This window comes from Vulpes lagopus, chromosome 11, assembly GCF_018345385.1.
Source record: "Vulpes lagopus strain Blue_001 chromosome 11, ASM1834538v1, whole genome shotgun sequence".
Lineage (NCBI taxonomy): Eukaryota > Metazoa > Chordata > Mammalia > Carnivora > Canidae > Vulpes > Vulpes lagopus.
The window spans coordinates 8,962,073-10,115,505 of NC_054834.1; the positions used below are offsets into that span (position 1 = coordinate 8,962,073).

Genomic DNA, 1,153,433 nt, shown 5'->3' on the forward strand with positions numbered 1-1,153,433 from the left:
GCTCCCCGCAGGGAGCCTGCTTCTCCCTCTGCCTATGCTCCTGCCTCTCTTTGTGTGTCTCTCATGAAAAAAATAAATAAAAATCTTAAAAAAACAAAAATAATGTTTCATCATAATCCAAGAGAACTATATTAGTTATCTAATGCTGTGTAGTAAATAGCCCCAAATTGAAGCTAACCTAACCTATTAAAAATAAAGCCAAGACAGCTACCTGTTATTTCACACACTTTCTGAGGGGCAGGAATCTGAGTAGCTTAGCTGCACGGCTCTGAGATGTCAATACGCTGTTGGCCAGAACTACAGACATCTCCAGGCTATACTAAGCCTGGAGACTCTGCCCCCAAACTTACTCATGTGGGTCTTGGAACGCTGGCAGACCTCAGCTCCTCACTGGCTGTTGGCCACAGGCTTCAGTTCCTTGCCATGTGGGCCTCTCCGCAGAGCTGCTCGCTCCATGGCAGTTGGCTTCCCCCAGAATGAGGAATGAGAGAGAGAGACAGAGGCGAGGGGAGGGGGGAGAGAAAAGGAGTTTCAGGTTTCACCTCTTCTATATGTTATTTTTCCACAGACCAGCCTTGGTACAATGTGAGAAGGGACAGCACAAAGATCGGAAGCAGAGGTGAGGCCCACAGAGGGCCATTTTGGAAGCTGCCTACTATGGAAACCCCTCATCTGAGGATGGAAAGGGATTTGTATCTCATCAGAACAATGACCCTGAGGCACCACATAATCAAAATAACTCAACCTACCTCATTCCTTAAGTGACAACAATAAACCAATTCAGTTTAGAAGAACTTTCAACAAAGCAGGTTTTCAGTTGCGCCTTTTCAATAGAAAAAAAATAATTAAGCGAGAACATATTACTTGTTTCAATTAGCCATGATTTCATGAAAGCTATTCATCAAGCTCTATTTATCAAATATTTTTTTGAGAACCTTCTTTGAGTTAGACATATGCTTGTGTATTGCTAAACAACAAATCACCTCAAAACAATGTCAGTTTATGTGGGTCACAAGTTGGGGTAAGGTTCAGCTGGGCAGTTCTGCTCCAGGTGGCACTGGCTGGGGTCATTTACTCGGTTGTATTCATGTGGTTGCAGACATGGGCAGGAGGTCCACAGAAGCTTCACTCATGTGTCTGGTGTCCTTGTGCTCTTCTAAGTGGCCCCTCTCTTTCTGAGGATAATGGCCATGGGCTTCCTCAGGGAATAATGGTAGGACTTCATTCATTGTGGTTGATTTCCAAGAGCAAAAGATGAAGATGCTACACGTTTTCAAGTCTTTGCCTAGAATCGGCATCGTATCACTTCCACCTCATTTCATTGGTCAAAGTGAGTCACTTTCGGAAAGTATCCCCTTTTGGAAAGTTCTCTCATGTCTTCAAACATTCGGCCTAATGCCTTTGACTTCTAGACTTAGAGTCAAAGGAATTATGTGATTAGGTCAGGCCCACCCAGATCATCTTCCTATCTTAAGGTCAACTGATTTTGGGCCTCAGTTATCACTGCAGTACCTTTCCATAGCAGCACTTAGATTAGTGCTTGAATGAATAACTGGGAGAGAGTGTATACAACAGGGACTACAAATCTTAGGGACTGTTTTAGAATTCTGTCTGCCAAAGTGAGACAGCTGGTAAAATTTGAGCATTTGTAGATTAATTAATAGTATCATATCAATGCTAATTTTCTGCCTTAGATATTGTACACTGGTTATATAAAATGTTAACATTAGCAGAAGCTGGGTGAATAGTATGTGGGAACGCGATGTACTATTTTTGGAAGTTTTCGTAAATCTACCATTATTTAAAATAAAAAGTTTGACAAAAAAAAAGGCAGGTCACCAGCCCAGGCCGGTTTCCAGGAAAAGGGAAATCAAGTTCATCTCTTGGTAGGAACAGAGGCAAGTGCATATAGGGAAGGAGGAATTGATGATGACCATCTTTGAAGATCACCTATTACAGGCACCATGAGTAATAAAAATAATGAATACGACCAGTTCCTTTCTCAGAGAACGTGTAATCTGGGTGGGTGAGAGAATGTCTATCCAACAGATATTTACTGTGGATCTCCCACAGAGTAAGCATCGTGATAATCCCTGGAGACACAAGGGTGATGAAGGTACCCGCAAGGATATTATAGTTTAATGGGAGAGAGTAATTGGTGACCAGTAATTATAACTCAGAAGTGATAACTGTTATGGTCAGATAAATACAGCGGACTGAGATGCAAATAAAATGCAAGGATCACTTCCAACTGTGGAAATCAGAACAAATACCAAGATGTTCTTTCCTCTCCCCTCTACTCTAATATTTTGAAAATGCCCCAAACCAAAATAAGTTATCTTTATGGTTCACTGCTGTATCTTCGCATTTGGGGGATTACAGTTTTCACAGAATTTGCTGATTGAGTAGGTTTCTATACAAATGAATATTCTCTTACTAAGAGAATTTTAACTCCTGCTAGAGTTATCGATATCATCCAAGACATCTCCCATACGTCTTTCACGTGTCCCAGGAGAATCTGAAATGCAACTGGAAATGGCTGTCACTCATTTTCCAGTCATCTCTGATAGGCCACAGCTTATTTACACTGGAATGTCTCTTTAGGTTTCAACAGTGTGCTGGCTGTTGTCTAGCACAAGTGACGCTCCTCCAAGGGGTTAGATCCAAGAGCTCCACCTTCTCATTGTTCTCACCAAAGGTCCTTAGGAGAGCTGCTTTGACCTACTTCATCAGCCAACTTTATGACTCCATTTAACCTCTAAAAAAGAACTAGAAATGACAGCTTATATCTGTAAATTTACGCCCAGAAAAATCTGCTGGGGTGGGGAAAAACATCTTAAGCCCTGTTTTGCAGAAGTATATCTTCTTGGGACTTTACACATGTGAGAAACTGTCATACCTCCCTGAGGTGGCAACCTGAGAAGACTTTCCTGAAGGTTTTGCCGACAGTGTTTGAGCTCAGCTGATCCTCTTGGGAACCTTATTATCTTTAGATCATTTGCAGGTTGGAAAGATTTGGACTAGGGTCTTTTTGCTGCTGATGTGTTTCTTCTTCACCCCTTTGAAGATCCCCAAAGTCCTGGGCCCATGAGCTTTAGGGACATGATCCAAGGGTAGCATTGTGGTAATAACAGCAGGTATCACTTAGTCCCACTGTATATGGTGGACCAGAAGATATGTGAGTGGTGCACACTCAAAGTGATGCCCTCTTCAGGAGCACCCATCACGCCCTCCCAGACATGTTTGTTAAGTAAGTTAGTACATGTAAGTCTACCTAGAATAGTGCTTTACATGCAATACTTATTGATGTTACTAGCATCAAATTTAACCCCCATCACAGGACTCATGAAAAGATCTACCAGCATTGCTAGACTATAGCTGGTGTGTACAAGAGAGAAAAAAAGAATACAATAAGAGTTCTTATTTTACAGGGATGAATAGAGTAAATCTACTTCCATTTTGTCTGGGAAATTAAAAGGTAAAACTGACTAGTGGCAGAGTCTTCTTCCTCCCCCAACCGAGCCTATTCTAGATCTGAGTGCATGCTGCTGAGTTAATAAACCTTCCCCCAGAAGCGCACCTACGCAGAGACCCACCATACTCATTTCACCTCATGTCACCGAGGTCATACCAGAGTAGCTGTACAAAACACTGAGTTCCCATTCCTGTCATCTCTCCATGGTTTTGTCGGTGAGTTCAGCTAATTGAGCACCACCTCGGCTTGCACAGTGAGCCCACAACCCCTCGCTTGAGTTCTCCCCCCAGAAAGTAAAGCCGGAGAACCAGACATAATGTTGGAGACTCTGAAGGTAGGAAACATGGGCCCAGAAGTGGAAGTGTCAGTGATTGGATATTTCCAACTCTGTCATGTTTTTAAGACTGGGACACTAGTTTGCTCTCGTCTCAGACCTTTCTCATTGCACAGTTCAGCAAATCAGGCTGAAGATTCTAAGTCACTGAGCACTGTTTCCAGAGGTGACCTGTGGGCCATTGCACTTCTGTCCTGCTCTCTGCCGATGCCTCTGCAAGCATGCTTGGCTGTATATACGAGCAATCCTCACTGGGGAATATACTTCTTTTTTCTACCCCCAGAAAGAGTGGTTCTTTAATAGTTTCCCCAAAATGGACTCTACAGTTTTCTTGACCCTCTCCAAAGGAAGAACACAATAATGTTCATTAATAGTATATTTCAGGGCAGCCCGGGGTGGCTCAGCGGTTTAGCGCCACCTTTGGCCCAGGGCGTGATCCTGGACACCCGGGATCGAGTCCCACGTTGGGCTCCCTCTCCTTCCCTCTCTCTCTCTCTCTCTGTCTCTCATGAATGAATAAATAAAATCTTTAAAAAATTAGTATATTTCAAAGCTTCTACAGGAATAGCCAGGAAGTTCTTTGTAAAAATCTAAAAACATTATAAATCTAAGACTCTTAGGGTGAATGTGTGTTACACATGTCGCCATGTCTCATATCAAGAGAGGCTATGGAAATCTCAGTTTTTCTCTAGGGGTCACAAAGAGGTAAAGGGGTGGAAAGAAGGATATTTTCCTATGGCAGTTTCACATCAATTTCTTTCAACATCCCAGTTGTGTTCTGAAGCTAAGTGTCTTGCTTCATGGTGAGCACGTGTGCAGTTCTGGGCAAGAGGAAAAAGTGCCGGTAATGGGATGAGGAGCAGGAAAACATTGTTGTTCCCATCTGTGTGGTCAGGAGGCAAAGAAACCAACTTGAGTTGAACAGACTGCAGTGTGGTTAATTTGCAAAGAAAAAGAACGAGCAGGAGGGGGTAAGGGATGGAGAAGAGATATGTCAAAGTGTTTTTCATCCTGTTGAAAGAATAAAGCAAAGGTTGCTATGAGGATCCAGGCACCCTGTTTAACAGATGGCAAAACTAAGGTAGGGACAAAGGCACCATTCCTCTGGAGGCCATTTGAGTAAAATAGTAAGGTACCAACTATTCATCACTCCCTGACTTTTTCTAAGAAAAAGCAAGAAACAAAGCCTAATTGTGGGAGTAGATCCACTGACCATCATGCCCTCCCTCCCCTTCCTTTGATGAAGTCTCAGTAACTATGACAGTAGGACCCTGGGTGTCACAAAGTCTAAACTCCACTGTATATAATTTTTTTTTTGTTTTTTGTTTTTCTTAGGACTGAGGATATGGGACAGAGAGGTAGTAAGCCTGAGGTCTCTGCCACAACCCAGAGTAGCATTTGGATTATTCCTTCATTTTCTTTCCTGAGTTTCAGGGGAAAAGGGGGGCAGCCAGTTATTTGAGAACCAACCCATCCAGAGATTAATTCAAGATTGCTAGTGGAGGTAAAGTCACGGCCAGAATTACCACAAACTACCTTCTAAATTACTGAGGTAGTCCTATTTTTCTGAAGGTCAGTTGCAGATTTGGAGATCTATGTTTGTGTAACAGGGATGTATTACTCTGTGCAGAAAGAGGGAGAAAGGATATTATTATCACTGAGAAAGAAAGGAAGGACAGGAAGTTCAAAGAATGAGGAAAAAAGAAACGTAGGAAAGGTGGTAAGTAGGGGGAAAAAAGAAAAAATGAAGTTACAAAGTGTCAGTTGATCATTTTGCAAAATAGTATTTTTCTGTCACTTTAGATGTACAAGCAAAGGCAAAACAGCCTCTGTATTAGTTTCCTCCTGCTGCTATTAACAAAATATCACATATTTCGTGGTTTCAAACAATACAAATGTATTGCCTTGTGGTTCTGGAGATCAGAAGTCTAAAATGAGTTGAAAATGAGTCTCCCTGAGCTAAGGATCAGGTGGGACTGAGTTCCTTCTGGAAGCTCAAAGGGAAAGTCCCTTTCTCTTGCCCTTTTTCATCTTAAATACTTATTTTCCTTCATTCATTTCGATTTCAAATCTAGCAATGGTTTTTTAAATTCTTTCTTAGATCACATCTCCCTGACATTGACTCTTCCACGTTTGAAGGACCACAGTGACTAACCAGAACCCACCAGAATAATCTAGGATAAGCTCCCCATTTCAAGGTCAACTGATTAGCCATCTTTATGCCCTCTTGCCAAGCACAGTGGTATATTCACCGGTTCTGGGAGTTAGGACATTGGCATCTTTGGTGGGCCATTGTTCTGCCTACCACAGTCCCTTTCTAAGAATGTTGCAAAAAGACAGAAGACTGGGCAGGCCCTTTAATGTTAAGGTCTTAAGGAACAGGGAGGAAAAAAGCTATTTCTCAGGAAAAATTTTGAGGTGGATGACATCTATGTCCCAGGTGGTGTTTGAGCACCTTCTATTTTTTTTTAAGATTTTATTCATTTATTCATCACACACACACACACACACACACACACACACACACACACAGAGGGGCAGAGACACAGGCAGAGGGAGAAGCAGACTCCATGCAGGGAGCCCAACGTGGGACTCGATCCCGGGACCCCAGGATCATGCCCTGGGTGGAAGGCAGCACTAAACTGCTGAGCCACCCAGGGATCCCCGTGTTTGAGCTCCTTCTAGAGCTTGCCCTTCCCTCTTGGCATCTACATGCCTGGCCGGATTCATACTGCTATGGGTTCACCAGAGTCTTTAGAACAAATATGCCCCTGGGTCTGTCTGACTTGTGCATGTTTTCTCTTTTCCCTTCCTGGTAATCGAACTGACATATTCCAACTTTCATTTTTTTCCCCAAACTCTCTTTTGTTTTGTGCTTTCCCCCGTGTGTGGGATAAATAGATGACTGCAAAGTATTTGCATTCATTTGTCGGTAATTCTTCTAGAGTGATGCTAGAAGACTTGATTTTGAATGAGTGTTGGGGGAAATGTGTCTGCTGTTGGAGTTGCTTATATCCCACTAATCCCACCACATAAACGTGTCCTGTGTATAGCCAGCCTGGTTTAAAAGTTCAGGCCATTTGTGCTCAGAAGATAGCTTGGTATGTCTATATAGAGAAGCTATTTAAGTATCTTACGAGAGTAGCAATTTATAAAACATTCAACCCTGGTATTGCTATACTAAGATTATAAGAAAAAATATAATTTTGTCCTGATGTCTGAGAAAACTTCTAGACACCAATAGGAGAGCCTCTGTGATGTTTTTTTATTTCCTTTTCCTAACTGCTGTTTGGAACGGAAATACCTTTTTAAAAATTTTTTTCTCATCTCCCTTATCAAATGATGAACATACCAGTCCTAATGCCACAAAATCAAAAAGGAAAAGAAATTAGCTAGATATTCTGGGTCTCCTAAAGATCATAATACTACAGTGTGCAAGGCTGGCATTCTTTCTTAGAAGCTTCAAGCCCATTATTTGGGAGAGCAAAGCCTATGAATGAAGACAGCACTTAAGCTACAAAGCTTTTCAAGTTGTCAACATGCTAATGTCATGGGATGAAAAAGTCAGTGGTGAAATAGCAAATTTAGGTGAGATGTGAGTGGGGTGAATTTCTCTGAAAAAGTCTGAAAGTAGAGGTCATGAAGTCTTCACGCAGAAGCCCCATGATATGGGCCTGTGTGGGTGAGGCAGCCTAGTAACCTCATATGAAATAGCCTGTGTGAGATCTCCTGCGATTTTTAAAATCAAGACTATACTTCCAACTCTTAGGAGATGGATCAAAGACTTGGACAAATCATACACAACTGGTCATTGTTCATTTCTCTTCTAGGGGACATTCAGAATACCAGAGTGCATGTGGAAAATATCATGCTCGATTAACCAGAAAACCATGGCAGCAAAAAGTTTAAGAAAAAATTAAGAAGGAAGACCAGTTGGCTGTGGACACACCCTTGGCTCCATAATGATTAACCCAACTAAGTTTTGAAGAATTTTCTAAGTCAACCTCAGACACAAAGCTGCCAGAAGGCAGGCCTTGACATACACTGAACTTGAGCATATGGTCTCTTGGTAGTGTGCTCAGCTTTGGGAATGTGTAAGAAAATAGGCCCTGATAATTAAAACGGCACATTTGTTTATAAGCATAACTTGATCTGGGCATATTGCTAGCAATTTTAGCCAGCGCAATGTTTCTTTCAGGACTAATTATCGATCTGAACTTGAAATCATTTCTAAATGATTTCTCTCATGGAGTCAGTAGAGTCCATGCTTTCTGTAGGGTGAGAGGTTCAAAGTTCTCTGGGATCATCCTGAATTGTGTAGATGGAAATCTGGATACACGATTACACTGGAGATAGTCTCTGGCAGTTACTCTTCTTCAGTCTTGGTGGATTTCAAGGTTTTAAAGGCATTTTGTGACCCTGTCTGAGTGATCAGTATCCTCCCACGCGAGGCTACCCAGATAGATATTTAGGGTTACTGCTCACTAATCAAGTGATTTGCATTTCAAGATATTTACTTGGACCAGTAGCAGAAACGATGAATCTGTTTTCTAAGATCACGGGGTTTTGCCAATTCTCAGTCATCTTGTCTTTTACTATTTTTTTATTACTAATTGTACATACATGGGAGGATTTCATTTAGATGTCTGGCCTGATGTGAATGTACCCAAATGTAGATCTAGGAGTTAGCCATTGGAGAAAAAGCGCTGCAGAAGGCATTACCCTTGTATGATGAAATTCTAACTTGTGGAATGACAGCAGGGGTGCCTCAGAGTAAAATGTTCACAAACAGCAAGGCAGGGAGGACAGTAAGTCTTCCAGGAATTAGTAGGCAGTCTTCTAAGACACCCCACGGGGCCTTGTGAGAGGACACATTTCCTATTTACTTGGAATCCTTGATTCTGGAAACATATTGGGGCTTATAGCATGGGTAAATGGCTCAAATCATCCCAATAAAAAAGAAAAAAAAACACGAAAGGAAAACCAGCTATAAATCACAGTTTGAAAGATGAGCATCTCTAACTTAACTTTCAATTACCACTTGGTATGTCATGACACGTATCAAATACGTGTGCCTAATGGTCATGAATTTAGATCGTGTCAGGATATCGATCATGAGGCCATTCGGTTCCTCGGTCTGTACCTGGGTTTGGGTGACTGGCAGTCTGAGTGACAATCTATCCCGGGACATAGAGTCAAATCAGGTGCCACCTTCTGCACAGAAAGTACTTTCTATACTTTAAGTTCTTTGACAAATACTTAAATACAAATACTTAATATTAAGGCATGATTTATTCTTCTACAGTGAGCATTCAGATTACAAAGGAATGTTTTCCTTTTATTCTATTATTTAAACATTTTTAATAGCTAGATAGTCATTTGACACTCATTTAAAAACCTATTGCATTTGTACTTGGCTCAAAATAAGGTACTGATTAAAGAGCCACTCTTCATCCCCTAATGCAGATAGATACATACCCTCCAAAATGCATCGATGGAAATTGATTTTCTGCCATGTATCATGAAATAATCAGAGAAATACAACATAAAGCCAATATTTACCCCCATGGGGAGAATGAAGCTCAGTTTTATAATGGACATCAGCAAAGCCCATGGTTTAAATTACAGATTAACAAAGGGTTCATGAGCTCAAAATTAAGTTATTCTGTTTAAAATCAATCACTAAAACTGTCATTCTGCTTATTGCTTTGACTTCCTAACAAAGGTTTAAATGAAGACTTTATGTGCAAGTAGAGAACGTCAAGAGATCTGCTCTTTTTCAGACCTGCGTGGGCTGGAGGGGCAAACGTTTAGGCTATTAATGTAATTAGAATGAGCAATGTATTTTTCCAGGAAAAAAAAAAAAGTCTTCACAAAAAAATCCCACAAATCCACAATTAATCTATTATCTGTGGTGGTGTGTGTGGGGGGAGAATGGTAAGGAGTAAAAGGTGGGATACGGTTAGAAAACGCTAGATGCATCGATACCAGGGCTATTCTGGAGGCGCCAGGCAGGAAATCTGGAATTACTCTAACTTTTCTTTGCAGAGGCAGGCACCAGAACTGGGGAGCCAGGGTCCAGAAAGACTATTGCCTTTGCTAGCAAAGTACATTCAGATTATGGTTTTTGAGAAAGAGCATTTTTCATCATTCAGTTTCATGTTGGGTCACCACTCTGGCGCTGAGCAGCTCCCCAATGGCCTTGTCGTCGTATCTGAGGACCTCCTTCAGGATGTGTGTCGTGTGCTGCCCAAGCAGGGGAGGCGGCCTGGCTTCTGACATCTTGAACTTACTGTATCTCACAGCTGGGCCTGTCAAGAGAGGAGAAAAGCAGGAAGCCTGTTAATGACTAACCTTAGGAAATTAATTACCCAAGCAGCCTGGGGTGTTTTCAGTGAATGCCAAGAATGTCACTGCCAGTTACAAAATCGTGGTGCATTTTGGAATGAAATGTATTTTCACGTGAGGTTTTCTTGACTCGATTTCATCCACCTGTGCAGGGGTCACCTGACCTGCCTATGCAGGTGGCATGTATGTGCCTGGCATGAGCCAGCCTGTTTCAGGAGTTGCCAGTCCTGTCGCAAAGACTCTCGGGGGTTGGTCACCTGGCTAGGTAGATTCTCTGGATCCAAAGGAACAATGACCACAGGTACATAGCATCTCTCTGGAGTTGTCCCTTCACCTGGGGCCATATTGCCAGCCTCAGGTAATCCAGAAGTTTATCATTCAGTGGCAACTATATAAACATAAAGTTTAATTCAACAGACTGCAGATCAATTAAGCCTCTGAGATTTTGCTGAAGTCTTGTGGCAGTGGAAGCAGTTATGTGCCAAGTTTCATTGTCAGGGAGATGTAGGTTTGCACATCTGCTCTGACACGTTGTAGCAGAGCCATCTTGGACAAGTTGCTTAACTTCTCCGAGCCTCAGGTTCTGCAACTAAACTGATGATGATAATGTAAGGATTTAAATGAAATAATGGACAGGAAGCACTCAGGAAGCATCCCTTAACCTACAACAATGCACGAAACTTGGCCTCTATGATGACAAAAGCTGCCATAGACTCTGTCTTGACATGGGCAGTGCAAGGGGGGGAGGATATTTATTGCCAGCTGTTTGCGGAGCACTGAGCCACTGTTCACAGGGCAACTCAAGCAATACTTTCAACAACTGCTGGAAACAGATTTTATCATCCTTGTTTTCCACATAAGGACACAAAAGCCCAAAAAGCTCAAGTTTTGTTCAAGGTCGCATGACTAATAACCAGGACTCAAATCTACGTCCAGTTGAACCGTCTTGCACGGAGGGCCATGCACTTTGTGTAACCTTAGCAGCCTGCTCTTCCTTTTCCACTTTTCCATGGAGAAGCTGGACGGGTGCCGGGGAGCATGTTGTTTCAGCAGATTTTTACCTTTGCTGCTCACTCAATAAATGGTATTTATGTTGGCTGTTCTTCACATCTCATTTGATTAGGCTTCGGGAAAACAAATTAGATAGTCACAAGAAGACTACAAAACAGTGCATTTCTATCTCATAAAAATTTTTCCAGCCTGCTCTTGATGTGGGGAGCGCATGGGAAGACCACACAAAACCAAAGCACGTGTGGGCAACACAATGTCAGTAAAGCAGCAAATGTGCTTCAAGCTCTTTGGAGAATTCCATTAATAAAGGGCCTTGTTGTAGAAGCCATTGTTGACGATAGAGAGACAGGACACAGACCGCTGCAGACTATCAAGCCACACTTGTGAAACACACACCACCCACTAGGGGCAAATGGCAACTTCCAACTGATGGCCAAAGTGTTTGCTTCTCTGAAGCTCCCTGAAATTCATTTCTTCTCCTCACACTTCTTTTTATTGTTTTAAATTGGATTTTTTTTTTTAAATTGAAGTGTAGTTGACATGCAACATTACATTAGTTTCAGGTGTACAACACAGTGATTCAGCTAGTCAATCCATTATGCTGTGCTCGCCACAAATGTAGCTACCATCCGCCACCACACACGCCGTATGGTAACCACTGGCTATGTTCTCTGTGCTGTGCCTTTTACCCTCATGACTCATTCATTCCATAACAAGAAGCCCATACCTCCCACCCCTTCACCCATTTTGCCCCTCCCCCCCAACCCCTGAAAAACCACCAGTTTATTCTCTGTATTTATGGGTCTGTTTCTGCTTTTTGTTTGTTTATTCATTTGTTTCATTTTTAGATTCATTTTAGAAGCTCACACTTCCTTTTCTTTTCTTTTTTTTTTTTTTAAGGATTTTATTTATTCATTCATGAGAGACACAGAGAGAGGGGCAGAGACATAGTCAGAGGGAGAAGTAGGCTCCCTGCAGGGAGCCCAATGCAGGACTGGATCCCCAGGCCCTGAGGGTTAGAGTTAGGGTTCAGGTTAGGGAATGAGAATAACCTGCCCAACATCACACAGGTAGGAAGTGAGAGTCAGTTCCTACTGACTGGATTTGTTGGGTTCAAGAACTTTGGTTTTTAAACAGAATAATAATTTGTTGATGTGAAATTCACGTAACAGAAAATGAAGCATTTGAAAGCGAACAATTCAGTGGCACTTCGTATACTGCTGTGCAATGACCGCCTCTATTTAAAAGTTGCAGGACATTTTCATCACTCCAAAGTCAGACTCTCTATCCCTGAAGCACTTTCCTTCAGCTTGGCCCTCCACTGAACCCCTGGCAACAACCACTAACCTACTTTCTGTCCCTAGAGTGGTCTATTTTGGATATTCCATATAAATAGAATAACACAATATGTGACCTTTTGTCAAAAAGGTGACCTTTCACAAGCATAATGTCTGAGATGCATCCACCTCGCAGCATGGATCAGTACTAAGGACCTGGACCTTGAACCTCCATGCAGTGGGTATGAGGGAATCTTCAGGTCCAGCCATACTACAGAGCAGTTCAGTTTGTGTTACTCCCATGCTTTCATGGCAGCTTCCAGAACTACCCTGAAGACTCTGCTACCAGTTTGGGGTGAGGGGTATTTAACATTTTGCACAAAAATGTCCTAAAGAATTTAGAATGGCATTACCAAATACCATTTACTAGAATGGTATATTAAAGAACTAGAATGGTATTGCTTGGTTTTTAGACTTGCCAGTATTAAAGGCCCTTGGAAAATACTGCATATTTGGAAAACTTATGCTTTCCTAAATAATTGTATGTTATTAAGGAAGCCATATCACAGTTGAATAAATTGTATATAATTTTTCATAAATTCTTCAGAAACCAGGTCTTTTGACTATGGTTGAGTTCAGAAAGATTCTGAAGCTGGGGTTCGTTCATGTAATTTAAGATCAAGGTATAGTGTATATACATGTACAGTACTGGCAATTTTCAAATCGTAATCTTTATACATTCTTAAAATATTATTTTTGCCATATGGTTTATTAAAAAATTTATACTCTCTCTCTCTCTCTCTATACACACACACACATATATACATATACATGCAATAGGACAAATACAATTTATATCTGGATCTCAGAGAGAGCTAAGTTCTCAAGAGTCCATTGAAATCTCCTGTTCTCACAGTCCTGTGCAATAATCCCAGGTACCAAGGACATCCCTCCCAGTCTAGGCTTTGCACAAAGGGAATAAATGGCTTTTAAAATACATTTGTCTCAAGAAGTACAAAATGTCTGACATAATTATTTACATCTAAGGTCCAGAAAGAATGAATAATTTGATCTTCCATTAAAAAAAGATGAGCAGATAAGTCACATGTTCTTAAATTACTTTTTGGCAAAGGAACATCTATATTCACATATGCTTTCAAACACTTGCAAGCTGTGTGATCTTGAGAATTCTTAAAGTCCCTGAGCCTCAGTCTACACATTTCTAAAATGAGGTTGATAATAACTACCAAGGGTTGGTCTGAGCATTTCAGTAGTGTAATATGGGTAATATTCAATATCTGTAATTAAGGAATACATATGAAGATAATATAAGGTACAATTTTGTTTATAAAATGAGCAAATCTGGTGACTGTTTGGGTTTTTCTTCTTTTTTTTTTTTTTTGGTTCATTTTTAAGAGGTCAGTGACTAGTAGGAGTAGAAGTTGGTAAAATCCTTCTGGTGGGAATTTTGTCAACTAAATATGAAGAGTTTGAAAAGTGTTCCCATACTTTTCATACTTACAGAAATCCTCTTTAAAAATGTTCTATAGGGATCCCTGGGTGGCGCAGCGGTTTGGCACCTGCCTTTGGCCCAGGGCGCGATCCTGGAGACCCAGGATCGAATCCCACATCGGGCTCCCGGTGCATGGAGCCTGCTTCTCCCTCTGCCTGTGTCTCTGCCTCTCTCTCTCTCTCTGTGACTATCATAAATAAAAATTAAAAAAAAAAAGAACTTTTAAAAAATGTTCTATAGGGGATCCCTGGGTGGCTCAGCAGTTTGGCGCCTGCCTTTGGTCCAGGGCATGATCCTGGAGACCCGGGATCGAGTCCCACATCAGGCTCCCTGCGTGGAGCCTGCTTCTCCCTCTGCTTGTGTCTCTGCCTCTCTCTCTCTCTCTCTCTCTCTCTCTGTCTCTCATGAATAAATAAATAAAAATTAAAAAAATAAAATAAAAATGTTCTATATATGTAATTAAAAATGTTGACAAATTCCATAGGTAGGGATCTATACAAGTTTTCAAATATACTTAATATTCTTAATATCTAACTTCTTCTTACACAACTTTCTAACTTATAGCCTATAAGGGTTCTTCGTGTATAATTCTGTACATTAAAAAAAAAAAAACTTTTAGCTTCCAAAAGTTACCTTGTTAGGACAGGTGTTTACCAACCATTCCCTCACATACTGTGCTCAAGTCTAGCTCCTTCCTCTCTTTCCCGATGAAGAAGTCACATAGCTACAGTGTTGAAAAATATTTGGAAAATATGTCCAAAACTTGAGTACTGGTTAAATAAATTACAGAGCATTTAAATGATGGCAACCTGGGCAGTAATTTCAAGTTGTATTTTGGGGGACTTTGAACACAGATATTCTCTCCTGAAATAACACTGACATAAAGGCTTAGAAGTTAAACAGACAAATATAAAACTTCACGAGTGAAGAGAATGGGTGGTAGCATCACCAATGAATGAGATATTCAACAAATTTAAGAATGACATGGGTAAGATAATGTTGATGTGTCTTTTAAGGGGTAGAGAAAGCTGAAGCCCCAAATATTCTATAAGAAGACTGAGAGTAAGTAGGTATTAATTGGCCCATTTCACCCCTCAAGAGATTCTGATCTTAAAATCAGTGGTTATGAGAGAGATAGGTCTTAGAAGAGAAATAGGACTAAAGCAGAAGTATTGAATGGGTCAGTTTAGACTAACTTATTAGTTTGTACTACCAACTAGAAGGAAAATTAAGCTTGCTTTCAAGTTTCTAAATGAATATAATATTAAAACTAGAATTTCATATCCAAACAATGTATCAAATATGAAGACATTTTCAAACTTTCAAAGATAAGTATGTTTACTAAGTAAGTTTCTTGATCCAGTAAAGCATGGGAGTAAATAATAGAACGATAAAATTTTGGTACCCAGTGGAAACCAACCAGGGAGTACAGGGAAGGAAGACCCCAGGATGACAGCTCAGACTTGGACCCAGTCAATAAGGTAGAAATGGAAGAGGATAGAGGCCTTTGAAAAGGGTGACTGAGAGAGCAAAAGAGCCTTAATTGTATAACTAAGGATACTTAAAGACTGGGGAAATATAATAATAAGATAAAATTACATTATGCAAGAAAAAAAAATTAGAAATTCTAGAAAAACTTGCATATGAAAAAAAAGATCCAAATATGAAGCAGATTATAATGTGGCAAGATTTTAAGTTACTGATGGAATATAAACATAGAAAATCCAGTTGACCTTGATACCAAGAACACTGGAGTAGTACATAATACCTGCGCATCCTCTGTAATAGTACTAAGCATAACTCTCGTTTTATGGATCAGAAGACCAAGGTCCTTTAAAGGGTCAGTTTGTCTAAGGTTACCCAGCTAAATAAATAAGAGAACCAGGACAAGATCTGAATGTCAGACTCCATGGTAAGTGCTCTGTCATTCAACAGGAATCTGTTGAACTAAGGGTTGCCAACAATTAAAGATATTTGAACAAATACAATTTATAGGGATTTTTATTAAATAATTTATCCACTAACTAATTCTACATAAAATTTTTTCATATCTATCTCTGTGTCAAGTTCTTGGCTGCAGGATCTGGATATATATTAGCAAACAAATAGTTAAAATTTTAGGAATTATAAAACTGTCTAAAATTTAGCTGGAAAGAGGAGAATATTATAGGCAAGTGGGGAGAGGCCAGAGTGCTAGGAAAGGACTGTTCTAGGTGGGATGTATGATAAGGCCAAACTGATTAGATGATCTTTAAGCTGAGTCCTAAACTGATTGAGTTTACTGTACAACTAGTGGAGGAAAGAAGAGTCCAGGCAGCATGAACAGGTTTGATGTTCAAGAAATTACAAAAAGATCCAGTGGGGCCAGAACAGAATTTGGTAGAAGGGAGGTTCTCAATGAAGTTGGAGGGAGAGGCAGGGCAGAGAACACACAGGGATTTAAGAGCTACAGTAGTGATGGGGCATCGGGGTGGCTCAGTTGGTTAAGTGTCTGACTCTTGGTTTCAGCTCAGGTCATGATCTCAGGGTGGTGAGATCTACTCCGAGTCAGGCTCCGCACTCACCATGGGGTCTGTTTGGGATTCTCTCTCTCCCTCTCCCTCTGCCCCTACCCCCACTTGTGTGTGCACATGCTTGCACGCTCAGGCATGTGCGCTCTCTCTCCCTAAAACAGATAAATAAAAGCTAAAAAAAAAAAAGAGAGAGAGAGAGAGAGAGACATTACAGTAGTGAAGTTGGATCTTATTCTGGGTTCCACGGAGCTTTGAGAGCAGTGACGGAACTCTTGTGTTGCGAGGCAGAGAACGAGATGAGGTGTTTGGAGGGCTGTTGTGGGTAGATCAGAAAAGACGCTGGTGGCCCAGACGATGATGGTGCCTGTAGAGTTTGAGGAAAGTGGGTATGTTTGGGAGCTGTGTCAGTGACAGAATGACAGACAGGGATTGCTGGTGGATTACATGGGCCAGCTGTGGAGAGAAAGAAAAGGATCAAGGGAGAATCCTGTGTTTCTGGGTTGAGAGACTGGTGGGGCCATTTGCCAGAATTCAGGGAAGACGGAATGAATTGTTGAAGCCCAGGTTTGGGTGGAAGCAGAAGCAAGATTCTCTTTTGGACACGCTGTTTGAGGGCCTGTGAGATATCCAAGGAGACAGGTCAGTGGGCCTTTAGCTATGCAAGCCTGGAATTCAGGGAAGATTTGGGGCCAGGATATATAAATTTAGAAGTCACTTACCATCTAAATGTCCACATTCCAATACATATATTTTCATGGCAACTGTATTTATTCCAACATCCTTGATGCTGAGGATTTTAATAAGTTGCTTAGGGAGCCTTTTCTCTACTCTCCAAGCTCTCTATCAATTTCTACTGCATCAAAAATACTTTGTGTCCATAGGAAGCAAATTAAAGGAATAAAAAAAATCTCTATAGCTGACAAGTTTAGAGAGAAATGCATTTCTTTAAAAGAGATTCCAAAAATAAATAAATAAAAGAGATTCCATATCCTTGGCCTTAAACAGATTCCCATTGACTTGACAGCCAAAAATAGGGCGTTTTTACTTCTGCAAGAATTGTGAACATTGTGCCGCCACAGAGAGAGGCAGGGAGGGAAACTGAGTCAGATCCGCTTAGGGACAAACTAAGGTGGAGAAGTTTTTTCTTTGCCTTAATAAAGGCAATCAATCTGGAAAACACTGAAATAAATGCCCACCATAGCTATTCTGAGCACATAACTTGGGACCAAATCTGGAATCCCAGGTGTCATCCTTTCGAGGAGACCACCCAGTCTAATAACCGGTTTCAAGGCTCTGGGTCTACCTACATCCCTCACCAGGAAGGGGGCTGGGGTGGCACAGCTTGTAGGCTGCACCCACCTCCAAGGGAGGACTGCGTGTAATATGCTGGGATTGTCTATAGGATTCTAGGAAACTAGAGTTCAAGAGTTGAAAGCCAACACAATGCCAAGGCAGGTGAGGAGGAGTCCAGTCCTAGTTTGTAAGTCATACAAGGGAAGGTCTGGAACTACTACTGAGTCTTTGCTGTCAACGAGGCCCGGGGCCGACTGCTTTCTGGCTGTTATCTAATTCGATCCTCACAATGATTTCAGGCACTTTTTTTAATATTTATGAATGCATTGTATTCCATATCACAGAAGAGCAGCACAGAGCTCCTAGGGGTTATGAAATGCATGTAAGAGCATATAGCAGATGCACAGATAGGTCTGCTGACTTCGTAGCCACTGCTTTTGAGAAGTGATATAGCAAGGTGATTAAGAGTGTGGGGTCTGCATTCAGTTTCCCCTCCTCTTCTGGTTCCTTGCACTATTTCTTAGGTTCCACACGAGTGAAACCATATGATAAGCGTCTTTCTCCTATTGACTTATTTCACTTAGCATAATATCTTCTAGTGGGGGGGGGGGAATCAGAGAGGAAGACAAACCATGAGAGACTCTTAACCCTGGGAAACACACTGAGGGTCGCTGGAGGGGAGGTGGGTGGGGGGATGGGGTAACTGGGTGACAGGCATGAAGGAAGCCATGTGATGTGATGAGCACTGGGTGTTATATGCAAGTGATAAATTATTGAAAACTACATCTGAGGGAAGTGGGGGTGAATGGGTGACGGGCACTGAGGGGGGCACTTGACGGGATGAGCACTGGGTGTTATTCTGTATGTTGGCAAATTGAACACCAATAAAAAATAAATATATTATTTAAAAAAAAAGAAAACTGCATCTGAAACTAATGATGGATATGTTGGCAAATTGAATTTAAATTGAAAAAAAAAAGTGTGGGTTCTGGAACCAGAGTGCCTAGCTTCCCATCTCGGCTGTATCTCCTTGAATATTTACCTAGTCAACCAGTACCTCAGTATCTTTCTCTGTAAAATAGGGATAATACGGGTACCTATTCCATCAAGTTGTGAGAATTTAGAAAAAAGATCTTAGAAGAGTACCAGGCACACAAGAGGCAGTTAATACACACTAGATGCTACCATTTTCTCTCCTTCTGCTGTGGTGCCTCCCTTAGCAACCTATATTCCTCAGCAGAGCCCAGGTCACCTGCCGACTTCAGACCTCAATGACCTCCCAGGACACTGACCACCTGGCTGCTTTTCAGATTCATAACAGCAAGTTAGGGATAAAAATTTTAACTTTTAAAAATCCTTCACAGTCAAGGATCCAAGTATTTAAAGGAAAAGGAAAAGAGAGAAAGGAATCAACCATTCCTCAAGCACATATTACATAATGGCCACTTTTCAAATGTTTATTTTGTTGATTCTGCATTACAACCCTTTGGGAGTTTTTTTTGTTTGTTTGTTTTTGTTTTATTTTTTATTAATTTTTAAAGATTCTATTTATTCATTCATGAGAAACACAGAAAGAGGCAGAGACATAGGCAGAGGGAGAAGCAGGCTTCCTGCGGGGAGCCTGATGCAGGACTCGATCCTAGGACCCCAGGATCATACTCTGAGCCAAAGGCAGATGCTCAGCCACTGAGCCACCCAGGTGCCCCTGCATTACAACCCTTTGATATAGGTATTTTTCTCTATCTTCCTACTATAGCAAAAGGCAGGGTAAGGGAGGTTAGAGTACTCACGTCACGCATCTGATAAGTACACTTACTGTTTTCAACAGCTTCAGAACCTACACCAGAAACCAATGTTATACTCCCTTGCATTTTAACTAGTTCTATTAGAGGGAATGTTGAAAACATGGAATTTATTTTACTTATTTAACAAACGCTATGTGCCAAACACTACTTTCTGGGCTTTACACATTTGATTCATTCAGCCCTGCAGATAATGCCAGAATCTACAATTATCGTCACTCTTTTACATATGGGGAAACTGAGAGGCGTGGGGAGGGGGGAGTCATTTGCTCAGGGTCACAGAATTACTAAGAAGAGCCAGGATTCATACCCAGTCTCACCCCAAATCTCTGGTCCTTGCCAATGGGGCGCACTGCTTCCCAGGGAAAAGCAAAGAGGGAAAGAAAGAGGGGATGGTATAAGTTTGAAGCTGAACTCAGGCACCTTGGAGTAGAACATGCCAAGGACAACTTATAGTTCATCTTCTGACCAGTCTGTCCTCTCCGTCCTTCTAGATTACAGTTCTACCAGATATCTTAGGCCATGTGTATTCATTACTACCTCATCTTTTCAAATTAGTTTGTCATATGCCACTTATTTCCTTGTAGCGAGCCCTGGAATCAAACCCCACCAATACCTTCCCGATCTCCCCTGATCCTGAGTCGGGCAGTGTGCTCCGAAGCCTTCCCCTCTAACCGCCCCAAAAGGAATGAAGCCTTCCCTGTGCTTGCTGTGGAAAGTTATCTGGTTCAAGGCACAGGGAGGGCCCAGTTCCTGGTGTGCCAGAGAATTCCTCAGACAAGCCCTGTGGTGTTTTCCATCTGTGGTTTGAGGCCCTTTGAGTAATAAGACCCTGACTATTTTGTCTCATCTCCTTTTAGAAAACTTCCATGATTCTCTTAGGCTAAAATGGGAATCTACCCAATCTATGCAAACATCCCAAGCTCCTCTAACTATATACAGAATTCAAGCTACATTTCTATCATCCAGACCAACTTAATAATGTAAACAGTTGCAGGAAACAGAGGTAGCCAAAAACATGTGGGAAACCATAATGAATATTCAAGTAATGGGAACATAATATCACATCATCATGAGGGAAGGGACCTAAACAGTCCTTTTTTCCAGAACTCCATGCACCTCCCGTCTTGATGATGCATTTCTAAAGCAATGAAACGATCCATTGCTCAACCTCACAGCAAACTGGCAACTGGTCAACACTAAGGGTTAAGTTAATTAACATAGCCGGCCTGTCTGATCATAATGGAAGCAGGAATAAAGAAAATCAAAACTAAGCCTCTGCATCTTTTCTTTTCTTTTTCGATGTCTGATATGGGTGTCAACTTTTAAAAATATCAAGAATACTTAAAAGCAAACATCTGTTTTATAATATATGAAATGCTATATCAAACATTTTTATTTTGACTTCTTTGGCCCATCGCTAAGATACATGCTGTAGATACCATTTAATCTTCAAGGCTTACTAGTGTAATAAGAAGCCAAACTTCATTTTGCTGAAAATAATGATAGCTCCAGTACCAAGTTATTTCACAATTTCCCCTCCAGTGCTTGAACTCATCATCATAACAATAACAATATTTTTTATATGGCGCCTCTCAGCCATAGCATCCAAGGCGCCAAATGGAGCCACACAGTTAGAACACATTAAGCCCATTAGATGTGAGATAAAAACAGATAAAGCCATTTAAACTCACATGGGTGGTGGGAAAAAGCCACAGAGAATCAGAATGGCTTTGGACTTCTTTAACAGAAGAACTCAATCTGTGGCACAACTTTTGTGGTCAGGCATCCCAGAAACTCCAGGCAAACATTTGGTATGTACCACCAGCTTGGATGGATCACTGTAGTCTCATCCAGAGTTCACCAGCACCATTTGTCATTACTGCTGTAACAAATTTTAACGCATTATTTTGTAACTCAATAAAGAAGTCTTCAAGAGCCACTACTTGTAAGGTAAGAGGATATTTTCAATGATGTCTATGGCCTAGTGGTAGTCATCAGTGTGGTTCCTCAACTCTCCAGTTCCCACCTTCCAGGAGCATGCTGGTATGTCCTAACCCCTTTGATGTTGGGTGAGGCCACATGACCAGCCAATGCACTGTGAACAGAAGGGCTGTGTATGCTACCTCTAGGCCAGACCACTCAATTGTTGATTTAAGACCCTCGAGGTCTCTCTGGTGTGGTGACTTGTTAGCATGTGAGATGGTGACTGCTCCACCAGTCTGGGGTCCTTTAAACCCATGAAGCACATATACCATGAGCAAGAGATACGTTCGTTTGTCATCGTAAGCCAATGTTTTGGGGGGATTGTTTGTTACTACAGCATAACCTAACCTATGAAGACTGATTATATGCCTCAACTATAATACATAGATCTATTTGCTGGGACCAAAGGAGGGACTCCTTAATCCAGCCCCTTAACATTCCTTTAAAAAGCATTCAGTTCAGATGTTCCAAATACTTTGAAACTCTCATTTTGTGCAGAGCCAATTTTGACCAGTGGAATGATGATAACAGCTATTATATACTGAGTACTTACATGTGTTGGGCATTTGCTGGAATGCTTTCCATATATTACTTTGTTTGATAGACTAAATGACTTTAAAAAGTAAGATTATCATTACACTATTTTATCAACAAGGGAAGTGGGGGTTAAGTAACGTTATCAAAATTACACAGCCAGTCAACTAAAGAATTTCATTACTACTTGGGCTGGCTAAATACAAAGTGCATGCTCGTTAACACTAGGATGTATTTCCTCCCTGCATAATGTGGAAGAAAATCTGTTCTCATATCAGTGGCTGAATAAATACCATTCTTTGGCAGATGGTGTTATAAAGCAGTACTGTATTATAAATACTTATATATTTCATGATTGCTAATCCATTAAGGCATTTATCTTTCACTTGAAAAAGAAACAGGGCAACTTGCATTTGATTTATCTATCTTGTTCCAACCCACTGAAATGTCATAGTAGATTATCCATTTCCTGCTGGAAAAATATATGGCCCATAAGGAAATCCTATTCATATTCATTAGCGAACATGCCATCTCCCCTCAGAGTGTGCTACCCAAACTTGAGGCTGAGGTCTCCGAAAAACGTTGGACGGAGGAAGGGCTCCCCTGAATGCTTCTTTCCAACATTTGTGTTTGCTTCTAATTATTTTCAACACTTATGAAAATGCTAAAAAAAGGGTGAAGAAACACCTTGCTGACAATGTGTTCTTTGCCAAAATAATCAATTCTCCCACTTCTTTGCCTTATAAAATTCAAGTATCCAATACAAGCTCTTTGGGCGCATTCCCAGGATTTTGTTTGGTTAGACTTCACCATGGAAAACAAAATTGGTTCAGCTGCGATCTGTAGCCAGAACATTTTAAGCTTCATAGACCTTCAAAGTAGTGACCTTCTCCTCACCTCCTCTGCCTCTGTGCTCCATTAAGGAAAATACCGGAAGAAGTTTCCAGTCAGAGAAGCCAGATTGCATTTCGATTCAGTTTGGAGGGGAGGAACTGAACAGAGCTGGAGCAGGTGGTTATTTGCAGTTTTTACTACAAATAAGCTTTGAAAAGTTCTTCTGTAAACCTCTGAAGGTATTTTATAATTTAATAAAATTTTTCTATGCTTCTTAATCTTTATCTTAAAGGAATCAACCTTATATTTACTGTTTTCTTCTCTGCCTTCCCAATAGTGTCTGAGATCACACAAACCACAATCATAGCCCAAGCAAATAGAGGATCAAGAAAAATAGGTCCCTAAAGTTGCTGCTGGGAAAACAGAGATGTGTTAACTATTTGTCGCGAGACTTGATGTTAGTTTTTTTCCCTTTCAGTTTACTTCTGAGGTCCAGATGGAAAGATTTTAGAAAATGCCTTTGCTTCATGCCCCTGTATCTATTTTGGCATGATCATACTCTCAATGACAGTGTCTTCATCCCCAGCCTTGCCTCTCATCTCACTACCCCAGTGGTGCTACCTCTTCCCACACTTCTCATCTTTCCTGCCACTTCCTTGGGCCAAAGCACTCTGAAATAGGAAGATGGCCTGTCTAATCTTTATTCCCAGCTGTTCCGTCCAGCTAACCTGACCTCATTCTTCCCTGGACCTGACACGGTGCCGATCCCTTTGTCCACCTGGAATGCATGTCAGCATGGCAATGCTCAAGCCCATGTTATTCTTGACACTCTGCTCAAGCTAACTTGATGTTGAGCCATCTTTCCTCTCACATTTCTAAGGAACATCTCTCTTGTCTGATCCCCTATAACATTTGATCTGTTTTTCCTCAATGGTGTATCTCAATCTCTAATTGTATTACCTCTTGAGATCTTTTGAGACCAGAATTAATGTTCCACTCGTTTTGCATCCCCCATTGCACCTACCACATGATGAGTGTTCAGTAAATAACTGAAGGATTAGACAAACAAAAAGAAAAGAAAGAAAGAAAGAAAGAAAGAAAGAAAGAAAGAAAGAAAGAAAGAAAGAACAAACCCCATCCAACTAGATTCTTAGATTAGGAAACAAGGACACTAGAAATCTATGATACACAGAAGTAAAGAAACATTAAACCTTGTTTATATGGTGTATAAATGGAGTCAGGTGTATAAACGGAGTCATCCTGACTCCTCTTTGTCTTACACCCCATATCCAACTCATTAGCAAATCCTATTGGCTCTACTTCTAAATATATACAGAATCCAAATTCTTTTTACAAACATCCTGGTCCTAGCCACCATCACCTCTTGCCTGGATTTCTGTGGGAGCCTCTCATCATGACCCTTTGTCTGCATGCTTCCCTTGCAATATATTCTCAATAAGGCAGCTGGAGTCACCTTTTAAAAACTTACCACATCGTATCACTCCTCTGCTCAAAACTCTGCAAGGCTTTCCTTGTTTTACTCTTGACAGTGGGCTCTGAGGTTCTACATAATCCACCTGCCTCCCCACTAAGCTGCCCTTGACTTCCCTTCCTACCTTCCCCAATCCTACTCACCTGGCTCAAGGAATGCTGGCCTTGTTCTTCACCATACATGCTCATCCTTAGGGGCTTTTTTCAGCCAATCTCCCTGCTTGGAACATTTTTCTTTCTGATATCTACACTAATTATTTCCTTAAATCCTTCAACTTCTTTGACCATGTGGTCTACCCTACCTACCACATTTAACATTTCAACCTGCCACTCTGACCCTGCCACTTCCAATCTCCCTTATTCTGTTTTACTTTCTCTTTTGTTCCATAGTACTTTTCATATATGTCTACTCTTCTTTGTCTAGAATTTAAACTTCTAGAATGTTTAGAATGTAAACTTGACAATGACAGGGAACATTGTCTGTTTTCCTCAACAAGTATCTGCCAAATGTGAGTGAGTGAGTGAGTGAGTGAATGAATGATTTCATTCAACTAAGCTTGGAATTCAGTTCCCAGAGTTTCAAAACAATGAAACTCAAAAATGTTCATAGCCTCAGACCAAGATTCTAGCAAAATAAATCCTGTCAAACAGACCCCAAATCAAGGTAAAACCCTAGTGTTGACTATAAGCCAAAATAGTTACAAACAGAAAAGAGTTAAATGCAATGTGTTTGTTCTCACTACATCTGGTTTGTCCAATTGTGCAACTTAAACTATCCATGAGGATGGACACCTGAAACATTCCAAAGACAAAATATTGCAACAGCTGTGCAGAATTTTTGAGTATCAAGATACATTTCATAGGCTGGATAAAAACAGGTGTTTGGGAGGGTTTTTAAGTTCCATGAGGGCAGGAACCATATCTGTTTTGTTTGCACTGTATGTCCAGAATCCAGCAAATTGAGATGCTCAACACATATTTGTTGAACGAATGTATGCATGAAGAAAAAGGACTCCTATATTTTCAGAAATAAACAAGGCGATGAAAGGTAATTTTGCTGTTCGCACAAAGAAGGATTGACCATCTGGATGTTAGTACAATGATACCAAATTTTATCTTAATTTAATTTGTTTAAAAGTTAGTTTTTAATTTTGACAACAATAAGTAGGGCCCAATGAACAATGTAAAAAAACTCAGGAAAACATTGTCAGACTTAAAAAATGTTTATTCCTTCTTGGAAGAACATAGGTCTTTGGATTTTTAATGACTATTTGCTTTTCTTTTTGGAAAACATAAGACTTGGTTTTATTTATATGACACTATAATTTTTACAATTGTAAAATTTTGTTCCCCATGTTTCTTTGTGAGTGGGTGTTGTAAATTTCACGTAATAATAATAATACATGCCTGTTGTGATATACAAACATTTTCCTACTTATTGATTTGTCCCCTTTTTCACATTCTCCTTGTTAGCTATTTAGATTGGTGCTTACAAAATGCCCCGCTGACTCTCTTGTTCATTAAATCTGTGGTTATTCTTCCCTAGTACCTTTTGAATTATTTAAATGTATTTAACACATAAAGTAAAAAGAGCTATTAAATATCTGAAGTGTTGTTTTCATTTTCACCGTCACGTTGTAAATTTGAAGATGGTCATTTACTTTTTTTATATGTTAATTAAATGCATGGGTGATATTATCTTCCCACATAAAGCTCCTTGCACTGCTTATTAGAACACAGACTTGGTTCTCTTCTTCCGCTAAGGGTAGAGTTGGCTGTTGTCTCTGAAATGTGTGAGGATATCCTCAATCCATGCTGAGTGGGAAGACATTCTTTCCACATTGGAATTTCATTAATTTTGCCTGAGTAATAATCCAGCTTAAGCAAATGAAAAATATGAAACATCATTTTTTACAAATAAATAAAACTAGACCAGAGATGTCTTGTAAATCCATAAGAAAACTTAATAATATACACAAGTGGATTTTAAATAGTAAATCAGTTCTTTGCCTACAAAGGGTACTCTTTCTGTGTTTCAGTATGCTTATTTTTAGGAACATTTGAAACATTTCCTGTGTAATCATAATTAAGCCAATAATTTGTTCAGAGATTTGTCTTTAACAAGATAGCACAAAGATAAACCTCAAAATGATCATCTAAACATGTAAATGATCATACATTCTAAGATAATGAAAACCAAATTTAAAATGTTACTATTCTTAGGTCTTTAAATTCACAAGGTCCATCAAACCAGAAGACCTGGTCCCTGATTAAAGATTATCCTGAGTTAGAAAGTCTTTGATGAGCAGTGATTCAGGGATAATTTGTCAAATGTCAATTTCTTAACAAAAATAAGTAAATAAGGAAAACTCTAAGTAGAAAGTTTCTACATGACATTTTGAATCATGTGAAAGAAAAAGGGTAAGTATTATAATAATAATGTGTTGTGAATTAAGAGTCCTCTCTGGATTAAACTTTCTCTGAAAGTTTTTGTACCTTAAAATTACATGACAATGTATAAAACAGTTTATGTGAGGAAAGTGACTATTTTTATACACTATAAAAGGATCTGGTAGTTGGCACACTATAAAAAGAGTGTTATAAAGTCAAAAACATCCAAACACATGATATATATTTTAAGGATAACCACAATTTTGTTTCCTATGAAACAGAGCATTCAAGAAACATCCAAATGACCACTCTGGTATGACAGTGAATGTGCAGTAAACCCCATAGAGCATATTAGAAAGTACTGGACATATTCTTGGGCAAAACCCAGAAGAGAGGAGCATCCCCAAATTCTTGTTTTCTTTAGAAAGGGCAAGTTTGCTTATTTTCTTCAACCTTTTTTTTTTTTTTTTTTTTTTTTTTTGATGAAAGCCATCATACCACAAAGATGGAGCACATGCCTCAGTGCCTTAGATGTTTGTCAAAGTGTGAGTAGAGGGCTTCCTACCTCAGCTTTCTAGCCTGCCAAGTCAATTTTACATATTGCTGGGCCTGGCCTTATACCCACCAAATCAGGATCTTTGGGAGTAGGGCTTGTTACCTGTATTTGAATATGAACATCAGAAGATTTTTGAATCACTAAGTTGGAAAAGTCTTGCCACTCTCAAGCTATGTGGCTTTGAAGTCAAATATTTTAGTCTCTTTTAGCATCAGTGGCTTCATCTAGAACATGAGGGTGATAATCATATCTAGTTCATGTACTACTTTAGAAAATTAAATTTAAAAATTTCTGCCAAGTACTTAACCCAGAACCTAGCATATATTAAGCCCTTGAGAATTTAAGTTCTTCTCCTTATTATTATTATAATTAACACTTCAGGGTTTTAGGGGCAGGAGCTAAGAGAATTGCTTCACAATGACCAGCAATGATTCAAATTCACGTTGAGGTTCTAGCCTGAAATCTGTGCATAGAGACTGTTTCTGAAGGGAGGCTATTTATTTTACCATTAGAAAAGATGAAATCTTTTTTTAAAGATTTTATTATTTATTTATTCATGAGATACAGAGAGAGAGAGAGAGAGAGAGAGAGAGAGGCAGAGACACAGGCAGAGGAAGAAGTAGGCTCCCTCCAAGGAGCCCGATCTGGGACTTGATCCCAGATTCCAGGATCACGCCCTGAGCCAAAAGCAGATGCTCAACCACTGAACCACACAGGCATCCCAAAGATGAAGTCTTAATAAAGTATTACATAAAAGCAATACCATGGACTTCCAGTTCTGGCCAAGATGAAGTAGCCCCATTCTCCCAAGTCCTCCCTGTTCCAACTAAAAACTTTGGACATAAAGCAACAAAAATCATAGGAAAATTCTAAGAGCTTGAAACAAAAAGATGACTGCCAAGGCATCTTGGGACTTGAGGAATTGCACTGAGGAGAGTTTTCTGGGTTTCCTTGTTGCCTTCTATACATCCTGGACAGGGTACTACAGACGCCTCCAACCTGAGACAAAATAAATGGCAAGAAAAGCCCATTTCTCCAAGCCAAAGAACCAGGAAAAGATGGCCTAACTGAACCACAAACCAGTTTTTCAATATCTGCCTTATTCTGGGCAAACACCAATGTAAGACCTCTCTACCACTATTGCCTGGTGGTTCCAGTGGAAACCAAGAGCTGATCTTCTAGTCTATCACTCCAACCCCACTCGCACAGAAGCAGGCAGTGGCACTCTGATTTTCCAGCCCTGTGGAGGTCAGCAGGACCAAAATGGGAAACAGACACCTCACCTTACCAATGGAAAACATGGTACTCTAATGACCCTGCCATGATAGTGTCATGGTCATCCAGCAGAGAGTTGGGTGGGCTTGGGGAGCTCAGTAGGAAGCTAACCATAAAGACCCATCTAGCCTTCATGCTACATTCTAAGCGGAGGGTTGTTTGCTCAAAAGACAGAGAGAGAGAGAGAGATTGAAAAGGATATAGAGGCCCATAACGTAATATCCAAAATGTCCTTGATACAACTGAAATTCATTCATCATAGTAATAACCAGGAAAATCACAACTTAAATGAGAAAACCAATCAACATATGCCAACGTCAAGATAAATCAGTTGTTGGAAGTATCTGACAAGAGTTATAAAGCAAACATTCAAATACTTCATGAATAAATGAAACAAATGAAAAAATATGAAATCTGAACATAAATTAGAAGAAACATATTATTTTTAAAAATGGAAATTTTAGAACCAAAAAATACAATAACAAAAATTTTAAAAACTACTGATGTGTTCAACAACATAGTAGAGATGTAAAGAACAAAGTCAATAAACATGAGGATGAATGAATAGAATTTAGCAGTCTAGCAACAGAGAGAAAATAGACTGAAAAAAAATAATTGCACAGAGAATCGGGGCAATAAGAAAAGAGCTAACATTTCTATCACTGGAGTCTCACATGAAGAAAGGGAGAAAGTGGGACTTTCTGAAAAAACATTTGAACAAATAATGGCCCAAAACTTCAGAAAAGTTGATGAAAGACTAAAATGTACTGTTGTAAGAATGTGAACAAACTCCAAATAGGATGACCCCCATGGAAATTTATGCCAAGACACATCATAATTAAACTTCTGAAAACAAAAGACAAATAAAAAATCTTGCAAGCAGTCAGACAAAAACATCAGCTTACTCATAGCAAAAAAACAGTTCAAGTGACAAGAGATTTCTCGTCAGAAATCATGTATGACAGAAAGAAGTGGAACTTTTTTAAACCAAAAGAAAAGAGCGGTCATTTCTGAATTCTGTATCTTGCAAAAATACCCTTCAGGAATGAAGAAGAAATCAAGTATTTCAGAAAAGGAAATCAATAAGAATTTGTTGATTACAAACCTACCCTTATAAACAGAAAATTCTCTAAACAGAAAAGAAATGATAAAACAAGAAGACTCTGAACTTCAGAAAGAAAAGAACATCATAATGGGTAAAAATAAAGGCAGATATAATAGACTATCTTTCTTGTGAGTTTTAAAATTATATTTGATGATTGAAGGAAAAATTATAACATCATCTGACATGGTGCTCAATGTGTGTAGAAGAAGGCAGTTCAAGATGGTTGCATAGGAAGATCTTGAATTCACTTCTTCCCATGGACACAACAAACCTACTACATATGGAATAATTTCTTCTAAAAAAATCCTGAAAACTAAAAGAACAGCACATCCACAACAAATTTGGATGTCTCACTGTGATAGGTAGGAAAGGCAGAGACATTCTCACCGAAAATCCTACCCCAGGCATGTACAACCCATAATCAGGAGGGATTTCAAAAATATGGAAGTTTTCCTTGAGGAACAAGGGGTTTGACCCCATGTAAGGCACCCCCAGCTCTTGGGTCCTCCACTGAAGAGATGAGCCCCCAAAATGTTTGGTTTCTAAAACAATGGGGAGTGCATACCGGAGAACCATATAATTGTAAGGAGTGGAGAATCCACTCTTCTAGGGCTCAGGGCTCACACACAGACCCATTCGCTTTGGGACCCAGTGCAAAAGTAGTAATTTTGAAAATGTGTAGACCATATGGAAATACCTACTTTCTAATTTTAAATTGACTGCTGAAGAGACAGGAACTCATTAGGACTCTCACTGGGGATTCTCACCATTTTTGTTACCTTATTCTACTTTGCTAATGTGTGCACAGGCAAATGCCATATTGGCAAGATCCCTCTAATCTGTTAGCACTGCTGGGCATGCCTCATACCCCATTCTGTAGCCAGGCAAGTGCCCTAGCCTCCCAACCCATGCCACAGGTACACCAGAGTTAGCCAGGTAAGCACCTGGCCCACCCCTCCTTGCTGCAGTTGCAGACCTGTTGTGGCCAGTAGACATATGCAGCCTATGCAAGACAATACACCTTGACCATTTGGCTTTAGTGGCAAGGGAGGATTGCACTTCTGGCCCTTACAAGTCTCCTATACATAGCCATTTCTATAAAACTGGAAGAAGTACACCTAGTTCATCTATTACATAGAAACAAACATGGAGAATCAGGAAAAATAAGTAGACAAAAGAATATTTTCCCAATGAAAAAAATAAGACAAACCTTTAGAAAAAGCCATTAAGGAAATGGAGATAAGTAATCTACTGACAAAAAGTTCAAAATAATGGTTATATAAATGTCCCCTGTGGGTGCCTGGGTGGCTCACTTGATTGGGCATCCAACTCTTGGTTTCAGATCAGGTCGTGATCTCCTGGGTCATGAGACTGAGCCCCACTCGGTTGGGCTCCACACCCAGCAGAGAGTCTGTGGGGATTCTCTCTCAACTTCCCTTTCTGCCCTTTCCCACCACTCTCTCTCAAATAAATCTTTTTTAAAAAATAGTTGCTGAACTTAGGGGAAGAACGGTTAAACACAGTGATAATTACAACAAAGAGATAGAAAACATAAGAAATACCAAACACAGAATCCAAAAACAATAACTGAACTGAAAACTACACTAGAGAAGTTACACAGCAGACTGGATGAAGAAGAATGGATCAGTGAGCAGGAAGACAAAGGAAGAAATCAAAGTGGAAATGTAAAAAATATGTGTAAACAAATTAAACAAAATGGAAATAAGATATACCAAAATCTATGGGACACAGCAAAAGTGATTATAACAGGCCGACCTCTTTTTTGAGAAACAAAAAAAAAAAAATCTTAAACAATCCAACTTTGGACTTATAGGAACAAGAAAAAGGAGAAGAAATAAAACCCAAAGTTAATAGAAGGAAGAAAATAATAAAGATTGGAGCAGAAATAAGTGAGTTAAAGACTAAAATGACAATAGAGAAGATCAATGAAATTCAGAGCTGTTTGTTTGAAAAGATAAACAAAAATGATATAACTTAAGCTAGGTTCACCAAGAGTAAAAAAGAGAAGACTCAAATAAAATCAGAAATTAAAGAGAAGTTATCAATATATTCATGAATTATAGGTCAGGAGTACCTGGGCGACCCAGTAGGTTAAGTGTTTGCCTTTAGACAGATCATGATCCGGAGTCCTGGGATGGAGCCTTGCATTGGGCTCCCTACTCAGCAGAGTCTGCTTCTTCCTCTGCTCCTCCCCCTGCTCACACACTTTCTCTCTCAAGGAAATAAATAAGTAAAAATCTTAAAAAATAAAAAGAAAAATATAGGCCAATATTCCTGACAAACATTGATGTAAAAATCCTCAACAAAATATATTAGGAAACCAAATTTAACAATACTTTAAAAGGATCATACACCATGTTCAAGTGGGATTTACTCCACAGATGCAAGAATGGATTGACATCTGCAATTTAATCATTGTGATACAGTACATAAACAAAATGAGGTATAAAAATCATATGATCATTTCAATACATGCAAAAAAAAGTCCACATGGTTTCACTGGAAAATTTTACCACTTAAAGAGTTAACACCAAGTTTACACAATTATTTCCAGAATATAGAAAATTAAAGTTCATTTCCAAACTTACTTTATGAGATCTGTATTACCCTGAGCTCAAAACTAGACAAATGATTAGTGCAAAAAAGGAAAACTAGAGATCAAAGCCTCATGAACTTTAATCTAAAAAATTTTCATTATATATTAGCAAATTAAATGTGATAAAAAAAAGTATATATCATGGCCAAATGGGATATATTCCATTTATGCAAAGCTGGTTTAACATTTGAAAATAAATTAGCACAATTCACTATATCAATAGGTTGAAAAATAAAAATCATATGATCATACCAATTGATGTAGAAAAAATGCTAGGCAAAAATCCAACATCCATTTGTGAAAAATATTCTCAGCAAAGAAAGAATAAAGGGCATTTCCTTAACTTGATAAAAAGCATTTACAAAACCCAATAGCTGCCATCATACCTAATGCTAAAAGATTAAATACTTTTCTTTAAGATTAGGAACAAAGCAAGGATATCTACTCTTACCGTTCCTATTCGAAAGTAAGTAAATAAATTATAGCCCCATAGTAAGACAAGAAAAATAAATGAAAGGCATATGAGTTAGAGAGAAATTAAAATGTCCCTCTGCAGATGACATAACTATGTAAAAAAAAATCCCAAATAATCTACAAACAAAAAACTAAACACCTTTTGTTAAGGTTGACTTGCTAGAAGTGACTTCCACAAGGTTGCAGGATACAAGATAAAATTACAAAAAGTAATCACATTTCTATATACTAACAAGGAAAATGTGAAAACTGAATACAAACAACACTATTTTCAATTCCTATAAAGAAGATGAACAAACCTTATACAAAATAAGTATGCTGAAAATGATGATATGCAGATGAAAGAAATCATTGAAGAACTAAGTAAATGGAGAGATATACTGTGTTAATGATTGGAAGACTCAATATGTTTGGCAAAGTTGAAAAATCAGTTAAAAAAGAGGAAAGATAGACCTTCAACAAATGGTCTTAGAGCAAATGACTATCCACAGACAACCTAACCTCACACTAATAAAAACCTTACTCAAAATGGATCACAGAAATAAATGTAAGATGTAAAACTATAGAGCTCAGAAAAGAAAACTTGGAGAAAAATCTTTGAGACCTAGGACTAAGTGAACAGTTCCTAGACTGGACACTAAAAGGAGGATCCATAAAAGGAAAAATTGATAAATTGGGTTTTATTAAAATTAAAAACTTTTTTTTTTAGTGAAAGACCATGTTAAGAGAGTTTAAAAAACAAATTGGAGACCTAGCAAAAATGTTTGTAGACCACATGTTCAACAAAGTAAATAAAAAGCATGAAATATCAAAAATCCAATTAGAAATTAGCAAAAGACACATTTCATTGAATGTAATATACACTTGGCTAGTAACTACATATGAATAATGTTCAATAGTACTGGCTACCATGGAGATGTAAATTAAGACATCAAAATAACTAAAATAAACAATAGTGATAGCACCAAATCCTGGTTACGATGCAGAGAAATTCAATCACTCATACGTTGCTGGTGGGAATGTAATTTACAGTCCAACTGGAACAGAATATGGCAGTTCCTTTCACAACTGTATGTGCATTTACCACATGAGCCAGCTATTGTACTCCTGGATATTTATCCCAGGGAAACGAAACCTGATGTTCACCCAGAAATCCCTTCACAAATGTTCATAGCAGCCTTATTTGTAATAGCGAAAGGTAGAAGCAACCCAAATGTCCCTAATTAGGTGAATGGTTAAACATTGTTATATGGACTACTATTCAGCAATAAAATGAACTATTTTTTAATTAATTTATTTATTTACGATAGACACAGAGAGAGAGAGAGAGAGGCAGAGACACAGGAGGAGGGAGAAACAGGCTCCATGCTGGGAACCCGATGTGGGACTCGATCCTGGGACTCCAGGATCGCGCCCTGGGCCAAAGGCAGGCACCAAACCACTGAGCCAACCAGGGATCCCTAAAATGAACTATTGATGCAAGCAACATTTTGGATGTATTTCGACACAATCATGTTAAGTCAAAAAAGCCAAAATGAAAGAGTTACCTATTAGACGAATTTATGTATACAGCATTTATGAAGTGACAAAATTACAGACATGGAGAACATTAGTATTAGTGATTGATAAGGATTATGGAAGTTGGAGTGGTGGGAATTAATGTTGCCTTATATAAAGGGTAGTGAGGGATCCTTGTGATGGAACTGTTCTGTACATGGACTACTGTGGTATTTACATGAATCCACATGTGTTGGTAAAACTGCATAGAACTAAGTACACACACATACACATATAAATGAGTCCCATAAAACTAGAGAAATCTGAATAAGTGGATTGCATTAATGTCAATTTCCTGTCTGTGATACTGTATTACAATCATGCAAGGTATTACCATTGGAGAAAACTGGATGAAGGAATTATTTCTTATAATTGCATATAAATCTGCAGCTATCTCAAAATAAAAAGTTGTTAAAAACCTAAAAAAGACCAAGAGCAAACAAAAGCAATACCTCACATTTGATTAGTGCTTTTCTGTTTTCACTACAAATCATTCCATACCTAACAACACATCTCAAGTAAATGAACGATATTCAGGATTTCCCCCATATAGAAAATACTCAGTATTTTCCTAAATTAACTGGATGGATCTTGATTTGGGGTATTGATGGTATTGATTTGGGGAAGTGATTTTCCTTAATCACGAGGCTTAATAATGGGTTAAGAAGATTTGCATCAAACCAAGAATAAACTGCCTCAAATCCAAAACGATGTTTATATTTTTTTAAAGTTTTGAAACCAAGTGAAAAAATACAATACAACCATCAAATATATTTTCCTTCCAAACTGTTGGCAAGCCTTAGGGGATTGCCTACCATGTCATACAAATCAGTTTACACTGGGGTGCGTGCAGCAAATTCAAGTCCTTTTGAAAAACACCGTTTCTGGAGAACTCACAAGAGAATATGAGTGCTGCCAAAAGGAAGGTACTAGCAGAACTTAATTTCTGCAATCAATATTTCAACATGCAAGGAACGGGGGGACAGTGCCCTGAAGCAGACATCAGTTGATAAGAAAAAATGTGATGAACTTGAATATGGAACTTGGGAAGTAGCTAGAAGGAATTTTGAAAAGAAAGAGTTCACATTTAGTAATCTGGATATTAGATTTTAATTCTTCAAAGCATTTAGATGAACCTGGAAGAGGCAAAAGACCAAATGCCAAAGCTGTTAGCAAGGTGAAATGGAAAAGAAAGGCAATATGTTGACCTGCGCTGCCCAGGACCATAACCACCAGTCCCATGTGGGTGTTCAAATTAAAATTAAAGTTAACTAAAATTAAAATCCAGCTCCTCAACTGGAGTAGCAAATTTCCAGTGCTTGTTAACTACATGTGGCCAGTGGCTATCATCCTGGGCAGTGCAGAAAACATTTCCATCATCTCAACAAAGTATTGGGCAGCCCCAATCCAGGTGATTGAGGAAAATACTACAAAGTTTCAAAAAAATTTTTTTTTCATTTAGAAAGGACACAATTTTATAAAATGGCATCTCCATAGGAGCTGTACCCACAGCTGCCCGGAAGGGCAGGGTTGGAAAGGATCCTAACATCATCATGTCAAAAGAGCGGTCGTCTGCTGGAATCTTTCTGGTGGTCCAAGTTTATGTTTAAACACATCCTCTCCTACAGCAAGTAATTATTATCTTCTTAATTCTTTTTCAGGGCAAAAGAAATATTTCTGTACTCTGAAGCGGTTCTATGGCTTTAGGTCTTTCATTATTCTGGCTGTTTACTTCTGGATACAAGTCTGCATTCCAATTTATCCACTGCTCTAATGAAATAACTGCGTATGTCATCAAGATGATCAGGGATAAAAGTGCCAAAAATAAGTGCATGTTTCAGGCTTGGAGAATAAAAGATTTATCTAGGGGCGTCTGGGTTGCTCAGTGGTTGACCATCTGCCTTAGGCACAGGGTGTGATCCCGGGGTCCTGGGATCGAGTCCCACATGGAGCTCCCTGCATGGAGCCTGCTTCTCCCTCTGCCTGTGTCTCTGACTCTCTCTCTCTCTGTGTCTCTCATGAATAAATAAATGAAATCTTAAAAAAAAATAAAAAATTTATCTTTTGTTATATATTATATCTCTATTTTATCTCTATAATTATATATTATATTATATCTCTATTTTTACAGATTAAAATCACAAGGTTTCTTTTTAGTAACCCCTCCAATCAGTTTATTTGCAATGAGTTTTCTGTCAAATAAAACCCTGGTTAATGTGTCCCATTGCTCCAGCGAATTGACATGTTCTGTGTCTTATTTCTAATAACGTGTCTATGAAGTGGATCACCAGTGTGCTTTTTTCAGTATTTCAGGTGGCAAATTCATTAACATTGTCTGTTTTATGTCAGATGCAAATGCATGACCTCTACATCTTTCCCAGTAGAAGTATAAAAATGTTGATGATAGAAATCAAGGATGCTTTCTTTCCAAGTGTTTGGGAAACTCTCAAGACCATTCACCTCCAGCCCAATAATCATAAAGGCATGGATAAAACCATTCTCAAGTCAGCCCAGCCATAAGCTATATTCTGTTCTACCCATGAAGACATACCTGATAATCTAGATTTTATTGAATTTCCTACAACATTCTTCATGTTCCCTAGATAACTAAAAGCAGATACTGAATTTTTTTTAAGTTTAAGATGATGATAGGGGATCCCTGGGTGGCACAGCGGTTTGGTGCCTGCCTTTGGCCCAGGGCGCGATCCTGGAGACCCGGGATCGAATCCCATGTCGGGCTCCCAGTGCATGGAGCCTGCTTCTCTCTCTGCCTGTGTCTCTGCCTCTCTCTTCTCTCTCTCTCTCTCTCTGTGACTATCATAAATAAATTTAAAAAAATTTAAAAAAAGGTTAAGATGATGATAGAAGGAGGCCTTTACAATTAAAAAAAAAAAAAAAAAAGAACTTATCAGCTCCGGAGAATTAAAGATGTGCTGAGTCGTGGCACAGCACAATGGACAATTCTAGAATTTTATTTTAAAGCAACGCTGAGAATACTTTCTAATGATTCTGCTGATTTTCAAACAATAATAAAAGTGAGGTTCTGCTTACCTGCATTCTAATGAGTTTGGCATTTCCCACAGTCTCGCACCTCATGTACAAAACTATCAGAACTAGCTCTGGGAGAGAAGCACTCAGCATTCTAAGTTCTGCCTACACCACTGTCCAGCTGTAATATTTTAGAACCAAATTTTACATTGACTCATCAGTCCAGAGACAAATAGAGGAAAACTTGTGGCATCTGATCTCAAAGCTGGTGGCTATACAGTAATGATGTAGCAGGTGCCAAGCTCTTGAAAGGTGAGGTTCTAGAGAAACACTGTAGGACATCATCATTTTTTTTTTAATTTTTATTTATTTATGATAGTCACAGAGAGAGAGAGAGAGGCAGAGACACAGGCGGAGGGAGAAGCAGGCTCCATGCACCGGGAGCCTGATGTGGGATTCGATCCCGGGTCTCCAGGATCGCGCCCTGGGCCAAAGGCAGGCGCCAAACCGCTGCGCCACCCAGGGATCCCGACATCATCATTTTTAATGTCTCACCAACTTGAAAATGGCTTGTGTCTATGGCTTCAATTTTCAAAGATACAATACAGTCTGGGACTTTAGAACAGAGAATGTGACACATTGACTAATAAGTTTACAAACACATGTTGAAATGGCAAAGCACTAAATAGGTTGAATTTCACCTACAAAAAAAATAGGCATTTAAAAGGAGTCAGTCAAGTCAATGTTTACTTTTCACATAGAAACATTATGTCCCCAAACTGGGGAGAAATAATTCAGCAGGTGGGGAAAAAATGCTTTCCAAGACACTCTCCTTGGCTTATTAATGTCCCCTTACTACATGCAACTCGTGGAATACAACCGGTCTCATCTCGACATTCCTACATGTGGGGGTTTGGATAAGGATTTTTTTCCTCCAGAAATCTACATCTACAATGTGATCTATTCAATTTTTATTGGTTAAAAAAAAAAAAGGATTATTGATTAGATTCCTCTCCAGCAGGACAGCAAACAAAAAATAAGGGGAGGGGGATGCTGCTGGAAAGGTCAGCTCTTCTAAAGGGAAGAATGCTAGGTTGCATGATCTGAGTGGATGGAGGTGAACAGACATGGAGGACAAGGAGTGAGAGTGGCCAGTTCTTGGCCTGGAACAACATGGGTGTTTGGGTTGAAATCTCCCTCTTTAGATAATTCTCAGTTGCTAGGAGTGTTTAAAAAAAAAAAAAAGGCAAATCATAGTGGATAGATCAAAGTTTTTTATATGTCCCCTCTTAGTTGTTTTGTACCAAAAAATATTAATTTTTGGAGAGCATGTGGCCCATTGTGTAGTGCTAAGCATACTACTAACATAGCATCGAATGGGCTAGAAAGCAGTTTCGCAATCGTATCGTAATAGATGTTCATCGTGACGCTGAGATGGGATTTTTCCACTTAACAACAAAGGAAAATGAGGCTCTGAGAGGCTACATGTTGCTTAGAGCTCTCAGCTAAGGGAGTGGTGCAAGGACTGGGGCCTGCCGGTGCCAGTTCTGGGTGCTTTTCACGAGTGGGCACTGCCACCTATTCATCTGTATTCTCCGAGGACATCAGGATACACACGGGGAGCAGCGCACATGTGCACTTGTTGCCCTCTGAATGGAGACGGCCTCCCTGCTGCTAACATCCTGTCACTACTCTGGCCCTGGTCATTGTGCCACACGACAGTAGACTCCCCAACATGCACGGGGCCCTGACACTGGTGCCACCACCATGTCCAGGTTCTAAGCACAGGTTCTGGCCAAAGGAGCCCTCCATCACTCTGCCCTCCTTCCAATGCCCAGCACCTTCTACTACCTGAGGCCAACAGCCATCCTTGCTGAATTTCAGCTGGGGTAGGGGGCATGGCAAGGAGAATCTCACACAGAGACAGGCATGAGATGAATAATGTGAACAGAAGTATTCTTGGTGTCCCCAGCTGGAACTCAAATCCTATTTTTCGACAGAATACATGTGACTGATGTTGACTTGCTAGTGAGGTTCAATAATTCTAGGAGGATCTAAGAGGATCTTGATTAGACATTTACATTATTCAGGGCCTCGTGGATGACCCCAAGGCCCTACTCATCATCGATAATATTGTTTCTATGGGAAAATGTGCTTCAAGTCGCTTAGGACTGTCCTCCAAAGAAATTCTAGCAAACAAACCCATTTGCAAGCTGGGCACCATCTGCCTTCTAGCACTGGATGTTCTCCCACTCGCTCCCTTCGACCTAACCTGTTTTCTCATGGCCAACTTCTGGGTGGCCCGTGAGAACAATTGCTCCTCTGAGACTACAGCAGGCGTAAGCAATGAGAAGAGGGTGAAAGTTCTAGGGAAAGGTCCCCGCAGCAGAGGGAGGGAGTGAGGAGAGGGAAGGAGACAGAGCTGGACTCATTCACCAGAAGGCAGGGATGGGGAAGCCTGTGCTATTGAGAGGCTCCAAGGAAGGAAGCCTTTTACGGGAATGGGAATGGACCTCTGAGGCAAGCAGGATGGATGTCTTGAAGAAAGCACAAGCTGTGGAAGAGGCAGACATGGGCACGTCTTGTCATTGAGTGGAAGTGGTGATTTTTTAAGCTAATGCCTTAAGCTCTCAGAAAGTTCAGTTTTCTGATCTCTAGAATGGAGATATTGTTAATTTCCGAGGGTATTTGTGAAGATGAGAATCACTTTGTCAATGTGACCCACGCCATCCCCGGCAGCACAGGGCAGACAGTTGAATGTCGCTTCTGCTTGCTTTCCTCCTTTGAGAGCTGCAGTGTGGTCCAGGGGAAAGAGCAAAAAGAAAGGGGCTTGGGTTCCAGCACAGAATTGGCACCGGGGAGTGCCTTTGCACACTGCCCCAGGGTGGGTCACCTGTGCTGTTCCAGTAGGATGCCCTCAGAGACCTTTGGTGGGTCCAAAATGAATTAATGTATGCGTGAATGCCTGTGACCAGCTGGTGCTTGAGAAGTGTTATTATTAATTCAGGATTTCAACAAAGGTGTGTTGAGTGCCCACTCTGGGTCAGGCACTGTTCTAGAAGAATGAATCCCGGCAAGGAGAAGGAGAGCAACAGGGCTGTTATGCAACTTGGGGGTGATGAGATGTGACCAGAGACCTGAGTGGAGAGAAGAAGGAGGAGAGCCATAAAGCTAGGTAAAGAGGGGCCCGGGCAGAGGGAAGAGCACAACGAAAGGCGGGGCTATTGGAGCCTGCCTGGGCCTCTTTGGGAACCAGGGAGAAGTCCCTTGGATGGCTGTTGGGACTGTAGAGGGAGCAGGGACAGGATAGGTAGGGGAGAAACTGGTGGCCCACTGGTGTGCACTCTACAGCCCACAGAGAGGCCTTTCTACTTACTTCTGGAATGTGGGGAAGCCCTGGAAAGGGCTTAAGGAATCCATATGGAGAAGAGACCATACATAGTGCACGAATGGTGGGTGGTGGGAGTCGGCAAGCCTGGGAGGCTCAGTGGTACAAGCCGACGGTGCTGGGGCCCGGGGGACAGTGCTGAGGCTTGGATACATGCTGATGGAATGTGTATTTTGAAATTAAAGCCAATAAGATTTGCTGATGGGTGTGGGTTGTGGAGAGAGCGACAGAAAGAGGGGAGCTGAGAAGAAATCAGTGTTGCTGCTTTTACTCTAAAGGAGACTGGGAATTCACAGTGGGAGAAATAGTTTTGGGGAGTTGTGTTTGCTTCAGGGCATATTGGGTTTGATGTGTCCTCGGGTGTCTGTGGGATGGAAGGCAGGCCCTGGGGTGCAGAAGGACACAGGCCTGGGACACATGCTGCGGAGGCCTCAGCAGGGCCCACTGATTAAGAACGCTTCTTACAGGATGGACCAAGGAGCTACTTGTAAGACACATCACAGTGTCCGAGAGGTGTGGCACCAGATTCATCGTCTGGGGAATGCGAGTAGAGAAGGATGGAACCTCCACCCGACCTGGGCGGCATTGCGAAGGTCAGTGGGGACACACTCCAAGGGCGGAGGCTGACAAGGCATGTCCTTATGCAGAAGAGCCACTTTCTGACCCAAATTCTGCATGTTTCCCTTCGTTATGGCTTGTGCTTTATTCTTCTAATTTAAAAAATTAGGAAATGTTTCAGACATACTGAATACCAAAAATCAAAGAACGCACACTCCACCCAGATTTGTAATTTGTGAACATTTTGCCACTTTGCTTTATTCACTTTGACTCCAACTAACGTCTTGCCCCCACCCCCCTCTTTCCCTCCCAGCAGCTTTAGCAAGCTAATGAGAACAGCACCCAGCAAATGGAAAGTTCTCAATGAAGTCGGGCACTGTGGTCCTGGTGGACGTGGCTGTTATTGTTATTATCACGCTGACGCATATCCTCATGCCTTTTCTAGCTTTTCTTCCCTAAATGGATCTTCATGACAGTGGACAGTACAATTTTCTACCTTCTCAAAAAAAAAAAAAAATAGCATAGGTGGTTAATTTTCATGCTGTATTTTTATTTGTGCCTGGCTGTTTTCACTCAACCTTGTGTTTCTGAAGTGTCGGGTTTTGTTCTCTGTCGAGGCAGAAATAGCTTAGAAAGTAAGAGTAACGGGGGGAGCAAATAAATTCTGTGCAAAGAGAGAACAGTCGGGGTGCTTGGAAGTCCCAGCCCCCTCTGTCCTGTCACCCTTTACCTGGCTGCTTGCTTGCACTGCTAGGGCAGAGGAAGGCCAGGCTCGCTCAGGGTGCAGCGATATTTAACGCTAGCTTCACAGACCATCTGGTCTGATAGCCCCCAGCTCGTTCCACTGCTTGATCTCCAACAAGGAGCTGGAAGTGGGTGACAGTCCTCACCCCCAAGGAGTTTAGAACTCTGGGGCAGCCTCATTTTATTAACGAACTGACAATCACATTCACTTCTACAAGCAAAGTGAAAGTTATGGCACATGGATGCAACACTGCCCGTTACTGTTACTTTCCTGCTCTCTCCTATTCCAATTCCCTGTGTTATTTTTATTTCAGAGTCTTAACAGGAGAAGCAGTGTTTAGATTTAAGCTCCAAAGAGGTGAGGCGAGGCAGAGGGCACATTCCATGTAAGGATTTTTCAGGCATGGGTTTCAAAGTGGCCATTTGACCAACACCATCATGGAGCTTAAGCTGGAGGTCAGGACTGGTTTTCAAGACCCCGCTGCCAGGCTGTGGCCCAATGGCAACCTCTGGGCTGGAGGTTTCAAAGCAACGTCACCGTGAGACCACCTATGTGGCGGGTGGGTGTCCATGGGGTCAGATGGAGGGAGGCCTGTGGCTCCTGCTCTTGCAAAGTTTAAGTTCTGTGGCTTTTTTCTTTTGTTTTTTCCCTTGCTCGGGACCGAAGGAGAGATGTATGATGAACTGCCCAGGGTGGGCTTTGCCGCTCAGGTCTGCTGGCCCATGCGAGGAGGGGGGATCGGGCCCAAAGTTTCCGACCTGACCACACTCTGGAGGGGGAGTGGTCCTCGAGGTGATGAGGGAGCCAAGCTTCCTCTGCCTAACCTTTCACTGGAATGAAGAGCTTTTCACGTTCCAGGTGATGATAGAACAGCAGGGGGAGGGGGGCACATGAGAATCAGCTTGAAGCGGGTAAGCAGAGAAGCGACACTGTGGCCCCTTAGGTGGGGCAGCTCAGGGTGTCCCCTGCAGCCTCTCTGCTCCCACTGCCCCCTGCACCCCTCAGGCTTCTCCCCACTGTCCTGACGCTCTGAATTTACAGCAGCAGGTGCCTGAGTCCTGAGGAATTTCTGCACCTTGGAATGTCTCCTCTGAGCATGGCAACACCTCCCACCCACAAACCCTTTCACCTTTGATCCCTTGCCATGTGCATTCGTGGGTTTCCATTTGATCCTATGCTCCCAGTTCGCTCCAGAATCTGCTTTTGTGTTTCCTTTCCTCTGCTTCCCTTCCCCTGCCCAACCCTCCTTTCTTCTGTGGCCCCAGCTCACGGGCATCCTCCCTCCTTTGAAGGAGATTGGGGAGGGGGGGGATTCCTTTTAGTTCATCTGTTTTGTTTCGTTTTTTTAACTATGCAGTACACAAAGAATTCAGGGAAAAAGGGTTGAAGAAAAATAAGAGAGGAAAACCTAGTGGATTTGGAGGTGAAGGAAAGTAAACTTGCATCCCACTTCCCCTAACCTCAGATATATTTCTTTTCTTGGCCAAGTTCTCGGTTACTCACCACAGTGCTCTTATTTTGGGCCCTAAGGGACAGGCGAAGGCTCTTTCCTGCTCAGCACATACTTAATACTTAAAAGAAATACCCTTCCTTTGTCTAGCGGTGCACTTGTTGCGAAGCAGTGCAAAGACAGGGCACCCAAGAGGCCACGTGCTAGAAACCCAGGGCCAGTTCTGCCGAAGGCTGACGCCTTGTGAGTGGTTCAAAAACGACCTGAGTCAGAAAACCAACAAACAACCACAACGTGGTGGCTCTTTGTCTTGGGCTGTGTACTTTCTGGAAACCGTTTCTCTAGCCCGCAGCGAGCCTGGGCTTTGGTTGGGAGGCCCAGAGGTGTAGCTTCTTCACCCAATGCTTGCAAAATGTTTATAGGGAACTCAAATACCTTCCACAGATTACTCTGATTCTCCATCTGATTTCTCCACCAGCTGTTCGCTGCCTGATTCATTGTGCAGATTTCTTTCTGGTGTAGTGGCTATTCCCCAGTTACCCACCAGAATGCTAGGTCTTACAGGTGTATAGCATGTTTGTAATGCTTGTTCATATGCTCCCGGGGAAAAAAAAATCATAAAATACAATCTTATGTGTAATTTTCCTGAATACTAAATGCTTTGCCCTAAACTTTTAAGATAGTGTATCAGCTGAAGGATGCCAGGAATTACTTCACCTCTTGTATATGTACCTGCTATAGATTATGTTCGTTTTCAAATTAATTTCAAAGCCAGCTGTGACTTTTTTGCTAAAAGTAATCCTTGGTGGTACGCGTTAGCAACTGCCATTTACAACTTAAAGAGACAACTAGCTGCACAACCTGAGGAATTAAAAATACGTGGCGTCTGGATTGTTTATTGTGGTTTTACATTTTGAGTTTAAGTCTTCTTAATCATATTGTCTGTAACACTTAATAAAGTTTTAGGGGAAGAGGAACATAATGTTGGAACTTCGCGGTGATTTATTTCTCCTTACTTTTTCTACTACAGTCATTTAGCTGTCTCTATAATGATGCCAAAATAGATAGATAGGTTCCTGTGCCACGGGGACTTATGGGAAGTTCAAGCTGAGAATGAAAGTACCTATGTAATCTGAATCCAAGAGGACAGCCCTCTAGCTGCCACAGTTGTCTATTCTGACCCATAGGACAGTGGGATGGATGGTCACCTGCCCAGCTACTTAATGAGCTGAGTCAACTCTGACAGAGCTGGGAGGAAGTCTCTCCTTCAGAGTGGACAGTTCTGAGGCCACCCTCCATTGTCTCTTATTTATGTGGAGTGTTAGTACTTTAAAACAGCTGGGTTTTTCTTTTTCTCTTTTCCTGTTTTTTGTATAGAATTGACACAGTGATTATATCTAATATGAGAAAGAGGAAAAGAAAGAGAAAAAGAAAGAAAAGAAAAGAAAAGAAAAGAAAAGAAAAGAAAAGAAAAGAAAAGAAAAGAAGAAAAGAAAAGAAAAGAAAAAAGAAAGCAAGAAACCTCTAGCCTATGCCATGCACTTCAAGTTAGGTTTCCTCAGAAAATTTGAAACCTTAGAAATGTTTTTCATTCAAGCCATACAGAGATGTAAATAATAAGTATATAGATTCAAACTCTTCTAAGTAATGCTGGAAACAAGGCAGCCAGTGTTCCAACAAGGGCAAGACCTCACTTGTTGTATGCTTTTTAGGGCTCTTATCACTGTCAATTTTAGCTTGATGAAAGTACTACCACATGTCAGAGACAATGCCATATGTTCACCAAAAACAATTTATTTTCCTTCTGGGCATACAGGAAGACTACATTTCCCAGTTTCTTTTGCAATTAGTTTTGGGCCGTGAGTCCTGGATTCCATCCAGTGCGAGGCAAGCAAGGCTTTGTATGCCACTTCCAGGCCTGGCCACAGCCTCCCCGCTCCTGCCCCGTCTGTAACACCTCTCTGCTCCTGATTCAGGAGCCCTGAGACCACATAGTGGTGGCACTGCAGCAGAAAGCTTCTGAGTGCCTGAAGGGCCGCACGAGATGATGTCCTCTTCGCCGTGACCCTTTGGGCTGTGACAGGGGGCAGACAATGATTAATTATTTGAGATTCAGGGGCTGCTTGTTATAGCAGCTAGCATCACTGACCACAGCCAATGTTCACCATATTAAATCACAGACGTTCTCTCTGTTGATTATTTCTTGCCTCACCCATGCCTGTCATTTCAGGTAAAAATTAGGAAAATAGTTCATCTACACAAGTGCTTCTACTGTCTCCGTATCTGCTGTTTCTCCCCTTCGTCCCTGCTCCCCCAACACACACACACACACACACACACACACACACACACCGCTTCCCCTTTGCAAGCCCCTTTTTTGGCTTTGAAATGGCAAGCAGGCCTGTCAGTGAAGACCCCTTGGGCTTCAAGGACATCAATCAGCTTCATAGCTACAGGTAAAGTTCTTTCCTTCGGGAACCTTTTTTTGAGCATGGAATATATTTTGCTCCCTCCAGTCACAGAGTGAAGTCAAGGATAGAGCTAGCTGCTTGTCATAAGCCTGAATGAATAAGAGGGAGAAATTTTATATTCACTGCTATCTGTTACTTTCTCTTTTTTGAGTAATTCACTCCACCCTGCCTGAATTACTGCATTAATCTAGCGACTACTCGGTGGTCACTACTAAAGCATGAGCTCTTAGGAAAGGGACTCCTGCTTATTCCCTTTCCATCCTCAGTATTTGGCACCTCCTAGGTGCTCAAAAAAATGTTGGCTATTGTTTAGCGATAAGATTATACACCAGGAAACGAATTGGCTTTGACTCTGTCAAGAGGAATTAGGGCAATTTCATGGGACTGGGACAGCTGTCTGGCCCCTCTCTTCATCCACGGTTATTTGAATCCCAGATCTGATACTTAAAGGAAATGAAATGTTAAATATAAATACCACCTTTTAATTCACCTTCCAATAACTTCTTTTTCCCTTGCCTCAAAAGAAGTAGGAGGACGAGAAGAAAGAGGAAAAAGAAAAGAGAAGAGAAAGCTTGTAAGAGGCCCGTTTTCCTTTCAAAGCAGAAAACAGAGATCTCAAGTGCTTACAAAATCTGCCCGTTACAACTCATATTTATAGTAAGCAGGGTAGCAGAGTTCGGTAGAGGAAATGGAAAAAGTACGGGAGCAGACATTGCATTTGCTAAGTACAAATGTAAAACTACAGTTTCCACCTTCACTCTCCAGTGTTAATTTTTGAAATCCCCATAGTAGGAAATCCACTTGAATTTTGTTTGCCTTTGGATCTATTTTTAAATGAACAAATCTTAGTGCTTCTGGTATATGTATGTACTAGAGACAGTCTTAACCTAAGACGTTAAGAGAGGAGCCTGGGGGCAATTTATCAATGACAGAGCCCAACACCAGAAGAGAAATTGTAATGGCTTTTTAACAAAGGTTCTATTTTTAAGACCTAATTGGCTTATCCACTGGGATTATTTCTGGTATTAAAATTTTTTTAAAGGGATTGTTCCAAGAAATTCAGACAGGATGTATGGTAAAAATCATCACTGAGGTGATACAACAGCAGTAAATATTTATTGTTGCAAAATAAGAAGTTCTAGAATATCTGGGGACTTGCCTGCAATGGTAGTGAGTTATGAGAGGCATCACAACCAAGGCCTGCTTTTGTCTTTCTCCTCGCAGCCGGAGAAATAAATGCAACCCCTAGACTCATCGGAACATCCAAGAGGACCCAAAATCTGTCCCTTGGGGATTTGGTCAAACTCCTGCCTACTGATTCTTCACTTTCCCTGACCTTCCCACTCTTCTTTCCTTATCCCTGTTGGTCTTTCTAGCTGCCCCCACACACAGGTATTTCTTCATTTTCTTCATGCTTTATCATGCTCTCACTTCTCCATCTCTCTCTCAGAATTTTTCCACGCCCAAAAAAATCAAATATGGAAGCCCAATGAGGAGTGTGGATATGGATAAAGCCAACGGTAATGCTCCACCAGATTTCTTCCAGCTTTTAGGGACCCCAGTCTATCAATCACCCTCTCCTGTGCCTGTACACCCTATGTCTCTCTCTCTCTCTCTCTCTCTCTCTCTCTCTCCTATTACTATATATAGGCAGAAGGGTCTTCTATCTTACAAGACAATCTTTTCTTGGAAGCAAATGTCCTGTTAGCACAGGTACTCTACCTCCTACCTGTGTTCCCTCAAAGACTCATCTATATTTCTTGTCTCTATTGGCTTGTTTCCCATTTATCCTCAGGCTACTAAAATTCAAACCCTGGCTTCCATCTCTATCCCTCCAGTGAAACTGCTTTTCCTGGTATGCCAAGATTTCTGGTGACCCATGTCCATGGTAATAAATAAGAAGCTTTAAAACATGAAGCATCTTTTAGGGCTACTGCCCCCTGTGGAGGAAAGAAGTCCTTGGTGGTTCTTTATGAAGAGGTAATCATGGTCTAGTGCCATATTGCCTTGCCTTCCTGACTACAGCTGATGCCACCCCAGGGAGTAGGAATATACAAGTGACCCAAGGCCTCTAAAAACCTATGGACTATGAGGTCCTTCTCCATTTATAAAAATGGGGATGAACTAGGCCAGTTGGATTTTCTCCTTAAAAGGCCAGTAGAGATGGAATCTGGTTGTGGAGCCAAATCTCTATGTAGATTTTCATAGAGAAACAAAGAGTTAGAGTTGATAGCAGGCAGCCTGACTAGAGAGCTTCCCATGTGTTCTTAAAGCACCTTCAGAAGGCAACACAATATCCTGATTGCAAGAGTTGTGTTATAACTTGAACAAACTGATTTCTAAAATGTATTCCATACTCTACAAGGCCTGACTTTTCTATAGTTCCTATTTTCCCCAAACCTGGTTGCATGAATAAGGTTCCTGTGCACTTCATTTTCTTTTCTTTTCTTTTCTTTTTTTTTTTTTTTTTTGCACTTCATTTTCTGAGTGTGTACTTGCCATAAATTCACCACTGCTTAAGAAAACTTGAATGAACATATTCTTTGCTAGCAAAAAGCCTGCATGGGTAATAGAGGCACCCCAAAATCATCTTATTTCTGTGATATATCACTCTGCTGATCACTATCTCCTTCCAGAAGTTCTGTCTCTTGGCTTAGGTGATACAAGTCTTCTCGGTATTCCTCCTATTTATGTGCCTATTCCTTTTCTTCCTTTCCCATCGTCTCTATTTCCTTATCTTAACCATTAAAAATAGGCACTCCCCAGGTATACCATGATCTACTTTTCTTAAACCTGTATACCCTTTCTTTGTAGAAGTAAATACACACTCATGGCTTCAACCTCCATAAATGACAGTTATTTTCTGGACACCTTATCTTCGTGGCATGTTCCACAACATCCTCAAATTCCACATAGTTAAGAACAAAGTCACAGACTTTTATTTTTTTTACAGAAAGAGAGCATGAGCAGGGTGGGGCAGAGGGAGAATCTTAAGCAGGCTTCATGCCTGATGTACAGAGCCCGATGTGTGGCTTGATCTCACAACTCTGAGACCATACCTGAGCCAAAATCAAGAGTCAGACACTTAGCCGACTGAGCCACTCAGGCACCCCTCAAAGTCATCATTATTTCACACAAGTCAGCTGTCTTGTATCCTTCCAGGAGTGGATAGCAGCATTGTTAGCTTAATATCACCTACCCAAATTACTCCATGCTCTAAGGTCTCTCTAATATATCTTCACCCTACCCTCCTCCATTGCTACCTTCTTTAGGTCCTCCCTCACTTCTCAATGATTGTGATGTTCCTCCTTTGTGCTCATATGGTATCTTCTGTGTACCTCTGTCATAGTGCCAACCCGCCATGCTGAGAGTGCTGAGTTCCTCTGTCTCCTCCTAGACTGTGAGTTTTTGTGGGTAGAGATCCAGTTGTAGTCATATTCTGGTACTTCTACCAGTTAGCGCAGTAATGGCCAATTGCAGATATATATTGATTTTTTTAGTAGATAATAAGTAAATGAATAAATCAATAAAATTTAAACATGCCTGAACCATACATAAAAATGAAGACACTCCAGATACCTAATTGCATCAAAACCCACTCCACTAAAAATGGGAAATGTAATATTGAACAACAGAGGTGTTGGTTCATAATCTCCAAACGTCACCCCTCAAAAGAACCTCTCTTCTGAAAAGATGCTAGAATCAAACATTTTTCACTTGCTCTACTCCCATCGCCTTCTCAGGCTCCTTCTTTACAAGACCTTCATGCAGCTCTTATTTGACTTTTGTGACTCAGTCTGTGTGTATGTCTGTGTGTGTGTGTGTATGTGTGTGTGTGTGTATTTATACCAAGCCAGGCCCTGGCTCTCAGGTTAATAGACATACCTAATACTACAGAGTTGTAATGAACTCACTCATCAGGATTCTGTTCATTCCATATGAGAGAGGACCTTCTGTACTCAATGGGACTGCTGAAGAACGCCTTTTAACAACCTCTTCAGCTTTATTTTTTTAAAATATTTTATTTATTTGAGAGAGTGAGGAAGAGAGAAAGCATATGAGCAGGGTAGAGGGAGAGGGAGAAGCAGACTTCCCGCCAAGCGGAGAGCCCGATGTAGAGCCTGATGTAGGGCTCGATCTCAGAACCCTGGAATCATGATCTGAGCTGAAGGCAGATGCTTAACTGACTGAGCCACCCGGTGCCCCACCTCTTCAGCTTTAAAATGCATAAGCCGTTGACTCAAAGGGAAGAATCTGTGCAAGAGCCTGAAGAACCAAATGCTGGTATGATACCTCTTAATTGAGTTTATCCTAGATTTTGCTGATGACAGGAAAATCTTTTTATTTTGTCTGTGTGTGTGTGTGTGTATGTGTGTGTGAGAGAGAGAATGCATGTACACACACTCAAATGTACTTATATAAATATATATAATAAAATATGGTGTCATCATTGCTTATTTTAATTTGCCCAAACTAAGGGAAAGAAATATTAGCATATACAGTATAGAATAATAAATTTATGTGTAACATTTACACCTAAAAAGAAAATTGAAGATGGAAAAAAATAATAATATGAGCTAAAATGTATTTAACACTCAAAATATTCAGGCACTAGTAAGTGCTTTATAAGCATCATCTTTTAAAAATCCTTATACCTTGTTTATAGGTAAGAAAACTGAGGTTCTGGGTAGTTGAGTCACACTTGCAAAATGACAGGACCAGGATTTAAAATCAGGTATATTCATTTTTGAAATCAGGCTTTTAACAGTAATAACACTCTGCTTATCTAATTTACCTCAGAAAGTCCAATGTGCTTAGTTTCCAAATAAGGAAGCTAAGGCCCAGGGGTGTGAAATAGCCTTTCCAAGGGCACACAGTTGGTCAGGAACAGTCAGGACTAGGCAGGAATTAGGGCATCTTGCCTCACTATTGAAATACATGACTCCTAAAGACAGATATCATGGGGCATCTTGCCTCACTATTGGAATACATGACTCCTAAAGACAGATATCAATGAATAACAAAGACAAGTCTAGGAGGTGAGCAAAGTCAAGTGATATGCCTTCCTCTTCTGCTTAACTTTGGGATGACCTGCATTCAGTCTATTATGAAATCTCCAAGAGACAACAATTACATTCATGGGAAGGAAAATAGTCTGTTTGAATGACACATACAAGAGATATTTTTGCATAAAAGCAGGGGATTGAGCCACTTATGGACTCTTAAAGATCAAAAGGCCCTTGGAGGAATGTTATTCCTCATCACCAGCTTCTTATCCCAACTCACAGCTGACTGACTTCCTTATTAGGCTTGGACAATGGAAGGGCAAAGAATTTAAATGAAGGAGGCTTTGTGAAACTGCAGAAGAGTAAGGCTCGGGGAATGGAGGCGATGTCTCTAGGGAGCATGGCTGGAAGTAGACCATTTGGGCTGTGAGGGAGGAGACATGCCCAAGCATTGAGACGCCTCTGTGCAGATAATCTAGACTTGGCCAAACACAGTTTTTACAAATCTAAGTCTTCTTAGTTTTCCAGATGGCCACTCCCACTTGTTCAGATTGCCTGGGCCTCTGCCGCTGGATATCTGATGTCCTCTAGCTGCAGGTGATGCCAGGAGCCAGTCTGTAGATGCACCTGGGAATCAACCAGCTCTCTTGGGCCTGGAATGTCTCTAGGAATTGAGCCCCTGTGTTGCCCTCACCTACTCCTGCGCTTCCCTTGCTGGCAAACAGAGTAAGGTTGGGGTGTCCTAGGGACATGTAGCCAGACGGCCCTTCCAAACTACTTCCAAGTTAGCCTCATCAGATTACTGAGCTTCCATCTGCCTGTCCAGCTTCCTCCTGTAGATGCTTCCTCAAGAGCCATAGTGTTTTCCTAAATTTTTCTGTATTGACTATGTTTTCATTATATGGCCTGGTCCTTGGGCAATCTGCTGGTTTCTGCTATGAAACAGAGTAATTTCCTCCAGATTCCACCTGCTTTGGCAAACTGCCCTTTCCTTCCTCACTAATCTTGGTGTATTGAAGATCTATCAATGTGAGGCCTCACATCAAGATCTCCAATTCTAGAGCATTGAGCATCAAATCATATACTTATTCCTCGAAGATGTAAGTAAGATTGGCCTATATGTGGCCTGTCAATGATCCTTTCCAACTCATGAGATTACACGGAAACAGTTACCATAACTGCGGATAAGCTACTGCTACTTCTTCTCTCACCATTACTGATTAGGATCTTGTGGGTGATGGGCATTGTGCTGAATGCTTCACATGTATGAACTCGTTTAATTTTTACAACTGTAAGAGGTGGTAGATATCCTTCTTACTTCCTTTTTATACTTCAGGAAATTGATATTTACAGAATTGAAGTCGGAGATTGCCAACTGCTATGCCATGGCACCACATGGGGAAGAGGTTATGAGTCTTCTGATAATCTCACTCTTTATGGCAGCTGCACCAGACCCTCTGGCCCCTGCCTCAGTTGGCCCCATTTCTTTGGGTTCTTATCCCAGCGTTTGTGCAAATATTATCAATTTTCCCTGATTCCATGACATTAAAAATGTTGTGAAGCCATTTGGTTAAGTGGTGGAACCACTCTGAATTCAAATCTGTGGAAATCAGAACCCGATCTGAAGGTAAACATCATAATGATGTTTTCCCTAACAAAACAAATCAAAGGGGAGGGAGCGACAAAACTAGGTTAAAATTCCTCAAGGGTGGTCATTAAAGAGCAGCATTAATCAGAACCACCAGAGTTTCTCTAATTCTATAAGATTTAGAGAAAAGCGTGACAGTGAGGAGCAAAGAGGAAAATCAGATTGAAGAGGAAGTTACAATGGTGATGGTTTAGAAGAGAAGGCTGGGACTGTCTTGAATGGAATCTCAGTCTTCAAAGAATCCCCCAGGAGGAAATTATTCTCAACGTTCATAGAAGCATGGACAGGATAAAGTAGATTTAAAGCAGGATGGATTTGGGGTTGAACATCTGCAACTTTGACCATAAGTTTGATGAAATGAACTGACTACTCAGGACCACCTGGAACCCTCTGAGAACAAAACCTCAGCAGTGTTGTAGGGGTTTGACATCCTACTTCTTAAAAGCTGGAATTTGGTTCAAAATATCTAGCCACAGGTACTTGTAGACTTGAAATTTTTTTAGCCTTTTAGTTTTCTTTTACAGGCAAAAGATCTCATTAAACTTAATGATTTTCACTTGGATGCTTGGTTACTTAAGGGTTTGGAAGTATATCTATCCATCACTCCTAAAAGTTTCTCCAAGTGCTTTCCAAGATGCACACAGTACTTAAGGAGCCCTTTTGTCTCACTGCTGTGCATTTGTGGTGTTTTCTCTGAGGCTCCTTAGATGACCTGTCTCACACACACAATGATCTTAGACTGAGGCATAGCAACACTCTCATTTCATGCTCCGCCTATAGCTTGATAATACACATGGAATCATTTAATATGTTTGAAAGCAAAGCACTAGCATTTTTATATTAAAAAGCACCCCAAAGGAATACGTGTTCTTTTCATAAGGACATAAAACAAATGACAACTGCCATTACATCAACTGTATAGAAGAAATATTGATGTCTGACATTGGAGGGATTAACAGGTTCCTAGGCTGGGTTCACATTTGGATGATACCAAAGTGATGGCTCCCTAAATGGTTTACAAGAACTTGAACTTTGGAGGGAAGCTTTAAGAAGGCTCAAGTCCATCTCAGAGTATTTTTTATATGCTGCTGGCCACAACTGCTTGCACACACACCTCTCCACATGAAAGCAAGTCATCTTGCTTGAAGGTGTTATCAGCTTGCGGGCTGTCAGCTTGGGCTGAGGCAGAGAACCCCAAACATATTTTGGCTTCCAGACAGTGAACCAGCAAAATGATTTTCTTTCTAACTGAACCCAAGGAAGAAAACCTCTCATGTCTGGTTTGATGAATGAGTTATTCAGAAGCAATGAGTTCATCTCTTTTGGCATCCAGGGATCGGTGAAGGCCCATATAAATAGTAAACAATGCTTTTTTGGCGTTGCGTCCCAACTCAAACAGTATGTTACATGCAGCCAGCCAGACTCTGCCCTTGGACACACCCAGATGAGTCCCACTGTAGTCAACGAAAACTATGGGGGAATTTCAGGAGAGTAAAATTCAGCTGGAGGGCGATGCTTGAAGGTCTGAGGGCTGGGTTTGAGGCCAGGGCCTGGCTCAACTGGTTGGATTCACGTGCCTTTAAAGACTATGCCTTTTTTTCTTTGCAGTATGTTAACTAGCATGCTTCAAGCAGGCATGGGAAAACTGATCCAGGAGCCAGTGAGTCCTAAACTGTCCAACTGTCTGAAGTCATACTATAAAAAGACACAGTCATTTTACTTCTGATGTGTGCTTTCGTGTAGACATATCAAGCTGACCACAAATAAAAGTGAAAACAGATCCAGAATAAGTACGGCAAACAATGGAAAACAAATGGGTCCTGGAGTACAGATGAAAAAGACTGGTTTTGCATGCCCCCATATTCCGCTGCTTTTTTCCCTAAAAATGTCTTCTTAACATTAAATTATGCACGTGGGTGCAAAATCAGTCCCATGGTGCCAACATTTTTTTTTTTTCTGCACTCAAGCTGGGAGAAACGGAGTGCTCTTCTATGACAATGGCTCTGATCTTTTATTAAGGCAAATTAGGATGCACTGTTTGCCCAGTGGAAGTTGGGTATCATTCAGAACATATACATGACAGGGACTTTGTCTTGAGTGCCTTATCATGGTTTCTAACAGATGCCTTTACTTAAGATATCCAGTCCTTGTCACCCCCAACAGCAATATTGATTACACGGAAAAAATGTTTTTTTTCTGACAAGAACAATGGCCCAGACAGTGATATTCTTAAGAGGAAAGTGAACAATCCCACTATTCCCTGCTCCTGGATGTAGAAAGGGATGCAGGGGGAGGTGCAGTATCCTCTTGATTCCTTCTCTTATAGCTCACATGGTTGGAAAAGTCCTTATTAAACATCTAGTATGTGCCAAGCATCTTTCTAGGTGCTGCAGAGATAGCATTCAATTAAGAACTCCAAGTGTCTGCTCTCAGGAGTAGAGAAAATCAACACATCAGTATTGTCTTGTTCATTTATGCAGTTGCTTAATTTTTGGTAAACCCCTGCTCTCTAGTTTTATGTCCAGTGTTCTATTTATGCACAAGGAGTGTGACACTGCCAACATTCGTAAGTGTTTGGAAGACAGGAAGAAATCTACTCGCTTTTCTCTCTGGGGCAGTCATCAATTCCTAGGTGATCACGATCAGCATCCTGGAAACAATGAATGAAATACCATTGACTCAAAATCCCATGTGCCATTCAGTCACCCTACTATGATGGACTGCTTTTCATGTGGGAAGTGAATAAGCCTCATGTAGTGTAGCTGATCTTTCTAGATGATACATAGAAAAAGTAATATAAATCACTCTTTTCTTCTTCCAAAAGCAAATGTAGTCAGCGTACCACCCTTCCCACTATGGATTGTAACAATATATTTTGAATAAAACTAGCATTTGAAAATGTACCAAATGCAATAGCACAAACGTCCTAGGAATGGTTTTTAATTTACGTTATGATTTTCTTCAGAACTGCTGCTTGGTTTCTGTAGCTTACCCAAAGGACCTGTCCCTAGTTGTATGATCACATTATTTGTGTAACTCTTTTAATAGCTGTCAAAATTAATGAGTGTCTATGATTTCTAATGGTTCAAAAATGTCATTTTGGAAGATGGACTCTTGTTTACTTCTGGAGGAAGAACTAAGAAGACAGCATGAGGGAAGAGAGGACCACAGGAAATACAATGATTTTCTGAAGATTGAAATGAAAATGTGTCTTTCTGAGGCTTATAAGCAGAAAAAGACACAGGCTTTGGAGTCAGAAAAAAAAAAACTGGCTTGATTCCTGCTACACACTAGTTGTATGATTTTATTTATCTTATTTTTAAAAAATATTTTATTTATTTATTCATGAGACACACAGAGAGAAAGGCAGAGACACAGGCAGAAAGAAGAGAAGCAGGCTCCATGCAGGTAGCCCGACTCGGGACTCGATCCCGGGACTCCAGGATCATACCCTGGGCCAAAGGCAGACGCTCAGCCACTAGGCCACCCAGGCATCCCTACTCATCTTATTTTTTTAAAAAAATTTATTTATTCATTCATGAGAGACACACTGAGAGAGGCAGAGACATAGGCAGAGGGAGGAGTAGGCTTCCTGCAAGGAGCCCGATGTGGGACTCAATCCCACCACCGTGGGATCACAACCTGAGCCAAAGGCAGACACTCAACCACTGAGCCACCCAGGCGCTCCTAGTTGTATGATTTTAAACATAGATAAAACTGTCTAAGATCCATCTTCCCATCAATAAAATGGGAGCATTATACTTATAGAGCTGTTGTGAGGATAAAATGGAACAATACCTCTGAATGTCTTAATGTAAGGTCTTGGCACATCTGTGAGTACTCTACAAGTGGTTGCTGCTTTATATTATTACTATCATTGTAATTTTATCTTACTGTTACATGTCATGAAGCCAGATGGAGAATCTTGCTTGATCTTGACCATGAGTAGCAAGGAGAAGAAGAAAAGGAGTGAATAATAATAATAATAATAATAATAATAAGGCTTTGTTTTCCAAAAAAATTACAATGAAAAATAAAAGTCAGTATTTTATTTTATTTCATGATGACTAACTACTTGGAATAGGTAAAAATAATTTTTTTAAAGAAACATAACCGATTCCCAATTTCCCATAATCAGGGAATAAATGTTAGTATAATGGAATCATAAGTACTCTTTAAATTTTGTTTAAATTTCTTATTTTAGCAAACCCAAAGTGGAACCAAAAAAGTAAATAAAATCTAGTCATTTATGTATGTATCTTCTGGTGCAAAACAGGCTAAAATCTGAAGAATAGGAAAGAGGAGGGGATGGTTATGCTGAGTACCCCCACTTTCAGTTCCAAATTTGCAGTAAGTCGGCTTTTCAATGTTGTCATTTCTACCAGATGTCCATGAAAAGTGTGTGTGTGTGTTACACAAGGGACGGAAGAAATGGTCATGGATTTCTGGTTGGGTACCTTACACGAGCCTGGTGAAATGTGCAGCCTCTGGATATCCCCATTTGATGGGAACTGGGTGATCCTTTTTGTTCTCCATCGAGTCTCCAAGAGGAAGTTCACTGCTCACTACTTGTAATCACCAGGACCCACTGGGAAAGGTGTTTACAAGGCTTTAAAGATGACAAAGGGGAACTTGCAAGGATTTTATAGTCGGAACAGAAAAGCTCATCCATAATGAAGGGAAAAGGGAGATCAGAACACATAGTAAATGTAGACCCGGCAATAGAAGGCTTTTGAGGTTTTAAAATGCTGTTTTGGTGATGATCAAATTGAAAAGTCAGAAAGGAGACAATGTGAAAGTAAGCAACTGGGTGTGTGAGTGTGTGTGTGTGTGTGTGTGTGTGTGTGTGAGAGAGAGAGAGAGAGAGAGAGAGAGAGAGAACGCCAGCTGACACCACTGACCAAATTTCCATAGGGGATAGAAAAAAAAAAAACCCTTCATCCATTCTCCCTAACCCTGCCTCTTGCAGCATATCTTCAAGTCATTTGTCTGGTCTAGTTTGAAATGACTAAGTGATGGGGCTTCCAAAATGTTCCCAGTGAGACCATTCCACAGTCTACAAAATTTCACTGTTTCCTCTTATTTAGCTTAATTTTACTCCACTTCAATTCACTGTTTCTATTCAATGGGGTGGGAGGGGCGAGTCCGTCTGTTCTTTAAATTCATGTCATAGGAAACAGTTTCTGTTTTCTTTTCACTTTAATGATTGGGTTAAATCATCTGTAGCCATGCCTAACATTTGCTTGAAGGGACACAAGACTATACGCGGATTGTTTTCTTGTTCAAAAGAGCTACACTGGCCGGTCTGTGGGGTCAAATCCTCATCCAGGAAAATTGCGAGGGCAGTTTTAGTTGTATCCATCCTGGCCAGGAGCGGAGGGGTGGTGGGGGGGGGGCTACACATCTGATAAGCCACATATGACATAATATCTTTAGGGTTGTTTTTTCCCAATCCTACATCTAAGATACCTAAATATGAGTTTAAAGTCCAGCCCTATTTGAAATGTCCCACAAGCTTTCATTTCTAAACTTACTTCCTCAGAGGAGTACACTGCCATCTGCTACACCTTCCAGAAGAAGGGGCATTCTCTCCTTAAAAAAAACTCAAGTCTTCATGTTTAAGGTTAAGATTTTAGTCTATCTCACTATTGCCAGCTTCTCCACACCCCTTCTTCATTGCCTCGGTGAAACCTGCCTGTGAAGGTGAATTTGAGTTCTGCAGAGTTTCTTACCTGGGACGCACCCACAAGATAGAAGAGATGTCCAGGAGAAAATTCTAGTATCTTTCTATCCTCTTTGAAATAACCCCAAGTCTGTGGGAGCAAGGCACAGATCTAATGAAATATCTCTCCGATACCCTCAAGATGCTTCGAATTATTGGGGAGTGCTTACGTTAATAATAGGCCCAAAGCTCCAAGGCTTGGCAGATCAGAAATTTCTGTAGGTGAGGGCAAAATTAATAAATGCCTCAGGTGATCTGTATGCATGATAAAGTAAGAGCACCAAAGGTCTTGATGGCTTTGTCTCTAGCCAGGAGAGTGTTCGCAGATTTTTACTCTGTTTCCCCTTTCTTCTATGCATTGTCTTCCCCTTCCAGCAATTTCTACTTAAAATGGAACCGTCATCATTCCATATGGACAAGCCGATCTGGCTCATAGGAACCCCACTGTCTGCCCCCACACTGAGGGACCACTCTAGATCCACATAGAATCTGGAGCCAGGTGCCACATACTGGGTTTTGTGCCCCCCACCCAGCTTCCCATCTCTGTCTCAGTTTTCTCAAACCTCAAATGGTAGTAATCACAGTACCCACCTCACAGGCTAGTGTGAGGACTATGAGATTCTATTAATTAATATCTGGGTGCTTAAAATAAAGCCTGAAATACAGTAAACAACACTAGAATTGTGGACACAGTACATTTAGGACACTGAAGCTTCAACTGTGGTAGTCAATACAGAAGCCTCTGTATACCCTGAACACCTTCCTGGGTAGAAAAAAAAGAAATCGAGAAACTTAGGTGGATGGTGAAGAGTGTCAGAAAAAAAAAATAGGAAAATTGGTCTCTGTGGTATCCATCACCATCAGCAAAGACCTTAGAAGGCCACAGTACAACTCCCCCTTGCACCCCGGGGCCTGCCCCAGACCACAGCCTCTCTCATCTCATCGCCAAGAGCAGGGAACCTCAGCTGGAGGATCCCAGAGCCCCTGGTGCCCAGTGTTTTTCTGTAAAGAGAAAGGAGTAAGTCCTGCCTTTTGGCTGCGTTGGCAAGCTTGAATCTGGACGTTCATGACAATGCGTCTTGAATGTCAGAAATGAAAACAAACGTCTGCCCGGAGCACAATGTCATTTTCCAGGCGCATGGTGCCAGGAGCCACCGTAGCACTCGTGCTATGAAAGGATTCTCCTTGCCACAAAAAGATTCTGAATAAAATCTTGCTGATTTTCGGGAAGGTAGCCCTTCCAAAATTTGTTACCTGGCTCCGTCTGTGACAGGTTTGTTCTGGTAATGACTTTCTCACGGCAGGTATTGAGCATTGTGCTTGTTTCACAAACTCCCTTCACCGCATTTTCCAGCCTAGTGCCAACCCTAAGACTTCTCCATGCCAAGTTTTCTGAAAATTAATAAATCTACTGCCATAATCCTTACTGCTTCAGCTGACAAATTTAATAATGGACAGGATGCAAAGTGCAGGTTCCCTAATGGGATTGCTTTTTGTTTTTTGGTTGTTGTTGGATTTTCTTTTTTTTTAGTTTGTTTTGTTTTGTTTGTCTTTGACAAGTTTTAAAGAGTACCGCTTCTGAGATGTGGTCAAGGGCTATAAACCTAATCCTTAGCAATTTCTTCCTCAGCTCAAATAACCTAAATATTTTATGAACAGCAAAGGGTTTCGCATGTCAAGCATCAACCAACCAATCCTTGTTGATCCCTTGCTCTCTCTTTTCCTCTAGTTGTTTGGGTAATTTTCTTAAAAAACAAACAAACAACAAACTTCTATCAAATTTTCAAAGAAAATGCCCAGGGTGTTTTTAATATGCTTTCCTTAGAAGATTTCCAAAGTAGTATGCTATTCCTAACTAAAGCTGTCAACATTTTTCAATAACCCTGATGTTCATTTTTTGGTTTTTGTTTTTGTTTTGTTTTTTTAAAAGGCTTGATTTGAGTGGTTAGATAATAAAAGGACCAATTCTAGGCGATTCAAAGGGCCTCATGGTGCACAAGAGGAAGGTTAGCCCAAGATGTGCTTCACAGAAGAGGCAGTTCTGGTGGACTTCGAGGCCTTTTAAATGTGATCAAAGATGTGTTTGGGCCCAGGACACTCTGCCTTGAAGTAGTCCCTTTGCCCACCACAGCTGTGGGCTTCCTCAGCCCAAACTATTGACCACCAGCAAAGGAAAGACATTCATCCATGAAGTGTAGTGGAATCTTCCTAAAGCAATGATCTATAGGGATTTATAATGGTGCAATGTAGCGTAACTCATAATTAGGAATGACAAGTTATTATGTATTTGTGAACCTAATATTCTGGGGTAGAGCTCAACTAACAAAAATGACTTAAAAAACATAAAGAAATCAATATTTATTAATAAGTAGTAACGATGTCAGCCAGCATTTTAGGATCTTAGGTATTTTACCTTCTTGGACCATTATGATAATTATGTGAGATAGGCATCATTTTCTATGCTTTAAGGTAAGGATTATGTTGCTCAGAAAAGTTAAGTAGCATGCACAAGGCATCAAGAATACAGAGAAAACATAGCACTAAAGAAAATATGATATTTTTATTCAAAATACAAGACACCAATATACTTTGAAATACTACCCACTAGCATGAGGATATATTATATGCTAAAACCAGTTAAAACTTTACTTCTTATTTTGATTAAAGCTATGTCAGCAAGTTATGAATCTTGAGTTTATCTCTTATTACTGTTAACTTATAAACATTTCCTATGTCTTTTCCATATCATGATGTTCTAACTCAGCAATCCTAAAGAGATCTTTTTCTTTTATTTATATTTAAGCAGGTATATAGTGTTCGAAGTATCTCACAAAAAGGAGTGCACCCAGAAAACAACAGGATTCATCAGAAGGGCCAGCATAATTTCTTTGTCATAATTCATTAGTCTTAGCACAATCATTCATTCAACATATGCATTTATTGGTCCAGGTCTTACGCAAGGGACTGGGGATAAAAGATAAGTAAAATATGGGTCTACACTCAAGAAGGTCCCTGGGTAAAAGGGGAGCTATAGTAGCAAATTATTATTATAACACATTTTGATAGATGCTAGAAAATGTACCTGTATTGGAGTGTAAAGCAGCCTGGAGGACGTGTGTGTAGCTGAGGATTCCATCCGAGTGACTGATGCCTGAATTCTGAAGGAGGGATTAGAGCTCTCCTGGTGGACATGGTGGGGGTACATGCATCAAGCACAGGGACATAACACAGCAATATATCTAAGTGCCTTAAACATACGGTGTGAGTTTAGGAGTGGGGCAAGATAGAGAACATTGTTGGGGTCCCAGTTGTGAAGTCTTGGTAGTCCAGGCTATGGAGTTTAAATTCTGACCTTTATGCAAAGGCCATCCAGGGTACAAATCTAATATTGAGAGGCCCAGAACTTTAAAAATGCCCATCACACGCATTACCCCTTCTAAGCAAAACAACCCCTGGTTATTCCTTCTGGATTCCATGCCTTTGATTGGGAGACTGCAAGCTTGACAATGAGAAACAACAAGAACTGGTGTCTGACCCAAATATTGGACATGAGAAAGCCCACTGGCCTATAAGGTAGATAAGATGGAGAATTTAGAAATGGAGGAAGGAATACATTTAAGAGGCATATATGACTTGGAATGGAGGGCTCTGTTGACCAGATGGATGTGGATGAGGAAGAAGAAGCACCTTAGGGATGACTGCTAAGTTTCCAGCTGCAGTGGCTGATGAGGCAGATAATTCAAGGAGTAAACACAAGAAGAGGAAGAGATGTCAGAAGAGATAGACAGAGAGGCCTTGAGTTAAGAAATGGAAATGAAAGAGCTGTGTGTTGTGAAGAGAGTAGTCATATTTTCCAAATGAAAGATTGGTTTATGACTGCCCAGTGTGCAGGGGGGTTTTGTGTGTGTGAGAAAATAAGGCAAGTATTTCAACTTGGGTTATTACTACAGCTATGAAGTGCTGTGTTCTTTAAGTTAAATACCAAGATCAAAGGTCAGTTTTATGGTTAAAAATATCAATTCATGATGTGCTATTTCATACATACTAACTTAAAATGCATGAGATTAAACCATATATCACCTATTCTCCTCTCCATCCTATTAGATGTGTGAAAAGTTATCACAAAACTTAACTTAAAAGAGCCCCTTCAGATACCCTGAGTCTACAGATTGAGGAAAGTTGGCCATACCTACTAGAAAATGCTTTTTTGAAATATCCTGATCCTCTTACTATTTTGTTCACATCCCCGTTAACCCTGGCTCTACCTTGCCTTGCGCCTTGGACATTTGGCTTCTAGGCTATACCTGGCTTGTCTCCAGGGACCAGCCATAGGCTCATCTATTGCTGATGTCCACTCACTGCTACCCTCTTGATTAGCACTTGCATTGTGCCCAAACCACTGGGGTTACCAGTTGGCTCCAGATTTCCACTGGTTTAGATTCGCTGTGTAAAGTCAAACCCTTTCTCCAAAAAGGCAAACATATAAAAAAGGGATATAATCTTGGTGATATGATGACAGACAGTGACCATACTGAAAGGGGTGAGCACTGAATAATGTATAGAATTGTCAAATCACAATGTCATACACCAGAGACTAATATAACATTGTATGTCACCCACGGTTCCATAATAAAAGAAAATATTTTAAAGATATAACCTGTAGCTACACCTCCTGTAGGAGGCAATATAGCTTAGCAATTCAAGCCAGGGGTATAATGTCAGAAAAAAACTGGGTTCAAATTCCTGATCTGCTATTTCTGATGTTAAGATCTTGAACAGATGACCTTAATTGTTCCCTCCCTATGCTTTGTCTATAACAGGGATAATAGATGCTAGCCTCAAAGCCTCCTAGCTTTGAGGTACAAATATAATAATACAATATGTGTACAGTAATGAGCTTGGTATCTGACAGAGGGCAAAAGCTCAGTTTCTTCTCTTTCTCTTCTGCTTTCTCATTATTATGAATTCTCCATAACATTCTTATTGCCAGTGCAAATTCTGTCCATCTGCCATCTTACAAAGCACCATTTCAGAAATGAGATCCTTAGCCTTCAATTAGAAGTTCTTGCCTTAAAAAAAAAAAAAAAAAAGAAGTTCTTGCCTTAAAATATCTGTAATGTTCTCATCCTCTTTGAATATCTTTTTATATATTCATTTGTTTTCAGGGATTAATAACTAAATGGGACACCAATACTTGGATTCCAAACTCACTAGTCACCTTTGCTGTCCTATTTCAATGTTAGTAGATGTTGTGAACTATTTAGAGCAGTCAGGGAACTGAGTTTTTTTCTCTAAAAGGTATTTGTTGCACACAGAAAGAGAAAAGGAAATTCTAAAAGAAAAGAACTTTGAGATCTAAGATCCAGTTTATTATAAACAACTGAGAGTGTTAAAAAAATAATAAAAGAAACATTTAAAAGAGGTCAAAAAAGTATCTCGACAGAACTCTTTTCATTTATATTCTTTCAAGTAAAATATCACATATTCAAAATGTTCCTATTAATTTTCATATGCTGCCCTCGCTCAGCATGTTTGACTATTTCCCTTCATAATGTTTTGGCACAAAAATGTAAATAACATTGTGCTTCACCTTCCCAAGTCCTCACAGTCCGTTTTCTGGGCAATGGCAGGAAGACTACACTAACAGTCAGAAATGGTGCACATTCTGCTGGTTGAAATCCAAAAGTAGTTTTTAAAAAAGTTTTCTGTCACAACTTGTTCTGGGGAGTTTGTTCCCTGCCAACTAAAAACTATGATTTTCAGGAGAGTACAAACCCTCTTAAAAATCAGACATGATGACTGTGTCTCTGCACTGATTTGGATGGAAGCCCTACGAAAACTTCGATTTTGTACATCAGGTCAAGATCTGGAACCCTTGCTTTTCTACTTCAGATTTTATTTTCCTTGAAGAACTTCTGGAGCATTCCTATTTAACTGCTTTTGGGAGAGAAGCCAACTTCCCTTTCATCTAGTGAAAGAAGACCAGCTCCAAACGCATTTCAATTTGAGGATGGGGTACTACTGGAAATAGTTTCACAAGGAGCTATTTACAAAATGTTTCAATGTGATGATAAAGAGGAAGAGAGAGAACGATATTCTAGTCTTGGCCCTGCTGTTAACTACCTCTATGGTGTTCAGGAAGTCATTTTTACCTCTGTGCCTGCTTTCCTCAAGTGCACCTCAGGGAAGGGCCCCAGTCATGTAATATCCCACTCTTAGAGACATACAACATACTACATACCACATAAGTTCTTCAGTGAGGAAATCTGTAACTTTGTTTAAACAAGTGTTTCCCAAGCTTATTTGACCACGTAACTACAAATTAGGGTCCTATGAAATTCACTTTGGGAAACACTACTCCAGGTATACATTTACTCATCAGGAAAAAAAGATGAGGGTATTAGAAAAACATATATTAAGATTCCTGTAAAATTTTGTATTCCTTGATTGCTATAAATGTCTGTGGCATGAAATGAGAATTGGAGAATGAAAAAAAATTTTCAATTACATTTTAAAGAGAACATGAAACCTCTGTTTATGGAAATATGGTGGATTAACTATCATGGAAAAATCTTCTTGATCTAAGACATTTTTAAAAGTTAGGGTATATTTTGCAAATGTTTTAAATGTATGGCTGAGGTAAAATAAATCGTTGGGTGGTGGTGGGCTGTTGGGGGAGGTGGGGAGGACCCAACAGAGAGAGAAAATCATAAAAAGTTAATTTAGTAAGTTCTGAAGTGAGCAGGTGCCCCAAGACCATCTACAAAAGCTTACCGACCTACAGCTATGGAAAACAGAAGACATAGCCTATGGATTTATACAAGATGAGAAGCCATATTTGAGACTCCCATGTGAAGCTGAGCTCCCTCCCCCAAATGTGATACCTCCATGACATAGTAAGCTAGAAGTAAAATCCACCTTGCATGACACAGTGGCAAGAAAAATTCTGTCTCACTCTGATTCTGATGAAGATTGACAAAATAATTTCCTTCAGAATGTATAACCACATATACAGTGGATACAGATTTGAAGCTTGAATTCATACAATTTTGGTAGTCACAAAAACTATAAGGAGGACTGTACTTTAAAGAGCCATCAGGGGACACCTGGGTGGCTCAGTGGTTGAGCATCTGCCTTTGGCTCAAGTTGTGATCCCAGGGCCCTGGGATCGAGTCCCATCAGGCTCCTGCAAGGAGCCTACTTTTCCCTCTGCCTATGTCTCTGACTCTCTCTGTGTGTCTCTCATGAATAAATAAAATCTTTAAAGAAAATTTAAAAAAAAGAGGCATCAGAGTAGAAGTGTCATAGATGTCTACAAGAAGGCAACACAAAGGAATATGCTTTCAATCTAGGCCATGAAGAATTTTGACAAAGTTCCAATGAGTGTAACACACAAAACATATAATGTACCTGGCAATAAGCAACATAAACTAGATAGGGTAAAACAAATTAAGAAAGAACCAGATATTCACGTATTTCAGATATTAGATTATCAGATATAGTATAAAATACGTTTAAAGCAATAAAAGGAGGGATAAAACTTATAAGGAAAAAATAAAATCATTAAATTTAAAACTCATTGGAAAGATTATACATCATATAAGACACAGCTGAAGAGGCATTTAGTCAATTGCAAAACAGAACTGACAATACTACTCAGCATGCAATACAAGGAATAAAGAATTGAAAAATGTGAAAGAGAAGCTAAAAGACATGAAAGATAAAGCAGCAAGGTTTAACACCACACATCCAACTGGCATTCCAGAAGGAGTAAATAGAGTTCGCATTTGCGGAATTTTCTACTGTGGATGAAAGACATAACTTCTCAGATTCAGGAAGTCCAACAAATTCCAAGTAAGATAATAAAAAGATCAATAAGTCAATTAACTGGACACATCTCAGTAAATTGGGAAAAAAGATAAAAGTCCAGGAGAAAACTTTCAATTGAGCAACAGAGAGAGAAAGGAAAAATATTGCCCACAAAGGAACATAATCAGATAGCAAACAGGAAGCCAGAAGTATGGATGTGACTAGTGTGGGCAAATGGCCTCCTTAATATTCTGTATTTATGAGAACAAAGTAAAAGGAATCAAAATCTGACCAATTCAATGAATAACGAGGAAAAGGATACCATATGGTGAGAAGAGAGCCATCACTAAACATTTCTGAACTGAAGTCTGCAGGGAAGGGAGCAGTGAGCCCCGCTGCCTATTTACCACATCTAAGATGCCACTGCCCCTTCTCATGTTGGTTTATTTCCCCTCCCTCCATCTCTCCTACAAATTCAGAAATGTGTGTTATGGTTGCTCAACCAGGAATTCCAACTAGGGCCAAATTTATGAGTGTAGTGCAGGCAAATCTAGCAACTCACTAAATCTAATTATGGCTTTTCAAAAATCAGTTAAAAGAAAGCACATCTGAACATCGTATGGAAATAGAGTCTGAAACAGTGGTTCCCAAACAAGGCTATGCATTAGAACCATCTGGGGAGTAGTTCTTAAAATGTGAATAGCTGTACTCTATCTCTACTGAATCAGCATCTCAAACACAGGAATCTATACTTTAAAAAAAAAAAAAAAACCTCCCTAGGTGATTTTGGTACACTGACAAGTTTGGGAGCCTATTGGTCTAAGAGAATTCCAGCTAGATCCAACCTTGTGCTTCAAAGACCCAGAACCTGGTTCTTATCAACTCTCAGTCCCATGAAAGCCGATACACTCAAAATCAAACTGCCTTTAAGACTGAAATAGATACCAGAATGCCACTCCTTATGTATATAACTGTCCTGTGAAGCACAAATATCCATGTTTGCATGATTGGCCCATCTCCACCTATTGTCAACTACATGAAAACATAATTACAAGAAGAGACTTCAACAATTTACATCAGCAATCATTATCACATGATAATGATACAGATAGCTACATTAAGTCTAGTATAATCCATCAGCATATTTTCTTCTTGGAAATTAGTATGTTGCTGATGAATATGGAATCAGAACAAGGGGCACCAGATAAATTAAAGATCCCTTGAAATATCCTTCCCACCAAAGGGATGGTTTTCAACAAGACTGGAATATGCAAGTGTGTTGACAACAACCAGCCCTGTGGATGAGGTCGTCTGCCTCAGGAGCCTCCTGATGATGGGGCTGACAGTACTTGGAAGGAATTGGGATGTGCACAGATGACACTGCCTCTGTAAAACTCTTTAGCTAACCACCCTAGCCCTGCTTCAGATTAAAGCTTTTTTAAATATATACTGTTCCTTTCTATTCTAAGACACAAGCACATGTTCATATTTCTAAAGTCAAGATGTGTCTTAAGACAGATGTATAGATTTAATATGACTTGAAAAAAATTAATTCAGAGCAGCTCCAGCCATCAGATACAAAAACTCTTTATTCCCTTATAATTGCAAAATTTCTGTGGTGATGCCTTGTATTTACCCAGTTTATCCTAGGTCAGCTCCCAAATAATCAAGTATGGCCAGAGGGGCAGGATCAAAATGGTCATGATCTCCATGTGTTTGGGAGGAGTTTGCCCAGAAAAAAAAGAGGGGGGAAAAAAAGGGAAAGGCCAGGAAAACAAAAGAGGGAAATAAGATAGAAATTTGTAAGGCCAAACAGTTGCTGCATTCATAGTATTCTTGATTAATCTCAAAGGGAGCGTCTGTCAGAAACAAACCAATTCATTAAAGTAGCATGTTTATAAGAGCAGGGTGGCAGCCCAGGTGAGATCTTAAATATATTTTTGGATTGTTTTAACAGTAAGAATTTGGACGGGAGGTAAGGCAAAATGTAAATCCAGGAATAATATTTCCATTTTTTATTCATTCCTGCCTTTATTAAACATTGGCCTTGATTGCAAAAACTTGCCAACCTTTTACTGTTTGTTTACATGGGACCTATGGAAACAGCATTAAGCAATTTATTCCTTCAAACTACCATCTTGCTCTTAAAATTCTAACGTGCAACACCATGGTTGTTCTTTTAAGTCGACCAAGCTGACCTTGTCAAAACTCTGATCCCTGAGGTAAATCCTGGAAACTCAGATCAGTTAGAAGGCTGGTTAAGCCAAATAGTGAGTTCAAACAGCCTCTGATTTTTAATTATTTTGTTTGCATCTTTAAGCAAACTTATTTGCCTGTATCATATAGACAGTAAAGAGTTACAGAGATACAGTTTACAGTAAATGGTTATTTGATGAAGACAAACTTATGTTTTGCTAATTTTAATCCAGGGGTCTTACCTTGATCATAACAACCTTTATTTTCTTAATTGAAAAGGAAAAAGATACGTTTTAGGTAAACAGCAAATGCATTTTATGTCAAATATAATTAATGTCTGATAAATAAAGTTTATGAATTTTGCAAAAGAAAAGGTTTTTGTTTGGCTTTTGAGCAGCCTTTAGTAAAATAGCTTTCTCTGCTCTTTTGACATCTGTTAGCTCCTCCATATCCTGGAAACATTAAGTGTATTATGCTTTCAGCTGGAAGCAAATAAGAACAAATCTCAGCCACCTCATTTTATAAATCCTTTCAATCATTCGTAATATTCTTTGACTAGCAAATAAAAGGACTGCATCAAAAAAGCAATTTAACTCATTGCTTACAGATGGAAATAATGAACATCGGTCATTGTCTAAGGACAGGGTATAATACTATATCCAAAACAGATCACATTCAAATATTTATTCACCCCTCTATAATTTAAAATGTCTCTAAAAGACTCACCAGTAATACCTCAAATTTCTATTTTCCTCAGGTAAAGGGATCAGAGTTTAAAGATTACGTGCACACAAGGAAACATGTGGTGGCATGGTATTCTTGAATTATTTCATTATTTCATTGAAATTAACTTTATTTGCCTGCAAATAATTTCAACAGACCATTTTATTATTCTTTTATCCATTGGAATTGTTCTCTAAATCTGAATTAGGCCTTCGGAGAAGAGATATTTTGATAAAATATCTTTGTATATTGGCTCACTACCAAGTGTTTGGTTTCTCATATTAAGTATATATCTAGGTGTTGTACCACAGCAGTGACAATCCAGTGATGGAGAAATTATTATCTACGTCTATATTCTATCTGCCTCATCTATGTACAGATAAATCTTATAATTCAAAGGCAATCTTTGAGATCAGCCTTTTCAGACCTTGAAGCTTACCTCTGGCATTTACTAGTCAAGGGAACTTGGACACATTTCCTAATCTTCCTCACTCACTTGTTAAATGTGGCCATCACACTCACAGCATCGGGTTTTACGAGGATCAGATGGGTTGATGATTATAGCACCTAGTACGGTGGTTTGAAAACAAAATAAGGACACAATAAAGATTAAGTTTTTTCTCTATTTTAATCCATAGAATTATAATATAAAATAGACATTTTCTCAGGGTGCCTGGGCGGTGTGGTCTGTTGAACATCTGACTCTTGGTTTCAGCTCAGGTCATGATCTCAGGGTCCTGGGATTGAGCCCTGACTCCAGCTCTGTGCTCATCAGGGAGTCTGCTTGAGGATTCTCTCCCTCTGCACCCACCCCCCGACTCTCTCTCTCTCTCTCTCTCTCTCTCTCTCTCTCGAATAAATCTTTTTAAAAAATAGAATTTTTTCTCTTTAGGATTCTCTATTTCTTGGGGCCTTTACAAAGCAAGTGATCTAATGCAAAAACTAACTCCACAAAGGCCAGGTCTTCCTTCCAGTCTGTTGGCTCACTCCAAGCAGGTTGCTACCAAATGGTAGCAAATATGACATCGAAGAGCCTGTGCTTCTATTCTAACAGTTGAGGTCTCTTTTCCAATACTTCCAGCAAGAACTCCAGAATTTTATCTGAATTATCTTGGTCTGGTTATGTGCCTAACCCTGAACTAAACTCTAACTAAGGCTGAGAGAATGTGATAAAGAGGAATGCATGCTTCCTCACGAATGTTATGGCAGCGGTAGCATCCCTACTCGAGCTGTCATGAGCAGGAGGAGATGTGAGAGGGCCAAGTGGAAAGTAAAAGCTGAGATGGACTTGGAGAATGTCTGAACTATAAATGTATGCCCCGCCTTCACCATGATCTAGCTAAAGAGAATGGAAACTTTATAGGCTGAACATGTTCTATTATTTCCATTTGGTCTTTCATTATACGTTCCATTTCTTTGCAGAGACATTCTACGTAATTACTAACATTTTCTACTTTTTTCCTTTATTTCGAGTGTGTTTATAAATTCTTGTTGAAGCATTTTTATAATCACTGCTTTAAAATCTTTGTCATGGGACGCCTTGGGTGGCTCAGTGCTTGAGCATCTGCCTTCAGCTCAGGGTGTGATCCTGGAGCCCCGGGATCAAGTCCCGCATCAGGCTCCTTGCATGGGGCCTGCTTCTCTCTCTCTGTTTTTGCTTCACTCTCTGTGTGTCTCTCATGATTAAATAAATAAAATCTTAAAAAAAAAATCTTTGTCATATAATTCCAAGATCTATGCATTATTCTCAGTGTTGAAAACTGTTGATTGCATTTTCTCATTCAAGTTGAGATTTTCCTTGTTCTTGGGATAAAGAGTGATTTTCAGTTATATCCTAGATCTTGGGCATATTATGTATCTCTATCTTTTTTTTTTTTTTTGGTCTTTTTAAAAATTTAAATTCAATAGCCACATACAGTACAGTAACATACTTAGTTTCAGATCCAATGTTCAATGATCTATCAGTTGCGTGTAATACCCAGTGTTCATCTATCTTGTATTTAAATCTGTTTTAGCAGGACTCCTCTGACTGTGTGTGGCAGGGGGAAGAGGGAGCTATTTCATTGCTGCAAGGTAGTGGTAGAAACCCAGTTTTTCCATTCTGTCCCCAGTGATACCCTATGCTGGTGAGGTGTGGGTGGGTCCTCCTCAATATTGCCAGGCAAGGTAGGAGTTCAGGTTCCCCACTAAGCCTCTGCTGATACTTTCTCAGCTCACAGGGAGAGGAGGGCCTGGTTACTCTTGGTCACATGGCTTCCGCTGACACAGCATGTGGTGTGGGTGGCTTGCCATTAGTGAAAGATGACAAAAGTCCAGGCTTTCCACTCAGCCTTCCCTGATACTACCCAGCCTGGATGAGGACAAGTGCCTCATTACCACTGGGTGGGAGTCAGAGCAGAAGTCCATTCTCCCCAAGGGTCTCCACTTTCACCATGGGGGTTGCTAGGGGGAAATGGAAGTCCAGGCTCCCTACTTGGCTTTCTCTGACAGCACCCTAGCATGGGTGAGGGTTGAGTGGCGCTCTCAGCTCAGCGAGGCAGGGCCAAAAGGCTAGACTCCTTACTTTGTCTTTGCTGACAGAAGTGGAGTGGGCTGCAATTGTTTTCGTCTGGTGTTTGACTAAAGTAGAGAGGTTATTGTCTCAAAGCCTTCTTCCGTCTTTGTAGCCTGCATATTTCCTGGTCCTTTGGCAAGAAAGAACAGGCATTTCCTAGAGCTTTTTTGTATGTTTTTTGGTATTTTTTTGTATGTTTTTTGGTATTCCAAGACCAATGTCTTGGAATATTTGGTCGCTTGCTTCTCCAATACCCAACTGTGATATATTGTGATATGTGAGAGAAAAAACAAACCCAAACCAACCCAAGGAACTCAGTGCACGTCAGTCCCTGGGTGCCATGACCCAGGTTTGCCTTATTCTCTCCATCTCTCAGAGTCTTTTTAGGTTTCTCTTTAATATCTATTTTTTCCTCTCAGATCTTGGCCCATTAAGTGCTTTGGCTGCCTTAGTAACCCGAAACCAAAACCCAAACCTAGCAAAATTGTGCATGCTCAAAGTCACTCCTGATGCTGTGAGTCAAAAAATGGTACTGTTCAAAGTCAGGGAAGGTGAAGGAGTGTATTGGTCTTACTTCTGTATCTCAGTGTGTTTCTCTTCTCTTTGGTATTTGGCCCCTAAAGTCCTAGCTTTCTTGGTAGTTTTTCAGTGTTTTCAAAGAGATCTTTAAAAATTATCCTGCTTTTCTTATTGTTCTCACTGGGGAGGAGGGGGGGATTGGGTTTGGTGTGCTAAAAGCTAGTCTTCCCATTACCAGAAATGGAACTCTTGGATCTTTCCTATAGGTGTTTAGACAGCATTGTCCCTGGCATTCCTGATTTTGTACCTGCCCCAGGCTTTAAAAAAATTCCAACAGTGAAGGCCAAAGAGTCAGGATAGATTCTAGTTGTAAAATTTAACGTGAAATGAATCAAGAGTTTATTAGTGGGCTATTAAAGATTCCCATGGCTGATATTCAGCTTGTGTGCACTGGTATATCCATACTGGTTACTAAAGTATTGAATTATTGATTACTAAATAATTGTCCTCCATCCCCTGTACCCACCAAGGGATCCCACTGAAATTTCTAATGATCCAAAATATAAAGGGCTAATCCCTGGACAGGATACACCTTCAATAGCACAGCTCTGATGTCATGGCTAGCATCCTATCATTTTGGGTGAGGGCCCAAGCTTCAGTGTTGTTAAATATTTTGAATAACATCCCTGGGGACACTTGAGCTACATATATCCCAGTTTGTTTTTTCTTTTATTATAGGAATTAACTATATTTTCCTGTTAGTTATTTCCATAGCAAAATGTTTGGCATAGTTCTTTCATTTATTTGGATAATAGGCAACAATATAATTAGCAAAAATATTCAGAATTGTTTCTGCTAATGAGCCCTGTTTTAATTTCTAGTCTATGAATATCTTTACCTTTTATTAACATAATTAAAATCAGGCATAATTGCCAGGCTAAGCCAAATAACTTCTGATAAGGCTAACCTCACTGCTGAGATAATTTTCTCTTACTAATCAAAAACGTTATGCTGAATAGATGAAACTAAGAACACATCTTACAGAAAATAATCATCGCAAAGTCATTAATAGTGGCCATCTTTATTTTTCCATTATTCACTGTAATCATTTACTCCTTGAACTGTGGTCTCAGTATATTATTGCCATTATGCCTGTCTGAGATAATGTGTTCAAATTTCACAAGAACACATGAGAATATTATGTTTTATGTTTACTACCAGCCTTAATCACTTATTCACTTATAATTCACTTATTTACTTCTACAGGGAGATTCAAGGCATTAATTAAGCTAGCTTATTTTTCTTTGAACTAAATTACAAACTGAAACCTAATTAATGATTTTGCTAAATTGTCATGCAGTGGCAAAATCTCTGCTTCCTTGTTTTTTTTTCACTCTGAAACCGACCAATTGAGAGCATATTGCATTTAATTTTTGTATGCCTTAACTCGTTTTTTCTTCATATGTTACTTTGGAAATGGTGCTGTGTGCTGTAAGGGAAAGGCAAAGCATTACAGATACATTCTTAATTCCCAGCCATTGTGACCAAGCCTTCAGAGGCTGTTTTGGGATCTATGTCAAGGGTCTGGTGAACAACTTAGTCCAAAGAAATCTATCTCCCCAACTTATGCTGTTTAACTAGGACTAAGCTTTTCTTTTCTTTTTTTCTTTTCTTTTCTTTTCTTTTCTTTTCTTTTCTTTTCTTTTCTTTTAAGATTTTATTTATTTTTTCATGAGAGACAGAGAGAGAGAGAGAGAGAGAGGCAGAGACACAGGCAGAGGGAGAAGCAGGCTTCATGCAGGGAGCCTGATGTGGGACTTGATCCCGGGTCCCCAGGATCTTGCCTGGGGCTGAAGGTGGCACTAAACCGCTGAGCCACCCAGGCCACCCAAGACTAAGCTTCTTTTAAAGGGATATGTGAACTGCAGAAATAGCCGAGATGTCCACCAACAGATGAATGGATAAAGAAGATGTGGCATATATATATACATATACAATGGAATATTACTCAGCCATCAGAAAGGACAAATACTTACCATTTACACTAATGTGGATAGAACTGGAGGGTATTATGGCTGAGTGAAATAAGTCAATCAAAGAAAGACAACTGTGTGGTTTCACTCATATGTAGAATATAAGAAACAGTACCAAGGATCATATGGAAGGGAAGGAAAACTGAATGGGAAGAAATCAGAGAGGGAGACAAACCATGAGAATCTCTTAGCCATAGGAAGCAAACTGAGGGGTTGCTGGAGGGGAGGTGGAGGAAGAGATAGAGTAAATGGGTGATGGGCATCTGAAACTAAGTTTGTACTATATTTTGGCTAATTGAATTTAAATGTAAAAAAATAAAGGGAAATGTGAGGCTGACATATCTGAAGCAACTGTGAAGAAGGGGGTTACGAGATACAGGAAACCTACCAGATGGTCAGAATTTATTTAATATTGAGCTAATTTAATCATGGTTCCCATCCCCTAAAGAATTGGTGAAAAATAGGTAGTCAGACCAACTCAGTCTAAGAACAGCTTTCTTCAAGAATGGACAATCCAGCAGTTTATGTTTCCTTTGACAAAAATAATTGATTTCAATTTTGTATACATTTTTGTTCATTGTATGTATGTATGTATGTATTATTATTATTATTATTTTAAAGTAGGCTCCATGCCCAACATGGGGTTTGAACTCACAAGCCTTGAGAGTAAGAGTTGCACCTCTACCAACTGAGCCAGCCAGGTTCCCCTGGATCACTTTAAAAGCAATTTTCCTGTGAAAATTTACCAAAAAAATGCAAAATTTATGAATTTTAGAGTGTCCAAGGGAGAATAGTGGTGGCAGGGATTAAGAGACTACAACCATCTAGCTATTGGCCATGATCAGAAATGTGAATGTCCCCTTATAAGTGGTCTCTACAAGGATATTGGCTATAAAGGTATTGTAAGCAGTAGTACCTTGCATTTATGTATTCTTTATATAGATATATGTTATTATTTCTTTCTGATGGTAAGCAAAATTTCATTTATTTTGAAATGAGGATATGGAAGCTCAGTGTGATTAAGTGACTTGCTCAAGGTAAAAAAAGACCAAAGGAGAAAAGTTGGATTCTAACTTTTAGTTCAATGTCTTTTGCATTTGGCCACCATCTGAGCAGTACCTGCATACACTCTATGTCTAACACTGGCATATCTCAGAGATATTATGGCTTCAGCTTCAGATCATCACAACAAAGAGGGTCAAATGAATTTTTTGGTTTTCCAGTACATGTAAAAGTTAGGTTTACACTATTCTGTAGTCTATTAAGAGTGCAGTAGCATTATGTCTAAAAAGAAGTATATACCTTCATTAAAAACACTTTATTGCTAGCAAATGCTAACCAACATCTGAACTTTCAGTGAGTTGTGATCACTGATCACCATAACAAATAAGATAATAATGGAAAAGTTTGAAATATTGAGAGAATCATCAAAATGTGACAGAGATAAGAAATGAGAAATGCTGTTGGAAAAATGGTGCTGACAGATTTGTTGAGGCAGGGTTGCTACAACCGTTCAATTTGTAAAAAGTACAGAAGCGTAGTAATGCAAAGCCCAGTAAAAAACAAGGTACGCCTATAATGCTGTACAAACAATTACCAAGGAACTTTGGAGTCATTTTAGCACTGTGCTTATAATTATTTTAAATTTACTTTCTTCCCCACTCCTCACAGAAAAGATATAATAGAGGTCAAAGAAGGGGCATTCTCCGGCCCGAGAGAATCAGGAATTAATAGGGTGTAAATAAGGGATTAGTCTTTAAAAGTTCCTCCCAGAAGCAAATGAATCTCATCTTCTGCATGTAATCCCAGTAATGTTAGATTTTAATGATATAAAAGTGTTAGAAATGGTTATGAGAGGACAATGGCCAGGGCAGTTCTAAATGGCCCACTTGAAACACTGGAAATGAGAATGAAAAGAATGTTGTCAGCCCTGCCCAAGGGAGACGCCAGCAGAGGAGCTCAAGTCTCTGATAGCCCGGAAGACTTGCTGATGAGTGGAACAGAAATAATCTTTCACAAAGTTTTGTGATCACCCAACTCCTATGACTGCTCTAACCCACCTGCTTCTACGCGCCCTCAAACCAGGCTGAAAACATCTGGCAAATACCAGCTTGCCGTCAGGTGCTTTTAAATTGAGAAGGTACCATTGGCAACGACAGAAATATCTAGACATTGTAAAAGGTTTTTTCCCACACACACTGACTTAGTACAGATTCATTCAACAAGCATTGATTGAGTCACACATCCATGCTCAGTACTCAGGAATCAAAAATGATAAAGATAGCCTTGCCCTTTATGAGCTCAGAATCTAATTGGCTTTCTGGTGCAAATTAGTTTTATGTGAATTGAAAGGACAGGAATCAATTATGCGAAGGCCTAAAACCTCCTGGGTGAGTAAATCACAGGGATCCAGATGGAAAAACTGAGAAATCTCTGAGAAGTTCCAAGGTGAGAGCAAGTCTAGCACCCCAGCTGAAAGAAACCAGCACTGAGTCAAACCCACATCAACACTGGTACATTTTCTCAATATTTCACCAATGTCCTTTCAGCAGGCATAGTTAGGGATCTTCAGTTTAGCACCAGAGAATCTACTGCTGGGAAGGGACATCTAGACAATGCTCTTTAGTCTTTCCTCTTGTATTTATCTCCCTCTTTGAGTTCCCGACTCTGAGTCTTACTCCCTGGCATGTGACCCCTACCGCCTCTCCCCTTAGAGTCTTGAAACAAACACAAACCAGTTGGTCTTGTTCATTCGTTTCAGCTGAAAGTGGCCTGACACTTTGAGAAGTTTTTCTGCTAAATATTCAAGAACAGAAGGGCAATGAGGAGAATATTACATCTACAGGCAAGCTAATTAGGAAAAATTTTCCGACCCATCAAAGCGAGTTAGCTTATGGGGATATCTCGTTCTCTATGGGATTCCCTGAAAAAGGGGGCAGCTACCCTCTAGATCCCAAGGACTCAAGGAACCCCACCAGCAGGGCAGGCTATTGTCCCCTTCCTAGCCCCAGCTGGCCCCCACATGGCAAGCTTCAGAATGCTGTCCCCACCCAGCCCTGTTAACCAAAGACACAAGGGACATTTCAATTTCTGGCTGGGAGTCTCTGACCCGTGGTTGATACCAGGAAGAAAACCATGCTCAGGATGAATTTTCCTCGGCATGGGGTCAGCTGAAGCCTGACATCTTACTACAACATTATATCCACACAGCACTCACAGGACAGAGTTCCATGTGCGAAGTCAGCCCTTCACTCATTCCCGGTGACTCAGATCCCCCTTCCCGCAAATGTAGACGAGGGAAGGCCAAGACAATCAGAGGCCAGAAAAGTTACAGAAGGAGCAGGGAAATCTCCTGCATTTGTTGGGCAGCCCTATGATCAAAAGAATCTTCAGGGTCAGTAACGACGCTCTTCCATTCTCCTGTTGCTTTTGCTAAACAAAAACGCTGGCAATTCGTGAGTTGGATTTAATCCAAAAAGGGGCAAGGAATGAGGCCCATGGCATTACTTTCAATCTTAACAGCCAGGACCTTTTTTTCCGGATTCTCCTGGCTTTTTTTTTTTTTTTTTTTTTTAAAGACTCAGTGAATCTGTGTGCCAATCCAAATGCATGTGGCCCTCAGACTTTTCTAGTCGGTCCTTCAGCTTGAAATTAAAGGCAATGATCTAAATTTAGTGGCTGCGGGAGTAATTCTGCCAAAAGTTTTGCTTGAAATCTTTGGTTAGGAAGAAAAGCAAACTGACAAAGCCCCTGTACTTACCAACTAACTTCCTCATAGGATAGGCCACAGGTAATAATTGAAACAAACTGGTGACCAGATCTCAAATGTTTGCATACAGTTGTCTTGATAGACAGTCTAAAAGTAACAAGAAAGGAAATAGCAAAAAGACTTATTTGGCAATGTGAGGATGAGAAAATTGGAGAATTTGGAAGCTACTGATGCGTTGTCAGGCACCTTTAAAAAGTGTGGAGATAAAAAAGTAAGGATGTATAGGATTCAGTGTGACCTGTGAGGTGCTGGCATTGCATATTGAGAAAAAAATAATAAACATATTTTAAACTTTCTAGGGAAAACAATATTCTATGTATACTGCATATAATATACTGTACTCCTAAAAAAATAAGGTTCATGCCTTTTCTCATTTTTCTGTAAATATACTTTTTAAAATACTAGAGTAATGCTGTAAAAAAATTTAGAAAAACACTAGATTAAATAAAGAAAGTAAAACTTACCCATAATCTTACCACCCAGAAAGGCTTTTTTTTTTAAAGATTTTATTTTATTATTCATGAGGGACACAAAGAGAGAGAGAGAGAGGCCCAGACACAGGCAGAGAAGCAGGCTCCATGCAGAGAGCCTGATGCAGAACTCGATCCCAGGACCCCAGAGTTAGGCCTTGAGCCAAAGGCAGACTTTCAACTACTGAGCCACCCAGGTGTCCCCCCAGAAAGATATTCTTAACATCATAATGTCATTATTAATATTTTGATGTGTTTCCTTCCAGACATTTTTTTTCAGGAGGCACAAACCTCATTATATCAGTTATGCAAAAGTTTGAATATAACAAAACAATGTAAAGGTTGAGTTTTAAACAAATAGCCAGCTCTGACATCATGATAGGAGAGAGGATGGGAACAAAATAGCTACCCCTTGACGTTAAAAAGTCAGCCAAGGAGATTGTCTTGCCCAAGAAGCTGGTAGAGTTGCTAATTCAACGGTGGATAACAATTGCTAACCCTTTACTGAAAGTTCCATTGGGCCCGCATTATCCTTTTCAGTTTGCTGAGTGAAATAAGTCAATCGGAGAAGGACAAACATTATATGTTCTCATTCATTTGGGGAATATAAATAATAATGAAAGAGAATAGAGAGGAAGGGAGAAGAAATGGGTAGGAAATATCAGAAAGGGAGACAGAAGACTCCTAACTCTGGGAAATGAACTAGGGGTGGTGGAAGGGGAGGAGGGCAGGGGGTGGGAGTGACTGGGTGGCGGGCACTGGGGGGGCACTTGCCGGGATGAGCACTGGGTGTTACTCTGTATGTTGGCAAATTGAACACCAATAAAAAATAAATTTATTATCCTTTTCAGTTTGATTCGATCATCAATGGACCCCTGAGCTTTCTAAGAACTCCACTCATTCTCAGAAACAACATTTATTCTTTCTGTTTTGATCGGAGGTCACACAATCTGCCTCTCAACCCATGATGTAACTTCCACACTCCATTATTTAATAGCATATACGCACGTGTGTGTATACACATGTGTGTGTATGGTCAAGTATATCATGTTATATGTCTACGTCTATGTATTTCTATGTAATGTGGATGTGTACATGCATAGATATGTGTATATTATCTCCTGTAGTGGGGCATTTTTTCAGAGTTTGGCTCTCAGACCTTGCTCATCCCCAGTGCTGGTAGGAAAGCTGAAGCATTTTTTTTTTTTTCCCTGAGCCTGAAGATTCCATCGTTACTTATGTTTTATTATGATTTACATGGCTATCATTTTATTCAGGAGAAAAGGTTATCAATCCAGCTGATGTCCTTTTAATTCTAAGGGAATGCAAGATGGAAAGTATTGTCAGAGGCCCAAGGCTAAGAATATGCAGATAATCAGAAAGCCCTGAGGCTAACTATCTTGGGTATATATAAACAACACTGAGACATCACGTGCATAACCAAAGAGAAACAGCTCGCTGATACCGACTTCAAGGAGAGGGAGTCTATAACCGTACAGGAGAAGAAAAAGTCAAAGGAGCTCTCTTCAAAAGCCTGTGAGATACCAAGAATAAGTAACAAAGTCATCAACAGGAGGCATCAACCCAATGCCTGAAGAATGCAGAAAGATAAAATCAGTGACATTGTCTTTATTCTCTCTGTTGCTGAACTTGGTCATGGGAAATATTTCCTCTCCTCCATTTTGAAGATTTATGATGCAATTCTTTATGTTTTCAGAGACTTCAAGCTGACCCCTAAAAACTGTATCCTCACAATGTCTAAGACTTTTCAAGGTTGGTGTTTTTAAATTTTTTAAAGACAAGAAAATAAAAAAAAAAAAAAATAAAGGAAAGAAAGAAAAAGAAAAAACCCACACTAGGAACTCCAAGTCCTGCCAATTTTTCCTTCCTGCCAAGTCCTATTAGTATAAATGAACGGTTTATTTTAAGAAATGCCTGATAAATTACTCTACACAATCTAATGAGGGTACTGTCAGCAGAGGAGAATCATTTCCAAAATTTACTTGGCATTAAGGAACTAGCGCCTTCTAAGCTCAAACTGGGTTATGTGGCCCTAGCCTCTGCGGATTCCATAAATCTCTCCCTTCTCAGAGGACACAGGCCGATATGTGTAGCTGCCGAGGTTTCTCTGTGTGAGCTTACGGTTTTTGAGAATGCAACAAAACATGGTCACTTTCAAACTTTCCTGGTCCACAGTTTGTACTTCTCTGCACAGATGTCCTTTGCTTCTTGGGCTTTGCCCCAAAGGAAAATATTAAAGACCACAGGTTGTTGCAGTAAAACCAGAAAATCCTGGGCCAGGACAAAACAGAAAACAGCAGGATATAAAAAGAGAAAGGTCAAAGAGCTTCACATTTCTCATTGCCACATAAACATTCACTCGGAGACTGATGCATATCCAACGCATCTTTGGAGAAATACAATGCATACAACTGGAGCGATGTAGAGGCTGCAAGTCCCTCCCCGAACAGCAAAAGCAAAGGAAGGCGACAGATTACTGCTTTTTCTGGGGAAAAAAAGGCAGAAGGAAAAAAAAAAGGCAGAAGGAAAAATGCCCAATTTAAAGAATCTGTGGGTTACAAAAACCATTACAGCTGCATTTGAACCATAGAAGATGAGAATCTTCTCTCACTGGCTTCTCTATGGTCCTCCCCGTGACAGCATGCACCTACTGACAAATCTCTTGTATTTTTTTTTCTAAACATTTTATTTATTTATTAATGAGATAGAGAGAGAGAGAGAGAGAAAGAGAGAGAGAGAGAGAGGCAGAGACACATGCAGAGGGAAAAGCAGGCTCCCTATGGGGAGCCTGATGCGAGACTCGATCCCAGGACCCGGGATCACGCCCCGAGCCAAAGGCAGACGTTCAACCACTGAGCCACCCAGCTGCCCCGAAATCCCTTCTATTTTTATTAATGAAAATCTGGAACCGAGATCTCAGCAATAAAAGACCTGAGGTGGTATCCTCTATCCTGAACAGCTAGTGGAAAAACAACCTTGTCTTCCAGTTTTACTTTTCTAAAGGCAGAAATAGGTGGATGTTCCATTTGATTAATTAATCGTGGCAGCAAACCCCTGCAAAGCTCTTGGGGGGTGAGGGGATGAAGAGTTTAAAATTTGGAGCCTGTTATATGTAAAGCTTTTCTGTGCCCTTTAGAGCAACAACATTATAAAAGTTAATGTGCAAATAAAATAAACAAATACCGCTGGTCCTTGCCTACCCATGAGCAGGGCAGACTGGTTCCCCTTAGTTTTCCTGCGCCCACTTATAAATCCCCAGTGATGGGCTTCTAGGGCTTTTGCCCATAAGACTTTTTCAGCCACCTCGTCTAAAAGACTTCCACTTACTCTTACTTAGCGGTGTCTGTATAATGTTTGTGGTGACCCTGCACTGAAATCTTGTTAGGCCTCCAAGTAGGAGACCAAAGTGTTTCACACAATTTATACTACTCATATTTTGTATTTAATATGTTTAAACACTAGGATCGGAGTTCAGCGTTTAATGCAATGCAGTCTGTACACAAGCTGACTAAGTTACAGATGAGCAGAAGAGACGCCGCATACTTCCTCCAATCTTATAGCAAGGGGAAAGATACCAGCTCTTGTTAGGAAATATTTATAAGTTCCAAGCGTTCTTAGCATCACTAACAAGCAAGCTCCACAATGGTCATCAGTGGTCCTCGAGGGGAACGGATTCCCATTTTGCAGATGAGAAAAAAAGACCTGGAAAGAGATCGGGTGAGTTTCTCCAGGTGGAGGACAAAGACAGAACAGGAACAGGAAGACCCAGGAGGATCTCAGACCGCTGAGCCATCCTGCCTGATATTTTTCTCCAAGGTCACTGCTCAGAATGCAACCTGCCTCTTTACAAGACCTGGGTGGGGAGGGGTTGTTGGTCAGGGTCCATGCTAACATTCCTTGAGTGGCTGGAAGGATAGGGCTGGATGCAATGGCCTCTAATCGTGGCTGGATTTGCACTTGGGGAAAGCCGTGCAGGAAGTTAACAATAGAGTGGAAAATCTTATCCTAAAGATCTCAGCCTCATCTTATCTATCGACAGGAAATCCGGTCCTAAAAAATACTTCATTTCAAGGCTCTCAGGTCTGATCCTAAGTTAGTGCTGACATCATATTTCACTAATTGGAAATGTCAGGGTGAGAACAGTATAAGCTTTCTATCAGGTGGGTCCACATTAGTGACCCAGCTTCCTCAGCCTCCAAGTCTCTGGTGCACTCTGATTATTTTCTGATCACTTGCAGAGTGAAGAGCACAAAAGTAAGAACCCTTTCTTGGTAGCCTCGCCTCACCTTTGGGTGACAGAGCATTCCTAGATCATTAAATTGTGAAGTAAGCTGATGGCAATAAGTTACAGGAAAAAGGCGTGCTTCTGAAATGAATCTATTAGCCAGAAAAAGAAAATGTGAAGAGGGATATGAATTTCATGTGGGGTGAATGTCATAGTTGACTTTCTAAATGTAAATGCTACACCTATTGTCGACTCTCTGAAGCCAGCTTCGGAGGCGTCTACCGCCCTGTCCCTGGGTACGGCCAGCTGATTCTGGCAATTCCAATGCCAGGCTTGGTCACTGGATCCCCAGACCTGCCACCAAGGCTGGAAGCACACATATCCTGGAGGACAGAAGGGTCTATGATGCGTAGCCTGACTCTGCAACCTCTGGCCATAGCTGATCAAGCCAATAGGGCCCAGACTCGAGGACAGATAACCTCTGGATTCCCACCTATATGACATGATGGAGAGGTTGACTTGGAAAAATAAGCTGTGCCCAGGTGTCCTTGGGGGAACTGATAACTGGGAATTCAAGCCACTGGGCTGATGGGCTGGAGCCCTGGCAGCTAACAAGTAGAGAGAGGTTGGCAGAGCTGGGGTGGCCACGGCAGGCCAGTCCCCCATTGGGTTCATGAGGAGGGAGTGACTGCGAGTGCTCTGAGGAAGCCAGGTGGCCAACCAGGAGCGGGAGGCGAGGGGCACCCAGACTGGGAGCCTCTGAGCTACTGAGGGCAAGGAGGGTTAGCTCCTTCCCTTCTGAAGCTGGTCATTCAGCTTCTCCCACGCACATACTTCCAATAAATCCTCCCTCACATGGGGCAACTTAAGTGCATGCCTGTTTCTTGTAACCAAAAGAGCCTTGAGAAGAACAAAGGCCCCCAAGGAAATGATTAAAGACCTTGGAGGGGAGTCCAACCATTGCAAAGTGCAGCCCCACGAACACAGGGCTCTCCCTAAACCCTGGGCAATGCCAGGGCTCCTGCAAGAGAGCACCCTCTAGCGCAGCTCCCGGTCCACGAGAGTACTTGAAGTCATTTGGTCATCCTTGTGGCACAGTAAATAAGGAGCATCACCATAATTTTATATGATGTGCAACAAAAAAGTGGCCAGCTGGTTAAAAAAAGAAGAAAGAAGAAGAAGAAGAAGAAGAAGAAGAAGAAGAAGAAGAAGAAGAAGAAGAAGAAGAAGAAGAAGGAGAAGAAGGAGAAGAAGAAGAAACCCCACCAAGGAAACACAACAGGAAATATGGCTCTTCGCTGTGGCGTCTTTTTATATATATATATATATATATATATATATATATATATATATATATAAATATTTTATTTATTTATTCATGAGAGACACAGACAGAGAGGCAGAGACACACAGGCAGAGGGAGAAGCAGGCTCCATGCAGGGAGCCTGATGTGGGACTTGATCCCGGATCCCAAGATCACGCCCTGAGCCAAAGGCAGATGCTCAACCACTGAGCCACCCAGGCGTCCCGTTGTGATGTCTTTTTGCTCTGACATTTCATGAACAGGAATGTGTTAGCTTACTACTTAACTGCAAGGAGTTCCTCCTGATGTTCACAGAAAAGATGAGTGCTCATCTGATGCAAGTAAGTAGGAGTCATCCCTAGAGACTAATACCCCAGGCACATCAGTGTTTGGTGAACATGAATCTGAACAATCTCTCCAGATTCAGTATAGTGTTTTTACTGTCTACAGAAGTGGAGCAAATTCTTCCCCCGTCTAGTAGTGGGGCTTTTGATTCAAGATTTCATTTCGTCACAAAATATTTTTCATAGAAGGGGCCCATTACACTCTTAGAGAGCTTGTAAGAATTTTAGGGCTTTCTCTCTGGTTCAGGACTCCACTACAAAATATCTTTTCATTAAGTTTTCAAAGTGCTCCCTGAGGAAAAAAATCTTTGTTTGCCTTGGTGTTTATTACATGGGGCATCGTTCCATGGATGGTAAATTGATTTTGTCCTGCAGGCCAACTTCAAATGATTGTTTGAGCCCTCTGCCAAGATGGGTTCTTTAAAGCCAAGTGGCCCCTATGCTTGGTGGTTAAGAGCCCAGAATTGATTAGCAATGTCTGCCACAGGCGTGGGAGGGAAGAGAGCCAGTATGCTAGGTACTGGCCAACTTCAGTTTACAGCTTTAATGTATAAGCAAGTGTTTGACTTAGCACACTGCATTTTTAAGCCTAGCACAAAACTTTTCAGCCTTAAATATCCCTTATAGATAAAGGTGTTGACACTGAAATTGAAAATAAGATATAGATAATAACACCGATACACAATTTGTTGCCTGTAGGCTTTGAAAAAGTAACTAATTGATAAGCGGAACTTTCAGAAGAATATGAAAACTCAAATCTCAGAAGGAGAATTTTTCGCATGATGTGAAAGAACCCTATGCCAGTCAAAAAGAAAAGTATAAAAATGAAAAAAAAAAAAAGTGGGATCCCTGGGTGGCTCAGCAGTTTAGTGCCTGCCTTTGGCCCAGGGCGCGATCCTGGAGTCCCAGGATTGAGTCCCGCGTTGGGCTCCCAGCATGGAGCCTGCCTGGGTCTCTGCCTCTCTCTCTCTCTCTCTCTCTCTCTCTGTCTATCATGAACAAATAAATAAATAGCTCTTTAAAAAAATGAAAAAAAAAAGTTGTGATATAACAAACTGGGGCTCATATCCTTAAGAAAAAACTCAAAAGCCCTTCTAATCTAAATAAGGCTGGATTCTCCATCTAGAACATGGCTTTTTTGTTTTTCCTTATTTTGATAGTTGAGACACTAAGAGTGAAAAGGAAAAACTGATTCAAAGGCCTCAATGTGAATCAATAGCAGATTCTGGCCATAGAAAATAAAAAGGCTGTGTCACGGCTGACTTGTTGTAGCTGTCAGACACTGGGATTCCCCGATTTGCTTTCCCAATGACAGGATGGAGGTGACCTCTGGGCATCCCCCTGCAAACTGCAATATGGACCAGCAGGAGATTAGCAAAGGTTCATGGCAGGTAGAGCTCAGGTGAGTGGTCAGGAGATTACCTGACATGGAACGGTAATATATCTCAACTGGATAGATTCTTTAGAAACTTTGGAAACAGGAAAGGAAATGCTCTAATTCCAGAAACTGAACCACTTCTGAGAGCCTCATCTGTGTTCCAAATACATATGGAGCTCCTCCCTCTGATTCCATATGCAGACTTGATTTTGTGTTGCTGTTTCTTTAAAGGAATTTGGAAACTCTTCCATCTACATTGCCTTATTTATACTTCCATGAGTGAAATAAAGTGCAGAAATAATCCACTTGCTTTACACTTAAGCCAGAGACAGTTTAATATCTTAGGTTTGCCCTCCAAAAGGCATAAGATGCATCTGTCTAAAATCAGACTAGATTCTCCTCTTTAGTGAAGTAAAGAAAATGAAAGCACAATGATTTTAGACTCAGACTCATATCAGTTGGAGCACCGATCCTGCCTCTCACAGCTGTGTGACCTTAAACGTATCCTTGATCTATCTGAACTCTGGTTTTCCAAAGCAGAGAAAATAATATCCACCTTGCAAGATGAAAGAATATTTTTAGAATAGTGTGTGTTAGGCACCTAGTCCAGTGTCTGACAGAGAGTTAGCACTCAATGCGTAGCAACTATTAGCTTATAGATATATCTCCTAGTATTGTTAACTGAGGGTGCATGTGGATGCTTACTTTTCCAAAAAAGAGAAAGTGGCTCCACGTTGTGCCAAAGACCTTGGGTATAAGTCAGTGGCTGAGTCCAGAAATAAAATTGCATCTACTTGTAAGTCAGGGAATGTACTTGCACCAAAGACACCCTGCCCGTTATGAGCAGAGCTCACTAGGATACGCTGGTCCTTGAGACCACCTCCTTTTAGTACAAACTGCATTAATGGTTGCAGATGATAAAGTGGGTTTATCTTTCAAAAGCTTCAGAAATATTCAGGCAACACTTATATAAGTTTTTTTGTTGTTGTTATTTGGTTTGTTTCTTTGCTTTTTTTTTTTTTTTGGTTATCTCTTCTGTGCAGAAATAAACCCCAGTGATACCACAGTTGAAGCTGCATGGTATAGTAAGCAGTTACCAAAAATAAGCATTAAATACTACTGCAAAATATACAATTTCCAATAATAAGAATTTGGCCCACTTACAGGTTTTTTGTTATTCACATTTTTTTTTAAAATGTGAATCCTTTTAACAACTTTTCCCTCTTTTTCCCTACATGTTGCTAATGGAAGAGTGTTAATGGGCACAAAAATTAATTATGTCTTGATGTTCAGGACAAATTTGTGGGTTTTGCCAAAATGCCTCAGTTATTATATTTCACAATTGCAGTATTTGAGGGGTAGATTGAAAATATGTAACTTTTGGACAAAGCCAGCGTAAAATCAAAACCCAGAAGTGTTTCCAAATCTTTATAATAATCTGTAGACAAGCATCATCAGCACCAGAAATAACTCTGTTGGGAAATATAACTGTATTCAGGCAAGATATAGTGTCTCTGGCTCCCAGGTTCTACTTGAGCTTCTAAAAACAAAAATGCAGCAAAGAATTCCACAGGACCAACTGTCTTCCCATCTCTACAACGGATAACAAGAAAGTGACTGATTAATTTCTTGGGACACTGGTGTCTGGGAACTTTTCAGGGTCAATTTTTACTATCTATCCCTAAAAGGGAAGCAACAGACACATAAATATTATTGTAGTTGTTGAGCTCCCTTTATGTAAATTAGAGCAAATCTTATTTTTAGGGTTCTGGGTAGCTCAGCAGTTTAGTGACTGCCTCCGGCCCAGGGCATAATCCTGGAGTCCCAGGATCAAGTCCCACATCGGGCTCCCTGCATGGAGCCTGCTTCTCCCTCTGCCTGTGTCTCTGCCTCTTTCTCTCTCTGTGTCTCTTATGAATAAATAAATTCTTTAAAAAATAAATAAACCAGAACTTAAAAAAAATCTTAGTTTTAGTTTTTGAAGTCACTCTTTTGACAATAATAACTTCAGCCTCTCACTAAATAAGTGAAACCTACTTCATAGAATTATTTTATAACCCTTGATAAAAGGGAAGGAAGAGTGACTTCTAAAACTCTGAAATAATCGCAGGCTTTACACAATTTTGGTGAATCTCAAATTAGGGGAAAAAAAGAAGTGTCATAAAAGAAAGATTCAGTTTCCCAGATGAATTAGGCAGTATTGTGGAATCCTAAAATCTGATATAGTACATTTGCCCTCCCTAAAAGTTGTTCAACACATTTTTGTACAAAACAGATTTATAGCATCCATTTTCACTCTGATTTCCTGTTTCTCTGTCCATTCACCAAGCAAGTATTTGGAAGCCTAAAATGGCTATGTGGAGTGTTTTAAGAGTTGACCTAGGAAGTGAGCACCCCTTGGGGAGCAATTTGATTGGTTAATACTAGTTCTGAGCCCAGTATGTGAATCTTTATGACTGCACAGCTTCAGCAATGAATTACTTGACCTCAACTTTCTCCATAGGGGTGCACACCTTAATTTTCCACACTAATTTTCAAATAGAATTACAAAAACACTTTACTTATCTAGAGGTCAACTATTCGACAAACCCCACTACTTGGAATGCAGACAAAAAGCAAGCAAAAAAGTATCTGTGCAGCCAAAAATGATGTCATAAAAAACCATAGATTTTCCCCATTGGAGAGTGGCTATTCATTGACAGCAAAGTTACCTTGATTTCATTACCAATTCTGATCACTATACTGATGTTTTTGAGCCTACAGCCGATGAGAAGAAACACATCATGAGGGAGAAAGAGGGACGAAGAGAGAAAATAAGCCTAGAACAATATGACATAAAAAAAGATACTAATTCAAAAATCACAGGAAAAGGACAAACCACTCTGTATTCCTCCACAGGCCATGAGGATATCACTTATTATATAAAAGAAACAATAATTAACATGTCTAATGATTATGGAAACAGACAATGTTTCATTTTCTTCAGTCCACATAAATGAAGAAACCCAGATAGGTCTTTAAGTCATTTTATAAAGTTCCATGAAATAAAGAAAACATTTCTAAAGGATTAGCACTTAGAAGGGTAAGCTCTGGTCACCTACCTACCGTCTATCTACTGATCAATTGATCAATCTATATACCACAGTCGCCTTTATGAAATAGCTCATTCCCTCTGAAGAAAATATTTTCAGATGCCAAAAGCCAAACTAATTGCAGAAGATCCAATTATTCAATTTCAGAAAGGGTATATATGCAGCACTGGATGATCTTACGGACAAGTAACGAAATGCTTTGGAGCTCAAAGTTGGAAATCTGCCTTTAAAAAAAAAAAATTAAACCGGAAGCATATATTCCTCCAAAGAAGAAGGCCTTTTATCCATGAACCACAGGAACTTGACACAATCTGCAGGAGTTGATGATAGGCTGATATTCAGCAGGTGGGAACAGGAATATGGAACCAGAGCCAAGCTGAGCTTTCCAGGAGGAGAAGGTGCCCTCTTTTGATGCTCTTCCATGCTTGGCTGTGGAAAGCAAAGCAAAGCAAGCAAGCAAGCAAGCAAGAAGTATGGGAGAGAGAGCACATGCTGCTGGCATTGGAGCAGTAGGCTCCAAGCTGGCCCACCCAGGATGTGAAAGCGGCACTCTGAGTATCCATGCAGGCATGGCAGGCATGGAGGAGGACAATCCCAGGCACACTGGAAGCCATGGTCACCCTAGTTTTAAGGAGGAGGGTGAAAATCACCGTCTTAATTAATTGTCCACGAAACCATTCTTGAGCTAGAGGGTAATGTGAAAATATGAGCAGGTGGGTTTTCCTTAGAATACTCGGAAGAAATGCTCTCCTCAGTTCCTATGGCCTTTTATTCACTCTCTCTGGTCCCCTCAGTTGTAGCTACTACAACACATTACAACTCTTAGTACAGCCTCTCTTCCCTGTTGGATTATACACTTGTAAGAGCAGGGTAATCTCCCTCACTTGAGATCTTTAATTCTTGCCTCTTGCCATAGAAGGTAACATTCCCATGTTCCAGGGACTATTGCTCGGCCTATCACAGCAAGGTATCAGGTAAAAAAAAAATCCAGATTACAAAATGGGAAATTAGAATTTTGATTCTCGCTCAGTCACTCACTCTAAAAGCCACATGGGCCAATCCCCTAGCCTACACTTAAACACAGCATTCCTGCTAAGTGCCCACCCGTTGTCTACTTCCACTGAACACTTGTGAGGCTTGCCATCCTGCCAGGAAGATCAACGCTCTCCCTGCCTCTGTCTCTTTCCTCTGCTGATCCACGTGTAAGAAAATTTGGCCTTGTTTCGAGCCCAGTCCCCTTCCCATAACATCTATGGACCTACGAGGGCATATCCTTCTGTAAGTAACTACCGTATCTGAGACTTCTCATGAGCATGCCCAGCGCAGGACACGATTTCAAGATTCTCATTCTGCTGGTTGATCTCTCCTTGTAAGTCGTCAACCACAACACGACGGCATCTGGGTTGCAATATTGTGAATACACTATGGGAAAGTAAATCCAGCACGGTGTCCATAGGCAGTATTTTTTGAAAAACACCATTTGGTGTTGATACCTTGAATATATCCGCTTCCTAGAAACGGTGATAGGAAGATGGGTGGGTGGGTCTGCAAGGTCTTTAAAACGTGTCGGTAGTGGTCATCCAGCCATCCCAATAAACTGAACAGATTCTCGGGTGCCTTTTCCCACTGGTCAAAAGGTAACTGTCACAAAGTGGCCTAGAGAAATTGAAACATCCTGATGGCGTTCATAGAGATTGAGAGTCTGTGGGGCCATTGGGGATCCTAGGAAGTTCCTAAAGGGTTGTCCGGGAAGAGGAGCAGTCTAGATTCCTGCAGACTGACAGCCACGATCCCTCCAGGAGCAGCTGTGCAAAATTCTGAGAAATAGGCTGTTAAGCAGCTTGGGGCCATTGCCTCTGGGCTCTCATCTGCTGAACAGAAAGAAAAAAGCCCAAACTTGAGCTGGAAAGCACTCCCTGGGTAATATTCAGCTTGGCTCTCTGCCCCTTGATACTCCTTCTTCACTTCCTCGGAGCTTGGGAGCCTGGGATCCTCCTGCACAGAATGGGACTCAGAAGACACAGGGCCGGCCCAGCGCTCACTGCGTGCCTCAGGCCCACTCACACGCTCTGTGTTGCCCTGCAACCTATTTTTGCCTAGCAGTCAAGTTTTTTGAGAAGTAGCCTCTACCTTCTTCCCTGAGACTCAGTTCTGCCCTTAAAACCATCCTGGCAGCCTTGTCCTTCCAGGATATGGAAAAATCAATGAGGCCGTCTTGCTCTTGCCTTTTTCTTCCTTATGCCAGGAGCTGAGTTCTAAATACCAACCCTTGCTAAGCAGGATTTATCTGAGGTCCACTGGGTACTGTCTGCTAGGATTCTGTGATGTTCCCTGAGCCCACAATCTCAGCGTGTGTTTTGTCTGCACCTTGCCATCTCTTGGGAAACAGGGCACCATGTTTACCAGTTATCACGCCCCACCTGACGTGTCGGCATTCTCTCCATGGCCAGCAGGCAGGTTGTCCCCTGCCATCCCTCTGGCCCACACCAGCATGTCTCTTCAGTTCTGAGTCCTCACATAACTGGGCTGGTCCTTCCTGCTAGGTGAACAACTCTGCCTCTCCCAGGATTATAACACCCAAAGGGTCCCACAAGTGATTTTTGAAAAATACCCCACTGAGATAGTTTTTGGAGAGCCAAGGCTTCGAAATACCATCCAGTTTTCTTTTATATCACATGATTTCATTCTGTAGCATACCTTTTGCGTATGAAAGCATATGAGGAGGGTTTTTTTTTTCCAAGTACAGGAATTAATATTAGAGAAGTCTATGAAGAGACCACCTATGTTATTAGGGAGAAAAACAAATTAGGACATTAATTCCTACTAGTCTATTTGGTTTTAGTCCTGTAGTTTAGGTAAGCTTTTATCTTTTTTTTGTAAAATAGAGATTTAAAGGTCGTAAGTCACTGGAACATTTTCAAAAGCTCCTAATTAATAATATATGTCTAAACATTTCTTACATTAGATGTAGAAATATTGCTGTTGTGTAATCATCATCATTAGAACAAGATCTCCTTATGAATGGACTCCAGTTTTTCTACTGACACTACTACCTATAATCCATCGCCTCCGTCCCACATTATAAAATTTCCCACGGCACGTATATAGCAATAGCAATAACTGACACTTATAATATTTGTCAGGACATTTGAAAATATGTCACACAAACACAGAAACCCATCAAGGTTCATAGAAGGCCAGATAGGATTGGGCTGCTTATGTTAAACATACACGTATCCAGTAAAGACTAAAACTGGTTCCTTTTCAAATTATCCAGAAGTTCTTTAAATTTACCTTAATAGGGTATTGTAGGGAAAAATTGATTCAAAGGTTTGATTATTACTAACATACTGAGATTCATATTTTTTATTAGAAAACAAAAATAAATTGCCATTGGGGTTTGCAGGAATTTGGATTTGGGTGAGAAAGAAACAAGCATAAGACACATATGTAAAAAGATAAAGTTGCATTTTCTTGCAACATCAGATTTGACACCAGGATCTGTGTACAGATGATATGTATTGCTTCTTTCTATGCTTTTCCTGGGGTCATGGTTTCAACCTAATCAAGAATGCAAGAATAAAAAGTTACGTTATAACAGAATTCTGTTGCCTTTAAAAAGAAGAGAGATGGAATATACATTTTCCTTTTCCCAGTTCACATGAAATGTTACGTGTCGACATTTCTTTTTGAATAGTGAAGAGCTTAATAAGGGTAAAGAAGAATAGTCCAAAGAAAATAATATCCACCCCTGAAAACGAAGGGGGCTGATGTGACATTCAAGGAAAGCACAGAAGGCCGCCATGCTGTTGAGGAGATGTGCTGGTTAACCAGAGTGGAAGGTTTAGGCCATTTCAAAACTGTTTAAATATGAGTATTCCCTCTATTTTCATCACTCACAAATTCCATTCTCCCCCCTTGGCTTGCCTTTCTTTGGTCTTCTTGGTCATGACCTCCAATGCTCTTTTAAATAAATGCAAAGGATACAAATGATAAAGAGGGGTCCAATTTCTTTTTTGGATTGGTTTGGAAACCTTGGATTGTCTGATTTTACTTTTGGCTCAAATGCTCAAATAGATGACGTGAGGGTCTGAAAGTAAGTTAGTTACTTTCTATTTCGAGGGAAGCACACGATTTTTGCTTTATTTGTTAAAACAACATGCCCCTAACAACATTCGTCTCGGACTCTGTAGGTCCCAGGCAGGGTGTCTGGGGATGACTGAATGAAGAGCCCAAGAAACTGCTTCCAGCAAACTTTGTTTCTGTTTTGTTTTGTTTTAAGGAGAAGAATCTATTTCCACAGAAAATATCGTGGTATTTCAACTGGAATGACAACCTCTGGTTTGGAATTCCTATAATTTTCATTTGACTTAAGACCAAATGTGTTTAAGTGACAGCTCTTTTTTTTTTTTTTCTTCCTTGTCTTACTGGAAATTTTCACAATTCAAGATGCAGAAAAATAAACCAGAAAGAAAAGTATCTGTAATTCACTGCAAATGAACTGCTGAATCTAAAAGGCCAAGCGTGGAAGAAGCTGTCACTTTTGCTCTCTGAGGCTTTAGGGACCCCATGGCTACACAGAGAGCTGAGAAACACCATTCTGATGATAACTTGAGCTGCCAGGCACACCAAGGACCTTAAAATGGTAGTAACAGAAAAAGATGAGCCTCCAGCACCGCCAGGGAGAAGTTCTCTCCTTGGAAAGAGCATGTTGCCCCAAACGCGCTAATGTCCAGAAAATGGATGGTTCATCTAGGACACTAAGTGGCAGAGGCAGGAAACAGGCCAGGCGTTACCTTGATTGGGAATGGAAACAGGGAAGATGCCTTGGCCAGTTCAATAGGGTAAAACAGCTCCAATGAAGCTTCATTTAAAAAAAAGAAAAAGTAATCTTTAGGATTATATTGTTTTGTTTCTAGAGTCTACTCCACCCTGTCTTGACTGAGTCCACAAGAATTGTTTAAGTAACTTATTTTTTTTTCAACCTTTCCTGTCATATCTGGTTTTCCCATCAGTACTAATATACTGTTTATGGGTTGTTGTTTTTTCAAGAAAGGAAGAGAGCATTACAAAGATAGCCAAACAAGATGCTATAGATCATCTCTGCTGAGGTCCTGCTATGGAACCGAATTCCTGAGATTTGAAATGCGTTGCATGAATGTAAAAGACCTAAGTGGCCATTCCTGATGGTGAAAAGAGGCGAACGAGGGAGCAGTCACATGGAGGGGCTGTTGGTCTCTGATGTCCTATAAATAGGAAGGTGAAATAATTTTTTTTCCAATCTATGTTCCATCTAGTCAAGGAAAACACTAAGTCTTCAGTGGTAAGATGAGATAAGGTATTTGGGAGAATGGTTAGAATTTGAGTTGTCACTTCCATGCTTATAATTGGGAATTTCCTACTGAAATTAAGTGTACCGAAGTGCGGACTTCCTAAAGTTGCTGTAAAACTCATGAATGCAGGATGCCTTTGAGGGGAGCCTTTTTTCCGTCCTCTGTGGAGTCTACTAGAATGCTCTCCCCCTGCTGTGTGTATGCTGTAGGGCAGTTGGGAAAGAAGGCTTTACCGAGGCCCGCTATGGCAACAGCTGGTGGCTTTGGCATTCTCATATAAACATGCAAGCCAAAGAGGAATTTCTTCTTTATAATTGGCCCCCTTTTCCCCCTTCCTGGGACATTCCACAATGCCACCAACAATGAAGTGCTCAGAAAGGAGGAATCGTTTTTGTTTATGTGAAAATAGATCTGAACTCCATGAGGCAAGGGAAGAAATAACAAAAATCTTCAAAGACCACAAAGAGAAGTTATAATCAAATCTGGATGCCTTTTCCAAGATCCAACAGGATTGCGTACACCAGCTCTGATGGCAGGGGAGGGAGGGAGGGGTGGGGTAGGGCGGGGCGGGGGCGGGTAGCTGGGGCCAACTGTCCTCTTCTCCGGCCTGGCTGAGTCCATTCCTGTTTGCCAGCACTCTGCTCCAGCTGTGCCACCGTATTCCGTACCCAGAGTGTGGGCAAGGCCCTTGTGTCCACAGGGTGTCGAACAGGAGCAGCCCATTTGCTCTCAGCTCTCAGGAGTGCTCCCTATACACCCAGCCATTGGCCTAACGTGTATAAAAGCGATGATCAAAAATGCCTTCAGGAGGCAGCATGACATTGCAATAAAAGGGCAGGATTTTTTTTTTTTTTAAATAACTCAGCCCAGAAGGCAAATTTCTGAGTCTATAATTTACTGGTGATGTGACTTTGGCCAAATTATTTAATTTCTCTGAGGCTCAGTTTGTTCATCTGTAAAATGGGGATACTGACGGCTCCCCTCAGTGTTGATGTGATAGAGACTGTGTGCTACACCTAGTGCGCCACCATACTCACTGTTGGCTTGTTTTGTCAGGTGTCCCCTAAAGTAACTGTTTTTACGCTGTATGTTACAAGCTGTATCTCCCCACACAGTGCAATACGAGGCACACATTTTCTATGATTCCTACCGCCCAGAATATTCCTATATAATGCAACTTAAGGGAAAACATGTCTAGAGGGTGGGAGAGACCCTGTGTGTTGCTACTGGCTCGGAAGACCCTGCTGCCAGTGAAATAGGCTTCTCTATTTTTCAATTTCTGCTCCTAAGAAACATGGAGATGTATGTTTTAAAGAAAGAAACTTTGCTGGCATCGGGATATTATAAAAGAGAAAACTATCATCCCGACCCTCTTTCCAGATAATTCCACCGGCTTCCTTCCCGTGTGATGGCAGTCAAATCACCCTTACTGGTAAATACTGTTTCCCTAACAGATTTCAAAATTCAAGCCTCCCTTTTGTGCTCAAAGCCTGTTTCTTCTCATTTGCCACATTAGGCAATTAATTGGGTATTTATAGGCAGCTATCATATACCCCACTGTCATCGCTACTCACTCATACATCTTAAATTCTCCACATCTTGCTACTTCAAGTCTACCCCTTAATCACCTCATCATCTTTGTCACATTTGAAATTTTTCCTTCCACTTAATCAACTCCATTTTCCAAGCTAGCGTACGAACAATTGTGCAAAATCTTCTAATGCAGCTTTACCGAGGAGCAATGAAGAGAAAGTGTTTCTCCTTAAGTGATTTCTTTCGATCCCAGGATAGTTTCTGCTCCTGGTGCAAGAGCATCACCGTGTGAGCTATTCCTGATCTGCACTTCAGCATTGCCCTCTCTCCGTGCCCGGTGCCTTTCATTGCCAAATGTGGCTCTCTCTGGTGGGGGGTGAGCCAGCTTGGAGGGCAGGTGTCCCCCCCACTTCCACATCACAGCCTCCTGGCCACCCTGAAACCCCCATGGCTCTGCTCCTGGCTGACCCCCTCCCAGTGTTTCTGGGCATTCAACCCTCACAAAAGGAAAAAAAAAAAAAACCTTCAGATATTCCTCAGGACCCTTGTTCCCTTGAGCTAAGAAACAAGAGAAAATTCTAGCCCTCAGAGGATGGTCAGTTTTCTTATCTGGCTTCTCCTCCTTTGTTAGGATAAACTGGCTGATTTCTCCAGTAAAGGACCATTACAAGCTGTCCCATGTGGCTGCCAAGGGACACATGTTCCTAGCGAGGGGACACACGAAATGCTTTTCCATGGGATCTTACTAGGGACTTTGGGGAAAAAGGGGGTCTTACCCTGTCAAATAATGTACAGAAACATGGCACTCAGTGTCTCCCTCTTAGAGACTTCAAACATATCTCAGAATATTAACGGTTCTGAGAAACATCAAGGTAAAGGACAGTCATTGACCTTTGTTTAACATAACATTTTCCAAAGGTGTTGGCCAAGAGGCCTTTCTTGGTGGGACAATTATTAGGACTTCAAGAAACCACGGGTCTGCTGAGTCTATTTTGGAAATGCTACATGGTGTCTCTAGTTTCCCCTCAACAAACTGTGACATTCTCATCTGTGATCCCTGATTTATTATTTTCACCTGCACGTTCTGTCAGAGAACAAGGCTGTTTGGCGAAGATGCTTTCACACCACGTGGTCTCCGCTGACGCTATACCCAACACACATATCCGAGAGCTCCTAGTTGGAAGATGAATAAAGAGGCTGTTTTTGGCTGAACACACACATCTGGCGGCGACAGTCCCAGGGCTTCCCTGTCCTCACTGCATGTCCTTTGATTGGTCACTGTCAAATGCCCTATTAGACTGAGTTCCTTGTCAGCCCGCACTTGGCACAGAGGAGATACTAGATAACTGTTCGGTAAGCAGGAGAATGACCTGTGTTACTGTATATCCTAGAGAAATATCTGTGACTATTTCCATTTTTAATGTCTGACAAATAACTGATCATGTGGCAAGTTTTATTTCCCCCCAAGAGCCGCTGCTACTGCAGACACTGTTAGGAGTGTTATTAATTACCTACAACGTGTTTCGACTCACTCCTTGTATGTACTGAGCCTTGGCACACGTTATTACTTAATGATTATAAGTCACAGGGTTCGATTTTGTGTAATAGATAAGACAGGTCACTGAGGCAGATGCGGAAGGCTCAGGTGTATGATCTCCAGCTATGACCTACAGAGCCAGGTTAGCTACACTTTTTTTTAGTAATCATATTTTTATTGTGACAAAAATATCCGTTACGTAAAATTTACCGAACAGCTCTGTGGCATTAAGGACATTCACACTGTCGTCCAACCATTCCCACTACCCATTTCCAGAACGTTTGCGTCTTCCCTGGCTGAGGCTTTAGACCAGTTCAACACTAACCCCCCAACTCTCCCTCCCCCAGCTCCCAGCAACCATCCTTCCATTTTCTAGTCTTATGAATTTAACTACTCTGCACTTCATGTAAGTACTTCATATAAGGGGAATCTTACAGGAATTGTCAATTCATTTTTATTTTTTAAATTCTTGCTCTAGATATAGTATCAACCACTCACCACAACAATAATAAAAATCATCTTAACTTTCTTATACCAACACCACACTGTTTTGCAGTTTAATTAGTGGTACTCAAAGGGAATCGGGCTCTAACTTTAAAACAAAATCAGTCCCCCTTGAGCAAGAGGAAATTTGTCCACACAGGGCCATGGTCAGATCATGGGAAAGATGAGAAATCCGGGTGAGTCTGGGTGGCAGCTAAACATCTTGTGTCTTTTGATGATCGAAATCTGCATATACATCCCAAACATTTCTCTTTTTCCCCCTTTCAAGCTGCTTTTCTGTTAATGTGTGAAAACAGTACAACTTGAGGGAAATGCAATCCACATGTTTTGGTGCATTTACACTTAAATGCTCTTGAGAATATCAAAATGGCCTAACAATATATTTCCCGATAGCTTTTTTGTCTTTTATAGAAATGTAATTATAGACTTGGTTAAAAAAAAAAAAAAAAAAAGCCAACTTTAAAAAAAAATTGTTTTAAAAAGCTAACTTAATCCCCAAAGGACATAGACTCAATCTAAGTTCAAATTCTTGAAATTTAAACATTCTTTAAATAAATGGCCAATTTGATCTTTAAATGAAACACGAAAGATGCATTAAGTGGCCTTCATATTACAACTTAAGTTGTGTCTTAAGGTAAGGTAAGGTAAGGTAAGGTAAGGTAAGGTAAGGTAAGGTAAGGTAAGGTGAAAACTCCATGGTTGGCTCAACTTTAGGAGTAGCTAGTAATCAGGGAAAAGAGGACAGAGTTCAGGGATACCCAGACTTGGGTGCCCACTGGCCCCCGTGACACTCAGCGAGTGTCAATTTTCCCATCTGTAAAAATGGACATCATAACGAATGGCTTACTGAACTGTCCTGGAGATTAAACAAATTATGTCTTTAAAGTGCTCACATAGACATCATATATAGAGAAGGACTCAGCAAATGTTCATTGTTCATCACTCCTTCCTTTCATATTTGAATGTTCCACAGCAATGAGGCCATTAGAATCTATTCACAAAACATATTTGCACTTAAGTACAGTGAGCTGCTTTCTTCCTTTAAATTGAAAGAATGAAAAGATTAATCCCATTAGGACAAGAAGACAAGGCACCAAAAGGCAAAGTGAGTTACTTAAGGCCACAGGCAGACTTGAGGGCCCAGCAAAAAAGAAAAAGTAGATTGGGTCTTTGAGGGGTTTATGGTGGTGCTGAGGACATTCTTCAAATCTCTGTGGGGTAGTGCTTCTCTAGCTTGTTGGTGCTTTACCATACACTCGCCTCAAATGCCTAAAATAGCTTGTATTACCTTTCTCTTGCATTTTTAATGTAATTAAAATTCAGTTTTTGAAAAAAAAAAAAATTCAGTTTTTGCTTAATTATTTGAAAGCATGTGGCTTCTTGCAATAATTGGAGGACAAGGTTCATAGAAACACCTTCCACAGACACAGGGTTCTGAGCTGGTTGGGCCAATGGGCCAGCCACTCCAACAGTCACATGGCCACTGTGCCTAACTTGATGCTCTGATGAAGGACCAGCTGGGGAAGCATTTCAAGGTCTCTCATTCCTTCCCCCTCTGTGCAGGATCCCGATCTTACTCAGGGGATGAGCCCAGAGATACAAGTACTGCTAATGCCATGGCGGATAAAGATATGACACATGGAATTATGGTTCCAGAGAAGCTGATACATAATGACACATACCTCACAACCCTGAGATCATGACCTGAGCCAAAATTAAGAGTCAGACACTTAACCGACTAAACCACCCAGGCACCCTTGGGAAGCATATTCAAAGAAAACAATGTTCCTGTGGGGATGCAGCCCAACTGTCATCTCTTCATGGACCAAAGAGTTTCTACCTGCTATAAGGCTAGAAGAGAGCAAAGCCATTCCTCTTTCAGAGAGGACTAGCTCTCTGAATAAACTCAGAAATGAAGGCAAGCAACTAACTTATTCTCGGCAGAAGCCCACTTGGAGGCAAAATAATGATTATCTTGATTATCCATAACATGGAAGTCCAAACTGAAAGGTCATTTCAGCCCTTTTGTGCCTAGTTATTAACATGGCATCTGATTTTACTTCTCCAGCCAGTTTGCATGCCTAATTATATTTAATTAATTTATTCTCTAAAGACTTATCATAAAGTCAGTATTTCAATTTGATCCAGAAAAAAGACTTCTCTGGGTGCCCAATGAAAGTTGGCTGCAGCTAAGATGGCAAGGACTCAAGCACTGATCCCAGAAATTGTCTTATCTGCCTTTTGGGACAAAATAACAACAAAAAAAATGTTTTACCATCACTGAGCCTTCTACTCTTCCTTTGGCTTTTTTTTTTTAATATTTTATTTATTTATTCATGAGAGACACAGAGAGAGGCAGAGACGTAGGGAGAGGGAGAAGCAGGCTTCCTGCAGAGAGCCCAGTGTGGGACCCCATCCCAGGATCCCAGGAGCATGACCTGAGCCAAAGTCAGATGCTCAACCACTGAGCCACCGAGGTGCCCCTTCCTGTGGCTTTTTATTTTTGTTTTTATTTTGTTTTGTTTTGATTCCTAGATTTGGTTCAACATTCAATGGTCTTCTCAGAGGATTTCAAACACCTCTAATCTCCAGATCATCCTGCCTAGTGATACTTGGAGAAAGCCCATCAATGTATAAATCCAATGAAATATTCACCCAGAAAAAATTTTAGGCCTACATATCACTTTCTAATAGTGAAAACGACTCTGCACCCCAGAACTTTATTGATAACTCAGGGCTGCCTTGCAACAAGAGTTTCTCATCTAGACAGATTCACTTATCTTTGGGTCGAGATTGATGAGGACACGCTGAAGAGGAACAACTGAGATCTTGGCCATTTTCCCAGTCCCAACGAATGGGAACATGAATTCCCTGAGCATGAAAGCCCAGCTCTCACGAAATATTTCTTCCTCATGGCACAGATAAGCATAGTTGATGGAGATCCCTAAGTCATATCAGCGACAGTAACTTGGCTCTTAGGGCTTCTCCAGTTCCTGATGGAAAGACATTCCTGGAGATGCGATTCACTCCTCCCCTGCTTCCTCCCTGCTCTCCTAGGAAGGGAAGTCACTGTGCTATTCATTTCTCACTGAAGGATAACAATGTCTATGACCCTGCCTCATTGAAATGGGACTGCCAGAGAAGGCTGCAGGCACTCAATGTCAAATCATCTGGGAATACACTGATTTATTTAACTCTCAGTACATTGCCATGGGTTAAGGGTTTAATAAAGTTAAACATAATTGAGGACTTTGGGAAGTACCATGGCTAGTCTATTTGAAAATTCATTTCCCTGCCAGCTTTCTCTCATTCTGTTGACAGACTGTAGAACCTTGCTTTCATCTCTTTCCTCTCTTTACAGCTTAACCTGGTCCCTGAAGGAGTATGCTCTTTCGAGAAGATAGATTGAGCACGACACACAACATGAAAACTTTACACACTCTTCCTGTTGTCATCTGAAAGATTTTTCTACCTGGAAGGAATAACTTATCTCACCTTTCACTCCCAGATTGGCTCTACACAGAATTCCTTTCGAGGACCAACATTTTTAAACTTTATGGAGGGATATAAGCTGAAACTTTGGTTCCTCTTAATTTTTCTTTCTCCCCGGTGAGATCTGTGACACCTTTCCACATTGCTGTTAACCATTATAGAAATTTAACTGCACTTGGAGAATATGTGATTTCAGAGACACTGTCTAAGTTTCTATCTAAAGGAGAAAAGAGCTAGAAGTATCAGGGCAGCATGAAGGCTTAGCAGAGGGAGACTGGGGACCATACGAGAGACTAGGTGGTCACTCCATGTAATGTATATACTTCAAACTGGAAACAAACTAAAAAGTAAAATAAATCGCTTTCAGATAACTTCCATAGGTAGCCAATCTATTCATAAAAAAAATGCATACTGCTTAAAATTGTCACAAATCATGTTTTTAATTATTTTTCACCTAGTCATTTTTATTCTAATCATCATCCAGAAAATGTCTATGAAGTACTTAGTTGCTATAGAGGGTGCTGGTTTGACTTAAAATGATAGTATCTTTGTTTTCCAGAAGCTTAAAAAGAAAGATGTTCATCATTTATAAAAAGTCTTGCAAAATATTCAGAAATAAAAAATATGTCAGGCAACCAAATAAAGAAGTACTTTTGACTTTTTAAAAAAATCACTATAAAATCCAGACGTCCATGTCCAGTAAGTTGGTTTAGGTTACATTCATTCATAGGGGAAACTGTCCTTCCTGCGCCCAACAACGACTAGCTAAAAATTGTTGCAAGTTCCAAACAAGAATATTAAAATATTATGAGGGAAAGACCTAACAAAAGTTTTTTTTTTTTTTTTAAGATTTTATTTATTTATTCATGAAAGACACAGACAGAGAAGCAGAGACACAGGCAAAGGGAGAAGCAGGCTCCCTGCTGAGCAATGTGGGACTCAATCCCAGGGCTAAAGGCAGACGCTTAACCACTGAGCCACCCAGGCACCTCTGACAAAAGTTTTATTGAAAAGAACTTAGAGGGGTGTCTGGGTGGCTCAGTTGATGAAGCATCTGCGTTCAGCTCAGGGCATGATTCCGGGGTCCTGGGATTGAGCACGGCTCAGCGGGGAGTCTGCTTCTCCCTCTCCATCTGCTGGCATCTCACCCTGCTTGTGCTCTCTCACTCTCTCTCGAGTAAATAAATGAAATCTTAAAAAACAAAACAAACAAAACAAAACCAAAAAACCTTACAGTTGCTTGCCGAAAAACACAGATCAGGGTACCAGCAGGCAAGGGTTACTCAACTTCAAGCCATTTCACATGCACAGGAGACCGCTTCCCTTTCATGGCATTGACACACTCACCACTAAAATAATTCCCCCAAGTGCTGCCAGAATCGAACAACTGCAACGCACATTCACAGAGAAGTAGCTGAGAAAAGGTTATGGTAAGAAACTTTAGAGTAACACATCAAACTCTATTTCAGTGATATCCTTTGAAGTTTGGAACTCAAAACCAAGGCGGTTTGGCACCTACAGAGTACACAGGACGGCATGTTCCACTCTGGCTAAATGACCAGTGGGCAGCGGAATTACAAGAAGAAGATGGAAATGGCGAATGGCTCTGCGGAAACTCACAGTCCTTTGGAATATAACAACTAATGGAAGGTCTTTCCGCTGACGTCACAAGTAAGGCGGTGTTTATATAATGGCCAAGCTCTAGCTGATGAAAGGTTGTGGTATAAACCTTGGTGTACCTTTTAATTTCATAATGAGTGAACACAAATTGTTATCACGTGCACAGTTTAGACTTCAGGACACTATGAGCTTCACAAAAATCTTCAACTGAGTGAGAAGGCTTTTAGAAATTACACCTGAAAGTAGTGAGTGAGAGCATCTGCCGAACCAGGTCGAGGCTCCTACCCAAACTCTTCTTCCAAGTCCCTTCTCCTCCAGATGGTGGGGACCTCAGAGAGCTCAGCATACATCTCCTTTACAGTTTGATTTGTTTTTAGTTTGGTCATTAGCTCTGCCTTTCCAGGGTGACTGGGAAACCTGCCCCTCCCACTTCCTCCCTGTGAGCCCTTCTCACTGCCCCCACAGCCCACACCAGATCGGCCCAATCGACAGCTGGCCATGGCTTGTGTGTCTGTCTCCATTTCACTTCTCAGGGTAGACTTCCCTGGTGCCATGCACTGGGTGAGGGCTCCCTGGCGTAGCCTCTGGTTCTCCATGGAAATGCTCAGCCCCTTTCCCATATTTATTGCTCACGCTGTCTTCCCTGATGAAGTGTAGCCCCATGAGCAACCGGGCCTGCCCTAGTCACAGCTCTATCACCAGGGCTCCAACTAGCATAGGGAAGAGAATAGTTGATGTTATCTGTTTGAATTTTACTACTCAACTCAGTACTCAAGTTACTTATTAGTTAATTATGAGCAAATTAGGACACTGTGCTCACTGTGCTGATAACTCTGTCATTAAACTGGTGGTGACCTGCGGCCCTTCTGGGAACTCTTAGAATGCTAGAATCTTTAAGCCTAGCAAAGAGGGATATGATACATTTTCTCATTTACACCCCCACTAATAATTAATTTCTCTTAGTCTCTTTCCACCTTTAATTGTCAAATAGGCTTTAAAGTTCAATCAGAGAGTAGTTTAATGAACAGTATATGGAATAAAGAACAATAGTATTAGCCTAACAACAACTCATAGAGATAATTCATGAGCATTAACTAGTTTGCATGCTTCATCAAAGACATGCATATACACAAATGAAATCTCTTCCCTAATTATTTCCTAATAGATTGGAGGTGGTGGGAAATGATATGAAAAGGGAAGATGTTGCAATAGATACAATTAATAAAGCAAATAGTTTAGGTCTACTACTTGCTTTACTTTGATAGTGGCAATGATTATAAATGTTGGGACAATGTGTTAAGTACTCACAATAATTATTAAGTAGTCAAAAAGACTTTTGAAGAGGTTAATAATTTCCCATCTTTGTTCAAAGTATATTAAACATTAATTGACTAGCCTCTTTAAGGCATTAATCAATTAGCAGCCTCCTATGTGGGAGCTCTTCAACTGAAAATCTGAGGGAATGGTATGGATTTATACATCTCTGAAAACGGTGCAATAAGTACTGTATAAGAATTATTGTTGTAAAAAAAAGAATTATTGTTGTTCTTCATGAGACGAGTTTCTAGAAATGACTAAGTTAGAATATGCTCAGGCAAATTAGTGCAATGTATGGAAAATTCAGGAAAAGGTCACAAGACTTTCATTAATGACAAAGGAAATATAAATAAGTAGTTTTAAGTAACATTAACAAGGATTTTTACTATAAATGTAATGATGTAGATATATATATATGTGTGTAATATACATATATATAGAACTGCATTTAATGAATTCAAAAATATGTCTCCACTAGCTAACTAGAACACAATGTAGCATAATATCACTTTAGCTCCACTCTGGGTTGCCTGTTTTGGCAGATTCACCTCATTGAGGCATTGTGGGAGAATCAGTCATTTCTACAGCATTCAGGAGGTCTCCAATGGGAACAGCCCTTACAAAGAAAGGCAGCGCGATCATAGGTAAATATAATCAGTGAAAGGGGAAATCCACAGGAAAAAAATTATTTACTGATAAATTCCCTTTGCATTTAGTATCTCTCACCCTATGTGAGTGGCCTCTCAGTAAGATACAGAGAATTAGGAGATACAATATAGCAACTTCTTTGATGTCCATAAGCAGAATTGTCTCTCCCCTTTCATGTGCTAGCAGCTCTCAAGAGATGCTCAGATGCTAATTCCAAAAATAACCTAAACATATCCATTTCACCTGAAAGCTGGCACTTCCTCTATTGACAATTCTAACAGAATATAAGGTAAGTCAATAAAGTAGATACACCAAAAATATGCCAAAGCTCAATAGAAATTAAAGAAACAAAAATAGAATTTTCCAAAGGGAAATGAAGATAAAAAATGATGAGTAAAAAAGAGACAGCTGTAGATCTGAGAATTTTGTTGTGGTAAATTGAATTTGGGGCCCCAGTTATTTGCACCCTCCCCCCGAATGCCCATGCTTTCACCGTATAGCTTTGCTCTTTCTTTTAAAAAGAGAGAAATATTTCTCCACTCCTTGGGACACAGCCTAAAACTCGTTTTGGCCAATGGAATGTGAACAAAAGGGTTTCTTGTGGTTTCTGTTTGCCTTTTTGCTCTTTTGCCATTGCCACGAGAGGACGTGGGAGGCACATGTGGGCAGAGCTGACTGAGGCCATCTCACAGAGATGCCTGGCCAGATTCGCACCTAGAGGCAAAGCCACTTAGGCAAGTCTGGCCTAGGTTATCTATCTCCCACCTGGTGTACATAGATGGAATAAATTAATGCTTCCATTTGAATGGCACTGAGATTTTGTGGTTATTTGTTACACAGCATTATTCTGACAATACCTAAGTGATATAACTTAAAATGAGAAAAGCGATATACTTTTCCCTTAGGAATCGGAAAAAAAAATTTCTCTCTTCCCAAGATTGATTTTCCATTCATTTACCAGGAAAGCTGCCAATTTCACCTCTGATAGATCTAGAGAGCATTACAACGAATGAGTTCCTTCTAGATGGGCTGCTGACTTACTTTTCTCTTTACTATACTAACAATTGTATCAACTTTTAAATGTTTACCTTTTCCTCTCTATATTGGGGATAGTAATGATTATGACCTCATCTGTAAACTTGTAGAATTAAATTACACCAGTGGTTCTCGAATGTTCTTTAAGTCCCATGGTTCCAAGCAGGTGTTTGGAGGAGACAGCATGACGGAAGTGGAGAAGGAAAGCCAAACGGTTGGAGCGCTAACCTCTGCTTTAATCTTAGATATTGAGAATATTGAGATTTCACTTGGAAACTCGGTTCCCCTGTTTAAAAATTTAAAGTAGGGCAGCCTGGGTGGCTCAGCGGTTCAGTGCAGCCATCAGCCCAGGGCCTGATCCCGGAGCCTGCTTCTCCCTCTGCCTGTGTCTCTTCCCCACCGCCCCGCCCCCCCTCAGTCTCTCATGGATAAATAAATAAAATCTTAAAAAAAATAAAAAATAAAAATTTAAACTAAAAACTACTAGACAAGATGTTTTTAAATGTCTCCTCACACTGAAAACACTGTGCTTAAGTTTTTTATTTTGGCCATTCTCATCTCTTCATCACTATTGCCATGAACCCTAACTTAAGATATAATCACCTCAACTCCCATCACAACTTTCTAATGTGACTCCCTGCTTTAAGTTATAAATTATGCTATTTAACTTCCCTGCATCAAATTAGAGTAAAAGCACATCTGGTGGGGCCTCCAGGCTCTGCCTCTCGGCAGTCTGATTTCCTGCTCCTTACTTCACCTGCCATATTGGCTTAAAACACACCTGGCTCTTTCCCACCTCAAAGTCTTCTCACATGCTAGTGGCTTTGCTGGGAATGCTCTTTTACTCTTCACATGTCATTTACTCTTCTTATTATCCTACAATTTTCCATTGATAAGTTCCCAGGCTTTCTCTGATCATTCAAATTAATGTAGGTCCCATTTGCCTCTATTATTCTCCATGACAACACATGTTCTGTACTCTTCTTTGCACTCATCATGAGTTACACTTATAGGAACATTTGCTGGCTACTGTTATTATTTGACTTTCCATTGAATATGAGCTCCATTATTTTTGCATTCCCAGGACCCAAAGCATTGCCTGGCACATGGTATATGCTCAATAATATGAGTAATGAACAAGCGACTTTGTTAGCTTTTATCAACATGCCGTTTTTTCACTACCACCCATCTACACTATATAGCATTTCCCTGTTAACACATGTCTCTGACATGCTCACACCTGCTCACTTAGTTATCCTCCTTAATTCATGTACAGTGTTCCTTATACCCCTCTACATCTTGAGTTTTCTCTTTCAACTTGCTTTATTCATCATACTTCCCTCCTCTTATCCTTTTTGGACCAGTGGCCATGATCTGATCTGTTCCGGGACATTATTATCAAGCTGATCCTGAATCTTAAAATCAGATTATACCAATAATCTGAATACCAATAATGAATTTAACAATAACAGTTATTCAATAAATGTGATCCTATATCTAGAGAAATAAATGCCCTATGCTGTTTGACTGAGGGGAGTGAGGAGTTTGGGTAATTTCCAAATTTCAAGGAAGGTAACCAGCACACCTTCAAGTAAACAATGACCAAAGTCCTAACTAATTTCATTATCCTTTTTCAGAAGAAGAGACAGAAAGAAGTGTCTGGTTTGTGGATAGTCAAGGAAATAGAGACCCAATGAACAAGAATGTGGCAAGTTTTCCCAGTAGTGCCCTGAGCAGAGACAACAGATCTGAGGAATGGTAACATTATGATCAATAGAGAAGTGAAGTCTGTGGGGGGGTAGTCGGTTGGTTATGAGCTCTCATGACAGTCCGGATGCTCTCAGAGTAGGCATGAGGCTTCTGGCTTCTGGAAAGAGAACTCTCCCAGAAGTGAAAAAGTTGGCATTTTGGCTGAGACCAAAATGTCTTAGTGAGTTTGTTTGGTATGAGTCAAGTTAGAAAAATTCAATGTATTCTAAGTTAAGTGAAAACATTTAGTTTCCTTATCTACAAAGCTGAGATCTGTACTGTAAACCATAGTTCAGAAAGAAAATGCCCTGGCCTGAGCCATCAGTAGCATTCCCCAGACACCACCTCCATGGTGCCTCGCTTCTGCTCTCATTCGTGTACTGGCAATGTGTCATTTCCTAATAGGGGCCATATCCATTGTCCTTTGTTTTTGGTAGTTATATTATGTGCTTTTGTGAGCATATGATTACACAAAATGGAGTCAGATAATAAGAGCATTTTGGGTCACTGAGGCAATCGGACATTTGCTGGAGCGAAGACACAATTCTGTAGCCTCAGCATATGTGTGATCCTAGAGTTGCCCTTTTATCCAAATGAAGAAGTTGGATAATGTCTTGACAAATTGTTTGGGGGGAATCACCAATTAGCTGCAGTGGTCAGCACAGGGAACAATTAGTGAAGGAAAAGATCAAAGGAAATGACAAAAATTTTCAAACCTGGGACTGCTATCTTCCCCACGGTTGGATGCTTCATCTCCATAATGAGGTCATTGTGTAACACCTTTAAATGTAAAAACAGACAGAAAACAAATTACAAAATAAAACTATTTAATCTCACGAAGTTTGAAAAGCCACCTATTTCGCTGACTGAGGAAAGATATTGCAAAACACAGAGATGTTTAGAATTTTAATTTGAAAGTAAATATTTTAAATAAAAATATTTCCATCTTATATTAAAACCAAGTGAAACCAAAAAGAATTAGAAGGTTCCAGGACTAGCACACTACATTTTTTATAAAGTCTCACCACTCTTAAAAATGTTATTTGCTCCTAAATATAGGGTATGATTTTCCCCCTTTCATCTATGTTTGATCCTCTGAATACTAAAGCTCAGCCTCTTTCTGCATTACCTCATTACAGGACATGGCCAAAGTCAACTGGAGAAGGAGAGAATGGGAGAAGAACCAGGACCTGGAACACAGCAGCCCACGGGGGTGGTACACGTGTTCCCGGCAATTTATTCAGTGGAAGGTGTGGGGAGTCAGTCCAGTTTGAAAAGTGAATCAGAGTAACCAGAAGGCCCAGTGACTGCTGGAAGAGGACAGATTCAGGGCTGCTGTGACTAGCAATAAGCAGAGCCAGGAGCCCAAAGTGGACTTGAGTCAGAGGCTTGAGCACAAGATTGAAACCAAACATGTTTTCAATGGTAATAAGACCATAATTATAAGACTAGATCTCAGAACTAGGAATCGATGGGGAACTGGCAAGGAGAAAACTGGAAAAACAAAAACAACAGAGACCCTATCCTAGAGGGCTGGTGAGGTTCCCATGCACTGGGACCAATATAGTTATTTGGTGTCCCTTCAAGAGCACGAGGTGGATTTGACCTTGGGGTTAAGACTCAAGGCCAGTTACTAGGACAGGGACATGTTATCAGGGACCTGAGCAGCAGAAATGTGACTTGATGTCGAATTGCTTGACTACTGGAACAGAACTACCTAAATTCTTGACTTTCATTTTTCCTATAGGGTAGGCGGGAACACGGAATCTGCCAGGGATCAAGAGCCCTTCAAGCTAAAGGCAAGAGGATGAGACCAGGGCATGGAATTAGATTCCAGAACATGAAGTTTGAATTATGGGAGGCAAACATTTGGTGAAACACAAATGAAAATGCTACAGAGTTGTTTTCCTTTGTTTATGTGTTTTTTGACAACTGGAGGCTCCTGGCTATTCTGTCTCAAAGAACCCCCAAATTCAATTTACTATTACTGATTGTTCAGTGAAACATATATGGGCAACGTATGTATGAACTTACTTCAGCCGTACTGCCTACCAAATGGAGAGCCTCTCTCTTCCTGCTCTGAACAGGGATCTTAGGGGCAAAAGTGTTTCAGTGGGCACAGGAAACTTATGGACCAGGATTTTATGCTTAATATTTCAAAGAGCAGCGTTTGTAATGGTTCTACAGCATTTTGAGCTTCAGGTAAAAACAAGATTTGCACATCCACGCCCTTATCATAGTCTTTTTTTTCACACAGAGTTAAAAGAGCTTGGAATAAAAAAGCCTAATAGAAATGTTCTCTCCCTTGGAAAACTCAGGGAAAGAGGTCAAATTTCTTGGGCTCTATCCATTTCCAGTGAGCTTTTTGGTCACATTATGGAGTAAGCCAATGAGACAACCTCACAAGTGACGTTTTCGGGCTACAAGTGTAACTCTGCTCTGTCTCAATAATTCTGGCTTCTACTGTTTTCTTTGGGAATGGTCACCACCTTTGGGGTGATGTTCTTTAAGCAACTGTGTCAACCCCCCTCAGTGAGGGCGATGCCACACCATATGGAGATCCTTTCTAGGGATGCCTTGCCTCTCTTTCGGAATCACCAGCTTTGCACCCAGGAGCTGGCCAGAGAAAATTCTTGCCAGTGTTAGAACTGAGCTATAATTTAACTCTGGTGTGGCTCGTTCTCAGCACCCGCCCAGCACAGCCTCCTCCTATGTGGGGGTGGGGGCTAAATGCCAAGGCGAGGTGCTAAATCTCAGTTCTACTGAGGACAGGAACAAAAATACCAAGCTAAATTTCACTCGAAACAATTATCTGCACACTGAATCATTCTTCTCTTCTCGTATCTGTTGCCCTCCTGACTACCTCTTTGTAATAACACTGCAGTGCTACTCACAGAAGACAAAAGTGAGTGTTCTTAGCTAAATATAACTTCACTGATACTGTTGAAATTAATTAACGCTGAATTTTAATCGTGGAGGAAACGTTAAGTGTCAAACGTGAAAGGGTAGTCGGTAAAGGTCAAGGGCCAGATGTCAAAGTTTTGGGAAGCAAGAGCTCGCAGTAGATGCAGGTTTTTCACAGATGCAGCTTAGAGACTGTACTTCCTTCGGCCCTACCCTCATTACTGTCGGTCTATGATATTCCCAACGCGAAACTTTTTAATCTTAGCCTCATCAGTTCCTTTGCATCGAAAATCATTCTGTTTCAAGCAGAAACATAAAGTGTTCTCATGCTTGGCACAGGAAGTTAACTGCACTTTTTCATTTGCCACAGCATTTGTACAATCATGGAATAAACGGGCTGGTCTGCGCCCTCCCCTCCACAAAGGATGGATGCATTCCCCTGCTTGGTCGCTGCCCACCTGTTTCTGTAAAGTCCGAGGTCAAGACAATTCCATAGGCTGTCTTCGAGAATCAGGTCAGGTTACCTCCGCCAACAATTGGGGCTGTGGCACTGCTGTCCCTGGAAACCCTGCCTAATGACTCGGAATCTTGGAAAACTCTCCAGCCTTGTTTGTGGGGCGAGTCCTGCTCTGCTTAGTAACATATTCGAGAATCTCAGAACCCAGGCAGTCTGACTGAATTTTAGCATAAATCTCTCCTGCTGCACTTCAGGCGTATTGTCTCCCCCAAACTTCACTGGAAACGGAGGACCTGGTGCTCACCAACATTTGTATAACATCTTTTGGGGAACGGTTACTAAATGTTCCCTGTTCCCTTTTTGCACCCGGGCTCAACACCCCAATCTCTGTTACCGTAACCTAGAAATTCAGATTTAAAGTGTTTCATTTTCAGGGCACCTGGGTGGCTCAGTGGTTGAGCATCTGCCTTTGGCTCAGGGTGTGATTCCTGGGTCCTGGGATCGAGTCCCCGCATTGGGCTCCCTGCAGGGAGCCTGCTTCCCCCTCTGCCTGAGTCTTCCTCCCTCTCTCTGTCTCTCATGAATAAATAAAATATTTTAAAAAAATAAAGTGTTTTATTTTTCTGACCACTAACAATGGAATGGGGACCTCAGCATTAGGGACCTCCAATACCATTTTCTCTTAAGGAAATGTCATGCCTGGAACCTCTCTGCCTGGCCATTCAGGGCATTTGGGGTACGCATTTAGTTATTTTTAAATGAAGCAAGGAACCGTCCCTAGAACTTTGTAGTGGGCTTTGTCCTTCTTTTACTGATTTCTGTCCTCCCTAGATCTTTCACGGTTGCGTAGCTCTTCTAAATTTCATTTCTTCTCCTTATTTCAAAAGCCTAGTCCCGACAAGAATAGAAATGTAGAGTGCAGCAACCTCTTTAGCAAAGCATCAGGCCTATTTAAAATAAGGTCTTTCTTCTTCAAGAGTTTCACAGATTGACAGCCTAATGACGGAGTCAAATGGTAATGTATTAATGATGGGGGGTGGGGAACAGTAAAATGTATACCTTAAAGTGATGTGGGAAATAAAAAGTTTAAGTGAAAGTAAGAACGTCTTTTGATAAAGTCCTATGGCAGGAATGGCAGAAAAAGTCTGTAATACAGCACTAACAAGAAAAAGAAATGTAAAAAAAATTAAAAAATCGATACCCGCTCTATAGGTGGTGAAAATCTCTAAGGAAATCAAGAGCTCTGGGTCAAGATTAGAGGCAGCAAAGCATATTCAAGTGAAAAGAGACAGACTACCGGCATTAAGTGACATAGACAAACGATATGTGTAAAGATCATATTAAAAATCAATATAATACCGCCAATGACACTAACAATGATGCATAACAGAGAAGTGACCTCGCCACTAACCATGAATAGAGACATGACCTATTCATTCCATTGAACAAACATCATAGAGCACCTATATACTGGATGTTGGAAGGGGCTGGCAGGAAAAAGATGAATGAACTTGCATTCAAAGTGCCTATAATTAGAAGGGAGGGTTGGGAATAAGAGACCTGAGCCAATTTTTACAACAGTTTAAACTCCACGGTGAAGGAGGAAAATCCAATAAGCAACAAGTAATTAACTTTGTCTACCTCGGAAGGAAGCAGCAGGACGTACATAGGTCAAGGAGTTCAGTAAAAGGCAGAGCACAAAGATAGTATTGAGATAAAACATTAGGTTAACAATTGCAAGGATAAATATAATACCAGCAGTTACTACCCAACAAAACTCCTGAGGGGTCAGGCTTTGTGTTGGAAGGGAAAGAGCTGTTCTCCATTGAATCCTCTCATTAAGTAGCCCCTGCAGGAATTACTCTCATTTGCATTTCTACTGATAAGGTGATGGAAGCCTAAAGAGGTTGAGAATTTACCCAAGGTTCACAGTTAATAAATGGTTGAGTTTGGATTATAATTAAGGCATGCCTGACCCTAACTCTTAGCCAGTTGGAGGCTCAGTAAAAGAAAAAAAAAAAAAGTCAGGCATAATTTGATTTACCATTAAAATAACTAGCTGATGTGGTCAAGTTCTGTGAAACAAATTAGTCCATTCACTGGGGAAAGAAAACTAGCCCAAGGATTGCTTGGCATCATGTAGCCCAATTAGTTAATAAACTGAACTGCTCCTTCGTAGGGAGCCAAGGTTACTACAGATACAAAGGCTATGAAGAAAGGAAGGACTTAGGCACCAGCCTAGCTCAGATTTTGAAGGGGACAGACCCAGCAGGTGACCTTGGGCAAGGCACTTAAGTACTCTAAGGCTCAGAACCCTCCCCAGTAAAAAGGTGGCAATAATATCTTTGTCTCAGGAGTTTTTAAGGACTAAGTAAGATATAAGTATAAAGGGGTGAGCACAGTGCCTTGGACAGAGTAAACTCAAAATTAATGGCAACTATTTATCATTATCAGTAGACTGGTTTTAAACGTTGGCTCTAACAAGGACAAGCTGTAGGGCTTTCGGGTATAAATATATATTAAACATAATAATACAATGATTAATAATCAGTGGTAATTAGATGCATATTGGTGTGCCAGGCATTATTAAGTGCTGAGGAAAAAATAGGTCGCAGAACAAGCAAGGTCCTTGCCCTCAAGAAGCTTACAGTCCTAGAAGGTAGACTTTCAAATTAAATGGTATCCACCAGACTGTTATTATTTAAAAATATTTGTTTAGCCCTCTGCTATATCCTCAGCACCTGGAACTTTATCTGGCACTATCTGATAGATGCTGAATATTTTATTGAGTTTATTGAACTACATTTTTAAAATTAATTGACTAATTTATTTAAATGTAATTACCTAGCAAAAGGTGCCTTTTGGTTTCATTACTTAACGGGGGGGGGGGGGGGAGCGCATGATTCGAGGGTGTTGTCTCTTTTAAGCTTTTAATACACCCCTAGATTTCTCTAGACACGAAAATGTTTTACTGGCTTCCCAAAATATGTTCATTTCTAGAAACTTAGTTATCGAGGTCCAGCGTTGCCTTGCTGCAATTCCCTCAGTTTCCTAAAGCTTTCCAAGTGTCTGGAATCCTCCCTACACATGGTGCACAGGGCAGAAGACACTGCAGAGGCCATGCAGAGAAGCTCTGCAAGACCATGGTCATTAAGAGTGAAGAAAAGGCAGAAAGGGTGACCGGGAATTCAGGGGAAACAATGAGCATACACATTATATGTGTCATGTGAAGCTACCACACTTGAATTATCATAGCTTTCTTCCTCATTGGGAAAACGCAGAAAACCATTTCCAAAACATGCAGTAATACCTTGGAAAGCAACAAAGCATTGGAGTGATCTCATTTATGGCATCGTCCTTTACCACTGTGTCAATCCTACAGCTTGACAGAATTCATAATGGAAAAGTTACATAACTAAAGGCATAACATACAACTAATGTGTTAAAAGTAAATTTAACTATCCTGAAAACAAAACAAAACAAAAAAGCAAAAATAACACAAAATTCATGAAAAAAAATGAACAAGTAAACTCCTAACTTTACTTAGATCATGGAGATCAGATTTAAGTGCTGATATTTTTGTTTTTCTTATTTCTTTTGAAACAATTGCTATAATTAAGCTTACTCTGGTGCTATTGCCCATGACACAGCCTTTTCCTTCCTTTTTATAATTAAAAAATACAAATATTAGTCATTCAAATAGATATTATAACATATATGCATAGATTAATAAGTACTCATAAAAACTTAAGCAGTAGAACATTCTCCAAGTGTTTATAGCACCAAGTTTATCCCAATTCCGCCCTCTTCTATGCCCAAGTAATCACTCTCCTGAATTTTATTATTCCCTTCTCTTCTTTTCATCCTTGTATCCTCTATGTTTATGTCTCTAAGAATTTACTGCCTGTTTTCACCATTTATAAGATTTCTATCAATGAAATCATGAATATGTAGTCTTCTCTGATTTGCTTTTTCTCTTTAACATTGTTTTTGAGACTTATCCATTTTGAAATATGTGGCCATGAGCCAATTGTGGCCCTTCATGTAAGTTATGCCATTATATAGATATATCATAACTTATTAACTCTGCTTTTGCATTGTTTCCAGTTATTTTACTACAACAAACACTACTGTCATACTAAACATCTCTTCATGCAACAATTACTCTAGGGCACATATCGAGAGCTACTATGGCTGACACTGGGTACATATATCTTTAATATTAGGTAATAGCATTCCCTCCAGTATTGAGTGTCACTTTCAGTTGTTTTACAACGGTAGCAAAACTTGTTATTATCAAAGTTTTTAAGGGTTTGCCAATCTAATCACTTTGCATGGATATCTTACTGAAGCTCTAACTTGCTTGCATTTCCTTGAGTACTAATGAGACTGAATATGTTTTCCCTGCCTTTTATTTTCTGCTCAATGAAATGTTTGTTCAAGTCATTTGCATTTCTTCTATTTGTGTAATTATCTTTTCTTACTGGTCCATGAGTCTTTATATATTCTGGTTATGAATCCGTCATTGGAACATAAATTGAAAATATTATGGATTTATTTCTCACTCATTTTGTGGTGTTCTGATGAACAGAAGTTTTTAATTTCAGCATTCTGAAATTTATTGAATTTTTCCCTTCATGTTCTATATCTTTTATGACATATTTATAAAATTCTTCCCTACTCTGGATGACACAGTCTCCTAAATTTTCCTATTAAAAATTTTAAACATTGGCCTATTTATAATAAAAGCTCACAGCAAGTCAAGGATTGAGAGAAATTATCTTAGCTTAATTAATGTGTTTCTACAAAACCCCTAAAGATAAAATGATACTTAATGGTAAGAAACTGAAAGCTTTTGCTCTAATACTGAGAACAAGGCAAAGATGTCTACATTCACCACTCTTATTCAACATATTACTAGGAGTTCTAGCCATGGAAATAAATCCAGAAAAAAAGGCATAATCTGCTTAAGGCACACAGATTGTAAGGGAAAAAATAATAGAATAAATAAGTAAATGTACAAGGGAGAAATATAAAAAGAAATATAAGAAAAGGAAGAGGTCACACAGATTACATGATTGTCCACATAGAAATCCCAGCAGATATGCAAAAATACCCCTGGAACTAGTAAATGAGGTCATAGTATGCAAGATCAACACAAAAATCAATCACATTTCTGTATACCAACAATCAACATAAGGAAATCTAAATGAAAAACACAGTGCCATTAACAATTGCTAAACATAAATGAAATGCTTAGATACAAACTTAACTAACAATAAGTAAGACTCTGTATGCTGGAAATTATAAAATGCTGATAAGAGAAATCAAAGGGCTACCTAAATAAATGAAGAAGCATAGCATGATCTTGGATTTGAAGACTCAACATAGGGGATCCCTGGGTGGCTCAGCTGTTTGGCGCCTGCCTTCAGCCCAGGGTGTGATCTTGGAGTCCCGGGATCGAGTCCCAAATCAGGCTTCCTGAATGGAGCCTGCTTCTCCTCGGCCTGTGTCTCTGCCTCTCTCTCTCTCTCTGTCTCTCTCTCTCTCTCTCTGTCTCTCATGAATAAACAAATAAAATCTTTTTTAAAAAATGAAGACTCAACATAGTAAAGATGTCAATTCTCCTCAAACTTATCTATGGATTTAAGGCAATTCTTACCAAAATCCAAGCAGAGTTTTTTGCAAAAAGGTTTATGCTAAAATCTATACGGAAAGACATAGACTTTAGAATAAATAGTCTTGAAAATAAGAATAAAATGAAAGAGAATCAGTCCACCTCATATTAAGGTATACTAGATAGATACTATATATTTATAGATACTTAAAGAGTATGGTAATGTAATAGAATAGAGAACTCAGAAATATATCCACACAAAACATGCCTAAATAATTCTGGCAAAGGTGCAAGTGCAGTGGAGGAAGAAGGACAGCCTCTCAAACAAATGGTACTGGAACAATCAAAAGAAAAAAAAAGAAATATCTCAACCTAAATCTCATTCCTTATACAAAAATTAACTTAAATGGATCATGGACTTCCATGTATAATTTAAAGCTCTAAAATCCTAGGAAAAACCTTTAATATTCCTCTGCAAAGATCATGTTAATGGAATGGGAAAAAAAGCTACAAAATGGGAGAAATATTTGCAAGCAACATACCTGATAAAGGACTGGTATCTTGTGTGTATGTGGGTGTATGTGTGTGTGTGTGTGTGTGTGTGTGTGTGTGTGTGTAACCCTCATAACTTAGCAGTAAAAAAATCCAATTAGAAAATAGGCAAGGACATAAACAGATATTTCACCAAAGAAGATATCTTCTATACAGATGGCAAATAAGCACATGAGAAGATGCTCAATATCACTAACTGTGAAGGAGATATAAACTAAAAGCATAATGACACAATACTAATGGCTAAAGTTTTCAAAACTAACATCGAATATTAGCAAATCAGAAACTGGATCCCTCACAAATTTCCAGGAAGGATGTCAAATGGTACAGCCACTTTAGAAAACAGTTTGGCAGTTTCTTAAAAACAAAAGCCAAAAAAACAAAAAAACTAAACTAAACTTGCAGTTGCATATGACCCAGCTGCTGTACTCCTGAGCCTTTATCCCAGATAAGTGAAAAGTTATGTTCATAGAAAAATCTGCACATGAATGCTCATAGCACCTTTCTTTGTAATAGTCCAACATTGAGAACAACACAGATGTTCTTCAATCAGTGGGTCTTGAAGCCAACTGTGGTACATCCATAGTATAGAATACTTCTAGGCAATAAAAAGGAACAAGGTACTGATTCACACAACAGCCTTGATTAATCTTTTTTTTTTTAAGATTTTATCTATTTACTCATGGGAGACACAGAGAGAGGCAGAGACAGGAAGAGGGAGGAGAAGCCGGCTCCATGCAGGGAGCCCAACATGAGACTCGATCCCAGAACTCCAGGATCACGCTGTGAGCCAAAGGCAGACACCCAACTGCTGAGCCACCCAGGCGTCCCAGCCTGGATGAATCTTTTTTTTTTTTTTTTTTAGCCTGGATGAATCTTGATGGAATTGTGTTGAAAGCTTCTGGGTGGCTCGGTCAGTTAAGCACCTGCCTTCATTTCAGATTCTGAACGTGAGGTCCTGGGATGGAGCCCCACCATGAGCTCCCTGCTCAGTGTGGAGACTGCTCCTCTTTCTCCCTTTGCCCCTCCATCCAACTCGTGCTCTCTCTCTCTCTCTCTCTTGCTCTGTTCTCTCTCTCTCTCACTCTGCTCTCTCGCAAAGAAATAAACAAAATCTTTTTTTTAAAGAATTGTTCTGAGTGTAAAAAGCCAATCCCTGAAGATTACATAGTGTATGCCACTTACAAAGCATTCTCAAAGTGATGAAATTCCAGAGACAGACAACAGATTTGAGGTAGAAGGTCCAGGAAAGATGGCAGTTGTACAGCTTTCAAGGGCAGTACAAGGGATTTTGTGATGGGGCTGTCAGTATCTTGACTGTATCAAGGTTACTACCTTGGTTGTTAATGATGCGAGATAGTTTGGCAAGACGTTACCACTGGGGACCTGGGTAATGGGTACCCGGCATCTCTGTACTATTTCTTACAATTGCGTGAAGACTTATAATTATCTCAAAATAAAGTTTTATAATTTTTTTTTGAATTTTGGTCTTCTATGTTTTGCTTTTGGAAAGATTGGAATTGAGTTTTGTGCATGATGTGAAAAGGGTTTCAATTTTCCTTTTCCCCCAGAATGATTTTGTGCAGTCCTTCCTTTCCTCATGAATCTGTAATAGCAGCTCTGCTGTAGATCGTTTCTGCACATGTTGGGATTGTTCCTGGGCTCTCTAGTCTGTCCAGTGGGTACATTTGTCTACCCCATGGCCAATAACACACTGACCAAATCCCTCTTTTTCATCATAAGTATCACTGTTTCATTTGGCAAGATCCCCACCACACCTCTGCCTTGTTCCTGGTCTTCAGGGGTTCTTGGCCCTTTACTTTTCTCTATAAATTTTAAAGTCAGCCTGTCAGGTTCCAGGAAAATTCTACTGGGCAGAAATAACATCATTACAATATTATCTTACTACCCATTAAACATTTACTTTAATAATTTCAATTTATTTAAGTCATTTTTAATATGTTTTATAAAGTGTTAGCATTTTTCATAAAGGTTTTGCACATTTTTCATTACATTTATCCCTTACAAAAGCAGTCCCCATTTTAGCTGTCAAGGTAAAACAGATCTTTTTTAAAAATAAAACTTGATGTTTATTGCTAGCATATAGAAATGAAATTTACTTTAAAATTATATCTGCCAAATACCTTATTAATAACTCATTTGTAGATTCTGCTGGTTTTCCTAAAGTTAATGATATCATCTCTGAATAAGTACAGTTTTGTTTTTCCTTTCCGAATCTTATACCATTTATTTTGTTTTCTTATATTATATCATTGGCTAGGATGTCCAATATATTGAAAGTGTTAGCAGAAAGCATTTTTATCTTGTTCTTAATTTTATACTTAATGTTTCATCATTATTTTTGCACCCAAGCATTATAGGCATACTGTGTTAGGCTAAAGAATCTATCCCTAGTTTATTGAGAACTTTTACCAAAGATGTTGGCTTTTATCAAATTCTTTTCATCCATTTATTAAGAGGATCACATATTTTTTTCTCCATTAATCTGTTAACATGAGGAATGAACTAATTTTCTAATATTGAATCAATCTTACATTTCAAGAAAAAAAACAATTTTTGAGTTTTGTTTGCTCATGCTTTAATATTTTCTTGAATCTATTTCATGAATGAGAATGGCCTGCACTTTTCCTTTCTTGTATTGCTCTTGTTGAGTTCTCTTAACAAGAGTAATTTCTGCTTTGTAAAGTGAGCTAGAGTAAACCTTCTTTTCCTATTTCCTGAAAGCATTTGGAATATCTGGTCCTTCACATCTCTTGGAATCTCACCTGCAAACTCTCTGGGACGGGTGCTTTGTTAGTGAGAAGACTCTGCATTATTGATTTGTTCTTTTAGTCAATATAGGGCATTTTAGATTTTCCTTTTTTTTTTTCTTAAGTTTCAATAACGCATACTTTCTAGGAGTTCAATCACTTCACTAACTTTTCAAATTTATTACCTTAAAACTGTTTATGATTTATTATACAATTCTAGAATCATTATATCTTTTCAGTGAATTGAAATGTTTATTATTATGGGGTGACTTCTATAGTAATGAATTTTGTTTTAAAGTCTGAACTAACATTAATAAAGCTACATTAGCTTCATGTTGGTTTGTTTTGCCTTCATGTATCATTTTGTGCCTTTACAACCAACCTTTCTAAGTTTTATCTTCTAGGCGTGTCTCTTGAAAATAGAAAATCACAGGACTTAGCCAGTCTTTTAACTGGAGGACTTAGTGTATTTATATGAATCAGGATTATTAAATTTCTATCGAATACCCATCCAGTTGTCCCCAAACTAATTTACATTCCATATGTTCCCAAACTTTGTCTGCTCCCCCTATTCATAATGTCTCACAGTGTCCCTAGGCGGAAAAAATCTTTTGTTTCATTTATTAACTAATTCTGTTTTGTTTTGTTTATTAAATAATTAGGTCAAAACAACTTTCCATGTATTTATATCCCAATAACTTAGAAATTATGTGAAAAAAAGTAATAGATAAATTGAAAGAAGAAGTAATAATTTTGTTTCATTCCTAAATAACTACCATTATTTTCTCATAGGACATGTGTGCTTATTAGGCACTGCACAACATCTCAAATCTTGGAATAAAATTATGTACTTCTGCCCTTATTTCTTGTTAAGTATGTATTTTTCTCTTGGTATTTGCTTTTTTTTTTTTTCATAGAAACAACCATCGGAAAACTCAGTTTAATACAGATAAGATGTAATCGAAAGGAACATAGTGAATTCAATATTGAAACCGTGAACTGCCTTGGGCTAGCATTCCATGCTGTGTCCAACAGATGCTGCTGTGTCTCCCTAGAAACTTTTAGTAACTTCTGGTCCCCCTGTGTGTTCACTAGGATGCTGTGAGTATCCTAGATACTAGGATATCTTCCCAGTAGATAGCTTGGGAACAACAGTTCTATGTTCTTGTTGCTCAATAGTTGGGTTCTCTTTATTTAAATAAAAAATGAGACAATACCAATATTGTTTTTTTTCAGTCAATGGTTTTTAGCTTACTACATGTTTACCCTATTTTTGGCTTACATTTTTTTTAATCATAGACCTTCTTTCAGCAGTTGTATTCCCTCTTCCAATGAGATGTTCTTGAGAATTTCCCTAGTCATCTGTTCAGAGTAAATCCTCTTTGTTTTTATCTTCTTAGAAGTTATTTCATTTTGCCCCATTCTGAATAATGGCTCTACTGGATATACACTCCTAAGCTGATGGTTATTTCCTGTTGGCACATTGATGATATGCTTCCACAGTTTAGTGATCATCGTTGTTTGCTTTTAAGAATTGAGCTGCGGGCTTCATGGTCATTTCTGTGTAGGTAACCTGACTGATTAAACATCCTCTCTATGTTTTTGGTTTTCTACCATCAGTCTCAGCCACACTTGGTTTTTATGTAAGCTTTGCAATTTTTATGTCATCTATCTTGTCTCTAATAAATACTTCATGACTCTGAGAAATTAGGTCTTCACAAGCTCCGGGAAAGTTCCCAACCACGTTCAAAAGCTCACCTCTACCAATTCTCTCTAGCTTCTTCTGGAGCTCAATTAGATATATATTAGACATTATTAGCTATGCTTTGGACTTGATCACTCTCTAGGTCTCTGCATCGCTTACATTTGCTCTCTGGTGAATTCTAATTAATTTATTCACATCTATGTTAGCAGATCACAAATCCTCTCTTATGCTATGTCTAATCTCCTCTTTAATTTGTCTGTTGTGCAGGTGTTTATCCAAAGATGACTTGCATTTGCTTCTTCCCAGTGCTCAGGGGCACCACCAAAATGGGACCACATTAAATTTTATGCTTGTATATTTTGGGTCCCCCGGTGGAATTAATTCTTGCCCTATATGCAGAAGAGTAGGTTTGTGGCTAAGACATTCATGAGAGATTTTTCTCTTTATAGCTTTCCTGTAAGAGCCAAAGTCAAGACAGGTTAGACTCCCAACTCTTTCCTTCTTCATTCAGTGAAGGGTTTGAAATTTTTTTGTTTTGTTTTGTGTTTCACCTAGTTCACCCACTGAGAATGCTGACTTTTGGATGTCCAAGTTTTTTTCAGAAGTCCAACCTCCCATCTGGTGTGTGCTGAGGATTTTTGTTCTATCCCCATTTGTTAAGGCCCATCAAGTCCAAATTCTAAGCCAGTAGATGTTAGCCAGCATTGGTCCAGTGCATGCTTCTCTGCATGCATGTTTTCTAGTGACTTTTGTACCAGCAGGATTTCTCAGGTCACACAGTCCTCCACACTGACAGAAACAGAGGTCCTCTGTTGTCATCCATCCTCTGGATGTCATTGTGTGACATTCCTCTGGATGTCTTCCCTAAGCTACATTTTTCAGGCTTAATTTGGTGCTCCAACTTTCCCAAGATTAATTAGCCCAGGGGATAAGAAAAATAACGACTATTAAAAGAAAGAGGAAATACAATAGAATCCAGTGAAATAGGAAGGTGATTTATGAACTCTAAAGTCAGGATATTAGAAGTCCGGACTTACATTTTTAACTCAATCCTCCTTGGCAGTGGGGCTTTTAAGATATTATCCCAGAACTAGTTGCTACAAACTTTGGTGGAGTTTGAGAAAGCATTTTTTCCCCTCTAGCCCTGTGAAAGGAGCCACTCCCAGAGGTTGTCAGCAGGGCAATTGTGTAGCAAGAACCAAATTAATTCTTTCGTTAAGAACCTCCCAATTTTCCAGTGGGAAAACTGAGTTCTGATTAGTTCTAAGGATGAGTCAGGAGGTTTTAAAAATTAAAAAAAAAAAATTGAGATAGTACACGGGAGCAGGTAGTGGGGGCTGGGGACAGAGGAGAGGGAGAAGGGGACTCCTTGCTGAACAAGACAGTCTGACACAGATCCTAGGACCCTCAGGTCAGGACCTGAGCCAAAGGCAGATGCTTAACCGACTGAGCCACCCAGGAACCCCAGGTCAGGAGGTTTTAAACGTGTCATCTTTCTTACTGGATATAGTCCTCTTCTTCCTGGACACTCTGAAGATATTAGCAAAGATTTGGGTGCTCAGCTTAAGATGCCTAACCTTATCTAATTCATTTAATGAATGGCTCTTGATTGTTTTCAGAAGCCATGGAAATAATCACATTTCTTATTAACATTCATTTGCTGGTCAAGAAATCATCACTTAAATGTGAATCACTGCCAACCACTCTACTCTTTCAGGGACAAAAGAAATAAATGAGTGTGACGAGGAAAAAAGTCAGTTGGATAAAAATATAGCAGAGCAACAAAAAAGCCAGCGTGAATGTAAAGAAAGGTCAGGGGTGAGTGTGGGAGCTGCAGACCATCCACGGGTGGATGGCAATTTGCACCCCTTGGCCCAGGGAAGTGGGTGATATTATTTCCATGTTATAGATGAAGCCTCAGGCTTGGAGAGGTAAAATAACTTTAATATCATTAACAGAGGGAAAGGGCAGCCCGGGTGGCTCAGTGGTTTAGCACCACCTTCAGCCCAGGGTGTGATCCTGGAGCCCGGGATCGAGTCGCGCGTCGGGCTCCCTGCATGGAGCCTGCTTCTCCCTCTGCCTGTGTCTCTGCCTCTCTCTCTCTCTCTCTCTCTCTCTCTCTCTCTGTGTTTCTCATGAATAAATAAATAAAATATATATATTTAAAAAAAAACAGAGGGAAAAAGTGGCATCTTCTTGCTTCTCTGACAGCAGAGCATATTTTTTTTTCCACCACATTATACCATCTCTTAAGTGTTCAGTACCTTTTCCCACTATAATAAGATTCTAGTGTTCCTGACCTGAGTGCAACACAGATATAGGAAGAAAGGATCACTGGGGACAGCAAATATTCCAAATGAGTGCCACTAGCAATTTGTCATTTCGTCTGTTGGTTCGAGTGCTGCCTGGAAGCTCAGATGTAGAAAGACACAAGCAATATTTTATGGAGGGCTTCCTTTCAGTCCCTTTGATGGTAGTGTATTGTAAACTCTATTGAGATCAAATCTCCTTTGGGAGCTAATTACAATAAGACATCTCTTTATTTGGTATAGTCAAGCTTTTCCTTACTAAGTCCACAGGACTATGAAGGACAGCGGGACGTAACAAAGCATCAGCATCTGCTTCCTTAACAATTTCTTCTTTAATAAAGTCACGCATGCCAAATATGTTTGTCTCATTATCACTCTCGATACAGTATGATATCAGTTTACCCAGGAAAGACTTTCAGCATCAGGAAACCACAGAGGAAATGATGTCGTGGCACACACACGATATCCGAACAGCCACAAAGCAGAACAGCAGTTGATAAATGTGATGATTACTCAGTCCTCCACCATGAGGAAGCAATATCATTTGTTTGCTTTATGTCAGCCACTCTAGAGAACCATAACCACCCAAGAGGCAATCCAGTGATGGTCCTGTGACCACGGACAGATCACGGCCATGGCGCACCATTATCCTCTTGCACCTGATTCATCATTCACAGCATTTGCTCCGATTCAGAAACAAACAGAACCATTATGGCAGTTAGCATGTTTCTAACGCAAAAGCACTGAGGTGGTAGTTGTAAAAAATTTAATAAATTCTGTGTTTTCATTTTACACGTTGGTCTGGCTTTCAGGGGAATGTGTGCTGGTGGGGGAAATAGTTTGCTTGTTGGAGGCAGATGCGTGTTTGCTCTGAGGCAAGAGATAAAGAGAAGTATTTTAGGAAGGAGTCTGTATGACTAGCAGTGGGGGAGATAATATTGATAAGTATGAGCAGGGTCACTGATAACTTTGTGGCAAGTGACCCTTTGGATATGCCAAGAGATTTTATCAGCCAGAAAGGCTGAGTCATGTATATATAATTTTGGCTTGAATTCATTGGATATGGGGTGGCGGGTAGGGGCGGTGATACATAGAAACCAAAAGAGAGAGACGTGAACCCAGTTGAGAGTTTGGCCTGAGCCCCTTTCAGACACATGCATTTTCCCAGCTGACTTTTTGCATCCAGTGGCTCATAATCACAATCACATGTTATCAACTTGCCTCATAGACCCATTTTTCAGCCTAGATAGTCATGGCAGTGTCACATCTCAATACAGTGGCCAGAAAAGTGGTTCTTGTCCCTGGTTTGCTTAACCTGAGTATCATGGGGAACACTGTCTTCTGAATTCTAGCTGTGTGATCTGTGTTCCTATTTATAACCATGTTTTATCTTTCAGACCTGACACAACTAGTCTGATTTGGACATTTTGCTCTTATTCACAATGAAGATTTTCCTTTAGACCTAAGCCCCATGGTCAGCCCTGTGGTCAAACACACATCTTGTGTAGCTTAGTCCTTGAATCAACCATTATACTGTGTATGTAGTAAAGTTGAATAATGGTCTCCCAATGATACCAAGCCCTAATGCCTGGAATTTATAAACATCACCTTATTGCCTTATTTGGGAAAGAAAAAAAAAAAGGAATCATTGCAGATGTGATTCAGTTAAGGATTTTAAAATGCCAAGATGACCCTGGATTATCTGGGTGGGCCCCAAATGCCATCACAAGTGTCTTTATAAAAGACAGACAAGAGAAGATAAAACCAACACTCCAAATGGGGAGGAGGCAGCGTGAGTGGAAAAGTTGAGGATGGAGTGAAGTGGCCACAAACCAAGGAACATTGGGAACCACCAGAAGCTGGGAGAGGCAAGGAAAGTTCTCCCCTAGAGCTGTCAGAGGGAGTAGCGTCCTGCTAACACCTTGATTTTGGACTGCTGGCATCCAGAACTGTCAGAGAATGTACAGAGGCCATTTCAAGCCTCCTAGTTTGTGGTCATCTGTAACAGAAGTCCTGGGGTACACTGTGTCTAGCTCCTCAGTTACATTAAGATGGATCCTCATGCACCCCTATCTAAGCAACACACCTTCCACCCTTCCTCCCAAAGGCTTGCCTAATCTTATAAATCCAACTGAGATTCAGGGTCCTATATAATGGGGACAGGAATGTTTTGAGCAGCCTCCAGACTTCTATCAAATAGCTGGCATTTTATTGAAAGTATTTTCATGAAGGAATATTCTTTTTTAAGCCTGTTTTGCACCTTTTGGAGCTTTGCCATTTGCAATAATACCCTTAAAACCAAAATACTGTTTTCACATCAAATTTTTCTTTCTTCTATTTCAGCGATTTGTTGATGCAGGTGACGTGAGCTCAGGTTCAGGGGCTGCTTTATGGAGGTATACAGCACGTAAATGAAGATGCATATCATCTTAGCTATTTTGGTTCATTGGTGGCAGCACATGGTTATTTTCTGGAGACTCCCAACTCTTGACTTTCCCAAGTTTTTCCTTACTGAATGAAAGCATGCTTTGTGAATGATCTGTATTTCCCTATAATGTAAGAGTACTCAGAGACTACAATAAGGAAATGATGAACATTTGACAGGTATTTCAGAAGATCTCGATCTTGTCTAAAAGCTATGGTGATGAGTGGCAGGAACACTTACCCATCTTGGCTCTGCCACTAACCAGGCTGAGGACTTGAACAAAGTTTTTTCACCTCTCTGGACTTCAACCTCTGCACTGTTAAAAACTAGGCTAATGTGACCTACCTCATAGCCTTGTTAAGAGAACTGGAATGGCTTCAACTAGTTTTACCTGAATAGCCTGAAAGGCTCTCAAGTTCACTAGAATCCAAATATAACTCATTGTCACCATACATCAAAGCTGTTCCTCCGAGTCCACACTCCCTCAGCCCCATGCCTTCTAAGATGTATTCCTGACTTTTGCTCCTATTTTATACCCAGCCACCTTTCCCAGAGTCGAGTTAAATTCATGACCAAGTTCTATTACTTCTCAACTATGCCCCTTTGCCTCTTTTATTTTTTTGAAGATAGCCATAAGTCAAGACTTCAGAACCGCCTGCCTGGACCACTAAAGAGTCTCTGAGTGGGTCTCCTCATGGGCATCATCTATCACCAACAACACCAACCATCTGAACTGTCTCTCTAGAGTTCAGATCTGACCATGCCTTCCCCCTGGCCTATCTTCTTCCACAGCCCCTCTGCGTTACCAGAGGATGCACCCAAGCAGTGTTCTCTGGCTTGCACAATACATCATCATTTTCAATCTTACTGGCCGAGATGAAAAATGTGGAGATTTTACATATACATCTGGATTTCTGCATTTTCACGAAAGACGAGAGGGTCTGCAAAGCCTGGATAACCTACATGAGCTGAGAGGCTGCTATGGTCTTTAGCTGTGGCATATCCTTTCCTGTTTTCCCTATCCTGGTTACCTGGTCTGATTCACTCATTGGCCTTATCTGCCTGGCACCTGTAGGTGGACCCATAGGATAAAGCCTAAAAACCTGCATGCCCCTTCCTTGGACTACTTTTACAGTCACATCTCACCAAAATATGGCATCAAACACTTCCAGATTCTTGAACACTGCACTCTTTCAAACCATGTTGGCTTTTAACACACTTCCACTTCCAACACAAACACAACCCAAAGTTTTCTTCTTTGCAAACATGTATCCTATAAAACTACTTAAATGGCACTACTTTTGTCATCTTATTTTGCCAGCCCAGAACAACGTGTGCTTCCTCTTCTAATCCTACACTAATAAATCATTTATCACATTCGTTTCCAATCATCTGTGGACATACAATAGAGTCCCCGAGAAAAGAGAGCATACCTACTTCTCTTATATCTCTACCCCCTAGCACAGCATCTCGTATAGATAGGTGTTCCTAAGTGTTGGTTAAAAACAAACAACAATGTATTGAGGTGCTTATCCACTATTTGGTACACAGCAAGCGCTCAACAAATTTTATTTGAATTGGAGTAAACAGTATCAGGCATCACAGACTAAAGTTCCATAAGAATAAACTCCACTTTGGATCCTAGCAAGAAAATCATAGGGTAGCAGCTAAGCGTATAGGTTCTAAAATAGACTTTTTAGGTTAAAATTCTAGTTCTTCTGCTAGGTGTTTAGTTAGTATCTTTTTGTGTCAGTTTGATAACCTGCAAATGGGAATTCTAATAGTCCCTGCTTCAAAGGTTACTGAGATTATTAGATAAGATATTCATAAAGCCCTGAACAGCTTTTGGCACACAGCATTAATACATCTAGCTGTAATTATTGTTATTATTTTGTTATATAAAGCCTTCTTTATATTAGGAAATCTCCCTTGTTACACAGCATGCACAAACTGGACCTCTGGAACAGCATTCCAGTGAGACAGCTGTATCCCAAATCTTACCTTCTACTAACATGAGATAAAAATTATATATATATTCAAAGAAGTTGTGAAGTCCCTCTTTTTCATAGGCAGGGCCTTCAGGAAACTTCTTTCCTAAAGCTCCAGTTTAGTCCTAAACAAGTATACTTCTTTGGAAAAAAGCCATCCTAGTTAAAGAAAGTCAAGCAATAAGATACTCTATGCCTCAGACAACAATTAAATACCAGATTTTAACCACAATATTTCTAAATGTGTATATTCTTAAATAAGGTATACTTTTCAAGAGTGAAAGAAGACACATAATTTTTACCTGAAAGGTAAGGCTCCAAATTTATATAACTTTTTGAGAACGATATATACATATACATCCAGCCATATAACTTTATAAATAAAATATTAATATATATAATTATGTATTATTTATAATTATACCACATATATAAAACTTTATTTTCTTAAGATTTTATTTTTTTATTTGAGAGAGAGCACAAACAGGTAGAGGGACAGAGGGAGAAGCAGGTTCTCAACATGGGGCTCTATCCCAGGACCCTGGGATCATGACCTGAGCTGAGTGCAGTCACTTAACCAACTGAGCCACCCAGCCACCCCCTATATATAACTTTAAATATGTACCTTTGGCCAAGTAATTCTAAAGATACCACTTTTAAAAAGGAAAAAGACTCATACATAACAAGGTTCATCTCCACATATTTGTAGCATTTACAAATTGGTAGTAGCTTAAATGTTCAAAAGTAGAATAATAAATAAATAATGAAACAAATGCATGACTGGACACTGAAAAACTATTAAAAATTATGTTTACAAAGTTCTTTGACAATGCAGGAAAGTTACTAAATAAGAATTCAAGATACAAGGGCGCCTGGGTGGTTCAGTCAGTTAAGCATCCAAATCATGATTTCAGCTCTGGACATGATTTCACGGGTTGTGTGATCAAACCCCATGCTGAACGGGGAATCTGCTTGAGATTCTCTGCCCCTTCCCCTACTCATACACATCTCTCTCTCTCTCTCTGTTTCTCAAATAAATAAATCTTTAAAAAATATTCAAGACACAAATTTGTATGAATAAGATAATCCCAAATACGAAAAAAAAAAGATGAAAGAAATACACATCACTTATTTTGGTACATAGGTATCGAGAACCACAACATTTCTATGGTAGGCAAAATTCTCTCTGCCTAGAGTAATTAAGAACTTCATCCTTGGGCTGCGTGCACTCAGAGCTAGCCAAAACATTTCTATTAAAAAGCTAGGGATGTTGTCGAGAATCAAAAGTTTGAAAAGCTAAGTTCTAATCTGAACAGGATGATTCATCTGGAAGAAACCAAACCTCAGCAGCACCATCAGACATGAAGGCATAAGTGAGTGTCTTTGATGGAATGGCCTACATTTGTCAGGAAGTATGAGCCTGTGATGAGACAGGATGATAGCGGCCCTTGGGACTCACCTAATGCAAAATGCTTATGAGAGAGGAGAACTTCCAGTGGGTTGGATTCTATTGCTGAGGACGAGGAAGGGTTCTTGGAGGACAGTTCACCAAATGCTGCGGCTTTCCTAGCCTCTGACACTGGGGAGCCAACCACTGTGAGTGGGAAATGCAGACATGAATTCACATCTCTTGGATAAGCTAAAGAATAACTTCCAGGGGACACTGATAATGGATTTTCTCCTAAAGAAATCATGACATCTTTGTATAAAGCTTGGAAAAGTACACTTGTGGAAGGCAAAAAAAGAAATCCCTAAGGTCACGAAATCCTTGCGTAAAGAAAAAGTTACTGCCTTAGCTAACAGTGAGCAAGGAGTCACTAACAATAACGTGATACCATTCCTACCAATATATTACTCGGCATCTGACAGCCCACAGGGGCCTCACCTGTTTCTCCAAACACAATATACATAGTCAGTGCAGCCTTTCAATCACACACACTGCTCTGTCTCGAGAGCCCTGCGTAAGGACCTCATTCATCTTTCACCTGCCATGCAAGTGTTGTGCCTTGTTTATATATCATCCTTTGTTTTCTTAGTACACAGCCCTCTGGCTATAAGCACTGATCCCTCCCTTGATAATTAAGCTTGTTCCTTGCATGGAAATGCCTGCTCCAAAAAAGCACCTGTATTGTCAGTTAGAGAGTGTGCCTCCACGGTGGAGGGGAGCCCACCCATCTGAGGTCACACCCGGGCAACTTGGCTGCCAGATTACTGCAGTGCTACGAAGCCTCCCCTTTTCTTTCACTGTACCCCACGTGTAATCTCTCTCTGGGAGTTACTATGCTGGAATAGAAGATAAAACATCTTAGGTGCCTTTATGGGCGTCTGCCAGTTAAGTGCCTTGAGCATACCGAGTAGTAGACACTAGGTTATAACTGCGATATTTAAGGAATGTTTACTGTGTGCCAAGCATTTTCTATGGATTATTTCCTTTCATTGTATATTAGCCCCATTTTACAAACAAAGAAACTGAGGCATAGAGTCTATGTAATTTGCCACGGTCACCCCACTAGTTTAAATGGCAGGGCTGGCATCCCAATTGGGACTGCCTGGTGCCAGGGCAACACTCATTCTACATGGTCTTCTAATTGCTGTTTTCCTGATTATAAAGTTAGCTCTTCTTCTTCTTCTTCTTTTTATTTTTAAGATTTATTTATTTATTTGAGAGAGAGAAAGAGTGCACAAGCACTCCCTCAGGGTCAGAGGGAGAGGGAGAGAAAGAATCCCAAGCAGACTCTACTCTGCGTGTGGAGCCCGATGCTGGGCTTGATTCCATGACCCTGAGATCATGACCTGAGCTGAAACCAAGAGTTGGACGCTTCACCAACTGGGTCACCCAGGCGCTCCATGAAATTAGGTATTATTCTTCACGAATTGCTTGCTGCCCCTCTCTATAAAGTTCCACATTCTCTTCACTCCCTCTGAAGGATTCCTTGTCAAAAAAATATATCCTCCCAAATCAAGGCTGTCAAAGGATTTAAAGCAGTACAAATAGGGCAATATTCAATTTCTACATCAAAAGAATTTGGGACTTGCTAGAGCATAACAATTCTGGGAACTAGAAACTTGGATTAAGTCTACTGAGAAAATTTTAAGGTAGGTATAAGCAATTAATATCGATTTAGGAGATTATCTCTAGAAGGGTGCATATAAACCAAGCATAAAAACAGAAAGTTTTAGTGAATTCCAATAGTTAAAGGACAGCACAAAGAAAAAAAAAAAAAGGGAAGTCATGGAAAGGCTGCAGGGAAGAAAGTAGAGGTCTCTGCTACCCAACTCCCTGACAACCCTCAGTGTATCACAACAGCCACCTATTTTAGCAGCCAAAGTCCCCTTCTGTGGTGGCTCAGTAGATGCGTAAAAGGATTTTCCTTCTGGGCACCTGGATGGCTCAGTCACTTAAGTGTGTTTGCCTTTGGCTCAGGTCATGATCTCGGGGTCATGAGATCTAGCCCTGCATCGGGCTCCTTATTCAATGGGGAGTCTGCTTCTCCCTCTGCCCCTCCCCCTGCTCGTGCTTTCTCTCTCTCCCCCAAATAAATAAACAAAATCTTTTAAAAAAGGATTTTCCTTTTGTTTTCTCAAACCTTAAATAAAACAAGTTTGTTAAAGTTTTATCAGCCTCTAATTTGTCTTCTCTTTAAAAAAAAATAAAGGATCTAGGGTTGATTCCAATAGAAATCTGGCTTTCATGTATATGAGATAAACACCTGTATATAAGTCATATTATAAATGTGTATATATATATATATATTTCCATATAATATATCACATATGTAATAAGCACATATATTGCATACATAAGACATATTTAAGCAGCCTTGAACTGACTTCAGAGGAGAGGTCAGTAAACCACTTGTTGCACTTGGATCTCAGATTCCAGGCCACTTCCTTCAGCCAGTCCCAGATCTTTTTAAACAGGAGAGAGGAGAGACCAGCTACGCCAGACAGACACGATGAGGGTCGGATGTGGCAACAGTCCTCAGCAATGTCCTTGCACTTGCTGGTGCCCCCATGTGAAGAAATCCCCCTTGTGTTTTGTGGTCTCAGAATAAGAAAACAATGCATTTAATCAGGAGTTTGTTCCTTGCTTCAATTTAGAGTTATAGAGTCTAGCGCTTCAGTGATCTCATGCCAGTCACCGGCCCTCGTCATAAATATCTTGCCATTTTCTTCACATAATGTCTGGTCTTTTTCTTATCTTAATTTTATTGTTCCACGTCATGTATGTTTTGTTACAAAGTGCCTAGAATCCTGGTAGGAAATAGACAGGAAATATATAAATATTGATAACATTTGCTGATTCGGCACCAGCTGCCAAGTGTCTCCTAAGTGGTAGGACCTGGGGATGGAAGGGAATAAAGTCCTCCCTCATGAACATGGAAACAGCGAATACAGACAGCTATGGTGAGTCGTGTGTTACGAGCTCAACATCCTCAATATGTGTCTAATTATGTACAAATGGGATGTAGTACGTAAGATAAGTAAGTCTATTCCCTGGAAAGTCATAGTTGTTGTTTTTTTTCTTTCCGCCAAGAACTTCCTCTTAAAAACCAAATTAGTCAGAGATTTCCTGTGGTTTTATAATTTAACTGGAAGTCAGAATCAGAAGTAGGAGCCCATTACCAGGAATGAGTACTCAGAAACTGCCCTTGTTCATCAAAACAAACTTCATTCTTTCAGCAAACTATGACTGCAAGGAAATAGGACATCCCAGAGGGTAAATGCTCAGCTGTCCAATGATCAGTTGAGGCATCTGTGCTTTTATTACCTTTCTGCAAATAGAAGCAAAAGGAAAAGGAAAAGCAGCAGCTCCTCTGCCTGCTGGGAAGGAGAGAAGCAAAACCCAGACCATCTACCTCCGGCTAAATTCCGAAATCTTAGGAATGGTGAGGGTCCGAGGTCCGGTCTCACAGAAATGGACCTGATGTGCTTATGAAGTGGCACGACTCCAGTTTTTCTGTCATACTTCAGAAGCATTTCATTATTTTAGTTAGCTAGAAGTTTCACTAGCCCTATAGGAAGTTCGTAGAAAACTCTGGCCAGTTCACTTTCTGTATTTGGATCCCAAGCTAGCTGATCCAGGAAGCAAATCACTTACACAGCACTATTGGTAGATTCATTTCAGATGGTAAACATTACTCGAAAGTACAGATGTGGTTTATGATGTATACAGCTTATAAATAACTTTATCAGATTGAAGGATGTCACCCTAATGTGCCACATGGATATTTTACTGACCAAAAAAAAAAATGTGTGTGTGGGCCGGCGGGGGTGGGGGGGTGGGTAGATACTTTACTTCAAAGGGGCACAATAAAAAGAGCTAGGAAAAGCAAAGTAGGAACACAGGAATTTATATGTATTGAACACTATATGGAATTGCATTATACTCCACACATGCAAGAGGCATTTACTAATTGCTTCTGTGTTCAAACTAAGAGAAAATCTCTTCCACACAGTGTGATGTTTAATAATGTATCAGTCATGTCTTTTGGATGAGTGCCTGAAGTGGCTTTACCAGTCCATGGTTCCAAGTAATGTGCTTCTAAACCTATTGATTCATTTATATATACCGTATATCCTTCCAAAAAGTCTAAACCCTTAAGAATAAGACTCATGGAAGGTAGTCTGGGGCTCACCCTCCTCAAAAACTACCTTTGGGGGGCACCTGGGTGGCTCAGTCGGTTAAGTGTCTGACTCTTGTTGCGGCTCAGGTCATGACCTCAGGTGGTGAGATGGGAGCCCAGCGTCAGGCTCCACGCTCAGTGGGGAGTCTGCTGGAGACTCTCTCCCATTCCTTCCCTCTCTGCTTTTCTCCCTGACTCGCTCTCTTTTTCTCTCTCTCTAAAATAAACAAACAAAAAAATAATAAATGAAATCGTTAAAAAAAAAAAAACAAAAAACAAAAGAAAAACTACCTCTGGACAAGATTTACATTACAAAGTAACCTAGGGGGAGTTCTTCATTTATTCTCTTTAATCTTTCTAATCTCAAATACGGGGGGGGGGGGGCGCTCAACGGACTAGAATTTTGCTAAAATACATGGTCTTCCATACAAGGGAAATTAGTTACCATATTATTTGTCTGCACAGATACAATCAAATTAATGCAGACTCCCACAGTGTGAGCTTTTTGGAACTACAAGCCATGCATCTTCCGGGAATGCCTGTTTTTCTGTATCTTCATTGGCACGAGAGATCACGGATGAGCAATGGTTTCGTAAAGCGTGCAAGACTGTTAAAATGCACATTACTTTGATTTTTGTAGCTTCTTTCTTCTCTGAGCCAGTACACTTCAAAATGTGGACTCTCTAAGAAAGAAGATTAAGTTACTGGTTTGACCGGTTTCCCAAATGATAGATGTAAAGAGGCTCCTTTCAGGGATTTGTGATCTGCTTTAGGTTGTCTCGAAGAGGCTTTTGCAACACTGGGAGGATTGGGGGTGGTTTGTTTTGCCTTGGGTTTTGAGTGCCAACCTAAGGACCACTGGTTTAAGTAAGGCTAACACCCAAACCCCTCAGAAACAGACCCTAGCTGTCTGTGTCTACACTCTGCCTGGAGTCTCATACACTCGATTCAGACTTGAACTCTGGTGGGTTGTTCCCACCTCTATGCGCACAAGTTCTGGAAGGCTGAAAACAGTGTGAAGCCTTGGATTTGATTTTTCCTTAATCTTCTATTCATCTCATGATCTGGGTAAAGGAATCAGTGAATAAATCAGTAAATTTTGCCAGCAACCTTTGATGGCCACTTCAGGAAGCAGCAGGTCTACGTGGTGAGTCACAGACAGTGACATCCTGTGCACGGTTGTCTTCTCAAGTGCTACTTGCTGAAACAGAGCTGTCATTAAGGGTTAGGGACAAAATAAAGGGTTAGCCCCGGAATCTGACTTAATTTCCTCATGAAGTTAATTCCTTGTAAGGAGAAACTTTTGCCTTGGCAAGAGAATTGCACATAGCCTACGTTCCAGACTCATCAGCTGCATACAAGGGGTGAAAATTCTGTGCAAAGGGTTGTGGGGAAGAGAACACTCTCTGGCCCTTTGCCACCACCCCAGCCCAGGATCCTCACAGCATCTCTACTTCAACTGAACAGATCTAGAGAGCAGCCTCTTGAAGCCCTCCCCTGGAAGGTCCTGCTTGGAGGACCACAAGCATCTTTAGAAAATGCAGATTCATCCGACCTCCTTGAGGCCCACTATATCTCGAGTGGATAAACAATGTGGTTTTAGAATGTTCATTCCATCTTCTTGCCTATGCCAATGTGATTCCAAAACAACCAGTGGAGAAGCGAAAAATTCATTTTCATGCTACTGGTTTGAGTGCTTTTTGGAATTGACTATATTTGGTCTAAAACTGACTGTTTTCTCATTGAACGAGCCAACATTCCCAAGGAGCATTTAAATGAGCTGTAGCGTCACAGCATGGGAATGGCTGAGCACTGCACCAAGCTCTATTTTCACTTGATTATATGTGTATTTATTATACAAAAATAGAGCAAAAATATGACTCTGCCAAGAGACTCTCCTACATTGTAGTATAAGAGCGAGCTAGGATTTCTTTAAATTGAAGAGCTGCCTGCTTGTTTTGTTTTCACAGCTGTCAGCCTTTTTTATGTCAAAAATTTCCCCCCAATTGGTTGTTATTCATCGTGCTTATTATTTAGGAGAATTTACTGGTAGCAAAGTGTGCTTGCTGGTAGTGCAGAAAGAGGCAGTTCTCTGCTCTGTCAATTTATGGTAGATTGAACTGTTCAGATAAAATAAAAACTGGGAAAATGGCCCTGAACATGGCCAGCTTGCCTCCGATTTAAACAGATAGGTTTTCTTCACTGTCACAGCCTTCTGGAAGACCTGCTTTGCATCTGGGACCAGAATAGAGATGCGGCACTAAGAGCCCTTGCCAAAGGGCAGTCTTGAAGTGCTTCCAACTCTAGAGGGAAGTCTCTTGGGGGAAGCCTGTTTTCTACCTTGGGCAACGTAACCTGAAATTCCCAAACCAACCAATTCTCCACAGATTGTGTTCATGTGCACGAACAGGGAGAGAAGAAACTCTCTCCCCACTGTAGCAACTGCACCCCAGAGGACACTCCTCAGAGGCCGAGAACGTCCAGGTTATAGGAATGGAATGGAGCCACTGAAGAAAATGGTCCATTATGGAATATTCTGTGTGTAAGAACGTCAGTTAATTAAGAAGCGAGCCGAAATTACTAATGGACTTCAGAATGGCCGCCAACCAGCTGCCAGTTGGCCATAGCTTGGTGACAGATGGTAGTGACTGATGTGCACTAGATCTGACCTAGAGATAGCCCATCATTTATTAAATCGCAGGCCCAAATAAAATTCCATGCATTGCAGCAGTTCACCCTTATGTCTCCCAGTGAGGTGCACTGAGAACATTCCTGACCTGCCACCCCTGTTGCAGACGGCAAAGTATTCAAAGGTCTGAAATATAGCACACAGGGAAGAAAGCCCCCAGAAAAACAAAAAGCTTGAAGGAGAGCCACTTGAGTGAGGAGTAGTGTAAAATGGGAGCTGTGTTGGTGCTAATCCGGTTTGTTACCTCCCAGCACCACGATGCACCCCGCCCCTCGGCCTTTTCAAAATCCAGGGATGCTCACTCCCCACAGCATGTGTCAGGTCGTGACTGTCTGGGCTCTGCTTTAATCCGTCATCACGTCCTCAGAGGGAAGAGAGCCGCCCCAGACCGGCCCCAGAACCTGCCTACTGCGGGCTCTCGCAGAAACAAGTCACCAAAGTGGGCACAATGAAAGGCCCAATTACTGTCACCGGACTCACTGTCTAAGTATTTGGGAAAATTAACCTTAGCTGTGCTTTCAAGACACTAGGCTCAAAAAGATCAGGGGGAAGAAATCCTACTGCTGTAAAGGCAGGTAGATCTAGAAAGGCATTTTGTAGAGGAAAGATAGCTCTGTTTTAAAATCTTTTATGTAACATGTGCTAGAACTTCCTTCGTGTTGTCAAAATGTCATGTAGCTTCCTGTCCTATTTCAAAAATGATATGTAAAAGATGTGCTGGAATACAAGATACGTGCGTTCAAGAAGCAAAAATGGGACAGAGATGGGTGGCATTGGGTCGGATTAAGGTTATCCTTTTATTTATGTCAAAGAGGCAGAGCACTGCTCTTGACAAAGTTCACATTTAACATGTTACACTAATCTTTTTTATTTTGTTAAAAAAAAAAAGCAACTTCTTGTTTTAGCTGGAAGGAGCCTGGGTTATGACTATACTATAGTCTTCTCACACACGCCCACGGGAAGGCCCCAAATAGTAGAGAGGCTCTTAGAGATTTGAGGGGAAGCCCACAGAGGCCATGAATAAAATTTCTTCGTAATCTCATGCTTATCTTAAAACTGTATTTAAATTTTGCATTTGACTCCACTGACATATCCATTTTTCTATATATTAAAAAAAAATGATGTTTGATGTTGCTCCCTTATAGAAAAAGAATGTTCCAAGAAGGTGTGCCATTTTTTTATCCTAGGGCTTTATGAATCTCTGTCATAGCTCCCTGCACCTCTGCATCTTTCTGCACCAACTTTGGCAAATACAGACCTCATCCAAATTGCTCTGTTGATGGATTAGAAGACTCAGCCCCAGAGAGTTTGTGACTTCACCAAGCCACATGACTTTAAAATCACATGAGGCTAGGTGACTTGCCCAAGGTCATGGGTAGCAGGAGAGAGACTGGAATTTAAGTGTCTGGTGGTCCCGTGGGAGTCATGTGTGTCTTGTGCCACCTTGGACATTGTGTCTGAGCTTGCGTGTCCTTGAGCTGGTTCTCCACGCCTTTCCATCTCAAACTACATTGCTGCCTCTGGCCTCACGGTGCCCACCAGGTTCACTTATTCCTCCCAGGTCTCCCTCCATATACACCCAACTCTCAACCTCATTCTGCTTTGGAATTCTCTGTCATGGGCTTTGGTAACTCTTTGCCTGACCCAGTTCTGGTGGCCTTGAGCTGCTCTTGAGGGCTGGCTACAGCTGTGCATGTGGCCCAAGGGATCAAAGTGGGAAGAACAAGTGGAACCAGAAGATTATGAGGGAAATGAGAGTCAAGAGGAAATTAATTGGGACATGGAGGACTGAAGAGCAGGCGAGGGAAACAATGGCCAGATAGCTTCAGAAAGGACAGTGTGAGCGAGGGCCCATGGGCCAGAAGGCAGAGTAGAGACCATGCCCTAAAGGAAGCACTGCCTGGAGCAAGGTAGAGCGGGAAGTAGTTGTTGGGAAAGATGAAGTATGAGACTGGCAAGCGCCAGACCACATGTGGCCTTGTAAGTGGGGTTGGGAGGTTAAGGCTTTATCCTAAGAACAATGAAGAGATGCTAAAAAGTTTAAGCATGCAATGACCTGATGAAATCCCCACTGTAGGAATGATGCATAGGAAATCTCCAGAGCAATCTTAATAGCTGAAGGAGCTGTATTCATTCACCTTTTCAAAGTGATCTCCTTTCCTATCTGTGGGTTTTTAGAAAATTTTATAATATGTAGTCTTTGGGAAGAAAGACTATAAATAAATATTTCTGTAGTCTCTAATATTATAAGAACTTGTTCCCAGAATTTGCGGCAATAGTGTGGACACTGGCTCAGACGCAAGTATGTGGAATCCATTTCAATAAGTATTATATAAAATACTCAAAGTTCCTTCCCTGAAGAAAAAAAAAAATGCCACTGCAGAATCACTTAAAAATGTTTACGTATATACCTAAATCTCCAAACTGCCGATGGCAATTTTAAATGGAAAGCCAAAGGCTGTTTCTCTTCCTTTTTATTGGACTATTATTAACCAGTCATAAAGCCTAGCAGTTCATTTATCAGAGGAAAAAAATGTATAAATGCTTGACGGATGAAGACTGTAGCCATAATGTTATGACTTTATTTGAATTATATTATATAGACAAAGCATGCCAATCCATCCACCTCCAGTTACTGCCCTGTTACCTCTGGTAACAGATATTTTCCTCATTATTTAACAATACCAGATCCCAAATAAGTATCACAACATGAAAAACAGATGTTAAAACGTGACACTCCAGGTCAGGTTACACTGAATACCTGTTAATTTTTAAGTGCCTGGTTCCGTCTCAAGAATCATTTCTAAAATTTTTCACAAGGTTTGTTGAATTCGGTTGCAGGGGTTAGGGTCTTAATACACACGTGAGACACAAACAGAAACTTGACTTGTTATGAATCAAAGTACCAATAAAACAGAGAGAAACCAGTTTTTATACGAAACGCTCATTACTTGACATGAAATATGATTTTACACGAATGACTAATATCAAGGGCACAGTTTATGTTTTTCAGTAATTTCCATTTGTTTTCTCCCCTTAATGCATCAAGAAGTCTTTTAAATCTATTAAAGGCAGACTTTCATTTTAAATAGCAAATAATTTTTCATTATTGTGCTAGTTTAGACTATATTTTTAAAAACCTAAATACATGAATAAAAAAAATCGTCATTGGAGCACCACCCTCAGCAACCACTTCTCATCTAAATTTAGTTCCAGCTTTTTTCTCTGGATATTCATATCTACATAACTACATCTATAGATATTTTCTTGGAGAAATAGAATCAAAACATGCAGAGAGGATCTTTTTGTGCCAATTAATCTTCTACAGCATCATTTTTAAATATGACTGAAGACGCTGCCTTGATATGGATATGCTGTAATGTGTTGCAGAAACTAATCACTGATTTCTGAACATTTAAGTGATTCCGATGTCTGGCTTTTATAAATATTATGGCAGTGAACAAATATGTAGCTTAATCTTTCTACACATTCTTGATGATTTCCTCAGCACAAATTCCAAGAAGTTAAATTTGTGGGTCAAAAGGATGCATATTTCAAAAATCTTGGTACATCACTGCTAAATTACATCCAGAAAGATTGTACTAAATTATATTTCCACTGGAGGTGAGTAGATGACATTTTCCTATCATGTTTTTTTATTTTTAATTTTTTAAATTTTTAAAATTTTTTTACTAGTTTGCTACCATACTTCTTTAATCCCTAGAGGCACATCCCCCTCCCATTTTAACATCCTTAAAATCAATTAACCGTTCCCAGTTGATGACATATAATATTTTAACTGGTGATTTGTTATTTTTCCCATTCTTGGTGACGTTGATAATATAGTGACGTATCATATAATCAACGTCTTAAATGCCATAAAATATGGTATTTGCCTTTATATATGTGGCTGTGTTTGTAGACACACAGAAGATTTTGGTTTCTATAGAGTCAAAAGGTTTCTTTATTTGCTGTCATGCTCATGATTTCTCTAATTTTATATAATAAACATTCACCTATGTTTCCTCCCATTATTATATTTTACACTTAATTCTCTTTAATAAACTTATAAATACTTTGTAACAAATGAATACACCAATTACCCTCATATTTATTGAGCAATTCTTTTTGCTCATATATCATGCTTACAGCTTATTCTGTTTAAACATCATTAATCCCAATCATTTCAGTGTCCACAGAACAAGCATTTAATAGATTTTCATTGATCGATTATTTAAATCTGTAGGAACAATCTGCAGACTTTGGCCTAAGTTAAGGTTTTGACATCACAGTTTAGGGCTTCTGAAAGGATTCTAGTTGTAGGTGTGAAAGGCCATTCTGGGCTTCCTGGTGTATCACTGCTTTGACCACGTAACATATAATAGGACCCAGAGAACTGAAAAACAGTGTTTCTCATCACTGGTGACCATCCTTCCGGCCTGCTGGAAGCAGGGAGGTGGGATGACTAGGGAGGCGGGCTGGGAAGTCTCTGGTTTCAGTACTCAACAAAACTCCACAGGAATTTATTGAGAGCCCACCGGGGCTCAAGTCAGGAATACGTCCTCTGCCCAGCTCAGCAACTGAGTTCACAAGTTCATCTTTTATAATGCCCACATCCAGAGTGAGCAGTGCGCTTATCTCACGCTCGCAGAGTATCACTAACGACAGGCCAATGGGCACAAAAATGTGTCTGCCCTCAAAGAACCAGGTAGGGGAGCAAAAAGGTAAGTCGATTACGGAGCGCCATAAGATCCAATCCTCTCTTTAGCATGTGCAGCAAGAGAGCAATAAGGGAACGAAGAAGAAGACCGCGGTCCAAGAGGAGAGGAGGAGGACAGAGAACCACATGGAAGAGGTAAGCTGAAGAACCCAAGGGACCCGAAGATGCAGGGTGGGGTACGGTGTGTGCCGTAGCCTACCTGCCAGGTTGAGGAAATGGTACCCATAGGGTTGGGCACTGAAATGAAGGTGAGAGCGTCCAATAACAGGGCTGGGGGAAGTAGCAGGTGGAATGAGGAGTTGACAGGTGGAATGCGGAGTTGACAACTGGTTGACTGTGGAAGGTAGGGACAAAAAGATCATGGGGAGAGCCTCCATCAGGGGCTTGTATGCCTCGTAACATGCTTGTGCCCAGCCATGGGACAGAGAACACAGGAGGAGGGCCAGGCGGAGAGTCCGTTCACACTCGTAGAGTGTGAGCTGCTGTCAGTGGCTCTATCCCGGTGGGCGTGCCAGCCCACAGCTGGATATGCACAAATCTGGAGAGTCAGCCACATGCAACTGCAAATCACCTTCGTTCATGTGGTTTCCTGGGTGACAGCAATCTCTCTGGGAATGAGAGTCGAGCTCTCTCGCTTGTTAGTTTTGTGGGAAATAAGGAGATTTCATCACTGGAGCCTACTATGAGGTGGCTTTCCTTCCATCTTGCAGTCAGACACTGGTTCTCCCAGAAGGCAGGAGCCCGGGATGCCAGGAAATAAGGGAAGAGCCTTGAAGAAGGCAAAATGTTGTCTGCAATTGCACGGATTAGGGCCCAATGGCAAAATTTCCCCATCCGACCCCCATCAGCACTTGTGTTGCATTTGCTGCACAAGAATGACACTCAAGAATGCCCTATCTGGTCTGCCCTCTGGGTCTGCTTTCAATACAATGACAAAAAAACGAATTAAAAAAAAATACTGTTTCAGTAGAACGAGAAGCTTGATTTTCTACCATCCAAGTCATACCCTTGCGATTCTTCGTTTCCAGACAATCTCAGCCACGGGCAGGTGGAAGGAGGAGACATCATCACAGCTCACTCGCTGTACAGACCTGTGATCTGCATTCCGACTTCTGGGATATGATAAATCTCCAGTGTGAATTAGATTTTTCTAGGATCAGAAGTAACACTACCCAGGACAGGAGTTTGGATTGATAAATTGCCTTCCTGAATGGAGGAGAGGTTGGGTCGGGGCTGGGCAAGAGTGAGTATTTCATACACATAGTATTTTTATGTATTGCCCCGTGTAGTCTGAGTTGTAAAAATTCAAAGAGTTTCTCGCCTCCTCCAACGGTGCTACAATCGGCTTTAAACATGTCCAGAGCTAAATTTGCTCCTGAGAACAAGTGTTTGTGTTAATGTGACTTAATTGATAACAGCCCATGTGAACCCTATTATTTAAGACCTATGCATTACTAAATAGTTTCATTAAATAATGGGGAAGAACTTTAAAAAGAAAAACAAAGCGAGCACATGGTTTTCATTTTGGCAGTAAGGGCTGGAGAGAGGCTCTGCTCTTGAGGTCGACTTCATGGCTTCAGGCAAAACTGGGAGATTAAGCAGAAACTCCAGCAAAACCATAGCTCTCAGTTTTAGAGACACTTAACTCAGTATATGACAAATCTCAGGAAATCTTTTGACTTTATTGGCTGGGGGGGCGGGGGAGCAGTAGTTGTATTCCTTTTGTTTTCTCTCTCTTTTTTTTTTTAAGATTTTATTTATTGGTTTGACAGAGGAGAGGAGAGAGAGTTTTGTTTTGTTTTTGATAATTAATGTTAGCTAAATAGTGTTACCATCGAAAGTGACATGAAGTTTAAAATAGTTCCTAACAACTTCGGATAGTTTGCTGCCTGGCAAAAGGGAGGGAGATACCAAATGATCTCCCCGGATCAAAAAGCCTCCTTTCAAGGGGGGAAGAGAATATGAGGGGAGATGTAAACCATGGTGTATGGGGGTGGGGGCAGGGGTGAACTGAAAGAATGATTCAATAATTATTGAATTCACACAATTCTCTATGCAAGTGATATTTCCCAGACACTCAGAGTGACCCCTTGCTACATGCCTAGGTCCAGAGTAGGAGTTACAAGAGCTACAGGATATTAAAATAGAATCTTTGCCACCTCTGTTTCGGTTAAACACAGAAGGCCCAAAGGTTAAACCTAGGGTAACAGGTGGCTGGGGTTCTAGACCACCTATGCTCTCCCGGATCAAAAAGCCTCCTTTCAAGGGGGGAAGAGAATATGAGGGGAGATGTAAAACCATGGTGTATGGGGGGTGGGGGCAGGGGTGAACTGAAAGAATGATTCAATAATTATTGAATTCACACAATTCTCTATGCAAGTGATATTTCCCAGACACTCAGAGTGACCCCTTGCTACATGCCTAGGTCCAGAGTAGGAGTTACAAGAGCTACAGGATATTAAAATAGAATCTTTGCCACCTCTGTTTCGGTTAAACACAGAAGGCCCAAAGGTTAAACCTAGGGTAACAGGTGGCTGGGGTTCTAGACCACCTTTGTAGGACTTGCAAGGAGGTGGGAAAAATTGGTTTTGTAACCCTTCTCCCCTCCTTCCTTCTGTCTGCTGCTCCCTCTGCTTGTGCTCTGTCAAGTAAATAAATAAAATCTTAAAAAAAAAAATTTAAAAAAAAGAAAAGGAAAAGAAAAGAAAGAAAGGACCTGAGGAGGTTACCATACCCTCAGGGTTCAGAGGCTGGGCCAGGGCAGGTGCGGGGGGGGGGGGGGGGGGCACTGCAGGGTGGCCAGGGGTCTGCAGTCAGAGTTTCTGAGTGGGAAACCCATGAAAGCACATCCTGAGAGGGGAAGCTTCGAGGAGGCTCCAAGCACAAAGAGTCACCCAACTCCAGGCACCAGATCACCCAACACCAGTCAGGTGAGGCTTTTTGGGCCCTGCTCCCTTTGGGTCCTCTTCCAGCAGGAACTTGGAATGGCAGGGGTGGGTGGGGGAGCCTGGGGAGGGGAGGGAGACAAATGAAAAGACGGATGGATAGGAAACCAGCTGTGTCCCCCTCCTCCGCTCCTCCGCACCCCTGCAGACTTCTGATTTGAAGTAGGCCCTGGGCTACAGGAGCTACATTTTAGAAGAAGTTCAGATGCTGGGTTATTCCGCTCCGACAGCTGAACTACATTTGAGATGGATCTTGCCTTTGAAAGTGATGCAGGAGCATTCTGTTATCAGGTCCCTGAAAAAGTTACCAGACCTTCCCCAGACCCAGCAGCAAGAAAATCCACGAAAATGAGCAAAGGATTGCGGAACCCTCTAAGATCCCCTCCGAAGTTTAAGGAGAGGGGAGGCCTGCTGATGCCACAGGCCCCACAGGGGACCCCCGCTCTCAGGCTCAGAGACTCGATCCTTCTCTGAGGCTCGGTGTTGAGACATTTGGCCCAACGTCCTTCTCTGCAAGGAGAGCATATAACTGGCAGTTCTAACAAATATAGGAAAAGAAACCAATATACTTCCACTTCCTATGGTCAGTGTTTCTTTACCAGTAAGGGTTGCATACTCAAACCGAGTTTTATACGATCCTAAACTCGCTTTCTCTCTACAGAGGCAATTGGCAGTTTCCCTTCTGCACCGCATTATGCTCTGGGAGGGTTTGTGCAACATCTTACAGCAAATTACGGGGCGGAATCAAGCTACTTACACCATATAATGTGACATATACACTGCTTTCCAGCTCCGCCTGATGAAACACAATATGCTTTATTTGGCTAGAAAATACAGCTGATCTGTTCTTATAAAACTCCTCGCGGCTAAAAGGAGGTCGGTTATATTTTTGATCAGACCTCACTAACCTCCTTCTCTGTTACTACTTCCCCTCAAACAAATAGCATATCCTAAAAGTTGTACGATGATTGTCATCTGGCAACCAGTATGAAAAATAATGGGAAGACTCACGGGTGCATTGTCGCAAATGCCAATTTACCAGGCAAGTAGCCATAGTCCATATAATCGTGATGGATTGACTGTCTGTGTGTCCCCTACCCCCCCCCCTCCCCCACTGCTCCGAGATTCATAGGTTGAAATCCTAACCCCTGATGTGATGGTCTTTGGAGGTGGGGACTTGGGGAGGGAATTAGGTCATTGAGGGTGGAGCTCTCTTGAGTGGAATTCGTGCCTCTGTAGGAAGAGCGCAGCTTCCTGGCTCAGCTCCCTCTGCCAGGTGAGGACATCATGAGAACATGGGCATCTGCAGACCTGAAGAGGGGACACCAGATTTGCCAACACCTTCACCTTAGACTTCCAGCCTCCAAGACTATGACGAATACATGTCTGTTGTTCAGGTCCCCCACTCTGTGCTATTTCTGTTGATGGCAGCACAAACTGACCAAGCCGGTAAAGTAATGGGCAGCGAAGTCAAGGCAATTTTTAAGTGCCAGCTCCTCTCTTTGTGACTGGGCCAGGTCGGGTGGGCTCGCTAGGCCTTTTTCCTTGTTTTGGATGTGGGCCTCGCTTACAGGGCCACGGTCAGGACTGAACGAGTAAGGATGCAGAGCCTCTGCCGGGGGGTGAGCTGGTCTACCTATGTGCAGACCAGCTGTCCTGTTCCATACGTGTCAGGGGATGAGTCACCCCAGGGAAGAGAAGGACATGAGACTGGACGTTGTGCTCAGAGACTTCACAAGCTTACAATCTAGTTGGGGACACCCAGGCACACCCACCCTGGGTGGCTCAGTGGTTGAGCATCTGCCTTCAGCTCAGGGCATGATCACGGGGTCCTGAGATCAAGTCCTACATCAGGCTACCTGCATGGAGCCTGCTTCTCCCTCTGCCTGTGTCTCTGCCTCTCTCTGTGTGTCTCTCATGAATAAATTGTTGGGGACGCCCGAAGACATTTTAACAGTGATTCAAATGCTCGAATAAAAACAGACTTCACAAACAGTATCAAGTCAAATGAGTTGGATCCACAGGAGGTAGTTAAAGACAGGGGCAATAGTGTTTGGGTTTCCAAAGGATGGGGGGCATGGGGCTTGGGGAGGACGAGAGGAATCGGTACGGCTCCATCAGAAGATTTCACAACAAAATCCAGATGCAGCTTCTCTTCCAAGCACGGAAACTGACTTGGTGTTTCCCCCAGAAGAGGGAGCATGCCCCGCTTTCCAGATCAACAGCACAGGGCTCTCTCTGCATTTTTGATCTACTCTGGCTTTCACTGACCAGTGTTCCCTGACCGGCCCTAGTAGATGTTTGGGATCCTAATCTCTGAAATAGAAGTTTCACCAACCTTGTAGCCTAAGTGGACATCAGCCGCCTTGGGCAACCACAAATTATGCCCTATTCCTTTCCTTCCACCATTCCCCTGGCAAGAACCCTTCTTCTAACATCTGGGGGGCTGCATTCCACACTCTAAACACAGAGAAACGACAGGCAAACCTGGAGTTTATTTTAGATGGCATCTTGTCAAGTTAAAACTCTTAAAGGAAATTTCCTTGAATTAAGATCCCGGGCAGGGGTAGGAATAATCAAATGATAATAAAACCTCTGATGCACATTTAGGCTGATCTTTTAATAGATTGATGATTATTTGCTAAACTTGTCCACTCAAATGAAATTATCTAGTTTTAGCACCTTCTTTTTTTCTTTTTTTTTTCCTGAATTCGTTTTTAATGTCAATAGAGAGGTGTGTGTGTGTGTGTGTGTGTGTGTGTGTGTGTGTGTGTTTTCCTCTCCTTTTTCTTAGGCATTAGAAATCTCTCTCAAACACACACACACACATACACTCTAATCTCTAAAACTTTTAAGCAAGATCTAGAAAACTGAGAATGGAGGAGGAACAGGGTAGAAGAGAAATTCCAAAGAGAAAGACTCTGCAGGTTCAACATTCCAGGTCTCACCCCTCAGAGCCTCTCACTCATCCACTACAAAACAGAGGCTGGGACATATCTCTCCTTCCCACAAATGTGAGGTTCGTAAGACCTGAAGAATAAAAAATGCACAAATATCTTGTTTCCATGTAAATAAAAGCAAAATGAAGGCTATGCCTGAAGTAATGTATTTCCATCCTGCATCCTATGACACTTTCTGGAATGAGAAAGAAGTGGCACATCTTATAGCTAACAGGCAGAGAATGTTTTATAACCCTGGGGTGGGGTGGGGGGGATAGTTAGGGTAAGGAATGAAAATCTGAACAGAGGAAGACCATCTAAAATTTATCTCTTAGGAAGTTTGCTGAGTGTGGCGTAGTGTATGCGTACGCCCACCCCTCCTTCAAGAGTATTTCAATAAAGACCTCTATTACTTCCAGTGCTTTCTGGCATAATATTTATGTTTCTTTTGTCTGACAGTGACTTTAAGAGAATCTTTAATATGATACGAGCCGATTTTCAAAGCTGTTCACCCGACGCCTGACGAGTATTCGCACCACCTGGGAACTTGTTAGGATAAATTTTTAGGCCCCACCGCAGACCTGTGTCAGAAATTCTGGGACTGGAGCCCAGCGGCATGGATTTCCAGTAGCCCTCCAAGTGATTCAGATGCACCCTGAGTGTAAGAACTATCCCCTATGGGGAGCAGTCACTACTGAAAAACCTTGTGTGGTAGAGGTTGCTGGTGTCTGCCCCTGCCGACCCTGGACCAGCTAGCACACCCATCCATTGGTTGCTTCCAATAAGACAGCTGAGGATTTACTTCCATGGCCTTCTCCAGACTTACCCCTGACTGACAGAGATGCCTGGGAAGCCACCCACCCGCCACCCCAGGCCTGGGAATCCGATGACTGATTGGCATAAAGTTGTTAAGTTTAGATCCTTTGAAGGGAAGGACAGCCTCACCCTGTGAGCCTTGTGTGTCCAGCCAAGGTTAGGCTTTACCTAAGACCACATTCCTGGGGAGTCCCTTCCTTCCCTATCTTGCTCTCCTCACTCTCCTTCCAGATTTTTTCTAAAGTCTATTCGCCCATTAAATCAGTGCACCCAATCCCTTTCTCACATTCTCCTTCTAAGGAACGAGGCTGTGACATTGTTAATAGTTGGGACATATCTGGAGAAATGACTGCAAAGATATTCTTAGAGCAATGACGGGTGGGAATAGCTACTGCTTGGTGAGGAAAAGAGTCCCCAATTGTGGGAATTCCCACAGGAGTCTTCTCCAAAGGATATCAGACTCTACTCTGTTTCCGGAAGGTGAAAATCAAGGTTGAAAACTGACAGGCCAGATGACGTCTATTGACCATTCAAATTCTGAAATGTATATATCACGACAATTCCTAGTAGTGACTATTACCCAATTTTATTTCTGTTGGATGTATGAAGAGAAAGGGCAAGGAGTCCCAAGAGGGGAAGATACTGACGTTCGCTGACATAAAACAATTCATTCAACACATGTTTGCTGAGCTCCTAAGTGCCAGGCTCGGGGGCTTCCATAGTAAACTCTATAAGCAAAGTCTCTATCCTCAGGGAGCTTCCATCCTGATGAGGGAAACAGGCAAGAAACACATGAATATGTGTAATCCGATATGAAAGAGTGAGAAATATTTTGAAGAGAAAAGGAAAACAGGGGAAGGGGATGGAGAGTGATAATGGGATGAGGGCAGGGAGCTCACTGAGGAGGGGATACCTGAGCAGATGATTAAAAGCAGCGAGCAAAATCATGAGACTATCTAGTGTTCTAGACAGAAGAAACAGCAAGTATAAAGCCTCTGGGCTAGGACTTGGTAAATGAGTCAGGGGCAGGAGATGAGGCCAGAAGGTCGCCAGGGCCCCGATCACGTAGGGGCTGGTAGGTCATAGTGCAAACAGGACATGAGGGGAAGCCCTTGGGGCTTCTGAGCAGGCAGTGGCATGACTGGATTTATGTATCCTTATAGAGAAGAGACTGTAGGTGGGGCAAGAGAATCAGAGACACAGATAAGAGGATATTGCCATAGACTAGGCTAGAATGAGATGAAGCTAATTAAGGGCTTCCTGGAAAGCTTATTTATCTAGTCATTGACTTCAATCCAGTGAGAGCTCCAAGGGCTCCGTGAGACGTGCACACTCTATGCACTTCTCCTTCCCTCTTGGCTTTATCACAACCTGGAATGGGAAAGAAGGATTTATGAAAGGGTTGAGTCGCAGACATCCAGACCGACTGAGGTATGGACATCATTACTGCACAGAGTACCAAGGAAGCCTTTCAATCCTGGATCCCCACTTTGACACTAGTACTATTATGTTTCATGAAACAGCTCCCTGCTTCCTGTTGTTTTATAAGATACTGTGCAGATCTGGGAAGTTTTACTGAGAACAAACTCTGTTCTCTAAAGCCGCAGTGTAAGGAATATATTTTTTTTCCCATTTCATTTTTTTTCGAAGTGTATAAATAACGCTGTTAAACAATACCATAAAAGAAGACATTCGATATCATCTATGCTAACAACTCAAAATGTCTACTTTGTTTTTTGCTCCCAATAAAGTCTATTCTTTGCTAAATTTTTATTGTCGGCAAGTTTTTAAATGCATGGAAAAAAGATTTCAATTCCAATTTATAACCCAAGCAAGTTTTAACATAGGAAGCCAATTCTTTCAAAAGAAACAAAAACCCACCAGAGCTTACTTTGAAACAATATTTAAAGCTTCAATCCACGGAGATTTCGAATACTCCTTTTCTCAGGTGGAATTCAATTTTCCCATTTATAAGCTTGCCGATGTTGGTGGCTGCAGAGTATGTGCCTGTGGTCAGGCGGTTTAGGGAAAATGGGAAGAATGAAGGTGCTGGTTTTAAAATTAAACCTGAATCTTTCACGTGCCTGAAGGATCATATCCAAAAGAAATTGCTTTCCTGGGGACCAAAGGTACTATCTCACCATTCAAAATACAAAGGGCCAGAAGTTTATTTATACCGTCTCCATGATTTGTTTCCCAGATCTGGCTTTCTACAAGCATTTCCTTCAGGAAAACACACACTTTTCCTCCCTCGCAGCCCAATTTCCTGTAGGAGTGCCTCTTTCAAAAATGGTAATCACAGCATCGTTCCTCTGTTTTCTAGTGACACGCGCAACACTCCCATTCACACATGCAAAACACCTTTCAAAACAAAATGAGGATAAAGCAGAGAAAAGAAAGTAAAAAATTTTTCTTTTTCCCCAAACTGCCCCTCCTTATTAAAAAAAAAAAAAAAGTAGCTGTTGTTGTATTTTCATAGCTGATACTGGGATTTCCCATCTACACTCCTCATTTAAAAGCTGATTCTTCCTAGTGATAGATGTAGACTTAAGTAATCTGAGTCACTGGTGGAGTTTAACTCTACCCAAGGTGATTATAGGATACTCAGGGCTGCTGTTGGAACATGCCAGCGCTCTTGTGTTCCAAGGTGAAGGTGGCAATGAGGGTGGGGAGTGCTTCAGTTGTCAGACCTGTGAGACGACCGCAGTCTCTGTGATGACTCCTTTAAGGAAAGGATCTGCTCTTTTGCCCTAAGTGAGGGTCTTTGGGGTTGTGTCCACAAAAGGAAGAAGGCGGTGGGGGGTGGGCGGGCGGGGGCAGCTGAGTTACACAGTCTTGCTTCCTGAACACAAAATTATCATACAAAACTATCTTGTAAACTCCTGGCAATGCTGTGATTTCCTCTAGATTAAGACTTAGGAAGGTCCCTAGAGACAGCTACCCCAATGGAGGTGGTCTTGGGAGGAAGGCTAGTTGACCCTATCCCAGAGCAGCCTCTAGAAAGCCGCTGAGTGGACGTTATTGCCAGCAGAAGCCACTGCCGTGACAATACCACTCATGAAGGAAAGAGGATGTTCCCACTTCTTGATTGCTATGCATTGAATATTTGTGTCTTCCCCAAATTCATATGTCAAAACCAACCTCCATTGTGATGGCATTTGCAGATGTGGCCTTTGGGAGGTGACTTTGGGAGGTGATTCATGGTCTTACAAAAGGCGCCAGAGAGCTCCTTTTCCTTTCTGCCCTGGGAGGACACAGCAAGAAGATGGCAGTTTGTGAACCAAGAAGTGGGTTCTCACCAGACACTGAATCTGCTGGCACTTTGGTGTTGGACTTCTTAGCTGCCAGAATTGTGGAAAATTTATCTTGTTTATGAGCCACCTAGTTTATGGTATTTTTTTTTTTTTAATAGCAGCCTCAACAGAATGAGACACTGGTCATCAGCTTTGTACTCAAATCTTATAATGATGCCATTTTCTCAATTCTAAGAGTCTATCACACTGACTTTTCTTTTTTTTTTTTTTTAAGATTGATTGATTGATTGATTGATTTATGACAGACAGAGAGATATAAAGAGGCAGGGACACAGGCAGAGGGAGAAGCAGGCTCCAAGCTGGGAGCCTGACGTGGGACTCGATCCCGGAACTCCAGGATCGCGCCCTGGGCCAAAGGCAGGCGCTAAACCGCTGTGCCACCCGGGGATCCCCACACTGACTTTTCAAGAGGGGATAAGAAATACCATCATGATTGAAGGCACACACTAATATAAATAAAGATAATATATTTTCCATAGAATAAAGGATATGTTATATAATTAGAAATGATAATGATCATAAAAATACTACACTATGTTGAGCCTTTCCTAGGCTGTACATTTAAATGTATTATTTCATTTATTCTCATAAAAAGTCACAGCCCTCTGAGATAGATATAATTTTCCTCATTTTCAGATGAGGAAACTAAGGCTGAAGACAAATAAAGAAAATTAAGGAAAATGATGGAACCTGGAGTTTTAGGACTCTGATCTCACATCCAAGGCCCTCTGATTTTCTGAGCGGTAGTGCGGTGAAAGGGAGCTACCAATGAGTACAGCCTTCCCCATTGTCCCAGAAGGACCCAGGGATAAATTTTAAGGGAAAAGGCAATAATTTCACACCAAGACCCTGCTGTAGGCTCTGTTGTTTCTGATGGCATAACAATCCAATCCACTGCTGCTGAGACCCAAGTTTCAGTAGGTAATGTGGTGAACCAGAGGGAACTAGTGGCTCTGGGGCCTAAAAGATGTAGGCTTTGTAATCACGTAGTACAGGAACCGAAGGGTGAAATTTCTCATCAGTGTCAACGCGGTGACTTGTCAAATAGATGGTGCCGGGAAAATTGGAAATTAGAAAATAGATCCTTTCCCTCTCAAACATCAAACTAAATTCCAGATAAACCGAAAGTTGGAATAAAAATGAAAATGTAAAGATCTTCATGGGGATAGAATAGTGCTGTATCTTGATCACGGTGATCATCACATGCATCTATATATGTGATAAAATGGCTTAGAATGAGGCATACCCATTGCACTGCTGTCAATTTCCTGATTTTGATAGTGTGCTATAATTATCTAAGACATAGTCACTGGGGGAAACTGGGTGAAGGGTACATAAGACTTCTCTACTATTTCTGCAACTTCCTGCGAATCTATAATTACATCAAAATAAAAAGTAAAAATAAAATTTGGGCACCTGGGTGACTCAGTTGGTTAAGCATCTGCCTTCAGCTCAAGTCATGATCCCAGGGTCCTGAAATCAAGTCTGGCATCTGTCTCGCTGCTCAACAGGGAGTCTACTCCTCCCTCTACCCCTCCCCCTGCTTGTGCTCTTTCTCTCTTTCTCAAATAAGTGAAGTTTTTTTTTTTTTAAAGAAAACTTTCCTTAAAAAAAAAGTAAAAATAAAATTTAAATATAATCATAAAAGAAATAGAATATAGTAAAACTGAATAGCTGAACATGGCATGGCTAAAGAGGTATCCAATTTTTGAAAAATGATAAATTTAACCACCCATAAGTGAAACATTTCTAATGTCCAAAAATACAAAATTGAAAGGCGGACACTCAGATGTTTTCCACATATATGACAAATGAGGGTTAGTTAATTCAGTATCCTTTATATACTGGTTAAATTGTGGACTCTGGTTGAAAGAGCCCAAGTCCTGGGATTAAAAATCATGACTCTATCACTTGATAGCATGTGACTCAGAAAGTTACCTTCACTGAGCTTCAACTTTACCATCTGCAAGATAAGGATGGTGCTTCCTCAATGAGCTGGTGTGAAGATTAAAAGAGTCACTAAGGAAATAGTATCTGGAGCATAGTAACACATGCAGTATTAGCTAAGTTAGTTGTCGTTTCTGATAATTGATACCATTCAATACAAAAAAAAAAAAAAAAAAAAGATAAATCCCTCTGTGATTCCAGACTCTCAGCTATTCAGGATCTGGCTGGGAAAAACTCATTCTTGAGAACTCTGGACAGATCGGCCTGATATAATGATATCCTCATGCTAAGTCAGGCCGGAACATTCATCCTGACAGCTGACGAGCTGCGGTAAAGCAGGCCTTTACCCTTGTGGTCACCTTTGAGTGAGCTAGAATTCCCTGCTCTCTTCAACACGTCTACCTCTGTGGTTATCCATCCTGCTTCCCATCTAAGGGAGCTTCGAGTCCACTGTAACTAGGTAATGGGATGTTGGTAAGAGCCCCTCATGCTGGTAACCAGTGTTGTCATCTGTGCTCTCCCATGCAATATCTCTGTTAATCCTCACGGCGTCCTTGTTGGGTAGGTATGACTATCTCCATTTAGTGAAGAGAAGTCAGTGAGTGCCCAAGATCACACAGCTGGCAAGTAGTAGCACCTCATGGAAAAACCAGTTCTTCTGAATCAAAAGCCTGGTCATTTCCTGACTGGTGGGATCCCCTTGGACCCACATTATAAGCACCAAGCCCAAGCTGAGACTTCCAATAAGGATCTATAGGGCTCCACATTTTTCTAATGTGGAGTTTTGGACAACTTTGTTGACTCTTGATGGGCTTGACTGTTTTCTTCCTGATTGTTGTCAGTGTTCCAAATAGAAGTAGTTGCCATGCAAGTCTCGCCTGGGCAAGTCAACTGCTGCTATAGTTAGACCACACTCTAGTGCTTTCTGTGTTCTATAAGATGCTTTAGAGCTCTGTCTCTCCCAGTAGATTGGAGGCTCATGGAATACAGGGACCACATGTTGTCATTAGTTTGTATCCACTGAAAACAACTAGTACAGTGGACTATAACTGTAGATTGTTGGCCTCCTGATCTGGAACAATGCTTGAAAAGGCAGACTTGGTCCATATTTCTGTTTGAGAAGCTTTTGTGTAGATGAATGACCTCCTGGATTTATGAGTATAGAGACCTGAATTGACAGTTACCTGGGTACCAAGGAGGAGAAAGAGTATTTGCTCTGTTGCTAGCTCTTGGAGCTAAGAGTGGAATTCTCATCATCCTCATAAAATCATTATCCAGGGTGATCTTGGGCAAGTGATTAAACTATACTAGGGTCTCTTTCCCCACATTATGGAAGGAACTTACCCATTTTTCAGGAAATCTACTCTGCAAGATGGCACCTCCAATCCTTCCGACCTCCAAAGACACTTGAGTATTTACAGAGAGTTAGGGCTCAGATTTGGTGTGGGCAACTGCCAGCACTCATGGAGAGCATAGATACAGATAGGCATACATGTTCATTCTCTCTCTTTCTCTTTTTCTCTCTATGCCCCCCTCTTGCATATTTCTCTTTTTTATAATACTCTATGTAGATATTACTTTGATGTTTTCCCTTGGAGTCACAAAAGGGGGCAGGAATGATAGAATGGCTTTGTTAGGTGTATGGAAAAAACAAATTGCCTCTAGCCAGAATCTTTTTGCACACCGTATGGGCTGGCTTGAGAGCAGCATGGTCTTTGACTGTAACACGTTCCATGTTTAGCTCTGGTTTACAGGTCAGGGCCCCACAGGATAAGGAATTGGCCCAGGTAAAGCCATTTCAGTGATCTTTTACGGAGCTGGGAACCCCACGTGGGTGCTTGTAGGGCATTAATAAAAACACCTTGCTCGACAGTCGTCTTGACCCTGAAAACATGGAGTCCTCATGTTGATAGATGACCGTGAAACTGCAAGTAGCTTTACAGTAGGTTGACCCCCAAAGCAAAGAAGGTTAAAGTGAGGTGGACTCAGTGCCTTTAAAAATACACATAAATCTAACGTACCAACAGCATGTGCTCCAGACGGCAATGCTGAGCACACGGGGGAGGAAAAGCAGACAGATGCCTACAGCCCAAAAAGCTGAGAAGGTAATTTGTGGCTTTTGGAGGTAGTGAATAATGATTTAACGTGGTTTTCTCCACTTTGATGGTTTTACAGAAAAGTCACATGAAAACGTGTTTTCCACTCTATTATTTCCCTCACCTGAAACAGTGCCAAGTCTCTTGCATGTTGGGAAAAATATCTCAACAGAATCAACAGTCGGAAGCTGGATTTTAAATTTCTTCTAAACTTGCTCTGCAGCCTGCCTGCCCATCCAGGGAAACAGTAAAGGTGCGAGAGCAATCGGGTCATTGATAATTCTCTCTCTACTGCCACCTAGACAATCCGAGGGAGACCTCCCCGCTGCCTTCAGAGGGCCCTGCCTCCCGCAGAAGGCTCGGGCTTCTGGTGGCGGTGAGGGCTATTTTGGGAAGCCAGTGCTTGGCTGGGTTTACATAAAGGGCTGATGACAAAGTGAGAATCACATCCTGTGATGATGTAACCCAGGTGGGTCTCACAGTCGTCTGAGTCTCTGAGGCATTTCCAGCGCTTCGCCTTGACAAGCGTGGGTCAGCGAGGGGTCCTAAGAGTGGCCCAGAGGGGTACCGGGGCCTCCAGGCCTGAGGCTGAGCTTTTAGAACCTGCCTCTCTTTAACTTGCTGTGTGGCTCCAGCCAGTACTTGAACTCCTACTTAAACTCCTACAAGTCCATTTCCTCCCCTGAAAGGCAGCGGGGAGCCCCCCACTCGCCCACAACACAGAACTTGGTGGAGCTGTGGCAAGATGGCACAGCACGGTCCCCTTCCCCAACTGGGCTGGGCCTTCTCAACAGTGAAGAGGAAAATCACTTGCCACCCAATGCAGCTGGTGGGATGAAATCCGGTCGAAAGGAGATCTGAGATGCACCTTCCCTCTGTGCCCAAATGGTTTGGGGGCTCTGAGCAATCCATCCTGTATATATAACTCGGTTTCCTCAAAAAACATCCTGTCATCTTCCAGATAATCATCTGGCAAATACCATGCCCTGGGCCAACGTACAATGACCTCTCCGGACACCTGCCTTTCAAGAGGCAGGCAGCAGGCAGGGCCCGCGAGCAGCACAGTGGTGCCGTGGGAGCCGCCGGCTGCCCTGCCCAGGCCGCCGGGGCCTCGGGGTGCTGCCGCGGTGGGTGAGCTCAGTCTTCCGAGGGGCCGGCCTGGCCGAGACTGGGGTGCCCCGCCACACTCGCTTCCTAGAGCACAAGTTCAGCCAAAGCCACATTAAAAGATGGTTGCTTCACGTTGGCAGAACTTTTCAGGAGGCACCAAATGAGGGTGCGTGGGAGGGGGAGTGGGCAACAGTGTCAGAACATGACGAAGCCGAACAAACGTTTCCTGTCCTCACATTTAAAATCTCCGATGGGGGTGGAAGGCAGCCTCAGAGGCCCGGGGCTTTCCTGAAGCAACTATAAAAGGAAGGAATGATAAAAGGAGCCAGGGCTGGAGCAGGCTACTACCAGCCAGACCAGAGGTGGGGCAGGGGGGTGTTGGGGAGAAGTTTCCCTCCCAGGCCCGACCCTTGCTTGCAATCTTCAGGCCGGGGTTGCTGCAGGAAGCTTTTTCGAGGGGATGTGAGCTTTGGTTTGGTTTCTCTGGTGGCTCTCTTCTCAGTGACTGGCTGCAGGTGACCAGACCTGGTCTTCACAAGTTCCCACTGTAGATACACTGCAGAAGTCGGGCAGCAAACAGAGGCATCTTTGCGCATCCCCCCACCTCCTGGGTGGTATCCCACAAGATGTATTACCTGCCCAGGAAGTAGCCCCTACTACCCGATGCCTTGCCCTTGAAGTCAGGAAAAGCATCTACTGGGACCGGGGCCATAACTCAGATATAAGACCATCGACACAGACGGTACCTAGGTTTCTTTCGTGTGATTTCTGAGACAAGGCAAAGTCTTAGAGCCTTCCCTCTGACATCTGCCCATTTCCAGCTGCAACAAAAATAGGGACTCACTGATCTGAAGCAGAACAAATGGAAAACTCTTCAAAATACCCAGATAGCATGATTGGCCTATTTCCATCAGCCTTCCAAGTTACTCAAACTGCAATAGGCTACTGGGGATGCTTCCCATGATGGATTCTCCCTGAGTAGACTCAATGCTTAGGTCTCACATTTCTTGACCACTTAACTCCTTCAATGTCAGATCCTGTGCAGCCAAGGCCTGAAAGACCCATCTCCTAAGGAAAAGAGAGGTTCTCCTGAATGTGTCCAGAGTCCCCAGGCCAAAGATGGGACCGGCGATGTGAGAGCAGAGCCGTGTAGCTGATGACCATGCACTGTGCCATTTAAGACGCAGAGCGTAAGTCAGGCTTTCAAGAGGTTCACGCATCTCAGAGGCCCAGGGATTGTGTTTGACTCACATAGTTTAGAATTCTTGCACCCACACTTATCAGTGGCATCATCTGCTTTGTCCTTGTTCTACCCTCCCCTAGAAATTGAGAGACACATGCAGCTGCCTACAGAAACCACAGAGATTTCTCCAATAAAGGAAAGTCCACTGAAAAGGGGGAAAAAATGTTTCAGAGAGGCTCCAAGGGATGCCTGGGGGGCTCAGTGGTTGAGCATCTGCCTTTGGCTCAGATCGTGATCCCAGGGTTCTGGATCGAGTCCCGTGTCGGGCTCCCTGCATGGAGCCTGCTTCTCCCTCTGCCTGTGTCTCTGCCTCTCTCTGTGTGTCTCATGAATAATTAAACAAAACCTTAAAAAGAAAGAAAGAAAGAAAGAAAGAAAGAAAGAAAGAAAGAAAGAAAGAAAGAGAGAGAGAGAGAGAAAGAAGAAAAAACGTTCTGAGTTTCATTGGCTTGGAGGTTAAATCAAATAATCCAGGTTCCAATTCTGATTCTGCTAACAATTAAATAATGAGGGATCCCTGGGTGGCGCAGCGGTTTGGCGCCTGCCTTTGACCCAGGGCGCGATCCTGGAGACCCGGGATCGAATCCCACGTCGGGCTCCCGGTGCATGGAGCCTGTTTCTCCCTCTGCCTGTGTCTCTGCCTCTCTCTCTCTCTCTGTGACTATCATAAATAAATAAAAATTAAAAAAAAATTAAAAAAAAAACAATTAAATAATGAAATACGCACTTTACAGATTTCAAGCTCTTTAACATTAGGTAATTTGTTTGACCTTCATAACAAACCTTGAGTGAGGAGGAGAAACTTTGTCATCCCTAATGTGCAGATGAGCCAGTCAAGTCTGAGGTCTGCATAACCTGCCAAAGGTCCCATTTCTATATCGGCTGAGCTGTTGTCACGGTACATGGCCTGAGCTCCTTGTCTCCCCAAGTCATGACCTCTCTTACCTGAACACACATGGCTACTCACTCTCCCCCCCCCGCCGTGCTCCCCTTAACAGCTGCTCTTAGCACAAGATAAGCTCCTCCCTGTAACTTGTCACTCATCTTACTGACCCTCAAGGCCAGAAACTTCCTGGAGGACAAGGAGCATGTAAAGCCCATCTTGGATGGCTTGAGGACACGGCACTGCATCCATCTTGCATACAGCACGTGCTCTGTAAATATTTGGCAAGTTAAACCAAACTGAATCAATCTGGGCACCTGGGTGGCTCATGGGTGGAGCATCTGCCTTCAGCTCAGGGAGTGATCTAGGGTCCTGGGATCTAGTCCCACATCAGGCTTCCTGCAGGGAGTCTGCTTCTCCCTCTGCCTGTGTCTCTGCCTCTCTCTGTGTCTCTCATGAATAAATAAATAAAATCTTTAAAAAAAAAAAACCTGAATCAATCTGATAAAATTGCAAAATAGGTAAATCTTAGCATTGCCCTTCATTCCATAACCCCTGGTTCTCAACCTCAACTCCTGCCTGTCAAAACCTATACTCCAAGATCACTCAAACACATAAACTGTGTGATTGATAGGAACTTAAAATGTTTTATGTCACTGCAGGTAATACTTGAACCCAGTAGATGTGGCTCTAATTAATTTCAGGCACAGCCAGAAAGTCTGGGATGACTTGGGAGTGTCAGGGCCTTCCCAGCAGGCCAGAAATCACATTTAGAACTTCCTGGAACTTCAGCCTGTACAGAAATCACAGGCATTCACAGTCACCCACCTTGGTTTTCCTCATCTATGAGTTGAAAAGCATGAGTCATAAACTGTTGGAAGTATTTTTAACTCACCAATTATTTGGATAGTAAAATGTAATGCTTCAACCCTAACTGAATGCTAGGGACAATCTTAGCAACCAGTTAGACAAAGTTGACTTTGAAACCAAAGAACAAGTCCAAGAGAAAAAGAGTAAGCTATTTAAAAAGATAATGTTGATATCCTGATAGGTATAACTCCAAGCACCTGTGAACGTGCCGTGCAAACAATCAGGTGCCATTGCTTCTTCCTCTTCCTTGCGGACCGTGTGAGGAGGCCTGCCCCGGTGGAGGCTGCAGCCCGAGTACCTCTTGGCCCTGAGCCTGCACTCTGCTTACAGGTGGACCCGTGCTAAGGCTTCTATACTCTGGAAGATTCTGGAGCCTCACATCAGGGGTGAGCGCAACCCCTGGCCTTTGCTGTTTGCACTCTGAGCCACTAAGCTGCCCCTGCCATCTCCCCCTCCCTGGCAGCTCGAACAGCCTCAGCTCAGGCCACCTGAACCCGCAGGACTCACTCAACAGACATGGCCTCTCCCTCTCCCGTGGCCTCTAGGCCCTGATGTCACCCTGCCCCGGCTATGCCTGACCACTGGTTCCCCATCATGCTCTCTGCCCATCCTCAAAACTTGCTCATGCTGCGCTTTGCCTCGAATGCCCACCCCAGGAACTCCCACCTGCCCTTCAAGACTCAGCTCACGTGACCTGGGAAGTCTCGCCTGAGTGCCAGGTTGAGTCTTAGAATCCCTTCCTCAAGCACAACGTTAATGACTGCATAGTAATTCGTGTTCACATCTCTACTTGTGGCCTCAGAGTTCTGACAAATGCCTGGCACTTGTGAGAACCGAGGAAAGAGCGTGCTGACTGGCTAAACGAATGGATCTACTGCAATGAGGTGCAGTCTTACCCATCACCTCAGACCCCTGGGAAAAAAAGGCCAAAAGTGCTTTGAGATGTTCCTCAGAGCCTAGCACAGTGCCCGGTGCAGGTTACCAGTTATTAAGTAACACTGGACCACATCATTCTTCCCTTGACCAATCTCTGAATTTAGCCATCATGTCTTGACTGTCTACTACATACACGCATCCACCAGGCATTATGGAAGAAACAATCAGCTAAACTGAGGGGCCAGAGGGGTCTAGAGTCAAGAGGAGTAATAGATTCATAAACAGGGGAGAGTCGTCCGGGTCTGAGTGCGCGGCCAGCTGCTCTTTGTAGGGGAAACAGGGAAGACTTAGCCACGGAGATGAGTGTTGACGCAGATCTTAACTGATGAGCACACGGATATACTTTTCTTGAGCTTGTTTAGCTGTGTATGTGTGCCCGTGTGTGTGTTTTGGTTCTGTGCTACTACCATCCACAGAATACCCTGGTATGGATATTTATGCAAATGCTAATTACACACTAATTACACACTATAATCTAAAACTCCCCTTGGTTATTTTCTGCCAACACAACATCCTCTTGCACATCTCTAACTTTTTAGCTGTTCCTTGGATGACAGTGGTTTTAACATTCCGCAGACCCTGGTTTACCATCCCTGAACTGCTTCCTCTCCTGAGTCCTGTTAATCTCTCATGTTTATTACCAGTTATTCAGCTGCAGTCATCGTGAACAGTAGCGTGTTCTCCCCCACAGTAATAAATATTCATGTGTTTATGAAGTAACAAAGACAATGTAGCTGAGCATGAAGAGCTGATGTCAACAGCCAGGACTGAATGAAACACAACATTCAGTCGATTAGCAATCCCACATCTTCCTGGAGGCTTAATTGTTTCAGACAGGAGGCTGGAGCTCGGAGGTTGGAAGTTTTGATAATGACTACAGGATGGGAAGGAAAACAAAAGATACAATTGGCTAGTCATGGCTCTGGGTGTCATTTCTGTTTCACAACAGCGTGTGGGGAAGAAACCTTTTCACGTTGTTTAATTTATCCCTTGGAGATTGGGATGGTCCACGAGTCCAAACAGGAGATACAGCCTGGACGGTGAGAAGCGGAGCCCCGCTAGGAATTGAGGGGCTGTCTGCAATGGGGACTCCTAGTCTGAATTTGTATTCAAATGCACTCAATGCACCTATTGGCTCAGGGACAGCTACTGTAATGACACAAATATATATTTCTTTTTCCACGATTCCTGTCTGGTGGTGTCTAAGAAGCAATGCAAAGTTACTCTAGGAGTGCTTTGAAATAGTATTTGCTTCAGCGGTACGTATACTAAAATTGGAACAGTTCAGAGATTAGTGTGGCCCCTGGGCAAGAATGGCATGCAAATGTGAAAACAATCTCGGGGTTCTTTTTTTTTTTAAGAGTGCTTTGAAATATTAAAAGGTATTTGCTGGACATGGGCTCCAGTACACTAAGTACTGGATACAGTACACTAAGCAAATGCCCATGAAGATGTATGATGTCAGACAGAAAAGAGAGAAGAAAGAGGATGGCTGCGTGGAGTCGTGGATGAGCACTTTGTACTCGGAAGAGCGCTTAGAGACCCAGCTCTGCCACTCACCAGCCAGGAGACCTTAGAAAGCTGCTTAACCTCTCCAGGTCTGTCTCAGCATCTCCTTGAGGCAGGGCTTCTTAACTGGGGGTGATTTTGTGTGGCCTGCTCAAGTGCAGATGGCAATTTCGACCCCCACCTCCACCCCCAGCAACACCTCCCAAGTACTCATCTCATGTCCAATGCCGACTTTAATCTTTCCTGAAACCGAGGCTTCTGTCATAAAACAAAGGAGGTGGTCAGCACAAAGGTATCTGACTTTCTGACCAAAGCCACCAAATGACCAGGTGACCCAGTTGTATCAGACTTGTCTAATTTCCCCCCCAAATGTCTCCAGGCATGCTGTCCTGATTCACCCTGCTACTTCTTGAGGCAAGGTGCTAATTTTATCTTAGAAAAGGGCAGCACCATTTCTGAGGCAGTGACACTTTCTAAAAAGAGAAATCTGGCCACTGATGGCAAAAATCGTTTTATGTCCTTTTTGTCTTGTTTGCTCAGCAAGACCAAAAGAGGACAGATTCCCATCTTTTCTCGTTGACTTCACCAAGGGCAGGGTTCCGTTTAGAAGTCAGGAAGAACAATGTGGAAATTGTTCACTAACAATGTGGATCATTTTCAGACAATCCCCAGAAAATCTGGGATAAGTTAGGTGGGAGAGAGATAGATGACAGTATGTGGAAAACTTTATTTATGAATGTTAATAAAATTTCTATTGCAAAGGAAATACTAGAGACAAAACCGAAAAGCCCTACATTGAGAATGAAGCTTATTCCAGCCCGACTCTGAGAAGCAAACAAGCCAAAGACCGATTCATTAAGTGCCAAGTTCAAGGGAGGGATGGCAGGCTAGAGCTACAGCTGGAGAAGTTCCCCTCCTCAGGGTTTTGCCAAGAGCCTGCTCATATGCTTTGCAAACCATGATAGATATGGGAGGGCAGACCTGACATCCTTGCTGAGCTTTCTCCGCGTCAGCGCTCTGCAGCATGGAAAGAAGTTGGTAGGTTTGAGATGAAAGGTAATCTTCCTCATTCACACTTGGGACCTTTGACAGAAATTTTCAAAATGGAAAACAAAAATGGCAGCCGGTCAACATCAAGATTCCAATTTTTACAACATCTGGAGGTGGCTGTTGAAGACAATGGCTGATACAACCCGGATGGACGGGTGCTTATGGGAGTATGCACCCCCAAGAAACATCCAGGTATGTGTCGGTTATGCCGTGGAAAATGACATCTTTAATTTGTTTGAGCTGTGGGAATGTTTTCAAAAAGTGTGGTGAGAACAAGGCAGACCCAAGTTTTTGTGGCGGCTTGATATGCTGACTCCCATTTTCCACAGGTCGGAATGATATTGTCCTAAAACAGCAATTGAAAAGTATACCAACTCCTTAGATCCTTCCAGATCGTGGGAAGAGTAAATATTTTAACCGCATATAGTAACTAGGATTTTAGAGGAAGTGAGTTTCCGTTAAAGTGTCATCGAGGTAAGATGAAATTTTCAAAATTGTAATACCAAGGACTATGCTGGACATCAGGCTCCAGAAGAAAGCCAGGCTCTCTAAAAAGTTGGCTAATCTTTATTCCAGGATTATATCTTCCAGAACATGTGCCCAAACGCTTTAAACTCAATGAGAGTCAGTATAGCATGGGAGCCAAACAGTGTGACCTTTGCGGTCCAAAGGTCTGGGTTCAGATCTCAGCTCTGATAATTGTGTGACTTTGGGAAACGTATTCCTCAGCTTCCTCCTCTGTTACATGGACATAATTATGGTAACTCATGGTATCAAACGGTGAATGAGTGAGTGCTTGTGAAGCAACGTGAAAGAACAGTGCCTGAAATATTTTAAGCCTACCCTCAATCTGGCTCTCCTCTGATCGCATCCTCACACAGACCTTGTGAGGCGAGCGCTATCCATCATTTTCAGCTCGCACATGGGAAGGTGAGGATTTAATAGGTAAGTGAACTTGCTCAAGAATGGACAGCTCATCAAGGGTGGAGACAGTACTTGGAATCACCTGTTCTCAGGCCAAAGCCCAAGCTCCACTATGTAATGTATTTGAGAATATGACTGTGGGGAGGAAGAGTTGGTCTTTCCTAATGAAGAAAATAAAATATTTGCGAGGGCAGGAGTTAAAAAACTCTCCATGACCCCCTAAGGTGCATCTGCAATTCCATTCCTCTCCCCAGAGCACTTAGAAGAGGGGTGATTGGGTGTGATTACAAAGATGACCACTATCAAAACTCTCCTGACCTCAGCTTTTTCAGGTCACTTCCTTAACACTTGGCCCCAAAGCATGACTATTTGAAAGCCTTCCTCCTTCCTCTTTCCCAACAGCCTTCCCAAGGATGTGCACTTATCGCCACCTAGTCTGTGACTGGTAGCATTTTACCCAATGAGTCAACTCATCCGTTGACTTCTGGGTGAAGGCAAAGAGGCCTGGCAAGTTCTCTCAGGATTTTTTTTAATAAAGATTTTATTTATTTATTTGAAAGATAGAGAGAGAGAGAGAGAGAGAGAGAGAGAGAGAAAGCATGGGTCGGGGGGAGGAACAGAGGGAGGAGAAGCAGACTCCCTGCTGAGCAGGGAGCCGGACTTGGAGCTCCATTCCAGGACCCTGGGATCACAACCCGAGCCTAAGGCAGATGCTTAACCACCTGGGTCACCCAGGTGCCCCTCTCTCAAGATTTCAAAAGGAAGGTTATTGTTGGTGCCTGAGCCCTATCCGTACCCATCTTTCTCCTGGGACCCTCCCTCCTGTGCCACTACCCCTGCCAGTAATCGAGGCTCTGAATTGTTCTTGGGTCAGTAAAAGTGTCTGCAACATCCGCCGATTTCATGGCTCTGTTTTGTTGTTGTTGTTGTTGTTGTTCTGTTTGTTTGTTTGTTTGTTTTTTGTCCAGTATCCCCTCATTCAAAGATACCTCTTGCATTCTCAGTAGCTGTACCATGGAAGCCTGGAAAACCAGGACCTTCAAGCTCTCCAATGCATTCTGTTGCTGTTCTTTCTAGACCTGGAATACCTTCTTCTTTTCCCTATCCCGCTCCCCAGCTGTTTGCTCTGTTAACCCAAAAAACTCCTACCCCTCCTTTTAGGGGAAGACAGATGTCACACTTCATTGCAGCTCTCCTAGCCCACAGGAACATCTGTGTCCCCTTGCAAGGCAACACTGTTACCTTCTTTGCATTCTTCGATCTCTCCTAATCCTATTGCATTTAGCACACTGAATCATAATCTTTCTCTGTTCAGTGCCTAATATACTCTTGAGATGTAATAGCCACTCAACAGGGCTTATTGAGAAAAACCATTGGGCGAATTGCCACGGGCAAAGCAGAGCTGGTGTAGTAAGAATGAGTATAGTTTTTGATATCAGAGATCTAGGTTCAAATTCTGGTTTGGTCACCTCCTAGCTATGTGACCATATGCAAGACCCTTATAAACCTCTGTTTCTTCATCTATGAAACAGACAGTATTGTTAGAAGAAGCAAATGAGAAAGGAGTATAAACATCTTTGCTACATGGTGCACATCTGACAAATTTTTGTGTCGCTCTTAAATTTTTTTTTAAATTTTTTTTTTGTATTTATTTATGATAGTCACACACACAGAGAGAGAGAGAGAGAGGCAGAGACACAGGCAGAGGGAGAAGCAGGCTCCATGCACCGGGAGCCCGACGTGGGATTCGATCCCGGGTCTCCAGGATCGTGCCCTGGGCCAAAGGCAGGCGCCAAACCGCTGCGCCACCCAGGGATCCCTCGCTCTTAAATTTTGCACACATTTTCTTCTCTTTATATTCCTCCTCTCCTCTTCGACCCACACACTATTTCTTCTTAGAGCAGAGGAATGTAGCTGTTGAAAGTTTGGATAAAAGTGAATTATAATGACAGGTTTTAGGAGAATCCCTTCAAGCAAAGTCTAGAGGGAGATAACCATTTGACTTGAATGCCACAAACCTGATACCAAATGTGGCCTTAGTGTGGAGATGGCCGTAGGATTTTTTTTTTTTAAGATTTTATTGATTTCTTAGAGAGAGAGAGAGAGACCGAGCACAAAAGTGGGGAGGGGCAGAGGGAGATGGAGAAGCAGACTTCCCACTCAGCAGGGAGCCCAGTGCAGGGCTCCATCCCAGGACCCCAGGATCATGACCTGAGCCAAAGACAGACACTTAACCGACTGAGCCACCCAGGCGGCCCTGGGTGTAGGATCTTAAGCCAATGGACTTTAATATTACTGGGCCCACGGAAAAAGTCATCACCATTATGGTGTAGATATAGCAGGCTATCTTGGTTTGGCTCCATTAACATTTTAATATGTCTAACATGATTGTTCTGATTCTACTCTCACCAGAAAGCTGGGCCTGCCTTCTGGGGAGAATTATGGATGATGTTGATTTTGACTCTTTCCAGACCCCTATGGCTGTGATATTTCACAATCAGGAAACAGCATGGCTTCTGATTATGATCTGGCTGTCAGAAGAAAACTTCTGGTCTTATTTCAGTAAGTCGCTCAAGTAAATTAATCAGTTTTTTGGAGTCTACCACAAACTCACATTCATTTTATCTTACATGAGGCAATGCCAATCGACCTAAACATAAACGTGATTTCTGGCATCCTCAAGGACAGGTCCAGGTCACCCCAAGACTTCATTTAGCTTTGTTTCCTGACCCCCACATTCCTACAGATTTCATCAGTATTCTTTGAGATCCTCAGTTCTCTAATAATAGGCAGTTCCAATCTCAGTTTTTCCTAGGTCCTCCTCTTCGACCTCCAAGAAAAAAATCAGAGAGCCAAATGCAAAAGGCCTAAGTATATTCCATCTTGATGGACTATTGTCTTTGCCGTTGGAGGAGAAACAGGCCTTGTCAGTGACTTTTGGTCACAATCTTAGGTCCTCCTAAAGATTCCAGCTTAAACGTGTGTATGGATGAATCTCTCTTAGTTCATTGATGTGACTTACAGTAAGACCTATAAAAATGTAGCATTTCAATAATTAATGTGTAACTTAATTAGTCAGGGGGAAGAAATCAGCACTTAAGAACAATAATATTTGATTTATGGAGCATATTGAAAGGGGACTGAATAGAAAAGCTAAAGTCTGCAACATTTTCTTGTTTTAAACTCTCTTTTGAACAGAAGTCAGCTCACATCACAAAAATGGTCTTGTTCATACATATAATGATACTGTAAATACAAGTTTTAAAAAGAGCTTTAAGGTAACAGTCGCAGACAACCAAATTGTAACCATTATGTTTACCATCTTGGCCCATGTCCCAAGCTCCACATGTTTTTGGCATAGTTGTTTTTTTTTTTTTTTTTAACTCAACAGTAAGGGCTCAAATATGAAGATCCCCTTTTGTTGCTATTTCAAATGCATAAGAGAACAAATCCATTTATCTAAATATGAATTTGAAACTCTTTGGAGTATGGTGACCATATGCATCAATCCTCAGAAAGTAAAAGCAAAATATTAACTTCCCTTTCTGTTGGAACACTTTAGATTTCTGACATGAGGAACTGATCCTATTAAGTGGTAATTTACAGTGGCTACTTATTGCTTAAATGTGGAAAATCCACAGGGGTAGACCACGGGAATTAAGGAGGAGAGGACCCTGAGTAAAATAATATGCGCAGCTAATCCTCATCATTCACTCTGTATCATTCTCTTCCATCCAATTCCCTACCCACTTCCTTACCTTCCAGCCCATCCTCTGAACCCCAGCTAGTCAGTTAAATGAGAAATGTCTGGCAGAGTTTGCTACAAGAATGTGAGTTGCAGCAAACAGATTGGTCTATTTATAAGAAATGATCCTTCTGCCATGGTTTCATATCATGCCATGATTCCAATTCCAAGAAGTTCCCCTGCCTTTACTATATGATGCCTTTCACTCAGTGAGAAGGAACAAACTATGGAGCAAGGGAAAGTGTTGTCTTTATGGAGGGCCAGCAAGTCAACAGCAGAGAGGCTCCATCTAAAATCAGAGAGGATAGTTACTCCATTAAGGTTGCTAAATTATTTCATTGGTCAGTTCCTCATAATGATCTTTCTTATCCGTTGAGAGTGACATTCTAAATAAACTATATTGCTCTTTCTTTGCTTGAAAATCTATGATTTTTTTTTTTAGTGAATTCAGACATAAAAAGATTAAAAACAAACAAACCCTGCCTTCCCATTATTGTTATTTTCTCCAGAATTTGGAGACCCATTACTGGCCATGAACTGGACATTCAAATCTTCTCTAGAACAGTGAGATGTGTGCTCCAGCAGAGTCTGCTTTTTCAATTACTTGATAGGCTTAAAATGAGTAAACACAGAGAGAAAAATGCAGGGTGTGGGAACTGGAAGACATGACGATCAGTCTGTGGCTTTCTGAGAAAGTCTTGCTTATAGTAAGTTTTTAAAGAAATGTAAAGTTAGGTCTTTTGCCTCAAAGTAAATTTCTTCCTTTCCTTCCTTCAGTGACAAACTATACAAGGAGGAGACAATGTATAAAACTCCCACTCTGGCCCCAAAGTCCCATAAATTAGCCTTTAGGTAAATCCATTCCATTTCAGAATTCCACAGTGGAACCTTAGAATGTTTACTCCCCCCAAAGTTTCCTGAAAATATGAATATAGAATTTAAACACTTAATCTCATCCACAAATATGCCAATTTTAAGGTAAATGCATTTTATCATATAAATTACTATGTGATAAGTTACATTATATATTATATGCAAATTATTTACTTGTAAATTCTTTTCTAACTAAAAAAAATAAAATTTTATTATAGTAAATTTGGAACATGCAGAAAAAATTTTTAAAAGCGGAAAAGTTACCCATAATCTCATTCCCAAAAACAATTAATATTAGCATTTGAGTATATTTTTCCCTTCCACAATTTTTTTATCTTGTATGTTACTTTTACTACAATTGTGATTAAAGTACACTCAAAATTTCACATCTTGCTATTGTCTCTGAAATATATACATTTTAATGATTTGATGATAATCTATTGTTTAGCAATAACTGCTTTGGGGCTTTGGAAGTTGTTTTTAATTTTTTATTATTAATGGTATCTTGGGACAAACATAAATTCAAAATAAATAAAAGTGCCATAGCAACTATTGTGATAATTGGGAATAATACCTAGTTTTTAATGTATTGGGACAAACTGGAACTCAGAAGCACAACGGCTAGTAGATCTTGAAGCATCTCACTTTAGATCTCTAGTGACAGAGACCTCTTTGGACTCTGCAGATCCAGCTGGAATTTTGGTAAGAGAGGGAGATGGAGTCTCTAATGGGATCCATTGCCACATGGACATGAACAAGAAGGTTCAGTCTATTGGACCAAGATTCATTGTACCATGGAAGGCAAAGGTCGTTACTTACACAACACTAATATTTACTCACTATAAGCACTAAAAATACTACCAAGATTTTTTACATTTCTATAACACCTGCCAGGTAGGTCTTAACATCTTGAATGTCCAATAAATTTTATGGAAGGATGAATAGCTCCATATTATCAAATGACTTCCTTGGTAAATAAGTTCATGGGCAAAACATATCTGAGCCTAGAATTCCAAATACACGCACATAAAATGAACAAGAATAATTTATCCTCACTATTCACAAGGATAGCCACCTCTACTTTGCTTGAGACCTGCTGGCTTATAGAAGCTAGAAGATTCCCTGAAGATGCCCTTAAAAGGCTCCCCATGACAGAGTTCCTAAGGAGTTCAACATAATCTTGTGAGGTATAGGTGGGGAAAACAATCAAAAGTAGAGGCTAGTGCTTGCTTCTCCCTCCTGAAGGAGGGAAATCTGCTGCAGCACCTCATGCCAACAGAGCATCAAGTGGTTGTAACATAACATAGTGTTCATTGGAAGAAAAAAGCATGGGCGTCCCCATTCCAGTTCCCCATGGATCTCTGAGGGTGTGAAAGAGGAATGTGGTTGCTCCTGAGCTCCTCAAGAAGGAACATAGAAGTTAGAAGAGGTGCATGAGCTGCGAGGCTGCAAAGAAGCTACCGGACAAAGCTAGGAGGCACTGCAGGCAGAAAAGCGACTGGCATCAACTACAGATAGAGCTAAAAGAAATTTTACCTGCAACTCTGTGAGGGGGCTGGAGTAAAGCTGGAAGTCGACATAGGTTGATGATGAAGGGAAGCATCAAAAAGTCATTTGAACAAAACAAATAGAGAATTAATCCAAAGTACAGCAATGGGATAAAGAGCTCCAGGATGGATGCCTTTCAGTAAATACTAGCTGATAAATAACCTAGTCTGTCATTGTTTCTCTTATCATAAACATTACATCAGCAGAGTCTACCAATATCAGAGAAAATAAGACAGAACCAGAGATAGCTGCTCATAATCAAGGGTCCCCTGGTGTCAGATCTCTGCTTCCCCGTCCTTCATCCTCCAACAATGGAGCCACGCCTTGCTTGGAAAAGGGCAATTAGATGTGATAGGTTGAACACAAATATTTATTATCACTCCCTTCCAATTCTCCATGAAAATGATAGGGGAAGGAGTTTTCTAATGAATAAACCTAAAAGGACTAAGAGATGAAGGAAGGACAGAAGATGAGAGATGGTAGCAACATTTTGTAGGCTGAAAATGCAGTGGATGGGTGGTCATTAACTTAGAGATGGGGAAAAGTTGCACCTATGGAGTGGAGGTGGAACAGTGAGGAACAAGCATGTTTAAGCTGCAAAACCCTGGAACCAGAGGCACCAGCAATCTGGAAAAGGTGGAGGAGCAGGGTAAAGGTGTAAACCAAGGACTTGCAGATAATTGATGTTGACTGCCTCTCCCCACACTTTCTGGAGAGGCGGAACACGATCCACAGCTGAGCACAAAAGTGATATTCCATGCAGGAAACCAGACAATTAAGTAAACTCTGCATGGCAATCATGAGATTCCCTAGCGTCCTTCCTCAACTTGGCTCAGGCTTAAAACCCACAGGCAGAGATTTGTAGGATTGCTCTCCCAAGTACTGAATGGACCAAGAGAATAGATCTGTAGATGCTGATATTTGGGGTCCTCCAGGGAAAGAGTCTTCATATCAGCCGGCATTCAAAAAGCAATCAGTCCACAAGACCTGCCCTCAGCCACAAGATTCCTGTCAGCCTTTTAGTGTCATCTTCTTTAATATGAATAGATACTCATGACTTTATTTCTATGTTCTAAGCATCATTCAAAGCACATTTTCTTTTTTTACACAATGAAAATTGTGTTGCTTCACTTTATCCTTTACATGTAGTATTCATGTTTTACACACATACATATAAATTTATTTTAATCATCATAACAACCCTATAAGGTAAGTACCATTATCATTCTCATTTTTTCAAAAGGAAACAGGTACCTAAAGACTACGTAACTTGGTCAAGGTCAAAAGCTGTAAAGTGGTGTGGCCAGTTTTACAATCTTTCAATTTGGAACCAGAGCCCAATGCTTCTAATCTCTACATTATATCGCCTCAAAATAACAGTAGAGACAAAATTAGGCAAACAAGGAAAAAGGGAAACAGTGGAAATAGGCAACCAAGGGCCAAAAGAAAAATGTAAATAACTATAACACATTTATTCAATTAACTCATTGCATCCATTTAAAGCAAAACGAAACAAAACACCAAGATGCTCTCTTACTGAGGGAACAAGACGATTCAATAGGTGAGTTGAAGGTAGAATTATAGAAGGAAGAGACAAAGACAGAAACTAGGAGAGAAAACTGAGATGATCTATCTAGAGAAGAAAGAGTAGGGATCCCTGGGTGGCACAGCGGTTTAGCGCCTGCCTTTGGCCCAGGGCGCGATCCTGGAGACCCTGGATCGAGTCCCACATCGGGCTCCCGGTGCATGGAGCCTGCTTCTCCCTCTCCCTTTGCCTGTGTCTCTGCCTCTCTCTCTCTCTGTGACTATCATAAATAAATAAATTTTAAAAAAAAGAAAGAAAGAGTAAGCTGTGACTATGAAATCAGCAAAGAAATAATACAAGAAAACCTCCAGATTAATGAGCCTGTGAATGTTCACTCAACAGAATAAATGATGAGTCACACTAGGACACCACCACTGATAAATATTCAGCCACCAAATATAAAAAAGAGTATTCTGGAAGTTTCTAGGGAGGAAAGTAAACACAAGGAGGGTAAAGATGTGTTATGGCATTAGGCATCTCAACAGCAATTCTGAGACAGAAGACAGTGAGTAGCACATAACCAAGTAACAACAAAAGGTGAAAATAAAATAAAAAGCTTTTCCAACAGGCAAAGTTTCAACAATATTATGTCCCTTTTGTCTTTTTTACTGATAGGAAGACAGTGTTCTAGAAAATAGCACCAAACTGATGATGCAGAGAAGCTTTAAGAAGTCATTTGAACAGCAGCACTAGAGAGAATCAATCCAAAAATCAGAGCAATAGGATGCATGTTGTTAGGTAAATACTCACTGATAGATCAACTGTTTTGTTGTTATTGTTGTTCATCTTACAATGGAGTTTTACAACTCCAGTGAGAATTTAGGTGTGAATTACTACTACAAACACAGAAAACCAAGAAATGGATAAATAGGTCAGCTGTTAAATTCAGAAAAATGTAGGTGTGCCTGGGTGGCTCAGGTCAGTCAGGTAAACGGCCAGCGCTTGATTTTGGCCTAGGTCATGATCTCAGGGCCTGTTTGAGATTCTCTCTTTCCTTCTCCCTCTGTCCCTCCCCCTACTCACACTCACTCTCTCTCTCTCTTTCTCTTTCTCACAAATGATCTTTGAAAAAAAGTATAAAAAGTAAAATATGTTTATAGAACAGTATGTGTCTTAGTTGTGAGAAATATTTATCTACTCTTAATAATGTAAACACTGACTACTGATTTAGGCAAAAACAGTCACCAATTATGGTGGAACGGGATGAGGGGAAAAACAGGTTGTGAGCTGTGTGGGAGATGATCCCAGACAGCTAAATCCTCACTGTCTATAGGACAGAATAAATATATGGCTACAATTCCAAGACGCTAGAAGATAGCAGAACTATGTTATTTAGAAATGTGAGGTAATTAGTGGAAGAAACAACTTTATGAGTCTTCAGAAAACAAGAATCAGAAGAGGAGATGCGGGGGGAGCAAAAGGATGCTGCTTTTCACTATAAACCTATGAGTTCTGCTTGTTTCTTCAAACCATGTATATGTATTATTTTGATAAAATGACTTTTTAAAATTACACGGAAAAATTTTTAAAGGTTGGATTAGGGGATCCCTGGGTGGCTCAGTGGGTTAGCACCTGCCTTCAGCCCAGGGTGTGATCCTGGGGTCCCAGGATCGAGTCCCATGTCAGGCTTCCTGCATGGAGCCTCCTTCTCCCTCTGGCTGTGTCTCTGCCTCTCTCTCTGTGTCTCTCAAGAATAAATAAATAAAATATTTTTTTTAAAAAAAAAGGTTGGATTAGCATCTCAGAACTGAACTTCAAGTAAAATCTCACACTGCTTTGCATCTCTATCCCATAGCCACACACAGACTATTAGGTCCCCAAACATATCATGTCCTTATATCCTATGATCCATCTCCGGCTACTAACATCTTGGTTTTAGCTTGGTGAGACCCAAGCCAGACTTCCGACCTACACCGTTATTAGATAATATACTTGTGTTGTTTTAAGCCACTATATGCGGCAATCTGTCACGGTAACAATAGAAAGCTACCAGACTGCCAGTTCCTAAACCAACTCATGTAATTACTACTAATGGGAGAACCTTGAGTGACCAACTGAGGATGTGTATGGACACTCAATAGGCTTAATAAATCCATAAACTTAAAATTCATTAGAAAGATCATCTTATCTTCTCAAGTGACCAGGGTCAACTGTGAGTCAAGCGATGGAGGCACCCACCTACCCATCAAACACTGATCAATATTTTTGAGCATGGCCAAGAGGTCTGAAGCTTCCCACCATGGTAAAGGAAGCTTCAAACAACCCAAATTTCTTCCACACTTTCCTATTATAGCCATTCCTATCAAATGCATCCGAGCCAGTGGGATGGGTTTATGATGGAGTATGAATATTTGTAAACACCCAAGATAGAAGCATAGGCTCTGACTTCACAAGGAAGCCCTACAAAAAGAGGTAGTTTTGAGCACAGGTGAGCATGTGGAAAAACCAACCTGCTCAAACAGCTGTGTGTGTGTGTAGCAACATCAGCGAAAGTGTCAGGGCTAACTCAAGTTTAACAACAGGTGCAAACTGTCCCTTACTTCAACCTGAGAGCCAGCACATGAAGAAAATAGCTCTGATTTTCTTTTCTTGTTGTAAACTTCTTTTAAAATCGAGATGTAATTATCATATAACACTGTGTATATTAAGGTGTGCAACACGCTGCCTTCATACATTTATATACTGCAAAACTGTAGTGTTAGCTAAAACCTCCATCATGTCACATAATTATCACTTCTTTTTTGTGGTAAAAACTTTGATCCATGAGCCACCCAGGTGCCCCAAAACTTGTTTAAACATTGATATTAAAAACAAATAAACAAAAAATTCACGATGTTTAAGTATATAATATAGTATTGTTGATGCAATGCTGTACATTAGATTTTCAAAACAGACTCATTTTCTCACTGTAAGTTTATACCCTTTGATGCACGACTCCTCGATTCTGCTCCCCCCAGAGTCCTTAGTAAATCGCCATTCTATTCTACTATTTCTGTGAGTTCAGCATTTTTAGATTCCACATATATGTGAGATCGTACGGTATTTGTCTTTCTCTGTCTGTCTTCTCACTTAGCATAATGCCCTCATGGTCTGTCCATGTGGTCACAAGTGACAGGATTTTCCTTTTTCTCATGGCTACATACTATTCCATTATATATATAAACTATAATATATATCATATATATTATATAATATTCCATTATATATTATATATGATATATATTCCATTATATGTATATATGTATATACTATATGTATATATATATAATGGACTATTATGCAGCCATTTTATATATGAGAAAAAAGGAATAAATGGATATATGTGTATATATCACATATCAATTATTGCAAATAGTGCTGTAATAAACATAATGCAGATATCCTTTTGATACCCTCTTTTCATTTCCTTTGGATAAACACCCAGAAGTAGAATTGCTGGATCATATGGTTGCTCTGTTTTTAACTTGTTGAGGAACTTCCATACTGTTTTCCATAGTGGCTGCACCAATTTACATTCCTGCCAATAGTATAGTAGGATTCCCTTTTCTCCACATCCTTGCCAACACGCGTTGTTTCTTGTCTTCTCCGTGATAGCCATCCTAACAGGTGTAAGGTAATATCATTGTGGTTTGATTTGCATTTCCCTGATGATTGTGATGTTGGGAACTTTTCCATGATCTTTTCTTACAGCAACATTAAAGCCTTATGAAATTTACACAGAATGACTGGGAAATTGTTTTTATTAAAAATTTCTACTCACAGAGAAGTCTAGGGTTTATTTCAAGCAAAAAAGACATCTAATTTTAAATTTTAGAAGAATAAGTTACTGATAACAAAGCAAGGAAAATAAGCTGACAAACTACAATATACAAAGGGAATCGTATTTCCACTACAGACATGCAACAAGGCCCAAAACCTTTTGAAGAATAGCAATAATGCAAATGGAATTGATCCTTTCAATTTTTGCACTACAGATATTTTTTAGCTCCTTTACTTTTGGAGACACCAAATAATTAGAATAGAAGAACATAACTTATGACCATGTTCACAAAATGAACAAAGAATAAAGACTACTTTAAGCTGGGTAAAAACAAATAAAATATGAAATTATCTCCTTCCTCCCAGGGAGAGTAAGGGGATTTATTTTTCTCTTTCCCCCCAGCTTTCCATGTAATCTCCTTATGGTCTCCAGTACTTAAGATGTATTTACAAAGGGGGATCAGGATGTTTTGAGATTAATGTCCCAAAGGAAGTCTTCAGTTGACTTGTGCTAGTGGAAAGTGTAAGTTTTGCTTAAGTTTAAAGAAAATTTATGGGCTCTGATGTTGAAATGGGTCATGGTAATTAGCTGGACATACTGCTTCATTTCATTGCTCATTACAGTCCCTAGAGTCTCACTTACTATACTACTTAATAGATCGCCATCCCCAGGTAGAATGACCATGGCTACACTGGCCACACATCCCATATTTGGACCTCGGAACAATAGTCACCATAACCAAAGAGAGCATAGAAAACGCAGAGTTATGTGATTTCCAATCATAAATGATGTCAAAATTCCCTCCAGATTTGAACTTAACAAATATGAAATAAAGATTTTTTTTTTCCCTATAAAACTTCAGGAAACAAGGAACATCCCTGGTGGGGGATGGGGAATATAATTACCTTTGACAATAGAATGCACCCTGGGACTTTCAAGGCAAAACTGTTAGGCCTTTTATTTTTCTTTTACTTCTTTTGTGGGTGTGCAATCCTTTCTTAAACATTTGGTCTACATATGGATAGACCTGTGATTTTAAATGGCCTAATGAGCTTCAGACAGACTTCTAAGTAACACTCATGAATAAGCCAGAGAGAGAATCTCAGATGCTAACATTTACTGTACTAAGAATTTTTTTGTTTGCTGATTTTTTTCCCCTTTTAAAAAGTTAACACTTATTGAACATAATATGTCCTGAATCTTTTGCAGGTGTTAAACAGCTGACTTTAATTTTTAAAAAAACCAAATCCATCTATTACCAAACAAAAAAAAATTAGTGGTATTTATTTAAGTTATTTTGACAGTAAATCCTTCCTCTCTATTCTGTCCCAGAAAAAAAAAAGATTGTATTTCTCTGTAAAAATAAACTTTCTGTGAAGATTAAGACATGACCTCATGAGGACTTGGTTCTTAAAGAGCTGAAGGATCCAAAATGTGGCATTGCATTTTTTTCCCCTAACCCTTTAATTTAGGATGGAGGGACACATATAAGCAATACTGGCTTAAAAATGAAATAGTATATCTTTCTATCATGTTATAAAATGCTATGGTATGACAAGTGGCTCTAAGTTAAGGCATTGTCTAGACTGGATATGAAATTCCCATCATGGGAGGATACTGGAGTAAAAGGGGATCGATCATAAGATAGCAAATGAGATTGGAAAAAAGGAGGGAAAATTTAACAAAAGCAAACAAACTTAATTCATGAGGGGTTTGTCCCTGGATTCAGGACTCTACCCTAACATCTGGGCTTTTTTCTCGTGAATTTTCCAGTGTTATCACTATTTTATCAACTAGTTATTTTCTGTTGTCTATGCCAGACAGAATGGTCTCTGCTTCCAGCCACCAAAACAAGGGCCAGAGCAACAAAACAGGAGCAAAGTAGGAACAGTTACCTACAGTAAAACTCATTGTTGTTAGTAAAAGACCTTGATTTCATTGGAAGACTGAGATAGTACAGATGTGTGCGGTGGGATGCAACCTTGTCCAGATTTCCAAGGAGTGGTTGTTATGAAATTGTAGGTTTCTTTAAAATATCTATCCAGGATAGACAGGGATACATACATGCATGTTAGTTTTCATCAGTACTCTTTGGCTGGTCATCAGCACTAATCAGGAGTACATACTTCAGGGGTGGTAAGCGAGCACAGGAAAATCTTAATCAAAGAGCCAATTTGAGACACAGCTACAACATAGTCTTCAGCTATCTTTAAACCTGATAAACACCAAGGGCTTTGTTCATTAGCAGAGTGAGTATTAGAAATATTCTTTTGTTTTTGGAGAGAGACAGCATGAGTGTGGTATGTATCGATAGGTAGTTCCCGGAGAGGGGAGAGAGAGAATCCCAAGCAGGATCCACACCCCATGTGGAGCCTAACGTGGGACTTGATCTTATGACCCTCAGATCATAACCTGAGTGGAAACCAAGAGTCAGGTGTTTAACCAACTGAGCCACCAAGGTGCCCCTAGAAATATTCTTTAATCATGATACCAGTAGCAAAATATGTGATAGAAACATCGTAGGGGCATTTCTATCTTCACATAAATAACATTAAGGACTCCAGTAAGCCCAATATCCCGTACCCTTCAGAATGGTGGCCTGGGCTCCCTGAAGAACTTATATCTAGGCTCTGACTTGAAGAATTTTTGGTCACTACTACCTGGAACTCTAGGCAACTACCAAAACCAACCATAAAGGACCTAAAAGTTGTGAACAGGCAAACTGACAAAGGTTCCTTTGTAGTCAAGGGACTTTCCTAAAAACTTGGGGCAAGTAAACCAAACTGGTTATAATCTGGGGTTAACTGAATCAAAAATTACCTATATTTTCTTCAAGTAAGAGAACAGTATCTGTCTTAAAAGTCCAAACTTACATTCAAAATTTCATAGTTCCTTGCCCTTGCGTCTCATATACCATGTGAACTAACCACCTCTGGGAAAAGCAATTTGTATCACCCATTCTATGTTACTGTAGTGGAATTTTTTTCAGTGAATTTACTCAGAAAGGGAAAGCAAGAGTTGCCATGCATGCCTTATTTGTGGATTGTTTTCCTTCTTTTGATGACTGGCAGTTCAGAAGGATTTTTCTGGTGAAGTGAGGAGGTATGGATAATTATCTCTTGACAGCTAAATGTAACTCTAGATCAAGCCTCTTTACTTCACACATTCATTCACTCCTGCTCACAGATCAGGAGGAGAGAAAACTGTAAAAATGTCACCATGGTTGCCAAGAAAACAGTGTGAGGCAAAAGATAAAATAGGAGCAATAGCTTAGATCTTTGCTGCTGTGGTAGCCAGTTTCCAAATGGCAATCAATTATCCCTGCTTTCTAGTACCCCTGCATTTGTGTAGACTCCTCCTATACGGTTCAGGGCCGACTTGTGTGATCAATAGAATACGACAGAAGTAATGGTGTACGGATTCTGGAATACATCATAAGAAAGTATTGGAGAAGATGCTTTGATCTCTTGAACTCTTTGCTCTGTGGGAAGCCAGGTGCCATGCCCTGTGCAGAGGCTTCCTGGAGAGGAATGAAAGTCTACCATCAATAGCCAGCACCAACCCGATAGCCGTGGTGGTGCGCCATGTTGGAATAGAACTTGCAGCCCCAGTCAAGCCTTCAGATGACTGCCAACAAGGCCAACATGTGACTATAAACTCATAAGAGACAACAAGGTGAAACCACCCAGCTAAGTTGCTCCTGAATTCTTGACCTACAGGGACTGTGAAAGAAAATAAGCCACTTACTTTGTTTAAAGTCAATGTATGTGGGGGTGATTTGTTATATAGCAATAGGTAACTAACCACCCACCCATTTTTAGCTCCATTCTCTTATTGAAAATCTCTTTTCATAGAGATTTTCAAAAGCAAAATACTGATTTTCCTATTAGCCTCTCTTGTAGCTAGACATGGCCCTGGAAGCTGTTCTGACCAATGAGAACAAAGGGATCCTCTATAAGGGAGCTGTCTTGGAAAAGGAACAGGTACAGAGTTTCCCTACACAGCTCCTTCCCCTCAAGTCTCTGCTTTGAAAATAATGATGCCTGGAGCTGGGGCAGCTATCTTACAGCTGGGATGCAGCAAAGGAGTCTGGAGTAAACAGGAGAGAGGCTAGGACCCTGACAACACTGCTGGCTAGGTAAACTAGCACCGGGGGCATCCCACCACCTTGGAAAATGACTAAAATAAACCCAATTGTTATACTACTGGTAGTTGGGGGTTCTATTATTTGTAGCTGACAGCATTCTTCACTGATGCTGATTATGGAACCAAGAGGGGGTGCTTTACATTAAAGACCCTAAAAGGTAGAATTGGCTGAGGGGAAGAGATAGGACATCAGGCTATGAGGTTTAACCATCTCTAGAAAGAAGATGAGCTTGGTTGTGCAAGGAGGAAGCATCTGTTTCAATTGTTGCCTGTAGGGACACACACTATGTATTGAAACAAAAAGATGTAGTGTTAGGGGAAAATGCAGAAAAACTGGTTGTGACAGCCTTTTCTCCACACAGCTTTTTTGGATGTTTCCGAATATTCAGGAAAGGGGAGGCAAAGGACTTCAGCGGGCACCTCCAGGCATGGCAGAGGGCACATACACACTCAGTAGTCATTCTGAAGGCTTTGGGTCCATATGTTTGGTTTCCCATAACAATTGTGTGAAACTAAGCAGGCAACTTCAAAGCATAAAAGATTTTTCTCCCTTTGTCTCTCCTCTACTCTGATAAATAACGATCAAGCAAACCTCTTGTAGATTCAGATATGCATGTTTCCCATTTGGCCCATGAATGGGAAATAGAAGTTGGCAGGTCTAAGGTCTCATGAAACATTTATTTCACCTTTTGTCCTATGATAGGCTAGAAAGGTAGTTGGAACCATGTATCACGGCTGCATGAGGTTTTAAGGCACATTATATGCATTATTTTACGTAATCTTCACACCACCAGCCTCTTTGCCAAAGGAGAAAACTGAGAATGCCTACAGAGGAAGCCCAGCCTCGTTCAGCTCCAGAGCCTTTGCTCATATCATTATGTTGCAACGCTTCCGAATGTTTCTGTTAATTATTTATTTAGAACACTCCTCAATGTTGTCTGCTTTCCTGATGGGACTGGCCCCCACCTCCTCACTGCTCTCCCTGGCTCTCCTCCAATCCAGCTGCAGCCACAGACATCTTTCTCAAGTCTATACTTGTGTGTGTTTATACATTGTTGTTTAAAGACTTAAGTCAAAACTCCCTGCCATGACACCTCTGAGTTCTGTGTCACTCACCCATTCCCTGCCCTCCTGCCTCAGCTCCCGGCATTTCTCCCAGTCTTGACACCTCTTTCCATCTCCTAGATCTCACTGCTCATCCTGTGTCCTCTTCTGACTTGATTTATCCCACTTCCTAATGCTTGCAGTCCCACCTTGGCTTTGCATCCCAGACTTCCCCCTCTGCCTGGGCACTTCCTCCAACTCTTTCGGCCCGGTGTCCTCCCACACGTCCTTCATCTCAGACACCACTTCTCAAGCACCTTGTGCTTCCATAAAGTTCAGCCCTTGATGTCTTGTCTTTGTCTCTCTCTTGGCTTGACTCCGTAAGTAATTTTCATCACCGTGCTCCCTGTGTTCAATATATGTTCAGTTCATTCATTCTTTAAAAAATGTCAGCATGCTGATTTAAATCAAAATTGGTCAAGATACAACCAATTCTCAAGAGCTGACAACTTCTAGGGAACAAAAGTGAAACTGCGTTCTGTCCATTAATTTATATCACAACTAGCACCAAATTATCACAGTAAAACGTTGTTGGCACACTGTATGCTACCCACATTTATGTAATTATAGACAATATTCTGCTAGTTTCACAGACATAACAAAGAACCCAAGTGCCTGGTCTAACTAAACTTGCACATTTAATTACTCATTCTCCTCATAAAATGCACTCATTTTCTACTCATGTGGATGATGTGTATTTTATACACATATTATATGACATGTAATTATATATTAGAACATTCTATATATACATCTATAATTAAATATAATTATTTAACAAAACAGATTCCCTTTCCACTTTAGAGTGTTGTCAGTCTTTTACCGCCACCCTTCACTCTCTAAGTAAATTAGATTCACTAATTTCCTAGTTCATTTTTTATTTTAATTTTTTAAAAATCTCTAATTGCATGAATCTGCCCTTTTCCAGAAGTGAAAGCATGCCTGCAGAGGCCACAGATTTGGGTCTCCATCTAATTTCTTTCCATCTATGGTTGATGAAGTTCCTCTGTGGCTATCAAATGGCTCACTATTGTCATTCTTTTCATAACTGGGAGTTCCTTCATCTTCATAGGTCTTTCAATAGAAAGTTAAGAAAGGGCACATTATGAAATGTGAGTATGATGCCATTCTGAACCAAAGGCCCTGCCTGCCCTTCAAAGGACTTCTTCTGTCTCATCTGGCACAAACCAGCCAAATTTCTTGGAAGTGAAGTGTCAGATTAAGCAATAGGCTGTAATGGGGAGGTTGCACTACAAGGTACATGAAGTTTCCATAGACTATATCCTGTGGTAAAAGTCTCTGTTCCATGCAGTTATTCCCTACAGAAAATTCATTCTTTCCAGAAAGAAATACCATTTAGTAGCGTAATGACAAACTTGTTCATCCAAAAAAAGAACGGTCTCGTATTTTAAGACTTTTAAATTTTATTTCTTTAATAATTCAATTTAATTTTTAATCTACTCTTTCCCTCCACCTTAATTTTAGAACTTTTGAATGTTTAAAATCTGGGCCTGGTTTTCATGGTTGTTATTGTTGTTGTGGTTATGTGCTGTTTTAAGTGACTTTGGCAAGAAAGGAGTTTGGGGAGTAGAAGAGGCCTCTAGGTATCCGCAGGATCTTTGATGGTAGCAAAAACTACTTGTAAATTTGCAGGAGGAACTATTTCTCTTCCATGAGATAAGCAAATTCACAATGCATACAAATTTTGGCCATGAAACATAAAATTGGCTCCAAAGGACAAGTAATTTGGTCTCAAAGACCGATTATACAAAAAGAACATGAAAAATGTGCTACATATAATTCTTTTATATTTATTAAGTGATAGGTGACTATAAAAGAAGTTTATGAATCATATATCCTCCATTTGTATGTTTTATTTCAATCACAGACATTTTATGGGTGGTTATATAATATTCTTCGGCTTTACATAGTGCCCTTAAATAGAATCACAAAATTCCTCACTGAGAGTTTCATTCATAAATAAAAAAGGAAAAAAAGAAAGAGCTTTGATGCAAGGTTTAAATAGAGGAAGTGACTCAGTGATTCAGGAGGAGTGTTGGCAGAAATGGAATACCATCCAAGAAGAAAAAACTAAATTGTAAAAGGGCATGGGAGGTTAGAATTTGAACAGCAATGTGAACAGCAGGACCCACAGGTAGAAAAAATTCAAGAAATATGTAAGCATGTAGCAGTATCCAAATCTATATTTATAGTTGAAAAACATGCCACTCCACAGGAAATCAAATCAGTGATTTAGGGGACGGAGATAAAAAGTCCTCTCATCACAGAGGAAAGAAAAAAGAAACAAAAATGATGTAAGAAAGAAAACTGCAGATATGGAGGACAGAGATTCCAAAGTGTTCATAATGGTGGTTACATAGTTATAAAACGCATCAAATGGTACACATTAAAAAATTCATTTTAGGAGTGCCTGACTGGTTCAGGCATTAGAGAATGTAACTCTTGATCTCAGGGTCATGAGTTTGAGCCTCATGTTGGGCATGGAGGTTACTTTATAAAGTTTATAATACTTTATAAAAAATAAAAATTTCCTTTTATTAAAATTTTGAGATAACTGTTGATTTGCATGCAGTTGTAAGAAATAATACAGAGACGCCCTAGCTATTTCTTACCCAATTTCGCCCAATGGTAACATCTTGTAAAATATAGCACAGCATCATAACCAGGATACTGACATTGATACAGTCAAGATACATTGCCACACCACATTTCCATAAACATGAAGATCCCTGTCTGTGGTTGCCCTTTGGTCCCCACACCCCCTTCATTCCTGTCCTTACCTTCTCCTTAGACCAAGGGAGTCATGGATCTGGTGTCTCTACAATTTTGTCATTTTAAGAATGTACATTTAAAAGGAATGATACGTAAATTTCTGGGTCTGGCTTTTTCACTCAGCATAATTCCCTGGCAATCAATGAAAGTTATTGTATCTATCCATAGTTTATTGCTTTTTTAAAAATTGTGATAGAAACACGTAACATGAAATTTAACATCTTAACCATTTTAAGGGTACAGTATAGTAGTGTTAACTCTATGTACATTGTTGTGCAACAGATCTCTAGTAGAATTTTTTCATCTTGTATGACTAAAATCCTATATCCATTGAACAACAGCTCCACATTCCCCATCCCCAACCCAGCTCCTAGTAACCACAACTCTACCCTCTCCACATTCTCACCAAAACTTATTGGCTGGCTGGCGGGGTTCCTTCCTTCCTTCCTTCCTTCTTTCCTTCCTTCCTTCCTTCCTGCCTGCCTTCCTTCCTTCCCTCTTTTGTTTTTGATAGTAGCCATTCTAAAGGGTGAGATGATATCTGATTATGGTTTTGATTTGCATGCCCCTGATGACTACCTATGTTGAGCATCTTTTCGTATGCATTTGTATATGTACATGTATACATGGCCATTTGCATTATCTTCTTTGAAGAAATGTCCACTCAAGTCCATTGCACATTTAATCAGGCAATTTTTGTTGTTGTTGTTGGGTTGCAGGAGTTGTTTTTACATTGTGGATACTACCCCCTTATCAGATACATGATTTGCAAATATTTTCTCCTATTCCATTGGTTGCTTTTCCACAGTATTTATTGTTTCCTTTGTCGTGCAGAAGTTCTCAAGTTCTACGTAGTCTTATTTGTCTACTTTTGCTTTTGTTGATTGAGCTTTTGGCTTCATATCCAAGAAATCATTGCCAAGTCCAACATCATGAAATTTTCTCCCTATGCTTTAATAGGTCATTCCTTTTTATTGCTGGCTAATATTTCATGGTATGGGTGTTCCAGTTTGTTTATTCACTCATCCTTGGGTTGTTTCCAGTTTGGGGCTATTGAGAATAAAGCTGCTATAAACATGAATATACAGATTTTTATATGAACATAACTTTTCATTTACCTGGGATAAATGCCCACAAGTACAATTACTAGGTCACGTGGTGGCTGAATATTTAGTTTTTAAGAAACTGACAAACTGTTTTCCAGAGTGGCTATGCCATTTTTATTCTCATCAGTAAGGTACAAGTGGTCCTCCACCAGCATTTGGCATTGTTACTCTGTCTCAACCTGATATGTGGGTAGTGATAGTTCACTGTGGTTTTAATTTGCATTCCTCTAATGGTTAAAGATGTTGAACGTCCATGTCATTTGTACACCACCTTAGATGAAATATCTGTTCATGTCTTTTGCCTATTTTCTAATGAGATATTATTTTCGTTACTGTGGTGTTAAGTTTGTTTTGCTTTTAAACTAGGAGTGCTAGTCCTTTGCAGGATAATGTGGGTTACAAATATTTTCTCCCCCTGTGTGGCTCGTCTTTTATCTTCCTAACGGGGTACTCATGGAGGAAAGTTCTCAATTTTAATGAAATTCAATTTATCATTTTCTTCTTTTGTGAACTGTGCTTTTGCATTAAGTTTAATAATTCTTTACCAAGTCCTAGATCCCAAAGATTTTTTTCCTGTTTTTTTGAAAGTTTTATAGCATCATATTTTAGATTTAAGTTTGTGATACATTTTAAGTTAATTTTTGTGTAAGGTGTGAGTCTTAGATTTATTTTGTTTGTTTTTCACCCATGGGTGTCCAGTTTCTCCAATGCAATTTATTGAAAAGGTTATCTTTCTCCTGTTGAATTGCTTCTTGCACCTTTGTCAAAATCAATTGGGCATATGTGTGGGAGTCTATTTCTGGGTTCTGTCTTCCCTCCCATGGATCCATATGTTTAGTTGCCCTCGTATTTCACAGTCTTTATTACTGTAGCTATATAAGTCTTGGAACTGGGTCAATAATTAGTACACTAATTATTCTCATTTTATTCTTCTTTAACCTTTTTTCTAGCTAGTCTAGATCTTATGCCTAGAATCTAGGTATAGGATAAAATTTGGAATAAGCTTGTCTATATCTTGCTGGGATTTTGCTTTCTATTAAAACTGTATTATCAGTATGACAAGTGATATCTTTTCTATGTTGAGTTCTTCCAACCTACAGACATGGCATTTCTCTCCATTTATTTAAATCTTTTATTTTCTTTCATCAGCATTTTGTGTTTTAGCACACCAGTCCTGTACATGTAATTATTTCATTTTTATTTTCCAGAGAATATAAATGAAATTATATTTTAAATCTGTTGTCCACATGTTCATTCTCAGTATATGGAAATGAAATTGATTTTGGTATGTTTAACATGCATCCCACTACCTTGCTGAACTCACCTATTAGTTCTAAGCATTTTCTGTAGATTTCTGAGGATTTTCTACATAGTTAACTATGTCATCTGCAAATAAAGAACTTTTTAATTTCCTCCTTCCCAATTTGTATGCCTTTTATTTATTTTTGTTGTCTTTTTGCAGTGGCCAGAACTTCCAGAATTTTGCAAATGCTCATTATGAAGTTGGTGAAATTCTCTTCTATTCCTATTTTTCTGAAATTTTTTCCTTAAGTGTGTTTTAAATATTTCTCAAGTGCTCTTCCTTCATTGGTTGATATGATAATGTTATTGGTCTTCTTTACCTACTAATATAGGGAATCCATAGTAATCCATTGATTGGAAGACTCAACATTAGAAACATGTCAATTCCAAATACCCACCATTTGCTTCAACGTGGATGGAACTGGAGGGTATTATGCTGAGTGAAATAAGTCAATCGGAGAAGGACAAACAGTGTATGTTCTCATTCGTTTGGGGAATATGAATAATAGTGAAAGGGAATATAAAGGAAGGGAAAAGAAATGTTGGGAAATATCAGGAAGGGAGACAGAACATAAAGACTCCTAACTCGGGGAAACGAACTAGGGGTGGTGGAAGGGGAGGAGGGCGGGTGTTGGAGGGGAATGGGTGACGGGCACTGAGGTGGACACTTGACGGGATGAGCACTGGGTGTTTTTCTGTATGTTGGTAAATTAAACACCAATAAAAGTTAATTAAAAAAAAAAAAAAAGAAACATGTCAATTCTCCCCATATTGATAAAGGATTTCACACAATTTGTATTATAATCCCAGCCAGACATAGACAAGCTATGATTTCCAAATATTGTACCTTGCATCTCTGCAATAAACTCCACTTTGTCATAACGTATAATTCTTTTTACATATTTCAGAATTCTGTTTACTAATTTTTATTTAGGATTTTTGCTTCTATATTCATGAAGGATATTGGTCTGTGGTTTTCTTTTCTGTATTGTTTTCTCTGGTTTTGATATCATGGTAATAGTATCTTCATAAAATGAACAAAATAAAATGGGCTCTAATCTCTTAATTTCTGGAAGAGATTTTGTAGCATTGAAGTCGATTCTTTTTAAAATATTTCTTTGGGGAAGTTTTAAAATTATGACTTCAATTTCCTTAATAGTTATAGGGCCATTCAAAGTATTTATTTGATTATTTAAATATTTTATATTGGGTGAGTTGTGGTTGTTAGTGTTTTCCAGAGAAGTGATGCATTCCATCTAAATTGTTGAATTTATGTGCTCACAGTGACTCATAATATTCCTTATTACCCTTTGGGTATTTGCAGATTCTTGGTAAGACTCCCTGTTTCATCACTTACCTTAGTCATTTGTCTTCTTTGTCATTGTCATCTTCTTCTTCTTATCTTTGTTAGTCTTTTTGTACAGGTTTGTTAATTTTTTTAATTTAAATTCAATTAATTAACATATAGTGTATTATTAGTTTCAGAGGTAAAGTTCAGTGATTCATCAGTCTTATTTAACACCCAATGTTCATTACATCCCATGCCCTCTTTGATATCCATCATCCAGTTACCCTATTAATTTTATTGATCTTTTCAAATAACCAGTTTTTTTTTTGTTTCATTGATTTTCTCTATTGGCTTTTCTATTTTTAGTTTAATTGATTTCTTTTGTTTAAGATTTTTAAAAAATATTTTATTTTTATTTATTCATGAGAGACACACAGAGAGAGGCAGAGACATAGGCAGAGGGAAAACCAGGCTCCCTGCAGAGAGCCCAATGCGGGACTCAATCCCAGGACTCTGGGATCACACACTGAGCAGAAGGCAGATGCTCAACCACTGAGCCACCCAGGCGTCCCTGCTCTTACCTTTATTAATTCCTTCCTTCTGTTTGCATCTGTTTTATTTTGCACTTTTTCTAGGTTCTTGTGGTGGGAGGGTAGCTTTATTGACCTGAGACTTCCTCTTTTCTGATGTTTGCATTTAATGCTAAAAATTTCCCTCTCCTTGCTACTTTAGCTGTGTCCTGCAAAATTTAATATACTGTATTTTCATTTTCATTCTGTTCAGTTAGTTTTGTTTCTTTATGTGTTTGACTTACTTTAAGATTTCCTCTTTTACCCATGATTTATAAGTGTGTTGGTTAGTTTCCCAGTTTTTGGAGATTTTTCTATTACCTTTCTGCTATTGATTTCTAGCTTAATTCCAGTGTGGCCAGAATACACTCAATGATTTTTACTCTTTTAAATTTGTTGAGGTTTTTCTTGTGGCCCAGGGAATGGTCTATATCAGTGTATGTTCTGTAGACACATGGAAAAAATATGTATTCTGCTGTTTTTGGATGTCAGCTGATGGTTATTGACTTCTTCTATTTCCTTGCTGATGTTCTCTCCAGTTGTTCTCTTTGGTTGTTGAGAAAGGGGTGTTGAAATCTCCAACTGTAATTATGAACTTGAGAATTTCCCTTTGAGTCTATTGGTTTTGATTCACACATTTTTCACTGTTGCCTGCTGCATATCCATGTAGAAATTTCCATCTCTTCTTGATATATTTACACTCCCACCATTATATAATATCCACCTTTGTTCTGATAATTGGCTTAGCTCTGAAGTCTATCTTATCAGATATTAATATAGTCAATCCCATTGTCTTTTGATTAATATTCCATGATCTTTTTCCATCCTTTTACTTTAAACCTACCAATTCCATTATGTTTGAAGTAAGTTTCTTGTAGAAAGTACACAGGGGAGTCATATTCTTTAATTTACTCTGCTAATCTTTCTCTTGCAATTGGTATATATAGATCATTTCCTTATACTGTAGTTTTATATATTTTAGAACTCATGTCTGCCATTTTGTGTTTTCTATTTCTCTTGCTTTTTTTTTTTCTTTTGCCTACCGTCTGTGGGTTACTCAAATACTTTTAAAAATTCCATTGTAGGGGATCCCTGGGTGGCGCAGCGGTTTGGCGCCTGCCTTTGGCCCAGGGCGCGATCCTGGAGACCCGGGATCGAATCCCACGTCAGGCTCCCGGTGCATGGAGCCTGCTTCTCCCTCTGCCTGTGTCTCTGCCTCTCTCTCTATCTCTCTGTGACTATCATAAATAAATAAAAATTAAAAAAAAAAATTCCATTGTGGTTTAGGTATCGTATTTTCAAACTGTGTACCTTTGTACAGCTTTTTAGATATTATATTATATATACATCTTTTATAACTGTCCACTGCTATCATCATTTTGCATTTACTTTTTTATCAGTTTAAATGGAGTGTAGAAACCTTACCTCCTTTTATATGTGTTTATCCTCCCTTGTTTATAATTGTCTTAAATAGTTCCCCTATATACATTTGGAACTACATCAGTGTCTGACTTTCTTCAATCTTCAAATATGATTTTAAAAAATTCAAGAGGAGAAGGAAAGTCTATTGTAATTATCCATATTTTTACTCATCATGTTCTTTCTTCCTCCCTTATGTTCCAAAATTCCTTCTTTTATCCTTTTCTTTCTATTTAGAGTTTCCTTTAGCCATTCTTTTAGTCTGCTAGTGACAAATCCTCTTCACTTTCTTTCATCTGAGAATGTCTTCATTTTTCCCTTCATTCCTGAAGCATATTTTTGCCATTTATAGGGTTCTGGGTTGACAATTCCTTTCTTTCAGCACTTGAATCATATTGTGCTACTTTTTTCTTGGCTTCCATAATGTCTGATGAGAAATCTGCTGGTATTTGAATTGTTTTTCCTCTATAGGTAAAGTGTCATTTTTCTCTGGCTGCTTTAAAGATTTTTTTCTGTCTTTAGGAGTTCTCAGAATTATGATGTGCATTGGCATGGATTTTTTTGTTTGTTTGTTTCTCTTTAGGATTTGCTCAGCTTCCTGAATCTCTACATTCATGTCTCTTGCCAAATTCGGGAAGTTTTTAGTCATTATTTCTTCCAGTACTTTTTCAGCCCCGCCCTTGTGATTTTGTCTCTCTGGGACACCAGTAACAGGATCCCACAAGTCCCAGAGGCTCTGTTCTTTATTTCCTAGGCTATTTTCTCTCTGTTGTTGTTATAAGGGAATTTCTATTGTTCTATATTGAAGTGTACTGATTCTTTTCTCTGTCCCCTCTGCTCTGCTATTGAATCCAGTTGTTGAGTTTTGGGTTTTTGAGGGTTTTAAAAAATTATATATTTTTCATTTGGTTCTTTTTTTAATCATCTATTACTTTGCTGAGACATCCTATTTCTTTACTTAGACTTTCCTTTGTTCTCATTTGTTTCAAGCATATTTATAATTGTTAATTTAAGTATTTTAATTATTACTGCTTCAGAGTATTTGTTAGCTAATTCTAGCATTTCTATCATTTCAATTTTGGCATCCATTTGTTGTCATTTTTCATTACATTTGAGGTATTTCTAGTTCTTAGTATGACGAGTGATTGAAACCTGCAGTTTTAGTATTGTTATGAGACTCTGGATCTCATTTAAACCTTCTGTTTTAGCTGGCTTTATTTAACTCTGATTCAGCAGAGTCACTTTCCTTCCTTCCTACCTATTTATTGTATTTATGTATTTATTGGCACATGGAGAATTAAAATGGACAATTAAAACAAAGAGATTTCATATAATGTTCCCCCACTCTGTGAAAGCCCAGCAGTTTGGAGGGGAATGATCCCACCTTTAGCTTCAGAGTTAGTTTCATTTGGTCTAAGCCACTGAGAGTGGCCCCTCTGCTTTCATCATCATTATTGATTTGGGAATGGGCACAAAACCAGGCTCAAACCTTTCATCTCCTAGTGTTCCCTGGGCCTTAGCTATAGTTCAAGGAAAAGCAATGTCACAAGTAGGCCCAGTCAAGCTAAAGCAAAGCATCCTCCATCTCCTCTGGAGATGACTGAAGAAGCATGCAGCCATGATTGTTGCCAGCAGAAGCTCTTAACTTTGAAGGAAATTATCTGAGGATAAATCAAACATGGAGAGCACAGAATCAAAATCAAAACCTGATTCATCATACTCACAGCCCACACTGTTTGGGACTTCTCAGTTACTTAAGTCAATAAGTTCTTATCTCTGGCTGCCCTTTAGATTCTTCTGGGAAGGTTACCAATACTTGAAACTCATCCCATAGAGTCTTACTTAAGTGTTCTGAATTGGGCCCCTGGCTTTCGTATTTTTTAAAAGATCCCCAGGTGATTCTAATGTGCCTTCAGCATTCTGAATCACTTAAATCAATCTTCTTTATCATTGATGACTATTTAAGTTAGAGTTTTCAAACTTGCTCTTGAGAGCATTTTAACTCCATATTTCCAATGTACATAAAACTCCATGTTTTTTTTTAAGATTTTATTTATTTATTCATGAGAGACACACAGAGAGAGGCAGAGACATAGGCAGAGGGAGAAGTAGGCTCCCTGCAGGGAAGCCCAATGTAGGACTCTACCCCAGAACCCCAGGACCATGCCCTGAGCCAAAGGCAGATGCTCAACCACTGAGCTAGCCAGGTGCCCCAAAACTCCATGTTTATTTATTTATTTTTTAAGATTTTATTTATTTATTCATGAGAGAGAGAGAGAGAGAGAGAGGCAGAGACAAAGGCAGAGGGAGAAGCAGGCTCCATGCAGGAAGCCTGATGTGGGATTCGATCCTAGGGCTCCATGATCATGCCCTGGGCCAAAGGCAGGTGCTAAACCACTGAGCCACCCAGGGATCCCCATCCATGTTTAAATATGTAAAAAATTACTTGCTGATTTTGTTAAAATGCAGATTCTGTTTCATAGCTCTATAGTGGGAGTTAGTTTGCTAAGGCTACTGTAACAAAGTACCACAGCTGGATGGCTTAAGCAAAAGAAATGTATTCAAAATCCTGAAGTCAAGAAGTCCAAGATCAAGGTGTTGGCACTGCTGGTTTCTTCTGAAGGCTCTGAGACAAGGGTCTGTCCCAAGCCTCTCTCCCTAGTTTATGGATGGCCACTTCCATCAATGAAAATTTCCAAATTCCTGTCCAAATTTCCCTTTTAGCACCAATCATATGGGATTAGAGCCTACCATGATGACCTCATTTTAACTTGATTTCTTCTGTAAAGACTGTATTTCCAAAGCATATATTACTGGGGATTAGGCCTTCATACATAAATTTTGGTGAGACACAATTCAGCCCAAACCGGGGTGGATTAATAATGTGTATTTCTAATAAACCTCTAGGTGACACTGGTACTGCTGGTCCATAGATCACACTTTGAATAGCAAGGTTCTACTGATATATTTCCTATGCACAAGACTGAGTGGAATTGAAGCCCTCCTAGATGAATGGTCTTAAAACTACCTAAGGAATAACTAACTGGTGGGTAGAGTGCTAGGAATGGGTTACTGGTCATTGCCATGGTATGGATTAATTTAAGAATATGTGTACAAGAGACCACCATGCTCACAGAGGACCTCCAAGAGAGACTAAGGGGAAGGGTACTTTAAATAACTAAACACACATATGCATTACACCAAAAAGTCATAAATAATTTTCTCTTGATGGCTTTAAAAGAAAGTAACACTTTTACATAATTTTCTTTTTTCTATAAATTTTCTAAATTAAAAAATACATATGTATTACATTAATAAGCAGAAAAAAGGGAAAATGTTATTTTTAAAAGAATCATCCTTAATTAAAAAGTAAACAAACAAAAGCAATAAAATTAACCAGTCTTTATTTACCTTCATAACAGAGGGCAGGAATTCTTTACTGCAAAATAGAGATATACCAGTATGCTAGTGTTTTGCTACTATTTGGACATTAAGCTGAGATTTTTATTAATGTCATTTAAAGTAGTAAAATCTTCCTGTGTTCTATATATGGAAAGCAAGACCACTGTCCATTTGAGATTTTTGGTCATAAATTTTAAATGAGTCCAGTCAGTAAAGTTGTAGCTTTTTTTTTTTTTTTCCACTAGCAATGTTCAGCTGCACAGATACATGTGTGGCATAAGCAGATAGTTGGATTTAACTAGACTTGGGGTTTTGCCAGTTAAGTATGACAAAAAGACGGAGGAACAAGGAATGTGAGTTTGCAAGTGCTGAGCAGTGGAATCCAGGCCAGTAGGCAGAGAAATAAGGGCACCCAGAGAATGATGAATAGTTGGAAAGAGACAAAGCTAAATATTAGTGGGAGAACTCTTGGAAAGGCAGAACCAGAAGAAGCAAGTTAGAAATATAGGAGGTGATAGTCATTCTGGGTTGCTTTTATCAAATCAAACTTTCTGAAGTGGCACAAGTATCAGTGATTAAACATCTCAGATTAAACATCTCAGATATTACTGCCTAAAGAAGCTGCCAACATGTGGTGATAGAGAAGATCATGGAAGGGATCAGAGAACCACTGTACCAGGGTATTGTTTGAATTATCTGTTTGGATGTGGAAATTGCCAAGAATGAGAGGAAAAGTGGTCAAAACTGAAATAATCACCCAGATGCTGACATTGTCATCAGATAAGAGGCCAGGAGGCCAAGAGATGACAAGAAGAAGGGCTAAGAGTATCAAAGTCTGATGAAGAGCAAAGAAGACAAGACTGTTCAGAAGCAGAAAATAGAGAAAGGGATTCCCACTTGGCCTTCTAGCCCTGAGATCTGTCCAATAGAAGTCCACAGGCTGCCATGGGAGAGAGCTGCAGGAGAGGCAGTACGCTCAGGAGAGAGCCACGTTGGGTTAGAGTTAGAGCAAGAAAGTGATCGGAACTTTCCAGGAAAGCAGGGAGGGTACAGGGAAGTTGAGGAGAGATCACAATGGGGAGGTCTGGAGAGTGAGAGAGTCAGGGGTGGCAAATGGGATACGACTGGAGCGGTCACAAACCAGGAAGGCAAGTGGCTCTGAAATGAACTAGGATGTGAGGACTGCTGAGACTGGCCCTGAGTTTGCACAGGGCAAGCTAGGGGAGGTCCTGTGGCTGCTAGGCATTAAAGCCAGGCAATGTGGTGCAACCCCTACCCGGAGGGCTCACTCCCAGAGCACGTGTCCTGCGTGTCACACTTCACACATGCATCATGTTACATTTGTAATGCCATCCTAAGCATTACAGCGATGACTGGCTAAAGTTTCAAACTATCCCTTTTCAGTGTAAGGAGACAGCTTCACAAACAAGGGCTACATTTTCCTGCCATCTCCTCCACCCTCACCCTGTGATGTCAGGTGGAGGCGTGAATTAGGTGTAACTAATTTCTGGCCAATGAGATATGAACAGGAATGATGAGTGTTGCTTCAGGCCTGGCCTGCACACACTTTCCATGCTTTCTGTCTTGGCTCTTTCACTGGCTGAAAGTCAAAGTCAGGTGACGTGGCAGGCCTCCTATTGAACATGGAAGAGGCTCTCCCAACCTGAATGACTATACAGAGCAACTCTCCTGGTTTGGAGGTTTTATGTGAGAAAAATTTAAATTACATTGAATAAGCCACTGAAATTTCAGGGTTTTTTTTTTTTTTAAGATGTATTTATTTATTCATGAGAGACATACACAGAGAGAGAAGCAGAGAAACAGGAAGAGAGAGAAGCAGGCTCCTTGCAGGGAGCTCGATGTGGGACTCGATCCCAGATCCTGGGATCATGCCCCAAGCCAAAGGCAGACGCTCAACTGCTGAGCCACCCAGGCATCCCTGAAATTTCAGGGTTTATAATATTACCCAGATAATACTACTTTAACCAATATATATCTATTGTGTGCCTAATAATTAGAGCCAGAGACCTCCTCCAAAAGTTACTAAGGTGTAATTTAGCAGTTATGCCCACCAACCATTATCCTACATCCCTCCTCCCCAGTTTACATAAAGAGAGGACTAAGAGGAGGTGAGAGGTGCGTTGCTGGCTTCATGAGTACTACAGTGTGTCTATGGAGAAGGACAGAGTGATGGGGCCCCTCACCCAAAGCCAAGAGGAAAAAAGGTAAATAATGTGAAGTGATGGCTGTGTTAATTACCTTGATGGTGGGTATCTTTTCACAACATAGATGTATAGTAAATCATCACGTGGTGCCCTTCAAATACATTGCAATTTCATTTGTCAATTATACCTCAATAGAAAAGTCTAGGAAAAAGAAGTATTAAGTATTAGGGGAGAGGGGGAAGGAAAACAAGCTATCTCCCTGTGCTATTCCTCCTGCCTGACCCCAACAGATGAGGATCTAAGTCTGGAAGAGTTTTTGAAAGATGAAGCAGAGCCAGAACATGTACCCCTCCACTCTGAGAGGGATATCTAGCCTTTGGTAGGTAAAAGAGACGACTTAAAAACGAGTGTGGGATTAGACTAATATTTGACCTAATATTAAAGTAACGGGGAACTTATGGAGTCATACCAATGTTTTAGTATATGGGAAAGTGAGGGAAGGGTTCAACATTGACAGAGTTGAAAACAGTCATCGGTGAACATCAAGACCATTTCATGTCTCTATCCCAAGGAGTTGAGATCCCTGATTATAGAGGTTATACATCATATCATCATTCTAATGTGTAAATATTTAGAGGTTGATCATTGAAATGCCATATATAAAGAATACCAAGAAGTCGTAGGCAGAAACGTATGGGTTAACAGAAGGTCTGACACATATTAATAGAGGGACAAGGTATTTGAGTATCATTTGCGGTTTCAGTTTTTAATAGTGGCACTGTTGGGTAGTAGATCACTATACTTGGTGTCCACAGACCAAGTATTTCAACCCAGCTCTATCACTTAGGAGCTACAAGAGCTTCACGGGTCACTATTCTTCTTTGACCTTAGATTCTTCATCTGGAGAGTGAGGATCATGAAATCCTCTTCATGAGATTACAATGAAATGTAGCAGCGTCCACTGGACACTTGTTATAGAATGTGTTCTCCTGGGGCACCTGGGTAGCTCAGTGGTTGAGCATCTGCCCCTGGCTCAGGTTATGACCCCGGGGTCCTGGGATGGAGTCCCGCATCGGGTTCCCCACAGGGAGCCTGCCTCTCCCTCTGCCTATGTCACTGCCTCTCCCTCTGTGTGTCTCTCATGTATAAATAAAATATTTTTTAAAAATAATGTGTTCTCCGAAAGACACTAAAAGCAGAATCTGATAACTGTAGATTTATAAGGATTGGTAGGCTAGTTTCTATTCTGACCTCATTGTCAACGTCAGATTCAACACAGTTATGGCACTGACGACACGCCAGTGCCATGAGCAAATCATGCCCGGGCTGACGACCACAAAGGAAATTACTCCTTCCTGACTCACCAAAGGGGAAAAAAGGTATAACGCATATATACATACATACACAAAATCTCTAACAGTTATATACATGTAACTATTTTCATGGAATTTTGATTTATAGCTTTAAAGAAAAAAATAGCCTTAAAACCATGTAACCCCTCATGTATCCTTTCCCTAAAGCCATAAACACACCTCCAGTTATCCTGTCCAACAAAAATATACCACAGCAGGTGGAGTCACAAAAAAAAAGTAAATGGTTTCAATATTTTCATTCATTTCAGCCCTATTCCCTCAACAAAAACTTCAAACTGCAGGTGCGTGCAGCATACTTCTGCTATGACAAGAGCAGTGTATCTTTGTAACTGGGGCTTCACCTAATGATGTGTGAACTAAATGCTAACTGCAGCAAAATGACTCCAAGCCAAGAAAGCCCCAGTCGAGGGTCTCGCCTGGAAGAGGGCTACACCACAGGAACACACCAGACTGGGGTTGGATCTTTGGTCCTGGGGAGATCATCATTCCTTCCTTCCCTTCAACTTCTAATGTTTCGAGAACAGTGTGTGAATGAGATTGGAATTTTCAGTTTGCAGACATTCCTCACGTGAGGGTCCAAATTTGATTTCAGTCTGGAAACCAGAATCTAAATGAGTTTGAGAGAGGAGTAGGTTTCAAGAAAGGTCAGGCCAGTCAAAGTAAAATGCTAACCAATTATTGTAGGGAAGCAGTTTCACATCTGGAATTGGTTATATGTGGAACAGAAGGAAGAGTTTTCTTAGGACAGTCGGTTTAATTACATTTTTAAAACAAGAAAGAGTAACCTAGGATCTCCAGCTAATCTCAAATGCAAACAGGCCACCTCTAGATAATCAATATATTTGCCTCTTATTTCAACCAGAATCGTTAGTACTATATCCATAAGTGGTTTCTATCAGTTGTTGGTCAACTAGGGGAAAATCTTTGGGGTGTACATTTTGCTTGGGAGTTTGTGTGTTAGGGTCAAATCTAGGTGTCCAGACATCTTGTCTCTTTAAAAGAAAAGATGCTGAGAGAGAAGCATAATTTTGGCATCAGGCTGACCTAGGTTTTAATTTAGTAGCTGTGTGACTTTGGGAATGTTACTTAATCTTTCTTTATCTTTTTCTTATCTGGGAAATGGGAATAATTCTTATCTGGAAGAGATCTGTGTTCTGATTATCATATTAAATTACACAGCATATGTAAAAGAACCATAATAAGACTGTGTGGCTACACAAAGTAACCCACAAATGTTGACTCTCTTGACTCTCTTCTTTGTTAGCTTATTTTTCTGAGAGCAATAGATTTTTGGCAAATACAATGAGACGGAAAGCTGTACGCACCCTACAACCTGAACTGTCGGTAGGATAGCACAAGGGAGGATAAGAAATTAAACGTACTGATGGATTTGTAAAGTATTCACCTTTGGAGCTCAGAAAAGTTCATCATCCGTAAAATGTATGCCCTGACATCTATTTTTGTGATTGTAGCAAATTGTACCTTGATTTCACGACTGCCCCCGCCACTCCCCCCACCAAAATAGTCAATAGTGGCATATTATAATTATCTCAATTCACCAAAATCAGGACAACCACAAGCCCCGGGGTCAGAGGACCTCCTGGGCCAGAGCGTGTCATTCCCTTTGTAACCAGTGTCATTGCCCATGGACAAGTTTGTCGATTGACACTCCGTCCGGAGTGTAAGAGACAATTCTTTTTTTTTTTTTTTTTTTGTAAGAGACAATTCTGCTTTGCAATGAAGAAGTTTAGTGTAGCTAAGAACGATGCTGAAAGCAACATTTTACTCCCGAGGAGCAGGTTATGACCTTTCAAATGAAACTCAGCCAGAACATTTATATCACATTAACACCGGTAAATGGAAAAGAGAGAGAGGGAGGATATAATTATGTTTGCGAAGGCACCGTGGCACTGGTGGTTTTTACTGCCTTTCCCCTAAGTTTTTCTGAGGTCTGTAATATATTTCATCAAATTAATAGCATTATTGAATCCGTCTCCTTTCCCCACGTGAGTCCCGGTGCGGGAGTCCACCTACGAGGGACTGGGAGGGCCTAGTGCTGTTGCTAGAACCACACAGATCAGGGTGACAAGGAAAGACGGTTTCAAAAACACCAGATGCCACGGACCCAAAGTGGCGGAACAATGCATCGGAATTATCGAAAGAAAAGAGAGTTGTTTGTCCACATTTTTAAACCCTTAAGGACAGTTTTCGGGCACTTAGTGTGGGTCTTTGTGTGCGCGAAGCACAAAATGCAGGACAAGATAGAGTCGATGTTTAAATGGCATGCAAGGCGAGGGAGCCGCTTGATGGAGCTGAGCATTTGCTCTCGTTACACTCTGCTCTGTTTATAAACATTCCAGCGATGTGAATAATAAGAAGCCAAGCACAGGCCTTTGTCATCCCTCCATGATCTTTCTGGTACTGGAGGGTTCAGGAGGAGGTGTTGAGTTTCTGTGTGCTAAAGCTTGTCAAGGGCACATCAAAATGCAATAATGAAATCAACTACCAGACAGATTGGATGGCAGATTTTGGCAGCTAACAAGGAGCTTTCTTGTTATAGGATGTGCAAACTTGTGGATTGCACTGCAATTAGAATTTTTTTTTTTTTTTGCCTGAGCTCTTCTTGTACTTTAATTCTCATAAGTGACAACAGCAAAAGACTACTTCTCACTCCCTAACGTACTCTATCCATCTCCTTGTTGCTAAAGTAACTCGTATCTTAATTTAACCTCAATTTTTCAAAAATCAGATCAATGCTATTCAGTGTTTATGAGATACTGATACTTCAAGGAAAAGTCGGTGATAGATGACTTAGAACTAATTCTCTTGCATTTTTTTTTCAGTGTGTGCAAAATATCCTTTTGGTACTTTTTGTAATTGTTGTTGTTGTGGTTTTAACCATATGTCTCCAGTAGGAAAGCAAGATCTTTGTTTCTTAACAGCTGATGTGTACTTGCTACTGTGTCACACAGGAGTCCGTAATACTGTTAGCGACAGCTAAATCATTTCCACAAAAACTAATTTTAGCATCCAGGAAGGGAAAAACAACACTATTTCTGTGCTACTTAATAGAGGGATTTCATGTGAAACAACTCGGTGAACCAGGTCAACTTGTTTTTCAAAGGTTAAAGGTGACACGCCTACAGGGGTAAATGGTCTCCTCAGGGATTTATGGCCTAACTGCACCAACGTGAGGACTCCATGTAGCTGATGAGGCAACTCCCAGAATATTCTGGTTCTTTAAACTATAAACAATCCTGGAAAGGAGTAAAGTGGGAACTGAAAGGGAGGGGAAAGGAGATAGAGGGATTGAATTCAGATTTTTAAATACACTTAGGGAATGTCCATTTCAGATTTTTAAATACTTAGGGAATGTTGGCTACCATCCCAACGCCATTGCTTCCAGTAGGAGGGTGGATACACCCAACCATCATAGAGTGGGTATCACAAGTACTAAAATCACAGTACATTTTATGATTTTTTTATTTTACAGGATAAGAGGGTTTCATTTTAGTGAACAACAACAACGAAACTTCAAAAATTGAATTGCAAATCCTTAAGAGGTAAGAAGACCTAGAGAGGAACTAGCCCCTATATTTATCACTCTTTATTTTACTGAGAATGAAGAAAAATTGTTTATATATCCAAAAATACATATTTGGTTTTGAATCCAAAACCAGGGGCACCTGGATGGCTCAGTGGCTGAGCGCCTGCCTTTGGCTCAGGTCGTGATCCTGGGGTCCTGGGATCGAGTCCCCCACATCAAGCTCCCTGCAGGAAGCCTGCTTCTCCCTCTGCCTATGTCTCTGCCTCTCTCTATGTGTCTTCTCCCTCTGCCTATGTCTCTGCCTCTCTTTATGCTCTCTCATGAACAAATAAATAAAATCCTTTAAAAAAAAATGAATCTGAAACCACTTTTTAATGCATTTAATGTATACTAGCATTTTGTATGAATAGACCAGACAATATCCTCTGTATCAGACCAGACAATGTGTATCAGGTTCTAGGAATACAAATAAACCAGAAACCATCTCTACTCAGCCATGGTCAGGAAAACGTGATAAGGAGATAGAAATACTGAGACCAACTCTTGCACGCAGTCTGATGGAGGCACAAAAATGGAATTATAAAGTCCCCTCTTCATGGAGATGAGGCTGGAGCTGTCCTGAACAAGCACTTTGGAAACAAACTTGGAAGAAAGGACAACATGAGTAGAGGGAAGAACACTAGTTAAAGTACAGGGGGTTGGAACGCAGTGTGAGGTATGAGGCTGGAGATTTCACAGATTAAAGATTCCATGACAAAGAGTTTGTATAGGAAGGAGATTCAGGGATTCTGAACAGGGAGTGACATAATCTACGTCCTTTACAAAGATCTTTAAGCAGCCCTGGGGCAAACAGATCCAAGAGGGCAAATATTATTATATCAATACAGATTTTCCTTTTAAAACAATGTTTGGTAAGAGCCACCATGCAATTCCAACTTCCTGCTAAAATATCCATGAAGACACAGGAAAAGTAAATACACCAAAAATCATCAGCAGACTGAATCTATCAGCAGTCTGAATCTAGGAAAACGGACATAACTCCACATGGGTGGAGCCGGGCTACCTAACATCTTTCTGAGATTCTATCTGCAGCCCAAGAGAGAAAGCCAGAAAGCCACTGGGTAGTAGATAAGAGGGAAGATCCTAGAAATACAGCGTGGTGCATTTTGGAACATTGGTATAGATGGTGTTGGTACACAGCCCTGTGATCACGAATGTCAAAGTTTTTAATATTATTCAATCAGTTCATCAAACCAGAGAAAGAAAAAGTCAGGGAAGGAGTGAATTGTTCCTTAAATAGAGTAGGGGTACAGTATGATTTAAGTCTGTTGTAAAACGGGAGACAAATATGTACACCAGCCTTCACATGTACAACCAATAATTCAGTCTCAAGGTGTATAAAGACCAACCTAACTTTGTTTATTGAGAAATAGTGAGTCTGGACCCTTGTTTGAAGGTGAGTAAAAAGAAAACCGACATGGAGAAAATAATCTGCAGAAAAAAGAAAAAATAGCATTAAATCCATAGGGATGAATAAAATGCTTTGTAATATTTCAGGACTGAGAAGAATTTCTAGAAAATGCTTGTTTTCCTCAATGAAGGACAAGAAGACAAGGTAACTATGAATAGGAACACATAATCTTAAGAAAATAAGGGATGAACTGAAAAATTAAAGGAGGAATTAAAAGGGTGAGGATAAAATGAAGAACCAATGGCAAGAACACAAAAACCACTCTTTTAGAATTAACATCTTTAAAATCTGCACTGAAGGAACGCTTGAGTGGCTCAGTGGTTGAGCGTCTGCCTTTGGCTCAGGTCCTGATCCCAGGGTCCCAGGATTGAGGTCCACATCGGGCTCCCTGCATGGAGCCTGCTTCTCCCTCTGCCTGTGTCTCTGCCTCTCTTCTGTGTGTCTCTCATGAATAAATAAATAAAATCTTAAAAAAAAATTCTGCATTGAAGTTGGGGCAGAACCAATGATACAAAAACTTGAATCCATCACAGTGAGCATTGAAGTTTTCTTAGAACAAAGGAAAACCCTAAGCAGGAAGGAGGAAATGAAAGCTGCTGATGATCAAAATCATAAAGCCAACTTGAGGCTGAAAGTTGTTTCTGAAGAAAAGAATGAAAGAAAAGAAAACCAGCAATAATCAAAGGAATAAGAGGAAAAAGTTTCCTTGAGATGAAGCAAGGCCTGTGTAAGCAGACTGCAGTGGTTGACAGTTATAATTCACAGAAATACCAGTGAAAAAGTGCAGGCCTACACATATCCCAAAGTACAAAATTAAGTGAAAGAAATTCCCAAGTTCGAGAATACAAAGCAACAAATTTTGATCCCTCTTAACAATGTCCTTTGCCACATTAAATACAAAATGACAATGAAGGACCATCTAATTCATTGCTGAAATTAGGTTAAAGCAGGTCCATATGCTCACTGCTAATCATTTCTGCCTGAAACAGATTATAAGAGGTGGCAAAACATTTCCTCAGAAGCACGTACCCAGCAGCCATGCAAACTCTCAGTATCCGCTTCCTCTGAAAGATGTCAGGTGATTCAAACCTTCAAGTCATAAGTATGATTTAGGATGTTATCGTATGAGCAGAGAGCTAAAACCAATGGAGGCAGGCAGCCTCTAGGATGGCCTCCAGTGATCCCTATCTCCTAGAGTTCCTGCTCTGGTGTAATCCTCCTTCTTTGAGATGGATTGAATTTAGTTATCTTCTTATAGCAGACAGAATGTGGCAGAGGTAACAATGTTACCTCCAGGGTCAGGTTACAAAAAGAATGTGGCTCCTGCCTTGGGCACTCTCATTCTCCCCCTCACCCTGGGAATTTCTGCTGCCATGTTGTAACCTGCCCAGTTGAGAGGCCTACGTGGTAAGGCACTGAAAGAGCTCCCCCATCAACTGCCCTGATCAAGGAGCTATGAGGAGCTGGGGTCCTCTGTCCAACAACTTGTGGAGAAATGAACCCTACCAACAAATTCACTGCCCTCGTCGCACCTTCAGATGGGAACGCACTCCTGGCAAGCACGTGGATTGCAGTCTAGCAAAAGACTTTAATCCAGGGGCATCCATTCAAACAAGGCCCAGACTCCTGACACAAAATCTCTGAGATAATAATGTTTATTATTTTCAGCCACTAGGGTATTGGGTAATCTGTTATGCAGCAATAGAGAGCCAATATATAACATTTTAAACTGAGTCAAAAATAAGGGGATAGAGCATAATTCTTTGAGGTTTCTGAGTCACTTGGTGTTCTGAGATCTCTCCCATATGGCTTATTTTTTATACAGCTGAAGAGCGGCCTTGGTCTTGAGATGAGAGTCACCTCTGATCTGAGCAAGCACTTGACACATGTGCTAAGTCCCATGAAGCCTCTGATCATGGGCTACGCAGATGCAGAAATCAGCTAATCAATCAATTAATCCATCAATCCACCTTTTAAAATTTAAACTTCAACCGATCTATCTTTAATACTAAAATAAGATCTCCAAAGATATCTTAAAATAGAAGATATAATTAATGTAGATCACCATAATCTATTACGATTTAGGCCTAAAGCCCCAGAATTTATTTGGGAAGGCCTGATAGTACAGTGGTAGGAAACACAGCCCCAGGAGTAGAAAACCCTATTTCAGCATTGGGCCGACCAACTCTGCCTAGAACCTCAGGCAAGTTCTATAATCTTTCAATACTTTGGTCTCCTACTCCGAAAATGTGAGGTGCAGTCACCATATTTTAAGAGCTAAAAGTGAAAACGAAGGAAAAACTAAATTTGCTCAATTCCTAATCTCTAGTATAGGCAACTCAGATCCTGCTGTTTCAATCTTAATTCTGGCAATTAGGAAAAGATATAAGATAGATAACAGTTTTGAAAAGCATAGAGGCCATAAAATATATATGTTTTAAAACAATGGAGAAATATAAACAAATAAAGAGACCCCCCTCCCAAAAGCAACATAAAGAAGCACATTAAAAAAAATCAAATAAGTCAAAGATGTTCAACTAAATTCTATTAATGACAGTAACAAAGGAAAAAAGATTAAGCCCTTCTGCTCTTTAAAGAAAAATGTTTCTCAAATTTAGTCAAAAAACATCATAATACTTTTGTCTTAGTTTCCAAGGGCTTCTGAAACTAATTGCCACAACTTGGGGTGGGAGAGGGGGAGGCTAAAAAGAACAAAAACTTATTCTCTCCCAGTTCTGGGACCAGCAAGGTGTCAGCTGGACTGTGCTCCATGCGGAGGCCCTAGGGACGAATTTTCTCCTGCCTTGTTCTAGCTTCTGATTTCTGATGCTTCCCTACAGTTCATGGTCTTCCTTCGTAGGCAGCTGCCTCCATCTTCCAGAGGCCACCGTCTCTGCTTCTAAATCTCTCCCCCCTGACCAGCACACAAATCATTAGATTTAGGACCAATTTCAACCAGGACAACTTCATCCTAACTCAGTTATATCTGCAAAGACCCTATTCCCACATTCACAGGTCGCAGGGGTCAGGACTTGCACACATCTCTTGCGGCGCACCATTCAACCCGTAACAGAGAGGTACTATTTACAAAAGGACACCTAAAATATATCCCGAAACAATTTAAATATGTGACAATAAGGAAATTAATTAGCATGCTTCTGCACAATCAAATATTTGAAACCAACTAAAAATCAGGTATGGAGAATAATTCATATGTGAGGAAATGTGAGTGATAGGATATCAAGTAAAAGTATTAAAATACAAACAGACAAATAGGAAAAAAACAAGATGCAATGACCTCAAATAATCTATGCACAAATAAGCATAGAAAAATATCTCAGAGAAAACACTAAAATATTAATAATGGTTAACACTGGTTGCTAGGATTAGAGGCAATTTTGATTATCCTTAGAATTTGCTGTACTGTTAACAATTTCTTACAGTTAGCATTTTGTTTAGACTTTCACAGCCTTTGTCTGCTTCACAACAGTAAATGTAAAGTGTATGTTTCAAACCCACCTTCTGATGGTTGTGGATATGCTGGGGTTCTTCGAAGGAATTCAATAAGGCACAAGGAATGTATGGGATTGAGGTGGTTGTAAGTTTACACATAACATATTAGTTAAGATCACGTACCAATAACCTGGGCTTACAGTCGAGATCTGTTACTTCCTGGCTGTGTGAACTTGGGCAAGACCTAACCTCTGTACGTCCTAATCTGTAAACTGGAAATGGAACAAGGCTCGCCTCAGAATATTGTTTTGGCAAGGTTTTTGCTCACATATTTAACAAAAATGATGGGTCAGCTGTTTTTACGTACAGTTGGATCAACAATTTCATATAGCGTCTGAAACGTAAGTTTCAGGTACCAGCAATGCCATATGGTGCATGAAATCCCTCTCGCTAATATTAGGAGTATTCGTAGGAATAAAAGTGGTGGTGGTAATAACGTACCTTCCTTTTAAAAAAAAAATAATGTACCTTCCAAATTTCCACATGCATATTCTGATGCAGTGCATTCCCCTGAAACGCAGTATGAGGACTTCAACTGTCCACAAGGCACAGAGGTCCTAAAGTGACCCAAATGAGGACCCTTCCCTACCAAGTACACAGGCAAGAATGATATATTTCCACATGTTTTTTTATAGCCTTCAAATGCCTTGACCTTCTAATGGTTTGATGCTATAGACTTAGAGCTACCTGTCCAGCCCCCAGGGAAATAGGCCACGGAGGACACTGAGGGCCCTGATATTAGTGGCTCCCATCTGTTCCTGCCTTGCTGTGTCAAGCTGCAGGTGTTTGAGGTCTGCGACCTTCGTGTGTGCCCAATGCAGCCCATTGAACCCTGGCTGTTGTGTTCAGAGCACTCTCCCCAAGAACACAGCAGTCCGGGATCCGCCCACGGCACTAACTGCTGGCAGGTGTGCCCAGTTCCCGAGTGGGCATCACCATCCTGTTCACCCGGACCCAATGTGGAGCTAGATGATTCAGTCATGTAAGAAACATTCACTGGCTACAAGGCCTTGTGCTGGATGCTGGATAAAATAGCACCTGACCCCCTGGAGCTTAGTGAATTAAAGCACTAGACAAATACAGAACTACACGTGGTAATCAGTGGCATGAAGGAAATAAGAAGATACAAGGATGGAAAAAAATCAAACAGGAAGAGGTGACCGAGTCAGACTGGGTAGTCAGGGAGGGCCTCTTTGAGGAGGTGACAGTTCATTCAAAACTCAAGAATGAGGGGAATGAGCTCAGCAAAGAGGAGGGCTGGACAGCGACCCGAGTGAGGGAATACTGCATGAAGGTCCTGACAGGGAGAGCACCAGACAAACGCAAATGACGGGAGCGAAGCAGGTGCACTGGCCCAGGGGACAGAGGGAAGATACTGCTGAGCTGAAGAGAGGCCAGTCCCTGCAGAGCTTGGTCTCATTGGAGGCAGTGAGAAATGCATCCTGAGTCTGTTCTGACTGCACCGAGAAGGCACTGATCTGCTTTAAAGCGAAGGAGCAACAGTATTCAAATTACCTTTCCTAACATTGGCTGCTTTCTGGAAAAGAGAAGGGCCTGGGACCAGTGTGGAGGCAGGGGGTTGGGGGCATTTGAGTTTTCTGTTGGGAAAGAAATGGTAGAGCTGGCTTGCTGCCACACTGTGTGTGAGGAAGAGGAAATCCTATCAGGACTCTTGCTCGATCAAATGGCTGGATATAGGGCCACGGATGCAGAGGCCAAGCATGGAGAAAATCCCATCGGTGGGCTGGTGATGCTGGAGTTGGAAATGAGGATAAGAGGGGCGCCTGGGTGGCTCAGTCGGTTAAGTGTCTGCCTCCGGCTCAGGTCATGATCTCAGGGTCCTGGGTTCAAGTCCCCATGGGCTCCCTGCTTAATGGGGAGTCTGCTTCTCTGTCTGCCCATCCTCCTCCCCATGCTCGCACATGCTTTTTGAAATATCCTGTATTTCAAAGACCTGGGAGACATCTAGTACCCCAAAGGAGATGAAAGGAGGCAGTTGGAGACACACATCTGGAACAGATATGTAGGTCTGAGCTCAGGATAAAAATGTGGAAGTCGGTCAGGGTCAGAATTGCCCAGACTTTGCGAAGCAGTTCCCACTCAGACTAGAGCCATGGCCTGAACCCCAGCTTGGTTGATTGAGGGACAAACCTCCCACCTACCCCCTCTCCCTGAGGTGGGGGCCCTTCAGGAGACTGGGGTCTACTCTGGGATCTTGTCTGACATCTAAAGTTAAATGACCTAGATATTTCCCACCAGGCTTCTAGAACCAAAACCTGTATCCTCTGATCTGAATCTGGCCTGCATCGGTTACCTGTGCTCCACCAGGTGCTTTTATTTTAAATGAGTCTTAGTGGGAAGGCAATGTCTCCCCAAGGAAGACAAACCACAGTGTTTCAGCAAAGTGACGATGAGAAAAATGACAGGGCAGAGAGCCTTTGCCTTTCACGGCATCCTCAAGCACATGAATTGAGGGGCATACAAGAAAGGCAGCCCTGAGAGCATTTCTTTCCTGTCCACATAGCCTCTGGACTCTTTCGCATAGCCAGTCATCCCGCAAACACCACCAATCCAGGAGTGAGCCATGGCCAACGGCATCAGGCCCTGGGGTTCTCCTAGGACTGGCCTCTCGCTTGCCCTCTAGATCAGAGGCTCCCTGTGCTCGCTGTCCAAACCCCAGGGAGGGGGGGGGAGATGGTGGATGGGGAGGGCATTTTAGGCAGACAGCCAACAGAAGGGAGGGCACAGAGTGGAACCACAGCAGGTGCGAGGAGGGAAGGGGCTGCAGTTGGGGCACGTGTTCTACACAAAGGCAGGTGCAGATGGATAGATGGGCAAGAGCAGGGCACAGCGCATGACCTCGCAGTGCAACTGAGGGAGGCCAGAGGACCTGCCTTTCCCCTGAACCCAGACGCAGGGACGATGACGATGGACCCACAGTGGGATCCGGATGGACCCCATGAAGCAATCTGAGGGCAAGTGCCACACCGGTCTGCCCAAGAGAGAAATGAAGAGACGAAGGAGCGGCGGGGGGTGTCTCCTGGAGCTGCAAACTGCATGTGAGGCTGCAAGGCTTCCTGCCAGCTTGCAACTGATGGGCACCTGGGTTTGCACGGATCAGAGGAAGGGATCCTGAGATTAAACCGTTGGGCATGTCTGAGTGCAAAATGCTGTGGTTGAGCTGACGGCTCTTGTCAGCCGGGGCGCAACTCCCCGCTTTCTTGTGAAAACCAGACCCACCTCTTGCCGTTCACAGGGCCGTGCATTCAGCTGAACTGCAGAGGCAGCATGAGGGAGAGCAAGGGACCGGGACAGAACAGGCTGTGTGACCAGTGCCTGGGGCTCAGGAGCCCAGTGAGCGATCGTTGCACACCAGCAGTGGGCAGAGCCCAGGATACGACAGGTGGAGGGGCGAGAAGGCCTAAACGAGGACAGATGATTAGTCTAGACGTGGGAGGCACCATGACACGGGTCAAGGGATCCAGAGGGGGGTGCTCTGAATATGGGGGAAATCCAGAATTAACGGCCAGGGAACAAGGATTTAGCTGTTGGAGCTTCTCCAAGGAAACTTCCTCCGTCTCCCACCCCTACAGTTTCAGAACTTACTGAGAAATGGATGCAAGAGTCACACAGGGATCAATCTATCAGCTTTATTGCTAGTAAAGCTGGCTCAGACAATGAGGCTAGTTGCTGAGGTCCCGGGGGGCCCCCTGCTTCCCCACACCCCACCCAACCTGCAGGCTTTCGGGGGGCAGAGGGACAGCCTGCCCTGTCAGGCTCCCACAAGGAGGAAAGAGCCTGCCCTGCTGGCCTGCCAACTGGGGGGCTGAGGCCCACCAAGTCAGTTCCTTTCCCCATATGAGGCAATCAAAGAAGTCCCCTGGTCCTTCGGGAGGGGGCTGGAGAAAGGCTGCAAGTCTCCTCTCTTCTCAGTATCTCCAAAAGGACAGATGTTCCCATTTTATGGGCCTCGATAGGGATCCTGGAGAAGGAAGGAAATCATTCTCCTTGCATTGTCCCGGCATTTACCATCAGATTGTATGTTTTGATATTTACCGGAAAAAAATTCTAATTTCTCAATGAGCTGGAAGGCCCGAAGATCCTTTGTTCCAGTGGCCTTCAATTTGTGTTTCCTTTGGTTTGGTTTTTAGTTGCCCAAGTCATCCTTCAGACATAAAACACGGAAGGCAGGGCTGTTTTGCCTGAAAGGAGCAGAAGGTAGGAGGTGCGGGAAGCCCGGGCAGGACCCATGAGGGCACCCTCCCTTCCCCAGCAAGCACCCAAAGGCAACTCAAAGCAAGCCAAGGACTTCTAGCTCTGGTTCCTAAACCTCCAAAACAGTCCTATGGTGCTGGGAAAACGCTAACCAGAGAAGTTCTGATTCTTAATCATTAAGGAAAATGCCTAAGCCAGACTGTGCAGCTGAGTCACTGGTGGCGATGGGGCTTCTGGAACCATCGAGTAATCCTCACCTTGACAGGGGATTGAAAGCAACACAGAAAGTTTCAACTCACTTGGAAGGGACCGAAACTAATACCGGTCTCCTTTCTTTTTGTACTACCATCCACCCCATCTCGTCGTGCCCATCGGTCTTAGGGGGGCTGCAAGTGGCTGTGGAGTTCACACTGAAAGGTGTCACCAAGCAGGGCGGTGAATACCCTTTATTGCCATTGCTGCTGATACAGGTCTTTGCAAAAGGGTAAATAATGACCAGGATGGTTCACCCAGGGGGTAAAGGGTTATATAAGCTCCTGGCGCTGCCCAGGGGACCCCTAGCATCATAAGGTGTCTTGCTGTGTCTCCTGTCCAAAAGGGACCTGAAAACAAAGGTAACCACGTTTGTCACAACAGGCAGGTGCTAGCCAGAACCAACTGCCCTCACTGGAGCCCTGGTCTTCCATGAGAAAGGGGTGGTGAGGGAGGTGTTCTTAAACCAGAAGGGTAAAATTGATTTGGCTGCTGAAGACAGCAATGGGTTAAATTACTGAAATCAAATGAAATAAAAACATTGAATCGTGTGTCTTTTTACATCGGAAGTGACCACGTACTGGCTTGCTTACACGTCTCATCTCAATCCCACTGGCCTGGTCCCCAACCGACTTGGACCTTCCAATGTTCTAGGTAACAGGCTTTGGTCCGTGTCCCTCCCTGATTCTGTTTCTTGACTTAGGGTGGGGACCAGAAGCGGTGGTGTGGCCTTTGACTTTAGGTCACGTATGTTCCACCAAGGGTGACCGAGGATGTCATAGGCATCGTCTCCTGCCTTCTCGGTCCCTAACCCTGGTTCCTGTCTATTCCCCTCACCTACCCTCAGTTCATGTCCACACGCCCACACCATATGGTGGCCCCAGTGAGGCAACCAGCTGATTTCACATCGATCACTGAACGCTTACAACACAGAACGACTTTCACCGCTGTCAGGGGTCACAGGAGAGCCAGCCACCAGAGCTCGGTATCTCGACATCCAATCACTTACCCTTCCCGAGAACATTACCAAATGTATGTAAGAACATACTTATTTCTCTTCTCCCTCTCGTAATTATCTCCAGGGTATAATCCCTGCAAAGCATCTGCGTGGCTTTAAAAAGCCACTCTGTGTCAGGGGAGATCACATCATCACATGTTGGCAAGCCAGGATATCACTATTACTAAACTTACTTTCCAAAACAAAGTGGGGGTAAAACGGTGGGGGGGGGGGGGTGGGGGGAGGGAACTTTGAACATCAAACAGGATTGATGGGCTTATCATCATCGCGCTACATTACAGGGTGACCTCTGCAGACTGGAAATTGGGTTACATCAACAAACCTTCCGCTTTAAAGTGTGAGATGAAAGAGTGCCTCCCCTAACATTTTGCAGTATTACTGGCTCAGGTTTAAAGAAAAGTATGCAGCCAGGTACCCGTGTCACATTTCAATCTGTGATAGTGACATGGATGTGCAAACCCAAGCCTTTGAAACTGAGCCTCTCGCATGCTGAAGAAAAACCTGACGCGCACTCCACCGCCAAGGCCTGGAGAGAGAAGGTAAGATGATGAAGGCGGAAACCTTTGCACGTGGCACCTTGCTGAATTCTCCTGCCACGGGCCGTAACTCCAGGCTGCTAAAGTGGAGCTTAGCTCAGATAACTGACGTCGGTGTGTTTGGGTTTCTTCTGTATCAAGGCTTACCTGCCTTGTAGAGATTCCGAAAAGTCAGTGATGTGTCGCCGGAGGAAGGAAAATGACTTACTTCACAGAACCAGCCTTTCTTAAGATCAATTCGATGATAGTTCCCCAATGCCGTTCACCTAATAGCGCTCTCCCTTTCATTTCTTTATTTAGCCCAGCAGGTTTCTCTGTTGCCTCCGCAAACCCTCAAGCAGGCGACGAACAGCTCAGATGTTAGATGCAAGGCTTTGTTGACCCTCTGCAAACGATCTTCATGTGTTTTTTTTTTTCCTACAATATTTCAAAAGGACAATGTTTCTGGACATACTTTAGGCTTTTAGTCTCGTATCTTTGACCTAGAAGTTAACGGATACCAAGCCACACAGCTCATCCTCCGGTTTAAGCAATAGGTATGCATATAGGAAACAGAATGCAGACAGGATTTCTCAGCAGGGTCCTCACATTCTGCACACCCATGAGCTTAAGGGTAGGTACAGGAAGGGTAACAGTGACCTCATAAAGAGCATTCAAAGTCCCTGTAAATGGGAATAAAAGACTATCTGCTCATATCTGATGATGCAAAAAACAAGTCTCTGATAGAGGGACACAAAGACATCCTGGTATTTTTAAGGCCTTGAAAACATCTCCAGCCTAAGTCCTTCCTTGGCATCTAGCCAGGTCCTGGTCCCCTTTACCATGAACAGAAACTCAGGATGCATTACCCTTCCTAATTCTTCATAGTCTGCTTCATTTGGCAAAGGACCTAAACCTAACCACAACAGTTAAAAAGAAAGGCTTACATTCTACTATAAAATATACAAATCATGAAATGTATACAACTAACAAAAACAGTTTCAGTACTATTTGATGAGAGGAATTTTGTATGGCTTTTTCTTTCTTTCTTTCTTTTTCTTTTCTTTTCTTTTCTTTTCTTTTCTTTTCTTTTCTTTTTTTTTTTTTTTTTTTTTTTTTTTTTTTTTTTTTGGTAATTCGGCATTCCAGTAATGTGAAACCACTGTTTAAGGTAGAAAATCATTTTTCAATCTCAGGAAACATCGTTACTAGCTGCCAAAAGTCGATCCATATAATAAGAACTATTTGCTAATGCTGAACACCTGCACTTTTATAGATAGCCTCTAAGGACAGCTGTAGCTGAGTCTCCGAGTCTACTGATACAGCAGCCAAGCACAAACACAGCATTTTAGATAAGAATGCTTGCTGGGAGAAAGAAAAGAAAGAAAAGAAAAGAAATAAAAGAAGAGAAGAGAAGAAAGAGAAGAGAAGAGAAGAGAAGAGAGAAGAAAGAAGAAAGAAAGAAGAAAAGAAAGAAGAAAGAAGAAAGGAAAGAAAGAAAGAAAGAAAGAAAGAAAGAAAGAAAGAAAGAAAGAAAGAAAAGAGGAAGGGGGGAGGAGGGAAGGAAGGAAGGAAGGAAGGAAGGAAGGAAGGAAGGAAGGAAGGAAGGAAGGAAGGAAGGAAAATGCTCGTCTGTGGAATTAGCAGTGCATGTATCCACGCTAAGTCTAGTGTATTTCTCGGTAGACTCTGAAGTCATTAGATAGAAAAAAAGAGCAAACAAAATACATCCAGAATAAGGATCCCAGCTGCTAGAAGCTTACATCTTGAGGTGGTAGGGTACACAAATCAAGACATACTAAAGGTATAAACATATATCATGCTTATGGAAGCCATGTGTAAATATTTATTTCGCTTCCCATGGTTAGTTTTCGCTTTTTGGGTTTCATTGTTTGATTTTCTGACTTACTGGCTGTAATGGAGAAAGACAGCCCCCAGAAGTCTGAAGGGAGGGTCCATGAAGAAGGTGGAAGCATTGTCTTATATTCTTCTGAAATGAATAATTTCTAGCAGGCATCTTAAGGATGGTTTGCACCTTCTCACATACGTTTTCAAACTCACTGCTTCTTCAATAAAACAAGTACCATAGAAAGGTGACTTAATGTTATTATTACAAATCATAGAAAGCATTTATTGAGCACTTACAAAGAGTAGAAACTGACTGAAGTCCTTTACAAACACTGTCTTTCTTAATATCTTTATAAAGCACATGCTATTGCCCTCACTTTATAGGCAAAAAAAAAAAAAAAAAAAAAAAAAAACCACAAAAAAAACCTAAAAAATAAAAAGAGCTGAAAGTCAGAATAATTAATGTGACTGGCTCAAGCTACAAATCTAAGCAAATGATAGACCTAGAATTCAAATTCAAATTCATCTGGTTTGAGTCACTGCAGTCTTTTCCCCATATTACGTTTCCTCCTTGCCAACATCTAGTTAGCAACGACTTTTTGCCGGGCACGGTACAGGAAACCCACAAGTTAGTGGTGTAGATGCCGTCCTGCCCTCATGGTTCACAATTTAGCCAAGAGGACAGACATACCAGCAGAACTAATGAGTGACATGTGGGTGTCCAGCATGCAAGAGAATACACACTAGATCTGGTCAGATGGCACAAATTCTGCAGGCTACATAAGAAGCTACAGAAAAACACCTGGGGAGTCATCACATTCATCCCCCAAAACTGTAAGCAAACCCACTGCTCACTCAATTCAATCTCAGTATCTTGATGTTTCTATTTAAATGGATATCATCCAATCAGTGTTCCTTGGTTGACTGAGATTTCCAAAGGGCCAAATAGAATAAGAGCCAAGGTACTAAAAGGACCCTTAAATGCAAACAGAAAAATCACCTTTTCTTTCCTTGGATTTCAAGCCTTTCTAATGGCCTCCTCTCTATCACCTCCTCTGTGTGTCCTAACGATATCTCTGAAGCCATTCATTACTCCCTCTCTCCCTGCCAACCGTGCCCCCTTACTTCTCTGCATCACAGGGCCTCAAGGTCCTACATCACAGGCACTGCGTCCCTCCGCCATCCTTCTCCTAACGCACGCTCCTTCTCCCTCTCTCGCCGCTGACCTCTGCAGCACCTCCCCACACTAGGTATGAACACGTCCCACAGGCGGACACAACAAAGTGATATCATTTTCAGGACCTTTGTCCTTTCCTCCCCCACGCTAAGCAGAAAAGTGAGAAGTTTCCTGGAAGCACTCTAACGCAGCTTTCACCACTTTGGGACATGTGCTCAGTCATTATGGGCTTGAGATTTTTCAAACACAGACACAAGCCGAGTGCCAAAATGAACACAGAGTGCCAAATGAGCCAGAACTCCTTAATATGCACATGACGGATGATGACTTGGAGTGATCTGGTCATAGCTCCACCTATTCTCTTCCATCCGGAAAGAATTTCTAAATGCAAGTCAGAGTGACAGTATTAAAGGGAAAACCTTGAATTTGCTCTAGTTTGTTTTTAATAAATTACCCGAAAATTTCATTTAACTTGTAGTAAGCAATTATCTGTGCTTTGCGACACACCTCACGATCAAGGCATTGTGGTCACTAAACCTGCCACCAAAAACTAACAAGATGTTTGAAGACAATGGCTAGGAGCCTTGCCTTCTAAAGGCAATTGACCCTTACTTTTAAGGCAAATCACTCTTTACTAAATTAGGGACCCACATGAGCCTTTTTTATGGCCCATTATTTTAAGTCATGAGTAGGTCTGATAAAATTCATCACATATGTACAAGCATTTACCCTGTCGTGCTTTCTGAAAAATTCAAGCAGTATCACCACAACTAAAAGTAATGTTATCAAGTATTTCCAGATACCCACCCCCCCACCCTCCCACCCCCACCCCCCGCGCAAAAGGTGAGGAGAAACACTATGATACCAAGCCCAGAGCTTTCCAACTACATTGGCTGATTGTTTTACATCTACTAAACCTTTCCTTTTAAAGACCGTTTCAACCATCATATTGCATTCTCAAAGGAGATCATTTGTGCTGTTACCATAATAATCAGTTAGTTAGTGTGGGGATGTTATCACTATTAGAAAAGTAAGATACCGGGGATCCCTGGATGGCTCAGCAGTTTAGCGCCTGCCTTTGGCCCAGGGCGTGGTCCTGGAGTCTCAGGATCCAGTCCCACATCAGGCTCCCTGCATGGAGCCTGCTTCTCTCTCTGCCTCTTTCTGTCTCTCTCTCTCTCTTTCTCTTTCTGTGTCTCTCATGAACAAATAAATAAAATCAGAAAAGAAAACTAAGACACCACAGAGGTAAATATGTTAGAGCTCTTGTGGGGGTTGTCGATCAGCAGCAAAACATGAAGAGACCACGCTTTGGCATTCCAAGAAAGAAAGGCTGTCACGCTCAAGTGCAGGCAGCCAATTTTCTAAGGCTGGTGAGCTATATGCTTTGGCGGTTTTCTGACTTAGGTCTGATATTAAAGAATTAACAACAAATATACAAGAAAGACGTTTCTGTGCTTGGGAGTGGCCTAGGGTCTGATGCCATACAAAATGATCCCAGGGATGAGTGCCAGCTGTTCACAATTAAACACTTCTACCTTTCAGAGACGCTGGTTCCTATGACTCAGCCACACTCCTCCCTGATACCAGACACTGAGTTCAAATGTTTTCGTGGAGGTGTGGAGCATGACAAGAATGCAAAGGTCCTGTGGCTGATGCTCACTAGGTGGTCGGCGTTAACACGCTTCTCACCAAGTCCCAGTGTAACTCCGTGAGGCATTGAGGATTATGTGGCTTTTCCTTTTCTTGATGAAGAGAAAGAGGAAGCTGGGTTTCGAAGTTGAAAATCTCCGTTACAACTTCCCTTTTAGTGAGTTTTCCCTGGAGTGAAACGAAATTCCGAGTGCATCAAACATAAATGGAAAACGTGCGCTTCATCAGTCATCTCATTTATTAACAGGAGCTCCCAGTTGGGTGGCTCACTGAATAAAATAGCTTATTCCAAATTTGTCTGGATCTTGAGGCCCCAGGAGCATGTAGCTAGCAAAAGTCACCACTCCTTTCATTAGTAATATTCGCCTCTGCCTTCCTGAAATCCCTGCCAGCACAGGGAGGAGTAAGAAATCCACACCTTTATGAATGCTTTTGGGACATAAATGTACTCAGAGGATTTTATTTAAAATACTTTAAGACCAAAATAGTCAGGCACTGATTCATTAGAATGGGTGTAGACTCTGTGTTGTAGTTGTGGTTTTAATGGTGGCAAAATATACATAATGTAAAACTCACCGTTTAACCATTTAAGTGTGCAAACCAGTGGCATTAAATACATTCACAATATTATGCAACCATCACCATCATCTGTTTCCACAACTTTTTCATCATCCCAAACAGAAATTCTACATGCTAAACAATAACTCACCCTTCCCCACCTTCTCCCCTCCTGGTAACCTTTGTTATATTTTGTGTCTCTGTGAATTTGCCTTCTCTCTGTACCCCGTGTAAGGACTGATAGTGGTTTTAACTGTCATTCTTTGATATTCCTACTCATCAAAAGGTGAGTCTAATTTCTCTTCCTTCGTGATTCTCTTCAAGTGAATAAAACGAGGTAAAAATGACCCTGAATGACTTGAAGCCTAGACCAAAAAAAAAGATACACCTTTCACCTGGCTTCCTATCTTCCCTCACCTTGGGAACCCAGACCCTATAGTGTGAGGAAGCCAAGCAGACACGGAATGGCCAAATGCAGGTATTCCAGCCACAGCCCCAACCGAAGTCCCAGCCAATGGCCAGCATCAATGACCAGACATGGGAGCGAGCCTTTGGTAACTGCAGCCCACAACTGTGGAGCTGCCCCAGTTGATGCCACATGAAACAGAGACAAGCCGGCCTCATTGAACCCCCCTCAAATGTCATACTCATGAGCAAGAGAAATATTGTGATTATCTCATGTCACTAAATTTTGATGTAGCCTGTTATGCAGCAATTGATAATTGAAGTGACAATCACTCAGAGTCAATGCCATCACATAACTGTATATCAGCCGAGTATCAGACCTTTATATATCTCATAGACTAGATCAAGAAAAAAAAAAAAATCAGAAACCCATGCCAGGGAATCTGGAAGACGTAGTAACCTAGACTAAAGTTAAGGCAAGAAGAAATCAACAGTCTTGAATCAACCAGTGTTACCTGAGTATCTGCATAATAGCTAGTCATAGTCATACCTTGGGAGAGGATATTCTTACCTGTGGAATGAATAAGTCACAGGAATCAAGGGCATATAGTCAACGGCACTATAATAGTGCTGTATAGTGACAGATGGTAGCCACGCTTGTGGTAAGAATAGCATAATGTATAGGTTGCATCACTACACTGTACACCTGAAACAAATCTAACATTGTGTGTCAACTGTACTCAAAAAATAAGACAAAAAAATATAATTGATGGCTACATGTAACTGGCCAAACCCAAGTGTGTTTCTCCTTAGTAAGGAAAGAAAATTCATATTTTGGCTATTTTAATTGCTTACCCCTTAATAAATATAGGTGATAAAAACTTAATAGGTGATCTTGGTGGCAGAAAAAGAGATAATAATGCAAACAGACTGCATTCTGGCAACAATAAAACTAAAAGAAAAAAAAAAACAAATGTTTCAAAAAGATTACCTTAATTTAATTAAAGCTTCAGTAAAATGTGTCTGTAGGCAGATTTTTGTTGTCCTGTGTTAATTTACTATGATTGCCACTTCCTGTCTTTTCTGGTTGAGAACTCCAGTCCTAGAAAACGCTCAGCTGTTATCATCTGTTAACATCTTCTCTTCATTCTATCCTTCTGGAACTCCTTGAAGAAATATATTTCAATGTCTCAATTCATCCTCTGACTCTTCTCTTTTATATTTTTCATATCTTTTTCTTTTTCAATATTGTGTGTCATTTACTCAGTTCTAATTCCATGTCATTAACCATCGTTTCAACTGTGTCCAATCTATTATTTATCTTCTTTATTAGAGACTTTTTTCAATTTTTAATCTATATGAAGAATTCATTTGCAAGATTTCTAATAGGCTCTTAGCGGCATTCATCCATACTACTTTCAAAATTTTTTTTATTCATGATCTCTTATTACAGTTCAATTTGGATACGAGGTCCTTTTCTATCCTTTCAAAGATTTATAAAATAATGTTACTGAAATCATTTGACAAATGTTTGGTTATTTCTAAATACTTAAGTATAATTCCTTCCACTTGTTGGGGAAACTGGCCATCATTCATAATCTTGAATGTCCACATACGTTATTTTTTTTTTTAAATTAAATTTTTAATTGAATTAGTTTTAGGTATACAACACAGAGATTTGACAATTATATACATTATGAAATGTCTACCACGGTAAGTATAGTTGCCATCTGTCACCACACAGTCATTACAATATTATTGACTAAACTCCCTGTGCTGTCCTTTTCATCCAGGTAACTTCTGTATTTTATAACTGAAAGTCTGTTCCTTTTAATCTCCTTCACCTCTTTTGCCACCTTCCCACTCCCCTCTCCTCTGGCAACTATCAATTTGTTCTCCATATTTATCCACATATGTCCTTAAGTCAGAATTGTGAGCTCTTATTGCCAAGGAAATTTTGTTGGTTTGGCTTCTTTGTTTTCATCTCTTCCTAAACTCACCTCCAGAGAGTGGACAGTTGCACACCTGCCTCAGCCTGACCCAGAGTCCACATTTCAGAACTAGGTCTTATACTAGCAGTTGGGACCTTTCCCAATGGGAAGCCCACAGTCTCAGTCAGTGTGGTAACAGATGGAGGCATTATTGGAAGATCCACTGGAATAAACAAGTAGCCCTCTCCTTCCTTCCTTCGCCAGGTCATTCTAATATAGCCGATGCCATCATAGAGGGCATGCATGTGACTTACACAGTGGGTATGTTTAGTACCTCATGGGGGGGTCCACCTCATGAGTGGATGACTAAGGCTGTTCCCATTTTCCGGATTCAGTGCCCTGGGTACTTCAGCTCACTCCTCCTTGCCATGTGGACTTTCATTCTGTTTTTGTTCATCAGAGACTTTTATTTCAAATTCTGCTTTGTTAGTGAAACTCTCCATTTTTGTAAAGTTCTTTTTTTTTTTTTCATTTTCTGTGTTCCAAATGGAGGGGGAGGTACACCATGTGTACCCACTCTGCCATCGTCAACACAGAAAAAGATGGGAAGAAAAGTAATTTGTTTCTTTTCCTTGATTTTGCACAAGAATCTCTATAATTTTCATAAGTAAAAATTTCATCTTTATCATGATGAAGAGAAGGTAAATTAAGTCTGCCACTGCGCAGGACCATAGATTTGCTGAAACAAATAACTGAAAATAATACTATGAAGCAAGTGTTGTAGGTAATGCAGGGGCTGGAGAAATACTTGATTCGGGGCTAGTACTACCAAACGAATACAACTTTCAAATATGTGTGCATACTTACGCAAAGCAGAAGATATGCAGAAAATCACATGTTACATTCCTCATAGGGGAAATGAACCTTTTGTAGATCTCTATAACTCTATTTAGGACCTTTTATATCTTTTAAATTACTGAGTTTTGTTCTAGATTCATAGCTTAAACAAGCTCCTAGGTAAGTGAGAGCTGGTTCTTTAGCTCTTCTAATTTCCAAAGACAAGTTCTGATTGTCTGATTTTGTACCATACACCTGCTAAAAGGTATCATTTTTCTGATTGAAGGTACAGATGCTTTGGCATACACATGAACAATAGACTTCATTTAAAAAAAAAGATTTTATTTGTGCAGTTGACAGAAAGAGAGAGAGAGAGAGAGAGAGAGAGAGCACGCACAAGCCAGAGGAGTGGCAGGCAAAGGAGAGGGAGAGGCAGGCTCCCTGTTGAGCAGGGAGCCTGATGCGGGGCTCGATCCCAGGACCCTGGGATCATGATCCAAGCTGAGGCAGACACTTCACTGACTAAACCACCCAGGCGCCCAGAGAATAGACTTCATATAGACACTTGTCTACTTGTCAGTTCATTGCAGGCAAACTTTCATATGTTCAAAAACTCAATTCAAAATACAGAGAAAAATAAATCATATTTTCAAAAATTTGTCTGACATAGAGTCAATAATCACAATCTGTACGGAAACAGCTATCTTGCTTATTCTTTTTCCTCTTACTGGGGCATAGAAGCGCAGGAAGGTCAGAGGAAGGAAATGGGTGGGGTGACTCTATATTCCTTTTTCACATCTGCCCAAGTTACTCTCATGCTGAGTGAGGTTGATTAGGAAATGAAAAGCGTGGAAGGACAGATGCCCAAACAGCAATCACAGACTGCTTAAGAGGAGACTCCAAGGCAGATGATTCAGATAAGAGAATCTAGCACTTACTAGCCATAAGCTTCATGCCTGGCATAAAAGAGCATACATTCTCATCTTCCAGAAAAAGGCAAGCTAATGAGTATCTCAAGTCATTTTGCAAACAAGGCATCTGAATGGCCAACAGCTACATGAAAAGGTGCTCAGTATCGCCATCAGCAGGGAAATACAAATCAAAACCACAATAAGATATCACCTCCCACCTGCCAGAATGATCATCGTCAAAAAGACAAGAAATAATAAATGCCAGTGAGGATGTAAAGAGAAGAGAACCTTGGTGCACCATTGGTGGGAATATAAACTGGTATATAAACTGGTGCAGGGATCCCTGGGTGGCGCAGCAGTTTGGCGCCTGCCTTTGGCCCAGGGCGCAATCCTGGAGATCCGGGATCGAATCCCACGTCGGGCTCCCCGTGCATGGAGCCTGCTTCTCCCTCTGCCTGTGTCTCTGCCTCTCTCTCTCTCTCACTGTGTGCCTATCATAAATAAATAAAAATTTTTTTAAAAAATACTGGAATATTATTAAAAAAAATAAAGTGGTGCAGCCACTAGGAAAGATAGTATGGAGAATCCTCAAATATTAAAAATAGAACTACCATAAGATTCAGCAACCCCACGCCTGGGTATTTATCCAAAGGTAACAAAAATCACTATCTTGAAGAGATCTGTACTCTCATGTTCATTGCAGAATTCTTTACAATAGCCAAGACATGGAAACAACATAACATTCCATCGACAGATGAATGTATAAAGAAAATGTAAGAATAATATACATATACATAATGGAAAACTATTTAGCCATAAAAAGAAGGAAATCCTGCTATTTATGACAATAGGGATGGGGATTATGCTAAGTGAGATAAGTCAGACAGAGAAAAACAAAGACTGTATGTTCTCACTTATTTGTGGAATCCAAAAACCCAAACTCATAGAAACAGATTAGATTTGTGGCTGTCAGAGGCAGGGGGGTAGGACGTGGGGGAATTAGATGAAGGTGGTCAAAAGGTACAAACTTCCAGCTATAACATAAGTAAGTTGTAGAGATGTAATGTAAAACATGATGACTATAATTAATAATATTGTGTTGTATACTTGAAAGTATGAAGAGTAGATCTTAAAAGTTCTCATTGTAACTGTGTGAGGTGAGAAGAGTTAACTGGCGGCTATGGTAATAATTTCACAATTTATACACATGTCAAATCGTTAAGCTGTACACTTAAAATGTATACAATGTTATATGGCAACTGTGTCTCATTAACACTGGAAAAAATCTTTTAAAGGCTTTTGCTATGATGCTAGATGACCAGGACTGCAACAGAACTTCCATCCTAGGAGGAAAATAAACTTAGACAAGAATGGGTCATTCTGGGTGTCCAGTAGAGCCAAATTCACACCACACATATTATGCAGGATACTACTCCAGGCCATGGAGAGATTGTGGGAAAGGAAGCCCCTGCTTCCATGGAGTTGGCATTCCAGTAAAACAGAAAGGACTCTGGGCCTGGGAGCATCTCCAGGGGGTAAGGTCTAGGTCCAAAGAAAGAATCCAGTAACTTCAAAAACCAAGCTGGGTTAAAGTCGAAGGTGAGTGTAGATAGGGGAATGACACCAAAGAAGAATGTTCAAATCTGGGCAGCAACAAAGTAGACCTTTGTCTTCCCAGAGAAGGTGGGGGGGCCTCTCAGTGATCACAAAAATCTCAACTCCGTGGTCTTCCCGCTGTGTCTGTCATACTTTGCATAGGCTTTGGAGATGGAATTGGTTTTCTATCTTAGAAGAGATGAGCATCTACAGGAAGGATCTGACCTGAGAAATCTGTGGTCTTACCTTCCTGATCACAATCCCAACCCTGTTATCCTGATCCAATTCAGACACAGAGTTTCAGATCATGAAAGGGCTCTTTTGACACTTTGTGAGGCATCTGCCCATTTAGGTCTCCGATGATGAAAAACAAACTCTCGAATGCTGAATTTGCAAAACTAAACCTAAACAAACATTGGGTGACAGGGACAACCAACATCCCATGGTAATCTTAACTCTCACCTGGGTGCCTATTATGTCCAAAATCCATAACCATAGATACACAGCCACAGTTAGGAAGAAAGGTGTTATTAAACAGAAATGGGGAGCACGTGTTGAAGGCTAACTGGTGTCTTGTTACATAGAAATAACGCCGAGAGAAACCCAGAACCACCCAGCGAAGGCTGTGCAACACATCTGCTACCATACGGCACTCATGGTAACTTATGCTGTTTTCTTGCAGTTGTCCTTTTCTATCATCCCAGGACACAGGCTTACGGAAACAGGAGCCAGTGGAGTGAAATAAAAGAACTTGGGACTTTGGAGTCAGACAGATTTTGGTGTGAATGTCCAGTGAAGCACCTACTACATGACCTGGGTCAAATTACACAGCCACTCCGAGCCTCAACCTTCTAATCTATAAAACAGAGATGTTACTATCTCGTGGGATTTTCATATGGAACAAATGAGATTCTCTCTCTCTCTGTCTCTCTCTCCACACACACACACACACACACACACACACACACAGGGTAACCAGTTAACCAATTCCCTTTCTGTTAGCTCAGAATCCTGGGCGTCCTCTATTCTAAAATGTTTTAAGTATTTGTTGCAAATTTACCTTCTCTCTTTAAACTGAGAGCTCTTTGGGGACGGACCGTGTATCTTATTATCTTTCAGTCATGAGGGTTCAGAAAGTTCTTGGCATAGAGTAGGTACTCAAAAGAATGTTCCATTCTGTCTCTGCTTTTCTAACTTGCACCGCGATCGGGTCACGAGGGCCCTCGTCTCCGTTTAAGAGAGGAAGCGAGAACAAGAGAAAGACAGCCCTGAAGTCCCAGGGTAGGTCCCCGTGTTACCAGTGTGCACGTGCAAAACCTTTTTAACCACAAATGATGTTGCAATCCGAGGTCTGCTCTTTCTAGTGGCTGTTTGTCCTTGTTTTGTGCTTATTCTTTCCTAGGAAATAGCATCGGGGTTCTCAGATATTGGGCCAAGCAGCGATGAACAGGAGAGAAGGCTTTTTTTAATCCGATCTGAGATTTTTTTTTTAATGGATGCACTCAGAGCACAAAGTTACAGTGTTCATGAAGCTAGATTAATATTACAAATGGCCAATATAAATCTAGAAGGCATTTTTAGTGTGAATTGAAGAAGCAGGAGAGAAATGAGGACAGGATCTACTTCCTTGCTTCCTGGGAGCCGACCTGGAGCAGGACAGGGCCTTCCTCCTTCCATGTGACCTGACAGGTAGGTGGCTGGTGTCAGACAACTCTGGGTTTGGGCCGAGTGGAATGGCAGGTGGAGTGAGGTGGCCGTTACAGAGAAGCGGTGTCCTGATGGCACACAGGAAAGGGGAGAAGTGATGGCAAGTAGAGTGAAGGACACTAACTGATGCGGGAAGTAAGGGACGTTCGATGGCTAAGTGCAGGCTTCTACCAAGAATAAGGAGGTCAGGGGACCCTGAGTGGCTCAGGGGTTGAACGTCTGCCTTCACCTCAGGGCATGATCCCAGGGTCCTGGGATAGAGTCCTGCATTGGGCTCCCTGCAGGAGGCCTGCTTCTCCCTGTGCTTCTGTCTCTGCCTCTCTCTCTGTCTCTCAAGAATAAATAAATAAATAAATAAATAAATAAATAAATAAATAAATAAATAAAGTCTTAAAAAAAAAAGAAAAAAGAAGCATGAGGGCAGAAGTCAGGAGAAATAGAAGCAGGCCGCCCCTGGAACCTTCCTTCGTCTGAAGTGCTGGGTTTGTCTTTCCCCCCACTGAAACCAGCCTCAAAAATGGAGATGTTCCTTTGTAAACCATAGCTTTCCATTCTAACTCTGCAGGTTACAAATGGAGCTCTGGTTGGGGGTTGACAGATCTTTGAAAAGGGTCATGGATATTTTCGTCCCTTGATATTTACTATGTAATGCAAATTTTACATTTGGATAAAATATATAATGCAGATTCACAAGATTGATAGTTCATGATATGTAATCTGATGGATGAGGCCACCTTTAACTCTGATCACTAATTTTTTTAAAGATTCTATTTATTTCTTTATTTGAGAGACAGAGAGCGTGCACGTGCGCGCACAAGCATGGGAGGGACAGAGGGAGAGGGAGACTCCCCGCTGATCAAGGAGTCCCATATGGGGCTTGATCCCAGGACCCTGAGATGATGACCTGAGCTGAAGGCAGACACTCAACCGACTGAACCACCCAGGCACCCCCTGATACTAATTTTGAACAATACTTTTCCTGGCTCATTCTCAAATAACTCAGTTCTCAAATTAGTTACTAAAAGACTCTGTGCCCTCAGATGACATACTCTCCCTCCCAAGGTCCTTCAAAATTGACCCCCTCCTCCTGTGACACTCCTACTCCCTATTCTAGCCACACAGGATTAGATATAGGTCCACAAACATCACTTTTTTTTTTCTAGGTAGGCTCCATGTCCCACATGGGACTTGAACTCAAGACCCTAAGATCAAGAGTCACATTCCCTACTGACTGAACCAGTCAGGCACCAGCCAACAAACATCATCTTGATAGACATAACTTGAAAGTCCCTCTGCTTCTTGTGTCTCTGGCATATTGAGTCTACCTTTAAGGCTATCCTCAAAGGTTTTCCTCTGTGATGCTCTCTCCAACCACTCTAATGAGGCTTAGGGAGAGAGAATTTTCTCTCTGCTCTTGGTTCATTACTTATTCTATATATAAGAGACTTCTTGATTTCAAATGATGAGCTAAAATGTTTAGATAATACATATCTCTGAGGGATGGCACACAAGTCCTTTTTCTGGAAAAATATATCATTCATTGATTTAAATGACACAAAGTATGTTTAGTGTCAGGCTGTATGGTTAACTAGGCTTAGGTAAACCTGAAAAAGGTCTAGCTCCACATCTTAAGGATATCACAGATTCATAGAAGATGAGTAAACAGGTGAGTACATGGAAAATTATAATATGATGAGGCAGGACTATGACAGAGAAAAGCAAAAGGTGCTAAGTGATGATATGGAAGGAACGAGTCCCAAGGAGAGAGGCCAGGAAGAAAAAAGGTTCCTGAGCAGCAGCACCCTCAGGGTGAGGACAGTAGGGGCAGAGGGAGTAGCAGCCTGGCTGCAGTGGCTGAGTTCCCTTTTTCCTGTGAAAGAGGTGGAAAGCACATACTTTGGGACTGGATGCTGTGCAGGTGAGCACAGCACAGGCAGTGAGAGGACAGAGATGATTACAGGGGAGAAAGATGGGGGCTTCAGGTCTTGTTCTGAAAGATTGAAAGCAGATGCCTCTATCCCATGTATACCCGGAGGCTGTAAGGTGATGGGGAGAGGGAGACCTCTTAGGACTGTGATAAAACATGTGAGAAATGATGGCCTAAAGAAGGCAGTGGAAGCAGGAGTGAAGAAGAGAGGGCAGATCCAATGGAGCTACCGTCCACGTTCTCTCTGTCTAACTTAATGACAGGTTGGATGTGGGGGCTAAGAGATACCTAGGCTTGTTTCTGACTAAAGTGCCTGCTCCTTCTGAGCCAGAAGAGGAAGGGCAAATTTAGGGGGTGAGAGAAGGAAAGATCTGAGTTTTGTTGGGACATGTTTAAGATCCTGTGGGGTGTCCAAGGAAGAATTTCCAGATGATGGAGGACTACATGTGTCTGGCATATAATAGAGACAATTCAACTAAAGATAAGAATGTTGGAAAAGCCAGTATGTACAAAGGTAGCTGAGTTCTATTTAGAAGCAAAAGAAGGATATATAGGGTGAGAAGTAATTCTTATTAGCCATGACTATGATGGACATCTATTAATAGATATTCAAAAACCAGAACCCCAAACTTTGTCTTGCCATAGAATTCCCAAGTTCTACCCTTCACCCTCAAACTCCCATAACAGATTCCCCCCAAGGAAATACAAACTCAGAGTCAAGAACTATGACCAGGTCAAAGCATATGCTTTACCACTGTAACACTTCACCACAGCACCTTCACCACTATGGAAAGTGGCCTGGTGTGTGAGGCTGGACCACCCATGCTCTAATGCCAGAGGTGGATAGGATACAAAGGATCTAGAACATTTCAAGTAGGCTGAGAAGGCTGTTCAGTGCATTTGCCCTAAGATGAAACACAAGTCTCAGTCTTCTGTATGTGACCACTCCAATGTCAAGGGAAACTGTGTCAAAGGCAAAGTAGACTGAAGTAAACAAGAAGACAAAGTAGGGACCTTTCCCATGGTCTATGGTAGAAACCATCTTATCCAGGCATTGAGGAATTCTTGGGATAAGGTATTTCCCTGGTAGTAATGGCCCCCCAAATCCACATCACTCCCAGTTTCATGGGAGGAAGAGAAGGACTATATAAGGTAATAATCAAGAGACATATATATAGAGAGAACCCCCTGCACCTGGATCTAATAAATGTCACTGCCCTTAATCCCACTTAATCATCCCTCTTCCTTGGGGATGAAGTTGGGAGTTAGAAACTACTAAGACTTGCTGAGAGCTCCCCATTGAACCCAAAAGGCCAAGAACGGGACCGTGATAAATAACTCAATTTTAAGGACCAACAAAACAAGAAGAACTTTTAAGGAGGTACCTGAGAAGGGAGACTAAAAGGGTAGAAGGAAAACCAGAAGGGGGTGTGCACTTCCAGATGTCATGGGGGGATAGAATTCAGAAAGGGCAAGTGGTCGAGAGTGTGAAATATGATTTGATATGACTGAAGGGTCATGACGGCCGCAGTGGGAATGGTTTGCAGTGGAGAAGTGCAGGATCAGGAACCATGGAGTGCAGGAATGCACACGACTGGCATACCCGCTAAGATCTGCATGGATTAGAGCATGAACTGAGAATTCTACTTGCACATGACAGCAAGCCAGCCGTCCTCAGAACTGGCTAATGGCCAAGTTATAACAGAATTCTCAGCTAAGGAAGAAGGTACCTCAATAACATGGTCTTTGCTTAGTTAGTGCCCAGATGGCTCCCTTGAGTTTCTGACCACCAGATGGTGAAGTATCACAAGTGTTCTACTTTCTGATGAGCTGTGAACCTATACATTCTCCTTTCCTGCTTACCAGTTGGACAAATGTGGGTTAGTATTTCTTTTGGAACTGTAGATGAATAAACTTTTTATCTTAAATTTCATTCTAAGCAAAGATGAGAAGATGAAAGAATGCCCCCACCTCCCCGGGTAAGACCTCAAATTTAACATGTCCAAAACTGAACTCACACACATACACGCAACAGCAGCGAAGAGGCAGAAAGATGGAGAAAGAACAAATTATGCCATCTGGTATTAGATTAAAATAAAACACCTATACTAAAATTATACTAATATGAATTTTGTTGGATGATTTGAATACTAGATTTGAGTCCTGGCTGTGCCACTTACCAGCTATGGATCTTTGGCAAATTACTTAAATTCTCGGTCTCTGTTTCTTTTTTGGTAAAATGGGATGATAATAATGACACCTAACTCAGAATTTTAAGAATTTAAATATAAGGATACATATAGCATGGTTCGTGGTACAAAGTTAGTGCTCAGTAAATGCTATCCACTATGATTATTATGGCACTTCAGAATTTGGCAGGGCTTCCAGTTGATCATTATGATTGTCAATAATAATGACAGCATATGTACTAGGTCAAGGTCATTTGCATTAATAGAACACACATACACATAGACACCTACACATATGCGTTTACATATATGTAACAAGAAAGCTTCTCCAAAAAGGCAGTCTCCATATTATAAAGAGCTTCAATCTAAAAATATATTGATAAGAATGTTTTTTTGATCTTGGAAATGTTTTTCCCCCCTCACAGAAACAATGACTATAATAAAGTATTCGCAGAATTTTAGGACCCAAATTAACTTTTAAATGATGACACTTCTGAAAATATAATAAAATGAAGTGAAAACATTCAAGCTGCAAGGGAATTAGCAGATGCTGGGAATATATTGGTCCAAGAGCTATTCTAGCTCCCTTCTAGTTAGCAAGAGATTGGAGAGTTAAAATTTGGGGAAAAAAAAAAAAACACAACAACTCCAAGACACTCTTGTAACTAGGGTTTCAGGCAAGACTTAGTTTCCACCAATCAGAGGAACTACATGAAATTCTGATTTCAAATAGTGAGTCACATGGAGAGCGAAGCAGAGTGTAGAGCATCCCACTTTCTGCCAGAGACTGTGTTGTTCCCGAATTAGGCCCTTCCTGGCTTAGTAGCCACTGTTGCTTTCCTGGGGCAGCCAAGGAAGCAGAACTCTGGCAGCAATAGCTTCTTTATCATTAGTTTCCCTGCAGAGGTGGTGACAGGCTTCTAGGAGGACAGTTAAGGCTCTGCCATCAATTCTGTTACCTGCACTGGACTCCTCCCCGACCAAGAGAGACAAGCAGAGTAAGGGGAGCTTTGGACAAGAATCCAGTCATTGCTTAGGCAAATCAGACTTACTGAGATCCCTGCCTAAGAGTGATCTATGTGGATCCTTCTTCCACTTCAGAGTCCATGGAAACACAACAATATTCATACAACAACTTTTTATAAAGAAGCAACATGGGATTGGACAGGCAGGAGGAAAAGGCAGAAGGATAGAGGTACTTCAGAGGTAGAAAAGGAGCAGAAGCAGCTATGTGCATGTACTGATTGTCTGTAATGTAGTTAACTGAAAGAGAGGCACTCTCTCTACAGAAATACTCAAGAAGAATAGGTGATGGGGATTAAGAATACCCTTCATCGTGATGAGCACTGAGTAATGTGTACACTTGGTGAATCATTGGGTCGTACACTTGAAACTGACATAACACTGTATGTTAACTATATTGGAATTGAAATAAAAAACCAAAAAAAAAAAAAAAGACGCTTTTGAAAAGTCAAGATTTTTGGATTCCATCCTGAGGTAACCAAATCAAAACCTCTAAGGGGTGGCATCTAGGAATCTGGCAGTCATGATGCGGAGCGAGGTTTGAGAGCCAACATAGCAAGTGTGCATACACGGAGATCAGATTTCAAATTTTTTGCTCCTATTGTTAATTTTCAGACGTCACTTAGAACCTGAAGGGAGAATGCACACTCTCTCGGGCACAGGTTCCCTTTTAGCTTATAGTTATGGATGTTAAGCTGGAGCAGGATTTGCTTCCAGACAAAATTTCTGCATTCAAGATGCCAACACCCATTGGGTGTGCCGGCCCCAGCCAGCGGGCCTGAAGCAGCTGGTCTCACCTGACGGGAACCACAGATAGGAGAAGAATAATTAAATGGTAGAGTCTGATGACTGAATCATATCTGCCTCATCAGTGGTTCTAGACAAGTGCAGAGTAGATATTTTGTGCTCAAGGTTATTGAGAGAAGATCGTTGTCAAGTCCTTGGATTGATTCTAGTCACTCAACTCAGCTGTGGTGAGCACCTTGCATTTGAATGAGCCCATTAAATAACATATTTAATATAAGTAAATCCGGAAATAAAATCACTCAACATAGTGAATGTTGATCACATAAAAATCCCAAATAGTCGGTAAACCGCTATATTCGAATGAGCACAGGCCTCACGTGTGAGGATGTGAAAACCATCCTCAACTCCTTCACACAGTCCTAGGACTGTCCTGCAAGCCAGCCCCGCAAAGGTGGTCTCACTTCGTGGTCTCACTTTTACCTCGATCTTCTTGTCTGCATGCCTTTCAGTCTTCACCAAGAGTAGGAGCTGGATAACAGGCCTCCTCTTGTCAGCATTTAGAAATACCTCTATTTTTACCTTTTTTTTTTTTTATAAGAACAAGGTGCCTACAAAGGAAAACTGAAAAAATAGAATAGGTTCCCCTATCATCTTCCTTCAACTTCCAATGTTGAAATCACTTGGTATTTTGAGCAAATATTGAGTGCATATGCCGATAGGAGAATTTCCACTAGAACTATAAAAGGAAAGAGAAGAATTAAGCATTTTTAACCATTTATTAAGCATTTCCTGAGGATCAAGCACTACAGCAGGGAAGTAGGTATTACTGTGCATGTGACACAGAAATGGAAGCTACGGGAAGATTAGCAACTTGCCATGGGACGCACGAGAAGATGCAAAACCAGGATTTAGGCCCAAGACTGTCTGGGCCCTTTCCCCACGAGCTCTGTCATTATTGTTAAAAAAAAAAAAAAAAAGTTTACTTAGCACATTTCATTTAGAGATACAGATATCTAAATATACAGTTAACATGACTTGCAGATAAGCTCAGTTCTTTGCCGTATACTGGAAAAAGCACATATTCCCAGAAGGGAGCCGAAAATAGTTGCATCCCTCAGAGTCTCTCAGGAGGCAGGAAAAAGACATGGAGTCTGAGGAACTTCCCGTGGGGAGCAAGGGATGCCAGAAGGTGGACTGAGACATTTAGGAAAAGAAGTTTTCTTTTGACCGCTAGGTGGTTGAACAGTGTAGGGCTATAGTTAAGAGCATGGGACATGGGTGCAGGGCCCGCTGCAGGTGGCTCTAGCTTCCAGCCGGGAGACTTGGGGCATGCTGCTTCCCCTGTCATTGGTTAAGAGGAAACAGAAATGGGGAGCGAGGTTTGAGAGCCAACGTAGCAAGGAGCATGAGGTTTCAATTAGATAAAAATTGTGACGCGCCTCGCACAGTGCCTGATGCTGAGCGTCTGCTTACTAATTGAGGACTCCATACTAAGTGCTCAGGAAACAGGTTGCTCACCCACCCTTTATGCAAGGCCCCTTGACTCTGCTTCAGTAAGTAAGGGCTGAAGTAGCCTCTGGTATGGGCTTACGAATCCTCTGGATCCCTACCTCCAGGAGGGCTACCCTGCGTTCATGGAACTGGGGGAGACTCTTCACTGCCTGTGCCACAGTTTCTCTAGAGAGAAAACTGTCTTTGTCTACAAAAATACCCTGATGCTCGTTGCTTGGGGTGGAAAAGGGGAGATTCTGGGAGACATGGTGAACAAGGGGCAGGAAAGAAAACCTAGCTGAGGAAATGCAGAGGAATTTTGAATTTAGTGATGGCAAAGAGGAGGAGGAGGGGGAAGGGAAGGGAAGAGGGATGGAGAAGGGAAAGTGGAAGGGAGGAGGGAGTAGAGGAGGGAGAGGGGATGGGAGGAGGGTGGGGAGGAGGAAGAGGGGAGGAGAGGGGAAGAGGGAGAAGAGGAGGAAGAGGGGAAGGGAAGGAGGGAGATAGGAGAGACTGGGAAGAGGGGGGAGGGGGGGCAGAGGGAGGGGGGAAGGAACCCGGAGTGAGAAGCCCTGGACCCGCTGTGCACATGAATGCAGTTAATTAGAAATTCCTGGTGGCAAAGTGACTTAACTTGGTTTAAGAACAAGGATGCTTAATATTCCATTTAAATGTTTTGCTGGGACATGCACCCTCCCCTGTGGCCTGCAGGTCTTCACAACAGAACAGAACAGTTCCTTGTGGGAGTGAACCGAGGATGAAGTGGGAGGGCAAGTCCAGGAAAAAGGACTGAGCTCCCCTCCAGGTCAGCAAGGAGCACGAGGAGAAGGCAGCTGAGGGAGGTAGGATGCAGGGAGGTCAAGAGTTCCTGGGGAAACACTGCCCATGCAAATAGGTTCAAGAGCCTGCTCCAATCTGGGGGATGGCATTGGAACCTTGCCCGAGATAGGAAATGGGTGCTAGAGACAATTTTATTTAGATCTCCAAGGACAGGGCGACCTCAGAGAAGAGGGTGACCTCAGCTACCATCTGAGTTATGTTAGCATTTCCAGATCAGGGGGGAAAAGATAAGACTGCCCTGTGATAAGTGGGATGGTAGGAAGCAGTCATTTTCAAAGCTTGTTTGTATTTCACAGAGAGACTCTTCAAAGGAAATATTACTTGGAAGTCCATTGTGAAAACAGATAAAAGAATATCTGCTCAGCTTCGTGTGTGTGCACATGTGGTGTGTGTGTGTGTGAGAGAGAGAGAGAGAGAGAGAGAGAGAGAGAGAGGAGCAGGAGGAGGGACAGAGCCCTGTCCACCTGCTTCCTCCCCTGGCCAAATTCTTGTCTCCCTCAGCGCAGCTCTTCTTGTGCCTGGGGGCTCCCCATCACAGTTTTAAAGCCCCAGGTAAGAGTGCATCTGGCTTTTTTTCAGAGCTGGAGCACATCAAGGGGCGCCTAGCTGGCTCAGTCCATTGAGCATGCGCCTCTTGATCTCAGGGTCATGAGTTTGAGCCTCACGGTGGGCAAAGAGATGACTTAAAAACCAGAGAAATAAGAGATAAGGAAATACACAAGATGGAGCATACCATTTAAAGGCACCACGTCTCCAATCAGATTGTCTTTACTCACTGGGTGAGTCTAGGCCAATCACCTGAATGCTTTTTTGCTCTGCATATAGGTCATGGGTGGAAAAAAAGACCTCACAGGATTATTGTGATGACCGCATCAAAGTTCCATGGAAAGCATTGTGAAAAGTCCTAGCACAGAGTAAATAATGCAACTAGTATCGTTACTTTCATATGCTTCCTTGGCAGTGAAAGTATATGTAGATATTAGATTATCAAATAGTTTCCAGGTGGGCAGCTACCCCAAGAGGTCTTGGCGGAGAGTGAAAGGAGGAGGGGCCACAGAAGAAGGAATCCACTGGAGAGACACGTCAAGGTGAGGGGCTCTGGGGGCAGCCTCAGACCGAGTGGAGAGTGAGGGGCATCCAGGGGAAGGAAGGTTCTCCATCCCAGAGGAGCAACCACCATCACCACTCCAAGTCAGACAGTGTCTGACTTAATACACACAAGAAGGTTCCTCCACTCCTTGGGGAACTCAAATCCATTTGATTGATTTCCCTCAAACCACATGCTGACTCTTTTTAGGATTTCGGTCCCGGGACCTTTAATTATCATCAGCAGACATAGAGTGACTGTAACATCAAAACCCAATGTCAAGAAGGGCACGGCATCCTGAGCAGGAGGCAGAGCAAGATACTAGTAAGAGAGAAATCCTCACAATTCTACTGCCCCAGCTGTATTCTAAAAGGAGAAGCATTATCAGGAATCTAAAAGTTCCTTACAGAACATTGTTTTCTCCTCTGCCACCCTGCAAAACTCTTGATTACACACTGGAATATGTGTGTGTGTGTTCCCAAAACTTAAAAGACACATATTATCTGAGTAAATGATCTCCGAACAAAGTCCAAAAGCTGAAATAGTGCATATTTTCTCCAAAAAAAAAAAAAAAATTCTTGGAATTGTATCGCTTTTAATAAAATTTATTAACTTAATCATTTTCTATAAAAGGAGATGTTAAAAAGTAGAGGGAGTATAAAAATGATTTGTAGAGGCTCATAAAGCAATAAATTGTACTTTGTAGAGTGGAGGAGATGAGAGAGAAACTCAGCTCTCTCGTATGTACAGTAGCCACGTGAAATCCATGGAGGAGTCCTGTTCTGCACAATCCACACTCTTCTGTGGCAGCCTGGGCAATTTCGTTTTGTGGGGTATGCATCGAGGGACAAAGTTTGGAATCCTGGGGTGGACTGAAATAGAGTAGCATGGCTGACGCATTTTTGGAAAGAAGAATAAGAAAGTAGTTTCTAAGACTTGGGAAAAGATCCACAGTAAGACTCAGGAGTCCCTGGCATGGGAAAGCGGGCAAATGGAGAAAGAGAGTTAAAAGCCTGAAGGATAATGAAGTGTAGCCTTCCCTTGTGGAACCAAGGAGTGGTTCCATATGTCTTTATTGGCAGGGAGACTTCTAGAAAATCCTGTTATCAAGCATCAGAGAGTTTGGACAGAGATCAAATGAATTGCCCAAGGTCACACGCTGTGTCAGGGCAGACCCAGAGTTAGAACTCATACCCCTGAATTTCTAGTCTATTGCTTGGCTCCTTAAACCACAAATGCTTGTCAAGGAAGAAGTCTCCCCAGAGCTGAGGCAACACAGCTGGAGAGCATTAACCCCAAAGTTTAAAACAGACAGGATTTCACTGGATCACAAATCTATAACCTGTTTCAATGGATACACAGGGAAAGCAGTAAGCAAAGGAGGGCTGGGCAGGGATAGCCCAGGAAACTAGGAGGTTAAATTAGGTGATCAGATCACCCCACCCACCAAACCATCACCCTCAACACACACACACACACACACACACAAATGTTATTGGCTGGTAAATTAATACTGGTCTGCAAGAAGAATCATTGTTTTAGAATAAGTCGTTGGGGGGGGTGTGTGTGTGTGTGTGTGTGTGTGTGTGTCTTTTCCTTAAACCTAGGAAAGAGACTCCTATTAGATCAGTAATTAGATATGGTTAATTACGAACAAAACAAAGCGAAACAAAACATGAGGGCAGTTAAGTCTGAGATCATTAGGAAAAAATGCCTTCTATCTTCCGAGTGATCTCCTACTCCTGAGTCTGCAACCTTTCTTGGCCATTAACTCCATTGAGAACTTGATTAAAGCTGTGGTCCTCTCCTGGGAAATTGCTTATGGGCCCATACAACGAAATTTAGTATTAAAATTTCAGGATTTCAAAGATTCCAGAAGTCAAAGGACCCTCTGTGAGAGAAATCCTGTTGTAAGAGGCTCTGCAATGCTCAGAGGAAGGAAGTTGTGAATAGTCTTGATTGGTCCACAGGTTCTAAAAGCCTATCCAAAGGCCAGCGGCCCCATGACCACATAAGATATTTGTTAAAAATATAGATAGACATCTGAATATCTTCCAGATCCTAATGTATCTAAATGTGCAGGTCTAGAAAGGTGGAGCAGGTACCAAGAAACCAGTATTTTAACAAATGTCCCAGATGATTCAGATACACAGTCGGATCTGGGAACCACTGCTTTGGACAGCTGCTTAGAGATGGCTGTTAACTACCTGGATGCTGAATGTGATAAAGGTAAACAGAAGTTGGGAGAGGAAGAGGTAAGAATAGTGATCATATTTTCCAATCCTGATTAGGGACCAATGATCTAACAATGGTGAAAATATTTGACATCTGGCCCAATCTAGGAAATCTGGGACATATGGTCATTGTGATATAAGATGAAAAATGTCTGAGAAATCACTGCTTTAAAGATAAGATGACCAGATGGTCTACATTAAGATGGAAAGTTCCATCATTTCATTTCACATCCTGCATCTCTGATTTTTCCTTGCTTGTTACCTTCTCCTCAAGCTATTGAAACACCCTTCCTCCTTTTATCTCCAAATTTCTCCAACTGCTCCATATGTTAGGAAACCTCCCTCACAACCCCTTCTAAACAGCCTCAAGGCTGGCTCACAGGCCAAGACCAGCCTCCTCTGTTCTTTGCTGGGTAGGCAAAGGCCCCTAGTCCCTTCTCTTTAGGTATCTATTTTCACCCACTCCACCCTTGAGCCTCTGTCCTCTCAAACTACAAGCAAGAAAGCAAACTGCAGCCTAGCATCTCCAGCTGACACTAAGAGCATCCACACTCACCAATTTTTATCACTGATCCTTACAAGGAGAAAGATAGGGAAAAAACAACAACAACAAAGTAACAAACATGGAAAAGCTCCCTGTTCACAGCATTCTTTCTATTGCAATCCCTGGGCTATAACTGCCGACTTCCTTGTGTATCTTCAATTTCTTGCTTCCCATTTATTTCCCAACCTACTATGATAATAAACAGAATAACAAAAATGTATAGAATATGTATGATATATATAAATAAGTAAATATAATAAAAATGTCTTAGAAGATAGGATGAACAAGAACACATGATAAATTGTTGGTGCTTACTTCTAGAACTGTTTTACTGTTTCAGAATAGCAAAAGGAAACAGACTGCAAAATACAAAACATACTCCTCACTCTACTTACCATAGTGGTTTGCCATATGATGTATACTGAAAATAGATGCTGAATTAAATCAAAAAAGTTTAAAGACCGATAAGAGAAAGAGCTCACCGAGACTATGTCCACCTAAAAATACAAATTTCTCCCAGTATTTTGCAATCTTGCTTCTCTTGCTACTTAGCTAACACTAAGGCAGCCCTGTAAATTAATACCAATTATCTATTTGTCTTTGAAATTATTATTTCTATCATTAACGTCATTAGTACAGCCATTAATTAAGTTTCATGCCATCTCAGTTATCTCGTGTAAATTTTTCCAAAATTTCATGAAGTAGATACTAGCTTCCCACACTCTACAGAGATGGAAAATGAGGCTCAGAGAGGTCAAATATCTTGAACAAAGTCACATAAGTTGAGCTCGTCAAACCAGGGTTGCGCTGGTAAATGTTTACCAACCAGCTCTTTGGGGTCAGGGAAGAGTTCTGATTTGTAATATTTGCCGGTTCCCATGGTATAAATACTCCCAGCAAGGAATTTCAAGCTGCCAAGGAGATGTCACGGAGCACAGAGTTGGGAAGGGATGGGCACAGTGACATCTTAGCTATGGCCACTGGCTCCCGCACACCATGGCTTGAATCCTGGCCAGCCTTATTCAGAGAGTGGAATATTCACTCACTGCACCATTCCTGTGATCATATGAGTATGGAAATTGGACACTGGCCACATCTCTATCCTGAGAGTACCAAACAATTTGTAGAAGTCAGATTCTTTTTTCATTCAGTGAAAGGTAAAATATAGAGGAAGGGCACCAAATTATTCCATTGTTAGTGTGTAAACTTACAATCAAAAGTGCAAACTCTTTGTGAACAACTCTGAGAGCTGAATTGGAAGGAACATAGCAAGAAAAAAATCATATAAAGTGTGACAAGTCTACTAATAAGAAATACCATCATTCTTTTGACATGGAACCTCCCGTCTTCATTTAAGACTTCCTATTTTTTTTTCCAAAACCAAATGTTTTAATCCAATAAAGAAAAGTCATTCTACCTAGACCTCAACTTCAGCATCAAGGTTTTCCTCTTGTTTTCTTTCATCTGTACCCCACATTAGCTAAAATCATTCAGATGTCTTTAACTTGTTACTCTCCAAAATACTCTAATATTCAGCTTTAAGGACAAAATTACACATCAAGCCAGTGTCTGCAATACCTGCAACTCATGACTATGAATGAAAGGGAAGGGAGAAAAGCATCTCTCCATTCTGAAAGATGAGCCTATGGTGTCCATATGTACTGATGCCCAAGGAGAAGAGAGCTGGTTGGAGATAAAGGCAGGTCTCCAACATTGACCTTAAACCAATCATTAGCCTGGTGATACATCACAAATAAACCTGAGGGAAAGGAATTTTTTTAAAGATTTTATTTATTTATTCATGAGAGACAGAGAGAGAGAGAGAGAGAGAGAGAGGCAGAGACATAGGCAGAGGGAGAAGCAGGCTCCATGCAGGAAGCCTGATGTGAGATCCCTGGACTCCAGGACCATGCCCTGGGCCAAAGGCAGGTGCTAAACTGCTGAGCCACTCAGAGATCCCCCCTGGGAAAGGAATTTTAAAAATGCTTTGTCTGGCTGACAAAATCTGAAATAAGAGGTAAGAATTACTTCATCTTGATCGTAGAAATAAAATAAATCTTTCTTATCGGACTCTAAAACCTATGTCATAAAAATATGTTCTCATATCCATCAAACATTGCAAAACAGGGGATGCCTGTGTGGCTCAGCTGTTGAGCGTCTGCCTTCGGCTCAGAGTGTGATCCCAGGATCCAGGATCGAGTCCCACATCAGGCTCCTATAAGTAGCCTGCTTCTCCCTCTGCCTATGTCTCTGCTTCTCTCTCTGTGTCTCTCATGAATAAATAAATAAATCTTAAAAAAAAATTCAAAACGGAAGTCATATACCCGATGGAAAGGTCATTTATCTCTAATGTGTAAGGACCAGTTGACACAAAAAAAAATAAATAACAGAAATGTCAAAATGATTTGCTTCATCTAGGTTTTGATACAAAATGTTTAAGTACTATGAATGAAGAAAAATGAATAGATGAATATCATTTCATATCACATGAAATACAGAATATATTTTTCAACTACTTGTCAGGGAACTTGGTTAGCTTTCATTATGGATATACTGGCCTACTCTAGGATGGACAAAAATAAGATATTAAATATTAAAGAGTTAATAGAGAAGACAGAAGCAATCATGACTAATAATTTAGGAGGTTCAATAATTTAATAAAAAACAGTTCTATTAAAATGAGAATACAAGAGGCCTGGCACTATCTCCGATGTATGGGTTCCTATAGAAGCAGGCATGCTCATAGGCCTTTATAAATAAGAGAATTTCATCTCTAAAAAGATATGTGGGAGGCATCCCAAAAAGCTACCTAACCAATGTGGGGTTCCCATGGTATTCCTGGCCAAAGTGGGAGAGGTGGTGGAGGTAGCAGGGCTTCCGGGGGGGGGGGAGGGCGGGGGTCCACCTCCACCGAAACACCACCACAGAGAGAAAACCAGCCAGCCCTGGGACACAGCCTAGTGTTGGACAGCTCCACTTATGAGGGTGTCCATCTTTTGCTCAGTGAAAATGTCTGAGTTCAGACCACCGATCGTAATTATGCCTTCCAGAAGACAGAAGCACAACAACAAGAAAGCATGAGAGAGTTAGAAACACAAAAATTGGACTTCAATTCTGATGTCATCACCGTTAGTGGGTTGAGATCAAATCATTGAGACTCCAAAACCTCAGTGTCTCCATCTGCAAAACAGTGATAAAAACAGCTACCTAGAAAGATTATGAAGATCCAATGATATAATAACATGAAGTGCTTTATAAACCCTAAGTCACTACACAATTAATTGATGACGTGAACTCAACAATTACTTCTGTTTCCGACTATTTGATAGTCCCTAAATTATTCTAAAATAGCTACCAAATGCCACCAAATGTTTTGTTTTGTTTTGTTTTTGTTTTTGTTTTGATTTTTTGTAGAGGAGGGGAGGAAAGGGGAGGATTTCAAAACAGAATGAATCAAGACATGTTACTAAGCTAGCTGTCTCTGCCTAAGTGTTCCAGTTTATTAATGGTAACAAAGTCATTTGGTCACGTGCAATTCTGAGAGAGCAGCATGGCTACCACTTCAACGATGCACATGGTCACAGCAGAGGTCTGGCTAGATTCTGACATATTTTGGCAGGAAAGCTAAAGAATTTCCTGTTGGATTGGATGCGGAGTGCAAGAGAAAGAGTCAAGTGTGGTTTCAGGATTTTTTGGCCTGAGCAACTTGAAGCATGGAGCCACCACAGCAGAGAGGAAGAAAACTGTGGGCAGAGCAGGTCTAGAGGGAAGATCAATTAAATTTGAGATGTTTATTAGACATCTAAGAGGAGATGTCAAGTAGTACTCTGAGTAGGAATAAAAAGACTAAAAGGAAAGACATCATTGGTATATAATGTTGAAAGCAATTCAAGAGTTCTTTGAAAATACTTCTTGGGACGTTAGCTTTGCAACAGGCCTAGAAAACAACTGGTCAAAATTAGAACATGGAAATCAGTGGAAATCTCCAAGAATGGCTTCTAGAAAAATAATGAAATGGATTACAAGAAATATACAATGTAATTACAGAGCAAAGGTATAATGAAGTAGAAATATATTTTTTGTCTTGAGTATATACAAGGCAACTAAAAACAGGAAGAAAAATATTTGAGATAGTCTGATGGAATACATATGAAAAATCGGAAGTAAGACATGATTTTCAAAACTTGGTAAATTAAGAAATAAGAATTTACTTGTTTTGTTTTTGTTTTTGTTTTTGTTTTGTAGCACAGGGGGCATGTCACTGAAACCATCAAGAAAGCATAGACATTGTTTTCTATTGGAAATATGTATGTGGTTATTGGTTTTTCAATATTTAGAATCAACTTATAGACAATGGTCTGAAGAAAAAATCTCTGAGATGTTCTGATCTAAATCTTCTCAGATTTGGAAACTTAACTCTAATACCACTAGGGGTTATTTTTATACATGGTATCCTTAGTAAGGATCTACAGTGACTTGTTTTAAGTAATTAAGTTTCTTTTTTTCCTTGAAAAGGTCAGTATTAGTTGACATTATTGTTGACTATTATTTCTTCCCTAGTATTATTATTAAATAATAATTTTTTAAAAAGAAATTCAACCAGTTAAATTTATATCAGAATTTTACTGGACATCTGAGCTCTTCTACTGTGAGAATCAAAACTTCTTCTTTTAAAAATATGTCAAAAGCACACATTTCATGGGCAAACTTCAGATAGCATGAAAGCATAAAGCTTCAAGCCCAACAGAAACCTTGGAGGAGATCTTATTCAAAGCCTCGGACTAGATGGCCTCCCAATGCTTTCATCTACCCTTGATCATCCAAGAGCATTCATTAAGCCCCTGTATGACAAAGGTGTTCTGCTAGACATTAAAATGGTGCTCATCCATCTTTTAAAGACATAACCCCAGTCTTTAGGAATGAGCTCTTCAAAACAGTGGGATGTTTTTTTTTTTTCTCAAACATTAAGCAAGAAGTAAAACAAAGGTGAAAAATAAAGTAGTAGTTAACAAAAAAGACATAATATTCATTTGCTTTGTAGCATGGCATGAAGAACAATCTTAACTATTGCTGACCTTGAATCCACTAAAGATATCCCTTTCATATTTGAACTGCAAACTTTATTGGATATCTCATGCATTTATCTGAAAATGGAAAAACCTAGACTTTGCCATGACAACCAACATTAAACAAATAAAGATATCCTGATAAATATGCTGTCCCCAAGCTCACAACCATTTGGAATGGAATACCTCTTAAGGTTTAAGCTGTCCTCGGGGTGCAAGATAGAAAAGGAGATCACTCCCCACTTCGATGGAAGACCCTTGCTTGGGGACCCTAAAGACCCTTAGCCCACTGCCACGTTCACAATCTTCCCCTTTCCCACTAATCCCACAATTACAGAGTCCACCACACGCTTGAAATGGACTACTTATTCCCCAAATACTTTTCACTTTCTCTGAAGACAACTGCGTTTGTCCTATTCCATCATTTACTAGCTCTTGGATCTTGCACAAATCATCTGATCTTGAGCCCTAATTTTCTCAAAACGAATTTCTCATAACTAGTTCTCAGGTTTCTTTGAAGAATAAGGAAGATCGTACATATAAATCTGCAAACGTATTGTGTAGTGTCTGGTACATAGTAGGCATTCAGTAAATAGTAGGCATTCACTTTGCAGTTATGTATTTATTATATTTTTGACATTTTAATAGTCATCCTGAAATAAAAAATATACAAAAGAGGCCTTGGAGGGAAAGGAAACTGTTCCTGTTTCCAAACGTTAATTAAGTGCTAATGATATATCAAACATTTTTTAATAATAATAAATTTATTTTTTATTGGTGTTCAATTTGCCAACATACAGAATAACACCCAGTGCTCATCCTGTCAAGTGCCCCCCTCAGTGCCCATCACCCATTCACCCCCACCCCCTGCCCTCCTCCCCCCTCCACCACCCCTAGTTCATTTCCCAGAGTTAGGAGTCTTTATGTTCTGTCTCCCTTTCTGATATTTTCCACACATTTCTTCTCCCTTCCCTTATATTCCCTTTCACTATTATTTATATTCCCCAAATGAATGAGAACATACAATGTTTGTCCTTCTCTGATTGACTTACTTCACTCAGCATAATACCCTCCAGTTCCATCCACATTGAAGCAAATGGTGGGTATTTGTCGTTTCTAATGGCTGAGGAATATTCCATTGTATACATAAACCACATCTTCTTTATCCATTCATCTTTCAATGGACACTGAGGCTCCTTCCACAGTTTGGCTATTGTGGACATTGCTGCTAGAAACATCGGGGTGCAGGTGTCCCGGCGTTTCATTGCATCTGCATCTTTGGGGTAAATCCCCAACAGTGCAATTGCTGGGTCGTAGGGCAGGTCTATTTTTCACTCTTTGAGGAACCTCCACACAGTTTTCCAGAGTCGCTGCACCAGTTCACATTCCCACCAGCAGTGTAAGAAGGTTCCCTTTTCTCCGCATCCTCTCCAACATTTGTGGTTTCCTGCCTTGTTAATTTTCCCCATTCTCCCTGGTGTGAGGTGGGATCTCATTGTGGTTTTGATTTATATTTCCCTGATGGCAAGTGATGCAGAGCATTTTCTCATGTGCTTGTTGGCCATGTCCATGTCTTCCTCTGTGAGATTTCTCTTCATGTCTTTTGCCCATTTCATGATTGGATTGTTTGTTTCTTTGCTGTTGAGTTTAATAAGTTCTTTATAGATCTTGGAAACTAGCCCTTTATCTGATATGTCATTTGCAAATATCTTCTCCCATTCTGTAGGTTGTCTTTTAGTTTTGTTGACTGTATCCTTTGCTGTGCAAAAGCTTCTTATCTTGATGAAGTCCCAATAGTTCATTTTTGCTTTTGTTTCTTTTGCATTCGTGGATGAATCTTGCAAGAAGTTACTGTGGCTGAGTTCAAAAAGGGTGTTGCCTGTGTTCTCCTCTAGCAAACATTTTAAATGGTGGATAACTTTCAAGACTTAGAGCAGACTGACTCTTCTTAGAGCAATAACAATCTGCTTTAATTTCTGAACAGAAAAGAGGGCTCATGGCCTCATGTTTGAAAGGGTGTCGTATACAATGAATAGGAGAAAGCCAATGCAAGGAGACTTAATTTTGAAAATAAGGCTTGTACTTGGTCTTTTTTTTTTAAAGATCTTATTTATTTATTCATGAGAGACACACAGAGAGGCAGAGACACAGGCAGAGGGAGAAGCAGGCTCCATGCAGGGAGTGGGACTCGACGTGGGACTCGATCCCAGGACCCCGGGATCATGCTCTGAGCCAAAAGCAGATGCTCAACTGCTGAGCCACCCAGGTGTCCCATACTTGGTCTTCTTATTATATACAGCAAATTGAATATTGCTTGCCTTTGCTCCCAAAGGACATTTGTATGTTCCCTGACAGTCTAGGAACCACAGAGTACCACAGAGCCCACATGTCCACGTTCTGAACCGAAGACGTTCTGTGTTCTGCGCACCTCTCCCATGAACAGAAGAGAAGCCAAAGCATAAGATGAAGTTCATGCCACAAACATGTGTCAGGTGGCTACTCTGTATCAGATCCAGTGCCTGTTGGGATCTGAACTTAACGAAATCACCAAGACCTTTGAATTTTCTGACATATTATCTTCTTATTTTCGTGACAGCAAAAAATTTAATTTCTTTCCACCTAAGAACTAAAGGTTGTGAATTAAAATATCGCAATAGATCATCCCATTTACTGTCCTGGGATTGGGGGATTCAGGAAAAAAATGGTTTTCTGGGTCCCTGGGGGTGTTCCAGAAATATTTTTGTTTCAATCTCTATTATAAAAAATTATCAGTGGTTTGTTAATCTGTATTGTACGGTCTTGCATACGTAGAAGAAGAACAAAGAGGAAGAGAAGGAAGAGGAAGAAGAAATGCAAGAACATCTTTGATGATTGAGGGGCTTGCAGTACCCCAGGTGTCTCTCAATGCTCTGTCTGCAGATAGAATATGAATCCTGTTAGATTCAATTTCTGGTGGCTTCAGGATTTGGTAGAGAATTAGAGTGTGTTTTTAAATTAATTCTGTTTTTCTTTTCTGTCATTTTCCTCTTTTTATTAAGTTCAATATTGGGGAAAATACTCTAGTAAGTTCTGAATTCAAGATTTTCATATTTTTAATAAGCTGTGGTATAGCATTTATTTGATCCCTAAAAAATAATAGCACAAGTACCATTAAGCTCTGGAATCTTTCTCTAACTATGTCCACCTATAAAAAATGACCACCCTATAAATTAGCATTTCTCAGAGCATGGTCCTCAAACACCAGCTCTAAGATGCTGCAAGAAATAAAGATGCCACAGCAAAATAAACACATGTTAGTCTCCTCCTAGCAATGGAGGAGTACACTGGGCTAGCAAGAAGCCCAGCAGAGAAGAAGCCTAGTTGTGCTACACAAGCCAGTGCATCCCAAACTAATGTGAAGCAGTACACGCTTTTAGCAGAGCATCTATTAATATTCTCTGAACTGCCATTGTAAACAGACTGGGGAAGTAGGCTGTAGCCACACGGGAATGTGTTGTTGTCTCGAATGCAGAACTCAACAAAATTAAAAGAAAGCAAGAAAAATGAAGCAACATCCCTCAAAGTCAACTGGATAAAGGAGTGGGTTTTGAAACAAACACTGCTTTGGGTTTGTTTATGCTTTTTTATTTATCAGTTTTCCCCCTTCCCAGAACTATTCCCTGTAGGAAACAGTAGGCTTTCAGAGAGCAAGGACTGAAAAAAAAAAATCTTAGGCATATGAATTAGCACAGATAAGACATCCAAAATCCAATAGAAACAACTTAAAAATTAATAAAAATCAAAAGTATAAGCCACAGCACCCATGACTGTACTATTTACAAATGCTGGGTGTATGGTAAGACTGGGAGGTAACAACAAATGTGCATGCTGACTGCTGCAGGAAGGTTGTACCACTTAGCTTCTTGTCCAAGACTAAAGGAATCAAAGACGGGGAAGAAAGTCATTGTATATGCTCTTTGTCTCGTCATAACCGAGGCCAAGTGAATTTTGACTCCCCATATAACCAGAGAATAAATTGTCTAAACACAGTTTCTAAGTGCCCATAATCAATGTAGCAATTTGGATCATTCTGGCATTTTCCAGCCAGTGCCCCACTAGCCCCTCCAGCTGTGTAAGCAGCTCATCGTGTTCCCCCTCAAGCCCTCTTCTAACAGCCCACTCTCTGGCTTGCAGTCTAAGACAGTATTCATTGAATCAGGCTCCTGGGATTTAATCTGTGACTTGAAAATTCAAAGTCTACTTGTGAAATGCAAATGTAAGTTTATTTCGAATACCCATAATACTCTTATTCGAATACTACCATATTCTACGACCTACCATAAGAGCTTTAGACAGGTTTTTCTCATTTAATCTTCACAGCAAGCCCTTGAGAGAATAATTATCCCCACTGTAGAGATAAGAAACCCAAGGCAATGAGAGTTTAGGTAAATTTCCCAAGGTGGCACAGCTATCAAGGGATGGAGATGATCTTTCCATCTAGACAGGCGGACTCTAGATCCCGTCCTCTCACTCCTCATACCTTACTGCTTCTCATTAGTAAAATAAAAGCTTCAGTTCTGATTGGCTATCAGTGGAAGTAAAAACAAAAGTAGAATTCATAGAAGTATGATTTTTCTTGCTTGTGTGGTGGTTGAGCTTGGGCTCTGGAGCCTGACGGCCTCAGTTCAGAGCCCACTCTGCATCTAACCAGCTGTGTGCCTGTGAGCAAGTATCTCACCCCAGAGTTCCCATCTGTTACATACGGACGACAGCTAGCATTTATTGAGCATTTACTCTATGCCATGCATTCCAAACACATTGCATACATTAATATACTTAATTCTGAAAAGTAGGTAGTTATTATCTTTAATGATAATAGAAGTTCTAAGTAAGAGTCGGATTAAATGGTTTAATGCTGGTAAAGAACTTGGAACAATGCCTGACAAAGCGTATTGGTAAATGCTAGTTATCAGACGTATGATACACATATGCTTAGACATCGTAACACATCAGTATGATCTTAATCATCATCCAAATGGCATCAAAGAGATGCTGCTACAAATCTGGGGCATACTGTTTTTAAAAGGGGGGGGTAATCTAGGTTTCTAACAATGCTTTAATGCAATGTCAATGTATAAAATATTAACAATAATAAGTGACTAAGGAGGCAGCTCCGTGATAGTGGTTTAAAAGTAGCATCTCTGCACACAGGCTGCCCAGATCAGAAAATGAGCTTTACTATTTAATAGTTGTGTGACCTTGGGCAAGTGGCTTACCCTGTCTGTGCCTTAGTTTTCTCACCTGTAAAATAAAGATAATGATAATGCTTTCCTTCTAGGATTGTGATATTTAAGTGAGATAATCTATGTAATATACTCAGTATATCTTGTAATTTTGTTTCCTTCCCAGAAGTGCAGCCCCAAGAAAAACAAAACAACGGAGCACATGTGATGTAGGGATAGCATATGATTGAAAAGAAAACCAGCGCTCCACACAAAGACCCAAGAACTCTTATTTCCTAAAGTTTGTTATAAGGACACCTAGGGTGTTTGAGTCCTCTTGCGATCATCTCACCATGGGCAACCTTACATGGAAACTTTCCTGTCATTCCTGACCCTCATGGTGCAATATGGGCACCCAAACAGCACTCTAAGGAAGACTGAATGTACTGATGCTAACTTGTTTTCCTTGAACAGGAGAATGACTGTTTATAGCTTCACGACCTAACTGCCTTTTCATTTTTCTGTGCTGGAAAAGGAATTACACCTCAAAGCATATCTTCATTCTGGAGTTTTATTACTAAATCTGGTGTATCCTGACTATAAAAATGTATGAGCCAGGAATGTACAGCAAGGATACATGAAAGTGCCCGCTTGTACTATTAACACTGGGAAGTCAAGCCTCGCGCTCCTAGAACCAACTGTGCTCAGGAAAAACGTCTGAAATGATTGTCCTTTCCCAAAGTCAACTTCCTTCTCCAGCCTCTCCAGCCTCCCCAGCCTCCCCAGCCTCCCCAGCCTCCCTTGCCTCCCCAGCCTAGATTCTGGATTAGAGGAGGAGTGTCGATTCAGATGGAAACGCTTACGTGCACTCAGTGGCCTTGAGAATTACCATGATTAATCTTAAACTGACATGGGCAACATGGAGGTTGATGGTCAGAATTTGAAGTTATAAGCACAAATAAAGCCCATTGGTGCAAAGCGGAACCACATATAATAAGCTGCTAAAAATCAGGATTATTGTTCAAACCAGCACTCTGATCCCAAGGGAAATCCAGAATCACAAGGATTTTCTGGTCTCTTCTAAGAATGCCCCATTTCCAAACACTCAGTTTGGGATTTGCATTTTCCAAAAGGGAGCATTTGAGATGTAAGTTGATCCATTTTTCTTTTTAAGATGGGTAATGTCTGGCCCATTTGGGAACTAGATATGTTCTAACAAAAGGTTTAAGTAGATTTTTTTTTCTTATGCATGCATGTATCTATCTATTTATTATGTTAACACTCCTCCTTACTCAACAAAGCTTATGAGATAACTAATAAAAAAACAAATTCTAAAAACCAGGGCCAAGAAAAATAAGACCCAAACTGAAGTATCACAGGTGAATATAATCGGTCACAGATGCAATTTTTAGCCTCCTGATGGTCAAAGCAAATAAAGGAAAGGTCTCTAAGAATGAAGTTAAAGGGACTGAAGATATGCAGCCACATTTAAATGATTACGTCAAAATTTACAGGTTGAACTATTTCAATGAATGTATGTGTACTAAAGTCTCACACAGGTGCATGCTAGGAAAATGTTTCCTTCCACGTGTCTCTTTGAGATCAATATTCTGAAGCCTTTTCCCAAAGAAAGACCTCTAGACTCTAGAAGGAGAGTCTCTACAAACAGTTGAATTTCAGTTTTTAAAATATGATCAATGTTCCTATTTTAATCCAAGGAAATGGATTATCACCAAGTAATGGCCTTTATATTGCCAATAATGCATTCTTGTTTTGCTAAAAATAAAACAAAAGCTGAACAAAACAAAAATCTTCCCAGTTTTGAAATGTGGACTCACTAAGAATTGAGAAAGAGATTGGTTCTCCTCCACTGGTCCAATGTACTATGCATGGCAAAAGATCAGTAAATGTGCTGGATCAAATTAGCCCTAATTTCCCAAGTATTGGGTATATAATCATAAGCCACGGTTATTATTCTTATATTTTTTACTAAGGATCTTAAGTGCCATTTTAGAAGGATTCATATATAAATAAAATAAAGTTTATAAAAGAGTAAAATCACAATAGTACGTATTATTATAAGAAAGAAGGGAAAGAATTTAACATGCAGTGAGAAACTACCCCATATATATCACCCTGGTCTCTGGTACTTACATATATTATCTAATTTGATCTCCACAATAATCCTATTAAGTAGACACTACCATTATCACTGTTTTACAAATGAAGATATCAAGGCTCAAAGAGATTCAAGAATTCACTCAAGATCACAGAGCCAGCAAGAATACTTTCCCCATATATGTGTGGTTGGGAAGCCCATATTATTCCTAACATACATCAGAACAACCCTCTCATAGGAGGACACATGATAGTAGGCCCATTTGCTAAGTGTGGAAACTGAAAAATCAAAAAGTCAAACTTTCTTTCTAGTGTATGTGAGAGCCAGAACTAGAACTTGGAAATCTACTACCTCACAGTTGGTATCATCTAAAGAGAAGAATTTGGAATAGCGAATCCATTGAGAGAAAGTCTGCAACATTCTGAAGACAGAGCTTAAGTTAATAAATAAAAATAATGGATTTTCTTTTCTTTTTCCTCTTTTTTTTTTTTTTTTACCCATTTTGGCTCCTTGGTAAGTAGACTTTGTAAGTTTATTTGTGAATTCGACTATTGTACTAGAAGTACAAAGGGATATAATTGAGATAAACTAAAAACATAATAAATGAACTAAAAATATACCATTTTCACAAGGGAAACCACAATTTTCTAGGCTATGTTCCCTAGAGCTAGAGAATATACTTCTAATGAGCTTTGAGTAATCACATAAATTGAAAACCTAACCTTGTAATGCCTGATAGTGATCTAAACTACTTAGCTATGTTTTGTATTATACCACAAAACAGTGGTTTGTTCACGAAATGTAACAAAATATCTTGTGTTACTCATACTTTGGCCTTAGGCTTACATGTGTTGAAACCATAATCCCCAACGTATTTCAGAGTATGTTTGGACAACCAAAGTTACTCTATGAAAATGACCCAAAAGGAAAACCCTATTCCATTAAAAACACAAATTGCTAAGAGTTAAATGTTTAAGTATTGCCTAGAGTGTATAAAGAAGATTTAAAATCTAGTGCTCATTTTTCCCACTTAAAAAAAAAATGAAAAAGGAACTTTCAGGAACCATACAGGAAAGTTGTAAATTAGCTATATCCTGATCTACTTCATATCTGTTGCATTATGTAATGCAGAAGAAATGAGATATTGCAGCCCAACAAAGGGCTGTTTGATACAAGAGCTTCAGACACAGAGAGACAGAGGCTACCCTGGTTGGTTAATATAGACTTGTCAGCAATGTCAAGGTGATGTCAGGGGTTTCCAATAGACATCACAGTTTGGAGATACTCAAGCCCAAATACCTGAAGCCCATCTTGGGAATGTTTAGCGACATTATCTAGGCTGAAAACCATGGTAGTTAAGAATGTCAGCAGTGGAATCAGATAGAAACTACGTTTAAATACCAATTCTGTAATTCACTGGGTCTATGATTCTAGGAAAGTCCCTTCACCTTCTTCCTTCACAGGGCTGAGAGGCTTAAATGAGATGGTATATGTAAAATACTTAGCAAATCTCTTGGTACCTGGTAAGCCTTCACAAGTATTAATTACTTTTATTATTGTTATTTACCATTGTTATTTTATGAATAATCACTAGTGCCATTAGTAACTAATATGGTACCCCTAAATATTAAGGGATCAATAAATGTTTAGTAACTAAATTGAGCTTTGGGGCTAATGGCTGGAAATATTACATTGGTCCACTTATTTATTTAAAAAACCCTCTAAGAACTGCTATTAAAACTCTGGGAAGGATTGGGTTGTTTATCAAATAAGACTGGGAAATCTAAGTTAAACAAAATCAGTATGTTCTTTCCTGCAGAACTTCTCAGAGCCTTTAATGAGACAAGGTGAATAATGAATCTCCTAAAAAGACACAGTCCGCAGTGCTTCTTAAATCTACTGTGCAGTTTCCTCATCTATAAAACATAAAATTTTACAACATGATCTCTAAATTCCTTCCCTCCTTGTTAAGAGATTAGAATTCTAGGCATTTTCCAGAACTAGTTATACATATGAATAGAGATTAAAATGAACGTTGATCTCCACCCCCTTGAGATCAAAACAAATTAGATCTTTTTCCATTTTCCCACTGCAAAGCCCACCTGAAAAGAACTGAATCTTTGATGCTTTATCACGTATATAACTTAATCCTGCCTTTAACTTGCACAGATCAAGTTCATCAAGATTTAAGTCATTTCTGATTGAATATGACTTTTTGAGAACATGCATTAGATGTGAAAGCTAACAGGTTCCATGAGGACTCGATCATACAGGAGCCCAATTTTTTTAAAAAAAACTTCACTTTTTCAATAGGTTTCTCATTAAGACAAAAATGTTACCCAAATCCATATGCTCGACAACATTTAATATTTAAAAAGCAGGTAATGAAATTGTTACCTAACTCAATTAAGCAAAAGAGGAAGGAGTGTGAGACCTTGCATTTTTGCCTCTCTCCTTCTGTCCACACGGACTTCCTGGGCTCTCTCACTGATCCCTCAGGCCCCAGCTGGCAGATCCCAGTCTCCTTGTAAACTGTCCATTTCCCCTCTCTGAGCTCATGACCTATATTTCCATCTACTTAGGGTACATCCTTACGTGCAGTCACCGTGAATTCAACATGCCCCAGGTTGAATGCCACACTCCTGCTACACCAAATCTTCTTCTGCTCAGCCTGGTATCACTATCATCCACCAGCCAAACTGCCTTCATTCCTCCATCTTCCTCATCCTCCACATCCAGGTCCACCTCCTAAGCAGTTGTCCAGTTAGTGCCTTTCCCAGGATCCCCATTCTTATTTGTTTTTCCTTTTCTATTTCAACAGTTTCTTAAATAGTGTAGATACTTTGACATTCCTCCACTCTCTATCCATCCTCTACCTTCCTGAGAGATTTCCACAGTGAAGAGCCGTCATTCCCCCTCCTGGCTATAATCTTTCCCTGAGTCCCTTCGCCGGCTGTACAATCCAATCTGCTCAAGAGGCTGGACCCCTTTCTCTCTTCATACCTTTTAATGTTGCAAGTCTAAAAGCCCCCTTGGAGACTGAGCATCTCGAGATTCTTAGATGTCTCTTCTCTCCTCACTCTCCTAGGGCTTGACACCACCCTGCACAGTGCCTGGTATATAATAAGTCCCCATTAATGTTTGTTAAATGACTAAAAAAAAACAATGCACGACACTCAAATAAAATGTTAAGCCCTGATACCGGAATAATAATGTTTAGAAAGAGCTAAGTTAAACATAAGGGAAAGTATTCACATATGCCAAAATCTTCCACTCTCCCCCAAATATGCCACGTTAAGTAGAAAACGTGAGTAAGCAACTGATTCTTCCTCTGACTCTATTCACTCTGAGCACAAAGATGTACTTTGATGTGCTGTGCCATTGAACTCTGTGCCATTGCAACATGATTAAAGACACATTCAGCACAGGGAGGAAATGGGGGAGTATGAGGTTGACCGGGGTAGAACATGAAATGAGTTTTTGTTTGTTTGCTCAGATTAGACTTAAAATCACCCTCAAAAACTCAAGTCTCTGTTTTCATGACCATCATTTTAGACCAGCAGAGCATCACCCCCAGAAGAAAATCTGCCCCTGTGTTGGCCTAAGCATGACATTCCCCAGGCCAGGTGTTGCGCGGCGGCCGCATGCGTTGCTCTGCCCAGCAGAGGGCGCGCAGCCCCCAATACCTTGCCAGGCCAGGCCACAAAACCGGTGGAGCCAGGGTGAAGTTGTTCAATAAACCAAAGCCTCCAAATCCGGGTCAGCACACCGACCTCCTGTCCTTGCCTGCTCCCTGGCGCTCTGCTCTGTTCCTCCCACCCTCAGTGAGGTGTCTGTGAACTTCCAGATCTCAGGCACACCAGTTCTGGAGCAAATGGGGAGAGCGCAGAGGGGAGGCTGTTCACTCAGGAGTGTGATGATTTCTTGGAAGAGAAAACCTTAACTCGCTCCGACTTAGCAGGACAGCTACAGAAAAGCATCCGTGCAGGGTATAACCCATATCCTACTTCCCGATGCCTTCATGCTAAAGAGTGAGAAAAGGGAATGTAGAGGGAGAGGTTTTCCACCTGCCCCTACCCTCTACCCCCTACCTGAAGAAGATTATTTTCTGCTCTTAATGATTTAGTTTCAGATAGGCATGTTGAGGTATCAGAAGTGTGACATTAAGGTCACCAGGCTACTAAAAGGCTGAGTGGGGGGAAAACTCCTTCCTCTGAGTAGATATTTACATTTGATGAGGGTTAACTATTAGAAGAGGAGAAAGAGTATCACATACTCCACATTCTAGAGACAGATGCTTCTGTTGTTACGAGTAAGGGCCAACGATCTAGAAAGGCAAAATAAAAAATAAGTTGAATAGATTCATGTGGTTCTCAAAGAAACCCACAGTGATTCATTTGAGAACAAAGGAACATCACAGTCCTTATGGGGAGACTGTTCTGTTAACCCCAAAACCTGCTCAGAGGGAGTAAATAGCAAGGGCCTCTTGTTAATATGCAGAAAGACTGTGTGGGAAAATTGTCTTTTCCCTTCAAAATACACCTCAGGCAAACAGGAGAGGTCCATAGAGAATTTTACCCCTGCACTGGGCTCGGGGAAACAGAATGGGGAATGGCTGTTGGAAGCCCACAGGTGCTCCTGCCTGGGGACAGAGTGGGGAGCAGGGAGTAGGGAGAGTCAAGCTTGATGTAGCCCGTGGCCAGTCCTACTGTGCAGTATGATCTTATCCCCACACCAGAAGAAACCACTGGGGAGTTTTAAACAGGGAGTGATGTGATCGGATTTGCATGTTGGGAAGATCACTGTAGAAATGGAAGACAGTGTGGCAGGTTTATGTACATCAAATACAAAATGTTAAATTTCATATTTATTAATTCTGATAAGGCCTTGAAAGATCATAGATTTATTTTTGAAAACCGAAATGTAGCAAGTAAGAATGGCAAGTTTCTTCCATTTCCAGTCTGCTTGCCTTAGCCTGGACCCCGGGCCCCTCTGCCTTGTACAACCCTAGGGGCCAAACTGCAGAGCACAAGGTCTAGAGCCAGCTGAACTCAGGATAAAATCTCAAGTGATCTAACTTTCAACACTACTTTCCAAATAGAAAAGTACTATTTATTATACAGGAACTTAATTTAATTTCACAAATACTTATGGAGCTGCTATTAGGCTAAACCACTGCACTAGACTCTGCTGAGAACTCTGAGATTAATCAAATGCAATCTCTGTCTTCTAGAAACTCACAGACTTCTTCAAATCAAATAGAGAGGAAAGCACTCTTTTATGGGTTATCTTTAAGGTAAATAAACATACCGACGAAAGCACTTTTTGTTGTCACTGTGCATTTGTGTTGTTTGTATGAACACATAGTTTGAATATCAAAAAAATCAAACTTAAATCAATATTTTTCCTATATTCTTAAATTATATTTCTCCTAAAAGCAGAAGCTGGATATCCTAAAAAAGCAAAACAAAACAAAAAAACAAACAAACAAACAAAAACCACGAGCATGAAACTAGAAAATAACTGTAAGTGAAAAACATACCTAATTCCTCTTAAAATTTACATTCTCAAGAAGCTCAGATGAGTGTCTTTTGTTCCCTCACACCTATTTATGCTTAAAATAGCAATGCCAGCCCAGTGATTTCAAAATCCTGTTGTTACTACAGGTCTGAGAAGCAGCCATGCAGGGCATTAGGGAGATTCCTGTCACTTTTAGGAAGCAAGTGGGCAAATCCTAAGGGCATCAGTTCTGTCAAAAAGATGATGGGGCCAATCTAAATAATGGCTAGGATGGCATTGCTAAACCCCGGAAGGGGGACAGAGTGTACCTGGAAATGACTGAAGTAGATGACAAAAAGAACTGAAGATGTCAGAAGGTAAGGAAATGGTTCTAGTATATTCTCATGAGGCCAAGAGGACTTCCTACTGCCTCAGTAACTCACATTTTTGAGTTTGTTTGTTTGTCCGCATGCCTAGAGTAAATATAGCCATAGCTTGAGAGTAGACCTACATCCTCACCCTATATTATATCAGACAGGATTAGGAAACAAAGGAAATCTATTTCAGTCAGCAAAGTGGAGTTGGGAATATTTAGTAGGAACCACGTCTGAAATCCTAAGTATTGTTACATGAAGAGGCCTTCAAAATAATGACATCAATTAACATTTTCGTTTCCGTGCAAAATTAAAATCGTATGTCTACAAAAGGCCAAAGGAACTATTTCTAATTAGATATGCTAGATGCTTTAAAATGAAAACTTCCAGGCAGAGGGCAATTCTGGATTTTCAAATGCACATTGAATTTGGCGACTGGAATGTGTAGATCTGATTTTGTGTGATATTTTCTAGGCTTGGACTTTGTGTAGCAGAGCTGCTATCCTCCAACACTGGAAGGGTGAAGAGTGAGATACTGCAATAGTCCACATCATGGAATTTTGTGTTAATGAACCACAACATGAAGCCAGGGTATTGTGTGGTTCACATAATTATTTCCGTAACACACTTGAGACCTTCTGAAAATGCTTCTAAGCAGAATTATTTTATCACTCAGAAATCCATTACACTAGCAGTGCATGGATTTGTGGCAAAGACACACATGCTGGGCTGGTCACGGTTCACAGGGGAGCCTGGTGTCTGCAGGCCCACGATCTCTCCCTTTGGTTCCTGGTCAGATGGGTTAGGAGCTTCAGGTCCACACAACAAGACATAAGATAAACTTGAATAACAAGGAATATTTAGAGTGTACATCCAGATGCCAAACACTACATGTTTCTGACTTGTGCCATTAGTACCCTGGAAGCTATTTGTTTCCTTTTGTATCATCCAGGCTGGTGTGTTTGTTTTCTTGCTACCATGAGCAGTTCTGTATTTTGTGTAAACATGTGACCTAAAAAACACAGTCCTGTTCTCCTCATTCTTTCTGGAATTGGCACCAGAGTCATAGAATCCCATGTATTTTGCTATTAGAATGACAGAGGTACATGTCATGTTTCCACCAGAAAAATATTGGAACAGAGTACAGAACACAGGTACCAAAAAGTGCACGGGAATACCATACATATCAAAGTAAAGATGGTTACAAAACAAAACAAAGCTGTCTTTAATTAGAAAGTCCTGGGCACCATGCTCACCCCATGGAATACCTACTTCCTTTACACACAATGAATGCCCATTCAACTGAATCTAATCCATAAATTAGGAAAAAAAAATCTCTGCCTTGACTCTAGAAATTCTGAATTCGTATGCCCTGTTGACCAAGAAAAGAAAGGTGGTTTACTTTGACTTTAACAAATTCCACTTTTCCCACAAAGTATTTGAGGTTTGATTTTTTTTTTTTTTAAGTAGGCTCCATGCCAGGCATAGAGCCCAACACAGGGCATGGAGCCCAATGCGGGCTCCAACTCACAACCTGGAGATCAAGACCTGAGCTGAAATGAAGAGTTGGCCGCTTAACGGACTGAGCCACCCGGGTGCCCCCCGGGTGTCCCAAGGCTTGATTTTTTGAATCACGTGGGAAGTCAAGTACGAAGTCTCCTGTGTCTCCTCCCAGAGCAAAGGGAATGGGGATTATGACTTCATTCCCTAAACTTCTGTGAAAGCCCTGGAGAGTCAGCTGATGCATGGAGGTTCCCTCATAAAGCTTGTGATATTTGCAAAATTAATATCTTGGATGATATCCTGCAAATGATAACCCATTCATCTAGCAACAAAGACATGTTGGATTCCGGGGGAGGGATTTTTTTCAGTATATCCTTTTCAGTTTGGTTAAAGATGACTTGCATGAAGTAGCGTTTAGATGTGCAGGGATCACATTTATACACACCTGATGAATGGGTAGATAAGAACTCTGGCTTTTATGCTTCTATTTTTGGATTTCCTTTTTTTTTTTTTTTTTTTTTTGCTTTTATTTGTTTGGAGGACAGGTTCCTGAAGATGAATAATAAAATGGTTTTGTATACACATCCAGGAAGAGATTGTGACAGTACCTGGTGTAGCTTCCCTACAACGATATATGCAGGGACCCCAACACCATATGGGCACCTTGAAGGAGTTTGAGGAGCCCAGGTGCCAGCTCTTTTTCTGCAGATGCCAGGATTCCTAGAGCAGGACCTGGTGGCCACGTAAGGTACTACCCCTAACTGTAACCCTGGGGTTTGGCCCCCAGCAAGGGCATGGGGGGCTGAAGTGGGAAAAATGAGAGTGTGACTAGAAACCAGGAATTATTCTAGTGAGTTGACATGGTATTTGAGCTGCTTATGTATTATCCACAATTGTAAGCCTAGAGAAACTTGATTTAGAAATAAAAAACCGTTGGGTTTCAAGTGTGTTTCTAGAAAGAGTAAGAGAGTCTTAAGAAAATTAGATGGGCAGTTTGGGGGAAGAGGAAAAAAAGGACTTGTAATCAATAAGGTTACTAGGATTACTCAGAATCACAGTCACACAGGAAATCTTGTAAAATGAACCCATCCTGAGGAGGGCTGAACAGCCTTCCGAGGGGCCAGCTTTGGTGCCGAAGTTAATGTAACCCCCAAAGCAAAAGCAAGTAAACCACTGCAATTTGGTGTAAAAAGCATAGCTATCATCTAACCTCCCACGCTTCATTTCCTAGACTTTAAATAAAGACATTCCGAACCCTCCAATTTATAGTCAACAACCTAATTTCCTAATTAATGAGAACGCACAAGCTACCCACAGACTTCTCAAAACACTCCCCACCCCCCGCCCCCAAGCTGTGGTCTCCTACAGCAAGGACAGTAAGGGGTGGCAAGCCCAGCTCCAGCACCAGCTTCTGAGGCTTCCCTGAAAGTATTGGTTTCAACCTCCCTTTCTTGCATCTGACCACAAAGCAGAGCTGCTTCCTGTGGCTTCTGAAATGAGCGGCAGGAACAAGAGACCACATTTTATTCAGAGGGAAGTGAAGAGGAAGGTGAGCCGCATTCAGGCTTCGCTCACAATTCCACCTCTGCAGCTGCCATCACGTTTAGAATTGTGGATGGAAAACAAATATGGTCTCAGAGATGATGGAGATGATCTCTTTGGGAATCACTATTCCTTTGTTGGTGTTTTGAAAATCCAATATGCTCCTTCTTTCCAATTCAGCTTAAAGAGAATACTCTCAATTCTAGAAGTCACGTATCACGTGCGAGAAGTTTGGAAATCGGCACGCTGTATACAAAGATACTGTGTTTGGGATGGCAGTTGTCATTCAGCAGTCAAAGTTATCATCTTCTATCACCTGCTTTTCCATCAGATTTCCCAAGTTATTTCTCACTGCCCGTGCATCCCAACAAACTCCTTTCCAGATGTATGTCTCATGAGGTCCTCGCCTGCTCCAAACACCCTGGATTCACCATTTCCTTAACAATTTCATGTCTACTCAAACAGACCTTCTCCTGTTTCCTACTAGGAAAAAAAAATTCATAAACTTTGAGACTCAGCTTAATTACCACTTCTATGAAGCCTCCTTTCAATCACCTTTCACAAGAGTTTCTGGCTCTACAATAATTACATAGTCTGATGTGTATTAGAATTTACTGTGTATGTTTCTGTCTCTGAGCAAGGATCAAGGCATTGATTTCTTCATCAATGGCCAAAATCACTGGAATCTCCCTGATGAATCATGCCTCTAACTATGATCTACTGACAGACTAGAATATCAAGTGCTCAGAGAGGGACCTGCTATGGACCCATACTTGGGAGAGAGGTATGGTTTCAGTATAGTGGGTGCTGTGGTCCACTTATCCTTTCACACTGCTACAAGTGGGCGACAGCTAAGGATGTAAGCAGGCGTTGAAACAGCTGATGTCTTGACATGTGGCACTACTTGGACCTATGGGGGTATCTGGACCAGCAAGAGTATTATCATTCTAGAGGACAAAAAAGCTACTTTGTGAGAAACTACCAGCATACCATGTGGCAGACATGAAGAAAAGGCAGTAGTGAACTGATGAGACTTTTCAGTTTTTTAATGACCTTTTTGGATAAACTAAAACACTGCATTTTTGGGGACAAATTGATGGAGAAGGCAGATTAGATAGTGTTTTGAGTGTTCCAAAGGTTAGCTGGAAAAATAAGAGAAATATTAGCCGTATCCATCAGGATAGACTAGATGATACTACAGTAACAACCCCCAAATCCCAATGGCTTAAAACAACAAAGATTCATTTTTCTCATGTGCTATATGATGACTTTGGGTCAGTAGTAGACTCTGCTCCTTTTACTCACTCAGGGACCCAGGCTGACAGAGAAGCTACCATCTCAAGCATTTACCAACTCACCATGCTAAAGGGAATGAGAGCAGTGTAGGGTCTCAGGCCCGATATTAAATGCTTTGGCTTGGTAATGACATACGCCCTCTGTTCACAACACGTTGGCCAAATCTAGTCACATAGTCCCATCTCACTGTAGGAGAGCCAAGAAGTGCAGTCCTACCATGTCGCCAGAAGGCAGAAAGCTGGAAATATTTGGTAAACAGCACTGATGACTACCACATGACCTTATTTGTACCCCAAGCTTGTAAAGTAGAGCACAGTTGTTACAATAAATTGAATTGTATTTTACTGAAATAGGTTTTCCTGTTGCTTTAGTTTAAATGAATAGAATGCATATTGTTCATAGATGCTGTGAGAGTCTCTGCATCCAGTTTGAAAGAATCTAGAAAAAACCTACTTGAACCTGAAGTGGCTCAAGTGGACAGTTATTATCTTGAAGAACTTTTGCTAAGGAAGCCTACCCAGACCTGCTCCTGTTGTTTGATAAATACATTGAAAAAAAAATAATCCAGCTACTAATAATCAGATTTTTACGAGTTAAGAATTTACTTTTAAAGGAAGCAAAGTCTTATGGAAAACAAAGATCAATTAGAATGGAAAAAAATCTATGAAATCCAACTCCCTCATCTTCCACTTTCCTACTACTTAACTTCAGAGCCTCATAAGCTTATGTATTCCAGTTTTCCTATCCAGATACAGATAAAATTTTTTTCATCCAGTTATCAGACATCCATCTAACATCCACTGGATACAGGCACTGGCTGGACTTCATTCATCTCTTCATTGGTAATACAGATGAAGAGAAAAAAAATGCATGACCCCTTGATCTCATGAATCTTTTTAACCTATTTACCACTAGTGATCAAAATGACTCGGTTCTAAATAATAGGATGTAGTAACACATTATAAACATCATATGAAAATTACTAAGACTTTCTCTGGTGTGTTAAATGCACTAGTATATAAGCCCCGAAAGGGAGGTAATAGGAAAAATAAGTGATAGGGAAGATAAGGAATATGAGAGGCAAAGGAACACTTTGACACCTTAGTACAGCAGCTGCAAGATCTTCATCCATCCCTGACCCCAGGCCCCCCAGCGTGCAATGAAACACAGGTCCATGTAAAAGATACATAAAGTCAAACCTGTCAGTGTGTGGCCCATTCATGAAAATGAAGCCTCACGTTTGCTTGCTAGCTCATAGGATCTATAAGGGTACTCCTTTGACTTCCTGGATATTCGGCTCAGAACAATTTGCCCATGTTTTAAAGACTCCAATTTCCTAAACAATGTAAGAAGATTTACACTGCAGTAGCAGCAAGCAACATTACCAAAATGTTCTCTGTATCAACGCAAAAGCAGTTCTAGAATTTTCTCCGTGCCTCTGTGGTCCTTTTAATATTGGTGGTACCAACTTGTCTTCCAAGGACTTGGTGTACTCCCAATGCCTATTGTAGTTTTATTTTTTAGCTATTTTTATTGGAAGGAGTGAGTAAACTATTAAAATACAAAGGATCCTTTTAAAGCTACAAAGAAAATGTGCAAAAAGCAATGAAAAGGATAAGAAATGATTTCTAAATTAAACCGTTTGTTTTATTATTAACAATAACAATAAAGTAAGTCACACAGCCCATAAGTCCTCCCAGATGAAACATCTGCAGGATTCGCGGGTCTGAAAAGAAACTTAGCTTATAAACATGTCAGTCATGTTCTGAATATAATGAAGATTTCACACTACATGGAAATGTGACTATTTGCCCTTCAACATGTCCAAGATTTAGTGTTATTTTAAGATGATTTTCCTTCCAATTATATGTCCTATTTAGGACACTTTTTTCCATCAACTTTAGGCGGGGGAAAGGTACCAGTAATTGCTTTTGACGAATATAAATTGTTTTAAGCAACTAAGTTTAAGATCATAAGCTACCAACTATTGGTATAAATTCTAAATCCTGGGCAGCCCAGGTGGCTCAGTGGTTTGGTGCTACCTTCAGCCCAGGGCCTGATCCTGGAGAGCTGGGATCGAGTCCCACGTCGGGCTCCTTGCAGGGAGCCTGCTTCTCCCTCTGCCTATGTCTCTGCCTCTCTCTGTGTGTCTCTCATGAATAAATAAATAAAATCTTAAAAAAAAAATTTAATCCTAACCACCTCACAGATGTGAATAGGCTATGTAAATAGGCTATGATATATATATATATATATATATTTTTTTTTTTTTTTAATTTGAGAGAGAGAGACCACAAGCAGATGCAGAGATTGTGAACTGAGCGAACTGAGCCACCCAGGCGCCCATAGGCTATGTTATATTTTAACCTTTGTTAGCAAACACTATGTCCATATTTTGGTTACCACATTTCACTTTTAACAAGTTATGACTGCCAAGTGATCCTGAGGCAGAAACTGGTGATATAGCTATAGCTAGTTCCTCACATTACATTGAAATTTCATTGTATTCTTCTTTTACATGGCCAAGAAGAAAGGAAGAAGAGACAAGGAAAGGAAAGGAAAGGAAAGGAAAGGAAAGGAAAGGAAAGGAAAGGAAAGGAAAGGAAAGGAAAGGAAAAGGAGCATATCTAGTAGGCCATGGAGATACACAACATGATGTGAGCTGCCAAAATTTCCTAAAGTTTCTCCTTTTCCATGCCTCTGTCCAAGAAGTAATATGAGGCCTGGTCCTCTGCCTCTAACATGTCAGTCTTACCAACTTCAACTTGCCAATGAACCACTCCCAACTTTCTATGAAATGCTTTTCAAGGTTCACAGGCTCAACTCCATTTGCTTCTCCACCCAAGGCATTAATGCTCATAATAATATATTATAGCAGAAATTAAAGCAGCACAATACATTTCCTGAAGCATCCACAGATGGGACGTGGTAATGGAAAGAATGCGGCCTTTAGCGTCATACAGATCCATCACTTTGCAGCACTATGACCTAGGTCAAATAACTTCACCTTTTTTAGGCGCCCATTTTCATCAGCCATAATATGGAGGAGAATAGTTTCATCACAGAATTATGGCAGATGGCATCGAGGATAAGATATTTCAAGATATTTCTTCTTTACAATATTAAGTATGTGGAGAACATTCTTTTTTCCAGTGTCTGACCAAAAAATTCCTTCTTTTTTTCATTATCCAGGCAGCAGGCTCGTCCAAGGTAGGAATGATTCAGCAATGACACAGAAAGAGGAAACTGTCAATAAACTACTCCAAAGAGAAAGGATGCATTAAAGGTGTCATCTTCACTCTAAACCCAGCCGAGTGGCCTGACAGGCTGGGATGGGCTGGGGAAGCCCAAGCAGAGGAGACTTTGGGTTTCTTGCCCTATTTCCACCAAAGCAACTGTACTTTGCCCTGTTTTATCCCAACTGTGTGTAAGGGTAGAATTAGGAAATGCACCAGTGATAGCCTAGTTACGAATTCTAGTTGGTGCCACATACCAAGCTGAACTCCTATGAAGGAGGAAGGCATCTCCTCAGAAAAGGACAGCTGTTCTCACCATGAATAAGCCTGGGAAAGTTTCAGAGTAGGCCAGGCACATCTGGGGCCAAGGTTTGGCCCTGATTCCCAGGCTGGAAGCTGAGTGGCTGTGGTGGAGGAGGATGAGCTGCCCCTGCCATGTGGGGAAGGCTGAGTGAGGTTGGCATTGGCCTAACAGTCTGGGCTGGGTCTGGACTTGGGCTGCTTTCCAGAGTCATTCCCTGGGCTATCTTCTCCCACTAGCACTCCTAGATCTCAGGTGTGTCTCATACAAAGTGATGCAGTAGGCTTTGATGGACCCACATCCACCTTTGGAGAAAAGTAATACAATGTCCTTCTTTGGAACCCAAAATGTGGAGTGGTGGTCACTGTCACTGGGAGAAGGCATCTAGCCTAGTATGCTCTCCCAAGGCAACCATCTGGTGACTTGAAGAGCCTAAGCTAGATAAACAGGAAACAAGGGGAAGGAGGTGCTGATTCTTGGGCATGCATGAGGCAGAAACAGGAAACAAAAACAAAAGCAAAAACAGATTAACACTTCTACAGCATTATATGCGCCAAGTGCTAAGTGCTTTACAATTATTTACTCCTTTAATCCTCACCAGAACTCTACTAGGTAGATATTATCCCGACTTTCCCAAGAAGGAAAGTGAGGTATAAGGAGGTTAAGTAACTCATCCCAAGTAGGGGAATTGAATTGTTAAAGAACATTTTGAGACAGGCTGATTTGCAGCCATTTGACAGGTAGAGGCTCCTGCCATAATAACTGGGTATGAAAGGCAAGCATGATTGTATTTTACAATTTTGCTAAAGGGGATGATATAGTGGGATTTTACAGACATTTTATTTGAAAAAAAATGGTTCTGAGATTTTTTTTAACTCAAGAATTTATTTAAGATTTTTTTTACTACTCTTTTAGAACATTGTTGTCAAACTTCCTTACCCATGAACCACTCGGACAGGCTAGACTCGTGGGGTGACAACTCTGCATATTTCCCTTTGCCAATGCCCATTTTCCAGTCACTATCAAAATCTACTTATGGGCCCTGCAATCATCACCTGGGGAGTACTGTTCCTACCTCTCTGATGCTGGTTGCTGGGCATGAAGGAGGGTCTGGGTTTGGAGAGGCAAACAGTTAAACCAAGAGAGACACCTGCTTGGATCTCTTGAACTCTAGGACCATGGCAGAGTTGGGGCATTCAGCTACTTCCCTGGTCTGTATTCCAAGGCCAATTCAGCCTCTACTGCCCTGACCTACTAACTATTCCAGGAGCCTCCTGCCTTCTCACCTGGCATGTCCCTCATAATCTTTGTCCTTTTCTCTTTCTGGCACTCAGTCACTTAGAGCCTGGCCCACAGCTATGCTTTTCTCACAGGCTCTGATCTAGATTGATCACCTGGCTCTTAATTGTGACCTTAATTCCAAGCAGGATATTTCATGTAGCTCCTGGGAGAGCTTTTTGATGTAAATACAAATGGAAAAATCACTGTTCATAACTGAGAAATGTGTGGAACAGACATCTCTGAACTTCAGTCACCATTTCCAAGACCTAAAGATCAGGAATAGTAATAGTAATAGTACCTCCTTGGTAATGGAAAAACAATAGTGAATGACTGCTACCTTACACAGATTCTTACTCTCTGTTTCTCTCTCTCTCCCTCTCTCTCTGTCTTTGGGACACATCAAAATATCTCCTTAAAACCACATTGAAAATGTTGCCTAACTCAAGGTAAATGCCTCACCAGGAGAACCTTGGCAGAACCCAAATACAGAATCTAAAATCAAATTGGAAAGCCCAAGCAGAATTTTCCTTCAAGTTTACTACACTTTTTCCAAATATGACACAGGGCCCCACTCCATATACATCTCTCTAGGCTAGTAACCTCACTTTTTGAGTGTACACAGGCCCTCACCTCCTTATTTCCACTAGCTCTCTGCTGCAAGCTCTGTGGTCACAAGTCCTCTGAGCTTGCAGACTTGATCAACATGAGATAATACACTCTCTCTTCCAGATCACCAGTGATTGTAGGACTTTACATATTCAAAAATGCAAATCCATCATTATTTTATCTTAATCTCTGTCTCAAGGGAATGACAGAGACAATGGGACCAGATCCCTACTTTGGGGCTATAGTTATCTGTAGCTAAACTGGTCCAACTCATGACTATGGCAATTAGCAATTCACAAAAAAAGGAAAATGACCTTAATGAAAATCAAACCCAACTTCTCAACAAGGATTTACATCGTCCTTCAACATTACCAAAGGTTTGCCTTCCAATGTAAGCTTGATACCTCCTACCACACACCTAAATAATTCTGTCCTTTCACAATTCTTCTCTATTTTGTGAAAAGAAATAACTAGAGATGGGTAGAAAAGGCCAAAGAATATATCCAAAATGCTTTAAATCTAGTAGAAGATCTAAAAAAGAAATCATGAAATCAACAAAGTTACCATTTTGTTTTCTGATTTTAAGTTTTCATTAACTGTTCTAAGAAATGTAGGTATGGAGATATCAACATTGCCCTAACACAATTAAGAGTCAACAGGTTCTCCAACCCTACTTATATCTAATAATCTCTTTTCCCCCTTTATATCTTTAAAGTGAAAGTACAGGGAGAAAAATAAAGGAAGTAAATATGAAAAGGTTGCCTAGGATCATAGTCATCAGGATACACACACATGGATATATTATGTATTTAAATAATCTACAAGATTACTAAGCAGAGTGATGAATCACTAGGACACCAATTACTTGGTTTATATCAGTTCCAAGCAATTTTATTTACATTATATCAATTATATCACTCTTTGAAATTTTACTCTAAGTAGAGGTAGATATTTAATTATATATTTATTTGTACCACAACAGAAATATCTCCTAGCTATTAAAAATATCAGATGTCAGTTTTTTCTGCAAAGGTATGCATTATACCACTCAGGATTCGAGGAAAAACAAGTACAAGGCTGAAAGATAAAATCAGAGGAAAAAAAAATAACATTCATTCGGGGCTTTGTAGCTAGCAAAGTGTTTTCATATTCACCACCTCAAATTCCACATGAGTAAATGGAATTAAAAAAACAACAACAACCATATCCTGTAATTTACACTTTCCCTAAGAAGACTATTTTAAGATTAACCAGGATTATTGAAGGATTATTATATATTATGTTAGTAAAGCCTAAACCTGAAGAAATGCTTAAAGCAGAAAACCAAGAAAAATGCTTAAACCACAGTCATTAATTAATCTTGTTTACAGTTCTTTATTAAGATTAATTACTTTTTAAGCATAAAACCCTAAGCATTAGAAATGTGATCATGGGAAAGTTATTTAACTACTCTTTATGTCTGTTATAAAACAATTTCTTCAATTATAAAACAGAGATAACCCCTTATCTGCTCATAGACAACAGACTGTACCGTATAATATTTTGACATCCCCTCTGCTTAAATATTTAATATATCTGTGGTTTTATGAACACACAACATGAATGAAGACAAAGTCATGTAAGCCTTTTAGCTAATCAATTCTGCATGACAGCTTTCTTGGAAATATAAAAAGAGGAAACCCGTATCTGCAAAAAAGACATCCATTATACTATATTGTCTCTTATAAGTGGCTTGTTGTAAAAACAAGAATTTCATTATGTACTGAGAAATTTTAAAGCAAGCTTTCAAAGGGGCTGGTGACCTCATATGGTAGTTATTCTTCACTTAAACAAAATAAAAAGAAAATGGGATAAATCATATGACATCTTACCATTCAAGTTTAATTAAAATATCTTTTCCTCTTCCACCTCCAGTCTCTTTCCCATGCCAATGGCAAATAAACACCAAGTTGAATAAACATTTACTGTGTCAATTCACATTAAATATAAATTTAACTGCTTTAGACACACACACACACACACACACACACACACATCTCTTTCAAGAGTCTTAAATTCCTACATCACTTTTCTGTTGTGTGTGTGTGTGTGTGTGTGTGTCTACACATAAATATGTATAATAAATATGAAGATATATTTAGACACAAAAAATTAGAATTATTTATTTTTCAAAATAACCAACCATATTCCCTCCTGCCTTTGTGAAAATAAACTTGGATCTAACTGTAAGTCTTTCTTTCTTTTTCAGTCAAGTTTATTTAAGTACAGTTCACATACAGTGAAATTCACCCTTTCTGGTTTGGGTGTCTATGAGTTTGACAAATAAGGGTCAGGTAACCATCACCACAATCAAAAGATACTCTATTTCATCATGCCTCCAAATTTTCTTATTTTTTCTAAAGTCAATATCGGCCCTTCACTCCTAACTCATGGCAGCCATTGGTCTGTTTCCTGTCCCTAGGATTTTGCCTTTTCTAGAATGTCATATGAAGTAATCAAACAGTATGCAGCCTTTTATATCTGGCTTCTTCCATTTAGCATAAGGTATTTGAGACTCCCCCTAGTGTTTACATTTATCTGTAATTCTGTAACTGTTTATATTGTTAAAGAGTATTCTATTGGTTGGGTATGTTGCATTATTTGTTTACTCATTTAACAGATCAAGGACATTTGGGGATTTTTCTACTTGTGAGTCTTTCTTCGCATGTCAAAGCATTAGACAGTATAGTATAGTGGGTAAGAGCATAAATTTTTAAGCTAGACAGACCTTAGTTCAAATCCAAGTTCTGTCATATATTAATATGTTCCCTTAGGCAAATTATTTGCATTTTCTGAGTCATAATACTGCTGTGAAGATTAAATTGGTGTGTGACTTGTTAATATCTTCTATTATTATTATTATTACTATTATTATCTCTAGTCAAATTCTGTTTTACTTCTAGTCTTCAAATTTATCGCAAACAACATGTTCAACCACTTCAAAGCTTCTACTATATCCCTTCACTTAAAATACATCACTCCTTCTTTCAAGATCCAAGTTCATCTTCCCTCACGAGGAAGGCCACATGTTCCAATTCATAGTCCACATAGATCTTTCCATTTTCCACACTTCTGTAGCACCCATTATCCAGTCTGGCAGCAACCACCCACATGAGGCTTTTCAATGTTAAATTAAATTACAGTTTCAAATTTCAACCCCATTCCTCAGTCACAGTAGCCACATTTCAAGTGCATAACTTGAAAATGTGGCTAGTGGCTGCCATATTGGACAATGAAGATACCACATGCCTCATTCATTTTATTTCACTTTACTTCATTGTGCTTTGAAGATACTGTGATGTTTATAAATTGAAGGTTTGTGGCAACCCTGTACTGAGCAAGATTATCCCTGCCATCTTTCCAGCAACATTTGCTCACTTGGTGTCTCTGTCTCACTTCAGTAATTCTTGCAATATTTCAAACTTTTTCATTATTATTGCACTTGTGATGGTGATCTGTGATCAGTGATCTTTGATGTAACTATTGTAATAGTTTTGCGGCACCGTGAACTGTGCCCATGTGATACAATGAGCTTAATAACAAATGTGTGTGTTCTGACTGCCTCAGCGATCCACCAATCCCCCAGTAGCCCACCCCCTTAAACTTCTCTATTTACTGAGATGCAAAAATATTAAAATTAACCCAATTAGAACCCTACAATGGCCGCTAAGTGTTCAAGTGAAAGGAAGAGTTGCATGCCCCTCACTTTAAATTAAAGGTAAAAATGATTAAGCTTAGCGAGGAAGGCATGTCAAAAGCCAATATAAGCCAAATGCTAGGTCTTTTGGAGCCAAAAAGTTAGCCAAGCTATAGATACAAAGGAAAAGTTCTTGAAGGAAATTAAAAGTGCTACTCCAGTGAACACATGAATGATGAGAAAGCAAAACAGCCTTATTGCTGATATGAAGAAAGTTTCAGCGGTCTGGATAGAAGATCAAACCAACCACAACATTCCCTTAAACCAAAGCCTAATCCAGAGTAAAGCCCTAACTCTCTCTTCAGTTCTGTGAAGCCTGAGAGAGGTGAGGAAAGCTGCAAAAGAAAGGTTTGAAGCTGGCAGAGGTTGGTTCATGAGGTTTAAGGAAAGAAGCCATCTCCAACATCAAAAGTGCAAGGTGAAGCGGTAAGTGCTGATGGAGAAGCTGCAGCAAGTTATCCAGAAGATCTAGCTGAGATACTAAGTGATGGTGGCTACATTAACCTACAGATTTTCAATGTAGACAAAACAGCCATCTACTGGAAGAGGATGCTAGGACTTCTATAGCTGGAGAGAAGTCAAGGCCTGGTTTCAAAGTTTCAAAGGATAGGCTGGCTTCTAGGGGCTAATGCAGCTGCTGGCTTTAAGTTGAAGCCAATGTTCATTCATCATTCTGAAAATCTTAGGGGCCTTAAGAATTATACTAAATCTACTCTACCTGTGCTCTATACATGGAACAACAAAGCCTGGATAGCCCCACATCTGTTTCCAACATGGTTAACTAAATATTTTAAGCCCACTGTTGAGACCTATTGCTCCAAAGAAGAAATTCCTTTCAAAATATGACTTCTCATTGACAAAGCACCTGGTCACTTAAGAGCTCTGATAAAGATGGAGAATGAAATGTCCATCCTACCCTGTAAACATCCATTCTGCAGCCTAAAGACCAAGAAGTAATTTTGACGTTCAAGTCTTATTATTTAAAAATATGTTTCATAAGGCTAGAGCTGCCATAGTGATTTCTCTGATGAATCTGGACAAAGAAATAGAAACCTTTCTGGAAAGGATTCACTGTTTTAGCTGCCATGAAGAATATTTGTGATTTGTGGGAAGAGGTTAAAATATCAACATTAACAGGAGTTTGGAAGAAGTTGATTCCAACCCTCATGGATGACTTTGAGGAGTTCAAGACTTTGGTGGAGGAAGTAAGTGCAGATGAGGTGGAAACAGCAGAGCTAGGATTAAAAGTGGAGCCTAAAGATGTGACTGCAATGTGGCAATCTCGTGATAAAACTTCAATGAATGAGGAGTTGCTTCTGATGGAAGAGCCAAGAAAATGGTTTCTTGAGATGGAATCTACTCCTGGTGAAGATGCTGTGAAGGCTGTGGAAATGAAAACAAAGGATTTAGAATATCACATAAACCTAGTTGATAAACAGCATCGGGTTGGAGAGGATGGGCTCCAGTTTTGAAAGTAGGTCTCCTGTGGGTATAATGCTACCAAACAGCATCACATGCACCAGAGAAATTGTTCTTGAAAAGAAGAGTCAATTGATGCAGCAAAAGTTCATTGTTGTCTTATTTTAAGAAATTGTCCCAGGCAGCCCAGCCTTCAGCAACCGCCACCCTGGTCAGTCAGTGGCCATCAGTATCAGGCAAGATGCTCCACCAGCAACAAGACTATGACTCCCTGAGAGCTCAGATGATCATTAGCATCTTTTAGACATAATGCTATTGCACACTTAGTAGACTACAGTGCAGTGTATGCATGACTTCTATAGGCACCAAGAAACCAAAAAATTCTTCTAACCCACTTCCCTGAGATATTTGTTTTATTGTGATGGTAAGGAATCAAACCCACAGTATTTTCAAGGTATGCCTGCAGAGAATATTTTAATCTTTACAGAAACTTCTACTGGACAATGCCAATTAATCATTTAAATTATGCAGTTGCACTTAGAACTGGGTTAAATGATCTAGTCATATTCTCAGTTTTCCTGTGCACGTCATATTCCACACAAAACTAATAATTAGCAGATATTGACTGAGCATCTATTCTGCACGAGACACTGCCATGGACACGGGCTCTGAAGGTCTGCCTTTCAGGAGTTTATTATAACAAAAACAATGAGTGATGTAGCATCTTTTAGGTGATGCCGAGCCACCTGAATGATAAGTGTTAAAGGAATTTAAAAGAAGAAATGATTACTGAGGTCTGGCTGGTAAAGAAGTGGGCCATTAAGAACTTAGGATGAAAATGAAAAAGAATATTCCAGGTATGTAAAAAGTAGGCAGAGCCCTATCTTTTACTTTTCTACATTCCTTCCAGAGCATCAAGCACAGTGCTATGTATAATAATTGGGTCATAACTAATGCACAGAGACATGGAGAAGCCAAGCAATCAGGAGCAGGAATGAATATAGTCACGTGACAGAGGGTGGCATGTGATGGCCAGTCATGTTAAAGAGCATCCAAAAAACAGATGCTCAGAGCAGAGCAAACTAAAGGCAAATTGGCCAAGGTGTGTGTAGAGCAAATCCAGAGGTAAGGGCTAAGAAGCAAAGTCAAATCAAGTTGAAAAAAAAAATGAGTAGGTTAAGAGAAAACAGGCAATCAAAGTGATACTGAGATAAACACAGGAGGAAGGTGGTGTCCAAAGATTAACATGGTGCAGCCAGAAATAATTCATCACCTATGAGACTGAAGGATGAGAGAATGGGTGCCCATACAGGAGGCCAGACTGGGGAATGCAGCCAATTTGGAAATGCTGTTCCAGCTATCTTTTCTCCCTGAGAGTTCCAGATGGGATGGTTTGTCTTCCTGTCTCAGATGCTCAAATGACATATGGAAGTCATACAAATCTTCTGGATAGGCTATGTTTACTGGCTAACGGCAAGACAGCTGAAGCCTTTATAATAATATTTTTTGAATTAACCATAAAGGTAAAAATCTGCAAAATCTATATTGAAATGTAAGGTAAAAAGTAACACCCTTAGGTTTACTTGGTTTCTACAAGGCCCTAGCTGCCCAAATGGTGTCCTTCCATTTTTTCACTGCCGTCTTGGGCTTATATTTGGCTCAAGTGACTCGCTTGAGAAACCGGTTACAGAGACATGGCTTCAGTTGCTTGTTGGGTTCCACCACATGTGTTTCACCAAAAGATCTAGAGTCACATAACAGTGTTCTTCCCAGCTTGTCTGATGCGAACTGAGTATCAACGAAAATGTAAACTTTCTAAAGTCCAAACCTTGGATGAGAATCAAATGTGTTTTTAGAGCCACACAACAATAAGGAAGCTTGCCAGCAGTAGCACAGTCCCTTCTGAGTGATCTGCCTTAAAGAGACACTGTAAGCCTTGAGACCCAATCCAGATACGACATCACCCACTCCTCCGGCACAAGGCCAAGGCTCGCTGGCTGAAACCACAATGCTCATATAATCTTCAGAGTTTCTAGAATAACCACACTTGGCCAGAGTCAGCAATGGACAGGAAGCTCATCAAGAATTCTCCACTTTCCCCATGACAACCTCTCACCACAAGATGCTACCTCCAACAGTGGGAACTGGTGCCCCTATTATTCCAATCATATCTACTTGGAGGAGCAATCTGCGACCCACTGGAGGGTGACTTTTAAAAGGCAAACCATTGAGTTTGAACGTTGTGCAAGGGTTAATCCATGACATTATCATCTGCTATGTACTTGCGGCAGGAGACCCTGGTTCTCTAATTTCCCACTTTCACAAGAATGTCAGCAGTTCCTCCCGAGAGTGAGCAGAATGCCAGGGTATCTTGGGAAGCCAGACTATTAGTTCAGGTGCAGAGAAATCCAATGGCGGGAGAAAAGTATCTAACCTAAATGACATGCTACAGACTCGGAGAACTATAAAGAGCACACCAGATTTGGATCAAGATCCACAACAGAATCCCAGCTCTCTCACCTTCTAGCTGAGTGACCTCAATGTAACACCTTAATTTCTCCTGTCATCAGTGTACTAGTCTGTAAAATGGGACAACACATTCCTTAACTGCTTTGGTGGGGTGTTGTGACAGTCTAATGAGATAATGGCTGGGAAAACACTTTGTAATCTGTACATCGCTATGCACATGGGAGCTATTATTTGGTCTTCTTCCCTAAAATACTGTGCCTTGGAACTCACTTAGCCTGGGGTTTTCCAACTGCACTTCTAAAAGAACATTTTTGGAGCTACTCAAATGAAGACTTACACAAATATGAGTATCTGTTTTCTGCTTCTTTTTCTCTGATCCAAGGAACTTGCTTCCTTTCACAGATTTAGCTCTTTATGTCATTAACTAAATTTAAATCATGCCTAAAGACTTACTTGTTTGGCAGCACAGTTTCATATCCTGTTTGGTTTAATTTTTAAAATTCTTTTGTAAAGCACTCCAAGATGTTTGCATGAAGATCACTCAACAAACGGAAGCCTCTCTTGAATACACACACAAGGACACACCCACATCAATGGGAAGAAACATAATACAGACTTTTGTTAACATGATAAAACAAGTATACAGAAAACAGTTCCTAAAATTACATTCGCTGCCACACTGTATGGCCACTTCTTGGCTGAGCAATCCTTAACCCCCTCAAGGCCACCTGGGAAGGCCAGTGTGGTCTTCTAGAACCCAAGTCCATCAACACACATAGAGAATAGATTTAAGGGCACAGTTCAACAAAGGCACGGTATTTTCCATGAAGCCAGCATCCTGGCAAGAGAGAACTCCCTAGTGTTTTACCATTTATCAAGAGACTAAACATCAGATCCTGAACTGTGTTACATAAGCACAATACTCTTATTGTTAGCAGCTGCTCATTGGTCACCATTGCACAACTGACCAGGTGCACAGCAGGATGGAATTCTTTCCTTACCCAGAGATTCAGGGTAGATGGGCTCAGGACTTGTTCAATGATGGTAAAACACTGATGCTAAGCCATCAGGATTATTATAGTCCATAAGGTACTTTGCCAATTTACGCATATGTGGTAGAAATTAAAGCATGCTGCAGATACAAAAAGAGCCACTGGTTTAATTTGGATTTTTTTTTTTTTTTTTTTTTTTTTGTACATTGAAGAGTTGATTTTAGGCTGAACTGCCTGGATGTGAAGGGTAAAAACATTGACTCAATGTCACCAAAGATCATCAGACAATTCCAAGGAAGATCTGTTTTGGAGGGTTTACTTTGAATTAACAATGGCATAGACATTTGATCTTTAATGATCTTAAGAGAAATACGTAATGCTAAAATGTGCTTATTAGAAGAAACTAGGGAATATCTATCCATGTGGGACAAAAGAGTTTTTCATGGAGCACACACACACAAATCTATCTCCTTCTATATTCAAGAAAAAAAAAATCTCACTTTAAATTAACCATTAAGGTTCAGATTTTTATATTGTCTTATTACAAGGACTCAAGGGCTATTTTTTCACCTTTGGGCTTTATTGGTTTTAAGTTATCTTATCTTATCTACCTTCATTGATGTAGTTGGCCATTTAATGAATTTATTGTTTTCAAAAGCTTCCAGCTAATTGTTATTTAAGGGTATTATGTCATAAAGCAGGTTTCTGAGTTGCCAATTTTTGAGTTCAAGAAATTGATATTTGCATAGTGAGTCCGTTTTTGTTCTTGTGTTGGTTTAGTTGTTAAGGAAGGTATACCTATACGTAAAATAGAGCTAACCTAATGTTCTTTGTGGAAGAAATGACAACATCTAGGAAATATTAATAATATCAGCATTATTATTATTATCATTACAGAAAATGCCATATATTGACATTATTAAGCCATTGTTTTCCTAACTTTTTAGGATATAGAGCTAATATACACTGAGCTTGGGCTCTGTGATAGGCATGGAGCTAAAGGGTTCACCCAACACAAGAGCTACTATCAGTTTCCCTGATGTATAGGGAAATTTCCTCAAGGAAATTCAGGCAAAGTGGCTAGAGAAACCTGGAGTCATCTCACTCCAGAGCACTTGCTCCTACCTAGCAACCTAATTTTGTGTTTTTAGCATTAACTAGCAGTAACAGCAGGCCTTCAATAAAAGTCTTTTGTTATAGCACTGTAAACAAATTCTACCTCAAAGTTTGGGTCACAGTGTGTTCAGGGCAGATAAAAAAAAAATAGTGTCTACCAAAATAGCACTATTAAATACCAAATGATGAATAGAGTTCATAGCACTTTCAGTAACGAAAAACAATCTTTAGACCCTATACCTTGTTCAGTGGGAAATAGTGACAAAACTTTAGTTCTGGTTGTGAAACACAATAATGGAATTCAAATACCCCATTGTTGGAATATTACTCAGTCATTATAAAGAATGTGATCTTGCCATTTGCAATGATATGGATGGAGCCAGACAGTATTATGCCAAGTGAATTAAGTCAGTCAGAGGAAGACAAATATCATATGATTTCACTAATGTGTGGAATTTAAGAGACAAAACAAATGAGCATAGGGACAAAAACAGAGAGGAAAACCAAGAAACAGACTCTTAACAATAGAGAACAAACTGATGGTACCAGAGGGGGGGGTGGGTGCAGGGATGGGTTAAATAGGTGAAAGGCATTAAGGAGAGCACTTGTTGTGATGACCACTGGGTGTCGTATGGAAGTGCTGAATCACTAAATTATATACCTGAGGCTAACGGTACATTGTACATTAATGAACTGGAATTCAAATAAAAACTTTAAAAAATACATCATTGCTGAAAGACACCAAGACCATTACACAATTTGTTAATACATCTTCAATTAGGAAACAACATATTGATCATATCAGTGAAGTGTGCACTTCATAATCCTTCCAGCGAGGACATTTTGAAGGAGATGACTCCACTTTCAGACCCAAATATAAGTGTAGGTTTATAGTCTGCGATGACTTTATTTTCCATGTGAGGAAAGTGAGGATTTTTTTTAACATCTGCTTGTTGTTTCTGGAAACAACCTGTCCTAGTGGCTTTTCCCTCCATCCTTGTGAGAGTTGGTGTGTGTTTGCCCAGGATTGGACTTTATAATGGAATCTGCGAGAGATAGTGTGTGTCTTTGTTCCAGGCTTCCAGGACCAAAGTATAAAAGAAGATTATGTTTCCTGAAGTTCTGTTTCCCCAGATTAGTCATGGAGGAGGAGGAACATTTGCTTCTGTGCCCATTGGTTTCCTGTCTTTAGTTTCATAGACAAGTCTTTACAAACATGGGGTGATTTGCGACTCTTTGAGATTCTCTCCATTTACTTTGAGGTGGACTTTTCCTTCCGAGGCTATAAATGGTAGGCTGAGCAGAATCTCCCTAAATTAGATCCTATTTGTACTACATCTTGCAGAAATTATTCAAATATTCTAGCCTGTGGGTGTTCCAATTTCTTATTTCCTGTGCAAGTACAGTCTTTTACCTGATACCTATCAGGAAAAAGATTATACACACATACACATACACACACATCATTTGGGAGGTAGGATATTAAGTGTGTGGGATAAAATCCCAATTATGAAACAAAAATAATCCTTTTTATAGGCTTCCTCCACAATTACCATATTTAAGGGGGAAAATTAATTTCCATATCTTTCTCCAAAAATACAACAAAAACTAAAATAAGTTACTGTCTTTCTTCTTCTTTTAGTTTTGAAAGTAAAACAAAATACATTACGCTGAAGATTTTGTGGAAACCCTGAAATGTGAAGTATTCTTTGGCTGGATGATTCCTAAATTTAAATGTCACTTAGCTGCCCTAGTCCCATTTAAATTGTATTCCCCCTGGGATGCCTGCATGGCTCAGTGGCTGCGTGCCTACCTTTGGCTCAGGACCTGATCCCAGGGTCCTGGGATCGAGTCCTGTATCAGGCTCTCACAGGGAGCCTACTGCCTATGTCTCTGCCTCTCATGAATAAGTAAATTAAACATTAAAAATATAAGACCACACCTGCCATAATAGAGTTTTTAATGCCTTGCATCCCCCACTTAATTATAAACTTCTAAAAATTTTAACCATTATATACCCAGTGCCACCACACTACCTAGGCACATAATGCATACTCAATAAATAAATTAATAATTGAATAAGCAGTAAAACAGACAACAGGCTTTTTTAAAGTAAGCTATTTAAGAATATATACTACAGTATCATAAATAATTACACTATTCTTTGCTAGTACAAATACATTTTCATACAAATGTACAATCAAAAATTAATCAAGAAATATCATGTACCTTCCTCTTGACCCATCACATTTGAATGTCTTTGCTTTGTGGAGTCATGAGGGGCTGATTCCTTATTTAACTCTAAATAAAGTAGAGGGGAGGGCTTCACACACTCTTTAGGATGCTCTGGGATTCTGGTTTGGCTTTTGACAGGTTGGCTTAGGTATTTGTCCCACATAACAATTTAAAAGACAATGCAACTGGGCAGAGGTTAAGCCTGGACAAGCTACAAGTCTAGCACTTTTTAAAAACTTTCTTGGGGCTCCTGGGTGGCTCAGTCAGTTAAGGGTCTGCCTTCAGCTCAGGTCATGATCCTGGGATCCTGGGATCGAGTCCACATCCGGTTCCCTGCTCTGCAGGGACCCTGCTTCTCTCTCTCCCTTTGTCTGCTGCTCCCCCTGCTTGTGTTCTCTCTCTCTGTTAAATAGATAGATAGATAGATAGATAGATAGATAGATAGATAGATAGATAGATACTTTCTTCACTGGAAACACAAATATTTTAAATGCTTTATAGGACATTTTTCCCTTTTTTGACATATTTTCTTAAGTATTCACTACTTTTTGGAAAACCATTTCATTTAGACAGACAGACATATGCATAAATACTATATACATAATATAGTATGTATATAATATATATAATATGTGTAGAGGGTATATATACTGTAGATGGAAAAATATTTCTTGTTCACCCTCATGCTTCAATCAACTAATGGATTTCTGTCTAAAGACTGCATTGCAAACACAAAGCTCTAGATTAAGCTTTCCTAATGGCCTATAATTAAAGACATAATCGGGACACCTGGGTGAGTCAGTGGTTGAGCGTTTGCCTTCGGCTCAGGTCATGATCCCGGGGTCCTGGAATCGAGTCCTGCATCAGACTCCCTGCAGGGAGCCTGCTCCTTCTTCTGCCTGTATCTCTGCCCCTCTCTGTGTCCCTCATGAATAAATAAGTAAAAAGCTAAAAAAAATTAAGGACATAATAAATCTAGATAAGCTAATCAAGGTTGATGTTTGTTTCCTTATAGTGTCTAAAATGGCTATGAGGATTGTTTCAAGTGGATGAATAAATTGCTTTACAGTTACCCCTTTTATCTATGGTAAACCTGACCAGATAGATGAATTCTCTCAGAAAGAAGGAAAGCATGAAGAAATTCCAAGTCAACCTCATCCCTAAACCATCCTGCTCCAGTGAGGCAGGACTCCCTAAGATCAGTGAAGGGACTACTCGTTTTGGCCTCACACGAGGTGTATTAGCTACAGTCTCCTCTACTTGGCACATGTGTTAACTTGGCCTGCAGTGCTCCAGTTTGGACCTCCCCAAATGAGCTCCCCTTTCCCTGAAATTTCTTCTGTCAAGATTTAGTCACTATCTCCTGATTAAACTCTCTAGAATCTAGACGCATCATGTGCTAAAGCACACCCGCCCTATTTATGTCTGTTTCCATAAAAATGGATGAGTATGTGCACTTGTTTATGTGTTTTCTCTGTGTGTGTTCTTGGGCCCTTTCATGTGTCTGTCCAGCTGAATTGAAGGACTACAGAGTACTTCCTGAAGCCCAACCACAGCAGGAAAGCTCGGCTCTGGTCTTGGACCACCAGGAGGATCCCACCAAAGACCTGCTGTGTGGAAGAAGTTGTACTGTCTCATAGCTTCTCAACAGCACTGAGTTGCAAGGGAAAGTAGAAGAAATCAGAGTCCTGAAATCATGGCTCAGGTTGTTAGAAGGCAGGGTTGAAGTGTCATTCCAGTTTCTATAAATCACTGAGTCCATTCAATGGTATAAATGTGTTGCTGATAGTTAACAATGAAAAGATAGGGTGCTAGTAATAGTCTTCAAGTGGTGAGATGTTTCCCTTTATTTTACCATTTACTTTTCTAAGGTCTAATAGAATAATATAAAATGTCAAAATAAAAACCCACCAATAATCCACTAGATTGTGAATTCTATGAAGGCAGAGAGGACTATTTTTTTCATCTGTTGTTAATACTATACTGCCCCTAGGGCCTAACATAGTGCTTGGGACATTGCTGGAATGAATTAATGTTTGTTAAGTGCTTATATGTTCTAGATACTCTTCTGAGATCTGAAGATACAGCAGTCAACAAGACAAAACTCTTACTTTCATGGAACTTGCATTCCATGTGGGGGGAGGAAGCAGGAAACAAGTAAATAGAGAATTAAATAAGAAGAAAATATGAGACAGTGGTAAGTGCTATTAGGAATTAGGAGGTGTTAAGATGAGGGCTTGAGGAGCTATGAGGCACTAGGAGGGGTCTTTTTCACTGAGCAACTGGAGCCAGCCATGAGATCACAATACCTGTCCACTGTGGTTGCCGATGAGAACCACTGGGGGAGTTAAGGAATCAGAGACTGATTGCACTGGGCTTAGGTGGTGGGGCCTGGGTACTTGTATATTTAAATGTTCCTAAGCCAATTCTAATGGACAACCAGGAATGAGAACCACTCAAGAGAAAGAACATTCCAGGCAAAGAAACTGCTAGTACAAAAGTCTTCATATGGGAATAAGGCTTGTAATTAGAGCAATGATTAATAAACCTCTGATTAAAATCATCTAGAGGGCCTTCAACATCCAGATGTCATCAGCACACCCCAAACTCATTAAATGCAGACTGGATCAGTGAGGGCCAAATATCAGTGTTCTAAAAGACTCTGTAGAAGATCCCAATAGACAATTGTTTTCCATATAAGGTGACCAGTCATTCTGGCTTGCAGGACTGGGGATTTCCAGGGACATTGGCCTTTAGTGATAAAACTGGAGCAGTCCTTGGCAAACTCATTTGACAAGTGGTTCTCAAAGACTGGTCCTACAAAATAAGAAATGCTGGCAGGGCAGCAATTTGTGTTTTAAGAGACCTTCCTGATGATTCTGATGTAGGCTAAAATTTGAAAGCTGTTAGAACAAGAGAAAACTGTGTCTACAACAGAGATAAGGTTAAAGAGCAGACACTGGTTGGAAGAAGAAGGAAGGAAGGAAGGAAGGAAGGAAGGAAGGAAGGAAGGAAGGAAGGGGGGAAGGAAGGAAGGGGGGAAGGAAGGAAGGAAGGAAAAAGGAAGGGACAAATGAACTCACCTGGGTATCTTCTCATAATGTCTCTACTTGGGGATAAATATCAGTCTCTTTGAGTTTTATGAACATGTAAGCTGGTGGAAAGTCATATTGTGCTCAAGCAATAAAACACATGTTTATAGTTTTTAAATAATCAGAAGCAAAAAAGAAAATTGGCATAAGGTCCAAACTATTGAGAAACTCCTCAGAATAGAGCACCTTGTTAATATAATGCCAAAAGAAAACTACTCACAGCCAAAAAATATGTACTTGTTACATTCTTCTGAAAGAATTAAAAACTGACAAATGTTCTGTTGTGTCATCAAGGCCACCTCTGTACTAGAAATGGGGTGGCTTAATTTCACTTCTCTTCCCTCCATTCCCAAAATCTACTCCAACCCAAGCATGTGTCTTGGGCCAAGCAGGTGGTGAGGCCAGCAGGCAGTTAAGCAGGATCTAGGGGATGTCACACTATAGATACATGAAAGGGACTGCTCTTCTTTGGACCTTCTTGCTTCCTTAGTGATCAAGCAAGGAGAGTCTCTGGACTTGGTTCTAAAAAGCTGGGCTTACTTGTATCCTTAGAGTCCAAGATACTGAGGAATACTGATCAGATAGGCTGCATGCTCTTCCACTGAGGCTTGTCAGATGGTATGGAAACCAAAGATCAGAGAAGATTTCCAGTGTTTGGAGATAAAGCTCACCACCTGCTTGTTGCCTCACTGAGGTCAGAGACAGCTTGTGTCTACCATTCCCCATGACCACAACTGCTTGTGGTATCCTAACCAGAGGATTTAAAAAACAAAACAAAAAATCACCATAATTTTTAAACTAAAAATTTTGTTGTATAAACTGAAAGAGAAGTTAGTCTCCATTGAGAATCAAATTAATACCCTAGAAAATCAAAGAGAAAACATGCAAAAAAACAGAAATCATGTGAAAAAGAAAAATCAACTATGGATAAGTCCAGGAGCCCTTAAAATCCAAACAGTGGAAACTCTAAGAGGTAGGAAGGAGGAACTAACAAAGGAAAAATAAGTATTAAACAAATTAAAAAAAAAAAAAAAACTTCCAAGAGGAAGAAAGACTTTAAAGAGTCCACTGAGTTTTAAATAGAATTGATGAAAAACTACATTTAGACACATATGATTTAAAAAAATCCTTAAATCCAAGGATTTAAAAACAAAATCTTACAATCTTCTAGATTGAAAGAATGATTTCCTTACAAAAAGAAGATCAGACATGGATCAGACTTCTCACTTGCAAACTTAGAAGTTGGAAGAGAGTAAAATAATATCTAGAGATTATCTAAAGTAAAGAATTGCAACTCAAAGAAAGCTATATTCGGGGCAGCCCGGTGGCTCAGCAGTTTAGTACCACCTTCAGCCTAGGGTGTGATCCTGGAGGCCTGGGATCAAGTCCCACGTCAGGCTCCCTGCATGGAGCCTGCTTCTCCTTCTGCCTGTGTCTCTTCCTCTCTCTCTCTCTCTCTCTCTCTCTCTCTCTCTCTCTCTGTCTCTCATGAATAAATAAATAAAACCAGACAGAAAGAAAGAAAGAAAGAAAGAAAGAAAGAAAGAAAGAAAGAAACCTGCATTCATTATTAGGCTTGGAAAAAAAAAAAACGCATATCTTTATATATGCAAATATTCAGGTAACAAACAATCCAAATATTCAACTAAAGAAAATACTCAAAAAACAAATCTATTGAAACAACAAATATGAACAGAAGCCTCAAGAGAAGATTAAGAAAGGAGGAAACATTAATGAGAAATACACTCACATATACACATATGCTTGTATGCTATCTGCATATAATTAAACCTGTGGATAATGATATGGGGACACACTGTCTAGAAATGTACACTGCACACTAAATAAGGACTTCTGAGATATACCATGAGAGAAAATTTTAAGCTCTCAAACCCTAGAGCTTAAAATATTACATTATCTCTGTATAACCTAGAAGTTTGGCAAAAATATGGGAAGAGAGGAATAGACAGTAAAGGTTTTCTGTAGGTTTCATTCATCTCCTTGAAAGAATAGAGTGTGTTGTTAAGGGAAACTCTAGTAACTTGATTCCATGTGATAATTTAAAAATATGTATAATGTGAGTACTAGAAAGTGAAGACACCACTAATGGGATAGAAAAGTAATTTAGAAAAGGGAATAAAGTAAATAAATTACAGCATCAGAAAATTGGCATAAATTTTTCAAAAAAGGAAAAGAAAGAAATATTGAATGTAAAGCAAAAATGGAAAGAAAAACACTAATATCAATAGTAAATTAAATGTGAAAGGGCATATTCTCCCATTTAAGACAAGATTGACAGTTTAGATTTCTAAAAATTAAAACAAAATAATAAAGATTTAATATAAATACATGAATGAAAAAATAAGCAAATGCAAATAAAAAGAAGATAGAAGAACTAATATTAATATAAAAATTGAGAAATTTGAGGACAAAACACTAAAATGTTCAAGGGATATGTAATGAGAAAGGTGTAATTTATTTTTTAAAATATATAAATGCCAATCATGTATCTGGATATAGGAAACCACAACAAAACTAAATATTTAAAGCAAAAAACAAAAACAAATAAACACAAAATGATCGGATCTGTGAAAGGAGCACAAAGCTCCTCTAGAAAACTTACAGTCCTACTGACCTGAAGAACCAGAATTCAAGGAAAGTCCTGTCACTGGAAAGGGAAGGGGAATCCCAGTAAGGAGAGAAGCCAAGAGGGATGTCTATAAACTCTGCCCAAACTGTGATGACTGAACTGGTCATGAAGTACTGACTTAGCTAAGACTAAGAAGAACCAGACCAATATTTAAGGTGCAAAGGAGGAAGATTTTGCAAAGGAGGACAAAATTTTAGAGTCTATTTAGAAAACCAGCACTCTTCAGAAGAGTATACCAAAATACAGAATCTCTACAACAGATCATTCATAATGACCAGAAAACAAGCCAGGCTTACTCAACATACACCCCCTCCCTTCTAAAAAACACTTAGGAAAATAAAATGTTTTCAAGAGAAAAAAGAAACAATGTAAATGAGCCAGATACTAGAATTTACATTCAGAGATGCTTCCATCCTACCATCCTTCCTTTTCTCTTTCACTCAGGATAGACATGCATTGAGTGTGGACAGCTCTCCCAGCCTTTCCCTGCTCCTTCTCCATTTTCTCTCATAGGTGTTTTCTCTACTAAAATCCTTGCAAGTTCAACTTCATCTTGGTGTCTGTTTCCCTGGGAACCCAGTTATACAACTGGTCTGAGAAATTTAAAAGTCCAATAGTCTAGTGATGGCTCTCAAACTTGGGTGGTCTTGAGACTTGCAGGTCATGTTAGAACACAGATTGCTGGGTCCCATCCAACAGATTTTGGCACTGACTTTGCATATCTAACAAGTTCCCAGGTGATCCTGATGCTGCTGGTCTGGGGCCACACTTTGAGAATCACTGGTCTGAGGTTCTGAATGTGATCGTACGGTTTCCAAACTGTGTCCTGGGGAAATGTGGTGCTTGAAGGTCAGCTATAAGAGGAAAGGTGATGCTTAGGACGCAGGGGTCAAGAGCCTCTCCCCCACTTCAAACAAAGCAACTGTGCTATTATCAGTTTTATATACTGATATTCAATTTGATAAAAGAAGTTCAAGTGATGAGAAATATATTTGAAAACAATGGCTTTGACAAAACTCAACCAAGCCTTTTCTTATAAAATGGGGACAATGCTGGCAAATGCCCTCCTTCTGGTCTGGCTGACCACCTGGACCACACTGCCCAATGTCACTCGGAACAGCCTTCCCCTATGACCTCATTCTAACTTTCACATACTAGGTCTGCAATAATCAGGTCTCCAAGAGTCTTCTGATTCCCCAGATTCACATATTCTCTGCTCTCGATGGACTGAAGAGACTTCTTTTGTTACACTTTTGGTGGGCTGCAACAGCTTTTTTGGAAGTTTATAAACTGCATTGAAAAAGCATTTTCCTCTGGTGACAGTAGACCCCTTTATCTATGTTCTCTCTTGCCTTTTCAAAAACTGCCACCCTCACTTGACAGCTGCAAGACAGAAGATGAAACAGATTGAAAAGCCAAAAGCTGAGAAGCTGCAGCTAATACTCAACCTTAAACCTGCTGCTTTACCCATAGAGAAACACTTTCCCTTACTTTTAATCCTTTGAAACACATTCCCATTCTGCCAGTAGAGCAGATTGTTCAAAATGCTCAGTAAGCTTTATGAGACATATTTTTTTTATCCTATGTGAATAAAAGCCCCGTCTTTTGTGCTTCAATACAATTGACAAATGCCAAATACGAGCAACAGTGAATAATGAAAGGTTGATTACTGGTAGTCAGAAATTACACCAGATAATATATAAATAGAAATAAAGGCAATCATAGCAAAGAAAAGATTGAAGGAGCCTTAGTCCTCCTCTTTCAAAATTGTGACAGTTTCAACCTTTTTCACACTGGTGACTGGTGGTGGTGACTTTTGAATAAATATATAGGAGGCAGATAATCCAATGAATTTATCCCCAAATTTCCAAAACTTCTCTCAACTTCTCTCCTGAAAACCACTCTTAGATATTCTTGAAGTGTAGGCATAGTGAAGAAAGTGCTTCAAAAGATAAGAATAGAAAAATACTCAAGCACTGATTCCAATCGTTGAGTTTGAATTATGGATTCAGCCACTAAATGGACCTTGGGCAAGACGTGTACTCGCTGCAATTCAGTTCCCATAACTATACACTGAGTATGACAACTTACCTCCCTGTGATTGCTGTCAGGATTGATTTGGGATGTCCATAGGAGTAACTCCTATGGTTATTTGTAAGAGTAAGTGCTCAATAAATGTCAGTTAATTGAAAGTAAAATCTCATGCACCAACAATCTGTCAGACTGAACTAATAGGATCCCCTTCAAGATGACATATGTCTTCAGAAACAAAATTAGAAATAAAGTTTTAAAGGGTTTTAAATTATTTAGAGGTTTGTTCTACAAAGAATTCCACTTTCTGTATTGTGGAACTGGGAATAAAAGGAGTTAAGTGAGTGAATAGATCAGGACAACACAATGTGGAGAGCACATGATCACATACACAAACGGTTGCTAGATACAGAGAGGACAGTTGGTGGGAGGTGGAGGTGGGTTGTCTAGGGAAGGTTTCACTTTGCTCAGACTCACAGAGGACCTGAGCCTTGGTTATCAGTGGGAGTTCATCAGACAGATAAGGTGACCAGAGTGGGGAGGAACAGTGGGCCTACCAGACAAACAGAAAGTCTTTGTGTTCACATAACACATGACTTCAGGAGCACATAATTTTGCAAATTCATCATGAAAAACAAGAAAAGGGAAGCATCACAGGTGAATAAAACCGGCCCATTTATGGGAGGCAGTTTTAAATGGAGAAAATGGGAGAAGGGAGATATATGAATAAAGCTCTCAAATCATGTGTTCAAGAGGAAAGAGCACAGGAGCTCGACGGCCTGGCTTCAGTCCAGCTCTATCAGCCACTACCTGAGTGATCCTGGGCAAATCTCTTCAAACCCTGAGCCTTGGTTTTCTCATCTCTAAAAACCGAGTTGGCTTACCAGATGGTGAAGGCATCTGTCATCTCTAAAGACCCTACGAGACAATTGAAGCTCCGCTTCAGCATACGTGTTCAGGATACACATCAATAAAGTATCTAGTGCTTATTTTAAAAAAGAAACCCATTGTTTTGAAAACTCCCATCACTCTAAAAAAACTGTATATACATAAATCATACGTGTGTACCTATGCATATGTATGTAGGGGCGTGTGTGTGCATGTGTGGGTTGTTACAGTTTATTTCTTAGGGGAAAAGTAGACTGGATTAAGTCACACCTGGTTAAGGTGGAAGGGGAGGGAGAGAAGGGGAGGAAAAGGAATTTGAAATGTCTGCAGAGCTCATTAGTGCCCTGATACCAAATGATTCAAAGACATCTTTGGCTTTGAGTCAAACAGTTGTTCTGTTCTGAGTAACATGACGACAATCTAAGGACCCGCAGCTGGTCTCTGGAAAGTCTTGTCTGCTTCTTCTGTTATAAAAGTAACAAATTTGCTGTAGAGGTTATAGAACGCAGGACCACTTCAGAATGAATCCTGTCAAAGTCAGAGACCCAGAGGAGATGCTTTGTGCGGTTTTTGGTTAAAAAAAAAAAAAAAAAGTGAGTCGTTTCTAAGTTGCCCTGGTATTAGGCGAGGCTGAGCAAGCAGCTCGGAGAGGTCACAGTCCAAGATGAAATGAAAAGTGAACGTCTGTGCTCACACGTTGTGATGAGATGCAGTTTTTGTTACCCTCATCTTTCTGAGTCCTGGATTTCACAGGCAACTCGCCAAACAATTCAGAGAACAGATCTCTTCATCAACATGAAGCACTTATTCACATGGCTTATATCATGTCTCTTCTGATTCCACAGAATTTGACGCCACAATGAGAGCTACCCATGACACTCTTCTACGTAGAAATAAGGAGACACATCAGGTCTTTCTCAGACACACCCTTCATTCTTCATTAATCACAGCATCTAAAGTTGGTGGGGGACCTCGCACATCATCAATTTAGCTGAATATTCTTAAAGAAGAGTTAATACTTTAAACATACAGTAATATGATAAGAATAAAATCATAAACTTCTTCCAGAAGTTGCTAAGGTTTTTCCCCAGATGCCTTTTCCCACCACTGCTCTTCAAACTAAAGGTAATCCCCATTAAATTTAGGCACAGATTAATTCGATAAATAATTCCCAGTACTTCCTCGTGATCTTAAAGGGTTGTTCTAACACCAGAGGGCCATCCCTGCAAGGCCCTCCAGCCCACCTCTTCATATTTCCTTTCTTGGCTCCCACAAAGTTCTCCAGAATTATCTGACCACTGATGAATGGATCCTGAACTACGTCAGAGCTAGTGATCCCAAAATATTTCTAGGGATGAATTTATTTCTCTCCAAATATAGACGATTAGCCCTCTGGATTTTCTTTGGGGAGGTCAAAGAAATATTTTCCTTGCTGCCCAACCAATTTTCTCCCTCACCTCCACCATCCCGCATCCTGAATTTTTACAGGCAATTTTCTACACTAAAATTTGCATGCACAGTGTAAATTTTCAGGAGCTTTCCTCCTGGAAAGTCAATTTCATATTATACACCTTCCAACAAACTGACCACATCCTGACCAAAACTAAGCACTGTGTAATGCTAAGCAGGTCTGAGCCTGCAGGAAATAAGATGCCACGTTCGGGACAGATGTCAACACTTGTCCAGCACCCTGCCTTCCACTCATCCCTCCCTGCAATTAGCCAGGCGTGAGATCTGGAGGTAAGTGGACAGCTTCTCACTCCAAAAGCAAAGGGAAAAAGTCACTTGAAGGCTGTTTGGCAAATATTTTGCTGAGGTTGACCACTGTCTGAAACTATTGTATTTCTCCGTAAGTGTTTCTTACTAACCCTTTTCTCCTGAGACGGTTGAAGACCATCTTACACATTCTTATATAATCCCAGAAAATTCTAGAGGACCACACATTCACACTTTATTTTTAAGAAACTGGTGCCTGACAAAAGCTTTTCTGAAGACAGAAAAGCAGTTGAGTGAGAACTCCTGATACATTTAGCAAAGGCTAAGTCGGATTCAAGCCAACGGATTTTACCCATTTATGCATTCATTCAATAAGCATTTTCTTGAGCATCTAATCTGTTCAAAATGCTGAAGCCAGTGCTGCAGTGATATGAAAAGAGAAGAGACAGCTTCTCCTCTCAAAGAGTTCATAGTATGTGTCCGCATGCAATGCCATTCCTGGGCACAAATGGTTAGAGTCTCGAATTTTGAAATAGGAAAATAATAACATACGTTTCCCAAATGTGATATCATTACACTGTAATGGGCACATGAGTGCACATTGTCTCATAATGCGTTTTGTAGTCAGATGAAGAAAAAAGAAAGAGGGCAGATGATTTATAATTAAATATGGGTCCTCATTTAGACACTTACATGCTTAAATTTTAGTCTCTCTTAGTCAATATGAATGCACCATGGGTGATGTTATTTAAAGAAGGAGCTAACACTTCCAGATAATTAAGATGTGGCAAGCTCAACTACGGCAAGTGCAACAAAATGCAATTAACGTTTAAAGATCTTTCATAAAACCATTGTAGGTCAAATTACAGACTGCAAGGACACGTATGGGCTGTCTTGATCATTCACCAGCTTTTACAGAAGAGGACCCTGAGATCTGGAAGAAAGTGGTCCATTTATAAAGGCCTGTAGATTTTGCCCAGAGGAGACCGTCACTGCCTCAGATTCATGGCTTTTTCCCTCTTACCTTAAGCATCGTTCTCATTAGTTTGGTTACTTGATCCTTCGACCCAAGAGAAAGCAAATTAGGAAGAAAGAAGATAAAGTTCCTGGCATCAGATGCAGTCATTGGTGCAATGCCCAAACATTAACGATGATAAATGAAGAAGCTAAGAGGAAACCGCCTCAGAAAGCATTACAAAATTAAAACCATGGCACGCATCTCACGATGTACCGCAGCCCTGGGATGAGCAGGTTCAGAGTCATCAGCACCACACATCCCACTAACAGCCCTGCAAGGCTGAACTGTGTTCCAGTCTCTTTCTCAGGCGATTGCTCTGACCATTCTCCTCCTCCTCTCTGAGCTCTAACCATACTGCTCTTCATTTCTGCAAACCTGAGAAGTTCTTGCCCACCTTAGGGCTCTATCTGCTTGGAACCCCTTCCTTCCTGGGCTTCACATGGCCATGTCCTTCCTTCAAGACGAAGTTTATACAGCCATCATCGCTGGATGCATAGGAGGCAAATATTGGTCGAATAAATAAATGGAAGAATAAATATCTATATTATCAACTCTGTGTCTTGCTGAAGAGCTATCTCTAGTCTATTCCAGCTAAAAAAGCAAAGAGCGAAATACGCACAACTGTATGTCTACCCATGACATTTCAAATGAGTCAGTCTTAAGAATAAAAATGGTAGCAACCTCAGATAACTAGAAAAATGGTTATTTCATGAAATGCAATACAATCACCATGGAGCTGCCACCCCAATGCAGTAATTGCTCTTGAAACCCACACTTTCCTTACTACAAGCAAGCAAGGTTTGATAACGTGGCTACACAGCCTTCATTTTTGCTGAAGCAAGCTACGTATTATCAACTGTAGATGCCACACTTCACATTTTGGTGGGAGAACAGCCATAAAAATTTCTGCCTATGAATTTTTCAAATTAAATGAAAGCCAATATCATTTTTATCATTTAGGTTAGGACTCAAGGTTTAATAAGATCAAGAGCTCCTTAAGGCAATTATATGTTCAGAATAGACCACAGATCAAAGGATCAGACAGTCTGATTGTTGTTCATAATATCACTTTCAACGCTCCACGAATTAATACCAAGTTCATTTTTATGATCTTTTGACATTCAGATAATTGAGATTTAACGGTAAAAATTCAAGCCCACATTTTTATCTTCTCAATGACTCGCTAATCCCAGTTGCTCAGTTCACAAGTCTAAAGATGATTCCTCTCCGCCCCAGCTGTGTCAATTCAACCTGGGATGGGAAACGTTGAGTTCTGACACCCTGAAGAGCTACCAAGATTTCATGATGGAAATGAAGCTGACAGTTCTGTCAGGAGTGAGAAGCAGAATCAGATCCAGCTCATTCCTGCAGAGATGTGCTGGCTCTACAGAGCTGAAGATAATAAAAGCAAATTTGGTGGATAAAATGAGCCGATACAAGTCAAAGACACATGGGAAGAGATATTAAGCAAAAGGATGACATTCACACTTTACTGATCTGATGAATGCTGCCTTTGCAAATGGTTCCCCAACCACTGGAGGAAAAGGATCTCCTTAGGATTCAGCTGTTCCTTGTCATCTCCCCTTCCAACCCGCTAATCTCATCTCCCTCATTTCATATTTCAGGTCATGGAGTTACATGTCCTTGTAGGATATGTGTGCTGTGATGAAACTCTTCATGAGCCAAAGTCCCCTTCATCAGATACATCAAATATCTGATTTTTTCAAAATCATCTTGGGCCAATGCTCATATTCCCTACAATCTTTCAAACAACCCTTCAACGTAGATGTTATGGTTTACATTTTGCAGATGAGAAAGATGGAGGCTCAGAGAAAATTCACTTATGCAGGATTACACAGCTAGTCAGTAGCAGAGCCAGGATTTAAACCCACACCCTTCAGAATTACACTGTTCCCTTGTTTTCTGCTGATGCCAACGGAACCCCCATTCTCACTGAGGATGTTATTGAGCGTTTTCTGCTAAAGATATTTTTCTTTTATAAAATGAAATGAAAGACTATCTCCACAAACACATTAAACACTTCTACAATTTTAATGTCAACAAATAATAACTTGACCTGAGACTATGTCCTGGGTTTCCCAAGAGCTATGACATGTCTACAGTGTTGCTCTCCAGCCCATGTCTGGACAAGCCAGGCCTCGTTTATACTCTGCAAAGGTGATGAGGTCAGCAATGCTGCTCCCTACCCTAAGGGAACTTGGAAGCTCTGTCCCAGCTGCCAGCCTCTGGTAACTGAGACGCAAATTCTCTGTACAGTGGTTTTTATGGCAATCCCCGAAATAGATTTTTATGTTCGCTAAGTGTTGTCCAAGAAAGCTCCTTAAGGTATGGAGAGAATCCTTTACAAAAAAAAACAAAAAACAAAACAAAACAAAAAAAAAACTTTATAGGTTCCTAGTTTTGAGTTATGCATTTGTTTTTGTCCCTTGACCTTGGGGGGTAGGTGTGTATGTGTGTGTGGCTGATAAGCAGGTAAATGTTCTTACTACTGTTACACGTTATGCTCGTTGTGCATCCAAATGATGAATTTAAAAAGTCAGAAATGTGGTCCAACATAACAGAATAGCCTAACACTTGACTAACTTTCCACTGAATTAAATGTTTATTTATCCATTATACCCTCTGCCTTGTAAAATAAAAGAAATGCAGAATTTAGGTTCTTCGTCTCCCACTTTTCCTCTCTTGGAGACTATGTCATCATTTGCAAAGTAGAGATAGCTAAGGCACCTACTTCAGAAAGTTACGGGGAGGCTCAAACACAGTTGCTTGTGCAATGACTTTTTGTAAATGACAATGTCCAATAAGCTTTCATATTAATTAGCCAAAAACTTTCTTTTTCTACCCTTATAAGAGATTCCACTTAGACAGTCTCTGCAGCTTCAAAGGGACGTGGTGTTGCTGAATTTGACATTTCTTATGACATTTTAAATTTAGGGATATCTTTTTCCCCAGGAGTTACCACCGTCACAATTCTGGTCCTGTTGTGGTGGCTGCTGTGCCCCCTACAAGGGGAGGAGCTGACCTTGCGAGGTGTGTGAATGTGGGCAAAGGAGGAAGAGATGGTGAGAATGGCTTTGAAAGCAAGAAAAAATTAAACTAGATGGATGTCCTCTGAGTCACTTCCTGAAGAGCCCGCATGTTAAGGTTAGTCGGAGGCCTGAGGACCCGGAGGAGGAAGTATGATGTCCTTATTTAAATGCCCAGAGTGGGGGAGGCAAGCCCTATTCATGTTGCATTAATATTTTCAGTGACTTTTCAGATAATATGCAGGCCTTATAACGATTACAGTGTGGTTAGGAAATGAACAGTAATGAACAGTGTTGAATCATTTCATCTTCTAAGAAAAAAATCAAGAACAAAGTCTAATGATTATCCCGAGCAAGTAAAATATTGCAGACCACAAAATGGTTTGCCATTCTAATCCATTCCAAGCATAAACAAACACATACTTGCATGCACACCCACCCCTACACGGAAACCATAGGCAAAAGCTGAAAGAGTTAATTTAGGCCTTGGAGAAAACCCACTTTAAGCACTGGTTCAAAAGCTCTTAAATAGCAGAAAAATCAATACACTTTTATCAGACTTCAGTGTTTATAGAAGCAATACAAAACAGGATTTTGTTAAATGTATATATTATGCCAGTTCAAACTATAAGTTAAAACATCTGTGTCCAAGTTAATCTCAGATACAGCATGGAGATTATTTGAATTGTGTGTTTCCTTTTGTGACCTTTTTAGATGTGGCTTTGGGAGGGGACAGGAGGGGGAATAATTTTCTTAAGCTTTTGGTTGCCTGCAACGGTGCCAACAGTTGAACATAACGGCAATATTTTTTTTAAGTTACCCAGATGAATAACAAAAAAATAAAGAAAACCCCTTTAGTAATTTCAAAATAGTGTTGTATAGGGAATCTTAAAAAATAAATTATAGACACATAAATATAGGTATGTGGATCTACGACTACTATAGGCTATCCATGACATAAAATTTTCAATTAAAACCACTTTTACGAGCAATAATCACATTCTGAAAAGGCATACACAACTTGCTAGTGGATTATACTACTTCCCCGATGAAATGAACCTTAAAACATACGCAAATATAATGTACTTAGTTTAACATGCACTGATGATTTCAACACAATAAAGTCTTATAGAAAATGTCTTATAGAAAGTTCCTAGTTCTTGTTTCGAGGAGACAAGAAAACAAGAATTGAAGTTGATGGAAGCCTTCTTTTTTTAGATCTGTTTTTAAGGGATCAGACATCTGTAAATCAAATCCATTTTGATTGAAACAATAAATTTGAGTCAATTCTGAAATTTCATTTCAAAAGTGTAAGAGAGAAATTCATGGGACCCCTCAAAGTAAATGACAAGCCTGGTCTCTGAAATATGTCAGGAACACATTAACACCATGTAAAAATAACAGCAGAGCCAAACCAAAGTCACAACGGCCAAATGTCCTGAAAATGAGGCTCTAGGAAAGGAACTTGAGGATCTAATATTAGTTGTATCTTTGGTAACTAACTGGGCCTTATGACTGAATTCCCTTAATAAGTGTTTTTGCTGCAGTTAGGCTATTCCTTCTTTGTTTAGTTGATTATGTGTTGGGCAGGAGACAAGAACTCAAGATTAAGAAGACTGAATTGTTGATGCTCCAAGTGAAGCACAGTCATTCAACAATCTACAAATATTTGTTGTTTGAATATTATGCCCAAGCTCTCTTCTAGATGCTAGAACCATAATCATGAACACAATAAAATAACTGACTTCATGGCGTTTATATCCTGGTGGAAAGGAAGGCCACACACATCCACACAAACACTTGTGTACACACACATGCACACACACACAAACACAATATATGAAAACCAAGTATTGATGAATAATATGATGAAAATAAAGCCAGGAAAGGGAACAGGGAACAAAGGAAGAGCACCACATCGGGTAACACTTCTCTGTTGAGGTGAAGTTTGAGCAGAGCCCCGAATGAAGGATGAAGCCCAAGATTGTCTATAGAAAGATTATTCCATAAAGACAGAATAGCAAATACAACAGCCTCCCCACCGCCACCTTATCCATGGGGGATACACTCCAAGACCCCCATAGGATGCCTGAAACCATGGACAGAACCAAAACCTATAAAAACTATATTTCTTCCTATCCTATACCTATGATAAAGTTTAATTTATAAATTGGACCCATAAAAGATTAACAATAACTAATAATAAAATAGAGCAATCGTAACAATATACTGTAATAAAAGTTATGTGAATGTGGTCTCTCTCTCTCTCTCTCTCTCTCTCTCTCTCTCAAAACCCTTTATTGTAATGCTTCTTCTTGTGATAACGTGAGTTGATAAAATGCCTATGTGATGAGAGGAAGTGACGTAAAGGACGTAGGCCTTGTGACATAGTGTTAGGCTCCTACTGACCTTCTGACACTGCATCAGGAGGACCATCTGCTTCTAGACCCTGACTGACCGCGGGTAACTGAAACCGTGGAGAGCAAAACCACGTAATAAGGGAGGACCACTGCACAAGAATCCTGAAGCATGAGCTTGCTTAGCTTGTTTGAGGAACTTTAAGGGGCTGGAGCAAAGTGACAAAGTTGGAACAGAGGTTGGAAATAAGGTGAGAGAGTTGACTTGGGTCACATTATATACAATCCCAGAAATCTGCTGATTGTGATGGAAAGCCATTGAAGGGTCCAAGCAGAGAAGAGACATGATGATCATGATGTCCAATGGCTATGATAGGTCACAGCAGCTTCTACCTAAAGCAGAGCCATGAAATCCTTCACCCAATACTTAAAGCAGTGCCTGGCATGTAACAGATGTTTAATAAAGATTTGCTCAATGAAAGAAACGCTGGGTGAACATAAGATATGGTGGTGACAGATGAGATCCCAACAAAGCTGCATCCTTTGTTCCTTTCATCAAAACCATGTTCCTTTTTACATTGCAGAATACACCTGAGAGTATCACAATTTGGTCACTGATCATCAACATGTTTCATGAATTAGTTGACTGACAGACTCTGCCCAATGTGACTAAAGCACAAAGCAGGCTCCCTCAGCCTCTGGATAAAAAAAGAGATCTAGGGGACAAAAGCTGTGTCCTAGATTCTTAATAGTGGTTGCGTAGTAATACCAAATTGGGAGAATACAAGGAAAAGGTAGGAAGACAATAACAAGGAATCCTGCCTATTTTCCAACTGTCCAAAGGCCAGTCCTGATAATGATACCTGCCCATGTCCACAACGTGTTTCCAGTGCCCACTCTCCTTCTGCAGGATCCACTGCTTCCAGTCAAAGGGCACTGTTATCCAGCCTCGATTATCATTCTTCCCACAGCACAGGAAGTTGGATACAGTTCTACTTCTAAGAGAATACAATTAGCAAGTGTCTTTTATCTAGACCAGACTAATATTTGGAGGCTGGAAAATTATCTTCATTCCCAATACACGAAATGGCTGTTCTTAGTTAATAAACGTCTCTCAGAGTGTCCAATTCAGTAGCAGAAAGGAAAACTCATTATTAGGGAGATCTGAGTCCTTTTATCCTTGGGCACAGGAAGTTAGGCCCAGCCTCTCCAGTGACAGGCCATGCTCACAAGAACCACTGGCCCAGGACTTAGTAATGATAAACCTTTTTTATATTAAAAAATGATTTTCATTCTCAAAATGTTAAGTCATCGTCTAAAGGAATGGATAAATCTCTAGCAAGAAAGGAAACTGAGATTCTGATTAGTGACTTGAGGAAAGCAAGCAGAATATATTAACATGAATTCTTACATATAGAACAACTTAGAGTGCATTCCTTTCCCCCATCATTCATATGTTAGTGTCATTTTACTTTTTATTTATTCATTTATTTTTAAAGATTTTATTTATTTACTCATGAGAGACACAGAAAGAGAGGCAGAGACACAGGCAGAGGGAGAAGCAGGCTCCCTGCAGGGAGTCCGATGTGGGACTTGATCCCAGGACCCCGGGGTCATGACCCGAGCTGAAGGCAGACACTCAACCACTGAACCACCAGGTGTCCCGGTGTCATTTTATTTTAAAATAATTTGGGGGTGATGATAAAAGTCATACAAGCTTATTGTTTGAAAGTTTGCATATTTTTAACAAGTAAATTGCCTACAATTCAACAGCTCAGATCTAAGAAAGATTAATATTTTGGTATGTTTCTTTCTTTTCAGTTACATACAATCGTTTGTATAATCATTGGTTCTCTGTCTTGTTCCACAAAGGACTTATGATGACATCCCAATGGACAATTATTGCTTTTAAATGCCATTTATAAAAAAAAAAAAAAAAAAATGCCATTTATAGCCTAGAGGATTCCTGTCTCACAGGCAAATATTCCAATTCATTGCATTAGGCTAGGCCTGGGTTCAATGAGTTTCTTTGCAAAAGCAGGTGATATAGATAGATTTTCATGCCAAAATGGTGGCATAGTGTGCCAAATTTTCTGAATTAACCCCACCACTCAGGGGCTAGCAAATTGTAGCCCCATAGTCAAATCCAGCTGCCACCTGATTTTATAAACAAAGTTTTACTAGAACACAGCCACACCCGTTTGCTTGTGTATTAACTGCAGCTCCTTTGGTTCTATAGTGGCAGGAGAATGACTGCACCACAGACTATCAGGCCTGCCAGGCCTCAAATCTCTACAGTCCAGCCAGCCCTTTACAGAGAAAGTGTGCTGACCACCCTCACCCTCACCCCCAACCCCCATCTAACTCACAGAAAAGTACAATGTATGTGTCCAACTATCCCCTCCTCCATATTTATTGTGCCTTAGTTATTAGGTTTTTAACTGCCATGGTCTGAGTTTCCAAACCAGTATGTCCATATTGAATTATTAGAGGCTTAGGGACACACTATAGTTTGTTTTGCTTTTTGCTTTATGTTCTCCAGTTGCAAGGTGGTGTCCTCATAGTCCTGAGGGCTAAGAGAGACTGTAGGCAAAGGCAGCCTAATGGAAACAGTTCTGATTTGAGCAACAATCTAGAAAAGTCTCTCACATGTACCTATGGTCCTAACTGTGACCACCTGCCAGAAGCTGTCTTTTCAGATCATGCTGTAAAGTAATCACCTGTTCTTTAATTATCAAAATGGATTCTATAGAGGGAGCACTGCTTCCACTGAGATTTCAGAAAGCCACAGAGGTTCTTATCCTAACCACTGAGAAAAACCAAAGAATTTACAAACCATGACTTTTCTTGAGCACATCCTAGAGTTCAAAGAAGCAGGGCATCAGGTGAATGAAATTCCAAAGGGATCAGCCTTCTGGGAAGAGGTGGGGCACAGGCAATATGTCGCCTTTGGCAGAGTGTGGAAAGAAGAGATGACTGCCATAAATGCCGCCAAGAAGAAAGGAGCCAAACTTTTAACAAATTCTTCGAGTCTGACCATGGGCCAGCATGACAGGGTAATTGGAAGGCACAGGCAAAGGAGGAGTCCCCACATTAGCAAGCTCTGTGCCATGGGTACCCACAGGACACGAGGCCGGAGAGAGCCCATTCAGTGGCACATGCATGCTAGGGGTGCTCAGCTGCTACTAGGGGATAAGCATTAGCCCTCCACTCACTTCCCTGGACCCTCCTCTCGTTGGAAGAAAAGCCCTAACCGCCACAGGGAGGCAGGAAACACTCAGCTATCCTAACCAAGGCAAGGAACCAAACTTCCTACACGTTCCACAATAACCTTGAGCTCAGCATGTCCAAAATAGAATACGTTTTATTCCCCCCTAAAACCTCTACTATTCCCCAACAATGATCTCCCCAGTAAGTACAACCACAAACTTTGGAGTTCATCATGAGTCCTTCGCTCTGACCTTCATTCCTTCAAGTGAAATTAATTTTTCCTAAATCTCTCTCGGAACTCAAAAGGGGAGAACCCCCTTTATTTTTTTTATAATTTTTAATCCATTTATTAGAGGGATGGAAAGAAAGAGAGAGAAATAAAGAGAGAGAGAGAGAGAGAGAGAGAGAGAACAAGTAGGGGGGAGGGGCAGAGGCAGAGGGAGAAGCAGGCTCTTCACTGAGCAGGGAGCCTGATTTGGGCTTGTTCCTAGGACCCCAAGATTACAACCAGGACCGCAAGATTATGACTTGAGTAGAAGATAGAGGATCACCCAGGTGCCCCTAGAGGACAGCGTTACAATTCCTACTGTTAGGATTCACTTCCAGTGTGCTCAGCCTCTTCACATTTGTCTCATACAACTGATCAATATCTGTCCCTTCTTCAAATTTTTCAGAATCTCATCATATCCTACAAGACGAAGTCTAAATTCCTCAGCATGGCAGAAAAACACAGCCACCTACTTTTCAAGTGCTTTCCCCCACCCCCAGGCCCACCCTGAACCCCACGCTCTAGCCACACTGAACGAATGGCCATCACACCATCACCAATATCCTGCAACCTTTTATGCTTCATTGCCTCCCTCGAATCAGGCACTTCTCTTGGAAGATCCATTCCTGCCTCTTCTATCTGGTGAACGTGCATTTGCTTTAAGGCTTAAGCACCTACTCCTCTGTGAAGTCTCTGAGCTCTTCCCCTGAACCCCGGGGTGCTACCCATTATTTCCCTGCTAAACTGTGACGCCCTCCAAGTAGAGCTACCGATCCACTGTGTTATTCCTATCAGAAACCTCAGTCCCAAGCACACCGCCTGGCACATAGTAGATGTTCAATTTGTTTACTGACTACATTTTAAGCCTGAAATGAAGAAAGACATGGACATAACAATTCTTGCCACACGTCAGATGCAATAAATGACTAAATGTTAATGATTAGTGCTACCAATGGGAGGGCAACCCAGTTCTCAAATTTCAGTTGAAATACATTCTTCTGTTTCTATTTAAGAGTTCTGAAGGAGATTTTATGAAAGGGGAGCTGAATTTCCTCATTCCACTTAGAGAAAACCTAAATGAAGTCCTTTTTAAGATTGTTATTTGGCACACCAGCCGTTGGTAGTATAGATGTGCTCATCGCGGCATCATGGCATTGCTACAATTCCGTAGCACACTGCTTTTACATACCTAGGCTGAAAGGCTGGTGTCTAAGCCTTCCCCATTCATGAGTAATTTCTGAAGGGTATGTGTTCAGTGATAGCACTCCTAGACGAATCCAAGCACAAGGCGATGCTTTAAAGAAAGAACAATGTGGTGATAATCACCATTTAATTTCAAGTGTTGCATATTTGTTTCAACAAATTTCAAAACATTTCCCAAGGGATTTTAAAGAAAGTCACCAAGTATGTTTAACAAAACAACATATGGAATGCTAATTTTGTTGTGATGCTATACTCTAATACAGCAAGAAACAGATTTTTCATAAAATCAGCAGATTTGCAAACACTAATTAAGAAACATTGAAAACTATCAAGGTCAATTTAAAAATCCATTTGAAAACAAATATTCCTAGTCTTGTTAGTTCTAGTAATTTCCCACTAGGGATTTACTGCACATCAACAAACTTCCACCATGCAAGTCTTGCAGTAAAGGTAAATAAATAAAGGTTTACTTTCGATTTTCAATACAGCCAAACAGTGGGGGTTTGGAGAGTGGGGTGGAAATAACCAATTTGTCTCTATCAGTATAATCTCTACTCCGGAATCTAAGACCTTTGGGGCATAGGATTTCCACTTAACTTACGATATATCACTCCTGAGAGACTGCCCAGGAGTTCTGTGGTTGCCATAGGGAATATGCTGCGATGCTGTTAACTCTGTGAGAATAATTCTCTGCCTTGTGTGGAGAGAGCAATTAACCCCACAAAATTGGTTTGACCAGTAAAACCTTAATGAATGCTTCCCGCTTGCCCTGTGCCCATTTCTTGTTCTGTCTCTGTGTCCATTGGCCATGTCACTGTTTGGCAGGTCCCTCTACCCAAACAGCAGGGGGAATATACATAATTCCCCTTGTATGTATGATGTGTACATGGATATATATGTGGGCATATGCGTGTGCTCAAGTTTTTAACCAGTGGGTATTAACCAAGAATCTACTCGGTCAACCTAGCTACATACTCAGGGCTGCTCATCTCTTGTCAGAGTTAACTCCATGCACATTGAATGAAGAGATATATAATATATACCCTCTCTGGGAACAGATCCACCAGTAACAAACATCACGATGTTTCAAACAGGCTAATTTATAACAAACTCCCCTTTCACCTAAGAACCCTAGACCAATGAATGACAAAAGAGGAGCTGATTGGAATCCAAGTAGCAAAGATAAAAAAAAAAAATACTACTGCATATTTGATTTTTTTTCGTATTAAATAGTTTAACATATAACTGATTTGTCTCTTTATGCCTTTGTCTTGTTCCAGAAAGGACTTAGAGTAGTTTTGCTTGAAATAAGTGTGAGACTGGCTGAATTTGGGAAAGTTATTGCTAAAGGGAATTTGGCCTTTAGTTCCTATTGTATCTCTTTATGATGAAATTGGATGTAAGATGATATACATGTGAGTGGGTCAGTCCTCTGTCCCACAGACCCACAACACTGGACTGGTCAGCAGAAGGCCAAAGAGACTTAAAATAAAGATGTAAAATATAAGAAGTGAAGACAAAGACCTCTCAGTAAATGTCATGAGTATTCAAACTTGTCAACCAATTCCTAAGGAACACTATCTCATGAGCACATGAACTTTCTTTCCTCCTTACTTCTTTCGTTTCACTTCACTATTTATAATAAAAATGAGAAGGATCCAAGACTATGGGGTGGGAAGAACAATCTTAGCCAATGAGAGACTCTATTAGATTTAATTTACTCTTATGTTTAGGGTTTTTGCTTATAGATACAAACAACACAGCAACTAAGACACCAGACATTGGAAATTTTAAAACATTATTTATTGCTAAGTCTAAAACACTCAAACATCACAGCACAGTGATTGCCAAATCTAAATTAGAGTCTGTGGGATTTTTAAAAGTTTCTCTTCAGGGGAACGTTTCAGCTCTATGGAGAGGTGTGATACATAAGAAGATGGAGCATCTGGCTGGAGACCAATTTGCCTATGAGCTCAAACCAAGTGAACCCATATGGACAGCTTTTATAAAATCATAAACGGTAAAGCTGAAGAAAACTCTAGGCTCAGACTGCTTTATGGCATCAATAATTACACTTGACTCACTGCACTCATGGGGTTATAACAAATTCTGACTAACCCTAAAGAATTTTCAAATAATCTATTTATTTATTTATGTTTATCCACAGTTTTTCCATTTCTCTGCTTTTATTTGGAGGTTTAAAAAGTCATGGCTGCTCAAGCACTTTCTTTAGATGCCCATAGACAAGTCACGTGTCCTTCTTTCATGAGAAAAGAAACATTAATGAGACACATATCAAAGTCCCAAAGACAGAATAGGAAGAGCAAAAAGAAAGACCAGAATTAATGCATTTTCTTTTTACTCTGGTAAAATGTGCATAACGTAAAATTAACCATCTTAACCATTTCCGAGTCTACAATTGCATTATGCACATACATAACGTTATATAATCCTCACCACTCTCTATTTCCCAAATGTTTTCTATCATCCTAAACAGAAACTTTGTATCATTAGACAGTGAGGCTCCACTCTCATTCCCCCCAGTAACCTGTAGTCTACTTTCTATCTCGATGAATTTGCACATTCTAGGTACCCCATCTAAGTGGAATCACAATATTTGCCCTTTTGTGTCTCGCTTATTCCACCCAGCATAATGTTTTTGAAGTTCACCCATGTTGTGCATGTATCAGAATTTCATTCCTTTTTACAGCTGAAGGATAGTCCATTGCATAGACACTCTGTTCATACATTCATCTGTGATGGACACTTGAGTGCTTCTACTTCATGGCTCTTGTAAATAATGCTGCTATGATCGTTGGTATACAACTATCTTTTTAAATGTTTGCTTTCATTTCTGTGGAATATATACCTACTAGTGGAATTACTGGCCATATGGTAATTCCATGTTTAACTGTTTTTTCTTTTTTTTCCCCCATCACCTATGTCAGCTGTCCGCCTACTCATCTCCCCTCTGGCAACCATCAGTTTGTTCTCGATAGTTAAGAGTCTGTTTCTTAGTTTGTGTCTTTTTTTTCTCCCTTGTTTGCTTGTTTCGTTTCTTAAATTTCACAAATGAGTGAGATCATATGGTATTTGTCTTTCTCTGACTGACTTATTTCACTTAGCATTATACTCCCTAGCTCCATCCATGCCGTTGCAAATGGCAAGATTTCATTTTTCTTTTGGCTGAATAATATTCCAATAGACATATGCCACCTCTTCTTTATCCATTCATTAATCAATGGACATTTGAGCTGCTTCCAGAGCTTGGCTATTATAAATAATGCTGCAATAAACATAGGGGTATCCCTTTGAATTAGTGTTTTTGCATTTTCTGGGTAAATACTCAGTAGTGTGATTACTGGGTGGTAGAGTAGCCCTATTTTTAATTTTTTGAGGAACTTCCACATGGTTTTCCACAGTGGTCACACCAGTTTGCATTCCCATCAACAATGGACGAAGGTTTCTTTTTCTCCACATTTTCACCAGCACTTGCTCTTTGTGTTGATTTTAGCCATTCTGACAGGTGTGAGTTGATGTCTCCTAGTAGTTTTGACTTGCATTTCCCTGATGATACGTGATGTTGAGCATCTTTTCAGGTGCCTGTTGGCCATCTGTTATGTCTTCTTTGAGAAGTGTCTGTTCATGTCTTCTGCCCATTTTTTAATTGGATTATTTGCTTTTGGGGTGTTTTTTTTTTAATTTTTTTTTTAATTTTTTTATTATTATTTTTTTTTATTTATTTATGATAGGCACACAGTGAGAGAGAGAGAGAGAGAGGCAGAGACACAGGCAGAGGGAGAAGCAGGCTCCATGCACCGGGAGCCTGATGTGGGATTCGATCCCAGGTCTCCAGGATCGCGCCCTGGGCCAAAGGCAGGCGCTAAACCGCTGCGCCACCCAGGGATCCCGTGCTTTTTGGGTGTTAGGTTGTAATCAGTTCTTTATAGATTTTAGATACTAACCCCCTATCAGATATGTCATTGGCAAATATCTTCTTCCATTTCACAGGTTGATTTTTACTTTTGTTGATTATTTCCTTTGCTGCACAGAACCTTTTTATTTTGATGAAGTCCCAATAGTTTATTTTTGCTTTTGTTTCCCTTGCCTCAGGAGACATATCTAAAAAAATGTTGCCATGTCAATATCAGAGAAATTACTGCCTGTGCTCTCTTCTAGGATTTTTATGGTTTCTGGTCTCACATTTAAATCTTTAATCCATTTTGGGTTTATTTTTGTGTACGGTGAATGAAAGTGATCCAGTTCCATTCTTTTACATGGAGCTTACCAGTTTTCTCAACACCATTTGTTGTGGAGATTGTCTTTTTCCAATTGGATATTCATCTCTCTTTTGTAGAATATTAATCATATCATTATGGGTTTATTATTGGGTTTTCTATTCTATTTCATTAATCTATGCATCTGTTTTTATGCCAGAACCATACCATTTTAATTACTACCAGTTTGTAATATAACTTGAAATCTGGAATTGTGATACCTCCAGTTTTGTTTTTCTTTTTTAAAGACTGTTTGGGCTATTTGAGGTTTTTTGTGGTTCCATTCAAATTTTAGGATTGTTTGCTCTAGTTCTGTGAAAATGCTCTTGATATTTTGATAGGGATTGAATTAAATCTGCAGATAGCTTTGGGTAGTGTAGGCATTTTAATAATAATCATTCTTCCAACCCATGATTAGCATGGAAGGTCTTTCCATTTCTTTGCATTGTCTTGAATTTCTTCCATCAGTATTTTATAGTTTTCAGATACAAGCCTGACACCTCTTTGGTTAGGTTTATTCTTGGATATTTTATTGTTTTGGGTGCAATTGTAAATGGGATTGTCCATGTTTAACTTTTTGAAAAACTGTTAAACAGTTTTCCATAGCAGCTGTACTATTTTACATTCCCACATTGCATAAGGGTTTCAATTTCTCCATATGTTTACCAACACTTGTTATTTTCCTTTTTGTTTGTTTATACTAGCCATCCTAATGGGTGTGAAATGGTATTTCAGTATGGTTTTGATTTGCATTTCTCTAATGACTAATGATGATGAGCACTTTTCCATGTGCTTATAGACCATTTGTCTAGCTTTAGAGAAATGTCTATTCAAATCTCTTGCTCATTTTTTGAATTGGATTTTTTTGTTGTTGAGTTGTAGGAGTATTTTTTATATATTCTGGATATTAATCCTTTATCAGATATATGATTTTTAAATATGTTCTCCCCCTCTATGCATTGTCTTTTCACTCTTTTGAGAGTGGTTTTTGATGTATAAAAGCTTTTAATTTTGATGAAGTCTATTTTATCTATTTTTTTTTCTTTTACTGTCTGTATTTTTAGAATCATGTCCAAAAAATTAATCACTGCCAAAACTAAAGTCACGGAGATTTTCTCCTATTTTTTTCAAACAGTATTATAGTAGTAGGTCTCACATTTAAGGGGTTGATCCACTCTGAGTTAATTTTTGTATATAGTGTAAGCTTTTGTAAGTGGATATTCAATACTTTGGTTGAAAAGACTTTCTTCCCAAAGGTCCTGGGACCTTTGCTGAAAATCAATTGACTACACATATAAGGGTTTATTTCATATATGAGGGACAGCCACGAAATGTCTGATCTTATACCAGTACCACACTGTTTTGATTACTATAGCTTTGTAATAAATTTTGAGACTGGGAAGTGTGAGTCCTCCAATTTCATCCTTCTTTTTCAAAATTATTTTGGCTATTCAGAGTTCCTTTAGGACTTTATTTTTTAAAATGCCATTGGGATTTTGAAAGGGATTACACTGAATCCATAGATTACTTTGGTTAGTAGGCTATCTTTGGTTTGGCTATCTTAATATTTCCTATCATTGAACATAGTATGTCTTTGATTTACTTATGTTTTAATTTCTGAAAGAAATGAAAATGCATTTATTTTTAATTTGTTTTTACAAGCGCTTAATCGGCATTTATTCTATCCCAGGAACTATTCTAAGTGCTTTACAAGTATTAAAGTATTTAATCCTCTTAACACCCGCAAAAAGAACTATTTTAACTCTACTTTATGGATAAAGGAACTGAAACAGAAAGAGGTTAAATAATTTGCCCAAAGTCACAGAACTGGTAAGTAGCAGAACTGGGATTTAAACTCAGGTAGTCTGGCTCCAGAGTCTAAGCTCCAACTATGATGTTATATTCCTTTTCAAGCACTCATTAATTCATTAAGCATTTATACAATACCTGCCAGCCCTGAGACAAGAGTTCATGTATAAGTGATTTATTCAGGAAGCACTCGCAGGAGAAATCATTGAGGGAGTAAGAAAAACAGGATAGGGAAGGAGAAGATGCCAAACAAAAATTTGATTTTGAGGGGCACCTGGGTGGCTCAGTGGTTGGACATCTACCTTTGGCTCCGGTTGTGATCCCAGGGTCCTGGGATTGAGTCTCACATCAGGGTCCCCGTGGGGAGCCTGCTTCTCCCTCTGCCTATGTCTCTGCCTCTCTGTGTGTGTCTCTCATGAATAAATAAAAATAAAGTCTTTTAAAAAAAGAGTTTGATTTTGAGTGAAGTCCTTGTTTCAGCCTGATCCTATGTAAACCTCCACCTCAAAGTGAAAATCTATTCTTTAGAATAGATTTAGTACTACTGTACTAGCTGTAGGTCACTCTGCTGGGGGGGTATAAGCTTCCAGACAATTCTAGCTCTTTGGTCTGAGATAAGTGGCTCTAGTAATTCAAGTTTAGTCCTTTAGGGAAAGCTAGAAATTTCTAGCATACAGAAGCTAGAAGATAGATACACAGAAGTGGTGAATTTCCAAAGAGAGGTGGGTAAAGCACCAACAGAACCTAGTGTGAATAAAGCACTAGAGTGAACATTTGAAGAAGTGAAGAAAATGAGACTAATACATTTGTCTTCAAGTAGCAAAGCCAAGATATTCACACTTCCTATAGTGTAGGTGGTGTAACTACTATGAGGGGAAATAAATTGCTAAGAAATCAGAGAGAAGAGATCATATAACAACTAATTTTGCCCAGGCTGTGGGAGTCATAAAAGATCACTAAAGAAGTGGCATTTAACCTGGGTATTATGAATGGCAAGATTTGGGGAAAGCCTTCAAGATCCATCAAACTATACAAGCAGCCACACAGACGTATGAAGGTACAGAGCATTTTCACAACCAGCTAGTGTTCAGCAATGCCTAACTTCCAAATATAATGAGTTCTCTGCAAAAAAGTGTCTAGAAGTGCAAAATCTTAGCCCTAAACCCTGGACCTAAATCAGACACTCAGGGATGGAGTCTGGCAGTCTATTTCAATAACACCCTGCAGGTGACCCTGGGGCATGCTCAAGCTGGCATGTGCACAACATGTTCTATCACCACCTCGACTACCGCCCAGAGGAAGCTCATCTGAACTGCATGTGCACAGACTACCAGTGACCCTGCTGCTTGCTCAGCACCACACTCCCTTACTCCCTCTCTTGAGCGAATAACAGCAAGGGATAAAAGAGGATCTTGGCCTAGAAGAATGGACAGCCATGGCAGAGAGCAGTCTCTTGTGACCTACAAACTTGATGTTCAGATGATGCAGAAATCCACAAGGCCACTTCAGTGAAAAAAAAAAATGACAGAGGAACAATTTCGGTGATCAGAGGAGAGAGTGTGGATCGCCATGGGGGTCTACCTCCCTCTCCACCTCCTGGAAATTTTAGAAGTTCTTACTCCTTCTCCCTCCTTGAGAACTGGGGCAGCTCCAGGGGCTCACAATACTCAGAAAATGACAGGCTAATAGTTTATGCCAACAGGAGATGAGGAAAACCAGCACCACCATAGTCTGAAAATTTTATATCAAACACTGTATGAAAGACCAGATAATTCCTATAAACAATGGTTTAGAAGTGACCATAAATAGATACCTTATAAAAGTAGGGGGTGCCTTGGTGGCTCAGTCAGTCAAGCATCTATCTGACTCTTGATTTTGGCTCAGATCATCATCTCAGGTCATAAGATCAGTCCCACGTGGGGCTCCATGCTGGGCATGGAGCCTGCTTAAGATTCTCTCTCTCCCGGGCGCCCCGGTGGCTCAGCAGTTTAGCATTGCCTTCAGCCCAGGGCATGATCCTGGAGACCTGGGATCGAGTCCCATGTCAGGCTCCCTGCATGGAGCCTGCTTCTCCCTCTGCCTGTGTCTCTGCCTCCCTCCCTCCCTCTCTCTTTCTCTCTCTCTCTCTCATAAATAAATAAAATCTTTAAAAAAAAAAAATTCTTTCTCTCCCTCTCCCTCTGCCTATTCCCCATCCTCTCTTCCTCAGCCCCTCTCCCCCCAAAATAATAATAGTGATAATAATATATAAACATATACTTTAGGAAAGAATAGCATAGTTTAGTGGAACAGGATATGCAGAAAAGAATCATGGAAATATGATTTAGGGGATAGGCATCCTAGGTCAGGAGGAGGAAGCATTAGGCCTGGCCATGAAATGAACCTTTAGGTAAGTGTCTCTGGCAAGGTATGCAAAAAGAATTAGACAGAAGAGATCCTGGAAGAAGAGAAATCCCTTGGGAGCCTCAGAAGTGGAACTGTAGAAAGGTAGAAAAATATACAAGAAATTCTAGAGATAAAAATTGGCAAATATTTAACTTGGGAAAGACAAGGGAACATTTTTCCGCAGACTGCAGATATCAATTAATGTGATACAACTTCTCTACAAACGTCTGATTTCTTGCTGAAACAGAAAATTCATTCTTACCTGCGGAACAACGGTCATTAAAACTATCCCCACAGCAAAGCATAGTACAGAGAAGCTGGAACCATACGAACGGTACTTAAGTCTCATATTTACCATGGACGGGTTCTTGAAACATGGACAAGCTAAATGACTCCAGGTGTCCTTAAGACACATGCATGCAGTCACACTTTTATCTTAAACCTACAGATACATTCACTGTCTCGAGAAGTTGGCAGGTCATATCAACAAATATATTGGTTGGCATGCCACTAAACTCTCCAGATCAGTTGTTAGAATAGATTTAGAAAAACCACTCCCTCTCAGACTTAGACAATGTTTTATGATCAGCCCATCATAAGAAAGTTAACATCTGGGCACCTGGGTGGCTCAGCAGTTGAGCATCTGCCTTCGGCTCAGGGTGTGATCCCAGGGTCCTGGGACGGAGTCTCGCATCGGGCTCCACGAAGGGAGCCTGCTTCTCTGCCTCTCTCTGTGTGTCTCTCAGGAATAAATAAATAAAATCTTTAAAAAAAAAAGAGAAAGTTAGGCTAAGCTCTGCTTAGCTTTTGTAATTTACTTCTAATAACAAACATTTAACGAGTGCTTACTATGTGCCAGCCACTCGGCTCTTTACATTATATATATATATATATATATATATATATATATATACACATATATATATATAAATTATTTAATTATTATTATTATTATTTTTTTTTTTTGCTTAGACACATTGAATTAAATGAACTTCCAGAGGTTACACAGCTTTTAAGAAGCAAAGCCAGGATGCAAATCCACATACGCCAACTCCAGGACCAGAGTTCATAGCACTAAGCCACATCTCTTCATCCTTTATGTCTTTTAATTTAATCCTTTTAAAAACCCTTTGTGGTATTCATTAGTATCCTCATTTTATTTTTTTTAACTAAAAATTTATTTATTTGTTTATTTATTTATTTATTTATTTGAGAGTGAGAGAGAATGAGAGAGAGCATGAGCTGGGGTGAGGGGGTCAAAGGAGAAATAACTCCCTGCTGAGCAAGAAACCAGATATGGGACTCGATCCCCGAACTCCAGGGTCATGACCTGAGCTGAAGGCAGATGCTTAACCAGCAGAGCCACCCAGGTGCCCCAGGATCCCCATTTTACAGGTGAGGAATATGAGACCCAGAGAAGTTAAGTGTCTAGTTCAGCAAGACTCCACCAGGAAGATCTAACCTGAGCTGTCGGAGTCCCAGGGCAGTGCTGTCCCACGACCTAGTATGGTGCTCACTGACTGGGATCATCCTCAGTATTTCCAAAACATACCAGCATTCTCTGAGAAAGAAAACAGAGCATTTGAAATGCAGCACAGCCAACAACACTGACGTTCTGTTCAAGGGCAAGCGTGCATGTGTATACACACAAACGTGGCAGCTTAGCAAAGGTGACAGGAGCGTGGCAAGAGTCTCCACTTCAGCTGTCCACTACCAGTTAGTGCTACACCAGTCTGTGTGGGTGGGTGTGGGTGGACATACGTAGCTGCAGATCTATACAGATATAGATGAATACAGAGATCCCTATCTTCAGAAAGGGATCAGCATAATCACATGGACCAGCTGTGATGTCTGGAAGTCCAGGGAGGAATTGTCATCTGTTATAAAACATAATCAATCATATTGATAAAGAAAACACTGGGCATTTCCAATGGCTTTCAGCAAGAGCTGCATTGTTCAACCTCGGCCTTCCAGGCTTGTTAGTTCCATACGAGGTGCTATCGCAGAGGCAATGCGAATCTAGGTAAGAAGCATCGAAATTCTGCCAACCGCAATTTGTGTTATTTCTCTCAAAGAATTACTCGTCTTGGTCAATTCCCGGTTATTCCCTAACTCTTAAACTACATCCCCAGTCTGTGTGTCCCCTTCGTTGGGCCCCAATATTCACTTTGCAGAGAGGGAGTGTAAGTGCAGCACGACAGAAGTAAACTCAGAACGCAGCGAGGTAGCTTTGGAAAGCCTGCCACCGAGCCCAAAGGTAATCCTTACCTGTCCCATCACCTCCGCAAGTTACGGGGGCGTTATGAACGTTGGTTGTCAGTACTGTTGGAAGCTACATGCATTCTGGAAGCCCCCTATCCTCCACCCACAGCATAGGCGGGGATCACTGGGCCCCCTCTCCTCTCCGGGGAAGGGCCAGCATCACCCCAGGCCCGGCCCACGGAAGGGGCAGATGTGAGGTCTTCCCGGTGCAGAGGCTGCAATCACGGCCACAGCTTCGGATAAACAGACCTCAGTATGTCCCAAATCCCGTGATTAGGTCAGGAAATTGCAAATCCCTGAACCAATTGATTAATACGACTATGGTGGGTTCAGGAAACCCAGCGGGGGTGGGGGGTTGGAAGCGGCTGTGGGTGCAACTCTCCTTAAACATAATCTGTCCTTTCCCTTCCCTGCCTCCGGGAGAGTGCGATGGAGGCTGTTGCCCTGGTAGCAGCTGCGTTTGGGCCAAGTTCGAGGTCACCCTTCACGGAGCCTCTTGCACTTTGATCTTGGCCCTGCTGTCAACGGGAAGGAGAGGCGCGAGCCCAGCAGGCCCCCGGCGCGTGGCAGTGGGACAGCTGGACCCGGCCCTGCGGGCCACCCGCCCCTGGGGACCCAGGCGGTGCAAGCCCCCCCCCCCCCCCCCCAAGGGCAGCCCCGGCCAGGCCCACAGGGAATGGATTCAAGAATCGGGGACTTCCAAGGAAGGGCAGCCAGGAAATGGTTACAAATTAGAAAAAGAAAGAGGAATCCAGGGCAGAGGGGCCTCTCCTGCCACAGTAATAAAAGCAACTTCCTCTTTACCCTAATTGCAGAACCACAGGGCGGAATTCTCTCCATATGAGATTCCTTACGAGTCACCGGCTGCACTAAACCGCCGCCTGTCCCCGTCGATGTATTCACAGCCTCGCCGCCCAGAAACAGATGTGACCGCTTTGCTATCACGCTGTCAAGGGAAAGTGTCGATGTGACATGGGAAACAGTGACCTCTGACCTCTTGGGAACAGCTCGCAAGCGTCTCATGGATGGTTTTGTTCTTGGGCCCTCTGGATCCTTCGATCGCGCAGCTCAAGGTTAAGGATCGTGCTAGACTCTGTCATCGAGCTGAGAGTGGCCTCTCGCGGCTTGCAGACAGGTGCGAGGCTGGCCCGAGGCCGCTTCCGTGGTCCAGACCTTCTGTCTGTGCTCAGGCCGCCTAACGGGGCCTGCAACCTGCCCCCGCTGCAGAGCGCTGCCCGGCCTGGGTCAGAGTGACTGACACTCTCATCTGGGTTTTCTAGATGACGTGTCCATGTCTGGGTCACGGCACCCGTCCTAGCACCCCGTAATCATGCATACTGACGTTTGTCCCTCCGACTAGACTGGCTCCCTGTGGTCAGCGAGGGGGCCTTCTAACTGCCTCACATCCACAGAACCGAGCACGTGTGTTCTGTGAACAAATAAATACACTTCAGTCCGGATTGTCGATATGTATTACGGCCTAGCACGATGTCCTGGCTGACATTGTACACTTCCTCATGATTTCACTAAGCCACTTCAATAAGCCATTTCATTTCATTTGAAATCAGATAAAATAAGTTTTAAAGTTATATACAAGTATAAGTTGAACATATTTATAGAGGTGATGGTATTCCTAGTAGCATTTGTCCTGGAAGTCGGTTCTCTCCCTGCAAAGAGGTAGGATAGGGTGGCCCGGGTGGCTCAGCAGTTTAGCGCCTGCCTTTGGCCCAGGGCATGATCCTGGGGTCCCAGGATCGAGTCTCATGTCAGGCTCCCAGCATGGAGCCTGCTTCTCCCTCTGCCTGTGTCTCTGCCTCTCTCTCTCTCTCTCTGTGTCTCTCATTAATAAATAAATAAATAAATAAATAAATAAATAAATAAATAAATAAAATCTTTAAAAACAAAAAAAAAAGAGGTAGTATATTCTGAGCGAATATAAATAAAATTTTATATTCAGCAGAAACTGAGTTGTCTTTGGTAGCAGAAAGCAGCTTTCAACACAAAGGCCAGAACCATGGTTCAAAGTTTTGTTGTTTTTTTTAAATTTTTATTTATTTATGATAGTCACACAGAGAGAGAGAGGCAGAGACATAGGCAGAGGGAGAAGCAGGCTCCATGCACCGGGAGCCCGACTTGGGATTCAATCCCGGGTCTCCAGGATCGCACCCTGGGCCAAAGGCAGGCGCTAAACCGCTGCGCCACCCAGGGATCCTGAGGGTTTAACCAAAGCGGGAGGAGGAGTGGGTGGATGCAGAGGGGAGTTGCAGAGTGAGGAAAAGGAGAACAAGAAAGTTGTAATCCATAAAAACAAAAGTGGCCCGAGAGAACAATCCAGAGGGGGTCCTGAGGGTGCCCACCAGCCCAACAGCATGCCCACTTGAATGCAGAGGACTTGCGAAGGGCTTGGTAAGGGCCTCTGAGCATCAGGTCTGTGCAAAGACATGGACACTGGCCGAAGAGAGGCATGGAGCTGGCTGCCAAGGGAATAGAAAAACCACAAAAGAGAAAAAGGAAGCAGGCAAAATGAGTCAAAGAGAAAGCAGGAAGAAAGGGAAGGGCCCCTGTAAGACTTTCTAGCCAGGAGAGCTCTAGTAATGTAGTAAATGGGTCCTGAGGACAGAGGTGAAATGTGTGCGAACCTGGCAAGACAGAAATGAGGGCGAGAGAGGGATGGAAAGGGAAGAGAGAGCCATGCTATCTCAGCAAGGGAGAGCTTCCCCAGGAAGTTGAAACTGAGGGCCAAGAAGAAGTATATCTGTATAGTTGTATTTGTACCGGTCATGCAGTCATCTCTTAACTGTTTTCTCCACAGTGTATGATTACACAGTGCTCAGACAAATCTGTGTTGGTTTTAAGTCTCAGAACAAGACCCTGTGAGGACATCATTACAGCAAATGTGAGCAGGAGCTGTTCTCCACCAAAGCAGGAATGGACAGCTCTTGATTGGATCTGCATCTCTTCCTGCCTTCCCGTCAAAAGAGACCATATGGAGAAGAAAGAAGATCCTGCTCACGAAAACAAATGCAAACTCATCAAGGACTAGGTATTGAAGAGAAGATGAATCTGGACTGCTAGAGATCAGGAATACTGAATGACACTAGCACCACTGATGACAATACAAACGTGGCCTCCTATAAAGAGATATGACCAATGGCAGAACGGAATAAGAGAGGCACTGACATCTCATAAAGTCACTGGAACATCCAAAGTCACACATAAAATACAAGACAGATGTTTTGTCTTCTTTGAGCGGGAGGCAGGAAAGGGCAGAGGGAGAGAGAGAATCTTAAGCAGGCTCCATACCCAGCATGGAGCCCGACTTGGGGCTCCATCGTAGGACCCCAAGATCATGACCTGAGCCAAAATCAAGAGTTGGTCGCTTAACCTTCTGAGCCACCTACGTGCCCCAAGGCAGTTTAAATTCCATTGGAATATCTCTTCATCAGGTGATAAAGCCACTACTATAAATAACAATTCACGGTTGTGGAGAGTCATCCTAAACTTTTGTTTGTAGACTCCCAATGCGTCTCTCACCTCCGGTGTCTAGCTCCTGCAAGTTATCCTTCGTGACAGGCAGAGTATTAACCTAAGGAATGAACCCAATCATGCCATTCTAGGCCTAACATCCTGGCCCAGAGTTGCTTTCCAATACCTGCAAATGAATTCTGAACTGCTTAGAATGGCACTGAATAATGCACAGAAGCAGACTCCAATCTATGTTTTCATTTTTCTTCTTCTCCCATCTTCTCTCTCTCATCTACTTTCTCCCCACTACACTAGACCCTTCAACGTTCTAGGAACAAACATGTTCAGATGTTTATACTGCTTCTTCATAGCTATATCCAACACTTAGAATTCACTTGCCACTACTCACACACCAAAATCCTACTTATCGCTCAAGGCCCTGCTCCCATGTCCTTTTCTCTCTCTCTTTTTTTAAAAGATTTTATTTATTTATTCATGAGAGAAACAGAGAGAGAGAGAGAGAGAGAGAGAGAGAGAGAGAGAGGCAGAGACACAGGCAGAGGGAGAAGCAGGCTCCATGCAGGGAGCCTGATGTGGGACTCGATCCCGGGTCTCCAGGATCACGCCCTGGGCTGAAGGCAGTGCTAAACCGCTGAGCCACCGGGGCTGCCCCGTGTCCTTTTCTCAATGAATCTTTCCTTGATCCTTTTAGTCACTGTAATTTTTCCTTCTTACATATTTGAATTATGTTAATGCCCAATTGCATCATCTTGGGAAACTGACATACCAAGCAGCTGTCTGTGTCCAAATCCCTAGCTGGATAGTAAACTCCTCAGGCAGAGTCTTACCTACCACCTATGTGTTTTCCTCCTAAACAAAGTTTCAGACTACCCTTGCATTTCTGTAATGCTCCCTCTAATCTCATACTCAATTTAAATTTCATGACTATTCCAGGGCCTATTAGTGTTTATTCATAATTATCAGAAAGAAGTTCTATTTTTAGAATGCAATAATATTTTCTATCCATAATTTTTAATCAAGTCTACAGAAAGTCTAGATCATCTGACCAAATATCAAATAAAAGTCCAAACCATAAAGTGGCAGTGACTGTGATATTCACAAAGGGCAACATCCATGGCATTCATTAAATGGAATAACTCTGTCATATAACCTCACACCAGGGCAAGCACAAGAGGGCCCTAAATAATTTTTTATCTATTATATATGACCTAGGTTGTTCGCTGTATGTTTAGATGTAGAAAGCATCTCTCGTGCTTCGCCACACCCTCAAACGTGACCATTGTAATAATCTACACAAAGTACTCAACAATATGTGTCAAATGATGGAAAGATCGAGAAAGTCAATGTTTACATTTAATTGGTGAGCTACCAAATTTTTAAGGCTGATAGGAACTATATAATTTCCTTTGATTTTAGCCTATTGAACTAAAAATAGTCTAACAACCCACATCACATTTTATTAACACCTCAAATCAATTACATGACTATATGTTTATATCTTTATATGAAAATATAAAATATGATTCTCCCCTTCAAGAAGCTGATAGCTTATCTGGAGGACTAAAATAATACATGTGAAAAAGTAAAAAATATAAGACAGTATAAAACCGAGGTCACTAAATTAAAAGATTGGTTTTAGAAAGTTGTAGAAAACATAAGATGAGAAGCTGAAAATGAGGCAAAATAATTTTAAAGTTAATGTGATCAGGAAAATAAAAAGTCACCTGTTTTTAATAAAAGAATAATTAGACATCTATGCAAGGCTGCATGTACAAAGTAGTGTCTCAGCATAAAAGGGAAATTATCTTGGTATCCAATCCTGAATTAGTTAACAAATTATGGACCATTCATAAAGCAAATATTGCAACATGATGAAAAATATTCCTTTCCTAGGTATATGGGTGTATGAATGAAAAATAAAAATACTGAGAATGAGTATTACATATATTTTATAAAACTATATACAGAGAAGTCTAAAAAGCTATAGAGGTTACCTCAGACTCTTGAATGAAGGAACACATTTAATTCCTTCTTTTGCTTATCTCTATCATCTGCATTTTTTATGATAAACATGTATTTATTTTATAACAGAAATAAATACTAAAAGACTTTCTTAGTGCCTCCGAGCAATTTGGCATTCAGAAGTCAGCCTTCCCTTCTCTTCTCTCCGTGTCCAAGAGATGATAAAATAAGATTAAATCCAAGGAGTTTTGAAATGAATAAAAAGCTCTAGTAAAAAGACAAAAAAGAAGACATAGCTATTATACCTTTGTAAGGAAAGCATGATGGTTAATTTTATGTGTCAACTTTACTGGGCCATGAGGTTCCCAGATACTTGGTCAAACCTTAACGTGTGTATGTCTGTGAGGATGTTTTTGGATGATATTAACATTTGGATTCATAGACTAAACAATATCTATGTGATGGCTGGGTCACCACCCTAATGTGGTGGCCCTCATCCAGTCAACAGAAGGTCTGAATAGAACAGAAACACTGAGCAAAGGGAGAGCTTCACCAGTCTGAGTGTTTGAGCTGGGACATTGGTCTTCTCGTACCCTCAGACTGGACCCCCCTGCACCATTGGCTCTCTTGGTTCTTGGACCTTCAGACTCAGACCATAACTATACCACTGCCCCTCCTGGGGGCGTGCAAGTGTATGTATATGTGTCTCCTTCTGGTTCTGTTTCTCCACAGAACCCTAATACAGAAGGAATTCTTGATAAGAAATAGGTTTGAAGAAGGTCCATCTGATACTGGTGTGTAGGACAGACTGCAGTGGGGGAAGCCTAAAGGGTCAGAATCCAGCCAAAAAGACACTTCAGAAATCATTCAGAAATTGGGCAAAAAGGATGAGGGGATGACCAGGAGTGGAGCCAGGGGGAGAGGACAGCTCTGGTGCTCTGAGGATCAACAGGGTTGAGTTCTAATCCCAGCTGAGCTATTATGCCCTGCAGTGAGTAAGTCACTTCCCTCTCCAAACCTCTGGTTCTTCAACTATAAAATGAGTTGTTACCAGAAATCCTCCAGGGTCCTTTTCCATTCTATAAATCTGAGGCTCTATTATCAATACAAAACAATACTTAGATGCTTTTACTCAAACTGCGAATACATTGGCTTCACTTTGTTCTTATACTACGCTGACTATTCCACCAGTGCTCAATAAATAATACATTAAGCAAGTTCTTTTGGACATGACGGTTTAATTGTAAGCCCTGAAAATGCCCTGCCTCTTGGCAAACTCTTTGCAATATCAATTACTTTATTCACTTAGCAAACATTTAAAGGAAAAATGGCCACGTTACTTTGAAACAGGCCCGTTTTAATCTAATTCTCTTTCTTAATCATGGAAAAAGTCAATTTACGACTTTTCATATCAGATAATTTATTTATAATGAAACATTAAGTAACTTCAGCACTTGGTGCAATTTGAGGATATTGCACGGGGGTTAAATGAGGTTCCAGTAAAGCAGACAGTGGTGTCAGTTTAATATGTGGGCATACCCTTCCCATAGGTCTGCTAGGTACAATGGTTACCTATATCTGAGTCTAAGACATCCTAGGAAGAGAGAACCTCGTTAACTTTATTTCAAACAGAAATCTCATGTCAAAGTTGGGAGACACCTTATTTGAGTACTGTACTTGAAGATTAACTTCCTGGATGTTGAAATTCCTGTGATCCATATGATACATGATGCTGGTTTTATAGGTATAGATGGCTAAGCCCAGCTGATCAAGTTAAGGCAACTTAGCCACGAATCACTAGGTCACAGAAGATGTACTAAGCCCACAGAGAGAATATTGCCTCAACCACACTCACCAACTCCATCTCTACCCTAGTCGTACAGTTCTCTGGGTACTGCTCCACTCAGAAGTTTGAAAGAACAAACCCATGTTTCTTCTGAGGCTAGCATACTTAGTTATTCTCTGTATGCCTGTAAAAATCAACAGAAAAAAAGAAAAGAAGAAAAAAAGGAGAGCACGCCAAATCTCCTTTCAGCCCGAGGTCTGATCTCTTAGAACCTGGACGCATGGACCAGCTCTTACTTTCACAAAATCCATTTCCTTCCTGTGTCTTGGGTTCTTTTTACAATTAAACCTGGATCTAACAGCATTTAATGTCCTGAAGCTTTCAGGTAAGGCCATATTTTACATCGTATTTTATTTCTGGTCTTGGCAGTAGACTTGGAATTAGCTATTAAGTCCAGATTTCTCCTCTGGTCAACTCCAGGAAAAAGTACAATAGAGAAAGAAAGAAAGAGCCAGAGACCTTGACCAACAGGAACTATATGAAACCAAAGGAAAAGAATTCCACTTGTGCTCCAATAGGAAAGAAAACCGGCAAAGTCAACCTTTCCATCATCAGACGAGAACTTCTTCCAGTAGAGGGGCTCCATGGTAAGCCTTCCATGGACTTTGGTCCAGGAATACCCAAAGGGTCATGATTCCTTTCAACTTTACCTTCTCAGTCCATGTTGTTAATTGAGGTTTATGAGATCTAACCTATTATTTCTAAAGAGGGAGGAAATTTAAAAAAAAAGAATTTGTTCCCCAAATATCTAGATCTCCATCCCCACCTGCCTTCATTTATAAAGCAACCCATCTAAATCTCCCAGGCTATTTTTCCACAGGCTTGTTTATAATGTGGTAATGATTATGCTAATACCAGCTGGGAATACATCGATGTGGACAAGTTGTGTGAGTGTGTCGGGGTGGGGGAGGGCCACATAAGCGCGCGAGGAGAACTCTTCAATAAAATTATAGTACATGTGTAGTCCTTTTTCCATATTTACTGGTTTGTTGTAAGCTCCTTCTCAAATGGGAAATAGACCATGTCTCCTTTGCAGAGGGATAGTTATTGAATAACGAAGACCATGTGTTCTGCTATGTCTTATTCATCTGAGTGCTCTGCAGCAATTTTCTAAACCAAATTAATAACAGTATCCTAAACTTATTTCCCCAGTGAGAACTTCTGGCTACTAACGGTGTCAGTATGCGCACCTCGCTGTCCCCAAGAGCACAGGTCATCGCCATGCAACCGAGTGCACGATGGCATCCGAGCGAGGAGAATGCAGCTTTCACGGTTTGCAGGAGCAAACAGACACCCTCTAATTAAATGAGGTTGTTTACCCAAGCAACAGAGTATTACATCACTTTCCCTACAAAAGGGACGAAGAATGTGAAACTTCAGAAAAGACAGATAGCTGTGTAATGTGGAGCTTGTCACCAGAGTCAGCTTCAGCGTAATCAAATGCACATGGAAAGCCCTTGCAGCAGGCCCACTGGAGCAGGGCCTGCCCTCGGCCTGGGCCTGGGCGGGAGGGCGTGCATGTCTCCGAAGGCAGTGATCCCTCTCCTTGGCTCACACACCCACTTGCAGCCCGGGGAGCTTCAAATAGCAGCGCCCAGATGTGTCTGCGGATGCTGGGGGCACAGAGGCAGAGGCTGGCAGAGGGCCTCCTGTGCGCTCAGGGACGAAGACAGCATCTCCTTCCCACCGGTCAAGAGAAGGCCCGTCCCGGCGACAGCCGAGCCCGGGGAACCTGGCGTGGCTGCAAAGGGCTCTCCTCCACGTTCATTGCCCAACCCCCACCGACGGGCTGATAAACTGCAAACAGAGACAACACAACTCTGGTAGCAAACGGATCACCCAAAGGATGTTTTCCTGATTTTTCGGCAACTTGATTATAAATTACAGTACCTCCCTCAGCAAGGATGATTTTTTTTTTTTGCCCCATCCACACGAGGGCATTTTTCTGTACCCAACTTGGAAACAGATTCCTTCACCCCAACAAAACTGGCAACGAATGTAACACACTCATATTTCAAATATGGTATTTCTGTTCCCAGTCCAATATATAGACCTATATGCTTATTATTAAAGCGCACTCTATAAAGTCCCTACTGGGGGTGGGGGACGGATTTTTCCTTCCATTTGGACATCACCACTAAAACATTCTATTCAGTCGCTGGCATGTTCACTCCCTCCAAGTAAAAATGCTTTCTGGTGTTTCTGATATAAACTTCGGAAGTTCATTAGAATTCACACATGAAAAATCTCTTTAACGGTTGGAATCAGAAGTGGTAAGAGTTAACGGTCCGGCCCGGCAGATAAACTTTTGCAGGTTTCCATCTGAAAGTCATAACATAACCTTTCATTCTGTGTGTCATTGGTACAGAAGGTTTTTCAAGGCAGAGCTCTTCGGCCTGCAAGATGTTAACCAGATGTACCGTAGAGTCTTCCAGGTCTAAACTATGAGGAGTCTGGGTGCAGTCTGCGTGTTGAATCCTTCATTTGTTTTATTCTTTTATCAAGATCTTCAGGTTTGGGCATTTCTTTTGTTAAAATCATTTTTTGTTGTTCTTTATTGCTTCCTTCGGCCACGTATTTGCTTAGAACCGGATCTTGAAACATGCTCCTTTTGAACTAAATGAGGACTATTCACTTAAATGTTGCCATTTAAAAGCATATTTTTTCAGCGGGAAAATCTCTGCTTCCTATAGCAGGTGCTGGAAGCCCAATCCCAGATGTTTTGATGTGTATACAGCAAAGAAGGAATTTGAAAAATGGGTGGGGATGCAAGAAAGAGGAAGGCATAAATAAAAAACAGACCTGTTGAAACTTCAGTTCACTTGGGCCTATCGCTAAGAGCCCTTTCTAACCACTTTGGCTTTTGTTTTCCATTGGTGGGCTTCTACGCTCAACTGTTTTCTCATGTTGCAAATGCCACTTCCGGTAACATGGGAACTGTCATAGTAATTGGCCTAAATGTTTACCTGGCTATTCATTTCCAACAAACCAAATTCTATTCTTATATTGACCAGAGTGTAGGCCCTGCGCTCCAGTTGGGCATGCCGAGCCTCAAAGCTCCATCTTGTAGATGAGATGGGGCCATTTCCCCCACCTTTGCTGCACAGGAGCTTGGAGTGGAATGAAGGCAGCATGATAAACAGGCTTCTCCAAAGCCTAAACCTCAGTCTTTGTAGTGAAAAAGGGCCAGTGCTGCCCCTCCCTTGCTCACCCATCTGTTACTCGCAGGGGTTTTGGAATGCATAACTCTAACAGGGTTAAAAGGTGCTTGTAAATGTGTTCTCCTGATTCAGCTTGATGTTGGCAGCGCCCCTCCAACATTTCAATGAGACACACATGAGCAGAAAGGCCTTTAGACTACAGGCAGAACTTTATAATATGGGCAGCTTCCTTCTCGAATATCCTTTTGCTATCAGACTAATCAGTAGTAAGGGATAATTAAAGCCATGCACAGCAGAGGACTGAGCTCTGACGACTTTAACCACTTCACTACCAGGCCCTGTGACAGAGGACGTCCAGGAACAGGAGTCCAGCCTGGGGGTGAAGGGCATAGGCTCTGGTCAGACAGACCTGGCTTTTCGTCATGACTCTAGCAATTATGGGGTGTGCGGCTGGAAAGCTACCTACCTTTTTAAGACCTAGTTCCCCATCGATAAGGTGAATAATGATGCTTGATGATGCTTAGGTGGAGACTCTCCATGTCATGAGGCCACAGTGAGGATTAATTGGGTGAGGGGCATAAAGGGATGTGTGGGTGGCTCAGTAGTTGAGCGTCTGCCTTTGGCTCAGGGCGTGACCCTGGGGTCCTGGGTTCGAGTCCTACATCGGGCTTCCTGTGAGGAATCTGCTTCTCCCTCTGCCTGGGTCTCTGCCCCTCTCTCTGTGTCTCTCATGAATAAATAAATAAGATCTTTAAAAAAAAAAAGATGAAGGGCATAAAGGACCCAGCACAGAGCCCGACAGTGCTATGTGCCAGCTGTCATTACAGTGCCTCACCTGTACCCTATGCACCAACCAGTGAGCCCTTCCCTCCTCACTGAATCCTTGCCCCTCATCACTGTACTTCCAAGCATTTGCTGGCCCTACTTTCATAAATCCCAATATCTGCCCCCCTGTACTAGCTTCCTATCTTCTCTAACCGCTGTCCCGATTTTACCCAGCCTTAGAGACATAGACTTACGTCTGTGCCACTTTTCTATTAAGTATTTCCTCAACTCTTCAGGTTATAATCTCTTACTACCTTGAATTTCCATGATTTTTGCTTTTTTTCCCCCGTTGCAGAGTGCTGAATTCCACATGCTCCTGTCCCTGTGTAGTATTTATTCTCTCCTTTATTCCCAGTTCCAATTTCCATTGTCCTCTTCCCACAAAAACCCTAATATATTAAATATCTATCCCTTTATTAAGTGTTCTTGGAAAATATGTACTGTTCTTATGCATGCATGTTAATTTACTGAAATGGATCCCATCATAAATTTCATTCTGCTTCTTTTACTGTTGCCAAGCTGTTTCGTGACCCTCCTCTGGTGCAACTGGTATTTTTTTTTTTTTTGCAACTGGTATTTCAAACTGCTGCATAATACTCCATGGTACGCACCGCCCACACTTTACCTATACTTTTGACCACCAGAAATGAGTACTCCTGGCCACCAGAAATGAGTATCTTCATACATGACCCCTTATGGACCTGTCTGGGGATCTTACTTGGTTATACACTGGACAGAAGAATTGCAGGGTCACAGGAATGAGTAAGCTCATTGACTAAGCAATACCAAACTGTGTCTAGAATGTCTGCACCGGTACACATTCTCCCCAAAGTGCACATTAGCCACTATATACCCGCATCCCTGCCAACACTTGGCTCTATCCAGTTTTCTCGTTTATGCTACTTTATTCAGTGTAAACAGACATCATTGCTTTCATTTGCATCTCTCTGCTTGCTAATGCATTTATTTCTCATGGTTCTATTTCTCTTGGACATTTAGCTTACACAGCCTGGAGATTTTTTTAACTAAAATACTTGCTTATTTCTCTTTACTCTCTGCAAGATCACAAAGTCCTTTTAAGGTGGGTTTGTTTTGTTTTGATTTAGGTTTGTTTTTTTCTCTCTCACTTTTCCCTCACTACAGTACCTACCATAGCACCTGAGGAGAGACAAAACATGCACAAAAGCAAATTGAAAGACATGCCTGGGTGGCTCAGTAGTGGAGCATCTGCCTTCGGCCCAGGTCATGATCCCGGGGTCCTGGGATCAAGTCCTGTTTCAGGCTCTCTGCAGGGAGCCTGCTTCTCCCTCTGTCTGTGTCTCTGCCTCTCTCTGTGTGTGTCTCTCATGAATAAGTAAATTAAAAATTCTTTTTTTAAAAAATCGAAAGCATGGAAACACAAGTGAGGAGAAGTTACAGAGAAAACTGAGTGCTTTGGATTCTAAACTCAGTTGGATAGGGTTCCCCCTCTTCTTGCCAAAACCATGATTTCCCTTGGCCAACTGAACAGAAAATGGTAGCATCCAGACAGAAGGGTAAGAAGAAGGTGCTAATGTGCTGAATTCGAAAGTGGGGATGCTGCTGGGACACATACCAGTGAGGGGTGCATGTCCATTCTCTCTCCGCTGCTCACTTTCAGGACCTAACGGAAGCTCGCAGCTTCCCACTGATGACTCCCAAGCTCTGCTCTTAAACACAGGTACAGACTAGTTAAGAAAAATGCTGACGTGAGTCTGTGCTCGAGAGCAAGTAGGCATTTACCAGCAGCCAGTGCAGAAGGCTCGACGTCCCATAACTGATAAGGACAGGGCAACAGTGGTCTCGCCCTTCCTTTGCCAACACTTGTTTGAGGCATATCATGAAAGCTGCCCAGACGCACGTTACGGTGACCAAACGAGGTCTTTGGAGTCTAACAGACCTGGTTAGAATTTTGATGGCCATACACCAGCTGTGTTACTTTTGGTTTTCCTCTGCCATCAGTTTTGTTATCTGCAAAGTGTGGACCAAAATGCCGGTGCTTTAGGGCTATTTTAATAACCAAATGAAATAATGGTGTAGCGCTTGACAAATTGTGGCTATGCTATGAGGCCTGTTATTTCCCCAGCCTATTCCACATTCGCAAAATTAAAGCAATAGATGAAAGTGTGCCGCTAATATGTGAAATACTTTTGAAAAGAAAGGTCTATACCCATGAAAATTGATTCGGTGGGAGGTTTTCCTTGCAAAATGGAATTTTCACGTGCTGTAGTGGGGAAAATATACTATTTTAAGAGATTTGATTATAGTTTGAGCCCCAATCCCACCACAGCTTTGCTGTGTAAGGTGAAGCAAGTTAGCCCCTTGACCTCACGCAGGTATGCAGACCACCGTCAACAGAGATAATATTATCTGCACCACAGAGACGCTGCAAAAATCCGATGTCATAATGAATGCGAAAGCACTTTGCAACTTGCAAAATAGCCTAAGATATGTTAATATAATTTCCAAAGTCTGACAGCACCTTGGTTTTTACTGGCATATAGTTAGTGCTAAAACAATAACCTATTCTGTGATTCCAAATGTCAGAAGCTTTTTCCTTGGGATGAAATAATGTTGGCAAATCTTTTTCCTTTTACCTTATCATTGAGAGGTGTTCAACTTTTACTTTGTACTTTGTAAATGAGAAGACTCTGCCCAACATTTGAGACAAAAGAAAAGGAACCACCGTTTCCCTAATGCTGTAGGGACTAACGAGAGAAATGTCTCTCTCATAGTGCCACTGAAGAAGTCTGCTTCCCTTGACCAATGGTTTATTTCTATTTTATGAAAATGGTAATGCTTGTAAGGGATCTGGTTTCCTTCTTCCTGCTGGCTGCTAGAAATCTCAGACCAAACTTTGAGGTCATTTCTGAATGTGCTGGGCTACACAGCATCTTGTGTCTTGTGTTCTCAACCCTTTCCAGGCATATTTTATTACTCGTACATGTATTTTTTCTTTGCCCGGATTTTCCTATTTGCTCTTTCATCTTCTTGAAGATGAAATTTAAAGGGGGAGGGGGCACCCGGGTGGTCCAGTCCATTAAGCATCTGTCTCCAGCTCAGGTCTTGATCCAGGGATCCTGGGATCAAGCCCCACGTTGGGCTCCCTGCTCAGTGGGGACCGTGCTTCTCCCTCTCCCTCTGCTGGCCCCCTGCTGCTTGTGGACTCTCTCTCTCTCTCTCTCTTTCTCTCAAGTAAATAAATAAAATCTTAAACTTTTTTTTTTTAAGGTTAAATAATGAAACAGAACAATCTCAACTAGGGAGGAGTGAGTTTTGGGGCTTCTCTTTAGACTCTTTAACAGAAGAGCCATCTTTTATGTGTGTGGCTTCCTCCTGTCCCTGAGTAGTCCCAGAGCATCTCATTCATTCTGTCTTTCTTTACCTGAGCACTCACTTTACAGGGCCAAGGGGGGCGTCTTCTATGTTCCATCTCTTTCAAGAAAACATGTTGTGGGAACTTTAATGCTGGTTTCCTTATCATTCCTTTGTATTGTCAGCACTGACTTAAACTTTGAGATTTTTTTTTGAGAAACATTTCTCCTAAAAACTTACCTAGCTTACTAGCTTTCATATTCTAGTATTTAATATTCTAAAGCACCTTCAAAGCTAAACAAGTCTGTGTATATGCAGGGCCCATATAACAATGGTGTTTATTTTGTTTTACGTAGCTTCAACCTCTGGCTGGAAACTCAGAGGACAGAATGTCCTGCTCTAATAAAAAAAGCTTGGTGAACAAAACTGTAATCTTATCTGGTTCAGTATATTTTGGGAAGGAGGGGAGAGGATTATTTTGACTACAAAGATCAAATTGTAGTCCTTCACTTTGCATTGTAGGCTGTGCACAAACCTTAAACTTTTTATGTAGTTTAATATCTCCTATACTAGGACATTTTATATGGTAATCGGTAGTAGTCCTAACATTTGCATCCTTCGAACAGCTTTCCAACAGAGCTTCAAAATCCAAGCGTTACACACTATTAATGCTAAGTGGACGAATAGGTGGTGATGGTTTCTTATGTCAAAAAATAGCAATGCTAAATAAATGATACAAAAATAATAATAGTTGTCATTGCCATTAAGCATAGTAATAAAACTGAACTCCCAAAACATAGTACGGTGTGCTTCACATGGATGCATTTTCTTACTTGATTTATTATAAGGGCAACACCAATAATCAAATTAAGTTGCTCGCCTGTAGATGAGTGCCACTGAGGTTGTAAAAAGGGTTGAAGGAAATCAGGCATAGGAAAGAGTGTTTTGTAGATATCCCTGGTTATTATTCTAACAGCAACAACAAAGGAGTAGAGAAATTCAAACAGATGTAATAAGGTGCATTAAATTGACTCAATAATGATTAATTATATAAAACATGTATATGTTATTTTCTAAACATTCCCAAATGGAAATTCCCTTGCTCACTGTCTAAAAACTAGCCTTATGCTACTGTGTTTAGATTGCTTCTTTTTAATCTCCAGGAATGCTAAATTTTCACCACCCGATAGTTTCCTATTTGTATTAAACACTATTAGGAAAAGTGTTTCATAGTCGCTTGGATTATATTAAGTTAGAAATCCTTAAGATCTCTGTCAAGAAGCCAGTACATCTGAATGTAAAGGGGACCCCACAGTAAAGGTTTTATGATGCTTTATTCAGAGCTGTACAGCCACAAAAATTATTTCTCAGACAAGCACATCTGATTCAGTCGACATCTACATCTAAGATCCTAATGTATATTTCTGTTTTCTACTGTTTAAATTACTGTCTCTGAACACCAGAGTTGCACATGGGATGTATTCAGAATTATACTGAAGTCATTAGTGGCTACTTTTTTTTTAATAAAGATGAAGCTTTCAGGATTAATGAACAAAAGACTAAAAAATACTCAATCCACAGGACAAAAAAATCATGATAAGCTTTAATCATGGATTTTATAGTTTTACCCTAGTTTTAATAAAAATATGAACAATAGCTTTAATTTTTTTTTTCTGTTACTGTTATGCTAAGGCAAAAATTTCCCATCAGATTCACTGGCCCAGATTGATTAGGAATGTGGCTTTCCTGAACCTGGGGCTCAAAGGTCTGCTATACTGTTTCGACAAAAGGGAAATTTTTACTTCCCAAAAAGAACGATGCAGGCTTAAAGGTGCTTATGGTGTGAAACTGCCTGAGTACAGAAGAGGCTTCTTTCTCAAAAACTGTAGGGAGCCCGAGACCTGATGATATTATCTGAACCCCTAAATGCGACCATTCCTGACACCCAGGGGCGCCTCCCAGACTTCGGCAATGATGCGAATCTCTAATTTCATTCTTTTCTCTTTAATCCACTTTGAATTAGATTTTGGTCACTGACCAATTAAAGAGTCTAAGATGCTTGTGCTCATTTTTTTTTTTTTTTTAGGTTTTGTGGTTTATTTCCCATTGTTCTGTCAGATGTCATTTAGAGCATAACTTAGACCTTAGAATTTTCTGCTGCTAATTTGCTTGAAAACTAGATAATCCCCTTTGAAATGCATAAAGTAAAGCTAACCACGCACATAAAAGAGTCTAAGAAGCTCTCCTTTAAAAGAAAAATTTTCCAGCTTCTCTCTTCTCCCCAGGCTGAGCAACACTTCCCTCTCTGAGCTCCCACAGCAGCACCCGCATGGTAACTAGTGATTTACGTGTCTGTAAACTCCTTAGGGACCAGGACCAGGTCTTTCATCTCTGTATCCCCAGAGCCCAACCAAGTACTTAATATGTGGCACGCCTTCAGGAAATGCTTATTAAGTTAATGGGTCTCAGCATCTCACAGCTAACTACTTGCCTGGCCCTGGCTGGCTAGCTCACCTCCAATTCTGAGAATACCCATCCGAAACTTTCCATTCTCACATTCCTCACAATTGCCTTGTCTTCTCCTCTTACCATGCACAAATCATTTTGCCTCCTACTTAAGTGAGGAAATGAACAAAGCATGAGCTCCCTCTACTTCTTATCCCTGCGTGCTCATACCACCCCCCTTCTTCCCGCCAGTCTCAGGGCATAAAGTGCCCTTTTCCTTGGTTCTCTTTCTTCCATATCCTGCACACTCTTAACGCCAGCTATGCTCCTTCTTTCTCTAGAATATGCAACCTCCTCCCCTCTGTCGGTAGCGCCTTCGGGGAAGCGTGCAAGTCTCTCCCATCCTTGATCCAACATCTCTCTTTAATCATCCCTTTGACTTTCCATCCATAGCCAAGCTCTTGAAAAGATCCTCCAACTAGTTCACTCCCTCCCATGAGCAACTAAACCCACGCTGCTAGTGCTCTGCTTCTCCCATTCCACAGAAATGTGTCTCTGCAGACACAACACCTGCCCAGCATTTGCACAACTTGACAAACTTATAAGTCAATATCTGGTCACTGATGGGGGGCTTCTATGAACTTAGTTACTTGGCAATAATGTTAAAATGGAAGTCTGGGGCAGCCCAGGTGGCTCAGCGGTTTAGCGCCGCCTTCGGCCCAGGGCCTGATCCTGGAGACCTGGGTTCGAGTCCCACATCAGGCTTCCTGCATGGAGCCTGCTTCTCCCTCTGCCTGTGTCTCTGCCTCTCTCTCTCTCTGTGTCTCTCATGAATAAATAAATAAAATATTAAACAAATAAAATGGAAGTCTGTGTTACAATGTTTCATTAAAATGGGGAAGTCAAGCCATAGTGCCAATGACAAAAAAAAAATGAAACAATTGAAATATTTTGTTAATGTAGAACTGCCACCAATGTATTCATAGGCAGGCGACAGTGTTGTAGTTAACCTGGATTCTGTGGACAGTGTAAGATGCATAAAAATAAGTGATACTGTAAGCACAGAAATGATCTCTAAATTATTAACAATCTTAAAACAAAATCTATTTTAAAACATCTTAATATTTCAATAAATGATAATTAGGACATTTTACTTGAATCGATACAACTTTGTCCGCTATCAAAGATTTAATCTATAGGGCACCTGGGTGGCTCACTGATTGAGCATCTGCCTTTGGCTTAGGGCGTGATCCTGGGGTCCTGGGATCCCGGGTCCCACAGGGAGCCTGCTTCTACCTTTGCCTATGTCTCTGCCTCTCTCTGTGTGTCTCTCATGAATAAATAAATAAAATATTTGAAAAAAAAAACAATTTAATCTATAAAAAGTCACTCACAAAATACTAAAAATATTCATAAGTCATAGAAATAATTATATTTAAAATCACTGCAGTTTTGGAATGAATCCCTTTGTGATCAACTGTCACCCATAAATTATAAAAACATGGTAAGAAAAAACAGAGAGTAGGCGAAACTTATGGTTGAAAACATCTTATTTCTTAAAAACATGTTTACCATTAAGATGGCATAAATAACTTTTCAACTGTGACTAAAAGGTTTTTGGAAATTACTGAAAATCAGAATGAAAGATAAAGAAAATTGTTTTAAGAATTAAGTTTTCGATTCTTACAAATCTGCCTAAAATTGAATATAAAATCATTGGTGTAACAAAGATCAAATTCGTACTGAATACTGTTAATGACATTTAATGTCCTTAAGTCTTTCCAGTAATATCAGAGGTGACAACAGGTCCACCATAAAACCAGAAACTGTCTGTATAAGATACGTGCAATTGATATCAGAAAGTATATTAAAGAGAGACTGTGGAGAACACTTGGGTCACCTTACATGAGTTTGTTTTTTTTTTTAATTGTGCCAATTCAAAATTATTTTCCTAAACATTTCAACCAGGTCTGATATCATGCCATTAACACAACTAGACATTTTGCTGTAAAATTTAAGTGTATTTAGAGGTGCGGATTAGATTTAGAGGATTGCGGATTTAGAGGTGATAAAGTTCTCAGAGGAGATGGAAATTAAGGAAATGCAAACTGTTCCCAATACCATCAATTCTTTGTACGCATCTGTGAAAGGACTGGCCATTTTTCAAAACATCAACAAGTAGAGATTAATAATGTGCAAGAAGCTACATAATTTTTAAAAACATGCTGGACTTGCACCATAGTGCATTATTAGGTGTGATCGAAACATTCCAAAAGCTATGAAAACATTGGATGTTGTAGAAAATGATTTTTCAATCAAACAAATAGGTGGCTGATAAATCAAGGGATGTGGTGATAGTCTTCTGCAGATCTGAATTTACAGGGGGCTTAAAGTTTATCATATGCTAGTTAGAAGACTTCTTTCAAAAAAGATTAAACAGAATAATAGACATTTTCTTACCTTCAAAAATAGAAGTGGTTCTTCAGTTAAATTTCAAAATAGATTTGCAAAAGAGTGGAAAGCATGTTAAAAAATCCTCCAAACATGTAAAAAATCACAAAACCTTCTCAGATAAGACAAGATTATAGCTTTTTGATTTATGTATTTCTCCATAGCTCTCATAAAAAAGATAAACACTGATATTTAATTACGATTCTGAAATATATATTGCTTATGTTGGATGCAATATTATTCAACTTAAATTAACCTTTTGAGGCCAATAATTGGAGCAAAATGAAAGAGCTACTCTTTGGAAGAAGTAAATACTTAAACAACCGAGGATGTGCAAAAACCCTGCAGACGATACAAGCGTGATTCCCACATTTAAATTTTATTGATAATATAAAATTAATTTTTTTACAGTTGAATTACTTTTATACATTCTGGCTCATTACTTAATGCAAACTTCATAATAATGCACCCCGCATTTCATGGCTGCTGCATGGTATATCACTTTGGCTTATACAGTGATTATAGCAACTCATATTCTATTCTGAATTATCTGTAAAAGTTGGAGGTTGAAGGGAGGGTTTATCAAGGGATTTAGTAGCCTGTCACAAATTTTAAAAAGCAACAATTTTAACCAATTTGACTGAACGTAAAGACCACTGTTCTATTCATTCATAAGAGCTGAGAGATGGATGATGTGGTATTGATTTAATTACATTATAATTAAAATACTGTTATAACTCACATACTAAACATGAATTTATAGGTCCAAAAGCTTTATCAACAGTGTTGATACTATTGTTCAGATGTGATAATGGGAGCGGTATGTTACTCTATGAAAATCGCTGAATATTTTTTAAAAATAAAACCTTATTTTGTCGAACGTTAACATGAAATGTCTTCTGAAACCTCTTGCATGTGTAGCATCAAATCTAGAGAATTCAATACTACAAATTAAAAGTAATCTGAGGCCACAACCACCACCCCAACACACACACTCAGTTGGTGTCCCACTTGAAATGTTTCTTAATCTTTCCTGATTTATTTTATCCCTTAGAACATAAGGAATCCTATAGGTTTCTTCCTCCCATTCCAGATGTATTATATACACACCTACCTCTAGCTAAACCCTAAATGGACCCAAGGTTAGTCCATTTTCCCTTCAAAAAATATGATTTTCCCTCTGTGGTCCCCAAAGGATGATACGACATGGCTTAGTTTTGTTTTGTCTTGTTTTGTTTCATTGAAAGAGTTCTAAAATAAATTCCTATAATGTTTCTGCTGTGGTAAAGACCAACCTGGGGCACCTGGGTGGCATCCGCCTTTGGCTCCCGTCATGATCTCAGGGTCCTAGGATCAAGTCCCACATCAGGCTCCCCGCAGGAAGCCTGCTTCTCCCTCTGCCTATGTTTCTGCCTCTCTCTCTGTATCTCTCATGAATAAATAAATATTAAAAAAATAAACCACTCTAAGACATCAAACCATTTGGTACTCTTGGATCCTTATTCCTGAAGAAACCATGCAATGATTTTAATCAACTTCATATAAAAATCCACGTGAGGCCACCCTTCCAGTCTGCTTCAATCTCGTAAGCCTGTTCCCTCCACTATGTGATCTCATCTCTTAGGCTCTGGTGGATATTCAGAAAGACAGAGCTAAAGACTGTCCAACACATGCGGCAGGAACATATTTTTAAAATTTTCATGCTCAGGACAAACTGTAAGCACATCACCATCGGGGTGATTGGGAACTTCTTCCTTATTACAATAAGAACAAGAATCATCATTATTATTGTTCTTATTATTATTTATACATTTTAAGTAGTTTTATCTTCTAAATAGAATGGTTCACAACCACAAAGCAATTTTAATTTAATATTTTCTCACATTTTATGGCTGAGTATATTATTAAAAACAAAAGAGGCCATTAAGGGACTAAAAATAAAAAATCCAATAAACTCTTTGGCCGTGTCACTGAACTTGTGCTTAGTAGCCCCCCATCTCTGTGGCTCATTATGTGACCATAAACATGTCCAAGCTCCTCAAGTCTGTTTCCTCATCTGTAAAATAGGCATCATACCACCTACTGGACAGAGTTCTTGCGAGGTTTAAAAGTTCTTAGATGGTTCATGACCTGGCTTCCACCCTAATTTTCAGTCCTAATACTGGAACATCCTTATACTTTCTCAACATGCATCTTATGTCCTGGTCACACCAAACTCCTCCAGGTTCTCTAAAGGTGTCACCTTCATTCTTTCCCCTTGCTGTGAAAGCCTTCTTCCTCAGTTTGCTTGGATAATATGGATTAACTCATGAACACTCAAAGTACCCCTTCCTGTCCATCCCCAGGTTGAATCAGCTGAATCAGCTCATTCTCTAGGCCTCAAGATCAACCTACACAAATGTGATATTTACCCGTTTATTGGTACAACTCCCTGACCACATTCAACATTCCCCAAGTTCCTAAACTACGCCTTCCATCTCTTCCATCTCATCACTGGTCCTCAGCACATGCCTAATCCACACTGTGCGCAGTGAGATGGGCAGGGGATGGAACTGAATGAACAATTAAATGAATGTATGGCAAGCAGAAAAACATCGGGCTTGGTTATTTGTGATAAAGTACAGATTCAGATTAGATTAGCACAATCTGAAATTTAAACCATTGGAGATGATGGAGCACACGCTTGCCATGATATCCTTTCAGTCTTGTGATTTAAACTTCTGAACAATAACTGCTAGTGTTCCTGAGATGTTTTATAAAGAAAATGAAAATCACCATCAAATGAGCCCCACATATGGTCAGCACACTCTGTTAAGAATGTTTTATCTTGTTTGTATTAAGTTAGCATCAAGGTCTTTCAGCTTACAAATCCCATGGAACAGGAAAACTGACATACAAGACTTCAATACATCACAGAGCCAAATGGTAAGCATGCTTTTCTCAAGTTTCAGTGTGGTCACTGAATTCCACTGCCTAGCAGCAGAATTTGAAGGGTTATATACATCTCCCGCTATTGGTCCGTACGATTCTTTATTAAAACAATTATACCTTCACAGCAAAATGTACAGATTATGTTTCAAATAACAAGTAATGGCAGAGAAAGCTGATTCCAAATAGTCATGTTCTGTAGCTAAAAATGACAGAACTACTCCCAACTTGATATGTTATAATTAGAACTGTTCAAAAGGGACAGAAAAAAATAGCAATAAAGCCAGAAACAAATAAACCTTAGGAATAAACCACAGTACTTTATACCTATGCAAACGCATGCATCACTGAGGTTTCTGAGCTAAGGAACTACCCAACAAAGGGGGCAGAGAACACGCAGGATAAAATTTAAAGCAGAGAAATTGGAGTCAGGTGAGCAATTAGGTTAAAATCTCCAGACAGTGAGACTCCGGGGGCCTGTGGTCCGTGTGGGGCTGAACGAGCTGTTTACATTGCCACATTTCCAGGCCTTGGAAAACTCCAGCTTTCACGTACTGTTGAACACAGAATGATCACCTCAACTAATACTCTCTGTTGTGGGGCGAACTTTCTGTTGTAAACTTGCCTACTTTATCTTCTACCCCGATCATGTTTTCCTTACAGGTCTCATTCTTATTGATGACAAAACAAAAAACAAGAACTCTTTTAACTTGACAATTAGGAAGGCTTTTTTCCCTCCTCATCCTTCTTCCCAAGATGGTGCTGTCTGTGTGAGCAGGAGCGTCTGGTTCCCAGAGCCTCTGGGTTCTCTCTGGCTTCACTGAGATGTCCTGCAATCTGCCATCTGCTGGGACGCCTCTACTGGGCAGACTGGTTTCTCTGGTTTGGTGTTTTTATGGTGTCTGGTTGGCACCCACTGCTGATGACCATGAAGCTCGCCTTTGTGGCCAGTGGTGAGGTCCCTGCATTCCACATGCTCCAGGACCCGGCGCTTGGGTCCACTGGTCTTCTCAGAATGGGGAGAGTGGAGAGGGAATGGGGAAGAAGCTGCCTTCTCTGCTGGACATTTTGCTATGATGAAGGGTCTGCAACCTTCTCAGGCTCTTTCCAAGTAAAAGGCAGTATTGACTTTCAATGTTCTCGAATTCAGACAGATTTATCAATATCTAATTCTCCCCTCCCAGTGTCAAGATCCCACGTTATGGTCACAGGATGCAGAAGTGAAGCTGTTCTGTCCCCTTTCTTGACCTACTTCTCTTTCAGTGATTCTCCCCAGCACTGGGACATCTGCTCCTTCTCATGTCGTGGGAACAGCCCCCATGTGCTGATCTGCGCTCTGCTCCACAATCTCTGCTCCACAATCGCTGCTCCAGGTTCTAGTTATAAGAAAATCATTATATACACCCCTCTTTATTTTTTCTTTCTCAAAAAAGAATGGCTTTTGTAAACAAAAGGTGCTTACTTCAAGACAATGGTCTTGCTATCAATGTGACAAATTCTGTTTGAAAGTTTAAATTATACTCTATTGTTCTCAGCTGGGGCTTTCTTTCCCAAGAAGTAATGGATGTTACTGATTTAATGAGGTAGAAGAATCAAGGCACCAGTAGGAACACGGGATAAGAAATCTGATACATCTGATAAAAGTGCATCTCATGTTCAAATATATATATATATATATTCTGCATATATAGAATACAGAATTTATATGGAATATGTAAAATATATAGAATTCATTTCTATGAAGTGGTATTTAACTTGAGCCATTCTTAATGATTTCAATGTAATGAAAAAATCATGTTTCTTTGTGTTAATTGGGTTTTTTAGATTTTGTTTACTTATTTGAGAGAGAGAGAGTAAACAAGGGGAAGGGCAGAGGGGGAGGGAGAAGCAAACTCCCTGCTGGGCAGGGAGACCAAGGTGGGGCTTGATCCCAGAGTCTCGGGGATCACGACCTGAGCTGAAGGCAGATGCTTAACTGACCGAGCCAAACAGGCGCCCACAAATCATGGGGTTTTTTTGTACACATTTTTCACTCGTCAGAGAAAACAGAACAGAAATAAAAAATCACACATCTAACTAATAAAAGAATCCGAAATCTACTGGCCTAAAAGCATTTCCCAGCGTTAGTGTATGGGGCGATTACTGTAATAGAACATGGTTTCCAATATGTAGAACTAGAACTCATGACCAAAATATCGCTTACTCAGTTTTCATAAACATGGTTCTGAATTTATAATACTTGAGCCATTCTAACTCTCTCCCATTCCAAGTGATATTCTAAATAACAATTTACAGGGAGGCTGGCATAATCTTCCTTCTCTGGGAGAAGTAGTTGATCGCACACCAGGAAGTCCAATCAAAATAAATAACAAAAGCTGATGTTGACTGGGTCTGCTATTATGTGCCAGGAACTGTTCTAAGGGCATCACGTGCATTATTTCATTTAACTTTGGCTGCAATGTTCTGAGGTAAGGATACTCACATCAAGCTGACAAATTAGGAAATGGAGGCACAGGAAGGCAAACAGCTTTCTCAACACCACTCAGTGGCTGAGCAGTGGAGTCAGATTTTGAACCCTGGCAAACTCACCACCAAGCATTCTCGTCTAATCACTACGCAGTGTGCCACAGAGGTGAGGGAACCGTGAGGGCACTGAATGGGAAGTGCAAGAAGAAAAGAACTAGGCACCAGCTACTCTGCTAACTTTATAAGGACAAAAGAAGGGACTGAGATCCCATAGTTAGTACTGGCATGCATAATAATTCCCAGAACCATATGTTTCAAATGACCCGATCACTGGGTCTTTCGTTTCTGATCACTTGACATTTTTAAGCATGAATCATCTAATGAAAAAATTACAGGGCTTTCTTTTGAACACATTGTTTATTTGTCACCAAGAGATCTCAGATATACTTTAAACAAATTCCTTCTCTAAAGGAAAGACTACATACCCTCATGAATGGCATAATCCAAAAATAGAAATTATTTAAAACAGCTCTAACACCTTTTCTAAATTTCCTACATTGTGAAATGACAGCAGTGTCTCCCTTTCAACACTGCCTTCTAGTCAATGTAAAAAGAAATAAACCATCCCCACATGCTCATATTTGGTGTTTACTTTTCCGTCAGTCATCTAAAATGGGACGCAGGAAAAAGGATGTGTCTGTCTCTGTTAGAAAGAGAAGAAAAGTGAAGGAAAGAAAATCTAATGCAACAAGAGAGTTGCCAGATTTGGAACTGATTGAAAGAGTTTCGTGTCACCAAACATTTTTCAAAGACCGATCAATCTGCAACTCTTTTTATAAACCAACCTGTAATGACTGGTGTTTCCACACATTTTCTTCACACAGTTGCTTCTGAGTTTGGCAGTGCCTTTGATTTGAAAACGAATTTCAAACTTTAGATGATCACACAGAACCTTTTTGGCATCATGGAAAAGAATATTTAGATCATAAAGACTTAAAGGAATGTAAGCTAGAGTTCCAAGTAGTTTAAACTTTCATTACAGAGATGCCGAAAGCCACATTGCTGTGCTTACACAAGTATGTTTATAAGTGATGCCATTTGTAACTCTGACTAATTAAATGAGAATTTAAAAGGATGTGAGAAGGAAAGGCATGGATTAAAAATTAATATCAGGTGAAAAATATAAATTCTACAGTATAGCAAATAGATAGACCCAAGCATCACCGTGTGATTGTTTCTATTCACATCTTCTGGCATCGAGAGAAAACCACCTTGGAAAAACCAACAAATCCTTAAAATAACAGAAAAGTGCCAGCACTAACAGTGGTATACTTAGTAATCCCTGGGAAAATTCAAGGAAAGTAGAGTAATGAAATTTGTCACCTGCTGACTGGTTTCTGCTGCTTCAGAAAACAGAGCCCATCAGATCAGGGTTCCCAATGTACAGCCAGAAAAGAAAGGAATTCCTAACTGCAAAGTAACTGACTCCATTACGAATACAAATCTCATTACCCTCCTCCCAACCCCCAAACGCCTGGTTCTCAAAAACTTAGTCCGCATCAACATCTGGGAACTCGCTAGAGATATGAATTCTCAGGCTCCACCTAAGACCAGCTGAATCAAAACTCTGGCGATAAGGCCTGGTAATCTGTGTTTTCATAAACCCTAAGGATTATCTTAATGCACACTAAAGTTTGAGATCCACTGCCTTCAACGTCATAACATGATCACTAAAAAGTAGAGTTGCCCTTCTTCTGTCTGGGAATCCTAACAGTTATCGATGCTGACTGTGAGCAAAGCGCTCTTCATGACATGTTACTTCTATTCACTCATTAGGCCTCATGGAAACCTTGCAGCTGCTGTGCCCGTGCCACTCACTAGCTCAACAGGGCAAGTGAAACTAAGTTCCTAAGAAAAGACAGTGCTGTTGTGAGAACAGTGAGTTTCTTGAATGTACATCTACCAATAGCAATAGAGGCATAAACAGGATTTTCTGTACTAAGAAATGACGGATTTTCTCTCTCTCCAAAAGAAGAAAGGATTTTCATGTACCTCTGAAGCAACTTTTACTGGTAAAAAAATCTCCATAAAATTTTGAAGTTTCTTTTGAAGGCAACCAGGTCAAAATCTAGTTTTTTCAGGGATCAACTTCTTGAATTGGTTCCATTCTGATATCCTTTTTTCCTGGTCCAGAATGGGATCTTGATTGAGTCCAGCTAGCCAGTTGGTGATAATGTAAGGGTGGCAGGTATGGCACTGTACTGTCCTCAGGGCTGACCAGCACATCCCATCCCTGCTGCCAGCCCCCCAGCCCTAGGAAATCAATGGGTATTCTTAGCATCAGTGGACAGAAAATATAAAATAATTCATATCTGATTATTTAACATTTTTAAAAGATTTTATTTATTTATTTATTCATGAGAGACACAGAGAGAGGGGCAGAGGCATAGGCAGGAGAAGCAGGCTCCCCACGAGGAGCCTGATGTGGGACTTGATCCCAGGACTCTGGGATCACGACCTAAGCCAAAGGCAGATGCTCAACCACTGAGCCACCCAGGTGCCCCTCATTTGACATTTTTAAGCATGAATCATCTGATGAAAAAATTAGATAAAAATAAAGATATAAAAAGCATGATAGCAGAGAAGAGTTTAAATGATAGCTAAAACCAGGAAAAATCAGAAGCCTTCTTTTATCCCTTTATTTAGTTCTATTACTTTGATTAGTGACCTGGGCTTGAAACCTTGAGGTCTTTTGAGCACTCCTCCCTCCTCATTCTCTCATCCAAAAAAATCACCAAACCCTAAAATTATTTTGTTCGGACTCTTGTATGTGTCACTTTCTTTCCATTCTAATTTCTCTTACTTTATCTCAGGTCCTTATGATCTTGTCCTAGATTAACACACTGGTGTCTGAATCTCCTTCTCATATTTATCATGGGGACCAGCCTCAAAGACACTTCCTTGCTCAAAACCCATCAGCAATATCCCATTAGTGACAAGGTAAAATCCTAACTCCTCAAACATAAATGTGAGCATCTTCACAGCCTGGCTCCAGCTTTATCTCCAAGGGTCTCCTTATGTTAATCCTAACCTTGAATCACGGTTCTATATTCAGCATCTCCAAAGCACATCATGGATGTTCCAGCAACTCTTCTTCATCCCTCTCCACAGCTTCAGACAAAAGGTAATGGTTGTAAAATGCAGAGTGAGAACAGGCATTAAAGCACCGAATAAATTAATGTCTGTTGACTTATTCAGGATTTAATTATAGATTAGTGCCTCCAATTACATTATTCTGCTATATTGAATTTATAACCATTAGGAGAAAATAGTAAGAGTCTAAAAGTTTAACACAGGTCTTGGTTAGCATATATGGCAGTATTTGATTAAATATTAAACTTATGCTTTCATGTGCCAGAGATTAAAACATTTATGAAGGAAGAAGGCTTCTGTTCCAGAGGCTCACAGGCATGAGGTGAAGCAAATATCTAACTCTCTCCTTCCTCTCTCCATAGAACCACCACTAGAACCAAGCTTCCCGGGTATCTGTCCAAATTCACTGCTGAAGGAATAGGAATTCCTATTTGTCCTTAGGAAATAACTATCCAACTACCAAAACCATTCAACTGAGTCCTTCAATTCTAACTATTAAAAAACTAACAAGAATCACCAACATTTAAGGGAACCAGTGGAGTGATAAAAAAAATGTTCAGGGGTGCCTGGGTGGTTCAGTTGGTTAAGTGTCCAACTGGTGATTTTGGCTCAAGTCATGATCTCAGAGTTGTGGAATTGAGTCCCACATCAGGCCCTGCACTCAGTGCGGAGTCTTCTTGAGATTCTCTGTCTCCCTCACCCCTCCCCACCCTCCCCCAAATAAATCAATAAATCTTGTATAAAAAAAAAAGTTTCCAAACAGAACTAATCCCTAAAAAATAAGAATTTCTGAAAGAAATAAAAAGAACTTTTAAAAGACTAAAAAAAAAAATAAAATAAAATAAAAAAAATAAAAGACTATAATTATTATAATCAATGAGACTGAAGAAAATATTGCATTCTTTCGAAAAAACATTGTTCCTATTTTTAAGGAAGAAAGAGTCAGAAGAGAAGGAAGGAAAGAAAGAATCAGCATTTTTGGAAATTAAAAACTATGTGGCTGAAATAAAACAAATCAACAGATGAGTAAGTAGTAAAATGGATATGCATATGAATAAAATTTCAATTAGTGATTTGGAAGATCATAAGAAGTCTCCCAGAGTAGAGTAAAAGGGACAAAAAATAGGTCTTATCAAAAACACTGAGGAAAAAAACAAAACAAAACATAAGGAATCAAGCATGTAGTGTTAAGAAACAAAATTAGCATTCTCTACCAACAGTCTGAGGTCCAGGAAAACATTCAGAAAATTATTAAAATAAATGAGTTTACTAAGCCAGATGGAAACAATATCAACATAAAATCAGTAGCTATCTCACATGCTAACAATCAAATTAGAAGATGAAACCCATAAAGATTTCATTCAGAATTCAAATAACACTCATATAATAACTAAGAATAAAGATAGAGTAAATGTGCAAAAGATATTTTTAGAATAACTGTGAATCTTACCAAGGACATGTAATAAGGCTTAAATCCTAGAGAAACACCATGTTCCTGGGTAGGATGATTCAATATTGTAAGAGTATGAATTTGTCCCAAATTAATTTATAAATTAAAGAAAATCCCTCATCATCCTAAAATCTATGTAAAATAGATTCATGAAATAAGCAAGATCGTTTTTAAAAAAGAAGATTCAGCCTGACATGCTATGCAAATGCAGTAATTAAAAATCAAAAAGAAACTAATCCAGAGATATAGACTGGGCAGTAAACAGGGTAGAGAATTCAGAAAAAGGTCCATGCATATATAAAATTTATCATGATAATGGTAGTATTCAAGCCGGTGGGAAAGAGAAGACTAACAACGATTTATCGCGTTGGCATTGGGATACCTGGCTTTTTACCTGGACTAAAAAGAAAAAAAGAAAGTTATATTATAATCTTATCTCACACCATAGACAAAAATATAGCTCTTTAGCTCTTGATATAATAAAGACCTAAAACAAAGCTATAAAAATGTCAAAGAAATAATGAATACAGCTACTTTAATAACTTTGAGAGAGCAAGTCTTCTTATGGAAGACCCAAAGCTCAGGTGTCATAAAGGGGAAAAAAAAAAAAAAACCTGACTTATCTGATTACATTAAAAACTGAAACGTCCTGTTTGGCAAAAAATAAGTTTTTTAAAAGGCATTAAAGTTAAAAGGCAAGCATCACGAAGGGAAAATAATTTACTGCTTATAAATTTTAAAAAGGGGCTAAAATCCATAATATACAAAAGCACAAACTTCTTAAAATCTAATAGATAAATAGGCAAAGAATTTTAACAGTTAAAACAAATAGACATTAAAAAAATCTCAATCTCATTTTTAATCTAGGAAACTAGTAGATTTTTAATCTACTAGTACTAGCATTTATGAAGTGCAAATGTCATCTCTTTTTGAATTAGATTAATGAAAGCAGCAGACACTGATAACATCTAGTACTGGCGATGGGGTGAGAAAACGAGCACTCTCCATTCGGTTTGGATTGGAGCATAAATGAGCACAGTCATTTGAAAATCATTTTGGTAGTTTTTACTGAAATTTAAATTGTGCTTACCTGACCAATCAGAAATCACATTTCAAAGAATTTATTCCAGAAAAACTGGCACACTGTCATACTCTGTGCATCTAAACATTCGAGTCACGTTATGTGCCATCTAAAAAAATCTGTTGTTCCCATATCCCAATGCGCATTCTTTAAAAATAGATATTTACATAATTAATCATTAATAAAATAACATATATAAATAATTAACAATTTTTAAACAATTAAAATAATTCTTTGAAAATACTGACCACATTGCCTACCACTGCATATCTCTATCAGCTGCATAGTAAATATTTACATGGAAATTCTCTCTCTATTGTTAGGAGCAATGTGCAACTTTATTGTGTCTATTGAGTCAATATTGTTCTCTGCTCCAGACCAGTGTAGGAGGCAAAAAAATAGCTCCTCAAAGATGTCCACACCCTATTCTCCAGAACCTGTGAATGTGTTATTTTACATGGCAGTAAAAGTCTTCTAAGTGTGATTAAATCAAGGCGTCTCAGATGTGGAGATTATTCTGGGTAATCTGAATGGGCCAACTGTAATCCCAAGGGCCCAAAAGGAGCAGAGTGGAGGCACAAGAATCTGTTTCAAAGTGATGGATAGTATGAAAAAGACTCAAGTGTCCATCGCTGGCTTTAAAGATGGAAGGAGGCCATGAGTGAAAGAGTATACACAGTTTCTAGAAGCTGGAAACGGCAAGGAAATTAACTCTCCCCCAGAGCCCCCACAGGAATTTAACCCTGTAGACATCTTGATTTTTAGCCCAGAGAGACTTAATTTCAGATTTCAGACCTCCAGAATTAGAAGATAATAAGTTTGTATTTTTTAAGCCACTATGTAAACAACTGTTTTAGCAAGAATAGAAAACTAATACCATCAGACGCTATATCAGGTTATACAAATACTAACACATGCTCATGCCTTTGAGATCACAGTCCTTCCAGGGGAGGAAGTAGATACAAACTATAATTCTTCAGATAGATATGAAATGTCAATTTATAAGACTTTCTGTTTCTTTTTAATTATGCGTAATTTCATTATTTCTGCTGATAACTGTCACTTTAGAACTTTGCAGACGTCTGCATGTTACATGAAATTGATCCCGGTGGTTTGATATTATTGGCTGAAAGTAAATAAACTTACAACTTTGTCCTAAATATCTGTGTGCTATTAGGGCATTCTTCCTATCCTGAATTCTGTAGCTAATGTTATAAAATGATTTATTATTAAAATAGAGAAAAAAGGGGCATTCACTTCCTATATTCTATAGTCACTGTCAGTTTCACTTAAGAGTTTGGCAGACATTAATTATAATATACTATTGGACATTTTTGCATAAAACATAGTTTATGTAATAATGGATTTCTGAATCCTGAAATTTTTGGAAAGTAAGCAAAATGTTTGTGTCTATTGGAATGTCATCAGTGGAATTTGATAAATAAACCACATGAAATTTATTATTGGAGAAGAGAATTGCTGGCACTGCCCACAGGTGCTAGGGCCTGGCTTACAACAGTAGTGCGAGCCCTTTTGTCAGTGGAGACAGGGAATGATTTGTAAAAATGTAATGGGAAGAACTTTGCTAGCTTGTGACTTGGGGGTTACGCCCACAGCAACTGCAAGGAGGTGTGCTCCTCAGCAAAAACTAAGAGAAAAAAAGGACAACTCAGTCTAGTTACTTCCTTGATGGAAAATTCAAATATTTATGAGATGTCTTCCCTTGTGGCATGTTTTACATTTCCTACACAAGATCTTCTCCAAATTAAGTGTTTTTTATGAGACGTGTGCTCATGTCTTGGGATCAGTCAGGGTCGAGTCAACAGAGAGAAATGACACCATTTCTCTTTTCAGAGAAAACCCAATAAAAGCATCCCCCACCCCCCAAAGTTGCTGGTGAGGTAAGTGGACAGAATAAAAGAAAACTTCAAGGTATCACAAAGGTAGCCACCACAGGAAAGGGTTAGTGCTCCTGGAACTAGGGAAACAAAAGAAAATGTTAGAATTATGAAACCTAGGTCCTTAGAGATAGGAGCTGTGGAGTTAAAACTCAGATCTCTGAGAAGGGGCTGGCCAGGGAGAGCTGGTTTCTCCGACACAGGACATTGGGAAGCGAATTCTTCAAGTATGGGAAAACCTCAAATTTGACTCAGCGGCAACCACCTGAAAGTTCTGCGGTCCTTGGGGGGACAGGGCAGGGGGGGTTGCCGACGTGATGAGCACAAGGACCACAAATGAACTGGAGTCCACGGGAAGAAAGCAGAAAAACAGGCAAGAGAAAGTCTTTTCTCCCTCTTGGCCCCTTGGGACTCCCTCCATGCAAGATCCAAACAGGAAGTCAGGTGGCAAGGCAGCAATGTGCTGGAGAGCAAAACACAAAAGCAGCCGAGAAACAACTTAGTAACTGGGTCAGCCCTAAAATGACGCCCTTTCCCATAAGCAGCCACCACGCAGCTCTGTTTCCACGGAAGCGCACACGGAGGCACCTTCCCTTCAAAATAATGGAGACGAGAATCTCGAGCATCAGGGTATCAATCCCTATGCAATGCTATTCTCCAAATTTGGTCACCGTCCCTTCTGCATTTTCTCTTCCCTGGTCCTAATTGGAAAATAATCTCTGTAGGCTGTAAGATACAAAGAGGAAAATTGCACAGCTGCCACGCTACTCATTCAACTGGTCGCTAGGCTGTCACTCCTGTTTATAACTTCCTGCTTTTACTGTCTTCCAAGTTTCCTTGCCCTCAGCCAGAACCTCAGGTAGGCAGTGTTCGTACCTGGTGAGGTAACCTGAAGCACCATTCCTGATGTGTCTGAATCCAGTATTGTTGCAACTTCTACTACTGGACATGGAAGTACTAAGTGGAGGCTCCCAAGAAAATGCACTGGGTTTCGGGCACGGTCCTCCTCGTCTGCATGGTACCAACCCTATTTCTCCCTGACAAGCAGGATCAGATACCCCAGGCAGCAGTAACCACCTGTGTAACGTGTTGCTCCAGTGGCATTTGAATCCCTAAAGAGTCAGGTGGCGGTCTCAGCTTCGATACAATGAATCAGGACTGAGTCACCTGGTAGAGGGTTTCTTTCCTTATGAAATGTGGCTAATAAACCCCCAGGGCTTAAAGTTGTAGAGAGAGAAGCCAAAATTCTTAGAATGGGCTTTCAGACATTATGATCTATGGAGCCATTCTTAACTCCTTGATTTCCTGACCCATGTATTTGGGCCACAGGGGAGACAGCACCAGACGTGGGACTCTGATTCAAAGCATACACTGCATCCTGTAAGACAGCGTCCATCCTTCCAGCTGTTGTCTCCATTCCCCTTGTCCATTGGGAAAGCTGCTTCCGAATAATGAGACAAGGGGTAAGATAAGTTAATTTCAGAGGCTGGAGCCTATGGCTGCACATTTTTGTTGTGAGATGCTACACAATGTTGTGCAAAATATCATGATAATTGATAATACATTCTGCAAATCCATGGGTGGTGGTGCTGGCAAAGGCATGATGGGCAGGGAAGGCAACTCCATGTCAGGATTACATGTCAGGGACCTGGGTGGCTCAGTGATTGAGCATCTGCCTTTGGCTCAGGTTGTGATCCCAGAATCCTGGGATCAAGTCTAGCATTGGGCTCCCCAATGTGGGAATGTGGGGCCTACTTCTCCTTCTGCCTGTGTCTCTGCCTCTCTGTGTCTCTCATGAATAAATAAATTAATTAATTAATTAATAAAGGATTCCATGTCAGCAGCAGGGGGGGGCAAATCGGGTCCCTTCCATGACAACATGTGTCCGAAATAATCAAGCCACCACGAAGTGCCCCTGCACTGGCAGGGTAGGCTCTAAACAAGGCACTAAGCCTTAGTGAGGAGAATTGTGTTGTTGAGCCCATCCACAGCCTTTATCCCTGCACATTGTGCTGTGTTGTGCATGGACTCGTTGAGCAGGTACTGGGGTGGCTAAGAAAAGAGCCTTACTGACATCCATTAAAAAAAAAAAGTGTCATTTTGTTTGCCTGAGAGCCATTAATGAGCATGAAGGTGGGATACAAGTATCTTCACACTCTGTACCTACTCAGGGGAGGGAGGTGATAGGTTACAATTCAGACAACTGGAGCCTAGAGAGGTTCAACAATTTCAAGGAAGCTCAGTAACTTCCTCAAGTCACAGAATAAAAACGAGAAGAGCAAGGACCCTCCCCCAAATCTGTTTGATCCTAGACTACAGTCTCTCACTGTTCTACAGTGTCTCTAAAAGAAGAAAGAACAGGACCCAAAAAAATGAAATTGAAACAGAGAAAAGACATGATCACACTACCAATAAGGCTAAAAACAAACAAACAAAAACTCTAGTTTTTAAAAGTCAGGCTCTTTACCAAGGCCAATGTTGCAAAGAGTTGAATAGACAAGGTATGAGGTGAAAAAAAACAGTCTAATAGGAAATCATTTTTCACCTTTCAATTGCGACATGGAGGAGTAAGCAAGTATCACTGGATTCTGCCAAGAGTTGCAAGGAGATCAGCAGGGTTGGCAAAGGACAAGGAGGGGACAGCTATGAGTGGCAACAACAACAAAAAAAGACCAGAGGCGACGACCAAACAGACAGGGGTGGAAGGAGGCAAGGTAATGTCACAGAAGGTCGAGTTAACATCATGCACGTATGGAAGAAGTATGCAGAGACTGGATGAGCAAAGCCAATGTTATGCCCAGTATGTTCTCCAAGTTCCTCACTAAAGGAGAATTTATGATGGTATCTACTTCTAGAAACACTTAAATTATTAAAAGAGATATGAGTTCATCCAGCCACAGTGAGCGGTATGTAGGAGACACTCAAAAATAGGAATTAACAGTGACAGTGGTAGTCATTATAACAGCCTGCGTGTCTTAGGCCTTATCACGTACCAATACAGTGCTGAGCAGTATGCGCGCTATCTCGTTTAGTCCTCACAACCCTACAATGGCTGCTATTGTAGGGCTGTAGCTATTTTACAATTGAGGAATTGAAGGTTAGAGATAAGTGACTTGTCCAAGGTTGTATAACTAGAGACAGAGACAGTTAACCACTCTGATTCCAAAATCCATGTGCTTCACTAACAAAGGTGAAAGGTAGGGAATGTGGGAGGGAGGAGGGAGAGAAGGGGGTAAGAAGGAAAGAAGGGGGAGGGGGATGGGGGTAAACAAGAGAAATAAATCCTTGAAATTCAGCAGTTCAATTAGTAATGGTAATACTTCTTGATCTTAAAGACTCTTCAACGATAAATTCCTATGCACCCCCTTTAAATGTAGAACAAGGGAAACGAAAAAAAATAAAAAAAAATAAAAAAAAATAAAAAAAAGAAAAAAAAAAAAAAGAACAAGGGAAACGAAGTTTGCTTCTAACTCCCCATCCTACTTTGATCATATTTTCCATAATCTTGGTTTTTGACCTGTTTTCCTCAGCATCTGCCAATTCCAGGCATTTCATATCCTTCAAGCCACTCTTGCAACAAAATTATTTACCATCTTTTGGATGGAAATCATGTTTTAGAAACGAAGTATTAGAATTTACACCTGCCAATCTTGAATGATACCTATAAGAGAATGTGTCCCTTTAAAATTTTTCCATCTTTTCTCCTGCCCTCTAAAATGCAGCAGTAAACACCTCCTCGGGAACTCTGCAGTGGCACGTGGGTGTGCGGCCACTTTATAAGGGAAAAATGACACCCTTGATTCAGGTTATTTTACCCGAGATACTTTTGTCCACAAGCTGTAAGTATCACAGAAGTGAGAGCATACATGGAGTGGCAAATCCCTCAACTCTAATTTTATTTGTTCAGGCCAAGAATTTGTTCTGTTCTCCTTCCTACCGAGCAAATGCCTTCAAAGTTTAAGTTTCAAGTCTTGAGACTGGAGTATCGTAGCATATTCTTAAAAAAATATACCGACAAACATTTAGCCAAAGTCTTTTATTTCCATAATTTTATTTGATCTCATGATAACCTTGAGAGATCAATATTACCACTCTTTCCAAAATCATGAAGCTGAGGTTTACCAGCATTCATGATTGTAGGACTGAAACCAAAATTGTTCTCACCCAAATGTCTTCTAAACCACGAAAGCCCCTAGAAAATTGAACTTTAATAGCCTCCAGAATTTCTTTAACCTGTCTCGTCTTCACCCTTTCTGATTATATTCAATGCTATATGTTGAAAATTATAGATATTCTAACATTGTAAGAATATCATGTATTTTTTACTATTTTGCTCATATGTCTAAGAAACTCGCAATTAGTCTCCTCTATATATGAATTGGGTGCCAACCCTTATTTGGACTTTTTTAATTTCCTCCAGCTCAATGTAAAAATTCCTTATTCTCTCCTTTGGATTATTCTTTCTGTCTATATTAAGTAAACCTGCTTCCTACTTTTTATTCCCATAGCCTTCCAAACTTTAAAATTATTATTTTTTTTCCAAACTTTAAAATTAGAAGTTGTTCAGCTTCCTCTTTTTAAAGATGGCCCAAATACCAAAGTAGCAGATAATATGAATCACATGTTTTGATAACTCTGTCATTTACTCAGTACCTAGAATGAACACGTAGTTGAATGAATTTTCCAACAAAGTTGAAATTTGTTGGACACCTTTATAAATTATCCTAATTCTGTCCTCAAGTTCCATCAAATTCTTGCTGATTCTAACATAGCAACATGAGATTCCCCTTCTGGAAGGAAAACCTACTTGTATTATTAAGCAAAACTAATCTCTGTTTGTTTGCTATTATATGCTAATAAAACTTATCAGTAAATTGATCTATCTTTATAAATTGGCGCCATCACAGTACTTTTTATAATAAATCCTACTCTTCTGGCAATTTGTTTCAGAGATTTAATTCAGATATATGCTGTCAGGATTTTTCTTACCCCTTTCATTTTCTCAACTCAAAGTTTTTTAATTGTCTGTTGTACATAAAATATCTTGTGAAATCTTTTTCAAAAAATATTTTATTTATTTTGAGAGAGAGAGCATGTGCACAAGTGGGGATAGGGCCAAAGGGAGAAGGAGAGAATCCCAAGCAGACTCCTTGCCGAGCTAGGAACCTGATTTGGGGATTGATCTCATGATTCTGAGATCACAACCTGAGCTGAAACCAAGAGTTGGATGCTTAACCAACCAAGCTACCCAGGCGCCCCATGACATCTTTCATACAGTGTTGTTTCACTGTAATTTTTATTTAATTATTACAATTATTTATTTTGAAATAATTTCAGACATAAGGAAGAGTTAAAAAAAATAGTCACAAAGAATTCCTATTACTCTTTCTTTACCTAGCTTTGCTTTATTTGGATTTTACTAGCTTTTCCTCAAATGTCCTTTCCCTATGCCAGGATCTAAATCAGGATTACATCATCATCATTATCACTGGTGATGTTACCAAGCTGCAGAGTTAAAGTGTGTCTGCCAGTTTTCTATGCTATACAGTCATTATTCTTCCTACTGTAGTTAATAAATATTTGGAGGAGGAATAATAACATACTGAAAATATTCTGCTTCTCATTAAACATTCACCTGTTAACATAAGCATTCACCTGTGGATTTTGCCTACAGCAATTACTATCGTGATGTTCTAAAAGTGATTTTCTACTTTCTTCATTCCTTCTGTTTTTTAACTGAAATATTTCTGTGAGAAAGACTTGCACCTTGCCCACACTTATTCATTTATTTAATCATTCATTATGTCAGTGTGAACAAATAAATATTTTATTATTTGAGCTGTAATTCAAATACTTTTGGTTCTTATGCTCTTGTTGGGATTATGTTATTTCATTTGTTCTAACTCTGGTCATTGCAAGTTCTTTCATGTTAGCACCTATATCCTTTCGGTGTGGCCCCACACTTTTTTTTAGTACTTTCATATTTTCTGGCATCACCTAATAGCCGGGCATATCTTGATTTTTTTCCCTGCACAAGCTGTGGAATCAACTATTACTCCAAGAAATTCTGATACTATTTAATAAGAGGATAATATGGGCAGGCCTGGTGGCTCAGCAGTTTAGCGCCGCCTGCAGCCCAGGGCGTGATCCTGGAGATCCTGGATCGAGTCCCTCGTCAGGCTCCCTGCATGGAATCTGCTTCTCCCTCTGCCTGTGTCTCTGCCTCTCTCTTTCTCTCTGTCTTTCATGACAAAAATAAATAAAATCTTAAAAAAAAAATAAGAGGATAATATTTAGAAAGCAAGACCTGGGAGTTAAGTATGAGGTCACTGCTTCTAGGACCTCACATGTATGAATACTTTCTAATGCATGCACATATATCTGTATTTCTGTATTTATTTATCTGTATATATATATTTTAAAAAACAGATGGGTTAGGGGCACCTGAGTGGCTCAGTTGGTTAAACACCCGAATCTTGATTTCAGCTCAGGTCATGACCTGAGATCAAGTCCCGAGTCCGGTTCCATGCTCAGTGTGAAGTCTGCTTAGGATTCTTTCTTCCTCTCCCTCTGCCCCTCCCCACCTGCTCATGTGCCTTGCCAGCACATGCTCTCTCTCCCTCTCTCTCCTTCTCTATCTCTTAAAAACAAACAAACAAACAAACAAACAAACAGTAACTCTCCAGAAGGTACAGGCCAACAGTATTTCTCATCACGAGCCCTTGCCTACCAGACTCCACCCCAGCTTAGCACTACAAAGTCTCTATTTCAGGCAAAAAATGTTAGAGATAAAGGGTTGCCCTCTTCCACCCAGCTCTCACTCCTAGAACAGAGGCTTCATGCCTAGTATGACAGGCCAAGAATACTGAGATCCCAGTTTCTCTTGTCCCATCTTGCTCATAGAACAGAGATTCCTTACTGAGAAAGGCAAACCAAAAAGACTAGAAGCCACCACTCCCACCAAGTGCCCTGCTAATAAAGCAACAGTGTCATTCTGAGAAGCCACTACCATCCCTGACTATGGCTCTAGAACAATGCCTCAGAGATTTTGCCCACAGAGCAAAGGAAACAATAAGAACAGAAAAATCAAGAATTCTCCCAAAGGAACTGACTGTACTTGGAAAGAGTGTGGGGAAGTTCAGGACTAAGGATACTCTCAAAAACAATGGAGAGTTGCTGATAGGCAACTAATAGGAGGCTAATAGCCATACGAAAGCAAAAAATAAAATAATGAAATAATAAAATAAAATAAAATAAAATAAAATAAAATAAAATAAAATAAAATAATAAAATAAAATAAAATAAATAAAAGTAAAATAAACCAGAGGCCAGCTTATTTATCATATAAAACCAGAGAAAGAGAAAACTAAGAAGATCCCCTCCCTGGGTCAGAATAAACCACAAAGACTAGCCTCAGAAAACTATCTCTGCAAAAGGGAACCAATTTAGTTGGATCAGACTATGGGGCTATTCATGCCTAAAGACACTGCTAAAACAATAGAGAAAAACCCAGCAATTAATGGAGCCTAACATCCACATGTGATGCCAACTGAGGCTGACAATTTAACAGAGAGATTAGGAAAAGTCAAAGAGAGCTCTGCTAAAACCACTCTAATCCTATGCTAAGACTACACATGCTCAAGGTGACACCTTTAGAATATAAATATTAGAGGGTTCAAACTGTAAGAGTGGAGGGGGAAGAGACACTTCACTGAATCACACCAGAAAGTCATTAAACAAATAAACAAGAAATAACAACAGGCACTGCAGAGGGGTCAGAGGAGTGTCAAAGGAAACTTTACCCTAAATTGCTTGCAACACATTACCTAAAATGTCCAGTTTTGGGGGCACCTGGGTGGCTCAGTTGGTTTAACAGCTTCCTTTGGCTCAGGTCATGATCCCAGAGTCCTGGGATGAGCCCTAAATCGACCTTTCTGCTCCGTGGGGAGCCTGCTTCTCCCTCTGCCTGCCATTCCCCCAGCTTGTGCATGCTTTCTCTCTCTCTGTCAAATAAATAAATAAAATCTTTTTTGAAAAATAAATAAAAAGTCCAATTTTCAACAAAAATGGTGACACATGCAAAGAAACATGAAAATGTGACTCATACACAAGAAAAAGAGTAGGCAATAAAAACTACTTCTGAGAGTATCCAGATGTCAGACCTAATGGATAAAGACTTCAAAATAGCCTTAAAAGTATGTTCAGAAAAAGGAAACCATGCCTAATGAATTACAGGAAAAAATGATGAAAATGTCTTGCCAAAGAGAGAATATCAATAAAGGGAAAGAAATCATTTGTAAAGGACCAAATGAAACTTCTAGAGCTGAAAAGTACAATAATTAAAATTAAATAGTCACTAGAGGGGCTAAAAAGTAAATGTGAAGGTAGGAAAAGAAAGAATGAGTGAACCTGAAGATAAATTGATAGAGATTATACAGTCCAAAAAGCAGAAAAAAGAAAGAAGAAACATAAAAGTCTCATAAAAAAATGTGATACCATTAGTTATAGCAACATAGGTATAATGAGTGTACCAGGGAAGAAGAGAGAAAGGAACACAAAAATATTAAATAAAAAATGACTAAAAACTTCCCAAATTTGATGAAAACATTAATCTACACATCCAAGAAGCTCAACGCGCTCCAACTAGGATCAATTTAAAGAGATCCACATCCAGACATCTTAATCAAAATGTTGAGAAAACAGACAAAAAGAGAACCCTGAAATCAGGAGAAAAAGAACTTGGAACACAAAGGGAACAACAATAAGATTGGCAAATGACTTCTCATCAGAAACAATGCAGGCCAGAAGGCAAGGGATGTTATACTGAAAAGCTCTCAAATTTTCAGAAAAAAAAAAAAAAAAAAAACCCACTGTCAATAAAGAATCTTACATTCATACATCTTACAAAAGTATTTATAATTATTTTTCAAACAGTTTTTCAAAAATGTAAATGAACTGGGGGATCTGGGTGGTACAGCCAGTTAAGCTTCTGACTCTTGGTTTTGGCTGAAGTTATAATCTCAGTCTCTGTGCTCAGTGGGGAGTCTGCTTGACATTCTCTCTCTCTCTATCTTTCCCTATGCCCCTCCCGCCTGCATGTGCATGCACACTCTCCCTCTCAAATAAGTAAATCTTTTTTTAAAAAAATTAAATGAACTAAAGAAACACCCAGGTAAACAAAGACTGAAAGAATGTGTTGCTAATACACCTTATAAGATGTATTAAAGCAAGTTCTTTGAGTCCATATGGAAAAACCAGTAAAGGCAAATGTCAAAATGTAAAAGACACAATAAATGTATATTTCTTCTATCTTCTCTTAAAATACAAAACCACCTATTATACATATACGTATATGAGACCAATTCATTATAAGAGTTTTCAACTAAAAAAAAAAAAGTTTTCAACTCATGAGATGAGGCCAATATTACCCTGAAACAAAAACCAAACAAGACATAAGAAAATCACATTCATACACACATACTTTTATGAAAATAGATAAAAAAAAAATCCTCAACAAAATATTGGCAAACCAAACATAGCAACACATAAAATGGATTATACAGCATGACTAACTGAAATTTATCCCAGGTACATAAATTTGGTTTGACATCTGAAAATCAATTAAAGCGACACACTATATCAATAAAAAAAAAGATAAAGAATACAGATCATTTCAATAGATACAGAAAAGCAACACTCTTTTCTGATAAAAGCATTCAACAAACAAAAAATTTTAAGGAATTTCCTCAATCCTGATAAAAGGCAACTATGAAAAGACCATAGCAAACATTATACTTAATGGTGAAAAACTGAATGCTTTGCTCCTTAGATCATCAGGAAGAAGGCAAAGATGTATGCTTTTGCTACTTCTACTCAACATAGTACTTGGGATTCTGGCAAAAATTGAAATGAAAGCTACCCAGATTAGACAGAAAGATAGCATGATCTTATATACAGAAAATTCCTAAAGGATCCACATCCCCTGCTAAAAAAGTTTCTTGGAACTAATAAATGAATTTAGCATTATTGAAGAAAAAAAAATCTATTTTATTTCCATTCAGTAATAATTAAAAATACAAAAGTAAAATTGAAAAATCAATTCCATTTACAATATTATCAAAAAGTAAAATACTCAGGTACAAAGTTGGCCGGACAAATACAAGATTTGCACACTGAAGCTACAAAATATGTTTCATAATAAATTAAAGAAGACAAAATAATAGAAAGACAGTATTTTCAGGGTTCAGAAAACAATATTACTAAAATGGCTATACTACCAAATTTATCTACAGATTCAACACAATTCCCATCAAAATCCCAACTAATTAGGAGAAACTGACAAGCTATTCCTAAAATTATGTGAAATGCAAGGGACCGGAAAAAAAATCTTGAAAATGAAAATCAAAGTTGGGGTACTCTTCATTTCAAAACTATGACAAAGCCACAGTTCAAGACAGTGTGGTACTGGCAAAAGAACAGACATACAGATTAATGGAACAGAAATAAACCCTCACATTTACTATGAATTGATTTTCAACAAGGATGCCATAAAATTCAATGCAGGAAAGAACAGTCTTTCAATAATTTGTGGTGTACTACTGGTTATTTATATGTAAAAGAAAAAAGGGTAGGCTCCTACCTCACACCATATGCAAAACCTAACTCATGGAATTAATTAAACTAGGTAGACTCTAGAAACCTACATGTAAAATATGAAACTGTAAAGCTGTTAGAAGAAAACATAATCATAAATCTTTATGTCTTTGGATCAGGCAACTATTTCTTGGATACAACATCAAAACCACAAGCAACAAAAGAAAAAAAAAACAGATAAATGAGACTTCATCAAAATTAAAAGCATTTGTGCTTCAGAGACCATGAAGAAAATATAAAGACACCACACAGGATGGAAAAAAAATATTTGCAAGCCATATATTTGATTAGGGACTTGTATCCAGAAGATCTAAAGAACCATTTTAACTCAATAATCATAGACAAATAACCCAACTGAAAAATGGGCAAAATATTTGAATAGACATTTAACCAAAGTAGGCATACAAATGGCCTATAATCACTTTGGAGTATTTTCAACATCATTATTAGTGAAATGCATATCAAAACCATAGTGAGATACCACTTAATACCCACTACTATGGATATGAAAGGAAGAAAGGAAAGAAAAAAATAAAGGAGGAAAGGAGGGAGGGAGAAGGAGAAAAAAAGGAGGAAAAGGGGAGGGAGGGAGGGCAGGAAGAAAGGAAGAAGGGAGGAAGGAAAGAAAGAAAAAAGGAAGATAAATAAATGGCTAATGCAAGGACATGAAGAAATTGCAACTTTCATGTATTGCTTGTGGGATTGTAAAAGGGGACAGCTACTTTGGAAAACAGTTTGGCAGTTCCTCATAAAGTTAAACACGGAGTTACCATGTGACCCTCCTGGCTATATATCAACAGATATTAAGACATAGGGCTACACAAAGCCTGTACATGAATTTACGTAAAAGCACTACTCATAATAGACAGCATGTGGATATAACCCAAATGTCCATCAGCTGAAGCATGCATAAGTAAATGTGGTGCATCTGTATGAAGGAACATTATGCAGCCATACAAAGGAATGGAGTAGAAGCCATCACATGAAAGAATCTTGAAAGCATTATGCTAAGTAAAGGAGCCACTCACAGAAAGACACCTGGTGAATGTTTCTGTTTATATGAAATGTACAGAACAGGCAAATCTATAAAAACAGAAAGTAGGGGTGCCTGGGTGGCTCAGGTGGTTGAGCGTCTGTCTTCGCTCAGGTGGGGTGCAGTCCCATGTCCAGCTCTCTGCTCAGCAGGGAACCTGCTTCTCCCTCTTTCCCCTGCTCATTCTCTCTCTCTCTCAAATAAATAACAAACAAACAAACAACGAGAAAGTACATTAGTGGTTACAGGAAGCTAGGAAGAGGGTAAACTGGAGAGTAAATGTTAATGGGGCTTCTTCTAGGGTATAGTTATAAAAATGTTCTGCAATTAGATGGTGGTGATAGAATTCACAATTCTGTGAATGTGTTGAAAACCTTGAATTATTCACTTTGAAAGGGCAATTTTCCAGTATATGAATAATATCTCGATAGAGCTACTGTTTTTTTTAAAGGTCACATGCTGTATGATCGCATTTATTTAACATTCTTGAAATGACAAAATTATAGAGATGGAAGGAAAATTCATGGTTGCTGTGAATTAGGAAGGGGGCGGTGGTTGATGTAACTCTAAAGGGGCAGCAGAAGGAAGATCGCTGTGGTTACAGAACAGTTCTGTGCTTGGATTGTGGTCATGGTTACACAAATCTACATATTCACGTAATAAAATGGCAAAGAACTTTATATACACACGTTCCACTGATGTCAGATTCCTGGTTTTGCTGGTACGCTATAATTATGGAAGTAAGATGTAATCATTGAGGGAAACAAGTAAGGAGTCCATAGGACCTCTCTGTACCATCTTTGGAACTCCCTGTGCATCTAATTATTTCTAAATAAAAAGTTAAAAAATATTTTAAAACCCTTCAATGGTCTTCAGATCTGATCTTTGTCAACAGTGTCCTAATTATTAACCTGGTTTTCAACAAGTTCCTAAATGCCTGAAAAAGATACCCTGGCAAATAGATATAACATATTGCAGGCTTTGAGGGGAATATGTTCCTCATTGCAAAGAAATTATTTGGTACTCCTGTTGATTGATTAGTCCCCCATTTGCTTAGTATTGTGATTCTTTCTCCCTGGCACTTAGCACACTGCTTTGTACACAGTTGACACTCATGAAATATTTGACTATGAATGAATTGTGATCTTTAAGTCTCAGCAAGTAGCTCCACCTCATTACTGTGAAGCCTGATCTAAAGGCAATAGGGATCTCTAGTTAGGGCACCTTCCTTTTTGCATATTTAAAGACCATTTTCTTTCTTTTTTTTTTTTTAATTAATTTTTATTGGTGTTCAATTTACCAACCTATAGAAAAACACCCAGTGCTCATCCCGTCAAGTGTCCACCTCAGTGCCCGTCACCCATTCCCCTCCAACACCCACCCTCCTCCCCTTCCACCACCCCTAGTTCATTTCCCAGAGTTAGGAGTCTTTATGTTCTGTCTCCCTTCCTGATATTTCCCAACATTTCTTTTCCCTTCCTTTATATTCCCTTTCACTATTATTCATATTCCCCAAATGAAAGAGAACATACACTGTTTGTCCTTCTCCGATTGACTTATTTCAATCAGCATAATACCCTCCAGTTCCATCCACGTTGAAGCAAATGGTGGGTATTTGTCGTTTCTAATTGCTGAGTAATATTCCATTGTATACATAAACCACATCTTCTTTATCCATCATCTTTCGATGGACACCGAGGCTCCTTCCACAGTTTGGCTATTGTGGCCATTGCTGATAGAAACATCGGGGTGCAGGTGTCCCGACGTTTCATTGCATCTGCATCTTTGGGGTAAATCCCCAACAGTGCAACTGCTGGGTCGTAGGGCAGGTCTATTTTTAACTCATTGAGGAACCTCCACACAGTTTTCCAGAGTGGCTGCACCAGTTCACATTCCCACCAACAGTGTAAGAGGGTTCCCTTTTCTCCGCATCCTCTCCAACATTTGTTGTTTCCTGCCTTGTTAATTTTCCCCATTCTCACTGGTGTGAGGTGGTATCTCATGGTGGTTTTGATTTGTATTTCCCTGATGGCAAGTGATGCAGAGCATTTTCTCATGTGCATGTTGGCCATGTCCATGTCTTCCTCTGTGAGATTTCTCTTCATGTCTTTTGCCCATTTCATGATTGGATTGTTTGTTTCTTTGGTGTTGAGTTTAATAAGTTCTTTATAGATTTTGGAAACTAGCCCTTTATCTGATATGTCATTTGCAAATATCTTCTCCCATTCTGTAGGTTGTCTTTTAGTTTTGTTGACTGTATCCTTTGCTGTGCAAAAGCTTCTTATCTTGATGAAGTCCCAATAGTTCATTTTTGCTTTTGTTTCTTTTGCCTTTGTGGATGTATCTTGCAAGAAGTTACTGTGGCCGAGCTCAAAAAGGGTGTTGCCTGTGTTCTCTTCTATGATTTTGATGGACTCTTGTCTCACATTTAGATCTCTCATCCATTTTGAGTTTATCTTTGTGTATGGTGAAAGAGAGTGGTCCAGTTTCATTCTTCTGCATGTGGATGTCCAATTTTCCCAGCACCATTTATTGAAGAGACTTTCTTCCAATGGATACTCTTTCCTCCTTTATCGAATATTAGATGACCGTACATTTCAGGGTCCACTTCTGGGTTCTCTATTCTGTTCCATTGATCTATGTGTCTGTTTTTGTGCCAGTACCACACTGTCTTGATGACCACAGCTTTGTAGTACAACCTGAAATCTGGCATTGTGATGCCCCCAGCTATGGTTTTCTTTTTTAAAATTCCCCTGGCTATTCGGGGTCTTTTCTGATTCCACACAAATCTTAAAATAATTTGTTCTAGCTCTCTGAAGAAAGTCCATGGTATTTTGATAGGGATTGCATTAAACGTATAAATTGCCCTGGGTAACATTGACATTTTTACAATATTAATTCTGCCAATCCATGAGCATGGAATATTTTTCCATCTCTTTGTGTCTTCCTCAATTTCTTTCAGAAGTGTTCTATAGTTTTTAGGGTATAGATCTTTTACCTCTTTGGTTAGGTTTATTCCTAGGTATCTTATGCTTTTGGGTGCAATTGTAAATGGGATTGACTCCTTAATTTCTCTTTCTTCAGTCTCATTGTTAGTGTATAGAAATACCATTGATTTCTAGGCATTGATTTTCTATCCTGCCACGCTACCAAATTGCTGTATGAGTTCTAGCAATCTTGGGGTGGAGGCTTTTGGGTTTTCTATGTAGAGTATCATGTCATCGGCGAAGAGGGAGAGTTTGACTTCTTCTTTGCCAATTTGAATGCCTTTAATGTCTTTTTGTTGTCTGATTCCTGAGGCGAGGACTTCCAGAACTATGTTGAACAGCAGTGGTGAGAGTGGACATCCCTGTCTTGTTCCTGATCTTAGGGGAAAGGCTCCCAGTGCTTCCCCATTGAGAATGATATTTGCTGTGGGCTTTTCGTAAATGGCTTTTAAGATGTCGAGGAAAGTTCCCTGTATCCCTACACTCTGAAGGGTTTTGATCAGGAATGGATGCTGTATTTTGTCAAATGCTTTCTCTGCATCTAATGAGAGTATCATATGGTTCTTGGTTTTTCTCTTGCTGATATGATGAATCACATTGATGGTTTTACGAGTGTTGAACCAGCCTTGTGTCCCAGGGATAAATCCTACTTGGTCATGGTGAATAATTTTCTTAATGTGTTGTTGGATCCTATTGGCTAGTATCTTGTTGAGAATTTTTGCATCCATAAAGACCATTTTCTACAGCGGTTTTGGTTCACAGCAAAACTAAAAGGAAGGTACAAAGAGTTCCCATATATCCCCATCCCCCACATATGCACAGCCCATTATCAACATCTGCCACCAATTACATCGTTATGAATAAAGAACCAACAATGACACATCATAAAAACCCAAAGCATCTTCTTTTCCACATAGAAATTTCTCAGTCTCTGAAAAAAATATAGTCTTTCTTTAATTGCACTTCTACTAGAGTTTGCAGAAATATACTTCTCTGAGCCTAAAGACCATGCAATTGCCACTATTTGTATGAGAATTTCCTAACTTAAATAAGCCCTAGTTGCATTCATAAACTTTTTTGGGGATAAGAGTCACTTTAAAAATCAAAAGAGCCACTTTTTCAATGATATAATGACATAATGTCATGTGTGCCTTGGGTCAGAGGACCCCAGAGTATAGAACAGCATCCTACTTAGCCTGTGTCTGCTCTTGCATTTAGGTGTCCCAGTATCCTCCTGCTGCAGCGATAATTTGAGGATAAGTAACATGGATCTCCATGGGACTAGGAACTGAATCGTATTCTGGAGAAAGCTCTTTAAAACTGATTTTATTAACCGAGATGGCTAGGAACAGGGCTTAAAATGAGATCTGTTAGTCCAGTTGCAACACAGTAATACTGCTCCCCAAGATGCCCACACATGTCTATCATTATTAAGGTAGCTGATTCCCTGTAACCCGGAGAGTTCTTCTTCATAATGCTCACACAGGGGTCATCTATAGCTGGATTATTACCAGAATTAGAGTTTATGAGAGGTTCAGGACCAGAGTTCTGGCTGACAGGATATAAAACAAAGAATGAAAAGCTTCCAATAACTCTTCCCATGCACGTTTCTCGGTAGGCTGTGTCAAATATGGCTCGAACTTGAGGAGTTCTATCTTCTATCATGAATTTCTACCACGAAACTGATAAATTCTGCATATGTCATAGAGGGTTATACACAGGCACACCTACAGCCTGCATCTTCCTGGGCCTCATTGCTACCCAGGGTCACCAGAATACACTGCTGCTCACAGGAGTCCATGCGTTCCACTTCTGGTAGCTGGCAGCCTCCTGCCCGGTCTGACCTTTTGGATACAGATCAAACCCTTCAGCATGGCCACACAAGTATCCCATGAAATGACTCTCGGGTTCCTGAGAGTCTCTTCCCATTTGCATCTCTTACCATATCTCCTCCACACTCCATGCTCCAACCATAAGCCACCACCTGAGCTTCCCATATCTCCCCAGGCAGTTCCACAACTGCCATTTCTTTACTTGGAGAATGCTTCTGCCTGAAGTACTTTCCTGTCCACCATTGCATTTTCCAGAAAACACCTAGTCATCTTAAAGAAAACAAATCAATGAAAATTGCTTTCATTTTAAGTACTTCACATGCACTATCTCATTGAAGCATTTTTTTAATTAATGAGGCAGAAATTATTAAAACCTCCATTTTACAAAGGAGGAAGCCAAGGCACAGGAAGTTGAGCAGTGCCTACAGTCACTCCATGAGGAAGTGTCAAAGCCCAAATAAAGGTCAGTTCTGTTCAACTACAAAGACCATGTTCATAAACAATGCTCTCCTCTCTCCAGAGCATTCTGTGGTTCTACAATAGAATCCTTAGGGAATCTTCTGAAAATCCAGATATCCTTAACTCTATACTAACCTGTGTTACCAGAATCCCTGTTGCTGGAGGTGCAGGATCTATATTTTGAAAAAGTTCCCCAGGTAACTAATGCCTATCCTGTTTGAGAATCACTGCCTGATGATATAAAGGGCTTACAACAACTATTGACACTTCAACGTACTACTAAAAAATTGGACAGCATCTTAAACCAATTTTGAAAATTTAACCATTTTTCATAAAAGTTAAATGAGACATATCTATTTTGCAAAAATGAGAATCTGTAGAGAAGTATTTCCAAGAGTAACTGCATTCTGGTAACATTTTAATTACATTTTATAAATTAGCAAAAATCTGTTTTGTAAAGAAAAATGAATTTAAATTATCTTTCATTTAAATTTTTGACAAGGAATCAACTACAATTGGGTGGAGAAGATCTGAACATTTGATTGAGTGTATGGCTGTCTTAGTGGTCCTCAGGCATCAGAAATAAAATCTCAACTATGATGCAGAAATATCAGGAATAGTTCAGGCTTCAACTACTCAGTGTTTCATATCCCTGAAACAGTAAAGGGAGAATTATTATAATCGGTCAATTTGAGATGTGAGAAGGCAAAAACAATGGCATATAACAGTCCTCTGATATTTTAATAAGCATTGTTTTTAAAAGACAGAGTTCTGAGAGAAAGGCAATGAAATTTGAAATTTTATTTTGCATGTTCCATTGAGGACTTCTCCTTGGCCACTTTACACTTAATTTTTTTTATGCAAACCTCTTTGTTTTTGCATTTATAGAATGTGAAGTATTTGAAATAAGTTTTTTGGTGGTTTTAGTTTGTTATTTTCTTTTTTTTTTTACTTTTTATTTGGAAATAATTTTAGACTTACAGAAAAGTTGCAAAGCACTGTTCTCAAATACCCCTCCACCCAGAGCGGTATTCACATCTTTCCTAACCATAGTAAAACTATCAAAACCAACAGTTTACATGGGTACCATATCACTAACAAACCCAGAATTCAAGCAAACTGTTTGAATTTTGACAAGTATGATACTGGCCCTTCTCTCTGGACCAGGAGACAATCCAGGATCCCACATATCACATGTAACTGCCATATCTTTTTACCATTCTTCAATCTGGGACCGTTTCTGAGGCTCTGTTTTACATCGCCTTGACACGTTTGAAGAGCACTGGTCAGGGATTTTATAGGATGTCTCTCCATTTGAGTTGGTCAGATATTTTCCCATAATTAGGTTAAAATTGTGCATTTGGGACAAGAAGGTGATGTTACGAATAATCTCAAAGGACTCATGATGCTGATACATCTCTTTACTGGTGATGCTGACTTGGACCACTTGGTTAAGCTGGCATCAGTAAGACTCCCTCAGTGTAAAGTTACTCATTTTTCCTTTGTGACTGAGAACACGGAGAGAGATTTTGAGATTATACAAATATCCTTTTTTCATTGTAATGTCAGCCTCCATCAGTGGTTCTTTCCTGCAAGTTTTTACTGTGACGTTTACCTGGAGGTAATTTTCAATTTCCCTCATTGCTTCTATGTTTATTAGCTGAGAGAGAGGTTCTACAATCTGACCAGCTCTTTCCATTCTTCTGTATTTATTGATTGATTCAATTATTTATTTATATTAGTATGGACTCATGGATATTCTATGGATTACGATTCATCACTATAATTATATTTATTTTGTTACTCAAATTGTCCCACTCTGGCCTGTGGAAACTCTTTGAAGCTAGTTTCTTTATATTTCTACCACGTTCCCATCACTTTGTGAGCACTTCCTCACTGGCACCACAGGATGAATTACATTATATTTGCTGTGAAAAACTGGATGAATGATTTAAGATTTAGTACTGCTCAGAAACAAGAAAATAGACTTTTTTCCCCCTCAGCCTCCCTGGCCATTCCTGGCAGTGATACCTTCTTCCTCTTTCTGAAAATTCTCTTTTCCCTCATACTCTAAAATATTTCATTTGCCAGAGAACCAGTGGAGAAGCACTAAATATATGTCAAATGCCTGACACAGAAAGTTGATATTTATGGAAAGTAGTTTAAGGATAAGATAAAGATTCATTCCTATAGGTCAGAAGATTTTCTTTCTCTTTAGCAGAAAACCCCTTATTTTAATAAAAAAAAAGTAAACAAAACCCCAATATATAAAGCATTAAAAAGTAATAGTGTATTAGTATAAATATATTAATAGTAATATGATGTTCAAAACTATGACATTTACTTACCCTACAATCAGCATAAAAAGTGACATTTTATATTATAGTTCCAGTTATTTAATGTCCTTTTCCATTCAATTTATTTCTACGTTTTGTTTTGATTATGCATTTCATGAAAATCCTATTTGAATGACTAAGCAGTTGCAAAGTACAGGAACTTTTTGAGCACTTCTACTTAACTATGTCAGGGTTCTCTTCAAGGAAAATTATTCAGGAACTCTTCTAAAAATAGTAAGAAATTTTGCTTTGAAGTTGAAACATTCAGGTTCTGGGTACTACAGAGAAATAAGTATACTCTACGCTGTCTCCCACTGAATGTGGCTAAAAAACCTCGACAGAATACATGGAGCAGCTATTTGAGGATTCAAAAGTAAACAGGAGCAGATGGATTGGGGAAGAACAGAATTCAAATACCACCATACAAGCAGTAAGTTTACCAATTTTTTTACTGCTGTATCCCCTGGTCTGAACTCGTCACATAGGAAACAAAGAAGTGAGCACCTGGACTTTACTATAGATTGAACGTTTGTGTCCATCCCCACGTTCCCCCTCCTGAGTCTTCTGTTGAAATCTAGTCCATGGATGAGATGGTACTTGGAGGTGGAGTCCTGAGGGTAGACTCACAAGGGTGGAGCCCTCAGAAATGGGATTGACACCCTTATAAAGCAGACCTCAGAGAACTCCCTCACCCCTTCCACCAGGAGAGGACAAAGCATTGAAAACAGCCAGCTCTGAACTAGAAAGTGGGTCCTCACTAGTCGCCAAATATGCCAGCATCTTGATCTTGGACTTTCCAGCCTCCAGAAATGTGACAAATAAGGTTCTGTTATTTATTAGTGTCACAGTCTATGGTATTTTTGTGATAGCAGCCCGAATGGATTAAGATAGATGCAGACAAGGAAAGCGCTGGAAGAAGCCTTTTAGTTCTGGTTCAAGGAATGGGAAAGGGAATGCATAACATTCAAAGAGTGTGGAAACCCCCCATTTCTTTTCTTTCTTTTCTCTAGTCTCCTACCCTCAGCTCTCAGACAATGTTGTGGTGACAGGGTAGCAGCACTTTGACAGGCAGAGGCAATGGGAGCCAGCAAAAGCCAAAATCCTAGAAAAAGAGAACTGTCCTTGAAGTTGGATGTAACTGTAGTTTCAAAAGGTGGACACAAATCTGATTGCACTTTTTCCCTCACAATCCTGTTGCCACTGGGCCCCAAAGACAGGTGCAGTCGTGAAAGTAAATAGGAGAATAGCATAACTAAAGCCATAGTATCTGGCCAGAGGACCAAAAAGAGGCACCCCAGGAAACTAGAAATTACCAAGGAAATCTTGAGGGAGGAACTTGGGAATATGACTGCATTATATTACTTCTGAACATCTGGACACATCTATACGTCAAGCTCAACAAACCACGCTTTGAGAACTGAATTAACAGATACACCACCACCCAGAGCCCAGACTGCCTATGAGGCGGTATATACACACCTCAGCTTTGGATAGCCTTGCAAAAGGCTAGAAAATTGAATTGACATTAGAATCATTTCCCTTCAAAAGCTAATCAGAACTTAGTCTGAACCCAATTATCTTGATATGACCAATGTTATGTGAAAAACGGAGGGAAAAACAACTGAATAAAAATGAACAAGGTCTCAGTGATCTGTGGGACAATAACAAGAATGTATGGATATTCTATTCATCTTGTTTACAATTACATTGTAGGTCTACACTGTGCTTGTAATTAGGGACACAAAGGCCAATAAACACAAAGGAACCAGCTTTAAGGGAGTATATGAGATATCCTACTCTTTCATAAAACTCAAGATCTAACTCAGGCTATTTTCCATATTCATCTTCATACAACAAATTAAACCTTCCTCACACTGATTTGTTCTTTGACAGTGAATTTCTAACCTTTTATGGTATCTTTTTGTTTTAATTTTGAGAAATAATTTATATATAATAAAATTGATCCTCTTGAAGTGTATATAACTCAATGACTTTAAAAATAATCTGAAGTTTGTGCGACCATCACCACTATCTAATTCTAGAACATTTTCATCACTCCAGAAGGAAACCCCACACTCCTTAGCAACCACTCCCCTTTCCCTCTCCTTCCCTTAGGACCTGGAAACCACTGATGTACTTTCTGTCTTTCTGCATAGGTTTATCTATTCTGGACATTTCATATAAATGGAGTCATACAATAGGTGGCCTTTTATGTGTATTTCCCTGCACTTAGCATAATGTTTTCAAGGGGGATTCATGCTCTAGCACATATCAGTACTTTGTACCCTTTTATGGATGAATAATATTCCACTACATAGATATACCACATTTTGTTTTATCCATTCATCTACTGATGAAAATTTAGGTTGTTTGTGTCTTATTAAATATTATGAATAAATCTTCCATGAACATATGTGGGCACATTTTGTACAAACACTATTTTTTCAATTCTTATACCTAGGACTGAAGTGGCTGGGTCAGATGGTAACTGCATGTTTAACATTTTGAAGAACTGCCAAACTATTTTCCAAAGCAGCTTCACTGTTTCATATTGTCACCAGCCCTGCGTGAGTGTTCCAATTCATGTACACCCTTAACAACATTAGTTACTGTCTTTTTCATTACAGTCATCCTAGTTATATCACACTATAATTTTGACTTATATTTCCCTAATAATGTATGATGCCGAGCATCTTTAACATGTGCTCAATGGCCATTTGTATATCTTCTTTGGACAAGTGTCTATTTAAATCCTTTATCCATTTTTAATCACTTTCAATCAATGCCTATAAAAGGCTGACAGTCTTTAAGAATTTTAGGGGCTAATAATTTTCAGAAATTAGGTATAAGGCTACTGTCCTTTTTTTTTTTTTTTTTCTTTTTTGGCATGAGTGGAAGGCAGTACAGAGAAGCAGGTAAAAGGGGCAATCACATTAAAAATAACTCCCTACACACAGGATCTGCTTTAGAAATTCGTTTGGATTGCTGAAATTGTCTTTTAAGTTTTTATCTGGAAGAAGGAGAAACAAAGTGATGCTTTAAGATCTTTGAGGGGTTAGGAGTCTTCCATGTTCTGTCTCCCTTTCTGATATTTCCTACCCATTTCTTCTCCGAACTAGGGGTGGTGGAAGGGGAGGACAGCGGGGGGGTGGCGGTGACTGCGTGGCAGGCACTGAGGGGGGCACTTGACAGGATGAGCACTGGGTTTTTATTCTGTATGTTGGCAAATTGAACACCGATAAAAAATAAATTTATTATTAAAAAAAAGATCTTTGAGGGGAAGGATAGATAAGGTAATATTGAATGGGTAGGGAATCAGAGGTAAAGAAAGGAGAGAAAACAGACTGATAAAGGATGAGGACCCTAAGTCCTTAGTGAGTGAGTGAGGGGCACACAAGTGGCTGTAACACAAGTGGAGGTACATCAAGGAAAGTAAGAGGACACAGAAGATACTTAGTACTATATATGCACATATAATACATAAGGCCAATATAAGGCCATTTTTGTTTCCAACACTTAGCCCACAGGGAAAATCCAAATCCTTTCAGAGTAATGTTTGAGGTACTTCATGATTAGGACCCAAGTTATACTTCCAACTTAATCTTCTACCATCCCCTAAATGGTTCACAAAATACAGTTTGTACCAGAATCATTCTGGGAAATCTACATAAGCCAATTCCTGAACCTCATCCAAAGACATTAAAAACCACTGGGCTTGGTTAGCTCCAGAAAAATGAATTTTAACAAGGCCCCTGGATGATTCTAACCCAGGTGTTCTTTCGGCAAACACTCTAAAAACACTACCGTAAAACGTTTACATGTGTCTTTCAAAAGGAGCAATAAATGGAAGACCAAACCTAGCAAGGTAAGACAAGGAGACTAAGAAGCCCAGTAGAGCACAGTCAGACCTTTTTAAAGGTGCAAGAATGAGTGGAAAGAGGGTGAGCACAAAGTACAAAGTAAATGAAATTTAGCACATGGATATTCTGATAGAGTAAAGAACTTCAGGATATCCTGGAAAGGCAGGGTGGAATGCAAATGGGTAGGACTTCTGAAATGATGCAATTAACTGTTCAACAGACCCTTTTCTCCATGACATAGATTAGCTCATGGAAATTATTTTTAAAACTAATTAAAAGTCTCTGGAAGTTATTGTAAGGGTATACAGCAGATGAAGAAATATGCTCTCAAGAAAATCTACTCAGTCTTGGAAAGAAGTGAGAGTCTGGCATTTGAGCCATGGCTTCCTCCACTGACATCCCCTCTTCACCACCACAACCAACCTCCATAATTCCATGTTATGAAAGCTTTAACCCAGCACTCTACTCCAAGCAGGTGAGGTCAAGATAATGGGAGCTTCCTCTGCCCAGGTATCACTCTGAGACTATGGTTTCATCCCATTAGAGATAGGTTAATTTATCTCTGACTTTCCTTAGGCCATCCTGCAGGAGCTATATTCCAGGCAGGCATAAACAGAAGGACATAGTAGATCATAAAAATAAAGAGCTCCCCAGCTCTCCCTGAAGGGAATTTTTGTAAGATAGAATGGGGAAAAAAAAGAAAGATAGAATGGAAATTCCATGCCTAATGACCTAAGGAGGTTGTTGGAAACAATAGATATTTTTGTGGAGAGCAATTAAAATAAAGCTGGTAGCTCCAGAACACAGGCAAAACAGCAGACAACCACCAAAAATTTAAGAGAGAACCAGGGGAAAAAACCTTTGAGAAAAGCCCTCTTGGGATCACAATCAACTCTTAGGTTAAAGAAGGGGTGTATGCATGCTAGGCTGTACCCATTAGGAGCAATCAGAGCAAGATGTGGAGACAGACCTGAAAGCATTCACCATGTTGCAACCTGACCAATTAACGTGTCAAAAGCCTCACTGGCATGGGCTTTAACAATCTCTGACCAAACACTGACTTAAGTAAGCTACTCTGATCCAGGAGTGATGCCTAGGAAGCTGTCCTTAAAAAATCAAATCAGGGATGCCTGGGTGGCTCAGTGGTTGAGCATCTGCCTTCAGCTCAGGGCATGATTCCAGAGTACTGGGATGGAGTCCCACACCAGGCTCCTTGCAGGAAGCCTGCTTCTCCCTCTGCCTGTGTCTCTGCCTTCCTCTGTTTCTCTGTGTCTCTCATCAATAAATAAATAAAATCTTTTAGAGAAAATCAAATCAAAAAAAAAAAAGAAAAAAAAAGAAAAAATCAAATCACACTTCTCTTTGGAAGTCTGGGCAAATGTATGAGTGCCCAAGGTTGTGCTCTCTCAAAAGCAATCACAGAGGGAATCCCCAAGCTATTAGTCCCTGGCTAAAAGGAGAGGAAAATGGAGGAAAAAAGTAAACTCCCTTGACTGTGGAAGCAGCTTCCACGTCATACAACCAGCTACAAAGGATAAAATCTAACTGGCTAAGAATCTAACTTTGCCCAATAAGTCGCCTATGTCAACTCAGGAGAGACCCATAGTAAAACATAAAAGCAAGTAGAAACCATGAGCTGGGACCTCAGTGGCTATGCATTGCATGGAAAACAGACTTCACAGAATTGGGGAGCCCAGACTCTATTGTCTGACCTGTTAAGCAACAAGCAAAACAACCCTTAGGGCTGGAGGGGATCTAATATATCCAGATATCAACAAAGAATTATAGACATGCAAAGAAACAGTAAAGTGTGACCAATTCACAGAAGGAAAACGCTGGCAATATAAACCACCTTTGAAGAGGCCCAGATGGTGGACTTAGCAGGAAAAAACTTCAAAGCAGCTATTATAAATATGTTCAAAGAACAAAAGGAAGCCATGCTTAAATAATTAAAGGAAGATATGAGGACAATGTCTCATCAAAGATATCATATCAATAGAGAGATAGAAATATCTCAAATATTAAGAGGAACCAAATGGAAATTCTGCAGTCAAGAAGTACAATAACTGAGATGAAAAATTCATTGGAGAGGCTCAACCATATATTTGAATTGGTAGAAGAAAAAATCAGCAAATTTAGAGGTAGATTAATATAGATTATGCAACTTGAAGATGAGAGGAAAAAATGAAGAAAAGAACAGAGCCTTAGAGAGTGTGAGACACCATAAAGAGTACCACCATACACATAAATAGCAGAACCAGAAGGAGATTTGAGAAAGGGATAAACAATATCAAAGAAATAATGGCTTAAAACTTTGCAGATTTCATGAAAAACATTGGCCTACACATCCAAGAAGCTCAATGAACTCTACGTATGATAAATGCAAAGAGATTCACACACCCAGACATACTCAAAATGTCCAAAGACAAAGAGGAAATCCTGAAAGAAGCAAAAGCAAAATGACTGGTAACATACCAGGGAGCCCAATAAGATTAACATATAACATCTCATCAGACATCACAGAAGTCAGAAGGCAGTGGAGCAACATATTAAAAGTGTTAGAAGTAAAAAACTGTCAAACAAGAATATTGTACCCAGCAAAACTATCTTTCACAAATGAGGCAAACTGAAGATAATTGATTACACCAAAACAGAAAGCTCATTGGTAGCAGTCTTATAATAAATATCAAAGAAAGTTCTTCAAATTGAAAGTAAATGATGCCATACAGCACTATGAGTCCTCAGACAGATACACAGATACACAAAGAATACTAGTAAGATAATCACATAGGCAATTATAAAAAATGATATAATTATGTATTTTTCCTTTCTTCACTGATTTAAAAAACGAATGCAATATACAATATGTATATAAGTGTACTATTGGGCCTATAATATGTAAATGTAATGTATTTAACAATAATAGCACAAGAGGAATGGAAAAGAGCAGAGAGTGTACTGGATTAAGGAAAGGACATCAGATCCAACTCAAATCTTTAACTCAAATCCATAGGTAAAAATTAGAAAAACAAGATAGTATAGAAAGATTAATATAAAAATTCTATAAATATATATTTGCTCTCATTTCTCTAGACCAGCTGTCTTGAAAGATTTAAAATAATTATACTATATAGAGCAATAATTATAACAGTGTATTTCTGAGTTTATAATATATAGAGATGTTAGATAGATGAGTAGTTTCCATATTTCACTAAATCAGCATAAAACGATGTTAGATAGATGAGTAGTTTCCATATTTCACTAAATCAGCACAAAACTGAAGTCAATTATTTTTTGACCATCTATCCACACCCCTTGCCTCTGGCAACCATCAGATTTACAGATCTGATTTTGCTTTGCATTTCTTTGTTTATTCATTTATTTTGTTTTTTAGATTTCACATAATGATGGAATCACATGGTATTTGTTTTTCTCTAGGACCCTCTAGATCAATTCATGTTATCACAAATGGCAAGATCTCATATTTTTATGGCTAGGTAACACTCTACTGTGTGTATACATGAATGTGTGTGTGTCACTTTCTTTATCCATTCATCTATTGATGGACACTTGGGTTGCTTCCCATATCTTGATTATTCTACATAATGCTGAAATAAACATAGGGGGTGCATATTTTTTTTTATATTAGTGTTTTCATTTTCTTTGGGTAAGTACCCAGTAGTGGAATTATGGGTGAAAGGTAGTGGAAGATCCAGGCTTCCAGTAATGGAATGAATAAGTCCTGGGAATAAACAGTGCAGTTTACTCTATGTGTTTCATGATTAAATAAATAAAATCTTTAAGAACAAAAAAAGTGCAGTATAGGGAATATAGTCAGTGGTATTGTAATTGTGCTGTATGTGACAGATGGTAGCTATACTTGTGAGCACAGCATAACCTATAAAGTTGCTGAATTACTATGTTGTACACTTGAAACTAATGTAACATTGTGAGTCAACTATACTCAAATAAAAAGAAGCTGAAGTCAATTCTTATAATTAAGGTATGTATTATTGGCCATAAAGAAACCAATTAAAAAGCTCAAAATGCCATTTGAAGTTATGAAAGGAATTAAAATATTATACTAGAAAATATCTACTTAATACAAAAGAATACAATGAAAGGAACAGAAGAATAAAAAAGATAAGAGGTACATATAAACAGAAAGGCAAAATTTCAGGTGTAAATCTAACCATATCAATAATAACTAAGTATAAATGGCTTAAACAATTCAATCAAAAAGCATACATTTTCAGATTGGATTAAAAAACAGGATCCAACTATATACTACCTACATAAGAGATTCGTTATATTCAAGTGCAAGTAAGTTGAAAATGAAAGGATGAAAAATATGTACATTGAAAACAACAATCATAAAAGAATGTAGTGGCTATCCTAATATCAGAAATAGATGTTAAAATGAAAAAATCTTACTAGAAATTTGTTATAATGATAAAGGGATAATTCTTAAAGATGATATAACAGTGGTAAGCATATATGCATGTAACAACTGAGCTCAAGATATATGGAGCAAACTGACTAAAAGGACTAAAAGGAGACAGATGATTCATGAACAATGGTTGAAGACTTCAACACCCAACTCTCAATAGTGTGTATTAATAATTAGGCAGAAGATTAAGAATACAAGAATTAAGTGATACAAAGTAATACAAAAATTAAACAGTGGTAAAAACAAACAAGATCTAACAGACATCTATAGCATACTCCAGTGAAACACACATTCTTAAGAACACAGCGAACATTCTGCAGAATGGATTCTATGCTGGGACATAACATAAACCTCAATAAATCTGAAGAAGCTGAAATCATTCAAAGTATGTTTTTCAAACACAATGAATGCAATTAGAAATCCACATTAGAAAGTTTGAGAAATACATGCATATGTGGAAATAAATAAAAACACTTTTAAATAATCAAAGTTCTGAAATTAACACTTATATTAATGGTTAATTGATTTTGAACAACAGTACCAAGAAAATTCAATGGGAAAATATTAGTCTTTTTAACAAAAGATACCAAAACAACTGGATATATCCATATGCAAAATAATGAATTTGGACTCTACACCTTACAGCATAAGCATGTACACACACATGCACACATGCATGCTCAAAATGGATGAGGGAACTGAGTAGAAGATGTAAAAATTATAAAACTCTTAGAAAATATAGGTGAAAATATTCATGTCCTTAAATAAGCAATGGTTTCTTAGGACGATACCTAAAGCACAGATAATAAAAATAAAATAGACCAGTTGCAAATTCAGGCTCCATTTTTAAGTGCTGAGTTCTTACAGAATAGAATGTAGAACTTCATTCTAAGGTCCCTGTAAGCTTGGAATACACTGTTTTGTATCTCTTCTTCCTTTATTATTAACCATTTTAGAAAAGTCTTCAAATGTCAGTGGTTCTCAGTCCCTGTCAATCATTGTTCATGCTCAGTACCACCAATAATACAACTAAAATGCTTTTGCATGTAATAACTGCAATAAAATGATAATGGAAAATGTGTTCATTTGAATAAATCTGTGAAATCATAACCTTTAATATTGGCTGTAAAAGAAAGAGAAACACATACAGAGAGAATAACTCTACAGAAAAAAAAAAGAAAAAGAAACTTTCAGATATCCTCAGGTTACAAATAATTTCAAAATCACTGAATACTAAAAGTAGAAACCCTCCATCAAATTCCTCTTAATCACTGAGAAAGAATTTATTAGTATTATGACAAACTGATTGCAAAAAGTATTTAAAAGGATAAAGAGTTCTTCGATAAGTTAAAAGATATGGGCTTCCAGTTATGAAATGATTAAGTCATGGGAATAAAAGGCACAGAATAGGGAATAGAGTCAATGATACTGTAATAGTGCTTAAGTGATTAAGACATTTTGCAACTCTTTGTTAGACTTTAAATTTTTGTTAATTTATTAAATAGGATGCCTTAGGCCTATTATTTCTCACTGCTAAAATACCCAGAACATTCATGTGTAACTCTTCTGTGACACTGGACACTCTTTACCTTGAACTGGACTGTAGGACCTCTTTGAATGCTTTATAGCTTTATCTTTGTTGATTCACTGCTTTTTTATCATACCCTCTCCCTTGCCAAATACCTAATACAAGACTATAGATATTATATAATATACATAATATAGTCTTGTATCATACATTTCATATATATATGGGGAGAAGCACGTGATGGCCATCAATTACTATTTGCTGAATGAATGAGTGAATGCCTAAGTGAATAAGCAATTACATTCTCCTTTGCCCTGAACCATGCCTCTCACATTTTCATTAAAAGATCAAAAGTAGGGGATCCCTGGGTGGCGCAGCGGTTTGGCGCCTGCCTTTGGCCCAGGGCGCGATCCTGGAGACCCGAGATCGAGTCCCACATCAGGCTCCCGGTGCATGGAGCCTGCTTCTCCCTCTGCCTGTGTCTCTGCCTCTCTCTCTCTCTCTGTATGACTATCATAAATAAATAAAATTTAAAAAAAAATTTAAAAAAAAAAAAAAAAAAAGATCAAAAGTAAAGAAGGCCTTTTTCTTTAACATAAATTCTACAATCTTATTTACATCAACATCAATCAAGTGATGTCCAAGGCATTCCAATTTGATATCTAAGTATATATGTGTTATAGTTCAAAGAAACTGGTGCCTCCAAATTTCTTAGCTATATTTTAAAAATGAACATAAAATGCCAGCATTGTTATACTATGTCCTTAATTTTTATTTGACATTTCAATGGGTTTCCTCTTACATAATAAGAGATAAGGTTTCTTGGATTAGGATTAGGATTCTTTTCAATTCAACAAAATAAAATTAGTTATTATTGCCTCATGCTGTATGTTTTAATATAAAATTGAAGGCTTAAACACTCCAATTTTAAATTTAATCATTTAAGTCTAAAGCACATTATTTCTTCAAAAATTTAAAATATTTTACCCAGGTATCACAAGACAAACACACACATTATATATCTGAATTTGTTCACCATCTAAAATGTGTCATGTATGTTCAGAGATACACACAAAATTTATTTTTTATTTCCTCTGTCTACCAGGAATTACTTCCAGACATATTTTTTTACCTAGATATTCATCAACTATTTTCCAGTTGCAGGGAGCACTGCATTTCCCAGCAGGATTAGACACAAGGACATAATTTTGCTTGAGGTATATAAGCCCACCAGGACTATACAACCACATTTCAATAAATATTAACCAATGTCATTGAGAAGGCCGTATCTAAAATCCATCAATAATGCATGTGTGTGTGAGTGTGCATGCACGCACGCGTGCAGAAGTGTGTGCATTCATGAGTGTAGAAAGGGCTTGAAAAACAGCTTTGTATTTTGGGGTGCTTCTGACTCTTACTATATGAACATTGAAAGCTTTTTTTCCAGATGCTCAGATATTTTGCCAAAATGTGCTAAAAAAAAAATCACTCAGAGAATATGAGCTAGCCTAGAGATTAATAAAACCTCCAACTTCACAAGCTTCCACAAATAATGATATGAAAACAACAGATAATTTTAAGCTATCAAATATTTCAATACTTCACTCTGTTTGCTTCAATGACATATTTATCCCATACGAAAGATTCACTAAAGGAGTTGTAATGGCCTCCTGGGACAGGAAGAACAAGGTTTCTGTAGAAAATGTTAAATTAATTTTGATGGTGATACAAAGTTGAGGAAGGGTTGTTAAGGGCTGGCTTGCTGCCACGGGGTGGGGTTTTGTTTTGGTATCCTTTTAGAGCCTGCAGGTGTTTGGCACTAGCTAAAATCAGGGCCAGCTGTGATATTTCAGTTCTGATTCTTCCCTCCCAATAGTTCTCAGAAGTGATGCTTCAGGGTGATGTCTTACACCTGATGTATTCAACTTGTGTGGTAGAAATGTGAAGACTCTTAAATAACACCAGTTTGGCGACTCCTTTTGCCCTCTCTTCCCCACCCACGGGTCATGGCATCAAGGAGGAAAAAAAAAGCATTAATCAAAGATTCAGTCATTCATTATCTCTCTATTTTTTAATTGCATAGGTCAATCAAAGAATATATTCAGAATCGCCAGATACACAGTCTTAAGCAAAACAGAAAAAACAGGATAACACAATCTCTTGATCTCATGGTAGATAACGATGCTGTTAAATGCTCTCAGTGGTGGGATCCATACCTATTTTTGCAGGAATCTGAATAGTTTCTATTAAAAGCTGCATTTTCTTTTAAGTTTGTTTGGGTTGGAAAACCTCAAACCACAATGTATTTCATGCACATGTTCCCCAGGGTATGTTAAATAGGACCATACTGAGGTCATCTAGCAAGTTTTTTAAACTTTTTAAGAATTCCTTTAATGTACTGCACAATCTTGGCCTGATTAAAAAAAGATATTTTGAGAAAGCCCTTAAAAAATGACTCTTAAAAACTATATGCAGATAATCTGTATTATACTTCTATAGAATATACAGGGTTTTCCACTGAGGGAGAAACAACAAAACGACCACTAAAAGGCTTTTAGGTCAAAATTTCTCAAAGCTATCAGTAAATACAAACCAAAACCCCCATAGTATTTTTGATTGACTTTGAACAGTGGATGCTTGTAGGATCCTTTCAACTGTGCAGAGTCTGCAGCATATAATCGGAGGATAAAAGGTAGACAACTTCGCATCTATCCAAGGGGGAAAAAATCATCTGTTTCCTTCAGCTGAGTCAAAAAAATAATAATAATCCAGTTTCCCCAGAACTTGAGGCCATGATGAAATTATTTAGGTTAGAAATAACTTCTACGATCAAGTGAATTTCTGTTGTCTACCCAGCTCAACCCACAGATGAAATGTGAATGGTTCACTTGATAATCCTCTCCTGTACTTTGATGCTTCTAACTTTTTTTTTTTTTTTTTGGTTAAACATACCCCTCTTCACTTCATCAAAGCCTCACTTCCTGTGCCATGTTCCAGGCCTTGTACCTCACCCAAATCAATTTTCAGTTGAACTAGCAGCTGTGCTGGCACGGCACACACAGAGAGCCAGCCACGGGCGCCAGCGGTGCAGTCCCACATCTGAACACAAGTGGCCGGTTCCATGTACCCAGGGCCAAGAAACTCTACAGCTCATCGGGGGAAAAACAAGGGAGGACACCTTAAACGGAAATGATACTTCTACGGAAAATTAAAAATAAGAGGAATTCCAGCAATCAGAAATGATGAAGGGTTGAGAACTTCTTGGCAGAGTGCGCAGATGCCTTTTCTTAAAAGAATATTACAGCTTGATTTGAAGCTAGTGATCCCCAGGTCCCAGAGCCACACTGAATTGGTTTGTATCCACCAAATAAAGGTAAGTAAAAGAAGGTGTTTTTTAACCAAAATTTAACCTCAAAGGGTACCATCATACCAGAGCTACTACGGTGTATTGAGCCTTTATCTCTGGCAATCCCCACTGCCCTTGATAAACATTATCTCGTGCAACACAACAATATAGAGAAAAGACTCTATTATACCACTTTCTGTCAAGAAAACTGAAGGCTAGTAAAGTTTATAAAACTGCCCAACAATTTTGACTCCATGGTCCTAACCATTAGGCTACACTTTCCAAAAGCTTTCCTTCCAGCCAGCACTATAGATAGAGCCCCACTCCAGGATGCACAATAGCCCCTTGATCATCTGGAAATCCCATACTTTTGCAGAGTTAGCCAACTCATTCATGCAGTGATTCATGCATCAACAATATTTACTGTGTACCTGCCATCTAAGTCGATTTTAAATTTATTTTTCAGGAGGGAAGAGAATTAGTCAATTCATGCTAAATCCCTAGCATTTGGTACATGTTGCATGAAATTTTTAAAGCAGTCCTAACAACTCCCTGGTTTTTTCACATTTTACTTTCCTTCCAAAATTCAAAATTACACAGGATTCTTTAAGAGCTGACCATAGGGAAATACAGTACCCTTACCTCTTGTGCCCAACAGTCCTACATACAATTGCCAGAGTCATCTGTGCTCATTTTTAAAATGTAAAGGTACTATGTTTCTCTCTAGTCTTTCTAAAACTCCGGATAAATTTTATGTGGATATTTGGTATTTATTTATCTATCTATTTATCTATTTATTTATTTAATAAATATTTGGTATTTAAACTGCAGAGAATGAAATTATATATAAAAGAGACCAACCCTCCTCTCTCTACTAGGGCACGATTGTCAGTAACTGTCACTGTATGGGCAAGAATTTTTGATGTTAGAATTGTAACAGTTAGGACCTACTTTTCGGTGGATAAGAAGACAATTTTCAGAGACTCTTGGGGTTGTAGCAAAAGTTGGTATCAATATCAATCTTCTCCATCTGAAAAATGACTGAAATACTAAAAATATGCTGAAGACCAATATCAGAAACTTCATGCTGGTCCAAAGGAGTTGAGATACAACAATTAGTAATTGAACTACAAGAGAAAACCAGGAATGAAAAACCTCATTGTCCTGTATTCAATCTGAAGCAGCCCATAAAGTGAGCAATGTGAAGGGTGGAACCAAGGTTCCTTGTTCATCAAAACCTAGGAAATGGTTGACGTTAGAATATACCCAGCGATTTTTAAAGTAACGTCCTTTACTCTGTCTTTCTGCCTGAAGAAACACGGGTAGAGCGACATAAACACTGATGATAAAAGTCTCAGGAATGATCTCTAGAGAAATGTGTCCTCAAATCGAGTTAAACACCAAGTCCTACACACTTCAGTGCCATGTTAAGCAGGAAAATAAAAGTAAAACCCACCCATTCCTCCACAACAACTTGAAGCCAAAGCTTGGCCTCGTTCGAGGTTACGAAGTGAGAACACTGGCCCTCCAGGTCTAGTATATTTCAGAGTGTGCGCACTGCTGCCTCATGGCAAAGATGCATTAATCACCAGGCATTGATCCACTGATGGGGTGAGGACCCTGTCACATCAACTCGGTATGCATCCAGTGGGCCCCTTGATCTCAAATACTTATCGGCCATCATATTTTTATGGACAGAGCCTTGCCCTATTCACGATCTTGGCAGGGAAATAACACCCAGCAGAATTCCTGGATTCATTCACTCTTTTTCTCCCAGAGATATTGTAAACATTGAATTAAACACATGTCATTTCTCCTTGAGGCAGATACTCATGTAAAATATAGGTACCTAAGTTAAAGAGTCAGGTCAGCTTCCAAGGTTCTCCTCCCTTAGAAACAATCATATTCCATTTTCAATCATACACTGCAAAGAAAAATCTGTTACAATATAAAGATTCTTTTTCAGACGTATATTAGTAAAATGTTGGAAACTGACACAATATGTGAATAATCATAGCGAAACTTGATGGAAAAATGGAGTTCCTCTACCTTTTGGGATGAATATGTGAATCTGAGAAACACTTAATTGCTTGCGGTGATACTGATTAAAGTAACAGAATCAAAAATTATTTTTATATCTAAAAATAATAATTTGAACAATGTTAGAGGAAAAAAAATACTATTTTTTTCAGGTGATCCTTATTCCTGGAGCCCAAGAAGAAGTCTAAAAGATTGTACAGTACAAATCTCTATTCAAGTACAATTGATTCTTCACAAATAATGTGCTTTATTAATCAAAACATATAAAAGTCGCTCATTTGCAAAATTAACTATGACTTGCTTTGTGTACATTTTAAGATAGTCACCTGGTGACATGTGGGCTGTAATTGTAAAAGTTGTCATACTTCCTTCCATAGAGAATGATCTCTGAGGGCCTGATCCCAACCTCTCAATTGTCTACATTTCCCATTTTTCTGGAAAAACAAAATGTCCTGACCTTGCAAACTTTATGTAGAGGCTACTGCAGAAATATATCAGATCTGATGGACATGAAAGTATGATTGTAGACAGCCAGTTCTAAATTGATTCTTTTTACTTCAGACCCACAGTCTAATGTAACCGTCAAAAATCACCTCATGTGACTTAAGCTCAAGACTAATAGCTTAATAGTTCACGTGTATGACTATGAATCAATCTGGATTAAAATAAAAAGAGAGAGAGACAGAGAGAGGCAATTTCTTGTGTTTTTAACTTCAATGTACTAAAAACTTCAAAAAGCCAAACCTGGGGTTCTGCAAATACTTCTTTCATGTTGTTGATTGGGCCGTACGCAACTCCACTGCCTTCAAAGAGGTATAACCACTTGCTGGTCATTTCTTTTTCAAACCTAGGAACAGACCAAAAAAAAAAATATATGTATTTTTACAAAGAATGTAACACAAAATTTTTTCTCATATGGCCCTCTTTTGAAGCAACCAGTAACGACAAAAATATGTTTCTTAGGCTTTCTTTGCTCCTAGATTTGAGAATGTTACCTACAATGAAACAACCCAACTTGCCCTGGAGTGGTAAGAATAGCCACTCAGAGCCCATTGTTTGAAAGTCCACCATCAGAGATATAATCACTCCTATTTCTGTCCCTGTGTGCTTTTTGACAGAGAGTCCACTGGAGAAGACAGATTATGTGGGAAATTTTTTTTTTTTAAGATTTTACTTATTTATTCATGAGAGATGCAGAGAGAGAGAAAGAGGCAGAGATACAGGCAGAGGGAGAAGCAGGCTCCATGCAGGGAACCCGACGTGGGACTCGAACCCAGGTCTCCAGGATCACACCCCGGGCTGAAGGCAGCGCTAAACCACTGAGCCACCCGGCTGCCCTGGGAAATGGTTTTAACTGAGCTTCAATTGTTGTCGTATTGAGCACTTTATAATATAATAATGGTATCACAATTTTGAACATAATGTCATCGTGCAAAGTGTTTTTTTCTTAGGTCTCAGGCCTGGCACATCAGTTTAAGGTAGTTTGATAAGCTAAATTATTTCTCAAAACAAAAAATAAACAAATGTAGTTGTTTTAAAAGAAAGCTATATGTTCTACTTCCATTGTATTTAAAGTACACCAAAATTAACAGCCACAACCATTGGCCTAAAAACAACCTCAGCTACTTTCTTGGAATATGATTTACTAATCAGAATACATCTAGGCATGTGAAGACCAATATATATCAGTTTAGCCAACAACACTCAAATCCAGTCAAGTCCTTTACCTCTGTTTTGTTTTTTCTAGAATTTAAAATCAGACTTCACAGACAACTTACTTGATTGCCTTTATTTTCTCTATGAGGTCTTGAGGAAAGGGGATCCAATTCATTAATGAGAGTCACTGTTTTATATTTCTTCTTGTTAAGACAGTGAAACAGAAAATCTTGAATCCTCAAAATAACTCAACAATCATAGTTTGCAATATATGACGAATTCAGAATTACTAATTATTATAATAGCAAACTATTTCTAGTTAAGTAATAATCTAGGTGAAAAGAGGTTTTCTAAAAGCATTAGGTAAAATAGGTTACTGGCAGCAAGGAGAAGGCTTCATTACTATGGAAGGACAAGTGGAAATATAGTAGAAATAGTTAGTATTCATGGACTTCCATTCAGCAATCTTAGACATAACTAGAATTAATATTAGATTGGCAGACTCCATGAAATTATATTGGAGAAAGGCACTACTTCTTCCACTGTTTAAAACAAGGGTAAAATATCAATACTTGGAGGACACTTTTCTGATCTCACTGTTCTGATGACTGAAGATTTTTCATTATACATTTTAATTACAGACAGTAGTGTTAACCATCCCTACTTAGGACACAAATACCTAACTTCTACATACTGAAAAACATTTTTTCATGGGAACGTCACTGTGCAAGATAAAATGTCTTACACTAATCGATTTTTTACATCCTTATTTTCTTTTCAATGACTGTTAAAATCATCTCCCGGCCAAGACTTCCCAAGACATATATGTCACCAGAATGATATATGCTGAAAGAATAAAAGAGATACTTTGAACCTGGAGCCTTGTCACTCATGGTGTCAATTATTTAAGGTTCCATAAGCAGAGTGTTATCGTGGTTAACCTGATAAATTTGCAAGACAAGTGAATTTATCACCACTGGACTCACCCAAGTGGCCTGAAAGATCTGCAAAGAAAATGCATGTCAGGATCCAAACAAACCCGTAGCTGCAGGCTTGCCAACAGAAAACTCAGGGGAATGGATGAAGTTTTAGTATTTATATAAGCTTTTCACCACTGGGCAAAAGAGAGGGATTTATTTCATGTTATGGAAAACAACGAATGCACTTTGGAAATGAGACTGAGGAGAGAGGTAGTGTCTGGAGCTGCAGTTGTGACCACTGTTTGTGTATTGGCGTGGGCGTGGGCGTGGACGTGTTCATGAATGCCTTCGACTCAAGCGGCCAGAGATGGAACATCGCGGCATTCTGCTGCTCCCAGCGGACGCATCCATCATTTTCTTCTGAAAATCTATCTCTTGATCTAAATCTGATGTGGGATCCTTTCCTTTATCTATGCAAAAAAAGCTGTAAGCACATGTTTTTGTTAACCACAAAAATGCTGCTAAAAAAAAATGGTAAGAGCTATTCTAAATCACTTAGGGCAATACAATACTGAAAATAAGACAGGAAAGGTGTTCTCAGATGCAGTGTAGTGAGCCTCAAAGCTAGAGCCTCCTCTGCAAAGTTTCTGGGAACTCTTAAAACAATTCAGACTTAATTGTGAACTTGCTAAATTAACCCATATATTAAATTTAAGATTTTTGCTGAATTCACTTGCTGTCAGAATGGGTATCACTATCCAGATTGAATCATTCAGGTAGATGATACACTGGTACCTGAAGATGGACCTGAGTTTAAATTTCTTAGCGTCAAAATCAGACTTAAAGAACAAACAAAAAAACTCTTCTCTTTAGAGAATGGATTAAAGTTGCAGCCAAATCCAAGACCAGAGAGAAACTAAGAGATACAGGGCCATGAAGGTGGAGTTGGAAATAATTCTAACATTAATGATCATTAAATGCTGGCTACTAAGTTGTTTGGTGTATTATCTTATAGCTTTTATCCTCACAAGCACACTGTAGAGGAAGTATTATTCTCATATGACCAATAGGAAACTCAGGTTTGGAGAAATTACGTTGCTCAAATTCATAAAGCTTTGTACCCCCCCCCCAAACTTTTTTGAGGTGTAACTGATCAATAAAAATTGTATATATTGAGTTTGTACAACATGGTTTTTAGAGTACAGTGTAGTTCAGTGATTGAATCTACTTATACATCATAAAATGATTACCACAATCAGATTAATTTATACATCCTTCACCTCATGGTTACCATTGATATGTGTGTACGTGTATGTGTGTGTGTGTGGCGAGAACATTTAAGACCTACCTAAGAGCACTGAAGTATAAAATATGGTGTTGTCTTCAATAACCATGCTATACATGGAATTCTCAGAACCTTTTCATCTTATAATTGAAAGCTGGTACCCTTTGACTGGTTTTGCCCCATTTCTCTCACACCGTAGTCCTGGGCAACCACCATTCAACACTCTGGTTCTGTGAGTTTAACTTTTGAGATTCCATGCATAAGTGAGATCATGCAGTACTTGTATTTCCGTGTCTGGCTTGTTTCACTTAGCACTAAGATGCTTCTTCACTTCCATCCTATATACCTCAAGATATATCTCCTTACATTAATACACACTCATTCATTCCTGATGCTTTTAGCAATAGTTTGTTTTGTCCCAGTCATGGGGATTACAACAATAAAAACATCCCTGTTTTCAAAGATTATACAGCCTGATAGAGAACACAGCTTAAGGAAACTGCTGATTTGCAATGCTAGATGCTGAGACAAAAATGAGTGTACAGCCTGAAGTACCACAAAAGAGACCTGAACTGGGCCTGGGGCAGTCAGGAAAGAGTTCAAAAGCCAGGTGACATTTGAGCCAGCTGTTGAATGATGAGTTTAGCATTTTCATTTGGAAGATGGAAAGAAGGGTCTTTCAGAGAGGGCCAGGTATGCAAAGACCCCACTTGGAAAGAATCTAAAAAGCTCCTGTGCCCTGAGTGGTGAAGGATGAAATAGGAAAAGAAGGTTAGAACCAGAGTGCAAGGTGTCTTGTCTACTGTGCTAAGGATATTGGATTTCTGCTGGGCCATGAGGAACTCAGAGAGGTCTTTCAGCAGGACTTGTTCACCAGCACCTTTTCTTACCCAATGGCCAAGAGTCTTCAGTGACTGCCACCCAAAATTCTTTTCAGAGTCCTCATCCTACCTGCTCTCTGTGCATTTGATGCTATCGACTATCCTATTTTTACATCCCATGCTCCTGTAGTTATTGGATTTTAAATATATCTTTAACCATTTGTTTCTTTTATTAATTCTTTTACCTTTTCCTTCCAGTCCCAATTTTCTTTGTTCTCTTTCACTCATCTAAACAATCGTGTTGTCTTCATGCAGATGATACCTAAATCTCTATTTCCAGCCCTAACCTTTTTCCAGGTCCCTCTTCCTGATTACCACGGGATATTTCCACTCAGATGCACATAAACACAACATGTGGGGTGCCTAGGGGGCTCAATGCCTGAGCATTTTCTTCTGCTCAGGGCATGATCCCGGGGTCCTGGGATCAAGTCCTACATTAGGCTCCCTGCAGGGAGCCTGCTTCTCCCTCTGCCTGTGTCTCTGTCTCTCTCTGTGTGTCACTCATGAATAAATAAAATAAAACACACACACACACACACAACATGCCTGTGGATGACTAAGATTTCATTTCCCTCATAAACCTTGTATTGCTCCCTTGCTTGAATTCACACTCTTGGCTAAACTGGGAACTCTTTCTTTACATCATCTCTTATAATTCATACATAATTGGGCCACAGGATCAACTTTTTAACAGTTAAGTTTTATTTGTCTAGTCCCACCATTACTACCACAATTCAGGCCCTTGATCCTTCTTTACACTTGGACTATGGCAACAGTTGATTAAAAATTCACTGCCTCCAATTTTCCTCCATTCAGTAAAATGAATTTTAGATACGTCTCAAATCTGTCCAGTTGTCTCTTTCCCAAGGATTACTATTTTCTCTCACACTAGAGAAACAGACTGTTTCCGCTACACCCCCATAACTTAGAACACAGTTGGCACTCAATATTTGCTGAATGAATGAATACATGACTAACTGGTCAGAATAAGAGGGTCTCAGTCACATTACCTTGACTAAATGGGGTGTATTAATTTCTCCCAAAACCTTGCTGAGACTTTAGATTTTGAGGCTGGGCGAAGGAAGAAAAGGAATTTGAAGGCTTAAATGTAATATCGCCGTATCTCTTCTTCTCCTTCTTCTTCCATAATGGTCTCAAAAGTCTTCATAGAAATATATCTTATCAAAATAAATTTCAAGTTCCCAACAACTAACTTATAAACAAAGTACTATGACTCATAGACAGACTATGTTACCAGAAAATCATAAGATCTCAGGAATTCTAAAGACCTTAAAAACTATCTATTGTTTGGGGTGCCTGGGTTGCTCAGTTGGTTATGCACCTGATTCTTGGTTTTTGTTTTTGTTTTTAAAGATTTTATTTATTTATTCATGAGAGGCTGAGACACAGGCAGAGGGAGAAGCAGGCTCCATGCAGGGAGCCCGATGTGGGACTCGATCCCTCGTCTCCAGAATCAGGCCCTGGGCTGAAGGCAGCGCTAAACTGATGAGCCACAGGGGCTGCCTTGATTCTTGGTTTTGTGCAGGTCCTTATCTTGTGGCTTGTGAGACTGAGCTCCATGTCGGCTCTGCACTTGGTGGGAGTCTCCTTGGATATTCTCTCCCTCTACCCTTTCCCCTACTCATGCTCTCTCTCTAATAAATAAATAAATCTTTAAAAAACATTATCTATTGTTTTCTGTGGTCCTACAAAATCATCCTATTATGTGCACTGAAAATATTTCTAGCAATCAGGAACACACTGGCAGTCCAGTTGCCAAAAGTCTTCAAACACAGTAAGTATGCTGCAATAGTAAAAGCCATGAGATGTGGATAGATCCAGGTTTGAGTCAGAGCCCCAGCAACTCCCATCTATATGACCTTAATAAAAATATAGGTTAATAACAGTCACAATTTTTCAAATCAAATCTTAATTCTCACAACAACCCTGCAAGGTAGGTATCAGCATTATGCTCATTTTAAAGATGAGCAATCCAAGGTTTAGTGAGTTTAAGTGACCTTTTTAGGTCATATTAATATTAAGTAGCCAAGCTAGATAGAAGTCTATTCTGGGTCCCAAGCCCGTGTGTTAACCATCACTTTCTACTGCCTGAATCTAGGTAGCAAAGTCCAGGAGAGCAGACCAGACAAAGCTCTGTCAATCATGTACTGCCAAAGGCCAGCCCCACTGAGGGATTACAAGGAGGATTTGAAGCCTAGCATCTTGCTGTTACAATGAATTAAGAGCCTTTAATGTACCAGACACCGTAAGAAATACTTTGTATATATTATTTCTAGTCCTCACAATCCTGTGAGGTGAGTTTCATGATTCTGATAACTAAAGTTAAGGCACAGAGAAGTCAAGGTGGGAGGTATACATAAGAGAAGGCTCAAATCAATCAGCTGTTTGTGTGCTGAACTGGTCTTTCTCTCTGCTTGTTCAGTAGGGTACACCTGCTAGGAGTAAGCATCAACCCAGTCAAGTCTAGCACATAGGCCACTGGCCAATCAGAGTTGGGGGACAGAGGGTAGGTAACTCCGTACTGGGTGAGTTGCCTAGGCTCCAATATTCCCAATTTCTTTCCCACTGACCATTGACCAAATTCTATGGTCCTATGATGTCTCATAATATTGACCACCATATTTCAATCTGATCTTTTCAAGAACCTTATGAGAAAGGACAAGCTATCCTTATTTTGAAGATGAAAAAACTGAAGCATAATTGAGACTCATACTCAAGTCTTTGTATTCCAGGCTCAGAGTTCACCTCACTATGCACTGCTGTCATTTATGAAAGGTATTCAACAAATAAATCAATAAAGAAATGTATTTCCTAATCTCACCAGGCTTTGTGATGGTGATAAGTTGCTGAACTTCTCTGAGCTCCAATTTTCTCGTCTACTATAAGAAAATTATAGTTGTAGATTGCTAACACGGCACTTAGCACTTAGTAAGTATCCAATAACTGCTATTTCACTTAGTAGTGGCATCACTTATACTAAACCTAAATACAGTAATATGTCTAAAATTATAAATCAAAGAATGAGTTTTAGTAATTTATATAGTGGATCCTATTTATTGTTGACCATCTCTCAGATATTTTATGGTTATGAAAGTATAAGAATACATATGTCAAATCAGTATGTTGTGCATTAAAACTAATACAATGTTATATGTCAATTAGAGTTGACCCTTTCATAACATCGGTTTGAACTGTGTGGGTCCACTTACGTGTAGTTTTTTTTTTTTATAAATACAATACTGCAAATGTATTTTCTCTTCTTTATGATTTTCTTAATAACATTTTTCTTTACTTTATTGTAAGAATTCGGTATAAAAAACATATAACATGCAAAATGAGTTAATCGATTATTTATGTCATCAGGGGATCCCTGGGTGGCGCAGCGGTTTGGCGCCTGTCTTTGGCCCGGGGCGCGATCCTGGAGACCCGGGATCGAGTCCCACGTCGGGCTCCCGGTGCATGGAGCCTGCTTCTCCCTCTGCCTATGTCTCTGCTTCTCTCTCTCTCACTGTGTGCCTATCATAAATAAATAAAATTTAAAAAAAAAAAAAAAAAAATTATTTATGTCATCAGTAAGGCTTCTAGTCAACAGTAGCCTATCACTAGTTAAACTTGGGGGTAGCCAAAGTTATACACAGATTTTCAACTGTATAGGGGTCTGGCACCCCTGACCCCTGTGTAGTGCAAGGGTCAACTGTATATCTCAAACAAAAATTACTTTTAAAGATAAAGAGTCAAAACCTTCAGGACTTCTAAAATGTATTTAAATGCTATCTTGCTATTATTTTTTCTTCTAGAAAATGCCACTGTTTGTACTGAAGCCTCTAGGGGATTGGTGATGACACCAGCATCAGGAATCTCAACTAGTGTTCATTACACCTGGAAATCCCATAGCAGGTAGTGACAATGCAGAGATTTCAATAAAATAATAAAGCAAACACGTCTTACCAGGCTAGCAACCAGGAGAGCTGAAACAATTTAAAGGGGTACCAACATCAATACAGCTTGTGGAGAAGGCACAGAGGTTAAATCTTATCTTTTTATCTCATCCAAGTGGTTCAGAGGAAGTCCAAAGTCTCAGTTCCTGCCTGTGATAAGAGAATGCCTACTGGGAGTCACCCTGTGTCCATAACTAGGTAAAGTCTCATTTCCCTAAGAGGTTCTTAGGTGCCCCGGGACCATATCTAGTGATTTAAAAGTCAGTGACAGCAACTTGAAGCCTTTGCCCTTGATCCTTACATCCCACTAGACTTTTTGAGATGCTTAAAGACACTTTCTTCTATGATTTTCAGAGTTTCTTGAGCAGAGAATATGGCAACATTTGTGGCAAAAGTAAAATCATATATGCCTCTTGGTTTCATGAATTTTTCCCCACTTTTGGGTCAGAACAGAAAAGTATTTCAAGGATAAACTATATACAGAGACTCTGACAAGACTTTAAATCTTTGAATCCCCTCAATCATTTTTCCACATAAAAATTCAGGACTCAAGAATGTAAGTTATTTTGGGGGTCTAGTTAGTTGTATTTTCAGAGAGGTTTTACATGAAAATCCAAATGTAACTTAACTAACATTGGAATACGACTTTATGTTGTAAAAGCAATCTTCAATGCACACGATGATTTGTTCATATAATTGGGAATATGAATTAATTTGCAAAAAAAATTTCATATTTTTTGCATAAGTAGAAAGGTATACCTGTTCTTGCTGCTATACTGTTTCTACGGTAGAGTTGTAGGTTTGGCAACCATGGTTTTCTGAAAATAAGATTCAATATTTATATGCCCAGAACCCGTCATCTTTTAAAATTTGTACACAGTAGTTCCATCCCCTTATACAAATAAATACAAATACATTTGTGGATTTTCCCTGGGGGTGGCTCTTCGAAGAGTGGAGAGAAACCTCTTCACACCTCACCTTCTTGATTTACAAAAGACTGTGCCTCTAATCTCCAAATAATTTTGCAAAAACCAGAAAGCTAGATATCTTCCAGAGACTTAACACACAAACAGTGGAGAATTGCAAAACACATTACACTGGAAGACAGTAAGAGCTGAACAGAACTTTGTAAAGATATGCTGTCCATACAACATACAAGTTTTCAGAAGAGTTTATTTCAATATCATAGCAACGCTTCCCTAAGATTTTTAAAAGAAAATTCAAGAATATGATCTACTAGAGTTCGTTCTTAAATTATTGTTTTGTTTTATTTTGTTCTTGTAAAATATTTCAAACATTCCAAAAAGTACAGAAAGAGAAAACTATAGAAAGGAAAATAATACAAATTCTTATGCCCCCCTCACCCACCCACCTATATCATTAGAATCTTAACATTTTATAGCATATGTGTTTCACATATTTAGGGAACAAAATGTTACCGACAGATGTGAAGTCCCTTTTGTATCTCTCCTCTACCTTATTGTCCTTCTTCTTCTCTTCAGAAGAAACACCATCCTATGACATACCCATGTATGTTTGCACTAATGCATGAGTGATATAAAGAATCATGTGGGTTTTTTAACTTTATACTGGCCTTGCTTTTCCATCGAAGACTTTAACATCTCTCTGTATTCATACATATGGATTTGCCTTATGTGTTTTATCCACTGGGCACATTCCTGTGTGAATATCCCATAGTTTATCTCTTCTCCTACTTATGGTGCATTGTTTCCAGTCTCTTACTATTACCCACAATGCTTTAATGGAAACTTATACTTTTCTCTGTCTATTCCAATAGGATTGATTCCCTAAGATATACTCAGAGAAGCAGAATTGTTGAGTCATAAAGTGGACACATCACCAACCGTATTAGATTTTGCCAGACTGTTCTCCAAAGAGCTTGGTCCCAATTTTTGCTTTTTCCATGCTCCATATTCTCATTAACTTTTGTTGTTGTCAGGCTCATGTTCTGTAATCTTATGGAGGTGAAATTATATCTCATGGTTACTTGAAGTCGCATTTCTCACAACTGGAGAAATTCAACATCTCTTCACAAGCTTAAAAGCTATTAGATGGGATTTTTCCCCCCTTTTCTTTCCTCTTTGTGTTTTTTGTACACTTCTCAGTTGAGCTATTTTTCTTTTCTTTTATTAACTAACTTATGCACTTTAAATTTCTTCTAGACTATAGCTCATCTTTTAGCCTTATTTACCTTTTCATACAGAAACTAGTCACTTTAATGCAGACAAATCATGATTCTTGTCCTTTAACGTTTTTGCTTTTTCTGTTGACTTAAGTAGTATCTGGCTTATAAGTTTGTCATGAGGAATTAAATTTAAAGGTGTATAAAACACTACATGGTACAAGTGCTACATAAGTTATGTTAAATAAGTAAAATACACTTTTACAATACTGGGAAGACAAACTGTTGGCAAGGAGAGGGAAGACACTAGAAGTTTTGGGAACAAAAATTTGGTACAGGGCTACATCTCATAAATGTATAGCCTACAGATAACGTCTCTTTGGACAAACATGAGCAAACCCAAACCAAACCAATAGGATTCCATAAGATCCTGGCTGAAATCTACAATGCAGTAACTATAAACAGGCCTGTGACACTTCTATAACCCACAGAGAAACAGCTGGAATTTGTTGGTTGGCGTTTCTACCGTAAACAGAACCACAGATTTAGTATTTCCTGTAATCTTCTCAGACCTTATTTCCTCTTAGGAATTTATCTCTACTATTACTGATAAATTACGGTTAAAGTTATCCTTTTTTTCCCCTCTAGCATTCACTAGCTCTCTCCTTTGTCTGAATGTCAAGCCACAGGCCACACAAAAGATGGAGTACAAGTCCATTCGGGGAATCGAGTCACTGCCTTCCAGCGCAGGGTCACTCACTACTTTTCGTACGTCTTGCTCTTCAACACATCAAGACAATTACTATGCTGAGTAGCCACTATTTTGTAAGGTTCACACTAATTATTGCCATATTCATAATCCTGGTCCATACTAATGATAATTCAGAGTTCAAAAACATACTCTATTTTGTACAGATTTTAAATGAAGTGCAGGTCATACGTTACAAAGGTGTGACCAGCATTGGCTGTGACTGTCCATGTACAGCCCAAGCAGTATCACTGCACACATGATATAAGAAAGTTGCCCACATTGCCAAGGTCCAGTGGTACCTTACTCCAGGACTTCTCAAACTAAAAAGTAAGCCTCTTGAGTTGAGATCTCTTTGTGAATAACTACTAGTAGAGCAATAAGCAAATATTGTGGAAAAAAATGTTTATGTATCAACAGACATAAAAGAAGAAATAAAATCATTGATAACCTTACCACACAAGTAATTTTAGTTTATACATATCCTTCAGCATTTTTTGAATGAATATAATTTTAAGAGATTTAAAAGGGACCAAAATGGGTTTTTCTTTTTTTATTGTATTAAAATACACATAAAATTTACCATCCTAACCATTTTTAAGTGTACAATTCAGTGGCATTAAATACATTCACTTTGTTGTGCAATAATTACCACCATTCATGCCCATAACTCTCTCGACCTTGTAAAACTGAAACTCGATACCTATTAAACACTAATTCCCCATCTCTCCTCCCCTCCAGGCCCTGGCAACCACCATTCTACTTTCTGTCTCTATGATTTTGACTACTCTAAGTACCTCATATGAGTGGAATCACACAGTATTTGTCTCTTTGTGACTAGTTTATTTCACTTAGCATAATGTCTTCAAGGTTCGTTCATGTTGAAGAATACTACAAAGTTTCCTTCCTTTTTAAGACTAACTAGAAATTACAAAACATCTCTGAAAGAAATTAAATACCTAAATAAATGGAAACATGTCCCATGTTCATGGATTAGAAGACTCAATATAGTTAAAATATCAATATTATTCAAAGCAATCTACAGATTCAGTGCACTTCCTATTGAAATAGGAAATTATAGAAATAGAAAAACCAATCCCCAAATTCAAATGGAATCTCAAGGAACTCCAGATAGCCAAAACAATCCTGAAAAAGAACAATACTAGAGGACCCTCACTTCCTGATTTCAAAACTTACTACAAAGCTACAGTAATCAAAGTAGTGTGGGTTTTGCATAAAGACAGACACAGAGACTAACAGAAAAGAATAGAGAGCCCAGAAATAAACCTTCACATTTACAGTCAGATGATTTCTGATATAGTGCCAAGACCATTCAAAGAGGGAAAGGATGGTTTTTTGACAAATGATGCAGGGAAAACTGTATATCCACATGCAGAAGAATGAAGTTGGAACCTTATCTAACACCATATCCAAAAATTAACTCAAAATGGATCATGGACCTAAATGTAAGATTTAAAGCAATAAAAGCCAGAGAAGAGGACATAGGACAAAAGTCTCACAAACTGTTGACTTGGCAACAATTTCTTGGATAGGACATCAAAGGCACAGCTAACAAAAGAAAAAAACAGACCAATTGGGCTTTGTGAAAGTTTTACAAACTTGTACACCAAAAGACACTATTCAGAAGTAAAAGGGCCATGCACAAAATGGGAAAAAATATTTGCAAGTCATATATCTGATAAGGGATTCACATATACAGAGAACTCCAAAAACTCAACAACAAAATCACATAATTCAAAAATGGCCCAAAGGACTCAAATAGCATTTCTCCAAAGCACAGGAAAAGATGGTTCATCATTAATCATTAGTGAAATGCAAATGAAAACTACAAAGGGATACCACCTCAATCTCATTAGTACAGCTACTATTAAAAACAACAACAACAACCAACAAACAGAACCACAAGTGTTAGTTAGCAAGAAGGTGGAGGGATTGGAACACAAAATTCAGTGTCTTCTTCCCAGGGGGCAACAGGAAGATGACATAGGTTAGTAACACACAGATGGACTCACACTCTGGTTTTTGAATGAGTATACATTCATGGGCATTCATTATATTATTTTTGCTTTAACATTTAAATATTACCTATTTTTAAAATGCCTTTTATGACATGATGTAGATTACCTTGTGTGTCCAGATTCTACAGACACTCTGTTGTTTCTATCTTTATTCTTTCCCCTACTTTGGTTTTATACCTTGGAGACTCCACTTAGATATTAGGATTTTTTTTCCCAACCATCTTCATCATCTGGTGCTTTCTACAAATTCTTGTTTAAAATATATTTTTCCATTGCTTTTTGATTTTTACAATTTTCTTTATTTTCACTATTTTCCTGAAGAATTGTCTGTGTCGATTCCCCTTTATGTTCCTTATAACTTAATCTTGTTTTCTTTTGTATCTAATATTTTCCTAAATATCTAATATTTTGCATCTAATATTTTTTGCTTAATTTCTGTGTGTTTCAAATTCTTAGTCAAATTACTCTTTCATATCTGCTATCATTTTTAGTGTCTTTTACTCCATTTTTATCTGTTGTATGGGTATGTCTTTATGGCATGTTTTCACTACCTATAGGGATATGATTCTGCAAATTCTCTTTTTTCAATTTTATAATAACTCTGTAGAGGATTTGAATCTCAGCACTATTCTGTTACTTTCTTTTTTTTTCTGTAAAATTAGTTCTCCTGAACTTTTAAAAGGAGATTTGCTTTAAATAGTCTTAACTCACTAACAGAATTCTGTCTTCAGTTTTTTTGTGTAGTATTTAAAAATATATAGGGTAGCTTGTTTTCCAAAATTTCTTGGCTCTGTCCTCCTCTCTTTTAACTGTATGTTCTGTCCTTATCTCTCATGTCCATAACCTCAATTTTTTACTTCACTCCCTGCAGTTTTTCAGCATAGAGCCATCTCCTGGAGTGTAATTTTCAAAGATTCGTAGCAACTATTCTGCCTCAGTGTCTTCAGAGCTTACCAGGAATCCCCTACACTCAGCCACCAGTTTCAGTTACTGTTCTCATAATTGCTCTTCCCTTTCTGAAGAATGTCTCTAGGTTATTCCAGACCTGTGCTCAAGTCTATGTGAGAGGTCCCCCTCTATTTTTTCTCTTTTAGACAGATGCTGCTGCTATTCAGGTCCTATGGCTTTTGATGGCATGTCCCCGCTCATTTATACTTTGGGGTTCGAGAGGATTCCTTGTCCTTTTGTCATAAAAGTTTTCCATGTTTTTTCTCATTTTTTTTCTTTAGTAGTGTTGTTTTTATGTGGAGATTTGGGAGATCCAAAAATGATGCCACCACTGCCACCACCATCTTCCCAGAAGTTCAAGGGTATTATTTTTAAGAACTCTGGAGAAGCTTCCTTATAGATTACAAGACAGATGCCATTTCAAGCTGCAAAGAAACTCATTTATGATTCAATTTTTATTATGTTTCCTGGCCAAGTTCAACCTCTTATCACCTGGCCAACAGGCATCTTTTTATTACTTGCTTCTAGTCCTGAGCATATAACCCAGGTGATTTATGATGTCCTTCTCTTCTACTCACTTGAAATACATATTTAGACCATCAGCATCATATCAAACATAATCTAAATCCAGGTAAATGGAAATAGAAAGCAACACACCATAAAATAAAAAGGAGCCTGCAACTGCTCCTTAATTTTCCTGTTTCAAAACTCTGTTTTTTAATACATCTCTACTGAATTTGACTTACACTCATTAAACAAAATATATTTTCAAATGAAGTATGAAAATCTACTACTCCACAGGTTTGCCCACCTTCTCTTCTGGTGTCTTCCATGAATGAACAGCCTTAGGAAAGGGTGCATTATTTTGTTACTGTATATAACACACTAACATGAAAATGATATGGAGGAAAAAAGTTATAGGATAGAGAATGCAATCCTTTTATTCCAAAGAATCCCAGAGGCAGAATGAATTCTATGGCAATGTCCTCCAATTCATAAAATCCAGAAGAGTGGTGATCCTACCTGTTTCGCATGTCCATAGTACAGAAGGTACCCTGCCAGGGAAGACAGTACTTTGAGAAGGAACTCACTTCACATTTAGAAATTTCTGAATAAGGATTTTATCTTCCCAAACTTTCTGCTCCTTTCCCAGCCTCCCTAGACCCACTCACCTTGGTCTCCTTTCCTAGGGGAGAGCCTAAAATTCTTTCCAGGGGAGAACCAATGCTATAAATGTTAGAACACAGCTGTTCACCTCCATCCTAGAATCTGCCTCTGAAAACGTCTTCCCATTGATCCTCGCCGAGTCCTCAGACCATGTTCTTTCCTTACACCCAGCCATTTAATATTTTAAAACAGCAGTCATGCCCTTCCATCAAGTCCTCTCTACTGTAAATTAGAACACCCTGACATCCTTTACCTACTCCTCAACATGGCGTATATAAAGAATTTATACAATTCATAGCCTACCCGTCAGTGGAGAAAAACATTTTATTCAAAGGGAAAAGATGAAAATAAATCATCACAGAAAAACATGCTCAGCCCCACTTGTAATTTAAGAAATGCAAGTTAAATGATTTGAGGTATCATTATACACTGTAAGAAGTGGGAACAAAAGTATGGTTACATATTACTGAGGTCCTACAAATTAGCTCAGATTTTCTTGAAAACAATCTGTTAAGAAGTAATAAGAACTATAAATCTGTTCATGCAGTTTGAATGATTCCATTTGTACAGTGATATTCAAATCAAAAGCTTCTAATGCAGTAAAAAAGTAAAAATATCCTAAATGCCTAGAAAACAGCAAAATGCCTTTGTATACTACAGAATATTTATACAACAGGTTAGTACATAAGCAATTTAAAGTAAATATATAGCCAATATACACTAAATACTTTATACAATATACACAAAAATACTTTAGGAAATGCAAAAACAGAACTCACAATTGTATGTGCATATAATTATATCTAATTATGTATATACATTAACAAAACTCCACAAAACAATTTGGCAAGATATAAATAGAAGTAAGTGTTCATCGTATTCTTTTTTCCTTCAAAATTTCTCAAATCCTTAAAAGAAACCAAGATGATTAAAGCAGTTTCATGGCTTCATGAAGAATATCGGGATCCCCACTAACTGTAAATACTATGAAGGAGGAAATGGGCCTGGCTGTTTTTCTGTTCTTATACCAGGACAGAGCCTGACATGTGAGAGCTGACATTTATATAGCATATTCTCTGTGCCAGCCATTGTTTTAATCTCTTTACATGGATTACACATTTAACACAAAAGGCCTGTAACATAAATACTATTATCGTCCCTAATTGATAGATAGATGCCCAATAACCTGAGGCATTGATTAAGAGGTTAAAGTGACTTGGCAAAGTCACATAGTCAGGACGTAGGATGAGAACCCAGACAGTATGAGCTCCAGAATCCATGCTCTTCTCACCCTTTCCCTATGCTGTACCACTTTAGTAAATGAAGAAGTGAGCAACAAAAACTGGCTGAATAGATGTATATATGAAGAATGGATCAATGGATTCATTAACCGACTGACTGATGAATTATTTGCATTTACTCTCTCTGGAATCTGAGAAAGGCAACTGATATATTAAACCCCTTTTCCACTCTGGGGCTGTGCTAGGTGCTTTCATACATTATCTCACTAAATCATAGCAGCAATGTTGCAAGGATGCATTATTACTGCCATAACTGCCCAATATGAAGAAACTGAGATTTGTTCATTTGCTGTTGAATCTTGGCAAGGTTATCCTGAGATACAAGAATGATGCTTAGCAGAATAGGAGCTCAACATATATTTGTTGAATGCAGGACTTTAAAGTAACTTTTCAAAACTTAGAAAAAGAAGTAGTAAGAATTAGCAGCCAATAAGATTTTCTTTTTTTTTTTTTTAAGATTTTTATTTATTTATTTGACACACACACACAGAGAGAAGGAGAGCACAAGCAAGGGGAAGAGCAGAGCAAGAGAGAGAAGCAGGCTCTCAGCTGAGCAGAGAGCCTGATGCAGGACTCATTCCCAGGACTCTGGGATCATGACCTGAGCAGAAGGTAGATGCTTAACCTACTGAGCTACCCAGGCACCTCCAATACGATTTTCTTAGAGGCAAACAATACCAAGCCAATCTCATTTTCTGTTTTCACTGGGTTCTAGACAGATATGCGAAGGACATAATATGGGCAGGGTTCCAGATCCACCAAAACTACTCACAGGGTCATTAAAAATATCATTGTGGATAAGATGGAGAAATGTAGTTTGCATAATGACATAATGTGTAAATTGGAAGCCAGGCAACCACACACCCAGAGAGTTCAGTTTCAATCCTAAGTAGTAAGGGTGGTTTCTGTTGTTGAACCAAAATGAGAATTAGGGTGATGTCATATTTGTTAGATTTGTGCATAACAAGAAGCTGGTAGAGACAGAAATCAAGTTAGTTTAAACAGAGTCAATTTTGTCTTAAAGGAAATTAATAAAAAATGTACTTAAGCCCAAAAATAATAAATGCACAGAGAAACAGAGCTTAATAGCAGACAGGGTTTTGTTGTTGTTGTTGTTGTTGTTTTGTTGTTGTTGTTTTTTGTTTTGTTTTGTTTTGTTTCTTGAGGCATTTTGTGGTCACTTAATGTGAGTCAACATGCCACAGGGCTGCCAAATGAGAGTGAAACCTTGGACAGCACCAGAACTCTTACCCAAAAAAATGAACTCCCGCTCCACTGTACTGCTGCCTTGCCTGCACCTACAATAAGTAACACTGGCCTTGGGTCTGCCATATGCCAGGCATTGTGCTGACAGATTTACCTTTGTGTATTCTACTCATTCAATGCTTTCAACAACAGTTCTAGAGGTAAGGATTATTACCGCCATCCCCAATTTACAGATGAAAAAATCTAGAATATCAAAGTCACACAGTTGCCTATTATCTTACAATTAATAGGACAGGACAAGCGTTGAAAGCTGAGTAGTCCAATTCCAGCTTCAACTTATGTTAACGGTGATTCTATTCGGCCTTTCTTGTCCTGAACACTAACGGCTGCAGAGGCTGTAGATGCCCCGTGCCCCAGGCCCTTGACCAGGGTGAGTTCTACTGTAGCTTTAGATGGTTTCAGCCTGCTGACGGCTTCCTGTCTCATGCACCTTTCCTTACATGTGGGCTTCCTCCAACACCAAAGGAATTTGCTGGGCTCACCTCCAGGCAATCCTCAAGCACTAGGGATGGGGGTAGTGGATAAACGACCAGTATCCCCATTCTCCAGTAAGATGATTCTAAAGCATGTTCCACACTGTTTTGAATGTTCCCAGCATGACTGAGCCCCGGTGCCCACAACAGCAACCCATTCATCAATGCACCCTTCTCTGTCTTATTTTCCCCTTGTTTATTTGTATTCCATGAGATCACTATCCTAATAAATTATGTGTACCTAAGTCCCTGGATCAGGGTCTGCTTTGGGGGAAACCCAACTAAAATACCACCCTGTGCTATTTCTGAATCACTCTTAAATCTTCCATTAACTTCAAGTAATTAAGTAATTACTAAATTGAATTTCTTGGGATGCCTGGGTGGCTCGGTGGTTGAGCGTCTGCATTTTTAGCTCAGGGCATGATCCCAGGGTCCTGGGATCAAGACCCGCATCGGGCTCCCCACCGGGAGACTGCTTCTCACTCTGTTTATGTTTCTGCCTCTCTCTGAGAATCTCTCGTGTATAAATAAATAAAATCTTTTTTAAAAAAATTTACTTTAAGAATTTAAGTAATTTGTCTTTTTAATCATACCATGGGTAGCCCTGCCATTAATTATACGTGCTTTGAATGTTTTATATTATAAACTAAACTAGAGCATGTCTTGGGGAAAAATAAAAGGGATTAGCATGATTTTCTTCAAGGTCATCAACAGAACCTAATAATAGCTTTCGGGAAGGAAAAAGGGCAAAATAATGGGAGAGGTAGATAAGACAGGAATTTTGAACTTAATCACTATAACTCAAGTAAAATGGAGATCTTTGCCTGCTCTGTCACCCACCAGTGGACTCCCAATACCAAAATACAGAACTGTCTCATTCTTAGGAATATTCCTGAAAGGGACGAGTTCCTTAAATCGTTTTCTTTTTTAATAAGCTCAAAGAGAGTTACTGGTACTTAGAAAAATAATTCAAACTGGGCTGGCAAGCCAGAAAACCAAATCATGCCACCATTTGTTACTGTGCTTGAGGGTCATCATCTCACTCTTCTAAATCCAGGAGTACTTCTTTTTTTTCGCCAGGAGTCCTCTTAGGAGGCAGTGAAGTGTGATAGATTGATCAGTAATGCTCAGGTGCTGCTATCTCACCCAGTGAACAATCCAGACTTAGAAACAGCTTGGGAATGGGAAAAACAAAGGCTACTTGGGAAGGCATCCTTAGCTTTACTTTGTAGCTATTTTTTAAATTTTCCTGAAAAATAATATTTTAATAACTCAATGTTGTCTTCTGCTATTGTTGCCTGGAAAAAAAATAAGGTCACCCACTCTCATAAAAGTACTGACATTTCTCAAATATACAGCTTTTGCATGTACATGTTGCTTTAAGATGCTTCATATGGTTACTGTTACAACAAATATGTAAGTTTTATTGAACAACACAGTAAACAACCACAAAAAGCATGCATAAATTGTTAGGAGATTCTGCTATTTATGCCAGAATTCATTGGTGGACTGTGTTTCATCAAAATATTCTTTCACACTGAAAAATGAAAAGTTTTATGGCATACAAACAAAAACACGGTCCTCTTTCTTCTTAAGCAACTATATACTTCCCTTTCTGTAAGTCAAAGCAAGGAATACAGACAGCTGTCTCAGGGAATCTATAAGGAAGATAACTAGCTACAAGTGAAAACAAAATGTATAGGACATTATCATAAAATTTTAGCTACTTATCCAGATTAACATAAAAGTTAGAAGAAAATCAAAGATACCTTGATTTCGATGTTCACACCAAGTGAAATTAAGAAGATGAACTAATGACAAGAGGCATTTCCTTAAATAGCATTAACTTCTTACCTTTATTTTGATTTCTCTGTTCTGTGCTATTCTTGGTCCTCAATGACTAAACACTCATAATAATAAAGTTGTTGGTATGTTTACCAACTAGGTCAGAGCATAGGATTTATTTTTTGGTTATTTTTGGTGTTGTTTGCTTTCTTCAAACAAAATTATAATCCTCTCCAGAGAAAATCATGGTTAATATTAACTAACACTTAACCTTTTGGCGCCTTTCCTTTTTGTTAATATAGTTTACAATTTTGCTTTTTTAAATTAATATTATATAGTAAGCATTTCCCTTCCTATAAAAGATTATCATTGAAAAAAAATTAAAAAAAAAAAAAAGATTATCATTGAATTTAGTTTTTGGTGAGTGCATAATATTCTAAACTACTTACCTATTACCCTAATGCTGGATGTTTATGTGTTTTGCATATTAAATTATTGTGAACATTCTGCAAGTGTCATTATCTTGATTCCTCTAAAGAGATTCACCAGAAGGTAAAAGATGATTATTTTATTTATTTTTTTTTTAAAAAGATGATTATTTTAAAATAGAATTAATTAAGTTACTAAGATTAGTCACTTCAATGCTCTATACATCTACTATCCAATTGCTTTTTCCTCACCATGGTGTGAACTTCTATGTCTTACTATGTGTTAGGACATATTAATCATTATTTATGTTTAATAAATATTTAAATGACTAAAAAAAGAAAAACATACTTGAGCCATCTTTATTTGTATATATTTATTTGCTAGTAAAACCAAATGCTTTTTCATATATTCATTTGATATTAGGTGAATTTCAGCTTTTATGAGTTATTTCTTCAAGTTAATCTGTTCAGGTCATGGGGTTTTTTTCTAATCTATTTGACTGTCATTTGTAAAATAACTGTACAAACTGTACATGTTTATCTGTAGTTACTGTTGGAAATATTTTCCTCATCTCATTTTTCTTTCATTTTATTTACGGAGTTAGTACTAGAGTTGTTCTAATATACAGTAGGGACTGTCATCTCTAATACTTTTAAAAAATTCATTTAGTCTATTTATTCCTAGTGATAAGTTTTTGTAGTTTCTTCCCCATGTAACTGCCACATACACCTTGTTGCCCTTCTCCTTAGGTATTTTGTAGTTGGTCTTGCTGCTGTTAGCCATGTATGGAATCTCTCCTTCACCACATTTTCAATTGTATAGCAAAGTACTATCACATTGATTCTGTATTTGATGGCATGCTTAACTCCGTTGTTAAGTTTTAAAATTTTCTTAAAAGTATTATTCCAGGGCAGCCCAGGTGGCTCGGCAGTTTAGCACCGCCTTCACCCCAGGGCCTGATCCTGGACTCCCTGCATGGAGCCTGCTTCTCCCTCTGCCTATGTCTGTGCCTCTCTCTCTCTCTCTCTGTGTCTCTCATGAATAAATAAATAAAATCTTTAAAAAAAAGTATTATTCCTTTACTATGATATGTAGATCATTTTTAATACTTACTTTTTTCATCTGACAAATATAATCATTTTAGTGAACATGAATTTATGAGTGTACATTCAGATATCGATTTTACTGTCTCTCCCAACTTCCAACCCATTCTCTGGATTTGGTTTTTCTAAACACTGTGTAAAATCCTGAAAAAATCCTATAGCCTTTCCAATCTGTCCTGGGTAATGAATACATAGTCCTTTCATTCTGGTGTTAAAATAATCCAATTCAGTCCAAGAACTACATAACTCTACTCTGCTACAATAATAGTAAGTCAGAACCCTTGTGCAAGTTCAATCCTAGGTTTCCTATAACATTAATACTTGAGATAAGCTTTACTTAATTATAGAGGTTTATGCTTTTGATACATTTTTATATTCTATCTGATATTATTTCAGTATCTACTTTCCTAAATTATATTAGATTATATGTCCTGATTTCCAAACTATGTTCTAAGGCATGCTGACGACCCCAGGCATGCTAACACTCCTTGATATGTTAATAGCAGCTGAGGCTAATGGAGCAGAAAGAAGAAAAAGTTTCTCTGGCCACATTAGTTTGGAAATGACTGCTTGCTACATTTCTCCATAGAGATTCATCATATACATCAGCATATTAATGTTGTAAGGCATTCTCTAAAAAAGTAAACAAAATATTTGTCTTCATTTTAAATGTTAGCTGGCCTTGGGACTTATTTCGACTAAAAGAATGTGATAGAGGAGATGTGCAAGTTCTAGAGTCCAGACCTCAAGAAGCCTTGTTGCTTCTATCTTTGCTCTACAACAGGTTTCAAAGACCACCAGATAAGCAAGTCTTTCTAGCCTGAAGGATTAAAAAGATGAGGAAGAGAACCAAGTGACTCCATGTAGCCAACAGCCAGCACCAGCCAGACAAATGAGTAAGGCCATCCTAGACTTTCCAGCCCAGATAACCCCCTAGCTAAAAGGAGACATTTAAGTGGGCCCTCAAATCCAGGAGAACCTCCAAGCCAACCCTTAGAACCATGAGAAATAATAAATTCCTTTTGTTTTAAAATGGGCTTGAGGGGATCCCTGGGGGGCTCAGCAGTTTAGCTCCTGCTTTTGGTCCAGGGCATGATCCTGGAGACCGGGGATCGAGTCCCACATCGGGTTCCCTGCAGGGAACCGCTTCTCCCTCTGCCTCTGTCTCTGCCTCTCTCTGTGTGTGTCTCTCATGAATAAATAAATAAAATATTTTTTTAAAAAATAAAAATAAATAAAACAGGCTTGAAAATGCAAAAATATGACCCAAGGGCCGCATTTAGGCGACCTGTTTTTATACAACCCACAAGCTAAAAATGGATTTTACTTTTTTTAATTTTTATTTATTTATGATAGTCACACAGAGAGAGAGAGAGAGAGAGAGAGAGAGGCAGAGACATAGGCAGAGGGAGAAGCAGGCTCCATGTACCAGGAGCCCGACGTGGGATTCGATACCGGGTCTCCAGGATCGGGCCCTGGGCCAAAGGCAGGCGTCAAACAGCTGCGCCACCCAGGGATCCCCTAAAAATGGATTTTAGAAGTGACATCACCAAGATGCAATATACTTCATTCCTGACTTTGTGACCCCTTACAAAAAACTAGCAAGTGTTTAAGAACAAGACACCTCTGAGAGAATCCGAGAAGAAAGCGCTAAGGCTGAAGTACCCCCCTGCCCAACAGAGATCAAGGCAGACTGCATTAGAAGACTAAGAGAAGTGGCTGCACATTGACCATGTTGCTCCTTACCCAGAGCAGTATGGCACCACAGGAGAGGTCTCCCCTGAGGCTATGTAACCTCCAATGGGAAAAGAGAACTCAGGGGAACAACCAGACTCCTCTCCAGCATTGTGGGTCACTTTGCAGGAACATCTACTCTGATCTCAGGCCACAGGGATTAAAGGGAATCTGTGGGGTATGACTATTGGGGATCTGACCAGCAAGGAGAAAGGGGAGGGGCTTGCAACAATGGGTCGGTACTTACACTGCCTGAGTAGTAATCCCAACCTTGGGGTTTTGCTCATCTGCAGAACCTCATCAGGGGTACATTCTGAGCAGAGAACTTAGTAGAGTGCAAATCTGCCTGGTTTGGATCCTCAAACAAGTTTTGCTGGCTCTAGAGCCCAGTTTGCTCAGGCCCAGGCAAGTTGCTGAATCACAGCCCCATCCACTGTGGAGTGTCTTCCAGCCCCATCTGACCAGAATGCTGATAACTCCTGGTACCGGTGCTGTCCAGTGGTGCTTAAGGTGAGAAAGAAGCAGGAAGAGCTAACCATCCCCAGAAGAGAGCCAGTACTGGGCATGAAATGATCTCATGCTCCATACAAGCAAAAGATTAATTCATAGCTAAGACTGATGGTAGCTCCCAGCCTCACCAAATAAGACAGCCTGTTTGGGAACTTGAGAGTAGCCAGGAGCAGCCCCCCTCTAACACCCATGCAAGGGAGCTGAGACACAGCCTCACCCACTATGGAGAGTGAGTGTCCTTCTGGCCCCGCTGACCAGAAGAACCAGTAACAACTCCTAGAAGCTGCGGAGCCCAGTGGGACTCAAGTGGAGAGGTGCGTTGGCAGAACCAAGCCAGTAGCTTTGTTTGGTCAGGGATCTTAAGGGCAGGTTGGCTTGAGTTAAGGAAACAAAGAGCTTTACCAGCTTTAGAGCTGCTTCTCCTACTGTATCCGGGCAGGACTCTAATTCATAGTTCCCCCTTATTACTGAATACCATGTTCAGCCTGTCCAACCAAGGAACCTAACCAAAATACTTGGGAAGCTGCATAGCTCATTCAACAGGTCTCCATAGAGCGCCACTTGAACAGAGAGCACAGCCTGAGACTTCTCCATCTGCAGAGCAAAACCACTGGCCTCACCTGACCAGGGAATTCAGTGTATACCCTAGCCTGATTTGGGTCCCTACACAAAGAGCTATATAGGCTCATCAGGTCCTGTCTGTTATCTGGTCAGGGCAAGGAGGCTAAATTTTAGTTCCAACTACTACTGAATATAGTACCTAGTCCCTACCATCTAGTAAGCCTGCCAGAGAATCCAGGCAACCATGGACCCATCTCAAAGTCTCACTTGGGCAGGGAACCAAGCCCATAGTCCTACGCAACTATCCTCAGACATTGGCACACCATCCCTATCCTCATCCTTAAAGCTCAAACAGTTGCTTTGACCAAAAATAAATCATAATAACAGTCCCCACCTGCCCAAGGACATTCCCAGGAGACATACCCAAAAACCCAAACTGGTGAAGAACTGTCTCTGCCCAAACAAACCTGTTAAGTCTGGAAGAAGAGCCTGATTACTCAAATGCAGAGATACCGACATAAGGAATCAGGGATGAAAACCAGGTAAATATGATATCAGCAAAGGAAAACAATAAAGCTTTAAATAAATGATCTTAAAAATATGGATATTTATGAGCTGTGAGATGAGGAATTTAAAAGAATCCTCTTAAATCAATTCAGTGAACTATAAGAACACACAGACAACTAAATAAAATTAGGAAAACAATGCAGAAGCAAAAATAAGAAGCTTTACAAGAAAACAGTAGCCATCAAAAAATATAATAATTAATCTCAGAGTTCAAAATACAATAACTGAATTGAAGACTTCGATAGAGTTTCAATAGGAAACTCAACCAGAATAAGAAAGAATCAGTGACCTGGAGAATAGGACATTGGAAATTGACTACAGTGACTCTGTACACTACACGTGACTCAATTTACCCTTAAAGACACACAGACTGAGAGCAAAGGGATGGGAAAAGACATTTTAAGCAAATGATAACCAAAGAAAAGCAGGGTTAGCTACACTTGTATCAGACAAAATAGACCTTAAACTAAACATGGTAAAAGAAGATAAAACAGGGTCATTATATGATGCTAAAGGGGTCAATCCTTCAAGAAAACAGTTGTAAATATATGTGCGTCCAATATTGGAGCACTTAAACATATAAAGCGAAAACTACCATAGCTAAAATAAGAAATCAACAGTAATTCAATAAGAATTGGAGACTTTAATACCCTGCTCTCAACAACAGATAGATTATCCAAATAGAGAATTAATAAGGAAAGAGTAGATTTGAGTAACACTACAGACTAAATGTACTAAAAGACAAATACAAAACATTCTATACAACAACAGCAGAATACATATTCTTTCCAAGTGCAAATGGATCATATTCTAGATTAGGTTATATGTTAGGCCAAAAAACAAGTCTTAGCAAATTCAAGAAGATTGAAACTATAGCAATATCTTCTTTGACCACAGTGGTATTAAACGAGAAATCAATGACAAGAAAAAATGGAAATTCATGAATACATAGAAATTAAACACCACTCTCCTGAACAACCACTGAATCGATGAAAAAATTAAAGTGGAAATAGTCTCAGGAGACAAACACAACAAAAACACAATACATCAGAACTTGTGTGATACAGCAAGAGCAGTGTTCCAAAGAACTTCATAGCAATAAAGGCCTACATAATAAGCAAGAAAGATCCCAAGTAAACAACCTAATTTTATACCTTAAGAAACTAGAAAAAGAAGAATAAGCTGAGTCAAACATTACCAGAAGAAAAGAAATAATAAGAATTGAAGAAGAAATAAATGAAACCGAAAAAATGTAAAGCTTTAGAAAAGATTAACCAAACCCAGAGTTGGCTCTTTGAAAAGATAACCAAAATTGACAAACCTTTAGCTAAGGTGATCAAATTTAAAAAGAAAAAGAACCCAAATCAATAAAATTATAAATGAAAAAGGAGACTTTACAATACAACAGAAGTTCAAAGGACCATAGAGACTACTATAAAGAGATATACACCAATAAACTGGACAACATGGAAAAAGATGAAAAAATTCTGAGAAATATATAATTTATCAAGACTAAATCAGGAAGAAATACAAAATCTGAATAGGCAAATTATTAGTACAAAGATTGAAACAGTAATCAAAAATATCCCAACACAAAAAAGCCCAGGCCCAGATGCTTTAACAAATATTTGAAGAATTAACATCAATCCTTTTCAAAAACCAATCCTTTTCAAAATCTTTTTGAGAGGGAACACTCTCAAAAATCATTTTATGAGGCCAGCATTACCCGATACCAAAACCGGGGTGGGGGGAAGGACAAAAAAACTTCTGCAAAAGAAAACTACAGACGAGTATCCCTCATAAATATAGTTGCAGACATTCTCAACAAAATATTAGCAAACTGATGTCAGCAGCACACTAAAGGAATCATATGCCATAATCAAGTGGGATTTATTAAGTGGAACACAAGGGTGGTTCAACATGCAAATCAACCAATGTGACAAATCACATTGATAGAATGAAAGAAAATAATCATATGATCATCTCAATAGATGCAGAAAAAGCATTTGAAAAAATCAACATCCATTCATGATAAAAACTCTTAATAAATTAGCCATAGAGAAAACATATCAACATAGTAAAGACCAAATATGACAAGCTCATAGCTAACATCATACTCAATGGTGAAAGATTGAAAGCTTTCCTTCTAAGATCAGGAACAAAACAAGGGTCCTCACTCTCACCTCTCTTATTCCACACAGTACTAAAAATTCTAACTAGAATTAGAATTAAATTCTAAGGCAAGAAAAATAAAATTTCTTTAAAAGTAATAGAAGAGAATTAAAATTTCCCTATTTACAAATGATATGGCTATATATACAGAAAATCCTAAATGCTCAACAAAATCAATTAGATCTAATTAATGAATTCAGCAAAGTTGAAGGATATGAAATTAACATCCAAAAACCAGTGTTTCTATACACCAACAACAAATTTCTGAAAAATAAATAAATAATTAAACATAAATAAATAAATAAATCCCATGTATGATAGCATCAAAGACAATAAAAACACTTATGAATAAATTTAAGGCATTGAAGGATCTCTACTCTGAAAGCAACAAAACATTGATGAAAAGACAGTCTTCATTGTGTCTTCTTCAGGATACAAATAACAGAAAAGTACCCCATGTTCATGGATTGGAAGGATTAATATTGTTAAAATGTCAATACTATCACAAGCCACTTATAGATTTAGAGCAATCCCTATCAAGAGTCCAGTGGTATTTTTTACATCAATAGAAGAAACACTCTTAAAATTTATATGAAACCACAAAAGACTCCAAATAGCCCAAGAAATCTGAGAAAAAAGAACAAATCAGGGGATACCACACTTAATGATTTTACGCTATACTATAAAGCTATAGTCTTCAAAACAATATAATACTGGAATAAAAACAAATAGGCCAATACTACAGAATCAAGAGCCCAGAAACAATCTCTAGCATATACAGTCAGCTAACATTTGACCACGGAGCCAGGAATACTCAATGGAGAAAAGACAATCTTTTTAACAAAGAACACTAGGATAATTTAATAGTCACACATAAAAGAATGAAAATGGGCCAAGATCTTACACCACTCACAAAAATTAACTCAAAATGGATGAAAGACTTAAATGTGAGACCTGAAATCATGAAGCTCCTAGAAGAAAACATAGGAATAAACTTCCTTCATATGGGTTTGGTAATGGTTTTTTGGAAATGGACAAAATAAAGAATAGGGGCGCCTGGGTGGCTCAATGGTTGAGCATCTGCCTTCAGCTCAGGGTGTGATCCTGGGGTCCTGGGATCGAGTCCCACATCGGGCTCCCTGCATGAAGCCTGCTTCTCCCTCTGCCTGTGTCTCTGCCTCTCTCTCTCTCTCTCTCTCTCTCTGTGTCTCTCATAAATAAATAAATAAAATCTTTAAAAAAGGAATACAGTCAAGAGTACTCACTGTGTATTGTCTATGGTTGCTATCTTGCTACAGTGGCAGAGTTAAGCAGCTAAGGTAGAAATCAGTCCCAAAGCCAAAAGTATTTATACCTAATCCTTTAAAGAGAAAGTTTGCTGACTCATTTAAAAGCATTAAGTTTTAGGATGGTTTGCAATAACTCAACAGTTAACTGAGATTTTAAAATTTTAATCCCATTTAAAAGTTTTTTACTTATACACTGCTTTATCATTTTACCTATGCTTATATTTCTAAATTTATTATTGATTTTTAGAATATTTCATTGTAGTTGGCTTTGCTTTTTTGAAGCTCACTAAGATTTTTTTGTAACCTAATCTATAATCAGTGTTTGTAAATGTTCCAGAGACACTAGAAAAGACTTTGTGCTCTGTTAGCTGAGTATGCAGTGTGCCACAGATCAACTACTTCCACCTCATTCAATATACCAAATAAGTCCTCTTTTTCTTTCTTAATCTATTTTAGACAATAGCATGTTAAATAATTATAAAAACAATTATGTTTCTCACAATTTCTAACTTTCTAATAGTTCTGACTCTATATTTTAGGGTATATTTCTATATCCTGACATGTTTAAAAATAGCTTGGAACACTCAATTACTCTTATTTTACAGATAACCGTATATATCAAGGACCACCAGAAAGGGTCAACCGCAGGGCCATGAAGATCCAGGCCAGCACTCTGATTTTCCCTTTTTTGTTTCCCTTCATTAAATTGAACAGAGTACTGAGACTTAAATAAACTCAGACATTCCAATGTCTGGATTTTTCTTTCCAAAGTTAGCAAATGAGAAAAAGAAAAACAATTCACAATAGAGGGAAGAAAAATCATTAAGAAAGAAAAATGTAAATTTATAAATTCAAAGATTAAAAGTTGTGTCTGCATGTGTGTTTGTGAGCGTGGGGGGCGAGGTGCAGAATGTTCCACTTATTTTCTTTCTGTGGTCAGTACGATTCTAAACACAAAACTTATAGTTACAGAAAAGAGAAGCAAGCAGTTATTCTGTGAGTTCTATGGAAAAGGTGTTGATAATCGGGGAGATTTCCAATTTGAGCCTCACTGATGAGCTATGTGTTATTGGCCAAAACATGTTCAAGTAGAACTTAGGTTTGGTCTGGTGTTGGAAGCACTGCGTAGCTTGCCATGACTACTGTGGCTCATCCAGGTGAAGACGGTCAGGAGCAGCTGGTCACCATGGAATGATCTGGAAGGCTGGACAGCTGGTGGAAATCAAGACTCAGCAGGGATGTCAGCTGTCAGCACTGGAAGAAAGGTGGGGTCAGCTCCTACTAGAAGCATCAGTTAATGTAAGATCAAAGGCCAGACGAAGGCCTGTGCTAGAGCACGGAAGCTCAGATGGGATAAGGATAGAATGCAGGCCCGGGCAAAGTGGTTGCCGAGCAGAACTCAGTCTGGGCCAGAGGCAGGCAGGAAATTGGGCAGGGCAGGGGTGAGTCTGGGAGTCTGAGGAGCAAACCAAAGTGTCAAGAGACTGAGTCAAACTCCAGATTCTCTATTCAATTCAAAAGTCAAGAGCAAAACAAGGTCAGCCAGAAAAGTCTGGAGGACTGTGCCTACATCCTCCCAAAAGGAAGGCCTCCTGAGCTAGCTCTGTGGAGTCTCCCACCAGATTGCACGGAGCCTTGAGCCATGATGCCATTAAATTCTAAGTTCTTTCTCTCAGGAAGGGGTTAAGACCAATGGTATCTGAGGCTCTATCCAGCTCCCCAAGTGTTTAGGACTCTAACATTCTATAAATCTAAAAATATACATTAAGTTCCAATGGAGAAACGAGGGAATTAAATGTTTTATCCAGGGAAGCAGAGTTTACTGGACTCCCTCCCACCACCATCACCCCCTCCCCCGCCCCCGCACATACATATAACTATCCCCCCACTACCAGCGAATTCTTTCTACTAAAAGGCAGTATGGAATGGTTTATAGCCCTCCTGGAAAGAAAAAAAAAATTGGGGAGGGGGGACGAGGGGGATGACATTCCATTTCGTCCTGACTCACTTAAAAGACATCATTTGATTCTCAGTCACAAAGAATTCTCTTAACAGAGTGGAAAGAGCCCTGGTCACGAGGAGCTTGTTTGGAGTTGCAATAGTTCCCTTTGCATTCTGTAAGCCAAGAGGATACATTCCAGGGCTGTGTTTCTTTCATTCTTTTTCCCTCCAGGCTGATTTTATAGTTAACAACACATAGCCACTTAAACCTATGTCCAAAGAACCAACATTCAGAAAATGTACCACATAAAATATAGACATTTTACTAGGACCCAGCTATTAGCTGATAATGGCAGAGCTGCCATGGAATGCCTAAGAAAACAAATGTGACCCTCACCAAAACATCAGATCCATTTATCCAAACCGGCCCTCTGCCGTGGATGCCAGATAAACCTACAATGATGTGATTCAAAGCATTAGAAGAGGTTGGGGGGGGGGGGGGAGGCTGCAATAAACTAACCATGTAGGTTGAGGATATACATAAATCACATGAAATGCAGCCTCGTAAGATACTAATAAAGTCTGGGGGGGGGCGTGGAGGCTGGCAGGAAGATTTTAAAATGCGATCATATGGGAAAGAGAATATTAGACCAACCAAAGAGTTTCAGAGGGAGCAAACAATAAGTTTCTCTATATATATATTAAAAACATGTAGACATGGGAGAGTCAGTGGTTGCCAGGTTTAGGAGGGGAGGAATGAATCAGAGTTAAAAAGAGACTTCTCCAGCCTCCGGGCCCTGGCAGGAGTATCAGTGAGGGGAACTCGATCTCTGGGGCTCTTGACTGCTCCCAGCCTTTCACTCTGCTCTTCGCCTAGCCTAGGCAGCCTGAACGCTAATGACTTCTCCACTTTCTCCACGCTGAAATATAGTCAGAGGAAAAAGCCTGAGAAGACTTATTTACCCTAAGGAATAAGAGAGTCTGCTGGAGAGTCTCACCCTCTCCCTCTGTCCAGACCCCCTGAAAAGGAATAAATCTTAAAAAAAAAAAAAAATCTAACAATCGCCTAACCTCAGAAATCAGCCAAGTATGTGTAAGGGAAGGTTATATTCCATGGAACAGGGGTTTCTTCCAACCCTTCTATCATATAGGTGGGCACTGATAAAATCCTCTCTGTTCTTTAAGCAAACCACTTCTTCTCTGAAGCCTTTGTGAAAATAAGTGAAATCCCATTAGGAAGGTGATACATAGGGGATCCCTGGGTGGCTCAGCGGTTTAGCACCTGCCTTTGACCCAGGGTGTTATCCTGGAGTCCCAGGATCGAGTCCCACATCAGGCTTCCTGAATGGAGCCTGCTTCTCTCTCTCTCTCTCTCTATCTGTATCTCTCATGAATAAATAAAATCTTAAAAAAAAAGGAAGGTGATATATAATATCCTTTTTATAAAAGATTTTATTTATTTATTCATGAGAGACACAGAGAGAGGCAGAGACACAGGCAAAGGGAGAAGCAGGCTCCATGCAGGGAGCTTGATGGAGGACTTGATCCCAGGACCCCAGGATCACGACCTGGGCTGAAGGCAGATGCTCAACCACTGAGCCACCCAGGTATCCCCATAATATCCACTATAATTTCATTTTGAAACAGTTTAGATTGTAAAAGAACAGGTTAAGGATAGGAGGATGGAGCCAGGAAAGGAAGACAGGAGAAAGGACTAAAATGGGGATTTAAGAAAGTGAGGAGGATAAAGGAGTAATAGACAGTTGTCAGAAATTAAATATAGGGCAGCCCGGGGGGCTCAGCAGTATAGCGCCGTCTTCAGGCCAGGATGTGATTCCAGAGTCCCGGGATCGAGTCCCACGTCGTGCTCCCTGCATGGAGCTGCTTCTCCCTCTGTCTGTGTCTCTGCCTCTCTCTCTCTCTCTCTCTCTCTGTGTGTGTGTGTGTGTGTGTGTGTGTGTGTGTCTCATGAATAAATAAATAAAAATCTTAAAAAAAAAGAAATTAAATATAAAGTGGAGTTGACCCTTAAACAGTACAGAGGTTATGGGCGCCAACCCCCACCTTCACCCCCCAACACAGTTGAAACCTATGGATAACTTTTGGCTTCCATAAAATTTAACCACTAATAGCCTACTGTGACCAGAAGCCTTACCGATAACACGAGCAGTCGGTTAACACATATTTTGTACGCTACACGTGTTATAACTCTGCATTCTTACAAGAAAGTAAGCTAGAGAAAAGAAAATGTTAATACCAATGTCACAATAAAGAGAAAGTACATTTGTAGTACTATCGAAAAAAAACGTGAACCTGTGTGGTTCAAAGGTCAACCATTGCTTCATTTTCTACTAAGAATAAAAATTAAGGAAATTGTAGATATTATTTAGCAGAAAATAAATTCAACAGCTTTCAGGAAGGCCAAAAATATCCATTAAAACTTTGAAAAACTTAACCATAAAAATGACACAGGAGAACCCATGGACATAGTTTATTTCTGAGTTCAAAGGTCCTGGCTGAAGCCTTTCACAGGGGCTATTAACACAGCCTCGCAGCTAAGAAACACAAAATGCTTCGTTCTCTATGAGGGTACAACGACAAATGCAAGGAATAACGTAAGTGGACTGTTCACAAGTTCCAAATTCGTGGCCCACACTGAGAAACAAGTGTCTCTTGAGAGGGAATGGACTACGAGCCATTAAGGTCCACTTTTGGCTTGAAAAGACGAAGCACTATGAATAGCCTTTATTAAGAATGTAGTACTAAGTTAAATATATTCCAGGTCTTGGGAGTTCTTTTTACTATTTCAAAAGAGTTTAATAGAAATCATGTATTTAGCTGCGACGAGGCCACACAGGCCAAATACAAATAATTCCTGTCACTGGAATTAAATCTGCACAATACAGGGCTCCTGGGTGGCTCAGTGGCTGAGCATCTGCCTTCGGCTCAGCTCATGATCCCAGGGTCCTGGGATCGAGTCCCACATCGGGCTCCCCACGGGAAGCCTGCTTCCTTCTCCCTCTGCCTGTGTCTCTGCCCCTCTCTCTTTTGGTCTCTCATGAATACATAAATAAAATCTTTAAAATCAATCAATCAGTACAATAATATTTCTATTACCCTGATTAGGATTTGATTGGCAGTTACATAGGACTTTATTAAATAGAAATTGTGGAACTTATGAGATGTGTATTGCTTGGGAGAGAAAAATTTCTCAAAAATAGGGGGTTCACGAGTTAAAAAGATACAGGAGAAATTTGACAGTAAAAACTTGGGGAACAGTAATTTAAGATTCTAAGGGATTGAGATTCTCCTAAAATAGACTGAGCACTGCTGTGTGCTCTGTGCTGTACAAGCTGCTTTCATGTGTGTTCCGGATCTTAATTCTCACTAAGACGTAGGAATTGTTACGCGCCTTGTATCCACAGGAGGACCCGAAGCTCAGAGGAATCAGGATGAGCTCAAGGCTACAGAATTAGTCAGTAGAAGATTCTGGCCTCACATTCAGGTCTTTTGACATTCTGTGATCACAATACTATCCTCTATGGTTAGTTTAGAATAAGTTTGCATTTCTGGCCACCACTGTTCTCTTTTTATTTGGACCTGACGCTAGGAATTCTCTGTCTTTTCCTTTTGGCCAGTTATGCCAAACTTGGGTGGTTTTGCCCCTTCTTGTTCATACACTCACTCGCTAAAAGAACATTTTTTTTTGAGCACTGAAAACCCAAACAGATAGTAGAAATAAAAATCAAAAAAAGAAAGATCTAGTCTCTTATGGTGTGTCCGTGTAGATTAATGGATTGAACAGAGGTATTGCTCTGGTGGGGGGTTGATGGTGGCAAGTGGAACACAGGGTGGGGATGGGGGTCAGACGGAAACTCTGCACCTTCCTTTCAATATTGCCAGGTACCTAAGACGGCTCTCAAGAACGTCTTTTGCAAAGTAAGAAATTAATTTAAAGATTATTTAAGAAACAGAAATTTACTGTCTTGTCAAGGAAGATAGGTGATGTGGACAGTAGATGCCCTGACGCAGCAGCAGGAGAAGGGCTGTCCACAGCAGACAGGTGAGGCAGGGAAAGCCCAGAATTTTGCGCTCATCCTTAAGGACTGATAGCAGCCAGGGAGACAAAGAAGTTTCATCATTTTGGTGAAAAGCAATGAGCATGGGATGCCTGGGTGGCTCAGTGGTTGAGCCTACCTTTGGCTCAGGTCATGAACCTGGGGTCTTGGGACTGAGTCCCGCATCGGGCTCCCTTCTCATTGGGGAGCCTGCTTCTCCCTCTGCCTGTGTCTCTGCCTCTCTCTGTGTGTCTCTCATGAATAAATAAATATAATCTTAAAAAAAAGAAGGGAAGGAAGAAAGAAAAGCAATGAGCATATGGGGAGACACTCAGGATTAAAGCACCAGGCCACATTATAAGAAGTTGCAACAAGGTGGGAAATGACTGCACATGTTAAGGTAAATAGTTTAGGGGCACCTGGGTGGCACAGTCTGGTTAAGCATCCAACCCTTGGTTTGGGCTCAGGTCATGACCTCAGGGTCACGAGATCGAGCCCCACATCAGGCTCTGCGCTTAGCAAGGCGTCTGCTTGAGATTCTCTCTCCCCCTCGGCCCCTCCCCCCACCTCTTTCTCTTAAAAGCAAATAAACAAATCTTAAAACAACAACAGCAAAGGTAAATAGCTTAAACTTTCTCCTCAGAGCTGTGGGGATGCCATAAAAGACTGCCATAAAAGAAGCAGAAAGATGAAATTTGCCTGATTTGTACCAAGATGTCAGTTTAAAAAAAAAATTAACATTATATTCAGGCACCTCTGGTGTGACAACCCTTCTATCAACAGCCAAAAAATGCTCCAGGCCCAACTCTCCAATATTCTGAACAAGCCAACTAAAAATAATTTAACACCAAGCTTTGGAAGTGATCAGTTTAGATGAAACTCTTTAATAAACCTTTGATTCAGTTCAACAAATATTTGTCTAGCACTTCTGTTTGGAAGGCCCTGAATTACGGCATTTTATTTCACAGTGTTTTAATACAGGGTACTCTAAAAATAAGTAAATATTCAATTACATACAAGAAACTTAATAAAGAAAACTCTGATCATTCAAAACCAAAAATAATTACTTATCTCACTAAAGGAATTGCCATAGCATTTTAAAAATAAATTTATCTTACACTGTTAATTTTTATTTATATCATCGGAGTGTAACCAACTTTTTAGTAATGCCTTCACTGGGACTGTATTGACAGCCACTTGCTTAACGTGTGTAGCATTTTTCAAAAAGCAATTTAAAAGTTGTCATCAGTTTCTTTCCAAGCTACTTTATTTGTCTTCTCCTATGACTTATTTTGTTTTCTCCCTATGAAATCACGCTCAGTCTAATATTTTCCCCTTTGAGTTTTCTTGTTCCTTCACGTACTTCTGTTTGTCCTCTAAGACTCCTCTCAGGTGGCACCACCTCCAGGAAGCCCTCCCTGACTTGCCCACATTGACGTAGCTGCCCCTTCTCTGGGCTCTCGGCGCCCTGGATATTTACCATGGCACCTCACACACTACTGAAGCTGCTGCTTTACTTGTTTATTTTCATAATTAGATCATGAACTCCTCAAGAGCCCAGACGTCTTCTTCTGTCTCTATAGCTGCCGGACAAGCACCCACGGTGGCCAGTAATGGTGAAGAAAGGAAGGGAGAGAAATAAAACAAACTGTGTTTCTATTTTCTCCACCATTTCTCTCTTCCTTCCTCCTCATTTCATGTCTTCCTATTATTTCTCCCCAACCACCAATACAACATCTTTATCCTTCTCTTCTTGGTTCCAGCGCACATCATGATTTTCAATCTCTCCCTCGAGGTCCTTCTGATTGCAAAGATGCTGATCTGGGGCATGAGGGGCACAGGCTTAGTTGCTGTTGCTCCTTGGCATTGCAAAGAAGGGTTTTGTTTTAACAGGCCCTGGATTCGTCTCTATTATATCTCTTCTGTGTTTTAGCTGGGGACTTTGAACATGCATTAGCTTTGCATAGTTTTCAGTCTTCGCAGCTGGGTAAACAGACTTTCTGTAACAGCCTGGATAAAATGGCAAGCTCAAGGGGAAAATCTTCACCTTTAAATTAAAAAAAAAAAAAAGAAAAAAAAAACCCTTCTTCACGGCCACGGTTGGGGAATAGTAACACCTGAGAGCACCTGAGGGGAATGGTGTGTGTCCTGACTGTGGAAAACCCAGCTGATGACAAGAACATGCAGCTGCCTTCCTGAGTGAGCCTGGCTGCGCTCAGAAAGGAGCATCAAACTGTAGTTAGCAAGAATAACAGAAAAGTGAGGTAAGTGACTGACATTTCTGGTAGACCTTCAAAAAACACGTATAAATTCCATAGGAGAACACCAAGGTGACTGTAGTTAACAATACTGTGTATCTGAAGGAGAGGAGATGTTAAAACTTCACAAGAAAAAAAATTGTGACCTTGTGAGGTGATGCATGTTACCTAACGTAATTGCGATGATCATTTTGCAATACCCATAAATGCCGAATCATTATGTGTTGTACACCTTAAGTTGTACAATGTTATATGTCAGGTATATCTCAGTAAAACTGGGGAAAAATGGATCTTCAGGATACATAGAAAATAGTAGTTGCTGAGAAGCAAATTCACTTTCTGATGAAAATAATTCCTTTATTTCACAGGTTTAAGAAACGACTCTATTGTAACTTTTACAACACGATTTGCTGGCCATCTCCCCCCACTCTCTCCCTGGACCGACATCCCTCTACTCTCTCTTTCTTTCTCTGGACACACATCCTCTCTCTCTCTCTCTCTCTCTCTGGGCCCACCTTTTCCCACTCTTCCTTTTGATCCCTGAGCTCCAGGCTCATTTTCCTCCCTGCTACTCCTCCAACTCCCAGCCATGCACCTGCTGCCCAGAAAGCTTCTCCCAGTCATCTGCAGGTCCCTTCCCCGACATCCATCAGGATTTAGCTGAAAAGTCACTTTATCAGAGAGTCCCTCCCTGACTGGCTTAAATGGAACCGCCGGCCTCACAACCAACTTGACCAACTTTCAGCACTGCTCATTTTCCTTCCCTGCATTCTTTTTCACCAGCTTACTTTGTTTCATTTAATTCTCTATCCCTAGTGCTCAATAAATATGTATTGAGTAAGTAAAGACAGAGTAACATTTCATGGACCACTTCAGGGAGGCAATACAACATGTGGGAAGGATACACAGCCTTTTGAATCCTAACCAACTATTCGCTACGTACCTAACCCTCCCTGTGCTTCAGAATATTCATTTGTAAAGTGGGAATAAGCTTCTCTGGCTAGTAGTAAAGGCATCTAATAAATGCTAGCTCCTCTCCTTCCTTTCTCCCTGTGTCCTTTCTGTGGTTGGGAGTCAGCGTGTCCGTGATTCACAGGTCCTGGGACAGCTGTCAAATGAAAGGAACGGTGTGTTCAGCACACCTTGGACAGTATCAACCCCACAGTTAAAGCTGATTTTGTTTGTGTTTGATAACTGGTAGGCTAGATCTGAGGCCCGCAAGGACATCTTCTTTTCGGAAAGTGTTGTCATCTGACTGGGACCCCAAATGGAGACATCTGAGGATGGTTTCAGGAAGCTGTAGAATGGACCCTGAAACATGACTATGTTTCAGAATAACAGTAAGTCTGGGAAGTGTTCCAGAAAGAGAACAGAAGACACAGAATGGAAGTGTGGCCATGGCAGGGGCTTTATGCTGAGAAAAAGGTGGAAAGAAAAGATGGTGTCACACTAGGGAAGACCATGAGGTCAGACAAAAAAGGCCAGATTTATTCCTGTAACAGAGAGCCACTGAATATTTTGAATATCTCATTAAAAAACATAGAATCCTATCATGGAAATGACACATGTTTTGAACGTTCACAAGAGACTTTTGAAAGCTGAGCACTGAAGGGTGCTGGTGGATCCAGTGACATCTGTTCAGCAAAACCAAGGACAAGGTTGTAAATGGGAACAGAACGCATCCTGATCTTCCCTTCTCATCACTGTTTGATCCACCAGGCAGAAGAGACTTAAGGTGGAAGAGACGGGAGGGCCACTAACCACAAGAGAGCACCCAAAGCCATCAACACGCTAGCATGGGAGAGCATGGAGGCTGGCCTCCTCCGGGCCTGCGGGCTCCCTGCGGTCTGTGTTCGAAGGACCTATGACAGCGTCACCTCCCCTATCAACTTTCCTCTCCCAGGCTGCCCCTCATCTCTTCCATGTGATTTACTTCCTTATTCCTTGTGAAGTCTGAATAAAAGACCTAAGAATCTTAAAGGCTCCAAAATGATGCAATTTCCACTTCTGCATGTCTATAAGAGGAGAAAGAAAAAGTTGGCAGATTATTTCATTCACCCCAAAGAGAGAAAACAGAAATTAATCGGTGACAGATGTGCTGAAAGTCTTTCTACCGTGGAATTCTACAACAGGATTTAGCAAGGAATTGATGTTTTGGGACCCAGGAAACCGATAACTTTGTGATTCCCAGCTTCACTATAAAAGTGCCAGCAGCTAAAGAACAAGATGACACTTGTATCTGACGAGGTTTGCTATTTTCCTTGGGTCTACTCTTCTCACAGCATGGAGATGATCTATTTAGAGTATCAAAGAGCTTTTGATAAGGTTCTCACAAATGCCTATTATTGAAACTGGGTAACCACGGTGTGAAAGGAAAAAGTCCTATCAATGAATTAAATGGATTAAAACACTGCTTGAGAGGTGAAGGGGCAAAAAGCAGAAATAATGCTTTTATTAATGGCCAGTTCTCATGCGGGGAAAGGTTAATGATTGAGGGCTCTTAGGCTTCGTGGTAGAATCAGATTGATAGTTCACTAATGACCAGGACAGGGGAGCTCCAGCCTCGTTCCCGTGTTCTCCACAGATAGGCCCACACAGAGCCCCCATTGATCAAAGGGCATGAGGCACATGGAGGAGACGCAAGCAGGGCAGAGAAGTGCCTGTCGTCCAGAGATGCCCAAATACCAAGGGGTCCAAAATAAAAATCACGATAGCAGAATTTTATTGTCTAGGAATTTTGATACATACTACAGAGAAATACAAGGGCCCTTTCAAAAGACAAGATATGATATTGGAACAAAAGGACTTAATTTATGGGCACGATAAGAAAAAAAAAAATGTTCCGCACTGAAGAATTTCAGCATTTGGGCATTTAGAGCCACAAAAACCACGATGCCTACTCTGTAGATGGAGAAGTTTAGATGTAAACAAAAGTGAAACTGGTAGGAAAGATTAAGAATTAGTACCCTTTTTGGAGGGAGAACTCAAAAGATTTGAGACAGGTTTTAACAAAAGCATAACCCGACATGAATGGAATAATCTGGAAATCAAATACTCTAATTGCTTAAATTAATCCTTTATGACCTGTAACTTCATCTGGCATTTTCAAAACATCATCAGGACAAACTTCATAGCAGAGCTTTGGGCTTAACCTTTTTTTTGTCTCTGTTTCCTCATCTGTAAAATGGGAATAGAATTTACCTCACAGGATGACTGTAAGGGCTAAATGGGATGACATGTAGAGCATTTGAGCAGCAAAGGTAAAACCAAAAATGTTCAATTATTTTTGTTTTTAGTATTGTTATTATTAGAACTTAAAATAGACCAAACCCAAATACTTATGTGTTGTAGAGAAGCAATCTCTTTCGAGCCATTGTGATTTTTCTTATTTATATCATTGTTATGAGTCAGTGCTTAGTAAGACACATAAAATGCTTTCAAATAAAGAAAAAGCAAGCTTTAAAATACCTTTCCACTAATGCATTTTGTCAAATGGAAGAGAATTACAAGTTAATCTAAGTAAGGCAAAAAAGAACACACACACACACACACACACACACACACACACACCCCTCACACCAAGCAATTGCTAATGACATATTAATTCTCCAATGTACTAATAGTGGAGCCAAGCTTACCGTGCAGATAGTATTTTGATAAGCTCCTTTCTATTCTGTACACGAAGGTGATTAGTTTTATACTTGGGGTCATCAATCAGTTCAGGCAAATTCAAGATCTAAAAAGGGAAAATAATTTTAGTATATAATTCAAATTTTTCATGTACCTGCCTGTGAGTGCAAGTGTTCAGGCCCTACTAACATGCTCCCCAGGACCATTCCTTGCTGACCTTTATGCTTCCAGACAAAGGCATAGGGAGCAACAAAGGAATACGGAGGGAAGGATCATGCAATTAGGATTGAGTTTGCCATTTATGAGACGTTTTTGCTACATTTGAGTTTGTGCCTACATATGCAAGCACAGAGCAAGAGTTATCAGATTCCCCACAATAAGTGTTGTCTAGAGAGAGTAGGTAAAGAGATACAGAATTAGATAAAACTGACCTAATTCTGAGAACCGATATCATAAGTACAAGTCTGCACTTACGCAAAGCCCATAATCAACATATATCTTGTAGGTACATTCACTTATTTGTTCCACATGTAAATAAAATAATATTATCTGTCCCAGAAGTCCTATCCAGGATGTTGTACAAGGTGCTAAAATAAAGGAAAAGCATATACATTGCCCCAAATGCTCACCATTAAAACAATGTCAAATTAAAAGATATTCTTCCTATAGAAGTGTCACTATTTTTCTTTAATATGTCTCCCTAAAGGAATACCAAATAGAAATGCTTTTATATACTTCCTCTTTTGCTCCTCCTCAATAAAGGGAAAATCTATCTTGCAAGTCCCTTTGGACATCTTGCAATTTTAACAAGACCATAATGAAAGTACCAAGTGGATTTGGAATGGAAAAGAAGTTTTATAAAGAATGTGTGGAGGCAGTGTTTGGCAGTTGTGTTGGAAAGTCAGAAGGAGCATTTATGGGCTCGGGGCAGGCCATGTGGCCTACAGAAAGCTTCACTACCTTTAGTAATGCATTTGCTTTAAGTATAAACATTTAATGGTTTCATTTGTTTCCCACAGTTTAAATAAAATCAATCCATTAATCATCCCACGAAGGACAGAGAAGTGAAGAAGGTCCCCTGGAATAAAGAGAGCATCTCCACAGTGTCATTTCTCTTTCAGGTGGTTCACTTATTCATTTCCTTTAGGAATAATAAAGACAGCACTACTCCCCCAGATTTTTAAAAAAGTGACACCGCATAGAGCGTCCTTTCTAAAAACTGCCCTGCCACCACACCTGATCCCAGAAGTGGCCTCCAGGCTTGTCCAGGAATGGAAACCCACCCTCCCTCCCTAAGAGTGAATACGTTATTTCCAGAAGGAGCAAGTCCCTTCACCAAATCATGGGTTAAACCTGTAAATCTGGCCTCACCCAGAAATAGTAGGAGCTCCATTAAAACAAACTGTTCAGTGATTGTACTCGGTGGTAACCAGGACATCCTCAGATGTCGTTCTCTGAATTTGACTCATCACCTCTTTTCTCTGTGAAAGTTGGTATGGAAGAGTGGGTCAAAGTAATTATGGCTCTGCCTTCAGCCATGCTGCCATTCACAGTGCTTCTAGAGAGGCTGCTGCACGAGCTGTGATCACAACCATCCCTTACGTGCTTGAAAAAGTGATCTGATCTAGAGGTATTTTATTCTTTTTTTTTTTTTAATTCTAGTGTTCTAGTGTTTAATTCTAGTGTTTTTAATTCTAGTTGAAAAAGTGTCGCCACTTCTGGGTCGCCTGAGGTGGAATGATTCAGTGTCAGTGAAAGTGTTTGACATACCGAGCACCAAATACATGTGAGGTATTCCAACGAGGTGCTATTCCCTCCCCGCAAAGAAATAATGAAGTGTGTGTTTGTTCAAAGAAGGATGGGAAAGAGGGAGGGAGGGAGAGATGTCTTTAACTAACCTTCATTTCCTATGAACATCTCTATTGGACATAGAGTTCCGGGTTGACAGTTTGGTGCCAGTTGGCTCTAGGCTCCCGGTTTCAGGCCAAAAAAACGTGCAGTTCACTGAATCTGTGTTCTCCCACAGGTAATATATCATTTTCCTCTGGGTGCCTTCAAAACCTTTTCCTTGGTCTTTCATTTTCGGTGGGAAGTCTTGGGTATGTTTAGGCGTGCGTTCACTTGGGTTTATCTTATTTGGGGTTTGCTGAAAGTATTAAATCTGTAGGTTTTTATCTTTGGCCAAGTTTGGGAAGTTTTCAGCAATTATGTCTTCAAATATTTCTTTAGCATGTACTCCTACCCTCTCCTCCTGGGATTACAAGGACATTGGTGTTAGACTTTTTGTTTTTGTCCCACCGGCTCCTGAAGGCCTCTTTCTTTCTTTCTCTTTCTTTCTTTCTTTCTTTCTTTCTTTCTTTCTTTCTTTCTTTCTTTTCTTTCTTTCTTTCTTTGTTTCTTTCATGTTCTGGGAGGGGACCATCCTTTTTCTCTCTCTCTATTGTTCTACTTATCCATCCTTGAGTTCCATGACCGTCTCCTCTGTCATCTCCATTGTGTTATCGGGATTATCCAGCGAGGGGTTTCTTTTTATATTTGGTGGTCATATTTTTTGGTTCTACAATTTCTAGTTGGTTCTTCCTCCTATCTTCTATTTCTTTGCTGTACATTCCTCCTTTCCCATTTATTTCAATGGTGTCCGTGATGCCTGTTGGAGCATTTCTGTAATAGCTGTTTTAAAGTCTTTGTAAGTTAATTCCGACATCTGTGTCCTCTTGGCATTGGCATTTATTGACTGTCTTTTCTCATGCAAGCTCTGGTTCTTCATATGCTGAGTAATTTGGATTGCATCCTGGATGTTTCAAATATTATAGTATAAGCCTCTGGGCCTTATTTAAATCCTACAGCAAAATTTTATTGTTATCATTTTTAGCAAGCAGTTGATCTGATTAGGTCCAGGCTGCAAGCCCCTACCCACCTGCCCATGTGCTTTGGTTCTAGACTTAGTTCCATTCCCGAAGCCCTGGCAGTGCTGTCCAAGTCTGCCCCATATGTGCCCCACTTGATGGTCACGCTGCCACCTGGGCAGTCATCTGTTCACAAACTTCCTTCTCAACTTCTTTGGTGTGCTGGTTAGGATCAGATCGGCATATGTGTGGCTCAGGGGTGAGCTCATGAGTTCACAAACACCTTCCAGGGTGGCTTTCTGAAGCTCATCCCCCCTCTGAGGGCTCTCTCGGGTTCCCTGAGGCTCCCCATTGGTTAGCTGACTTCCAGGGTGGAGGCCAAGCAGTAGGAGGACAGAGGAAAAGCAACAAGGATTCGCCCACCTATTTGGGGGGGATTACAGCTCAGAGATAAAGAGGAAAGTTCTCCTTCCTCAGATCCTGTTAGATCTGTTTAGATCCTGTATAGATCCTGTTCATCTGCCGCTGCCACTATAGGGTTGTTCGTGGCATAGGACTCAAGAAAACAGACAGGGAGAGAAGATGCAGGATTCCCACACTCTCTCTGCTATCAGAACTCACTTTTGTGCTCCTCACTCCAGGAAAGAAGGGCATCTCCTAGGGCTCAGCTCTGTCTCCTAGTTTCAACTCTACATTTTAGGCTGTGCTGTATCCATGTAAGGAAATAATTGTAGAGACAACTGAGCCTGGGTGGCTCAGTGCTTGAGCATCTGCCATTAGCTCAGGTCATGATCCCAGGATCCTGGGATCAAGTCCTGCATCAGGCTCCCTCTGCCCATGTCTCTGCCTCTCTCTGTGTCTCTCATGAATAAATAAATAAAATCTTTAAAAAAAAAAAAAGAAGAAGACTGGTAAACTTACTGCTGATCTAGAGGTATTTTATTCTTTTTTTTTTTTTAATTCTAGTGTTCTTCCTCAATTCTCCCCCTACTACTTACTTTTCAGCACCACCCTAGACATGCTCCACACATTCTCTTCCAGGTTTTATCACTGTGTTCAGTGGGAGAGATAGGAAGAAGTATGCTTACTCTATCTTACCCAGAACCAGAATCTCCGAACCTAATTTTTATAGAGGCCATTTATTAAGCACATACTGTGAGCCAGGATTGGACTGAGCATGTTACTACTTATTCATTCTGACTCTTACAAAACCCCAGAAGTTATATGTTAGCATAGTTATGTGTTCTAATCTTCATTTTATTGGGAAAACACAGAAACTTAGCAGAGATTAAGTGTCAGACCAGAGGTCACCTAACTAGTTTCAAGGCTCACAGTATGCCTTGAAATTATGCTATAATGTCCTCGGACCACCTGCTCCAAAATCAACTACAATGCTTATCAAAATTGAAGTCTCCTGTACCCCACCTCAGACATACTAAGTCCAAATCTTTGGGAATGAGGCTCAAGGAGATTTCCTATGCATGTTAAAGTTGAGAACCAATGCATATTGCCTCCAATAAAAGAAACTCTCAGTCTAAATGACTTTTAAAAGGATGTCAATGTACTTCAAATAGGAATACCCATTAGTGTTGGCATCAATCAGCTTAAAATAGCTTACATATGCTCATGTTCCCTACTCTTCTGTATCATGTTAAGAGACATAAAATAGGATTTGCTCTAAGCCAAGGTTCACTTTATATGCAGAAAGATTTTTCTGAACCCCAAGCCTTGAACCCATTGCTCTTGTTCTCACTCTAATTCCTGACAATAAGAACTCCTTAATAGGACCCGTCCCCAAGAAGTATTATTCAGCTGGTATATCAAATTCCATTTTGGAAAGAGATTAGGCCTAAGTAAATTCTACTCATTCATCACAGACAATACTGCTGTATTTCTCTCGAGGAGGGAGAGCTGCCCTATCTTTCATTATGGACCTTACTGAGCAAAAGATCAACTGATGGACTTACTGGGGACCTCATCTCCTATAAGGCCAGTTTGAATGACAAGCCCCTCAGTAAAAGGTAAATCTGAACAACAACAAAAAAAAAATTCTTAGAAGAAACCCACTATATATGGAATAAGGAAAAGGATAGTTTTTCTTAGGTTAAACATTCTTAGGGCCAGTTTACACATAAGGATATAAAAAGTCAATCAGATTGCAATGTTTGCTCAAGATGTAAATGACGTGAATAACATTAAAAATCCTCTGCACATAAAACTTTTCTTCTGAGTATCTCAAAGAATTTAATAGACATTGTCTTAATGGCTTATAAGAGGGATTATCATTCCTCACTCACATATGGAGAAACAAAGTCATGTATGCCATTCTCAAAGGCCCTCTGATGGTCTCCTTTTAAACAAATGTATCATAACACACCATCACCATAAGTCATATTTGAGTACTTAGACTTATGGCAAATATTCTGCTTTGAAATAAAAATCTTTTTCAGAAAATGTTCTTATGGATATTTATGAGGAAGTTCAAAAGTTTCAAACTGATCAGCAGTAATGAATCAAAAATAAAAAGAATTCAGTACAGTTATTTTCAACAGTGAAGAATATGTCAACCAGTAATTTCTCCCCCCTACCCCATCCACCACCCCCCTCTCTGGAGAGACAAAACTCCAAAACATATGGCCCAGGAAGAAAATCTGTACTCATTTATAGCAATGAACTGGCTTTTACATCTCTGCAGCTAGAGTACGCAAATGACTTCACAGGCAACGGCTTCCGTATGTTTCATATTTTTAACATTGACCGTTCATAATAAAGATTCTTTGATCCCAGATCAAATGTTTGAATCGATTTTCTCTACACTTACTCAGAGTCACCGCTATGAAAGCTCTCCTCTTTCCCACCTCAGATGTTCTAGCCCTTTCTGCAAAAGGAACTGTCTCCATTTGTCACCTTCTCTGCGGTACTTTCCACCCCTTTGCTGTGGTTTTTAGCTGTGTTCATTAACCGCTCATACAAAAGAGGCACAGCAATAAATAATTTTTGTACATAACAAGTTAACGGCAATAAATAAAGTTCCCCTGAGGAATTCACAGGCATCTTTAATGAAACTGAAAAGTCAGAGACAGTGGTATGTGTGATTAGTACAAGAAAATAAACTCCCCAACAAAAAAACATCCTCAACAGGTGAGACCTCTCCCTATATGTCAGAGAAATTAAAATAAAAACATATACATTTTTTAAAGCTAGATTCGATTTCTGGGATTAGAACTGGGAAAAACGAATAGGAACCTAAAGACTTAAATAAAAACAAACAAAACCCCAAAAATCTAGGTAAGTAGTAAAAACATCAAAAAAATTTTAAGTGATGCCAAAAACTTAAAATCTCCAACATAAAATTATTTTACGTGACTCCAAGGCCTTTTTAAAAAATCTTGTTGAGAGGAGCACCTGAGTCGCTTAGTGGTTGAGCATCTGCTTTTGGCTCAGGGCATGATCCCGGGGTTCTGGGATCAAGTCCCACATCAAGCTCCCTGGAGGGAGCCTGCTTCTTCTGCCTATGTCTCTGCCTCTCTTTCTGTGTCTCTCATGAATAAATAAGTAAAATTTTTTAAAATATAAAAAAATAAAATAAAAATCTTGTTGAGAAGCAATATTTTTAATGTAACCTTAATTGATAACTTAAAACATGAACTCTGCAGAAAGGTACTCATTAAACAAAGGCTAATTTGAAAAAAAAGTTTAGCTTTCTAGGGATTAATATAATAAATTTGGTATTACATTATATTTGGGCCTAATTAGATCTCAGGTTGTTACAGAGGGAATAAAGAAAAAAAAAGGGGATCCATAAGTGCCTCAGTGGTTGAGTGTCTGCCTTCAGCTCAGGGCATGATCCTAGAGTCTCTGGATCAAGTCCCATGACAGGGGTCTCTCTGCAGGGAGCCTATTTCTCCTTCTGCCTGTGTCTCTGCCTCTGTGTGTGTGTGTGTGTGTGTGTGTGTGTGTGTGTGTGTATGTTTCTCATGAATAAATAAATAAAATCTTTTTAAAAAAAAAGGAAAAGAAAAAATATCCTGGTATTAAAAATCCCTTTAAAATGAATTATTTTTCTTTCCTGTTTTTCACTGGACTGATAGATCATTTTGGAGGATAATTGAGACTACTATGTACTATAGTTCATTTCAGAATACAGCGAGGTACCTCAAAAAAAAAAAAAAACATACAGGCAGAATGCTAATTCAGACCATGTCCTTAGCACTTAGGAGTATAAAAAGGGCACACTGTTAAGGGTGAAGGCAGGTGGTCTTAAGTTGGCGATAAACTTAACCACATTGTTCTAGGCAAAAGTGAACTTTCCTGGCTTTGTACAAAGTGAGTTATTGCACAGATCATCCGCCTATCCCAGGGATTACCCATTACCTTGCACACAGTAGCAAACTGTTGGTTATTTCCTACGCCAACCACAAGAAATCCATCCTTGGTTTTAAAAGCCTAAAATAAATAAATTAATTAATACATACATACATACATACATATATAAATATATAATTTTTTATATTAAAAATACCACAAGTTAGCTTTAATTTCTAAAAGTTCTATATAGAAAGTATGCTCTAAAGCAACATTATTAATAAAATCCATATCAATCAATTTTTATATTTTGCTCTTATATTTGCATAGTTATTTTCATTTGGGATTTTCAAAGCACTTCTTGGCTCTTCTACCAGCTGTTGTAACACTGCATGAGTGGCTTGGAAAAATAAAGAAAATACTAAACTAAACCAGTTTTGTTATATTAGCATAATATGCAATTCTATATTGATTACAGTATGGATTACTGTTGGGCTTTTCTAGACTTTTGTGTTCTGTTTATTTCCAGTTCTCCATGGAGGGCAAAGACCAAGAAGGTACATTGCTTTCTATAAAGTGTAAGAAGAATAAAAGGAAGGAAGGAAGGAAGGAAGGAAGGAAGGAAGGAAGGAAGGAAGGAAGGAAATGAGGGGAAGGAGAAAGAGAAGATGGGTAAGCTGATACATTTTGTCTTTGAAGATCTCAGATGTTCAAACTCTTGGACAATTACCACTTTTCAGTAAGTGACAATGGACACATCTGGATCTCTGCACCTCATGTGGTTTTATGTACCTGAAAATGTTTGCTGCTTCTAGGAGCCATATTCATTTGAGCAGTAACAAGAATACCAGAGTCCTAGGTCCTCTGGAGAACTCCCTTCTCCACATATGATCACAGTGCTGGTTGGAGGACCCAAACTTTACCCTCAGAAGGCCTTAGTCCCACTTTCTTTAAGTAAATGAGTTCCTGTAAGTTTCCTTCCTTTCTAAGTAAAAATTGTTCTGTATTTTCACCTACTCTTTCTTCACTTATTCCTGTCTCTGAGATAGATGACTTCTATCTTCTTTGCCAGGGCTTTCTCCTATGCTAAGCCTGTTCCCACCTTCACTCATATCCTTCAGAACCCTGCTCAATCATCTTTAATCTCTTCATTCCCACTGGGTCCCTTTTTTTCTGCCTACATTTAGGCTTGTGGCTACACTAACAATATAAGCAGCAAGAAAACAAAATTTCCATCAGTCCTGACAATTTCTCAAGCTATCTTGAAATTTTCTTCCTCTCCTCCATCTCTAAATAATATAAAAATTCCACCTGCCTATATTTTTTCATGAACACCACATTCCAATGCCGTCTGTCATCAAGGTACTTATTCTATCACTACACTGAAACTATTCTTTCTTGATCTCTCTGTATTAATTGGTACTGTTAACCATCCTTTCCTCCAGGAACTCGTCTTATCTCTAGGATCCATCTGAGTCCATGTCTAATCTCTCTGACCTGTATTCCACATGCCCCCCTTTTTAGGATTATTTTCTCCTTAGCCTTCAGCATTCCTTAAGGATCTGTATGTGGTCTTTCACTACACTTGCTTCTAATGGTAGCCACTAGCCACATGTGGCTATTGAATTTAAATAAACTAAAATTAAATTAGCTGGTCACAAAAGACCACATAGTGTTTGCATTTGTATGAAATGTCCAAAATAGGCAAATCCACAGAGACAGAAAGATTAGCAGCCACATTGGGCTGAGAAAATTGGGAGAATTTGGGGAGTGACTACTAATGAATACTCGGCTTCTTGTGGGGGTGATGAAAATGTTCTAAAATTGTGGTAATGGCTGGACAACTCTGCAAATACACTAAAAATCACTGAATTCTACACTTTAAATGGACGAATTATGTGACATGTGAATTATATTCCAATAGAGATGTTATTAAGAAACATTAAAGTAATAGTTCAGCTCCACAGACACACTAGCTATGTGTCACGCATTTGATAGCCACAGGTGGCTAGTAGCAGCCGTATCAGCACAGATGGAGGGCATTTCTGTCATCGCTGAAAGTCCTGCTGTGCGGTGCTGGGAGACTGAAGCTGGTAGTTTGTAGGTTTTCTTTTTATTCTACCTGCTAGGCCTAACATGATACCTGAAAAACGTTAGGCAATGAATAAGTGGTTATAAAATGCAATGAATCTCTCAGACACCTGCTTCCATATAATAGAATTGTGGTTAAAATGGATCTCAAGCAAAACACTATAATAGGGTTTATTCTATTTATATTTTTGCTTGATTTGGTAATGAATGCTACTAAAAAGATAACACATGAACTAGTTTAAATGTTTATCATCCCTGTTCACAGCGAAAGGCAAAATTAGTGTTATAAGTAATGCAATAGTGTTTCTCAAATTATAGAAAGGGAATTTGCAATGGAGATGTGAGTGAGGGGCAAAAGATCTTGAGCAGAGATGTCTCAACAAACTATTGATAACTATGAAGGTACACAGGTAGTCTGTTCACTCGGGTGTTGAGTTTGGTTTGGTTGCAGTTTTTCCAAGAAAAACTGAGTTGGGGAGTAGATAAGCAATGTGAAGTAACAATGTCTGTTATCAAGTATAATGTAAGAAAAGATTTTCAAAATTTTAGATTAATGACATGATATTCAGCAAATTTACATTTTGAGAGATCCTCATTTCCTTTTAATTAATAAAGATGTGTTTCTTCCTTTAAGCCTTAACTATACCATGAAATATATGCTTACCAATATACAACTTTCAAAATTTTGAGGAGGGAGAACTAGTTAATGATTATAGGAAAATGAAGATTGAATAGTAGCTGAGCCACCAAATTCAATTAAAGATCACCAAATAGATTGATAAGGATGAAGGTAAGATTGAGTTCTTTAAACACTTGTTTGCTCCCTGTTACTATTATTACAGTGTTTATTCAATGAACATGTTTTAAATAAAAACTTTAAAAAATACTGTTGGCTGAAGACTGAATAATTATGTCTCCCCAAGCTTCACATGTTGAAATTCTAACCCCAGTATGATGGTATTAGGAGTGTGGAAATTAAGAAAGGGAAACCTCACTAAAGTGGAGTCAGGAGACTAGAAGGAAAAGTCCTATGACTCGGTCGGTGTCAATTACAAGAACTGTCGATTACAGACCCCAACAGGAAAATCATCAACAGGAAAGAATGACTGATTACAGACCCTACAGGAAAATATGTACACTTGACCCATGAACAGTGCCAATGCCCCAATCCACACCTGAAAATCCACATATAACTTTTGACTCCCCAAAAACTTTACTATGATGCCTGGGTGACTCAGTGGTTGAGTGTCGGCCTTTGGCTCAGGTCATGATCCTGGAGTCCTGGGATCAAGTCCCACATCAGGCTCCCCGCAGGGATCCTGCTTCTCCCTCTGTCCATGTCTCTGCCTCTCTCTCTGTGTCTCTCATGAATAAATAAATAAAATTTAAAAAAGCTTAACTACTGATAGCCTATTGTTGATCATAAGCCTCACCAGTAACACAAATAGTCAATTAGCATATTTTATATCTTATATGTATTATATACCATATTCTAATGATAAAGGATATTAGAGAAAAGAAAATGTTATGAAGAAAGTCATAAGGAAGAGAAAATACATTTATAGTACTGTGCTATACTTAATGAAAAATTTCCAAGTGGACTGTACAGACAGTTCAAACCCATGTTATTCAAGGGCCACCTGTCCATTAAATCCTCTACAAGAAATCATCTGCCCCTGCAACTCAGCCAATGAGAAACCATCAACACCTTGAACTCTTGCTTTTCCTCAAAGGACTTTCACTGAAAACAAACCCTCCCAACCTCCTCCTTAATCTCCATAGAATAACATTCCTCTCCCTTTTTGGTTGAACTTGTCTATGGTTTTGCCATAGCTTCATGTCCTGAGTTGCAGTTCTCTGTTATTCCCAAATAAACCCATTTTTGCTAGAAAAATAAATGACAATTTTGTTTTTAAAATTAACAGGCCAAGAACATGGCCATCTGCGAAACCCAAAGGAGGTCCTCACCAGATAACAAATCTGCTGGTGCGGTGCCCTGATCTTGGACTTCCCAGCCTCAAGCACTGTAAGAAATAAATGTCTGTTGTTTAAGCCACCTAGACTATTCTATTCTTCATAGCAGCACAAATGGATTAAGAAATTGGTACTGAGAAGTGGGGTGCTGCTATAACAAATATCAAAAAATGTGCAAGCTGTTTAGAACCAGGTAGAGGCTGGGAGAGATCTGAGGTTCATGCTAGAAAAAAGTGCTGTGAACAGCCTGTTCTGAGCTATTGAGAGCTCAGAGAGAAAAGAGGAGAACTGTAGAGAAAGTCTCAATCTTCTCAGAGAAACATAAGGAATGCTGAACAGAAAGTTTAGAAAAATGGACAGGAAAGGCCATTTTGATGAGGTCTCAGATGGAAATAAGGAACATGTGTTTGGAAACTGGAGGAAAGGCAATCCTTGTTATAAAGTGACAAAGAACTGAACTGAATTGTGTTCATGCTCTAATGTTTTGTGGAAGGTAGGACTGTGCAAGTGATGAAATTAGGTATTTCGCTGAAGATATTCTAAGCAAAATGTTGAAGATACAACTTCACTTCTTCTGACTGCTTATAGTACAATGTGGAAAAAAAAGAGATTACTAAAAGACAGAATTGTTGAGGAAAAAGGAAGTAGACGCTGAAAATCTGGAAAATTTGTGGTCCATCCATATTGCAAAATATGAGAAAGCATGGTCAGAAGAAAACACTAAGGAAGTAGTCAAGTAATGGACTGAGGAGATGTCCTTTAGTAAGTAAATGAGTAAATAAATATTCAGACAATGCAATTATTCCACACTAGAAAGAAAGGCATTATCAAGCCATGAGAGACATGGAGCATATGTCTTTTAATATGCTTATTACTTAAATGCATATTATTTTTTTTAAGATTTTATTTATTTATTCATGAGAGACACACAGAGAGAGGCAGAGACATAGGCAGAGGGAGAAGCAGGCTCCATGCAGGTAGCCCGACGTGGGACTCGATCCCGGGTCTCCAGGAGCACAGCCTAGGCCGATGGCAGGCGCCAAACCTATGAGCCACCCAGGCATCCCCTTAAATGCATATTACTAAATAAAGGAAGCCAAGCTTTTAGACTACATACTGTATGATCCCAGCTATATGACATTCTGAAAAAGGCAAAACTATAGAGACACTGAAAGTATCAGTGGTTGCCAGGGATTGGGAGGAGTAAGAGATAAATACGCAGAACATATTGGATTTTTAGGGCAGTGAAAATACTCTGTATGATACCACCATGATGTCTACATGTCATTATACATTTGTCCAAACCCACAGAACGCACAACACCGAGATGTGTGGTGTGAACTTTAATGTAAACTGCAGACTTTGGATGATTATACTAAGTCAGTGTAGGTATGTCAATTACAATAAATGTAACACTCTGGTGAGGGATGTTGATATTGGGGGGAGGCTGTGCATGTGTAGGGAAGGAGGTGTATGGAAAATCTCTGTACCTTCTGTTAAATTTTTTTTCTGAACCTAAAACTGCTCTAAAAACTAAAATTTCTTTTTTCTTAAAAAAAATAGCAGCAGGAAGCATCTTTGTCACGATGAAAATGTTCTGTATCTTGACTATGTCAATATCAATATCCTGACTGTAATATTGTACAGTGTGTTTTGTACAATGTTACTAATGGAGTCAGTCTGGTAATGGGTACACAAGATCCATTTGTATTATTTCTTAAAATATATGTGAATCTACAATTATCTCAAAAAAATTAAGTTTAGTTTTTTTAAAAGATTTTATTTATTTATTCATGAGAGACGAGAGAGAGAGAGAGAGAGAGAGAGAGAGAGAGAGAGGCAGAGACACAGGCAGAGGGAGAAGTAGGTTCCATGGAGGGAGCCCAACGTGGGACTCGATCCCAGGTCTCCAGGATCACACCCTGGGCTGAAGGCAGTGCCAAACCACTGAGCCACCTGGGCTGCCCTAAGTTTAATTTTTTTAAGTGATGGTGTATTAGTCTCGGGCCCTGACATCAGAGATGGAAAGAAAAAGATTCAATAAATATTTAGAGCTGCATTATTTACAATAGCCAATTTACAGTAGCAGCCCAAATGCCCATCAACTGATGAATGGATAAAGAAGATATGGCATGGGGTGCCTGGGGGGCTAGTCAGTTAAGTGTCTGCCTTCTGCTCAGGTCATGATCCCAGAGCCCTGAGATTGAGCCCCACATCAGATTCCCTGTTCAGCTACAAGTCTGCTTCTCCCTCTTCCTCTCCCTCTGTGATCTGTCACACTCTTGCTCTCTCTCAAATAAATACATAAAATCTTTAAAAAAAAAAAAAAAGAAGATATGGTGCGCACGCGTGTACACACACACACACCCACATATACACACAATGAATGATTCAGCCATAAAAAAGAATCAAACCTTGCCATTTACCATGACATGGATGGAGCTAAAGAGTATAATGCTAAGTGAAATAAGTCAAAGAAAGACAAATACTGTATGATTTCACTCATATGTGGAATTTAAGAAACAAAACAAATGAGCAAAGGGAAAAAGAGAGAGGGGGAAGCAAACCAAGAAACTGACTCTTAACTATGGAGAACAAACTGATGGTTATCAGAGGGGAGGGAGGTGCAGAATGGGTGAAGAAGGGGTTTAAGGAGTGCCCCTGTCATGAGGAACAGTAGGTGATATATGGAGTTTTTGAATCATTATATTATACACCTGAAACTAATATAATACTTTATGTAAATTAACTGAAACAAAAATAAAAACTTTTAGAAAAGATTTAGCTGGTAAAATCTGCTATCGTTGGTAATGACTTGAATGTGATGGTCAAAAGCTGAAGACTGGGGGAGAGCAAGATGTCATGGGTGACATTTAGGTTTCTGAGGAGCTTTTGAAATACTCCTGTGGAAATTCCAAGGGAACAGAATTTGAAGAGCAGATGAAAGTCTGAACTGTAGATGAAACTTGAGAGTCATTCATTATAATCTGTAACGGAAGCCATCACATAGATGAAGTCATTTGGGAAGAGAGTTCAACTGAAGAATAGGGAAAAAGGAGGTGGGGGGGAGCTGGGGGATGAGTCTGAAGGTCACCCTCATCTCAAGTCCAAGTAGAAGAGGAGTTAGCCACTAGTCTAAGAGGAGGACCAAAGAATGCCACCAAAGTAGTTATTCATTACCTCAGCAAATGCTGTTCTGGTGTCACAGTGTGGACCAGATGAACTTTGAAGTGAATCAAGGACTAAGTAACAGGGAATGGGGAGAGCACATGAGAACATCTATTTAAGAAACCTGGTTGGGAAGGAGAAGAATAAGCACAGCACTGAGAACACAGAATGAGCACATGTAGGCCGGCACCATGTTGGTTTGGTGGTGGGGAGCTGAGGAAGTTCCCACTGGATGCTTCTACTTTCTTATAAATAAGGAGTGAAGTCATCAACTGAGAGTAGGGTTGGGACATATTGGATTGAAAAGAGTGGCTAAGTTCTTTTCTTTTTTTAAGAATTGTATTTATTTATTTGACAGGGTACACGAGCACACAGCAGGGGGGAATGGCAGGCAGAGGGAGAGGAAGAAACAGGCTTCCCGCAAAGCCCAATGCAAGATTCGATCCCAGGTCCCTGGGATCATGACCTGAGTCAAAGGCAGACCCTTAACTGACTGAATCACCCGGGCACCCAAGAGTGGCTAAGTTCTGATGTATCACTCAAGAGAGTGGGACAGCAGAGTGACCAGATATACAGAGTCGTGCTGAAAGCCCAACTGAGTGATATTATCCATCATCTCACAGTTACAGACATAGAATAAATGGATATTTGCATTGACTAATAAATAACAAAAACATATAGATGCAGGAAAATCAGAAAACTTGGCCAAAATGTTCCTGGATGATGAGCCATGGATTATCTGGATATGGAAGGAGGTGGCAAAGATAGGAGGACATTATCGACAGGGCAGAGGTGTCAGTGGATAAGAAATCCTGATGAAGTCAAAGAACAGTCATGATGGAAGTGGTTGTACATGTCGGTGGAAGAACAGGAGATGATGGATGGTTAGGATGTAAAGTGTCTCATTCGGTGCCTGTTGAAGTGAAACAGATTCAGTGGCATGTGAGAGCCACAGTATAAGAGCCATAGACTCGCTGCTGCTAAATGGTAGGGACTCAATAAATAGCATTATTACTGATCATTTAATAATTATTTAATCATTTAATTAACAGTAATTATTTAATTAATAATATACTGCATGCTACCTAAAAGGAGTTCCTACTGTATTCTAAGCCCTTAGATCCTGATTCTTGAGCCCTTGTCCACTCTACAAATGTCTCCCCTCTCTCTCCTCTCATTCCCTTAGTTGTCTCACTCTCCATACTGAACAAGATAAGTGACAACACGCCAGCCACGCACACAAACTGCTAGCAGGCTTTCCAACACAGGGAGAACTCGCATCAAAAGCATTGAATTGGGCTACAAGCTCTCAGGGCTGGGGTGTTTCTCTTAGAAGGAGTTCAGGCCTCAGGAGAAAAGAAACCATTGCTTCTGCATGAGATGACAGGGGAGAGGGCAGCAGGGGCAAGTGTCTATAGTTTTAAGAGGATGAGGCCAAACCCAAGCCATTCCTCTTAGGAAACCAGATTTATTATTCCTGAGGAAAGAAATGCTCCTCGCTGTGAGTTGTGCTGATTCAAAGGTGACAAGTGTCACTGGTAGAGGAGACCACACAGAAACTGCCTGGTTTTCTTCACATTCTAGTCACGACATAACTCCCCTCCTGGGGAAGGAAGTGTTTCTCAGACAGAAAAAATATTGATGGGTCAAGAGATTACAAGGAATTTGGGAAATATGTAAAGACAAGGGAGCATAGGGAGTCAAGGTTGAGTTATCTGGTTAGAGCAGTTTCAGGCGTAAAAGGGGACACCACCTGAGAGCCTGATGGGTAGCAATATAAAATACAGGAGTAGAGAATACTGAGCAGACATGAAATCAGAGAAATAAGAGGGTCAATCTGGAATTCCCATTACTCTTGCAAGTGTCTATTGCTTCCTAGATGCTCTGCTTTGCCAGCTTCCAGGCATGGACCTGGATGGATGACCTCTTAGTTACTGAGCTGGCTACATATAAAACCACAGAAAGACATCTAGAAGTTCTGCACCAACTCAATATATCAGATGGTCACATGGAAAATGAAAAAAATAAAACTGAAAGTTTCTGCGTCACCCTCTTAAGCTACCACATTGATACATCAGTATTTCCTCCAGTCTAAATAAAGTACATACAATGGGTAGTGTGTCAACTTCAAAAACAAGAGCACAAACTCCCGGGCCTCGGGGGCTACCTAATTTTTAACAAGATTTTCTTCCACAAAAGGTAACTGTTGCTAAATGACTTCATCATCCACTGGAAAAAGACATTCCCTGAAGTTTAACTCACTGCCATGAGAATGTTTTCTGGAATGTCAAGCAGTTACTGACTTTGGGTCTGTGCTAGTACATCGTGACAAATATAGAGCACTATTTCCTACCACAAACAGTTCAGTTCACCTTATGGTGCTGAAGCTGGCTGAGCCAGATGGCAATGAGGCACAAACTGCTTATAACTCAAGAACAGTGTCATCGATGGGATGGAACCGCGCAACAAGTGGTAAGTGAGGCCAGGAGTCCCTAATCTAGCCTACTAACTATTTGGCTTTGTCTGCACACTTTTTGTCATCATGAATAAGCCATTTTGTAGACCTATTTCTAAATACAAACCCTTGCCTTGAATTTTAGAATAGATTTGAAAGAGATATCATGTGCTGGTCTCCTGCAACCCCAGATCCAGGCCGGGATTTTCCAATTCCACAAGAAATGTGAATATTCAAAAATATACTTGGGGTTCTTCCAATCAATTAAATTTCATTTCAAATCGAACATATCAATGGTCTTCAATCATGCAGTTTCTGATCCTGGATATGGAGATAATGGCAAAAAAGAAAATGGAAACTGTCTTAATTTTTTTTTATTCTTCACAAACTGTCAATGGTTATTATTTTTCTTACAAAAGAAGTCCTCTGTCATGAAAGCCCACTGTTATTCAAAAAGGCAGTCATCGTGCACCCTGGACACAATGTAAAATGGCACGTGTGCCATTTTTCCTGGAAGGTATGTGCCAGAAACTGGTTTTGATGATCCTGAATTTATTTCATTATAAAAAAATAATAAGCCAGATTATCTGAAATAGCCTACCAAAAGTGCCTACTATTTAATGGCAAGCAACACAAAAATCCTGAATTGAATCCACATTGATTTTTCAGGAGCACTTTAAGGTAAAAATTCCTTGACTGTGTTAAGAAATTTTTTTTTTAACAAAGAAATTTTTAACAAAGAGTGGGGGTGGGCAGGGGGAGAGAGAGAGTCTCAAGCAGAATCTATGCCCAGCATGGAACTTGATGTGGTGCTTGATCTCATAACCCTGAGATCATGACCTGAGCCAAAATCAGGTACCTCCGTGTTAAGCATCTTGAAAAGTGCTCTTTGTTTTATCTCAAACATGTTACAACAATCACAGTCCCATCCCATCGTTAGGTGCCATCCATGAAAATATTATTTCTGATAGCAAGCCTACATTTATCTCAGACTAATTCAAGCATTCATAGACCAGAACTTTATTCAAGATGTCACTTTCAAGCAAAAACTCAAGCTAGAAAAGGATATTCACTCTAATTACAATAAAATTATTCTAATGTGGATTTAGAGTGGCTTGCCAATAAGGTTTTCCAAACATAGTTTAATGCCATCATATTTCAATATTCATCAGTGATAAGACATAGGACATACACAATAGGAACAGGGCTAGAGGAAAGCCCTGACATTAGAACTGTCCACTAGAGCTGAAGAGGTGGTGGGGAACAGGTGCAGTTGACAGCAGAATTTCAGCCCAGAGCATGGAAAGTTTGAATAATCATGGTTCAGGAAAGCAGCCAGCAACATAAAGTATAAAGGTATAGATAGGGGAAGGGTGAGAAATTCTGACAGAATAATTCCTGAAAGTTCCACAGTAGGTGGAAGGCCACCAAGATGTAGAGACAGAGGCCACAGGGTTCCAGTTATGGGAAGGAAGCTCAGAGACTTTCCTCCAAATTCCCACACAAGAAATCGTGAAAATAAAAGGTAGAGGGACAGGAACCAGACAGGTAACTAGATGAGAAGCTCAGGGATAGAGGCTAAAGCAGAAGCCCAAGCCTCTGAACAAAAACATACGAAGCAAGGAGAGTTACCTGTGATGAGCATGGGAGTCTGGCTGGAAGATAAGAATGTAGAGCCCAGTGTAGTTACACCTAATGTCCAGGACAATACCTGGCATGCTAGGTCCTTCATACATTTTGTTAAATTTAGGCCAATGTATTAATGCTAAATCACAGGCAATTTGGGAATTATTACTCACTATACCAAAAGCATGGTGGCAAAGCTGGGCAGCGTGAAGTAGAAGAGATGAGGAAGTGTCCAGGACTCAAAGATGGGCATGTACTGAGAATGGAAAACATACTAAGAATTGATTCTCACAACAAACTTCCTTCCTCACAAATGACTGCTTAAGTTTAAAGGTGAAGATTAAGTTCAAGGGGAGCTGGAGAATATACACCTTGTATTTGGAACAATGCGGGACTTAGTCCCTCTAATTAAGTACCTCTCCTCCTTTTCATGGTCAAAATCTAGCTCATGACCTCCCTTTTCAGAGGTCATTTAGTTGGTTGAAAGGTCTTTTCCCTTATCTCCCTAATACTCAAGAGCCAAGGGTTTCTAAACCCATCATGATGTTTGAAGGCGAGGAAGTTGCTATCCTGCCAGATGGTGAGGAGAGATCTCCTAACATCTCACATTGGGCAAGGATCCACTCAAGCTGCCACTATCTCCAGCCACCAATTCCATCATCATCTCCCCGATCCAGGAACCAAGGCAGATGTTGTCGTGTAACTCTAGTACTCTGTCTTGCAGCATACAGGATCATCTTTAGTATTCGTTCTAACAAACACTCCAGATACCTACTACCAAATAATTGGACATGGACTGGAATTGAAATTTATTTTCCAACAAATATAAAATGGTTTCCTGTACAGAGGTTTGGAATCAAACTATACAGGTTCTCAAAACAACTTTAGGCTTGGCCTAAAGATCATGGGACGCTACTCAGCTTACACAGCGGAGAATAAGCACTTTAGGAGGGCCCTGCTAACTCACAGGAAGAGGTAAAATGCAGTCCTCATGGGATAACCAAGTATCTAAAACAAGTCAACTCAAAGATCAGGAAAAGTGCAGGGGAAAGCTCTGTCTTAAATATCTGTAGATGTTTCTAACTAAGAAAAGTGACAGAAAAGGTGGTAGGCTACAAGTGGCTATTTGGACTTTTTTGAGATTGCCGTATTCCAGGGTCTGGACTGGTTCCTTAAAGGACTTAACTCTTTCTCTGAGTGATCAGGACCTGAGAGCCTGACTTAGGCCATCCTACACATATGTGAGGTAGATACCAGAATGATCAACTGCCACTGTAGAGTGAGGAAGAACTGTATTAGAAGCCAGAATCTTTGAAGGTTAAATGTTCAATAAATTATCTCCCTGAAAACTAATAATCATAAGGCAAAATTGTTAGGATTGAGCATGGATTAATTACTTCTTGTCTCAAGTCCTCATGCATCTGGCTACCGAGTCAAGCCTGAATCTGTCGATGGAAGGGTCAGTAGACTCTTCTGTGCATGGCTATAAGAAACAGGGGAGAATGTTCTCTTGTCCAACAGAAAGAGTCAGGCTAAATCATTAGAGACCAGAAATCTCAAAATGCACTTCAACCATTTACATTTCATGACAGCCACAGGAAAAAAAAAAAAAAAAGAAGCACTCTGAATATGGTTCTGCACATTCCTGTTCCGATAACCGATGATCCAAAAGAGTTGTACTTACAGGGACACAGACACCATGACTGAGGTCATGGGAGTATTGCAGAAGAATCTTTTGCATCAAAATTTAGACCAACTAGGAGGCTGCCCCTTCCAAAGCAACTTAACAGCACAGATTCTTACAAACAACCTGAGAAGAATTTTCACTAAGCCCTTGCAGTAGGTTGGAAGATGAAGAAAACAGTAATTTCTTTCTGGTCCCCATAAGCACTTAAGAGAAGATATGTGGCACTTCTGTGCATCCCTGCCAACATAAACAGGTTATATTAGCTAAAAAGTCAAAGGTAACAGGAGATTCTGGGGTTTTTTCTTTTAGAGTTTATCTATTTGAATAACTGTTATATTTTAGTTCCTTTGGGATTCACGTTCTGTAAATGAGGGTGGAAACTTATTCTGCATATGAATTTTTATGTAGAATAACAGAATTCCCCATGTCTTCAAATGCTACAATCCTTCATCCCAACTGCATTAAGTATGTCTAATTTCCACTCCATCCCACTTGAAGAACCAGCTCCACACTTCACGTGGCTGACCATCCCTCATCTCTGGTGACTAGAATAGTTTGGATACCATTCCCAAACCAGCTAATAGATCCACTGGACAGGAATCAATTACATCAACTTGAGAATTCAAAATGTCACATGGAGGTGGGGCTGAGATGACCATATTAGGCTTAAGTAAGTAAGAAAGCCTCAAAAAAAACTACAACTGAGACAAAAGACCAGACTACACAAAAGAAACAGATACAGACTAAGCAACTGTTCCATGTCTGATAGTATCCCAATTCTCATGAAACTAGATTATACTTCTGTTTCCGCAAAATCTCTATAGCCTTAAAATAAATAACCTTCCCTTTATTCACTTCATCTCTATCAGAATTAGTTTTATTGCATTTCTGTTTGTTGGAAGCAAATAGACTTAAACATCGATTTCCTAAACTGTGCTATATGATGCAAATTCACGATCAATATGAGACTGGACTTCCCTTGCATAGGAGAGTTTTGGGGGAGTAGAGAACAAGAAGGCTAGGTCTCATGCCTAGCACAGGGACTGATATATAGTTGGTCCTTATACTTACTGGAAACTTTTTTTTACTAGAGATTTTAAACTAGTATTTCCCAAATTAAGTCCACAAAACACTGTTCCATAAGTGGTAATAACAACTTCTCTCTATTTTTCTCTCTCAGTACCACACACACACACACACACACTTTTTCATTTCTTCACTCAAATAAGTTTGGGAAACTTGGGACATTTGAAAGGGACCAAGGAACCCATCAGATCTATATAGGAGCAAAGAAGAATCTACAGAGTGTGATCTTTCGTTTTCTTTAGGGTTACTTTCACAAATTAACTGATTTACTTAAAGTCGGATTTAATATTACCCCCTCATGGATAAACTATGCTGGCAATTTTATACAAGGCCTTAAATAAAGGCTTTGGCTAAATGCCAAAAGAAAAATTTTACCTTATTCCATATTTTCTACCCAATAAGCTCAGTTTTTTTAAAAAAAAAATGAGAGCTAATCATTTAGATGGGGTAATTTAATTTTTTAAATGACCTTGAAATCTTGTAAATCAGGTTTTCTGAGCAGAGAATGACATTTGTAAAGACCAAATAGTTCAAATGCTTTAAGAACCATGCTAAACGTTGCAAAATTAAAATTCAGGTGACTACACCTATTGTGGTAAGCACTGAGTTATATATAGAATTGTTGAATCATTATGTTTTATACCTGAAACTAATACAGCACTATATGTTAATTATACTGCACTGAAATAAATAATAAAATAAAATTTAGTTTTTAATTATCTTCAAAATATGCAATAGATTATTTTCCTTATCAGATAGTAATCCCTCTATGCTTCCATTTCCCTACCATTCATTCCTTCCTTCTGTCCTTGGGATGGTGCTTGTCCCAGAACACCAGCAAAACTACTTGTAAGTGGCATCTTAATCACAAATTTTTTTCACGAAGTCCTCACCTATATTTATCAACTTGTCCCCAAACCTTCCATTTTACCATAGGGTGAAATGACACAATCTTACTTCCTTCAGACTCCAGCCTCCCACCCCACCCCAATCCCTTGCTCTGTGGCTTTTCCTGAGCTTTTCTCCTCAGCTGACCTCTCTTCCTCCTCTTTATTCTTTGGCTCTGTGACCTCATTCATTCACAGAAATTCAACCATAACTTCTTTAGGAATTCTCTTTCTAATACCGACCCACCTCCAAGCTCTTGAACTAAATTAATCAAAGCTGGTAATCATGGGGATCCGTGGGTGGCTCAGCGGTTTAGTGCCTGCCTTCCAACCAGGGCATGATCCTGGAGTCCAAGGATGGAGTCCCACGTCAGGCTCCCTGCATGGGGCCTGCTTCTCCCTCCACCAGTGTCTCTACCTCTTTCTTCCTCTCTCTCTGTGTCTCTCATGAATAAATAAATAAAATCTTAAAAACAAAAGCTGGTAATCAAAACTGAACTACGTTACTATCATCTAAACCAGGACAGAGACAAATTGGGAAACGGCAGCAAGGAAACACCCTCATAAAGCTGGGACACATAAAGTTCTATTCTATCAGTAAGAGTGCAAATGAAAAAGATCCATTAATAAGAAACAGGGAGAGAAAAAGACTCACCTGAATAATCCTACTCATGGCTTTTCCTTAAAGAGGTTCAAATTTATCAGTAAAAGTGTGGATTGCAAAAGCTAAAAAATGAACAAAAAACAGATCCTTGCTTTCTACTGTCTTTGGGTACTATGCAAGAAATACACACAAATCTTACTTAGAAGGAAACCCTCAACTCAAACTGAGGGGTATTTTCACTGAAATAGTCCAGTTGTATTTGAGCCTATAATCCAATATTATACAATATACACAGAAATAAGCTACCATGAGCTAGCTGGAGTTGGAAGCAACAATGAAAAGCAGAGTAGAATCACAAGATCTTCAAATAACAGTATTTCTAGAAATAGAATATAAAATAAGCATGGCTAGATTTCTTTAATGGAATATAGATTTAAACATATGAGAAAAGTATAAGTTACTCTTAAGAAAGGTACATTTTTGAAAGAACAAAACTTTTTTTAAAAAGTATTATTGAAATTTAAAACTCAACAGACATGTTAAAAGGCTGAAATAAGAGTTCTTGCCTGAAGGGGCACCTGAGTGGCTCAGTGGTTGAGCATCTGCCTTCAGCTCAGGGTCCTGCATCAGGCTCCCCACAGGAAGCCTGCTTCTCCTTCTGCCCATGTCTCTGCCTCTCTCTGTGTGTCTCATGAATAAAAAGAAATCTTTAAAAAAAATTTAAAAAGGAAATAATCCTTGCCTGAAATAGAGATTTGAAAAAACCAGCTAGATAGAATTGAGCAGAAAGAAGAGATCAAATATTTTAAAGTGATATTAAGAGACAAGGAGGTCAAAATGTAAATATCCACTTACAGTTACAGATGAAGAGAACACAGAGAATGGGGGAAACATCATATATAAAATATGATGCCTGATAAATAGACAGGATTAATTAATTCTATAAACTCAGTGAATCTCAAATAAGACACAGAATAAGAAATGGACAAGTAGATAAACCACAATAAAACTGAAGAATACCAAAGAAGTAGGCATGTTAAAAATCATCCAAAGAGAAAGGGCAGAAGAACTGTAAAGCATGTCATTTATGCCAACAGCAGAAACCTCAACAGCAATTACAGAAGTCAGATGATAAAGCTGTGATATAACTCTTTAACAAAGAATTTTATACCTAACTAAAATATTCTTAAAGAATGATCTGGAAATGAACTTATGTTCAGACTAACAAAATCTGAGAGAGTTTATCACCAACAGATCCTCACTGAAGTGATTTCTAAAAAAAAAATATATATATATATATATATATATATATATATATATATATGCTTTAAGAAGAAAGAAATTGAATCTACAAGGAATGAGATGCAAAAAGGAATGGTGAAAAAAATATATAAATAGTTCATCCAAAACAATAGTGTGAAAAAGAAGAAGGGGAGAGGAAAAAGAAGGGAAGTACTAATAGTAGTAGTGGTGGTGGTAGTGGTGGTGGAGGAGGAAGCAGTATGGCCGTAATGGAAATGAATCACTAGGATTCCCCCTAAAGAGAGAACCTGATGTGAGGTGACATCAGCAAAGTGGCAGAATAGGAATCCCCAGCCTCTTCCCTGCATGGAAACATTGATTCAATAACAAAACAGAGATCAATTTCCTTTGTGAGAAAGCCAAAAAATGGCTAAAAGCCTGGTGTACCCCAAGTGAGTGTGAAACTAACCAGATCAAAGCCAGTAGGAAAATCTGTGGTGCTCACTTGCCATATTCCCTCCCTGCTCCAGCTCAGTGAGGCATTATGGAGCAAAAATTCTCAGCTGCTGACTTTTCCTTGGGGAAGGAAAGGAAAATATGCAGATTTTCAAAGGGCTACCTGAGGAACTAGACTTTGTCTTGCCTGAATCTACATGCTAACAAGAAAGGATGTTGGGTTGTGGGCTACTGAGAACAAAGGTGAGAATGTAGACTAGCACACACTCTCTCACCATAGTCCCTCCCCCTGGTTCACTGTAGAAAAAGTGCAAGAAAACTTCCAATTCCTGGCTTCTCCTTGGGGAGAGAAAGAATTGGAGTAAGTGTATACTTTTCCAGATTTTCAGGGGGCAGCTCAAGGGACTAGTTTCCATCGTGCAAGTCTCAGAACACTTACAGGACACGGCATACTCTAGATGCCCTAAGACCACAGACTAGAAAAGAGACCTGGGCAACATGCTACAATTTCAGAGGAACCATAGTACAACAGACAGAGTGTTGTACAGTGAAGTGGCCTTTCACTCAAAGGCAGGGAAAGAGGAGTGGAATATCCATTCAATATTGTGGCACCTCAGGGGCTGCTCAAGGGACTGGTTTCTATCTCTTCAGTCTCATAGCAATGATTTGACACAACATAAACTAAATACCTGGGGCCGGGGGGGTGGGATGGGCAGGTGGTGTGGGGGAGGAGGTACGTTTTGACACAGGAAGCTGGAATGAGGATAAAAGGTTGCTGGGAGTTTGTGTCATTTCCAGAGAACCTGCAGTAATGCAGACAGATGCCAGAGGGAGCAAAGGATTATAAGCTCCTTAAAAACAAAACTGGCAAATCCCCCTAATTATGAACTTACACAAATCAGTCCAGAGAACATGCATCCGCCAAAAAGGTTTGAGGAACCCTCAGAATATCCAGGTAATTATCCAGGATAATTGGTAAGTCTTTCCCTGTACAAAGCCAGCCCATAAAAACTGGAAAGCTGGGTATGTTTTTTTCAAGTACATGAATATCAATGCCATGTTAGTTAAAGGGTTACAAGGCACATGAAGAAACAGAGACATATTGGTCCAATCAAAGAAACAAAATCTACAGAAACTGATCCTTAAAAAGTGGGCATATATATATGTATATACATATATGTATACATAGATATGTATGCATTTTTATATATTTATATATATAAATAATATTTATTATTATATATAATTATTATATATTATATTTATATTTATTTATATTTATTTTTTATATATAAAAGCTCAGGGAAACCATGCTTGAATATAATTTTGGAGCTAAAGAATATAATGACTGAACTGAAAAAGAATTTGTTCACTCAATTGAACAGCACACTTGATCGGAATGAAGAATGAATCAGTGAACTTAAAGGCAGCTCATTTTAAATTATTCCCTCAAGAAAGAATTAACTTATGAGAAACAATCACACAGTCCAATATAGAATTATAAGTGTCCCAATAAGGAGAATAGAGAAAGGATAAGAAGGGTTATTGGAAAAAATAGCTAAAACTTCCCAAATCTGGGGGAAGAAATGGATATCCAGATTTAAGAAGCTATTATTCCCGCAAAATCCAACTAGAATAAACCTAAAGAAGTTCACACCAAAATACATTATACTCATAATGTCAAAAATCAAAAGCAAAAAGATAATGGTGAAAGAACAAAAAAAAAAAAAGAAAAAACAGATAGCTCATCACACACAATGAGGCTCCCATAAGACTATAAGCAAGATTTCTTAGCAAAAGTCTTACAGGCCAGCAGAGATGGGACATTAGTTTCAAAATGCTGAAATAAAAGAACTGCCTACCAAGAATAGCATTCCCAGCAAAACTGTCCTTCAAAATAAAAGGCAAATGAATATTTTTCCCAGACCAAAAAAAAAAAAAATCTAAGAAAATTCATCATCACTAGATCTGTATTATAAGAAGGAGTCCTTCAGGTTGAAACAAAAGGATGCTAAACAACAACAGAAAAGCATATGAAAGAAAGAATAATGCTTTCAGGTATATGTAAATATAGAGACAAAGAATGCTGTAATACTGTAACACTGGTGCATAAATCACTTTTAACACTGGTGTAATAGTTAAAAAACAAAAAATATATAAAATAAAAATTATGCAAACGTCTTAATAGGTAAACATACAAAAAATGCAATTTGAGACTTCAAAAACAAAAGTGTTAGGGAATAAAGTAAAAAGGTAGAGTTTTTTAATGCAATTAAGGTTAAATACTTAGCTTAAAATGGATTGTTATAACTATATAATGTTTTATGTAACATGAATAAAGAAAGAAAGCAAAAGGTCACCAAAAAGCCTACAAGACAGGTCAGTTCTAGACGGTGGCATAGGAAGATCCTGAACTCACAAACTGTCACAAACACAACTCTACAGCTACATATGGTTTAAGTTTCTCTGAAAAAGACCTGAAAATGAGGTGAACAACACCTCCATAGCAAAGGAGAAGAGATCCACATGGAGACAGGTAAGAGAGGCAGACTCATGCTCTTGCCAAAATCCCCACCCCTGGCATGGTGACTCACATTCTGGAAGATCTTTAAAAAATAGAACTTTCCCCTGAGGTTGAGGGGTTCATGCTCCACATCTAGCATCCCAACTGTGGGTCCTGCATTGGAGAAACAGGGCCCCAAAACATAAAATTAATGAGGATTATGTCCAGGAGAACCATAGAGTGGTAGAGAATGAAGAACCCACCCTTAAAAGTCTTAAATGCAGACTCTCACAGGCCAGAGTTCAGCACAAAAGGAGCAGTTTTAAAAGACTTAGGCCATATGTCATATGTGAAGGTGAACCATTTGCAGATTTTAAATAAACTAACTGAGACACAAGAACCTGTTGAAACTTTTTGCAGGGACAAAAGTGCTAGTGGGTACTTTGCAATCACAGTCTACCTTGGTAATGCCTACACTGGCAGGTGCCATTCTGGAAATCTTCCCCTAACCTGCTAGCACAGATGGACATACGACAGCCCTCCCTACACAGTAGTCACACCATAGGGTAGATGTAGACACACATACACAGCCCACACAGGAGATGCTTTTCCTCTAAGATTAGAAATAAGACAAAGGTGCCCACTCTCCCCACTTTTACTCAACATAATATTGAGAGCCATAGCCAGAGAAAATAGGCAAGAAAAAGAAATAGATGACATTTAAAATGGAAAGGGAGAATTAAAACTGTCACTGTTTGCAAATTACATGATATTATATGTTAAAAAAAATCTTGTAGACGCCATCAAAAAACTATTAGAGCAAATAAATGAATTTAGTAAAGTTACCAGATTCAAATTTCATATACAAAAATCTGTATTTCTATACAATAATAATAAACTATCAGAAATGGAAATCAAGAAAAAATACCACTTATAATTGCATCAAATATAATAACATATCCAGGAATAATCAATGGGGTGAAAGACCTGTACTCTGAAAACTATAAGACACTGTCAGAAAAAATTGAAGACAGTAAATGGAAAGATATTCTGTGCTCATAGATTGGAAGAATTAATATGTTAAAATGTCCATACTGACCAAAGGAATATACAGATTCAATGCAATTCTTATAAAATCTAATGGCATTTTCCCCAGCACCAGAAACATTAATCCTAAATATATATGAAATCATAAAAGACTCCAAGTAGCCAAAGAAATTTTGAGAAAGAAGAACAAACTTGGAGATATGAAGCTCCCTGATTTCAAACTATACTACAAAGCAAGAGTAATCAAAACAGTATGGTATTGGCATAAAAAGACACACAGATCAATGTAACAGAATAAAGAGACCAGAAATAAAACCAAGCATATATTGTCAAATTATGAAAAGGGAGGCAAGAAAATGCCATGGGGAAAAGACAGTCTCTTCAATAAATGATGATGGAAAAATTGGACAGCTACGTGTGAAAGAATGAAACTGGACCACATTCTTACACCATGTACAAGAATTAACTCAAAATGGATTAAAGGCTTCAACATAAGACAAGAAACCATAAAACTCCCAGAAGAAAACATATGCAGTAATTTCCTTGACATCCATCTTAGTTAGCAGTGCTTTTTTGGATCTGACTTCAAAGGTGAGGGCCCCCAATACAAAAACAAACTAAACTAAGTAACTAAAAGGACTCTGCAAGTAAAAGAAATCATCAACAAAACAAAAAGATAGCCTAATGAATGGGAGAAGGCATTTTCCAATTATATAGCTGATAAGGATCAATATTCAAAATATTTAAAGAACTCATAGTAATCAAAACAAAAAACCAAACCATTCAATCAAAAAAATGGTAAGAAGGCATGAATAGACATTTTTCCAAAGAAGATGTACAATGGCCAACAGATACATGAAAAGATGTTCAGCATCGCCAATCATTAGGAAAATGCAAATCAAACCCATAATGAGATATCACCTCACACCTATCAGAATGGCTATCAAACAGAAGAAATAATGAGTGCTGGCGAGGATGTGGAATAAAGGGAATATTAATGCACCTTTGGTAGGAGCACGATCCTGGAGACCCGGGATCGAATCCCACGTCAGGCTCCCGGTGCATGGAACCTGCTTCTCCCTCTGCCTGTCTCTCTCTCTCTCTCTCTCTGTCTCTCTCTCTCTCTCTGTGACTATCATAAATAAATAAATAAATAAATAAATAAATAAATAAATAAATTGGTGCAGTACCAATGGAAAACAAATTAAACAACAAATTAAACTCAACAAACTAGAACTTCCATATGATCTAGCAATTCCACTTTTGGGTATTTATTTAAAGAAAATAAAACCACTAATTCAAAAAGATCCAGGTAATCTTATATTCATCATAGCATTATGTATAATAGCCAAGATACAAAGCAACCTAAGTGTCCATTGACAGATGAATGGATAAAGAAGATGTGGTGTGTGTACACACACACACACACACACACACACACACACACACACAGGAATACTCCTTAGCCATAAAAGAAAGAGTGAAATCTTGCCATTTGCAACAACAGGGATGGACCTTGAGGGTGTCATGCTAAATGAAATAAGCTAGGCAGGGAAGGCAGACACTACTTGATTTTACTTATAAGTAGAATCTAAAAAAAAAAAAAAAAAAAAAGACAAGACAAAACCCAGGCTCATAGATACAGAGAACAGGGTGGTGTTGCCAGAGGGGATGGGGATTCCAGAGGCAGGGGTGAGGGGGTTGTTTTGGGTAAAAAGGATCAAGAGATTCAAACTGCCACTTATAAAATAAGTAAGTCATAGGGATACAATGTACTTGGGGAATACAGTAAATAATATTGTAAAGGGGCACCTGGGGGGCTCAGTGGTTGAGCATTTGCCTTTGGCTCAGGTCATGACCCCAAGGTCCTGGGATGGAGTCCCGCATCGGGCTCCCCACAGGTAACTTGCTTCTCCCTCAGCCTGTGTCTCTGCCTCTCTCTCTCTGTGTCTCTCAGGAATAAATAAATAAAATATTAAAAAAATAATATTGTATTAACTTTATATGACAGATGGTGATTAGACTCAGTGCGCTGGCCAGTTTGCAATGTACACAAATGTCAAATCACTATATTGTAGTCATGAAACTAATATAACATTGTATGTCAATCATACTTCAATTTTTAAAAAAAGACACCCAAAACAATTAAAATGGTAACATTAAGTTCCTTCCCTATTGATAATACTTTAAGATAAAAACTCTTCCAATCAAAGACATAGAGTGGCTGAATGAATAATAAAACAAGACCCACTTACACAGTATGTACAAGTGACTCCCATTAGACTTAGGTCCACACACAGGCTAAAAGTGAAAGGGTGGAAAAGACATTCCATGCAAATGGTAACCAATAGTGAATATATTTGGGAGGATATATTGGATATTTTGACTTAAAGCCTAGGCTTTAAGTCAAAGAATTTCATAAATGATTTTTAAAAATGATACTATGTAATAGTAAAAAGGTCAATTCACTAGTTACAAATACACATGCCCCTCACATCAGAGCACCCAAATGAATGATGCGAACATGGAAGGGAGACAGAGACAGTGATGAAATTGTAGGAGATTTCAATACCCCGATTTCTGTAATGGGTAGAATGTCCAGACAGAAGATTAGTAAGGAAACAGAGGACTTGAACTCACACCATGACTGATTATGGGGATTTAGCCAGAACCAAATATTCAACAACAATAACATACAAACAGTGAGTGTGGGTGGAGTTCAGTCATTGCCCGTGATAGCCGAGAAGGCAGAGGTAGCGACAAAGGTCTGAAAAGTAACTCCTGAAAGTAAGACATGGAAACAGAGAAGACAGCGTCCACACTCCTCAGGGGAGCATGCACTGCGTGAAATCAGACAGCAGAGCTTGACTCTCAAGCCTACCACTTAGCAGCGTGACTCTGGGCTAATCACAGAACTTCAGTGACCTTGTCTGTAAAATAAAAGCAATATTCACCTTCCAGAATACTGTGCAGATTACTCCGAGGGTATTGTCTTAGGGCTCCTGGGCTGCTAGAACAAAATACCACAAATAGGTTAGGTCATAAACAACAGAAATTTATTTCTTGCAATTCTGGAGGCTGGAAGCCTGAGATTAGGGTGCCAGCCTGGTGAAGTGAAGGTCTTCCTCCAGGTCACAGACTTCTTGTATCTTCTTCACCTGGTGGAAGACCCGATGAGCTCTCTTGGGTCTCTCTTCTACGGGCACCAATCTCATTCATAAGGGCTCCAGTCTAATGATCAGAAGCCCCAACTCCTAATACCACTACCTCAGAGATTGAGTTCCAGCATACAAATTTTTTTTTGGGGGGGGGGGACACATTCCAACCACAGCGAGGATCATTATTATTATCACTTGTTAGTTATCAAACAAACCCCAAATCCTTAAAAGCATCTAGAACTCCCCACAGTTTAATCCAAATCCACCTGTCCAATCTCACCACTCACAGCTCCTAGACATATACTGTGTGATTTGATAGAAATTTATAATGGGGCATTCTCTGAGGAAAAAAAAAATGTTTTCCTACTTCCATACCCTACTACTCACACTTTAGCACCCACTATTTCCATAAACCTTCCCTGATCACAAACCCAGATATTCTCCAGTGTCATAAAACTTTAAGAGCTTGGGATCCAATACCAGAATTCCTCCAACACTTTCAGTGACGCAGAAGTCAGTACCAGCCAAAGTCATCAAGGGCTCACCAGGTATTTCTGACCACTAGCAGAAGTAACTTTTTTTTTTAAACCCAAATCAGCCTTTTAGTGGCTTGCTCTCTCTGCAGGGAGTATTTAATTGTAGAACACATCTAATATCACTACATGAGAGCCTTATAGATATCTACAGGATCAGAATGGGTAAGGGTGGTGCCCAGGAGTGCTGATTTTTATAAAACATTCCTGGTATTGCTTTAAGCACTCTAAACCTCAAGCTCCTCCTTTCTAATTTACTTCTCTTAAATGTTTTGCTCCAGAATTGGTCGCCGTACACAATGACCCTGGCTTTAATGATATACTCCTGGTTCTAAGTTTTTTATTATTCTCTTTTGTCCCTCTAAATCATAAGCTCTTTGAAGTAAGAGGTGATTTCTTATTTATCACTACCCTTGTCTCTGCACTTAGCAGCACTCCTTGTACAATAATAAAGTATCACAGGTTGAAAGACTGTTTTCATTTCCTCCTCTTCACCTGGAGGGATCCCCTTGTACAATAATAAAGTATCACAGGTTGAAAGACTGTTTTCATTTCCTCCTCTTCACCAAGGAGGGATCCCCTGCCCTAGGATCAAGGGGATGACCAAACACACGACACCTAAAACTGGGCACATAAGAACAAGAGTTAAGGAGCACCTGGGTGGCTAGTGATTGAGCATCTGCCTTTGGCTCAGGTCATGATTCTGGGGTCCTGAGATCGAGTCCTACATCGGGCTCCCTTCTCACTAGGGAGCCTGTTTCTCCCTCAGCCTGTGTCTCTGCCTCTCTGTGTCTCTCATGAGTAAATAATAAAATCTTTTTTAAAAAAAAGAACGACAACAACAATAAGAGTTAATTTATTATTCACTTGTACCCACAGCCCAGGAGCAGAGGGCACTGCATACCACGCAGGGCCGTAAGGGGGTTGCACTCAGGGAAGAGTGAACAGCCAGCGGCTGTGGGAAGCAGGCTTTGCAGGACCCAGAGGGAAGAGCACCCTCTAGTTCCCACAGAACCACGTGATCGGCTTATTTGGATAATTCCATGGGCTGGCAAAAAACTGAGACTCACTACTCAGGAGTAAGCAGGAGCCATGCCTGGTCTGTTTGATAAGGAGAGTTGAGCTAGAGGTTTATGGGAGGGAGCAGAGCGCAGAGACGGACTTGGCAGTTAGGCCATTCCAGGCTCTCCTGGCTCCAGATGTCAAGCCAACACATCGCAGCAATGTTCGGTCCGAAGCCACACAGGGCTGCTTCTTTTTCTCTCCTATTTCAGCATGTTAAAGACGTCGTCCCACTGTCTCGTGGCTTCCAGAGATTCTGTTTAAAAATCAGTCATTATTCTTCATGTTGCCACTTTGTAGGTGATTTCTTTCCCCCTACTCTGGCCTCACTTAATCAATGAAGATTCATTAAATTCTGATGTCCTGAAGTTTTCAGTTGCCTGAGATTCTTGAATCAAGGGGGCGGTGGGGGGGGGGGGGTGATATCTTTCATCTGTTTACAAAAATTCTCAGCCATAATTACTCCAAACATTGCTTAATCCCCTTCTACATCCCTTCCTTCTGAGACTACAATTACACATCTATCTGAGCATGTGCACATGATCTATCTATACCTTACACTTTTTTCTGCTTACATTCTCTTCTTCCTATTCTGTTTTCCAGCTGGAACTTCAGTGTGGATTTTTTTTTTTTTAAAGACTATACATGTGTATAGTTTTATTTGGTTTATTTTTTTTATTTATTTATTTATGATAGTCACAGAGAGATAGAGAGAGAGGCAGAGACACAGGCAGAGGGAGAAGCAGAGGGAGAAGCAGGCTCCATGCAGCGGGAGCCCGACGTGGGACTCGATCCCGGGTCTCCAGGATCGCGCCCTGGGCCAAAGGCAGGCGCCAAACCGCTGCGCCACCCAGGGATCCCTCAGTGTGGATTTTTTTATTGACTTGTCTCTGAATTCACCAATTCCGTCTTGCCATGTGCAGTCTGTGATAAAATTCCATCTACGGAGTTCTAATTTCAGATATATTTTAGTATTCTCCAATGCCCATTTAATTCCTTTTATATTTATATTTTTAAAACCAAAATAGCCTATCTTTTATCTTTTATTATCATTTTTTGTCCATCTTTTCCTCTTATTTTTTAACATATTAACCATGATTAATAAACTCCAAAAAAAAAAAAAGACAAAAGCCACATATCTGGACCATCTCTGTGTCTGTGGCCACAGAAGATTTTGTCTTATTATTGATTTTTTTCCCCGCTTTTTCACATATACAAATTTTCAGTCTTGGGTTAAACATTATAAAGAATATATGGCTAAGGTTCTGACTGATTTTAACTTCTTATAAAATTCCAGGATGCTTATGTTGTCTTGCTATGGCAAGCATACTGGATTACCTGAGAGATCACTTTGATCTTACCAAGAATTGGCTTTAGCCTTTGTTAGGGCCGGTCTGTTCCAGTATTTTCCTTACTCATAGACCTTGGTCTTTATTCAGAGGGTGTGGTCTTTCCAGGTTCTCAAAGTATTGGCAAGGCCTACTTCTGGTGGAACATGTTGCAATTTATACAGAATTTTCATATATATATATATATAACTTTATTTGCTCAAACAGGTTTTTTTCACTAAGAGAACTAAAACAGAATATTTTACACAAACCACAAAACACCCAAAAGCTCTCCAGATTTGCTAGGCTATGCCTTGTCCCAGGACCATTTACTCAAGCCACCATCATTCATTCATTTTGGTAGAAGATACAGTAGGTGCATAATAAATATGCATCCCTTTAATACAAATGCGAGTAATATACCCTCAAGAAACCTAACATAAAAGCTTCTGATCTTGTGAATAAAGGAAGAAATGTGAGTACTAACCAAAACAAAATGTCTTCTGTCTTATTTGTCTCAACATTTTCTATTTACAGTTGTTTTTTGGCTTTAATTTCCAATACTTATGTCTACATTCTAAGAAGAATCTGGGAAGATCTAATGTACAAATAAATGGTTCTTATTCATTGTAAATTTATTTATGTCTATTCTATTAATCCCTAGTGCACAGGTTTTGCATGTAACAGTGATTTCCTTACTCGAGCTGCTTCGGGCTGCACAGATTTGCCATGAACGTCTATGATCAATATACAGAAATTAAGCCATATACACAACTAGGAAAAACCATATATATTTTCAGGTCTTGGGATACATCAGAAATTTGCGGTTGGGATAAATTTGTTGCTGAGATTTTTGAGGTTGAGAAGGATTGTTATGTGGATTTATCAAAACCTGGAGCAGCATTTTACAGACTAAACCTTAAACAGAACTGTAGCTAGGCAGCACAGCACTGAAAACTCATTTTGGAACAGCAGCAAAAAACAAACAAATAAAAAGAAACAAACACATTAGAGAATGCGGTATCTAAAAGTTACCAGCCAGTTTTAAAGTAGGTGTTTATCATAACCTGATGCTATTTAAAAGTTATCTTTTTAAAACAATGGAGGAGGAAAGTCTACCAGTGATTTTTGAGTCTAGTGAGAATAAGAACACTAAATTGTGTCTTAGCATAGCCAACAAGCACGTGAGAAAATGCTCCGCATCACTTGCCATCAGGGAAATACAAATCAAAACCACAATGAGATCCCACCTCACACCAGTGAGAATGGGGAAAATTAACAAGGCAGGAAACCACAAATGTTGGAGAGGATGCGGAGAAAAGGGAACCCTCTGACACTGTTGGTGGGAATGTGAACTGGTGCAGCCACTCTGGAAAACTGTGTGGAGATTCCTCAAAGAGTTAAAAATAGACCTGCCCTACGACCCAGCAATTGCACTGCTGGGGATTTACCCCAAAGATAGAGATGCAATGAAACGCCGGGACACCTGCACCCCGATGTTTCTAGCAGCAATGGCCACAATAGCCAAACTGTGGAAGGAGCCTCGGTGTCCATCGAAAGATGATGGATAAAGAAGCTGTGGTCTATGTATACAATGGAATATTACTCAGCCATTAGAAACGACAAATACCCACCATTTGCTTCGACGTGGATGGAACTGGAGGGTATTAGGCTGAGTGAAATAAGTCAATCGGAGAAGGACAAACATTATATGGTCTCATTCATTGGGGGAATATAAAAAATAGTGAAAGGGAAAAAAGGAGAAAGGAGAAAAAAATGAGTGGGAAATGTCAGAAAGGGAGACAGCACACGAAAGACTCCTGACTCTGGAAAACGAACGGGGTGGTGGAAAGGGAGGTGGGCGGGGGGTGGGGGTGACTGGGTGATGGGCACTGAGGGGGGCACTTGACGGGATGAGCACTGGGTATTATTCTATATGTTGGCAAATTGAACATCAATAAAAAATTTAAATAAATAAATAAATAAATAAATAAATAAATAAATAAATAAATAGTGTCTTAGACTCAGAGCCCCTGGAGTCTGAGATATATTCAGTTCCCTTGTATGTATTGGAAAGCATAATACTCCAGAAGCTTCACTCCCTGAGAATACTGACTACCCACCTTGACACTCAGCTCAGGGAAAAGGTCTCTGCCTTGATTTCTCTACTAAGTACCCCTTTCATCTGTTTAGACTACCATGCTATCCTCAGTTGTGGGTGCCTTTGTTAGGACCTGAGAGCACAGTAGATAAGTTCACTGAAGTACTTTTTTAAGGGCTAGAACTCACCTCCCTATGACAGATCTTCTACCCACAGGGAGACCAAGTACTTGCAATTATAGTGATAGTTACTATTTATGAAGCACTTACTATCCTTGCCAGACACGATGCTAAATTCACTTCATGAGTTACCTTGTTTGGTTATCAGCACAATTGTAAGAGTTAAATATTATTATAAATTTACTGTTGAGAAAACCAAAGTACTGAAAGATGAGTGACTTCTTCAAACTCTTGATGAGCAGAGCCTCCCTGGAGTTTAGGTGCGCTTGCTTTTCTGACTTTGAATCTGCCACCCTGCTGCTTGGATATCTACCTGGGTGCTTGCTTTCTGGTTCAACCTGACATCCTTAGGTAATTGTTACCTGAACAGACCTGAGATCACAATGTCCTTCATAAATGCAGTATGGCTCCATCCAGGTAACTTCACAGGGGCAAGCCTCTGCCACCACGTCAGGGTCGCCAACACCAGCCTCAGCTGATCTTTTCTCTCAGCTATCTGCTGTATGTCATAGAGCTGATGGCCACTTTGTAGGACCCAAAACCACCTGTCCTAAGTTTATTAAAGTTTCAGTTTTGTCCAAATCCAGTTGTCATTTGTCCTCCCTAAGTATTAGGCTTAGAGACGAGAGGCCAGGATTGTGTTATTACCTTACTATATAGCCTCAGGCAAGTCACTTAAACTTGTCAGGTCACAGTTTCCTCACATAAATTTAGGGTGTTGGGTTGGTCCCTTCCAGCTATAAAAATCTGTGACTTTAAGATCAAACATGAAATCCTGATAGGAGGAATGTAATAAAATATTGAAAAAGAAAGAAAATGGTCTGGTCTAGAAGATCTTGCTTATTTTAAAGCAAGTGTTTGGGGTTATTTTATATATGTTTACATACACTTAGAGACAGTTAAAATGAGGACATTTTATAAGGTAAGAAACAAGAAAGCCCTCACACATGATATTTAAAATGTGGCTCCAGAGTTCACAACACCCTCATCATGTATAAATAGAACATAGCATTTACAACCACTTACCCTATAATATATTTCTTTTGGCTGAGAGGTAATGCTCAACTACATGAGTTTCTCAGAACACTGACCTTTGTTCTTTATGTTGTTGAATAAAGTAATGCTATTTTGTAAAGACATAGTGTCCTCAGGCACTCAATCTAATTATTACTGTGTTTTTTGTAAGTAATTATAATGGCTCCATTCACTGAGCCCCCACTGTTGGGTGTGACTCCATGCCTGGTAATTTACATACATAATCTCATTCTTCCCAAAGTCTGCCAAATATTATTATCCCACTTTACTCATAAGAAAATCAGGCCTCAGAGAATACAGTAGCTTAGCTGAACACTATTAAATAAGAAACCAAGATGAGAACCCAAGTCTATCAAGCTCTGCTCTGCCATTCTGCCTCAAAATAAATCTGTTCACTAGGTAAATGATAATAGTAGTAAAATTTATTGAATCCTTATTGTGAAATAACCCCTTTAAACCTCTCAGCAGCATTACCAGCCAGACACTGTTATTATCTTCAGTTTACAGGTATGGAAACTAGATCACAGAGAAGGTGAGCTGCTTGTCCAGGAGTTACGCAGTTAAAAAAAAAGATGAATGCTCTCAAAACCCTTCCTGCAAAGTGCCTACCGTACAGAAAAGCTCTAAAGGCAAAGTATTTAAGTGTCTTCTCAAGTTTTACAAATTTATATTTAGGATGAGTAGACTGACAAGACAACGATTACAGAGTCTCAACTCTTTCTACAATTGCTTCAAGTTCCCACACCTTGGATCCCCCCTTCTCTATGAAAACTACGAGAAGAGAGTTTCTGTGCAAATCCCAGTGAGGTCAAAGATGATGATGATGATGATGATGATGACGACGACGACGACAACTACGAAGACGACGACACTGATATCTTATAAGTGATTATTTTAAACTCAACTATTTCTATCACTTGACACACTATCCCACCATGGCAGAGTAAGCTGTAAAATTTAAACATCAGAGTGCCTGCATCTCTCAGTGGGTTGGTTGCCTATCCAACTCTTGATTTCAGTTCAGGTTGTGATCTCAGCTCATTAAATCAATGGAGCCCCACATTCGCATTCAGCTCCACAATCAGCAAGGAACCTGCTTATCTCCCTCTGCCTCTGCCCCACCCCTTGCTTGCATGCTTGCTATCTCTATATTTATATAAAACAAATACATAAATCGTTAAAAATTAAATAAAATTTAAATGTCAAAAAAATAATTTATGAGAGAAAGTGTAATTGATCACTTTGAAATCCTAAGGCTTGTTTTTTTTCTTCTTTAGAAAATTGAGTATAAATAATCTGTCCAGCCTCAGGAGAGTAACATAAGAAATATTTTGTCAAAGAAACAAGAAAGACTTCAAAATGGGGCGCAGAAATAATATATGGCCAGTTGTAAAATATGTTTTAAATATCATAAAGTTTATGATAAACCTTAATTCCAAATAAACCCCTTGATGTTGTAAACATACACTGTGCTAGAGTGTTTAAAAATATATACACAGAATCAAATTCTCCATTGCAACATTAATTTTCCATTACCTTTTCAATAGCATCCTATGAAAACATACACATATAGAAGATGGATACTTTATGATACCAACACATTGGAGCCAGTGTAATGAGGTTTATGTCAGTGTTTCCATTTAAACTACTTTTTTCAGTAGTTAATGACTGCACCATAAAAATGCAATTAAGTGAAATCTGGCATCTGTGTTCTTAGTAACATTTTTTTAAAAGTGGGGGGGGAAGCAACTGTTGACCATTTGGAAGAAGATTTTTTTCGATTATTTTGAAGAATAGGTACTGTACAGGAAAGTTAAATAAAAGCTTTTGGCAATTAGATTTATAATACATTTAGGAAGTTTTTGCCAAATAAATTTAACCCTATCTTTTTCTATATCTTTTTCTATAAAATACTTTGTGTTTTCAGAAACTTTGACATACACTTTTTTTACCAGATAAGACATTCACCCGCAGTAACATTAATGTTCTTCTACAGTCAATTGTCATAGTATTTAAGAGTCCAGATATTCCCAGAAAGGTGGCATACCGAAGAGTAATAATGGAATTAAATGTGAAATGAGACTCAACTTAGAATCACACCCCTGAAAACCGTTGACAGAGTTGGGAAGACACATAGCTCTGCTACTGGCCACTCTGTCTGAGCCAGGCAACCTACCCAACCCCTCCGCGTCACATTTTTAATCTGAAAATAATGATAGTAGGACCCATTTATTCAAAAAAGTGAGCACCTACTGGGGCAAACAGTTATAAACTAGACTTCTGAGGATTTCCTTATTGAAATATAATATTAGGTATACTTTTCTTTTTAATTTTTATTTATTTATGATAGTCACACAGAGAGAGAGAGAGGCAGAGACACAGGCAGAGGGAGAAGCAGGCTCCATGCACCGGGAGCCCGACGTGGGATTCGATCCCGGGTCTCCAGGATCATGCCCTGGGCCAAAGGCAGGCGCTAAACCACTGTGCCACCCAGGGTTCCCAATATTAGGTATTCTTAAATCATGGAAATTGCTCAAAATGAAGTATTTTTTAGTGATTGCATTTTTTAAAGAAGATGTTTGTTTGGTCAGCTGGTTAGTTCTCTAAGATGGCAGGATGAAGAGCAGCAAACCATTTCAAATCATTTTAATTACTTGGCTGTTAAAAAACATCTGCCTAGTTTAAGTGAGATAAATTAGCAAAACTACCCAAAGCACCTGATGTTTAATTCAACAAATATTCATTGAGCCTCTACTTTACTTAGGTAAAGTGCCAAAGGTCACATCCAATATGGATTGACTGGAATATCTTGAAGAGGTAACAACTCCGAGTGTAAGAGTTTCACATGAAGAGAAAATAATGCATTCCAGGTAGAAAAATAAAAAAACATGCACGAATACAACACACAAAATAGCCAGGAATATGTTTAGTTGTCACAAAAGGTTCAAAGATAATGAAAAATGAGTCTGGACAAGGTGTAAGCCAAATTGTGAGGAGCCCAAGAAAGTGTTTATACAGGATTCAGTGAAAGATGTCTTGACAGTTTTTCCAAAGTATTAAATGAAATAATACATATGGTAACTTTTAGCGTAGTGCCTGCAACATTCTAACCACTAAAACTGCTAGCCAATAAGTTATTTATTTATTAAAAATTTAATTAGACCTCATTCTAAATACTAGCAAAATACTACCAACATAAACAAATAACACCCACTTGCTCCCACCATATCACATGCTAATTATAAATTTAGAAGCACTTAAACCCATTTTAACTGGGTTCCACAGACTTCTACAGATCAAATTTTTTTTATTTTTTATTTTTTTTTTAATTTTTATTTATTTATGATAGTCACAGAGAGAGAGAGAGAGAGAGAGGCAGAGACACAGGCAGAGGGAGAAGCAGGCTCCATGCACCGGGAGCCCGACGTGGGATTCGATCCCGGGTCTCCAGGATCGCGCCCTGGGCCAAAGGCAGGCGCTAAACCACTGCGCCACCCAGGGATCCCCAAATTTTTTTTTAAGTACAAATGGTTCCTTCAATCACCTAGACCTGGGCTTGATCTGGGAGCAAATGACACAAGTGGCAGATACTGGAATTCACCAAAACATGGTCAATATTTTGATATCCACAGAAGAGAGTTGGTATCAAAAACTCAAAGCTGGGAGACAGAGCTCTTTCTTTTTTCCTTAAGATCTTATTTATTCATTCATGAGAGACACAGAGAGAAGCAGAGACAGAGGCAGAGGGAGACGCAGGCTCCATGCAGGGAGCCTGATGTGGGACTCGATCACAGACCCCAGGATCACGCCCTGAGCTGAAGTCAGAGGCTCAACCCCTGAGGCACCCGGGTGCCCCTAACAGAGCCCTTTTCTGACAACTGCTCTTTCAACCCTAACAGCTCAGGGTTAATCCACAGTCTTAGGGATGGTGACATCTATTAGCCTTGGGGAATTCTCAAGGAAGTATTTCCTGATATCCTTTGAAAGCAGGTGTTGTACCTACTGCCTGGCACATAGCAGGTAATTGGTAAATATTTGTTGAAGGAATAGATGAACAAAACAAATCAACAGGCTCATGGAATCAGGGCCAACAATCCTTCTAGACCACAGGACAGTAGGAATACAAGGCTTGGTTGGATTCTAGTAAAGTATCCTAGGACCTGGTCTGGCCAGGAGAACAAGAAGGTGTTACCCACCTTACAATCTTTCAGTGCAAAGGATGATGATACAAGAAGTGAGATATTGAGGAGAAAGAAAGGGAAAGGCAGCAACAGATCTTCAGGAACTGGATAATAAGATGGAAACTTAGGAAATTAAATATAAGTAGAAAGTGGAAGGCAGAAGCTGGAAAAATCCCCAGACCTGCAGAGGGTACCTCCTAAAGGTCTTTGAAGGGTGCCAGAAGCCTTAGGAATCAGTTAAGAGGCATCTATTACAACTCTCTACCTGTCTAGACAAGACAGACTTTGACGATCCCAAGATGTGAGAAGGTCAAGGAGGGAACTCGGAGAGAGCACAGAGAACATGAACAAATGCATTTGATGAGAACCTAAGTAGTTAAAGGAAAATACTGAAAACACAGTTGGAAAAATAAGTTGGAACCTTTGAAAGCATGCATGTTACAAAAGCTGGATTTTAATCAATAAAACTTCCCCGTGCACCTCTGTGAGTTTGTCAGCAGGGAAGAGACCTGATCAAAGCTCTACTTCCAGTTTCAAGAGAGTCTATGTCCGAAAAAAGAAGGGAGAAGGTAAAGTGTGTACAGTAGTCCAGGCAAGCAAAACTGAGCCAACGAGTTAGGGTTGTGTGCATGAAAATAGAGATGCAAATCCCAGCAGCACAGAGAGCCCGTAACAGAAGCTCCCCCGTAGCACTTAGAAACTTCAAAGAAATGTGCAGGCATAACTTGCATAAAAAGCAACTTCCATAATGGGATCTGACTCCTGCCCACGTCTAGACCTTTGCATCCCATCACAACTCTCAAGAAACCTTCTCTGCACTAGTTGTAGTAAGGCACTCCACATGGTTACCCACTCAGGGAACCTTTCAGAACGTTGCTCTTTGTCACCAGAATGTCCTCTCCCCACCTTTTTCATTCAACAACTCTTTCTCACGCTTCAAAATTCACCTCTGATTTGCCTCAAGTTCTCTGATGGCCCTCAATCTGTGTACCCCACAGCAGCCTTCCGTTGTCTGCCACCATACTTAACCACACACACGAAGGGCTGATTCACATTCTCCATACTCCCTCCAGAAACTGTAACCCACCACAGGGAAAGGAAATTTTGAACGCTCGGATTCAGAGCACAGGCTCCTGTTTCTGCAGTTTACCACCTGCGTACCATCCTGGAGGTGTAAAATGCATGTAGCAGCTATTCTGCACAATGTATGCAACGGCTGTGTCACAGGACTTCTCTACAAAATGCATGTAAGACCTATGTCACAGGACGACTGCAAGAAGCCCACAGACAGTACATGGAAATGGATTAAAACAGCTGGTCAGCAGAAGCACTGAATCATAAAGCTCTTTCATTGACATTTCTGGGGCAGTTGCAGATTGAACAATGAAGCAGACCCAGCTACCTGCCCAAGGTAACCACCAAAGCCAGTACTAGAACCAGACTTTCTACCAAGATCTCTATAGTCAGTCTCTCAACTCCCTTCCACTCAGGCCTCTTGGCAGTGGACCTCCCCAACGGTGGACTAGGACTATAAATTCACAAAGAGATACCAAACTCTTGAATCAATTGTCCATTTCTTCCCATGGACATCAGACAAGAATAATGTGAAGAGGGAGCACCAAATTTACAAACTGAACTTAGTGTATCTTTGTGGCCAGAAAAAAAAAATTGGGGGGAAGTAGCTTTTTACTGATTAATAATTATAACTCTCCTCCTTTTCCTTCTAATTCAAGCCAAAAATTATTTTTCCCCTTTGGCAATGAATCAAGTGATTCATGAGTATATTGGGGATTCTGACTAGGTTTAGAGTTGGCTAGCAATATACAAAAGTGGATGTGGTTAATTAAGTAAAAGGAAAAAAAATGAATTCCTGCTATCAGATCTCTACTTGCACCACTTTTTAGTAACTTTGTCATCAGCCAAAGAAATTCAATCAATAAAACTCATGAAGAACTATCCATTTACAGTATCCATTATACTACATAAACACGAACCCTGCCTTTTGTTCCATGCAGCAGGAATTCACTGCCCCATAAAGGAACATATTCCTTTAAGATTCTGCTGCATTTCATTACATCAAAAAACTTAGTTAACATACGTTACACTGATGTTCTTATGTACAATTACATCTCTTGCCATAATAACTTCCAAATATATTTACAGCATTATACTGTACGCAGGGAGTATGAAAAAAATAAAGCATTCTTTCAGGACCCTAATGAATCTTAAAATTCTGATCATAAATACATTACAGTTTATGGATTCTGGTGCTTAATAAGGCATTTTAATTTCTTTTCACTATTCCAAATTTAAGTTGACCAACATGCAGAGGACAAAGTGGGAATCATCACTTCCTCTACTTTACAAATGAGAAAAACTAAAACTGATGACACTCTTCATTTAAAGAAACTCATGGTAACTGAAAGATTATACAAGTAATGCTGTCACCACCTATCCAGACCACACCTCACCATAATCTGCCCATTTAGAACTCCTGCACCCGAAGTGGCTTAGTCTCTACTATGGAACCATTCCCCTGCCACAGTCACTGGAAGGTAAACAATGGCATCAGAGCAGAGGCAGCTCATCCACAGGCCAACCAGTGGTCTATTTCTGAACAAAACTTTGGAGGGGTCCCATCACATGACCCTTCCAAACTTTTGATATTGGGAAAAAGAGCCGCTGTGAAGCTGGTAGCAAATATACATCATGAAAGTGACTCAGGGACATGGCAGGGCAATAATGCATGCACCTCAAAGTAAGGAAGAGACAAAAACAATATTGAGTAGCCAGTAAGGAAGCCACTCATTGGGAGATCACGGTATCACCCGAGGAGAAGCAGAGCAGGCAGGGAGACCAATTCCTAGAGAAGACACAGTTCCTGAGATTTCCAATCTGGAAGTCCTTACAACCAACGGCTTTTTACTCAGTGGCTCTCTGCTTGCAATCAGAAACACAATGACTTCTAACACACTGTCTATTGGATAATGGGTACAGCTATTTCAGAATTAAGGAAAAAACTTTCACAAATTGTAAAATTCAAAAACAAAACAGAAAGGAAGACTTCTCCTCTTCAAATATCAAAAGAAATATGGGGTAATATTCACACACACTAAAATACTTGTTTGTCTTAAACCAGTTGACATCATATGATGCTTGAGGCTCATATGAAATATAAATGCTTATCGGGGGACGCCTGGGTGGCTCAGCAGTTGAGCATCTGCCTTTGGCTCAGGATGTCATCCTGGAGTTCCGGGATCAAGTCCCACATTGGGCTCCCTGCATGGAGCCTGCTTCTCCCTCTGCCTGTGTCTCTCCCTCTCTCTCTGTCCCTCATGAGTAAATAAATAAAATCTTAAAAAAAATAAATGCTTATCGGATATATTGATTTTTTATGTTACATAATAAATTACTATAAACACATTGGCTTAAAGTGGCACCCACTAATTTCACAGTTTCTATAGAAAATATGTGGCAAATGTGGGCACAGCTCAGTTGGCCTCTCTGTTCCAGGTCTCACAGCCAAAATCCAGGTGACAGCCAGGGTGTACTCCTAGAAGAGGCTTACCTAGGAAAGGATCCCCTTCCAAGCTCCCTTAGTTTGCTGATTCATTGCCTTGTGGTTGGAAGATTGAGGCCCCCAGCTGCTGGAAGCCATGCTCTACACAAAGGAGTTCACAACAGGGTTGTTTGCTTCTTCAGAGCCATCAGGACATTGTCTCTCACCCCAGTCCACTAAGACAGAGTTGTATACTGCAACATGATCACAGCGGTGACTATCCCAACACCTTCTGAATGTTCTGTGGGCTAGAGAAGCAAGTCCCAAGTTCCACCCATATTCTAGGAGAGGGAATTATACAAGGGCATGGGACCAATGAGGTTCATGTCCTAATTCTGTCTACCACTTCAGACAATTATTATCACTGAGTACTTTGCTTCTCCCTTTCTGACCAAAAGTTTGGACTGGTCCAATCACATGACTCTCCCAAACTTTTGATATTGGGAAAAGGAGATGCTGTGAAGCTGGTAGCTTTCTACTTTGGAAATATCTTCAGAAAATTATGAAGAAATATTCGTTCAAAATAAAAAGCCCCAACACACACCCTGTAGTGTAAGTCCTGACAGTAATCTCTGATTGCCTAGGCATCTATGCCTCCTCCATCTGCCAGCACGGAGCCCAGTGCTGGGCTTGAACTCACAACCCTGAGGTCAAGACCTGAGCTGAGACCAAGAGTTGGACACTTCACTGACTGAGCCACCCCAGTACCCCAAACAGGGCTTTCTTGAATAAACACTTTGCCAGTCACATGAAGAAGTAAAGAGTCAGGCTACCAACAACAACAACCCCCCAAGGCACTTTTGTTTTAGAGATGTTGATTGATTTCTAAATTTAGCTGCTCATCTTTTCTCTTCCCCCCACTTTCAATTCTCACTCTTATATTTTAAATTCACCAATAAAGAGTAAGGTGGCAAAACCTCAGGCCCCCACCCTCAACCCTACTAAAAGCAGAACCCCCAGCCCACCCACTCTGCTCTCTCTCTACCTGTGATCCCACAGTGGCCCCAGAGGTGCTGTGTAATTTCTACATCTTTTAAGTGATAAAACTCTAATTTTCAAAAGTTTCCTGACAGTTGTGGCTGAAGGGTGTCTTGCAATCATATACGAACCAAAAGGGATGAACCAACCATGACACTGGTTATTGATAGACTGAAACCAGCAGAAAACACACCCTCACTTGCCAAAATCAATACAAATTACCAAACTGCAAAAATGTTCTTATGAAATTAACACTTTTAAAGGAAATAAAAATAATTTTAAGAGACAAATCCCATTATCCCAAGGCAAAACTGATAAACGTTCTCCATAACATCTTCCATTCATCCTCCAGAGAGATGACAGAGAGGTGATAGATAGATAAGTAGACAGATAGATTCACATATTTCTCTTTATACAGTGGTTGTCATAGCACAGAAATAAATGAGATAAAACTTCCCCATTATAATCTATTAGGTTTCAGTGCCTACTTAAGATTCCATCAAGTTGATATATCATGATTTAAAATACCATTCTCCATTAGATATTAGATTTGTTATTAGTTATTGGCATATATAAAATTCCTCAGGAAAAATTTGCAAAAGTTGGAATTCGAAGCCAAAATATAAAATCACTATGTGCTACATGAAAGGCATTTCCAAGCAGTTTTCAAAAAGTAGATCACCTATTTAAATAAAGCCAAGGCAACGTAAAATTATTTCACTCCATTAAAACATCAGGTATCATCTATTTTGTGTGAATTTAAAGCTTGCAAAATTAAAGCTTTTGTTTTAAGTCACATTAGTTTAATCACTAGTAAGGCTGAAATAGCCTATCTATATTAATGTATAGGTTGTATTGTTTTTAAGGTAAGTTGTGTTCCTTGATCATTTTTCTATTGATGTATTTCTTTTCAATTCATAAGAGCTCATTATATAATATAGGTCATAAAATGAAGATATTTTTACCTCGGATTTTCTTTTTTTAAGTGCATTCTATACTAGCATATTTTATAAATCAATATATGTTTGTTTTTTTTAAATGATAGAAAAAGATTAAAATTAAAAGAAAAAACAATTGGCATTCAAGTACAAACACAGAGAAAGCAGGAGTAGTAATATGAATCTTTGACGAGGCAAAATTTAAGTTAAAAGGATTAAACATGACAGAGAAAGGCATTACACAGTAATACAAAACATTATTTATACAAGGAAGGTTTAATTTCAAAAACATGTAACTTAAAAGTTAAATAACAAAGATGTTAAATAAACAAAGTAAAACAACTTAGAAGTAAAATAAACAAAACAAAATAAATAAAGCAAAAGCTAATAGAAATGCAAGGAGAAATTCATAAACAACCCAATCAGAGACATATTAATCTTTCAAAATACCATAGAGCTAGAACATTAAAAATATGTAAGCATACAGAGAAATTAAATAATATAATCAATAGAAAAATGGAATAATATAATCAAAAAACAAGAATTTATATAAATATACAATATACAATTCCACATACTATAACTGGACTGGAGAACATTTTATTTCTTAATGTCCATAGAACAGTTTTTAAATAAATCACATAGTTGAACACACACATACACATAAAATGCTTAAAAAGTTGAAAACATGATAAATTGGGTCACTGCTGATTATACACCAGTAAGTCAGAAAAACATAATAAAAGTTAATAAAAATAAACCTCTTTGGATATTGATAATTATTTTCCTAAGTAATCCCAAGATCAGAAAATCAATAATAACTGCAATTACTAATTATCTATAAGACAATGAAAAAGAGAAACTAGTTAATACCCAAACCTTTGGGATACAAAGTGTCTTACAGAAAAAAATACAGCATCAACTACTATTATTATTTAAAAAATAGAAACTGGGGGTACCTGGGTGGCTCAGTTGCTTAAGCCTCTGATTCCTGATTTCAACTCAAGTCATGATTTCAGGGCCCTGAGATCAAGCCCCAGGCTGGCCATGGAGCCTGCTTAAGATTATCTCTCCCTCTCCTACCATCCCTCCCCCAGCTCAAGCTCTCTCTCTCAAAACTAATAATAATAATAATAGAAAATAAATAAATACTGAAAATAAAGAAACCAAGTATACATTTTAAATATCTAAAAAGAAGCTACAAAATAAATCAAAAGAAAATAGAGTACAGAAATTAACAAAGGAAAAAGCTGATATATGAGAAAAATAATGGAAAAAAATCAAACACTGACTCTTTGCTAAGACAAATACAAAAATTCTCACAAGTCTGATAAAGAAGAAAAGATAAATATTTAATGTAGACAAAAATAAATGAAAACAGGCACAAAAGATATAGAGGAAATCAGAAAACAGTTTGAAAATATTATATTCATTTCTGAAAACATATGTGAAAGCCTAACATAAATGGCTAATTTTCTAGAAAAATATAAATTATCAAAACTAAAAAAAGTAGTAAAAACTGAACAAATAATCTTCATCTTTATCTAATGATAAAGATTATAAAGGCAATTAAGTTATCATAATTTTAAAATGAATCATTTCTAAAGGTACTATGCCCAGTTAGATTTACAACTGAACTCTCTCCAAGTTTTGGGGGTTTTTTTAACTTTAATTTTTTTTTAACTTTAGATTTCTGGAGTAGAATTCAGGGATTCATCACTTACATACAACACCCACTGTTCATCATAACAAGTGCCCTCCTTGAATGGGTGACGGGCACTGAGGTGGACACTTGACGGGATGAGCACTGGGTGTTTTTCTGTATGTTGGTAAATTGAACACCAATAAAAATTAATTAAAAAAATAAAAATAAAAATAAAAAATAAAAAAATAAAAAAAAACAAGTGCCCTCCTTAATACCCATCACCCATCTAGCTCACCCTCCACCCTCCTCCATCCATTTTTCTTCTTTTCACCCTTCCCATATGTTCTTCTGTTTCCTTTCTTAAATTCCGCACATGAGAAGATCATATAGTATTTGTCTTTCTCTGACTGACTTATTTCACTTAGCATAATACAGTCTAGCTCCATCCATATCATTGCAAATGGCAAGGTTTCATTCTTTTTTGAGGGCTGAGCAACATTATATATATAACATTTTGAGGGCTGAGCAACATTTATATATATATATATATATATATATATATATATATATATATATATATAATTTCTTCTTTATTCATTCATTAGTCGATGGACATTTGGGCTCTCTCCATAGTTTGGGTATTGTTGATAACGCTGCTATAAACATTGGGGTGCAATGAAAATCTGTATTTGTATATCCTTTGGGTAAATACTTAGTAGTGCAATGGCTGGGTGTAGGGTATCCCTTCAAATCTGTATTTGTATATCCTTTGGGTAATACTTAGTAGTGCAATGGCTGGGTGTAGGGTAGTTCTATTTTTAACATCTTGAGGAACCACTATAGTGTTCTCCAGGGTGGCTGCACTGAGTTTGCATTCCCACACAGGACCCAACTCCCAATGTTATTTAAATTATCCCAAATCCAATTTATCAACGGATTAATTAGCAGTATTTCAAAAGGATGATGGACTATGATCAATGAAGATTTATTTCAGGAAAACAAGTGACCAAGAAATGTAACAAATGAATCACATATCCAAAACTTTAGAAAATCAGATTTATGTATGATTCTGTAAATGGTACTAAATGTTCCTTTATAAAATTTCGCAATAATTTCTACTAAGAGCCCCAAGAAAAATTGAAAGGAAATCAATACTGTAAGGACTATACAAAAGGACAAACATCATTTAAATCGGGATGACCTTTTATCACAATTATTAGCCAAAATTGAGTTTTGATATTTTAGTATATGAAGATAAGAAATAAAATAATTACTATACCTAGAAATTATACCTAAAAAACTCAAGACCCTAAAACGGAAGCTGCTAAAATTTGTTATCTGATAAGATGACTAAATATGTCATATGCAAAACCAACATTTTATTATCTAAAAAACCACAATAAATTAAGAAAACAAAATTGCTATTCACAATAATGAAAAAAAACCTATGTAGGTATAAAATTTTAACAAAATAAGATTTTAACAAGTCAAGAGGCAGGCCATATCTTTGAGAAGGAAGATTTGATGCCAAAATATTATAAATATATGTCTTCCCAATGCATATACTCGAAAGCATACATTTTTCATTTCTTCATTTCTTCTGGATTGAAAGCAATCCAGTTAGAATAATAATCATTTTGATTAGGTTAATTTTATTTTAATATTCATATGGAAGAATAACTGCAAGAAGAGAAAAAATATGAAAATAAGTGTAAGTTGAGGACTTGCTAACCATCTACTAAAACTTACTGTAACATCATCTTAATCAAACAATAAATAAATTCAGTGGAATGGAAGAGAATCAATTGTAGCTTCCAATGTATACAAAAATTTAATATGACAGAATTTTATTTTAGAAATAAACTACTCAAAATACTGTCAAAACTAGCTATCCATCTGTAAGTAAATTAAGTTGGACACTGCTTCCTATCACATAAAGAAACATTATTTTATATGGAGTAAAGATATAAATGTAAAAGACAAAAATTGAATAAAATTTAGGAAAATGAGTGTTGAGGAATCTTTTACTCAAGGCCTTCTTAATCAAAGGTAGAAGGCCCAAAAATTCTAGAAGAAAAATCAGATTTATTTGACTCTATTGAAAACAAACACAAAGATGAAAAATGGAAAAATACCAATATAAAAAGAATTCCTACCTATTAATAAGAAAAAATATTAAAACAAGCAAAAATAGAATATGAATAGGAAATGCAAATATCCAATATTATATATTAAAACAGCACTGCCCTTCAGTTTATTACCCATTAGGGTTGGCAAAAATTTCAAAGAGTAATAATATCCAGTATTAGAAAAAATTTAGAGGTAGGACAAGAGAATTTTTGTATACTTTTTGTAAAAATGCAAATTGTTTCTTCATTCCCTTAGTTATAGCAATCCCACTCCTGATAACCTATCCTGTGTATAAAATAACCATAGTTTATTCATATTTAAAGGAATGTTTATTACAGCATTTATTACCATGGAAAAAAAAAAAGGAAACGGTATACTGCTCATCAATGGGAAATAAATCATGTTACATCCAAGCCATGAAAAATTATTCAACTCTTCTTTTAGAAGAACATCTTTAAAAATGAAATTCCACAATAAGTATTATTACTGGGTAAGTATTATTGCTTTTCTTTACATTTATCAATATAATAAGGAAAATGCAATTCAGTGCTGTGATTTATACTTATTTATTAATGACATGCAAAGATTTTTATTCATGTTGTTATTAGCCATTTGTATTTTCTTTAGTATGTGTTATTGCTTAATATTGTTCATTTTCCTATTGGGATTTTTGCATTTTCTGTATTGGTTTGCAAAAATTCTTTACATCTAAGCACTTACTCCTCGGCCATCAAATCATATTATAAATATTTTTATTTACCATATAATAGTGTATACAGAGTGAGCTTCCTCACATACAGACATTTTTCACATTTTCAAATAGTTAAGACTATCAGTAATTTAATTTATCCTTGTTTTGGACTTAAAGTGTACATTGCCACCCAAAGAGTGTATAAACGCTTTCCCATATTTTCTTTGAGTACTCAGAGTTTTAATTTTTTACATGTAAATCTTTAATCCATCTGGAGTTTATTTTGGTGGATGAAGTGAGTTAGGAATCTGACTCTCCTATTGAAATAGGGTTTTTGCCTGAAACAGCAGGCAGGAGCTCCAGGAAGGAGGTCAGACGTAGCCAAACAGTATATTTGAGGGGAAGCCAGGAGGAAAAGAAACTAGCTATGCAAAGCTGGGCTACAGAACAGCAGTTTGCCTACATATACAGAATAAACCACACAGACAGAAAATTCCCCTGCTTGGGTGTCCCATGTCTCCAATTTCCTCCAGATTGCTGGGTCGCTAATATAAATTTACCCCTATAAAGCCATTCAAGTGTAGAGATTAGAGAAGAATCCAAATATTATACAAGAGAATACTGTGAAAGGACATCCTGCCCCAAAATCCATTCATGCTATTTATTGGTAAATACATGGTCAGAATACATCCTTTTCATTTAAGAATGTATCAATATAAAAATGAAATGATGCCCATAAGATGTTATGCCCTATAAAAGAAAAGAAATACATGTAAAAGGTAAGAAACATATTTTAATGTAAATATGGCAGACAACATAAGTAAATTTTAGAAAGCATTTTATGCCCTGTAAATAAATGTGTTTTTTTACATTTAATTTTTAATTTAATTTAACTTAATATGTAAATTTTAAAAAATTCTGGACTCTCTAAACAATAAGAGTAAAGATGAACTAAGGAAAAAACACTTATAGGAAAAGAAAACCAAAAGAGTAAAGAGAGAATGATTTAATAGGATTTAAAATTACACTAAAATCTGTAAAGGTCAGCACCCATATTGCAGAAAATCTAACAGGTCATCAGAAAAACAAACTTTTAAACTTAGCCAAGATGGAAGAAGGAAGAGACAAAATATTAAAATGATCCAAAAATTATTTTTAAAAAAGTATAGAAGATATAAAATAGAGATTCCACAGAAAAATAATGCATTTTACTAAAAAAGAAATCTAAACAAATGAAACAAAAACATCTCCTACTGCATGACAAATCTCAAAAGTTGTTTAATCTTCTCTTGGAAGAATAAAGGAGAGTAAGCATCAGCTACTTTTACAAACTACAATTCCTCTGAGCAGTAGTAAGAATGCTGTCTTGGTCAACACGTCCAGCCACCAAAAATTGTTAGTTCCTGATTAATCTTTATCTTCCTAACAGAACAGAATAGATGCACCTATAAGAATTAAGCACTCCCATTTGTGAAACTTAGTAGGTAAGAAGTCAATGAGAGGAGAGTAGCTTCTGATGCGAGTCATAGGACTATGGATAGAGTCTCTGGTCTAACAGACAAGATTTTGGGGGCTGGAAACACTATAAAAGGAATGATCAGATATGAAACTCAACTGGCACCTTCTGACTCTCATTCTCGAGCAGAATTCATTTCCACCATATTTGCCATTAACAATGCCCAACCAGAGGAGGAACATTTTGGCACTTGATCAGGGTTACAAAGTAAGATGGATAGGGCTGGGTTAAAGGAGGCAGAAATAATGCCCTGCCACATTTTTTGTCCACCACATTCAATAAATTTCCATTTTATACATGCCTGACTCATTGGCTTATGTCAGGGGGTTAGGGAGGAGTGAGATGAGCCATTTTGCCAAGTCTATATTCCTTCTTCAGCTTAATCACAGTTTTTCCATAAAAAAATATGATGATTGGGCTGAATAAAAAATCTGAATCTGCTGACCAGAAAGCTTCATTCTCCCAGGATACAACTAATAGACCTAGAGAAACCCTGATGAATATTTTTCAAAGATAAATAGTTTTTAGGTATTTTTTTAAATGGTAGATTCGTCTAGATTACTTCTTCACAATATTACATACAGAATAAAATAGTTTTTTAATGAGGAAAGATTGCTGAAGAATTCTATAGCCATACAAATTGTCACTCACTTGTAAAGACAACAGAAAAATATTATCTGATTCGCAAAGGCTTATAAAATATACCAGCTATGTGTATGGGAGGAAAAATAAAATGCGTGGAGGCATGTTTCAGTCACAGACAGGTCAAATAAGGCAAAACCACATGAATACACAAACTGAGCTAAGAAAGAAATGGGAATGAGTATTGCCACCGCTTAATCTCCTAATTATATCTATATAGCTACTAAAATGTAAATATAAAACAGTATAATGATCATTGAAAGAAATGATACATGAGTTAAAAAATAAATAGTAATTGAAAATAATAAGTAGTGAGAGAGATGAAAAGTAACAAAATATGCAAAGAGAAATCTGGAAGCTGTAGGGGGAAGAAAATCAAAAGGTGCAAATTCCTTTGACTCATATCAAGAGAAACAATATGGTTTGTTTCTTAAGGGGAGTAATTAGAAACATATATTTTCAAGTAAGTTCTTTAACACAAGATAATTTTTAGTAAAAATCAAAGCAAATATATACCCTCCAAATTCTCCCCAGAAGGAAGAAAAGAGCAACACAGCAAGGTTTCAGAAGACACAAAACGAAGGGAACAACAGAAAAGTTTTTTGAAAAATGCAAATCATGTAAGTCAAGAAGCAGAACCAAATACATCAGTAATATACAATAAGCATTTATTTTAAAAGATATATCTAACCAAATTTATTCCAAAAAGTTTAGTATATATAAGAATAAATTGCTTGAAAGATGAAAATTAAAAAATTAATTGAAAAATGCTAAGAGTAAATACATAGTGTGTAGTAAGCTCTGGGCACTATGACAGGCATTTTACATCTAGTTACTCACCACATCCCCATTTTATAGATGATATAAAACTGAGGTACAAAGTGATTATGGTTAATTAACCTGCCTGAAGTCAATCAGGTAGTAAGTAGCATAGCCATGACCAAACCCAGGCAGTCTGGCCCCAGAGCACATGATAATCACAATAGTGTCACTACACAGCCAGATACAAGTGACACTCAATGCTACCCTTGCAGATCTGTCACATTTCTCTGCTGCCTTCATTTCTGGACGAAGCCATACCAAACAAATAAAATAATGTCTATAAGCAAACAAAAACTGTAGAATTCAGGACAAAAAAATATGAAATCAAATTTAAAAATAATTAAAAATAGCTAGATGAATTATGGCAAGTTAATATTATACAACTCTAGATCTGAATTAGAGTTAATTAGAAATAATTAAGAATTCTGGTGATGTAGCCAATTATGAGCCATATATATCATAAGCACTTACTAGCTGGCAAACATAATGGGAAAAGATCCTACCCACTATACTTCCCAAAACATGTAAGATATCCAGGAATAGACAAGAAAAAAAGCATATAACTTAACATGAAAAAAAATCTGCAAACCCTGGCTGAGAGTTGATTCGTATCATATTCCCGGATTGAAATGATTCAATGATGGTTAGCAGGTCAATTCTAGCCAAATTAATTTTTATATGTAAAGCAATTTCAATCAAAATCTGAAAGGATGTTTTCAACTTGACATTTGACTCAAATTTTCTCGGGAAGTATACACAGATATTAATAAGCAAGGAAATACTGAAAAAGAATAATACTGATAAAAGTAGAAGTCTGAAACTGTAATAATAGAGTTTAACTGAGATACAACGGAATAGAACATAAAGTCCAGAACCGCATGAGCCTGTGTGTGTGTGTGTGTGTGTGTGTGTGTGTTTGTGTGTTCATAAAATTAGTCTGTATCACAGAGGGATTAGGTTAATGAGTGGTTATAAATAAATAAGATAACTATTTGAAGGAAATACATAGAAATATGAACTGTACTTATGCAGTAAAATTACAACGAACTTTCATTTTGTTGTGTTTCGGTTTGTTTTGTCTCTCCTTAGCATTTTGATATTTTCCTGAGCTCTCCAAATTTCCAACACTGGGAAGGTTTTAATTGTGTAATTAGAAGAACCTCCTAAATGTTATTTGAATGGTGTGGATTCAATTAGAGTTATAATTAGAATAGAAAAATATGTTGTTTTAATTCTATAAACTTGAGATTCTTTCCACAGTGAAAGGCAACAGAGGAACACGAACATTTTTGGTAACAAACTACAACCCAGATGATCGATGAAAGAGAAAAGCGGTAAAAATCCCTCAGGGAGCTGGAAACTGCCCTGGCAGTGCTGGTCTTGGTAAGAGGCTGCAGTGGGAAGTAAGTCAGAAGGGTGTTCTGTGAGGCCACCGTCTGCAGGTAGGGAGGACATACACCCCACGAGGGATATAGAAATAATCGAAGAAAGCCCATCCTTCTCAGTTAGCACAGGTCTGTTTCTAATACGTTTTCTGCAACAAAAATAGTCAAATGAAAGTGACTTTTTTTTTCTAAATTACTACCAACATAGGTGAGCATCTCTAGGAAAAAGCACTAAAGAATATGGTCTCAGTATTGGTTCCAACATACATGATGAATAGAATATGCACATACACTTGTTGTACATTGGGAATCAGGAGCGCCTGTCATTTAAAAGAAGATAATTAGAAGGAATGCTCTAGGAATATTGTTACTTTTTTTTAATAAAGGCACCAACTTCAATTTACCTATTAAATTTTTTTGACAAAATGGCCACCAAAAAAAATCACAGAAAAGTACAGTTGGTCTGAATGACTTGGAAAAGCTAGCCGGCATCAAAATCAACAAGTTATTCATATCCTTCCAAGGGAAATAGATAAAACAGGACTAAAGAAAACATCTGAACTCAGGGGTAGGTTAGTGAGTTAATGGTAAGAGAAAACTATCCCAGCCTCATCGGGGACTGAATCAGATGGCTCTTGTTTCAGAGAATGTGTCCTGTTTTAAGCTAAGATAGTCTAGTTTAGATCGAATATAAATGAAAATGCTCTTCTAGTCTATGCTGCCAAATCTCTGTGCATTGAGAAATAAATTGGGGGGTAATAATAAAAGGGTACTCTATTACATATACTCCTTAAAAAGCCTTCTAAAAGCTCAGACTTGCCAAATCCTTTTGCTGAGGACTGCCAAAATCGAATGAGGAAAGATCAAAAGCAAAGTATTGTCCATGGCGTTTATTCTTCAATACTTACAGACTGAGCTCAATATAATTCTTTTTTTTTTTTTTTTTGGCATGATCTTCCTAAGTTCTGAAGCTATTTCTATCCTTTTACAACTTAAATTGGAGTACTTTCAAACATATATATAAGATAAGAAATAATGATATTCATTTTGTTTTTTAATTTTTGTCACGGTAGTAGTACACCCAAAATGTGATGTCTTTATCAACTTCATCAAAACATATACGATTAGGTGAATACATTTACCTTAATTTCATATAATAATCAGACAAAGGCTTTCTGACTTTTGTTTTAATGAAGCAAAATAACTCGAATTGCTCTTAGATTTAAAAGCCATTTCACCCAGCTCTTGAAATATTGCATAGCTACACTTACTATATTTTTATTCAGGGAGCCAAGTAAGTCAGGAGAAAATTTGTCTTCAATCAGCACACAGGTGTTGACAGTAAAGTTAATCTTATGACAACAAAACCCATTGCAAGTATTTTTCTATGAGCTTGTGCATATGAATCCTCGTTTTCATTCATATTTTCTATTTTCTTTGTATAGTCTTTTAAAAGAAGACCTTAGAACTCTTATTTTCCCCCCAAAATTGTATTCAAATTCATTCATATTTTCTATTTTCTTTGTATAGTCTTTTAAAAGAAGACCTTAGAACTCTTATTTTTCCCCCAAAATTGTATTCAATGATCTTACATACATATCTGAAGTCTATTGAAAAGCAAAATGTATTACAAAAGTTTTACTTTTGTAAGCTGAACCCTATTTCAACATGTTTTTAAACCAAGAACCTAGTCTATCATTTTATTTCCCAGCTTTCTGTTTACCTGTATAAATTGAAGCTTAGCAAAAATAGTAAATAAAAAGAACAGGACTTTTTTTTCTGTTCCCAAGCCAAATAATCATTGTAAAAATTCAGAATTCTCCAAGCTGTCAATGAATATGAATAAGAGTACTACTTACTCTTTATGCCTAAGTTACAACTTTCTGAATAAAAGAGATTTATATAAATCAGCTCAGAACTAAGTCTAATCACATTAGCTCTCAAATAAGAGCTCACAAATAAGTTACTTTACTTCCCGAACTGCATCACAATTAAAATCTGTTCTGACAACATTATAGGATTTCTAAATTGAAAGGGACATTCCCTCATTGTGAAAAATGCCAAGTTTATAAAACATCTTCTATAATAAGAAACACTGATATTACAAGAAATAATGTAAAATGTGCTTTGTAATAAAACATAAAGCATAACATATTCACATGCTAACTTTAAAGCAGATAATGATAATGGAAAAAGAAAGGATGTTATCTTCATTAAAGAAATGGAGAAATTAAGGTCTGTAATCACATAACCTCTTTTGCCCAACATCCTAAGAGTTAAAACAGTTTCCTACCACGCCTACATCACCTACCTCTTTAAAACCAGCATCAATCTGTGAGTGTGAGTGAGGTCACTGTATCCTCACTTATCAGGACTCCTACTCTTTCCGGCCACGTGACTAGAGATCAATAAACAGATGCCACACCTTCTCCCAGAAACCCAGGAGGAAGCCTGGGTATTTCCATTCTTCTGGTGCTCTGGGGGATGTGCTGAGGGGCTCTTATCTTTGATTTCCTATGCAGCTTACAGGAAGGGAGTGAGGTTTAGGTTTGGGATGTGCTGTTAGGTGATGGAGAGGCCTAGAAATTAAAGCACATACCCCAGCTCACTATACCAGAGAGCTTAGCTGTGGTGTTTCAAGCTAAAGCCCAATTAATGCCATCACAATACCAGAATTAAGAACAGGAACCATGAGGGGCCTCGGTGGCTCAGTTAGTTAAGCATCTGCCTTTAGCTCAGGTCATGATCCCAGGTTCCTGGGATTGAGCCCCACATCAGGCTCCCTGCTCAGCTGGGGGTCTGCTTTTCCCTCTCCCTCTGCCCCTACTTGTATTCTCCCTCACTCTTGCTCTCTCTCAAATAAATAAATACAATCTTTAAAAAGGAGAAAAGAACAGGAACCACTTAGTCCCAGCCCTACAAAGGGCACGTTTTTCTGTTAGCAGTACAGAGCTAGCAGAGCATGGGATCATACTGAAGAGCCTTCATTGGCCTGGAAAGTATTTCTCTCTAGAAGAAGCTATGTTACCAAAACGCCAGAACATCAGGAACTCCTCTATGTGCAAAGAGAAAGCAACAAAGGCAACTAGGGACCTCTCAAAGGAACATCTTCCTCAGACCAAGGAAGCTAAAGGACAACAGAGGTCATGGCCACAGTACACACTCTGTGCAAGGTGTCAGGGCACTGCATAGCTCCCTAGTTAGTAAGGGCAATGTCACTGTCGCTCCTTGACTTAGCATTGTGGAGCAGCAACTCTGCAAGGAACCTCATCAGCTTTCATTCTTCACCTCACTAATGAGAAAACATAAGCCCAGTAAATAAAATTCAGCAACTTGCCCAAGGTCACTGGGTCAGAGCAGAGCTTCCTGAGGTGCGGGCAGGGGGCCCTCCCACTGCACAGAGCAGTATGCCTGTGTCTGCGCTTCCCTTCCTGAGTGACCTGCACCCCTGCGCTTCATGCTTGGTCCCTGTATGAAGCCAGTACAGCTCCCCCTCTTGATCCTTGCCTTATCTCTCCTTATGTGTCACTTAAAACCTGAGAAAGGACACTCATACAAAAAGAAAGAAAGAAAGAAAGAAAGAAAGAAAGAAAGAAAGAAAGAAAGAAAGAAGAAAGAAAGAAGAAAAGAAAGAAAGAAGAAAGAAGAAAGAAAGAAGGAAGGAAGGAAGGAAGGAAGAAAGAAAGAAAGAAGAAAGAAAAAGAAAGAAAGAAAGAAAGAAAGAAAGAAAGAAAGAAAGAAAGAAAGAAGAAAAGAAAGAAAGAAGAAAGAAAGAAGAAAGAAAGAAAGAAAGAAAGAAAGAAAGAAAGAAAGAAAGAAAGGAAGGAAGAAGGAAGGAAGGAAGGAAGGAAGGAAGGAAGGAAGAAAGAAAGAAAGAAAGAAAGAAAGAAAGAAAGAAAGAAAGAAAGAAAGAAAGAAAGAAAGAAAGAAAGAAAAGAAAGAAGACAGAGAGAAAAGGAGAAAAGAAAAGAAGATAAAGGAAAAAAGAAAAGAAAAAGAGAAAGAGAAAAAAGAAAAGAAGTGGCCAAGACTGGAATGACGATTCCATTGAGACTGATGACATTTCATCAGCCAGCGAGCCAGTCAGAAAGAATCACCAGGAGCAGATGCTGCTTCCAAAATTAATCTTCAAAGAGATTAAAAAGGCATGTTCACACTGTAAACTCAACCTGTTTGCCATATAGGCAAAGAAAACACGAAAACATGCTTGCCATCAAACTGCATCAAATTAGTTCCATTCTCCTATGAAGAAATTGAATAGAAATAAGTTATGAATCATCTGAGCACATCAAAGCCAGAGACGAGGGCAGTCTCAGACTGAGATTAAACATTTTAGCTACTCTGACCTGTGTTCAGGTCACAGAACATGGCCGGGTTATATAAACATTTCTCATGAATTTTATAATGCATCCTTCATGTTTCTGCCTATATAACTTTCCTCTTTTGCCCAACATACTAGGCAGTTAAAAATATAGTTATTAGTCCATCTTTGCAAATGCTATTTTCTTCAGGCTTATCAGTCCCCTGGGAAAAAATCTGTGTTCCTGAAAGTATTATCACTCTTTTTAATACAATAAGATAAATAAGTTGTGACATATTCAAGTGTGTGGTAAATAACACCCTACCCAGTTTCATTCAGCATGACAGGTCTTGTTATATTTATTAGTGAACAAAACTTGCATGGGACTCTTCATTTATTGACAGAAGGATTTGTATATTGTTTGGCTTCTCTATTTCCTTATTTTTGTGTCAGGTCAGCAGCTAAGGCCCTTGCACTTTTTTGTATAAAACCTAATAAAACCATGGAGTATGACAGCAAAAAGAAAATTATTGTGTTTAACATATAGTTTATCGTTATCTACTCCCCAAAGGCAAAGGAAGGAAAATGGAAAAATATATGTAAGAATGAACACAGGACATGAGTAATGAGGTTACAGCTTAAAATGTAGTAAGTAGCACAGATACCAAGACCAGATAATGCCTCCATGCCTATGATCCTATATTAGTCTACCTCTAACTGATTGGCAATTAAGCAAAGTGCAACATGAATTTTCCAGTAAAAAGTCCCTGGTGTTCTCACCTAAATCCACGGAAGACAGTAGTCCTCATCACCAAAACCACACATCAATCAGCAAGTTGGCAATGCTTGCTCTGGAGAGTCCAACACATAAGCCGTCTGGAGACTGAACTTCCTCTCACCCTAAAAAGAGTGGATCCTCCCCAGTCAGGATCAAGCAACAGGAGAGGACTTTCTAAAAGTTGAGAGGAGTGAGAGAAAGAGATTGAATTCTATTCAATTCTGAAAAGAGACAGATTTTATTTCCAAAACCATTTAATGTAGCACTTAATAAACTACGAATAGGAACTCCGATCCCCACACATTTAGGCCAAAAACAGAAAAGTCAGATATACTTTCAAAAGTCAGATACACAGATACACTGGATTCTTCTAGAAGAATAGGAAGAAGACAGATGCGAATAAAGAATCCCTGCAGCGGCGCCTGGGTGGCTCAGCGGTTGAGCGTTGAGCGTCTGTCTTTGGCTTAGGTCGTGATCCCCAGGGTCCTGGATCAAGTCCCACATCAGACTCCCTGCAGGGAACCTCCTCCCTCTGCCTCTCTCTCTGCGTCTCTCATGAATAAATGAATAAAAAAAATTTTTAAAGAAAGAAAGTATCTTTGCAGAACAAAGAAAAATCCCAACATCTCAGCAAAGCTATCTTTTTCCTGGGCTTTACCGTTCTATTTTATCATCAATTTTACTTCACGGAAGGCTATGAAAAGAAAGAAGAAAATGTCTGCTTCTTCTACCACGAGTTGCCCTTCTTAACTGAAGGGGCTGATTCCCAGGCCATAGGATGTCAGAAAGCACAGAAAGAGCAGACAGCTTGATTTCTCCATCAGCCATAAACTGTGCTCCGGTAACCGGCTCTAGTCACTCATCTTACAAATGAACTCAAACCACAACGAATCATCTCTAATGTCTCAACCTTCAATGTCTTTCCTGAAAAGAAAGACTGAGAGGCTCATAGGTGCTCGGTAGACACCTATGAGTCTGGAACCACCCTCCCTAACAGTGTGAGCAGGGGTAAGAGGATGCCTTATGTTCTTCTGCAAGCCTTAGTGTCTACATTTGAAAATGGTTAGGGGGTGGGGGTGGATAACAGCACTTATTTCATAGATTGGCTGTAATGGATAAAGAATATAGTCCATATAAAACATCGAGAACAGTACCAAAACACAGTAAATGCTCCATAAATATTAGCATGCTCACTGAATGTGCTTCTCACAAGCGATTTGGAATGTTTGGTTAAAAAAAAAAAAGTAGGTTGCTGTAACCAAAAATATGAAAGGGAGCAACCTGGAGTATTTCTGAAAGATGACCGGAAAGATATGGGATCATGGTTAAGGACAGAGGAGCCTTGACTAAACTAATAGTTGGGATAGGTTTTTCCTTAGGGATCCTTCTTTATTCAAATAGTATATATTCACCAAGTTGTTCTCTAGTCTTGATTTATAGCTCTTGTTATTTCTGGTCTTATGTAAACTTCCCTTCTAGGAAGAAGGATTTGCTATTTTAAGTTATTAAATTCGTTTCTAGCTAAAATCGGAATTTGGTCATTGCGAGTACATTTTCCTCAGGGCTTAATCACTCCTTAGATTAACTGAATGGCCAACTCCCCGACTGCAAAATTGAAGTACAAACCCCAAAGAATAAAGAGTCCTTAACGTACCTTTCTAGAAAGTTCGTAAGTTTAACTGACTGTTCTGTGCCTGGCCCCTAACAGTGTATTGTGTGAGTTAATAAATTAGCAGCCTCTCACATTATGTTCCACTTCCATCTCCTTTTCCAGTCTTCAGTGGCCACCACTTCTACTTTCCAGAGTTGCAGAGCACCCGGAGGGCAGAGGCTTTGTCTACATCATCCCAATGTCTAGCCCTGTTGCTACCTGGTATATAACATACCCCGTAGCAAGATAAAGTGAAACAAGCAAGGCACTACTACATCTTGTATTGTCACATTATGATTTCTTAGGTTTAGTATAATAAAAGCCCAAGCAGATTTTTTTTTTTAACCAGCTGGTAATGAGGGAAAATTCTCCTTTTTAAGACCAGAGACTGCAATTAAAAAAAAAAAAAAAAGTATATCTGAGGCTTTGTGACACACAGGCTAGTCCTGAAGGAAAAAGTATCAGCCAGTTATTTTTCCTTAATCCCAGAAGTTAAGAATAATTCAGGATTGACAAGAAAGGGGTAAATCACAGATAGACTAACATTAAGATGGAGTGCCAGCAGAGAGCGAGGTGAGAAACCCAGGGCGGTAGTCTGTCCTAGGGCCCTACAGGCCCTCTGGCCTGAGGCCAGCAGGTGAACTGGGGGGCCCAGGGAGAGGTCAGGAGCTCGGACCTGCAGAGACCCAGTGCCCTCGCTGTGGCTGCCCACTGGCGAGGCCCAGACGTTTGAAGCAGTCATGAGCCTCTCCCCGCCCTCACCCCCACCCCCCACCCCCACCCCCACCCACGCCAATGGCTGTGGCCTCTCAGAGCCCAGACCTCGCAGGCTGCCCACACTCTTGGCCCAGCTCTGTGGGGCCTACATGAACCCACACCCAGCCAGTCAGGATGTGGTGCTTTTGGACACCAGGTGTGGCAGGGTGAGAAGAATGGCAGCCGCTCAAATGCCAGGGACAGCCGTTGGGGCCTCCGAGGGCCTGTGAAGGTGGGTCTCTGTGGACCTAAGCTTGGCCACCCTTCGGCCTTGGTGCCCCACCGATCTGGGCCCTGGGATGACCGCTCTGTCCCAAGTGGACGAAACCTCATCTATGGAGAAGAGTGGACAGAGGCCCTAAAAGGCCCAGAAGGTGAACGAAGCTCGCCCCAAATCCCTGCCTCGACAACGGGTGGAACACATAACAGGTCAAAGGTGATTGGTCTTCATTCTACCAGACAGTGCTGTTGGAAGATCAAAATAGGAGAATTACATACAGCATTTGGCCAGTAGGAAGACCACCCTTTGGGAAGATTTACTGGCTGTTTATAGAAGGCCTGTGTATACAATATGAAAAAGCTGCTCTCAACTTACCCCTCAACCTTTTCAAAAGAAAACTTTTGCCACATGTAGGCCTTCTAGATGTAAAGAGGTTGCTGACAGATGATAAAGTAGAGTTAGAAAATCATACGTCTTGTAAAAGCCTATTTGTTTTTTTTTTTAATCATAGAAAAGAAATTTCTTTTGGAAATGACTTTTTGAAATGGAATTGTTAGACCACTTCTAAAAGCGACATCAGAAGCAACGCAGGTTCACATTTGTGCAGTGGGTTAGAGCATGAAGTAGACGACCTTGAAGAGGAAGAAAAGAAGGTTCTGTGCCAGACTGGTCATACTTAGAAGACATTTCCACATTATAACCATTGTTTTGTGTGTGCATTTTATTCCTCAACTACTATGTATATGGTTGACAATGCTAAGTACCTTTTTCAAGTATCTAGTCTTTCTAGATGTTCTGAAGTGCCTGATACATGTTAAAAATAGAAAGTAGTAGAAAGACATTAGTAGAGAGACATTTTGTAAATATCTTCATTGACATTCATACAAAATGCTGTTTAATTTGGGGGGAATGGCCAAACCATCTCTTTGAATAGTATGCCTTGTGTTTGTCCACTGGTTCAAAGGACAAGGGAGGAGAAGGAAGAGCAAAGAACTCTGCCAGTGTGTTTGTGGAGAGGGAAGATTAACGACTGTCCTTTATGTTCCTGAATTTTGTTTTTCTTAACTGTGTATATAGTGTATATACTGAACAAATGAGTCCTAATTTTCAACATCTAGTCTTTCTAGATATTAAAGAGGTTGCCAGTGTATGACAAAAATAGTTAGTAAACTAATATGTTTTGTACATTTTGTGTTAAAATTCTTAGAAAGATTGTCTTCTGAAAATTGGAGCATTATAGTCCACTGGGTTAGTTGAGGAAGAAGGGAAGAGAAGGGTTAGACTTAGGCTAGAATGTTCTTTGAAGACACTTTCAGATTATAACTGTTACATATATGCAGTTTATTCAAGACTGCTACGTATATAGTGAACACATTAAGTCCTATTTAAAACATCTAGTCTATCTACATGTTTAGAAGTGCCCAATATATGTTAAATGTAAAGGTAGTAAAATATCACTCTGCAAATATCTTTTTGCTAAAATTCTTAGGAAATAACTCTTGGTAGTGGAATTGTTAAACCATCCCTGAGCAGTATATGCTGTCATGTAAAAGACTGTGAGGAAAGGTTAAGGAAATAAATGACAGCCTCAGAAGGAAAAATCTACATATAATTGGGGTTCCAGAGGGTGCCGAGAGAGCCAGAGGGCCAGAAAGCATATTGGAACAAATCATAGCTGAGAACTTCCCTAATTTGGAGAGGGAAACAGGCATTCAGATCCAGGTTATAGAGATGTCCCCCCCTAAAATCAAAACCATTCAACACCTCGACATTTAATAGTGAAATTTGCAAATTCCAAAGATAAAATCCTTAAAGCAGCAAGAGACAAGAGATCCCTAACTTATATGGGGAGAAATATTAGATTAAGAGCAGACATCTCCACAGAGACCTGGGAGACCAGAAAGGGCTGGCAGGATATATTCATATATTCACTAAATGAGAAGAACATGCAGCCAAGAATACTTTATTCAGCAAGACTCTCATTCAGAATAGGAGAGATAAAGAGCTTCCTAAAGATAGGCAGAAAATGAGAGAATATGTGACCACCAAACCAACTCTGCAAGAAATATTTAAGGGGGACTCTAAAGGAAGAGGAAACCCAAAGAAATAATCCACAAAACCAGGGACTGAATAGGTATTACGATGACACTAAATTCATATCTTTCAATAGGAACTCTGAATGTGAATAGGCTAAATGATCCCATGAAACACAGGGTTTCAGACTGAAAAAAAAAACAAAAAAGACTCAAATTAATAAAATCATGGATGAAAAACGAGAGATCACAGCCAATACCAAGGACATACAAACAATTTTAAAAACATATTATGAGCAGCTATACGCCAATAAATTAGGCAATCTGGAAGAAATGGATGCATTTCTGGAAAACCACAAACTACCAAAACTGGAACAGGAAGAAATAGAAAGCCTGAACAGGCTGATAACCAGGGAGGAAATTGCGGCAGTCATTAAAAACCACCCAAGACACAAAAGTCCAGGGCCAGATGGCTTCCCAGGGGAATGCTATCAAACGTTTAAAGAAGAAACAATACCAATTCTACTAAAGCTGTGTCAAAAGATAGAAAGGGATGGAATACTTCCAAACTCGTTTTATGAGGCCAGCATCACCTTAATTCCAAAACCAAAGACCCCACCAAAAAGGAGAATTATAGATCAATATCCCTCATGAACATGGATGCAAAAATTCTCAGCAAGATAATAGCCAATAGGATCCAACAGTACATTAAGAAGATTATTCACCATGACCAAGTGGGATTTATCCCCGGGATGCAAGGCTAGTTCAATACTTGTAAAGCAATCAACGTGATAGATCATATCAACAAGAGAAAAAACAAGAACCATAGTCCTCTCAATAGATGCAGAGAAAGCATTTGACAAAATACAGGATCTATTCCTGATCAAAACTCTTCAGAGTGTAGGGATAGAGGGAACATTCCTCAGCATCTTAAAAGTCATCTATGAAAAGCCTACAGCAGGGGATCCCTGGGTGGCTCAGTGGTTTCATGCGTGCCTTTGGCCCAGGGTGTGATCCTGGAGTCCCGGGATCGAGTCCCGCATCGGGCTCCCGGCATAGAGCCTGCTTCTCCCTCTGCCTGTGTCTCTGCCTCTCTCTCTCTCTCTCTCTCTCTCTCTATGTCTATCATAAATAAATAAAAATAAATCTTTTTTAAAAAAAGGCAAAAGAAAAGCCCACAGCAAATATCATTCTCAATGGGGAAACACCGAGAACCTTTCCCTTAAGATCAGGAACATGACAGGGATGTCCACTCTCACCACTGCTATTCAACATACTACTAGAAGTCCTAGCCTCAGCAATCAGGCAACAAAAAGAAATAAAAGGCATTCAAATTGGCAAAGAAGAAGTCAAACTCTCCCTCTTTGCAGATGACATGATACTGTACTGAGAAAACCCAAAGGACTCACCTCAAGATTGCTAGAACTCATACAGCAATTCAGCAGTGTGGCAGGATACAAAATCAATGCCCAGAAATCAGTGGGATTTCTATACACTAACAATGAAACTGAAGAAAGAGAAATTAAGGAATCAGTCCCATTTACAACTGCACCCAAAAGCATAAGATACCTAGGAATAAACCTAACCAAAGAGGTAAAGGATGTACACCCTAAAAACTACAGAGCATTTCTGAAAGAAATTGAGGAAGACACAAAGAGATGGAAAAATATTCCATGCTCATGGATTGGAAGAATTAATACTGTGAAAATGTCTATGCTACCCAGGACAATTTACATGTTTAATGCAATCCCTATCAAAACACCATGGACTTTATTCAGAGAGTTGGAACAAATCATCTTAAGATTTGTGTGGAATCAGAAAAGACACCAAATAGCCAGGGGAATACTGAAAAAAACCAGAGCCGGGGGCATCACAATGCCAGATTTTAGGTTGTACTACAAAGCTGTGTGATCATTAAGACAGTGTGGTACTGGCACAAAAACAGACACACAGATCAATGGAACAGAATAGAGAACCCAGAAATCAACTCTATGGTCAACTAATATTCGACAAAGGAGGAAAGACTATCCACTGGAAAAAGGACAGTCTCTTCAAAAAATGGTGCTGGGAAAATTAGACAGCCACGTGCAGAAGAATGAAACTAGACCATTGTCTTACACCATACACAAAGATGAACTCAAAATGGATGAAAGATCTAAATATGAGACAAGAATCCATCAAAATCCTAGAGGAGAACACAGGCAACACCCTTTTTGAACTTGGCCACAGCAACTTCTTGCAAGATACATCCATGAAGGTAAGAGAAACAAAAGCAAAAATGAATTACTGGGACTTCATCAAGATAAAAAGCTTCTGCACAGCAAAGAAACAGTCAACAAAACTAAAAGACAACCTACAGAATGGGAGAAGATATTTGCAAATGACATATCAGATAAAGGGCTAGTTTCCAAGTATAAAGAACTTATTAAGCTCAACACCAAAGAAACAAACAATCCAATCATGAAATGGGCAAAAGACATGAAGAGAAATCTCACAGAGGAAGACATGGACATGGCCAACATGCACATGAGAAAATGCTCTGCATCACTTGCCATCAGGGAAATACAAATCAAAACCACAATGAGATACCACCTCACACCAGTGAGAATGGGGAAAATTAACAAGGCAGGAAACCACAAATGTTGGAGAGGATGCGGAGAAAAGGGAACCCTCTTACACTGTTGGTGGGAATGTGAACTGGTGCAGCCACTCTGGAAAACTGTGTGGAGGTTCCTCAAAGAGTTAAAAATAGACCTGCCCTACGACCCAGCAATTGCACTGTTGGGGATTTACCCCAAAGATTCAGATGCAATGAAACGTCGGGACACCTGCACCCCGATGTTTCTATCAGCAATGGCCACAATAGCCAAACTGTGGAAGGAGCCTCGGTGTCCATCGAAAGATGAATGGATAAAGAAGCTGTGGTTTATGTATACAATGGAATATTACTCAGCAATTAGAAACGACAAATACCCACCATTTGCTACAACGTGGATGGAACTGGAGGGTATTATGCTGAGTGAAATAAGTCAATCGGAGAAGGACAAACAGTGTATGTTCTCATTCATTTGGGGAATATGAATAATAGTGAAAGGGAATATAAAGGAAGTGAAAAGAAATGTTGGGAAATATCAGGAAGGGAGACAGAACATAAAGACTCCTAACTCTGGGAAATGAACAAGGAGTAGTGGAAGGGGAGGTGGTTTGGGGGATGGGGTGACTGGGTGATGAGCACTGAGGGGGGCACTTGACAGGATGAGCACTGGGTGTTATGCTGTATGTTGGCAAATCGAACTCCAATAAAAAAATATTCAAAAAAAAACATTAAGATGGAAAAATGGTGTAATATAAAAAAGCATTTTAGTAACTACAGGGAGATGAATTAAGCAGCTTTTGATGATTACTTGTATTACAAAGTTCCACTGGCTTCTGTTCAAACTCATCAAACCACAGGTGTGGGAAGCTTTGCCGCGTCACACCCCATCACTTTTCTGGGGTATAGGTTCATATTCAACCTATGGGAATTCGGTTGAAGGGGGTGTGATTATGTAAGGACAATGAAAGGTGGGTTGCCACTTAGGTAAGCAGGGTAGGAAGTAAGGAAAACGTGGAGGCACAAAAATGCATCACATCAGCTGAAAGTCAATGAAAACCATGCTGGCAGGGGGTAAGGACCTAACCAAATGCCAATTAAAAGAGCAGCTCATCACCCTTGCCACAGGTGAGGTATTAGTAAATTCTTAATCAGATGGAGACTCAAGTTGGCTCCCAAGAGGTTCCCATGATGATAGACACTGGGTAACCTCTAGAAACTAAATCTACTCCCATTTATGATCCCTTCGTAAGAGCTCTATCTCCTCATTCTACCCTGCTTTCTCCTTCCTGCCCCACCAGGGAATCTTATCCAGTCTTGGTGATGAGAAGCCTTGTTCTGCCTCATTGTGTATAATAGTCATTTATTGTACCTTAAATTCATCACCCAGCTTCCCACTCTTCTTTCTTGTGGCAACTGAACCTTCATTTTTTTTTTTCCAGAGGAACCATCCTTCTCCCATTGTCAATTCACATACTTGAGTAAAACTGACTCTACTCCTTGAGAATCAGAGTAAGATCATGAATTAAAATAAGTTAATCTTCCTACACGAACTCTGTCAGAAAACAGAGGAAGAGGGAATGCTTCCTGCCTCATCTTATGAGGCCAGCATTACCTTGATAGCTGAGTTAGATAAAGCTATTATAGAAAATAATACAACAAACTAGTATCACTCAAGAACATGAACATAAAAATTAAGCACACACACACACACACACACACACACACACACAACTGAATTCAGCAACTTACAAAACTTATTCAATACATCATGACCCTGTAGGGTTTATGCCAGGAATCAAGGTGAAATTCGTTTATGTAATTCACCATACTAACAGAATAAAGAAGAACATCCACATAATCTTCTCCATTGGTGAAGAAAAGGCATTTAACAAAACTCAACATCAATTCATGATTTTTAAAAAATCCTTAGCAAACAGGAATAGAAGAGTATTTCTTCAATCGAAAGATGACATCTATATAGAGCCTACAACTAACATCGTATTTTATGGTAAAACACTAAACCATTTTTCTCTAATATCAGGAAAAAGCTGAGATGCCTGTTCCTACCCTTTCTATGCAACCTTGTACTGGAGGACCTGGCCAGAGTAATAAATCAAGAAAAAAATATGATTGGTGCACAGATTAGAAAGTGGAGAGTCAAATAAACTAGTGTGTTTATTTCACTGTCATGGCCTCTATTTGGAGATGGATATGACCCAAGTCAGACCAGTGAGGTCTAATTCCTGAATTTGAGTATGAACTCTCTTTTCTGTTGTGCTGTCTATTCTTGTGGCAAAGAGACTTTCAGGTCTCTGGGGTCCATCTCACAGTCTGAGAACAGAACTATCCCACTAAGTGCAAGGCCTGAAAATGACCTACACTGAACTATGAATCACACTGGTTTGAGAGGAGTTCTATCCCTGGGCTGTTCAGTTATATGAACTAGTGAATTCATTTTTTGGCTTAAGCCGATGTGGGTTATCACCTAAGAGTCTTATTTTGTTTTGTTTTGTTTTTCTAATACCTTCTTTCATATCTTAAATCCCCCCAAGGGTTAGGCTTTTGAATTCTTTTCCTGCTGTTTCTTCTACTCCATAAGTTGACTCCACGTCTACTTGTATGGGTAAAATAACATATAAATTAGTATACAAAAATACTATCCTGTCATGTGTGTCAAAAATAAATGTAATGTAGTGAATGTTTTTAAATTTCCAACTGGTGAAGATGCCTGGGTGGCTCAACCAGTTAAGCGTCTGCCTTCCTTCCACTCAGGCCATGATCCCAGGGTCCCACACCAGGCCCCCCTGCTCAACAGGGAGTCTGCTTCTTCCCCAACCTCACCCCCTGCTCATGAGCTCTCTCTCTCTCTTTCTCTGTCTCTCTCTCTCTCTCTCTCTAATAAATTTTTTTAAAAGCCTTTAAAAAAAAAAAGAAAAGAAATCTCTAACTGAAGAATCAAAGCCAATCCTCAGTAAACCTCTTCCCAATGTAAAAGGTTGACAATGTAGATTCATCTGTTTTACTTCTGGATTCACTTCCCTCATTGCAACAGCAGGGGAATAGCAACCAGACATAGCAGATTTGTGTAATGTAGTTATACAAAACATATTTTAATTATACTGATTATGGCCAAATTCAATAGGAGATATGAGAAGTATATGGTACACATTGCATTTTCAAGCATGAAGTCTCAAAGCAATTACTTTTCTCTACAACCCCAGGCCATCCCTTCATAAGTCCATCCTTGATTCCTTGCAGAAATTCTTCCTAGACTCCTACAAAAATCCTTCTCCAAAATGATGCTAAGCCATATTTTTCTCACTTTGATTGCCCTACACTTGTTTCATCTGTGGCTACTATCATTATAACACTATTTTTTTTGTTTGCTTTTTAAAGTACACTGGGCATGGAGTCCAAAACAGGGCTTGAACTCCTGACCCTAATATCAAGACCTAAGCTGAGATCAAGAGTCAGATGCTTAACCAACTGTGCCACCCAGATACCCTATAACATTATTAATATAAAGACTGGACCTCATAGTTGAGGTCACTTATTCTTTTCTAAGACCTCAGCTCTACTTGGTCACAATGTCTTAGGATGAACTAATCCAAAAGAAGACCTTATTTGCTGTGTGATCACAGGCAGCACAAATAAAATAAAAGTGAGGAAGAAATAAAAGTGAGATCAGGAAGGGGGAAGAGCCAATAATAAAAAATAAGGGATCCCTGGGTGGCGCAGCGGTTCGGTGCCTGCCTTTGGCCCAGGGCGCGATCCTGGAGACCCAGGATCGAATCCCACATCGGGCTCCCTGCATGGAGCCTGCTTCTCCCTCTGCCTGTGTCTCTGCCTCTCTCTCTCTCTCTCTGTGTGTGACTATCATAAATAAATAAAAATTTTTTAAAAAAAAAGGAGTAAAACACTTTAAAAAAAAAATAAGATAATGATCACATAAATGCTGTGGCCACCTGAAAATCCCACTGGGGCCCTTCTGGCAAACCACAGACAATATATCTCAGAACAGTGTCATCAGGGAAGAGACAAGATGGAATATGGAACCACTGACAGTTACCCCTCACTGGTTGAGGGTTGCTTATGGAGGCATGAATCACTGGCATTTCTGTGCTAGCCTAGGTGGGCTGAGTGAGGAACTGTGACATGGAGGTAAGGCCTCAGGCAGACAAGCAGAGAGACACAAATGGTTGAGACAGGAAGCTGGCAGCGGCCACAATTCAGGAGAACTAGAATGAGATGCAAGCAATGCAGAGAGAGGCATCAACAGCTTCAGGTATGCAGTTACCCAGATTTCAAGCCGTCTCACCTCTGTGATCACAGGAACACCAACATTCTTCAGTCTCCTCCTGTCTCATGGATTTCTCTACAGTCTCCACGTGCCTCTTCATTCCCCTACTCCGCAGATCGTATTTCTACTTCTAACATAGATAGAATCCCCATATTAAATATAACCATTCCCTTCTGATCAGTATTATCCAAAAGACAAAAGAAATTTATGCTTGATATAATCCGTCCTTTTCCCAACCAGTCTGGCTTCAGACTCCTCACGAATGATCTTCTTGAGCAAACATGAGCATTAGCTTTCAAGAGTTTCAGGAATAAAGAAGACATAGTCCCTGCTCCCCAGCTGCCCAGGAGAGGAAAGAAAAAAGGTCACAAATAACTAAAACATAAGGCAGAATGAGCTAAGTGCCATAAGAGAGGTATATACAAAGTGCTTTGGGGGCTCAATGGAGATAAATATCATATCCAGTTGGCAGGATCGGGAAGGATATGTGAATGAGGGGGCTTATGAGCTGAGCTTCGAAGGATAGATGGGATTTTGTCAGTAAAAGGTGGCTAGAGGGCTTTCTAAATATAAAGAATATTATAAGCAAAGCTCCAACCACAGAAAAATGCACACTCCTCTGAGAAACAGTCTGGTTTGGCCAAAGCATAATGTACACATCACAGAGGTGTACTGGGGGATAAAGATGGAAAAGACCACTCTGCGTGCATTTTTAACCATTTCAGTAATTTATCATCAGGGCTTTCAACTCCAGAAAGTGGCATGACATTAATGCCTCTGGTGGTAAGGTCAATCAGCAGCATATTATTTTTTAATGCCAGGTTAGTGTTCATATTTTAAAATCACTACAATATCAAACTTGTTGAAAGGAATGTAGGAAGTCAGAGGGGGGTCATTCCCTGATGATCATATAAGGATAGCATAAAAGTTTAGGGTCTGCCATCTTTATCTCTGTTTGTCCAAATACCACTTAAAGAAAGAAGTCATGGTTACTATTTTACAAAAGAGCTGGAATGCGGTAATAAAAAAAAAAGATGAATGAACAAAATAAGTCAAGGCTTAATATTCTCTTCAACAGGTGTCCAAATCTACACATATATGTGAGTTTAAAAGGAAATTAGCCAAAGTAAATAATGTGGGGAATCAATGTTAAACACATTTGTATGCATGTGGTTTTTCTCCACATCCTGGGGGAATTAACATTTTAGTCTTGCTACAGTCCCCTTATTAATCTTACTCTTACCAGAGTCAAATGGGAAGTAAATCTACTAAAGTGTAATAGCTGAAGCTAGAAGGAAATTGTTTCTTTCTTACAGAACAAATCCTTCAGCTCGAAGACTGTTTTTTTAGACCATCCTAACAGTTGTTTTGTCAAGCCACAAATACGTAGCCTTAGGCTAACTCATAAACACACACAGTTTTATAGCATGAGTTCATCTACATCAGAATAATCAGTCTGTATTTTTCAGAGCCTCCCCATGTCTGAGTTGTGATAAAAGGTGTTTTGAGTCCCACTTAAATGTTTTTTTTTCCAATTTACCTGAAATGAGTCTTAGTAGGAAGCATTATTTGCTAAATAATTCGCTTTTTGAATCTCTGCAATGCAAAAGAGCCGAGGGTCACTTCTTTGGGTTATTAGGGTAGAGGATAATTTTGAGACATTTAATATTCTTTGGTGATTTCCACGATCTTCCTCCCATAAAGCTTGGCTAAGATGACTTCTTTTTTTTTTTAAAGATTTATTTTTATTTATTTATGATAGACACAGAGAGAGAGAGAGAGAGGCAGAGACACAGGCAGAGGGAGAAGCAGGCTCCATGGAGGGAGCCCGACATGGGACTCGATCCCGGGACTCCAGGATCGCACCCTGGGCCAAAGGCAGGCGCCAAACCACTGAGCCACCCAGGGATCCCCTAAGATGACTTCTTACATGCTCCTGGATGTAGTTTTCTGGAGTCTCAAAAAGTTCTTGTTAGAGGCTATTAAATAAATTCAAAGTGTTACATAAAGAAAGGCTTGTTTCTGCCTCCAAGAACCACAAAATGCCTGTTCTATAGGAAGACGGATCCTCTATATGTGCTAGAATATAAATGAAAGTCCTCATTTCATCAGAACGTTAACTTTCCACTTAGAAGTTCTAAGATCTATTGCAAACTATCTGGTACTATTAAAGGTCTCTGAGACAAAAGGATGGATGAAGAGGCTCCCCTATTTTCTGAGCTAGGTGGGAATGGGAGTTGAATGGCTTGGAGCAGATGAATGATTCTCAGACTTGAATCTGCATATAACCCACATGAGGATCTTGTTCAAATGCAGATTATGATTCAGGAGACCTGGGTTGAGGCTCCAAATTCTGCATTTCTAACTACCATCCAGGTGAGGCCAGTGTTAGTTCTGGACCACACTTTGAACAGTAAAGGGTATGAGGCAGGAATCAGCAAACTGCAGCCTACGACTATACAGCCCATGAGATTTTTACATTTCTAAATGGCTGGTGGAGTTGGGGAAGTGGGTATCAAAAGAATTTTTCATAACATGTGAAAATTATATGAAATTCAGATTTCAGTGACCATAAGCAACGTTTTACTGGAACACAGCCACACTAACTTATTTGTGTATTATCTCTGGCTTCTTTTGAGCTATGACAGAGGCAAGTAGTTACAACAGGGACTGTATAAACCCATAAATTCTGAACTATTTACTATGCGGCGCTTTCCAGAAAACATTTGCTGACCACTGGTCTAAAGCAGTGGTTCTCAACCCTGACCGTATTGTCATATCAACTGCAGAGTTTTAAAAAATATCGATGACCGTGTACCACCCAAAATCTATACACAAAGTCACCAAAGTCAAAGCTCAAAGCCCAGGTCAAGTACTCACTGCTTCTTTCTGCATGACAATCTGCCATGTGGTCACTAGGAACTAAGACACAATTCCTAGCACGATTCTTTGGGTTTGTTGCTGCTGTTCATTACTCCAGTACTTCAAGACTAGTAACAAAGCTTCACCACTCTCTATATCTCTCAACACATTCATTTTCAGGAATCCTCATTTGCCTCCCTCCACATGGCTGAAAGCAGCAAGCTGAGTTATCACCGGACTAACACACATGACCTATAAGTGATCTACAAGTACACCCACCTTCATTCCTCTCCTTCCTTCATTCAGGAAAGGAACAGCCCTGTAATCCCATACCAGGTCCCTATCTCTTTAATACAGCCCTTGGGCCTCATCTGGGGCGTGTACATTGGTCATACCTTCTCCTATATCTTTAACCTCTCCATCTCAGTGACCTCATTTCCTACAACCTAGAAACCTGCTAAATTCTATTCCCTTCCTTCTGGAAAAAAAATAATAATAGCTACATGTATACATATATTACATATATGCATGCATACACACACACACACACACACACACACACAAATATTCACCTTTACCTACTACAGTCTTCTCCCTTTATCAACCAAAATACTTGAAAGAGAACTCCTAACTTGCCATCTCAATTGCCAGCCTAATATTTATGCCTAAAACCAATGTGCCATAATTTCTGTCAATACCACAGTACTCTGTCCTTGCAAAAGTCACCAGTTATATCTAATGTCGCATTCACAGTGAACATTTCTGAACCCTTGTAACACTGCTATACAGCACTGCACGCCTGTTTATCATTTTCCTGAAACTCTGTTTCTCTGATGCCACATACTTTTGGTTCATCATATCTCTGATTATTCTTGTTTTGGCTTCCCTTTCTTCACCCAACCCGGTACCTCAGTGGCCCATCAACAGCTCATTATTCTCACTTGTGCCATGATCTTGATCACTCTAATAGATGCACCTACCATAAATGCTTATTATTCCTAAGTCTGTCTCTACCTCAAATCCCTGCCCACAGTATCAGACTCATATAGTCATTTTTTTCTTATTAAAGATTTTATTTATGTATTTATTTGAGAGAGAGAGAAAGAGAGATCAGGAGAAAGAGGAGGGGCAGAGGAAGAAGCTGACTCCTCACTGAGCAGGGAGCCCAATGCAGGGCTCGATCCCAGGGCCCCAGAACCATGACCCGAGCTGAAGGCAGAACTGACTGAGCCACCCAGGCAGCCCTCATATAGTCAGTTTCTGTTGACTGTTACCAGTTGACTATATCAAGCCCAGCATGTCCCAAACTGAACTCATTCCATCCTCTGCCTGACCCTCTTCCTATATTTTTCTGTCTTAATTGGTGACTCTACAATCCAGCCAGCTACATAGGCTGGAAATCTGGCACTTACTGTTTATCCCCTTATTTCCCTCATCACCCAGAGCTAAGAACTACTAAATACTATAAATCTGTATCTCAGTTACATCCTAAATGGATGTCCTAGTATCACTGACCTAATGCAAAGTCTTCATCATCTTTACATAGAAGACTGAAACTGGTCTACCTACCTCCAGTTTTGTCCACAAAAACTATCTCCTCACCCATTTAAGAGTGATCTACCTAAAAGACAAACATAGCATACCAGTTATATGCCTGAAACCTATCAGTGTATTTCTATCATAGAAAAACATGCCTACGCTCTTCAACACAGCTTTCTCCACAATGTGGGCCTTACTTCTCTGGCATCATCCCCTGACTCATATAATATTCTCAGTATACTGCAAGTAACAGAAATAGCTTCTCCTAATTGCAGAATGTTCTACTTGATTCCTTTCTTCTCCCCCTGCCCCATACTATCCCTGTCCCCTCCAAAAACACCCTACACTCATTCACATACTTTAAGACTCAAGCCTTCCAGGTTTGATGAAGTGTCTACTGCTGTATGTCCATAATAGCCTGTGCTGTGCTTTTCTGTATCACTAATATCGTAATGCAGTAGTTGAAGAAACTGGTTAATGACAGAGATCTGAATTCAAACCACCGCTCCACCATCTGTCAACATTCTTACCTTAGAAAATCACGTAACATCTTTGATTCCTCAGCTCCTTCCTGTGTACCATGGGGATAATACTTACTAGTGCTTTGTCACTAAGAATTAATGAGATAACATGCTTGGGATATAACCTGGCCCCAAGTATAAACACAACAAATTAGAATTTTAGTTATTATCAGCATTTGTTGTTGATCTTAAAGCCAGAACACAAAACTTGACGCATGTGTTCCATAGTTATTCAACAGTCTTACTTTTTGCAAAGGAATCTGCAAAATACTTTTATCAAGTTTGTCCTAATAGTGGTCACAGATATCTCTTCCTTACAAAAAGAAATTATCTTGAAACATGTTAACACAATAACAAGAAGGAAAGTTTGACAATGAATTGTCAAGGAAAAGACAGGGAACTATAGTGTTTCTCATGATAAATGAACATCTCAAACATATTTTTAAGGTTCTTAATTGGTAAAAACATGAACACTGAGAACCATGGAGAACTTTTTATAGAGAAGAAAAAAAGATCCCTTATAACTAAATCATTATGAATTATCCACACCCAAAATAATAGGAGATCCTGCTTTTATTTTACTTCAGAGCATGATGTGAAAATATAAAATGTGAAGTTCTACAAGAACATCTGCTAATTTTTAAAATGTTAAAATGTTCTGACTTGTGTTTTTCCAGTGATTTGTATTTAAATTAATTTCAATTCCAAAACCAAAATTCTCTCATTATATTATAAGCCTGTTATAATTACCCTAAGGAAAATAAAATGTAACCTATTACCAACGTGCCCACTAGCCTGCTTCATTAAATGCCTAAAATTACAGCATATTTTTCAGTAGTGTGTAAGGGGACTCAAAACAAATATATTCCAGGTGCAAACTGAGTTACTCAACAGACTGAACCATATTCATTTTTTTTTTTCGGTCTTAACATTGGGACAGTTCTGATTCAATTTCTACTTCATTTTTTTCTATTTTCAATTGAAGAGTGTGTGCAGGCATGTAGAAAACTGTTGGGGGCTTTTATAACACAGTGGGCCCAAGCCACTCTCCACCTCCCAGATGAGAAGAGGATGTTTCCTGTTGTACTGGTAACCAGTGTCAACTCATGCAAAGTCTGTGTTTCCTTGGGCAAGGAAAAAAACTCTTGAAGTCCCATACCCTTGTCTGTGAAATGGGGATAATAATAATATCTATCTCAGGAAGGCTGAGGGAGCATAAATGAGAACGCACAAGGATCTAGAGTCCTTAGCACAGTGCCAGGACACATGAGAGTGATCCCCCCCTTACACAGCACTTAGTGACTGCCAGGCAGTGTTCTGGGTACTTTACATACATTAGTTCCTTTAAGCTATAGCAGCCCCATGGGGTAGGTACTATTATCATCCTCCTTTAATGGATGACAAGCCATCCATAAAGCACAGTTCTGATTATTTCACAGGACAACAGTACCAGATAAATGGGATTAGCACTAAATACTCCAAAGGGTTCGGCAAGGAATATAAATCCTAATGCCCTAAGGCATCCATTGCATGGAACAAATTAACTTCTCTCCTATCAAACTAGAAAGTACCATCCACAGGAGACTTGTGACTAATAGCAGCTCAAATAGTTTTCTGCTTTCTGTTGTTCAGTTGAAAAACTCTGCAATAGAAAAAAGTACATACGCCTTCAACCCTATCCAATTATCCTCTGTCTCTGCCTCAGCCCAACGGATAGCCATGGTCCTACTCACCATTTACAGAGCTCTGATTCCCTGTGGCAAAGAAACCAGACCAGAGAGGTAGGTCAGGATATCTGTTTTGGAGGCATGTGATATAAAAAATTTATACTTGGGTATGTGGTGGGATAATTCAGCTTTTTGGTTTTACTGCTGTTGAATGATGCAAAAGAGTGAAGCAACGTTTAGTACTTTGCAATTTTTATTTGGCCTTCTGATAATACTCCTACCTTCTAAGAACGGATGGCCAGGCTTTCTGCACTCCTTGCCACAGTGTGAGCTGCAGGGCAGGAGTAGCCCGAAGAGAACCTCCTTCCCTTGCCAGAGTTTTCCAAAAGTCTTGTGCTATGGAAACAACAACAACAACAAAGCTAATACACTCTGTGTGAGAGTGACAGATAAAGGTGGGAACAGGTGTGGCACAAGAGCAAGAGGGATAAAAATATTGTCCCAAGCTTAATGAAGAGTTGGAAGTCTCGGATCTTTAGTAAAGGAGTCTACAGCTTCCCCCATTCAGGCTTCTAGGAAAGAGGTTGGGCCTCCATAGGAAATGACACCAAAGTGGCCACACAAGATTCCATTCAGAGCACCAGAACCCACTAGGTCCCCACGTGCTGGGTGACATAGTAGCCACAACACCATCAAATCCCAAGGGATTGGCTAGGGAGGTACATCAGGGGATCTGGAAAGGGGAGGACAACTTCTGTTGTCAAAATGAGTGAGAGTCGTGGATGCCAAAAATATCCTACAGTGTGCACAGGACAAAATGCCAGTGCACCCTGTTGAGAGAAACTGGTGGACAATGGGTATCAAAGTGGAAACTAATTTGGACTAAAAGGCCAAGGATCACCCTTGAACACTGTTCTGTGCAACACCCTCAGGATCGAGACCCCATAACTCTGTGAGGGAGGGACTCTTTAGCTCTTTGACTTAAACTGAATTCCCTCCAAGCTAGTGGGATGGGAGTTCAGAGTTGGATTCAGGTTTACTTAAAAGAAATAAGTAACATAGCATTTCTTACACACTGGAGCTTACTGAGAGAATTGATATGTCCTATAGCTACTTCATTTTTAAGAGTATAAATGTCAAGGCCTTTCTGGAAGCATGGTCAGCTTTCGTCCTATCTTCTGAACATTTCTTTTGTGCTATATTTGGTACTGTAACAGTTCTGAAAATGGCTTTCCAGATTGCATCTATGTCCAAACACAATGAAGAGGGAACCAAGCCATATTCCTGTCCCTAAGAGAACACCCCATATTTCTTTATTCTGAATTTCTTATGAAAATGGCAGCAGTGACTATATTTTTAAAGTTTTATTTTTAAGCTATTTTATTTATAATCAATAAAATCTGGTTAAGCATCTGTATACGCATCCATCCCACCTAACAATTGTTACATGTCACAAGAAGATTGGCAAGAAAGGACTTGGGCAATGCTTTATAAAGTGACACAAATTATTAGTTTCATAAGAAATGTCCACCCATCACCTTAAAAGCTGTAAATAGCCACATGCATTTTTTTTAAAAAATAGGATTAGAAAAAGACAAGAAGCATTTTCAACTTCCGTAGAAAACTAAATTTGAGGAAAGGAATAAAACACTATTGATGTAGCATCTTCTCTAAAAGTGAAAAAAAATACTATATGGTATAATTAATTTTCATACCTTCACTACAAAAAGAAGGAGGGGGCAACACAATCCCTTTGGCATCTGGGAGAAGCAGCAAAAATTCAGAATGCCCAAGAGCAGTCATCAGTGGAGATGGCATCCAAATACTACATGCAGGTGAAGGCACTAGTTAGATACCAATCGCTTACAAGCACTGCATCTTTTTAAAAAGATGTCGCTCATGAACATTTCATATATACAAGGCAGTATGCTTCAAATACTCATCAAAGACTCATCTGAAGTCTGACTAAGAGGTATATATAATTTTCCCCATTTTACAGCTGAAGAAACTGAGGGCAGTGACATTAAGTTGCTTATACCAGGTCACCCAGCAACTAAGTACTGACTGAGATCCAGCCAGGGCAGTTGGACTCCAAGGCCATGCTCCCACCTAAGAGTCCTCCTTCTTTCTTTACCCCTCACAGAGTGAAGAGAGTTCATGCATCTCAGAATTAATATGGATTTTTTTCCCTAGTGGCCATCAAAGACTCTAGCACTGACAACTAAAATATGACCTAAGAGGTCTATTTTCAATTTCCCTAAAATGTTACTGATCATTGAAAAGAGCCCTGGCTTTATCTCCTATACTTTCCAGTACCCTTCCCCAATCATTAACTCTAATAACACCATTTAAACTTCCAGACACAAGACCCTTGAGGACAGGAAAAGTATCCATCATTGTCTACCGCTACTCTCAACACCTAATCACAGTGTCTGGCACATAGTAGGCTCTCAATCCACCTTTGGTGGATGAATAATTGAAGGATCCAGGGCAGCCTTGTGAGCTAAAGGAAGCATGGCATAGTGGTAACACCTGTTTAATAGGGCTCCATTGACAACTGCTGGATCGAGATTGACTTATAGAGAACCAGTGGTCCAAAGAGACAAAATGAGAGCAGAGATGAACAACTGAAACTCCACTTAACTGTCAAAGCCTTTGAAAACTCTTCACAGGAGAACTAATGGCTATCTCCCGAACCTAGGCATGACGCTCCCATACCTGGTTTTCTCCATGTTTCCCACATCATACTTACTTCCATTCTTAAATTGCATGTATTCATCTTTGTATCCCCAGCACCCCTTAATGCACCTTCAATCTTTCTTTTTCTTCTACCAGTGCCCTTAGCATTGACTACAGTTATGATTAGTTTAGAACCCTTTTTAATAATGGCCCTCCTTAATTTAGTGTTTATCCACAATCAAGCCTCAACTCATGTTCTAAATTTATTTTCCACTATCTCTCCCTTGACCCATTTTAGCATCATCTAAAGAGAACTACCTGCTGATGTCCTGACAATCTTCTTTGCTCATGCAGTTCATTTTGCATCAAATGCCCTTTATTTTCATGCTTGAGCCCAGCTCAATTATCATTCCCTCCAGGAAGCCTTCACAAACACATTCCAAATGGACGTAATTCTTTCCTCATCTCAATTCCCATATTTTATATATATATTTTCTGTTGACATATATCACTTTACTCCATAAATTCAGATATTGTTTTATATTCCCTACTAGATGAGAAGTTCCCTCAAGGCAAATGCCACATATTATTCACTTCTGTATCTTTCACAGCAAGCAGCACAGAGTCTTCCACACAGTGGTGCTTTATAAGTTGAGTAAATAAATGAATGAACAAGAAGTTAAGTGCATCTTTGTTCTGTTAGTCTTATGTCTTGAACCTGGCTTAATAGAAAGGGCATTAATCATAAATCATAAATCCTAGTTCAATTTTTCTCTGAAGTAGCCATGAATCTTGCCTAACCTCCATGGGTTCTAGTTTCCTTGTCTGAAAAAGGACATGAACTAGGGCTGCTCTCTCAGGCCAATCCTAACGTGTCAATATATTATATAGTACAAAATATGTAAAAAATTCCAAGCAGAGGAAATACGATTCTCCTTACCCTTGGCCTAGTAACTCTCAGTGTTTTTTCAGAGCTCAACTCATCATCACTTTCACAGAGAAATTTCCCTGATGACCATGACTACATCAAATCTCTCTACATAATGTTCTCACAGCATTATAAATCTCCACTTTGCAGGACTTAAGATACTGATGATTTTTATTCATTTCTGTATTATTTAATTAAAGTCTATCCCCATTTATCCCCTCTATACTCATTAAAATGAATAAATGAGTGTAATCTGTCTTAGAATATGACATCTTACAAAGCAGAAGTATTATTTTCAGTAGTTTTCTTTGTAACTTATATAACCATGTATATTTCAGCACTTAAATGCTCTCCAAAGATAATGGACAAAAGCAAGCTGACACAACTTCAAAGAGTTAATGTAGTTTTCAAAGCATCTAATTTGACATTTCATTAAAGATTATATATTCAAAGAATGTGGTCTTAGACATTTCTAAGCATGAGATCTAAATTAAATTCTCTTTTGTTTTACTTCAGCTTTTTGCTATTTTTCTCTGTATTTTTCTCTATTTAAAATATATCTATAAACAACTCATTACATGTGTTTTCTCAGATCATTAGTTAAATAAAATCAATTTAGAGATTCTATATGTGATACAGAAAGTAAACCTGAACCCCCTCTTATGAACAGAGAAAAAAACAAAAATGTTTCTTTGTAAATAGCCACAATTTAATATTTGATTTTCAAATCAAAATATAAAAATTAAACATATTTAATTAGTAAATGAAATATCAGTGAAATCATCTTTTATAAATGCAAATCTTTTATGTGAATAATAAGGAAAGAGTACAACTTGTCATAAGGATACAGCTAATCAAAGCAGTAGGAAATAAACTTTGATATGCTTAACTTGATATAAACATTTGAAACTTAATGGTTTCTTTATCTCATGGATATATTTGAATTAACACAAACATAGTAGATTTAATAAGTTGTAACACTTTATTCCTCACCAGGCCCATGTAAGCCATTATCGTTAGCATTATAATTATGAGTTAAAGGTATGATCTTTAGACATAAAGCCAAAGCTTTGTATCTTTTTTTCACGTGCTCCTTTCTACACACTTGGGGAGTATTCTTTTCCATAAAAAGGAGAAATTGACTGAAACTAGTAACCCATGACCTCTTCCTATCCAATAAAGTGGAAGTGGAAGTGCCAAATCCTTGAGAGTGATGTTCTCTCAAGGGACAATATAAGATGAGCTAAGCTCACTTCCTTCCACCTTAAAATAGCTCTTCACTTTTTAAATCATAAATATATGAAGAGTATAAACATGTGAAGAGTAAGCCTACAAGAAATAAAATTCTATTTGTGACAACATAATTCTGAGAGTCGCTAGATTATGCAAAGTCCTGAAAAACATATTCAGTCTATCAGATAAAGTCATATTCCCATTAAAACTCTTGAAACAGGCTACCCAGGGACATACGAAAATAAATACATAAGAGAGCAGGGCTTATATTTTCAAACATCTTAGATGTTTTCTGAAAAATAATCACACCACTATTAAATAAGAATCCCTGTCTTAATTACCAGACTCAAGAAACGTCTAGGGTTATACAGACCAGCATTTCGCCCTTGATGGCATGAACTATATTTACTCCAGGTCTGTATAAATCAGCAGCACTTGCATGATATGTTGCATGAATAAGTTCATCAACTAAAATAACTGTCCAGGGGCACCTGGCTGCCTCAGTCAGTTAAGTGACCAACTCTTGGTTTCAGCCCAAGTTAGGATCTCAGGATCCTGAGATGTGGAGCCCTGTCCACAGGCTCCTTGCTCAGCGGAGAGTCTACTTCTCTCCTTCTCACACTGCCTCTGCCTCTGCTCTGCCCCACTCATATGCATGCTCATTCTCTCTTTCTAAAATGAATGAGTAAATCTTTAAAAAATAAATAACTGTCCAAAGAAAAAAGTATAAAATAAATATAAGCACAAATGATTGACATAAAAAAAAGACCACTCATTATCTTGTTCCTTAACCAAAACCATTCTTCCAGATGTTATGTAGTTATCTGGCTTGATGGAATTTTTGTATGTCTGTGATTTTTTAATAATTAGGATATCTGGTACAGTGAGAGAGACAGGGGAATGACATATTATGGACTTGCCAATATAATCCTTAATGTATTGAGTTTCATTACATCCACACTAGCACAACACCATTGGGTCTAGGGTATCTCCTGAGATATGGGAATAACGTCATCACACTGATTTAGAAATTACTGAATTTCATAATTTTTTCTGAACAAACTTGGGGGTTTCTTGTGGGGAAGGGGTTGTTTGTTTTGTTTTTTACAAAAGCAAAACTGTTAATGCTTTGTAGATGTTTTCTTAAGGAATTGGAGTTTAAAAGAACATGAACTTTGTTAAGATGACATTCACATTTTGATACTTTAGCCATGTAAACAAAAGAAAACATACTGTAAGACTTGGGCAAACAAACAAAAGTAATACAACTGCCTTATAACATTCCTGCAGAAGTGAACTAAAAATACAATGTATACATTATCAAAAGTTTCCCATTACTACTATTACTACTACTATTATTATTTCTATTATTTCTGTATTATATCCAGCCACATTCAGGGTCATACAGACATGCAGCATAATACTATTAATTTTAAGAATGAAGTTGACTCTTAAAGAATCAAATGACTTGAATTTAAAGAGATAAAACAAAATGGATTCTGTCTCTCATTTTTTTCAACATGTTCCACTATTGTCCTCCTATTGAGAAGAAATATTAAGACATCCTACACGGACATGGCATTGCCTCATTAGCACAAACTAGATGTGACTGGCAGTAAGCAACTGGCCTTGTAAACTACAACCAGAAAGGACCACACACTTACTTTTTAAAACCAAAATTTCCACTTGACATTTACTATTTGGTTTAAAAATTTTTTAAGATTTTATTTATTTTTCATGAGACACAGAGAGGCAGAGACACAGGCAGAGGGAGAAGCAGGCTCCCTGAGGAGAGCTTGATGCAGAACTCGATCTCAGGACCACAGGATCATGACCTGAGCCAAAGGTAGTCACTGAACCACTGAGCCACTCAGATGCCCCTACTATTAACTTCAAAGTAAATAATTCTGCATCCTTTCAGAAAATAAGTACAAAGAAGAAACTGAATCACTGAACCTCTACCCCCAAAACCTAACAATAAATACAAAAAGGAAAAAGAATGTGAGTCAGTCAAATGGAGGATGACAGCAACCACACTACAAATTTTGATAAGTGCCATCAGAGACAACAGTCTGAAGATTTATGATATCAACCTTCAGCTCCCTTCATTATTGTCAAGAAGCATTGTGGAGACGAGAAACTGAATCAAGAAAGTTCTGAAAATTCTTACTGATATCCCCCAATTAGGAATGAAGTAGAATCTAGGGGTTGAGATGCAACCCAAAGCAAAAGCCAGTAGGAATAGGAGGAGGGAAAAAAAAAACAGATACAACAAGCTGTGACTCAAAGGATCTGCCATTTTGCTGGTCACTATTTAGGTGGCAAGCTGCATACTCTCCATCACCTCAAAGAAGAAATAGGGGTTTATTTAAAAAGAAATCATGCTAAAACTATATAGTGAAGTCATGAGGCAAAACTATTGTGAAGTTCCCTCCCCTCCATCCTTCAAAACACTTTACCAGGGCAGCCTGGGGGGCTCAGCGGTTTAGCAGCGCCTTCAGCCCAGGGTGTGATGTTGGAGACCTGGGATCAAGTCCCACGTCAGGCTCCCTGGATGGAATGGAGCCTGCTTCTCCCTCTGCCTCTGCCTTTGTGCCTCTGTGTCTCTCATGAATAGATAAATAAAATATTTAAAATAAATAAATAAATAAAAACACTTTACCCAAAAGCCACATGTTGAAGTGACATCAAAAAAAAAAAAAAGACCCTCAAAATCCTCTCCAGCACATAACAATAAAATCATTGGCAAAAATAGTCAATAACAACTTTTGCAGAACTCTGAAAATTGACTGAAGGCTTGCAGTAATCCAGAGAGCATTTATTTCAGAAAAACAGCTGAATCATAGTAAGAACAATGAGCTTAATGGCATTTTAACTCGACCTGTTCTCATCCCTGGGTTTCCAGCTACACAGCAGCCTTGAAAATCAGTAGTCTGCAATCTCAGTGAAAAGCAGCAGGCTGGCAGCCACTAGAGGATACAGAATGGGGTTGGAACTTTCAAAGCCTCATTAACACAAAATGATCAGTGTTTGACCTATCTGCAAGACCCCATTTGGAAGGGTTCTTTTTTTACTAAGGCTTTTTTTTTTATTCCAGGATAGTTAATATACAGTGTTATATTGGTTTCAGGTGTACAAGATAGTGATTCAACAACTGTATACATTGCTCGGTGCTCCTCACGACAAGTGTACCCTTCCTGAAAGGCTTCTTTTTACCTGACCTGGCTCAGAGTTCTCTCAGTGTGAACAGCCTTGTCTCTGGGGGCATTTGTTAATTGTCAACATCACTGCTGATGGAGGCAATGGGTAACACTTGGGGTAAACAGAAGACTAAGCAAAAAGCTTACTTATCAAGGGAAATCTGGGGAATGAAATGCCCATAAGGAGCTTTGAAAAGGTGCCAAAATATTCCTGGAAATCTAAAAGGCCCATGCACATGTATGGGGCTGTTTGCTTGTTCAGGGCTGTGCACGTGCTCAGAAATAGCTGAGAAGACCCTCGTTCTCAGCAGCTGTGACTGACCTTGAAGCTCTGTGCAAGTAGGAAGTGGAGAGGAAGGCAGAGTTGTCAACTGCCTGGCTGAGTGTAAAAGACACAGGTCCCAGCACACACATACACCCTCAACAGAAACTTGGAAGACTTACTGCTTCCGGGCATTTATGCAGATCTCTGTCCAACCATTAATTGATCACCAGTCTCTTCTCAACAGAGCAGACTTCAATGGTCACACACAACAAAGAATACAGACTTTACAGATTTAGTTCAGAAAAATCATTAGGCAAATAGCAACAACAAATCCCGAGGAAGGAGAAGGAGCTGATTGCCAGAGTTGCCACATAATTTTTTTCAAGTCCTCATACTATTCTTTATTTAGATGCTTTTTAAGATTTTATTTAGTTATTCATGACAGACACACACAGACAGGCGGAGACACAGGCAGAGGGAGAAGCAGGCTCCATGCAGGGAGCCCAATGTAGGACTCAATCCCGGGACTCTGGGATCAAGCCCTGAGCCAGAAGCAGACGCTCAACCGCTGAGCCACCCAGGAGTCCTAATTTACATTTTTTAAAGATTTATTTATTTATTTATGAGAGAGAGAGAGAGAGAGAGAGAGAGAGGCAGAGACACAGGAGGAGGGAGAAGCAGGCTCCATGCCGGGAGCCTGATGTGAGACTCGATCCCGAGACTCCAGGATCGCACCCTTGACCAAAGGCAGGTGCTAAACCACTGAGCCACCCAGGGATCCCCCTAATTTACATTTTAACATGAAAAATTTCAAATACAGAAAAGAGCTGAAGAAATTTTATAATACCCATATATCCATACCTAGATCTACAATTAACATTATACTGCATTTTTATCACCTACCTATCCATCCCTCTATCTACCCATCAGAACACCTCTTTTTCCCTTCATTTTTTACAGTGCATCTCAAAGTAAGTTGCAGATAGTCAGTATATGGCCCCCTCAAATACTCTAGCATATGTATCATTGCTTAGAATTTAATATTTTTTACAGTTTTTTCCCCTTAGGTAAAATTTCTATACAATAAAATGCACAAAATTTTACACAGAAATTTGTGCAACTTCTCTCAAGATACATAATATGACTTACCCCAAAAAAGCTCCCTCATACTCTTCTCAGTAAATCCCTCACCCTGTCCTATCCCAGCCCCCGCAGAAGCAATCACTGTTCTGATTTTCCTACCTAGATCATCTTCACCTTTTCCAGACACAACAAATAAATCCAATAAATAGATTCATATATACTTCTTTATGTAAGGCTCCTCTCATTCAATACAATGATTTTTAGAACCATCCATACTATTTTCTAAAATATATTTAACATTAATTACCTACTTCATGAAAAGGACAATCAAGACAAGGCAGATACACACTGCGATTAAAAGGGGATTTAGGTAGTAAATGTCCGGAGACACACTGAATTCTAGAACTAAGATGATGTGGCCCGTTTTTTCAATGTGAATTCATCTTTCAGGGCATTAGCTGAGAACTCCCCCATAAAACACATAGAATGTCCACTTTATTTAGCACATTAAAGTTGCCGGGTGCCATGCTATTGAGGTCATCAGAATTGTGAACTATGGCGGCTTTGTATCCTGCTCTTGGTGCTTTTAAAACCTCTACATCAAAATTACACAAAAGTCTTCTAATTAACACGATGAAAGTGCCAGATGAATCGTCTTTCAGTGGTGGAGGTCCTATGGGTTCATAGGCATTCTCTCGTTTTGAGTTAATCAAAAAACCCCTTAAACTTTCAGCTGGAAGTCTATAACCAAATCTTGCTGGAAGGTCATCAAATGTCTGAGATGCACTTTCAAAATTACATGCTAAAATGCCTGATTCTACAGGTAGTAGGTTTAAGAATACAAAGAGCTGGACAGTCAAGATGTATATTTGTGTGGCCGACAGCATGAGCATGAGCATCACTACGAAGAGCAGCATCTTACTGTAAAATCACCAGACTGGCTGATGGAGCAAGGATAAACCTCATCCCTTCTGCATGGTGTCCAGGCTGAGATCCAGATGGGAAGGATGGAGACCCACTAATGCCTTAGATAGAGTCCTGGTTGCATTATTAGATATGCAAGCAGACTGAAGGCTAAAAGCAAGTACCTAGTCACCCAGCAGGAAGCCATGCCGACATCAGCACTCTGGGCCTGACATGAGTCATCTCCAGGACTCAGCAAAAGTCAAACCCATGACATAATATTATATTAAATGTGCAATTTTCAACAAAAACAAAAAGGTACAAAATATGCAAAGAAACAAAATTTATGGCCATTAACAGGGAAAAGAGCAGTCTACAGAAACTGTTCCTGAGGACAACCAGACATTGGACTTACCTGACAGACTTTATTAGTTTCCCAAGGCTGCCATAACACATTATCATGAACCTGGTGGGTTTAAACAATGTAAATTTATTCTCATATAGTTCTGGAGCTCAGAAGCTGGAAATCTGAGGTGCTGGCATTCTCTCTAGAATCTCTAGGGAAGATTCCTTTCCTGGTCTCTTCCACCTTCTGATGATTGCCAGCATTCCTTGGCTTGAGGCTATCTCACTCTAATCCCTCCATCTTCACATTGCTTTCTCCTATTTTGTGTATCTCAAAACTTTCCCTCCCTATCTCTTAGAAAGATGCCTGTGATTACATTTAGAGCCAACCCAGATAACCCATGATAATCTCCACTTTCCAAGATCCTTAAGTTAATCACATATTTTGCCATAAATTACTCCTCTACCATGTAAGGCAGACTACGAGGATTAGGACATGAAATACATCATGGAAGCCACCACTCAGCCCACTACAAAAATTTTAAATCAGCTACATAAAATATCTTCAAGGAATGAAATGAAACCATGTGTTGTGAACTAAAACATATGGGCAATGTCTCACCAAATAAAGAATATCAATAAATAAGGTGAAATTATAAAAAGAACCAAGCAGAAATTCTGGAGTTGAAAAGTACAATAATATAAATTAAAAATGCACTTAGAGGAGCTCACTAGCAGATTTGAGCTGATAGAAGAAAGTGGAGTTGAAGATAGGTCAATTCAGATTACCCAATCTGAGTAACAGAAAAAGAAAAGAATGAAAAAAAAATTTTAAAAACCCTCAGAGGCCTGTGGAACACAATCAAGTGTACCAATACAGGCATAATAGGAATCAAAAAGGAAAAGGAAGGGGAAGAGAGAGAGAAGAGAGAAAGAAAAGGAGATGAAGAAGAGATAAAAAGAGATGATGAAAACAAGACAGATTTAAAGAATTAATAGCCAAAAATATCCTATATTTGATGAAAATGTTTTTAAAAACCCACCTACACAGCCAAGAAGAGCTGTGAACTACAAGTTGGATAAATCAAGCGTTCCACACCTAGACACATCATGATGAAACAATCAAAAGATAAAGACAGAGAATCTTGAATGTAGTAAGAGAGACAAGACTGATCACATGAAGAGATCCTAAGTAAGATTAACAGCTGGTTTCTCCTAAGAAACCATGGGGGCCAGAAGTTAGTGGGATGACCTGTGTGAAGTGCCAAAAGAAAGTAAAATGTCAACCCCAAGAATCTTACATTGGGCAAAACTATCCTTCAAATATTAAAGACAACTTAAGATAAAAAATGAGAAAATTCATTGGAAGCAAACTTGCCCACCGAAAAGCCTAAAGAGTTCTCCAAACTGAAATGACAGAACATTAGGCAGTAATTCAAAATCATATAAAGAAACAAGGAATACTGGGACACCTGGGTGGCTTAGCAGTTGAGCTCCTGCCTTTGGCCTAGGGCATGATCCTGGAGTCCCAGGATCGAGTCCCACATCAGGCTCCTTGTATGGAACCTACTTCTCCCTCTGCTTGTGTCTCTGCCTCTCTCTCTCTCTCTCTCTCTCTCTCTCTCTCTCTTTCTCTCTCTCTCTTTCTGTGTGTGTGTCTCATGATAAACAAAATTTTTAAAAAAATAAACAAAATAAAAAAAATTAACAAGGAATACCAGTAAGTCAACTACATAAGCAAATATAAAAGGCGGTATAAATGTATCTTCATTTGTAACTCGTTTTTTCTCCTCCTGGTGTAAAAGGCATCTGGATACATAAAGCGATAATCATAAGCCCATGTTAATGGATATATAATTATATGCATAAAATTTGTATGAAAAACACAGCAAAATGAAGAGAAAATGGAGCTGTAGAAACAAAGTTTTATATAATATTAAAATGAAGTGACTATAAATATATGAACCAGATTTTTTAAAGATTTTAAATATTTATTTGAGACAGAGAGAGAATGCATGTGCAAGCTGGGGGAGGGGCAGAGAGAGAGGGACAAGCAGACTCTGCACTAAACATAGAACCCTACAGGGGGCTTGATCCCACGACCCTGAGATCATAACTCAAGACAAAACCAAGAGTCAATTGCCTAACTGGCTGAGCCACCACGGACCCCCTAAGCAAGATTTTACTGGTTCACATTAAAAAATATCCAAGGTATATTAAATGAAAATTGCAAATAGCAGAACGCTATTTCTATTATAATCAAAATGGTTTAGATAACACTTAGCTAGTTAACTATCTAGAAAAATAAATAAAACCAATGACAAATACCATATAACATTTCTAGAAATACATGTAAGAATGTATTAATAGTGATCAACTGAAAATGAAATTGGGGGAAGGAAAAGTTTTACTTACGCTTTACACCCTTTTCTATCATTTAAACTTTCTACCCACAAAATTTATTATATAATTTTTTAAAGAATTAGTCAACATTCTACTATAGCAGTATGAATCTTTCATCATATATATATATATTTCATCATATATATCATGCATATATAGATCCCCTGTTGCTATTATACATTAAATTCCTGTTACAATACACACTGGAGAAACATCTTACACATCCTCCATCTGACATGGGAATCTGGTACATTCTCTTATCAATAACCATGTATTTTTTCCAATTATATTCCAACTGTTTATTCATTTGCAAATACTTATGTGAGGATCCATTCTGTTCTGGAACTAGATTCTGGATCATAACCCCCGTCCTTACAAAATTTACATTCTCTGAGGATACCGTGGAGTACATTACTCTGAGAGTATGGTACTACAAATATGTAAGTAGATAAAATAATTATAAATTAATTAATGCTGTGGTGAAAATTAACAAAACATAAAGACAGGAACAAAGGTGGAAGGAACTCAGTTTTTAGATAGGGCTTAGATTGGAAGATAGGAACTTAATTTTTAGATAGGTCAGAGATAATCTCTCAAAGAAGGGATAGTTGTGCTAATAGGTAAAGAACTTAAAGGATAAAAACAAATCAGCTCCATCTGCTCCACTGAAGAAGAATATTACATGCAGGAAATAAAGCACATGCAAAGGCCCTGAGGTGGAAAAGAAGCTCATGATTTCAAAATCCAAATATAGATATAAATACAGATATACATAGGTAATTTCTCATAACCTTATTTCTCCTCTAAAGACTCAAAAGTTCTTCAGAAGAAAAGAAGCAACAAGCTCCCACAAAGTATCCAAACAAAAGGACTTGTCTTAATTAGGTATTCCAGGAAACAATCTTAGACATATGCAAAAAAAGCCAAACCAAACAAACAAAAAAAACCCTGATTGTATCTTCTCCTGACCCTTGAAAAATTTATCAATAAAACAACATGCTTCCAGCGTCCCATTAAAGTGTACTAGTAACATCAGCCAATGTTCAGAGCAATCCTCAGGACCTTACCTCACTTTATCATCTTTCCTTTTCCAAGCTCAGAAGACAGCTTTGTGACCCTGTCTCCATTAGTGCTGTCCCAAGAAATTGGACCTATCTCAATTAAGCTTGAAATTTCAGGACCTCCCTTCCAAAAACTCAGCCTCATAGATTACAATATAATTCCTACTCACTAAAGGCTGCGGCCAACTTATCCAACCTAGATTTCATGGAAGAAGTGGGGCAGTTGGGGGATGTAGAGGAACAAATAGTATCTATAATCTGGTCCTTAACAACTTTCTACCAAAGTCCCCTGGATAAAAACCCAAGCTCGAGGCCAAATGAAATCGGTCTCTATGATCCCCCTCACATTTTCCTCCATGTTCTTGTTCATGGATTCATTCAACTCAGGACTGTGTATTCAAAGAATCCAGTTAAAGGACCACTCATGCAGTTTGTGACATTCCTTAGTTCCACATGTCTAGATTTTGCCCTTCCTATAAGGCTGTCAGGCATAGCCTCTCCCATAAAATGTGTGCTGATTCCCTTAATATGGACTAATACTTTGCCTCTCTCTCCACTTGATAGAAAGAAAAAGTAAAGAATATGAAGCCAGAAGACTTGAATTAATAAACTCACTTGCTCGGGATGCCTGAGTGGCTCAGCGGTTAAGCGTCTGCCTTCAGCCCAGGGAGTGATCCTGGAGTCCCAGGTTCAAGTCCCACATCAGGCTCCCTGTATGGAGCCTGCTTCATCCTCTGCCTATGTCTCCGCCTCTCTCAGGAATAAGTAAATAAATCTTTAAAAAAAAACAAACTCACTTGCTCACCTATAATTTAAGGCAATTATCTCTGACCCTCAATTTCCTCATGTGCAAAATAAGGTAACAACCCCCACCTCAGATGATCACTTTGAAGGTTGAATCAGAAAATACATCCAAAAAAAAAAAAAAGGAAAGAAAAGAAAAGAAAAGAAAATACATCCAAAAATCACCATATAAACATTAATTCAAACTGTCATTCCTGACTTTCTTCATTCTCAGGCCAGAAATAGCTTTTGTTCAGGGCTAGATTAATATCCTTCTTTATCCCTCTTTCCTGAATCTTTCCCTGTATAAATACTTGCCCTACAAAGTACTCGACACATTTTATTAATGCTTTGTCTTATGGTTTATACAGTAGCTCCGTTCATCTCTAATGTAACTCAGATGCTTTACTAAGAACTTCAAGTCCTACTTCACACAAAAAAATATTTTTTTTAAATGTACCAGAACATTTTTGTATTTGACCAGATACAAAAGGAAACCTGGGTATATATACCAATAAACTGCAGACCAGAAAAGGAAAATTAATATAACTATTTTGTACCTACCTATGTGAACTCCTTGGTAATGAATTCAACTTCCACATACTTTTTATCTACAGAATATTTGAAACATCCTCACAGATTTCTATTACTTCTGTCATTGACTCATTCCTATTAAAACTCAGCTATCTTGCCAAAACCCCTGAAAATACTTTTCAAAAGTGATTTGTCACAAACAGAATGAATCAATCATAGATAACTCACTTGTCTGTCTCTGCTGTTATTTACAAAAATAAATTTGCATTCGACTTCTAATATCAAGGACAATCAGTAATACACACATATAGACAGACATCCACAGACACTCAGTATCTTCCTAATTTAAATATGAGGACTTCCTTGTATTAATACATGCTCTCCCAATGAGCAATTCTCACATCCAAAATTAATATCCTCAGATTTTGAGGGTATTATAAACTTAAAAGTCATTTTAAAATCTCATAATGCTCTTCAGGGTTAAAATCTATAAAACTTTAGGATTATCTTTCACTGATCTAGTGAATTCTTAACAATTCTAAATACCTGTTATTTCTAGAATCACTTAACTTCTCCATACAAAGTAAAAAGAGACAAAAATGTGACTTTCTAACTTCAAATCACATCATCTAGGAATTCACAATATCACAGTTTTACTCCTTTGGGTTTCACTTATAGTATTTTCAACTATGAATTCTCTGAAATTGTTTAGTAATAATTACTGCTATGACATACATACAATTACACCACATGATGTGATTTTTATAAATAATATAAATGTTTATTTTTAGAGTTGGTTTTTGCAAACTAATAATCCTATCTGTCTTTATAAATTTGTGCTACAACTTATTTTTATGAAAAATCAATATGGATTTGAGATTACAAATTCTTAGAGGACAGCATACCTAAGTCACTTGCATTGAATCTTTCACACTTATTTGAATAATGATGTATCTGCTCCTTATAGTTACATTTATTGCTGTGTTTTACAACAAATAGTACCTTTTCTTGTAAATAAGCATTCTTCATGGAATATCCTCTTTTCTTAGAAACCATTCCCTAAAATCTTTAAGTTTCTCTTTCAAAATTTATATAGATGTTGGTTTAGTTGCCTGAATAATTTTACAGATTTTTTCCACTGACATCAAAAATTAATTTTGTTAAAAATGAAAATAACATTTGAATGGTGTTTTTCAGTTGAGAAAAATCTATATCCATCAAACATATATGTACCAGAAAAATCAGAAAAACTATGAAAGATATCCCATACAAATGGTAAATAATCTAGAAAAAGCTCTTAAAATCAGATTAATGCATTTGATGTGGAAATAAGACAAAAATATAAAAGGAATTAACCATTCAGTATATTTCAAGAGCCAATTTTATTAATCAATTGCACAGTGCTTTGGAACACTAATTAATTAAAGATGTAAGGTCTATGATCTGCAGTACATTTTGCAATGGCCTCAATTGTCTTCAAAATTCCAGATGACTAATAAGAAAGAAATAGACACCTGACAGATGATGTTAGCAAAAACTGTCTCCATGTGAATCTGCCAACTTTTCAACTCTTATTCCACTGCGGGACTTATAAGAAAACAGGAAGATACTCAGAAAAATAAAATTCAAAAACAAAACTTATAAAAAACCCTCAAGCCAGTAAGACCATGTCAAAAACACACACACAACCCTGGATCTCATTTGAAGCATGTTACATAATCCTGATTTTTTTAAAAAAACACACTGTACCCTTCAACCTATACTATTTTTAACACACACACATATATATATATATATACACCCCCAAGCAAATAATTATGTTTCCTGTTTATTTACAAGAATTAAAAAGAATTTCCTGTGAACATGATTTTTAAATTAGGGAGGAGAAAATCAAAAAAGATTCTTTTCTTCCCATACCTCAGGAAATAAAATGGAAGTTTTGTTAATAATCTTTTTGAATATAAGTACAATGCTGAAAGTTATCGCTGAGCAGTGATGATTAAGGTACTAAGAAACAATACCAAAAGTCTAATAAGAAAATATCTTCTAAAAATATTAAATTTAATGTATTTCTGGTGCATAGTTGAGACTTCTTGGTAATGTTTTTAAACAACGTGTAATATTTTGCCAAGTTCCCAAACATACTCAGTTAGTAGGAGAAAAAAAATATAATGAATTCATTATCTACATTTTAAAAACTATTTTAGAAACTTGAAGTGCCTAGGAAATCATGCTTTGCCTTCATCTGACCCCACACCTGCATTCCTGAAGCTTAATAACTGACCTTTTTTGCACAGTAACCTTTCCTACTCTTTCCTCACTGGCATCACTGCTTATTGCCTATGCGCTCACAAGCTGTAGGAGAAATCAAAATAACAAATAAAACAAAGCAGTAAATGCAATGAGAGAGAGAGAGAGAGAGAGAGAAAGAGAATGCAAATTGAATAAGTCACGCTGAGAACTTGGTCAAAATGGGTTCTTCTTTTCTGGCATTCATTATGAATGTTCATAATAATAAAACAATTAGCACAGAAGAAACATTTATGGTCTTTTGAGTTGGGACTATCTAGCTCTGTGCCATTTGTTACAAAAGTCTCTGGGCAAGTCATGTCACTTCTCTGAGCATCAGTTTATCCATCTGTAAAACAATAGTAATGATATATATTGCACAATGTTATTCAGAGTTACTTAAGACGAAGTCTTTAACACAAGACAGATGCTTGATAAATTAAAACTGAGCTTGTTATTTGTTGGTTTAAAGCAAGTTGGTTTCACATTTTTGCACAGATGCAAATTATAGCTGAGGCCCTTTATAAAAACACTGTTTTCTTATGAAAAATATTGATAAATTGTAGAGATGTTTAGAAAACACTGAGAAGCAAAAGAAAAAATGAAAATCACCCCATATTTTAAAACTGAGATAACCACAGTTAACCTTTAGGTATATCCCCACCTCCTTGGTCCACATCTCTCTTTCTCTTCCTGATTTTATACCCTCTATACCCATCCTAACATGGTGAAAAGAACCCCTGCAGGTGAGGATCCCTAGGTAGATTTCTTCCTGTAGCCCTAGCTACATATAAAGCAAGCATTACTTCATACAGAGGGAAAAATTACTCTTGATCCTTTAGGCTGGGCAGAATTAGAAGAAATATATACGTAGCGAGGAGCAGCTAGGGTTCAAAGCCCCACAAATCTTCCATTAAAAGGAATTTACATTTTGAAAAGGTCTCCAGATGGTTTTGAAAATCCGCAAATTGGGGAATCTATACCTTATAGGAAAATGGAGTTTCTTCAATATTGTAACTGCCTAGTTCTGGGTAGTGGTAAATTAGAATCAATATTAACGTCAAGTATAGATACGTAGCCAATGAATATACTCTGTCCTTCAAGTCTGAACTTCCAACAACTGCAGACAAAGGTGACAACTCTATGCTGTCAAAACATCAGCTCAGTGGAAGAAAAGCATCCAGTCAAGAGAGAATAAGAAAGAACACAGAACTCAGAATACAAGCAGTCAAGGACAACAGATTCATTCACTTACTTATTCATTTTTCTCAAGACAATATTATACTGAGAATCTACGTGCCAATGTGCTATATGAGGGGAATACAAGAATAAGCCAAAGAGACCCAGCCCTTGCTCTTGCTGTATTTACGATCCATTAAGACAGTTAATAAACATTACACAAATAGTCACAAAAAAATTATACATATATAAAGTCTCATAAAGGGAAATTTGACTCAGTAGGCAGGGACAGGAAGCAGAATGTGGTCAAGGAAGATTTCCTAAGGAGGTGACTAAAAGATTAGTAGAAGTTTATGAGGCAAAGAGAGGAGGCAGCAATGTTCCAGGAAGATGGGAAACAATGCCAAGAAGAAAGGCCTTAGAAGCTGAAAGAAAAGTGACTCACGTGAAGAAACTAAAGCAAGCAGTTTACATGGAGTACAGTAAAGATGGAAGAGAATGGTGGGAGGGGAGTGTGGGCAGGCAAGCAAGGACAGATCATGCAAGCCAGGAAGGCCAAGTTAAAAGCTGGGTCTTTGGGGCACCTGGGTGGCTCAGTGGGTTAAGAGTCAACCTTTGTCTCAGGTTAGGATCTTAGGGTCCTAGGATCGAGCCCCAAGTCAGGCTCCCTGCTGAGTGGGGAGTCTGCTTCTCCCTCTCCCTCTCCTGCTCCCTCTAACTGTGCTCTTTCACACATTCTCTCTGTCAAATAAATACAATCTTAAATAAATAAATAAACCTAGATCTTCAATGCTTTTGAGGCAAGAGTGGAATGGAAGGAAGGGAACAATGAGAATCTGCAGTATTCTGAGGGATGATGGACCAGAGTAGTGGCAGCAGAGATGGAGGTAAGTGTATGTAACAGGAGAAATCTAAGAGATACTGAAAATAAATATCTTTGCCTTAGTTAAATCTTATACTCTTAAGGAAGTAAAATAACAATTTTGGCATTTTTCTAAAAGAGAGAGAGTATATTGCGCAGGCAGAGGGAGAAGGAGAGAGAGAATTTTAAGCAGGCTCCATACTCAATGCAGAGCCAGTCCCGGGGCTCAAGCTCATGACCCTGAGATCATGATCTGAGCCAAAATCAAGAGGTCTACACTTAACAGCCTGAGCCACCCAGTCTGTTAAGATGGAAAAGACTGAAATCTCTTAATAAGGGATTTTTAATAATCCATTATTTTTAAAAAGCAGGTTTCTAAAATAAGGGATATTTTTGTTATTGTTTGGTGTTGATATACTTTTAGTAAATATCTTTTAGTAAATAGTAAAAAAAAATGTTTTTTAAAGGATTTTTTAAAGGTTTTTGTTAATTTGAGACAGAGAGAGCAAGAGCACAAGTGGAGGGAGGGGCAAATTGAGAGGGAAAAGGTGAAGTAGGCTCCCCATAGGGCAGGGAACCCAATGCTGGGCTCAATCCCAGGACCCCGGGATCATAACCTAAGCCAAAGGCAGACACTTAAACAACTGAGCCAACCAGGTGGCCATAAATGGGTTGGATTTTTATTGTTTACATTTCACTTGGTAATTTTTAAAACTAGAACTTTTTTATATACTATTAGATTAAATCATATTTTATAAATAAAATTTCTTATCCTATTACATAGGTCAAAACTATATTTTTTTCTGGAGTTAGGTAGTAGTAATAGTTATACGAGCTTGTGAATATACTAAAAAAAACCCCACTGAATTGTACATTTTAAAAGAATTAATTTTATGGTATATGAATTATATCTCAATTTTTAAAAACTATATTATTGCTTCCAGACTTACGCTTCCACTTTAACTTTCCTATGTTGGATGCAATCATTAATACAGCTATACAATACTACAACAGAAATGATACCTACACACACACACATACACACACACACACACACTGAGGCCAGATAAATGTGTGATTTCCTTTGCCAAGCTCCCTTCTCTAGCATGCAGACTTAGTACCTGAGTCTTTAACCATAGCAGTCACTTCCATCCTATTCATCCCAGCAAGGATACTTTACTTAGCAGTGATGGAGACCATGGAGGATTATGATGATTGATTAGTTGGCTGGGTGGTGCTTGAACTCACTTATCTGAATCAAGCACATATGATGCAGTTACACCTGATGTCCCCAAAGAGTATTGTTTCCTTGGACTCTGAATCAGCTCACCTGTCTCACTTTCCTCTCTAACCTGCCTCTTAAGCGTTATGGTCCTCCACATTCTTAACTTTGATCTCTTCTCACTCAATGCCAGAGCTTCTCAAACCATGACCCAGGTCACTGTGGATCAATTAACTCAGAATTTCTAGGGAAAGGTCTCAGGCATTAGAATTTTTTTAAAGTTCCCCAAAAAATACCACTGTGTAGTCAGGAAAGAAAACTACTGCTCTTCATCCCCTCCCTGGATAATCTCATCCATTCAGTCACTTTAATTAGCATCTTTATGCCAATGACTCACAAATCTATCTCCTGTTCCCACCACCTTCGCCATTCAAAATAAAAGACTGCTAAACAACAAAAACAAAATTTGTCTTTTTAAACTAACACACAATTTAAAAGTATGCTGAAGTTTAAGTAACTTCTTTCTAGATTTTTCTAATTTTCTATTTTTTTGAGGTGTGAGGTGCCTGTGCTTAGCTAGTATCCCCAAAAACTGACTAGAATGCCTGTAGGGAAATCAGGTACATGCTAGAATTTTCCTTTTCTTTCCTGAGTTTCCTTTCCTAAACTACAGACACTGGGGCAGGGGACCTTTCCATCTAAAGATCTCGTAAGGCATTCAAATTGCAAAGAAGAAGTCAAACTCTCCCTCTTCGCCGATGACATGATACTCTACATAGAAAACCCAAAAGTCTCCACCCCAAGATTGCTAGAACTCATACAGCAATTTGGTAGCGTGGCAGGATACAAAATCAATGCCCAGAAATCAATGGCATTTCTATACACTAACAATGAGACTGAAGAAAGAGAAATTAAGGACTCAATCCCATTTACAATTGCACCCAAAAGCATAAGATACCTAGGAATAAACCTAACCAAAGAGGTAAAAGATCTATACCCTAAAAACTATAGAACACTTCTGAAAGAAATTGAGGAAGACACAAAGAGATGGAAAAATATTCCATGCTCATGGATTGGCAGAATTAATATTGTAAAAATGTCAATGTTACCCAGGGCAATTTACACGTTTAATGCAATCCCTATCAAAATACCATGGACTTTCTTCAGAGAGCTAGAACAAATTATTTTAAGATTTGTGTGGAATCAGAAAAGACCCCGAATAGCCAGGGGAATTTTAAAAAAGAAAACCATACCTGGGTTTTGCCAGATTTCAGGTTGTACTACAAAGCTGTGGTCATCAAGACAGTGTGGTACTGGCACAAAAACAGACACATAGATCAATGGAACAGAATAGAGAACCCAGAAGTGGACCCTGAAATGTATGGTCAACTAATATTCGATAAAGGAGGAAAGACTATCCATTGGAAGAAAGACAGTCTCTTCAATAAATGGTGCTGGGAAAATTGGACATCCACATGCAGAAGAATGAAACTAAACCACTCTCTTTCACCATACACAAAGATAAACTCAAAATGGATGAGAGATCTAAATGTGAGACAAGAGTCCATCAAAATCATAGAAGAGAACACAGGCAACACCCTTTTTGAGCTCGGCCACAGTAACTTCTTGCAAGATACATCCACAAAGGCAAAAGAAACAAAAGCAAAAATGAACTATTGGGACTTCATCAAGATAAGAAGCTTTTGCACAGCAAAGGATACAGTCAAGAAAACTCAAAGACAACCTACAGAATGGGAGAAGATATTTGCAAATGACATATCAGATAAAGGGCTAGTTTCCAAAATCTATAAAGAACTTATTAAACTCAACACCAAAGAAGCAAACAATCCAATCGTGAAATGGGCAACAGACATGAAGAGAAATCTCACAGAGGAAGACATGGACATGGCCAACATGCACATGAGAAAATGCTCTGCATCACTTGCCATCAGGGAAATACAAATCAAAACCACCATGAGATACCACCTCACACCAGTGAGAATGGGGAAAATTAACAAGGCAGGAAACAACAAATGTTGGAGAGGATGCGGAGAAAAGGGAACCCTCTTACACTGTTGGTGGGAATGTGAACTGGTGCAGCCACTCTGGAAAACTGTGTGGAGGTTCCTCAAAGAGTGAAAAATAGACCTGCCTTACGACCCAGCAATTGCACTGTTGGGGATTTACCCCAAAGATGCAGATGCAATGAAACGTCGGGACACCTGCACCCCGATGTTTCTATCAGCAATGGCCACAATAGCCAAACTGTGGAAGGAGCCTCGGTGTCCATCGAAAGATGATGGATAAAGAAGATGTGGTTTATGTATACAATGGAATATTCCTCAGCAATTAGAAACGACAAATACCCACCATTTGCTTCAACGTGGATGGAACTGGAGGGTATTATGCTGAGTGAAATAAGTCAATCGGAGAAGGACAAACAGTGTATGTTCTCATTCATTTGGGGAATATAAATAATAGTGAAAGGGAATATAAAGGAAGGGAAAAGAAATGTTGGGAAATATCAGGAAGGGAGACAGAACATAAAGACTCCTAACTCGGGGAAACGAACTAGGGGTGGTGGAAGGGGAGGAGGGCGGGTGTTGGAGGGGAATGGGTGACGGGCACTGAGGTGGACACTTGACGGGATGAGCACTGGGTGTTTTTCTGTATGTTGGTAAATTGAACACCAATAAAAATTAATTAAAAAAAAAAAAGATCTCGTAAGCATGAAAAAAATCAATATGTCTAAAAAGAACTCATCATTTTCCCCATTTCTCCAGACAGAACTTGCTTTTCTCCATGTTTCATATCTCAATGAATGGCACAAACATCTACCCAGAGGCTGAAGTAAAAAAGTTGAATCATGATTAAATCATCCGCCTTTCATGTATTCTCACCTTCAATTAGAGACCAAGTAATATCACTTCTAACTCTTTAGCAGGTCTTGTACCCATTTGCTTTCTCTCCATCCCCTTAACTACCACTTCCTCTTCTCTGGAGTACTGCAACAGCCTCTTGACTGATCTTCTTACCCACAGTCTTCACTTGTTCTGCACTACCACGAAAATTGTATTTCTAAACACAAATGCCTTTGCGTACTTAAAACCTTTCAGAGGCTCCTTCCTATCCTTAGGATAGTGTTCGCCTTTCATAACATGGTTTACAAGGGTCTTACCAACCTCTCCAGATGTTTTCACTGCTCCCTCTGCTGCTGGTCCAATGCCCTCATCACTACTCCACCTCGCTTCAGATTTCCTCTTCTGGGAAATCTCTTGTCTCTCAAAACCAGGTTAGGTGTCCCTTTCATTCACACCCATATCATTCATACCCTTACTCTGTCATTGCATCAATCACTAACTTGATTGTCTTTGAGCTTCTGAGGAGCAGAGACAATGTCATATTCTTCACTGTTGCCCACTGCTTGTCACACTGTAGGTGCTCAGTATTGTTGAAATAATTAATTACTTAATTAATAAGAGCCCTTAGTATCCCTACTTGCAAATCTCATTAACAAAATGTGCATTTATCCTCTTCGAGCAAAGTTAGAATACAAGAAAAACAGTAGTTAAAAAAAAATCTTGCACACACATGTACAGCAGACCCCTGGGGTACCCCGTGGATATTAAAAGGCTGTAGTTCATTTATCCAACATTTGTGAGCAGTTACTGTTTAACTCTGCCCATAATGACCCTGTATTATGCAGTGTCAACAGTCACCTACTCATCTCAAATTAAGAAATATTAAAATATGAAACCTGTCATTTAATATAAATAATAGCTACCATTACCATTCTCTATGCACTGTGCTCAGCAGTTGACACATAATGTCTCATTTAATCTCCACAATCAAGCTCTAAAGTAGATCATATTACAACTTCTCAGAATAAACCAAGGCTCCGGAAGGGTAAGCACTTTGCCTACAGAACACAGGATGTGAAAAAGCCAGTATACCAATCCTCCTCTTATATACCCTTATAAGCAGGAAAAAAATTAACAACAACAAATAAATGAACAGGAAACCTATACTTACATACCATGTCATGTTTAATTATGCTCCAGTAACAGAACACAAAGTTAAGGTTGCAGGCTTGATAAAATAGCGAATATCCATAGAATGCAGCCCCATGCCAAAGCTTAAGAACTGAATGAGTTCTTTACCTGCACGTGATCTAAATGAGTTTGAAATATAGCATATAGTACACCTTTGGCTGACAGTCACAATTATCTGTATCCTGGAGTAAACCACATTCCTGAAAGCACACATTAATTGCTGAGGGGGAACTTTGTTTAAATAGTCTAGCATATTGGAATCCCTGGGTGGCTCAGCGGTTGAGCATCTGCCTTTGGTTCAGGGCATGATCCTGGGGTTCACGGATCGAGTCCCACATTGGGCTCCCTGCAAGGAGCCTGCTTCTCCCTCTGCCTATGTCTCTGCCTCTTTCTTTGTTGTCTCTTATGAATAAATAAATAAAATCTTTTATAAATAAACAAACAAATAAATAAATAAATAAATGGTCTAGCATAGTAAATAGCTAAAATACACTGAGTTCATCCTCCTAGAAAATGCAAGTAGTTTCTAGCCTCTTTGGCTTGAAATTCTTTCCTTGTCGAAAATTCTTTCATACATAACATAATTCTTTCATACATTTCCTTTGTCTTTCATTCTTTCATACATAATTCTTTCATACATTTCCTTTGTCTTTCATTCTTTCATTCTTTCTCTACATAACTCGTTTTAATTGAAATATAATTGACATGCAGTATATTAGTTCAAGTGTACAGCATAATGATTCCACATTTTCATACACTATGAAATGATCACCACAGTAAGTCTAACAACCATCGGTCCCATACAAAGTTACAAGACAATTTCTGCATGTGTGCAGAGAGCTTTTAAGATTTACTTTCTTAGCAACTTTCAACATTACAATATAATATTATTGATGATAGCCTCCATGCTGTATATCACATCCCCATAACTTATTTATGACTAGAAGTTCGTACCCTTGATTCCCTTCAACGATTTCATCCATCCCCCACACTCTCCCCTCTGCCAACCACCAATTTATTCTTTGTATCTATGAGTTATGTCTTGCTTTATTTGTTCATTTGTTTTGATTGTTTTTTAGATTCCATATATAAGTGAAATCGTATGGTATATATCTTTCTCTGTCTGACTTACTTCACTTAGCATAATATTCTCAAGGTCTATCCACACTGTCACAAATGGTAATATTTCAGTCTTTTTCGTGACTGAGTAATATTCTAGTCTGTGTGTGTGTGTGTATGTGTGTGTGTGTGTGTGTGTGTATCCATATCTTTGTCCATTTATCCATCAGTGGAGACTCAGTTTGCTTCCGTACCTTGGCTATAGTAAATAATGCTTCAATAAACATAAGGACGCATTTATGTTTTCAAATTCGTGTTTCTGTTTTCCTCAGATAAATACCCAGAAGTAGAACTGCTGAATCATATGGTAGTTCTATTTTTAATTTTTTTTAAGAACTTCCATACTGTTTTCCATAGTGGCTGCACCAGTTTATATTCCCACCAACAGTGCATGTGGGTTGCCTTTTCTCCATATCCTCACCAACATTTGTTGTATCTTGTCTTTTTGAAAAGAGCCAGACTGACGGGTGTGAAGTGATATCTCATGGTGGTTTTGTTTCTTATTTCCCTGATGACTGGTGACATTGAGCATCCTTTCATGTGTCTGCTGGCCATCTGGGTGTCTTCTTTGGAAAAATGTCTACTTAGATCCTCCACTCATTTTTTTAATTGACAGATTTGTTTTGTTTTGTTGGGGTTTTTTTTGTATTGACCTACATGAGTTCTTTACATATTTTTAGATGTTAACCCCTAATCAGATACATGATTTGCAAATATCTTATCTCATTCAGTAGGTTGCCTTTATATTCTGTTGGTGGTTTCCTTCATGTGAAGAAAGATTTTAGTTTGATGGCATCCCATTTGTTTAGGTTTGCTTTTGTCACCACTCCCTTTGTAGTCAGATTCAAAATAGTATCACCAAGAGCAATGTCAAGGAGCTTACCACCTATGTTCTCTTGTAGGAGTTTTGTGGTTTCTGGTCTTAATGTTCAAGTCTTTAATCCATTTTGAGTTAATTTTTGTGTATGGTGTAAGCCAGTGGTCCAGTTACATTCTTTTGCGTGTAGCTGTCCAGTTTTCCCAGAATCATATTTTGAAGAAACTGTCCTTTCCTCACTGTCTATTCTTGCCTCTTTTGTCATAAATTAATCGACCATATATGTTTCAGTTTATTTCTGGTCTCTTTATTTTGTCCCATTGATCTCTATATCTACTTCTATACCAATATCACAGTGTTTTGATTACTAAATTTCATAATATTGTATTAAATCCAAGAGTGTGATACCTCCAGTTTCATTCTTCTTTCTTATATGTGTTTTGGCTATTCGGGATATTTTGTGAGTCCATACAAAGTTCAGGATTGCTTGTTCTAGTTTTGTGTAAAATGCCACTGCAATTTTGATAGAGTCTGCATAACATTTTTAAGGGATTTGGTTAACACCAAAAGGTAAAGAGTCTTATTGAAATAGACTAAAGAGTGTTTAGCTTACCTGCTACACCTTCCTCACACCTCAATTACTTGAAATACTTGATCCTATATATTGTATATGATATATAATAAACCATTCATTCATCCAACAGACTTATTATAGGGTTTTTTTATGCTAGAAATTGTCTATCATTTACTTACTCAGAAAACACTTACTGAACATCTATGTGCTGGAGATTTAATGCTAAACAAGATGGTCATGTTTTCCTCACTTTGTATGCCAAGTCTTAAGCAATGCCTAAGTATCTGTATTTTTCAGTGTCTCTGATATTCTAGGGACCCAAGATAATCAGTAGAATCAGCAGTCAGCAAACAAGAGCCTAAAAGCCAAACCTAGCATAGTGCTCATTTTTGTTCAATCCACAAACTAAAAATTACCTTTACATATTTAAATGGTTAAAAAAATCAGAAAATGGATACCTGGGTGGCTCAGTGACTGAGTGTCTGCCTTTGGCCCAGGTCGTGATCTCAGGGTCCTGGGATCGTGTCCTTCTTCTGCCTATATTTCTGCCTCTGTGTGTGTGTGTATGTGTGTGTCTCGTGGATAAATAAATAGAATCTTTTAAAAAAATCAAAAGAAAAATATTTCATGATGGATAAAAATCATATGAAATTCCAATTTCAATTTTCATAAATAAATTTTTATTAGAACACAGCCATGCTTATCTGTTCACATCTATGGTTGCTGTTGCACTACAAAGGTCAAGTGGTTGTGACAATGACCCCATTAGGCACTCACTCTCATGGCTTTGCACACCTTCTTGGTGCACTACAAATCACAGTGATGCAGCTATAATGAAACAGCTTTTCAAATGTCACGTGTATTACCTTACCACAATTTTTTATTACCAACACAGATTCATCATGTCAAAACAAAAAAGGCGGAGAAGTGTGCCTACTTTTAGCACACACTGGAACGTGGCCTATTTTTTAAATTAAATTAGGTAACAAAGTATTTTGTTTCTTATTCAATGATATTAGATCCATGCTAAAAGAATACAACATACACAATTAAGTGATCATCACAATAGTCCCAACTCATAGGAAAAGCAGTGGTCAGAAAAATTCTAAAATTTAAAACAGAACACCTCATCATAGAATTTCTTCACAAAAGTATAAAATAATAAAAATGAGACTGCAACCAAATTCAGTTTCCGAGCGGCTCATGTGTTAGCAAAGAATGCCTTTTACCAATGGTGAGCTAATTAAATTGTGTTTGATTGCAGCAGCTGAAGCAATGTGTCCAAAGAAAATAAACTTGTTTAGGACTATTAGTCTTCTGGTAAGAACAGTTGTTCAAAGAGTTACAGACATTGGGAGCAATATCAATAGTCAATTTAAAAATGAGGCAAATTATTTTGAGTGGTTTTCTTTGGCTTTGATGAATTGACAGATGTTATGGATACTGCTCAGTTGTTCTTTATAAAGAGTCAATTTTGCTGATTTTGAAGTGTCTGAAAAATTAGCCTCTATGAATAGGCTGTATGGCACAACTACAAACAAGAATATTTCCAAAGAAGTTGAAAAAGCACTAATTCAATACAACTTAAGCCATTAAGTGGAATCTGCAAAGATGCGTTACGACTTAGGATGGTAAAAATTATGTGTGGAGCAAAAAAGGAGACTTATTTGGACAAGTCTGCAGAGCTTGTAAAAATGTCAAGTGTTTACAGCCAAGGGCTCTTCGTTGTATTATTCATCAGCAGGTATGCTGGGGAAAACATTTCAATCTATCAAATGACATTGAACCTGCAGCGTTAATGCTGATTTTCATTTGCTCTGATAGCCTTAACCATCAGTGGCCTCATGAAGTTTTCTCAAAAACAGAAGCTGAATAGGGATGCCTGTGTGGCTCAGTCAGTTAAGCTACAGACTCTTGATTTTGCCCCAGGTCATGATCTCAGGGTTGTAAGACCAAGTCCTGCATTGGGCTCTGGGATCGGCACAAAGACGGCTTGAAATTCTTTCCCCCTCCTTTCTCTTCTGCCCTCCCTTTGCTTGCACTCTAAATAAATAGATGATAGATGATAGATAGATAGATAGATAGATAGATAGATAGATAGATAAATCTTTAAAAAAAATAGAAGCAGAATATCCTGACCCACTCTACCACACAGCACGGCTAAACTATGGTCAAGTTTGTGTGTTTTTTTTTAAGCTAAGGCTCAAGAATAAGTCTTTTCTGAATAAAAAGAACCACCCTCAACCACTATAAATGAACACTGAATAGCTTTGGAAGTTAGCTTTTCCTGCCGAATTGATAATGTTTATTAATGAATTCAAACCAAAAGTATAAGGCAAAGAGAACATGAAAAACTTTTATGGTGATAAAGTCTTTTCGTTGACAACTAATGTCTGAATCACAAGTACTGTCAGACTGCTTTTTGTATTTTCCGTGCTGGTAAAAGTTAAAACAAAAAGTGAGAGTCCCATTCCCATGCAAACTTGCAGCAGATATATTTTCTGAGCACATACTATAGCAGTGTTTTTCAGCCTTCCATGCAATTGCAAAAGAAACTTTTATAATTCAAAATCCATTTAACTGTGCAGTTGAGGAGTTTCCACTTGACTTTCAATTTTCAGTGATTAATCTGCCATATAACAACATGTGAAAGGAGAGTACCAGGAGAAAAATCTACTAAGTCCTACAAATGCTTTCTAGGCAATGAACACACTCAATTAAAATCAGCTGCTTGTGGATTGATATCACTATTTGGCATCACCTTTCTGTGTGAAGAAAAAAATTTTCAGGAATGAAATATGTAAATTCTTACTATAGATCAACATTAAGGGGAAAACATTTGCAATCAATTCTGGTGATAGGAAACACTAACTTTGTACCCCAATTACATAAAAATGTTACCCTACCATAAGAAAGAATTCCATTCTTCTCATTAACAAATCTGTTTTATTTTTTTTAAAAGTACTCAATTATTTTATTTCTTATTTTATTAATCAAAATTTTGTGAAAATTTGTTTTCTCTTTTATTGTATAAGTACTTGCATAATACTCTCAATTTTGCCTCTTGGCTTGCAAGGCCTAACTTAATACTAGCCCTTTACCAAAAATATTTGCCCATTCCTGCTCAAAAGGGTTGGTGGTCAGGGAACCTGAGTGGCTCAGTTGGTTAAGTGTCTGACTCCTGATTTCAGCTCAGGTCATGATCTCAGGATCATGAGATCAATACCTACATCAGGCTCTGCACTGTGTGGAGAGTCTGCTTAAGATTCTCCTCCTGCCCCTCTTGACTCTCACTCTCTCTCTCTCTCTAAGTAAAAAAAAAAAAAAGGTCCATGGTAAAATGGAGCATGTCACGGTCTTCAAGGAGCATACACTGTTTATATTTCCCAAAAGTAGAATAGATTACAAAAATATAAAAATTTTAAATTATCATAGATTATGATTGATATAAATCAAAAACTCATTAAGGATAACCTTGTCTGAAAGAGGAACAAGGTAATACATACCTCCTAAGAGTCTTACCAAAAGATTCTGACACAAATTACGACATTGGAAATAAAAGAAAGAATCTATACAAAGAGGCTGGACTCCCCCTTGGGGCCCACGGCCTCCAAAAAGATTCTCGGCATCCCTAGTTGAGAATCCAGGGAAGACAAGTAAATAAGGAGGAAGTCAGCAGGATCTTGTGGCCTGGAAATTAGAGTCCTCTGTATGTATTTGGGCACCATGCAAATTTCATGGATTTCCATGCAACTCAATGGAGATGGCAAGCACCAAAATAATGACTGAGATACAATTTCCTGAGATGGGTTAAAGGTTGATTCACAGCCAAATCTGAGTCAATGTAAAAAACATATTTTTATCGTATATGTATTTGTGAACACAAGTCATAGTTGTACATGAAATGGCTAACGTCCAAACCACGTGAGGACTGAATGAAACAAATCATATAAAGTATTAAGCCAAGAGCCTGGGACCTGGGACCAAAACTATTGGCTATTACTTATATTTATTCAGACACATCTGTTACTACCCTCCTTTCACATCCCCCGCCTCCTGTGTTCCTTGCTGTTCCCCAGAACTGCCGATCATTTGCACTTCTGTGCACCAGCACGTAATGTTCCTTCTCCCTGAAACTACCATTTCTGCCTTCTCTCTTGGCTCTTTAACTTTGTCCAACCACTATCCATTCCCAGCGTGCTCTGTCCTGCTCTGTGCTCTTGACACTGACCATATGGACGGCAGGGACCCAGTGTCCTTGCCAGCTGACTTTTAATTAGATTCGACCAATGGGAAGAGGAAGAGATGGAGGTATTTCTTAGCAGCGTAGGCACTGTGTCTCTGGAAGTAGCCAGGTGCCTCCGCTACTGCAGCTTTGACCCAGGGGCCCCATCCTCAGCAGTTCCAGCTCTCACTGGGCTCCAGGACCTCTATTACATTCTTGGCCCTTTGGCCACGTAAAGAGGTAAGAGTTGCCCACTTTGTGTGCCTTCTGCCTACACTGTCATATGCAGTACCTGCATTCAAACTATCAGGGCTGAATTTGTTTCCTGCTGACCCTCTGGCTGATAAATCTTCCTAGAAAATTCGTATTCAGCCTTCTACATTCCGCCTAAATAGACAAACTTCTGTGAAACCCTATTCAGCAGCGCTTTTCCTGAAGATTCTCTGGTTGGGGGTTCCTCTCATGCTTTCATCATCGTACTGTAATTGGTTTTACATGTCCCCAACAGAAAGCCAGCTCAAGAAACAGAATCCTTTCTTGTTCACTGATTAATCTCTGGCATCTTATATAGTGTGGAAGAAGAGAGGGAGGAGACAAGGAAAAACAATGACAATGTCCTCAGTCACTCTCAAGTGGGGAGCAAGGCAGTAGACAAATGGCCTAAAGTCATTGCCTATTAATAGGGCTCCCCATCTCCACTTAAATGCTTTCTTCAATGTAGCACGTTTTCCCTAAAATACTTTCTCAGACTCTCAAAACAAATTTCATAAAAATAAAAGCAGAAAATTGTGATAGTCATCAAAAGAGTAGCAACATGAGGCAAACCCAGAATCTTCAATTTTATCAGAAATGACTGAAGTGGGAAAATAAGGAGAGAGAGGGAGAGATGGGGGAAAGGTTCGGACACATTCATGTTTGATATTGATGAAGCTGATGATGGGTGTCATATTTATCATATGTAATATTTTATAATATTAAGACTAATTAATGGAAAAGTCTCATATTTTATACCATATGTGGTTAAAAAAAAAGATCCAACTCCATCAGACAAAAGTAATAGCATAATAGAATCTTGAAATGACTAGAGCTATAAAAGCAGAAAAACTGATACCAGTTTGGCTTAAAAATTGATTTTATTGGGACACCTGGGTGGCTCAGTAGGTTGACAATTGATTTTGGCTCCGGTCATGATCTCAAGGTCATGGGATCGAGCTCTGCATCAGGTTCTGCACTGAGCATGGAGTCTGTTGGAGATTCTCTCCCTCTCCCTCCTCCTCCCCAGCTCAAGTTTATTCTCTCTCTCTGTCTCTGTCTCTCTCTCTCTCTCTAATATATATTTTTTAAATTGATTTTATCTTTACTATAAGATAAATTATCTTTACTATAAGAGTTATTTACTACAAAAATAATTATCTGAGCCCAATTTCAGAAAACTGAATTTTTTTATTGTTTGAGATGCTTTTGTTTTTGTTTTACCCATGTGTCAGGTACTCTTCAACCTCAGCGTGTACACAAATCACCCAGGGATCGTGTTACAATGCAGACTCTGGTTCATTAGGTCTGAGATGGAACCTAAGATTCTGCATTTCTGTCAAACTCCCTGGTGACATCTATGCAGCTGGTCTGTTAGGGCTTGAGTGGTTAGACGGTCTGTTCCTGCTCTTGTACTTTCATTTTAAAAGTGATTTTCCTAAGCTCTAGTTGTATCAGAATCACCTGGAGGCTTGAGAAAACACAGATTCTTGTTGTATCTTGACTGCGATGGTAGTACACATAAAATCTCATTTAACTAAACACACACTCCTGTGTATGTTAAACTGTTGAATATGGATCTCTATATTATTTCTTCCAATTGCATGTGAATCTACAATTATATCATAACAAAAAGTTAAAACACACCCACACAGACAGATTGCTAGGCCCTATCCCCAGAATTTCTGATTCAATACACCTGAGATGCGGCCTGAAAATTTACATTTCTAACAAATTTCTAGATGATGCAGGAAGTCTGGGGACCACACTTTGAGAACCGCTGATGTCAAATAATGGTCTGCACATTAGCATCACATGGAGAGCTTTTTAATAACTCTTAATACCCAGTCCCACCATAGACCAATTAAACAGTAATTTCTGGGGGTGAACCTTAAGCATTAATATTTTCTAAAAAGCTTCTCAGATCATTCTAATGTAAAGCCAAGACTGACAATCACTAGTCTAGAATGAAAATCTCTATTTGTTTGGGACACCTGGGTGGCTCAATGGTTTGGCGCCTGCCTTCGGCCCAGGGCGTGATCCTGGGGTCCTAGGATCAAGTCCCGCATCGGGCTCCCTGCATGGAACCTACTTCTCCCTCTGCCTGTGTCCCTCCCTCTCAATGTCTCTCGTGAATAAAGAAATAAAATCTTAAAAAAAAGAAAATCTCTATTTGTTCAATCATATTCCACCTTACATCACTTAAGAAAGATGTACAAGATTGGCAAATTTTCCACAGACTAAAAAATGAAGTCAGAAAATAAAAGTTGGCAAAGCTGCCATTAAATAGAACTATGCTTTTATCCCAAACTCTAAATGTGATGTCAGGCAATCATTAAAGACTTATAAATGTTTTGTTGACAAAAATTAAGACTTATTTATTCTGGAGATTTTCTAAAAACAGTCTTGGAACTCTGATCACAGTTATTACCCTAACCCACAGGGTGTGGTATGAATTAATGAGATAATAGCAGTAAAGGCTTAGAAAACCTTGGAAGGATAGTGGAAGAAAATACAATCACACCATTATTAGTATATTATATCGAATCCCAAAACAAATCTAAAAATACATTCAAGGAAATAAGAACATAATTGGCTTATTTTTTAAACAGGGAAATGCCTATAAAATATTTTCATGGGAAATCATAAAGATTTGACAAACAAGAATCAATTATTGTCATATTTCAGGATAGAACATACTTTTCAAGCATAAAAAACAGCGAGTTCACAGAAGAAAAATTATGAAATGTAATACCTAGACCTAACATTTTATACATTAAGACCAGAAATAAAACTAAAAGACAAGCAAGGAAAAAAACAGTTGCAACAACTGCAAGATGAGAGTGATATTGCCGATGGTGCAGCTGGCTAGCCCATGAGAGGACGGATGGCACAGCACACGAAAATCAGTCAATTCAGTACATACTCAATAGCTTAGAAAAAAACATTTAAAATCATTAATATGACAAATAAAAATAAAACAGTAAAGACTGGGTTTCCCCTATAAAATAAGCAAAGATTTTTTTAAAGATTTTATTTATTTATTCATGAGAGACAGAGAGAGAGAGAGAGAGAGAGAGAGAGAGGCAGAGATACAGGCAGAGGGGGAAGCAAGCTCTCCTTGGGGAGCCCGATGCGGGACTTGATCTCAGGACCCTGGGATCATGACCTGAACCGAAGGCAGACTCTCAACTGCTGAGCTACCCAGGTGCCCCAAGCAAAGATTTTTTTAAACAATGTGTAACTTACAAAAAGTATAAAGTGTAAAGTATTATCGATTACTATTCCCATACCTCCATTTGAATTATTATACACATGAAATGATTTCTAAATTTTATATATCAAATACATTATATTAAATGAAATATATAAATGAAATATATTATATTTTTTTTCTTTACAGAGGGAGAGAGCACATGCACATGACGAGGGGAAGGAGAAAGGCAGAGGGGGAGGGAAAGAGAGAATCTAAAGCAGGTGCCACACCCAGCACAGAGCACAAGGGGGTTCAATCTCATGACCCTGAGATCATGACCTGAGCAGAAATCAAGAGTCCCACACTTAACCCACTGAGCTACCCAGTTGCCCCAATGACAGGCTTTTTTAAATAAGGAAAAAAACACTACTAAGATAAAGGGTACTGGAATAGAAATGTTGGAAGATTTTCTGCTAGGTATACTCAAAAAAAAAAAACTAAAGTAAGTGAAATCATCAGGGATCCACTGATAACTCACACAAGTAAAACTCAACATTGATGAAAATGCAAGAAAACCTTGTTAGAGCAACGAAATTATACAGTTGGTGGAAGCAAGTGGCACAGCTTCCATTCTGCAACTGTGAATAAGAAATATTTGAAAGCAGGGCTCTGGGTGGATTTGGGGCAATGACAATACCAAACAGAAAACAGAATAACAAGGGCTAGAGTCAAATATTTCAGACAGGAGACTCAGTTTATACTTGAGAGGAAACACTATTATAATATCAGATATAGAAAGTTAGTCACTGAGCAACAGCTCAATCAATGTACTAGAACCAAAGGATGAAGTGACCTCAACCCCCTGATGGGCCTAGCTACTCCTGTAATGCCTTTGGAATCTAAATGTATGTTGGTGAGTATTTCACATTAAGATTTAAAAGAAGTCTTTAGAACAGCAAACAGATAGTGATGAGGACAAAGAGAAGCGAAGCCACCTACTTTGTTTGCCAGCAAACACCAGACAACACAGATGAGAAGTCACTCAATGGATTATACAGAAGAGAGATGGAAAGGACCTATAAAATATTTTACAACATAAGGGCACTTGGGTGGCACAGTCAGATGGCCATGGGACTCTTGGTTTTGGCTTCAGTCATGATCTCGGGGTTGGGGAATCAAGCCCCGCAAGGGGATCCAAGTGCAGTGCAGAACCTGCTTGGGATTCTTTCCCTCTGCACCTCCTGCTTCAGTGCTCACTCTCTCTCTCTCTCTCTCTCTCTCTCTCTCTCTGAAATAAATAAATAAATCTTTAAAAAAATATATTCCACAACAGAGAAGAAAAAAATAGAACTCCAGAAACATGAAAAGACAAAAATGTCAAAATTATTTATGCACATGCTTTATTCACTCAACGAAATTCAAGAAAATGTGGTCTTTCCAAAATAGGATATAAGCCATCAGATTTTGAGACAACAGTGTGAGCTGAGAGGTCAGACGAAATGACATTAGAGGCAGGTAAAAATTCTATGACAAAAATATATTAAAAGCAAAAAGTGAATTTCAGCACTACAGAGACTGGAGTAAGTCATGTGTGGAATGAAACTCAAAAGTTCTTCCAAACTGAAGAAGAAGGGAGGTGGGCAGGGGGTGGGAGTGACTGGGTGACGGGCACTGAGGGGGGCACTTGATGGGATGAGCGCTGGGTGTTATTCTGTATGTTGGCAAATTGAACACCAATAAAAAATAAATTTATAAAAAAAATGAAGAAGAAAAGAACCAAGAATGAAATAGAGGAGACATAATAAATATGGAGGACAGACACCTGAAATAGAGATAAACGGGTATTTCTAAAGAAGACATAGAAGATAATGGGAGTACATCTTCTTAATTAAAAAAGACATGTTTTTAAATTAAATACCCAAAAAATTACTAAATGAAAGCCAACCTGGAAATATCCTGCCACAAATTTCAATTCCAAGGGTAAAAAACCCACCATTTTGATAAATCAAAGATGAGATTCATTTTTATAAAAAACTAAAACTATACTTGAATTATTTGAAGTAAAAAAATCAAACACCCAAAATTAGAACAAAGGCCCGGTGACAAAGGCAATTGATAAAACTGTAAGAAAATATTATATAATTTAGAGCCGTGATAATAAAGTAAGTTGAACACCTGATGAGACAAATTACTATGAACTAAAAATTATTCCTCCCCAAAAAAGCCCTGGAGTCAGAGATTTTAGAAAAGTATTTTATCATTCAAAGAAAAGATACCTCTTGTATTACATAAAGGTCAGCTTCAAAGTTGCTAAAAGACTAGCTCTTAAATGTTTCACCACAGAAAGGAAAGGACAATTATGTGACTTACTCAAGGTTTTAATGCCATGGTGGTAATCATGTTGCAATGTATAAATGTATCAAATCAATGTATTGTATACTTTAAACTTATACAATATTATGTCAAGTGTATCCTAATTATTTAAAAAAGATTTAAAGAAAGAAGTTCAAAGCTCCATAAAACTGGAAAACTGCCTACTTTGATCCCAAAATCTAGCACTGCCCTCAAACTAAAACCTAAAACATAACAATAAAAAAACACTTGAGACTCAACACTTAGAAAAATAGATGCAAAAATTTTAAGGAAAACGTTACCAAATTAGATCAGTAGCATATAAAAGAAAAACTATGAATACAATTGGTTCCAGAAATATTTGAATAACTCAATATTAAGAAAACTATTACACTAATGCATTAATCAGTAAGTGAGAGGAAAAATTCTTGCCCAACAATTTATATGTTCAATGCAATTCCTAAGAAAACTTGAAAGGATTTTTTAACTTGAAAAAAAATTATCTATTTTGAAATGAATCACTGACAAAAAAATCTAAGTAAATGATGAAGATGAAAACAAGAGGCAGATGTTCACCACAGAGTATTAGAGCATATTATAGAGTCACAACAGTGACACAGGTTTGAGAGGAGACATAAGTAGAATAAACAAAAACAAGAAGTCAGAAAATGACCAACATATGTAAATTTATTATGTGACAAAATTAATACCTTAAGCAATGGACAAAGAATGGGTTATTTAAATATTCTGGAATAATCAGCATACTATTAAGATGAAAATACTGTTAAAATTTACTTCATATTATACAGCAAAATAAATTACAGATGAATTTAAAATTCAAAAAATGGGACAATAAAATTATGAAAGTAATTTTAAAAATTATCCAAAAACATAAATCTGAAGAGTGATGGATTTGATCACACTAAAAACCCAAACTATTCTATGTAAATAAAACCACCACAGGGGCCTTTGGCTCAGGGCGTGATCCCAGGGTCCTGGGATCAAGTCCCATATCAAGTTCCCCACAGGGAGCTTGCTTCTCCCTCTAAATCCCTGCCTCTCTCTGTGTGTCTTTCATGAATAAATAAACAAAATCTTAAACACACACACACACACACACACACACACATATAAAATTCACATGCAAATAACATAAGAAAAATACTGTAACTATGTATCAAAAGAGTAATACCTGCAACATATATAAAGTTTTACAAATCAACAAGAAAAAAAATTAACTCCATGAATGGTTAAGGGAACAAAAAATGCAAATGAGCTCAGTGACCAATAACGAACAGAAAAATGGTAGACTAGGCAGAGGAAGCAGAATATATAAACCTCTAAGGTTGAGCTGGAGCACAACACAGACAGCAAGTGCTGCTGATGGCTGGGAAGAGAGTGACAAGATATAAGAACTGGAAACAGGAAAGATAAGAACAGGACAGATCCCTCAAATGACATAAACGAGTCCACATTTAAACTTAAGTGATAAGGATATACTGTTGAGGCTTTTCAATGTGATAAGTGACAATAATCAATAATAAATCCATTAAAACGCTAGGAAAATCAAGTGAGTAATTTCCTCTTCTAAAAATCTTTGATAGAAAAAAAAATCTTTGATAGTTATAAACCTGCCTATTCATCACTTCATCATGTTTAACCCAGGTGACACTAAAAACCATGTTTTTGAAAGATACATAATGATACAGCAGACACTCTGGATAAAGTAAAACAGAAGAGATAGCCATGCACATCTACATGCATAGATGTGTGTGCACATGTGCACATATATGTACACAGATATTCACATATATGTACATGCACACATATATACATCTATATACACATCTTCCCAACCTCTCCAAATAAACACACAAACACATATACATAAACACATGCACACACACACATAACAAAAAAAAAGAAATGACTAGAAAAAATGTGCACAAATTTCAGTAGTAGTTATATTATCTCTTGAATGGTGGATTTCAGCCAATATTTTTTTACATACTCATAATATTTATTGTCTTTAAAAAAATTAATGGTGAGTTTATTCTGGCTATCTCCAAGTTTAGTTTGCCATTCATGAAATTCAACTCCATATATTTACAGTAAGTAAAAATATTATTTCCATAAACTTTTTTATCTATCAATTTCAATTGTTAAATTATAGAATTTCATTGTTTTTGTTAGTATTTCCAATGGCTTCCTGATTAACTTCGCAAATTACTGAACATTTCTTTCTTGGCAATAATGACATTTCACATATAAATTTAGAAATATTCAAGTTAACATTAGGGGATAATCTATAATCAGAGCCACATGGGGTCAGAGAAGACAGAAATTCAACTGTAAGCAGGACAACCTCTCAACACTACTTAAAATATATGACACATGACACATATACACATACATACAGACACGCATACACATATTTATGTACATGTGCACAAGCTATGACATAATAAGCAAGCCAAAAGTCTATCCAATCCATTTATCTATGTATAGCCATATTACTGGTATTTATAGTCTCTTCACTGATTTGGGTATTTTTAACCATCGTTCATGAAAATGATTACTTCTCCATATGTATTATGCCTACATGATCCAAAAAGGCGCTCTATAAGGCAAAATTAAATGAGTAAATCCAGATCTTAAGAGTAATCAATTTACTGTTTTAGATAAAATAAAATGCTTCTATAAAATATCTAAGCATAAAAAATCATGTAATTATTATTAATCCTGATAGATAGCCTGTACTGGGACCTTAGGAAAGGACAGTTGATTTATTTATCCTTAAATGTTTCATGGGGGTACAATGAAGAAAGACAGAGATGATGAGATAGTTCTAGGCACAGAAGATATGAGCAATAATTAGAAACACGAATGACATTCAAGCAAGTACCCAAGACCAGAACCAGCCAAGAATGCAGAAGTCAGATGTCAAAAACAGACTAGAACAGCCACAGTCAAATTATAAATAACTCAATGAGTCTAGAACTTTAAGGATATTTCACAAACCAGTAAGAAAAAGATGAAAAACTGAACAGTAAAATTGCTCAATGATCTAATGACTAAATTACAAAAGCAGAACTAAAATATGGCGAAAATAAAACTCTTCCTCACTTGAGATCAAATAGATATCAATTGAGATAAAAAGGCAATATCATTTTTCATCTGTAAATAGGCATAGTTTTTTTAATGATCATATCTAGCACTGCTGGAAAGAGTGAGGAAAAATCAACACTTTCATATATTGTTAATGGTATTTTTTAAAATTTTTGACATTTTTAAAATGCAGGGTAAACTGGAAAAGAATAAATATGTGTCCACCTGCAAAGGAAACAGAAATTTCTCTGTGTAAGATATGGAAGAAAAATCTTCCCTAAAAATATGGCAACTTCTGACATGGCACTTAGCCCACCCAGGTCTAAATACCAGAGTATTAGTCTGCTCAGGCTGCTGTAATAAAATATCACAGGCCAGAAGTCCAAGATCACAGTTCCAGCCAATTAAGTTTCTGGTAAGAGCTTTCTTCTCTGCTTGCAAACAGACACTTTCTCAGTATGTCCTGACATGGCCTTTCTTTCCTCAGTGCATGCACAAAGACGGGGTGACGGGCCATACGAAGGGCTCTCTGGTGCCCCCACCCTCATGTCCTCATCTAACCTTAATTATATTCCATAGAGTAAATATAGCCACACCGGGAGGTCGGGGCTTCATTATATGAATTTGAGGGGAGACACAAACTTTCAGTTTATAACATTCCACCCTGGGCCCCCAAAATCGATGTGATACTCATATGCAAAACACTTTCATTCCATCTCTAGAGTCCCAAAAGTCTTAACTTCATTACAGCATCAACAGTAAAATCTGAAGTCTCATCTGAAATTCATCTAAATCAGGTTTGGGTGAGACTCAAGGTCCAGTTCATCTGAAGCAAAATTCCTCTCCAGCTGTGAACCTGTAACACCAGACAAATTATGGGCTTCTGAAATATGGTGGTGGGACAGGTAGAGGGTAGGCATTCCAGTTCCAAACAGGAAAAACTGGAAGAAAGAAAGGGGTGACAGGTCGTAAGGAAGTTCAAAATCTAGCAAGGCAAATTCTAGTAGATCCTGAGACTCAAGAATCATCCTCTTTGGTTCAGTGCTCTGCCCTCCAAGACCGTCGGAGAGGCATCATCATCCCCATGGCTGTGTGCAGCTGCCCACACTGCTCTCTGGAGTGGCCACCTGGCACACTGGAACCAAAGAGGGGCCCCACTTCTGAAACCAAGGAGCCATCAAACCCCTGACCAGCGGTAGGAGGGACATCCCTAATGATTTCTGAATTGACTTTGAGGTCATTCTGCCTTTTTTTTGAAAGATAGCCAGGACTGCAACTGGATAGCTCTATGGTCTCTTTCTGTAGAATCTCAGAGGTCCAGCCTGCCTTCGCTGCATCCTATCACCATCCCCTTCAGTTGAAATGGCTGTGCTTCTGCTCAAATCATCATATAATCTCTCTATCAAGTTATACTTAGCCATGCCTTCCATGTTCTCTTCTAAACATGCTTTCTCGTGGTTTTTTTTTTTTTCCAATATGGACAGGCTGAGGAAATTTCCAAATCTTTAAGTTCTAGTTCCATTTTAGTTAACAATTCTTCAATTGAGCTCCCTCCTCCTATACTTTACTATAAGCAGCCACACCGGAGGTTAGGGCTTTAGTGTATGAATTCTGAGGGACACAAACATCTAATCCATAAATATACACAATGGTGTGTATATGTGCATGTGTGTACATATATATGCAGATAAGATACATGAACATATATATGCACATTTATGTATATGCACATATGTGTATATGTAGGTATTTATGTGTGTATACACATGTTTTTAGATTTATAAAATTCTAAGTACATCCTGTAAGGTAGATGCTATTTTACTATCATTTTTATACTTGAGGATCTGAAACACAGAGAAGTATATAACTTTCTCAAGGTCACATAACCAGAAAACTATGATCTGTATTCAAGCCTAGATAATGTGGCTACACAGTCTGTGCTTTTATTTACTACCTTAGAGTTATTTTCTCTATGTTAGGAATGAAAAAAAGAAAACAATAATAGGTACAACAGAGGTGTGTTTTTTTAATTATGGGGAAATATGCTTAGCTTTATGAGAATAAATTAGAATATCTAGATTACATAGACAAATGTATAGAAAAAAATGTAACTGAGTAAAACTGACTTAAAAAGAAATAGAAGGGATCCCTGGGTGGCGCAGCGGTTTGGCGCCTGTCTTTGGCCCAGGGCGCGATCCTGGAGACCCGGGATCGAATCCCACATCGGGCTCCCGGTGCATGGAGCCTGCTTCTGTCTCTGCCTCTCTCTCTCTCTCTCTCTCTCTCTCTCTCTCTCTGTGACTATCATAAATAAAATTAAAAAATTAAAAAAAAAAAGAAAAAAAAAAGGAAAGCCTTCCTTCAATTTAAAAAAAAAAAAAAAAAGAAATAGAAAATCCATATATAGATCTTTTAATCTTTAAAACTCTGTAATTTAAAATCTATCCATCCAAAAACTACTAGTCTCATTTGGCCTAATAGACTGTTTCTACCAAACTTTTAATATACAGATAATTCAAATGTAGAGAATAGCAAAGGAAGGGATACTCTGTCTCTCATTTTATGAGATTTACATAAAAACCAGAAACAAACAAGATCAACATGAGAAAAGAAAGTTCTGTGCCAGGCTCCTTATGAAGTAAAATAGATGTAAAAGTCCTATATAAAACTCTAGAAAAATAAATCTATAAAGGTGTAAAAATGATACGTTATACCACGGGTTTTCCTGGGAATGCAAAAAAAATGATGTTATATTAGAAAATCTACTTATATAATTCAGGCAAAGTTGAAGTTATACATGCCTTATGCCACAGCAATTCTACTGTCAGGTCTAGGTTCCAGAGAACTTGAGACATACAAACAACAAAAATACACAGAAGTACTCACAGCAATGTTGTAAAAGTAAAAGATGGGAAAACAATCTAAACATCTTTCAACTGATAAATGGCAAACAGTGTAGCATATCAATGGAATGGAATAATGTAGGGTATGAGAAATGAGTGTATCAGAACTATCTGTGTTAATGCAGACAAAACTTCTAAAAATGAGACTGAAAGATAAAAAGGCAATTTTCAAAATGATGCATCAGCACCTAAAACAGTACTATGTATTGTTAAAAGACATATACATATGTATAAGGCTAAAGGTATTCATGATGTTGATAATACCAGATTTAGGATAATATCCATCCCTCTACAAGGAAGAAAGGGAACAGGGGGTCATCTGCATGGATTCAACAATCCACACCTTATACACAAAAGGCTTCGAGTGTTCAAACCCTGTCCTTCCCATTCTCCCTCTTCCTTAAACTTCTACTCGGCCTTCAAGATTTAAATCCAATTTCATTTCCTATGAAAAGCCTTTTCTGACTCTTCTGTTTGCTTGCTCTTCTGGGGCCCCACAGTTCTTGGTACAAACCACAATTAAAGCACTAATCACAAAATTTATTTGTATCAAATCTTGTCTTCCCCAACTGTGGCTCCTTATATGAAATCTGAAGGATTCGACTTAAAGGAATTCAGTTCAATTCAGCAAGTATCTAGTAGAAGTCAAGCACTGTATTCTTAATCCTTGGCTGAGTGCTATGCTGCTAAACATATTACATGGTTCCTGCTTTCAAAAAGATTATATTTACCAAAAAATACTTTTTTAAAAAATTTATGATAGTCACACAGAAAGAGAGAGAGAGAGGCAGAGACACAGGCAGAGGGAGAAGCAGGCTCCATGCACCGGGAGCCCGATGTGGGATTCGATCCTGGGTCTCCAGGATCGTGCCCTAGGCCAAAGGCAGGTGCCAAACTGCTGCGCCACCCAGGGATCCCCCCCAAAAAAACTTTTAAGACAAAATTTAATATACTTAAATCTATTAGAGACACTGTCAATCAAATGTGGTAGGTAAAGAGGAAAGAAATAGTTTTGAAAGTCATGATGGAAGTGAAATTTAAGCTGGGACTCAGAGAGAGAAGGGCCTGAAGGGTATATAGAGTGGTACTGATTGGCTCTTTAGAGACACTTTGGGTTGTTTTTTTTTTTTAAGATTTCATTATTTATTTGAGAGAGAAAGAGAGAGAGAGAGAATGCATGAGCAGGTTGGAGCAGAGGGAGAGGGAGATGAATCCTCATGCAGACTCTACTGAAGGCAGAGCCCAACTCAGGGCCCTGAGATCATGACCTGAGCCAAAATGGAGTGGGCCACTCAACCAACTGAGTTGGAGACACTTTAAAGAAAGGGTCAGCAAACTTTTTCTGTAATCATCTCAGAGTTTTCAGCTCTGCAGGGCATACTGTCCCTGCCACAACTCTTCTGTTATAGCACAGTAGCAGCCATAGATAATACATAGTCAAATGACCATGACCATGATTCAATAAAGCTTTAGTTATGAACACTGAGATTTAAATTTTACATAATGTTCATGTGTTACATAATATCCATTTGTTCATGTCTTACATAGTATTCATTTGATTTTTTTTAACCATTTAAAAATGTAAAAACTATTCTTAGTTCATAAACCACATAAAATTAGGCATAAGTTGGGCCATAGTTTGCCGACCCCTACTCTAAAAGACTGCCAGTTGTAATATAAAAAATGAACTAAATCAACCTGAAGGCAGGATCAGTACTAGGAGCCAATAATGACTGCTGAACAGTGGAAGGTCAAGATGAATGTGCAGATTAAGAGCTTATAACTATCAAGATAAAATATACATCCTAATAAATAAATAAAAGTATCAATAAGGCAATGCTCTGTGAACTCGTGTGTGGAAACCCATCCCAAGCTGGCAATTTAAATTTATAATTTCCCAAGTTTTAGGAAGTAAGGAAGAAAAGAAAGTGTGATTATTTAATCAGAATGTATCTCACCACAGTTTCATCCAGGCTACTATGAGCATGCAGAGCAGCCACTATTCAACCTTCTGGAAACAGCCCTGAGGTTTATTTACATGGAAGGCGGGGAGAAAAAAAAAGATGAGACATCCTGCTAATAGAAATGGTTATAGGGCAAGAAGGGGTCAGGATGGTGGGAAAAAAAAGATATATTTTCAAGTTTGAGATCAGCCCCAGAGATTCTGCTCTTGATAAAGTTTTGTGAAATGCCATCAGTTCTATAGGTGTCTATGGTTCCTTTTCCTTTTTCTTGAAAAGATTCTATGACTGAAACAACAGGCATAATTTCAAAGAAGTTTCTGATTCCTTGGTTTTGGAAAAATCTGGATTCAAGTCCAGAGTCTATCTAATTTGCTCTGTCACCCTGCCCAGAAACATTCTATCAGGCAGCATGCTGGTAATTATCATAGATAAATATGAGTGACTAGCACACAAATTAATTTATATTTTGCATGTAATAATGGCTGTGAGTTAGTGAGCTAATAGTAATCTCTAATAAATATAATAATAAACAATAATAAACTTAGGAAGTAACAGATGAATTAGGATAACATTTTGCGCTAAACCTGAGAGTGAAAAGCTGATGTAGATGCATGTATTTGCATATAACTATGGAACTCCCTCCTTAGCTTAGCCTTGGTTTTATTTATTTATTTTTTATTTTTTTAAAGATTTTATTTATTTATTCATGACAGACACACAGAGAGGGAGAGAGAGGCAGAGACACAGGCAGAGGGAGAAGCAGGCCCCATGCAGGGAGCCCGACGCGGGACTCGATCCTGGGCCTCCAGGATCCGGCCCTGGGCTGAAGGTGGCGCTAAACCGCTGAGCCACCCAGGCTGCCCTTAGCCTTGGTTTTAAACAGACAAACAAAGGTATTTACCAACAGTCATTACTTCACATAGAAAGCTTTATATATGCCACACTTCTAAAACCAGCAAGATATTTCAGGCTACATCACTTCAAGACTGAGGGAGACCAATTGTCAAGATATTGGGATCTTCACTTCTGATATTCTGGGACTGGAAGGTGTCGATATGAGTAATAGGTTGCCCAGACATTTTTATAAAGACTCTTGAGAATGGCATGCCAAGTACTCTAACACTCTCCACAGGGCCCACCACTCTGAGTTAAACGTCTAGTAATTATTAACTGAACAGAGGTGTGTACATTTGTGTGTAGGGAACTTTATGATCGATTACTCTGTTGAATAATCAGAGTTCAGAAATTAATAATTTGTCTCTTGTTTACTTTCCTGAGATTTGATTTCACCTTACATTCCTCATCCTCATCCATAAAGCAAGGAGTGATGGCTCAGATGTTTCTTCTCTGTTACTCTGCTGTTCTATAACTTACAGAAAGGTAGCTTTCAACTAAGTATAAAGTCCTTAGTGACAATTAGAGCTGTTTAAAAATTAAATCGTCTTCCTTGCGAGAAGTGAGTTCCTTGTAGCTGAGTTGGAGAGAAGCTGGAAAACCCTGTGCCAAGTGAAAATGAATAATTTCTTTCAACAATGAGAGTCTAATTCTATCAGGCCCCCCCCTGAGACTCTGCATTCAATAGTTGCCATGGACCATGGTTCTGGGCAATTTTACATATATTTAATTTCGTACCCATAACAATATATGAAAACTGTGTCAGGAGTTGAAACCAGGTATTTTCTCATGTTCCTGTTTGAGATAGGAGAGTTAAAACCAAAACAACATATAGGCACAATGGTTTTGCTTCACATGTACCCTTGTTTTCAGAATCCTTCCAACATTCTGGGCATCTGAGTGGCTCAGCTGGTTAAGCGCCTGCCTTTGGCTCAGGTTGAAATCCTGGGGTTCTGGGATCGAGTCCCACATCAGGCTCCCTGATTCGTAAGGATCCTCTCTCCTTCTCTCCCTCTCTCCCTCTCTCTCTCTCATAAATAAGTAAAATCTTAAAAAGAAAAAAAAAAGAATCCTCCAGCATTCTGCTGGCCTGTTCAGAAGGATGAAATGACAGTGGTGTCGAATCCCCTTCGTGGCTCCTAAACAAAAGCAGGTTCCTAAACCATTCAGAGTCCACAATCTTAAAAGTTGAGTCTGGTTTCTCCCTATATGGGGAGCACTTTTCACAGTATTGGAGCCTCCCTGTCACTTTCTTCTCCACTTACACAATTTTTTGAAAGCTCTTTCCTGCTGATTTTTAATTTCACTAGCCAAAAGAGCTCAGTCCCGCACCCTCCAAAATTTCATTGTGTACTTAGCCCTCCAGATTATCTATAAACATGTTTACTAAAGAGGCCCAGCAGAAATCCCTGGAGGGGCTTCCCTGTTTACACGTCTCCATCAACAGCAGGCTCACACATCCTCCCTGTGTTTCCTCTATTCATACCTTTGTGTGACAAAATAACCCTTCTTAATACCATGGCAGCACAATTTGGAATAGCTTTATTGTAAAACTTTTAACTGACTCCTTGAAAGTCTAAGTAAATTACATTTATTGTTCTTTTCTGGGTGCTTACGTACCTCCTCAAACAATGCAGTCATGTTCTAGGAAACAGAATGCTTTTTCTCCACTCATTACACTTAGTGGTCAATGATCCTACAATATTTGGAGTTTACCAACAGGAACGAGATTCACCGGTAGACTTTAGGGTCTCTACCTTAGAATGGTAACAAGAGTGGAATTCACTAATAGTGAAAAAATAAGTGGCAATAACTTTACCTTATACTTTGGTTATTTGTTCCATTGAGCTTCTGCAGACCCTTTGAATGGACACCATAAAGTTTCAGCAATTTACTTATATCCAGCATGCCATCCGGTTCCCTCACCACTATTTGATCTAATACTACATCTCTCGCCTCTTTGCTTCAAAAGACACGATGACAGTGGAAATTTCTATGTTTCGACAAAGACCAAAGCAAAAGAATTCATTGAGGCTCCAGATCTCCTTTCTTCCCCGTGAGCACGTCTTTTGCACCCTGATCATCAAGCAGTCCCATTGATTCCCAAGTTGACCCTCTGCTTTCATATATAAAAAAGCTTTTATTTCTGGATGACAGTCCTTTTGTGCTGTTTCTTCAATTCCTTTACAGTCTGACTTATTTACACCCGACCTGTCACACTTTGAGGCTTTCCCTGTTCTCACTTGAACAATCTTTTGCCTACTTCCACCCCCCAAACCCTACCTTTGCTTCTTTTACACTTTGTGAGATGGATGCAAAAGTTTTTAAATGAGCTCTAATCTTTGGTATGTGACATATTTTCCTGCCCCTCCATAAATATGTTTAAAGCACTTCCAGGTTTCCTACAAGTTACAGACTTTTTAAAATATTACTTTCAATGTTAACTTCATGCACACATTGATTTGATCTTAGTTCCATTCTCTAAAACTGAATAATAATGTGACGGTTTGGTTTTTTTGTTTTTGTTTTTGTTTTTTTGCCTTTTACTCCCTTTCAGAAGGTTGGATGTAATTGAGTTGTGAGCATTATTGCAATAGTCACAGATAATTTCCTGTACCAATCCCTGTCTAATCTTAGGCCTGAGTCCAGTATAATTCCATTCCTTCCTTAATTCTAAAACTTTTTGTCTTATGAAACAGATATTTGTGTGAGATCTTCCAGTCTCAGAGTGTGATTTCCCTCATAACTATTATTTAGTCTAATTTTCCAGTGTTATCAATAGAATTTCAATATCCTTACCCTGATTGGTTGGTCTTTGGTGGGGAGTTTTAACCAGAGTTCAGGGATGGGTTCTAGGAGGTCTAAGAAGCTCCTGAAATCATGGGCAAAACCATACGTGTCTAAGGGAATGTGTACTTTTCTAAGAAAGAATTCCTCAGTTTTCATCAGCTTCTCTCAGGAATTATGAAACAAACAAATAAAAAAAGTTTAAGACCCACTGGTCCATAGTGTCCCTAAATACATTATTATTGAGCGTGAATTTCTTACCCACAGAGAAATTTATTTATCCAGCATAATTTTGTATACTTTTGTTTACTGTTTTTATTATACCTATTGTTTTCATCATTTTCTGTATATAAAATGTTATAATCCCATCAGTTCATCCATCCCTAATATTCCCATAGATTTCCTAACCCTGTAGTACCAGTTTTCTCCAGTTTCTACCCACTTTCTCCTTCTACCAAGCCTAAGGGGAAAACACTGGAATTGGGATCCTTACTTGCTTCCAATCATTCTATCTACTCTTTTTTATACTTCTAGAGTTTATATATCCAGTATGCGTTTAAAGACTTGAGGTGGTCCACCTGAGTGGCTCAGTGGTTGAGTGTCTACCTTCAGCTCAGGGTGTGATCCTAGAGTCCCAGAATCGGGTTCCACATCAGGCTCCCTGCATGAAGACTGCTTCTCCCTCTGCCTAGGTCTCTGCCTCTCTCCCTGTCTCTCTCATGAGTGAATAAATAAAAATCTAAAAAAAAAAAAAAAAAAAAGACTTGAGGCTTTGCCTTTCTAAAAACTGTCAATTTTCTGTTTATACAGATGGATAGTTTTGCCATCCCATCTTCATCCAATGCACCACAGAATCCCCTTCTCCCTCTCACTCCTCCTTCCCCACCCCATCAGCATCGCCCTAGTGAGGTCTGTGTCAAACTGGGTCTCATGCTTCCTCTGCACTTATCAACTTTCTCCCAATTTTTAGGTTAAACGCTAAACTGCCACTTAACAGATTTGCTACACACAGAGCTCATTTTCTGGCCCCCCACATTAACACAACACCTCAATGCACCATTATATTTGCTGAACAAACCTCAGATTCTTTTGCAATCTACACAGTAACACCATTATAAGTTTTGTTCCCTACCCCCCCTCTTCTTTGAACTGGACTGAACTTACCGATTTGACTCCTTGCAATGGAAACAAGAATGATATGGTAGGGAAAGAAGAATGATCCATGCCCTCTGTAAGGTCTTTTGAGAATGCATTTTAAACAATTACCAAAAATATATATTAAAACCTACGATGTAAAAATAAATCCAAAGCAGATTCCAAAAGCCTAGCAAAAAAAGCAAGAGTGTATTTTTTAGATGTATCATGCTCACAATTCTTAATTTTTCAATCCTCTTCTACTTGAGGCAACGTACTCATACAGTTACTGTTACATCAAAATCTCCATTGTTCTTCATCAACAGGATGTTATCTAATGAAACCACAGGGCAGCTTATAACGCAATTGCAAAGACTGTTACGAAGATGTTCTCAGGATAAAAGATCTCCTTGGATTTCTGCACAGCAGCTTAGTGAGGCTGCCACTAACCAGGCAATGTTCCAGTGACCCCACAGTCTAGAGGTCCTCCAGGACCACAGAGGTCATCCCAAAGCAGTTAAGATAATGAAGAGCAGGAAAGCTGAAACTTATGCTTCAGAAATTCCATTGAGATTTGGCAGTTTGCATCTCAGGGCGATTTTCCATTAGAAACGATGTTTAAATTGGTGAACAGGAGCCTGGGCCAGCCCGTCATGCAGATGTACTGACAATCCTAAAAATGCTCCCAATTCTGGCAAACTCTATCACCATTTTATGACACTGGGGGAGAGTCACAGCATAGGCTATGGGGAGAACTTCCCTCCTTGTTGCAGTCCAAGAATCCATGTCCTCCCTACCACACTACTACCCTACTGATCTGCTCCCCACTGACCTACCCCCTCATCACACGCACACATCTGCCAGGCAGAGGAAGGGAAGACTCCTTCTTGACTTGGAGCTGTCCTCTAGCAAAGAAAAAGCATAGGAACGGGGGCACCTGCCACAGATGGTGGAGGTGAGGGATGGGGATAAGCCACAGGTCTGTGGTCTGTGGGATGGGCAAAGTAATGACGGTAAGAGCTACCATCTACTCAACAGGCACTTTGTCCCGGACTCTATGCCACATACTTTAGTTGCACTGTCTTGCTGAATTATCACCACCACCCACGAGGCAGGAAATACTATCCCGATTTTACAAATGAAACTGAGGTTTGGTGAAAGGAAGCAGTTTGCCCAAGGTCTGAACTCCAAAGCCCATGCTTTTAAATAATATATCTAAAGTCTGCTGCTGTATCTGGCAGCATCTGAAGTCTCAGCAGCAACAATTAAAAAGAAGGAGGGAAGGAAATTCAATAGTAGAGGGGATGGTGGTGTAAAATCCTATCCCTGCAGAAGTAGAAATCTGGACCACAGCTAGGAATGGGAATGAGCATTGTAGGTTTGTTTTCCATAATTTCAATACTGCTTTTATTTTTTTTTTTTTTTTTTTTAATTTTTTTTATTTATTTATGATAGTCACAGGGAGAAAGAGAGGCAAAGACATAGGCAGAGGGAGAAGCAGGCTCCATGCACCGGGAGCCTGATGTGGGATTCGATCCTGGGTCTCCAGGATCGCGCCCTGGGCCAAAGGCAGGCGCCAAACCCGCTGCGCCACCCAGGGATCCCCCAATACTGCTTTTAAAAATGAAATTGATTTTCAGTAAAATGTTTGAAATGCTAACTTGTGCCCTTCGTCATTATGAATCACATCATAGGGGAACTTGAGTGGCTCAGTGGTTGAGGGTCTGCCTTCAGCTCAGGTCGTGATCCTGGGGTCCTGGGATCAAGTCCCACATAGGGCTCCCCACAGGAGCCTGCTTCTACCTCTGCCTATGTCTCTGCTTCTCTCTCTGTGTCTCTCATGAATAAATATACGAAATCTTCAAGAAAAAAAACCATCATAATAAATGATGTTGCAATGATGTTGCAAAAGAACTCTAAAGCTTACAAGTAAATTATTTTGAACAAAAGAAAAATTATATTTAAGCTAACGCCATACTGTTTTCACATCAATACCAATATTTACTTGACTGAAATCAAATTAAACATTCTGCATTCATATGGTGATATTATAAATTAAATGCCCCTCCCACAGACCAAGAAGAGGAAATATACACTCACCAAGCACACCCAAGTGCACACACATACACACACACACACCTGCTACTTTATGAGTTGTTTGCTACCCTTGTTAACTGAAACAGATGAAAAACCACATCAGACTCAGAGGGAGGAGAGTTTTGCAAGGGTTTGATTTATTTCAAGAACTAAGTTTTCTCAAGCTGGGTATCCAGCAAAAAAAGGGGCAGGGGGGGAATATTCTAAAGCATAGTCCTTAACCTTTTCAACCCCCTTTCCTAATATGCAGACCTAACCAGTTATTAAAAGGACTTATCCTATGAGACTCATATGTCTCTTAAAGTATATCATCTCCCTATGGGTTTTACTCCACAGTAAAAGTTACTTGTAAATGTCCCTTATATTCATCTTCAGGACTGATAACTACAAGATTATACTTGGGACATTTCTTTCTAAGCAGAAGTGAACTTGATCTTTTTGGTGAAACCACCCTTGAGACACCCCAAGAATTCAGAAAAGTCCACACTTCCTCCAACAATCACACAGAGATCAATGCTAATTTCAGGATACAGTCTTGCTTCTTTTCGGCTCTCAATGACTCGTATGGAAATTAAACCTTTAAGTTGATTCTGCATCACTGCCCTGAGCAGGCCAGGATGCTGCTCGCTCCATAAGCCAGCCAGTGAGAGCAACTGCAGCAGAGTCTGTGCTGAGGTTATATAATGACAGAACTGGCCCAAGCAACAGGGGGCTTTGAAGGAGGGGATAGATGGAAGGCATGAGTGCTAATTCAACAAAATGAAAATCATTCCCAGGAATCACTCTCCAGGACTTTGAACCAAAAAAACAAAAGTAGTTTTACCTTTAATAATCAAGGTGAATATCAGTAGCTTTGAGGAGAGGGAGGAAATCACCTAATAATGTGCTCATTATTCACAGATTTTTTTTTTCAAGTCCCCATTGAAAAGTACCATCCCGTTATCAGGTTACAAGAGTGACATCTAGTGGACTCATAATGCAATGACCGAGAGGCTTTCGCCCACACTTGAGAACAGGGCTTCTCAAAATCTAAGGTGAAATCGAGATTACCTGAGGATCTTGTTAAAATGCAGATTCCGGTTCAAGTAAAGAAATCAAAATCTATTATTTCTAACAAGCTATAGGTAATGCTGACGCCACCGCTCCGTGGACCTGTAAGAGTTGCAAGGACCTAGAACATTTCGCACCAGCTTTTACCCTCGGGAAAGAAAAGAGGGAAGGGACATTTGGGAATCATTTCCAGGTTAAAATTAGGCCAAGTGAATTAACATGATTTTTTTAAGTTCCTAGTTCACTAGCCCAACACAGTATGCACATTCACAATCTCCTGTCCAGCAGAGTCCTGACACCAGTACTCCTCGTCCTAAATGCCAGAAACAAAACTAAGAAGGAAAAGACCTTACTTCACAATCACATTTATTTGTGACACGATTTGAGCAAATCATGACTTGAGCAAATCTCCAACACAGGATCACTTCAGAACTTAACATCTTGCAAGTTTTCTTTCATTGTTATTATTTTACTCGCCCAATACTGAAGTATGATGTAGTAGTAATTGGTACCGTATCAGAACTCATTCCTTTCTCCCCCAGGTAACCCGCACCTGAGCAGGAAGCCAGTGGGGTATTGTCTAAGCGCCAAGCACACCTACTCAGAATGTCAACAACATTTGCCCTGGACACCCCTAAGAACAGAACAGGATGTGTGACTACATCCAAATCCAACCGTTTCCAGAATCCAGTCCTATGTGGTTTTTCTGAGCCAAAGAACCTTGATGTCCATGCAGAACAACCAGACTAGGCCGTCAGCTGTAAGACTCTCCTCTGTGGAGGAGCTGTGCTAGGCCCCACACAGACTCCTCCTGCCACAGCCTCCACCTCAGCTACATTAGACCCATTCTTTGGTTCCGGGTCATGGTTTTAAGAGCCATCAACACTGAGAGAAATCAGTCTTTCTGTCTCCAAACACACACACAAACATGCACAAAACCCACTTTCTGGTCTAGTAAAACCCTTTGGGACAAATGGATTAATCTAAGACAGTCGTTTTTTAAGCAGTGGAATTCTTATTTCAAACTGGCAAACAAACAAAAGTGGAGCTGTTTTGGCTGAAATGGAGCTGGAATTCTTGGAGATCTGCCTACTTGATTCCTCCCCAGGCCCCCCCTCACCCCATACTCCTGAATACTCCTCTTCATGCCCCAAATACTCCTTCCTGCCCTAAATCCCACCCCCAGCTACCACACTCACAGAAACACAGTTTGAACCAGAATCAATGAGTCTCACAATCACTAAAACCATCCCCAACTCCCAGATCACTCAAGGACAATATTGTTTTCATTACCCACATGGAGCGAGAGATACCTGTTTCACTATAATTTGACTTAGTTATGATTCTAACAGTTTTTGCATCTGCAATCAAAGGATTTATCCAAAAGATGTACAACCTGATTTCCTGATGGAAATTTGCTTTTAAGTCATAATTAAGGATCTCTGTCATGAGTAAACAACAGAATTGTTTATACCTCTTCAATTACTCTTGGCAGTCCTAAAGGGGAAAATAGGTAGAGAAAAAAGTTACGTAATTCTTCCTCAAAAGGGGGATGAAAATAGAAAATGTAACTCACTATGCCTGTTTCAGTAAGTGGCACTGCCTCACTTGCCTACAGAGTAGGGAGTCCTTGCCTCAGTTAGAATTCCAGTTACGACACATGGGACCTTGGGAAAATTAGCTACCTCTCTCTATCCTCAGGCTCCTCATCTGAAAGTGAGAGCAATACCTATTTCATGGGGCTCTTGTGAAGACTGAATTAATATATGTAAGGGAGTTAAAAACCAACACCGTGTGATCATTCGATAAATGTTGCCTCTAATGATAATTACAATTACTAATATAATAGTATTAAGAGTAATAATCATTAATATCCTTCTTTAACTGAATATTCAAAATGGTATTTGATTCTCTTGGAAAATTTCAGCCAAAATTTTTTAACTGTGATTTATTCCTTTTCTTAATTCAAGTGTAATTAACATTGTAACATATGTTACAATATGTTACAATATGTAACATATGTTACTTGATGTAACATATTACATCAAGTGTAATAGCATTCTATTAGTTTCAGGTACCGGGTATAATGATTCAATAATTCTATACATTTCTCAGTGTTCATCAAATTAAGTGTACCCTTGGGACACCTGGGTGGCTCAATGGTTGAGCACCTGCCCTTGGCTCAGGTTGTGATCCCAAGGTCCTAGGATCAAGTCCCACATCGGGCTCCCTATAGGGAAACTGCTTCTCCCTCTGCCTATGTCTCTGCCTTTCTGCATGTCTTGTGAATAAATAAATAAAATATTTTTTTAAAAGAGTACCCTTAATTACCTTATCAATTACACCCATTCCTCCCCCTACCTCCCCTCTGGCAACCACCAGTGTCTTCTCTATTTAAGAGTCCGTTTTTTTGTTTGTCTTTTTCTTTGTGTTTTGTTTCTTAAATTTCACATATGAGTGAAGTCATATGGTATGTGTCTTTCTCTGTTCAACTTCTTCCACTTAATATTATACCCTCTTGGTCATCCATGTTGTCCCAAATGGCAAGATCTCATTCTTTTTTATGGCTGAGTAATATTCCAGTGTGTGTGTGTGTGTGAGATCTTCTTCATTTATCTATGGATGGACATTTGTGTTGCTTCCATATCTTGGCTATTGTAAATAATGCTGCAATAAACATAGGGGTGCATATATCTTTGCAAATTAGTGCTTGGGAACTACTGGATCATATAGTAATTTTATTATTAGTTTTTTGAAGAACCTCCATACAGTTTCAACAGCTGCACCAATCTGCATTCCTACCATCAAATTTTAGCCAAAATTGAGAGGTATAAACAACATACAGTCCCATCAATTCTGCATATATATTGAGAATACTGAGAATGTAAGAGAAGCTGATATGATCCTAAATGAATTTCAGATATATTCCTTAAGATACATTGCCTTTCCTTGTGTCTCTTTGTTTTACCTCTCAGTGAAACATATTTTAAAAAACATATTTATCAATTAGAGGCAGTTCTGATCTTTAAAAATCACATTAGTTTTTGAATAGTCATAACTATGTTTATTCTTTGTGCAATATATTGCTCTCCTTAAACATAATATTGTCTAATTTATTTTAAATTTTAAAATTGTATTTTAAATGAAAGAAAGCTGAACTTTTTCTAGGAAAAGCCCAGAAGATGGCAGCTATTATGTCAGTAGCTGGCTATCTGCCTTTTTTTAACTGCCTGTTGGACTGCTCAATTATCTATACTGTTAGGACTGTGCCAAAGTCCTGACCACTTGGCTTCAAAGCAACCAGAATCTTCAAATAAATTTTTTTTTTGTTTTAACAAGAATCCAAAAAACTCATAAGGACTGAGGCACACATAAGCTTCATAGCAAATATTCAAAAGCTACCTTGCCAAAAGCTTTAGAACAAAGAGGATGGGAGAAATTCAGACAATTTATGACTTAATTTACAAAAAAAAAAAAAAGACTTTTGAATATTCTAACATGTTAGTACTAAGTAATCCAAAAGTTTTCAGAAACCTCTGAGATGTAATCTAATGTATCCCCTATCACCAGCACTTCTGTTCCAAATAAACCTCTAGGTATTTTTTACTGGATAAATTATCAAAGTTTACTGCAATCTTAAGGTTTTAAGAACAATGTTTAAAATACTCTGTAGTTCTCTCACTTTTTAAAAGTGGGGGACAAATCGCCACAATTTTCAGCTCTCAAGGGGAGATAGATATATCTTTTCTAGAAAAAAGTTCCCATCTTGTGGGCTTCTCTGAGATTACTTCTGAAAATCATTTTTGTCATGCTTCATTTTGTTAACTGTGAGTTTATACTAAATCTCAATTAACTAGACAATTCAGTAAACTGGAAGCCCTGTTCCCCTTGACAATGAGGTGATATTGCTATAGATGATTCTTCTCAAACTTTATTTTTTTCAAGAAATTGGTAAGAGAGTTCTCAACACAAGGAGAAATTTTTTCTCCTTTTTCTTTTTCTCTTTTTTTTTTTTGTAGCTATAAGAAAAGATGGATGTTAGCTGATCCTATTGTAGTAATCATTTCACAATATATGTAAATCAAACCATCACACCATATGCCTTAAATTTACACATTGACGTATATCAATTATTTCTCAATAAAACTCAAAAAAAAGTACTGGCAACATTTTGGCAATGGCTCAACTCTGTAATTTCCTTAAAAGATCTAAGAACAGTTTTTTTAAAAAACAAACAAACAAAAATACCGCAGCATGTTGCTCCCCTTTCCATTTGAAAGAAAAAAAAGAAAGAAATTAAAGTAGAAATTCCCTTAAGAAAGAAACTCAGCTATGTGTCTTTATTCTTTGTTTACTCTGCCCCTAAGCTGCCATGGATATGTTCATGGAGATTACTTTGTAGCTTCCTAGAAACTATTTTACAGTTATAATTATTAGTTTAACTACAGAAATAATAATTGGAGCCACTTTCCACTGAATTCTTACAAGAGTCAAGTACTGCACAAAACTCCTAGTGTATACTATCTTATTTAATTCTCTCAAAACACATGGAAACAACTATCATTATCACTTTTTTTGCACAGGAAACAGCTAACACTAGGGATATGAAAAGACTTGTCCAAGATTTCACAGTAAGTGGCAGAGCCAAGTTACGAACCCAGGTCTGACTCTGAAGCTCAAGCTCTCCCAGCTGTGCCTGCTATTTACTGCTTCTAAGTTCCTTGAAATCAAGGGCCCAGTTCTTCCTCATCTGGAAACCTTCAGGAATTAAGCCACTACCTACTCCATAGGGGACTCAAGAAATTGTTGCTTAACTGAATAATCAAGAGTCACTTGAAAGCATAAATTGAAAATGTGGTAGACAGAAACCTACGATTAATTGCCCCAGAGCTCAGAATTCAGATATACTTCAAGGTCACTTATTAGGCTTGATACCTTCTAGAGTCAAAATAAATAGGTCTGTGTCAAAGAGATGATGGAAAGAGTTTAAAAGAATCCTACCATCTGTCAAAGAAACTAAGACAGGCATCCACAATGTATCAGGCACCAACAGAATTACTAGTCTGGATAAACCAGGAAAGGAAATAAATTTTGAAATATTAAAACCAGGTTCTTTGACTATCTACCCATGGTCACAGTAAAGTTGCTTTCTCTCTCTTGGTCTCCCTTTCATCAATATAAAATAAGGAAAAAATATATATGCAAAATATTATATATATATATATATATATATATATATATATATATATATATACACATAAAAGGTTACATAGTATGTGTTTAACGGAAGCCATCATGATTATTGTCATTGTGACTAGCAATGCATCAGTTAAGTTAAATATGTGATATATGCCTGTTTAAATTATACTTTCAAACTTCAGTGAATGCTTTAGCATGACTATGGTAAAAAAAAAATAAAAAGTCACATAAGAAGAGGCACATGTATATCATTTACCTTTTCACTTTTTAAAAAATCCTTAACATGGGTTAAAAAAAAAAAAGATTCCCAAGGTTACTTAATCTGTTATGATTTAACAGCATTTTAACGTTTTCTAAGGAATGATAGCAAAGTGCTGCATCTCTTCAAACTTGGAATTTACTGCCTGTCTGAGTCTCTGCTTGTGCCAAATTAAATATACAGTATAATGTCCATACCAGAAATAACATAGCACAGTTTCCTGCTCTATTCCTTGGTTGAATGGGCCCGAAATGAAGAAAGGAAGACATGATTTTATTTAATCATCTGAATAATGGTTTTCTTCAGTCCCTTGAATTAGAAGGTACTCCAGGAAAAAAAAAAAAAAAGTTTAAAAGAAATTGCCATGTGAATTATCAGGCTATTTAAAGGAGAAATTTCTTTTGAAGGCCCTACATTTGAAAAGCTCAAAAAAAGCATAAAAAAGAGTAATATTAATGAACGACTTAAAAAGTCAACTTCCCCTAGCTCCTCCACGGCACCCAAACTGCTAAGGAGTGAGGATTGTAAAATCCCTTGGCCTGTGAAGTACAAGTGAATTGTAGACTAGTGCTTCTTCCCAGCAGATACTACCCAAAACTCTTCTGAGGAATTTTGGCATAGAAGAGCATGGAGAAATGGGATGGTATATGGGAAAAGATGCCCTGGGGGTCTAAGGAAGGTTGCTGGGTTTTTTAAGGTGAAGGACATAGACATCTGATTATCCACTGATAGATAATGCAGGTGATAGAGAAGATAAAGCAATACCTTTAAGTGGGCAAAATATGGAACAATACCTTTAAGTGGGCAAAATATGGACAGGGATAATTCATCCATTGTGATAGCAGGGAATGAAGTGAACTATAGGTGGGCACACATGTGGGAGCCTGGGAGGTATGGCAGAGGTAGTTCTCTAACGATTGCTTCAATTTTCAGTGAAATAAGAAACCATCTTTGGCTAAGGGTGGGGGGGGGGAATCTGAGGAGAAAGAAGAAGTGAAATAGTCATCTCAGAGAGAGAAAATAAATGTGTAGGGAGTGTTCTAGGACTGTGAGTTAGGCTGAGGGACCACTTGAGAACGTGGCCATGAACAGAGAGTGAGGTCGTCAACATGGTAGCTATGTTTTCTTATAGCCATACACTACATGACTGTGGGCATGGAATAGAAGGAGAATTCATTTTAATCAGCAGTGGGATTTTGCCAGTTGGATACAAAGGAGATGGTATAGTCAGCTAAACTGCTGAGCCACCCGGGCTGCCCTCAGCAATAATAATGAAGTCTAGATCTGGAACCTTGTTACTCATAGTGTGGCATCAATATCGCCTGGAGTCAGGCAATGCATCTTAAGATGATCTCTACTTAAGAGATTCATATGCATGATAAAGTCTGACAAACACCTGAGTGGTAGCCAAGTGAAAACAAGAAAAATCATTAAGAGCCATGAGAGGTTAAAGAAATGAAAGGACAGGATATTGCTTGGGTCATCTAAGTGGATTACAAGGCCACTAAGATTTTTGACAGAAGACATGACTGGGTCAAAGGAAGAGATAAACAGATCCACACGGGAATGACTGTCCAGGTCATAACAGGCGGCCTGGAAGGCTTGGAGTCCTGGTGGTGATTGAAGCACATGTGTAAAAGGATGCTGGGATTGGTGTTCTTTTAAGGGAAGGAGATAGTTGTGGTTGTCTCATCCTCTGGATTGCTCTCTTCAGAAATTTATACTGATCATGAGGGCGATGCTGTAGCTGAAGAAGCTGTGGTTTTACAAGAAGGATACAGAACTCTGAGCTCCCCCAAGTCCTGTTGGGAGTAGTGCAGACTGGGAGAAATATGGTCTTATCAGGAACACAGACAGAGCTTAGTAAGCATCTATTAGATCCACATGCCAGCATGCTCCTTAGGGCACAGAAGTAGTACAGTTAAGCATTTAGGATAAATGTGGCCACCCAAAGATCTGTGCTTGTACTAGCAAGCACAATAATTCTATTTGAGACTGGAGAAATTCATTGAACTCAAAGAGAAGCAGAAAAGAAGAGGGAAGAGAAGGAAGAACACGAAGGATGGGGAGAGTCATATGTTCTTCAGGACAGTGAAACTCCCTAGAAACAGCCTAAGTATATGATTAAGAAAGGTGAAGCCTCCCAGAGATTGTACAAGTTTCATCTATAAAAATCTCCCCCATCTTCCTTGAAAATATATTTGTGAATGGATCTTCTGTGATAGTGGAGAGGGGTAGAGGTCAGTGAGATCATGAGCCCACAAAGCAGAGGAGAATATGCAAATACAGGTTCCTGGGATGTTGAAGAAATTTGATAGAGAATTGTGGATATACACAGGTTATGAAATTAGGGGGATTATGATAATGAATCATGTATGTAGAGGGCAGTGGCCCCACTGATAAATATGTTACATAATAATAAAACATATTATTTTTGAAGACTGGTCAACTGCTTCCTCTGCACTCTCCTCTCCCATCTCCCAAAACCCTTCTATTATCATAATTTTTTGAACAACTGAGAAACATTTCAGGGTGCTGGGGTGGCTCAATTGATTAAGCCTCTGACTTTAGCTCAGGTTGTGATCCTGGGGTCCTGAGATGTATATATGCACACACACACACATGAATATTATGTAATTGTTAATCCTTTGGGCTAGGTGTTTCTCAGGGTCAAGGCCCAATGGTAATGGAAACAAAAGAAGCACTGACTGAAATCTACAAGTTCTTTCTTAAAATCTGAATTCTCACAGGGCACCTGGATGGATCAGTCAGTTAGGCATCCAGTTCTTGATTCTGGCTCAGGTCATGATCTCAGGGTCATTAATTAGCTAACTAATTAATTTAAAAAAATCTGAATTCTCAGAAAAGCATCCACCAATACAGTCAACAAGTAGCAAAATGACTATCTCAATCTACTTTTGTTGAGCTAACTCATTTTTTAAAAGTTGACAAAGAATAAGGAGGAAAGAGCACAAGTGGATGATCAAACTGAGAAGTTAAAAATTACATGTATGTAAAATAGCATACAAATCAAGGATCACTACTCTTTAAGAAATTTATATCTATTTATTCACAGTCTGTGATCTTTCAGCTAGGGTTCAACAAGAATTAAGGAGAGTGAGCAGGGTACCTAACTAATTCCTGAGACCATCAGGGTCTCCACTATAGATTTTCAGCTCAAAACTCAGACAACTCAAATTAGATGCAAAGCTATAATTATTATAGAAAAATGAATTATAATTATCCTGGCACTCACCCATAAAAATATTTTCCAAATATATTTTAAAAATTAAAAACAGACCAAGGTCTAGAAGCATATCTAGGATCCATCTTAGCATGCTAGCTTCATTCAAGCTGAATTTGTATTTGGTCCTTAATCACAGTGTTGAACCAGGCCTCCACCAAGAGGAAACAATTTAATTCTGAGTTCCTAAGGAAAAACCCTAGTAGATCTTCTCTTATTTCTTACAGATAATAAAGCGGCAATCAACTAGATCAAATAAACACAATATCTACTTTATGTGACCGGGACAGTTCAAGCAGGAAAAGTATATTTCTGTCTTCAAAGAATACACACACAGACACACACACACACACACACACACACACACACACACAGTCTCCCATATCCTTTGCCTACCATAATAAAGACCAAAGATTCTAAATTTCTTTTTACCTTGCAGTGACATAATTGAGAGCATTACCCAAGATGCCAGAGTTCTAGGTACAAACACTCAGGAGGGACTACAGAGGTCTATACCAAAGTTTTTTTAAAGAGACATTCTTTTTTAAAATATATATATACCAGCAAAAAATAAACTATAAACCTTATACTAGAGCATAATGAACACCTCCCATGTGAAGTAGTCTGGAATTGTACTATAAAGCCTCCCAAGTCAAAACTGCTTTATCCACACACCAAAAACTGAAGATTGGACTTCCATTGTTAGCGATGAATTCCCACGAGTTCCAACATTTCCCTCTGTTAAAATGCCTGTGAAAGGGATTGCCATCATCAATGAGGAGTATCAGTTAGTTGCTGCAACCCTTTAGCTAGAAGCAAGTCTGATGGAGAAGGTGTGGGACGGAGTAGAAGACCTGAACTGGAATCACAGCACTCCCCTGTCAAAGGTAGCAGAATCTGAAAGGTTAGTCAACAAGGAGGCAGATCAGAGTTGGGATCCATCTGTTGAACACAGGTATCAAATTCCCTATTTGAGAAGTGAGGAGGTGAAATTTGATGATCTCTAAAAAGTTCAAAACTGCCACTTTTGTGAAGTGTGGTGGGTCTGGCTAGAAGTGCATGGTTCAGCCACAAACGGAACTAACATGTTACCAATGCTGGTCATAAAAGCACTGCTGAAGAAAAGAGGGCAGGCACTCAAGAAAATGTTCCACAAGTACAACTATGTCAAAAGGCCATTCTACAGGGAAATCATAGTAAACGCCTCACATGTAAAAAGACCATAAATAGAAATAGAGGAAAAATTCTAGACTCACCTTGGTTCACTGAAGTGCTCACACTCGTATTAAGAGAAATGGAAAAAAAAGTTGGGCTGAAGGAAATATGTTCTTAAAACTAAAAGGATGATTAGCAGCAGTGTGGACGGATTGGCTGGCCAATGGAAAATGCTGGCTTTCATGCATGCTGTCAAGAGTACTTGCTCGGAAATGGCTGCAATAAAATTCACTCCTTTGTTCAATAGATATTTATACAGTGCCTTGTACGTGCTTCTGCTGGATGTGAAAAGCAATGAAAAAAGACACCTCTACTCTTAAACTTCCAATATATGACAGAAGATACAATGATATCAGTAAATTGATGGGAAATGGTACAACTGAGTCAAGCAAAGGTTAGGGGTTTGGAAGAAGAGTTAGAGTTGCTGTTCTCATTTTTATTTGTGAAGGATCACAGTTCTTTCACACATTCATTCTCACTAGCCAACGTCAAGAATTTCTAAGGACAAGTTTAGACACTTAATAAAGAGTATCAGTCCCTAAACCATCTGCTTTGCTCTGAAAATAAAGATCCATCACACGCAAATTTTCATTTTACTCCAACCCTATGAGAATGTTATTGTCAGCTGAGATAGGTAACATTTGGTTTATAATTGACATGGTGAACAAACCATGCTTTATAAAATGGCTACAATCAGTGCTTCTTTGGGATGAAAAAGAAAACCATCATATGAGGCCAAAAGTCACTCACTTTCAGCGACTTCCTTTGATCCTTTTAAGTGTCCTATTACTAATCTTCTGACGAAGAAATGTGCAAAATACAGAATTTAAAGTGAACAACAGAACCTTGTTATAGTCAGACAAAGATATATAACAGAATACCCCACAAGGCTTTTTCTTAAAAAGGGAAATCATCTCCCAAACTCGTATCATACAAACCCACAGATTAGAATAGCCCAACCCTATGTTGTGTGTATCATTCTTACCTGATACGGAACAATGCTGACATGAGCTGTGCCCCAACGTTCTGCTTCCTTTTGGCCAATAAGATAATTAGCAGCTATGTGAGTCAAACATGCCACCTACCAGGAGGGGAAAAAAAAAAGGTAGTTTACCCACAAATCATAAAAAGAAGGTTATACTACCTAAGTTCTTATTTGAATTCACTTCATGTCATTGCAAAAAAAGAAAGAAAGAAAGAAAGAAAGAAAGAAAGAAAGAAAGAAAGAAAGAAAAGAAAGAAAGAAGGAGAGAGAGAAAGGCAACTCAAAATATATCAGCAAATATATAGGCATCATCCTACAAAGAAAGGAAGAGCAGTATTACATTACTACATGAGACTAAGTATGAATAACATTCAGCTCTCGAAAAGATCACCTGAAGACAGAGGTTGGCCCAATAGATGAAACCTTGGTCCAGCCTTTAGCAGCAAAACCACAGCAAAATACATCAGCAACCAGTACATTCCTTTCCCCTCTTCACTCATGTCCTTTTATTTTGTCAAGATGACAAAAAAAAAAAAAAAAGAGCCTGTGTCATCAATGACCAGCTGAACCAGTCATGAGCCATATTCCTTTAAATTGCTCATTTCAAAAAAAAGTAAAAAATAAAAAATAAATAAATTGGTCATTTCATGAGAAAAATAACAATAATAAACCTCTATTTTGTTGACATCGGCTCAGTCACGTCTTCTGTTTCTAGCTGCCCAAAGCATTCTTACTGGCACCGACGATCGACATTACTTGACTTGTTAAAACTCCTTATTGAATCATCCTATTTGCACAAAAAAGTGCTCTACCTCTTTAAAACCTTGTCCTAACCCTATATCCTCATTATCCTACTTACTTCAATTTTCAAAAGCCCTAGATTTACTAAAGGGGTCATCTCAAACCTTAAGGTCAATCTCTGACTCTTGCAGTACTTCATACACATATCTTGAAAGCCTACAATAACTCAATTCCATAGGAGGATAACAGGAGGATAATGGACTTGACTCTTGGTGACCTGCCACAAGGAGATTATGTTCCCATGAATAACCATGCCTCCAAGGGTCCCAAACTATGGGAAAACAACCTAATGACAACCTTCCATTGTTTCCAGAAAGAAAGCTTCTGGCCTCATGACATAATCATAAGATAGCATGGGCTCATTCTTCCCATCCTAGATGATCAGATGTGATGGGGAATCTCCCAAGCCAGCAAGTCAAACATATACCGAACTCAGTTTGGCTCCTGAAATAACTCAAGGATTTGTTTTTCAGGCCTTGGTGATACAACCTGATATTGCCCTCTACCTGGCATGGCAGCATGCCTCCCACAAGGCCTATCAATAGGCCTCAGCCTGCATGCAGCCCCTTAGAGCAGAAGACATTCTCCTTTACTTTATTCTTGGGATTTACACTCACTTTTATGTTCATTTACTGCTCTGTTGAAATTGGAACTGCCTTATGGCAGCTGGTTCGGCTGTACTGCCCAGGTGGCAAAACTAATAAACTTTGAGTCATCCACTTCTGGACCTCCATCTGGTCTCAGGCATTTGAACCATGGAGCATTCCAGGGCTGCCTGGGGCTGCCTAGTGCTAATCACCATTTCACAGATCACTTCTGTGTCTTTCAAAATGGAAAATCAAATCAACATTTTGTAGTAAAAAATGCACTGGATGGGAAGTCCAGTTTCATGGTTTTTCATTTGTCACCTCCAAGTAGTTGTGTGACTATAGGTATTTAATTTAAATACCTTGACCTTCAGACACATTCTCTATAAAATATTGGGCATTTAAACAAAATGGGTGGTTTTCAATATTTTTTTAAAGCAGAACTCCTGTATCAAACAAATAATGCATGAAATCCTAATATATGAGCAGATAATAATACCCCAAGTGTTCTGGTTGAGGCAGAGCAGGTCTACAACGTCACCCTGGGCAGCATGAGCAAACAACATGATCTGTAAAATACTAAATGGTCTTACATTTGCTTCCAAGGTCTACACCTCTGACTATTATTCTTCTTAACAGTCTAGCAGATACCAGGAATGAAATTGTAGTCATTTTTCCATAAAAGCTCTTCCTGAAATTGGGGAAATTTTCTCAAGTCTGGGGTTTTTCTATAACAAAGATTTTTCTCTGATCTACCTTTGTTAGAGTGGAGGTAGGGGTGGTTTCTTACAAATAAATTCTGGTGAAAGTCACTCTCCAGGTTGCTCTGGTGCTCCTGGAGGCCAAGGATTCACATTAATAAAGGTAATTCTTTGCAAGCAAAGAATCATAAGAGGTTTGGTATTTCTACTTTTTAAATTTCAAAGTCAACTGGTAGGTAATAGACTAACATCAGCATAGCCCCAAGAGGCAGTGGGCTGGGACACCTGGATGACTCAGCTGGTTAAGCTGGCTCAGGTCATGATCCCAGGATCCTGGGATGGGACTCCTTATCTGGCTTTCTGCTCATGGAGAGTCTGCTTTTCCTTCTCCCTCTGGCTCTCCTCCTGCTCAGGCTTGCACGGTCTCTCTCAAATAGGTAAAATCTTAAAAAAAAAAAAAAAAGAGAGAGAGAGATAGTGGACAGACTGGATGATCACAGGTTAACCTGTAAATCGTAGATTGATCTGAGATTGTTGACAGAAGCAGGTATGGGCTGAATTGTAGGCTGGAGATCAGCCTGATAGCCTCATTTCTGGTCCACAATTTCTTCCTTTCTTTTCAATTTTGACTTCTGTGTTTCTGACCCTACCTTACTAAGCTCTATCTTTGACAACTATTTAATAAGAGAAGCCCTGTTTAGAGTAAGTTTGAATAGGCTGCCACAACTCATCTCACAGACTGTTTCTTAATGAGATGCTCTATCAATTTCCTCAATACAATGATAACTCACAAAAACAAAAAGATTTCAGAACTAGCAGGCTCCCACTGGGCAGAAAGGTTAGATAAGATTTTAAGCCATGGCCACCCAAAAACAAAGCGTGATTTGTCAGTAACTATTCAGAGGCAAATTTAGGGGAAAAAAAGAATTCTATTTAAAAAAAATGAGAGCAACAGGGCTAAACTTAGCAACCCAATGTTTAAAAGGGGCATTGCAAATCTGAGAATAATCTACTATTTACAATGAAGTATTTTAAGGCAAGAGAAGGGGGAGAAAGTCAACAGCTATGACTATGTATGAAAAATCAGGCTTCCTGGCAATTAATGACAAATTTTCCACAAATCAAAAGAATGCAGGATGTGACTTTTAGGTTAATAACTACATACTGTATATCCATTCTAAATATTGCATTAGATCATTACTTTCATCCCTTAAACTTAGGCTCATTATTTCATCATGTGGACGCTATATAATTTACTCAGAATGTTGCCTTTATATGGTTTCATCTAAACAAAAAAGCCAACTTTGGTTTAATAATAATCATTCTGACAGCAAAACTATTATTTTAGATAACATAGAGGGTCGTGGTATTCTGTGTGTCTAACCAGAAAACCAATGGGGTGGTCAAAGTAGATCTCAAAGGGCACAGCCCCAAAAGACATGAGGAAGAATGCACCCAATTATTCCCAAAGCAGCCCCATGGTGTCTGTCACCACATGTTTCACTTCTACCAAATGAGGATCGAGCTGCAATAATAGAATCTTTCATCTCCAAAAGGACAACTAAGTATGATGGGTAAAGTGGGGAAAACAACACTCGAACTCTGGCTCATTACATCATAACTGGTAGATTTTCCTTCCTGTTCCCTTGCACATATGCTGACCTCCAACTAAGCTGAGCTGAACATCAATCATGCTTCACTCCTGCTCATCTCCCCGTCTGTTCTTCAAAGTCCATTTCAACATCACCATTTCCATTAAGTCCCCCTCACCATCCAAGCAAAAAAAAACTATTTTCCCTGCCTCTGAACAAAGACAACACCTTAATCTGCCTAATTCCAGCTGCACCTTCAGAGTCTACCTCGTCCTACAACTATACTTATAAGATGGCAAAGCTGAGAAGATCTAGATGAGTGGTTCCTAAGTTTAGCTATGCATCATAACCACCTGGAGAATTCCTGGACCACACCCTGAGTCTACTGAATCAGACTCTCCGGGGATGGAGCCTGGGAAAAAAATAATTTAACCAATGCATCTTTAACTGCACACCAGATTGGAGAACCAAAACCTCAAGAAAAATCTAGCCAAACCCCTTAATATTAGAGATGGATGAAGAAAGAAACAGAGAAGGAAATAACTTGTCTGAGGTCACACCGCTGGTTAATGACAGAACTTTAAACTACAACAACCACAGTGCCCTCCTCCGTGCTACAATATTACTCATAGCTGATCCTATCCCTTCTTTTAAATTGGGATCTATTTCAGGGTAACAATTGTATACTGAAAACCCTCCATACATTCTCTACCTACTGTAGAGTTTCTACACTAATTTTTTTAATGCACAAATGAGAACAGTAATTGTTCATTTCTTTATTCAACAAATAGGGAGTGCTGCTTTGTACAAGGCATTATGTTAGGTACCAGGTATGCAAATGTAAATGGAAAGATGTAGTCCTGCCCTCATTGGACTTAAGAAAAGTGGAGAAGACAAATAAATAGTTACAGGAACTGCCATGGGAAGAAGTTTAAAAACAGAAAGAGTCACATGTGTGAAAGCCCTAAGGCAAGTAAGAGAGTGGCATACAGGGGGATAAAAAAGAAAGAGTGAGAAAAAAAAAATCTGAAAGTGCACCAATGTAACTGAAGCATAACAAGAAAGAGATGGGAAATGAAACTGGAGAGGTTGAGAGATCATGCTACCTCCTGCAGGTCATGGGTAAGGTGTCATTCTCTGCACAGCTTTCAGAATGATCACTTTTTTTAAAAGTAATCTCTACACTCAATGTGGGGCTCGAATTTACAACCCCGAAATCAAGAGCCTCTGAGCCAGCCAGGCGCCCCTCACGATGAGCACTTTAAAATCAAGAATTACAGCATATTATCCTTCTTCTCAAAGACTCACAGGGCTTCCCACTGCATTTGCAATTAAATCCAAAGAACAGACTGAATAGAGACAAGAGAGAAAGGGGACCAGTTATGGATATTGTGAAGGTCCGGGCATAAACTGATAATAGCTCAGACTAGGTTGGTGGCAGGGGAAAGAGAAAAATCAGCCTGTTTAAGATAGCTGTTAGGGACAGGATGGACAGAACATATGAAAGACTATTATTTTAGGAGGACGGGAGATAAAATGGTAAAGGAGAGGAAGGAACTACGCTTAATTCCCAGGTTTCCACCTGAATATCTGGGTGAGTTCTGAAGGCATTAACAGAAATAAGAGAGAGAGAGGAACAAGGTGAAAGCAAAGCAAATAAGAATCCACCTTTGCATGTGTTGAATTGGAGATGCCCGCGAGGCCATCACTCAGGCTGGGGTCAGAAGCATATAGAAAGTATTTAAAGTCATTCCCTAAGGGGAAAATATAGCGAGATAAAATGAGAGAAGAAATGAGAAATAAGATAAAACACAGGAAGATAAGGCCCCATGTCAAGAACAGCCCTTCCTGTAATCATAGGTATGGCCCATGAGGCAAGTACAAACTACCAGCGCCAATACCCCCCCCAAAACAGGGGTAAGTTAAATAAACTACAAGACCCATATATAATGGATACTTACATGGAACAGCAGACAGGGTAAGCATCCCAGATGATACAACAGAAGAATATAGCACCGTGTAGGGAAATGTTTATGATCTTTTTAATTTTTATTTTAGGATGGCTTTAGATTTACAGGAACCTTAACCAAGAGGGTAAAGAGCACTCATATACTCCACACCCAGTTCTCCTATTACTTTTATTTTTTCCTCTCTGCTTGATTGTACTTTTTAATCTTTAAATTTGAGTGGACACTATGTTACATTAGTTTCAGGTGTACCACAGAGTGATTCAACTTCTCTATACTTATGCTGTGCTCACCACAAGGATAGCTACCGTCTGCCACCATACAGTGCTGTTACAGTACCACGGACTCTATCCCCTACTACGCCTTTCATCCCCATGACTTATTCATCCCAATGCCCCTATTATTAACATCTTACCTCAGTATGATACGTGTTTTACAATGAAAGAGCCAACACAAATGCATTGTTACTAAAATCCGTATTCTTGGACTTCCTTTGTTTTTAATATTCTTTTCAGTTCCGAGATCCCCATTCAGGGTACCTATCACATTATAGTTAGCCTTTGCTTCCTTAAACTACTCTCAACTGTAATGGTTTATCATGCATTCCTTCGTTCTGATGACTTTGACAGTTTTGAGGAGTACAGATCGGGAATTTTTGGAGAATGATCCTCAATGGGGATTTTTTTGTGTGTGTTTTTCCTCATAATTAGAAAACTATGGGTTTGGATTTATGGGGATTTGGATTTTTGGAAGAAAGTAAACTGCCATTTACATCACATTATATTAAGGATACAAACTATGTCTATGACATCACTGTTGGTGTTGACCTTGATCACCTGCCTGAGGTGGTAGTTATCAGGTATCTCTACAGCAAATCATTCCTCTTCCTTCTCCCCTTTCTACATTGTACTCTTAGAAGGACATCACCAAGCACAGCCCACACTTAAAGAGTGGGGAGTTATGCTCCTCTTTCTTGAGGATGAACTGTCCCCATAAATTATTGGAATTCTGCACAGGAAATTTGTCTCTTTTCTCCTATTTATTTATTCAATCATTTATTTATATCAGGACAGAGTCCTGGGTATTTATTTTAAACTTTGGGTATACAGTGAACCTGAGACCTGTAGAAAGCATGTGAAAATCTAAGGCAATGTTTCTAGGCAACAACATCAACCAATTAAGAGACGTTATCACAGTAAAAATTAACCATAATTCAGAAGAGAAAGAAGGACACTGTAGCTGGAACATGGTCAGTAAAGGAGGCAGTAGCCAAGACGGGTGAAAGAAGAATGAAAGCACCAGATCATGCAGGTATTGCAGGCCTGGGTAAGGATCTGGGATATCATTCCAAGCGTCACGGGAAGCCACTGATTTACAAGAACTGAATCAGCTGGCTGTTAAATGGAATATAAAGGGGCAATGAATGAAACCAAATTATCTCACATGACGTTGGTATTACAACCTCTATTTTACAAATGGGAAGACTAAGCCTAGGGAGATTCACTGTCTCACTTAGATCAAACAGCAGGTTGGCGAATGGCAAAACTATGACTCACATGCAGGTCACTCTACTCTCCAACCCATCCCTACACCACTTACCTCCTCTCTCTTGGTTCCCACTCCCTCTCATCCTCGCAGCACTTGGTTTCATGTCCTACATCCTTCATTATATCCTGGGCTTCACAGTCTATATTCCCTGCAAGGACCCCCACATCACTCAAGGGGACTGGAATCCTACACAATCTCTCAGCTGTCCTCTACATTTGCTTAGAAAGCACTTCATTAACTGAATCAATAATTCTCCTCAGGTTCTTCTGCTCAACTTCACTCATTCAGTAACTATAAAACATCCTTCTGCAGAAAATACATTAAAAAACAAATGAAAGGGCCAGCATTTATAGAGAATACACCTATTAAGATTTAGCCTCTCATCAGAAAGAACTGTTAATATTCTTTTTTTAAGATTTATTTATTTATTCATGAGAGACACAGAGAGAGAGAGAGAGAGAGAGGCATAGGCAGAGGTAAAAGCAGTCTCCTCACACGGAGCCCAATGCAGGACTCGATCTCAGATCCTGGGATCATGCCCTGAGCCAAAGGCAGATACTCAACTGCCAAGCCACCCAGGCATCCCAAGAACCGTTAAGATTCCAACATCTTTTTAATCCAAACACCATTACTTTACATGTCAAAACTCCCTATGCAATTTAATCTGCTATGCTGTGTCCCTCACTCCTTAAAGTAAACAGAGTCCTTAGAATTACTAGGGCTGAAGAGGAAAAATGTTGAGAAGTAGAGAAGGTATTTTGGATGTCCCATGTTGAAGAAAGAATAAGAACTCTACCTATACATACTATATTTACCACTTTAAGCTTCTAGTATTCACTAATGGTAAAAGCTAATGCTTGTCAAGCACTTACTATATACTGTTCTAAGCATTTTATTTTTTAAAAGATTTATTTATTTATTTATTCATGAAAGACACAGACTGAGAGAGAGAGAGGCAGAGACTTAGGCAGAGGGAGAAGCGGGCTCCTCGCAGGGAGCCCGATGTGGGACTCGTTCCCAGATCCCAGGATCACAACTGAGCCAAAGGCAGGAGCCCAACCACTGAGCCACCCAGGCATCCCTGTTCTAAGCATTTAATGCAAATTATCTCATTTCATCCACATGACAACTATATGAGAGATGTGCTATGATGAACCCATTTTACAAAAGAGAAAACGGAGGCACAGAGCAGTTTAGAATCTGCCCAAGGTTATATACCTAGTAAATACGCCAGGACTAGAACTCAGCTCATCCAGATTGGGCATTCTGTACTATATTTTATACAGAAGCAGACTCCTTAAAATGTCTGAATGGCCACGATCCTGGGAAAGTTTTACAGGACTGTCCTACGTCGATAAAGAAAATGCAGTCATTAAACATCCTTTTCCATTAGGTAAACCTCTACAGGTAAGTTTGACCTTAATTATCACATAATACTTAAGATTCAAAGATTTCTGCTTTGTTGCAACTCTGTCTTGGCTTCCATTCCAATGTAATTAGAAATAAACAACAACCTATAAACATTTTACCTGTAAACACTGAAAAAACCAGTTGAGCTGTTATGCAACTTAAAAATCTCTACTTTTATTTGTTTAGCAAAGGAAGAACATTTTATCAAATCCTTCTCTTCATGCAATTTTTTAACTTAATGAAAGGAACACACACATTTCACATTCCTCTAAACTATCACTAATGGGAGTCAAATCATATTGATGTTTATTTTATGTACTGAACTCAGAAGGAAAACATATTTGCATTATACTTAGAATAATTCTGCCAATCCATCAGAATCAAAATCAGACATGAGGAAACCGGATATCAAATGCCAGAAGGTAAGACCAGACAACACAGAGAGACAGAATTTCAAAAGCATGTTTAGGAAAATACATCAAACATATTTCTTACCATTAACCACTGACCCAGTCAATCATTTCACTCAAAAAGTGGTTATAAGTAACTAAAGGAAAAAATGTGATGAGTAAGTGGAAATATAGAAAAACAACATTTAATGACATGGTTTACTTATTGATTCCTATGATGCCTTTGGTTTCAAATGTTTTCTTCAAATATGGTTTTACATTTTAGATGACTTCATTCTTTAAAATATTCGTATTTAGGGCACCTGGGTGGCTCCGTTGGTTGAGCGTCCCACTCTTGATTTTGGCTCTGGTCACAATCTCAAGGTCCTGGGCTGGAGCCCTGCATCAGGCTCTGCACTCAGCAGGGAGTCTGCGTGAGATTCTCTCTCTCCCCCTCTGCCCCTCCCGTCTCATGCGCACTCTCTGTCATAAATAAATATATCTTTAAAATATTTGTTTTTAAAAACAAATGATGGGCAGCCCGGGTGGCTCAGCAGTTTACTCCCGCCTTCAGCCCAGGGTGTGATCTTGGAGACCCAGGATCGAGTCCCACATTGGGCTCCCTGCATGGAGCCTGCTTCTCCCTCTGCCTCTCTCTGTGTCTCTCATGAATAAATAAATAAAATCTTTTAAAAAAAATGAATAAACAAATAAAAAGCAGAATCAGATCTGATGATCACCAGAGGGTAAGGGGATGTGGGGATGGGCAAAATGGGTGAAGGGAAGTGGGAGATACAGGCTTCCAGTTAGGGAATGAATAAGTCACAGGAATAGAAGGCACAGCCTAGGGAATATAGTCAGAGATATTTTAACAGCACTGTATGGTGGCAGATGGCAGCTACACTTAGGTTGAGCACAGCATAAGTATAGAGAAGTTGAATCACTGTGCTGTACACCTGAAACCAATGCAACATTGTATGTCAACCATACTCAAATATTTTTTTAATTTCTGTTTTTAGAATAAAGTAATACATTGTTCTGCAACACTAGCTTTAAAAAGGAGTTATGAGAAATGAAAGTTGCTTTTGTTTATTGATTCCATCATGCATTTAGCACAGATATTTAATAAGCTCTTACTATATGCAGAGCACTCTGTGAGGTGCAGAGATCCCAAAAGCAATAAAAGAGAGTTTTATCTCTCAAGAAAGTTAAAATCTATAGTTCAAAATAGAAATAGTCCCACAAGAGACCTTTTTAAAAATATGAAGTAGAAATAAAAAGGGAGGGGCGCCTGGGTGGCTCAGTCAATTAAGCATCTGCCTTTGGCTCAGGACATGATTCGGGCTCCCAGGATGGAGCCCTGCATCAGGCTCCCTGCTCAGCAGGGGTCTACTTCTCCTTCTCCTTCTGGTCCTCCCCCTGCTCCTGCTCGCTCGCTCTCTCTCTCTCTCTCTCTCTGAAATAGATAAATAAAATCTTTTTAAAAAAGAAAAAAAGAAGAAGTGACATTTGAGCTGACCCTTTGATAAAGGAAATGCAGCATGCAAAAACAAAGAAAAGAGCCTTCCACATGAAAGAAATTCTGTAGGCAAAGTCACAGCAGAGATGGAAAAGTACTGGCTCTTTTTGAATGAATGAATGAAATAAGGCATTAGATTGGACGAACAGGAGATCATAAGTGATCATTAAGAGACACCAGTAAAGCAGTAAGAACAAAAGCAAGATTAAAGGGAGCTAAGGAATGAATGAAAAGAATATAGGAGCCACAAGAGTTCTTTCGAGGCTTGTGTAAAGAAAGAGAAGTAAAGGGAAGGAGAGTGGACAGTAGCTCACACACACTGAGCAGGAAGTTAAAGGTTTTATTTTTGAAAAAAAAAAGTGTGTTTAATTATGCAAGCAAAAGGGAAAATTGAAGGTGTGGAATCTTTAGCAAGATTGACAAGGATAAGAAAGGAAGGGCAAGTGAAGGAATTATGGTTCAAAATGTCATATTGCAGTGAAGTCTTCCCTACATAATGGCTCAGCTGCAGTCATTTCATCTTGTGTCTCTCTGTCCATTAGGATGGAGGCTTCAGGAGGGAAAGGATTCTCCCCAACAGCAGGAACACTACCTAAGGCCCTCGGTAATTATTAAACTTGTGAAAATAAATGAATGGCACAGTTTTCCTCTAATTTGGGAGGAGACCATTTTTCTTAAAATTTATTTATTTATACGGAGGTGGTGCAAAGGGAGCAAGAGAGAGTCTTCAGCAGACTCCACCATGAGCAAAGAGCTCAACAAGAGGCTGGGTCTCATGACCCTGAGATGATGACCTGAGCCAAAACCAAGAGTCGGAGGCTTAACAGACTGCACCACCCAGGCACTCCTCATGAAAAAATATTTCAAGTAAAAAAGAGGAAATTTGGACACAATCCCTATGGGAAAGCAGAATAGCAGAAGACATCTTCATAGAGTGTAAAGAACAGGCTGAGATTTGCCTCTTTGTCCCTTGAAACCCTGGCTCTTCCCACTGGAGTCACACAGAACAAATTCATTCGTTCTTTTACAGCGTACCAAATGTACATTCTCTGACTGGCTCCCTAACTGAGCCATGTGAGGGCCCAAGGCCTCATCTTAAAGGTAAGGAAAGCTACACAGGTGGCTCAGGGACCAAAAAGAGAATCTTCAGGGGTCAAGCCCTCGCTGAGCTAAAAGTGAGTATATGATGGTGCCCATGACTTACGAATGGGTGGGGAGATGAAATAACAACTCTTCTCTTGAATCTGAATTAGCCTGGGAGTGGGGGTCAGCTAAGAAACAGGAGTCCCAAAAGGTCCTAGGAGGGATTCAGAGGCTAAGAAATTGACTAAAGGCTGACTCCCAATGACCTGTTCAATCTCCAATGTTCCACAGAGCCCAAGACACTGGATCTTCTACAGAGAGTCATGGTTCATTTTAAGAGCTTCAGACACTTTGTTTAGCCATGCTAGTTCAGGGAAATTTCTCCAATCCTCTACTTACCACAATTTCCCTCTAGTTCTGATTACCTCTGCCTTTATATCCTGGTGACCTTGACCAAAATGTCACTATTTATTCAACACTATTCAATAATATATTATCCACTTATTAGGGGAAGGGACCACAGGCCTATGCATGTTCAGAATACAGTACACAGTAGACAGTCTTCAGACTGTTTACCTTCCTTGCAAGTAGACAGATAAGCTTGCATGGGTCTAAGGTGTAGATGCTACAAGAACAGAAGAAATGGCAAATCTGAGAGACATCTGAAGAAAGGAACTACAAGATCTGAGAAGAGACTACAAGGAATAGAAAAAAGGGTAGAAAAGGGCTTCAACGGTTTTTAGCCTGGACCCTAAAAGGAATTTGAATTTATTTATAGAAATGGCTTTCCTAGTGAAGAAAAAGGCTAGGGTTTCTGTATGTTGGGGGGCTTAGAAGGGGAATACACTGACTTAAAGGTGTAGTTGGCACATCCAAGTGGAGATACCCATGGCTGGTTATATGTCCAACTGCTAAAGCCTGGATGATTGGTGAGAGAAAGCCATAGATATTCGGTGGTTATCCACACAAAGGCTTATGATAGGCATGATTCTAAGTAGGCCACCAGAATTTCCATCTCCCTGCAAAGGCACCCCATATAATCCCTTCCTCTTCTGATGTCACTTCCATGATTAGGTTAATATCAACTGACTATCAGTTAATAAAAAAGGAAAAGTGTGTTGATCTAGTCAGAGAAACTTTTAAAATAAGGTAAAGCTCAACCAAAAAACTGCAGACCTGATACATGAATTCAGTAAAGTCACAGGATACAAAATCAATATACAGAAATCTGTTGCATTTCTATACACCAACAATGAAGTAGCAGAAAGTGAAATTAAGGAATCCATCCCATTTACTATAAAATACCTAGGAATCAGCCTAACCAAAGACGTGAAAGACTTCTACTCTGAGAACTATAAAACACTGATGAAAGAAACTGAAGATGACACAAAGAAATGAAAAGACACTGGAAGAACAAATATTGTTAAAATGTGTATATTATCCAAAGCAATGTACAGATTTAATGCAATCTCTATCAAAATACCACCAGCATTTTTCACAGAGCTATAACAAATGATCCTAAAATTTGTATGGAACCACAAAAGACCTCAAGGCAACCTTGAAAAAGCAAAGCAAAGCTGGAAGCATCACAACTCCAGACTTCAAGTTACATTACAAAGCTGTAGTGATTAAAACAGTATGGTGCTGGCACAAAAACAGACACATAGATCAATGGAACAGAATAGAAAACCCAGAAATGAACCAACAATTATATGGTCAATTAATCTTGGACAAAGCAGGAAAGAATATCCAATGGAAAAAAAGACAGTCTCCTCAACAGTGTTGGGAAAACTAGACAGTGACATGCAGAAGAATGAAACTGGAGCACTCTCTTACACCATACACAAAATTAATCCAAAATGGATTAAAGCCCTAATTGTGAGGCCTGAAACCATAAAAATCCTAGAGGAGAACATAGGCAGTACCTCTTTGACAATGGCTGTAGCAACTGCTTTCTAGATATGTTTCCTGAGGCAAGGGAAACAAACTCAAAAATAAACTACTGGAGCTACATCAAAATAAAAAGCTTCTAAAAAAAAAAAAAAAAAGCTTCTGCACAGTGAAGGACACAGCCAACAAACTAAAAGGCAATCTATGAAATGGGAGAAGATATTTGCAAATGACATATCTGATAAAGGGTCAGGATCCAAAATATGTAAGAACTTATCAAACTCAACACCCAAAAAACAAATAATTCAATTAAAAAATGGCCAGAAGATATGAGTAGACATTTTTCCAAAGAGGACATCCAGAGCCCAAAAGACACATGAAAAGATGCTCAACATCAATGATAATCATGGAAATACAAGTCAAAACTACAGTGAGACATCACCTCACACCTGTCAGAATGTCAATAACACAAGCAACAACAGGTGCTGGAAAGGATGTGGAGAAAAGAGACCTTTTGCACTGTTGGTGGGAATGCAAACTGGTGCAGCCACTCTGAAAAACAGTATGGAAGTTTCCATTCAGCAACTGGACTGCTAGATATTTACCCAAAGAACACAAAAACAGTAATTCAAAGGGATACACATACCCCAATATTTATAGCAGTATTATCTACAATAGTCAAATTATGAAAATGGCCCAAGTGTCCATCAACTAATGAATGGATAAAGAAAATGTGGTATACACACACACACCAGAATATTACTCAGCCATAAAAAAGAATGCATTGCCTTTTGCAATAACATGGATGGTGCTAGAGAGTTTAATGCTAAGTGAACTAAGTCAGAGAAAGACAAATCCCACATGATTTCACTTGTATGTGGAATTTAAGAAACAAAATAAATGAGCAAAGGCGGGGGGGGGGAGAGGCAAACTAAGAAACAGTCTCTTACCTATAGAGAACAAACTGATGGTTACCAGAGAGGAGGGAGGTGGAGGGATGAGTTAAATAGGTGATGGGGATTAAGGAGCACACTAGTGATGAGCACCGGGTATGGTATGGAAGTGTTGAATCACTATATCACACACCTGAAATGAATATTACACTGTATGTTAACTAACCGGAATTTAAATAAAAACTTTAAAAATAATTATTTAATTAATTAATTAAAGTGAAGCTCAGGGAGACCTACTCCTGCTGGCCTTGACAACACAGCCTGCATGAGCTCAATAGCCACAGGAACTATATTCTGGATGGGTTTGGAAGAGGACTCTGAGCCCCAAGTGAGAGCAGCAGACAACCAGACGCCTTGACCGTAGGCTTTTAAGACCTGAGCAGATGATCCTGCCTTTCCTGGACTCTTCAGCCATGGAAACTATGAGATAACTTTGTGTTATTCCAAGCTACATTTATGTTAGCTTACTATGTGGCAATAGAGAATTAATACAAGGCTGAAGCCATTGAACTAGATGACTAGGCTGGGTACTTAGAGAGAAAGCAGAGGACAGGGATAAGGCACTGTAGTCAACCAAAGAGGAGACGAGAAAAGAATATAGCTGTAAAGAATCTGTAGGAAGTAAGAATAACAGAAAGGTGTGGTGTCTAGAGGCCGAAGGAGAAACTTGTTAGAAGTTATCATGTTGAATGTGTGTCAAATAGCCAAGTGAGGTCAAGGAGGAAGGCAGTAAGAATCCTGGACTCAACAAAAAGAAATTAGCCTTCAAAGGCAGTATCTATCAGAAGAGTGACTGGAATGGGTATCATAACATAAAGGATTAAGAAAAGTGGGTAGAAAGCAGAAAACTCAAGCACAAATAATATATTAAGCTTGGCAGTGAAAAGGGGAAAGAGACAGAACAATAGCTGGAATGCATAGCCAAATTACCAAAAATGGTGTCAAGTGAAGCCTGTTCATGATGTTACCTTTTCCAGGGTATACAGACTTTAATAGAAAATTAATGAAGACACAAAAGCCTTAGAGCTAAAGAAAGGAATCTCTCTTAGTGGAATTTCAGGCATTTCCCCCAAGTTCATGGGAGAAGGATTTTATAATTGAGTCATTTTCCTAAAACCTTTAAGTCACAGAGCTATATATAACAACCCTGCATACGACAGCATCTTATAAACCAAGCTCTGACATACGAACAAAAATTAATTTACATACTCTGCCTACATCTGATCGATCTCACTGATTAAAACCCAAGAATGTAAAGGTGATTCAGATGATGATTTTTGTCTGGCCATGTCACCTTGCCCTACTCTCCAGCACCTCTGTGGAACGGTTCCCAGAATAACAGGGGAGACTCACCAGCATGCAGTACCCAATTAAGTTCTTTAGTGGTGACTCTTCTTAAAGTGTCCTCATGGGAGTTCAGTTCTGCTCTGCTTGTCCAGGGTAGTTCAAGGGAAAGGCACAAAGCCAGGTGTGAATTAGAACAAGAAATCATGTCAGTGACCAAATGATTCAGCAGGTAAAATATGTGTTATGTCATTACACTTCAAGCAGGAATCTGTGCAATGAATGTCGGTACACAGAGCCAAGGCCTGCCATGTTAATTAACAAAACCAATTCAGTGATTTAAAAACAACAACTCTAAGAGCACCAAAAGAGAAAAAAATGCATTCTATATTTTTATATACTAATTCTGTTTTATTTGAAAGTCTTAATGTTTATGTACATTTCATTTCTTCCTGCAGCAAATACTTACTGAGTGACTACTTGGTTGCTGGCAGTATGCTAGGTGCGGGGGATACGTCCTGAAAGAGATGGATTCTCTGCCCTCACAGGAAGATAGAATCTAGTGGGAAGACACAGTCAATATGCAAAACCTCCTGAGGAATGTGGGGGCACCAATCCGACTGGGGGACTTATCTCAAAGTTGACTTTGCACGATAACCACATTCCCTTCACATTTCCTGCCCCCTCTTGCTACCAACACCCACAAAATGCATGCTTTCGGCAAATCTAAGCACCATATTACAGCCATCTTTACTATTTGAGAGTCACTTCCCAGGAACAGGAACAACAAGAATACTCCACTACATATACAAACACAATCTCATCTCTGTTCTTGTTAGCACATCTCAGCAGAGATTAAAATCAAGGAAACTGATTTCAGAACATCGCTAACTTATATCGCAGTCAGAACTCATCAACAACAGGCCACACGGCACAAGCTAGATGGCTTTTAAGATCTAAGCTGCAGATTGTGGACGTGTTTGGACTTTTCAACATCACCTCTAAGAGACCTCAAAGGTACACCAACATAATCAGCCTTTGATGATACACTGTATCATATATCCATATTCTCATATGCCCCTAATTTGGTACATTTGCATATGATCTGCATTCTAACATACCCACAAATCTGTTTTTATATGCTAGAAGACTGTAATATGATAGAACCCTTAAGGAGCCACTCTGCTTTGTTGTGTCAATTCTCATATTCATCAGACAATGATCATTCTCTTAGCCACATCCTCCACCTACTCCTTAACCACAATTGGAGGGCCAGACAATTCTGAAGAGGCAGAGTCTTTGAATCTTTTTTTGACATCCTTGGCAGTTTGGTGGAAAGAAATTCGGATCCTGAGTCTCACTCCTCACAACAAAGTCCTGAACCCTGACTCAAGTTTGCAAAACAACCAACTTTCTCACAGCTCTGTTTGTATGATTTCAGAATAACATCATAAAAGCACTTTGAAAATACTCAGAAGTAAGAACCACGAAAAATTAGCCTTTTAAAAAATAACATTACCCAAGCAAATACAGACCAAACAGCTAACATGGGGTTTTACTATACAACAATTTAGTAATTTCTATGAATGAGATTGTTGTTTTCCATCTTTCATTGATACAAATAATCCATCTAGGGAAAAAACAATTCCCACAGTTGGCAAAACAGGTTAGTCGGCTTTAGAAATTCCAAGTATATTGATCGTTTCTGTTAACAAAAGAAATTTCTGAACTGCAATCTTTTTGACTTTTATAAATATTAAGCACACATTGAAGCACTGTTGGTTCAGAAAAATACCAATGGAAATGTTAACTAAAAATCAACATTTGCACCTGAAGTGAATATAACACTGTATGTTAACTATATTGGAATTAACTTTAAAAAAAAAATCAACATTTGATTGAATCAACCCATTGATTAAATCTGCAGTTAGGCTGTAAAGTAGCAAAAAACGATTTCTAATAAGATTTCTAAAAGAAGTTACCAGCGATTTACCTTCAGGGGTTGCAAATTGGTAGCTCAGAAGCATGATTTGGTTCACTACTATATTTTGTTTGGGCTATGTAGTCTTTCAAAAATGGAAAAGTTTTATATAAAAATTCAAATCTCTTACTTCAAAAATTGGAAATCTGGCCGCACTGGGCAGTGGTATACTGGAACCAGCTTATGCTGGCTCTGCAGAGTTGATTATTAATACCTCCTCCAAACATGTTCAGTAACAATCTCATTAGAAGTCTGAAATTAGCTACATGGAAAAATTTACACCACAATAATTGTCAAATGCTACAAATCACACCCCATTTTTTTTTTAAGAAAGTCAGTGGAACATTTACAAGCATATCCCACACTTGGCACCACAATCTCACATGATAGCAAATGCTGGAGCGGATAGTGGCCCATATCCTCCACCATTCCCTACTCTTTATCTGGCTCAGGGTCACTCATTTTAACTACCTTCCTGGCGTATTTAAGTATCTAACTTTGCAACTCCTGGTTTACAGTCACATACTGTCTTCAAAATAACTCTCAGATGAGAAAAAAGAAAACTCTTAGATGATAACAAAGGGGGGAAGAAAAAAAACCTGAGCCACTGTGCTTGCTTGATAATTAAAAACAAGGCCTAAGCTTAAACTCAATACTGTTAAACAAACTGAAATACCATCCTTATATTCCTTCCTCTTCCTTTTCTAACCACTGTGTTGTTTAGGAAAACAAGAACACTGTGATGATTTTTAAGTCATAAGCTAAACAGTTAGAAAAAAAATAGTATTTTTTAAATGATAAAAGTATTGTTTAGTTGGATACTCCCAAGAAACAAAAAAAAAATGAAAAACTGAGAATTTTCATTTCTAGGGGAAAAGGATCGTCATTGCTTCATAAAACTATGAAGGTCTTTAGGCTTGTCTGCAGACAAATGGATATTTGACAGAAATCTTGAAAACCTGGGCAGCAGAAATCCGACACAAGACAAACCTCTGATTAAATGACTCTCGATAAGAATGTCTGAACATGAAATCAGATATGATAGTGGTCAGGAAAACTCTCTTTCATGTCACATTACGTGGGTTCACACACAGATGACTGTAGCTTAGCCTGCCCTGTAATACATAGGTCTGTGCTTCCAAAGACAACAATGCTTTCATTTATCCCTCCCTTCCCTTGGGGCATGAGCATCAGAGTCCTACCCACCAGAAGAAAAGCATTTTCCAGAAACCACTGCCACAGTCCCAAGAACAAAGAGGACAAAATTTGGGACAGAACACAGACCAGTAGAAGTTCCCAAAACAGTTCCCACCGATGGGTTTTGTATTTCTGGATAATGTCCTAGCAATAATTTCCACACCATAAGGAAGGGGCAATCTGGGCATTTGTCAGGAGTCTCACCTCAACGCACCACTTTTAAAATTCTATCTCCTCACCTCTACCTCCCACTAGCCTTGTTTTCAGTCTCAGACCTATGCTAGCATGATCACAGGTCTTTGCCTTTTTTCGAGATGCCCCAACATAACAAGTATTTGGAATTCAATCCTAGCCCCCAAATTATAAAAAAAATAAGCTCAGTTTTACTGGAGCAACAAATCAAGGACAGTAAACAAGAGGAAGAAAGGAAAGAAACAGAAAGGAAGGGGCGGAGGGGAAGAGCAAAGGAAGAGCATGAGCACATTTAAAGGTAACATTAGAGAAAGGGACCAAGATGAAAAAAAAAGAAGGGAAAGCAACTGTCATGTGTCCTTTTAGATTCCTCTTAATATAAAGTTTGAGCTGGAGTAGAATCCCAGTATTATCAATCACTATGAAAAACACTTTGCCTCTCATTTTCCATATCATGTCCCATTCAGAAGACATTCTAGTATATATGGGAGCGCTCAGGAAATGATCCAGTTACACTTAAAACAAATTTGTTGATAGTTCCAAAAACAAAAACAAAGCAAAACAATAACAAAAGAATAAGTTTTAACTGTATTCAGTAATTTGTACTAGCTGTACTCATTTATGTTGAGCTTTATTTATTTCAGTATACTGATTTTCACTGATTTAATGCTAAAAGCCTGGGCCTCAGTTACGAGAAGATTCACTGAGTTCTCTTTTATATATTTTTTATTTTGATTCCAGTATAGTTAACATGCAGTATTATATTAGTTTCAGGTGTACTGAGTTCTTTTAGTAAAAGAACCCAAGGCAAGCCCGAGTACTCCTACTCAAAATTCTCAGGTTGATACTGCAGCTAAGAGGTAAAAAAGTATTTCCTGGACTGACAGCAAGCGAGCTCAGCCCTCTGCCTAGACTAAACTCCAGCCAGCATCCACGGGTCTCACCTGCATAATGATAATAAGCAATATGTCCTCAGTGTGTTTAGTTTAAATTTTGGTTGAGGCACTGTAGCATGCACATTCCCTCTACTTTAAAAAAAAAAAAGCAGCAGTAGCGAAGTATGACTTTTACTTTTTAATATGTATATTCTAAATAATTGCCAAGACTTAATCAAAAGTAAAGGTTTTGCATAAAAAAAAATCAGTCTCTGCAGCAATCAATGTGCTCCTATGTCTGGACATGCGAAGTTAAGGAAGGCAGCAATAAGGTGAGAGTACAGAAGAGGGATCAAGGAAAGGAAACAAAACAGGAAAACTAAGAGACAATGGTAATAATGGCAATATAATAATAAAAGTTAACACTTATTTAGCACTTCCCACATAACGGGCTCTGCGGTGAGCACTTTACGTACATTAGGGCATTTTAATCTTCACTGCAACCATAGGAGGCAAACACTGATGTCAGCCCATTTACTGAACCAGGACACAGGCAGAGAGCTGTTTTATGACTTGCCCAAGCCCTTAGCTACTTAGCAGCGTACTGAGGAGTCAAATCTCAGCTCTCTGGCTGGAGAGTCCATGCTCCTCACCTCTACTCCACAGTCTAAATAGAAAGGTTCCCAAATAGAGACAGAACATGGAAGACTCCTACCTCAGGGAAACGAACTAGGGGTGGTGGAAGGGGAGGAGGGCGGGGGGTGGGGGTGACTGGGTGGCGGGCACTGAGGGGGGCACTTGACGGGATGAGCACTGGGTGTTACTCTGTATGTTGGCAAATTGAACACCAATAAAAAATAAATTTATTATTTAAAAAAAGGTTCCCAAATAGAGGAAGTTAATTCAACAATAAGTTTCAAAATTAAGTTCTTTTAACTTAATTAGAAGTGAGGTTTTACCTTATAAGTAAAAAAAAAAAAAAAAAAAATGCATTCAGATTAAAATGTTCTACGTAATAAACACTATAAATTTTGATGTATATTTGACAACAAGCAACAAGTGCAATTACAAACATTAGAAATGAACATAAAAAGCCTTCTCCAGAAAGATGGTAGCACTAGATTTCAACCACCAGAGAGCTTGGCGCAGTTCATGAGCTCACAGCGCCATCCAGTGATAAGGGAGGTGAATCACAGGCACATCATCTACTGCAGGTTACCATAATCTGTTCTATAACTGATCCAGAATTTTCACATAAAAAATGAAACTTACATTAGTAATGCCTATCTTTTAATTTACTATATCTTTTGCCAAATGACCCTCACCTTTAAATTCCCCACCCCACTAATTTCTTAATTAAACCTATGACTTTAACAAGAACAGCCCAAACTATTAAATATAAGGGTAAAATAAGGCTGCTGATCATGTAGGAGAATGCTTCCTTTTCCTCCAAAAATCAAATTGTTACTAGCCTCTGTCACTCAGTGATGTTATAATACTGTCACCATATAAAGGACTTTAGTGTTTTTTTAAAAGATTTTATTTATTTATTCATGAGAGACACAGAGAGAGAGAGGCAGAGACATAGGCAGATGTCCTTGCAGGGAGCCAGATGTGGGACTCGATCCTGGGACCCCAGGATCACGCCCTGAGCTGAAGGCAGAGGCTCAACCGCTGAGCCACCCAGGCGTCCCTTCAGTGCTTCTTTAACAGAACTTCTCAAACCGTGGATAATGGATTTCAGAAGCAGTCAGGAACGAGGGCTGAAACATCCACTCCAAAGAGCAGCGCAAAGTGTGGGTAGCCCTCACCCCCCTGGGTCAGCAGTACCTGCACTGTGGAACCTCCAAAAGGAAGTAGACACAGCACATAGTGGATGAGAGGCAGAAATGCAGGGAGAGGGGCTGAGCAAGCATGGAACAAGGCAAAATGTATCTACAGACCTAAATAGACAGGTAATTATTTTTTTAAAAAAATATCATGCCAGGCATGTTTACAATACAACTTAACTGAATTCTAAAGTGCAGTTTTCATCCAATACCATAATATTATACAGTTAGTTATATCCTAAGACAAAATAATTATATATGTTCCCGGAAGCAATTTTAAGAAAGGTTCATTAGTGAGTTCTTTTGATAAAATCTTTTTTCCTGAAATATTCACCAAACTTTGTTTTAAGATTTCATTTATTTATTCATAAGAGACACGGAGAGAGAGCCAGAGACATTGGCAGAGGGAGAAGCAGGCTTCCTGTGGGACCTCGACGCAGGACTCGATTCCAGGACCCCAGAATCATGCCCTGAGCTGAAGGCAGACACTCAACCACCGAGCCACCAGGGGGTCCCTCACCAAACTTTTAATGGTGGTTACTGCTAAGGAGTGGAATTGCAAAAAACTTTCAGTTACTCAGTAACATATTTGTGTATTTTTAACATTTCTTTTTCTGAACATGTATTTCTTTCTGTTGAAAGTGTGGACAAGTCCTATGCTCACCCCATTACAGTCATCAGGAAGAAACCTTGAAGAAGACATTTGTCTCTTTTCTATATATCCCTTATACATTTCAATCATTATGCAATTGATAATTTCACATATACTCCTAAGACTCAACTTTCTGCTTAAAATAACAAAGAACTACTTACAAATCTAATTATTTGGTAAAGTGTATTTTCCCAGTTACCAGCTACACCAGATCTTTAAATTCTTTCACTTTTAAAAATGCCACAATGGATAACACATCTATGGGTGTAAATATGATTAAAAAGACAAATATGTGAACTCTGGTTGCCAGTACGTGAGAAGTGGAGTCTGACTTGAGGTTCATGTCTGTGGTCCCTGGAATGTCCCTCTCTCCAGCTGTTTTCCTTTTAGTCGAGGGTTCAGGATGAAGAGTTCCCACACTCCTAGAGGCTGATTATCAGTTTCCACATTGTCATTGCCCAAAGTTATGTTCGATGTACCACACAGTTAGAAAACCAAGGTTCATTCTAAGCCACTCTATGTTCTTTTAGTTCCCTGTTGAGCTAAGGATCCCATGGAAGCGTGTAGAGCAAAGACCTTAAGTTCAATGATGCCTATAACTGCACCCACAGGCCAGGGGCACCTAGATGGCTCATTGGCTGAGCATCTACCTTTGGCTCAGGTCATGATCTCGGGGTCCCGGAATGAAGTCTCACATCGGGCTCTCTGCAGGGAGCCTGCTTCCCCCTCTGCCTATGTCTCTGCCTCTCTCTGTGTCTCTCATGAATAAATAAATAAAATCTTAATAAATAAATAAATATATAAATAAACCCACAGGCCAGCCAAAAACAGCTACATCAAGTATGATTTGAGTTCTGATCAAAAATTATTTGGAAGCAGGATGCCTGGAGGGCTCAGTCACTTTGGCATCAGACTCTAGGTTTGTGCTCAGGTCAGGATCTCAGGGTTGAGATATCTAGCTCTCTGCTGGGCCCCGTACTCAGCTCGCAGTCTGCCTGAGATTCTCTTCCTTTCCCGCTCCCTCCTCCCTGCCTCTCTGCTCGCTCTTGTGTGCATTCTCTCTCTCTCTCTCGCAAACAAATAAAATCTTTTAAAATTTTTATTTGGGGGATCCCTGGGTGGCGCAGCGGTTTGGCACCTGCCTTTGGCCCAGGGCGTGATCCTGGAGACCCGGGATCGAATCCCACGTCGGGCTCCCGGTGCATGGAGCCTGCTTCTCCCTCTGCCTGTGTCTCTGCTTCTCTCTCTCTCTCTCTCTGTGTGACTATCATAAATAAAATTTAAAAAATTTAAAAAAAAATAAAATAAAAATAAAATTTTTATTTGGGAAAATTTTAATGCCACTTAATTTTAAGAGTATCAAGATATATGTGGAAGAGATATACCTTGCAGGTTTACTCTAAGACATGCCTTCTTTTAAAATTGTGACCCACAGGTCTACTGCATCAGAGTCACCTGGGATGCTGCTTCAAAATGCAGGCTCCTAAGTTCTACCCCAGACCGACTCAAAGGGCATGCTTGAGTGTGAGGCCCAAGTATTTGTTTGTTTGTTTGTTTGTTTGTTTGTTTGTTTTTTTAATCTCCCCGGGACCACAACACAGCCATTAGAATGGCCAAAATCCAGAACACTGACCATGCCAAAAGCTAGCAAAGATGTAGAGCAATGAGAACTCTCATTCACTGCTGTGGGGAATGCAAAATGGTACAGCCACTTTGGAAGATAGCTTAGCGGTGCCTGAGTGGCTCAGTAAGTTAAGTGTCTGATTCTTGATTTTTGGCTCAGGTCATGATCTCAGGGTGGTGAGATGAAGCCACGCACTGGACTCCACACTCAGTGCAGGGTCTGCTTGAGATTCTCTCCATCTCCCTCTGGCCCTCCCCTTACTCATGCTCTCACTCTCTAAAATAAATAAATAAAATCTAAAAAAAAAATCACAGCTTAGTGGTTTCTTACAAAACTAAATATGCTCTTACCATACGATCCAACAATAGCACTCTGAGTTATTTACCCAAAAACATTTAAAACGTGCATCACTCAAAAACCTGTATGTGGACATTTATCATACCTTCATTCATAATTCCCAAACCTTAGATTTATTCATAACTGCCAAAACTTTGGTTATCCATAATTACCAAAGCTGTAGTACATCCAGACAATGGAATATTATTTGGCACCAAAAAGAAATGAGCTATCAAGTCACAAAAAGACGTGGAGGAACCTTAAATACGTATCACAGAGTGAAAGAAGCCAATCTAAAAAGGTTACATATTTTGTTATTCCAAATATATGACACTCTGGAAAAGGCAAAACTAGAGATAGTAAAATGATCAGTAGTTATAGGGGTAAGAGAGGGAATGAGCAGACAGAGAGGATTTTTAAGGTAGTGAAAATATTCTGTATATTATAATGATGGATACATGTCATTATACTTTTATCCAAACCCACAGAATGTACAACACCAAGAATGAGCCTTAAGTTAAACTATGGACTTTGGGTGATTGTGATGTGTCAGTATAGGTTCATCCTTGGTAAAAAATGTACCACTCTGGAGAGTGCTGTTGGTAACAGCGTAGGAGCACAGAGTATATGAGAAATCTCTGTACTTCCTCTCAATTTTGTTGTAAACCTAAAAGTATGCTTTAAAAAACTGGGTTTTTTTTAAAGTTCCTTTGTGATTTTCACACATCCTAAGTTTGAGAATCAGTCTGTGGAATAGCAGTTCTCAGACTTTGCTGTACATTAGAGTCATCTGGAGAACTTTTAAAAATCTCAATGCCCAGACCATATTCCATACCAATAAAACCAAAAAACTCTGGGGGTGGGACACAGGGAATAGTTTCTGAAATTTCCAAGTGATCCCAATGTGCAGCCAAGTTTGAGCCCTGGTTACAAAGGTACAGCTCAGAGACCAAATTCAGTATTCCTTGGTGTCTAGGCACATTCAACTTAAAGTTTTTAACAATAACAAAAACAATAAAATGTTTGATACCCACTTAGTCATGGTGGCAACAAATAAAACCTAACACACTGCCATTAAGAAAAATGTTAAGTGTGGCTTAAACATGAACAAATACTTTTTACCAATTTGACAACATACAAAGGGGGGGGGTCAGCACTTTTGAGTCAAATGAAAAGGAAATGTATGAAGTCCAGCCTTCACTGACAGAAAACTCAAGCTCTTGAATATCAGTAGGTAATCAGTTTCATTACATATTATGATGTAGGAAATGACAAATATTGTACATTTTTTTCATACTGCTACAAATCAATCTGCAACAGTTTGGGGATATTTATAAGATGCTGAATCAGAATACGCCTCAAAACAAACAATATTCAATTAGGTACCCAATGTCCAAGAAGTAAAATGATTTCTCAGGTCAAATCTTTTTTCTGTGGTTAAAAAGACTTGACAGATGCCCTTGGTTTTCCCTCAGTGGCTTACAAGACACTGCATTATTAAACTTAAGACAATATACCTGAATACAGTGGAAAATTAGTCACAAAATTTAAAAAACATTTTTCCCCAAAGAAGTGCAAATTTCAGACACAAAATGGGCCTTATGGATTGAACAGAGCTAAAAAGGATAACATACAATAAAAAAGGATAACATACTCATTTTACTATTGTGGCCTGGCTTAAGTTCAATAAAATCAAAAATATAAAGATTTATAGAACTATTTGGTGGAAAGGAAGTCACCATTTCAGAAAAGACCCAATGATTTACATGATTTCAAATCATGCTTTAAGTTTTTGCAGCTTCCTTTAGAGAAAACCTCAGAATGCATTTGCATTATCATCTATCCTGTAAATGTGGTTCAGTTTCACAAAGAATTGATTGAACTGAAAACAAACTATCCCACCAAGAGGACACAGTGTTCCTGGAATTTTAGAGATAAATATATGGATTCCAGAACTACCCTGAAATTTCTGGCAATTGTCTCTCGGCAATGTTTTTTAGTCCTCTGCCCTTGTGAAAATTCATCTAAACTATCAAATGGCTGAAACTAAAAATGAGTACCTTAATCAGTGATGCAAAGCCTGAAACAAAATTGCTATGGACTTTAAGTTGCACAGAACATGAGTTGTTTAAAATCAACAAAAATTTATATATAAAACCAAACTTCCTATAGCCACTTCCGCTAAAATGGTGAATTAGTTTCTTATTGCCATGTGCATTCCTCATGCGAGTGGCCTCTTTCCTCACACCACTCTACCTTCCTGCTATCACTGTCATTTCTCAAACTACTGACTCTTGTCTCCCCCACCCCACCCCCGTCTTCTAAGGACCTTTGTAAGTACAGAGGACAATCTCCCCACCTCAAACTCCTAACTTAATCACATCTACAATGTACTTTCTACCAGGTAATGTAACATATTCACAGGTTCTGGGAATAAGAATGTTGATATCCTTCGGGGCCATTATTCAGTCTACCAGAAATGGTAACAAGGAAAGAGCAGAGAGTGGACACAGTCCTAGATAAACATTACTTTTCCCTTTTAGCACAAGTGGGCAAGGATTTCTTGTACTAGAATTTCTAATACTAGAGTTTCAACATGTCTCCCCATTCTTCTGCATTCTAAGACTACTCTGCCCATTGCAAAAGCCACTAGCCACATGTGACCACTGAGCCATTGGTGAAGATATTCCAAATTAAGATGTGCTATAAGTATAAAGAACATATGAAATGTGAAAGACTTGGTACAGGAAAAATATCTCCTTCTTAATTTTATATCAAGGGACACCTGGGTGGCTCAGTGGCTTAGCGCCGCCTCCATCTGGGCCTGATCCTGGAGTCCCGGGATCAAATCCCACATCAGGCTCCTTGCAGGGAGCCTGCTTCTCCCTCTGCTGTGTCTCTGCCTCTCTCTGTGTGTCTCTCAAGAATAAATACATAAAATCTTTTTTAAAATGTGTATCAACTTTATATTGTGAAATAAAAATATCTTGGGTATATTTTGTTAAATGAAATATATAATTAAATAAATTTCATTGGCTTCTTTTTACTCTTTTATTGTGGTTATTAGAAAATTTTGAAATACATACATAGGGAAGTAGTACTTCTTTGATGGTTAATTTTATGTGTCAACTTGACTGTACTAAGATGCCCAGATATCTGGTAAAACATTATTTCTGGTGTTTCCTGAAAAATTAGCACTTGAATAATGAGCAAATGAAGATCATCTCACCAATTCGAGTGGACATCATCCAATCCAACCCATCATGCAATCTGTTTGAGCTGGAGCATTCATCTACTCCTGCCCCTGGACATCTACTCCTGCTACTGGTTCTAGGGTCTTCAGACTTGGACTGAATTAAATTATTGGCTTTTATGTGTGTGTGTGTATACATACACACACACACACACACACACACACACACATACTCTACATGTTTCTCTAGAGAACTCTAATTAATACAACTTCCAAAATGAAAATACTGGAAAAATTCTCAACTTTTTCAGAACCTGGAAGTTAAGCAAAGCCTTAGAACAACTGATAAATGATTATTCAAGAAAAATGCCTGAATTTAAGTAAGAACAATAAGCTTTATGATGTCTTCATTTGCCATAATTCCAACCACCTTGACCAGCTCTGAGGCAACCTTGAAAACCAACAGCCTCACAGATAGCTTAGAATACCAGCAACCTAGAAGCCACAGAAGTAAGCAGAATGAGTTAGAAGCTTATGAAAAAGCCCCATCCTCAGAAAACTGTCACTACTCAACCTGTCTGGCAGTGCCCTGGAAAAGCCTCATTTTCACAGTTGCTTTATTTGACTTCCCTCAGAGCTTGCTCAGTACAAAAAACCCTATCCTCAAGACATTTGTGGAAAACAATCAGCAATAATTGTTGAACATCCCAGCTAGCTGAGGTGGCAATATTGCTTGGAGCAAACAAGAGGCTACCCAAAAACTTAAAAAGAAACACTGGATAAAGAGATATCCATAGGGAATACTGAAAAGCTCAACATATTCCTTGGCAATCTAGAAGGCCACATGCATGTGCAAGGCCATGTGCATGAGCAAGAAAGACCTGAGAAGGCCTAATGTTTCATTTACAGCCAAATTTCAGGTTCTGCACAAACATGAAGTGAAGGTAGAGTTGTGAACTCTGCCTCAACACATGCAGAGCAAATGTTAAGAGATACATTGGTTCAAGGCAGCTAAGAAATACATTCCTACATATCTGAGTGAATCCAACAATTCCATATATAAATGATGATTCAACTAGCATTCCAGCACATGCTATCAGAGAATCCCCTCCCCCTAAATCCCATGGATCTGGCCACCAAGGAATTTCACTCCAATCACCCTCCAGCACGTTAATATAATACCATGTTCTGGTTTATAACTGCACAGAACCCCCGATGGACCAATAAGTTTAGGTAAGGACAGCCTGCCCTCACCCCCACCCAGCATGAAGCAGCTAATGAAGATGAGACCTCTGCCCAAATGCCAAAACTTTGTCATTGTCAGGGGGAATACAGAGGCCACTTTTAGGCAACAGGCTTGAGCAACAGAAACCTGAGTAAGGCGAAGGGGCCCACAGTGACTACCAGGCTGGATGCGAACAGGCCATTCAGTACCTACCTCAAAATATCCAGTAAGCCCTAGCTGACCAATGTGTTACTTACAACTGGGCACAGGAACCAAAAACCAGAAAGTTCCATATGCTCTCATATCTCTTCACTTTCCCTCTTAATCATTGCCCCCTATTACTGCCTCCTGGCAAACAGTCTCTCCTTTGCTGTCCTGCCTGCTGCTCCCCGTACTGTATTCAATAAGCCTCTATCTCCTTAAAAACAAACAAACAAACAAAACACAACACCACTAGACAATAACACAAATCCATTCAAAGAAATAAAGAACAAAAAAAAAAAACAAAAAAAATTAAAAAAACACAACACCACTAGACAATAACACAAATCCACTCAAAGAAAAAAAGAAATAAAGGTAAGCATAAAAGATTAGTGTAAATATATTTTGTCTATAAATCTTTCTTCTCCTACCTGATTTAAAAGAGAACCTGAACAGAGCCTATAGTAGTAAATCTGTGTTGAAGAGCACACAATGTATAACAATAATAGCACAAAGTAGAAGGAAGGAAATAAAGTTACCTTAGAGCAAAGTTTTTACACAGTAATCAAATTAAATTGGTATTAATCTAAAATAGATTACTTTAGATTAAGATGTTAATTCTAATTCCTAAGGCAGCACTAAGAAAACAAAGAAAAAAATTATATATTTTTTCATATATATTAAGGGTATTATAATAGTACAGTAGAAAATATCTATTTAACCAAAAAAAGGTATTAGTGAAGAAACAAAAAAACATAAGACATACAGAAAACAATAGCAAACGGCAAATTAAAAAAGCAGAGATTGGCAGAATGCATAAAAAAATTGATCCAACTATATTCCATCTATAAGAGACACACTTTAGATTCGAAACCACAAAGAGGTCAAACTAAAAAGATGAAAGAAGATATACCATGTGTCATGAGCTAAATTGTGTCTCCTCAAAAATTCACGTATTGAAGTCCTAACCTTGGTACCTCAGAATGTGACCATATTGGAGGGGTACCTGGTGGGCTCAATCATGGTGTCTGCTGAGATTCTCTGCCCCCTTCACCCCTGCCCCTCCCCCACTTGCACTCTCGTGCACTCCTTCTCTCTCAAATAAATAAATAAATAAAATCTTAAAAAAAATAAGATTGAGACCGTATTTGGAAACAGGGTCTTTTAAGAGGTAATTAAGGGGTGTCCCAGTCAGTTCAGCATCTGTCTTTGGCTTAGGTCATGATCCCAGGGTCCTGGGATTGAACCCTGCATCAGGCTCTCTGCTCAGCAGAGAGTCTGCTTCTCCCTCTGCCCATCCCCACTGTTCATGATCTCTCTCTCTCTCTCTCTCTCGCTCTCTCTCTCTCTCTCTCTCTCTCAAATAAATAAATAAAATCTTTAAAAAAAAAAAAGAGGCAATTCAGTTAAACTGAGGTCACTGTGATATCCCCTAATACAATATGACTGATGTCTTTATATAAAGAGAAAATTTGGACACAGATGTGCAAAAAAAGATGATGTGAAAACACAATTAAATATGACCATCCACAAGCCAAGAAGAAAAACCTGATACAGAACCTCTCCTCATGGCCCTCAGAAGAAGTCAACCCTGACAACACCTTGACCCCAGAGTTCAACCCTCCAGAATTATGAGAAAATAAATCTGTAATGTTGGAGTCACCCAGTCTACATTACTCTGTTATGACAGCCCTGGGGAATAATATGTCCTGAAAATGGTAGCCAAAAAACAGATGGAGTACATACAAATATCAGAAAAAAAAAATAAGACTTTAAGACCAAAAATTGTCACTAGAAGCAAATCAATGCATTCTATAATGATGAAATGTTCCAATTATAAGGAAGACATAACAATTATAAACATGCATGAACCTAACAACAGAGCACTAAAGACCTGAAGAAAAACTGCAAGAACTGGAGGAAAGAGACCATGTAACGGATGGAGACTTAAATATCCCGCTTTCAGGAATGGATAGAAGGACTAGGGATAAAATCAACAGAGAAATAGAAGGGTAGAAATACAAATCAAAACCACTTTACACTAATTACTTTACAACAGCTAAAGTAAAACAGAGAATAGTGAGTAGTAGCAAGAATGCAGAAAAAGGAGATATTTCATAAACTGCTGGTGAGACTGTAAAAGACTGCTACTATTTTAGGGGGAAAAACGACAGGTCCTCAAAATATTAAACATCATGTACCACATAAACCAAGCAGACCTAGCAAAAATCTATTTAACACCCCAAAACAGCAGCAAAACATACATTCTTCTCAGGCACACCCAGAACATTCTCTAAGACAAACCATTCATTAGGCTAAAAACAAGCCTTGGTACATTTAAAAAGCATAAAATTCACACAAAGAATGTTCTCCAGGGGTGCTGGGTGGTTCAGTTGGTTAAGCGTCTGCCTTTGGCTCAGGTCATGATCCCAGGGTCCTGGGAATGAGCCCCATGTAGGCTCTGCATTCAGTGGGGAGTCTGCTTCTCCCTCTCCCTCTGCCCCTCCCCTCTGCTCATGTTCTCTCTCAAATAAATAAATAGAATCTTAAAAAAAAAAAAGAACATTCTCCAACTACAATGGAATGAAGTGAGAAATTACTAACAGAAGGGTACAGAAGGGTATTTAGGAAACTCACAAATGAGTGGAAATTAAACAACACATTCCTAGAAACCAGTGGATCAAAGAAGAAATCACAAAAGGAAATTAGAAAGTAATTTGAGATAATAGAAAAGGAAAACACAACATACCAGAACTTATGAGATGAAGGTAAAACAGTCCTTAGAGGGAAATTTACAGCTGAAACCTCCCATATTTAAAAAGAAAAAGACCTCAAATCATTAACTTAACATTCCATCATAAGATACCAAAAAAATAAGAGCAAACTAAACCCAAAATTGGAAAAAGAAGATAATAATAAAGAGCAGAAATAAGTTGAATAGAATGGACAAAATCAATAGAGAAAATCAGTGAAATCCAAAGTTAGTTCATTGGAAAGATCAACAAAATTAACAAATCTTAAGGGAGATGAGAAGGAAAAAACAGAAGACTCAAGTTATTAAAATCAAGAATAAAAGAGTGAACATCTCCACTAACCTTACAGAGATAAAAAGGATTATATGAAAATACTATGAACAATCATATGGCAAAAAATTAAGTAATTAGGGCCTCTGGGTGGCTCAGTCAGTTAAGTGTCTGCCTTCAGCTCTGGTCACAATCCTGGGGTCCTGGGATGGAGGCCTGCATTAAGAACTAGAAAAATTAACCCAGTAAAGTTGCAAGATATGAGACCAAGAAACAATCATGTTATTAAAATCATTCTCAGACACTTGGGTGGCTCAGTGGTTGAGCGTCTGCCTTTGGCTCAGGTCATGAACCCCAGGGTCCTACGATCAAGTCCCACATCAGGCTCCCCTGCAAGGAGCCTGCTTTTCCCTCTGCATATGTCTCTGCCTCTCTCTCTGAATAAATAAATAAAATCTTTAAAAAAAAAGCATTCTCCCAATAGATAGGTCAAGATATATTATCTTTGTATAGGCCCTGTAATAGCTAAAACATATTCCCAAACATCCCTATTCACCATGACATTGTATTCGTAGCACTGCACTAATATTTAAGTCCATAAATAAATTAATGAATACTGGGAAGGCCTTACATATTTGTGAGTAAAAGTATAGCAGCCTCTGGATTCAGACTGAGTTCAGGTTCCAGCTCTGCCACTTAGTGAATGGCTGTGTGATGTAAGTCAAGTTACATGATTATTCTGTGCCTCTTTTTCCTCCTCAGTAAAATGGGAGCAACAGAGCTATTGAGAAAATAAATTAGTGTATGTAATGTGCTTAGAACGGTGTCTAATATAGCGTTACAAGTTTTACTATGTTTTTAAAGACATTCTCAATAATTCAATTTTGGAGAATACAGCCTGTAAAATACAGCGTCTACTCCAAGGTTAGCAAGTTGATACCAGTTTATCAGTGTTGCACCTTGGCGGACATTGTGGTTTGTAATCACAACAGTCCTATTTCAATCTTCTCGGTACTGGTCTCCAGTCAGCCCCAGTGATAGAAAAGATTAAAGCCATGTACAGTTCTGTGTTGTTACTATTATCATCCCATTAACACAGCACTGGAACTCAATTCTTACCCAATAGGTTTGACCTAGGACCCTGCCAATAAATTCCATCCCCACTAAAAAAAAGTCTGTTACTGACTCTTAATGTGCCTACTTACTAAAGATTATTAGATTATTATTTACATGTCACCACCCACATTTATTCTTCAGATGATAATTGATAAATGGCCAGATTTAGTGTCAGTGTCAACCTCAAGGGATGTCCTTTAGTTAATCACATCAACCTTTTGTCAGTTCCTAGAGCATGCTAAGTCTTGTCCTGCTTTGGGTCTTTGTGTTTATTGTTCCCTCTCTCTGGAATAATCTTGCCTTGGCTAACAGAAATGTCCATTATCTTTATTATATTGTTTATTTCCTTCTGCAGATATATCACTTATTACTTGTTTTTTTTAATCTACATCTTCAATGACCACATAAATTCGATAGGGCAGGGAAATTGCTGGCTTATTTACCATTTATTGTATACTCTGGCATAGTAGATGAGAAACAGGGATGGATGGATGGATGGATAGCTGAATGAATAATGGATGGATGGCAAATAAATTCTACTAGAGCAGATTCAATTTCACTTCTTACTCCCTAAAGGGAGTATCTCAATAGGTTAAAAAAGAGAGATATCTGAAAAATAACTTTTAAGGTGAAAATATATTTAGTATATGGCATTTACCACAACAGAGAGGTAAATTAAAGCAATATAGAAGATTTTCTATGAAAATGGTTGAAACTAAAATAGTTTCCTTGCAGCTTTCGGTCATCTAGAAAATGAAATCAACCAGAATATCCAAATTGCTAAATGCTTAAACTAATCAAGATCTTACTGTATATGCTGGCATATAAGGACTCTAGGCTCTGAAAAAAAACTTAAAAATTATTTATCATTATACTTCATTTACATTCTGTAAAGAACTAAAGTGATTTTCCTAGAAATTAAGTCTCAGCCACCATGCTTGATGTTAGTCATTTATTTATCTGTTATCTACACTGATGGCATAATAGACATGTTGGTTGAAGCCAAATAGACATGTTCCAGTAGGAATCAGTTGGTCCATGACTTATGGCAGGTTTACAGCCACTATTAATTAGCCAACACAAAAGGATATGATTATAACATTATATTCTACATAAAATTTTCCAACCCTAGAAAGTACAAGGATGAAGGCAGAATCAATTAACTTCGCACAAAAACAAATTGTTCTAACTCTAGTAGTACAGGCAATTCTAATATTGTTAAACCTACCTTTAGGAACAGTCAATTCAATTCATTAATTCTACAAGATTTTGCAAAGACAAAACTAAATTTAGTGAATATTTGTCAACACCAATGGATGCTTCTCCTCTGACTTTTTTATACTTGATCTTAATTATCTATTTTTCAGAACATTTTGAAATCACCAGATTGTTTTAAAGTATCCAATAAGAGAATTAAACTAGATCACAATGAAAGTTGTCCTCCTGTTTTATTCTTTTCTCCTTCGAGATATTCTCCCACTAGTAATTATCAGTTATTAAAAATTAAAAGTTCTAGTTTATCTCAGTGTGGTTCAGGTCATATAAAAATATGCAATGCCAATGACTATAACTAAGGATTTTAGTTTTACAAAACCAGAGCATCCTCCAATACACTTACATTTCACTGGTTTCCTTTAAAAAAAAAAAAAAAGAACGAAAGAAAACCATGTTTTATATTGTAGACAACTTGTATTCAATCCAAATTGAATATTGAATACAACTTGTATTCAAATCCATTTATTTAGATTAAAATAATAATGAAATAACAGATTATCTAAAATTTTAATTTTCTTTGGAAGTTATTTAATTTTTTTACTTTTTTGTGTGTCTTCACCTTCCTAAGGTGAAGTCATCTTGATATCAGATAAATGTTCGTATCTATTTGTACCCCCTGAACTTTAATAAAGCAGTGAGAGGCCTTAAGTTGAAAGCCAGGCAAAGACTGGAAGCTGGACAAGGATTAAAAATTGACCTCAAGTAACTAAGGATTACAAGGCTGACACAGGCCTTCATGGCAGGAATGCAGTAGGCTTGTCAAAAGAGTGAGGTTCAAATGCAAACTCAGAGTTCTCTGATTTCTTAAGCTTTCTGATATTAGCTCTTCTTTTTCTCCCTCCCTATTCCATGCTGTCAACTTCCTTGGTCATAGGTCTCTCCCTTACCATTCTCTGTTTATCCTTCCGCATGATCTCAACTTTCAGCCTCCACTTCCTTCCTGGATACATAATTTCTTTCCTCACAAATTTGGCACATTTACAGACTATTCTTAAGGGAATTCTTCCAGAACTGACTTATCAATTAGGCATCATGCTCATAATACTTCAGAAGCACACAAAATGTTTTAACTTTAATTTCTTTCAAAAGGAGAAAAAAAATAATGCAATAATAATTAATACATAATAATGAATTATATTCATCTTTATACCAATGCAGCTATAATTCTTAGTTTTTTTATGACGGAAAAGACTCACAAAGGCAAAATTGTCTGAGGCCCACCGAATCATAATGAGCCCTGAATTCTGAGTCAACCCAACCCTACATCCTTCCACACTCAAAACTGATCCATTCTAGCCTCATGGGTACAACCTAGACCAGCAGTGACTGTATAAGTATTTATTTCAAAACCTGATTTATGGTAATGGTTGCATAACTCACTAACTGTACTAAAAGTTATTAAATGATCCCTTGAAACATGGTAAATGTTATGATGTCCAAAACATACCTCACTAACCCTGTTTTTATTTTTTATTTTTTTATGTTTTTAAAAAAGATATAGAATTTTTAAAAAGCAGAAACATTGGTATCTAAAGACACAAAAAGATGAACTTCAGATTATTTTACTTATTTCAAATTCAGAAGTTTATCCATAGCTACAATAATGATAGCTAAAATTTTATCTACCCTAAATATGAGCAATATTACAAACATGTAGAAAGAATAGTGACATTAAAAATGTAAAAACATTCTATATGTGAAAATAATTATGGAAATTTGGTGCTAAAAAAACTCATTGTAGTAGTAATTAGGGGAGCCTGGTTGCAATTAAGTACAGGAAGGATATTAAAACTTCCAAAAGATATTTCTGTAAGCCACAACAGAAGAATAAGAGCAATAGAATAATTGGAACCACATCCAAACCCACTTCCTTGTTATTTACCAATATCATCTAAAGAATACTGTTTAGATGCTGACGTTAGACAATCTTCAGTTGACAACTTTAAATCATATTAAGACTAAAAAAAAAAATCAAAGAATTTTATGACAAGGGTTAAAAGTTCATAGCCTTGAAACTACGAAAAATTTGGTGCCCACTTGTAAACCACATCCCGGCAACTGTCGTGTCTCTACAATGAAATGGTTTTGTTGTGGTTAAAGCAATCAGCTTCGGAGTTAATAATTAGCTACTATTCAAATCAAGTGTAATTTGTGTAATTGTATACACTAGGTCACTTTTAAGAGAAGGAGTACAAAATCTCATTTTTAGCAACTGATATCGAATGTTATAATCATTCGTCATTCTATGTAATGCAATCAAAATGAGTAGAAAAGTATGTTTTTTGCCCGCTGCATGAAATCGCAGTCATGTTCCAGGCAGCTGAAATTAAGTTCAAATACTATCTGGTTAATGCAGGTGAACATTTATATAAAAAAGAGAAAATGAACACACTTTTTAAAAGGTGAAGTTTCCTATTATATTACTTTGAAAAGTACCTAGAAATAGCATTTCCCATTTACATAAAACAGAGTTTAATCATTCTGTGGTTTGGTATTTGGATCTAGAATCTATAAATGTTATCTTAAATTGAAAAACTCAGTAAAGTTAGTCAAAATTTCTCTATTACGAAGTTATAATAATTATGATAATAAAATAATTATGTCAATAACCACCTTTTTAATCTCAGCACATTTCTGACATTGCAAAATATGTTTTCAATAACCTAATATAAAATTAATGCTAGTCATCAGAATACTTTCTAATTTACAAAGAATATTTCACATCTTTTTAGTGCACTAGATTCTCAAAACAAGCCAGTATTGCTAATATAATGTTGATTGCCATCACCCCCCAACATCTATTTCCCCTTTCTCTGGCCAAAAAATAAGTATGCCATTCTTTGGGGGAATTATATCTCCCCATTTACAGTCATATGGTTTGGGTAGGGTTAATCCCATCCCTCAAGCCAAATAGCATATTTTTTAGTGCTCATTAATTAGGAATGATCACTTAACCCAGTGAAATATATGGTCTGGTTTTCTGGGGCTTCTACAAAAAAGGTCTTCATTTTCCTTCCACGGAAACTGCTAAAAGATTTTGTGAGTTTTTTTAATGGTACAGTATAAAGATGTAAGATCTGAAACCAGAACTGCTTCAACTATACCTCCACATAATGAAAGATGGAGAAAAGGGGACTTGGAAAAGGTGGACGGTGCAGAATAGGAATGAAAACAAGGAAGTAAAGAAAGACAAGTGAGAAACAGATGGAGGAGAGATATGCTCAAGGCTTGAGGATCACACATGAGAAGAAAAGAAGCACAGAGACAAAATATAGAGTAGAGGCAAAAAGTGGTGAACAGAGCTTGAAAAAGTTCTTATCACCCACTGCCTTGAACTTCAGACAGGCTTCAACATAAATTATTGTCTGTACCACTGCCCTTTGAAATTCTAGCACCATCAGAGCTCAGATGCTATTGGCATGTGGCAACTATAGCATGTATCCAAGGAGACATGGTCTTTGGTTGAAAAGACCATCACCAACAGAACTGATAAAAAAACAAAGGCATTGAGAGGTTAAAATCCAGATTTCTAAGCATGATATTTGAGGCCCTTAACAATCTTGGCCCAAACATGTTCTAAAACTGTCAGAGACCTACAGAGAACTGTGTACATCACCTCCAGCCCTTCTGTACGACATGGTCACCTTGACTACTGAGCTCTGATATGTCCCCTCCCACTCCAACCTAGCAACCACATTGTGCCTAGGACACAATGAGTCCTCAGTTGACAAGAGCTCATAAAAATTTTTTTAAAAATCCAGTCCAAATGTTTCTTTCTCAATATTCTCATATTTCAACGGAAACATTTGTCCATCGGGGTAAATTGCATGATAGTTTTTACTCACTGGATCTAAACACGATTAGATAATGATTCAGAGGGGCCCACTTTGTTGCACTGTCTTATTCTGATTCTTGGTATGCAGGGTGGGAGCAAGGGAGCCAGTCTTATGTGTTCCCTCATTACTGAGTACTCCATTGCTTCCTCTGCCTCTTACTAAATTTGCCTTCTTCCCTGGAGCTTCCCCACAGGAAAGCTGGATTTTGCCTGTCCTTTGGTGCCAAAGCTTTTTCCTTTATGAAGTAGGGAAAAGAGAACCAGTCAGGATATCAGAAACCAGAATTCTTGCTGTGATTGTTGGTCAAGCAGATCAACCTCTCCTAGCTTCAGTTTCCTTGGAAATAAAATAGGAATAAAAGTTTCTGCTCTACCTGCCTGGTGGCAGTTGAGCATCAGACTCTTGGTTTCAGCTCAGGTCATGATCTCAGGGTCATGGGGGCAGCCGGGGTGGCTCAGTGGTTTAGCACATGATCCTGGAGACTCGGGATGGAGTCCCACGTTGGGCTCTCTGCACGGAGCCTGCTTCTCCCTCTGCTTGTGTCTCTGCCTCTGTGTGTGTGTGTGTGTGTGTGTGTGTGTGTGTGTGTGTGTGTGGCTCATGAATAAATAAATAAAATCTTTTAAAATAAATAAATAAATGATCTCAGGGTCATGGGATCAAGCCCAGCACCCAGCTTTGTGTTCAGTGTGGAGTCTGCTTGGGATTCTTTCCCTCTCCTGCCCCCTCATCCCTCCCTCTGCTCACATTCTTACACATATGCTCTCTCTCTAAAATACATAAATAAAATCTTTTTAAAAAATTTCTGCCCTACCTACCTCAAGTGATTATGAAGATTATATAAAATAGTAGATGTGAAAGTCCATAGCTCTAAAATAAGAATTTATTTTTACAGTTAAAAGGTAATGACAATAGCCAAGATATGGAAACAATCTAAGTGTTCATCAATGGATGAATGGATGAAAAAATGTTGTACATATATACACACACAATGGAATGTTATTCACCCATGAAAAAAAGAAGGAAATCCTGCCACTTGCAACAACATGGATGGACTCTAGGGCATCTGCTAAGTAAAATAAGCCAGACAGAGAAAGACAAATACAATACAATGTCATTTATATGTGGAGTCTAGAATAAATTATTTTACTAAAAAAAAATACTGAGCTCATATATAGAGAACAGATCGGTGGTTGCAACAAGCAAAGGGTAGGTAAAATAGGTGACAGGAGTCAAAAGGTACACCTTTCCAGTTATAAAATAAATAAGTCACATGGATGTAATGTACAGCATGGGGACCACAGCTAATAATACTGTACTGCATATCTGAAAGCTGCTAAGAGTAGATCATAAAAGTTCTCATCATGAGAAAAAAAGATCACAACTACGTATCATGATGGATGTTAACCAAACTTAGTGTGGAAATCATTTTGCAATACATACAAATATCAAATCATTATGTTGTACATCTGAAATTAGTATCATGTTACATGTCAATTTTACCTCAATTTTCTAAAAGGTAGTTAATGATTCTTAAGCACACTAATAATCTTAGCAAGCTTTGACTAGATTAGCTATAGCAAATAGGTTAAATCACTGCTAGCAGGTTTGCTAAAAGCAAATTATTTCATCATTAATTGTTTGCCAAGTACTTATCCTAACTCAATGATTTTCTTCCTTTTTCTAGCCTTTCCTAGCACACCAAAGGGTCATGAGACATACCCACTACTAACAGTGGGTCTTCTATGGATCTCAAAAGATTGGGAGAGCCCACTCTGACAAATACTGGGCTGGGCTTTGAGGATACCACTGTAAGCAGGAACAAATGCTATTCTTGCATTCATGGAACTTACAGACCAGGGGGAGGACATGAACAACAAACATAGATACAAAGCCAAAATGACTGGAATACATGTATATGTGTATGGATGCATGACTTACTGTACTTATTGTATATCCTCACTTCAAACAACCCTAACAGGGATACCAGCCCCCTCCACGCCTATCCCCAGGGAACCACACACCTCCACATTGTGAGTCCATTGTGTTACGTGCTAGAAAATAATTAAACTCTACAATATGCTACAGGAGAATTTCTTCCAGAGCTAGTTAATCATTGACATATAAGTAAAGCAGTCTAGGTAAAGATCAGGAGACTTAAGTAGAGTTCCAAATCCGGGACCAGCCACACAATTTGCAAGTATTGGTGCAAAGTGAAAAAAATGTAGGGCTTCTCATTCAAAAATAATTAAGAATCTCAAGGCAGTAATAACAAAGCATTTAAACTAAGCCTAGGACCCTCTGTGATTGCACAGATCAAATACCCATGATACCTTCCTGGCTTCTATTCTTATTGAATGTGTAATTGGTAGCCAGTCACTTACCCTACCTCTGGTTCCTTACAGCTATAAAATTAAAGGAGGGAAGAAAAGGCTTTCAGCTTCTTCCCATAACTAACATCTATGTTTCTCTATTTAGGAGACTGTTCATTCATTTAGAGGGATTATTTTACCCTTTTATATAACCATCCAAATGCTCACTGTGACTCAAAGCTAATGTTGAAACCCCATACATAGCATTTTACCTTCAACCATTTTGATGTTTTTCTTACCTCTAGACAACTCTTTAATTTTGTCTAAGAAAAAAATAATTTATGCTCAATATTACCTCAAAATTGTAATAGTTATTAAGTCCAATAATAGATCTTATGGTTTAATGGGTTAGTAAAATATCATATATGTTATCATAACACAAAATTGGTTTTTACATTGAAATAACTATATTTTAATACAACTGGTTTCCCTTGCAATTCTAAGTATACCATTTTATGCATGTAAAAACATAATTCTGAGAAAAGGTCCATAGGCTTCACCAGACTACTCAAAGGGTCCACAGTACAAAAAAGGTGAAGAAACTCTGGTCAAAAGGTTACGGAACTCAAGTGACAATAAAATAGAACCAAATGTATTCTTATCTCACAAGTAGTAATAGACCCATTTTAATATAAATAGCCTTTAAAATTCTAATTCAACAGCAATGTCTACATACAACAAAATCTTCCTGGCCCATTTGATTTAACATGACAATATTTAAGTGTTCCAAAACGACAGCTTTTGCTGTTGTTGTTTGTGGGCTTTCCTGTTTTTCTTATTTTTGCACATGTGACCATAGGATTTGATATGAAAGAGTGTAACTCACATACACATCTTTATATCACAATTTCAAATGTTCTTTGGGTTGGTACCTGAGATGACAGTAGGTTACAATCAATGAATAGTCCTTTCCCAGTTTTGTATCTTTGTATCAATCCAGCCATAATGGCTCCATACGCATACAGGCCAGTAGCAAGATCAGTCATGGCCACTCCTGAACGAACTGGATCGCCATCCTGATTTGAGGGTTGGGGGGAGAAAAACAGAGAAAATTGAAAATCTAAACCATCACATGATTTCTCAAATATTTGAAGAGCAAACAGAAGAAAGAATTGTATATGACATGTGCATGCACACACACAAACGAATAAAACAAGTTGCTACTGTGGATAATCTGCTGATGGTAAGAATACATTTATATTTATTGTATTTCTCACTCCATCACCTACCAACCAAACTAAACCAAACCAAATAAAATAAAATGTTTTAAACATGTATGAAATTCCTTCTTAATATATATTACCTTGTTTACCCTTAAAAAAAAAGTTAAATTTGAATTTAAATGAGTAAAACTATTGGAAACAAAAGAGAATTTTTTTTTTTTCCTGTTGAGTAAGAGGCTCTCCCAGGAAAAAAGAAGGCAGAAGACCTGGTCTATTCTCCTTATAAGCACGCTAATTATTGACAAATATACTAATGGTATTTGCTTACAAAAGAAAAAAGAGTACTTATTCAGAGAAGGCTTTCAGCAAAATACTTTTGTTTTAGAATTACTATGGTATACAAACCTAGAATCTATAGTGTTTGTGTCTTTTTTTAAGATTTTATTTATTTACTTGAGAGAGAGAGAGAGAGAGAAGCAGACTCCTTGCTGAACAGGGAGCCTAACACGGGGCTCCATCCCAAGACCCACTGATCAGGATCTGAGCCGAAGGTAGTTGCTTAACCAGATCATTACCTGAGCTGAAGGCAGTTGCTTAAACAACTGAGCCACTGGCACCCCTGGAATATACGGATTTATAAGGGATGGGATATCACCTATACAATTGTTGGAGTATACAATTGTTGAGGTATAAAATATATGGAATGTTTCACAGCCTATAGTGTTCCCTGTTGTATGAGGTAACCTATATACTTCATTAGAGATCATATCTACTGCTCTAGGATTGAGAGGTTTGTCTATTATGGGAAGAAAGAATCTAGGGGTCTCTCTCAATGTCCAGGACCTCTATCTGCTTCTCCTGTGCCTATTGGCCCCTTGTATCCTTAAAATCGCAAGTAAAGCTTAATACTGCTTAACATCTTCAATCCATGTCAGTCTGATTTGACAACCCAATCCTGGATCTATATGTAAAGATATTACAACAGTGCCTGGCATACAATAAGTCCTATAAAAATTAGCTAACATTATCATTAACATTATTATCAGTCATCGTTATATCATAGAGTTCTTATTTTGCACTACCTTAAATTCTGTTAAGTCTGTCATCATACAGAATACCTAAAAAAAGCCTATATTTCATCTGTCTGATACATTCATTCAATCCCTTCTTTATCCATTAATTCCAGCTGTTAATTCAATTAATTTTGGGAGCTAATTTTTATTTTCCTGCAATCGATATATGAACTATATCAATCATCTTAATGAGAGTGCTAAGTAATGTTAAAAGCAAGTAAATGAGAATATATAATTACTAAATTTTTTCTCTGCTTTCAACACAATTTGAAGGAAGATATAGCAATAAAAATTGGAAACTTCTAGCTGTTTTCTACCTGCTATGACTAGAGAAACTTGCAGTGGCTTGAGTCAGTAAACTTAAAATTAAATGTGTCACTGGGATTTATGATTATTTATAGAGAGACAAGTTCAAATTTAAGTTTAAAGATGCATTTTCTCGCTATAAAATGAATAAACTCATTTTATCTGCTCTACTTCTCAGACCAATAGGAATAAATGAGATAAGTCCTTTGTCATATATTAAAACTTCCTGATAAGGGGAGACTATACCAGATTAATATTCTAAAAACATCATTACATTATCCAGAATAACAGTATGAAATGTATAAGCATTAAATAAACATTAACTCATCAATATATTAAAGACAACATTGTCTGGGAGATCCCTGGGTGGCTCAGCGGTTTGGCGCCTGCCTTTGGCCCAGGGCATGATCCTGGAGTCCCAGGATCGAGTCCCACATCGGGTTCCCTGAGCTTGCTTCTCCCTCTGCCTGTGTCTCTGCCTCTCTCTCTCTCTCTCTCTCTCTGTCTCTCATGAATAAATAAATAAAATCTTTTTTTAAAAAACAAAGACAACCTTGTCACTGTTAAAAGAGACAATTTGTGCCAAATAATTTCAGTGAAACACCAACTGGAACAGGCTAACACACTTTAGATTCAAAGATACAAACAGCCTGAAAAAAAAATGAAAGCATGGGAAAAAATATATCATGCAAACAACAGACAAAAGAATGCTGGAGTGGCTATACTAATATCAGACAAAATAGATCTTAATAGAAACCGAAAAACTGTCACTAGACAAAATAAAAAGATATTTTATAATGAAAATGGGGTCACTGAACTGGGAAGATATAACAACTAGAAGCATATATGCACCCAACAACAGAGCTGCCAAAATACAAAAAGCAAAGAGTAACTCATTTGAAAAGAGAAATAGACACTTGAGGAATAATAGAAGGAGGTTTCAAAACTCAAATATGAATAGTGAATAGAACAACTAGATAGAAAATTTTAAAAGAAGGAAAAGATTTGAACACCATAAACCAATATATCTAATATCTAGAAAACACTGCACCCAACAACAAAATACATATTCTTCTCAAGAGCACACAGAACATTCTCTAGGACAGACGATCTCATAGGCCATAAGATAAGCTAAAATAACACACACACACACACACACACACACACACACACACACTGAAATATTACATAGTCATAAAAAAGGATGAAATTGTGCCATTTGAGACAGCATGGACGGACCTACAGGGTATTATGCTAAGTGAAATAAGTCAGACAAGAAGACAAATACTATATGATTTCTCTTATATGTGGAATCTAAAAAAACAAAACAAATGAATTAATAAACAAAAAAGCAGAATCAGACTTATAAATACAGTAAACAAACTAAAGGTTGCCAGAGGGAAGGGAGGTGGGGAATGGGCAAAATGGATGACAAGGGGTGGATAATAGGCTTCCATTTATGGAATGAATTAGTCATAGGAATAAAAGCACAGCATAAGAAATATGGTCAATGGTATTGTGACAGATGGTAGCTACACCTGTGGTAAGCATAGCATAATGTATAAACACGTGGAATCACTATGATGTATACCTGAAACTAATGTAACAGTGTGTGCCAACTATACTCAAGTAAAATTTTTGAAAAAGAAAATGCCTCAAGACAAATGAAAATAAAGGTCCAACATACCAAAATGTATGAGGTGGAGCTAAAGCAGTATTTGAGGGCAATTTATAGCTTACATACCTGTATTTTAAAAGAAGAAAAATTCAAATTCAAATTCAATATTTCAAATGAAAACTTACCATCCCCCCTTTAGACATTGGAAAAAGAAAAGCAAACTAAACCAAAAGGAGTAAAAGGAAGTAAAACAGTTTAGAGTCGGAAATAATGAAATAGAGAAGAGTAGGCCAATGGAGAAAATCAACAAAACAAAAAGTTGGTTCCCTGAAAAGATCAACAAAAGTGACAAATCTGTACTTGAACTTTTTTAAAAAAGTAAAAAATAAAACTAACAAATAATTAGAAAAACTGAATAAATATATGACAATAGAGAAACTGAATTTGTAATCAAAAAGCTTCCAACAAAATTTTTAAAACCCTGGAGAATTCTACCAAGTATTTTTTTTAAGTTTTTATTCAAATCCCAGTTAGTTAACATACAATGTAATATTAGTTTTAGGTGTACGATATAGTGATTCAATGCTTCCACACTTCACCCAGTGCTCTTGACAAGAAGTCTACTCTTAATCACAAACCCCTACTTAAGCTGGCCTCCTGCCCACCTCCCTTCTGGTAACCATCAGTTTGTTCTCTATACTCAAGAGTCTGTTACTTGGTTTGCTCCTCTTTTTTCCCCTTTGCTCAATGTTTTGTTTCTTAAATTCCACATATGAGTAAAATCATATAACTATCAAGCATTTCAAGAATTAACATTAATTCTTCATAAGTGCTTTCAAACCCTGAAAGTGGAGATAACAATTCTCAACTTCTATGAGGCCAGTAATTTACTGAGGTCAAGCCACACAAAGACATCAAAAGAAAATAAAACTATACAGCCCAATATCTCTTAAAAGAGTGAACACAAATTCTCAACAAAATACTAGCAAACTGAATCCAGAAATATATAAAGGGATTATACATTATGAGTAATTGGGATCAATGTTCTCAGGAACAAGGTTGATTTAATATTTGAAAATCGATCAATATAACAGACTAAAGCATTAAAATTAAGGACAAATGCAAAATGATCATCTCAAAAGATGCAGATAAAGTATTTTGATAAAACTCAGAACGCTTAATGAGGAAATACTCAACACACTAAGAAGAGAAGTGAACTTCAATCTCATGAAGGACATATGTGAAAAAGAACACAGGTCACATCGTAAGTAAATGTGAAAAATTGAATGCTTTTCCCTAATATCAGGAACAAGAGAAGGATACCTGCTCTCATCACTTCAATTCAACATTGTACTGGAGGTTTTAGCCAGTGAATTAGGGGGGGAAAAAATAAAAGTAATCTAGAGTGGAAAGAAAGAAGTAAAACTATATTTGCAGATGACAATCTTATGTACAGTAAATCCTTAGGAATCCACTAAAAAAAACTTAAAACTAACAAATGAATTCAGCAAGTTTGCAAGATACAAGGCAATATATAAAAATCAACTGTATTTCCACACAGTAACAATAAACAAACTAAAAATGATATTAAGAAAATAATTCCATTTACAATATCATCAAAAGGAATAAATTTAACAAAAGAAGAACAAACTTATATTTTGAAAACTATCAAACATTGTCAAAAGATATTAAAAAGAAGACCTAAATAAATGGAAAGACATCCCACTGTCATGAATCAGAAGATTTTATACTGTTAAAATGGCAATACTCCCCAAATTGATCTACATATTCAAAGCAAGTTCACCTACCAAAATTCAAGGTGTCTTTTTTGGTAGAAATAAAGTCTAATCCTAAAATTCATATGTAAATTCCAGGGACAATAATTAAAACATCTAGAAAAAGAAGAATAAAGTTGGAAGATTCTGACTTCCCAATTTCAATACTTACTGCAATGCTACTGTAAATAAGGCAGCATGATATTAGAATAAGCCAGATTGACAGACAATGGGAATTCTCAGTTTTACTTTCAATTCATTTTTTGACAAGCACACCAAGATAATTCAATGGGAAAAGAATAGTCTCTTTCAAAAATGGTGATGCAAAGGAATGAACTCCTCCTTACACCACACACAAAAATTAACTTTAAATGGATCATTAACCGGGGCACCTGGGTGGCTCAGTGGTTGAGCATCTGCCTTTGGCTCAGGTGGTGGTCCTGGGGCCCTGTGATTGAATCCCACATCAGGCTCCCTCCCTCTGCCTGTGTCTCTGCCTCTCTCTCTGTGTCTCTCACAAATAAATAAATAAAATATTTTTAAAACATAAAAATAAAAGATAAAAATATTTTAAAAATAAAAATGTGCGTTTCAAAGGAAACCATCAAGAAAATGAATAGACAACTTAAAGAGTGGGAGAAAGTTCTTCCAAGTCACATATCTGATAAGGAACTGAAAACTGGAACTGAATTTATAAAGAAACTTGATAATTTATAACTCAATAATAAGGCAAATAACCCATTTTTTAAAATGGGCAAAGGATCTGAATAGACATTTCTCCAAAGAAAATGCACAAATGTCCTTTAAGCACATGAAAAGATGCTCAACATCACTAGCCATCAGAGAAATGCAAATGAAAACCACAATGAGCTTACAACCCAACAATAAAAAGACAACCCAATTTTAAAATGAGCAGAGTGTTGACATACTTTCAAAAAAAAAGATATACAAATAGCCAATAAGCACATGAAAAGATGCTCAACATCACTAGCCATCAGGGAAATGCAAATGAAAACCACAATGAGCTTACAACCCAACAATAAAAAGACAACCCAATTTAAAAATGAACAAAGGGCTTACACACACATTTCTCCGAAGAAGACATATAAATAGCTAATAAGAACATGAAAAGGTGCTCAAGATCATTAGTCATCAGAGAAACGCAAATCAAAACCACCATGAGATACCAAATCATACATACTAGATAGAATAGCTGTCATGAAAAAGAGAGATAATAGCAAGTGTTACCAAGGATGTGGAAAAATAAAAATCTTATACACTGCTGGTGGGATTATAATGCTGTGCTCACTGTGGAAAACAGTCTGGTAATTCCTTAAAGAGTTAAACATAAAGTTACCATATGAGCAATTCTACTTCCAGCAATATACCCAAAAGAATGAAAACATATTCCTCACAAAAAAAACTTATACACAAATTTTCATAGCAGCACTATTCACCATGGCCTAAGAGTGGAAGTAACCCACATGCCCACCAACCAATAAATAAAGTGCAGGATGGCCATACAATGGGATATGTTAGGCAATAAAGAGAAGCAAAGTACTGATATATACTAAGACTTTATGCTACGTGACAGAGCCAGTCCCAAAAGGCCACATATTATATGAGGCTATTTTCATGAAATATCCAGAATAGGCAAATTCTGGATGAAAAGTAGAGCCAGGGGCTGAGAGGAAGTGGAATAGGAAGTGCTACTAATGAGTTTGGGGTTTCTTTTTAGTGAGATGAAAATGTTTTAAATTGATTGTGGTGACGGCCGCACAATTCTGTGAATATAAAAACCATTGTGAATATAAAACCACTGAATTGTCACCTTATATGAGTGAATTACATGGTATATGCATTATATGTCCATAAGCTGTTTTAAGTCCCATTATAATGCTGATAATGAAACAAAACAGAAAAGACAGAAATAATTAGAAATTATTTCTAAAATAATTTTAAGTCTTTTAAAGGCCTGCTAAAGAACACGTATTTAGTGGAAACTCTACCTACAAGTTACATTTCATTCAAAGCTGCTTGGTAACAAGCAAGTCTTTTAAAAGTCTTTTAAAGGCCTGCTAAAGAACACGTATTTAGTGGAAACTCTACCTACAAGTTACATTTCATTCAAAGCTGCTTGGTAACAACTAAATATATGCCACTCATGTTCTAGTATAATTCAGAGGTGGCTATGCTTATATTTTGGAAATCCCTCGTACTCATATTCCTGTCATCAAAGAACTGTCAGCATGCCAGAGAAATAAGGAAGTGCAAATAAAATACCATTTAGTGAGCAGGAAACCCCACAGTGAACCACATTGCCACACTGAGGTGACAAAGTATTCCCAGGTGCAATCAGACAATCAGAGCTGGGGTGCGTATATACAAGGTATGAAACTCCCCTTCCACATCTGGAGCTCCATTGGAGCCCTGCTGCCATGACGGCATAAAGCAGCGTGTCTCTCTCCTCCTAAGATCTGGGATAAATCGGGTGGTACCATCTCTATGTCAATAGATATAGAAATTTATCACTCAGAACACTTAGCAAACATGTATTTGGGGAAAATCAGGTAATTAATGGACCTTGTTAAGCAATGTGTGCTAGGATTCCACCATAACTTATCGGAGGAAGTGGATCTGAGTTAATATGTAGATTTTTAGAAATTAAGTAATATTTATATTTTACTAAATTTTAATTCTAGAAATTGGTAATAGAATAATTTTTATGGATATTTTGAAACTGCTTTAAGTATATTTAGCTTCTTTAATAAATTAATACAACCCTTTCATTAGAACAACTTGTGATATTCCTATAAAACTAAAACAGGTATACTTCTCATCCACAAAGGCACAAGAAAAGGAAGACTCTGCTTAAGAACTAAGACATACAATTATAGCAGGAGGACAAAGTCTATATTAAAAATATTAGGTCATGGGGCACCTGAGTGGCTCAGTCAGCTAAGCGTCCAACTCTTGACTTCAGCTCAAGTCACAATCTCAGGGTTCTGGGATCAAGTCCTGCTTAGGGCTCCACACTCAGTAGGGAATCTGCTTGAGAGAATCTCTTTCCCTCTCCCTCTGCTCCTTTCCCTTCTTTCTCTCTCCCCCACCCAAAGAAATAAATAAAATCTTTTTTAAAAAATTAAGACTTCCAAATTACTCACTTTTCATATCCATTCATATATTTCTGCATTCTCCCTGTTACCAATGCTCTCTTAAACTCTCTCATCACCTTTCATTCATGTATTTCAAAACAAAACCTGAATATTAATTTTAAAAAATTACTAGCGAAATCCAAATAAAGTGGAGTTTAGTTAATAGTACTGCACCAATGCTAATTTCATTATACCATGGCTTTTCAAAGTGTTAACACTACAAAGTGGTAAAGGTTATGGGCTGAAGGGTATAGAGGTATAGGTAAGGGTATTGGTAAAGGGTATAGGAATTTAGGTAATCACAGTGACCTAAATTATAAAATTAAAAACTTTTTAAAGATTATTTCCCATAACACTACAAAAGACTGTGTAATATTTTTACTCATTTCTCCATACCTATTCCTGCTACTTTCAGAACTTACCAAATAGATTTTTTTAAAAGGAAGGGAGGGAGGGAGGGAGAAAAATCATTTGTTTTTCTAAGTTATTATTTAAAATCTTGTTTGATTAAAAAAAAAGTATGTAAGAAACTATAAATCAATTCTGGCAGATGTTCAATAAAGTGGCATGAATTTGAAAAGTCACACAAGCATTTTTCTTTTTAGTTATATTACTCAATCTAATTACTTCATAAAACAACAAAAATGTTAAAACTTTTTTTAAGCAGTTAGCTTCAATTCCAAAATAAAAAAATTATCCTTAAACGTTTCTGTGTCTAGATTGTCATACTTTTATTTCATATTGAGTAATTCATTATATTAATGTAATTTACAGAAAATTTTTTTCTACCTTGGCGCCCATGAATTTTTTAGTGACCTATTTTCTGAAATATGAATTCTTCCACCATCTACTAACTGTATAACCTTTGGAAAGTTCTTAGCCCTTCTATTTTTTTCCCCATTGTTGAAGGTAGGTAATGATAAGATCTATCTCATAGGTAGGTATGAGAACTAAATAAGAAAATGTGTATAAAATCACTTTATGTGCAAAGGTGACCTTTTATAAGACGTTTGGTGTGGTGATAGGAGACCCATCAGAAACATTTAGCAATAGTCCGGGGAGAGAGCCAAAGTGAGAACCTCAGTTAAGAAAGAAAGCATGCATTGACTCGAGATACTTAGAAATTTGAATTCTTAGACTTTGCTTACTGATTGGGTGAAAAGAGAGGTTAAAATAAATTAATTTGGAAATTAATTTGGAAAATAACCAACAGGAAATTAGGAAAAATATCTTTAGTACAAAGAGCAATATGAAGAACAAAAAAATGGTATATTCAATCAAACCAGTATTTTAGCAAACAAGAATGCAGACAGTCACTATAGTTACTGCTTTCACATTTCATGGGCACAGACCTTGGAACTACACAGTATCCAAACTTTCTGTTCTAAACACACACTCTATGGGACACCTGGGTGGCTCAGGGGTTGAGCATCTGCCTTCGGCTCAGGGCATGATCCCAGGGTCCTGGGATAGAGTCTCACATCAGGCTCCCTACGGGGAGCCTGCTTCTCCCTCTGCCTGTATCTCTCTCTCTCTCTCTCTCTCTCTCTCTCTCTCTCCCTCTCCCTCTGTGTGTGTGTGTGTCTCATGAATAAATAAATAAAATCTTTAAAAAAAATAAAATAAACACACAGTCTACCTCAAACCACTCACTGAAGCTAAAAATATGTTTATAGTGACATTCACCCATAAATTTCTACAAAGCAATATATTTCCGTTACAGGAAGGAAATTCCATGTAATGGCTAAAACACAACTCAGAGCTATAGATCCAACTCCTAGGGACCTTCACATTCCCACCTATAAAGAGGCACGACAAAATCTACCATCATGTGCTTCACTGATATACTCTGGAGTCCTCCAAACTAAATCACAGCTTTTTAGAAGCTGAAAGGATCTGCTCGTTCAGTTCCCTTAGCAGTGAAGGTAGAAAAGCAGGAGAGTATAGGGTTGTTAAGAGATCTATCTCTGCTACTTACCAGCAAACTGATACCCAGTAACAAAGAGAAAATAGTGTTCCCATCGTAATACCTTAAATCTAGCTATTAGGGGTGCATAGTACCGACAAGAGAAAAATCTTCAGATGTTTCACCTAGACACTGAAACACGAAGATCATTTTTCTTCATCAGAAACCACAAAACTTGAAGTCCCAACCCATCCATCACCCACACATCTCCATCTGAACCTAGACAAAGCACAAGTCAGAAGCTGACATCGCAACAAACTGGGAACCCCAGAAGGAGGGGAGAAAAAGAGAAACTGAGAAAAAGGAAACTTAGAGAAGGCCAGAGAGTCTATATCAGACAGGCAGCTCAAAGGAAAATGTAACAAACCAATTGGTGCTATTCTCTTGGCCACTTATGAATGCTTCAGTGCCTATTATGAATTTCTTTTTTTTTTTAAGATCTTATTTACTTATTCATGAGAGACACAGAGAGAGAGGCAGAGACACAGGCAGAGGGAGAAGCAGGCTCCATGCAGGGAGCCCGATGCAGAACTTGATCCCAGGACCCCAGGATCAGACCCTGAGCCAATGGCAGATGCTCAACCACTGAGCCACCCAGATGCCTTATGAATTTCTTTCTTGTAATGAATGAAAATTTTTGTACTTTTACACATTAAAAGTATAACTTAGAGGTATTAAACTTACAGAATGTAATATTCTATAGTGCACTTTAAAACCAGTATCTAACTAACTCTCTGCAGATCCTTAGAAGTAAGCAATCCCTGTTCTAGACAAGGAACTGAGGAATAGCCAGGTTAAATACTGTATGTAAGATGTTACAATCATTTAGTAGCTGAGTCAAGATGAGACTCCAAATGAAGTGATCCTGAATCCATTTCCTCTACTCATTACTACATTCAACCATCTTCTTTAAGGACGCATGACCAGGTCTAGATTCCTAACTATCTTGTATTTAATAAGCCGATAAGATGCTCTCTTCAGGTCTCCTGCATATCCACGAGGTTATATAAAATGTCATGCTTTTCAAGGTGCTTTAACATATGCTGTTACATTTATCTCTCAACCATAATTCTATGAGTACCAATATTATCTGTATTTTAGAGATTATGAAGGATTTAGATGATACACGAACTGTCAAAATCATAGCAGCAAATGGTACAATGACAACTAGAACTCTTGAATTCTGACCCTAAAGCTTCTGTTCTTTTCACTGCCACCTTGTCTCCATCCATTGTCCCAATTTCAATATTCATCATCTTTCCTTTTCAGACAGTCACTAGAGAGCAAAAGTTGTAAAGAGATGAGGTGATTTGTCATTTCTACAGCCACAGTTAAGAAGTAATCAGTCCTGACATGGCTTGTTCAATGCAATTCGAGTGAGTAGCAAACACTCTAATGCACTTACCAAAAAAATAGGGTGTTACCAGTGTGAAAAATGTAAGCCAGACGTTTTCAGAAACCTGGAAAAATCCACTCACTGGGAGCCCACCAAATTAAAAAATAGACAAAATGACAAATTTTCAAAAATGTTTAACACCCCAATTACAATATTTTCTTATCCAGTGATTAAATACCATCTAAATCATTTTGAGTTGACTCCCACAGTGAAATGCCCAAAATATCACCCCGCCTGGCTGTCCTCTGGAGTTTAAATAGGGTAAGACTGGGAGAAAATGGAATGGATGGTTAGGGAATTGTGATATTTTAAGAGATGGAGTAAGAAATAATTTGGAAAGTTTTTTTTCTTCTTTCCATGTTGTTCTTCAAGAACAGTTTCTGTGTTATAGCTTTCTGTGATACATCAGAGAGAAGCAAAAACAAATCTAAAAGTCAATGTTTCTTTTTTTTTATATTAAGTTTTTTTTTTATTTTAATGCCAGTATAGTTAACATACAATGTTATACTAGGTTCCGGGTCCACAAAAGAGTGATTCAACAATACTATACATCATTACTCAGTGCTCATCAATGTAAGTACTCTTAATCCCCTTCACCTACTTCACCCACCCATTCCCCCACTTCCCCCTCTGATATGCTTTATTTTAAAGGGATACCCTGAGTTAAAAATTTTCAACCATGAACATTTTTTACTTGAAGCATACTTCAGAATACTTGGTTCTAAAAGACTTATATAAAACATCCCATCCAAGAAAAATAGAATACACATTTTAAGCAGACATGCAAAAATCCCCTGGTCAAGTCACATAAAAAGAGACATAACAAATATTATAAATTTAAGAGGACTTAAAGTCATTGTTTCTAAGTTCTGAGACAAAACAACATTCATATTCATTAAGATCTGCATATAATCAATCCTACATTTAACAAACCTCCTCTGAACAGTCTTATATTTCAGTAAGTTGCTCCAGACCACTCCAGACCTCTATACCTGGTACAATTAAGGTAAGCCAGGAGAGGAGGGGCAAGACGGCGGAAGAGGAGGGTCCCCAAGTCACCTGTCCCCACCAAATGACCTAGATAACCTTCAAATCATCCTGAAAATCTACGAATTCGGCCTGAGATTTAAACAGAGACCAGCTGGAACGCTACAGTGAGAAGAGTTCGCGCTTCTATCAAGGTAGGAAGACGGGGAAAAAGAAATAAAGAAACAAAAGGCCTCCAAGGGGGAGGGGCCCCGAGGAGCCGGGCTGAGGCCGGGGCGAGTGTCCCCAGGACAGGAGAGCCCCGTCCCGGAGGAGCAGGAGCTGCACCGACCTTCCCCGCGGAAAGGCCTCCCGGGGAATTGGAGCAGGATCCCCAGAAAGGCGGGGATGCCCTCGGGCTCCCTGGGACAGTAACAGAGTAACTGCGCCCCGGGAGATGCGCCGAGCTCCCTAAGGGCTGCAGCGCTCGGCGGGGCCCGGAGCAGCTCGGAGGGGCTCGGGCGGCGGCTCCGCGGAGGGGGCGGCGCGGCTCCGGGAACAGCTCAGCGGCGGCGGCTCGGGCAGAGGAAGAAGCTCCGCGCGGAGGGGGCTGCGCGGCTCCGGGAACAGCTCGGAGGGGCTCGGGCGGCGGCTCCGCGGAGGGGGCTGCACCGCCGGGAGCGCAAATCCAACAGCGCAGGCCCCGGAGCACAGGGCGCCGGGACACAGCCCCGGATCCGGCCTCCCCCGGGACAGGCAGAGGCCGGGAGGGCCCAGGACAGCAAGGACGCTCCTGCCCAGGTCTGAGCAGATAAGCGGCCCCTCCTCGGAGCCTCCAGGCCCTGCAGACGGAGAGCCCTGGAGTTACTGCGGGGGCTGACTCCAGGGCTGCAGAGCTGTCACCGCCACTGGGGTTGTTCCTCCTGGGGCCTCACGGGGTGAACAACCCCCACTGAGCCCTGCACCAGGCAGGGGCAGAGCAGCTCCCCCAAGTGCTCACACCTGAGAATCAGCACAGCAGGCCCCTCCCCCAGAAGACCAGCAACACGGACCAGTTCCAGGGGAAGTCAAGGGACTTAAAGAACACAGAATCGGAAGATACTCCCCCGTGGTTTTTTGTTTATTTGTTTGTTTGTTTTTTCTTTTTGATTTCTGATTGCTTCCCCCACCCCTTTTTTTTTCACCTTTCTTTTTCTTTCTCTTTTTTTCTTTTTTTCTTCCTTTTTTTTTTTCTTTTTCTCTTTTCTTTCCTTCTCTCTCTCTCTTTTTCTCCTTTTCCCAATACAACTTGTTTTTGGCCACTCTGCACTGAGAAAATGACTAGAAGGAAAACCTCACCTCAAAAGAAAGAATCAGTAGCAGTCCTCTCCCCCACAGAGTTACAAAATCTGGATTACAAGTCAATGTCAGAAAGTCAATTCAGAAGCACTATTAGACAGCTACTGGTGGCTCTAGAAAAAAGCATAAAGGACTCAAGAGACTTCATGACTGCAGAATTTAGATCCAATCAGGCAGAAATTAAAAATCAATTGAATGAGATGCAATCCAAACTAGAAGTCCTAACGACGAGGCTTAACGAGGTGGAAAAACCAGTGAGTGACATAGAAGACAAGTTGATGGCAAAGAGGGAAACTGAGGAAAAAAGAGACAGGCAATTAAGAGACCATGAAGACAGATTAAGGGAAATAAACAACAGCCTGAGGAAGAAAAACCTACGTTTAATTGGGGATCCCGAGGGCGCCGAAAGGGACAGAGGGCCAGAATATCTATTTGAACAAATCCTAGCTGAAAACTTTCCTAATCTGGGAAGGGAAACAGGCATTCAGATCCAGGAAATAGAGAGATCCCCCCCTAAAATCAATAAAAACTGTTCAACACCTCGACATTTAATAGTGAAGCTTGCAAATTCCAAAGATAAGGAGAAGATCCTTAAAGCAGCAAGAGAAAAAAAGTCCCTGACTTTTATGGGGAGGAGTATTAGGGTAACAGCAGACCTCTCCACAGAGACCTGGCAGGCCAGAAAGGGCTGGCAGGATATATTCAGGGTCCTAAATGAGAAGAACATGCAACCAAGAATACTCTATCCAGCAAGGCTCTCATTCAAAATGGAAGGAGAGAGAAAGAGCTTCCAAAACAGGCAGGAACTGAAAGAATATGTGACCTCCAAACGAGCTCTGCAAGAAATTTTAAGGGGGACTCTTAAAATTCCCCTTTAAGAAGAAGTTCAGTGGAACAATCCACAAAAACAAGGACTGAATAGATATCATGATGACACTAAACTCATATCTGTCAATAGTAACTCTGAACGTAAACGGGCTTAATGACCCCATCAAAAGGCACAGGGTTTCAGACTGGATAAAAAAGCAGGACCCATCTATTTGCTGTCTACAAGAGACTCATTTTAGACAGAAGGACACCTACAGCCTGAAAATAAAAGGTTGGAGAAGCATTTACCATTCAAATGGTCCTCAAAAGAAAGCAGGGGTTGCCATCCTTATATCAGATAAATTAAAATTTACCCCGAAGACTATAGTGAGAGATGAAGAGGGACACTATCTCATACTTAAAGGATCTATCCAACAAGAGGACTTAACAATCCTCAATATATATGCCCCGAATGTGGGAGCTGCCAAATATTTAAACCAATTAATAACCAAACTGAAGAAATACTTAGATAATAATACACTTATACTTGGTGACTTCAATCTAGCGCTTTCTTACCCTCGATAGGTCTTCTAAGCACAACATCTCCAAAGAAACGAGAGCTTTAAATGATACACTGGACCAGATGGATTTCACAGATATCTACAGAACTTTACATCCAAACTCAACTGAATACACATTCTTCTCAAGTGCACATGGAACTTTCTCCAGAATAGACCACATGCTGGGTCACAAATCGGGTCTGAACCGATACCAAAAGATTGGGATCGTCCCCTGCATATTCTCAGACCATAATGCCTTGAAATTAGAACTTAATCACAACAAGAAGTTTGGAAGGACCACAAACACGTGGAGGTTAAGGACCATCCTGCTAAAAGATGAAAAGGTCAACCAGGAAATTAAGGAAGAATTAAAAAGATTCATGGAAACTAATGAGAATGAAGATACAACTGTTCAAAATCTTTGGGATGCAGCAAAAGCAGTCCTAAGCGGGAAATACATCGCAATACAAGCATCCATTCAAAAACTGGAAAGAACTCAAATACAAAAGCTCACCTTACAAATAAAGGAGCTATAGAAAAAACAGCAGATGGACCTTACACCCAGCAGAACAAGAGAGTTAATTAAAATTCGAGCAGAACTCAACGAAATCGAGCCAGAAGAACTGTGGAACAGATCAACAGAACCAGGAGTTGGTTCTTTGGAAGAATTAATAAGATAGATAAACCATTAACCAACCTTATTAAAAAGAAGAGAGAAGACTCAAATTAATAAAATCATGAATGAGGAGAGATCACTACCAACACCAAGGAAATACAAACGATTTTAAAAACATATTATGAACAGCTCTACGCCAATAAATTAGGCAATCTAGAAGAAATGGACGCATTCCTGGAAAGCCACAAACTACCAAAACTGGAACAGGAAGAAACAGAAAACCTGAACAGGCCAATAACCAGGGAGGAAATTGAAGCAGTCATCAAAAACCTCCCGAGACACAAGAGTCCAGGGCCAGATGGCTTCCCAGGGGAATTCTATCAAACGTTTAAAGAAGAAATCATACCTATTCTACTAAAGCTGTTTGGAAAGATAGAAAGTGATGGAGTACTTCCAAATTCGTTCTATGAGGCCAGCATCACCTTAATTCCAAAACCAGACAAAGACCCCACCAAAAAGGAGAATTACAGACCAATATCCCCGATGAACATGGATGCAAAAAATTCTCAACAAGATACTAGCCAATAGGATCCAACTGCACATTAAGAAAATTATTCACCATGACCAAGTAGGATTTATCCCCGGGATACAAGGCTGGTTCAACACTCGTAAAACAATCAATGTGATTCATCATATCAGCAAGAGAAAAACCAAGAACCATATGATCCTCTCATTAGATGCAGAGAAAGCATTTGATAAAATACAGCATCCATTCCTGATCAAAACTCTTCAGAGTGTAGGGATAGAGGAAACTTTCCTCGACATCTTAAAAGCCATCTACGAAAAGCCCACAGCAAATATCATTCTCAATGGGGAAGCACTGGGAGCCTTTCCCCTAAGATCAGGAACAAGACAGGGATGTCCACTCTTACCACTGCTATTCAACATAGTATTGGAAGTCCTCGCCTCAGGAATCAGACAACAAAAAGACATTAAAGGCATTTAAATTGGCAAAGAAGTCAAACTCTCCCTCTTCGCTGATGACATGATACTCTACATAGAAAACCCAAAAGCCTCCACCCCAAGATTGCTAGAACTCATACAGCAATTTGGTAGCGTGGCAGGATAGAAAATCAATGCCTAGAAATCAATGGTATTTCTATACACTAACAATGAGACTGAAGAAAGAGAAATTAAGGAGTCAATCCCATTTACAATTGCACCGAAAAGCATAAGATACCTAGGAATAAACCGAACCAAAGAGGTAAAGGATCTATACCCTAAAAACTACAGAACACTTCTGAAAGAAACTGAGGAAGACACAAAGAGATGGAAAAATATTCCATGCTCATGGATTGGCAGAATTAATATTGTGAAAATGTCAATGTTACCCAGGGAAATTTACACGTTTAATGCAATCCCTATCAAAATACCATGGACTTTCTTCAGAGAGCTAGAACAAATTATTTTAAGATTTGTGTGGAATCAGAAAAGACCCCGAATAGCCAGGGGAATTTTAAAAAAGAAAACCATATCTGGGGGCATCACAATGCCAGATTTCAGGTTGTACTACAAAGCTGTGGTCATCAAGACAGTGTGGTACTGGCACAAAAACAGACACATAGATCAATGGAACAGAATAGAGAACCCAGAAGTGGACCCTGAACTTTATGGTCAACTAATATTCGATAAAGGAGGAAAGACTATCCATTGGAAAAAAGTCTCTTCAACAAATGGTGCTGGAAAATTGGACATCCACATGCAGAAGAATGAAACTGGACCACTCTCTTTCACCATACATACACAAAGATAAACTCAAAATGGATGAAAGATCTAAATGTAAGACAAGATTCCATCAAAATCCTAGAGGAGAACACAGGCAACACCCTTTTTGAACTTGGCCACAGTAACTTCTTGCAAGATACATCCATGAAGGCAAAAGAAACAAAAGCAAAAATGGACTATTGGAACTTCATCAAGATAAGAAGCTTTTGCACAGCAAAAGATACAGTCAAGAAAACTACAAGACAAAAAAAAAAAATAAAAAAAAGAAAGAAAGAAAGAAAAAAAAAAAAAAAAAGAAAGAAAACTACAAGACAACCTACAGAATGGGAGAAGATATTTGCAAATGACATATCAGATAAAGGGCTAGTTTCCAAGATCTATAAAGAACTTATTAAACTCAACACCAAAGAAACAAACAATCCAATCATGAAATGGGCAAAAGACATGAACAGAAATCTCACAGAGGAAGACATAGACACGGCCAACACACACATGAGAAAATGCTCCGCATCACTTGCCATCAGGGAAATACAAATCAAAACCACCATGAGATCCCACCTCACACCAGGGAGAATGGGGAAAATTAACAAGGCAGGAAACCACAAATGTTGGAGAGGATGCGGAGAAAAGGGAACCCTCTTACACTGTTGGTGGGAATGTGAACTGGTGCAGCCACTCTGGAAAACTGTGTGGAGGTTCCTCAAAGAGTTAAAAATAGACCTGCCCTACGACCCAGCAATTGCACTGTTGGGGATTTACCCCAAAGATTCAGATGCAATGAAATGCCGGGACACCTGCACCCCGATGTTTCTAGCAGTAATGTCCACAATAGCCAAACTGTGGAAGGAGCCTCGGTGTCCATTGAAAGATGAATGGATAAAGAAGATGTGGTTTATATATACAATGGAATATTCCTCAGCCATTAGAAACGACAAATAACCACCATTTGCTTTGACTTGGATGGAATAGGAGGGTATTATGCTGAGTGAAGTAAGTCAATCGGAGAAGGACAAACATTATATGGTCTCATTCATTTGGGGAATATAAATAATAGTGAAAGGGAATATAAGGGAAGGGAGAAGAAATGTTGGGAAATATCAGAAAGGGAGACAGAACATAAAGACTCCTAACTCTGGGAAATGAACTAGGGGTGGTGAAAGGGGAGGAGGGCGGGGGGTGGGGGTGAGTGGGTGATGGGCACTGAGGGGGACACTTGATGGGATGAGCACTGGGTATTATTCTGTATTTTGGTAAATTGAACACCAATAAAAAAGTAATTTATTAAAAAAAAAACAATTAAGGTAAGCCGTTCCTAGAAGCATCAAAACAGATTAACTCTGAGGGCTTTTCCTATCCTGCGATTTTACATATTTCATTTAATTTCACTTCCCACCAATAAAAGATGTCTCAAAGATCCAGACTATGAACTCTGAATGTAATTATTTTTGATAGAAAAATCTTTCTATATCCGTATTATAAGTTATCCAGTACAATTCTTCCTGAACCCTCCACATGCATGCAATTGCTAGAATAAGCCAAATAAAAGCATGAAATTATCTGGCAAAAACAATGATATTAGTGTTACTTAATCATGACAAAAATTACATAGAACCAGTAGCATATTAAGACCAATCTTGGTACACAATAATAATAAGCCATCAGCACATAAAGAAAAATTGGTCATTCTGGTTTATGTGCAGTGCATTTGTTTTATCTAAATGGATTACCAAATCATTAAGATACAACCTTTTAAAAGTGAAGAATTAAATAGTGAAAACATATCCATTTTACATGCTCAAAATTGCTATCTAATGTGCCAAGAGATATCCACTCTATTCCTTTCATCCTGAGTCCTTCTTTGGTAATTAGCTTATAACACTAACAGTAGGGAAAGTTTTTATTTAGATCATTAAAACTGCATCCATAACCAATTTTCACCACAGACAAAGCCATGAAAGGATCAATTAAAGCTACAAAAAGTCTGTTGCTACTAATAGATTTCTCCAAAAGTGAAAAGATTACGCCTAAATTCCACATGCTCTTTATGTAGCATTGCAGCATACTGAAAGACTAGCAGATTATATTTCCCAGAGACGGTTGCAATATCTCCCATCCCATTGGCCGTTCTAGTACTTTGCCACTTCCTGGTCCTTGAATCAGGGTGGACTTGTAACATGATGAGAAGCAATAAAATGTGATAGAAAAATTAGAGCATGACTTCAACAACACATCACAAAACATGTATGTAATGGTGCCTTTGCCTTGTTCACCGGAACACTTGTGAACGTGGACCCTGAATCCCCAGATAAAGAATCTCCATGGAGAAGCCTTGAGATTACATGAAGAGATCCCCAGCAGCCCCAAACTGATCTGGCCCCCACTCTTCCTGCTTTCACTACAATTGCTTAAGAAATTTCAAGCGAGAACCACCCAGCTAAGCCCTTCCCAATTTCCTGACCCATGGAAACTATGAGAGTTAATAAAATAATTGTTCTTGTTTTAAGTCATTAAGTTTTGGGGTGATTTATTACACAATAGTTGTTAGTAGAATAGAAATCAAGGCTTACTGAAAACGAATTACTGGGACTTCATCAAGATCAAAAGCTTTAGCACAGCAAAGGAAACAATAAAACTAAAAGGCAACCTAAGGAATAGGAGAAGATATTTGCAAATGTCTTATCAGAGAAAGAGCTAGTATCCAAAATCTATAAAGAACTTATCAAACTCAACACCCAAAGAACAAAAAAACAGTCAAAAAATGGGCAGAAGACATGAACAGACATTTCTCCAAAGATATACAAATGGCCAACCCACACATGAAAAAATGCTCAACATCATTCAGCATCAGGGAACTATAAATCAAAACCACAAAGAGATACCACCTCACACCAGTCAGAATGGTTAAGTTTAACAAGTCAGGAAACAACAGATGTTGGCGAGGGTTTGGAGAAAGGAGAACCATCTTACACTTCTGGTGGGAATGTAAGCTGGTGCAGTCACTTAGTCAAAATAGTGTGGAGATTCCTCAAAAAGTGAAAAATAGAGCTATCCTATAACCCAGCAATTGCACTACTAGGTATTTACCTAAAGATACAAACATAGTGATCCAAATGGGCAGTTGTACCCCAATGTTTCTAGCAGCAATGTCCACAACAGTCAAACTATGGAAAGAGCCCAGATGTCCATGTACAGATGAATGGGTAAAGAAGATATGCTGTGTATATACAATAAAATATTACTCAATCATCAGAAAGGATGAAATCTTGCCATTTGCAATGATGTGGTTGGAACTAAAGGGTACTATGCTGAGTGAAATAAGTTAGTCAGAGAAAGACAAAAACCTTAAGATTTCACTCATATGTGAAATTTAAGAAACAAAACAGAGGATGATAGGAAAAGAGAGGAAAAACAAAACAAGATGAAATCTGTTTCATCTTGAGGAGACAAAGCATAAAAGACTCTTAATCATAGGAAACAAATTGAAGGTGGCTGGAGGGGTGGGAGGGTGGGGAATAGGGTAACTGGGTAATGGGCATTAAGGAGGGCATGTGATGTAATGAGCACAGGGTATTATATAAGACTGATGAATCACTAAATTCTACCTCAGAAAGAAAAAGGAAAGAAAGAAAAGAGAGAGAGAGAGAGAGAGAGAGAAAGAAGAAAGAAAAAAAAGAAAAAGAAGAAAGAAGAAAGAAAGAAAGAAAGAAAGAAAGAAAGAAAGAGAAAGAAAGAAAGAAAGAAAGAAAGAAAGAAAGAAAGAAAGAAAGAAAAAGAAAGAAAGAAAAGAAAGAAAAGAAAGGAAGGAAGGAAGGAAGGAAGGGAAGGAAGGAAGGAAGGAAGGAAGGAAAGGGAAGGGAAGGAAAGGAAGGAAAGGAAGGAAAGAAAGGAAAGAAAGGAAAGAAAGAGAAATTAAGGCTTACAAGTGACCATGAAGAGAACTGGCACACACTGCAGATGGAGTACCTACCTAGGAAAAACAAGGGTACAAGGTACAGTTCTCAACCCTCTTCTGTGGTGAAAGTTCCTAAACATCCTTACCTGTCAGGACAGGAATTATGATTTACTAACACAAATGTGAGCTTTATTAAAATTTAAAATTCTTGGAGCGCCTGGGTGGCCCAGTCAGTTAAGCGTCTGCCTTCAGCTCACATCCTGGGATCAAGTCCCACATCAGGCTCCCTGCTCATCAGAGAGCCTGCTTCTCCCTCTGCCTCCGCCTGCCGCTCCCCGTGCTTGTGCATGCACTCTCCCTCGCTGTCAAGTAAATAAATAAACCAAACAGGGTCATGGTGCCTGACGGCCAGTCAGTGGAACAACAATGGGTGAAAAGAATGTGATTCGAACCTAAGACGAACTGAGCTAAACCTTATTTCTCAAAGCTGCATACTGCCCTGTAGAGACCTCTTTAAACTCCTCCTTTACAGTCACTTTACCCTGATCCTATGTAGATAAAAATGAATACACGCTGTGATCTGCCCTGCAGTCCAATCTCTTAAGGGAGAGGCTCACTCAGAATTTAAGCTCTCATTAACTTTCCACCAAAATTCTCAATGGTTCAAAAGGTAATTCAAGACATTCTGCATCTTTCTTTTTCCAGTGTATAATTGCAGTGTGAATCAAACACTGCATCCTTGACTGGTCAAATCTTTCCCACAAAAGAAGTTAAAAAAAAAAAAATCTAGTACTTGGTTTCCAAAATAAAACTGTAAACAAAGACTCCTAAAGCTGTAAAAACTCTCAGAGACATCAGGCTTAACATGCTACCTTTAGACACATACATTTCTAAACCTTCCAGTAGAGATGCTTATCCTTCTCTCCTTAAAGCTCTCCAGAGGAAGAAGAACCATTACTGAGTATCTAGTACATACCATGCGCCAGAAAAGGGAATGCCTACACATTATCTCATTGAATCTGAGGACATCTTTCAGGACGTGCGTCAGTATTCTCATTTTTACAAATGAAAAAAAAAATGAGGTTCAGAGACATTGTGACTAGGATTCCTGTCCCAAGGCCCAGTTTCCTTCTACCCCACCATGCTAGTAGAAACGGCATGATCTGTTTCTTTATCCACAGCATTGTTCAACACCCCAGTGGTCAGAAAGCTCTTTATTCAGCTAACTAAAATCTCTTCTCTGATGTGAGCTCACATTCTCTTATTCATTATTCTATGAACAATGAAAATAACTATTCCACATTCTGTCCCCATGGATTAAAACAGAAATCAAATCATTTCTTTCCCCTATTTACAATAAATAAACCCAGTCCCAACAGGCTTGCATTGGGGGGAAAAACAAAAAACACTATTTTATATCCCAGGGATAATTTTGGCCATTCTTTTCAGGATCTTCTCTGATTATAAACTTTTCAAAGCACAATGACTCAAAATAAACATGAAGCTCTCAAAAGTAACCATTTACTGAAATTAGAAAAAAGAGAGAGAGGAAAGATCTTTCTACTATAAGATTCAAAAAACATAAATATTAGAAAGAAACTTGTTTAAATATTTTTTAATCTTTACCTCAGGCTGTACATTTTTTCAAATATTTTTACCATATTTTTCCAAACAGTCACAACCCAAAAATTCTCTTATTCACATTTTCTGAAAATGAGATGTTTATATGAAGGGGTCTACCCAAGAGGAAAGATTCTCTTTTTATTTTTATGTCTCTTAAAGAACTTTAAGAAAGAATCTCAAATGCCATAGAGGTGGCTACAACTTTATCAACCTTTTATTATCAAATAGAAGCTGAATACTTCCTGGAACAATGAGAGAGACTAAAATCATATGTAACAAACCATAAGAGAGTATTTTACTATGTAGGACTATGTAGGAGATCTGTATTATACTCTAGGATACAAAAGTAAGTGTCCCTAAGACACTCTCTCTGAATTATGCGCTTTATATTCTAAAGACAGAAACAGACATACAATTAACAGTATAATGAAAATTATAATGGAACACAAGAAAGAAGTGGCAAGTTTTGCCTAACAAAGGAAATAGGTCATAAAGGATGAACAAAAGTCCTGGATATCTAGTAGTGCTTTCAATAGGGACACCATTAGCATTTGGGGGGAGATTTTTAGAATTATGAGCCCATCTCATACAATAGGATGTTTACCCATCCCTATCCCAAGTACTAAAATGCTAAGAACAACCCAAATACCTCATATGTCATTTTAAAACTCCCCCCCCCCCCCCCCCCCGCGTAGGGGTAGGGACTACAACCCCAGATGAAAACCATGGGTAGAGCACAGGATACCTCAAGCTAAGAACCAACAGAGAGAGACCCATCATCCTATTTCTTCTAAATTATGGACAGTAGCAGGGGAAAAGAAGTAAAAGAAAGGTGAGTGGTGAAGTGAATAGGACAATGGATTTACAAGATTACGAGATAATATGGTCAAGGAATTTGTGGTATGGAACATGCAATCAGAGAATACATCCCAAAATGGAATCTTCCTAAAGAACACAAAATATAAAATGTGAACATATAAATTGGTTTATCAAATTCATCATCACTGAATAAACATGACTAGAGAACAGGCACTGGGCAAGATGACAGCATGGTTTCACATGTGATTTGTGTGATGCTTCTACCATCACTTTACAATTTTACAACCACTATTTTAGAAAGATGTCTTCTCCATTTTACAGAGAGAGAGACATTAAATGCAGACAACATGTCTAATGTTGCCCTGAATGGCAGGCTGAACGTGCAAACCCAGATTTCTAATTCCTGAGACCATTCAGTGAAGGTGCTAAATTGATCATCAGAGAAGATGTGAAAATGGCTCAAGATAATGACAGGAACTGGACTTGACCAGAAAACCGTGAGAGCTGAAGTTCCTGGACAGCATGGCGAAGACAGACGAGGCAGGATGACTAAAGTTGGAAGCATGGGAAACAGAGAGTCTGTGCAGAGATACTGGAAGTGGAGTGAGTGTTGGCCTACGTTGCAGAATCACAGATTAGATGTAGGGATGAACAGCGAGACTGGGACACACCCGTAGTTTGAAGTTTGCAGAGGTGCAATATCCAAAAATGACCATCCTCCAATTGAGAAGAATTTGAAAAAAGTAAGTATTACCCATACCTAACACAAACAATATTTCAAAATAATTATCCCAATCTATAATTCCTTTCTATATTGGTATTAAATGTCCCCTTTGTCCTACAATATTTAAATAAACTGTTTATTTACTTTAGTCTTTCCTCCTGGCTTAAAAAAAAAGTTTATTTTCTTTTTAACATTTCTTTGGGATGTTTCCAACTTGTTGACATTTCTCTGGCATTTTTGGTGTTTACAAATCAACTCAGTATTACAATTCCAGGAGTACCAGTGCTATATATAGATAAACTATAATAATCTTCTTATTCTACAATGTGAAACAAGAGTGGATAGAGATCAAAATGATACTGATGATATCAAAAGAATCAACATAAATAATTTGAGTAAAGTGCAAAATAAAAATAATTTACCCAAATTCTGATTGTATTTACTTGACAGTTTAGAAAGATGGTAACAATAACAGCCTCTATAACAAGAACTATTTACCATTAAGAATCCTCACTCCCAAACAGACTAGGTGCTGAGACTTCCTCACCCCAAAAAGGGTAATATACACACACCCTTATTCCTTAGTCTATGTAATACTGACATACAATTTTTTTGATGAGAAAATCTTAGACTGGTGATCAAAAGGAAATGTCAGGGGAAAATGAGATTATGAATAAGAGAAAATCTACAGACTACAAGCAGATAATTCAGCCTGTTTCCTTTTTTTTCTTTAAGGTTTTATTTATTTATTCATGAGAGACACACAGAGAGGCAGAGACATAGGCAGAGGGAGAAGCAGGCTCCATGCGGGGAGCTCAATACGGGACTCGATCCCAGGAACCCAGAATCATGACCTGAGTCGAAGGCAGATGCTCAATCACTAAACCACCCAGGCAGTCCCAGCCTGTTTCTTTTTTAACTCTTTCATGGAGTGAAGCAAAAATAAATCGCATCTTGGGGTGCCTGGGTGGCTCAGTCAGTTAAGGATCTGACTCTTGACTTGGGACTCAGGTCATGATCTCAGGGTAGTGTAAACACTTAACTCAAATAAAAGAGTCCTTTCCTCTCCAAAGAAATATACTCATTTCTTGAAAGACTGGGATTGTGTGTGTATATGCATGCATGTGTGTGAAATCTCTTATTAGAACCCTGTTTTAGAGGACTTTGAGGATTTATGCATTCTTTCATTAATTTCACGATGATTCTGTCTTTGTGTTTACTTCCTTTTAGGGGTTAATTTTGAGGAAAATAAAACAAAACTACATTGTTAAATACATTCTATGGAATAACAGAAAAAACATCAAATATGCCTCAACAATGAATATTAGTAGTGTTAATGTCAGTCACTCTTGGAGGTGCCCGGGGGGCTTAGTCAGTTAAGCATCCAACTCTTGATTTTGGCTCAGGTCATGATCTCAGGGTCATGATCTCAGTGTTGAGAGAACAAGACTCACGTTGTAGTTGGGCTCTGTGTTCAGCAGGGAGTCTACTTAAGATTCTCTCCCTCACCCTCAGCCCCTCCCTCCGCTCACATTCTCTTATGTTCTCTGAAATATGAATAAACCGTTAAAAAATAAATGAATAGGGCAGCCTGGGTGGCTCAGCAGTTTAGCACTGCCATCAGCTTAGGACATGATCCTGGAGACCCTGGATTAAGTCCCACATCAGGCTCCCTGCATCGAGCCTGCTTCTCCTTCTGCCTGTGTCTCTGCCTCTCTTTCTCTCCGTGTCTCTCATGAATAAATAAATAAAATATTAAAAATAAATGAATAAATAAATAAATCCAATTCCACTTAAACTAATTAAACTAAATTGAATAAGTCATTAAGTCAAACAATAAATTGGCTGTACACAAGGGAAAAAAACAGGATTTTTTTCTTTTCCCTAAAATTATTTGCAGTGTCACTGAACTGACCTAGTATCTAATTTTTTAACACACGTAAATGTATACCTGCATTCGGTCAACCAATATTTGGGTGCCCACTATGTTCCAGGCATTGTCGTAGATTCAGGTGGTAAAGTAACAGCCAGTTCCTGATAAGAAGTTGGAGAGTTACTAGAAATCTTGTGGGATGGGTGGACAAGCTAATAGGGTTGTTGTCCTTTCAGGACTGGACTCTACATAATAGGACATTAATTCAAGTATTCCATTTATCGAGCACATACTCTTATTTAGGCACAAAATAGGTCTAATCTTAATGACAGCCATGACAAATAGGTATATTATTGCCATTTTACAGATGGATAAATGGAGGTTCATAGTAGCTTGTCTAAAGTTACTTAGATAAGAAATAGCAGAGGCTGGGTTTAAACTCTCTGTACCTTCCAAGTCCATGCTCTTTGCACTACAGCGCACAACTGTTCTGATATGGATCAAAATGGCCTCACTGTTCCAAACTACAATCCTTACCACAGTTATAATATTCATTAGTTTTAATAAGTTTTAATAAATCAGATCCTTCAATACACTATATTTCTGGGAGATGTTAGGAAATTCTAACATGTATGATATGTTATTAATTCTAAAAATTCAGTACTTTGAGAATCATTATTTATAACTTCTGTAGTATTTATATTTGAAAACTCTTATTAAAATTTGTTCTATCTCACTAAATGTCTCCCATTGTTTGGATGCTATCCCCAAACATCTGTTATCATAAAACTGTAGTTTATCAATGTATGGTTTATCCTTAGGATATTTTTATCTTGAAATGTTATGTGACCCACAAAATTATAATTTTAATAAGCAAAATGTTACTACAATAGTTTTATTCAGGAAAATACAACTACAATTGGAAAGTTCCTATTTTCTGCTAGTGAACAGACATATTAAGGGACATTTCTACCAACCCATCTATACTTTCCCCATCCTCTTTGTTCGTGTGGTTTATCTGGTTTTTGGTTTACTTTTTTGTTTTCCCTAGGTCATACAAAAAAGAACCAAAGATTGAGGTACGCCCATGTAGTAGAGCTACTCATTTCTTCCTTGCCCAGACAGTATTAAGAAAAGACAGGTTTAGAGGACCAAATCTTAAGAATCCAGACCAAAACTCTAATAGAAAAGAAGCACAATAAAAGCAGAGGGGGTGGGGGGGAATGGACACTGAGAAAAAATTAACAAAAATACCCTTAAAGGAGGGATGACTGGGTGCCTCAGATGGTTTAGCATCTGACTCTTAGTTTCAGCTCAGGTCACACATGATCTCAGGGTCATGAGATCGAGCCCCGCGTTGGGCTCCACACTCAACCCAGAGTCTACTTGAGATTCTTTCCCCCTCCTCCTCTCTCTCCCTCTGCTCCTCCCTCCCCCTCAGTTTGTACTGTCTCTTTAAGATAAATAAAATAAAATAAATATATAAAATAAATAAATTTTTTAAATAACCTTAAAGGAAAAAGTCTAAGGGCCAGAACCAAGGCAAAAAGTGCCACCAGGATTTGCCCTATCCATAAATATGGGAGCTCCATACACCCTTGGCTGGCCTATCACAGTGCACTTGTTGGGGTCTAAGAAAGAGGGCAGTAGAAACTGCAGTCCCATAAAGATTACCCCAGTAAAGACTGCAGTCCTGAAAAGCTTGTGCTCATACCACACCTCTTCTTCAACCTCACCTCACTCCTATTTCTATTCCTCAGGCAACTCCAAGCTGGGGAAATGATTGTTACAATCCAGAACTTCAATGCTATGGAACTTGATTCAGAGCTGGTATTAGAGATAGAGTAAGTGAGTAAAAGCACTTAACTATAAATGCTAACTAAACTTTAACTAAGTACTAATCAGCAACAATTGGGAAGTGATGAAAGGGAGATAGAGGAGAAATGCTAGTATTTACTCATAGCACAAAATCAACACATAATGTTTAAAATTGAACATGAAGGTAGTTAACAAAGCATAAAATCATGCCGCGTCATTTTAAAGGTTTTCATAATCTCTCATCTCAACCTTGAAAGGATCTGTTATGAACAATTATTTTTGTAAAGAAGCAACATTTAGCTAAATTTGAGCAATGCCTTCCACTTCAGTTTATTGTTCCCCTGTTAAATTCAACTAAATTTAATACTCATTTGCTTTAAATTAACAAGAGTATTATGATCAAGATATATTATGATCTTGTTGTTATGAAATTATTTCCATTCATCATGCCCTCTGAATATGTCCACTTATAAAGCATAAACAGATGTCTGGAATGATGTTCACCAAATATTACTACTAGTAACTTCTGAATGGTGAAATTAGGATAATTTGTTGTTTTCTAATCCATCATTTCCTGCATTGCTTAACTCCTTTTTTAAAATTTTTAAGTTCCAGTTAGTTAACAGTGAATTATTAGTCTCAGGTGTATGATATATTGATCCAACACTTACATATGACACCTGGAGCTCATCACAAATGCCCTCCTTAATCTCCAACACCTATTTAATCCATCCCCCCCCCCCACCTACCTCCTTTTAGGTAACCATCACTTTGTTCTCCAAAGTTAAGAGTCCGTTTTTGGCTTGCCTCTCTTTTTTTCCCTTTGCCCATTTGCTTTGTTTCTTAAATTTCAAATATGAGTGAGATCATACAGTATTTGTCTTCCTCTGACTAACTTACTTGGCTTAGCATCCATGTCATTGTAAATGGCAAGATTCCACTCCTTTTTATGACAGACTAATATTCCACTGTATGTATACACTATCTCTTCCTTATCTATTCATCCATCAATGGACACTTGGGCTGTTTCCATAATTTGACTATTGTAGATGATGCTGCTATAAATGTTGGCGTGTATATATCCTTTTGAATTAGTACTTTTGTATTTTGGGAGTAAATACCTAGTAGTACAATTGCTGGATGGTAGGGTAGTTCTATTTTTAACTTCTTGAGGAAACTCCTTACTGTTTTCCAGAGTGGCTGCACCAGTTTGCAACCCCACCAACAGTGCAAGAGGTTTCCCCTTCCTCCACATCCTTGACAACACTTGTTTCTTGCGTATTTTGTTTTAACCATTCTGACAGGTGCAAGGTGATATTTCATTGTAGTTTTGAGTTGCATTTCCATGATGATCAGTGATGGTGAACCTCTTTTCATGTATCTGTTGGCCATCTGGATGTCTTCTTTGGAAAAATGTCTACTCATGTCTTCTGCCCCTTTCTTAAGTGGATTATTTGGTTTCGGGGGGTGTTGCGTTAGGCAAGTTCTTTATTTGGAAACTAACCCTTTATCAGATATGCCATTTACAAAAATCTATTTTGAAAGTTGCCTTTTAGTTTTGTTGATTGTTTCCTTCCCTGTACAGAAGCTTTTTAGTTTGAGGTAGTCTCAGTAGTTTATTTTTTATTTTGTTTCCCTTGCCTCAGGAGACATATCTACACTGAAACTGCTATAGCTGATGTCAAAAAGGTTACTGCCTGTGTTCTCTTCGAGAATTTTTATGGTTTCAGGCCTCACAAGTAGGGCTTTAATCCATTTTGGACTTAATTTTGTGTATGGTGTAAGAGAGTGCTCCAGTTTCATTCTTCTGCATGTCACTGTCTAGTTTTCCCAACACCATTTGTTGAAGAGACTGTCTTTTTTCCATTGGATATTCTTTCCTGCTTTGCCCAAGATTAATTGACCATATAATTTTGGGTTCATTCCTGGGTTTTCTATTCTGTTCCATTGATCTGTGTATCTGTTTTTGTGCCAGCACCATACTGTTTTGATCACTACAGCTTTGTAATATAACTTGAAATCTGGAGTTGTGATGCTTCCAGCTTTGCTTTTCTTTTTCAAGGTTGCCTTGGCTAATCAGAGTCTTTTAGTAGTTCCATACAATTTTTAGGATTGTTTGTTCTAGCTCTGTGAAAAATGCTGGTGGTATTTTGATAGAGATTGCATTAACTCTGTACATTGCTTTGGATAATATACACATTTTAACAATATTGGTTCTTCCAATCCATGAGCATAGAATGTCTTTCTATTTCTTTGTGTCTTTTCACTATCCTTCATCAGTTTTCTAGTTTTCACAGTACAGGTCTTTCACCTCTTTGGTTAGGTTTAGGTATCTTATTGTTTTTGGTACAGTTGTAAATGGAATTGATTCATTAATTTCTCTTTGTGGCCCTTCATTATTGGTGTATAAAAATGCAGCAGATTTCTATACATTGATTTTGGATCCTGCAACTTTACTGAATTCATATATCAGTTCTAGCAGATTTTTGGTAGAGCCTTTTGGGTTTTCTATATATAGCATCATGTCATCCTGCAAATAGTGGAAGTTTTAGTTGTTCCTTGCCAATCTGGATACCTTTTCTTTTTGTTGTCTGATTACTGTGGCTAGGACTTCCAGTGCTATGTTAAATAACAGGGTTGCAAGTTCCCTTGTTCCTGATCATATAGAAAAAGTTCTCAGTTTTTCCCCATTGTGGATGATATTAGCTAAGGGATTTTTGTATATGGCATTTATTATGTTGACGTATGTTTCCTCTAAAGCTACTCTGAGGAGGGTTTTTTATTATGAATGGATGTTATACTTTGTCAAAGGTTTTTTTCTTCATCTATTGAAATGATCATGTGGTATTACCCTTCTTTTCATGATATGATGTATTATGTTGATTGATTTGCAAATACTGAACTATCCTTGAAACCTAAGAATAAATCCCACTTGATCAGGGTGAATGATTCTTTTAACGTATTGTTGGATTCAGTGTGCTAGTATTTTATTGAGAAATTTTCCATCCATGTTCACCAGGGATATTGATCTGTAGTTCTCTTTTTTAGTGGAGTCTTTATCTGGTTTTGGTATCAGGGTAATAATACTGGCCTTATAGAACAAATTTGGAAGTTTTCCTTCCTTTTCTATTTTTTGGGATAGTCTCAGAAGAATAAATACTAACTCTTCTTTCCTTATTTATTTTTTTGATAAAAGAGCATGCACAAACAGAGGAGGGTAGTGCAGAGGGGGAGGGAGAGAGAAAATCCACACTCAGAGCAGAGCCTGACCCAGGGCTCAATCTCAGGACCCTGAGATCATGATCTGAGCTGAAGTCAAGAGTTGGCTGCTTAACCAACTGAGCCACCCAGGCACCCCACTAACTCTTCTTTAAATGTTTGGTAGAATTTGCCTGGGAAGCCATCTGGCCCTGGACTTCTGTTTCTTAAGAGTCTTCTAATCACTGATTTCATGTCTTTGCTGATTATTGGTCTATTCAAGTTTTCTATTTCTTCCTGTTTCAGTTTTGGAAGTTTATATGTTTCTAGAAATTTGTCCTTTTCTTCCAGGTTGTCCAACTTGTTGGCATATAGTTTTGCATAATTTTCTCTTATGGGACCCATGGGTGGCTCAGTGTTTGGGCATCTGCCTTCAGCTCAGGGCGTGATCCCAGGTACTAGGATCATATCCCACATCAGGCCCTCCAGAGGGAACCTGCTTCTCCCTCTGCCTATATCTTTGCCTCTCTCTCTCTGTGTCTCCCATGAATAAATAAATAAAATCTTTAAAACATAATAATAATAATTTTCTCTTATAATTGTGTTTCTTTGGTGCTAGTTGTTATTTCTCCTCTTACTTGTGAATTAGTTTATTTGGATCCTTTCTCTTTTCTTTTTGATAACTCGGGCTATTATCAATTTTATTAATTTTTTTCAATGAACCAGCTCCTGGTTTCATTGATCTGTTCTACTGTGGTTTTGTTTTGTTTTGGGTTTGTTTGTTTGTTTGTTTTTTAGTTTCTGTATCATTTATTTCTACTAATACTTTTTATTACTTCTTTCCTCTTGCTGGCTTTAGACTTCATTTGTTGTTCTTTTTCTACTCCTTTAGATGTAAGGTTTGGTTGCTAATTTGAGATTTTTCTTGCTTCTTGAGGTAGGCCTGTGTTGCTATATACCTTCCTCTCAGGACAGCTTTTGCTGCATCTCCAGCATTTTGGATCATTGTATTTTCATTGTATTTGTTTCCATGCATTTTTAAAATTCCTTCTTTGATTTCCTGGTTGACCCATTCATTGTTTAATAGCATGTTCTTTAACCTCCATGTCTTTGTGGTCTTTCCAGATTTTTTCTTGTCATTGACTTCTAGTTTCATAGCATTGTCATCAGAAGAGATGCATGGTATAACCTTAATCTTTCTGTATTTCTTGAGGCCTGTTCTGTGACCTAATATGTAATACATTCTAGAGAATGTTCCATGTTCACTTGAAAAGAATGTGTATTCTGTTGTTTTAGGATGGAATGTTCTCAATAAATCTGTTACATCCAACTCATCCAGTGTGTCATTCAAACTCATTATTTCCTTCTTTATTTTCTGTTTAGATGATCTGTCTTTGCCACTTTTGGTCTCTCCTTTGCACTCAGAAAATTCCCTTTAATATTTCTTGAAGGGCTGTTTCAGTGGTCACAAACTAAAACTAACTTTTTATAATGAATATATATTATTTATAAAACAAATTATTTTTAATAAAATTAAAATAAAATATAAATAAAACTTACAAGTCACTACATCATTAACTGACTAATCAATGATTAGCTATGTTTAAGTAGTGTCACCTAGAATGTTACATGAATAAGGGCAAGTTGATTATTTAATTTCTTTTACTAATATATTAAAATTTATAATTAATTAATAAGATTAAGATCAAGGAAACATATTATCCTTTTTTTGGAAACATATTATCCTGATATGAGTCATAAAATAAGAAAATATACTTGATGTGCCTAAAAACTCATAATTCTTGTAATATTTAATGAGTACAAAGTTCTCCACCAGGCACTAATGTTATAAAAATATGTTGAGGAATATATATTTTAACCAATATATTTTAACCAATATTTTAACCAATATGATCATTTTAACCAATGATCAAATATAGTAGAATTTTTAAAAGAGGAAAGTGTGTGTCTGTATGTGTGTGTATGTTAAGAAGGGCCATAGCTACTTTGTTTTAATGCCATTCACTTTATCACACTTCATAGGTACTGTATTTTTTATAACTTGAAGGTCTGTGGCAACCCTACATCAAGGAAGTCTGTCAGCACCATTTTTCCAACAGCATCTGCTTATGTCAGGTCTCTGTCACATATTGGTAATTCTCACACTACTTCAAAATTTTTCATTATATCTTTGTTATGGTAATCTGTGATCAGTGATCTCTGCTGTTACCATTGGAGACTGAAGATATGATTGAAGTGCTGCAATCTCATAATAAAACTTCAACAGATGAGGAGTTACTTCTGATGGATGAGCAAAAAAGTGGTTCCTTGAAATGGAATCTACTCCTGATGAAAATGCTGTAAAGACTGTTGAAATGACTACAACAAATTTATTACATGACATACACTTACTTGATAAAACAATGGCAGGGTTTGAGAGAACTGACTCTCAAAATATGAAATCTGGTAAAATGCTATCAAACAGCATCACTTGCTGAGAAACAGTTCATAAAAGGAAGAGTCAATCAATGCAGCAAACTCTGTTGTCTTAGTTTAAAAAACTGCCACAGGGGAAAACTATACCCATATAATCAATATATCATTGTTCACTGATTGATGAATATAATCCTTCCTGATGTTTAAATGTTAAAATTATAGGTGAATTATTTCTTAGAACACATATTTCATATTTATCCATCATTTACTTTCCGTAATCTCATATTTACTGATTTTGTTCCTGATCCCCCCTCCATATTCCCTATGCATTAAAAAAAGTTAGACAGCTAGACAGATTCTGTTTGGAGAAATAACTGGTTAGCACTGAGCCATGAACATGAAAAAAATGATTTTGTTTGAAATACAAGATTACACTTTAATCAGAATACATAGACCTTAGTAAGTCATTAACTTCAGTCAGAGACTATCAAAGAATATCTGCTGCCTCCTTTAATGCAAAGGGGTTTTCAATAATAACACCTCTCATAATGTTCCCAAGTGTTATCCATAAACCACCTTCATCAGAAATATTTGAGGCCATCATTAAATATGCATGTGTGGGTTAAAGCCCACAAATCAGTTATCTTTAAGAGTGGAGCCAAGAAATCTGCAGATACACCAAGCACTTGATTATTTTGTGTACTGTCTTACATTATACCCAATTTTGTGCTTTTATGTTTTAAAAAAGACATTTTATTTGCTTATTACAATATCTTGAAGAGAAAGTATGTATCACTTTCAGATGCACTTCACTGAAACACAGAGAAGCTATATGATATGTTCAAGATCACATAGCACAGGGCCAGGTATGCATTCGTTCATTCAACATGTATTTATTGAGTGCTTACTAAGGGCCAGACTGTTCTAGGCATAGTTACAGTAACAACACACAAAGACCATAGTCTTAAGCCTCATAAGAGGGTCACTTTTTTGGGCAGCCCGGGTGGCTCAGTGATTTAGCGCTGCCTTCAGCCCAAGGTGTAATCCTGGAGACCTAGGATTGAGTCCCACATCAGGCTCCTTGCATGGAGCCTACTTCTCCCTCTGCCTGTGTCTCTGCCCCTCTCTCTCTCTTTCTCTCTCTCTCTCTCTCTGAATAAATAAATAAAAATCTTAAAAAAATAAAATAAAAATCAAATTAATAAAAATCTTTAAAAAAAGAGAGAGAGAGAGAGAGGGTCATCTTTTAGGTAGCCAGTAACATTACACAAGAGTAAATCAGATAGAGACAAACCTCCAGACTCTTAACTGAATGCTTTCTCACTACACCAAATGGTTGATTCACTAACTATAACATATCATACCATGTAGCATGCATAAGCAAGATGGAAATATAATAAAAATCAGGATTCATTTCTCAGGCAGTATGGAGAGTGGATATAAGCATCAGGGTATAAGAAGTAAAGCAAACCTGGATTCAAAGTCTGGCTTTATATACCAAGGCAGCACTCTGCACGAGTTATCTAAGCTGTAGTTACAGAATTTATCAGTACCTACCTGGAAGGATCAATGTGAAGATCAAACCATATAACAGCATATGTAAAACACCAAGCATGGGTCTAGCAGAGTGTAGGCACCTGTTACTGGTTCTCTCTTTCCACACAAGTAAATAAGAATCCTACTGACAACACCACAGCATACCTAAGCTAGAAGGCTAGACTTTAGATTTGATGCAAATCAACTGTAACTAGTTTGCCTAAATTTCATCATAAAGACTGCTTTCACAAATTCTATCCTACATTATATACTTAAGTAATGTCCCTTTGGGATTAAAAACAGCGATTATTATCCCATTATTTAAAAAACATGTATTTTTGAGGGTTCCTTAATAAGCACAATACTACTCTATACTTTGGGACTGTTGCTCATTTTCTAAGCAGAAATATATTAGATCATCACTAAAAAAATGTATATACATATACATCTTCTCTAATCAAACTGTTAAGTAAAATAAAAAGTCCCTAAACAATAAGTTCACCTACCACATTCTACCTCTCCAACCTAATTTTCTCCCTTCTTTACCAGCTCACAACAACCCAGAAACACTGGCATTCCTTTAGCTCTTCAAACCTACCAAACTCCCCAGCAGTTAGACGTCATACATGGTGTTGTCCTCTGATCATCAGGCTAATGCCTAACTGGGTCCCACCTTAAACATCTGGTCCTCAGAGAAGCCGTCCCTGACCAAGCATCCTGGCGATGTTGGGCTGCACTGCACATGGTGATGCTATGAAGCCTTAGGATAATGATATATGATGAAGAAGCCCGGGTTTCAGTCATCTGACAAGATGCAGATATGCTACAGCATGAATACACAGCTGTGCAAGTAGATAAAAGTTCACAAATAGCATGATATAACTGGCAATAATGCATCTGCTTTGGCAAGCTGAAAATATTAGCCAGGGTGGCACCTGGGTGGCTCAGTGGTTGAGTATCTGCCTTAGGCTCAGGTCATGATCTCGAGGTCCTGGGATCGAGTTCCAAATTGGGCTCCTTGTAGGGAACCTGCTTCTCCTTCTGCCTATGTCTCTGCCTCTCTCTCGTATTGCTTATGAATAAATAGTAAAATCTTTAAAAAAAAAAATAACCAGGGCTTTCATAAGTGATCCCTCCTCTGCCAAGAGGTATAAAACACTGCTTATATCGAGAAGTTCTACTAAAGGGAACTCCCAACATGGCCTAAGTCTCTTCCCTTCTGCTTTTATTCCTGGCTGTCAAACCACATTTTACAAAGAACTTTGGAAGTATTTGAACAGTCTAAGGCACATTGTTACATATGTCAATAGTATACAGAGCCCTTTTTCTTTTTTTTTATTAAGATTTTTATTTATCTATTCATGAGAGACACAGAGAGGCAGAGACACAGGCAGAGGGAGAAGCAGACTCCATGCAGGGAAGCCCAATGCGGGACTTGATCCCAGGACCCCGGGGGCACGACCTGAGCCAAAGGCAGACGCTCAACCATTGAGACACCAGGAGTCCCCAGAGCCCATTCTTGGAGTTCTTTTTATTGACTTATTGTCTGATAATATGTGTTTTCTCTACTTAAGAACTGTGCTTACCCCATCACCTGCCACACTGTCAGTGCCTAACAGTTTCCAGCATCCAGAAGGAGTATGTATGTGCCTTAGGAGTATTCTAAGGAATACCCAGCCACTGGATCAATGAATTAAGAAGAAAGGGTGTGCCCATGTGAAAGAAATACGGTATATAGAAGTTAAGTTTACCAAATCCATGTAAAGTCTATAAAATAGTGCTGGGCACATACATAGTAAGCACTCAATTAACGTTGTCATTATTTGTTTAACTAGAACAAAACTATCCAAGTAGGACAACGGAAGAGAGAAAAGGCTGTTTAGTGACTGAGGAATACCAAGGCTGAGCACATGCCATGTGGCTCTCCGTAGAGCACAGTGCAAAGGCACCCTTCACAATGGCCCCTTCCAAGTTGATTCATTTTAACACATAAACATACAAATTTAAAAGCCTGAGATCTTTTCACATGTTCACGGTTGAGTTCAGCACTCTTACAATAAAACCACTCACAACAATAACATCTCATACACAGAAGCACTTCTATGGGATAGAGCAGAGAGAGAGAGAGAGAGAGAGAGATCCATGCTCCACTCTCCCAGTGGATGGAAAGAAAAGTGGCACCCTTAAATATTTTATGGAAATGTCACACATTTTGCTTCCTTAGACTCATGAAAATAAAACAGACAACAACAGTACAAATACTTATATTTCAAGTCAATGAAAATCCCATCAGCTGTTTTAAAATTAACGAAAAGAAGTCAAGGCTGTCAAAGAGAAGACTTGAGTGAGGTCACTCTGCCTCTGTTTATCACAAAACTGCAGCCATATTTCCTGAAGCATTCACTGATGCAAGTGATTCAGGAAAGGAACACCTAAGTGAAAGAAGTTTTCACATCTAACAATCCAAGCTGTTTTGGAAATGGATGTCTTTCATTATTTTTATTTTTTTATTTTTTTTTTTTTTAAATCTTTTATTTATTTATTTATTTATTTATGATAGTCACAGAGAGAGAGAGAGAGAGAGAGGCAGAGACACAGGCGGAAGGAGAAGCAGGTTCCATGCACCGGGAGCCCGATGTGGGATTCGATCCCGGGTCTCCAGGATCGCGCCCTGGGCCAAAGGCAGGCGCCAAACCGCTGTGCCACCCAGGGATCCCTCATTATTTTTATTTATTAGGTTTTCACACAATTGTTTTTTAACTTTCATACCATTCTTACTGTTTTCTTTCTCTTTCTTTTCTATGAGTCTTCGATCTGAACAAACACATTTTAGCCATCCATATACTTTTTAGGAAATTCCCAACCTATTATCAATAAAGAGGGATTTCTATAAAATCAAATAATTCTCCCACTGTCAGAACCTAATGTTCATAACAAGCAGACGTAACTCCACCCGAGGCTTTAAGTAACAAATTTTAAAATACATAACCACTTATTAATATTCCAGAGGGAAAAAGAGACCCTCCACCATGTATATGTGCCACATGAAGGTACTCTAATAGAAATGGCCATCTGTGATCCGGTCTAGTCAGCCATTCTACTTCACAGAAGGAATATCCGTAAGTCACACCCAGGTGCCTATATCAAGCCTGAATAATTAGAATACAAATGCAAAATATGTTCATCCCTTGATCTGTTGCTTCTCACTAAGAAGACTGTTATTTTCCATGGGGCCATATTGACATTTAACCTCAAGTATATTTGTAATAAGTACTTCCATTTTCTTTTTTATTTTATTTTATTTATTTATTCATGAGAGACTCAGAGAGAGAGAGAGGCAGAGACATAGAGGGAGAAGCAGGCTCCTTGCAGGGAGCCCAATGTGGGATTTGATCTCCAGACCTGGGATCATGCCCTGAGTTGAAGGCAGATGCTCAACCACTGAGCCATCCAAGCATCCCAATACTTCATTTTCAATAAGAATTCATCTTCCCTAGTTTCTGTCTAAAATTAACTCAAATTTAAACTTATAGGTTAGTGAATAGGAAAATTCCTTTGGAATAAACAGGGGGAAAATTTATGAATATTCTAAAGAATGATACCTACCTTAGGCCCTGTGATATGCATCAGACCACCAAAAGCAGAGGCAACAGTATCATAACCAGCTCGCTGAGACAGTGGACCTGTCTGACCATATCCTAAAATGAAAAGAATAGACATAGCATCAGGCAGGGGAGAACAAGAGTACAAGAGTGTGTTAAAATCCTTTGTAGCCAAAAATCTTGCAGCAATTTGTTACTGTGAGATTGATAGTATCCCTTGAAAAGGAAGCAATAAAAATTATTTATGATCGTATACCCCAGAAGGCTGCAAACTGGTTATTTGAGGGCCAGATCCCACCTGCAAGAATGTTCTATCTGGCCTGAAAAGGGTCCTAAAATGTTTCTATTTAGTTTCCAACATTTCAAAACGCAGGAGATAGCACATAAAATACAAATTTTATGGATTTTCTTGAAAAATCAGAATACTAGACCCATGCAACAATCAATCAGAGTGAAGTAATAACTCTTCCTTTACACAGGGAAATAAGTTATCCAATTTTCAATTCTTCCACCACTCTTAATATTCCTTAATGCCTGAGCCTGATTCACTCATTTAATCTTACCTCCCAGATTCCATTCATACACACTACTCTTGTTCTATACTAAACAATATACAAAGTCAGACTGGATTCTGTTTAAATATTTTCTCAGGTATGCAAACATATACATAAATGATGATTAAAAATTTTGAACATAAATAATATCATTAGATGACCTAACAGTGCTTTTTAAGATTATAAAGAGAAGATGAAGGTATTACTTTTCTTTTCATTTTGTTTTTCTTTTTCCATCAGCAAAAATCAAGAGAACACAAAAAATAGTTTCTCCTGCTCTCCTCAGTCCTGGCACTTACTTTAAATAATAAAGGTTATTTCAGGTGCTACACGAATCTGTCTCCAAATCCTATGTTATCAACCAGAAAGAGGACACATGAAAAGCCTTCCACACCCACCAGCTATTAGCTGAAATTTCCTGCATACCTCACTTTAAAAAGATCAAAAGGGGTGCCTCAGGATCCCCACTTGCTTCTCCAGCAACCTGGAAGCTTCTCCCTCTATTTCACTCCATATATCCACATATCTCACACTCTCTCACATCCCCCAAATCTGCACTCAAACGTCTCCTTAAAAAAAAAAAAAAAAAAGTCTCCTTACCAGAGAGACCTTCCCTGGAGAACTTTTATAAAAGAGCATTCTCACCTCTCACTCTTAATCATTCTTGCCTGACTACATTTGTCCTCATAGCATTTATCACAAGATATAGAATATCGCTCTGTGTTTACTGATTTATTTTCTGTCTCCTCCCTACCAAAATGTGTGTTCCAGAACTTTTTTCTATTTGATCTACTACTGTATTCACAGCATGTAGAATAGAATTCAATAACATTCATTGAATGAATATTTGTCACATAAAATAATTTTTTTAAAAAAATCTATAAATTAATAAGGAAACTAAGTAAGTTTTTGTTTTGCTTTATTTTGTTTTTGACCAAAATGGTAATACAAGAGGCTCCTGAATTTTTCTCCTCCTACAGACATACCAAATGCACAGCTCCATGTGGACCAATTCCCTCTGAGTAAAACCCAAAACTAGTTGTTTAACTTGTACACATTGGTGATAGAGAAAATACCCACATCTAGGGGTGCCTGGGTGGCTCAGTCAGTTAAGCATTTGCCTTTGGCTCAGGTCATGATCCCAAGGTTCTGGGTTCGAGCCCCGCATTGGGCTCCCTGCTCAGCAGGGAATCTGCTTCTTCCTCTTCCTTTGCCGCTCCCCCTGCTTGTGCTCTGTCTCTCTCAAGTAAATAATTTTTTAAAAAATCTTTAAAAATAAGCAAATAAAATACCCACATGCAAATGAGTAGGAAAGGCTGAGTCATACTCCTGCCATAAACCCCACTCCAGGCATAGCACCATATAATTAGGAGGGAACCCCCAACTCCAAGCTTCTCCTCTAGGAGTGAAGGATTTGGACCACATATCTTATGCCCCAACTTGTAAGGCTCCCAGCTGAGAGACAGGCCTCCAAAACACCTAGCTCAGATATCCAATGGAGCTTACATTCACAAGTCCCATTGGACCATAACAAACAGAAAAAGAAGTTGTTGACAGGTGCACAGCACTAATCACAGCTATCGGGATAGAGAGACAAGGCAAAACAATTCATCTCCCAGTTTTTTCCTGTAAAGGGTCTCACTGCACACTTTACAAGCTGTTATCTGAGGATTTGGACTGTAATTAACATATATCTAGGTGCTGACTGCAATCCTACCTGGAACCCAAAAGAGCCAGTGGGTCACACTCAAGTTCACTCCAACAATGCCAGGTCACCAGCATCTCTCTGGAAAGAACTTATACACATATCTGGCACACCAGCTCTTTTGCACCTACTGTCCCCTAATCACCTGGCTCTGACAGCCAATGGGTTTTGCATTCACAAATCCCACAGGGCTATACCAAACAAAGAATCAGTTTTTAAACAGGCTCAGGAGTAAACTCCATGGCTATATATCCGGGCTCAGTGCAGAAAGAGAAAGCAAAACACCGTCTTTCAGTGTCTCCCCGGAAAGAGTTTGCATGCTTTTCCAGCTGTTATCTGAAATCCAGCTTCTAATCAGCCTGCATCTAGGTGCTTCCTGCTATCATCCCCCTGGGGACATTGATGGATCTTGGCACACTCTCAACCTCTAGGAGCCACTAAGAACAAAGGCAGTGGCTTGGACAATCACAAAGATTTGAGGAAACTTGGAGCTTAGGCCAGGGTGATTGATGAGATTCATCTCCTACACAAGACCAGTCTCAAGGCTGAGAGAGGTGGCTGTTTTAGCTAATATATAAAACCAACACAGAGAATGAAAAAAAAATGAAGAAACAGGAATATGTCCCAAACAGAAGAAAAAGGTAAATTTCCAGAAACTAATCTGAGGGAAATGGAAATAAGTTATTTATCTGACAGAGTTCAAAATAACAATCATAAAGATACTCACCAAGATAAAGAGCAATGCATGAACAAAGTGATAATTTCAACAGAGAGAGAAAATATTAAAAAGTACCATAGAAATCATAGAGCTGAAGAATACAATAGCTAAAGTGAAAAATTCAATGGAAGACACTCAACCACGGACTAGATCAACTAGAAGAAAAGAACAGCAAATTAGAAGATAGACGTGGAATACATGCAATCAGAGGAGCAAAAAGGAAAAAGAGTGAAGATAGCTTAAGGGACTTATGGGACATCATCAAAAAGACCAATATACGCATTAAAGAGGTCCCAGAAGAAGAGAGGGGGAAAGAGGCAAATGCTTATTTAAAGATATGCCTCAAAAATTCCCTTATCTGAAGGAAAAAACAAGATCTCCAGATCCTGGTAGCCCAGAAAATACCATATAAGATGAATCTAAAGAGACTCACACCAAGAAACATTATTAATTAAATTGTCAAAAGTTACAGACAAAGGGAGAAACTGAAAAGCAACTTGTTGCATACAAGAAAACTGTCATAAGACTATCAGTGGATTTTACAAAAAATATGCAGGCCAGAAGGGAGTAGAATGAGATATTCAAAGTGTTGAAAGAAAAATATTGCCAACCAAGGACATCCTATCCAACAGAGTTATCTTTCAGAAGAAGAGATAAAGAATTTTCCAGACAGACAAAAGCTAGAGGACTTCATCAAAACTAGACCGGCCTTACAAGATAAGTTAAAAGGAGTTCTTCAGGCTGAAACAAGAGTGCTCATTAGTTACACTGAAATGTATCAAAGTATAAAACTAACTGGAAAAGGTGAATATATAGCTAAATTCAGAATATTCTAATGTTGTAATAGTGGTGGGTAAGTCACTTATATAACTGTAATATAAGAGTTTAAAGACAAAAGTATTAAGAATTCCCATAATGACAGTACTTTCTTAATGGATACATAATATAAAAAAATGTAAGTCATTACATCAAATCCTTAAAATGTCAGAAGAGACTGTAAAAATTTGGAAGTTTTGTATACGTCTAAGTTAGGTTGTTATCAGCTTAAAATAGCCCATTACTGGGGCACCTGGGTGCACAGTCAGTTGAGTGTCCAACTCTTGGTTTCAGCTCAGGTTGTGATATCAGAGTTGGAGGGTCAAGTCCCACGTCAGGCTCCACACTGGGTGCAGAGTCTGCTTAGGACTATCTCTCCCTCTCCTTCTGCCCCTATGAGCTCGCTCTCTCTCTCTCTCTCTCTCTCTCAAATAAATAAGTAAATCTAAAAAAGAAAAAAAACGAAAAACAAAAATAGACTGTTACAACTATCAGATGTTTTACACAAGTGTCATGGTAGCACAAAGCAAAAACCTATAGCAGATATACAAAAGAGAGAGAAATCTAAGCACACCACCACAGAAAATTATTAAATCACAGAAGAAAACAAAAGAGGAAGAAACAACTATTACAAAACAATAAGAAAACAATTAACAAAATGACATAGTAAGTTCCAGACCTATAAATAATTAATGAAAATGTACCAAATTCTCCAATTAAAAGACACAGAGTAGCTAAATGGATCTTTTTAAAAAGATCCAACTGTATGCTGCCTACAAGGGACTTACTTAAGCTTTAAGTACGTAGACTGAAAATGAAAAGATAGAAAAGATATTCTATGAAAAAGGAACCAAAAGAAAGTAGGAATAGCTATACTTAATCAAGTAAAATAAACTTTAAGCCAAAGATTCTAATAAGAGACAAAGAAGGGCATTACATAATGAGAAAAAAAGTCAATCCAGTGAGAGGATATAACATTTGTAAATATTTATGCTGCACCCAACATAGAAGAAACTAAGTATTTAAAGCAAATATTAAGAAACATGAAGGGAGAAATAGACAGTAATACAGTAACAGTAGGGGATTTGGATACTCCACTTTCAACACCAAATAGATAATAAAGACAAAAAATCAATAAGAAATCATTGCACTTAAACTGCATTAGGGCAGCTTGGGTGGCTTAGTGGTTTAGCGTTGCCTGCAGCCCAGGGTGTGATCCTGGAGACCTGGGATCGAGTCCCACGTCAGGTTCCGTACATGGAGCCTGCTTCTCCCTCTGCCTGTGTCAGTGCCCCTCTCTCTCTCTCTCTCTCTCTCTCTCTCTCTGTGTGTGTGTGTGTGTCTTTCATGAATAAATAAATAAAATCTTTAAAAAGAGATAAATAAAATAAAATAAACTACACAATAAACCAGATGGACTGAACATTTATAGAACATTCCATCAAACAGCAGCAAAATACACATTTTTCTCAAGCACACACATGAAACCTTCTCCAGAATAGATCATATATTAGTCTGCAAAATGAGTCTTAATTAATTTAAGAAGATTGAAACCTTCTTAAGCACTTTTTCTGATCATAAAGGTATTAAACCAGAAATCAATTATAAGAAGAAAGTTGGAAAATTCAAAAATATTCAGAGATTAAAGAATATGCTCCTTAAAAAAAAAAAAAAAAAAAACAGATCAAAGAAGAAACCAAAAGATAAACCAAAAAATATCTTGAGACAAATGAAAATGAAAACACAAGTTAACAAAACTTATAAGATACAGTAAAAGAGGGAATTTTGTAGTGATAAGTGCCTACATTGAGAAAAAAAGAATGATGTCAAACAAACAACCTCATTTCACACCTCAAGGAACTAGAAAAAAAAAAACAACTACGCCCAAATTTAGCAAACAGAAGGGAATAACAAAAATCAGAACAGATAAATATGAAAAGATAAACAAAACAGGCAATCTTTAGCTAGATAATCAAAGAAAAGAGAGACAGAACTCAAATAAATAAAATCAGAAATGAAAGATAAGTTACAACTGATGACACAGAAATATAAAGGACATAAGAGACTATCATGAACAATTATACAAAAAAAACAGACAACCTACAATAAACATAAATTCCTACATATGACCTACCAAGAATGAATCTTGAAGAAATATAAAATCTGAATAGAACAATAACTAGTAAGAAGATTGTATCAGTAATCAAAAACATCCTTAAAAACAAAAGTCTAAAACCATATGGCTTTACTGGTAAATTCTACTAAACATTTAAAAAAGAATTAATATCAATCCTTCTCAAATGCTTTGAAAAAACAGAAGAGAAAGAAATGCTTCTAAACTCTTTACAAAGCCAGGATTATCCAGGATTATCCAAAACCAACAAGGACACTACAAAAAAAAGAAAATTACAGGCCAATGATCCTGATGATACAAAAATCTTCAACAAAACTTAGCAAACCAATTTCAACAGAACATTTTTAAATACATCATTATCAAGTGGGATTTATTCCAGGAATGTAAGGTTGGTTCAACATCCACAAATCAATCAATGTGATACATCACATCCACAAAATGAAGAATAAAAATCACATGATCATCTCAGCAGATACAGATAAAGTACCCAACAAAATTCAACATCCATTTATAATAAAAACTCTCAACAAATTGAATACAGAGGGAATATACCACAACATAATAAAGGCCATATATAACCAATCCAGAGCTAACACCATACCAAATGGTGAAAAGTAAAAGCTTTTCCTCTAAAATCAGGAACAAGACAATAGTACCTACTCTCACCACTTCTATTCAACATAATATTGGAAGACATATCCAGAGCGATTAAGCAAGAAAAGGAAATAAAATGCATCCAAATCAGAAAGGAGGAAGTAAAATGTTTGTTTTTTAAAGATTTCATTTATTTATTCATGATAGACATAGAGAGAGAGGCAGAGACACAGGCAGAGGGAGAAGCAGGCTCCATGCAGGGAGCCAGACATGGGACTCGATCCCAGGTCTCCAGGATCACACCCTGGGCTGAAGGTGGTGCTAAACCACTGAGCCCCCTGGGGATCCCTAAAACTGTTTGTGAATGACATGATCCTACACATAGAAAACCCTAAGACTCCATCAAAAAAAACTGTGAAACAAATTTAGTAAAATTTTGGGATACAAAATCAATATAAAAATCTGTTGCATTAGGGGCACCTCAGTGGTTCAGTCAGTTGAGCATCTGACTCTTGGTATTGGCTCAGGTCATGATCTCAGGGTTGTGGGATCTAGCCTCATGCTGGGATCTGCACTCAGGGGGGAGGCCGGCTAAGAGTTTCTCTTTCTCTCTGCCCCTCCCCCCATTCATGCTCTCTCCCTCTCAAATAAATAAATAAATCTTAAAAAATATCTGTTGCATTTCTATACACTAACAACAAATTATATGAAAGAGATATTAAGAAAGCAATCCTATTTATAATAGTATCAAAAACAATAAATATTTGTAATATATTAATCAAAAAGATAAAAGATCTATACACTGAAGATTATAAGACATTAATGGTAGAAACTGAAGACACATTAAGTGGAAAGATATCTCATGCTCTTAGACTGGAAGAATTAGCATTGTTAAGATGTCAACACCACCCAAAGCCATCTATGGATTCAACACAATCCTCATCAAAATCCCAATAGCACTTTTTATGGAATTAGAAAAATAATCCCCAAATCTATATGAAACCACAAAAGATCTCAAATAGCCAAAGCTATTGTGAGCAGGAACGAACCTGAAGATACATTTCTTAATTTCAAAATATATTACAAAGCTATGCAATCAAGATAGCATGTGGTGCTGGCATAAAAACAAACAGACCAATGGAACTGAACACAGAGCCCAAAAACAACTGATCTTTGACAAAAGTACCAAGAACACACAATGGTAATTGACAGTCTGTCCAATAAATCGTGCTGGAAAAAAAGAGGTATCTACCTGCAAAAGAATGAAATGGATCCCTATCTTAACACTATATACAAAATCTAGGGCCACCCAGGTGGCTCAGCGGTTTAGCACCACCTTCGGCCCAGGGCATGATCCTGGAGACCCGGGATGGAGTCCCACATTGGGCTCCCTGCATGAAGCCTGCTTCTCCCTCTGTCTGTGTCTCTGCCTCTCTCCCTCTGTGTCTCTTGTGAATAAATAAATAGAATCTTTAAAAAAAAAAGTCTAGTCAAAATGGTTAAAGACTTAAATGTAATATCTGAAACCATAAAATTCCTAGAAGAAAACATAAAGTTCCTTTACATTGGCCATGGCAATAATTTTTTGGATATGACATCAAAAGCATAGGCAAAAATAGACAAACGGAATTATATTAAATTAAAAGGCTTCTGTGAAACAAAGGGTACAATGAGAAATGAAAAGGCAACCTACACAATGGGAGAAAGTATTTGCAGACCATGTATCTGATAAGGGCTTAATATCCAAAATGTACATGGAACTCAACCAAATAGCAAAAAAAAAAAAAAAAAAAAAAAAAAAATCAAATAATCTGATTTATTTATTTTTTTAATTTTTAAGATTTATTGAGCCACCCACGTATCCCAAATAATCTGATTTAAAAATGGGAGTAAACATTTTTTCCGAAGAAGACCAATAGGTACATGGAAAGGTGCTCAAATTCACTAATCATCAGGGAAATGCAAATTAAACCCACAGTAAAACATCACCAACACTTGTTAGGATGGCTACTATCAAAAAGACAAGAGATGATAAATGTCAGCAAGGTCATGGAAAAAACGGAACTCCTGAGCACTAGTGGTAGGAATGTAAATCGGTGTAGCTATTACGGAAAATATTATGGAAATTCCTCAATAAAATAAATTGAAAATAGAACTACCATATGATCCAGCAATCCCACTTCTGGGTATATATATCCAAAGAAAATGAAATCAGTATTTCCAGAAGGTATCTGGATTCCTACATTCACTGCAGCATTATTCACAATAGCAACAACAGGAAAACACATTGTGCACTTTAAACATATACAATTTTGTCAGTTACTTCTCATGTGGCCTGGGAAAAAAGAAAAAAAATGTAGATATGTAAGACAAAATCCCCAGATAAAATTATCACTTAGCATTAAATTAAAGCAGTTCAAGATTAAATTATATTTATCATTACTGATGACAGAAAAGATATCACAACATGCTTTATTATGTAAAGTTTCACATATAAAAGCAGAGAGAATCATATAATAAAGCCAGTGGCAACTTCCATAATTATTTATTCTTAGATATCTTCTTTCCACTACACTTATTTTTCAGTTAAAACTATTGTATGAAGAACAAAGTAAAACCATTAAAAAAAAACAGTCTTGATTCAGGTGAAAACCAGTCACACAAAATCCTACACTGTGCCATGTTGGTATTCCAATTTCAAAAACAAAATCTGTAAAATCTGAATTCTTAAATCTTTCGATAAGCAAAAATGGGATATGAAGGGAAAATAATGGGAAACAAAGTATAAGGCAACATTCTCTGTGCAAAAATACAGAAATTAATAGCAAGCATTAAGAGTGAATTTATATTCCAGGGCAGCTAGCTTACAATTAACTGCAAAGGGCACCGGAGACCAGGCTTCCAGTATTCCACACAATGGTTTTCAAATTCGGCATCTGCAGCAGAAAACAGGCCCCCTGGAGCAGAGAAAAGCTCCACCATCAGACAGGAACTCTGTGTTCCATGAACCACCTGTTATCTCAACAGGAAGTCAAGAGAAGGAATTAAGTTTCAGTCCGCTCAGCGAGGAAAATCAGGTGCTCAGGAATCTGGCCAGGAGCCCAAATTCCTCAAATGGGACAAACTGAAGCCCCCCACTATCAGCATAACTCTAAAAGGGTCTTCTAAATAAAGGCCTGGAGGAAAATAAGATCAGAAAAACAAACAACTTGCTAAGTAAAAGTTCACCATAATAGTCACCTTGTGATACAACTTCTCTTGTTCAGTTTACAGCAAAGAGGAGGCATAAATACCTAATTATTTTAAATTACAACTTCCAAGTACTTCTTGGGGCACCTGGATGGCTCAGTCCATTAAGCACTGACTCTTGATTTTGCTCAGGTCATGATCTCAGGGTCTTGAAATCGAGTCCCACATTGGGCTCCATGATGGGCAAACGGAGCCTGAGTAAGATTCTCTCTCCCTCTGCCCCTCCTCCCTGCACGTGTGGGCGCTCTCTCTCTCTCTCTCTCTCTCTCTCTCTCTCTCAAATTAATTAATTAATTAAAATTTTAAAAATAAAAAAAATATAGTTATTCTCGTGGAAGTAGTATGGCATAGTGAATAAGGGTGAGTTTCAGGACTGAAAAATACCTAGATTCAAATTATTGCTCTGCAAACAACTAAATTTTCAACAATTTATTGGATCTTCCTGAGCCTCAATGTCTTCATCTGTCAAATGGCAATATTCGGGGCACCTGGGTGGCTCAGTAGTTGAGCATCTGCCTTTGGCTCAGATCATGATCCCAGGGTCATAGGATCGAGTCCCACATCGGGCTTCCTGCATGAAGCCTGCTTCTCCCTCTGCCTGTGTCTCTGATTCTCTCTCTCTGTGTCTCTCATAAATAAATAAAACCTTTAAAAAAATAAAAAATAAAATGGAAATATTCCTTTTATCACAGATTTCTTATGGGGATTTTATCTGATAAGATGGCATAAGCAAAATGCATCTTACATTGAGAGCTAAATATACTTCAATAATAAACATGCATTAATCAATATACTAATATACCAGCTTACTTTTCCCACAAAATATTGAGAATAACAAAAAGAAAACTGCCTTGGGGTATGTTGAAATGATGAGAGTAAATATTCTAGGCATGGCAGTTATGTTGTTTATAAGTGTCTTTTTTTTTTAAGATCTATTTATTTATTCATTAGAGAGAGAGAGACGCAGAGACACAGGAGAGAGAGAAGCAGGCTCCTCGCAGGGAGCCTGATGTGGGACTCGATCCCCGGACCCAGGGTCATGCCCTGAGCCAAAGGCAGACGCTCAACCGCTGAGCCACCCAGGCATCCCGAAAATTGAAAGTTTTTATACTGTGAAACTTGCATTTGTTCATTTTAGAGGAGAAGCTGACAATAATAATAATTTAAAATATATATATATATATATATATATACTAAGTTGCACCATACAACCTCCCAAGAATGCTTCCTTGACCATTGTACTTGACCATCCCGCAGCAAGGAGTCATAAATTATTGCACCTTTCCATCTGACTCTTAACCATAACTATTTGAAAGCTGGCTATCAGCACTATCAACAAATATTTCTGACAACAAATAGGAAGTTTTAAAGCTGGGAAGTGATATCATCAAATAGTATTTCGTAAGGCTTACTCTGTTGGCAATGTGAAGGGTGATTTATTAATTTTAATAAAGAGCTGACAAAATGGCAAATGTGGGGCCTAGATAGTTCTTTTCCATTTTATTCTAGCTTTACAATTCCAAAAAACTATGGTCAAAATCCAAATTAAAGAGAAAAAAATCTAAGCATGTCAGTTCTATCATATGCTCAAGTAATGGAGTAAAGAAAATTAAGGAGGTTATGGAAAATCAGAGAGGAACCCTACACATTCAACCATTCTTTCCCTCACTTTCTCCTCTCTCTCTCTCTGTGTCTCTGTCTCTCTGCCTGTGTGACTCTGTCTCTCTCTCTGTGTGTCTCTGTCTGTCTCTGTGTGTCTGTGTGTCTCTGTGTCTCTGTCTCTCTCTGACTCTCTCTCTCTCTCTCTCTCTCTCTCTCTCTCTCTCTCACACACACACACACACACACACACACACACACACACACACACACGCCCTTACATTCATTTTAAGGAGCAACCTCGCCACCTTGTGGCTTTTATAAACATTCACTATAAAGCAAAACTTGAATTTCCAGACACAGAAAAGCAAAACTGTGAGGAAAAGAAACCAATGGGAAAAGATTTCTCCTTTTAATATTTGCCCTGAATACCAGATGACTTGGCCTTCCTGCTCCTGGCTTCCCTCATCTTTCTTCTTAATTACGTCTCACTGTTCTCCTGAACCAAGGAGCGCTTCTAAAGCAGGAGCCCCCACTGTTCCTGTAACTCCTATGACACCTCCCACGGTGCTCCTTCTGAGGAGGTTAACCTTCTGAAGGCCAAACAGCCCTTCGACCAACTGGCGAGAAGCTATGAACTCTCCCCAAAGAAAATATCTCAACATATTTCGAACCCCATTCATGAATGCACCCCCGGTGAAGAGGCAGGTCAAAGACCCCCCCACTGCTTGTTATCTGTCCACTCCAGGCCCACGGCATCTCCATTATCAGCATAACTCTCCTGAGAGGGAGCAGTTCAAGGACGGCTCGGAGGCTTCCAAGCATCTGAGAGCTCCAGCATGGGGCTTTGGTCTCACAACAAAAAGAAAAGAAGGAACAAAATAAAGCATCTGTCAACTACACTCTATCAGTAGCCTCCTCTGGTCTCCCTCCCTCATGCTTGCCTCTTGTGATCACAGTGACCCTCCTAAAATCTAAATCAGAATGTACTACCTTCCTGCCTAATGCTTTCTAGGGGCTTTCCAAGTCCCCTAGAGTAGATCCAAACTCTTTATCCTTGTGTCTTTGTCATTGACTGCTCTCTAAACAAATCTCATCAATTTTCCCACTGCCCTCTAGCTTGAGTCCTGATGGTCTTCTTACTTTCTCTGAATACACCCACAGCTATTTCCATCCTGGAGACTCTGCTACCTAAAATGTTTTTTCTTCCAATTTCACAGGACTGGCTGCTACTGATTATGTGATCCTGCACACACCTCTTCAAAGAGCCCTTCCCTAACCACCCAGTCTAAAATAGACTTCCAGGAACTCCCTAGAATTTTATCATATTTTCATTCTCTCTGATAAGATAGTACTTATCACCATGTGGAATTTAATTTTTTTTAATGAATATATGTCTCTCCCCTGGAACATTAGCTTTGACAGAGGTATATGTTCTCAGCAATATCTTCAGCACCTAGAATGTCTACCAGTATCTCAGTAAATGTGTTAAACAAATGAATGGGGGTGCCTGGGTGGCTTAGTGGGTTAAGCGACTGCCTTTGGCTCAGGTCATGATCTCTAGGTCCTGGGATCACCCCACGTCGGGCTCCCTGCTCAGCAGAGAGTCTGTTTCTCCCTCTCCCTCCATCTCTCCCCCTGCTTGTGCCCTCTCGCTCTCTCCCTCTCTCATTCTCAAATAAATAAATAAAATCCTTTTTAAAATAAAAAATGAATGAATATAAACAAATTAGCTAGGGAAATGGAAAGAAGACTTACCTTACTACCGGCCATAAGACAAAGATTAAACTGTACTTCCTCTATTAATACCTGAAATAACCTGTCTGGGGTTTGGGGGCAAGAGCAATAAAGGAAGGTCCAGGCAACTAAATTTCCCAGGTTCAACCACCAATGTCCCCAAGAGTCCATATATATATTTGGTGCCCTCTCATATCCTCAGTGTTCTCGCTAATAAACTTCATCCATACCATGGTCCCAAACAAGATACTGGCAACACCCTGTCTAGAATAATAATGACTATTTATCAAGTTATTATGTATTAGACACTGATAGACATTTCTCCAGTACTTCACTTAATTCACATAAAAACCTTATGAGTTAGGTACCATTATCTGCTATATACAACTATAAAATCTGAGGCTTAGAAGAGTTAAGTGACCTGTCCAAGGTCACAAAGACAGGAAGTAGCAGAGCTTAAATCTTAACTCAAGTCTGAATCCTTATACATAAACATGTCTGCTTGTGTGCGTACAGACATCTCCATCAAAAAATCCGAGGTACCACAAGCTTAAAGATGCCCTAAACAGAAAGTATCATCGCACCTCGGTCACCCTCACAGGCCATGGAGCCAGACTGTTCCTTCTGCCACATTCACTTCACTTTACCCACACATTTGCACAATCCAGAAACCTAAGAGTCATCCTGGACTCTTTTCTTTCAGCTCCTGACCATACCCAATTGGTCACGAATTCCAGCTAAATAACTCTCAGATCCATCAAAGCTTATGCTCTGCAATAGCTTATTTACTGGTCCCCCTGCCTTAGTTTATTATGTGACTACAACAGTCTTTCAAATATGTAATTCTGATTTTAAGTCATGTCCCTTATTAAATTCTTACTAAGTTGCATACAGAATATGAGATAAAAATTTCTTACTTCGGAGAACAGACTGAAGGAAAAAAAAAAAAAAGAAGAAGAAGAGGACAGACTGAGCCTTTTGTGACCTGGCCCCTAACTATCCTACACATCTTATCTCCTGTCATTCTTCCAAAACAACTCATGTTCTCCAAACATGCAGGGCTCTTTCATTCCTCTGGGCCTCTGTGCGTGCCATTTTACCTGTGACCCCCCCCACCTCCCCCATCCGTCTAGTAAAGATAATCCTCCTCAAGATACAGGCTTAGTTGATAATGGACTATTATGGACAATAAAGAAGGAAGCTTCAAAGAGGACAACTATCTATCCTGTTAATGAATTAAATACAAAACAGGAGTTAATGTTTAAAGTTAATACCATGCTATTAGCTAGATGGCTAATACTACTGCTCCAGCAGCTATAGAAACTCCAACAATAGATTATTTAACTGAAAGAAGATCAGAAGGCAATAAAATATTTTACAATAAAGAAAGTGATCCTTCAAAATGTATATAAATACAGCTGACCTTGAACAACACAGGTTTGAACCAGGCAGGTCCATTTACATGCAGATTTTTTCCAATAAATACAGCATAGTACCATAAATATATTTACTCTTTCTTATTATTTTCTTAATAAAATTTTTTCTCTAGATTAATTTATGAATACAGCATATAATACACACAAAATATGTGCTAATTGATTATTTTTGTTATTGTAAGGGTTCTAGTCAACAGTGGGTTATTAATAGTTAAGTTTTAGGGGAGTCAAAACTTATATGCAGATTTTCAACTGCACGGGATTCAACACCTCTAACCCCCACATTTCTAGGTCCACTGGATCTGAACTTTGTTTCTTTCTTTGCTCATTTTCTCATTTATAAAGTGTTTCCCAATGAAAATGATAGACTATGATCTACTAATGGACTTTTTTTTTTTTTCTCATCTGTCCATGGAAAAGGCCTAAAACCAAAGACTAACCCGATGGCAATGAGCATTCCTACTACCCAGACTGTGGTCTCTAAATGCCACTTCCTACTGAAAGGAACTAGGATTCCATGGAGAAATGGTCGATTCCAGGATGGGGGAGGAAACATACAAAATTCACCTAGAATATCAGGTTATACCAGGATCAAGGAAGTGATCAAAGACTACTGGTCATGTCACAAAAATGCAGATGTCAACCTGAAAAGGCCCACCATGGCCAAAGATGAGATCATTTTGAGTATGAATAAAAATAATAGCTGCAACAGACTGAAACACATCAAATCTGTGAAATTCTGAGAATCTATTAATCATTATTATTTTAAATCATCAGTCACCCTTGGAGGACAATAGGAAATAAATTCATTATTATCACAACTGGTAAATAAAGGGAATTTACATATATCTTGTCTTTACTAATTAAATACTAATCAAATAGTTGATGAGAGGATATCCATTTACAGAAATTTTCCAACCAACATTTGAAGAAGCAACGGCAGAATTAGGATGTTATCATTTCATAATTCCTAAGGGACTTATTTATAGATCTAATCATCATCAATGGCTTCTAACATCACAAAAAGAACAACAGCCAGCCGTTATGTGCCTCCTAGTAGAAATACACATCACCTTCTATGAAATAAAACCAAAAAAATCAAACTGAAATCTGAGCAAGCCTACAGATGTCAGTTTTTAAAAGAAGAACAACAACAACGAAATTAAACATATGGGAATGTAATCAGCAAAAATCAAACAACTCAACAAGACAAACTGTTTTTTAAAGAAATAAGTTGCAAGAAAAAAAGAGATTGATGAGGAACTATATAAGATAAAGAAGATTTCAGAAACATATCAATCAGTTGCAATGACTAGACTTCATTTGGATCCCAATTCAGAATAACAAACTGTAGGGATGCCTGGATGTCTCAGTGGTTGAGCATCAGGTTGTGATCCGGGGCCATGGGATTGAGTCCTACATTGGGCTCCCCATAGGGAGCCTGCTTCTCCCTCTGTCTATGTCTCTGCCTCTCGTGAATAAATAAATAAAATCTTAAGAAAAAAACTGTAAATAGAAAGAAGAAGAGAATGGGGAAAATTTGAACAACTGCATATTTAATGATAGCAAGGAATTATAGTCATTTTTTATTTACACGTGACATTGGGTGTTGATGCTTTAAAATGACCCCTTTTCTTTCGGATATATTCTGTAATATTTAGAAATGAAATGATATAAAATCTGAGATTTTCTTTTAAATAACAGGGGAGGGGAATATGTGATTTTAGACAAAATAAGATGGGTCATGAAGTGATTTATGTGTACCTCAAGAACCATTATACTACTCTCTCTACTTTCATGTAATTTTAAATTTTTCTATATTAAATGTCAAAAAACAAAATTTTAATGATATGAAAATTTCATTTTGTACATCTAAAAATACACCAAGGAATATTAGCGCTGAAGGGTCGGGGGCAAAATTTCTTGCAGATTCTTCAAAGAGTTCTTTACAGATGTGAAAGCTGAGTTCTACAGAAGTTAAGTGACTTGTCCAAAGTCACAAAGCCAATCATTAGCAAAACTAGACCAAACACTCAAGATTTCAGTTTCCCAGTCAGATTCTCCCTCATCTGAACAGGAGAGTTTTATTCTATTCTGAAGAATCTTCTTAGCCACTTTCTATTTTAGACAATTAATTCAATAATAATAGTTAATATGTAAAGAGCACATGCTGTGTGCTGGGAACTGTGCTGGTGCTTTGTATGTGTAACTTCATTGCATTCTCACAAAAAGTACATGATGTATTTTAATTACTATTGAGGAAAATGAAATTTTGAGAGACTAAGTGCCTCACCCAAGGTCACACAGCTACTTACCATGATTCTGTAAGTAATCATCAAACTGTGGACACTCATTACTGTGTAACCACTCTTACAAAATATTTCCATGAGCATCAATGGTTCATACATTGTTCAAAGACCAAAAATGTGATATATTTATCATTAGGTTTGCTATCTCCATAACCTTTGAAATTAGACCCCTCACTCTATATCACAAAGAGGTAGCAAAACTGGTTGACTAATTGTATACCACCTAAAGCATCTGAAATATAATACTAATAAGCATATGTTCCTAGTGAGAAAGGGTAAGTAAATTTGTAAGTTAAACAATATTCTGCAATGTGGCAAAAGCATACTAAGCAAAATATAAAATAAAAAAACTTTACACCATTTTCTGTCTTTATCACAGAATTATCACTTGGTTTTACAAAATCCAATTTGATGATATTAATATACAAAAGTATGATTGTTTAAGAATTGTTTCTTCTGCATTAGTTTTATTTTCCCCAACTAGTTAACATAACAATAAGCACACAGTAAGCACTTAATGAACATTTGTCATCTGACTGATGCATATTTTTGTATTTTATAGTATTTCATGCATGCTTATGATATTCTTCACATAAACTATCAAAATAAATGTTTTTATAAGATTGACAGGAGTTAGGGATAATAGAGTATCAAGGTCTTGTCTTTAATACACACAATATTTTGAGGCATCTGTGTGGCTCAGTCGGTTAAGCACCTGCCTTGGCTCAGGTCATGATCCCATGGTCCTGGGAATAAGTCCCGCATGGGGTTCCCTGCTTAGCGAGGAGTTTGCTCTTCCCTCTCACTCTGCCTGCCACTCTGCCTACTTGTGCTCTCTCTCTGTCAAATAGGTGAATAAAATCTTTTTTTTAAAAAAAGATACATACATGTATATATTATATATACACACATACACACACGCACAATTTTTTTATAGAAAAGTAATTAAAACTCTTCAATACTTTCATCATACAACTGGAATCTACAATTTCAAAGACTTTCATGATCATGTCAATGCATCCTGCTAAAAGTGAATTTAAGTACACTACAGTCGTGAACATACACACACACACACACACACACACACACACACACACACAAATTATCCTAAATCCCAGAAGACTTATTCAAGTAGAGAAGGAAAAACACAATCAAACCAAACTTATATAATGAAAATAAATTGTAGAATTTGTCCTGAAATTAAGAATTCAAATATATTTTCAGATGATCTATTCTAAAGAAATTCTATTAGCAGTTATATCTATATCCCAAGAGTCAACATTTTCTATAAGACAAATGCAGCTCACATTCTGACAAATGCCCCATAAAATCATTAAAGAAAAAACAGAATTACTATTGCTATATGGTTTTCATTTTCAGGTACAAAATCAAATTTTAAAATGTCAGAAATATAAAACATACTCTGTGAGTAGAAAAGAAAATAAAAATTCAGCCAGACTCTCACATAAAACCAATTCCCTATAGCTAGATTCCCACACCCCAAATAGCAGCACTACGTCAGACTGTGAAAGAACATTCTAGGCAAAGAACATAAAAATGTTCAGTACTGACCTCTTTTGAGAGACTAAACATCATCTCAAATGAAATCCAGATAAATGGATAACTCAACTGAGTAACAAATTAACAAGAATCACCTTTAGCCTTCTTTCATTGCCAAGGGAAAAATATTCAATTAAGTACAGTCTACATCTTTATTTAATAGAGATCAATGAAACAAAAGATAGCAAATAAAATCCAGTAATCCTTGAACTGCCCAAAGTTGGGAGCAATTAAAGTTTTTCTGCAACTTCTGTAATGTTTCCTAAACAAGTAAAAACATAGTACTATGTATGTGTATACAACGAATCCAAAAGCAAGGAAGTAACAAGAGATCAGGAGCATATACCATGTAGTGGTGCTGCTGAAAATAATCACATGTAGAATAAACTGATAGAAACTTTTAAAAAGTTCGCAGTTATGAGCACATATAGTGCTCAGACCCTGGTTTTTAAATATCATTCTCCATTCAATGGAACCAGGTTCCTTGGAAAGAAATGATCAATTCTGGGACTAGGACAGAGGAGGAGAGGGGACACAAAACAGGATAAACCTAAAATATCTCAGGACAAAAATTTAGAAAGTTCTCAAAGAAAGGTGAGGACATATTAAAAGGACACAGGGAACATCCTGAAGGTATTCCCACTGCCTGAATCTGGGGCTATTTAAGCGACAAAATAAATAATGATAATCCTAATTAAAGGATTGTCTGAATAAAATGTGAATACAAGAGTCAACACGTATATAAATAAAGGAAAAGGGAAACTCTTCTCTGGTGTAGAAAGGGACACTTTTGAACCTCTTATCGGGTTCATAAAAAGTATAGATAGGGCAGCCGGGGTGGCTCGGTGGTTTAGCGTCACCTTCAGCCCAGGGCACAATCCTGGAGACCCAGGATCGAGTCCCACATCGGGCTCCCTGTATGGAGCCTGCTTCTCCCTCTGCCTGTGTCTCTGCCTCTCTCTCTCTCTCTGTGTGTCTCTCATGAATAAATAAATAAAATATTTTTTAAAGTATAGATAATTAGATAGATAGATAGATAGATAGATAGATAGATAGATAGATACAGAAAGAAGGATAAAACAAAAGCATTTGTATATCCAAGTCCATGGGAAAATAAACCTATAAGTAATGAGTGCTCACACACACCTGAACACCACTGAACCTGCCCCTGTGCATGAGGAAGGAGAGGAAGCTAAAGAGGAAGAGGAGGAGGGGAAGGTGGGAGCAGCAAAGGAGGAACAGCTACCATTTCCTGAGCACTTCCTTGTAATAACCCTATACTAACACTTATAATAACCCTTTCTTAGAATAACCCTGAAATTTACAGGTGAGAAAGTTGCACTTGAGAAGGTTAAGTAACTTACCCAAAACCACATAAGTAGTTAATGACAGAGCCAACATTTTAACCCAGTCCACCATGGAGGCGATGACGCCCCCTGCTCTCTTTGCCCTGCTTTGATGCAGTAGTTCCACCTTTATCTGTGTTAGGCTTCTACAGAAGATATTTGAAGAAAAGGCTAAAGAACTCTAAAACACTCTATTACACTATTCTCCCTCCCAGTATTCCTAGACATCTCCCTAAAGCTGCAATGACAGTATCACTTGTGAAGAACAAGACCAAGGCGGTAGAGAGGTCAGGACAAGCTAGACCCACTGCCTTAAAGCAAAACTCCGGGCAGGAAAAGAACGTCCACCACGGTGCTCAAACCTCAAACAGGAACCTGAAGAGTCATTTCATTTCTAGTAAATCAGTTACAGCATTTTATTCTAGTACTGATTTGATAAGTATCTACTGAACACCTACAAATGTGTAAACGTTACTTTCAAGAAAACCCGTAGCATTTAAGAAAAACCCTTGGTGTCCGATAGTAACAGAATCCAAATCCATGTAGCTTCCCTATTTGCTAAGCATAGTTTCTAACGCATCCTTGGTTGGGCAAATGCTGGAAGGGGTGGAGGAAAATGAGAAGAGGTACGGTCAGTAGGAAATGTCTTACTATCATGGTGATCTAGACTTGGCAGGGATTAAAAGCCTACTTGTTTCAGAGAGTAGTTTAATGGCTTCTTCAAAGACCTCCCCTACTCCATCAGTGGGGGTCTCTCACTTCCAGGGTCTCTTTACCCTGAAGAATCTCTCTCTTTCCCAGCTAATCACTTACGTTCCCTCCTCAGCCCCAGACATTATCAGTACACCACCAGCTTCCTTCTTCTACCCTCTTGGACAGGATCTAAAGCAATAACACAGTGTTTTTCTCTTTCTCACTCTAATCCACAGGAAATATTGGTAAGACCACAGTGGCTCCCAAACCACAGGCCTCCAGACATCCTCTGTCTCCTAAATATCTCAGGCATGAATCACATATCAATCCACTTATCTACCAAGCTCCAGGGAACAAACACCAAATCCTCCCAGAGGTCCCATTCAAGGTCCTTTCCTTTGGTTTAAGATTATGAAATTGCAGAACTACTTCTTTTGAAAGTAGTGTTTGAAAGTAAGTGTTGGATTAAAAGTTCTTTTTAATTTAAAAATGATCATGGAAATGCACCAAATATTATCATCATACATATTATCTCAGAGCAGTGGCATCGTAACTCAAAATTATTTTCTTTTTTATGGTCCTCTATTTTCAGAATTTCCCACAGTAAACATTGATCACTTTTGTGACTGACAAAAAGCAACAGTAAATATTTTAATTAAAGAAAAGCACAGATAATGTAAATATCTGGCTTATTCTACAATCAGATGTCTAATGAACAATAGTGTAAAAGTATACCTCCCAACATTAAAGAAAAGCTGCTTATTTTTTTTTTTCTAAGTGCATGGCAAATGTCAAGAGGAGATCTAACCATACTCATATCTATGGTATTTCCACCAATGGTCAAGACATTGACTCAAAAAAAAAAAAAAATTGCCCAGTTACTGTATCCCTACTATGAAACTATGGTTTCATGTCAATAAACTTATCTTCCTCATTATTTGAACTAAACTCATATTAAGAAGAATTACATTTTCTTTCAAGAATCCAAACAAAGGCAAAAGAAGGGGATTCCAAACATTCTGTGTCATGGGGGGAGTCGGCCCAGGTTCAACATTTTTCTGTGGATAATCCAAAAATAAATAATTTAGAATTTACCATGCTGGAATAAGAAACCAAGGTGAGCCTAACATTATTTTGTAGGAAATAGGTATTTCTATTTATTTATGGAACTGTGCCAGGAATAGAACGCTTCCCAATTTTTATGAGAAATTACTGCATAGAAAGTATTCTGTATTGCAGCCCTCAGTTAAATGTCCTTGATGAAGTGATTAGAGACTTTCAGATTTTGTCATCTCCACATGCAACTTCGATTAAGCAGTTTAGTTCCTTCCTCCATCATCACTCAGGGACTATCACTTGGCCTGATGGTCCGATAGCCTGAAAGTACTTGGTAACAGACTTATCACAAAATTGTGAACCGAAGCCAAGTTTCCTTCTGACACAGTCAGGCTCCAAAGCCAGCTTTATGTTTTTAATTAATACTATCTTTGCACCAGATGTAAATAAATATGTGCAACACTCTGGGAATATCATTAGAGCCAGATGAAATATCAGGGTTCTTCTAACTTCTGAGTTAACAGGGCAGCAGACATCCAGGCCAGTAGGCTTTCTCTCAACATCCCATCAAAATACCTATGGAGACATATAGTAAAGATCAAAACTGGGGGTGGGGGAAAGAAAGAAAAACTTTGAACAGAAGATAACATCACGAACAACGTTTAGCGGAGAATTTCCACTAAAAGCATCACTGGTACAAAGGCTTAAGAAGCACATTCTTGAGTGATATATCACATGCGTCCTATTCTGAACCAGAAACATACAGCCACCTTCAAATAAATGGGGGGGAAAAGGGGTTTTTTTCCCCCACATGTTCCTATGCTAACAAAAACCAGCCAGAGATTAGGGTAGACTTTCTTGTCTTTACAAGGTCCTAATTAATTAATTGATACTTTTTATGAGGCAGTAAACAAAAGAATTAGAATTCTAAGGGGAAAAGTTTGGTCAAAGGGATTTTTTTTTAACAAGGTCCCTTTTAATTTCTACATTAAGGTATTATCTGCAATGGTTTCTTTCAGTCCTTTGCAGATAAGGACTTTTTAATTCTTTACTTTTGTTTTATTGTGTCTGCTTAATGTTTGCTTTAAACATGCAAACAGCAGTCACCACCCCTACAACCAACATGCCTGGTGTAGAGAGGTTTACCCTTGGAAAATCTCCACAGATATGACCTGGTCCCTCTGCCTCTCAAAGAGACTAGGGGCCCCAATGCATATAACTGAGATGAATGATCATCCATTGACAATTAATGAACAACATCCAGTTATAAACCATTTTTTTTTTCGTTTGGAATACTAGAAGCCAGGTCCTCCATAGGACCATCTAATATTTCTATCTAATAGAAATATTACTACCACAAAGCAGCACATATTCATAGTTCCCTGAAGAGTAAAATAAACATTTCCTCCTTTCACCCTTTTCTTTTAAATTGTGTGAACTGTCCTCTTGGAATGAAACTCCCTAAGCATGTATGACCAACTCAAGGAACACTAGTGACAGTTTTTCAAGTCCATCTTTTTCCAGAAGGATTATCACATAGCAAGTGGCCAAATATCTCTGTCGACAACTGCAAGATTTTCCAAGAGTACTCTGATACAGTCCATAATTCTAGAATCCATATACTGCATATCTATAAAAAAACAAAAACAAAAACAAAAACAAAAAAGCACGAAAGATTTCCAGAACTAGAATTTGGGTCTTCCATCAGTCCCATTCACTTTTCTGTTTCTATAACCAATCAAATTCCTACAAAATCTTAGCACAAAACAGAAATTTCATAAGGATTGGTAGATGGACAGGACACTGGGATGCTTTGATACCTCAGCAAAAGCACCGTGAGCAGGAGTGAAAACAAGAATAAATCTGGAAGCAATCTAGGATTGGGAAATTGGCTGGGTATACAGTGGAGGAGACTACACATGGGATCTGTGGCCCTAGCTTAATCACACTATTAGGCAACAAAAGCAAGAGACCAAAAACCTCAATGCAGCAAATCTCTAGCTAAATTCAGACATGGATTCTATAAACAATCAGCCACGCAAGGTAGTGTTGAGAGACGAGAGACACGAGCATTCAAGTGGAAGAGCGCTCCACCAGGAATATCCTGGCATGTGGCCTCCCAGCTGCTCTGTCATTATTCTCTCCTTCTTACAGAAAGAGGGTACAAATAAATTACAACACCCTTCTGAAGCAAGTTTAGCCAGCTTGTCCCATCATGCTTCATTTTTTTTAGTTTAAGTACAATTGACACACAATGTTATATTAGTTTCAGGTGTACAACACAGTGACTTGACAATTCTGTACATTACTCAGTCTTCACCAGGTCAAGGGTACTCACCATCTGTCACCATCCAACATAATTACAATATTATTATGTTCCCTATACCTTGCTTTTTGTTTCTGTGAGTTAGTGTTTTATAACTGGAAGTCTGTATCTCTTAATCCTTTTCATCTATTTCACCTATACCCGACCCACCTCCCTTCAAGCTTTCTTGCAACTAAAAAAAAAGAAAAGTATTTTAAAACATTTCTGTTACTAAAACAAGAAAGCAGAACGGGCCTTTCCTATCAATGGAAATTTTAAGTAAATCTCATTTTTGACCATAATCTCTGTCCTACTAAAGGTTATTATAGCCAGTTCTTTCCTAAAAGGTCTGGCCAGTGGGTTGCAGTCTCCTCCTCTTACTAATAGAAAAAGAGCTGTTCCAAAATGCAGAGCCATTTATAACATAAAAGCTCCAAACCCTCAGCTATCTCTAAATACTCTTTGCATCTGATGAGAAGAAATAAATGGCACACAAAACTCTTCGACTAGTTATTGTTTGTTGGCATCCTAAAAGTTCTGCATCATTGTAGTTAAAAACATCAGCATATAACATAGCCCAGAAAAAGGAAGACATCACTAATTTTGATTGACCCTAAAATATCTGCCCATGCTAGAAACTTTGGGCATCTTTCTCAGTCCTTTATCTTGTTCCCCACATCATCAAGGCCTATTAACTTGACCCTTGAATTATCTCCTAGATGTACACATTCCCTCATCTCCATGCAACCTAAAGTCTCCACGTAGACCAAAATATGCCTTTTGAAGAACATCACTGTAACCTCAATCTCGACTCTCCCTCCACAGTTCTGACATACTAGGAGGCATAGTTCGGGTTTCCAGGCACAGATAGTGAGTCAGGCATCAAAATTTCTCTCTCCCCATTCTAACAGAAATAACCAAAGAACTACAAAAACGGGGAAAATCTGTGTCTGTGGCCTCCAAATTATTAGGAACTTCTGTTAGATACAATTCAAATGGGATTAGGTTGCACACAGGAGTGTTCTCAAATGTAGATATGTAACTCACCCCTGTAAGCTTCATTTCCTCACAGGAAAGCAACAGTAAAGAGTATGTAGTGGTAAAGGTAGACCAGCGAGACTGCCTGGTTCAAAGTCTAGCTCCACTGCTTACTAGTAGAGTGAATCTGGGCAAGTCACTGGACCAGCAGAGCAATCTTGGGCAAGTCACTGGACCAGCAGAGCAATCCTGGGCAAGTCACTGGACCAGCAGAGCAATCATGGGCAAGTCACTGGACCAGCAGAGCGATCCTGGGCAAGTCACTGGACCAGCAGAGCAATCCTGGGCAAGTCACTTAACCAGTGGAGCAGTGCTGAACAAGTCACTAGACCAGCAGAGCAATCCTGGACAAGTCACTGGACTAGCAGAGAGACCCTGGACAAGTCCCTGAACCTCACTGTGCCTCAGTTCTCTCTCTCTCTCTCTCTCTCTCTCTCTCTCTCTCTCTCTCTTTAAGATTTTATTTACTTATTCATGGGAGACACAGAGAGAGACAGAGGCAGAGACACAGGCAGAGGGAGAAGCAGGCTCCATGCAGGGAGCCTGATGTGGGACTCGATCCCGGGTCTCCAGGATCACACCCTGGGCTGAAGGCGGCACTAAACCGCTGCGCCGCCAGGGCTGCCCAGCTCTCTCTCTTAAAAATTACGAATAACGAAAGTGACTTCATGGGGTTGTTGTAAAAATTGTATCAGCTAATATGTATACAGTGACAAACAGTACTTAACATTCTGTATGCTCAATAATTGCTATTATTATCCCACTACAATGTAAACTCCATGAGGGCAGGGATTTTTCTCTGTTTTTTTCATTGCCAAGTTTCCAGGGATAGAAAGGCCTGGAAGGAGGGAGAAGGGTCACGGGAGAATGTTTGCACTATACCAGTAAGTGTTTCCCCAACAGGTGTGACTTGGAATGAACTTTTCAGAAGGAGAAGGCATATATCTTAAGAGTCAATAACAAAATGGTCCTGTTTGGTTCAAACAGTGCTGTTTCATGTTCTCACCAGGCCACTTACTACATGGAATCAGCTTAAAATTTTGTAAAAATGGAGGTAATATCCATCCACCTCACAAGACTACCTTGAGATGATATATATTTAAAAAAAAAAAAAAACACAGTTGCAGGACTAAGGCAAAGAAAATACAGGATGAACATGTCCTGGTACCAGAAAGTAATGTTTAAAAAAAGGGAGGAGAAGGTGGAAAAGCTGGAGGAGAGGGAGAGACAGGAAGGAGAGAGAGAGAGCAACAGGGAGGAAAAGATAGGAAAGATGGAGACATGTCGGAAAGACACAGAATCCAATCTGAAAGTGCAACCCACAGCAAAAGCTGGACACATTTTAGCAGCAAAAGAACAATAGCAACTGACTATAGACAAATGAATGAGGCATATATGCATGGGTCCATGCTGACTTGAATGAGTAAACAAATAAATGAGGAAGAATGGACAAATCTTCCTTTCAGAATAATCACTAGTACCTGTAGATACTACCTCCCTGCCCCCAGAAGGTATAGTTTAATTCCCCTTTGCTTGAGAGTACGCTGAGCTTAGTGACTAGCTTCCCAAGAACACAGTATGGAAAGGGAAAAGTAGGGACGCCTGGGTGGCTCAGTGGTTGAGCAACTACCTTTGGCAAAAGTCGTGATTCTGGGATCACGGGAGCCTGCTTCTCCCTCTGCCTGTGTCTCTGCCTCTCTCTCTCTCTGCGTCCCTCATGAATAAATAAATAAAATCTTCAAAAATAAAAAAAGAAAGGAAAGGGAAAAGCAGTGAATTTATAATGAAAAGCTGGCAGACACTATCCTAACCAGGTGATGAAAGTTGACATCATCAGTAATGGGTCACGTAGATATTGTGTACTCTGACACGATGCCACGACAAGGGCATTTCACCTCTGTGCTGTGCTTCCCCAAAAGCCCATCACCCCAGTTTCATCATACGAAAACATCAGATAAACCCAAAGGGAGGGATGTTCTATGAAACATCTAACAAGCCCTCTTTAAAAGTGTCAAGGACCTAAAAACAAAGGCTGAGGACTGTGAGAGATTGGAGAACTTTAAGGAAACTTAGTAACTATATGCAATGCAATATACTGGAATGGATTCCGGGACAGAAAAAAAAGACCTGAGTGGAATAACTGGTAAAATCTGAATGAAGTCCGGAGTTTAAAATATCATATCAATGTTAATTTCTTAATTTTGGCAAATGTATCATTGTTATATGAGATGTTAGCATTAGAGAAAGTTGGGCAAAGACCATATACGAACTCTCTGCACTATCTCTGCTCCTTTCCTGTCCATCTAAAAGTATGCCAAAATACAAATTTTTAAAGGATTTATCATGTCCTTAACACACAGCACCAGTAAGTGTTAGAAAATAAACAGAGCACCTAAGATGGAGAGAAAAAAGGGCTGGAGCCCAGTGGTCTGGAACAGATTGGCTCCAGCTTGGGCAGGATCCCTAGAGGCTTTCTCTTGGTAGATCACATTTGGTGGAAACCAGTGAGCCTCAGAAGCAACAGAACATAGGGACGGCCAGACAGGGCAGCAGGACTGGAAAGCTTCAGGCAACGGCTCAGATTATATGTGACAAAAATCACTGTCTTCTCTCCTGTCCTCCTTCCCCTGCTACCTCCACTAACTTCTAAGACAGGTTCTCAACCCTAGCTGAACATTTGAATTACCTGGTGAACATCTTATATATATATATATATATATATATATATATATATATATATATATATATATGCCAGGTCTCACCCTACCCTCCCTGAGATTCTGACTGAATGGGGTGAAGCCTGGCATCAGTATTTTTTAAATGATTTCAGGTAATGCTAATGTGCACTGAGGGTTAAGAACTGCTCTCTTAGGGACACCTGGGTGGCTCGGCTCAGGTCATGATCCCAGGGTCCTGGGATCGAGTGCCCCATCGGGCTTCCCGCAGGGATCCTGCTTCTCCCTCTGCCTGTGTCTCTGCCGCTCTGTGTGTATCTCTCATAAATAAATAAATTAATTAATTAATTAAATAAAATCTTAAAAAAAAAAAAAAACGAATGCCAGCGTGATGGGTTCAGTGAGTACTGTGGTCAGGAATATACAAAAGATGAGGCCGTAGATATAGGTAGGGTCCTACAGCCCACAATGAGGGGTTTGGATCCTGGTCCATGTGCAATGGGAAGGTTTTTGTGGGAGCCATGTGAGGGTGTAAAGCAGGAGAGTAACATGATCTTTGCAGTCACTCTGCTGCTGTTAGGAGGACAAAGGAGCAGAAGCAGGGACAAGTAGGGACACTACTGAAACTTTCTGGGCTGAGATGAGGTAGCTTGGACAGCCTGAAAATCTGAATTTGCATTTATCTGAGAGCTAACCAGTGAAATGCATCACAGCTAAATCAAAAACAATCTATGAACTAAAAGGCATTTCTCTTTTTTTAAGTTTTTTATTTATTTATGTTAGAGAGAGAAAGAGACCGCATGAGCAGGGGGAGAGGCAGAGGGGAGAGGGTGAAGCAGACTCCCCACTAAGCAGAGAGGCCAACGTGGGGCTAAATCCCAGGACCCTGAGATCATGACCTCAGGCGAAGGCAGACGCATAACTGACTGAGCCACCCAAGTGCCCCTAAAAGGTATTTCAATTCAAGATCAAACCAGCACTATAAGAGATCTAATAATATTCTAAGGTTTTAGGACTTTATTATATAGGACCTAGAGCATAGGCTATTTTTCAAAACAAAGACAGCAGCAGAGGGTTGGCAAATATTCTCACAGATATATGTTTTCTTTGAGAATTTTGAATTTTGTATTTTTCAATTCAATAACAACCACCCCCAAAAATAATTAACACCAACATGTTCTAGTCATCTAATTGACAACTTCATAACTAAGCACTAAGCATGCATTACATGATATAAGTGTTTACAGCCAAGTTTGTTCCAAATGAAATCCAAATGTCATGGTGCACTGTTCAAACAAGATGTTGCAGGAATTTCAAAGAAGGAAAACACTGGGGAAATGGCACCTGCATAGCTGCATTAAGTACCATATTCCTTCTGTGAGTAGATGAACAACACAGATCTTAACTTTGTGCCAACTTGTAACTGTGCAGTAGCAGGTGAGTGTGGAGACAAAACCACAAAGGACTTTTTTTTTTTTTTTTTTTACCACAAAGGACTTTTATCATCACCAATGCCAGCAATCAGTGCAAACGTCCATAATGCCTCATTGCTAATCTCAGATTTTCTCTAATATAATTTTCAGCTCATATAAGTAATACATATACTTAGTTTATTCTTTTTAAGATTTTATTTATTTATTTGAGGGGGGGAGTGAGAGAGAGAGAGAGAGAGAGTACATGAGTGCTGGGGAGAAGCAGACTCCCCACTGAGAAGGGAGCCTGACTCAGGGCTCAATCCTAGGACCCCAGGATCATGATCTAAGCCCAATTCAGACACTTAACCTGCTGAGCCACCCAGGCATCCCTGCTCTGTTGAACCTCAAGTCTTCCTTCATTACTACTGAATTATTAATTTAATTGTTATCTAATTATTACTATTCCATTTTGATGGAAAACATCCTTCAGTAGCTTCCAGAGAAAATATGCAAAGAAGTAAAACTCCTGAATTTGAGTAAAACTTACATATCTGAAAATCTTTATCCTACTCTTAACACTTGATTTTTCTGGGTGTAGAATTCAACGTTAAATACCATTTTACATTAAAATGTGGAAGGTTTCCTTCCAGTAGATCAAAATAATTAATTGTATTATCCAAATCTTCAAAATTATTAATGATTTTTTGGGGGGGTCTCTTTGTCTTATCAATTACTGAAAAAGATGTATTAAAATCTTCAACTATTGGGATGCCTAGTGGCTCAGCGGTTGGGCACCTGCCTTCAGCTCAGGTTATGATCCTGGGATCCAGGGCCGAGTCCCACATCGGGCTCCCTGCAAGGAGCCTGCTTCTCCCTCTACCTGTGTCTCTGCCTCTCTCTCAGTCTGTGTCTCTCATGAATAAATAAATAAATCTTTAAAAAATAAAATAAAATAAAATCTTCAACTACAGGGGAGGCCTGTGTGGCTAAGGTCATGATCCCAGGGTCCTAGGACTGAGCCCGACTCAGAGTTGGGCTCCCTGCTCAGTGGGGAGTCTGCTTCTCCCTCTTGCTCTGCTGCTCTCCCTGACTAGGCTCTCTTGCACTGTCTATCTCAAATAAATAAGTAAAATCTTTTTAAAAAAATCTTCAACTATAACTTGTGAATTTATGTTTTTCCTTATAGTTTTGTCAATTCTTATGTATTATGAGGCCATATCATTTGCGGTATATATCTTTAGAAGTATCAAACTTCTCATGAATTATCTTAAAAACTATGTGAATCATAAGCCATAAATCTTTATCAAGTATCCTTTATTTTAAGAAGGCTTTCTGCTTTAAAATCTATTGTTTAGTATTAACACAGCTTCACCAGCTTTCTTTTAACGTTTATGTGCTACATTATTTTCCAGCTCTTTGTTCTCAACTTTTCTAAATTACTTTGTTTCACATGTGTCTCATAAGTGGGGCACCTGGCCGGCTCAGTCAGTAGGGCATATGGCTCCTGATCTTCAGGTCGTGAGTTCAAGCTCCACCCTAGGTGTGGAGCCTACTTTAAAAAAGAAAAAGGAAAAAAAAAAAAAAAAGAGGTATGTCTCATAAGCAACATTTAGTTCAAATGTGTTTTTTAAATTTAGGTCTGACAATCCTTGATACTAGCTGAGTATGTTAATCTATTTATATTGAAAGCAATTGTAGAGCAGCACCACATCTAAGACAGAGGCCAGCAGGAGGCTGATGAAAGAGCTTAAAGAAATCTGCAATGTAGAATGAAAAACTTGGGTAACATCCAGGTCGATGAAGCTAATATATTCACTTGGCAAGAGCTTACTGTTCCTGACAAACCTCCATACAATAAGGGGGCCCTCATCATCAAAATCAACTTTCCAACAGGGTACCCATTCAAACCACCCAACATCATGTAGAACAAAGATCATCCCAACAACGATGAAAGGGGGCAGGTCTGTCCGGTAATTAGTGCTGAAAACTGGAAGCCAGAAACCAAAATGAACCAAGTAATTCAGTCCCTCGTAGCACTGCTGAATGACCCCCAGCCCGAGCACCCACTGCAGGCTGGCCTCACTGAAGAATACTTTAAGGACCGTGAAAAATTCTGTAAGAATGCTGAAGAGTCTACAGAAAATATGAGAAGCCACCGACCCCAGCGAGTGTATGTGGGGAGCCCCAAGCAGCGCACTCAGACATCCCCCAAAGCAGGACTCTGGAAAACTAACAGGTACCGCTGCCAGGTGTTTGCTCAGGGGAGTTACTCATTTTTTACTCTTTTCTTAATCAGAAGTAGTCTAGGGAAGGATTTAAAAGTCAAGATGTTCTAGTTCTGCTTTTTGTTTTAAAAATCACTTCTTCAATCTACTTTGAAAGAATGGTGTTTCTTTTCTGGTCCAAATTGATCCAAAATCTTCAATTTACATTTAGCCCTAAAGGTTAAAAAAATAAAGGGGGGGAGAGGTTGTGGTTCCCTTTCTTCCTCGGCCCTTGCAAATTCTCACTTTCTTGCATTTGGTCTATCTTTCACTCATTCACCTCCCCAGACCCTTCTCCTCTGCAAAGGAGGAGACAGCTCCTGGCCATTCTGGTAGCTTCTCTGCTCCCTTTCGCACTGCCCAGTGTAGGAATTGGTTCAAACCGTTCTGGCTCCAACTCATAATGTCCTTTTTAAAAAATTTAAAAACAGGGACACCTGGGTGGCTAACTGTCTTGAGTGTCTGCCTTTTGCTCAGGGCACGATCCTGGGGTTTTGAGATGGAGTTCCCCATCGGGCTCCCCGACACAGAGCCTGCTTCTCCCTCTGCCTGTGTCTCTCCCTCTCTGTGTCTCTCATGAATAAATAAATAAAATCTTTTTTAAAAATGTAAAACAAGAAAACCATCACTCACCACCCCACCACCTCCCACTCACCACCAAAAAAAAAAACAAAAACCAAGAACCAAAAACCAAAAGCCATGAAAAAGGAGACCCAGTTCTTACGTAAAACTCTGGCTGGTGTTACCACAATAACATTGGCTGAGTGAGGCAAACCCTAATGCCTGTGTGCCCCACTGACCTCTCACCTGGCCTGGCCTGCTTGGGGGAAACCCAGGCCTGCAGCGACCCCAGGGGACGGCCTACCCATCAGAAGATGCTGTGCACTTGTGTGAGGAATTTCTCGCCAGAGAGGCTCCTGAGAGCAAAGGTTGACACTCCTCCCTGCAGGCACTGTAGGAGATGGGCTGGTCATTGCAGACAACGCTGACATCAGAATGTCCATGTGAAATACCGGGTTCACCTGTCATCTGAATGTGCCACAGAGCTGACTGTCCCAGGTCCCCAGGGCAGCGCAGCACAGCCCCACCACGACCCTCCCTCGGCACAGTCTGACCCTGTGCGGGGCTAGAACCTGCTGCAATTGGTGGGCCTTGGCCATAGCCTACACCAGCCTGGGGTTGCCGGCGCCCTGGGGTCCCTTCCTTCAGAGTAGCCCATCAGCCCAGGAACAAGAAGGTCTTCCCCTCTCCCTCTGGACTCACAGCCTCTGCAGAGGTAAGCGCCACTTGAAGTTCACTCAGTAATATGCTTTACATGTGTTTTATATACTGTTTTGAGTGCCTTTTTTCATAGAAATAAAAATTGACCTTAGAATTTATCATCAGAAAAAGAAAAAAAAGAAATAACTGTATCTTCTACTTGAGTTTAAGTCCTCTCTCATCTCCTAATGTGCTTTCTATCTATCCCAACTGTTCCAATGTGGGGTTTTTTTGGTCTCTCCTCTCTTTTCTTGGATAGATTGCAGATCTGTTGTCATTCTTTATCCCTTGCATTAGTTTAGAAGTTATGCCTTCTTATCTATTTTTTTAGTTGTCTTTTATATTTTCTTATCCTAGAAAATGTAATATTCACCCTTGGAATTATCTTTACCTCTATCCTTCCTCCTCCTGGACATACAAACATGAGAATACTCTTACTCCCTCCTGACTTATTTGCTATTGTCATGTACATGTGTATGTGTTATACATACTATATATTAATGTATATGTATATGCTTACATATTTTAATACCCATGCATTATGCTTTATAGAGTCAGGGTTTATTTAGATTTAGCCATCTAGGATCATTTTTCTTTTGAAGAATTGCCTTTAGAGGCCTAATGGCTTCTTTTTGGTATGAGTTTGCTACTAAAGAATTCTCTCAGTGTACTGTTGGAAAACGTCTTTGTCTTCATCATTTTTGAAGAATATTTGCATGATTAGAGAATGTGTAATTGACAGTTGTTTTATATCAGCCCCTTGAAAGATATTTGTCCACTATTCCCTACCTTCCAATGTTGCTATTAAGCCAACTGTCAAACAACTCCCATTCCTTTGACAATAATCTGTCTTCCCTCTTCCCTTTAGCTAATATTCTCTATTATTGACTTTGTATAGTTTTGCTCTGATATGCCTCATTAAGGATTTCTTCCCTATTTGTCCTGCTTCAGTTTACAGTGACCCTTCTCAATCCACACACTCACTTTATTTCTTCATCTGAAACTGGCTTCAGAGGATGACACAAGACTCAAAAGCTGAGCTACTAAATGAAAGGGCCTGTGTCCTAGGATGATTATATCAGTGCAAAGCCCCTTCTAACTCATACTATCCATAACACAAGAAAGAAATAAACTATTGGACAGCCACACGTAGGAGAATGAAACTGGACCATTTTCTTACACCATACACAAAAATAAACTCAAAATGGATGAAAGACCTAAATGTAAGACAGGAATCCATCAAAATCCTAGAGGAGAACAGAGGCAGGAATCTCTTTGACCTAGGCCACAGCAACTTCTTGCTACACACATCTCCAAAGGCAAGGGAAACAAAAGCAAAAATGAACTATTGGGACTTCATCAAGATAAATAGCTTCTGCACAACAAAGGAAACCAAAAGACAACCTACAGAATGATAGAAGATATTTGCAAATGTCTCATCAGATAAAGGGTTAGTACCCAAGATCTATAAAGAATTTCTCAAACTCAATAACCCAAAAGACAAATAATCCAGTCAAGAAATGGACAGAAGATATGTGCAGACATTTCTCCAAAGAAGACATATAAATGGCCAACAGACTATTGAAAAAAGGCTCAATATCACTCGGAATCAGGGAAATACAGATTAAGATACCACTTCACACCAGTCAGAATGGCTAAAATTAAGTCGGTAAACAACAGATGTTGGTAAGGATGTGAAGAGAGGGAACCTTCTTACACTACTGATGAGAATGCAAGCTGGTACAGTCACTCTGGAAAACAGTATGGAGGTTCTCCAAAAAGTGAAAAATAGAGCTACCCTATGACCCAGCAATTGTACTACCAGGTATTTATCCAAAGGATTAAAATGTAGTGGTCCAAAGGGGCACCTGCACCCCAATATTCATAGCAGCACTATCCATAATAGCCAAACTGTGAAAAGGTCCCAGATGTCCACTGACGGATGAATGGATAAAGAAGATGTGGTGTATATATACAATGGAATATTACTCAGCCATCAAAAAAGGAGAAATCTTACCATTTGCAATGACGTAACTAGAGGGTTTATGCTAAGTGAAATAAGTCAATCAGAGACAGACAATTATCAAAGGATTTCACTTGAATATTGAATTTAAGAAACAACAGAGGAGCAGAGGGGAAAGGAGGAAAAAATGAAATAAGACATAATCAGAGGGAGAGGCAAACCATATGACTACTGATTACAGGAAACAAACTGAGGGCTGCTGGAAGGGAGGTGGGTTGGGGGAATGGGGTGACTGGGTGATGGGACTAAGGACAGCACTGATGTAATGAGCACTAGGTGTTGTATGCAACTGATGAATCAATGAACTCTAGCTTTGAGACTAATAATACATTATATGTTAATTAATTTAATTTAAATAAAATAAAATTTATAATTAATTAAAAGAAAGGAAGAAACTATTATTAAGTCATTGAGATTTGGGACTTACTACAGCAGTTTACATACCTACCCTTACCAATATAGTAAGGGTACTATAGGAAGAAACGATGTCAGCAAGAACAGCTGCTCAGCTGCTCAGGCAAAAAGTTAGGAGTCATCCTTGATTCCTTTCTTTTTCCTGCATTCCATATCTGATCCTTCAACAAATTCTGTCCATTCTAACTTGAAGGTAAGTCCAGAATCTGACCACTTCCACTACTATCCTCCTGGTCCAAGGCCATCAGCCTCTCACATGCGGCTCCTTCTTAATTGGTCTCCTTAACGCTTTCTTTCAAGCACAGATCAGATTATATCATTTCTCTGCTCAAAAATTTCCCCGGGCTTGGTATCTCACTTGGAGTAGAAGCCAAAGTTCTCAACGCTGCCCCAACGCCCAACCACCTCCAATCGCCAACCACTTCTCTAAACTAAACTTCATTAATTGCCTACTCACTCTGATCCAGTCATACTACCTCCTCAAGGTTCATGAACAAGGCAAGCTCACTTCTACTTGAAGACTTCTGCCCTTACTAATCTCTGCTTAGAATGTTCTTTTTCCAGACATGAGTTTATATGATGCATTCCTTCTCTTCCTTCAGGCCGTTGTTCCACTGGCCTCCCCCGGAATCTACAGGGCCTTACCTAACCCCCTCATTCCCACTGATGGTTTTCAAAGAATACTTCAGTTTTTTTAACTTATCATAATGGTTAAGAAAGCTGGATACCTGAAAGACTGCATGAGGAAAGGCCCCACTGACACAACTTAGACTGTGACTTAGAAAGAAATAAACCTTGAGTGTATAATGTCATCGAGATTTTGGAGTTGTTTATTGCAGCAGTTTTCTATTTTAAAAAGTTGAGGTAATTTATTAGTGTTAAGGATTGAGTCTTGGCATCAGACTGGTGATTTTGGACAAGACTCTAGGCCTCAGCTTCATCACTGAAATAAAAATAATTAGCATACCATATTAACTTTTATGAAGACTAAATGAGGTAATGCATGTAAAGTTTGGATCACATAGTAAGATTCAATAAACATGAGCTATCATTAGTTAAGGTAGAGATTCTTGAAATCACAGAGGTATACATTTGATGGTTAATTTACGTATCAAATTGGGCTAAGGGATGCACAGATAGTTGGTAAACCATTATTCCTGGGTACGTCTGTAAGGGTGTCTCAGGAAAAAAAGAGCATTTGAATCAGTGGTCTGAGTAAAGATCACCCTCACCAATGTGGATAAGCATCACCCAATCTGTTGAGGGCCTGATTAGAACAAACAGGTAGAGGAAAGGCAAATGCTCTCCCGCTCTCTCTGCTTGAACTAAGCCATCTGTCTTCTCCTGCCCTCAAATATGCGCACTGCTGGTTCTCAGACTTTCTCAGACCAGGATTTCTGCCACGGCTCCTCCCCACTCCATACTCAGACCTTTGGATTTGGACAGAATTACACCACTGGCTTTCCTGGATCTCCATTTGCAGAGAGTGGATGCAAATGATCCAAATATCGATCCCATGACTCTGAGATCATGATCTGAGCGGAAATCAAGAGTCAGATACTTAACTGATTGAGCCAACCATGCCCCACTGTTTGAATTATTGCTGCATGCTAGTATTGGGAGCACAAAGGAAAAAGACCAAGTAGTTCTATCAAAGTGATCACAGACTCATACTTGAGGGGAGAAGAAAATCAGATAAAGAATTACATTATATGGTTTGGCATGGAGTAGATACAACATTTACTTTGCTGAAATGAATGAATGAATGAATGAATATGCATACACATTTAGATGGATGAATACAATCTAATAAATATTAAAATCAAGAGTATAAAAGGGGCTATGAGATTACAAGGTCAAAAATGTCCTCTGCATAGTATCTGACACTGATCATTTTACCTTCCCCTTGAAATTCTCTCTTCCCATGGCCCCTAGTATTGAACTTATGTTCATTTTTCATTTGTCCCAGATCTCAGAATGGCTCGAGCTAGATAAATGAAATCATCTCAATTTCTTTCTTTTTCCTTTCTTTTGGTCACTCAATTCATGTGCTAAATCCTTCTTTGATCCACATTTCCTTTACTCTACCCCCACTGCTTCTGCTTTGTTTAGTATGTTTCTCCCATTATTTTACTATAATTAGTGAACTTCTGTCAAGATACACTCTCGTTCAATGCAATTCTCTACCTGCAGTTAATTATCTTCCTAAAATGGATTTGACCAGGGCATTTCCCTGTTTAAATTCCCTGATGATTTCCTATTAATAACAGGATAGAGACTAAGCTTGTAAATCTGGCATCTAAAGTCCTCTGTGTGGCCTTAATCTACTTTTTAAGCTTCATTCATCTTCTACCTCAGGCTTTATCCACACAGGCCTCTGCACTGTTCTTTGAACACACCATGTCAGTTATGTCTCAATTTCCTTGCCAAATCGATCCTACTGCCCAAAATGTCTTTTACCTCCATTCCCTGCCTGGGGGGAAGAAAAAAACTAATCATATTTCTTTTTTGTTTAAAGATTTTATTTACTTATCCATGAGAGACACAGAGAGAGAGGCAGAGACACAGGCAGAGGGAGAAGTAGGTTCCCTGTAGGGAGCCTGATATGGGACTCAATCCCAGGACCCCAAGATCATGACTTGAGCCAAGGACAGACACTCAACCACTGAGTCAGCCACCCACCCAAGTATCCCAACTAATCATATTTCAAAAGCCAACTTAATTATGACCTCTGTTGTTAAGACTTCACTAGTATCCCACAACCACCATGGAGTTAGCTGACCCCTATTCTGTATTCATAGCACTTCTGTCCATTCCTTAAATTGATTTGTAACTACCGGGTTCCATATGAACTATTTCCTTTCCCAGGTGCTATTGGCTGCCCATGTGTCCTACTAATCTTTATGCTCCTGATACCTATCAAAGTATCTGTAGAGGAGGCCACGTTTAGGCAAACAAGCCTGAGCAATGGAATGTAGAAAGGGCCCATGGTGACCACCTGGCTGAAGACAGGCAGGCCCGTCGGGTGACCTACCTCAAAATATCCATAGGCCCTAGTTAACCAATGGGCTACTACTTACAACTAAGCACAGCTCCCAAAAAAGGGAAGATTCCACATGTCCTCATACTTCCTCATCTTCCCCCTATAAAAGCAGCCCCAACCCACTGCCTTGTGGCAGACAACCTCTCAACTCTGCTGTCCTGTCTGTTGCTCTCCTGAGGTGTATTCAATAAACTTCTATCTCCTTTGTTCTGCCTTGGTGAATCCTTTCACTGCCTGTGCCATCAGCTTTCACCTGATTGTTGCCCCACATCTGGGGGCCCCCTTCTGAGCAAGACACTCTATTTAGGCAGCACAGTATCAACATCAATAAATATTTTCTTGAATGGACAGCTATTCCATCACCTCCATATAGGTTCCACAAAATCTTTTTTTTTTTTTACTTAGAGAAGATGCCCCATTTGTATTCTTTTTAAATTCCTCTCAGGATATCTGGGTGGCTCAGCGGTTGAGTGTCTGCCTTTGGCTCAGGGCATGATCCCAGAGTCCCAGGATCAAGTCCCACATCAGGTTCCCTGCATGGAGTCTGCTTCTCCCTCTGCCTATGTCTCTGTCTGTGTGTGTGTGTGTGTGTGTGTGTGTGTGTCTCATGAGTAAATAAATAAAATCTTTAAGAAAAATAAATAAATAAAAAATAATTCTGGCTCATATAACAAAGCAAAAAATAACTGTATCTTAATACAGTATACAATGAAGTGATCACAGAAAGCAGCATTGAGCCAGAGAATACGGGAAATGTGAGAATGTGAGGATTAACATATTTAGTTCAGCCTCTGCCCTGAGAAATGGTAGCTGGAGAGCAGTTTCCTGCCAGTTTTGAGTATGATTGTCCACATACTAGAGCAGAGGGTATGTGGAAGGGAAATGTCTGGAGTTCTGTGGAGGGGGAGCAGAAGACTTGGGTCTGAGAATAATACTGCACATTAAGATTGTATCACTTTTATGGATTCCATTTGCACTTTTATTTAATCCTTATAATAACATTGCTAAGGAGGCACCAGCATCAAGGTTCCTATACTATAGCCAGAAAAGAGGGATTAAAATAGATTAAAAACTTGACAAAAGTTATACAACCAATAATGGTAGAACTGGGACTTCACCCTGGGTACTGAGCCTTTCCTCTCCATTATGTAGTCTCATGAAAAATAGTTCCAGGTATGACTAGTATTATACTCAATATAAAATTCACATTACATAATCCAAAACATATTTAATGACTTAATGTCTTTAATAGCTCCATAATATTTCCAACTTTGAAGGCACATTCATGAATTACATCTCAGACTCCACTAGAAGTTTATGAGGTAAGCATGACAGATTTATTTCCATTTTAGAGATGGGGACATTTAAGATCAGATCAGTGTAATGACTTCCCCAAGGTCACAAGACGCTGCAATACAAGTCTCATAAACCCTTGTTGAGAGCTTTTTTGGATTATGCTGCACAGCATTTTTTATAATGAATAACCAATTAACCAATCATAATTATAAGATCTGCCTATATGTAAACTATGCCAATCGTGCTATTTTATATGATAATACATAATAAATGCTTAGCACAGTGCCTAACACACAATAAACACTCAATAAACATTAGATGTTATTTTATATAGCCAAACTAAATGTCAATCTTTTCCTGATTCCATTTCTTATTATATCTATAACCACTTTCATTGTGGAGAATAATTTTCATCCTTGGGAATATAGTCACAGGACTCAGACTCCCAGCTTTAACATCATAACACATTTTCTATCCTAAAGATGCCCAGAGTTTTGATTCAAAAGGGAGCAAAAGGAAAACTAATAAATAAATAAAATAAAAGCAAAAGGGTGGTTTTGTCCTCTCCATCCTGTGGTGTCATCCTGCCTTCAGGACACACCAAATGCTCTAGATCTGGGGCCTGCAAACTCTGTCAAGCATCAGAGAGTAAATATGTTAGACTTTGTGAGTTGGAGGCGGAGCAGGGGCGGGAGGGAGGCGGTGTTTGTTCACTGTTCAACTCCTCAACACTGCTGTTGCAACGCAAAAATAGCCATAGATAATATGTAAACAAATGGGCATGGCTGTGTTCATATAAAACTTTATTTTTAAAAATAACAACTGGACAAATCAAGCCCACAGGCCCTTCCAGGGCCCTGAACAGAACTAGAGGACTGCAACACATCTGCAGGAAAGGAGATAGTTTATATGGAACCCGGTAGTTACTGCTGGGAGAGCAGTGGTAGGCGCCACAAGAGGGAAACTTATTTTAACATTCGCCTGTCTCCACAACATGAGATTCCTCCTGTGACTTATCCCTCTTCCCCACCCCCTGTTTTCCCCTAACAAGGTTTTAGGCCATAGTCAGTGTGTCTTTGCCTTTCACATTAGCTCTGGGTGTTTTTTAAGACTGCCTAACTCAAGATAGTCAAGAAGACAGAGCAAACAGCTTCTGCCCATGACACCCATGGCCTCCAGATGTAGTAAGAAACAAGTTCAAGTCCAAACGTCAGATAGGCCTGAAATGGTGGTGGGAATAGAGGACAGAAGCATACAGTACCCCCATTCAAAGAAGCAAAAGACCCACAGAAGCGCTGAGGTTAACAGCTAAAAGCTTTGTGGCTGATAAATAATCCCGAGAACCTATAACTAACACTGACAGGTAAAAGATCTAAATAAGCACATCGGTGTGGACATGAACTAGTACAGCTTAGTGGAAACACTGCTCCCATATGCTGGGTTAGAAACAGAATGGATGGTATGTAAGACACAAGCCCTCAAGACACTGTGCAGGAGGAAGAGTAGAAGATTGAAAATATAAGGGTGGTAAGAGAACAAATAAAACTCTGGGTGTAGCTAACTGAGGCAAAGGAAGGTCCCCCACTACCATTTTGGCTTTCCTTAGAGAGCTGTGAGAAACATGGTTGAAATTTCCGGCTGTAGTAACAGAAATGTACCCTCCTAGAAATATTTGGGGCCATAAAATTTTCATTTGTAATATTGAAATTTTTTAAATAATTATATCTTTAGTCTCAAGTAAGACCAGCAATTCTCATACAACTCTCATGATTTTAACTATTTATCCTAACAGGCAATTCTCACCAGAAAGTATTCATTTAAATGAATAAATATTTGCCTCAGTCCTTTGAGTATTTCCTAGACAATGTTAGGAATGATAAATTATTTACAATGGAATGATAAATATAGGGTGAATAGCAGTAAGAATCTAAAGACATAAAATTAGTATTATGGAAAAGGATTTTGACCCCCAAAAATGGAATGTTGGTCAATATTTAGTATTAAGCAAATTTATGTGTATTCTAATACATATATGTTAATCCCATCAGACTGAAAAGAAATAAAAAAACAAAATCCTTGAAATAAAGGGCTTTTAATTTACATATATAATAATCGGTTTTTTCTTGAACAATGGAGTGTTTTATATATTCAATACTTAGTCATCAAGTACTTATATGTGCATACCACTATTCCAGATATAGTAAAACATTTTGTCACTGCAACATAGTCAATTCCAATTTTTTCCGTAGAATACCTTGTAGCTTAACTATTTTTTTTACTTAAATGTTTTCTTTTACTCTATTTTTTCATACTAATTTTTACATTTTCAGTTGTGATAAGGTACACACAACATAAAATTTACCATTTTAACCAGGTTTAAGTGTACAGTGTGGTAGCGTTTAAGTTGTTGTGCAACCATCACCACCATCCAATTCCAAAACTTTCTCCTCTTTCCAAACTGAAACTCTGCACCCATTAAACAATAACTGCCCACCGTCCCCTTGCCCCAGACCCCAGCAACTACCCTTCTCCCTCCTGTCTCTATGAATCTGACTATGCTAGGTATTGCATATAAATGGGATCGTAGGGATCCCTGGGTGGCGCAGCGGTTTGGCGCCTGCCTTTGGCCCAGGGCGCGATCCTGGAGACCCGGGATCGAATCCCACATCGGGCTCCCGGTGCATAGAGCCTGCTTCTCCCTCTGTCTGTATCTCTGCCTCTCTCTCTCTCTCTGTGACTATCATAAATAAATAAAAATTTAAAAAAAAAAAATAAAAAAAAATAAATGGGATCGTAGTTGTCCTTTTGCGTCTGGCTTATTTTATGTAGCATAACATCTTCAAGGTTCATCTATGTTGTAGCACGTGTCAGAAATTTCTTCCCTTTTATGCTGAATAATATCCCATTGTATGCATATACCCCACTTTATTTAACCATTCATCCATTCATTAATGGACACATGGGTTGCTTCCAACTTATGGCCATTTGGAATAATGCTGCTATGAACATATATGTGTAAATATCTGTTCAAGTCCCTGGTTTCAATTCTTTTGCATATATACCCAGAAGTGGAATAGCTGGCTCATATGGTAATTGTGTTTAAATCTTTTAGGAACCTCCATTGTGGTTTACATTAGTATACCTACCCACCAGTATAGTACACAAAGCTACTAATTTGTCCATGTCCTCACCAACACTTATCTTCTGTGTTTTTTTTTCAATAGTAGCTACCCAATAGGTATGAGGTGGTATCTCATTTTAGGATTGATTTGAATCTCCCTAACAATTAGTACTGCTGAGTATCTTTTAATGTGCTCGCTGGCTTTTGTATATACTCTCTGGAGAAATGTCTATTCAGGTCCTTTGCCCATTTTTTAATTGGCTTGTTTGTTAGACTAGTTTTTCTTATACCCAAATATGTTTGCCAAATTTTTTAAGTTTGGTATTTTTTCACTTGATAAACTTTTGTGGGTTTTACATTCTTTACAAATCAGAATCACTGATTCCACAATCTGATAATCTATCAACATCCCTGATCTTTCAGAATTGCGTGACTATTATCTATTCCACATACTTTTAACCTCTGCGATTAAAAATACTGTAGTTCAAGTAAAGGACTGAAAGTTGTAGTATTGCACTAAGGCTGGCTGGGAAGATCATCCAAAGAATGGAAAAAATATCATTAGCACTCATGAAATAAATGCTATCTAAATTTTATCTAACATTTTTTTTGCATCCTTTTAAGTATAACATTTCTTCTTATCTAGCATTACTTCTTTAAATTTATGGATTTATTTCCCAGGCCTATTACCATAAAGGGAAACAATTCAGTTCGATGACAGGGTTTTGGGATGATGGCTAAGTCTTGGCATGTTTATCTGGAACGATCTGTGAATCACTGGATTTATGAAGATTTTGAAATAATTACTACTTAAACATGAACTGATGTTGTCATCTTTTTCCCTCTTGCTAGTCTCTAGCCCCCAAGAAGTTCTTTAAATTGAGAACTATTATCCATATACTAGAAATGAAAGACCAAAGGTGAAACCAACTGATTCTAGATTTATACCATATTGCTACGTCTAGCCCATCTCTGCTTCTGGAATTTTAAAGCACTGAGAAAACAGCTCAATGTCCTTCTGGAGTCTTGAATTCCTCTTTTATTGATCTGGAGTAGGTCAAACATATATTTATGTATGATTATGTCATGACATAGTGCTCACTGCATATCCATAAATACACCCAGCAGAACTCTTTCAAGAAGAGCAATTTGGGGGTGACTGTGTGGCTCAGTCGGTTAAGCTTCTGCCTTTGGCTCAGGTCATGATCCTGGGGTCCTGGGATCAAGCTGCTTCAGACTCCCTACTCAGCAGGGGATCTGCTTCTCCCTCCCTGGTCTGTCATGTTCTCTCTCAAATGAATAAATAATTTTTTAAAAAAAAATTAGAGCAATTTTGTCTCTTTTAACATAATGGGTAGTCATTTTGTTCATGTTCCAGTCTAGTAGATTTTCTTAACTTCACAGTTTCATAAAGAGTTCCCAAGGGAAACTATCATAATGTTCCTTATAACCAGTTAACAACTCAGTATCAGCTTTAAAGTGGTATTTGTTATCGGGAAAGTTCTTTATTTAGAAACTATGTATATGGAAAAACTTGACCTTTGTACTTATGTTTAAATATTTGAAAATGCATATGAAATCAGTCAAAACACTTTTATCCGTAAATATGATCCTTTCATACTTAAAAATTTTGAAGACAGATATCTTAGGTTTGTTCTACTTAGTATTATTCTTTACAACACACACAACATATTTCTTTAACAAAATTTGAGTTGAAGAATGTTCAGCTGGGACTCTTTTGTCTCACTCAGTTCATCTGAGACTTAAAATCCACAAAGAATGCTGTAAGTGCAGAATGCCAATGCAGATCACACTAGAATATTATGAAACCAGTTTTGCTACCCTTAGTTTATCATCCATTTGAAGGTATGCAAGAAAAGGTAGAGAGGCAAATAAGATCTTTAACAGAAAGAGTTGTCAGGGGTGCCCAGGTGAATCACTGGATTTATGAAGTTAAGTGTCTGCCTTCATCTCAGGTCTTGATCCCAGGGTCCTGGATCAAGCTCTGTGTTCAGCAGGGAGCCTGCTTTTCCCTCTCCCTCTGCCTGCTGCTCCTCCTGCTTGTGCTCTCATTCTCTCTCTCTCTCTCTCTCTCTCTCTCTCTCTCTGTCAAATAAATAAATAAAATCTTAAGAAAGAAAAGAAAAGAAGGAAGGAAAGAGTTGTCAGCATGCCATGCATTTCACCCTGCCTCCTCTTTACTTCAAGTCACTTAAGGGACACTTCAAAAAAAGCATCTGAGATCTTGGCCTGTGTTCTGAGAACTTGAAATTACCGAAGGACTTGACTTGTTGCCTAAAAACATACCAAAAGCAAGAGGTTATGGTTTCATCAGTTAAAGGCAGCAAAAGTTAACAGGTTTGGAAGTAAACTGCACTCCCACCAATGATGAAGAGAAAGGGAGAGTTTGCCCTATGAGCCAAGGAAACTATCAGAAAAGCAGAAAGAGCTCATTTTAAAGGAATTCTCTACCCATAAGGTCTGCCTATAGGACCATGTGACCTAAAGAGACAGTCTGTGTACAGAGGACCACAAAAAGACAGGGGCTAAAGTGGAAGAACTACAGCCTGAGATTTCAGGATCCTACAAAGCTCCCCAAAAGACAAAGAGCCACCAAATGAGCTTCAAGCACAGAAGTCTCCAACGCAGGGCTCCAACTCCAGGAGTCAACCAAAGGCTTTTGCATACCCAGTAACTCACTTCCCTTTCCCTAAGAGGGCCTAACTCTGAAGGAATTACATACAACAGCTAGCCATAGGGAAGAGAAGAATCGTGGAAGAATGAAGAAACAATCACCTTCCAAAACATATTTTCTCCCTCAATCTCTCTCTCTCTCTCTCTCTCTCTCTCTCTCTCTCTCTCTCTCTCCCCTCACCCCACCGCACCCCACCCCACCCCACCCCACCCCACCCAGGTTCCCAAAAAGATAGGCCCATGTTGGGGAGAGGGAAAAGTCATAAACACAAGAGTCTGAAGTTATGATTTCAGATTGGGCTGGACTTTTTAATACTGTAAATGAAACCACCAGGAAAAAAAAAATCTATAGGACTTGCCTGGGATTTCATCCACGAGCAATGAAAATGAGTCAGGAGTGCAGGTTGCAGAGGTAGGGTGGGAGGGAATACAGTTTTTGCTTATACTCCACTGAGTCCAACTTGCACAACACATCTGTTATATGTGTAAGGGTAGAAAGAAGTATTTAAAGATAAAAAGGTTATTCCCTTTGGGGATAAAATAAAGGCATAAAGTCACTTTCTGGAGTCAGTCCATGTCTACAGACAAAATACAATCTCAGTCCCTAGCTTTATGGGCTGTGTTTTGAAATCTTGTATTTATGTGCTAAGTTTCTCTTCCCCTGCAGAGATGGTGTCATTATTTGTTTGAATAATGAGTTTGGTATGAAATGGTAAATATGTCAAACCACACTTTTGTTGGGGATCACAGACTATAAAGTTGGAGAGATGGCCGCAATACTCTGTATTTCTGGAGAAAAGAACATTTCCTGAGAGAAGAGGGGTACAACCGGGACATTCATGGTTTAAATCAGTAGTTTCCAATTATTTTGACTCTAAGAACCCCTCTTAATGTCATATCTGTACTGATTATTTATTCAACCTAGAAATGACGCTTACTGCCACGTGAATGTCATGGGAATTAAACTGGACTACAGTTTTTAGAGGTTAAAAAAAACAAACTTGCCCAGTGCTATTCCATTTGCCTTAATTCTTTCTCTTCTTTCCTTGCTTCCCTTCTTTCTTCCATCCTCCTCTCTTTCCATCCATTCCCCTTCCTTCCTTCTTTTTCTCCCCTTCAAAATGTTTATGGATCTACAGTGCCGGCCGACTTCTCATTATCCTTCTTTAGAGATGTGGTTATGTGGTGAATATGCAGAAAATGATGAGAATACACACACACACACACATACACACAGACTAACTCATTCTGTAAGAATCCAACTGCAGCAGTGTTTTGTTTTGTATTGTCGTTGCCATGATATGAACGTTGGATGCTGTGGCTAGATGATTTGCCATAGCCATTTGGGCTCACCCTTCTCCGCTACTGACACTGAAACCCGATGGGGGCACAGTGATTTCCTTAGTCATCTAAAGAAATTTTATGTTAATCACTACTCTCCGGAACATGAACTTTCTTTCAATGTCCAATGTGGGTTTTTTTTTTTCACTTTTTTTAAACAGATTTACAAAAACACAATTTATACAGCATTAAATTCACCCATTGTAAGTCCATCAATAGTTTTACAACCATCACCACAATCTAAAAAGTTTCCTCATTCTTCTTTGCAGTTAATCCCCCACGACCATCTCCAGCCTTAGGCAACCACTGATCTGCTTTTCAGCTTACAAATTTGTCTTTTCTTAGACATTTCATATAAATGGAATCAGACAATACCGACACTTTTGGATCTAACCTTTTTCAGGCAGCTGGATGTTTTTGAGGTTCATCCATACTGTAGTATGAATCAGCACTACACTCCTTTTGGTAGCCAAGTGGATCACGCTCTTTCCATCATATATCTAAAGTCATAGCCAGAATCAAAGGTCATGCAGCTTTTCTCATATGTCCTTCTTTTGTGCACTAATATGATTAGCACAGATTATTGAAAGTTAACCCATCCTACATTCCTGGATGAACCCTACTCGATTGTGATGTATTATCATTTTATGTACTGCTGGATTCAATTTGTTCATATTTTGTTGAGAATTTTTACTTCCATGTTCATGAGGGATACTGGTCTTTGGTTTTCTTTTACTGAAATGTATTGGGGCAACTGGGTGGCTCAGTGGTTGAGCAGCTGCTTTCAGCGCAGGTCATGACTCCAGGGTTCTGGGATCAAGTCTCACTTCAGGTTCCCCACAGGGAGCCTGCTTCTCCCTCTGCCTATCTCTCTGCCCCTCTCTGTCTCTCATGAATAAATAAATTAAATCTTTTAAAAAATAAAAATAAAACAAGAAATGTCTTTAGTTTGGAATCAGGGCAATGCTAGCCTCATAAAATGAGTTTGGAAGTATTCCTTCCTCTTATATTTTCTGGAAGAGATCATGTAGAATTGATAGTATTTCTTACTCAATGTTTGGTAAGACTCACCAGTGAAACCATCTGGGCGTAAAGTTTTTTCCAAACGGTGTTTAGCTAAAAATTTAATTTCTCTAACAGACATAGCACAATTCACATTATTTCTCCTTAAGTAAGTTTTGGTACTTTGTATCTTCTTCGAAGGATTTACTCTTTTTATCTTGGTCAGTATGACTAGAAGTTTGTCAGAGAGAAGATACAAAGTTAACCAATATCAGGAATGAAAGAAGAGCCATCACTTCTGACAACAAACACATTAAAAGGATATCTCTGTATTTCTAGGTCTGATTCTGCCCTCTGTTTACTCATTTGTTTTGTGTTTTCAGATCCCACATATGAGAGAAATCATATGGTATTTGTCTTTCTCTGACTTATTTCACTTAGCAGGTTGCTCTAGGCCCATCCATGGTATCACAAATGGCAGACCTCACTCTTTTTTATAGCTGTATAATTCAACGTCCAACATTTATAATGAAGTTCTTCGGTGAGTTAATCAGTATTTGATTCCTATCTATTTTAAAGATTATTTTTAATGTAATTTGGATCATTCCCTCTATTCCTCAAATTGTTCCCAGATTGCCACACCACTTGTACCCCTCTTCTCACACATTCTGATTGTTTTTGGTATTTCAGGCATATTGGATTTCTCTTAGGCTTTTAAAGATATTTTGATCCTTCCTACCCTCAGGGTCTTTGCATATGGTGTTCTCTCGGACTGAATGGCTCCTCCCCTTGATATTTGAATGGCTGGTTCCTTCTCAAATTTTAGGTCTATTAAATGATAACTCCCCAGAAAGGCCTTTCCTGACCATCCCATTACACTATGCACCCTGTTCTCTATTAATCTGTCACAGTACCTTGTGTGATTCTTTCATAACAACACAATTTATTAGTACAGAGCATACTATTTTTTAACTTCTTTATAAAATGTCTCCAACACTAGGCTGTAAGCTCTCAAAGGCAGAAATCATGTCTGCATTGTTCACCCTGTACACTCAACACAGCCAGGAAATACGGAAGCTCAAGAAATATGCATGGGTGTGGGAGAAGGGAGACAGAGGAAAGGAATGGAGGGAGGGTAGCAGGGAGTTATTTGGATATTTCTGGATCTTCTGTTATGTTGAACATAAAAGGCTATACAGAATAATATAACAAAAATGCATGCTTATTTGGCAAATATAGTTGAAGTCCTGTGTATGTCCCTTCCCTGTGCCATATACCTCCTTCTCCACTCCTCAGGAGTAATCATTCTCTTAAATTTAGTGTTTCTCACTACCATACACGTCTTTATATTTTAATCACACTTAAGTGAATTACTAAAAAATACATATGATTTTTATTGTCTTAACTCTACATAAACAGTATCATTCTGCATATTAGCTTTTGAAATTTACTTTCTTCCCTAAATTCCATGTTTGGAAAGTTCATCTAGTTGATTTCATGTTCCCGCTTACTCTTTCCACTGCTTAATAGCATCCCACTCGTTATATTACACATTTATCCATTTTCCTACTAAAATGTACTTCATCTCATATTTTCACCTTTTTGCTCATACACACAATGCTGCTATGAACATTCTTCATGTACCCTCACACACATGTTCGAGACTTTCTATAGGTACATATCTAAAAGTGAAACTGGAGATCATGTATAATCTCAGAAGAGCTTGCCAAATTGCTCCCAACATGGATATCATTTTCCAACATGGATATCAGTCCTCCAGCAATGTTCACGGATTCCTTTGCTTCCTCCACATTTAGTAGTGTCAGACTTTTAAATGTCAGTCAATCTCTTAGGTGTGAAGTGGAATATTATTTTTGTTTTAATTTCCATTTTTCTTTTTTTATTTAAATTTTAGTTAGTTAACATACAGTGTAATTTGCATTTTTCTAAAAACTACCAAGCCTGAGCAACTTTTTACGGCCATTCAGGTTTCCTTTTCTGGATCCTGCCCATTTTTCTATTAAATTGTTTCTCTTTTTTTCTATTTGATTTAAAGGAATTTTTAATATATTTTGGTTATTAATCCTTTGTCAGTTATCTTCCACGGATCTGTGACTCATCTCCTTGCTTTTTTTACAGTGGCTTTTGATGCACCAAAGTTTTCCATTTTAATAAGTAGTCAAGTTTATCAATCTCTTCCTTTGTTGTTTATACTTTTCGTATGTTGTCTACAAAATTCTTCCCTGCCCTACAGTCATAAAGACATTTTCCTATATTGTTTTCTTAAAGTCTTAAAGTTTTATATTTTTATACTTAGGGCATAAATCAATCTAGAATACTATGTTATTATATAGAATAAGCTCAAGATCAATTTTATCTTTCTCCATAAGGATAACCAATGTTCTACCATCAATTATCACATATTCTATTCTTTAATGATCTATAGTGTAAGCCCTAAGAAAACATGTTTCCGTACGTATGCCAGGAGTTTCTGAGCTCTCTATTCTGGTTCCATCGATGTATTTCTTTATCCTTGTACTAATACCACACTGTCTTGTTACTGTCTTATCAGTCTTCATATCTAACAGGGCAAATCTATCTACCAGGGTCTTCCTTAAAACTGTCTTAGCTATTCTTAATTCATAAGTAGAGCTCTCAGACTTACTTTCTATTTAAAACTAAAGAATGGGTCTAATTCTCTAAAATATTCTCTCTGATATGAGTCCTAACGTCCCTCTTGAGGACCTATCCCCAAGCAGAATCCTGCAATTTGTCCATACAAGGACATGGTTAAGAAAATGTCACTGGGGAATTCACAAAAATCAAAAAGGTATTTTGCAAAGCCCTTCCCGCCCCCCTCACAAAAAGAATTACTTAACGAGAATACACACGGGTACCTGGGTGGCTTAGGTCATGATCCCAGGATCCTGGGATCAAGCCCTTCATTGGGCTCCCAGCTCAGTGGGAAGTCTGCTTCTCCCTCTCCTTCTGTTTCTTCCCCCTGTTTGTGCTCTCTCTAAATAAATAAAATCTTTTAAAAATAATAATAAATAAAGGGCATACACAATGTTCCTACCACAAAATTAGTCTAGCCAATAATATAATGTAATGTTTATCCTTCTAGGAAAAGAGTAATGAGGTTAATAAGAAGAAAAAAAGTAAATATTTTTAAATGTAGTAGAGAGGATTTTTACTGCTAAGTTTTTATAATTAACGTGATCAGAAGAAACAAAGGAAAGAAGGTACAACTTAAAAATTAAAGTGTCAAGGAGAATATCATTATACTTCTAAAAGTATAGAGAGGTAGAGAATGGTCAGTTTAAAAAACAAAACTTCTTAAAAAATATCAATATGCTCCTATAGAGATTCTCTCTACTGGCACACAGGAAAACACTAGTTTTCTCAAAAAGGAATTCCTAGTGAATTATAGCTTTTTAAACACTGCCCCCTAATGTTCATACTCTGAAATGATAAGAGGACCTTGCTAACAAAAATAATCAGGTCCTTCCTCCCTTGTGATCAGCCCAGCATTTTTGTCCTGCAGACCAGATTTCACAGACTGAGACAATCTCAACCACACAACTGTCAGAGTGCATTAAAATAAATCTCCTAACCATTCTAATATTACTCTCATCAGCAATAGGGCCAACATGTGAGTGAGAACAGACTATTTGGGCTTGGACAGCTCTGACAAAACAGCCATGCCACTGGGAAACATCAGGAAAGTCTAGGATCCCAATCATAACATGTGCAACTTTAGACTGATCTAATCAGTCTAAAAAATATCAAAAACAAGTACTGATTACCAAGAATATCAAACTTTAAAAAAAAAAAAGAGAGAGATGGGCCTTACTTTAAATATCATGACTCATAAATGACCTTTGCTTCCAAAAGATTGTTGAAATTTAGACTCCCTGATGAGTAACAACAAATGAAAGAGATGAACAAGAATATACTATTCTCAAGTCAAGCTGTTCAGTGTCTTATAATCACAAAGACACAATTATAAGACAGTGTCTTATAATCCATGCTGTCACTTAACAATATAAGTTATAACAATATAACATAAAACAATGATATATGTCCAAGTATCGAAAGCACAAAGGCACTTAATATTTTGTCAAGAGGCCTGAGTTTTAAAGCCATCTGCCATTAAACTGCTGTGTGACCAGAGGTCCCTTAGACGTCCTGGACCTATTTCTTCATCAGGAAATAAAGGAGAATGAGCTATATGGATGTTTTTCTCATGATTGTCAGGAGATGGGGATGTAGAGGATTATAGAATCACGGAAGGTGCTTTTTCAGACTGCAAATGCTGCTCCCCATCCTTTTCAATGAAAAGCATATGAATTCCCCACTCTCCCCATAGCTGAGAACTTCTGCATTATACAGTCTATCTCCAAGGCCCTTTGCCACACTAAAATTTAATATGGGATCTGAGAACTGGAAGAAAATGTAGAGATTCTCTAATCACAAGCCAAGACCCAGAAGAACTGTTGGCTGTAACTATAGTTAGTGATAGATGTGAAACTTTGGGAAATTTAAGGCTTCCCAAGTGGAGTAGCTTTTTTTTTTTTTTTAGATTTTATTTATTTGAGAGAGAGAACACAAGCAGGGGAAGGGACAGAGGAAGAGGGAGAAGCAGACTCCCCACCAAGTGGAGAGCCCCACGCAGAGCTCCATCCCAAGACCCTGAGATCATGACTGAAACTGAACTCAGATGCTTAACTGACTGAGCACCCAGGTGCCCCTCAAGTGGATTAGCATTTTGTTTGGCTGGGAACTGTGATAAAATACATTATTATTCCTAAACTTTACCCCTCTTGGAATCCACACCTTGCCATGTTACTCTGTAGTTCCCATTACAGTAGAATATATTTCACCATGTGTTCCAACTGGGCTTGGTCACATGACTTGCCTTGACCAAAAGAATGTAAGCAAATGGGATGTGAGCTAATGCTTTAATCGTGCTTGTGAGTTTAGGGTCCTTCTCTTGGACTCCTGACTTCCACTATGAGGAAAACATGCATTTGGTAGCCACTGGTCCAAGCAGTATAAGAGACAGGTAGAGCACATCAGGCCCCCAAGCTGAAACCTGGAGCCAAATCTAACTAGTGGGATCAGCTGAATTTCAACCAATACAAATTCATGGAAATAAGAAATAAATACTTACTGTCATATAATATTTTACATTTGCTAGTTATGTAGCATTTTTATGATAGCAAGGTAATTCAAAGATAATATTTTACTTATTTTAATAATTTAGACCTCAACATTTCCATCGAACTGTGAGATTTTAAGGGAAAAATCTTTCCCTCTCTCTGACACATATAAATAATGATATATAGACACAAAAATGGAAGTGTGATTACCATCTATAAAATACTACAACGGAGAAAAAGCCAGAGTTAGCGACAAAGAGTCACCTACTATGTACAGACCCTGTCTCTCATGCTGATTCAGTAGAGAAGTTAATGATCATTGGGCTCCTCATCCTCTCTAAAATAATATCAGCCAAACATTGCAGTTATAGCTTAAGTTATATAAAAACAGCACTACATAATATTGTGAGAAACATTATTTATACTAAAGTAATATATTACAAGGTATTACTATATCTCAATTAACCTGAATGCACAGAAACAGGAGTATTTTGGTTATTACTTTATGACTAATAAACCTCATCACTCCTCAACTACCTCCACCACTACTACCCTAATTCAAGCCACCAGTATCCCTAGCCTGGAGTAGCTCAATAGCTTCTTTCTCCCACTTCTACCCATGTCCTCTACAGTCTATCCTCAACACAGTAGCTATAGTGATCCTTTTAAAAATATGTCAGATCATATCATTCTCCCATTCAAAACACTCCATTAGCTCATCAACTTATTCAGTGAGAGCCAAATTCCTTAAGTGTTGCCCATCAGCTCTTTGTGATCTTGCTAACCAACACCTCCATGTTTTTCTTCCTATTACATTCCCTTTGGCTCACTCTGCTGCAATCATCCTTGCTGGTTCTCAAACATGCCCAGCACACTCCTGCCTTGGGTCCTTTGCACCTGCTGTTTCTCCTTCCTGAAACCATCTTTGCCAATATTTATATGATTCACTCCTTTACTTCATCCAGGTCTCTGCTTGAATGTTCTCTTATCAAGAGAGCCTTCTGTCTCTCTTTTTTAAAAGATCTTATTTATTCATTTGAGAGAGAGAGAGAGAGAGCATGAGCAGGGGGTAGGGGTTGCAGAGGCAGAGGGAGAAGTAGACTCCTTACTGAGCAGAGAGCCGCAGTGGGGCTTGACTCCCAGGACTCTGAGATCAAGACCTGAGCTTAAGGCAGAAGCCTAACTGACTGAGCCACCCAGGCTCCCCCGAGGGAGCCTTCTCTTCTCTCCAGGTATAAAACAGCTCCTCCTCACTCCATCCCTCTTGCCCTACTTTATGTGTCTTTAGCCCTTATCACTACCAGACTCAATTACAAAAAACAAAACACAAAAGAATATGTTTATTTATTTACTATCTATCTTCCTAATCTATAATGCAAACCTCCAATGAGAGCATAAATATGTATTATTCAATACTATATCCTGTAACCTTAGAATACTGCCTGGCAAATCATAGGCCTATAGTAAATATTTGGTAGGTGAATGAATAAAGACAAAATATTACGAATTTTTCTGATAAAAACTATTAATGTAACTCAGAATTTTCAGAGCCACTTTTCTACATTGCATCCCTAATTAATAGTTAAGTGTTTAAAAATATGCTAAACTAATATGATAGCATTTTTCCCTTGGGCCTAAACACAGACACACACACACAAACATACACAACATTCACCAGCTAAACCATCTGAAAGACTGTATAGCACTCTTTTCCTTCACCTGGCTTAACACTTTGACTATATTAAAGGGATATGTTGATTTCCTGTGCTATCCTAAAGCCAATTAATATTTCACCTACAATTCTACATATGAATTAATAACAGTACTTTGTAAATGTCTGTAAAATATCAATAGAAAAATTGGCAAAAAGCTACAGGCATACAATTCAAGAAGACATACAAAGAACCAATAAATATATGAAAAATCTTCATTTCGTTTAATGTTCTTTAATGATTAACAGGGGGTGAGGACTAGTGAGAAAAGAATCACTTCAAGAAAATCAACACTATATGAGGTTTCTTACATTGATAAAGAAACCCAGTAACTGGAAAGTCTACTCATGGACAAGGGTGTGGGGTCAAAATACCTGTGATGGAACAGTAGATGATGTGAGGAGCAATCTTGTCTATATCTTCATATCCCAGGCCCACTGCAGACAGTTTGCCAGGGACATAGTTTTCCACAAATACATCACAAACAGCTGCAAGCTGAGGAAAAAGGGGAAGATGAGTCAGACTTCTTAAGGGACTTCCAAACTTTCAACAAATCCCCACATGACACAATTCTAATTTCAGTAAACACAGTTGATCCTTACTTTGCAATAGTCCAGAAAAATCACAGGAAAAGTGAATTAAAAAGTAGAATTAAACAAACATAAAGGCTTTCATCAACTACTGGAGGTATTACTGCCAACAAAACAACAGCCATTAAAATACTCAATTAAATATTGTGGCGTTAAGTGGATTCTGCTTATGTTAAATATAATATCCAGGTTACATGGTCCAAACATATTCCCAAGAAGTTTAGGTAGAAAAGTTAAACTATATGTGTACATATATATGAAAAACACCTTAAATCCTTTACAAAAAACTAAATACAATGTCTTTGCTGTTCCCCACCCTTACTATGTAACATTCCTCATTACAACCTGCACATATAGGACTTAATACGCGTAAATGTGATTCAGAAATGCTTTCATACTTTTCAAATGCTTCCTTTCCAAAGAGTTCTAAATGTATTAAATGAACCATTAAGAAAAAAAAAAGATTAAACAGTAACCCAGTGAATCAGTAAATCAGAAACAAGGCCCAGAGTTTGATTCCCAGATCACTGCTCTTGAAACTGGAGGACAACGAACCAATGTACACCTTAAAAATTATTTTCAAAATTTCAATCGTGAGTGCATTATCTTTTAAAAGGTCTGTTTTGAAGTCATCCAAAAGTTATACTACTTCACCTAGAAAAATTCATTACAATAATTCTTTTATTTTTTTGAAGATTTTATCTTTAAGTAATCTCTTTTTTTATTAAAGATTTTATTTTTTTATTCATGAGAGACACAGAGAGAGGCAGAGACATAGGCAGAGAAAGAAGCAGGCTCTCCTGGGGAGATCCTTAGGGACTTGATCCTAGGACCCCGGAATCATGCCCTGAGCCGAAGACAGATGCCCAACCACTGAGCCACCCAGGCATTCCTATTTTTAAATAATCTTTACACCCAGTGTGGGACCCAAACCTACAAGCCCAAGAGCAAGAGTCACATGCTCCACTAACTAAGCCACCCAGGTGCCCCAATTTCAGTAGTTCTTGAACATATCCAAGTGTCTATATAACTATTCAACAATTTTTCATTGCTATATTGACAGAGATTTAGATATAGTCATAAATACACACTAATAAAATAGAGGAAGACTCTAGATAAAGGTGGGCAAACTTTTTCCATAAAAGGTCAAATAGTAAATTTCTCAGCCTTTGCAGGCCACATACATTCCCTGTCGGATACTCTTCTTTACATTCCTTTAGCAATCTTTAAAAAGTATAAAACCCACTCTTAGTCCATAAACCATTCAGAAACAAATATGATCTGAGATCACGTTACTGAGAACCTCTCCTTTAGATTGAAAAGATTAATTAGCATAAACTGTAGATGGAAACATGTAAATAACTTGAGTGCCTGTCTGTTCTTCTGTCACTAAATTTGGAATATATAGTTGAAATTGTCAGACTTAACAAAATTTGGAGGCAGAAGTAATCCTACGAAACATCTCAATGAAATAACTGGTCACCCAGTCAGCAGAGCTCCTGAAACAGTGGCACCAGAGGCCAGGTAACCACTTATCTGGAGAGGAATTATAAATATATTAAGATATAGGACAGAGAGAGAAAGGTTGAAGTATGCACTCCAAATCTCAAGCCATATAGGCATCTTTCCAAATTTCAGGCTAACATTTGAAACCATGGAAACCAATTAACATTTGAGCAATTTTTCACATAAGCAACTCCATGCAGGGAGAGTTCCAATAAAGATGCATTTACTTATTTATTGTTAATGACAACGAAGTATTGCTTAGGGGATTGGGGAGAGGGCAGGTGTTAGTAGTAAATAAAACAAAAAGCTGCACTTAACTTCAACTTATTTCACAAATTTTTCTAAACCTCTATTTACTATTTATAAGGCACTCCTGTGGGCAGTAAAGAAAAACTACATCAAACATATCTAGGTTTCGACACTGGTCAGCTCTTGCTGCATATATTCTGCATGATGCATTATAGAGTATCTAATGCAAATGACATTTAACAAATTATTTTTAATTTTTTTAAAGATTTTATTTATTTATTCATAAGACACAGGGAGAGAGGCAGAGATTTAGGCAGAGGGAGAAGAAGGCTCCCTGCAGGGAGCCTGATGCAGGACTCAATCCCAGGATCCCAGTATCATGACCTGAGCCAAAGGCAGATGCTCAACCACTGAGCCACCCAGGCGCCCCTATTCTTAATTTTTAAAAGCCCTGTGTGGGTTCCTTAAGAAGTTAAACATAGAATTACCATATGACCCAAAAAATACCTCTTCTAGGTATACACTCAAAAGAATTGAAAATAGGGACTCAAACAGATGCAAATGTTCACAGCAGCATTATTCACAGTAGCCACAAGGTGGAAATTATCCAAGTGTCCATCAACAGACAAATGTACCTATCCATGAAATGGAATATTACTCAGTCGTAAAAAAAGATGATGTTCTGATACACGCTACAACATGGACAAACCTTGAAAACATTATGCTAAGTGAAATTAACCGACACAACAGTACAAATATTGTATGATTTCACTTATATAAACTACTCAGAATAGGCAAATCCATAAAGACACAAAGTAGATGAGAGATTATCAGGGGCTAGAGAGAGAAGGAAGGAGAAAACTATTGCTTTCACCCCAGTTTCTGTGTGGGGTGATGCAACATTTTAGAAACACATCAGTAAGGATTGCACACTATTATGAATCTAATTCATGTACTTAAAAATGGTTAAAATGGGAATTTTTATGTTTTATACTACCACAATAAAAAAAATTTTAACTGTGTAAGGTATTTCTATTTTCAGACTTCTGTGGAATCCTAAATTATATCTCAATCTATACCAAGTATTCAAATGGACCACAATAAAACTCACTGGTTCAGTAAGACAAGAAAATAAACATCATTAATAAATTATGCTAATAGAAAAGTATTAAAAATATTTTAAGTTACCAAAACAAGCAGATTAAAACACATTATACATGGTATTACCTCACATGGGGGGGGGGGGGGAATGAGCATATAATGGAATAAGGAGATTTGACATGATTCATTAAAATATTAATATTTTTGCATAAACATGCATTAGTACTTGTTTAACAAGTCAAAAATTCTTTTAACTAAAAAGAGCTGTGCACAGAGCACCATGTAGTTTGGCTCTATGATGTCCTAAGAAAAATACAGAAAAGATGAGTTTAAGAGCAATAACAATCCTACTGATAAAGATAGAGAGTAGTTTTTATGCTTACCCAAGAACTGAGTACATATGCACTATGATATTTATTCAGAACTATCCCTAGAAAAGTATATAGGGCAGAAATTATTCTTTTCTTCATCCTATAAATATTTATTTTAAATATGTTCTAGCCACTTGCTAGATATTGATTCTTATTTGTTCTGTCATTCAACACATTCTCTCTCCCTCTGTTTCGGGATATTCAGTCATTTCAAGATCATGTGTGTTCCCTACAGCTTCAGCTAATCATTCATAAAAATTCTAACACAAGAGTGCTAAAATTAGAACCATCAGAACACTCCCTCGGAGTTATAATTGCTCTCCACTCTAACTACAAGTGTTATAAATGACAATTATCTCAGGGGAGACCAAGTGTTTACTTCATTTCCCTGATACTATAATCTACTAGGAAATAAAGTGAGAAGACTGGTTTCCAGTTTTATTGGTGATCACCTCTTCCTCATCTAAGTACTCACAAATCACCTAAAACATCTATTCTAGAATCTGGCCCAGAATAAAAAGCAAGCACAATTTTTGTATGAGTTAGAGAAGCTACTATCTTTTTCTGTCTGAAAGAGAAAAAAGAAAATCTTCCGTCTGGTCACAGAACTAAATAAGAACTAAATAAGAACTAAAATTAATTTGAAATATAGAGTATATGATTCTGAGTTCTCTTCATTAGATGTAATTTAAGAACAAAGTGGAGATCAGAAATAGAAAGGAAAGTGATGATAATAATTTATCCACATTTATGAACAAAGAAATCATAAAAGTAATTTCTAAAATGTTATATCAAAGAATATGCTTATTGGTAGGAAATGTATTCTGAAAGATGTCAGCACAAAGTTTCATATTTTTCACTTTAAAATAATTCAAGGGATCCCTGGGTGGCGCAGTGGTTTAGCGCCTGCCTTTGGCCCAGGGCGCGATCCTGGAGACCCGGGATCGAATCCCACGTCGGGCTCCCGGTGCATGGAGCCTGCTTCTCCCTCTGCCTATGTCTCTGCCTCTCTCTCTCTCTCTCTCTCTCTCTGTGACTATCATAAATAAATAAAAATTAAAAAAAAAATAAATAAATAAAAAAATAAAATAATTCAAGGGGGCAGTCCAGGTGGCTCAGCAGCTTAGCATTGTCTTCAGCCCAGGGTGTAGTCCTAGGGACCCAGGATCGGGTCCCACATCAGGCTCCCTGCATGGGGTCTGCTTCTCCCTCGGCCTGTGTCTCTGCCTCTCTCTCTCTCTGTGTGTGTCTCATGAATAAATAAATAAAATCTTTAAATTCAAGGGGTGCCTGGGGTGCCTGGTTAAGCGTCTGAATCCTGATTTCAGCTCAGGTCATGATCTCAGAGTCGTGAGATCAAGCCCTGCATTGATCTCCACATTCAGTATGGAGTCTGCTTGAGATTCTCTCTCCCTCTTCCTTTGCCCTTCCTCCTACTCGCTCTAAATAAATGAATAAATAAATAAATCTTTTAAAAAGTTAAAATAGTTCAAAAATACATATGCAAACACACACATAGGTATACATATGTAAATAAGCAAATATAGCAAAATATTAAAATTATTGCAACGAGGCATAGGGTTAAAGAAAGTTCCTTATATTCTTCTTTCAACTCTTCTATATCTTTGAATTTTTCATAATAAAATGTTGGAAGAATATAAAATCCATGACATTGCCCTGTGGACCATAACATGTGCACACAAAATGGATATTGTGACTGTCAACTAATTAACACAGAGAATTATCTGAAATATAAATGACATGTCAGAAAATTATTAAATCATATTGTTATGAAAATATCAGGCTCTACCTAGATTTTCTAAGCAGAGTTTTGTTTTTTGCACAAGCTGTTTTTGGTTAGCCTGTAGACAAAGGAGTCATATTTTTTGAAGCTTTCATGTATCCAGTTGATTGCTTTGTATGCTACTTTGGAACCATTTCCATAAACTAAACTCATTATATTAGCAACCATAGCCACCATGGCCTGAATACAGAGGTTTTTCTGCTACTCTTAAGTTAAAAGAGAAATTGATGCCAGAAAGATTAAAAAGACTAAGCAAAAAATAATTTCTCCCCTAGGCAATAAGATTTGTAACATGCTAAAAGCTAAACACATATAATTAGCTAAAAGCAACAGACATGAATATGTCCCCATACAATCTATTTAAGTTTAATATGACTTGAAATGTACTTTATTATTAACAATCAGACATGAAGAGAAATCAAGCCCATAATGAAACTCAACTTAAAGTTGTTACAGTATGGGCGGCCCCAGTGGCCCAGCGATTCAGCGCCAACTTCGGCCCAGGGCCTGATCCTGGGTTCCCGGGATCGAGTCCTACGTCAGGCTCCTGCATGGAGCCTACTTCTCCCTCTGCTTGTGTCTCTGCCTCTCTCTCTCTCACTCTTGCTGTCTCTCATGAATAAATAAATAAAATCTTAAAAAAAAAAAAAAAGTTGTTACGGTATGGTAGAAGATTGGCAAGATTCGAGCACAGTGAGAAGGAACTCCCGGAGATCCATTTACTTTGGTCAGAATTACACATGCAGGCCTAAAATACTCAAATGTACACTTATGTCTTAGTAGCAAGAGTTATGAATTCCACCTAATACTGCCCCACTGAGAAGCTCTAATGAAATTGCAAAGTATTTGCTCAATCAAATCTGAAACCTTGACTACTTAGGTTAAAATACGAGAATGGTCTGTAATAGAAGCAAGGAAGCAGGAGTGTGACCACTGAAGGTGAAATGGAGAGACAGAAAAACAGAAAGAGGAGAATTAAGGCAAGAACAATCTCCTAAAACCAATTAAAATAAAATGAAATAACCACTGAGGAGAAGATAAAAAAAGAATGGTCTGAGAATGAAGACTATGGGAATTGGGTCCCACATCACTGGGTTCAAATTTCAGCCCCTTCCTTTACCAGCTATGCGATCTTTGGAGCATCACTTGAGCCCCATGCAACTTATTTCTCTCCCATGATTCTAATACCCATTTACAAGTAAAATTCTGAGGATTTGAGATCACATACGGAAAGTGCTCAAGCCTAAGATCTGATACAGAGAAGGCATTCGGTCAATAGTAGACAGCATTATGACTGAGTACTTTCACAGAGTAGAGAAATATTATACACAACATAAAAGAAATTTTACTTAAACAAATGTAAAGTTAAATTCTTAAATGGTATTTACAGCAACATTAGAGATTACCAATGAAACAAAGTTTTAAAACACCTTTACTCTGATGTTCAAATCCCCAATTACAACCCAAGTGGCAAGATGTCTTCCAAAGAGCATACTCTACCTCTTTGATGATTTTCACTCCTTTTGGATCCTTGATATTAACAGCTATACTCTAAAAATTAAAATATAATACATTAAAATAGTATCATAAAGGCTTTCATATTACTGACAGTTCAGTAAGGGAGCCACTCATATCACATGTTTTCCTCTCAAAGCAAGTGCATTTTCCTTATGAAGAAACATTTAAATTATATTTACTGATTTTATTTGCAATGTAGATATATTAGGATGATAGCAAGGATTACAGGAAAAAATTTCAAATAATAATACCAAGTGTTAGGCAATCAGCAATCACCGAAAGAAAAAAATGTAAAGAATCAAATAATTTATTTCTTTAATAAAATTATTTCCATTTTAAACCATTATGGATTCTCATCAAATATTTTAAGTTATTACAGAGGAAGATTAGTTAAAAAAAAAAAAGCTCTCTTTTTTCTATTTGGTAACTGGTGAATGAATAAAATTTCACCTTCTTTTAAACATTAATTATATTACAAAAAAGGATGGAAATCAATGAGCCAAGGTGATATCAACAGTTTTGTTGTTACAAGAGAAATACACAGAAAAAAACAAAGAAATTATATTCTTACTTTTTTATTTCGATTAACACTGAGAAAATAAGCACTTTCTCTCCCCACAAAAGGTGGTCCCCAAGTTCGTGTATCATCACCAGCTCCTGAAAACAACAGTATAAGCTATAAAGTTTTAACTATGAAACATCATGAGACATTCAAACCAACATTCACCCATCATACACATTCACAGGTGCCTAAGCAAAATCAGCACAGTTCAGTGGAATTGGCAATCTAGAGGGGCCATGAGAACTTGTGGGAACTGTCCAAACTCTACCCATTCATGTTATTCACTAAATCCTTCCATATCATCTTTCACTAGAATCCATGCCTGACAGTCAATATCCAGAAAGAAATATACTGGCAATCTTTATATTTAATAAATGGCAATTTGAAAGAAAAAAAAATAACTCTCAGTTTTTGAGTAAGTTGGTCAGCTCTCTCTGTGTCTCTTGGCATTAAATCTGCAAAGAAATGCTGAGTCTGCAAAAGATTTTTGTTAAATATTATTTAAACTAGAATAACGGTAAATGAAATTCTATAATAAAATGGCATCATAAATAAATAAATAAATCTCTAAGTTTCTGGGAAATCCCAGAAATAAACCCAAGCATATGTGGTCAACTGATATATGACAAGGGAACCAAGAATGTTCAATGGAGAAAAGACAGTCTTTTCAACAAATGGTACCAGTATAATTGGATACTCACTGGTAAAAGAATGAAACTGAACCCATATCTTACACCACTCATCACTCACAAAAATTAATTCAAGAAGGATTAAAGATTTAAACATGAGACCTGAAACCATGAAACTCCTAGAAGAAGACATAAGGACAAAAGCTTGGCATGGGTCTCGGTAATGATTTTTTTTGATTGACGCCAAAAGCACAAGCAACAAAATCAAAAATAAACAAATGGAACTTATTTTCAAACTGAAAAGCTTCTGCACAGCAAAGGAAACCATCAACAAAGTGAAAAGACAACCTACATGCTGTGTGATGACTATAGCTAACAGTACTGTATCATATATAGGAAATTTGTTGAGAGTAAATTCTAATAGTTCTCAGCACAAGGAGAAATTTTTTTCCTTTATTCTTCTTCCTTTTTATCATATCTACAGGAGAAGATGGCTGTTCGCTGAACCTATTGTAGTAATAATGTGGTAACAATGTATATAAATCAGGGGATCCCTGGGTGGCGCAGCGGTTTGGCGCCTGCCTTTGGCCCAGGGCACGATCCTGGAGGCCCGTGATGGAATCCCACGTCGGGCTCCCGGTGCATGGAGCCTGTCTCCATCTGCCTGTATCTCTGCCTCTCTCTCTGTGTGTGTGACTATCATAAATAAATAAAAATTTTTTAAAAATGTATGTAAATCAAACTATCATGCCATGTGCCTCAAACTTATACAGGGATGTGTGTTAATTATTTCTCAATACAATTGGGAAAAAAATTTGTGTTATAGCGACCAATCAGAAAAGGCAAAATAAGTTACTGAATAGCAGATTCATTTATTTTCAAATACTATTCTAGAATAAAATTTTAGTCAACTAGGTCTTGCTTCAAGGTAAAAGGTTAAAACCATCAAAATTGAGGCACCTGGGTGGCTCAGTGGTTGAGCATCTGCCTTTGGCTCAGGTCATGATCCGAGGATCATGCTGGGATTGAGTCCCATATCGGGCTCCCTGCATGGAGCCTGCTTCTCCCTCTGCCTGTGTCTCTCATGAAAAAATAAATAAAATCTTGAAAAAAATAAAACCATCAAAATATAGGGGGTTTTTTCTGGACACCTACTTTAAGTGATATATTTGTGTTAGATTCAAAGACAACACTTTGAAGAGTTACAGAAAAATTTTCCTTTGCACAAAAAGCAACTGACAAACAATGTAGACAGCTCAGAAAAATCTATCAATGACTAAATGGCACAAAATAGTATCATTAAGAATTTTATAATATAAGGTCTGGTCAAATATTGATAGCAGAAACTAATCACTATATAAGTAATTAAAATCACAGTATTTATCACTAGCCCCCAAGAAGAGACTACTTGTGAATATGAGTTAAAAGTTTAAATTCTAATCTCATCTAAATGATATAATTAATCTATTAGCCCATTGACTTTACCACTGAATCTGATCAAGAAAAACAGACATAGCCTTTCGGAAAACAAAACAGAGACCAAAGATCAGACTTATTTATTTAAAAACAAAACAAAACAAAACAAAAAAAACTCACAAGAGAAAAGAGGAGAAAGGAAAAGAAACATTAGTTCCAACTGGAGATAAACCAATTAACAAAACAAACCAATCAATGGTAAGCATCAAATGGAATGTCATGCTCAAAACATCAGGGGGGAAAATGAACTACAAATGCCAGAAAGGCATTCTTCCAGTAAAAAAAAACAGGTAAAAGCTTCATGGAAAAGGTAGGTGCGAATCTGGATCTTCAAGATTAGACAAGACCTCTCAGAGTCAAGAGAAAGTCCAGCCACTTTCATTATTTTGAATACCTCCAATACCTTAATTTTTTTTTATTAAATAAAGCAACGTCAAGATAGGCCTAAAATTAGATAATTTTAAATGTTTACATTCATCTCTCAGGTGGAAATAATGTCAGGAATCTCAACTGGAGGCCTACCTGGCTTTCCCAACCAGGGCTTTAGAGAGGATAAGCGGCCTCTAAAAAGAATCAGCAGTGATGGTACATAATAGGAAATAAAGGCAAAAGGTCACAAACTGGGGAAACTGGCAGTTGAGAGATATTTTCTTTGACTCACACAGAATTTAAACTTTTTAACTAGCCACCATGATTTCAAAGTCTGGAGATCTCATGTAAAATTTCAGACTGCCTTTCTTAAATATTATTTCAAAATATTCAATCCATTCAGCAAATATTTACTGGGCACCTACTATGTCACAGACACTGCTCTGGGAAGAGCAGACACAGCTGTGAACAAAAGACCACGCCCCTGCCTTTATATATATATCCCTGCCTATGGGGCACAGTCCACAAGTACCAGCAGCATCATTTGCTGCCCTACGTAGTCCATGTCACTCAGCTAGGTTACTGCAGAAAGAAGAAGAAAATGTATATGTTCTTTGATTACAAAAATAAGAATAATCCAAGTCCCAAGTCAGAGAACGATAACAAAATAAAGAACTGAAGAAGTGAACATCAAAAAAAAAAGTCTAGTTCTCTCCTGAACTTTGAAAATCCTGCCAAGTCACTTTTCCTCAGATCTGTGTTGAATAACTATCTCAAAAATCCAAAATAGTTAAACTTGCAATATGAACAGTTAAAAATAGACCTGCCCTACGACCCAGCAATTGCACTGTTGGGGATTTACCCCAAAGATTCAGATGCAATGAAACGTCGGGACACCTGCACCCCGATGTTTCTATCAGCAATGGCCACAATAGCCAAACTGTGGAAGGAGCCTCGGTGTCCATCGAAAGATGAATGGATAAAGAAGATGTGGTTTATGTATACAATGGAATATTACTCAGCAATTAGAAACGACAAATACCCACCATTTGCTTCAACGTGGATGGAACTGGAGGGTATTATGCTGAGTGAAATAAGTCAATCAGAGAAGGACAAACAGTGTATGTTCTCATTCATTTGGGGAATATGAATAATAGTGAAAGGGAATATAAAGGAAGGGAAAAGAAATGTTGGGAAATAGGAAGGGAGACAGAACATAAAGACTCCTAACTCGGGGAAACGAACTAGTGGTGGTGGAAGGGGAGGAGGGAGGGTGTTGGAGGGGAATGGGTGACGGGCACTGAGGTGGACACTAATGCACTGGGCAGAAGGGTTAAGGGAAAGAGCAATCAGGAAAAAAACAATGAACAACTATGTGCTAGGAACAAAGCTTGATACCAAGTGTATGACTGTGGGACATAAAGGCCTAGACAAAGGAAGGAGAAAGGAGAAATAAGGCCTACATAACAGGAAATAACGATTCCTAAAAGTTATACAATGACAAATATTTAGAATAGTGATCAACTGAAATAGAAAGAGAAATCAGATCAGATGCTCTGTCTAGGATTGGAAGACCCAATGGCTGAAATTAGAATGCACTGTGGTGTTGAATTCATATAATAATATGGAACTTAAAGTTTTATGAAACCTGGAAAAGAAAAAAAAGGTATTCAGCTAGAAAGTAAACATTATCCAGCATGCAGCCAGTATCAACCAGAAATGATAAACATCAATGACTAGATAAATGAAGCATTCATTATATCCGGAAAGCAGGATTTGCCAGGCTCTCCTACCACATAGTTCCTGATAAACAGAGGGTCAAATAAATACAATATAATAATATATAATACTCCCCACGCTGCTCAGAGAATCTTCTGCTAATTCGTTTGACCTCCTAAGAATTCTATTCAGGTGAGAGTTAAATCTTCTACACCATGTGGTCTACTTTATAGCATTTAATCACTTATGAGAAATTAATAAGGTGATATAATTATAAACTAGTCTTTTATGAGTCTCACAGATATATTCACACTGTTCAAGGCCAGACCATTTTCATCAAATTGGTAATTCTGTTCTATATCCATAAGGTTCCAACTTAAAGAATAAATAATGATGCTGTTTTGAAACCTTCTGAAACAAGGTCTTTATAGGATGATGTAAAGGGTATGGAGAACGTGAACTCTGCCCTTTAAGTGCTTGTAGGAGAGAAAGAGCATACATGACACTGGTCTAAACAACTTTCAATAACAGCATGAACTAAACACCAAAATACTAAGAAGGCACCCAAAAAAAAGTGAGAATTCTGTACACAAAATAGGTTTACTTGGCAAAGGGAAAGAAGAAATAGGAAAGATGTCAGATGAGAAGCAAGGGACGCCTGGGTGGCTCAGCTGTTGAGTGTCTGCCTTTGGCTCAGGGCATGATTCCAGGGTCCTGGGATCAAGCCCCACATCGGGCTCCCTGCATGGAGCCTGCTTCTCCCTCTGCCTGTGTCTCTGCCTCTCTCTGTGTGTCTCTCACAAACAAAATCTATCTCTACCTCTCTCTGTCTCTCATGAATAAATAAATAAATTAAAAATCTTTTTTAAAATATGGTGTTTATAAAAAAAAATCTGATCTCAGCATCAGTGATTCTGATCTCAAAATCTCAAAATCTTTAAAATTATAAAATGAGGACATCTTTCTTTTGTTAAAAACAGAAAAGAATGACTTATATTAGAGTATCAGGGTTCCTTCTGGAGGGACTCTGATTCCCTTTCTTTCTCTCCTTCTTGTGTGTCCTACAGCAAGGGAGTGTGGCGAGGCCAACTCTGAACTCAGCCCCAACGGAAAGGCTTGTCTGGGGCTAAGGAGGGCCAGGACCAGAGTGGAGTGCATGGATGTCCTTATCAGCTGTGTGCCTTTGGACAAACTAGTTGTCTCTCTGTGTTTCTGTCTTCCCTTCTATAATTGAAGAATAATAAAACATCAGCCCATAAGGTTGTTGGAGAGATTAAATAAATATAGGCAAAGTACTTAGAACTGTAGAACTGTCCCTGGCACTATGATAAGCATTGGCATCACTGTTACTATGGTGCATCTCAGTTTCTGTCAGAGGCTTTCAGGTGCATGTGAAGGACCTGGCTTAAGCCTTACCCCTTGGCACTAATAAAAAGTAAGAAGAAATCATTAGTATAGGTTCAGAAGAAAAAGAATGAAAAATAATCATTTCATTTCAATTCTCTCCTCATCCCATATACAGACACATGGTAGAAAGAAGAAAGAAAGAAAGAAAGAAAGAAAGAAAGAAAGAAAGAAAGAAAGAAAGAAAGAAAGAAAGAAAGAAAGAAAGAAAGAAAGAAAGAAAGAAAGGAAGGAAGAAAGAGGAAGAAAAAAGAAAAGAAAAAAAAGAAAAGAAGAGAAAAAGAAAAGAGAAAAAGAAAAGAAACAGTTAAAAATTGTATTAGTTTGGGGCACCTGGCTGGCTCTGTCAGAAAAGCATGTGACTCTTGACCTCAGGGTTGTGAGTACAAGACCCATGTTAGACGTAGAGATTACTCAAAAATAAAATCTTGGGCAGCCCAGGTGGCTCAGCGGTTTAGCGCCGGCTTCAGCCCAGGGCGTGATCCTGGAGACCCGGGATCGAGTCCCACATCAGGCTCCCTGCATGAGTCCGCTTCTCCCTCTGCCTGTGTCTCTGCCCCTCTCTCTCTGTCTCCCATGAATAAATAAATTAAATAAAATCTAAAAAAAAAAAAACTTATAAGAAACTGTATTAGTCTTTATGTTTTAAAGGGAGCAACAGCTTTACCTGGTCTTTCCACTTTTATAACTTCTGCTCCAAGATCTCCTAAATTCATAGTAGCAAATGGTCCCGCCAGTACTCTACAATATTAACAATGACAAATAATTATCAACTTGAAGAATTTTATATTGATTCTTAATAGCCTATTAACATAGACAAGGTCATATAATGATAGCAAATTAAAATTGTTAAAACTCCTCAGAACAGTAATTTGGCCTTATGTATTAAGAGCTTTTAAAAAGTATATTCCCGGGATGCCTGGGTGGCTCAACGGTTGAGTGTCTGCCTTTGGCTCAGGGAGTGATCACGGAATCCGGGATCGAGTCCCACATCGGGCTCCCTGCAGGGAGCCTGCTTCTCCCTCTGCCTATGTCTCTGCCTCTCTCTCTCTGTCTGTCATGAATAAATAAATAAAATCTTTTTAAAAAAAATAAATAAAATAAAAAGTATATTCCCTTTGATGCAGTAATATCACTTCCAGAATTCTATACTATGGAAGAAATCCTAAGATTTCCTGAGGCAAAGATTTATGTACAAGGAAACCTAACTTATAATGGTGAATACTGGGGGATGAGTAATTATGTGACAACTATATAATAAAAGATCATCTTACATTTTTCTTGAATTTTGAAAGACATGGAAAAATACTCAAAATACTACATTATCTTTTAAATGTGGGTAAAACTGTAATTTCAATATGGTTCTAAATTTTTTTGATTAAATATAAAATTTAGGTTGGGAAAAATGCAGAAATATTACACTAATTGCCTCTTAGAGTGATGAAATTATAAAACTTTTTCCTTTTTTGTTTACCTTTCTAAAACTTTGAGTGTAAGCATTATAATCCAAAAAAAAATAACTTTTTTTTAAAGAACAGAAAAATTCAATCACCAAAACATAAATAAACCAACACAAACCTTGTCAGGTCCAGAATTTTTATACCCTCCAATGGCTTCATATTGTCAGTATCTGGCAAAACACAGAAAACATTTGAAGAGCACTGATTACTAATTTTCGGAAGAAAGAATGCAGAATGCTTCATATTGTTTTAAGTAATCTGTATTACTACGAAAAATATGTTTTCCTTCAAAATATTTCTGCTTTATATGTAATACAGAAACCTTGACCTGACCCACTTAAGTCACTCTGTAAAAATTACAATAGCTAATATCCAATTAATAAAGTCCACAGCTACACTTAAGATAGTTTGTATAATGAAAAAAATGAAAGTGGAGGAGGAGGAATGTATAGGGTGATTTTTAGGATTTTTAGGGCACCGTGTTACTGTAGGTTATAACAAATTATAACAAACATGCCACTCTGGTAGAAGGATACTGATAAGGGGGGATGTAGGCAGGCAAGGGATAGATGGGAAATCTCTATACTTTCCTCTCAATTTTGCTATAAACCTGGAACTGGGAACACAGTGGTTAAGTGTCTACATTCCTGATCCGAGGTTCTAGGATAGAATACTGCATTGGGATCCCCGCAGGGAGCCTGCTTCTCCCTCTGCCTCTCTCTCTCTCTCTCTCTCTCTCTCTCTCTCTGTGTGTGTGTCTTTCACGAATAAATAAATAAAATCTTAAAAAAAAAATAGAACTGCTATAAAAAAATTAAGTCTTTAAAACATAAATAAATAAAAAGTGAACTAAACAACTAAAAAGTACTAATAACAAAAACAGAACAACAAAGGCCTCCACGTATCTGTGCTACATTTAAGACAAGAAGAAAAAGGGCACCTGGGAGACTCAATGGGTTAAGCATCTGCCTTCAACCCAGGTCATAATCTCAGGGTCCTGGGATCGAACCTCAGGTTGGGCTCTCTGCTCAATAAAGTCTGTTTCTCACTCTCCCTCTGATCCCCTCCCCTGCTTGTTCTTTCTCTCTCTCTCTCTCTGTCTCAAATAAATAAACAAAAACATAAAAAAAAAAAAAAAAAAACAGGGAGGGGCACCTGGGTGGCTCAGTGATTGAGTGCTTTTGGCTCAGGGCATGATCCCGGGGTCCTGGGATCGAGTCCCATATCAGGACTGCTTCTCCCTCTGCTTATGTCTCTGCCTCTCTCTGTGTCTCTCATGAATAAATAAATAAAATCTTTTTTTAAAAAAAAGGAAGAAAATATGAATTTTTAAAAGTTTATTAAACAATTTACAATAATATGTTTATTTCCTTTTTCTCTCCATTTGCCAGCTATAAAAATAAGAAGATAGGTCAATAATTATATCACTAATTCACTGAAAGTATTTAACATCAACATTAAGTCACAAGGTCAAATTCTTGCCAAATGGCTTACAAAGTTTAGATCATGACGATTGAGATTAAGCTGAATTTATGAGGAAAAAAAATGAACTACTGGTTCAGTACATTTTTAAAATAGATTATTTTTTAGAGCAGTTTTGGATTTGGGCAGCAGAACTGAGCAGGAAGTACAAAGAATTCCCATGTACCTCTTTTCCCCACAAGTGCACAACCTTCTGCATTTTAAATATCCCTCACCAGAGTGATACATTTGCTACAACTGATAAAGCTACACTGACATCTCAGGATCACATAATTTAGAGTTCACCCTTGGTCTTGTACATGTTATGAGTTTCGACAAACTCATATGCAGACTGGCAGGTAGCAAACATTATTATATACAGAGTAGTTTCATGCCCAAAAAATCCTCTGTGGTCTATTCATCCCCTCCTCTCCTCAAATTCCCAGAAACCAATCTTTTTACTGCATCCACAATTTGCCTCTTCCAGAATGTCACATAGTTGGAATCATACAGTAGGTAGCCTTTTCAGATTGGCTTCTTTCACTTGGTAATATGCATTTAAGTTTCCTCTGTGGCTCCACAGATCATTTCTTCTCAGTGTTGAATAATACCCCATTACCTTGATATACCAGGTTATTTATCCATCCATGTAACTAAGGGACATCTTGGTTGCTTCCAAGGTTGGCAGTTCTAAAGAAAGTTGCTAAAATGTTGTGTACGGGGTTCTGTGAGGACACAAGTTTTCAACTCATCTGGGTAACTATCAAGAGTGTCAATTACTGAATGGTGTGGTAAGAGTATGTTTAGTTTTCACTCCATCTTCCAAAGTAGCCGTACCATTCTGCATTCCTACCAGCAACGAATGAGAGTTCCTCAGTTCAACACATTTTTTTAAAAAATCTCAATGCACTTCCATCACCAGTGGGTTTAAAAAATCTCAATGCAGGATCCTTTTGTAGCTCATAAGTGTGATGACTGGGTGTTCACGCCGTTGTGTGACATGTGCCTCCCTCCAACCTTGTTACGACGTGGTACATTACCCGTCTGATGTGAAAAAAAATAAAAATAAAAAATAAATAAAAATCTCAATGCAGCTCCATCACCAGTGGGTTAAGAACAAGAGTTACATAAGTCACACATTTCCACATACACCAATAATCTTGAGAAGGATCACAGTGACACAATAATTCTTAAGTAGGAGGATCCCCAGGCTACATGGCTCCAGTGAGAAATATTTAAAGTCCATATAATGGGCATTTTCTCCTTGAAATCAGACAATTTATTCTTTTACAGTAAGAAATTGCTGTCACAGCCCTAGGAAATATGGGAAATCTATGTGACTGGTTCATTATTTTCTGGGAAACATACTTACTTATATAGAAAACCAAATTATACCAGAGGATCAGAAAAGGGAAAGTAACTAAAACAATGTTTAATGTGGTAAATTGTTACAACAAGGGCCTCCATGAATCACACTTCCAGATATCCACACCCTTGTATATCCTCCTTCCATGGTGACTCTGGACTTAGACATTTGTTTTGCTTTAGCCAGGGGAACATTAGCAAACTTGATGCCCACAGAGGCTGGAAAAGTGCTTACACAGTAGGGCTTGACGTTTTGGAACACTTCTACCATCAGATGAAGAAGCAGAAGATGAAAAAGAACAAATGGAGGGAGGCTTAGCCATCCCAGTCACTGCAGCTATCTCAGGTGAGGTCCAGACATGAGAGTGAAGCCGTCTGAAAATACCCAGACCCAGGCACGTGAGTGAGCTCAGGTGAGTCCAGCAGGACACTCACAGAATTTTGAGAAAAAATAAGCCACGGTTGTTTTAAACCAGTAAGGTTTTAAGTGGTTTGTTGTACAGCAATAGATAAACAGATACAATGGCTTATGGCAGAGTGATCCTTTCAAAATGTAAAACATATGTCATTCCCCTGCTCCAAATCCTCTAATGGCTTTCTACCAAACTTAGAATGAAATCCAACATCCTATTACCACAGGCCGCAGATCCTACTCGCTCTGGCCCTCTGCTACCTCTCTGGCCACGACCCCTATCACTCCCTCTCACTCTTCTCCAGCACATTAGCTTGTTTGCAGTTCCCTGAACACACTGAGCATATTTCTGTTTTAGAGCCTGTGGCAGAAACAGAGATAGACCGCCCATATTCCCCTTCAAAGAAAGGAATTTCTGCCCAACCTACAAAAAGCATGGTTAACATATAACTCCAGTATTTGCTTCTTCAAGGTCCACCTCAGCTTTCCTCAGCTGAGGGTGCTCTGTTCTCAGGACAGTCTCCGGTCAAATGACCGAGCAAAGTTGGGCAGAAAGGCCTGGTCATTTCCTCCACCCAATGCAGAATCTTGTATCTGCTCTCCTTGGTGTAGTGCTCTGGAACTCCTCATTGAGCTGGCAAAGAATTTGACAGGTGCATGCAAGTCTGATGGCTCCTCTGCCCAACCCTAATTCCTTCCTTTCCCTTTCATAGGCGGTAGTCCTCAATAAATCCTTTGTCCTTCCAACTCTGTCTCAACATCTGCTTTCTTAATAATCCGAGATGTGACAGGACTTTTGCACTTACTATTCTCTAGACTTGGAACTCTTTTCTTCCATGCATTTGCATGTCTTGCTTACTTCTATCAAATTTCTGCTCAACCACCACACTCTCAGAGAAACCTTGCCTGATCGGCCTATCTCAAACAACACCCCTCTGGATCTCAGTATGTTTTAGTTTTCTTTTAACACTTACCATTACTTCACATTACATTATATGTTTATGTATTTATTGTACTACTGTCTTTTCCACTGAAATGTAATCTCAGTGAAGATAGGACTTGTCTGTCTTGCATCTCCAGCCAGAACTCACTAAGAATTAGTTGAACGGTCACACTGGGAAAGGGTGAGGGAAGGAGGGAGGAACTGATATACTTAATAATTCATACGATCCTTATAATGGGCTAAATGTTTGCATCCCTGCAAAATTCATAAACTGAAATCCTAATCCCTGAAGTTACAATATTAGGAAGTGAGACCTTTGGGAGGTAATTAGGTCATGAGGGTGGAACCACCAATGGAATTAGTGCCCTTATATAATGAGCCCCAGAGAATTTCTTTGCCCCCTTTCCACCAGATATGGACCAGCAGGAAGTTGGCAGTCCTCAACCCAGAAGAGGATCTCACCAGAATCCAAACATGTTGGCACTCTGATCTCACATTTCTAGCCTCCAAAACATTTGTGTTGTATATAAGTCTGCAATATTCTATTACAGCAGCCCAAACTTGATAAAAATCATTAAAAGACCAGAATCAGGGCACCTGGGTGGCTCAGCGGTTAAGCATCTGCCTTCGGCCGCGGATGTGATCCTTGAGTCCCGTGATCCAGTCCCACATCAGGATCCCTGCAGGGGCCCTGATTCTCCTTCTGCCTATGTCTCTGCCTCTCTCTCCATCTCTCATGAATAAATAAATAAAATCTTTTTAAAAATTAAAATAAATAAAAGGGACCAGAATCTTCAAAGTCAGATAGCTAATTTTTCTCTAACCCAGACAGGGCTTGAATAGGGCAGGAAAAGACACAGTTAGGGGTCCCTGGATGGCTCCTGGTTAAGCGTCCAACTCTTGATTTCGGCTCAGTGTGGTAAGACTGAGCCCCATGTCAGACTGCAGTCAGTGGAGAGTCCACTTGAGATTCTCTCTCTCTCTCTCCTTCTGCCCCTCCACCCAGTCTCATGCATTCTCTCTCTGAAATAAATAAGTAAATCTAAAAAAAAAGAAATAAGAAAGAGAGAGAAAGAAAGAAAGAAAGAAAAAAAGAAAGAAAGAAAGAAAGAATAGAAAAGAAAAAGACACAGTTAAAGACACAGTGAAAACGCTCTGCCAAAGAACTGAATGAGCATTTGGAGGAATAGGTAAGCTTAGCAGCTAGAATGGAAAGGAAAATCAGAGGAGAGAAAGCTGAGGAAAAATGACAGGAGAAAGATTATCAGGGAAAAACTTCCATTAACAAGACAGCTAACAGACCTATTTTAAATAAATTACAAATAGTATTATACTTTACATTACATGTGGCAGCTCTCCAAAATTACCAAATTAATTCAGTAAACCCTGGCACAAACCCAGGGTTTGTGTGAGTAGTTCTGGGGAAGATTTTTAAGAAGAGAGTGAGTTGGAGCTGGAGCCGAGTGAGTATAATCAGTACATGAGATAGGACTTGAGCAAAAGCTTTGTTCCTACTGTGTGCTAATCATCCTATGAAGATACGGTGTGAGGCATCATATCCTTTCCTCCTCAGGTATTCCATGATCTACTGGGGAAAACTGAAACAATTACTATTATGATTAAGAGAACTACCACTGAGTTCAAATTACTCTATTTACTAACTTGTGACCTTGTTCTACCTTGACTTCTCCATCAGTAAAACAGGGATAATACTGGAACCTATCTCATAAGGACACTAAAAAATTAAACGAAACATGGCCTTCTAAGCATTTAGCCATGGTGCTCAATAAATGTCAGCTACTGTCAGTATCACTTCTATCATCTCCCTAACCTCGCTCCTGTGTTCCTTACTTCAGTAAATGGTTACTACTTGGTTACCCAAGTCAAAAACCCAAACATTATTCTTGAACTCTCTCTCTCTCTTTTTGCACCTCTTAAATTTAATGAAGAACCACTTACTGCATATACTTTCTCAAAAATCTCTCTTGGCTCACTTCTCTTCTCTCATCCCCACTGCCACTGGGGTAGCTCAGGTCACCATCAACTCTCTCCTGAATTACTCTAACACCCTACTAAGTCTGCTGCCAGGCTTCAATCTTGGCTCTCTTCAAAACTCCCTCCATATGAGCACCTGGGTGGCTCAATCAGTTGAGTGTCCAACTCTTGATCTCAGCTCAGGTCTTAATCTGAGGGTCCTGAGTTTAAATCCCTTAGTGGTCTCCACAGGGAGCATGGAGCCTACATTTAAAAAATAAGAAAAGAAAAAGAAAATGCACCCTCCATAATGCTCCCAGAATTATTTTTCAAAATGTAAATCAGTCCAATCTTTTCAATTGTTATCTGTTTCTCATTCCTCTCTTCCCTCTATCTCAGTTAATGGAATCATCAACCCTCTACAATAGAATCCGAGATCTTCCTAGACATGTCTTCCTCTTCACTATCCATGTTCAGTCAGCCATCAATTTTCTGTTGAATCTGCTCTATTCTTCCCCAGGGCCCTGGTACTGCCTCCATTCAAGCCTTCATCATTTCTTGTCCCAACTGCCTGCAAAAGCATCTTTTTTTTTTTTTTTTTTTTTTTTGCAAAAGCATCTTAACCTATTTCTGCCTAAACCTCTGTCCCCACCAATCCATTCTCAACACTGCTTCAAGAGTAATCTTCCAAAATGAAGAGCCCATTATGCCACTTTCTTGTTCTTTCACCCATTCACTCATGGTCTTTTCCCTCATGAGGCTTACAGTCTATTGCTCCTCCTAAAACTAAAACCGGTTTCACTCCTGTCCACCTTTTCAATTTCAATCTGCAAAAACGGAAATGTCTTACTTGCCTAGACAAGTCCTTTCATCTTTCATGAGTCAGCACCCTTAGAAAGTATTCATGCTCACCACAGCATCCTGAACAAGTCTGTCAAGAGCATTTTTCTGTATTATGATTTACTAGTTAGTCTTGACCAGATGATAAACTCTTGAGAAAAGAGACTTCCATTCTGTATTTCCAATATTAAATACTAGCGCCTGGTATGTAGTAAGAACTCAACAACTGTTTGTGCAAGAAAAGAAATGACAAAAAGGAGGAAAAAAAGTCCTCACATTTTGCCACAACGCATTACTAGATTGCCATAATGGAATGTTGTAAAAAATATTATGTAGTCTCATTGCAGCAATTGGAAGTAGCATTTCTTGGTGCCCACCAGGGATGCTGCAGTGTTTTATAACCAAATCTCAGAGGTGACATATTATCATTTCTGCCATATGCTATTAGTCACATAGGCCAACAGGTGCAGCATTAAGGTGTACTCACACAAGGGTATAGGAGGAGGTAAGGATCACTGCAGCCATCTTAGAAACTGGGTAATACACTTGTGGTGGTTTTGATTTGTATTTCCATGATGACAGGTGATGTGGAGCACATTTTCATATGCTTATTGACCGTTATCATGTCTTTTTTACTAAACATCTGCTTCAAACTTTTGCTCATTTTAATTCAGTTCCCTTAATAAGTCTACACATCATTGCTTCAAGTACTCTTACCATCCTTGTTACTTAACACACTGAGACATAAACATCAAGCTGGTGGAGAAGCTTCAGTTTCATCCCCTATAAAATCAGGTTGCCTAACTTCAAATTCATTGCTGTCCAACAACCATCTCTTCCCAAAATAGCTGCTGCAAATCTTCTACACTTAATAAGCCTCAAAATCCCTTTATTCTTTAGCTTTCATGTCATATAGCTTTATTTGGAAAATTCTTCTTTGCACAAGAATTTTATCAACCCAAGAGAAAATAACTAAAAATATTGATAGCAGTCATTTATACATAAAGGTCCAGCTAAATAACCCTATATTGAAATTTATCAGTCACAAAACCTTATTTTAGTGTGCCAGGGCTGCCAGAAAAAAATAACATTCACTGAGGGCCTTAAACAACAGAAATTATTCTCTCACAGTTCTAGAGGCTAGACGTTCAAGATCAAGATGTCAGGAAGTTTACTTTCTCCCAAAGCTTTTCTCCTTCATTTGTAGATGGTTGCCTCCTTGCTGCCTCTTCACATGGTCATCCCTCTGTGCAATATATCCCTGATATATCTCCTAACCTCTTCTTATAAAGACACTAATCAGAAACACCAACCAGAACAGCCTCGTTTTAACTTAAACTCTCTCTTTAAGGGACCTACCCCTAAAAACAGCCACATTCTGAGGTACAGGTGGTTAGGACTTCAACATATGCATTTAGGGAGACACAATTCAGTCCATAACAAAGCTCTACCCATGCAGGAAGTTTCCAACCAGCTCTTTTAATATCCATCTTTTATCATGTACAGAAGAGCCAAAAAATCAGTAAGATATAGGAAAAATCTGTATCAAGAAGAAAGAGACCAAAGCCAATATTAAAAAGAAACACGGAGCAAACAGATATACGGCAGGTGAAAGAATTTTTTTTTAAAAAACTACCAGATAAGAGTTGGGAGAGACTTAGGATGAAGAGAGGGAATGACTGCAAATTTTGAGGGGGTAAGGGAAGTGTTCTATACCTTAATTATGGTGATGGTTACATGACTATGTTTGCCCAAACTCACAGAACTATACACCAAAAAGAATTTTACTGTATGCAAATTTTACCTCCATAAAAATGTTATCAATATTATCAGAAACATGAAGAACTTGCACTTACAAAACAGAAAAAGATACTTATAAAAAATATGTACAGAATAAAAATATGATCTTGAAACTTTAAAAAAAGATGGAAGAATGAAAATGTAGGAGAAAGGCAGAAAGATAAAAATATGATGGGGCACCTGGATGGCTCAGTCAATTATGCAGCCAACTTTTGATTTTGGCTCAGGTCATGATCTCAGAGTCCTGGGATGGAGCCCCGCTTCAAGCTCCATGCTCAGTGGGGAGTCTGCTTGAGGATTCCCTCTCTCCCTCTCCCTTTGATCTCCCTCCCCCACACTCACACTCTCTCTCTAATAAAAAAAAAAAATCTTTAAAATCTTTAAAATCAAAAAAGTAAATAAATAAAATCTTTTAAATCTTTTAAATTTAAAAATCACCCAGACAATAGAACAAAAAGAAATAATAAAAGTGAAAAATGGAGAAGAGGGAGGAAAAATAAAGGATCAGCACAGGAATTCTGATAATACAGGCTTGCCTAAGAGTGAACAACAAAAACAGAAGAGAGACATTAATAAACAAATAATTCAGAAAAAGTTCACAGAACTAAAGGGCATGAATTTCCAGATTGACGGGCTCTGTGCATGCCCTGCACACATTTTAAAAAGACACACACCATTTTGAAAAGATATATGCACCCCTCTATTTACTGCAGCACTATTTATAATAGCCAAGATATGGAGGCTACCCAATTGTCCATCAATAGATGAATAGATAAAGAAGATGTGATATACACACACACACACAAACTGGAATATTACTCAGCCTTAAAATAAAAGATGCAACCTTGCCTTTTGCAACAACATGGATGAACCTACAGGGTATTATGCTAAGTGAAAAGTCAGACAGAAAAACAAATAACATATGATTTCACCCATAGGTGAAATTTAAAAAACAAAACAAATTAATTTACAAACCAAAAGCAGAATTGGACCTATAAATAAATACAAACTGATGGGGCCATTGGGGAGAGAGGTAGGAGTATAGGCAAAATGAGTAAAGGGGAGCTGGAGACATGGGCTTCCAGTTATGGAATGAATAAGTCATGGGAATAAAAGGCACAGCACAGGGAATATAGTCAACGATATCATAACAGCATTGCATGGTAGCTACACTTGTGATGAGCATAGCATCAATGGACAGATTCATCAAATCACTGTATTGTATATCTGAAATAAATGTAGTATTTTATATCAAATATACTCAAATTTTAAAATTAATTTGAATTAATTTTCAATTAATTAATTGATTACCTGGAGGTAAGGGGCACCTGAGTGGCTCAGCGGTTGAGCATCAGCTTTCAGCTCAGGTCATGATCCGGGGGTCCTGGGATCCAGTCCCGCATCAGGCTCCCAGCAAGGAGCCTGCTTCTCCCTCTGCCTGTGTCTCTGCCACTCTCTCTGTGTCTCTCATGAATAAATAAATACAAATCATAAAAAAAAAGACGAAAGAGAGAGAGGAAGATCTGGAGGTAAAAACTCAATGAGATGGCTGAAAGAACTGAAATTCATTTTCTCAGGAAAAAAAGGGGGCAGAGAGACATAAGAGGCTACTGTTTTTCATAATTAACTTACAGTTCTGAAGTATGTGTAAAACTCTTGATTTTTAAAAATTAAAAAATAAATAAGTCATGTTAAATTCACAAGCAACAGGTGAAGTATCATTTTGCTGTACTGTCCCCTGCAATGTTTTGATAAATATTGCCACTCTGAAGCTTTCCCTGATTCATTATTTGTACACACAGCAGCAGCTTCCAAGGGAAATTTCATTCTCTTCTCATTATTTGCAGACTCTGTATTTGAGAATTCAACTACTCGCTAACTCCAAAGTCAATACTACAGAGCTTCTGCAATCATTCTAGGACATGCACAGAATGTAGAAAAATTGTTCATGTTCCCAGCCGAAGCCAAAGTAGGCAATGCTCTGGCCTTCCAGGTTCAGGTCTCATATGCAAACAAGTGTCCTTTATATGTGGTGCATTTAGCGTCACATCTTCACATTTCTGTGCTTTTTTTTTTTTTTTTTTTTTTTTTTTTTGGTGATTTCACCATTTAAAATGGCCCCCAAGAGTAGTGCTGAAGTGCTATCTGGTGTACTTAAGTGCAGGAAGACTATGATTAGTCTTGTTTTTTAAAGATTTTATTTATTCATTCAAGAAAGAGAGAGAGAGAAAGCACAAGCAAGGGGAGGGACAGGAGGAGGGAGAAGCAAACTCCCCGTTGAGCAGGGAGCCCAACGAGGGACTCGATCCCAGGACCTAAGATCATGACCTGAGCCCAAGGCAGACACTTAACTGACGAGCCACCCAGGGGCCCAAAGACGAGACTCATAGAGAAAACACGTGTTTTAGTAAAGCTTTGTTCAGGCATGACTATAACTATTCAAGTTATAATGCTATAATGCTATGGCCATGAGTTCAATGTTAATAAAACAACAATTTATACTAAATAAGGTGACTTTAAACAGAAACACACACTTAACAACATGTGTATTCTGTGTATTAACCAGTAGTCAAAAATATGTGACCAAAGACTTGCAGGAACTTAATTTTATATTTCCCCTAGGGGCAATGGTTCAGTATTCACTCATTAGGTGTTCGGTTTATAGAACACACCTACTTCTAATAACAAGAATTAACTGTATAAAGTGGCAAGAAAAAGATCAATGCTAGTTCAACAAGGAGGCCCTCAACCACCTTGGGAAGCTTTGAAACAAAACTAAATGCCATCATGAAAACACTGTTCAGAAGGGTGGGCCATAGGGGAAAGAAAGGTAAAGATTTAATAAATTGATTTCAAAATTCATCCTGATGAGTCTACAATCAAGAAGAGCCCTCCACCCCCAACCTTAGACAACCACTGATCTGTTTTCTGTTACTACAATTTAGTTGGCATTTTCTAGAATTTTATGTGAATGAAATCATTTTGAAATCATTTTGTAGGGACTCTTTTGTGTCTGACTTCTTTCATAAAGCATAATAATTTTGAGATTCATTCATGTTGTTGCATTTTTTAAAGGTCTTATTTATTTATTCATGAGAGACACTGAGAGAGAGGCAAAGACACAGGCAGAGGGAGAAGCAGGCTCCTCACAGGGAGCTGGAGTGGGACTCAATCCCGGGACTCTGGATCACAACCTGAGCTGAAGGAAGATGCTCAACCACTGAGCCATCCAGGTGTCCCATGTTGTTGCATTTTTTTTTTTTTTTTTTTTTAGATTTTATTTAATTCTTTTGAGAGAAGGAGAGAGAGACGGAACAAGCAGATGAATAAGTAGAGAAGTAGACGCCCTGATGAGTGGGGGAGCCCAACCCCAGGACTGGATCCTAGGACTCCAAGATCATGCATGACCTAAGCCAAAATTAAGACTTGGCTGCTTCACTGACTGAGCCACCCAGGCGCCCCTGTGGTTGCCTTTTTATAAGCGAGTAGTATTGTACTCTATGGGTAGACCACATCTGTTAGCCATTTGGCTACTGATGGACATTTAGTTGTTTCCAGGTTTAGGCTATGGTGAATCAAGATGCTATGAACATTCACCTACAAGTCTTTCTGTGAACATGTTTTCATTTCTCTTGAGTGAATACCTAGTGGAATGGCTCAATAATATGGTAAGTGTATCTTTAACTTTCTAAGAACCTGAGAAACATCTCTCAGGTGGTTGTACAACAATGCATGAGAGTTCTAGATGCTCCACATCCTAACAACATGGGGAATTGCTATTCTTTTTAATGTTTGTCATTCTAATGGGTAGATAATGTTTCTTGTTGTGATTTTAATTTGCATTTCCCTGATGAAAATCTCTTTCTGTATAATTAACCATTCAAATAGCTTCTTTTGTGAATTGCTCTTCTATGTTTATTTTTAGTGTTTTTTTTTTTTAAAGATTTTACTCATTTATTCATGAGACACACAGAGAGAAATAGAGGCAGAGATGCAGGGCAGAGGGAGAAGCAGGCTCCATGCAGGGAGCCCGACGTGGGACTCAATCCTGGGACTCTAGGATCATGCCCTGGGCTGAAGGCAGACGCTAAACCGCTGAGCCACCCAGGTGTCCCACCCTTCTATGTTTAATACTGAAGTAAAATATTCAAAACAGGGATCCCTGGGTGGCCCAGCGGTTTGGCGCCTGCCTTTGGCCCAGGGCGCAATCCTGGAGACTCGGGATCGAATCCCATGTCAGGCTCCCGGTGTATGGAGCCTGCTTCTCCCTCTGCCTATGTCTCTGCCTCTCTCTCTCTCTCTCTCTCTCTCTCACTGTGTGCCTATCATAAATAAATTAAATTAAATTTTAAAAAATATTCAAAACAATAAAAAAAATCCATCAACTGGTAAAATGTTAAATAAGCACTGGCACATTCATACAGCAGACTCTTGGGTAGATATTAAGAAAAATGAAACAGATTTATGTTTCCTGACATGAAAAGTTGACCAAGATATATTCCTCAGGTAAAAAATTAAATCAGGGCTGCCTGGGTGGTTCAGCAGTTGAGCACCTGCCTTTTGGCTCAGGGTGTGATCCGGGATGGAATCCTACATCGGGCTCCCAGCAAGGAGCTGGTTTCTCCCTCTGCCTATGCCTTCTCTCTCTGTGTTTCTGATGAATAAGTAAAAAAAACTTTTTAAAAAATTAAATCAAATTATAGAATAGGATGTATAATATAATCCTATTTTGTAAATATACATAACATTAAAAATATATGTTGGTAAGGGCACCTGAATGTCTCAGTCAGTTAGCCAACCAACTCTTGATTTTGGCTCAGGTCATGATCTCAGGGTCATGAGGTTATGAGATCTAAGCACTTAGTGTGGAGCCTGCTTGAGATTCTCTGTCTCCCCTTCCCTGGCTCACACACAGGTACACGTTCTCTCTCTCTAAATAAGAATAAAAATAATAATAATAAATGTTGGTAGCTGTAGGAGCATTCATAAAATTTTGTCAGTTCAATCTTGGAGAAAGAAGTTATGGAGAAATTTACCGGCTAAGTTATATGTTTCTATAATTTTGCTTAATTGTGACTGTGTTTCCAATCAGCCAAAAAAAAAAGTATTTTCAATAATAAGAACATAGAAAAAGACCTCAAATATGAGAAGATATTTTGACATTAGGAATGTACAAGTAGGGCGGCCTGGGTGGCTCAGCAGTTTAGTGCTGCCTTCAGCCTAGGGTGTGATCCTGAAGACCCGGGATCGAGTCCCATGTCAGGCTCCCTGCATGGAGCCTGTTTCTCCCTCTGCCTGTGTCTGTGCCTCTCTCCCTCTGTGTCTCTCATGAATAAATAAATAAAATCTTTAAAAAAAAAAAAAAAAGGAATGTACAAGTACTTCTTGTTCCTTAAGTCTCCAAAAATACTGATCATCTGTACTCAGATCTCTTTTCGGGTTCCTGTTTTATTTCAAACGATGAGTGGAATACATTTAGGAGTCTCTTCATCCCATAAATCTCATTTCATTACACATCTACTAAAAGAAGTCTATACTCCACTACCAATGCCATCCAACAGCCATAATAAATTAGTAAAATTTTGTTTAATGAAGCAAAAACTTTTAAACTGAATTCATTTCACTTCAGGCAATAGAATTATATTTGTATGACCTGAGAAGACACCCAGAAGGAACTTCCAAGCACACTGAAGTCAGTATCAATGAATGAGTTTTACACAGTGGAAAGTATGAACTCTGGAGATTTACTGGATTTGATTTCCTGCTCCAGGACTTACTCCCCCTTGATCTTCAAGGTAACTTCACTTCTCTGAGCATGTTCCCTCTAAATCACAGAGTTTGCAAGGATTAAATGAAATGTTGTATGCAAAGTGCTCAATACACTTCTTGGCATATACTAAATGCCTACTAAAAGTTCACTTTTGTCATTATTATCATTATCAAAAAATGTCACACCACCTATTAAAGTAAATAACTCATTCCAAATGTGAAAACAAGAAAAGAAAAATACACGATTATTTTAAGGAACCGAAAAAAATATGACTCTCAATACTTTATACTCAAGGACAACTACACATCCATATTTTGCCAGTTTGTGGAAGACAATAAGCTGGATGGGAGTAAAGGGTAATTATAGGAGGAAAAACAGTTGGAAAGGGCATCAGTTGTCAATTTGCTGTGATATATTGAGCAGCTTGTATATCACTTTATCTTCTTAGCCTCTAAGATTGAAAACTATTATAAAGATACAGCTGAGCAATCATGCAAAGAAGTATAATTATAATGAAGGTGCCATTATTCTATGGTTGCTTCTAAGACTCCCTTGATATTTGGCCCTAAGATTTCCAGGAGACAATACACTTGAGCAGCACGAGCGTAGACCTAATTGACAGATGCCCACTAAGTGGTCATCCGTGTGACAGCAATCATGGCATCCCTCCCTGCTGTACTAGCCAATAATTAGGAAAAAAAAAAAGGCCAAGTCATAAAACAAATTGATCAAATATCATATCAAATAGAACATGTAATATACACTAAAAGGATTTAATTTGATATTTTACAGAGAACTTCACTACCAGAACTTAGGAGCGAGAAGAGAGAAGATGGACCTTTTTTTTTTTTCAAAGCATGTTCTCTTAATCTGAACTTTAGAATAGTTCGGGTTCCTGTTTACAGGCTTCATAGCAAGATGTTTTCTTTCTAGCATGTGTTAGAAGTCTTGAAAAAAAAGCTCTGTTCCTAATAATATAGTTTGACAGGTAAGTGTAGAAGTTTAGAGTACTTCAGAAATTAGTATCCACTGGAAGACTTTCCAGGGAAAGTAGAATTTTGGAGCTGTAAAATGGTGGTGTGGGAGTGATGCTCAAGTTACAAGGCAATCATACCATTTAGAGACGACCAGAGAAGTTACATGGGTAATAACTTAGAATAATTTATATTGCTGACACCCCATTTCTTAACAACTGCCCTTCACCTGTAAGAACTTGGCTAATACTGTGGTATTTTCAATTAAACAGATTTGGGAACTGGTAGATGCCACTATTTTAATGAAAACTTAAGAAGTTTATAGGAAGAATGATGTAAAAAGATCAGAAAGGGGGCTTTTGAGTCATGAGGAAAGCATGCCACAACCAAATTACAAGTCAGTGTTAATCCAAACTCCCTCTGCTCTTCTACACTTCCCAGCTTTCTCTTGCAATTAGATTGGGGTCAAATGCCTGGGGTCTGGCCAATGAAATGGACAGGCACAAGTAACATAAGCCAGTTCAGGCCTGACCCTTAAAAACATCCCATGAAAATCCCCAGGCTTCTCTTCTACTGCAGTGACCTTGGAGGCTGCAAGTTTCAAAGAGTGAAGCGAGACGTGCAAGAAAGAGATTTTTATTTTATTAAGCCACTAAGATCGTGGGCTAATTTGTACTGCAGCACAACGAAACCTATCCTGACCACTAGAGATGCCAAGCACTGGAGGAGAAAAATGGTAAGTTCTAAGCAATTTCACAGCATCAAAGCTAGCAACTGGTAAGTCCATTTCAGGGGGAGACTTTTACGGTCCCTTTAGCAGCAGTCTTTAAATTGAGATACATGAAGACTTTCCTAAGAGATACACAAATCATTTTTCTTAAAGGATTTTATTGGGCAGCCCGGGTGGCTCAGGGGTTTAGCGCCGCCTTCAGCCCAGGGCCTGATCCTGGAGCCCAGGGCTCCCTGTATGGAGCCTGCCTGTGTCTCTGCCTCTCTCTTTATGTCTCAAACTAATACACTAATAAAATATTTAATAAAAAAATTTATTTATTTATTCTTGAAAGACACACAAAGAGAGACACAGGCAGAGGGAGAAGCAGGCTCCCTGCAGGAAGCCTGATGGGGGACTCGATCCCCAGACCTGGGATCACCCCTGAGCCAAACGCAGATGCCCAACCACAGAGCCACACAGACGTCCCGAGATACACAAATCATTTTAAAGAAATCAATCTTCAGGTTTTCAACTTCCATATATATTCCTGCCTAAAATTGATCAGCCTATGAATAAGCCTTCTTTCATAACCCTTCTCTCTAGTAGGCTAAAGAAAAGCATATTTCTCACACATCCTGGATCTTCCTCTCATCATAGTTAATATTATAAAATTTATTTAAGTGATTAAAACTTTTAAATGTCAGCTTATATGCAAGGTATTGTTTTTCAAATCATTTTCAAATCAGTAGATAGACCACTACTACAGACTGGTATGTGGAAATGTATAACACTACCAATTTACAGGCTTCATAAATCAATTTTTTTTCATAAATCAATTTAGAGTTAGAGGATTTATAACCAAAAGTCAGCAAGCCACAGGATAAAAAATTGATGTTCAGGACTCATTAATGGGCCATCCTTAATTTAACTACTCAGATGATCAGAAGTGGTTGAACCAGGAACTGGTGGAGCAAATGATAGTTACTAACTACTGAAGATGAGTGCTCACAAGCCCCAGAGGGTCCTTGAACTCAATGTTGGTGATGTGACTGTCCCCTGGGAGAAGACTAACCAAAGGTAAGTTCTTTACACAAACTAGAAAAAAAAAAAAAATCCAACTGGCAAAACAGCGCTCAGTCTAGGTTGTTGATGAAACACTGTCCTAAGTACCTGAGGGGAATTATAATTCAATAGCAAAGAAGAAAATGCGTAATTGCAGGGAGTGGAGGGGGGATGTTGCAATGTTAGACTGTGAACAGGATAAGCCCTCTTTTGACACACACACACACACACACAAATATATTGAGTCTTATTTTATAGAATACTGCAAATAAGTAAGAGGAATAAAAGGGAAAGTATAGGAAGGGGCAGCCTAGAAGTTGGAGGGTGGTGGTGGATATTTATGTGAAAAAAAATGTTTTATAATTTGGTTTGTTTTTAACAGCTTCCAGTGGGTAATTCTGAAGAGCAGAAGAGATGAAAAGAGAATTTAGGATGCTTTTTGTGTGAGGGCCTGTGGAACCTCCCCAGAAATTCTCTTCAATACTGAAGATAAGAATTATTCTTCAAGGCTTTTTAAAGTTTTGGAGAAACTTTGGATGGAGAAGGGAAAGCTAAGAGCATGTTTCCAAGTATACATAGCCTACCATGTGTTCATGTTACAAATTCTTTAATAGTATTAATACTGATTATCAAATTGTCCATGAAAAAGGCAGTATTAACATATACTGGCACCAGCAGTGTATGAAAACGGTATTCTCCACCATCTTCCACACACTGAATATGATCTCCTAGTTTTGTGGGATTTTTTTTCTTGTTTGTTGCAAATTTGACATTTAGAATTTGTGTCACTGTCATTTTAATTTGCATTTAATGACTTCTGAAATTAAAGCTTTTTCATATCTGCTCATTTCATATCTACTCTTGTAAATTATTCTTGTAAATTCTCATAATTTTGCCCCATATTGCTAAGGCAATATTACATTACTGATTTTTATGTATTCTTTATACATGCAGTAATAATATTAACCTTTTATCATACATATTTCATAAAAGTAACTTTTCCCTATCTCTTGTTTGCTTTTTGAGTTATATTGGAATCACACTTTCAAAAAAAGCATTTTACTTTCCACTTTTGGTATTGTTTCAGGATTACTCAAGACTACCCACACTTCCAGTGATTTGCTAAAAGGATTCACAGGACTCGGCATACAGTTGTATTCGTGACTAAGGTTTATTACAGCAAAATGATATATGACAGGAAGAGCAAGGGAAATAAACAAGCAGTCTGGAAAAGCCCATGCACAGGCTTCTTATGTTCTCTTCCTTCTGTGAAGGTCACACCAAGCCTGCTTCTTTCTCCAGAAACAAAAAAAAGAGCAGTATGTCCAATGCTTCTGCTTAGGGAAATCTATTACAAGCTCAGAATCTAAGGTTTTTACTGAGGGCTATTCACCTAGACATGCTCTGCTTCCCATGTGCCAAAATTTCAGACTCAGAGAAAAAGCAGGCTCACCATAAATCACATGGATTGTACAAGCCATCTAGGCATACTTATTAATTAGGAAGCAATTCAAGTGCCAAGTTCCCAGATGCCATCCAAGGGCTAAATTTCTAAGATGGTCATTCTAAAGACGATAGCCTGACAGGCACCTGGGTGGCTCAGTCCATTGAGTTGTCCAACGATTGATTTCAGCTCAGGTCATGATCTCAGAGTCCTGAGATCAAGCTCTGTGTCTAGCTCCACACTAGGCATGGAGCCTGATTGAGATTCTCTCTCTCCCTTTACCGCTGCTCCTCCCACTGTCTCAAAAAAATAAATTAATAAATAAGAATTTAAGGAAAAAATAATAAAGACAGCAGTCTGAGGCCTGGTATGTTAACTCTTTTCTGCATAGGTACCATGATTTCCCAATCCCAGATTACAAAATGTTCATGTATAGGGTGGGTTTCCCATTTTAAAAGCTTTTATTTTCCTATTTAAAGATTTAAACTATCTAAAGCTTATTTTTTTTCTATTTAAATATTAATAGTTGCTTCTTGGATAAACAATTATTTTTTTCTTGCTTTCTATTTTTCTAAATACTTTAGGTTTCCTACAAAATGTATGTATTTTTTTTATAATTGGAAAAATACAAAGAAACTTCCTTTTTTTTTTTTTTTTAAAGGTTTTATTTATTTATTCATGAGAGACACAGAGAAAGAGGCAGAGACATAGGCAGAGGGAGAAGCAGGCTCCCTGTGGGAAGCCTGATGTGGGACTTGATTCCAGGACCCTGGGATCACACCCTGAGTCAAAGGCAGACGCTCAACCACTGAGCCACCCAGGTGCCCCAAAACACAACTTACACTGAAATTAAAATTTTATTTTCTAATTTCAAAATAAAAATTTGTGTCTCAAATAGTTATACTCTCTTACGTTTGCCTTCACATTGAAGTACTCTCTCACTAATTTTATGCTCAATGAAAATTTTTAGAGGTGTGAGTTAATGTTTTAACATCTGTGTTGCACCTGAGTAAAGAATATTAGTCTACAAAGAGGTAAATATCTATAAAACAATTCACCCATGCTTGACTACCAGGGACAAAGTGTACACAGAGTTGAAAAGAAGATGATTAAAAAAAAAGAAGAAAGAAAGTAAAGTAACAGTAAAGTGTGGCTCTCAAAAAAAAAAAAAAAGAAGTGTGGCTCCTGCAAACAAGCTGCTTCTAATACTTGCTTTATCAATGAAAAATATTATGTAAGTGATAGTTAAGTGATTCACTGTGTCACTATAGTCCTAACCCTATCAATGAGTGAACTAATCACATCCTAGAGATACACTAACAGGGCCTCTATAAGGAAAACGGAGATGTCAAAGTTTCAGGAAATATCAAGGTAAAGCTTATGCTCTAAGTATACATACAAGCATTTCTATATATAAAAATTATTAAATATACTCTCCTGTAATACGAAGTGTTTTATATCAAAAATATGTTTTTAATATTTACATTTATGCATTTTTAGCATGAGAGTAAACACAAGGTTCTGGAGCAGAAATGACAGTTACTATTACTTATATTAAAAAATAAGTCACTTTTGGGATGCCTGGGTTTCTGAGTGGTTTGAGCATCTGCCTTCTGCTCAGGACATGATCCCGGGTCCATGGATTGAATCCCACATCAGGCTCCCTATGGGGAGCCTGCTTCTCCCTCTGTCTGTGCCTCTGCCTCTGCCTCTCTCTCTCTCTCTCTCTCATGAATAAATAAATAAAATCTTAAAAAAAAGAAAGAAATCACTTTTCCCACACCTAATACACCACAGGCATCGTAAAGAGAGCCAGTTGGTTAGGCCTGTACATACAGGGGGTAAACCACAGGAAGGATCCCCAAAAGTATGAATTTAGAAGGCAGAAAAAAGGTTAATCTTGCTAATGTAAGCAAATTCTCCTTAGCAAGAAAAGGGAAGGTCTCAGAATTTTTACCCTTTGGAATGTAAATAAATGTCTCCAGGGAAGATTAACTTCACAGGGTTTATAATATCAATCTTGAATGTCTCCCAGGCTGAGTTTTATAGCCCATTGAAAAAGAAACAAACTTCCTGGGCATTCTCTAACAATCTAATCTCTTAACAATCTTTTAACTTCCAAGTCTTGCCCTTTAACCCAGGTTGTAGTTTGCTTGGCTTGCAAGGCTGTGACCAATGCAGAAACATGAAAATAAACACTTCTTGATAATACAAAGTAAAACAAACCAAAATATTTATATTTGCAGCCCTTGTTAATATCCAACACCTCCTAAAATATTGGCTTTCACACCCCTCTGGAGAGCCTTGGGAATTCCTCAGAGGTGCCCCAGAAGCCTCTTTTCAGGGGGGCATTTAGAGGTGCAGAGTGAGCAGGGCTCGGAAACCCCAAATCCTGCTTCAAATACAGCCCATCCGCTCTCATAATTTTGGCTTCTAATTATGTTTTTTTGAAGATACGGCTCTACCAAAAAAAAAAAAAAAGCCATTTATAATGATGTGAATGGAACTAGAGGGTATTATGCTAAGCTAAATAAGTCAATCAGAGAAAAGACAATTATCATATGACTTCACTCATGTGGAATTTAAGGAAAAGAACAGGAGCATAGGGAAGGGAGAGATAAATAAGATTAAATCAGGATGGTAGACAAAACATTAGACTCTTAATCATAAGAAACAAACAGAAAAAAAAAAAAAGAAAGAAAAAAAAGAAACAAACAGGGTTGCTGGAGGGGCCATGGGAGGTGGGATGGGGTAACTGGGTGATGGACATTAAGAAGGGCATGTGATGTGATGAGCACGGGTATTATATAAAACTGATGAATCCCTGAACAATACCTTTGAAACTGATAATATACTAGATGTTAATTGAATTTAAATTTTAAAAATAAATTAATAATAAATTTAAATATTGCTAAAAAATGCTAACCATCAAAAAAAAATTGGGGGGCACCCGGGTGGCTCAGTCGGTTGGGCATCTGCCTTCAGCTCAGGTCATGATCCCAGGCCCCGCATTGGGCTCTCTGCTCAGTGGAGGGCCGGATTCTCCCTCTCCCTCTGCCTGCTGCTCTGACTACTTGTGCTCTCTCTCTCTCTCTGTCAAATAAATAATTAAAATCTTAAAAAAATTTGAAATCCACTAGGAAAAAAAACAAAAAAAACCACCAAAATATCTTAGGCAACCTAAATAAAAATCTTGTCTTATAGAAACAGAACTGGTTCCATTTACATTTACACTTAAATTTCCTTGGCTTGGTTCTCTTACTTGCATTAATGTGAAACCTATAAAATAACACACCACCACAAAGTTAACCAATTATTCCTGGGGCCCCCATATAGTTCACAGGTACTCAGAAAGTTCTTGACGTTCCATCTGTTGATGTACAATGCCACTTGAAAAAAGTACCTAGACACTAATAGTGTCTTCCAAGAAAGCACTGCCCTATTCAGTATCCTGTTTCCAGTGCTAATCCTCCCTAAACAGTGCTCTAATTCTCTTGGGGGAGGGGGGGAGCCCATCGGGAGAGGTGGGACCAAAACTTCTGTTGTTCACAAAAATAAGGATTGCCCTTTTCTCTCCACAGGACTCGGACTTCAGAGGGCAGCCACCATAGTCTCATATCCATCACCCCAGGTCATGTTTCTACCTCCAGGTAACACAACATAAAACTTCCTCCCCTCCCCCTCACCTCTCTTCCCCTGAACTCACGACCATAAAAATAAATTCAATACAGATAGATGCCTCAGACCCACCAGTGCAGGCACTCAGACTGCAATCCCCATGCTAACACCTGGGAAGATTCTAGCTACATTTTTTTTTTAAAGACTTTATTTTATTTATTCATGAGAGACACAAAGAGAGAGAGGCAGAGACATAGGCAGAGGGAGAAGCAGGCTCCATGAAGGGAGCCTGATGTGGGACTCGATCCCAGGACTCCAGGATCACGACCTGAGCCAAAGCCGGATGCTTAACCACTGAGCCACCCAGGTGTCCCTGGGAAGATTCTAGCTACATTTATAAAAATTCAGTATTGAGGTTGTATGTACTAATTGCTAAATCTAGAACAATAAGCAACACAGCATTTTCAACATTTTTCAATGTTCACTTATCTATGGAATTGTTTAAAGGACAGCTTGTCAATTCATCATCTTTATTTAGATTTCAAAAAATATATATATTTCCCGGGATTAAAGAAGTCTGAGTTCTGCTTGCACCTCTGCTTGTTATATGAATTTAAGCAAGTCACTTAACTTCTCTTGGCTATTTCTCATCTCTAAAAAGGCATATGGCCTATTCTAAGAAGTGATCCAAGTGGAATCTGGAGTTTTCATATAATTATTAACTGTCCCTCAACCCTCATATATACTTGCAAACTTGATGAAGGGCACACTGTCATGTATAATCTACCCCTCAAAAATTCTCACTGTACTTCTTTTCCTCCCCTATTTTTTTCTAAGATTTTATTTATTTATTCATGAGAGACACACACAGAGAGAGAAAGAGGCAGAGACACAGGCAGAGGGAGAAGCAGGCACCATGCAGGGAGCCGGATGTGGAACTCGATCCCAGGACCCCGGGGTCACGACCTGGGCTGAAGGCAGAGGCTCAACCGCTGAACCACCCAGGTGCCCCTCCCTCCCCTATTTCTATTGCAAGTTCCTATGTGTAGAAGACAGGAAGACATCACTACAGGGAACATTCTCGAGGTGTAAGCCAAGTAAAAAGACAATATACAGTATTTTAATCAATTCTGCAAAGCATTTGCCAGTTATTAAAAAAAATTAATAAAGGTAATTTTGGTTCCCATTGCCCTCATTTTGTGCTCCCTCTTCCCCCAAAAGTGGACTGGTTAATGATAGAAAAAGTAAAATAAGTGAGAACCACAGACTGATAATGATGTGACCCACCCAACAGCTTATTCTATAAATATCTGAGGGCCCAGTTACCAGGCATTAAGCTAAACACCACGACAAGGCCCAAAAGGTAAATTTTTGGCCAAGCCATAAATACATCCTAACGTGGATTATCTGGGGTCCTCATGCCTTAACTGCATCACTACAGCCTTAATGGCATCAACCTGACTTGATTCTACAATTTGTGTCTGAAGGAGAAATTGGGAGAACAGAAGAACTCCCTCAGAATAAATGACTAAAAAAGCCATTGGTGTCTCCACTCCTCATGGAGGGCAGAAGCTGAGGAGACACCACAGTCTTCAGCCAGCCTTATCAAATGTCTCTAATTCTGTTAAGGAAGGAATGCAAGGAAAAGAGTCATTTAGGAAAATACATATTTGAAATAAGGAAAATATCTAAGATAATACTAAAACTTTCTGCCCTATCTCCACATAAAAATCATTTTTTTAAAAACTATTCAAATGATAAATAAATAAATACAAGATTCCTAGTAAGAGTAACAACACTTAGTTCACTTTCCAAAATTATTACCATTTTTTTCCTAAAAATACAGACCAGGGATCTTAAATTGACTTTCTCACTCATGAATTTTATTTCTACATGTGGATTTGAGAGGCTTATTGTTTAATTGTTATGTGGTAAAATCAGTTATTAAAATATATCAAATGCAATTGCAAAAATGATCAGACAAATTAAAACTTAATTTTTCTCTATTAAATTTTGACCCAGCCTGTCAGAGGCGGCGTGCAGGGGCAGCTGCAAGGTGCACGCCCGGCCTCCCCGGGGCTGCGATCTCCTGAATCCCCCCAGGTGCTGATGTCGTGAGTCACAATGGACTCTGGCTCCCAAACTCTGAGGAAAGAGAGTTCTATACGACGCCAGTCGATTTAAACCCAAACCACGACTTCTAAATCAAATTCTGGGACAGGTGTCTAGTACAAGAGCATGTTTTATTAGCCATCAGGTGTCCTGCTGGAACTGGCACATTGTTCAATAATACCAAACTCTGGAAATAGTCAAGATTTTCACAGCTATTGGTCCAAGCGTACTCATTGAAAATCTGCATCTGAGCACCTGGGCGGGGGTGGGGGGCGGGGGGGGCTCAGCGGTGGAGCATCTGCCTTTGGCCCAGGGCGTGACCCCGGGGTCCCAGGATCCAGGCCCCGCGGGCTCCCCACATAGAGCCTGCTTCTTCCTCTGCCTGTGTGTCTGCCCCCCTCTCTCTCTCTCTGTGTCTCTCATGAATAAATATATAAAATCTTTAATATATAAAGAAGGGGATCCCTGGGTGGGTCAGCGATGGAGTGTCTGCCTTCGGCCCAGGGCGTGACCCCGGGGTCCCGGGGAATCGAGTCCTGCATCGGGCTCCCTGTGAGGAGCCTGCTTCTCCCTCTGCCTGTGTCTCTGCCCCCTCTCTCTGTGTGTCTCTCATGAATAAATAAATAAAATGTCTAAAAAAATGCATTAGTTTGGGCTGCCCGGGTGGCTCAGCGGTGGAGCACCTGCCCCAGCCCAGGGCGTGACCCCGGGGTCCTGGGACCGAGCCCTGCGTCGGGCTCCCTGCGTGGAGCCTGCTTCTCCGTCTGCCCCGTCTCCGGGTGTCTGGTGCATGAATACATAAGCAAATAAACCCTCTAACATAAAAGTCAGCCTCTGTGCCTCGGAGCCACCTCCCCCGCCGCTTGCATTCACATTCACCCAGAGCGTGCAAGGAGTAAAGTCCGACATGCGTCTCCGCGCCGGGGAGCCGGGGAGCCGGCTCTGAAACCCCTCCCGAAATGCGGCTGGATGTACCTTCTCAAAGTTCTGTGGGCGCGGGACCAGGGCAGGGGGCAGGGCCAGCGCCGGGGCGACCCCGCCCCCGCCCCCCGCCCCCCGCCCCCGCCGAGCACCGCGGCCCCCGGCGGGCTCCCGACCCCGGAGCGCGAGGGGCGGCGCGGCCAGAGGGCGGGCGCGGGGCGCGGGGCGCGGACAGGCTTCGGGGCGCGCGGGTGCCCGCCCCACGGCGCCGCCCGGCCCGCGTCCCGGGGGTACCTGAGCGCGCGCGGCCGCTCCGCAAGCCCCGCCCGCCGCCCGGGCCGGAGAGCAGGCAGGTCCCCCGCAGCGCCGCGAGCCTCGCCGCCGCCAGCATCGCGCGCCTCGCAGCCTCTCCCCTCGCGGCGCCAGCACAGCGAGCGCGCACCACCCGCCGCCGCCGCAGGGGCGCCCGCGGGCCCCTCAGGCTCCGCCCCCCGCCTCCTGGGCGGGGCCGCGCCGCCGGACCCCGCAGCGCGCTGCGTTCCGGGCCCCAGTCGGCCGGGCCCGAGCACGCCCCGCGGGGCCCTGGCGGCCTTCGCTGGAGCCGACTCTTCGGCCTCCCTCTCGTCCTTCTTCTTCCTCTTGCCTTTAAGTCCAACCGGTCTCTATCCGGATCAGTGACCCGCTTCTCCAGTGCGCCCGACGGAACCCTTGTGCCGCCGGAACCAAGATGCTGTGCTGCGCTGGAGGCCGGGGGACAGTGTCGGCAGCGGACCGCCGAGCCTCTGAGAAGGGTTGGTCGGGACAGTTCCGGCGGGAGAGCGCGGCGCTGAGGGCTTGGGCTCCGTCTCCTGACATGCACCGGCAGAACCTTCGACCCCCGACTCCTCCCTACCCCGGCGCGGGTGTAGGAGGTTGGGGTAGCGGGAGCGGCTTCCGGGGTGCCCCGGGCGGAGGCGGACCGCGGCCGCCCTCCCCTCGGGACGGGTACGGGAGTCCGCACCACACGCCGCCGTACGGGCCCCGGTCTAGGCCCTACGGGAGCGGCCACTCTCCGCGACACGGCGGCAGCTTCCCGGGGGGCCGATTCGGGTCTCCGTCCCCTGGCGGCTACCCTGGCTCCTACTCCAAGTCCCCCGCGGGGTCCCAGCAGCAATTCGGCTACTCCCCAGGGCAGCAGCAGACCCACCCCCAGGTAATAATAGCCAGCGTTTGCCGAGCTCTTACTGTATGGCAGGCATGGTACTAATAATAATCCCTCTCCATGGATTATTTTGTCTAATCCTCTATGAGGTGAGATACTATTGTTGGCCCTGTTTTGCAGATGAGTAAACTGAGGCTGAGAGAGAAGTTAAGTAACTTAGGTTACCTTCAGGACTTTCTGAGGTGTTTTTTTTTTTCCTTGTTTTTTTTTTTCTTAAGATGTTATTTATTTATTCATGAGAGACACACACACACAGGCAGAGACACAGGCAGAGGGAGAAGCAGGCTCCACGCAGGGAGCCCGACGTGGGACTCGATCCCGGGTCTCCGGGGTCACGCCCCGGGCTGAAGGCGGCGCTAACCCGCTGGGCCCTCCGGGCTGCCCTGTGCTTCCCGTCAGCAGAGCCCTCCTGCTTTGGACTCGTGCACTGCCGTTCACACACTGTCCTCTGCCGGGGGCCCGGCCCGTTCGTTTGAGTAAATTATTCTCCGAGGGATAAAGCGAAAGCATCCCCAGCAGAGAGCTCACCGGAGTTACATGGTGACAGACAGACACCGGTGCCATTTCCCTACTAATAGAACCGCGGAGGGGGTGGGGGGAGAGCTTCAAACTACACTGGCTGCTTCTCAAGTTTTCCTAAGGGAAGATCGTTGATTTTGTAAGATTCTCGTTCTCCTGGAGACCGAGGGCTATTTCTGGTGTGGCTAGGAGGTCTGTGGTTCAACAAGCTCGCACGGTTTTCTAACTTCCGATAGGGCTAAACCAACCCCGACCCCTTTTTGAGTCCAGAGCTAAGGAGATAAAATTGCACAGGATGGAAAGGTTCTTGAAATTTTGAAGCTGTAGGGTTAAGAAGGGAAAAGAATTAAAAAAAAAAAAAAAAAGATTTTTTTTTTATTTCTGTTCAGAAAAAAATGATGGAAATTTTGAGGAAAAATGGAAACACAGTTGCTTATTTCATCACCGATGGGTAGTTCTGCAAAGCTTCTACATAGAAATTGAAAAGTATTTGAGCTGAGCGTTGGCTTGCCGTTATTAGTAAATGGGTATGTCAGACCGGCTTAAATACTCTTACAGACCAAAACACTAGGTTAAAGGAAGAATGGATTTTGCAGTTGAACATGTTTGGGTTCAAAACACGACTTTTAAACTAGCAATGTGATCCCCACTAGCTTTAAAAAAAAAAAGTGCCAATTATCTCTACAAAACATTTTTTTAACCGATGATTTTTTTTCTAAAGGGTTCTCCAAGGACATCTACACCATTTGGATCAGGGCGTGGTAGAGAAAAAAGAATGTCTAATGAGTTGGAAAGTTATTTCAAGCCTTCAATGCTTGAAGACCCTTGGGCTGGCCTAGAACCAGTATCTGTAGTGGATATTAACCAACAATACAGCAATACTCAAACATTCACAGGCAAAAAAGGAAGATACTTTTGTTAAACATTTCTGAAATTCACCCGGAAGCTTCATGTGTCAGGAACATCTTGGACAAAACTTTTACTCCTGTAATTAAGTTGAACCCTAAGATGGTGACTTTGAATAACAATTAGTTGAGTCTTCTTGGTACTTTTCATCATATCAAGTATTGTTGATATTAGAGAAGACATACAGTACAGTAATTTGCAACATTTAGCTCTTTGGAAGTGCCTACCACATTTTAGAAGATTCACAGTTTCCAAATATTTAACGTTCATGGTTATATAATGGACATTTGTCTTTCAATGGTTTTCCAATGTTTTAAAATAAAACATTTTTGTCTTTCTAGATATACTGTGGTTTTGTCATATGCTAAAGAAATAGAATTATTAAAACAATGCCTGTAATCACTTGCTTAGAATTCATAGATAAATATTTTGCATACTACTTTTGAAAATGAAATAAACCATCCTTTGAGCCAGAGACAGTTCTATATTTACTCACAGGGGAAAGGATGAAGGAAGAGAACAGAAAAGAATTCTATTCTTATTTATCATAAACATTGTTCTTTGTGCATAGTTTATGTAAATGGTTTTGCAAATGCATTGAAACTTGACTGAAAGTTACAGAAACCCACCTAAAGGGTATTTATACTTTTTATACTCGTTTTACTGGAAAAGGCAGTGATAGACTATTTCTTGCATAGTTAGATGGAAGTGTCCTGGATGTAAATTTTTCAACATCTTTGAATATTGTGGAGCCATTTTCTCTTGAGCTAAGGAAGGTAGGGTACCAGCAGTCAAATCACTTCTTCCTTTGTGAAGAGAACATCTCCCAACACTGTCCATCCCAAGAAAGACAGATTTGTCATGCCTGGATCATGTTTCTGTCATCCTGAACCAGTCACTCTGCCCAAGGCAGTGAGGCCTAATTAGCTTGAACTGTGGACCTCCCCTATAATGAGACCGGGTCCCATAATCTTCAGCCCCAGTAGGCCTGCCTGGATTAGAAAAGTGGTTTTTCCAGAGGAAGGGATGCTACATGTGTGTACCTACATTAACTATTTAAACAAAACTAAGTCTTCCAGCATTCAGGGTTTTTTGGGTATCTTGAGATCACAGCATGATGAAGATAGAGCTACTTAAAAATCTGTTTAAACATTCCCAAAAAGAAACCTCTAAAAATGAAATGGTCACACCACCTATTTGACCCATACTCCGTTCTGTTAGTTCTCACAGAGGCAAAGAAGAAAAGGAGAAGGGAAAGAGTTTAGATTTATGGAAACTTTTGTGACAGCCAGGGATATTTCTACCAATTAATAGCTGGATGAGTTATTTAACTTCTCTATGCCTCAATTTTTTCATATGTAAAATGAAAATAGTACCCATGTCATAGAGGTGTTGTGTTTGAGGATTAAATGGGTTTATGTGTGCAACTCTTAGGCCAGAGCCTGGCACATAGTAAGCACTCAATAAATGGTAGCTATTACTTTCTCATTCACCCCTATAGAGCCTCAGCTGCTAGAATGATGTCTGGAAAATAGTAGGTGCTTAATAAATATTTGGTGAATGAATGCAGACATTCTGATTATAGCTACTGTATTGCTCTGCCTTGTCTCCTGTTCTAAAAAGGATAGTAAATTAGTAATTTTCCCCAATATTTTAAAGGAAATGTCTTTATACTCTTAACGTCTTTCCCAGATGACTTGAGGTCATGATGTGTCATGAAAATTAGAGCATGTAGAATACTTTTGTAAACCTCTTAATGAACTTTATAGGTAAGAAATACTATCTTTAGGAAATTGCATTTGGAAATAATTATTAAACCACCTCTTAGAGATCACTGGATTATTGGCAAAGATGAAAAAGGAAGTCAGGAAGGATCTTGTGCCAATGTATTCATAGTGTATTTGGAAGATGCACAAATTGTAAGAGTTTCAATGGTTTATGTGCATTTTATTTCACTCTAAGTGTAATATCAAACAACGAAATGTGAAATTCTTTCTTGCCAAGTTACCAGCATCCACTTCCAGAGCTGACCTTTTCTAACTTTCTTAAGAGAAACTTTTTTTTTTTTGTCCTCAGGAAAGGTGCATTACTGTTTGACTCTAGTTGATAGTGTATTCAGTTATCAAAGTTCTTGCAACATTGATAATTTGGTTTGTTTCTATTATTAGTCTTTGTTTAGCTGAATGAAAGAATTGATCATTCTCTAATATGAAAAATAATTGCCTTTTATTGTTACAAAATACACATTTTTACCTCCATAGAAATGCTATATAACTTAGAAAATTTTTTAGTTAAGTATGCAGCTTAAATATTTAGATAACTAAAGAACAGAGGTATAACCTGTAGTTGGGTCTTCAAACAAGAGTGTGTGTACTTGGAGTCTTCAACCTTCCAAGGAAAATGCAGGCATAGAAAACTTTCCAGATCCTCAATTCTCATGTATACTCTTTTGTTAAAATGATGTCAAGAACATTTCCCTGTTTAGTGGATTATGCTAGTTCTCCTTTTTACCTTCTGCCTTTTCATAATCACCCTTCTCCCAATTTACATAGGAAAACTATGGTGAGTTTGTGTTTTATAAAAATAACACCAACAGTATTTCAGGTCCCACATACTCTTCTAGAACCTTGCACTACGCCATCAAGCTGTGGAGTTAACATCCCTCAACCTGCACAGACCTTTTTGACTGCCCAATTTAAGAAAGTGTGGTGGAAGCTAATTTGCATTATGAGTGAAGTGTGGTCTTAGAAATGGGTTATCTTGGCCCAGGTGGAGATGTTCAGAATTCAGATGTGTTATCAAGTAGGAGCTAGTACAATGACAGTTTTAGTTTAATGGCCTTGCCTTTTTTGTTTCCTGACTTCAAAAAACTCATTTTTCCTATGGGTGACTCATGTGAAAGTAAAGCAGAGAGCAGGAACATAAACTGAAGGTAAAGTTACCTTATTTTTTAGGCAACAAACAAATGATAAGATTATTTGCCTCATCTATCTTAGAATATTCAAAACTGGTACAAAAGCATGATTGGTTTTGGTGAATGCTGTCAAGCTGACTATTTTCACCATTCTCCTAATAGTAAAGAGCCTGATAAATATGTCTCAAACCTGTCTCAGTAGCATTATTAGCATGGTTTCAAGGAGGAAGAAATTAGAAGTTCCATGTTTATTTCTGACATACTAATCATAGATTTTCCAGTGAAAAGATCACATATCAAAGGTAAGTTCATGATTGTATATTTTCCAGAGCATTTTTCAGATACTTAGGAGAAACATTAACCTTTGCCAGTTCATGATCAGATTCTGTAAATCCGTATTAATTTTAACTGGCCCAAGTCTTTTCCTTTTTCCTATTGTTTTTTAATTCTGAACATGCATTTAGGTTTAAGTTAACAGAAACACATTATGGGTTTTTCGTAAATAAGACACATAATAGTCATCGATACGCCTTGCATATTCCCTGAACTTAATAGTGATTCATTATCTTTTTTTGCTCCTAATTTCCACAATCTAAATTTTCATCTAATCTAAGACACTGTTCTATGATTCACAATTACATACCATTTAGTAAAAACACTGGCCACTAAACTGTGTGCCATCAATTGTTAAGATGCATCCCAACTTCAGAAATGTTAGGATGTGTGTCTTAGTTTGATAAACTACCATAAACAATAAGAGCAGAGTATATACTTAGGTATAGGTAAATGGAATAAATATCCCCAAAATGTACACTAGGACATAGTATATTTAGCCTTAGAAAATCAGTTTAGTTATGATTAATTCTCCCTTTTCAGATATTTTATATTAAATCCTAATTCTGTAAACATGATTGTTTTTCAAACATAAGTTTTCGAATCTATATATCATTATCCTCAAGAAATCTCTGCAATTTCCAATTTTGTGGGAGGTGTTTTTACTCAGTTTTTTTCTTGATTTTAAGCTCTACTAGCAAGATGACTAAGTGAAAGAGTTACTGATAGTCTTACTAAACATCTTTGGTTAACTTTCCAAAGGATTAAGAAGGAAAATGGCTTGAACAACAAGGTCTTTTATGAGGGTGGTCTTCAATTCTTTGCTTTTAAAATTTTAAAAGCTCAAATTGTCAAAATCATTAAAAATAATTTGATTACAGATTCAGTTTACAAATTTTGGCATATGCCTTAAAGAGTCCGAGAATTGAGTGACATCACTATGACAATTCTTTCTGTCCCTTTTTTTCTATATACATGAGTGAGTTTTCTCAGCATTTATATCTACACATAAAAAATACTAATAAAATAGATCTTATTCTAGCAATAACAGAACTTACTCATAAGAAAATACAGCACAATACATTCTCATTGAGATACATTTCCAATAAGACTTATTTTGTTTTTAATAATTTATTAAAATTAATGTATTTATGTTTTTATAATTTGAGTAGTAATAATCCAGACAACAGTCTTCAACACTTAGAGGTTTATAGTTGTTGGAAACATTTTTTTTAATTTCTAAAAATATTTTTTACTTCAATAAATGTTTTTCATGTATTTTGAGACAGATTCATAATAGAGTATCAGTAAAAGGCTTTCAAGCAATACACTATATTGCAATAAGATGAAATTACATGAGAGAATACAATGGAGATATGAATTGGGAATAAAATAGCATAAAGTTTCTGATAACTGTTCTAAGGAGTAATGGTGCATATCAAATTGCTGTGATATATTGATTCAGCTAGAGACCTTAGTAATGTAAGAAATTTAGCTTAAAATTTCAGTATTACAGAAATGACTTCCTTTACAATTTTTAAGATTAAGTAAAAATATTTTTATATTGACTTGAACATGTTTAAGAGGAGGGTATATTACTTTAAAAAATTATTTTAGAAAATATCAACCAAAAATTTTAAAGATCTTCAGCAAAGAAGGAATATAATTAACTATAAATCCAAAAGAAATCAGGGAAGGAGTAAATCCAGTACAGTAGTAAATCCAAATATAGCACAATGAATCTAAAAATAAAAATTTGTTTTAAAGAAACATCAGGAATTAGAAAATGGAATCCATCTATTTGCTGCTTTTAAAAGAATAACATTTAAAATAAAGAGGTATGGGGCACCTAGGTGCCTCAGTCAAGCAACCGACTCCTGATTTTGGCTCAGGTCATGATCTCAGGGTCGTGAGATCGAGCCCCACATCATGATCCACGCTGGGCATGGAGCCTGCTTAACATTCTCTCCCTTCCTCTATGCCACTGAAAGTACTCTCTCTCTCTCAAAAAAAAAAAAAAAAAAAAAGCAAAATGAAGAGTTATAAAAAGATTCAAATTCACAGTGATTTAGCATCTCGACTAGATATGGATATGGCAAGCAGATAGGAAATTTGTAAGAATAGAGAAAAATGGGACACAAAACAGATTATAGGTAACATGCATATTCTTTTCAAGTACACAGCAAATAACTTTTATAAATACTCTAAATCACAAAGAGCCTGCAAATTTCAAAGATTTGATTGATAGCCAGACTGTGTTTTCTGACCAGAATGTTTGATAAATTTAAAAACAAAAGTACCATCCATCAAAAAATTTAAAAATAAATCTGTGAAACAGAAGACAAACTGTAGAGATTGTTAAGAAAGCAAAAGCGTATTCCCTTGGACAAACTGAAGAGAAACTAAATGAAAAAAAGGGGGAGAAGAAATAAAACCACAGTATTAACCTTTGGTATAACATCTGAAACTATGCAAAAAAAAAAAAAAAAAAAGACTACAGTAGGAAAACAATAGTAATGGAATCACCTAGAAGAATAATGCAATAGTGAAATCTTCATTATAGCATCATCCATTTTTTAAAGGACAAATTTTAAAGGCAAATGCACATTCAAAGGTGATTGAAATGAAATAAATGATGTAAAAGTGAAAAAATTGGACTGACCATTCTAACTGATGCTTACAAATCTAAAAGTGAAAACGTTTTGCAATTATGAAGCACAGAAGCTAGCCATCCTCTTCAAAAGTGTGACATCTAAGGTTTAAATTGTATTGCTCTTGAAGATTCAAGTGTAAGAAGAAGCAAAGGAAAAAAAAAAAAAAGAACCAAAGGAATACTTAATCCAGAGCTCACTGGAGATACACTTGAAATCTAGAGTCAAGAATTATAAGTTGAATATGCTCTAGGCTCATGACAGTTAAAGAATGTCTAATGCATTCCAAGTACATTACCCAATATCTCATATATTAATACCAAGGAAAGCCAGGAAAATAACAAAAATTTGGGTTTGCTATGTTTATATTTTTATTCAAATTTCTAATGTGTTTCACTATATCTTTATTCTGTACATTTTGCTAAACAACTTAAAGCACTTTTAAAAATTAAAAGGAAAAATAAAAATTAAAAGGGCCTTTTGGACCCAGATAACAAATGATATTCTTTTTTTCTGGTATACGGAGGATTAAGATGAAACTATATTACTACTTGGTAGTAGTAATAGAGACCTTGGAGGTCACTCCAACAGTATGGCCAAAGTATTTGAAAACAGAAGAAATTAGTAATTTTTAAGAAAAGGACATGATCAAAATTGACTCAAAAAGAATAGAAAGCCATAATAAACTAATTGCCATATAGATACTGAGTTGATAATCCTTCTTGCCATAAATGACAGCAGACTTAGCAAGCCTTCATGAAACACATAATGCCTATATTATAAAAGCTTTTACTAAAAAAGAAAAAAGTATCCAACACAGCCTACAATCTTTGTATTAACTTGATTCTCAAGCCTGGCCAAGGACCTATAAATGGAAATTGTACAGTATTTAACATATAATCATAGTTTTAAAAATCTCAAATAAGATCACAGTTCAGCAGTTACCAAACAAGAAAAGTGAAGAAAAAACTAATATGGTGTATATCCGGATTGCAGTGATGTTTCAGCATCTGGAAATTTATTTCTGTTGCACATTATTAATGTTTAAAGGAGATTATATCTACCAATAACTCAGTATATGAAGACAAAGCATTTCTTAAAACTACATGAAAGTCTGAGAAGTGGGAATGGAAGAGATCTGAGGTATGAGAGTTGTAAAGGGAGAGAAGAAAGGGATTATATTTGTAGATAATGTCTGTGTACACCTCCAAGGGAGGCAAACTTCTGAACTATTGCTCTGGATCCAAGAGCGATATACAATTATAGCACTGCACCAATCAAAGAAGACAGTAGCTAAAAATGGTTCATCCTCCATAGCAAGCTGCAGTAAGTCTTGGGAGGACTATGGAGAAAACTGCAAAGCATTTTTGAAGAACTTTTTTTAAAACATGACTAAATGGAGAGTTATTCATGGATGGAAAGACAATACTGTATGCCCATTCTTGATTTATAAATTCAGTCCAATAAAAATCTCAAAATAATTCTTATAGACCTTGCAAAATGATCCGGATGTTTATATGGAAGAGGAAATGGTCAAGATTAGTCATAATAATGTTGAAAAATGTAAGCAGACTCGCTCTACCAAGTAAAGAAACTTGTAAAACTAATGACTGATCCTGCAGAAATAAACAAATTAATGGCGCAAAAACAGAGACCTCAGAAACTCACACGTTTATAGAAACTTGACACATGGTTAACAGCGCTGCACATCACTGGGGAAAGGACCGACAATAAGTAGTAACAAGTCAAATATTTAGGCTTATGAAAAAAGTAAAAGTGAATCCTTAAGCCATTCAAAAGCAAATTTTCAAGTTAAATAACGACCCAGATGTGAACAGTTAAAACTAAAGAAAAGAAAAGAGACAACAGGCAACATTTTTTTTTTTTTTTTATGAACTTGCAATAGAGAAGGATTTCTTATAGCAGTTGGGAAAACCACATAAAATCTTGACAAATGTGATTGTTAAAAACAACAAATGGCATTATAAACACAGTTAAAAAGATGGGATTTCTTCTCTCCAAAATAAACTCTTCTTAAAAGGGGGAGGTGCCTGGGTGGCTCAGTTGGTTAATCATCTGCCTATTGGTGTGGCTCAGGTCATATGATTGAGCCTCCCATCAGACTCCACACTCAGTGCAGAGTCTGCCTGAGATTCTCTCCCCCTCCCTCTCCTTTCTTTCTGCTCTTCCCCTCACTCTCTCTCTCTTTCTAAAATAAATAAAATCTCTTTTAAAAATGAGATTTTGGGGGCACCTGGGTGGCTCAGTGGTTGAGTGTTTGCCTTTGGCTCAGGTTGCAACACTGGGCTCCTGGAATCAAGTCCCACATGGAGTTCCCCTCAAGGACCCTGCTTCTCCCTCTGCCTATGTCTCTGCCTCACTCTGTGTGTCTCTCATAAAAAAAATAAAATCTTTTTCTTTAAATGGGATTTTTAACACACATATACCTAACAAATTTATCTAGAATATAAGAGTTCCTACAACTCAATGAAAAAATCAAGCAACTCAGTGACCCAAGAAAGATAAGTGTAGAAAAGCAGGTCCATATGGAAAATAAGTACGAATCCCTAGTAATCATAAGAATATAGAATGAAGTCACAGTGAGCTATTACATGACGCTTTGATGGCAACACAAAGTTGTCAAGTCATCCAACACAAGTTCCCATGGAAGTATAATATGGTAGAACCACTTTGGAGAGCCATCTGGCGATATAACAAAACTGAAGACGCTCAATACCCTGAAACCCCGCAAATCCACATCTAGCTATTGTGGAACAAAATAATTACCAATTATTATTAGTGTAATTCAAATTTGTCTAAAAATTGTAACTGAAATTATTAGCCACAAGTCCGAAAAGGTTACAATAGCAAAGCTTTCTGAGAATGTGAAAAATACTTTGGAAAATGCCAATATGTTTATAAAAGTTTTTTAAAGGTTAGAGAATATTTGCATACATACAAATGTATTTGCATACATTTAACTCTGAGTTAAATACATTTAACTCAGAGTTAAATGTACTTATTGTTTACTCAGAAGATCAAAGACATTCCTATAATATTCTTAGATTTATATTTACTATTGTCCTCCAAGGATTATTACCTATCAACATGAGGTTATAGAACGTAAACTATTAAAAATTCTTCTGCATAAATTTTATGTGTATTTACTTAATATTGTGATAGGTGGATTTGCTTACAAACTGTATAATAACCTGCAGACCATGACCTCATTGTTTTTAAAGTCAACTCAAAAATATACTTAAATCTCTTACTGAATAAATTATCTGAAAACCTCTTTGCAGAAATTATTTTACAAATAAAATAGAGAATTAAAATGAATTATTTTCTTCTGCAATATATAATCTAGAAAAATAATTGCTCTTGTATTTTTGCAGAGATACATTCAAAAATGTTCTTTGTAGTAATGTTTGTGAGATCAAAAGATTGGCAGTGATCTAAATGACCACTGATAGGAAAAAGACTACTTAAGTAAGCTGTAAATTTGCAAAATTTACAAATTTGCAATAGAATTCAGCAATCAAATTAATTAGAGCCAAATGACACAATATTAATAAATCCAAAATAAAGAGCAATAAAAAGCTAGTGATATTCTTTACATGAAAATGTAAAAGTCGGGCAGCCTGGGTGGCTCAGTGGTTTAGCGCCACCTTCAGCCCAAGGTGTGATCCTGGAGACCTGGGATTGAGTCCCACATCAGGATCCCTGCATGGAGCCTGCTTCTCCCTCTGCCTCTCTCCTCTCTGTGTTTCTCATGAATAAATAAATAAAACCTTTAAAAAAAGAAAAAGAAAGAAAATGTAAAAGTCTGCCAAACAATAAAGGGGAATTAAAAAATGAAAGTTAGAAATACTACTCGTGACAGTAATTATTTTGATGTAAGGGAATATAAGCTTTGAACAAATTTGGGTGGATGGGTAAGTAAGTATATTATAAGAAACTATCAAATTTGGAAAATAAGATTTATTAAGATTAGGTATGAGGTATACATGTTCATTTTACTTTTCTCATTTCTTTGAGATATTTTGTAACACAAAATTCACTCTGACCTCCTAACTCATCCTATAATGCCAGGATCGCCCAAATGCAAAAACCAGAGATTGCAAGGTAGGAATACTGCACACCTTATCTCATAAGCATAGATGCAACAATCATTAGCAAAATATTAGCAAATTGAACCCAACAATATATTAAAAGAGTTAAGTCCTATGAACAAGTGGGATTACAGGTATGTAAGTCTGATTCAGTGTTGAAAAATCAATGTAATTCATCACATTAACAGACTAAAGAAAAATATGATTTTGTCAATATGTGCAGAAGTTTTGACAAAATCCAGCACCCATTCATGATTAAAAGTTTCAGCAAACTAGGAATAAAAAGGAACTTGCTCAACTTGAGAAAGTACACCTAGAGCTAATATCTTACTAAATGGTGAGAAAATAGGATTGTTGTTGTTTTTAAGATTTTATTTATTTGACTGCACAAGCAGGGAGAGTGGGAGAGGGAGAAGCATGCTCCTCACTGAGCAGGGAGCTGGAAGCAGGAATCGATCCCAGGATCCCAGGATCATGATCTTACCTAAAGGCAGACGCTTAACCCACTGAGCCACCCAGGCCCCCAAGAAAATAAGTTTCAACAAAGATCAGAAAGAAGGCAAGGATGTCCCCTCTCACCATACTTTACGGTGTACTAGAAGTCACCCCCTGAAAAGAAAATTAAAGGTATACAAATTGAAAAGAAAGAAACCCTATTCCCAAATGACACTATTGTCTATGTGAAAAAATCACAATTAAAAAGAAAAGTGGAATAAACAATTACCAAAGCTTGCAGTATACAAAGTTAACATATCAAAGTTAATTGCTTTCTTATATTCAGCAATGAACAATTAAAATTTGAACCTGAGAATCCAATATAGTGGGGCATCTGGGTGTCACAGTTGAGCAACCAACTTTTGGTTTCACCTCCAGTTGTCTTGAGGCCGAGCCCTGAGTCAGGCTCCACACTAAATTTGCTTGGGACTACCTCTCCCTCTGCCAACCCACCCCAAACTCTCTCCCTCCCTCTCTCTCTCCCTCTCTCTCTCTCTCTCTCTCTCTAAATATTTTTTTAAAAAACCTAAAATGGCTTACATTAACACAAAAAAGAGAAAAACCTGAGGTATAAATCTAACAAAATGTATACAAGATCTCTATGAGGAAAACTACAAAACTGGTAAAAAAAAAAAAAATTTTTTTTGAGGTAAATGGGGATATTCTATGTACATGGTGTAAGAAGACTCAGTATTGTCAAGATATCAGTTCTTTCCAATTTGATGTATAGATTCAATGCAATCCCAAGCAAAATCCCAAGAAGTTATTTTGCAAATATTGACAAATCAGTTCTAAAGCTTAAGGAACTTAATAGGCAAAGACTGTAAAGTTTAATTGTAAAATCAAATAACCAACACAGTGTTGAAGAAGAACGTAGTTGGAGAACTGGCACTATCAGACTTCAAGACTTCTATAAAGCTAGAGTAACCAGGACCACGTTTTGGTGAAAGAACTGACAACCAGGTCAGTGGAGCAGAGTACAGACACCAGAAATAGACCAACACAAACATAGCCAACTGATCCTTGATAAAGGATCAAAGGCAATTCAGTGGAGAAAGGACAGTCTTTCAACAAATGACTCTAGAACTGGACATCTACAGGCCATAGAAAGTCAACCTAGATACATACACCTTTAAAAAAAAATTAACTGAATGAATCATAGATCTATATGTAAAACAAACCTATAAAGGAAGATAACACACAAGAAAATCTAGGATCTTGGCTGTGGTGATGACTGTTTTAGATATGACACTGAAAGTATGATCCATAAAAGAAAAAGTAAGTTAAACTTCATTAACATTGAAAATTTCTGCAAGACTGTTCAGAAAATGAAAAGTCAAGCCATGAATGGGAGAAAATATTTGCAAAACAATGAGATACTGTTGTTACAATGGTTGATCTAATGGCTACAATCCAAACCACTGACAACACTAGATGTTTACAAGGCTGTAGAGCAATAGGAACCTTTATGCATTGCTAGGGAGAATGCAAAATGGTGACATTTTGTTTAAAAACTAAATGAACTCATACCAAATGATCCAGCAATCACATTCCTTGGTATTTACACAAATGAGTTGAAAACTTATGTCCACACAAAACCTGTACATTCGTGTTTATAACAGCTTTATTCATAATTGCCAAAACTTGGAAGCAACCACATGCCCTTCAGTTGGTAAACTGGTACATCCATATCAATGGAGTTAATAAAAAGAAATGAGTTACCAAGTAATGAAAAGTCATGGAGAAAAATTTAGAAGCATATTGCTAACTGAAAGAAGTCAATCTGAGAAGCCTACACATCCTATAATTCCACCAATGTGATATTCTGGAAAAAGCAAAATGTATGAAGACTGTTAAAAAGATCAGTAATTGCCAGAAGTTGGGAGGGTTTGGTGGGTGGAAGGGGAGGAATGAATAGGTGAAGCACGGGGGATTTTTAGGGCAGTGAAACTATTCTGTTAATGGTGGACATGTGTCACTATATATTGACCCACACCCACAGCATGTACAGCACAAAGAGTGAACTCTAATCTGTGACTTTATATGTTAAATAATGTATTGATAATGGCTCATCAGCTATAACAAATGTACCACACTAATGCAAGATGTTAACCGCAGGGGGAATGGAGGTAAAGGGAGGACAAGAGGGTATGTGGGAACTTTCTGTGTTTTCTACTCATTTTTCTGTCAATCTAAAGTGAGAAAAATAAAGTCTATTAACAAAAAACAATTTTTTTTTACTTTGACTTCAGTGTGAATAACAGTTGACAGATTTCTTGAAGACCATTTAGTAAGCCATTTAGATAATCAGGGTCAGAGATGCTTATGAATTGCATTAAGATAGCGACAGTGGATCTGGAAATGGATGGATTCCAGGAATAAGGTTTACGGTATTAGTCTTACAGCTTACTTCTGTGTGAGAGAAGGTATATTATTCTGTTTTGTACTTCTCTCAGCCCTATTACCATTATATAATCTGTGTTAAATGTTTGTAAATGCCTAGAATTGAATTGTTACTGGACTGGACCACCTTAATTCTGTATACCTTTAAATATACATTTGCAAAAATTATTCAATACAAATTAAAATTTAAAAACGTGTGTATAGTAAATACTTCAATTGGCCCTTAACTTTCATTCACCTTCCATTGTTAGAAAGGTGTTTTGTTTTTTTAAATGCTCTGACTCCTTTGCACCCAGTTTCTGTATATAGATCTGGTTTTGCCAATTAGATACACTTGTCCAAGATTCGGGAAGCAGAAGTAAGTCAGAGTCCGTCTTCAATGTGGCTTCTGGCTGTTGCCACTGGGTAGGAAGATTGTGGTTTTCCTGAGAAGACTCCAAGGTTCCTTTGCCACCCTTCCAGGTGTCTTCAGCTTCCTGATTTAATTTCCTAGCGCCAGGATGCAGTTGTCTTCCTATTATCTAGATGCAATTGCTGCCATTGGTATCTCTAGTTCTAGTGTGCCCTCAGTGCAGTAGCCTCCTTAAGGACGACTTCTGTATTTTTTTTTTTAAGATTTTGTTTATGTATTAAGAGAGACACATAGAGGCAGAGACATAGGCAGAAGGAGAAGCAGTCTCCATGCAGGGAGCCTGATGTGGGACTCGATCCCAGAACCCTGAGATCACACCCTGAGCTGAAGGCAAAAGTTCAACCACGGAGCCACCCAGGCATCCTGACTTCTGTATTTTCAAAGAGAATTGCAGGGGCCCAACTTAGATCCTGCTCCTTTAGGCGTTCCAGTGGTGTTATAAGAACCTTCCTACTTAATAAATGTAGTGAATTTTGTTTCATGCCTTGAACTGATGGTTAAATGTAACACAATTCATAGAGCTATTAAAAGTAAACTTTTGCAGTTATCAGGAAATCCCTTAGTTTGTTTTCCTAATGGAAAATGAGGAATGGAAAGAGAACAGATAGATGTCCTGTGAGGCTGAAATTGTTACATACAGACCAACTTTCATTACCTCACTATATAGTATCAGTGTATATGGGCCATATAGATGATCTAAACCTTGATAAGTCACTAGCTTTTTATTGGTTGAGACTTGTTAAAGAAATAGCACCAAAACTCAATGCTTATGAGGCTAGAGTAACAAGAGTTAAAGGAAACTGTCAAAATGTTATTTTTCTTTAGGTGACCATATTGTCTAGGATAAATATACTTGGTAGGGTTTCATGACTCTAGCAACAAATTTTTTTTAATTTAAAATCAGTTTAATTTATAGTGTATTATTAGTTTCAGAGGTAAAATTTAGTGATTCAGCAGTTGTGTGTAACACCCAGTGCTCATTACATCAAGTGCCCTCCTTAATGCCCATCACCCAGTTACCCCATCCCCCACCCACCTCCCCTCCAGCAACCTGTTTGTTTCCTATAGTTGAAAGTCATGGTTTGTCTCCCGCTCTGATTTTGTCTTATTTTCTTTCTCCTTCCCTTCCCCTATGTTCATCTCTTTTGTTTCTTAAGTTTCATATATAAGCGAAATAATCTATTTGTCTTTCTCTGACTGACTTAATTCACTTAGCACAATACCCTTTAGTTCCATCCACGTCATTGCAAATGACAAGATTTCATTCTTTCTGATGGCTGAGTAATATTCCGTCGTATGTATGCACCACATCTTTATTCATTCATCTGTCGATGGACATCTGGGGTCCTTCCATATTTTGGCTACTATTTGGGTAGTGCTGCTATAAACATTGGGGTGCAAGTGCCCCTTCAGATCACTATGTTTGTATCCCTTGAATAAATACCTAGTATCTAGCACTCAAATTTCATTTCTTCTTTTTTATTTTATAATTAGGGTAAGCTTCCACCATAAGAAAGTATCAGCATGTTTTTCATTTGTTTTGATTTTATCAAATGGCCTTTCAAACACATTAGATCTGTAATTCGATGCTGCAGAAGCTACATTTAAGTAAATACTGCACATTACTATTCCCTTTGGTCTTTTAAATTGTTATTAATCCTTTGAAAGTCAGAATCCCTAATGCTTCTTATAGAACAGTGAGCTCTGTTACTGAGGCATCTTCAACATTCATCTACAAGACGGAGGATTACAGAGGCAAAAGGAGGAGACATTTCTCTTGCCATCTTTTTCTGACTTGCTTTTACATGTGACAGAAGCTGAGAAATTAATTGCTTTCTAAGTTGTGCTAAATGCCCAATGCAGAAATGCAATGATGCCAGATCAGATTTTCCCATTTTTCAAATGATTTCTAGAAATCTGGACTTTTTTACGCAAACCCTCCCAGTTTCAAACTAATTCTTTAATTTTTTAAAAGATTTTATTTATTCATGAGAGGCACAGAGAGAGAGAGGCAGAGACATAGGCAGAGGGAGAAGCAGGCTCCATGCGGGGAGCCCAATGTGGGACTCGATTCAGACACTCCAGGATCACACCCTAAACCGAAGGCAGAGACTCAACTGCTGAGCCACCCAGGGATCCCCAAACTAATTCTTTAAATGCTTAAACACTGTTGAGTAAAAGAAAACCACCTATAAGCTGAATCCTAACCTTAGATCACCAGTTTATGACCTTTGTTCTGAGGGATTAGCAGAGAATAGTATACATGTTGTCCTTTAGTAAATGCTTTTTAATGTCACTCAGTAAATGCTGGAGCAGAGATGGGGGGAGGTCACTTTAAGCTAACATTGGAATCCATTAAGTAACTTTTCTAAATATTCCCCAATTATGTAGATATAAAAGAATTTTTGTTGTTGACATTCTACATGTTAGGACCAAATCTGTAATTCAACAAAGTTTAAAGGATGATCGGGATGAATTTTTCTTTAATGTAATTGACATCCCTACATGAGCCTGTAGACCATGTGATGAAATTTCCATCAAAGGATAAGACTGTATTATGAATCCTGAATGTAAAACAATGACAAACTTCATCCCAGATTTTGGTACTATGTACTATGCTGTAATCATTTTAAATTCATAACCCTAGGAAATAAATTGGACCAAAAATCAAAGCTAAGGGAATAGATGTTAACAAAGTAAAAAGTTTCTACATTGCTAGAGTTTTCTCTCAAAAGCCATGTTTTTCGTGCCTATATTTCATGAAAAATTCTGTGTAATGTCATGACCAAAGTGTTTACCGCTTTCAGCTATGTGGCATTTATTAAGAAAAAAGTTTTAGTGTTTCAATTCATGAATTGGTTAAATTGTTTGACTAAATGAGTGAGACAACTTAAAATAATTAAGGTTGAGCTGTTTTTTATTTTTTCTTTGTCATAGATACTTCATAGGATAGCAGTTCTATTTAATGTTTCCTACTTCTGATGACAGAAATAATGCATGTTCCTTATGAAAAATCCAAACAGTTCAGGAATGTGTAAAACAGGATATGAAAGTCATGTAACTCCAATCCAATTCAATCTTTCCAAAGATTTTATTTTATTTTTTTTTTGAGATTTTATTTATTTATTCATGAGAAACACATAGAGACAGAGAGAGAGAGAGAGAGAGAGGCAGAGACACAGGCAGAGGGAGAAGCAGGCTCCATGCAGGGAGCCTGACATGGGACTTGATCCTGGGTGTCCAGGATCAGGCCCTGGGCTGAAGGCAGCGCTAAACCACTGAGCCACCCGGGTTGCCCTTTCCAAAGATTTTATAGGCACAAATACTTTTTAAAATAGTGTCATACTAGATGAACAGGTTAGTATTAACCCACTACAGTTAGACATTTTTGCACTAGTCTGGATTCAAGATACAAGATTCAGAAAATCCAACTAAAATTGACCTACACAGCAAGTGTACTGTATTGACCAAGTCAAAGGCTGGTTGGATAGAGGAGCTTAGATAATGTTACCGGTTTTGGGGGTTGCTCCCTTTGGTTGGTTGTTCTGCTCTTTCCTGTCTTGGTTCCACTTTGCAGCACTTACTTCATGACACTAAGGCTGATATGACCCCTCTCAGCAGCCCCCATGGAGAGAACAGATCCTGCCTTCCTAACAGTTTCACAAGAATCCTGGAATTGAATCTCCCAGGGGTTGATTGAATGATATGTCCATCTCTGAATCTAATTGTGACTCGAAAAATGTGGTGTTGCGTAGGTCACACCTGGGGCACTTGCCATCTGCAGAGGCAAAAGAGGGTTAGTGGTTCTCTGCATCATGAAGACTGAGAGCAAAGGGATGTGAAGCTTCCCAGTCGAAAACAGAATGTTCTTGACAGAGGGGAAATGAATGCTAAGTAAGAAAAGACATTCCATCTCCTGGCAGTGCAGTTTCCTAATATAGGTTTCTTTATACATACACTCTTTTCAGTGTTAGATTTAGAGAAAGGTGTAAGGATAGTACAGAGTTCCCATATAGCCTTCATACAGCTCTCCCTGATGTTAACATCTTACATAACCACAGTACGTTTGCCAAGACGACAAACACTAAGCTGCAGACTTTGGATTTCATCACCCTTCCATCACTGATTTTCTGTTCTAGGATCCAATCCCAGATTCATTGCATCTAACACACAGATGCTTTTTAAAATAGTCATGTAGCTACCATACATGACAAAACATCTTTTTATAAAGACCATTCTGTCTCATTATTCATTCAGAAGTCCAAAAAAAGCTCTGGATCTATATTTCTCGTTTCAGGGTTGGTACAGTACAACTCCTTATGGCAAAGTGTGGCTGAAGCACATACTTAACTGACTCCCCACACTCCCCCACCATAGGCAGTGGTGGAAAGGAGACAGGGTATTAACAATTAGAAAGAGGGAGAGGAGATGAAGAAGGATGAAAGAAGGAAGCAAGGGGGCAGGGAGGAGAGGGAAGAAGGAAGGGATGGGAAACAAATGAAAACACAACATACCCTAAATAGAAAAGAATAGCAAAGACTACCTGGACAATAAAGTGAGTTTTTTCATCAGCCGTTGGTTCTCTCTGAATCTCCTATCTGGTATATGATCATGTCTGAGGTGAACAAGAAGGCTTTTTCCTTCAGGGAACTGCTGCTTTTTCCTAAGAGTTCTCTTTCTTGGACTGACTGACTTAACTTTGTGTCATTTTATTGTCTTATCTGATATACTGTTATAATTCTGCTTCCAGCAAGGAGTTTCCTTTTTGTTTATAAAATCAGTATTTGTTCATTGGATATTGAGCTTGTATGGTGTCCCAGACACATTTCTAGAGGCTGAAAGTAGAGAAGAACACAACGAAACAAAAACTGATTCCCTCAGAGTTTGTATGGGGAAAAAAATGATAATGCAAGAGAGAGGTGAGCTTGAGGGAAGTTCTTTGTTTAGCAAGAAGAGATTTATTGGGAGTATCGATAGTTTATCCATGGTAACAGCAAAGGAGTTAATGAAATGCAGGCAGTTAGTAAAAAGTGGAGGTGGTGTGGTAGGAACTTTGGAATTTCTCATTTCTGTATCTAAAATAAGGGGCAAAGTCCTGAACCGAAAGTGAGAATGGTAGAGTTTTATGGGCTCAATTGTGTCCCGTGAAAATTGCTATGTTGAAGTATTAACCCCTAGTACGTAAGAATGTCACTGTATTTGGAGATGAGGTCTTTACAGAGGTGATTTCATTAAAATGAGGCTGTCAACGTGGGCCCTAATCATATGATTTGTGTCCTTGTAAGAGGAAATTTGGGCATATGGTCATGAAGCATGGGCACACACAGAGGGAAGACCACGTGTCAGCACAGCAAGAAGGCAACGTTGGCAGCTCCAGCAGCTAATACAAGAGGAAGTGTTGGAGGTTTGAGGAGAGAGGAAGGGAGTACAAAATGATCGTGTGGAAGGACTAGGGAATCATGCTTTACTTCATCAGATCTAAAATGCTATTCACCGAAAGACACACCGATATTTTAGGTACCACAGAAAAGGAAAAACCCTGCCAGTTTTAGTGTGACACGTCATAGTAGCACGTTTAAGACACACCCTCATTCCGGAGATACTAAGTGTGAAGGTGTGTATGTTCTAGAACTGATTACGTGGTAGGATAGCCTCATGGGCCCACAGTGAGGCTGGTGATCATGAAGTGACGTGAAACTGGTCAGCATAGTTTATTTCTCCAACTATGTTCAGCTGCACCCATGCAGGCACAGGGTGGATTGAAACAGTGTTTCTGGAGCTTGAGTTTAAACAGAGTTTTCATTTTTTCAAGTGAATACAGGAAAGCAAGGGGGTGCCCAAGACAGCTGAAGAGGTGTCTGAGGAAGTGAGGGAGAGATTATAGTGAAGCAGGTAGCCAAAGCCCCCTAGAGGGAGTGAGCCGCAAGTTAGGAGGGGTTTCAAAGAGCAGTATAAGTAGTATTCGGGAAGCTGAGATTGATGGGAGGATTATATCATTGGTGTATGACAGGGATATGAGTTGCTGAGATGAGGTGGAGAATAAGACCATTGGAGAAGTAGTCAAGAGACAAGCCAAGATTTGCAGGATCATCCTGAAATCAAGATAGAAATAGGCAAGAGTGAGTGAGCCAGGAATTAAAATTCTCAAAGAATGGGTAAAGGGGTAGGATTGGGGGGGTGGGGGGCTGAAAGGGGAAGAATAACTCAGAGGGCAGTAAAATAACCATGACGGGAGAAGTGACTGAAACAGTCTGATGACATGAAACCTTGTTGTTCTAAGGAGGCAAAAAGACCAGTTCAGACTGGTGAAACTGAAACCAAAGGTCAAGAAGGAAATCTAACTAGACTCCAGGCCCACGGAAGAGAAAACAGCCATCACTTGAGAAAGTTGCAGGGCAGTTGGGGTCCTTAGGGGAGAGCCAGTTGTCAGTCAAAGCGGGAAGGCCAGGGGGATGCAACTATACCTTAGCACACCACATATGGTGTTCTTAGGTCAAAGTTATTTGGCTTAGACTTGTGTATAGCTTTTGGCATCCGGTGTTAATGGTGAGGGGTCTGATGGCCGTCTGACTCTCCTCTTTTCTTGACAGTCTGTTTCTGTTATTTCCTCAACATAAGTAAATCTAAAGTTCTAATAAAATTTAAAATTCAGAGATACGACTTTGATGTATTTCACGTGTGAATCTTTTACTGCATGTCTTGCTCCGGACCTCTTCAGTTAGAAGCCTCCTGCCTCTTTGAACTCCGGGAAATTTTCTTCTAATACTTTTTCACTTACTTCCTCCTCTCCATTTTCTCTTTTCTCTCCTTTTGGAATTCCTGTCAGATGGATAGCAGGATATCTTTATGTATGTTCCAACTCAATTTTTTTAATATATTTTTCTTCATTTAAATTTTTAGTGGTGAATTTTGGGGATAATCATCCCCAGCATTTCCCAGCTTGATACTCAGGCTCACTGATTTGATCTTCAGCTGCAGATATTCTGTTCTACTGTTTTGTTTGTTTACAATGATGTTTTCAACACCCAAGAACTCCTGATTCTTCCTTTTGACAGGCTTTTTCTTTTTTAAGATTTTATTTATTTATTTGAGAGAGAGAGCAAGAGTGAGCACGAAGCAGGGAGGGGCAGGAGGAGATGGAGAGGCAGGCTTCTGGCTAAGCAGGGAGCCCAACGTGTGGGTGGGTCCCAGAACTCTGGGGTCATGGCCTGAGCTGAAGGCAGCTAAACTCACTGAGCCACCCGGGCACCCGTCTTTTCCTCTTTTTTATGAATGATTAATAAGAAGTGATTCTCCAACATTCCTTTAACCATGGTAATCTTATTGCTCCTTTTAAGTAGTTGAATTGGCAATGTGAATGTAGCTCAATTCTGGCTAGAGATATAATTCTTAAGAGGTGATCCTTCTGCTCTAGAGTTTTGTTTGGCTGTGATATTGGAACAGCCACAACAATCTTCCAACCCCACTGAAAATGGAACCAATGCACAGAGCAGGACAGAACCAAGAAAGCTACAAAGAAGTAAACAAGGAGTCCCGACATACCATGTCTGAAGATTAACCTTTTCTGGATTTATGTGAGAAAATAAATTTCCCTATTGCTCATGCAAATTTGAGCTGGAGTTTCTGTTATGTGCAGCCAACAGGTGCTGACCTGATAGAGAATGTAGTGAAAGGAAAGAAGGTGCTCCAAGTAGCACATCCTAAAGTGTGTAATTGGCAAGTCGAAGGAGGTAAAACATTGGACAATGTGCTCCCCACTGTTCTGGGTTTGGATGACCCTTGCACTTGGCTAAGTTGTTACCTTATACATTGGGACACTAATTGTGCACCTACAAAAATGTAGTATTAAGGGAAATGATAGGGAAAAAAAAATTAGGATATTGGAATATGTTGGCTATTTCTCATAGCCCACAACAAAGAGCTGCATCCGGCTGAAGGTGACCTAGCTGAAAGCAGAAGTCCTCCCTAGGTACAGCCTGCAATCTAAGTCAAGGATTGAAAAGCTGAATTCTCTGCCCCAGGTGGTGGAAGACCTAGTAGGAGATACAATTGAGAAAAAAAGGCCTTTACCATGCCTTTCTCAGAACTATAGGATTATGAATCATTCCTTCCTACCCAAGACTGTTGTTTCATTGTGCCTCAAGGCCAGATATCATTAAGTAGAAAGAAGGATGAAGAGATTACAAAAATTAAGCCTGGAGTGAAGGTACCTCACTGTGTTAATCACACTGCTTCATCAGAAATGTTACATCACAAGAGACAAAGCCAATCAACTGCTGTCCTTTTAACAGTACAGTTGCAATTATAAATTCCAAGAATTTACAAGAAAAAAAAAAATTCCAAGAATTTCTGAAAACTGGGACACAGAGGCCTGTGTGCCAGTGCTGTTACTGACTTGTAAAAGCATACATTTTTTGGAGAGATTGTGCTCAATCAATATGCTACTCTCCCCTGCACCAGTTTCTTAAAGACAATGTCTTTAAATGGGCCTTAAAATAAGTGGCTCTATGTGGACTCGGGGCAAGACTAACTGCTATGGTCTGAATGTTGGTGCCTCCCTGAAAATTCAAAAATGGAAGCCCAAACCCCCAGTATAGCTACATATGGAGTAAATAAGTAAGGTTAAATAAAGTCACTAAAGTGTCCGCTGGTCCCCTAGGATTAGGGTCCTTATAAGAATAGATGCCAGCGAGCTTGGGCCCTCGTACTTGCTCAGGCTCTCTCTCCCCGCCCGTGCTCAGAGACAGTCCCTGTGAGAACACAGGGAAAAGGTGGCTTCCCCAAGTCAGAAGAGAGCTCTTACCAGAAACTGAACCCCACTGGACCTTTATCTGAGACTTCCAGCCTCCAGAACTGGGAGAAATAGGTTTCTGTTTAAATGTCAGCCACAGCCTGTGGTATTTTGTTATGGCCATGTTTAAATCCCAACCCTACCTTATAATGGATTATGAGGCCATAGGCAATTGTTTAATGTTTCCTCACCAGGGCACCTGGGTGGCTCAGTGACTGAGCATCTGCCTTTGGCCCAGGGCGTGATCCTGGGGTCCTGGGATTAAGTCCCACATCTACAAGGAGCCTGCTTCTCCCTCTGCCTGTGTCTCTGCCTCTCTCAGTGTGTCTCCATGAATAAATAAATAAAATCTTTTAAAAAAAAAGTTTCTTCACCAGTATCATCCTCTGTAAATTGTACTTACGACTAGTATCCAGCTCCTAAGAGTTATTAGGATTAAATAAGTTAATATTTAGAAAGAGCTTAGAACAGTGCCCACAGTAAATCCAGAGTATTGGTTAAAGAATCAATTACAGCAGATTCAATAATAATTTCATGAGTGTTTCCTTTGGTGTCTGATAAAAAGCTGAAAGCATACCAGTAAAATGTTAGTTAAGGCAGGTCTACAAACTATCAAGATGACAGTAGAAGTACTTAAATGTTCTGAAGGTCCACTTGGACCTGAGGATACCACTGAGTAGCCACTAGAAAACGTGACCTTCTTCCTAAATTTAATGAAGTACTTATTACTGCTTTTGTGTTTTGTTCAGAGTCACAAGTCACAAGTACTATTACTGCTTTTGTGTTTTGTTCAGAGTTCACAACAAAATGTGAACAACAAATCTGTTTTTGCAAGCTTTGCAGTTTTAATCTTTTGCATTTAGACCTATGATCTATCTCAAATTAACTTTTGAGTATGATACAGGACTCAAGCTTCATTTCTCCCCCACATGGATACCAATCACTACAGCAACATTTATTGAAAAGATTATTTTATCTCATCGAATTCATGAAGGTGAATGTGTGTGTTTGTGTGTGTGTGTGGGGGGGGGTATTTCTGGACTTGTATTCGGTTCCGTTGGTCCACATCTGTCTTTGTGTCAGTACCACACTATTTTAAGAGCTGTGACTTTAAGCACTGAAAATCTGATCGAGTAAGTTCTTCAACTTTGCTCTTCAAAGTTTCCTCGACTATCCTAGTTCCTTTCCCATTTGCCCTTAAATCTTAATATCAATTCTGTCTCTTTCTCTCTCTCTCTCTCTCTTAGACACACATGTACACCTCTGCTGGGTTTCTGATTGGGATTGCATTGAATCTATAGATAGCCCAGTATGAGTAGAATTGACATCATAATACTGAAGCTTCCAATCTGTGAGCTTAATATATTTATTGGTGAGCTGGCTCATTCTCTCTTTCATTCTCTCCATACTTTTAGGTCTCCTTTAACTTCTCCTGGCAATGTTTTGTTGGTTGTTTTAAGATTTTATTTATTTATTTGAGAGAGAGCTACCAATAAAGAGGGGCAGAGGAAGAAGCAGACACCCCACTGAGCAGGAAGCCCAACTCAGAGCTCCATCCCAGGACCCCAGGATCATGACCTGAGCCAAAGGCAGGCAGACACTCAACTGATTGAGCCACCCAGGTGCCCTGTTTTGTAGTTTTTAGTACTTCTTTTGTAGGATTTATCCTATTTGATTTTTTTAAAAAGATCTTATTTATTTATTTATTTATTTATTTATTTATTTATTTATTTGACAGAGAGAGAGATTGAGAGAGAGAGAGGCAGAGACACATGCAGAGGGAGAAGCAGGCTCTCTGTGGGGAGCCTGATGTGGGACTCGATCCCTGCACCCTGGGATCATGTCCTGAGCTGAAGGCAGACGCTCAACTGCTAAGCCACACAGATGCCCCAGTATTTGATTTTTTATGTTAATGTTAGTGATTACTGAATTTCTTTTTATTTTACTTTATTTTATTTTATTTTATTTTATTTTATTTTATTTTATTTTATTTTATTTTATTTTATTTATGATAGTCACAGAGAGAGAGAGAGAGGCAGAGACATAAGCAGAGGGAGAAGCAGGCTCCATGCACCGGGAGCCCGATGTGGGACTCAGTCCCGGGTCTCCAGGATCGCATCCTGGGCCAAAGGCAGGCGCCAAACCGCTGCACCACCCAGGGATCCCTGATTACTGAATTTCATTTTTCAACTGTGCTAGTATATATAAATACAACTGATTTTTGCATTTCAATCTTTTATTCAACTAAATTAACTTATTGTTTGTGGTTTCTTTTGTACTTTCTGTCGGTGAAAAAAGACATATTTGTTTTCTTCTTTTCCAATCTTTACATTTTCACCCTATGGCTCAGACCTCTAGTAAAATATTGACAAGTGGCAGTGATAATTAAACATTCTTGTCTTGTCTGGACTTCAGGAAGAAAGGGTTCACTATTTTTCCACTAGATATGTTAGCTATATGTTTCAAATATTCTTTATCAAATTAAGGAAGTTCCCTTCTATTTCTGAGAATTTTTTTTTATCATAAATGGATGTTTAATCTTCATACTTTCTACATTAACTGAGATGATGGTATGGTTTTTCTTAACCATGAGAATGTGGTAAATTGCAATGATTTATGAAATTTAGCCCAACCTTGCATTTCTGGAGTAAACTCCACTTGGTCATCATACCTCCATCACTGTTTGCTTTTAAAATCTGGATTTTTCTAACATTTTGTGAGGGATATTCAATGAGATATTAGCTTGCAATTTTCTTATACAGTCCGTGTCAGGCTTGGGTTGTCAAGATTATGCTGAACTCATAATATGAACTGGAACATATTCCATCTCTAATTTCTAAGAGTTGTGTAGAATTACTGCTTTTTCTGTCTTTGGAAGTTTTCATTCGCAAAGCATGCTGAGCCTACAGTGATATTTCTTTTGTTTTGGGGGGATAAATTTTCTAATTACAGGTTCAATTCCTCTCATAGATGTAAGACTTTTCAATTTCTTCTTCTGCTGGTCTTAAGTTGTATTTGTCTGTTTTATCTAATTTATCACATTTATTGGAACAAAGTTGTTAATAAGAATGCATACTGTCTGGCTTCCTCCCCTCCCTTTTCTTTTAAAGATTTTTATGTATTTATTTGACAGATAGTGAATGTGTTCAAGCACAGCAGTGGGGAGAGGCAGAGGGAGAATGAGCAGCAGACTCCCCACCAAGCAGGGAGCCCAACGCAGGGCTCTATCCCAGGACCCTGAGATCATGACCTGAGCCCAAGCTGGACGCCCAACCCACCAAGTCACCCAGACACCCCTCTCTGACTCCCTTGATATGACACTTAGGAGCAGGCAAAACCATTCAAACATGACAGAAGTTAGCTTAGTAGTTCCTGGGAGTCCTGCTTGGGAAGGAGCATGACTTCCTGGAGTGATAGAATTGTTGTCTCTCTTGATATGGGTGGTGGTTACGTGGGTGTGTAAACATATATAAAAATGCATGAGGCGCACTTAATGTTACTTTAACATATCCATGTTATATTTACATAAAAGTTTAAATGTGAAATTAAAAATAAAACTTGACATGTGATTCCGATGCCCACCCAAGGCAGAAACTTTTGAGCTCAACAGTGGCCTGAGAGAGCCCATCTGAACGCTGCTGGAGACCTAAATTTTCAAAGTGAGTGGTCCCAACACTGGAGGACTTAGACCATTTCCTTGTAACAAACATAGAACGAGCCTCTCTTATCTCCTCCAATGGAGACAGAGAAAGAAATCATTTCTCTGAATTTGAAGGTAGTAAACGTTAGTGTTTAAAGGAAAGAATGAACTCCACACACAGTTCTCCGTTAGCCACTTCTTTGATGTTTAAGATGAGATCAGACAGGAGATAGTTCAAGATAGTCTTTATATTCTGTGGAAAGCCTCTGGGGTGAATGTTCTTATTTGTTTATCTTCCAACTTAAAATGTATTACAAAAAGATAATAAGAAGCAAGCATGAATGAAGAGTAAAATTTGCCCTTCCCCACTCCCACCCAATATGTCAGAAACAAGACCAAATATTCATGAAGCACTTACTCTATACCAGGCAATATCAAGGTACTTAACCCATAAAACTTCAGTACTGTACCCATTTCACACAAAAATGTAAAAACTGAGAAGCAGGGTTTTGATGACTTTTCTAAGATTATACAGATCAATATACATGGTAAAGCTAGAAACTGATGCTGGCTCAGAAACCTGCCTTTTAAACCACTGTGCTATATAATAGCCCACAATCGGTGTTAGTTTTCAAATTATTTTTCTTCTTTTTTTGAGAGAGAGATTGAAAGCACGAACAGTGGGGAGGGGCAGAGGCGAAGGGAGAAGCAGATTTCCTGCTGATGGGGGAGCTGGATACAGAACTCGATCCCAGGACCCAGGGATGATGACCTGAGCCACCCAGGTGCCTCCAAATTCTTCTATAAATTTATATATAGACATTTATTTAATCAAATGGAATCTTTCTTCACTTTTAACCATGACAATATTTAACTACTTTCCAATAGATGGATATTTAGGGTATTTATGCTTACTTATTTATGCTTATTACTTTATAAATGGTATTATTTATTAATAACAGATTCCCACAAATGGAATTGCTGTGTCAAAGTGCATATTCCCTTCCTCGCTATTTTTAATTTTTGTCACTCAGACCCATGAAAATGTGTATGTTAAACATTTGCTCTTTTTGACTTTAATATTTGTGCTTGTGCATAACCAGGGTCCCAGCAAACTTAGTATCTAGTAAAGCAAGTCCAAATTCTTGGGGTTTTTTCAAAAGTACCTTGGCTATTCTTGACCCTTTGTTCTTCTGTATCAATGTTTCCTGCAACTTTCGCAAATCGCATTTTAATGCTATCAACCTTAGTATAGATTCTCTTCAGTGTCGACACCTACGTTGAAAGTCATCTAGTCTGCCATTAACAACTTTCTCTTCCTTTCCAAACTTACTTTTCACTTCCTTCCTTCCTTCCTCTCCCTGGCTCTTTCTTAACTGTGTAACAAAGACCTGCCACAAACTGTTGAATACCAAATAGTAACTAATATATGGGCATCTTTGTCCATCCCTGATCTTAAAATGGACGTGTCTAACATTCTGTCCTGATATATTAGGTAATGATTATAATAGTTATGTAACAGAACTGAAACATCATTTTTTAAAACAGGACGGTTCTTTTTTAAAGATTTTATTTATTCATGAGAGACAGAGAGACAGAGACACGCGCAGAGGGAGAAGCAGGTTCCGTGCAGGGAGCCCGATGTGGAACTCAATCCCGGGACTCCAGGATCACAACCTGAGCCAAAGGCAGACACCCAACCACAGAGCCACCCAGGCATCCCAATATCATTATTTTTTAAATGAGGCTAAAATAATTAATTTTACTACAAAAAAAACAAAACAAAAACAAAAACAAAACCAAAAAAACAGAAGGAAGTAGAGGGCTAGAAAGTGGGCAGATTTCTTTTTTTATAGGTGATGGTCTATAGCAACTTCTTTATACCTGAGATTATTTATTCAAAAATAGGTTTACATACATCTTTCAAACATCTAAAGCTGAATAGCAACATCACAAATCAACAGAAGGCCCAAAAACACAAATTTTAAAAAGAGAGAAAAAGAAAAGTTAGCAAAGGTTAAAAACAAAGCCAGCAAGGTGGCATTGAAAAAAAGGGGTAAGAAGAGAGTATAAAATAAACTGACAAAAGACCGAGTAATTGTGATAATATTACAACTGGACCTAGTAGAATTAAAGGTTTTTAAAACTTGAATAAATGGAACAAAGATTATGAACCTGTAAGTCCTGAATATAGCATAAAATATATAAAACAAAAAGGATTAGATATGTAAGAGCAGAATGAGAATTTACATTTCTCCTTGAGAGAAGTGAAGCATAGAAGTAAAGATGTAGAGAATCTTACCCGTATTCAATTAATAATAATTGATTTAATGGCTATATGACAAATTGTACCAAAGAACATACCCTGTACCAGAGCACCCAGGGAAATACTGAAAAACTGTGCTTAGGATAAAAAGCAATCCTTAATAAATTCTCAACAGCAGACTGTGTGTACTGACTATATGTAATAGAAACTATAAGTTATTAATAAAAAACTAAAGTAAAATAAAATATACCCAGCAGCCACCTGGAAGTTGAAACTCACCATCCTAAATAACCCTTAGATTAAACAAGCAAACAAATTCTCAGCCATCAAATATTGAGAAAACAATAACGAAACAACCCATGGGATGGAGCCAAAGAAAACATTCAGAGAATTCATAACATTAACATGGTCTTGGAATTGGAGAAAGAAAAATAAGTGGATCGATAAGGGATCAATTCAACTCAAAGGGTAGGAATAAGTCAGGGAAGTAGAAGAAAGGAACCAAACTCAAAATGCTGAAATAAATACCCAGGCGCCCTGATGCTAAAAACATTTTGAATATAAGGTAGACCACAGGACGAATTTCCAGAAAAAGGAAAATTATCAAGGTGTACTCAAGAAACAGAAGCCTGAACAGAACAAGAACACATGAGGAAATAGAAAAATTGTGAAAGAATTACCTTCCAGAAGAGTCAGGTGTATCTGAGTATAAATGAAACAGCATCAACTTCAATAAACAGATAATTCTTACAATACATAAACTATTCTAAATCAAATAAAATATGAGATTGTTTTCCAGTTTATTCTGCAAAGCTATCAAACCTGTTAATCAAAACCAGACTTCTCTCTTATAAACATAATACAAAATCCTAAATACAGACTTAGTTAATAGAATAAGCAACATTTTAAACAAGTGGCTCAATATTAGATTCTACTAACATAGATGGTGTCTATTATCAATAGCTCAAAGGAGAAAATCTACATAAATATAAGGGTAGACATTGAAAAAGCACTTGAAAAAATATTAACATCTGATCCTAATAAGTGGGCTTCGTGAATATTCTTAACATAAATATTCAATCTATAGTTTAAATTATACTTGGGGGAAATACTAACAATTTACATTTGTAAAATCAGACATAAGAATGCCAATTATATTCAATCAATAGAAAATCATTAGAAATTATAATAAAAGTTTAAAAAAAGAAATAATAAAAGTCAATGTAGCCATTAAAAAAAAAAACCCATATGACAGCTTTCCTATTTATGCAGTGATTAGTTTACATTACTGTACCTTTAAGAATATGAAATACAAATTAAGATGATTTATCAACTGTCAAAATGGCAGATTTAGAAGTTTTAACATGGCTAACTGAAAAATAGTAAGAATGAATATAAAACTTACAAACCTTTCCTGAGGGCAGAGGTTTAGAAGGAAATCGTGTGTATTTGTATTTATGTGGATTTTCAGTATATTGTTATTTGTAACAGAAAAGTTGGAAATATTTTGTGTCTAGCAATAAGGAAATTTTATAGTTCTTCTATAAAGGAATACTTTACAACCATTAAAAAGAGGGTAGAATGTAATTATTGACCTAGAAAGATGTTCACAATGTATTATTAAATGAAAAAAAACCCCACCAACTTATAGGCAATATAAACCCATTGTTTTAAGAAAAATATTAGATAGGCATTTATATACACCCACCAAAGGCTAAATATTAATGGTTTAATTAATGGATGTGTTCTCTGGATGTGTTCCTACACTTTCAAATGTGTACCAGGCTAAAAAGAGCAAAATAAGTGTTCTGGGTTTTAAGCGTTGTCAAGAAAACGTGGCACAGGCGCCTGGGTGGCTCAGTCGGCACAGTGCCTGCCTTGGGCTCAGGTCATGGTCCCGGGGTCCCGGGGATCCAGTCCCCACGGGGTCTCTCCCGGGGGGTGGGGGCTGCTTCTCCCTCCGCCCTCATGCTCTCCCACCCCACTCATGCTCTCTCTTGCTTGCAGTCTCTCTCAAATAAATAAAATCTTAAAAGTAAAAGAAAGAAAGAAAACATGGCACAATGGTTAACACGGAGTCATCTTTGTCAGATAAGATTATTCCTGAAAGTCTGTTCTGGAGACAAGCAAGAATAAAACAAGGCTAAAAATGGCCTGGAATTCTGATGGCATTTTATTTACAGACTATCATATACAGCCTTTTTTTTTTTTTTTTAAACAAATGGCTTATATTAAACACATTAGATTTCACAGTTACAAGACTTTACTAAAAGTTCTTGCATAAAGTACAACACCTTTACAACAAACTAAGTGTGAAAAAGAATCAAGGGGTGACTCACATACAGGGCCTCATTTTGAATGCAATGAGAACTAAAAATTTTTAATAGGACATTTGGCATGGTGAAAGGAGTAAAACCCACAATTTGTTCGTCCACATAATTCAAAGGACAAATTCTTTCCATTATGGTCAAAATTCTGTTTTCTCCCTCTCTCTAACTGGATCCCTAGATAGCTTATCAATTAACTCTTAATAGTTTATATTTTCAGTTAAACTAAAAGCACTTTAAAAAATTATCTGGAGAGGCTTTGGTAAATGAGAAAGCATTGCTCCCTCATAACACCACCGGAAATTATAAAACCTTAAAAGAATTTAAAAGCAATGTTTGCAGGCCGGCTGATAATGACTTTCCTCTTACAAATAAAAAATAAATTTAAAGGAAAGGTTCAGTCTGTCAAATTGATATTTGAATAACTATTGTCTTTTAAAAAAAGAGAGATGAACCTCCTTTTTAAAAACTATCCATCCTGTATAGGCTTCTAATTAACTTCTCTAAAGTTTTAAGTCTATTTCTCTATTGTTTTTGTTTTTAAAGTTGACCTTTTAAAGCCATTTGCATTAAACTAGTTGTTCAGTATTCTAAATTTATTTTACTGCAACACTGGTAACCATTTTAAGTCAATTTCCTTGTTAAAAAGTTAAGTGTTTCCTGCAGAATTTAGATAAGGCTTAGAGGGACAGCCCTGGCTACCCATCTCTAAATCTCATTTTTCTCAGCTATAAAGTGAGGAGACAGACCAAATGATGTTAGATTATTGGAACATCCTGTTCAGTCTTTAAAAATACCAAAACCAGTATCCCAGATCAGTAGATCTTCACTCAGAACTTGTATTTCAGGTTTACTTAAAAAGGGGGGAGGGGGCTCCAGTGACAGGTTGTGTAAAATTGGATTAGGCTCCCAGCAAACAGCTAAACTCTGACTCACAAGTTCCTGTGAGAGTAGCTGGGAAGCATTTAACCCATTTTACCTTCCACCTTCCTTGAGAAATCCTGGTATTTGCTGCCGACTGGCCTATTACGAACTGGCCAGATGCGACCTAAACTTTGTTTTCACCTTGGAGTTTCTAGTTGTCCTAGTTCTGCAATATTCTCTATACAAATTGGACTTTAAAATTTCACACTCACATTTCCGTCTCTCACGTTCACTCAAGAGTAACGTAGACACAGCTGAGCAGCAAGAACCACTAGCTTCTCCAGGCCTTTGAAAAGCCTGTGACCCACTCAGGCCTTCACGCACCCCAGGTGCGAGTATGGCACCCGGCGCTCGGCGGGCCCTGGATATACACTCGCTGACGGGACCAAGCCCCGAATCACAGCCAGAACATCATCTTAATTCACACTCCCCAAACCATTGTCATCGGTAACCCCCTTATAGTGAGTCTTTTAAAATTTCATAGGTGACTACAGCTCTCCAACAAATAACGGACTCAAGATTTGAGTTTGCAGAGACACTTGCCGGGTCAGAAAATAAAAAAGGCAACTTCACGTGGGAGACCAGAAAATTCCTTCTTTTGGTAGGTCAGTCGTCTATTTTCATCCTCATGGTTGCAACCTGACTTACCTGTTTCTTTCCCCAAAACTTAAGTAATATTTTACGTTCCTTAGATTACACTCAAGAATATTCAGGGATTACTGCCGTTATAACCTACGAAATTAGGGATTTCTGACCTTGCTCTCTTTGTGAAATCCAATTTACTAAAGTATTAAATGGTATGGAAGGGATGCATTAAGATCTTGCTACCGTATTTCATCAATTCTTTCATGGGATGACCTCTCTGAATTTGGGGAGTAATCTTACAATTGATGCATTGTGTTGTGGCTTAATTGGCAACATTTTTTCTAAATGGTGCAATAAAAATTGGTATGTCTCACAATTAATGATGTCTTAGGGTAATATTAGAAGCTATAGTTCAAACTTCCAGTTTCAAGCAACAGTTTCCCTGTCCTCCCAGCCACTCTCCCAACATAATTAATATAACTGAAATGTTGGAAAAACTATCCAAACACAGTTCAATTTTATATAAAATATTTAATTTTTAAAACACAGGCTATTCATGTCACATAAATATCTTCAATTTTAGGTTAGCTGCTATGGTCAGCAGAATTATCGAGTGTGACTATTAAGAATAACTTAGATACTGTCACTTAGAGGAAAGTCTAAAGCGCTAAGACTCACCATATTAAAATTTCAGATACTTGAATACTGTAGCTATTTTGCTAAATTTCAAAATATTTCTTCACTTCCTGCAATGTAGTTTTATTATAAGTTGTTAGTACTCAATATTCAAATAAAAGCAAAATAATTTTTCTTCCATTCATTTCTTTCTCCCGAACAAAAAAAAAAAAATTCCATCAAAAAAATAAAATGATCAACTAACATCAACTCATTTTATAGCAGTAAAATGGTAAAATATCCACTTTAAAATATCCTTACTGTCACCAAACTATAATGCTTCCCATATACTGTTTTGAAATGAAGGTTCACAAGTCAGATAGAGGACATGGGGGTTAAAAGACTGACTTTAGAACTGGAGCAAGTTCAATTCTAAAACAGTTCTTCCAATTTACAATTCCAATCAAAAAGTAAGTTACCAGGAGAACAGTTAAAAACAAAATGGTTAATTGGCACAACTCTCATTTCCAGAGTTTATTTTTCCATTTAGTGATAATGGAAACACTGGTTATTCACCTTTGGTTCCTTTCAAGAATTATTATAATTCTGCGTGTGCGTGAGCGTGCACAAACGTTAGACTTGACACCATTACAGCTTACATATGGGTTAGTCCGTCATTCTCTGTTGCTTTTAATAAAAGAAAGAAAAAATATTAAAATGAGCTAAAGTTGTTCTGAGTCTGGCAGAAGTCATAATAAACCTCACAGAAGGTGAGAGTAGGGAAGATAAGGTTTTCTCTCACTACATTTTCTTTTCGCTCCAATAAATTCAATCGAGGCAATGTTTTCTAGTTAACAAACCGAACGGCTAATTTTTTCCTAAAATGGCAATTGTGTGACTTAAGAAGTTTGCCACCCCTCGCCCTGTGAACTTTTAAAGGAGTCAGGCAAATCCTGTGTATTTCGGCCTTGCTTCTACGCCACTGCCCTCGATCACCCGTACGGCAGCCTGAAGGAACGGGCCTCCCGAATTCTCGAATTCTCGTTTAGCTATTACTTTCAGCACTTCGACGACCTAGCTTTTTAGAACTTCTTGGAAGTAACAGGGGACTGACTGGAGTTCTAATCCCTTTTTTGGGCTCGCCCTCCTCTGGAGACAGGTGAGAGTGGAAGGTAACGCAGCCCAAAGACAGGCAGGCAGGAAGAGTGGGCTGGGCAGAGGGGATGGGTCTAGCAGGAAGGGGGCAGGCGAGCGGAACACTCGCGAGCTCCGCCCCTTCCGTACAGTGTACTGATTCCCTCTAGAAGACAAATGGGTGTAAAGGTTAACTGCTTTTTCAGACCTTAAGCTTACCTGTTAAGGCACTTACTTCCCCTCCCCACCCCATATTTTTCATATAAAACCCACTATTTCATTTGAATGCATTTTGCTCGGCTATGATAATCTGCAAAATAAAACAAAAATAACGTTGACCATTTTTTTGTTTGTTTATAAAACTGTTGCATCAAGAGAAAGGTTGTGTTTTATTTTCTGAAGTGAGCACAAAGTACACCTTTCACAATAACACTGAAAGCAGGTGCAAAGACGGACAGTGACCTTTGACTAAAGGCAGCTTTGTAAAAAGAAAAATACCAAATAAATCAGTGCCCTTTCTGATTGTTGTAAAACTGGAGGGGGGAGGGGTTGGTTGGTTGTTACATAAAAGTTGGTCCAAACTTACAAAAAAAGCACAAATGTGCATAGTTCAGAAGATCTGCAAGAGGGCCATAAAAGACTCTTATGTCCCTAAGATTAGCATCCACTTAAAACTGCAAGAATACAAAATAAAATCGTTAACTAGAATTTGTGAAGATGTACAATCAATAGATCTAGTTTTTAGAACAGCATGAATTTAAGCAAAGGTTTTTTTTTTCTTTTTTTTTTAACTATTGTATGCAAGACCCTTTTCCACATAAAAATAAAGCTGTTGTTGAATTAATATTATTCAAGTCTCTTGGATCGCTGCCTTAAATTGCAGCTAGAAAAGTCTTTCCAGATAAAAACGATGTGCCTGAGGAAAAACAGATACTCAGTATGGTAACCCTCTGCCTCGACCTCTGCCAGTTGATGTGCTAATGTGTCCCCTGTATCCTTGTGAATACCCGGGTCCTTGGGCAGGAGAAGTCCAGGTCTGTCCATGCATGAGGCCGGGGCCGCCCGGGTTCTCCTGCAAGCTCCCGCCATAGTTATAGTTGTGCATCTTTGCTGGCAAAGGATGAGTACTCTCTGGCCCTGCGGCAGGGTCACTGCTGTTTGCCAGGACGGCAATGGGGCCGTGGCTGTATTCGAATCTGTGGTCCTTGTCTCCACTGAACAACATGGGACCGGTATTGAGGTAAATGTCTCCGTATCCAGCTACTGAACTGGGAAATGACTCGGAAAAGGCAGAAGGCTGAGGTGGACCGCCAGAATGAGATGAAGCAGTACTGTAGTTCTCCAAAGGCTGGATATCGGAGTTCCCAATGAAGCTGCGTCGTTCCAGTGGCGGAGCAGAGCTACCCCCGAGACCATCGGTGCTGACGTAGGGAGCAGAAGAGAAAGAAGATCCAAAATTGTCCTTGTAGTCTGACGCGGGGACGTAGGTGTCTCCAGCCTGGTAATCAATGCCACTCTCTCTCTTGGGGTCATCCTGGGGCTGATGCTGAGCAAGCAGCTGTAACAGGGCTGCTTTCACTCCGGCGTGAGGGTCAGTTAACGAAGAACTAGTGGTGGGGACGTGCTGGTTTTCTGTCCGATAATCCAGATCTTCCTCGGTGACTGGTGGTGGTTCAGGTGGTTCGGGAGGTCGCTGATCCGGAGGCAGAATGCGAGGCCGGTCGGGTTCCGGCGTGAGCTCCAACATCCTCATATCCTGGTGCTGAATGAGGTCATCTTGCCCTATATGCAAACAAGCAGAAAAAAGGAGAGTTAAAAGTTACCATGAGAAGCCGGGTGAGTTTCCTATGGGTGCTCGTAAAGAACATGAGAAGTCCTGTCCCCCACAAGTAAGCAAAAACAAAAATGAAGGAAGCAAGGGAGGGAGGGAAGGAGAGGAAGGGATGTAAGTGCCAACACTGCGAGTCTACAGGGACTGAGAAATCGAATTGTGTTGGGACTCTTCCCATCTACCGATTTCCGGCCCGAAGAACAAAGCTACCGCACACATCAAAGTTTCTGCCTTGGACAATCGCCGCTGCAGCTGGAGTAAAAGATTCTTCCTAAGCCTATGGCTTTTGGAAGGAGTTCTATCACCCCGGATGGTTTGTTCAAGAATCTCCCCCGAGGGGTGGATGGACCAAGAGAACCACCTGTAACCAGTGACCAGAGGACTTTCAGAACATCTCCCCCGGCAACACCACTGAACACCCTGCACCACAGACACTCCTCAACTCCACGGAAGCAGCGAGAAGGCCGCGGTGTTCGCGGTTCGCTCTCTGCACTCACCCGATGCCGGAGTGCTAGGTTCTGGAGGGGGCCTGAGCTGTAGTGACGCCTCGTGTCCTGATCCGTTTTCCCTCTCTTCTAGTAGCACATCCTTCTGCTTTGACTGCTGGGCCTTTATTAACTGAGTCAGCAGAACTGCAAATGCGCTCTGCACAGCCGCCTGCGCAGCATCAGTCTCCACTTTGGGCTGCACGCTCTGAGAAGAAGGCTGAATTCCTCCCAGTGGTTTCGAAGACTCCTGCTGTGGTGTTGACGGATCTGTCTGTTTTTCACCTGTTGCCAAAATTCCAGCAGGAAGGTTTATTTTATTTAGCTGCTGTTGAGTCTCAGAGTTTACCTTAATGTTCAACACTTGGACAAAATCAGCCATATTAACACTTGTTTTAGACTGTAGTAGGTTTAGAAGAACTGCCAATTCACTGTGGTTTAACTGCTGTCCAGGGCCTGTTTTTACTAAAGACAAAATTTGTATTAATTAGAATTGCCATAATTCATAGCACCCCGCCCTCCCAAATGGCCCTGTATGGCCATATTCAAGTGCACATCTGTGGGGCAGTGTTTTAAGAAACACTGTGAAAAGGCACCTCAGTCTAGGTCTAATTTCATGGCCATTTAGGATGTAACTGCACCTTAATTAGAACAAAAACTGTGGCCCATTTTGAAGAAGTTCTCTTCAGGGGTAAATACTTCAAAAGAAATTCGAGACTACTGCTGGAAGCCCATCATCTTCTAGTTAGACCAGGAACTACTACCTGTGACGGAACAGAGGGAGTGGGGGCGGCGGGGTGTGTGTCGGGGCAGGCCCAGAGAGTCAGCACTCTGAACATTTCATACCCTTTACTCCTCAGCATAACCTGGAGGTCACGCTCTATTATCAGTCCCCCTCCCCTCCTTTTTTTTTTTTTTTAACTAAAGAAGAAACTGACCTCCAGAGACACTAAATGACTTGCCCAAAGTCACACACTCTATAAAGTGGCCAAGCCGAGATCAGAACGTAAATATGCCGATTCCAGCCTCTGAGTTCTGCTCACCGTACTGCTCAATCTAAAATAATGCTTTTTATCTAAGGACTTAACGTTATTTTTGCAGTAATTTCAAACTGGAATGTTGCAGACTTTTTCAGAAAACGTACTTTATTCAAATAATCATTTTTTAAGCAAACTCACTTTGGGAAGTTAGGAACTCTGACAGAAGCGTGCTGATGAGGGTATTAACTAATCACCAGCAAAACAGATTCAGCTGGTTTTTTTTTTTTTTTTTTTTTTTTCAATTTTCAGATTAGACACATGACCATTTAGACAGGTTCCTGCACAAGCTTCTCCGGTCCCACACAATAAGGCTGGAGGGTATATGGTACCGTGTGGGGTCAGGGGCACTGTGCTGATAAGCAATTTCTGTAAGAGTAACAGGTGAATAGAAGAGCCACTCCAGGAAGATGAGAAACTGATGATGAATGTTACCTTTTTATTTTCTCTCTTTATAGATCTTAAGATACTTTTTATTACTTCTTAGTTACTTTCAGGTTAACCTGAAACACACTTTGGCCAGTCCCTGGGACCCCCAGGCATTAATAAGGAAGGAGCCAAGCTTGTCTGCTGCACGCCGAGAGCCAGTTCCCCTCATTTTCCAGTCACGTTTCTGCCTGTCTCAGAGGCAGGCTCTGTGTGACCTCAGAAGTACTCTGTAACCACGCTGTCTCCTCTACAGAAAGGGCACCTTCTTACTAACAGCCGATGATGACGGACGTGCAGAGAGGACTCATTCCTATTTCACAAAACCAGAATTCTCACTTCTTAACAGTGAGTCAAAAAAGGGGGGGGGGGGGGCAACAAAGAAAATGAAACCCTGACCAACAAATAACAACTGTTTTTGTCTGTAAAGTAACAGGTACTAGCACTTTAACGCAGTCTGACCAAGGTCAAGTTTAAGCTTGCAGATCACACAGGAAAGCGGTCATGGTAATCTCTCTCCAGCTTTCTCAGCTAATCTACTCTATATTTTTACTCAACCACCAAAAGTTGAATCTGATCAGATCTGTTTTAAATCAACTGATTTTTAAAACTAAATGACAGAATGAGTGACATTTCCAACAACACTGAAAAGGCTTAATTCTCACGAAGAAGCTTACTCTTACAACAGATTGAGTCAGAGGAAGAAATTTGTTTCCCCCAAATATCCTTCTTGACCGTACACTTCAAGTCTTTGCTGGCATGATAGAAGATTCCAGTCTTTGAGATTCTATAACATAATGGGAGATTTAGTAAGTGTGATCTGAGGACATTAAAAAAAGAGCTTCTATTACGAATTTTGGCTCTTTTCCTTTATCTTTCTATTGACTCCTGTACTAGGGAGAGAAAGGCTATAGAGAAATCCGACCACTCACTAATCATATGTAATTTGATGCTTTCTTTAGAAGTTTAATTTTTCGGTGGGATTGCTTAATATTGTGTTGCCAGCAGCACGAAGCATCTACACTGGCACAAGCAATTAACAGGGAAATGTGAAGTTTGGTGAATAAACCTTATTTTCCACAAATGGTTTAACACTGGAGCAATATAATCACCGTTAGCCACAAAACAAGGGAAGACCAGCCCAAGCACGGGAAGCATTACTGACCAGGTGCTACGTTCGAGTTGCCCTGAGGTTTCAGCTGTGAAGACGGCAGCACGCCCTGAGGTGTGCTGGTTCTGCTGTCATCTAAGCCAAGGGACAAGTCCTTTCTGGGGGCTTTAATAGTGGACACGTCATCAGTCATGCCCATCTGCTTCTGTCTTCTCCGCTTTTTACTCCATAGCTCATGACAATCTTGCCATAAAGGAAGGCTGGAAAAAAAAGTATCAAATTGATTGTCAATGTTACTTCTTAGCAACAACCAAAAACTGCTACTATTAACTACAGAGCACCAAAGCTGCCACCCCCACCCCCCTGCCAGTGGGTCTTGAAGACTTGATACACATGCTATGTGAACTCCTCAATCAAAATCATCCTGGATGCCCCACCTCCTTCAGGGCTTCACCTTTTTTCTGTGACTTCTGAGTAATCAGTAAATAATCACTTAGTATGACTATCAATGAAGAACACAAGTTCACAAAAGTATGTTACTATCATCCTTGGTGCAATCTCTTAAAGCCAGTTCTTATCATAGTACACCATATGTTGAATAGGACATGGGAAAGAAGGCAAAAAATATGCCATTTGCAGAAAATGGAAACAGGATTAAAAAGCAGTAAAAGCTAGGAGATAACATCTGTAAAAAACTTTCTAGTAAAAGCTTTTTACTTTTTTAATACCCTCTTATTTACTTCCATAATCAAGTGCTCTCAAATTAAACTATGCTACAGAGAAGTTTCATAAATAGGTAATCCAGGCTCCCATTACTACTCATCAACAAAGAGTTCTGAATAACTAGCAACTCTCAAAATTACCCACAATTCTGAAACAATTCTTCTGCCTGAAAGTAATTTCATAAAACTGACAACACTGCAGAGTAACTTTTGCTTAAAGAAAGACATAAATGTTTGATTTATAAATGTTTTCTTCTTAGTCTAATAAAAATTCCAATGGGAAGTTACTATTATATCTATTTTAAAGATGAGAAAATTGAGGCTTGGAAAGGTTAATAAACTTGCCCAGAATATCTACCAATGCCCTTAAGCAGCCCCAACCTGGTGATACATCTACCGTCTTCAACCTGGATATGTTTACCTCTTAGGGATGCTTTCCAGGGGGGATGGGGTACACCTGAAATTGTTTTAAAAGAATTCACATATCTCTATGTCCTCTTTCCTAAAACTGACCTTTGAGAATGGCCTGCACAGCAAGTTCTATCAACACCTCCTCTTTCACTCACAATTACTCTCATCTCATGTTATAAAGTAAAGGCATATGCAACAATATGGTCGAATCTTAGCAATATAATATTAAGTAAAAGAAGTCATTCCCAAAAGATTACAAACAGCATGATACCCTTTTATAAAATTAAAAACAACTAAAATTTAAATATAACTTTTTATGAGTACATATAGATGGCAACAAAAGTATATACAAAAAAAAAACAGGGATGATGGTTACCTCAGGTGGAGGAAGGCAAGGGGGTAGGTCGTAGGGCAGGGGGTGGGGAAAGGGTATGATATGACTAACGTAGGTTATTTTCAAGGTTCTAGCTTTTATTTGGTAGGTTCATGGCTGCTTATTAACATCATTTAAAATAACTAATTAAGTAACTAAAAGAAAAAAAAAGAGAGCCATGCATGGACCAATGATGAGTGACACAAGGATTATGATTAAACCAAGTCTATGCACCTGAGGTCCAAAAACAAAACAAAGGCATACCTCTCAGCCATCTTACTATGGTGCATTGCCTCAGCGTGTAAAAACCTCCTGGAGTAACAAACAAAGGTACAATTTGAAATATTGATATTGGGAAGCTTTAAGGCATCATAAACCCGCCAAAGACTTTCCTTTCTGTGTCTGCAAGTGTGTGTGTCACGAGATGTGTGGCTTTAGCCCCTGTTGGGATATTCTAAATTCAGCCAGACTGCAGAACTCCGGAGCAGGGAAATGAGTGGCTGCACTGCTTCCACCCTGATGCTCCTGCGGGAGAGCCCCATGAGAGGACAGTGGAGCAAATCCATTAACCAACCAGGGCCTTTGTTCCGTCCCACAGTTTAAAGCTAAGAGATTCTTTATGGATTACCTCGACACTCATCTCTAGGAAAGATAAAATATTACCCAATAAATAGCTGAAACGTATAGGTCAGTGATGCTGACTCTGGATACAGCACCAATGTCTTCCAGGATGACCCAATTTTTATGTGCTTTTCTGAAGGTTCAAATACTGGCTCAGCCACTTACTTACTGTGTCTCACTAGGCAAGTAACTTGACCTCTGTGCCTCAGTTTCCTTATCTTTAAAAATGATGAGCAATACAATCTGCCTTACGGGGTAGAGTAATACATGTTACCATATATAAGCGCCAGACAGTGCCTCTAGCAGAGTAGACACCATATGCATGTTTGATACCATTTATCATCATTCAACAAGATAGTTTAAAACTACTTTTATCAAATCAATCATATTTATTCCAATTACAGTTGATCACATTTTATTTTATAAACTGTTCAGTGCTTTTCACTTGCTGTTAAAAAAATTTAGGCTAGCTGTCGATCTAATTCACTTGTTAGCAAAATATGCTCTTTTCATTAAATATATCAGAAAAATCTGACACCACATCTAATACACTTAATGTGGTTGTTTTAGTTCTTTAACATCGCATTCTCATTTGATTATTCAAAAAAAAAAAAAAACTGGTCAGAAGAATTTAGTACATACACATATTTCCCAAAGCAATACCATACCAATGCTCTCCTTCATAGTGCTTACTTCATAGATAACTTATCATTTTAATTACCCAATACATATTTCAAAATAATGAGATGTTAAGTTGCTTACATAACTTTTCATTTATATATCAATACATTAAATTTATATATGAATTCAATTTGCATATTAAATTTCAATCTGACCGCTTTAGTGATGTACCCCTAATTCATTATTGGATTAGAGCCTGTTCACCAAAATATGTATTAACATACATATATTTAATGGAGGAATGCAGTCAGGTGTGTTCTGATAAAAATTAAGTGAACTTAGGTGATATGTTTGATAATATGGACACAGTTTCCAATTAGGTTACATGGCAGACATTACCCATTAATTAAATGGGATATATCTACAGTTCCAAGGTGTTCACAAAAGCGTATTTCAAAACGTGTAATAAGAAAAACAATCTAACATACAGATTGGCAAAGTTGTAATGACATTCCATGCTGACTTCCTAAACCTGTCCAAGTATACTGGATGAAACAAGTACTAATAAAAGAAAAAGTAACCAAGTATAATAAGTCATTTAAGGGCACTGGGGTGGCTCAGTTGGTTAAGCAACTGACTCTTAATTTAGGCTCAGGTCATGATCTTAGGGGTGTAGATCTAGCCCGAATCAGGTTCTGTGCTGGGCATGGAGGCTGCTTAAGATTCTCTCTCGCAGGGGTGTCTGGGTGGCTCAGTCAGTTAAACCCTGCCTTTGGCTCAGGTCATGATTCCAAGGTGTTGGGATCAAGCCCCAAGTCAGGCTCCCTGATCAGCAGGGAGTCTCTTTCTCCCTCTGCCCACTCCGCCACTCACATGCACGTTCTCTCTCAACTAAATAAAAATCTTTAAAAAAAATTCTCCCTCTTCCTCTGCCCTCTTCAGCGCCACCCTCACTCATGTGCACGCGCACTCTCTCTCTAAAAAAATTTTTAAAAACCTCAAAAAACATAAAAGGGAGTCATTTAATAAATAATGGCAAAGCTTCTTCAGTTTATTTTCTCAAATTTTGAAATATGATTAATGACTAGATTTAAAAAAAATTCTTTGCAAGTCACGTGGTTTCCAATCTCTTACTGTAAAGAAAATCGAAGAATCTTAAATTGACATCTGAAAAGTCATTCTAATAATCTCTGATGACAAATCACTATGTGATTTTTGCACATAATATGGGAGGCGTATAAAGAACTCAGTGATAAAACTATGACACAAGTCCATCTTCACAAAAGCTTATTATTTACAAGGGTACTTATAAAAATAAATTATAATTAATGTGGGACTTTCTCATTCTAGAATAAACAGTATTAACTGATAATCAAATTAGTTGGGGAAAATAATCACAACCCTGCCTATTTCATTAGGTTGCATTTCCAACCAAATTTATTAATATTTATGTATGTATATATGTAGGCTCCACAGCCAGCATGAAGCCCAACACTGGGCTTAAACTCATGACCCAGAGATTAAGACCTAAACTGAGCTGAGATCAAGAGCTGGAGACTTGGGGCACCCAGGTGGCACAGCGGTGGTGCATCTGCCTTTGGCTCAGGTTGTGATCCCGGGGTCCTGGGATAGAGTCCCTCTGGGGAGCCTGCTTTTCCCTCTGCCTATGTCTCTGTCTCTCATGAAAATAAATAAAATCTTAAAAAAAAAAAAAAAAAAAAAAAAGGTTGGACACTTAACTGATTGAGCCACACAGGCACCTTTCTTTTCTTTTTAATTGAAGTACGGTTGACATATATTAGGTTCAGAGGTACAACATAGTAATTCAACAATTTTCTTTCCTTTTTTAAACTTAAAGACATACTAGTATAGTAATATTTGCAAAGACCATTTGATCAAGAGGAAAAAAAGCTTTGTATTTTCTAAGTGAATCTTGGTGAATATCAAAATGCTAAGATTATTTTGTACATTTATAAGAGTGATGTAACTGCTCCCATTTTAAAGTGTCAAAACTTATCATACACTGAAATTTTCATCTTTTGCAACTGTTTCAACACAGTTTGGATGTTAATTAAAAATGTGTTCAATAAAAAAAAAAAAAAAAAATGTGTTCAATACAGCTTTTACCAGACTTCTCTCATGTGGGCCACTTACATCAAGAGGTCAACTTAGTATTACCAATAATGGTAGAAAAGTGACCTTAAATTCCTCTGGACAGGACAAAGCATAAAGCACACTTCACTACCTATGTAGTATTCTTGACATACACAAAAAATGTTATTCTAATTCTGATCACAAGAAAGCAATTAAAGCCGTATCAAAATAGCTAGCTTGAAGTTTTAAAAAATGTCAATGTCATAAAAGTCCGACCTAAAGAGTAATTAAAGACTGAAGAGACATACAACTAAATGAAATGTGTGAGTTTTGGATGAATTCTTCATCCAAAACAAACAAACAAAAAACCCCCAAAAAACAGACTAAAAGGAAATTACTGGGAAAACTGGGGAAATGTGAATATGGACTATCTACTAGATACTGCAATGTTAAATTTTTTATGCTTTATAGTGATAGTATAATTATAAATAAATTCTTAGTTCTTATATACAGCAAATTTTAATTATATCATTTCCACAATATAATATTCAAACAGTTCAGAGAAAAAAGCTCATATGTAGTGATAAAGCAAATGTTAATATAGGTGAAGGATATATGAATACTCATTGTACTATTCTTCCTATTTTTCTGTAAAGGTGAAAATTTTCCAAATCAAAAGTTGAAAAGAATTTCTTGAAGGGATACTAGAGCCAAAGTTTCAAGACTGCTGATAAGCAAAATAAATAAATAAATAAATAAATAAATAAATAAATAGATAGATAGATAGATAGATAAATAAATAAATATTTTAAAAAATTTTTAAAAAAACCCACCATGAAACAATTCAACAGTGAATGATTCAGATCCTTCCAACACGTCAAATGATAGATCCTTTTTGTCTTTCCAACCATCCCATAATGGCCATTCATACACAGTTCAATAAAAAATTAATAAAGCTGAATATAAAGGTCTTAGAAACATAATAAGCCCAACCTAAGTGATAAGTGGAAGAGCCAAGATTTGAACTCCAAAGCCCATGTTTGTTCATTCACAATCTGCTAATTTTATTACATGGAAACATTTTATTATAGGAAAAGCCTTGTTTTTATGATGCTCATCAAAATTTTTTAAATTACTAAGGAAATCTTGATGAAGTTTCTAGATCCTTTCAAAAAAGAACCAAATGAACTGCTTTGTCCCCTCCCTTTTCCCCAAATCATTCCTAGAAAAATTATAGGAGCCACAAGGGAATGCAGGTTCAAGAAATCAGCTATTCTGACTCCCAAACTCTATACACTTTCTCTGAATCATACAATAAACTCATTCTATACTGGCTTTTGTTACTAATGCTCCTTTATCCAATGGTTAAGGATTTGCTATTGGACAGTCTGCCAGAGTATTGCAGGACTACTCTTTCTTACTGAACTAACTTGCTGGCTCCACCCTTTCCTAGATTTGTATTCTTGGGCAAGTTTCTTAACCTCTTTGAGCCTGCTTCCTCCTCTGTAGTACAGTGACAATAATAATACCCACCTGATAGGATGGAATATATAAAAATGCTCAGCATTCAAATTTTTAACTATAGCAACTAAGTAGCAGTATGAACACTAGGAATGGTAGAAATAGTACTAGAATAATATTAGCAGCAGGATTATTTTCTTAGAGTTGAAATCTATTAATTAGAAAGAGGAAGGCTGCCTTTGCTAATGCTATGGTTAGCTGAACATTAAGCAAGGTTCTGCATTCTAGATGTGTAAATTGTGTGTTTTACTACTATTCTATTTCTTCTAATTTATTCTATTTCTTTTGACTTAACTAATCATGGAATAGCTTCTGGTCATTTTATATAGATGCTATTAAGACTGTCCAGATGGGATCTAAATTAATAAAAAGCCACTTACTCTGGTGGAGGCATTTTTGAGGGTTCCACATCCCGGAGGAACTCGCACTGGAGAGCCTGTTCTGCAGTGCAGCGCTTACTAGGATCCAAGGCGAGCATGTAATCAAATAAGTCTAGTGCGGCTGCAGGAATACTGGCATAAGAGGATTACAAAAGTCATATATGGTCTTTCACATAAGCTTAACATTTCTTTAAACTACTAACATTTTATAACATAGTTGCACTACTTTATTCCAATAAATTTCAAATTTCCCTTTGAAGAAATAGTTCTTTTTACATAATCTTTATTATTCTAAATAATTTGAAATTTGGCAAACAATAGTATATTTTATTACCCTGTTGTAAATTTGCAATTCTTACATAAACTAAGAACTGAATAGTTCCCTATAACAAAATAAAAACCTGAGCTCAAATAACATGAAAATCACTTCATTAAAATTTTAAATGGTGTTTAAGTTAGGTCATGTAAGCTCCAAATGAAACACACAACCCCATATCACTGATACCATAATGACAGTGAATAGTAATTTGCATATAGCAAAGGGAAATTCAAAATTAAAGGACACAGAAGAATTGTGATAGGTCTACCTTGGGTCAATAGAGGACAGAGTGACATTCAGAATTCTTAAGAAATAACTAAAAAAAAAAAAAATTCAATGCGATATGGACATTTAACCATCCCCTTCTTACAAAACAAATTCTTCTCTTAACTTTCGACGATATTGCTTCTTTGGTTTCATGGTGTTGAAATATGGTAGTTTGATTACATCAGGCCACACTGCAGGACATGGACTCCCACATATACGGCTAAACAACACACAAAAAGAAGTACATCAATATAAACTACACAGAAAAAAATCATACATACAATTGCTATATAAAACATCAACTCCCTCTTCAATACAGAAAAGTTGGAGTGTTGACACAACATTTTATATTTTAGTCAACCCAAATTAATTACTTGTTTTAAGAAATCAATTTACTTTCAGTGGATGCTTCTAATACTCCAGACATTCCAATTCCTAAAAAGAAAACCTTCATATTTGCAGAGGCAAGTCTTAAAACACAGGTAATACTCCAAACATGCTGACCATACTTTGGACCAAGATAAAACACTTTATGCCAATAAATTAAGGAACCAGAGTTTAGTTCATATCTTTCTCTGGTTTTATAGGTACCTGTCATTACTTCTCATCAATATAATGAAGTTTGTGAGAACAGCGGAAGCAAATTTCCTACACCCAGGAAAGGAAATACGGTAATGTCTGTTGCTGAATTCAATCAAAAGGAAGACCTTCAAAGTAACACTCTTGAAATATAGAAGTTCTTCAACTTAAGTAGTGCCACTGATTTCAAGGTATTTAGAAATTTTAACTGTCTTACTCTCTGCTTATCTGTATCTTGAAAACCGTATTTTTATACTGATTAGTACGTCCTCGTTACGGTAATTTGTAGAAGAAGGACCATAACAGAGCTAACTCTAGCTGATAAACATTTAAAAACTGATTTGGTGATATGTAGATGAAAAATTCATTACATATACTTGAGTATACTAAATCTCAAAAATAAATGTACGTAAAATCCTCAGCTGCTCTTCATATGTAAAGAGTAAATGTCCATGCATCACTGACTAAAAATAAGTGTTCTGTACATAATACAAATACATGCACCAAAGTGTATAAACAAGTGATGACTAACGTTGCCAGCCATTCTTTAGCTGTGCTGTAGAATGCTATCTCAAACACACATTTACGTAAGACACCTTCTCATGTTTTTAAAGCTATGTCACTGAAATGGACTTTTTTGGTTTCAATATAGTTTAGGATTTTTGTAAACACAAGCTTTTAAAAAGGTACTAAGAGCCTATGCTCTGTACACACTGCCAGTGTACAAATCTTTACAACTGGATTTTTACAACCTCCTCAAAAATACAGTGGGTCCCTCAGAAAACAAGGCCAGCCTCAGGACCACGGTTCTATGATCTGGTCTTACACTGCCTTCCTACTCTCATTTCCCAATTTGTTTCTCCCCGCAGACCAACCACTCTTCCCCATCTGTGATCATATTCTCTCTCCCTAGATTCTAACTGGCGGAGAATCTTTTTCATTTCTCAAGATTCAGATCAGAAGTAATCTATTCATTGCAGTCCTCTGTATCCCCATGGCCCCTCAGAATGGTCGCTCTGCAGTCTACCTGCCTTTTTTTTTTTCTTTTTGTCTACCTGTTTCTTTTGATACTATTTCATATTTCATTTTGGTTTGATCCTAGTTTACATGTCTGTCTCACTAAATTACAGTTTAGGCATCATGTCTCACTTTTGTATACCTCTCCAAGTAAGAATATAAATATAAATAATCCCAGGCAGACTGTGTTATTACAGATGTATGAAGTACACTGAGAATTTTTTAAATGAAGGACACTTTCGACTGCAGAAATACAAGTTATGTAAAGAGGGGCAGAATTTTGGCTATAGCTCCAAGGATGAGTAAACAATGGAGAGATGGAGGAAAGAATGTAAGAGAAATGTTACTGGCAAAGAAAAGTGCATAGACAGAGGAAGTAGCCAAGTACAGACATGCGGGAGGAAGACCAAGGAAACAGGTGGAATTGAGGGCTGAGAGCACAGATAGGAGCCACACAATGTTTTAAAGGGCAATTTGCCCTAATGAAGACGGACTTTGAAAACAAACTTTAAAACTGAATCTTGTCTGTGCTATTGGTCAAACTGCACTGCTTAAGAATCTGTTTCCTCTTTTGTAAAAGAGATTCATTTTACTTCAGAGCTGTGAAATCAAATGAGCTGGCATGAGGCCCGTTCAATAGCCCTTTAATAAAAGGGAGTTTCATTATCCCTTAGCTAAAGAGTTTCAATTTTACTCTATGTGTTGTGGGAAGATAGCTGAGTAAGTAGTTAGCTGGTAGCAGCATACAGGATGGAACAGACTTACTGAGGCCGAGAAAGTTACTAGAAACCGGGAAAGCAGACAGGACAGCAATTGATGGTAAGGGAGTAATTATTAGCAAAATCTGTGCCTGATGGCCAGCCAGCTATCTCAAAATTACTTACCGAAGAGGTCTTGAGATGCCTCACCTGCTAAATCCCCAAATACCTGAGGTCTATCTGGGGAATCTATTCTGATCTATGTACTCTGGTATCAGTACCATATGTTAGCTTTTTGTTTTTTTACAAAGCCAGGAGGACAAAGCCTTCTACCTACCCATTCCTCTAATTATTCTCCTCAGGATGTTCCTATGGGTGAATTGTAGAATCAATACTGTCACACTCCAAAAGTTAGAGAATTTGCTCAGATTCAACTGCTGCTCTGAATTTATAGATTAATTTAGAAAGGATTGCTATCTTCAGAAGGCTTAATACTTCTATCCCAGAAATATCCAATTTTTGTATTTCTTTCCATTTTATGTTTTAATTAGATCTTATATATTGCTTTTCATCAGCTTTATTTTTTGCTTTTTGAATGTATTCTTATCCTTATTCTATTGCGCCTAAGCAGGAAGTAGGGACGTTTTGTTACAGGGAACATGTGACATAGGACATAAACAGAGTTGAAGATAGCCACCTGAAGTCCTCTGATTCCTAACATTAATAGTCATTTCTTGGAGGCCTTCCAGGTTTTCAATCTTATCACCTATAATCAGAATTCTTCCGTATTTTTTAAAACATGTATACCTCTTTATCATGATATGGTATGGCATGTGACAATTTCTAAACAATGTCACAAGGATAATGATGCCACACAATATTGGGTAGTTTTGTTTGGTTTCTGACTTTAATGGGAGTACTCTCATTGTTTTACAGCTGGGAAGGGGGACGACGTTTGGTTTGAGAAAAACAACACAATGCACACTATACTAATCACACAGACACACACACACATATGTCCTGTTAAGAATTAATTTAATTCCTTTTTACTATGGGTTTTATTTTTGTGGTTTTTTCATTTCTGCAGTTTTCCCCCTGGGTAACTAAGGTTGTGAATCATATAAAGAGCTTTCCTGATACTCATCCTTACATTGAAAAGAGGATACCACCTGGCCCTAATAAAAGTACTATCATTTTAGTGTAGTGTTGGATTTACTTGTTCATTTAGATGTTTTGTATCAATATTCATACATCAGATTGGTACACAGGAGCAGTTCACAAAAATGGGGTCCACAGACTCTTAAGGGGTCTGGTGGGCGAGAGGTGTTACTAAGACATTATTTGCTTTTTTCAACATGTTGATTTTGCATTGGTGGTACAAAGCCTGTAGTAAGTAGAATGACGAGCACCTTAGCATGATTCAAGGCAGCAGCACCCAACTATCAGCAGTAAACACTTCATTACTATACAATCTCCTGGGGTGCAGTTGGGGAAGAGACATTAAGAGCCATTTCACTTACGACTGTAACTTGTTGAGGCAGTAAAAACTGTGTTATTAAAACCCAACATTATTTATTTAGAAGATTTTAATTTATTTGAGACAGAGAAGAACACATGGGCGGGGGATCGGCAGAAGGAGACCCAGACTACCTGCTGAGCAGGGAGCCAGATGTGGAACTCCACCCCAGAACCCCGGGATCCCGGGACCCTGGGATCATGAACTGAGCCAAAGGCAGATGCTTAACTGACTAGCCACCCAGGCACCCTAAACCCTAACACTGCTTAGAAGAATATATATCTTCTTTATGTTGTCAGTGATGAAACAAAAAATATTCATAAAGCACTTTTGCTGCTCAAGAAATTCAGCTATCTTGAGAAGCACCTGTGCAATTATTTGAGCTGCAAGCTTAAGTAGCTGTGTTTTGTTTTGTTTTTTCATGGACCATCATTTTTACCTATGTGGAGAAGTGACACACTATGGTCATTCAGACTTGGTATCAGCCAGACATTTTCTCGCATGGGAACAAAGTCAGCTTTTTACTTCCAGAAGTTGACTGCAGTATTTATTTTCAGTTATAAAATCTGAGCTTTCAGGAGAAAATTAGAATACTAAAGTTTATATTTACATCATGGCTTTGACAGCTTCACAGTAAATACCTAAAACCTTTTCTGGTGAGATCAGTGGTGATAACCAATATTATATAATGAAATGTTACATTTAGAAGATCTTCTATTTTTTTTTTTTAAGATTTTATTTACTCATTCATGAGAGAGAGAGAGAGAGAGAGAGAGAGAGAGAGAGAGGCAGAGACACAGGCAGAGGGAGAAGCAGGCTCCATGCAGGGAGCCCAACATGGGACTCGATCCCAGGACCCCAGGATAACACCGTGGGCTGAAGGCGGTGCTAAGCCGCTGAGCCACCAGGGCTGCCCTAGAAGATCTTCTAAAATAGGTGATCCACTATTTCCCACACTACCAATGTTACAAAATCATCTCAACCCAGCATGCAAGACAGACCAGATCTTAATATATTAGAATACAAAATATTCCTTCATGTTTTCAGACTGCACATTACAACTAATCCATAAAAAATTACCACTTATTTAGTGTAGTTTCAAAAAAGAATATGCACAATTATCTGAAAGTTATTGAAAACAGCAGATCACAGAGAGGAGCTTCCAGATGCTATTTTATTAAGCCAGACATTAAAAGATAAGTAAAAATGTAAAACAAAGCTACTCATTTCACCAACATTTATTTCACTTTGGAAAATACAGACTTTTATAATTAAACAATGTTAATACATTGTTTTAAAATAGATATTTTTACTTTCTGTTTTAATTTATAGTATGATAAATATCAATACATACAACTAGCATAAACAAACCTCCTAGGACCTTTCATAATTTTTGAGGGTGTAGAGAAGTTCTTAGAGCCAAAGGAAGCAATCTAGAGAATTTTTTATGCTACTGATCTATGAAGATATACATGCTTCATTTTTTTAAATATGGGAGCTTCCCTTCTTTCCTATAGTCTAGAACAAAGTCTAAGCTTTTAAAGTTAAAAATTTCATCTGTGTGACCATCTAGGCCCGAGACTGTGTGTGTCTGTGTGTGCGCGCGTGTGCACGCACGCACGCTAGGTGGGCATAGAGGTTGGATAGAAGCAGAGTTCTTTTCACTCTGATCTACCAAATTTTTCCCATGATTCTAAATGTCTTTTTTAGTTTATAAGCAATGTACACTATGTGATATAAAGGCTCTTTATAGCTGCTAGAAGACTCAGGGTTGAAAGTGTGACTCTTGTGTTAGAAACATTTTTTTGACCTCATTCATCCTATTTTGTCATCACCTATGTTTTTCACTTTCTTTTGCCATCACTCTTAAACCCATGCTATTTCTATCACAAAACTTTGTAATTTGCCTAAAATCGTTTCTAGATCAAGGCTAAGTACTAATAACTTGACCACTGTTGTGTGAAGCTTTTTAATACAGATTCTGAGTAGTATTCCCACCATTCATTAATTCATACGTTCTTATACAATGCAGACTAGAACTCTTCATTCCCGGGGCTTTAGATTGGGGATATAGTCCAGCATTACCGCAAACAAAGGGGAAGAAGTACGCAGGAAACCTACAGTTATTTAACTCTTACATCCTTAAGCATAGGAGTAAGTCCTGTTTCACTTGTGAAGAAACAAACTTAGAGCACTGTGGAACTTACCCTACGTCACAAGAGCAGGAAGTAGCTGAGCTGGCATTAGAACCCAGGTCTGTTAAGATTCCAAAACCCACCCTTTCAATTAATACACTCTGCTGCCTCCTTCATATCAGGGAGAGAACAGTTTCTTTTGTCAGAAACTTCTTTTTTCCTTCATGTTTTAAAAATACTTAATGCCACAGAATCAAATTGTAGCAATACTTTTTACAGTATCATAAATATCTGATATAGTACCAACAAAATAAAAACATTCTGAAATATATAAACTGGAATGTAAAATAGCCCCCTTCACAATCCTCTCACAAATCCATGCTCACATAACAATTCTAGACTCTCTTGATATTTTACCTAAATGGGATCAAACTGAACACACACTTCTGTAAAATGGTTCATCATGAAACGCTGTTGCTTTTCAAGATCTCCAGCTCTATGATTTCCTTTATAATACCGTACAGTACGTCACCAAGTGGATGGATTGAGCCTTTTTTTCCCCTGACATGGTCCACGGACTTGACGTGTTCATAAAATAATCCAAGTATACTCATGCCTTAGGATCTTTATTACTTTGCTGTCCCCTCACTTCATTCAGATCCCTGCTCAAATGAGACCTTATGGGAGAAACTTCCCCTCTCTGTACAGCACTGTCTCCTATCATTTTCTTTTTTTTTTTTTAATTAAACGTTATTTTTTTTTTAATTTTTATTTATTTATGATAGTCACACAGAGAGAGAGAGAGTGAGGCAGAGATACAGGCAGAGGGAGAAGCAGGCTCCATGCACCGGGAGCCTGATGTGGGATTCGATCCCGGGTCTCCAGGATCGCGCCCTGGGCCAAAGGCAGGCGCCAAACCGCTGCGCCACCCATTCTATTCCCTTACCCTTATCACCACCTGATATATTTTATTAATTAGTTTTGCCTGTCTCTCCAAATTACAAACTAGAAAAAGTTGTGCACTAGTTCCTGCCTTATATCACCAGTGCCTGGTAACTGGCACACAACCTGAAACCACTAGATACTTGTTCAATTAATAATCCCCACCCACCACAACTTGAAATGACTTCTGTATTATATTTGGAGGTCCATATGAACTTGCTTTATTTCTGGACTTCCCATAAAATTCCAATAATTTATCTATGTGTCTTGTGCTACTGCAAAATGGTTTTAGGAGCTATAATTTTGTTTTAACATACAATATGCCATATTTTCCTACTTTTTAAGAATTTTTCTTGTTATTTTAAAGTTTATCTGTAAGTAGAACGTCTTCTGAAATTCTCATTAGGACTATAATGATTAATACAGGTCGAAGTGGCATCTTCAAAAATGTTAAGGCTTCCAAACAAAAATGAGATATGCCATTCCCAATAGTTATTTTGAATCTGCTTTACAATTTTAAGTGAGACATTATAGTATTCAATATCCCTGGAGTATATATGGTGGTGCTTTTGTTAAAGGCATCTTTTCCCTCACGTATGTTTCTAACTGGTTATTATTGGTACATATTTTTAAGAAGCTATTGTTTTTAGCATTTATGTATTGGTATATTAGGATACTGTGTGCATATATGTATACACACAAATGTACACACACACATTTTCTCAATACTTGTCATTTTACCAGACTTTCTTAAATTTTTTTTTTTTTTAATTTTTATTTATTTATGATAGTCACAGAGAGATAGAGAGAGAGGCAGAGACACAGGCAGAGGGAGAAGCAGGCTCCATGCACCGGGAGCCTGACGTGGGATTCGATCCCGGGTCTCCAGGATCGCGCCCAGGGCCAAAGGCAGGCGCCAAACCGCTGCGCCACCCAGGGATCCCTTTACCAGACTTTCTTACTCGAGGTGTTTTAGGTAATTCCTTTGCAGGCTGCCTGTATACACGTATGCAATGCTATCATACACTAATTATGACAATACTGCGTTCATTCTGCCACTATTTACACCTCTTACTGGATCACTTGTTAGTTAACTGGTTAGTACTTCTAAAACACTCTTAAAATAATGGTACTAGAAGACACTTTTTATCCTTCTTGTCTTACATTTTCTAGTATTTCACCACTAAATAGTATTCTGGCTATTGGTCTAGAATACATATTTTCATCATGTTAAAGAAATATATAGTTCTACACTTAGTTTGTATTTCTAGCAAATGCTATTCAACACCTACCAAGATAAACATACTACTCTGCTTCTATTAAAATGATGAATTATAATAACAGATGTCCTAAAACTGAAACATTCTTGTATTCTTTGGGTGATTCCTACTTGACTCAGCAAGTTTATTTTTAATGAAAACCTAGATATGACTGGCTAATCTTTTCTTTAGAATTTTTTTATTAATATTTGGTAGAGAATTTTTAAGCTTTGTCAATTATTGACATGTGTGCCACACTATCTAAAAAGCTCCAGGAAGTTTTATTTCTTACATGGTATAGAGAATTAAAAATTTAGCTACTATGGTAAACTGTCTAAACCTAAAACCCGTTTTTGTCACTTGCTAGTTATAGGATCCTAGACAAATTCTTCACTTTCTAAGATTCCATTTTGTTAACCTTAAAAAGAAGACAAAAGGTTGTATGAAGCTTAACTGAGGCTACTCCAGGTGAAAGTCTTGGAACCATGCTTGCATCAAGTAGTAAGTAAATAAAAGTTAACTTATCATTAACAGAAGCCCTAATATCCAAAGAAATCAGAACCAATGCCTTGTTAATTGAAAAATAGGGTGAAGGGGAGTCATTTAAAAAAACAAAAATAAAGAAACACAGATATATAATTTAAACATTTTATTATAACTGAAAAATTAAAAATGTACATTTATTCTCCAATTTTCTGACATAGGACAAGGCCTTCTCTTTGAACAGAGGATTCATTGAATGGAATTCTGCATTTGCCTTCTCAAACAAACCACATTATCAGGGATTTAAAGCAATCTGAGTACTAAATTCTTCTAAATTTTTATGACTTACCTTTCTAACTTAAAATAACTTGTCCCCTGCCCCAGTTAATTTGACAGCAACTTTGTTAAATCTCTGCAAAGCACCACATCTGGCTATATTTAAGGACACACATACAATAATACAAAATTGGAAACAACTACCTCTTAGTCATCATACTTCAACTGGTAGGATAAATACAGTCTTACTGTAGAGAGTAGTAGTCTACTAGCTGCAAACATTCAGCTTGCCATGTTATCAAGCTAGTGTTACTTACAGAGGGATTGGAGAGCATCAATTAATCCAGTAAGTCTGCTGAAGGGAAGGTTCACAGTGTATTGGTATCCTGTGCCTCATACCAGTATCTTTCCTAAAAGTTCTCATCCATATTTTGAGACACACAAAACTTAGAAGTTGCAAATTAACATTATTATATATGAAAGCCAAAGTTCTTTTTTTAAAAAATAAATGAATTATTTTAAAATGTTAAAGGTGATTATCATGGATGTCCTTATGACCTCAGCCCTACTATAGGCTCCAAATAATGAAGACTGATGCCTCTGGGTACATGTATATGTTTTGGTCTATATGTCACATATAGACATGTATAAACATGTATGTATATGTGTATATAAAACAGTATTTCTTTAAAGTATCCCAAAACATCAATTCTTCCAATCCTGGCATACTAAAAAAGGTTACCTACCATCTATTCTCTCCTTCTTCATATTTACTCTTTCTTCCTGGTCTTATTTTTTGGGCCTCCTGCTCTTTCTTTAGTTGCAAAAAAGATTTAGGGACTTTAAGAGCCTTAATATTACTAGAATAAGTTATCAAAATACCCACATTCTAGTTTTTCCTCCATTCAGCAATCATTAGCCTTCAAGAAAACCATGCTGTTCCTCCTAAAAACACAAACTCAAAAGACTTAAAAACTTCTGTGAAGTATTACACACCCCCAAAAAATATTACAATCATGAGCTTACCTTATTAGTTCGAGTTGTGCAAGTTCTTGATTTGCTTGAAATATAGGTTTTTTAGTGAAGAGTTCACCAAGGATACATCTAATGGAAGAAATGCCCATCATTACCATATGATATGATTTTACTTCAATACCAAAAGTTCCAAGTAAATTAAACCAGTCAGTAAACCTATCTTACCCACAGCTCCATACATCAATAGCAGGGGTATATCGTTCTTCTCCCAACAGCAGTTCAGGTGGGCGGTACCATAAAGTGATGACCTTGTTAGTATACGGCCGACTAAAAAACACAGAAAGTACTCTTTAGACTTAGTATCTGTTGGAATAAGAGAGATCCTCTTAAGAAATATTACTCTAATAATCAAAGCAATCCTACAACCTTAACTAAAACCAATTTCATCTGCCTACTAAATTCAGACATACTATTACACCTGGCATCTCTCATCATAAAATGCATCTGAGGGCAATGTGATTAACTGAAATTCCTTAATACATAAAGATGACAAGTAATTGGCTGATTTTAACTGTCACTTGATCAAAAGAAGTCTTTATATCAAACCCAACCATTCAATTGTTTTTCCTTTCCATAACTTTAAAAAAGAATTGACTTAAAGGAAGTTGTTTGATTTTGACCAAATCTGGCAAATTACTAATGTGTGGTAAGATACCGTGCAAACCAGTCACCTAACAAAAATTTCCACCTGTGTATATCTTTGACAATATTTCACAGATTGCAACCCCAAGTTAGTATGCCAAGACAAAGTACATAAATGTAGCCTGTAGTAGCTGAGGTCTATCCTGCAAAGCATCAGTAGCAATTGGTATGATACTTTATCAGATGATTCTTTTGTCACCTTCTAAAAGAATATATACATACTGCTACTGTTGCTACCTCTTAATTTGCCAGTGGGCCTTACTTCCAGGGGACCAAACAGGCTGTAGGGGATTGAGACACTTCTGTTAAAAGGCTTGCATGCAGACTTACTCATGCCAGGGAAGAACACAAAACAGCTGTCTGAAAAGCAACTGGACTACATAGGAAGAAGGTTTGCTATTCTTAAACCATCCACAAGAGGGGCAGGGGCCTATTGGGCCTTTCTCCAGGGACAAAGACGCTGCCAGGTGCTGTTGTTGCACTCTCCCTTTTACTTCTGATAGCACCAATGGGGCACTCCAACCCTGCACTCTCCTGTGCCCCGCCCCCCAAAGCTGGCAGGTGCACCCAGCCCTGCACTCTCCACAGCTGCACTCAAGCTGCTGGTCACACACACTCCACACCAAAGATGCTCCCTGGTCACTTGGCTCGAGTAGCCAGCGGGGCCTGCATTCCTGGGTCCCATGAAAATGTACTAATCAAACAGTTCTTGGGAACCTACCACACCAAGAGCACTACACAGACTGAACCACATCCCATCTTTCTGTGAAAAAATGCCTATTTACTTGTCCTGGAGCTTCAGCCTAAGGGACAGACTTCAGGTTTGCCACACGTCTAAAGTCTATAGAGCTGCTCTCAGGGAATGCAGGGCAGGGGACATCATCTTTGTGCTCTCCACTGACCTCATTATAGCTCACTGGAACCCCCTAGAAAGGAACTTACATACTCCTCTCAAGCCCTGACTTCTCCAACTGTAGCCCAGAGGATATCTCCAGATCAGAGGATTTATGTCTGTGGTTCCATACAACTATACATTATACATCTGCATACACTAAAGCTGCTGCCTGAGGGTCTGGCTTCCAGTCAATCTGAATCTAGGTACTGACTTGAGATCCTTGCCTTTGCAACACCAACTGATCTTGGAACAGCGTCAATAGTTGGTTCCTATCAAATATAAATCAGACTACTTAGACAAGACAAAGGTTTGAGAAACACAAGAGCCAGGCCTAAGTTGAAAGATAAAGATCATCTCCTACACAAGACTAGTCCTTCAGGTCTAGAAGAGGTAGTTGTTTTCTGTAAACATAGAAACAACATACAGTCAAGCAAAATGAGAAAACAGAAAAATATGTTCCTCCAAACAAAAGAAGATAAAAACCTCAGGGGAAAAAAATTAATGAAATAGAGATAACTAATTTATCTGACAGAGTGAAAGTAATGGTCATAAAGATGTTTACCAAACTTGAGAGAAAAATCAATCCACACAATGAGAACTTAAAAACAAACAGAAAATATAAGAAAGTATCAAAGAGAAGTCACAAAGCTGAAGACAGTGGCTGATCTGAAAAGCAAGAAACTAAAGCAGAAGAATTCAAGAGCAGACTAGATCAAGCAGGAGAGAAGAACAGTGATCTAGAAGATAGAGGAATGGAACTCAAGCAGAAAAGAAAAAAGAAAAAAAAATTAAAGTGAAGATAGTTTAAGGAACCTATGGAACATCACAGCACGAAGAATAACATCCACATTATACAGGCGCCAGAAAAAAAAGAGAGAGACAAAGGGGCAGAAAACTTATGTGAAGAAATAATGGTGGCAAACTTCCCCAATGTGGGGAAACAGACATCCAGATCCAGGAAGCTTTGAAGGTCCAATAAAAAATGAACTCCAAAAGACACTAAGACATAGTACAAGTAAAATGTCAAAAGTAAAAGATAAAGAAATGATCTAAAAAGAAGCAAGAGGAAAACAACTTTTACATACAAGGGAACCCTGCACCCTGCCCTTTGGCCTGCATAAGATTTTCAGCAGATTTTTGGCAGAAACTTTGTAGGCCAGAAAAAGTGGCACGATAATATTTAAAGTGCTGAAAGGAAAAAACTCCCAACTAAAAATACTCTACAAGGCAAGGTTATCATTCAGAATTAAAGGAGAGATAAAAAGTTTCCCAGACAAGTAAAAGCTAAAGAAGTTCATCATCTAAACTGGCTTTATAGGAAATATTAAAGGGAATTCTTTAAGCTGCAAAGAAAGTATACTAATTATTAACAAGAAAACATATTCAAGTATAAATCTCACTGGTAAAGTTTAGTATATAGTAAAGGCAGTGGATTAATCACCTAAAGCTACTATTAGCGAAAAGAACTGTGATTAAAAATGTTAAGGGACAAAGGAAAAAGATGTAAAATGTAACATCAAAAACATAAAATGGGGGGGTAGCAAAAATGTGGAGTTTTAGAATGCATTCAAACTTAAGTTGTTATCAGGATGCCTAGGGGGTTCGGGTGGTTGAGTGTCTGACTCTTGGTTTTGGCTCAAGTCACAATGTCAGGGTCCTGGGATGGAGCCCCACATTGAACTCCACATTCAGCAGAGTCTGCTTGAGAGATTCTCTCTCTCCCTCTTCCCTCCCCCATTCACATGAACTCTCTCTCTCTCTAAAATAAATAAATCAATCTTAAAAACAACTTTAAATTGCTATCAATTTAAAATAGACTGTTATATATATATAGGCTATTATATGTGAGCCTTATGGTAACCACAAAGTAAACATCTATCTATAGGAGATACACAAAGATAGTAAGAAAGATATCTAAGCATAACACTAAAGAAAACCATCAAACTATGAAGGAAGAGAGCAAGAAAGGAAGAAAGGAACTACAAAACAGCCAGAAAACAATGAACAAAATGGCAATAACTAGAGACCTATTAATAATTACTTTAATGTAAATGGACTAAATTCTCCAACCAAAAGACACAGAGTGGCTGAATGAAAAAAAAAAAAATCCATCTATCTGCTACCTACAAGAGACTTGCTTCAGCTATAAGAACACACGCTGCCTGAAGGAGATGGAAAAAGATGTTTCACATAAATGGAAACCAAAAGAAAGCAGGAGTAGCTTTACTTACATCAGACAAAATAGACTTTAAAACTAAGACTGTAGTAAGAGACAAAGAAGAGGGATGCCTGGGTGGCTCAGGCAGTTAAGCATCTGCCTTCAGCTCAGGTCATGATCCCAGGGTCCTGGGATTGAGCTCCATGTCAGGCTCCCTGCTCAGCAGGAAGTCAGCTTCTCCTTCTTCCTTTGCTCCCCCCCCCCCCCCCCGCTCATGTGTGCGTGTTCTCTCTCAAATAAATAAAATCTTTCAAAAAAAAGAGAAGAAAAGAAGACCTTTATATAATGAAAAAGGGGTCAATCCAACAAGAGGATATAACATTTCTAAATGCTTATGCACCCAAGATATGAGTAGCTAGATATGTAAATATTAATAGACCTAATGGGAGAGATGAATAGCAATGATAGTATAGGAAACTTAATACCCTACTTATACCAATGGACAGATCATCCAGAACCCCCCCCCCAAAAAAATCAATAAGGCAACATCAACTTTAAACAACCTATTAGACCAGATGGTTTATAAATACACACACACACACACACACACAGAACATTCCCTCCAAAAGTAGCAGTATATGAATTCTTCTCAAGTGCATACGAGTATTCTCCAAAATAAATCATCTTAAGCCACAAAACAAATCTCAATAAATTTAAGAAGCCTGAAATCACATTAAGCATCTTTTGCAATCACATGGTATGAAACTAGAAATGAATGAAAAAAATGGAAAAAAATCACAAATATGTGGTGATTAAACAATATGCTGCTAAATAACCAATGGGTCAATGAAGAAATCAAAGGAGAAATAAACAAATACCTCAAAACAAATGAAAATGGAAATGCAACTTACCAAAATCTATGTGATGCAGGAAAAACCATTCTAAGAGGGAAGTTCAAAATGATAGAGGCCTACCTCAAAAAAACAAAAAAACAACAAAAAAAACAAGAAAATCTCAAATAAACAATCTAACTTTACACCTAAAGGAACCAGAAAAAGAAAAACAAGCAAAACCCAAATTTAGTAGAAGGAAGGAAGGAAGGAACAAAGACCAGAGCAGAAATAAATGAAATAGAGACTAGAGTAAGACAACAAAAGAGACCAATGACACCATGGGCTGGTTCTCTGAAAAATAAACAAAACTGACAAACCCTTAACTAGACTCAACAGGAATAAAAGATAAAGGCTCAAATAAAAATCCCTAAAAATATACAATCTTCTAAGACTGAATCATGAAGAAAAAAAATCTGAACAGACCAATTACTAGTAAGGAGACTGAGTCAGTAATCAAAAACCTCCCAACAAACAAAAGCCCAGGACCAGACAGCTTCATTGATGAACTCTACCAAACATTTAAAGAAGATTTAATACCTATCCTTCCCAAACTCTTCCAAAAATTGATGAGGAGAGAACACTTCCAAACTCATTTTATGAAGGCAGCATTACCCTGATAACAAAACCAGACAAAAACGTTACAAAAAAACCCCAAATTACAAGCCAGTATCCCTGATGAACACAGATATAAAAAATCCTTGACAATAATGCCCACTCTATACTTTCATTTGACATAGAATTGAAAATCCCAGTCAGAGCAATTAGACAATAAAAAGGAATAAGGCACTACAACTGAAAACAAAGAAGTACAACTATTTGTGGATGACATGTTTTTTTTTTTCCTTAGAAAACTCTAAAGACTCCACCAAAACACTGTTTAAAGTAATAAATTCTGTAAAATTGCAGGATACAAAAATCAACCATACAAAATTCTGCTGCATTTCTATATAATAACAAAGCATGAGAAAGAGAAATTAAGAAAGCAATCCCTTGCACAACTGCATCAGAAAGAATGAAATATCTAAAAATAAGTTAAACCAAGGAGATTAAAGACCTGCACACTGAAAACTATAAAGACACCGACTGAAAGAAACCAAAGGCACAGATATATGGAAAGATGTTCTATGCTCATGGATTGGAAAAATTAAAACTAAAATGCCTATAGTACCCAGAGCAATCTATTGATTCAATGCAATTCCTATCAAAGTCCCAATGGCATTTTTCACAAAAATAGTACAAACTATCCCAAAATTTGTATGAACCAAAAAGACTCCAAAATAGCCAAAGTAATCTTGAAACGAAGAAGGTAGGTGGAGGCATCATACTCCCTGATTTTTAACACATTTAACTAAGCTATAGTAATCCAAACAGTACAGTATTGGCATAAAAATGGACACATAGATCAATGGGACTGAAGAGAGTGCCCAGATATAAACCCATGCATATATGGTCAATTAATTTATGACAAAGGAGTCAAGAATACACACTGGGGTAAAGACAGTCTCTTGAATATCAATGGTGTTGGGAAAACTGAACAGCCACATGCAAAAGCATAAAACTGGACTGCTATGTCAAACACAAAAATTAACTCACAATGGATTAAAGACTTGAATATTAACACCTGAGACTATAACACTTCTAGAAGAAAACACAGGCAATAAGCTTCCTGACATCAAGTCTTGGTGTTGGGGTGTTTTTTTGGAACTGATTCTAAAAGCAAAGGCAACAAAGGCAAAAATAAACAAGTTGGGACTTCATCAAACTAAAACACCAACAAAATGAAAAGGCAACCTACTGAATGGGAGAATTATTCCAACCTACTGAATGATACAAATATGTATCATTCACATAAGGGGTTAATATCCAAAATATATAAAGAACTCATACAACCAAATAGCAAAACTACCAAAAATAGCTGATTAAAAAATGGGATAGGATCCAAGGACACATTTTTCTAAACATGACATACACATGGCCAACAAGCACATAAAAAGATGCTCAACTTCACCAATCATGGGGGAGAGGCAAAACCACAATGCAAGATCACCTGTTAGAATGTTATCAAAAAGACAAGAAATAATAAGTGTTGCTAAGGAAGTGAAGAAGGAGCCCTTGTGCATTGCTGATGGGAATATAAACTGGTACAGCCACTATGGAAAACAGTATGGGGGTTCCTCAAAATATTAAAAATAGAAATAACATATGACCCAGCGATCCCATGTCTGTGTATTTATCCAAAGACAATGGAAACACTAACTCACCTCCCTCTTCACTACAGCAGTATTTATAATACTCAAGATATGGGGCAAACTAAGCATCCACTGATGGACGAATGTATAAAAAAGATGTGGTACACATAGCAGTCCTCCCCTTATCCATAAGGGATACAATCCAAAACCCCCAGTGAATGCCTGAAAGAGGTAGTACTGAACTCTATATATACTATGGTTTTTGCTAATCCATACAGAACTATAATAAAGCTTGATTTATCAATTAGGCACAATAAGGGATTAGCAACAATATTAAAATAGAATGATTATAATATACAGTAATGAAGCTTGTGAATATAGTCTCTCCCTCAAAATGTCTTATTGTACTTTTTGTGATGATGTGAGCTAATAAAATGCCTATGTGATTAGATGAAGTGAGGTGAATGATGTAGGCACTGTGATGCAGCTTTAGGCTACTAGTGACCTTCTGATGATACATGAGAAAGATCACCTGTTTCTGGACTGGGGCTGATCACAGTAATCTGAATCTGTGGGACACAAAACCCAGACAGGGGAACTACTGTATTTATAATAAAATACTATTCAGCCATAAAAAAGAATGAAATCTTGCCATTTGTGACAACATGCATGGTCCATGAAGGTATTATGCTAAGTAAAATAAGCGGGCAGAAAAAGACAAGTAGCATACGATCTCATTTATATATGAAATCTAAAAGTCAAGCAAATAATAAAAACCTCATGGATATAAAGAACAGAATGGTGATTGCCAGAGCAAAATGGATGAAGGGGGGTCAGAAGGCAGAGACTCCCCATCATGAAATGAATCGGTAGACCACAGGAATGTGGTGTGCCACATGGTGACTACAGTCAATGGTATTGTCTGTATTTGAACGTTGCCAGGATAGTGGATCTTGAAAGTTCTCATCACAAGAATAAAAGAGAAATTTTCCTTTTGTAATGTTTTATGGTAACTAATGAGGACTAGACTTAATGTAGTTTTTTCACAAGGTATACAACTGTCAAATCATTATATTCTGGAACTAATATAATGTATGTTATACTTTGATTTAAAAAAGTTCACCTGTTTATTATCCCTTAACTCCTTTAAAATTTGAAATCCGTCCATTTTTCTCATTCAACCTTACACCTCTTTCAAGATATAGTGAAAGACCCATCTCCATAATTCTAATCTCTATTATCAACAGATTTTCACATTCTTGTTTTTTATACCATAGTTACCACTGTATTCTATTTTATGTTTTCTATCTTCCCAGGAAGACAAAAGGCCCCAGGTACCATTCTTTATTATGAACCCCACCCCACCCCCTCCCACACACAAAGCCCAGAACAACGCTGAGCACAGGATAGATACTTTAATGTATCTATGGCCTTGCTAAGTTTAGTTGACATAGGTGAATTAGCTGAGGGGGAGAATAGTTTGTGAAAATTATAATGACTTGTTTTCTAAAACATTTCAAGGATCTAAAAGCACATGAAACCTATGGTCTTGTTAACTCAAATGTAACTGAATATCTATGGTCTCATGAAAACATTTAAATTAATATAAATCTGTCTGTAAGTAGTAAATATTTTATCTTTTTATGTTTACAAGTGTTTTTAAATATATTAAAAAAATTAAAGTATGTTGAATTATGTAGAGAAGTCACACAAAATAAAGTTATTAAATTTTATTGAAAAGAATATTCAAATAAAAGTATATACTATATATGAAGTTCTAGACAACACTTAGAACATAATCGTCTTTAGTAGCTAAAATTAAGACTAGTTTAATTTTTTAAACTCTTTTACCAAACAAATCCAGGAGTGAAAATATTTAGTACATTATCAAAAATGATTAAACACAAAAGAAGATGAAATATATACTTCAAAGTATATGGCAAAAATATTTCATGTATACCAATTAATGCCTTTTAAAAATATTTCCAAATTCTTAGCTTCTGTAGAACTAGTTAAGACTGAGAAAAAAAAAAAAACATTCAACTGTAAAATTTGACCCAGAAAGCTCAATTTTAAAATACAAATATCTCAAAACTGGGGAAATTCTTTCATTTGTGAAATGTATAAAAATATTCAGACTGATGCCTACTTTTTATAAAACAAAGTACCATCACTGAATTTTCATTGAATTTCTTTGCATTCAATGGCATATTAATAGAGATCAAAGACTATCTGTTCAATGACAGATCTCAACACTCTGCCCTAGAAAATCCCAGGAATTCAGAAGAGTGGATGGAGTGGGATCAGGAGAGGTTAAGAAACACTTAGGGTCTTCCCCACCCTTATCCCCAACAAAAGCACCACGGTAAGGGTGTGCCCACAGGCTGGCAGCAGGCGACTCAGTCTTCATTTGGCCTAAATAGATAAAAGGCAAAAGCAAATGCTCAGAGCAAGATCCCAGGCTCTCAAGGTACTTGGAAGGTTCTGGATAATTAAAAATGTACAAATCAGAGATGCTAACTTTCCTAAAGAACCTTATAAGAAATAAAATGAGAATTATATAAAAGGAAATACCTAAACTGCTCTAAAAATACTTCATTTTTTTGACATATATAATAGTCTGTACATCTTTCTTTTAGACTATAACTTTATTTTTGAGAAAAACATGGAAAGCCTTCAGCTAACAAAATTTATCATATGCACAAATGCCATGTCTCCCTTCAGAATCCACTACAGAAACACCTAGCAAACCTACAAAAGAAATTTGGGATCTGTTTTTAACACCAACGCTTTGGAGGTCAAAAATCTTGTCATCCTTGATTCTTTTTTCCTTCAAACCTCACTTCTGATCTATCAACTTGTCATTTCTACATCCAAAGAGATCCTAAATCCAATAATTTCTGTGATTTCAAAAAAGTATAAATCAAGATTATCTTTCAGTCTGAGCCATCATTATCTTTTCATTGGTACTAGTTTCCCTACTATATCTATCCCTAGCTTTCCTCCCCCACTTTTAAGGTTTTTTTTTTTTCGTTGTAAAACCAGAGCATATCACTACAACTATATAACATTTAAACTTTGCCTCAGTTAGTAAGATCACACTCCTGAGTGTCTCACTGCACTGGGCAACTTTTTGGTCCTTAGATTTCCCAAGTCTAGTCTACAGCTATAACCATCCTGACCGCGTCCGATCTTGTCTGATCTCGGAAGCTAAGCAGGGTCGGGCCTGGTTAGTACTTGGATGGGAGATTTCCCAAGTCTATTCTCCCAGGCTTTGCGGTTGCTGAGTTCCTTTTACTGGCAATGTTCATGGCCTCTGTTTTCATTAGTTTATCCCATCCTCATCCCTTGCTCAATTTTACCCCTTCAAAGTCTATGCTAACTACCTTAGCTAAAAAGTAGCCACGTGCCCAGAGTGATCTTACAATCACTGTTTTATCTGCTTTGTAGCATTTAAGTATTTTAAATTCTTTCCTCTATTCTACAGGTTTGTTGTCCACCTTCTCTCATCACCGTGTACATGAGACCAGGCAGGAAGCCAGTCTGTCTCTCACAGCCATACCTCCAATACTTAACCAGCAGGCATCAGCTAGGTCAGTGTCTGGCACAGAGTAAGCACTTATTAATAATGGACTGACCTATGCCGTAACTATCATATAACAATGAACACAATCTTTTTTCCTCAACGCCCTTTCCCCCTTACCTTCTATTTTCACTCCCACTTTCCTCTTTTTGATATTTTCCATGAAAAATAACTTTGACATTTCTGTATTGTAACATTTACAAAGAAACAAAAGTAATTTTCTCCCAACTGAGATCATCTTACAATCACTTTTCTGTTTTTACTACACATGTAAATTTGAAGTCCTGTAAGTACCTGTATCTTAACATATCCAAAAGGACACTTACCATCTTTTGCCACCAACTTGCTGTTTCAGGAGACCTGTCTTATGGCAGAGACTACTACCTGTTTATGAAATCTGCTTTTCTTCAATGGTAGCTGCTCACCGACACTACACTCCCACCCTCACTGCAGCTGGGTGTGGTGATCACATGACCAAGTTCTAACCAAGGGAACATGAATGTAAGTAATAAGTGCCATTTCTAGGTCTGGTTCCTAATACTCCTCCCTCCTTTTTTCTAGCTTCTGGCAGACAGAGGTGGTGACAGCCTTGGAAGGCATGTGAAGAAGATGGCAGGTCTTCCAACGTGGAATGAGATCTAATGAGATGGTGAAATACCCTTAATTGTCCACCAAGGTAAGCAACAACCACTCCTGATCAGTAAGGGAGAAGTACATACAAACTCTGGATGTTTTAAGCCACTGAATTTTGAATTTTGTTGTAAAAGCTTAGTTTACCCAACAAACCAATTGGCCAGTTGCTGAAGCAGAAATCTTACAGTAGGGGTGCAGGCAGGGATGTGTCTGACAACACATTCAACCAACAAATTCTAGCAATGTTAGATCTTATGATATAATTCATCTGTTTTTCTAACATCTACAGCCACTCCCTAGTTCTACCCAGAATCACAGGTTCACTGCTTTCTGATTGCCCTTGCTTTCACACTTACAAGTCAATCAACTTTTCAAAATACAATCAAAGTGACAGCATAAAATGTCAATGTTATACCTTTAATACACATAGCTGCCTCCTAGAGAATATGCACACAAGGCCCACAAAAATCTTTATTACTTATTCTTGCTCCAACCACACTGAACCATCAGTTCCCTCAAAAGGCTGAGCAAATGTTCATTTTCTACAGCTAGGAGAAAAAGCCAGGGAAAGAGGAGAGCTAGTAAGAAAACTTTTAAGAAGATAGTGGTGCTGTAATTATGTTTTAAATGTTTGTGATAAGCATTCTTTAAATAAACATTTTAAATAAGCTCTTTAATAAAGTAGCTTATAATAAACTTTTAAAAGTTAACATTGACAAAAGATAATGAAAATGATTGTTTTATTAAAGTCAAGAAAAAACACATGATGATTTATTCAGGAATTTTGCAAAAACAGGTACCCTGCTTCACTTTCCACCTCAGTTTAGTGAGAAGAAAACAAACACTGAGAAAGTATCCAGACAGAAAAAAACTTTAATCATAAAAGCAAATTCCAAGGTAGATGGAGTTAGCAAATGAAGCCAATTTCAAATCACTTAATTCACTAAATGATTATTAATAAACAAGTATTATCAAGAAAATATTTCATGTTATGATCAAGAAACTGTTTTTATAAACATAGTGACAAAATTAAAAGTAACTGAAACTATGTTCTGAAACTAGAACATTTAAATCCCAAGGAAACTAAAGTACTGTTGTAACATAAAAACAGATGATCCAAAGTTAGACAAATATGTGGAAATCCAGAATCCTCAAAAATTAACCTGTCAAATTTGGTCCACAAGGCTTAGCTACCCATTATCAACATCCTAGAGATGGTCCTGTTTAGATCACAATGAGAAAAATGCAACTGATGTGATACCACATATATGATGCTTTATTTTTCTTTCACAGAGTTTTAAAAATTGCACTCTTGAGTTGTCTACCCAGTATTTCATTACTATGAAAAAAGAAACAGGACTGAAAAACAAATAGGTTCTTAGGTGGTACAGAATAAATACATTTTAAAAAAGAAAACATGGGTGGCCTGGGTGGCTCAAGTTGGTTGAGTGTCCGACTCTTGCCTTTGGCTGCGGTTATAATCCCAGGGTCCTGGGATTGAGCTCAGTTGGGCTCCCCACTCAACACGGAATCTGCTTGAGATTCTCTCTCTCCTTCTCTGCCTGCCCTTCCCCCCACTTGTATGCTTTCTCTAAAATAAATCTTAAAAATAAAAAACAGAAACAGAAAAATAAACCACCCCATTTACTCCCATAATTAAGTTTAACTCCAAGTAATAAATTCCATAAACTAGCAAAGAACACCCCACACAAAATCCCTCAGCCAATAAATTTAAAAAAACAAATGATAATTTCAATAAGCTAGTATTCTTAGTAAAAACTAAACTTTGTAAAGATCCAGAAATAATGGTCTCAACATTAAATATTCTGAATTTCAATTTCTACTGAATATCTTTCATCTGTAAATCTCATTAACAGTTTTCAAAAACAAAGCAGACACAATTTCTTTTCCACTAGGGGAAAAAAAACACTCTGAAAACAAGAATACTTCCTTTGTTTTGTTTTGTTTTTTCAAAACTTCTAACTTAATGTGGTCAAGATACTAAAATGTTAAGTTATCAGGCTTTTGTATAATAAAACTTTCATGTGGAAATCTCAGGTAATTTAAAATACCTAATGTTATCAAAATATTTCAATTATAGCCTTCTCACTGGGTATTTAAGGAGCTTTACAGTAGATTCAAAAATGGAAATGTCATACAACTTGCTGGAATACTAAATGAGTAGGGTTCATTAGGCAAAAATAAAATATATTATATGAAGGCCATGAGAGCAGAGACAGTAAAATTCAGCAGACTGCTGTAACAACTGTAAAAAACTGCCATCAGCCTAATAGTACCTCCAAAGCAGACTCTAGATGCCTCTAGAGCTCTGCACCTGAAAGCTACTTTTAGGTTAGATCCAGAGTCTTACCCAAGAAGCACTCCAGTATTATGAAAATAAAAAGCCTTTCTGTCAAAAGATTCAAGTTTGATTCTTAGCTCTACCACTGACTAGTGAAATTTTGTAAAATTTCAGTTTATTTTCAAAATGTACATAAAAGGGAAGCCTGGGTGGCTCAGCGGTTGAGCATCTGCCTTTGGCTCAGGGCGTGATCCCAGAGTGCCAGGATCGAGTCCCCCATCAGGCTCACTGCATGGAGCCTGCTTCTCTTTCTGCCTGTGTCTCTCTGCTTCTCTCTCTGTCTCTCTTGAATAAATAAATCAAAATCTTTAAAAGATAAAATAAAATAAAATGTACATAAAAATATTTACACAACTTATCTCAGAGAACTGCTTTCCCTTAAAATAATTCTTGCGAAAGGGGACATTGTATAATAAACTATGTACAACGCTAGTTAAGTTTGTTCCTTCTTTATAAAAAACAAACGTTTTTTGAAACTTTGAGCTAGGTACTGCACTAAGTGCCAAGAGACGGCTGAACCAAACAAAGAGCCAACCAACTAAAAATTGTTGTGGTTGTTTAAAGCCTTAAAGTCTGGTAATGAATTATAATAATATACTTTAAATACTAGGTAAATTAATGAATAATGTACTCTGGACACATAAAGGACGATGTGCCTAATGTTGACTATAGGATTTAGGATGAATTTTTCAAGGGAGGTAATGCTTGAACTGCACATGGAAGGAAAAAGACAAATGTGTCAGACTGAGATAATGGAAAGTATAATTCCATACAAAAGGAAACAACTCATGTAGACTCACAAAGACACTTAAGAGCTCAACTTGTTTAGGGATCTACAAATAGTTCAACATTGTTATTATCTGGTGGGGGGAGGGGGCGGCAGGGGATAGTAGTAAGAAACGCAGAAGAAAAGAATGTTAGGGAGGACCAGAGGCAGGAAAACCAATACAATTCTATTTAGAGTGGTTTGTGTGAGACATTATCTATATGAGAGAGTGACTGGATACATTTAACTAAAACAGAGAATAAAGAAAAAAGGAACAGATTTTTTTTTCTTCTGGGGAATGTGAAGATAGGCTTTGTAACAAGATGTTTAATTTAAAGCACTTACAACACCTGAGTGGAGTTGTCCAGCAAACACACAGGTTTAGAGATCAAAAAAAGATAAAGGCTTGAAATTGAGATTTATAAATCTTCAGCTTTAAGGGAATGGATGAGATTTCCCGTACATGAAGAGGGAGGAACACCATACCTTAGAGGATTAAACTGCCTTTCCCATTTTATATGCTCAAAAATGTAAGCTATTCTGTTAGGGCCAAAGAATGTACAATTTAATCCTGAAATCATAAGGTCAGCAATCTAAATAAGAATTCCATTCCTAAAAGCTTGTTTAGTCACATTATTTATTGTTATTAATGTTATTAGCAATCTTATTACAATGGTTCTAATATTGGCCCAGGGTCTCCCAGAAGATCCTCTATATTATCTACAACCCCAAAGCTCCCTCCACTAATCTATACTAGGAGGGTCCTCCAGACCAGAATGACCCTCTCTTGGATCAGATTTGATCAAGCAGTTACTATGAATGTGTTTTAAATTTTAATGCATTAAAAAATAAAAGTTTAAGTACGGTCCCTGTCTTTAAAAATGACAATTCTAGCTTGAGTGAAAAGACAAAAACACAAGTAATAAATCCAGCATATAATTTCATCTAGTCCTTGGACAAGCTGCAAGAGGTAATACTTTCTCCGTTTTCCATTGATACCAATAGCTATATATAAGAAAAATTGTTTTGCTTTTAATGGCAATTTTATGAAAAGCCACTAGATGGGGATATTGCCTTTGAAAATGTTGCTCAAGAAACTATTTTGATCACAGTAACTTGTAGAACCATAAAAGATGTCTCCAATACGCTTTAAATAGGTTTAGAGATTTTAAATCCATCATCTTAAAGTTGAGAATAATGAGACAAAGATTAAATGACTTGCCCAAGATTCCACAACTGCTTAAATAAAGGGCAATGCCAGGACTAGAGCCAAAGTCTTCTTTATTGAGTCCTAAAGGTGTTATGTTCCTTGCATTTAAAAAGTAAATGTGCGAAGTTACAGTTTCGCCTTTAGAAAATGAAATTAACTTCAGTTTATATGGAAACCACATATTTATTTATATGGGACGTTCACATAGAGAAAAAGATATCCCATCATTTGGGAAAGCACTGGAGCAATGACATGGTAAAATAAAAACTCAGAAGTGGGTATATTACTGTGGCTGAAAGTTTCAGAAGAGTTAATCTTAAAGTAACTACTGAAAAACAATGAACAGGTATAAAGAAATAGACAAAAACCTCTGGTCTCAAATTCTGTATTTCCAAAGGCCAAATGGGAAGTATAAATATTGATATATAAAATGAGAAAATTACTGTAGTTTAAAGAAATCATTTCCCCCTAATTTTCCACAGTGGTTCTCCTTTCTTCCACCATAGCACACCTGAGGGTGATCCATACTACGTCACACACACACACACACACACCTCCATCCTGAATTCCTAAGTATTGACTATCCCTCCATCCGGTTCTCAAATTCAAAAAAGATATCTGAAACTAAATAAGTGAGGATGTAGTTGAAGCTATTCCAGTGGTAAACTGAAATGTGCTCTATTTAGAAACAAAAAAATCTTACAGTAATTTCCTGAACACTTCAGTTATTCTGTCTATAACAGCTATACTTAGAAAATACTTCAAAGTGACTTAACATTTGGATGAGTTTTATTACAGTAAAGCCTTACCTTTCTTCCTGCTTATAATGACAAAGAAATATGAATGAAAAATCATTTGTTAGATGTTTATTTCAAGCAATGTCTACAAAAGTTGGGACAATATTAGATCTGCTAAAGGCAGGATGTTAAAACTTGGTATGTTATTAAAATTTACTAGGACAATGTATGTATTTTAAAGTCATTCCATTAAAATGAAACCTACTTCTCTGATTTTAAAGAAACTGGAATTATTCAAATTTGAAAAAGAAAAATTTTAAGAGAGTGCATAAGCCCTTAAAAGACAGGCTATTTGGTTACAAAACAACACACCAAGTTTTTAGTTACGAATTTGGGTAAGCAGAAAAATTTAGTATACATTACCTGAAGATGCAAATTTTAAATTTTCTACTTTTGTAAGCTCAAAATTCCTCTATCAGTTCAGTAGAGCAATGGGGACCATGGCTCAGTGAACACACCACAACCTTGGCACTCCACTGATACTCAACATTCCATTTTAAAAGGTAAAATAAATAGGAAAATGGAGTTTGACTTTATAGTCAGTTTTTCTGGAACATATCTATTCCAATATAAATAAGTACCAGCATAAAAAGAATCTATAAGATGAAATATGGTAATTTAGCTGTTCTCCATCTCCACTGAAACCTAACATGAAAACAAGAAGAAAGGGATTTACATTCAAGTATGACAAACACACACCTGTATTAAGAAAGGATGATCTAAACTACAGTGAAATCTCAATTAACCAGCCAGGTAGACAAAACCCTTAATATTAAGCAGAATTTTCCCTTAAAGAACAGTCACTAAAATTTAGTTGTTCAACTAAACAAACATACATCAAGAGAAGTTTTAGATTAAGAGCATATTTGGCAAAAAATAAAATTAAAATTAAAATTAAAATAAAAAAAAAAAGGAGCATATTTGGCCAGTTTGGTTTTTCCTTGTTTCTACCAAGAGGCATTATTATATATGATGGAAAACAAACAAACTGGGAGTTGGAAACTTCAAACTATACACTCTTGACTCTGCCAACAAGTATTTTCTGATCTTTAAAGTCACTCAACCCTTTCAGTCTTCCCAAATGCAAAATGAAGGTTACAGTTTTTAAGCTTTAAAATAGTTTTAAACTTTAAAAAAAAACACACACACAATGCTTTCTTAAAATAAAATAATCATTAGAAGTATAGCAAGTCAAACAAGTGAAAGTGGAAAAGCTCTGGCTAATGGGGAATTAGGTGGCTGGAGCCCTGTCCGTAACAACTGGTCTACACCATAATTTCTGAGGGGTTTAAGGAATTCTAATGGATCTAAAACACACCATTTAAAAACCTCTCCACACCAAACAATGAAAGGAATTTTCAGAATGATGTGACAGCCACGGCAGCAAGATTCAAAAATAAACACATTTTTCACCATAAAAAATTCAAACAAGAGGATTTTATGAACTAACCAGAAACTGGCCAACATTCAGTGAAAATAAAAACCTATTTCTGAGAATTTCAATTAATGATACATCACTCTATTAAATTATGGTTACACTAAAGAACTTACAGAATAGCCAAACATAAATTATCTCAGAATATGTATCTGAATATAAAGAAACACTCCTGTTTGACAGGAAAGAAATGGGCCAAAATAAAGATATATTAAACCCAATTAATTTTGTAGTATATTTACATAAAACCCATTACACTTCACAAAAGTGTTTTATTTTGAAATTCCCTATCAGTTTTTTTTTTTTAGATTTTATTTTTAAGTAATCTCTACACCCAAAATGGGGCTCAAACTTACAACCCTGAGATTAAGAGTCACATGTTCTACCGACTGAGCCAGCCAGATGTTCCCACTTTAGTTCTAAGAAGACAAGTCATATTTCACTACCACCAAGCCCAAAGGAGCCAAATGGGATATACATCCCAACTGCAGCAAGGGAAGCTCCACATGGAAATGTTATACAATGGAACTTCCTATTGTTTAAACAAACAAGTTTTTTTTTTAAATAAAAGGCTCTAATGAAATTAAAACAAATATAACTATAGATAAAACTATAGTTTAAGAAAAACAGAAGTCCAAAATATAGCTAAAACAAAGTTTGTAAGTTTAAACATGCAATATAAGATTTTTCACTAAACACAAAAATCATGAACATCTTAATATCTGGATTTGCATTAGAAATTTAAGTATGACTTTTACAAAATTCTTAAGTTCACTTAAGATACATTTAAAATGGCACATTTTTAAAGAAATTATATTTACCTGTAAATGAAGGAAAAAACCAATTATTCTTAAATTGAGATAAATACATAAGATTTGTAATGAAAACAGTCAATCGAATATGGTATAACAATGAATAGTAAATTTCCCTTTTCTTAAAAAAAATCAATAAAGTATTCTTAAAACTGGTCAATTCTATTGTCTGTAATAGTCATTTGAAAGCACTCTTACCTTTCTTCTGAGCTATACAATCGAGCAAGTCCAAAATCTGCAAGTTTTATTTGCCCTCTGGCAGGAGACAAAAGGAATAAAAACGTATTAGTCTACTCTGAAATCATATATATTTATATCCACTGATAGATATCTAAACATATCATACATATTCATATTCTATTCTTAAAACTATTAAAAATATACTAATATAAACTTTAACTTTCATCACACAGCAGTACACTAAGTCCTACAAGGAAAGGCAAATAGATATACATAAGGTAAAAAAAAAAAAAAAAAAAAGTAGTACTTTTCCTTTGGTAATTTCAGCTCCTATTCTAGTACCACCACCACCATCACCGATACTACTACTATTATACTAGTATTAATAGTATTTTAGCACTATGTAAGAGTTCCTATTTAGAAAAGTACATTTCAATGAAAATAAAACAAACTGAGATCACTTCTGCTACTTAGTAATTAGACATATTACTTGTTCAATTCAAATCAATAATGCATATGAACACATTGTTTTATTTTCTAGTTATTAGAGGGGCTAGGTACATAGAAACCTTTCTACTAACTAAAATCAGAACCAGGCATGTCTCACTTAAACTAACGAGTAGCACCAAATACAACAAAATTATCAGAGCTCAGGTTATGCTGTCAGTAAAATGTTTAACATAAGTTTTAAATACCTAGTTATGTAGGGGCACCAAGGTTGCTCAGCCAGTTAAGCATGTGACTCCTGATTTTAGCTCAGATCATGATCTCAGAGTCATGAAGTCAAGCCCCATGTCAGGCTCTGCACAGGGCATGGAGCCCGCTTAAGATTCTCTCTTTCTCTTTCCCTCCCCCATCCTCCGCTTGCACTCTCTCAAAAATAAAATAAAATAAAATAATAAAATTAAATTTAAAAACCCCTACTTATGTGCATGTAAACATACTTCAAAAAAGTTCACTTTATTTTTTTTTAAATATTTTATTTATTTATTCATGAGAGACAAAGAGAGAGAGAGAGAGAGAAAGAAAGAGGCAGAGAGCAAGGGGCCTGCTTCTCTCTCTGCCTGTGTCTCTCGATTCTGGGACTCCAGGATCACTCCCTGAGCCAAAGGCAGAAGCTTAACCACTGAGCCACCCAGGCGTCCCAAAAAACTTCACTTTAAAACTGTGATACTGGGGGGGGGGGGGGGGGGGGGGGGAACCCTGTACCAGTATCAGGTATAAAAAAATTTCTAAATTAAAAAAAAAAAAATTTCTTAGATCTATTCTTAACCTAAAGCCAAAATCATATTATTAAGTACTAAAATATCCATTTACAGTATTTGGAAAAAACAAAATGAGAAAACCAACTAAGCCAACTTATTTTATGTACATTAAAAACTATTATTGGAAATTAAAAAAATTTTTTTAAAGATTCCATTTATTTATTCATGAGAGACACAGAGACAGTCAGAGACACAGGCAGAGGGAGAAGCAAAGCTCTTTGTGAGGAGCCGGATATGGACCTCGATCCCAAGACCCCGGGATCATGCCCTGAGCCGAAGGCAGACATTCAACTACTGAGCCACCCAGGTGCCCCTAATTAAAGTATATTTAACACAACTTCAGATGCAGCTCAAGCCATAATATTGGTGATTATGTTAAAAGTTTGAGCAATAAAATAAATTTTAAATCTTTTTAACAGAATCATGATATATATAACACCCACTTTAAACACATATATCAAACTTACATCATACCTATTGTTTAGAAGAATATTTGAACACTTAATATCTCTATGCAAAAAGTTCTTCTTATGACAATAATCCAGACCTTCCATGAGCTGTCTCATAAATGACTTTATGTGATTTTCATTAAAATGAACCAAGCCTGATTCCAGTAGTCCCATCAGATCATGGTCCATATATTCAAACACCAGATAAAACGCACCTAAGAGCAAGAATAATGAATTCATTAAAATTTTTTATTCTTACAACTTTTTATAGGTTCAAAATTTTAAAAATTACAATGCTGTGGAGAAAATTATTTCTTGAAAAGAAATCCTACTTTGTCACTTCAATAACATTCATCTTTCTCTCTGAATTTATTATCAATAAATGCATCCCAAGGAAACCTCTAACTCAGTTTTCTTCTTTTCTTCAGAAAGAAGAAAACTGTTAAAATATAAAATCAACCCTACAGTGCATAGTTTCTGGGTGTGATTAACATAAAATAAGTTCTTAACTGTTTTATATATTGAACAAACTGTCTCTCAGCAGAAGCTGAATAAAATCAGTACAGTTCATTAAAGAAAACTTAAAAGTGATAAAAGAATTGTGTTCCATAAAAAAAAGTCTGGGCCCAGTTGGGTCTTCAGATGATTTCTATAAAGCCTTCAATAAGCATATAATTTAATTCTGTTTATACAGCTCCAGAGCATTTGAAAGCAAACTGCAACTTTATTTTGTAAAACCAGCTTAATCTTGCTACCAAAACCTAAAATAGCACATAGCACATATACAACTGTATTTATAAGAAATTCAAAAGTCCTAACTGAAGCTCATACAAATTGAATCCAAAGCTGTATCTAAAAATATTCCAAAGTTTATCAATTCAAGAATGGAAAAACTAATAAAAGTAAATATATCTATCAAAGAAAATAAGTTAATATGCCAAAAAAGTTATCTGAAGAAAGCCAATATTCAGTTCCTAATTAAAAACAGAGTGAAGATCTCACTCATAGTAAAGTTAGAATAATTCTTAAAAGTTGGAAATTAAAGAGTGCACTTGTGATGAGCACTGGGTGTTGTATAGAAGTGTTGAATCACTAAACTGCACACCTGAATCTACACTGTATTTTAATTAACTGTAATTTAAATAAAACATTTCTTAAAAGTTTATAAATGGTACCTCTTTCAAGCCAACAACCAAGTAAAACAAAAGGAAAATATTCATTACTAGTAACTGCTCTAGAAGTTAGTAAAATTATTACTTTTTTTGAAAGTCAGTAAAATTAAAGACAACGTATAAACACTGAAAGAGAGAAAAATACAATTATTGATGGATGACTATTTTCCTTGAAAATCCAACAGAATAAAGAGAGAGTACCTAGGTTAGAGAAAATCATATATAAAAAGCAAAAGACTTCACACACACAAGTAACAACTTAGAAAATAAATTTTAAATATCTCCACAAAAGGAAAAAAAATTACTACAAATGACTAGGAATAAACTTTAAAAAGACAGACAGAAATTCATGATATACCAAACTGTTAAATTCTGTATTTTAAAACAATTTCAATAAAAGAACCAAGGATTTGTTTCTATTTTCTTTTGCTGAGAGGATACTTATCTTCACAAAATAATTCTAAAATTCACCTTACAGAAAACAAGAACCAAAGTACCAGCCAAGTGTTTCTGAAAATTAATCTACCAGAGATTAATATTATCTGTAAAAGTGTAATATATATCATAAAACAAAGCCTAAATACATATCTAATAATTATGAAAGTAATCATTTTAAGTCAATGAAGAAAAAAAGAGGGAAACTGGTATTGAGACAAACATGTAACACCATAGGGAGGTGGGGAGTTACTCCAAAGACAAAACAAAACGCCATTAAAAAACCAACAGATTTTACTAAATAAAAATTTAGAATCACGTACCTAAGTAAACAATATGGAAGAGAGGTAAAGGCAAATGACAAACTGGAGAAACATATATGCTACAAAATTAGAATATCCTTAATATCCTTAATATTATTTATATATATATAACAAAGTCTTACAAATCAGTACATATCCTACAATAGAAAATGAGAAATAAAATGAACTGCCAATATGTAAAAGATATTTATGCCCAAAATACATGAAAACATTGGGGCACCTGGGTGGCTCAAGTCGGTTAAATGGCTGCCTTCAGCTCAGATTATGATCCCAGGGTCCTGGAACTGAGCCCCACATGGTATTCCCTGCTCAGCGAGGAGTCTTGCTTCTCCCTTTGCCTCTGCCCTCCACTTGTGCTCTCTCTCTCTCTCTCAAATAAATAAAATCTTATAGTATACAACTTTAACTAAAGGGAAAAGATTTTATTTTTTAAAGATTTATTCATGAGAGACACGGAGAGAGCAGAGAGCACGGCAGAGATACTGGCAGAGGGAAAAGCAGGCTCCCTGATGTGGCACTTGATCCTGGAAACCCGGTATCACGACCTGAGCCAAAGGCAGTTGCTCAACCACTGAGTCACCCAGGTGCCCCTAAAGGGAAAAGATTTCAAAAAGAAAGACAATAAATACATAATATTAATAAATACTGTGAAGTATAAACAGATACTGTTTTATAGTGCCAGTAAATTAGAAGATTTATAAAATATTAGCCAATATACAACAAAGCTTTAAAAATTATATTCTTTTACATAGCAAATGTAAAGATTTAGCTATAAGCATGTTCACTAAAAGAAATGTAGTATTAAATATTTAAAAGCAAAACAATAAGCAAACAAAAAAGAAACAAAAAACCTGAGTTATTATAATACATCTATACCATATCATGCACCTTGAAAATTACTGTAGAGGTATAATATCAATGTGGAAATGTATTAATGATGTTGAGTTAAATAAAGTAGGTAGATTATAAAATAAGTACTCAACAGATCTATATTTGATGGTATTAAATAACAGAGAAAGTATTTAGAGTTTGCACAGTGCAATACAGTTGCCACAAGTCACATGTGGCTATTGGACACTTGAAATGTGGCCAGACCAAATGTGCTGCAAGTATAAAGCATTCACCAGATTTCAAAGAATTACTACAGCAACAACAAAAAGAATATAAAATATCTCAATAATTTGTTATACTGATTACATACTGAAATGATCTAGTAGGTATACTGGGTTAAATAGAAATATTTAAATTAACAACTGATTTTTTTAAATTAGGCTAACAGATTATTTTAAATTAAACTATTAAAAAAAATAAAATAAATTAAACTATAATGGTTTGCATTCTATTTCAATTAGAACTGAATTAGAGATACAAGAATTGACATAGGAGAGCTAAGATTATCTCTCTATGTAGATAACATGATCTTTTGGTCCCTGAAAAAAACATAAACATTCAAAGGAAAAAAAAATTAAACACAGTAACACAATTTAGAAAAATAGAAATATACAGTAGTCATTAACATAATTACCAGTTAAAAGACAAAATAGACTATTTCTAATAAGATATTAATTTTTTAAACTTAGGAAATGTACCAAATTCTTCAAAGCTAAAGTAATAAGACACTCTTATAAGACAGAAAACTATTTGCAAAAAAAATGCATACATTCTTAGATAGGAAAGTTCAACATAATAAAGATGTCAATTTTCCCTAAATAATTTATAAATTAAGCACAAGATCAATTTTTATCTTTTTAAAATTTTTATCTATTTATTCAGAGAGGGAGAGAGAAAGAAAATGTGAGCAGAGGGAGGGGCAGAAGGAGAAAGAGAATTTCAAGCATACCCTGCGCTTAGCACAGAACCTCAGGCAGGGCTCACTGGATCTCATGACCCCAAGATCATGACCTGAGCTGAAATCAAGAGTCAAATGCTTAACCAACTGAGCAACCCAAGTGCCCTGACAAGCTCAATTTTTAAAAATACAGAGTTTTTCCTATAATTAAACATAAAATTGATGCTATATCCATGTAGAAAAATAAATAAGAATAGCAATGAAAACACCTAAAAGAGAGAAGGGGCATGAGGCACTACCAGATATTTATTAATGTCTATTAACTAAAAAGTATAATATTGCTAAGTGAACATGAGATGAAACAGAAAATCCAGAAATATACCCAAGCATATATAGAACTTTAATATATGATAAAGATAGTGTATTAATGCAATGGGACCAAAGACAGACTATTAGGCATATTTGAGGAACTGAATGGGCAGATAGAAATAGATATAACTGATCTGTTACTCAAAACATGTACCAGCATAGAAAAAAAGCAAATTAACTAGTGCTAAATATAAAAAATAAAATCATGAAAAGATTTTTTAAAAAACACAAATTTCTTCATTACCTCAGAGAAAGGAAAACTTTCCTAACTAGGAATCAAATCAAGAAGCAGTAAGAGAAAAACACTTTGATAATGTGAGTATGTAAAACTAACAATTTGCTGCATGGCTAAAAACACTACAAATACATTTAGAAGAGTAAAGCAAAGTGACAAGTATTCATTTACAACTTACATTCCGGAAAACTAATTAATATACATTATAAAAAGTCTAAGTTCGAAAGAAAACGATTAACAAGCTTACAGAAAAGTGAGCAAAAAAAAAAAAGATAACTCACCAGGAAACAAAAAAAGGGCAGCAAACTGCCATTAAATCAATGGAAAGTTGCTTAACCTTGCTCATGATAAAAATTTATTTTTCAAAAAGAATTTTTTTAATTTTTAAGATATTAAAAAAAATCTCTTCAAACAGAAACTTCACCACAATAACAAACTGACAAAAATCCTAAATATTTTGGACACCAGACTCTATCCTACTGCAGAAGCTGTGAGGAACACTCTCATACACTACAAGGAATTTGGCAATATCTAATTTAATCACATTTAGCATTTCCCTTTGACTTAATAAGTCCAATTCTAGGAACCTGTCCCAAAATAAAAATACATAATTACATGGGCACAGAGCTGTTCAATGAAGCATTATTTCTAACAGCAAAACACTGAAAACAAAGCAACATTATTTCTAACAGTAAAATACTGAAAACAGTAAGAGACTGAATAAACTGTGGCACATCCACAGGGTGGAGTACTGTATAGCCATTAAAAGGGATGATGACAATCTCTACTGAGATGGAGTGATCTTCAGGATACATGACTAAATGTGAAGAACCAGGCACAGCAGAACATTTACTATTATGCTCCTTTTATATAAAGAGGGGAGGGTGAGTATGTACAAAAGAAAACTAAAATGATGAACTAAGCATTTAAAAATAAAACGCAGTTGCCCATAGGTAAGGGAGAGACCAAGAACAAGAGAAATGGAAGTGAGACTATTCTGAATGTGGCCTGTTTCAACATTTTGAGTCTGGAATTATGTTTTTTTTTAAGATTTTATTTATTTATTTATTCATGAAAGACACAGAGAGAGAGAGAGAGGCAAAGACACAGGCAGAGGGAGAAGCAGGCTCCATGCAGGGAGCCCGACGTGGGACTTGATCCGGGGACGCCAGAATCACACCCTGGGCCAAAGGCAGGCGCCAAACCGCTGAGCCACCCAGGGATTCCCTGGAATTATGTTATGTTTTACATGACTGATACACATCATTAAACCAAAAAGGGTGAAAAAGTAATGCTTAAAAAACTGGAAACAAATGAACCCAAATGTGTATCAAACTGGCTGTGAATGATGTCTATCATAGTATTTTGACTATGCCTGGTGGCGTATATTCTAAAAACAAAAAGAAACACTAAGAAATCTAAAACTTTATTCAGTAGTCTTCTCAGTAATTAATATTAGTATTGTTATCTTAAAATTATTATAGGTATATTGTAGGACTCTATTAATATCTTGGCAATCAAAATTTTCAGTATAAAAGAAAGGCAAGTATAGGATCAAAGAAATATAAACCCTGTTCTTTTAAATTAAAATCATCTGTGGTAGGAACATCTGGCTGGCTCAGTCCGTAGAGTGTGTGACTTTCAGGCTCATGAGTCCAAGCCCACATTGGTTGTTGAGCCTACTTTAAATAAATAAATAAATAAATAAATAAATAAATAAATAAATAAATAAATAAATATTTCTTTTAAAAAAAAAAAAACATCTATGGTAGTCAGCCACCAAGATGGCCCCCAATGTGTCTTATCTCTTAGTATCTATGCCCTCCCACAGTGATTCAAGGACAGTGTGTGTGACCAACACAATACTGCAGAAGTGATAATGTCACTGACTACCAAGACAAGGTCATATAGATGATGCAGGTTCCATTTTACTTTCTTGGATAATTTGCCCTGGGAGAAGCCAGTCATGGAGCTGTCAGGATATTCCAGCAACTCTTGAAAGGCCCATGTGCTGGGGTGTCTGGGTGTTCAGTGGGTTAGGCATCTGCTTTTGGTTCAGGTCAGGATTCCAGGGATCAAGCCCTGCATTGGGCTCCCTGTTCACTGGAGAGTCTGCTTCTCCCTTTCCCTCTATTCCTCCCCCTTGGTCATGCTCTCTCTCTTTCAAAAAAATAAATAAAATCTTTAAAAAAAAAAAAAAAAAAAAGGAAGGAAGGCCCATGTAAAGAACTGAGACCTCCCACCAATAACAGAACTACCTTTTGCCAGCCATGTGAGGGAAACGGATTCTCCAACTCTCGTCAGGCCTTCTAGTGACTACAGCCCTACTCAACATCTCACAGCAACTTTATTAAAGAACCTGAGCCAAAACTGCCCAGCCAAGATGCTCCCAAATCCCTGCCCACAGAAACCATAAGAGTTAATAGCTTCTAGCATCATCTTTTAAGTGCAACTGCCAAAGAATTAGGTTATATCTGAATAAGCTTCTAGATCTAATTATCATTTGTAGGAAATATGTGCATTAGAAGAACAAGCTAAAAACACCAAAAGGAAGCATTTAGCGAAATCCAAAATGTGGCCAATTCTTCAGCAAATAAATAGAATGAAATTTCTAAAAAGCAAGAGAGGATACTACAGATTCTAGGAGACTTAAGACAATAATTAACTACTTACAATATAGATCTTTTTTGCATTCAGATTCAAACAAAGCTCGTATAAAAAATATTTCTAAGATAACTGGGTAAATGTAAACATTGACTGTTAGATAATATTATAAAATTACTATTTTGTTAGGTATAAGGCCTCTTTCTTTAACATAACCATGATTTCATTATCTATTTATTATAAGCAGCTGATTAACCAAGATTTATGTTTATAATATGATGCTTGGGACTCACTTAAAAATAATCCAGCAAAATAAAAACAAGTAGAGAGAGATAAATGAAACAAGATTAGCAAAATATGGTAACAAATAAATGTAAGAAATGGCGACCCTAGGGTTCATCATCCCATTTAAAAAATTTTTAAGTATATTTAAATTTTTCAATAATACTAAATTTAAAAAACGTGAAACAAAAATGAATTAATAAAAATTTTCATAGGCTTTCAGAATATCTTGAATTAAGGGACATACTGTTCCTATATTTAAAATTTTTTTTTTTTTAAGATTTTATTTATTTATTTGAGAGAGAGCAGGAGCAGAGGAGAGGAGCAGAGGGAGAAGCAAACACCCATGCTGAGCAGGGAGCCCAAAGTGGGCCTTGATCCCAGGACTCTGGGATCATAATCTGAGCTGAAGGCAGATGCTTAACCACTGAGCCACCAAGGTGCCCCAAATTTGGTTTTATTTTTATCAAGGTTATATATTCACATAGTTTTAGGCAATGTTTCAAAAATCAACATTTCCAATCATTTCAAAATGCTTCAGAAGTTTCAAACTGTGTTATGAAATCAATTTAGTAGGTCACAACCTGTAATTTAAAATATATTTATTCAAAAAAATAAAATAAAATATTTATTCATTTATTTTTAAGTGACCTCTATAACTAACATGAGGCCCAAACCTACAATCCCAAAATCACGAGCTGCATGCTCTACCAACTAAGGCTACCAGGTGTCCCACAATCTGCATTTTTAACAAGTTTTTTTTCTACTGTGCATTATTTTCCCTTACATTGTATTTAAACAGTAGTAAAATCATATGTAATAATATTTTTTATAATATAGCATTGCCAAGTGAACTTTCATTTTAGTAGGAACTTATATACATACATAAAGTTAGGAAAATGTCCAGAATCAAAATTCTAAGAATAGTTTATCTCTGTGTGAGCAAATGGGTGATTCTGGCTTTCCTCTTACACTGCCATTTTCTGACTTTTCTATGAGGAACACAAACAGTAATTTTTAAATATATTAACAATTATATCTAATATACAATTTGATGAGGAAAAAACAACCCAACTGAAAGAAATGACAATGCCACAAAGAATGCACATGAGAAATCAAAATGATACACATATATAAGATGATCCATACCTCACTAGTAATTAGGAAAGTACTAAACAAAGAAACAATGGGATACCATTTTCACCTAACAGATTGACAATAACCTAACAGATTGACAATATCCAGTGATTTCCAAATAAAAGAAAACTCATACACTACTACAACTTTTTGACAAAATAACCTGATTACCTATTAATTAAAAATGCAAACGTCCATTGACTTAAGTATCCCACATCTAGGAGTAAACCAAAGGAAATAATAACACCAGTATGCAAGTATACCCGTATATGGACATTTCTAGCAATATTGTTTATCATGGGAAAAAAGATGGGAAAAATTGAATGCCCATAAAGAAATGGTTGAATAAATCTGTATATCCAAACTGTGGCACATTATGCAGCTACATGAAAAAATTTTATCACCTAGAGATAGGTTGTATTCTTTAATAAGAAAAGTAAAATGCAGAGTAAAAAAACTCTTAGCACCAGGACTTCCGGATTCTGGTCTGACATGAAGGGAATTTGGAAGTCACTATACCTGCCATCGCAACAAGAAAATAGGAGAATAAACTGAAAATCAATAACTCTTCTTAGATCTACAGAGAACTGAGGTCACAGAGCAAACACTGCTCCTCAAATTAGTGAGTGAGACAGGTGGACACAGAGAATCACAACTCACCAAAGCAGAAGCCCAGGAACAGAAATCTTCATAGGAACTATTACCAGAGTAGGAAAGCCCAAACCATAATCGACAAATCGCTGAATGCTCTAGTGAACAAGTTTGACAGTTAGTAACTCTAGGGGATCCAGCCTTAGATAGGCTCCCATACTTCTACAAGTTTTGCCATCAGGAAACCTACCAGATTATCACAATGATGATCAGAGAAAAATCATACTGTGCTTCCGGCAAAGGGAGGGGAGAAACAGTCATGATGAAATACACCCAGAGCATTCTGTTCTTAACACAGCTTACTCTCAAGAGAAATTTTATTGCCAGAGACTAGCCGACTGGGGTTCTGCAAGTCTTACTGATCTGGCAGAAAAAAAAATCCAACTCCAGAACATTCTAGCCTTTGACTCAAAGGAAGGAAATACTCAACTGCAGCATCCTTTAGTATTCCTGTCTTAAGGGGGGGAAAGCAAGAAAATTGAAAAACACTTCTGAAGGACACAGCCCAATGATATAGGCGCACTAAAAACAGACCAAAACACAGATGTATAAAATACTTTCCCTCTCCCACTGTAACTTACTTACTACCATATAATAAGGCTCCTGTATAATAACAAAGGAATACAACCGAAGAACTACACATCCCAGACATTTTAAGAAGTCATCTCCAGGGAACTCAAAAGACAGTAGGGGAGATCTTAGCCTCTGACACAGCTTCTGCAAACAGTAGGAACAGCCTAACCACTCAGGAGATAAACATAAAATCTAACACCAAAGCCAGTTCACCTTAGTTTCTTCTAAAGTGTGTCTTAGCAATACACTGTGTCTGGCTTTCAATGAAAAATTAGGGAGATCCCTGGGTGGCTCAGCAGTTTAGTGCCTGCCTTTGGCCAAGGGCACGATCCTGGAGTCCCGGGATCGAGTCCTGCGTCGGGCTCCCGGCATTGAGCCTGCTCCTCCCTCTGCCTGTGTCTCTGCCTCTCTCTCTATGTCTATCATAAATAATAAACATTTTTTTTAAAAAAAGAAAAATTACAAGGTATTCTATACCACAATCTGAAGAGAAAATGCAAGTATCAGAGTCAGATTCAGAAACAGCAGAGAAATTGGAATTATCACACCAGGAATTTTAAGAACTATGATTAATATTCTAAGGGCTCTAACGGGAAAAGTAGACAATACGCAAGAACAGATAGATACTATGAGCAGAGAAATAGAAATTCTAAGAGAATCAACAGGAAATACTAGAAATCACGAACAATGTAACAAAAATAAAGAACGTTTTTGATGGGCTAATCAATACATGGGACATGGATGAGCAAAGAAATCAGTGAGCCTGAAGATGTCAGAAGAAACTTCTAAAACTGAAATGCAAAGAAAAATAAAAAATGGAAAAAAGCCCAAAATACTCAAAAAATGTGAGACAACTACAAAAGGTGTTAACACATATGTAAAAAGAATACTAGAGGATCCCTGAGTGGCTCAGCAGTTTAGCACCTGCCTTGGGCCTGGGGCATAATCCTGGAGTCCCAAGTCTCTGCCTCTCTCTGCCTCTCTCACTTTCTCTGTCTCTCATGAATGAATAAATAAAATCTTTTTTTTAAGAGAATACTAAAAAATAGAAAAAAGAGAGAAAACAAAAAATATCTGAATAATAGCAGAAATTTTCCCAAATTCATAATAACTCCAAACCATATATCCATGAAACTCAAAAAAATATCCAGGAAGATCTACTATGTATGTCAGGTTCAATCAGAAAAAAAAAAAAAGAAAAATCTTGATAGAAGCCAAAGGGGAAAAAAACCTCACTGTATCTATACAGCAGCAAAGCTAATAAAAATAGTATCAAGTTTCCTCTCAGTAAAGATACTGCTTAGAGAGAAATTATAGCACTGAATGCGTGGATTAGGAAAGAAGATCTAAAATCAGTAACCTAAACACGTACCTCTGGATAAAGGGCACATTATTAAAAAAAAAAAAAAAAAAAGACCATTTATTTATTCATGACAGAGAGAGAGAGGCAGAGACAAAGGCAGAGAGACAATCAGGCTCCATGCAGGAAGCCTGATGTGGGACTCGATCACGCCCTAAGCCAAAGGCAGATGAGATGCTCAACCGCTGAGCCACCCATGCATCCCAAAAGGGCACATTAAAGTCAAAATAAGCAGAAGAGAAGTAATAAAAATTAGAAGCTGATTCTTTGAAAGAGTCAAATAAATTAATAAAAACTCTAGCCAGGTTAATTATGGAAAAAAAAGAGAAAAGGTACAAATTACTAATGCCAGAAGTGAAAGAAGACATCACTATTTCCCTCAAAAACTTTTTTTTTAAAGATTTTATGTATTTATTCATGAGAGACACAGAGACAGAGAGGCAGAGACATAGGCAGAGGGAGAAGCAGGCTCCATGCAGGAAGCCCAATGTTGGACTCGATCCCAGGACTCAACTGCTGAGCCACCCACCCATCCCTCTCAAAAACATTGAAAGGATAGTAAAGGAAGAGATGAACAGCTGTATGCCCACAAATTTGGTTATGTAGATAAAATGGATCAATAGCTTGAAAGACACAATGTATCAAAAGTGACACAAGGAAAAATAATTTAAATAGGCCTATATCCTTTTTTTTTTAAGATTTTATTTTTAAGTAATATCTACACCCAAAGAGGGGCTTGAACCCACAACCCTGATATCAAGAATTCCATGCTCTAGGTGCCTGAATGGCTCATAAGCATCTACCTTCAGCTCAGGTCATGATCGAAGGGTCCTGGGATCAAGCTCCATACTAGGCTCCCTGCTCAGCAGGGAGTTTGCTGCTCCCTCTGGCCCTCACTGCCCCCACCCCTGCTCATGTTCTTTCTTGGTTGCGGTCTCTCTCAAATAAATAAAGTCTTAAAAAAAAAAAAAAAAAAGAATAAGCCAAGGATATCCCCTCTAACCACTTCTATTCATTGATGTACTGTAAGACCTAGCTAATGCAATGAGACAAGAAAAGGACATAAATGGTATGCACTATTAGAAAGGAAAAAATAAAATGTCTTTGTTCACAAAGTACATGATTGTCTGCAAAGAAAATCCCAAAGAGTCACACACACACACAAAAAAGTCCTGGAAGCAACTCTAACAAGGTTGCAAAATACAAAATTGATGTACAAAGTTAACTGCTTTTTTATACACCAGCAATGAACTGGAATTTGCAGTTAAAAACATGATTCACGTTAGGAATAAAAATACTTAACTTATAAGTCATAATAAAGTATGTACATTATATACATGAGAAAAACTACAAACCACAATGAAAGCAGTAAAAATTAAATCAATGGAGATATTCCACGTACATGGAGAGAAGACACAATATTGTCAAGATGTCATTTCTTCCCAACCACAATACCTATGTATTTATCACAATCTCAATTAAATTGTAGCAAGTTATTTTATGAATACTGAGAAACTGATTTACAGTTCACAGGGAGTGTGGCACACCTGATAAAGGACTGGTATACAATGTGTACAAAAAGGTCCTTAAACTCAACAATAAGAAAACAAACAGCTCGATAAAAAATTGGCAAAAGGAACATGTGGGTGGCTCAGGTGGTTAAGTGGTCTGCCTATGGCTCAGATCATGATCCCAGGATCCTGGAGCCTGCTTCTCCCCCCCTTTTCCTCTCCACTTCCCTCGTGCTCTCGCTTTCTCTCTCTCAAATAAATAATTTTTTTTTTAATGAGCAAAAGATCTGAACAGATACTTAACCAAGGGGGGAAAAAAACCCACACACAGATGATAAGAATATGAAAAGATTCTCAACATCATTTCTCATTAAGGAATGGCAAACTGAAACAAAAATGGAATACCATACACACCTATTACAAAGGTAAAAATCCAAAACACTGACAACATCAAATTTTGGTGAGGATATGGAACAACAGAACTCTCATTTATTACTAAAGGAAACACAAAATGATACACCTCACTTGGGAAGATAGTTTGAAAGTTTCTTGCAAAATGAAATATACTCTTCTTACTATATGATCCAGCAATCATGCTTCTTGATATTTAATCAAAGAAACTCAAAGAAACTGAAAACAGAAACCTGCATGTGAATGTTTACGGCATTTTTATTCATAATTATCCAAAACTTGGAAGCAACCAATACTTCCTGCAGGAGATGAATGGATAAATAAATAGGGTACATCCACACAATGGAATGTTAATTAGCACTAAAAAGAAACAAAGCATGAAACCATGAAAATCCACAGAGCAAACTTAAATGTATATTACTAAGTGAAAGAAGCCAATCTGAAAAGGCTACATACTGTATGTTTCCAATTATAATGCTGTTCTGGAAAAGGTAAAACTATGGAGACAGTTAAAAAAAAAAAAATCTGTATTTGCCAGAGTTTCAAAAGGTGGATATAAACACATGGACACTAGGGTAAATTTTTAGGATAGTGAAAGTGCATGAGTCTGTCAGATTCTGTGTCTGTGGGGACTTTCTGGGCCCCTTTTTCTTTCTCTGTGTCTCCAACAGTCTCTCTCACACTCCATCAATCTGTGGGGATTCTCTGCATCTCTTCTTCACTCTTTGACCTGTGCGTCTCCTTTTTCTCTCAATTTATATATTTAAATACATATTTCTATTTCCATTTTTAAGCACAAAGGTCTTGAAGAATATGCAACAGGATTGGGAAGTAGTAAAACAGGAAATTTTTTCTTTATACATATTTGTATTATTTCAATGATTAGAATAAAATCATTTATACTTTTATACTTATTACAGAACTTTATTTTGAAAAGAATATTAAAATAATTTCTAGCTAAAAGTCCTTAAAATACAAGAGATTTTAAATTCAGTAAAAGCTAATCACAATTAGCTCTACACTCAGAGGCAATGAAAAGCAATAAGGAGAAGAAATAAATTGGGGGGATAAATTGTATTACTTGTATTTCTGATCCCTTTCACTAAATAAGAGTCATTCCTGTCCATTCAGTTGAATCCTTAAATGTCTGCCAGACCAAAAGATCTAGAACAACCCTCTATAAGAAGTCAAATCAAGAATCTGAGGCTTAGATATCACAACTTGACCTGAATTATAATTGGTGGAAACCCTCCCATCAATCCAGAACAACCCTATGCTTCTGGAGCATTCTACCATAGGCTATTTTAAGATGGACCTCCCTAATCCACACCTACAAGACAAAAGGTACAAAAGGTACCTGAACAAAAAGGCAATTTATCAATCTTCTAAACATTCTTTGTTTTGGGTATTCGGGGAAATACAGCTTTCAAAATTGTATGGCAGGAGTCGAGGTTCCCTTTCTCCTCCTCTCAGTGCTAGGTCTGTACTCAGAACCCATTCTGTCACAAGGTAATTGTTGCAGCAATAGCTCCTTGCTCTCGGGCTTATACCTCACAGGTAAGAGGACCCCACTCCATGCATGAAATCTTAGGAGTAAGTCTCAATCTCATGGACAGCAAAATCTTGCTGTAACTGGCCAGAGACACGCCCCTAAGGAACTAGAAGTAGAGTCAGCTACATCAACTGAGAATAGGTAAAAGGTAGAGCCTCAGAAACAAAAAACCTATGGCTGTTATAGGAGGTAAAGTATGTAGGAAGCAGGTACATTGGTGGTAGAAGACACCAAGACGTATCAACTCCAAAGTAGAGTCAACAACGTTGTTCATTCAAGGCATTGTCACAAGTGCCTATGGAGCACTTGAAATGTGGCTAGACTCAAGGGGACAAGATGCACCATGGATTTTAAAGACTTACTACCAAAACATGCAAGATATTTTAATAATTTTTAAAGATTCATTACATGTTAAATGATAGTATTTGGGGGTATTTTATTTTTATTTATTTATTCTGTTTTTAACAGAGAGTATGGGCAGGGTGGGAGAGAAGCAGAGGGAGAAGTAGAGAAATATTGTTTTTTTTAAGATTTATTTGAGAGAGAGTTTGTACAAGAAGGGCAAGATGTGGGGCGGGGAGGTGGTGGTGGAGAGGAAGAGAGAAAAAGAGTGAGACAGAAAGAGATAGAGATAGAGATAGAGAGACAGAAGCAGACTTGTTTCTGAGGGCAAAGTCCAACAGGGTGCTTAATCCTAGGTAACCTGAGCTGAAATCCAGAGTCCCTGCTTGGGCAGCCTGGGTGGCTCAGTGGTTTAGCGCTGCCTTCAGCCCAGGGCCTGATCCTGGAGACCCGGGATCAAGTCCCATGTCAGGCTCCCTGCATGGAGCCTGCTTCTCTCTCTCTCTCTCTCTCTCTCTCTCTCTCTCTCTCTCTCTCTCTCTCTCATGAATAAATAAATAAAATCTTAAAAAAAGAAAAAAGAGCCCATGCTTAACCTAACTGAGCCACAAAGACATCCTTGCATCTGCGAGTATTTTTAGATAAAGTATTATTTAAAATAATTGGTGGGGAGATGCCTGGGCGCTCAGCAGATGAACTTCTGCCTTTGGTTCAGGGTGTGATCCCAGGGTATGGGATCAAGTACCCCACTGGGCTCCTTGCAGGGAGCCTGCTTCTCCCTCTGCCTATGTCTCTGCCTCTGTCTCCTGTGTATCTCATGAATAAACAAAAAAGAAAAAGAAAAAGAAAAGAAAGAAAGAAAGAAAGAAAGAAAGAAAGAAAGAAAGAAAGAAAGAAAGAAAGAAAGAAAGAAAGAAAGAAAGAAAGAAAGAAAGAAAGAAAGAAAGAAAGAAAGAAAGAAAGAAAGAAAGAAAGAAAGAAAGAAAGAAAGAAAGAAAAAATTGGTGGGGCACCAATTATCTTAGGGTTCTGAGATCAAGACCCTCTGTACTAGGCAGGGAGCCTGCTAAAGATTCTCTTCCTCTCCCTCTGTCCCTCCCCTATCCCTGAACATATGTACTTTCTCTCTAAAATTCAACAACAACACATCTAGCATAACTATAAAAGTTTTAAATTTCTTACAGTAGGGATCCCTGGGTGGCGCAGCGGTTTAGCGCCTGCCTTTGGCCCAGACCCAGGATCAAATCCCACGTTGGGCTCCCGGTGCATGGAGCCTGCTTCCCCCTCTGCCTATGTCTCTGCCTCTCTCTGTCTCTCTCTCTGTGACTATCATAAATAAATTAAAAAAAAATTTTAAAAAAATTTCTTACAGTAAGATTATTCCTAATAGGGAAAACTATTCAAGAAAAGAATGTGAAAAACCAATCTACTTTCAATTAGCCATTCTAGAAATCATCTGTATTAACCAAGATCCTACCTGTTCAAGGTTTATAAATCAGTAATGATTACAAGCAAACACAAGGAATAAAAATGGTGAATTTGAACTAAAAACTACAAGTTTCCATTTGTAAACCTTAATTTATTTTTCAGATTACATATTTCATGTAAGCTCTTTGTATGACATCATTGTAGAATTTTACCTTTCTGAGACATTTTTCAATTAAACAGTCAACAGAAATTCATTGTTTAGAAGTACAAAGATGAGTAACAGCTGCTGACATCAAGAGCCTAATAAAGTAGCACCGCAGACATTAATAAAATAACAGTATAATGTTTTAACTGACAGACCTAAAATGCAGTTGGTATCCTGATTAAAGAATCAAGAAGAAACATTTTAAACTGAGCTTAAAATCAAGGCTAGGAGCAAGCATGCTGATAAAGGCCAAAAGGTAACACTCAGTTTGAGAAACACTTGTGAAATGTCAATATGGAGAAACCTAGCGAAGAGCCTGTAAGTATCTGGAGCTCAGGTGTACAAATATTTTTACAAGGTACTGGCACAGAGTCACTGATGATAATAACCAATGAGAGTATCTGGGAGTAAGAGAGAAGACCACCAAGGACATAACCCCAAGGAACACCAACATTTAAGCATAAGGCACAGAAAGGGCCAACAATTAATAATGGCTATGAAGCCACAGAGAAGAAAGCCAATCTGACTAGAATTTTTCAAGACAAGCCATGAAGACATTCAAGAAGCAAGTCAACATAATGTTGCCCACATAAAGAAAAGACTGAAAAATTCCCACTGATTTGGCAAGAGATCATTAGTGACCTTATCTTAATAAAGTGGTAGGAAAATTCACACCCAATTCATGAATGAAAAAGAAAGAAGTACATACAGCAACTGCTGATTACTCTTTCCAAAAGTCTGGCAACAAAGGAAAGGAACAAGACAGACTAATGGAGTCACAAGCAGACTCAAATCAGAGAACGATTTTTTGTTTTGTTCCAGATAGAAGAGATGTGAGTAGGTTTAGTGCTGAAAATAAGGAGCCAGAAAAGAGGGAAAATGTTAAAATATAGAAGAGATAACACACAACTGAGATCCTAGGAACGCGAAGAAAATGGCTTCAATCAGGAAGAAGAAACACACTTCCTGCGAGACAAAAGAGTGAAATGGGTACAGAGTAAGGTGAGTGCATAGAAAGTTAGAAGTTGAGGCAGTGAAGTCTCACCCTGTAAATATAAATTTCTCTAAAGAGAATGAAGCAGTGTCTTCTCTTAAGAAACAGGGCTCTTTGCTGTGTAGAATTAAACAAGGAGCTAAGGACCATCTAGCAGCCCTGAAGTCCCAGTAACAGACCATAAATCTAGAGAGAAAAAACTCTTCACAGTTGTGTAATAGGTGCAAAAGGTAGGTGTTTCCTGACAAAAGTAATTAACTGAATCCAAATATCTTGACTTTATGAAAATGTATAGTCAAAAACAAAGAGTAAGTTGTACGACAACTGTTTTCTCAAATTCAACTCAGATATAATCAAGAAAGGAAAGTTATTGGACATCATTTAACAATTCGGATTGTAAAACTAAGAACTACAAAACATGCATTGTTCTTTTCTTAAAACAAGTAAAAGAATCACAGACAGAATTTGTAATATATAAATTTTCAAGGCATTTATATAAAATTCAAGAACATTTCTGCCCAAAATCTGCAAAGAAAGAAAAAGAAAGCAAAAACATTTCTTCTTGTGCCAGAAAACATTTTCTAGCTTTATTATTTTTTTAAAGTTGTTTTAAAATTTATTTATGAGAGACACAGAGAGAGAGAGAGGCAGAGACACACACAGAGGGAGAAGCAGGCTCCATGCAGGGAGCTCAACGCGGGACTCGATCCCAGGTCTCCAGGACCAGACCCCAGGCAGCGCGAAACCACCGAGCCACCCGGGCTGCCCACATTTCTAGCTTTAAAAGGAGGAAAGGGTTTGATCTAACATCAGCAACCCAAGCTATATAGTATCATTGGGAGTCGATGGGGGGCATTCCTGTACTCTCCTTTGATTCTATTTTCTGTTCAAGTTGGAGCAAAGAAAAGCAATTTCTTCATTTCCCTATTCCCTTAAATTCTCCCCAGCCTAACCCCAAACCTCAGCTCTTACGACAGAATATCCGAGACAGCAGAGTCTTACTTAACTAGAATGTAAGCACCACAAGGTAGGAACCCCATCTATCTCATTTACTGCCTTTTCCTAGCACCGAGAATATGACAGGTACTCCCCAAATATTTAAGTAATTTCTTTTACAAGTATCCAGACAATCTTATTTCCGCATTTTTTGTTTACCCAAAAGTCATTTGTAACTTACATTTCCCACAGGCCAAAGAGACAGAAAAATGTTTCTGGGGGCAGGGTTTGGGGTGTGGGTATTAGCAGAGAAGAAAGAAACCTGTCCTCCTTCCTCTTTCTCATTGGTATTAGTGGTAGAAAACCACAAAACAGATATATACACATTATACATTATACGAAGCTGTGGCTGAGAGTAGCAGTCAGTAACAATAAAAAGAGAAATAGATCAATTTCGAGTGACAGGGGAGAGAGAAGTTTGAGGACTGTGCCAACCTGAAACCAAATACCTCAAATCCAGAGATGCTTCTATCAAAAAAAAAAAAAAAAGGCCCAAAGCTTCCAGCTCTGAAAACCTGAGAGCTCCTGGCTGGTCATCGGAGGTTCTCCATTCCTCATTCCAGGCCCCAAAGCCACCACCAGTGACAGCGAGCTGGATTAGGAAATGTGCTCCCACCATATGAAAGGTGACAGAAGCAGAAAGCGGAGAAATCCATTTAATGCCACAACTGGGAATGGGAGGAAACAGGTGTGTGCCTGGCCTCAGTATTTTTATTTATAATGCATTTTCCCACAAATACACTGTGGCACATCAAAGTTAGATTTTCCCACATCTTAGTAAAATCAAGCAAACTGAAAATGACTATCTGGTTGAAAAGGGATCTTTCTAGTCACTATTTTTCATATATCAAGTATTGTGTGTGTGAGAGAGTGGTTCTGACTTTTCTTGTATCTCATTTCATTCTCTGTTCTTCACAGATTTTTTTTGAGGATTAAATGAGTTCATATTTGCAAATGGCTTAGGATAGTGACTGGCCTACAGTGAGCATTCTTTAACACTACTTCATCTTTCAGATTTGTTAATTTTTTTGATCTACCTCAAAGAGAATTGTTTAGAGTTCACATAGTCAAAATTATCATTTCTGAAGACTAAAACATTAACTGCTCCTTGGGAATTTCAGATTTAGTTTATAATTTTATAACTTAGAACATCTCACTCTGTTTAAAGTAATCTTATTCCTAAAGTTGCCTTGCTTTTTAAAAACGTTACCTACAACCTGTTTTACCCACAGCTGTATTGTCACCACCTTAGAAGTAAACATCTGTTATGTTTAAGTAGCTTTTATGTACCTTCATCATGAGTGCTCCATTAAACTGCCATCACTTAATGCAGCTTCTGTTGTAAGAATTGGATGGACAGTGACCAGTCTGTGCAACCTCAATTATATTCTGGGACAAATAGAATCACATAATATTTTAGGGATAGCATGCCAGTCCAGCCTTTCTTATGCAACTAAATATGCTGGGGAAAGGGAAGAGCCTTAAAATCAAGAGTAAAAGTGTGCAGACGAATCAGTGAAGGGAATCCAGGTTGGCAAAGTGGCTGCTGCAGAAATAACCAAAGGTGATAAAAGAATCTGAACTTGTATAATTTAAAAGTTTATTGGTTATATTAAATCTAAAACATGATGTAAAATTCCAATTCAGTTTCAGAAAACTCATTTAAACCCAGAAACAAATAGCAAAAAAGCTGTCGAGAAATGCAAAATTCATTCAATTCCTGTTACCCCAAATATCTGTAACAATGGACAAATCTTACGTTCATATAACATTTGTTAGAAAACCCCATTAGACACAAAAATGGCCCCAAATCCCCAAATTAAAAGTCTGGTAGCTGAAAACCGAAGAGTGAAATGAACACAAACCCTAATGAACAAGCCCAGTGATAGGTGCATCAGTTAGGAAAGAATTACTCCATTCACTAAAATAAAACACTGAAGTCAGAACATTAAAAGAAGTTATCGATGCAACTTTCCACATCCTAATTTAAAAATAGTCAATAATTCCATTAACTTTATATGACTCAACATTTTGGCTGCCAATTCCCACCTGTCCTAGAGACACAGGCTAACTTGAAGAGAAAAAAGTTGGAGTAACTTTTACTTGCATGGCAAAGTAGGTATTTCTCAATCTCCATCTGTAATACGGTAGTGTCTTCAGGTTTCATGTAAAGCCAAGAATCAGCCTCTGTCCAACTCAGCTATCTCCCTCCCTCCTAACAGAGTCCCGTACCAAAAGTAATATTTCTCTTAGTTTCTTTTTGTTTTAATCATATTCTAATTCCAGTACATTCTTAGTAACCCTCCTGGCTGGTGACTGGTTCACAGATGGGCAGGCACAGCAGATTTGGGCCTACTGAGGCACTGAGGAGGGCCCCTAAGAGAGAAGCTTTCCTGGACTTTAGAAAGCCATGGGAAGGACAGCTCTCCCCTCACCAGATACAAAGAACTGCCTCTGCCAGCATCCTACAGTGAAAATGAAACAGACACTACAATGGCATAACTTGAGCCTTTGATGATATCCTCAAGCCATGGAATCCACCAACCCTAAAGCCTGCCCTATCTCTGCACCACTTATTATGCAAGCTAACACATTCCCATATGATTTAAACCATTTCTACTAAATTTTCTGTCATCCTGCTGAAATCACTTTGATACAGTGTGATGGCTAATTTGATGTGTTACCTTGAATTGGCTATAGTGCCCAGCTGCTTGGTCAACACCAATCTAGATGTTGTGTGAAGGTATTTTTAGAAGTGATTAACACTCAAGTCACTGGACTCTGAGGACAGATTACCTTCAATAATGTGGGCAGGTTTTATCGAATCAGCTGAAGGCCTCAGGAGAAAAGACTGAGGTCCTTTAAAGAAGAAACTCTGCCTCCAGAATGCCTTTGAACTCAAGACTGCATGCAATACACACTCCTGCGAGAATTTCCAACTTACCAGCTGCTCTTACAAATTTCAGACTTGCCAGTCTCAATAATTGTTATGACCCAATTCCTTAAAATAAGTCTCTCCACATATGCATATATTCTATTGGTTTTATTTCTGAAGTAATAGATTCAATAGTTTTCCTTGGGCTTACTACATTTTAACAGAAGAAAAATTTTTTACAGCTTCAATGTGTTTAACAATAATAAACTCGAAAGGTACATTTAAGTAGTTTTCACATAGATGTATACCTGTGCAACTATGGCAACAATTAAGATAATGAACATACCCATCACCCTCAAAAGGTCTCCTTGTGCTCCTAGAGTATATTTTAAATACAAAAAATGGATTAAATGTTATATATTTCTTTGTAAACTTTTTCCAGTTCATAATATATAGAATGAACAATCTTCCTTAACATTGAACTTTGACACAATTTTAGTGGCTACACATTACTCCATGGTCATAATATGCCATTGTTCTGTTCAATAATCCTCTGTTGTTAGATATTTAAATTATTTCTACATTTCTCTATTATAAGGAATACTATGAAGAAAAAAATCTGTTATATTTATGTAAAATCATGATTACTTCCTTCTATGTTCCTAAAAATAGAATTGCTAAGTTAAAGGACACAATTCATTTTAATAAATAATTACTTAATATCAACATTAAATACTTATACATTTAATATGTGCCAGATATGGTACCTATGAAAGTCATACCAATTTTCACTCTCAAGCATTTTATGAATATGCCTATGATTTCATACACTGACCAGTTTTTTTTTAAATTCTTGCCCTTCCTCAAAAAAACTTCAACATAATTCCAGCCAAATCTCCACTGTTAAGTTTTCACACTTCATAAACATCTAAATGCATAAAAATAAGCATAGGGGAGGAGACTTTTATCTAACAGAAATTAAAATGTAATATAAGGCTGGAATAATTAAAATAATGTATGGTAGCGGGACATGCAAAAGGATCTATAAAACAGGAGAGGCCAGAACATGTACAAACTTTATATAGGATAGATATGACAATTATCTAAAATAGTCAAATTATGGAAACAGCTCAAGTGTCACTGACGGATGAACTGATAAAGATGTGATTTGTGTACATATATATATATATAATAGAATATTACTTGGCCATAAAAAGGAATGGAATCTTGCCATTTGCAACAATATGGATGGAGCTAGAGTATGTTAAGTGAAGGAAGTCAGAGAAAGATAAATACCATACGATTTCATTCATATGTGGAATTTAAGAAACAAAACAAACAAAGGGGAAAAAGAGAGAGAGAGAGAGAGGCAAACCAAAAACAGTCTCTTCACTGAGAACTGATAAGGTTACCAGAGGGGAGGTGGGTGGGGGGATGGGGGAAACAGGTGATGGGGATTGAGGAGCATACTTGTTATGATGAGCACTGGGTGGTGTAAAGAAGTGTTGAATCATTGTGTTATACACCCAAAACTAATATTACACTGTACATTAACTGAAATTTAAATAAAAACTTTAAAAAATTAATCCATTAAAAAACAAAAAACATTCTTTTAATTTTCCATGAGGTTGAGACAAATCACCTTCCCTCAAAAAAATTCCCCAAACTGACAGATATGACCACATATATTTTTCAGGAGGACAACACAGAAAAAGAAAATTAATGGCAAACAATGAAAATGGGAAAAATTATCTAGGATATGTGAAACACATAAAATATTTAAGCAAACATCAAAGAAACAGGCAATTCACAGAAGAAATGGCAAAAACATGAAAAATCTTGAACCTTTTGGGTTTTTTTGCTGTAATGGCCACTTCCACCCCTCACCACCCCCCACTGCAAAATTCAAGTGCAGAATTCTTTCTCTTTGTTAATGACCATGGTATTCTCGATGTCAGATCACCGCTTCTTTACTTCCCCCTCTACTCTCCGTTTCAAACTGTTACCATGACCTCTGCAATTGGCATCGGTCTTACATGCCTGTTGCTGAGTTTCATTCTTAGGACTTCCTTTTCTAGACCTGGGTTTGATCCAACCAATGAGCTCATTTTTTACCTTCTGGAAACTAATCAATCACAGTTAGTCACATACGACAAGTTTTTTACTCTTCCTGACAACTTTTACTATTAATAATTAGAGACTACTTCTAAGCTTTCAGAAAAAAAGTTTCTTTTTTTAAATTTCTGGGTCTGCTTTCCACATAATAAAATTTCTCTGGAGGACTAAAATACTTATTTCTCCCAAATCTCTATCTTCTCTATTCAATTATAAACAAGTACTGTATTACTGACCTATTTCTGTCCTCACAACAACAGACTACCCAACTACAATAAATGCAAACTTGATTGTGCTTACGTTTGCAAATTCTAAGTGCTTTAAATGAATTACTTCATATAATGCAACAAATGTACGAATTAGGCATTATTACTCCATTTCCCAGATGAGGAAATCAAAAACTACATAATGATGGAAGAAGCATAAAGTATACTCTTACACATTACACATATTTCTTATTACTATTACCTTATAACATCTGCCCCAAAAGAACATACCCCCTTTTCAGGAAATACTGACAAGAGACAGGCACTCCCCCCCCTTTCTATCCCAACTAATCCTTCCCAGCTTTACCACAGATTTCTTTTCCCTTAAACTCTACAATCCTACCATAAATCATCTCCGGATGGGCACCTACACGTTCTGATTGCTCTATGTTCTTTTAAGGTCTAAATTTCAGGAGTGCTTGACTGGGTCAGTCAGTAGAGTTCGAGACTCTTGATCTTGGGGTCATGAATTCAAGTCCCACCTTGTACGTAGAGCTTACTTAATTAAAAATAAATAAATAAACTGGAAAGTTCAACCCAAGATGCTAACTCTATACTTCCTTGTGATCCAGAAAAGAGAGTCATTAATTAAGATCTTACATTTCTTCCTTTAAAAGCATTATATCCTATATTTCATTAAATGTAAATAAAATCCCTCCTGTATCTGATTATGCAAAATCACATTATGAAAGGTTCATTTGGTTATACTGGAACAGACTACAATCTGTTTTATAAATATTTTTCTCATCAGTTCAACTCAAACATTTACTGAGCACTAACATAAGAAACGTGAGAGTAAAGAAACCAGATGCCTGGATAGTTTTTATATAAATTACTCAAAAGATGAACATTCTTGCTATGTTACAAATATATTCAAATTCAATTAAAAACACAACCTAAAAATGCACTAACAAAGAAAAATGGGCACAGGACACAAATACGTAATATGTGGATAAAGAAATATAAATAGCCTCTAAGCACAGTAAACTGTCTAATCTCTATCATAATAAAAAAATAATTATTAAAAAAGACAAGGTACCATCTTTTTAACCTATCCAAATTGTCAAAGATCGAACAAAATCATTATAAACACTGGTCAAAATTCATAAGTTCTGTGCTATTTTTTCTATAAAAAAAAAGTAAAAACTATTTTGTACCTTGGCATTGTATTTAATTAAGGTCAAGCACCATTTTTAGTCTTAACCTACCTTTCCAGCCTTATCTTCTATACCAACCCATCCTCTCCACTACACTTATCCCTCTCAATTTACACAGTATTTTCAACAAAACAAAGAATTTTGGGGAGCTCTTTGGGCTTTTGTCTTAAATAACAGCTTTACTGAGATCTAATTCACATACCACACATTCACCCATTTCAAGTATACAATTCAACTGGTTTTAATGTATTCACAGAGTTGCGCAACCATCAGCACAAAGAATCACTCAAAAAGAACCCTCATACCCATGAGCAGTCACTCCCCCTTTTCAATCCCTCCCCAAGTCTTTGGCAACCATCACTCTATTTTCTGTCTTACGGATTTGTCTACTCTGGACATTTTATATAAAAGGAATAATATGATAGTCTTTTTTCAACTAGCTTCTTACATTTAGCATATTGTTTTTAAGGTTCATTCATAACACATATCAGTACTTCATTTCTTTTAATCCTTAAAAACGTGGTAAAATACATATAATATAAATTAACCATTATAACACTTTTTAAGTGTACAGTTCAGTGGCATCAGGTTCATTCATACTGTTGTGCAATCAATCATCACCATCCATTTCCAGAATTCTTTACATCTTGCAGAACTGAAATTCTGCACCTATTGACAGTAACTGCCCATTCTGCACCCCACCTCTACTCCCTGGCAACCACCATTCTATTTTGTGCCTATAAATTTGACTACCTTGGGGACTTTCCATAAAGTCACTCCATTTGTGCCTGGCTTATTTTACTCAGCATAATGTCCTCAAGGTCCATCCAGGTTGTAGCTGGGTCAGAATTTCCTTCCCTTGTAAGATTGAATATTTCATTTTATATATATATATATATATATATATATATATATATATATACACACACACACACACACACACACACACACACACACACACACACCACATTTTGCTTATCCATTCATCCATCCATGGACATCTGGGTTGCTTCCACCTTTTGGGCAACTTGAATAATGCTGTGACCATCTCTTCAAGATGCTGCTTTCAGTTCTTCTGAGAATATAAGCAGAAGCAGAACTGCTGCTCTGATCATATGGCAATTCTACTTTTAACTTTTTGAGGAATCATCGTATCATTTTCCACAGTAGTTTTACCATTATACATTCCCACTGGCAAAGAACCAGAGCTCCAATCTCTCTCTCCCCATCTTTGGCATCACTTGTTATTTTCTGTTGTTTTTATTTTTGTTCTTTTGATGAAGCCATTTAATGGATATGAAATGGTAACTCATTGTCATGTTAATTTGCATTTCCCTAATGGTGCTGGAATGTCTTTCCATATGCTTAACATCCATTCACATCTTTTGCCCTTTTATTTTCCTTAAGTTGTAAGAGTTCTTAGACTGCCTCAGTGCCCACTGAAAGATGAATGGATAAAGAGGATGTGGTCTATGTATACAATGGAATATGACTCAGCCATTAGAAACGGCAAATACCCACCATTTGCTTCAACTTGGGTGGAACTGGAGGGTATTATGCTGAGTGAAGTCAGTCAATCGGAGAAGGGCAAACATTATTATGGTCTTATTCATTTGGGGAATATAAAAAATAGTGAAAGGGAATAAAGGGGAAAGGAGAGAAAATGAGTGGGAAATATCAGTGAGGGTGATGGAACATGAGAGACACCTAACTATGGGAAACAAACAAGGGGTGGTGGAAGGGGAGGTGGGCGGGCGGATGGGGTGACTGGGTGAAGGGCACTGAGGGGAGCACTTGACGGGATGAGAACTGGGTGATATGCTGTATGTTGGCAAACTGAACTCCAACAAAAATTTTAAAAAATAAATAAAATGTAAACTATGTATCAGAAACTTTGATAAATGCTCTATATAAATTACCTCATTTAAATCCAAAAAAAAGAGTTCTTAGACTGAATGTGAAACTTTATCAGTTATGAGATCAACAGATATTTTCTCCTGCATCATCAGCTGCTTTTTTACTCTTGATTATGTCCTTTGATGCATAAGAAATTTTAATTTGGGGGGCACCTGGCTGGCTCAGTCGGCAGTAGAGCATGTGACTCTTGATCTCGGGGTCATGAGCTTGAGCCCCACATTACATTTGGGGTAGAATTTACTTAAAAAATTTTTTTTAATTTTGATGTAGTTGAATTTATTTATTTATTTATTTATTTACTTTGGGTTTGTTGCTTGTGCTTTTAATGTCATAACCAAGAAATGACCGCCAAACCCAATGGGGTAAAGTTCCCCCCACCATGTTTTCTTATATGAGTATTCTAGTTGTAGCTCATACATTTAGGTCCTTTTTTTTTTTTTAAGATTTTATTTATTTATTCATGAAAGACACACAGAGAGAGGCAGAGACACAGGCAGAGAGAGAAGCAGGCTCCATGCAGGGAGCCCAGTGCGGGAATCGATCCCGGGACTCCAGGATCACGCCCTGGGCCAAAGGCAGATGCTCCCACTGCTGAGCCTTCCAGCATCCCATATATTTAGGTCTTTGATCCATTTTGGGGTTCAGTGTGTTTTTTTTATAATATGGTGTTAGTGGATCCCTGGGTGGCTCAGTGGTTTAGCGCCTGCCTTTGGCCCAGGGTGTGGTCCTGGAGTCCCGGGATTGAGTCTCACATTGGGCTCCCTGCATGGAGCCTGCTTCTCCCTCTGCCTGTGTCTCTGCCTCTCTGTCTCTCTCTGTGTCTCTCATGAATAAATAAATAAATAATCTTTATAATATGGTGTTACGTAAGAGCACAACTTCAATGTTTCATATATGGATATCCAGTTTTCCCAATGCCATTTGTTGAAAACTGCCTTTCCTCATTTAAGCACCCTTGTCAAAAATCATTTGACCATATATGCCAGGGTTTATATCTGAGCTCTCAATTCTGTTCCACTGTTGTATACACATCTGTCTTTATACCAGTACTGCAGTCTGATTACTGTAGCTTTGTAGTAAGTTTCGAAATCACCAAGTGTGAAACCTCCAACTTTGTTCTTTTTCAAGAGTCCTTTGGTTATTTGGGAGATCCTTTGAAATTCCATGAGTTTCAAGGTGAATTTTTCCATTTCTGCAACAACCATTGTTGGGATTTTCATTAGAATTGCATTAAATCTTTACATTACTTTGGGTAGTACTGATATCTTAACAACATTAAGTCTTCTAATTCAGGAATACAGAGGTCTTTAATTTATGGTGTCTTTAACTTCTTCAAGCAATGTTCTGTAGTTTTCAATGTATGAAAGTCTTTCATCTTAATTTATTCCTAAGTATTTTATTCTTTTTGATGCTATTGTAAATGAAATTGTTTTCTTCATGTCCTTTTCAGAATTTTTGCTGTCAGAATACAGAAACTCATGTTTTTTTCCACATTGATTTTGTACCCTGCTATTTGCTGAATTCACTTATTAATTCTAACATTTGGTTTGGTAGAATCTTTAGGGCTTTCTACATATAAGATCATATTATCTATGAACAAAGGTAATTTTATTTCTTCTTTTCCAATTTTGATGTCTATTATTCTTGTTTAATTGCTCTGATTAGGACTATGCCAAATAGAACTGACAAAGTGAGTATCCTTGTTTTTTCCCTGAAAAAGAAAAGCTTTCCATCTTTCACCAGTGAGTATATTAACTGTGGACTTGTCATATATGGGCCTTTAATATGTTGACATAGTTTCTTTCTATCCCTGGTTTGTTGAGTGTCATTATCATGAAAGAGTGCTGAACTCTGTCAAGTGCTTTTTCTATATTTACTGAGATCATAATGTGAATTTTTTCCTTCATTTGTTAATGCAGTGTATTACGCGGACTGATTTTCATATGCTGAACTATCTTTGCATTCCAGGTACAAATCTCATTTGGTCATAGTGTATAATCCTCTTCGTATGCTGCTGAATCAAGTTTGCTGGTGTTTTCTGAGGCTTTCTGCATAAATATTCATCAGAAATATTGATATGTTTTTCTTGAAGTGTCTTGGCCTGGGTTTGGTATCAGGGTAATGCTGGCCTTACAGAACGAGTTTGAAAGTATTTCTTCATGTTCAGTTTTTTAGAAAAGTCTGGAGAGGCCTGGGTTAACTCGTCTTTTAATGACTTTTAAAATTCACCTGTGAAAGCATCTGGTCATGGGCTTCTTAGTTGTGACTGCTGAAAAGTTTATGTTACAGATTCATTCCCTTACCAGTTATAGGTTTGTTCAGATTTTCTATTTCTTCATTATTCTTGGTAGATTTTAAATTTCTATGAATTTTGCCATTTCATCCATGTTACCAAATTTGTTGGTGTAAATTCTTCATTCCCTTTTATGGCATAATAATATTGCACTGTATGGATATACCAAATTTTCTTTATTCATCAAACTGATAGACATTTGAACTGTTTGCATTTTGTAGCTATTATGAATTATCCCATAATGAACATTAGTATATAAGTTTCTGTGTGAACATGTTTTTATTTCTCTTGGATATATCCCTAAAAGTTCTAGGTCTCATGGCAACTCTATGTTTACTATTTTGAAAAAAATGCCAGATTATCTTATAAGGTGGTTGGACCATTTTACAACCCTATCGGTAATGTATGAGTCTCCCACCAGTAATGTCTGAATCTTCCAATCTCCGTATCTTTCCCAACACTTAATAACTATCCTTTTCTTATGGCCATACTATAGTGCATATGAAGTGGAATCTCACTGTAATTTTGATTTTCATTTCCTTGATAGCTAGGATACTGAACATCTTTTCATGTGTTTATTGGTCATTTGTGTATCTTCTTTGGAAAAAGGTCTATTCAGATGCTTTGCACACTTTCTAAACAGGTTGTCTTTTTATTATTTGGTTGTAAGAGTTCTTTATATATATTCTGGATAGAATATATCCTTATCAGATAGATGTTTTACAATTATTTAAATTCTCCCAGTCTATGAGAATTGTCTTTTCACTTCTTCAGTAATACCCACTAGAGCACAAAAGCTTCTAATTTTGATGAAGTCCAATATATCTATTTTTTTCCTTTATTGCTTCTGCTTTTGGTTTCTTAACTTAAGAAGGCTTTAGCTAATCCAAGGTCATGAAGATTTATTCCTATATTTTCTTCTAAGAGTTTTAAGGTTTTAGCTCTTATATTTAAGTCACTGATCTATTTTGAGTTAATTATTATGCATGACGTGAAGAAGAGGCCCAATTTCATTCTTTTGCATATGGAGATCCACCTGAGCCAGCATTGATAACTGAAAAGGCTATTCTTTTCCACTGAATTTTCTTGGTATCTTCACTGAAAATCAGTTGACCACTAAAAATGTGAGTCTTTTATTTCTGGACTTCCAGTTCTATTCTACTGATCTCATGTTTACTCTAAAGCCAGTACCATAACAGTTTTGATCACTCTAGTTTTATAGTAAGATTTGAAATCAGGAAGTATGAGTTCTGTTTTAAAGATATTTTTTGACTGTTTTATCTCTTTTGAATTTCCATATGTATTTTAAAACCAGCTTGTCAGATTCTGAAAAGAAGCCTGCTGTGATTAATAGAAACTGCAATGATTATACAGATCAACTTGCCATCTTAGTAATATTAAGTTGTGGGATCAATGAACATGAAATGTCTTTCCACTTATTTAAGTCTTCTTTAATTTTTTTCAATGATGTTTTGTAGTTTTCAAGGCACAAGACCTTACGCACTTCTTGATTTATTCCTAGATATTTTATTCAAGACTATGACAAATTAAACTGTTTTCTTAATTTCACATTGGATTGTTGGTATGCAAACCTACAACAGATTTTTGGGGACTGATCTTGTATTCTTCTATCTTGATGAATTCATTTATTAGTTCTACAAGTTTCTTAGTGGATTCTATAGAATTCTCTATAAAGTGTATATCCATACACACATGCACACCACACACACATTAGAGATAGTGTTATTTTTTCCTTTCCAATCTGATTTCTGATTATCTTTTATTTAATTTTCTTGCCTAATTGCCTTGGCAATGTTGAATAGAAATGGTGAGAGCAGACATCCTTGTTTTCCACAGATGACCTTTTATCAGGTTGAGACAGTTCCCTTCTATTCCTAGTTTGTTCTCTTCCTGCCTTATAACTTGGTACCTTTCTGGAAAACAACTTGGTGATATGTCTGAAGAAATTTCAAAGTTCAAATCCTTTGACCTAGTAATCTTACTTATATTAATATACTTAAATGAATAATCAGATGTGAATGGAGTTTTATGTACAAAGACCTTAGAAGGAAATCTAGCTCCACCGTCTAACAGAACTAGAATTTAAGTGCAGGGGAGCACCATGTGGGAATCACAGATTATAGAAGAGTGACACTGAGACATTTTCCCTCAACCACATAATAATACTTTGCCAAAAGCATTTACCTCAGAATATTCTTTTCCTGATTTTTAGGAAAATTCCAAATTAAAAGATTATAAAAATTCCCTCATTAAACTAATACCAATATTGAAAGCATTATAGCTTAATTCAAACATAGCAATTATGATACTGGGTTTTGGTTGTCCAAGATATCATGTTAATTTTAAGTACCAAAATACCATTTTCTTGGAATGATACCATTACGTCAGCGCCTGGAGTTTTTTTAATCTGAATTCTAAATATTTACATCTTGAGATGGAGATCAATGACTATAGTTTTTATTTTACATTACATATAATTGCAGAACAAAAAGTCTTTTACCCAGAGAATTATAAACTGCTTTAAAACATTTTAAAGATTTATTTATTTAAGAGACTGAGCATGTGAGCATGAGTGGGGCAGTGAGAGGGGAAAGGAGGGAGGGGAAAGGGGGGGAGAGGGAGAGAGAGAGAGAGAGAGAGAGAGAGAGAGAATATGTCTCAGACTCCCTGCTGAGTGCCAAGCTGACCCGGGGCTCAATCCCACAACCCTGACATCATGACTTGAGTTGAAATCAAGAGTGAGTCTGATGCTCAACCTACTGAGCCAGTGTGGCACCCCAAACTCCTTTACATTTTTTAATTCAGTATAATTACATTCATTCAGAAAGGATCTTTCTAAATTCATAATCCTCGGGGAGGGAGGGCAAGAAAATAAAAGCAAAGTTTCTTCTGCAAAGCAGTTCACACATCAAATATCTGACTGAACAGTGAAATATGAACACTAGAGCACCAAAATGCCCTAATTGCATCCCATTCTTCTTCCATACTTGAAGATCAACTAAAAATCTAGAGATACAGGAAATGTTTCCTTTGAAACAAAATCTCCCCCTTGCTCACAATATTAAGACTGAATAACGGACAAAAAGGTTAAAAGATCCCCTCAGTTATAAAAAGATGAAACTGTCTGGAGATAAATAAAATTAGGAAAAAATTTATAATTAGTTTAGCCTTCATCCATTCCCCCAGATTATTCCAGAAAAAGTTCACTCAGCATCACTAAGATTTTGCACAAAAATCCACCACTGGCTTATTAATACTACTTAACTCTGTTTTCTTAAGGATAATTTCTTTTTTAAAACAATATTTTATTTTCAATATTAATTTTTTTCATTTTTAATTAAAGCCAAGTTTTAAAAAATTCTTTTACGGTGTTATTCTTACATAGCCAAAGACTTAAGTTAAAATAATGCAAATGTTTCTACTTTTATATTAGCAATTTTACCTCATATGTATATTGTTCATAATTTTCATAGCTAAATTGTTTTAAGTATTTGCTTTAACTTTTTTTTAGTTTTATGAATTTGAATATGAACTATTAACTATTAAATCAAAGTTCCTATACTGCCTTTCTGCTCCAGGATAGCGATCACAATTAATATAATGGCACAGAGCTCACATGATCAGGATTAGAACCCAAGGACTTCAAATCGAATTCTCTTTTCACCAAATTAGGCTATCTCACCATGGTTCCCATCAAAATTAACCGATTCATTACAAAAGGATCATGTATTATCTCACACCTATTAGGATGACTATTAAAAAGATAAGAAATAACAAGTGTTGGTGAGGATGTAGAGAACAGGGTACTCTCATGCACTGTTGGTAGGAATGTAAAATGGTGCAGCCATTATGGAAAACAGTATTGAGGTTCCTCAAAAAGTTAAAAATAGAACTACTGTATGATACAGCAACTCTACCTCTGGTTTTTTCTTCCAAAAGGAAGAAAAATCTAACTCAAAAAGATATCCGCACCCACCATGTTCACTGCAACATTACTTACAATAGCCAAGACATGGAAGCAACCTAAATGGTTGTCAAAAGATGAACGAATAAAGAAAATGTATTACAAATATACAATGGAATATTATTCAGGCATAAAAAAAGAAGGAACTCTTGCCATTTGCAACAACACGAATGGACCTTGAAGGCACCATGCTAAGAATTCAGAGAAAGACAAGTATCATATGATCTCAGTTATATGTAAAATCTAAAACAAAAACAAGGAAAAAAAAATTTAAAAAACCCAAACTCACAGATACAGAGAAGAGACTTGCCAGAGGAAATAAGGTGGGCAAAATAGGTGAAGGGGGTCAAAAGGCATAAATTTCCAATTATAAATACATCATGAGGATGTAATACACAGTATGGTGACTATGGTTAATAATACTGTATTGTATATTTGGAAGTTACTAAGCAAGACCTTAAAAGTTCTCATCACAAGAAAAAAACATTCTACATGACCGATGAATGTTAACTGAATGCATTGTGGTGTTCATTTCACAAGATACATAATATCAAATGATTATGCTGTTAAAACTAATATAATGTACATCAATTATATCTCAATAAAATAAATAATTTTGAAAGATGATTGTGTTTTAAATTCCATACTCCCTGACATACTGTAATATATTTAACTACTACCTGGCATCTAAATATAACATTTCACATAGTATAACACTTTATTTATCATGATTCCAACAACTACAAACAGGATTATGGTGGGGAAAAAGAAGATGAGGAAGCAAATATGTGAAAATCTACGATTTGTAAAATACAGTACTAGGCACTGTACAGGAGACAAAACAAAAAACCCAGGACTCAAGGGAATTTATAATATAGTAAGGAAAATAAATTATAGCCATAAATATAAGGAAAACTACAAATACTTTTATGTTCAATGATAACAGTTTTTTAAAAAGTTAAAGTATGAACGGGATCTAAGTAGAGCTCATTTATTCATGCAGCAATTAGTTATTTATAGTAATTTCTATGGCCTAGCCACTGAGCTAGGTAGAGGTTATAATAATGAATAAAACAGGTATGATTCCCATCCTCATGCAGAGAAACAAATAAATAACAAATCAGTAGTATGATTATTCTGGAAAAAGTAATGAAGAAAAAAAGTAAGACTTTTAAACTGATGGGTCTATATACAGTAGAAAGTAATCCAGTAAAGCCTCACTGATGAATAATGTAACATTCAGTCTGAGATACAGAGGATGTGAAGTCAGCCTTTCAAATGGTGTTTGCACCTATGTGTTGGGGCTAGAGAGGTTTAAGCCCAGGGGAAAAAAAAACAACCCAAACTCATAGATACAGAGAAGAGACTGGTGGCAGCATTTGTAAAGACTTTAAAGATAGAGAAGTGCATCAGCATATTTGACAACTCAAAATACCCTGAAGTTTGCTGGACAATCAGAAAAATGGCAGAGATGGGGGATAAAGAAACAGGCAGGGACAGTGATCCTACAGATCAAAGAAGAAGGAGGTCCAGGGTATGTTGGAGGAAAAACAAATACATTATTTTGACTATAGTAGGAAGTTAATGAAAAACAACATAACACATAACCCTCATGTATAAAATTTTGATTTAATCCTTACTACACAGTAAGAGAAATAATGTTTCCCTTTAATAGATGAAGGCTTCACACAGGTTCAGAAGGGCTAAGGCCCGTGCTACTATGGTTGCACTGCTCATAAGCAAAGTCACAAGTCCCAGACACTGTTAACACAAGTCAAACCTTTCTACTACACAATAAGGGACAAGAAAAAAATAAGGTGAAAAATACAAACTAGATTAAAAATCAAGCTAAGGAATGTGGGAATTATTAAAGACAAAAACTAATGGAAAGGACACCAATTAAAAAGATCATTCTAATTATCTGCATAGTACATAGAGAATACTGTCAAAACAAGTTCCTTTCTACAAAATTACCATGTATTATGTCAATCATTTTTATACTGTTCCCCAGGAAGAGTAAGATTTTGTGTGTGTGTGTGTGTGTGTGTGTGTGTGTGTGTGTGTGTGTGTTTGTAGTTGGGGATGGGAGAGGGCTAAGTACCCTGTTCTATCAGAACATATCTATTTTACTTTCTTAGATTTAATCTGAAAAAGAATTTTGCTCTTTGAAAACCACAGATTATAATGAAGTCAACTCTGGTTCCACAATCTTACTCTGAAGATCTAAAACCTACTACAAGCAGACCTTTCACCCACCATATGCCTATGACAACCACTTTAATAAGCACGCTAATTCCTTTTTACTTTTCTGCTAAATGTAAAGCATATGCCACTATAGTTTATTAAAGGCAATTTCAGGTAAGATTTTTGCCTCCACACCTTCAGAAATAATATAAATGTCTACCATAAAATTTCTTTGTCTATTAAGTCATGACATTAAAAATGTAAATATATTCTATACCTCTATGAACTATTTCTCAATAACTAAAAAATGCAGACTAAAAATTATACATTAATGCTCAAAAAACTACTACTACTCCCAAATATGCTTTTTTGTTTACTAATGTAACTCAAAAATCACTAAGTAAATAAATAATTGTTCAACTCATCTACATTTAAAATTAAAGTACGACGTTAATGCAACAGTTTTATGTACCTAGCAATTACTCAACTGGTCAATCCCTATGACAAAATCTGTAAGTTAGCAACATCATGCGTATGCAGAATTGGTTATGTAAAAATGCATGCATACCTTTATCCTTCTTAAAATCCAAAGCATCTTCTTTATCAGTCACTATTTCCTTCATATTAATAATACTCTGGTGGGTAAGCTGCCGGAGAATTTTAATTTCTCGAATTGCTGTAATTGGAAAGCCTTCCTTTTCATTATCTAGACGTACTTTCTTTAAGGCTACCATTTCTCCTATGAAAATAAAAAAAAAAATCAAGTTACCAGATGACAAAACCAAACGACATTTTTCTTTAACTTTTAATTCATAATTTCTGCTCCTACCTCTTGAAATCACAATGTTTACAGTTCAAGAAATTAAATCTCTGATTAAATAAAAATTATGAAATATTTATCCAAATTGTGGAATAGTACATAACTGTTACAAAGGATAGGGCAGGTCCATAGCTATTGTTATTTTTTGCTCTCCAAGACATATTAAAAAAGCAAGATGATCAACAGCAGGTGCATTACACTACCAATTTTAAAAAGTGAAGGAGGGGAGGATAAATTTACCCAACATGCTTACACATGCATAAAACCTCTGAACATATGAGAAGATTCTGTACATAGTGCAAGTGAGAAAATAAACTCAGATGTATTAACTTGTCCAAAGCTGCCCAGTTACCTAGCAGTGAAACTGGGATTCAAAATCTGGTTTAGCAACCTGAGAAGTATTTGACTCTTCCCACTACACTAACTGACTTCACAATCCAGGTCTGAATGACTTTTGATCAGATAAGATCTAACTATTAAATAGAACAGACACACTCCTGTTATAGGAAAAAATGCACTATAATAAAGTTCATTCCATTCTTTAGAGAAAAAAAGTAATTCTGTACTTACGAATTTTCCAAAAGAAGAAAGTTTATCCTTTTAATCATTAAAACTTACTTCTTTTTGATGGAAGTCTTAAAATGTAGGATTCCTTATTAAATGGTTTTAAAGTTATACTTTTTTAAAGTTATAATTTAATCTTTTTGATAATGCAGAATCATCATTATAAATATTACCCTATGCTGTAACTGCTCTCCAGAGTTTTCTTATACTAAATGACTTCATATAGCTATGCTACTTTAATCTACTGGTTTATTTCAACAAGGAATTATAAGTAAATATTAAACACTGGCTCTACCCATTATTTAGTAAAATACATAGCCTCTGACACAGTTACTTTTTACTCTGCTACAAGACCTTTGAAAACATTCTCAGAGGTTCCTGATTATGTTCTAAAATATTAAGCTGCTAAGTCTGGCCTCCAAACAAAGGGTAACTTGGACAGAAAAAGAATATTTTGGCTAAAAGAAAATGTGTTACATAAGGCTTAATACAACAAAATTTACTACTAAGACAGTCAAGATACTTTTTCCTCCTGATTACTAACAACCTAAGAATTTATTCATAATTAAAGAAAGCTAAATCCCACCATACTACATATCACAAATACTAAAAAAAACTTAAAAAATGTTTACACACCCACTTACGTGTATTCATATCTTACGTACTTGCACATAGAAAATAAAACAAAAACCAAGATGAAACAAAAGCATGATAAATCCAAACTTAAAAAAAAAAAAAACACCTAAAATACACATTTGAAGAGAAATACAAATCAAATACATTCAATAGATTAAAGATCCACAGCATTTGACATACTTACCAGTGTCTTTATCCCTGGCCTTGTAAACTTGTCCATAGGTACCTTCTCCAATAATTCCGATGATATCAAATTTATCCACGCAGCGTTTTCCCCAGTCAATATCTTTTTCTTTGATTTCACCATAGCGAGGCCCACATATTCTATCAAATATAGTTCTGAAGTTTTTATATACAATCAAGCAAGTTGAATAAACCATTTAATATTTAACATCCACCCTCCCCGAGTCTTATATCATTTTCCCCCTTCCCTGTACATTTGTGATCATCGAAGACCAAGTTACACTTTAATCTGGTATTATAAATTATCCTAAAAGTCAAGGCATCATTTTTCCATACCGACTTTTCTCCTATAAACTAACAAACTGAGAAAGAGAAGTAAAGCATGTACCAAGAACTTTCAGAAATAAAATGTAATTTTCAATGAATGGATAAAACCAACACTACTACAAAGAGTCAAAGTTCTCTAAGCAATCTCCAGAAGTCTTCCTTTTCATCCATTATACATATATGCTTCACTCATTTTTTCAGAAAACAAATTTGATAATGAACATTACCAAAACTCTAACTACAAAGCTTATTGACAAATTTAGACTTAGGGCTAGATGAAATTATCTTAAAAATGGAAACACAAGAAAGATTTTTAGTCCAAGAGAGTATAAAAGTATTAGTATAATCACTCTCCAGAATCCACACTGTGTGTGTGTGTCTGTGTGCATGTCATATATATGACAAATATTTGACATTCTTTAAAAAAATAAGTAATTTTGTAGTCTCTCAATATTCTGGTATGTAACAGAAATTCAAGTAAGGAATAAAGCTACAATACTCAGGAAAATGATTTTAAAAGTTTTCTAGTTTCCTACTCTATACTAGAAAATCCGCTGATACACAAGGAACCTGGACAGCAATCCTAAAATCAAAGTCTTACACTTTCCCTCGATTAAGTAGAAGTAAAGTAGGAATCAACGTCCTCCCCCCCCTTAACTGATGAACTGGTTTTAAGGGAAGGAGTTATCTCTGGGCACTTACTTGAAACTAATTTAGGATACAGATTTCAAACCTTCTTCCACTCCACCTCTTGCAAAATGAAAAATGCATTTAGTTATAGGAGCAAATGCAGCTAAAAAAGCAAAGGAAAACATGCCAGCTTGCCCATGACTAATTTTGTTTGGGCTCACTGAATGCTGACTTCCACATTCTCCAATTTCAGTGTTTTCTGTTGTTCAAATAACTTAATTGTAGAAATTATCAGTAACATAGAATACCCCAAGAAATTAATACATTACAAATTGTGAGAGAAAATTAAATTTGGTTTTATTAGTCATTTTGAATAGGTATACGCAGGGAATTATGAATTTTTTTCAAAACTCTAGAATTTATTCATATAGTTAAGTTTAAAGAATAAGTACACTTTTTATAATTTGAAATTTTAATTTTTTGTTTTGTGATTTTATGATGACCCAGAATCATTTCTGGTCAATTTAAGAGCAGGTAGAAAGCAAGCACATACTTAGGCCTCCTTTTACTATGTAACTGCGTTGCTGTTTTCTTTTCCTCTGGACTCTTTGAGAGATCATCTCCTCCTGGTAGCTCAGGGGGCAGTGGTAAATCAGCAAGTAAACATCGTAATTTCTTCTCTACTTCTTTTTTAACTGCTTTTACTGAAATATTTCCTCGTAAGCTAAAAAAGAAAGGAGTCAGACAGATAAAACACATTTATATGAGAAATAAAAATGTAGCCACATCTTACACTTAAGTAGCAATGGCAAAATACTAACTTTCTTCACTTTCTAGCTAAAATAATGTACTATATATATTCAATTGCAAAATATAAATTTTGAGGGTAAAAATGATACAGAATTAGACAAAAACTAAGGAAATCTGAACAAGATGTGGAGCTTAGTTACAATAACATATTGATATTTGTTCACTGGTTATAATGAACATACCATACTAATGTAAGATGTTAATAAGAAACTACAAAGTATATGGGGACTTTCTGTAGTATCATTTTAACTTTTCTGCAAATCTACAACTAGTCAAAAAGCGGTATAATTTAAAGATGATAAAAAATTACTATAAAACTGTAAATTAGGGCAGCCCTGGTGGCTCAGTGGTTTAGCGCGACCTTCAACCCAGGGTGAGATCCTGGAGACCCGGGATCGAGTCCCACGACAGGTTTCCTGTGTGGAGCCTGCTTCTCCCTCTGCCTGTGTCTCTGCCTCTCTCTCTCTCTCTCTCTCTCTCTCTCTGTGTGTGTGTGTGTGTGTGTGTGTGTGTGTGTCTGTCATGAATAAATAAAATCTTTAAAAAAAAAAAACAAAAAACTGTAAATTAATACTAAAAAAGTAAACTACTCATGCTTCACAGGAAAATTCCTTAGTTTTGTGATAGCATTTTGTTTGACTCTGTTGGAGAGACATAAAGAGGTTTTGTAAGAAATAATACCACATGCTATTATTTATCTTATCCATTTACATAAGCAACAACTAATTTAGCTTTGCCCCCTTTCAAGGTTAATTTTCTTAAATTAGATGATGATTCTTTTAAATCGGACAATGATTTTTTTAAGGTTCTAAGAAGCTTACTGATAGTACAGGCAAAAATTCAAGTTCAGTTAGGTTTTTTTTGAATGCATAAAGAGCTCTGAATTTTAAAGACTATCTTAACTAGGTAATTTGAGTATCTTAAACCTCCCAGTTACTAAAAAATCTGTTTAATAAGATATTTCTTGAAAGAGAATCTTATAATGATAAAAAAATTTGTACTTCACACAGTTTCATAGCAATTATGAGTCCTACAATGAAAAAATTGAGTGAGACTACACCATTGGGGTCACAAATTGCAAATAAAATTATCAATCATTCCACTTTAATTATAACTTCTTCTATTCATGTTGAACATTAGTATTATTGTACAAACACATACTTTAATACTATCTGATAAAAACCATTTACCAGTTACTATAATAAAGTTGTGTCTTTTCTTCTTAACCCCATGTTACTCACTAGAAGTTTTTTTTTCTTTTTTATATTTTATTTATTTATTTGAGAGGAGGGAGGGAGAGAGAGAGAGAGTGAGAGAGAGAGAGAAACTGAAGCCGACTCCACACTGAACACAGAACCCCACAACAGGGTTGGATCCCACAATTCCAAGATCACGACCTGAGCCAAAATCAAGGGTCAGAGACTTAACTCACTGAGCCACCAAGGTGGCCTAGAAGTTCTTTAACAGAGAAAACATGTTCAAAAGGAAATTGGTTTGGGACGCCTGGGTGTCTCAGTGGTTGACTCTGCCTTCAGCTCAGGGTGTGATTCCAGGGTTCTGGGATCAAGTCCCACATTGCGCTCCTTGCATGGAACCTACTTCTCCCTCTGCCTATGTGTCTCTCATGAATAAATAAATAAAAATTTAAATAAACAAACGAAAACAAAAGGAAATTGGTTTGCAGTTTTATTTTTAAAGTAATGGTATGGAGGTACTTGGGTAGCTCAGTGAGTTAAGCAGCCGACTCTCGATTTTGTCTCAGGTCATGATCTCAGGGTGGAGGGATCAAGCCCTGCATGGGGCTCCACACTCAGCAGGGGTTCTGCTTGAGATTCTCTCTCTCCCTCTGCTCCCCCTGCCCCACTCCATGCTCAAGCACACATCCACACTCTCCCTCTCTCAATAAAAATATAATAGTATCACACAGGTAACTTTTCAATATTAATGTTCAACATATTGATTTTTATGCTATGTGCTAGACATCAGGTAAGGCACTGGAGTTTAACAACAATAACAAGTACACTAAGATAGAACTCCTCTCAGAAATGAGCTAAGATTGTCTCTTGGAGAACACAGTCAAATAAGCAGCGGGATAAAGTATTACCAAATGGGTTCCTGGAGTAATGTAGCTAAAGGGTAGCTAAATCAGGGTTGAAAGACAGTAAAAGCCTCTTTTCTAAAAAAGGGACTACTTGAACTATGCCTGAAAATAAACCTATTTCAAACCTTTAACTAGAAAACTGTAGTCTCTCACTTATAATTAGGGTTTAGTCAAAAATTCTCATTTGAACATTCAAATCAACATGAGGAAAAAACTAAAAATCCTAATTTTACTTATAACTTAAAATTTAAAAGACTGTCTATAGCCATATATTATTACATGAACTACCAGACTCAGCAAGGCTCCCAGACTTCAGAGAAATGAAATAGGAAGTATGATTTTTTAAAAGTTCTCATGTACTACAGCAACAAAAACAACAAAATGCCTTAACAAGAAACGTACAAGATCAATAGAAGAAAATTAAAGATAGGGACGGACAGACATAAAACTGGATCTGAATGAACAGAAACCATGTTTTTGTATGGAAAACTGTAATACTATAAAGCTATCAGTCTCCAAATTAATCTACTACATTCAGTTGAGTCCCAAACAAAACCCAAGCAAAAATTTTCATATAACTTGACAAGTAGATCATAAAATTTATCTAAGAATAAAGGCAAAAATCTGCCCCCAAAAAACTTTTTTTTAATTTTTTTTAATTTTTTTTTTTAAATTTATGATAGTCACAGAGAGAGAGAGAGAGAGGCAGAGACATAGGCAGATGGAAAAGCAGGCTCCATGCACCGGGAGCCCAACGTGGGATTTGATCCCGTGTCTCCAGGATCGCGCCCTGGGCCAACGGCAGGCGCTAAACCGCTGCGCCACCCAGGGATCCCTGCCCAAAAATTTCTGAAAAAGAACAGTGGAGTGCAATTTGCATTTGCCCTGTCACATGACCAATCTATTTTAAAAGGTCCCAAACCAGAAACCCAAGATTGGTTAAAGTCAAGGAGTATGTATTATGATCTATCCAACATGAATTGTCAATATTTTTAAATAAGATTTACCTAAACATTCAGATTTCAGGCTTTTTAAAAAACAAACAAAAAAACAAAAGCTCTAGCAACACTGGGTCCAAATTTATGTATAGCAGCAGCACTGAAGCTGAGGCTGAAAAACAAAGATACTTACTCATCAGTAATTTACTCCATCCCTTCACTTTTGTTATTTCCTGCCTAACCCTGTAACAGAAATCTGAGTTTGAGAACCAATACATCATGCATCTAAAGAAGTTAAAACACGAAGCCCCTGCTTGGCACAGTTGAGTGGAGCATCTGCCTTTGGCTCAGGTTGTGATCCTGAGGTCCTTGAGCCCAAGCCCAGCATCAGGCTCCCTACTCATCTCTCCCTCTCCCTCTGCTAGTCCCCCAGCCTGTGCTCTCTCTGTCAAATTAATAACTAAAATCTTAAAAAAAAAAAAAAAAAAAAGAAAAGAAAAGAAAAAGAAAAGAAAAAATTTAAAAAAAGTTAAAACAAGAAGTACTGACAAAGAAATAATAGAACATATTAATAGAAAAGAGTTCAGAATACAGGTATCTGTAAGAATTTTATATATGACACCACAAATTATAGATTATTCAGTAAATGATGTTAGAAACAAACTTATCAGTCCACAGGGTGATGGGCGAGAGCATCTTTCTTCTTCATATATTAATCAAAAGCAAATTTCTGTGTGATTTGACTTAATCTCTTCTAACTTTATAAACACATAAGTTATAAAGGAAAAATGATTAGATCAGACTATATTTAAAATAAAAAACATCCATATAGCCAAAACCAAAACAAATACATGTGAAAGATAAGCAAAGACTCTGATAAGCAAAGGTCAAGATTCCTAACATAAGAAGCACCTACAAATCAATTATAAAAAGGAAAATAGTATTAAGGAATAGCATAAGATATAAACAAGTCATTCACTGGAAAAAATAAATAGCCAATAAATATTAAGAAAGATGCTGTATCTCAATAATCAGAAAAATGCAAAATTAAATAATTACATATTTTAAAGACTGTATAAATTGGTAACAATCTTATTAAAGTACAATTTGGGGGCACCTGGGTTGCTGAGTTGGTTAAGCATCTGCCTTCAGCTCAGGTCATGATCCCAGGGTCCAGAGATCAAGTCCTGCATTGAGCGTCCTGCTCAGCAGGGAGTCTGCTTCTCCCTCTCCCTCTGCCTCTTCCACCCCCTACCCCCTACTTGCACTCTCTTTGAAATAAATAAATACAATGTTTAAAAAAATAATAATAAAATGTGTATACTTTAACCTGGTAACTATCCTACAAAAATTGCTCTCACATAAAATATTAATATAAAAAAGTTTGATAGCAAACAATTATAAATCTAAGTATCCCTTAATAGCAGAATAGTTAATAAGAGCATGATTTATTCATTCCTACTGATAGGAATATTGAATGAACCTCTATCTATATACCAACATGGAAAGATCTCCAACACACTAATTAAAAAGACAAGCAGTATTATGCATTACATGCATAATAAAAAGAATTTATCATCTAAAAATATATACTTTAAAATCTACCATGTTAAATAAATAAAATAAAATAAAATAAAATAAAATAAAATAAAATAAAATAAAATAAAATAAAATCTACCATGTGATTTTTCAGAGAGTAATAAATCCCAGGTCTAGAAGAGAAGCAGAGTGCAAAGTGAGCCTAAGCTAGGAAATATTAAAAAACAAATAGGTCATGTTAAAGGACAAAGAGGTCAGCTTAAGGGAGTTCCTACTGGCCAACGACATTTGCAGCACCAAAAAGAAGAGTGACTCGTGTTGAATCCATCTTTCACCGCACATGTTAGTAGTAGCATACTGGTCTTAAAAACTTCTATATTCAAGGACATCTGGGTGGCTCAGTGGTTGAGCATCTGCTTTGGCTCAGGGCGTGATCCTGGAGTCCCGGGATCAAGTCCTGCATCAGGCTCCCCAAGAAGCCTGCTTCTCCCTCTGCCTATTCTCTGCCTCTGCCTCTCTCTCTGTGTCTTTCATGAATAAATAAGTAAAACCTTTAAAAAAATTATATATTCATGAAACGTATGAACACATTAACAGAAAGAAGAGCAGAGACGTAACAGAAAATCAGAAGAAACAAAAAAGGTAGGTCAAAACATTTTCTTAATGATAAGCATGACATGTACCACCGTCTCAAAAAGAGATGCACAAAGAATACCTTCCTTAAGCACTCACTCACTTGTACATATCTTGAATTCTTGAAAATATCACCTGTAAAAATTTATCTCCAAAGCATATGTGAAAGAATAAAGTAAAGAACAACCAGTTTCACTGGGCCAGAATTACTGGATTAATTTTTTAAGATTTTACTTGTTTATTTAAGAGAAAGAGAGGGAGAGTGCATAAGGTGGGGCAAGTGGACTCCCTGCTGGGTGGGGTATCAGACTTCTGGCTCAATCCTCAGACCCCAAAATCATGACCTGAGCTAAAGTCAGATGTTTGAGCCAACCAGGCACCCCCAGAATTACTGGATTCTTGTAACTGGGTCATTATCTCATTAATGAAGTGACTCAGTTCTGCATTCATGCCTCTGTGGATGGAGAATTCATTCCTGGACTCATCAAAATTACAACTCATGGGCAGCCGGGGTGGCTCAGCGGATCCAGGGCATGATCCTGGAGTCCCAGGATTGAGTCCCACCTTGGGACCCCCCGCATGGAACCTGCTTCTCCCTCTGCCTGTGTCTCTGCCCCTCTCTCTTCCTCTGTGTTTCTCATGAAACAATAAATAAAACCTTAAAAAAGAAAAATTACAACTCACTACTGTGATGAACCTTCAGTGCTCCTAGAGAAGAGTCAAACCTGTAAATACCACAATTACAGTGGTAATTGAAGAAGACCTACCTACACACCACTTTTATCCACTTGTTTTCAAATTCTATAAAGATGTCAGCTAAGAGAATGGCTCATATAGTTGTTTTTTAACAGAAAAATGAGGGGAAAACAGCTATAATTTTAGTTTCTCCATAAAAATAAAAGTGAAAAAGATTAAGTGGTATAACAGATACTACACAGTAGCGTAATGCTTCCATCCTAGGATACGTTTCAGAAATGTTCTTAGAACTGAATTTACTTTACTCACCCTTATCTTCATTAAAAAATGTTTCAAAATTAAAAAAAAAAAAAACCCCTCATACCCCCAATATTCACAATAGAAATTTGTAAACATGTTAAATGAAAACATAAGCACATTATGGGTTTTCTGTAATATATAGTTAATCTCAAAAAAAATTTAAGAGTCAAGAGAAGTCTAAAAAACAATAAATTCATAAAGCTACCCAGAGTGATAAATCTGTAAAACCTCTAAAGAAATCTAAAAATTACCAATATACCTACTTTGTATCACCCAAGGAAGAGTCCCTCATAAATTGTCCTGTTTCTTATAGTGTCATTAAGGAACAGTTATGCTAAAGAAAATACAGTACTGGCATTTCTAATTCCCAAACTCAAGTTGAAATGGACATTGTATCCCAAGGCAACAGCAAATTTCTTCTGGAATTCTAAGCATTAACTCTAATTGTGTCATCCTACAAGCAATGTGCTTCAGTTTAAGGTGTACATAATAAAGATAACTTACCTTTTTTTTGTAACCTTTTTTGTGGGGGGAGGGGTGGGAGGTCAGATAACCTCTCACTTCAGACTGACTTTTTTTTCTTTAAACCGTCAGTGACAGGGACACCTGGGTGGCTTAGCGGTTGAGTGTCTGCCTTCAGCCCAGGGCATGATCCCAGAGTCCCGGGATCAAGTCCCACATCAGTCTCCCTGCGTGGAGCCTGCTTCTCTCTGTCTGTCTGTCTCTCTTTCTGTCTCTCATGAATAAATAAATAAAATCTTTAAAAAATAAAAAAATAAACCCTCACTGACAAAACTTTTTTGCACTTACCTATCAGTGTCTTTATCTTCAGGCAGCATGGGAGGCAAAGGTAACGGTGGTAATGTAGAGGTCACTAAAGCCACATGTTGCTCCTTCTCCTTGGCTCCTAAGCTTGGTGTAAGTGGTTTGGTTTTCTCTTTAAGAGATACTGGTTCATCCTTTGTAGCAGCAGATTTACTCTCCTTCCCAACTACAACTGCTTTCTTGGTGGCTTTATCTACAATCAAATTATTATCCACCTTTGTTACCTGAAGAGGTGGCTTTGTTTTTGCCTTGTCATTTTTTAAAGTTCCACCACTTGAGGGAGAAGGTGCATGTTCAGTTTTCAGTTTCTTCACATCCTTCACATGGTTGGTTTGTGATGCACCGGCCCCAGTCTCTGTGCTCCCTTTCGTAGGTGTAGAAGTGTTGGAAGCTTTGGCAGCTTTGGCAGCGGCCTCAGCAGCCTTTGCCGCTTCTGCAGCTTTCGCCGCTTCAGCAGCCCTTGCCGCCTCGGCAGCCCGGGCTTTTTTATTCTTGTTCAACTCAGCTGCCAGGCTACTCTTCAGAGTTAGTGTGCTAGGAGAAATGCTAGAATGACGACTTCTGGATCTAGACAATCTGTGCCTGCTACGAGATCTTGAATGCCTAGATGAATACGGGCTTCTGCTTCGGGATTTAGCTGAACGTCTGGTGGAAAATAATGAAGATTTAGTTAGTAATTCAGAAAAGCTTAGTATGAAATTTATACAAACTGTGAACTCAAGCCTGTGAAAGTTTATTTAATTTCAAAATCATAATATAGTTTGTGGGAGGATTTTTAAAAACAGAAAATGCTTTTAAGCAAACGATTCTCTGTCGCTATAATTTTCCTGGAAATAGACCTATTATCTTTATCTTGGTCTAGCTCATTAATGCTCAAAGGTGAGACTAGATGAAAGTAGATCTCTGTGAGGAGAAATACTCTAAGGAGAAAAAGCTTGACGGGATGAGCACTAGGTGTTATGCTATATGTTGGAAAATCAAACTCCAATTAAAAAAAAAAAAGGTGACAAGGCATCTTTGCTGTCTTAGAAAACAGAAGTATGCAACAAGGACACGCCAATGGTAGAAGGAGCAGGGTGCAGTCTGACCCATCTTTCACCAGGGAGACCACCTCTACACCTGAAAAGCATCCTCGCTCCCCAAGTTCAGAAGTCAGTATTGTCCTGTCTAAAGCAAGAGTGAAAAAGATAAATGCCTGTTACAAGGCAGTAAATACAAACGGTCTCTAAATTTTAGAAACTACCTCATAGTGACTGTGCAATTCACTTCTCAAAACTTATTAGTAAACACAAAAACTATCACATATTTAAAAGTATGGTGGTGGCAATCAAAATCCCTATAAAACAGATACAGCACAGCAGCATGTGAAAGGAAGCTCCACACCTTATCAAAACTAAAAACAAATACTCACAAGACAAAGACATTATGATAGTACTTTGAAATGTTTGCCAGGTCTCATTTTAATGCTCACATCAACCCCAGTTAATAAGTATCTATAGTTTACAGATTAGAAATTTAATCTAAAATATGATGTTACTTAAAATCAGTCCCATATTCATCAGCAGTTGTACCAGTAATTATCTTAGTGCCACTACCCTATTCCTCCTATACCCTTTTGCCCAACTCTGTGTCCAAGGAGGCTAACCCTAACAGACGCACCTTCGGGGTTTCAGTGCTATCTGTCACTGGCAGATCAGAAGGTAGAGAAATGCTGGATTATTTCTTTCCAGCACCCTCCCTCCTTTTGGTCACATTTTCTGACACAAGCTTTGTCTCCCTACCACCATTGCTCCTTTCAGGCATCCCCTTTTCACAGATCTCACCAGGCTCTACCTACACTGTATTTTCCTTGCCCCTTTAAGCTTCCCCCCATAACTACAGAAAACATCCCTTGTGGTATCCCTTTCCACCCCTACCTCTGCAGTCCTTCATTTAATAAATCTCTTGCACCATCTCAGTTGGATTGTTTCGTTCTAGAACCTTGCCTGATATCTAGTGGTATGCCGTCTTAAACTATAAAGTAGGTTGGTCAACACAATAAACAACTTAATACACTGTGAAGGAGATAGCTCCTGTTGAAATTCTACATTACAGGGAGAGGGTAAATGAAGCAAAGAAATTCCTAGGAACCCATAATTAAAATGGGCAGAGAGAAAACGAAGGACTGGAAATTTTGTTTATATCTGACATTAACAGAGCATGGAGGAAAACACTGAGAAACATCCTACAATTCTAGTATGAAAACGAAACTATGATTAGGTTTAGGATAAACTCAAATACAAATTCAACTTCTCCCTCATTCTTTCAAGAACATTTCAAAATGTACTAAGGGCCAACTGGTATTCAGCAGTTGGCATTTCGTATAAGCTCCATACTATAACACACTATTTTAGATTAATGGGAACACGTTTTAGAAAACATTCAAATCTAACACTTGCTTATCATTAAATATTCATATGCACCAATCATCAAAATTACCAATGAGCTTACTGATATTTGTGAAAATGAGAAGAAATCTTTTGTTAAATATACAGTGGTAAACATCTTAGACAACTTTAGTATAGGAACCAAAACTGTCATTATATGAAATAATCAGCCACATTTTTTTATTTCTTCTCCCTGCAGACTCTTAGACCTTAAAACAAGTCTGATTATGTCATGCTTCTAGAGCAGCAGAAAGGTACACAGCAGGAGAAAGCAAAGAGACTATCATTCATCAGAGGTAACAGCACAGAAACTTCTGTTAAATTAACTTTCCTACACTGGCAAGATTCTGGTCACCAATTTCATACAGACATATAAATTATACTTAATTGAGAGATTTATGACCACTAAGTTTTACCTAAGAAAAGAGACATAAAGATATTAGGTAAAATCCCAACACAATTAACTCCTCTGGCCTATTAAATTATTGTTTTCTAGATAGAATCTAGATAACCATTATCAGCAAGACTTAAAAGACACCCCCTCCAGCCCTCTCCAATTCCTCTCTCTTCAAAAGTTCCTTAACGTTTTAACTTCATGTTCTAGTAAACATGCACTCTCTCACATAATGCATATTTACTAGTTAATGTCAACAATATATTTGGTTTGGGAAACTAAAATCAAACATAACACAAAATTCAAATTTAGGTCATTTTTACTAATAATCTTCAACCATACAAAGTTATGAGGGTAGAAGTGTACCTCTAAGACTACATAATGAATTATATCATGAAGTCTTAGTAAAAGAACTAAAACAGATGGTAAATAGTCCTTTTTTAAAAAAAAAATTATTTAACAGAGAGAGAGAAGAGGGCGTGAGCGAGAGTGGGGAGAAACAGAGGGAGAGGGACAAGAGGGCTCTACACTGAGCACAGAGCCCAACCTGGGGCTCAATCTCACACCACCAAGATCACGACCTGAGCCAAAGCCAAGAATTGGTCACTTAACCAACTGAGCCATCCAGACACCCAGCAAGTCCTTCTTTTAAAGGTAAGATTTTTCTTCTTTTTAAAACTTTTTACTGGGCAGCCCTGGTGGCTCAGCGGTTTAATGCCACCTTTGGCCCAGGGCATGATCCTGGAGACCCCGGATCGAGTCCCACATCAGGCTCCCTGCATGGAGCCTGTTTCTCCCTCTGCCTGTCTCTGCCTCTCTCTCTCTCTCTCTCTGTCTCTCATGAATAAATAAATAAAATCTTTTTTTTTTCTTTTTTTTTTTTTTGAATTTTTTATTTATTTATGATAGTCACAGAGAGAGAGAGAGAGAGGCAGAGACACAGGCGGAGGGAGAAGCAGGCTCCATGCACCAGGAGCCTGATGTGGGATTCGATCCCAGGTCTCCAGGATCGCGCCCTGGGCCAAAGGCAGGCGCCAAACCGCTGCGCCACCCAGGGATCCCCAATAAATAAAATCTTTAAAAAAAATTTTTTTTAAATAAAAATAAAAACTTTTTACTAATATTTCTATACTGTAAAATCTGCAGTGAATACATATTAGCTGTTTGTTTTCAATGTTTTTAAAAGATGACAGTATCTCTTTAAGAAGTTAAGAAAACTTTCTATGTTTCTAAGGTTTCCAAATTCATACAAAACAAAGCAGAACCACAATAAAAACTCAGTATCCTGACACTCGATTCATTAGTGCTCATTGTTAATTAGGTTAGTGTTCCTTAGAAAGAGAGCATGGTGTACTTATTCACTCAACTGTATCACACAATCTAAGAGTCCAGGTCTTCTAAAATGGTGCCAAATTAGCAAACACTGATTCTTAAAAATTTTACTATGATAATAACTGATCTCTTATTATATAAAACAATACTGATTAGTACTATCCAAAAGAACTTTCTGGAATGAAGGAAGAGTATCTTAAGTAGGTTCTAAGCCCAGTGTGAGCCCTGAGCCCAAGTCAAAAGTCAGCAGCCCAAAGGACTGAGCCACCCAGGGGCCCCTTATTTCACATACTAATAGCAGTTATATCCATTTTAAAACCTTGTTAATTAGGTATAAATATGCTTTACATGCAAGTAAGGTCCAACAAATGCTAATCAATAAATGTGATGTACCACATCAACAAAATGAAGAATAAAAATCACATGATCATCTCAGTAGACGTACAAAAAGCATCTGACAAAATTCAACATCATTTCATAATAAAAACTAAACCAACTGAGTATAGAAGGAACATGCCTCAATACAATAAAGGCCACTTAAGACAAGTCCACAGCTAACATCATATCCTCAATAATGAAAAAATGAAAGCTTTTCCTCTAAGATCCGGAACAAGAAAACAATGTCCACTCTCCTCACTTTTATTCAACATAATACTCAAAGTCCTAACCTGAGCAATTAGGCAAAACAAATTTAAAAAACAAAAGAAATTGGGGAGCCTGACTGGCTTTGTGGGTTAAGTGTCCAACTTTTGATTTTGGCTCAGGTCGTGATCTCAGGGTCCTAGGATCCAGCCCTGCAACAGCTCCTCGATATGCAGTACATCTGCTTGAGGCTTTCTCTCTCTCTCTGCTTACCCCTACCCTGCTCACATGTATTTATGTGTGCATGCACATGCTCTAAAGTAAATAAATCTTAAAAATGAAAGAAAGGCATCAAAATCAGAAAGAGATAAAATATTCTGTTTGTGGAAAACCCTTCCAAAGATACCACTAAAAGGATGCCAGAATAAACAAATTCAGTAAAGCTGCTAGATACAAAATCAATAGTTGACCCTGGAACAACGCAGGAGTTAAGAAAGCCCACCTCCTGTGCAGCTGAAAATCTGTGTGTAAGTTTTGACTCCCCAAAAACTTAACTACCAATAGCCTTCTGTTGACTTAATCCCTTAATGGTAACATTAATATTAGGTTAACACACATTTTCTCTGTTATATGCATTATATACTGTATTCTTAAGGAAAGAAAGCTAGAAAAAAGAAAATGTTATTTTTTAAAAATCATAAAGAAAATACATTTACAGTGCTATGTGTCTGGCTACTGAAAGAAGAATCCGTGTATAGGTGGACCCATGCTGTTCAAACCTGTGTTCTTCAAGGCTTAATTGTGTTTCTGTACACTAACAACAAACTACTGAAAAGAGAAAGTAAGAAAACAATCTTATTAAAAAAAAAAAAGAAGAAGAAGAAAACAATCTTATTTACAAGAGCATCAAAAAGAGTAATATACTTGGGACACCAGGGTGGCTGAGCAGTTGAGCATCTGCCTTCAGCTCAGGAGGTGAACCCAGAGTCCCAGGATGGAGTCCCACATCGGGCTCCCTGCATGGAGCCTGCTTCTTCCTCTGCCTGTGTCTCTCTCTGCCTCTCTCTCTCTCCATGCCTCTCATGAATAAATAAAATCTTTAAAAAATTTTTTAAAAGTAATATACTTAGGAATCAATTTAATCAAGGAAGTAAGAGAAACTGATAAAGAAATTGAAGAAGGCATAAATAAACAAAGATATTCTGGGCTAATGAAATATAAGAATTAATATTGTTAAGATGCCCATACTATGCAAAGCCATCTACAGAGTCAATGCAATCCCTATTAAAATTCCAATGGAAAAAAATTAAAAAATGGAAATAAAAAAAATAAAAAATAAAATTCCAATGGCATTTTTTTAAGGTTTTATTTATTTATTCGGGGGGGGGGGGGGGGGAGCAGAGACACAGGCAGAGGAAGAAGCAGGCTCCATGCAGAAAGCCCGACATGGGACTCGATCCTAGCTCTCCAGGATCACACCCGGGCTATAGGCAGCGCTAAACTGCTGTGCCACTGGGGCTGCCCTCCAATGGCATTTGTTTACAGAAGCAGAAAGAACAATCCTAAAATTCATATGGAACCAGAAAAGACCCAGAATAACCAAAGCAACTGGGAAAGAACAACAAAGTTAGAGGCATGACACTTGCTGATTTCAAATTATATCACAAAGCTATAGTAATCAAAATAGCATTGTACTGGCATTAAAAAAAAGACATAAAAATCCATGAAACACAATGAAGAGCCCAGAAATAAATCCATATATATAGCCGATTAATTTTCAACAAAAGAGCCAAGAATATACAATGGGGAAAAGATAATTTCTTCAATAAATGGTGTTGGAAAAACTGGAGAGCCACATTAAAAAAAAAAAAAAAAGGAAATTGGACCCCATCTTATCCTATACACAAAAATCAACTCAAAATGGATTAAGGACTAAAGCATAAGACCTAGAACCATAAAACTCCTAGAAGAAAACATAGAGGATAAGCTACTTGATGGCAGTTTTGGCAATGGTTTTCAGATTTGACACCAAAAACAAAACAAAGGAAAAATAAACAAGTGGGACTACATCAAACTAAAAAACTATGTCTGCAAAAGAAACCATCAACAAAATGAAAAGGCAACCTATGAATGGGAGAAAATGTTTGCAAATCACAAATCTAATAAGCAGTTAATATCCAAGGAACTCAAATGGGGCGGGGGGGGGGGGAGCCCAATTAAAAAATGGGCAAAGGACCTGAGGAGACATTATTGCAAAGACATCCGAACAGCTAACGGGCATCTAAAAAGGTGCCCAACATTACTAATCATCAGGGAAATGAAAATCAAAACTACAAAGAGATCCTGCCACACACCTATACTAGGATGTCTATTATCAAAAAGACAAGGAACAACAAATGCTGGTAAGGATGCAGAGAAAAAAGAATCCTTTACACTGTTGGTGAGACTGTAAACTGATAGAGCACTGTGGTAATTAATATAGAGTTTACTCTCAAAGTTAAAAATAGAGGATCCCTGGGTGGCTCAGCGGTTTCGCACCTGCCTTTGGCCCAGGGCGCGATCCTGGGGTCCCGGGATCGAGTCCCACATCGGGCTCCCTGCATGGAGCCTGCTTCTATCTCTGCCTGTGTCTCTGCCTCTCTCTCTCTCTCTCTCTGTCTATCATAAATAAATAAAAATAAAATCTTTAAAAAAAAAAAAGTTAAAAATAGAACTACCAAATGATCCAGATGTCCCTCTACTGGGTATATAATCCAAAGGAAATCAAAGTACTATCTCAAAGAGATACCTGTACTCCCACATTCACTGTAGCACTATTCACTCACCACAGTCAAGGAACAAAAACTAAGTGTCCGGGCAGCCCTGGTGGCTTAGTGGTTTAGCGCCGCCTTCAGCCCAGGGTGTGATCCTGGAGTCCTGGGATCGAGTCCCATGTCGGGCTCCCTGCGTGGAGCCTGCTTCTCCCTCTGCCTGTGTCTCTGCCTCTCTCTCTCTTTGTGTCTCATGAATAAATAAATAAAATCTTAAAAAAAAAAAAAAAACTAAGTGTCCATCAACAGATGAATGGATAAACAAAAGGTGATGTGTGTGTGCGTTTGTGTGTAATGAAACATAATGCAGGCTTTAAAAAAGAAGGAAATTCTGCCATTTGTGACAATACAAATGAACCTGAAAGTTCATTGCCATGTGAAATAAGCCAGAGAAAGACAAATATTGTGTGGTATCACTTAGGTGTGGAATCCTAAAAAAGTCAAACACATATAGATAATAGAAGAGTGATTTCTGGGGGCTAAGAGAGAAGGGAGAAGCTGTTAAGAGGATACACACTTTCAGTTATAAGATTAGTAAGGTGTGTGGATCTAATGTATAATATGGTGACTAAAGTTAACAGTATTATATAATTGAAATTTTAAAAATAGAACTCAGGACGCCTGGGTGGCTCAGTGGTTAAGCGTCTGCCTTCAGCTCAGGGCGTGATCTCGGGGTCCTGGGATCGAGTCCCGCATTGGGCTCCCTGCATGGAGCCTGCTTCTCCCTCTGCCTGTGTCTCTGCCTCTCTATCTCTCTCATAAACAAATGAAGAAAGAAAAGAAGAAAAGAAAAAAGAAAAAAGAAAAGAAAAGAAAAAAGGAAGAAGAAGAAGAAGAAGAAGAAGAAGAAGAAGAAGAAGAAGAAGAAAGAACTCTAACCAAAAAAAAGGTAAATGTAGGAAATGATGGATCTACTACTTAACTGGATTATGGGAATCCTTTCACAATATATACTTGCATCAAATCATCAAGTTGACACTTTAAATATAACTTTGTCAATTAGATCTTTTTTAAAAAAGATTATTTATTTATTTATTTATTTATTTATTTAAGAGCAAGAGAGAAAACAAGCGGGCACAGTGGGGAGAGGGAGAAGCAAGCTCCGCTGAACAGGGAGACTCGACTCGGGGCTCAATCCCAGGATATTGGGATCATGACCTGAGCTGAAGACAGATGTCCAACCTACTAAGTTCACCCAGGTACCCCTAATTTTGTGAATTAAATCTTAATACAACTAGAAAAAAATGCTTTCTAAACTGAAGAACAGTAAATATATAAGCACTTTTTCAAAAAAATCGGTCTTTCTCAATCATCTGTTTTGTGACCTTCTCAGTCAAAACTAAAAATTCCTATGTAATTTGCCACAGATTGGTATTAGAATGGCTCAATTAACTTATTTTTTTCGTTTTTTTTTCAATTAACTATTAACAGTACTATGGCAGCCTCTTAAAATCATCTACTTCAGATCTTCCTTTCACGCTATCTAATCCATATGTAATGCAAACTGAACACCTTCCTCTAACATCTACTCCATGCAATTCTGTAATTTTAATTTCACCACTTTCCTCCATCCATTTACCCATGCTAAACATCTTCCCAGATTCCTGATGCCCATACCACACTCTACCAATTGCCTCACTTTATCAGTTCTAACTCTACATTCCCTTACACCCATGCTTCTATTCATGTTTCCTACTGCTGCTGTAAAAAAAAAATGACCAAACAACACAAATTTATTATCTTCTAGTTCTTGAAGGTTGGAATTCCAAAATCAGTCTCATTGGGCTAACATCAACACATCACCAGGGCTTTGTTCCTTCTACAGCCTCTTGGGAAAAATCTATTTCCTTGCTTTTTTCAGCTTCTAAAGGTACATATTCCTTAGTTCTCAGTCCTCCAACAATCTGACCACTGCTTCCTTTATTACATTTCCTCTTCCTCTGCTCTTATCCTCACATGGCCTTTTCTGACTCTGCTGACCCTCTTGCTTCCTTTTATAAAGATCCTTGTGATCACAATCCAGGATAATCTCTCCATCTCAAAATCCCTACTTCACTCCCACCTACAAAGTCTCTCTTGTCATGAAGGTAACATACAGGTTCACAGGGACATCTTTGGGTGGGCCATTATTTGGCCTCAGATACCCTCCTATTCCTCAAGTCCCCTGTTCTGTTTCACACTTCATTACCTCCCCTCAGGGCTACCTTATCATCTTAAAAAATCTCCATATCTAATCTTTTTCTGCTCCAATTATTTTTACAGACACTATGACCAAACTAATCCTCACTGTTCAGTGAATATTACAAGTCCCAAATTCACTCACTTTCTATTTTTAGTAGCTATTCCAAACTTTCACAAGCTATTCCAGACCTTTCTGCCTATCTTTAACAATTCCAAAGACAAGACTTCTTAACATCCCTCTACTTCTATTTTGCAAGGAAACACACACACACACACACACACAAAAGTTATGAGGTGTGTCTCCTTAATCTGTATTTCCATCTACCTCACATTTTACCTCATCACAAAATAGAAATTTTTCCTCTTCCTACCAAAGACTAACTCTTGTATACTATCAATGCCGTACTCTCCAGATCTTATTTTAAAGAGTGTGGGCCACAAACCAGCAGCACTGGCCTCATCTGGGATTTTGTCAGAAATGTAAATCAGGCCCCAACCCAAACCTTCCGATTCAGAATCTTATTTTTTTTTAAAGATTTTATTTATTTATTCATGACAGACATAGAAAGAGAGGCAGAGACATAGGCAGGGGGAGAAGCAGGGTCCCTGTGGGGACCTGACTTGGGGATTCAATCCCTGAGCCAAAGGGAGACACTCAACCACTGAGCCACCCAGGTGCCCCCAGAATCTTCATTGTAACAAGATCCCCATTAAAGTTTGAGATGCTCCTCAATGACTAGTCCATTACTTGAGACTTCAACCCTTTGCTATCCATTTACTATTTCCCCTCAAGGATTAAATAATCCAAATCTCTAAAATCTTTTAAAACAGACAAGAAAAAACAAGCAAATAATGGTACTTTGATATCTCTTTCTCTCCCTCCAATTACTGCCAAATTCTTATACATACACATCCCCACATATCCAGCAAACCACGGTAATTTGGCTTTTATCCTCACTGAAATTACTAAAGTGACCAATGACCTATCTTCAGGGTGGAGGAAGTATCAATACCTGTGATGACAATGCTGATCACGCCCTTAACACTTCCTAACCACTTTACTCCCTACTTTTTCCTGATTATTTTCTTACTTCTATAGCTACGTCTCAGGGCTCTCTTGAGATTCCTCTTCTTCACTAAGTTCATCCACCCACAGCAGTTTAATTATGCTATGCACAGTTTAAATTATCAGCTAAACATTGATTACCCCAAGTTATCATCCTCACGCCCAACTACCCTACATGCACCTTCAACACAATACAGATAAAACTATTAAGCTTCCTCTACAAATCCACCTCTTTTCTTCTTAAATACACCCTCTTCTAAGGCAATGGCAGATTCTGATATTCTGAAACAGCAGAGGCCCAGAAATCATTCTGTATTCCACATGGTCCTTTTCTTCTTCTTCCATATCCAACTGATCTCCAAGGTCAGCCAATTTTACATGTTAAGCATTTGGACAGTTTTCCAGGCTCTCTGTCCCCACAGCTATTCTTTCTCATTAGGTCCTCAACATCTCTTACCTGCTCTAGTACAACTATCTCCTCTTCAGGTTCCCCACCTCATCTCTATCCTTTCCCATTACTCTCTTTACCACCACCTGAATCTTCCAGTTATCCCTCTACCAAAGCTCTTAACAGCCTTGCACTGCATACAAAGATCTCGTCCAGCCATTCCAAAACATATAAAGTGTCAGGCACAGAAGCTTCTCTCACATTCCTCTCTTCACCTCTCATATCTGGCTAAGTACAGGGATACTTCCTATCAGAACAGAACACAATGTCTACCATACCTCTATCAAGCCTTCCCTCATTAGGCCAGAGAGCCGGAGCTGTTCCTCATCCTATGATCCTACTACACTTTGTTCAACCCTCATTCAAATAATAATTAGACAATCTGTCTTTTCCAACTAGACTGAAATCACTGTACCTTCATAGCCCTAACTAGCACAAATCTGGTAATGAGAGATCCTCAATAAATATCTGCAGAATTAAGTATGCTGGTGAGGGCATTCTACTGAATAGAATTCCCCTTCCTTAGCCTAACATTAAGGTGCCGCAGGATGTGTCTGGTTCTAACCTACCTTCTCTTATCAAGTTCTGATTCTGCCTAATACTACCATGCCTTTACTCCCACAAACTCACTTACTGTGAACGTTCTCTTCCTATCTTCTACTGAAGTCCTATCCATCTTTCAAGGCATAGTTCAGGAGTTCTTACTTACCCATAAAGCCTTATCACCAACTCTTAAGAAAAGAAGGTTCTCCCATTCTGTGACCCCCCCACACACACAAACCCCACTACTTGGGCTTTATCTGCATACTGCTTCAGATTTAACCATTCGTAATTTTGTATTTTAGGTAATTTACCACATTGTCTATTAGACTACATCCTCTTTGAAGAGCAAAAATGAGGTATAATCCACTTTTTTATCACTCCTTTAGCATAATACCACACAGTTTTTTTACTGAGTAAACAAACATACCATATTGAAAATCACAGTTTACAAAACCCTTCTTTTTTATTTTTTTTAAAGATTTTATTTATTTATTCATGAGAGACCAGAGAGAGAGAGAAGAGAGAGAGAGAGAGAGAAAGAGAGAGGGGCGGGGGCACAGACACAGGCAGAGGGAGAAGCAGGCTCCATGCAGGGAGCCAGACACGGGACTCGATCCCCAGTCTCCAGGATCACACCCTGGGCTGAAGGCGGTGGTCAACTACTGAGCCATCCCAGGCTGCCCTACAAAACCCTTTTATAGACATTTTTCATTTGACTTGCTCTTCATAGCAACCAAGGTATACAGAAAGGAGATGAAAGAACTAAGAAGAGACTTAAGAAACTTATTTAGGGTTCAAGAGCTATAAAGAGGTAGAGTCAATATGGAGACCAAGTCCTCCAATTCAAAGCCAGGCACTATTTTTTTGCGACCACATCATACTATATCCTTCCCCTCCACTGATTTTTTTTTTAATTTTTATTTATTTATGATAGTCACAGAGAGAGAGAGAGAGGCAGAGACACAGGCAGAGGGAGAAGCAGGCTCTATGTACCGGGAGCCCGACGTGGGATTCGATCCCGGGTCTCCAGGATCGCACCCTCGGTCAAAGGCAGGCGCCAAACCGCTGCGCCACCGAGGGATCCCTGATTTATTTTTTTTAATGAATTTATTTTTTATTGGTGTTCAATTTGTCAACATACTGAATAACACCCAGTGCTCATCCCGCCAAGTGCCCACCTCAGTGCCCGCCACCCAGTCACCCCCACCCCCCGCCCGCCTTCCCTTCCACCATCCCTAGTTCGTTTCCCAGTTACCCTCCATTGATTTAATTCTTCTCTTTCTTTAAGGGTCAAGTTAAAGTCCCATCTCCTCTGTAACTTCCCCATTTGCTGAAATCACATAACACTGGTGACATACTGCTTTGTACTTTATTCTTTGTCTCTTAAAAACATAAACTGGATTATGCCATGCCTTTGCTAAATTTCTACAATGGCTTCTCACTGCATATAGAATAAAAATTAAAATCTTTATTGTGAGCCACAAGACCCAAACTGCCTCTCATCTTTATTATACCCTTCTCTTCACTCAGTAAGCTCCAGCCACACTAGCCTCTTTTCTGGTTCTTCAAAAAGTTATGCTTCTTCTTGACTTGATGTCTTAGCACTACTGTTTTCTCTTCCTGGGATGCTTAGATCATCACGTAGTTGCTCTTTCTTGTTATTCAGGGATCTATTTATTTATCAATACTACAGTGAGACTCTCCCTCATCAGAAAGATAAATGAGCATGTATCATATACTTCTCTCTTCCCACCACTGTCTTGTTTATCACTATATTCCCAGTGCCTAGAACTATGTCTGGTGTGGAATAAAGAATCAAAAGGTATTTACTGAATTGATGAATAAAAGAACAAAGAACATGTTTATCAACTACTTTTCTAAATGCCGCCCACAAACCACAAATACTACCAGAATGCTTTGTGTAATTGCTATCCAACCAATTAGCTAATAGGCATAGATCCACTGATGAAAGTCTACTTAAAACTAAAAAGATTATAAAAAAAAAAAACTAAAAAGATTTAGAAGACAAAATAACCCTCAGCCAATTAGCTTTTTCATATAAACATTGAGATGAATTAATTATTTTTCCTAACAATCAAACATTTTACATCCATTATCCACAGAGATTTAATGAGTAAAACTAGTTTTTCTATTGTAAAACTATCTCCATTTCTTATTAGTAACTAGAGAGTCTTCTTGATTAGAAAAATACATAGTCACAGAAGAAATACAAATGGACGGTAAGGAAATTTAAATGTTTCCTTCTCTCTCATAACCAGAAAGGGCAAAATAAAAGGACGGTAATAATAAATTTGCATCCATCAGAATGGCAAAAATTGGAATTCTGAGAATATCAATTATTCATGAGAATGCACAGAAATGGTCATTCACATAAATTATAAGAAGGAATATAAAATTGAACAGCCTTTTATTTTTTTATTTTTTAAAGATTTTATTTATTCATGAGAGAAACAGAGGCAGATATATATATGTGTGTGTGTGTATATATATATATGTGTGTGTGTATATATATATATATATATATAAAATACCTGAAACTAGTCAAAAATAAATAAATAAAACATCAACAGAAAAGTTTAAAGATGGAGACAACTGGGTTGCTCAGTGGTTGAGCACCTGCCTTTGGCTCAGGGTGTGATCCTGGGGTCCTGGGACTGAGTCCAACATTGGACTCCCCACAAGGAGCCTGTTTCCCCCTCTGCCAATGTCTCTGCATTTCTCTGTCTCTGTCATGAAAAAATAAAATCTTTTTTTCTTAAATAAAAGTTTAAAGATGAACATCACCAGAAATTATTTTTTTTTTAATTTTTATTTATTTATGATAGTCACAGAGAGAGAGAGAGAGGCAGAGACACAGGCGGAGGGAGAAGCAGGCTCCATGCACCGGGAGCCCGACGTGGGATTCGATCCCGGGTCTCCAGGATCGCGCCCTGGGCCAAAGGCAGGCGCCAAACCGCTGCGCCACCCAGGGATCCCCAATCATCACCAGAAATTATAACCAAAATGTATGATATGAAGAAACCTTGTCATTTTAATAAAATAAAAAAGTTGTACAAATTTATTCTTATTCCTTAACCTTAAAGAATTTCTTTAAAAGGTTTTAATTTATTTATTCATGATAAAGAGAGAGAGAGAAACAGACAGAGACAGAGAGAGAGGCAGAGACACAGGCAGAGGGAGAAGCAGGCTGCATGCAGGGAGCCCGATGCGGGACTCGATCTCAGGACTCCAGGATCACGCCTTGGGCCAAAGGCAGGCACTAAACCGCTGAGCCACCCAGGGATCCCCAAACCTTAAAGAATTAAATTCAGAAAATCATGCATACTTAAGTAACACATTACAAAAATACTATAAACATTGATGCATGTATTTTTCATAAAAAAAATTTTCATATGTTTCTTCATGTATACTGAGAAAACCAATATAGCTAATCACTATACATACTACAAAACAGGAGATTTTCCTCTTTGCCTAGACCCTAGGACAGTAATGAATAATTATACCAGTTCATGTATAAGGGTCAACCAAAGCATCTAGAATCTTTTTTGATATTAAAAATTAGACTCTTGAGTGAACCAATTTTAATTAAAAAATAAATGTATGCATTTATATAAAAAAACAAAATCACAGCCAACATCATTTTGTGGGAAAAAGGCTAAAACGTTTTCCCAATAGGATCAGGATCAAGAAAAGAAAGTCTAATTTTGCCACTTCTAACCAACACCATACTTGAGACTCTAGCCATTGCAATTAAGAAAAAATAAAAGGAAAAAAAATTAAATAAAAGGAATCCAGATTGGGGAGGGTGGTGAGAAGTAAAACTATTTGCAGATGACATAATCTTGTACATAGAAAATCCTAAAAAAAAACAACTAAAAACTATCAGAGCTAATAAGTAAGCATGGTGGCAGGATACACGATCAATGTAGAAAAATTCACTGCAGTTCCACGCACTACCAATGGACAATTAAGTGAAACTACAAAAACTACTCCCCATTACAATAGTCTTAAAATGTATACTCAGGAATAAATCTAACCAAAAAACGTTTACCCTGAAAACTTCAAAATATCATTGAAAATATTGGGGGAACATAAATAAATGGAAGGACATTCCATATTCATGGATTTGATGACTTAGCATTAAGATAGCAATACTCAAAAAAAAAAAAAAAAAAAAAAGATAGCAATACTCCCAAATCAATCTCCAGATTCAGTGCAAACCCAAAGAAAATCCAAGCTGCCTTTTAGCATAATTTGACAAACTGATCCTAAAATTCATGTGGAAATACAAAAGACCCTCTGCCTCTCCATAAAAGGGAAGATTAAAGCAATGTAAAAGAGCAAAGTTGGAGAACTTGCACTTCCTGATTTCAAAAACTACTGAAAAATTAAAATAATCAAGACTGTATAGTACTAACATAGGATGAACATGTAAATCAATGGGCTAAAACTGACAATCCAGAAATAAACCCTCACATTTATGGTCAGTGTATTTTCAAAAAGAATGCCAATACAAAATTCAATGGAGTAAGAATACATAGTATATTTAACAATGGTGCTGGCACAACTGGATTTCCCTGCAAAAGAATGAAGCTGAATTGCTTTCTCTCACCATACATAAGAATTAACTCAAAATAGATCAAAGACCAAAATGTAAAAGCTAAAACTATAAAACTCTTAGAAGAAAATATAGGAATAAATCTTTGTGATGTTCAATTAGACAAAGCCTTCTTAGATATGGTATCAAAGCACAAGCAACAACATAAAAAGTTAACTAGACTTCATCAGAATTAAGAATTTCTGTGCATTAATGTCAACAAAGTGATACAATGGGAAAATTTTTTTTGCGAATCACATATTTGTACTATAACTTAATTGCTCCCCTGTTCATTGTACTGTTCTGGTTTTGTTTTGTTTAACTAGGTAGGTATCATTCCTCCCATTTTAGAAGTAGGAAGACCAGAGCTCAAAAAGGAGAAATTGCTTGGCAGTGCTCTGCTACTAAAGCACCAGAATTAGTACCTAAATCCACATCTATATAATTTCTAGTCTTTGTTTTTTCCCTTATGGTGGATATTTACCCAGTCAACCCAAAGCAGGATCTGCCAACTAGATAGTCTTTTGGTTGTTCTGTGAACACTCTAGGAATTCTTTCTTTTTTCTTCTGAGTCCACAGACAATGACTCAAAAGCTAAGTGACTTGTCCAAAGTTTACACTGTCAGAATGACCTAAAGTGGTTACAAACAAGTTACCTAGGGAAGAATCCAGGTTTTTTTGCTCTAAATTAAAACTCTCTCTCCTGAATACAAGAGTTCTTCTTTCGGGCAGCCCAAATGGCTCGGCGGTTTAGTGCCGCCCTCAGCCCAGGGCCTGATCCTGGAGACACAGGATCGAGTCCCACGTCAGGTTCCCTGCATGGAGACTGCTTATGTCTCTGCCTCTCCCCCCCCCCCCCCCGCCCCGCCTCTCTGTCTTTCATGAATAAATAAATTTAAAAACTCTTTAAAAAAAAAAAAAAGAGTTCTTCTTTCTAGAAGAAATGTCACAGGCATATTAGTACCCAAAATATATAAAGAACTCTAGAGATTCAACAAGAAGAAAACTAAATTTTTAGAAAAAGATGGATCTGAATAAACATTTTCCTAAAAAAAGATATGTAAATAGCCAACAAACATTTGAAAAGATGAGCAGTATCATTAGTCACTAGGGAAATGCATATCAAAAGTACAAGGAGTAATCAGGACAGATATAATAAAAACAACAACTGTCAAGGATATGAAGAAGTTGAAACCTTCATATACCGCTGGTTGGAATATTAAAGTGGGGATCCCTGGGTGGCGCAGCGGTTTGGCGCCTGCCTTTGGCCCAGGGCACGATCCTGGAGACCGGGGATCGAATCCCATGTCGGGCTCCCGGTGCATGGAGCCTGCTTCTCCCTCTGCCTGTGTCTCTGCCTCTCTCTCTCTCTCTCTCTCTGTGACTATCATAAAAAAAAAAAAAAAAAAGGAATATTAAAGTGATGCAGCCACTGTGGCAAACAGGTTGGCAATTCCTTAAAATGTTAAACATAAATTACCACATGACCCAGAAATTCTACTCCTAGATATTCACCCAAGAGATATAAAAACATTATCTCATGAAAAAAAAATCTCATGCAAAAACTAAACATAAGTGTTCGTGGAAGCATAATTCATAATAGTCAAAACTGAAAACAACCAAAATATCCATCAACTGAAAATAAAATGTGAATAGTCATACAATGGTATACTATTTTGCCATAAAAAAATACTGATGACACATGCTACAACACAGCTGAACTTAAAAACATTATGCTTAAATGAAATTAGTCAGTCATAAAAAAACCATGAATCGTATGATCCCATTTATATGAAATGTCCAAAATAGGCAAATCCATACACATAAAAAGTAGATTGGTAGTTGCCAGAGACGTGTGGAAGTGAGAATGGGGACTGAACACTAAGAGACACTGAGTTTCTTTTTGGGGTGATTAAAATGTTCTAAAATTAGTTGTAATGGCTGCACAACTCTGAATATACTAAAGGCCACTGACTGTACCAGTTAAAATTAGAGTAAATTGCATGGTAAGTGAATAATATCTCAAAAAAGACGTTATTTTAAAAACTAGAAATATTAAGTGACAGAAAACTGAAATGTTTTGTGTTTATTTCCTTTACGTTCCTTATGAAACACTCAAGTTAAGAAAATAAAAGACACATGACTGACTTTTTTGTGGATTTTCTCAGGCAAACAAGTTCTAGTCCACTGAGCACATGAACTGAACTGTGTTTGTCTTCATGTTTCACTGAACCATGCCCTGATATGTGTTTTTGAAGACAAAAAAAGGAAAGATGGTGAGAAGAGTAGAGGGTAGCCTTAACACCTAATCTGCACAAAGGCATATTCTTTTGAGTGGTCCAGCTCTAGTTCTTACAAATTTATTCATCAGCCAATATTAGACTCTATTAATAACAGAAGAATTTTTTTTCCCTAAGTCTGAAGTGCTGGATATTTTCTTATCCAAACGAATTTAACATTTTTTGGCATCTATTTCCTATCACATGCTGTGGTAGGTGTTTAAGAGACACTAAGATTAAAAAAGAACCTCATGGGACTTACAATCCAGTGGCTGAAGCAAAAATGAAATATTATGTAAATTCTTGTCAAACTACACCAGTGAGAAGTGGAAGAAGTCAAAGTACTAAAGGGGAAAAAAAAGTCCATGTAGAATTCCATACCTAGCAAAAATATCTTTCAAAATGGAGACTTTTTCAAACAAATGAAACAGCAGAGCTGCATTATAAAAAATGCTGAAAGACATTTCTCTCACTAGAGGAAAATACTACATCAAAACTTGTATCTACACCAAGGAATGAGAAGTGTTTGAAAGGTATAAATTACAGATATAAATGATTTTTCTCATTTTTAAATTTCATGTCCATAAACAACATATATAAGTCATCTATATAGAGAAATAAGACATATGATAAGAATGGTACGTAAGAGGAGGAGAAAAAACAGGAAGCATACTACTGTTATTACGTTATACATGAAGGTAGGCTGTGATACACTAAAGATGTATATTTTAAGATCAAAGAAGAAATCTTTGTGACCATGAGTTAGGCTTAGTTTTGGGGCAACACAAAATACATGAATCACAAAAGAAAAAAATTGCTATATTGGACTTCATAGAATTCTGCTCTTCAAAATTACTGTTAAGGAAAGGCAACCACAGAATGAGAGAAATCACTTGTAAAATATTTGTATCTGATAAGGAACTTGTGTCTAAAATAGGTACAGAACTGTTACAATTCAATAGAACAACCCAATTCATAAAGAGTATGGACAAAACGTTTTAAGACACTTTAGAAAAGATATGAAGAGCAAATAAGCATATGGAAAGACACTTAATATTATCAGTCATTAGGGAATTGCAAATAAAACCACAATGATGTACTACTACACATCCACCAGAACAGCCAAGAACAAAGACTGACAAAACTGAAGGTTTAATGAGGATATGAAGCTATTGGAAAGGTCATATGTTGTTGACTAGAATGCAAAATGGTACATCCATTTTGGAAAATACGCTGCTTATAATGTCAAAAATTCACTTACAGCACAGCAATCCCACTACTGATTTACTTGTAAGAAATAAAAACAAAAGTGCAGCCCAGGTGGCTGAGCGGTTTAGCACCGCCTTCAGCCCAAGTCGTGGTCCTGGAGACCCGGGATCAAGTCCCATGTCAAGCACCCTGCATGGAGCCTGCTTCTTTCTCCCTCTGCCTGTGTCTCTACCTCTGTGTGTGTGTGTGTGTGTGTGTGTGTGTCTCTCATGAATAAATAAATGAAATTTAAAAAAAAAGAAATAAAAACAAAAGAATTACATCAAATTTCACAACAGCTTTGTTCATAATAGCCCCAAACTAGATATAACTCAAATGCTCATCGGCTGGGTGAATGGACAAGCAAATTATCGTAATTCTATGCAATGCATATAAAAATGGAATACTACTCAGCAATAAAAAGGAAGAAACCACTCAAGCATGCAACATCATCAATGAATCTACGTGAATTCACCAAGATTACATACCATATAAGTAGCAGTTACCAAGGACCACAGGTAGGAGACAAACTACAAAGGAGTCACAGGAAACTTTTGGGGGTAATGGAAATGTTGTTTATCATGATTGTGGTGGTGGTGGTTACACAAGTATATCTAATCGTCAAAAGCCATTTAAATGTATACTTAAAATTGGTAAATTATACTGTATGTAAATTATGCCTTAATAAAACTGACTTTTTAATGAATGAATGAAATATGTCCAATATGCTGGTGGAGGAGGGGTGGTAACAACTCAAATTAATGCAAGCCTGAAGGTGAGAAATCACTTCTGAATGAGATTAATGAAGATGACACCTCAACTACGGCTGAAAGAATGGCCAAGTAGGATTAGCCAATTGAGAAAAGGGCATAAACTAAAGTGAAGGGCAACTGTAATTCCATGTTTTTAAAATAGTAACAAGTCCAGTTCGCACTATGATCGACATATATACTGAGAAATAAGGGTAGTTTGGGCTGTCTGGAGTAAAGAATCATTAAGTGCCCAGCTCAGGAATTTGATGCTATGTTTTATAGGGATCCCTGGGTTGCTCAGTGGTTTGGCGCCCGCCTTTGGCCCAGGGCGTGATCGAGTCCCGCATCGGGCTCCCAGCATGGAGCCTGCTTCTCCCTCCTCCTGTGTCTCTGCCTCTCTCTCTCTCTCTCTTTCTATCATAAATAAATAAATAAATCTTAAAAAAAAAAGTATGTTTTATAGAAAAAGGATAGAATCAAAGTGGTATTTTAAGATTAGTTTGAATGCAGAAAACAGAAGAGGCCTGAAGAAAAACCCAAAGCAATCGACCCAACAATAAAAATGTAAACGAATGTAAAAATTCCTAAATGGAACAGATAAAGACCATGTCAAAAGTACCAACAAACAAGCAATTCCCAGAACTGGAGAAGAAGAGGTAAGTGTTACTAATGTTTTGGCACTGGGTGCCTCGGAGAAACTACTGTCATTCAAAACACACAAACAGGGATCCCTGGGTGGCTCAGCGGTTTGGCGCCTGCCTTCTGCCCGCAGCGTGATCCTGGGGGTCCCGGGATGGAGTCCCACATCAGGCCCCCTGCATGGAACCTGCTTCTCCCTCTGCCTGTGTCTGCCTCTGTGTGTGTGTGTCTCTCTCATGAATAAATAAATTTTTAAAAATCTAAAAACACACACACACACAGACATAGGCATAATTCTAACAGTTCTTAATACAAAACACGGGGCAGGGTGCCTGGTTGGCTCAGTCAGTTAAGCATCTGCCTTTGGCTCAGGTCATTATTTCAGGGTCTGGGATTGAACCCCACGTAGGGCTCTTTGCTCAGGAGTCTGCTTCTCCCTCTCCCTTTTTCAAATAAATAAAAAGCTTAAAAAACCAAAACATTACATAAACAATGTTAAAAAACAAAAGACAAACTCATGAAAAATACTTGTTATGCCACAAAATAGCTAATACCTCTAATACAGTGTGTTAAAATAACAAACAGAAGCGAATCAAGAAATTAAAACATTCAGTAAACAGATTAAAATCAATTCAGTCTTATTAAAGAAATACAAATGAAAAAAATTGCATATTTGACGATGGGGCTGAGGAAACGAACACTGGCACACTGTTGGGAAACAAAAATTGGTAAAAGCCTTCTGAAGGACAATATGACACTCTACCAGAATTATAATGTGTATGTCATTTTTGACCCAACAATTTTACCTCCAAAAAACCCAACATATAGGAGATAATGGGACAAATGTGCACACAAACTATCTGCAATAGATATATATACATATCAAAAATTTTAGAAATAAAAAACTAAGAATCTAGCAAAATGGACTTGCCAAACAAGTTACAATACATTCATACACCAAAATACCAGAAGTGAACAAAAAAGAACATACTATAGAATATGGCATACGAAGTAGCATTGTAAATATATTCCCATAATTCCTAAGATTTACATAAAATCTTTTGTCCCAGGGTGCCTGAGTGGCTCAGTTGGTTAAGGGTCCACCTTTGGCTCAGGTCATGCTCCCAAGGGACCTGGGATCGAGCCCCACATAAGCAGGGAGCCTGCTTCTCTCTCTCCCTCTCCCACTCCCCATACCTATGTTCTCTCTCTCACTCGCTCTCTAATATATAAAATCTTAAAATTAAAAAAAAAAGCTTAAAAAAAAGCTTTTGTCCCTATGCATATATGAAGAGAGAAATCTAGAAGAATGGTATTCAAAACATCAAAGATGATCATCTCAAGTGTTTGGATTCAGGAGGACTCTCACACTCTTCTATAATTGAAAACTTCTCACCATGAGCCTCTAGTATCTTTGTAAACAGGTGAAAAATAATGAAGAGCAATTATTAGAAAAAGAAATGACTCCAAGAAAGGAGAAATAATTTAATGTTAAATTAAGTTTGGAGAGTCAATAAAATATCTCAGTGAAAGTGCCCCCTATGCAAGTGAAAATGCAGAAACAGAAAAATGGGGAGGCATGCAGCCCATTAACTAGTTTCAGTTTTCAGTTTCTCTCACTACCCTTTTCGTTTCCATCTTATAAATTCCAGTTTTTAGACAAGCAAAGGGGGAAAAAAGAGAGAGAGAGAGAGAGAGAGAGAGAGAGAGACGGGATTGGGGGGGGCAAGCCAAGAAACAGACTCTTTACTATGGAGAACAAACATGGTTACCAGAGGAGATTGGGGGGGGGGGCTAAATAGGTGATGCGGAATAAGGAGTGCACTTGTTATGAAGAGCACCCAGTGTTGTAGGGAAGTGCTGACTCACTCTATTGTACACCTGAAACTAATATTACACTGCATGTTAACTGGAATTTAAATAAAAAATAAATAATTTCCAGTTTTTAACCTAGATTTTATCCTTTATTCTACTTTCATTTTGTTTTCCAAATATATTAAGAAAACTAAATTATCTCATAATTTAGATGTGTGGAAATTCAAGGAACAAAAATCACTGCAAACAAGTAATACTTCTGATTCTAGCTTGATCTTTTTGCTTCTAACATCCACTTTAAAGATTATAAAGATCTACCTATGAAACAAAGCCAATCAAAACCAAAAATAACAATAAAAATTTAATAAAAATAAATAAATAAAAAATAAAAAACAATAAAAATAAAAATTATTCATAGAAAAAGTACAGAATAAGAGATTTAAATGATCTAAAATATGAGTATCAAGCAATATCAATTTTCAACAGATTTTTTAGAAAGCTACAATTTTTCAAAGTTAGGAAATAAAGCTTAGCATACAGAAAATTGTTCAGAAAATTTTCACCAAGAAAAACAGATCATTTATCTTGATTAGTACAACATTGTGCAAATCTAAATATTAGGTCTGAATTTATTCACGCAAAAAGTGACACCCAGCATCCTCAACTCATTCCAGTAAAAGCAGCAGCTAGAAAAAGGTTCTTAAATTCTCTCCTTTAAAAAGAATTATCTCACCATACTAGAGTATATGTGAACCAAAATACGAAGTAAGTTTAGAGATACAACTGTAATCTGTGCAAAAACTGGTATGCATTAATCTGTGGAGAAATATGCTATTTAAATCAATTCGACTACTCGGGCGCCTGAGTGGCTCAGCCCATTAAGCATCTGCCTTTGGCTCAGGTCACCATCCTGGGATCAAGCCTCACATCAGGCTCCCTCTCAGCGGGGAGTCTGCTTCAACCTCTCCCTCTGCCACTCCCCCTGCTTGTGCACTCTCTCAAATAAAGAAATAAAATCCTTAAAAAAAAAATAATTCGACTATTAATAAATGTTTCATAACTTTTCCTCCAGGAGCTTACAATCTAGTAGAGAAGACACAAACATAGCCAGCCAAATAATCAGAATATTAAATAAAAATTTTTAAAGCTGTCTATCAAAGACAAAGCAAAGAGCCATAGGAATATAAGAATTAACTTTTTCTACATGAATGGGGCAAGATCTCTCAAGATGGCTGAATTGGAGCTGGGTTTTGAATGCAAAGCCGGAAGCAGAGAAGAGGAAAATAAAAGGGCATTTCAAAGTAAAAGAACAGGAAGAGTAAAAATATAGAGAAATAAAAGTGCCTCTGAAAATAGAATTGATAGAATGGGGCCAGATCATAAAAGGTATTACCTGACAATGCACTGAAAAGTCTGGACTTCCATTCTATATAACGGAAGTGACAAAATCTGACCAACACCTTAAGAAAACTCTCCTGATAAAAAATAAGTTGGGAAGAAAGGAATGGAAGAACAAGGGAAGAAGAGAATGGCAACAAGAAGTCTGATTAAAAACAAAGACCTGAACTGAAGTGCTGAAAACGCAAATGGGATAAATACCAGTGAGACTTATGACTTCACCTGGAGCACCTGGGTGGCTCAGTAGTTGAGCATCTGCCCTCAGCTCAGGTCGCAATCCCAGGGTCCTGGGATCGAATCTCCTATCAGGCTCCCTAAAGGAGAGCCTGCTTCTCCCTCTGCCTGTCTCTGCCTCTCTGTGTCTCTCATGAATAAATAAATAAATAAAATATTAAAAAAAAAAAAAGACTTCACCTAAATCTACATTCCTTTTGAGTGTTTTCTGTATTTATTCTAAATCTACATTCACCTAAATCTACATTCACCTAAATCTACATTCCTTTTTGAGTGTTTTCTGTATTTATTCTAGTATCCTATGTATCTGACACTTTTTTTTTGTACCTGACACTTTTTAAAAGCATTTTAAACATTACACTCACCTATGGATACTCATGATTTATTTCTCTTAAGTACAAATCAAATCAGTAGCATTTTATGAATTAATAGGAGCTTTATCATTCTGAAATGTCTTCATTTTATACATTTCTGAACACAGGTTCTAGGACAATACACTAAATAAATCATGACAGAAGTAACCTATATCATATACAAGTGAATACTAATAACTTCACTTATTTACACCTACTGGTCCAACCGTCTTTAGATCCCCCAGGATCTCCATACGATTCCATAATATAGGCTTCTGCTGCTTGTCAGTGGAACAGAATTTCCACAAGTTCAGAGACAAAACCAATTAATGGGATATGTAATAATTTACTGTACTGGTTGTAACCGATCTGACTTGAGTGACTTCAGATGAAGATACTGCACTGCAAAAAAACTGTCAATAACTAGCTGTAAATAAAGTCTTCAAGGAATGTTTTTAGGCTCATATTCATAAAAGCTACAAGTTAAAAAAGACCAAATGAGCCAAAAGAATCTTTAGAAGGACTTGTTTTTTACAACCCTCAAAATGCTGCAAAGACGGCCAGGAAAGGGGAACCTAAGTGGATCAGTTGGTTGAGTGTCCTCAGGTCACGATCCTGGGATCCTGAGATCAAGTCCCACATCAGGCTCCCTACAGGGAGCCTACCTACTTCTCCCTCTGCTGATGTCTCTGCCCTCCTCTCTCTCTGATGAATAAATAAAATCTTAAAAAAAAAAAAAAAAAAAAAAAAAGACAGCCAGAAAAAAGAAATCAATATATAAATACCCAAACAGGAGATGAATTTTAGCAAAACAGATCACTCCATGAGGGTGTTAGCTCCCTTGAATGCCAGCCAGGACAGTATCAATACCTAATACTAACTGCATGTTACTTCAGTCAGCCCAAGGTTTGAATCCAAGCTGACCTTGGAACAAATCACTTAACTTTTTAGAGCTTGTTTCCCAATCTTTTCCCAACAGAAACGTAGGGGGTGAATGTATGCTAAGTATTTACCAACGCATGGCGCATAGTAAAACCCAAATGTCAGTACCATTGCCTCCCTTGAGAAACAGCTCTCTCTTCAGTATACTCTCACATTACAGGGTCAGTAAGCAAAACTCTGTGACTTCCCACACCTGAGTAGACAAATAGTAAAAAAAAAAAAAATTAAGGTAAGCTGGTTATACGAGAAGAAATGTACAGGTAAGGAAGGACTGATGAAAAGAAAAGCATCAACAGAGGACTGAAGATTCAGATGAAGGCCTAGAGGAGACTGTGAATTAAAAGCCAACAGAATGGAGAGGATTTATTCTAGGAACTAACACCAAGAAAAATCTTCATACCATGGCTTGAATACTACTTTCAATGGGCATGTATTCCCTTAAAGTATCTACACTGACAATTCATTAATACATAAGGGCCATCTGGCCTGGTAAAAGATCTTACTACTATTTCTTATAGCCTAACACATGGTCTCTATTAAATACTTATGTAATCCACAATATTTCATGTACTCAGTAAACTCCAGCATCATCATCCCTGTGTTTACCCATTCAACAATTACTAAGCGACGACTTGTGCCAGACACTACCACTACGCTGAACACTAAGAATACAACGGTAGGTAAAACAGGATAGCTGCCTTCACAGAGCTCACAATCTAGCAATCTATTCATTAAGTAACGTAAGCCACTTAAGACATTACTAAATTCAAAAAGTAAATAAAACTTTGTGTTAAACTGGACAAGTGAGTTCAATTAATTATTCCTAAACAGTAATAACACACTCGTTATATATTCAAAAATCTTAAGAGTTTCCAACCATTTCAGCTGTAAATTCTGGACCCCGTATTTTAAGCAGGACAGTTAACAAACCAGATATAATGTGAAAAATCTCAAAGCCACACCTCATGACAAACGAGGTTTGTTTATTTATTTATTTATTTATTTATTTATTTATTTATTTATTTATTTATTTTGGCCCAGAGAATAAAAGACTCAGAAGACATGGCAAGTGTCTTTACATTTTAAAGAGGTAGCATACCAGTTTGCTCTGTATCATTCCAAAGGGTTAAACTTGAAGCAATGGGTAGAAAGTTACACGGAGGTAGATTTCTGTTTCAATGTGAAGAGTTCTAATAATTCAAGCTATTCAATAATAATTCAGCCACATTACATTTCCATAATAATCTATAGTATTTCTATACTTTACAAAACATAAATTTTCGCTTAATCCTTGAAATAATGCAAAAAAAAAAAAGTATATTCCTATATCCCTGTTACGGTTTAGGAAACTGAGTCTCCAAGGGAGGGTCTTGCTAAGATACCAGGCAAAGCTGGTCTAGAACTCAAGTTCCAAATTTAACGGAACAGGCTGTCTCACAGTAATGTCTTCCCATGTCTAGATGTATTCTGGCACAGACCAAACGGACAGCTGTCAGAAATGCTGGCCAAGATATCTAAAGCCTCTTCCAAATCCAATACTTTAAAAATGCTGGTGGTCACTGTAAATGCCATGAAAAGATTCAGCAATGAATGATCCTCTAGAACGCAAGCTTCATGAGGGCAAGGTCCCCATCTTCCTTCACCAATCTATTCCAGTCCCTGGAACAGTAACTGGCACTGATAGGCTGAATAAATATTTGCAAAATACGAATAACACTAATCATGCATACCACTACTACACGATATATTTAAAATACACAGCACTATTAAGGCCAGGACCTTGTAAAGTATCCATAAACCATAAACACAAACTCTACTCTTAAAATTGCATCATACCCTTAAAATTGTTATCTCAAGTCCTGAAATGTAACCTAATCATTTTCAAAAAACAGCGTCGATCGCAGAAAACATAAAAACAAAAACAACCCCAAAACAACAAAAATGCAAACCTTCTGGCACACCTAAAACGTTTTTTAACTAAAAGTAAAAGGCAAGGTCTTACAAGACACGAAGGCTAAGTTTGGTGAAATGAGTTTTCAGTTGACAGTCTCTGCTTAAGACATCAACTAGAATTTTAAGTGTGCTTGAACACTGTAAGGATGAAGAGATTTATACAGCTGTTTTCACTTAAGGACAAACACACCCAGATCTCCACTGGAATCACATCTTGACAAATATTTACTAGGCTGACACTTCAAAGAAATGTGCTAATTTTACAGGTATATGTATCGAGATTCAACATAACTTCTACTGAGAGGTATTCGCATCCGCTCGGCATTGCTGAAAACTAAGGCCAGTAAGAAAAACACAACCAACGAAAATGACATTTTGTAGTACCCTAAAACTAGAAGGCCTGGAGTTTCCAGACAGCTGAAGGGATAGAAGAACCTGCAAAATATCCGAAAGTTATTCTTAATTCACTTTGCTTAACAGGTACCCGCGTATCAATGCTCACACTTTTCCTAGAGAATAGAAATGTATAACAAACAAGGTGTGACAACCACATCAAAGATTTACTCCAATTTCACTGGATTAAATTACAGCTTTTAAAGCTTTCTGAACAAAGATCGTGATATTTAAAGGTACAGCTAACTTTTAAGTAAAAGTAAATAGTAACTTAATACAATAGTAAACAGCGTAATACTGTAAGGATGTGCTAGACCCTTCACTTGGTTGCACCAATCAATTACACGTTATTAGCAACTGGGTGTCATCATACATAGAAACCACAATCTCTTTTTTTTTTTCTCTTTACCACTTAAACGACCATCCCACCCAAGAATACCACAAAATGGGCATCCTCCTTATCTCGAGAATTTAGAATCCTTTAAGTTCCCACGAAAGTTCCACATCCTCGTGGAAGAGTAAACTTTACGGAAAAGCTGCCTCTTCCGTCGCTGTATTATTAATCACCTGCAGCATGTGCAATCCACTTCTAACTCTGACTTCAGCGAGCGACTCTGAGTGTCCTTTACAGGACGTAGGTCCTAGCTAGGAAGTTCGCTCCTAACCCTCCAAAGATGCAACCTCTTCAGAAAGCTTTCAAGATTCTGGCAAATTCAACCACCTCTCGGTCTACCCGAAGAAACTGCTGGGACAGCAAAGGGCGGCTGAAGAGACACCTGCTAGTGTGTTCACCAGCAAGTCTAACCCCCTGAGCTCGCTCTCGGCGCTCGTGCGAGAACAAGTCCGCCGGACCTGTTGCTCTGCCCCCCGCCCCACGACACGGTGTCACGGGCGCGCGAAGCCGGGTGTCCGGCCGGGTCTCCTCGCGCCGGCTGCGGGCTCGGGCGGCCCCGCAGGGCCCGGCCCCCGCTGCCCCCGCCGCCGCCGCCGGGGGGTGGGGGGTGGGGGGGGTGGGGGGGGTGGGGGCTCGGGCCGGCGCGGCCGCAGGCGGGCCCACCCCGGGGCCGACTCACCTGATGACCGGGCTGTAGGGGCTCCGGGAGCGGCGCCAGCTGCTGCTGCTGTAGGGGCTGGGGGACACGTCGCCGCCCCGCTCGTACGAGCTGTGGCGGCTGTAGCTGGGGGAGCGGCGGCGGCTGTAGGGGCTCGGGGAGCGCGCCAGCCGCCGGGAGTACGGGCTGCTGCCACCTCCTGCCGGGCTGGGGGACTTGCGGCTCCTCAGGCTCTGCGACGCCCTGTGGGACACCGGGCTGTCGTCCCGACCTCCCAGCGGGCTCAGGGACCGCTGCCGCCGCCTGTAGGCCTTGGGCTCGCTCTTGTCCTCCCGGTAGGCCTTGGGCGGCTCCTTGTAGGCCGACGGCGGCTCCTTGGACGACTTAGTCCGGCTCCGGTGCGCCTTCGGGTCTCGGTCCTTGCGGCTGCTGCTGCTGCTCGACGTGGCCGAGGCGCTCTTCCGGCGGCCGCCGCTGCTGCTGCTGCTGCCGCTCTTGGCGGCCTCGGCCCGCTCCTCGCCGCTGTGGCTGTGGCGGCTGCGGGACTTGGAGGCCTCGCCGCCGCCGCGCTGCCCGTCCCGCCGCCGGTGCTCGCGGTGGCGCTCCTTGCTGCGGCCGCTGCTGCTGCGGCGGTCCCGGCGGGGCCTGCGCTCCGAGCCCTCCCCGCGCCGCTGGGTGCCGGAGGAGGAGGCCGGACTCCCGCCGCTGCCCCCCGTTCCCCCGGCAGCCGTCGCCGCCGTTGCCGCGCTGGCCCCCCCCAGCAGCAGCCCCTGCTCGGACTGGGAGCTCACATCCTCGTACTCCACCAGCGGGGTCACACCCCCGCCGCTACTAGCACCGCCACCGCCGTCCTGCTGCGGCTGGGGCAGCGAGAAGACCCGACGCTTCTCCGCCTCCTGCCCGGCGCGGGGCCCGCGGCGCCGCTTCTGCCGCCCTCCTGCGCGCCTCTTGCCTCTCGCCAGCCGCTTGACCTCCAGAGGGGGGCCCGGGCTGAAGCAAGAGGAGGAGGCCGCGGCGGCGGCGGCTGCGGCGGCGGCCGTGCCGGGAGCAGCCAGGAAGAGCAGAGGCGGCGGGGGCGGCGGCGGTTGCAGGAGCTGCGGCTGCAGGAGCGGCAACAGCAGCGGCGGCTGCTGAGGGGACAGGAATCGCCTCCGCTTGCGGCGTTCCTCCAACTTCTTCTCCGCCCAGCTCAGGCCCCCGCCTCCCCCCAGCGCCGTGTCCGAGCTGCTCGGCATCGCCTAGGGCCCGCCGCAGAGCGCGGCGCGGGTGCGGCCTCCTCCCGGGTCAGATCCTGGCCATCGCCGCCGCCGGAAACGGGAACTGCGGCGGAGGGACACCGAGCACCAGGGCCGGCCGCGAGACGCGCCACGATAATCCGGGTCAGGACTCGGGTCCTCGGGGTCCGGGTCGCGGTCGGGAGTGCGGCGGCCTCCGGCCCGAGGGGAGCGGGAGCCCCGGCGGCCCAGCTCGCGGTCCTGCTCGCCGTCCCGGCCTCCGCCGCACACACACCAGATGCGCCGGGCGCTGACCTGCGGGGGAGTCCGGAGTCCTCCAAGTGCCCCCGGGGGCGGGGGAGCGGCCTCGGCCGCGCTCTCGGCTCGGGCAGCGCAACGCGGAAGTACCACCTTCGTCCCCGCTTCACTCCATCGCGCCCTGACGTGGGGCGCGAGTTCAGGGGAGGGGAGTGGGCGAGACAACAACACGCCTCCGCCGCCGCCTCCTCCGCGTCGACGTCGTCCTCCTGTGGTGGCGGCGACACCCGGCGGGCGCCTCGGAAGTGGCCTGGGCCTGACAACAACTCCCGGCCTCGGGCCTCGCGCACTCGGCCGCCCGCGGGGACGGGCGGCGGGGCGGGGCGAGGCGGGGGCGGCCGGGCTGCGGCTCCGGCTGGGGCACGAGTGTGCGGGGCTGGGCGGGGGGCTGTTTCCGGGGAGGTGCGGGCGGGGGGCGGTTTCTGCGCCTGTGGCGGCGGGCACGGGCCCTGACTTTCTTCCTCCTCCGCCGCCGCCGCCGCCGCCAGCAGAGGTGGCGGAGCTCCCCTTTCCTCCGCTCCCCCCCTCCACGAGGAGGCTCCTGGTGTGCGCGGCCGGCCCGGCTCGCTCCTCCCCTTCCCTCTCCGAGCCTCGTCGGGAGGAGGGAGGGCGACGGCACTCGCTGGTTGGGCCCTAACCTCCACAACCCCTCCTTCTCGCCTCGCTCTCTCGGCCTTTCCCCTCGGCCCCGACGCACGGCCGGGGGCGCGCACGCACGTCACGCTCCGCGACCGCCGAAGGTGAGTGGCGCTGGGGCTCAGGAGGCGGGAACAAGGTTGCCGCGCGCCAGCGTGCTCGCTCCCGCCGGCGACGGGCGTGCGGGCCGGAAGTGGCGTGACGTAAGGCGGCTCCACTTCCGGTGAGGGTGGGACTAAGCGTGTAGAAGGGTTAAAGAAAGGAGAGGCTGCGTGCGCCGCCCACTGCTGTCGCCGGAGCGTCTCGCCCCGATGGCGCGCCGGTCGTGCCTGTTGCGTCCGACGCGCAGTTGCGCCGCCCGCCTGTTGAAAGGTCACGGCCACAGCGGGGATCTGGGGGACCGTTAATAGCACCGTTCGGGGCCTTGTGGGCCGGGGGTCGGCGCGTCGGGCCCCCCTCAGCCGGACCCCGGGCGTGGGAGAGCTGCGAGCGCACAGACGGCCCCTGCCCTGGAGGGCCGAGGTGGCGTTGGCCGACCTGCCTCTCCTACAGCCGAGTTCGAGGCCCTGCCTTAACCTAGAAACACGCTTGGGAATCCACAGTCTCCAGCTTTCGTGAACTCTGAAATTTACTTCAAAAAAAAAAAAAAAGTCTTCAGTTAATTCGAGGAATAAGTGAAACGTCAAAGGGGGCCGTTGGAAATCGCAGAATTATTGCTGGCAGCTTGAAGCGCAAACCTTTGCTCGAATGAGGGCTGCCCCCTGGGCACCTCACCCTTCTGCTCCTTGGTGCGTTAACCTGTGGAAGCCCCAAGCGTAGCCGCGCAGGGACCTCACGCCTCACTTCTTGCCTGACTGGGCTCCTAGGAAACTTGGATCAATTGGTTATTGGTTTTTTGGCTTTTGATATATTGCTTTAAAAAAAAAAAAAAGATTTTTAATCTCTTCACCCAGTGCGGGGCTCAAACTGAACCACCCTCCCCTCCCCCCCCCCAGGTGGAGAGTCTAAGCCTTTGCCATCTGAGCCAGCCAGGTGGCTTTTAATGTGCTTAGAAAAGCTAAGCAATCCTTTCAGTGACCACATAGAGCAAGCCTTCTGCAAGTTTATTTTTTCAGATCATCAGTTTGGTTCTTGGTTCCTAAACACTTCGTTTCCCATCCATCATTCGTGTCCCAGTGTAAATATCTTTCATTGGCTTGACATTCCCGCCCCAGTGTATTTCAGACTGGACTAATCCAAGCTAAAAAATCAGACTTCGGTGAAAGAATGACTACAAAGGGTGTGTGTTTGCTGAAGGGTAAAGGAGGAGGCAAAGCATTGCCCAGGAAGGTAGACCTGGGTGGGCCGCACAGTGGGGCCTACTGTGCAGCCAGCAGAGGCAGTGGTCAGGACATTGGGAACCTGAATGGAAAAGTAAGGGGCAGGGTGCCTACAACGGATTTCTCCCTGGTACTACTGAGTGAAGGGCTTTTTCTTTTCTTTTTTTAAAGATTTTATTTATTCATCAGAGACACAGAGACACAGAGACACAGAGGGAGAAGCAGGCTCCATGCAGGGAGCCCGACTCGGGACTCGATCCCGGGACTCCAAAATCATGCCCTGAGACAAAGGCAGACGCTCAACCACTGAGCCACCCACATGTCCCTGAGTGAAAGTGGCTTTTTCCAAAAAATAGGATTATCCTCTACTATCAAGGTACCTTGAAAAGCCTGGATTAACAGGAGAGCAAAATAAGAGGTTCATTTAGAAGTTTCTCAAATCTACCACCAATATCATTTGAGAATGTCTTCTGTATTTGTAAAAAAAAAAAAAAAAAAAAAAAAATCCAAAATACAAAACAAAGCATACAAAACAAGACCCATAATAAGTGGGCAGCTTCCAGGCCAGGTTGCAAAAAGAAAAGATGTCCTAGAATATTTTTAGTAGAGTTTTGCTGCCCACAGCTTTCTGCAAAGATTCTACCTTGGGGAGAATGGAAAGAAGAGGAAGAAATGAAGCATTGTGAGCTCCTCAAAGATACCTGCCTGCATACATTGAAATACTAGAGTTCAAACCAAAAAAAAAAAAAAAGAATGAGAAAGATCTTTGAATTAGAAGCTGTTTTTAGAAGCTTGTCTACTTGTCATCATATGAAGAGATTTGAAATTGACACTTGGGACTTTATTTTAGTATCTTGCTCACTGTGTGTTATAATTTATTGCCTCCTGATTTTAAAAGAAAAAAAAGCAAATGGTAAGTTTTTTGTTTTCTTATCTAACAGTCATACCATATCAGCTGTTCTTCAGGTGTGGTTTGAGACTAAAACCTATTCAGTGACTCATGTAGTCAAAACAGTCTTCATAATAAGACATGATTTGGGGACACCTGGGTGGCTCACTCAGTTAAATATCTCCCTTTGGCTCAGGTTGTGATCCGAGGGTCCTGAGATTGAGCCCTGCATCTGGCTCCTTGCTTAGCAGGGAGCCTGCTTCTCCATCTACCTCTGCCTGTCCCCTTCTGCTCATTCTCTGTCTCTGGGCTTTCTCTCTCAACTAAATAAATAAAAATCTTTAAAAAAAAAAAAAAAAAAGACATGATTGGTCTTTATCACTCTTCTTGTTTCATGAATGTACAGTAGAGTTTTCCAGAGGCCACATGACATCATCATTCTGATGGCTAATGGAATGTATGCTTGTGTGTTCATATATTTTCTAGAATGTTCTAAGGTATTGGGTTTCTGAAATGTGTAAACATTTGAAATATCTGCATAACTCAATGAACTAATCTTCTCCAAATGACTAATGAATGATATTCCAAAATCGTGAGTAAAACATTCATTCAAAATGCACGACTGACCAATGGGCTTTGATATAACAGTACAAAAAGTTCATTGATATGATTTCAGATTCTGCTTTAAACTAACCTTCACAAAACTACTATGGAGGAGCACCTGGATGGCTCAGTGGTTGAAGATCTGCCTTTGGCTCAGGGCATGATTTCGGGGTCCTGGGATGGAGTCCCACATTGGGTTCCCCACAGGGCACCTGCTTCTCCCTCTGCCTATGTCTCTGCCTCTCTCTCTGTGTCTCTCATGAATAAATAAATAAAATATTTAAAATAATAATAATTTTAAAACTACTATGGAGTTTTGGTGTAGTAACAAAGAATAACCACAGATATCCAGAAAGGCTATTAAAATATTTCCTCTCTTTGCCAAGGACCTATCTTATTCATATATTTTGACCAAAATAACATACTGCAATAAGTTGCATAAAAGGGCAGAAATGAGACTTAGTTTCAGTTCTAGCAAACCAATCAATAAAGAGATTTGAAGACACACTAATCCTCTCTTTTTTGTTGGGTTTGTAAAGATAATTAAATATTCATTGTATTAGTATATGATAGGGTTATTGTTATTTTAAATGAATATTTTTTATTGTCTCCACTTTTACTTATAATATCAATAGATATAAGTAACATAAACAGAAACTCTGTGGTCCTCAAAATTTTTTAAGAGTATAGAAGGATCTTAGGACCAAAACCTTGAAGTACACAAAATCATTAAAATTCTGTTTTTCTGCTTCATTCATGCTTCTAATGATTTCTGCAGTATCTTTCAACCCTGTTCCTCTTCTGGAGAGGTTGGTTGTTTGAGTTTCAATTAGGTTTTTCTCCACCTTGAAAAAAATTAAGCTCTTCTTATGTCAATCCACTACTCTTGATCATAAGGAAGATTATCAGCATATTATTGTTAGAAGGAAAAGCTGAAACAATGGAACTTTCCAGTTCAGTAATAAAAAAGTAGTGGCTACATTTACCTGAGCACTTGCTATGTATCAGGCCCTGTGCTAAGTGCTTTATTTTTTCATTTAATCCTCTCATCAGTATCTGTACCATAGTTCTGGGCTTATGCCACTTGTTCAAGCATGATTATTATTATTATCCCCTTTCCAGCACATTAAAGTTTTCCAGTTTGGACATAAATTATCTTATTATTCTACTTGTAAAAATTATTATCCACAGTTTACAAATGAGGAAACCAAGGCATCAATAGATTGAATGTCTTGCTCAAAGTACATAACTAGTAAATAATGGATCTGGGATCCTTACCCAAGTCTGTCTAGCTTTGTAGTCCAGTCTTTTAAGAATTACAAGATGTTGGGGATCCCTGGGTGGCTCAGCGGTTTAGTGCCTGCCTTTGGCCCAGGGCGCAATCCTGGAGTCCCGGGATCGAGTCCTGCGTCGGGCTCCCGGCATGGAGCCTGCTTATCCCTCTGCCTGTGTCTCTGCCAATCTCTCTCTATATATATCATAAATAAATTTTTAAAAATCTTTTTAAAAAAATGAATTGCAAGATGTTTCTGGGGCACCTGAGTTGCTCTGTTGGTTAAGTGTCTGACTTGATGGGCAGCCCCAGTGGCGCAGCGGTTTAGCGCCGCCTGCAGCCCAGGGTGTGATCCTGGAGACCCTGGATCGAGTCCCACATCGGGCTCTCTGCGTGGAGCCTGCTTCTCCCTCTGCCTGTGTCTCTGCCTCTCTCTCTCTGTGTCTCTATGAATAAATAAATAAAATATTTAAAAAAAATAAAAAAAAAAAGTGTCTGACTTGATTTTGTTTCAAGTCATGATCTCATGGGTTCTGAGATTGGGCTCCTCCCTGGGCATGGAGTCTGCTTGGGATTCTCTCTTCCTATCCCTCGACCTTCTACATCTCTAAGAAAAAGAAAAAAAAGGATTTACATGATGTTTCATTTCACAGTGATCTCAGTCCTGAGATTTATGTTGAACACAACTACAGTAATAAATTCCCCAATAAAAGTATAACACAAGATTCATGATAAAATTTTAAGATCAATTTCACTAGTAAAATTCAGAAATGAAAGGTATGCCTCTCCCATGCCCATCTTTCACACAGTTCAGAGCCCATACTGGCTGTCAATCCATTGCAGAAGAGCAATGCTGCCTCAGTGTGAGTGCATGTGGGGATTTGGAGAGGGGTGTAGAATTCTTGCTGGTTCAATAAAGCTGAAGGAAGGGATCCCTGGGTGGCTCAGCGGTTTGGCACCTGCCTTTGGCCCAGGGTGCGATCCTGGAGTCCCGGGATCAAGTCCCGCGTTGGGCCCCTGCTTCTGCCTCTCTCTCTCTCTCTCTGTCTCAGTCCATCATGAATAAATAAATGAATCGTTAAAAAAAATTTTTAAAAATAAAGCTGAAGGATACCTATTCATAGAACAGGAATTGTGGACTAAACTGCTAGAGGCCTTCCTATATTGGCTTCTCCCTGATTGTAAGTAACAGAACACTGGTTTTGTAGGGGGTATAAATATGCCCAGCTAAAGACTACATCCCCCAGCACTCCTTGCAGATGAAGGACATACACATATTTATGCAGTTCTGGCCAATGAAATGCAAGTGGAAGTTCTTGGATGAGGCTTCTGTAAATGCTTCTTAAAATGAAGGGCAAATTTAAATGACCTGTGCCTTTTGCTCTTCACCCTTATTTTTCTTTACTACTGGAATTCAAATGCAATACTGGAGTTTGAGCAGCCATCTTGTGACTACAAGGGAACAACTGTGTGCTAAGGATTACTAGGTGAAGCAACGCCAGAGAGGCCTGTCTTCCTGAGGATACTGTGCATGTATCAAACCAAACCTTAGACAAAAAAGGCATAAAGCTGGTGATATGTTTAAGCTACTGCTTTTTCCGATTTTATTACAGCCCAACTAAATTCCTAAATATTGCGGCATGATGCCATGTTCATCCCACTTCCATGATGAATATCATTAATTAATTGGCAACAGCATTCCTTCCTGCACATTCTAAATATAACCTCAGGCTCCATCTCAAAATAAGCGCCTGAAACTCACACTGGAGTAGATCAGCCACATTGCCCAGCAGTTCCGGCTTAAGAAGGACATGGTCCAAGTGTGGTTCTGCAGCCCTCATTGGAAGGGCAAACGATTTAGCAGGAGCTATTCAGAATGAGAGGATTTTGAGGCTCCAAGTCTCCTATCAGGGCACCAGTATCCTTCTCTGTGGCACCAGGGCTTTATCTTGGTAGGCTAAGTCCCTCACTACTCTAGGCTGTACTCCTTGATTCCTTTTCCTGAGTGTAAACCCTCTCCCTGTGTGTCTAACACTCTGGGCTCCCCCATATTCAAATTGAGGTGCCTGCCCCCTCCCGAGGACTGGGAGGAAAAGAGAGGGGAGAGCTAAGAAAAGAGAAAGCCGGGGTTTATACCAGGGCTTTTGGGAGTAAGTTCTTCATTCACTAAGAAAGAAATTGGAAACACAAAGTGTATGGGGACAGAGAATTTTGGGGAATTGGTTAGAGGGAAGGTGAAGTTCAGTGATACTCCTGAATTTAACCCATACATCACTCATCACTTTGTTCTGCGAGAGAGAGAGAGAGAGAGAGAGAGAGAGAGAGAGAGGTAATGTATTTCAGAATAAAAGGAAGTACAATGCAAAATTTGTGACATAATTTTAAGGTGAATTTCACTAGTAAAACTCTGAAGTGATAGATGCGCTGCTCCCATGCTCATCTTTTACATGGTTCAGAGACCCATTACCAATAGGTCAGAGAGATACTAGCAATTAAATTATTTTTCATGCCTATAGCATTTTTCAGTCCTATAGCAACTTTTGTGATTATTTGGGGAATTGGTCTGAAAACTAGGATTCATACTTTGGCATAAAACTATGAACATTACAGTTATCTTATACCAGTTATGCCTTAGTTACATAGATGTGCTGCTCCCATGCTCATATTTTACATGGTTATCTAGTTACATAGATAAATCAAATTTATACATTGAATTATGTCAGAATTTAAAGGGGACATAACCGGATTTTTTGTTAATGTTTACTCTCATAAGAACGTAGTCTTGGGAGATATTCAGGAATATTTGGAAGTTCAAGTACAGAACAAGACTACTTTAAGTTTCTAATTACATCAACTAAGTTAATGGAGAAAGTATAAACAAACATGAACAATTCATCTATGTTGTGTTAAAAGTTCTTGTTAATGAGGTCATTATAATCTTAAAATACACCATTGGTGATAGAGGTCAATGAAATTATTTCTCTTTTTTTTAAAGATTTTATTTATTTGTTCATGAGAAACACAGAGAGAGAGGGGCAGAGACACAGGCAGACAGAGAAGCAGGCGCCATCCAGGGAGCCCAATGTCATGCCCTGAGCCAAAGGCAGATGCTCAATTGCTGAGTCACCCAGGGGCCCCAAAAATGAAATGATTTCTATCAGAACTTCTTAACTGACAACGTAAATCTCATTTTGTATTCAGAGCATTACAATAAAAGTATTAGACTCAGAATTTAAGAATTGATTTACCTTTATACTTACGGTCAGATAGTTTTCAACAAGGGTGCCAAAACAATTCACCCTTGGGGTGGGTAAGCATAGTCTTTTCAACAAATGGTGATAGGACAACTGAATAGCCACATACAAAAGAATATAGATGTACCCCAACCTCATCCCATATAAAAAATTAACACAAAATGGATCAGAGACCTAATATAAAAGATAAAACTATAAAAATCTGAGAGGTAAACATAGGAATAAATATTTGCGATGTTGGGTTACACAAAACGTCAGATGACATACCCAAGAGCACAAATAACAACAGGAAAATAAATAAGTTGTTCTTATCAGAATTAGAAAGCTTTGTGTTTCAAATGACAACATCAACAAAGTGAAACAGAGAGCCTATAAATATTTGTAAATACATATATGTTAAGGGACTTGTATCTAGAATATATAAGGAACTCCTACAATAAAATAGTGGAATGAAAATACCCAGTTTTAAGATGGTTAAAGATCTGAATAGACTTATTTCCAAAGAGCTTAAAAGGACATGAAACATCATTAGTGATTAGGGAAATTCAGATAAAATGCACAATGAGATACCACTTCAAACACCAGGATAGCTATAATCAATAGACAAGTTTTGTTGAAAAATGTGAGGAAAATAGACCTCTCCTACATTGCCGATAAGAATGTGAAAATGGTATAGCTGCTTTGGAAAACAGTTTGGCAGTTCCTCAAAATGTTAAACATAAAATTTCAATGTAACCTAGCAATTCTACCCCTAAGTATATATGCTTGAATTGTGAAAACATATTTCCATGGAAAAACTTGTACATGAATTTTGTAGCAGCATAATTCATTATAGCTAAAGAATAGAAAGAGCCCAAATGTCCATCAATAGATGAACAGATAAACAACATGTTACATATCCATAAAAAAATAGTATTTGTCAGCAATAAAAGGGAATGCATTTCTCCCACAGTGATATCATTCTCAATGGGGAAAAACTGAAAGCTTTTCCCCTGAAGTCAGGAACATGGCAGGGATGTCCACTCTTACCACTGTTGTTCAACATGGTACTAGTAGTCCTAGTCTCAGCAATCGGACAACAAAAAGAAATAAAAGGCATCCAAATCAGCAAAGAATAAGTCAAACTCTCACTCTTTGCATATGACATGATACTCTACATGGAAAACCTATAAAATACCTAGGAATAAACCTAACCAGAGAAGCAAAAATCTGTACTCAGAAAACTGCAGAACACTCATGAAAGAAATTGAGGAAGATACAAAGAAATGGAAAAATGTTCCATGCTCATGGATTGGAAGAACAAATAGTATTAAAATGTCTATGCAACCTAGAGCAATCTATACATTTAGTGCAATCCCTATCCAATTTGTTCCAATAATTTGTATAGAACCAGAAAAAGACCCTGAATAGTCAAAGGAATGTTGAAAAAGAATACCAAAAGTGGTGGCATCACAATTCTGGACTTCAATCTGTATTATAAAGCTGTAATCATCAAGTCAGTAAGGTACTGGCAAAAAAAAAAAAAACCCACATAGATCAGTGGAACAGAATAGAGGGTGCCTGGGTGTCTCAGTCGCTGTCTATCTTCGGCTCAGATCATGATCCTGAGTCCTGGGATCGTGCACCACATTGGGCTCCCTGCTCAGTGGGGAGCCTGTTTCTCCCTGTCCTCCCCTCTCGCAATATCTCTGTCGCTATCTCTGTCTCTCTTTCAAATAAATAAAATCTTTAAAAAAAAAAATAGAACAGAATTGAAAATCCAGAAATGGACTCACAACTATACTGTCAACTAATCTTTTTTTTAATAGTAAATTTCTTTTTTATTGGTGTTCAATTTGCCAACATACAGAATAACACCCAGTGCTCATCCTGTCAAGTGCCCCCCTCAGTGCCCGTCACCCATTCACCCCCACCCCTCACCCTCCTCCCCTTCCACCAACCCTAGTTCGTTTCCCAGAGTTAGGAGTTTTTATGTTCTGTCTCCCTTTCTGATATTTCCCACACATTTCTTCTCCCTTCCCTTCTATTCCCTTTCACTATTATTTATATTCCCCAAATGAATGAGAACATATAATGTTTGTCCTTCTCCGATTGACTTACTGCACTCAGCATAATACCCTCCAGTTCCATCCACGTCGAAGCAAATGGTGGGTATTTGTCGTTCCTAATGGCTGAGGAATATTCCATTGTATACATAGACCACATCTTCTTTATCCATCATCTTTCGATGGACACCGAGGCTCCTTCCACAGTTTGGCTATTGTGGACATTGCTGCTAGAAACATCGGGGTGCAGGTGTCCCGGCGTTTCATTGCATCTGCATCTTTGGGGTAAATCCCCAGCAGTGCAATTGCTGGGTCGTAGGGCAGGTCTATTTTTAACTCTTTGAGGAACCTCCACACAGTTTTCCAGAGTGGCTGCACCAGTTCACATTCCCACCAACAGTGTAAGAGGGTTCCCTTTTCTCCGCATCCTCTCCAACATTTGTGGTTTCCTGCCTTGTTAATTTCCCCCATTCTCACTGGTGTGAGGTGGGATCTCATTGTGGTTTTGATTTGTATTTCCCTGATGGCAAGTGATGCGGGGCATTTTCTCATGTGCGTGTTGGCCATGTCTATGTCTTCCTCTGTGAGATTTTTGTTCATGTCTTTTGCCCATTTCATGATTGGATTGTTTGTTTCTTTGGTGTTGAGTTTAATAAGTTCTTTATAGATCTTGAAAACTAGCCCTTTATCTGATACGTCATTTGCAAATATCTTCTCCCATTCTGTAGGTTGTCTTTGAGTTTTTTTTGACTGTATCCTTTGCTGTGCAAAAGCTTCTTATCTTGATGAAGTCCCAATAGTTCGTTTTTGCTTTTGTTTCTTTTGCCTTCGTGGATGTATCTTGCAAGAAGTTACTGTAGCCGAGTTCAAAAAGGGTGTTGCCTGTATTCTACCCTAGGATTTTGATGGAATCTTGGTCAACTGATCTTCAACAAAGCAGGAAAAAATATCCGATAGAAAAAAGACAGCCTCTTGAACAAATGGTGTTGGGAAATTCGGACAGCCACATGCAGAAGAATGAAACTGGACCATTTCCTCACACCACACACAAAAATTGGAGGAAAGATCCAAATGTGAGACAGGAACCATCAAAATCCTAGAGAAGAACACAGGCAGCAATCTCTTTGACTTCAGCCACAGTAACTTCTTGCTAGACACCCCTCCAAAGACAAGGGAAACAAATGCAAAAATGAATTACTGGGACTTCATCAGGATAAAAAGCTTTTGCACAGCAAAGGAAACAGTTGACAAAACCAAAAGACAATTGACAGAATGGGTGAAGATATTTGCAAATGACATATCAGATAAAGCTAGTATCCAAAATCTATAAAGAACTTATCAAACTCAACACCCAAAGAACAACTAATCCAAGAAATGGGCAAATGAACAGACATTTCTCCAGACACGCAAATGCCCAACAGACATATGAAAAAGATGCAACATCATTCAGCATCAGTGAAACAGATACCACCTCACACCAGTCAGAATGGCTAAGATGAACAAGTCAGGAAACCACAGATGTTGGCAAGGGTGCAGAAAAAGGGGAACCCTCATACACCGTTTGTGAGAATGCAAGCTGGTGCAGCCACTCTGGAAAACTGTGTGGAGGTTCCTCAAAAAGTTGAAAATAGAGCTACCCTACAGCCCAGCAATTGCACTACTGGGTATTTACCCCAAAGATACAAATGTAGTGATCTGAAGGGGCACCTGCACCTGAATGTTTCTAGCAGCAATGTCCACAATAGCCAAACTGTGGAAAGAACCCAGATGTCCATTGACAGATGAATGGGTAAAGAAGATGTGTGTATGTATAATGGACTACTACTCAGCCATCAAAAAAAATGAAATCTTGCCATTTACAAGAACATCGATGGAACTAAAGGATATTATGAGAAGCAAGATAAGTCAATCAGTGAAAGATAATTATCGTATGATCTCACTCAGACATGGAATTTAAGAAACAAAACACAAGATCATAGGGGAAAAGAGGAAAAATAAAACAAGATAAAATCAGAGAAGGAAACAAATCATAAGAGACTCTTAATCATAGGAAACAAACTGAGGATCGTTAGAGGAGAGGGGGGAGGGGGAACAAGGTAACTGGGTGATGGACATTAAGAAGGGCACGTGATATAATGAGCACTGGGTAGTGTATAAGTCTGATGAATCACTGACCTCTACCTCTGAAATCAATTATATAGCATATGTTAATTACTTGAATTTAAATCACTTTTTTAAAAAAGGAATGGATTTCTGATACATGCTACAACTGCAGGAATTTCATAAACATTAAGCCCAAATAAGCCTTAGTTTCTGTCTTTTAGTTGTCACTCAAATTACAAAGTAGATTTTTTTTTTTTGGTTTGTATTTAAGTAATCTCTACACCCAATGTGGAGCTTGAACTTACAACCCTGAGATCAAGAGTTGCATGCTCTATGGGCTCAGCCAGTCAGAGGCCCCAAGGTAGACAGTATTATTCTCATTTAACAGTTAAGGGAAGTACAGCCAAAAAGATGTCTATAGCCACATAAACAATAATGGGAAACTGGAATGTTTATGGAAAATGTAGTCTTTTTTTTTTTTTTTAGATGTATTTACTTATTTGAGAGAGAGAGAGAGAGAGATGGAGCACGTGCATGGGGTGGGCAGGAGCAGAGGGAGAGGGAGCATCTCAAGCAGACTCCTCACTGTCAGGGGAGACAGAAGTGGGGCTCGATCTCACGGACCCATGAGATTCCAACCTAAGCCAAAATTAAGAGACCAAAGCTCAATCGACTGAGCCACACAGGTGCCCTACAGCGAAATGTATTCTAAACACAAATAAAAATGCTTCTTAGGAAAGTGTTTCTTGATGTATCGCCACATAATTCTTTCCTTTTCCTTTACCATGTACTCAGTGACCACAAATGTCATCCACCTCTTCTTCCTCCCCCCTGTTGGTGCCTGGCCTTCTTCTCAGTGACCTGATCATAGCTAAAAACTTCTAATGGAAAGCAGGAGATTGAGGAGCTGGAAAGAATCTTTAAAGTTGAACTCAATCCCACGCCTCCCCCTCACTCTATTGAGAGAAACAGATTTACACAGGGACACTCTGGGTGGCTCAGTAGTTGAGGGCCTGCCTTTGGTTCAGGTCGTGATCCCGGGATCCTGGAATCGAGTCCCACATCGGGCTCCCCATAGGGAGCCTGCTTCTCCCTCTGCCTGTGCCTCTGCCTCTCTCTATGTGTCTCATGAAAAATAAATAAAATCTAAAAAAGAAAAAGAAACAGATTTACACAAATGAAATGTCTTGTTTAAGATCCTACTACTACTTTGTGTAAGAAATCCGTTTGTTTGTTGGTTTGTTTTGTCTCCCATCCAGTGCTCTTTTTACATTAGACTCACAGTTTTCAAACTCACTAGTGGAACTCAGAGACATTCCAAGGGGCACATATGCTGGGAAAGGTTTGAGAAATTAGCGTTCAGATCCTCAACTTCCGTACTTCTAAAATTGATCTGCTGGAGAATGTTCTTGTGGTCAAAGGTATCTTGCAGGTTCTCTTCCTCCCACTTTCCAGAACAAAGATAACAACACTCACTCTAATCTTAATGACACATTTTCCAGAAGTGTGAGAATAAAGACAAACTAAGCCACAAATCAAAGCACTAGTGTGAGGAAAGCTTTTTAAATTCAGACAATCGATCAATCAATCAATAAATAAATAAAATAAATTCAGACAAGCTGGGATGCCTGGGTGGCTCAGTGGTCGAGTGTCTGCCTTCAGCTCAGGGTGTGATCCCGGGGTCCCTGGATAGATTCCCACATTGGGCTCCCCTCCAGGAGCCTGCCTTTCCCTCTACCTATGTCTCTGCCTCTCTGTGTGTGCCTCTCATGAATAAATAAATAAAATCTTTAAAAATAAATAAATAAATTCAGACAACCCGTCTCATGATAGTACATATTTCTGTGGACACAGGAATTAATAGGGGGCATATGAACAAATGTCTAAAAATGATTAATCCAAACATGAAATATTTTTGCTGTTTTGATCAATTATGTTACTGATAGTTGAAATTTAGCCTCACACTAGGAAAGAAATTTTAACATTCATAGATTTCCACTTATATACATAATTTTAGAGCAGCATGTGAGATAAGGTGACCAACTAAAGACTTTAAAGCAAAAATGTATGTTAGCATATTACACAAGGATAAAATTATGTGAGAAAAGTTGAATGCAAATAGAAATTCATAGAGAAAGGACCACTGTAAAATTCTACCTATTGAAGGTTGATGTCGTTTTTCTGAAAGAACAGGCGTGGAGGTGGCAGCTGGCTGGCCTGCAACTCTTGATCTCAGGGTTGTAAATTCCAGCCCCACATTGGGTGTAAAGATTACTTGAAAATCTTACAAAACAAAGAAAGAAAAGAATGATAGTGGGTATCATATAGCTCCCGTTTGAGAGTCTTTTGGACACACACAAAGTGATCTAACAGTTTTATTTTTAAATATTAATATTTATAGGGATACCTGGGTGGCTTAGTCAGTTGAGCCTGACTCCTGGTTTCGGCTCAGGTCATGATCTCAGGGTCGTGAGATCAAGCAGCAGTTTGGACTCATGCTAGCGGGGAATCTGCTTGGGATTCTCTCTCTCCCTCTCCCTTTGCCTTTCTCCCCCCATCTCTGTCTCTTTCTTTCTTTCTCAAATAAATAAGTCTTAAAAAATAAATATTAATTTTTATAATACAACAGAAAATTGCCTCCTTTGCAAGTATTTTAATTTATAATGAAGAGAATCTTAAATGTTAATATTAAAATGTGCAAAGGTGGGACTCCTGGGTGACTCATTGATTAAGCGTCTGCCTTCAGCTCAGGGCATGATCCCGGGGTCCTGAGATAGAGTCCTACACCTGCCTCTGCCTATGTAGAGGCATACTTCTCCCTCTGCCTATGTCTCTGCTTCTTTCTGTGTGTCTCATGAAAAAATAAACAAAATCTTTAAAAATAAATAAAATGTGCAAAAGTATTTATAGGCTTTCAAAATTATTTTAGGAAGTAGCAGAAAACCTGAAGGCTACTGTTTTAGACAATCTTCTATAGAATGTTGATGACATGTAAAAATCCATTACTATTATGGAGAAATTTCTCAATAAATCTGCTAATTTCTAACTCCGTTTTATTATTTCCACACATAAAAGAAAGCACAGTAGCATTGGTCTTAAAAGAAAAAAAAAGTTTTTGAAGTCTTGAAATTGTAACAGAGATTTTTTTGTTCCCACCTCTAAATTTTGCAACCTTTTCTTACACAATATTCCCAGGCAATGAGGCAGCAGGTAGCTATTGTATAATGAGATTTCTGATTAAAACTCTTCTCCTTAAGACATACCGCTTATATGAGAAGGTGCCAACACTCTCATGGGATTCATATTACTTTTCATGATCTGAGTGCCATTTACTCCATATTTATCTTTTTATTTCTGTGCAGACTCTGCGATTCAGTCACATATGCTTCTTCTCAGCTCTCTGAAGGTCCTGTAACTCTCTCAACTCTGGGCCTTCTCATGGGCTCTCCCCTCTATTTGGCATACTCACCCCACCTCCTACCTCTTAAATGTCTCATGTTTACATATTCAAATTTCAATTTAAATATCCCTTGAAGCTTTCTCTGACACCCCCCTGCCACTACAATAACTAAGGTTGGATTCAGTGCTCCACGTTTGGGGTACCTGAATGGCCAGTTGGTTAAGAAATCTGCCTTTGGCTCAGGGCATGATCCCAGAGTCCTGGGACTGAGTCCCACGTCGGGCACCCACCAGGAAGCCTGCTTCTCTTTCTGATATGTCTCTGCCCCTCTCATAAAAAAATAAAAAATCTTTAAAGAAAAATAACTCCACTGAAAGTTAACAGTTACTCTACAAATCTTAAGTAAAAAAGGAACTTATTAGAGTTATGTAAAGGGCTCATGAATTGGCAGGAAGCTGTAATATCAGGGCTTGAAAAATAGGTAAAAGACCCAGGTAAGTCCAGATAGCAAGAAAACTGGAAAATGTTAGCAGGAATAGCTGAGGCAGGACACAACTACCTTTGTTGTAGGGCACTGCTGTTTGGAGATAATCTCCCCGCTGCTATGAATTAAATCTCATCCCTTCTTTATCTTTGCAGTCAGTTGGTCAAGATTCAAATTTCTGAAAACAAATGGTCATTGGCTAAGCATCATGTGCCCATGCAGGCTGCTAGGGGCTATGGCCCCTTCCATGACCAGAGTGGGAAGGACAGCATGCCTCCCAACAAGACAGTAGGGGACTTCCCTCAAACAGGAAGAAGGGATGGTTACGGGGCAGCCAAGAAAGTCCAGCTGTCCATTACAGCTGTCTAGAACTAAAGCAAAGTATGTGTTCCCTCCCATACAGAGCAGTTTGTTTTGGTGCCATGTGTGAATTGAGGGCCTCTAGAATAGCTTAAAAAGTGATAAAACACATGAATCAAGCATAATGTTTTCAGAGAAAAAAATCTTTATTCTGTTGTCAAATCGAAAATTCAGTAATTCAGATGTGTTTATGCTAGAAGTTTTACTGAATGAAGAGCTCATTTAAGGATAAAAAGAGAAATTACAAAATAGACATTTAAAACATCAACTGCAAAGAACTTAAAATACTTTGGGTTGCATTATACATAAGTTATTTACAGCTACCTTCTCAGTTGTAGCACACAGTTCTACCTTTCTGGGGAAATAGGCATGAGCCCAGAAGTCCAAAGGACTTTGGAAAATTGCTCAACAAAATTAAAGATGTCTGTCTGAATTTTGAGGAAAACTTGCAGTAATTAATATTTACTGAGAACCAACCAGAATTCAGGCTCATTTAAACAAGATGAATGGCTTTTCTCAGATACAATGGAAACGAACCATTGAAGGGAAAAAAAAAAAACTTAGCATAAACCTAGAGAACCAGGGATGAAAAAGAAATATAAGTCCACACAAAACCCTGCACATCAGTATTTATAAGCAGCTTTATTCATAATTTCCAAAATTTGGAAGCAACCAAGATGTCCTTCAAAATGTGAATGGACAAACCAACTGTGGTACATCCATACAATAGAACATTACTCAGCAATGAAAAGAGTTGAGTTATCAAGCTACAAAAGACATGAAGGAAACACAGGTGCATATAATTAAGTGAAAAAAGCCAATTTGAAAAAAGCTACCTAGGGGCACCTGAGTGGCTCAGTCAGTTAAGTGTCTGCTTTCACCTCGGGTCATGATCTCGAGGTCCTTGCATTGAGCCCCACATCAGGCTCTCTGCTCAGTGGGGAGTCTGCTTCTCCCTCTGCCTCTATATTCTCTTGCTTGTTCACTGTTAAATAAATAAATAAATAAATAAATAAATAAATAAATAAATAAATAAATAAATAAATATTTAAAAAAGAAAGAAGGAAAAGGCTACCTACTGTAGGATTCTAACTATATGGCATTCTGGGAAAGCCAAAACTAGAGAGAGTAAAAAGATCAGAGGTTCTTGGGGGTGGGTGGCATGTAGATGGAGCAAGGAATATTTTTAAGAAAGTGAACTATTGTGTCAAACTGAAAAGGTAGGGATGTGTCATTATACATTTGTTAAAATCTGTAGAATGTGTGACACAAAGTGTGAACCCAATGCAAACTATGAACTTCAGTTAATAATAATGAATCCATACTGCCTCACTAATTGTAATGAACATACCACAGAAATGCAAGATGTTAATAGAAGACGCTAGGAGGTGAAGAGTATATAAGAACTCTCGGCCTTGCTCAATTTTTCTGCTCAAAAAAAAAAAAAAACTCTAAAAGAGAGAGTCGCATACAATTGTAACTTTGAAATACTATAAATGTCTTATTATGTTTATCACAGTAGCTATCATACTAATAAAAATTAACAGGTATTTTCCTCACAAGTGGCAGGTGAAACAAGCTAAGGAATATAGATGAACATAAACATATAAGAAAGTATTTACTGGGGCACCTGGGTGGCTCAGCTGTTAAGCGTCTGCCTTCGGCTCAGGTCGTGATCCTGGAGTCCTGGGATCAAGCCCCGAGTCGGGGTCCCTGTTCGGCGTAGAGTCTGCTTCTCCCTCTCCCTTCGCCCCTCCACCCTAGTCATGCTCTCTATTGATATCTCTCAAATAAATAAATAAAATCTAAAAAAAAAAAAAAGGAAAGAAAGTATTTACTTATGGAGTTAGCCAGCCCCCAAGATGAACCCCAATGATCCTTGGGTCCTTTTTGTTGTGGTTTCAAGCCCCTGAATTTTGCAACATCTGTTATGCTACAAGAGATAACAAATACAATGCATTTCAACTAGGATTAAATCAAAGGATACACATCACAAAGTAAAAATCCTAAGAACACATGAACAACTCTGGAATTGTAGGACTTTGGAGAGGTTTCAGACTTGGGTATAGGAGGTATTATAGAAGGAAAGAAAGAAGTGAGGCAGAATCAGAATGATCTCAAGGTGTATAAGGAACAGACTAGCTGTGAAAGAGAGTAGTTGCCAGCCAAGTGATTATACCTGGAGGTTGGGGAGGACAAGAGAATTCCTTTCTAGAGAATTGCCTAGAGAGAATTGGGGTTGCTAGGAAGGAGTCAGTACAGTAGAGAAAAGCTCTTCCTTCCGGCATGGAAAAAGTTTCCATCATAAAAACCAGCCTGTACTATCTGTACTCTCAAGGGAGCCCTATTAATTGAGAATCTCCTTCTTTGTGTCAAATCATCCCATCAGTCTTACTGTTGCCTCTTTAAAAAAAATTAAAAAAACTTTATTATCAAATCAATTTAGACATGATATAGCGGCAAATGTATAAGGCATGTAACCACCACACAAAGAATATTTCATTCACAAAAACCAGAAAGTCCCTCCTGTCTCTTTGCAGTCAATCCCCATTACCACTACCACCACCCCGCTCCAGACAATGAATTTTCATTTCTAGAATTTCTGATGAATTGAATCATAAAGTATGCAGTATTGGCTTCTCTTGGAGATGTAATGTTTTAAGATTTGTCATGTTGTAGCTTCTATCAGTAACTTGTTTCCTCACATATCTACTCCTAGGCCTCATATAGAATGGCTTCACGGCCCTAAAAAATCTCCCATGATTCATCTATTTGAATCATTCCCTCTCAAGCCTCTGGCCACTCATGGATCTTTTTAACATTACTTTAATTTATCTTTTCCATAACATAATTATAAGTGTAATTATGCAGTAGTCTTTTCAGACAGGCATCTTGCACTCAATAGTATGTATTTAAGATTCATGTCTTAAATGTCTCTTTGTGGCTTGATAGCTCATTTCTTTTTATCACTGAAAAATATTCCAGTGTATGGATGTGCCACAATTTGCTTATCTATTCACCTGTGAAAAGATATCTTTGTTGCTTCTGATTTTTAGTGATTATGAATAAAGCTGATGTTTGTGTGCAGGTTTCTATATAGATATAATTTTTCAAATCAATTGATTAAAAACCTAAGTACAATTGCTGGGCCATGTAATAATATTATGTCTAGATTATTTTTAGCTTTAAGAAACCGCGAAAGCGTTTGTACCGTTTTCCATTTCCACTGGCAATGAATGTTCCTGCTCTGCACATGCTCACCAGCAACAGGTATTATTAGTTTTTGGATTTTAGCAATTCTTTTTATTTATTTTTTAAAGCTTTTTATTTACTTATTCATGAGAGACAGAGAGAGAGAGAGGCAGAGACACAGGCCGAGAGAGAAGCAGGCTCCATGCAGGGAGCCCAATGTGGGACTCGATGCTGGGACTTCAGGATCATGCCCTGGGCCGAAGGCAGCCACCCAGGCGTCCCAGGATGTTAGCAATCTATTAACAAGCATATAGTAGTATCTCGTTGTTTTAATTTGAAGATCCCTTATGTCAAATGCTACTGAGCACTTTTTGTATGCTTATTTGCCATCTTTGATCTGTGTGGGGTTTTGTTTTGTTTTCTTTTTTAGATCAGGTGCACATTTTTATAGTTTGGGTTGTTTTCTTATTGTTGATCTTTAAGCATTCTTTGTATATTTTTCATACAAGTCTTTTTATCAGATATATGTTTTCCAAATAATTTCTGCCTGTCTGAGGCTTGTCTTTTGATTATCTTCCCAGGACATATGTTCTTAATTTTTGTAAAGTACAACTTATCAAATTTTCCTCTCATGGGTCATGCTTTCGGTGTATCAAAAAATTCATCACCAAACCCAAGGTCAAATATATTTTCTCCTATGTTCCAACTGGAAGTTTTATAGCTTTACATTTTAATACTTGGTTTGTAATCCATTTTTAATTCTCATGAAAGATATATGGTTTTTAATATTGCATTTTCTTCAGTTTATTACTAGTATTTAGAATTACAGCTGATTTTGGCATATTGGCCTGCTATTCTTTCAGCTTGCTCAATTCACATATTCTATTCAGTTTGTAGATTCTTTAGGATTTTCCACAGATATGATTATGCTATCACTAATAAAGTGCTTTACTTCTTCCTTTTCCATCTACATTGGTTTTTATTGCCTTTTCTTATGTTTTTTAATGGGCTTGGACCTCTAGTTTTAACAGAAGTGGTAAGAGCCAACTCTTTACCTTGTTTCCCATCTTAGGTAAAAAAAAAAATTCAGTCTTTCACTTAATTAATTCATTAATTTGTGATGTTAGATGTATATTTTTCACAGATATTCTTTATACTTTGGGTGAAGCTCCATTTTATTTTATTTTATTTGAAGCTCCATTTTAATCCTGAGTTGCTACATGTTTTTTGTGATTAATGAGTGCAAAGTTTCTCAATACTTTTTCTGCATTTATTGACAGAATGATGTGCTTTTTATCATTAATTTCATTAACATGGTGAAATACATTGAGATAATCATACAGTTTTTCTTTTTTACTCCGTTAATATGGTGAATTGCATTAGTTGCTCTTCAAATGGTAAACCAACCTTGCATTCCTTGAATAAACCCTGTTTGATCAGCATACATTATCATTTTTATATATTATTATTTGACTTGCTAGTATTTATTTTATTTTTTATTAAAAAACATTTTTTTTACTTGCTAGTATTTTCTTTTCTTTTTTTTAAATTTTTTTTTCTTTTATTTATTTATGATAGTCACACAGAGAGAGAGAGAAAAAGAGAGAGAGAGAGGCAGAGACATAGGCAGAGGGAGAAGCAGGCTCCATGCACCGGGAGCCGGACGTGGGGTTCGATCCTGGATCTCCAGGATCGCGCCCTGGGCCAAAGGCAGGCGCCAAACCGCTGCGCCACCCAGGGATCCCTACTTGCTAGTATTTTCTTAAGGATTTTTGCACCTAGGGATGCCTGGGTCACGCTCAGAGCGTGACCCCGGGGTCCTGGGGACTGAGGATTGAGTCCCCACACTGAGCTCCCCATAGGGAGCCTGCCTCTCTCTTTGCCTATGTCTCCACCCCTCTCTGGGTCTCTCATGAATAAATAAGTAAAATCTTTAAAGAATAAAAGGATTTTTGCACCTAAGTAAATGAGGGATATTGGTCTATAAACTTTTTTTTTTGATGTATTTTTAGGTTTTGGTACCATGTATGCACTACCTTCTTTTCTTTTTTTTTTTAAGATTTTATTTATTTATTCATGAGAGACGGAGAGAGAGAGGGAGAGACAGGCAGAGACACAGGCAGATGGAGAAGCAGTTTCCCTGCAGGGAGCCGGACATGGGACTCCATCCTGAAACTCCAGAATCACACCCTGGGCTGAAGGCGGCACTAAACCACTAGCCCACCAGGGCTGCCCTATGCACTACCTTCTTAAAGTGAGAGGAATTAACCCTCATTCTCCATTTTGGGAACTTGTATTATTTTTTTCCTTAAATGTTTGCAAAGGATTGCAATCACTAATTGACTAGTGAAGTCATCTGGAACTAGAGCTTTTTTATGGGAATTGTTTAAATTACAAATTCAATTTCTTTATTTGTATTTATTTATTCATAAGAGACATAGAGAGGCAGAGAGACATAGGAGAGAGACACAGGCTCCCTGTGGGGAGCGTGATGCAGGACTTAATCCCAGGACTCCAGGATCATGATCTGAGCCGAAGGCAGGTGCTCAACCACTGAGCCACCCAGACTCCCAAAAATTCTATTTCTTTAATAGTTATTCTTATGCCAATTTTGGTTATTTTGTCCTTCAAGGAATTTGGCCATTTCATCTGAGTTGTAGGATTTATTGGCATAAAGTTCTTTATAGTATCATATTATTATCTTTCAGCATGTGTGGTGATCTCCCCTCTTTTCATTTTGTTATTTTTAATTTATGTCTTTTAAAAAAATCTGTTTAGCTGGTAGCTTATTATTTTTATTGATATTTTACAAAGAGCCAGCTTTGGGTTATTCATATTTGTTTATCCATTTTCTATTTCATCAACTTCTACTCTTTACTATTTCTTTCCTTCTACTTAACTTGGATTTAATTTACTCCTTTTTTACTAACTTCTTGAGATGAAGCATAGATTCTTGATTTTAGACCTCGTTTTTAAAAATATAAGCACTTAGGGGCATCTCGGTGGCTCAGTGATTGAGCGTCTGCCTTTGGCTCAGGTTGTGATCATGAGTCCTGCATCAGGCTCCCACAAGGAGCCTACTTCTCCCTCTGCCGATGTCTCTAACTCTCTCTATGTCTCTCATGAGTAAATAAATAAAATCTTAAAATATATATATATTTATATATATATGCTTATATATATATGTAAGCATTTAAAACTACACATTTTCTCCTAAGCTCTGCGTTAGCTGCATCCCACAAATTTCATTATGTTGCAGTTTTATCAGTTCATTCAAAACATTTTAAAATTCCTTCTGTGATTTATTTTTTAATCCAGAAGTTAATGACAAAAGTGTTGATAATTCAGATAATTAGACTCTTCTCATATATCCTTTGACTACTGGTTTCTAATTTAGTTCCATTATGGTCAGAGAACCTACTCACTATGATTTCAATATATCTGAAATGATCAAAACTTGTTTTGTGATCCTTTATATGGCCTATTTTACTGATTATTTTTAGTCTGTTGAAAAGAATGTGTATTCTGTTGTTGGGTATAGTGTTCTATGATAAGGAAAAAGCTTTCTAAAACTGTCAATGGGTCAATGTGGCTTAGCGGTTTTGTATATACTGACAGATTCCCTAGTTAATCTATTAATTACTGAGCTGAGTGAAACCTTTCAACTGCAATTATGGATTGTTATATTTCTCCTTTAATTCTATCAATTTGTGCTTTGTGTATTTTGAAATGCTGTTATTAGCTGCATATACATTTAGAAATTATATCATCCCGATGAATTTAACCCCCCTACCCTTTTTCATATTGAAATATCCCTCTTTATATCTGGCATATTTGTTGTTCTGATGTTTACCTTTTTCTTACTAGAGCCATTCTAGCTTTCTCATGATTATTTTTTGTATATTTTATCTTTTTCTATCCTTTTGACCTATATGTGTCTTTATATTTAATTTTTTTTAAATTTATGATAGTCATACAGAGAGAGAGAGACAGAGAGAGGCAGAGACATAGGCAGAAGGAGAAGCAGGCTCCATGCACCAGGAGCCCGACGTGGGATTCGATCCCGGGTCTCCAGGATCGCGCCCTGGGCCAAAGGCAGGCGCCAAACCGCTACGCCACCCAGGGATCCCTGTGTCTTTATATTTAAAGCAAGTTTCTTCTATATAGCGTCTACTTTAGACTTGCTTTATAAAAAATCCAGTTCAACAACCCTTCCTTTTTAGAGTGTTCAGTCTATTTCTATTCCATTTCTATTTCTATTTCATCACTATTCCATTTTATCTTCATTATTTACATGTTAACTATACCTCTTTTGTGTATGTGTGTGTTCTTCCTCTAGGGCTTACAATCTGCACCTTTAACTTAGTTAGCAGAAGCTACCTTCAAATAATATTATACTACTTCAAGTTTATTGTAAGAACCACAAGGGGCAGCTGGGTGGCTCAATTGGTTAAATGTCTGCCTTCAGCTCATGTCATGATCCCTGGGTCCTGGAATCAAGTCCCATGTCTAGCTCCCTGCTCAGTGGGGAGTCTGCTTCTCCCTCTGCCCCTCCCCCTGCTTGTGCTCTCATTCTCTCTCTCTCTCAAATAAATAAATAAAATGTTTAAAAAGAAAAGTGTTCTCTTGTCACTGGTATCAGCAATTTAATTATCATGTGATTTGCGATTATTTTCTGCGTTTTCTGGCTCGACTCTCATTTATTTTTTTGGATCCCTGGAATTTTAATAATTTTAATCATATTTGGAAATTTTTTGGCTATTACTTCAGATATTTTCTCCACATCTTTATTCTCCTCTGGGACCTCAACTGCATGTGTTTGGCTTCTTAACATTGTCTCAAAGGTCATTGAGGCTCCATAAATTATTTTTCAGTTTTTTCCTACATCTTTTTCCATACAGATGATTTCTGTTGCTGTGTCTTCAAGGTCACTGATCTTTCCATCTGCAGTATTTAAACTGCTATTAAGTTCATCTGGTGAAATTTCCAATTCACATATTGTATTTTGTCTGTGGAAGTTTCCATTTAGTTCTTTTTATACATTCCATTTTTCTTCTCCTTTAAACATTTGAACATATTTATAACAGCTTTTTTTTAATTCTTTTTTTTAATTTTTATTTATTTATGATAGTCACACAGAGAGAGAGAGAGAGAGACAGAGATACAGGCAGAGGGAGAAGCAGGCTCCATGCACCGGGATCCCGGTGGGATTCGATCCCGGGTCTCCAGGATCACGCCCTGGGCCAAAGGCAGGCGCTAAACCACTGCGCCACCTAGGGATCCCCATAACAGCTGTTTTTAATTCCTTGCTTGTTAATTCCATCACACCTGTCATTTCTGAGTCTGGAAATAGACAGCAGATCTTAGAAACTGGCTTAGGGGTACCTGGGTGGTTCAGTCAGTTAAGTGTTTTGACTCATGATTTTGGCTCAGGTCATGATCTCATGAGTTGTGGGATTAAGCCTCACATCAGGCTCCACATTCAGCCCAGAGTCTGCTTGTCCCTCTCCCTCTGCTCCTCCCCCTGCTCTCTCTCTCTTTCTGTCTCAAATAAATAATAGATGAAATCTTAAATTATTTTTTCTTCTGGTTAAAGGTCATATTTTTACCTTCTTCACCTGTCTAGTGATTTTTGACTAGAAGCTGAACATCATGGGTATTATGATATTGAATATTAGTGTTCTGTTGTTTTCTTTTAATGAATGTTAAATTTCCTTGGAAGGCAATTTAGTTACTTGAGGATCAGCTTAATTATTTCAAGACCTCATTTAAAGCTTTGTTAAGGCAGATCTAAAGTAATTTTTATTCTGGAGTGCCTGTGTGACTTGGTTGAGTGTCTGACTCTTGGTTTCAGCTAAGGTCATGCTATCAGGATTGTGGGATCAAGGATTATCTGCTTGGGGACTGTCTCCTCTGTCCTTCCCCTCACTAGTGTTCTTTCCCAAATAAACAAGTCTTAAAAAAAACTGGCTTTTATCCTAATGCTTATTTAATCCCTCTACAAAATATAACACTTCTTGGTTCTCTATCGAATGCATCAGGTTTTTCAGGTGTTTTCTTCACATAGTCAGGAGGCAATAAAGTGTCTCTTTGCCCCATTTGAGCTGCAAGACTTGCTTAGCTCCCAGCTCCCAGGTGGTGTTCTTTGCTTAGCACAAATGTAGTTTCGCTTTACATAGGTTCAGATTACTATTCTAGCAAATAATAAGGGAATCCCCATGCAGGTTTTGGATCTCTTTCTCTGTATCTCTCCCTCCTTTGATATTCTGCCCCACAGAATGCAGCCATCCCAGCCTCCCCAAGTCCTTATGTCTGGATCAGCAACTCGGGGGATCATCTAGTGATGTGTGGGTTTTGCCTCCCAGGGCCAATTGTCCAAAAAATGCCCCCAGGGAGAAAGCTGTAACAATCAAAAGACACACCTTGTTGGTTTCCTTTCTTTCCATGACTGAAAATAAGTGGCTTCAAACATTTATGTCAGACATTTTGCTCAGTTTTCTAGTTGTTTACAACAGGATGGCAAGCCCCATACTGGTGACCCCATCAAGAATAGAAGCTGAAGTCTATTGCCCATTCTTAAATATGAATAGATAACTCTATTCATAGATCAACAAACATTTGAGAAACATAGAACATAAGATAACTTTATGAGTAAAATATGAATGCTACAACATTGAATATGTATATATATATATATATATATATATATATATATATAACATTATATATATGGTAATAATTTGTTAGGGCTGCTGTAACAAAGTACCACAAATTGGGGATCTAAATTTATTTATTTATTTATTTTTTTTGGGGGGGATCTAAATTTAGACAACAAATTTATTGTCTTACAGTTCTGAAGACTAGAAATTGGAAATCAAGATGTCAGCAGTGTTGGTTCCTTCTGAGGGCTGTGAAGGAGAATCTTTTCCATGCCTCTCCCCTAGATTCTGATGGTGTGCTGGCTGGCTTTGGCATTCCTTAGCTCCTGCTGCATCACCCCAATCTCTGCCTTCATCTTGACCTGGCATTCTCCCTGTGGCTATGTCTGCCTCCAAATTTCCCCTTTTTAAGGACATCAGTCATATTGGATTAGGTACCCACCCTATTCAGTATGATCTCATCTTAACTAATTCTATTTCCAATCACCCTATCTCCAAATAAGGTCACATTCTTATGTACTGGGGATTAGAACCCCAGCATATGAATTGGCAGGGGGGCAGGCACAATTCAACTCATAACAGTAATTAAGGTGCTTCTGACAAATTCTGTGAAGTGGAAAGGGAATAGAAGAGAAAGAGGAAAGTGGGAGAAACCTAGTATGTTGGTCTTACAAAACAAGAAGGGAGCTGTGAGATAGTGACAAAAACTTATGAACCATGAAATAGGAGTTTTGGTATATAATTTAAAAGTCATAGGCAGCCCGGGTGGCTCAGTGGTTTAGCGCCACCTTCAGCACAGGGCCTGATCCTGGAGACCCGGGATCGAGTCCTGCGTCGGGCTCCCTGCATGGAGCCTGCTTCTCCCTCAGCCTTTGTCTTTGCCTCTCTCTCTCTCTCTCTCTCTCTCTCTCTGTGTGTGTCTCTCATGAATAAATAAAATCTTAAAAAAAAAATAAACAAAGACATTAAAAAATAAAAGTCATAAAGGCAGGATGCCTGGGTGGCTCAGCGGTTGAGCATCTGCCTTTGGCTCAGGTTGTGATCCTGGGGTCCTGGGTCCCACATCGGGCTCCCTACAGGGAGCCTGTTTCTCCCTCTGCCTATGTCTCTGCCTCTCTGTGTGTCTCATGAATAAATAAATAAATAAAATCTTTAAAAAATAATAAAATTAAAAGTCATAAAGGGGGGTGCCTGACTGGCTCAGCTGGTTGAGCATGCAACTCTTGATCTCAGGATCACGAGTTCAAGCCCCCCATTCGTCATGGAGCCTACCTAAAAATAGATACATAGATAGATAGATAGATAGATAGATAGATAGATAGATAGAAGCTGTAAAGATAAGCAGTTGCAGTTAGTCAGCAGATGTTTACAGGAGCAAAGCAGGTAACATAAATGAGAGCCAGGGCTCAGGTATTGGTGTAAGGATTTATGTCATAGATGTGACGAGAGTTTTGGCATACTAGTACATGCTTGCCCCACCTGGAGAGTTCAGCCACTGGACCAGCCTTGGTCAGTTCTTGGGACAGGGGGATATATGCCATGTACTGGGCTTGTGCCCCATCCCCCAAATTTGTGTCCTTCTGGAACCTCAGAATGTGATCTTACTTGGAAATAGTGTCTTTGCAGATGTGATTAGTCAAGGTGAGGATCAGAGTGGGTCCTAAATCCAATGGCTGGTATTGTCACAAGAATGGGAGATTTGGACAAAGAGACTCAGACACAGAGAGAGGACAGCCACATGAAGACAGAGGCAGAAATTTGAGTGATAGACCTACAAACCAAGGAATGCCAAGGTTTGCTGGCATTTCCAGAAGCTCTGGAAGAGTCAAAGAAGGATTCCTTCCTAGGGCTTTCCGAGAGATTATGACCCATGCCAACACCTTGATTCCAGACTTCTCACTTCCAGAACAGTGAGAAAATAAATTTCTGTTGTTTTAGGTCACCTAGTTTGTGATACTCTGTTGCAGCTGCCCTAGGAAATTAAACATAGCCCGTCTGACTTTTTGTGAGAAGCTAAACATTTGGATTTTTTTAAATGTTAAATCTTCACAATTTATCAATGCTGTGTTCTTTCTTTCTTTGCTTTTAGCTAATGGGAATCCAAACAAAACACATCAATGGTCAGGTCAAGCCTCCAGGCCACCCATTTGTACCTCTGCAATAAAGAAACTAAACACAGTAAAGGGATATGACTAACAAGCATGAGAAGGGAGGTAAATGAACTGAGATGTGGCATAAATGAGCTGAATCTTCATCTATCATAGCAGGAAATAATTGGAAAATGTCTAAAGTTGATAAATCAGGAAATGGTAAGAACACGATTCAAAGTAGTGGCTTCTGGAAAATGTACAGGAGTTTGGGCAGATAACTTTTACTCTTCATTATAAGTTCTTTTATATTATTTGATTTTAAAGGGTTGATATTAGGAAGTTGGTCTAGAAGTGAGGGAGTAAATTGTTCTGCCAGGAATAATAGAAGATGCCACTGGCTGAGAGATGTTTGGAGCTGTAACTAAATGCACCACCTCTCTCTGGAGAAAAATAGGTTTTAGTACTTTTGAAAGAATGGACAGAGTGCGTAGGTTTCTACACTTTTCTGGTTCCCAGAATATCTTTATGAAGATCACGAGCATCCTTCATCCTGAGCATGCTTTGAACTATGGAAATGAAACCACTGAGTAATGTAATCTGTTACATTTTACAATATTGGGAAACTAAATAATTAAAAATATATTCTGATTTTATTTTTAAAAACACTTACCTATTTATTTTATTTTATTTTATTTATCTATTTATTTTAGAGAGAGAGAGAGTGAGTTGGGTGAGCAGCAGAGGGAGGAGAGAGAGAATCCACAAGCAAACTCCCCACTGAGTGCAGAGCCTGAGTAAGCTCAGATCCAGATCCACAGGGCTCCATCCCAGGACCCTGAGATCACGGACCTGAGCGGAAACCAAGAATCAGCTGCTCTACTGACTGAGCCACCCAGGCGCCCCATTCTGATTTCATTTTTGAAATCACCTCTGAAAAACCTTGGAAGAACCATCTGTGTTTCATGTAAGTGTTTGTGCCCTTCAAGGAGGGAATATAGATCCCTAATTATACAACCATTCGTGACATCTGACATGACTAATGATTTTAAATGATAAGCCATAGAGATTGCACAAGGGGAAAATCATCTCCAGAACTACACCCAGCTTACCTTGAAATTCTTGTTTCTATGAAAACCTGCCAACACATCAGCAGTGTATATTTATATGAAGTTTGCAAATTGAATTTATATATTCAGGTAGTTATTTGAGATCACTGGGTTGCTTCTCAGAACAACATTAAGAAATTAAAATTATATTAAACTTGAGAAACAGGTTTATTATGTCACTTTCTTCCCTCTGAAACACTGCAGGAAAAGTGGGCCAATAGCCACAATATGTCCATCTGTTCACATTAGACCCGAAGGTCCTTACTCAAAGGAAAATCTGCTTAAGGCCTTCCCCCAACCTAAATCCTTCACTGAATCTCCACTGCCTTCATGACTGTTAAGGTCTTTCATGATCTGACCTCTGCTCATCTTCCTGGCCTCATCCCTTAGCTCTCCAACCGCCCTGATGTGGAGGTTGCTGGTCCTTGGATCTGAACTCCTGGGCATACATAGTTCCTTCTTTCTCAGTCCTCTTTCCTATGGCTAACTCCTACTTATTCATGAAAGTTCAAGTTAGATCTATCCCTCCTCCAAGAAGAGGTCTTCTTCATCGTGTCACAGCTGGGTTGTATGCTATCCTGGATATTTCCACAGGATCTTATTGGATAATTCATCACAGCTTGACATGCTCACTCATTCTCTCCTGGCCCCAATTTTACTGGTGGACTTGTAACTTTATGACCATAAAAGTTGGGTTTAATGAGGAAGTTTCTTCTTTTGTTTCTAAATAACGGCTTCAGTTCTTAGTTCATGTGTAAAAAAGACAAATCTCAAACCAGATGAATAACCCAGTCCCCGCCTGTTCTGCCTAATCCGACCTCTAGATCCCTTCACCTCCAATTGTCCTCTTCCCACTCCCCACAGGGGGTATCCTAGTTTAATACCAGAATTATACAAATTCAAAGGGAAAAAAAAATAGACAAGAAAGAAAAAGAAAGAGCATTGTTTTTTCATAGTATAATGAATGCATTCATAATCAACTCTCCTGACTTTTCTTTTGAATGCTTTGAATATAAGTTTCCTAGAGGTTTGAATCATGTCCTGTTGTATAGCATATTTGCATTAAATAGGAGAAAAATCACTAAATATTTATTGCTGATGGCAATCTTGCAAATGACCTGATTTCCATCAATCTCTGGACTTATTAGCAGAAACATTGCATGAGGTTTTTTTTCTTGTACAAAACTCTAATTGAGAAAGACAAGATTCATGAAACTTAAACAGTTTGCCCCATTTTACAAAAAAAAAAAAAAAGTATAAAACAGATGATAAGAATGTATCAACTTAGATCCAGACGGAAGCAGAAATTCTGCAGGATTTTTTCTCCTGATGACTTTTTGATATTTGCTCCAAAAATAATCCAGATGTATGAAGGTCTTTGATTTCAAAAAATTTTCCAAAAACAAAAGAAAACTCAAACTGCCCATATTTCAGCAAAGGCAGAACTAGTCTAAATCCGAGAAAAGTTTTTGGTCCTATGTCATTGACTTTCCTCAAAAGTACTTCTCAAAATCTCCTGCTCTAGTGTCTTTACATGCTGATATTCACATCAGAGTCCAAAGAGAAATTTTTATATCATCGGTAAAACTTAACTGTCATTTTTGCATGTTTGTTAATCCAATAGTGCTGTGAACAGCTACAGTGCAGAAGCATCCTTCTAAGGACATTCACAGACAATAGCTCATTCATTTTTCAGAACACTCCTGGGACGTAGGTATTATTTTTATTATTGTTATTGTTATTATTATGATTATGATTAGCATCCCTGCTTCACAAATGTAGAAATGTAAGATCAGAGAAATTATGTCATTTTCTCAACATCACACATCCAGCAAGGAGCAGAGCCTTAAGTGACATTTGTAAACACTGGATAAAAGAGAGATGAAATGAGAATTTGTTGAAAGAGGACAAATAGTTTTGAAGCATTTTTTTTCACAGCTGTTTGTGAAATGACAGTGGGTTAATGCCTCACAAGATAATGTGAAGTCAAAGTGTACATGTTTTCGTCCCCTGACCACCGAGCGGGAAAGGCCAGGACAGGTTTTTAATTACTTTGGAAAGCCCAGGACAGTTTTGGTTTTGTTTTTTTTGTTTTTTGTTTTTTTTTTTCCAATCAGGCCTTTTTTTAATACCTGCATTGATGACAAAGATTTGTTGACTCCTCCTGTATCCCTGGAAGGCCCCATTCTCGACCCAAAGCCAACTTGTTTTTTCTCTGACAGCACACTTTCCATCTCTTCTGGTGGAAGGTTGATTTGAAATCTGTTTATAAAGCATTCCAGCACCTCCCAGTATAGTGGAGTTGAGACTCTTCTTCACTGTCACTAAAAGAAGCCATTGCACCTTTTGCCTCTGTCACTTTCTGGCCTCGGGCTAAGGATGTAAGTGGGAGACGCAGAGTCCCTATTTGTCTCTCTCAGGATGGGGAGTCCCTAGGTGTCTAGGACACCTGACTCAGTCTCATATCTGCATGACCTTCTCATCCCTTCCAGCAATAGCTTCTCAGAGCAAGAACATGAGCTAACAGGCACCAGTTTCTGTTTCCCCAGCCTTATGAACTCCATACAATGCACAGGAAAAGTCTTCCATTATGAAAGGGCCCATCTCTGCTGTGCGCTTCAGGGAACGGGCAGGGTTCTTTAAGGGCTCCGACTAGCTCCATCACATTAACGTCACTCCCCTATCACTTTTCTCAGAGAATTTGAAGGCTGGAAAGCAGTAACCCTGTTTTTAAGAGAGTCTTGACTTCCCTCTGTGTTTACATAAAGTGCAAAAAATGAAACAGTTCACAGCTCATGGTCATTGTTGGGTTTTACCCATAACAGCCTGGAGGATTTGTGCACAATTAATCTCCCCTCTGGTTTTCTTTGCCTTGGAACTAAGATCTGCAAGAGGTTTGCTGCGGTGGGAGCTGTGTGGCTGAGGCTCTAACAGTCTGAGAGGGCAGCTGGATCCAAGGGATTAGAGGTCATGATAGCTGAGCCTGTCACTTGGCAGGAGGAAACCCGAAGGTAGGTCTTGACAAGTCAGAGTGTGTGTGATCTCTCTGATAACTGTTCCCCTGCTGCGCTCGCCTGACCAATGAGACCGGTTCCCCTGACAATTGTTTGGAACATCGAGTCTTATATTTAATGTTTCAACAGATGACTGCAATTCAATAGAAATAAATTAATTCAAAACAGACACTTTTTGGAGTACATCTAAAACTATACTTGTAAGCTGCTTTCAAGATATGTTCTACGTTATTCACATCAATTAAGAAACTTTAGGATTACATGTTGTCTGACACCCATTTTACCCTTTATAATAGCTGCACCCATGTATCACTTTGAATTCATTTTCATGATTGAATCTTTCTCTCTCTTGGAGTTTTGAAATCCAGTCCTTTGATGAAATCTCGAGAAAGAAGCATCATACGGTGGCAAGAATGAGAGGCTGAGTCAGAATCTACTCTGGTTCTGCCGCCAATAAGTATTTTCATTTAATCTCTCTTAGCCTCAATTTTCATTTCTGTGAAATGACAAGAATGATAGCTTCCTCACCTATTGTTACAAAGTTCTTATAATAATACTGAGTGATTCACATAAATAATATGAGTCAGCATGTGAAGTAGGTACTGTTGCCTATTGTGTAGAAGAGGGATCTAAGGTTTGAAATGCCAGATGACATCCCCAATGTCACTTATAATAATATACTGAATGGAGTTTATGCACCACCTCAGACCTCAGGTCAGGCTCCCTCTGAACCCACACCCCAATCTTGGTCTCTTGTTCAGTGAGCTTGCCTAATCTAATATCCCAGCTGACTCAGACTCCCCCAGGGTGAGAGCCTGGCTTTACCCTGACCTCCCTCCTACCCCCTCATGAACCAGCAGCAGCTTCAGCACCCAGGTCCAGGCTGAGCCACTGACTGACTCCCCCGACTACTCCCAGATTAGATGAAGCCCTGCACCATTTTCCTGGCACAACTCATAGCAGGTGATTAATGCCATGTGAAGGGCACTGGACAGCAGAAGGCAGGAAATGGCAAGGAGTCAGGAGATGAGTACATCTCCCTTCTTCCCCGCGATGGGCTATCCCCACATTGGACAGTGCCACACGGCACCTTCAGAGACTTCCTGTGTGGCCAGGCCACCAGTGTGTTTGCTTGTAAAGCTGTGACCAGCTCAGTAATTCACCACATCATGTTTGCTTCTCCTCCTCCCTTTTTCCTTTCCATCATTTTTGATGGAAAGCAGTCGATATGATCATACTCTAGACCCGTGCCATCTGATACAGTAGCCACTGGCTTCGTGTGGCTATTTAAATGTGAATCAATTAAAATTGAATAAAATTTGAGATTCAGGGTCTCTATCACAGTAGTCACATTTCAGGTGCTGGACAGCTCAGCTATAGAATAATTCCAACATTGCAGAAAGTTCTGTGGAACTATAACCAATATTTCACACAGAATTTCTTTCTTTCTTTTTTGAAATTTTATTTATTTATTTGACTTACAGAGAGAGGGAGCACAAGCAGGGGGAAGGGCAGTGGGAGGGGGAGAAGCAGGCTCCAAGCTGAGCAGGGAGCCCAGTGCAGGGCTTGATCCCACAACCCCGGGACCATGACCTGAGCCCAAGGCAGATGTTCAACCAACTGAGCCATCCAGGGCCCCCTCACACAGAATTTCTATTTTGAGCAGCTCCCTTCTCCAACAGGCACCTTCTATCTTTCCAACCGGCTCTAGTAACCTCACTTAATTACTCTGTAACCTCATTTGGACCATAGGTATAGGCCCTGAGTTCTCTCACTGCCTTCCTCCTCTTTGCATGTCCTCATCAACACCCCTGCCCTACTTAAGTGATACGTCACTTAATTCTGAATTCTCTCCTCCCTTTACTATATTCACCTGATGCAGGATATCTTTCATTTGCCCCTCTAGATGCAGATGTCTACAGTCTTCAACTAACTCATTGTTCTCTGTATTCCGTTGGGGTTCAGCCCATGGCAAACCCAGAAGGAAACCAAAGGGAGGAAGGGAAGCAGGTGAGGCTACTTACTCCTCCAGCTCCTCTAAGAAGTCACCATGGGCTGCATCCCTCATTGGAAAGACTCAGTTCAGGAAAGTCCTTCAACTCTTCTCTGTTTAACAAACAAACAAAAAACTCCTGGATTACTATTGGGCCCTGGCAGTCACCTATGACCTGAACTACCCATCATGAACTGGGTGTTATATATTCCATCAAGACATGCACAGCAGATTTCTTATAAAATAAAAATGGTAGGCTCAGTCTCATAAGCAGGTCTGGAAGCATAAGCAAGTGGCACAGACTCAAATGCTACTGCTCCAGCTGCTCTGTTGCCTCTTTCTCAGTCTACACCAGGGCCCTGTGAGGAGTTCCCCGTGGCCAGTTAATAGAGGAAAAAGCATAAGCTAGATTTATCACTGGATCTACCTGTTGCACCATCACCAGCTGGAAGTGGGTGGCTTCTACACTAACCCTCAGCCAAAGGGTAGCCCAGAAAGACAATGGTAAAGGAGAATCCCTATGCGCAGAACTCTAGATGCTGCATCTCATTGTCCATTTCATGTGGGAGAAGAGATAGCCCAACGTACAGAACTGTACAGTGATACAGGGGCAGTGGCTCTGTGGGTCGGGGACCTGGAAAGATTAATGTTGGAACATTGGTGGCATGATTTCAGTGCTTTTGCCAGTTCCACCAGTTTTTGGATTCTTGGAACACCTTATCCACCACCAACAAATCCCACACAGCGTTGCCCAAGACTAGGCAGTGTATTTTATGGCAAAAGAAGTGGAACAATGGGCTCAGTGTCCCTGAATTTCATTGATCTTACCACATGCCCCTTTACCTGGAAGTAGCTGGTTTGACACAACAGTGAAAGGGCCTGCTGAAGGCTTAGTCCTGACACCAGCTGGAGACATCGCCCTTGAAGTTGCTCTGCTGACCTGTAAATTAAGGTACACTTTCAGCCAGTGACCTATGTATGGTGTCTTCTTTTTCCTAACCAGGATGCACAGGCCTCAGAACCGAAGGTTGGAGCTGGAAGTGGTCTCTCTTATCAGGATTGATACACTTGAAGAATATTTGCTTTTTGTCCCTGTGACCTTGGCCTCTGTGGATTTGAAGATCCTAGTGCCCAAGGGAACAAAGCGAAGAATGGGGCTATTGTGCTGACTAGGGTCATTGATCCCCATTACCAGGGAGAAATTGTGTTGCTGATACAAGAGGATGGCAGAGAGCTGTGTGAAGAGCACAGAGGATTTGCTGGATGCCTCCTACTACTCAATTGTCCAATCATCCTTGTCAATGGGGAGTGGTAGCCACAGAATAAAATAAGACCACTAAGAATGCAAATCCCATAAGAATAAAGGTTTGAGTCCCTCCTACCAGGAAAAGAACTCCATCCAGCTGAGATGCTCCCAGAGGATAAGAGAAACACGAAGTGAATGTGGAAGAAAAGAGATATGATCACCACCTACTTAGACCTCATGTGCAGTCACAGAAGCAGGGAGGGTAATAGGTATGTTTCATATTAATTACTTACTTTTCCATTAATTACTTACTTTTCCCTTATCCTAGCCATCTGATACGAATAACACCAGTGTTAACTAATATTTCAGGTTTCAGGTGGAACCATGACTGACCAGACGTTTTCCTGTAATGTGGACTCTAAATGTCTCCTGTAACAGGGAGACAAGTTTGCACCTGCATTAAGAGCAAAAGATGAGGGGCACCTGGGTGGCTCAGTCAGTTAAGCATCTGCCTTTGGCTCATGTCATGTTCCCAGGGTCCTGGGATTGAGCCCCACGTCGGGCTCCCTGCTCAGTGGGGAGCCTGCTTCTCCCTATCCCTCTGCCTGCTGTGCCCCCTGCTTGTGCTCATGCTTTCTCTCTCTGTCAAAACAAAACAAAACAAAACAAAAACCAAAAAACAAACAAACAAAAAAAACAGCAAAAGTTGATGCTGAAGGGGGAAGGGGCTGGACCCTGCTGAGTATCTTCTGTTCACCTCTCCAGATCCAATCTCCATTCTCCTCTTCCCCACTCTGTGCTCTGAGAGGAGAGCCTTCCTGGGAAATGTGGAAGTCTCCCTTGCCTTCTGCTTCTGAATAGGTTCAAATTATGGGGACACCTATAAGGAGACTAGAGGGAGGGAGAAGAGGGAGGTTGGAACGTTGATTTCCAGGCACCCTCTCTGAGGAGGTTGCTGCCTGGTGGCTGTTTTAGTTAGCTATCAAAAAACTAACTGACTGGGGCACCTGCATGGCTCAGTTGGTTGCCTTCAGTTCTGGTCATGATCCCAGGGTTGGGCTTCCTGCTCAGGGGAAGTCTGTTTCTTGCTCTCCCTCTGCCTCTCCTCTTGCTCATGCTCTCTCTGTCAAATAAATAACTAAAATCTTTTATTTAAAAAAAAAAAAAAAGAGAGAAACCTGACTGACTTAGCAGTGCGTGAGTGCCCCAGTGGGTTAAGCATCTGACTCTTGGTTTCAGCTCAGGTCATGATCTCCGGGTCATAAGATCAAGCCCCAAATTGGGCTCTGCACTCAGCAGGGAGTCTGCTTGAGACTTTCTCCCTCTGCCCCTCTCCCCACTTGTGTTTTCTCTCTGTGTCAAATAAATAAATAAATCCTTTAAAAAAAAACCCCACAAATGACTGACTTAAAATCACCACCATTTTATTGTTCCCCATGATTCTGTGAGTTGACCAAAGTTCCACTGAATGATTTTTCCACCGGTCTCACAAGGAATCTCTCACAAAGCTGCAGTCACATGGTGTCTCACCAGACTGAGAGCAAGGATACGTCTGGTGGGGACAGCAAGAAGCCTGGGCCCAGACAGGGTTTTGGGAAGGTGAAACTTCTCTCTCTTCCCAAGTGTCAAGAGCCTCACCCTTTCCATATGGTTCACTACAAGCTCATTCCCTGTGGTCTCTCCTGCAGAGGACCTGGTGACTCAAGGGCTCCCCAGATTGCAAAGGCAGAAGCTGACAGACCTTCTTAAGGTTCAAGATCTGGAATTGGCACAGGGTCATGTCCACCATCTTTTAAAAAGTCCCTTTATTAAACCAATCTAAAAAGATCCCAAATTGCTTATGCCATCTCCTTCCTTTTGGGACCCAGGGTAGTTCCCACTTTATATGACTCCGCACTCTCTCCATGCCTGCACCCAGTAGAAGTGAATTGCTTTGGTGAAAATCAATTGACTATACATATATGGATCAATTTCTGAAGTCTCCATCAGTTCCCATGGTCTATAAGTCCACCCTACACCAATACTACATTGTCTTCCTTATTGAAGCTTTGTACTAAGTACTGAAGTCAGCTAGTGTAAGTCCTCCAATTTTGTTCTCTTTCAAATTTGTTTTGGAAATTCTATATTGTATGCATTTTTTGGATAAATTTTAGAATCATCTTGGCACTTTCTATAGAAAAGCTTATTGGGATTTTCGTCAGGATTACATTGAATCTATAGATCAATTTGGCAAGAATTAACATTTAACAAAATTGAGTTTTACAATTCATGAACATGGTATATACTTTTTTAGTAAGTTGCATACTCCATGAGGCTTTACCCCTAAATTCTTCAATGCATATTTCCCAAGAATATGAGTATTGTCATATATTTCCATAGTACCGCCATCAGCTTCAGCAAATTTAACATAGATACTTTTACCTTATCTGTTGTCTATATTTCAATTTTTCCAATTGACCCAATAATGTCCTTTATAGGGATCCCTGGGTAGTGCATCGGTTTAGCGCCTGCCTTTGGCTCAGGGCGCGATCCTGGAGACCCGGGATCGAATCCCATGTCGGGCTCCCGGTGCATGGAGCCTGCTTCTCCCTCTGCCTGTGTCTCTGCCTCTCTCTCTCTCTGTGTGTGTGTGTGTGTGTGTGTGACTATCATAAATAAAAATTTTTTAAAAAAATTAAAATAAATAAATAAATAAATAAGTTTTTTAAAAAATAATGTCCTTTATAGCATTATTTCCTCTAGTACCGAATCTAGACCAGGATCACATGTTGTATTAGTTGTCATGTGTCTTTAGTTTCCTTTCACCTGGAACTGCCTTTGTCTTTCATGAAATTGATAATTTTAAAGAATACATCCCTTTTTTTCCCTTTCATAGTCCCTCTTTTTAAAGAATGCTATTTAAGTGTGAAACAACAGTACTGCTGAATTCCCACATTTAGTTTTTTAAAAGTGGATGTAATTAAAGGCAATTTTTGTAATAATTTTTACTTCTCAGACCAGAGAAGCCCACTTTAACAAATAAATTACTGGGATGCCTTTTGTGTAACAGAGTTGTTTCCTTTACTTATACATGGAACAGGATAAGCAATCCTGGACTGATTAGACAGACTTACACATTTTACACAGAAATATATGTATTACAGTGATAGGACTGACTGAAAGGACTTCTTACCTGGTTCTCCTCTCCTTTCCAGGCATAAGAAGAAACTGTACTTCCTAACTGTGAGGCTAGAGGTGTGTCCTGTTCTTGCCAATGAAATGTGAATATAAGGTGGTTTATGCTGCTTCTAGATGAAGATGTTTAATGGCTAGTATGCTGTCTCCATGTGTTCTCTTCCCCATCATGGTGACCTTAGAAGCCCCCGATTGAGAAGGGAGCATTGCTACTTAGAAGAAGCCTGGATTCTTGACTCCCAGGTGAAGGACAGCTTTGGCTCACCTACTGGTGAGAAATAAACTTTTAATGTGTGCTAAGTGACTGAGATTTCAAGATTTGTTACTGCATGCTATCTTGACTAATACAATCATGTGCCAGTTGATTTGTGTTGGGAAAGAGAACTAAAGAGTAGCTGATTTCTAAAATGTATTTTTCAAATCACATCACCCCTGTGTCGGACAGTTAATGAAAAGTTGATCTTCAACCATCAAAAACATCCTAGGGCTATAAGGAAAGTAATAAATGGTTAAGAACAAGACATCTTCCCTGTTTTGGAGATATATCATGTGGATGTTTAAGTTGCAAGTGTCAAAGTCTAAATCAAATTGAATTAAGAATTGGAAAGTGCATTATCTTACATTAGTAAAAGTCTCTACTAAGGTAAGGAGTGCTTCAGGATTGATCAGTTCAACAGCTCGGTGTGCAGTCAAGGATCTGGATTCTTTCCATCATTCTCTTCTAAAGTTCTTGGTGTTGTCTTCATCCTCATGCTCTTAATAAAACAGGAGCAGCAAGTCCTCTGTCCACATTCTCACAAGGAATTGTCAAGCAGAATAGGGATGACTTCTCTTCTAGCTGCCTCTCAGGATTGAGGGAAGTTTTTCCAGAAGCCTCCTCATAGACCTCCCTTCGTGTCTCATTGGCCAGAACTGAGTCTCAGGCTCATTCATAACTAATCATTGATAAGGCACAGCAGGATTATCTGTGGAAGAATCAGGTCTGTTCTTAGAATTGGGAGTATTGTGACCACAGGAGGGGGGTTTCCTTGTAAATAAAGTTTGGGTGCTGTTAGGAAGAAGGAAGAACCATGATTAACCCTGATTCACCTGTTCAATAATACCTTCATTCCAGGCTTTATTCCATCCTTCTGTATTGGCTTCATTTCCAGGCTTGTGGCAAGATAGTCAAAATTCTGAAATGACAAATGTCAAGTGTTTCCATATGTCAAATTCTGAAATGACAATGTCCAGATGATAAAGGGAGGAAATGCCCGTTCTCATGGGTGGAGGAAAATTTTTCAGAGCTGTCTTCCTTCCAGCAGGATGCTCCTCACATCTCACTAGCCCAGTTTGGGTTACAAGCCATTCATGAACCAAACACTAGCAAGGAGTATAGAATTTGCACAATTGACTGATGCTAATTACCTGGGGTCAAGTGGATATTTGAGAGCCAACCTTATAAGTGGGAAGCTAAAGCCAAAATGAGGTGTACAGTTTGTGTAGGAGATGAAGGAGGAGGAATAGAAGCAACACACGGTGAAGGCCAAGGTTCCTGAGATAGTCTGGGAATATAAGAAGAATGTCGTTAGTCTCGTCTCTACACTCTCTCAACTTTGCAGAGGACTCCACTCATAACTCTACAGGGAATCAGGGGAAGACCATAATTTATCACAGCTATGCCCCTAACAAAGTCACCTAGAGCAAGGCTGTCATACATTCATTCATTTTTTCACTCAATATTTATTGAGAACTGAGATAAATGCTAAGGATAAAAAATAATGATTTATGGTCCCTTCCCTCAAGGATCACATATTCTGGTTGGGGAAGTCTTTTTTGTGTGTGTGTTTTTAAAAAGATTTTATTTATTTATTTATTTATTTATTTATTTATTTATTTATTTATTCATGAGAGACACAGAGATAGGCAGAGACATAGGCAGAGGGAGAAGCAGGCTCCCTGCGGGGAGCCCTATGTGGATCTCGATCCCAGGACCATGGCCCGAGCACGAAGAACTGAGTAGGAGTGTGAGCTGAGTCCCATGGCAGAGATAATGAGGTAAGGGGTGGAGGAATTCAGAGTTTGCCAGACAAATGAGGATAGGGAAAAACATTCTAGGCAACAGGGACAGCATGTATGGAGACACTGGGGCCCGGAGGATATGGCAGGACAGAGGAACAGGAAACTAGGCAGTGTGTCTGGTGAGTCAGAGTCGTCAGAGTTAAGATCAGTAACGCAGGCTTTGCATTGAAAGGTCTCCTAAGCAGAAGACTGGGATCCTTGGGCAGTAAGGAGCCATGGAAGGATTTTAAGGAGGAGCAGGACCTAGTCCAGTTTGTATCTTCCAGAGATTACGCTGGCAGTAGGGGGAAGATGTTGCAGGGTTGAGGCCCAAATCCAGCAAACTGTTTAAGAAGGTCAATTCAGTGGGTGGTAGACTGGCATTAAACTAGGAGAGGCATCAAAGTGCCACCTCTAGCAAGGCCGGACAAATGCTGTGTGTCGGGGGCTGCCCTGGATGGCTAGAATACATCCTGTCTCGAAGGTGGCCACAACGACTCAGCCCAAGCTATGCGTAGCTACGGACCCCATGGTGTCAGATTTTCCAGTTAAAAAAAAATTTAAAAGCCCCAAAGCACTTACTGTGAAATCTCCCAACATTTATATGTTGGTAACTAATTCAAAATTCAAAAACCAACACCACCACCAGCAGCAGCAGCAGCAGCAGGACTATGCAGGCTAAATACATCTCCCAGCTGAATTTGAATGTTTACCAGCCTGAGGCCCTGGAACATGCAAAGGTCAAGGGCCTCTTTCAGCTCTGACCCTATAGAGTCCCTAATATCCCAGGGCTGTTTGTGCTACCCCGTCATTGGTCATTCGTGGGAAGCCATTCATGTGGATGAAAATCTTCAGTTCTGTTTTAACAAGCCTACCCAGGGATTTCCAGGGTTAGTGTTCACCCACTGATATTTTCATTCATTCATTCATTCATTCATTCATTCATTCAATGAGCATTTGTAGAGTGCCGACTATACACAAAGCACTGTTAAATGGAGGTAACATTTAGAGAAATAAAAGAGAGAAGTGGATCTGGGGGCTCGTGGAGGAGAAACTGGGATTTCCTTTCAAGAAGGAGAAATGGTTCGTTTCTCATCCATTGCCTCCACTGGCAGGTCTTAGGGGAGAGCTCTGCAGCCTGGGCCAGAGTCTCAGTGGTCACCCTTTCCAGGGTGAGCAAACCTGTCCATCATGGGTCCCCTGGGGTACTCAGGATCTGACTGCTTCCTCTTTCACCCAAAGAAAAGACAAATGAAAATAAAGGAAAGAAAAATAAAATGTAAAAAAAAAAAAGAAAGAAAGAAAAGAAATCAAATAAATAAAGGAAAGGAAAGGAAATCGCTGCTTAAAATTATTCCTGTGAGGCACCTGGGTGGCTCAGGCATCTGCCTTTGGCTCATGTCATGATCCTGGGGTCTCAGGATCAAGTCCCCCATCGAGCTCCCCACAGGGAGCCTGCTTCTTCCTCTGCCTGTGTTTTGCCTCTCTCTGTTCTGTCATGAATAAATAAATAACATCTTTAAAAAAAAAAAAAGACTGAGGTAACAGGTGACATTTGTTAAAGAGGGGTTTAAAAAAAGAAGAAATATAAAAATTAGGGGTGTAGAAAAATGTGTACCCTATGGTAGCTTTGTGTGGAACGTGCGTAGAACGCCTCTAGAAGAAAGCCAGCGCACAGAAGCTAACATTTGAATTCTATCTCATTTCTACCATCAACAGAAAGGGAGCTTGAGCAGAGATTAAGTTGGAAACGAACTAAGAAAGGTAAACTACCATACACTAGAGCAAAGGAAAACAAAATGTACCATTTTAAACTAACTTTTAATCAATTTTCATGCAATGTTTTTAACAAAAATTACATAAGAATTACAAAGATTTCAAAAATGATGATACCCGATGGCATCCGTGTAATACAGAACGGTGTCAAAAGCTTTCAAGATTGTATCAGTACAAACTGATCCAAAGGAAATCATCTAGCATGTAGAGAGATCTGACCGTGAGGATGATTATCAGGACACAACTTTTGGAAACTGGAAAATCACTCAATAACTAGCAATAGGGAATCGGTAAAAGAAAAGGCATAAATTGTCGGTCCCTAATCATTAGGCATGACTCATTCTCCTAGAAAGCTATTCCAGGGAAGCATATTTCCGCTTATCTCTGAGAGAATCTTCTGAGAGCTAGACTTGTGCTTTGAGCCACCTGGAGACTTCCAGCAAGGCTCGCCACCTGTCACGTGTCACCCAGCTCTGTGGGCTTTAGTTTAGGGCCAGCCAGAAAGGCAAAAACTAGAAGGAACCAGACAGATCACGTAGCTCAGGGAAGTGGTGAAGTCCCAAAGGTTAGTGACGGTGGGGAACCATCAGGGCAATACCCCAGGTTCAGATCAGTGGGGTCTGAGCCATCGCATGTACTTTTAAACTGTCTGGTAGCCAAATTCGAAAAGGACAAATAAGTAACTGAAATTCCTTTTATTTTATTTTTTAAAGATTTTATTTATTCATGAGAGACACGGAGAGAGAGGCAGAGACATAGGCAGAGGGAGAAGCAGGCTCCCTGCAGGGAGCCCAATGCAGGATTCTATCCCAGGACCCCAGGATCACACCCTGGGCCAAAGGCAAGCGTTAAACTGCTGAGCCACTCAGGGATCCCCTGAAATTCCTTTTAATAACCTATTTAACCCAGGATATCCAGAACAGCAGCACTGCAACATGCCATCAATATTTATAATCACCAACGAGATGGTTTACACTCTGCTCAGTGCCTCCAGGATCCAGTGTGTGTTTCTAACTCAAAGCAACATTCGGCACGAGACGCATTTCAAGGGCCCGGTGGCCCCATGTGGCCTTGGCTATTGGACAGCACAGCCCCCGAGGCTGAGATGTGGGCACCAGTGCTCGTGATCCGAGGGACCAGGGTTAGGGAACTGGGAGGCGATTTTGTTCTCTGCCTCATTTGTGAGCCCTGTGGGGCCAGGAAACCCTTGGGTACACAGAGGGACCTGAAGACCAGTCCGAGGACAGACAGCCACAGAAGTGTCCGCCAGTGTCCCACGGGTGAGTGAGTGAGGAAGGGACGCCTGCCCAGACCCTATGGCCAGTCGCAGGTCCCTGACCTCACTGTAGAACAGAAACAGCAGATGTTCAATGTCAAGTGTGCAAAGTCAGTGCCATACCTACCATGGACAGAAAGACAGACGCAGACACAACCAGAGCCACAAAGGGCCCCAGCTGAGCAGAGCTATCAAAATGCCAGACAGTGGTTGGGTAGGAAGGTTTATGCGCCGAAACGTGGAAAGGATCCCGAGTGTAAGTAGTATCAGGTTACCTATGCTTCTGTAACCTCTTAATCCTCCACATTTTATTTCCACCTGAGGCGCAGAACTTCAGGTTGCTCGGCCAAGAGTCTTGCTGCCACCTCACACTCACTGGCTTGATGGGCGAAAAATAAAGTCTGGGGAAGAGCAAGATTTCCTCCGACGGGAGCCTGCGCAGCCCGGGGGGGCCTCAGATCTAAGAAGGTGCAGACCTGTTGGCAGCAGGGTGGGCAAGTGGCAGGAGAAATGCACACATTTGTTGGGTGGACTGAGCACAGCAGGACAATGAGTCACAAATCTATGAAGCAATTCCTAAACCTTGGCTTGCCTGATGATCACTTACGGATCCGGTTTAAAAATAGATAATTCTCAGGCACCCCTGGGTGGCTCAGTAGCTGAGCACCTGTGTTCCGCCCAGGGCGTGATCCTGCGGAATCGAGTCCCGCATTGGGCTCCCTGAAGGGATCCTGCTTCTCCTATGTCTCTGTCTCTCCCTCTGTGTCTATCATGAATAAATAAATAAAATATTTTTAAAAAAAAGAAAAATGCATAATTCTCATCTCTACCCTCAGAGATTTTTTTTTAAGATTTATTTATTTTACAGGTACAGAGAAAGCATGAGCAGGAGGAACAGAGGGAGCGAGGGTCTCCTTCAGCGTGGAGTCCCACACAGGCCTGGATCTCATGACCCTGAGATGAGGACCTGAGCTGAAACCAAGAGGCCGGCACTTAACCAACCGGGCCCCCCCCCAGGCCCCCCCGGCCCACTTTCAGAGGTTTTAATGCAATAGCAAATGCAGAGCTGGCCCCAGGGAGTCTGAATGTGAGCAGCAGCCAGGAGTGCAGGTGGTCCCAGGACGAATGTCGGTACTGCCGGCAACATCTCCAGGCACAAGGACCAGGACCTGGCCCCTCACTCACAAGACGCCCGGGAAGATGTTAGGGCCCCCAAGGAGCCAGCCTGTGAGGACCTGGGATCTGAAGCACGGAGTCAGGTGAGCCCAGAGAGGGAAGGTGGGGGAGGCGGGTGGGGGGGTGCTCCAGAGAGCCGCGGGGAGCCTGCGAGGCTGCTCCCAGCCGCGCCCCCTGCCCGCTGGGACCCTCCACCGGCTCCGGAAGGAGGTGGCTTTCCTAAGAAATGAGCAACACCCAAGACGCGGGGTTCCTCGGAGTGATCTCAGGGCTTGTGCGCCGGGCTGGCTTGTGGCCCATGTGGTGAACGTGGAGCCTCCTGACCGCTTCTTGGGAGGATCCTAGAGTTAGGATCCCAGGGCTAGGATCCCAGGGTTAGAACCCCAAGGTTAGGATCCCAGGGTTAGAACCCCAAGATTAGGGTCCCAGGGCTAGGATCCCAGGGTCAGAATCCTAGGGTTAGGATCCCAGGGTTAGAATCCTAGGGTTAGGATCCCAGGGTTAGGATCCTAGGGTTAGAATCCTAGGGTTAGGATCCCAGGGTTAGGATCCTAGGGTTAGAATCCCAGGGTTAGGATCCTAGGGTTAGGATCCCAGGGTTGGGATCCCAGGGTTAGGATCCCAGGGTTGGGATCCTAGGGTTAGGATCCCAGGGTTGGGATCCCAGGGTTAGGATCCCAGGGTTAGGATCCTAGGGTTGGGATCCCAGGGTTAGGATCCCAGGGTTAGAATCCTAGGGTTAGGATCCCAGGGTTAGAATCCTAGGGTTAGGATCCCAGGGTTAGGATCCTAGGGTTAGAATCCCAGGGTTAGGATCCCAGGGTTAGGATCCTAGGGTTAGGATCCCAGGATTGGGATCCCAGGGTTAGGATCCCAGGGTTGGGATCCTAGGGTTAGGATCCCAGGGTTAGGATCCCAGGGTTAGGATCCTAGGGTTAGGATCCCAGGGTTGGGATCCCAGGGTTAGGATCCCAGGGTTAGAATCCTAGGGTTAGGATCCCAGGGTTAGAATCCTAGGGTTAGAACCCTAAGGTTAGAACCCCAGGGTTAAGGATCCCTGGGTGGCACAGCGGTTTTGGCGCCTGCCTTTGGCCCAGGGCGCGATCCTGGAGACCGGGGATCGAGTCCCGGGTCGGGCTCCCGGTGCATGGACATGGAGCCTGCTTCTCCCTCTGCCTATGTCTCTCTCTCTCTCTCTCTCTCTCTCTCTCTGTTACTATTATAAATAAATTAAAATTAAAAAAATTATAGAACCCCAGGGTTAGAATCCCAGGGTTGGGATCCCAGGGTTAGGATCCCAGGCTTAGCTGCGCAATGAGCGACCCAGAAACCCAGTGCCGCGGCGCTCCACAGGCCGAAGCCGGATTTGGGGTGCGGGAGGCTGAGACCGAGGCGCTGCAGGCGCGATGCCCTCCCCGGGGTGCGTCACCGGAGGGCGCCAGAGCATCCTTCTCCGAAAGGAATTTCCGTCCACGGAAACCCCATTAGGCTTCGATTCCATCAACTACCTGCCCAAAGCCACCGTCTCCCCCGAAATGAGACAGAAGAGGGCGGACAGGTGGCCGCGCAAGGAGTCTCCCGAGGGGCCGCGAAGTCGTCGACGTCATCCGCTTAGTTAGACACGCACCTGCCTCCCCGCGCGCTCTCCCGGCCTCTACCCAGGGCGCAGGATGGAGGCTCCAGGGGACGCCGGCCTCCCGGCCCGGCTCCTGCAGCCCCTGCGGACGCCCCGGCCTCGGACAGCTTCTCCTCCAGCGTTCCCGGTTCGCACAGGGGAAACTGAGGCTCGAGGGGACACCGGGACCTGCGCAGAGTCGCCCTACAGCTCAGCCTTGCGGCCGAGGGGATACTTTCCTTTTAACCCATGAGCTGACCCCGGAGTCCCCGTAGGAAGGGCTCTCGGTCCACTGATGCAAGGGTAAGAGAGGGTCTGCGGCCCAGGAAACGGGGTTCAACGTGCAAAAAGCTAGAGGGGTCTGGGAGGGGCGGGGGGCGGGGGGGGGGGCTGGGAGCAGGAGTCTCCGGCAACATCCCCGTGTGGTGCTGCCATCTTCTGTTCAGCTGGGAAATTAAACCCAAACTGGCGTCAAGCCGGCTTTTCCAACAAAACTGAGTTTTGTAAAAGAACTGGCTACGTTTCTTCCGTGATACTTTTCTCCTAATGCATTTGTTTGGTATTTGCAAGCTGCATGATCATCGCTAGAGAAATACGAGAAGACAGATAGGAAGAGGCCTGAGAATTTGACAAGGATCCACTAAGAAGTTAAATTAAAAACTTCAGTCTCAAACAAACAAACTCCAGTTTCTTCTAGACTCAGCCGGTACGCGTGTGAAAGGTCTGTGGCTCTGGCATATTTTATAATGGGCATTTGCAGCATGATCGCTGACTCACGAATTAAAATGATAGAGAACATTTGAGTGTGTACTGTATGCTGTATCTATATTTTATGTGGATAAAGGATTTTTGTGGATGAAATACGTCATGGACACATACCGTGTCCATACTTCATGTGGATTCGTTTATTTAATCCTTACCATAACCCCCTCCCCCAAAGCACATGCCATTATTATCCTCATTTTACATAGAAGGAAACCGAGGCACAGGATGTTGAATATCCCAAGGTCGCACACAGCGGATACTGAGCTGAGCGCCCACCCCGCTGGGTCTGACCTGGAAGCCCATGATCTTTTTTTATTATTATTTTTATTTTTTTATTTATTATTTAAAAAAAATTTTTGGAAGGCTATGATCTTAACCAAAAAGCCAGTGGTTCTCAAAGTGCAGCCCCTGGACCAGCAGCACCATCGCTACCTGGAAACTATATAGCACTGCAAGGGCTCAGACCCCACCCCAGACTTTTCTAATGGGGGGGGGGCAGGGGGAGAGGGCAACCACCAGAGTTTTAACCAGCCTTCCAGGTGACTCTGCCACAGGCCAAAGCTTAACAACCACTGATCTAGGCAATACCATCTCCAAACACTAGAATATTTTTAAAAAGCAACTCTGGGCCTCGACCTACCCTAGAATTCAGAATGTAGACATCATTACACTGTCGTTTATGTGACTTCCCGTAATTATGGCCTATTCAAAAGACACTGTCCAGGAATTAAGTAAAAAAAAATTGTTTTTGAACATAATGCTTATATAATTAAGACCCTAAAAAATATTAGCTGCACTTCCCAACCTCCTCAAGAGCTGTGGTGACTAGATGGGATTTTCTGTTGATCATAACTGAGTTTTGACTTTCCTCTTCTCTGGGCAGAAGAGGCCCAAGGACAGGGGTTGCAGGTGGTTCTGAAGCGAAGCAAAGGACTCACCCAGGCATTTAGACCAGAGGGTGGCAGCAGGGAATAATCCCACCTTTGCTCTACAACAAAACACAGAGTGAACATTAAAGAGGCAATTCTGTAGGCACTTTTCCCCCCCTCGGATTTTTCTGACAGCCCTGGGCCTTGCCTGCCCTGCGGCCTTATCTGCGGGCTGCTGTGGTGTGGGCAGCCCCTGGGCTCACTGCCCTTCCAGCCCCCATGGGGCTTACTTCCATAGTGGAGGGCTTCACTGTTCCTCTAGGACACCCACTTCCTTCCGTGGGGGGGGGGGGCTTTTGGAAAGAAACAAGTGGGTTGGTTCCAGCTTTATGGTTGTCAGTTTGTCTGTCCTTGCTCTACCCCACTTCACAAACATCTTCATCTCTACCTCTAGAGCACCTGCCTTGCAGATTTCAGGCCCCAGGACCAGCCTAACTAGCTTCCACCAAAAATATTGAGTGCCTGGAATAAGTTCCCCTATTGCAGATCACTCCCAGTGGTGATGGGATTTGTCGCGTTGGACCCCGATTAATAGACCAGAACACAAAGAGGAGACCCCATCTGAGGCCAGATGATGGACAAGGTGGGAGGGGTTCAGGAATTGGGCCTGGCGGAGGAAAAAATATATATATATCCTGGAGACTCCAGATGTCCCGGCCAGCTGAGTGAACCAGGGGATTGGTAGGATGACTCAGTTTTCAGGGGAAAAAAAGATCAATCAAAATGTGGTAATCCTGACTTCCTGTGCACAGGGTCACAGGAAAACCAATGTGGTGGTTTGATGAGAGGATGTTAGTGGGGCCCGCCTGGTCTGAGCGCAGCCCAACCACCCACCTGCTGAGGGAGCCTGATTAATTTACTGAACCTTCTTTGCATTTGTAAAATGAAGAGGTTAATAGCAACGGCCTCATAGGTCGCTGGGAGGTTTACATGAGTTAATATGTGTAAAGCCCCTAGAATAATCTGCAGCACACAGAAAGCACGATCTAAATTTCTTCTACTGATTTGTCGGGTATATTCATCATTACAGGTAACTGGGGTTTCACCTGGGCCTCTCGGAGCATCCCTCTTTCCCAGTCCGCCTCCCCTCCCCGCATGTGCCCTTGGCCCTGGTGCAAGCAGTTTCCTCCCTCACTTATAACTCCGCCCTCAGCCCTTGGGCAGTTTACCAACCCTTGCCTGGATCTTCTCCACCCTCTTCAGAGAAACCAATCATCCACATCCAACAGCCAAGCTGCAGATCATCCTGTGAAGTCTGAGCTGCCGTCGTGGGGGACATGGGGAGGCAGCCAGTGAAACCTTTTCCTGCCCTTCTGCTAGCTCGTGGGGCCCCGGCTGGGTACCCCGCCATCCGGTGGGCACAGTGCATAGAAGGCTTCCTTCAGTCTTTCCACCCTGTTGGGTGATCCCCCGGTGGTTTCATAGCAGAAGTAGCTGAGGCCAAGAGAGATTAGGAATCTCTCTTGAGCACCAAGATCATACAGCCAGAGTCATGGGGTCAAGGGCAGGAAAGCAGGCCCGGGGGGTGGGGGGGTGGGGCGCATGGTTCCTAGCCAGAGCTTTTGCTTTCCACTACAGCACCTGCCCTTCAACTCCTTAGTCATTGTTTGGAAATCTTTTTTTTTTTTTCCTAAAGGTTTTATTCATTTATTCATGAGAGACACACAGAGAGAGGCAGAGACACGGGCAAAGGGAAAAGCAGGCTCCTCGCAGGGATCCCGATGTGGGACTCGATCCCGGGACCCCGGGGTCACGCCCTGAGCCAAAGGCAGACGCTCACCCACTGAGCCACTGTTAGGACATCTCGAAAGGCATATGCACTGCTCTAGGGACGGGAGAGAGCAGGAGAGATGAGGCTTAGTTCTAAAAGGACCTCGGATGAGTTTTTCCTCCCCGGCTGCTTGAAGCTTGGCCACCATCATGAATGACACAGTAACTATCCAGACCAGGAAGTTCATGACCAACCGACTACTTCAGCAGAATCAGATGGTCATTGATGTTCTTCATCCCAGGAAGGCAACAGTACCTAAGACAGAAATTCGGGAAAAACTAACCAAAATGTACAAGACCACACCAGATGTCATATTTGTATTTGGATTCAGAACCCATTTTGGTGGTGGCAAGACAACTGGCTTTGGCATGATTTATGATTCCTTGGATTACGCAAAGAAAAATGAACCCAAACATAGACTTGCAAGACATGGCCTGTATGAGAAGAAAAAACTTCAAGAAAACAGCCGCAAAGAGCGCAAAAACAGAATGAAGAAAGTCAGGGCGACTGCAAAAGCCAGTGTTGGTGCTGGCAAAAAAGAAGTGAGCTGGAGATTGGACAACAGAGGGAGTAAAGATTCTGCAGTGGCTTTATCTGTGGTGATTGTGCAGATTTTTCATGAGAGGATTAATAAACTAAGAACGTTAATGTGAAAAAAAAAATAGAAGGACCTCGGATGAGAGAACAGAAAGCTCAAGAGGTGTCCAGAGGAGCATGCCCATTAGCTGTCCTGCTTCCATTGCTTCCTGTCCCCTCACCCCCAGTTTTGGCCTTGGTCAAGAGCCACCAAGCTCAAACTGCACAAAAACAATTGTCCAACACACCAGGGAGGGCAGGTGGCTCATTGCAAACCCCTAGAAGGTATGTACAGTCATCATCTTACTAGGAAGTAAAATGCCTCCTTTTGGTTACAGCTTTGGCTGCACTCCTTTCAACTCAAACTTGGTCAAAGAGGGAGAAAGGAACTTTCTGTCCTGCCATGACTCCAGCCTCTGCAGTTTGTACTCTGCTCTAGAGCTGCCAGGTCAAGGAGACCCATAGTCTGACCCTCGGGCCCTGTGAATATGGGGGGTAAAAAAAGTCTCATGATGAGTCTTGTGCTTTTATCTTCAAATTCTGAAATTTTTCCAGTGTTGTTTTCTTCCTACTGTCCCTCACTTCTTCCTTCTTCATCCTTCCCTCACTTCCTTCCTGCTTCTCTGGTGCTTGTCAACATGTGTTTAGTCTTTTTCCTATGGACCAAGGGAGAGGCTGGAGGAGGAGAGCCAGTTTGGATTTGCTACAGCAATCTAGGACCCAATAGACAGAGGATAGGGTAGGGGCAATGGGGGTGGCGGTAAGGAGAACAGACAGAAAAGAGAGTCAGGGAGGGACACATGCCAGGATGGAATCACCAAGTGGATACAGGGGCTGGGCTCAGGAGGTGGAGGAGGGAAGATTCACTCCAAGATTTGGAGGCAAGTGGGGAGCAATTGGCAGAAATGGCAAGATCTAAAGGAGCAGCCCCAGAGGAAATAATAGAATTGGACATACTGGCTTCCAGAACTAGCAGAGACTGTTTAATAGGCTCTTGTAATGTAGTGCTGGAATTTAGGACCAAGGTTAGGACAGAGGAAAAAAGCCGTAAGCCCAGGTACCAAACCTCAAAGACTGAAATTGAAGGCATCAGTGAGAAGGTCGGAGGCAGAGGTAATCTTTCTTAGAACTTCTAGAACAAGAAGAGAGAGCCCATGCCTAGTGATCCCTGTTCAGTAATCCTTTGCTTATAATCTTATAACACCAATGTCTCAGGGTCAAATGCCTTTCTAGTTAAAGTTTTCCTGATTTTTTTTGCTACATTTTCTACATGGGTTTTTATCTTAGATTTTTAGAAGAAATTTTACTTTCCCTCAGGATTGATAAAGTTTTACTTTCTTTAGGTGATTTTTTTTTTTTTTACCGTAGCCATTTTCTGTCCAAACTATGCTAAGTTGTTTAGTCTGTCCTACAGCAACTTCTTTGTTTCTACAACTCTTGTTTAAAAATATCATGGTAAAGTGTATATACCATAAAATTTACCATCTTTTTTTTAAAAGAAAGATTTTATTTATTTATTCATGAGAGACACAGAGAGAGGCAGAGACACAGGCAGAGGGAGAAGCAGGCTCCCTGCGGAGAGCCCAACGTGGGACTCGATCCCAGGACCCCAGGATCACACCCTGAGCCTAAGGCAGATGCTTAATCACGGGGCCACCCAGGTGACCCTAGAATTTACCATCTTAATCATTTAAAAATGTACATTTCAGTGGCCTTAGGTTCATCCACATTATTTGTGCAGCCGCCACCACCATCCATCCTTAGAACTGCTTTCATCTTGCTAAACTGAAACCTATTCCTCTTAGACACTCCATATTATCCCCTCCCACAGCCCCTGGCAAACCACTGTTCTACTTTCTATGAACTTGACTACTTTAAGCACTTCATTTAAGTGGACTCACAAGGTATTTGTCCTCATGGGACCGACTCATTTCACTCAACACAATGTCTTCAAGGTTTATCCATGTTGTAGCATGTGTCAGACTTTCCTTCTTTTTTTTTTTTTTTTTTTAAGGTTGAGTAACACTTCATTGTATGGATATGACACACTGTGTTTGTTCATTCAGGGGTCAATGGATACTTGTGGTGTTTCCACTTTTTGGCCATTGTAAACAATGCTGCTACGGACATGGGTGTATAAATCACTCTTCAAGATGCTGGGGTATATACTCTTCAATTACTCAATACTTCTTCAGTTATTTGGGGTAGCTACTGGATCATATGGTAAATCTATGTGCTCCTTGCGGGGGGTGGGGGTTGGGTGGGGGCACTGCTGTACTATTTTCTGTAGTGGCTGAACCACTCTCACCAACAGTGCACAAGAATTCCAATTTCTTCACATCCTCACTGACACTTTTTATTTTGTTTGTTTGTTTACTTTTTAAATAGTAGCCATCCTAATAGGTGTGAGGTGACATCTCATTGTGGTTTTGATGTGCACTTCCCTAATGATTCTTGATGTTGAGCATCTTTTCATATATCTATTGGCCGTTCTTCCTTAGAGAAATTTCTAGTTAAGTCCTTAGCTCATTTTTATTTATTTACATGTTTTTAAAGATTTTGTTTATTTATTTGAGAGAGACAGAGAGTGAGCACAAGCAGGGGGAGCAGGAGAGGGAGAAGCAGGCTCCCTACTGAGCAGGGAGCCTGACTTGGGGCTCCATCCCAGGACCCCAGGATCATGACCTGAGACAAAGGCAGATGCAGGGCTGCCCCGGTGGCACAGCGGTTTAGCGCCGCCTGCAGCCCAAGGCGTGATCCTGGAAACCCTGGATCGAGTCCCACGTTGGACTCCCTGCATGGAGCCTGCTTCTCCCTCTGCCTGTCTCTGCCTCTCTCTCTCTCTGTGCCTCTATGAATAAATAAAAAAAAAACAAAACAAAGGCAGATGCATAACTGACTGAGCCACCCAGGAGCCCCTTAGCTCATTTTTGAGTCAAATTATTTGCTTTTCTATTGCTAAGTTGTCCATGTAATTCTTGATGGTTGTGTTTCTCTGGTAATTTCTGTCCCTCTCTTCCTTCTTTTTAGTTTTTCACACTCGGCAGCGTGAGTTTCCTTTGAACTCTGTTGTGTAGTTTCAGTGTTTATTTAGGCATGAAAACAACTTAATCAATAAAAATAGAGGAAAACAAAAGAAATGTAGTAGCTTCTAACTGGAATCTGGTGAATTATTACATATTTCACAAGCAAGTCTTATGAAAAAGAATCATTTGACTCATGTAAGCTGAAAAGTATAGGGGAAGATCTAACTAATTTAAAGCTTAGGGCAGGGTTCCAACAAAGTCACCCGGATCCACCTCCTGGCTCTGCTTCCTCTGGGTCTATTCCATTCTGAGACAGCCTTTCTCAGTGTGGTTTTAACACGGTTGCCAATGGCAACTCTCTTCTTTTTCCTCCTCCTCTTCCACCACTTCCTCCTCCCCCTCCCGGGCTTTTTCTTCAGTATACTTTATTTTGACCTAATTACAGGTTTACAGAAGGGTTATGAGAATAGTAAAGAATCCCTTTCTATCCTTTGCAAAGGAAAACTCACTTCCTGTGTCTCACCAGAGATAGTGTCAGATCCCACATGTCAGGGCTCAGTAGGCGAGATTGTGTCTCTGTTTCCAGGTGTCAACCACAATCCACCTGTTTATGATCAACCAGCTATAAATCAAAGGTTCCCATGATCCCCTTCTTGAGCTTAATGACCTTGTTGGAGTCACTCTCAGAACTCAAAGAAACATTTGCCTCTATTTACTAGTTTAGGATAAAGGATATTATAGAGGATTTAAGCAAACAGTTGGATGAAGAGGTATGTAGGATGACGTCTGGAGGGGTCCCAAGGATAAGTGCTTCTGTCCCTGTGGAACTGGAATAGTTCCTACTATGTGGATGCTTTCACCAATGCTGAAGCTCATCAAACCTTGTTGTTCAAGAGGTTGTTTTTTTTTAAGATTTTATTTATTTATCATGAGATATACACACAGAGAGGCAGAGACATAGGCAGAGGGAGAAGCAGGCTCCATGCGGGGGAGCCTGATGTGGGACTTGATCCCAGGACCTTGGGGTCACGCCTTGAGCCTAAGGCAGATGCTCAACCACTGAGCCACCCAGGTGCCCGGAGAATTTTTATAGAGCTTCATCTTCCGCCCCTTCACCTTTCCAGAGGTTGGTGGGGGTGGCTGAAATTTCCAACCCTCTAATTACATGGTCTTTCTGGTGACTAGCTCCATCCTGAGGCTAACCACGGGGCCCAACATATGTCACCTCATTAGCATAAACTCGTATGCTCCACAGGGGGCCTGTCACAAGTGACAAAATGCCAAGGGTTTTAGCAACTCTGTTCCAGAAACCACAGGCAAAGACCACATATATCTCTTCTTATACCACACCCTTTAACCAGGTTCCTCTGTTGCTAACTTTTTATCCCATTTGCTTTACCCTGTTCTTCAATATATTATCTCTGTGTGTGACTATATGTGTATAATGTAATTTTTCCTGAACCAGGCGCAAAGGAGTTACAGATGTGATGACCCTTTATGTCAGTATACTTTAGTGCATATTACCTAAAAAGAAGGATATCGACCACAATACAGTTATCAAAATATGGGTATTAATGTTGACGTGGGGCACCTGGGTGGCTCAGTTGGTTAAGCATCTGCCTTCAGCTCAGGTCATGATCCCAGAGTCCTGGGATCAAGTCCCATATCAGGCTCCCTGTTCTGCAGGAAAATAAATAAGTTTATCAATGTCAAATAAATAATAATAAAGTCTTAAAAAGAAAATAAAGTTGATACAGTACCAGCTAATCCACACACCTTATTCCAATTTTCGCTAATTGTCCCCAGTAACATCTTTTATGAGAAAAGAAAACCACAGATGATAAATTGCATTCTGTTGTCAGCCTCTCCAGATGTTGCTGAATTCACCTCTGTGAGGCTGTAACATTTTGCATTCCCACCAGCAACGCATGGTAGCAGTAGCTCTGTCCCTATGCACATCTTCTGAGAAAGAGTCCAGTAAGGTCCAGGTCACTGGCCAATTTTTTTTGAATTGAGTCTTTTATGCCCGTTTGGTCCAGTTTGGGCCACGTGTTCTTTCCTGAACCAATTACTGTTGTCAGGGGAAATAGAAGGTGCTGGTTCTCTTAGCCTGGGGCACACACCTTGTCCTGGGAGCCCACAGCTGGATTCAGGTTCACAGGCAGCGCTGGGTTCAGTCTCGGGGGAGGGCTGGTTTTCCACAGCAGAATTAGAATACTGTTTCTACAGATTTGAACAGGAAGAAAGCACCAGAAACAAACAAGGAATATCCGATGCATGCTCCTCTTGATGGGTGCCCGACATTCACATGTACCAAAACAGCAAATGCCTACTGTGTGTGGCAAAAGTGAGAGAGACTAAAACCAGAACATAGGTAGGCCCCCACCTAATTTTTCATTTTCATGCAGTGAATATTTTACGATCTCTTCTTTTATTCATAGCACCACTCATTCTGAGAGATATTTTGGTCTGTCTAATTTTATTTTTCAATTGAACTCTCAGCTCTAGGTAGCAGCAGGAAGTTGCATACGTATCCTACTTTTGCAAAGTATGTACTAAAAAATAAGTCTGTCCTCAAAATAATGTCACTAAATGTTACTCAAGTAGATAAATGGAAGTTCAATTTTTGCTCTGGTTGTTCCAACCTATGGGAGATTGTGATCTGTCTAAAAGGACTTGGGTACTATTTTCCTCCCAATTTCTCCAACAAACAAACTTTCATTGTTAGTATGTTTATTTTCCTGCCTTTTCAAATGACAGAGAATTTTCATCTTGCACAGAAACTAAAGGGTTTCTTGGTGCAGAGCCATGATTTGTGGCCGGTTCACATTTCTTCTCATTCTTGTTTTTCTGTGGATTGTAAAGCTTCTAAATGATCAATTGCCATCATGAGAGCCCTCAGATGGGTTGTGTTCCCCTGGGGCAGTTTCTTCAAGCCCAGAGGCATTAACCCTCCCAGATATATCTGTGCCAGAACAAACTGATCTCTTGTTTTACATGCAAAGAGTATTTTGGGAAAATATTTTCTGAACCTAAGTGCTTAGTATACTTTGAAGAACACACATTTTATTCCTGTAGTCATCAAATCTCAAAAAGTCCTACCATTCCTTGATATAGGAATGTACTCGTTTTTATTTTCCACTCAATGGAGCCCAGAAGTACCTTTAAAACAAAGAATCCAATTTAAACCAGCCTCTCTCACTTCTTAATCAACAATTAGACAAATATGAAACAGAGGAAACCCAATGATGGTCTGCCTGCATCTTTTCCTTCAAGTGGGTCTGAAGGAGAAAAATGCAGGGGAGTGTTTTGAGGAGGTGCTGGAGGATGCAGGAAAGAGGCATGTATGAATGAGCCCTTGGAGATGGAAACGGGACACCTGGGTCATAAGGTGGCTGTGTAGCCATGGCCAAGCCACATATATTTTCTGGAGGTTAGAGGATGATACATATTAAAAAAAAAAAAAAAACCAAGAACTTCAGAATTTAATACCAAAGTCATAATTTGCCCAAAAGTGACAAGGTGTATCTTCCTGAAAAAAACCACCATAACTTTGTGATCTCATAATTCAGATTGCCCAGATAGATGTTATTTGTATAATTTTCCCTAACATAATGATAAAATCTGTCCTTTCAGAGGGATACTTTTATTCTATTTGAGAGGGGAAGGGTGATTCCGGTGACCGTGCTCTCTTCACCCAACACAAGGTCAACTTGAGGCCATTTCTTAATATAGAAGATAAGCCCTAGGGAAAGAAAGGAAAGGCAGATAGATGATCTATTCCTTTAAAAACAACTGATCTGACTTCAGATTGAAGGGGCATGGGAAGATCAGTTGAGGCTCTTGAGTGATGCTGGAAATTTCTTATCCCAAATTAAACAGCAATTATGTCTTGGAACCCATTTTTGGGGCCTATATTCTATTTTCTGTAAAATTGGATTAAAATGAGGAAGAATTTTGAACTAAAAGAGAACCAGAATGGGACAAAATAGTCCCAAAAACCTCTTTAAAATAAAACAAGTGGGTAAAATAAATTTCTAGGATGCCAACTGGCAACTCTGGATATTCTCTTTACATGCCAGAGGAATTGTTTTGATAAACATCCACCATGTCTGAAGGCTTTGTCTCCAGGTCTTAACTGAAAAATTATCCCATAATGTACGTTCTTTATTTTTTAAGGCAAACTGTATCTCAACTTTTCTCTCTGTTACCATCACTTAGTCTAGAAATGACACTTAAAAAAATAATAATAATAAAAAAAGAAATGACACCTAACTGACCCCTGTCCCTCTAAAAATAAAATAATTTAACCACCAGGAAATGTCCTGGGAGGGATTCTTATTAGACAATATTTATTCATTTATTTAAATGTTGATGAAGAGCATCTGGGCAGGTGATAATGAACCAAAACAAAGGCTCTGATCTCATGAAGCTGGATTCTAATGAGGAGACACCTACAATAAACAAATAAATATATAACATCAGCTGAAGATGAGTGCTACCACGAAAAATAAAACATCATATATGGTTGCAAAGAGCAGGTGTGGGAGGGGGAATGACATGTGTTTTATTTAAGTAGGGCGGTCCAGGAAGAGGTGGCATTTGAGCAGAGAGCTGAATGAAGCGAGGGAGGGAAAAGTGAGGTTATCTAGAGTAAGAGTCTGCAATTTTTGTCTGTGAGGGGACAGACAGTAACTGTTTTTGGCTTTGCAGGCCATCCGGTCTCCGCTGCAACTGTCTGACTTCACCCTTGGTGCTAGAAAGCAGCCAACGGACAACGTGAATGAGCGGGTGAGGCCATGCTCCACTAAGCCCGTAGTTATGGATGGCAAAATGTAAATTTCATGTATTTTTCATGTGTCACAAAATATTAGTTTTCTTTCTTTCTAACCATTTAAAATATATATATATATATATATATATATATATATATATATATATATATATAAACCATTGTTGCCTCAGAGGCCATACAAAAATAAGCCATGGGCTATGTTTGCTGACCTCTGATCTGTGATCACAGATAAACACATTCCAGAAGAGGGAAGAATCAGGCCTTGAAGCAGGAGCATGCACAACCTGATTGAAAGCGAAGCAAAGTGCCATTCAGAGGCATCAATTAGTAGTCATCATGGGAGAGAGCCCCCTACACTCATTCCTAACTATTTTTACCTGGATATGTCAAGCTTCTAACTGTTAACTGTGTTTAGGATGAAGATTTGTTCTGTTGGTCTCCCTTCAGAAGAGAGAGCTCATGTTTCATAGGGGTGGATGGATCTGGGGAAATTTCTCAGAGGAAGTAGGTTTTTTGTTTTTTTCTTTTAAATAATTTTTTTTAATTTTTTTTTTTTTTATGATAGTCACAGAGAGAGAGAGAGAGAGAGGCAGAGACACAGGTGGAGGAAGAAGCAGGCTCCATGCACCGGGAGCCTGATGTGGGATTCGATCCCGGGTCTCCAGGATCGCGCCCTGGGCCAAAGGCAGGCGCCAAACCGCTGCGCCACCCAGAGATCCCTCTTTTAAATAATTTTTTAAAAATTATTTGACACAAAGAGAGAGAGCACAAGCAAGGAGAGTGGCAGACAGAGGGAGAGGGAGAAGCAGGCTCCCTGCTGAGCAGGGGACCCAATGTAGGGGTCGTCCTAGGACTCCAGGACCATGACCTGAGCCGAAGGCAGAAGCTTAATGGACTAAGCCACCCAGATGCCCCAAGGAAGTAGGTTTTGCACTGCTTTGACTTAGAAAAATGAGTAATGTTTTAACAGAGAAGCCTGGACAAGGAGAGAGAAAGAATATTCTAGGTAGAGAAACAACCTGAATAAAGACCTGAAAGTAGAAGTAGTGTGTTGTGGTTTACAAGTCCTGTCTCAAGTACTCTTTGTGTGTGTGTGTGTGTGTGTGTGTGTGTGTGTGTCTGTGTGTGCTGCATACCCCTCTACCTTGAAATGCAAGCCTCCATGCAGTGGTTCTCAAATTCTGGCCTGTATCCGAATCACCTGGAAGGCTTATGAAAACCCACTGCTGGGCCCTACCTGTGGGTCTCTGATTCAGCAGGTCTGGAGAGGAGCCCGAGCATGTGCATTCCTGGTGAGTTTACAGTGATGCTGATGCTGCTGGTCCTAGGACCCCAGTTGGAAAACCACTGCCCTGCAGGATCGTCTGCTACAGGGAAAGGGTGGGGTCTGGCAATTGTCTATTGCGTGACTTTCACAATGGGGCAGTGTCTGAGCAGCTATGGATCCCAAGCCCATCATCGACTTCCCGAGGCGTGCATCCTGTTCTGCTCCTAACTTCTTTCCTGCGACTATCCAGAGGGCTTAAAATTTGTACGTGTGTTTCATGTGGTGCTTCTGCTTCCAGATTTTGTGTGTGTGTGTGTGTGTGTGTGTGTGTGTGTATAAAAGCTGTAGAGACATGTTTTTTACCACCACCAACAGACAAAGCAATAACATGGAGTAGCACACAATACACTGAACATTTGGAGACTCCTAGGGTGTCTCCAGAGACAAAGGAAACTGGAGACATTTTGGAATTGACTAACACAGGGAGTTTGTGTATCTTTCTCACCAATTAAAGGCCAAGATGAAAATGAAATTCTCCAGCATCTAAGAATATAATTAAACTTCTTATTATGCATACTATTGATTCTTCTGTCATCATCATTCTTTAAGACTGACAGGTAGCAAAACTAAGCAGCACATTATTTCTTTGAAATCATTCTCTTGCACCAAATTTCTAACGATTTGCAAAAAATCAAGAAGGTGGGCAATTGGAAGATTGATACACTCCAAAAGAAAAATGTTTTTTTAAATGGAAAATGCCAAAAATAAAAATTTTGTGTTCCAAAATTAAACAAATTTTGGAAAGTGAAGTGAAATACCCACATGTATTTGGAAGTGGCACTTCAAAAATTATCAAGTTAAGGGGCCCCTGGGTGACTCAGTCAGTTGAGTGTCTGACTCCTGATTTTGGCTCAGGTCGTGATCGCAGGGTCATAGGATTGAGCCCCATGTCGGGTTCTGTGCTCTGTATAGTCTGCTTGAGACTCTCTCTTCTCTCCCTCTGCCCCTCCCCTTTTACCCCCTCTTTAAAATAAATAAATATATTTATTTATAAATATATTTAAAATATATTTATTTATCTTTAAAATAAATCTTTAAAATAAATAAATATATTTTTTAAAGAAATAATCAATTTAAAGTCTAATTAAGAATATGGAACAAAACTCAAAGTTTGAATGACCAGTTTCTGCTAAGGAATAAAGTCCTATTTACAGATTCTGTGTCCTTCCCTGCTGAGGCTTGTGTTTCATGATTCTGTCACATGCCCCCAGCTGTGGCTTACTGGGCATTTAATCCAAAGGTGACCCATCTCAGGCAGGCCAACAACCTTGATGTTGGAGAGACTGGGGTTGGCTAGCTATGAGAGCCAATAAGGGCCCACTGTGGACCAGAGCCAAAGTGAGGGTATGAAGAAACCCAGTGGTAAAAAGAGGAGGACAGAGTGGACAGACTCACAGGGAAGAAGTAGAGAGACCATTAGTGAGAGCTCATGTGGCCTCTATTGAAGAAAGGGACAGACTTGCTCTGGATGGTTCTCTAGTCCCAGGACATGTGTATCCTTAGAGTCAGCTACCTTTTCCTTGAGATAACCAACTCAAGTGGATTTCTTTAAAGGGATTTAATGCAAACAGCAGCTGTGTTTCTAATTACTACTATTATTTCTAACCAGGAAAGGACAGTTTTGTTATTTTAAAAAGTTTTAGCACATCTACTGGAAAAAATGGTTTTAGAAGAAAGCATGAATCTAGATTTTGTGTGGTCTGAAGCTTGTACAGATTAGGTAGCTATTTTTAAGAAAAATAATTCCAGATGACCCATACAAAATAGGTACAGAGCCCTAGAAGAGGAGACCCATGTAGGTGAGGAGACTTAAAGCCTGAGCTTCATTAACTTCACAGTAACTTCAACTTCATTTAGGAATGAACTCATGATCCAAAGGGGCAGTTTGAGCTTAGATACTTTTGTCTCCAACAACAACCATGTTTAATTTAAGTAAAAAGTGCCCCCTGCCAAAAATTACATTACATCATCTTCATGCTTTATTTCAGTGTTTTTAAGCTTTAGCAAAAGAACTATTTGTGGGCATGACTGGTACTTTTTAAAGGATGAAATAGATTAGGAAAGAGAAGAAAACATCAGGGTGCATCACAATAACATCAGGAAACTATTGTTCTGTGAGACTTTTCTTTCAGTTTTATACATATAATGCCAGTGATTCTCAGAATCTCTTCATAGCCTTAAAAATAGATAGGACCTCCCAAAGTTTTTGCTTATGTGGAATATATCTGTTGATATTTGCTGTATTAGAAATTAAAACTGAAGGCAGCTTGGTTGGCTCAGTAGTTTAGCACCACCTTCAGCCCAGGGCATGATCCTGGAGACCCAGCATTGAATCCCACATCAGGCTCCCTGCATGGAGCTTGCTTCTCCCTCTGCCTGTGTCTCTGCCTCTCTCTCTCTCTTTTTCTCTTTCTCTCTTTCTCTGTGTCTCTCATGAATAAATGAGTGGAGTCTTAAAAAAAAAAAGAAATTAGAACTGAGAATTAAAAAAAATATATAAAATGAAATAATTATTAAATTATTTTAATAATAAATAAATATATAAAATACAAATAAATAGATGTATGTATATATGAATAAAATATAAATATAAATATATAAAGCACTTCCCAGACAAGCAGACCAATGGCTCGGACTGTCCTCACTGCCCAGATGCCAGTACCGCCACTCTGCCCCGTTTTCCTAGCAGCAAGTCGTATGTTAAGGCCAATCCTCTTGCAGAGCAGATTCCATCTTGTGTTGATGGGACACATTACACACTATAACTGGTATGTGGAAGGCAGAGAGGAACTTTATAGAACTCAGAATCAGGAAAATTTGCAGCACGTCCTTGTAAGCAGCTGGCCAGTTGATCCTCCTAGGTCTGTGTTCTAAGTCATTTTCACGAGCCGTTATCATTTGAAAGAGCCCATGTTCATACATATTGTCAGGCTGGGTGTTCTGTTTTATAACTTTTTTTTTTTTTAATAAGCAGTAAACCTTTTATACCCTGAAAAAAAAAAAAAGAAATAAAATAAAATAAATTAAATAAATAAATAAATAATTTATTAATAAATAAATAAATAAATAAAATAAAAAATAAATATATATAAAATAAAATAAAAAATTATATCTATCTATATTTAGTCAAGTGTAGTGAGAAGGAGGAAAGAGTAGAACAAAAAGTTCAATCTGTAACTGACAGTGAACAATCATCTGAGATAACTCACTACCTTCGGGCCAGCCTGGAATATATTAGTTTATTGGGACGCCTGGGTGGCTCAGTGGTTGAGTGTCTGCCTTTGGCCCAGGGCGTGATCCTGGAGTCTGGGGATTGAGTCCCACATTGGGCTCCCTGCATGGAGCCTTTCTCTCTCTGCTATGTCTCTGCCTCTCCCTCTGTGTCTCTCATGAATCAATAAATAACATTTAAAAATATATATTAGTTTATTAATTTTTATATTAATAGCTGTTGTGGTCACTCCAAGGAGGCAGGATGAGCCCAACAGTTGTCACAATGAATGGGGTGTTTAGGTGATGACTACCACTGAGAGTCTCTCTTCTCTTGCTTTGGCTTGCAATCTGGCTCTGCTGCCCACTGCCCAGCACGTATTTTGAGCTGCTGCCAGCTGAGGAGATTGCCCTTTGAACTGTGCTACTTTGTGCTGCATTTGCTTGTCCTATCAAGCCTCTGTTATATAGATGTGACCAACCCAAGTGGAAAGTTTTGATAATTAGCGTTTAGGGCCTGGATTGAGGCCCTCTTTGAAGTAGGCCCGGATCATATGTCTCAGCCTTTGCCAGATGCTACCATGCTGGAGGACCCCTTGACTACCTGGGGAGCCTCTGGGGATCAATAGAGGGAAGAGCAATGGGAGTTTGAACACTTTCCAGACAATATCATCATCATTGCACAGGAAGGAGCTTGCTGGAGAGTTGCTGTTTTCCATCCCTTACTGGGACATCCTTATTAAGGATGGACACAAGGAATTGGCACAATTAGCTATACTACAGGCAGTCAGCTTAGCGCTGGTCCCTGGCCAACAACTGACCCCATCTGCACATTTTAACAGGTACTAGGGCTATTCGTTGCCAGTGGTCAGCCATCTGGTCCAGTCAATGGCAGCAACAATTCCTTATCCAAGACTACATCCTTATGGATAAAGACCTCTGGAAATCTATTGCTAACAGACACCCAAATTATAAACCAAGGTCACACATATCTCTGTACATACTAAAACCTCAATATGAGGGTTCACCAAAACACTTCTTTGCAGTTCCAAACTTTACTGATAGTGACCAAGGCACACATTTCACTTTGCCAAATACATGTGCCAGGTCCTTGAATGAGGTCTTCAACTGAGCTCCCTACCAGACTCAGGCTACAGGTTGCACAGATAGTAGCTTAGCTGTTATGAGTTCAAATTCAATTAAAGGAATTGTGGCATTTTCTGTCATCAGTCAAATATCAGGGGTGAATTTTAATAATCAATCCAACTGGAGCACCTGGGTGGCTCAGTGGATGAGCAACTGCCTTTGCTCAAGTCGTGATCCCAGGGTCCTGGGATCGAGTTCCGCATTGGGCTCCCTGCATGGAGCCTGCTTCTCCTACCTATGTCTCTGCCTCTCTCTCTGTGCCTCTCATGAATAAATAAAATCTTAAAGAAAAAATAATCAGTCCAACTTCATTTTTGATATTTGAGTGCTGACATCTTTCAATCTCTCCTCCTCATGTTTCCATCTTGCCCACATCTGGGAAGGCAGTAAGAAAGCTCATGAGCTCCTTCCCTTGGTGCCAACAAAAAATTCAGACCACATAAGATCTGGCCCATATTGAGGGAATGCTTGATCCAACCCCTCCTCCTAACCATCATAAAACTCCAAGCCGGTCACCTCTCCCTGATTTCTCAAGCCATTTATAAACTATCTTGAGAATCTGCCCTGCTCTTCCCAGAAAGCCTCATTATGTGAGTAATAAATTGCTTTATGCCCTTTTGGTATAAGTGTGATGCTGAGCCAAATTTTGGGTGTGGGATCTATATATCTCCAAGGGGTGACCACAGCAATACAATAATAAACACATTACATGTTAAGTAAATTAAAAATTAAAAAATTAAATATTTTTAAAAGCAGGAAAACATTCAGTGAGAAGAATGGAATTTTTTTTTTTTTACTTTTCTTCTTTTTGCAAATCTCTTTGATGTCTAGTTTAATAGAAGACACTTTGATTCTCATATTCTTCATTCAGTTTATTGCAATGTGCTTCTGCTCACCTTTCTTTAAAGTATTTAAAGAAAATTCATCCTCACTGTTAAACAGTTGGAAAGAGGAAGAGAATTTTAATAATGCCTTTAGATAATCGTAGCTATTTTTGACACTGCCCCAAACTTGACAAGTGATAGTTTCCTAGGTTGCAACATGGAACCTGAAACCATATTATTGTACTTTTCATTCTCTGCTACATTAAAATCCATCCTGAATTTTTAAAAGATTTTATTTATTTATTTGACAGAGAGAGGGAGCAAACACAAGCAGAGGGAGTGGCAGAGAGCAAGGGAGAAACAAACTCTCTGCTGAATAGGGAGCCCAATACGGAGCTGAATCCCAGGACCCTGAGATCATGACCTGTGCAGAAAACAGGCAACTGACTATGTGCCTCTCCATCTTACATTTTGAATGGATCTTTTACCCATGCATTTTTTTCAACATCATGCATTGATCATTTGGAAAATATTGATTAACTGAGTTATACAAATCTTACAAAAGGTGACACATTTCATTATGTAGTATAAAAAAAATCCTCTTTGTTAATATGACTACAGGTCTTATCAGAAAAATCTTTAAATGGGAAACTATCAAGTTCATACTGGTGGGTACAAGTATTCCAAAACTTTAATTTTTACTTGCAAATTCAAGTTGTATCACTGCCAACAAATACTGTCAATCATTGTCCTTAAAATGACAGGCTCACTTCATTCATTTTGGAGGAAGTGCCTGCCAAATATTCAAGTGTGAAAAATGTAGTTTTTCTGTTAGGTGTTCTTTCAGAAAGTAAAAAGGGTTCCCCATGAAAAATGCAGCTAGTACAGTCTGCAATTCAAACAGTGGTTCAAATTCTCTTCTTGGACAACCATTGGATGCAGGATGCAGCAGAATGCTTTATCCATACTCATTTCATACATAGGATATTAAAAAGATGTGTATACAAGAAATAAGATTTGACATAATGAGTGACTTTGTACTGCGTTATCAAGAATATTCCCTTTTTAAGATTATTTATGTATTTATTCATAGAGACAGAGAGAGAGAGAGAGAGAGGCAGAGACACAGGCAGAAGGAGAAGCAGGCTCCATGCAGGGAGCCCGAGGCGGGACTCAATCTCAGGACCCCAGTATCACACCCGGGGCCAAAGGCGGTGCTAAACCACTGAGCCACCCAGGCTGCCCCAAGAATATTCTTACATGATATTGGCTTTTAAGACAATCGCCAGTGCATGGAGATGAAGAATGCCACCATGACATACAGTTTGGTGCCTCTGCCTTTACTGATACGGAGGCACCAACAAATTTACTGCCACTGTTTTTCACCATAAGTCAACACAGTATTTAAAAAAAAAAGTCAACACAGTACAAAGGCAAATAACATCTGATGTTCAGAGGCAGGTGATAAGAGGTTGTAAGCTGAAACAGTATTCTGGTTTTTGTTGTTAAAAGATTTATTTATTTATTTTATAGAGAGAGAGCATGAGTAGAGGGAGTGGGAGAAGAAAGAGTCCCCTCTGAGCGCAGAGCCCGATGTGGATCCCATGAACCATGAGATCATGACCTGAACTGAAATCAAGAGTCATATGCTTAACCAACTGAGCCACCCTGGCACCCATGATATAGCATCTTTATTTTTTTTAAGATTTTATTTACTTACATGAGAGACATAGAGAGAGAGAGGCAGAGACATAGGCAGAGGGAGAAGCAGGCTCCCTGTGGGGACCCTGATGCGGAACTCAATCCCGGGCCCCGGGGTCACGACCTCAGCCCAAGGTGTACAGTCTCCTACATTTGGAAGGTACAAGTGGGCACAAGTGGTAAAACCCTAAAGGATGCTCCCCTATGCGTGTGCATTTCTGTAGGAGAGCAGAGCACATGGAGACCTTGCTGTGCCAATTCCACCTGCGGAGGAATATAATTTTCTGTTCTTTTTAAACTGCTGCCAGATGGTCGGCAACATCCATTAAAATCTTTACACAAGACTCCAGTTCATTTGGAGCTAGGGGGAGCTAGTGAATCCAAGTCAAATGAAAAACCAAGAGGTATACAACTGAATCGAGAAAGCATCTGTCCTGGGTTGAATAGGGTCCCTACCCTGCCAAATCCACGTCTGTCAGAAACCTATGAATGTGACTTTATATGGAAGTCAAGTCTTTGCAGATGGAATCAAGTTGAGATGAAGTCATAGTAGATCTAGGTAGGCCCTAAATTCAGTGGCTGGTGTCCTTCTAAGGAGGGATATTTGGAGACAGAGATGCAGAGACCCAGACACAGAGAGAGGAAGGCCATGTGGCCGTGGAGGCAGAGACTGGAGGGACGCAGTGCCCCAGCCGCCAGGAGCTAGAAGAAGCAAGGAAGGTTTACCTACAGGTTTCAGAGGCAGCAAGACTCTGCTGCCACCTTGGTTTCAGACTTCCAGCCCCCAAACTGAGGCAATTGTACAAACCACCTTTGTGGACCTTGGTTACAGCAGGCCTCGGAAACTAAGACAGGATCTTACAAACCTTCTGTTTGAGAAAATTTAACATCAGTAATTGTGAAGAGTTCTTGGACATCTTTAGGCCTAAAGGTGTGCATTTGCTGGAAACGTGGCCTTGGGGCTGTGACTGGTAATTAAAGATAGCAGTTTTAAAAAGGTAAGAGTGAAAACCCATGTCATTTAAACCAGGAGGCCTTAGAGATGTGACCTGTGTTTTTCAGATGCAGGCCACTGGTTCCCTCTCCCTAGGAAGACACAATTTTCCCACACAATTTTAGGAGACCCCAGAGCAGGACCCTGACTGGGGTGAGGCAAAGGGGTGACATGCGTGTTCCCCTCAATGCTGCACCCCAGGGCTGGCTCTTACACCACCTTCAGCTGTGCCCCAGTGTCCCCAGTGTGCACAAACAGAAGGACATACTGTGAAACCATATCGAAGACACCCTGGGTAAGACTTCCCTGGTGGGCAGGTGGACTCTGCATTTCATGAAACTCTCCAGGTGACTCAAAGGATGGTCCAGGTGGTGCTGGTGGAAGGGGTCACAGCCAGGCCCAGGAATATGATTAAAAAAATATATATATATATATATATATATTTGCTTTTTGCCTTATGCCTGCTATGTTCATATGGGTTTAAAATGCAAAGACTCCAAGGGATGTTAACACAGTCTCACACTTTGCAGAGGAAAGTGCTGAGAAGCTAGAGAAGTTGGACATGGCAAATGAATTAAAGACCAGAAAGTCAGGACAGTAAAGGATGCTTACATTTGAATAGGCAGATCCATAGAGACCAAGGGTAGATCAGTAGTGGCCAGCGGTCGGTCGGTCGGGGAGAGAAGCATGGGGAGCGAGTGTTTAGTGGGTACGGAGTTTCCTTTTGAGGAGATGAGAAGCTTCTGGAATCTTTGATAGGTGAATGGATAAATAACCCCTCATTACAACATGAGGTGTTACTGAGTGCTAAAAAGAAGTGAACCATCAAGCCATGGAAAGACGTGTTGGAAATTTAATTGCAAAGTGAAAAAGCTCATCTGGGTGGGCTCATCTGTGGGATTCAAGCTCTACAACGATGTTCCAGTTGCCGTGGAGGAGGGAGGTGGGAGCGATGGCTCTGAGCGAAGCCCAGAGGATTTTTAGGGCAGTTAAACTGCTCAGCTGGATACTGTAAGGGCGGATGCAGATCCTTATAAACACGTCCAAACCGACGGGGTGACAACGGCCAGAGTGGACCCCAGTGTAAGCCATGGACCGAGGTGGCTCTAATGCCTTGGTAGTCTACGTGAACAACCCCAAACCTAAGCCAGAGTCAGTGCACCCAGAATCCCAGAAAACCAAATTTAAGGACAAACAGCCAACTCATCTAACCCAAATAAGGCAACTACTCAAGCTACCGCTCATCAAATCACTGCTTTGCTCTGCTCGTTGTCTTCTCCAGAAGGACCTTTCCGCCGCCTCCTGCCCACGGAGTGCTCCTGCCACGGAGTGCTCCCGGCCACTCTCTGCCTGATTCAAATGACGCCTGCTCAGATGATCCTCGGACTTGTAACGTGCCTCAGTCTCTTACTGGTCACCGCGGGCAGGTGTGCGCACCGCAGGGGCAGGATGCTGTGATGGGGGCCACCCAGCTCGGCTCGGCGGAGCTCAGACGAAGTCTCAGGTTGGTCTGTCCGTCCTCCTGAGCCCACAGACACTTTCTCTGCCCACCTAGGGTGATGTGGCGCTTTATTTTCCTGCACCTTGCAGTGTATCCCTTGATACTTAATTTTAGAGGCGTTTCCGCATCAGCACATCCTTCCTGACTGCGGTAGAGTCTTACAGCAGGACACACAGGTTTGCTACAAAAAGCGCCCAATTTAGCCCGTGCAATTGATACCGCAGGGAACTCTCGGAGCATAATGGGAATTTCACACGTGCTTATGCGTGATTTCCTTTTCAAGAAATGCCAGGTGACGCAGAAAGCTGCTGGCTGCTGCACGGAGCCACCGCAGGACCTGTGAGCTGCAGGCAAGTGCACACCTCAGGCCCCCTCTGCAGGCAGGTGCACACCTCAGGCCCCCTCTGGGGGCTCGGGGTCTCGGGGACGTGGCCCTTGCAGGGAAATGTCACGCTCCAGCCAGAAGAGAGCCACCCAATCTGCATTTCACTTTTGCAAACCAAACGCCCCGAGCCTCTGTGTCTGGCTAGCTCCTGCGGAAGCACCGGAACGGTGAAGTCACAAGTGGTTGAGACATTTAAAGAGACACTGAAACTTCGCGGATGCAAGAGAACCACATTTCCTTCTGACACTTAAAGGGCGTGGGAGGACCTGATTAACACAATGGGGAGAAAAGTAACAAAATTGTGAGGCCAGGAGGTGGCGCCTGGCACACAGCTGGGGGCCTGGCAGCCCAGATGTGGCCTCCTGGAGAAGTGAGGCTCCCCCAGCCATGGGGATGGGGTGGGTGACCTGGAAGCAGGGCCTGGCACGAGGGGGAGGATCTTAGTGACCCAACAGTCCAGACCAGAAACCGGAAGAATGACTTTTTGCCTCTCCCACTCACCCCCCAACAAACGCTAGAGATTCACAGATGCCTTGGGCTGTCCAAGGAAATGGACCCCAACCCAGGATTCAGACCAAAAAAAATCTGCATTATAAGCAGCATCGTGGAGATCCTGGTGTGGGCGTGACCCTGAGGTCGGGGCTATAATGATTTTTGATGAAACCAGCACATTTTACAACTTCAGGTTTGAGCACATTAATAACTAGAATCGAATCTCAGCTCTCCAGTTCACACAAGGCTTTCAGTCAAAGGGGGGTTTTTTGGAGACTCAGAATTACCTTTATAAAAAGGAGGAGGAGTCAGGCCAGCCCACCACCAGAGCCTTCCGTTTGCAAAGCACAAGAAACAATGTTTTCAAGGAACAAAGTTTGTTCCTGGGCTCCAGGCAGCCCCCCTCCTAGTGCCCCAGGTCAGGGCCAGACCAGGCCTGGGTTACCTGGATAGTTCTCCCAACTTGAGAACCAGATCACCTGGGAACCTGCTGCAAGTGCAGTTTTGTGGGCTCCCACCCAGACCTATGGGTTGGGAGACTCTGGGGTGGGGTCCAGCAATCTGTGTTTTAACAGGGGCTGCTGACACTGAGAACCACTGAGCTACCTCGACCAGGCCCTAAAACCTGATGGCATCCTCAGTGTCCAGCGTCTCCATCACGCAGCTGAGCGAAGGAGGGAGGGATCACAGATGATGGGGGGTGGGGTGGGCAGGCCTGTTTCTAACCTTTCCCTCCAGGCCGGCATAACCTGGTCCTTGGGGCTTGCCTGTTTCCTGCTTCTCTAAATAGCCACCCCCCACCCCCCACTCCCCAGGAAGTTTATCTGAGATCAGATAAACTGCATCAGGGCCCTCTCTGCCAAGTAAATACATCAAATCTTAAACAAATAAAATAAACAGAATGCTTATCACTTACTAACCCACTGCATCAAATTAGAGGGGGAAGTTATTCCCATCACAAAGGGATTCCCCATTTTTCAAAAGGGTCCCTCTTTTTTTTTTTGGTGTTCAATTTGCCAACATATAGAATAACACCCAGTGCTCATCCCATCAAGTGCCCCCCTCAGTGCCCGTCACCCAGTCACCCCCACCCCCCGCCCACCTCCCTTTCTACCACCCCTTGTTCGTTTCCCAGAGTTAAGAGTCTCTCATGTTCTGTCTCCCTTTCTGGTATTTCCCACTCATTTTTTTTTCTCCTTTCCCTCAAAAGGGTCCTTTTAAGAAGCAGCTTCTCCCCGCACCCTCACAGACTAACATGCCTAACAGAGGGAGAAACCAAAGGCTGAAGTGTTCCCGCTTGCTGCCTATTAAATAGAATTAGGCACGGCGATCAATGTAATCTGCCATTATGATGCTGAAAAAAGTATTTTTTTTAGAAAGATTGTATTTATTTATTCATGAGAGACACACACAGAGAGAGAGGCAGAGACACAGGCAGAGGGAGGAGCAGGCTCCATGCAGGGAGCCCGACGTGGGACTTGATCCCGGGACCCCGAGGTCATGACCTGAGCCAGAGGCAGACGCTCAGCCACTGGGCCACCCAGATGCCCCTGAAAGAGTATTTTTATGTGTTTCTCCCTCAACTCCTTTCACCAGTTATGTGTTTTACTTCACTGGGAAGGAAGCTAAAGTGCCAGATTATTCTGCTAGATTTTGGCCACAGGGAGAGGCAGGCGACTGGCAGAAGGGGCAGACCCCAGGACTCTGACTCAGTCTCCCCGGGCCCACCCACCTCCAGCCAGGACCACCTGCCCAGCCACCTCCAGCCTCCAGCCCTCCGCCAACCGCTCCTCACCCCCCCGGTCCCTCGGGTCAGCCGAGTGGGGAGGGCACTGCCTCCATGTGATCCTGCAGGGCTTCCCCACGCAGAACTGGGCCTCATCTCAGGACAGCCCCTTACCCACTGCATCCGGGCCGCCAGCATCATTCCCTCTGAGTGCACTCAGCCTCTTCCCACCTCAGGGCCACTTCCCAGGTGGTGGCTGGTCTGGAAGGTTCTCGCCTTCACTGGATCACCTCCAGAATCTCTCCCCCCGTGGAAACTGAAAGCTCTGTACGTGCGTTTGACATCATCTGTCTGGTGTATGGCCTTCCTCAGCCTTAGTTCCTGCATGTAGGGAGTATGGGTGAAACGACCCCGTCTTTAGACCTCCCCCGTCAGCTGGAGTAGAAATTCTGCAGCAACTCCCCAACTGGGAAAGCTTCCAACACCACCAAGCAATTTCAGATTTCTCTGGAATTTTATGTTATCTTTTACCACCATGCAATTAAAAGCCAAGGGGACATGTTATTAAGTCCCTGTGAGCATTCTAAATGGCTGTTTACAAACAAAAGAGACAAGTAAAATTTCTGTAAGATAACTGAGTTTCTAAGCAATACTCATTTATTTCTTTGGCACAGTGTCCTTGAAAGACCTCCCTGGAAGAAGCTCCTATTTACAAAGGCAACCAAAGATTTAAGGTACCGGGGCATAAACTTGAAAAATAAATGCATCAAATGATGTGAAGGAAACTATAAAAACTTCACCAAGAGACATAAAGACCTTAATAAATAAACAGTAAATGAGCCTGGCTGGCTCAGTCGGTGGAGCGCACAACTCTTGATCTCACGGTTGTGAGTTTGAGCTCCATTTTGGGTGTAGGGATTGCTTAAAAATAAAATCTTTAAATAAAATGAGCACTGAATGAGAATTCTCAAAATTACGATACTAAATTAACCCTGTGCTCTGCGTAATCCAGATCAAAATACTAACAGTTAACTTTTCTGAGGTTTTTTACCAAATGGTAGGAAAGAATATATCTACATGGTATAATGACACACAAAGACAGCCCAAGAATTCTGAAAAGGAAAACTACTGAAGAGGGACATTTCCCCTCCAAATGTTAGAGACATGTACAAGAATGTTCTTGTAGCGTTATTGATAATAGCCAGAAATTAGACATAATCCAAGTGCCCAGCGGCAGTAGAATGGGTAAATAAATCATTGTATATTCATGAAATTATACAGCAATAGAGAAAGAAGTCCTGCTGTACCCAACAATGTGGGTGCATTGGAGAGAAATAACGATGAGGGAATTAAGGCAGTCATCAAAGAGTACACATACTATATGATCTATTTATATATAAAGTTCAAAAATAGACAAAACAAATCAAGCATGATCAAAACCAGAAGAAGGGTTACCTCGGGGAAAACATTGATGGGTAGAGGGCACAAGAGAGGCTCCTGGCATGATGGTTACACATGAATACACACTTTTTATTTGTTTAGTATAATTATTATTAAATATTTTGTTAAGCAATCTCTATACCTAATGTGGGACTTGAACTCACAACCTCGTGACCAAGAGTCACATGCTCCATTGACTGAGGCTCCAGGCGCCTCGAATATACATTTTTAAAAATTGCACTATTAGAATATACCAAAAAATACATCAGTAAAAATGAATGAACTGCTGCTGAACCAACAACATAAATAAGTTCACAAGATAATAATGAGTGAAAGAGATCAGACGCAAATGAGTGCACACTTGTATGAGTCCATTTATGCAAAGCTAGAAGAGCCAAAATCAACCTTTGATGTTAAATGTCAGAAGAGTGGTTATAGGCTGCCTGGTGACTCAGTTGGTTAAGCATCTGCCTTCAGCTTGGGTCATGATCTCAGGGTCCTGGGATTGAGCCCCACATCTGGCTCCCTGCTCCATGGGGAGCCTACCTCTCCCTCTCCCTCTGCCCCTTCCCCTCCACTTGTGCTCTCCTTCTCTCTCTCTCTCTCTCTCAAATAAATGAATACAATCTTTAAAAAAAAAAAAAAGGTTACATCCAGAAAGGTGAGAACAGGAAAGGGTGGGAGGAGGGATGAGAGCGGTACTGGTTGTTCATATTTTTCTGTTTCTTGATTTGGGTGGTATTTTTTTTTAATTTTATTTATATATTCATGAGAGACACAGAGAGAGAGAGAGAGAGAGGCAGAGACACAGACAGAGGGAGAAACTGGCTCCACGCAGGGACCGGGGTCTCCAAGATCATGCCCTGGGCTGAAGGCAGCGCTAAACCGCTGAGCCACCCAGGCTGCCCCATTTGGGTGGTATTTGCACAAGTATGTTCTCTTTGAGATTATTATTTTTTGTATATTTTTTAATTGGAATTCAATTTTGCCAACATATAGCATAACACCCAGTGCTCATCCCGTCAAGTGCTCCCCTCAGTGCCCGTCACCCAGTCACCCCATCCCCCCCAACCACCTCCCCTTACACTTGAGATTAGATCAAACTATCCACTGATGATGTGTGCCCTTTCTGTATACAAGATATACTTTAATCTGTAAGTTTGTCTTTTATGAAGTACGTGCATTCCCTTTGACCTTGCAATTTCCCTTTTATCATTTTCTTTCCTAAGGAAAAAATAATAAAATCATCCAAAGATGTACAAAGAAATGTATCAAAGCACTGCTTCTAAAGTATAAAAATAAGAAACAATCTAAATGTCTAATGATAGGGGAATCAGATGAATAATTTAGGAAACATGCATACACTGAGGTACTATCCAGTCAACCATAGGTGACACAGATCTACATTTATTGACCTAGAAAAAGTCTCACTACAAAGGCTCAGATGGCAAAAGCTGGTAGATATACTGATGTTTTCTGATATAACACTAAAATGTTTTCTGTGGTAACTTTGGACAAGGGATGATTATTTGATTGCGTTTGTATTTGCCTCAATCTATTTTCTGTCTTTCCTATAAAACCCATCTCTTTTCTTTTTAAACATTTGTTTATTTAAGTAGGTCCTATACCCAGCATGGAGCCCAACGTGGGGCTTGAACTCACCACCCTGAGACCAAGACCTGAGCTGAGCTCAAGAGCCAGGCACTTACCTGATTGAGCTGCCCAGGTGCCCCATAAAACCCGTATCTTTAAAAAGACCTTTAGTCATTTTATTTACATCAAGATGGCCCAGCCATTAGCAAACAGATGACTTGCCTCCCTTAAGAACATAGACTCTGTGGATAGATCCAGAATGGTGTTCCCGGCTCAAACACTTATGAACCACGCTACCTTGGAGGTGTTGCCTCAATTTCAGAGCTTCCTTTTTTAGGCCAAGAAAACTGAAGATAATTGTATTTAGAGGTTTTTAAATATTTCAGTATCTGTAAGGCATTTATCAATGGGTGACACACAAAGACACTAATAAATGTCACTGCCCTGCCCGTAGTCAGGGCTCTTAATTTCAGAATTTGGATTTCAGATAAAACGATCCTTTCAACAGACGCTCAGTTTCCAGGGAAGTAAGAAATAGCCTACACTCTCTTCTGTTCTTGTGAAGTTGTTTTTTGGCTTGTGTTAGCAGCTTTTGATCAAAACTGTTGACAGTTCCGGGACCCCTTTCCTTCGGGAAGGCAAAAGAAATGGCATGACCGGGCCAGAGCAGAATATTCTTGTTTACCCGTGTCAACAGGTGCAGTTACTGCACTTGCGCTCCGAGTTTGATATCTGAAGGGTCAGCAGCCCAAAGGGCTGGGGAGGACCTCTGGTGACACAGCAGACCGAAGGTGGCAGAGAGGTCAGGATCCCGGAGCAGAGCTGCTGGCTCCTTGAGGGTGTCTCTGCATCCAGGACCCATAACCCAGGGGCTTCACGCGGACAGGGCACGGCACGCCCAACGGTCCCTGCCCCTAAAGTGTCAGCCTCGGGCGCCTGGGTGGCTCAATTGGTTAAGCGGCTGCCTTTGGCTCAGGTCACGATCCCAGGTCCCCAGGATTGAGCCCCATGTCGGGCTTCCTGCCTAGCTGGGGGTCTGCTTCTCCCTCCCTCTCTCTCTCCCTCCCTCTGCCCACTCCCACTGCTCTCTCTCTCTCTCTCTCTCTCTAATAAATAAATAAAACCTTTTAAAAATTTGGGAAGATAATTTCTGATGTTGAAACCTGGCTTTAACTTTTCTTTATTTTTTTAAAAAGATTTTATTTATTTATTCATGAGAGAGCGAGGCCGAGACACAGGCAGAGGCAGAAGCAGGCTCCACGCAGGGAGCCCGACGTGGGACTGATCCCAGGTCTCCAGGGTCACACCCTGGGCTGAAGGTGGCCCTAAACCACTGAGCCACCCGGGCTGCCCTAACTTTTCTTTAAAGGCAGTTTGGTTTATATACAATAAAATCACCCTTTCAAAATAAAATCTTAAAAAAAAAAAAAAAAAGAAGAAGAAGAAGAGAAAGAAAGAAATGCCCTCTCAAACATGGCAAGTCCTAGCAACCCCAGTGTCTTGCTGATGTTCCAAAGGAGGAAAATGCGATGATCGAAGCTCCCCAGAACACGAAGCACGTTAGTAAAAGACAGCTACATGCCGTACGAAACCGAAGTTCACCTAGGCTGCGTAAACACTGCCGTGTTCTCATTACGAGGAACTAGAGACAAAGTCGCTGTGAACAGCTTCCTGTGAGGAGACCCCACGGGTAGGGGCAGGGGGCTCCTATTTTATCCACTGAATCAGGTCCCCCACCTGCTCACCCCTCCACGCAGCAGTAATCGTAGCTAAGGCTTGCATCCCACTTGGTGCCACTTCGCTGCACGGACTCGTTTATTCCCCATCGCGACCTGTGAGGCAGACGACCTTCGAGGTGTCAACCCATTAGACTGGGCAACGCAGCCTTGCTACGTCTCTTCATCATCCAGCTCTTTCAGCCACTTTCGGGCTCTGGCTAAAGACCAGTCTCCCCCAGCCAGGCCTCTTGGTGATCAGCTCAGAGCTGCCAGACCTTGAAACACCCAGAGATGGCTCCCTGCCACCCGTCGACATTGGTGACACTGGGTTGGGTGTAGTTGTCTAGGGCTGCCAGTACTGAGACTGCTGGTCACACTGCCAATCCCAGGATGAGCCACCCAAGTGGAGTCTGACTCCATTGTCCCACTAGGCCGCTTCCACCACTTGAGCAGAAGGGAATCCTGATGATGCCTCGGATCTATCTCACAGTGATTCTCAATTTGAGGGCTGCACATTGGAATCACTTGGGGGAACTTTAAAGAATCCATTGGCCAGGGACAACTGGGTGGCTCAGCGGTTGAATGTCTGCCTTTGGCTTAAGTCATGACCCTGGGGTCCTGGGATGGAGTCCCACGTCAGGCTCCCCACAGGGACCCTGCTTCTCCCTCTGTGTATGTCTCTGCCTCTCTCTGTCTCTTATGAATAAATAGAATCTTTAAAAACAACAACAACAACAACAAAAATAATCCATTGGCCAGCTGCACGCTAGGCTAATTGCACCAGAATCTTTGGGGGTGGGGACCAGGCATCAGTATTTCTTAAAACTGCAGGTGAGCCCCAGCTGAAATCCACTGTCAGCTGTTACTGACCTCAGCGAAAACAGTCTTGGAACTAAAGTGTTAGAAAACCCAATACAGAACTGTGATCTGGCCCTCCCTTCTTTTCAATTTATTAAAAGTATAAAACTTCTAAATGGGCTAGATTTCATTTTCTTATTACAGAGAACAGAAAGATAAGCCTTCTGTAGTAAACATATGGACCCACTATTTCCCCAAACTAGGAAGGCCTGAAGAGAAGAACCCTCTTGGCTAGACCAGAAAGAACAGTCAAAGAATGGCCACTTTCAGCAAACAGCTCTTGAGCAGCTACTCTATGCCAGGTATTGTGCTTGACGCTGGGGAAGACAGGCAGGCAGACAGACAGACAGACAGGCGATCACAGTTCAGCACAATATCTATGATGCGGAGGAATACCATGAAACTGTAGAACAGACAAGATAAACTTTTGTCAGTTGGTCAACTGCATTAGGGACGGCTCCGGGGACTGGAAGGTCAGAGTGTGTAGGCAAGGCAGTTGGCCTTAAACTTCTGCAGGGGGGAGGGGACAGGTTGCAGGGGTGGGGGACTTAACAGTGGGGCTGTTTGGCAGTTAGGGGAAGTCTCCAGCTAACCGGGAATGTTCATCTTTGTGTCTACCTAGTTTCAAGGGGACAAACAGTTCTAAGCTAATCACTCATGAGACACAGAACAGGACATTGGCCAAAGGCAAAAGGGTCTATGTCTGGCCTTGTCACTCCTACCCAAGACTTTGTGTATTAGTGTATGTGTGCTTTTCTTCTCTCTCTCTCTCCCTCTGTCTTTTAGTTGGTAACCTTTCAAATATATGCAAAGGAAGAGAGAATAGTATAATGAATCCTCATACAATAATCCCCCAATTTAAGTATCAAAAGTTGGCCACTCTTGGTCATTTAGCCCTCTTTACTTTTTTCAACGTATTTTAAGACAAATCCTAGACAAAGTGTCACTTCATTTTGATATGCATCCGTCAGTTATCTTTAGCCAATTTTTTGACGTTTGGGAAGTTTTCCCGGACAAAGTGACATCTAAGTTGAGATCAGAAGGACAAGCCGCAAAGAGCCTGGTGAAGATGTAGGTGGCGGGGCGGGACAGAGGAGCGGGAATGTTCTACTCATTCATTCTACCCAAGAGCATGTGCTAGGACTTCATGGTAATTTTGAAGAGAAGGGGATCCGTGGGAGATGGGTGCACATAGGTAAGCTGCGGCCCTTTCATACAAGGTTTTGTGAGCCTCAAGTTCTGGAAGGTCTAAGTTAACTAGAGGAGGAGGAGGAACCAGCACGTCCAAAGATTTCCCTACCCCACTCGCTCTCTCCAGCTTTGTTCCTCTGGGGTCCACTTTCAGTTCTTTTTTTTTTTTTTTAAGATATTTATTTATTTATTCATGAGAAACACAGAAGCAGAGACACAGGCAGAGGGAGAAGCAGGCTCCCCTTGGGAGCCCAATGTGGGACTCAATCAGGGTACCCTAGAATCATACCCTGAGCCAAAGGCAGTTGCTCAACCACTGAGCCACCCAGGCGCCCCATCTACTTTCAGTTCTTGCCTGAGGTGGGGACCATGGAATCTAGTGGGTCTCAAGGCAACCGACTAAGCAAAATGCACAGGGGGAGGGGGGGGGCTTCAGTTCTCTCCCTTATCATCCCTCATTACTGCCTGCCAAGGCAGGTGGGCTCCGGCCTGGTCCACCCCCTTCCAGGCTGTTAGGTCAGAATGGAGGCTTCTCTTTCACTGACTTGATGTTCCTGAGCCCCACGCAGAGAAGTGGGGAGCTCCATGTTCTTGAATGAAAGATTGAGGACGTTGCACAGTACACAGCTGAGTCCACACGTCAGGAGAGACCTGAGCTGGCAACAGAGATTTGGGAACCGTCTGCACACATGTGCTGGAGGTGGAAAGGGAGCCCAGGCCCATGACCAGAGCGAGGCCAATATTTAAGCGCCCAGCAGAGCAGTCACATGACATCTTGGCATAATTTCCTTAAGCTGCATAAGTGCATTGGTTCATTATTTCTCTTGTAATGTGTTCCTGTGTGAAAAACAAAACTATGAATTAGGGTCACCTGCGTGGCTCAGTGGTTGAGCATCTGCCTTCAGCTCAGGACGAGATCCCAGGGTCCTGGGATCAAGTACCACATCGGGCTCCCTGTATGGAGCCTGCTTCTCTCTCTCTGCCTGTGTCTCTGCCTTTTTCTCTGTGTCCCTCATGAATAAATAAGCAAAATCTTTAAAACCCCCAAAACTATGAATTATGGCAAAGTCTATGCCTTTTCTTTGGAACCAGTAAATCTATGAGATGGCAGCAAGTTGGGGTACAGCTGGGGGTGGTGGAGGGGATAATGAAATGATCAGGAGGAGAGAGAAGCAAGCTGAGTCCCTGGGAATAAGACGTGAGGGTTGGGGGAGGCAAAAGCACCGGAAGCCACACCCGCCAAAGGGGCAAACAGTTAACAGAATGAGCCTGGGGACCCCACGCAGAATACACATTTAACAAAAATCCATTTTCTTTACTAAAAATTAAAGACATCATAATGACCATTTCTTAAGAGCCAGGGGCTTGGCATCTTCTCTCCGTGGTTTCGCAGACCCCGGGACACCCCACCACGGAGGGATTCACCGTCCTGTCTGCAAATGAGGAGCCGCAGGGGGTGCCTTGCTGGCGAGAAGCGCTGGAAATGACCCGTGTTCTGACTCAGCCACTCGTCCAGCTGTGCCAGCCCGGGCAAGTCGCTTCATCTCGAACCCCTTAAAGACACCTGGCAGGTGAGAGAGCCCCGCTGGAAGCGCCAAGCCGCAAGGGCTCCAATGCCCCTGCACCCCCAAGCCGCAGCCCGGACCGCAACATCCCCATTTCACAGATGAGGCCACGGAGGCCAGAGGCAGAGCTGGGTCTGGGATGCTGGGCTCCCGGTTAGTGGGAAGCTCTCGTCGTGAAGCTGCAGGTGCCGGCGCAGCGGCGCGGACAGCCAGTCCCTTCTCTCTGGGGGTGATCCTGGGGTCCTGGGATCGAGTCCCGCATCGGGATCTCCCGCTGCCTGTGTCTCGGCCTCTCCCTCTGGTTCCACATAAGGAAAAAATGCGCAGAGGAGGTGCCACAGCGAGAACAAAGCTGGCGGGGCGCACTCGCAGCCCGGCTGCAGGCTGGGGAGCCCCCGCCCCCGCCCCACCTCCACTTCTAACCCCACCCTACCCTCATCTCCACCCCGCCCCCACCCCACCTCATCTCTACCCCCACCCCCACCTCCACCCCGCCCCACCCCATCTCTACCCCTACCCCCACTCCGCCCCCACCCCGCCCCATCTCTACCCCTACCTCCACCCCGCCCCCGCCCCGCCCCATCTCTACCCCCACCCCTGCCTCCACCCCGCCCCCGCCCCGCCCCATCTCTACCCCCACCCCTGCCTCCACCCCGCCCCCACCCCACCCCCATCTCTACCTCCACCCCGCCCCACCCCGCCCCATCTTTACCCCCACCTCCACCCCGCCCCCACCCCATCTCTACCCCCACCCCCACCCCGCCCCCACCTCGCCCCATCTCTACCCCCACCCCTACCTCCACCCCGCCCCATCTCCACCCCGCCCCACCCCATCTCTACCCCTACCTCCACCCCGCCCCCGCCCCGCCCCATCTCTACCCCCACCCCTGCCTCCACCCCGCCCCCACCCCACCCCCATCTCCACCCCGCCCCCACCCCATCTCTACCCCTACCCCCACTCCGCCCCCACCCCGCCCCATCTCTACCCCTACCTCCACCCCGCCCCCACCCCGCCCCATCTCTACCCCCACCCCTACCTCCACCCCGCCCCATCTCCACCCCGCCCCACCCCATCTCTACCCCTACCTCCACCCCGCCCCCACCCCGCCCCATCTCTACCCCCACCCTTACCTCCACCCCGCCCCCACCCCACCCCATCTCCACCCCACCCCATCTCCACCCCGCCCCCACCCCCACCCCCACTCCGCGGCCGAGCCCGAGCCGGGGGGATCCGGCTTCCTGCTTCCAGGCCCTATGGACGCAGCCGCCTCTGCCCCGGGGACCCCGTCTCCTGGAGCCGGGGGAGGCCCGGATCGGCTCCTTCCTCGCGGCCCGGCGGCAGTCGCCATGGAAACCGCCGCCCGCGTCACCCGGGACCACAGCTCCCCTCCTTCCCACGCAAGGGGAGAGAAATTTCGACCAATGAGATGGCGAGAGCCCCGTGACGTCAGCAGTCGCTGGGTGGGCGGTCGGGGCTGGAGCCTCGGGCTGGGGGTTGGGCAGGAGGGCGGGCGCGGGGAGGAGGAAGGGTCCCCCGGACGTCCTGCAGGCACCTCCTCTCGGGTTCTCCCGACTCAGCCCTCCCCCATCGCATCCCTCCTGCTCCTCCCCGGGAGCAGGGCCGGAGAAGTCTGGGCGAGGAGTCGGGTCGCCGACTTGCGGGGAAGGTGGGGCTCAGGCTGCAGGGGGGGAGGGGGAGGGCGGGGGAGGGCAGGGGAGGGCGGGGGACGCCTGGGGGCCGGGGGCGCCCGCCAGCCCCGCGGTGAAGGACGGAGCCTGGACGCCCGCCGCCTCCTTCCTCTGCCGCAGACCTGGGTCTCTAAGCCGCAGAGCCGGCGTGCGCCTTCCTCGCGGCAGGCATCTCCTCCCTGGTGTTTGTGGTTGGGGTGAGGAAGGCGGGGGTCCCTGTCAAGGGTTCCTCGGCCCAGGAGGTTCCTTAGCAGGCCACCGAACCGGCCCAACCCAGCTCGAGAGGCTCCCTGCAGGGAAGCCCCTCCTTCCTCCCTGCGTCCCTTGCTCAGCGCGTGCAGGGCCACCTGCGAGCCAGGCCCAGTTCCAAGGACTGCAGGTGCGGCCGCGCGGAAGACAGGAGGCTCCTGCCCTCCGGAGATGGCACTGGGGCGGCTTCGAACCTGCATTCTCCACTCGAGACCAGGACTGCGCTGAAAGTGGCCCTTTGCGCTGAAGGCAGTGAGGAGATCGTGGCCAGACATGGCCCTAAAAGAGGGTAACCCTCCCCTTAAAAAAAAATTAGCTTTGAGGTATAATCAGCACCTACGATGATAAGATATTTGAAGTGTACATCGCAGAGATTTGACACACATACACGTTGTGGAAGGATCCCCCCACGTAGTTCACTAACACATTCATCACCTCACATGCTTGTCTTTCTTCTCTCTCTCTTTTTTATGTGGGAACATTTACAGTCCACTCTCTTAGCAAACTTCAGTAACACAATACAGTGTTTTCAACTGTGGTCACCGTGTTTTACATTTTTAAAAAAGATTTTATTTATTCATGAGAGACACAGAGAGAGAGAGAGAGAGGCAGAGGGAGAAGCAGGCTCCATGCAGGGAGCCCAACTCGAGACTTGATCCCAGGGCTCCAGGATCACACCTTGGGCCTAAGGCCCCGCCAAACTGCTGAGCCACCCAGGGATCCCCGTGTTTTACACTATAATGCTCCTCAGATCCTATTCATCTTAGAGCTGAAAGTTTATATCTCTTTACCAACTCTCCCTATCTCCTCCCACACCCCAGCTCCTGCAGCCACTTTACTCTGTGTTTCTATGCCTTGGCTTTTTTTTTTTTTTTAAGATTTTTTAAGATAAGAGGGGTGTCTGGGTTCATTAAGCATCTACCTTTGGCTCAGGTCATGATCCCAGGGTCCTGGGATGGAGCTGGCATCAGGCTCTCTGCTCAGCGGGGAACTCTGCTTCTTCCCCTCTGCCCCTCCCTGCGCCTCTCTCTCTCTCAAATAAATAAATAAATAAAATCTGAGGGACCTGGCTGGCTCAGTCAGTTAAGCATCTACCTTGGGCTCAGGTCATAACCCAGGGTCCTGAGATCGAGCCCCACATTGGGCTCCCAGCTCAGCAGGGAGCCTGCTTCTTCCCTTTCTCCGGGCTTATTCTCTCTCTCGCTATATCTTTCTCTCAAATAAATAATAACATCTTTTAAAAAAAAATCTGATAGCAAGAGTGATACCATACAGTATGTGTATCTGGTTTTTCACTAACAAGTGTATCCTTTCTTGATGACATCCTGACCATATCCCCCACACTGCCCTTCCCTGGTGTTGGGTAGGGACTGAGGCCTCAGGGCCAACTCTCCGGGCCCCTGTGTAGTGTCCATCCTCTCTTCCCCAGAACAGTCTCTCCCCTTTGGTCTCAGATGGGAAGATTCACCCAGGAAGAATGAGGCCTCAGTTCAAGCCTCAGCCCTATCCTGAGCCGCAGTCTCAGGAAGGAGTAAGAGGGGTATGGTGTCGAGGTTCAAGGGGTTTGGGGGCTGGCCCAGGGAAAACATGACCATGAAGGGCAGTACCACACAAGATTTAACAAGTTTGCCCTCGGGAGGCGGGGCGGGTGGGGGGCGGTGACCCTCTCATAGCGTGAAACCATCAGAAGCTCTAAGTGAGCTCAATGAGCCACCATCCAGCAGAGGCAGGCAGGGGAGCCCCCAGGGATGTGGGACTCACAGAGGGGGCTTCCTTGTCTAGCTACTGGTGCTCAGCAGCAGGGTGGAGAGTGCCTGGGTCAAAGGGCAGCTTGGGGTCTTATAACTATCAGACTGTCTTCTCTCTGGCTCGCAGATAATGGGGTGAGCTGTGTCTTGCAAAGTGTGCAAAAGCAGGCCAGCTCTAAATGGTTAAAAATCTGTTCGAGCTATTTTTGAAGTAAGTGGATGTGTAAAAAAATTTGAGTTTTGCGCCAGGGATGGGGTGGGCTTTGGAGCTGATGGGTCTCAGCCCACAGCCAAGGAACAGCAGCCTAGGGACTGACCTGTGGAGGCCGTCTTTGGCTCATTTGTGTCACACACAAGCGGAAGGAGCCTAGAAAGATCTGCTGATGGTGAGGGCATCTCACTGTGGGTATTTCCCACCCTCGGAGGACTCGGGAGCCTGCCATTCAGGGTGCTTCAAGATCTGGCCCCCACTGGCTTCTACACCAGCCACTAAGTATTGTAATGGCACAGGGGGGAGACAGTCTCCGTAGAACCACCCTCCTCACATCATTTTCCCCCTCGAAAGCCACCGTGGCCTCCCTATTGTCCACTTTGTCCCACAGGCTGGGTGGCTTAAAACAACCAGATTTATTGTGTTAGAGTTCTGGAGGCTAGAGGTCAGAAATCAAGGTGTCGCAGGACCCCGTCCTCTCTCTGGAGGTGCTAGGAGAGGAATCCTTTCTTGCCTCATCCAGCTTCTGATGCTTGCTGGCATTCCGTGAGTTCCTCGGCTTGGGGGCGAAAATCTGCCTCCAGCATCACATGCTGTCTTCTCCCTACGTGTCTCCCACTGTCTGTGTCTCTCTTCTTACAGGGCCATCGATCACATGGGGTTAGGGCCCACCCTTAATGACCTCATCTTAACCTGATTACATCTGCAAAGATCTTATTTCCAAATGAAGTCATATGGGTGTGGGGATTAGGACTTCAACGCATCCTTTTGAGGGATATGATTCAACCCATAATACCAGGTGACTTACGTCCTGTTGAGTGGCCGTGCTGGAGATATGCAGGTGCTTCCAGAGACCTTTCTTATGAGGCAGCCTGTGGGTTCCCTTTGCTTTGTCACTGTCTCTTCCTCCATCCTGCTACCCAGCACTTGGACTCTGATGTCGAGGCCATGGGAGACGAAGCAGCAACATAGGGGAGCCTGAGTGCTACATGGCGTGGAGTACGCTTCCAGCCCTGGACAGCCAACCTGGACTTTTAATTTTAAGGGGAAATAAATTTCAGGCTTTGCTTTGCTACACTAAAAGTTAGAACTATATTGGGAATGATGCAGAGAAGATTAGCACGGACCCTGAGCCAGGATGACGTGCAAATTTGTGGGGTTCCATATTTTATGGATGGACCTAGAGAGTTGCTAAGTAACTCTAGAGAAGAGACTCATGGTTCCCTAAGGGGAGATGGGTGGGGGTGTGGGGGACCCAGAGGAAGGGGTCTAAGGGGTGCACTAGTCAGTGGGGAGCACCGGGCGATGCAGGGAAATGCTGGATCACTATGTTGTACACCTGAAACTAACGGAACACTGTATGTTAACTACACGGGAATTAAATTAAAAAGAATTTTTTTTGAAGCATGTAAATCCCTTATTGGGGAGAAACCCATTGCAGCAGAAACCTGTTCCAGCGAATACACTTTGTGCCATCCTGGACTTGGGGCTTAGCCGTGGGGTTTGGGTTCCCCTCGGAGTTCCCAAGGGGGAGATGAGCCTGGGTCCTTTCGCTTCTAGATTTCCACACTTACGTGGGGAGTCCAGCCCATACCACTCCCCTTCTGGGGGCCACTCAGCCGTGCCCCGGCTCCCTTTGTGCTTCTTTTTGATCCCTTCCTCAACGCAGAGGGTCTCCCGGGGCAGGGAAGAAATTACTCCCTTGCATTCACCCAAATCTCTGTTTTCTGCCATAAGCTGCCTGCCCTGAGTCCCTTGGGGCTTTGGCTTTTGAAACTCAAAACCTTTATCTCTCATCCTGTTGCCTCCAAGATGTAATCTGCGAGCCAGAAATCCAGGATGGATATTTTTGTGTTGCTGCTGGCCTCCTCCTTTCTCTGGGGTTCTGAGCCCAGGAGGCTACAGCTTATGCTCTCATAGGAGAAAGGTCACGACGGCCTAGGAATGGCCAGGAATGAGGACACGCTGGCTAATTTATCAACTATGACCCTGCTGGCATGAGCCTTCGCCTATATGCAGTGTCAGAAACTGCCAGTACTAGAAGATGCCTTTACGGGTCCTCCTCAAGGGCGTCTGGGTGGTTCAGTTGGTTAAGCATCTGCCTTCAGCTCAGGTCATGATCCCAGAGTCCTGGGATGGAGCCCTGTGTTGGGCTCCCCGCTCTCTGGGCCTCTGAGCCTCCCCCCTGCTTGTGCTCTCACTCATACATGTGCACTCTCTCTCAAGTGAATAAATAAGAAATTTTTTAAAAAAGGAATCTCTGAACACCAATAAAAAATAAATTTATAAAAATAAAAAATAAGGAAAAAAAAATAAAAAGGAATCTGCCCCAAAAGAGCAGTTCTGGGTTCAAATAAGTTTGAGAAATGGAGCTTTTACTATGCAAATACACACTGTGCAGTAGACAAAGTGCAGTATATCCTAAATTTATCTTCCTTTCCAGAACCATACACAACACACCAAAGCACACGAGAGTTCTGTCTTCTAAAAATACATCTCCACTAGGAATATAGGTGTGTGTTGTCCAGGAGGGAACATAAGCTGGGACCAAGGGTGGCCTCTGGGGATCCAAGGTGGGAAGTAGATTTCCTGTTCACCGTACAACTTTTGCTCTCTGGGGTTTATGCTTTCCGTGTGTCTCTGTTACCCAACGGTCTATAAGGGGCACTAACTCAGGACATGAACGGGTGAGCCCTGGCACTGCCAAGGCGAACTGCCCTGTCCTGGGGAATCCCGGGAGCTGGACAGATCCAAGCATAGCTCCTGGCTGGGTTTGCCAACACTGTGGCTGACCAAACTCAGATAAGCAAGAGAAGCCAATAACTCAAGAGACAACGGTTTGGAAAAGAGAAGGAGAGACCTATCTGGGGTGCTGGCATCTGGGACAGGTGCGACAGAGAGGGCAGAGAGCAAGGGATCCCAGGTGAGGGTGGGGGGTATGTGTTCAGCATGCGATCCAGGGCAGGGCAGGGGACGTGGGGGGTGTGGTCTTCCAGGCATTCCGTTGCTACTGGGGCTTTCCTGAGCTGGTGACTGGAATGTTCGGGTCATTGCAAAACATCTTCGGCGCCTCAAGAAGGTGCAATGAGACATAGGAACACGTGTGGGCAAGCCCCCTTGCTCCCCTATAGACCCCAACCATCGAAATCAGAAACAGACGAGACCGCTAACTCATGCTCTACCTGAAACCCATGGCTCTCTTTCTCTTTCAAATAAATAAATACATAAAATCTTTAAAAAGTAAAATAGATGGAATAAGTTGATGGAAGCTTAGATAAGCCCAAAACTGGTTATTGAGTTGACATCAATCACATTTAACCGAATCCTCCTGGGGATGGATAGCTGCTGCCTTTTGTCATTGTGGGAAGCATCCTTCAGATGCTCACCACTGGGGGTGAGTGATGTCAGAATGACATTGAGGATGCCGGGAAATAGGAAAGCAAGAAAAACAAGAACAAAATCTACTTTGACTGCTCTAGTCTGGAACTGGAAATAGCAAATGTTTTAAAAGCTGGAATGTGTAGCCAGAGTTGAGACCCACTGGGGTCTGAGAGTAAAATTAAGAGGTCTTCTTCCAGAAGCCATTTCTCTTGTTCTGGATAAGGCAATGGGGTGAATTTATTTATTTATTTATTTATTTATTTATTTTTATTTTTATTTTTAATTGGGTAAAATTTAAAAAATGAGTAAAACTTGGCCACTATCTTCAAATGGCTCCTGGAGCTGGAAGTTGCTCTGTGTCTTATCAGAGATGTTTCTAGAAAGAGCCTCTCCCTGGCTCCCTGTCTACCCCCAGCTTCATTACGTAAGAGCTGAGGTTGGGGCTGGGTTTGCTCAGAGCTGACCTGGGGGGTTGTGTCGGCCTTGGGAGACAGCGAGCTTTGGGACACCTGGAGCACTGAGGGCAGCTGGCCCTTCCAGGAACTTCTGGGAGAATTCCACATTCCAGGTCACGCGCGCAGGCCAGGAAATCCAGGCCGGGTCCCTTGGCTTGTAGAGAGACAGATCCAAACTTTGCTCTAGAAAAGCCTTTCTGATCACCAGCCCTCGGATGAACTAACGGTATTTCTTACCAGCCTGGTACAGCAGAGTCACACAACCTTTATCCAACTCTAGCAATGGAGAAATCATCATTTCTCAGGAGAGAGCATTCCAATTTCGGAAAATTCTATTTTATCTTAAAATTCTTACCTCAACATAATTATGGGCTCGCAGGACATGGCACAATTAGTACAGAGAGTCCTGTGTGCCCTTCACCTCACCCCCACCCCCACCACCAGTGACATCTTACTGGGTGTGACACAGTTTCAAAGCCAGGGGATTGGCATTGCCCATTACCGTTCTATAGGCCTTACTCACTTTTCATCACTTTTTAAATTAAAAAAAAAAAACAAAACACCCCGCATTCACTTGTGTTTGCAGCTTGTATAGATCCTGTATAGAAATTCCTGTTTTTGAGATATAGATCTGTTTCATCACTAAAAAAGAACTCCCTCCCGCTACCTCTTTGTGTTCACACCCACCCATTTCTAGACGGGGAATGTTCTATAAATGGACTCGTACAGTACACAGTCTTTATTTTAACTGTAACAGTGTGGGTGATATATAATTCACAAACCACTCATTTAAAGTGTACAGTTCGGTGGCTCTGAAGATATTAAGAGTTCTGCAACCATCACCATCGTCAAGTTAGAGCCCTACGTCACCCTGAAAGGAAACTTCCCACCAATCAGCAGTTGGTCTCTATTTCTCCCAAAGCCTCAGCCCCAGGCAACCACTAATCTGCTTTTTGTCTGTATGGATTTGCCTGTTCTGGACATTGCATTCAAATGGAATATATAAATATATAGACATAAATTATATTTATAAATATATATAAATAATAAATAAATATATAAATCATATGTTTATAATCATATATTTGTAGTCCTTTGTACCTGGCTTTTTTCACCGAGAATGATGTCATCAACGTTCATCCATTTATCGGTTGTTTCCACTTTTGGCTCTGATGAATTGATTGAACTGATTGGCTATTTTATGGATCGAACTGATTGACAATTATGAATTAACTATTTCCACTTTGGGCTATTGTGAATAGTGTTAGTATGAACATTTACATACAAGTTTTTGTGTGGATGTAGGTTTCTTTTTTTTTTTTTTTTTTTTTTGTGGATGTAGGTTTCTATTTATTTTTTAGGTATATACCCAGGAATGGAATTGCCAGATTATACCATAACTCTATGTTTAACCGTTTCAGACACTGCTAATGAAGGATAGTTGGAAGAAAGGCAGGCAGGGACAAGGGGCCCCCAGGCACCCCGAGAGGAAACCACCCTTAAAAGGGTTTTACTTCACCCTGGCAGGAGCCATCCACCTTTGCCCACGTGATAGGTAGATGACAAAACCTGATCGGGTGACACGCTTGGGGAGGGTTGATGAGATTAAACCAGCCTGCTCCCAAGCCCATAAAAGCCCCTAGACTTAGGAACTCTGGGGACAACCCTCTCGGGTCTCCACCCTCTTTGGGAGCTTTGTACTATCGCTCAATAAACTTTGCTTTGCTGCCCACCAATCTTCATCTGGTCGGCCTCTTCACTCTTCCTGTGACCAGGAAGCCCTGGCACCAAAGGAGAAGGAACCCTGTAACATTGCCAAACTGTTTGCCTAAGCAGCTGTGCTATTTTCTGTTCTCACCAGCAGTGGATGAGGGTTCTGATTTCTCTAAATCCTCACCAACACTTGCTATTGTCTGTCTTTTTGCTTCTAGCCATCCGGGTGGGTGACGAGTCGGACCTCACTGTGGACTTCTTCAAAAAAAGATTTTGTTTTGGGGGCGCCTGGGTTGCTGAGTTGGTTAAGTGTCTGACTTTAGCTCAGGCCATGTTCCCAGAGTGCTCATGTTGGGCATCTTGCTCTGCGGGGAGCCTGCTTGTCCTCTCCCTCTGTCCCTCCCCTTGCTCTTGCTCTCTCTCTCAAATAAATGATTAAAATCTTTTTAAAAAGTAAAATGAAAGACTTGACTTTAAATAATCTCTACACCCAACATGGGGCTCGAACTCACAACCCCGAGATCAAGAATCACACACTCCTACTGACTGTGCGGGCACAGTGCCCCTCACTGTGGTTTTGATTTGAATTTCTCTAATGACTAGAGACATTGGGCATCTTTTCCTGTGCTTGATGGCCTTTGCAAATCTTCTTTGGAAAAAATGTCTACTTGCATCCTTTGTCCGTTTTTAAATTGGATTATGTCTTTTTATTGTGACTGTTCTCATATAATCTAGATACAAGTCCCTTAGATTTATGACTTGCGAATGTTTTCTTCCATTCTTCATTCTTTATGCTTTCTTGATGGTATTCTTTGAAGCACAAAATATTTTAATTTTGAGGAAGTCCAATTTATCTATACATTTTTCTTATGTTTTTTTTTTTTTTTTTTTGTCTTATAGCCTAGAAGCCTTTGCCTAATCTAAGGCTATGAAGGTTTGTCTCTGTATTTTCTTCTAGAAAAGAAGGACTCTTCTAGAAAAGAGATTTGTAGGTGTAGCTACATCATTTGATCCATTTTGAGTTAAAGTTTGTGTATGGTATGAATAAGAAGTCTGATTTCTTTTGTACATGGATACCCAGTTGTCCCAGCACCATTTTATTGAACGACCATTCTTTCCCATTGAATTGTCTTAGCACCCTTTTCCAAGATAGATTGATGGTAAGTGTAAATAAAGGTTTGTTTCTGGACTCTTGATTCTATTCCATCGATCTATTCGTCTATTCTTATGACAACACCACACAGTCTGGATTGCACCAGCTTTGTAGTACATTTAAAAATCAGGACTGTTCTTTGGCAACAGTGTTTTGGCTACTCTGAATTTCTTGACTTTACATATGAAGAATCAGTCAGTTCCTACAAAAAAAAAAAAATCAGTAGGAATTTTGATAAGGATTACATCAACTATGTAGATCATTCTAGAAAGTAAGGCCGTCTTAGCAATATTAAGTCTTCCACTCCATGAGCACAGGGTGTCTTTTCATTTATTTAGGTCATATTTAATTTCTTTCAACAATTTTTTTTTATTTTTCAGACCATACGTGTTATATTGCTTTTGTTAAATTTATTCCTAAGTGTTTTACTCTTTTGACACTATTGTAAATGGAATGCTTTTTTTTTTTTCTTGGAATTATTTTTCTTAATTCCAGTTTCAGGTTATTCATTTCTAGTATATAGAAATACAACTGATTTTTGTATATTGATGTTGTACTCCCTAACCTTGCTGAATTTATTGGTTGTAATCATTTTCAGTGGATTCCTTAGGATTTTTTTTTAATTTTTTTTTTTTTAATTTATGATAGTCACACAGAGAGAGAGAGAGAGAGGCAGAGACACAGGCAGAGGGAGAAGCAGGCTCCATGCACCAGGAGCCTGACGTGGGATTCGATCCCGGGTCTCCAGGATCGCGCCCTGGGCCAAAGGCAGGCGCCAAACCACTGTGCCACCCAGGGATCCCCTCCTTAGGATTTTTTATATACAAAATGTTGTCTGCAGATAAAAAGGTTTCTTCTCATGCATTTTTATTTATTTATTTATTTTAGAATGAGAGAGAGAGCGAGCATGTGCACGAGCAGTGGAGTGAGAGCAGAGGGAGAGACACAGAGAATCTCAAGCACACTCGGAGCTGGACCATGGAGCTGGACATGGGGCTCGATCTCCTGACCCTAAGATCACCAGCTAAGCTGGAATCAAGAGTTGGAGGCTTAACTGACTTCACCACCCAAGCGTCCCTCTGCGTGTTTTTAAAATAGACTTTATTTTTTAGAGCAGTTTCAGGTTCACACTAAAATTAAGAGACATATACCCTCTGCCCCTATACACATAGGCTCCTTCATTTTCAACATTCCCCACTAGAGTGGTGCATTTACTACAATGGGTGAAGCTACACTGGTGCATCATTAACACCCAGAATCCACAGTTTACATTAGGGTTCACCCTTGGTGTTATACCTTCCATGGGTTTTAACAAATGTATAAGGACATGAATCCATCATTATGGCATCACACAGAATCTTTTCACTGCCCTAAAAATCCTCTGTGCTCTGCATGTTCATTCATCCGTCCTCTTGAAACCCTGGCAACCATTGGTCTTAACTATTCCCATAATCTTGCCTTTTCCGGAATGTCATTTAGTTGGAATTATGTAATATGTAGTCTTTTCAGGCTGGCTTCCCTCAGTTAGTGGTATGCATTTAGCTCTTTAGAGCCGAACAATATTCCATTATTGGATGGATTACAATTTATTTATCCATCCCCCTACCAAAGGACATCGAGGCTGCTTCCAAGTTTTGGTAATTAAAAATAAAGCTGCTATAAACATCCAAGTCCAGGTTTTGTGTAGATGTAAGTTTTCAACCTCTCTGGGTAAATACCAAGGAACACGATTGTTGGATTGTATGGCAAGAGGATACCTAGTTTTCTAAGAACCACCAAATTGCCTTGCAAAGCAGCTGTTCCATTTTGCACTCCCACCAGCAACAAACGAGGATTCTTTTTGCTTCACATCCTCAGCAGCATTTAATATGGGCAGTGTTTTGGGTTTTGGCCATTCTAATAGGTGGGTAGTGGAATCTTATTTTAATTTCCTTGATGACTTATGATGTGCAGCATCTTTTCATATGCTTGTTTGCCATTTGCATGTATCTGTTAAGGTCTTTGGCCCATTTTTAAATTGAGTTGTTTGCTTATTGTTAAATTTTAAGTGTTCTTTGAGTAGTTTTGGATAATAGTCTTTTAACAGATGTGTCTTTTGCAAATATTTCTCCCAGTCTGTGACTTGTCTGTTCATTATCTTGACAGTGCCTTTAATTTGCATTTTTCTAATGGCTAATGGTGCTGAACATCTTTTCATGTGTTCATTTGGCAGTTAGTGTAATACCTGTTTATGCCTTTTCTCTGTTTCTTAATTGGAGTTTGTTTGTAACTGTTGAGTTTTGAGAGTTCCTTACGTATTCTTGACATAAGGCCTTTGTTGGATATGTGCAATCATATACTTTAAAAAATTAGTTTCAATCATGTAAGTAGTACATGAATGCATTCTTATGTTGTTTTTTTTTTTTAAAGTAGGCTCCACGCTCAACACAGAGTTTGAACTCATGACCCTGAGATCAAGACCTGAGCTGGGAGAGATCAAGAGTCAGACACTCAACCAAATGAGCCACCCTGGTGCCGCCCATGAATGTGTTCTTTATTTAAAAATAGTAAAACAGGTTTGATAAGGTTTAAACCCCCAAATCCTTTCCTTTTCCGCCATCCTCCCAGGGATGACCATTATTATGGATTTGAGGCGTATCACATCTAGGTTTTTTTTTTTTTTTAATTTTTTAAATTTTTTTTATTTATGATAGTCACAGAGAGAGAGAGAGAGAGGCAGAGACACAGGCTGAGGAAGAAGCAGGCTCCATGCACCGGGAGCCTGATGTGGGATTCGATCCCGGGTCTCCAGGATGGCGCCCTGGGCCAAAGGCAGGCGCCAAACCGTTGCGCCACCCAGGGATCCCACATCTAGGTTTTTTAAAAATACTTTTCTCAAGATACACAAACTCACAGAATGTATATGGTGCTGTTTTGTATCTCAGTTTGATAAAAAGGTTGTACTGTTTGTATCACAGTGCAACAGATGCATTTTTGAATTAAGGATATTTTAGAGACTTTCTTAGTGTTGATACATATCTCCAGTCTGTTCCTTCACACTATTGTAAAAGCCTTGCGTTGTAGGACTATGTTATGTTTAGCCACAACTCTGCTCCTCGACTTCCAAGTGGTTCCCAGTGCCTCTCCAGGCAACAGTGCTGCAGTGAACCACCTCATACAGGCCTCTGGGCACGTGTGGGAGTGTTTCTTTAGCAAGATATAGAGAAAGGGAATGTTGTGAACATTAAGGTATGTGCTCTATCTTTATATGTAGTGTGTGTGTATATATATATATATTTTTTTTTTTTAAAGATTTTATTTATTTATTTTAGAGAGGAAGGGAGAGAAAGAGATGGGGCAGAAGGAGGAGAGAGTCTCAAGTAGACTCTGCGCTGAGCATGGAGCCAATGTGGGGCTGGATCCCACAACCCTGAGATCATGACCTAAGCTGAAATCAAGAGTCTGGATGCTTAGCCGACCGAGCCACCCAGATGCCCCATGCTTTTTGTATTTTCATAGATCCTGCCAAATCACTCTCCAAGGTGTGCATTTTCCCCACACCTTGGCCAACAACCAAGAAAACCACATCTTCTGAATGTAAGGCACACTATTTTGTAGGCCAACTGCCTACCAGCTGCAATGAAGAAGGCAGTCAGAGGGTGGGGGAGAGGAGTGGGGTTCAGAAACGCTGCCGCCGAGGGTAAGGGGGCAGCTCTCACTGGGCCTTCTGTGCCACGGGGCCTGCGCCCACACACTTCCAGCTCCTCTCTACGAGGAATTGTCATTGAGCAGAGGAGACAGAGGAGACATGAGGACTAAGTTCAGTGCGGATTCTGGATTAGAACGTGAAATAGGGGAAGTGAGAACACTGGTGCGACCCCACGAAGTCTGCAGTTTAACTGTTGTGCACCAGTGTCAATTTATTCGCTGTGACCAGCGTGCCCTGGTGATGTTAGCATCAGGAGAGGCTGAGAGAATGAAAAACAGGATGTCAGATCTTGGCAACAGGCCTGTAAATCTAAAATTATTGTAACATAAAAATTTGTAAAAGAAAAGACTTGAACGTGCAATAAAATACAATGTGTGGACTGTACTTGGATCCCAATGGAAACAAACCAAAAAAAGAGACTTTTGGGGGGAGGAAACAGCCAATATTTGAATGTAGACTGGGTATTAGACAGTATTAAGGAATCATTATTAATTTTGTCAGGTGTGATATCATGTTTTATGAACAAAAATTACCTACTGAAGGTGCATGCTGAAGTGTTTATAGGTAAAATGATATAATAGCTGGAACTTGTTCTAAAATATTCAGAAATGATGGGGGTGCCCGGCTAGCTCATTCGGTGGAACATATGAGTCTTGATCTCAGGGCCATGAGTTTGAGCCATGTTGGGTGCAGAGATTACTTAAAAACATAAATAAAATATAAATGGATAACTCTTTTTTTAAAAAGTGAAAATATTCAGAAACAAAAGAGAAGTACTTTTGGTTAAAGTGATATAATCTCTTGGGGTTACTTTAAAATAGCCCAGAAAAACAGGGCACCTGGGTAGCTCACTGGTTGAGCATCTGCCTTTGGCTCAGGACGAGATCCTGGGGTCCTGGGATCGAGTCCCACATCGGGCTCCCTGCATGGAGCCTGCTTCTCCCTCTGCCTGTGTCTCTGCCTCTCTCTCTCTGTGTCTCTCCTGAATAAATAAATAAAATCTTAGAGAAAAATAGTCCAGAAAAGAAAGTGTAGTTGGGAAAAAAGATGAAAACCAGTTGGTAAAATGTTGCTACTTATTGAACCTGGATGGAAGATGACAGGGTGTGGGTGGGGGTGTCTATCACCCTTTTCTCTCTGCTCTTAGGAATGACTCAGGTTTTCCGTAAGAAAAGGCTAAGGAGACAACGCTGCCCCAGGATAGGAGTGACTTAGGGACACTCCACTTTTTCTTCTCACCAGACTTTTTCACACTTCCATAGCGCTTCCCACGTTGTTTGACTTCGTCCATAGAACTTGTCTCCTCTCCAGTCTGAGGGATCCTCGTGGCTGTTTCCTCTCTGCACCAACCGCATCCGCCCCGACAAATGCTTGCTGAGCATTAATCTGTACCAGGCCCTCTGCTGCCCTGGCGGGTGCGGGCGGGCAGGATGATAAGGAAAAGCATCTGTGTTGCCAACTCATTGAATTTATCATCCAGGGTGGCTCATGTCCATGGGCCAGGGCCCTGAGTCACTTGGCTCTCAGCTTCTGTTGTCCTACTCGTTTTCTCACTTTAACTTTGACTTTTCTGCCTCCAGCTTCTAAGGACCCTTGTGGTAACACTGGGTCCACCGAGATAATCCAGGCGGATGCCCCGTCTCGAGAGCCTTTACTTAGTCACATCTGCCAAGTCTGCTTTGCCAGGTAAGGTGGTGATGTATTCACAGGTTCTGCGGGTGAGGACGTGGACATCTTGGGAGGGGTGTTTTCCAGGCTGCTACATCTTTTTTTGGAATTCTATGTTTAAAAAAGACTTGAAGTCAATGAGATGGTTTAAGTGAAGGGAGGATCTGATGGGATCTGACCTCTGCTCTGATTATTGTATCCAGGATGGACTGGGTGGGGGGTAGCAGGGGAACAGGGTTGGGAACAGTGTTAGGAGGCTGTTGGGGTAGCTTAGGTCAAATCATCCAGCTTGGATGAGAATGAAAGGGTAAGGATGGGGAAGAATGAAGAATCATGTTTGATGGATGGATGGGTGGATGGATGGATGGAAGGAAGGAAGGAAGGTTGGATGGATGGATGGAAGGATGGATGGATGAGCGAACAGCCTGTTTTACAACAAAAGGGACCTGCTTCCTGGCTTTCAGTTTCCACTCTAGAAGCACAGTGTGCTGCTCTGCTGCTGGCACGTGCAGCCCTTGACCATCACAGGACGGCCCTCCTAGGCCCACGTGGCCGATGACCTCAGAAGGCTCCTTGTGCCTTCTTTCCTGGAAACTTTTATCTTTGGCTTCAGGACCATGACCCAGCTGAGGCCTCTCCCAGCAGGGGAGCAAAGACACCCAAGCAGCTGCTCGTAGTCGTGTTTCCACCTCCGTTCGAGCTGAGCTGCCTTCCCAGGTCCTGCGCTGGAAACAGCCCCTGAGTGTTAACCTCAGTTTCAGAATAAACAACTGTGACTCCGGTTTCACAATTTACTTGGCTGATCTGCTCGTGTACTGGGAGGTCCGGCACTTTCTTTCTGGAACTTCAGGCGTGTTGTAGGCCGGCGGCCAGAGCAGCCAGAGGCAAGGTGTGATGTGTGTACAGTGGGGCATGTGCCCACTCCACCCCTTCCCTCATGTGTGGGCCCCTCCAAAGACTGCCTTTGTGACTGCAAGGCGACCCCGAAATGGAGGATCAAGGTGGAGGCAGGTCATTCTATTTTGGTGTCTGAGTCAGTGAGCCAGCCCCCACTTCCCAAAAGGCCACCTGACTCAGTCTATGAAGTGGGGCCGGCTCAGGCAACCCCAAAGGCTCTTGGAGCTGGTTCCTTGGATTGCTTTGCCAGAAGTCTTGGGCTGGCAGTGGTGCCTGGCGGGCTGCGACGGTGAGTGTGCAACTCTTGATCTCTGGGTTTTAAGTTTGAGCCCTGTGATGGGTGTAGATTACTTAAAAACTAAACACTTAAAAAATTCTTTGGGAATGAGACTCTTCAGCTGTGCTCAGCTGTAGCTTCCTGCAAACCAGACGTCAAAATGTGGAATGTTCCGACGGCCCCAGGCTCAGTCAAGGAGGAAGGGGGGGCTCGGCTCGGCTCGGCTCGGGCGCTCCTGGGGCCCAGGGACCGCGCAGGCCCCTGCTAAGGACCCCGGCCTTTGCCCCCGCGGTGCTCCAGGGGGGCCGAGGAACCAGCGGCCGCGTGACCTGGCCTTCCCCGGGACCCTCCGACCTCGCGGGGAGGGATTCCTGACCCTCCAGGTCGGGAGCCCCAGGCCAGGGCCCAGCCCGCAGGGCAGGCTGCTCTGGTCCCGCCCCCCGTGACCCTGGCCGGCCCCCGTGACCTCGGCCGCCCCCCGCGACCTCGGCTGCTCCCCCGTGACCTTGGCCACCCCCTGCAACCTCGGCTGCTCCTCCGTGACCTCGGCCACCCCCCGCGACCTCGGCCACCCCCCCCCCCCGTGACCTCGGCCGCCCTCCTGTGACCTCGGCTGCTCCCCCGTGACCTCGGCCACTCCCCCGTGACCTCGGCCGCTCTCCGCGACCTCAGCTGCTCCCCCGTGACCTCGGCCCCCCCCCCCGCGACCTCGGCCGCCCCCCGCGCCCTCGGCCGCCCCCTTCCCAGCCCCTGCGGCTCCCCCTGGAGGCCCCTCCCGCCCCCGGCTTCCGGGGCTGCGGCCCGGGGCTCCCCGAACCCCGCCCGCCCTCCCGCAGGCCCCGGCTCCTCGGTCCCCGCCGCGGACGAGGCACACGGCCCGGGGTGGGGGGGGCCGTGTTTGCCCGCTTGGTCCGGGCCGAACAGGACGTGGCCCAGGCCGGCGAGGACCTTCCCCGCGTCTAGAATCCGTCCTGGGCGGCGGGTGGGCGCCGCCTTCGGCCCGGGGCGTGACCCTGGGCCCGGGATCGAACCCGCGGCGGGCGCCCTGCAGGAGCCTGCTGCTCCCTCCGCTGGGTCTCTGCCCCCCCCGGGTCTCCATGAATGAATAAATAAATAAAATCTTAAAAAATATATAAAAGAAAGAATGCGTCGCGCCCCGCGTGCGGCCCCGGCGCACCCCCCCCCCCCCCCGGGCGGGGCAGGCGGCCCGGGGACCTGGGGACCCGCCCGCGCCCGCGGCCCCCGGAGCACCCCCGGCGGCGCCCGGAAGGGGGCGCAGTGCCCGAGCCTGTGACCCGGGTCGGACGCGCAAGTCGCTGCGGGTCCCCGCGGGTGAAACCCACGAGCGCCCCGGGCGGCGCCGCAGGACCCGGAAAGGACACGGACGAGCCACCGCGCCCGGGGCGCCGGGGTCCTGCACCCCCCAGGGGCGAGCTCGGCGGGCGCCCCGGAGGCGGTGGCTCCCACCCCCTGCCCTCCAGTCCACCCCACTCGTGTTCCTCGGCCTGGGGGAGCGTCGGGGCTGGGTGCTTGCGAGCACCTGAACACCTCGGCCGCTTCCGTTCGCTTCTGTTGGGGCTTTTGAGCTTTTTTTTTTTTTTTTCTTTTTTTAGATTGTATTTATTTATTCATGAGAGACCCAGAGACAGAGACAGAGAGGGGCAGAGACACGGGCCGAGGGAGCAGCAGGCTCCTTGCACCGGGAGCCCGACGTGGGACTCGATCCCGGGTCTCCAGGATTGCGCCCTGGGCCAAAGGCAGGCGCCAAACCGCTGCGCCACCCAGGGATCCCCATAACATTATTTTTTTAAGTAGGCTCCATACCCAACGCGGGGCTCAAACCCACGACCCTGAGACCAAGACCTGAGCTCTGGCCAAGAGTCGGATGCTCAAGAGTCAGATGCTCCACCAAGAGAGCCACCCAGGGCGCCCCTTATTGTTGTGATTGTTTAACCTGTTGACAATCAAGAAATAGGGGGTGTAGCCCAGAGTAAGGAGCCCTGATCTTTTTATTTATTTATTTTTGACTTCCCCTCCTCCGCAAGGGGCACAGAGCTACCTTCTGCAGCATGAGTCTCCGGAATGGCACTGGTGTCTGTCCCTCCCCTGCTGCGTTCCCAGCAGCGCCCGAGCCCACGAGGTGGACACACTATGTCAGAAAAGCACGCAGGAAACCCTCTATTTACCTGCCGATCCTGACTTCCCCAGTCAGCGGCTAAAGGAGGCTTCAACCACTGGATCTAATCAAAAGGATTACCTCGACGACCTCGACGACCTCGACGACCTCGCAGGCACTTTTGGTAAATGCTTTGAGGCTTTTACTCTACAGGTAGTGATGCAAGGTTGCCAAATATATTTTACGTTCTTGTCACACAATTTTGAGACATGACACTCTGATTTAGGACCGGAACTTAACCTGACCTTTATTTGGTGTACATTTAGCATCATGCCCCATACTGGTGTTAAGTGGGCCCAGGGGCTCAGCCGGCTAAGCGTTCAACTCTTCTTGGTTTGGGCTCAGGCCATGATCTAGGGTTGTCGGATTGAGCCCCACATTGGGCTCCAGGCTTAGCGGGGAGTCTGCTTCTCTCCCTTTGCCCCCCATCCCACTCGTGTGCTTGTGCTCTCTCCCCCCCAAAATAAATACTTAAAAAAAAAATGGGTCCAGCGAGGGAGGTTAAAACTACATCAGTTATAACTTACATGTGCTTATGAATTAAGAAATTAAGATCAACTGGATTTTGCAAGGCAGTGCGGAGTCAGTACGGGGCCCGATCTGTTCTAACCCAGGCTGGCCGACAGTTAATACACCATTTCCCACCGGACATGCGACGCCAGACAGAATGAATGATCTGAAGCTTGATGAAATGGCAGCAGGGTGGGGACTCCTGCCACAATCTGGAAATTAAATGATACGTGAGGGTCATTCTGATTAGAAGGTGAATATAAAACCATCACCTCGCCATTCGGGACTCTGGGAGTATTCTGAAAGTACAGCACACACCGTGACCTTCGGGACCACCCAGGGTATCGCCCACGTAATTGTGCACATAGGATTTGCCTGCTTCTGAGCCTGGGCTGCCGCTGACCAATGATGCTGCTGTCTAGGAAATCTGGGGTTACACAAAAGCAAACCCTAAACTGAGAGCTCGAGATTTAGTGTTTTTTTTTTTTTTTTAAGATTTTATTTATTTGACAGAGACAAAGCGCACAAGCAGAGCCAGAGAGAGGGAGAAGCAGACTCCCTGCTGAGCAGGGAGCCGGATCCGGGGCTCGATCCCAGGACCCCGAGATCATGCCCTGAGCCGAAGGCAGATGCATAACTGACTGAGCCACCAGGAGCCCTGAGATTTAGCGGTTTTAAAACCTCTGGTCAGGGTGCCCAGGTTGATAAAGCTGAACGCTGCGTGTTATATATATTATAGACATCAAGTAACACCACAAGCATTTTAAAAAAAGGAAGTTTATTGGTCTTTAAATGGCTCAAATTGCAAATAAACCAATCGGGTAGTGGCATCAGCCTAAGACATGTGATGCATCTTTGTCAGTTGGCTTCATAGCACCTCAGTACCCAGGAGAGGAAAGGTGTCAGAGCGAAGTCACAATGTTAGTGGTTAGGACCCCTGGTTAAATAAGACTGCAATGAGTACACGTGGAGATCGCTGGGCCCGCCGGGCCAGTGTTACATCGGCAACTGTAATTCTGCACATGGCATAGCCTATGAAAAAATACGAAATGAAAGATGTACATCTCAAACCCTTTAAGGACAAATATTTAACATGACAAGTCAGATGTAATATCTAAAGAGCTGAGAGTTCCTAAAAAGCCTATTTTTGTTAACTTTACGTACACACCTGTTACCTGGAATGCCTGAACACACCTTTGACTTGTGGAAATTAGGACTGAGCGAAAAGAAAGACGAACTTTGTTGAATCAACTGCCTTAGCCCCAGTCCGAAGAAGAAAAGAAACCTCTTGACAGTGGTGTATTTCCCATTGAAACTACGTCCCCGAATAGCATGCTAGAATTTTCCCAGTGGGCACACCACACAACGGCGACACAAGCTAACGTCTGGCCTGCGTGTGCCACACGTGCTTTCTGCACTACACTCGGGCTGCCCGCCGGTTGTTAACTTTAGGGAGCCGCGCTCTGGCGTTCTTCATTATGAACGCGGACCAGAGAGACTCCCGAGCACTCCCCGAGCCCACTGCAGCCTCCTGAGCGCACACTGAGAAATGGCCAGGTGGCAAGCACCCAGGCTTTCCCCAAGTGTTCCAGTGCAAAGGGCCTCAGCTCTAGTGACGTTCTCCGTGTGCCCCGTTCCGGAGAGACCAACGACCTCACACACGCTCACCACTTGTAGGAAGGGATTTCCAGGGACCGGCGTCTTAAAGAAAAACGGGCTCACTGAAACAGAACTGTGCTGAATCCTCACAGTCTAAAATTATCTTACAAGTAGATGCCGGCCCTTCATTTCACACTACCTTACAGTTAATTAAAAGTAATCAAGGAGCTCTGGAACCTTACTTTCAAGAACCAGAGTATGGCACACATTTTAAATTTTGGACAGACTCCTAGCAGACGGGTTATTTTTCAAGAATCTTCTATACAAAAGTTGTACTGCATACCAAGCAAGCATTCTCTCACCAGGACACACGCGGCGACAGGCCCACGGCACCAGTGAGGACACACCCAGAATGATGTCACCGGGTATTTTTCGGTTTCTAAATTAAGGCATATTCAAAAATTTCCATGTACAAGTTTACACCACTTTTCTACGTTAATCACCAGGTAATTAATGCAGGTTCACAGATGAATTACTCTCAATTTAACTATATGCAACAATCATGCCAATAACTTTTCTTCTATGTTTTGCATAACAATGGTTAAAAAAAGTGGTACAGTTTAACTACCATGTTCACAATTGTCATTTTTCAAGGCAGTAGAAGACCAAGACATTTTAAAATGATATAAAATTTAAGCTTTATAATAAACCAGAGGAAGTAGCCTTTCCTCCCATTCCCCCCACCCCGTCTCAGCTCTAACAGTTCCAGAAAGACTGCCCGCAAAACACAAGCCCACACGCTACATTCGGGACTGCAATAAATGTAGGCGATTATGAAAGAAGTTGAACTTTGCTTCTTGGTGAAGCCACATTAATTTCTTTTTTAAGTGAATTTGACTTTCAGTGCAGTTCCAATTCATGCTTTTAGTGATACATAACAATTTCCAAATTGTTAAAGTAATTTCAGTCAATTGAGCCTTCGATGGCAATGCTTATAAATTATATTTATTAGTATGGTCAAGATAAGAAAGGAGTTTGGGCTTTGATTATAAAATGCAACATCTTTCTCTGATTCTCTTGGCTAAACTTTTCCTCTTCTTTTTTCCATTCTTTTCTTTGCTGTCTTCCATCTTTCTGGCTCGAATTTCTCTCATTAAATCAAAAAATACCTAGAAAGAAGAAAACAGGGTAAATAAAACCAACATATCATATGAGCTTGGTACTTCTTGGAACCAAAGCAGCAAACCTTGGAAATAAGCTAAGAATGACGACTTAAGGGTTCCTGTTTGGGAAGCACAAGGAGAAGATGGCACAAAACCAGAGAGACTCGGCGGGAGGGGGCCGGTGGGGGAGGATCGCCGTTGAGATCCCGCCCCGGCCCCCACCCAGTCCCACCCGGTCCGTCCGGCTCAGCCATGATCAAGGCGATCCTCAGCTTCAACAACCACGGGAAGCCGCGGCTCTCCAAGTCCTACCAGCCTGACAGTGAAGATACACAACAGCACATCAGCAGGGAGACATTCCATTTGGTAGCTAAGAGAGATGGAAATGTTTGTAATTTCCTAGACGGAGGACTATTAATCGGAGGATCTGACAACAAACTGATGTATAGACATTATGCAACATTGTATTTTGTCTTCTGTGTGGATTCTTCAGAAAGTGAACTTGGCATTTTAGATCTAATTCAAGTCTTTGTGGAAACATTAGACAAGTGTTTTGAAAATGTGAACTGGATTTAATTTTCCATGTGATAAGGTTCACAATATTCTTGCAGAAATGGTGATGGGGGGAAATGGAATTGGAGACCAACATGAATGAGATTGTTACACAAATTGATGCACAAAATAAACTGGAGAAATCTGAGGCTGGCTTAGCGGGAGCTCCAGCAGTGCTGTATAAGCTGTAAAGAATATGAATCTTCCTGAGATCCCAAGAAATATTAACATTGGTGATATCAGTATAAAAGTGCCAAACTTGACCTCTTTTAAATAAAACATTAAAAAGGCCGCTCCCATGTAAAATCCAGGGGGAAAAGTCATCTAAGTTTACCATGCACTTGTTTACCAAAAATAAGAGGAAGAGAGTCTTAACTTTTGCTCTGGATTTAAGTCAAGGTACTGTATAAAAGTTGTGTAAAATCAGTATGGAAGTTCAATGTTGCTTTTCTTGCTCAGTGATTTTGAAGAAATTGAGTAGTTCCAGTGTGATATTTCTTTCTTTTCTAAACCGCATTCCTGTGCCCACCTGAAAGCATGCCTCTATGTATTGGCTACTACAGTATTTCAAACAGTGTTTGAGACATTTCTTTAAATTATGTACAATCCACAATGTTGGTGTGTTGTATGGATCACAAGTGCAGCATCCCATAATTCTTTGTGTTGTCACGGTTGTTATTTAAACAACCAAATATGTATTGCATGAAAACATTATGACCTTTCCTCTTAGTTTAAATAAACTCCAAGGTAACTGGACTTCTAAAGTACCTTTCTATTTGCCTGATATCTACTTTAGCAATAATTTTTTTACGACCCTCTGACTCAACAAAGTAAATAAAAGTATATTTTATCACTGTTAAAAACAAACAAACACACAAACCAACTCCAGAGACTCCTTCCCCAAGGTACTGGGAAAACTGGGAACATTCCTGTATTGCACTTTTCAGTAAAATTGTTCCCATCATTAACCTAATCTTCCCATTCCAATTTTCAGGGAAAAAAAAAAAAAAAAGACCAAAGCCCTACAAATGATGATAGCTCCAAAGTTAAAGCTCAGTGGATTCCATCTGAGTAACTTACAACGAATGAATGTATTTTACCAATTCACATTTAAAAGTAATTAATCTAATAAAATTTATGGTTAATAACTATATATAGTTTACATATAGATACACATATAATATCTAGTTAATAACTTGCTTTTCTTCAGCTCCATTTTTAGAAACAAAGCTGAGGAAAACAAGTGCTTCCTTTATGATGCGAAGAAAACAATTTATTTCAACATATTTGAGAATTTATCAATTCTGGTGCCTAGAAAATGGCAAATGAGAGATATTCACATAATAATTTAAAAATTACTAGTGTAACAACTCAAAAGTTAAACGTCAGTAACAAATGTTTGAGGGCAGACAGGTCTACAGGGACGTGGGCTCACACTGCCTGGTCATGAGTGTGTGCGCGATGCCTAGAAGAATGACTTTCATGGGTTACACTCTAAAATTCTGAATTTAAAAAAATTATTATAATTTCTATTTTATTTTTCTCATGAGCATGAAATAAGATGTGACATCACACCGATGTATTAAGAACTCAACTGAAATCAGAGATTTAGAAAACCCTAGTTAGCTTGTGCATTGTTGAGTGTTGTAAGTAAGCAAATGTATGCTATGGAATGGCTGCTGGGCCTTTTCAAACACTCCTCCAGCTGTCTAAAGGAAACACTAACTGGAAAAGAGAGGTGCTGTCAAGGATAGCAGAGAGCTACCTGCATGTGTGCAGAACAGGAGCTATGTGGATTTGCCTGCATTTGAAATGGAAACAATGAAATGATAAACCAAACACCAATATTATTTTCAGGATGAAGAGAACAGGGGACACGGAACAGTAAGGCATCTCTGAATATACCTCGTCATACAACTTCTACTTTGGAAATGTAAATGTTTTACAGCTTAAAAAACGAAAATAAACACAAAAAAGCAGCTGCCCAAAACTGCAAATCAAACTAAAACAAGACTAACTACATGTTCATAGTTATATATAAGATATATACAAGTATATATACAAAAATAAAAAATTAAACCTCAACAAATAACAAGAAAAATCTTAAACTTCACTTTGTAATTTAGCAGTTGATAGTAACAGTGGTATTACTCTTTTGGAAGAATTTTATATATATGTTGCGGGATAGTATATGAGCAATTATGTGGGTTAGGAATGACGATTTTCAGTGCAAGAGAGAAAATACATCTTTCTTATATCTAAGTAAGATATAAAGTCAAAGAGGTTAGGGGATCCCTGGGTGGCGCAGCGGTTTAGAGCCTGCCTTTGGCCCAGGGCGCGATCCTGGAGACCCGGGATCGAATCCCACGTCGGGCTCCCGGTGCATGGAGCCTGCTTCTCCCTCTACCTGTGTCTCTGCCTCTCTCTCTCTCTCTCTCTGTGTGACTATCATAAATTAAAAAAAAAAAAAAAAAAGTCAAAGAGGTAGAGAATCCTGAATGCTAAAACTGAATTAGCAGTAACAGTATGATCTCATGATTTGTTTTCTTTCAATCATACGCATTTCCCAGCACTTCACTGAAAGGCCATGAAGCAATGACAACCCAACAGCAGTAAGCACATTAGTCCTCAGGCTGTTGCTGCTAAACACCATTCCTCCCAAGAGAACCAGTGTTCCTTAGATAAACGGCTGATTCCTGATCTGAAGCAAGAAACAGAAAGTAAATCAGAAGGCAAGGAAACTATTGGGGGGGGAAAAAGGCAAGGAAGCGACCAGAGACTAATGGCTTAAGTCAAACGGACACGGGACCAACACACAACAGGGAAAAATTGAGCGAAGCAAGCCCACGGAGAGTGCAGGAGACTGAAACACATGGGTAACACGACCCCTGGGGTCTCTGCCCTCACTCCTTGCATCTTGGCTTCCCTGCGGCGATTTTAGAATGTCTGTGCTTGGAGTGCACAGCTGGCCAGCTCGGGCAGGAAGCTTCCAAACTAGCTACATATAGTATCAGAGGACTTGCTTGTGGCTTCCTGATGCACACAGATCACTATGGAGTGAACTTCAGAAGAAGGTTTTTTTTAAAGTAGGCTCCGCACCCAGCATGGAGCCCATCACTGGGCTTGATCTCATGACCCTGAGATCACGACCTGAGCTGAAATCAAGAGTTGGACGCCCGAACAACTGCACCACCCAAGCACCTGTTATAAAATTTAAAAAGCAAACTACAGAAATGGATGATCTTCATACACAGAAATATTTTATATATATACAACATATATGTGTGTGTGTATATGTGTATATATATATTTATTATTTATATAAATAAAAGTACTATATATAAAAATCCTATTTATACAGGGAAACACAAGCAAACACAAGCTTTCCCTTAGACTCTATATATTGGTCTTTAAATGCAGATAAACGTCTGGAAAGACATACTTAAGTTAGTAGTGGTTACCTTAAAGGAAGGGGAGTGGAGTGGAATTTGGGTGAAGAGTGACTCATAGTTTCTCCTTACTACGAATTTTTCTTATACAATAAGGTGTTCACGTTTTTAATGACAAAAAAATTAAAAATACAGTACATTTCTTCTAAAATTCTTTTCCCAACATAAAATTGGCTCTCTTTATGTAATAAATCATATTCTCCTTTTTGACATCTACTTGTTCAATCTCTTTCCATTCCTCCAAGATGTTCCTTAAAAATTAAGAGCAATCTTGGAGTTATGCATTAAAGAATGAAGACATTTAGCCAGAAGGCCACTAACAAGGTCATGAAGTGAACCTGGCACCCAGTGAGTCTAAAAGCAGGTTTGCCAGGTGGACCCTTGCCTCTGGGTGACTCTCTGAGACAGGCGAGGCCCTGGCTGGACCACTCAGATGGTCATGAAGCTTTTTACAGGGTGGACTCAAAATCTGCCTCTGAAACTTCGATGTGATGGTCTATTTGGAATCCAGATGAGGACACGGCATGAGCCCTTAATGTCTCGTAGGGGAGTTGAGCGTTTGTTTTCTGTGACAAAACAAGATACTACCTAATATAGGAGACAATATTAACACTCACTACCCCAGAAAACTTGTACCAGGCTTCATAGTGGGTGACGTACACCCTAGGAGATACCACAGGTACTCCAACCAGGCACTTGAGTCGGCCACACCCAGAACCAGCAGATGCCATCACAGGCCTTTTGAACTCGAATCGGGTATGTAATCTCTCTGCATCTCAGTTTCCTCATCTAAAAGAGTGAGCATGGGAAGAGTACTTACACCTTACGGGGTTAAAGATACCTGGTTAGTGCTGGCTACAGTGCCTGCGTCTTATAAACACAAATGAAAATGTGCTCTTCTATTAACATTATTTCCTTAGCAAGAAACCAAATATAACCTAATTCTAGAAACTGGATAGTTGCTGTAAGTTACTTTTATTTAGCCACTGAGGTATTTTATCTGGCATTTACACTCTTCGGGCTGTTGTGGTACGTGAAATGACAGTATTTATAAGCCGCCACATTTAATGTTATTTTGTTTTGGAGAGGTGACCCCTGACTACAGACTACATTTCCCCAAACTGGCCACAGCAACACCCCCCTTCCCGCTTTTCCAGCACCTTGCCACCCCCATCAGGAAGTGGAGTGGATTCCCCTTCCTCCTGAACCCGGGCGGGACTCTGTGACCACTGCAGTTAACAGGACAACGTGGAAATAATGCTGCATAACTTCCGAGGCTAAGTCATAAAAGGTGATGTGGTTTCTGCCTGGTTCTTCCCTTGTGACGCTTGCCCCTGGCGCTCACCGTGCCACCCTCCTACAGGGACGGGTTTTTGTTTGTTTTGTTTTTTAAAGATTTTGTTTATTTATTCATGACAGACAGAGAGAGACAGAGGCAGAGACACAGGCAGAAGGAGAAGCAGGCTCTCTGCAGGGAGCCCAACATGGGACTCGATCCCGGGTCCCCAGGATCACGCCCTGGGCTGAAGGCAGTGCTAAACTGCTGAGCCACCTGGGCTCAGCAAGACGCCTAAAGCACGACACGTGGAGAAGGTCCCATGGTGAGGAACGGAGGAGTCCCTGTACAACAGCCAGCATCGACTGGCTGACTCAGACACGTGTGAACAGTCTTGTGAACCTAAGCGGAGATGCTTCCAGCTGAGGCACCAGATACTGTGGAGCAGAGACAAGCCACCTCCACTGGGACCCGTCCAAATTCTTGGCCCAGTGGTTCTCAGAGCATAGTAAACGGTGGTCTGCTCCTGATACAGCCAGAGTAACCAAAATAGCCTATATCCAGCCCCGCCCCCGCCAGGGCCGCAGTCTGCACCACTGGGGAGCTTGCAGGAAATGCAAATTCTCAGCTCCCACTCATAGCACATGAATCAAAATCTCTGCGGGTAAGACCCAGGAATCCGCGTCCGTGAAGTCTCAGAGACAATTCTACAGCTAGAGTTGAGAGGCACTCGGCACAGCCTAGATGCCGGGGGCTGGCAAAGGCCCCATTGCGGGGCTCAGGGAGCCTGCCCCTGCCTCAGCCGATGGGCAGTCTTCCGGAAGACGTGCGTCTCCGACAGGAGGATGAAATAACGCACCTGGGCTGGCTCCTGAAAAGGAGGCAGGACTCAGGGAAGGGCCACCTGAACGAAGGGGGAAGATCGGATAGAGGAAAACAGGGTGGGGAGTGGAGGCGTAGTAATAGATTTCGAAGCCCTCTTCTGTGGGGCTCCTGTCTCGGGAGGCACCTTTACTTCGGAGAACCGGCATGGGGTTGGGCAGGTGTCAGCTCAGAGGACTTCTGCCACGCCTTTTAAATTATCCAGCTGATCAGGATTAAGAAAAAAAATTTTTTTTTTTTTTAGAAAAAATTTTTTTTTAAAAAGGCAGGGATTCAGGTCAGAATCCTGTCAGCAAGAGGAAAAAAGTCTCATGTTGCGGTGTCTCTCGGGAACCTGAGGACAAGGTGAAGTAGGAAATTCCTCACGTGCTGCACTGGAGCATTCAGGGCGGATACAAATCAGCACACGCTAAATCACCATTTGCAAGTTTCACAAATCTCTAGACACAGTGGAGCTGAGACAAAGCGAATCAACTTATTGTTAACATGATGTGCAGTAAGGAGGGCCACCCTTTACCTTGTCAACATTAGCTCGGGTTTTCGCAGATGTTTCCACATAGTTAACATTCCACTGGTCGGCTCTGGTTTTTGCCTCTTCTACAGAAACCTGCCTTTTATCTTCTAAGTCTGATTTGTTACCAACCAGCAGAAATGGAACATTCTCATCTTCTTTTACTCTTAAAATCTGCTCCCTGGACAAGAGAAAATGAGAAAGAAATATTAAAATCACCCCCACATGTTATACTAACAAAATAACAAAACCCATCTGCAATTAGCATTTGTTTACATGTTTCTTTACAATAGCAACTAGCTCATGCAAGGTAGGAAATGAGCCGCGCTTCCTCCTTATTCCACCATCGGTCACCCGAATTACACACTCACTTCACAGATGAAGGAAAAATGCACTAGCGAGGAGAACACAAATACGGCAGTAGAGGCACAAAATCCAAGTGTCAAATGCAACTTTCTCCGAATGTTTTTTAAAAATCAACTTCTACTGGAAGGATGGTTTTAGATGTGTAGGACAGTCGCAAAGACGCTAGAGTTCCCATACCCTCGCACCCAGGTTCCCCTTACGGGCAACATCTTACGTTAGTGTGGTACATTTATCGCAACTAATGAGCCACTCTTGAGACGTCTTTATTAATTGAAGTTCAAATTTTATTCCAATGTTCTTAGTTTTTACCTAATGTCCTCTCCCTGTTCCAGGATCCTGTCCAGGATCCCGCATGACATTTAGTCATCACATCTCCTCAGATCCCACGTGGTTCTGACAGTTCCCAGACCTCCTTTGTTTCTGATGACCTTGACAGTTTTGAGACATGCTGGGCAGCTACTTTGTAGAAAACCTCTCAGTTGGGATTTGGCTGATGTTTCTCTCATGATTAAACTGGGGTCACAGGATTGGGGGAGGATTGCCTCATATCACGGGTCCCACTAAATGTTTCTAAAAACCCCACACAGGCCAGACATCTCTCGAGTACAGGTGTTGTTTATTATTATTATTATTTTTAAGATTTTATTTACTTATTCATGAGAGACAGAGAGAGAGGGAGAGGCAGAGACACAGGCAGAGGGAGAAGCAGGCTCCATGCAGGGAGCCCAACGTGGGACTCGATCCCGGGACTCCAGGATCAGGCCCTGGGCTGAAGGCAGCACTAAACTGCTGAGTCACCCAGGCTGCCCAGATGTTGTGTTTAGAGAGAAGTTATGTGCCATCACCAGTTTTAAAGGTGTCATGGTTCTCGGCTCTTCCCAGTCATGTGACTCTGGGCAAAAATGCTTCTTTGCCCTGGTCTCCTCACATGGAAAATGGGGCTAACCACAGAACCTTCTTCACCCAGGTGCTATGAGGATGAAATGTAAAGTACCTAGACTTGTGTCTGGCACACAGTGAATCCTCAACGAATGATAGTTGCTCTTAGTGATTGCTGGAGAAAGACATTTTTTCCCTAAATCAACACCCTCTGGCTATCTTACTCACGCCCCTCCTTTGAAATTTTTAAGGGATTTGAAACTACAGGAACAATATTTTAGACTAAGAGAAAAGGAGATGAGTAATGGGGTTATTAGCATGACAGATTAGCAGAGGATACTGACTTTGCAGCGATCTCTCGTGATGTTTGAGATGGAACACGAATCTTTGCCAAGCCTTAATCTCACATTTGTCTATTCTGTGCTTCCTTGACAGCATCGCCTGAATACCACCACCACCTCCACTGCTGCTAGCATTTTACGGAGTGCTCGCAATGGCCATGGGCTTTAAATGTCACTAACTGCACGCGTTATGTTATGCACCACTAAGAAAAACTGCTGCCAGTCATAATGAAAGATGTTCTACTAGAAGACATGGGCCTGATTTTAAGAGATGATAAGATGTAAAAGAATGTGTGTTTTAGAATCTATGAAATTCGCTAGTATCCAGCTCGTCTTGTTCATCTTGTTCACTGAGAGCAGTGCCTGGTACGAGGTGAGCACTGTGTATTAGGCAGTGTTATTTTTAGTATTCCTTCATTCACCTGGTTACCGATGTTGTCGTAAACATTCCAACAGACTCAGCGATTGCAGGCAGCTGTCTGGACCTGAATTCCTAGTTTTCTAGCACGAGCAGATTATGGACCACACAGTCACCTCCATCTTTCACTGATCTGTACTTACCTTAACCACCCTATGAGGAAGGAACCAGGTCAGCTGGGCCCAGTAACTGGGGGACGTGTGCTAAGCTGTACAGGACAGGAGGGCTGTGATGTTTTCCTCCACTCACGTGGCCTCTTGCAAAGACCATGGCCACACCACCATTACTCCTATTAAATTTACGTGTTTGTGAAGAGGACATTGGCCAGTCATAATCTTTTTCCAGTGTTGGACAACAATGTGCTGTTACCTTCTTAACCAGGTTCCTTTGTGATCAACAGCCTCAACGAAGATGTCAACAATAGACTTACGACTTGATCTCACTAACTACCAGAGACTGACTCTGGTTTCTTTGACTCTAGTACTTCTGGTCATATGTATACACAGTCATTAATTTATCTCTTAGTAAATATCTACTAGGCTTTCTGCGTCAGGGGCTTCAGGAAGACCAATACTTCCTGTTACTGTGTGATGAATGCTACCACAAATGTGGCCGTGGAAAGCCCATGGACGTCCTGGGTTCAGGGATGAGAAGATATTATTTCTTAGAGTGAATTAGTTGGTTTTAATTAGCTACTTTCCTGGATGTCAGAGAAAGGCAATGCTCGTCTTCATTCACATTTTACTTAATGTGATGCTCCCTTTAAATAGAATTTAAAGGCAACTATAGAATTTTAGAATAGGAAAGTACCTTTACAAACTGGTCCAACTTCTTCATTTTTGACGTGCGAACTAAAAAAAATAAGAGTTTTCTAACATTTCTTTCTTTTTTTTTTTTTTAAATTTTATTTATTTATTTGAGAGAGAGCCAGAGTGAGAGAGTACAAAAGCAGGGTGAGGGGCAGAGGGAGAAGCAGGCTCCCCGCTGAGCAGGGAGCCTGACGTGGGGCCCCATCTCAGTATCCTGGGATCATGACCTGAGCCAAAGGCCGATGTTTAACCTACTGAACCACCTAGATGTGCCTCTAATGTTTCTATCAAACGTTTACTCTAATGTTTCTATCAAACGTTTACTAAGCATGCCCTGTATGATACATGCCAGGAACTGTGCCAAATATGGGTACTAGGGATACTTGGCTAAGAAACAGGTCCTGCTCTCAAGAGTTTTCCCCTTGTCAGAAAAAGCACACAAATCAAGCTGATTCTGAGGGTGCTAGTGGTGCTGTTGCAAGCATACCGCTCACGCAGATGAGGAAACGGGGGCTCTGCCTCGGTGATGGGAGGCCCAGGAAGGCTCAAGAGAGGCCCTGCCACTGGTGCTACACCCTGTGGGTGAGACCGTGTGGTGTGTAACCATTCAGACGGTCTCAAAAATGTTTCCCTGTTGCTACTGAGTCACTGGGACTATTTTTATTTATGGGAAAGGGAACACGTCGGAGGTACAATAGAAGAGTAATGAATGATTCATTTATTTTGTCACAGCAGTGCCTAAGATTCTTACTCTTGGCAGAAAAATACCTTATTCCCTTAAGATACCACTTTGTCTTTGGCAACTATGGTGACAACATTTATCCCATTACCTAGACCAGGACTTGCTGCATAACAAGCACTCAGATATTTGCTAAATGAGTGAATAAGCACCGACATTTAAATTAACTTCCAACATGTCTCCCAAGATTATAAGTTACCAGGGCCTGCCACCCTTTGTACTTGATCATATATGAAACTCTTTCCTTAGAGAAACCAACAAAATTAATTTTATAAATTAATCTGCATTTTAAAAGTTTCTCAATGACTTTTTTTTCTACAAAGAATGCTCTCTTAAATTCCTTCAGTTCTGGGACTTTCAAGTGTATGTGAAAAAGAAGCTTTATATAAAGCCAGGTTCAGTTTTTGCTCAACCTCCAGAAAACTTCTTTCCTTGTCTGTGAAAATCCTTCTTATCCTTCCGGCTCACTTATGTTACAAAAGCCTCCTGGATCCCTGTAATGAGCACTGTCTACATCTCCTACTCTGTTACTACCTTGCTCTTGGTTTCATGGTTTTTGCAGCTAGGCTGTGTCAATCTTTAAAAGATACACTACAGGGGCGCCTGGGTGGCTCAGTGGTTGAGTGCCTGCCTTTGGCCCAGGATGTGATCCTAGGGTCCTGAGATCAAGTCCCACATCTGGCTCCCTGCATGGAGGAGCCTGCTTCTCCCTGTGCTTATGTCTCTGCCTCTCTCTCTCTCTCTCTCCATGTCTTTCATGAATAAAATAAATAACATCTTAAAAAAAGAAAAAGATACACTACATGCTCGCTTCTTTTGCATCCCTCATACCAAGGCAAACTTGAAACAAAAAAATAAAAAAATATATAATTAAAAAATAGTTTTTTTGGGGGGGCCTGGGTTGACTTGGTCAGGTTGAGTGTCCAACTTGGTTTCAGCTCAGATCATGATATCAGAGTTGTCAGATCAAGCCCCACACTGGGCTCCATGCTCAGTGCAGTCTGCTTGGGAGTCTCCCTCTGCCCCTCCCCCTGCTCGCACTGTCTCTCTAAAATAAATAAATAAAATCTTAAAAAAAAGGGATACTTTTGATTACACATGTAATATTTGAGACTATTCAAGAACTTATTTATGCTGTATTTCTCTTATAACCTCTCTCCCCTTTACCAACTGCACCCCTGCAAACCAAATGGATGACAGATTTTGATTAAGCAAATGGTAAGATATAAAAAATACTATATAACACAACCTCGTGTGCCAATCTATGGTATTATTTTTATGAAAAGGAATCAGGGGTGCCTGGGTGGCTCAGTTGGTTAAGTGGCTGCTTTGGGCTCAGGTCACGATCTCAGGGTCCTGGGATTGAGTCCTGCATACAGCAACCTGCTCAGAAGGGAGTCTGCTTCTCCCTCTTCCTCTACCCCTACCCCTGCTTGTGCTCTCCCTCACTCTCAAATAAATAAATAAAATCTTAAAGGAAAAATCAGTGTGTGCTGTCAGGGGATCTGTGTTGTGAGGAGGATGGCGATGTGCCTGCTGAGCATTACACAGGGGCTGTAAAACTGGTGACTAACACAGAAAGATCTACAATCTGGGTCAGAGCTCTATGATGTGATCCAAATGTCAACCATTACGGCTGCAGTAGTATTATACTGCAAAGAGAAATACTTCAGTAATGCATAAGAGACCTTTGGTACTGAGGCTCACAAACTCACGCTCCAATACAGCTGGCACTGCGACAGCTTTAAGATTACTCGAGGTATACTGAGTATCTGAGTGTAAGTACACCGTGGGTGGAGTCACAGACTGCCATCAGAGAGGGAATAAGCACAACTACACACAGGGTGAAAGACTAACAAGTAACAAGCTCTAGTTGTCCACTTGTTTCTGGGGATGACACCACTGCGTGGTATGCTGGTGCAAAGGCATGAGTCCCTGCCATACCTGAAGTCGGCTGTGGCTGCAAAGGATTCCATTTCTGTAATAGAGAAGACACAGAGGAAACCCTCCCCACTCCGAAAGTAGTTGTCTCTAATTGCAGCATAATCCTCCTGCCCAGCTGTATCCAAGATATCGATCTGCACTTCCTCCCCATCCAGCACTACCTTCTTCCGATAGCTGTCTGCTTTGGTAGGCTCATAGTCCTCCACAAACTAGAAGAGAGGAAATATAGATTCATGTGAAGTTGCCAAAACAGTACAGAGAGGTCCCATGTACTCTTCCTTCAGCTTTCCCCAATGGTAAAAATTACACTAATCTACATTTCATTTTAGATAATTTGGTGGCTTCCACTTTTATAAAAAGCAAGGTTGAATGATGAAGTCTAGATTGTTTACAGCTTGAAAACTGTGCCTTTTCCTTCCTGAAAACACCATACCTGCAAAAGTGATTATATGTGTATTTAATCAAATACATAACAACTCCTTTCAATGTGATTCTCTATATAAATTTTCATGCCAGAATTGTAGAAATAACTTGAAAGTGAGTCAATTGAAAGCTGCTGTGAAATCTCTTCTCTAAAATGAACCAATTCAATAAAGTGGCTTATGCTACTTACTTACAGCAAATCACAAACCTTGAGGTCACTCTCTACATGCCTCATTTTTTAAACAGTACTATTAAACAACTTTACATTCCTCCATCTATCTTCAACTCTGTAAATCTCACCTTGATATTTTTGATCAGTGTATCATTGCTAGCATGTGTGTATGTATACATACTTTTGCACGTTTTTAAAATTAGTTCCTATAAATATTTTCATTTTCCTTATCTGATATTTTCTTATTTATTTGCTCAATGTCCATATCCCCCTACTAGAACATAACCCCTGGGAGCAGGGACCCTGACTATTCTACTCATTACTCTAGCTCCCCGATCTACCTGGTACAGGGAGGATACTCAATATGTAATTATTTTAAAAAAACGAACACAGTGTATTTGTAACCATAAAGGCTACAGAACAGTCTACCCATATTTACATACTAATTTTATAAGTATTACATATGATGATTTAACAAATACACATATTCTGATATCAGATACTACTGTGAATATTAATATTTATGAATACTAAGTGCGAGCTTAGCCATTTATCACTCATCAGGTATGTGAATAGTTTTACCTTTGACCTCTTCCTTATTATTAAGAAGGGGCCTGACTGAGCGATTACTTTGAAAGACTATTAAAATGAATAGTATGGAAAACAGATTGAGCACTTAAATCAGCAATTTCATTTCAAGTATCATTTCAATCTTCTTTCTTTCCAAATGTTTTATTATAGTCACCATTGAGCAAGCGAGCTGATTAGATTTAGGCTTTTTTTGTGTGTGCCAAAAATGCTGATGAACAGGCAATGGAAGGAGACAATGGGTGGTAAGATCTGCAGGATTTGTTATCAGGAGACCAGGCTTTGGTTACTCATTGGAGATCACTCCTCTTGGGCAGGCTGAGAAAACTCTCTGAGGTCCTGTTTTCTCATCTGTAAAATGGGGATATCACCTACCATGCAGGATTGTTTGGAGGATTAAGTAAGAAAGAGTAACCATAAAACGTTGCTTCTATATTGGAAGGAAGAATTGAGAATAAATGCTTAAACCAGATTATCAACTCTTAAATTATTTAGGCTTGACAAAAGTCTTCTGGGGAAAGAATATATTGCTGTATATAGGCTATGACCTTAACTCTGGGCAGTAAAGTCTGATATAAATACAGGCACACAAATCTGTAACCTTCTCTTAATTATATTTTAGGGACACAGCTTTTTACCTAATGGTGAGTGTAGTGCCATGCCAGATACTACTGATTGATTTTTTCACTATTATTAAAATCATTACTGTTAAAGTTACTACAGGACACCTTATTATGCTAACTTTAAGTCTCAATTAGATACTATATCTACCACTTCTATTAATTCAAGATGGGAACCTCCATTAAACATTTGAAATGAAAAAGTCAAAAAGTTAGATTGCTTAAAAAATAGGTACCGTTTCCAGTTTTGTTTTTAAAGTGTAAGTTCTTAAGGATCTTGAGTTATTGATTTGTTAAGTCAAGATGTGTACAAATGCTGGCTCTAAATTTAAAAATGGGAAAAACAATGAGTAGCTTTCAAGGATTCAGGTATACATTTAAAAGAGCACCAAAACTAAACTACTGAAATATTCTGTACAGCCCGAACTTTGATACCCATTATAAAACCGGCACTTACCTCATCATACATGAACTGTAGAGTCAGTGCGGACTTGCCCACACCACCACTGCCCACCATGATGACTTTGTGTAAGGCCAAAGAATTCTGACCCTTGGGCTTGTTTGCAGCCATCTTGTGTCACAGAGTGATTTTCAGCAAAGGATGAAGAAGAACCTAGAAAGAATGAAAAACTAAGTACCAGCCAGTACAATCTTCTTCAGAGTTCCAAGTGTAGGAAAGAGATACAGTGTCCTTGGGCTTCAAGATACAAGTTTTCATTTTCATAAAATCATTGTGGCGATTTTAAACAGACAGCAAAGTATGCTCATTTAGAGGAAGAATGACTTATCAGAGAACACCATGACGATACAAGTATACAAGTCAAGGGCATTTCTCCTATAACAGCTAGCTTTCAGTAATGAGCTGTGACCCAAAGTGAAGATTTCCCTATGCAACCACACGCAGACAATAATGGAGTATTCAATGTATTTGAACAGAATCACACAGATTATGAAAACAGTCTCAACAATCACTTTGTTCTCACGTTAGCCTTTATGGGCAATAATAAAAGAGATAGTTCTTTTAATTCTAGTAAGAAATAACTGATTCCCCTGCACCCTGCCCTCCTCCAAAAAAGGTTGCTGATTCAAAGGTTCGCTCACTGTCAGTTTATAAATGAAGAAATCTCATCCCAGGAACTTGGCAGTAGAATTACAGACAGAATCCAATGCTGTCTATCACACCTCCCATGGGACATCATGGAGTGGAGGGCCAACCTAACTTAAATACCTGGATCCTGCATGCCCTCATTTTCTTCAGAACATGCGTCTGTTTGCCACTTTTACAGGCTCCATGTGGGAAGACCAGGTTCCTCCAGAAGCTGCAGTGCCGCCGTGTGCCAAGGGCACCCAGGACCATGCCTTAGAAAGAGGCCGTAAGGTGGCAGCAGCCAGCCTGTGTGCAGCCCGAGCTAGGAAACTTTCTGTTATTAGAGGTTCGAGGGGGTTGGGTTGCAGCAGCCTTTCCTCCCGGCATCTTCTGACTATTTGGTCACAGCACAGCTTTCCCGAACTGCAGCTCCTGGAAACCACATTTCATCCTGCCTGCCTCTCTGTCCTGTGCCAGTGTCTCCCAGCTCGGCTGCATCGCCTCCCCCCGCCCCCCACACCTGGCCTCCTGCAGTCCTTCACGTACTCTTCTGTGCCTCTTGGTCCCTGCCTTTTGGCATCTTCTCATTCTGTCTGGCTAAGACCTCTCAGTTTTGGGGGTCTCAGCCTTACCTGAAACTCTCAATCTAAATCAATTAGGCTCTCCCCTGCCCTGTGCTCTCATATAGCGTCTGATACTCTCCCTCTCAACCATTATTACAAGTTGAAACTACTAGAATGTGTTAGTTGCTTATTATGAGTCTTCTTCCCTAATACACCAGAAGCAACCCAAGTGCAGGGGGTCATGTCTGCTTGGGTTACTTTATGTTGATTGTGACTACCATGGCTTGGCAAAATCAGCCATTCGGTACACAAGTGTTGAATGAACAAATAAATGTTCTCAGTCTGACAACCATGGGGAGAGATTTAGACTGTACTAGTAATAAAGCCATCATTGCTACTAGAAATTCAATCACAGGTCTGGGCAAGGACAGTCTGCTGTGGGTCTCTGCCTCACACAATGGCTTAAAGGCACCCAAGAGCTGGGCAATTCTTGGGCTGTGCCCAGAAATCAGGTCCATATGACTATTTGCCCGAACAAAAGAGTTGGTTGTTGTTGTTCTTTTTTAAGATTTATTTATTTTACAGAGAGAGAGAGAGAGAGAGAGAGAGAGCGAGCGGACGTGCTGCTGAGTGGGGGTAGGGTAGGAGACATTCTTCGAGCATACTCCCTGCTGAGGAGTCTCCCACACCACACAGAGTTTGATCTCACCACCCATGAGATCATGACCTGAGCTGAAACTAAGAGAGCCTCGTGCTTAACTGAATGCGCCACCCAGGTGTCCCCTAAACAGAAAAGTCTTAAGGAAAAAACAAACAAACAGCAATCCATAATCTTATCTATTTAGCAACATGAACATGTTATACTTTGAGACTGCTTTCAATCTATAAGGAGCATAACTTGAGCTGACACTATATATGCAATTTCTGATCCTGTTCTTATCTTGTAACAAACATTTTAGCAGAAGCAGCTTGCGCTGTCAAGTGTAAAGAATCTATACTTAGAGGCTAGCAATTCGATCGATTTAACAAACAAGAATTGATCCCTCCCTTTTTTTGGGTACCAAGGACATGATCATTAGATTATGAATGACTATCACTGCTCAGAAATTGAAAAAGAATAGCATATTTCAGGTAAGGAACTAAAAGCCTGAAGTCTACCAAGCCTAAGCAGTTGATGGAACATGATGTTCCTACACGAATCAGGAAATGACTTCTCACCATTATGATCCTTACTTGCTGGTAGCTGTAATAACTTCATGACTATGTGCCTACTGTCTTATTTTTAAAACAGTTAAGTATACTCTAAGAGCTGTGTGTGTTTTGAAAGCAAAGCATTTAGCAGTCACACCAACTGAGAACACTTTTATTTCCAGAACAATTTAAAATACTGTTTAAATATTTGAAGTATATAAATAATATTTATATTTATTTCATATAACTATTTAAATATGTAAAATATTTAAATGTGATAAAATAGTGACTTAGATATAAAGAAGGAAAAGTCCCAGAGATATTTTTCCAAAGTGCAATCAGTCCCTAATAACTATGAGCTGCATATCCCATACTTTCAAGAGGCAATGCAAGACAAGAAGCTCCCACGGAGGAGACACTCCTCTCTCCCCATTTCAAAAAGTTGGCATTCCACAATTTAGCTCCCAATCCCTAGTTTAGATGTTGTTTTGATGGTAAACAAACTGAAGCCTGTGCCTACCTAAAACTGAAGGCAAACAGATACATAAATAAGAAAATTCCATAGTGTTAAATGCAATAAAGACGATGACGGGCACAAGATGAAGAGCAAGGGATGGGCAAGTTGAACCAGGCCACTCAAGGATGACTCCTTCTCAGAGGTAGCATTTGAGCTGAGACCTGAATTTTATGAGAGAACCAGGCAGCTCTGAGGGAAGAGCATTCCAGAGGAATGACAAGTGCAAAGACCCAAAATGGGAGAGTTCGGCATGTTCTAGGAACCTGGAGGAGGCCAGAGTAGATGGAGACTTGGGGGTAATGGTGGGGAGAGTAACAGGGGTGAGAGTGAGAGGAAGGGGAGGCCAACTGACAAAAAGCTTTGCAGGCCATGGAGAGGTGTCTGAGTTTTATTATAATTGTAATTGGAAGCCCCAGGGAGTTTTTAAGCAAGACAGTGACATAATTTCACTTATATCTTGAAAAAGATTAGCTTGGCTGGTGTGTGGAGAGTGGATGGTGGAGGAGCAAGAGCAGAGGAGTCTATCTTTAGTCCATGCTAGTGAGGGCAGGGGGCTGGCCTATAGCAGCTGTAGCCCAAATGGTAATAATATTAGTATCCATAACTAGTACTTGCATAACTATCAATACTACCTATACTGGGGACAATGACGACAAACCTTTATGATGACAAAACTTTATGTTCAGAGCATCATACATATATCAATTCAGTTGGGCACATGTTATGAATGAACAGTCCTATGAGATGTGTACTATTTTAATTTCATTTGAAACCTGAAGAAACTGGATCACAGAAGTTGACTTGTTCAAGGACAAGTCAGGATTCAAACTGAGGCTGCCTGGCTCTCCCAACTACTATGCTATCCGACATACTTCTGGAAAAACAGCTGACATGAGGAAAATGGGGGGAAACAAGAGTATCTTTTAAACATACTGAATATGTGGTGATACCATTACCTGACATGGAAAAAGACAGGAAGGAATAGGTCTGGGAAAGAAATCCCAAGCTCTGCTTGTGTACTAGATATCCAGTTGGGAGTTGAACAGGAAACTGGATGTTCCAGTCTGGAGTTCAGGAGTGAAGGTAGAGATGGACACAGAAATTTGAAGATGAGTTCACAGATATATTTAAAGATATTTGATTTGATGTATGTATGTATGTATGTACATATGTATGTATGTGAGAGAGCCCATGAGTGGGAGTAGAGGCAGAAGGAGTGGGAGAATCTCAAGCAGACTCCTTACTAAGTGTGAAGCCTGATGCAGAGCTTGATCTTACAATCCTGAGATCATTACCTGAGCTGAAATCAAGAGCTGGACGCTTAACCAACTGAGCCACCCAGGTGTCCTGGTTTATAGATGTATTTAAAGTCACAAAACTGAATGAACTCACCTGGGGATAAGATGCAGATGGATAAGAGAAGGTGGCAGAGGACAGATCCCTAAGATAACCCAACAGTCTTGTTCAGGAGGAGGAGTGGCCACTCAGGAGGAAATCCAGTGACTGTACAGTCATAGAAGCTGGTTAAACTGTCAAATCCTGCTGAGAGACTGAGCTGAGATACAACGAGATAGTTTTACAGAGAACTGATCGCTAGATTTGGCAAGATGGAGGCTGCTAATGACCTTGGGAAGAGTCATTTCACTAATGAAGTAGGAATCATTGCCTGAATAGGGTAGGTTAAAGAGAAAACAGGAGGTATAGAAATGCCCTTTGACTCTAAAGATGAAATGGGGCCATAGAAAGACAAATTTTGTTTGACTGCTTTTAAAACATAAATGGATGTTCCTATGATAATCATCTAAATAAGAGGCAGAAACACATTAACAAGAAAAAGGATAAAAATCAGATGGGCATCTCAACAGATGCAGAAAAAACATATGACCAAATACAATACTGAATTTCATGATAACTCTCAACAAAGTAGGTTTAGAGGGAACATATGTCAATCTAATAAAGGCCACATGAAAAACCCATAGCTAACATCATATTCAATGGCAATAAATTGAAGAGCTTTTCTTTTTTTTTTTTTTTTTTAAAGATTTTATTTATTCATAAGACACACACACACACACACACACACACACACAGAGGCAAAGACACAGGTAGAGGAAGAAGCAGGCTCCATGCAGGGAGCCCAATGCGGGACTCGATCCTGGAACCCCAGGATCCTGGGCCGAAGGCAGGCGCCAAACCACTGAGTCATCCAGGGATCCCTAAGAGCTTTTCTTCTAAGATCAGGAACAAAACAAGGATTTCCACTTACCACTTTTATTCAACATAGTACTAGAAGTTCTAGCCACAACAATAGGACAAGAAAGGGAAATAAAAGGCACCCAAATTGGTAAGGAAGAAGTAAAACTTTCACTACTTACAGATGACATAATGCTATATATAGAAAATCCTACAGTCCAACAAAAAACTACTAGAACTGATAAATGAATTCAGTAAAGTTACAGGATACAAAATTAACTTACAGAAATGTTTTAATTTCTGTACATTAATAATGAAGTACCAGAAAGAGAAATTAAGAAAACAATCCCATTTACAATTGCATCAAAAACAAACAAATACCTAGGAATAAACTTAACCAGAGAGGTGAAAGACCTGTGCTCTGAAAACTATGAAACACTGATGAAAGAAATTGGAAATGACACAAATGGAAAGATATTCCATGCTTATGGATTGGGAGATCTAATGTTATTAAAACATTCATATTGCCCAAAGCAATCTACAGATTTAATGCCATCCCTATAAAAATACCAACAACATTTTTCACAGAACTAGAACAAAGAATACTAAAATTTGTATAGGACCACAAAAAACACTGAATAATCAAAACAATCTTGAGAAAGAACAAATCTGGAGATTTCAAGATTTACTACAAAGTTGTAGTAATCAAAACAGTGTGGTACCGGCACAAAAACAGACAGATAGATGGAACAGAACAGACAGCTCAAAAGTAAACCCATGGTTATATGGTCAATTAATCTTCAACAAAGGAAGCAGGAACAGAGAAAAAGGAAAATACAGTCTCTTCAACAAATAGCGCTGAGAAAACTGGACAGCTACATGCAAAAAAGAATGAAATTGGACCACTTTCTTCAACATACATAAAAATGAACTCAAAATGGAAAAAAGAGAACCCCTCCAAATGGACTAAAGACTTAAATGTGAGACCTAAACTAGAAAACTCCTAGAAGAAAACATAGGTAGTCATCTCCTTAATATCAGCTGTAGAACCATTTTTCTAGATGTCTCCTGAGGTAAGGGAATAAAGGCAAAAGTAACCATCAACAAAACAAAATGCAACCTACTTAATGGGAGAAGATATTTGTAAATGCTATATCTAATAAGGGGTTAAAAACCAAAACATACAAAAAAGTTATACAACCTAACACCAAAAAAACCCCCAAACTATCTGATTAAAAAAATGGGCAGAGGACCTGAATGGACATTCTCCCAAAGACAACAGATGGTTAACAGACACATGAAAAGATGCTCAACATCACTAGTTGTGTCAGGGAAATGCAAATCAAAACCATACTGAGATACTACTTCACACCTGTTAGAATGGCCAAAATAAAAAAAAAAAAAAACCAACATAAGACAAGTGTTGGCAAGGATGTGGAGAAAAAAAGCACCCTCATTTCACTGTTTTTAAAAATGCAAATTGGCACAGCCACTCTGGAAAACAGTACAGAGGTTCCTCAAAAAATTAAAAATAGAATTACCGTATGATCCAGTAATTCCACTAATTGGGAATTTACCAAAGGAAATGAAAGACTAATTCAAGAAGACAGGCAACCCCTATGTTTACTGTAGTCTTATATATGAAAGCAAGCCAAGTGTTCACTGATAGATGAATGGATAAACGTGTGCTAAATACACACAATGGAGTATTATTCAATCATAAAAAGAATGAGATCTTACCACCTGCAACAATATGAATACACCTAGAGGATATAACGTTAAGTGAATAAATCAGTAGGAGAAAGACAAATACAAATACTCTCAAATGTAGAATTTAGGAAACAAATGAACAAAGAAAAAGAGAGAAACAAAGAACCAGACTCTTAAATACAGAGAACAAACTGGTAGTCACCCAAGAGGACTTGGGTGGGAGATGGGTGAATAAATAGACAAAGGGGTTAAGAGTGTACTTACTGGTGCACCTGGATGGCTCAGTTGGTTAAATGTCTGACTCCTGATTTTGGCTCAGGTCATAATCTCAGGGTCATGAGACGGAGCCCCGTGTCCAGCTCTATGCTAGGCATGGAGCATGCTTAAGATTCTCTCTCTCTCCTTCTGCCCCTCACCCCCCCCCCAAACACTCTCTTAAAAAAAGAGTGCACTTGACGTGATGAGCACTAATATATAGAATTGCTGAATATTATGCACCTGAAACTAACATAACACTGTATGTTAACGATACTTCAAAAATAACTAAATAAAAGAGACAGAAATTAATGATATAGGAGAGAGGGTGCTTCCAGGAGCAAAGTGCCTTTGAGAGTGGGCCAGAGGAGTGGAGATGGGTCATGCATGAGGAGGGCTGCCTCTTCTTTGTAACAGAGGTGAGGTAAAGTGAAGAGAAGGGGTATGGGTGAAGGTTGCAGACAGATCTGATCATTTCTTTATTTTACTGAATCTATAGTTCCTCAATGAAATATGATCACACAGCAATTCAGTGCAGGAGTTGTAACTCAAAAGCAAAACCTTGTCTAGATAGATCAATGGAATAGATCTGAATATATACTATAGTGTAAAAAAGGTGGCATTTCAAATGGAAGTGGGGAGGGAAGCATGGAGAATATCTCAATAAATGGACTTGGGACAATTGGTGAGCTATCTGGAAAAAAAATAAAGTTGGATTCATTTTCTTCACACCAATATAAACTTTAAGCGGATCAAAGATTTAGATGATAAAATAAAATCACAGTAGCACTGGGGTGCCTGGGTGACTCTGTTGGTTAAGCATTCAATTCTTGATTTCAGCTCTGGTCTTGACCTCAGGGTTGTGGGATCAAGTCCTGCAGTGGCCTCCTCGCTAAATGGAAAGTCTGCTTGAGACTCTCTCTCCCTACATCCCTCTCTCTCTTTCTCAAATAAATAAATCTTAAAAAAAAAAAAAAACAAAAAAAACCACACACACACATAAAACACCAGAGGGGGAAAGAAAATAATCCTGAAAGAGTTGTTTGATAATCTCAGAATGGGAGGGCCTAAAGTATTACATAATACTCATCAGCAAATAACAAATTTTACTACTCAGGCAGCCCAGGTGGCTCAGCAGTTTAGTGCCACCTTCAGCCCAGGGCCTGATGATCCTGAAGACCCAGGATCGAGTCCCACGTCCGGCTCCCTGCATGGAGCCTGCTTCTCCCTCTGCCTGTGTCTCTGCCCTCTCTCTGTCTCTCATGAATAAATAAATAAAAAATCTTAAAAAAACAACAAATTTTACTACTCAAAACATTTCTAGTGAACAAAATCTTTTATGAATAAAAGACAAAACTGAGGAAAATGTTTGCAATTCATTTCAAAGAGATAATTTCCGTATATGAAATGTTACTATATATAAGAAATGGGCCAAAAATAGGAATAGTCGGGGATCCCTGGGTGGCGCAGCGGTTTGGCGCCTGCCTTTGGCCCAGGGCGCGATCCTGGAGACCCGGGATCGAATCGCACGTCAGGCTCCCGGTGCATGGAGCCTGCTTCTCCCTCTGCCTGTGTCTCTGCCTCTCTCTCTCTCTCTGTGACTATCATAAATAAAAAAAAAAAAAAAAAAAAAAAAATAGGAATAGTCACAGAAAAGGAAATATAAATGGCTCTAATATGCTCTACTGATAAGAGAAATACAAATAAAATACATTGGGACACTATTGTTTTACCCATCAGGTTGATAAGTTTGCAAAGGTCAGCAAACTATAGCTCCTTTGGCCCACTTTTTGTATGGTCCATGAGCTAACAATGGTTTTATGTTTTTGAAGCCTTATAAACAAAACAAAACAAAGAATATGCAACAGAGAATGTATGTGGCCCACAAGTCTAAAATGTTTACTTCTAGTCCTTTTACAAAGTTTATCTATCCCCGGTGTAAAGAAATAGGCACATTCATTCATTGCAGTGAAGTGTAAACTGAATGCATGGAGTAATCCTAACCACAAAAAACAAGGATGTTCTTTACCCAGTGATACAGAGGGAGCTCCAACATACTGTTAGAGTGGAAAAAAAAAAAAAAAGACACAGACAAGATACAGAACAAGCACAGATGAGGAAAAGGCTTTTTTAGGAATCCACTTGTTTATTACATCAGAAACGATATAAAACAGTGGTTAACAACACGGTTGCCAGTGAGGATGAAAGGAAGTCACTGGTGGATAGAAGTGGGACAGTGGCTTGTAATGTATACCATTTTGTACATTCTGGTTTTTGTATCATGTGTACATATGTTTTAAGAAAAGAACTAGTCATAAAATAATAATATAAGCTTGTTTATTTCTTGCACTCACTTGACACAAGTGCAATTAACTACCTTGTTGGAACTTTCATTCAAATTAGGAATTGGGGGACTGAATCTACATTTTAAATAAAATATGACATCTCCATGTATGTGGATTCATTTCCCTGCCTCAACTAATGAGACAAGAATCCTTGAATTTCAAATGGTTTATTTGGTTTCTCAGTTATCTTCTACCTTTTACTGTTTAATTTTTTCAAAGTGATATCCTAGAATAAGACTACAGAACATATCCGGTTATGGGTGGGTTTCAAGTTTTCAACCTTACTGTTTTTCTGCTTCATTCAGAAACCAGACACCTATACCATGCTCAAAATATTTGTGTGAAATATGAATTCCCTGATTTTTCCTCCCTCCCTGCCTTCCTTCTTTCTCTCTCTCCTTCCACAAAGACAATGTTCTCAGGGCTGGGGGTGTGGAGTCGAACTCCACAGGTCAAGGCCTTGCCGCTGATGTTTAGTGGCTGGGTAGCCACACTGTAGGAGTTTCCTGTGGCTGCTGTAACAAACCGCCACAAACCTATAGTAGCTTCAAACAACATACATTTATTGTCTTACAGTTATGGCTGCCGAAATCCAAAATGAGTCTTAAGGCTCAATCAAGGTGTCAGTTGGGCAGATTCCTTTTGGAGGCTCCAGGGAAGAATCTGTTCTTTGCTTTTTCCAGTTTTTAGAGACTGGCTTTCCTTGGCCCTTAAACGGTCTTAAATCCCTTTGCAAAAAAAAAAAAAAAAAAAATTAAATCCCTTGGCTGAATCATTACAATCCCTGCTTCTGTGGTCATATCGCCTTCTCTTCTACTGTAGTCAAAACCTTCTCTACCTCCCTCTTAAAGCATACTTGTGATTACACTTCAGGCCAAATTCTCTAGAATAAGCATCCCATCTTAAGATCCTTAATTGACTTTTTAAAAAGATTTTTGTTTCGGGGAAGGAGAGAAAAAAGAGTGGAGGGGGGAAAGGGAAAGGAAGAAACAGACTTCCCAGTAAGCAGGAAGCCCAACCTGGGGCTTGATTCCAGGACCCCAGGACTATGACCTGAGCTGAAGGCGGACACTTAACTGACTGAGCCACCCAGGTGCCCCTCAAGAGCCTTAATTTAATCAAGTTCCTTTAGCCATAGAAAGTAACATTCACAGATTCCAGGGATTAGGTATAGATATCTTGGGTTTATTCAGCCTACCACCTACAGAAAGGGGGTCAAGGTGCTTCAGACCACAAATCTTCAATCCAAATTCTGCTCTGTATTTTCAACTTCAAGAAACTTTCTAACAATCAATCAATCTAGCTCTCCAATACTGAATAGAGAATACTCTTACCAAGTAAGATATCAAACACTCTCTGCCCACCAAAACCGAAAATGCTAACAATCTTCATATTTCCAGAGTTCATTATTGTCTTTAGACTTTCCTAATAAAGGCACTTTTATTAGGCTTTAGTCTAAAAAAAATATCAGCTGTAAACTTAATGAGAGATTCCTTGTAATAAAGAGGTTAAATGAAGTATTTACTTCCCCTCCAATTTCAAAACTGCATTAAAGGTTTATGATCACTAAAGTTTAGTTCCTATCAAACCATTACTAATCACAAGTAGGTAGACGTCAAATTAGTGACTCATTCTCAAAAAATTATTTCTTTTCGGGCAGCCCGGGTGGCTAGGCGGTTTACCACCTCCTTCAGCTCGGGGTGTGGTCCTGGAGACCTGGGATCGAGTCCAGCGTCGGGCTCCTTGCATGAAGCCTGCTTCTCCCTCTGCCTGTGTCTCTCTCGAATGAATGAATGAATGAATGAATGAATGAATAAATAAATAAATAAATAAATAAATAAATAAATCTTTTTTAAAAAGTATTTTTTTTTAAAGATTTTATATTCATCCATGAGAGACACACAGAGAAAGGCAGAGAGATAGGCAGAGGGAGAAGTAAGAGATAGGCAGTAGGGAGCCTAATGGGGAACTCAATCCTAGGACTCCGGGATCACGACCTGAGCCTAAGGTTGATGCTCAACCACTGAGCCACCCAGGAGGCCCTGTAAAGTATTTCATACAGACAACTCATCCATGACACTCCCTATCTGCATTAAGAGTATCTGCTCAGTAAAAACAAAAACAAAACAAAACAAAAAAAACCCCACCAGGAATTTAGTATAAAATTAACAATTTTAGAAGAGTTAGAGTATACTTGAGTAAGGAAACAAGATATACTATTCTTTTTTGAAAGGGATTTAAGAGTATTTAGGTTTATACCAGGCACAAATAATACCACTGGTACAATTTTCCAGCCACTTCAGGAATGGGTGAAGGAACTGGTGCACCCAGGTGGTTCAATCAGTTAAGTGGCTGCTTTCAGCTCAGGTCATGATCTCAGGGTCCTGGGATCGAGCCCCACCAACCACTGGGCTCCCTACTCAGCGGGGAGCCTGCTTCTCCCACTCCTCCCTGCTTGTGCACTTTCTCTCGCTATTTCTCAAATAAATAAAATCTTTTTAAAAAATAAAGAACGGGTATTATCAATACTATTTAATGTTTCAGAGAATGTTTCCAATTATCCTCAGAGGTCTAGGTTAACACTGATGAAGTCTTAACAAAGAGACTAAAGGAAATGTAGATTAACTGACCTATCATGTGAATACAGGGCAAAACTTTAAATAAAAAATGTTACCATATAGAATCCAGCACGTTAAAGAATAAACCAAAGTGACCAAGTGGGGTTCAACCAGATATTGCAAGAATAGCTTTATATTTTAGGAGGTCAATATAATTCCTCATATTAATAGATGAAAATAATTGTATTAGTATATTTATAAGGTCTAGAATATTTGATAAAATTCAAAGTCCACTACTTATAAAAACACAATAAAGTAGAAATTTATTGGTACTCACTTAATACAGAAACTGGTGACCTTAAAACTAAACCCTAAAAAAATCTCATCATGCTTCAGGATAAAATAAAAGCATTTCCATTAACGCTTTTGTCAGGAATAAGATAAGAATGCCCAGTACCATCACTCTTTTGCATTGTCCTGGAAGTAGCACCTGATGATATCAGAAAGAGATATAAGGAGTAAATGATCATTAATTGGTAACATTTAAGTCAAAGGAATCAACTGAAAAACTGCTCTAACGAGATTTCAAAGGATAGATGATTCTTAATAACTTTTTGTTATATAAAAAATAGAATTCTTTTTTTTTTTAAGATTTTATTTATTTATGATAGACATAGAGAGAGAGTGAGGCAGAGACACAGGAAGAGGGAGCCCGACGTGGGAATCGATCCCGGGGCTCCAGGATTGCGCCCCGGGCCAAAGGCAGGCGCTAAACTGCTGAGCCACCCAGGGATCCCCCAAAATAGAATTTTTTTCAAAGAACCAGTTAGAATGTACAATGGGAGAAGGGGTCAAAGCAGTTAGATGGTGGGAATGACAATCTTTGCAACAAATGGTCCTAGAACAATTGTATAAACCTTGGGAGGAAAGAACCTCTATGCGTGTCTCACACTACACCAAAAAATTAATTTGACATGTATGAAAGACTCAAATGTTAAGCTAATGTATGAAATTTTCAGAAAATAGGAAAATACCTTTGAGACCCTGAGGGAGAAAAAAGACTTCTTAGAGAAGACACAAAATATATTAAGTACAAAAAAAAAAAAACCCCAAAAAACAAAAAACAACAACTGAAAAACTGAACTATTAAAACTAAAATCCTCTGCTCATCAGAAGAGATTGTTAGGAAAATTAAATGGTAAGCTACAGGCTGGGAAAAAATATTCACAATATATATGTCTGTAAAAGGGCTTGCATCCAGAATAGATAACTCCAACAAATTAATGAAAAAATATAAGCAACCCAATAAAAACTGGGCATAATACTTGAGCTTCATAAATACTTCATAAAAGGTATTTCTTTGGCCAAAAAGTTCATAATAAGTTGCTCCACATCAGACGGAAATTCAAATTAAAGTGACAAGGATATCCTACTTCATGCCCACTAGAAGTTAAAGTTAAAAAGACAATATTGAATGTAGGCAAGGATGTTGAACTATGAGAACTCTTATGCTTTGCTGATGGAAGTATAAGAATGGTACAATCGGGGATCCCTCAGCGGCTCAGCGGTTTAGCGCCTGCCTTTGGCCCAGGGCATGATCCTGGAGTCCCAGGATCCAGTCCCACATCAGGCTCCCTGCATGGAGCCTGTTTCTCCCTCTGCCTGTGTCTCTGCCTCTCTCTATCTCTCTCTCTTTCTCTCTCTGTGTCTCATGAATAAATAAAATCTTAAAAAAAAAAAAAGAATGGCACATTTTCAAAAGTGGCTATTTCTCAAAAAGCTAAACATACACATATCCTACGACCCAAAGTTCTACTCCTACAATTAGATACGTGACATGAAGACATATGTCCACAAAGACTTGTACAAGAATGTTCAGTTTTATTCACAGTAGCCAAAACGGGAAACAACCAAATGTCTAACGATTTTTTAAAAAAGTTTATATATAAAATGGAAGAAAAGCCTGAATTTACAACAGCTTTCACAAAGGGTACATAACAGAATAAGATTAACAAAATGGTCTTAGATATACATGAGAATTTAATAATGTACCTAGGTAACTTTATAAAGGGTGACTCAAATAAATGAAAATAAGATCCTGTTTTGGGGGCAAGAAGATTGTATGTTGGTAAAGGCACAAAATCTGGTAATGAAAAAGACTACTATTTCTTTAATATATAAGAATTTATTAAAAAAAAAAAAAAGACCACTAAATCAAGAGACAAAGGACCTGATTTAGGAGTCCTCCGATCTATGTCCTAGAGTTTTCTTTACCCTTAATTTTGTGAAGATATGGGGGCCTGGGTGGCTCAGGTGGTTAAGCATCTGCGTTCAGCTCAGGTCATGATCTCTGGGTGCTGGGAGTGAGCCTCATGTCAGGCTCAATCAATCAATCTTTAAAAAAAATTGTGAAGATAATTTCTGATGTTGAAACCTGGCTTTAACTTTTCTTCAAAGGCAGTTTGGTTTAAATACAATAGAATCACCTTTTTAATGAATTTGGATAAATGTATAGTCATGTAACCAACCACAATCAAGATACGTAACATTTCCATTCCCCCAAAAAGGTTCCTCTTACCCCTTTGCAGTCATGCTTCCCTTCTGACCCCATCCCCTGGCAGCCACTGATCCAACTTTAGTTCCTATCACCTTTTCCAGAACGTTATATAAATGGACCATATTATACATATAGACTTCTGTGCCTGGTTTCTTTTTCTTAGCTATGGTTTTTGAGATACATCCATATTGTTACATGTACCAGTAGTGCATACATCTTTTTTTAATGTTGGATGGTACTCAATTGTCTGGAAGTAGCACAATTTGCTTCTCCATCTACATTTATTTGGGTTGTTTCCATTTAAAATATGTTAAAGATTAAGAAGCTATAAACATACAAGTTTGTGTGTGTGCGCGCATATATGTGTATGTGTGTGTGTTTCCACTTCTCTTGGGTTAATATCTAGGAAAGAGACTGCTAAACTGCATGGTAATTTCATGTTTAAATATGTTTTCCAAGTTGCTATGCCCTTCTCCATTTCCACTAACATGTATATGATTTTTAGTTGCTTTCTATCCGGGAACTGTCAGTCTAATAGTTTGAGTAACAGTATTTCACTGTGGTTATAATTTTCCTAAAAACTAATCATACTGAGCATCTTTTCATGTGGTTGTCTACCATCTATATGTCTTTGGTGTTCAAATCTTTTGCCCATTTTTAAAAATTGGGTTTTTGTTTTTTCAGTGAGTTTGAGTTGTAAGAGTTCTCTATATTTTCTTGTATAAAAGCCCTTATAAGAAATATTTTCTATCTGTAGCTTATCTTTTCATTTTCCTTACCTGTTTTTTGAAGAGAAGAAGCTTTCAATTTTGATGAAGTCCAATCATATTTTTTTTATTTCATACTTTTGGAATTCCAATAAATCTATGACAAATTTTAAATGACAAGAGAAACTACTGTTTTGAATATTTATAAGCAAAACCTTATTAATTAGTCATTATGAAAAAGAGAAGGTGGAAGAAGTCCAGGTGAAATAATAAATAACATTAGTAGTAACTGACACCCTAAACTCATAGGAGATCTTCATTTTAAAGTATACAATCAACATCCAAGTTAGAAAGTCCCTGAGGCACTGTTTTATTTTTGAAATGTAACAACATAATATTTTCCAATTCAAGCTGCACTGAATAAGGAGGATACAAAATTACAATAAAGACTGAACTAAGGAAAATAATACTGTTATAAGGGTACAGTAGCTGGAAACTGCTTAAAGATGGTCTAACATTTTGCCTTGTCGCATAAATTTATATGACTTGCCAAACATGAGAGATATCAAATTACACCCTTAAAATCACGAAGGCTCGAATTACTTTATCTCCCTGGGTCTCTGCTCATTTGCAAAGCCAAAGTTAACATGAACAAAACAGCATTATGTAAGATGTCTAATATGGTAAGTATAGGAAATAAACATTCATCTTTTTAGAAGATCCTACCTTTATATGCAGCATATATTCAGCCCAGGGCAAAATTACTAACAGCACCACAAAGGTAAAGCCCTTGCAGCAGTTAAAACTAACAAAAATTCTCTAGAACAAATGAGGAAGGGTGAGACTTGAAAGACAAAGCATTAGCTGACTAGGTGACTCCCAGAGCGAGAGTGAGAGATGAAGCCAGAAGTAAAAAGGGACAGAAACAGAACTTTATGTACTAGGGATTTAGATTCCTGTCCTCCAAGCAGTGGAGACCCACCAGGAGTTTTGAAGCGAGAGACTATGACTCAGAGGCAGGCAGATGGCTGGAAGGCTACAGGCCCACGTGGACTTGACTGTGGACCAGGGAGAGGGTGTGGATGGATTCAAGAGACACTCAATATGGGGACAGATTAGATATGAGAGGTGAAGGAAAGGAAAAGTTCAACCCAAACCACCCAACTTTCTGCTTAGAATGGACATGGGTAAGAAAAAAGAAGAGGAACAAGCAGCTTTTTGTGGTGGGGAGGGGTAGGTGGTGAGAATTCATGAAAGGAAATTATGGAAATCAATACTGATCTTTTAATAGATCAAAATAATTTAAAATAAGAATCTAAGTATAGCCCAAATATAAGTGTTTTTTCCACCCTGGCCTCAGTGGTTTTGTTACCACTTCATGACTTGATTCAGTAATGCTGAGAAATAAATAACAGGGTGGAACCCGAAAGGTAAAAGAGTAAAATAGCTGTAAATCACTATCTACAGCTATTTTAACATCTGTCTTTGAACACCTAAATGTGCTTCTGAAATAAGATTATGTAGTTTATTAGGAAAACAGCAAATAATTATTATAAAGAATATACATATTGCTTCTGTATTCCTATGCTAACTCTGGAAGGATACACAACAGAAAGTAATCATTTGAATTTTGAACCATGAGAATGTTACTTATCTGAAAATTAAATACATTAAGTGTTATTTACTGAATTTACCAGCTACAAAATTGGATAAAAAAATAATATTCAGAGCCTGGATGCTTAACAGCTCTAACAAAAAAGTATAATTTGGGCAACTTATATTTGCTTTAGGTTCTACTGTGTGTGAGCTATAAATTAAATATATATGTGTGTGTGTGTGTATAAATATAAATATAAATAATATACACTGTTATAGTTTCTCTTGTTTATAGATTTATGAACTTCATACTGTCTATGGAAGCTTTGCTAATTTAAAAAATGCAACCAGAAAAAATAATTGAACTAATTATATCTAAATGATCCTGCTTAAAAATTGTTCAACTAAATAAGACTTATATCAAACCTTGGTATTAGAGGGGTGCCTGGGTGGCATGGTCAGGTGACCAACTCTTGGTTTTGGCTCCAGTCATGATCTTGGGGTTATAGGATTGCGCCAGGGTCAAGCTCTGTACTCAGTGCAGAGTCTGCTTGAGTTTTTCTTTCTCTAGCCCTCTGTCCCTCTCCCCCTATATGCGCATGCTCTCTTGCTCTCTCTCTCTGAAATAAATTTCAAAAAAAAAAAAAAAAACCCTAGATATTAGAAGAAATACTGACAAAAAGTTTAACAGTAAACAGTCATTAGCACATGAAATATTTTTAAGGAATTTAAGTTCACATGAAGACATCTGTTAAATTCCACTTCTTAATGCATGTTTCATTAGTAAGTTAGCTCTCTGTGTAAAGTGGCTTCTCTCATCTTTTGGCTTATTTTTGGATTTCCTTCCTGTTTTTTCCTATGCCCATCTTCTGAGCCAACATATAATTACTGAGGGTCAGGTCCCATGCTAAGGCATGGGGTGGGGGGCAGTAGTGGGTGGGCACAAAGATAAGCAAGTCTGGATCCCTGACTTCAAGGATCTCACAATCAAGTACTGAGACACCATAGGAAGAGGTTATAAACACACAAGTTTGCCTTCTGCATCCCTTTCCACTTAAGTCATACTTGTTCTTCTGGGTTGTTCTATTGATTTCCTGGCTATAATTCTTAATGGCTATTTAGTATGTCATTCTGTAGATGTATTATAGAAGCTTACTTACCAAGACCTGTAATATAAAATGTTATAGCCGGTTAGAATTATTCAGTGTAACGATCAATGACCATCTATTTCTACATTTAAAATGCTTTCATGAGGTAGACTCCAAGAAACAGATGAATGAATGGACTGTTTAAGGTTTAGCAGACATAATATTAAACTCCTTTTCAATAGGACTGTATAATTAACTGTTCACAACATTCATATTAAGCAATCAGAATTCTTTTAAAAAAATCTGCTTTTATATCAGAAAAAAGATCTCATGGTTATTTCTATTCCATCTTTGATTACATGAAAAGGGTGAATATTTTTTCCATTTACTTAGTTATTTTGTGAATTGTTAATTCACATCCTATACTAATCTGGCAATAATAGCATACTACATTTTATTTAATTTCAAGTCACCACTGGCTAGGCTTTCTTCCTCTAGCTTCCTCAGTCCAGCAAAGCAGGTTTTTCTGGTGGTGACTAGATCTCCTTCCCATGACAGATCTGGAGACTTCACGTTCACTGGCATTTTTACAGAGGAGCTCACTTCAAGGTTCATAGGCAAGGAACAGGTTGCCAGGTTAGATTCTTCTCCAAAAACCAAAACAAGCAGAGGTTTACCTTCAGTCACTAACACTCACTGGAACTCCCAGTCCTTCTCAAAATGAGAGTTTAAAAAGAAACTTTTTTCAAAAGTAGATTTCCAAAATTAGCACAGGAACCAATGTTACTGCAACCCTTGTATGGGCTGGTATGTGGGTAGGATATCCAGTTAGCTCTTAATATACACATATATAATACCTTGTCCTATCATCTCTTCTGCTCTGTTCCTACTGCCTCAGCTTAAAGTCTCTTCAGCAATCTATGGGGAAGAAGAGATTCCACTTGCAGCTTTCCTCATGGGTACGCTGGCCTGGGGCTTCCTCTATCCTGGTTCACCCATCAATGCCATCTGCTTTCTGTCTTCTAAAACCTGGAAAGCCTCTGCTTTGCTGATGGTCACTCCATCTGTTCTCATTCTCAATGCTGTTATGAATTTACAAACTTCTGTCTGTAAATTTTATTTTCCTCTGTCTTTTCACTGGGAGCTGGAGATATAGATGAGTGAGTCTATGGCTTTCACTACAACCTGAGTTAAAATCCTCAGTTGGCTTATTTGAAATTCCAAAATATTTCAAATTCAGGAATTATGAAAATCTCAAAGTCATCTAATTAAAATTAGCCTCAGTCTTAAAAGATCATGTATTTATTTACTTATTTGAGAGAGAGCAATTGAGAGTGCACGAGTTAGGGTGTTGGGGGTGGGGGGAGAGGCAGGAGAAGGACAAACAGAGTCCCCACTGAACAGGGAATGATCCCTGGGCCCTGACACGGAGCTCAATCCCAGAACCCCGGGATCATGACCTGAGCCAAAGGCAGATAACCAACTGAGCCACCCAGGCACCCCAAATCAGCCTCAGTTTTAAAGAAAACAATTATTCAGTACCAATTTTAAGACTAAATAGGTTTTCTGAAATGAGTGGCCAAATCATCATAAATAAGGAAAAAGTTAAGATTAGACAATATCTGGCACAGAAAAGGAGTAGGAGTGAGGCACAAGCGGGAGAAAAGAGAAAGGAGAGCCAGTAGTCTTCACTGCTATAGAGAAGTGAAGTGATTTTTTTTTTTTTAATGTTTTCTTCATAGCACTGAGACAGGTTGGCTAAAAGTAAGAATTTATAAGGGCCATAGTGATCAGTCATGCTCTGCAAATTAAGTACTGAAACTATTTTTATAAACCAGGAATTTATTTTTTAAAAAGATTTTATTTATTTGGGGGGGGGGGAGAGAGCACGCACGTACAAGTGGGCAGAGGGGGAGAGGGAGAAGCAGACTCCCTGCTGAGCAGGGAGCCCAATGTGGGGTTTGATCCTGGACTCAGGATCATAACCTGAGCTGAAGGGAGATGCTTAACAGCTTGAGCCACCCAGGCACCCCATGAAACAGGACAGATGAACTCTACAGCAATAAAGAGAAATTCCCTTTGTACCAACAAACCTCTACTATAGTCTTTAATTGATCACTTGCTGAGTTTCTATTTTATGGAAATGTGGTTGAATAGCCAATGCTTTTTATTTTTTGGGGCGGGGGGACTATAGAACTTTATTATAACAGAGAAACCAGGCTGTAATAAGTCTACATGATTGGAGCAGACGGTGGTGATCTTTCCAAAGGGTGAAGCCTGAGTCCAGCCGTCAGCACACACAGGTTAAAATCAAAGCCCAGATACTCCTCTGCCCTGGTGCTGCCCTGCCCTGCCTGCTGCTGATGTGAGATGAGAGACTCAACTACTGCACTGAATGGAGGAAGAGGTCCAACCAGGCAGAGGGAGCATCCCGACAGGAGACAATCACTGAAGAGGATGCTGAACTAACCCCTATAGGCTGGGGTTGATGGTCAATCGAGCAGTAGAACAGGATGAAAATTGAGGTTAGTTATAAACCTCTGTGCCAAAGGGAAAGAACAGCAACGCGAAGGGAGAAGAGAAGAACATTAAAATGCCCAAAAGCATTAAACAGCAGAGCTTTTTCTTTTTCTTAAATAAGACAGGAAACAGCATCTTTTATTTCCCTGGCTGCAGCGGCAGCACGCTTGCTGGTTTTCATGAAACAGATTTCTGTAACGAGGTGTGTGGATAAGCTTGCTCAATCACGAGCGGACAAACACGAGGCTGCCTGCTAATGTTAGAGCCAGGTCTTCCCGCAACGCCTCTCGTAGGTGCTATTCTCATGCTGGATCTACAGAGGTGTCCCCAACACCATAATGTGCTGCAGTTAAAGCTTCTGGAACTTCACAATGGCATGATCGATGGGGTTTTTTGGGCCATGTCTTTCTTGTAAGCTCTTCTGGAATAGCTGGAGTTAAAGGATGAGCAGGAGCTTGGTTTTGAGCCACAAAGTTCAGACACCCACCACAGATGCCTCTGCCCTATTTCACTACATGTTCTTTTCTGAGAAACTTATTCAGTGGTTGAGTGTTTAAGTACTGTGGTTGAAAGAATGACCTGCTTGCCACCATCCACCCTCCTTCTTCTTCCGTGTGAATCTCACAACAGTGGAGGCTGTAGACAGGAAGGTCGGCTCTGGTCCCTCTCCCAGGGAAATTACTCAGTGACCTGGAGAAAGGCTTGGGCAAGGAAGCCCCTTGCCGCGGGGGTGTGTCCATCCTTTGTCATGCAGATGAAGAACTCCTTGGCCTCTCCACCAGCTCAAGCTTTAGTCCCCTGAAATAGAACATGGCAGTCATGGCAGTGCAGTCAGTGATGTGCTGCTGCCGGTGTGGAAGGAGCCCTCCCTTCTTGAGGCTGGAGACCAGCTGAGTCCACATGATCGGGACTTGGTCAGCCAAGCCTTTTACTTCCTGCCACCGCTGTTTTTGTAGGTCAGGGCTGGTCAGGGTGGTCGAGGCAATCTGGCCTCCACTGATTGGGAAGGGCTGGAATACATGGGACAGATCAAGATCTTCAACTGTGACTCCACCCTTCTGGCTTCATCAGCATCTTTGCTGACCACAGTGAAGGCTCCCATGTGCTCACCAGACAGGCCCATGATCTTGGCATAGGACTGGCAGGGACCAACATTAATGCCGTTCCACGAAGTGGCATACAGTCCAGGCATCTTTGTTGCCATCACTGTTGGCAAAGCCTTGGGAGGCCATGTCAAAGAACGTCAAGAGACTGTTCCTTTTCATCACTGTTGCCACTTCCTTCTACGGCTCATGGCGAGGGTCCACTCCCATGGGGCAGTGGGCTCAGACAGGAAAGCAGGAGAAAATGTTGTGGCATTTTCAAAATGTCCTCCACAGAGCCTGTAAAGTCAAAGCTGCAAGTCTTGGGGTTATTGTATCAATTAATCTTGTGGCTGCATGCCAGCATCCCTGAAGATGGGTGCGTGATTTCCCCAGGGTGGTTTGGACAGAAAGACACCTCGGCTGAACTTAAAAAAACCTTTGCAGAAAATTGGCTCCAGTCCTCAGGCCCTAGTTGCAGAAATAGTCTGCAGGGTGACATATCTGCTGCTTTTCAACCTTTAGTTGTTCTCTCCTGGGGCTAGTTTTGGAGCTGCCTTACAAAATTCAGCAAGTCTCACAATGGGTAGGTATTCTTTGTCCATACTGTTTGCAGCAGTCTGGGCTTCTGCCTTCTGGATGCTGGGGAGCACATAGGCTTTCCATTATCATCTCGGTAGGCACCAACTCCCAGATTCATCTTTTTTCTGTTGGTGTCTCTCTTAAAGACTTTGGGGACTCCCAGGATGGGATTTGAAGACCCTATTTCCACAAGGGTCCACCATGAGCTGGATCTGGAGGAGGCTGCAGAGCGAGACCTGGGTGGAAGGCCGTACTGAACCCAGACAGCATGTGGGGCGGTCAGAGTGCAGTAGGGCTATGCTGGATGAAGAGAAGGCAGCAGGTAGCTGCAGGGCAGAGGGGAGGGCCAGCAGCCAATTCTTTACGGCCAATTCTTTTTAAATAATAACAGGGAGTCATTCAAAACACAGAAAGAAAGAAAGAAAATGTAAACTGGTAACCTCTGAAATTCTGACTTGATATTATACATGGCACCAGGAATCCATCTAATCACATTAAGCTTTTGGTATGTGCTCTATGATGCTTACTGTGTAAGTAAGGCACAGCAAAAAGAAAAGAGATATCACTGTTTTTAATTTTTAAAAAAATTCTTTTTTAAAAATTCTAACAGTGAATATAAGAAATATCCAATCTGAACTTAGGTTTAATAACAACTTGAGTATTTATCAACTAAATTTTCCATTGCAAATCTGTTTACTACAGACTCATTTCCGAGGGTTATCGCAAATGCTGTTGAGTACTCTTTTTTTTTTTCTTTAAAGATTTTATTCATTTATTCATGAGAGACACACAGAAAGAGAGACACAGACAAGGGATAGGGACAGGCAGGCTTCCTGTGGGGAGCCCAACTCAGGACTTGATCCCAGGACCCCAGGATCACTCCCTGAACCAAAAGCAGACACTCAACCGCTGAGCCACCCAGTCGCCCCTGTTAAGTACTCTTAGTGTTATCATTAGCGTTGATCACCCTCCTGTGCACACGTACGTGCGTGTGCATGCACACATGCATACACACTGGTGAGACATGAGCTCCTCATTCACTCAGTTTTTCATGATGATTATAAAAAGTAACATGTACTCATCATATAAAACTTGGGAGAGTAAAGGGACAAGGGGAAAGTTTACCTGTGTGGTCCTATTACCTAAGGTTAATATTTTTAAATTTTTATGTTCTTCTAGGACTATCTTACAGAGCATTCAGCCAAACATGGTTCAAGAAGCTGGGAGAGGGGCACCTGGGATGAAGCCCTGTGTGGGGCTCCTTGCTCAGATGGGAGTCTGCCTCTTTTTTTCCTACTCGGCCTGCTTGTGCTCTCTCTCTCTCTCTGTCAAATAAATAAAATCTTAAAAAAAAAAAAAAAAGAAAGAAAGAAAGAAGCTGGGAGAAAAATTCCAAGGAAAGTAGGAAAAAGGGGGGGGGAAAGGACAATTAAAAAAATACCTGGAGATAAGACAATAACATTGGAGGAAAATATTTTCATCTATTGAGTATTTATATTAGACATTTTTTCAACTACTTGATTAATCTCGAGACTATTAAAGGACATTAAAACCATTACCCACATTTTACAGCTCAGTCACACAGAGTTTTAACAGGTGTCCAAAGTCACACTGCTGGTATGAATCTAGGACTTTAAAAAATATAGATCCTAAGTGTTTACCATCTAAACTTTACTATCATTATGGAAGAAACTGGCAAGAATGACCTCTCCACAAGGCTTGAGCCCGAGACAGTTTTTGTTTGTTTTATATGTACTCTATGATGATTTTATTTATTCATTTGAGACAGATTTTATTTATTCATTTGAGAGAGAGAGACAGAGAGAGCAAGAGCATGAGTGGAGGGTGGCAGAGGGGGAGGGAGAAGGAGAAAGAATCTGAAGCGGACTTTGCACTGAGCACAGAGCCCAATGTGGGGCTTGGGGCCTGACCCAACAATGGCAAGATCATAACCTGAGCCAAAATCATGAGTCAGAATCCACTGAACCACCTAGGTGCCCTGGGATCCAGACAGTTTTAAAGGTAATTTCTCTTAAACATGAAAAGATAATTCTCATGGGTAGCAGAGAAAAGCTACCCAAAACATTTCATTTGGGTAATAAAAGTCAGTGGTACCAAAATAGCAATAATCATACAAAAAAAAAAAAGTCTCATTACAAGTTCACTAATAAAGAGACATATCATAAAACACAAATACTTGGATTTTACCTCTTAGTAAAGAAGAACACATTACAGTTAAGTATGGTTTTCTTTTTCCAGCTAAATGTGTTTTATCCCAGAAATATTAACAGCTTAATATTAAGAATGCTAGAATACAATAAATAAAATATGGTCACATGAATAAGCCAAATGCGAAAACCCATGTAATCAACAGAAGAGAGAAGAAGGCATTAGGTAAAATTCAAAATATATTAAAATGAGAACATTAAATATGTGCACCTAAATTCAAACTGGGGGTTAGAAGCAAAGTTGCAGCGTCTCATTATCATGTAAGACTCACAGGCTTCAGTATAGAGGACAATCTGATAATCAGAGAGAACATCTGGAAGGTCCAACCCCCTCAGAAAGTGAGATTTACCTAGGGACCTCATCCAATACAATATCCCCTTCAGTATACTAGCCTATTTCTTCCAATTTTACACGTGATATGGTTTAACAAGTTATTTTCATTCTTACCTCAAAGTTTCACTGTGAGATGTTAAGTAAATAGAATGTCACTGAAAACTCACAGAAGGAAGTCTTAAAATAGTCTAATCTTCTCATCTTTCATAAAAAGAAAGAAGAATTAAGTCACTTGCAAGAAATTCCGCAGAAAGTTGTGGCAGAGGTAAAACTGGAACTGACCCAGGATCCCAGGATGGTATGAACCAGCAGAAACTATGTGTCTGTGTCAGTGTGGTTAGAGCAGACACGAAATCACTGCGTATTCACAAATGACTTTTGAAGCCAGTATTCTAATCCTCATTTTTTCACTCTATCCCAAAACCCAGGGTTCAGGTTAAGGGATGGGCTGAGCGTGTTTACCAGGAACTGGTACCTACTTCTGGGCTTCCACAGCCACCAATCCATCATACTGGAGGGCTGAGTTCAACTAACCTCCTGAAGAACTGGTTTCATATGCTCTCTAGTAGTTTCGTGTTAAGCCAGGTGTTGAAAAACACGGGCAGTGACAGGTGCTGTATGAAGACAAAGAAACTTTTAATAATAAACTCTCTTTTTCAACAAAGCATTCCAGTTGCCAGAAAACTGGCTGCTGCTCATAAATTACCTTTATCCTTTCTGGGTTCTTGCCATCTCTTGCTGACATCAAGAATCAGTAGTGCCTTACAGAGAATCATATCTAACCAAAATTAGTGAACATTGACTCAAAGTTTGAAAGGAAGAAAAATAAAATACTAAAACCTCTCACATGCCCTTTTTTTTCTTAAGACTTCATACTGAAAAACAGTAAGGATGAATACATGAAGCCTGTTATTTTATTCCAGTAGACTAAATTCTTAAGCCTAAATATAGTTGTTATTCTCATAAATCCAAGAAGCAGAAGCAGGAAAATTCAGTTAGTTCTGAACTCTGAATTGCTAGTTATATTTCAGTAGATGGGATGCAACTATAACGTACAAAGCCTGGGAAAAATTAAAGTACTGGAAGAAGAGCTTTGACCCTGCCACCCCAAAAAACTATATATTAACTAAAATACCAAAGCGACTGATACAAAGCCCCTTACTGTTAATACTGCCTGCCTTTTTATGCTACCACACTTATCACATTAAAAGGGAAATTAGTTTGACGTGGGTTAGTTAAAATTTTCAAAGACTCCATAGTGCTCTAAGGTTAAAATCTAAGTTCTGTAATACTTGTCTCCTTTTGTCATCTGCCCCTGATCATTCCTTTTATACACTTCTCCCCTTAAACCTTATGTATCTTGACCCTCTGCATTTTTCAGTTTCTACTAGTGAAGTATGTGTGGACATTGAGTTAAATGGATAACAAAGTGGGTTGTTGGTAGTTGAACAATGGTACCAAGGAAAGACAAAAGACTCTATAGAAACTGGCATGACATAAGGACTTAAAGAAGTAGAAGGTATACCTGGAGTTTACAATGATCACATTTTCTGAATGCTATGTTGAGACCTACACACCATTTTTTAGTAAGAAGAATAAAATGGAGGCTATAGTATGAAGAAAAAATTAAGGAATAAGAAAGAAAAATTTTAGATACAAAAGTTTACTGTGGGGGCACCTGGGTAGCTCAGTCGGTTAAGTGTTCCCTTCAGGTCAGGTCATGATCCTGGGGGTCCTGGGATCGAGCCCAACACTGAGCTCTCTGCTTCTCCCTCTCGCTCCACCTATGCTAGTGCTCCCTCTCTGGCTCACACTATCTCTCAAATAAATAAAATCTTTAAAAAAAAAGTTTATAGTGTTATTCTATAAAATTTTAAAAATTTTATTTGTAACAGCTTTATTGAGGTATAACATATAATAAACTGGACCTATTTAAAAATCTGACCCATTGAAATCTCCCCTTCTATTGCCACTTTCCTTAATACATTGAATTAGATATATTTTCTATATAGACTAATTAGCATTTTCTAGAGTTTCTAGAATTATGCAGTATGTATCCCTCAGGCTTCTTTCACTCCACATAGTTCTGAGATGTATCCCTGTTGTTGCCTGTATCAGCAACCCTTCTTTTCCTTCTATTAAGCCTAGGACTCCACTGTATGGATACACTACAACTAGCTTATCCATTCACCTGCTGGTGGAAAAGTGGGTTCTTCAGTTTTTGACACCTGTTGACAAAGGTGCAAAAGGCAATGCAGTAAAAGAAAGGATGGTCTGATCCGGGAGACCCGGGATCGAATCCCACATCAGGCTCCCGGTGCATGGAGCCTGCTTCTCCCTCTGCCTATGTCTCTCTCTCTGTGACTATCATAAATAAATAAATAAATAAATAAATAAATAAATAAATAAATAAATAAAAAAGAAAGGATGGTCTTTTCAACAATGATATTGGAACCATTACGATATCCATATGTAAAAAAAAAAAAAAAAAAAAAGGTAAGTACCCATACAAAAGTTACCTCAAATTGGACCATTCTTTTTTTTGTTTTTTAAAAAGATTTTATTTATTTATTTATTTGTTTTTTTTAAAAGATTTTATTTATTTATTCATGAGAGACACAGAAAGAGAGGCAGAGACACAGGCAGAGGGAAGAGAAGCAAGCTCCCTGTAAGGAGCCCGATGCAGGACTTGATCCCAGGAATCCAGGATCAGGGCCTGGGCCAAAGGCAGATGCTCAACCGCTGAGCCACCCAGGCATCCCAAATTGGACCATTCATAAATGTAAAGCCTAAAATTGCAAAACTTCTAGAAGAAAGCATAGAATTAGGCATGTGGCCTTGGATTAGGCATGTGACCCTGGGTTAAGTAATGATTTCTTAGAAATATCAAAAGCAAAATCCACAAAAGAACAAACTGATAAATTGGACAACAAAATTAGAAACTTCCACTCTTAAAAGACAGTTAAGTAAATGATTACACCGTTATCCATTATATTCCTATGGTGTGCCTTTTATTCCTGTGATTTATTCATTCCATAATGATGACAAGTGGTAGCTACATTTGTGGTGAACAAAGCATCACACAGACTTGTTGAATCATTATGCTGTACAGCTGAAACTAATATACTGTTGTGCATCAGCTATACTCAAATTTTAAAAAAATTAAAAAGTATTTTCTGCCTTCAAAACATAAACGACAGTTAAGAAAATAAAATGAAGGAGGCTTGGCTGGCTGAGTTGGTAGAGCACAAGACTCTTGATCTTGGGGTCATGACTTTTTTAAGCAAGCTCCATACTCAGTATGGAGGTTACTTTAAAAAAATGATGCAGGTGGAAGAAGAAAGTGAAAGTTCTATAGAAAGGTCCCAGTGGAGAAGCAGAGGTCAACACAAAATCTGAAATTTTCAAAATAGATACAAAACTGTCTCAGTACTGCAGACAAATAAACAAGTGCATTGCTGTAGGCGATGCTGTCGCTGGAAAGACGTATCTCCTGATAGCCTACACGGCGTATTTCCATCTGAATATGTACCAACTGTTTTTGACAACTATGTAGTCATGGTTATGACTGGTGGAGAGCCACATACTCTTGGACTTTATGTTTTTCACTGTTTTCTCTGTCTTCATTCAAAATGTGAAAGAAAAGTTGAGTGCCTGAGATAATTCACCACTGTGCAAAGACTCCTGTCTTGGCTGTTGGGACCCAAACTGATCTCAGAGATGACCTCTCTACTACTGAGAAGCTTTAAGAACAAAGAGAAGCCTATCACTCCAGAGACTGCTTGAGGGCTATCAAGTATGTGGAGTGCTTTGAACTCATACAGAAAGGCCCAAAGAATGTGTTTGACCATGCAAGACTGGCTGCCCCACAGCCGGAACCAGAGGAGCTCCTGGTGTGTGCCACTATGAACTTATCTCCAGAGCCCTTGCCGCACAGCTGGTGTAACATCCTACTAAAGCCATTTTTAAATCAGACTAAAGATGGAAAATTAAAATCTGTCTTTCCAATCACAACTAATACCCTGAACCTTGCCACATGCACTTGTGTGAGACTAGGCCCATCGGTTTGGCCCCTTTGCCTCCGATACTAATTAATTCTGAGTAGTTCTGTATTGTCAGAAAAGTGATCAGTACTAGTTTTTGATCTGTTGTTTCAAAAAAAAAAAAAAAGTTTTTGTCATTGTTTAAAAAGCAAGTCATACTTGTGATGACTGTTAATGGACTACTTTGGATTGCCCAAGCTGTTCCCTGATTCTGCTCTGGAGAATAACCAGGATATCTTGGTGGTATTTGTTTCTCTTCCATTTTGGGGGTATGTGTTTGGTTTTTCTTTGATCTTTAAAAAAAAAAAAACAAAAAACCAAAGTTATTAACCAGCGGACAGCCCTTAAGGTGTAGAAGACAGACTGATTCCATTACCTAGATCTAGTTTAGAAAACATGTCTTCCCCACCCCACTCCTGCCCAAGTGCTCTTAGGAAGGTGTGTAGTAAACGCCTCACATATTCCTTTTTGAGAGCTGACTTTTCTGTCTACCCTTGAGTAGGCAGTATTTAATGAATCTCATAAAGGCAGGTGGTATCCAATCTGTCCCTCCTCTCTTCTCTGTATGTGACTGTGACTTCCAAGGACATTTGTTCGCCATTTGCTGAGTTTTCTTAAAGTTGATTTCTAACTTCTTTTACTGATAAATGAAGAAAAGTATTGCATCTTTTGAGAGGTATCAAATGGATTGAGTTCATACGTTAAACATTTTTTTTCCCTTTCAAAAAGAAAATGAGAGGTGCCTGGCTAACTCAGGTGGTAGAGCATGTGTCTCTTGATCTCGAGGCTGTAAGCTTTAGCCTCATTTGGGTGTAGAAATCACTTAAAAATAATATCTAAAAAAAAAAAAATGAAAATGAAAGGATAAGCAACAGACTGGGAGAAAATGTTTAGAATTTAAAACTAAAAATATTGAAGAAAAGATAAAGGCAAATTTTGGCTCACTGGAAAGTTCTTTTCTGATTACTTATTATGGTAAAAAATGAACGAACTGTCTATAAACTCTGAAAATAGGATTCAGAGTAGGAAAGAGGATGGTAGAGACTCAGATAATTAAATTTAAATTGCTTCTTAACTCTATAAATATACTTTTTAGTTATTTCTAAGATGACCAATTTAATGTATATTTGATACCATATTAAATTAAGGGTGAAAAAAAGCTCCTGATTCATACAACTTGATCAAAACATTTTCAATGACAACACTTTGGCCTAACAGGGTGATGTGAAATGTGGGTAAAGAAAGCTGTTTAGGGCAGCCTGGGTGGCTCAGCGGTTTAGCACCACCTTCAGCCCAGGGCCTGAGCCTGGAGACCCGGAATCGAGTCCCGCGTCGAGCTCCCTGCATGGAGCCTGCTTCTCCCTTTGCCTGTGTATCTGCCTCTCTCTCTCTCTCTCTCTCTCTCTCTTCTCTCATGAATAAATAAAATCTTTTAAAAAAAAAGAAAAGAAAAGAAAAGAGAAGAAAAGAAAAGAAAAGAAAAGAAAGCTGTTTAAACAGAACCTCTTCTGTGAAGCATGTCAAGCATTCTGACTGCTTTCTGGGCCTGAGTGGGTAAATCCTTGCTGTTTCCAGAGCATTCTGGACAAAACCTCTATCAGTGCTTCTCACCACATTAATTACTGAGGGCTTTTAAACAGCAAAGAGCTTTTTGTTTTCAGTTCTGAAATACTAGCACCTAGCACAGTATCCAGCAAATAACTAATACATATGTACACTTTTGAAAAAGAAATTAAACTCTAGAAAATGACTGGAGAACAGGTAATCAGTATTGTTAAAATCCTGAGACATTTCCCCAACAAGAACAGGAACTCCAGGTTAAGAACTGCTGATGGGGATCCCTGGGCGGCGCAACGGTTTGGTGCCTGCCTTTGGCCCAGGGCACGATCCTGGAGATCCGGGATCGAATCCCACGTCGGGCTCCCGGTGCATGGAGCCTGCTTCTCCCTCTACCTGTGTCTCTGCCTCTCTCTCTCTGTGACTATCATAAAAACAAAAAACAAAAAACAAAAAACAAACAAACAAACAAAAACTGCTGATGGAGGGGATGGGCAGAGAAAGGAGAGCCAGCAAAGGAGACAGCCTACTCCCACATCTGATAATATGACGTTGTACTACTCGGAATTACAATGTATTATGCATTATGGGCAAATTAAACACTGGTCTCAGAAGCTAAGTTAGCTTGTCCAAGACTAATGTTCAAAAAAAAAAAAAACCCCTCAGAAAAAAAAGAGGTAATAGCCAGAGGTAATTTTAAGTTCAGCAGATACTTCATGCAATTTTCTTTTTTTTTTTAATTTTTATTTATTTATATTCACAGAGAGAGAGAGAGGCAGAGACATAGGCAGATGGAGAAGCAGGCTCCATGCACCGGGAGCCCGATGTGGGATTCGATCCTGGGTCTCCAGGATCGCGCCCTGGGCCAAAGGCAGGCGCTAAACTGCTGTGCCACCCAGGGATCCCTTCATGCAATTTTCTTAATAAATTAATATAAACATGTCAATGTTATATAACATCTGACTACAAAGCAATTCAATCTGCTGATAATGAAGTCATTTACTAAAATCACTATAGCAAGTGGCAAATCTCTACAAACATTTTTTTGGTGCTTACCTTACATATATAAGATTTAGGAGTTTGGGGGGCATTAGATGTACCATGCTCTTATATACAACCCAAGGTTTATGTAAGATAAGTTTAGTCACGGTAAGATAAGTCTGTAAGATAAGTTTATGTAAGATAAGTTTATAGTCACTGACCTATTTCTGCAAACTGGCGGAGGACATGAACATCCCAGCCACTTCTGAGAACCTAGTAACATCTCTGGACCCTCAACACAAAAGCCTCATCATGATCCTATTTAAAAACTAATTTATATATAACAAAGTTTATGCCTACAGTTTTTGCTTTTGTTGAATTTGTATGTGAATTATTAGTAAGAACTGATACTTGAAAAAAAGGATATCATAATCAGGGTTGTATAAAAGAAATATTTACTGTAACATTGTTCATAATAGTAAAAAAAATGAAGAATTAAATTATGGATAGCCATAAAATGGGATTACGAAACAATCATTAAAAATGACACTGAGTACTGAAGGCCGCTGAAAAATGTTCACAAAATATGTGAAAGCAGCTCACAAATAATGTGAAGTATGAAAACAGATTATGTATTAGTACAAATAGGAAAAACAGCAGATAGCAAAGTAAAATCTTAGTAAGAGTAATCTAAACAGAGGCACATGAAAAGTGTTTAATTTCCAGAGCTTTTTACTTATCTGAATTCCAGTTTTCTATCATGAATGTTTCTTCTATAACCAGAAAAGAGAAAAGCTTAGGAAAACAGAAAAAAATATTTAACCTGTGTTTGTGGCTGGGCTTTAATATAATCAAACTGTCACTAATAGCTGCTGTGGGCAGTAATGGAAACACTGGTCACACCTGGCAAAGCTGGAGGCACATGACATAGTTCTGTAGACATTCAAGCGAGTCTGTGTAGTCAGCCTCCAAGATAGCCCCCGACCATCCCCACCTCCTGATACTCACACCCTTCGGTCCTATTAAGGTTAAGGTGTCAGGGTTGAGCAGTACGATCATTACAATACAGCAGAGGTGAAGGCATGTCACTTCCAGAACTATGTTAAAAGATTAAGGCTTCTGTCCTGGGCACTCTCTCTTATCTATCTCTTGGTGGGGTGCAGTGGGGGAACCACGTTGTGAGTCCCTGGCCAGGCATGGAAGCCTCCTGCCAGCAATCATGCGAGTGTGAGAGGAAGCCAGACCTCTAGACCTAGCCAAGTCTCAGGTGATGGCAGTTCTGGCTGACACCTTGACTGCAGCTTTGGGAGAGACTGGGTCAGAACCATACCCCTAAGCTGCTTCTGACTCTTGACCCACAGAAACTGGGAGATAATACATATTGGTTGTTTAAAGCCACTGAAATTGGGGTCATTTGTAACATAGCAGTTGCTGCCTAGATGGTTAGCTTACACCCCTGGAGACTGTGGTCCTTCTAAGAACCCACCTTAAGAAAAAGCATCTAGGCTGTAACTCATTTTGCTCTAAATGCAGAGTTCTGATTTCCTTCTCATCTGACCCAAACCAGAAAAGACATTCGAATACCTCTTACAAAATGTTCAGTTCCTTAGATCTACCTTCTAATTCCCCTCTCCCACTCATATTTCATCTCCTCTTTCAGTTACCGTAAATCTAAGCAAACTCCTTCTGCAAAGAGCCAGACAGTAAGTATCTTAGGCTTCTCTGTAGCAACTTTGCAATTCTATCACTACAGCTTGAAAGCAGCCATAGATGATATCTAAATAAACTGGCATAGCTGCATTCCAATAAAACTTTATTTCAATAACAGGCTGATTTTAGCTCCAGAACTGTGGCTTGCCAACCTGCTATAAATGACAACTAGTAAGACCAATACTCCAAACTTGTGCAGCAGATCCCATGCCCTTCAGCTGACTCCAGATATTGCTCCAGGAGGCCCAGAAAACCAGTATATTTGTCTGTCTCTACTGAATGTAATCACGTATTTCTTTCTTAAAAAACAAAATTAAAACAAAAAACACAAAAAATAAACACTCTCAATCCTGATTCCATTTCTCCAACTCCCTAATTTTCCTCCACTCACCTACTCTTATCAGGCTTTTGTTAAGATCATCAATGGGGATCCCTGGGTGGCGCAGCGGTTTGGCGCCTGCCTTTGGCCCAGGGCGCGATCCTGGAGACCCGGGATCGAATCCCACGTCGGGCTCCCGGTGCATGGAGCCTGCTTCTCCCTCTGCCTATGCCTCTGCCTCTCTTTCTCTCTGTGACTATCATAAATAAATAAAAAAATAAATAAAAAAAAAAAAAAAAAAAAAAGATCATCAATGATCTTCATGTTGCTAAGCCCGACTAATTCTCAACCTTCACTATATATTTCACTTAGCAGCAGCTGGCCCAGATGATTACTCCCTTTTTCTTAAAACACTTTGATTTCCAGGATACCATAATCACTTGTTTTTCCTTAAATTTCTATGGCTGCTCCCTTTCGATCTCCTTTGTTCAAAGTGTGGTGGATCTCATAGTTCAACTTGAACCTCTGTTTTCTGTCTCTAGTCATTCCTTCATAACCACACTCAGTATACTTCTGTATGAGATGACACCCAAATTTATTTATTTATTTTTTAATATTTATTTATTCATGAGATACACACAGAGAGAGAGGCAGAGACACAGACAGAGGGAGAAGCAGGCTGCTCCATGCAGGGAGCCCGATGTGGGACTCGATCCCAGGACCCCAGGATCATGTCCTGAGCTAAAGGCAGGCGCTCAACCGCTGAGCCACCCAGGCATCCCAACATTCAAATTTATAACCCCAGATTTTATCACTCCCCTGAAGCCAGACTTACATTCAGCTGCCTACTCAACATCTTCAACTGGTTGTGTTCCAAACTCCCAAATGTCCAAAACTAAACTCCTAGTATCACCTACCTCAACCTGCCTCCCTCTCTGTTCTCCCCTTATCTTAGTTAACAGCAATCCCATTCTTTGTGTTGCTCGGGCCAAAACCCTTGAGTCATTTTTGCCTCCTTTTTCACAGCCCACATCTGATCTGCTGGCAATTCTGTAAGCTCTACCCTCAAAATAGATCTACTCCTGAGAAGAATTTCCATGTTACTCTGAATAACACAGTCTTACAATGAAATGTAAGGTCCTAAGTTATCCTGCCATCCCTTCTAACTAGGAGATAAACATGTGGCTTACTCCCTCACATCACTGAGGCCTCCTCTGCATAGAATATGAGATTCATGGGGGCAGGGAATTTTTCTTTGTTTATCGTGTCACACCTCCATTATTTTATATAGTGCATAACACACAGGAGTAGATCCTTTAGTAATATTTGTTGAATGAGTGAGTTAACCGTGAAAGAGATAAAAAAAAAAATACTTTCTAAGTTGATGGTAAACCCACTGGTAAAACAAATTGGGTATGTTAACTTTTTTTCATTTCCTACTTTCACAGTGTTTTTTAAACATAATCAAAGTCCCTGGTAACTTACGGCACAAAAAAGACTAGAATATGAGTCGGTGGTTCTAGATTCCACCACACACTAGCCTCTAAAGTCTTTAGTTTTTCTTTGATGACCATGTATACAGGGACAGATACTCTCCACACCCACAGGCCTCTGACCACAGCCTCTATAAAGGTGTGTTGATAGGGAAGTGTAAGGCTGACTTCCAGGAAAAAATGTCTGTCCTGCTGTAGAGGAAAAACATCAGCGCAGCTGATAAGCTGGTGACTCGAAGGTGAAACACACACTTATTTAAGGGCTTTAAATGTCCAAAGCTTTATGTTAGATACAATAGTAACAGGAAAGTAGATCTTCTTCTTTATTTATTATTTTTAAAGATTTTATTTATTTGAGAGACAGAGATAGCAGGAGTAAGGGGAGAGACAAGTAGACTCCATGCTGAGCAGGGAGCCCGACATGGGGCTTGATCCCAGGACCCTGATATCATGACCTGAGCCGAAGTTGGATGCTTAATCCACTGAGCCACCTAGGAACCTCAGGAATTTTCTTTGTTTAGATTTTTGTAACAGATCATGTAAATGAGCGCCCAAAGTTATGTAACATGTCCAAGGTCACACAGCTAATAATGGCTAAACCATTTATTCAAATACAGGTTTATGAAATTCCAAACCTACACTATTCCCAATGTATCACACACCAAAAGTTTTAATTACAGGGACACAACATATCTGAGATAGCAACAGAAACCAATGAAATATTTTTATCAGAAAGACAACTAGCTGGACTCTATCTCTACTATATTTACAAAAATTACCTTCATAGCTAGAGTCATGGGTTGAAGGATAGTTCTAGAATTCCCAGAATAAGCCCTATAAGGTAGAGGCTATGTAGATTTCCTATTAAAAAGAATCTGCTCATAAGCAAACAGGGACACTCAGTTATATTTCTTAATGCAAACTAATACATATTCCTACTTATATTTTTTCTACTTATTTTTAAAGGAAAGGAAGCTAAATTTTGTGGATGAATACCTGCAGTGTTCTAGTACTTTGCAGTATTTATCAAATGACCTTATAAGGCAGGGATCACATAAGTGCAAAAAACAAGACTCAAAAGACTGTGTAAGAGATTACGAATCTTTGATATTAACTGAATGGGGATGTGAATAAAGCCCATCTGTTTCCAATATGTTACTCATATTTATTTGGGTATTCACAGACAACTGAAACTCAAATGATGTTGTTTTTCCTTCTATCTGCCCCATTTCAATGAATGCCATCCTCGTTCATTCAGGCTCAAGGACTCATACCAGAAACTAGTTATTCTTGATGCCTCTCCTTAACTTTCCATGTGTAATTAACCACTCAAGCCCTACACATTCTACTTCCTCAGTATTTCAAATCCAACTGCTTTTCTTAATTCCCCTGATCCTATTTAGGACATTATCCTATCAACCTGGGCTGTTCTAAGAGTCATATCATCCCAGTCTGGTAGCCTGACCCCTTCCAGCACATTCTCTAGAACACTGACCTTGAGAGTAGGCTTATGTGTACCCTAGCATGCATATAAAATGAGCCATTAGAATATGGGAAAATATTAGAACTCGTATTTACATGTGTTTCTAACCTTCAAAAATGAGGAAGAAATTAAGCTTTACTAATAGCCAACATACTGCCTGACAACTGGCATCCTCACTGGGCCTCTGTCAAATGGAGAAGGTACATCTGGAGTTTGAGCAGTCGGACCTATGGGAAGAGTGAGCAACCAGAGAGAGGTGGAGAGCAGTGCTCTCTCATAGCTGTTCACTAACTGTCAGGATATGAGGGTGTATTTTAGTTTACATGACCCAGGTAGGTAGAGACAAAAAATATTATCTAAGTTTTACCTAAAACATTTTTACCAGATAGATAATTTAATAAAGCTTCCCGAATAGACACCATGAATTGAAAAGATTCATGCAAGCACAGGTGAGCAACAAGACAATGGCAGAGGGTCAATTCATTTTTACTTCTAATATAAGCTCTTCATCAGTTTCATGCAAGAAAACAATGACAGTAAATCAGATCTGAGAGTAGGCCAAATGCCAAACTGAAATCAAAGACGGAAATGGTAATATGGATTTATGTATCTAATTCTGTGTTAGGTTTATGTCTGGCTGCTAATGACAGAAAACCCAAAGTAACAGTTAAAAATAGAAATTAATTTCCGAGATGATATAAGTATACAGAGATAGGCAATCCACGGCTGATAATGTGGCTCGCAAATGATTTAGCAGCCGGCATGCTTCCGTTTTTTTAGGGGGCCACTATCCCCACAGAGGATTCCTAGTCATTACAAGTAAGTTTAAGTGTGCAACCCTCTCTCTTTTTTTTATTTGTTAAAGATTTTATTTATTTGACAGAGAGAGAGCACGAGCAGGGGGAGCAGCAGAGGGAGAGGAAGAAGCAGGCTCCCCACTGAGCAGGGAGCCAGATGTGAGGCTCCATCCCAGGACCCCAGGATCCAAAGGCAGAAGCTTCACTGACTGAGCCACCCAGGCACCCACGGTGGGTAACCTTCTCAACTTTAAGAGCCCTTCCTGGAGTTTCACAAATCATTTCTGCTTGATCTCATCGGCCAGAAATTAGTCACCTGGCCACAGTTAACTGTAAGGGAGAGTGGGGTTCACAGTGTTATTCTGGGCAGTGGCATGCCCTATTAGGGTCTGAGAGGAAGGGGAATGCCGACATCAGAGGACTCTAACTCATATACAATAACCCTCACTGCTGTTCCTCACTGTTAACCAACAGTGAGCCGTAGTATCACAGTACAAAAAGGTCTGAATAATGAAACTTTTTCCAGGTAAGTATGGTGCAAACTGATGTGAGGCCAAACCTAAACTGAACAAGAGACTATTTGTACTATTGATTTGTTTAGTGTGAACAGTCATACATTTTGCTGTAGAAATATTATTTGATTAATGGGTACTACCCCAAATTATGAAAGTATGAAATATTTAGTATATGTATAAAATTATCTTTCTTAAATTCTAAGAATTCCAAATCCTAAAACATATTCATTTTTGGATAAAAGGATTATGGAATGGTAGTATGAAACAATTAGAATTATGAAGGTATTTAAAAACTAAGTGTCTAGAACAAGAAGAAAATCTCCATGTTTTTTAGTCATCTTTACAGTAATGCAATACTGAATCAAGACTTCATATAATTACTCTGAACTTAATGATAAAGGTTCACAAGCATCCATTAAGGCTTCTTACTTAATAGCAAAATCCACATGATATTCTACTAATACTTGTTCTTCCTGCCACAGTAAAAACATCTAAAATAACACAAATAACAAAAGGCAAAATTAAAATGCAAATACTGCTGGAAATCATATAGGTTTTAGGGTTAACATGAACAAGATTCTTGGACAGGTTAGACTAAAGTGCAAAAGTTTCTAATGTGTCAGCTAAAATATTTTCTGGATTCTAGAATAACGTAACACACAAGAGCTGCTTTTTATTTGCTAAAAAAGCAAGAGGTACCAGAGAAGAGACCTCTGAAATTAAATTACTTCTTTCATAAAAACAATGTGTTACATGGAAAACTATGTAAATATGTTACTGATGGAACTAGTAGGACGAATAAGAGGAGGATTCTAGGATAAGCAGACATAGGACCACATCTGAACTTTATTCTCTGCATAATTCACAGCTAGTGTGAAATAAAACTGAAACTGGAAATGCACAAAATTCTATGCCATTTATATGGTTCGTTTTATAAAAAGAAGACCCTTAAACTATAGAAGAGAAGAAGAACCATATCCCCATTCATTTTGTAATACCTACATAATCTTGATATGAAAACCTGAGAAGGAAAAGAAAGACAATTACAGGCCAATCTCTCCTAAACACAGATATAAAAACATTCAAAATTATTAGCAGACCAAAACCAACGATACATCAAAAAAAAAAAAAAAAGTACATCATGAGCCAACTGGATTTATTGGAGGAATACAAGGTTCACATTCACAAATTGATGTGTAATTCACAAAAGGGAACAAAATCATATGATTATCTCAACAGATGCAAAAATATGTATCTGACAAAATTCAACATCATTCATAAGAAAAGCCTTTTAGCAAACTAGAAACAGAAAGAAACCTCTTTATACTGATAAATAATATTTATAAAAACTTTACAGGTAAAATAGCAAATGTATGCCCCATAAGATGAAAGATAAGACAAGACTGCTTACTATCATCACTGCCAGTCAGTAAGGTCCTGGAAATTCTAGTCAGTGCAATAAAGCAAGAACAGAAATAAAAGGCAGAAGATTTGCTTTTTCCTAGGAAAAAGCAAAATTGAGATTATTTATACACAACATTCCGAAAGAATCAAATTATCAATATTAACAAGTGAACTTAGCAAAATTGCTGAAAATATGGTCCTAACTTACAACATTATATTTCAATTACTTTAAAAAGTAATTACAAGATCAAGGACCTAAATATAAGACCTAAAACAATAAAACTCTTGGAAGAAAACAGGGCCAAAGCTTCACGATATTGAATTTGGCAATGGGTTCTTGGCTACAATGGCAAAGGCACAGGTAACAAAAGAAATAGACAAAATGGACTTCATGAAAATTAGAAGATTTTGTGCAAAAAATAAAAAATAAAATAAAATAAAATGAAAGATTTTGTGCATCAAAAGATGCTATCAACAGAGTAAAAAGGCAACCCACAAAACAGGAGCGGCTCAGTCAGTTAAGTTTCTGACTCCTGATTTCAGTTCAGGTCAGGATCTCAGGGTTGTGAGGCTAAGCCTTGCATTACGGGACATGGAGCCTGCTTAAGATTCTCTCTCTTTCTTTCTCTCTCTCTCTCTCTCTCTCTCTCTCCCCCCCCCCTCCTTCTCCCTCTGCCCCTCCCCTGCTTTCTCTCGAGAGAAGAGTAAGTTGCTCATATGATGCTTTGTCTCACCTGAATAGTTCTGAGTTTATCTCCAACAAGAACAATCCCCCACAAACCATAATAGGGTCATAATAGGGTCATCACCATTGGGATATGAACATTAACACAGTCCTATCATAGGATCCTCAGACCCTATCCAAGATTCCGCACTGGCTTAGAATCATGTGTTCCATTTAGTTGTTGCATCTCTTTGCCCTCCTTTCAGTTGGGAACAATTCCTCACACTTTGACTTTCATGAATTCAACAATTTTGAAGATTACTAACCAATTATTTTATAGCATGTCTCTTAATTGAGTTTTGTCTGATGATGAGATTCAGATTATGCATCTTCCATAGGAACAACACAGAAGTGATGCTGTTTCTTCTGTCCCACCTTTCTTTTTAATAGACTTTATTTTTTAGGGCAGTTTTAGGTTTATGGCGAAATGCTTCTTTTTGTAAATAAAGTTTTATTGGGACATAGCCACTCCCATCTGTTTATGTACTATGGCTGCTTTTTATTACAACAGCTGAGATGAGTGGTTTTAACAGAGACCATATGGCCTGCAAAGCCTAGAGCTGACATTTAGACCCCTTGAGAAAACCTTTACTGATTCCTACTCTACTGACAATGAAGACTTCTCATAAAGCTAAAGTAATTAAGACAACATGGTATCAGTGAATGGATACATCAGGAGTTCAGCAAGCTTTTATTGTTATGAACGTAAATGTACCCACTTTAAAAGATAATCTCACCTAACCACGAGTTGAAAATTTCTAACCTGTTTAAAACTGTAGTTTCACTGGATTTTGAAAACATTTACACACCAAAAATACACACCAAAAAGGAAACTCATTCTGATGAGTTTCCAAGAACTGACATCAGAGAACATGGAAATCAGCAAGACAAATTTCACTAAAAATCTGTCCTTTAATTGTTAGATAAAATTAAAAACTGAGGACTATCATTAAGCCGACACAATCAACATCATTCTCCTAATTTTGATCTACATCTTAAAGAGGCATCTATCTCAAATGGCACATGCATGAAAACAAACATAAAACAGACTGCACCTAAAACCAAGCCTTTGAATCACCATTTCACAAAGTGTTGATTTTCACTAGAATGAAGATAATATAAGCAGAGACTTTTTTTTTTTTTTTTTGGTATATATTATGGTCTACTGTGTCCTTTGGCACCTAAATAATACTTGTTTTTTTACTTATCTTTTTCCACCTTTATTGAGGTAAAATTTCTATTTGGAGAAACTGTATGCAACATGATGATATAATATACTATTTATTTATTCTATGAATGAACCAAGACTTGTAAAAGTTTTAATAAAGCACATTTGACCACAGTGCTTTCACTAAGCAATGTTTTAGTATCACCGAAAATTTTTTATACTATTAAAATTTAATTTTTTTTAATTTTTAAATTTAAAATAGCTTATATAACCTCCCATTACTTTCTATTTTAAGATTTATAATGTATATTGTATAACCACACAGCAGTATATGTGTGTGATTTAAAAATAAATATACACATGGGAGTTTCTAGAATTCTATAGTGATGGTGTATATGATCAAAAGGAGGTAACTCCTCTGTAGCAGAGGTAGCCAGAACTTAACTAGTTAATGACCAGGAAAGAACAAATCTGAGAGTATATCTTTGGAAACTTATAGTGAAACTTAGAAATAATTTTATGTCTGTTCTATCTAACTTTTGAAATGGGCTTTTGTTCTTAAAATTCCTTTTTTTTTAAGTAATTCATCTTTATTGTATTTTAAAATCTTCTCAATCTAATACATATTGAAAATTTTAAAAATAGTTCTTCACCAAAGATAATTTCAGAAGCACTGGTATAGAGAATGATCAAAACACAAATCTGATCATAATGCTCCTAAATTTATTTGCTGGCTCCCCAGGGGCCTGAGATGAAGGGCCTTGTGATCTGTCTGCAACCCTTCCGTTTCCCCAGGGCCTTTTCACATGCTCCTCCTTAGCCCTCAGGACTACGCCACATTCTCTCAAAATCCATGGCATGGATTTGATTCCCTGGTCCTGAATCCCCAATGGCCAATTCAACCCAATCCTGATTTCTTTTACCAAATTCCTATTCATCCTCCTGGTGGTCACTTCAGAAAACTCCTTGTTCCTAAGCCTAGGTTGAGTGCCTGTCCTTTTATGCGTCCAGCACAGTACCTGCATACAACAGGTGCTTCTTCAACAAGTATTTTATTAAATGAAACCTAAGCCCATGTCACCACACCATACGGTCTCTCCTCAAATCTTCTATACTTCTCTTCAAAACATTTCATTCTACAGACAATAAATGGATGTCTACCAGCTTCAAATATTAAAGAATAAACAAATTATAATTTTCTAAAGGGAAAAATGCCCTCAATTACTATCAATCTTCCCTTTCTTCTTTCATTTATGAAACATTATTGCCAACATGTCCAAGTTTTAGAATGAAGAAGACACATATTACTAACCACTTTTATCTCAAAATTACTTTCATATGATTGCTTTAATAGGAAATGCTTCCTGGGGCGCCTGGGTGCCTCAATCAATTAAATGTATGACTCTTGAGTTCAGCTCAGGTCAGGATCTCAGGGTCATGAGATCCAGCCCCATGGAGGGCTCTGCTCTGGGCCCCAAGTGTGCTTAAGATTCTCTCTCCCCCTCCTCCACCCCCCCCCCATAAGCTCTCTCTCACAGAAAAAGAAGGGAAAGCTTCCTCCTAAACCCTCCTGCCCCACCTTCAACATTGTGAGACAGACCTAAAACAGGTTTATTGACTAATCTAGCAAAAATAAACTACAAAAAGGAAATCTGCTGTTTATCCTTGGCCCAAACTTTCACTTTACGTGAAAATATTTCATACTGACAGTAAGCCGAAAAAATGAGTCCTGAGTTCTGAATCCAAATGATGTTACAATTACAGTCTCAGTACTTAAAAAAAAAAAAATTATTTGACAGAGAGAGAGAGCATGAGCTGGGGGGAGGAGCAGAGGAAGAAGGAGAAGCCAGCTCCCCACAGAGCAGAGAGCCCAAAGCAGGACTGGATCCCAGGACCCTGGGATCGTGACCTGAGCTGAAGGCAGACACTCAAGCGACTGAGCCACCCAGGTGCCCCACAGTCTCAGTACAAGATGCCAAAGAGCACGTCACACTTTTAGGAAAGTTACTGAAAAGTCTGGATGTATCATACTTCTTAATCTATCAACATAAAGAAATAGCACAAAGTAATTTATAAACAGGTTGGTTTTCCCACATTTTTCACGCGTCTGTCACGTAATGAAATACATTCTATACTGCATGACAAACTGTTCTTAATATGAAGTTACTAAAATTTCACTGAAAGCAGAGGTAAGTTTATGATTTTATACTTCTCAAAGGTAGCAATGTTCTGATAAGATTGCTAGGTTTTAAACAACCAAAAGCCAAAAATCCCAACAATATTTTGGCACTATACATTTTAATCTTTCTTTGAAGAATAAATTGTCAATATGTGCATCAAAGATTTAAAGATCTAGTTAAATTAGAGATAGTTGAAACGTATAAGAATAAAGGGCAGCTGACTACTTACATCAAAACAGCAACCAAAATGGCTGGGGTTTGGAAGAAAAGAAGGAGGATAAAACCTAAAGTATTTTTGGAGTGATACAACATTATACTCTTATTTCCTAATCCAAAAGAATGCAACTCTTAACTAGGTAATTTTAAAAGTACTCACATACATTTTTATATGAAAATTTGAACTGTTTTTGCTTAGTCTAACAAGCAGGGTAAGTGGACCAGAATGTGCTAACCCACAAAGGGAAGACAAATTGTAATGAACCGTAACACATCCAAGATGGAAGAACCTTGCTTATTCAGCTAAAGTTATAGGAAATGACAAATTCTAACTGTACAGATTACCTCTCGCAATCAATCATCAACAGATGAACAGCTACTATTTACTGAGCGCCTTATTTTACGAAATGCTTAACATAAACACATTAAGAAAATAATCAAGAGACTTTAGTAAAGGGGATAATCGATGAGAAACAAGCAATTTAGCCATCAGAAGTAGTATCCAGGTAGGATAGTATTTTAATTTTAATTAATTAATTAATTAATTAATTATTTTTATTTTTTATTTTTTTATTTTAATTTTTAAAGTGTATTCAACAAAGATTTTGAGTTCAGAATTGTATGTCTTACAAATTCTTCAACTTAACTGAACAGTTTTTTTAATTCCTTGATAACCTAGAATCATAACTAGCAACTATTCTCCTGCCCTTAGGAGCTATTATGAATTGCCCTGGAATGCGGAACTCTGAATTCTCATATGGTCATGTTATTAAGTCTTTCTGCCTCTTGCCTTCCTTTCACAGTTGTCCCTCACTGATCACTACTGCCTGCGGTGCTTGCCTTCAGCAGCATCCTTTCACTCCTACAAATTGTTTGGACGCAAACTACCAGGCTTACTGTAATTAGATATAAAGTAAGAGTTCTGAAAGATGGCCTAATTATTCTCTTGAACATCAGATGTTAATAGCCTTTAGTGCCAGGACCTCACATTTCTACTTTGGATGTTCAAAGCTATGTTGTTTTTTCTATTTCTTTATTTTTAAGCTTTACTTCCTGATTCTTACTGCCTTTAAGTTTCCTCATCTACCCCATCTAAGTGAATCTGGATAATTACATAGAATTAATAAATCTGAAATTGCTTAGGGTCAGGGCCTGGCCACAGAAGGAATCTACAGATTCTAGTTTCGTCCTTCCTCTTTCGGTGTATTTCAGATTTTAAGTTGTAAAATTTGACCTCAAAATAAGTGTCTGTTACTGTCTTATTTTTGGAAGCCTGTGATCAAGATAGTCAGGAACTAACTAAAGAAATGAGGGATGTTTGGCCTGAGCAGGCAGGCGATGGGGAAGCTGGCAAAGGAGTTGTATCACTGCCATCTTCAATTACTTGAAGAAAGGTATCTGTAAAATGACTGTTCTCGATTCTGTCAACAGATGTACTGTTTAACAAGGGCTCAAAATAGGTTTGTGTAATAAGTGCTTCTTCAGAGAACAAACCAGGCACAAAGAGAAGTCACAGGATAATACACTTCAGTACAAAACAGGAATGAATCTTTAAATGAAAACATCCAAAAATGACCCAGATTTCCACAAGATCACTGCAAGTGTTTAAGCAATGGCGAGTGGTTGGGTAGTTTTGAGGAGATTTTTGCAAACAATGGACGAATACATTAGAAAATCTTTCAAGGCCCATTCTTCTCACTGTATGAGAGATGATACATTTTATACAGACAGCCCCCAAACCATAAGTTCTCATTTCTGCATTCAACTTTCATAATGAAAACAAATCTTAAAGAGTACTGGAAAAGTATGGAAGCAACACAAGAGCCAAATAGTATCCAGAGTTATTTGTTTAATTTCATGACAGTATTTATATAGCAGTTATATCTATCAAAGACTTTAGATAAGAAACATTTTAAGTGATAAAAATTATTTCATTTTTAGAGCAGGAAAATCATAACTACATCAACAGCATCGTCACCCTCCCCATACACATCATACACCCAATGTCATGAAAAGGAATTGGGAACTATCTTTACTTAAAAAAAAAAAAATCACTTTGAAGATGAATCATACAACATATGGACACTGACAGAGCTTGAGAATCCAAGTAAATGAAAGAGGAGAGGAAGGAAACTAATTATAAAAAATTGATTTCAGCAATCTGTAGGAATGTAGGAACTCCAAGACAGTTGGATATAACCCCACTCAGAGAGCTAAAGAAAACTACATGAAAGAACAAGACAAGTACAGAAAAATCAGACATGATTACCAAGTTACCACTGTTAATGTTAGTTGTTTCCTACCTCCACTGGAGAGTGAAACAGGTATGTGGAATGTTTTAGTTTAAAACTGATATCAGGATCCCTGGGTGGTGCAGCGGTTTGGCGCCTGCCTTTGGCCCAGGGCGCGATCCTGGAGACCCGGGATCGAATCCCACGTCGGGCTCCCGGTGCATGGAGCCTGCTTCTCCCTCTGCCTATGTCTCTGCCTCTCTCTCTCTCTCTGTGTGTGTGTGTGTGACTATCACAAATAAATAAAAATTTAAAAAAAAACTGATATCACATCCATTTGTTTAGATAAGGAAAAGTACTACCAGTAAAGGCTCATTTAGCATTAAAATTAATCAGATAACAAATGTGATTTTTTCCAAAAGCTCCAGATGTCAACTTTCTACGTATTACTTTTGGTTTAAGTTCATAAAAGTGGGCAAAAAATGCATGTTACCCTTAAAGTAGCAGACATACGGTTTGTCTGCCCAGCATCCCTTCTCTTGGAGGGAACCACCCTCTCTTTACTACATTACAACAGGACAGCAAATCTGGATGCTCTGCCTCTCTCAAAAGTGGCCAAGATACGCAGGCTGGCCAGAGTGCTCCATTCCCTGGGCTAGGAAGAAAGACTGGCTCTTTCCACTGAGCTGGGAAAAACTGAATATGGAGATGAAAGTGGCCACCATGTGAAGAGTCAGTCAACAGAATGAAGAAACAGGTAGAGCTGGAGGAGGGAGAGAACACCAAACTTCTGTTTTGCTGAAGACAATCTAAACTGGATTTCTGGTTCTTAAAACTGAGAGAACCCTAATATCTGTAGTATCTCTGTTTGCCTTCAGAAGGAGTTCAGAAGGAGTTTCTCACTGCTTAATTGTAGAATGAAGATGAAGGTGACTATCATTGTCTTTAATTACTTCCTCTGCTTCTGTACTAGCTAGACATGTGGAAGAATTAAGAAAACATTTAGCTTTTATTCCAATTGTCTAAAAAAGCCCCGTGGCAAATGATTTGAAAAAGTAAGCAAGGCTCATGGTTAACATCATTACAAAAACAAAACTGTGTTCTCTGGGAGAAAATCTTGCAAATCACATGTTTGATGAAGAACTGTATCTGGAACACATAGAGAACTCACAATTCAATAACAAGCTAGATAACCCAGTTTAAAAAAAAAATAAAAAGATTTGAGTAGACATTCCACCAAAGAAAATTTGTGAATGGCTAATAAACACATGAAAAGATGCTCAACACCATTAGTCATTAGGGTACCACAAGATACCAATTTATACCCACTGGAATGGCCATAATAATTTCTAAAAAGAATATAACCACTGTTAAAGATGCAGAGAAATCAGAACTCTCAAACACAGCTGGTAGAAATGCAAAATAACATGTAGCCACTTTGGGAAACAGTTTAGCGCCTCCTTAAAAGGTTAAACATAAACATTCCATACAACTAAGCATTTCTCCTCTTAGGTATATACCCAGGAAAAATGAAAACATATGTCCACACATAGGCTTGTACATGAATGTTCATAGCAGAATTATTCATAAAAACCAATAAAGGGAAACAATCCCAATGTCCCATCACCTGGTAAATACATAAGCAAAATGTGGTATATCCATTTAATGAAATACTTACCTACCATTCACCAATGAAAACAAAAGTTATGGGCCCATGCCACAACATGATGAAGCAGAAAAAAACCCAAGGACTATTTCTAGAATGATTCCATTTGCCCAGAAAAGGCAAAACTGTGGAGACAGAATCTAAGTTAATGGTCGCCTGAAGCTGGAGGTGGGAATGGGGATTATTAACTACAAATGGGCAAAGGAATTTTGTTGAAGTGACAAAAATATTTTAAAACTGGATTATGGTGATGGTTACACAACCAGCTACTAAAAATGACTATAAACTTAAACAAGTGAATTTTATGATACGTAAATTATACCTCAAAAAAGTTTACTAGAAAAAAATGAAATAAAAGGGTAAAGAAGACATAATAAGGAAACACAAATCACAAACCTTGATTAGGCCCTGGATCAGAGGAAAAACAGCTATTAAAGGCACTGGGTGGCAACTAGGCCAGGAAATCTGAATCTGGGCTACATATTAGATGATGTTATGGAATTATTACTAATTTCCTTATGTGTTAAAATAGCATTATGGCCATACAGGAGAATGCCTTTATTCTCAGAAGATGCAAGATAAAATATACAGAGGTGAAGTTTCCTGAGGTTTCCAGCCTTCTTTCAAACAGTAGAGAAAAATAAAAGCATCTATACTTAAAAAGATCAAGCAAAAGGGGCAAAATAATTGGAATCGGTGACTGGGAAATACAAGTATTCGATATAAAACTCTTAACTTTTCTGTAAGTTAGAATATTTCAAGATACAAAGTTGGGGGTGGGAAGGAGTACTCTTATTTTAAAATGTAACCAAATGTAAAAGAATCACCAATGTAGTTCTTTACACATTTCAGAAAGAGGCATATAGTTGAGATATAAAGACTGTCATCTCTTTATTTTATAACTGTGTTAACATACAGATAATAACAGGGAACAGATGGGAACTAAAAGTATAAAATAATTATGCAGAGAGACTTAGCAAGTTAGAGCTTTATGAACATACTAATGCTAACCAATACTTCTTGAAATAATCATTTAAGACAAAGCAACATAGTTACTAGTTGATGTGGAAATCTTTAGGTTTATAGGTATATCCAAGAAAACACTGTTGAATGCAGGTCAATAAATTTTCCCATCCCAAAGAGCACTCATCCCACCTATATCTTTTGGCTGATAGAAAGATCAAATGAGATTGTGTATATATATGTATATACACACACAAAGTTTCAATTTAAAAAAATTTAGTCACTTACACTTTGAAACTTCCTGGTAAGAACAGGAATACAAACATAGGATTAAACCTAGTAATTTCTGGTTACTCTTTGTATATAACTGGTGTTCCTCAATTTTGTAGTCAACACTGCACCAACAAATCTTCAAAACACTGTCAGTGTTCATTATGAGTGATTCCCCTTCACTCTGTAACTTAAGGTATTTTGTCTACTTCTAATGTCACAATTTTTAACAGTGTGCTTTATAACAATTTAAAGTTATAACAGCTTGAAACTCATCAGACACACTAATGGAAAACAGAAATCTTGTTATGAATCAAAAGCAAAGTTCACCTGGAAGTTCAAACAAAAAGCCACGTTTATTGTTTTTACAATAAAGAAAACATTCCAGGAATTGGACCTCAAGTTAAAATGTCTAAGAAGAAAAAGACATAATACACTAAGATGTACATTAGTTCACATAACACTGGGCAGCTCAGACAAAGTATTCCAGCAGATGAAAGAAGATAATCACACTCACTAGGATGGCTGTAATTAAAACTATGGGCTATAACAAATGCTGGTGAGGATACAGAGAGCCTAGGAAGCCTCAAACACCGACAGTGGGTAGAAAACAGTTTGGCAGTTTTCTCAAAATGTTAAACATGGAGTTACAACATGACTGAGTAATTCCGTTCACACACACACACACACACACACACACACACACACCCAGGAGAAATGAAAACACATGTCCATGTACATCAATGTTCATGGCAGCATTATTCAACATGAGCCAGGTGGAAATACCCAAGTGTCCATCAACTGATAAATGAATAAACAAAATCTGGTATATCCATTCAATGTAACATTACTCAGTCTTAAAAAGTAATGAGGTACTGATCCATGCTATAACCTAGACAAACCTTGAAAACATTATGTGGAGTTAAAGAAGCCAAACACAAAAGGCCACATGTTGTATGATTCCATTTATGGAATCCAGAAATGTTTAGAATGGGAAAATCTGTACAGATGGTAAATAGATTATTAGTTCCCTGGGGCTAGGGGTGGAGGGAATCAGGGGTGATGACTAATGAGCATGGGGTTTCTTTCTGGTGTTATGAAAATGTTCTTACATGAGACAGCAGTGGGGCACCTGGGTGGCTCAGTTAGGCATCTGCCTTTAGCTCAGGTCACAATCTCGGGGTCCTGGAGTCGAGACCTACATCGGGCTCTACGCTCAGCAGGGAGTCTGCTTCTCCCTCTCCTTCCCCCTCTGTTGCTCTCTCTCTTTCTCTTGCTCAAGTAAATAAATAAAATCTTTTTAAAAAGTCAGATAGTGGTGATGGTTGCACAATTCTCTCACTATATTAAAAACCACTGAATTATATTTTAAGAGAATACATGTTATGGCATGGGAATTACATTTCAATAAATCTGTTATTTTTTAAATCCAGCCCCTACATTCCCCACAAATAAGCAAATGACATAAAAAGACAATTTACAGAATTAAAAATATAAATGACAAGTTACTGTACAGAGTTTAAACAGCTGTACCAAATAAACTTTAAAAAACAAAACAAAATATAAAGACAAGAATGAGTTTTATTATCTGAGCCAAAGCAAAGAATAATAAGAAGAGATAAACAGGGATCCCTGGGTGGCGCAGCGGTTTGGCGCCTGCCTTTGGCCCAGGGCACGATCCTGGAGATCCGGGATCGAATCCCACATCGGGCTCCCGGTGCATGGAGCCTGCTTCTCCCTCTGCCTGTGTCTCTGCCTCTCTCTCTCCCTCTCTCTCTCTCTGTGATTATCATAAATAAATAAAATTTAAAAAAAAAAAAAAAAAAAAAAAAAGAAGAGATAAACAGAGCAAATGGCCAAGTTTTGTTTATTCTGAGTGATCAAGAAAGTTACCAAAACCCACAAGCAGCAAATAAGAATTAATGAAGTAACAGACACATAGAATTATCTTAGTTGTAGCATGCAGACATGGAAATAGGGACACCTTAGAGACCAACAGGGTAGTAGGAAAGTCACTAATAATCCAAGCATTAAGACTAGAGCAACCAAAGACCTCAGGGAATGAGGATTTTCTGTCACAGACATAATGTCTTAAGCAGAAGGACGGGGGAAGACAGACTGTCCTCAGACTTAAAAGACGAGGATAGGTGAAGGAACCTTTTTACCTCATTACTTTCCCCGTGAAGGAACATTTTTTCCTTCTGAAAAAAAAAGGAACAAAAAAAATTTGCTTCCTCCCCAAGCTCTGCTATCAAGGTGCCATCAATGTACTGGAGGGTGGGACTTGAAGGTCTTCAAGGCAGGACAATCCCTACACCCCCTCGAGGCTGAACTACATATCAGTGAGGCAACATGGCCCAGAGAGAAAAAGGCAACAGTCCTAGGAAAGTGCAGATGGACAAATGGCCATGGACTACTCACCTGGTGAGTGAGAGCTCTTCAACCTAGGGAAAAGAAGAGATTACAGCTACCTACAAGTGTTCCTGGGACAGTGAAGATGGCAAACAGGCCATGGACCAAGAGTTGTAGAAACTTCTGGGGAGGAGCTCCTCAGCATAACAGGCAAGAAATTAATAAATATCCTATCTCCCAGCACTCCTGGGAAAGGAAGTACTTACAATGATAAAGGCAACACAATGTGGATTGGGAGTTCACAAATGGACCTAGATAATTATGAAATTATAAGAATCTACAGAAAATATGCTACTTAAACTTTTGGGGTGAATTAGATGGCAGTGAATGAAAGCAGCCTCTAGAACCTGGGAAACAGCACTGGTGTGTATCTTAATTGACATGTAGATGGAATGTGTGCTGATGTCCAACACTTGATTCCGGACAAACATACACTTTCAGCTAGAGGACTAAGTCTTCAAAAATGAATTCTGGAGAAAGAAAAGAGGTTCCAAGCCCTACAAACTTGTCTGGAACCACCCCACATCTGTGTACTTTAGGTCACCCCCATGTGTAAACTTGTCTAATTACAAACCTGCCTTGCCATATGAACTACCGACCCAAGAACCCAAGCAAGCCATAACCACATCAATACAAGGTAAGCCTAATTTACGTGTCTATAACACAAAAAAACCACCTGAGGCTGCAAAAGCCTAGAAGGGAGCCCTCAGATTGTCATAGACCCACGGCAGCTTTAGTCTGGAGAAAATGAGGTCACCCTGTGGCATCCATGACTGGCTGAGAGATGATTGAAATGAAGTTCAACAGAACTGTGTGGCAAGATAAGAACAAAACTTAGGACCTGCTGTGTGAACTGGAAAACTACAGATCAGTCCTTACCTTGCTTATCTTTGTACTTTGCTCTGCCCACTAGCAAAGTCCATCTTTCCTGCCTCTCACCACAGGCATCTCCATTTAGAATCTCTTACAGAGACAGCAAAGGACTGCAGTCTCTGAAAGGCATTACCATATCTAGGTTAATATCTAGTACAATGTACATCTGTTTATCCACAGAAAAAAATAACAAAGCAATCAGAATCGCTCTTATTAAAGACTTGTTATACTGCAGTTTAACACTGTTCTAGAGATATTAATCAATGCAATTAGATAGGATAAACAATTAGAAGCATAACCATTGGTTATTGAAATCTCTACAGGTGACATGACAGTGTATCTAAGCCTAAAAGAAGCAATGATAAAAATAACTCAAATGATAAGAATTTAGCAAGACAGCAGGAAAACATGCAAAAATCTGCAATATTCATATACATGAATAATAACCAGTTAGAAAATAAAATGTATAAGAAATTCTATTTATATAACAGCAACAACAACGATAAAATGCTGTGGAATAAATTTAACAAGAAATGTTCAAAACCTATATGAAGAAAACTATAAATCATTCCCCAAAGATACAAAGGAGATTTAAGAAAATGAAGAAACATTGCTTATTCTAGGTTAAGACATCTTAAGATGTCTCCATATCATCAAGAAATCAGTTCTAAGTAAAATCGTAAGTTCAATGCAATCTCAATAAAAACAGAAATGAGCTTTTTAATGAATAGACAAATTGATGCTGAAGTTCATATGGAAAAATAAAATCTGCAAGAATAGCAGGGACAATACTGAAGAGGGTGAGCTATAATGGGGACTAGGTCTACCAGCTATGAAATCACATGCAATGGGCCTCTCTGATTAAAACAGTCAGGGTGATGGAATAAAATACACCCAACTCCATACAGAAATCTAGTGTATGATAAAGGGAGCAAAGATTAAAAAAAAAAAAAAAAAGCACTTGTGGTAACATTACATCCATTCTTCACATAATCTACAGAAATATACTCCAAATGGATCAGAAAACTGAATGTGGAAAATGAAACTACATGAACACTAGAAGAAGACATGACTGCATTCCAGATAAAGAAAGGCTCTTTGATAACTAAGAATCCAGATGTAATAAATATAATAATATATTTGACTACATGAAAACAAACTTTTGCATGTCCAAAGACACCAGAAGCAAAGACAAAAGATGACTGGGCAAAATACTCGCAACATATATCAAAGTTAAATGGTTAACATTCTTAAATATAGAGAACTTTTTAAATCTGAGCGGAAAAAAGGCCAAAAATTATTTAACAAGTGGGCAAGTAATGTGAACAAATTATTTTTTTAAATGTAAAAAATGGCCCTTTGATATACAAAAAATGTTTAATTCACTAATTAAAACTATACTGAGATACTATTTCTCACCTATTAGGTTGGCTGCAATTCAGAAGCTTGACAGGGTACTCGGCTGGCCAGGCCGTGGCACTCTTACGTACTGCTGGTAGTATTCCAAATAGTACAGCTCCATTAAGGAGAAGAATTTGGCAATATCTAACAAAATTTATATATGCATTTATCCCGAATATTTACCTCCAACAATACAAAGACACAGATACATAAAGATCTTCATTATAATGTCAGTTGTATTTGAAAAATGTTGGAAAAAACTTAAACGTCCAAGTACAGGAGGCGGGTTGAATAAACCATGGAGTACTATGCAGTTAACAAAGAAAGTTATCTAATTTTTGTTTATTATTTTTTCAAATAGCTACTAGATTTTTAGGACGTAAATACTTATTAAGTTGTTTGGGCCTATTTAATAAACCGTTAGGTGTTTCTTTTGATCTAGGGATGTTGTGAAAAAATTATTGATATGATAAGGATGTCATGAACTAAGAAAGTTTGGGAACTTCTGATAAAGCCCTGTGAAGGCTTTTAAGAGTATATTTATGTGTGTAGTTATGAGTTATGTGTGTAGTTACTGTGGATTGTGGTCAACAAATTTATAATAGACTAATGAACGCATTGCCCATAGTGGTAAAAGTCCTATGTTGGATTTTATGGCAGCCCATAAAAAGAGCAACTAGCAACTTGAAAGTTGTTGGGGTTTTTATTTGTTTGTTTTTTGGTTTTTTGTTTCTGAGGGATGAGATCAAGAAAAAGGATCTAATCAAGATTGGTTTTGGAGAGGTATACCCTACTCTGAGTGCTGGAAGACAAGCCAGCATGTATGAGGTTGGGGTTAGGAGAAACAGCTACAACCACAAGAGAAAACAGGGCACTAGAAAACACTAGCATTGCAGAAGCTTGGTGTTGCTGGAACAGAATATGCTGGAAGAGAAGAGATGGGGCTCGAGAGTTAGGTAAAGAGTAGGTCTTGGACGTTTTGCATATGAGATGAAGGACTAAAGGAGTTTGGATTTATTAATAGGCAAGAAGGGATCTGCAGAAGGGCTGTAAGCAAAGGAGCATCACGTCTGCCTTAACTAAGTGTGGAGAAGAGATCAGGGTGGGGTGGGCAACAAAAGGCCAGCAGACTGCTGCAGTAATCCAGAATAGATCTAGACAGGGAGGCTGAACTAAGGCATTTGCAATCAGTAGTGGGCAACCTTCACTTCAATGAGTTACTATGTTAGCTACTCAACCGCATTAGAAAGCAGGGATCCCGTGGCTTGGAAGACTACAATCATGATCTTTGTGGAAAATGGAGGTCTCTGCCCACCCTTCGTGATGCATTTGGGAGTAGAAGTCGTTTCATAATCTTGCTATGTTTTATCCTACAACATGACATTGTCAAACCTTGATATTTAGTTTCAATAAGTGAATTCAGCAACCCAACTGGAACCCAGACTTCAAAAAGATTATGTGTGTCAAACATAAGGGGTGTTAAATCTAATAGAGAATTCTAACTGAAGGCCTTTAAGAATAGTATCCTAATATTTTTATGTAAGCTTGCTGTTTTGGGCTTGTACAGACTACCCTATTGATGTTGAGGAATTATACCTTCAGGTATAATCACATCAAAGATTCAAATTATCTTCTAAAATTTACTCACATGACTCTTAAAACTCATAGAACTTTAATTTCATTTTTCCTATATTGTAACCAAATCCTTTTAAGTGTAATAAGGTAGTAAGAGAGGTGTCTTAGAGCTAAAGAAATAAAACAAAGAATAACTGTAACTAATGGGGGCTGGAGAATGAGCCATTTTTTACTTAGAGCTAAATACCTTTTCTTCCTCCTTTTTTTTTAACCAGGAGATGAACACATTCTTCAAATTAAGCCCATTAAAAGTGCATATTTCAAAAAAACTGCACATGCTTGGAAAGAGTAAAGAGAATTCCAGCACTGAATAGAAATTAGACCTTTACAAGAGCTCTGTCGCTTTAAGCCTCTATATTAAACCCAAAGAGAAAATGACATATAGTTTGAAATGGTAAAAACAGACCCAGGATACCTCTACCTCTCTTACCATTCTTCACAATTACCCCCACAACCCCCCCCTCCCCCCGCCACGTCATTTAGTGAAAGAACTAAAAACAAGATTTCAGAAAAGGTCACTACAAAATAGGTTTTCCAAAGTCCCCTCAAGTAGGGAGCATTCAGGTATTTCAGAGGTAAAAAACAGTAATCAACACCAACTGCTGAGTTCCTAATACTCTACTCCTCCAGGACACCTATCTGAATCATACCCAACCACTTTTTCATCATGGCACACATAGTGGATGGTATCTGTAGGCAAGCTGGAGATAAACAGGGTAACCCCAGGGCCCACCTGATGGTCAAGAGTGCTGAGATCATTAGATCGATGTTCCTGAGGCTCAGCTCAATCAGAAACTTGTTTTTCCTGAGCCTTTTAGGATTAAGTGCAATATGCAATGCTCTCAGAAATCATTACTTTCAAATCCAGACTCTCCTAATACTAGCTTCCAGCCTCTAGCCAATCACTTCACTTAGCCTTAGTGAAGTATGGAAAAACTACCTATCTTACAGAGGTCCTGTGGAGATTAAAAATAATGTAACTAAAGCTCTTATCACAGTGCGTGGCAGGCAATCAATGTATACGGATTGTTATTACCAAGATGGTTGCTGAATTAAAAAAGAGAAATCTAACCTCTGTACAGTGGTGATGTTGCTGAGATAAGAAACTGCAGACTTCCCACTATGTCTAAGAATTAAAACACTTTACAAAACAAGGAAAACCATAAACTGTCTCCCTATATCATAATGTTTTCTCCACTAAAAATATATACTATATAAAAGTGATTGTCCTTGCCACCCATCTACTAAGGATTAACAATGTGAGTAACACTGATACACACATATACACATATATACAATAAGTGATTCTGGTACATTCATTCATATCCCACAGAAGCTAAGCTTGGAAAACCAGTACAGGACCACAACCAGACATTTGGAAAGGAAAGAAGGTATCAGCACTTTTTTTTTTGGGGGGGGGGGGGTGGATCTCTAAAGTGAAAATAACCCAACCTTCTACAGACAAAAATTATTCCCCCACACAAATGGTAAACAAGATTCTTCCCTATAATTAGCCCTTTTTTTCCCTTGAAAGCCCTGCAAAGAAAGGGTTGTACGAAACTACTTTAAAATAAGTGATACAGATGACTGCATATTCAGCAGACACATTAGAGAACATCTGGATCTCTGCAAAGAAATGTGAAAGTGGCTACTGGTAAATCATGCCAAGGTCGTATCAGGATGTCAGAGGATTTCACATACCCAGGGGAGAAATAAGCCACTATAAGCAATTCCGGGACGTATCAACGGTTTTCCAAACAGTGGTGACTCCCAATTTCCTCTTTTTGGTTAAGATAAGTTATGGTTATCAACCTCCAAACATAAACTATCACTAGGAAATCTCTTTTTAATAACCCAGGATATGGGCAGCCCAGGTGGCTCAGTGGTTTAGCGCCGCCTTCAGCCCAGGGGGTGATTCTGGAGACCCAGGATTGAGTCCCGTGTTGGGCTCCCTGCATGGAGCCAGCTTCTCCCTCTGTCTCTGCCTCGTTCTGTGTCTCTCATGAATAAATAAATAAAATCTTTTAAAAAAAATAATAATAATAACAACAACCCTGGATAAACTTGCTTAATTGACAATTATTGACGACTGGAATACACTGCCCAATCACAACACCCTAAATATAAATTTTAACCTTCCAGGGGAGGATAGCTTTGGAAGGACAACAAAGGATTCTTCTTGAATCGTCCTTAAGCTACGCCAAGAACACATTTAAGACAAAGCAAAGTCTTTGCGCCAAGAAACTGGAACACAACACAAAACCAAAGAAATAAATGACTCCTGAGGCAGCTGTGGGATCATCTCCACATTCATTCATTCAGTGAAGAAATACCGGAGAGCTCCTATGTTCCGGTAATCACCTGTGAGCAACAGGGATGCGTAAGACACGGTTCCTGCCCTGAAAAAATCCAAAGCCTAAAAATAATGTCTGAAGAGTCACAAGAATCATTTTACAAGAATACTGTATTCACAGACACAGAAACGAGTAAGATATACGTTTAAATATATTAATAAAGGAGCTGGAAACAAACCAACGAAAAAAAGGCCGTCCACTGCGAGTTTATTAACAAATTTTGTTATATGAGTTAAGGGAACGTGATGACCAAAGTTGTAATGTACTTTCAGGGCAAAAATCAACTTAGGGCACATGTTCTACAAAGGCCTCCCTACTCCCCCCCCCCCCCCCGCCCCTCGACACACACACACACACACACACACACACACACACACACAGCGACCACAATCTGCAAATTGGGTGCTTTTCAGCTTGACACGTCGGGCGTGGCACTGGAGTTCTCGCACAACCCCGGAGACACCTGGATAAGCTCGCACAAGCCTGGACATTCAGGTTTCCCAGCAGAGGCCAGTTAACTCCCTAATTCTCCCTAAACCTTGAAACAACACTGCCACCTCTCTGTGCTGTCATCCCTGCCCACTTACACACAGACACCCAGGCTAAAAGCAGACCACAAATCACATCTTCCACTCCTTCAGGAACAAATCTCCAAGAGGAATTACCCCCTCACTCAAACAAAACAAAACAAAACAAAACAAAACAAACCCCCTATATTCTCTCCCTCGCTTTACAGGCAGGGTGATGCTAATAGGGGCAGGCAGACCTGTGCAGTTCGAGGCGGAGCATCTAAGGACTTCAGTCTGAGAAAGCCATTGCTTTAACTGGCACAAAACCCTGGCGGAGGTGCCTCAGAAGCAACTGCTCTAGTACAGGCGAGGAGTGGAGGAAAGGGAAGGAGGGAGAGGGGCGGAGTGAAGCGCGGGGACTGCGGCGGGGGCCGGCGGGTCCCCCCGGGTCGCGGGCACCGCCCAGGCGGGGACCTCGGCGCGGCGGCCAGAGATGCAGGGTGACCTTCCGACGAGGCCGGCTCGCGGAGAGGCCGGGCTGGGAGGACCACGCCGCGCCTCGCGGCCCCCGGCTCGCGGCCCCCGGCTCCCGGCTCGCGGCTCGCGGCCCCCGGCTCCCGGCGGTGCGCTCGCCCGGCCCCGGCTCCCAGCCCGGGCTCGTCCCGCAGCTCGCTCCCGGGCGGAACGCGGGACGTGCAATCTCGGCGTCCGGGCCCTGAGCCTGGGCCTCGGGCCGCCGCCGCCCGGACACACCCCCGCCGCCGCCGCCGCCGCCCCGCGGCCCCGACCCCTCCCGCGGCGGCCCGGGCGGGCACCGCTCACCTGCACCGCAAGCCGGTCCGCCGCCCCGCGGGCTTCGGGCGGACAGAGCTCGGCCCCTGTCGTCTGGGAGGCTCCCCGCCGCGGGCGGCAGGAGGACGAGTCCGACGGGCGGCGGCGGAGCCCGGGCGGCAGGAGCGGGAGCAGCAGCAGCAGCAGCAGGAGGAGGAGGACTCGCGGCGCTCGGCTCTCCGGAGATCCACCCTCCTCCTGGCCGCTCTGCAGCAGCCGCCGCAGATCACTTCCGGGGCGCCGGGGAGCGGGGCGGGGCCGGCTGGGGAACTACTTCCGGTCCGTGGGCCGAGTGGACGGGGCCGGGGGCCGGGGCTGGAGAACAATGGCCGGCGGGGCGCGGGCTGCCCGGCGTCGCCCCGCTGCGCTGCCCCGCGGGCGGCCCCACCCAGGCCCCCGCGCCCGGCGAGGTGGGGGTCGCCGCAGGCCTCGCGGAGGGGCCCGGATCTCGGCGTCCTCGTCTCTCTTGTGGGGCCCGGGCGGGGTTCGCGGGGAAGGAGGGGACGCGGAGGCCGCCATCTTGCCCCGGCGGCGGGCGTTGGAGGTGGTTTGGCGGGTGGCCGCCCGGCTGGCGGGCTTCGGAAGTGCGGGGCCTCGGTCTGCGGAGGGCGGGGCGGACGACCCGCGGGTGCCTCGGGTCCTTCAAGGTCAGGGCCCCCCGCCCTTCCCCCCCAGCGCAAGCACAGGGGACGGGGCGGGCGCATCCACGTCCCCACAAAGAGGACATGCGGCACGCGGCGAATCGCGTGTCTGGGAGTGTGGGCAGCGATTCGAGGACTTAAGAAGGTCAAGCCTGGGTTGCTGGGGAAAAGGTGATCGAGACGCAGGGACCAAATGTCTTCACTCCTCGGTGAGGCAAGAAGGAGAGGAGTGACCCTGGACAGCTTTAGGGGAGGAGTGGGGCCACGGGCCTGTGCACGAGGGGCCGGCGCAGAAGTCGAGGGAAAGGATGGGGCCGTTGTGTGGGTCGCGGTGAGCGTCCGATTGCAGTGGGTTGCTGGGGCCAGATTCTCGGTAAGCGAATGGAAGTAGCAATAGTGATGCCTGGAAGTAGCAATAATGATGCCTGGAAGAAGCAATAATGATGCCTGGAAGAAGCAATAATGATGTCTGGAAGAAGCAATACTGATGCCTGGAAGAAGCAATAATGATGCCTGGAAGTAGCAATAATGATGTCTGGAAGAAGCAATAATGATGTCTGGAAGAAGCAATAATGATGTCTGGAAGTACCAATAATGATGCCTGGAAGTACCAATAATGATGCCTTATTTTGCTTTTAGAGGAGGGTGAGTGAGGGTAAGATCTACCAAATGAGATAGGGAATGGCAGGGATGGGGTCAGGGAGTGCCATTTTGGATCTGGCCCATTGAGTGCGGTCTACTGGCAGTTGCCTGTGTCTAGAGCTCTGGGGAAATTCTGGGCTGAGCTCAGGGACACCACAGGCTCGCGTCCCCACCTCCAAGCCCACTGCAGTCTCCTCTCATTGAGCAGTCTCAAAACCACTCCTTTTCCCTACCTTCTTGTGGGAAGATTGCTGAAATAATAACCTTTTTAAATCCCCCGTCTGGTAGTACATGTCCATCCACACATGCTAACACCCAAATGTCTCCCTGGTCAAGACTAGAAAGGTCAGGCTTACCGAAAACCCAAATATGGCCATGTCAGCTAGTGTAGCAGCACAAACTCCTAAGATGGAATGCCATTGTTAACGTAAAAAAAGTCTTTAAGTTTAATCATTGACGATAAACAGCTTCTTTAAAGCAGCCGCAAAGGATTGTGATGTGAGGTTGCGCAAATACCTGTCGAGTGGAGAGCCAGGGGGTTGACTTCAAGAAAAGTGAGCAATGGGAACACAATGACAGTCATCCTCGAGTTGATTAGTCAGCCTGTCTCAGCTGCTGCTTGGTTGTTGAAAGCCACGCTAACCTACCTGAAGGCAGAAATAGAATGGGTCGTTTTCAGCAAAGGCTTCGGAAAGCTGCAAATAACAAAACCCCTATAAATAAGAGCTGCAACAGCAAACCAAAGACTATGGGTTTTTATTTGGCACTTTTGAATGTAAACCACGAGGGACTCTCGCCTTTAGTTCTTAGATTATTCAAATACATTATTCTCAGTTTTCTTAGAGTGGAAATACATGTAGGTGTATTAACAACCAGCTAATGGATACCATACTGAACCGGAAATGAGAACAATGATCTCGAGGCCCCTTTCTGTTCTTTGTTCACCATATGACCCTAGCACAGTCACTTAACCTCTCCATGCCCTAGTTTCTTTGTAAAATAGAGATAATAATAACCCTCTACTGGCCTGCCTCTCGGAGATATTATAAGAAATAACAAATTAATGCTTTAAGAGCTCTTTGAGGTACTTGGATGAAAGGGTATAATTGTAACTATATATTATTAATAATTAACACTAATATCCAGTAGAACTCATGAGCATTCCTAAATTTGCTGCCTGGGCAACTCCAAGAACATGAAGGATTCTGTTTTTAAAATAGGCTTAAGTTTACAACAACAACAAAAAAGATAGGCTTAGATTTATTCCTGTGTTTAATTTTCATTATTTATGATCAAACCTTGTGTATTAAACATAGAATAAGTAAAGAGTAAAATATTTTAGTAACTAATTCTTATGTTCACTGCTATTATAGCTAATCTGTGTTTTGGACAGATACACAGGTAGGTATGCTTTTGTCAGAATCTTGTTTTAGAATTAGTCATTAGTTTACTGCAGTCATTTAACTGGAATTTTCTATGAAAGCATTACTCATGTCCCTATAGAATAAAAACAGTTTTACCTGCAGTTACATGTTTGTCTGAAACATGAAGCATTCCTGTGAATTATCTGTCATTCTCATCATTGATTAATCAGAAATACAAAATAAAAAATGTAAAAAATGTATAGGCCAATGAGGTTTTGCCCAATGTCTACCCTGCAGTAGATGAAGTTTTGCCCATTAGATTAGTAATTCACGGGGATCTGGGTGGCTCAGTTGGTTAAGTGTCTGCCTTGGGCCCGGGTCATGATCCCGAGGTTCCAGGACAGAGCCCCACATCCGGCTCCCTGCTCAGTGGAGAGTCAGCTTCTCTCCCCGCACCGCCCCCCCCCCGCCCCCGGTTGTGCTCGCTTGCTTGCTCGCTCTCTCAAATAAATAATCTTAAAAAAAAAAGATTAATAGCTTCATTAGGTATATGCATATGTGAACACATTTAAACATTCATGGCTATGTAATATGCATTTTTTATACACATATGCCAATTTATAAAAATATGAAGGTACATTAACTACACGTATAGTAACAACTGTCAACAACAAAACCCTCTTTGGGTGTATTGGCCAGATAAGAAAGCAGTTGGTTATTAGCAATTTGTCACTATTGACGGAGAAGCGACTCAAAATACATGTTATTGTCTATAATATCCATGATACCTTTAACATATTACTTCGTTTTGTATTCAAGGTTACCCCAGAACCGTAAATAGAGCCAGAATCAAACTCAGATCTTGTAAGTCCAAGTTAGATATCTTTTCACTAGACTTTTACTGATTACATATGACAGAGTAGGAGAGAAAAATAACAACTTTAATTAAAATTTTTTTTTACCATATCCTGTTACATGGTTTTATTTTTACTTATTTTTTTAAAGATTTTATTTTTAAGTGATCTCTATACCCCACATAAGGCTCGAACTCGTGACCCCAGGATCAAGAGTTGCGTGCTCCACAGATTGAGCCAGCCAGGTGGATGCCCCTCTGTTACATGGTTTTAAGATTAAATGAGTTTCTACCTGTAGGGTGCTTAGAACAGTACCTGGCATGTGGCAAGAAGTGTATGTGTTAAGACTGATAAGACTGTTAGATATAGGCATTTTCTGTGTAGAGAAAAGGTATGTAAAGAATGGTGGAATTGGAATCCTCAGTCTTTTTTTTTTTTTTTTGGTCATAGAAGCTCTGAATGTGTAGAGCTGAAAGTATTTCTATATTGTTTCTTTTCGTCTTTCCATACCTTAATAGGTATGTTTTGGACTTGTAGTTTTATGGTATTTTCATCATTTTCTTTAAGATACAGTTATAGTTAAGGTGCCTGAGAGGATGCACTATATTTTATATTGTCCTCCTATCATTAAACTAGTTTCAAAATCAATTCTTATTGTTGTGTAATTAAGTATTCATCGTTTAGAAGCCATCAGTTGCTGGGATTCATCTTTCAAATGAAATATTCTTTGGAACGAAGTATTAGAAGCTTGGTTCCATTTATTTTCTCTTCTCTACAGGTTTCTCTATAGTCTTTCAACCTTAAACAAATTTTTATACTTGTTAACTATGAATAAAACTGTGCATTTTCATCCCTAGTAAATGAAGAACCCAATTTTATATTTTTAAGGGCTTTTTGATATAGTTTGAAAAACTCCGTGAAAATATGCCTTTGGTCAGCCTCTGTGACTGTGAAAACTCCTGCCCATCTTAGTTTTTGTTCAGTTTTATAAGTTGGATTACTTTTCAGAGGAATTATCACATACCCAGCAGCAGTTTATACTGTATTCTTTTGTGTGGCAGGGGAGGGGGCCAGGGTATACACAGAATGTCTTCACATCTTCATGCAGACTATGAATTTAGTCTTTAACATACTTCATTAAAATGAATTATACTGTCATAAGTTGATTTGTCCTGGAAAAGGGTAGAGGTGTGGATAGGCCGGAACAGAAGGTATTACAAAGTCAGGAGGGACCTGGTAGGTAGAACAAATCCTATTATTCCCTGCCTTTTAAAATGCTTATATTGGGGGTGCCTGGTAGGCTCAGTCAGTTGAACATCTGACTTTTGATTTCAGCTCAGGTCATGATCTCAAGGTTGTGAGATCAAGCCTTGTGTTGGGCTCCATACTCAGGGAGGATTCTGCTTGTCCCTCTCCCTCTGCTTCCCCCCCCTTTCATACTCTCTCTCTCTCTCCCTCCATCTCCTTCCCTCTCTCTCTCTCTCTCAACTGGATGAGTGGATAAAATCTTAAAAAAAAAAAACTGTATAAGGGCAGCCTGGGTGGCTCAGCAGTTTAGTGCCACCTTCAGCCCAGGGCCTGATCTTGGAGACCTGAGATCGAGCTCCCCGCATGGAGTCTGCTTCTCCCTCTGCCTGTGTCTCTGCCTCTCTCTCTCTCTCTCTCTGTGTGACTATCATAAATAATAAATAAAAATTTAAAAAAAAGTTTAAAAAATAAAAAAATAAAAGACTCACTGTTGAAAAATTTATTTGGTATTTTAGTTGGTATGACGGTTGCATTGTCTTTTTACATTATATGCACAATGTATACTATATAGTACACAAAATAAGATCCTTTAGAAGAGTTATGCACAATACATGCAATATTGAATTTATACATTGGATCCTGGGATGTGACTGAAGAAAAAAAGATGGACTAGACATGTCAGGTGTTGGGGTGAAGGAATCAGAAGTTACAGAACAGAGTAAATACACATCTGTTTTGAGAAGTAACTGCAGGATACATGACATTGGCAGTGGTGCCTCCGAGATGGTGGAACTATATTACGTTAACCAATTTAGAACTACACAAGACAGGTAATCATCCAGCATTAGGATACAGCTGCAGGATTTTGTGAACCATTCACATTTGTAACTTTCCTTTTCTGATTCTGCCTTGTTCAACTCCCTTGAGAATTCCTCCACTATTGCTCATGCCTTCCGTGTTGGTGCTCCCAGTGTTCCATCTTTGGTTCCGTTCTTGGAAACACCCTATCTCTTGGATGTTTCATAGGCATCCAGCTCAAACGCAGAATGTCCACACTGAGCTGATGCCATCACCCACCCAAATGCCCAAAACCAGAAATCTAAATGTTTACTTTCCATTTTCCATCTTCTTGCTCAACATCCACTCTATCACCACAAGCTTTTAAACTCTCCTCCTTAGTATATCTCAAAGCCATCCATTCCACTCCATTTCTCCTTCCACCTTCCTAATCCGAACCACTATTACCTGCTTACTATTACTGCAGTACAGATGAGTGGCTTCAGTGTATTTCCCCCTCTTCAGTGTATATCCACTCTTCACGCTGCAAGCCTCATGATCTTCTGGAGACAAACAGGTTCATATAACTCCTCTGCCTTAACCCTTTCAATACTTCAGTAATCTCAGGATGGGCTAAATTCCTTTGTGTGTCTTACGCAGCCTTATACAATCTATAGTCTCATCTCCGGTCACTTACCCACTTACCATTTCCCTCATCACACACACACACAGACACACACACACACACACACAGATCTAGCTCCTAGAATACAAGTAGTTGTCTGCTTCTGTACATACTATAGTCCCCCAAAATATGTGAAAGTTAAATAAGCAAGAGGTAAGACATATTATACCAGATTATAATAGAAATACTTGAATATTCCTAATTATTGTACAAGGGTTTTATTTTTTAACTCCTGCCATAGGCATACATAATATATTTTAAACCTAGGTTAAGGGCAGCCCCGGTGGCTCAGCAGTTTAGCGCCACCTTCAGCCCAGGGTGTGATCCTGGAGACCTGGGATGGAGTCCCACATGGGGCTCCCTGCATGGGGCTGGCTTCTCCCTCTGCCTGTGTCTCTGCCTCTCTTTCTCTCTGTGTCTCTCATGAATAACTAAATAAAATCTTAAAAAAAAAAAACCTAGGTTAAACATTAAAGGTGATAAATTTCTTTTCTAAATTCATTTTTAAATTTAGATTCAATTAACATATAGTGTATTATTAGTTTCAGAAGTAGAGTTCAGTGATTCATCAGTTTTATATAATTCCCAGTGCTCATTATATCACATGCCTTCCTTAAGTCCATCTCCCAGATAGGCCATCCCCCCACTCCCCTCCCCTTCAGGAATTTTCACTTTGTTTCCTATGTTTAAGAATCTCTTATGGTTTGTCTGATTTCATCTTGTTTTATTCCTCCGTCTCTTCCCTATGATCCTCTGTTTTGTTTCTTAAATTCCACATGAGTGAGATCATACAGTAATTGTCTTTCTCTGATTGACTTATTTTACTTAGCATAATACTCTCTACTTCCATCCATGTCATTACAAATGGCAAGATTTCATTTTTTTGATGGCTGAGTAGTAGTCCGTTGTGTGTGTGTGTGTGTATGTGTGTATGTATATATATATATATATATATATATATATATATATATATATATATATATATCACATCTTCTTTACCCATTCATCTGTTGACAGACATCTGGGCTATTTGCTTGGCTATTACAGACATTGCTGCTATAAACATTGGAGTGCAGGTGCTTCTTCAGATCACTCTTTGTAACTTTGGGATAAAGACCCAGTAGTGCAATTGCTGGGTCATAGGATAGCTCTATTTTCAATTTCTTGAGGAACTTCCAAACTGTTTTCCAGAGTGGCTGCACCAGCTTGCATTCCCACCAGCAGTGTACGAGGGTTCCCTTTTCTCTGCATCCTCACCAATATCTGTTGTTTCCTAACTTGTTAATTTTAGCCATTCCAACTGGTGTGAAGTGTATCTCACTGTGGGTTTGATTTATATTTCCATGATGCCAAGTGATCGTGAGCGGTTTTCATGTGTCTGTTGGCCATTTGTAGGTCTTCCTTGGGGAAATGTCTGTGTCTTATGCCCATTTCTTTTTTTTTTTTTATGATAGTCACAGAGAGAGAGAGAGAGAGAGAGAGAGAGAGAGAGAGAGAGGCAGAGACACAGGCAGAGGGAGAAGCAGGCTCCATGCACCGGGAGCCTGACGTGGGATTCGATCCCGGGTCTCCAGGATCGCGCCCTGGGCCAAAGGCAGGCGCCAAACCGCTGCGCCACCCAGGGATCCCTCTTCTGCCCATTTCTTGATTGGATAATTTGTTCTTTGGCTATTGAGTTTGATAGGTCCTTATAGATTTTGGATACTAGCCCTTTATCTGATAAGACATTTGCAAATAGTAAATATGAGAAATTTCTTACCACACATTCCAGTTCTCCCATTTATGGTGGCATTTAATAGACAAAATTCATTTTCATGTTGGAAAGAAGTTGATGTATATTTTGTAGAGTATTGATCATTTCTGTTAATGTCTTACAAACTTTGGAAAAGTACTGAGAGAAACTTGAATTCAGCTTTTTCTTGGTAGCAGGTTTATCAGTGAGGTGCATCCCTATTCTGTTTGCACCATGTTCTTTTATTTTGAGTCATGGGAATCCTTAAGGACGGCAATTATCAATCCATAATTTTAACCATCTCTCCATTTCCTTTGTCACTGTATCTTATGTTTGAAACACAACTGTCAAGGGTAAATTTCCAGTATTTTCTAGATGTGCTTAAATATAGTTCTTTCCTTTCATTGAACTCACAGGAAATCAACTTCCACAAGCATCTGATTTGGGCTAAAGATTCACAACATGAGGAAAACCTAATGACTTTTTTGGGGCCTTTGTCTCAGTTATACTGTTAATAACAACATTTTAATTTTTTTTCATTAATTTTTACAAAATATAAAGTTCTAGTGCAGTAAAATGTTCAAATAACTGCACAAACCCGGCTGCACAAAGATGGCATTATCTGAAAATCAGCTGTTTGTTGGTGATGAACACCACTGTGTAATAACTGCTTCACATTCTTTTCAGTGAGTATGTTGTGATCTCAGTTCAGCCTAGATGAAGTAGAGGGTGGAGTGGGATTGCATTAAGTGAAGTCTAGTACCACCCCCCGTGGTGTTCTTGTCCCTGGAGAAAAATCTCTCTCCTCCCCCTCCAACCTCCTACTTCCCCTTAGCTCCTCTTTCATATCACTTCACAACGACTCATCACTACTTTCTATTCTCCTTTCACATCTCATCTTAGATGTCACTGCATCTAAGAGAACTTTCCACACCTTCCCGGACTACCGCAGGTGACCTAGGCATATGCTCCCTTTGTGTCTCTGGGTTTTGCTTAGCACCTATCACTGTGTATTGGAATCACTTGTTTGTATTTCTTACTCGTTAAAGAGGGTAGGAATTATATCTACTTTGTGTACAGTTACATCTTATCTTAGATTGATATCAACCCTTTAAAAAAAGATTTAATTTACTTATTTGAGAAACAGAGAGAGAGAGAGCAAGTGCATGAGTGAGGGGAGAGGCAGTGGGAGAGGGAGAAGCAGACTTCCTGCTGAGCAGAGACCCAGGACTCCATCCCAGGACCCCCACATGGGACTCAGTACCCAGGACCCTGACACAGGGCTCCATCCCAGGACCCGGAGATCATGATCTGAGCCAAAGTCAGATGCTTGCTTTGGACTGAGCCACCCAGGCACCCCAGATATCAACTTTTTACATGAATGAATCATGGGGAGAATTATTGAGGTAAATGCCTTCTGTACTAATCAAGATTAGCTAGGCTACACTGCAGTTACAGAACATTTTGCTATCTCAGCGGCTTAACATCACAAAAGCTTATTGCTTGCCTGTGCTCCATGTCTGGTGCCAGATTGCTGGCATTCTCTGCTCTTCGCTGTCCCTAGGAACTCAGCAGTTGGAGGCACCAAGTGACATGTGTTTCTACAATCACCGCAGGCTCAGAGACCCCAGCGCATCCTGCACTGGCTCTTAACATGACGTATTTATGCTCTTGATTCATTGGCAAAACACATAGTCGCGCCAACTACATTTGATGAACTTTAGATTGCAAATCACTAAACGGTTTTATGTGGCTTCTCAGAGCCACCATATAATGCTCTCTCAGATTTTGAATTTTTTAGATATCTGGGTCTTCTAATTTGCCTCTCAATCTAGAGAGAAAATACAGGGCATACCCTTGTGTCTGCACAAATATAGCGACTGGGATGTTGTCTGTATCCCACCATTCACCTGGTTCTACCTCCATGCTCGGAAGAAATCACCCAGGTAGAGTACATTTATGCAGCACAGAATCACTTTTTCTTTTTGTTCTTGCTGTGAGCACAAAGAAATTGCTGTCAAAGAAAGTGAGAGTAACAGCCTTTGTTCCTTTTGTATGTGATTTCCTAATGTTAAAATAAAAACTGCAAGTGGATATTGAATAACATTCTTTTCATTGCTGGAAATTCATTTAATGAAATATGAAGTCTAAATCCCAAATATCTATATTTTTGAATTGGTCATTTTAAAATACAATCTATTGTTCTCTCTTTTCTACTTCTGACTCATTTTGCTCAAATTTCCTTTTTCTCTGAGCACAGAAAAAGTAAACCTGGAAGTCTTAAGGAGAAAAAAATTATGGAACCAATAAATTAATATAATAATGGGATTTTGATGTTCTAGGAAACTTTTGAAGTGGTCTAGACCAGAGAATTTCTCAAAAATTGTTTTACCATGACCTCTGGAGAAAGGGCAAAAGATTCAGGAGTCTGGTCCATTCTTTTCTTTCCACTTTTTTTTAAAGATTTTATTTTTAAGTAATCTCCACACCCAGTTTGGGGCTTGAACCCAGAAACCTGAGATCAAGAGTTGCGTGCTCCACTGACTGAGCCAGCCAGGTGCCCCTGTTTCCATTTTCTAATGAGAACTCAACAACGATGAATGGATCAATAAAAATCAAAGTTGAACCAAAATTCTAGTTTTCCCCAGACCAGCAATAAGTAGAAAGGATAATCTGCAGAACATAATCATTCATCTGTAAGAACTGAAGAAAAGACACTCACTTTGTGAAAAATTGTCCATCCATATATGTCAGGGTTCTCTAGAGAGACAGAACCAACAAGAGTTATCTATCTATCTATCTATCTATCTATCTATCATCTATCTACCTATCCATCTATCTGTCTATCTATCTTATCTAGAAATTGGCTCACACAACACGGAGGCTGAGAAGCTTCAAGATCTGTGGTCAGCAAACTGGGGACATAGAAGAGCCAATGATACAAGTTGCAGGCCAAAAGCCAACAGGCCAGAAACTCGAGAAGAGCCAGTGTTTGTTTGTTTGTTTGTTTTTAAATTTTATTTATTTATTTGAGAGAGAGAGTGCATGAGAGGCAGGGGAGGGTCAGAGGGAGAGGAGAAGCTGGGCTCCCTCCACTGAGCAGGGAGCCCAACAGGGGACTCAATCCCAGGACCCTTGAGATCATGACCTGGGCCGAAGGCAGACACTTAACCTACTGAGCCATCTAGGTGCCCTGAAGAGCCAGTGTTTCAATTTGACTCTGAAGGAAGAAAAAAGGCTGATGTCCTAGTTCAAAGCAATCAGGTAGGAGGACTTCCCTGTTCCGTGCAGGAGGGTCATCCATTTTATTCTACTCAGGCCTTCAACTGATTGGATACAGCACACCCACATTAGCGAAGGTAATCAGCTTTACTTAGTCTCCTGATTGAAATATTAATCTCCTCTAAAGACACCCTCACAGACACATTCAGAATAATGTTTGACCAAATATCTGGGCATACTGTTGTCCAACGAAGTTGGCACATAAAATTAACCATCACAGCCCATGAAATAGGGTGCCAGCTTACAGGAGGTTACAAAGTCACTCTGACCTGATCTGGTTTCCCACCAAAGCAAGAATTTCTCAATAGCACTGTTGTGAGCTGTCCATGTTCATTTGACCTGAAGGGTGTCTCACTGTAATTTCAGCCAGTTGTCCTACTTCTAACCTGTGGAACTACTCAGAATATATCTGTACTGTATTCCACATACTGACTTTTTGAATAAATTAAGACCCCTATTCTCCCAAGCGTCCCAGTCCCCCCAGGTTAAATAGCCCCAACTTATTCTTCTAATTCTCACAGTACAGGATTTCTTTCATACACTCTACTTTTGTCAGTTTTCATAAAATGTGATGCCTTGAACTGAACACACTTTCCTAAATGGGTTCTAAGTCCTTTATGCTGAAAAAAACCAAAAACCTTTGAGTCTCTGTTTATATTCTTCCCATAAAGCAAAAGGAACTTGTGAGAACCACTAAAACCATTATTTATGACTAATAATCAAACTAGCCTTAATATAGAATATACTATACTTAGTGTATATGTGTGTGTGTGTATACACACAAACTACAAACCATATATATGTGTGAGCATAGCTCTTACATATCCTACAATGTATCATTTTCCCTGAGACTCAAATACTGGTGGAGGTTACCAGTGTATGTCCAAAATCTTGATTTTTTTTTTTTAGGTATCCACCTATACCTGCCTTGTGACTCAGGTGCAGATGACTCATTCCCAATCCAGGAGTAAATTTTGATTGGTCTAAGCCAATTACGGTGTTTCTGGGTGGAAGCAATATCCCTGGTCAGGAGATTGGTTTAACGGCAGGTGTGTGATACAGTTCTGGCAAATTAGATGTGTATGGAAGTCTGCTGGGGTTGCTTCTTGGAAAGATTTCCTCATTCATAAAAAGGATATTCAGAGAAATGGCCTCTTTCCTGCCTCTGGATATTATATCGGGATGTATTGCCAGGAACTGCATTTTGCTGTCGGCTAGAAATGTCAGAGTGAAGGTATTGAAAGCACCTAAGTCCTTAATGTCAACCAACTCCTCCTCCATATTTTCTGCCCTTCTGACTTACAAGTATATGAGATAATTATCTTATAATTTAAGTCAGACTGAGCCAGGGTTTTCTGTCACTTGCATCTAAAGCCCTCTTTTTTTTTTTTTTTTCTAAAGCCCTCTTAATTGATAAACTCTGCCCTCGACCTATTTCAAAAACTGGGTTAACCCTCATCTCACAGTTGGTGGGACATCCAGAATCCTTCCAATGTTTCTTTGGAGCTCCTTGGGCTAACATTCTTCATGCCCAACTTCTTGATTCTATTGAATTCTTGATCACTCATCTCATCTCCTGTGGCAAAGTGTTTCCTTACACTAAGTGTTCATCCAGCCATGGAACATGACTTCTTTTCCTCACTGTGAGTTTTAAATAATATGTTCCTCCTTCTAGCATTCTTGTAATGCTCATATAATCAGTGTGTGAGAATATTTGCAAAGTGAATCTTCTCAGAAACTTTAAATCTTTTTGTGCGCTAAAGACCTGGACAGAAAAAAAAAAAAGACCTGGACAGCATGGAAATTCCTCCTATTCATGCTAAAACTTTGAGTAATATAAAACATGACTTCTAAAAACTCTTAGAATCATATTGTCTGCATACCTCTCTGCAAGTGTCTTAGGTATCAAGGAAGCCAAACTGCGTCACTGTTTTTGCTTCGATGATGTATTGGCTGGATTGGGCTAGAGTATGATGTCTTTCTGGCAGCAGCAGATTAGTGAATTTTCAGGGAGAGACCATATAGGCTTTGTGAGTGCTAAACTTAACCATGTCTCTCTAACCAGATATCCTCTTAGGTCTCCTTTCTGACTGGCTCTTTTTTTGAGTCACTCTAGTCTGTTTCCAAAAAGGATGGAGGTAGCAAACATGAGAATTCAAAAGAAATAGTGCCATAAGCAGATTTGCTTACTAGCGTTACTTGGCTCTGTAAACATTTTATAATGTTTTCATAAAAGCAGTAGAGGTGATTACAGAACTTGGACTCCAGTAAAATGAAACAATGAGATTTATTCTGTTGCTGACCTCAGTTTGCTTCCTGTAGCTACCCGCTTGGCCAGCTGTCATGTCAGATACTGAGCATGCTCTTGGCATAGAGCTTAGCAATATGATGCCATTTCCAAAAAACTTAGACAACTTTTTAGAATTGTGCCTACCCAAAAAGTGACTTCATTTTGCTCTTGATTATGTTTGGTTTGAATAACATTTGCTTATGCAAAATAATACCAACTAAAGCTTCTCTTTCAGAAGAGATTCAAACCACCAAGAACTATACTTATAAATAAACATACACAGTTATTTTAAAGATGATGATGCAACTAACTTATTGAATTCATTTCCTTAGGCTGCTGTAACAAAGTGCCACAAACTGGGTGCCAGAAACAAGAAGACTACACAGTTCTGACACTAGACATTTAAGTTCAAGGTGCGGACAGGGGTTGTTGGTTCCTTCTGCCAGGATGGGATTGTGAGGGAGAATCTGTTCTATGCCTCCCCTCAGGTTTCCCTTGGTCCATTGACAATCGTGGGTGATCCGTGGCTTGCAGACACATCACCCCATACCTGTCTGCATCTTCACAGGATGTTGTCCCTGGTGTATGTGTCTGCCCCCAAGCCTACCCTTTCAATAAAGCTATCAATAATACTGGATTAGGGACCTACACTTCTCTGGTATGACCTCATCCTAGTTATATCTGCAATTTTTCCAAATAAGATCACATTCTGAAGTACTGGGGATTAGGACTTCAACATAAGAATTTGGGGTGGGGAGGGGCACCCGGACAGCTCGATGGGTTAAGCCTCTGACTGTTGGTTTCAGCTCAGGTCATGATCTCAGGGTGCTGGGATGGAGCCCCGTGTCAGGTTCTGTGCTCAGTGGGGAGTCTGCTTGAGATTCTCTCTCTCTCCCTCTCCCTCTGCCCTTCTCCTCATTTGCTCTCAAATAAGCTAACAAATAAACAAAATCTTAAGAAAAATAATTTTGAGGGGACACAATTCAACCCATAACATGTGTAATTAAAATTATGTTTTGTAATAATTTTTCTTCCATCCCTCAACAAATATTTCCCATTTGTGTGGCAAGCACTATGGTAAATACTGGCAATACCATAATAAATAAGATATACACCTTGCCTTCAAAAACCTTTAGTTCATGGATTTGTGCCCCTTTTCACTTCTGAGAAAATGAAACAAAACACAAAGGGACTATAAATGATCATAAACCATGTGGCAGGATAGCTAAAAACAATAATAATGGCCAACATTTGTTGAACACTGTGCAGTGTCATCCTGTAGATGATCTCATTTAACCCTTAAAACAACACTACAAAGCAGGAATTATTATCACTTCTACTTATAGATAAGGAAACTGAAGCTCTGGGAAAGCTAACAGATGGCCGTGTAAGAACTTAACCCTAGCTGGTCTGGCACTCCAGCTGGATTCCCCTGCTACATAATCCATACACTGACACACATCTTGTAATGGCTGGAAGAATCGAAAACATGTCTTTCCATCATCTTCCAATGGTGTGTAAAGTAATACCTATGGTTAATCCAGGATAGAGTTATAATTCCTTCTCTTTCTCTTTGTTGCTTTCTTTCTGACTTGTCAACCTTCACAAAACCATTTGTTTCTTCTGTCAGCATTTCTTCCTGTGTATCTTACTTTGCCTTTCTCCCCCTTTTCTGTAGAGGACTTCTCTTTCTAACCCGAAAGTGAATTTGTGCTGCACAGTCTGTGAAATCCAGGTTCTCTACTGAGTTTATTTTTCTTTAAAAGATTTTATTTGGGGGATCCCTGGGTGGCGCAGCGGTTTGGCGCCTGCCTTTGGCCCAGGGCGCGATCCTGGAGACCCGGGATCGAATCCCACGTCGGGCTCCCGGTGCATGGAGCCTGCTTCTCCCTCTGCCTGTGTCTCTCTGTCTCTCTCTCTCTCTCTCTCTCTGTGACTATCATAAATAAATAAAAATTAAAAAAAAAAGATTTTATTTGTTTCTTCATCACAGACACACAGAAAGAGGCAGAGACACAGGCAGAAGGAGAAGCAGGCTCCCTGCGGGGAGTCTGATGTGGGACTTGATCCTGGGACCCCGGGATCAGGCCCTGAGCTGAAAGCAGAGGCTTAACAGCTGAGCCACCCTGGTGTCCTCCTACTGAGAAGTTTAGTGGGAAGGTAGTTGGCATACTATTCTAGGTCCGGGAACAGACAGCATCCTACCTTTTAGAGATAAACCTTTTGGAAAGTGTAGGGGTGGGATTAAGTTCTTTCCAGAATAGAAAATAATCCTGTTTTCAGGCTGTATCTATTGACTCCACCCCTTCCTCCATCAAAAGCCCAGTATATTGGTGCTATTGCTAATACTGGTTTCTTATTGACCTGGTGACAGTAGATAAGGGGTTGCTGTCTCATCAACGGTGTATTTTTTTCTCCAGGATTTAAGGCAAAATCTTAACTCAGCAATGGTACCTTTGTGAAAAAAACCAAAATGTAATAAACTGAGGCCAGCTAGTTCTTAGAGCTGATAAGTCTCCAAAATTAAACTTATAATAAATTAACCAAGTGTCCAGTCATACATTCCACTGTCTCTTTTCTAATAAGTGACACAATTCTGAGGGTGAAACCATTTTGTTTGATTATGTAGTGCATCTTGGGTAATACAAGAAGGGTATCTGGACTAAATATATATATATCCTTTTACATTTCCTAAAGACTTTAATAGGATTCTTTCTACTGTGAAGAAGGCACAGTTCAAAAATAACTCCATTTTAGGGACAAGTCTTGGATTTCCAATCTGTTAAATGATGGCAAACCCCACAGTTACTGTGACTTATTCCAGAAATGTCTTTTAAAGTTTACTTACTAAGTATCATTGGAAGCACAAGTGGAAAGGTCAACTCCAGTTGATGTAGAATCGTATTTGTTTCTAAAATCTTTTCCTTGAAATGTTTATAGATATGTCCTGTTTATTTATTGTAATGGTAATTAATTTCCCTACATTAGTTGCAGCTTGGGCACAGTCATTCATTTATTTAATAAACACGTATTGAGGATCTACTTTATTTCAGATACTGACCTAAAAGCCAAGGAATCAAAGTGAAGTGAGAGATAAGAGCATATCCTTAAGGAGCAGAGTGCCTAATAGGGAAGACACGAGGTAAATAGGGCATTTTGATGCAATGTAGGAAGTCAAAGGATGAAAGCATGCACAGAGAACATGCAAGCCATAGCCTAAGCCAGGCTAGTGAGGTGAGCGGAGTCAGGAAAGTGGCCCAGGAGATGGAAACATTTAAGCTACCTCGTGAGTAATATCTATTATTAGAGGTTACTTGCAGATCACCGGATCCAGGTAAAGTTAGATTTTGTCAGTCCCCAAATGTTCCAAATAATAAGTGCCTTCCTTTTGCAAACTCTAAAAAAAAGTATTGTTTTGATGATGGAGAATTCAGCCATGTGTGACTTCCTGGGACTTCTCTGGCTCAATTAATTAAGACCAGAGATATTAAGAAAAAAATGTGTTCAATTGGAGAAGGACAATCATTATATGGGCTCACTCATACGGCCAATATAAAAAATAGGGAAAGGGATTATAGGGAAAGGAGAAAATGAGTGGGAAAAATCAGTGAGGGTGACAGACTATGAGAGACTTCTAACTGGGAAACGAACAAGGGGTAGTGGAAAAGGAGGTGGGAGGGGTAATGGGATGACTGGGTGACGGGCACTGAGGGGAGCACTTGATGGGATGAGCACTGGGTGTTATGCTATATGTTGGCAAATCAAACTCCAATAAAAAAAATACAAAAAAAAAAAAAAAAAAAAAGAAAAAGTTGCATTCAAAGGAGAAAATGAACAACCGGGTAGGAACTTAGCTGCTTAGTTAGAGAAAGAAATATCCTATATACAGTCTTAAATAGAAAAAAAGCAGGTATGATTCCTTCCTATCTCAGGAGGGCTTGATGTGAGACAGCTTTCAAGTATACTCCTTAGATACCGAATCTCTGCTTTTTCCATCTTTAAGCCCAATCATTCCAGACTTCAGAGTCAGCCATGTATCTGTTTCTGCCACCGCACATAGCTTTGGATGAGTGTGATGATAGCAACAATAATTGTACTGGAGAGTCAGAGCTGAGGGGCCCATTTCCCCTTCCATTTTTACAAAGGTTTTTATTTATTTATTCATGAGAGACATAGAGAGAGAGAGGCAGAGACATAGGCAGAGGGAGAAGCAGGCTCCATGCAGGGAGCCTGATACGGGACTCGATCCCAGGACCCCAGGATCATGCCCTGAGCCAACCACTGAGCCACCCAGGCTTCCCTGGGTGGGAGGAGCCAACCCTCCTCTCCATTTGTAATACAGCAGTTACTGAAAAAGTTGTTTAGGAATATTTTACTCAGGTATTATTCATCCTTAAAAAATTATACTATGATATGTAAATTATATCTTAATAAAGCTGGGTTTTTTAAATGTTTTTTTAAAAAAATTATTTACTTATTTGAGAGAGAGAAAGGGTGAGCAGGGGGAGGGCAGAGGGAGAGAAGCAGACTTCCCCAGTGAGGGCAGAGCCTGTGGGGCTTGATCTCACAACCCTGATCCTGGACTGAGCTGAAATCAAGAGTTTGACGCTTAACTGACTGAGCCAGCCAAGTACCCCCAATACAGCTGCTTTAAAAAGACATTTATAGTGTGCTCCAATCTCATCTCCCACAGCCTCAGTGAGACCAAGATGAGGGGAAAGGATGTCCTCTTTCCAAATGTCTTATTTCTAAAAGGTGAAAAAAAAATCAAAGCATAGTTTGGTAGGGAGCAACGGGGTTGGTATAATTAAATACAATACAGAGGTCTCAATATGGAGCAGATTTTTCTTGGTTAAAGAAAAAAAATGAGGTTCCACCTCCATTAATGGTTGAGTAGCTTGTATCAGATCAACCGTTCCATAGGTAACACGTTTAAGCTTTGTGAAAAACATAACAAAACAACTGCATGAAAGCACTGAAAAGTGGCCAAAGTAGGCAGACAGTAGAGAGAGTTGACACTTGGAAGAAGGAAAGGACATCCGGTGAGTTTTCCATTTTTCGTGACTCTAGCTGAGGGCAGACTCCTGCCAGGACCATGCAGTGTAGCTGAGGCTAAGAAACTGCTGATCTTACAGGTTAAATGTTCAGAATCAGTGCTTGGAGCAAGTGCAGCTGGAACATGAAGGAATAAAATCCAGAAAGAGGAGAGTCATCGAGGGGTCTCCAGTTTATAAATATAAACTGCACGAGCATCTGGTTAACCCCTGCCCCATGTGGATGCAGGGAAGAACCCAAGCAGCCTCTGTAAGCCTCAAAGAATTGAGCCGAGATTTCAGTGGCCGGGTGACACAGAGGAGTCAGACTTGGGAGCCCACGTTCTGCCCAGCTGTCTTCTGTAACAAAAATTGATATCTTGAGAACATAATGGAGTTCAGTCTCTACCGTGTATCATTCCACATGTCCAGCACACCATCCAAAATTACCAAGGAGGAAACCGGAAAGTGTGACCAGTACTCAAAGAAAAAGATAATCAATAGACAGCAACCCTAGGATGTCTCTGATTATAATGAGCAGAGAAGGATTTTAAAGGCAGTTGCTATAATATACTTAAGTATATAAAAGAAAATATAATTGTAAAGAGCAAACATATGGGACATCCCAGCAGAAAAACAGGAATTAAATAGCCAAACAGGGGCACCTGAGTGGTTCGGTTGGTTAAGCACCTGACTATTTTATTTTTAAAATATTTTATTTATTTATTTGTTTGTTTGTTTGTTTATTTATTTATTTGAGAGAGAGAGAGCGTGCACACGTGCATGCATGCGCAGTGGGCAGTGGGAGCAGAGGGGGAGGGACAGGGAGAGAGAAAGAATCTCAAGCAGACTCTGCACTGAGCATGGAGCCAGATATGGGGCTAGATCTCACGATCTTGACATCATGACCTGAGTGGAAATCAGGAGTTGGATGGTCAACCACCCAGGTGCCCCAAGTTTTTGACTCTTGATCTCAGCTCAAGTCTTGATCTCAAGGTAGTGTGTTCAAGCCCACTGGTCATGGAGCATACTTACAAAAAAGAAAGAAAGAAAGAAAGAGGAAAGAAAGAAAGAAAGAAAGAAAGAAAGAAAGAAAGAAAGAAAGAAAAGATAGTAGTAGCTAAATGGAAATCCTAGAACTAGATATTAAAACACCTAATATAACAAATTCACTGGATAACTTTAATTTCAGATTAGAGATAACAGGAAAAGAATTAGTACCCTTAAAGATAGGTCAATGAAGTTCTTCTCCAATCTGAAAAAAACAGAAGCAACCCTGGAGAAAAATGAGCAGAGCCCCAGTGACTTGTTGAACAATATCAAGAAGTCTCACATTGTTTGTAAATGGAGTCCTATGAGAGAGTGAGAGAGAGAGAGAGAGAGAGGAGAGAGAGATGTCTCCAAATTTGGTGAAATATCCAAGATTCTTGGCAAACTCCCAAGCACATTAAGTACAAATAGAACCACACCTAAGCACATCCTCTTCAAAGCACTGAAATCCGCAATCCAAGAGAAAAATCTTTAAAGCAGCCAGAGAAAAACAGCACATTGTAAACAGAATGATACATAATAATAGCTGACTTCTTACCCAAAGCCGGTAGGTAATTAATTGGCATATGTAAAGTGTTGAAAGAAAAAAAAAACCTTGGAATTTCATATCTATTTTATATCTAGTAAAAGTATCTACACTTTTACATCCGGCAAAGATATCTTCAAGAATAAAAATGAAATAAAGGCATTTTAATGTAAATGAAAACTAAGAGAGTCCTTTGCCGGTACAGCAGCATTTTACAAAAAAACTAAAGAAACATGGAATACTGTGTGCCAAACAGGATCCTTCATGTTTTATGTAGTTGTTTGTGTTCTCGAGAAGCCACGCCTGGAACAAAGTTTTAGTTGGAGTAGTTGATTTCGTAGAGTTTATGGGCTGAATCATATCCTTCCCAAGTTTGGATGTTGAAGTCCTAACCCCGTACCTCAAAATGTGAGGTGCCGTATTTAGAGATATTGAATTTTGAACATTTTTAGAGAAAAAGAGGTGATTAAGCTAACTGGAGGACTTCAGGGTGGGTCTTGATGCAATATGACTGATGTTTTTATTTTATGTTATTTTTTAAAAAGATTTTATTTATTTATTTGACAGAGAGAGAGAGGAGAGAGAGAGGAGAGAGAGTGAGCATAAGCAAGAGAAGCAGCAGAGGGAGAGGGAGAAGCAGGCTCTCCACTGAGCAGGGAGCCAGAAGTGGGACTTGATCCCAGGACCTCGAGATCATGACCTGAGCCCAAGGCAGATGCTTAACCGACTGAGCCACCCAGACTTGGCACAACTGATGTTTTTATAAGAAGAGGAGATGCAGGGCAGCCCGGGTAGCTCAGAGGTTTAGCGCCGCCTTCGGCCCAGGGTTTGAACCTGGAGGCCCAGGATCGATTCCCATGTTGGGCTCCTTGCGTGGAGCCTGCTTCTCCCTCTGCCAGTGTCTCTGCCTTTCTCTGTCTCTGTCTCTCTCTCTCTCTGTCTCTCATAAAAAAATAAATAAAATCTTTAAAAAAAAAAAATGAAGAGGAAATACAGACACGGAGAGATACCAGGAATGTGGATACATGAAGAGATGACCCTGTGGAGGACGAAGGGGGAAGGTAGCCATCTGCGAGCCAGGGAGAGAGGCCTCAGAGGAACCACAGCAGCTCACACCTTGATTCCAGATTTCTCGTCTCCAGCACTGTGAGGACCTACATTTCTGCTGCTGTGTTAGCCACCCGGACTATGGTATTTTATTATGGCAGCCCCAGCAAACTAATGCAGTAGGTGGTCCCAGGAAACACAGCAGAAGAGTGGGGAAGACAGAAGGGCCCCCAGGGCAAGGTGTATTATGAAGCTCTGTGGGCAGCCGCCAATGTGGGCACTGCAGTGGACAGGCCTGAGGGGAGTAGCTAAAGATCACAGTATTTAGGGGGACAGGGTTTGCTGCCAGGAAGGCAGGGGTTCAATCCTCCTGACTCTTCGTTTATCTGTAAAATGGGGATAACAGCACTTAATGAGAGTAAAATAACAGTTTCCGTGTAGAGCCCTCAGCTGGTGTTTGACATAATCGAAGTGCTCAATAAGTGTCATGATTTTTATCATTTAACATGTAAATAATAATAAATAATCATTTCATGACGATTCTGTGAGATTAGTGTAAGTGATAATTATGTCGAAAGTATCTCCACTAATCGAAATAATTAAAATTTAAGTTATGATGGGAATCTTAACTGTATACGTGTTTAGCATATTATCTTAGAAAATAATATACTAAGTACTTAAATATGTAGTGTATGTTCGGTAGTAATCCACTTACATACACGTGTGATTTTCATGTTGCTGGGGGCTGTGCTGTACCGAAATTACACTCCCTTGTGTTCTGAATTTCCTGCTTCTACAATCACAAACTGTAAAGTATAACACTTACTATTTTATTCGTGACACATGTCAGGTGTTTACTTCCTCTAAGTCCCAAGGTTTGGAAAGGGACTTTTGGTGAGTCATCCTCTCAGTAACTCATGATGTATGACCTTATTGTCTGCCAGCTGCCTCCGATGCATGGCTTCCTGAAATAAGGCTTCATTTCCCTAAATGCAGACTGGTTGCAGCGGCTTTGTTACTGTCTACATGCTGGGGCCAGATTCCTGGAATCGCCCTTGAGGGGCCTCATGGTGCCTCCTGGCAAACGCAAGTGAATTTTGTAACAGAGGTATCAGGTACTTCAGTAAATCATGTTCAGGTATGGAAAACACGAAGGCTCATAACAGCATTAGTGATCAAAACGGATTATCCTTTCACAAGCAGTAGTTAAGAGGAATCAAAATCTATCTAAATACAGAATTTCTATTGTCACGTTTTATTCTATTTTTTTTTAAAGATGTTATTTATTTATTCATGAGAGACACAGAGAGAGAGGCAGAGACACAGGCAGAGGGAGAAGCAAGCTCCCTGCAGGACCCCAGGGTCACGCCCTGAGCTGAAGGCAGATGCTCAATCACTGAGTCACCCAGGTGTCTCTATTGTCACAATTTAAAAAACTGTAAAAAAGCAATTTTCAGATCATACGATTGAAACTGAATGGGACAATTCACCTAAAAAAAATCTTCATTAAGAGAATGTTGAAAACACATTTTTGATAATTTTGTTTCTATGAAAATCAGCATTTTATTGATTTCAATGACAGAAAAAAATCAATTTGTGTGGGCATTATTACCAATACTAGGACTTGGGGGATTAAAAAAAGGGTTTGACTTAAAGTATTCACTCATCCATTTAAGATCTTTATTAAGTACCACATATTGCCAAGCACTAGTCTAGGTGCCCATAGTCACAACTGTGAATAAGATACAGTTGTTTCTTGAACAACCTAAGTTTGAACCATGTAGGTCCACTTAGGCATTTTTTTTTTTACAGTAAAGTACTGTAAGTATATTTTCCCTTTCATGATTTCCTTAATAACATTTTCTTTTCTCTAGCTTACTTTATTGTAAGAATACAGTATACGATACCCACAACATATATTATATGTGTTGATTGTGTATGTAGTCCGTAGTCTTCCAGGCAAAAGCAGGCTATTAGTAGTTAACGTGTTTGGGGAGTCAAACTTATACATTTTGATTTTTGACTGTGTGGGAGGTTGGCATCCCTAATCCCTGCATTGTTCAAGGGTCAACTGTACACTTAAACAAATAAATTTGGGGTGCCTGGCTAGCTCAGTCCACAGAGCATGTGACTCTTGATCTTGGATCATGAGTTCAAAGCCCCACATTGGGTGTAGAGATAGCTTGAAAATAAAATCTTAAAAAAATTACTACTTTCACATTTGAAAGAATTATTTCAATCAACAAAATATCTGGAATAAATTATGAAAGAATAATGAACAAAAACAATTCCTGACATTCAGCAAATGTCCGAGAAATAGCCAAATCCCAGATGATGAGTCAGGGATAGGCCAATTACTTCCAATTTGGAAAATGACTAAAAACAAAAGAAAAAACCAAAATAGAAACAATCACACACTACACATAATCAAAAAAACTACCATGAAAACGGTTAGGCAATAATTGCACAAAACAGTCTAGGAATGTTCTTGGCCAATTAAAACTTAGGCCCAGGCGCCTGGGTGGCTCAGTTGGTCAAGCATCTGACTTCAGCTCAGGTCGTGATCCCAGGGTCCTGGGATTGAGTTGTGCATGGGGCTCCTGGCTCGGCAGGGAGCTTGCTTCTCCTGCCCCCTCTGCCTACCACTCGCCTACTCATCCTCATTCTCTCTCTCTCCAAAATAAACAAAATCTTTTTAAAAACTGCCACAAAGCCATGTACCCATAAGCAACCCCAAATGAATCTATATATAGCCATCAGATCCAATATGATAAAATTCTAGGGATGGAATAAAATAAACGAGGAAGAGCCAACAGTCATCTGACCATTCCCACAAGGTCCATGTCTTGATGGGTTCCTTTGGATGCATGAATGTGTGTTCAGCACATTCTATTTTCTCTGTTCAGAGCAATCAAGTTCTGTCAAATGGCGCCGTATAAACAAAACTCAAGAGACCTAAACAAACCAGACCAGTCACGTCACTTTATTTATTAGTATCTTTCCAGGGGACAAAATCCTCACAGACATTCAAGATACCCTTCTGCAGAAAATAAAGGGACTTGGAATGAATTTAAGGAAGTCTCATCTAGGCTGTGTGAGAGAGAACCATCCCATGGAATGTTATCTGTCCAAAACATACATACTGAGCACTTACTAGATGTCTAGCACTGTACTAACTGCTGAGGATCCAGATTTTAATAAAATCTGTTCAATCCCTGTAAGAGCTCACAGACTAATGGGGCAACCCTGAGGACTAATTATAACACGTGATGTGGCAGTGTAGAAGGTCCTAGGGAGGCCAGGAGGAGAAAGTCATTACTTGGGCCCTCACAGAGTGAGTAATGGCTTCCTAGAGAACTTTAGTTTAGTGTAGAGGAGGAGACAGTGGAAAAAATTTATTCCAGGCACAGCAATAAATGCTCAGAAGAACACGGAGTGCTTAGGGAACAGCATGTGTTACTATCACTGGTGGGTGGGTGAGGCTTTGTCCTACCAACAGGAGATGACGTTGAAGAGGAGAGCTGGGGGTGGGGTGCCTGGCGGGCTCAGAGGAGGAGCGTGCGACTCTTGATCTTGGGGTTGGAGTGTGAGTCCCATGTCGGGTGCAGAGATTGCTTAAATAAATAAATAAATAAATAAATAAATAAATAAACTTAAAAAATTTTGATTCTCCTTTTTCTGAAATCCACCCAAACAATCAGCAAACAAGTAAATCGGTATGTTTATCTCCTGTTAGGCATTAGCCTTCTATCTCCCTCCTGGACTTCAGGAGATCATCTAGATCACTGACAAGATTTTAAGAGAGGATAACTAGTATGTATTGAAGCCTAACAGTTAGGTGCCTTACCAGATAGGTAGGAAACCGGTCTTTTGTTTTACCAGGATTCCTCAGGTGTTTGGGAGTCAAAAGACAATACTGCCTTTGGGGGGGTGGGGTGGGTCAGATTTAGACTATTTGGGTTAAATACCAGCTTGAAGAAAATCAGCTTTCTTGCACAGCTAAGAACCAAGTCTGAGCTATTTTATACTCTATCCAAAAGAATATGGGGACCTTTTCTAAAACCCAAGAGGATTTGGGATCCCCAGTTAAATAAGAAAAGATAATTTATCTATCTATATCTAAGAAAAGATATAATCTAAATATGTCTATAAAATGAAATTATATAAGAAAAGATAATTAATCTGTATTTTTATACACATCAATGAGATTGAACACTATTATATTCTAATTATGCAATTCAGATGCTGCAAAATTGACATCCCACCAGGACGCATTTCAGTTTTGGAACAACTGCACTTCTTTGTTATGAGTTTAAGGACGTTCAAAAAATAGCTTCAATTTCAGATTTCAGATCCTTAAATACACAGGCTCTTGAGGCCCCTGAACTAGCTGTATAGAAAGTTACCTAGTAGGAATTTTTATCTACTGCTACCATTTTTCAAAACTCATCAATTTCCAAGGTAAATTAGTTTCTATTGCTTCTAAAATGACCACAAACGACTTACTTTATAGCTTTTTTATTTTACAATAAAATAAAGCAGAATTTGTAGAGTGTATTAGTTTTTAAAGTAAATCCCAAAAGTAAACCCACTAAAAGTGGAGTGTGATTTCTTTAGAAATCAGAAGCAAGCAAGAAAATAAACACGAATCTTGGTTGATTAGTAAGAACAAGTAAGTGGAAGTAATCCGTGAACAGCTTCTAACCAAATAGCCATATACTTGGTATGAGTGGGGAAGCCTTCTCCTTCGAGAGGAAACTTATTGCCAGAAAAGAAACGCTGGAAACTCCTGTCCCTGATGGGCAGTATGTGGGCTAGCTGTGATTTTTTTTTTTCCTTTTTCCAAGCTTTGGCGAGTTTACAAGGTCCCTGCAGGTACAAAGGACTAAGTGTCACCACTTTTCAAAACCAGAAAGTCCACAGAGACATGTTAATTAAATCTAGGCTGGAGCAAAAAAAGACTGGAGAAAATTTAACATCTCCTAGAGACAAATATAGAATTTCAGAGCTTTTAAAAGCCCTGGGGGAAAAAAAGAGAGGAAAAAAAAAAAAAGCCCTGGAAACCAGTAGAAACTAAGAATAATTTGAAGCCAATTAGCCAAGAAAAGGAAATAAGGAAACTAAACAGAATTTAAAAAAAAAATTAAAAGTAGCGAAGAGGAAGATACATACAAAAGTTTTTGTTTTCCATTATTTTATCATAAGTTGCTACCTCTAAAGCAATGGTTTTAGATGAAACACTTTTCTGTAAGCAATATGTTTTCCATAAGTAGTAATGTATTCTTGACTCCCTCGAAGTGAAATTTATAGTAACTTACCTACAGACATAATTTTAAAAATTGTGATGGGGGCACCCGGGTGGCTCAGTTGGTTGGAGCTCTGACTCTTGATTTCCGCTCAGGTCATGGATCGTGGGATGGAGCCCTAGGTTGGGCTCTGAGCTCAGCACAGAGTCGGCTTGGGATTCTCTCTCTCTCTCCCTTAGCTCCTCCTCCTGCTCTCTCTCTCTCTCTCTCTCAAATAAATTAAATAAACTCTAGGATTCCCGGGTGGCTCAGCGGTTTAGTGCCTGCCTTCAGACCAGGGCATGATCCTGGAGACCCAGGATTGAGTCCCACATTGGGCTCCCTGCATGGAGCCTGCTTCTCTCTCTGCCTGTATCTCTGCCTCTCTCTTTCTCTCTGTGTCTCTCATGAAAAAATAAAATCTTAAAAAAAATTAAATAAACTCTTTTTAAAAAGGGCCGTAATTATAATATAAAGGAGAAGTAAAAGGAAAATAATTAAACAAAAGCATCAGTATTTTTTTTAGATTTTATTTATTTATTTGAGAGATAGAGGGTGAGACAGAGAAAGCACAGGATGGGGAGAGTCAGAGGGAGAAGCAGACTCCCCCCTGAGCAGGGAGCCTGATGTGGGGCTTGATCCCAGGACTCTGGGATCATGACCTGAGCCAAAGGCAGCGGCTTAACCACCTGATCCACCCAGGTGCCCCAAGAAAGGGTATTTTAAGATGTAAATGTGGGGCAAGGCATGGCAGGGTCTGCAGCCCAGAGGGGTGGTGTGACAGATAAGTTAGTAGCATCAATGACTTGATACCAGGAGCAGTTTGTTGTCACTTGGCAAAATTTCAAACACAACCCATTACAACATTCTTTTCAGGTAGTAATTGCATCTCCAGAAAAATTCTCTGTGTACAACCTGTACAAAAAAAAAAAAAAAAAGATACTGTTGTTTTTAAAGAAACCATGGCACAAGGATGGCCAAGGAAGCGGTCGTAGAACAAAAGATTGAACAGAAGGTCGGGACACCTGATCCTGAGTCCTGAATGTCCCCCTGGTGGTGGACACTGGCTGTTTTGAGTGCCCGGCACCTGAGTCTCCTTCCTTGATTGGGGGATCCTCCCACCATATGAGGTTCACTGGCAGACGCAGCTCTTCCCCTGCAATGTGAGGCACCGCATATTCCTCTTGCCTGTCCCTGACAGGAACACTCTGGCCTAGAACTTAGAATCTGAAGGGAGTGGAGAACAATCTTGGAGTAGTGATAGATTATTTGTGGGGCAGACGTGTTGCAGAGTTAAAAGGCAGGCGTGAGAGCCCATGTTGCTGGGGGGGCTCGCAGTGGCTGGGCGAGCTGTGGAGCACTCCTTTAACTTTCTGGGCTTAGTCCTTGCTTGGTTTCCCAAGATCCTGTAAGAAATAATTTTGGGGGCTTCTGTTGACCAGCCACAAGCTCTGACAGGTCCCACTTCCCCTTGGTCTCAGTTAGCTCCCATGTGTGGTGAATAAAAGTTCCTTCCAGACTTGATGGTGTCCAGTCAGTGAATCCATGAAGGCCACCATTGGGGAGACACCCTTTACACATAGTCTGAGCTTTGGAGTTTCCGAAGGGCTCTCAAGTCTATTATTGCATCTGGCTTCGAGGTACGGGGAGTAAGACACTGTAAGCAAAGTGTCTATTCTGGTGCCTGGAACACATGAAGCCCTCAATAAATGACAGTTACCACTGCAGGCATAGGCTGACACCTAGAATAGATTATAAAGTGAACAGATAAAGCTGCTTTTTGTACAGTTGGTATGATTTCATTTTAGTAGGCATCTTGTTTTGCACACCAGAGTACCATCTCTGAAAATACTGCATATTCGATATGTATCTGTTGGAACAATGAATTTCTGTAAAATAAAATTATACCATTTGCTAGTATGTACCTGGGAAGATTCTAGAGGAATCTACAAGGGTGGTTTATCAGTTTCTTCAGGCTTCCATGACAAAATATCACAGACTGGATGGCTTAAAGAAAAGGAGATTTATTTCCTCACGGTTCTGGATCAAGATGAGGACATCAGCAGGTATGGCTCCTTCTGGGGCCTCTCTCCTTGGCTTGCAGACGACTGTCTTCCCCGGTGTCCTCAACATGGTCTTTCTTCTGGTTCGCTGTATATGTTCACATTTCCTCTTCTTGTAAGGGAAGATTGGATTAGGGCCCCTCTACCAGCCTCATTTTAAGTTAATCACCTCTCCAAAGGTCCCATCACCAAATATAGTCATATTTTGAGGTATAAGGGCCTAAGGTTCCAACACAAATTTCGAGGGGACACAATTCTGTCCATAACAGGTAGCAGTATGGAAGATTTACTTTTCCTAAACAATAGTTTCTACGTTGTTTCTGTAGTGTTTAAATACTTTACAAGAAACCTAGTGATTTTGTAATTTGGAAAAGCAATAACGTTAGGACAAAGAAAAACCCATTTGTGTTTCTATGTAATAAGCAGTTAGATTCTAGGCTTATATAATTACAAACAGATTTTTTTCACTTATGTAAATGTCTCCTGGGGCAGTTGAAAGTCGAGAGGGATGCAGGACAGTTCTATGTTGTGAAGGGTTGACCCGGGCAGTGCAGGATGTACAGTATCCTCTCTCTGCAACTCTTGCCAGTAGCACCTCTCCTCCATCACTGTGACAACCAAAACAATGCCCCCAAAGTTTCCAAAAACTCTCCCATTGGTCATCACTTTAAAGTATAATTTTATACTAATATTCACAAATCTTTAAAGCATTTTCTTCTTTCCTCTATGTAACCATCTTACCTCTGAACCCCTGCTAAAGAAAAAAACAGAGGAAGAAATCATACTAGTTACCTTTATTTTTTTAAAAAGACTTTTATTATTTATTCCTGAGAGACACAGAGAGAGGCAGAGACACAGGCAGAGCAGAAGCAGGCTCCATGCAGGGAGCCCAATGTGGGACTTGATCTCAGGACCCAGGATCACACCCTGAGCTGAAGACAAACGCTCGACTGCTGAGCCACCCAGCTGTCCCCACGCTAGTTACCCTTTAGCCAGGCCAGTGGGAAGCTCAGCTGTGTCTGAATCATAGCAGAATTTCATGATAACTAGAGTTGTCTAAAGACAGCTAAACCTCTTGCTGTAGTTTATCCAAATTGCAGGCATGATGTTCAGGAGAAAATAAAATAAATAAATAGCTGATGTGTAGCGAGAACTGCAGATGTACCAGGCATTGTCCAAAGAGCTCCACGTATACAAACTCATTCATTCTTTTCAACAACCCTATGAGGGAGGCACTATTATTTGAGAGATGAAGAAACAGGCACAGGAAAGTGACAGGACTTGCAAATGATGGAGCTTCCGAGCAGACGATCTGGTTTTGGGGCTGCCATCCTTAGCTGTCAGAGAGACCGGCTTTCCCTACTGACGGTTTTCTGGGTATCCGACATTGAGGAAGCAGTTTACCTACATACTCTATGGCATGTGATCCTCAGAGAAGCAATGAAATTGCTACCATTACTTCTGTTTTACAAATTTGGGAATTGAGAGGATCAAATCTGCAGAAGTAGATGGCATGTATGCATAGTTTGTTAACACGCACAAATAATGGCAAATTTGACCAATTATTGCCACAATCTAATCAACACGGAGAACCAAAGAAATGATATGACTATATATCTATATATTCTCTTCCAAATCTATTTAACTTAGCAGTCAGTCACCTCTTATTGAATTCTTTGAGGTTCTGAGTATCTTATTATTGGGGAGGATGTATTGCATAGAAATGATTCATATGTATGATATTGGTTTTTCCTGGGAGTCAACGAGGAATAACTCGATCGGGTTAATAGGAATTCCAATTTTGTGAGCTGATCTTTCTCTTTAAAAATGGAAGCAATAAAAAAAAAAAAAAAATGGAAGCAATATTGTGACAAATCCAATAAAAGACTTTAATTTATTTTTTGCTTTGTCTTATTTTGTTAAGACAGCCCCAGAGATTTTTAAGGCCAATCTACTCCTGCTACTGAGAATCTACCCACATTCCTGGGGCACCACCCAGTTGGTATAGTTGTTAATATAGCTGAAGTAAAATCTTACAAGGGCTGTTAGATGGCTTCTAGCATACCCCCTTTCTCTTCCATAGGGGTTTAAAGTTGATTATGTAAACTTCAAGAAATAAATTTCAGGTTTTGATATAATTGAAAAAAATTTGTTGTATGCCCCCTCACCAGACAGTAGTCTGGGGATCTTTTTCTGATCCACTGTTTTTAAGTGCATTTGCTTTTTTTCCAGCTTCTGATTTTCAGGATAAAGCACATGTGGTTCCTTTTCCTAAAAAGGAATAGTTTTCCAAATATTTTTCTCATTGTAAAACAGCACAACATAAAAGAAAATTCTGAAAAAGAAAAAAACTCCCCTAATCCTACCACATTAATACATTACCACATCTGAGAATAATCTTCCAGTGTTTATCTGTAAAATACACGTTTTTAAACATAATTTGTCCACATAGATATGTAGCATTTCACAGTGGCTTTCACTTAAAAATACTCTATTACTCTATAAGTATCTCCCATTTCTCATAATGGTAACCTGTAATGGGTGTGTAACACTGCTGTGAATGAGAAGGATTATAGTTTACTTAGGTATTCTCTTTTTTTTTTTTTAAGATTTATTTATTTGTTTGAGAGAGTGTGAGCAGGGGGAGGGGCAGAGGGAAAGAATCTTGAACCAGACTCCCTGCTGAGAGTGGAGCCCAAGGCAGGGCTTAATCCCATGACCACAACGTCTAGCCTTGAGTCATGACTCAAGAGTTGGATGCTTAACTAACTGAGCCACACAGGTGCCCCTTTTCTCTCCTTTTAGTGCTGGTCATTTAGGTTGTTTCTAATTCTTCCCTACTTCAGATAGAATGTGGCAGTGAGTATCTTTATGTTGAGTTTTTATTACCTATTCAATCATTTCCTTAGATCAAATCTTAGAAGTAGGGTACTTTGATTTGATACATGCACCACCATATCAACCCAAAAGCTGTATGGATCTTTAGCACGCTTCTTCGTCAGCCTCTCTACTCATTCCTTCCATCAACTGAACAATATCTGTCAATGGCCACTTATTTCGCCTGACCTTTCTCCAGTTGTCCCTTGGTTACTTCCCTTGAGACAGTGGTATGAGGATCATCACTGGGATGAGGTCAGAAGTCTCATGTTCACACTAAAGAGGTAGAGCCTGTGAGCAGCTGAGTGAACGAGGATCACATCTCTGACCTTGGGTGCTGCTGCTACTTTCAGGAAGGCAGTCTTTTGTTCTAGCATATGGACAGAAATAAAAATGGTCTCTGAGCTGACAAATGGGGTCATAATGAACACTGCCAGATTGCAGACATTGTGGGAACCTCATACAGTCCTATGAGAAGATTAAAACACAGGCCAATCATATATTATTTGGCATCTTGGGTAGCAAAACAAAGTGATTTCAAATGACAATAGTTTAATTGGCTCCCGCTTGGGATTTAAATGTTTAAGTGCATTAAATGAGTTTTCCTACTTTATTCAACTCCATGACAATAATTTCTGATACAGATGAAATATTTGTGGTTAGTTTTTAACAAGTAAACAGCGTCATCACTGAAGGTTCCTAAAGTATGACTTGATGTTTTATGGTATAGTTTATAATCACAAATGAGAGTCCCCGATTATTTAAGGATCTGATTTTGAAAGAAATATTTTGTAGTGTTTCCAAAGAAGAAAAAGAAAGATCTTGTATTTTCAGGTTATTTGCATTATATTTACATCATTTTGGTCCAGTTTTGCTCTATTGGCAAGGACTGTCAAATCATTTTTATTATTACAAAGGATTTGACATGTCATTATATCTTATGTTAAAAAACTTCTTATAGAACTTATATACTTATTTTTTAAAAAGATTTTATTTATTTATTCATGAGAAACACAGAGAGGAGAGAGAGAGGCAGAGGGAGAAGCAGGCTCCACGGAGGGAGCCCGAAATGGGACTCGATCCGGGTACCCAGGATCATGCCCCGGGCCAAAGGTGGTGCTAAGCTGCTGAGCCACCTGGGCTGCCCTATACTTATTTTATAAATAATATTATGTAATGGTGACTATGCAACTCCTCAGGAAAAAAAGCTTAATAGTAGTTGAGAAGGGTTGTATTCGATGTGAGGAAAATCTCTGGCTGTAGACTTGATGAAAAAAAAGGGTTGTGACATAGGATAGGTTGACTAAGTTGTCTCTCCCTACTTTTAAATCCTGAGTAGTTTGTGTGTGTGTGAGAGAGAAGTAGAGACACACAGACAGAGATGAGATAGAGGGAGAGAAGAAGAGACTGGAGAGAGAGGGAGAGAGGAAGGAGGAAAGATGGGAGGGAAGGAGGGAGGAGGGAGGGAAAGAGGAAGGAGGAAAAGATGGAGGGGAGGAGGGAGGAGGAGGGAAGGAGAGAGGGAGAGGTTACAATTATTTGAAACATTTTAGGCACAGTCCTGCCTGACAAAATAGAGATGCTTCATGCCAGTGAAATTATAATTTTGTATCACTTCTGATTAAAGACCATATACTTTGGGTTTTAGGTGTTTATTTTTAGGCCTCAGGTATTTGGAGAATAAAAGGTGCCTTTTATTTTTATTTTTTTGGTGAACAGGTTTTCTTATGATTGGCTATTCTGATTTAGAAAAATTCTCAGCACAGAATTTAAAAGGTGGGAAGGTATCCTTGTTTCCGGAGTTTCCTGACTCCCCGCGATCCCAGCGCTCCAGATGGCCGGGTCTGGATGGCCGAGTCTGGATGGCCGGGTCGGATGGCCCCATCTGGATGGCACGGTCTGGATGGCCCTGTCCAGATGACCCTGTCCGGATGGACCCGTCTGGATGGCCCCTTCTGTATGGCCCTGTCCGATGGCTCCGTCTGGATGACCCCCATCTGGATGGCCCCGTCTGGATGCCCCCGTCTGGATGCCCCTGTCCGGATGGTCCCGTCTGGATGCCCCCTGGATGCCCCCGTCTGGATGGTCCCGTCTGGATGCCCCCGTCTGGATGCCCCTGTCCGGATGGTCCCGTCTGGATGCCCCTGTCCGGATGGTCCCGTCTGGATGCCCCCGTCTGGATGCCCCTGTCCGGATGGTCCCGTCTGGATGCCCCCGTCTGGATGCCCCTGTCCGGATGGTCCCGTCTGGATGCCCCCGTCTGGATGCCCGTGTCCGGATGGTCCCGTCTGGATGCCCCTGTCCGGATGGTCCCGTCTGGATGGCCCTGTCTGTATGGCTCCTTCTGTATGGCCCGGTCCGGATGGCCCCTGTCCGGATGGCCCCGTCCGGATGACCCCGTCCGGATGCCCCCGTCTGGATGCCCCTGTCCGGATGGTCCCGTCTGTATGGCTCCTTCTGTATGGCCCGGTCCGGATGGCCCCTGTCCGGATGACCCCGTCCGGATGCCCCCGTCTGGATGCCCCTGTCCGGATGGCCCCGTCCGGACGACCCGGGTCTGCGGGGCGCAGCTTGAGGGTTCCCTTAGGCTCCTGCCTCACCTGGGCGACCGAGCCGCGGGCTCAGCACACGGCGGGGTGCAGCAGCGCCACCCCGCGGCCAGCCGGCCGCACCGCTCCTCGGAATTCCCGGGATCCAGACCCTCCACCGCCGCTCCTGCAGCCGCGAATCCCAGAAGGGCTCGGCGCGCCGGGAAGAACGGAGGATTCACCTTCCCAACTTCCGCAGCACTGAGCCCATCACAGGTAGGTCTTGTGGAAACGTCTTTTTGGAAAGACCGGGCGAGGAATGGCGTTTGGTGCGGGGCTAGGACTCTCGGCTCTTTGTGACACATCTGTAGCAAAGCATGTGTTTGTAAGCGGTGAGCCCACACCCTGCTTCTGAAAGTTGAGTAGAAATTTATGAAAGCTAAAGGAGCATGAGCACAAAAAGAGGTGGCACAAATTGTCCTCTCCATGAGGAGTGTAGAATGCCTAGGGGGGTCCCAGGAGAATTTAATTTCTGAATATGCAAAAGGCACTTGGCTGTACCACTCTCTGCATGATACAGATTCTCTCCCTCCCAGGAGGGAATGGTATTTTTCTTTTTCTAGATATACAGCAAACAAACTTCTGGTAATTTTTTTTTTTTGTTCTTTGTAGCTGCTGATTATTATGGACATTTTATTAAAAAGTTATACTTGCAAACTGATTTAAAAAATGCAGAAAAGTAGAAATGAACAGTGAGGGGGAAATACAGTTCACCGGCCCTCTACTAAACACAGCCCCTGCTACTGGGCTACTACTGGATACACATCTATCCTGAGAACAAACTCTGGAGCTAGTTTTGCCTTGCTTTAAATCTCACCTGGACCATGTAGTAATGGGGAACTGAAGAGTTACTTTTTCTCAAGGCCTCAGTTTCTCATCGCCAGGATGGGGATAATTAATAGCTCTGCTGCATGGGATATGGTGAGAAATAAGCAAACTATTATATGCAAAGTTTTCAGAATAGTGCACACCGTATTTGTTTGCTATTTCTCAGTCTTCCATTTCCTCTAGCTCCTTTACTGCTAGCAGAGATTATGTATCAGGCATCCTGCTAGAAACAAGTATTTTTTTCATTGCAGTTTTTTTTCTTGTGGTTTCTTTCTGTCCTTTCTAAATCTTCATAGCTGAAACTACTCCAAAAATAATTTTGTATTTTTAAAAATTTAACTGTAATTTTATTCACTAGTGCAGTTTTATTATTTTTTAAAGTTTTATTTATTCATGAGAGACACAGAGAGAGACAGAGGCAGGGACACAGGTAGAGAGAGAAGCAGGCTCCATGCAGTAAGCCTGAAGTGAGACTTGATCCTGGGACTCCAGGATCATGTCCTGGGCTGAAGGCAGGTGCTTAACTGCTGAGCCACCCAGGCGTCCCTATTAGTGAAGTTTTAAATTGGTAAGAAATATTGCCTTTTTCTCTCCAAAGATTTATTTTGGGGGCAGAGGGAGAGGGAGAGAGAATCCCAAGTGGACTCCGCACTCAGCGCAGAGCCCACAAGACGCCTGATCTCAGAATTATTTCAGGTGTTTTTTTTGTTTGTTTGTTTTGTTTTTTTTAAGAGTTATTTATTTGAGAGAGAAAGAGCATAGGGGAGGGGGATAAGCAGAGTCTCTGCTGAAGAGGGAGCTCAACACCAGGCTCAATCCCAGGACCCTGGCTGGGATCATGACCTGAGCAGAAGGCAGATGCTTAACTGAGCCACCCAGGTGTCCTTCAAGGCATGTTTTAAAGTAAGATGGATAAACTCCCCATTGGAAGTAGGGTATGAAAGCAAACGAAAAGCAGAGAAAGACTTAAATGTTTCTAGCTTTTACAAACTTCCGGTTTATAAAATAAATGTCATGGGGATATAATATGTAGCACGGTGACTACAGTTAATAATACTGCATTGTATATTTGAAAGTTACTAAGGGAGTAGATCTCAAAAGTTTTCATTACGAGAAAAAAAATCATAACCATTTGTGGTGATGGATGTTAATTAGGCTCATTGTGGTGACCACTTTGCAACATATACAAATATCGAATCATTATTAACTGGCCACCTAAAATTAATATAGTGTTATATATGAATTATTTCTCAATTAAAAAAAAGATTCCTGGCTCTTAGTGAACAGAGATGACATGAAAAGATTGCAAATGCAAAAGGCAATGCAGTTTGGGTGTGTGTGTGTGGGAGAAAATGGAAATGAGGTCAGTTTTAGACAGTTTTAGCTAGGTAAGAGACAGGTGTGAGAAATTGCAGTTGGAACTGCAGGTCTAGAGCTTGGGAGAGGAATGGGGTTTGGAGCATCAGCTTTAGGATAGTCAATATAATTGAAACCGTGGGAACAAGTGAGACAATCTGGCTAGAGTATAAAAACCAAAAGACGTCCAAGAATGAAGGTGTGGAATCCTCAGGCGGGCAGAGAAGGGGAGACTTAGCAGGATGGGAAGTAGTGAGAGAACAGTGTAAGCAGGACAAGAAAACGTGCTGCTGTAGAGGACAAGTGGAGGGACTGGCAAAGTAGGGGATGGTCACTATGTCCAGTGACAGAGGAGACAAGTCAGGGAGGGCCAGTTGTGGGACTTTGGCCACCGGTGACCTTAGCAAAAAGCAGTTTGAAGCTGAGGAGTGAATGAGCAGAAAGCAGTCTGAGAGCGACAGCCGACTCCTCTGCTAAGTTTGGGAAGAGGCAGTGACAGCAGAAGCAAGAAAGGCTGACTATGGGTCAAGTAACATCAAGATGGAGATCAGAGGATTTCTGCAGAGCCAGAAGTCTGGTTGGTTCTTTGTTAACACAGCCTATGACATTTACTTCATCCACTGGTGTGAAATTAGTTAAGATTTTTTTTTTTTCATAAATTAGTTAAGATTTTTATTTGAAATTAGTAGGATCTTAAAAATAGGTTAAGGACTTTTCCTGTATATATGTATGTATGTATCTACCTACCTACCTCTCTTAGACTGGAACACAAAGCTTTGACTTTCATTTGAAGATGGGTGAGAATCCCAACTTGGACTTGGTTCAAGGCTTTTATTTTGGTTTACCACAAAAGCACTTAATAAGCAGTGCTAAGGATATAAACAAGATAAGAATACAGGTAGGTATATTTAGCTGCCCACTTCCTGTTGTCTATCACAAAAATGTTGGTGGCCTCAGCAGCTCTAGCAACTGTAATGTCCAAAAAGCAAAGTATTGTGGACTCTTCCTCCCCTTAAAATGAACAAAAAGGCTCCAGGGATTTCAGCATCTAGAAATTATTTAAGGTGAAATTTGTTTGTAAGGAGGCCACATCGCTCAGACTTCATGGATGTGTTCTGGGCCTTAGAACTCTGGCTGTGCCTACCCTAGGGCAGTCTTGCTTTACCCTTATGATCATCTAGGGTCTTTTCATGGCAACAACTGGCAGGTCCATAGCATACAAGTCAGGACAAAAGACACACAGCAAGCAAGCTTTCTTTCCCTCGCTCTTGCTACTTCTAGTACAGAGGCTCATGTTCATTAGACAGGCATAACGGGCATACCATTAACATTCCTCTGCAGTCCAGAAACTTCTTTAGAAGGCAAAACAAGTTTAAGAGATGTTTTCGACCAGTCTCATCAACTCAGCTAATTCTCTTGATTTCCTTTTCTATGAACACAACAACACCATATTATCAGTGGTGGCAAGGCGTATTATCTTCAGAGAATCTTAGTAGGGTGAGCCCAGATAAAAATCTTGATATATTGCACTTGTCAAATTTTCACTCAGGGTAATTTTCTTGAGATGCATCATTAGATAATAGTATTTCAAGACTTTAGAAACTGCTTATAACATCCCATGTAGATTTGAGATTTTGGCTGGTTCATAAATATTGGAAATATATATAGATATAACAAGACAAATTAGTAAATATCTGAAATGGTATTTACATCTAGGGAGATATAAACACTTAAAAAAAAAGAGATTTGTTATTTTTTAAAATTTTGAGAGACAGAGGGAGAAGCAGACTCCTGTCAGAGAGCCTGATGCGAGGCATAATCCTAGAACCTCTGAGATCATGACCTGGGCTGAAGATGGATGCTTAACAAACTGAGCCACCCAAGTGCCCCAAAAGATATATTTTAGAGAGAGAGAGGGTGTGTGTGCAGGGGGAGAGGGTGGGGCACAGGGAGAGGGAATCCTGAAGCAGACTCCTTGCTAAGCACGGAAGGCCAAAACAGGGCTTGATCCCAGGACCCTAAGCATGACCTGAGCCAAAACCAAGAGTTGGACACTCAACAGGCTGAGCCATCCAGACGCCCCTAAGCATTTTAAGTAGCTGTCAAATGTTAATACCTTCAACATGTTTTAGAAATCCTCAAACAGTATATGGTCTTTTTGATTTTTAAAAAAGATTTTAAGTAATCTCTACATGTAACATGGAACTCGAACTCATGACCCCAAGATCAAGAACCACATGCTTCTCCAGTTAAGCCAGCCAGCCACTCCAGTATATGGTCTTCTGACTTCAAATTTGTTGCTTTAATTTCTTAATGTTCTGTGAACCTTTTTTTTTTTAAAAAAAAAATATTTTAAGCAATCTCTATACCCAAAGTGGGGCTCAAACTCACAACCCCAAGATCAAGAGTTGCATGCTCCAACTGAACCAGCCAGGCACCCCTCTTGATGTTCTGTGAACTTAAAAGGAGGTTGTGAGATCACAGAATATTTTATTAATCTCTTGATTTTATCAGATTTTCTGTCTTAGTGTATCTATGTTTCAGAGAAAAGGTCTGGTCTGAAGGCACCTCATACAACTTTGTATTTTAGCCAAGAGAGTGCTGAAAATTTTTTTTTCGATCTCATATGCTTAGGTACTGGAGCAAAAGCTTGAATCTAATTTTGTCTAGGCTAGACTAAGAATATCGCTACAAGGTAATATAGAAGTCAGTGGTTTTGGTGTTTATTCCTATGTGACTATGTGAGAAAACTGCAGTTTAGAAATAATGCAGCACATTGTTGGACACCACTACCAACTCCTTAAAACTTGGAAAAACCAGGTACTCGAGGATGAAACATATTTTGTATTTTCCATGGAACTGTGTGTCCTTGCCTTTAACGTAAAACTAAAATGAATTTTATGGGAAGCCTGGCTGGCTCAATTGCAGAAGCATGTGACTCTTGATCTCGGGGTTGTGAGCTCCACCCCAATGTTGGGTGTAGAGATTACTTGAGAATAAAACAAAAACAAAAACAGAAATGAATTTTAATATTTTGTTTTTAATGAGTATAAACATTTCTTCAGTTTCTTACACTTATAGCCTCTTGATTTCAATATATATTTCTATATCTCTATATGTCTATTTACAATGTTATCCACTAGATTATTTATGGTAACTTTGGTCTGATTAGTTGGTGGTAAGATACCTGATGGTGACAAGAGCAGAAAGCAGGGTTAGGTCCTTACAAAATGTGATTCTTGTTCACTGCTGCTAAAGAATCCGAAAATGCCTGATTTTGATCAGAAGCTTGAAAATGACAATGGCAACTACAGTTTCTGAGCATATCTTAAATGACATAAAAATTACCAATGACAAAGAAACAAGCCCTTATTACACTTAATAGTGTTAATTTTGAAGACATTGTAAACTTGCATGAAGGATAACCTACCTATGAGTGATGTATGTATTCAACGTAGAAACCGGTACAAATTTTGGCTAGTTTGTTAAGAAATAAAATGTTCTAAGAAATGTTCTGAACACTACTTTCATTAGAAAAGTAAAGAAAATTTTTATAGTTGTTTGAGGTGCTGTAATACATCAAGTGATATTCCCAGCTGTTTTACTAAACTGGCTGTCTGTTCTAAAATCCAAGCGAGGCTTGGGTTTTCAGAATGTGCATGCTCCTGTAGTCTACAACATTCTAAAGATGAACAATCTGCCTCACTAAGACTCTTGCTACAGTTTTTGTGAAGCTCAGCATTATTTTCACAGAGTCTTTCATCTTTAGCTTCATCCATCTTTTTCTCAGTTGGAGCTACATGACAAAGGTCCATATCCTGAATAGAGTCCAATAAATCTACAACATGGGGCTGAGAAGTGATTGATTTTAGATGTTTGAGCACATACTCTTCACACTGGCCAACTGCATCCAGAAGATTATTTATTTTACTGATCAGAGTCGAACCATTATCATGAAGGTGACACCAGGAGAGCAAAGCACTGAATGAAAATATAAACAAGAGTTAAATAGGAAAAAAAATTAATCATAGGCTTTTCCAATTTTTGATGCTAAACCCTACATGTTTCCAGATAATACCATGCAAAAATGAATTAACAATAATGCAAGCCAAAATCAGGAAAATAATGATGTAATAATGGATCTTAAAGTATATAAAGACATTATCTTTTGATAGAAATTAAACAGCTAGAAGTAATCACAAAAATTGCTTATAATTCCTAACGCCTCCTTCACAACTCCATATCCACTTTTCTTGATTTTAGATTTTCTCTATGAGTGTATAGCTTCTGCTCAAGAGGGATGCTACTCAGGGAAAGAGGTCACAGAAATCAGTATCTCCTTCAGGGATATCACACAGTTTCTGGACCAGTGATTCTCAGACATGGAATGTACATTAGAATTACCTGGGCGGCTATATCATATCAAAGCCTATATTATATTCCAGACCAATGAAATCAGAATCTCTGGGGATATTAGTTTTTAAAGCTTCCCAGCTGATAGCAAGATGCAGCCAAGGTTGAAAACAATTGTTCAGACCATATGGTTACTTGCCATCAAAACTAAAGGGTAGAAAAAAGTTTTGAGGCAACTTTTCTTTCCCCGACTTTGTTAGAGAGTAATCACTGTCTGTTGAGCTAATACATTTCTTGAAGAAGGTAAGAATGCTTCTAGTCCTAATAGATATTATTTTTCTAGAACAGAAAAGGCTTCTGTTTTCTGCCATTTCAGATTGTTCAGATAATCACGACATAAAATAATGATTGTTGTGGAAAGTAATCCCGTTTGTTGTTTTTTTAAAGAGAGGAAGAGAGAGGTGGAGGGAAGGGCAGAGAACAAGGGAGAGAGAAAACCTTAAGCAGGCTGTGCTCAGTGCTGACCCTGAGATCATGACCTGAGCAGAAATCAAGAGCTGGATGCTTAACTGAGTGAGCCACCCAGTGCCCTGAAAAGTAATCATGTTTTAAAAATGTAATCAGTTGACATAAAAGATTTAGCAATAAACTTTCTGTGCTTATAAAAGATTTATGTAAAATGAATACTTGGATCATTTTCCTACTGTAGACTATAAATTCTGATTTCTGACAGTTGAATTTTCTAAAACCTCAATGAATTTTTTTGTTTTGATAACTTTAAAAATTTTTTAAAAACTAATTTTAAAAACTAGTGATTCTTCGAACCATTTTATGGTTTTGTTTTTTTCCTAATTTAAAAGGTACAAAGCCTCCAAGATGACAAGCATGTCATTATCCTAGCTCCTTCTGCCATTTGACCTCTTGGCTCTGATATGTGCCATTATTAGTATGGAATCTTGACAGGTATTCAGTGTTCAGCACTCAAGTAAATGGAATAATTTTTCTATGACCAGATATAATTCTCCTCATGCACTTCTAATCTAGAAGTCTGTTTTATTGTGCTCTACCACACGTCCAAGATTAAAAGCTCTATTTAAAACCTGAAGATCTTTTGAATTACTTTTGAGATACAAATCGGTGGTAGTTCAGGCAGCACGCAATATACACGTTCCTATCATTTCTTTGCAGTAAGAGACAACACCTGACATATATTAAACTAGATGAACTGATGGTTCAAGTAGATGACTTTCTTTTTTTTTTTTTTTTTTTTAAGATTTTATTTATTTATTCATGAGAGACAGAGAGAGAGAGAGGGAGAGACACAGGCAGAGGGAGAAGCAGGCTCCATGCAGGGAGCCTGATGTGGGACTTGATCCCGGGTCTGCAGGATCAGGCCCTGGACTGAAGGTGGTGCTAAACCACTGAGCCACCCGGGCTGCCCAAGTAGATGACTTTCTGAAGGCAGTATTATTTTATGGTCCATAGTACTCTTTTGTGGATTTAACACTAGGAAAAGCACTTTAGTTTAAATACTTTATTTTACATACTACTTTTATAAAAGGCCTCCAGGAGTACTGAGGTTAAAATGACTCAGCGTTTAAGTTTAAAAAATTACCTCAGTGTTCCTCTGAGTTGTCCGTAGTTTATAATGATCTCTGCACCTTCCTTATAACCTTGATTGAAGCCTTGTTGAAGAGTAACAGCTTTGCCAGCATCTATTCCATCTCTATAGCCTTCCTAAAAATAAGTAATGAAGAAAACTGCAGCTGTAATTAACACCAAGTAAGCCACTGTTAAGTTTTTCTAGAAAGTCATAGAACCGATTTAGAATGTTGATGAAATAGGCCTTTACTGCTGTTTACTATTTAACATAATGGTTCTACAACCTATGGCACAGCCACACAACCCGAACAGACTATGCTTACCAGGAAGGTTTATTATTCGCATATCCTGCTTTGACTTATTTGGCACATTTAAAAATATAGATTTTTTTTAAAAAAAATATTTTATTTATTCACGAGACACACAGAGAGAGAGGAGAGAGAGAGAGAGAGAGAGAGAGAGACGGGCACAGACACAGGCAGAGGGAGAAGCAGGCTCCATGCAGGGAGCCGGAGGTGGGACTCCATCCTGGGACTCCAGTATCAAGCCCTGGGTCAAAGGCAGACACTAAACCACTGAGCCACCCAGGCTGCCCCAAAATATAGATTCTTATAAAGATTTTAAAAAACCTGTGTTAACAATGGCTTCACAGGAAGGAAAACAGTTAATGTCTGGCCCCTTGGCAATACTGACTGATGGGTGTTAGGTGAGAAGGTAGGGCAGAAAAGAGGTTATCAGAGGTCTTCAATAATCAGCTCAAGGAGGGAAAGAGGAAATTGGGTGAATAAAAAAAGATGCAAAGTGTGGTTTTAGAAATCTTGCCTGGTATCTAAATTTAAATAAATGGCAAATTCCCTGTGGGCGGGGATACTGTCCTGCGTCTCCATCTCCTCTGGTGCCACTGCACTCCAAGAGTGGTCGCGACTCGCTGGTCTGGTCCCCACCTTACATCAAGCGTCTCTGAAACTGGTAACGTGGTGGTTGGGTAAGCAAACATTTCACTGAAACAAACAAGGGGCAATCGGGCAATATTTTGCTTGGGAAAGGCCTTGGGTGCAAGTGGACCTGGCCGTGTGAACTCAGCTCCGACTGCTCCACCTGGAGACTGAGGGCGTGGCATTCAGCTTAGTTTCAATGAACAGTGAGACAAAGCAGAGTAGGGTAATGCACACCCGGCAAATAAAAAAGCAGCCAACTTTGGTATTCCTTCACCTAGCCCCACCGTACTCCACAGCAGCTTTCCTTTATTCCTCTTTGACGTTTCTTTTTATCATTATTACTATTTAAGATCTTATTTCTTTTAATTTTTTTTATGATTTTATTTATGATAGAGACACACAGAGAGAGAGAGAGAGAGAGAGAGAGGGAAGAGGCAGAGACACAGGCAGAGGGAGAAGCAGGCTCCATGCAGGGGGACTCGATCCGGGGACCCCGGGGGTCACTGGGCTGAGGGCGGATGCTCCACCGCTGAGCCGCCCGGGCATCCCTGCTCCTGGACATTCGTAGGTTCACCTTTCCGGTGTGTCTCCAGTAATAACCACTCCCCGGCAGCCCGGGGGGCTCAGCGGTTTAGCGCCACCTTCAGTCCAGGGCGTGACCCTGGAGACCCGGGATCGAGTCCCGCGTCGGGCTCCCTGCGTGGAGCCTGCTTCTCCCTCTGCTTGTATCTCTGCTTCTCTCTCTGTGTCTCTATAAATAAATAAATAAAATTAAAAAAAAAAAAGTAACCACTCCCGACGTTGGGCTCGTGACCCGTTCGAGCAGCCCGTCGGGCCTCCGCGAACCTCCCGGCACGGCGACCCCCGCCAGGCCCACACCTAGCTCGCGTCCGTTCCCAGCGTCCAGCGCGCCCCGAGGTCTCGCGCGCTTTCGGGTAACCCCTCGGTAACCCCCTGGGAAGCCCTCGCGGGCCCCGCGGCCTGCACCCTCGCGCCCGCACTCCCCTCTCTCCACAAGCCGCCGTGTGTCCCCCGCACCCGCCGCGCAGCCTTACTTTGACTCGTCTCTGCATGTGGCTCCGCCATTCCCGCTGCACCAGGAGAGACTCGTCCGCCTCCTCGTCAAACACGTCCCCTTCCTCTCCGGGACCCCGGACCAGCGGGGCCCTCTGAACCCACGACATCACCGAGGCAACCGCGGGGCGGCCGGGCGCCGGAAGCGCCCGCAACGTCTTCCGGTCCGAGGGGCGGAGCGAAGGCTGCGCGTCGGGGCGGGGGGCTGCCGCGCATGCGTGCGTGACGTCGGGTCGGGTCGCGGCGCGGGAGTCGCTGCTGCGCGGTCGCGGGCGTGTGCGGCGCCCCCTGGACCCCTCGCGGCGCCGGTGCGACCCGGACCTCCGCGGAGGGCACCTTCGCGCCGGGGTGGAGCCGTTGGCGGTGGTTCAGTGGATGCGCGACGACCGGCCGAGGTCTCGGTGTCTGGGAAGCTCCCCGCTGCGCATCTTAGGGGGTTGACGTCCACGGGCCTTAACCGTCAGCGGCGCCGGACTGTAGGGCCGGAAAGGTAGCTCCTGCGGCCAGCCCGAGCTCCATCCATGCGGGGCGCCTGGACTGCGCTTCTCCCGGGGTCGCGGGGCCCGCCGCTGGCCCGCCTGGCTGCGGAGGCCGGCCCTGGTGCACCTGCTGGGGCTCGGCGCCGCCTGGTCCCCACCCGGGGCGGGGGCGCTGGGACGGAACCCACACCCGGGCTCGGGCCGTTCAGCTTCTTTTTTTTTTTTTTTAATATTTTATTTGTTCCTGAGACACAGAAAGAGGTAGAGACACAGGCAGAGGGAGGAGCAGGCTCCACGCAGGGATCCCGATGCGGGACTGGATCTCGAGAGGAGGGTCACGACCTGGGGCGAAGGCAGGTGCTAAACCGCTGAGCCCCCCCCCGGGCATCCCAAATTAATGCATTTTAAAAATTATTTATTTATTTATTTATTTATTTATTTATTTATTCATTCATTCATTCATTCATTCATTCTTGAGAGATAGAGAGAGGGGGCAGAGACACAGGCAGAGGGAGAAGCACGCTCCATGCAGGGAGCCCGACGTGGGACTCGAACCCAGGACCCCCGGGTCACGCCCTGGGCCAAAGGCAGGTGCTCCACCGCTGAGCCCCCCGGGCTGTCCGCCCGCCGTTTAGCTTTTTGCGTGGTGATGGGGTGGTGATGATTTATTTATTTGATGCACTTTGTGGCGCCAGGCACCATTGCAGCTTTCGGGGTACGTCAGGGAAGGACAGACCCGACTTAGCAGCTCTCCTCCGCTTTACGTTCCGGTGGAAGGGGCAGGATGAACCAGAAGCAAGGTATAGGTGAATTACGTAGTTTGTTACCAGACCATAAGGGATACATGCTGTGAGACAAATAAGTGAGCTGGGCAGCCCGGGGAGCTCAGCGGTGGAGCACCTGCCTTCCGCCCAGGGCGTGACCCCGGGGTCCTGGGATCCAGCCCGCGTCGGGCTCCCTGCAAGGAGCCTGCTTCTCCCTCCTCCTGTCTCTGCCTCTCTCTCTCTGTCTCATGAATAAATAAATAAAATCTTAAAAAAAAAAAAAGTGAGCAAAGTAAGGGGAACCATGAGCCTGTGTGTCAGGGAGAGTGGGGGGTTTAGGTGATCATTTTAAATGCTCAGAATTTTGCATTTACATGCAAAATATTAATTTTATGTATGTTGCATATACATGCATACTATATATAGTAGTTACTACATATATATGGAATATATATTGTGTATAATATTGAATACATTATACAGAATACAATATATATTATGTATATAATGCATATATTTTACTTGGTAGGTCCATGGAATTATGTATAAGAATACTCCATAGTTGGCCACATAAAATACCTTAACTTAAAAACCCAGACGTTTTATAAGTCATATTCTCTGATCATGATCCAACAATAAATAAATTCCAATAATTTATAATAGCCGGGTGTGAGAATCACCTTTTTTTTTTGTTTTTCTTAAGATTTTATTTATTTGAGAGACACGGAGAGAGCACCAGCAGGGTGAGGGGCAGAGGAGGAGCAGACTCCAGGTTGGCAGGGAGCCTGAGCCTGGACTCCGGGATCATGACCTGAGCCAAAGGCAGAGGCCCAACCAACTGAGCCACCCAGGCACCCTAAAACCACCTTTGGAAATAACAATTGGATAAAAAAGGAGATAAAAATTAAAATGACATACAATAAGCAATTAAAATCTGAACACTTCCCACCAGAAAACATGGGAGCAGATGAAAGTTGTAGAGAGGCAATTCTATAGGGTTAAATGTATAATTAAAAAAAAAAAAGACTTGTTATATATCTTAATTAGCAACAAAAATGCTACTAAGAGAAGCAATAAAAATATCAATTGAAATTAATACAATAGAAAATCTCCAAACTTACATAAATAAATCCTAAAGCTGGTTCTTTGAAGAAACCAAGAAGATAGATAATCCTTTTTTGTTTGTTTTAAGTAAGCTTTATGCCCAATGTGGGGCTTGAACTGACTACTATGAGATCGAGTTGTGTGCTCCATCAGCTGAGCCAGCCAGGTGCCCCAAATGTGTGTGTGTATTATTTTTTACTTCGTGTTTTTTTAAATAAGCTCTACACCAAAATGGGGTTCAAACTCCTGACTCTGAGATTAGGAGTCACATACTCTACCAACTGAGCGAGCCAGGTGCCCTAGATTATCCTCTTTTGACCTTCATTAAAAAACAAAAACAAAAACAAAAAAAAGTTATATAGGGTAGAAATGGGAAAGAGAGTAATGTTACAGAAATAAATTCAAGTACTATACTAACTAAAATTTGAGAGCCACACATTTGAAAACCTGGGAGCCTTGAATGGCTTTCTAATAAAACTGACCCAATAAACAGAAAACATGAAGAGACTGATTATCTTAGATAAATTAGAGGTTAAATATCCACCTTAAAAAATAGCAAAGACTTGACATACAGGTAAATCCATTAAATCTATTTTAATCTTTATTTTTTTTTTTAAATTTATGATAGTCACAGAGAGAGAGAGAGAGAGAGAGGCAGAGACATAGGCAGAGGGAGAAGTAGGCTCCATGCACTGGGAGCCTGACGTGGGATTCGATCCTGGGTCTCCAGGATCGCGCCCTGGGCCAAAGGCAGGCGCCAAACCGCTGTGCCACCCAGGAATCCCCTATCTTAATCTTTAAAGAACAATGGATGGAGCACCTGGATGGCTCAGTTGGTTAAGCCTCTGACTCAGGTCATGGTCTCAGGGTCTTAAAATCGAACCCCAAGACGGGCTCCACACTCAGTGGGGAGTCTGCTTTAGATTTTCTCTTCTCCCTTTACCCTTCCCTACCTCTCCTGAAGGAAATAAATCTTTAAAAAAAACCAACAATGCATAACTAAATATTTTTTACTCTTAGGCAAAGAAAAAGAATCTCCCTAAATCATTTTGTGAAGCCAGCCTTAGAGTAATATGATGTAGTATAAAAGAAATCTCAAGTTCAAGTTAGCTTATGAATATGTCAATATGTCTTTATTTATTTATTTTTTAAAAAAAATTTTTTTTTTTTATTTTATTATTTATGATAGTCAGAGAGAGAGAGAGAGGCAGAGACACAGGCAGAGGGAGAAGCAGGCTCCATGCACCGGGAGCCCGACGTGGGATTCGATCCCGGGTCTCCAGGATCGCGCCCTGGGCCAAAGGCAGGCGCTAAACCGCTGCGCCACCCAGGGATCCCGTCAATATGTCTTTAAAAGAGAATCCAGTACCTTATCAAAAGAGTAATTCAGGATGTTTTTTACAAGGGAAGCAAACTAGAAAATCTATAAGCATGTTTCATTGGAATCAACAATCTAAAGGAGAAGAGCCTTATACTGTCTTTGCTGCAAAGTCATTTGAAGAAATTTAACAAAATAAAATGAAATGGAAGGAAACTACAAATTGATAAACACTTTATGAAAAATCCAATTACAAATAGTAGTCTGAACACTCAGATATTTCCGTTAAGGTAGAGAAAAGAAAGTCCATTCAACGTTCTTTTGAAGACTAGTAAATGCAGAAAGAGAGGTAATCTATAAAATGTTGGATAATAAAAGATGAAGTTCTTTGTGCTGTTTATATGATTATATGCATATGAAACTCAGAGGAATTCTGTTAAAAACAATAGGATATGGGAACTTGATAAGGCCACTGGCTATAAGAAAAATAAACTGACCAACAGCCTCTTTATTTTCTAGCAATAATCATCTAAATGTAAATGAGATAAATATTCCACTTGCAATACCAACAGATACTATTAGGTATAGTATTTATATGCTTGTTTAGTATTTAGTGTTTGTTTAGTATTTATACATGCCAGGAATACATTTTGAAAAATCATTTTTATCGAGGTATAATTTACAGGTAGTAATATGCATGCATTTTGTGTGTAGGGTTTGATGAGTTTTGATAAATATATACCCCTGTGTAACCACCACTGAATCAAGGTATAGAAATTTCCATCACCCTAGGAAATTTCCTCATACTTCTTTGCAGTCAGTTCCTCACTCCTTGAGGCAAACTCTGATTTAATTTCTATCACCCAAGATTAGTTTTGCCAGTTTTAGAATCTCATAGAAATGGAATCATACATCATGTCCTCTTAAGTATTTGGCTTCTTTGACTCAGTCTGAGATTCATCCATGTGATTGCATGTACCAGTACGTTGTTCTTTTTAAGGGCTGAGTACTCTTTCCATGGTATAGATATACTAGAATTTGTTCATTCACTTATTGTTTGTATCATTTCCAGTTTTTGGCTATTGTAAATAAAGCTGCTACAAACATTTTTGAACAAGTTGTTTTGTGTACAAGTTTTCATTTCTCTCAAGTAAATGTCTAGAAGTGTAATTGTTGAATCATATGGTAAATACAAGTTTAACTTTCTAAGAAACTGCCAAACTGATTTCCAAAGTGATTGTACCATTTTACACTCCCACCAGGAATGTATGCAAATGTCAGTCGCTGCACATCCAATTCCTCACTTGGAATTGTCAGTCTTTATAATGTTAGCTATTCTGATAGGTGTGTAGTGGTATCTGTGCTTTTACTTTTCATTTTTCAAATGTCTTTTGATATTGAACATCTTTTCCTGTGCTTGTTTGCCATTTGCATATCTTTTTAAATGAAGTCTTTGTTCATCTAAAAAAAAATTGGGTTGTCTTATTTTATTTCAAAGATTCTTTGTGTATTCTGTCCTTTGTCAGATACGTGAATTGTGAATATGTCCTTTGCTTTAGTTATATCCATCAGGAAACAGCTGTGGAGGTAGAGTTAGGAGTTCGTGAAATTTCCTGGGACATAGGGAACATAGCCTGTGGAAGGTAAAAGCTGAGGAGGCATGATTAGGCGGAGAAAACCTACGCAAAGGGACGCTCATCTGATCCCTATGATAGGAAGTTCACAGGGTAGGTCTCAGAGAGTCCTGGACAACGTAAAAGGGAGCCCAGGAGCAGAGAGCACAGCGGAGTCTTTTGTTAGGTGCACAGGGCCAGACTTTGGTAGCCCTGCAGTGCTCAGTTACTGGCCGAGTGATGCTCTGGAGGAGTATGACCTTGGCTAGAAGTCTGAGACAGAGGCTGTAGGTGCTAACATCTGGAGGCTGACAGCTGTACTCCTTTGTCAAGAGCCAGATGATCTTTCAAGGTCCTTTCAAGTGTGTGATTCAATTTTTTCCAAAATAGCTATCCTTTTCCTTTATTTTTTTTAATGAACTGTAAATAACAATGACATCCCCTGCATAAATTTTGGTGTCATGATGTGAACTTACTCAAAGTATTTAAGCAAACTTATCTTGCAGCTCCATATCTCTTATATAAATACTCTGTGATGAGGTCAACCTTTAGGATTCACTCTATCCTTTTCCCATTCTTCTGCTTATCGTTCATCCTTGTCTTTTCTTTCAAAGCCTTCAACAATTCTTTTTTATGTCCTTCTATTCCCCATCTCTTGCTAAGTTTCATTCTTTATCTCAGTCCTCCACACTTTATTTGTGCCTTTGCAAACTGCTGTTTTGTAGTTGGTATAATAAACTCTAAGAAGGCACAGACCTTTTCTCAGTTTCTGTTCTGGGTTTCTAGCGTATTGGCTTTAATCATTAAGTCTCTGGCAGCCAGCTAGCAGAACTCCTAATTTCCATATGCCTAGTGAAGTAGTTTTCTACTTTTCCTTGTCCTTTCTGAACTTTCATATTATGTTCTACAATTCTCAGTGGTATTCAGTGATTAAGTCCTTGGCTGCCATTTTTTTTTTTTTAGTAGGCTCCAACATGGGCTTGAACCTATGACCTGAGATCAAGACCTGAACTGACACCAAGAGTCCTACCCTTAACCAACTGAGCCACCAAAGCACCTCTGGGTGCTGTCTTTTAATTGCTTATGTCAGGTTTGCTCTGAGGGCATATAAAATATAATACCATATGTGATAGTAATATGAAAAATAAAATTGTTGGTGAAAATGATAGGAAAGCATTCAATATATGGCTTCTAGAATAAGGCTAGTAGGTAGTAATTTGGGTCCTGGGCAGAGTTGCCTTCTTTATTTTATGGCATTGTGTCTATAGGACACCCCAGTTATAAAATAGCTGTCAAAGCTAAAAGGAAAGTTATTAGTTCCAATATAGACTGTTCGTTAACTATTAGGATGAAGTGGAAATGTCAGGGAAATGTCAAGATCCTAATTGATCTTCCTAATGGCCTGTTGATGGACAGTTGTGTCTAATACCGTTTAAGCACGTTCACGGCAGTCTTACCTTAAAAAAAAAACTTAACTCTGCACTGTCCTTTAGCTATTGCTCTGTGCTTCTCTTTCTCTTTACAACTAAATTTTTGGGGTCAGTGTCTCCACCTCTATACCTTTCAGTTTTGAACCCGCTGCCATCTGGCTTCCAACTCCATTATTCCATTTAAAATGGGAAGGAGAAAAAATAATATAAAATGGGAATGAGGGGGTGGGGGCAACTTCCACAATATTTTTACTGGTGACTCAGACCTCTGCTTCCAGTCCAGCTCTTCTCTGTGTGTCAGACTCATGTGTCTGTCTACAGGAAGAGATCACCACTTAAATTTACCATATGGATTTCAATGCATTACATCTGGTTTTATCTCTTTTTTTCTTTCCATGTTCTTCCTGCTTTTATGTTTTCTATGTCCTTGCTCAAACTGCGCTGCAGGCACTTGTAGCATCAGCATCACCTGGGAGTTATTAGAAATGCAGAGTTCCTGGTCTCATCCCAGGCCCATTGGATCTGAATCTGCATCTTCAGGTGTTTTATCTGCTGAATAGCGTTTGAGAGGCATTGCAGCTCATTGAATGGCTGCCGCATCCACTCATTCATCATGTCATAAATTTGTGTCCAAGCCTTTTTTTTTTAAGATTTTATTTATTTATTCATGACAGAGACAGAGGCAGAGATACAGGCAGAGGGAGAGGGAGAGAAGCAGGCTCCATGCAGAGAGCCCAAAGTGAGACTTGATCCCGGGGCCTCCAGGACCACACCCCGGGCTGAAGGCGGCGCCAAACTGCTGGGCCACCAGGGCTGCCCTGTGTCCAAGCCTTGTATATTTAACACATGTCCTTCTTCCATGTGTTACAGTATTTACCACCTTATATTATAAAGGCCTAATAGTCTGCATGCCCCACTAGACTAATAAGCTCTTTGAGGCAGAGACTGTGTCCTAGTTAACTATTTTATCCTTTTTGCCTGGTATAATCCTCCATAAAAATTAAATAAATGAAGGAATTTCATTAAAAATTCTTCAAACACTATATTCTAAGCAGTTCCATGTTGCAGTTATTGTAGTAATAAACTGTGTCTAGAAGTCCAGACTAAATAATAATTAAGATTAGGTTGGTACAGGGCAGCCCCAGTGGCACAGCAGTTTAGCGCCGCCTGCACCCCGGGGTGTGATCCTGGGGACCCTGGATCGAGTCCCATGTCGGGCTCCCTGCATGGAGCCTGCTTCTCCCTCTGCCTATTCCTCTGCCCCTCTCTCTCTCTGTGTCTCTATGAACAAATAAATAAAAATCTTTAAAAAAAAAAAGATTAGGTTGGTATAGGAGAAAAGTAGGGTAGGCTAGAGAAGATACAGAAAGTTACAATTAAAAATATCATTTTTCACTGATTTTTAAAAACTTTTCCTTTAGATTTTATAACCATATTTTTAATAGTTATTTATTTCAAATTTTGTATATTTACTTGATTTTGGCATGCACCGTGAACCTTAGGCTTCCTGGTCTTGCCCATCTCCAACCCCTGGTAAACCACCATTCTATTCTGTATTTCTAAAAGTTCAGCTTTTTTAGATTCCACATATTAATGGTGTCATAGGGTATTTGTCTTTCTCTGTCTGACTTATTTCACTTATGATAATGCTTTCAAGGTCCATTCATGTTGTCACATATAACAGGAGTTCCTTCTTTCTCATGGCTGAATAATATATATTCATATATAATTATTTATGGATTATGGATACTTAGGTTGTTTCTGTATCTTGGCTATTGTGTATAATATTCCAATAAACATGGGAATGCAGGTATTTATTTGATATCCTGCTTTCCTTTCCTTTGTATGTATACCCAGAGGTGGGATTGCAGAATCTTATCATAGTTCTACTTTTAGTTTTTTGAGGAACCTCTATGCTGTTCCTCTATAGTGGATGAACCAATTTACATTCTCACCAACAGTGCACAAGGGTTCCCTTCTCTCTACATCCTAGCCAACACTTCTCTTGCCTTGAAACTATGGATGGCTTTGGGGAGGTATCAACATTTTAATAATATTAATTTCCAGTCCATGAACGTCGGTCATCTTTCTATTTGTTTGAGCTTTCAATTTCATTTATCAAAATCTTACAGTTTTGATTACACAGATCTTTCACTTCTTTGGTTAATTTTTAAAAAAGATTTTATTTATTTATTAGAGAGAGAGTGGGGAGAGATGCAGAGGTGGGAGAGAGGGAGGGGAAATAATCTAAAGCAGACTTTGTGCTGAGCATGGAGCCCAAGATGGAGCTTGATCTCACAATTCTGAGATCATGACCTGAGCCAAAACCAGAGTCAGACGCTTAACAAACTGGGCCACCCAGGTATCCCCTTCCTTGGTTAAATTTATTCCTAAGTATTGTCTTTGATGCTATTGTGAATGGGATTGTTTTCTTTATTTCTTTTTAAGGTATTTCATTGTACAGAGAAATGCAGCTGATTTTTGTATGTTGATTTTTATATCCTGCAACCTTACTTAATGCACTGATTAGTTGCAGTAGTTTTTTTTTGTTGCATCTTTAGGATTTTCTCTATATAAGAATATATCATCTGCAAATAAAAACAGTTTTAATTCTTCTTTTCCAATTTAAATCCCTTTAATTTTTTAATTTTGTCTGATTGCTGTAGCTAGGACTTCTAGTACTATGTTGAGTAAGAGTGGTGATGGTGGGCACCCTTGCCTTGTTCCTGATCTTAGAGAGAAAGCTTTCAACCTTTCATTGTTGAGTATGATGTTAGCTGTGAATTTGTTGTATATGACCTTTACTGTGTTGAGTTATGTTTCTTATATATCCAATTTGCTGAGGTTCTTTTTTTTTTTTTTTTTTTTTTAGCTTTATTCTTTTTTTTTTTTTTTTAATTAACTTTTATTGGTGTTTAATTTACCAACATACAGAAAAACACCCAGTGCTCATCCCGTCAAGTGACCACCTCAGTGCCCGTCACCCATTCCCCTCCAACACCCGCCCTCCTCCCCTTCCACCACCCCTAGTTCGTTTCCCCGAGTTAGGAGTCTTTATGTTCTGTCTCCCTTCCTGATATTTCCCAACATTTCTTTTCCCTTCCTTTATATTCCCTTTCACTATTATTCATATTCCCCAAATGAATGAGAACATACACTGTTTGTCCTTCTCCGATTGACTTATTTCACTCAGCATAATACCCTCCAGTTCCATCCACGTTGAAGCAAATGGTGGGTATTTGTCGTTTCTAATTGCTGAGTAATATTCCATTGTATACATAAACCACATCTTCTTTATCCATTCATCTTTCGATGGACACCGAGGCTCCTTCCACAGTTTGGCTATTGTGGCCATTGCTGATAGAAACATCGGGGTGCAGGTGTCCCGACGTTTCATTGCATCTGAATCTTTGGGGTAAATCCCCAACAGTGCAATTGCTGGGTCGTAGGGCAGGTCTATTTTTAACTCTTTGAGGAACCTCCACACAGTTTTCCAGAGTGGCTGCACCAGTTCACATTCCCACCAACAGTGTAAGAGGGTTCCCTTTTCTCCGCATCCTCTCCAACATTTGTTGTTTCCTGCCTTGTTAATTTTCCCCATTCTCACTGGTGTGAGGTGGTATCTCATTGTGGTTTTGATTTGTATTTCCCTGATGGCAAGTGATGCAGAGCATTTTCTCATGTGCATGTTGGCCATGTCCATGTCTTCCTCTGTGAGAGTTCTCTTCATGTCTTTTGCCCATTTCATGATTGGATTGTTTGTTTCTTTGGTGTTGAGTTTAATAAGTTCTTTATAGATTTTGGAAACTAGCCCTTTATCTGATATGTCATTTGCAAATATCTTCTCCCATTCTGTAGGTTGTCTTTTAGTTTTGTTGACTGTATCCTTTGCTGTGCAAAAGCTTCTTATCTTGATGAAGTCCCAATAGTTCATTTTTGCTTTTGTTTCTTTTGCCTTTGTGGATGTATCTTGCAAGAAGTTACTGTGGCCAAGTTCAAAAAGGGTGTTGCCTGTGTTCTCCTCTAGGATTTTGATGGAATCTTGTCTCACATTTAGATCTCTCATCCATTTTGAGTTTATCTTTGTGTATGGTGAAAGAGAGTGGTCCAGTTTCATTCTTCTGCATGTGGATGTCCAATTTTCCCAGCACCATTTATTGAAGAGACTGTCTTTCTTCCAATGGATAGTCTTTCCTCCTTTATCGAATATTAGATGGCCGTACATTTCAGGGTCCACTTCTGGGTTCTCTATTCTGTTCCATTGATCTATGTGTCTGTTTTTGTGCCAGTACCACACTGTCTTGATGACCACAGCTTTGTAGTACAACCTGAAATCTGGCATTGTGATGCCCCCAGCTAAGGTTTTCTTTTTTAAAATTCCCCTGGCTATTCGGGGTCTTTTCTGATTCCACACAAATCTTAAAATAATTTGTTCTAACTCTCTGAAGAAAGTCCATGGTATTTTGATAGGGATTGCATTAAACGTATAAATTGCCCTGGGTAACATTGACATTTTTACAATATTAATTCTGCCAATCCATGAGCATGGAATATTTTTCCATCTCTTTGTGTCTTCCTCAATTTCTTTCAGAAGTGTTCTATAGTTTTTAGGGTATAGATCTTTTACCTCTTTGGTTAGGTTTATTCCTAGGTATCTTATGCTTTTGGGTGCAATTGTAAATGGGATTGACTCCTTAATTTCTCTTTCTTCAGTCTCATTGTTAGTGTATAGAAATGCCATTGATTTCTGGGCATTGATTTTGTATCCTGCCACGCTACCAAATTGCTGTATGAGTTCTAGCAATCTGGGAGTGGAGGCTTTTGGGTTTTCTATGTAGAGTATCATGTCATCGGCGAAGAGGGAGAGTTTGACTTCTTCTTTGCCAATTTGAATGCCTTTAATGTCTTTTTGTTGTCTGATTGCTGAGGCGAGGACTTCCAGAACTATGTTGAACAGCAGTGGTGAGAGTGGACATCCCTGTCTTGTTCCTGATCTTAGGGGAAAGGCTCCCAGTGCTTCCCCATTGAGAATGATATTTGCTGTGGGCTTTTCGTAGATGGCTTTTAAGATGTCGAGGAAAGTTCCCTCTATCCCAACACTCTGAAGGGTTTTGATCAGGAATGGATGCTGTATTTTGTCAAATGCTTTCTCTGCATCTAATGAGAGTATCATATGGTTCTTGGTTTTTCTCTTGCTGATATGATGAATCACATTGATGGTTTTACGAGTGTTGAACCAGCCTTGTGTCCCAGGGATAAATCCTACTTGGTCATGGTGAATAATTTTCTTAATGTGTTGTTGGATCCTATTGGCTAATATCTTGTTGAGAATTTTTGCATCCATGTTCATCAGGGATATTGGTCTGTAATTCTCCTTTTTGGTGGGGTCTTTGTCTGGTTTCGGAATTAAGGTGATGCTGGCCTCATAAAACGAATTTGGAAGTACTCCATCTCTTTCTATCTTTCCAAACAGCTTTAGTAGAATAGGTATGATTTCTTCTTTAAACGTTTGATAGAATTCCCCTGGGAAGCCATCTGGCCCTGGACTCTTGTGTCTTGGGAGGTTTTTGATGACTGCTTCAATTTCCTCCCTGGTTATTGGCCTGTTCAGGTTTTCTATTGCTTCCTGCTCCAGTTTTGGTAGTTTGTGGCTTTCCAGGAATGCGTCCATTTCTTCTAGATTTCCTAATTTATTGGCGTACAGCTGTTCATAATATGTTTTTAAAATCGTTTGTATTTCCTTGGTGTTGGTAGTGATGTCCCCTTTCTCATTCATGATTTTATTAATTTGAGTCTTCTCTCTCTTCTTTTTAATAAGGTTGGCTAATGGTTTATCTATCTTATTAATTCTTTCAAAGAACCAACTCCTGGTTCTGTTGATCTGTTCCACAGTTCTTTTGGTCTCGATATCATTGAGTTCTGCTCGAATTTTAATTAACTCTCTTCTTCTGCTGGGGGTGGGGTCTATTTGTTGCTTTTTCTCTAGTTCCTTTATGTGTAAGGTGAGCTTTTGTATTTGAGATCTTTCCTGTTTTTGAATGTATGCTTGTATTGCGATGTATTTCCCCCTCAGGACTGCTTTTGCTGCATCCCAAAGATTTTGAACGGTTGTATCTTCATTTTCATTAGTTTCCATGAATCTTTTTAATTCTTCCTTAATTTCCTGGTTGACCTTTTCATCTTTTAGCAGGATGGTCCTCAACCTCCACGTGTTTGTGGTCCTTCCATATTTCTTGTTGTGATTAAGTTCTAATTTCAAGGCATTATGGTCTGAGAATATACAGGGGACTATCCCGATCTTTTGGTATCGGTTCAGACCCGATTTGTGACCCAGTATGTGGTCTATTCTGGAGAAAGTTCCATGTGCACTTGAGAAGAATGTGTATTCAGTTGAGTTTGGATGTAAAGTTCTGTAGATATCTGTGAAATCCATCTGGTCCAGTGTATCATTTAAAGCTCTCGTTTCTTTGGAGATATTATGCTTAGAAGACCTATCCAGGGTAGAAAGAGCTAGATTGAAGTCACCAAGTATAAGTGTATTATTATCAAGGTATTTCTTGAGTTTGGTTATTAATTGGTTTAAATATTTGGCAGCTCCCACATTCGGGGCATATATATTGAGGAGTGTTAAGTCCTCTTGTTGGATAGATCCTTTGAGTATGAGATAGTGTCCCTCTTCATCTCTCACTATAGTCTTCGGGGTAAATTTTAATTTATCTGATATAAGGATGGCAACCCCTGCTTTCTTTTGAGGACCATTTGAATGGTAAATGGTTCTCCAACCTTTTATTTTCAGGTTGTAAGTGTCCTTCTGTCTAAAATGAGTCTCTTGTAGACAGCAAATAGATGGGTCCTGCTTTTTTATCCAGTCTGAAACCCTGCGCCTTTTGATGGGGTCATTAAGCCCGTTCACATTCAGAGTTACTATTGATAGATATGAGTTTAGTGTCATCATATCTATTCAGTCCTTGTTTTTGTGGATTGTTCCACTGAACTTCTTCTTAAAGGGGAATTTTAAGAGTCCCCCTTAAAATTTCTTGCAGAGCTGGTTTGGAGGTTACATATTCTTTCAGTTCCTGCCTGTCTTGGAAGCTCTTTATCTCTCCTTCCATTTTGAATGAAAGCCTTGCGGGGTAAAGTATTCTTGGTTGCATGTTCTTTTCATTTAGGACCCTGAATATATCCTGCCAGCCCTTTCTGGCCTGCCAGGTCTCTGTGGAGAGGTCTGCTGTTACCCTAATATTCCTCCCCATAAAAGTCAGGGACTTTTTTTCTCTTGCTGCTTTAAGGATCTTCTCCTTATCTTTGGAATTTGCAAGCTTCACTATTAAATGTCGAGGTGTTGAACGGTTTTTATTGATTTTAGGGGGGGATCTCTCTATTTCCTGGATCTGAATGCCTGTTTCCCTTCCCAGAGGTTCTTTTTTTTAAACATGAAAGGTTTTGTATTTTGCCAAATACTTTTTCTGCATCTGTTGAGATGATCATATGATCTTTATTTTTCATTCTATCACATTTATTGATTTGTGTATGTTCAACCATCCTTGAATCCCAGAGAGAAATCTCACTTAATCATGGTGTATAATCCTTTTAGTGTGCTATTTTGGCATATTTGTTCTCATTTTCATTAGTTTAGAGATGTTTTTGATTTCCCTTTTGATTTCTTCTTTGACCCATCGGTTGTTCAGGAGTGTGTTTAGTTTCCATATGTGTATAAATTTACTTGTTTCTTATGACCTTGACAGCCCTGTGGAGTACTGGCTAGATATCATATAGAATGCCCCCAAATGAGTTTCCTTGATGTTTTCTCATAACTGGAGTTTTGAAAGAGTACCACAGAGGTTAAATGCCCTTTTTATCACATCATATCAGGGCATAAATGACATCCACACGTTATTGGTGATGTTAACCTTCCGTATTTGATTAAGGTAGTGTTTGCCAAGTTTCTCCATAGTAAAGATATTATTTATTACCTATCCTCACCATTAGAATGTAAGATCTATAAGACTAGAAATGGGGATCCCTGGGTGGCGCAGCGGTTTGGCGCCTGCCTTTGGCCCAGGGCGCAATCCTGGAGACCCGGGATCGAATCCCACGTCGGGCTCCCTGGATGGAGCCTGCTTCTCCCTCTGCCTGTGTCTCTGCCTCTCTCTCTCTCTCTCTCTGTGACTATCATAAAAAAAAAAAAATTATAAAAAAAAAAAAGACTAGAAATGCTATATGATTTGTTTACTGCCATATCCCCAGGGACTAGAGCAGTGCATAGTCTTAGGTACTCAATAAATATTTGTTGAATGAATAAATATAAGCATGAATTCAATGATCCTTAGCTTCCCAATTTGCTCTTTTAAACAAATTATTTTGGGGTGCGTTGGTGGCTCAGTCAGTTAAGTGTCTGACTCTTGGTTTCAGCTCAGGTCAGGATCTCAAGGTCATGAAAGTGAGCCCCAAGTTGAGCTCTATGCTCAGTGCAGACTCTGCTTGAGATTCTTTCCCTCTTTCTCTCCCTTCCCCTTTACCCTCTCCCAGTTTATGCTCTTTTTCTCTCAAATAAAGTCTTTTAAAAAAAGTTTTGACTGTATTTTTGACCAGCGAGCCTTATGTTTTGCTAACAGCGATTATATTAGGGCATATCATATATATGCATGAGATGTACAGTGCATGCCACCAATTACCCAACATATATGGGCATTAGCACCTATAGGTTGACAGGTGATCTACTTACTACAGGTGACTTACTTATGTTTAATTTTGGCTTGAAAAGCCAGGGCAAGATTATCTAGGCTAACTTTGTCCAGGTCAGGAATTAACATATGGCATTTGAATGAGCTTAGGTTTTAGTAAGACCTAGATTTTCAAATCTTGTTTCTATCAATTCTTAGCATTGTGTCTCTGGGCAAGTGATCTGACCTCTTGGAATTTTCTCATCCCTGATATGGGAGTAATCGTTCTTGTCTTATAGATTGATATTAGCGAAGTCACACAGCAAGTACCTGCTCAGTACCTGGCATTTTGATCAATAAATACTGGTTTTCTTGCCTTTCTACAACTTCTGAAGCCCGTGGTTGAATTAATTCTCCTATTCTGGGACAGTCATTTTCTATGAAAGAGCATCTTTTATGTGGAAGATCAGTGCAGACAATTCCATTTCATTAAAAAGCTGATGATTTAATATTTTTTTTTAGAAATAAGTTGTGGCTTCTGTAATAAAATTCATCTGGCATATATACAAAGAACCCCTATTACTTTCCTCTGGCAAGAAAGCTGATGGAATATAAACAGCTTACCAATGTGCACAGCATAGTTTACCTTCATGCAATGCCTGTACCTTGAAGAAATATCATATGGTGCCCTGCAGATGTGGCTTAACATAAAATTTGTCACTTCCCAAGGACTTGAAATATCGCCCCATTTCTTTTACCCCTGCACTGCACATGCTTATTTGGTAGTGTCAGTCTACTTCCTTATTTCAGTAGCTAAAGTGACATAGCCCTGTTCCATAATTTGCCAAGGGATTGAAAGTGCCACGCAGGTCTGTATTATCTCAGTAACGTCACTGATTCCTAGTGCTTATAGAAGAGAGGACAGTGGGCACTTAGCTTGAGGGTGATGTGTTCTGTGGGAATGTATATTCTTGGCGAGTTGTTTATGGCTTTTTTCTTCTGTACCGCCAAAGGAGCAAAGGAACATATTTCAAATTCCCATTGGCAAGGGCTCCCAGTTCTTTTATAAGGATTTGTAAAATGCCATCCCTTTGAATCTTGTCAGCAATCTCTGGATGTCCTCCAGGCTTTCTTTCATAAAGCTTTCAACACACAGAGCTGAGTGGGTTGGGCAGGGAATATGCATGTAAGACTGTGTGCTTGCATGTGTGTGCATGTGTATTTATCTGAGACTTCTTGATTGAAATGCCAATATCATGTTGCTTTCTGGTTTGAATTTACTACAGCAATAAAATGGAAGCATCCCCTGCATAGTGAAGTAAGTATAGCAGGTGAGTCTCACCATTTATTTAGTTGAGTCAGTTTAATGTAGATCAGTGTTCAGGTCTTCCTTTTGGTTCCTTTCTTGTTTCTCTTCTTCAGAGATTCTCATCAGCTGTTGAGTTTAGGGGAAAAACATTTCCCTGGAGCTGTGATAGTTCTCCATAAGGAGAGAGAAGGGGATCATGTTCAGTCTTCAGGGATGATGGGTATGGTGGTATTTGCTACATTTCATTGCTTGAAAGCATGCACATTTTCTATTTGTAACTTTTGGAAAGTATAAGTCACCAAATATTGGTGAAACAGTTTTCACTGCTTCCCAAATCATCAGATAATTGATATTGGAGGTTGTCTAACCACACAAGTTGGTTTGTGGTTTGCAGGTTCAAAAAAACACTTTATATTTGCTCTTAGAATTCCACCTGGCCTGAAGCTTTTGAGGTTTAGGAGCAAATGACAGAAAAGCAATAATCATCTTACTAGGAGGAAAGACCTTAGTGATTTCTTTTATTCTTTGCATGTTGATTCAGATTCCAGTTTCTTTGGTCTTGAACCAAAATTCTGGGCAAAAAATAAATTAAGTAGTAAGCATAGTCGAATAGGTTTGATTTCCTTCTCCATGAGCCCTATGATGGTTAATTTTATGTTTCAACTTGATTGGGCTAAGGAATACCAGTGTAAGCTGGTAAAACATTATTTTTGGGTGTGTCTGTGAGGGCATTTCATGAAGAGATTAGCATTTGAATCAGTAGACTGATGAATGAAAATTGCTGTCATGAATGCAGGTGGGCATCACCCAAAGCACTGAGGGCAATAAAACAAAAAGACAGAGGAAGGGCATATTTGCTCTTTGAGCTGAGATGTTTAATTCTCCTTCATTCAGATATAGGTGCTTTTGGGTTTTTGGACTCAGACTGGGACTTATGCCATTGTTTCCCTGATTCTTAGCCTTTGGACCTGGACTGAATTACATTCCCCACTCCTAGTGGGGGGTACATCTTGGGACATCTTGGCCTGCATAATCAAGTAAACTAATTCCTAAAATAAATCTCTTCTTACATCTCTCTGTCTCTCTCTCTATAAATATCTTATTGGTTCTGCTTCTCTGGAGAACCCTGACTGATACAAGTCTCATGTGTAGAAAAGAACAGACCTTTTACTTCAGATTTTGCACATGTTCCGTGATCATTCTCTTGAGGCTGATAGTTTCATATAGCACTTTGGAGTTTGCCTCATTCATGAAATTATTCTGTGAGTACTAAGAGCCAAACACCAAACCAGGTTGTGAATACAAAGGTAATTCAAGACAGGATCACAATATATCTCTCCGACTTGGGTGTGAGTTCCTTGTTAGCAAAGGGTTTATAGTCTAGTAGGGAAAATGAATGATGAACATCAGAAAACTGTACCATAAGATAGAAAGTGACATGTCTTTAAAGCATATAGATAGAGGTAGAGATTAATTATTCCAAAGTAGAGAAAGATGACATTTGATGGAGGGATGTGGTAAGACTTTAAGAAAGCATTTGAGCTGGATTTCAAATTTATAGGAAAAGAAGGCAAACATTCCAGGTGGTCAAAGGCACAGACATGGAAAGGCCCAAGACCTAGAATATAGACATTTCTTGTGGTGGTGGGCAGGGGAGATGAGAGGAGAAAGGGACAGTTTCATAGCTTAGGGCCTGTTTTAGATTTAAGATTCATGGAATTCTTGGAGTACTTTTGGGGATCCAAGGAACACAGTTAAGGTTAGATGGTACTTGGGGTGCAGGGGTTGGGGTAGGGAGTTTGGGAGTGTGTGATGTTTTCTGACACCACTTCTGACAACAAATATGCGTCATTTTTTTACACCAGTTCTCCAATACTCTGACACCAACTAGGTGTCCAATTCAGTTCAATTTGGATATCATCTACTTGGAATTAGTGTCAAATCCCACAAATTAAAGGGCCTAGTCCCAAAGACGAACCCTGCTTCAGGTGCCAGCTGCAAGTAGGGTACCCAGGTGACCCACATTTCTGCCCAGCCAACTACATATTTGAGGATTCCCATGACCACCCCTCCCCCAACTTTGATAATTCACCATATAACTCACAGAACTCAGGAAAGTGCTCTACTTATTATTACAGTTTATTATAAAGGGTACAACTCAAAGAGCCAAATGAAAGAGATGCATATGGCAAGGTATGGGACAAGGGTTGCCAAGCTTCCATGCCCTCTCCAAATGCACCAGCCTCCCACCACATTGGTGTGCTCACCAACCCAGAAGCTACTTGAACTCTCTCATTTAGGGGTTTTTATGAAAGTTTTGTTACATGGGCATGATTGATTAAATCATTGGCCACGGTGATTGAATTTCATCACCAGCCTTCTCTCCTTCCTGGAGGTTGGTGGGAGGGAGGGGATTGAAAGTTCTAACCCTCTAATCATGTGGTTGGTTTTTCTGGTGACCAGGCCCCCCCTTTGTGAGTCACCTCATGAGCACACAAAAGACAGTAGATTCCAAGGATTTTAGGAGCTCTATGCTAAGAATCAGGGACAAAAATAAATTAAAAAAATTTTTTTAAATTAAAAAAATTTTATTATACCACAGAGGCAGAAACCATTTACTCACAGTCTTGCTGAGAAGGAAGTGCTAGAGCAGGCCTGGATGAGGGAGATGGGGCCAGCGTGGAGGGCAGCTCCAAGGTAACAAGCGGGCAACACAGCTTGGGTCAAGGCTGAGTGTGCTGTGGCTGTTCTGGAACAGGATGTGGGCTTGTGCCAAGGTCGGGTTGGAATAATATCCCTCATGAAAAAAGGAAACTGTTCTGAGGTAGGGTCAGTTCTGGGATATTCATTCAGGGTAGTTACTTTCTCTCCCTGGCTGAGGATGATCCATCTTGTTAATAATTAAAAAGTATATGTGCATGCAGAGAGATTTGAAGAACATGTTGACACACTGGCTTGAATCATTGAAAATATTCATACTTCCCTGCATCTGGCAGAAGGATCTTTGTAGGCAAGAACTTGGCCGAATGTCCCTGACAGTGAAACAAAGAGGGTGCCTCAGGACTCCACAAAAACTGAAAGTTGACTTTTTTCTTTAATCCTACAGATAGCTCAGAGGTCAGTCCACATGACATTCTTGAGTGCTCTGAGGAATCAATCCTGGAATCTGTCAGTCTGTTCAGCTGCTGTAACAGATAACATGGACTGGGTGGCTTATGAATCACAGAAATTTACCTCTTTGGGTTATGGTGGTGGGAAGTTCAAGTTCAAGTTCACCCATCAAGCCTGGTTGGTTGTAGATGAAGGTCCTCTTCTGGGTTGCAGAATGGCGACATCTCATTATGTTCTCACATGGCAGAAGGTGGGCAAGCAGCTCTCTGGGGCTTCTTTATTAAAGGTACGAATTCCATTCAGGGGGGCTCTTCTCTCATGACCTAATCACCTTCCCAAGGCCCCACCTCCTACAACCATAACATTGGGTATTAGGAATTCAGCATATGAATTTTGGGGGATGTATCCATTTAAACCACAGCAGAATCTATTTTTGAAAAGACCCAAATGCCCTGAAAGGTACAGAGAAGGACTAGGAGCATGCTCTAGGAGTAGCATAGCAAGAATGCTAAAAAGGAAGGAAGCTCACATTTCAAGAGCACTCACCATATGCCAGGACCCATGCTGGCTGCTTTACCTACATGATCTTTTCATTTTCCCAACAGTTCCGTGAGGTTGGCTTTACCCACTTCTACTTCCAGATCCTGAAGCTGAGGTTCAGAGAAGTTAAATAGTTTGTCTAAGGTCAATGTGGTAATCCGTACCACATGGTGGCCCATAGCATGTAGTGGTCCATACCATGTGGCGGTCCATTGACCACAAGCTATGCTCTTTCCAATGCATAACAAAAGAGTTGTGGATACTGACAGTATCAGTAGAGACTGATTTTAGAATTAGAACTAAACTTGGAGTAAATGGGCAGCTGGTACTAAATAGACTTAGAATTATTTTTAGTGATTACCCTCTCCCATACCTATACCAGGTGGTCTCTGGTTTCAGTTTTTCTTTCGGTTGAGGTAGCCCAGCAAGTTGAGGAATGATTCCTTCCAAACATCACCTGCAAGAATAGAAAGATGAGAATGGGAGAAAGTGTGAAAAGAAGATTAATGGAAAGCAAAGGGATAATCTTCTGAGAACTTTAGAATATTATATCTCTGCAATAATTAGTTAATGTGGCTCAAGAATAGACTCAGAGATGAATGGAGGAAAATATATATTTTTGTGGAAGCAAACTCTAAAAGTCAACACGCAATAAAGGAAATGCTGCAAGTCATTGAGAGAGATTAGATTCTCTCATTTTTTTTGTGGAAATTTAGATAGCTATATGGAAAAAAATTAATGCAAATCAGACCTTATGTCAAGCCCAAATAACTTCCAGGTGCATTAGTAGATTGTGTTTAAAAAGTGAAAATACTAGAAGAAAATTAAGATTAATATTTCTCTGAGTGGGAAAGGGTATTTGAAACATAAAATCTGTAAGAGAAATCACAAAAGAAAATATGGATAGATATAACTATACACAAATTAGAATTTTATGTATACAAAAATATAATCAAACACTTAAAATAATCAATAATTTGGGGAATATCTGCAAGAAGTATGACTAAGGGTGAGTATCTTTAATATGTAATGTGCTCACACAAATCAGTCAGAAAAATGTTAATGCCTTAAATTTAAAGTGGGCCAAGTGTATTGCTTCTTGGCCTTTTGGCTAAAATCAAGTGTAAAGTAGGCCAAGTGAAAGAAGAGATAAATTACCTCAGGAGAAGGTATAAGTGACTAGTTAACATTTATTTGGAAAGATCACCTTCACTAGTAATCAAAGCAATGGAAATGAAAAATTTTACTTAATCACTAAGAATTATCAGAAGTAAGATTTAAAGCTTTTGTGGGAAAATGTGTGTTCACATGTTGCAGGTAGAGAGCAATCTGTCAATCGCTATAGGCCTATCTCTGACATTTGGGAGCCTGGGCCAAAAGTATAAATAGAAGCTCATAGGCCATTTATCTAGAAAATTAAAATATGTAATTGTATTCAAAGGATATACATCTGGAAGCATCCCCATTACACATGTAAATTAAATTAAATAAATGTTAAATTAAAGCTATGTATTATATATATTTTTAAAAAGTTATTTTCCTTCTAAAATATTCAGAATTATTTTAAAATTAAAAGGTGGAGCACTCGGGTAGCTCAGTCAGTTAAGCATCTGACTTTGGCTCAGGTCATGATCTCAGGGTTCTGGAATCAAGCTCAGCGGGGTGTCTGCTTATCCCTCTGCCCCTCGCCCTACTCACACTTTCTTTCTCTGTCAAATGAATAAATAAAATCTTAAAAAAATAAAATTAAAAGGGAAAATGAAAGATAATGAGTATCAGAATTTTATTTTTTTTCAAAGATTATTTATTTGAGAGAGAGAGAGAGAGTGCGAACAAGTGTGAGGAGGGAGAGGGTGAGAGGGAGAGGGAGAGAGAGAATCTCAAGCAGGATGCCCACTCAGCACGTAGTTGATGTGGGACTTGATCTCACCACCCCAAAATCATGATCTGAACTGAAACCAAGAGCTGGGCTTAGCCGACTAAGCCACCCAGGTGCCCATGACTATCAGAATTTTGGATAAGACTTATTTAGATAAATTTTAGTTTAATTTTAAATATTTAATGAAATATTAGTAATTGTTTTTATGAAAATAAAGCTACTCTAAATTGTTCAATGTCAATGTTCATGAAGTTGCTAAAGAATTGTTATCCAGTATTGCGCATGTTATATTTTTACCTGCATAGACTCAAATTTAAGAGTAATATAAATTGATTAATATTTCAAAGTGCTCCTCCTCAAAGTGCAGACAGAGCACAAACTCATGAGTGTGTCAGGAGCTGTGCATTTGGCATAAGGGAAGCTGGAAGATAGGCACATAGTCTCACTAGCACATGATACTTTCTTTACTAAGAAGTTATTGCATTGGTGTTGACAGGAAAGTCTTGTCAGGTTAATGTATCTTTCTCTTACCTATGTGTTTTCTATCCCTGAAGAGAAGTGTCTATCTCTGATGTGGCAGTGGCATCACTCATAAATCTTACATCTGTATTCAGATGCAGTTCCTTTATGTTTAAGGACATCTGGCAAAAGAGGTGATGCAGTGTGTCCCTGGGGCTTGCATAGTCTTATTCCTGAAAGTGGATGTTTAGGGTTGTGGATAAGGCTGGGTCCCGAATGCTGATTGATTCTGGTATCCATGTATTCTTTAGTAAATGTAGAGTGTGTGTGTGTTTGTGTCTATGTTTGACATTGGTGGCCTTCTGATGTATGGGGCCAGGGCAGGATTTCTTGTTATCTGGGTTTGGAAGCGCTTAGTACAATGTACATCAAAAGCCTTAGAACCATGAAGACATTGCCATTACATCTTTGTTAGGCTAAGTTAGGGTTTGAGAAAGGAATTACATAGACTTTAACTCAGTGATTCCATTAAGAAAAAAACTACCCTAAATAAATAATGAATGAATACTAGAAAGTGAAAAAAAAAAAGAAAATGTGAACAAAGATTTGTATACCAAGTTGCTATTTATTTATTTATTTATGATAACATTAATTAAAATGTTCAAGAAGAAGGGAATAGCTAGATACATTGTGATATCTATATAGTGGAATAGAACTTTTTAAGCCTATGGGACATATTGTGACTATAATGTTAGATGACAATGTGAATTATATAAAATATGATCCCAGTTAAGAGAACCATATGCAAAGAAGCAAAGGCAGGAAGGAAATGCATCGACATTTTATATTTTTATTTTATTTTTTAAAAGATTTTATTTTTAGTTTGAGAGAGAGAGAAAGGGAGAGAGAGCAGAGGCAGAGGGAGCAGGCACAGGGCTTGATCCCAGGGCCCTGAGCTCATGACCTGAGCAGAAGGCAGATGCTTAACCGATTGAGCCACCCAGGCACCCTTAATAGTGCTTATATCTGAATTGTGGATATGATTATTTTATCTTTTTAAATATGCTTATACTAATTTTCCTGGTTTAGTATTATGAGCACATTATTTTCAAAATGAAAGAAAGCAAGTTATTTCAAAGAGCTTTAATGTTAACATATTGCTTCACATGTGCTGCATGGGAGCCTTAGAGGCAATGCCTAATTCATAGCAGAGAGCAAGAACTGGAGTGGTGGTTCTTGCTAAGAAGGGGGAGTTGGGATTGTTATAAGGCTTTCTTATATATCTCTATGATCAAGTAAGTTTGTCACATTTTTGGTAAGCATTGGTTTTAACTAGGGCACACTACAGAGTTGTTTCTGTTAGGCTATGTTCTGGAGATTCCTTTAGGTCTCCTGAGAAGAAAACCAAAAGAATTAAAGATCCTCACTTTGATAGGAGAATTGGGAGATGGGGATGCATGCAGATGGTAGAAAAAAAGCTTTTTATCTTGGCTTGAAAAATAGTAAGGGCCAAAAATACTTTTTAGTTCAGTGTCTGCTAAACCTCATAATTAGCTTTATTGGTAGCCCTTTGCCTGTAACCACTGGAGAAGTATTAAGCTACAATATGCAGAGTGAACCTGAGACCACGAAACTCCTTTCTCCAGCCCTAACTTAGCCTGACAAAGTTGTAACGGCAATGTCTTCATGGTTTGTAGATTGGTTATATTCTGTTTCCTTCCAGTGCAAGCCTCTGACATGGAGAGGCAGTTTAACCTAGTAGTTGAGAACTTAGGATTTAAGATATGTTAATAATGAAAAGAGGGAGTCTTAAGAGCAATATTTATATTCTGAACAATTGTTGAACAACACACAACAAACAGTTGCCTCTTTTGTATATTGTATTAGGCAGCCTAGGTTAGGATATGCTGCAGTAACAAACAATCCACAAATCTCAGTGGCTTTCAATAGTAAAGTCAGTGGCTTATCCACATTACATGCTGGCTGCAGGTTGACCATATCTCTGTTTTACATCTTCACTCTGGGATCCGGGTTGAAGTAGTCCCTGTCAGGGACACCGCTATTCTCATGGCAAAGGAAACAGATGATAGTGGAAGAAGTGATGGCTCTTAAACCTTCTGTTTGGAAGTAGAACATACCTTTGGCTAAAATGACACATGACCAAGCCTGTGGTCTGTGGGGTAGGAAATGTAACCCTTCTTGGGGCCACAAATATTTTGAACAATAATTCAACCTACTTCAAATATGTGTGTGTGTATGTATGTAAACAGCAAGAATTAGAGCAGAAATCAATAAAATTGGAAGCAGGAAATCAATAGAGAAAAATCACCAGACCTTTTATTAGTTAAGGCTCACTATATAGCTAGCTAGTTACAGAACTAAATTTAGCAGAACTAAAATGCTTTTGACAACTTCTTAAATGTAAGTTTCATTAAAATAATCTTTAGATAATTTAGACAAATGAAATGTTTGAAGAGGGTGTAGTTTTCAAATTGGACTAGTAAATTGGTTTAAAAGAACACAGGGACTCATTTGGAAAGGTCTTGGACAAGCTAAGAGAAGTCAGGACCAACACACATTGTCAGGGAGAGACAATGAGACCCAGAGCCAGACCTTTGAGCCATAGACTGATAGTCTTTTGCTCTTGGGCGTCCATTCACCTTTGCTCTGCCTCAAATTTCTCAGCTTAAAGGCTATCTTCTCTACCTGATAGGGTTGTAGTAAAGACTTTTTTCAAGATACTAAAGGTAAAGATGCTTTTTGTAAACTTAAAAACAGAAAAGATTGTAATTTAGGTCACAATACAATTTTTGCCTATTTCAGTTGAAAGTTTTTTTTCTTCTCCCTCCCCACCCCCCGCAATCATGTGAGTATTTGTCTCAGCTCTTTAGAACACCTACTATCATAGTCTAAGTATGGAAGATATCTTAGCAATAACTGTTTCCCAGAGAAATCCTTTTGGGGCACCAAGATCTCTTGGGAAAGCAAAAAGGAGTAAATGTGAAGTTTTATGTAGCAACAACATACCTTTGGAAAAAATTAATTCAAATATTCTAAGTCTTTGATTGTTGATATATATATATATATATATATATATATATATATATATATATATATCCATGTTGTCCAGTGTAGTAAGCACTAGTGGTATGTAGCCATTTAACTTTAATTAAAATGAATAAAGTTCAGTTTCTTGGTATGAAGATCTACCCCAGCCCTCATCCACTCCAACTTCAATGACCGTCACCCTCACTCACTCAGGGCCACCTACATTGGCCCTTTTGGTTTTTTGAACACAGATACTACCTTAGGGCCTTTGCCTGTGCAGTTCTCCCCCTACCCCCTGCACCCCTTTGATTCATTCCTCAGTTATTTTTATGGCCTACTGTCTCACTTCATTCAGGTTTCTGCTCAAAGTCACTTCACCTGAGAAACTTTTATTTTTTATCGTGTTACATTTATCCTATGTAAGGTAAACATGTAAAACATGTAATATGATAGGTAGTAATAAATGATTAGGAGACAAAGAAAGGAGGTAAAGGGGGAGAAGTTTTATTTTGTTTTGCCCTATAACAATTTTCAATAGTCCAGGCCAATGTGACACTTTAGTAAAGAGTTAAGAAGGTGATGAAGTGAGCCATGTAGGTATTTGGGGAAAGAACATTTCCAGCAGAGAAAGCAACAAATGCAGTGACCCTGAGACAGGAATGGGCTGGGCCTATTGGTGAACCCATGAGCCATTACTAGCTTGGTGGCGTTTCACTGCTGTTGACTTCTCTTTCCCCTCCCTCACCTTTGTAAATATTCAGTGTACTCAATTACTCCTCGTGAGGGTGCCATCTGTTTCCTTCAGGGACCTGATAGCTATGAATGAATCCATCCTGCTCAGGAAGGTTGTACGGTTTATAAAAAGAAATGCTGGAGGAGTTCAGAGCAGGAGAAAATCATTGTAGGATGAAGCGTGTGAATCTTTGTTTCATCCCTGAAGGAAATACAGTAGAACCAAATTATTTCTATGACTGTGCTCCAAAATTAATGGTATCCCTTCAACCCCTGGCCTCAGCCAGAAATCTCTCTGGGTGTTATCTCGCTTGGATTCTTCTTTTTTCCTCATCCCAACAGCTAATTGATCCCTAATTCCCATCTGATTTTCCAAATGTCTCTTGAATCATGCTTTGCAGGTCCTTGTTATCCACCCCCGGGTACCTACAGTAGCCTCCCTTTTTTTAGTCTTACCCTTTCTCCAAAGCAATCTTTGTAAAATGCAATTTGACTATATTATTGCCCCCTTTAAAGCCATTCACTAGCTCTTCCTGGTCTACAGGAGAGTATCCATATTCCTTGGCAAGCATTTCCAGCCTCATCACCCACCACTCTTCCTTTTGCACGTTATGCTCAAGCTGTACTCAGCAACATAGGGTTCTTATGTGGTCATGCTTCCAGATCTTCGCATTTGCTTCACCAGATGTCAGCAGTGCCATTCCCTTGGTAAACAACTCTGGCCTGTCCTTCAGGACTCCGCACAGGTGTCACCTCCTCAGGAAGTCATTCTTTCAACAGGTATTTGTTAAGCCAGTGTCAGCCCTGTGAAAGGACTGACCTAGGCGTTTTGTGTATAAAACACACAAGATCCTTGTTTTCATAAAGATTTTGTCTAATAAATATTATTTTGTTCTTAAGTAATTGAACAAGGCAGCCATTGGACCAAAATGGCTCTAATGTCTTGACAGCCTACACAAGCAAACTGAAACCCAAGCCAGAGTCAATTCATGAAAGCCTCAAAGTTAGGAAATTGGTATTATACTGAGTGAAATAAGTCAATTGGAGGAAGACATATGGTTTCATTCATATGTGGAATATAAGAAATAGTGCGAGGGACCATAAAGGAAAGAGGGGAAATTGAATGGGGAAAAATCAGAGAGGAAGACAATCCATAAGAGACTCTTAACTCTGGGAAACAGTGAGGGTTGCTGAAAGGGAGGTGGGTGGGGGATGAGATAACTGGGTGATGGGCATTAAGGATGAACACTGGTTGTTATACTATATGTTCACAAATTGAATTTAAATAAAAAAGTTAGGAAATTGAAACTTCAGGACAATAAATCACAACCAACCAACTAGGCTTTCCTACATAAGGCAACTCAAATTATAGTCAATCAGGTAATTTCTTTGCTATGTTTCTGTGTCTTCTCTCTAAAAGTCCCCTAGCTTCTGTCAGTGGAGCACCTCAGCTCACCTTTGGTTTAGCATTGCCTGAGTCAAATCAATAGCTGTTCAAATAAACTGTTCAAAAATTTAATGTCCCTCAGTTTATCTTTTAACATACTACTTGCTAACAGCATTTGTTTGCAAAGACAAACACTAAACCTGGAAATACACAGATAGATATATAGCGAAAATCATGGGAGTTGCTTTAAGGGAAAAACCAGAGAACAACGAAACTGACTATAGGGGAAGGATGGGTGGGTGGGATGAGTAGAAGGCTGAGGAGGTGACAGGCCAATACCTGAAAAATTACAATGAGCTAGCCAGGTAAGCCAGGTGATGCTGTAGGGAGTCACTGAGAGGATTCGGGCAGGATTTCAGGCAGGAGGAGCAAAAGGGAATGAGTATGTAGGAAGGTTCTGTGCGGGAAAGGAGAACCTGGTGCATTCTAGGAACTGAAAGCAGGTTAGTAATGGAGTTGGAATTTGGTGGGCCATGGAGGGTGAAGGAGGTGGAGGTGCAGAGGTGGGCAGGGCCAGATCTTGTGTGACTGTGTGCCCACGCAGTAAGTTTGGGTTTTGTTTGAATGCATACCAAGTCCCTGACGTTTGCTAATCAGAGGAATGACCTGTTTTCATTCATGTTTTAAAAAGCTCACTCTGACTACATCTGGGGAATGGCTCTAAGGGAGGTCAAGAGGAAAGAGGCTGAAGTCTCCCTCTTTGAATTAGGGGTCCCTCCAGATATTCCTGGAGTACTCGGCGCTTCTTTGAGGGTAGCATTTATATTGCTCACAATCACAATGTTCTGTTCACTTGTCCATTGCCTCCACCAGCCTGAGCACTCCTTCAGGGTAGGGATTATGTCTCTTATCTCTGTGCAGAAATGGTAAGTGTTCAACAAATGTCTTTTTTTAAGGAAGGAAAAAGTCTCAACCAAGGACCTATTCAGTTATAAAATTCAGTAACCATTTGCTGGAGAAAAAAAGGACATTTTGGTGAGGCATCTTAGTAAGAGGTCTGAAGTAGGTCGGACTGAACCAGGTACATGCTGGAGGTGAGGTGTGGATAGGAGATAAAGGGAGACTCGCTTGACTGGAGTCGGTGGTTGAGTAGCCATTTTTAATTACTGGAGTTTTTCTGGATTGTGAAAAAAAGGTTGTAAATGTAGAGAGAAAACTGCTGAATCTCCCCCACATTCATCAGAGCAGTAAGGAGTCCAATGTCCTCTTGGCCAGACTACTGTCAGAGCCCATTCTGACTCCTCTACCTACAGCAGGGAGTGGCACACTCTTGATGCTCCGAAGTCTATACAATGAGAATTTATATACCAGGCACCATAGCACAGTAAGATAAAAAGTATACCAAGTGGGGTGAGTGCAATTAAAGATAGACATGATAAGATAAATTTGGCATTTCATCAACTCATTTTGGAGGAGGGAGAACTTACTGGGTTGTGAAAATGAATCATGGGGAGAACAAGGTCCCCCTGGCAAAGCATCACTCACTGCAGAGTAATTCTCCCGTTGTCGTGGGGTTCTGTGCAGAGGGTGGATGGATGATGATCCCTTCTTTATTGAGATTTTGGGCTCACATCTCATTTATGTTTATGCCTGCCAGATGGCAGAAGCCTTTATTTGTCACTGCATTCCTTAGCCATTTCTTGATCTCCGAGGCTCGAGTGCAGAGAGGCTGAAATGGTACAGCAAGGATCCCCGGGAAATGCATTGGTGAACGCTAAGAGACAGACAATGCCGAGGGCAGGAGTTTATTCCACAGGATAACAGGGATGAAGTTAAGAAGAAGAAAGATTGGATGTTTAATATCAAGGAAAAACACCCTAGTCATTTGACTTTAAGAATAACTTCCCAAGGGAAGCTGTAAAATCCCGCTACTTGAGGCATTTGAGAATAGACTGGATGATGTACTGGAGATTATCCTGCAGGGAGTCAAATGTACTCTAGTCCAGAGAGTGAATGAAAATAGCCACAAAACCCACTAAATGGTCTTTTGTGGTTATGATTCTGGCAGCCTGGGCAAGTCTTGCTTTATTGAATCCTCTGCTTACACCACTATGAATTTCCCCAGGCCAAACTGAAGAACTGCTGCTTGGGAGTCTGCGTGGGGCCCCAATTTGCATGGCCTGGCTGGGTAAGCATCGGTCTCACCCATTGACTGGTACAGCCTCTTCCCCTCCCCACTGCTGCCCTCCCCTCTTTATCTCTTCTTCTCAATAAAATAAATAGATATGAGGTGACAAAAGCTTGGGAACCATTCTTCTGAGTCATTCTGTTGTGTCTGTAGGATGCTTGCTCTCTGCTGCTCACTGTCCTATGGTTTGGTGTTTGGAGGAGAATATGAGTTTAAGTCCACCAGGGTCAACGTGAGACATGGGAACTGCTGAGGTCTGCGGGCCATTCCACGATGGACAAGCCCTGCAATTCCTGCAGAATTGCATTACAATCTGCCCCCTGCTTTTGCCTCAGCCTGCTCAGGGATCTGCTGGGGGTTCTGAGTCTTCTCTGCTTTACAGCTATTGCTTATGATTTGGTGGAAGGGAGGGGAGGGAGGAAGGTTTTCATTTCCCAAGGACAGACTGCACTTGGCATTCAACTTGAGCTATAAGAAACTCCTGAATGAAAATGTTGAAGGCCAGATGCTCATTTTTCCTTCTATTCTTGATTAATTGCAATTGATCTATAAACACATGTATTTGGGGAAAGTGTCTGAAGCTAGACCTGGGACAAGTTGCTGACATGGTCACAGAACTGAAGCAAGTGCAGGAGTTCAGGCAAGTCAAGTGGTTGAGGAGGACTCGTAAGTCAGCTCTTGGGGAGTTTCCACCTATTCAATTTATTCCATACATTCTCATTTGACTTAGATAGGCAGCAATTTTCCCACAGAATAGACTCTGGCCATTTATAGTTGTAATCTTTTTGTTTAAGTCATGTGAGCGTGATCTGGAAGTCCATTTTTTTTAAATTTAAGATTTTATTTGTGGGATCCCTGGGTGGCGCAGCGGTTTAGTGCCTGCCTTTTGCCCAGGGCGCGATCCTGGAGACCCAGGATCGAATCCCACGTCAGGCTCCCAGTGAATGGAGCCTGCTTCTCCCTCTGCCTGTGTCTCTGCCTCTCTCTCTCTCTATCATAAATGAATAAAAAATAATAAATAAATAAATAAATAAATAAATAAATAAATAAATAAATGATGTCTCCCCACTTCCTACCTTCTTCAATGTGGCCTCTTCTCTACCTTTAAAGAAAAAAAAAAGATTTTATTTGTTAATTTGAGAGAGTGAGAGCATGAGAGAGAGCATGAGTGGGAAGAGGGGCAGAGGGAGAAGCAGACACCCCACTGAGCAGGGAGGCCAGTGCAGGACTTGATCCCAAGACTCTGGGATCATGACCTGAGCTGAAGGCAGACGCTTAACGGACTGAGCCACCCAGGCGCCCCTGGAAATCCATTCTATAAGGTAAAATGCAAAATGTTGCCAAGGCATTAATTTGAATCACCAGAACTAAGGTAATGGTGGCTGAGTTGTTATCTAGTGACTGGACCCCCTTGTGGGCCAATCTCTACCTCTACTGCAGCCCTTCTCATTGTCAGTCATCATTCTGTGTGAGAAGTTTGGGGGGACATATCCTTGGTGAATGCCATGATTCAGTACCTTGTCACTATGCACCATAGCCCAGCCCAGCTCAGCCTTCCTAAACAGGCACGATCCTAAAGATCCGAGGAGCAGTCAACACAAAAAAATGGAACCTGTTCAACATTGTTTATCTGTCTTTTATTGTGGGCCAGGCCCTGTGCTAGGTGTTGTAAGAAATACAAAGATGAATAAAACCTGGTTTGGGCTCTGAAGAAAATAGAACTACTAGGAGAACCCCATTCTCCCCCCACAAAAACTCAACACCAATGACCATAATAAAGGGGAGTGCCAGATAATCACTCTGGGGATGTTTTCTGTGGAGGCCGAGAAAAATTAAGGCCGTTCCACCTAAAGTTTAGCATTAGCACAAGTACAGCCATCTTAGGCCCCTGTGAATAAGAGCTGAACTTTACAGGAAAAACTGCAGAATGTTCTTGGCAGGGAATCCCATATCAGAAAGACAACAGAGCCCACGCCCGTGGTAGAAAGTCCCATATTAGAATGTGAACAGAGCTCAATGCCCTTGAAAGCCCCATATCAGAATGTAAACAGAACTTGAGAAATTCCTTCTGAAAATCCCCTAGACCAGCCTATAGAAAACCCAGCTGTAACCCACTTCGGGGTCCAAGTCCCTGCTCCGCTGTGTTGGGTATACTTGGACCGAAGCTCGAGCTTGTAAATAAACCCTGGAGTGCTTGCATCGGTGTTGGCTCCTTGGTGGTTTCTCGGATTCGCAATCTTGGGCACAACATTTTCCACACCAACAACCAATTCTCTGATTCTCTGGATACCAACTCGGTGTTCAGTGATTCAATTCTGACACTACTTCGTATTAGTGCAGACCCCACAGGTTAAGGGCTCAGTCCTACAAGACTGTTTGCCTCCCACTTCAGATGCTGTCACTGGTCCTGGGCCTCCCAGAATTGACTCACCCGTTATAAATGGGTCCACCCACCAGCTATAAATGGCTACAAATTACTCCCTCCTTAGGTTCAGTAATTTGCTGGACTGGCTCTCAGAACTCAGGAACATATTGTACTTACATTTACTGATTTGTTATAAAGGATACAATGATCAGCCGAATGAAGAGGTATGTATATGGGATGAGGTCTCGAGCATAGCAGCATGGGGATATGTTCACCAACCAAGATGCTCTGTGAATTATGCTGTTTAGGGGTTTTATGGAGGTTTCAGTACATACGCATGATTGATGGAATCATCTGCCATTGGTGATTGAACTCCACTCCAGCCCCTCTCCCATTCCTGGAGGTTGCAGGGTGGGGCTGAATGTTCCTAGCTTCTAATCAAGGCGTGGTCATTCTTGGAGGCTGGGCCCTATCCTGAAGCTGTCGAGGAGACCTCAATGGCCAGTCATCTCATTAGCTCAAAAGACTCTCACCACTTTGGAGATTCCAAGGGCTTTAGGATCTGAGCGCCAGAAACCGGGGACTAAAGCTAAATATTTTTTATTATGCCACAACCACCACAAGGAAATTACATGGAAAGTGTTGTGTGACTTTAAAGAGGAGAAAGATCAGATCCATCTTTTTAAGACTTCATATTGTGATATCATGCAATGTGAAAGAACTTGGATTCCGGAGTCTGCCAGCCTGGGTTTGATTTCTGGAGCAAATCCCATAGCCACTCTATTGCTTCTTCATTGGTCTGTCACAAAATAGAACAATCTCAGTTCCCCTGGAAGGTAGAGAAGGTAAGGTGTCTCTGATCTCTTATGGGACGGGACCGTCTTGTTGCAGACTGTTATTTTGCTTGTCTGTTCAGTCCTCTGTAGAGCTCAACTACGTTGCTTCCCCGCTCCCCACCCCCCCACCAAGAAATCACAATAAGATGAGGAGATTACTGCTTGAAACTTGCAATCCCATTATCTGTCAGCCTATGAAAGATAAAAAGTGCCACTAGTGTATCCAGAAAGTCATTTTTCAGTAGCCATGGGTGACAAGAATTACATTTCTTTGCCAGGACATCTTGATGTGGCATATCATAAATATTCAGGTTCTGTAGACTTTTAAAAAAGATATAATATCTCCTTTTTTGTATAACACTAGCTTCAAGGTCAGATTCAGGATGACTCAAAAAATAGGAACTAGGAATTCTATGCATGAACAAAAAGCAGCAGCTGGGGAGTAGGCTGAAGGAGGTAGAGGAAGTAGAAACTGAAAAATGAAGTAGGGGTCAGGGTATGGGTTTGGAAATCATATGCTGGGGTGTATTACCCTGGCAGGTGGGCCTCTGCTCTGGTCCTATGATTTCATGGGCCTGGCTCTGGCCCTCTTCCATCTATACCTTTTCTATGGGAAGAGAGGTCCAGGAGGCTAAAGGATGTGTCCACGTGGAGTCCATGTGCCCCTATTTCAAAACCATATCCTAGGTACCAGGGACACCAGAATTCCTAGCCCAATTGCCAAGACCTGTATAAGTGTCTCACCCATCTCTGTCCTTTTGAGTAAGGACTAATAGTACTACCTGTGCATACCCAAAGGGTGGCCAAGGGGTGGTGGTGTGGCGGGGGTTGGGGAACTAGAGATAGCCTGGGTGAGCTGGAAGGCCCATGTGCATATGGAAAAGGTCTTTTATGATCTGAGAAGAACTAGGAGAGATAAGAGACAAGTGACTTGTGGGTCAAGGGTTTCCATTTGTACCGTTGCCCTTGGCTTGCAACTGTTAGGGGTGGGCCTGTGCAGGAGTCTGGGCTTATAACACTTGAAGCAGAAACCATGAATTTGCAAATAGTTCCTGATAAAATTGAGCTGGCTTGCCCTTGTATTAGATTCAATCCTAATTGTTTTTATCTTTATCTGCCATGTTGCTAATAGGGAAAATAGTTCATGGAAATAGCACTAGGATCTCCCAGTCCCGAGCTACGGTCCTTGAGATACAAGAGTAACTTAAAGAGAGAGATTGTCTAGCCCCACATTGTCCACACAGTGAGAGGAAGGAGGCAGCATTCCTTCTGAGTCTGATTTAGAGAGGTAAACTTCCAGAGAGACTTTGGTATCAAATGCATCTTGTCCTACAACCTGGCCCAACCCCGCACCTCAGGGGACTCTGCTTTTTGAAGTGTGCCCTCCTTGAACTTTTTTCATTGCCCAATGCTGGAGACAGGCAGGAGTCGGCAGTGCCATCCAGGTGGGACTCCTTGCACTTGTACCAGGACACATGTGGGCTCTGGTGCCAATTTCTCCCCTGTAGGGCTTTCTTCCATCTTCCATCACTTGTGTGGGGTTGACCAGATGCTCCACAAGATCTGAGACTCATTCCTGTGATGTTATTCCTGGACTGGGACTGGGAACAGGACCCAGACTCGGTTCCAGGAGGGTGATCTGGAGGTTGGATAGCTCCTGCTGACTGGTTGGTATTTCTTTCACCAGCTCATCTGAAGTTGGGCCACCAGATGTGCACATATGCCGATTTTGGTGACTCAAATAGTTTGTATATAACTATTTATATATTTGCCTGGGCCTCATCCACCCTAGGAGCAGCCCTGGTCAAGCGCTTGTGCAAATATCAATCTTTTCTCCAGTTTCTCTCCTAATTCTGCATCTCCTAAATCCCATCACAAGATGGGATCCACGGTTCTTGAAAGAGCAGAAACACAGAGGCAGAGGAGGAAGTCCTGAGTGTTTAATTCCTGTCTTCTCTGACATAGATGACATAGTTTCCCGACTTGCATCTGCATGAAATCTTGCCTTCAGTTTTCATGTGAGACAGTGGCTTGATTGAATCCTACAGACAGGAAGACGCAGGGCGCCTCAAAAGTTCTGCGGGGGGGTTACTTGGCAGGGGCTTTAAAGAAAATAATGTCAGCTCTGGTGCGGCTAGCGGCTGGAGGAGGAAGTGACCTGGAGGGGTTTTCTGCCAACAGTGTGAAGTTCCCAACATGTTCTTCCAGGTTTAAAGTGAACCCCTCTACTACCAGAACCCCTGTGGTGTCTGCTCTGAGAAAGGGCGCGTGGAGGAGAGGAGATGAACAGAGACAAAGCCATAGGTGCTGCTGATCCCATTGGGAGTAGTGACTCATTCTGACCTGGCACCTTCCCTCTATGACCTGCTTTGCTCCTAGCGGTGAAGTTCGACGTGGGTCCTGCTATTATCTCCACTCCACAGATCAGGTAACAGAGGCCAGAGCTCGGAAATCAAGTGCCCACGGTCATGTAGCTACTGGATGGTGGAGTCGGGTTGGAACCTGGGGCTGTTGGACTGCTCCAGGCCTGCTTGGGCTCTAAGACCCTTTCTGCTGTGGTGGGGTGAGGCACTGCTACCCTGCAAGAGAAACTCGGGGACCTGGAGGACCCCACTGGGGCTCGAGAGTGAGCTCTTGGATGGGCTCTGTTCGCTGTTTTTAAAAAGCCCTAAAGTACTTCCAGTGCCCAGCTCTTCATTCCGAGTCAGTGGGCTTGAAGCAGGGTGCATGTCAGCTGCTCTTAAAAGGTGACTGAAAAGTAGTGAGGTATTGACATCCTACCCCCCATCTAAAAAAAAAAAAAAGATTATATCACAGCTCTTTTCACCCCAGTATTTCAAAACCATTCTAGAACACCTTGTGGGAAATGCTATTATCACACTTGCAAAGTAACAACTGACCATCCGACCGTACTCGTTAAGGAAACCAGTGGCAGATCAAGTGTGATCTGGGGAAATGGAGCCAGGCTTAGGCCCCTCTCCCAGCCCAGACCCAGACTATTCTTCCATCAACTGTCCTTGCAACTGGGCCCACCTGGTCCCACGTAATTTGGAATCTACGTTGTTGGTACATCTCTTGTTAATTAGTTTATATGTTTCTAACAAATTTCAATTATTTGTTTGTTTGTTTATTTGGCAGAACTTTATTAAGGCCTCCAAGAATCCCCGAAATATGACTGGATGGCATAGAAGCATAAGAAAGAAGTCAGACAAGAATGGTCAACAGAGTGGCATCTGTGAACAAGGTGAAGCCAGGCCCGGGTGAAATCGGAGCTTGTATTCTTCAGTGAGGCCCCTGGGCCCCTCCGACTGCCCTCAGGGAGTGCTGTGCTCAGCGACCTGTACCTGTAGGACCCTCCCTCCTGTCCCATGCATTTCTCCGTTTCATGCTTGGAGCCCGGAGCCCGGAAGATCTGATTCCAATCTGGTTCCAAGTTTACTGTGTGCTTTTGGACAAATGATCTAAGGCTTCTGAGCCTCAGTCTCCTTATCTTCAAGAAAGGATAATAAAACCCGCCTCCTCGTATGGTTTTGAGGAATAAAATGAGAAGACAGATGCAGAATACCTAGTGTTAAGGTTTGAATGTTTGTGTCCTCCGACAATTCCTATGTTGAGCCCTAGCTCCCAGGGAGAGAGCATTAGGAGGCGGGGCCTGGGGAGGTGACTAGGTCATGAGGGTGGAGCCCTCATGGATGGGATTCGGGCCCTTATGGAAGAGCTGTCTCGCCCCTTCCCTGCCTCCCAAATGTTAAGAAATAAATTTCTGTTGTTTACAAGCTACGTAGTCTATGGTATTTCTGTGACAGCTGCCCAAATGGATTAAGACACTTAGGGTAGCATTCGCACCTTGTGGACTCTTAGCAAGGGTTATATATTTTTCTCCCTCTTTTCTTTTTCTGTTTTTCTTTCTTTCCTCAAGTTTTCTTTTGAAAAGTGATATAATCAATTCAATTTTTCATTTGGAATTGGTCAGATCTTAAAATGCTTTTTCTTGGAGAGTACACAGGGCAAACAGATTTTCTAGGGGGAGAGTGGGATCCCAAGGCACTGGGCACAGTTCCTGAGGAAGATTAGCCTCCAGGTGGTCGGTCCACTGTGGGGCAAAGCACAGGGCTATAGCTGCTTAAAGCTAGGGACTTGGGGGCTCCCAAAGGAGAGGTGTGTGTGTGTGTGTGTGTGTGTGTGTGTGTATAAGTGGGCACTGGTGTGGGTATAACGCATGGGACAGGAGGTGTGGGTATATTGTGAGAATGTGTGAATGTGGCTGTGCATTTGTGTGAGTGTGTGTGGGTGTGTACGTGGGCACTGGTGTGGACATATTGTGTGAACGTGCAGGTGTGGCTGTGCGTTTGTGTGAGAGTGTGCATGCGTGCATGTATAGGATCTGAGGGAAGAGTCTGCATGTAGCACAAGACTTGCCGTCTACCCCAAAGGTGAAGAAACTAAGAACATCCTTCTCAAACATTCTGTATTTGCTGGAGACTGGGTGGGGGGGAGTGTTTCCTCTCTTGGAAATCCCTTGGGGGAAATGTGGATGTAAGGGGAAAAGTGTAGGGTCTTCCTGGACAAAGGCCCTCTATCCTCAGGTGTGAAGGGCTCTCTGGGGTCCTGTGAGGCGTCCCCCCACCCCCTTCTCCTTTCTTTGTTCCTTCATCTCACTTCTTGCTTCCTGCAGCGCCCACCCCCGTGGGGTCCCTCCCCTCACCTCCCTTCTCGATCCTTCTCATTTCACTTCTTGCCCCCTTCTTTGCTTTTCATCCAGGATGAGGAAAGCCTGGTGGAAAGCGTCTCTATTTCTCTTCTACTCCTATCCCTGTTAACAACCCCAAGGGCCCGAGAGGCATCTGTTTCTTGGTCTCCTGTTTCTGGAAACCATTATTTATTTAACGTTTTTCCCTGGTTTAATGAGTCTCCTATTCTTCTGTGGAACATTCCTGCAGACAGGACTCCAGGGCCTGCTGCTTAGAAGCCCTGTCGTTTCCTTCTGGTCTGTCACCAAACAGTCGCCGGCCTCCTTACCCGTGAGCGAAAGTGGGGAAAGGAGGCCAGCCTGGCTCACCCACCCCGACCCGTGGGCCTACCTCTAGGCACGAACCTCCGTGGCCACGGGGCCAGAGAGGCTTTAAAACGTACATTTTTTTTTTAACCTGAGCTGTTCCTCCTCTTCTTGTTAGTCATAATCTTTCTTTAAACATGTGTCTCTTATTTAATTAATTTATTTAAAAAATATTTTATTTATCATGAGATATTATTCATGAGAGACACAGAGAGAGAGGCAGAGACAGGCCGAGGGAGAAGCAGGCTCCCTGCGGGGATCCCTATGCGATACTCGATCCCAGGACCCCAGGGTCATGACCTGAGCTGGAGGGAGACGCTCAACCACTGAGCCACCCAGGTGCCCCATGTATCTCTATTTTAATAACCAGAAAAGGAATTAGAGTCTAAATGGTTCCCAGCAGTAAGGATGGACGCAGATTAATTTTTATAATTATTTGTAGGCTGTCCATGTCTGGGGTCCTGAATTCTTTATGCTGTGATAGCTGCTACGGTGGGCGGGACGCAGCCCTTTCCAGAAAGCAGTGGCACTGTGAGCAGCTGAACCCACGGCTGGCTCCCTCCAGCTCCCCAAACTTGCCGCTGCCTTCCACACAGCTCTTTCCTGCGACAGGGAGCAGGATCCTCTGTGGCTTTTGCCACAGGTAGGTTCAGGCCGCCCTCTGCTAGTGACTAGCTGTGACCCTTTGAACAGGTAACTTTACCTCTCTCGACACCAGTTTTCTTCTGCAGTCTGAAAGGCAGAATGTTGACAGGAAAGGTTGTGAGGAATAAGCGAGAATGGTACTTGAGTGTGGAGCTCACTGCTCTAGAAACTCTTTAGTAGACAGTAGCCCCGCAGCAGAGCGAGTGTATTTGAAGCGACAGCCCAGGGCAAGGGTGAAGCGAGTGAAGGCAGCTGTTCCTAAGATCCTACTTTTTCCTCCTTCTCGAGAAATGAGAGAACTTTCTCTGAGGTCTGTGCTTGTGGCTGAAGAGGTTGTGAGTGGCCCTGGAGGGAGTGGGGTAAGCATCTGGGTGGGGGAGGGCGGGCACTGCTGCCAGAGCAGTAGGTGACACGCAGCCAAGCTTGGAAGTCACAAAGCAGGGGGACCAGATCTGTGTAGACCCAATTTTCCCCTGTCCTGTCATCTCCTTAATGAATTAAGGTCATTCATTAAGTCTTGCCTCTTCCCTCCTCTTTCAAAACATCGCTCATGTTTTTGTTTTCTCACGCTGGTCTTGCTTTGGCCCAAGCCCTCATCTCCTGCCTGAGTTATCATCAAAGTGTTTCCCCACAATGGAATGTGGCTGGGCCATAAGAAGAACGATGAGGTCTTGCCATTTGTGACAACATGGGCAGGAACTCGAAGGCACTATGCTAAGTGACATAAGTCAGAGAGAGAGACAAATACCATGTGATTTCACTGTTATGCGGAATGGAAAAAATGAAAAAAAAAAAAAAAGAACAAGCAAACAATAAAAGGAGAAATGGACCCACAAATACAGAGAACAAACTGGTGGTTGCCGGGGGTGAGGGGATGGGCAAAATGGGTGAAGGGGAGTTGGAGGTACGGGATTCCAGTTACAGATAAAGTCCCGGGGATGTAAGGTACAGCACGTATAGTCAATGGTACTGTGATAGCGTTGGGTGGTGACAGATGGTGGCTAAGCTTGCACTTGGGGTGAGCCCAGCATAATGTATAGAATAGTTGAATCACTGTTGCACACACGTAACATTGCGTGTCAGCTGGGCTTCAATGAAAAAGTCTTTCCCCACCCTGTCCTACATTTAATCTATAAAAAATTAAAAGTAACTTCAATTGCTTTTTATTATTAAAGATTCATCATAGAAAGGTGGGAGACTAAAGAGAAGTTAAAAGGAAAAATGCAAATAATCTCTCCACCTAGAGATAGCAAGCAATATCTGTGATTTTTTTTTCCCTACTCATGCATGGATGTATTTTAAACAACAAAAAAAGAATCATAGTGTGTGTAATATTGTGCTACTTGCTCTCCACTTAAGAGCACAGGCATACTTTGGGGATATCGTGGGTTCAGTTCCGGACCACTGCAGAGTGATTGTTGCAATAAAGCAAGTCAAATGAATTTTTTGGTTTCCCAGTGCATATGAAAGTTATGTTTACACTATCCTTAGTCACTTAAGTGTGCAATAGAATTATGTCTAAAAGGACAATGTATATACCTTAATTAAAAAATACTTTGTCGCAGGCACAGCTGTATCACTTAGTGGTTGAGCAACTGCCTTTGGCTCAGGTCATGATCCTGAGGTCTTGGGATCGAGTCCTGCATCGAGCTCCCTGCATGGAGCCTGCTTCTCCCTCTGCCTGTGTCTCTGCCCCTCTCTCTGTATGTCTTCCATGAAAGAATAAATTAAATCTTAAAAAAAATTTATCACTAAAAAATATGAACCACCATCTGAGCTTTCAGTGAGTTGTAATGTGATCACAGATCACTATCACAAGTATAATAATAATAATGAAAATTCTGAAATATTGCAGGAATTACCGACTATGGTCACGTGTCGGTAAAACAAAGTGAGTGAATGCTGTTTGGGAAAATGATGCTGACAGATTTGCGTGATGACGGGTGGCCACAACCCTTCCATTTGTAAAAGACACAGTGTCTGTGAAGCACAATAAAGCAAAGCACCATAAAAAGGGGAGCGTGCCTGTGTGTCTACTGCTGTGTAACAAGTAACTCCCAAACTTAGCTGCTTAGAGTGACAGGGCTCAGCCATGGTGCGGGCTCAGGCAATTGCATAAGGTTACAGTCAGGATCTCACCCAGGGCTTCCATCACCCGAAGGCCTGGCCAGGGTGGAAAGATCCGCTTTTAGTATGACTCACATGGCTGTTGCCTGGAAGCCTTGGTTCCTTGCCACATGGACTTTTTCCAACACAGCAGGGGGCTTTCCCCACAGTGAGTGACCCAGGAGAGAGCAGGAGCAAGGCAGAAACCACACTTTTTTTTTAAAGAGACCTTTTTGAGATATTATTCATCTACCATACAATCCACCCCTTCACAGCCTGCAGTTCAGCATTTCAGTATATTCAGAGGGTTGTGCAACCACCACTATTATCTAGTTCTAGAAGTTTTCAGTACTCCAAATAGAATGCAATGACTCCCCATTCCCTCCTCTTCCCAACTCCCCGGCTACCACGTTCCGTCTCTGTAACCTTGCCTACCCTGGACACTTTGTATAAATGGGATCATATAATATGTGTGGCCTTTCGTGTCTGGCCTCTTTCACTTAGCGTAATGTTTTCAAGGGTCATCCCTGCTATAGCATTTATCAGTATTCTCTTTCTCTCTTTTGGTTTTATATGCCTCTTTATTAAAAATCCCCCAAAACATCCCAAACCCCACAATGTGCAGGACCCAGAACATTAAAAGGTATTTAAGAAACAGGCCTACTGTTCTCATCCCTTGACATATTTTCTTTGTCAAAATTGGTCAAGGTAAGGGCTGAGCCGTCAAGATCAGAGAGGCTGGAGCTGTGCCTGGATTTCCCCCCTCTCCTCCACAGTCTGATGGCGTGTTCTGGAGACATCCCTCCCTCTGGGTCAGCATCCCATCCTGTGCTTGAAGAATAGCTCTGGTGAAGGATCCATGTCAGAGCAGCGGTTGCTTTGCTCTGGGGAGGGCTCAGATTCCCAGTTCTGCGAGAGTGATGTTGGCTCCTTGTCTGGGAACTCCTCTGACTCCCAGGGAGCAAGGCCTGTGACTCAGTTTCCAGACCGCATCCTGGTTTTGTGGCCCTGGGCTTTCAGAGCCTCACTGGGGCTGGAGGACTTCTGGGGGAGGGGGCAGGAGGGCACATGGCAGTCTTCGCTGTCCAGGGAGGAACTCGTGTAATGCCACCGATGGCCACAGCAATCCCAGATCAGAGAGCCACCTTTACATCCATTATTCCAGATCTTTCAGAAGAGTGAGGCCTGGGGACACCTGGGTGGCTCAGTGGTTGAGCATCTGCCTTCCTCTCAGGTTGTGACCCTGGGGTTCTGGGATCAAGTCCCACATTGGGCTCCTTGCAGGGAGCCTGCTTCTCCTCCTTCTGCCTATATCTGTGCCTCTCTCTGTCTCTCTCATGAATAAATAAAATTAAAAAAAAAAGAAAAGTGAGGCCTGAATTTTGGCACTTAACCACTTTGCCACCGAAGGGGTGGATCTTTGATATGCAGTTCAGCCAGCTTTATGGGCGTGCTCGCCAGCAGAGCCAAGCCACGGTGAGGCCCAGTCTGCTTGAGCAGTACAATAATGGGAGCCTCTTCCCTTGGGTTTTGCAGACCTTTTCCGTCATTTAGCTCTGCCTCCATCAGGATTTTCTTTTCACTGCTGAATAATGTTCATTACAAGCATAACATTTGGTTTATCCACTCATCAAATAAGGGACATTGGCTTGTTTGCACTTTTTGGCCAGTATGAATACACTGCTATGAGCATGCATGGGTGCCTGATTCTATGTGGACATTTATTTTCATTTCTCTCGGGTGTAGATAAGAGAGGTACCGCTGAGTCATATGGTAACCATAGGTTTAACATTTTGGGGAACTGCCTATCCCCCAGACTGGCTGCATCATTTTCCGTTCCCATCAGCAGTGTCTGAGGTTTCCAATTTTCCCACATCCTGGCCAATGCTTGTGAACTGTGCTTTTCGGTGTAGCCATCCTAGGGGTGCAAAGCTGTGGTTTGGATTTGCATTTCCCTCTTGACTCGTGATGCTGAACTACTTGTAATGTGTTTATTGGCCATTTCTCTTGAGAAATGTTTATTCAGATTCTTCACCATTTATAAAGTTGAGTTCTTCTTTTTTTTTTTTTTTTTTTTTAAGATTTTATTTATTTATTCATGAAAGACACAGAGAGAGAGGCAGACATAGGCAGAGGGAGAAGCAGGCTTCCCACCGGGAGCCATGGGTTGTTCTTTTTATTATTGAGTGGTATGAGGGTTTTTTTTAAAACATATGCTGGATATAAGTTCCTTATCAGATATATGAGTTGCAAATACTTTATCCTATCCACATCCTTCATGGCATTGTTTGCAGCAAGAAGACTTTGCACTTTGGTATAAACCAAGCCACACTGTCTTCCAGGGGGCAATACACCACTCTGCTGCCATATTCTACTGGTTAGAATGAGTTAATCCGGCCCACTCTCAAGGGAGTAGTTGGGACCACATTCTGTCTTTTGAAGGGAGTAGAATCAGAGAACTTTTGAACATGTAAAAATAACACATGTATTAATATTCATTTAAAATGTCATATTTAGTAGCTACCAAATAAGAATCTGCATCCAAGGTACCTTTCAACTATGGCTTCATCACATCAATACTGTGTGATCTTGGGAAGAGTGCTTGATTCTTCATGCCTCAGTTTCCCTAGCTGTACAAGGCAATGATGATGATGATACCTATTTCTGCTTTACTATCATATGCCTTCCATGCACATGTTCTGCAAAATCATGTGCTAAAAGTAACAGGGCCAATGGGAAAGATAGGGTTGGGGCATACCAAATGAAGCCTATGGGCCTCTGTAATCAGGGTGCTAATGAAAGAGTCCCAATCATGATAAAAACATGAGTGTGGT

The 1,153,433-nt window shown here is 39.6% G+C and overlaps 7 protein-coding genes, 2 long non-coding RNA genes, 3 other non-coding genes and 5 pseudogenes across 16 annotated transcripts; 11 read left to right on the forward strand and 6 right to left on the reverse strand.

Moving 5' to 3' along the window:
• Positions 1 to 9,082: 9,082 nt before the first annotated feature.
• Positions 9,083 to 734,374, reverse strand: SUGCT (succinyl-CoA:glutarate-CoA transferase). 2 transcript variants are annotated; one of them, XM_041773916.1, is made up of 14 exons: positions 734,268 to 734,374; positions 708,684 to 708,735; positions 707,773 to 707,846; positions 701,518 to 701,603; positions 700,929 to 700,979; positions 694,182 to 694,302; positions 639,541 to 639,632; positions 600,364 to 600,507; positions 558,841 to 558,936; positions 422,583 to 422,654; positions 415,371 to 415,468; positions 375,284 to 375,386; positions 108,283 to 108,346; positions 9,083 to 10,120 (listed from the first exon to the last, which is right to left on the reverse strand). In XM_041773916.1, the coding sequence occupies exons 1-14, from the start codon at positions 734,362 to 734,364 to the stop codon at positions 9,957 to 9,959; spliced, it is 1,314 nt and encodes a 437-aa protein (XP_041629850.1). In that variant the 5' UTR covers positions 734,365 to 734,374; the 3' UTR covers positions 9,083 to 9,956. The 2 variants fall into 2 exon arrangements, with proteins under 2 accessions (XP_041629850.1, XP_041629851.1); XM_041773917.1 differs by lacking the exon at positions 558,841 to 558,936.
• Positions 161,674 to 161,785, forward strand: LOC121472403. Its single transcript, XR_005982885.1, has one exon. It is a non-coding gene; the product is annotated as a U6 spliceosomal RNA (small nuclear RNA).
• Positions 504,003 to 505,745, reverse strand: LOC121501635 (annotated as a pseudogene).
• Positions 668,446 to 670,811, forward strand: LOC121472127 (annotated as a pseudogene).
• Positions 710,974 to 711,076, forward strand: LOC121472427. The gene has a single exon (XR_005982903.1). It is a non-coding gene; the product is annotated as a small nucleolar RNA U13 (small nucleolar RNA).
• A 174-nt stretch (positions 734,375 to 734,548) lies between the features above and the next one.
• Positions 734,549 to 737,074, forward strand: LOC121501634 (M-phase specific PLK1 interacting protein). Its single transcript, XM_041773918.1, has 2 exons — positions 734,549 to 735,165; positions 736,415 to 737,074. The coding sequence occupies exons 1-2, from the start codon at positions 734,701 to 734,703 to the stop codon at positions 736,613 to 736,615; spliced, it is 666 nt and encodes a 221-aa protein (XP_041629852.1). The 5' UTR covers positions 734,549 to 734,700; the 3' UTR covers positions 736,616 to 737,074.
• A 29,697-nt stretch (positions 737,075 to 766,771) lies between these two features.
• CDK13 (cyclin dependent kinase 13) lies at positions 766,772 to 889,633 on the reverse strand. Of its 2 annotated transcripts, none has more exons than XM_041723082.1 (14): positions 888,272 to 889,633; positions 858,778 to 859,437; positions 851,504 to 851,674; positions 849,995 to 850,134; positions 848,359 to 848,529; positions 812,655 to 812,844; positions 810,934 to 810,990; positions 792,526 to 792,627; positions 792,352 to 792,429; positions 782,524 to 782,640; positions 781,835 to 781,966; positions 775,146 to 775,351; positions 772,530 to 772,802; positions 766,772 to 771,983 (listed from the first exon to the last, which is right to left on the reverse strand). In XM_041723082.1, exons 1-14 carry the CDS (start codon positions 889,483 to 889,485, stop codon positions 771,136 to 771,138), a joined length of 4,359 nt encoding a protein of 1,452 aa, XP_041579016.1. In that variant the 5' UTR covers positions 889,486 to 889,633; the 3' UTR covers positions 766,772 to 771,135. The 2 variants fall into 2 exon arrangements, with proteins under 2 accessions (XP_041579016.1, XP_041579015.1); XM_041723081.1 differs by having other exon boundaries at positions 772,530 to 772,982.
• Positions 889,634 to 936,285: 46,652 nt separating this feature from the next.
• LOC121472073 lies at positions 936,286 to 937,305 on the forward strand. The gene is made up of 2 exons (XR_005982772.1): positions 936,286 to 936,808; positions 937,076 to 937,305. It is a non-coding gene; the product is annotated as an uncharacterized LOC121472073 (long non-coding RNA).
• A 2,814-nt stretch (positions 937,306 to 940,119) lies between these two features.
• On the forward strand, positions 940,120 to 940,632 carry LOC121471902 (40S ribosomal protein S24-like). The gene has a single exon (XM_041722784.1). It carries the CDS (start codon positions 940,120 to 940,122, stop codon positions 940,621 to 940,623), a length of 504 nt encoding a protein of 167 aa, XP_041578718.1. The 3' UTR covers positions 940,624 to 940,632.
• Positions 940,633 to 975,002: 34,370 nt separating this feature from the next.
• Positions 975,003 to 975,106, forward strand: LOC121472385. The gene has a single exon (XR_005982871.1). It is a non-coding gene; the product is annotated as a U6 spliceosomal RNA (small nuclear RNA).
• A 17,329-nt stretch (positions 975,107 to 992,435) lies between these two features.
• On the reverse strand, positions 992,436 to 1,065,620 carry RALA (RAS like proto-oncogene A). 3 transcript variants are annotated; one of them, XM_041722159.1, is made up of 6 exons: positions 1,065,424 to 1,065,620; positions 1,017,020 to 1,017,173; positions 1,007,042 to 1,007,197; positions 1,004,782 to 1,004,990; positions 999,292 to 999,466; positions 992,436 to 992,621 (listed from the first exon to the last, which is right to left on the reverse strand). In XM_041722159.1, exons 3-6 carry the CDS (start codon positions 1,007,153 to 1,007,155, stop codon positions 992,499 to 992,501), a joined length of 621 nt encoding a protein of 206 aa, XP_041578093.1. In that variant the 5' UTR covers positions 1,007,156 to 1,007,197; positions 1,017,020 to 1,017,173; positions 1,065,424 to 1,065,620; the 3' UTR covers positions 992,436 to 992,498. The 3 variants fall into 3 exon arrangements, with proteins under 3 accessions (XP_041578093.1, XP_041578094.1, XP_041578092.1); XM_041722160.1 differs by having other exon boundaries at positions 1,017,006 to 1,017,173; XM_041722158.1 differs by lacking the exon at positions 1,017,020 to 1,017,173 and having other exon boundaries at positions 1,065,424 to 1,065,619.
• Positions 992,631 to 994,051, forward strand: LOC121471413 (annotated as a pseudogene).
• On the reverse strand, positions 1,028,150 to 1,032,442 carry LOC121501684 (annotated as a pseudogene).
• Positions 1,034,968 to 1,035,868, forward strand: LOC121501685 (annotated as a pseudogene).
• Positions 1,065,621 to 1,098,690: 33,070 nt separating the features above from the next.
• On the forward strand, positions 1,098,691 to 1,099,716 carry LOC121501686 (MAPK-interacting and spindle-stabilizing protein-like). Its single transcript, XM_041773988.1, has one exon. It carries the CDS (start codon positions 1,098,691 to 1,098,693, stop codon positions 1,099,714 to 1,099,716), a length of 1,026 nt encoding a protein of 341 aa, XP_041629922.1.
• A 4,904-nt stretch (positions 1,099,717 to 1,104,620) lies between these two features.
• Positions 1,104,621 to 1,109,716, reverse strand: YAE1 (YAE1 maturation factor of ABCE1). Its single transcript, XM_041773171.1, has 3 exons — positions 1,109,549 to 1,109,716; positions 1,107,569 to 1,107,690; positions 1,104,621 to 1,105,581 (listed from the first exon to the last, which is right to left on the reverse strand). Exons 1-3 carry the CDS (start codon positions 1,109,675 to 1,109,677, stop codon positions 1,105,152 to 1,105,154), a joined length of 681 nt encoding a protein of 226 aa, XP_041629105.1. The 5' UTR covers positions 1,109,678 to 1,109,716; the 3' UTR covers positions 1,104,621 to 1,105,151.
• An 89-nt stretch (positions 1,109,717 to 1,109,805) lies between these two features.
• On the forward strand, positions 1,109,806 to 1,146,560 carry LOC121501451. The gene is made up of 3 exons (XR_005990609.1): positions 1,109,806 to 1,110,057; positions 1,145,001 to 1,145,220; positions 1,145,931 to 1,146,560. It is a non-coding gene; the product is annotated as an uncharacterized LOC121501451 (long non-coding RNA).
• Positions 1,146,561 to 1,153,433: the final 6,873 nt, after the last annotated feature.

Bases quoted from the DNA above. Each gene is read 5' to 3' on its own strand.
- SUGCT (XM_041773916.1), bottom strand. From the start codon at position 734,364: ATGCTGGCGGCGGCGAGGCTCGCGGCGCTGCGGGGGACCTGCCTGCTC. The intron at 694,303-700,928 runs GTAGAGTATGCT...CTTTTTCCTCAG, and splicing joins GAGTGAAAATCATCAAAGAG to CTTGCAGCTGTTTGTGATGT. The intron at 422,655-558,840 runs GTAAGAATGATA...TATTTATTTTAG, and splicing joins TCAGCATTGTTCCGTATCAG to GCTTTTAAAACCAAGGATGG.
- LOC121501634 (XM_041773918.1), top strand. From the start codon at position 734,701: ATGCTGTGCTGCGCTGGAGGCCGGGGGACAGTGTCGGCAGCGGACCGC. The intron at 735,166-736,414 runs GTAATAATAGCC...TTTTTTCTAAAG, and splicing joins AGCAGCAGACCCACCCCCAG to GGTTCTCCAAGGACATCTAC.
- CDK13 (XM_041723081.1), bottom strand. From the start codon at position 889,485: ATGCCGAGCAGCTCGGACACGGCGCTGGGGGGAGGCGGGGGCCTGAGC. The intron at 792,430-792,525 runs GTAAGATAGGTT...TTCTTCCATTAG, and splicing joins ATTGATGTATGGAGCTGTGG to ATGTATCCTTGGTGAACTCT. The intron at 782,641-792,351 runs GTAAGCTCATGA...TGTGTTGTTTAG, and splicing joins GCACAACTCGAACTAATAAG to CCGTATATGTGGGAGTCCAT.
- LOC121471902 (XM_041722784.1), top strand. From the start codon at position 940,120: ATGAATGACACAGTAACTATCCAGACCAGGAAGTTCATGACCAACCGA.
- RALA (XM_041722159.1), bottom strand. From the start codon at position 1,007,155: ATGGCTGCAAACAAGCCCAAGGGTCAGAATTCTTTGGCCTTACACAAA. The intron at 1,004,991-1,007,041 runs GTAAGTGCCGGT...CCTCTCTTCTAG, and splicing joins TACAGTTCATGTATGATGAG to TTTGTGGAGGACTATGAGCC. The intron at 992,622-999,291 runs GTAAAGGGTGGC...TCTTCTTTCTAG, and splicing joins CCCGAGCTAATGTTGACAAG to GTATTTTTTGATTTAATGAG.
- LOC121501686 (XM_041773988.1), top strand. From the start codon at position 1,098,691: ATGGCCGGGTCGGATGGCCCCATCTGGATGGCACGGTCTGGATGGCCC.
- YAE1 (XM_041773171.1), bottom strand. From the start codon at position 1,109,677: ATGTCGTGGGTTCAGAGGGCCCCGCTGGTCCGGGGTCCCGGAGAGGAA. The intron at 1,107,691-1,109,548 runs GTAAGGCTGCGC...ACTTATTTTTAG, and splicing joins ACATGCAGAGACGAGTCAAA to GAAGGCTATAGAGATGGAAT. The intron at 1,105,582-1,107,568 runs GTAATTTTTTAA...ATTTTCATTCAG, and splicing joins CAACTCAGAGGAACACTGAG to TGCTTTGCTCTCCTGGTGTC.